General features: G+C 39.1%; 27 protein-coding genes, 4 long non-coding RNA genes and 1 pseudogene across 57 annotated transcripts; 14 read left to right on the top strand and 18 right to left on the bottom strand.

Annotated features, from left to right (window-relative positions):
- Nucleotides 1–1,100: 1,100 nt before the first annotated feature.
- On the bottom strand, nucleotides 1,101–77,390 carry hcn4 (hyperpolarization activated cyclic nucleotide-gated potassium channel 4). The gene is made up of 8 exons (XM_082535975.1): nucleotides 76,056–77,390; nucleotides 59,602–60,025; nucleotides 44,653–44,814; nucleotides 40,983–41,201; nucleotides 28,494–28,640; nucleotides 27,886–28,126; nucleotides 12,181–12,345; nucleotides 1,101–9,973 (listed from the first exon to the last, which is right to left on the bottom strand). Exons 1-8 carry the CDS (start codon nucleotides 76,745–76,747, stop codon nucleotides 7,707–7,709), a joined length of 4,317 nt encoding a protein of 1,438 aa, XP_082392101.1. The 5' UTR covers nucleotides 76,748–77,390; the 3' UTR covers nucleotides 1,101–7,706.
- Nucleotides 77,391–79,736: 2,346 nt separating this feature from the next.
- On the top strand, nucleotides 79,737–90,279 carry rec114 (REC114 meiotic recombination protein). Its single transcript, XM_082542756.1, has 6 exons — nucleotides 79,737–79,899; nucleotides 84,198–84,287; nucleotides 87,354–87,437; nucleotides 87,761–87,934; nucleotides 88,977–89,051; nucleotides 89,267–90,279. Exons 1-6 carry the CDS (start codon nucleotides 79,816–79,818, stop codon nucleotides 89,429–89,431), a joined length of 672 nt encoding a protein of 223 aa, XP_082398882.1. The 5' UTR covers nucleotides 79,737–79,815; the 3' UTR covers nucleotides 89,432–90,279.
- Nucleotides 89,687–115,752, bottom strand: nptnb (neuroplastin b). Its single transcript, XM_082542742.1, has 9 exons — nucleotides 115,276–115,752; nucleotides 104,582–104,929; nucleotides 100,000–100,174; nucleotides 98,845–98,939; nucleotides 95,810–95,943; nucleotides 95,163–95,436; nucleotides 91,118–91,139; nucleotides 90,936–91,009; nucleotides 89,687–90,843 (listed from the first exon to the last, which is right to left on the bottom strand). Exons 1-8 carry the CDS (start codon nucleotides 115,349–115,351, stop codon nucleotides 90,949–90,951), a joined length of 1,185 nt encoding a protein of 394 aa, XP_082398868.1. The 5' UTR covers nucleotides 115,352–115,752; the 3' UTR covers nucleotides 89,687–90,843; nucleotides 90,936–90,948.
- Nucleotides 115,753–120,531: 4,779 nt separating this feature from the next.
- LOC309702253 (UDP-glucuronosyltransferase 2A1-like) lies at nucleotides 120,532–122,580 on the bottom strand (the record flags this gene model as incomplete). Its single annotated transcript, XM_082526815.1, has 2 exons — nucleotides 122,511–122,580; nucleotides 120,532–122,110 (listed from the first exon to the last, which is right to left on the bottom strand). Exon 2 carries the CDS (start codon nucleotides 122,101–122,103, stop codon nucleotides 120,532–120,534), a length of 1,572 nt encoding a protein of 523 aa, XP_082382941.1. The 5' UTR covers nucleotides 122,104–122,110; nucleotides 122,511–122,580.
- A 203-nt stretch (nucleotides 122,581–122,783) lies between these two features.
- Nucleotides 122,784–126,492, bottom strand: LOC309702259 (UDP-glucuronosyltransferase 2A2-like). The gene is made up of 2 exons (XM_082526828.1): nucleotides 126,209–126,492; nucleotides 122,784–125,013 (listed from the first exon to the last, which is right to left on the bottom strand). The coding sequence occupies exon 2, from the start codon at nucleotides 124,985–124,987 to the stop codon at nucleotides 123,443–123,445; it is 1,545 nt and encodes a 514-aa protein (XP_082382954.1). The 5' UTR covers nucleotides 124,988–125,013; nucleotides 126,209–126,492; the 3' UTR covers nucleotides 122,784–123,442.
- A 2,140-nt stretch (nucleotides 126,493–128,632) lies between these two features.
- Nucleotides 128,633–130,433, bottom strand: LOC309702234 (UDP-glucuronosyltransferase 2C1-like; the record flags this gene model as incomplete). The annotated part of the gene is made up of 1 exon (XM_082526768.1): nucleotides 128,633–130,433. The coding sequence occupies exon 1, from the start codon at nucleotides 130,214–130,216 to the stop codon at nucleotides 128,633–128,635; it is 1,584 nt and encodes a 527-aa protein (XP_082382894.1). The 5' UTR covers nucleotides 130,217–130,433.
- A 3,883-nt stretch (nucleotides 130,434–134,316) lies between these two features.
- LOC309702240 (UDP-glucuronosyltransferase 2C1-like) lies at nucleotides 134,317–145,615 on the bottom strand. 5 transcript variants are annotated; one of them, XM_082526779.1, is made up of 3 exons: nucleotides 140,040–140,116; nucleotides 138,261–138,273; nucleotides 134,318–136,703 (listed from the first exon to the last, which is right to left on the bottom strand). In XM_082526779.1, exon 3 carries the CDS (start codon nucleotides 136,701–136,703, stop codon nucleotides 135,123–135,125), a length of 1,581 nt encoding a protein of 526 aa, XP_082382905.1. In that variant the 5' UTR covers nucleotides 138,261–138,273; nucleotides 140,040–140,116; the 3' UTR covers nucleotides 134,318–135,122. The 5 variants fall into 5 exon arrangements, with proteins under 5 accessions (XP_082382907.1, XP_082382908.1, XP_082382909.1 ...); XM_082526781.1 differs by lacking the exons at nucleotides 138,261–138,273; nucleotides 140,040–140,116 and adding an exon at nucleotides 137,781–137,876 and having other exon boundaries at nucleotides 134,317–136,703; XM_082526782.1 differs by lacking the exons at nucleotides 138,261–138,273; nucleotides 140,040–140,116 and adding an exon at nucleotides 137,817–137,873 and having other exon boundaries at nucleotides 134,317–136,703.
- On the top strand, nucleotides 137,824–143,227 carry LOC309702274 (GTPase IMAP family member 2-like). 4 transcript variants are annotated; one of them, XR_014275414.1, is made up of 4 exons: nucleotides 140,130–140,233; nucleotides 141,481–141,584; nucleotides 141,763–142,390; nucleotides 142,506–143,227. XR_014275414.1 is itself a non-coding variant. In XM_082526864.1 (3 exons), the coding sequence occupies exons 1-3, from the start codon at nucleotides 140,151–140,153 to the stop codon at nucleotides 141,975–141,977; spliced, it is 402 nt and encodes a 133-aa protein (XP_082382990.1). In that variant the 5' UTR covers nucleotides 140,130–140,150; the 3' UTR covers nucleotides 141,978–143,227. The 4 variants fall into 4 exon arrangements, 2 of the variants coding, with proteins under 2 accessions (XP_082382990.1, XP_082382991.1); XR_014275413.1 differs by lacking the exon at nucleotides 140,130–140,233 and adding an exon at nucleotides 137,824–137,927 and having other exon boundaries at nucleotides 141,763–143,227; XM_082526864.1 differs by having other exon boundaries at nucleotides 141,763–143,227.
- Nucleotides 145,616–146,098: 483 nt separating the features above from the next.
- On the top strand, nucleotides 146,099–173,277 carry chrna5 (cholinergic receptor, nicotinic, alpha 5). 2 transcript variants are annotated; one of them, XM_082526849.1, is made up of 7 exons: nucleotides 146,099–146,157; nucleotides 165,662–165,796; nucleotides 168,264–168,415; nucleotides 170,645–170,754; nucleotides 170,980–171,157; nucleotides 171,244–171,939; nucleotides 172,103–173,277. In XM_082526849.1, exons 2-7 carry the CDS (start codon nucleotides 165,712–165,714, stop codon nucleotides 172,259–172,261), a joined length of 1,380 nt encoding a protein of 459 aa, XP_082382975.1. In that variant the 5' UTR covers nucleotides 146,099–146,157; nucleotides 165,662–165,711; the 3' UTR covers nucleotides 172,262–173,277. The 2 variants fall into 2 exon arrangements, with proteins under 2 accessions (XP_082382975.1, XP_082382974.1); XM_082526848.1 differs by lacking the exon at nucleotides 146,099–146,157 and adding an exon at nucleotides 164,630–165,326.
- On the bottom strand, nucleotides 147,663–150,730 carry LOC309702289. The gene is made up of 3 exons (XR_014275415.1): nucleotides 150,673–150,730; nucleotides 150,508–150,588; nucleotides 147,663–150,181 (listed from the first exon to the last, which is right to left on the bottom strand). It is a non-coding gene; the product is annotated as an uncharacterized lncRNA (long non-coding RNA).
- LOC309702226 (UDP-glucuronosyltransferase 2C1-like) lies at nucleotides 158,962–163,901 on the bottom strand. The gene is made up of 2 exons (XM_082526755.1): nucleotides 163,788–163,901; nucleotides 158,962–162,842 (listed from the first exon to the last, which is right to left on the bottom strand). Exon 2 carries the CDS (start codon nucleotides 162,840–162,842, stop codon nucleotides 161,259–161,261), a length of 1,584 nt encoding a protein of 527 aa, XP_082382881.1. The 5' UTR covers nucleotides 163,788–163,901; the 3' UTR covers nucleotides 158,962–161,258.
- Nucleotides 173,278–175,151: 1,874 nt separating the features above from the next.
- LOC309691056 (UDP-glucuronosyltransferase 2A2-like) lies at nucleotides 175,152–176,243 on the top strand (annotated as a pseudogene). The gene is made up of 2 exons: nucleotides 175,152–176,162; nucleotides 176,229–176,243. The product of its transcript is annotated as a UDP-glucuronosyltransferase 2A2-like (transcript).
- Nucleotides 176,244–176,628: 385 nt separating this feature from the next.
- Nucleotides 176,629–179,897, bottom strand: LOC309708976 (uncharacterized protein). Its single transcript, XM_082537381.1, has 10 exons — nucleotides 179,815–179,897; nucleotides 179,682–179,717; nucleotides 179,278–179,577; nucleotides 178,883–179,203; nucleotides 178,672–178,764; nucleotides 178,490–178,514; nucleotides 178,248–178,315; nucleotides 177,880–177,916; nucleotides 177,701–177,771; nucleotides 176,629–177,098 (listed from the first exon to the last, which is right to left on the bottom strand). Exons 1-10 carry the CDS (start codon nucleotides 179,837–179,839, stop codon nucleotides 176,980–176,982), a joined length of 1,095 nt encoding a protein of 364 aa, XP_082393507.1. The 5' UTR covers nucleotides 179,840–179,897; the 3' UTR covers nucleotides 176,629–176,979.
- An 8,081-nt stretch (nucleotides 179,898–187,978) lies between these two features.
- On the bottom strand, nucleotides 187,979–189,434 carry LOC309710132 (uncharacterized protein). The gene is made up of 5 exons (XM_082539373.1): nucleotides 189,345–189,434; nucleotides 189,212–189,247; nucleotides 188,808–189,107; nucleotides 188,413–188,733; nucleotides 187,979–188,341 (listed from the first exon to the last, which is right to left on the bottom strand). Exons 1-5 carry the CDS (start codon nucleotides 189,367–189,369, stop codon nucleotides 188,223–188,225), a joined length of 801 nt encoding a protein of 266 aa, XP_082395499.1. The 5' UTR covers nucleotides 189,370–189,434; the 3' UTR covers nucleotides 187,979–188,222.
- A 3,102-nt stretch (nucleotides 189,435–192,536) lies between these two features.
- On the bottom strand, nucleotides 192,537–193,987 carry LOC309712766 (uncharacterized protein). The gene is made up of 4 exons (XM_082543832.1): nucleotides 193,931–193,987; nucleotides 193,527–193,826; nucleotides 193,132–193,452; nucleotides 192,537–193,040 (listed from the first exon to the last, which is right to left on the bottom strand). Exons 2-4 carry the CDS (start codon nucleotides 193,726–193,728, stop codon nucleotides 192,913–192,915), a joined length of 651 nt encoding a protein of 216 aa, XP_082399958.1. The 5' UTR covers nucleotides 193,729–193,826; nucleotides 193,931–193,987; the 3' UTR covers nucleotides 192,537–192,912.
- A 2,197-nt stretch (nucleotides 193,988–196,184) lies between these two features.
- On the bottom strand, nucleotides 196,185–202,748 carry chrna3 (cholinergic receptor, nicotinic, alpha 3). 2 transcript variants are annotated; one of them, XM_082541222.1, is made up of 6 exons: nucleotides 202,606–202,748; nucleotides 202,032–202,171; nucleotides 200,101–200,145; nucleotides 198,607–198,716; nucleotides 197,086–198,286; nucleotides 196,185–196,973 (listed from the first exon to the last, which is right to left on the bottom strand). In XM_082541222.1, exons 1-6 carry the CDS (start codon nucleotides 202,664–202,666, stop codon nucleotides 196,845–196,847), a joined length of 1,686 nt encoding a protein of 561 aa, XP_082397348.1. In that variant the 5' UTR covers nucleotides 202,667–202,748; the 3' UTR covers nucleotides 196,185–196,844. The 2 variants fall into 2 exon arrangements, with proteins under 2 accessions (XP_082397348.1, XP_082397349.1); XM_082541223.1 differs by lacking the exon at nucleotides 202,606–202,748 and having other exon boundaries at nucleotides 197,086–198,281; nucleotides 202,032–202,076.
- A 648-nt stretch (nucleotides 202,749–203,396) lies between these two features.
- On the bottom strand, nucleotides 203,397–214,054 carry chrnb4 (cholinergic receptor, nicotinic, beta 4 (neuronal)). 2 transcript variants are annotated; one of them, XM_082540047.1, is made up of 6 exons: nucleotides 213,712–214,054; nucleotides 209,689–209,834; nucleotides 208,754–208,798; nucleotides 208,418–208,527; nucleotides 206,891–207,944; nucleotides 203,397–204,742 (listed from the first exon to the last, which is right to left on the bottom strand). In XM_082540047.1, exons 1-6 carry the CDS (start codon nucleotides 213,758–213,760, stop codon nucleotides 204,578–204,580), a joined length of 1,569 nt encoding a protein of 522 aa, XP_082396173.1. In that variant the 5' UTR covers nucleotides 213,761–214,054; the 3' UTR covers nucleotides 203,397–204,577. The 2 variants fall into 2 exon arrangements, with proteins under 2 accessions (XP_082396173.1, XP_082396174.1); XM_082540048.1 differs by lacking the exon at nucleotides 208,754–208,798.
- A 24,713-nt stretch (nucleotides 214,055–238,767) lies between these two features.
- Nucleotides 238,768–251,056, top strand: LOC309704944 (ubiquitin-conjugating enzyme E2 Q2-like). Its single transcript, XM_082530463.1, has 13 exons — nucleotides 238,768–239,496; nucleotides 239,871–239,975; nucleotides 241,879–242,001; nucleotides 242,318–242,371; nucleotides 243,541–243,681; nucleotides 243,950–244,034; nucleotides 244,565–244,625; nucleotides 244,722–244,812; nucleotides 245,208–245,266; nucleotides 245,395–245,443; nucleotides 245,595–245,690; nucleotides 247,248–247,314; nucleotides 247,835–251,056. Exons 1-13 carry the CDS (start codon nucleotides 239,338–239,340, stop codon nucleotides 247,864–247,866), a joined length of 1,122 nt encoding a protein of 373 aa, XP_082386589.1. The 5' UTR covers nucleotides 238,768–239,337; the 3' UTR covers nucleotides 247,867–251,056.
- Nucleotides 251,057–300,780: 49,724 nt separating this feature from the next.
- shf (Src homology 2 domain containing F) lies at nucleotides 300,781–395,643 on the top strand. Of its 3 annotated transcripts, XM_082536109.1 has the most exons (8): nucleotides 300,781–301,581; nucleotides 316,925–317,057; nucleotides 369,883–370,101; nucleotides 370,927–371,019; nucleotides 379,044–379,190; nucleotides 385,007–385,181; nucleotides 385,286–385,405; nucleotides 391,319–395,643. In XM_082536109.1, exons 1-8 carry the CDS (start codon nucleotides 301,150–301,152, stop codon nucleotides 391,503–391,505), a joined length of 1,506 nt encoding a protein of 501 aa, XP_082392235.1. In that variant the 5' UTR covers nucleotides 300,781–301,149; the 3' UTR covers nucleotides 391,506–395,643. The 3 variants fall into 3 exon arrangements, with proteins under 3 accessions (XP_082392235.1, XP_082392233.1, XP_082392234.1); XM_082536107.1 differs by lacking the exon at nucleotides 379,044–379,190; XM_082536108.1 differs by lacking the exons at nucleotides 370,927–371,019; nucleotides 379,044–379,190.
- A 5,457-nt stretch (nucleotides 395,644–401,100) lies between these two features.
- Nucleotides 401,101–411,651, bottom strand: LOC309708280 (ubiquitin-like protein 7). 6 transcript variants are annotated; one of them, XM_082536161.1, is made up of 11 exons: nucleotides 411,573–411,651; nucleotides 406,624–406,825; nucleotides 406,348–406,467; nucleotides 406,169–406,254; nucleotides 403,138–403,222; nucleotides 402,992–403,049; nucleotides 402,771–402,904; nucleotides 402,551–402,600; nucleotides 402,263–402,439; nucleotides 401,974–402,087; nucleotides 401,101–401,800 (listed from the first exon to the last, which is right to left on the bottom strand). In XM_082536161.1, exons 1-11 carry the CDS (start codon nucleotides 411,600–411,602, stop codon nucleotides 401,660–401,662), a joined length of 1,197 nt encoding a protein of 398 aa, XP_082392287.1. In that variant the 5' UTR covers nucleotides 411,603–411,651; the 3' UTR covers nucleotides 401,101–401,659. The 6 variants fall into 6 exon arrangements, with proteins under 6 accessions (XP_082392287.1, XP_082392291.1, XP_082392290.1 ...); XM_082536165.1 differs by lacking the exon at nucleotides 411,573–411,651 and adding an exon at nucleotides 411,403–411,478; XM_082536164.1 differs by lacking the exon at nucleotides 411,573–411,651 and adding an exon at nucleotides 410,763–410,834.
- On the top strand, nucleotides 410,930–482,919 carry cd276 (CD276 molecule). The gene is made up of 8 exons (XM_082536236.1): nucleotides 410,930–411,163; nucleotides 416,051–416,146; nucleotides 427,860–428,210; nucleotides 429,682–429,978; nucleotides 460,319–460,456; nucleotides 463,946–463,990; nucleotides 471,746–471,784; nucleotides 482,048–482,919. The coding sequence occupies exons 2-7, from the start codon at nucleotides 416,101–416,103 to the stop codon at nucleotides 471,766–471,768; spliced, it is 900 nt and encodes a 299-aa protein (XP_082392362.1). The 5' UTR covers nucleotides 410,930–411,163; nucleotides 416,051–416,100; the 3' UTR covers nucleotides 471,769–471,784; nucleotides 482,048–482,919.
- A 5,006-nt stretch (nucleotides 482,920–487,925) lies between these two features.
- loxl1 (lysyl oxidase-like 1) lies at nucleotides 487,926–789,452 on the top strand. 7 transcript variants are annotated; one of them, XM_082536005.1, is made up of 13 exons: nucleotides 500,489–501,061; nucleotides 501,462–501,528; nucleotides 539,945–540,035; nucleotides 641,812–642,055; nucleotides 642,448–642,535; nucleotides 650,068–650,195; nucleotides 653,731–653,815; nucleotides 778,049–778,157; nucleotides 779,411–779,548; nucleotides 783,843–783,999; nucleotides 784,364–784,459; nucleotides 784,867–784,982; nucleotides 786,948–789,452. In XM_082536005.1, the coding sequence occupies exons 5-13, from the start codon at nucleotides 642,493–642,495 to the stop codon at nucleotides 786,952–786,954; spliced, it is 879 nt and encodes a 292-aa protein (XP_082392131.1). In that variant the 5' UTR covers nucleotides 500,489–501,061; nucleotides 501,462–501,528; nucleotides 539,945–540,035; nucleotides 641,812–642,055; nucleotides 642,448–642,492; the 3' UTR covers nucleotides 786,955–789,452. The 7 variants fall into 7 exon arrangements, with proteins under 7 accessions (XP_082392129.1, XP_082392128.1, XP_082392131.1 ...); XM_082536003.1 differs by lacking the exons at nucleotides 500,489–501,061; nucleotides 501,462–501,528; nucleotides 641,812–642,055; nucleotides 642,448–642,535 and adding exons at nucleotides 487,926–488,179; nucleotides 490,366–490,491; nucleotides 623,745–623,920; XM_082536002.1 differs by lacking the exons at nucleotides 641,812–642,055; nucleotides 642,448–642,535 and adding an exon at nucleotides 623,745–623,920 and having other exon boundaries at nucleotides 500,482–501,061.
- Nucleotides 554,176–559,273, top strand: LOC309691791 (uncharacterized protein; the record flags this gene model as incomplete). Its single annotated transcript, XM_082509731.1, has 3 exons — nucleotides 554,176–555,465; nucleotides 555,891–558,373; nucleotides 559,270–559,273. The coding sequence occupies exons 2-3, from the start codon at nucleotides 556,695–556,697 to the stop codon at nucleotides 559,271–559,273; spliced, it is 1,683 nt and encodes a 560-aa protein (XP_082365857.1). The 5' UTR covers nucleotides 554,176–555,465; nucleotides 555,891–556,694.
- LOC309712619 lies at nucleotides 565,128–567,131 on the top strand. Its single transcript, XR_014278341.1, has 3 exons — nucleotides 565,128–565,640; nucleotides 565,757–565,860; nucleotides 565,965–567,131. It is a non-coding gene; the product is annotated as an uncharacterized lncRNA (long non-coding RNA).
- Nucleotides 576,980–582,077, top strand: LOC309692439 (uncharacterized protein; the record flags this gene model as incomplete). The annotated part of the gene is made up of 3 exons (XM_082510918.1): nucleotides 576,980–578,269; nucleotides 578,695–581,177; nucleotides 582,074–582,077. Exons 2-3 carry the CDS (start codon nucleotides 579,499–579,501, stop codon nucleotides 582,075–582,077), a joined length of 1,683 nt encoding a protein of 560 aa, XP_082367044.1. The 5' UTR covers nucleotides 576,980–578,269; nucleotides 578,695–579,498.
- LOC309706239 lies at nucleotides 586,543–589,396 on the top strand. 2 transcript variants are annotated; one of them, XR_014276701.1, is made up of 4 exons: nucleotides 586,543–586,785; nucleotides 588,447–588,563; nucleotides 588,680–588,783; nucleotides 588,886–589,396. It is a non-coding gene; the product is annotated as an uncharacterized lncRNA (long non-coding RNA). The 2 variants fall into 2 exon arrangements; XR_014276702.1 differs by lacking the exon at nucleotides 586,543–586,785 and having other exon boundaries at nucleotides 588,079–588,563.
- Nucleotides 605,547–650,115, bottom strand: insyn1 (inhibitory synaptic factor 1). Its single transcript, XM_082536223.1, has 3 exons — nucleotides 649,535–650,115; nucleotides 648,614–648,989; nucleotides 605,547–608,059 (listed from the first exon to the last, which is right to left on the bottom strand). Exons 2-3 carry the CDS (start codon nucleotides 648,755–648,757, stop codon nucleotides 607,241–607,243), a joined length of 963 nt encoding a protein of 320 aa, XP_082392349.1. The 5' UTR covers nucleotides 648,758–648,989; nucleotides 649,535–650,115; the 3' UTR covers nucleotides 605,547–607,240.
- Nucleotides 687,441–688,416, top strand: LOC309708864. Its single transcript, XR_014277353.1, has 3 exons — nucleotides 687,441–687,587; nucleotides 687,665–687,878; nucleotides 687,960–688,416. It is a non-coding gene; the product is annotated as an uncharacterized lncRNA (long non-coding RNA).
- A 14,497-nt stretch (nucleotides 789,453–803,949) lies between the features above and the next one.
- LOC309708260 (secretory carrier-associated membrane protein 5-like) lies at nucleotides 803,950–811,473 on the bottom strand. The gene is made up of 7 exons (XM_082536106.1): nucleotides 811,278–811,473; nucleotides 810,797–810,859; nucleotides 810,580–810,699; nucleotides 808,425–808,581; nucleotides 807,380–807,481; nucleotides 805,472–805,589; nucleotides 803,950–805,109 (listed from the first exon to the last, which is right to left on the bottom strand). The coding sequence occupies exons 2-7, from the start codon at nucleotides 810,801–810,803 to the stop codon at nucleotides 804,930–804,932; spliced, it is 684 nt and encodes a 227-aa protein (XP_082392232.1). The 5' UTR covers nucleotides 810,804–810,859; nucleotides 811,278–811,473; the 3' UTR covers nucleotides 803,950–804,929.
- An 8,151-nt stretch (nucleotides 811,474–819,624) lies between these two features.
- igdcc4 (immunoglobulin superfamily, DCC subclass, member 4) lies at nucleotides 819,625–876,631 on the top strand. The gene is made up of 20 exons (XM_082532249.1): nucleotides 819,625–819,911; nucleotides 842,133–842,447; nucleotides 849,083–849,224; nucleotides 850,514–850,647; nucleotides 857,018–857,152; nucleotides 857,970–858,122; nucleotides 859,481–859,891; nucleotides 859,976–860,140; nucleotides 860,837–860,974; nucleotides 861,540–861,716; nucleotides 862,833–863,045; nucleotides 863,312–863,410; nucleotides 863,568–863,754; nucleotides 864,866–864,993; nucleotides 867,438–867,608; nucleotides 867,742–867,870; nucleotides 869,004–869,106; nucleotides 869,222–869,402; nucleotides 869,630–869,758; nucleotides 870,493–876,631. Exons 1-20 carry the CDS (start codon nucleotides 819,845–819,847, stop codon nucleotides 871,009–871,011), a joined length of 3,696 nt encoding a protein of 1,231 aa, XP_082388375.1. The 5' UTR covers nucleotides 819,625–819,844; the 3' UTR covers nucleotides 871,012–876,631.
- Nucleotides 876,632–888,423: 11,792 nt separating this feature from the next.
- On the bottom strand, nucleotides 888,424–891,692 carry LOC309693099 (uncharacterized protein; the record flags this gene model as incomplete). The annotated part of the gene is made up of 2 exons (XM_082512072.1): nucleotides 888,424–888,765; nucleotides 889,102–891,692. The coding sequence occupies one exon, from the start codon at nucleotides 891,690–891,692 to the stop codon at nucleotides 889,416–889,418; it is 2,277 nt and encodes a 758-aa protein (XP_082368198.1). The 3' UTR covers nucleotides 888,424–888,765; nucleotides 889,102–889,415.
- A 24,335-nt stretch (nucleotides 891,693–916,027) lies between these two features.
- unc13c (unc-13 homolog C (C. elegans)) lies at nucleotides 916,028–1,029,131 on the bottom strand. Of its 2 annotated transcripts, none has more exons than XM_082529978.1 (32): nucleotides 1,028,344–1,029,131; nucleotides 1,018,773–1,023,048; nucleotides 1,006,771–1,006,793; nucleotides 1,006,187–1,006,233; nucleotides 1,004,716–1,004,794; nucleotides 1,001,956–1,002,009; nucleotides 997,912–998,131; nucleotides 996,150–996,377; nucleotides 992,551–992,692; nucleotides 989,959–990,128; nucleotides 981,447–981,562; nucleotides 981,077–981,240; nucleotides 976,004–976,160; nucleotides 975,524–975,592; nucleotides 966,494–966,583; nucleotides 965,578–965,706; nucleotides 959,093–959,226; nucleotides 957,064–957,149; nucleotides 941,973–942,099; nucleotides 939,616–939,712; nucleotides 938,341–938,484; nucleotides 938,046–938,123; nucleotides 936,411–936,488; nucleotides 932,602–932,690; nucleotides 932,104–932,241; nucleotides 931,096–931,219; nucleotides 930,532–930,591; nucleotides 928,565–928,645; nucleotides 924,285–924,432; nucleotides 921,454–921,546; nucleotides 919,640–919,799; nucleotides 916,028–917,708 (listed from the first exon to the last, which is right to left on the bottom strand). In XM_082529978.1, exons 2-32 carry the CDS (start codon nucleotides 1,022,851–1,022,853, stop codon nucleotides 917,423–917,425), a joined length of 7,692 nt encoding a protein of 2,563 aa, XP_082386104.1. In that variant the 5' UTR covers nucleotides 1,022,854–1,023,048; nucleotides 1,028,344–1,029,131; the 3' UTR covers nucleotides 916,028–917,422. The 2 variants fall into 2 exon arrangements, with proteins under 2 accessions (XP_082386104.1, XP_082386103.1); XM_082529977.1 differs by having other exon boundaries at nucleotides 1,001,956–1,002,027.
- Between the last annotated feature and the right edge of the window lie 124,302 nt (nucleotides 1,029,132–1,153,433).

A 1,153,433-nucleotide genomic window follows, 5' to 3' on the forward strand; every position in this document is an offset into this window, starting at 1 on the left:
CAAAACAAAAGGAGAACAATGCCGGTCCGTACAAAGACAGACTCGACGAAAAGACAAAGAAAAGATACGAGGAAAAAATCAAAGGAGTGAAAGGGTCAGACCCTTACGAGCACACAGAGTGGACAAAAGACGTTAGCGTGTTGCCCAACTTTCACCACGCTCAGATTTATAATTATACGGTTCTTGGAGTGAGTGCATACACTCATGAAGTTTAGTAACTTCAGGTCACTGCAACAAGCCCAGGTACAGTTTACCGACGGATGGGTACAGGACCTTGAAATGCACCGAGTAGAACGAAAGACCATCGTACGAACAAAGTTTACCAGTCTCACAAATCGTCGTCATAAATACACATTCGTTAACCGTTTATTAATAGGACCTTTGAGCTCAACGGTAATTAATTAGTAGTGGAAATAATTTCTGGTTCATTACAGAAATGTAGCAGTGACAATAATATTGTATGCTGTAATCGCACTGGACAATTAGTGATACAAAACAACTGTTTTATCCTGTGAATAAAAGTATATGTTTTTGTCAATGTACCATGGTAATAACAGAAGCGAAGCGCAATATTGTGTCAGGACAATTCACTATTTATGTACAATAAACAAAGGAGCATAGCGCGACAATTTCTGTTCAGCGCCAGACTTGCTTGTAACCTATATCACCAATTATGTTAAGAAAAATGACGTATTAACTACTACAAAACTCTGACCTTTGTGGGAATGCTTGGAGCAGACTAACATGTGAGCTGGAGTGTTCTGAGACGTTATATTTGGTATATCCAGACCATCCGTGGCTCTTACTTCGGAAACATGGCTTAAAAAATTTCTCTTCAACGACATAATCCGATAAAAAAAAACGATCTCTTTACCCGTCGGCTTCCCGTGGCTGTCATGCGACCGGCTATTGCAGTTAATAATACAACAGCTTCTTGCCATTTTTTGGGTTTCTTTTTATCCCTGTGTAACTGAGTTCAATTGAAAGCCTGCGTGCGCTAGTACCTCTTGCCACAAGTTCCCAGAACCCTTTGCGGTTTTACCCCTGAATGACGTCACATTTTCAATCTTTATCCTGGTGGGCCGGTCTCCAGTCGATTTTTTGTCCCAGTCCAGCCTTGGTTTCCTCTATACAGATTTCTGAAAAACTAGCTCCAAGAGTTTGTACAGAAAGATGGCAGATGTTGTGACGCTTCATCTGCCCCTTCATTGCTGTTTTCTCTATTGCTCTCAAACAGCCATTTTCTTCCCATGTTTGGATGGGTGACACAGGGAGACATAATGAAAATAGGTCTCTGCATGAGCGAGTGAGTCACCGTTGTTTTTCTTTATTCGCCTCAAACGACACAAAGTTTCAAAGCCTTCTAATCTAATTCCCAGACGATTCCTCTAAGAAAAAAAAAACACTGCCTCTATACTACACTATGCTACAGATGCAGCAAAAAGTCTAGCAGGATGGAAACAGAAAATCCCCTTGAAGAATAAACATCGCTGTCAGGTGAAAATCTTGTTACTCTAGTTTTGGCTATTTTCATACCTTTAGTCTGAATGAAGGATTAGATGAATGAAGCTAAACATATTTTGTGACCATAAGGATAATGAACCTCCTCGTCATTTACATTACATAATTCAAGCCAGAAGATGATTAATCAATAGCTAATTTTCTTTTACTTCACAGTAATCAGCAGTTTTCAAACCAACTTTAATAGACTCAGTTAAAAACAAACCCAGACTCTTCTTTAACCAGTTATCTGTGATAATGGAACAGACTGAGTTAGCCAATTTGTCAGTCCCTCCACAGTGTTTACCTCTCCATACAATCTAGGACCCATGTCCCACTCATGTCTGACAGCACCTCTGGCTATCAACTCTGCCTTGTAACTGAGGGGCACACTGTCTTGCATGTGCACTCACTCACACCGCTCAAAACTTTCTCTCATTTTCTCCTAATCAATGTTGAAAAACATCCACTAGCGCTCTACAATCACAAAGTGGGGGCAAGTAACCCATCAACATGAGTACCACATGGGGTGCCTGTCGGACTACTTGTCTTCCCTGTGGCTAAGTGTCCAACTATGTCATTCCTGCAGTGCATCAATGCCGCCTCACATCTACACCTTTGTCTTGCAGGCAGGCTTCAAACTATCCTCCAACTCTATACCTTAATAAGGTCATATTGTGAGAAAAAATGGGGAACTTTTTCCTGATGTTGGAGGCACAGTAGCCTGTCTGACTTTATGATGGAAACAGGTACAGAACAATTGTGGTTTTAAATGCCTACACAATCAGATAATCAATATCCCCGATGTGAAACATTTCTGTGTCTTTATTATTGTGATTTTGTTCCAGAGCTCTGTTTCCTTCTCCTTGAGCCATGAAGCCAATATAAATGTTTTAGAGCCATTCAGATAGCTGTTTACTGCTAATGAAAAAAGGTGTTAGATGTGGGAGAGGTGAACAAAGCACTGCTATAACCATTAGTAACCCAGTCTGTCTGTCTAGAGCAAGAAGACTCTTATTTTTAAACATTAAAAAAATTCATTATATTGGTTTAAATACATTGCTGTAATGATTAACGCTACGTTCTCTGTGATGCCCCTCCCCAGTCTGTCTCTATCTAACACAATATCACTCGATTATATTCCACATTTACTAGCCCCAAAGTCCCTTTGGGCTGATGATGGAAAAATATTCATTAGTCATAGTGTTTCCCATAATTCTTAAGAGGTTATAGATAAGTGAAACACATACATACTCAGTGAATGCATACTTGCAAAATAATAAAATAATAATAACAATAACTTGTTCTAATATTGTGAGTCAAACACAAAAAGAAATGTGCTTAATTCCTAATTATAAAAGTGGTTAAAACTGCTGTGGCTGGGCAGGTTGGTCGTAAAATTTGCTCAACATTTTCAACAACATGAAATGTAATTTTTTTTTAAATTGGAAATCCAAAATAGTTAATTTTTTTGGAAAATGAGAATACGATCTAATGGACATGAGCATGTCAGTAAATGTGCATTTGTGCAACTGCGTGTCATGCCATGTGTACTGCTATACATTATGAGTATAACTTTACATGACTGTAATGAGGGGAGGGCATGGTAGCTTTGTATGTGCGTGACTCCTGGATAGTATTTGAGGGTCAAGGGATTACAGACATGTCTTGTTAAATTAGACTGCAGTGGCTGACTGCTGTGACTTAGTTAAGGACTCAGCTGTCTCGGTGGAACCTGGGTCTGCCTTTGTGATGAGCTACAGACAAACATGTAGAAACATATCACTGATCCTCCCCTTTGAGAGTTTCATGATACCTTACTCTGCTGTGTATATCGTTTTTTAACCACTTGAAGGCTCCCTTTAGTGCCAACAGATTTTGAAAGCATACTTTTATTCAAACAGACTCTGATACGTGCTTTTTGACTGAACACTAGTAAAAAAAAAATCTAAATTATCTAAACGTTACTTATCATAGATGATCATGTGAAAAGTAACAATATCCCATTATACTTTTTAAAAAAGTTTTCAACAAGCAAAAAACTGTTGCTTTTTGAGACGCTGCTTAATAATAATTCTAGTAAATAAAATAAAATTGAGGCATTTAATTGCCATTTTCTCAGCCATTTCATTTAAATAAAATAAACAAAGAAAAATAAGAATACCAAAATCAAAATTTTGAAAAAAGTAAGTACATCACTTATGTACCCTTCAAATCCATGAAATGGGAATCAGGTGTTCAGGATACTCTGATAATTACAAACTCTTTAGGAAGTGACAGGTTGAAATTGTCTCACTTAAACCTGTGACATAAGATCCGGTCTTCATTTACTTTCCATGTGTGTAGTGTTGTTGTATCAATATCTGAAAAGCTCTCTAAGAGCTCTAAGAAATATTGTAAAAATATTTCCAAAACAATCTGAAATAAATAATTCCACTGTAAGCTAAATTACTTATAAGTAATAATATACTTTAAATGACTACTAATTTGTCTATTAATTGTTCCCCAGAGAATTCAGCCAATCAGCAGATCATTTGATGAGATCTCATCAAAGGATCTGCAGTTAGCTTTGTTATCTGCTGGTGTCTGCTCAACCGGAAGCCACTAAGTAAGATACGAAACCCAAGTTGCTCTCTGATACATCGATCATCTTGCTTGTAAAGTGCTTGTGTGAATGGGGGAATGAGACATGTTGTATAAAGCTCAGCTGGAGTAGAAACACTGAATACAAAAAAATTATTTATTTCCCATTTACCATAATTTGTCCTTTGTCAAACTCAGTCAAATCCTCATGCTTGCTGATTTTTTCCTGCTTCTGAACTTTGAGGACAACATTTTCATTTGCTCCCTAATATAGCCCACCCACTAATTCACTTCACCTGTCAGTATGTCACAATGTTATTGTCTGTATATGCAAAGACCAGGCCTTTTGGAACAATGTGCTCAGGAAAAGAGAAATCAAATATTATTCTTTTTGTAATAATATTAATATGCATGTTTGACACAGATCAGAATCAAGTTTTCAGGAGCAAAAAAACCTTATTGTCAGTGAATGAATCACCAAATTGTGTGTTTAGAGGGAATTTGCTGCCTGACTGCAGATTTTACAGTCATTCATCCCACTATGAATTCTGCATTATATTGAAGAGTGCCTAAAGACAATGAAAGGCTGTCTGAAGTTTCACACTAGTAGTATACACATTAGGAGATGCAACAAGGAATGGCTCAAATAAAGAAAAAGGGGTAGTTATGGAATGGCTTAGTCGTAGCTCAGATTTGAATCCTGTTGAAAGATTGGGAGTGAAATAGGAAGCACATAGAAGAAAAACATCAAACATCTTGAAATTAATATAATTTTATGTTATTTATGCTTAAAATTACTTTAAAAAAGTGCAAAATGGCTTTAGAATTGTAGTTACTTTTTCCACAAGACTATTACATCAACTGACACATTTGTTGAATAAATAATTGCAAACGTACATAAGCATACTTTTGATCCTATTTGATGCACTAAGAGCCAGGTCCTGTTAATCAAATGTATTTGATTAATGCATCATATAAGTATGACCACCTTTACAACAGCACAAGTTTTAGCAGTTTCCTGGTCTTCATTCAGGTGTGTGTTAACACAATGCTACAGTCTTCACAGGAATGGATGTCCTATTAAATTCACCCCAAGGACAGGCCTTGGAATGTTCAGAGAAGCTGACAAAAAATACAAAAATAAAACAAGAGCTGCAGCTCAGACTCTACAGGCCTCAGTTAGCATGTCAAATGTCAAAGTTTATGACAGTACAATTGGAAGGGTTGCCAGGAGAAAGCCTCTTCTCTCTACAAAGAACATGGCAACACAAAACGTAAGACTTCTGGAACAATGTCCTTGAAGAACAAAAAACACCACAGTGGAGATGTTTACCTATAATGCACAGCACCACGTTTGGTGAAAACCAAACACAGCATATCAGCTCAAACATGTCATACCAACTGTCAAGCATAGTAGTGGAGGGGTGACTTGCATTTGTTTTGCTACCTACAGCAGACCTGGGCACCTTGCAGTTATTGAATTGACTATGAACTCCTCTGTGGACCAAAGTATTTTAGAGTCAAATGTGAAACCATCTGTCCAACAGCTAAAACTTGGCTAAAACTGGGTCATGTAACAGGACAATAATCTCAAACACAGCAGCGAATCTACAACAGAATGACCGAAAAACAAAAGAATCAAGGTGTTGCAATGGTGTGGTCAAAATCCATACTTCAACCTGGTTGAAATGCTGTGTCTTAAGATCTTAGGATGAATGCTCACAAACCTTAATGAACTGTAGCAACATTGCAAAGAGGAGTGGGCCAAATTTCCTCTATAACGAAGTGAGAGACCAATAAATTCATGTGGAAAATGATTACTTGAAGTTGCTGATAAAAGCTGCTGATTCCACAAGCTATTAAATCAATGAGTGTACTCGTTTTCACTTATATATATATATGTGTGTGTGTGTGTGTGTGTGTGTATGTGTGTGTGTGTGTGTGTGTGCGTGTGTGTGTGCGTGCGTGTGTGTGTCAAAATCTCTCTTATCTTTACTTGTTAAGTAATCTATGTATTGGAGATTATATTGCAATTGTACAATTTTTCTCAGGTTTACTTTGGCAATGTAGTTATGCATCAATATTTTAAGGAACACATGCAGAGGAGTAATCTGTTTTAGAGAACCTAACTGAGTAACACATCCAATAACCTCACAAACAATTTATCAAGTACTTATTCTGTGTCTTGGTAAAGGACACTTTGGCAGTAGAAATGGCTGCTGCTGCTGCTGCTGGAAACATCTGTCAAAGATATTGAATCCATGACCTTTTCAGTGGTGGAACAGTCTCTTAACCCCCTGGAGCATTGTGCCTTCAGTTAATCTACAATAGCAAAAGTACTTACTTACATTCAACTTCATCTCCAACTCAGCAGTAGCTTTCAAAAATGTCTTTGTTGACAGCATATAACAACTAAAATAGAAGTAATTAAATATCAAGGTGTATTCTAGTTTCCAGCATTTTTCAAATACTTCAGATTGTGTACTGAATATACTGTTTTTCCTACATGAAAGTCTAGTTTGTGGGATATTAAACATCTGGCTATTTTTTACTTTAAATTGTTTGCGTGCTACACAGTGGATCATACACGCTAATGGAAGTCCTAGTTTTTGTGTAAAAAGGCTCTGATGATCATTCTAGGAAAAAGTTTTGCTTTGCATCTGACTGTTCCACTGATTCACACATATTAGCACTAACACTCACACATTAACAGTTGCTCACAGTCAGGGGAAAAAATATGCTTTCACATGCTTTCTACACACATTAGCAACATGAGCTTGGAAGACAAAGTGAGCTTGTTAGGACATGATTGAGGACTCTGCAGAAAGCCAGTCACTCACATACTGTTACGTCTCAATATTTAGACGGAGGGGAGCTCGCTGAACCCCTGTACCCCTGCTTCAAAAACAGTAGTAATTTGAGAAAGTGGTAGAAAGCAAGGATAATGGGTCAAGAAGTGGTGAAGTATTATCCCACAGGAAAAGTCTTTTTGGTTTCCTAAAATCTCTTCTCCATCCCTCAAGGTTTTGAAAAGATTATACAGAGAATAAATAAGTACAATCTAATAGATACATTTAAGGATCAACAATATGTGATCCTAAATGAGATAATACAAGAGTCAGACTGTCTCAAAGCATGTTTTTTCGCTAAAAATGTAGATAATTTTTAAACACACACACGCAAAAAAAAGAAAGAAAGACAAAAACATTGATACATGCAGGTGTTAGTGCATAGGTTCCTGCAGAAAACGAGTATTATTGGGTAGTCCATTGAATCACCTAAACATCACAACATGAATTTGGCATAGTTATAGAAATAAATAAAATGACTGTCTTTTAAATGGAGATCATTTTCACACCCTCCTAGTCCCTTGATTAACTTATCATTTAAATATAACTCTATCTATATACACAGTATCAATGAATAATAAAAGGAAAAAGCATAAATCAAACAAAGTGTACTATAGAGCTCTGAGTTGCCCTATGAAGTGTCTTTTAAATCACAGTAAATGTAAAATCTTGGTAAAAATAAAGTGAAAAATAGTCTGAAGACAGAAAAGAATGCCACAAATGGAGATCATTTGTGTTTTAGTTCAAAGGAGCACAGGAGGGTGTGATCAATCCTCACAAATTTGAAGGGAGTTTAGAGCGGACAGACTGAGGTTCTAGATCAGATGAAAAGGCAGCAGAGTCCCTCCGTAAAGACAAGGCTGGTGAGGCCCCGGAGGAATAAGTCTGGTGAGGGTGCCCCGGAGACATCTGGATTGGAGGAGTCATGTGCCCTGGCACTGAGCTACAGGGTTTGGGTACAAGAGTAGGAGAGGAAAATGGAGAAGGGTAATACCCAGTTTCTATTGAAGAGCAAGGAGTTTGGTGGCTTAAGACCTGGGCCACCTCCTGGGGCAGGGATGAATGGGAGCTAGATAAAAGCTTTAGGTCCTCAGAAAAACGTCCCAGGGGGGAATCTCTTCCTGTACTTTGTGGCTGGCTTGGAAGCTGTGAAGGAAAACAAGTTTGAGGCATGAGCAAAGAACTGTGGGATCCTGTGACACTAGAAGGGTCACTGTAGTGGAAAGTCCTGCCTGCCACAGGGCTTTGAACAGTGGGACTGGGTGCGACTGGAGTAAGGCAGGGTGAGGCGTTTGCTGAACCATACTGGGCCAGAGAAGCCAATGCAGACCTTTCCAGTGACATCTGGTGAGGTAAGCAGCCAGACTGGAGGCCTGCCAGGCTAGAATGGCTGAGGGAAGATGGGGAGCCCTCAGCAGGCTGCTGACTGTGCTGTCCTCTACCAGAGGATGGGGAACCTTGTGGAGGGGACTGGAAAAGGTTTAATCCACTGGTAGTCCTGCCTCCTCCAGCAAACTGCTGCAGAGGAGCCACCTGAGGAGGCTTGGCAGGTGGTTGGTTTTGGGGAAGCTGACCAGATAGAGAATTATTAGATATAGGGCTCTGACAGCGAGAGGAACTAATAAGCCCAGAAGTAATTCCTCCAAGAGAACAAGCTGTAGATCCTGCTATATGGCTTCCAATTGTGCCACTTACTGCTCTGCCTATATGTCCTCCAGTCACTCCTCCAACTGTCCCACTTGAACCTCCACCTAAATGGCTAGTTGTTGATCCACCAGAAGTCCTCCCCATTGATCCGCCAGAATTTCCTTGTGTTGAATCACAAGAAAATCCTCCAAATGTTCCCCCTGAGGCTCCACCATAAACCAGTCCCACTGATCCATCAGAAGCCCGTCCCAGGGATCCTCCAGTGGTAGTCACTGCCAGTGATTCTCCAGAAGTTCCACTGACTGACCCCCCGGAAGCTATTACCAGTGATCCTCTGGAAGTCCCCCCAATTGATCTCTTTGCCGTATCAGTTATGGGCCCACATGTATTGGGTACCACCAATCCACCTGATAACCTGCTACAAACAGTTTCCACTGCTCCCTCAGATACTCCTACCTTGGTTTCCCCTGAGATCCCTCCTACTGATCCACCATTAGCTCCTCCCAACCCAGAGTGCCCACCAGAAGTCACTTCTAACAACCCAGTTGTATAGTCCTCTCCCGCCCAGGAAGTGTCCCCACCAGTGGCCCCTTCCACAAAACCTCCAACTGCTCCACCTAAAGTCCATCCCGTAGCACCACCACAAGCTCCAGCTAAACTTCCACTTAGTCCTGACCCTGTGCTTCCACCTATAGATCCTTGGTGAAAGAGGTTTGAGAGAGGTGGTGTACCAGAGCGGAAGGATTTTTGATTTTGTGGTTGAGGGTGCAGCTGGGCCGTACTAGATGAAGGTGAACCAGAAGATGAAAACTGACCAAACGGGAACACGGAGGTTGCTCCTCCACTGGACACAGGCCCAGACCTGCAAGGTCCGCGTTGTATTCCGCTACCTGAAGCATGCTGGTTTGAACTAGTTGCCCCTGAACCTGATGTAATTTGCTGGGCCCGGAAAGACGCCAGCAATGGCATGTCTATCCCAGTTTGCAGCTTAGAAGGTGTGCTAGAAGGAGAGTCCCCAGCAGAGCCAGGTGATGTGGATGAAGGAACAAATGTGTGAAACTTTTTAAGTCGGCTAGGAGGGTCCTTCAGGGAACCGAGGACAGAAACTGGAGGTCTGAAGAGCGTTGATGGGAGGTGGGGATGGTGTGTCAGGGCTATGGCTACAGAGGTGGTGGCAGCTGCTGCCTGGAGAGGTGCTTGGATGAGTGGGGCCCAGATGACAGGGGTAGGTGAGGGCGGTGTCTGTGGTGGAGCGTTCTGCATGAGGTGGGCACAGTGGGCCATGTCCCTGTCATGCTGCACAATCTGCTGGATGATCTCATTCTCCTGGTAGTTGAGTACACCAGAGCTGAGGTCGTGTTGCACCTTGTGCTGCAGGATGGAGTTTTTCTTGCCTTTAAGAGCGCATGTCCATGCACACACAAAGACAGACACACAGAAAACAAGAGTGAAAAGTAAGAGAAGAAAGAATATTCCAAAAACCCTTTCTAAAAGAAGAAGCTAGCATAATAACAGGTATGAACGAAAAGGATAAACATTAGATTAGCTTTTAGTGTGATTCCATAAGTAAAAAGGGGAAATCGTAAAACAACCATTGTGTCATAATATTTTGGTGAACAATATTTTGGTGACATGCTTGATACAAAATAAACACTGTAAAAAAGAAAAAAGAAAAAAAGACAATAAACCTGGAGGTATCCCTCTCAGAGGGAGTGTGTAATTGATTCGTTTTTGTTTTTCAGTTTGTTAGCATTCTTGTCCATAGTTTTCAAGATATCATTTTCAAATTTTGTGTGACGGTAGATACCAATAGCAGCTCGAACTGAGTTAACTGTGATGAAAATCAGGTCAAAGTCAAGGTCACACCAAATGTGAAAATTAATAAAAACTTAAAAAAAATTTTTTAATGGATTCCCTTAAAACTTCACAATAACATACTAGGCCTTGGGGGACATGAGTGCCTAGGTTGGCTAAGCATTTGACCTTGACCTTCATTGTTAGAGCCGAGGTCAAAGTTGACCTTGAAACTTTTTCTCCAGAAACCATACCAGGTTATATATCATACAATCCTGATCAAAATTTTAAGACCACTTGAAAAATGGCAAAACATCATATTTTGCATGTTTCAGCCTGTTTCAGTTTAAGCGCTGTTTTCAATAAATTGCATGTTTAAAAAAACGTTTTGTCTCACATTTCTTCTTGTTGCATGTTGAAGCTCTACTTGGAACCTTGTTAAGATCCAAACACGCAAAATATGATTTTTTTTGCCATTTTTCAAGTGGTCTTTTGATCGGAACTGTATGAAAGAGCATGAGGAGAACACATATTTTATTTTTTTTAAATATTATGTCCTAAGGCATCACAATGATGCCATAACAGGCTAACTATATAGCCTTTATTAAAGTCCTTGTCCTTCGGAGGGAGTTGTGCTCTCTGAGTGCTCTTGTTCTAAAATGCAACATCTATGCAACAAAAAAATTTATGTGGAAAAAATATTAATACTAAATCTGAAATTCCATTTTAGAATAACAATTATCCTGTGTTCATTTGTTCATTTAACTATTGCTTACTAAAGCTTTTTGTGCTCCGTCACGTTTTCACTCTGGTAATGTATGTACTTTGAAGTACCTGTGAGGTGTGCACAAGGTCAAAGAAATAAGGTGAGCGTCATTATGGCAGGCATATCAACTGCTAAACTACCCTCTTAACAAAATGTGCACAGTCTGGATGCTAGAGTCCATTAGTCATTGTTCAGTGGCTGCGCTAGCAGTGATGGGGTTAATTCACATGACTGCCATTTTCAATTTGGTGTTAACAAAAGGCTGTGAAATCTGATGATACTGCAAACGCTATAAGCCCCAGATCAATCTGTCCAATTTTCTGTTATGACTGGTGTCAGATTACTTGAGCTTTTTCTGTGACGTATTGGAACTATTTTAGCCAGCCTGACCTTGCACCTCTTGACCTTTTATCACCTGCAAATCAGATTGTGCCAAGTCCATCAAGAGAGTAATTAATTTGCAGATTTCACCTGTTTCAGTTACTTTATTAGGAAACATGGTGTACATAGGCATCAAGCCCAGGAGAAGGGATGGACACAAGAGACCATTTCACAGAAACATTCCTATCAGCCCACCACATCTTTTTCAAAGCAGCCATTTTCTACAAAGAGACCCCCTAAAGCATTTTCGCTATCTACCATTCTAAACATAGCTGAGGATAAAACAGCATGCAGCGAAGGCTGAGTGATGATACAGGCATGCGTTTCATTGTGAATTTTTCATCTGCCTAGGCTGAGCCTGGGAACAGTGATGGATATGGAGAGAATATCAATTGTATGAGTAAGAGAAGTCACACAGGGATTTTAAAACCGGAGCTCTATCTGCATGTTTATATGCAGATGACTTTGAAAGTAATTTCAGTCACTGAGTATCACTGAGAACAGTTTTAAACCCCCTAAGTTTTGTCTAAGAGCTCCAGTTCTGGTTTGAAAGTGTTTGCTCTCTTGATGGAAAATGCTATCAAAACTCACTAAATGAAAATATGTAGTACTGGTTTGCACTTTGGCTTAAATGGATGAGACTGGATGTGATTTTCTCACCAATACGGTCCAGCCGGTCCAGAGCAACAGTCTCAAAGGCCCTTCTCATCATAGGATATTCCTCCAGTACCTCATTGAAGTTGTCAACAGACAATGAGTACAAGCGGCAGTACGTGTCAGCTCGGACGCTGGCTGTCCTTCTGCCCCGTGTTAGCAAACAAATCTCTGTAAGAAAACACAACAGATAAGACATGAGTGTTTTCTGGTGTTTAAAGCTGGAGGTCACCTGCAATATAGCCAGAATTTTTAAAAAATGTATACCCGTGGAAGTAGTACTTTTTACTAAAGGCTAAACTAGGAACGGTGCCAGATGTTTAATTATTATCAAATTACAAACACAATTTCAACTAAATAAAACCTTTCTGAAGAGATTCTGATCCAGCGTATTTCACAGCTCTCTCCACCACCATCATCAAAATGAGTCAATGTATGTTCAAGTTTAAATATATTTATAGATTTTATCTTTTTTTTTACAAGCCATCCTCTCTACATAAAATACACGTATTTAAAAAAGTAAACAAAAAGGTATTCTTAGTTTAAAAAAAAAAATAAAAAACAGATATTTATTATTTTCTGAAGTATATAATTTCATGACTTTCATGTTTTTTACCTGATAATACAGCATGTAAACTGTAACATATAATTTAACAGAAAATATTTTCCTGTTTTAGCAAAAATCATTTTGTGCAGCAGTGCAATACTTATTTTTTTCACATGTCTGCCAGCCCTTATCTGCCAGAAGTACTCAGGAAAACGAATGCTTCATTTACTACTGTACAGTTCTAATTCACAGTCCCGTGTGTGGGTACAACTATGTCTCTGCTGCATGCAGATCTTGTTTATTTAAGTGGAATATTGCTGTGGAAGAGTTTGAATTTGCAAATAATCATATATGTGCATCTGGGCTGCACAAACGCATGTTAATATAGCGTGCTATATGTGTGTTTGATCATGACAGTAAGGCAATATATGAAGACAAGATACACTATGTGCATATAAATATGCTTATATAAAAATGATGTATACATAAGTAAAATATAGTATATTCTATAACTTTATATTACATTAACTTTGACTTGTGTACATATATATTAATAATAGTCATTTATACCATGGGATTAATAGTTTATTAATATCCTTTCTGTTTAACATTTATATCATCACATCAAGCTGTCATCTCCCTTCCTGTGGTCTGTATCGCACTGCCTGTTTCTTATAAACCCAGGATCCAGCTCATTCTGACACTTATCCTCTCAATAATGCCACACTATACACTTTCTTTATATGAGATCAAATTGTTTAAAAAATCCCACTAGAATAGTTTGACTCTCAAATGTAAAATCTACTTTTCATGTGCTTTTATTTTATCTATTAATGTGTTAGATTTTCTTTTTGCACATATCAAAAGCCTCTTTCATCAACATGGAGACATGACAGAGAAAAGAAAACAAACAAAAAAACATGTAAATTTCTCTGTTGTGCAAGTTTTCATATGTGGCTCCATTGAAAGTGAGCTGTGTGTGGGCGCATGATGTAAAATGGATGCTGTCAATGATCCAGGGCTTGTTAGAGGCTAGACACAATCAAAGCTAATCACATCAGTTTCTTTCATCCTGTTAAAATTAGTGCTCATATCAAAATATCAACAAAGCTATAATATGTATATTATATATATATATAATATCTAATATTTCTACCAATCACATGAGGACAGACCAAGATAAACCAAATTAGAAAATAAACAAATGTAATGTCGTTATTCATTTAAACTTATCTGCGCTAGGCTCTTTAGGCTACTGTCTGCTGCTGTCTTATAGTTGCATTAGTTTCATCTTCCTGCATCTGCTCACCTTCATGCATTGCTTATGGAGCAGTAAAGACACAGGTAAAGTCAGATAGTGTTAACCATGTTACATTATTGTTATTACATTATCATAAGTGCAATATATATATATATATATATATATATATATATATATATATATATATATATATATATATTTATTTATTTATTTGTTTATTTTAAAGTTACTTGAGGAAGGTTGGGGTGCAGTAGCATGGAGCAAGGGTAGCATGTTGGCTGTTTACCATGATTACACAAACATTATGCAGGAGTAGTAGTAATGGATAGTATATATTAATTTTAAATAACATGAATAACTGAAACTTAAACAGAATGTTAAACTACAGCTTGTTAGGGAGCTCATTCTCTGGACAATACTTTCTTTAAACCTATTTTCTTTAACATATTTTAATAATAATAATCGATTGGATTTATACAGTGCTTTTCAAGGCACCCAAAGCGCTTTACAATGCCACTATTCAACTTAAAAGAAATGCAGCTGTGAAGTGTAAAAGTGAGATCATTGGTCATGGTATTTGAATGCAATCTATAATGTGATATCTAGAATCCCCTATATCAGTATACTTTCCTAAATGTTGCCTGTTCAAACAAGGGCAGTAGAATTTTATCACAATTTTAAAAAGAAAAGATATTTTATGAAAGTATGACCTCGTGTAGCCTTGAAGAACAGGTCAGAAGATCAACATAATTTAGCTTAGAATGCCTATATATTATTCCCTTTATGCTTATATATTGTCAATACAAAAATGGCAGTAAGAAACAGGGTGTTAGATCACCATAGCATTAACACTTTGAACTTCAGTTCATTTTATTGACCATGACCTTGGTGTACATAAGAGCCTAATGTTCTTTGGGGGAGATTTTATTTTCCTTTACCCTGCCCAACCCTCTTATACTGCATACTGCAGATACAAAAACATTATTCTTATCACGATCTGCAAAAGGAACTCATTAACCTAAAATGAAAGTCTTCATGGTGTAGCAGTTGTCAGTGACAGATATTGGTAAGCACATATAGACTATATATAAGACATATAGCACTATAGAGAGAAAAATGTAGCCACTGTGACATTATCCATTTGTTAGCGAAATAAAGAAATAAAAAATATATGAGTGAACAGAGCAATTTTGGCTTTTATATGACAAAAACAAACAAAAAAAACAACGTAAGATGACAATGAGTTTCACAAACTACTGCGCAGAGACTGCCCTGGCTTCCATTAGGCTAAACAAGCCCTTGTATTCTTCTGGTCACTGAGTGTGAAGTGGCTATGATTGTGTGCAGTGGTTTGAAAATTGAGACAAGGGAACTGATGAAGAGAGAATGCATGATTTGGCAGCGAAGCAAGTAAGAAATACACTGTGTACTAGGGCTGCTCGATTATGGCAAAAATGATAATCACGATTATTTTCACTGAAATTGAGATCTCGATTATTTGACGATATTTATTTAACCCTTTAAGACCTACTATAGAACCAAGTCCGCCAGAGCTTATATTATATTTTTACATGTTGTAGAGCCATTTGTGGGAGCATTTCAATTTGCTATGCAACTGTTATAGCCCATATTTTAATAATATGTATGCATTAAGTCCATAGTAACTACATTAATTGCAAAAAAGTGCAATAAACTACAAAAAAAAAATTGAAAATCTTTTTTTTTTTTTTTTTTAACATATATTACTACTTGGAGAAATTTAAGAGGTTTATCCTTCAAAACTTTAAATACAAAAAAAGTTGCAAAAAATAGTTTACAACAACAGGAAATTTATTTTGAGTGTCTTCATAGTTTTATTTTGGAGATACACCAATTTTTATATACTGCAGGAAAAGCGAAAAAAAACAATCCTATGATGCAAATTTGCAAAGAAAACAGCAGGTGCATCAAAATAAACTATTTCCAGCAGTGCAATTCGAGTTCTAAGCATCCCAGCAACTATTCAGAAAAGTCAAACATGACCAGTATAGGTTTTTAAGGCCTACAAGTAAAAAAAACTACAATTTCCGCGAAATGACGTCACTTCCGGTTTCGGCCAGCAAATGGCGGACATGTGACAGTTCGTCTGACGTCTGTTTCGCTGTGGGAAGTGTTACGAACAGCTGATCGGATCGGCAAAGCGTGTTTCTGGAATATTATGTTTTTGTTGCTGCAAGCTCTTTTTATGCAGTTTTTGCAAAGCTTTATGTGGAAGGAAACCGTGACCGAGGACAAGCTGATGGCATAAGATGTAAGTACAACTCCTCCGGTTTAATATGCAAAACAAATTATTGCGCTAGCTTACACGGTTCCGGTTCTACAGGGATTTAAAAATAGTTACACAAAACGGAGCGTGCTGCTCTGATCGGCTTTAAAGGGTTAACAATGACTTTAAAAAAAATAATATAAAATAGTGTGCAACACCACTGAAGTTTTTTTTACCTCTCTTTTCAACCAACAGCAGTCACTCTCCTCTCCAAATAACTTCTGCTTAACTTTCCGAGCTTCCCTCGGGTCCTCTTAATCAGCGGTCTCCAACCTTTTTTGCGCCACGGACGGTTTATGCCCGACAATATTTTCATGGACCGGCCTTTAAGGTGTCGCGGATAAATGAGGGAGGGGCTAATAATCGGCTCAGTCATTTTTAATGATCGTTGAAAGCCCAGATCGTAATCGTGATTAAAATTCGATTAATTGAGCAGCCCTACTGTGTACTATATATGAAACGTAAAAATAACCTCATATGCAGTGTTTTACTGTTTGTGTGTGAGAGCCTGAATGGACAATACCTAAGTTAGCAAGAGAGGTGAGTGGATGTGAACGACTGAGTAAAACAACAGTCTATATACAAATTTGCAATGCTTGTTTGCAGATGTGTTGCGAGTGTGTGCTGGCAGGGTAGCCCTGGCTATAGCTGTGCTGGGGAAGGGGGGTCCATTTCTCACAGCACTGCTCCAGTAATCCCCTTTGGAGAGGAGTGTCACAGCTCTGTATTAAATCCTCTTGTTCTGTGGGTTTCTGCAGGAAGTCAGGTATTGAGGCACAGTTAGCTATCAGGCCTGTAACTGAGTTTGCCGAAAGAAAGGGAAGCCAAACACAGGTTCATCTGAACTCCAAGTGTTATAAAAATAACTCAATAAATATATACATGTAATAGCCACAAAATTAGTATGCTAAAAGCATATACGGTACCTTGATGGTCAGTATTAAATATTTATATGTTAGAAGCGTCTTGGGCCACTGAGGAGCTGTTTTTTGAGACAGAAATTTCACATTAAATACAAACTTGAATAATTCTGCATTATAGTATTGCTGTATTTATGTTTTGTTCTCTATGCATATATTTTGTATTCATTTTATATAATTTGAATGCTTTGGGTCTCTATTGGAGCCTACTCTAAAATGTAAAACACAAACTATGCTACACTGATGAGCACTTCTGCACTCCATTTCAAATTGAGGCTGCTTTTGTTGATGGTTCATAAGTTACATTCAATTTATTTATGAATGTTCTATTCCCATTGCTTACTCACATCTCTGACTCATCGCAGTGCTCCCCAAATCCTGCATGAAAGCATAGAACAAGCTTAGATGGTGTCGCTCTGCCTGTGTTCTCTGAGGGGTGTGTGTTTTCTCCTCAAACTGACTTCTGCTTCTACAATTACCCTTTACTGTTTGGTCTTTACTAACACTGAGACAGTTCTTTATCGGTTCAATTTCTGGGCTTTGTTATTCATAATGAACAAAGCTATAATATTATCAACATACAAAACAGCTGACTGGTTGTGATCAATATATGACATGGTGATAGTATTCTTTTGTCATTCTTGTTTCCAGTACTGTATTTGGGCATGCCAGTGCTGAAGACACAACATTTTACCATTACCATGATACACTCCTTTTTCACACTTAACTGACAATGCATTCATTAAAAAAGAATGAGCCTAATTAAAATTGGATGTTTCTCTGCTAAAAGAGGATGAAGACATCACCCAGTGGAAGCCCATGTGTGTTCACCAAGGTCAGGATACATATAGCCTTCTGTTGGATGATGCAGCCCATGTGTCCCAGGCTCTTAGTACAGGAACGATGGCTCCCCTGAGCCCCTCCACCAGCTCTCAAAGAGGCAAAGAGGAGAGTAAATTGTGTGTGTGGGAAAAATAATAAGAAAGGAAGAATCTAGAAAAAAATGCACCTGGAAAGCATTTTTTTTTTTTATATTTGCTAAAATCTTCTTTACGACAACGTTTGCAATTCTCATATGTTGGATTTTATGTGTGCGAATGAAAACTGGCTGAATGTTGTGCAGTAAAGCTTACCTAAATTGACCTTCCTTTAGTCTACTTGCCAAAATATTCTGGATACTGTAATATTATTTAAAAGCATGTATCAAAACCTGAATCATCACTGAATGGCACACATCAAATGAGAATACAGCAGAGCTGAATGCCAGTAGAAGAAATGACAAGTTCCAGCTGTCTTTTGACATTTTACAGGACAGCTGTTGTATAAAAATGTTGGCAAAACTAGAAAGGGAATATATTTTTTCTCTAAAGACAAGTCTTGTTTTTGGAATCATTAATGATGTTTTTAATATACCCGGCATGCTTGTCATAATGATTGCTACACAACTAGAGAAAAAAAACACCAACCTGGACAACATATGTCCCTGTGATTTCCAACAAATATCCAACCCCTTTTATCTTGACTCCTGCAGCTCCCTGTCTGTCTATGTGCATGTTTTTTTTTCTTTCTTGGGCGTAGCTGCTCCTTTCAGCTGCTGACACGCATGCTCATTGTTATTTTATAAACTTCTGTATTATATCAAACCAAACTTTCCTGCTGGTCTTTGCCAGAATGTTCTGTAACCCACAGGTGTACGGTCAGGTTGGTACATTAGACTGTGCCTTGTGTACCAGCCAGCCTTCTTTGCTCCCAGTCACCTATTTGCCAGGCTTCACCACCTCCAGCCACATTTCTCATTAAGTTCCACTCCATTCTGCTCACTGCTCACTTCATCACCAAAATGCCAAGCTGCCTGGTCACTCCCTGCTGCCAATGCAAGCTCCCTTCTCCTCCTGCTCACCTATTGGCTCATTAACTTCCTGCAGCTTCTCCTCCCACTCTGCATGCCTCTGATTTTAGAGCTCTCTGATCTTTAGAGCTCTTCAATCTTCCCTACTTTTGCTGGCTGCGTATTAAAATTCTTAAAATGTTGTCTAAGTTAGCCCTCTAATGCTGACACTTTTAAAAGTATTTAATTTTTTATTTATTAACTAAAGGAATTCTATGATTATGCTTTTTGTTCTCACAAATGCTTTCAAAACACTGGACCACAGTGTCCTTATCCTTTGTCTGAAGCATGGTGTTGGCAATAAAGGCATTCCTGTGGAGCGGTTCAGGTTTTACTCATGTGGCAGTTTGTGAGGTTTTTGTCAGCGTATCGTCCTTTTTTCTTTTTTTTTTTATCTCAAATTTATTTGAAATCAGGCTTCTCATCATCTCCAGCTTAATTAAAAAAAATTGTTATAAGAAAAATATTCCATGGTCCATAACATGTATACACATTGTAGAGGTCCACTAATTATGTTCTCTGTGAGATTTTATAATTTTCCCATCCTTACAGGGATGCAGGAAGCTGGATAAAATGCAGTCAATTAGGGGGAAAAAACCTTTTAGATAAGACTGATACAAGTCAAGACAATAACATGTTCAGATGAGATTAAAAAAAATAGTCAATGCATGTAAGTGAATAGGTTTCATATTTAAACTAACAAAGGTTTATTTTAACATGAAATTTGTTCTGTGTTTATTTGTTAAGCTGCTTAACCTCAAATCACTTAAGCATAAAAATCATTTAAGGGATGAACCAGTGTAATACATGAGGTACAGGAAAGCTACTTAATGAATGTAGGTGAATACAAATGCTGCCCTTTGAATGTGTTTGTCTTAGTATGCATCTATCTGCATGATGTTTACATGTGTGTGGTTGTACCCGTCTTTCTCTGTGGTTACAAGTGTGTGTGTGTGAGTACGTGTGTATGAGTGTGAATTAATAAATATGAGCAGGCCGCCTTGGTCTGCGATAAAGAATTTGTGTCCTGCAGCCTGGTGTGGCAAAGCTCACCTGGACTCTGAGTCCTGCTGTCAGGTCCCATCTCCCTTCCCGACAGAGCCCCCAGCCTACAGAGCGGACACTCTCTAACCTTTGGAACATCCACAACGGGCTCACTGATTCCCAGTGACATTCGCTCCCTCACAGCATTAGCATAGCCACACGAACACCTTCTGTTTGCTAGCAACCACAGACAGGTAAAACATTTCTGGAATTTTTTCTTTTCAGTATCGTGGCTGATGCCGAGGTCCTGTCACATCTCATCATCTCTTTTTCACCATCTTGAACTTCAGCTGCATGATTTTTACAACACTGTGCAAAAGTCTTGAGCCACCCCTCTTTCCTTTTGATTATAGTTCTAAGGAACCAGACTTGTTGTAATGATAGTCCTCCAGGCTTTCTAAAGGTCTTTTTCTGTGGACACTGGCTGACTGTTAACTTATTTTCAGTCCAGTTATTGTGCCTGTTGTTGGCCATTTTTAGAAGAATGTTGTTGTTTCTTTTGTTTGCTTGCTTGTTTGTATTATTTTGTTTGTTTTAGACTAAACACTAAACCATTTAAGCATAAAAAAGACCACCTAATTAGGGGATGAACAGTTAGTGTGTTTACACATAACATACAACTTAAGAAATTGTATCTTTAGGCACTTTGTTAGTAGGAACCTTATGCAAGTCGTATAATTTGTTCCCATTTCGTTAGAAGAATCTACAAGATATGCTGAAGATAATGCACTTTGGCAGGCAAAGAAGAATGTTTTGCACCTATTTGCAATAAGTCAACTTGACATATTTCTATATGCAGGCAATGTCCTTAAGAAATCAGAAGAAACTGGACAAATGGAGGACAAAAGAAGTGGCAGACCTACAAAAGATCTACAGCAGATGAATAATATCTGAAAGTCATGTTCTTTAGAAACAGGGAAAAACCTGAGAGAGTTTAAACTGTGTTGAAAAACAAAAGTGGTCCTACAAAGTACTGACTTTCAAGCTCCTTAGAATTGTGCAAAATCCTTTTTTGCCTTATATACAATGTATTCCCATGCATGTCTGCACGCATCAGTAAATGAATTTACATATTTTCCATTTTACAAGTAAAATATAAAGAAATGAGGACTGTCTCAAGGCTTTTTGTACAGTACTGTAGAAAATATTCAAATCTACAGCTGTTTTGGCTCAAAAAAGCCTGGTAAATAAAGTACTAAATACAAATCCTTTAAAGAAATCTAGTGCAGGAACTGCTGAAAGCAATGACATATCGTTTGCTACTGACCAGGAAATAATACAATTGGATTAATAATGCATATATTTTACTCTGCAAGCACTACTTAGTGTATACAGTGTATACTCCTTAACCACAATATAACAAAATCATTAAAAAAAACACTTTGATCCATAATGTGCGAGTGCAAGAACTGATAAGCAGGATTGATAGGCAGGCAAACTAACATTTCCATTCTACTGAGAATTTCTACAAGAATCGGTTCTCAATTCCCGTCCCCAAACAGAGGACCTCTTTGGTTGTTCTGCAGTGCCAGACACAACAGGGCAACCTAGTGATGTTGGCAGTAGATCTTTTGGATCCTGTGGGTTGGCATATCTGGCATCTCTTTTGAATGCTCTATTAGATTGGGATCGGGGGACTTAGAACGCTGGGTCAGTGCCTTGGATTCTTTGTTGCAGTCCTCAAGCCTTTCCAGGGTAATCTTTGTAATGTGGTGGGGCATATTGTCCCACTAGGTGAGGCCAATGCTGTTGGGGGTGGTGTTGCTATGGCTTTTTTTCTGCTTGGTCTGGTATCACAGTAATGTGAATGCGAATTTTGGGATCCATGGTTTCCCAGCGAAACACTGCATTATAATGAGTTAATCAGTGTTACACACCTCACCTGTCAGTGGTGTAAATGTTGTGACTGATCAGTTGTACACATAACATTGCAGCATTACATCATATTCACAGCTGACAGCATGGCACCTTTAGTGTTTGGACGATGCAGCCCAACCATGTGTCACAACATATTATGTTGTATCAAATCTTCCACTGTGTGAAAACACAGAAATATATCATCCTATCCAACCTGTTATTCTATATATAATATCAACCATTCTGTCATTCAGTCAAATAACTTCTCCAGCAGAAGAGCTGCAGAGGTGTTAGCTGGGTTATGGACTGAAGGATTACCTGGGCCTTTGCTCCTGCAAGCCCCTTGCACTGACTCACTCGGTCGAGGTGGCCATTTGGCAGCTATATAGCACAGCCACTCTGAACACTGATAGTGGGATTGGGGGTGAGGGAAAGAATTGAGAGTGAGAATAAATGGGAGAAGTATTAGTTCCTTAACCTAGGATTTCACAAGACTAGGGATTTAGAGAGCACAATTTACAGAGAACCACTCAGAGTGAGTACAGCCAAAAGATGACACAGGAGATTGAAAAGTGTGCAGTCAACTCATCTCTCTTCTTCAGTCCCCTCCCTCCCTCTGACTCTGTCTTTTTTTCTTTCTTTTTTTCAACCAACTTAGAGATACTACAAGCCACTCACTGAGAGTCAAAGTGAGCCATCTTAGAGGCACAATCAAAGGCAGTTTTTGATAAGCACCTCTGACTGGCATGCACAGCCACCACAAGGTTACTGATCTTTACTCTAACCAAGTGAGACCACAGTCTGCACTGCCAACACTGCAGGCAACAAAGGATGAACTATAACAACACAATAACCTCCTCAGTCTGGTCGCTAAGTGGGTAGCAGAGATGCTATTTGGATACTAAGCGATTCAATATTGTACTATAAGGAGAGAAATAGGCAAGTGGAGGATTGTGGTGCTGGGCGCATGTTTTCTTTTTGAGCCCAGCGCAGCGTCCAGAGAGCAGCCTTGGCACCGATCCATGTGTCCCTTGGCGTTAGTACTGCAGTCACATTACATTTCCCCTCTCATCTGGATCGCTGTGTGCCCAGCAGACGCTCCCATCCAGGGCATGTCGTGTCCACTTTAGACTTTAGGCTCTCTGGCTTGAGCTAATCCAACAGCTAACAAATTGGAGTAGACTGCTGAGTAAATAATTGTGTAAATAATTCAGATTGTCCATAAGTGAATGAGTTAGGGTATGTAATTTTGTTGAGATGCAGAAGAGCAAATACATACACAATTAACTGAATTGCAAACTGGGATCCACTGATAATGACACAGTTTGACAATAAGAAGACAGACAGAAGACTGGACGGTTTCTGTTTCTCATTCATTTGCTCACACAGTCACAAAACATTACAATCTATGCAGGGTGGATCTCCATATTTTTGTTCAGAAAAAAAACACTCACTGCTTTCAGACTTCTGCTTGCTGATACTGACAGCCACACTGAAATCCACATGTGCCGCACACTCTCTGTGCTGATCCTGCACCAATTAATTTCATGAATGACTAACTCATGTTTGGTAACAAACTCCCAGTAGCTCTAGGCTTACCTCACTAGCCCCCACCCTTACACCCCAGGAGAAGTGGCACTGCCAGCAATACTCACAGGATAATGGAGTCAAAAGCCTTGTGCCTATATTACACGAAAGGGAAAATAATTACGGATCCAAGGCTTAAGATTAAAGCAAGCAAGCCAATTTTGGTTTCAGAATCAGTGCTTTCACACTTTTGTGTGTTGTGATACTTATGTCTGTGAAGGTTCTCAATCATCCAGGTCATCGTAGTCTAAGAAGCTTGGAAAGAAAAGCGTCTGGACTTCTTTGAGTTGCTTGAAGATGTTTCACCTCTCAGCCGAGAAGCTTCTTCAGTTCTAAGCTCAAAAGGTGGAGAGTCTCAGATTTAAACCCAGTGGGAGTTTCCCCCCAAAGAGGGACAAAAGGACCCCCTGATAGTCCTCTACCTAATCACATGAGCCAAGGTGTGAATGCGGGTGTGGGTCCCAATCAGCCAGGGTTTCGGGTGAGCTCATTGTGAAACCTGGCCCCACCCTATCATGTGATTTCCTGAGGTCAGATGGCCCAGGATGTGAGTGGGCGTTAAGGTGTCTGGGAAGGGAACTGAAAACTGGATTATAGATGGCAGACAGTTGGTGTCGTAAACCACCGCCTCTGTTCAAAGATGGTCGCTCACAGTGGACATAGATGGCTTCTTTCACTCCTCTTTCAAAACATCTGTGCTCTCTGTCCAAAATGTGAACATTGGCATCCTCGAAAGAGTGAACTTTGTTCTTTAGATGCAGATGAACTGTTGAGTCTTGTCCCGTGGAGGTGGCTCTTCTATGTTGTGCCATGCGCTTGTGAAGTGGCTGTTTGGTCTCTCCGATGTAGAAGTCTGGGCATTCCATGCTGTACTGTACAGCATACACCACATTGTTAAGTTTGTGTTTAGGAGTTTTGTCTTTCGGGTGAACCAGTTTTTGTCTGAGTGTGTTGCTGGGTCTGAAGTAAACTGGGATGTTGTGCTTGGAAAAAATTCTCCTAAGTTTCTCTGATACACCGGTTACATAGGGGATGACAATGTTGTTGCGTCTGTCCTTCTTATCCTCCCTCGCTGGTGTCTGATCTTCTTTTCTGTGCATCTTTGCTGACTTTAAGAACGCCCATTTAGGATAACCGCATGTTTTAAGTGCTTCCTTTACATGTGTGTGTGTTCCTTCTTTTTCCCTTCAGGCTTAGAGGGAACATGTTCTGCCCGGTGGTGTAGGGTCCTGATTACCCCAAGTTTGTGTTCCAGAGGGTGATGGGAGTCAAAGAGGAGATACTGGTCCGTGTGTGTGGGCTTCCGGTAAACTTCAATGTTGAGGTTGCCATTCTCTTCAATGTGCACAGCGCAGTCCAGGAAAGGCAAACAGTTATCCTTTGTGTCTTCCCTGGTGAACTTGATGTTTTTATCCACGGCGTTAATGTGTGCAGTGAAAGATTCCACTTCTTGTCTTTTGATTTTGACCCAGGTGTCGTCTACATATCTGTACCAGTGGCTGGGTACTCTCCCTTTAAAAGAGCCAAGAGCCTTGCTTTCCACTTCCTCCATGTAAAGGTTGGCTACAATAGGCACAGCCATGTTTTTGTCTGTAGAAACCCTCGTTGTATTTGAAATATGTAGTGGTGAGGCAGAGGTCTAACAGTGTGCAAATCTGATCGGGTGTGAAGTTGGTCCTGTCTTCCAAGGAGCCGTCTTCTTGTAGTTGTTTTCTGACAGTCTCCACTGCCTCCGTGGTGGGTATGCAAGTGAAGAGGGAGACTACATCAAAGGACACCATGGTTTCATCTGGGTCCAGGGTAAGTTTCTGGACCTTGTCGGTGAAGTCGGTGGAGTTCTTGATGTGATGTGGGGTGTTCCCCACAAGAGGTGCTAGGATGGTAGCAAGGTGTTTCAAGATGTCGTAAGTGGCTGAGTTTATGCTACTGACAATGGGTCTGAGTGGGACACCTTCCTTGTGGATCTTAGGAAGTCAGTAAATGCAGGGTATGGCATCCACTGGGTAAAGGCGGTCAATGATTTTGTCCCTTTCAAGGTCTTGAAGAGAGAGAGAGTAGAGAGTAGTGATCTTTGTGTGGTAATCCGTTGTGTTTAGGACCATGGTGCACCTTCCCTTATCAGCTGGTAATATAGTGATGTTGTGGTCTTTGCTCAGGGAAGCAACGGCCTTCTTTTCTTGTAATGTGAGGTTAGACGGGGGGACTTTGGCACTGGAGAGGGTGGCTGAGACTTTCATCCTGATTTGTTCTGCTTCTGTCTGTGATAATTTGTTAATCCGTATGGCAGTTTCTGTGGCTGTGATGAGGTCCACTATGGGCAACTGTTGCGGAACAATGGCAAAATCGAGTCCTTTGGCTAATACTTTCTTTTCAGGTTCAGTAAGATTCCGGTCTGAAAAGTTCTTCACCCATTTTTCTTGACTGTCCTCAGGTGTGTGTTCTTCTCTGAGTTGTGTAGATTCAGACTGAGGAGTGAGTGTTTTTGAAAGCAAGGTGTGGAATTTCCTGCATTGTCTTTCTTTTCCTTTAGAGTGTTGGGCCCGCTGAGCCTTGTCCACAAACTTGTTCTAAAATTGGAGAGGGTAGAAGGGTTTCCAGTTCCTGCAGAGTCTGGCTAATCTTGCTCTGGAGGGCATCTATACTGAAATGGACCTGTCTTATCCTTTCACTTAGAAGCTGATTTTGTGCTCTCCGTAGAATCAAGTCTGCTCTGTATCCCCTGACAGTGGATCCAAGTTGCAGGCTCTTAGGAACAACTCTGCTTTGTCTGCATCTCAGGTTGAAACGGAGATGGTTCCTATAATCTGCTATTTTTCTTGATTCCCTTTCATACTCCCGCATCAGTTGAAGGGTGTTCCTCCCAAAATGTACGGCAATATGTCTGTGAAGGTTCTCAGTCATCCACGTCATTGTAGTCTAAGGAGCTTGGAAAGAAAAGCGTCTGGACTTCTTTGAGTTGCTTGAAGACGTTTCCCCTCTCATCCGAGAAGCTGATACCTCTACCTAATCACATGAGGCTCATGTGATTAGGTAGAGGATCATCAGGGGGTCCTTTGTCCCTCTTTGGGGGGAAACTCCCACTGGGTTTAAATCTGGGACTCTCCACCTTTTGAGCTTAGAACTGAAGAAGCTTCTCGGCTGAGAGGTGAAACATCTTCAAGCAACTTAAAGAAGTCCAGACGCTTTTCTTTCCAAGCTCCTTAGACTTGTGATACTTATGTTTACTTAAGGACGAAAGAACCTAAATGTAGATGCATTTACTCTAATGCATTTCAGTGAAATTGTCCTCTTGAGTAGCTTTGACTCAGCATCTTCAAGTGGCCAAGCTTTCGCCCAAACTGTGCCATTACTGGGATACATGTGCTAGGAAAAAAGCCTTTAAGCAGACTGAACATTTCTCTGAATCTGAGTCTCGCTGAAGAGGGCCCAAAGGCTGGAACATTTTGGACAACATTTGAGACAAAATGGCCCTGGAGAGAGCTGGGGCCATGTTGTTGAAAATGTTGATTAGTTTTGGCATGTGCAGAGACAGATTGCCTGCCATCTTTTCATTATTTCTGTAGAACCCCCTGGAGAGAGGGCATGGAGATGGACTTGAGCAGGCAAGGCATAATTAAACTTCCACAGGCAGGTCATGTGCTGTTAATGCTTTGCCACCACTTCTAATTACTTAACAGTATAGTCTAAATGATATGCTGTCACTGGGCAAATTAATTGGTATTTGGTGAGGGCAGTATGGCAGCATTGTCTCCTACATGTGTCATAGGCTCTTTGGGACCAAGAGAAGGCTAAGCATTATCTGACCCTGATTAAGAACATAACACTGAGTTAAGTGCATAACAACTATGGGTTATAGCAGCCCTAAGCATTCGGCGTTGATAGTGTGTAATTTCACAGATTCCTGACCTCTTTGACGTTAGGGTGCATATTTTTTAAGTTGCACTACAGCAAGCACGGTTTTTATAATTTGGATATGCCCTAAATTTAAGAGGCAGCTCATGATGTGAATTAAGGGAAAGGTCCTGCATAAACCATGAAGCTGAATATTCAAGTTAGGTGTCAAGTGGTGCATAATATACTACTTCAAGCTCACAATGTGCTAGCATTAGACCCAGAATAGCTCTATTCAAATGCTACTGCATCACAAATAAAAATTAAATCCCAGGCCAACCTCTTAAAGTGCTTAAGGATATCATTATTATTATCATCAAAACAAAGTAGACTTAAGCTCCACAGAAAGGTGTGCATTAAGGCAGGTGACCTTTGATTTTGGTTGGCTGTACCAGAAGCAGCTTATCTTACCCCCGAAGTAGGAGCCATCTGAAAGCTTGGTTTCTTTGTTGCCTTTTGTTAGAACACTGACAACGCCATGTTGTATGAAGTACATTTTCTTTCCGATGGTGCCTTCTCTTATGATGTAATCCCCAGGTTGGAACACCTCAAACCTCAATTTGGTGAGCATAGAGGTGACAAAGTTTGGGTCAGCATTGGCAAATAGCGGCATAGATGCCACCAGCTTTCGACAGTTAAAGTTGATAATTTCCTGTTTGAAAAGAAAGACATTAAAAACAGTGGTTAGTGACAGCAGCACAGCAGAGCCGTGGCTTTACAAAATGCAGTGACTTTTTAAAGTATTGGACATGAGGGATATTAGAGTAACAACAGGAAAAATGCCAACTGTGTAGACATCATTTACTGTTTTCTTCTTTCTCTAAGCCCCCCCCCCCCACCAGTTTTCTTTTTCTAAGAAAAAAAAGAGATTATTTAGTCACACTGTGCTCTTGTGTAAGGCTAAAATGTCAGTGAATGTGAATTGAAATGAAGGGAATGTCGAAAAGTGCATAAGCTGTCGAATGCATCAGAGCTGCATGTGCAGCTGTTTTAAAGCAAGACAGAAACACTTGTCCCACCTCTCGGAGCGGCTCATTCAGCTCTCCCAGGATGCTCTCCTCGTCAAACATCTTGCCCTGGTAGCGGTGCTCATAGTAGTCGTGGATTCTCTGCCTCATATCTGCAGGCAGCTTGTGGAAGGACATGTACTGTTCCACCTGTTTGTACTGCAGGGACATAGAGACACACAACAATCAGGTTATTTAAAGGCCATAGGGCTGTAGCACAAAAACACTGCTACAGGGAGTAGCTGGTACTAGGGCTGCTCGATTATGGCAAAAATGATAATCACGATTATTTTCACTGAAATTGAGATCACGATTATTTGACGATATTTATTTAACCCTTTAAGACCTACTATAGAACCAAGTCCACCAGAGCTTATATTATTTTTTTTACATGCTGTAGTGCCATTTGTGGGAGCATTTCAAGTTGCTATACATCAATACAACTGTTATAGCCCATATTTTAATAATATGTATGCATTAAGTCCATAGTAATTACATAAATTGCAAAAAAGTGCAATAAACTACAAAAAAAATTTAAAATCGCTTTTGTTTTGTTTACATATATTTCTACTTGGAGAAATTTAAGAGGTTTATCCCTCAAAACTTTAAATACAATAAAGTTGCAAAAAATAGTTTCCCACCACAGGAAATTTATTTTGAGTGTCTTCATAGTTTTATTTTGGAGATACAGCAATTTTTATATACTGCAGGAAAAACAAAAAACAATCCTATGATGCAAATTTGCAAAGAAAACAGCATGTGCATCATTTCACTGTGGGAAGTGTTACGAACAGCTGATAGGAACGGCAAAGCGTGTTTCTGGAATATTATGTTTTTGTTCCTGCAAGCGCTTTTTATGCAGTTTTTGCAAAGCTATATGTGGAACGAAACCGTGACCGAGGACAAGCTGATGGCATAAGATGTAAGTACAACTCCTCCGGTTTCATATGCAAAACAAATTATTGCGCTAGCTTACGCGGTTCAGGTTCTACAGGGATTTAAAAATAGTTACGCAAAACGGAGCGTGCTGCTCTGACCGGCTTTAAAGGGTTAACAATGACTTTAAAAAATAATATAAAATGGTGTGCAACACCACTGAAGTTTTTTTTTTTTAAACTCTCTTTTCAACCAACGGCAGTCACTCTCCAAATAACTTCTGCTTAGCTTTCCGAGCTTCCCTCGGGTCCTCTTAATCAGCGGTCTCCAACCTTTTTTGCGCCACGGACCGGTTTATGCCCGACAATATTTTCACGGACCGGCCTTTAAGGTGTCGCGGATAAATGAGGGAGGGGCTAATAATCGGCTCAGTCATTTTTAATGATCGTTGAAAGCCCAGATCGTAATCGTGATTAAAATTCGATTAATTGAGCAGCCCTAGCTGGTACTGAGGTCAGACACACAAGGAAATGGAGACAGATTCAGGATGGCTATCCGTGCCCTTTCAAATTTCACCCAAAAAGAGAGCACTTTTCCAGTCTTTGATCAGGTCTCTTAAAGTCTCTCTTTCTCTCTCGGAAGTCACACTGTCCTGAATATTTGTTCACTGAATGTACTAACTTCTAAAAGATAAGGGTGAGAGAAAGGAACGCTACAGTCATGAAGTACAAAGTCAAACTGACCTTTAAAAGTGCGCTACAGCAGCTAATGTGAATATGAAGTAAATGTAGATCTTAAATTATTAAATACATATTCATTTTGTTCATGCAGAGAAGAATAGATTAGAGTGTATGTTGTTCAGTTGAAACAATCAAAGTGTTTCTGTTTTTACAGTACAGACTTGTGGATTAATATCCTCTGTTGTTGAAAGAAATAACTATTTAAGTGTGTGTGTCAAAAAGCCTTTGACTGATTCTGTAGCAGTAGCAGCAGAGATGTAGATCAAAGCACACTGGGAGCACCTTGGAGATAATAATGGGATGAATCCTTAACCCGCTGTGAAGGAAAATAAGGAAAAAGAAAAAAAGAAGAAATTAACCATTCAGAGGGTGACGCTGGTGGTGCTCTTTGATCACAATGACTAAGCTGCCAGAAGACTTACCGCTGACTAACACAGCTGACCTCAGAAGCCTTCTTCTTTGTTTTCTCACAATACTACTACTCTTGTTGGCGCTAATCTTAAAGGAATTCATCAAAGCTCCTGCTTTGTTAAAATAAATAAGAACTGTTTTCTACAATTTACAAGAAACACATACAGGTGAAACAAATCGAGTTTCGCAGTATAGAATATCGAGCAAGACAAAATATGGTGCACGAGGCTTGACCATGGGACAAAATGTGCCTACTAGTAACATCCAGGGCTCCTGCACTATTTTAAAAATAAACTAAATTTTTAAGAGCTCTTTTAAACCTTCATTGAGTCCTTTACAAATAAAACCTAAGAAAAAAAATCACAGTTAAATTATATTCAGGTTTTCATAAACAAGCAGGTATACAAGTATTGAACTGTTTAGTAATCCATACAATAAAGAACTTGATGCTTTTCTTTACCACACACAGTAGTAAAATGATTATATTTGTACAGGAAAACAAGTGCAACAATTTTAAAAGAGTGCTATAAAAATCCAAAACTTAATTAAACTAAAATTTATGTTATTCAATAATATTTCTGCCCACATAAAATGTGCAGGATATTTTAAGACCTTAGTTTGCTTGATTTTAATTTCTGACTGTGACATCTTTTATCTCTGCACTGGCTTTTGACACCTACATTCCTCACTTTCTACCACTTTCTTTCCTCCTATTGCCATATTTAGAAGAGTTATTTGACCAGGCCCTTGAATCCCTCACAGACGGAGAAGCAATCTAGAATGACCCTGTGAATATTGATGATAAGGCTCCTTTGACTGTGAACAGCTAGTTATGAACTATTACATGGCTCCACTCTCAATCCTGGACAAAAAACTGATTACAGATTAGGTAAACTGCTTGAAATATGTTTTACACCAGTTCCATCATATTAAATAGTTTATAGTTTATTCTATTTAACAACTTTTGTAGGAATGTCAAACAAAGTAAATTATTATTTTTTTTGTGTAGCAACACTGTGTAATTTGATGTGGAAGGTCAAATACTTGAAAAAGCATAAACAAGATTTGGAGCTTATATTAATCCAGTCTCTCTGTCAATGTCAGGGTATGAATATGAATAAGAAATGTTGTGGGTGACAGTAAGAGTTTGAATCTTTATCCACACTATCCCTTTAGCATAAAATTAAGAAATGTACTGATCCAATGATAATACTTATTTCACAGAAATGCTGTAGGTGATGATCAAGATGTTTCCAACGTAGACATCTTTAGGTGCAGTAGCAGTCGCTGCTGAGTATTGCACCAAAGGTGGCATTTCTATATGTGATGCAGGGTGAAGATGAGAGGTATCTCAAATTATGAATTAGTCTAACACTGTTGTCTTCTGCTTTAGACATGTTTCAGTACAGTGTATTTCTTTAATTAGTTTTTTTGTGCATGAAGTATTAACACTTTGAGAAACTTATTTGAACTTTCAACATCTAATTTATGTACAGCTTTGTAGCATATTGCAGTCTGGTTCTCCCAGCACAAAAGAGTATTAGTCAAGTGAACAAATGCAAGATAATGTCTTATTGCTTCTGCAGTTTTGATGAATAACTGTATTACACGGAGTAACTCGGCATCACACTTGAAAGCATTTCAAATTTACTAATCACTGTGCTGGATGCAAAGACACTGATCATCAGGGGCGCAGGGGGGCATTGAGGGATAGGGCAGGGAAGGCATTCTTTTCCCGATGATATGATGGGCTGGTAAAATCCCCTCTGGGAGGGAAATTATTCTATTGCTCAAAGATCCCTGCTCTCCTGATCTACTTGAACAAATCAAATCAGTCTGCATTTAGGTGGTAATTATTTCACCATCAGATTTCCTTGCTTCTATCTGAACGCTAGAAAGATTCTGGCTGTAATATGGATCTCTTATAATGTCTATAATGATTATTTCATGTTTCTTAGCTTTCCTCCCACCTTCCTTTACTCTGGTAAGTCCAGGATGATGACAAAAGTCTAAGGTGATGTGGCCCAAATAAAATATGTTTTAACTGTGGTACAGGTATAGTGGATTAATTAGTGATTATTTGTGGTGTTGTTTCTATGTTGACCTTTAATAAAGATTGCTACCTTTTTTGTTCTGGCAAGCTCCTTATGTTTTTGGTTGTTTATAGTAACTCTTTATTGAGAATTAAAGAAAAGAGTATCCATGTCCTGATCTAACTTGTTTCTTTTGACAATTTTACTCAGCTTTAGTTGTTTTAAAGATGCAGTGACTGTAGCGTTTGTCTCTTCTTGTTTTACAGGAAAAGAAATTCCAGACGTTTGGCACCTAATTAGTCCTACACTGTTTGTTGAAGAAACACTGAGACGAGCAGCTCATTTGCTGCGTGTTATTACTCTTCTTGGATGTACACGTTACAGTTTCTGAAATATATGAAGATTTATTGCAAAAAAACAAACAAACAAACCAAAACGTTTCATTTTGGGGTTGAATGTTCAGAGTTAACTGTCAGAGTGGAAGAAGCAGAAAATTCTTTGGAAATATTTATCTCTAACCTGCAGCTGAGCTTACTTTATTTACTCTATAGTCTTCAATTTATCACCAAAAAAGTAGAAATTATGTCATTTTCAGAGTCAGCAAATTTACGTGCTTGATCTATAGGTAGCTGAGTGAGAGGAGTAGCGTCTAAAAGACCTACTGAGATCTAATATAAATTAACAAGTGTTTGTAAAAACAGAAATTTGCTTTTATGACATTTTATCACTAGAAACCAACACATAGACACACACAAAAAACACAGATCTGTAAATCAACTGTTTAGGGCGCTTGCAGTTTTCAAACCACGTTGTGGTTTAAAAACTGTGGTTTTGACTTCCTCCTCAGATTCCTCTGTTTTTCACATTGCAACACATCATCATAGCAGCTTTAACAGCTGCTTTACTGACACAGGAGTGAACAACTGACAGTTGATGTGCTAGCTTTCATTGATGGATTTAAAACACTTTTTTATCTTTTCCTGGTTGGTGCATACTTTTGATGTATTTTCTATTTCACCCAAATAAATGAATACATCGACTGAATAAAAGATGAATGATCTGAGTATTTTTTCCTTACCACTGTAAAAAAGTGAAGCCACAATTCTAACATAGGGAAGTTGAGCTTCCATTTTTGGAGCCACAGTCAGTGTTTTAGTGATTTGGGATGTATCCACACACACTGTATCCACACACCACCTCAGCTTGACCGCAAGTGCAACTGCCTGCACTTATGTAGCCTGATTGCTATAATTGTAACAATCTCTGCTTTTAATAGGCTTGTTCAAATAAGTTTAACTACTAACCACATACAGTAGCACACAGCTGTATCTAAAAAGGCACACACAGTATGAACATACTACATTTCAATGTATAAATGCCATTCTGTAGCTTCTATTCTCACTGTATTAGCTATTAGAAGCTAATTAGAAGCTAGCATAAACCATCTAACATGTCAACATCTTGTAGTAAACAATTCTACAGACATGTTTTTTATAGAGTCATTAAGCTTATGCTTAATAGTTGTGTGTTTTCTTCCATCACTGGTTGAATCTAATTGAAAGAGACTTACACTGATTTTCAGTTCTGTTTTAATTGAGCTATTTGTATACAGCTTTTATCTGTCTGTCTCCCTGATTGTCTGTGTTTTTGATTGTGGACATGTAGTATGGGAGACATATTTTTGAGGTTTTCTAATTCCTGCAGTTTAAAACCAAAAGTTTAAAGCTGCCTATATTGTTAAATATCTCGATGCAGACAAAATAATGTGGTTGTTATTTCTTCTAGGTCCCATTCAAAATATTCTTTTTCTGTCTGTGCCTTTTCTCTGATATAAACATTCAAATTATTTTCCAGAGTCCTTTCTCTCTCATGTAGCTAAGCAGATGCAAATTCTTACCAAAGAAATCATGAATAATTTATTCCCCCAAAGAGATATTGGTTACTTAATTATACTTTTTAAAAATGTATTTATTTCCACTGTGCTCTCCTGCCTTCTTCCTAACCTAGAGTTGTGTAGTCAAAAGATATCTGCCACACATTTAGGCAAAAATGTTCACTGACTAATATAATGATGAAAAACGGGTAACAGAGAAATTAGAGATTAATGCTACAGGAATGCTCTAAAATCACTATTTTATTTAAGAGATAACTAACATAGAAATTCAAAATCTGGAGGATTGGGTAATTATATTTTATGATCAATATACCTTTGAATTCCATGATAATGATTAAGAAATTTCAATTTTTCTTTTCTGTGAATAAGAGCAGTCCATTTGTAAACACCATGTCAAAATGATTCAAATCACCAAGATTAAATGCATGACTGTGCTGGAATCAACACACTCTCTATCACACAAAAGGAACCAAGAGGCCAGTAACACCTCTGATAGGGACATAGTCAGGAGAGTATGATTTCTTAATAGTTATTTATATTAGGAATACATAGTGATTAAGAGTGGTGCATCAAGATAAATAACAGCCTTGACAACACAATCCGAAAGCAGAAAGCATACATTTCATGTGACATAAAATATATAGTAAATTGACACTGGTTGGAGTTTTGATTTTGGTTATGCAATAAAAAAATAAATAAAAAATAAAAATTAGAGCGCCTCTGAGGCATGTCAACACTCCTTGACTCAGCAGTAAAGGCTGTGTGGCAGACAGAGGAAAAGGAATGTAACAGAGTTCAGATTAATGCCATCAGTCAGGTCCCAACTAATGGGAACAGCTCTTACTGTAAGGCAGAATTAGACTTAAGCCCCCCATCCTTTTGGCAGTTTTGTCCTTGATTGAGCTGTATGGGAAAGTCATGACTTAACCTATACAGGACAAGACCACGTTAATGCTAGGATGATAGCTTAAATATAAAAAAATCTGTAAAACTGTCATTTTTTTAACTACTTCTCTAATGCTATTGCTCTCGTTCCTCCTTCCTCCCAAGGAATTGGACAACTCTATCAAGTACAGACACAGTCTACCACTGATGACTGTTTTCTGTATTTCCAATGGTCTTGACTGGGGGGGATCTCTAGAGCCTCTATACACACAAATAATCAGCTTTGGGTCTCTTATTAACTATTCCCCAAAGAGCTATGTTTATTTGCCAAGTGTTAATTAGAGATTTAAAAAAGGAGGGGCTGAAATACCCCATTGCCATTTGCTTCTAAAGCCATTTGGGACTGGCATGCCACAACATGCTATCTCCTGGGCATCCCTAATTTCATCACCAACTGCCAACAGCAAACAGAGCATCAGTCAGTCAGTTAATATTTTAAAAAAACAAACAAACAAACAAAAACTTTTCGTATAAAGACTCACAAGGATGAGAACATCAGAAAGTTTACGTATGGTAAGTGAGACAACAAAGATCACAAGCCACCTACAAATGAACACGATTATCTCTTTTGTTTGCTGTCTCCATCTCCGTCTCTGTGTACTATATAATTTACCACAGTAGAGAGCCAAAGTGACAGATAAGCAGCAGCTTACAGAGAGCTGGAGTGGCAGGCATACCCTGTATGCACAGTCACATGTGCAGCCATCTTGTGCCCCAAATCTGGAGAGATGTAATTCTCTTTGTGTGATAATGATTCTCAACATGCCTGAGACACGAGAGGAGAGTTCTTGTGGGATTCTGGTTGATGCTTAACCCCTCCGATTCCAACATCCTCTTAACACTGATGTTTAATGCAGTTTGTTTTATTTGATTAAAAATATAAACTTGCAGTTTATTTTTTGCCATGAATTTTCTTTAAGTGTAAAATGTAATGTGATTACACTGCATGGTGATACTGCACTTTAAAAAAAAAATGAACTGGCTGGTTGATTCCAGCGCATGTTGTTTTACAGTGTGGTATAACATAGCTGGTCAATGTATAAAATAACAAGTACAGTTAGATATACAGTTGTGGAGCACTCTCCTTCTTTATAACCCACTGAGTAAACAACAGTTAGGTTAATGACAAAATTGCTGGTAAAAAAAATATTAAAAAGCTGTCCCATTTATTATTATTATTATTATTATTATTAATAATAATAATAATAATAATTTTGTAAAACTTAACATAAAGCAAATTATTCATGTTTTGATCTGAAAAACAAGCAATATTGAAACTCACTGTTGTACCAGGGAGGGTAGAGTTCAAATAAAGACACCACAGAATGCATATCCAGAAGAAACCACTCAGTGACCATCCTTCAGGTGCTGACTTGAAATGATAAAGATTGTCCCAATTTCAGCTCCAGTTGGCTGCAATCTATCTCTTTTCCACTGACATGTGATATATGGTGTGTCTGCTGAGTAGCAAACACATAATGAATGTAAACTACTTAATCTGTTTATACACAGTTAACAGCTGGCGACAAGAATATATTTTATTTTATTTATTTATTTATTTATTTATTTATTCATTTTTGTCTCAGTTGAAACTACAATTCAGCTCCCCCAACTCCCAGAATATGTAGTGTAATTGCTGTGCTCTCTACTTGGTGTAACAGTTAACATGCTGCCTGCTTCATAAGAGCTCATTTGAGTCTGCTTGCTAGCATCTGACAGCCCAGCCATTTATCACATGGTGCCACATTTAATAGAATTCTATTCAGAAAAGATTATACCCCAGCTTTCTGATGGTAATTTTCACCATCTTTGCAAGCAGAGCTCCCCTCATCATCCTTTCCTCTTTCCCATGTGTACACTTCTGAGAATCCTGCATAAAGTATTTTTTTTAATCATTGTCCATCTGACCAGTTACTTGGATATCATGCCTGCATGCCAACTGGACAGGTGGCCTCTCATCTTGGACATATAGCTATATGAACAAGAGTCTGATTTTTATTTTATTTATTTTTTTGGTTTTGGTTGTTTTTTTGTTGTTTTTTTGTTGTTGTTGTTTTTTTACAACTGATTAGCAGCTGATAAATAGAGCACATGTGGTAAATGTGGTATCAGTGCTGCTCAGCTCGACACTGATCCATTATTGCATTTCTTTCAATCATTAAACAGTGGTCAGTATCTATCTACTTCGGCCCCACTGTGAGAGCAATATTTGTGCTGTTGCCATGTGGTTGTTTGCTGGATGGCTCAGGTCCAGTGTCATCTGCAGCACAATCACAATAGCTATATAGTACAATATATCTGCTTACTAGAGCATGTATCCAGCTTTTCGTGATAGTACAACTGCATAATAGGAAGCATAAAGCACATTATGATTAATGGGACTGCATAGTGTCTGCATTAGAGATAAGTCATAATTCAAAGTACTTTGCACTGTTGGTGCATGTAAATTATGCAGTTTTGCAGTGTAGTTTACAACATCGCTGGTATATTGGTGTCAGGCTTCCAAGCAATAAAAAGAAAAGAAAAATACTAGAGGGCCTTTTCAGCTTTCAAACAATCAACACAAGTTACTGGCAACATTTTCTACTGAATCCAAATGTATTATCTTTTAGTTTTTAGGTCCAAAATCAGCTATCCAACGCTTAAATCAGCACACCAAACTAGGTATAGAACAGTGTGATTTTTACAAGAGACCAACAATACATACCTACATATCTGTAACAGAGTTTGTTTTTCAGCCCTCTTAAATGTGTTATACTCAAAGGCTTTAGAAATCCCATTCCATAAATAGATATGTAGATAGAGATTTCATAAAACAACAGAAATGGCTTCTGTAAAAATTGGCAAAGCCTGTGAATCAGACTGAAGGAAAGATTTTTGTAAACTATCATAAATCATAACAGAAGACTGTAAAGTGTCACTTTACTTTACACCAATTCAAGGTCACAGTTGGGCTGGAGTCTATCCCAGCTCTGGGCGAGAGGCAGGATACACCCTGCACAGGTCGCCAATCTCTCACAGAGATAACATTGAGAGATAGACTCAATGTTATGGCCACTTTAGGATCATCATTTAATATAATCTCATCTCAGGCCACAGCTAGCACACCACCACGCTGCCAGTTTTTGAATAAACTGAGTGATAAAAAAATGTGTTTCAATTACGTTTTCGAAACACTTGAGTAAAAGAGGTCCTTTTTTTGATTTCTGATGAGTTAACAAAGATGTGCATGCATGGCAATATATTTTATGCCTATGATGTCCAATTTTTTTATTCAGGTTATAATTACAGAATATGTGATTAAAACAAATTCAAATTAGAACATGAATGTTATGATTATTGTGTTGACGTTTTTGTAGATCTTGCCTCATATATATTACAGCTGCATATTTCCAAGCTTCCATTATATTTTCTAATTTATGTTGCCTATTTCTTTCTTTCCCTTAATTCCTCTTATTTATCATGTCATACCTAACACCTGAACAACCACTTTTTATTTTATATTGCCATGTCATATGCAAATATGTAGGGCTAACACTATTTGTAATTATTAAGTTGAACCTCATCTTTGTCATATTCAAAGCCTCACACTGTGAACAGTTTTTAAAGGTCAACTAATTTTACTGAAAATGCAAATACCTTTCATCACACCCTGACCTGATTATTTAAAGGGATGCAACCAAGCTTATGGGACAGCACTGACTCACCCAGTCAAACCAAAATGTTTAGAATAACTTCCTGTATGATGGCAGGCTGGCAGTTGGCTTTGGTGATGGCAGCTCTGCTAGGAGATTTATATGAAGTCTGAGTCCCCACAGACAAGAACAGCTGTCCCTGTCATGGCAGCCCAACAGCCATCAGACTTCTCAAACCTCTATGGATTGCCAATGGATTTCCAGCTTCTTGAGCGTGTGGATTATGGTATTAAAGGGAAAAGGAAAATCTGCAGCAAGCAGATCCCATTGTCACACAATTGATGCAACAGGATATGAGAAAAAGGTTTATGTCTTTGAATGAACTAACTCTGATAAGAAGAAATGAGAAATGGGTCCAGTGCTGTGTAGTAGAAATCACTACTATCTTGCTCCCAGAGCCAAATGAGCACACAGTGACAGTGTACTCTGAGCATGCGTTATCACTGAGCCTTGTGGAAAGATAAAATGAGAGAATCTGGACTCTTAAAAATTAATTGCAGTTGGTAGTAATAACGCTTCTGCACACAGGCACTGTGGGAACCGGTGGGAACACAGGGGAAACTTTTCAAGTGGCTGGGGGATTCTTAAGGTGCCTTAGGGGGCGATCCTAGAAATGGCAGCCAAGGGCTTCTGTAGCACATGCTGACTGGTGCTGAGGCAGACCAGCTGTTCAGTCTACTTGGCAGCATGGCATCTCAAAAACAGAGGAGCAGACATGTCGTGGTGGGAGCTGGTTTGCCCCCGTTTCATTAAACAGCTTCTCAGATCAGTATTAGTCATGAACTTACAAGCTGAACTTTTTTGGATTTTTCAACTTTTTAACTGGGAAATTAATCTATTCGTTACTCATTCCCTAGAATCACAAAGTGTTAATTTATCCAGTGCAGTTTCTCTCCTTTTGAAGAAGTCCTGCTCACACATTACATTAGCTAAGCTGTTCCTCTGCCTGTGTGCCTGGTCCTGTTTTCTCTGAAATCTTTCACTTTCATTTTCCCTCTTCCATTTAGGTGCGATCTCTCGAACCTGTGCCTCCATTCCCTGGAGGTCGTTCTCTCCTGTCTCTTACTCGCTACAGACGGTGGGTAATGTGGCAGGCGAGCAGTTCAGCTCATTATCGCCCACGCTGGGCCCACAGAGGGCATGGCAGTGTGGAACATGTCTCGGGCTTCATAGGCAGCCATCAGGGCTTTCCTTTCCCTAAACCAGGGAAATCTGGGTTTCTGTGTCTATACATTATGTAGAAAATGAGGACAAATTTTTAACCAATTTGCTTTTTGCACTTTTGCTGGCAAAGAAAAAAAACACAATATATATCTAGTGCCTTTCTAAAATATACTTATTTAGGGTGATAAATGATTTAAAACCCCATTAAAGCTCACCTGAATAAAAGGCTGTTTCTGTAATGAAAAGATGATGAGACGACGCTCATTATCACTGATCTATGACATATTAGTATTGAGAGTAAAGCCTTGTCATATGTTCCAATAAAATTTGAATTATGTTTCATCAGAGTTGTTAAAAATAGGTTTTTGACTAGGGTGCACACTTCCACACAGTGAGAGAAAGAGCAGACAAGAAAGCAGAAAGACAAACATATATACTTTAGATCTGATGTAAATTCATACTTTTCAGTATCTATATTTTTTTATATTAACTATGAAGGGTTGTGGCCCACAGTGTTAGACTGTTAAACCCCCAGTTCAGCAGAACCATACTGTCATACTGTATTTGTCTGTGAGTCAGTTTAGGGCCATATGTAAATATCAATCAAATTAAACTTGCTACATTAAAAGCTAAAAACGAGTATTAAACTGAGCACAAGCCAGCATCCTGCATCCACACCACTGTCCTCTCTTTGAAGTAAATCAAGACAACACAACCATCAATAGCATGTCATCTTGACTCACCTTCTCCTGGTACTGCCGTCGAGATGAGTCCAGAGATTGGATTAGCGCAGTGGCGTGGCCCACAAACATGGCGTAGCAAGTAGCACCCACAATCATGCTGAGGATGGTCAGCCACACGTCTGTCATGCCCACTGGGGGGTACATGCCATACCCAATACACAACATGTGGCTCATAGCTTTGAAAAGTGCGTAGGAGTACTGCTGTCCCCATGTGTCATTCTAGATGAAACAGAGGAGACAGGGTGAGTTAGGGTGAGAACATCTGAACACTTCCTCGCTTGCTCTCTTGCAATCTCAACACGGCTGCTGATGGCACATTTCAGGTCAAAGAACACCCTGGCAGCCCATGAACATTCACAGACACATGCAATTACTTAAGACAAAACTAATGGCAGATGTCCATTTCAAACTCTCTCTGTCCAGTACAGAGCAGCTGGCAGGGTAAAATATACTTTTCAGTATGCAAACATTTGGAGCAAGCAGACATTTGGGTAGCTGCCTAAAACAGAGCCCTGGGAATCAGCAGAAAGAGCATGAGACACTGGAGGCTTGCATGACATAAAGTAGGTCAGCTATTTAGAAAAATGTGATTTCTCTGTGAGTTTTCTAATTTGTAGATAAATTGCCCCTTTTCCTTTAGTTCCCGGTGGTGGTTCATGGCAAATCAATATCAACTCTCTCCTGGGGGTGACATGTCCAAATTGCTTTCAAACTCATTTCCACAGTGGAAAAGCCGGGACTGATAGCAATTTTATTAGTGCCCTCGGGGAAAGGTAAGGAGTGATAACCTAGCAAGATAATAGGACAGCTACTGTAAAAAACAAAAAAAGGAAAAAAAAAAATCTGTAATCATTCGAATGAGAGTCAAACCAACCACGACTGAATCACAGTTATCAATACTAACAACCTCTTCTTCTACCAGGTAATGTGAGCAAAAACACGAGGTGCTTTCCAACAGAGAAATGCCTGCCCTGAGGCTTAAATTAATTCAGAAAAAAATATATTTGTTATTCTGTCACATTGAAAACCGTTGTACGTAATGCAATTAATTAGACAGTGTTTACTGTGTGAAACAAAACAAACTCCATTTTGATGTTAATAAGAGGCTACATCCCTCACACAGGGATTTAAAGTAAGTACATTATGAATCTTTTTCCTTCACATCTCCGGGCCTCTTTACACTGGATGCATTTGGGAGCATCCAGTGTAATGCTCTTGATGCTCCCAGAGCAACTGGCTGCTTCTTAGGAAGCAGCCAGTTGAAGTTATGGATACAGAACTCTGAGCTGTAACAACATGACAAAGAGTAAATGCCCAAAAATAATCTAGTCAGAACTGCATCAAATCAACTAGCGACAAGGAATTTGGCAGGTCATATGCTAGAGTCACTGAGATGGAGAGATAATGGTACTACTACATTTGAAAATCATTTGACTTACATCTAAATTAGATTTGGGTAAAAGTAAGCTTTGGTATTAAGTATAATAAATAACATTTATCTAAAAATACTCACACATAGCAGGAAAATTTGATTGGTTTGTTTTACATGACTTTTAAATCTGCTTTGCTTTGTTGCGTTTTTATGTAGCCTGTGATGTTATATCGGATTTTTCTATGTATACACAGTTCAAATATGTTTTTCAGAACAAAACAAAGAGATTAGCACAGCAATCATATCCTAGTTTTCTGTGCCGCAAAGCAAGACATTAAATTGTATCTTAATGCATGCATTCTTTTTGAACCTTAATCACGAGCCACAGTTTACATTATGTATCCTGACAGCTCAGCCTTATGTAACTTAAAATAATCCGCTTGCACATTTGCTTAATGTATCAAATATCAAAGTGGGGGTGAAATGTATTTATAATTGTAGCAAAGAGGGGCTAAAAAAACTATAGAACTGGAAGAGAACAATGCAACAGAAATCTCAATCTTTTCTCGAAAAGATAATTAAACACAGAGTTTGATTAGATTGGGAGCTTGATTAAAGGTTTTTTTTCACACTGTCCACGAAATGGAGCCACTGTTTTGAGTGTGCATCTCTGCAATGAGACACATGTAGAAAACGAGCTAAAATTATCTTAAGCGTGAAACATCTCAAGGGACAGTAGTTTTCAACATCTGCTGTTTCTTATGCTTAAATATAAGTGAGGCAGATTCAGTGAAACAAGTGAGCATGTCAGGGAGGCAGCGAGGCATGCTTAACCAAATAGATCATACCTTGAGCAATGCAACTATGTGACATTTGTTCCGGCATAGAGAGCTGAACTTACAGTTGAACTGAAGCAGCTTTATATATATATTTCAAACTGAGATTTTGTGTATGATTTTTTTTGTTAGTCCTTAAATGTATGATTATTCAATATTTCCTTTTTTGTTTACTTTATTAGTAACTATTGAAGTAAATAAATAAGTAGTAAATATTTATCAAATTCTGCTGAAAATAATATATATGTCAAACCAATTTAACTTATTCTGTCTAGAAAACATATATTTCCTTACACATTAAACTTTAGCCTGCTGAAACTTGAAATCAGTTTAAACTCTCACTATTGATTCATTACTGGGGCTGTTTGGTAAGAGTGTAAGCCAATGATAGGTAGATGCTGCAATTTATTATAATTGTAATACTAAAAAAATTGTAAATGCTGAAAAGACAGACAATTGGTTTAAAAAGACACCCAGGATTAGCTCACTGACTGAACATACAGTATATCTGTCAGTACTAAAAACCACAAAACACTTCAATGAGCCAGGGGAACAGAGCTAATGCTAACTGCTAAATAATCAAATGGTATGTCACGCAGTATTACTCACTTGCTTTGTTCAGCAAGTGAGTCGTAAGTGCTGCAGTAAAAACCTTTGTGTCTAAATTTCACTGCAGTCTCACAGTCTGAGAATTTAGTGAGTACATAATCTACTAGAATTCACTAGTGTACCTATATGGGGTAGGTGGTATTGCTAATTGTGAAATCAGATTCCTTAGTAAGGTGCTGTAGAAGACTTGAGCGCACTAATTGTGAATTTTTGGAGTCAGTATTGATGTTGCCGTAGGCTAATACCAAGCAATTATATCAGCTGATTGAGATATTGGTCAAGCTCCAGTGTGGTAATGAATATTCACTGAAATCAGACCACTTCTCACCCCCAAAATCTGACAATATCTGAATGACTTTATAACGTCACAAGTTGACATGAGACCATCAGTTTTGGGTGAACAGAATATCCACGGTGATGCAGCCCCCTCCCTTGAGCTAATAAAAAAGAGATCTCCGGTGACCCACTATTCTGGCAGCTGTTTCAGCAAAACAACAAAATTAAAGCTCAGCATGTGTGCTCACTGGAAACTGTCAATATCCAGCCAATATTGGATAAGGGATAGCTGTCTCCCTCAGAAAGTCAATGTTCCATGCACATCCTCCTTTCACAATAATGACAAATGTCAAGAGCTCCAAATAAATAAAAATGATCAGTAAATTGAATAAATGTGGACAAATGTAGCAGATAAACATATTTGACTTAGGGTTTAAAATGACAGATATGGAAGGCAGTCTTACCCAGGAAGCTGAAGAGTTTTAGAACAGTAATTACTGAGGCTGACAGACAAGATAAGACAGAGCATAATCTGATTTGAACAGGCAGGAGGACTGTGTGCAGGAGAAGCACTTACCACCATCTTATTTTTGGACACCCAGCAGTCAGCAGGGAAGTCCTGGAGCATGGGCACCAGGAACTGCAGGCAGCCATCCCAGTGACAGAGCAGCAGCATCATGCCGATTAGATTGACTATTCGTACCATGGCGCTGGCTAGGTCATAGGTCATGTGGAAGATCTGAGGAGTTGAAGAGGAAGGAAGCAGGAAATGAGTTAGTGAATGATGACTCAATATGCTGATGGTCAAATCCCTGAAATCTCTCTAGAACGCAAAGCACACACACATGCACAAAGAAGATTTTCTTCCTCCACAAGCATTTCAAAGATTTCTGGCTCTATTCTTCGCTCATGCCATGCAATGTGTTTGCAGTATTAGATTTAAAGGCCATTGTACTCAGCCTATAGAAACCATAGCTTTTTATTTTACACAGATGAGTTGGTGGATGCAGATCTTGCTGTTGTCACATTTCACTGGGGATGGCCAGTGAAATGAAAGCTTAAACAGATAAACTGGGACCAGAGCTTTATCGTGTGCTGCTGAATCACTCTTATCAGGCACTCAGCCAAACACAATAATGGTGCAAGGGTAGAGGTGGCTATGCTCCTGGGGTGAGAGCTTTCACAGGCTGGGTTTGTTAATCCTAATGATACTCATAAGGCGCTCCAGGACTTCTGGGCTGGTGTAGATTTTAATGGCCTCAACCATTCAAAGCCTCTTAATCCCACTGAAGACTATGTGCATTGCTAACCACTTGGCTCCTTATTAAAATACACTTGGTGCCTTTAAAGGGGTTGTGTTTAAGAGGGGATATTTCATTTTTACTTTCTTGTTTAGCAATAGGTAAAAATGTGAAATGAAGCTAAGACATGTCATGTCAGCGAAAGTTTAATCTGAGTCATTCGATCCTAAAGCACTTTGTTTGTTTATTTTTCTGTTTTCATTCGAAGGCATACGAAATGTAAGTGTATCTGGGTATTTTATCTCTGCTTTGTTAAGGAAGAAACTGGCAGGGAGTGGTGTTATGTTTGTCAGTGTGGGTGCTGCTGCACCATCAAATCACATCAATTTAGTTCTGTCAACAAGATAGCATGAAGCCAGAGGTATGCCCAGAAAATTGTACCTCTCAAAGTGGATGGAGACATCCTCACTCACGCACTCTGTCTGTCCACATGCAGATACACAGTGAAACTCCTCTCCTCTCAAACCCTGTCTCATCTTTGTTTTTGTTCTGCTTTGGATTTCTTAAGCTCATGCACTTATACATGAGTAAAGCCAAATCATTTACCTAGCTCCGGAGCCGCATGCGGCTCTTTAGTCCTTATAGTGCGGTCCTCGTGGTTTGGGAAAATAAATTAGAAGTATTTAGCTGAAGTGTGTTTTATTTATGTTAGTTCTTCTTTCTTTTTAAACTTGCACTTCTAAATTGGAAGATTATTGTGATATTGAAATATAAAAATAAAATTATATTTTATTATTTTTTCATCGCTCAAAATAAGCGTCACACTCGTGGAAGCCGGTATACCTGCCGAAACGTGCATTTATCGAGACTTTCAACCCCAGGTAGGCCAATTATGGATCTTCGGATCCACATTATGTCAGCGGCTATTCTCCACTGTGTCACAAACAAACACCGCTCACGCCTCACAGATGACAGCTTATAGTCCTGCGTAAAGATGAAAGTGACTTCATACAGCCCCGATTTGCAGACGCTGTGCTCATATGGGATATGCGCAGAGGTTCAGGAGCAGAAGTCCCATTGTAAACATCACGGCAGACCCGACGATGTTTGCATGAACATGCTTTTCAGATTCTCTTTATTGACCACGTTTCACACACGGTTGTTGTACGCACACAGCCGGCTGTAGCTTTTCAGCTCACAGCCCGACACACACCAACACAACAGCACAGATAGCACAGGCGGCAAGGCGGCGAGGCGTGATTGCGGGTGCCGCTCAGGTGCGTTCGCCTCCCCTGCAGCAGCGCTGCAGACCACGCCCCGCCACTCACCTTAACCTGGTAAAATACATATTTAGACAGAATTTTGCAAATATCTATTTTTCCCTTTTTTAGCAGCATAGTGCTTTTTTTCCAATTATTTTTTAAAAGTCAGGTCAAGGCTCCAAAAGCCCAAAGGCGATATAAGGGTGGCGGCTCACAACTGTTTTTGTTTGCTACATGGATCATTTTAGTTCAGCTGGGTGTCTTTCCTTTTGTTATATTTCTTTAAGAGTTCAAAATGTGTTAATTACATAAATAAAATGTAACTTTCTCTGTAGCACTTCATGGATTTCATAAGCAACACACCTTAGTTGTTCACAAAAAGCATAAAGGTAAAAAACAATATATACAGTGTTATCTTCATTTTAGATGTCAAAAAGTATTTGCGGCTCCCAGTGTTTTCTTTTGCATGGAAACCGGGTCCAAATGGCTCTTTCGGTGTTAAAGGTTGCTGACAGCCATAAATAAGTTACGTTAGTTAATATGCTGTGTTGTGTGATGTCAAATTTCCTGCTGGAGCTGTAATGGCTTTCCGTAACATTAAAAGTGTTAAATTCACTCTGTGTGAATGAATAAATCATGAGGAGCCCTTTCCATCTTCTGCATTGAGTCTGATATATTTTTCATTTGTGAAATGGTATTCCAGACAGGAAAAGGATGATTCATAAAACACAGGATGCTTTTAAATCTATAAAAACTCGCAAAGTCATATGCAAATTCAAACACGGAGCATGCTATTCCTAGGACATGAAGGACTGACAGAGATATGAAGCTTACAAGCATATGAACTGCTTAGACTTAGACTAGAATTGTCATGTCTGATATGATCAGGCTTCTTTACCTTCAGAGTAATTGTGAAAGAAAAGCACATTTTGGTCAAATGACACATTTTGGAAAAAAAGATACACTATAGTAGCAGATATTTAGAATGAAGGGAAACTAGATTGTCATATGAAAGATTTTCCACCATATTTGAACTGTACTGAAGTTGAACTGAAATACTATAGAGACATAACATTTACAATGTAATCATTTTCATAATTTTACATTGAAAATATACAGTACAGCCAGTTCTCTATGTATAGTTTGTGTTGCCCTCAGGTTATCCAAGCCTCAACACATTTCTACCTCTTCTAAGTCCCCAATTCTGATGACCAATAATGCCACATTTTTATGGTGTTCCCTTTAAAAACTACATGTAAATGCATCATTATAACCTTGATAAGCAGCTGTTACTGCAAGCATCTAAATTGGTGCACAATACTACTTCCTCTTGGGACAAATCTCTTATTATTATACAGGCTGTCCTTGAACCTGTCAATATACTGAATACTATCAAACTCAGCAATGTCAGCATGTTTCTAAAGCATGACAGATTCCCTTCAGTATCTTGTGCCACAGCCTGAATGACTTATTACTGTTCAACAATAACTCCTGCTACTTTCCTACTGTAGATATGTCCTCAAAAGACCCCTGGCACTTTAACAGAATAAAGCCTATGGAAACTGTGACGGATAATGCAATGCAAATCTCCGGTTTGTAACCCAAACTGTACTGTCAGTGGAGGAAGGTGATTCCCCTATCTCCCTCCACAGCTGTAATCAATTCAAATATACCCCTGCCAAGCACGGAATAGACTTTCCAGTTATGACAAAAATTATTCCCAAGATTGGTTCTGTTAGAAGGTGGTTAAAAAATCATTATTCTCAGGCGCGAGAGGGAGGTCTGTGTATATATCCTCTCTTTACTTCTAATGGTTTTTCTAGATTAAAACAGCACATAGTTAAGCAAGTCTACTCTGTGTTTTGCGTAATTGTACAAAATAAATCATGTACATTTTCAGGATTTAAAGCAAACACAAATCTGCACGCACACACTCTGCATACAGAGCATTACACAACATGGCATGTTACATGGAGGATGATGAATTGCTGACCACTTCCTTTTAATTGATAGGAACACAGAGTGAGCCTGGCACCATTAGCATCAGCATCATCTGCATAAGCAAGAGTGCTTTGATTGATTAGGGCAAAAAAATACAACCCAACAGTTTCATCCCATTCTTTTTTCAGTTTTCACAATCCTCATTAGAATACTCTAAATTCATATTTTTTTGTATTTTTTTTAGCTAATGCAATACATAACCTATAGAAGGTCAACCTGAACACCTTCAAAAATACAGGAAAATGAACTGACAACACACCCCCCCCCCCCCCCCCCCCCAAAATAAATAAATAAATAAATAAAAATGTAGGTTTCCTGACAGTGAGATAAGATTTGCAAATTAGAAAGATAGTACTGCATGGCCCAACAGCTGGTGCTACAGGCACTCATCAATATGGCAGGTACAGTGGGTGAAACAATTATTTGAGCCCCTGCTGATTTAGTAAGTTTGCTCACTTATAAAGATATAAACACTCTCTAATTTTAGTGGTAGTTTCATTTTGGAGACACAGGATATCAACCAAAAATCCACAACATGTCATTGGGTGAAAAAAGTATGTGATACTCAAGCAAAATATGACTTGGTGGATAAACCCTTGTTGCAAAGGACAGCTGTAAGATGTTTCTTGTAGTTAGTTAAGAGAAGAAGTTTGTCATCCAAGATTTTACAGTACACAGTTCGGTCCACTGGCCTCTCAATGTGATGAAGTTGTCCTGTACCAGAAAAGCATCACCTAAGAATAATCTTTCCACTTCCATACCGACTATGAGGATGGTGATCTTTGGGTCATCCTCACAATTTCCCTTCCTCCAAACATAACTACTATTACTGAATTCCAAAAAGTCTAAATAGTATCAACAAAAATAAAAAACTGAATCATTTTTCATCCAACAAAACAAATACACACAGCAACTGAAATATAGCTACAAGTCCAGCATAGCCTAGGACTGCATAGTACTCCCTGGGTTGAGGTAAAGTGCTCTAAGGTTTAATGAACATTTTGAATTATAATTCCTAAAACTTGCAACTAGACATTGAGGGTCCTTGGGCCTTGCCATTGTAAGAAGCCTTAATTTTTCAGTGTGTGAGTCATTTGGGTCCTCACGATTAGTAGTCGGTGGATTACGCATCAGGCTGACATCCTCTGGAGCATAAAAAAAATGCTATGGTGAGCTACCAGTTCCCCTGCATGCAAAGCTGTCAAACAGAGTTGAATGTGGAACAGTATTTTCTTACTAGATTAAGTGGCATATCATGAAACACTGAGTTCAAGGTCCAATCAGAGTTATGAGAATAGTCGAGGCTGGTAGTCATGAATTCAGTTAAATGACAGTTAACAATGGCCGCCAGACTGTTTAAGCTTTCGTTGTTTATACTCCTGCTGCTTTGGTGGATTGAACAACAGCTTAAGGCCCCTGCGGGGAGCATTCAAAGCATTAGTGGTGTAGTTTCAAACTTTAAGAACATTAGTTTTTAGAATCTCTCAGTGTACAGTGTCATTTATTCAATTTCTTTTTCTTCAGCTGCATCCATCCCATTCATCAAATTTGTCATATTCCCCAAAAAGGTTAATAGAAATGACGAAGCCACTCATTTTTCGTATTTAATTAGTAGTTAGCTTAATGTGTTGCAATAAATTGTAAACAGAGGCTTTCAGTACTCCGTGGTTTCTTTGGTTAACTACTTTCGATACAGGCTATGTAAGTAAATTGATTTAGAATGATAAAAACATCGTTTCACTGGAACTACTTAGAAGGTATCCTTTATCAGGAATTAATGTCCACCCTGCAGCCAGATATAATTGACTATTCATCTAGATCTTGGTATAAAAGGTTGTAAGTACTCTGAAATGGAGGCTGTAATTGTCTGGGAAAAGCCACTTTAACCAAAGCCAGTGTTTCAAGGCACAAAATGAACAAGTTAAATACTCACAATAGAAACAATACTAACACCGTTAGTCAATTATAACCAATTATTTTTTTTGATTGCTGAAATCCATAATCCTGCTGAAGACCACCACTGTCAAGTACAAACTATCAGCACATTTTATCGCTACAGAAAATGGCACTTATTTACTGAGCACATATGCTTGTATACGTACAAATATAACAAGTAATAAACACAAGGATCAAATATGGCACTACAGTCACAAACAGCATCAGGCCCAGACAGGCAGGGAGAAAATGAAGGCAGCTGCAGAGTCATCTCAAACAGATGGAGTGAGAGGAGTGTGATCCAGGTGAGAGAATAGATGCATTTGTCCCATGGTGCTGATGGTAGCTGTCCAGACACAGTCATTGTAGCACTATACTGAAGCATCTGTTGTTCGCTGCTCATACTGCTAATGATGATGAATGTTTGGCATGATTGTATCTTGACACACGAGAAAAAACACAATCCTTCACTCATATTGTTTTTCGGAAGCCATGTTGCAGACATGGCATCAGAAAAACATGCCTTGTATGCCATAGACCAGGGGTGCCCAATCCCGGTCCTCGAGAGCTACCGTCCTGCAGCTTTTAGATGCATCCTTGTTCCCACACACCCGAATCAAATGAATGGCTTGTTATCAGGCCTTTGCCAAACACGATGGCATGCTGAAGAGGTAATCAAACCATTTGATTCAGCTGTGTTGGAGTAGGGATGCATCTAAAAGCTGCAGGATAGTAGCTCTCGAGGACTGGGATTGGGCAGCCCTGCCATAGACCAATTGAAAGGCACACAGTTTTAGCTACACATAAAAAAAATGCTCTATAGATAGCAGATATTTGGTGAAAACACACTGTTTTAGTGCAATCTGTCTTGTCCCTGCAAATTGTTCTAATTGTGTCCAAGTAGCCTACTGGATGTTAACAGTAGCACAGTTTATGAACTAGATCAACCCCTGCACTCCTGTATTATTTTTAATCATCCAGCATGATGGCAGATTCGGGGGAACAGGCTGTGGGCAGGGGTTAGATTTCTCACTGTAAATGCCTCGACCAAAATGTCATGCTCATGCATACTGTCATGGTGGACAAAGAGCATGAGGAGAATGCAAAGTAGGCCTGGTAGTGGACCACAGGGAACACCCTTCCATCATCTGTCTAAACAGGCCTGGAGGGCTCAGATCACAAAAAACACCCTGACTATGCTCTGTACCAAGGTGCGCCTTTGGGTTTGCGCTGAATTACACATTTCACTGTAATAGTTTTTTAAGCAAACCCACTGTGGGTATTCATATCGCAAAAGACTCATTCAGAGTGTTGAGGACCTGTCACTGTTGCTGGCAAGCCTCATTGTGCACTCAATAATAGCCCATTAAATCTATTCTTCCTGCTTTTCTTATCTCTGAAAGACCAGTCCTTGGCTAAGGTAATGGGTCAGTGAGCAGGGAGCTGATTAGTTGATTTCACTTATTTAAATATTTTTGTATAGATCTACTGAGTGGAAATGAAAGGTGCTTCGTTCCATCACCAGACCCATGGGAAAGCCACACAACTGACTTCCATCACAATGCCTGACGTATTGCTTTGTTTCTTGGAAACTGCAGCACAAAGCCACCACAGGGCTGTAAATCTTAATAATCCAAGCAGTAAATAGTAAAAGAAACTCAATTTCTGACACTTTTTGACCTTTTTTAAAAAGTCGGTCCCTCTTTCTCTCTCTCTCTAAATAGACACACACACACACACACACATTTCACACAAACCTACACATTTAGCAAAGCTCTACCATATACCAACAATTTATCTTGCATTTGATGCAACTGATAAACTTCACTTCCCACACTCTATTACTTTAAATTATTTTTTGCTTTCCACTCGGATGACTAAATAAATAAATAAATGATCAATTAAAAAAACCCTCTTTGACAAACAATTGTATCTTGATCCACACTGAAAGCAACATTTGCTGGGTTGCCCTATTGAAACGGTTTTGCTGTAGGCATCAGGCATCGTGAGAGGAAGCCCGTGGAGCTTTATCATTAGTGCGCTGCCTTGAATCTGATTTAACAGGATGACTAATCTCATCCAAGTCAGTGGTTCGTCAACAGGAGACAACTCCAATGAAGAGAATATCCGGTCACAGTCTTATTTTTATCCCAATGAAAAGTGACGAGAGGAAGCTGACCAGATGAGGACAGGAGAGACGAATAATGACACTCTGCTCTGTCTGTGTCTGTGTAAGTCTGATGAATATCTGCATACTGTATTGAATATTGAACACCGGCATGTAGCCACCTTTTTGTTTGTAAAATGTATTCTGTCAACATGGTAATTGTAATATCACCTTTACAGTATGATGAAAGTGTAATAATACAGAATCAGACAGCATCCTGTGAGCAAGCGTTTGTTGGCACTGAGAAGGAAAAAGACCCGTTGGGGATGAGGAGAGAGAGTTTAATAACTGATAATAACAACTATTGCTTAAATGCAAAGTGGTGCATGAACACCACTGAAAAGACTCAGGGTCACCTGATCCAGCCCTAACTACCGTACTTTCTGGACCATAAGCCGCTACTTTTTCCCTAGGTTTTGAGCCATGAGGCTTATACAAAGGTGCGGCTATTCTGTGGATTTTTCTTCCACCACTAGGGGGACTCTAACCAGAATTAGAATAAAAAACAAGATAGATGAAAAATCAATGCAAAGAAGAATACACTACTTTTTCTTTAGCAGGTAGAACACGCACAACAAATTACCAACTAGTAATTATTTTCAAATCCTCGCCCCTTCATCATGGAAACCACACGAAGAAGTTCGTATGATGCAAGTTTTAAGTTGAAGGCCATCGATCTTGCTATCCAGGAGGGAAACCGCGCTGCTGCACGCAAGCTTAGCGTCAATGAGTCTATGGTGAGACGTTGGAGGCGGCAGCGGGAAGAGCTCATGCAATGCCAAAAGTCGAGAAAAGCTTTCAGAGGACATAAAAGCAGGTGGCCTGAACTTGAAAATGTCCTGGAGGAATGGGTGAACACACTGAGAGCAGGTGGCCGAGGTGTATCCACTGTACAGATCCGACTGAAAGCCAAAACAATCGCCCGCGAAATGAATATTAAAGATTTCAAAGGTGGGCCGTCATGGTGTTTCAGATTTATGAAACGTAAAAACCTGTCCGTCAGGGCACGGACCACTCTCTGTCAGCAACTCCCCCCTGACTATCAGGAAAAAGTTGAAAACTTCCACAAATTCGTTGAAAAAAAGATACAAGAAAACTCCATCGGACCAGACGACATAATCAATATGGATGAAGTACCTTTAACATTTGATCTGCCTCTGACCAGGACCGTTAACAAGACAGGTGCATCATCCGTGTTGTTGAAAACAACAGGCCATGAGAGGACGCACTTCACCTGCGTTCTGGCATGCACGGCATCCGGACAAAAACTTCCACCAATGGTGATTTTTAAGCGCATAACTATGCCGAAAGAACAACTCCCGAAAGGCATAGTGGTCAAAGTTAACACCAAAGGGTGGATGATAGAAGGTCTAATGAAGGAATGGTTAACGGAGTGCTATGGGAAGCGCCCGGGAGGATTTTTTCACCGGAAAAAAGCACTGCTTGTTTTGGATAGCATGAGGGCCCACATCACAGATTCTGTGAAAGCAGCGATCAAGAAAACAAACTCCATTCCAGCTGTGATTCCTGGAGGTACAACAAAGTTTTTGCAGCCACTTGACATCAGTGTAAATCGGGCATTTAAAGCTGCACTACGGGTTGAGTGGGAGACTTGGATGACAAGCGGTGAAAAGTCATTCACAAAAACTGGCCGCATGCGAAAAGCATCCTTTTCTGATGTCTGTCAGTGGATCCTAACAGCGTGGAGTGCTGTGAAAGAATCCACCATCACCAATGGGTTCCGAAAGGCTGGACTGCTGCGCGAAGAGAGCGGCGCACCTTCAGAGCCAACTTCACCGGAGGATGACAGTGACACGGAGAGCGAGACTGATGGAGACAGATGTGATGAAGCGCTTCTGAGCCTGTTCAACTCCGACACTGAAGAAGACGACTTCATGGGTTTCAGCGAAGATGATTAAAGTGACATGTGGTTTCAAATACAGGAAAAATGGAGGTAAATAAATAGCGGTTATTTTCTCTTGGTTCTGTTACGTTTTAATCAGCAAAGTTGCTGCCGTGTTAAAAGGCATTGTTCGGAAAGAATCTGTTCAGGTACATACTTGTACATTTGCACTACAAGATTGTTCTGTACATGCAGTAAATATCTATTTTTTCATCATAGATATCTGCGGCTTATAGCTGGGTGCGGCTTGTATATCTTTTTTTTTTTTTTTTTTTTTAAATAGAGCGGATGCGGCTTATATACAGTTGCGCTCTATTGTCCAGAAAGTACGGTACAAGCATTTCCAAAGAGAAAAAAAATACAAACTGGGAACTGGTTACAGAGAAGAGGGGGCTGAAAACTGAAGGCTCTGCCTCCCATTCTACTTTTTAATACCCTTTAAACCACAAGTAAGCCTGTAGTCCGAGAGCGAAGCGCTCTACTGGGGTACTGTGAGATCTTTAACATCAGATCGGGCCTCATTATTCAAGATCTTTTATGTGAAAAGAATAATTTTAAATTGGATTCTGGATTTAACAGGGAAGCAATGAAGCGCAGCTAATTTACAAGAAATATGCTCTTTCTATCTAGTCCCTGTTAGTAATCATGCTGCAGAATTCTGAAGAAGATGATGGGCAGCCAATCAGATGAAAGTGGGCTTACGGTGATGGACAAATAGTTTAAATGGCTTTTTCAGGACAGTGGATGAAGTTTTGCACAACCATGCAACATAAATGTTCCAGGAATACGACCACAATAATGGAGGAAATTAGTATAGCAGGTTCCTTCACAGTTTAATGATTCCATTGATGAGTGCAAAGCATGTATTTCACATTATTTCAAAGAACAACAGGAAAATCTACATACAAACCAGCAACTGTGTGAAATACATCATTTCACACAGTCATGGTTTATTGTCAATATTATATCGATCCATGGTTTATTACTTATATATATAATGTGACTTATTGACAAATAATTTAAATCCCTTTAAAAATAAAATCAACTAAAACAAACAAAGAAGCCTAAAGCAAAGCCTTTTTTCTCTCTATGTGGGGTAGTTTAGGAGTTCACAATAGACAGATTATGTATACTGACTGCACCATACTAAACCAAATATGTATTTGCACATGCATGCATGAATGTGCAAGTTAGAACTATTTCCCTGAATTGTCAAGAATTTAATTAAACCAAAGCTAAGATGACTTTACAAATTACATTTTTTCCCACATAAGAACCGTCAGTTAGATTTGGTCTCTTTAAATCTCTGAGTTGAAACCATGTCACCTATAAAATGATGATTCTGTGACAAATGATATTGAGCCATATATAGTTAACTGTCCCCAAAGGATTATGAAACAAACTTATGACGTTTATTCTATTGCTGAGAATGTGTAGGTCACAATAAAGCAAATCGGTTTTTCTAAAGGGGTGATGTGAAGCAATAAATGACTTAGTTAAGTTAGTCCCTTTATGCAATTTGTCTGGAAGTAATCTGATAGCTCTGGGAATAAGATTTTATCCATTTATTTTTTTATGTCTTAAAAACACCTTACTTTTAATACACTTAAAAAAATTTTTTTTGCTGCACCCTGAACCATACCTCTGTTTATGTCCTTTGGTATGATTATATTCCTTTGTCTTCTTCTGATTCCTAAAAAAGCATCATCCACTGCAATTCAGTACATGGAAAAAAGATTCTAATTTTAAAAACTTGTTCCCCACAGTATCACTCTTCAAGGCATTAAACCATGCAGTAGAGTTCACTGAGCTGTATCCAGCACTTCCCAGAAGAAATGTCCTCTGCGTGACTTCTTACAGAAGAGGAAATGAAACTCAAACAATAACAAACCAAATGAATTTGTGCGGAACTATTTCTAGCTTGCAGACACTTGTGAAATATGAGTGAAATAAATCAGCTTTGCCTTTCGGAGGACATTGGGGCATCACAGGTCTGCAGCTTCTGCTATGTTACTACACATCTCATTGTGCCACATTTAGAGTGCCGAGCAATGCTGAATTGCATTTATTGCACTTATTGGCAAAAATTGCACATTTTCATGGATCAAAAGGATTCTGCCTCGATTCTGTAAACAAGGACAAATATTACCTTTTTTGTGGTTGTTTTGTTAGTGTTTGAGTGTGCCTCTTTCCACTTTTATAGTCTTTCAAAGTTCAATATGTAGGTAAATAGACAAAGGGGGAATAAGGTCAGTGCGATGTTTACCAAAATATTCAAATGGTGATAAAATACATACACCTTGTTTGGAATGTAGCTGCCAATAGGAAAAGTCAAAAAGTCAGTTGGGTGGTGAGATCTCGGCGACAAGTTATTCTGCAGTGACAGATGACATTTCAGTGAGATTTCATCTGGAGTACTCTGGCGCTGAGGCAAAGCTGGCCTTTCACTCTGTCTGCCTAACTAGCATTCATCAGCAAACGCTCACACACAATATCCGCACACATACACCACCTACACAGGAACAGAAAATCTAAATGGCAACTGGCTCTGTGAGTGTAATGCCCCCTTTTGTTGTTGTATTGTTTCAATGGTTTTAGATTCTGCAGTCATCAGTAACTTGCAGTGTCCTTGTAAGTTTTTCCCATTCACATCATTATGGATATTTTTTCTCCCATTAGTCTGTTTTCCAATACTTCCAGTAATGCAAAATTCCTAGATTGAGATTGTGGTGCATTACATCAGTGGCCCATGGCTAAAAGCAAGTTCTGCAGGTAGAAGGATGTTTTATTCAATCCTCCTTTATTCCTTATTCTTTTCCCTCTTCCCTCCCTTTCTTACCCCATGTTTTCTCTGTTATCTCATTGCATAGGCTGAACATGTAACAGCCCACTGTCCGAGCTATTCAAATCAAGGTTAGTTTGTAATACATGTATTCCTGCCTTCATTTTAAGTTCAGAAGCACAGCAGTAGGCATGCATAGAGACACAGGGTGACAAAGGAATCCTCCCCCAGTGATTTATTTGAACTTTTCCTCCCTTTGAAATGGCATCACAGAGGCTCTGCATGATTAATGTCATCACACTTATATACACTGTTCTATCCAGCTGCTCTATCCAGCTAAATATTTGAAAACCAGGAACTTCCCAATTCATGGTGAAAGGTCTGGATATAGATTGATGTGAGCATTTTCAGCGTTTCCAATTGCTACACAGTCAGCTGAACATACCCAACAAGTAACACTCCAGTGGTGAATTTTACAATCTATGCAAATAAGCTAATAGTGTTTATTTGTAATATTGTATTGGATAAAGTTGAATATGAAAAAAAGATGCACAATAAAACAAAAAGCGATAAACAAAAATAAAAATTATGATCTCAAGATTTTATCTTGGATAAGAAGGTGATTTCTGAAACATTCTTTGATTTACTAGTTAGTTCACTAGTTAGTTGATTATGATTATTATTCTCGTTGTTGTTGTTTATTGATTTATATTGAAGCCCAAATGCAGATATTTCTGAATGAATTCGAGCTAAACAGAGTACTAGTGGAGTTGGTCCCATACATAGAGCACAAGCGGTTGCTGAATGTTTTGATGAATATGAAAATTATAGTAATCACAAGCTACAGTATTTCCTCCAGCTCTAGAAACTTGGAGAAGTGACGCCACAACTTGCCAAGCTGCTCCGATGGCACGCTGTAGCCCTAACTAAAACACTATGCTGGGATTTCCCTTTTATTCAAACTCTTAAAGATAAGATGTTCTTTTATTAACTTTTCTCGAGCAGATTTATTTTAATTATTTTAAAGTTTTGGCATTAATTTTTATGTATATGTAAAAAGAATGTTCCCAGTAACTTGCGTATATATATTCATCACGGGCATGGTTGTCGTGGTAACAGCAAAAATATTTAAAAGATCCAAAATAAATTCAAACTTGTGATTCTTGTTATTAAAGATACATGCTGTACACTCATTCCATCCTGGATAAAGAATAGTTCAAAGAAACCATTAAACGACTTAATTTAATTAACAACTTAATTAAATTACCATGACAATGATGCAGATGATGAGTAGATGTAAACTTCTCACAGCAATTGTACTTTTAAAACCTAAACATAACAAGCTAAATTTAGAGTTTAAATCAGTGAAAATGCCTTATCAACTTTTCTTTACTTTAAATTAAAAAAATAAATAAATAATAATAATTCTTTGATCAAGTGGAAAGTACCTGGACACAAAAGTAATTTCCCCAAACTAAACAAAGAGACACACTTCAGTACTGTGGAGATAATTTCATTTAGACGACACATCTGTTAAGTGTTGTTGTTCCTAGAATTTCTGACTTGTAGCTGAAATATTCCTTTGCATGGCTAATTCCTCAATGATGCAGAGCAGCAGCATAGAGTGTCTTCCTGTTGACTCCATGCTGAGATTCTGATGCTTCACTTTGCACCTTTTACCTATGAGACTAAACAAGAAGATTCATCCAGTGAGAGTAATTGGAACTTTTCTAATTATTGCCACAATCATAATCATGCTTGTACTGCAGCACTGCCTCTTTGGACTCTGGGGTTCCACTGCTAGGACGGGCACACAGTGGGAAAATGCTAATCAACATCCTGCCTTCATCAACTTATTGGTGACTGGTACACAGCAAAGAGTCTCTTTTCTCTTTTCAAGGGTGGATGCAATCAGACGCAGCACCCATCCATATTTCTTTCCTGAAAGAAAAGGGGAAGCAAACATCTTTGCAGTGGCTCCCCAGGACAGAAATAGAATCTGAATTGCAATCGGACTTAGGGAAATGAATCCCTGTCTGTTTAACTATCTTCATGAACTAATATGCTTGTATGATGATCACTGCAAATGATGTAGTATGCTAAAAATTTTTTACTCCATGAAGAATACTGTTTTCTCAGTAACAATATAAAGCAGTTCACAAGATACACATTATAAACTAAACTTTCTTCAGACCTGTTCACATACAGTTTAACAGCCTGAAAATGATTTCTTACCTCCTCCCACTGGTGGATGTAGCGAATGAGTCTAGAGAGGCGCAGGAGGCGCAGCAAGCTTAGTATCTTGGTAAAACGGACAATGCGTAAGGCGCGTGCCGTCTTGTAGAAATCCGAGTCAATGCGCGTCTCCACAATGAGGAAGATGTAGTCTACGGGGATGGAGGATATGAAGTCGACCACAAACCAGCTCCGCAAGTACTTGATCTTGATCTGTTGCGGATCTAAGATGATTTCTGTGTTATCTTCCTTGACGATACCCGTCCTGAAATTAAGAACCAGGTCCATGAGGAAGAAGGTGTCGGAGACAACGTTGAACACAATCCACGGGGGGGTGTGCTCATCCTTGAAAAAGGTGATGCCCACAGGGATGATGATGAGGTTTCCAACCATCAGCAGCAGCATGGTCAAATCCCAGTAAAACCTTGTTGGTGAGAGACATGGAGAAATGCAGAAATATAATGAATAACAAAGTCAGAATATAAAAATATGAGGTAACTTTGTTGTGTTTGTCTTTCACAGAGTGAATGTTCTATAAACTGCACAATTTAACTGCCTGCAAACAAAATAAAAGACGACAACATTTTGTACATATCGATAGTGTCATTTTCTTTTAACTTATAGTGTGAGTATTAAAGTGGGCTGACATATACATATACAGCATAAGGCATAGTCAAATAAAATATGCATGTTTGATGAACTGAGGAGACCAACATTTGTTCTGTGTTAGATAAAACTTTAAGAAAAGGAATGTGTGGCCTCTTTTTCTTCCATCTGGCAGCTCCATATTTCATTCCATATTTATTGTTCAGTGTATCCACTATCAATATATCTCTACGTCTTGGATCTCCTCTATTGTACCAATTTCCCTCTTATTTACAAAATCTCTTGCTTCTACTGACTTTCATTCCTTTCCTCTCCAGAGCATACCTCCACCTCTCCGGGCTCTCTGTTCCACCTGCTTCCTACTCTGACTAAAGATCACAATGTCATCTGCAAACATCATTGTCCATGCAAACTCCTGCCTGACCTCATCAGTCAACCGGTCCATCACCAGTTCAAACAAGAAGGCGATCAGAGTTGATCGCTGACATAATACCACCACGTCTTGAACCCATCTGTTACACCTAGCACATCTCACCATTGTCTTGCTGCCCTGATACCTGTCCTATAACAACCATACATACTTCTCCGTCACTCCCCTTAAACCTCTGCACTTTCTGATTCACTAACTGTTCACAAACAGCCAGCATCTCCTCACCTCTGTTTCCTTAACCTACATGTGAAAGGAAACTGAATGGTCCAATCACCATTCTCTCTCCCTTTGGAACACTCAACTGCTTCATCCAACTTACTTATTAGAATTCCTCTTTCTGATATTAAACCTGTGGGACATACACACTGACAGCATTTAACATCACCCAGTTCCCTTTACCTGTCAGAGTCCCTGCCTTTCCTTCTCTCTCATCACTGACCTATTTTAAGCTTTTATTACTATGTATGTAGTGTTTAGCAAGCTTACATGAACATGGTGTAATAATGGTTTAATAAACTCTGCACTTATGAACGTAGCCAATATGTATCCATGACAAAAAGGGGGCCTGATATGAAAACATGTGTGTAGGCATGCCTCTAAATCACACCTCAAAGGTCAGCGGAGGTTAACTGTTAATTAAAAACTGTACTGTGACCTCGTCAATCTTCCAAACCAGAGAGTTTGGATATAAATTGCGCACTCTGCTGGCTCAGTAATTGAATCATTGTGCATTGATGCAGTGATTGGTGATTTACCCACCCACTTCTAACTGGGCCATAAAAATTTGTCTTTGGACAAAACTTACACCAAGAGCAAGGCTATAAAAATGAAGAAGAATGGATGCTACATATATAAACAAGATAGGATAGAGATTTTTACTGAAAGCTCGCTAAATTACAACAATAAATTACTGCTGTTTGACTTCTTTGTTGGAGCTAAAATCGGTAGATTTCATGATTTATTCTCAGTATGTTTCAGTAAATATATCCAGTGTTTACAGTGAATTGCTGCTCCACAGAATCACACAGTCACATCCAAAAAACATCCCTTGTCCAAATCATGTTAAGTTAGATATACCAATATCAAAAATGTAAGATTTGTCCTGTTATTTGTTTCTGTATTTCTTTTGATAAACAGTTACAACTAAAACAACAATTTCTCTAAGAAATATGAGACATATGTGTGATTAAGCACATATTGTCATTACACACCTGTAATATATTCACTGATCTTTCACATTGCAGCAGTTTGAGTCCTTTTAACTGTACACAAGTCAAAAAACTTTTATTGATGCAGCAGAAAAGCAAACATTGGAAATCACTGCTGTTTGCAATATAGTATCCCTATTTCTTATTCTCATTGTTATGTCTGAGCCCACAATCTCTGATGCACACATCTATGGATAGAATTTACATCAGTCTGGGTGAAAATGTTAAAATGTTTCTTCAAAAATAGCACAAGCAGTTATGAGGTTTGTAATGTGTTTAGACAGTTCTACGCCATGCAGATATGTACACTACATCTCAGTTTTATGTGCATTGCGCACACAGACACATTCACTGAGGAAACAGTGACAGTAATTGGAATTCTTCAAAGTAAAAGGGTATCTACTTTTCCAGATTGTTGTCAAGTGGAGTTATATTTAGACCGACCCTGCCACCACTGTGTGCTCACATTAAGACTGAAACCCAGAAGGACAAGTAAAACTTTGAAGGAAGAAATGCAAACATTGGTAAAGGCATTTGTGCTTCATACTGCCATGTTTCCCCAATATCAAACAATTTAAATATTATTTACATGAAATAAAGTTTTCCTTTTGTCTTACAGTATTTGTAACTTTCATTTTACTACTTATATTTGTCATGAAGGTGCAGCAAGACACACAAATTTTTCTTAAAATTCAAGATTGAGTTCATTTCCTCGACAAAGGCAAGACTGTTTTTATTATAACTGATCAAACATTATAATTTTGAGGAAAAAATAAAAATCAATGAATGAAAGCTTAAAGGAAATGTTAAGTTTGTTTGTAAAACATGCATGAAAACTGGTTTTCATGCCATAATAACAACATTTACGACAACTTTCTGAATTAGTACCATCTAACAAATAAATTCAGTGAACACCTCTGTTTAAAATGTTTAAGGCCTTGGACTAAGATTAGTCCATGTCTGGGAAACTGAGCCTAAAGGTCTATAGCCATACTAATAAGTCTGTGAAGCTGGATTCAGCCAGAGTGGTGCTTTGCCTGTACAATGTCAATAATAACATGCTTAAGCAGATTTAAGAGCAAATATTGCTGCACAATAAATAAATCTAAATATGAGGCAAATGGACAATGGACTTTGAACAGACAAAGCAGGCGCTTTGTAAATGCACTCAGAATTTTAACTGGGTATCTTTTAGCTACAGAGAAAAGGAGAAAGCAAGCTATAGAGATATAGACTTGATAATTGTCCAAGTACTGCTGACACCTGTCTGATCAAACCTCACTTATCACTATTGATACAATCATTGATTAAAGAAAATACAAATAAAAAGCAAATCTTGACTCTGATAATTATTGATTTTGCCCCAATACAATATTTTGGGATAAGCAGTTACTTTTAAAGAGCAGTGTAAAAATCTCCATGATCTCAGTGTGTCTCTATCAATAGACTATGTTTATGTGCATGTTTGTTCATGCATGCATGAATGAATGCTCATGATTTCTCTTTTTCAGTCTTGTAGCTGCCTTCTAATGGAGGTCAGGCCACCTAAACATAGCAAGGATCCATTTACTGTGTTTTATTATGCACTAGGACCCTGACATAGGAGACATTGTTCTATAAATATAGTTGGGTGAGCCTGGGATGTTAGACGGACATTTCAAAGGCATTAAACAATCTCATATCTGTATGTGCACAGAAAATCAGAATTTTCACCTGTGTGATGGGATACCACCTGTTTTAAAATAAAAGCAAAAGGAAGTCAGCTAGTATTGCTAGGTTAGCAGTGCTTTTATTTTGTTACATGATTGTTAAGGTGCTCCCGATTGATGCTGCGGCTATTATGGACACGTAAGCACAAACAAAAATGTAAAACTAGCAAGGTGTGAAATCCATTCTAAATGTCAAAAAATTAAAAGTTTTATTCAGTAAAGAAATACTACTTCTATGTCTGGATCTGAGTCCATTACATCAGTTCTACATGAATTAGTCTTTTGTAAAACACAAAGAATAAAACAGTGACAAAGTGCCTTATAAGTTTATAGCAAATTATGGAAATATGTGGCCAGCGATCACATTTTATGAGCAATTACATGACCACTGAGGAGTATCAGAGATTGCATGACAAAAAATGTAAATAACAGGAAGGCAGGTCTGATGGGTGTGTGTAAAACATATATGTATATTTTTTATTAATTAGTCTAGAAAAGCATTTTTTTAAAAACTAAAAAATATAGCCGTGGGATAGCTCACACCTAGCTTGTTATGATGCTCAGAGTTCACTGTACCGATGAAGGGAGCCCTGACATTTTGCTGTCTGCAGGGACAGAGTCACAGACCACTATGCTCTCCGGTGGGGTGACCAGGGACAGCAGGAACATGTTGTCACCCTTAGAGTGCATCTGACTACACGATAAGCCTTTCTCATTCTCCTCACCCTGCCAGCCAGGCTACCTGAAAGGGACTATGAGAGCCACCACAAACAGCCTTACAGTACACACGCTTACCTTTCAGAGTAGCTTATATCTAAATTGAGGAGGCACAAGGCTAGGATACGAAAATGGAGTATATACAGTATGGGATTGAATATACAGGGAGCAAATGTTCATAATTTTGTATGTGTGCACGTCTGCGCACCTGTTTACATTTTGATTGTAGAAATATCTATCTGCTGGCTACCATGCTGAGAAAATGATGGATCCCATACAATCGGATTGACTGTCGTGTCAGAATCGGAAGGCTTTTGATCCCCAGCTACTCCAGTGAGAGTGAGTGTGATAGATAAATGGCTCTACAGTTTGTGAATGTGAATGTGGCTTGTGCTGTAAAGCACTTTGAGTGGTCAGTAAAGACAAGACAAGTGCTGGAAAAGGAACTAGCTTTAAATGTCAGTCCCTATATCAGTCCAATCTGATTACTGCAGAGCTATACACTCTTTCAATACAAACTTCAGGTGTGTAAGACAACATGAAGATTTTTCTTCCATGTGGAAATGTCAGTTTGTATGTTTTCATATACAGTATGAGTTATTTCACTGAAGCTGTTAATCTGTCATTAGCTAAGCAGTTTAAACCCACTAATCCCACAGTATATATATTAAAACTGGTTTGTTGACCCATATAACCATTAAGATTACTTGGCTAAGGTGAGAGATTATCACTGTGTTGGTGAGAAGCGTTGAATGTATGTAAGAAGGAGAGTTTAATCACGGTGTTCATCATCTAATCCTCACCACTTAACCACCAAACCACCCACTCTAACCTATTTTTCTGACTGTAAAAATTGTCCTTCTGGAGGTCATGAAAAACATTATTATTTAAATGACCATGAGTCTGAACATTCATTACTGCCATGATTTTGTTGAGGGAAAGCTTATTTCTGTATAGTTAGTCTGAAACAAGACTTGCTATCTAAAAACCTTTTCTCAATTTCTACAGACTAGACATTGGAGCACTTTTTTTTCTATCCACTTACTTAATGTTTAATTTATAATTTTGTAGGGCACATACCAAAATAAATTGTGTTTGTGCTACAGTGTCGTCTGATAAAGGAAGCATTTGAGGTGTAGTGTGAAGGATTTAATTACAGATTGTAACACACTGAAAGTCTTTCATTCACTTCTCCCTTTTCCAGAAATACAGAAAAATGACTGTCGCTTAAACATGAAAAAAGCCTTTGTGGACCAATATTTGATATGGCAGTTCTGAGTAACTGTAGAAACCTGGGACCTTAGTTATAGAAAACTCTTCAAATAAATTTCTGGAAATAGATCACCCTAAATCCTATGGTCCTTAATGTGTTTTAATCTTGGTAAATGTAAACGTAATGCAGTGTACTATGACAGATTTTTTTTTTCTGGTTTTGAAAATAATGAAAAACAATATATATATTTCTCTCCTGAAGAAATGCAGGTGTTTCATAGCAGGGGAGCTGTATTTTAGGTGTGATTAAATGTCATAGGACCAACTTAACAGAACAGTTATATATTAAACTTAAACTCACATGATAACTGACAGAGCAACAGCTTCTCTTAGTCCACTGCCAGTTGTGAATTAGTGAACACGGAGTGTGAATGCTCTTGTGAAACAGAAAAAAATCATAAGCTATGCTTAGCCAAAGGGAAATGCAATCTATGGTAAAGCCTTTCACAAATAACAGGAGAACAACATCAGCAACAAAAAAGGCCTGTTTACTGCCCATAAAGGCATAGTCCACTGGTCTTAAACAAGCCAGTTGGCAAACACAGCAAGATTTAAGTGTTTAGGAGAAAAAAAATCAGGTTAAAAGGGTTAAACCTATTTTTTGTTGTCACCCGCTCCAATGAACTGTCATAACGGTGCTGTCTTTGCTAAGCACAGCCAGTAGGCATACTGCAAGCACATCATTGACACTGGGGCTGTGCAGTTAAAAGAGGCTATATTTAGGTGAGGTACGCAGTTTTATCAGACCTATGCTAAGAAGATTCCATCAGAGGTAGAAGCAAATCTCCCCAAACTTAGGCTAAGAGAAAACAGGGATTTACTAAATGCCTACAAAGGGTAGAGGAGAAGTAAAATCAACTAAAAGGGGTCAGCGTTACGCCACTAAAAGAGATCCATAAATAAGATTGCTAGTAGTGTTTCTGGTGGGACATCAAGCTAAGGGTACAGGGGGTGATTTTTTCATTCAGCTCTAAAACTATCTGGGACTGTTACTGAACACACATAAGAAAGATTATGCTTTAGACAATGTCATAACTGCTGCAGTAAACAACTCTTAAAAGAGAAGAACTATAGCCCTTTACGAGTAGACACAGGCAAATGTAACCTCGACTTCCCAAATTCTAATCAATGGAATATAGCCTGCTCTCAGAAATTGATAAACACTTTCAATAGCACTTCACAACACTTGGATATCATTTATTAGCTTTATATGAGGAAACGCACCCTGTATTGATCAACATTACCAGCAATCATCAGCTCCCAAACTCGGTGCGGACTTTTTCATTTATAGGTCAAACTCTGTTTAGGTATGTTAAGATATTTCATTTGCTCAGTTTATTATCTTAAAGTATGCAATGCATTATTTGGGAGATAATTAAGAGGCACTATAATAATGTAGGTTACCTCAGTCAAAAACAGCATATATATCGATCATTCTCTGTAAATAGCTCAAAAGGAATTTAAACACTTCAGTAATGCAATAATTCCTGTTTCGTTTCACTTCTTCTCCATTCAAATTCCAAAGCCCCTAACCTGGCTAAGCATCTTAGGGAAACTTTATAAATGCTGCAGTGTCAGTTCCAGACATTTAAGAATATGCCCCAGAGCCACTCACTGAGATATGTCCAGCCTAAATTTGCTGTGATGTTTCAATAGCTCTAAAGTATACTCTTGAAAGCTCTGACTAAATCACAGAATCACCAGATCCACTTTGCAAACTGACCAGATGTAATCAGATAGCTCACTGAGAAAAATGCTCAGTCAAGATATTTCATACATCTGCTCTGATTTAGCCAAGTCTGTCTTTTATACTATCTTTCGGTGTCACTGGGATCAGAGTCTTCCCAAGCTCAAAAAGTGCAACCTGTTCTCTGAAAGAAGAAGAACTATACATGGGTGGTCTAAAGTCAACAAAAAAGTAGACCTTCAATGGGAGAAAATGGAGAGAGTGACAGGGATGTAAATGGCAAAGAGAGGACAGAGAGCACTCTATGAGTATGAGCTGTGTCATGAGCATGCATTTATCCTACTAGCATGTCCCACTATCTCCTTTGTAGACTGTCATCCTGCCACTAATTGCGTCTGTGTTTTATCATGATGCCTTGTTATCTCCCATAGGGTCCTTAATGTCATGTCAAAGGAGTCTCCTGACAGCCAGACACAGAGTAAACATTGGCCAGTGTCCCCTTAAATGAATTCAAAACCTCTTTTCACTACAAGCAAGAACCTAACATCAATAAAGAAGTGGGACTTGGAGAGAGATGGAGCAATGGGTTTTCTCTCACCACAGATGAGATGCTACGATAATCGAGTGACTATAATACCTGTAACTGGTCACTGTGTACACCATTACTTCATGACCTTACTGCAGGATTGCACCAGTGCTGGGCCAAAGTTTTCATCACTTTGCAAGCTGCTACTCAAACATGGCGTAAGAAAAACTCGCACAAAAAATCAAAACAAAAAAACATTAGTATCTAACTCCATTCGGAGGTCAAAGGGTGAGAGGATAGGAGCATGAAACCCCCCCCCAAAAAAACACAGTAGAGATAAGATGTAAAAACAGTGACAGAAAATAAGCAGTTGGACAACCAACAAGATAGATTAACCAGGGAATGGAGCAGTTTTAGGAAACATCCAAGTCTTCAGGACATAATATAGATGCAAATTGATCACCTTATCTTTATTTTTTAAAGCTCTTGTTTCTGGAAACATAAAAAGTAGAGGTAAATAAGACCAAAGTCAATAAAGCTTTAAAGCTGTTGGAAACTCCTCAGCATGAAATGAAACTAAATCTCAGAGGCTATATTGTATCTGATTTTCACTGGTTTGCGTGAGTAAGCAAAGGCTTATGTGCAGGATTTATCCTTTTTTTGTTGTTGTTTTTTTGTTTTTTTCTTAGCTCTGTAATTTCTAGATGCCAGACATGGTCAGGACTTAGCTTTATACCTGCTAACTTTGCTGGAGCCTCTGTGCGATTGAAAACTGAGTAACTTGTTATGGCCAAAACTGGTGTGGAGAAAAAGGGGATGTGATATCTTCTGTGAGATGGTGCAGATAAATCACCCTATAGCAGAGCGGAGTGAGCAATCTGTCTCTCACCAGTGCCTGTCTCATAATCCAGCCATTTGTCAAAGTCTTTGAGACACCCAGCATGTGGCAGGGCCAGGCCAAGCACATTGATCCAGGTAAGTATTTCCTCTCTGCTGTTTCATAAGCACTTTAGCCTTCTATACATTTGTGAAGCTTCAACTATATAGTGGTAACTTGAAGTGAATGAGTTATGTTAGCAATGGGATAATGCCAATCGCAGGTGATCTCGATATTTGATCTTGTAAGACACAAACCCTCATCTTCTGTGACATAAAACGTATTGAATGTCCCTATAATATGTTGTATTATGGTATAACTGTCACCTTTACATGGTCATTCTCCTGATCCACCTAAACCTACTGTTTTATTTTGCATATTCTACTAATTAAGTCTGAAGTTAACAGAATTTATCTGTGTAGTTGATTCTCTAATGACTAGCATCTCTGATTAAATTATTAATCATTATTTTTATTGCGTCCATCCCCCAGAGTACTGCATTGATGACTGTTTCAATTCAATTTCAGAAGGATGGCGAGGGGTGGATCCACCTGGGACGCAGGCAGGGCTTAAAAGGTCAATCTGTATGTACTACAAATAACAGAATCTCTGTGAGGAGAAATGAGAGGGTTGGTGCTTCAACATGAATACACTGTTCATGTTTTAGTTGCCATTATATGTAAAATGATAAATAAAGTCTTTGGGTAATTTCAGGGATAAAATAAAACACCAGGAAGTCATTGAGCTTGGGGTACAAAAGGATGGCTTTCTTTTCCCCTTGAAACCTCATTGCATTGTAAAATTAATGAATCCGAAACACATGGCACTTAAATAGAAAAGCACAGACTAAGAAATGCAGTTGCAAACAGTATTTTACTCAGGTCTGTATAAAAAGTGTCCCTGAATGCTCAATAGGAGACATCAGAGAGAAGTGATAGCCTACAGGAAGTGTTTGAATCCAAGAAGTCTTAATTAGCAATTCCAAACATGCTGACATTTCCCATAAAATACACTGTGCTGTGTCTGCTTGATTGCTAGAAACCAAGTGATTTCTTGTTTTTAGAGTTTTCATTTTTCAAGGCTGTGTCACTGCATTACCTATAATCAAAGTAAAGAATGCCCTGTTGGGTTTCCTTTGAAGATTACACCTACAGTACCTAATGTGGTTTTTTTTTGGTGACTGCTTTTTTGAACAGCACTGATTGCATCATGAGCACAACTGTTTGAATAATAACTGTCAATCTGCCACGTTCAAAACAAAGAATGATAAAAATAATGAAGACTATAGTAAACTGTCACTGTAAATCATCAGAGTTACTATCACTTCCTAAATATTGACTTTCACCCCTTGAACATAATTCATACGTTACATAGAAGGTAGGCATTTGGAAAGCTTGTGTAAAACACCCATTTAAGAACATATTCTCTCTATGGTGAAAAGCAAAAATGTTTTACATTCACCTGACACTTTATTAGGTTTTTATTTGTTACCCCTTGCTAGCACCAGGTTGAACTCTTCTTTGCCTTTAGAACTTCCTCAATTCGTCAAATATTCCTCCGAGATTTTGGTCCATCTTGATATGATAGCATCATCCAGTTGCTCCAGATTTGTTGGCATCCATGATGCCAATCTCCTGTTTGACTACATCCCAAAGGTGCTCTATTGTATTGAGAATTGGTGACTGTGAAGGCATTCTGAGTTAAGTGAACTCACTGTCATATTCAAGATGCTAGGTGGAGACTATTTGAACTTTGTGATCTGATGAATTATCCTGCTGGAAGCCGTGTTCAGATGGATACACCGTGTTCACAAAAGGATGGACATGGTCAACAACAACAACACTCAGATAGGCTGTGTGGTCAAGTGTTAAAGGGACCCAAAGTGTTCCAAGAAAATATCCCCCACAGTATTACACCACCACCACTTGCTAATACATAGCAAGATGTAGCCTCGCTTTCATGTTATTTATGCCAATTTTTGATTTTACCATCTAAATGTTGCAGCAGAAATCAAGACTCATCAGACCAGGTGCAAATTGGAGCCTTGGCTTCCTGTTTTTAGCAGAGAGGCGTGTCACCCAGTGTGGTCTTCTGCTGGTATAGCCGACTTGCTTCAAGATTCAACGTGTTGTGCATTCAGAGAAGCTCTTATATAGAAGTTCTTATGAATATAGCATATGATTATTTGAGTCACTTTTGCTGTCTTATCAGCTGAAAGCAGTGTGGCCATTTTCCTCTGACATGCCACACACTGGATATTTTCTCTTTTTCAGACCATTCTCTGTAAACCCTAGAGATGGTTATGTAGGAAAATCCCAGTAGATCTGCAGTTTCTGAAGTACTCAGACCAGCCCATCTGGCACAAAGAACCATGCTTTGTTCACAGTCACTTAAATCACCTTCCTTTCCCATTCTGATGCTTAATTTGAACTTTAGCAAAATGCACTTATAGGTCAGTGACACTACATATGTTTATTATTTTCCAAACATTTCTATTAACAACCAGTAGAATAGGTGCGCTTAATATGGCGGTCGGGGACTGTATTTACCTCTGGTCAGTAGGACAACAATCACAATTGTCAAGTCAAGAAAAACAACACTGAAATGTTAAAAGAGAAAAGTGTGCCTTGGCTGGCTAGATTTGTGCATCCACCTGGAGAGATTATAAACTGATGCTGCATTGAAGGATGGTGAACCAGGAAGGGCCCACGTCAAGCATACCAGCTGGGTCACATGTGGTACTAAGCAAATACTATTTCCAACAGGCTTTCCCATTTTCAAAATGCACGTGATGTCCAGACAATCGATATAATCTCACCTCAACAACAATACCATCACTTTGCCAAGATTAAACTCTGACTAATACATAAAGCTGAATTAAATGCCATATCAGGTGCAGAAAAAATGCAATGCGAAAAAAAAGGGCCATTCTTCCACAGTTGTGGTCATGTGTCCTGATTAAACACTCCCACACAAGTGTGCCTGGCGAGGTCATGCAGCACCGTTCAATCATTCTGCCACTATGACAGGCAACCTTCCACCCACCGGCCACGCACATCCTCCCTGGGCTCCCTCCATTAAATAAATTGTGCTGTAATAATCTCTTGGCTCCCAATATTGGTGGCTGAGCACAGAAGCCTATTTTGATTACCCCACTTTCAGGCCAAGCCAGAACCATCTGTAATCCCCATGTTTTACCATCACTACATTAAAGAAGGAATTATTTAATGGAGACTGAAAGAGAAATGGTGTCATTATCCTATGCTTTCTGAAGCAGACATTTCCCCCCACCTTTCTATGTAGATTACCACTATAAGAAAATAAGAAATGGTTGGTGACATATTATGCTTACACTTTGCTCTCTGAATGTCAAAAACATATTAAACTGGGCTACAAAAATGCAGGCCTTAGGCAACTGGCACCAAGAGTGTGACTCCCGCTCACCACAAGGAGGAGAGTCATCGTTGTTCCAATCATGTACTGTATGTTGCTCCATCTCATTTTTCAATACATCCAATGATGGAAAGCTGAAGGTCCCATGAGACCCAAACAAATCAATGGCAAAATGTAGTCTCAAATTAACTGTAGTGAACCTGACTGAAATAGAGAATGCTGTTATTCAATCAGATCCCTTACGCTCAACACACAAACATAGTACACACAGAAATGCATGTGAGCACTCAGACTGGTACAGTAAGCATGCTGTATCCTCAACAGAAAGCCAGCAGCTGTTAGTGGCTGCTAGTGCTTGATAAGGCTGCTAATTCTTGATAAGACCTGTAAAGCTAAACTGCACAACGTTTAAAAATATCTCTGAATTCATGAAGTGAACAGTGATGAAAATACTTATTCCATTGATATCTTGCAAAGTGTAAAGACAGTTTCTGTAGAGGCAGCACAGCTACCAGCTTTACTCATATCAAGTACACTGAGTTCTTAGTTGCCAGTTTAACTGTAGCTATGATGATAATATGCGAAATTTTCTACTGTCATCAGTTTGAGGTATTGGGTGGCAATAAATTCTCACTCAAGCATTGAATCCAAAACCAGTTAACAAATAGCAAATGGTAAGATACAGCAAATGCCTTCAGCAACAACGAGTATAATTTTATCTAGGCTGTAAATTGCCTAAAAGTTGACTCCCTTTACCTTTATTTCTGCATTAATATGCACGGTGGTTACTCTCTCTTATATGTTCTTTGCAAAAGAATATCAGAAGCAAAGTTGTAAAACATGTCAGTTCAGATTTATTATTCCTGCTGTCTACAACACAACTGAATGCACATGAGGAATAAAAGGCTGTTGCAAAAGTGGACCTTGCAGAAGAGATTTGCCTTACTGTTCCAAAGGGATTTAACTGATTGACAGAAACTGCAGGACAGCCGACCTGATTCTGAGGATGCGATGGCGGTAAAGTTCCAAAGCTTAATAATAATAATAGAAATAAAGTTTGAATGCATGACATCTTCTTTTCGATTTCTCCAGGGAATTGTAGAAGAGTTTCCAACAGATGTGTCCTGTGGGCCCTGAATTGCTAGATAATTAAAAGGCTCTTCTTGATCAGAAGGTTGCATACTAATATTGCACCTCATCAGTTGTGTAGAAGTCTCCACAATGCTGTTCCATTGACAGACTCTTTTCAAAAGGCTCTATGCAAACAGGTAAGAAAATAATAATCATCTGGTTTCCATCATAAGAAGAAGACAGAAGAGCCATTCTGTGAGAGGGATGTCGTTCTGTCAGTCAAGCACCAAAATATCCTGTCTATAATATTCTATGACTTTTATTGCTCTTTATTTCAAGGACATGCTGTATTGATAGGTGTCAGCTCTATCGCTTTTTCATGATTGAGACAAGAAAAAAACTTGCAGAAGGGATATCTAAAAAAAATCCAGTCTGAACTGGAACATAAAAGGCAATAATCTCAGCACCAATCATGTGTATTGTTCAAATAACCTATAAAACTCCCACATATATTTTACAGCCATCACAACATTAATATTTTTCCTTATATAAAAGGTACATTGATAAACCGGTCTTATTTTTTTCGGTCACCCTCTGGGAAACTGACTGCATCTGCTCACTGTGAGTTGCTTGCTCAGAATCGAAGGAGGCTGTTCAGCTTTGGATCTGGAAATTAGGCTGTAGATTGGATTATGATGCCATTTTTAATCTGCCTTTTTCCCTTGCAGGATATTGCTCCTCCCCTGCTTCTTAGTGTTATACAAAACTTGACAAGAGGAGATTTTGCTGAATTCCGCTACAGTGATGACTGTGATTCCTTGTGACACTCTAATTTGAGCTTATACAGCCAAAGCTTTGATGCAGACATGGGAATAAAACTTTTAGTCACAGAGACCCTTCTCCTCTCCAGGTCCATTAAAAGGTCCCAGATATCTCCTTGTGTACTTTAATTACAGTCATCTTGCACTGTCCTTTTTCCTGATTTTGAGGTTGTAGGCATTCATGTGTCTTCTTTCAGCTTCACTTTGTCAAAAATTAAATACTAGCTCTGACTCAGTGGCAACAGACTTTCTGGCCTAATGTGCTATGTTTTCCCATATTGCTTCCAAATTGGTCTGAAATGCTTTTTGAGAAATGTGACTACTGGTTTTAAAAAAACAAACAAAAGGTTCTCTTGATATTGACTCCATTAAACAATTTAGCAAAATGAAATGAAAGAAATGAAATGTGTCCTTTGTCTTTTTCATGTTAGTCACAGCAAAATATGCAACACTCCATGCAGAGTTAAATAAAGCATAGCCTTAGCTTTTCCCTGTCCTGATTGCGTGCCACATCTGTGGTTTTAATTGTACAGTTGAGTGATTGCAAAATCATAGTGCTGAGTGCTCGTGGCACAAGCAAATGGTTCTCAGATCACCAAAATGTTTAATTATGATAATATACAGTATCCATCATCACAGCCCAAACAAGTGGGTGGCGACCTCTTTTTTTTTTTTTAATTACTTCTCTCTCAGTGCATCTGTTTATTTTGACAGATCTCAATGACAGAGTCAAACAAGTACTTGTTTTATAAGTACTTGTAATCTTGTTTTAGGATCTTGCTCAAAGACACTTCAGAACCAGTGGCTGGTGCCAAATCTCTGACCTTTCAGTATCAGGACAGTCTCCCCAAGCACTAAATCACCCTTCACCTGACATTTAACATGGTGAGTAAGAGAGCAGAGGGGTCAGAGAAAACACAACCAGCTGGGAGGAGCATAACAAAAATGGCAAACTGTCTAATACATATCTCACATCATCCTGATGGCATGTCCTAAGTGTGTTTGGATTTACACAAAGTCATCAACAGTGTAGAGTATACCTGCAAATAAATATATATATATATATATATATATATATATATATATATATATATATATATATATATATATATATATATATATATATATATATATATGTGTGTGTGTGTGTGTGTGTGTGTGTGTGTGTGTGTGTGTGTGTGTGTGTGCGTGCACACATGTGTGCGCACGTGTGTGACTGAACACATTACCAAGCCCACCCAATACTCACATACACACCTGTACGCTACAGTATCATTTAGTATACATGAATGTAGTTTGGTTTAAAAGGCTATTGAAGCCAGTCTTACTTGTTAGTTAACAGCCTCTGTGTAGCCATAAATCAGGGATACTTGGCTAATAAAAAAAAATGAAAATAAAAATGGCAATAAAACCACAGAGTAAACTGCAGGCCTGAAAGAGAGTGCTGTCTCCCTCCATTCATGTTTGCTGTCACTGAAGGAGGAATCAAACATGATCATTTCTAAACTACTCTTGAAATATGATTTACATTAACTGTAAATAAAATAAAATAACCCTATTTTTAAATTAAAGTACAAAGAAAAGTGCATTACAATAATTTAGAAATTATTTAAATGAAGACCTAATCATGAATTTTAAGCAAAAATGTCCTCCATGCTGAGATTTTCTCTAACTGCTGAAGAAACCTCCAAAAAGAATGAATATTTCATACTATATAGAATTTATTATATAAGAAGGGTTTAATCCTAATTGGGACTGGGTTGTGTCATGTGATGGGTTTTTCTGTAAGAACTAAATGTGTCGGCAGGCCTCTGTAGCAATATCGATACACTAAAACTAATGAATGCGGAAAAAAAAATCTGATTTACTCTGTGAAATTGGTTCATTCTAAGAATTCTATTTTTTAAAAGTGAATGTTTTGGACTGGAGATACAGTCTTTAAATGTGAAAGAGTAAGGTGGAAAGGTGGTTAGTAGAAAATTTAGCAAAAAGGAAAAAAAAATGGGCTTCTGAGCTGAGGAATGCCCCAGTAAATGAGACATACCATGAAAAACATCTGGGCCTAGTCACAGTAACATCATGTTTTTGTGAACCGTTTCCCTTTTGAAATAAGCAAGTGTGATGTGACTAAATTTACCTGAAATCACTGTAGGGGTGAATTATCCAAAATCCGGCGGATTTAACCCGCTCTTGTTCTCGTTCAACCGCCTTCTCACTTCCAAACATCCTCAGGGAGAACTTGTTGACCCCTGGTTGAAGCATTGCTCCTAACTGTCTGTGTATGAACCCAGCCTGATATAATCTCTCGTCGTCCGGCAGAATTTGATCAATGCCATCCAACTTTATAAACCCTGACTGCTGGTCTGGAGAATCATTTTGGGCACCACCGCCAGCGCCACTGCTGGCCTCCTGCGCACCTTGATCCGGCTGCCCGTCACCGATTGCTCCAGGGGGGCTCTCTTCGCTCGGGGTAACATCCCCTTCAGTGATGAGGCGTCTCTCCTCCGCAGAGTCTGAGTCGTGCACATGTCGACTTGTGATGGACGAAAGGCTGCCTCGAAATCTCCGACAATCTCCATTTGAGCTGGTCTTCATAGGTCTCCCTATGTCCGTCTCCATGATCACAGATTCCCCACTTTTGGTCTCGCCGATGCCTTTGCAGCTTCCTCCAGAGGTCGGCGACGGTGACGGTAAAGGCTTCATCCTAATGCTCTTCCTCCGGGTGTCCTTGTCTGCGTCTTCTCCTTCACCCATTATAGATGCTTTCTGTCCAATGTGCTGTGGCAAACTGTAGAGCCTTTTACGCATGGAGGAGTGCAACCTGTCCATTATGACATTGAAACACGCAGGAAATATTAAATAAATCCAGATTGTTAGCCTGTATTGTACTGGTTATTGCCACAAGCCCCGCGCTCCCTATCTGTTTGTGAGAGCGATCAGTCTGGAGCTAATCTGAATCCCCGAAAGCCTGCTACACATGACACGGACCGCCGTGGCTCTGCTGAAACAGATGAGGGATATTCTTTTTCATAATCAGACTACCTGACAGTTTGCATATGTCCTCACACACAGCCTGGGCTGTCCGCTTGGCCACTGCGTCCTCGATGTACATCTTTGTGCCGTTCCGACATTGTGCGCAAAAGTGGAAAAACTGCCTGAAAGTCACCTTAGCGTGGCATGTGAGAGACGTGCCGACGGACGGTGATACAGAGACCAGAGAAAGGTCATGCACGACGAAGGATGCTCTTTTCACAAGACGTCTTGTCAGCTTTCATAAAACAACGCAACACAATCGTGCAAAAATACAGTAAAGCATTCCAGGGACCGCTGACATCACTGTTCCATAGTCAGGGTGCGTTTTGGTGAATTGTGAATATTCATGATGCTGATCTATTGGGTTGCCATAGGAGCGAGAACTGCAAATAAGCTCAGCCCACCTTGTTTAAAGGGGAAAGCTCTCTCCATTCTTAAAATGTTCTCCCGTTCTTTTAAGTTAAGGCTACAGGTAGCCAACATGCCCATTGTTAAAAAATGATGTTGTCTTCTGTTGGAAGAGACCAAGGACCCTGCTTGCCATCGCTGTAATCAGTCTGATCTACTGCGTAATTTGCGCACACTAATACAAACGAAGCTAGAATAGACTCGTCTATAATTTGGTAAGAAGCTCTTGTATAAAATTATTGGTATACGGGTGGATTCTCAGATGGAAATAAACAAATCTGTGATCTCCTAATTCAAGATTATTTTTCCAATTCCGTGTATTTATAACACGTAGGATGTCACACCCTTTTGTGCTTATTGTTCTTTTTATTTTCAGCCTAGGATGATAAAGAAAGAAAAATAGTCTAAGGGATTTTGTCTTGTGAACGAAGCCTTATGATTCTTTAATTTCATCAGTGCCTTCATTATGAATGTCCTTTTGTTTTTGTGTTCCGTTTTGTGTGTGTTTTCCTTTTTTCTGTCTCATTTCATTCATTTTCAGTGCCTGCAGCACAAGTATGACAGTTTCACTGCAAGGACATCTTTCGCTCATCTTTCGGTACAGCTTTACAAAAGCTACATTGTTACTGTAATAGCTTAAACAAACCCAGGATAGCTGTGTGCAGCATCCTTACAAAAGCCTTTTAAAGCTAAAGCAAATTTTATCAGCAATATTTTGTAGATGATTAAAACATTAATTAAACAAGCCTTTTTTCACTATTAACAAATTATCTTATCTTGTGTCACTTCCCCAATGTCTAAACTGAGAAACATCAATGCCAGCAGTTTCTGAAGAAAGGTTATATATTCAAATTTAGACAAAAAACTTTTATCAACTATTCTAGTGGATATTGCAGAACTGCAGACACTGAAAAATAGAAGGCAATTTGCTAATGCAAAACAGCCACATTATAATTTAGGGAATCTCTTTTACTATGCTGGATTTACATAATGTAACTTCCAATACCCAAAATAAATAAATAAATAAAATGAAATGAAATGAATCCTAGCCACAAATACCTACAGCATTTGGTGAAAGCCCCCTAATTGACACACTAATACAAAGCAGTGCCTTTCTGCAATTCTATTAACAAGACCATTTACTAGGTCACTATTTTTAAGAACTTTAACTTTCAAAAATCATCCATATTGGAACAATTATGTCCTTTGAATAATAATGGCTGTGAGTTATATGGGTTGCAAATTAATTACCCAACTTAACTAAAAATGCAAGAAAATGCAAAGATGAATAATACAATTTGTAGCAAACAAAAGAATAAATTATCAATTTGTAAAGTGTGTAAGAAACGCTTCCCTCTACACCTGTGATGTCAAACTTCCCGCCGACCCAATGGGTGGGTTTGCAAACTGTGAAAATTACAGAGCAGGTACAATTCTGGACTTTTCACTGCTTTTTGTCCTTAAGAATAAATCACATCATGAAAGACTGAACTGATGATTTCATCTGAGTCATTTCATCTGAAATAGTTTTACAGCTTCCTGACTGATAAAGACAAAGACGACAAACACAAACCATTAAATAAAAGAAAAGGATTTCCATTAAATGACAGAAAAGTTCTTTTTATTATTATTGATGAACAACGACTTCCTTTTTGATTTTCTGTGAAGTAACATTAGAACAAAGTCCAAGTTTGTTGTCACTTTCTTTACAAATTTTACAGTTTTATTTCTTAAAAGCTGGGCAGTGCAGTGGTTACCACTGTTGTTTCACAGCAAGAAGGTTGTGAGTTTAACTGCACAAGAGCCTTTCTGTGTGGAGTTTGCATGTTCTCCATGTGTTTGTGCTGGTTCTCTTGGGTATCCTGCTTCCTCCAATAGTCCAACTGTATGTAATTTGTTGGGTTAGGTTAATTACTTATTCTAAATTGCCTATAGGTGTAAGTGTGAATGGTTGTCTCTCTCTCTCTCTCTGTGTCAGATTGGCAACTGTCCCCAACACTCCTCTATGATAGCTGGGACAGGCTCCAGCCTGAAGAGAATGGATGGATAGATTTCTTAAGAGTGCAAGTCCATTAACTCATGCTGATGGATTCATTGATGTAGTACAGCACAATTTTTTGTAATTAGATTTGACTCGCTGAAAGAGGTAAAACACATCAGGTGGTTTGTAGGTAGGTGTTTATTTTATAGATATTAGGTAAAGTTCAAGCCGGCCCACTTAAGCTCAAATGGGGCTGTGGCCCAAAACTAAGAGTTTGGCACCCCTTCTTTACACACCGACTCTAGGGCAGAACTTAAATCTACCACAACCTGTCTGCATTACTTAGAACTCTAAATATCCATCCATCCATCCATCCATTCGCTTCCGCTGCAGGCTCTTCTGCTGGCACTGGATTCTGCTATAGCTGGTTGGGTTTGACAGAAAATATCAAAACAAAACTACTCCGCTGCTGGAAATGATCTCCACTCGTATTTGGAAGTTAAAACGCTATGGGCGTTTCATCCCTGGCTCCAAGGAAACAGGTGTAACACCGTGGAAGGTAACTGACCTTCATTTACGTATTACTAAAAAACCTTGCCCTAGCTAGCCAAACTTTCCTAAGCTAGCCTAGCTGTATTAGCTTTCTGCCTGACAATAACTTTAGTCAGTGCAGCGTATTGGCCAAATACACACACGAATAAAAAAACGTACTTAATATATTGTTCATTAGGATTTTTATTTAGAACCCACCTCCTAGTTAAGGAAACGTGTCTAATTTTGTGACTCATAAAGAGTAGCTTTCCCTTAGCACCATAACTGTTGATGAAACCCCAGAGTGGTGTTAATTATCTCTAATAACAACCATTTACTACGAACATTTTAAGTTATCTGCCAGCCTTAGTTAAGCTATAGTATAATACCTACAAAATTGTGAAAAAGCCCCCCCCCCCTTTCTTTATTTTTTTTTTTTGGGTATTGTTAATTTTTAATATTTGCGGGACATGTTTCAGATAGTCTGACAAACTTTAGTATTAGACAAAGGTAACCAGAGTAAATAGGAAATGCAGTTTTTAAATAATGATTTAATTTTTATGCTGAATTCAATTTCACTAGCCAGGTCTGATTACTGTCTGATTACTGTCAGACTTGCTGAATAAAAAAAAAAAGACTTAAATAGAACCTGTCTGAAAAAGTGAAGCAGGCTGAAAGATCTTAAAAAGCCACACATCATGCCACAATCTAAAGATACTCCAGAGTAAATGAGAAACAAAATCATTGACATCCATAAGTCTGAAAAGTATTAAAAAGCTTTTTCTTTTTTTTTCTTTTTTGCCTGTCCCGTTTGGCTCTTTTGCCATCAGAATTATTGTCTAAAGGCAAAGAAAGATGCCCAACGGATTTACTTTACCAAATTGACCATCCCAGCCTTGCCATAATGGTCCATTTGATTCACCTTTTATTGTTTATTTTATTTTCACTTACTGAATACGGGACAGACTTGACTGGGGGAAAGAAGGGGAGAAAGAAAGAGGGAAAGAGAAACAGCTGAGAAGAGGGACGGGGGAGAAGGGCAAAAGACAAAAACCAACAGAACGGGCAGAAAAAAAAAGAGAAAAAAAATGCATATATCAATCACCTGCTGAGAAAGAAAAAAGAAAACAAGCAGAAGAGAACAAGAGTAATAGAATAAACAACATCACAATGATATATGGGAATATGACAGTAAATACTAAATATTAAACATTATTGTGCAGCACATAAGATCAACAGAAAAGTGTGCTTTGAGGTAGGAGCCAAAAAGGGTGTAGTTTGTGGGTGTGATCACCCGTGTGTACACCTGTGAGCATGGACGCGCTTGTTTTTTTAAAAGGGTCCTTCATGTAATGATCTGCTAGAGGGTGTGGGGGGCCACAGCCCCGTCCTCCAGGGCATGAAGCAGGTATGGAGGAGCTCAAAACTCCAGACATCCAGAGGCCCTCAGAACACAAGAGACCAAGGAAGACCAACAGAGGGGCAGCCGCGCCACTGTCCCAGAAAGAGCTGAGGAGAGTCCCAGATGAGGGCTCACTCAGCAGCCGCGGAGCAGAAGCCAGGGGGAGTTGCAGTGACGCGCCCATGAGCTCCACCGGCAGCCAGCTGTGCCTGAGTGACCGAGCCCCAGGCCGAGAGGCCGGGGGCACCCCACCTCCGAAGTGGCCCAAGCGAGCCCCAGGCTCCAGGCCCCGATAAGCGGCCGCCAAGGAGTGAGCCGGTGTGTACCTGGACGCCCATCCCCAGACACAAAGAACCACCAACGCACCGATGTCTGAGGGAGTCCGCCACTGGCAGGGGAAGTGGTGGTGGGGGGAGATAGGCCTCCAAACCTTGGAGGGCCTGAGATGTCCCCAGAGAGGTGGCGCCTGATACCCAACCTGACATATAGACACAGACATACAGGCACACACAGATACAAACATCTATTCCCACCCTCATGCTCTCATATGCACTTACTCCACACTCAACCAACGTGGAGACAGACATAAAGAGACACTGTACACACAATCACACTCCCCAAGCGTACTCTACGAACCGGGTCTAGGTACCCTTGCCCCTGGAGGGGGAACTGCACCCAGACCCAGGTGGTGTTTTCTAAGGTTGTGGTACTCTAGCAAACCACAGTGAGAGTCATTATCCACAATTGTTGGGCTACCAAAATGACTCCAAGAGTGCACTGAAGACTCATCCAGGTCAGAAAAGAACCCATAAGAACATCTAAAGAACTGCAGGCTTCACTTACCGTAGATAAGCTTCCAAGGTGGAAAAAAAAATCACTGCGGACCATAAAGACCATAAAGGCTCGTCTAGTTGATGGAACCATGAATTCTGTTTTCTACCAGAAACCCCTCGGTCCATCAGTTTGTGCCCTGAAGCTCAAGGGCACTTGGGTTATGCAGCAGGACAATGGTCCGAAACACACCAGCAAGTTTACCACTGAATGGCTTTGGAGTGGGCTTGTCAGAATCCAGATTTAGATTTGATTCAGATGCATAAATGCGTAAAAAATGACATTGGAGGGTTTTTCCTGATTTATAAAATTACTATTTAAAAAGTATGTCTTGCATTTTCTCTGGTTATGTTTTTCTAATATTAAAATGTCTTTGAATACCTGAAACATGTCAGTGTGACAAACACTAAGTAAATAAATATCTGGAGGTGGGAAAAAATACTTTTTAACAGCATTGTATATACTAACATGAATTTATGGATAAATATATTTTTATTGTTTTGTATGAATATAAATGAGATTACATATTTGAAAAAGCAACTTTGAAAAGTTTTTATATACTGCTTTGATTTAGGGCTCTGTACATATTTTACATAGTCGACCATCAAAGATCTTTTTTGAACTAGGGAAAAAAATGATTTACAGTATTTGGCTTTCCACTTTATAGCAGATGGAATATGTGCTGACTGGGAGCACCTTTGTTTGATGGTTTACTTAGTTCTTCCCTAATTTAAATTCAGTTTTGATATTCATATAATTGTGTGGTATAAAAACTTAGTCACATGTCCTTCAAGACATAAAATCAGATCTATGGGAACAGATTAAAAATAGAACAATAACTTAACTCAAAGTTCCTTTCCTTAATTTATATGAGTTGCAGCATAAAACAACATTAAAACTACCTTCATTATGCTATCTAGTAGCAGGAGGTACTTTGGGTTACGTCTTGCAGTGCTGAGGCACAGAGACACTACAACTGCACCATATCTTACATTAATTTTCTTTTTGCTCTAATGTTGTCTCTGTAGGAATATAGACATATTAGCCGCAACATTAAAATCAGTGTTTCTGCAAGGAAACAAGGGGTGCTGCAATTCATGGATGTTACTTGACAGGAACCACCTACCGAAAGACCAAGCAACCCCTCTTGGCAATAGACCCTCCTGTTTGCAGCCTGGCAGTGCCTATTGCCACACTCCAAAAACTGCTGAAGAAGAACTCAAGGAGCATAACTAATAGCCCAAGGCATTGACCCAGACTCCAGACTCTCCAGATTCCCAATCAAATAGAGCATGTACTTGGGCTGTTTATGCTTTCGGTATTAAACATGAAAATGAAGTAACAAACAGCTGATGGTAGAAAAAGCCTATTTATTTAGATAATTACTGCATTTTTAAAAATAATTCTATTCAAAGTATAAAAGTATTTAACTGGTTGTACCTACTGGTTGTATAATTATCTTTTTGTTTCTGTTTCTGTTTCTGCATTTGTTTTTGTTTTTTCATGTTTGAAAAACTCCATTCCTTGTGCTGTTTTCTTTCATTAACTGCACCAGACTCTAGATGGCAAGCTAGAGCTGTGTATTTCTTAATGACACCAATGAATGAAACCAAAGTACATCTATATCATAGGGCAGCTCAGAGACATTGAGTCAAAGCATGTTATTTAAACTGAGCTAAGTCGCATTTACATTGATCACACAAGATTGCAATTGCAAATTGTAAAATTCAGTGAAAAGGCAAGTTGTGAACATTGAATTACAAGAGTTTATCTGACTAACTTTATAATAATAATAATAAGCTATTCCAGATACTCATGAGCCATATTGGGTAGTGCATCTCTTTTAAGAACATTTTTAATTTTCATGAAATTGTATCAGGTACACATACCTTTGGGCTGTTGAACCAAGACTTAAAATGTAGCAGAAACAAAAAAACATTACTGTCATTGTTATATTAATAAGCTACATTATTTATCTTAATCAGTAAAAAATAACAATGTTATTGATTTAAAAAAAGCATCCTTTAGAAATGCATATATCTAGTTACTTCTAGGAAAAGCAATGACTAATTCAATATTTTTCTCTTCATCAGGTACTTGAGGCAAAGGACAACAAACCTGAAATTGTCCTCACAATTGTGGAATCTGGACACTTGCTGGTCTTGCAGGGACAAGAAAGCTTGGTAAGTAGAGTAGGTTACTGTTTTTTTCTCATAGATTTCTCTGTGTGAACACAACATACAACAAAGATTACACATTAGTTTTTAGATCCCGGTACACCATATATTTTGTGGTTGTGATTCATAATTGGTTGAAATAAAATAATTAAAAAATCAGATATGTCTAATAAAAAAAAAGGTTTGAATTTTGACTTCCTTTAAATTTTTTCCCCTAAAGAATTAAGACTTTGGTTGTGTTCAAATAGTGTTTTATCTGGAAGATTTCTTATCACAGATTAAAATATACTAAATGAGAGAAAATGTAATCTGCTTGTGTTGTTTATTGTGTTGTTTGCATGTTTAAATATGCTAGTTCTCGTTTAGCAACTAATGTTTATTGTGGTGTACCTTTTTATCAAATTATGTTAATCAAAAAATGATTACACTTACAGTTGTTGAAATTATAGTTGTTTGTATTAGATCACAGCTTATTTATTTGTTGTTTGTCCTACCCCCAAATTATTGCAAGGATGCAAGCATGTTCAACTTGTTAACACAAATGTCTAATCAGCTAATTGCATGGTAGCAACTCATCACATTTAGGCCTGTGATGGTCAATCAATAGTTAATGGTCTATTAACCTGCTGAAGTTCAAGCCATACATCAGAATGGGGAAGAAAGCAGATTTAAGTTACTTTGGTGTTAGATGGGTTGGACTTAGTATTTAAGAAACTGCTGCTAGGATTTTCTAATATGACCATCTCTAAGGCTTGCAGAAAATGGTGTGAAAAGAGGAAGTATCCAGTTAGTGGCAGTTCTCTGGGCATAAATGCCAACCAAAGTGTGCTCCAAAGTGTCTCTGAATACACAACACATAAACCTTGAAGTAGATAGCAGCAGCAGAAGACCACACTAGTTGCCACTCCCATCAGCTTAGAACAGGAAACTGAGGCTACAGTCCACACAAACTCACCAAAATTGGACATTAGAAGATCGAAAAAATGTTTCCTAGTCTGATGACTCTTGAATTCTTCCACAATATTTAGATGGGAGGGTCATAATTTGGCATAAAACAACATGAAAACATGGATCTATCTTCTGGGTCAATAAACATTTAACATATTTTCAGGCGAGAATGTAGCTGTGTAAACTTCAAATATTTGCTCAATTTATCAAGACACCACATATTTTCAAAAGCGCTCCGACATTTTCGGAGACGTCTGTTACCCACCAGCTCGATAGCTAGCCGGGGTTCAAGGCTCACTAGAGCCGGTAAGAACACTGGATTCCCGGCAAATCGTTTTCAAACCCACCGCCGTCTTTTGCTACTCAGGTTAATAATCGTCAAGCAGACAACTGATTATCAGAAGTGTGAGATGCTCGAGAATATACTCCGGTGTCCTGTTATATTTTAGATAGCAAGGAGCAGACGGCTGAGTTTATTAAACTCCACCGAAACAGTCTGCAGATTTCATTAAAATTTAATAAACTATCATCTTGTCTTCATTTTTAGTTAGCACATACCTTAAACACTTAAAGCTGTAAGCTAATGGTAGTTATATAAGAGCAGATGCATGCTGGTGCAATAAGCGTTACGTTTTACTTCCAATGGATGATGATCTGATTAGTCGACTAATTGCAAAAATAATCGGTGACTAGTCGACTATCAAAATAATGGTTTGTGGCAGCCCTACAGTGTACCTACATATATTCTCTGGTGGCTGCTTCCAGCATGACGATGTTTGCAACGGTTAGATAGTCTCAAACTGGTTTCTTGAAGATGACATTGAGTTTACTGTACTCAAATGGAGTCCATAATCACAAGATCTAAATCTAATAGAGGAATTTTGGGATGTGGTTGAACAGTAGATTAACATCATGGATGTCCAGCTGACAAATATGCAGACTCTGTGTGATGCTATTGTGCCAGTATGGAACAAAATCCATGATTTTTCAACCAAATATGGACCAATATGCATTTTTTACACCTTAATGAATATAATAGGCCATGAAAAAAGGGTCCAATTCCAGTACTGGCAAGCTGTAATGAAGTGGTTGGTTAGCATATGTACATATTTCTACATACATTTCCATATATGTATAATACTTTGTTTTGATAATTTTTTTTAGTTAAAATGGACAAGGATGAAAATGTTTACATAACATAGTCGATGTAGTATAAATGTCATTCTAAATAAACTTTAAGCATAATAATAAGAGAAAATGTGTGGAATTTCCTCTGCAGATTTTTTTGAGATCTGAGAAAGTATTCTGTTTTCCAGACAAAAGGGTTCAATGAAGGCCATATGAAATATTCTGTTGAAGAGCTTGACATTTCTGCCCAAATGTGAGGGGATTTGACTGACTTGTTTTGGATGCATGAAGCCAAATATCACTCTGAGCTTCTAAATGCAAGTTCAAAATTACCTTAATAATGTTTCTATACTATTACTACTATTCTAAAAAGAACTAAAGGCTTTTTATCATTTTAAGAAAAAGTATTTTCTTCAGTTTCTTCAAGTTTTCCTTTAATATAACAGAGCGCAGTTTTTTAAAACTTGATGCTTTTTCATGGACATTTGAGGATGATAGTTCTCCTATTGCTTGCCATGTGTGATTTTACATAATGCAGAATGATGACATTATAGGACTACAGAGCGCTTGCTCCATAATATAGTGCAGTTGTTCTAAGTCAACCTTAATTGACTAACCTACATTGTTTTGTTTTTTTTTTAAGTCAAAGCAAATGTATGTTTACAGGGTTTTTAAGTAATACCAGGCTAATGTTTCCTTATAGCGTGTTTATCTGCTTTTGTGAAAAATCTTAACAAGAGCCTCAGAGCGGAAGCTTTAGGGTTATTGAGCAAATAGAGACCCCTGCAGACAGTTTTTGGTAGCAATTTTTTTTAACAGGTTTATTAAACTGTAATGCTCTTTTTGTGTACTTTGGGTTTTCTAAATAATTCAAGCATTTGGCTACAAAATAAGAGTATTTCAAATTGTATTCGTGTATATTTTTCTTTATATATTAACATGTCAGAATGATCGAACTGTTTTATGCCTCTGCTTTGTTCTCTTATCTTTTCTCAGGATACAATTCCTTTGCTGTGTGGCTCAGATTCTATTAAAGTACACCAGAAATCTGATAATCTGATGATTCGATTTATTGTGAAGGTGAGTGGTGAGATGCATTTCAATCCCACAGAATTTATCTCAACGTCCATGGCAATATCTTAAACCCCTAACAAGCTCAAGACCATTACATTCACAACATCATAACAAATTGAAGGGGAATACTTACAAAGCAACAGATTTTAATGATTAGGTGTTTTTTTTGTTTCTTGTTTTTTTTTTTGCCTGTGACGGCTGCCTTGTTCTTTTGTTGCTTGAAGATTACATTTAAGTGTCTAAATACCCGAGCTCGTTTTCCACAGATTGTGTTTTTCTTGGCGCAGTTTTGACTGACAGATACAGACTGAGTTTGTGGATTTCTGCAGGGTGAGAGCCGCATGATAAGGATGCAGTTTGATGGATGCAGCATGGCAGAGGCTATAAATGAGTGCTCAAGTGCTGTGGAAAAACTGATGGAGTACATACCTGTCACCACTCAGGATTACGCCCCACCACAGCCTAATCAGCCCCCTGCTGCGGTACCTGCACCAGCAGTACAGGTCGCCCAGCTTCTATTTCATTTAATACAATTTCAACATCAAAAACAGAACTAGTTTATGTCCATGCATTTAAAATATTTTACCAGGATGTCCACAACATAGAGATAATATGTGACTTTACTTTTTTCTGGGATAGTCTTTTATGGAACTGGAAAAGGAGCATCCTTTATTGTGTAAATTTAAAAAGTATATCAACATAATGTAAATTGCCATAATTAAAGTTGTCACCTAGACATTACTCTGTGCATTTAAATAGTGGTGTCACAAGGGTGTAGTCAGCTCCATCTATATAAAAACCCCAGATTGCACTCACTAGATGGTGCTATTGACAATACTGTCTTATTCTTAGAGGTCACACTGCAACTACAGTATGTGAGAAAGACTATGAAATATATATCAATCATTAGCCAATAACAGTAAAAGATAAGGTTTAGAATACAGCAACAGATTCATATATTATAATACAGGAAAGGATTTTAAATAGTTTATGAATTTAACAGTTTGAAATGCACGACCCTTAAGCCCTGATAAAAGTACTTCTTGATAATGCCTTTAATATTGAAATTGCTGATTAAGAAAAGAAACCAGCATTTATAAAACACAAAAACAAAAAACATGCTCTGAAAACCTTTCAGCAGTTGTAAGTTAAACTCTATAAACATACTGAACTATTGTAAGGGTGAGACTATTTCTTTAACAATCATACTCATTGTCCTTCATAGCAGTAAGCCAGTCATCTTTTCTTTCTTTATTTTTAAACTTGAAATCGTTCATAACATATGATTAACTGCAAACCAAATTCTTCTGCTTCTGGTCTTCAGAGCATTTAACATGAAGGACTGGGAAAGGAACGGACTCCACTATGGGGTTGAATTTGACCTTTAGAAAACAGACAGAATGAAGGAGCTGAGATGAAAGGATTTGAGGGGTGGAAAACTTTCAATTAGTAATAAGGCCATTGATTGGTCTCTTAACCCTCTGGTGTCAAGCTGTGCATATCAAATCTTCTTTTCTTCTTTTGTGTTTCATCATGTGCCAGCAGACTTGTCAGGAAAAAGCTGTGGGAGTTAAACCTGAGGTTGTCCGAGGAACTGTGTCCATCAAACGTCTTACCCAGGTATTGATTGTGACATAAGAGGCAGTAAAGCTAACTGCTATTAAAATGAAGCTTCAACTATGCAACATGTTAGTTGTAATTTTGCAGTAGGCTTAATTTGGAAATGCAAAATGATTGTTGAGTGGCTTTTCTTTTAAATTATAAAGGCTGGCACAGGGTTCGCAATCAGTTCTTTTTTTCCAATTTTACTTAAATATTTTCTGGACCTCCCACAGCACTGCTTGGGAGACACTGCTGTGACTCTACCTCGAGTATATCAACACAGTTCTTTTGGACAAGGTGACTTAGAGCATTTCCTGCGTGTTTGTCTGCTGGATCCCACCTTTTATGGATTTGTAGAGAAGGTGGAAGGGGAGCTGAGGAAACTGGTTGAAGAGTAAAGAATCTTAACAAGAGCTCAAGGCAGAAAGGTCAAGTTTGCGTGTGTGTGTGTGTGTGTGTGCATGTTTGTGGTTTTTTTTCTTTTTCTTTTACTTGTTCGTGTAGGCAGTGCCTGTTGGTGGAGGAGTGTTTTGTTGCTTTGGTGCCAGTGTTCTTTGAAATTATATTACACATTAGTTGTTATGTTACATGGGCCAAAGAGGATGCTTTGAATATCATTACATTTGTTGATTAAAGAATTTGCAAAACAAACATTCATTTTTACATTTTTTATTTAAAAAAAAGAAGAAAAAAAAACTATTGGTCTCACTTATATGTTTGATCGTGGCTATGTACTCTGGTCCCTCGTTCCCACCTTAATGCAGGTCCATTTCCACTGCACCACACATGGATACATTGTATTGAAAGAGGAGTCATGCAGCTACAGCAGTGAATTTTGCTATGCCAGCTTCCAAGTGATCCCACAATATTAAAGCTTCACTGAGTAAAACAAACTGCCCTCCATATATCTATTTAAGAATACATATTGCATAGGATTATAGCCATGCTATACAGTTAAAGAGAGGAACAAAATAAAAATCAGTTAATGAAATTGGGAATTATAAAAAAAATATTTTTTTTTACACCTTTCCTATCATTTGAACACTCATACTTCAACATATACAAGACACCTAAGTTACTCTGGAAAGGAAATAAAAATAATACGTATATTATTTTTGTTAAGATAGTTAGACACACAGTAGTCATTTTCTGTAAGCACTCTCATTTAAATTTAAATACTGCCAGTCATTGAAGTCATTGCTTCAGACATTGAAGCCCTTGCTTCACAATAAAAGTTCTGTTAAAAGTAGACATCTTGTCACAAATCAAATATAGTTAAATGACCATGATATGCTGTACAAATTTTCAAGAATAAAATATATATATATATATATATATATATATATATATATATATATATATATGTGTGTATATGTATATGCAAGGATGACTCCATAAAAAAGGTAATTTTGGATGCAAAAAAGCCACACGAGGGATAACAACAGAAAATGTCTATTCTGAGTATCCTATTGCGTTGTAATTATCTTGCATGCATTGTACATGATATGTAATACAAAAGGGATCACCTCATTTGAGGACATGATAAAATCAAGAAAGGAGACATCAACAGCACATTAAAAATGTGTACACCTCTGTGGTGGTTTTAGTCATTATTCTTCATCCTGAAATCTCCACTTAAGACTGAATAAGGCATGCTTAAGACAGCCATTATGTTCTTTTTGTTGCCAGTGTTATGCTGATATTGTTTCTCATAAAATGAGACAAGATATGCTTTTTTCAAAACTGCCCAGAGCTCCATCCACCTCTGACACCTTCACGTAGTCAAAAAAATGCAGTTTAGCCATCTCATCTGCGGAGAGAAATTCAAGAGAAGGCGTGACTATGGATAATCCTCACAGTGGGTTCTATATTTAGCCCCAATCCTCTACAACAGTGTCTTACTTGAGTAAATTGCTTATTTCGTATTCCTCTGGCGAATGTTTTTGTCCTTGTGGTTGTTTGTTGAATTTGTTTTCCTAGGAAAGAAGCACTTACAATTTAGTGGCATAAAGGTAATGGGCATGCAGATCACAGTATCCCCATATGAATTATATTTGTGGCAATAAAGATACTTGTTTACTTACATTTGCCCAACTGGTTCATCATCTTTGAGGGGTAGAGGAGAGAAGAAGACAAAAATGGCACAGAGAAGTTAAATGCGAGATCAAAACAAAAACAAAAAAACTGGCATGTTTCTTCATATCGCTATAGTAAAGAAAAAATGTTAAAAGTTCAGAAAATGCAGGAAGACAGCTAAAAGCCTTTATGACAGAATCATGCACTGATAAGACACTGAAAGTTAGATATGGGCATCACCTGCTTAACTGCTTGAATTTCATATGCATGTATATGCTTTGTGCAATAAGTAGCTTCTTACATTAAAAGTGTTTCTGGACATTAATGTGTGCTTGGTCAGCAATGACATAATTGAAGTAGCAAAACTGAAATGTGAATTAAAACCAAGGAATTGCCCCTTAAAGAGCATCTTTAACACCCAACACTGTAAACTTAACCTCACACGCCATCTGAATCTCATGGGGTTCCTGTTCATCTCAGGCTGAGCATATGTGTAGGAGGATTGCAGATGGCTCACTTAAAGCCATCTTTTAATTACACTCAGCGATTTCATAGTGATTTTGAAGGGGCCTGGTACATGAGCGTGATAGTGTAGCTGATTTGGCAAAAAGAAAAATCATGCGCCTTCTTTAACCCGTCTGTCAGCATATAGAGAGTCTATCCAATCCAAGAAGTAGAACATAGATTTTATGGCAGTATATATTTTTGTAAAATAATTGTGTCAGTCATACAAAATTGCCAAAATTCATTTTAAGGCAGTGCAGTAAAACATAGTAAAGTAGACCACATTGTAACAATAAAAAATACCAAAAGAAGAGGAACTTGTGAAAAATAATTTGGGTTGAGTGAAAAGTTAGTTCCACAGCCTTGGGGTTGGTGCTTTGCATTCAGATGAAATGTGTTAACAGGTAAGTAGCCAGTCACAGTGAGAGATTTTCCATGCAGTTATAAGTCTGAGATTAGCAGCATTAGCAACATTCCATGGCATTAAAATGGAGCAAATTATGGCAGATCTAATGTTAGACAACAACATGGTTCTGGGAGTACTTAAAGGAGGAACAACTGCCAGCATATAACACTGTTTTAACACCTCATATGTATACACCACAAAAGCTATGTTTACTATTACAGCTTTGCAAGCACAAATGCAATAACAAATGACAGATTTTTACTGTGTGAGATTAATAATCATGGTAACACATCAAGTCTGTTGAAGTGTCATTTTTAAACCTAAGAAAATAGATATGGGTTCATATCACAACATTTGTTTCGTGACATAAAGTGGGCTGTTATTTAGCAAATAATCACACAGCATAATCTGTAATTTTAGCAGCTGGTTTCGAAACATAGGATAGAAATGTCAGCCTGCATCAGAGCCTTTGGCTGTGTAGTGAAAAAAGTGTTCAAACAGCTCAGCCATCAAGAGACCAGAATTCATAATGCACACAGACAGGGGCCAAAACCTGTCTGTGTGCAACCTCTGGGAATATGGGATGCTAAAAGGAGATTTTAGAAAAGGCTGTGTATCGTGAGCTGGAAGTCCTCATTCCTGATTTGAATGGCATAAACATGGCAAATATAATCTACCTTAATCGCTTCATTTTCCAGTAGATGAAACCAAACTAGAGGCTGTGCACAGAGCTTACTTAGACTTGTGGTTTAGTTGCATATCTCTTATGTGCTATGAGTTTGTACTTTAGGAAAATGAAATATTTTCGTGCTTTTTCTACTTCTCTAATTACTAAGCACAATATAACAGATTCTAGTTTGTTAAAGAAATAAACTCCTAATAGTATGTCATTTTAAAACATTTGGTTATTTTTATATATGCAACTGAGACATAAAAAAATATTCTTAAATGCATCAACAAATACTGTTTTGGACCCCATCTAAGGATTAATACATAAGCCTGTCACACAACACTTTCTATGTGACTTTGTCTTCACAGAATCAAGACTTTGAAAAACACTTTAATATATGTAAATTTAATCAAGTTGGCTTATTTTCTAACTATTGCTTGCACATTTTATTTGGTAAATCTAATTTTGTTCATACTATGTCAATAAAAAGTGGGATGTACCCAGAAGCAATATTTGTTTAGTCTGTGTGTAACATAGAACTGGGGTACCCAGCTGGTTTGATTCACATAAACAGGGAAACTGTTGAGGCATTGAACTTTTTTTGTGTTCTTGCCTTATTTAAAAATGAAAAGAAGACAAATCTACATGAGTAGAGGTCAGACAGAACCCGTGGTGACTGAAGATCCCTTTGAGCTTTGCAGACTTTGTCATCTTGACAAATTACTATCAAGCAGTTCTGCCTGTCAGCTGAAACAGGAGAAGCTTTTTTTTTATTTCAAATTATCTTATTTATGGGGTACTATATATATATATATATATATATATATATATATATATATATATATATATATATATATATATATATATATATATATATGGTGTGGAATTAAATTTTCCACACCACACCAGACATACGCATAATAGTCTTTTGTTTGATAATACAACATTCAAACTTGGCTATATATAAATTGTTTAGATATGCTTGTAATGTACATTGTATGATTCCAATCATTCTGATTGGGCTTTTACTTTGATTACAAATAATTGCTCTTTAGAGACATACAAAACAGATTCCATATCCATTAAAAAAGAATTGTTGCCTGTCGAACTAATAAGCCTAATGGAAATGGATAAGACTTATTTATCTGTTTATTTTGTTTTACCATGACTTTGTATAAGTTCAACTTCACTGACTGTGGTAAAATTTCAAAACTGCATCAAGCATCATGATATTTTGGGATGGACAGTAGGCTTGTAAAAACATTCAAAATGACAGAAAAAAAATGTCATGCAGGATCTCTCACTTACCACCCATTTAGATTATGTTGCCATTTGGAAAGAAGGGGAAGGGGACAAGAATTAACCAGTTAAGATATACTGTGGGACTGATAATGGATTGATTACCTTACATGTTTATGAACTCCTGTATTCTGCCTTCACAAGCAAATGTTTGCCATGAGAACAGTACACTAATAGCCAACTATCTGAAGTGAGTTGTGCCCTCCCTCTGCCCCCCCTCTGTTGTTTACATGTGGATTTATGCCATATTTCCATGTGCCAACTTAATATAATCCTTATATGTTCTTCCATTCTCCGTTTGTTACACCACTCAAGAGCAAGGAGGCAAATCAGCTGGCCACTCTAGATCCCATCTGACAGCAAATGCAACATCATGTTTGAAAGTCTCCTTGTTCCAGTAACTTAAAATTGGGTGCAATCCATTGTCGATGACTTTTGACCCTATTGCAACTCATTCAATCATTCACGCATCATTCAATCAGAGATCCCTGACCTGCTGTCCATTTGCACCAAGCGGTGCAAGTCCAAAGCTAGGAAGATTATGATGGACCTCTCCCATCCCAACAATGGACTCTTCTCACTGTTGAGGTCTGGGAAGCACTTCCGCTCCCTTAAGGCCAAAACAGAGAGAATGAGGAGGAGCTTCTTCCCCCAGGCTATTCGGGCCCTGAACCAGGTGTAGGACTGGACTCTCCCACACACGTCACTATAAGACTGGACTCTCACACACATCACCACACGCGCCACCACACATTTCCTATAATCCTATAATTCATAATCTCTTCTACTATTTGCACATTCTTTACTGTAAATTCCTAAGTTAATTTGTAAATTTTGTAGTAAATTGTAAATATTGTAAAACTTTTCTTCTGTCATTTAATGGTCGGGCATTGTACAGCTACAAGCATTTCACCCCCATGTCATACTGTGTGTGGTTGTGTGTGTGTGACAAATAAAATTTGAATTTGAAAAAATGTGAACTATTTTACATTTCTTAAAATATATGGGGAAATTTTACTGATCTTCTGATTTACTGGTATTTTTAAAGCAACAACACAAATGTCTCACAGGTTTTAAATTGCAGAGTTGCACTGTGAATGTAAATAATGCGGTATCTATATTACTAGTTACTTATGGATTCTTACTGCCATTAGAAAAGCAAATGTTGTCTTACCATCGATGATGTCGTCTGGCCTCTTGCGTTTCTCATACACAACGATGATGACTACTAGGATTATAATTTCTGCCAGAACACCCAGAAAAGGCCAAAGTGGTGCAAGATGGCTGCGGACTCGAAGAATTGTAGTCTGAGCATTATTTCCAATTGCATTAGAGGCATTGCATTCATATATTCCAGGATCCGTGTTAATATCCAGGTTTAGTATGTTGAGCTCTGTGTAATTGTCTCTATTGGTGATGAAGATTCGCCCAGTCGAGTTGTCAAGCTCCTGCATTGAAACATAATGACCATTTAATTTAGTTGAACTGCAAGCATGTCCAAAAACCTACCTATCGTGCATACCTGTTGTACCTTTATATATTTGCATTTATATTATATTTATAATAACTTTCTCATCGTTCTTAAACCTGTCGGTCTGTTTCTCAGTCAATTTTTATCATTTTAAAAATTATGCAATATATAGCGATGCCAGTTTAGCTCAGTGGGTCCGCAGGCAACCACACGCTCCATGGCTGGAGAGCGGCGGCCTGGGTTGAAATCCGACCTGGGACCCTTTGCTACATGTCCCTTCCCTCTCTCTGTCCAAAAAATATATCATTTTTATAAAGATGCAATATATATGTATACATATATTTATATACCATTGGGGATTTTCCATCCATCTTACGCCATGTCCAGGTGGGATGTGGGTAACCGACAGACTTGCAGTAAAGCGTTGCATTCTCCCCCTCATTTTTGTTTTCACTTCGCTTGTGGCCAGTGATATCCGGTTTTGCTGAAAAGGTCATATAAATTAAAAAACAATATTGATGTAAGACATTCAATGCAACATTTAAACCTCTACCAGATGGCATAAATGAGGATTACATAGATTCCTATTTGGGTATTTAGAGGCTAGTGTACTCTAAGATTGGATTAATTCCTTCAGTTTCTTCTGAAATTTTCTGAAAGATTACAGGAAGACATTTGGGGAAAAAAAGTCTTACATCACTTTGTATTTTACATTTCAAGCTTGCATTTTTCTCCTTAAGTAGCGGTTGATCTGGTATGCTAAGGTAAATGGTTATCTGCAATATATTTGCCAGTTAACTCTTTTGATTACTCTTTTTTTTTTTCATACACAACATTGCCATGCAATCAAAACGTTGTGGATTTAGATTTTTTTATGATTAAAAATGTTGTTAAGACACTGGAAAATGTATCTCACACCCTTTCAGCCTAAATATGGAAACAAACTAACCACCTGTGACTCTTCAGCTGGGCAAACATTGCAATAAAATAAACCCTATGTGCAAAATAGCATTTCACTCAGTAGAATAGAGGTTTGCAAAGAAATACAGCTTTTATCAAGAAGTGCCATTTTTGATGTTTAGTTATTTTGTAAGCATGTACTCTACTCCCAAACACGCATTAGAGAATATCACATTGGAGCAGATAAAAAGCAGTAGGATATAATTCATAAAGGAACAGGGTTATCAGTATGATATGAGTGCCTCCAGATGTTTCCATTCAAAAAACTCTTCAGTGAATTCCACAAAAAAATGTGCAAATTGGCTCTGACTAATGAATTAACTGATAATGAAAATTAAACAGGGGTTATGAGCTTAATAAATTCAGGCATATGCCATAAAGCACTGCAACACGTGCCAAGTCATACTGATATATGAAAAGAAGTCTTTCTAAAAGGTGAAACATGAACTCTTCTTTTAACTCTCCACAGCATCAAGAAAATAGCTGTTCCTTTTTTTTCTTTCACTAATCCTCAAAAATTACAATGATTCCTTCCATGCAATTAAGCAGGATAAGAGAGGCCTGGAGTGAGCATTTTTCAGCTGCGCATGGATGGAGCAGGAGGGGTCTGAGCTCTTCTGTGACATCATCCCACTCTAATTATGGAGCACACGTGCTCCCTCAGCAGGGGAGTGGTTATGCTCATTTGTGCCTTATCCTGACTGTATTATGTCAGTGACTGACAGCACAGAGACAGCCCTCGGAGTGGTGCAAAAACAGACAGAAACCTCCATTTCACACTCCTGACTGTGATTATTAATCTCTGTGTGCTAGACACAGGTAACACATGAACGCGAGAGGTCTGTGTTAGAAAGAGCAAGGTCATAGAAAAATGTTAAAAGTTGGTCAGGATAGTAGATGTTAAATAGTTTTAAATCTTTCTTTAGTTCGCTTTCTAATTATAATTTTACCTACAGCACAGATTGTGACTCTCGATTTCTGCATTGTCAATTTCTCTTGAGGAAAGGGATCAGGATTCAAATTAAGACATTTCATAGGAGAAATGTGCTTAGAATTTAAGGAAATTTGTGAAATACGAGGTACCAAATATGTATCTGTGGTAAGCTTAGTGTCACAGACAATAAACTCTACTCCTGCCACAGAGATGGCTGGGACCGGATTCAGAGCCTTAATCCTACAACATCACAGAACCCTCCATCTGTTGCCTCTGAGCTGAGTCCTGCAAGGATGAGTGTGCCAAGGACACTGTAGGCGAGGGATCTCAGTGAACTGCTGCCAGTAGTGCAGTGCAAAGCTGGCTTGCTTAACAGTGGGCTTGCTACCTGGGTCACAAGAGATCTCAAACACCTCTAGAAAATCACAAAAACAGTTAAGAACTGAAGAAAATTCTTTATCCAGCAATGGTACTCACACTGGACACCAAAATGTTTGGCTGTTTAAGATATATCTGAAAATTGAATGGAAAAAATAATAATAATGAGCATATGATGAAGTCTTTTCATCAGCCCACTGATTTTTCTTCCAGGACAGATAGCAAGCTTCAAAAGTCAGAGGCCTGCAGTCCAGTGATGGCTAGGACACTTCAGTTTGAATAGTGATGTGTCCCATCATCTCACGATCCAGTGCAAGCAGAACACACACGGTCATCATCCATGTTATGCAATCAGGCAGCGCTTTAAGACAGCCACAGAGTAAGAGGCAGGGCATGCTCAGTATGCACCATAGCCATGCCACAGCAAATTGGCTTAAGCACTACACACAGGCAAGCTTCTCTTGAAGAGGGTTTCACTTGCCCTTACTCAATCCTTTATTCAAGTTGATGGCTTCACTGTCAGCTTGAATGAAAGCAACACAGTTGTTCTCTGGTTAGCTTTCCTGCTGTTACGTCTAATGCCCTAGTTCATTTTCATAATTTTCTCTACTGTTGATTCCATCCAAAAAAACCCCTCAAAACAAACAAACAAAAAAAACAATAATATTAACCAGTTTTTTAGTGAACTGTATATAAGGATGCCTCCAAGTGGGCTTTGTGATTTGCATGTTTTGGAGAGCATGTGCAGTGCCTGTCCATTTTTCTAGAGTGTTGTCTCAGTGAAAGCCAAGACTGACAGCAGCCTCAGGAATACTCCCTGTCATCACGACTGCACTGGATGAATGCAAACACCTTCGTAAACTTGGGCTCTCTTTACAGAGCTTTAGGTGGTTAATGTTTTTAGGTTACATTCACTCCCCCATCTCTCAATGGGAAACCACAAATGGCATTACCATGTCATCATGCAGTGAGCTAAAATGTCAGTGCTTTCTCAAAATCTGAATACACCAGGGAGGAAGTCAGCTAACATTATTCAATCATATCATGTTTGCTAACATCAAGCAATCTTATTCTTGTCTTACTGACTTGTTTTATGACATGTAGAAATCATACCTTTTACTTCAATCGTAGCGTTGGCATTTGGTGCCGTGTCAAATGTGTAAACACACATGTATTCCCCAGAATCGTCAGCACGCGGCTTGTTGATTCTGCAACAAAAATATAACAAAACCAATTATTCCATACCACCAGTCACTTACCAGTAACTTACACTTTAAGCAGTCAAGTAATGTAAAATAATTCCAGGTTAACTTTAATAATTAGTTTACTGAACTCCAGCAGTAAAAGCCCAGAAGGCCATTGGAGACAAATGTTGGCATTATGCTGTTATATTACGGAACAGCAGCTCTGCATACTGCAGAGAAGGGCACCATAGGCATTTTAGCTGTACTCTTCAGTGTATTACTGATGTAATGTGACAAGGAAGTGACCAATTGGTCTTATCTTGTGGCTAGAGAGAGTCTGTGGTATGTCTTTGGGGGCGACAGTAGCTTTGTGCTCCAATGATTATACTGTGTGACAACAGGAAGCAACAACTAGTTGGTACTTTAGGCTATAATAAAGGTTTCACTTTTTCATTTCTAAATAAACGCAGAGATATGATTTAAGATTGATTTAACGCAGTGATAAGCTTTAAATGGGAAGTCAGAAATGAATTTCAACCCAGGTTTCAATAAGTAATTGTAAAATATTTGAAAACAAGCACATACAGAAGTCTGAATTACCTGGATTCTCAAGTTAAATTGAGAATAATTAATACTGTCTCTTTGTATTTTTGAGTAAGACTGTATGTACATTTTAATTTTAATGTAGTTCCTGTCTCTTCTTTTTCCACAGAAACTCATCACAAACAGTCACACTGACTGTTTTTTGTAGGACAGGAAATGTCACTACACTGTGGTTTACAACTGAAACTCTGTACAACAGTCACCTTTCAGGCTTAGACCCTAATTAGCGTAAGACTTTGGCTTTGCAAGGTGCTGCTCTTCAAGCACTGCTCAAGTCCCCTACAGAGACAAATATGACAAGGCGAGATTAACTTGGCACGGTTTTTACTGGAATAATAACCTTCAGGTTACATGAATCATTTAGATAATTTGTAGGTGAATTCTCATTTACTTTACATTAACGAAATCACTTAATCTCATTACCTATTCTCTCCTACGCTGCACGTCCAACTTGGAACTAGGAGGAAAATCTTTGTGTCACCTGTATATTGTGTCCTTCTGTTCCGTCCGTGTGTTGGGGATATCCTGTCCATTTTTCATCCAGAAGCTTTCCTTGTGGCGTGTATGGGCAGTGGTGAGGTTACACTGCAGGATAACTTGTTTACTAGAGGTGTCTGCTGTTAAGATGGTCTGATCAGAGGCATTGATCTTTGGTTCTGGAAGACAGAGAGTCAAACCTTATCCCAGAACATAAGGCTCAAATCTGTTTCTATCCTTCCTCCCATGCTGTACTTGCTGTAGGCTGTATTCTGTTTTTATATGATCTGTGTAGGAGGGTGTCTATGAAGTGAAGTTCACATAACAAATAAACAAAAAGCATAATAGGACATGAAACCACCAGGATGCTCTGCGTATAATATTAATCTTGTGTATAGCAATTATCCACAGTACTACCTGAATGTTTCATTTGTTTTAAGCAGTAAAATGAAGGCTTAACTGATCTACCAAGGTAAAATTTGAATTGTGGCTCTCACACTGTGTTCTACTAACACGGACACGTTTTAACTGACATCTGCAGTAAGGTTAATTATAAAGCTGGATGGTGTACCACCCAAATTCCTGATTAAACTACTGCCAACTTGTCTGAAAACATCATCACATTATATGTACCTGATGATCAGGGGCCTCAATCATAACCAGCATGTAATCACAAAACATAACTTGTGCATTGCACAAAAGTTTAGACACTTCATCACTGAAAAAAAAAAATCAGATTAATGATCGACAGTGAGTGTTCTCGGGCCAGTAGTGTTATAAACTGTTTGTGCTTCATGATTAACCTATTCTTAAACTTGACTTTTTCTATAGGTAACCCTTAGTATGACTGTTTTTTTAAGAGCTGTTGCAGCTATTAGCCTCTTAAACTTTGCTGAGCTTGTAACCTAACCCACATCCACAGGAAAAAATATATACATAATTAGATGGTTTGCATTAACCATATATGCTTAATTATGGAAGTGTAACATATGACATGAGGCCACATTTTTCAGTTAATTGTGATCTACAGTCTTACAAATGAGACATCGGAGATAATAATTTACATAAGTGAACAGACCTTTTGACATTATGGAGCTGAATGTATATGTAGACGTTTAAATAGCTAACCACACTGGTTACCAAACAATACCAGGGTCAATTCTTCAAGGACAATCAGGGAAGGTGTCATCTGAGAGCGAGGTGCCCTTTGCTCTGCCTTGAGTAGTGAGCGAGAAGCTTCCTCTCCACTGCCCCTCCTCCTCCTCCCGGGCTGGCCAACCATGGCAACAATGGAGCCCCCGAGGGGAGGAGCAGAGAGGAGAAGCATCATAATCCTACTACTGGCTGCTTCTGCAAGGCCACTAGCAAGGCAAAAGGAGAGAGAGGGGAAAGAAGGGCTACTGAGACTAGCAATTGACTTCTGTTAGCATTTGTGGTACCCTCTTGCTGTAATCCTGTACACTCAATAGCTAAGGGGAAGTCTCTCCCCTCCCCCCTTATCTCTCTCTCTCCCCCACCAAGCAGAGCCACATGAACTATTAATAGTATGTTCGAGTCATGCGTACAAACGCACAACATGAGGTACATAAATTAACATTTAGCAAACACAGCACAATGGTCCACAGGCAATTTAACCAGAGGTTGTTTGTAGGACACCTTGTCACTACTTAAAATCTGGTAACTACTGGATAATATATTGTCATACCAGAATGTAACCAAATCACAAAACCTAGTCTTTTCCTCTGGCAGCTACTCTAATACAGTGCTACTTTGAGGTTGGATGGTTAGATCAAACTGATTGGCAGATACTTGACAGATCTGTTTTAATTTTTAAGTAGCTTTGGAGTTTGCCAAGATTTATTAAATCAAATAATCTTAACAGCTTAGACATACTAATCAACTTAGCAGTGGCTGTGTCACAGTTGTGTTGTGTCATTTTAAAGAGCAGGGCAGGCCTAATAACTTCTTTGTAGCATATTAAAACAGGAAAGGTGCACCGTCAAGGAAAACCACATTCTGAGCATGTGGTGGAGCTAAATGCTCTTAAGAACTCAATAACAATAATAATAATAATAATAATAACAATAATAATATCTCTTTGCAATTCGTACCATTATGACAGTTAGGATGCTACCTTGCTTTCTGGGTGTACAGTATGTCTGCGCTCAAAATCCAGTGAGATTTGTTGTGTGTAGTTAGCTTTAGTGATACTCCACACAAGATCTATGTGAAGCTATCTGAGTATGAAACACTCAACCGTTGAAATGCTATGGAAAAGATTTATGTTTTGTATTTTGTTTTGTTTTTTTAGAGGAAAAAAAAAACTTTAATTTGAATTGGTAGTGGTCAAAATTATAAAAACAAAAAAGTATTTTTATGCAGCTTTTATGCTCAAGCCACTCCAGCAGAGTAAGTCCTTTATAATGCAAAACTGATGTATTTAGCCATATTTTGGTGTGTGTGTGTGTGTGTGTGCGGGGGGGGGGTTCCAGATATTCTGATATTTTTCCCAATGTGACAAACTTTACTATTGGGTTTGTAAGTTACATGAATTGCAATGTAAGTCACAGTTAAAGAACAGCATTTTGGGATATATACTCATTCGCTTTCTCATTGAGAATCAAATGAGAACATACAAACCACTTTCATGTTGGTGTAAAATATATGAAGCTACAGACAGCTGCCAAGCATAAAGATTATCTACCAATAACTAGTTTTGTAAACACACTCAGTTAATTGATGAGGTTGCAGTTACTGCCTTTTTATGTGAACTTGGAAGCAGGTGTCAGCTTTAGCCTTTCTGCTTTTGTTTCCATTTGAAGCTAAGCTAACTGGCTGTAGCATTCATCATAGTCACATGGGTGGCATCAATATTTCCCAAATGGCTATTCATTTGTTATGAACCCAAAAAATATTTGAGTGTTTCATAGCTTTGGGTACAGTATCACTTTAAACACATGTTAATTAGGCACATACACAATAACAAATGTATCTGCAGTAGATTTCGTTTTTTTCAGTAATTAAAAAAAGCCTTGTAGCTGAAATCAAATACTGCATATATATTTACATATTTAGATCTTTTTGGCATATTCTCTGGAGTGATGCACATTAACAAAGTAAATTAAGGGAAAAAGGGACCAAAATAAACAAGACAACCAGACTGTTGCACATTTCCTGAGTGACAAACTATTGCTAGGCTATAATGTATAGCCTGTAATATACATGTAATATTTGCATACTACATGTATATGGATAAAACATTTACTCCTCAGTAATGACAGAATATATTTAGGACCTGAAGGATTTGGAGAGAAAATAACATGCAAATAACCCAAGTGAACTGCTAACCACAACCCTAGTGCCCTTTTCACCATTTTGAATGAGGGCGTAAATTAAATCAGCCCCAATCTTAACAAATAGCACTCACACGTGAATCAAAATATGTCAGTCCAATCAGAAGAGCCAGCAAAAATCAGACTCATCTAAACTTTTCCGATAGCTTCACTGTGACTAACAACATTCCACATGTCCCTGTGCTCTAGTGGGCAGAGCACTGAAGCATGCACAGGATAGAAGGGTCCAGTTAAAACTCAGTTTGTATGACTGTTTGAGTGAATTGAGTAGAGGGTTAAAGGATATAATGTCATTACTGATTCACAGTCACACTCTTCATGGCTGAGAAGGCACAAGGTAACACATTGCACAGGGAGGTCCAGAGGGGCTGTTGTGTACAAGTTAAGTCTGTCTCATCTGGAGAGAGACATGCACAGCTCCCTTACATTTCCATCCTTTATTGGATTACCACACACAAATTTGAAAGCAGAAAATGTTTGCTTTTATCAGGAAGGAGTTGACAGCAGGAATCACTGTTTTACACCTTAGCAGAGCCCTCCTTGTGTCTTCTTTCAGTCCCATTTGCACCGTGCCCAGAGTGAGAAAGCCAAAAGAAAAGCACCATTACTTCAAAGCACCGCTAGATTTCCACTGCATTTAGCAGGCAGGTCTTTGAAGTAAACAAAAAAAGCCACACAATGTAAGAGACACAGCTTAATGTTAAAGCAATAAGTATCACAAATAAATTTAGGAATAGGAAATGGGTCGGAATTAGGATACAGAGAAATAGATAATGATCAAAATATTGTAAAAGGACAAATGAGACAGTAAGAACAAAGGTTTGCTGCGGGTAGAAAGAAGAAAATGCAGATTGAGACTGGGTAAAGTTCCTGGGTTTGTGGTTATTTACAACAAGATGCTCAATGGATTTTGGAAAGACAGGGAATCTAGTGAACAGAAAGAGAACAGAAATATTTACCAAATCTAATTTAATATTAATGAAAACAAAACACAAAAAGAAAGCCATTTATACAATTTGAAATTTTTTTTTCTGTTAAGAGTTAGAAAGTTATAAATCAAGTTAAGAAAGGAATTTGAATAATGTTGGGGTTTTTTTTCATTTTTTTCAAGCCTGGCCAGTGACTGTTGCAGTGAGGGTGAGCTCTTGAGAGGTTTTAACAGCCTTGAGTGGTTGGGAGTGGGGATTTGTAGTTTGTTGACCATCTAGATACTATGGGACATAGACCACTCACTCTGTAGCACCGAAATGGTGGCCTGGGCGCGGATCCAAGTGATGGCTGGGTTTTGTCGGAGGTCATTGCGCCTGGGGTCGTTGCTTGCCCGACATTCATAGGTCCCAGAGTCCTCCAGTGTGAGGCGTGTGATACCGAGCACACTGACTCCATTGGTGCCGTAGGCTGTGTTGATAGATACCCGACGTTTGCGGGCTCCGTCCCACAGCTGCTTGAAGGAGTCAGCTCGGTTGACCTCAGCATACCACCACTGGATCTCTGGAGTGGGGTAACCGACCACCTCGCAGTACAGCTCAAAGGTGTCTCCTGTAAGCTTAGTCTCTGAGAGTGGAGACTTGACAAACCCAGCTAGAGAGGAAAAGCGTATCAGGATGGCAGGGAAGGAAAGGGTAGAAGAGGGTTAGAGCAGAAGGAAGGCATGGAAAGGCCAAGGAAAAGAGAAGGAAATTAATAGGATCAGAGAACATATAAACAAAAGAGAGGATGATTAAAGGCAAATCAAAAAGCAGCAAGCCTGAAATTATTGATAGGTTAAAAAAAAGGTTAATGATTCTGTAAATCCAGTCCATTCAACGTCAAGGTTCCCTGGCCCACTTAAGGCCAACTGTCACACAAAGTCATAGTCAACCAGTCGCAAAACAGTGCCAGCTGCAAATAGTGCTTGATATCTTGTTTGCCTTTTCTTTTTGTCTCTTTCACACGTAACCATACGAAGATATGGGATGTACCTTTCATGTGTATATTCTTGAACAAAAAGACAACATCAGTACATTAAATGCAGTCCATAGACACAAGAATATAGAGAAGGGGAACTGTTCACCTAGTGCCATGTACCTTAATCGTTTTTTTAATGGCTTGTTTGCCAATTGAACAATGACCTAACTCTATTTTCAGCTATTGTGTCCTAGTAGTCAGGGCATCACACCTATTTGACAACATTAAGGTGAAAATATCATGTTATATGTATTTGGTACTACTGAATGCAAACACTGTAACAAATCCAAAACAGATTTTTCAAACGCAATGATCAAGAAAGGTTTACCTTGAACTCACTTTTCATGCCACCCTGTCAGAGGAAGAAATGATATTTAACTGTTGAACTCTCAAACGAAATAACAAAATATTGGAGATTTAACCGTTGCATGCAGTTATTACCTCCAACAAAGATTTTAGCTTGTTAGTTAGACAAGTATCATGAATAAATAAAAATATCAGTTTCCTATAACCATCGATTTGTTTTCCAAAATCACTGATCTTTTTTTTAGGATCATAGGTTGCTGGAGTCTATCCCAGCACATGTTGGCTGAGAGGTGAGGTGCAGCCAGTCTGTCACAGGGCTAACACATAGAGACAGACAAACATATTCACACCCCCTTTCACACTCAGAGGGTATTTACACCAGTTCACAAAACATGTATGCCACTGAACTGTAGGAGGAAATTGAATATACGTCAGATTGTGTGTGCTCCACTCTTAGCAATGCAACAAGCACTAATGCTTGTAAATGAAATGATTTTTTTTTTGTATTTTGTAAACATTTAGCATGGAAAGTAATAAATAAAAGATCTGCCTTTGTCAATTTTCATATTGCCTATGTAAAGTACTTCACCAAAATTGTCCTAAATAAATGTAACTGTATGTATGCATTATAATCTCTTTTCATCCATATCAGCTCTTCCTGCTAATGCTAGAAATTAGGTCAGGCTGCTTACATTTTGGATAAGCTAGACTTTAAGAGCAGGTTTTCAAAATTCACATATGGTCACAGTGGTATAACACAGTCTGAGTTCAACTAGCTTTTCCATCGTAATGTGAAACTTGAATATGCCCTCATCTCTCCAATACTGGTATGCGATCTCCCAAGTCTGCCGCTCAGACAGACTGCCTGACTGTCTTTGTGTGTTATATACGAAACATGAAATATGGTGAATTTCACAAAAAATTCCATAATCCACCCATGGCATCCATAGGCATGGATCTGTGCCTGATTCACAACCCTGTTCCATGTCAGTAGTTAGCCCAGCAAAACACTGGCAGACTTAATGAACCCGATTTAATGACAAATCACCTGGGCCACAGACACTGTTCTCTGCTGGCCCTATAGCTTTGTCAGCTGTAAACCACACGTGCTTAAATCATTAGAAAAATACGCTGCCTTAACACTGCCCTCAATTCTGGTACAGGAAATGGGAATGAAAAGCCTTAGGTCTCCCGAGTGCTAGACTGTTTGTTGTGTCTAAATACAATGGCTTACAGGCCCTCCTAGATCTGTCTGTCCTCCTCAAAGTTATGTATCTTAGGCGCACGAACAGATAAGCTTGTAGAAGCCCAAGGAAGGAGTGTAACTGCAGTATTCACCCCCACAATAAATCCACTAATATTTCATTTAAAATATTTGATTTAAGGTTTAACTAACAGGTGAATGAGTAAAAAGTCCATTTGTATAATGCCAAAACACAAAGCATTTTTCAGGGCTGTTAGTTTAAAGGAAAAATTATCAATGTTTTAAGAAATTATTAATTTAATTTAATGAAATGATTTCAAGGGTGCTACCCAACAACTCCCTGGTTACATAAAGCCAAGCGAAAATAACATTTCTAATAGAAAATACAATTTTTGAAGAGAATTTAGCAAAAATCTTTAAAAAAATGCAGTCTTCCTGCTAGAGATGTGTCTGGGGATATTAGGTGCAACAACTATGTGCAATGCCTAGAGATATGCAGAGTAATTAGCATTTGTTTCTTTTCTCTGGAAACATCTGGGCCCATCAAGCTCACCACATTATCCCACAGGGTGAATCCTAGCCTTTCCACCTACACATTTAAAGCAATATTTCAGTATAACTGAACACTTACTATCTCACTCTCAGTAACCGGCTGTGTCACATGACACATACAACTAGAGTCATCCATGCATGAGATCACAAAATTACAGTATAACTACTCAAAAAAACCAAAAAAACATAATGAATGTCCTCCAAGGTGTAAAGAAACTGACGACTCAATTTAAATTCAAGCCCAGGGAGACTCTGGAGAAATACTCATAGAAACAAACTACACAAACACCAGGCCAATGAGCAGACCAATTTTCAAGTTGTTTAAACAAGGAGCTTACACTGGCAGTGAAAACAAAACGCAAAGCAGCCAGCTGGTACTTATTCATTTCAAATCATGTTGGGAGACGAGAAGTGACAGAGAATGGTGGTATGACTGGTGGAATGATCTCAGCAGCTTGGTGATAGCTTGGTGATAAACACATTTTGCAAAGCTGATTCCATTTTTGTTGTAGTCATGTAATAATAACCAGTATTTATATTACTAAGTAGGTGCTGAGAGCCTGGGGGGATACGATTTCAAATTTATACTTCTGCCTGTCCACAACTAAAAATAAAATGCACATACATTAAAGTTCCAACAATATAAAACTGAGAGTGTGAACTGCAGTTATGTGGAAATGACTTAACTTTTTAACCGTTATTTATTAATGTTAAGTCAAACAACATTAGAATTGCAAAACTTATGAATAAAATAAGTCTAAATTAATTTTATGCATTATACACAAATACTGCCTGAGGTTGGGTGTGGTCTAATTCCTCAAAATACACAATATTGAAAACAAACTTTGGTGCAAGGGACTTGGTGAACTTGCATCACATTAGAAAGTCAGATTTGCTGTTTGTGCACAGTGTATGCAAATAAAAAACAGAATATAACATGGTGTAGATAACAGCCTGACATCTGGAATGATCTATCAAAAAAGTCTAACAAGAAGTAGACTCGTCTGTGAGGAGAGATCCTGTATGCTGCTCATCAGCTACTGAAGGCATGCAAATAAAGGCTCTGCTTATATTTCAGGCACTTGAAAGGTCTGCAGAGACTGCAGAAATGTTTACTCCAAAAATCTTTAGAGTATCATTTACATTCTGTCTGTAGGTTTTAAAGATAGCTCCGAAAACTGAGATGGTATCTGTGTCACAGTTATACTTTCATGTACCACAGTACATTTTCACGTGCTCTGTTGCTAAATGTGACTAATTTCAGTCAATCTCCCCTTACCCACACCAATGTCTTATCAGGTTGTTGTGCATTATAACAGTACCTGCAATTTCTTTTCTTTTTTGCAAATTATAAAGCCAACAAAATGGCTGAACTGACATAACTGGCTACAACCTAAGCTGTCTGCTTTTCAGCAGCAAAGTCAGCTGTGGATGTTTTTATATGTTATACCCTCAAAGGAAAACTACATTAAATGAAACAAATATGAGCAGTGGGACTCAAACTGTGGAATGGGCTCACTGATGGGGAGTGGAACCACTGCAGGTGGGCATGGATGACCAGGGCAATAATATGAATTGATACTATGTCGAAATATTCTTTTTTTTCCTTCAGGGAAAATAAAGTTTGTTATTGTGACAACCTTTATTACCTCAAATTCTACTCATTTAATCAGGAAAGTCAAAATCTTATATGATTGAATGGTTTAAATGATCCCAAACTAAAAAAATAATGAAACCCGTCATGTCATAGAACTACAGTGTCAAATGTTTTAGCTTACTTAACCTCCATTTGACATTTGTACAGTACTATCGCAAAATAACCTACAGTCGTCTGTAACACGCTCTGTCTAAAGCTGAATGGAAGTCACAGTTATTAAAGCCTACATGCTCTTTTCATGCAGGTAGAGAAGAAAGCTCCCCTGAGAACTGACAACAAGCCCCACACCACCGCCATGCAGCCTGAGAGTGAGTCAGCTGCCTGCCTACAACCTGGATCCCCGTCCACAGTCCCACAACACAGACAGAGAAAGCACAGGGTAGGAAACCCCCTAGGGCCAATGAACTAGTTATGTATAATGTGTGTGCGTGTGTGTATTTGCAAGCGTTTAAGTTTGTGAATGTGAGAGCACTTTGTTTTACATGATTGATGCTGTGACAAATATATATATATATATATATATGTGTATATATATATATATATATATATATATATATATACAGGTCATTTGAAATGTGTCATAGTTTTGCCCAGTGTTTGTATTTGGTTGTCTTTGTTATTGTTAAAAGAAAATTGTATATAGTGTGATCAGCTTCATGAAATGTGTTCTTTTATTGATGACTAGGCAAATGTCTATGTGACTTTTGACATGAACTCTTGTGTGATAAGCAACTAACACCGTCCTCTTTTATAAGAACATGCAGACTTAGAAAAGGGGAACCTCAGCTCTGAGTTCTTAGAATAACTTTGTGATCTTTGTACACACACACAAGCTTGTATAAATAAAAAACGCAGACAGTAATACAGCGCGAGTCTGGAGTACGAGCGCTCTATGACCGTCCTCGCGAGTAAAGACAACTGCAGTGTTTGTGTTTTCTAACTCAGGTGTCTCAGCTGAAGAACTGCGGGGTGATTTTTAGAAATCCCCTGTCAGTTATACTTGAAAACTTTCACAATAGTGGCCTAAAAGGGGATTTTTAAAGTTCAGGAAACTTCTTGGGTTTGTCACATTATAACTTATTTTGATTTTCACTTTTTCATTTTAAAAAACTGTGTGAATATATCATCTAAACACCAGTTTTTAAAGAAAATCTAGATATGATTTCAGGGTGATTTGAGGATTAGCCGTCCTCAGAGTGAGCTAAGGTCACCAATCTCCAAATATCAAAAATAATCATAAAACTGTAACATGTTCTGCCCTCACAGGTGCCACAAAACAAGTGAGGAAGATCAGGAATCTATTTGTCAAGCAAATTCTGTAGGCAATCATCAGAGATCATCAGATTAGGCTTAAGTAAGAGCTTCTATGTGCTTTGGGTATCTAGTAGGATGAATGAAAAAAACTGTTTTACAAAACGCAGAGCTAAAATAAAGTGCAGGACACAACATGGAGCATAAGCAATGGAGAAATATATTTAAAAAAAACATCAAATACAGGTCTGTGAGTTTGTGCATATTTAGATAAAGTCACTATTTAGAATAAATCATTTAACAAGACAAACGGGAAGTATCCCATTCAGGCCCCAACTGAAATTAAGTCACCAGTTCACGTTGGTGCATATTTCAACACTTCACCTAAGTTCAGTGGAGCAAAGAAATGCCTTGTAGTCAGTTTTATTGTAAAAGCTGATAATGATAGTATCCCCTGGTACTAAAATTTGCAGCACAGAGGCTATTCTTGACTGCTGTAGATATAACATTAATAACAGCTTAGCAGATGGACTCATGATATTGCGTAAGTTCCATATGCCTAGATCAGCAACAGTGTCTTTACATTTGAGGACTCCACATACATATGGGATCGGTTTTATGAATGTATTTTTTCACTGAGATCATTAAAACTTTAATTAACCCTAATTCCATGTTTCTGAACACTAACGCCTACCAAATGACCAGCATATTACATCACTAGTAACCACTTCTAAAAGTTGTCCTGCTTTAAATACCTACCAAACACGAAGTGGTGTATGTATGAAACTCATCTTTAAAACGCTAGAAGCATGTTTGAGAAAAGAGCAGTACTGAAACTTAACTGTTTTTATCATTGTTGCAAATATATGGCATTAAAAAGCTTGGTTGTTAGACAATCAAAGCTAAAACCCAAATATTAATTCTGTACATCGAGTCTGGTAAAATAACTACTACATATGAAATCTATTGCTAATTGGTTGTGGATGCTTCAGTAGAGTAAACAGAATTACTCTTAAAACCACTTCACTAAAGCTTCAGAGTCTCTAAAATATTAATATATGCCAAAATGAATATATGCATGAAATGTATATAGCTACTAGAGGGTCAGGACTAACATCTGGAATAAAAAGATGTATAAATGCTAATAAAATTCTTTCAGTGTTCACATATTTCTGAGTAAAAAGTATACAAGTTATAGAATACATGTTTTCTGACTCACATATAATTGTAATTAAAACTTGCAAGCTAGGTTTTCAGAAAAGGTAGGCCTCAGGCTCACCATTTCAGTTCTACTGGTAACACTTGAATCTGATATTGGGATCACAGACGAGAGGCAACAGTTTAATGAGATTTAAATCCCAATAAACCTTGTGCGGGGGGTAAAAATTCTTTAATCCCATAAAACCACTAAACACTTCCTACTTCTGCTCAAAAGTGAAAGCAAGGGAGTTTAAATTATTTGATGTAACAATACAATAATTCCAGAAATAAGAACTACACTAGTGTGCTCAAAGTACTGTCTACCACACAAGGTGACAAATGCTATTCCCAAGTCTCCTACTGTACTTTTAGTTAGAACTATTGTCACGATAAATGTGAGCTGAAAATCAGCTAATAGGTTTTCTGTTGTGCTATATCACTTGAAAAACACTCATGCCCATTAGAAAGTTTGGCTCCACATAAATCAAAGTAACATCCTAATTGAATATTCTCTCTGACCCTGAGTCCTTGTGCAGCACACATAGCTGGGGTTGTTCCCAGCTACGAGACCAGTAAGTATCAGAGGCCAGAAGCTAAACTGCGGAAATGCCAGGAGTGAATCTGAATGCACAGCAGGGTGGTATATATATATATATATATATATATATATATATATATATATATATATATATATATATATACATATATATATATGTTGGGGTTTTTTTTTGTTTTGTTCTTTTTTAATCACAGTGTGTGTTACAGATGTGCATCATTATTTTGTATGCCTGCAATGTGTTTAATAAAGTGCAATGGTGCTCCTAATCACTACAGGCCATATCACATTTCACAGTGGGCAGGCATGACTCAGTGTACGAGTTTGGCTTCCGTCCCACAGCATATTTTCCAGACTCACAAATGAACCATCTTAAAATGCTTTGTTTGCTTCAGATGAAGATAATGCCTAAGTGACATAAAGCAGAAAAAGAAGGTCACTTATTGACAAAGAAAACTATTATTACATTTTTTGAGAGGGTTGTTGCTTACATGTTGGAATGCATTTAGGTGTGGCTTGTCAGCATTCCTATCTTTGTACGTAGATAGTAAACCCCAAAGAAGAAGCCATCTTCGATGCCATATATGCTCAGTCTTAACTGAGCCCCTCAATGACAGAAAACAGTGTTTACATTTGAACATGTAAGTGATAATATCAGTTCATTATTTAAAATATCTTAGTATGCCTTCTCCACGTTTTGATTCATGCAAACACAGATGATGCAAAAACAAAACAAAAAAAGAGTAGACTACGTGATTCGTAGGGGGAAATTATGTAAGAGGCAAAGGCATTTCCTTAGGTCAGCTCTAGTTACCTTCTCAACAGCCAGTACCTTCTTTGCATCAAGATCACATCATCTCTCAGCTTAAATAGTCCACAGCCACCTAGTGATTCTTTAGAGGGCCGGGCAGCTGTGCACAAGGAGGCCATCCATTAAGAGTTAATGGATTCACTTTCACAAAAGGACCTTAAAGCCACAGTTCTCAGTGCTGTGTCTCGGTGGTAAAAATAGAAACGAGGCAGAATGGACGGATGCTATTTACAGTCCCTCCAAATTTCTGTCACAGAAACTGTGCACCTATGTGGGCCTACTTTTCCCAGGGAATGAGGAAATTGAATTCCCTCTGCTTCCTAGATACAGTGATTACATCTCATGCACTTATAATTATTATTGTCCCCACATCACTGTCTGAACTCTGTAATATCACAGGAAAATTTCGGATTGCATAAGAAGCCATGCACCGATTACCCTAAATCTGAACTGTGTGAGAGAAATTAAATGGCCTTTGCATGCAATGTGAGCAAATATTACCTTTGGTATTAACAGTAGTTTATCACTGCACTTACCAAACCTGTGATTTCTACATAATACAGATGAAACAGACAGCCTGAGTGGCATAGCTCTGCCTCTCACTGACCACTGGATGTTATTGTGTGTGTGAGTGTTTCTGTAGTGTGAACTGGACCTCAGTGAGTGGGTAATAAAACTGGACAGAGACCAGAGGAAGTGTCTGGAAAGACATTACTTGAGCTTTGTCAAACAATAGAGGAATTATTGTGTATTTGATTTTCCAGATAGCGAGATGAGAGAATGCCTCACAGTATGCACACTCACTTCAGGCACTTCAAAGAAATTAACAATAAAGAAAGACAAGAATTTGAGTAATAATTTTGTTATATAACTATGTTGGTATTTGAGTCTCCTGTCCACCCCAAGCTAAATAAACATAGGTTGTTTTTGCACTTTTTTAAACTATCATGATTTTTGTTGCAGCACTTTATTTATTTTAGCATTTTTGTTGTTTGTATTATATAAAAATAGTGCAAGCTGTTATTCCCATGTTGATTAGACTAAGCTAATGTTGAAAATGTTCGATCTGAAATACTTGCAAAATTAGCAACCACAGAGCTGGAATTTTCACAGTGTTCTCAAACAACCATCTAAACACATGTTATATTAATTCTTGCATAGTGGGTGTTCGATTATCCCCCGCAGCAAAGCCGAGGTGGACGTTAAGCATTAAAATTATGAGTATGCATCATAATTCTCTGCCACAGTTTTCTGTGATAGCAGATTAAGTGTCACTCGTTTGTGAGCACGTGGGTTCTGACATGTGGCTACATCAGATTCGTAAAAGAGTCAGTTATGAGATTAAACACTTTGTTTCCAGAAGTATATCATCTTAATGCTGTCTTCATAATCACGCTTACTAAAGAAATACTTAAACATTAAAAACATTAAAAATATAAAGACTCCACCTTGATTTCATGAATGGCTGCTGATATGTGAGACCCTCTGGGTGATGTGATTCAACAGAATTTGGAGTCAGGACATGCGCATCAGAGGACGACAGCCTGGAACACCCAACAGCATGTTGCTGACATTTGTTTAAACCAAGTCATGCTAGTTTTATTATGATTAACAGACACTGATTTTTTCAAAAACTGCCAAATAAGTATCCTTTCATCTCTTCGTAAATGATACTTATCAGCCAAATACTTTTATTTATTTATTTTACTGTGGCTATCTGGTAGGAGATCTGATGTTAAAAAATGGGACTGTTATTTGTTTTACTATAGAATTTCCCACAGACAGAATTATTTGCACAAGAAATGATCATTTATGCTGGCATGGCAAAAAAAATGTGGAATAACACAGAACAGTTTCAGTCAATCAGAAGCTCAGTCACATCTTTGACACTGAAGGGCCTGGTATTTGTAGTGTTTACAAGACACATCAGGTGAATCTTTTGCCTGTGTTTGCTGCTGACAATGTCACTTGATCAGCATCCAGAGCATGTTAGTCTTGCCTGACATACTCTTACTACCAATTCCCCCTTTGACTAAACAAACTTAAAACTGACAGCCATAGGTTACTACCTCATGTGGGCAGTGAAGGTAAACTGCAAATCTTAGACCTTAGTAAAAAAAAAAAAAACTAAAAAAAAACTTACTAGTATTCCACAGCATAATCTGCGACAGTAAATTATTCCTACAAACACGCCAACAAAACTCAATACAGCAATAAATAACATTGTAAAAACGTCAACACAGTCGTATTTGTGTTTGTTAACGTGGCATTAAGTAAATTATATATGTTGCTGTCTAATTGCAGTCTTGGTGTGAAACTATGGCTTTAACGCGGTCTCAAAATCCTCTTTAGAAACAATTCCCTCCGCGTCCTCACACAAGCCAAGTCACTTTCCCTCAATGCGATGGTAACAGTAATGTCATGGTCACAGCTGTTTGCTTACCGTTTTGAGCAGAGATGAAAGGTAGCATCAAGTTCCCCAAAAGGACCACAGCCAGCATCACTGCGTTACGATGCATCGTTGGGGCTCGATCAGAGTACCGGGGTCTTGATCGGACGAATGTGGGAGGAGAGATCGTGCAGGCTAGTGATCACAAGATCTAGAGAGACGGGCCCAGCATCGCACCGGGTTCTTTAAAAATAGCCAGCCGAGGACGGTTTCAATTTGGTGTAGAAATGTCTCCCTGATTCTGAGAGCTTTTGAGAGCAGCGATGAGTGAAAGGTCCGGAACGAGGCCGGCGGCTCAGGGATGCCGATGTGCGGCCATAAACGGCGAAGAAGCCTCGTAGGATTGCGGGGGAGAGGTCTTTGGATGTCAGGGAGATTGTCCACAGTGTGGTTCTGAAGATTCAAAGATGCGCAGACCGATGCGCATTTGCGCTCTCGCGGTCACGGCTCGGTGATTAAAATGAAAGTAGCGCACAAAAGATTCCCGACGGCAAATGATGCAGTCGAAACATAAGTCTGTTATCAGCACCGGTCTATTTTTAATACCAAAAGAGGAACAGATGCTGGTAGGACACCGACGACAGCAACGACAGGCTGCGCGTGCCCAGTGCGCTTATGACCGTGAACGAATACACAAAATCACATCCTATGTAGCTAATTGATGGTGTTGGCAACTCAGACAGTAATTATGTGCCTCTTTAGCCATTACAGTTTATTATTATTATTATTTCTATGAGATGACAGGTGCTCGTGTTCATAGTGTCTCATTAGAAATGGATGTTTGTCCCTCTCAGAGTTATTTCTATAACTGTTTTACAGTCTGAATCTAAATGATTCCCTAACTCTGTTCCACAACTCTTGCAAAATTAACGTCTCCTATAAAGTGACAGGTCAGTAGTCAAGTGCTTGCCATAACACGAGTATGAATAATTGATTTTTTATAAATAAGTTGAGGTGTATATGAAGATCAGCTGAAAGCAATTTAGTTTTTATCAGTGGTGTTTTTCCTGACCTTTATTCATTGCGCCTAAATACTGCCAGGTTTTAACGTGAGGAGATTATGGTGATGCTCTTGAGCTCACTGAGGTCATTTATAAATTATGTCATCACATCCCTAGCCTGGGTGCTCTGGAGCTGTATGTACCACATCCCCTTGAAAGTTCAACATGGCCTCCTGTAATCCTCTTCTATCCTTAATCTGCGCTGTCCCGCTGCATGGGCGACCTCCCGTGGTCAGTAGAGGTAAAGAGAAAAGTGTCAACTTGCATCCATTTTTGTAATTCCAAACACTTGTAGCAAATGGGGGAAACGCTTGAGGACTTCAAGCACTAACAACTGTAGCTATGTGTGGTAAATTATGTGTCCTTTATTTAGCTGAATATGATTTTCATTTTGAAATCCCTTCCTTTTTGTTTTGTTGCAGTGTGAATTGGGGATTGCAAATTGATTCTTCAATGTAAAAGCCTGCCCTTGGATATATGGCTACCCCTTCATGGGTGTTTTGTTGGAAAATGCCAATCTTTGCTCAATTGCAGAACAAACTTCCCTCCACTTTACAGCCCTCCCTCCAGTTTGTCCATGGAAGACCACATTTAAAAAGTAACCCCACCTGAAACTTCACAAAGCCCAATCAGCTATAGAAATGTCAGAGCAGACGGCACACCCTCTTTTGTTCAAAACCAATCAGAGTGGAAGTGTGGCATTTTGCCTGAGGGGAAAACTTACCCCTGGATGCGTTAATTACGCATCACTTAGCTGTTGCCAATGTGTTCACAACGGAGGATCCTCTTTTGGGTTTTTTACAACGACTGTCTTCATTCTTTGGTCAATCTAGTATGGAAAGTAGACAACAATGGCTTACCAGGCTGAAAAATGAACTTAGTAACAGTCCTCTGGTATCAAATGTGGCTTTTGGCTTTATCCTCATGGGACTAGAGAAGCTGGTGGAGCTGGAGTTTGAGTGTCCTTGCAGTCCTAAATGGAACGGATTGTTTTCATCAGCATTCTTCATCATTCCTGCCGTCATGGCCTTCACTTTGATGCTGATCATTCAAGGATGCAGATGTGATATGTGGTGCAGGAAAACTGTGTCCCTCTCCAGTTTTGTTCCCGCTATCGTGTGGCTGATTTTATTGTTCCTCGATGGCCAATACTTTGCTTGTGCTATGACAGACTGGGAGGGTAGATTTGTACTAGTTGACAAGGCAGCTCCACAGAAATGGTGTGAGCCAATTAGAGAGGGAGATGTCACCACACAAGAACTAATGCTCCGCTCACAACAGCTGTTTGTGTTTTCTCAGGTGAGTAGATTACTTTTTTGTTAATAAACCACTGCATATGATGAACACAATGAGAGCACTTATCTCTGAGTATGCACTCTATAGAACATATTAATTGCTGTTACATCTGTGAACATTCTTATAGCTTTGTTAATAGAGATTATTGACCAACATGATGCCTTTTATGTTGATATTTACTAAACAAAGTGGTGCTCCTCTGTACCCTAGGTTATAGGCATAGTCCTCCTCATTTTCATCTGTATGGGTCTCATAGTGTATGTAATCAGAGAAAGCTGCCAACAAGATGTGGAGATGCAGGATGCAAATGTAGCTGAGCTCACTGTGCTCAGGATGAGCTCTCTAAGGACCCGGACATCTTGAGGGGACACACACCGCCCACCACACCTGCCCTGCTGGCACGGATACTTGTAAATACTTGGAACAGACATTTACTATAAGTTTTTGTAACTGCTGTACCATTTGAGTATTTTCCTCATGGAAGCGGGATATACAGTGCCTTTGAATAGCCACTGATGCTGCCAAATGAAGCCTCATAAATATGCATATAATATCAATATTAGTGAAAACTCTTATTGTCCTGTAATGTATTGTGTGTGTGTGTGTGTGTGTGGGGGGGGGGGGGGGGGGGGGGGGGTGTTTGTTTTACCTAAACTTTGTGGTGTGTTTTGAGAAATATGGTTCTCTTTTCGTGTCTTGTCTGCAAAAGCTACATAAAGTAATGGATTAGTACATCGATCGCCAATTCAGCTGATTCATCTGTTTTATTAGACTACTTGATGACAAGGCAGGAGCCAGGAGGAAGAGAAACTGTTAAGCGTCGTTACTTTCAATAAAACGTCTCTTTGTTTTTTGAATTTTTGTCCTTAGTTAGCTAGTTCTTAACCCCAGTCTTATTTTACTGCACACGTATGTGCATTTAATTTTTAGCATGTTTGTTTTTGCCCTTAAAACTGATATTTCACTTTGTCATGTAATCAAGTTTTTAAATTTTTTTTTGTTTGTGTTTTTATCTTAACACAAGTGAAATCCACCAGGCAGCTAATATTGATCCGACTAACATTAGTTGACTTGTACTATTGTTTTTTTAATGTGTGATTGCTAAAAGAAGAATGTGAAAATTTCACTTCTCTAAACTGAAACTTCACTTCTTGTTTTCCCTCCTGTAGCAAAAGATGTTAGACCCCCGTTATGTTTACTTTTTGGTAACAGTAAAAATTCAGACTTAAGTGAAATTCTTAATGTTTCACCTGTTTCCCATTTACATACTTTCTATAACAATACTTCCTGTATGTTTTTTAATCTTTTTGTAATAAAAAATTTATTTATTGAAGTAAAATACTCTGTATGGTCATTTGTCATAGCCCTTATAAACCTGCGGTCTTGAGAATTTGAGTTGTCTTTCAGTTTGATTGGCTCTTGAAGATAAAACGTAGCATCTCTCGAGCTTGCATTACAAAAATTATGTAGTGCTAGATAAAATATATTATTTGAATTAAAAAATGCTGTTGTAAAATTACTCTTTAGGACTTTAGTCAAATTTAATGAATAATTAAGCAATTGGAAAATTGTTATCCTAAAGACTGGTGCACCTCTGCAGCGTGAAGATCTAGCCAGGTCTCACAAAGCTGATGGTAATAGCAGTAGTTTAGCTGCGAATTGTATTTTCTTTCGCTTTGAAATGTTCCCCAAGTGGCAGTTAAACCTATTAAGTGTTGAAAATGTAGCATGTTCATCCTGAGGGATGGCTTATTCAAAACTTCCTGTTTGGCCCTGAGGACGTTGTTGCCTTTATCTAATCCACTCCCCTCATTCTTAGACACAGCAGGATGTCATATTCATTGGCCAACTAATGTAGTCACACAACTAAGAATCTCAAACTACTTCATTTCTTTCCGTCTTATTTTTGTTGAAACGAGTGGTAAATTTGCCTTACACAGGATGAATGGTTTGTAACGTCTAGTAATTTCAGTGATAAAATGGCAAATGGTGTAGCTGTTTGTTATGAAACCTCACCTACAAGAGCAGTGCCGTGATGCACTGGTTAGTACTGCAAGAACTTTTCTGGTTCACTGGGGCCTTTCTGTGCATAGTTTGCATGTTCTCCTCTGAGCCTGTGTGGGCTCCCTCCAGGTGCAGCTTCCTCCCATGATCCAAAGTCATGCTTGTTAGGTTAATTGGTGATTAAATTGGCTATAGATGTGATTGTAAGGTTGTTTGTCTCTAAGCGCTTACCCTGGGTACACCCTGGTGACTTGTCAAGGGTGTACCCTGCCTTCGCAATATGTAAGCTAGGATAGGCTCCAACATCCCTTCAACTTGAAGTGATGATTTCCTTAACATGCATCCATGTTCAGAAAATGGATGCATGCGTGTTTTTCCAGATATTCCCATTAGTAATAGTTGTAGTGTGCATAGGATTCCAGACCACAGCAGGGGAAAACACTGCAATTAAGAAAACCTTTCAAAGATAGCTGAACAGAGTGAAGTCACATGGAGTCACTAAACTCGTAAAGTCAGATGATTAGAAGAAAATGAGAGCAGATTCTCCACAGCACAGAAATTAATGAACAGTACAAATATGCTTTGGTCACACTTTTATTTAATTCTATAGTGACAACAACTATTTGTTTGTTTCACTTAAGGGTTAAAGTAAAACCCATATAGACTGTGATTTGACTTTACATACAACACAGTATATCAAAGCCCTATAAAACCTGAAAGACACTGAAATATACTGACAGGATATAATTTAAAGTAGTATGGTCAGCCTTAACTAAGTTATTTCTTTACTAATAAAATGCACAATTTTAAAAGAATTAATTATTTGTATCTTCTTTTTCTTAATTTTTAGACATCTATCATCCCCATCAAATCACAGTACCACAAGACAATACAATATTTCATGATTTACGTGTTTAAAGTTTTACATTAATTGCCATTTTATTTCTTTTTAATCACGTTTATGCTTTGTCCTCAGGAACATAGAGCATAGGCATTTTATTAAGAGAGCAAAGGTGCTCAGAATAACCAGCACAACTGCAGCTAAGAAAAGTATCACATCTATAGAGTGGTAGGAATACCAGGGCAGTTTGTAGGATTCAGTTCTTAAGTGAGCTGCACCTTTGTGTCTCATGACGAACTCTATCCAGAAGAGGGCATTGTCCAGTGGCTTTATTGGCTGATCTCTGTGCAGCCTGGAAAGTCTCTGCATGTTCACGCCGTAGGAGGGATCAGTCAGGACTTCCATAATACCTTGAAAGAAAATGTCTTCATTCATAGTAAAAACATCTATGACTTTCCCTGCTCCTCTTTCTTTGATTCTAAGTAAATTATCATGTTGATCAAAAACCAGAGGAAGTCCTAAAATAGGGACTCCATGATAAATAGCTTCTTGAACACCATTTGTTCCCCCATGAGCCACAAAAAGTTTTATTTTAGGATGCCCTAATAGGTCACTCTGTGGCATCCAGTCCACCAGCAAAGTGTTGTTACCCAGAGTGCCTGGCCTGTCACCTTTATACCGCCAAATGACTTTCTGGGGTAATTTTGCAAAAGCTGCAGAGATCGCTTCAGCTAGGTCAGGGGGTAGTTCTCCAATCAAAGTTCCTAGAGACATGAGGATCACACCATGTTCTCCAGAACTCTGCACAAAGTCCTCCAAATGTTGTGGAAGCGGTTTTGCTGGTTTGCACTGGAACCCTCCCATATAGATAACATTAGGCATGGTGGGGCGTGGAAACTCAAACACAAAATCCACTCTCATTAGCCACAGGTCAGCTTGAAACATGGATAAGTAGTCTGTGTCTGGACCAAAATATTTTTCAATGAGGTTCTCATAATGTGGTAGCAAATACTGGGCAATCTGATGTTCTGCGAAACCAAAAATTAGGACATTTAGCAGCCTCTCAAAAAAGCTCATTTTATCAGATAGCTCACTCCCTACTATGGGAACATAAGAGAGAGGAGATGGTGCAATTGAAAAATGGCCTTCACCCTGACTAGTCCATCTAACATTAAAAACAAGAGGCAACTTGAGGTATTGGGCAAGTATGGCACCTGTTGGTATGGCAGGATCTGTCAGGACAAGATCATATTCTGCATCCTTTAGTGACTGTATAAGCTCTTTGTTTTCAAAAAGCCCTTCAATCAATTTGCTTTGTTTCTTTTGCACTTCAGAGTTTTTTTTTGCTAGTTCCAATTCCAGTTTAAAGCGTTTCCAGACAGACATCCCTCCCTTCTGGATGTCCAACAGTTCCGCAATAAATGCTGTGAAAAAGTCTTCATCAAACCCTGACTCCATATCGAGCGTAATTGAAGTATAGAATGGGGAGGATTCCTTGATGTACCAGCTGTCTGTTGAACGCACAACGGAAACCTGGTGGCCCCTTAGATGTAGCTCCTGAATAATGACATTCATATTTACCCAGTGGCTCCCATCCACTGGAAAAACAAGCACTTTCCCAGCATGAACCAACGTTGGGCAGAGCCAGCAGAAACTAATCAGAATGCAGGTCCAGTGCATTTTAATTCTAAAGGTTGGAAAAAAGCTCATTATAGTCTTCTGTTTTATTAAACAATTACACAATTAAACAATTGTTATTTTCATTTTATGTTAATAAGTTTTATGACTGTGCGTTTGCTGTAGTATGTGCAGCCTTCTCCAATCAGCTTAATAACAAAAATGTAAAGATCAATAAGCTTTAAAATAAAACTTTGAATGTTTTCAAGTAGCCTGTGAAGTCTATAAAGTAACTTAGGTTTTTGCATATATAAGCTATTAAGTTAAGTAACCTGTGTCCCTGAAGAGAATCCAAACCACAGGAAGAACATTGTGGTACAATTAACAATTAACTTGAAAATACATATAACTACCAGTCCCAAAAGCTATTACGTTTTTGTAGGTAAAAGTAGGTAAAAATATATTGTTACCTTTTTTAGCAGACTGTGTAATTTCAAATTCAGTTTTGCCAGAGAGACCAACATGCACCAACCATTAGAGTTTTAAACCTAAGCAGGACTTTGGTACTGCAGTATCATGTTCTTTTAAGCACAGGTGATAAGAAAGTGCAAAGGGGAGGTAACGCAGTATTTGATGTTTGTCGTATGCCCATCAGTTACCAAATTAAGACTGAATAAGGAAAACCTTGTTTTCAAAACTGAAGGGTTACAGATGTTTAATGCTACAGAGGAACATATACCATAACACATACATGGTGCAATAAGCTTTTGTTTTATTGCAATTCTGTAATTTAAATTCATACAAAAACGAAGGTAACTAGTTTTGTGGTCCACAGTCCTCAAATATGTTTTTTTCTGATTTGGAAAATCCATACATGTTATAAATAATCCTATCAGAAAAACATACAGATAAGTAGATTTTTTTCTTAGTTATTCCCAAAGTGTAGCCAGCACCACCTGATGGCCCACGAAGGTACTTCAGAAGACTACAGGAGGTCATGTAAAATAAACATACAGGATATGTATATTTGCATACATATTTGCACATATTTGATTTGGCAGATTTTTATGCCGGATGTATCTCCTACCGCTCTTGAACCAGGGATCGTGTTTTAGACAAATGTGCAAACCACTACTGATCTTTATAATAAAGAAATATGAAAAACAGTTAACTTATATGATGACTTATATGATGATCAACTCAAATAAAGATGGGCTAGAGAAGATTTTGGGTGAAGCAGTATGAACACTGGGACTGGCTGAGACAGTACTTCTGGCAAACTGGGAATGACTGAGAAAGAAATCAGTTTTACTAACCACAGCCAATCTGACTGTGCTGTAACAATGTATCAACATATGAAAATGACTTTTAGTCAGATTTTGCTTTTCTTTTCAAGCACAATCTAAAGCAAAACCATAGTAACATGACAAAAAAAAAACAATGTAAGTAGTGCACTTGTTAGTAAAAATAATATGACATCTAGAGAGTAGTAGAAATACCAGGGCAGTTTGTAGGACTCAGTCCTTAGATGAGCTGCACCTTTATGTCTCATGACAAACTCAATCCAAAAGATAGCACGATCCAGTGGCTTCATTGGCTGATCTCTGTGTAGCCTGGAGAGCCTCTGCATGTTTATTGTGTAGGATGGTTCATTAAGCACTTCCTGTATTGCATTTTTAAATGTTTTCCTGTCGAAATCTGAAACATCCAAAACCTTCGCAACACCTTTTGCTCTCATTCGGGATAAGTTGTCAGCTTGATCAAAAATAATGGGAATGCCAACTATTGGAATCCCATGATATATAGCCTCATAAATCCCATTAGTTCCCCCATGACTTACAAATAGTTTAATACTTGGATGTCCTAGCAGGTCATTTTGTGGCATCCAGTCGACTAATAATGTATTGTTGCCTAGAAGGGCTGGTTTGTTACCTTTATACCTCCAGATCACTTTCTGAGGTAACTCGCCAAAAGCTGCAGCAATCTCTTCAGCTAAGTCAGAGGGAAGTTCTCCAATCAAAGACCCTAGTGACATAATGATAACTCCATGATCTCCAGAACTCTGCACAAACTCCTCTAAGTGTTGTGGAAGAGGTTTTGCAGGTTTACACTGGAAACCTCCCATATAAACAACATTAGGCATGGTGGGTCGTGGAAACTCAAAAACAAAGTCCACTCTCATTAGCCACAAATCTGCAGCTTGAAAAAGGGAGAAATAATGCACACCTGGTCCAATGTAGCGATTTGACAATACAGAATAATGTGGTTCAACTATTTGCTTGTACAGATGCATTCTCGTGATGTAAAATAACATGTTCTGGACCCTCCCAAAGAAGGTCATGTGATCCGTTAACTCTGAAGGTGATAGTGGAACATAGGAAAGTGGAGAGGGCGCAATAGCAAAGTGGGCCTCACCATGAACAGTCCATCGAGCATTGAACACCAATGGCACGCCAAGGTAATGTGCCGGCAACACTCCTCCGCCATTAGCAGGATCTGTCAAAACCACATCATACTTGGCATCTTTTAAGGACTTCATTAAATCTTCATTTTCAAAGATGAACACAATCACTTCACAGACTTTTTTGTGCAGTTCATAGAATTTGTCTTTTAACTCCATTTGTAAAGCAAAGTGAGACCATGCAGACCCCATGCTTCGCTTAATTTTAATAACCTCAGAGACAAATGCACGAAAAAAATCTTCATTTCCACCACCATCAACATCCACTGTGATTACATTGTAATGTGGAGACGTTTTACTGATGTACCAGCTGTCTGCATTCCGAATCACTGTCACATTGTGTCCCTGCAAATGGAGCTCTTCAACAAGTACTCTCATGTTCACCCAGTGGCTTCCATCATGTGGAAATACCAGAATTTTTCCAGAATGTGCGACAGGAATAAAAACAGTCAAAAAAGAGAGGATGGAAGCCAGTGACAAAAACATCTTCAAATCTTCATAAGCGCTGTGTTCTGAAATAGAAACAGAGGTGAAAAACAGGACACACATATCAGAGAGTTGTTACAATGATATCACAGCAAATGTGTGCACAGTGGCCAATGATATATCAGGATAACAGAGAGCTGCAGTGATTTTATATTCAATTGTCTCTTTATTTGCATGAGAAAATTCCTTCTGACAGCCCTCACGTGTATGTAGCACATGGAGCCCTCTCAGGAAATTAGAGTGCTGTGTGGTGCCAAGAGCTCTGCGTGCATTCTGTGTCAGATCCCAGTGTCCCTGAACAGAAATTATTTTGTAAGCGTGACTATGTTTGGCATCTTCCTCTTAAGAAATTAAGTAATCTCTGCATGTTTAACAGATCAAATGCATCTGTTTTCTTATATATTTTAAAATGTTTGGATTTAGTTTAGGAGATTTATAATCTCGCCACTACCTGTCATGGCACTATCTGGCAGTGGAGCACAAAAAAAAGAAAAAAAAGAAAACACACACACAAAACAAAACAAAAAAAACTGGTAAGGGTAGTTTTCCACACTTTATTTTGTGTCAACCCAAAAACAAAAGCTATAAATGTTATGGTTACATCACAAACTTAGTTGGCATGTCAACAAAGAAGTCTCTTTAAAGTGCTGTGACCCAGATAAAAGCACTGAATGCAAGTCATTGAAGATGACTGATGATTTTTTGGTTTCAGATGTTCCTGTTTAACCAGATAAGTATGCAATGAGCCAGAGATACAGTGTTCTGAACTGAAAAAAAGACTTACAGTAGCTATGTAGATATGGTTAGGTATTTTTGTCTCTCTCACAGCAAGTGAACAGTGTCTCATAAAACCCAATGGGCCCATGTGCACTAGAACCCCCAGTACATGCATGTAAAGGAATCACTTAAAAAGTGATTCCTTTACATGCACGTCTCTAAAAATGACACTGAAATATTGACAAAGATTGAAGAATTTAGATAGCAGATTAACCAACAAAGCATATAAAAAAGGGTAACTGTTGACACTTGTCAAGCATATCTTAGCAATGACAGTTGTGTGAACACACACATACAGACACTCACTAAAATGTTCTCGGCAGTTAGTGCTGTGTGTTTGATATATAATGCGAGTCATGCTGCATGTGTTATATAAACCTACTCAATCAGTACAACAAAAAACAAACACAGCCAAATAATAGCATGAATAACAACTTAACTTACAGTTAAATGCTCTTAGTTTTGTTGTACGTCTCCTTCAAACTGACAAGGCACAGTTGGAGTGGGTTAAGTTGAAACAAGTGAAGGTGGAAGAAAAAAACAAGACTTTCTGTTTTTTTTTGTTTTGTGTTTTTTGTCTTTTTTTGGCCGCACCCCTGCAGTTGTGCAAAGCCTGTGACGGTTAAGTTCTTGTCTGTTTAAAAGGAAGTTGCATTTTGGACATTTCAACCCAAAATATATTATATTAATAACTATGCTGATCTGAAACGATGAGATTTTAACCAGTCTGCAAAATATTAACACATTAACACTAAAAAATAAACAATTATCTCTAAAATGACTATCTTGAATTTGGCTCTAGAATAAAAGGCAGGCACTGATCCAAGAATTATGTGTTCATATAGACCTGTGCACGGTTGTAAATAGAGACTCTTCCACTTGTGAAGCATGTTTATTGTATTCAATAAGTCACGCTTATAAAGTCAAAAAGGTCATTATCACTATGTCTAACCACTTAGCCTGAGCGCAATCTATCAAATCACCAACCCATCTATCCAATTAACTTTAATCAGCTTTAACTTTAATAAGAATGGGTATAAGCGCTTCAGTTTCAATTTAACAAGCCTTACTGCGTGACAACAGCCTTGCAGTTACTACAAGCGTTCCACTAAGCTTTGCACAAGTTTCATACAGCACTTCTTCTTTTTAAACTTACTTGAAATTCGTCTTGGTTAGAAAACTATGAATTGGTGCATTACCGCCACCAGCTGTGGGAAAACAAACCCGACTCAAAAACATTTGAGTCGGGTACTGATACTGAATACTCGGTAAGACTCAGTAATGTAATTTCTTTAGTTCTTTTGCAAAATATATAAGGTCATATAATTATTTAAGAAATAATTAATTTTTTTATTCTTCTGATCAGTGTTCTCGCCTTGGCCGTAGTGATTACATTTTCCTATGTTGCGCTTTCTTTGTGTCACTAATACATTGTGTAATCCAAACCCGAGTCTCGCTTTATTGTTTAGCTTTATTGTTACTATTCTTCCGCGATTCGATGTTTTCATACTGAAGCTGATAGGCTTCATGTGTGTGCACACTCCTGACCAGTGCTGGGATCGTTACTCATAAAAAGTAAAGCGTTACACATTGCTCCTTATTTGTACACACACACAAACGCGCACAGAGAGAGGGAGAGAGACACGCTTTCTTTACTGATTGCATGACCACAAAACCGACAACACAAAGCTGAATACCAGCCTAAAGAAACCTCAAAGCTACTATTAAAAAGACGTAGAAATGGAGGCTACAGAGTGCTCCTTACTACCTTTGTTGCCTGTTGAAGATCTTCGCTAGTTCTGAGCCAGCATGCTGTCACTGCAGATGCTTGGAACGAGCCGATGTTGTGTTGACAATCTAATACAAGTGTTTTATGTCGTCCTGTTGCTCTTAATAATCACGTGCTTGTCCTTTAACTAAAAATGAAACATATTGTCCAAACCTCCACTCCTCAAAAGTTGTAGACTACTCCACCCATGGACATACATTTATGTATGTCTATGGCTCCACCATTTCCTCCTCCCTACACAGGAACCAAAATCATAGTGTCAACGGGCAGGAAGAAGACACGTTTTGTGCTTTTTGTTGCACTTTTTATTCGCTCGGCGTACTGAATAATCATTGTAACCAAAGTAAGGCCTAAATGTTACCCGATGTGATTACCGAATTTAGTACTGTAACGCGTCACGTTAATGAGTTATGACAAAAATGCAATGTGACGAGAGGAATGCGTTACTCTGCAATGTGACATGACCGGTCTTGATTCAATTTTAAGTTACATTTACACCGACATTTTTTGTATTTCAACTGAATGCTGCATTCGATTAAAGTAAAACTGACAACCATTCAGTTGTTCATTCATTGATTCATTTTCTCTTAAGACTAAAAACACGCGTGTCCAGAGCATTATGCCAGTGCCATTCTGTCATTCTTGGCATTAATAAGCGACTGATCTGACAGCGTTTACAAATTAAATAGAACATTTTCTGTAATTCAAATGGGATCATTACTCAGATTTGCCTGGCATGAGATTATCATTTAAAGTCCCATCAACGGAGAATTCCTCTCAAATCTCTTCATTAAGAAGATATGTATTGTTTGTCAAACATAGAGGCAGTTGTTTTCCCTTTTAAACAAAGGCAAAATATAACAAAACTACATATATTCAAGTAAAGATACAAAATGGATTTTTTTTCATTGATTATGTTTATCTTGTTAGAGTTAATCCACTCAGAATTATTTTGAAACACAGACTTTTAATAATGATGAAGTTTTTTTTATAACAACCTCATATGAATGAGGTACTCAAACAAGAATGAGAAGTTAAAACGACACAATGCATTATCAAATCCATCTGTGCACTGATCATTAGTCATGTTTCACTTTACGTTTACACATCCCAGTGTATATACACCTAATAAGGTAGAAAGTGGTTAAAAGCACAAGCAGCATAGCTCCAGCCAGGAACAAAACTACATCTACAGAGTGGTAGGAGTACCAGGGCATTCTGTAGGACTGTGCTTTCAGGTGAGCTGCTCCTTTGTGCCTCATGACAAACTCTATCCAGAAGAGGGCGTTATCCAGTGGCTTTACTGGCTTATCTCTGTGTAGCCTAGAAAGTCTCTGCATGTTCGCCCTGTACGAGGGATCACTCAGGACTTCCTCTATGGCCTTCAGGAAGTTGTAGTCTTTGTCCACTGTAGCTAATGTAAGTATTTTGCCTCCTCCTCTCTCTTTCAGACGTAGCAGGTTGTCATGTTGGTCAAAAAACACAGGTATACCCACAAATGGGACTCCATGATAAATAGCTTCTTGGACTCCATTTGTTCCTCCATGTGCCACAAACAGTTTTATTTTTGGATGTCCTAAAAGGTCATTCTGTGGCATCCAGTCCACCAGTAAAGTGTTATTACCCAGATTGGCTGGTCTGTCACCTTTATACTTCCAGATGACTTTCTGTGGTAGTTTAGCAAAAGCTGCAGCGATCTCATTTGCTATGTCAGAAGGAAGTTCAGTCACAAATGTTCCCAGAGACATGAGGATGAAGCCATGGTCTCCAGAACTCTGCACAAAGTCCTCCAAGTGCTGAGGCAGAGGTTTAGCAGGTTTGCACTGGAACCCTCCGATATAAACAACATTAGGCATTGTGGGCCGTGGGTACTCAAACACAAAGTCCACTCTCATCAGCCAAATGTCTGCAGCAATCATTAACTCATTAAAATCATGACCAGGCCCAAGATATTTGTCAGTTAATTTCTGGTATACTAGTCTAACTAAGAGGTCATTTTGTATTTGGGTTATAATGTGCAAAAGCATGTTTGTAACTCTCTGCAAAAAGGTCATCTTGTCAGTATTCCCTGCTCCTGTTATAGGAATATAAGACAATGGTGAAGGAGCTATGGAAAAATGTGACTCTGCAGCTATAAGCCAGCGAACATTATAAACCAAAGGAAGGTTCAAATATTTGGCCAGAATGATGGCACCACCCCAGCAGGGGTCAGCAAGCAACAGGTCAAACTTGCTGTCTTTCATTTTTCTCATCAACTCACTGTCATCCATCATTGCTGTTACTACTGCACCTACGCCTTTGTGGGCATCAATAAATGTGCCAAACATTCCCACACTCATGTGGAGAAAACTAATCAAGGGGAGGGCTCCTCGTTCAAATTCTATGATCTCAGCTACAATCCTTGTGATGAATGTCTGATCCAAGGTGTTTTCCACTGGAACTGTAAAGGCACTGTAATAAGATGAGTTATCTTTTATGTACCAGCTTTTACTAGAACGCAGAATGGTGATATTGTGTCCTCTAGAGTGCAAAGCCTTTAGTAGAATTTCCATGTTTATCCAGTGGCTGCCTTCAGAAGGATAGACCAAGATGTTGCCTCCTTCACAGGCTTTGGGAATTAGGATGAGCAGCAGGAAAGCAGTGCAGCAGCAGACGACCCTCATCTGAAATTCAAAATCAACTTACTGGCATAAAGAAGGTCATTTGTAAAATCAGAGTGTAAATGTAGTGATATGTTACCCTACCTACCTAAAAATAAAGATAGCTAGACAGGGATGTTCTCACACAATTTGCAAACACTATCTGCAAGTTCGAATTAAGTTTTCAAACAGAAAAACAGATTATAATGTCCTAATCTTTTTAAAAAAATGTTTGAAAAATTCTAACTGTGCCTCTATAGGTTCTCTGGGTACAACAAAGGGCTTATTTTGAAATTCTAGATTGGCTGTAGGTGAGAATGTGAGTGTGAATGTTTATCTGTCTCTCTGTGTTATCTCTGTGGGTAGACTATATGCCCAGTGTGTATTCCTGGTCTCATTCAAATTCAAGTGTAGTAGAAGCCCCAACCCAAAAAAGGCCAAAAAAATGTCAAAAAATAAAGAAAAATTTAACTTTAAATCCGTGTCCAAACAATGTTATTGCTAGGCATTGTAAAACGGTTGTTAATAATTGTTTAAGATGTTTTAGAGAGCATTTTCCTACCTTTAAAATGAACATTCCAATAAAAAATAAAATCTATATTTTTTAAATTGCTGCTAAAAACATGGTATGCTTTCACTTTATTATAGCAAATGTTACTTTTTTTTTTTTACTTTTTAACAACAGAATACTATTTGTATTGAAAGTCAGTCCCCCACATAAAAGGGTTAATATGTTTAAATGTATGCATAGTGCTGCATTTAAACAGTTTATTGAGTCTGAAAGCTTTTCTACTTACTGTAATATGAATAGTTTCTTTATCCAGCAAAGGTCACGGTGATAAGAGAACTGTTGTTCAAAGCACCAGTATGTTGAACGTGACATGTGTGTATTTGTACTCTCCAGAGGGGAGGAGCTGAGCCACCATGCAAAAGGCACTATTGCCCATTGCCTCAGTAGACCCTTGTAAGGCAAAGTGCATAACGGTATCAATCTGTGTGCAAAGAGCAGTGATACGATAATGAGGTTATACATTGACTGAATCATTACAATGAAATTTAGATGTGACTGTGTGTGTTTTGTTCTCTAACTCTAGATCACACCCATACGGAAAAGAAATAGTAAAAACTTATATGTGATTACTCATGAAAGTGGCCACTTTCATGAGTAAATCATATAAGGCTTACATGATTCTTACTAAAGACCAGGAGGTGGTGACTCATCTGGTTACATAAGACCTAAAGATGTACATGAAAAAAATGACCTCTCTGCTCTATTGAACCATGACCTCAGTAAACAGTATGCTGCAGTTTAATCACTAAATTTATGCATCAATTAAGATAACATGATGTTCTTATGGTTCCAATTAGTGTCGAAATAGAACAAAATCTTTTAGGGTGAGCTTACCTAGTGATTGTCAAATCAGTGGTGTCCCTCAGCCTGATCCCACCTCTCATTAGTCAAATCTGATTTCAAAGGACCAAGATGGTGATGGACAACTAGACATAAAAAATATACAGAGGCAGTGAATTGGAAAAACAACATAACTCCACGTCTACTGTCTTAAAATGGATACTTTGTACAGTCCCTGCTCTTCTAAACCTTCATGTCTCAAGTTTAACATTGTGACCACCTATATCGCTGAAGTCCTGGTGCAACTCTCCTGGTGTATTTTTATTTACCTTCATCCACAACTACTAATGCAGTTTTTAGCATACATAAAAAAAACAGCTACCATTAATATTTACTGCACAGCTGTGGCTTCTGTGTCATTTAGACTTGTGGGAAATGGGTTGTGTAAACAGGAGCTAAAAACAGAAACATTGAATAAGCAATGCTTTTTTAAAACCACCATTACTCATGTACATAAATATATGAATAGAACAGCAGGACAAAATGCCCAGTAAGGCCCCATTCCAATGCGGTTGTGTTATTTGAATTATTACCAGTTGGTGAAATTTTAAAATGCGGTTCTCTTACTGAAACAGGACCCAAAAGTTCTGATTTAACTTCAGGGCTTTGGAAACAGGCAGCTGTCGAGAGCCCTCCAATATGGCAGACAATGGGTTCATTAAATCCAACAAAAGCATTATATATAGCACATGTGTGCAGTTTACATGCTGTTGGGTTTGGGGGGGGGGGGGGGGGGGGGTTATATTCTCAGTGCAACACAGCAGTCCCAACATGTGCTCTAACGCAAACATATTTATATGTTGCAACACATGTAAGGAGCACCAACTGTCGACATGCACTAGTTGTTCATAAACAGGAGTTTGTGGCGATTCGTCTTTTTATCATGGAAAAAAGGTGAAAATGGGATATGCCCCCTCTGGTGGTTGAGAATGGCAAAGCTAAGAACCTGTGAGACTTCCAGATCCAGATGGACAAGCTGGTGTTGACTAACCAACCGGACATAGTAGTGGTGGACAAAGAAGAAGAAACACAGAGAAGCTCTAGGAATACCAGGGGCTGAGAGAGTAGCTAGAGAAGATATGAAACTGGGCAAGTGGGTCCAGCAGATCCCAGGAACTCCAGAACTCTGTCCCAGGAGCAGCAAAGATACTGTAGAAAAAAAAAAAGAAAAAAAAAAAAAAGGCTTACATGATTTACTCATGAAAGTGGCCACTTTCGCATTACTTTCATACATTGTTTTAGTAAGTATCCAAAACATACAAGTTTCATTATATAATTTTTCAAGGGATCTTATATCTGTTTCACACAAGACAGATACAAACTTTATAAGATTTATATATATCTTTTCCATATGGGCAGTTACCCCATTTTTAAAAAAAAAGAAAAAAATTTTTCTTCTCTAATTCAGTTGCAATTTCATTCCATCGTTAAAGAGACAATATTACTTCCTCATTTTTCACCATTGTAAACTTCGAAAGTCAGTGTGCTTGCCCATTGCCTCAGTAGACCCTTGTAAGGCAAAGTGCATAACGGTATCAATCTGTGTGCAAAGAGCAGTGATACGATAATGAGGTTATACATTGACTGAATCATTACAATGAAATTTAGATGTGACTATGTGTGTTTTGTTCTCTAACTCTTGATCACAGTTACCCCATTTTTAAAAAATATTACCCAAAACTCCTTATAAGAAGACAATAAATTCATCTCCTTATTTATTAGCAATGAATAATGGAATACAGAACAAGCAACACATGAGATGCCATTTCAGTTCTGATTAAAATTAATGTGGCTTTATTTCACTGAACACAAAAAGAACTTGTCGGTGTGCTGGTGGCATTTTATGGACTAATCCTTCTTTTCTTCATTCAAATGCAACTGGTGACTGCGATGCTGTACAGCTATAGTTAGAATGTGTTGGAGAAGTAGCAAATTGGAAAGACGCAACTGCATTTTATGCCACTATTATGTTTTATGATGGTAATCAAATGGAGCCTCTCAGAAAACCAAGTAGTGTTTTGGTGCCGCCAGCTCCGCACACATTTCGTCTCTCTGAGCCGAAATTATTTTAGAACAACAAATTTATCATACCACTACTTCAGCCCACGAAGACAGGCTTAACCCACAATCCCATTAGGCTAGATGATAACAGCTGACATCAATTCCTCCCCATTGCCATACCAAGTATCTTTCTAATGATCTTACTGATAATTACACATAGGTTGTTCTATTCAAGCTGATTTATCTTGCCTACAGTTTCTGGCACATGTGCTGACCACTTTACAGCCCACCACCTTCCCAGCTGTTTCTTTTCATGCCTTCTAACTTGATCAGGGTCACATCTGTTGTTGATACCTGTTCCATCTCCCTGCCTCAGGCTTTCCATGTTTCTACATGGAGGGGCAGGTAGGTCAGAGCACAACAGAACCACAACACTTCACATTAATTACTGCAGTGTGAAATGTTCTTTTGACTACAGTGAATCTGACTTAAATGTATTTATTACACAAAAAATAAACCTTTGGGTCCTTCCTATAACGAAACACATTTCTATCTGTACAATGGATTAGATTCGGTAAGCCAAACAGCAGTAACAGACGATGGCAGGTGAGTGCACTGGTGAGTTTGCATTAAAAAAAAGCTCAATTTTGTGGTTTAGCCATGAATAATTTTAAGTGTTTTATTTATTATTAAATTTGCTGAAATATCATAAGAAAATGAAATGATGATATAAAATTGAAAAAGTTAAGAAAATCCTTACTTTCTGATTACTCATATTTCTTTTTATTTGTACATAATGCAGTGTTTCATCACATTACAAGATAAACAACAGTTAAAAGCACAAGCAGCATGATTCCAACTAGAAACAAAACTATATCTACAACGTGGTAAGAACACCAGGGTATGTTAGGACTCTGCTTTCAGGTAAAACTATATCCAGAAGACTGAGCTATCCAGTGGCTTTCTTGTATTCTTATCTTGTAGCTTTGTAAATCTCTCCATGTTATCCTTTAAGAGGGTTTAAAGTAGTTTTGCTCAAGCATCAAAGAAAGCAGTAGGTAACCAAACTCAGGAGATATTTTAAATTCCCAGAGGTGAGCAGTTTATTTACAGTGATCCCTATGATATGTGGAACTTTGTTTGGGGGATTTTTTTGGTTTAACTCATGAATGCATATGAAATGGAATTTAAATTGCACTAATATCAGTTTTTGTTCTGCCTTTATTCAGCTTAAGACAAAATGGTGCCTTACAGTATGGATTAATCCTTCTTGTCTTTACTCATTGAGTGATGAGAGAAAATGAGCCTTTCCGAAACTGACAAATACAACTTGTTATTGCAATACTGTTGAGCTGAGGTTAGAATAAATTGCAGAAGACGCAAAAAAGAAAGATGCAGCTGCATTTTATATCATAATTATGGCTAATGATCATTTACAAAAAAGCTGAACATGGCATTAGTTCAGGCAAACCAGGAAGTCAAGATCAGCCCACGACCCCACTAAAATACCTCACGTTATCACTCACGTTTCACTTTATATTTACACACTGCAGCGTATAAACATTTAATAAAGAAAAAAACTGCTAAAAGCACAAGCAGCATAGTTCCAGCCAGGAACAAAACTACATCTACAGAGTGGTAGGAATACCAGGGCATTCTGTAGGACTGTGCTTTCAGGTGAGCTGCTCCTTTGTGCCTCATGACAAACTCTATCCAGAAGAGGGCGTTATCCAGTGGCTTTACTGGCTTATCTCTGTGTAGCCTGGAAAGTCTCTGCATGTTCGCCCTGTACGAGGGATCACTTAGGACTTCCTCTATGGCCTTCAGGAAGTTGTTGTCTTTGTCCACTGTAGTTAATGTAAGTATCTTAGCGCCCCCCCTCTCTTTCAGACGTAGCAGGTTGTCATATTGATCAAAAAAAAAGGATATGCCCACAACTGGGACTCCATGATAAATAGCTTCTTGGACTCCATTTGTTCCTCCATGTGCCACAAACAGTTTTATTTTTGGATGTCCTAAAAGGTCATTCTGTGGCATCCAGTCCACCAGTAAAGTGTTATTACCCAGATTGGCTGGTCTGTCACCTTTATACTTCCAGATGACTTTCTGTGGTAGTTTAGCAAAAGCTGCAGCGATCTCATTTGCCATGTCAGAAGGAAGTTCAGTCACAAATGTTCCCAGAGACATGAGGATGAAGCCATAGTCTCCAGAACTCTGCACAAAGTCCTCCAAGTGCTGAGGCAGAGGTTTAGCAGGTTTGCACTGGAACCCTCCGATATAAACAACATTAGGCATTGTGGGCCGTGGGTACTCAAACACAAAGTCCACTCTCATCAGCCAAATGTCTGCATCAGTCATTAACTCATTAAAATCATGACCAGGCCCAAGATATTTGTCAGCTGTTTTCTGGTATACTAGTTTAAACGCCAGGCTGTTCTGTGTTTGAGTTATGATGTGTAAAAGCATGTTTTTAACTCTCTGAAAAAAGGTCATCTCGACAGTATTGCCAGTTCCAGTCACAGGAATGTAAGATAATGGTGATGGAGCTATGGAAAAATGAGCCTCTGTACCTAATACCCAGCGAACATTATAAACCAAAGGAAGGTTCAAATATTTGGCCACAATGACTCCACCACCCCAGCAGGGGTCAGCAAGCAACAGGTCAAACTTGCTATCTTTTAGTTTTCTTATCAAGTCATTGTCATCTAGTATTGCAGATACAAAATTAGCTACAGCTTTATGAACATCAAGAATTAAGCTGATCATCCCTCCACTCATTTGAAGAAAACTCGTCAAGGGGAGGGCCCCTCGTTCAAATTGTATGGAGTCAGACACAAGTCTTGTGATGAACTTCTGATCCAAGAGATTCTCCACTAGAACTGTAATGGTATTATAGGATGAGTCATCTTTTATGTACCAGCTGTTGCTGGGACGTAAAACAGTGATGTTGTGTCCTCTGGAGTGTAAAGCTTTTAGTAGAATGTTCATGTTTACCCAGTGGCTGCCTTCAGAGGGAAAGACTAAAATGTTGCCTCCTTCACAGGCTGTGGGAATAAGGATGAGCAGCAGGAAAGCAGTACAGCAGCAGAACACCCTCATCTGAAAAAACACAAACAAACAAAAAAGTTACCGGCATGACTTCTGTCACGAAATTAATATATTGTAATATGTTTCTTTCATTTTTTTAGCAGTGGAAATGCACTGTTTTGATTTCAAATAGCGTCTTCGGGTTTTTTCTTCTCTAATTCAGTTGCAATTTCATTCCATCGTTAAAGAGACAATATTACTTCCTCATTTTTCACCATTGTAAACTTCGAAAGTCAGTGTGCTTGACAAAAATGCATCGCATTAAAAATATTTATTGAGGATGACCAGTCGTTAAAACAGACTAACATTTACGGTGTTTCGTAATTATCATTATTTTAATTAATGCGGTCTGTTAGTTATTAAGTTTAAATGTGATTCCCAGACTATCCGCGTTCTGAGCACCATTTTCCGCAAAGTTAACTTGTACATTTCAGCAACATTCCTCAACCGACATAAAGCCAGCCACATTCACCCAGGTTTTCTACTCACTGTGATCACTATCGTTTCTTTCACCTGGAAAGGTCACAGTGTTAAGAGGGCTGATTTGTATAGCGCAAAACCGACTTGTGTCAAGCCAGCCTCCAATTCGAGACTTGCAGCCAAGCCAGCCTCCAGTTTGTTTTCTTTTCCCTGTGTATTCAAAGCAAGGGCGTAGATTTGGCATGGACGGAAGGGACATGTCCCCACCAATATCCAGCGATGATTGAATTGTCCCCACCAATAATTTGATCTCTTCGAGTAAATAAAAAGAAAACCGGTAGAAAGAAAAAACGATCTGTCAACGTCTCATTCACCCAGCGGTGCAGAAAAAGTTAAATTACGCTCGCTACTGGAGTCCTACGTCACGTGACAAATATGGCCAATGTGATTGGCTGTGCCTTTCAGGGAGCTCTGTTTAATTTTAGCAGCAGCAAGCCTGCGCAGTGTTAACAACTTAGCGACTTTGTCTCTATATTTTGGGAGTTTTTAAGACCCCCTTAGCGACTTTTTTCTAAAAAGCGACTAGCGACAAATCTGGCGACTTTTCCTGGTATTATTGGAGACTTATTTATGACGACTTTTTGACGTGAAAACGCGTATCGCTCTTACTCTCAATAAGCAGCGGTACTGCCGTGGGCACCTCACCCGTGCCAAGGCGCTCACAGGCGGAGGATAGTCCTTCCCCAGCTGCTATCAGGGCAGAAGACGTTAACACCTATGCGTCCAAACTGCAAATCCGCTGCTCCTGCACTGACTGTAAGGCAGTCAGTTCTCCTTTTACTGTTATGCTGTTTTGTGGATCACAAGGTTTAAAACTACTTATAACCACACACTCACACACACGGAAGTAAATAAAAGGGGGAAAAACAGCGGCCGACAGCGCTGTAAACAACTCTGCAGCTAAACAGGAAGCCCCAACGACCCGGGGACTAGAGCAGAGAGCCTCGGTGTTCTCCACAAAAACTCACAAAGCTTAAGAGTAGGCCACTAACTCAAATCGCAATTTGAGCAGAGCTTTTACGTGGAGTAGCAAGGTTAAGTTAATTTCCCGTATATACAGTCACATTAACACAGAGCGTTTCTACTTACTGCTGGACGTTTGGTTTCTCCTAGGGTTGCCAACTCCCTGAAAGATAAATAAGGGACACCTCGTGGCCAGGGCCGGGCGACCCAGTTGTCTTCACCCTTCCCAGTGTGGTGAATTTTCTAGCTCTTTTTTTGTGTGTGAAATTATTTTTTTTAACCCTTTGACTTGAATTTGATTTAAGTAGATGTGTATTCTTTGTGATATGAACACATGTGAAACAAATGATCATTTAGCCATTTATTTTTAGCTCAAAATGACAACATTAACACAGTAAAACAGGTCTCTTTCTTAAACAGAAGCCTGTCATGCTTAACTTTTGAGAATATAAGTAAATCTTTCTTTAAAAGAACTCTGTCCTGCTTAACTTAAAATAATAGAAAACAATAGAAAGAAAAATATTCTTGTAACAGTGCACATTTAGTGCATTTAGTACAATTGGCTTCAGCTGAGGTATTATTTCAGCTTTTCTAATGCTAATCAGCTGCTCCCGTTTGAAAACCCGCTTGTTCCCATGATTACGCATCTTAACTCATCATCATTATTCATCTATGTATTACTTTTATGTATTAGTCATCTATTTGTTGTAATCATCTATCCTTGCAGTCGTTTATTACACAAAATAAATTATATTATCACACTTCTGGCCACATAGCGCTGATATTCACTGCACATGCCCATATTAACGTTTTCCAGCCAGGTGTTTTCCTTTTCCCATTCTTCCCTTTCTCTGAGGGGAACAAACATTGCTGCTCTAACGCTGGGCTCACACTGTGCGGTTTTAGGCCCATTTTGAGCCGATTTTTGAGTGATCGGACCGATTTTGGCCTTCATCGTGCGTCGTGTAGTATACGTGGGGTAACGAGAAGTGATTAACACCTCACGACCAGCTCCCGATCATCAATCGCTCGTGAGCCGCTCACACTGCTCGCGCGCAAACACGTAAACGCCGTGAAAAAGACGGAGCAGCACGGCTGTGCAGCGTGTGATCTGGACACAAGCGATGGAGGCACAACTTGTAGAACTTTGAAAAGCTCATCCGAGCCTTTTCGATGTGGCCTCACAAAATTATCACGACCACAACAACCGTGAAAATAGTTGGATCTACATCGCTGCTAAATCACAGCTGCCTGATCATGTTTTTCATTAGCAATTTAGCAAAGTTGATGGTGGTGGTGTGTCTGTGTGAGTGAGAGACAGAGAGAGCGAGCGACAGATTTTCTGTTATAACCTTAATTTTATGGACGCACAGTGTGAGCACTCAGGTCGCATCAGAGCATCGGGCGGTATAGTGTGAGACCTGCATCGTGACCTACCAACTTCTAACCCCTGCGAGTGAATCGTGCAGTTTGAGCAGGAGCTGAATAACGCGACTGAAAAAATCGCAGTGTCTCCCCAGCTTTAGGTGTACTGTCGTCCGAGACTTGCACCGCAGTGACGGCGTTTGTTCCCCTGTTGGCCATGCTTCTTGTTGTGGTCATCTGTTGTCTTCCGGTATTTTCTCCGTAAACGACCTTTCCTCGACCAATGAGATAAGCGATAATCTGACTTGTCATACTCGAATTGTCATAAGTGTGCTGTCAGCGCATTGGTCACAAAGCAGGAGAGGGGCTGGGAATTATGTTTTCAAACAAAGCGTTAATTCCATTAACATTTATAGACTACTTTTGATTCTCACTGTATTACGGGACAAAGTGCGTCCCTTATTAGCTCAATACGGGACGTGTACTTTTGTTTCTAAATACGGGACGATTCCGTATTTTAAGGGACGGTTGGCAACCCTAGTTTCTCCACACAAGAAATGTAAAGAGCCTGTTTTCCAGAGCGCCAATGAACGAAATCTGTTCAATTAATGTTGCTATGCAGGATAGAGAAGAACTGAATCACAATCCAGGATGCACGTTGAAGCCTGGAAGGCAGGAAGTAATAACCCTATCTATCTGTGTTCAAAGGTGACGGGGATACTTGGAAAGCAAAGGTGTGTTTATGTATTCTGGATCAAAGTTAGTGCGTCATTTATGAATTAACTGAAATTGTACACTTTCATTTTCACTGAATAAGGAATTAAATTCCAGTGTTTTGTCAGCACAGTCTGTAGGCGTTAATCCTTGTTGTCTTCAGATGTAGTGTTGGTGTGTTTTATGAAAAATAATCTGCATAATCTGGAAAGATGTTTTTATACTTTACATGCTATTAAGCATTAGTTATGCAGATTCTTTTTGTTATACATTTAAAAGGTTTATATTGAAGCTGCATTTCTTAATGGATAAGTCATTCTGTATTCATTTTGTAATTTTGTTTGAATGATTCTTAATTCTTAGCTTTATATTTGTTTCTGTGTAATGTCATGTAAATGTTATGCGACCTTAATGAGGTTTGATCGTTTCTAAATTTGCAACCATTCTAAATTTATTGGTTTATAATATATAAGACTTTCATATGTCGATATATAGCCTATGTAGTAGTGATGGGATTTTCGGCTCTTTTTAGAGAACCGGCTCTTTCGGCTCGGCTCACTAAAAAGACCCAGCTCTTTCGGCTCCGAACCGGCTCTTCAGGTTGTTTTGTTGCTTTAATTAATTTATTATTAACAATAATATAAAATTATGCACAAAAGGAATTACTAATGTAAAAAAAAAGTACAAAATTGACGTACAAATTGTACATCTTTGTGCAGAATCTGTGTACCTGCTCTCATTTACTGTTTTAGCTGTTTGGTGGTTCTTGAAATTTTGTGAGGTTTAACCTGAGATTCTGGCGTTTCGGGCATATTATATTATATGCCCGAAACATATTATATTATATTATATTAAAAAATCGATTCAGGATTTTAATGAATCGATATCACGTTATCCAAGCCAGAATCGATTTTAATCGATAAATCGATTATCAAAACCCACCCCTAGTGGGTTTCGCGAACACCACCGTCTGTGAGGAGCCCAGTACCTCCTACACACACACACACACACACACACACACACACACACATACAGGAGGCAGTGAGGAGTAGAAGGAGGTTGTTGCTACGCCTGTGTCGCGAAACCAGGGCTCATTGTGTGTGCGTCTGGAGCAGCTACGGGGGAAACACATGGGACAACCGACCAGTTTGGGGCCATGGTTTATTCAACGTGTATTTTCAGTGTGGTTTAACTTGCTAATCTGATCTGAAATACTTTCCTTGAATGTGCCTTAATTTCACCTCTTTTTTCTTTCTTCTTTTCTTAGCTTACTGAAAATGTTGGCGACCAAAGGCCAGATCCAGGGATGTGTGCTGCTTGTGCTACTGGCGTTATGTGGGCAAACTGCTCGCTGTCAACATCGATACAAAGGTAAAGTGCAATCCCAGGGTTGTGTGCTGCTTGTGGTACTCGCTTTATGTGGACAAACTGCTTGCTGTCAACATCAATACAAAGATAACAAAAGAATAGCCTAGTGTAACGTAGTGTTTTATGTTTTTTTTTTTTCTAGAATAATTCAAATGTTACTATCATTTCCCCAACCCCGCAGGCTCTGCGACCCGTGAAGAACTGAGACTCCTTCTGGTCGGTAAAACAGGATCGGGAAAGAGTGCATCCGGAAACACCATCCTGGGGGATGCGAACGCTTTCAAAGAAGACGTTTCGCCTGAGTCTGTCACCGACGGCTGTCTCAGAAAAGAGGCAGAGGGCGAAGGCGGTAGAAATATCGCTGTGATCGACACTCTGGGGCTGTCTTTTGGATGAAATGGTGGATTTCAATGGAGGAAACCACTACACCAACGAGATGTATAAGGCGGCCCAGAAGAAGCTCGAAGGAGAAAGGCTGAAGAGGAGAAAGGAGGAAGAACAAAGAAAAAGGGAAGAAGAGGAGAGGATCGAATTGAAGGAGCGGTGTGAATTCTTCCGCCTCGCTTCCCTGGGATTATTTGGCACAGGAGCGTACTTTACATCTTATGTTCTCATGGGGCTTGGTGGAGCCCTTGGATATTCTCAGTTAAAGACGCCGAGCTTGACGGTTGGGCGTCTTCTTTACTCGTCGATACCGTGAAAACTGCGTAGGTGTATCACCTACTCAACCTAGTGATCAACGAGTACCGCACCGAAGCATGCAACGGGTGCAAGACCAATCACCCCAGCCAGAGACAACACGAGTGTCTGTGAGTCTTGGTGTCAGGGTCCCTGTGCCTACCCGGCCGGCTCAGTATGGCTACATATGTTTTTCATTTTGTTCCTGCTCTCTCCCTTCCTCTCTTTCCCTCCTCCCTCTGCCAGGGCGGAGCTCACCTGTGGGCTTCTGCCCTTGGTCCACACACCCGGTCGCCATCACGCACCTGTGGCTCATTACGAGAGTGTTCCAGCTCCTTTATAAGACGGCAGCTCTGTGTTTCTCGTCGCTGGACCGTTGCCGACCCGCCTTCCCTGGACCAACCCCTGTGTTTCCTGAGTGATTGAGTGTGCGAGGAGTGGAGTACGTCATCGTGTTTTCTGTGGAGTGTGGAGAGGAGCGTGAGGAGTGGACGGAGTGCGTGTGGACTTTCAGCGTCTTTTCCCTTTGTGTGTGGACCCCCGGAGCCCGGCTTCCCCCTCACCTCTGTAAATAGATCACCTGGTGTGCTGTAATAAAGATTCTTGTGTTTCCCAACTCAGAGCCTGTGCGTGTGTCCGTTCCATCCCGCTGTGACACTTGGAGGATGACTTTTACGCTGAACATTATTACAGCATCAGGAAAAGACTCCTCACGCCGCGTTTCATTCCTTCCATTCAACGTCTCCTGATCATGTATTCACAACCACCGAAGGCGCTGTACAGCACCGAGCACCTGAAACACGGACAGTTTGTTGATATTGTAATCAAAAATACAGCCCCAGGGGGGGAGGGGGGCATTTTAAAAACGCACCCTCCCTATTGCGCATGTCCCTAAAAGGTATGGCCTTCCAGATTGCCTCAGTTGTATCATATGTGTAATTTCAAATAAAATAAAATAAAACTCAGAAGCGTCTGTGTGTTGTATTCTTCTTTTTCTTGTTCTTCATCTTCTTCTTCATCTTCTTATTATTATTAGCATTATTGTGATTATGCTTCATTTTCATGTACTGGGGTATCAATGACCCCCACACTGCCGCAGCAGCTTCTGTGCGTGGCCCCCAAGTGCTGCGTTTTCTTTCCCGATCCCCTGACGAACCCATTAGAATCGCTCTGGGGCACTCTTCGACCCCAAATGATCGTTCTGTTTTTTTTTTTTCATTTTCATTCATCTGTCTCTACTGAGGGTGGGGTACTTTGGGACCCCCGGGGTCTGGGGCTGCCCCGAAGGGGAGCACAAGGGTTTAAGTCAAAACTCGATCCCATATCCCAGTTTTCATTACAAATGTAGTACTCTACTGTCAAACATTTAAAACTGCAAAATGGCCAGAGGAAGTTGAGATGGATAGCCTTGGACAAGAGTTTTAAACCAGGACAATATGACAAGGCTTTCAAAGAGTGGACCAACAGGGGCCGAACTGCTCTCTGTTTAATTACCAAAAAGGACAAAGTTAGGAGCTTTCAAGAGCTTAGGGACATGTTTGAATTGGAAAACCAGGATTTTTTTTCGATATCTACAACTTCGAGATTATTACAATAAAGAGATAGCTGAAGCTGAGATGATTAACCCTCTAATTGAAACAATGTGCGACGCCTACCAGCAGAAAACTACTAAACTAGCATCCAAATTATACTCTAATTTGATGAAGAATCAAAGATTTACCTCTTTATATGTAAAGACAAAATGGGAACAGGAACTAAAACTATCAATTACAGATGAAACATGGTACCAGTTATGTGGTTCACTTCAAACGTCTACAAATTCCCTACAGTGGCGGGAATTTAATTGGAAATGTCTTATTAGGTTTTTTATCACTCCTCACATTAGGAGTAAGCAGTAGTGATGGGATTTCCTGCTCTGTTTAGAGATCCGGCTCTTTCGGCTCGGCTCACTAAAAAGAGCTGGCTCTTTCGGCTCCGAACCGGCTCTTCAGGTTGTTTTGTTGCTTTAATTAATTTATCATTAACAATAATATAAAATTATGCAGAAAAGGAATTACTAATGTAAAAAAAGTGGTTTTATTTATGTATGTTTATATATGGCCCCTAGAGACAAAGCACATACTGTCATGAACTGGCTGTGTGGAGGCAGATGAGGACCCAAACGCAAAACTCACGGAGACAGGAACTGAACTCAAAATCACTGCTTTATTGCAGGCCTTAAAAACGAAACAGAACTAAACTGGGAATACTAACAGAAGACCGAGGGAACACAGAAAGACACACAGGTTCGGGGAGGAGACATTGACGACGCGACACTGAACTGAGGGAGACATGCACATAAATACACAGAGGGTTAACAAGGGAAGTGGGAGCACACGGGGAACACAGCTGACACAGATAATCGTAACGGGACAGGGCAGGAGTGAACACAACATGACGCATACTGACGAGAGACTGTCAAAGTAAAACAGGAAGTACACAGAGGTGCAGACAGGAGGAGAGAGAGAGCACGGGCATAGTGGGCTGGGGAAACATGGAATGAAACATGAGGGGAGACGAGGGCTCACAGATACATAGAGGGGCACACAGGGGTTAAATTACACAATTGAAAGCATGTGTGTATTGTTTGTGTATTTATAGACAAGCACTCATATTTATTCAAATAATTTAAAAAAACAAGTTCATTTACCTGTTACTACCACACACCAAATCTGGTTGTTGATACTTCCTGGCTTGTGTAGCCACTAGGTAACAAAAGCTCAACACTGCGCCCTAGCATCCTGGAGCACTTCTGTTGTCTTTTGTACGTGATTCTGAGTTTGTACGTGCTTCTGAGTTTTTACGTGTTTTGGAGTTTGTACATGCTTCGGGGTTTGTAAGTGCGTCTGAGTTTTTACGCGTTTTGGAGTTTGTACATGCTTAGGAGTTTGTACGTGTTTTGGAGTTTGTACATGCTTTGTCTCTAAGGGCCACTATAAATATACTTTATTTATTCACTCCACATAAAATGTAATAAATAAATCATATAATACAAAAAACAACTATTTACATTTTAAACTTTTAACTATTTACATTTTAAACTTTTAACTATTTAAACAAATTTAACGTGAAACAACACAAAACACTGCAAACCACAACACAATTAAATACAAATTAAAATATTAAAACAAAAAGAAGATGCACATTCTCTGTCATATGGGCCTGCATGATATCTGAATCCTTTATAATCTGCAACTGAAAATAGAGGATGATTACTATACCTTTCTAATGTGACGTCGTTGTCCCTCGCTCTTTTTCTCTCCGGCTCTGTTCCTGTGCTACTGCGAGTGTAACTAACGCCCCTCCCCCCTCTGCCCAGCGAAAAGTACAGGCCGCGCGTGCGGAGTTTAGTGGAAAAAAGGGCGAGAGAGAGGGTGAGGCTCACGTCGTTCACTTCAAAGACCCGGCTCTAAGAGCCATTTCGTTCGCGAACGACCCATCACTAGTGTTTTGAGATACTTCCCATTGCATTGAACAAGCAGAAACTAGCATTGATTTGAGTAACATGAAATATTTTTTACACAGTATTTAGTAGGGGTGCAACGATACTCATATCGATATTGAACCGTTCGATACAGTGCTTTCGGTTCGGTACGGATATGTATCGAACAATACAAAATTTTAAATTTATTTTATCAACTTTTCTTCTGACGATGCTGTCTGTGTTGAGAGCTCAGTGGATCTGCGTTCGACTACTCCGCCTAGGCTGCACTGTTGAGCGCAGATCCACTGAGCGCAGCGCAAGCTAGCAAGACAGAAGCTAAACTCGTTGCAACATGGCAAATTGAACCTCCCCCACCCTCATTCAGATCTGGCCTTTGGAACTATTTTAGTCTTCATGTGAAGTATGACCCTGAAGGTAAGCGCGTCATGGACAAAAGTAAAACAGTATGTCGGATGTGCCACGCAATGCTCAATTACATGGGTGGGAACTAGTGCGTTAGTGCAGTTAGCTCGTTAACGTGTTGACACCGTCCAGCCCCACGCATGGGGCGATCCGCCGGTAGCTCGTTAACGGAGATTTGCCGTGTTGCGGCATTAACCTCATTTCAGATTAACGCTGACAGCACTAGTGGGAACACAACGAATATGACTGCACATTCACGCTGACATCATCCTAGTGCAAAGACAAGTGGAAGCAGACAAAAACAACAAGCACGCATGCTACAAACTTTACCCGAGTCATTTAGACAGCCGTTAGCACATGATTCTCCTTATGGGGACCTGATATGTTTAATATGCTGCTGAGAATATAGCCCAGAAGAAGCGTGTAGTATAGCTTTTATTTTGGAAAGAGCCATTTCTCTGTAATAAACTCTCTTTTCCAAAGATGAGTGATTCCTCGATCAGATAGATTTATTTTTGTATTATTTTGATGTTTCAGCAACATTAAATTTAAAAACTGTACTTTTGAGTTAAAATATCTATTTATAATTTTAATAAATGACATTAAAAAAGCATGAACATTTTTTTGTATCAAAAAAATATCGAACCGTGACACCAAAGTATTGAACCGAACCGTGAATTTTGTGCATCGTTGCACCCCTAGTATTTAGGTGTAAGTATCTTTTCTACTGACACTGATAATGAATGAGCTCCAGGTTTTTCTCATATACTAAACACCAACTTTTTACTACATCATTTATGACTGAGCACATTCCCAGGTTACCAATAAATCATCAGTGATGAATGTAGAATCCAGAAGATTCTCCTGCTTGTTTTTCACCTGAGCAGGATGCTGGTGACAGTGCAGAAGAAGCTCTGAGAGATGATGAATTTGCTGATCACACAGTCATTGATTGAGGCTGTTTGAAGCCTTGTCTTTATTGATCCACGCAGCCTGAGAGTGACACCACATATTTGTGGTCAGTCTTGTGGTAGCTTTGGAGCCACATTCACTATCCATAAATTGAGTTTATTACCATGGAGGTGAAGAATCAGTAGCTTCTTGTTTTTACTGGTATTCTGATACAGCAAAGCGATGCAGCAATTGTAAAACAGTTGAACCCTTAATGTGGTGGAATTGGTTTAATGCCATGACCACAATCTATGCCACCTACTCTATAAGTGCTTTGATTATAAAGAAATTTAGTTTATATAGTGAACAAACTAGGATTAGATGAATTAAAATGGTTGTTAAACACTCAGTGTATTTTAGCACCCTGTAGTTGTTTATGTTTTAACAAGTCAGCTGAAGAAAAACTTCATGCCTAAAGATATTCTTGCCTAAAACCATTTTTCCTAAAATTTGGCATCAACAGCAATTCCACAATTCACCGTGAACAGTCCAAGTTCAAGTCATGTTTAAAAGTTCACATCTTATGTTTACTTTTGTTACATATGTAGTAAAGATGGCGGGATACATTAGAAAGCAGTGACTTTTATTGAATAGGATTATCCTTCAAATGAGAATGTCCGCATTATTTACAATCGTTGCTGCATATGACCCACAGTGCAGTGATGTGATGAGAAAGGTGTATAGACATATCAGGTACTCACACTAGTGAAGGAATGGTACAAAGTAAATAGGAACTGAGCCAAATCGCTGCAGTGCTTCCTCTGATTACATTTTAAATTGCAGACATACATTTCATCTATTTTGGCTCTCAGAGGAGGCGGACGCATCTTTCCCCCTCTCCCTTCCTTGGCTTCCCTGCTGCTTCTGTGTGTTTGTCTAGTCTCGTCTAACTCTAACCCTCAAAGAGTTTCTCAGTCTTGTCCTCTAAAGCCTAAAGAAATATGGATTTCATCCAATTGTCCTGTAGAGACGTTTGCTGCCGGATACTCGATGGTCGGTTGCATTGTGTGTCTGACGACACTCGATGGAGGACATTGAACGACATCTACCTATGTATTAGGAACCACGATAACAGAGTTCGGGCTGATTGGAGCTGGCTTGAACCTGGCTTGTCGAAGAACAAGAAGCTGCTACAGCTGTTCAAAATCCCATAAGGCTGGCCGACTTGATAGACGATTGGCAGGGCTGTGAGTACTCAGACTGTGTTTTGAACACAGTATGGATAAGATCTTGGAGAAGCTCATGGCTCTGCAATATGGATAACATCTTGGAGAAGAACAATGGGAACTGAGATAATTGGTGACCAGTGATGGACATTATACCAACTGCAAAAATTGGATGCAGTTGTTCGCACTAAACCCAAACATTCACCATCTTCACTCATGCGGCTATCCCGCTGGCGCCAGCTGAATCAAACCTGTATAAAACATTTCAAATTACTTGTGACTTGTGATTATTATGCTATTCCAAAGTATTTAAAAAGAAGTATAAGAGACAAAAGTGTAGCCTTTAGCTTTAATAAAAATTGACTTCAGTTTACCTTTAGGTCCTCATCAGCTTTTGAGTTTCTAGCATTACCATCAACATCAACATTGGCTTTCTGCATCCATAACTGCAGGTTGTGAAAATGTTTTTCGACATTCTCACCACTACAAGGACTCCCAAAAGCAACTGCAGCACTTTGAACCATGTCACTGAGGTCTTTTAAGGAAGTTGCAGTAGTGAAGACTCCAACAGTGTGCATTGCAAGATGGTAGTTCTTTGGTGCACTGCAGTTTAAGAAGAAATTATCTTTAAGTGTTTCCAAAACAGTAATAAACAGTTTTCCCAAATTGAAAAATGAAATGCCATGTGAAAAATGAAATGCCATGTCACATGTCACAATAAAAAACAAACAAACAAACAAGTGAATACTGTATTAAAACGACTACACTTACTACTTTTTACAGATCTCCTTGGCATTCTTCATAACATAACTAAGGCATCTGTGAAGAATTGGAACCTCGAAGTCTTCCTTGTTTCCTTTCCCCGAAGTGATGTTATAATTATGATTTATTGTGTCCGACAGATTTTTTTTTGCTAAAGCTAAACAGACAGCTTGCATTAGGACCATAGATCCATCACACGTAAGCATTACAGCTGAATGCATGGCTTTGCGCCCAAAGGCCCTTGCAACATCAGTCAGAAATGCTTCCAGAAAATATGTGACCGAGGCAGTGGTATGGTCACATGTTAAATATGTAGCCACTGGTAGGGGAGAGCATGTTTTCCATGGATTCCTTACTACAAGTTCGTAAATACAGAAAGGAGGCAAACACTTTCTTTTTTTCATGATACTTCCTGTAGCATCCAAATAAACTAAGTCCTCCCGACAGCGGCTCTGGAAAATTTCAATGCTCTTGGAAGACCATAAAAAAGCACCTTTTGGATGTAACATCACTTTCTGCAATACATCCTCTGGGTTGTTCTTCTTGTTTGCCACCATTAACTGGAGACTCATAATCTCATTATGATGAAGACGACTTTTCTTTCGGATTTCCAATGCTATGTTTCTCAACACTTGAGGAGTTGGAACTTCATCTCTACACCCCGATTGCACAACATCATCATCCATTTTGCTCATTTTTTCCAGATACATGGCTCTGGGTAATTGTTTTTCCAATTCATGGCAATTTTATCTCTCTTATGAGCTCTTACTGGTCTTCTTTTCAGTTCATAGTGGTTGTGCACACACTCGAGATCTTGAAAATTTACTTTCGCCTTTAGATCGTCTTCTTTATCTACAGTGACATTGACAGTCACTGGACAATCCTCGAAACTGCAGTAACCCAGACACCTGAAGAAAGGGTCCTTTCTTACTGAGTCCAAAGCCTGGACTCTGTGCCCTTTGAAAGCAAAGGAACAATATGGAAACACTGTCCGTAGTCTGTCTGAAATCAGATTTGTCCACTGTAGTCCCTTGTATCTTCTTTGGGATCTCTTATTTTTTAGATTAGCCCATTCTTTTCTTTTCAAGAAAAAAAAAAGTTGGTTCAAGTGGAACCCTGATTCTTATGAATCCATCATCAGATGAGTTGCTGTTAGGCTACAAAAGAGAAAAAATTCATTTAGTGAGAAAAAGTTTTGTTCCATGTTACATAACTACTGTAATATCTGTAAATATACTTGAAATACTTGTGTATTTTAAGTATATTAACAGCCAGTGTTTTTAATTTTGGAATATATAGCAAAAATTCATGTCGAGAATTGTCATTAAATAGAAATTGCATTCTATGTTACAACATTTGATAAAATTCTTTATTTAATTGTATATTGTGTTTTTACAAATATTTTTATGTAATATAACGTGGTCATTTAAACAATGATACTAGCACCAATCATAACTTATTTGAAAGCATTTTAATGACTGACCTGCTCAGGAGACAGCTGTCCGTCCTCCTGCAAGGAGATGTCCGGTGTCAGGAAAGCGGCAGCTGATAGTTTTTCTGGTTGCTATTACATGAGTTGAGGGGTGTAACTTTAGTGTAATTACATGTAAATGTTAAAGAGAAATTATGATAGTACAGACAGACTGACCTGCTCAGGAGACGGAGATGTCCGGTGTCAGAGAAGTGGCAGCTGATAGTTCTTCCTGTTGAAAATGACATTACCCGTAACAATATTCAGTTTAGGGATAATTTCAACAGTAATAGATTGACTAAAATGTGGTATATCAACATATTTAATAGCAAACACATAGAATTTTATTTATGGACCCTGCTCTGGTGGCTTTTGTCCGTTATCTGAATCCCCTTTGACTGGTATAGACAAGTTCTGTAGAGAACAGCATACATTTTTAATAAATTTCATTTTAACGACATAATTTAATACAATATATTTTAAAAAAAAATTTAAGTGAAAAGAACTAACCTGACGAAATGCAAATTTAAATTTGCAGTTATTATCAAAGGAACACACATAATTGGTTGATAAGAAAGATTAAGACTTAGACAAGAGACGTTCAAAAGAGAGGAAAATACAGAGGGGATGAGGGACGGTGAGACAAGACAGTAAATTCCATTGGATTACCTACTGGAAAAAAAAACAGAAAAGAAAACAAGAAAAAATATAACACAGTAGGGAGACCACAGCCACAACCTAGATAAGTATAAGTAACAGTAAATAATAAATATTGGTGTCAGCACGGCCCCTGCCGAGAAACCTTATCCACTACATGTATTTAAAATTGAGATGTGGGCACCGGCAACTTAGGAGAGGTTGAATACACAGACCATCCCTTGGACGCCATTCAGCATGCCCAGCACAAGTGATGTTGATGTATAGGTTGTGGAATAAAATTGAGGTACAGGTGGTCAGAAGGGGACACAGGAGGAATGCCTCACCCCCACCTCAGTGAAACAACTGTACCCCAAAGCCCTGCATCTGTGGCGATGTGATGGAGTGGGGATGAGGAGGAGAGGGAAGTGAAGGCAAAGTACTCCCTCGTGGGGTCAGGTCCCCCGCAGACCCCAGTAGGCACCACAGGAAGCCACAAAGGCCCATCTGGATAGGGGCCTACATTAGCACCACCACCAAGCCCCACAGAGCCCGGGGTAGCGGGCGCAAATCCTAACCTACCACAGAGGAAAATACATCCACCCAAACATTCAATAATCTCTCTGACTACATAAGACAAAAGACACCACGGTTGAGTTTATTCTCCACCTCTGTACTAATTTTAAAGTTAACTATTGTCTTTTTTTGTGTGTTTTAAATGTGGTGAATACTTGACAAACAAAGTAAAAAGAAAAAAAACAAAAAAGAAAATTATAAATTAAAGGGCCTTGGAGATGTCATTCAAACTAATACCATTGCACATCAAAACATATATGTGGATAACAGAAAGAAAAAAAAAACAGTTCAGAATAATTCTAAAGTGAAATTATCTTGTGGAAATAGGAATTTTCCATTTTAGACCATTTTGAAATCGTTAAACGAGTAGGTCGTATATGGGCAATTTAAAAAGGCCTTTATTTTGGAAAGCAAAATCAGAATGACTTGAAATTGACATGGTAACAACGCATGGTTGGATTCTGTTGATCTAAAGTGAAATTATCCTGTGGAAACAGCAATTTTCATTTTTGTGGGGTTGTATACTGTCAATACAGAGTGAAATTATCCTGTGGAAACAAGAATTTTTCTTTTTAGAGCATTTTGAAATCATTACAAAAGTGAGTCAGATATTGGCAATTTGATAAGGCTTTTATTTTGGAAGGCAAAATCAGAATGATATTATATAGATATGGTATCACTGCGGGGTTGGACAATTTTGATCGAAAGTGTAATTGCCCTGTGAAAACAGGAATCTTCCATTTTAGAGCATTTCGAAATCGTAAGAGTAAGTCAAATGTGGTCAATTTGAAAGTGCTATTACTTTGAAAGGCAAAATCAGCCTGACTCAAAATTTATATGGTATAACCGTGGAGTTGTATACTGTTGATCTAAAGTGGAATTATCCTGTGGAAACAGAAATCTTTCTTTTTAGAGCATTTTCAAATCGTTAAAAGAGTAGGTCGTATATGGGCAATTTAAAAAGGCCTTTATTTTGGAAGGCAAAATCAGACTGACTTGATTTTGATATGGTATCACTGTGGGGTTGTATACTGTTGATCTAAAGTTGAATTATCTTGTGGAAACAGGAATTTTCCTTTTCAGAACATTCTGAAATCACTGAAAGGTAGGTCTTAAATGGGCAATTTCAACGAGCCATTAATTTGAAACACAAAACCAGACTGACTTGATATTGACATGGTATCATTGTGGGGTTGCATACTCTTGATCTAGAGTGAAATTATGATATGGAAACAAGAATTTATCTTTTTAGAGAAATCAGAATTCATTGAAAGATTATTTCCCGTATGGACAATTTGAAAGGGCTATTATTTTGAAAGGCAAAATCAGAATGACTTGAGATCAACATGGTATCACTGTGGGATGGAATACTGTCAATATAGACAGTAATTATTCTGTGGAAACAGCAATTTTCCATTTTAGAGCTTTCTGAATTCATGGAAAATGCACACTGATATATGGTCAATTTGAAAGGGCCATTATTTTGAAAGGCAAAACAAGAATGATTAATATTGACATGATATCATTATGGGGTTGTATACTGTCAATATAGACTGCAACTAGTCTGTGGAAACGTGAGTTTTCCATTCTGAATTAATTAAAACAGTAGTTCAAAAATAAACATTCAGAGGGCTTTTACTTTGAAATCCAAAAGGAGATGGCTTTAATTGAGCTTTTATTTTGAAATCAGGTTTTCACATCTTTTGCCATCAGAATACACAGGGAATGTAAAACAAAGTGGAGGCTAGCTTGACTGCAATGCTGGAATTGGAGGCTGGCTTGACACCAGTAAAACCGAGGTGTATGTAGTCTGTACGGGAGGACCTAAACCTCAACGCAAGACGTAGTAAAAAACAATATTTCTGAGGTACTCGAACGCAACGGGTAATTTGTTCGTGATACTGATGTTTCTTATTGACTGAGTTCGAGGTGCATGCTAAGCATTTACGTCTGCTTATGTGAAAACTTTCTCTACGAGTCTTTATCTCTTTAGCCTTTATTTAATACATTCCCAAACTTATTCAAGTTAACAACAGTACAGGACAGCATCAAAACAGGTTTTCTGTCCTGTTGCGATGCCATGATGTTGCTGCTTCAGCAGCGTGGTTTGTCATCAGTAGACTAATTAGTTGTACCTGTCTATTTCCTGCAGCAGCTTATATTTGGTTTGAACATAGCTATAGACTGATATGGATCAGTTTATAACTTATATTCATTGTAATATTTAAATCTTGAGAGAGGAGGATAGAGGGGGAGAGAAAGGGAGAAAGCAGGATGAAGACAGCAAAGAGAGAGAAGAAAAAGAAACAAGAGTGGACATGTAGTCAAATTCATCAAAAAATTATAAAACTGTAGCTTCTGTTTTACCTACTTTCATTGATGGTAATTTCACATAACTTGTGCTATACTGTTATCAGTTATAAAACCCCAGCTCTTATAATAATTATTATAAGATTATATTTTTGATATTTTCCAGCAACTGCAATTTAAGTTGACTGAGGAGGATGGAGACAGAGAAAGAGGACTGAGGGTTGTACAAGAACAGGAATAACAAGTGAGCAAATAGTGAAGTTGGCTAAAAAAAACCCCTGTATTTTTCACAAAATAATTTTCAATAATTTTTCAAATAGGGTTTTTTTTCCTCTAACTTGGCTGCAATTTCATTATATCATTAAATAGATAAAATTACTTCTTCATTTTTCCCCGTTGTAAATTTTCCGATTTCGAAAGGGGATGTCCTTGCCAAAAGGAGTATCCGAGCTTTAAAATTATGCAAATAGTAGCGCATTAAAAACACTTATTAAAAGGACTAGTCCCTAAAACACACTAACAGTTCGTGTCCTTGATAATTATTATTACTTTGATTAATGCAGCCTGTTAGTTATTAAGTTTAAATGTGATTCCCAGACTATCCACGTTCTGAGCACCATTTTCTGCAAAGTTAACTTGTAAATTCCAGCAACATTCCTCAGCCAACATAAAGCCAGTAACACATTAACCCAGGTTTACTTACTGTGATCATATCATTCTTTCTCTTGGAAAGGTCAGTGTTAAGAGGGCTGCTTTGTGTAGCGACAAACCGAGCTGTATGTAATTATGTAGTCCGTAGCGGAGGAGCTAAACCTCGATGCATCCGATGCAAGATGCACTAAAGCCCAGTATCTGTGAGTTTCCGGAAGCAACAGGTAATTTGTTCGTGATAATGAAGTTACTTATTGACTTTTATACCTAGATCGAAGTGCATGTTGACAATTACATCTGCTTATGTGAGTACTTTGTCTACTAGGCTTTATGGCTCAATGCATTGTCATTAAGCATTTTTTTAAACACAATCCCAAACTCATTCAAGTTAACAACATTACAGGGCAGCATGAAAACAGGTTTTCTGTCCTATGTCATGATGTTGCTGTTTCAGCAGCGTGGTCTGTCATCAGTAGACTAATTATACTTTCGTTGTGCTGGCAGACAGAAGATTAAGAGGTAATCTCATGAGACAAATCAGTGATGCAGTTTTGAAACAGGCTTTTACTGAACTATAGCAAAAGTGCAAACTATTCTAATAATGCAGGGACATTGCTGTATCTTATAAAGTATATGCCTATTTTTATTTATCTCTAGATAACATCAAAAGTGTTAGTTGTTGTAACTTAAATCACTAGGGATTATTAGTTAATTATTAGCTGATGTGCGCTGTTATTTTAGTTTTTTAAAATTTTCTATTCCTATTCTGGTTAGGAATTAGGTTTCAGTGTTTGTTTATAGTACAGCTCCAAATCCAGGTGACAGTAAGTCAAAATGATGGTTCCTGTCTATGTCCAGCAGCAGGCTGTAATCAGTTTGAATATTGCTAAAGACTGATATCAAGTCAAGTCAAGTCAACTTTATTTGTCAATTCTGCCACATGTACAGGACATACAGAGAATAGAAATTTCGTTACTCTCAAACCCTAGTGATTAAAAAATGCAAATAAAATAATTAAAAAGTAAAAATTTAAATAAATACAATACAATTTTACGTATAACAAAAAAAAAAAAAGCTATGCAATATACAATATTCAAGTAAGGAGGCATAGTAGTGCAAATAGGCAAATAGTGCAAATGGAGATTTAGTAGTATGCGGTAAGAGATAGTGTAACAACAAAGTCTTATGAGGTAATGGCAGTCCAATGCTCCACAAAGTGACTGGTAACTGGTGCAGGCCAGTGAGTGAGTCAGAGAGAGAGAGAGAGAGAGCGAGAGAGAGAGAGAGAGAGAGAGAGAGAGAGAGAGAGAGAGAGTGTGTGTGTGTGACAGAGTTCAGTGAGACTGTGGAGGGGAGAGGGGGCAGAATCGGGAGGGAGTTAAGCTTCCTGACAGCCTGATGGATGAAGTTTATGGATCAGTTTGGGTGATGCCACAAAGATTGAAAGAGGAGGAGAGAAAGGGAGAAAGCAGGATCAAGAATGCAAAAAGAGAGAACAAACAGAAGCAAAGAGTGGACATGTAGTCAATCCCAAAAGGTTGATTCTGTTCATCTGGACGTAGCGTTTTCAGTGGGAGAAACGTTTCGTCACTCATCCAAGTGACATCTTCAGTCTCAGCTGACTGCAGGTTTCCTCATTTTTATAAACAGTACATTGCACAATGACTGAAACTAGCAGCACTGAATGAAGAATGGGCTGGGAGGTCAGTTCCTTTATCATTAATATGTGACATGTAGTCAAATTCACCAAAAAATTATAAAGCTGTAGCTTCTGTTTTACCCACATTCACTGATGATGATTTTGCATAATTTAGCAGTGTGCTGAACAGTTTTAAAACCCCAGACCTGCTCGTATAATAATTATTATATGATTATATTTTTGATATTTTCCAGTGTGGGATTATAATATTATTTTATGCCATGTTAGACCCCTAATTAAAGACTGTGAATTATTATGTAGTTCTAGTTTGCATTATGCTCCTGAATTAGAAGAAGGTGATAACTATTGCTTTTGTTAAACTGATTTGCATTACATTAGACTGCTGATTTATTGTGAATGAATGATATTGTTTTATGATGCATTATACTGCTGAGTTGTAAGAAATACTGTTCGCAGAAAGTCATCGCCTTATTTGTCTGATTAGAAGAGAACAGAACATGCTGGAGTTTTCTGCCCCATCTCAGCAGGAGCAGATAAACAGAGAGCCAAGGTCGTAGCTTAGGCGCCGTGTGAGAGAAAGAATGTGAATGTTTAGGCTTTTATGATTAGGTGGGGGCCACTAGAGGCTATAAGAGTTTGATCAATGCTCGACCATTTTGAGATCTGATGATGTCTGCGTACGGTGTCCATCTCCCACGCGTGTGATTATTAAAATCCTCGTTTGACTCAACCCGGCCGGACCAGTGTTGTTATTGTGGTTTTTCCTCTTGTATCCATCCCCAATATTTGAATCCGTAACACCAGCAATTATAATTCAAGTCGACTGAGGAAGATGGAGACAGAGAGAGAGGCCCGAGAGGTTGTACACGAACCAAAAGAACAAGTGAACAAATAATGAAGCTAGCTGAAAAAAAGCCCTGCATTTTTAACAAAGTAATTTTTCATGTATTTCATCTGTGCTTTGCATGCTTTTCCACTAGCAAACTTAAAAAATATTGATAATAATTGTAGCATTTTACAGGATTCATACCACTCTACAGGGAGTGCAGAATTATTAGGCAAATGAGTATTTTGTCCACATCATCCTCTTCATGCATGTTGTCTTACTCCAAGCTGTATAGGCTCGAAAGCCTACTACCAATTAAGCATATTAGGTGATGTGCATCTCTGTAATGAGAAGGGGTGTGGTCTAATGACATCAACACCCTATATCAGGTGTGCATAATTATTAGGCAACGTCCTTTCCTTTGGCAAAATGGGTCAAAAGAAGGACTTGACAGGCTCAGAAAAGTCAAAAATAGTGAGATATCTTGCAGAGGGATGCAGCAGTCTCAAAAAGCTTCTGAAGCGTGATCATCGAACAATCAAGTGTTTCATTCAAAATAGTCAACAGGGTCGCAAGAAGCGTGTGGAAAAACCAAGGCGCAAAATAACTGCCCATGAACTGAGAAAAGTCAAGCATGCAGCTGCCAAGATGCCACTTGCCACCAGTTTGGCCATATTTCAGAGCTGCAACATCACTGGAGTGCCCAAAAGCACAAGGTGTGCAATACTCAGAGACATGGCCAAGGTAAGAAAGGCTGAAAGACGACCACCACTGAACAAGACACACAAGCTGAAACGTCAAGACTGGGCCAAGAAATATCTCAAGACTGATTGATGAAAGATTTTTGAGTTTTGTGATTATGGTTAGTTGTAGCTTCATTTAAAGGAAGAAGAGCTTGTGAATTGGAACCACTATAGAGAGGGGGAGTGGAGACGTATGTGCAGAGGAATGCTGTGACATACGACACTATTTCCTGTGCAGACAAACTAGCGCGCTCTCTCTCTCGCTCCCCTTATATGGGAATCTATACATACAAAGTTATCTCCTGTTTCAGTTGACAAGCGAACAGTCTCTCCTTTTATGGAAATGTTTTTGCCACTCCTACTTCCCTGGAAACTTGTTTAAGTCTCTCTCAAATCTGTCCTGCACACGTTGCTGCAGGATGCATCGGGGGATGAGGGGGGGGATCGTCCATGTGTGCACATGTATGAGATATCTTGAGTCTGAGTTCCTTTGCCTTCTACAATTTTCTCTTCACACTGATTTTTCTTTATTACTGAGCAAATATGAATGATGATGATGACATATACAGACAACGATGTAAGCTCTATGTGCAGGCAAATACTATTGCACGCAAATTCAGCTTTTGTTCACTTCCAGTTAAAGTGGCTTTGTTTAAAGCGTATTGCACACCGCTATATACTGCCCCCTTGTGGTCATCCTACAAACAATGTAGCATGCAGAAGCTGCATGTTGCATATAATGATGCGATGAGAATCCTTTGCAGGATACCTAGAAGTGGTAGTGCCAGCCAGATGTTTGTAGCTGTGGGTGTTTGGACTTTTAAAGCACTTTTAAGAAAGTTAATGTTCAGTTTTAGAGAACGACTGGATGGTTCGAGTAACAGTATAATTGTAGCACTTACAGATCCGACACTGAGTGGTTCCCGTTATTCATCCAGTCTCAGAAAGCACTGGTTAAAGTGTTTGTGTATTTATTGATTTATTTTAAGTAATTGTGTTTTATGTATATTATGGTTTTATATTTTTACAAATGTTTTAGATACTTATTTATATACATATATATGTTTAATGGTTTATACCTTGTGTTGGGGGGGGGGGGTGTTGTGTGTGTGTTTTTTGTCTTGTTTTTTATGGACATGAAGTCTGCCAATAAAGATTGAATTGAATTGAATTTTCTAAGGTTTTATGGACTGATGAAATGAGAGTGAGTCTTGATGGGCCAGATGGATGGGCCTGTGGCTGGATTGGTAAAGGGCAGAGAGCTCCAGTCCGACTCAGACGCCAGCAAGGTGGAGGTGGAGTACTGGTTTGGGCTGGTATCATCAAAGATGAGCTTGTGGGGCCTTTTCGGGTTGAGGATGGAGTCAAGCTCAACTCCCAGTCCTACTGCCAGTTCCTGGAAGACACCTTCTTCAAGCAGTGGTACAGGAAGAAGTCTGCATCCTTCAAGAAAAACATGATTTTCATGCAGGACAATGCTCCATCACACGCGTCCAAGTACTCCACAGCGTGGCTGGCAAGAAAGGGTATAAAAGAAGAAAAACTAATGACATGGCCTCCTTGTTCACCTGATCTGAACCCCATTGAGAACCTGTGGTCCATCATCAAATGTGAGATTTACAAGGAGGGAAAACAGTACACCTCTCTGAACAGTGTCTGGGAGGCTGTGGTTGCTGCTGCACGCAATGTTGATGGTGAACAGATCAAAACACTGACAGAATCCATGGATGGCAGGCTTTTGAGTGTCCTTGCAAAGAAAGGTGGCTATATTGGTCGCTGATTTGTTTTTGTTTTGTTTTTGAATGTCAGAAATGTATATTTGTGAATGTGGAGATGTTATATTGGTTTCACTGGTAAAAATAAATAATTGAAATGGGTATATATTTGTTTTTTGTTGAGTTGCCTAATAATTATGCACAGTAATAGTCACCTGCACACACAGATATCCCCCTAAAATAGCTAAAACTAAAAACAAACTAAAAACTACTTCCAAAAACATTCAGCTTTGATATTAATGAGTTTTTTGGGTTCATTGAGAACATGGTTGTTGTTCAATAATAAAATTATTCCTCAAAAATACAACTTGCCTAATAATTCTGCACTCCCTGTAAACATGGCTTGAACACGATGGCTGCCACTATATTGATGTGACAGAATCTTTTCTCCACTCTCGACATTGGTGTACATGATGCTCTGTGATGCCTCTGCATAATAAAGAGAGGGTGTTTTATGAATTCAAAAATTTTAATATGAAACAACTCTATTACCAGTTTGCTCTGTGTATATGTCTATGGAATGGCAGGGTGATTTTCCAGTGTTTGTGCTGAATAATGCTACTTGAAGTGCTTGATGAGTTGGTGAACTGTGTGATCAAGAGACTGAAATAGTGTTGTGCATGTTTTTATTCTTGTCTGCTTTGCCACAAATTTTGATTTAACTTCTTTCACAACTGAGCCTTTGCCTTGGGTTTGATGACTAAAGGCTCCACACTAAAACTGATGGAATAGATTGGAATCTCTGATTATTCACTCAGAATTATTCTTAGAAACTACAATAGGCCATCCAACTAATTAGGTTGCTTTGGAAGGTAACATTGTAATGTGTATCCAATTTTAAATGTGAATTTTCAATTTTCAATCAGCATATTCCCTTAATATCAATTACAAGGCATGTATGACATTATGATTGTGAGCTGAGCCCCCTAAAAGCTTGAACCTAGAATCACACCTGTCACTGGGTAAAATGAAAATAGCTGATATCAAGTCCATTATAGTAGCTGATGACCCAGGAAATATCTCATTGTGAAATCTCATGCAGAGTACACACTTTACACTATTGAAACTGCTTTACTCTGCCTAGAGTTGCTGGCATATGTGGAATTCACTTTACACTCCACCTCCTTCTCAGCTCCACCTTTTGTGTTATATATTATATTAAAAAAAATACCAGGCTGCTTACATATTATATTTACATGAGCTTCTCAGCCATGAAACCCATTCCAGCTTACAGTTTTGTGCTCATACTAATGTCAGAGGAGGTTTGGAAGCCTGCAGTTACTTAGTCAGCAGAGTGTTGTTGACTTTTATGCACCATCTGCATCAGCAGTCAGTGATCCCACTCCCATGCAGGCACATGCAAAGCTGAGGGCACTGGCTTCCATTTAGTAAGTATTTATTACCAAAAAAGTAAATCTTGTGGTTGGAAAATCATTTCAAGTGTTTTATTTGTGCTCATTATTATGAAATCACAATATGCATTCAGAAATATTTTACGAAAATATAATTCTGAATAAAATCTCAATAAAATACAATAGAAATACAATGGGGTTTTTGTCAAAGTGCTGCATTACTGAAATCCTCCATCACTCACGTTTCACTTTACGTTTACACATCCCAGTGTATATACACCTAATAAAGTAGAAAGTGGTTAAAAGCACAAGCAGCATAGCTCCAGCCAGGAACAAAACTACATCTACAGAGTGGTAGGAATACCAGGGCATTCTGTAGGACTGTGCTTTCAGGTGAGCTGCTCCTTTGTGCCTCATGACAAACTCTATCCAGAAGAGGGCGTTATCCAGTGGCTTTACTGGCTTATCTCTGTGTAGCCTGGAAAGTCTCTGCATGTTCGTCCTGTACGAGGGATCATTCAGGACTTCCTCTATGGCCTTCAGGAAGTTGTTGTCTTTGTCCACTGTAGCTAATGTAAGTATCTTAGCTCCTCCTCTGTCTTTCAGACGTAGCAGGTTGTCATACTGATCAAAAAACACAGGTATACCCACAACTGGGACTCCATGATAAATAGCTTCTTGGACTCCATTTGTTCCTCCATGTGCCACAAATAGTTTTAATTTTGGATGTCCTAAAAGGTCATTCTGTGGCATCCAGTCCACCAGTAAAGTGTTATTGCCCAGATTGGCTGGTCTGTCACCTTTATACTTCCAGATCACTTTCTGTGGTAGTTTAGCAAAAGCTGCAGCGATCTCATTTGCCATGTCAGCAGGAAGTTCAGTCACAAAAGTCCCCAGAGACATGAGGATGAAGCCATAGTCTCCAGAACTCTGCACAAAGTCCCCCAAGTGCTGAGGCAGAGGTTTAGCAGGTTTGCACTGGAACCCTCCGATATAAACGACATTAGGCATTGTGGGCCGTGGGTACTCAAACACAAAGTCCACTCTCATCAGCCAAATGTCTGCATCAGTCATTAACTCATTAAAATCATAACCAGGCCCAAGATATTTGTCAGTTATTTTCTGGTATACTAGTTTAGCCATCAGGTTGTTTTGTGTTTGTGTTATGATGTGTAAAACCACGTTTGTAACTCGCTGAGAAAAGGTCATCTTGTCAGTATACCCAGTTCCAGTCACAGGAATGTAAGATAATGGTGATGGAGCTATGGAAAAATGAGCATCTGCAGTTATTACCCAGCGAACATTATAAACCAAAGGAAGGTTGAGATATTTGGCCACAATGACTCCACCACCCCAGCAGGGGTCAGCGAGTATCACGTCAAACTTGCTTTCATTTAAGTTTCTCATCAACAGTTTGTCATCTACTATTGCTGTTACAAGTTCACCTATAGTTCTGTGAATGTCAACAAATTTGCTGAACAGCCCTACACCCATGTGGATAAAACCTGACAAGGAAAGAGCACCTTGTTCAGATTCTATGAGCTTAGCCACCATTTTTGACATAATCTCCTGAGTCACAGGGTTTTCCACCGGAACTGTTAAAATATTATAACTAGAGGAAATATCCTTGATGTACCAGCTTTTACTGGAACACAGAATTGTTATGCTGTGTCCTCTAGAGTGCAAAGCCTTTAGTAGAATATCCATATTTACCCAGTGGCTGCCTTCTGAAGGAAACACTAAGATGTTACCTCCTTCACAGGCTCTGGGAATAGAAATGAGCAGCAGCAAAGCAGTGCAGCAATAGATCACCCTCATCTGAAATGAAGAAAAAAAAATGAATTTACTGACATGAAAAAGATGTTCACAGTGGAAACGGACTATGAAAATTTAAAACTACATTTTTTTACTTTGTCAATGAAAAGTTTGAGAGTGATGCAATCACAAGCCATCCATATATGCTCTTGCACTTTCATGATTTATTAAGCAACTTTCTGTTTCATCACTGAAATTTTTGAATTTGTAATAATATTTATAATAACATATTTGAAGTTGGTACACGTTTTGTCATTGGTGCAGATAATTTATTAGCTTGAGGTAGGTTGCACGTTTTAAAAAAGAAGGCGTGTAACTGCATAATTGGGAGGTTTTTTATTTTATTTTTTATTTAATTAATAAAAAGATACTGACAGCGAGCTGCTGAAAGCGGATGACGTAAGAGTCTACCGGATGTTGATTGTTTGACAAAATAGAGAAGCAGAGCCACTGAATGTAGAGAACGGAGCTACGACAGAGTTCACCGGGAACGGAAGAAGCACGAAACAAACAATAAAGATTAAAAACTGCAGTATTGAAAGTGCAGACGGTGGCTGCAATCGATACTTTTCATTGTTTTCAACGTTCTGCTTCGGCTCTTTGTATGCTATAACTCTGCTCTTCTCCGTGTCTGACTGATGGATCAACAATAGCATAAGCATGCGTAGCCCACACACCAGTTGTACCACATATTTTTGACACTGCTTCCAAGGACAATAAACCCTCTCTGCAGCTAAACAGGAAGCCCCAACTACCCGGGGACTGGAGCAGAGACCCTCGGTGGTTTTCAACACCGTTTTTTGGGCGGGGGGTCCACAAAAACCCACAAAGCTTAAGAGTAGGCCACTAACTCCAGTCGCAATTTGAGCAGAGCTTTTACGTGGAGTAGCAAGGTTAAGTTAATTTCCCGTATATACAGTCACATTAACACAGAGCGTTTCTACTTACTGCTGGACGTTTGGTTTCTCCACACAAGAAATGTAAAGAGCCTGTTTTCCAGAGCGCCAATGAACGAAATCTGTTCAATTAATGTTGCTATGCAGGATAGAGAAGAACTGAATCACAATCCAGGATGCACGTTGAAGCCTGGAAGGCAGGAAGTAATAACCCTATCTATCTGTGTTCAAAGGTGACGGGGATACTTGGAAAGCAAAGGTGTTTTTATGTACTCTGGATCAAAGTTAGTGCGTCATTTATGAATTAACTGAAATTGTACACTTTCATTTTCACTGAATAAGGAATTAAATTCCAGTGTTTTGTCAGCACAGTCTGTAGGCGTTAACCATTATAAAGATTCTTTTTGTTATGCATTGAAAGGTTTATATTGAAGCTGCATTTCTTAATGGATAAGTCATTCTGTATTCATTTTGTAATTTTGTTTGAATGATTCTTAATTCTTAGCTTTATATTTGTTTCTGTGTAATGTCATGTAAATGTTATGCGACCCTAATGAGGTTTGATCGTTTCTAAATTTGCAACCATTCTAAATTTATTGGTTTATAATATATAAGAGTTTCATATGTCGATATATAGCCTATGTAGATGCATGTCGGTGCATCTATGGTGGTTTATTGCACATACTAAAACTTTGGCTGTGAAATAACTGCAAGAGATGAATGTCTTCTGCTCATCTGCAAATCCTGAAATGTTTTTTCCAGGATTTGATTTTTTTTTGTAAAGATTTGCATGTAACAGATAATTCTGATATTTTTCAGAAAGGTCTCCCATTACCGTTTCACAGATGCTATGAAAAGTATAATAGGTTATATTTAACAGGTTTTAATACTAAATAACAAGACTGCTTTTACACACATAAGCCCTGCATACTCACACAAAATTGTGTTTTGTTATGTATTTAGTATTTTATAAAACAAAAGATAAGACAGTAAAATGTAAATATGCTGCACTGACTTTGGAAAATGGTTTTCCAACAGAATTTGGTTAATATTTATCTTCCCCTTGCATGTTAACATTTCTGCATCCCACAATATGCTGTCACCATGGAAGCAAACATATTGACACAGAATTGTGGGGGGGGACAAGTATCACAAAATACATCATCATGTGTGGCAGTGGGCACCAGGTAATGATCTGGAAACTGTTGGTTAGATGCAAAGCAGAGTGGCAGTGGCAGAGCTTACCATTAGCTGCTGTGGAGAGGCAATGAGGTGGCTGCATGGAGGGTGCAATTATTCTTGCCTGTTATTAGTGACCACGAGAATGTTAGAGAAACGGGAAGGATGGAAAACGGTGATGGTGCTGGGGGCTGGGGGCGGACTCTCCTAAGGAACAGGAGGAGGAGGGGATGAGCATGCGTTGCCTGTTCACAATTGGAGGCAGCAGGGAGTGAAGCAGCATCTGTGTAAGGCGAGAGAAAGAACCTGCATGTAATGGAGGAGCAGTACAGCAGCACTGCCGCTGTTGTTTGGACACTAACTACCTTCACATCCACTGTTAATCACTCTTAATGGGACAACCTCAGAGCAGGTATGGATACAGCAGCTGCATGCTCACATATTAAAATGTAATTTTTATCTTGGAGAGGGTCATCTTAGCAAGGTGAAGGTAGAACATATTCTTGACTTATGCAGATGTTGTTCTGGATGTTATAAGTGTGGTTGCAGTTTATTATTTAGTGTAGATGATGCTTATTTGTTTTTCACAGCCTTTCCCCTGAAATCCCTAAATAAGATTTTATTCGGCTTTAATAAAGACGAATAACTTGGGATTTGAGCGTTTACCCAAGGCAAGATTTATTTACCCAGATGTATAAAGAAGCCACGGTTTTTAATAACTATTGTTTTGAATATTTTATTTTCCAGCTCTGGGATGCCCAAGGTACCAGCTGTGTGGATCGAGTGCCACCTCTGATATGATGTGGAGAGCAGGAGGGGCAGCCACCTCTCTCACACTGCTGCTGCCATTGGTGTGCTGGTGCTACCTGTGCCACTCACTACGTGAGTGTTTTATGACCTGGGGATGACAGAGTAGCAGATGACTGATGACAGAGTAGCAGAGTTTTCTACAGAATATTGAAAAAAAATTGCAAGAGTTCAGCTACAAGGAGTGACTTGTGTCAGCATGTTAATATAACATTTTATAATTTGTGCATTTGCTGTGAGTTTAGAAAAACAAGTTAGCTATCCTCTTACTGATCAAATATGTAAAAAATTCTAAAGCTAGTAACTAAAAGACTGTGTTCAATTTTAAATAGACTTCCTCTGAAAAAACAGAGTGCTTACTTTTTACTATGACACACGATTTTCGCCTAATACATCAATAATTAACACTCTGTTTTCATTCGTTATCATTGACTGAAAACAGAGGGTCTGTGTGGATAAGTGGATGGAAAAGATAACCTTTGGTTATGACAAAAGAATAACTGAAGTCACTCTTGGAGAATTAACTTAGTAGAGGTTATTGGTGGGCAGGTGAGGAACAGTAGAAAGTGAGAAAGGACAGGAATAATAATATAAACTATACCAACGGGAGGGAAGAAAGATCTGCTGCCATCATTAACGTATATACAAATATACTTTATTTGTCCATTATTTTGTGATCTCTTGTTATTAATGTTTTACATATTTGCCTGACTGTGGCAGCATGTGATCTTTAGAGAATTTATCACTGGAATCCTCAGCAACTCACATTATATATTCCATGTTTATTGCATTACATGCTTAGTGTTTTGAGATGCTTCCTATTGCACTGAACAAGCAGAAGCTAGCATTCATTTGAGTAAATGATTTAACATGAAATATTTTTTACGCAGTATTTATGTGTAAATATCATTTGCTGATAGAATTCAACATTTGCTGACACTGATAATGAATGAGCTCCAGGTTTTTCTCATATACTAAACACCAACTTTTTACTACATCATTTATGACTGAGCACATTCCCAGGTTACCAATAAGTCATCAGTGATGAATGTAGAATCCAGAAGATTCTCCTGCTTGTTTTTCACCCAAGCAGGATGCTGGTGACAGTGCAGAAGAAGCTCTGAGAGATGATGAATTTGCTGATCACACAGTCATTGATTGAGGCTGTTTGAAGCCTTGTCTTTATTGATCCACACAGCCTGAGAGTGACACCACATATTTGTGGTCAGTCTTGAGGTAGATTTGGAGCCACATTCACTATCCATAAATTGAGTTTATTACCATGGAAGTGAAGAATCAGTTGCTTCTTGTTTGTACTGGTATTCTGATACAGCAAAGCGATGCAGCAGTTGTAAAACAGTTGAACCCTTAATGTGGTGGAATTGGTTTAATGCCATGACCACAATCTATGCCACCTACTCTATAAGTGCTTTGATTATAAAGAAATTTAGTTTATATAGTGAACAAACTAGGATTAGATGAATTAAAATGGTTGTTAAACACTCAGTGTATTTTAGCACCCTGTAGTTGTTTGTGTTTTAACAAGTCAGCTGAAGAAAAACTTCATGCCTAAAGATATTCTTGCCTAAAACTATTTTCCTAAAATTTGGCATCAACAGCAATTCCACAATTCACCGTGAACAGTCCAAGTTCAAGTCATGTTTAAAAGTTCACATCTTATGTTTACTTTTGTTACATATGTAGTAAAGATGGCAGGATACATTAGAAAGCAGTGACTTTTATTGAATAGGATTATCCTTCAAATGAGAATGTCCGCATTATTTACAATCGTTGCTGCATATAACTCACAGTGCAGTGATGTGATGAGAAAGGTGTATAGACATATCAGGTACTCACACTAGTGAAGGAATGGTACAAAGTAAATAGGAACTGAGCCAAATCGCTGCAGTGCTTCCTCTGATTACATTTTAAATTGCAGACATACATTTCATCAGTACACGTGCATGAAGCACAGTCTAACTGCAGTGTTTTATTTGGATATCGTTCTGAGGCTATACTCTGCAAATATTAACTGATGGCATCTTACAGACTGGGAACCTAAAAGAAAAAAAACTATTGCTTAAATTTGTCTCTAGCTAACCCATCATCACCCAGAACATCCCAGCTAAACACTAAAAATGTATTTTGAATGCTATATTCAAAAATACATTTCTTTTTGATCACTCCATTAGCAAAGGCTAAGTAGAAAATATTCGCTACCATGCTTGGCACTCATTGTAAAGGCTTCATACATTCTCTTTTGATGTAGTAATCTTAATTATATATTCAGTATGAGTTTGGTTCCTAACTTTGGTTTGCAGAGGTCATAGCCAGAAGCGCTACACATAAAACTAATATAAGTTCAGAAAGGTAAATGCAGTGCTGTTTGAAAACATACAGGGAATGGTTTAACTTTTTTTAACATGACTACCCTGTTAATAAGTAATGCTATATTTTCTGAATTACCTTAAAATAAACCAGTATAGCTAGATAGACAGATAGATATAGATATTTTAAAAATCATGTCTTTTCCATCTCTTAGGTATTCCAAAACTCTCCTCCTACGCAAAAGCAGAAGACAAACTATTCAAATATCTCTTTAAAAACTACCAGAAATGGGTTCGTCCAGTGGAATACCTAAACCAGACAATCCGTGTGAGGTTTGGACTAGCTATTTCACAGCTTGTTGACGTGGTGAGTATAAATCAGCACTGATTATTACTGTGATAATGTTTATCTATTTGTTACCAAGAAATCATATAAAGGACATAAAATAGTTTGTTCAAAGATTAAATGCCATTTAAATCACTGCTCTGTTCTCTGCTCTCTAAAAATATAATGTATCACTTAATATAAAATGTGAATGTTTTTTGTACAAAATGTGTTGTTTTACAATTCTAGGATGAGAAAAATCAGTTAATGACAACTAATGTTTGGATGAAACAGGCAAGTACCTCTATATCTGTACTTACAAAATGATGTAACATCATGTTGCGCCATTAATATTTTTATAGCACCTTTCTAATCTAAACTTACAAGAAATATTAAAAAATACATAAAGCCCTTGAATAAAAAGACGGCATATAATAATAGGAGGATGCTTATTCCACAGTCTTTGGGCCAAAACAGTAAAGGTACTCACCGGCTTTGTGTTAAGGCTTGAATGTGGAAGCTGTGACAGCAATTGATTCTCTTATCTGAGAGATCTGCTTGCTTAATGAAGAGTTAAGTATTTTGAGATATAAAGTGGAGCTCTATCATGTAGTGATTTAAAAGTAATCAATACAGTCTTAAATTGGATTCTGCAGGAATTGTGAAGCCAGTGTAGCTCTGCAAGAGCTGAAGTAAAATGTTTCTTGCATTGAGTGTTTGTGAATAGCGTTGCCGCCGTGTTTCGTACTAAATGTAGATGGAAAACTGCTGCATTGTTAAATGAGTAGCAGCATTCAATTATATTATTATATTCTGTCTGACCTTGGCAATATTTATAATCTGTAGAGATTAAGATTGAAGGGTTAATAGTCTCAGGATTTTGTTGTCCAACAGCAGGAAATTACACTATTAGGAATATAGTCAGGAGGAATGGGTGGTGGTTAGTGGTTAAGTTGTGATATTACTCTGGCCTAAGTTTTAGTGGTCTTGTATTGAAGTTTGTTTGCCAGTGACAGGTGGGTCACACATGGGCCTTAACACTTTGTATTAACTGGATAGAAGTAGCAGTCTTCACTCTGGGAATGGCTGCTTTGGCTTTTTAGGATGTATTATAACAGAAGAGCATAGACTGGACAGGAAAGCTGGGATAGAGAGCCAGGAAAGTTAAGTGGGAAATGCCCCAAAGGAGATTTGAATCTAGACTACTGCAATAGCCTTGAGGCATATGAGTCACACTCTCAATCCAGCAAGCTATACTAACACCCTATAAACCTGATTTCGTAAGGGGAGGCTGAATACACGCCTGCTTCTGTGTAAATAATCATTCTGTACAATACGATAATTTTTAATTCAACACTGTTTATAACTTGCATAGTTCACATTTCTGTATAGCTGTATATCTCATATTTCTCTATAGTTTTTTTATTTCATAGTTTTTCATATTTATATCCTGTTCATACATAGTTCGTACTCACTACAGCCTGTACATACTTATAGTTATAGCATATTCATAACACACCTTCATACCGTGTACATTATAACATACCATAATAGACCCATTTCTGTAATATATTTACATATCTATATTGACAGTCATGGCTAAAGCACTTCTAGATGGATGCAAACTGCATTTCATTGCCTTGTACCTGTGACATGTGCAATGAAAATAAAGTTGAATTCTATTCTATTCTATTTTTATCATAGTCTGGTACATTGCCAGATAAAACTGACATAGCTGTTCATTGTATGGAGCCATGTTCCCAGTGTATTCATGGTTCCTTGTTTTATCTCTTAACTGGTTAAATAATAACTGGCAATGACTTATGGCTTGGATCGTATTTCTACCACCAAACTATCTTCTCAGAACCTCTTACCAGCCAAATACCAATTACCTAAAGACAGGATTTGTTGTGCTGTCATCTCCCTCCATTATGATAGCTTGAGGGAAACCAGATGTTCGTAACCGTCCTTTTTTCTTCTATCCAGTCATCTTGTTACAGTCCTTATCACTTTCCATTTTCTTTGCCACCACTACCAAATTTCTCTAGTCTAAAGAATAAGTTGTTGTCACTTCTAACTAGCGGTTCCTCCTTGTTCCCAGTCTCTGCGCTAAGTCAACCAGCTACTAGCTCAGGTGCCATGAAATTATTACAAAAACTGACTTTCAAGAAAGGATATGAATTTTCAAATAAGTTTAATATGTATTTTAGCAACCCATTGATAGATTAGTTGTGGTTTTAATTGTTAAATGGACTCTTTTCCCTCACGTAGGAATGGACTGACATGAAACTCAGATGGAATCCTGATGAATACCTGGGCATCACATCGATCCGTGTCCCCTCAGACAGGCTATGGCTGCCGGATGTTGTACTGTATGATAAGTATGTCACTGTACTGTATATAAATAGGTTATTAAAAGATATAATGAAAAGCTTTTTCTTTTTTTCTTACATTTTCCTAATTTTCCAAATGATTTTCATAGTATATAAAGCAAAGAAAAAAAGTGGGGAGATTAAAATGAAGTAAAGGAAGTTGTTGTTCTGGATGTTGTAGGAGTACTCTTAAAGAAGCTGTTAGCTAAAATGTGGGCATATTTTTCTTAATAGTTCTGATGGACGCTTTGAGGGAACTATCACCAAGGCCGTTGTGAAGTACAATGGTACAATATTGTGGACACCACCAGCCAACTACAAGTCAGCCTGCACCATTGATGTCACCTTCTTTCCTTTTGACCTCCAGAACTGCTCAATGAAGTTTGGCTCCTGGACCTATGATGGCTCCCAGGTGAATTTCTATTATATAACAGCATCTGCAGTACATTAATATTGTAATAAACACTGATTAATTAGATTCCCTTTTTGATTTAACAGGTGGACATAATTCTGGAGGACTTCCACGTAGACAAGCAGGACTATTTTGACAATGGTGAATGGGAGATAGTAAAAGCCACAGGCAGCCGTGGTCTGAGGACTGATGGCAGTTCTTCCTATCCCACCATTACCTACTTCTTCATTATCCGCAGGTTGCCTCTTTTCTACACCCTCTTTCTCATCATTCCCTGCATTGGCTTGTCCTTTCTTACCATTCTTGTTTTCTATCTGCCTTCAAATGGTGGTGAGAAGATCTCTCTCTGCACCTCAGTGTTGGTGTCGCTTACCGTCTTCCTCCTGGTCATTGAGGAGATCATCCCCTCCTCTTCAAAAGCAATCCCACTCATTGGGGAGTACCTGGTCTTTACCATGATCTTTGTCACACTTTCCATCATTATTACTGTCTTTGCCATCAACATCCACCACCGCTCTTCTTCTACACATCACAGTATGGCACCCTGGGTGAGGAAAATTTTCCTGCATCGACTTCCTAAATTGTTATGCATGCGCAGCCATGTGGATCGTTATGCCACAGCTGGAGTAGCCAGGGCTAGAGAAGCGGTGGGACTGGAAGGGATAAAGAGCTCGACACCTGAGCTCACTCAGCTCCTCTACACTCGACACAACCTAGAAGCTGCTTTGGAGTCTATTCGCTACATTACCATGCATGTGGTTAAAGAAAATCAGGTCAGAGAGGTGAGTTTTGAGGGTTTTTTCATTTGTAAAACAAAATCGCAAATTACAACAAAGACAGTAAACTTGGAAAAATTACGGATTCATTACCCTGAGTTAGCTTATATATGTGTCTCCCCATAACCATTAAGAATATAGAGACTGCCATGTGCTTCTTCTGTTACAGGTTGTTCAAGACTGGAAGTTTGTAGCCCAGGTTCTGGATCGAATGTTTTTGTGGGCCTTCCTCTTGGTGTCAGTCCTTGGTTCTGCTCTCCTCTTCATCCCAGTTATTTACAAATGGGCCAGTATCATTGTCCCTAGCCATGCTGGAAGTATCCTCTAATAACCACAGTTAGACTAACCAAAAATTGAAGCAAAGCACATAAACAGCTACTTCTAGTCATATTTGAGATATGATTATAGTCCTGCTCGGGGTTATTCTGTTTGCTATAGGTGTGCCAGAGCTGCACAGCTACAGCTTTGGGTGCCTTGTTTGCAGAGTGGAGAGAAACAGGCTTTGTCTCAAATCCATAACATGTACTGTTCTTATGTAGGCTTTCAGCATATAGTTGATTGATACTGGAATAATGAACAAACATGTACTCAGAGTAGACATATGTACTGAATACTACCAATTTGTAAATGTGTCTATGATAAACAATATTTTTCAACAAAGCACAACTGAAACATAAAAACCCTTAAAAATCTTTAGGGAAAGGGTATAATATGAGACTTAGTGTGTAGCAGAGTACATAATCACTATAGGATGAACTTGATTTTAATCTAAATTCTGCATTTGAGATTAAATATTACTTAGAAAAGATCATCTGCATTTCTGTCCACATTTCACATATAAATAAATAACAGTACAATATGATACATGTATTTGGCCTTGTCTGTTTACTGGCATCATTGAGTGGATTTATTGTTGGTTCTGGAAAAAGCACAATACAATATGGCAAGAACAAATCCCAGAGATTCCCATAAATCCCTTCATGAGGACATGAGGAAAAGCATACCCCATGAAGGCACTAGGACACGTTTTAAGCTTTATGTACTAGTTTTTGATGATCTTTTGAACTGTAGAACATAATCATGATTCTCACTTTTACACAGTATGCCCTATCAGCAATGTCAGATTCATTAGTAGTTTAAAAATAGACTATTCTTGCAGGTAAACACAAAATCTGACAAGGTGCACAATTGTGAAAGAGAACAGCTGGTCTTGGTAAATAAAAGATCAGCATTTCTCCACAATTTCCTTGAATTCCTTTGCCTTTTAGAAGGCTACAGTTATATGACCACAATAGATACAATTATTATTATGCTGACTGCATGTGTGTCAGTTATGTTCTTATATGGAAACATTGTCATTTAAATATAGGGCTGCTCGATTATGGCAAAAATGATAATCACGATTATTTTCACTGAAATTGAGATCACGATTATTTGACGATATTTATTTAACCCTTTAAGACCTACTATAGAAACAACTCCACCAGAGCTTATATTATTTTTATTTATTTTTTTTACATGCTGTAGTGCCATTTGTGGGAGCATTTCAAGTTGCTATACATCAATACAACTGTTATAGCCCATATTTTAATAATATGTATGCATTAAGTGCATAGTAATTACATAAATTGCAAAAAAGTGCAATAAACTACAAAAAAAAATTGAAAATCGCTTTTGTTTTGTTTACATATATTTCTACTTGGAGAAGTTTAAGAGGTTTATCCCTCAAAACTTTAAATACAATAAAGTTGCAAAAAATAGTTTACAACAACAGGAAATTTATTTTGAGTGTCTTCATAGTTTTATTTTGGAGATACAGCAATTTTTATATACTGCAGGAAAAACAAAAAACAATCCTATGATGCAAATTTGCAAAGAAAACAGCATGTGCATAATTTCACTGTGGGAAGTGTTACGAACAGCTGATAGGAACGGCGAAGCGTGTTTCTGGAATATCATGTTTTTGTTCCTGCAAGCGCTTTTTATGCAATTTTTGCAAAGCTATATGTGGAACGAAACCGTGACCGAGGACAAGCTGATGGCATAAGATGTAAGTACAACTCCTCCGGTTTCATATGCAAAACAAATTATTGCGCTAGCTTACACGGTTCAGGTTCTACAGGGATTTAAAAATAGTTACGCAAAACGGAGCGTGCTGCTCTGACCGGCTTTAAAGGGTTAACAATGACTTTTAAAAAATAATATAAAATAGTGTGCAACACCACTGAAGTTTTTTTTTTTAAACTCTTTTCAACCAACGGCAGTCACTCTCCAAATAACTTCTGCTTAGCTTTCCGAGCTTCCCTCGGGTCCCCTTAATCAGCGGTCTCCAACCTTTTTTGCGCCACGGACGGTTTATGCCCGACAATATTTTCACGGACCGGCCTTTAAGGTGTCGCGGATAAATGAGGGAGGGGCTAATAATCGGCTCAGTCATTTTTAATGATCGTTGAAAGCCCAGATCGTAATCGTGATTAAAATTCGATTAATTGAGCAGCCCTATTTAAACAGTTTCTTTATTCATTCTCCCTCGCCCTCTTTGAGAAAGAGCAGACTCTCTTGCCAGGACTTGAATTTCACAGCACTTCCTTTCACCTTGAGGACATTTACTGCATACTTTGTGGAGACTGTAAGACAATCCATGGTCGCAGCACAAAAGACGCTTCAGGGACGGGATGTTTTTATTTCACTGAAATTTATTACAGAATTAAAAGCTATTTGAGGATGTCTCGCCAGATTGTTTTGTTGTATGACTGATTTTTCATACCTCAGATAATTCTTTCTAAGTGGAAAAAATGGTGGGGAGGTTTACTTCACTTCTGGAAACGTTTGAAAAACCAGGAAGACTGCTTTTGTCTCCGGCCTTTAGTTGAGCCTGCACTGCCCCCGCATGGCCTTATTTTCACATTACAGCTATGTGAGCGTATTGATGAGTGACATTTGATTTTCCACTACACCACTAAAATACAGAGACTATAAGTTGAAATAATAAACATAGTTGGAGGGGGGTAAAGGATGTTAGGAATAAGGACAGCTAAAAATGCAGGTGAAAAAGGATTAATTAGCACAAAGCTAGGTTTTTAGCTTTTTGAGTTTGCAGGTTGAAATGTTTAATGATATGATGGAATCATATGCAAAATGGCTATCATGCTTGAAGATGAGAATTTGATGAGTAATTTAAAGGTGCACAAATATGACCTAGTCCTCACTGACCCAGCATGGGGTGCAGGCATATTAATCGCCTGAAATTACCTCTGATCTATAATGTACAATTCGCAACTAGTGGGGAGGGACACTTGGCCATTGCACCTTCACCATTATCGTATATCCCAATAACTGGTTCTGGGCTGACAGACAGCATGACTTTCATACAGACAGTCAAAAATCTAATTTGCTATGTCATCTGGTAAGCACAGGACATATTTTTAATCCATCCTCAGTATCAAGCTGTTTTCAATAAATTCTTTGGCTCAGATGTTACATATTGTGGCTTATTACAAGGAGCAGACCTGTGGCTCATGAGAGTGGACTTTGTGTTTGAGTTCCCTCGACCGACCATGCCTAATGTTATCTATATAGGAGGATTTCAGTGTAAACCTTCAGAACCACTTCCTGAACACTTGGAGGACTTTGTGCAGAGTTCTGGAGAGCATGGCTTCATCCTCATGTCTTTGGGGACTTTTGTGACTGAACTTCCTGCTGATATAACAAATGAGATCGCTGCAGCTTTTGCTAAACTACCACAGAAAGTCATCTGGAAGTATAAAGGTGACAGGCCAATTGGTCTGGGTAATAACACTTTATTTGTTGATTGGATGCCACAGAATGACCTTTTGGGACACCCTAAAATAAAATTATTTGTGTCACATGGAGGAACAAACAGAGTCCAGGAAGCTATTTATCATGGAGTTCCCATTGTGGGCCTACCTGTGTTTTTTGACCAGTATGATAACCTGCTTCGCTTGAAAGAAAAAGGAGCAGCTAAAATTCTTACATTAGCCATTGTGGATAAAGATGATAATTTTCTGAAGGCCTTACATGAAGTCATGAATGATCCCTCCTACAGGGCGAACATGCAGAGACTTTCCAGGCTACACAGAGATAAACCAGTAATGTCACTGGATAACGCTCTCTTCTTGATAGAGTTTGTCATGAGGCACAAAGGAGCAGCTCACCTGAAAGCAGAGTCCTACAGAATGTCCCGGTATTCCTACCACTCTGTAGATGTAGTACTATCTTTTTTAGCTGCTGGTGCATTAATTACTTTTTTTTTTAAAATCTCTTGTGTTCTTTAGGCTGGTATGTCTTGAAAAATGCCTAAAAATTAAAACTAATAGGTTGAATAAGAAATGATAAGACATGGTTTGTGTTATTTTGCAGATTTCAGTGTAGTTTTCCCCAGTTATGTTACAAATCAAAGCTACTGTCAAATGTGAAAGTTCATTCAACTGAATAAAAATTACAACCATAAAACCCTGATCCCTGTGTCCACAGTCTGTATGTCCCCATGGTGAACAGTAGAATGTGCTTTTTCTATTTTAATTATTTAATTATGCAGGATAATGTGATAGCCTTCCCAAACCCCAACCTCAAATTTATTAAACATGTTCTGTATGGATTAGAAACAATTTATTGAATACAAATACATCTAATTACCACAATAAAAACATAATAATTGTAAATTTGAAAGCTATACACAGTGAGTATTTTTTATTGTATTATATACATATTATATACATTTTTATGATGGATTGATGGAAATAAGGGGTCACAAAAATGTGAACACATCTCTAGGAAAAATATAAAACACTAATGTCTGCATGCTCTAGAGTGAAAGCAAAATGCAGACTATTTTATAAAGCATGGTAAGTACATCTATGCCTTTGATCAAAATGTTTTATGAAGAAACAAGAAACAGCAAGTTGGAGCAAGTCTTTCAATTCCGCTGTGTTGCTGATAAACATCTGTGAATGCCGATGCTTCGCAGCCACTACACTTTCAGAAAACATTGCCACTCATTCTGAACATGATCATTGCCTGCAGTCATTAATTAGCTGAAACATAGAATGAAGAGGAACTGGGGGTGGGGACGCTGTTGTCTTTCTTTTTACGTTTCATTGATGAACTATATAGGCATTCTGGCCTTGAATCTGCAGGCACATCATCTGTGGTTGGAAAGTTTCAGTTAAATAGTGGTCGCAAGTGTTATTTAGACATGTGTTTAATGAGTTTCAACACTCATGGTCTTGCCTTTCGCCTCTTTTCCGGTAACCATCTTTACTGACAGAATTAACTATTCTAATTCAGGCAGCATGAAACACTCTTTCACACATTTCCTGTGGTCTTCCTGTAAGACTGAGTAAAGCAACAAAGACAAACCTTCTGGTTTCAAGTATTAAAACACCATTTGTAATAAGTTCCCAACAATATGTTTTCTTATTCTAATAACTTCATGCTCAATCCAGCTCAAGACTAGAAGACATAATAACTACTCTTAGGTAATACATGTTGTATTTGATAATGCAACATGTCATCATGTTGCATTCATCTTACATTGCCAATTGTGATTCACTGAATATATTAATTTTAAAGTACTTTTAGTACCGTACTTTAGTAAAATGTATTACTTGGCATGCTGCTGATTAATGTTATGGGACTTATCATCTCTTTTATGTTCATGTTAGGCAATAAAGTCACCTGAATGACTGTTAAAAGGCATCAAAACTATGTCTATTATAGCACAATGAAACACAATGTGATCGCTTACCTACAACAGTGTACGCGTCTTCAAAATTTTCAGAAGGCAATGAAACCTCAGCTGCCAGATTGTTTGGACACCTGATGATAAAATGTTGTTAATGATCAGATTTCATTACTGCTCATGCTTTTGTTGTTATTACACATTTTTTAAGTGTACAGATGTTGAAAATAAAAATATATTCTTACGCGTCATCATACTCTATGCTGAAAGAGTCTTCTTTTTCTGATAAAAACACACACACAAAAACACAGTGAAATACAGAGAAAAATTAAAGTTCATAGCAATTTCTATTTATAACAGCTGTATATAGCTCACTTTTGAAAGCTTTGAAAAATTTAGTCGTTAATGAAACAGATGTGATTTGAATAGTTTTAAATAGTTTTTTTGTTTGAAAGAATATGAATGTATAACTGTTTGTGAAATTACACAGAAATCCTTTCTTGGATTAGAAAAGAGCAGAACACAGATAAGATTTTCATTCTAAGTCATCATATGTAACTTTATCAAAAATTCCCTACAGTATGTCTTGACTGTAACTCCATTTTGACCATACCGTCTTCCCACTCTTCCTGCTCCTGCTGTTCCTCCAACATGTCTGAATTTGCCTGCTGAGTCGTTGCACTGTAAAACAAAACAAACGAAACATATTTCAGTGGTACATTCACTTTTTCAGTGATATAGTGCATTCAGTATATAGAACTTTACACACAAAGACAAAACATAAAAAAATAATTTTCCTAATAATAAAAATCACAGAAGTGTCCAAAAAATTATGCATATTGAATTAAAGCTCACCGTGGTCTGCAAGAAGTTGAGCGAACTGTTGAAACGCAAAACAAATATAATTTTAAAGCAAAATATTGCATGCAGGTATATTCGGCTATATTATGTGGTTGGTTTGATTAATCCATACAATAAACAATGACTTGTGAAAAAAATGTGAAGCCTAAAATTATTTTTAATTATACTTATTTGACCTATTTTGTTGCAAATCCACCAAAGACATGCCCCGAGTGATAGCATCAAGGTTATTACTCCAACATGGAGTAATACTGTAGACACCAAATCAACTGGAAAGTAAAATAAGATGATTAATTTATTTAAAAATATATTTCAGTATAAAAATAATACATTATTATAAAAAATACATCTATTTAAAGCATTTTTGAAACATTCAGAGAGCCTTACCTTTGACCTGAAGAAATACTTTGTTTGTTCCATGAACTGTGTGCTCATGCTCATAGAAGCATTTTGATGGCAGCACTATGCAGCTGTAATGACCTGAATCCCTCAAAACCGCACCATCGATGATGAAAGTTGTCAGCATCTGAGAGACATTAAAGACTTGCACTTGGAGAATCGTGACATTCTTCCTCAGGTAAGCGTAGATGAATTTACATCCACCAAGAGTTTGAATATGTTGAGACACTGTGCACTGGAATTCAATATGGTGTCCCTCATGAACAGTGGATGACCCAACTATTGAAATGTCTGCTGGGAGAAAATTGGCTGCATGGAAACAGGAGAAAATGAGTGGAAAGAAATAACAATGACATCATGTGTTCAGGAGTCAAAACACTTACCTATGACCAGAATCTCAATGATGTCGTCTCCTTTCTTGGCTACTTCAGAAAGTGTATAATGTTTCGGGGAATAAACACAGCTGTAATTTCCACTGTGATGAAGACTAGCTCTGGATATGGTGAACAGGGTGTCACTTTGATCTTGTTTCTGGGTGAGATTCTGGATTCCGCACCCATTTATTAACAAATAAACATGGACACTTGAGTCTTTCTTTTTTCCAAATGTGCTGCATGTTACATAAAGGTCACTGTTTTCACTTATAATTGTCTGCTGGGCCAGGATCTTTGCAGGAAAAATATCTGTGAGACATCATAGTGATTAACATATGTAAAGATAAGTGCAGCTCAGTAACATATGGGAATACAGAAGAGACATATCTTGTATTGAGGGAAACTGAACTTACCTTCGGTTTGGCTTATGACCTGATTTGTCAGAACACCTTGAAGAAAAGAAGTGAAAAATCTAATGAATCCTGTCAGCTTAAATAGAAAACAGTTTGACTGAAAGACATAGATGTTATCTGTTAGTGCACTCACACAGAAGAGCAATTATTATGTTCATCGTTATAGACAATGAGCCGCCCTTACAGACTCTCTGCAGCGTATCTTCTGAAAGCTTCTCAAAAGTCTTGCTCAAACCACAGAGAGTAAAAATGGAGAAACTATATTGAACCACTTCCTGTTATTTGTAAGGTGACACGTGATATTTCAACATTTTTGACTGGATAAAAAATAATATCTACAAAAAATAAAATTCAGAGGAGTGTGTTCTTAAACCATTTTACTTTCAAATACCTCATATCACAAATTGATTTCCACTGATGTTTCTTTAGTTGTATAATAAGTCATTCTGACATACAGACAATTATACCCAATACAGGATGCTTATCTTCTTTCACTCGCGCTCACTGAGGAAATATACATAATAGATTTTCACACATATTTAAACACACATATATACACTCACAAAAGTGAGGCTTTCACCATAACACAAAGCTGAACACTGATTTAAAAGTGCACTTTGACTGATTCTGATTCAGCTGACTTTAACAGATTAGACTGACTGGTTCTTTTTCTGGATATCCAGAAAAAGTACAATATTATTTGCTTTGCATTTTTGTAAAGGATCCAGTGTCCAGTGTGTCTGTATGCTTGACAATTACAGCTTTTACCCCAGGCATGCTGGGGTGTTCATAAAAGATTTATGAAAAGTTTCAGAAAAATGAAACTTGCGGTGTGTGTGTGTGTGTTTCATAAATATAATATTATTTACAGATTCACTCAAACCTATCTTCTTACAATTCTAGATCAACGTGTATTCAGGAGTGGGTCACATGCTTACGTTTGCATGCCTCAAACATTAATGATAACAACTTCAGTATTTATCAGTTCCATTCTTTAATTCTCAGGCTTGCAGCGGCAACATAATCTGCAGCACTAACTTGTTGCTCTAATGTTTTCCTTCCTTTTTCCTAACCCCCTTTCCGGCTTACATTCGACCTTTTCGAAATAAAATATCTGTAAACGTCACAATGGTTACACTACTTTTTCCAAAGGTCCTTTTTGTCTTTGTACACAATGTTTAAATATCCTCAAAATTCACAAATTACATTTTCTTAAATTATTACATGTTCCAGAAAGTAACTGCTTCAGAGTTAGGCAGGACCTCTTATAATGCATTTGTAACTTTTAATGTCCAATCAAATAAGGGCGCATGTATTGCAGCAATCTGAACAAATTAAGTTACATATCTCTTTAAAATGACTAGGAAGTAACTTGTAGTAACAAAGATTTACCATGGGATGTCAGCCTTTGAGCAAAGTGCCAAAGAGTCTCACATGAAACTCTAAATTTAAAAAAAAGTGGAATCGTTTGATGTGGTTTCTGGAAACTAAAAATAAATTAACTTACACCATCTTTCTAGGTTGATTTTATATATTTAATTTAAGCAAGGAGAAAGAGTCACAGTCTTTCTTTGTTAGTGCAGTAGATCTGATTTAGCATCTTTTTTCCAAGTGTGTCTTAGGTCAAGACAGGGAACTTTAACTCATCTCGTCATCTCATTTACAGGATAATTTAAAGATCCCAGATAAAACTCATGAATCAGAATCAGAATACTTTATTGATCCCTGGGGGAAATTATTTTTTGTTACAGTGCTCCATTTTAAACCAACATTAAGACAAGTCAGACAATACGCTAACTAAGAATAGTACAATATATACATATATATACATACATACATACATAAGTCACTTATAAATAAATATTTGGAAAAGAAACATGTGTAGTTGTAGCAGCAAACAGTGTGTTAAGTGGATGCGTTGTACAGGGAGATGGCCACAGGCAGGAATGATTTCCTGTGTCGTTCAGTGGTGCTTTTCGGTAATCTCAGTCTCTCACTGAACGAGCTCCTGTGACTGACCAACATGTCATGGAGTGGGTGGGAGGTGTTATCCAACATTGTCTTTATCTTGGACAGCATCCGCCTCTCCGACACCACCTTGAGGGAGTCCAGCTCCATCCCCACAACATTGCTGGCCTTACGGATCAGTTTATTAAGTCTGTTGGCATCTGCGACCCTGTAAGCTCAGCCTGCCTGGGTTTAAGCCCAGGACTGTCTCAATGTGAAGAATAGTGCTAACCACTTTGCATGTGGTACTGGGCAAATGTTTTAGCCACTATTGAGGCCAGTGATTCCACACAAAAAGCCACAGGGGGCAATTTAGTGACAAGAATATCATAAAAGAGAGCTTATGGCAAAGGCCTGATTTCAGAATCCTAACTTCAATATGAAATTGCATTTTCTTTTTTCAAATGGGGGGTGTTGCTGTTTTTGCAGAGTATCTAACGAATGAAAGCAACAGGTTATCAAATGCATCGTCTGAACACTGCCAGCAGTCACCTTCTCAGGATCACTCTCTGCTAGGTTATTAATATCAGCCTGGCAACAGTTGGAGGTTAAGACGCATGCTTTAATCAGCGATGCATGGTAGCGGATGTTCAACAGAAAGCAGTAGATGACGAGGTATATCTGATGGCAAAGGGTAGGAGAGTCATACACATCGTGATAGACAGATACACAGTGTAACTTTTTCACCACAGTCAGAGGGCAGGCAGAAGACAAGCACTGTGAGAAAGGAGATTAGGATTCATGGGATGATCATGTTAATTGCAAAGAAAGGAGGGAGATGACGGATGCACAAAAAGTGTGTTATATCTTTGTAGATCTCCTTTCACTAGTTCTACTTAATGTTGTGTTTATAACCAGGTTCATCAACAATAACCCATTTGTCTGTCTCACAGAAGTCCTTGAGGCTTGTAGTTGAACTAATCAGCCCCAAGTTGGCCTTGGCTTTGTTGTTTGTCCAAGAATCAAACTTTTCTTCATTGTGCAGTTTAGTTGATCAAATTGGTGAATGGACTAACATTAACTGGAACATGGATTAAAGAAAATATGGGGCTGACAAAGCTGTTGCCTTTATTTTAATGTTTGAAGGAGGCGGCACACAGGCATGCTGGCAGCTTACAGGCAGATTGTCTGTGGTTGGAAACGGTCATCTCTATTTAGACACTTGTGAGGTTGCCTCTCCCCTCATTTCTGGTTACCGTTTTTCATGACAGAATTAACTATTCTAATTCAAGAAGCACACCTGTTCTGTGGTCTTCCTGTAAGACTCAGTGAAGTAACACAGACAAACTTGCTGGTTTGAAGGGACAAAAAAGGTTTATAATAAGCTGCTCGTGTTTGTTTTTGTTATTCTTATCAAACTTGTCCTCAATCTAACCTTATTGAGCTGTAAAACTCAAAATGACAAAACAGCTACTGACAGGTAATAAATGTTGGATTTGACAACTGCATTCCTCATACTGCCAATTTATGCATGTTAGCAGTGAAGTCACCTATGTAATTTTTAAAAGATATCATAACTATGAGTTTTACAGTATAAGGAAGTCAAACGCCATGCAATCATAGTATACACAGATTCACGACTGCCAAAATATGTTGAGCACTCACCTTTCTATATTGTTTTGATACTTTTTTATTTGAGTTTTGTAAAGTGTACATAAAAGTATTACCAGTATTTTTATACTGGTAATACTTTTAATACCTGTTACTGGTAATACCTGTTATAAATCACTCTATACTTCTGGTATAGAAGTATGGAGTGATATAAATGATATAAATCACTCTATACTTCTGGTCCATTTGTCACCCAGCTGTAAAGAAACACTCTGAAATCACAAACACTTGTATTTATTTGCATTTATTTAAACCGAACCTCTGCACAGAGGGAACTAATGCAATTGTAACCAGCAGATCTGAGGGTCAATCCCTCAGTCCTACACATATATACATTTAGCCTCACACTTTGGGGGAGGGTCCCCATGAGCTTTAAAATATGCTATAAAACCCTGGGGATTCCCTTATATGGCAACAACAGCAACTCATGGCCAGAGTGGTGTGTGTGGGTGTGTGTGTGTGTGTCTGTGTGGTACCAGCCTGTGCTGATACTTGAGTATGTGTGTATATATATGTGCTACGTAAGCATGTGCAGAGTGGATGTTGGACGCACGGTTAGTCATGAGAAAAACCATTCATGTAACCAACATCTTACTGAAAGATTGTATACTCATGACATCTGTCTGCTTTTACCCTATTCTGTGCATACTATTCTTCATATTTCCTTTTATGACAGGCAGACCCCCACTGTCAATAAATTCCTCTCTCTCTACAATTACACACACCCAAATCCTTTCCCATTCCTCTGATCTGATGACAGCTGCACCCTACCATCTAAACAAACTTGAGCACATTTTATTCTAATCATAATTTTCTTGTACTCACAAACTTTAAACCAGCCTAACAGCTGTATATACAGTAGCTACCTTAAATGAAATTTCATTAAAGCTTTGGGAAACAGATATTATCAGGAGTAATAGTTTTAAATGTTTTCTTAAGCACTGAGCGTATGAATGTTAGTGGAATAAGACTGTTGTCTTTCTTTGGATTTGAAAAAGAACAGATCTCGGATAGATAGGTTTTCTATTTCAGTCATCGTGTGTAATTCTATTAAGAATTCCCCAGACTATGTCTTTACTGTAATTCTATTTTCACTATACCTTCCTGTGCTTCCCTCTATCTGCTCTTGCTGTTCCTCCAATATGTCTGCATTGCCTGCTGACTCATTGCACTGTAAGAAAACACATTTCAGTGGTACATTCACTTTTGCATTGGGTGTTTATAGGCACACTAACACATTAACACACACTTCAACAGTCATAACAAATAATTTTTCTACTAAAATGTCCATGTACACACGATACATAAGTATTTAAAAACATCAGACTAAATTAAAGCTCACCGTGGTGTGCACAAAACTGAATGAACTGTTTTAAAACATAAGATTTTAAAAGAAAACAAAACATGCAGGTTTACTGAAGTACAATATGTGATCTGTCTTATTACCCTGGAACGCCATATAGAAAGATATAGAAAGTAAAAAAACATGGAACCAAAATTTTTTTGATTATTAGGTATTTGATTACACTTGACCTTGTAACCCTAACCCTGGACCCAGAGTTGACTCAGCCTCTTCAAGTGCTCTGATTCTATTGCTGTACAGTAACTCAGTCTGACATACCGACAGTAGTACCCAATATAGGATCCTATCTTCATTCACTCTCACTGCTCTGGGAAATTATATAGGAAATCAAAATTGACAACAGCTATAGCTATTCAAATGTAAAATAATCTCTACAGAAATTTTACATGTTTTTTCAAATGTCTTTACGAGACATTTTATTTCATCAATCTGAAGAAACTGCGTTACATATCCCTTTATAAAAACAACCTGGGAGTGGCTTAAAGTAACAGAGATTTACCGTTGGATGGTACTTTCATACTTTGAACACAGTTTGTGCCGCTTGATTTCCAAACACGAACATCTAAATCAAGTTTTTTCTAAATGAAGAGTGTAATGTGGTATCTGGAAACACAGAAGAAACCAACCAACAGAGACTTGATATCATTCTGTTGTTCGGGGCCTGATGTTTTGTCCTGGTTTTGCATGGGACTTAATGAATGGTACAGACTTTTTATCTAATAGTCTGAACACTGTTAACAGTCACCTTCTCTCTCTGGCCTGGTCATGAAAATCACTCTGGGCAGCATTTCAAGAAACCCACTTGCATGGTTATACATCTTTGGTGTCATGGTCTCTCATATATACATGGTGTTACTTTTTCACCCCAGTCAGAGGGCAAGTAGAAGACAAGCACAGGGAGAAAGGAGATGAGGAGGCAAGGACTAATCGTGCTGACTGCATAGAAAAGAGGGAAACTGCAAATCCATAAAAAGTATGTGATAGATCTGTTCAGATCTCTTCACAGCACTTTTACTTGTTATCACGTTTATAAGCAGGTGTGTCAATAATTGTAGGGTAATTTCCAATAAACCAAGTTCAAGAAGAGAGTCTATGGCTGACGCGTGTTCCTGGTTTCCAAAAGAAATGCTTCCAGTTGCATTATGATGTGAAGACTGTTTATTTATTGCAAACTGAAGATATAACAATGAACTCCTTCCTAAGTAAGCATGAAAGTTCCAAAAAATAAGCAGTTATCCAGAACTACCTGTGCACACGGTCAGAAAAACCATGTGACTCCTAACCTCTCTGTCCATGCTCCTCCCCTTCCCCCTCACACAGGGTTTCATGCTACTATTGCACTTACATACTTAAAGTGAGAGGTACCCCTTTTTAGGTTCCAATCCCAAACAGTGACATAACATTACTTTATGTAAACACATAATTAATCCTGTAAAGATGACTTATGTAATGAATCTATGAATTATGAAACGAACACGAACTCAATTGTAAACAAAAATATAAAGCAGATGTCTGGCGCCTACAATAATAATCCGTTCGCCTTTCTCCCAGAAGTATTTGAGGTTGATAGGATCCCCTGTAAGCACCAAATCAATTTGGGCTTTGTCGTAGATCCATGAAAACACATCAGAAAAAAAAAAAATCCCAAAATCATGCTGAAAATCTACATATTTTATATATACTTTTTCAAATATTTGATGTAAATGAAAATGATAAACCTACAGAGGGTGGAAATCTGTCATAGTGAGTAATCCAAACCACACAGCAGCATAGTGTGCATACTGTTTAATGACTAAACACATGTTTTGGATGGATCATCTTAGGTGACATCTTGACTGAAGTTTGGTCTGTTTTCAGTGTCTTTGCCCTGTCATATGATTGCATTTTTTCTCCCCATCGGGGAAAAATGTTTACATTCACCTGCCATCTTCATTGTGCTGATTTATTTATGTATTATTATTTCATTATTCTAACAATAGTATTGTAGGTAGCCATCAGGTAGCACAGCATTATATGCCAGATAGCACAACTTCATTAACCCTACAAACATTGACACAACCTTGTTTCTGTCTTTCTGTATTCATTGAAGAAAGGTAGCAGTCATCAGCAGCTATCTCTGTTTATACACGTATGAGCTTGACTCTTTTCTGTTTTTCAAGACAGAATTAACTATTCTAATTCAGGCAGCATGAAAGACACGCCACATCTATCCTGTGGTCTTTCTGTAACACTCAGTGAGCTAACAGACACAACCCTGCTGGCGTGAAACAGCAAAAACAGCATTATAATGAGCAACATTTTGCATTTGATAAGCAAGGGGACTTCTCATATTCTCATGTATTTGTATATTGTATTATAATGATAACCATATTTTACAGTGTTTAGTGTTAAAAATATGTTATTTGGTATGCAAACTCATGACCTCTTATTAGGTTATTGTTAGAAAACTCAATGACTGTCAAAAGGCATTAATGAGATAGAACTTTATTAATCCCTCGGGTGGGTTCCTCTGGGAAATTCGACTTCCAAAAAAAGCACAGCAACGACCAAAGTTACAGTTACAGAACTGTTATATATATATACACACACACACACACACACACACACACACACATATATAAATACAGAGACAGCAGGGGTGGGGGAACTCCAGACTTGAAGGGTCGGTATCCTGCAGGTTGTAGATGTGTCCTTGATCCAACACAGCTGCTTTAAATGGCTAAATTACCTTCTCAACATGTCTTGAAGTTCTCCAGAGGCCTGGTAATGAACTAAACATTTGATTCAGATGTATTGACCCAGAATGATATCTAAAACCTGCAGGACACCGGGCCTTGAGGCCTGGAGGTCCCCACACCTCCTGTAAAGCCTTCAACCATGAAATAATTGCCAGAAAAATCTTCTGAAATTAAAAAAAAAGAGAAATTTAATATTAAATATACAAAGTAATAAGGCAAAAAAAAAAGAAGACAGATTTCTTTTATAAATCTTCTACTATTGAAATTTCTATTTTTGAGGATTACAGTTTAAAACAACAACAACAAAAATCCAGAACTTGACAATCTGGGCAATGAGCTACCAGAACTTTTTCTGTAATTTTACATATTTATATTTTACAATTTAAAGAGTTGTGCTGATATATTTATTTTCCTTTATCACGTAGAGAAACAGTTAAATACGTAACTTCTTTACAATGAAAGGAAGGGGAGTTTCATCACTTCAGGGGTGTAATTTCCAGAGGGTTTATGACCCCCCCCCCCTCCAATAATCAGACTCAACCAATATACCCCCCCACCCCATCTCACCTCCCCATAAAATTATGAATTATTTTGCATAAATAGGCTGTTGATTTTCTTTACTCACTTCGGGTATTACCAGCAAAATAGTTGCATGTTTAATCATCTGGGAATATACCCAGATTTATTTAGTCAGAGATATTGACGACCCCCCCCCAGCACAAACTTACGCCAGTGCACCACTTAACTAGTGGGCTGTGTGTGGCCTGCAACATAAAATCAGTTTGACACTCCTGATCTAGATCGTCCCCCTCTCTCATCCCGTCATTTCCTCAGCATGTGTGCATTTGCCTGTTTGTTGTTTGATCCACAAAGGGACGCCACCAGTAATACCATCAAGGTTATCACTCCATAACGCAGTAACCCCAGAGAGATGAAATCCACTGGAAAGCACAAAAAGACAGCATAAACAAGAATTTAAAAAAGCATTTTTGAAACATTCAGAGACCCTTACCTTTGACCTGAAGAAATACTTTGTTTGTTCCATGAACTGTGTACTCATGCTCATAGAAGCATTTTGATGGCAGCACTATGCAGCTGTAATGACCTGAATCCCTCAAAACTGCACCATCGATGATGAATGTTGTCAGCATCTGAGAGACATTAAAGACTTGCACTTGGAGAATCGTGACATTCTTCCTCAGGTAAGAGTAGATGAATTTACATCCACCAAGTGTATGTAGGTGTTGAGACACTGTGCACTGGAATTCAAGATAGTTTCCCTCATGAACAGTGGATGACCCAACTATTGAAATATCTGCTGGGAGAAAATTGGCTGCATGGAAACAGGAGAAAATGAGTGGAAAGAAATAACAATGACATCATGTGTTCAGGAGTCAAAACACTTACCTATGACCAGAATCTCAATGATGTCGTCTCCTTTCTTGGCTACTTCAGAAAGTGTATAATGATTCGGGGAATAAACACAGCTGTAATTTCCACTGTGATGAAGACTAGCGCTGGATATGGTGAACAGGGTGTCACTTTGATCTTGTTTCTGGGTGAGATTCTGGATTCCGCACCCATTTACTAACAAATAAACATGGACACTTGAGTCTTTCTTTCTCCCAAGTGTGGTGCATGTTACATAAAGGTCACTGTTTTCACTTATAATTGTCTGCTGGGCCAGGATCTTTGCAGGAAAAATATCTGTGAGACATCATAGTGAGCAATATATGTAATGATGAATGCAGCTCAGTAACATTTAGGAATACAGAAGAGACATATCTTGTAATGAAGGAAACTGAACTTACCTTCGGTTTGGCTTATGACCTGATTTGTCAGAACACCTTGAAGAAAAGAAGTGAAAAATCTAATGAATCCTGTCAGATTAAATAGAAAACAGTTTGACTGAAAGACATAGATGTTATCTGTTAGTGCACTCACACAGAAGAGCAATTATTATGTTCATCGTTATAGACAATGAGCCGCCCTTACAGACTCTCTGCAGCGTATCTTCTGAAAGCTTCTCAAAAGTCTTGCTCAAACCACAGAGAGTAAATATGGAGAAACTATATTGAACCACTTCCTGTTATTTGTAAGGTGACACGTTCAACATTTTTGACTGGATAAAAAATAATATCTACAAAAAATAAACCATTTTACTGTCAAATACCTCATATCACAAATTGATTTCCACTGATGTTTCTTTAGTTGTATAATAAGTCATTCTGACATACAGACAATTATACCCAATACAGGATGCTTATCTTCTTTCACTCGCGCTCACTGAGGAAATATATAATACTTCTGAAGTTGCAGTCTGTTTGGCCTCTCAGGGCCACCGTAAATATATGTAAAAGATTTCCATAGATTTTCAAACACACACATATACACTCATAAAAGTGAGGCTTTGACCATAACACAAAGCTGAACACCGATTTAAAAGTGCACTTTGACTGATTCTGATCCGGCTGACTTCAACAGATTATACTGACTTGGGCCAAACCTTTTCCTCTGGATATCCAGAAAAAGAACAATATTATTTGCTTTGCATTTTTGTAAAGGATCCAGTGTTGTTTTATTCAAATGCTTGACAATTTCAGTTTTTCCTCTGGGAGTGGTGGGGTGTTCATAAAAAGTTTCAGAAAAATGCAACTTGCAATTTACTGAACTTGCGCAAGGTGTGTGTGTGTGTGTGCGTGTTCTATGAATATACTCTAATTTACAGATGTGCACTCAAATCTATCTTCTTACAATTCTAGATTAACGTGTATCCAGGAGTGGGTCACATGGTTACACTACTTTTTCCAAAGGTCCTTTTTGTCTTTGTACACAGTGTTTAAATATCCTCAAAATTCACAAATTACATTTTCTTAATTATTACATGTTCCAGAAAGTAACTGCTTCAGAGTTAGGCAGGACCTCTTATAATGCAATTGTAACTTTTAATGTCCAATCAAATAAGGGCGCATGTATTGCAGCAAGCTGAACAAATTAAGTTACATATCTCTTTAAAACAACTAGGAAGTAACTTGTAGTAACAAAGATTTACCACAGGATGTCAGCCTTTGAGCAAAGTGTCAAAGAGTCTCACATGAAACTAAAAAATTTTTTTAAAAAGTGGAACAGTTTGATGTGGTTTCTGGAAACTAAAAATAAATTAACTTCCAACTTCTCTTTAGGTTGATTTTATAGCAACAGGTTATCAAATGCATCGTCTGAACACTGCCAGCAGTCACCTTCTCAGGATCACTCTCTGCCCTGGTAATTAACAAATAATTTGTATTTTAAATACTTAACGCTGGTACATGTATTCCATTACTCCCCAACACTGGAAGATAAGCACAGTGAGAAAGGAGATGAGGAGGCAAGGACTAATCATGGTGACTGCATAGAAAAGAGGAAAACTGCAAATGTATAAAAAGTATGTGATATCTGTTTAGATCTCTTCACAGCACTTGTATTTATTATCACGTTTAGGTGCATCATTAATAATTCATTCACCTTTCCTCCAGAAGTTTTTCAGGTTAATAGGAGCCCCTATCAGCACCAAATCAATTTGAGCTTGGTCATAGATCAAAAGACAATCACAGACAAAATCATGCTGAAAATCTACATTGCATATCCTTTTTTATTATTTTAAAAGAAATAAAAATGATAAACCTACCAAGAGTGGCCATAATCTGTCATATTAGTGACTGAACACATGTTTTGGATGGATCATCTCAGGTGATATTTTGACTGAGGTTTGGTCTGTTTTCAGTATCTTTGCCCTGCCATACGATTGCATTTTTTTCTGCCCATTGGGTAAAAAAAAAAAATTACCTTCATCCCCCATCTTCACTGTGCTGATTTATTTATGTTCTATTATTTCATTATTCTAACCATAGCATTGTAGCTAGCCATCAGGTAGCATATCATTACATGCCAGCCCAACTTCAATACAAACACTGACACTACTTAATTTCTTTCTGTCTTTATTAATGTCTGACAAGCCATACGTTTTAGTTTTTTAGAAATCTCTGGGTCAGTACATGGCAAATCATCTTTAGATAGAAATGATAGCGAGCTAACTTCCTGCTTCTTCAACTTCTAACTCTGTTGAACATTGAAAATCTTTTTTTCTATGGATGCATGTATGTTAAACCTTATTGTAACACATGGGAGAGAAGCCACTACAATCATTTTATTGGAGATCTAAATTTCTGGGCTCTTTTAAACTCTCAGTGGTGCCACAGAGTCTGTTTGAATTTGGGAACAGAAGTTTGTACCGGGGAATAGCTACTGACATCAGACTTTTTAGGCAGTTTTTGCAAAAAAGCAAAAGCAAAAAACCTCTTTCACAGCTTTGTATGTGGTAACCCTACTGCTGTAGAATAAAATGGCTAGGTAAGTGGCCTGCACCTGTGAAACCTTTTGTGCTTTGGGGGTTACCTTATTGTTGCCCATCCAGCGTAGCTAAAGCCGACAACACCGGTCTGCTAATCAATTAACCAAATCAACATCCCAGAAATGTATTTGACTTGATGCTATAAGTCAGAATGAAAAGTATCCCTTTCATTTTTAATTGCATTAGCATTCGCTTCGGTCATGAATTAGCTGGAATGTGGACTGAAGGGCAAATAGGGGAAGAAAACTGTGGGCTTGATCTTGCAGGCAGATCATCTGTGGTTTGACAGTTTGAAGTTAAGTAGCAGCCATGGCCATCTCTGTTTAGACACTCATAAGCTTGCCTCTTTTCTGTTCACCATTTTTCATGACAGAATTAACTATTCTAATTCAGACAGCATGAAACACACACCATATATACCCTGTGGTCTTCCGGTGACACTCAGTGAACTAACAGATACAACCCTGCTGGTGCAAAAGAACAAAAACATCGTGATAACAAGCTGAAAATGTTAGTTTTATTATTCTTGTGAATGATGTGATCAATCCAGCCTTTTTATTCTACAGATCAAGATAAGAAAACCAATTAGTTACCCATATTTTACAGTGCCTTTAGTGTTTAAAAAAAACATGTTATTTGGCACACTGCTGATCATGATCTTCATAAGATCTCTTATTTGTGTGTTAGAAATCAAAGTCACCTCAATGACTGTCAAAATGTATTATTGCTGTAAAACCTTGAAAAAATTGCTAGAAAATTCTTCTCAAATTAAAAAAATGAAATTTAATATTAAATATACAAAAATGAGCTATTTATATCTTACAATATAAATATAAATATTTGCCCTCTAACTGTGGTGAGAAAGTAACACTGTGTATCTCTGTCCTGCTGTCTTTGACTGTTTTTCTTCTCGTCATCACAGAGACCATAAGTCCAAAGAGTTGTCCTGGGGGATTTATTTCTTCATTACAGCAGCTTTTTCTTTATCATTTAGAAAAACAGTTAAATATATAACTTCTTTCCACTGACAGAAAGGGGAGTTTCACCACTTAACTAGTGGGCTGTGTGTGGCCTGCAACATAAAATCAGTTTGACACTCCTGATCTAGATCGTCCCCCTCTCTCATCCTGCCGTTCCTCCAGCATGTGCGCATTTGCCTGTTTGTTGTATGATCCACCAAAGGCACACCACCAGTAATACCATCAAGGTTATCACTCCATAACGTAGTAACCTTGAAGAGATTAAATTCACTGGAAAGCACAAAAAGACAGAATAAACTAAAATTTAAAAATTTAAAAATTATCTATTTGAAAGATTTTTGAAGCATACAGACATTCTTACCTTTGACCTGAAGAAATACTTTGTTTGTTCCATGAACTGTGTACTCATGCTCATAGATGCATTTTGATGGCAGCACTATGCAGCTGTAATGACCTGAATCCCTCAAAACTGCACCATCGATGATGAAAGTTGTCAGCATCTGAGAGACATTAAAGACTTGCACTAGCAGAATCGTGTCATTCTTCCTCAGGTAAGCGTAGATGAATTTACATCCACCAAGAGTTTGAATATGTTGAGACACTGTGCACTGGAATTCAAGATAGTTTCCCTCATGAAGAGTGGATGGCCCAACTATTGAAATATCTGCTGGGAGAAAATTGGCTGCATGGAAACAGGAGAAAATGAGTGGAAAGAAATAACAATGACATCATGTGTTCAGGAGTCAAAACACTTACCTATGACCAGAATCTGAATGATGTTGTCTCCTTTCTTGGCTACTTCAGAAAGTGTATAATGATTCGGGGAATAAACACAGCTGTAATTTCCACTGTGATTAAGACTAGCTCTGGATATGGTGAACAGGGTGTCACTTCGATCTTTCTTCTGGGCGAGATACTGGATTCCGCACTCGTTTATTAACAAATAAATAAAAACCATGGAGTCTTTCTTTTTCCCAAATGTGCTGCATGTTACATAAAGGTCACTGTTTTCACTTATAATCGTCTGCTGCGCCAGGATCTTTGCAGGAAAAATATCTGCGTGACATCATAGTGAGCAATATAGGTAATGATGAGCGCAACCTAGTAACATTTAGGAATACAGAAGAGACATATCTTGTAATGAAGGAAACTGAACTTACCTTCGGTTTGGCTTATGACTTGGTTTGCCAGAACACCTTGAAGAAAAGAAGTGAAAAATTAAATGAATCCTTTCAGATTAAATAGATAGAAAACAGTTTCACTTAAAGATGTAGATGTTATCTGTTAGTGTACTCACACAGAAGAGCGATTATTATGTTCATCATTATAGAAAATGAGCCACCCTTACAGACCCTCTGCAGCATATCTTCTGAAAGCTTCTCAAAGTCCAAAACCACAGAGTGGTTAAAGAGTAAATAACCATATGCAAACATGCAATTATAACATACCCCTACCTGCTCCTTGTATGGTAGCAAGAGATATTTACTTGTTAGGATTAAAAATAATATCTACAAACAAATAATACTTACCACACTGTACTGTTATACTATTTTACTCTCATATACATTATATACCCATTTAGCTTTTGCTAACACTATTTCTCTCTTTTTGTCAGATAATTTGCTTCTTCAGTTATCTTACCTTACTCTGATTCTGTATAATAAGTCAGTCTGACGTACTGACAACTATACCTAATACAGGATACTTATCTTCTTTCACTTTTCACTTTGCACTGAGGGAATGCACCCGTCCATTTTCCTCTGCTTATGCAATTTGGTTTGGGTGGGAGTGTAGTGGGGGGTGGAGGCAATGGCAGGGTACACCCTGGACAGGTCAACAGTCTGTCACGGGGCTAACACAGACAAACAGGTGGCAATTTACACTCACACCTCTGGGCAATTTAGGATCACCAGCTAACCTCCACTAACTGTATGTCTTTGACTATGGCACAATGGAGGACATATATATACAATGAAAAGTGAAAATAACTATAGCGATTCAAATGCAATACAATCTCCATAAAAATTTAATCCACAAATTAAGCAAACTAAAAAGCAACCACACACAGAGACACACACGTTAGCTTTTCTGAAGAGTGCACTGGTTGACACTGACTAAAGAAAGATTCTGATCCAGCTGACCAAACTAACTTTGACCAAATCTTTACCTCTGGATTTACAGACAATAATTCAGAGGTAGATAAATAGAGAATAAACTCAAAGAATATTTCTCTTTGCTTTTAATTGCATGTAAATGTTTGTCAATGCCACTTATTTCCTACAAATGCAACCTAAAGTTGTGTGTTTGTATGTGTGTGTGTATGGTGTGGTCATGGTTCCAGTATCCTCACAATTCATAAATGACATTTTCATAGGTTTTACACTTTCTGAATAGCAACCATTTTAAAGGTAAGCAGCAGCTGTTTGTAGTGACTTCAGATGTGTGATCAAATAAAGATATTTTATAGCAACAATCAGAACAAATATATATCCCTTTATAAAACGAACAGGAAGTAATTTGTAGTAACAAAGATTTACCACAGGGTGGCAGTCTTTAAACACAGACTGCACTGCTTGATTTTCAAACCTGAACATCTCCATTAAATTTTATAATGTTTGACAGTTCGATGTGATATCTGGAAGCATAAAGAACCCAACTTAGAATTGTCTGTGGCCTGATTCGATATACTTACTTTAAGAAAGAAGTAAGAATTAGCCTACAATCTTTCTTTAAATGGTGGAGAGTCCCAGGCATTTAAATCCCAGTGGCACCTGCCCCTTATCTTAAAACATGTAGTTATCCTGACTGGGCTTTCATTAAATCAGCAAAGATACACAGGAAAGAATGTCGGACACCAACTAGGGAGAAACAGAATGACAAACAGAACAATATTGTCATCCCTTATATAGCAGCTTTGTCGGAGAAACTGAGGAGGTGTTTTGTTTTGTTTTGTTTTTCCCGAGCACGTCATCCCGGTGCACTTCAAACCCAGCCAATGTTCAAATTTTTGTACAGAGAAGACAGATGGTCTGAAAGAGCAGTGAAAGAGGCCCACAACACAGGGGGTGGCTTACAACACCAACTGTCGGCTACCTACAGGGAAGTTTTGAGATCTCTTCTCAGGTGGCTCAACTCCCACTATCGTCTTGTGCCAGGTGACCCTGGACCATCACGCTAAGAAGACCATCTTATATGTGATACCCTGCAAATGGTTTTACCCAATATTGATGACAATTATTCCAAGTATACTGCCGCAGTGGTGAATTTGATTTTTTCCCCTCCCACTCTACTGTACTAACCTTTGTATGAAGTAAAAAAAAAAAGGTTTGTTTAAAGTTGATTTTTATTGTTAAAAAGCTCAAAGCAAGTACCTGAAATATGTCTATCTATATAGACATATTTCAGGTATAATTACTCACTATTTATCAATCCAAACAAAAATCACAGGTCGATTGCAAAACAGTTCTGTAGACAGTACCTTATGAAGTGCTGCATCCCATTCAAGTCTCATTCTGAGACTGAAGCATTCCACAAGTCATAAAGCCATTTGGCTTGTCTTGACTTCTTGTAGCTGGTTTTATAATAGTCACAAACATTAGCAGAGCTTAACTACATACAGAAGATAAATACAGAAGGATACACAACCACAGAAGTCTGTCACACATGATATTATACATCACTTTAGTGAGACTATTAAGTAAAACAGCCAATCAAAACAAAATATCACAGCTATAGAAAGGTTATGTCATTTTCATGTAATAATGTGCCCCAGTCTTCACTTCTAGTGAAGCTTACCTGTTGAATGATCAGAGTATCTGAGTCTGTGTTGGCTTTGGCTTTGGGAAACATTTAGCATTTTTAAAGACACTTAAACATTTTCAGTTAAAATCACCCTAAATGCAGCCATGTCCTTAGGATTTATGAATCTATGAAGAAAACGAAACACTTCTATTGAAATACCATCAACATTTGTCATGATTTCGACTTGGCTTTGAAACTTTTTCTAAGCATCTGTGAAACATATTCTCGGAATTCAGCAGTCTGCAGTATTAGTATTAGTTTTGTCAAACTGAATCAAATATCTTCCCCAAGTAATAGAGGCTGGAGGAAAAGGCCAGCTGTTCCTAGGATGCACACGAGCACAAAAACCCATAGGAAGATCCTGTCGATAACCATGGCAACATATTTCCAGTCATCTTGAACCTATGAGAGGATCAAGACAAAAACATGTTCAATGTTACAGCAATATTGTAATTCTTTATTTGAAAGCTGTATGACATTAAATGGTTTTAGCCTTGCTTTTTTGAGTACTCACCTCCTTTGCTTCATTCTGTAGTCTCATATTTTCTGCTATGTATTTGACACTCTCAATAGCTTCCCTGACCTCAGGAGAAAGACACAGAAGAGGCATTATTCCTCCGTCCAAAGACTCTGAGCTGGAGCATTGACTCCCCACTCCAACACCCACAGCACTGCCTCCACTCAATGGTCCTAGGCTGCTCAGTCCTCCACTCCCTCCTCCAGAATCTGCAGGCAACTTGCCGGTTCTCTTCTGCCAGCAGCAGTTGCAGCGGCCCTCACAGCACAAGAACCCAGAGCTAGGACATTTGATCGAGTCTCCACCCAAGTTATTGAGATTGGAAAGCTCTGTGTTATTAAAAAGTCTTTGCCGGTTTGTTAAACTTGACACCAAGCTGTTGGCAAGGGCCTGAGGTTTGTGCTGCTTTTGTAGAGTACCTAATGAATGAATGGCGCAGGATTTCGAATGCATCGTCTGAACACTGCCAGCCACAGTCACCTTCTCAGGATCTCTCTCTGGCCTGGTCATGAACATCACCCTGGGCAGCAGTTCAAGAAACACACGCTTTACCCAGCAGGGCATTGTATGTGTCTTCGGGGTGCGGTAGTGGACGTTCAACACAAAAACAGTAATGACAATAGAGAGAGTGACAAAAATCATGGTGAAGAGGAGGTACTCGCCAATCAAGGGTATCACTAGTGAGGTGGAAGGGATGGTCTCTGTGATGACGAGGAGGAAGACGGTCAAAGACAGCAGGACAGAGATGCACAGTGTTACTTTCTCACCACAGTCAGAGGGCAAGTAGAAGACGAGCACTGTGAGGAAGGAGATGAGGAGGCATGGGATGATCATATTGATTGTATAGAAAAGAGGGAGACGACGGATGTACAAAGAGTATGTGATATCAGTGTAGATCTCCTCGCAGCAGTTGTACTTAATATCATGTTTGTAACCAGGTGCATCAATGATCATCCACTCGCCTGTCTCCCAGAAGTCCTTGAGGTTAATAGTTGAGCCAATCAGCACCAAGTCGATCTTGGCTTTGTCATAGGTCCATGAACCAAATTTCATTGTGCAGTTTTGGTAATCAAATGGGAAATATGTGACATCAATCTTGCAGGAGCTCTTAAAGATAGCTGGAGGGATCCAGGTGACATCGCCATTGTAGCGAAGCAGGGCCTTTGTTTTGTCATCAACCTGGAAATCTCCAACTGCGCTGTAGAAAAAGACAAAAGAAGAGTGAGAATGGAACATTGAAAGGAAGGACAGTAAAAGACAACTGAGCCACTGAATACTAACCAGATAGATATAAGCAACTATTGAGTTATGAAAATATCAATTAAAAAGATGCCCTGGGGTTTCAGTAAATGCACCATGTGATGTTATGTATAGCTTCCCTAAGAATCTTCAAAAGAAGAAATGACCCATGCTGAATGAACAATGTAGATCGATAACATTTTGTTACTGTACAGACATCCTTTGCAGCAATAAACAATCAATGAAGACTCTGTGCCAGGTTTTTGTTATTATGCTCACTTGTTGTACAGCACAATGTCTGGCTTCCAAATCCTGTTGGACGGCACTCGGATAAACTCGACGCCTCCGAAATCTTTTGGGTTCCATTTAAGTTTATAGTCATTCCAGATCTGAGAAACAAAGCAGAAAAATTTCTTTTACATAAAAAAAAGTCTGAGAATTAACAGGTATGAGTTTCAGAGTCAATTTGATGCATGTGTAAAGGGGTTTTAAATCAGTTTTCTGGAGATCTGTTTGGTTAGATTAAAGCTTGAAACAGAATGTGACAGTTCAATAATTACCTTCCACCCTGTTCATTCAAAAATGTTTTTAAACATATTTAATCGCTAGAACATATTAGTTACAAAAACATCGGTATGTTAAAGAAACAACTAATACAAAGCAACAGTTGGCGGTATATCAAAAGAACTAGTCTATAGTTGTGTCACAGTAGGATTTTGGCATGAATGGAAATGTCAGTAAGCCAGCATGTATCATAATAAGTATTATAGCCTATCTTTGTGATAAACTATAGTGAAAAACCACAGTGTTAGCCATGGAGGTGCGTGCTGAAAAGTTAAAAAAAGTTAATATAATGAGTCCGAAAATGCTTCCTCCTGGTAATTATCTCTTGTCCGTTTTTATATGCATTTGCTTGTAAAATGCTCCACATAAAATAAAGAAATAATGTCACTATCTCCAAAGGTAGCACATAAACACAAGGATATATAGTACACGTGTGACTTGAATCACACTTTATAGCGTGTTTTATGGATCTTTTGAACACTGCTCATCAGGACGACCAGTGATCCTCATGAGGCTCATGAAGCCAGTACATCAAAGCAACCCCAGAGAGCTGTAAAAAATTTGACTTAATTACAAAAACAGCATGTATCCAGAGTGTATTGCAAGATGGGATGGAGAGCAGGAGAAATGTGTCTCGCCCCTGATGAGTATTTCCCAGAGATATGCTAAAAACAACAGATGAGATTAACATAAGAGAAGCAATGCTCCAGCCCTGAACTCCTAAGAACAATTAAAGCTCAACATTTAGTAGAAGACTGGCTCTGTCACAGATGTGTGCTTGCTCAGTACATGTAAAATTGGAACAGGAGACCCGCCCTACCTCATCTGACTCATTACTAGTTCATTGCACTATGCAGCATTGCAAAAAAAGAAAAATAGCGGATAATCACTGAACTTTCTCTTCCAGATTCACTTTAACTGTACGAACCCATAATGGATGAATATTCCATATTCGGATATTCTAGATTTCTTAACTACTGTCATTGCATTAAAATGCAAATTGGTTATGAAATGTAAGTGCATTCAGTTTATTTGATTTTCTTTGAAAGAAAATATGATCACACGGATCAATGTGTTTAAAAAGCTTCTTCCTATGAATAATTCAACCTGTCAGTCTAGCTCCAAAGAATCACGCATGACAGAAGGTTGGATCTAGACTTGGTGTCCTTGCTCAAGGTCTGTTTGCACAGTCTTGAACAATAAACTTACATGTCTCAGCCACAAATTGGTCTCCATGATCTGATTGACTTCATCCTGAGAAGAGGGTAGAAGATAATAGATAATGAGGACACTGAAGCAAAGAAAACTAAGTACATGTTATTAATAAAGTTAAAACAGTAATAATAACTGTCACAGGCAATCATCCAATTCACTGCTGAGATTTTTGTCTGTGCTTCTGTAGCATCAGCGCAAAAGGTTTCAGAGATCTGCACCTGAGTCCTGCATGCCTGGAGCATAATACACATGACAGCTGGGGCTTGTAGGTCGCAGCCTTTAACTTTTTTTTTTTTTACTAGCAATTCAGTGATACAGCTGGAGCAGAGGGACTAAAGATGGGAGACAAAACAACTGAGGGTCAGATTTCTGTGTGACTTAGACCGTGAATGAACCAATCTCATGACTGAGCGCAAACATTAACCATTCATGTGACCATCTTGTATCCAGAATAGCTCTTAGATTCAATGGTTGACAGAAGGCTTTAGCTTAACCTCTTCTGAATATCTTTGGGAGAACAGTTATTTCATGTCACTTGGATAGATAAGACACACACTCTGTGGTTCATAATTAAATCACTCAAAATCCTAAAAGACGCAAAATAATTTTTTGTAGTCAAAATCAGATGATTAAATTAATATTTGCAGATTTTGTTTTAACAAGGATGCAGAACTGAATGTTGGCTGTAGATCATATACTACATCTACTATCTTTAGCAGAACAGCCTCTGAGACCAAAATGCACATTGCCATTACCAAGTGATCATGTGGTTTGATCCCTGATTGTGAGATAATGTTAGTTTGCCCAGCCCATAAGGTATTGATGCTCTAAATTAGCTCATATAGCCATGTTGGAGTTGTTGAAGGTGAACCAAATGCTTCTGAGTTTGGAGCACCAGGTGTGCAGAGGGAATAACAGTCATCCATCAGCACTCTAGCTTGGCTTGCTACTTTAAATGAGTTAAGGATCATGTAACAAAATATCTCTCTCTCCATATCATCATTGTCTGATCAGACAGATCTTTAATATTTATTTAGATCCTTTGAAAAAATAAAAACACCTTGTTTGCACAGAGGCAAAAGAAGATGCATAAGGTGTCACCTGATGGTTACTAGTTTATACACAGTGAAATACTGTTACCTGTTTTTGACCGGCATTTTCTTTCTGTTAGACCATTATAGCACCAAAGTATTGTTTGACATAAAGGGTTAAAAGAGAGCAATGGTGCAATAAGGGTAACAATAAAAGAAAAAAGAGGCAAACACTAAAAAAACATATTCCTTAAAAAAGCAAATAAATAGTACATTCTGTATTTCCAAACAATTTATTGTGTGAATGAAGCTGTATTGCTTGCCAAACAGTCCTTTGCTATGCTTATTAACACCACCTGCGCTCAACCTGTCTGCGTCAAGTGACACAGTCGTCTGTCTGGAACGGCAGTCTGCAGTCAACAAACTCTAGCAGAGAAATCTAGGAGTGCCCATCTGAAGTGGCAGTGACTGAGTGATAGGGGGTGCCTGAGAGGTACTCAGACAGCTGACATTTCCCACCTTGTCTTGGCCAGAAAAACAGCCCAATTGTCCGCCCTTTCATCTAGGTCCCAGGAGCTACTGTGTAACGTGAGAGGGTATCTCAAGCTTATGATACGGTGTCTAAATTACCACCTTCCCCTAAATTTTGTTTCAGTAAAAGTCTGCAAAGCAGCACACAAACTATATCTTTGAGATGTAAAAACACAAGTTTTAAGCCTTGTATACACACAGATCTTCTACAATTTCTACTCTTTATAGGCAAGAGTAATCTAAGGTCATGTTTATTAAGCAGAGTGATATTTGTTTTATAGAGGTGAAATAGCTGCCCCATAAATCACAAACACTCCGGGCATCAGCTCCGACACTGAGGAAAAACATTTTCTTGCTACTTACCACTTTGACCAGCTGTGACATGGACACCTCAAACTGCACAATGACTGGATCAGATACATTTTCCACCGGCCGTATATACTGGTTGTAGTTGGAAAATATCCCAGAGAAGAGCTTATGCTCTGCATCTGAACATGTGCCTCCTGGACAGGAGCACAATGTCAGCCATGGGAATCTCACTGCATATTTAAATGATTATACAGTTTAACTGTGATCTATTTTTTTTCTGCTTTACCATTTACCACCCAAAGTAGAACTCTAAATTTGACAGTTTCACAACCTTTTTTGTCATTTTTTAATTTCAAGTTCTTTTCTTTCTAACTTGAGTGATTTGGCATCATTCTTAACACAGTATGTCTCTTACAGAGAACAGCAACTACATCAACATATTACTGTTATCCTGATTGTATAAGATTAAGGATTTGAACACATGCATGATTCCTTGATGCGCTGCATTAAATTTTACATAACCCAATAGACGTAGCCTTCAAAAATAATTAGATCTATTGCTTTTTTTTTTTTTTTTACATTTCCCTAAAGCAACAAGTAGATTTCATGCTACCAGCTTCTTACTCACCTGACAGAAGACACAGAAAGAAAGCACAGGGACCAGATAAGAAGTGAAACCTGGTTTTCATCCTGTTCAAATTGACAAATGCCAGATAATTCCAGGGTCAGCTGCAGCAACGATCCACGGAGCACACAGGAGGAAAGTGGAGGAATAAGAGCTCGTCCGCATCACCCGACAGAACGAGCGAGCAGAGGGAGCGAGCGAGTGAGGGAGGCAGAGCCACACTGAGGCATACAACCAGTCACAGTCAGGAGCCATGCACTGCAAAAATAATAATACAAAATATGCAGAATATGGGGACTTAATCGGGTAAACGGGGGTAAAATGTTGAGTGGTGCAAATCTTTCACCTCCAGTCACACCATTGGATGGTCAGCTTCCCAAGACTTAACAGCCATTGTCCTTCATATCTGACACACAGTCACATCACCCCAAACAGCTATATAACAGATAAAACTGAAATGATCTCTCTGGAAATATGTGTATTTATTTATTCCATGAGTGGACTGCAGTGTATTAAATCCTCTTGGGAGACACAAGCATTAAAATAAATACTCTGCTAAATATATTTGCATATGTATCCTGGGAATGATTGTTGAAAACAAAACTCCTTTTGGTCTGAACCAGAAGAAATATTTTTTATGGATATGTGCCGTGGAATTGCAACATCCTGCTTCAATAATAAATGGAAGTTAACAGGCGCATGAAAAAAACAGTTAACCATTTGGAAAAACTGTAAACTAAGATTAAAATAAAGCCAGTCGATCCATAAACACAGATGTTTATTGCTATCTCTTGATTTACATGCATGGCTCACAAAATACCCAAAGTCTGCAGAACCTTTAATGAGCACACTCAGCACTGTTTAGTGAGCTGTAAGCATTGTGTCGTTTCATTTGTGTGTTAGTGTAGGTTGCGTTTGTCTGCTTTGTTTTATTCCATTTATGTGTGTGCTTACAATTGCCCATCTGTAAAAAATGAGCACTTATCAAAGATTTGGTGCTTTTAGTGTCAATGCACAAATGAGCCTTCATATTACTGCAGCATGAAACAAACAAATTCTAGAGTATCTGTTTTTTTCTTTTCTTTTTTTTGTTTTGTTTTGTTTATTTAGACCCTTGATATATATATAAATTTAGGAGAAATAGTTACTAACAGTTACATGTCAGTGATATGGAATGGCTATGGAAAGTACTCAACCTTAAAACACCGCAATAAAGACCAGCTCTAAAAGTTTTGTTGTGTCAGTATTTTTTGCGTTGTCTTGCTTTTTTTTTTTTGCACTGAGAGTGAACAACTGTTTTATCTATATGATAAACCATCCTAACTGGCTCACCCTAAATGAACACATTGGCTCTGATCTTTATCACCAGCAGTACAGATTAAATAAGCACATTGGCAAAACCCTGACATCTTTAAGACTTTATAGGCAATTTCATGCATTTAATCAAACTAAAAGAGCACACAGCTCTTCATTGTATTTCAGTGACACAGTAACACAGATGACAGGTCACACTACATCTGAGAGCAGTCATACAGTATATTTATCACATTATGTATATTACTGCAACAGTTCAGCATACTTCAGTGCAGTGAAAGCTACACCCATCCTTTGAAGAAACAGCAGCCTCAGTGAATGATGCTGCATTTTAACATATGCAAATGTAACTATTCCTTAACATATTGGGTGATTTACTGTTTTAGGGCATATTGTTTTAAATACTATATGATAATAAGTGGCTTTTATTTATTTTGTACCATACCTTACATGTTTACAAGTACTTTATCAAACCCTCTGGGTACGATTTGGCACAGACGACATTGTATCAGTGATTCTGTTACCTGCCAGCACAGTGCTAAGCAAAAACTAAAAAGACATCAAAACTTTTACAAGCCTCTATACCCTCATACATAATATTGTCCTAATAGCACAGTTTCTTATGAAAACCCTGAAGTAGCTCAGTCTTTCTGTATGAGGATCAAATGCGAGGAATGTCCGAACTGGGCACATGGTTGGCAACAATCTGACTCTGGAAAAGAGGCTGGAGAAACAGGCCCAGGGTTCCCACCACACACACTATCACAAAGATCCACAGAAACAGACGATCCACTACCATGGCCACATACTTCCAGTCCTCTATAACCTGCAAAAACACAGAAATCAATAAAATAATTTCAGTTAGTCAATGTACATGGTTCTTCATGCTGATATTTTTTTCAAAGTATAATATTGCAGAGCAGTAAGATTAATTAATACTGTTAGAACGTGTTGAAATATAGAAACCAAATGAAGACAATAAATAAAAAAGCAAATGCTTGTTAGTTTTAATGGGAACACATAATATTCTATAAAACGTTTCTTCATGCATTTCATGGAACAAGGCAAAACCCTTAAAGGATCGGTCTCCATAGTGCTGCATTCTGTACATTGGAATATCTATTGACCCTTTCACCTCATCATCAGTGCTGTCTGTAGTGGTTCTTGAAACGAGCTATTTCTCATTCCTGGTTTCCTCCCTATTGATCTGTTATTGATTTGCTGGTATCTATTGATTTGAAGGGAGAAAGTGAATGATAAAATCAAAATCTGCCTTCAGTTTGGTGAGTTACAGCCACTACTTAGGGTTAGTAGTTTTCCCTCCTACACCTCAAGCGCCCTGGAGTGTGAGGAAAATGTTATAATTTGAGTACAAATGGCTGTGACCCAGTTTATTGTGACCAGGCTACGTGCTGGCATCTGACACCTGATATATTATATATAACAACAACAACTAAAATAGTTCCATATTCTGTTTACCTCACCTAATGAATGAAGTGGAGGTAGACTGCAATTAACTTCATAATAAATGTGGTTGAACTAACGTTATTTCCCTAGGCAAAACTGGTGATAGCAATAATGGCACTGTAGACAGATTGATGGTGATGCTATTCCCACAACAGAGGCCCATCAGGACCATCATATTATTCCAATAAAGAGAATAACAAATGCATGAGTCTTTCTATCACATGAAATCTAAGCATCCACTTCACATACACAGATTAGTATAAACTAAACTTATAAAGTTATATTTATCTGCATGTAAATTCTGTGTCATTTGTTTCAAAAGTAACACGCATATGTGGACTGTCAGAAATGTCACCTTTATATCACTCTTTTTGTTAGCATTATAAACCCATTCTGTGAACAGATCAATATCTAGATAGGTTAGCTTAGTTAGTCAGCAATTGGATTTGTGAGTTCTACGCCTGCATTATGATTTATGGTGCATGTTTTTTCACCTTTTTACTCTCTTGATTAAGAATGTTTTGAAAAAAGGACAATATAAAGCTCTTCTAGATGCCGACAACAAAGACGCTCAGCTGGTTATTAAATGCTGAAATATTAGCAGACTCGAAACAAAAACTCAACTCAGTTAAAAACATCACATTCCGTTGAGCACCCACATCTGTCAAGTTTCTCCACAGGTTGCCTTGTCACTGTGTTGCACTGTTGTTGCTCGTGACATCTTTACAGCACACAGCTTATAACCGATTGTCTCTTTTATGATATTAACATATGCAACCAGAGTAAACTTAAAAACTGCACCTTATTAGTAAATTTCTTTGCAGGTAGATATTTAAACTTTAGGGCCCAAGTTGTTTACTTCTGCTGCCACACATGGTAAGCTAAGCTAATTGCCTTCTGGGTCCAGCCCAAATGTTAAACTCTGGGGATTTTAAAGAAAAATCTAATAAGATCCCAAATGCACAAGTTTAGAGCAAAAACTATGCTTACAGTCTGGACCCAAAATAATTGGTCTCTGTCGCTGGCTAAGTTATGAGTCCATGACAAAGTATTTTCTGTATTTTTTTTAATAATTCATCAGGTTAAGTTTATAAAGTTTGCATTCTAATGGGGGAGGCCTTTGAGTAACAGTTGGATTGCCAATACATACAGTAACTGACAGCAGACGTCTGCTAGGCTTCACCTGAGTTAAGCTGAGACATTGAACTTGATCTTTTGTGTTAGAGCCTTGTTGATCCTTTTTAATTACACTATCATGACTCTTAATTGTACAAGGAAAATATCTTTTTATATAAATGGTAAGACAGCTGTAGAACTGGCAAGTACTAAGCATGCTTATGCTTAATATTTTAAGGCTCACAGGGGACTGCACAATACACACTCAAAACCCAAACGAGTTATACTGTATACGTACTGCTATAGTAACAAATATTAAAATAGCTACAGTCACTATATAGAATATGAAATAATAGCCAGGTGAAATATGTGCTACAAAAAGTATACATACACTCTGATCATCATCATCTCCCATCATGTGTTCAGCCACAAAGCACACCCCATTCACTGCCTCCTGGATATCAGCAGCCCAGTCTGAGTTGTCCCTGTGTTGGAAGTCCTGGGTGGATGTGAAACTAGTGGGAAGGAAATCAGTAGAGCGCTGGTCTCCCTTCCTATAGGAGTGACTGTATCCTGCTGGAGGAGTTATATTTTTGTGTCCTGGTGTAGAGAAGGCAGAGTCTGAAGACAGCAGCGCAGAAGCTGACATGGTGATATCTGCCTTGGATGCAACTGGATATCCCAAGCCCAAAATGGTTCTTTTAGCTCTTAAGCATCGATGCTGACGCAATCTTTGGCGTGCAGATTTGTTATGAGGGCGCCTCATGAAGAGTAAAGCAGGCAATTTCTCAAGAAATATCAGCTTGACCCAAGAAGGCATGGTATGGGTGCTAGGAGAGCGGTGGTGCACGTTGAGCACGCACACACTGGTGATGATGGAGAAGGTCACCAGGACCATGGTGAACATCAGGTACTTGCCAATCAGGGGAACATCTAATGATGTTGGAGGAACAATCTTTGAGATTAAAAGCAGGAACACGGTGAGGGCCAGAAGTACAGAAATGCACAGGGTCATCTTCTCGCCACAGTCTGAAGGCAAGTAGAAGACTAGAATGGCCAAAGAGGTGATCAAAACACATGGAATGATGAGGTTTATGGTGTAAAAAAGAGGCTTCCTCTTAATGATAAAGTCATATGTCAGATCCACATAAGTGGGATCCAGAGGGTTGACAGTCCGTCTCCCTGGCAGAGCTAAGATATCCCACTCTCCACTGGGAGTAAAATCATCCATACTAGCCATCTCAGACTTTAAGATCAGGTCAATCTCTGTATGGTCATATGTCCAAGATCTGAACTTGAGAGTGCAGTTCTGCTGGTCAAAGGGAAAATGTTTGACTTCGATTTTACAGGCGCTTTTATAGATAGCCGGAGGAAGCCATTCGATGCTGCCGTTGAAAAGGACGATGACATTAGTGAACACCGTTACCTCATAGGTTCCGTCAGCACTATGAGAAAGAGAGGAAATAGAAATAAAACAGCATATAAATTGGCCTTTAAAGCTATCATTATCAAAATTATAGAAATTTACGGTAAAGCTATTTTTAATAATGTGTAATAGTGGCATTAATTATTTTTAATAAGAAGATAATTGTTAAAGATTCAGTTAATCACTAAAGCAAATGCATAGACATTCATTAATGCAGACAGCTGGTAAATATATTGATAGAGGACAGAAACCAGGAGGGTGAAAACATGAAATATAACTTACTCTATGATATGACTGACTTTTCACTTTTTTTCATTTTATTTATTCATTTTACAATAACGCTGTTACAGTTCCATCCAAAATGTTTGATAAGGGCATCAGAGGATATTTACAAATATTTTACAAATTAATAATATCTTTTTTATTTAACACCAGCAATGTGCAGACAGAAACTCTCTTCAAAATACAAACTGAGAAGTCAGCCGAGCTTACTTGTTGTACAGGACAATATCCGGAAGCCACACATGTCTGGAGGGAATGCGCAGTTTGACAATACCTTCATACTGTGCAGGATCCCATGACAACCTGTAGTCCACCCAGTGCTGGAGAGACAGAGGGACCCAACCATTCAGTGCACTTTCCCAATAGCAGTTCATTTATAATTACATGCTACATTATCTGTAAATTATGTTTGGGGCACAATTACAGAAGCGGTTTGTTCCACATAGAGAGAGGAAGAATGGATACGGATACGATTCAAGTTCAAGATGAAGGACATTTAACACACATTCTCACTCAGTACAAAACAAAATGCTTCATCACACCTACCTGAGTGAGCCAAACATTTGTGGTCATGATCTGTTCCCTTTCATTCTGAAAATGAAATATTAGGGGGAAATTACCTATATTGGTAATACAAGTTTAAGACCCAGACACTGGCCCTAGAGAAGTAGGAACTCGTGTCTGACATTTACTCTTTTTATATTTTTGTTCTAGTTAATTAAAACATGAAGAGCTGAAGACCTATTGGGGTATATTAATGTTTAAACAAAAACTGGAAATTATATGCTTCTGCAATTTTATTTAAAAAATAAAAATAAGTCCTATACTGATTTGAGTCATGGTTGGACCTTCCTGTTTACTGTCATGTTTACTCTGGTTAAAAGTAACCTTTAAAAAAAGAACTGCACTGCACAAGAACACTCCTTTCATCTCAGATTGCTTGTTAACATGTTTTTGATTGCACTGTCATCAAACTGCCGTGACATACACTTCCAATAAAGTGACACCAAATGGTAATTACCCCAAGGGGTACAATGCAAACTCATAAACAGAAGCTGTGAACGAGCCTTGCTACTTTAGTCTGCAGCTGGGAGGACCCTCCACTGTAATTCAGAGAAGAGCCTCTATCACTGTGGCCAAAACAGTTTTATGGCCCCTTTTAATCCAATGTGCTGAAGTTTCAATCTGGACATGACAGAGGCAGAGATCACGGCTGACCAGATCTATCCTCAGCTTCATCCATCCATTTAGAGCTATGGCTCTTCAGCAGAGCTTGCTCTTTAATTAACTACTTCCTCGAAGCTCTTTTTTTTTGTCTCTTGCTGTGTGCTTTCTATTACCCGCCATCTTTCACACTTAATTTCTCTTTATATCCTGTTGTGTCACCATCACAAAGTCTCTAACAAAAAAACATAGAAATATACATAGAAATGTAAATAAGTATACATACTTCTTAACAATGGGCAAGAGTACACACTTACCACACTGATGAGCTGAGCCAGAGACACTTGCAGCTTTACTGTGACTCTCTCGGTTCTGTTGACAGCTGGGCGAATGAGGGGATTGTAGCGATCTTTTCCCAGCAGCCAGTTCATGAGCCGCTCTTCGGAGTCAGCGCTGCGGCTACCTGGTGACATCACACTTTTCTTCAACATTTATGTACACACATCCACCTCACCTCTGTCCAGACAACTTAATCCCAATAAAATGGAGAGACTATAATCTCAAACAGAGATTGGAAAACAATCTTTAACAGCTTTAGATCAATAATAAAGAGGAATGAATGAGATCACATTTTTTAAATACATATATTTTATATAGATATATTACATTATAAATAATCTCCAATATACAGTGTAATACACAAATCAGTTAAAGACAAAATACCTTATTTAAATACAACAGAAAAAAATCAAGACCACATTAAACAAGGTAGTAGGAAATGGGCATTTTAGGTGAAAAGAGAGATTCATTTTTCTCTATTATTGTTGTACTTTCAGTGTACAGTATTTAGAAACAAAACTTTTATTTTAAAAAAAAGTGTAAATCGAAAGATTTCTTTTAAAACTGTGTTAAAAGCTTGTATTATTAAGTTTGTTAGGTTTCTATAAAACCTCATACATGAAAGCTACACTATTTAATGGGAAGTTGAAGATTAGGGATGTGATTGGTTTTGTGTTTTTAGTAAAAATGCTTGAACTGATGGTGCCACAATACACAATCTACCACCCTGGCATGAACACACTTACTATATATACTGTTAGATACCTTCCAGCTTTAACACTAAATTTTGGTAAAAGAGAATACTCATCTAACCATACTCCTGTTTTGTTTTGTTGTTTTGTTTTTTTGTTTTTTTGTTTTTTTTTTTGGGGGGGGGGGGGGGGGGTTGGATTAACATGATTTAAGTACTTGCTTAATCTCTGAAATTCTAAGCGAGATAAATGAGGATTGCTTCAGTCACACTGCTTGTTTAGTTTTTAAGGAAGGTAGAATTACACATCTGTGGGTTTGCTTTAAGCAAACATGAAGCAAAAGCACAATTATTAACACCCAAATATGTAAACTAGGAAGGTTGTGGGTTACTGGAAATTACATAAAAATGTCACAAAGTCCCAAAAAGTCATTTCCCAAAAAGGTAATTACATTTTGTAGAAGGGCAGATATTTTCACAACATGTTAATAACTGTGCTTTTGTAACAGCTTTGCTTAAAGCAAACCACAAATCTGTATTTTAAGTAAAAATAAACTATGAATTCCAACACATGAACTCAGCCTTCTCTCCTATTCCTGATAAATAATGTCTAAGTAAAGTGTGAAGGCAAGGCTGATTAAAACAGATGGTCAGTTCTCTTCTGAAGCAGAGCAGATACGTGTAATACTACCTCGTCTATTTCCTTTACTTGCAGCTGGTTATTGATGTCCCCACAAGGTTTGGAGTTGCTGACTTGACTTATGTGTGGCGAATGCTCTAGTAAAGCAAGACTTGTACTAATGTGCTCATTGAAGAAAACTTGTTACTTTTATCACTAACTACAAGGGCAAAATTCAAGGTTCAAATAGTAAATCTTTGCATTGATTTTTCATAAAATGTAGTCAGATATTCATAAAAGCCACAAAAATATATCTGCCTAAACTGATAGCTTTCAATGGCTGGTAATTCATCGAACACACTGACTAATCATTAACATTCAGGGCTAGAAAAAGTATTTGCACTTCTGTGCTGATTACTTCTTCTAAGGCTTATTGGGAGTTCGGTTTTTCACAGCACTTTAGAAGACGCATTATAGGGATACACAAAGCTGGAAAGGCTACAAAAGCTGTTCTAAAGACCTGAGCATTCAGTTATTGACAGTTAGATAAATGCTCTACAAATGGTATTCTCCTTAGGAGATCCTAAGGAGCAAAGATCACACCAAATGTGAAAAAACAGTAGCAGCAAAAAAATCAATAAAATCTCGAATGAAAGACTGCCACACTAGTCTTAAAATAATAAAAAAACAGTTTTAAAACTTTACACCTCTTAACAAGATGGCAGACACTTATCTGGAAATTTAACTGACACAACGTCGCCAATGAGAGCAATGAGACAAAGTTTAAATTTTCTTTGGAGGAAAAAATGTGCACCACATCATGGTGGAACACTTCATGATTTGGGATTTCTTTGTTATCCTGTTCCAGTTCAACATTTTTAGGTGAATGTCAGGGCAGCAGTTCATGACCTGAAACTCAGTGTGGGTAATGCAACAAGACAATGAGCCTAAAACAGAATGATGGGGAAAAAAATCCATATTTTGGAATTGTAAAATCAAAGCCCTGACCCGACCTTAATCCAACTGAGATGCTGAGGGCTGACCTAACAAGGGCTGTTAAAACATCCTAGAAACACAGCTGCACTAAACAGCACTGTAGTGACATATTGTCCAAAATTCCTCTCAAAAGTCTCATAAACAGGTATAGGAACATCTAATTAGGGTCATTTTTGTTAACCTAAATTGCAAATAAACAGATAGACCTGTAGAAAAGATTTAGGTATATGTCTCGTAAAAAATTACTAATAAATAAGCCCACTTTTACACTTTTCTTATGCAATATTATTCTAAGAATTAAGTATAAATTAATTGACTTTTGTCCTGAAAATTCAGAAAGTCTCTTGCTGTTGTTACATGATGTGTTTAATAAAGATACTGAGAGCACAAGGGTACATGGTTTATTAGTTTAGGCACTTTATGTGTAGCCAGTTCAGCAATCCTGATAATTTCAGACTTTTTCTTGCAGCTACATGTGATGATGGTGTGCGGTTTTAGAAACAGTATCCAGCTGTGTGTGTCATCATCAACTCACAGACTCCTGCAGCTTTGCGAGGTGTGGCGTAATATCAGTCTATCCCCCACAGGTCAGTAAATAATGCCATGACTGTGCCTTTATCAGACACTCACCAAGATCCTATTCACCACAGCAGGACTTCCATACCACCACTGAGCAGATGGTATGTCGTTCAAAGTTCTTGGAAGCCAGACTCAAACAAGTTCCCTCTTCCTCAGACCTAAAGACTGCTTGAGCCAGACCAACTGTAGGCAGCTGCTGTGAATAGCATCTAAAGTGTATATGTGCATGCAGGTTTAATATGGGAAATTAATAGTGTTGACGCTACACTGATTGAAAATGAGGTCAGGCATGTTAAACAAATTTGTAAGCTGTTTTGGAGTTGATAAAGGTCATTTGGTGCAGCACACCTTTAAAACCCATTATTTTACATTGTAATGGAGTTGGAACCTTGATCTAATCAGTTTAAAAACTACAGCAACAACAAAACGGAGAGCCAAAGATAGCTGCGGTTTATATACTATTAGATATGACATAATATACTAATATGATATAAATGGCAAAAAAAAAAAAAGGGGGGGGGGGGGGCATTTTATTTCTTGGACACACTTGAAGAATTATCTCATAAATGCAATAATATGGCGCCAAATCCTGTAACATAAAGTGTGAACCAAAAATGTTCGCTAACTAATTGTTTCCTAAATTGTCTGATGTTATAAATGTTGTTTTGTTTTATTTTGTTTTGGGGTTTTTTTGTTTGTTTTTTTTTAAAACATGGATGGTACTGGTTGTGACCCGAAACCAGATATTTTAAAACAGATAGATAGATAGATAGATAGATAGATAGATAGATAGATAGATAGATAGATAGATAGATAGATAGATAGATAGATAGATAGATAGATAGATAGATTCATATCATATTTCAGCTACATTTAAAAAGCTTAGCTATCTATGTCTTCTACAGAAATATTGGTTTTTAAAAAAATAATTAAAAGGTGAGTTGAAAATAGCCTAAACGAGCTTATGCATTGAAAATTCTACTTTTGGACAATAAAAGCATACATTCTTTTGTAGTTTCCTCAACATGGAGATACATTTGGCGGTGACGCATACACAGTACCAAATGTTAGAAATATTTTAAATTGCTACTTAAATGAAAGGGGAAACACACTTACAGTGAATCAAAGGCAGAAGATAAGCGAGGATCGAGAGTGCGCGACTCATGTTTACGGTACCATCTGGTCCGTCGTCAGTGATGAAGACTCAAAGCTGCGCTGTTCCGTAGCAAAGCTTTCGGACATGCCGGATTCTACAAGCGTGAGATTTAGTCACTTTATCATCACAGCGCGGTGTCTCCTGTCACATAGTGAAGTTCTTTCGTAACAATCCAGCTTTGAAATCCACTGAAGCCCCCATTTGGGACCACATCGGCAACCAGGACTTTGCCCTCCGCCAAAAAGGAGCAACCTGCTCTAGTGCGCTGCTGCTCTCACTTGCAACTCATCCAGATCTGTCCTGTGCCGCTGCCTGTAACCGATCTGTGATCAGTTAGTTCAAGTTTACACCAGCTCTGGAGCGATTTCAGATAATAGGTAATTAGAGGGCAGTTATATTGAACCAGTAATGTCAGCATAACGACCCAAATGTATTTATTTAATCTCTGTTTCACCTGTGCCCTAATTAGGCTCCATGATAGTCAGTATCTCCGCGAACTACAGGAAAAACATTCTCAAAGAAACCTTTTTTTCATCTTTTAAAGATTAAAGCTTTTCCACAGACAGCAGCATGAGGGGGAAATAGGCTGATTTCAGCATTCACACCTATGTGACTAACAGCACTAATCAAGCACCAGTCTCAGTAATATTTTCTCAAGCATCCAACTACAGATGTTGATATTTTGGACTTAATACTCTTCCAGACCCGCGACATAATTTGACAGTGTCGGTGTCTTGGGATCATTTGCTGACTTCGCGCTGCACTGGCGACTGTGCGGAAGAGCAGTAAATTATTCTCCGGTTCTGTATGTGAGATTTACCGAGGTGAGGTCCAGTCAGATCTGAAGCAATGCAATCTTAGCGTAGCAGATTTACAGTCACCGAGCTGCTTAAAGCCTCATTATAATGACCAGCAAAGGAACTGTATCAGGCATGAAGAACAGCCCCAAGGACCCTCCGAGGATTATAAATTTAAAGTCCAAAGACTTCTGGACTGGATCAGTGCAAGCAGATCAATAGGGCCTGATTAGGTTTTGACCCTCTCTTGTTTTTATCAGGCTGACGGGGAGAGGGCCATGGACTGAACAGTTTGTTCACTTGTTTTTAATAAATCATATGTTAGACCAGGTACACCAACTGTACATGCAGAAAATAAATGTTTTCTTAAATATCACACTTTTTACTCTGCACTGATACATTTCTGAAGTTTCACAATAGTGCTTTAGATTGCTATTTTTTCTGTGTTCATTTACCTCTGTATCATTACTGTTTCAATAGCCAGAGACTTGAAACAATGCACTCTTGATCTTTTGACTAAGTGTGAACTTAGAGATGAATTACTAAACTAGAGAGCATGTTAAACTTATAAATGACGGTCACTGTGATATAATAGCTACCATAGCAAGTTTCAAGTGTACAAGTGCAAGTTTGTCTTCATAGTTAACGAAATTAACAAATAACAACGGCTGCGAGATAGAAATTAAATATTTTATTTTTATATGATGAGGTTACGTTCATATTTAAATTAGCAGATATGTCTTTGTGGAAATACTTATAAAAATTTTCTGATGTAAAATGTACATATGTATATATGTATGTATATAACAGTTTAATATGCATTGATTTGCAAGCATAAAATATAAGTTTGTACTTTTTACCTCAGTGAATCTTTGTCCTTTTGTTAAACATGTTGATAAGGTCAGACTCTTCAGGAGATCTTTTCACATTTTTGCTGTTTTTTCTTTGCTCTTGCTTTCACTGTGGACTATGCTGCCCTGAAACACAGTGAGGAAAAGAACGCTGGAATAAATAAAGGAGTTGAAATGAACTGGCAAAATTTACAAGCCATACCCTTGACCAACACATTCTCTTTTCATTACTACAGCTCACACTGTGGCATCAAAGACTGAACTAAACAGTCAATAGATTTAACACCTTGACTACAACTTAAATTTGAACTCTGACTCTAGACACAACTGTAGACTTTGATAGTGTACTTTGAATATGCAAGGGACTGCAGTACGTTCACGTCACAAAAATGAACCACGAGCCATTTCATTTTGCAAATGGCCAACAACTTCATTATATTAAAAAGTGATGACAATTTACTGGGACACATTCTGAAATGCTCAATATTGATAATATAATTCCTTATTGGAGAGTAGGAAGGCTGTTTGGACACTGGATTTAAGCCAAGCATCCCATCAATAATAGAATATCATTCATTATACTTGAATGGAAAAGAAGATAAATAAGTAATTCATTCCAAAATATTGTTTGCAGAAAGTAACACGGTTTTAGCACCATTCCAGGGTTTTCTTTACTTTTTAATTCAAGAAAAGAAAAAAAGAAAAAAAGTCACACGTCAGAATAAATAAAAGAAATTGTAACAACTTTTTAATTTGTTTGATGTCAATTTCAGTCCTGGTCCAGTTTCTCAGAAGGTCTACTAAACAACAATATGTTTGCACATGTCACACCTTGTGTGATGCAGGCATATAGACTATGTGGAAACCAAGTGAGATGTTGGCAGCTCCTTTTTACTAACTCCAATGATGAGGCCCTGGGGGGAAATCCTCTCTGGTTGGTTGTGAGTCATTAAGTGCAAGGATTTCTTTTACTTCAGAAAGCTAAAACATTTCAGTGGTTTAAATGCCACTAAGTAAAAGCCCAACCACAAAGAAAATAGCTTTGCCATTATACAATTCACTGCTTTAGCATTTGAACAAAAGTATACTTCTGAGCTTTTTGTTCACATATTCTTTTTTAGGCACGCTAGTGACATGATTGTTTCAATGAAATATTTTCATAACTAACAAAATGATTGTTTTGGCACAAATATCCATATCTGGCTCTGGATGAATTTTTACAACTTGGAATGTTTTGACTTTTTAGCTTGAAGAAACATCAAAACTTTAACTTTTCCAAAATTCTAATTTATGACCAACATTCCTAGAGGTACTTCTGTGTTTTCTACTAAAATATATGGTAAACAAATGCAGCAGCATAAGGATGTTAACATTGTTGCTGTTAGCAGGGGTAAAAATATTTGGCAAGAAGAGCCGGTTACAATCTGGCCCAGAATGACCCCAAAGAGTTCCTAACGATGCTGCAGACTCCCATGCTAGTTTAACTTCTTAAAGATTTTTGCTTTTCGCAGTATTTTTGCATGTGTGTACAAAATGAAGATTTAAAAAGCAAAAGTTAATTTAAGTTACATAAATTGGAAATACATACAAATTAATACTTTTATTTTTATTGCACAAAAGAGTGCAAGACAACAACATCTCTTTGCAAACATCCCTATCGACCGCATGCCAACCCAAAGCTAACAAAGAACACAGAGTGTTACTAAAACTCTGTGAATGCAGATCACAGCACAGCTGCTAGAGCCTGATCTTAAACAGGTAATAAAGGCAGTAATTAGACACAGGCTTGCAGGATTATGTAGCCTCCATTTTTACCTGGACAGCGCATTCGCTTTGAAATGCATTTGTTCTTAACTTTGCTTTGGATTTATGATAAATCTCAAAGAAGTATTGCATGTATGTCTTCATTAGAATATGAATTAACGACAGTGTGTGGGACTGTAGCCTAGGGTCTACATAAGTGTTAAATGTTAAATATGTGACAATTCAGGCCATGCTGACAAATTGTTGTAATGTGGAAGTACTTTAATGTGTAACAAATTACTTTCTCTGTGGAGTAATTAAACAGATTAGAAAATCTGAGGGGTTTACATTAGTGTGGAGTTTAAAAGAAATTAGTAGAATAAGTAAATAAGTTTTGCAGGTAATCAGCACTTTTAACACTTCACTGGTTATTCATGGCTGGTTCAACCATTGTAGGAAAATCATTAAACAGATAAAGATGAAGTAGCTTTTGACTCATTTTACATGGGCTTTGGGCGCAAATTCTCCATTTGCATCAAAAGAAAAAGAGCTCAGGAATCCCTAAGCTTTGAACCTGGTTTTATAACTACAGCCTCATGTTTTCCCAACGTTATACAGAAGGTAAGCATTTAAAATTTCAGATTAAAGATGCAAAATAAAAACAAGTAAATTAAAATAAAGCTTCCCTCTGACACAGTTGACTCTGCGATATTAAAATGTAATATGAGCTCTGTGAGCCCCACGACAGGTTGACAGTGAATATGTTGACACATCAGCAAACAGTAAGTGTATGTGAGTGAGAGACTTTCTGTGTGCCAGGGAAGCGTGATGGAAGAGAAATGCCTAATCAAAGAATTGCTGCTGTTGCAGTACCATGTTGCTCCACTGCAATCCCACTCCATAAGGGATATATATCATGCAGGCAGTTCATTACCTGGAGTGCTTGGCTCCTCTACCAGAGTCTCAGCTTCATGTGAGGATATCGATTGACCACTTTCTTTGCCCTCAAAGGGATCAGCTCATCTGCATCTGCAAGGTGTTTTGGTGTTATGCTAATCTATGAATAAAGTTGAGTTTTTGGCCTGTCTGTTTGTGGCGGTCAGCATTTGTGCATGCAGATATCTACATCGCGTTTATGTAGATACACAAGCATCTTTATAAATGTATCAGAGGATGACATCACGCTATCATGCATCCTTCATTACACTTGCCATATCTTTGGTGTATATTCCACAATATTGCTGGATTAAACGTGTTGAATACTTCCAGTCTAAACTGAAAGCCTAAATCCCCCTTCAAAAAGTACTTAAGCCTCTTTTCCACTGGTAGCTACTCGGCTCGAGTCAACTCTTCTCTACTTAGTTTCAGTTGTTTTCCATTACAGCTGAGTACCGCGTACTGCTGCTCAGTCTATGGCTTTTTGTCAGACTTGGGAACCATGGTGTTGGTTTGTGTGTAGCCATTTCCCTTGTTGCTTGGTTTCAAAAATAGCGGTATTGATTTTTCTGAAGGAGTCGCTCTCTGACTCATCGAGTGATGCCATCGATGGTGGCATGCAGTCTGCTGACATCGCATCTTCAGATCGACTCAGCTCACTTGGACCAAACAGGTACTAAAAAAGAGGCTTGTAACAGGTACTAATGGGGTACTAATGGAAAACCCCAAAAACCAAGTCAAGTTCAGTGAATCCAGGTAGGTACTAGTGGAGAAGGGCTATTAGTGAACAAAGTTGTAAAAAGTGAAGTATATTAAGTAAAATTTTGTGGAATTAAACCTAATAATAGTAAATAATACTCACATTTGAAGTCTGGGTATTATATTCTCCAAATATTTATTAATATGCAAAACATATGATCATGCAGATCAAAGTAGTGCAAACAAAACATTTGAAGGAGGTCACAAATCCTCTAAGGATGAGTGAGGAAAGGCATCTAGTGAAAAAATCTGTCAACTCAAACATGCAGAGCTACCCGATGTAGGTAGGACACAACTGAAAGTAGATTTTGACTAATTTTGCATTTAATAAATAAATAGCACTTTGACAGGAACCTACTAAAATCTTTGGTCAATCGGTTGAACTTTCGTTTTGCTTAACTGTAGATTTACTTCCTATATTTGTGTAAATAGTACTGCAAGTTTCCTTATGTTTTTTTACATGCCAGTCTTTAAAATTCGAGAGTGGCCACTGGCATGCCTTTAGTGTTTAGAATTTTTTCTTGGTCTGAACCACTGAAAAACCGCAAAATAATTCTGTGTGGAAGAAAATACCTACCACTCACTGACCACGAAATTAATTACTTATTGATACATCCTGCTATCATATCATTAGTGCAGGTATTTCAAAAATTACAGTCAGTTCATCAGAGGGTGATGGTACATTAGGTAAAACATGCTATATTTAGTACTGATTCTGGTATTTTGCATGTGCATATTTTGCACATGCCCTATGTCTAGTTTTCTTTTTTCCAAGAAAGCAAATAAAAAATATAGATTGAAAGAAAGAGGAAATTGATGCAAAACATGGCAAGTATGGGGGCTTATCTCAGCAGTCCATATCTATTTTGTCAGACAGAGCAGTTATTAATGAACAGCCTCTGGAGAAGACAGATTAGCCTGTTCATTAACTTATTCTGCTTCTCAGTGACAGGCTAGAAGATGAGGCCACTGTGATGGCCACTGACTCATACAGCGGGAGAGAAGAAGATAAATGGTTTTAGGTGACACGAACAGATAGAACAGGACTTAATATGTACTCTACATTGCTGTCTTTTTTTTCCCACAGAGCCCCACAAATCCTGACTGGATCGATTGGTCTGGGCCATCTCTGATCTCTACTTGTGCCCCTGATTTAGAGGTGGCCTTCCCCTGATGTCCACAGTCAAGGAGCTTGTGTGGTCGTTTTAGCCTTCACCAAAGTGGAATGAAAGTTGAAAGGCTTCCTTAACAAATTGTATGTCACAAATTATTACTGAGCCTGACAGATGTGGATGTGTGGTTGTTAAGCTGAAATAAATTACAGCCTTTTTTTGGTGATCTTTAGACAGAAAATATAAAAACCAAAAGCAAAAACAAAGAGAAAAAAAGGCACAGAATCGTAATAGAATCACATGTTCACCCAACATACAGAATTATATATTTATCTGACTATACAAATATGTCAATATTTGTGTGTCTCCCTGTTTGTAATTTAAATGACAAAACACCTAGATGGGTCTCCACTCTTAAGAAAACTGTAAAATTGATCTCATTTGTCAGTGTGAGATCACATAGGATGGCACTATTCACTGACATGCATCCCTACAATCACAGCTGACTGGAATCAATTCTTTCTGCCCTGGATGAGATCTTAATGCGTTTAGAAAGGTGTGTCTGAAAGCTCCCAGACAAGAGCCCAGTCGAACCAAAGTCATGCAAATCTGCAAGACTGCTGGTAAAGCTTTTCTTCTGTTTCCTCACAAACAAAAGTCGCATGTTAGGAATAAAAAATGCATAGGAAACTGATCAGAAATACTGTAAACTGATAAAGATTGACTTACTGAAATACCAAGGTCATCACTGCATAACATTAGCTGACAGAGGAATCGTGATTACCACATAAACTACATGTTATCGGGCATTTAATGAGTGGTTAGAAAGTCATGGAGAGAGAAAATATCTGAAACTACATAATTATAAAATAAGGTCAAATATTGGACATAATTTACATAAAACCTAGTGCTAACATTCTGTCTTTTTAAATCTTAGACCCAAATTATGCAGCAAAGAGAAGAACAGCAATATCAGCCGCTCAATCAACAATGTGTCCTTGAGTAAAACCTAGTCCTGGTTTTCTTTAAATCTCTTAGCTCGTTTTGCAAATAAAATTTCTGCCTGTCATAGCATACAAAAATCCTGATGCAAAATTCAATCACCTGAACTAATTTATGTTGAACAGGAAGAACAGGAGACATTGGCCCTGACTAGATATAATTATGATGGAGTGGGGCATCACTAGTGTTATGGACCATGGAAGCTAAAGCCATCTCCTGGGGCTCATAGTAGGGTCAGAGTTGCAGAGATTTAATCAGTGCCTATCAATGGTGGATGTGGAAATGACCCGCCTTGTGAGATGGGTAATATACCACTATGAGAGTGGTCCCTATGGGAGGATACATTTTAGGAGGACAAGATTAAGTCCAGTGTCAGATGAGGTAAAAACCAAACATAGAAACAAAAAAACTCCTTATCAGTTAGTTAAACACAATGGGAAAAATACAATTCTCAAAAGAGAGAGATGACTTTTGCGCATATTAAAAATTATACTTTTAATCATGACTTTCAGGACACTTAACTCTCAAAATTTGGATCTATGTAAATCCATCACTATAGCCACCATAAAACACCACAGTCACTAAAACAGACAGCTCAAGTAATACGAACTACCTGGAAACGTAATTATATAATGAACAGTTGACTAATTTTACAGATGTGTATATGACTGGTGCTTTCGTGACACAGTTTTATCCTTTTAGCCGTTACTCGGTGGATATGTCGGGTTAATGACGTCTGTACATTTGGTCAGGATTATGTCTCTGTGATTCAATTAAGTGTCTGGGTTTCCATCAAATCAACTCTTCAGGGAGACGGGCTGAGAGGATGACGCCTCTCAGCTTCAGGTCATCCATGGTACCCAGGAGACCACAGAGGCCCTCATCACTGCAGAGATCTCATCCTAAGGGGCAGGATTCAGATGATGAAGTGACTGATGGCTGCTAATGAGGCAGGGCAGAGATAATCAACTAACCACAGGCAGCATGGCTGGTAGTAACTCCAAAATAAGTGAAACAGATTGAATGTGAAGGTGCATTTCCCACATGGAAATCCAACCATCCATCAATTACCTGAAAGCAAATACCCTCAGGTTGGAGAGGATAATTGTTATTGGTGGACTGGCTCTCGAGTGTAGATGCTTTACTCCTGTGTGCGTCTTGTATATTACACCACTATAATTTTGTAACTTTTGGACTAAAACATCTTTTGTCGAAAATGGGATATGGAGAGATATTTGTCACTGCAAATAAGGCAAACACTGATTGTGTAATTTTTACACAATCGTATTTATAAAAATAAAAGATCAAAGACACTTTTTCGGAATATCAATAATGATATTTCATTTTTTGCATTTATAAACTTCTACTGCATTAGATAACCATTGTATAATTCAATTCAATTCAATATCTTTTTTACAGCAGAGTGCACCAAATACACCACCAAATCACAACAACAGTGGCCTCAAGGAGCTTTATATTGTAAGGTAGACCTTACTATAATACAAACAGAGAAAAACCCAACAATCATATGAGCAAACACTTTGGCGACAGTGGGAAGGAAAAACTCCCTTTTAACAGGAAGAAACCTCCAGCAGAACCAGGCTCAGGGAGGGGCGGCCATCTGCCAAGAAAAGTTGGGATGAGAGAAGGAAGACAGGATAAAAGACATACTGTGGACGTCATAAGGCTACAGACACAAGCCAGCAAGCTTAGCACAAAGATACATTATCCTTAGTTTGATCATTTTAAGCCTATCATTGCATCTTAATATTAAAATTACATTTAAATTATTTGTAATAATTTAAATAATTTATTTCTCCTCATGTACAATATGGTAGTTGATTTGTGGAAGCAGATTAAATGAACATTTTTGATAGGTTAACTGTCCTGTGGTTTTCCATACACATTAGATACAGTCAGCTACAGCGGTTTCTTTATTTACTATAAAATCTTCTGTGCACCTAAACACAACCTGACAATGCTGAAAAGTTGGTCTTGTCCGTTTTGACTCCATCTAATCTCTCAGGCTATTGTCTCTGCACTGGTGAGCACTACAGAGAGGTTACTGACTGGGCCACAGGTAGAGGTAAATTGGATGTCACAGCTCACAAGAATCCAGATGGTATGTTGCTCCCCTTGAGACCCTCTACTTCTTCAGGATTCCACTGTGATCAGAATCATTGGTGGAAAATGTTATCTGCCACATACAGCTTCTCAGCACAGCCACCATATGTCTCCGCCTTTTCTCATTGTATGATATGACTCCTGCCATACTCACAGGATAGGCAAGCAGATGGAATACATAGAAACTTTTTAGATTGAACTGTTCTTTAGTTATACTACTTTAGTCTGCAAAACTAAACTCCATATCTTTATTCATACAGAGTTAAGCTGGCAGAAATACTGTACATGCCGAGTAAGATTTAAAAAAAATATGGTTGCAACAGGGTTTATGCCATCAGTCACTGTGTGTTTGTGTTTTCCACAAATCATTAGTTATAAGTTTTGTGTCTCATTGCACTCGCTCCCAGTGGGTAAATAGTACTGGCAGCTGTGCCAGTAAACTGTTTAGTTTAGGATTCCAAATAAATGTAACTGCAGTGTTTTGCCTAAATAGCTCATTGCAGTGTTATGTGCCACTGTTCAGTTACAGCAGCCAAGCATGGAATGAACGGGTGACTGAGGCCAATCGACTCTAAGGTGAGATGTTATTTGTCTCAGTGAGATATAAATCAATTTAAATTTAGTTAGATAAATTTAATGATTCATAACCATAATCATCTCAACATTTTAACATCTGATTATAATTGGAAACCCAGGAATTCTCCATTTGGTGATGGTGAGAAGAGCAAAAGTCAATTTTAGCAGTAAGAAAACTGGATCAGAAGCCAGGTCCTAGAAGATGGTCATCTGCCTCAACTGGTGGGGATGATGGAAAAGGAAAGACAAAAAATGAGAGCATAAAGAAACAACAAATAATATAAAGTGACCAAAACCACATCCACACAATGTGACAAAAGGAAAAGTAATGTCATCATAAAATAAGGCACTCAAAGTGCTGCATCTAGCTGAAGAAAAGAAAATTAGTAGAAATGGTGAGGTGACAAATCAAATGTGATGCTGAAAGAGACCCATAAATACATTTCCTCATTGCTGGTAAATCTATGAGTAAAGTGGTCGTGGCTGCTAGATTATCTGGTTCAGAAGGTTCTGCAATTCTGCAATTCAGAGAGGAAGGTTTAGACAATGACATGTTATCCAGATAAAAGTGAAAACTCCTGGTTTAGTTCCACAAAGATCAGAAAGGCTTGGTGGATTAACATCACACTCTTGGTAATACAGAATAAATAAGGTATCCTGACTGACATAACCAGATATTTAACTTTTGACCTCTTTTCAGTAACAGTTCAGCTGAAGGATAGTTGAAACAGCAAGTGTGGCTTAACTGAACCTGAGGGACAACTCTGGTAAGTAAGTGCTGCTCTCTGGCTGCATGTGCCTTCCATTTTAGGCCTGTTGCCCAGGGCCAGACGAGATATGATTTACATGATATTTGTACTCTTAGCTAATTGATTTAAGCTGGGCTTCTTTCCCCCATTGTCAATCTATAGGGCCTTTCACTGGCCTTGTAAACTATATTAGCATTAGGATTGATAAATTAGCAATGGTGCACTCATTCATGAGACCCCTGTCACCTAACCCCTTTGCTTCTTGCCAAAGCAGCAGTACCCAAGAAAGTAAACAGACTTTGGCCTGAATGTGATTATGCTGCTGTTTACTTAGTTAGACCATGTGAGGAACAACAGACCCCACTGAGCAGCAATGCTCCACAGATCGTTTTTATCAAATTAGACTGGTACAACCCACTCCATTTATCCATTACATTGTAAAACTGACTTTACAAAATGTTAGGAAAGCCAACAGTTTTCTTTGCATTAGCTGGACTGACAACAATGTTTACCTCAAAAAAGCTCTTTAATTCTTAACCATATGGCACGTCATACACATTATGCTTTACCCTGCAATAATTTATGCAAAACAGAAAGCTTTTCTCCTGATTTCAAAATGAACACAAACTATTATAGCTGCTATGTGCCATATTATTGAAACAGTGATAATGCTGTTACCATATTTGTTAATTTCCTTGAAAGTGACCTTTTTTGTAAATGTGATCATAATCAATGAATTACCACATTTGATTTTATTACATTTACCGTGTCAAACCTGTCCATGCGATGTAAACTACAGGTGAAACTTTTTCACTGATGAATTGTTCAGAGGCGTTTGTTGATACCGCTGCAGTTCAAGGTGACATTTGCTCTTTATTCATTACTATTTGGGAGTAATGGCCCTCTCTAGACTCATTGGAGAGACACTTAAACTGACTAAGACCTATGGAAGTAATTATGTTTTGGAGGATACTGGTGTAAAACTTAAATCGATAGAGTTAGTATAATACATTTCACAGTTAATCTACAAAATACACAAAATTCCTCTTCTAACATATCTTTATTTCTTTATTTCCTCATATCAATAAAAGAAAAATCACATGGGAGAAATGCTCTTTAAGGTGTGGTTCATCTTTCTCCCCATGGCTAAAACTGTTGAGTAGATGTTCAGTGCAACATGGAATAAAGGAGTTTAGCTTTTTCACCAAAATGATTTCTAGTGTTCTCCTTTGTGCATTACAGTATATATTATATCACATTTATTGCTGTCTCCTTGAATCAGTATTTCAATTTTTTTTACAGGAAGTCTTTGCAGTGCTCTTGCAGGGTCTTACAAAAACCTCTGCGAAAATTTATCATGATCCTCTTAGAGCACAATTTCTCAAGATACTTGCCACGATTCAGAGAAAAACTTCCTTTAAATACTGGAAATAAAGTTAGAGGGCGTTGCACAAGTTCCTGCCTTTAGTACAAATCACTTCTGTTATTAAAGAGAATTAGCTGATGTTCTTATCCTCTTTTTTTTTAATTTGATGTTTTGGTTAGCAGCTGTTTGATCGAGCTATTTCAGTATGCCCTGTATTCTACGTACATAAAATGCAGGGTCTACTGTTGAATTCTTAAGAATGTACTTTCTATACATCCTCAGTAAACTAAATCTAAATTCCTACTTCCATCTAGTTCCTTGTTATAACCTAATGATTAAGTGCTCCAAATACATTTCTCTACTTAAACAAACATTGAAAAGCAATGAAGTGAAGTGTAAACAGGTATTAAGAAGATAGCAATGTCTGCTATCAGGTTGATCTCAGAAAATATAGACTGTAAAATGAAAAAGTTGTTATTAGGAGTCCACTGTACAGGACTACCATCAACATGCTGACCTTAATTAAACTTAGACTATACAAACTTCTACAAGAAATTAAATTCTTCAAAGGGAGCAATACCTGAGACATAGAAAACAATACTCTTTAGCCAATCACAAGCAGCACCCTTCCCTTTTTCATAAAATCTCTGAAACATCTATAAGCCAGCAAAAGAGATCAGACATGTGCGTTCTGAGTGAATCCAGTGGTGGCTGCTGTCCAGCACTGAATGGAAAAAATAATCATTCTCTGCAATTAAATTGGAATGTCTCTAAGTTGCGAGGATAATGCAAGGACATACAAACACTTATGAGGACTCTGCGTCCTGGATGTGAACTTCCATCTCAGTCCCTGCTCATATAGTCTCTGCTCCCCAGAGAAAAATTATATATTGCTCCTCCTCAGTGAGAATGGTGCTGTCTCCTCTGACAAACAGCCCTGCCGTATGTGGTGAATCAGCAGCAGAAGTGGTTGAGGAATTGCATCAGTGATCCAAAGCTGAACATCCAAACGCCACCAATTTCCCACAATACACTTTTTAACAGCATGGTGGCTTAGACGCAGATGTCTGCTTTCAGCAACGATGTAGATTACAAATGACATTAAATTATATGTCACAATATACAATTTAATATACAATTTAAATCTGTGTGAAGTTCTATTGACAAGCCAGGCATTTAAATTTGAATGAAAAAGATGTTACAAACTGACAACACAAAACAATTTGTAAGAGGACAAATGGAAACAAATGGTAACAGTCATTAATTGACATCTTGTAATGAAGTCTGAGGCCAAGCTAAAAAAAAGTAGATTTTTTGACACTTCATGCTGCCCTTTTTGACACCAGTTCTTGTTTTGCTCATACAGAAATAATAAAAAATGTGAATGGTGGGAGATGATTTGTTTTTGCTGTCCGGGGTGGAATGAGGTGACAAGGCATGCTTTTAATTAACTTTCGTCTTGTGCAGATGGAGGACAGAAGAGTGGGATAAATCACAGAGGACAACAGCAATCTGCCCCTTTATTAGAGCGTACACAGACGAGCTCAGACTAACCACACATCAGCTGCTCAGTCATAAAACAAGGCTGAAAAGACAATCAGGATTAAGCTAAACATTTTTTTTTCTCGTTTGTTTACCCCTGACAATCTTAGTGTTTGGTTTGTGACTTTTTTTTGACTGCATGCTCCGCCAAAATTGTTTTTATGTGCACTCGGCCCAATTTCTAAACAACACTGTGGTCAACATTTCATGTCTTATTTGACCATCACCTTTTCCTTCAGTTGTTTGTCCTCTTTACCAGTGAAATGGATGTAATACCCTGCACCCATGAAAAACAGACAGAAACATGATGTTTTTCGATTGAAATAATTGACAGCATTGTATCTTTTACTATAAATTTTAATTTAGTATTCATAAAAATTTAACAGAAGAAAAAAATTACTGTAATTTATCTAAAAGCTTGGATTCAATATTTGGATCTGCCATATTTATAATTTTTCTCTGGTTTACTTTTCATGTTTCTAGTTGGAGCTTTGTGTGTATATGTCCTGTGCTTCTCTCCCTGTGTCTCCCCCATTTAACTTTTCTTTATAGTTAAATCTTGTTTCATTTTGTTAATGACTTGCTTTTTGTTTTGTTATGTGTTCAGGTTCTGTTTTTTATCACCTGTGCCTAATTAACCCTGTATATAAATCTATCTCTCTATTAAATCTTGTCTCTCACTCTGTTTACCAGTCAGTGTGCTCCACATCATGGTCACCTGTGTCCATTCTGGCTGCTGTGTTTGGAATTATTTGTCTTAAGTGTTTTTGCTCCTATATTAAGGGTAAGTTATTAGTATTCAATAAACTTTGCAACTTTGTTGGCTATATTCATATACTCCTTTTGAACAATGCGTGATGTTCAATCTCTCCAATGCTGATGTTATGAGTTTAGTTAGCATAGGTTAGATAATTTCAAAATTAACTTAGAAATAAATTAAGTCATTTGACTAGGTCTAAGTTTAAGACATGTTGAGAAGTAACCTTTAAAACAACACTTTCATCGCATACTTAATGGAAATAAATTACACCTTTTAAGACATATAAATGGGTATAGATATTATAAAATGTGTTTTAAAAATGTATTTGCAGGTAAAACTGAGCTTACTACCCTTTTTGCCTGAAGCTTTTTATATAATGTGGTTTACAACAGTACCCTACCATCAGAATCATATCATTTCTCAAAAAACAAAGCAGCACAAACAGAACAAAAGGGAGGTGGCCATTTCCCCTGACTTATTCACACAATTACTCTTTAATGCCTGTGCTTTAATAACAAAACAAAACAAGAAAGAGTGGCGTCAGAATGTTCCTAACACCTGCCCATAAAGTAGTACCTCCAGTCTAGCTGCCACAAAACCTGCAAAATAAATTATGTTTGCTAGAGTGGAACCTTGACCTTTCCTGAGGAACCATTGCATTAACATTGCCCTGACCTCACTGCACACTCAGTGAGTTCAGGTAAATTGTGAGAGTATATTACATCCACTTGCAATAATCTACAAAATGAAATTAAGAATTGCCACCCACACAAAGATGTTGACATTTAGACAAGTGAGGGTAGAACAGAAAAAAATAAAGGTACAGTCAGTCATTTTTTTATTGTTTTATTGAATATTGTACTCATAAATATACACTGATTATTGAGTAATAATGTACTCCACCAAACTGATGCATTCTAATAAACTTCGATTTAATTCATTGAAAATACATGAGTGGATACCAGTTTGAATACCGTTGCTGAGATCAACATTACCTTTATGTCTAATAGCATTTTATGTCTGCAGTTAGAAACCAGCCACATACCTAATATTCCAAAGGTGTAGGAGAAAATAACTTATAAGTGTTTCCATACAAGTTTTAATTCATGTTTGCACCTTCAGGCCCAGCAGTATTATCTGAGAAGGGGTCCCCTTCACAAGAAGCAAAAATGAGAAAGAAAGAGAAAACGTGACCAGGATCTGAAAAAAACTTCATCCTCTTCACCTCAAGCCTCATTGCCTGGACTGAAGTCAGGGCTCTAACACACAAAAACATGCATAAACATGCTTATTTACTTCCAATGTTGTCATAGTTATTTATTGTTAGCAGGCCAGACTTTGGACAGTTGACAATGACTGGCCAACAGCTGGTTATAAGCTAAAATTATGCCCACTAATGTCAGCTAATAAACAGTTTGATTACATTTCCATATTATATGGTAGTTTATTCATTGTGTCAGAGTCCAATAATGTTACATCCATTTCACTAATGCCAACTAACAGTAGCTAACAAAGCAACCAAAAACCTTGCCAAAAGAAAAGTTCGGTTAACAGCAGTTAAAGTTGTTTGTCCTACAGTGGGCACCACAGCCAGGTTTATCCACTTAAATTGAAAGGGAGAAAGAAAATAGAGTTCAGATAACTGAAATATGCAATCTATTGACATCTAGTAGTGAGATTTTGTACACTGTAACTTTAAAGAACCTTCTGTAGGCCCACCACCCACAGGACACATTGTAGAGGTCGGATGCAATGAGCGGCAGGTGGCAGCCAAGGGCGAAGACCCTGGCAGACAATCCACATTTAGCGAGGCTGGCTATTGGGATATGGATCATCACCTTTCTGGTGGGGAAGGAGCCTGAGCTAATGTGTGAGGTTGAGAGGCACTGACTAGATATACTCGGGCTTACCTCAGTGTGTGGTTTGAGTTCTGGAACCAGGTACCTGGCGAGGGGCTGGACTCTGCCCCGGTGAGAGGTGTCGGGCTGGGGTGGGTATTTTGGTTACCCTTCAACTTGCAGCCTGTACATCAGAGTTTTTCAAGAGTGGACAAGAGACAAGAGGGTGTTTTCCCTGCACCTTCGGATTGGGGAACTGTCGAATTACTGTTCAGAGTACTTGTGCTTCTTGGAGTCCCTCATAGGATTCTTGAGGGTGCTTCACCTGGGGACTCCGTCGTTCTAGTGAGAGACCTCAATGCTTATGTGGGCAACAAAGGTGAGACCTGGAGGGGAGTGGTTGGGAGGAATGGCCTGCCTGATCTTAACCCGAGCAGTGTTCTGTTACTGGACTCTGTGCAAACCACAGTTTTCACAGTTGTCCATAACAAACACCACCTTCGATCATAAGGGGGTCCATAAGTGCCCGTGGCACCAGGACACCCTGGGCCGTAGGCTGATGCTTCGCTTCATCTGAGGCTATTGTCAGGCAGTGGAAGGGAAGCTTCAAGGACCTCTTTAATTCCACTGAAATGGAATCAGAGTCTGGGGACGAGGTTGAGGTTGGTCCTGAGTTCGACTGCATCCCTCGGAGTATTCTGTGGAATGTATTCATAGGAAACTGCAGCTGTCTCCATTTTAGGGACGTGTCCAACACCCATTATCAAGACATGTTTGCACATGCACATCATGAATAAACTTCTACCCTTTAAAATGTCTGTGAAGGTTCTCAGTCATCCAGGTCATCGTAGTCAAAGGAGCTTGCAAAGAAAAGCGTGTGGACTTCTTTAAGTTACTTAAAGAAGACTCTGATCCACCATTTGACCTTAGAACTGAAGAAGCTTCTCGGATGAGAGGTGAAACATCTTCAAGTAACTTAAAGAAGTCCAGACGCTTTTCTTTGCAAACTCCTTTGACTTCTACCCTTTAACAACAAACAGATGGAAAATCAGCATGCCAGGCAAATTGCCACTAGTTCTATCTTTAGCTGCTCTGAGATCAGTTACAGTCTATGCTGTGTGTGCAATCACAATTAGCATTGCTGTAAAATGAGTGTAAAATAAGTTTCCTCTTGCTGAACACCTTAGCCAACATGTGTGGCATAGAGAAGATAACATGCGAGAGAGAAAAAAAACTCTTAATAACTTCTTCAGTACATTAGCAATGACGGAGAGGTCATGGCAGATCTGACCATGTCTCGGCTAATAAAACTGCCTTATTGACCAGGTATAGGCCCAGTCAGACCTTTCAGATCTGAAAGGACTATAGCTGCTAAGAAATAACTGGTTGACTAAATGTAATACATTCAATCAGCTGCATCTGATTAATTTATTTATCTTATGCTGGATAATCCATTTAACACTGATGGGGGTAGAGTAATTATTTTTACTTTTGATATTTTCTGCACAATTTTCCAATATTAGAGTTCTATCTGTATTAAGGATTTCATAGTCTTTATTGCAACTTTTTCTGCTCGCATTTCTGTAAATGTCCCCACATGCCACTGCTGTAAAATTCAGGATCTGGCTGGTGGACTGGGCTCAACATACACTTGGCTTTAATATCATTCTGGGTTCTTAACAAACCTTTTGTTAGCATGCTGACTGTGTAGACGTTTGCAAAGAGTTGAAGTTGTGTTAGCAGTATAATATTATTGTCTTTGTCCTGGGTGCATTTTGCACTATACCATCACGCTCATGTCCTTTTATGCAAAAAAAGTAATTTTCATATCTTCACTCCTGAAAAGGTGTAGAGAGCTCTGCTCAGCTGACTGCAGCAGGAAGAATATATTTATGTAATTAGTAAATTTAGTACAGTAACGCGTTATTAAAAAAGTTAATGTCAGGATAACTTATGATACAGAAGCTTATCCTGCTGTAGGTCCATACACATCGCCAGTGGCTTACGCAGGTTTGGACAAGCTGTCTGCGATATGTTGTTCATATGTTGTTCTAGACTAATAAAACCTCAAAATGCAACACAGCTCACAGTAATTTCTTGGCTTAAGTGTTGGGGTGACTGAGATATGCACATATGGCTACAATTAATACTAGCCACTGAGTTTCTGTCAGTAATGTTTGTGTGAGCTGTCTGTGTCCTCTACTGTCTATATCATGGAATACTAATTTTAAGAAGGCTAAACAAAATTAAGGTCATCCCTGTTGAAAGAAAGACCTTATGATAGCATAATTAAAGGTGACAGCACAGCACTATTGTTTGCCAGTCTGCTGCTTCCAAATCTCTCCTGATAAGAAACTTACAAAGAGAATAGGTTTTATAGCTTGCTTTTAAGGTTAAGCATGCTCCCCAAAACCAACTCTATCTAGTCTAATTAAATTCAAGATCTACAGGGACTGCTTCCTAAAATCGAAAAGATAAAAATATTTTTAGCCTCTACATTTTCCTTGAGAATGTGATCAAAGGCATTGCAGGTGCGTGTACAGTCTAAACACAGCACACCGACAGATTTAAACACAGAACTTCCATTAGTTAAACCGTAAATCTGTAACAGAGCAACAAACATTTAGTAGAAAGTATATCCAAAAGTGCAGGTATGTTTTTAAGCTTAGCCCCTTCCAAACGTAAACCCTTGTTTTTCAAATGTTGAGTCAACACTGCACCCTAGTGGGTATCATATAGTGCTTGAAACTGTAAGTAACTGTAAGTAACAATTAAAATACATATGTGCAATCAAAGTTTTCAGTATGGCATTATCATATTGTATGTAGATTAAACAGTAACGTTTCCAAATAAATAAATGAAACAAGCCATCCATTTTCTGCCACTAACCTCATTTTATATAAATAGATAAAAATGTAGGTTAAACTTTGTTGCATTCTGATTATTTTGATGATAGACTGTATGTGTAGTCAGTGCATTTTCCCTATTCATAGGTTATTGTTACTAAAAATAGAATGGTAAAGACATGTGTATATATCTATCTACTTAGCACTTTTAATTCTTATTCTTATTTTTATTTTCATGTCTATTTAAGCGTAATTTATGACAGTATGTTTGCACTGAAGCACCGCAGCAATTTCCTAATGTTGTAAACCTGCTCAACATTTGGCAATAAAACCCTTTCTGATTCTGATGTGTATTGTGACCAGTCATATAAAATTAATAACCCCCCTTGCCCTGTGGGTGGTCTTTATCCTTCAAGGTCAGGACCTCTGCCAGATGACTGGGAGCTTGAGGGACCTACGCAGTATCTTTGCTGTTCCTAGGGCTGCGCTCTTCTGGACAGAGATCTCAGATGTCATTCTGTCTTGGGATCTGCTGGAGCCACTCACCCAGTTTGGGGGTCACTGCCCAGGGTTCTACAATTACCACAGTAACCATTGTTGCCTTCCCACTCCACATCTTCTCAGGCCCCTCTCCTTCCTCTGCTTGTCTATCATACTATGTCCACTTGATTAGCCATCACTAGTTTGTCCACCTGTAACAGAAAGTCCCACAGGACCTTATTTTGGTCATTCTCCACCACCCTGGGGAGCAATGTTCCCTCTAAGCTGCGCGCGTAATTGCGCCCTGCTGGCACGGTCTCAGCGCACAGAAAATCTGCGTTGCGCACAAAAAAACATCGTCTGAATTAAAATTAAAATTAATACTTTAACAATTCTGTCTTGCAGTGTTAGTCAGTAAGTGACAGGCTGCTCCCGTATGGGATTAGAACGATGTCACCTTATCCCATAGTCCAGCCAATAATGCGATTCACATTCGTATATACGCAGCTAATCAACGTTGTTGACAGGCTATGACAGCGGTCGTGTCCAAATTCATGGGCTGCATCCTCCTGAGGCCGCATTTGTAGACCGATTACGTCACAGCAACACGCCGAAGGCTGTTCAAATTCATAGACTGCTCCGAATGCAGCCGACAAATGCGTCCTCCTTTTCCCCGAATTTGAAGGATGGGTCGGGTGTGTCCTTCGTGGCCCACCATATCCCAGAATTCATAGCGCGGCCCAGCCAAACTCCAGTTTCCAGCAATGGCGGCCGCTACTAAGTTTTAAAATTACTCTTACTAATCTTTCTGGGTCACAAAATAAACGTTTAACATATTTTCAGGCGAGAAAGTAGCTGTGTAAACATCAAATATCTGCTCGGTTTATCAAGACATCGCATATTTGCCAAAGTGCTTCGACGTTTTCGGAGACGTCTGCTACCCACCAGCTCGACAGCTAGCCGGGAGCTCGAGGGTTACTGATGCGGCCAAGAACGGCACAACTCCCGGCACATCATTTTCAGATCATCGCGGACTTTCGCTACTCGGGTTAAACGTAATATATAAGTCACTTAGACAACCTAAAAATGTTATTGTTGGGCTTTTTTCAGTGTTTTGTTTGTTCGTGAGTAAATCGGTTTGGCTGAGATTAAAGTTATTAGATTAGATTAGATAAAATAAAACTTTATTAATCCCCCTCCTCCTTGGTTTTTACACAGCTGACTAAACGTCAAACAGAAATCTGATTAAACATAAGTATGAGACAGTCGAGAATTTACGCCAGTGTCCTGTTATATTTTAGATAGCAAGGAGCAGACGGCTGAGTTTATTAAACTCCACCGAGACAGCGGCGACGCTAATCTGAAGGCTAGACCGTCCAATTTCACGGCCGTTTACTTCCGGCCTACCCGACCTTCTGAGGACCCGGCCCACGTAGACCGCGAAGGCCGGGTCCTCAGGAGGATGCAGCCCATGAATTTGGACACGACCAGTGTCCTTATGTGCCGACACCGGTGTTTTAGCTAGCAAAGCGGCGTGGCTGATGTGGAGTGAAGCCACTTAATGACAAGGTGTACAACCATTGGAGATGTGAGCAGGACAGACAGAACAATTGATGTAAAAAGTGTGGACTTTATACCAGTTTTTAAATTGTGTTGATAGGCCACGTAAAACCAGAGTTATGATAAAAAATATATGCAATGTTTGGTTTTCTTCCTGAATACTACCGTTGTTTATATTTACAGCAGGAAGAAACAGTAAAAATGGCGTTTTATAAGGAAAACGCTTGAAAGCACTCTCCACTTGTGAGCAAAAACAAAACCAAAAAAAACCCCACCCTTTCCTATTGGTGGAAAAATGTACCATGTCGACCAATCAAAAAATGATATGGTAACATGGCATTTAGTTGTTTAGGAAAGGGGGAAGTTTTAGGAGTGATGGCGGTGTTTTGAGATATGAGAGATTTGCCACGTTTAGCGCAAATCTTGTGTAGTTAGTGTGTAGTGTAGTCTATAGTTTTGTTGTGTGTCAGAACAATGAGGCGACTACTGAATGTTAGAGGTGTTACAGGAGTGATACATCTCGTTGTTAGGCCTGCAGGTATCAGGCTTGTGATGTTCTCCTTTATCTCATAGTGGACAGAAATAATTTTTTGGAGTGGCAGAAATAATTTGTATGGCATCAAATTTAATGCAAAACAGCTGATTGTTCTGTCAATAGTTTGAAATGTTTTTTTGTTGTTTTTTTTTTAAAACGCCTTGGCTGCATTTTTAGGTAAACAGCTGCAAAAAAACTTCATTGTTTGCAAAACTCAGTTACTTTTTTGAGGAAGTAACTATATAATTAATTGCCCAACAATGGTCATTACATACTATATTTTGCAGACAGAGAGTTACAGGACTCTCTCCCAGACCACTGACTCATACTCATAATACAAGTCAGAGAAAGAAAGAAAGTTGTGTTTTCAAAATTGGAGTTCAAGTTATTTTTACTTCCAATAGTGTTAACATACTACACAGGTCATGAACAAGATTTTTTATTTTATTTTAATTGTAAGTGGGCTAAAGCAGTTAATTAAAGGTAGTCTAAATGCTGTAATTTGATTATTTTAATAAACCATGTAACTTGGATGGATTCGATGCTGGCGTGACCAAAGTGCACACGTCTGCTGTTGCTCACAAGGGTCCAAGAGACCACTCAGGGAGTTTGTGTGTTTGTTCAGACACATGAAAAATTAGAGGGAACGTTGCTGGGGAGCATATCCCATTTTGACCTCGGGATTTCAAAGTGATACTTGGCACAGATGTTCCTGTAGAGTTCCTGCCAGCCACTTGATTATGTCGTTCCATATATGCCCTGCCTGCTAACATCTGCACCCTGCTGTTATGTACTGGATTGTCTCATGGGGCATCTTTGCACAGCTTGCACCTGGAGTCTTGCCTGGTGTGGTAGACCCCAGTCAGTCTCTATGGAACTTAAACTTAGAATTTGTTCCTGTGCTGCCATAGTGCCTCTGTGCTGTCTTTCAGTCCAGCTTAGGGTCCAATTAATCTTGTGCAGTTCTAGGCATTCAAAAATCCACGTGTTGAGTTTTTCTTTTTTTGGGAATTTTCTTGTAGTGAGTGCAGGAAGTGCGGTCAGTCTGGGCTTACAGTTCAGCTGATGTTTTGCCTGTCACGGTCTGCGGCAGGCGGGTCGTGTGTGGGAGTGTGAGGTTCCAGGTGCAGACATAGACGAGGAGACAGTACTGAACTTGAAACGAAAAGCGAGCCTTTATTTGGGCTGATTAACGTGGCAAACAACAGAAAGCACAGAGGCAAAACTAAACTAGAAGCTGAACTGGGAAAACTAAGAACTGACACTTAACTCAGACAGCAGGGAAAGCGAAGACAGGGTGACAATGATACATATGACGGGGACAACTACAAACAGGACTCTGTACTTGAACAACAAAGAACTATGAAACGTATACACGTAAGCAACATGGACATGACCAGTAGTGATGTCGAGGCTTCGAAGCTTGTGTCGAGTAATTGAGGGAGCGTTTCCGCGATGCGCGTATCGAGGCTTGCTTCGTTTATGGGAGGAGCTGAAAATGATGACGTCCGAAGCCTCGCTGCCCGGCTGTACCACGTGACTGGTTCATGAAGTGGTTCGAACTTTGCCGCGAGATATGACAGCGATATAAAGCCCTCAGACTTCATTCAAAATGTGGGTGTTTGATGGAGAGTTGCGGTTAGTGAGAGTTTGGAGACAGTTTGGAGGTTTATGAGAGTGAGGAGAGAAAGTCAGGAGAGAATGGAGCCAGCTAAGAAGAGGAGGATGTCCTCCCCTGTGTGGGAACATTTTGATCTTATTCCTCCCAACAAGGTATGTAAATTTCTACAGAAGATGTATTTTCATAATACTGATGGTGCAATACAATTTATGTTAAGCTGTCTTTACTTTTGTACAATGTGAAGTGTTTGCTATGTGCCAGGGAGCTGGGATATAACAACAACACCTCATCCATGCTTAGGCACTACAGCTTTGCATGAGAATAAGAGGAACACCGATTGTAGAGCAAGACCAGGTGAGCCATCAAATGCCATGATAATATAGCATGCAGTAATGTTACTAAATGATATAACAATATTATATAACTGTTATAAGTTATGTGTGTGATATTTATATTTGTGCTTTGTCTTTATTGTCTTTCCTCAGGAGAACAATCTCAAATAGATGAAGACCTGGTTAGCATGATGATTGAGGACTCCCAGCCATTTAGCATTGTGGAGGACAAAGGATTCAAAAGATTTGTTAAATCATTAAATCCTAGCTATGTTCTCCCCACTAAAAAGGTCATAAAAGCAGTGAAAATTTAGTTTTTACAAAATAAAATGTGAACAGGCAGGACTGAGGCTCAAAGCCTCAGTGTGTAGCTGTCCATACCTCAACGTTACAAAAGCACAACTACTGTCCACACCCCAACCACACCTCACCTCACAGTAAATGATCATTTCCATTTTAAGCATTTCCAAATAATCATTTTCCATACTGCCAGTATAAATATACACAGTATACTGCATCACTACGTGTTTTACACCCTCCTTTTGTTGTTGACATTTACAGGCTGTGTGCAAAAGGCCACACTCTTCAAATTCATGCCAACTAATATTTTTACGTCCAGTAGGTGTCCTACTAGAGCAAATGAAGCTTCAAGAAGCTTTGCGCTGGGATGAACCAATTGGATGAAAAGCTTCAGTGCTTCAGTGCTTCATGAAGCTTCATCTGCACATTTTTTTAATTAAACATTGATTTATATACATAGACACACACAGATATTTTGCTTAGGCTAAATGTGGCCAATTGCTTTACTTTAAATAAAGCAGCAAGTCAATATTATCAAAACATGGTATTACACTCTAATGACCATTTTAGTTCAGATTGACATGCTTGCTACTGAAAATTCAAATAAATAATTAGCTTTTGGAAGATATATTTAAAAAATGTTTTCGTTAAATTGTTTGGTTGCTCATATTCAAGGCTAGCCAGAACTCATCATATAATATTGACAAATGGATTCACCTCATAAATGATAACTTACTGCTTTATCAGACATCAATTACTAGCTGTTTAAAATAAATAAATAGATAAGCCTCATTTTATCTGTGCTGATATCATCCCCTGGCCAGGGGCATGTCTAAAGGGTGGCACAGGGTGGCACTGCTCCCCTATGAAACATAACAAGAACAACATGTGACCCCCTGTAAGACAACATTAATCATTATTGCACACCCACACTTGTACAACACTGTGTTTTTTGAGCAATTATGCTCAAAGCACTAGAAATAACTAAATTCTAAGTTCTGTGCATGGAATTTTACTCTGTATAAAATATGTAAAATTAGGAAATTAATTAGCTTTACTTGCAAAGAAATGAACATCAGAGTGAACGTTTTGTCCTCAAATAAATGCCTGACTAAATGACATTATTATCATGAACTTACCTTTATTTTCTCACACCGAAAATAAATTAAAGACGCACTGAATGCTGGGATTCTGCAGGAGCGGGGAGGTTGCGGAACGCCATCTTTAAACCCCACAAGAGGCCAGCTACAGTTGTGCACCGGGATGAAAAACACTACCCCTGTAGCGGGATATTAGGTCAGATCGTACAGAGTGTATAGTTGATTTCCGATTAAGTAAATAATAAAGAACACCACGATGGGACTGTAAGGAGACGGTCTCAGAACACCGCGAGAGCCTTAAAATGTTGTTATCATAGGCAGACAACAACAATAGACGGAAAGACAACAACGGACTAGCTCGCTAACTCGTTCGCTAGCAGCTTGCCAAGCACTGCGCTGTTTTCAGGCGTTGACTAAAGCTAGGAGCTAACTAGCTGCTTCATTAGCAAATACCTCCGTTTGTGGTGAAATTTGACCGGGGGGGACTTATAGCTGGCACTGCGTATCCAGCTAAATCCGCTGGGGCAGACCGCCATCTCTTTGCCACTTTTTATAGTCATTTTCTTTTACTACAGTTTACGCTGTTTCTTTAGCTAGCTGAACGCTAAGTCCCGACTTCTCCCCCTCCCCAGCGGCCCAGCCGGAGATGCGTGGAAGATGTCGGTGTCGGGGCTGAAGGCCGAACTGAAGTTTTTGGAGTCCATTTTTGATCCAAACCACGAACGATTCAGGATAATTGACTGGAAACCTGACGAACTGAGTTGCCAGTTTAATGTAACTGGGGAAAAGCTATTAATTATTCACTGTAATATAACGGTAAGTGGACGAGAATTCAGATGCCGGGGTTTTGCCTTGTTGGTAGCTAGCGAGCTAAAGTTAACTTGATAGTCAGGTAATAAGCTACCTTCACAACCGTACAGTCTGACGCTAAGCGGGACAGGTTTTACATAGTTGAAATAATCAGTGTCATTTCGCTATTTGTTGTGTGATATTTGTTGAGGCAGTTCACATTACGCAATGTTTTTAGGCAATCCCAGCATTTAGCTCACGATGCATCCAGAATGCTAATGTCGTCAACTCAAATTTTCGTATATAATTGTAAAATTCAATGCGTTAAAAATCCTGCAACGCGTGTAAATAAGTGTTAAACGCATTGGTATCATTGTGTTGTGTTTTTTTGTTGTTTCTAGGAATCTTATCCATCTACACCGCCAATTTGGTTTGTGGACTCTGATGACCCGAGCTTGGCTCAAGTTTTGGAGAGATTGGAAGATGTGAGAAAAGGCAGCACTCTGGTAGATATCCTTATATTCTTAGTGCACTTTGTGACATGGGACACTTTAGGAATAAAGCTGCTCATCACTTTAACAGCTTCAAAACCTTAACCAAATAATGATGTAAGCTGGCCTCACTTTAAAGGGCGAAACATATTTCCATATTTTTAAGCAGTTATCAACAATACAGATGGCTCCAACATGCATTTTAGATTAATCCAAGACACTATTAGCATAAGCAAACTCCAACTTCAGTGTCACTCCTTATTTTTCCCCTAGTCATTCAAACTGCACCTGCAGGCGTATAGAGGAGCATATTTTTAGGCTAGACCTACATGTCTAAAACCACTAGATAATGTTACAACAGCTGGATTCAGATTAGTACAATAAACAAAGAACGGATGGAGTGCATTTCTTTTAAAATATGAGATAAAATGTAATATCTTAAATATGAGCTTGTATGTAGTTTTTTGTTCATACTTCTAGGCTAGATATTGTAGTTTCATATTATTTGTTAACCTGGATGCTTCCCAAAAAGATTCAAAATGCTACAGCGAGAAGACTAACATGGGGCTCATATTTATTCCATATTAGTGTCTTTTAATTGCCTACCTGTTAAATTCATAATTTAATTCAAAATTCTTCAAAGTGGAGACTTTCTTGTTGTTCCTAATAGAATGGGAAGTATGGCTTCCAGCTATCGGGTTCCTCTCTTGTGGAAGCAGTTCTCTGTTTAGATTTAGGAAGCAGGCATACATTTTTAGGAGTAGGCTTAAAATTCTCTAGTCCTGATGAAGCTTATAGTGCGAACTGGATCAGGTAACCCTTAACCATCCCCTAGGTATGCTGCTATAAGCTCAAGCTGCTGGGGGTGTCCCATGATGCACTTGTTCATCACTTGCCTCTCTTCATTTCTTTTTTTAATTTCATTCGTTTACCTGTAGTATCACACTGTTGTGCGCCATGGATGTTTTTCTGTTTTTCTACTGGCTCCTTTAGTTTCTGCTTTGGTGTTTGTCTCCCTCCCTCCCTCCCTCCCTTTTTTTTTTAATTTTTTTTTTTTTAATTTAACCTTTTTTTTCTTCTTTTTTTTTAACTAGTGTTGTGTTTACAAAATGCACACCTTTTTGCATAGGCTTTCAAATCTGAAAGTCTTTCGTGCATCAGTGTGTGCGTGTACATAAGGAATTTGATAAGCATGTCAACGAGCAGGTTTGTTGTTTGTTCCAGTCATATTAGACCACCAGGACAACTTTAGAGGTCAAAATATCTGACAAGTAGTCAGATATTCAAGTAGGTTCTTATCCCTGGTATGAGGTGTACATTATGTACTTTTTTGGGGGGAGGGGGGTTAAAGCTCTTTTTTTCTACATGTGTTTGTAGCACAAAAATATGTTGTATTTAAGTGTTAGTGTTTAGACAGGAGGGCTTTTTTTTGGTTGGATTTATTTTTGTTTGATACTTAATTTGGTCTATATAAGGATTACAACATTGTGAAGCTGTGTGACACATGAGTGAGACAAACCTTTGTCTTTGTTGATAGATAAGATCTCTGTTACCTTTTTTTTTTTTTTTTTTTTTTTAAGCGCAGATGTTTTTGGTGGTACAGTTTCTCAGCTGCACTAAATTTACAACAGCATAATACACCTGTTTAAAGATTGTCATCCATCCTTTTGCCTAAATACAATGCTAGTCTTCCCACATTTGTTTGCAGCACTGCTAATGTTCTATGTTTAATTCTTAGCTTTAAAAGTTATATGTGGGTCATTTGTCCAAAACTGATTCCTATACTCATAGTGTGTGCAACTTTTTTTTTTCCAGAAACATGTGAAAGTCAATGTTTCTGCTATATGACCTTGCTCTGTATTCTTATTTGCAAACTTGTATAGTTGCTCCAATTCTTTATTTTGTTTTTCCTTTCAAGCTTTTACAGCAGTTGAAGAAACTAATTTGTGACCTATGTCGACTGTATAATCTTCCCCAACATCCTGATGTGGAGATGCTGGACCAGCCCTTGCCTGCAGGCCCAGTGGGACAAGACAGAAAGGCAAGTCTACCCACTTGATGTTGTCAAATCCAGCCTAATGGACAATAGCTTCTCAGATTACTTCTAATGAATATGCCTTGCTAAAATACCTTAATGTAGATTGGGATGTTTTATATTGCACTCAAAAACCACTTATAGTTAGTTATGAAATGACCCTCTACATTATAAACACCCTTGGTGATTCATGTGAGGCTCTTCTTCAAGTCAGTGAATTGGCACTTCCCATGTTTAGTAAAATGTGTTCTCCTGTTTTTTAAAATATTATTTTGCAAACTAATTAACTCCTTATGGTCTGTGTTGTTTTTTGTGTGTGTAGCATGGAACAGAGGAGGTCACATCTGAAGAAGAAGATGAGGAGGAAATGGGAGAAGTAAGTCATCCTCTTCAGTCTAAAAAACCTGACGCATTACTCTGGAGCCTGTACTTTGAAACAAATTCAACATACCCCGAATCTCTGTTCCTTATCTGCCTTTACATTCCTCATAGTTATCGACATGAAAGGGTCTGCTGATTTTTTTCTTTTTCTTTCCCAAAGTAAGAAAAAACTATAAGATTAAAAATATCTGAACAGGTTAAACGCATGGGTGCTAAAGGCAACACAACTTCTGCAGCCAAATCAGGGCTGTGCGTGAGTCTGAGTGATATATGCTGTATAAAGTGTAATATATGCTGTATGAATGTTTGAATTTTAAGCTCCTTTGGTCAGTAAGAGTAGAAAAGAGCTAACATATTAGTAAATATAAAAAAAGGAAAGTCAGCAAAAATACAGTTAGTTAGTTAGTTAACAGATTTATCAGTAGTACAGCTCTATCATTAAGTAATGAGAGAAACCAATAGATCAGATTTTTTTAAGGTCTTATTTGTTTAAAAAAATTAGCTGGAACCTCAGTGGTGTTTAATGGTCTGAAAGCAACTTTCTGGGATAAATGTGAAAACAGAATTCAAAAGTCTTCTTGCAAACATTAAGTTGCAAATATATGACCTGTTTTCAGACCGTATGTTTAAGTTTATAGAACAAGATTTTAAAATTGCTTCAAGGAGAAGGGGTGGGGTATGATACAGTTAGTTGCTTCTAATAAGTCATATTTCATACTAATGTTGATCAACAAAAAGACAGAATTTAGATGTTATAAAATACTTTTAATCGTCTTGGTATCTGTGCACGGAGGTCTCTTCCAAGAATGCGGTAATGCTGTTGCTACCCAGGGTCAAATTTAAAGTGAAACCCAGTAAGCCCAAGTCATGCTTTGTGAATTGACTTTTTTTGTCTTTGTTTATATTTTTTCCCCTCGACTCCTTAATTTGTATGGATTTTATGTGGAGTACTTTTGGCCTTTGTTTATGTATTATAATTTGAAAAATGTTTGATGAAAATATCCACAAGTTATGCATGTATGACTATCATCATAAAATCAAACACTAATAACTTTTCTCATCTTATCACACTGCAAATGTCTTAACCGTGGGCTTTTTGTTTTGTTGTATATGTGTATGCTGTTGTTATTTAAAATGTTTGAAATATTAAGTATGATCCAACAGGACATCGAGGATTTGGACCACTATGAAATGAAAGAGGAGGAGCCCGTAGATGGGAAGAAATCTGAGGATGATGGGATTGAGAAGGAGAATTTGGCAATCTTGGAGAAGATCCGAAAGAACCAGCGCCAGGACCATTTGAATGTAAGTTTCAGGAAAAAAGGCCGGTTAATATTTATCACACCTTGCTTCTAATTCATTAATCTATGCAGCATTTCGGTATACCCCGTTTGTCATTAGTGATTGCATTAGTGAATAACAAAAGATGCCCTCAATGTGGGGTACTGATATAAATATTGATGTCTGATATGATAAAGCTTTGTCTCTGACACTGGCAGAGCTTAAGTAAAAATGGCAGCTTTACCCCTAGGACTGCATTCTTTGTCTTTTATAGTTGTTTTATATTTTCCAGGGAGCTGTGTCTGGCTCAGTGCAAGCCTCTGACCGTTTGATGAAGGAACTAAGAGAGATCTACAGGTCTCAGAGTTATAAGACAGGTATAAACAGTACACAATGATTTGTTTAACCTTTGAGCAACAAAATAATCACACATAAATGTATCATGGGTCCTGTCTTTGTTTGTAATGGAGGAATATTTTTGAACGTTAGGCATTGCAATAGAGAGCCGTGGCATTTACATGGTCAGAGGAAAGTATTTGGGAAGATGTTTAGTGTGCTCAATTCCTTACTCTCACCATTGTGAGGTACCTTACTCTTTCTGTCTTGTCCTAATGAGGTCAGGACATGAACACTCATGTGGGTGTGGTGATTGTACTGTAGGCATCTACACCCTTTACTGTTTACTGACAATCTTTCTATAGCAACACACCATAGAATAAGAATATTGGCTGACAGCATGTGACGGTGGGTCATATTAAACAAAATGCATTTTATACTTTGCCTCTGTGTCTTACGCACCACTCTCAAGAGAGCTGATCAAAAGGACAGGGGTTTATTAGGGAGTCTGCTACTAGGCCTTGCAATTGCAGATATCTGAAGGTTCAATTTTAAACAATTTCTTTTGCAGGCATCTATTCAGTTGAACTTGTTAATGACAGCCTATACGAATGGCACGTCAAACTGAGGACGTAAGTAACTTTAGGATATTGAGTCATGAATTAAAATAATAAAAATAAATTATATACATGTGCAAAAAGGCAAACTGTGATTTTTATGACCTACAGGGTGGATCCAGATAGCCCTTTACACAGTGACTTACAAGTGCTAAAGGAAAAGGAGGGAATGGACTACATTTTACTAAACTTCTCATATAAAGTAAGTAAACCTGATGTTTTGCTAACAAATAATGAATTGGATTTATACAGCGCTTTTCAAGGCACCCAAAGCGCTTTACAATACCACTATTCATTCACTCTCACATTCATACACTGGTGGAGGCAGCTACAGTTGTAGCCACAGCTGCCCTGGGGCAGACTGACAGAAGCGAGGCTGCCATATCGCGCCATCGGCTCCTCTGGCCAACACCAGTAGGCAGTAGGGTAAAGTGTCTTGCCCAGGGACACAACGACCAGGACAGAGATCGAACCGGCGACCTTCCGGTTACAGATGCGATTCCCAACCCCCTGAGCCACGGTCGCCCCTGATCAAAGTAAAATGCAATGTAGGAATCTTTTGAAGTAAATGAACCTTTTTTCTGGTTACTTCTGCAGGATAATTTCCCTTTTGATCCACCGTTTGTCCGGGTAGTTTCTCCTGTGCTTTCTGGAGGGTAAGTTAATTTTCTTGGTACACTTCTATAATTTCTTCCCTTTTAAGTTGCCATTATCAAGCAGAGACTGCATTAGTGTAAGATTTAAAAAGTGATTCTGCCTTATTGTTTCCTTTCCCGTGCTTTAGTTATGTTCTTGGCGGAGGTGCCCTGTGCATGGAACTTCTTACTAAACAGGTATTTTTATAATGGTTTCATAAAACGCAGACGGCAAATTTAGGTATTGCCTTGGTTTGTTTTTCAATGTTTTTTTTTTTTTTCCTTCTACTCTTTGAATATATATATTTTTTAAACCTGCTGTTATTGACATTTGGTTTTCTGATTGCAGGGTTGGAGCAGTGCCTATTCCATTGAGTCTGTTATCATGCAGATCAATGCCACTTTAGTTAAAGGAAAAGCCAGAGTGCAGTTTGGAGCCAATAAAGTAAGTGAGGAAGCTTCATTTCAGCTCTGATATAATGGTGGATTCACATAGTGAATTATGTGAACCAAAGTGACAGGGGCTTTCACACAGTTACATGGTTCTAAGTGATGGCCAGTCATACTGTGCAACAGCCTCTTGTTTTGGTAGTGAATGTTGGATTTGTTTATTAATTCCTATCAAATTGGACTGAGTAGGGATGCACAGTACAGGCTGTCTCAGATAGGAAGCAAAACAGCTTTTCATCTTTCTCGGCATGACATTGCAATAGTTTTCAGTTATTGCAATTTATTCTTTCCTAATGACAACAGATCTGATAATGAGTGTAGTTCATCTGTGTTTTTCCAGTACACCACTTTTAAGGCTATTTGTGTAAAACATGTTGCAGGTTTGCTTGTATAGTCTACATATAGAGTCTTAAAATGAAGCCAGTCTTCATGTTTGATGTTAGATTAGTCTATTATAAGTTGGATAGTTAAAAAAAAGATACCAAAAAGAAAGTAAAATTGAGTCAGACAGGGGACCACACCAGCCCATTTGTGAAAATATATACAATTGATGACTTAAGCCCCTTTTTCCATTAGTACCTACTCGGATCAACTCCCCACGGATTGCCACGACTCAACTCGGATCGTCGGGTTTTCCACTATAATCCAGTACTACCTAACTTGTGTGGTTGTCGTCATAGCAGCTTGTCCGAGCGTCCTGTGATCTAATTAATATGTGACACAAACGCTACAAAAAAGGTGGATGTTGAGGCAAGTTGTTTTTTGTAGCCATATCCCTCGTTGCTGGGTTTCGAAAATGGCGGTTTTCATTTTTACGTGAATGAGACGCTCTTATGACTCATCGAATGCGCTACTGACCAGCCAGTCGGTGGCACGCAGTCTGAAGACGCCACATTTTGGTACCTGCTTGTATCACTTGAAACCCGAGCGATCTGAGCAGGTACTAAAAATGTATCTGGTACCAGGTACTGTGACCTAATTGAAAACTGTGGCAAACCATGCTGAGTCAATCAGAGTAGGTATTAATGTAAATAGGACTTCAGTGAGTCTGAGAATAAAGGGACACATCATCTTACTGTTGCTACAGGTTTTGCACTGTATAAAGGTTTTATTGCACATTTTATTCCCTGTAAATTTTCAATTTGTCCAAAAATGGACAAATTAATGGAAGTGGAACAGTTTGGATTTTGTATTTGTAGTTTAAAATATCTCTGTTATCATAATCAGAATACTTTATTAATCCCTAAGGAAATTATGTATTAACCCAGAATTCTTAACACTTTAGTACTGAAGGTAAAGTGTGGTGCACTACAGGTGCAGTCTAGCTTGAATGGTGATGGTGTTTGTGAATGCAGTCTGGTATGAAGGACAAAAAAGTGTCTTCATTATCATCTACCTTGCACACTGTTTTGGTCTTGATGTTAGAGCTTGCTAGATAATAATCTCCTTTTCGTGTAGGAAACAGCTGTCGTTGCTATTTGCTTATTCTCCAATGTTATCCTAAACTCAGTGCTTATGGTAAAGTTGGCTTCATTTTCATCTTTTAATGCAGAATCAGTACAATCTTGCCAGAGCACAGCAGTCCTACAAATCCCTGGTTCAGATCCATGAAAAGAACGGTGAGTGTTTTCTGTCTCCAGTTTCATACAGAATACATTGCAGACCTTGTTTACTGAAACCAAAACCCTCTCAGCCATTAAAGCCGAGGGATATTGGATCATTAACTGTGGTGTATATATACCTAACATGGACTACATTTGAATGTAGTCTGCTTCTGATTCATGTCACTCTGCTACAATAAAACCTGTCTGATTAAATAAAATAAAGAATTTAGGAACTGAACATCTTTAGTGTATATATGATTAATGGCAATGAATGCAATTGAAAAGGACTGCTGGGGGAAAAAAACAAACATACAAAGCCAGATCCTAATGTGCACTATATGTCCTTAGTCTAACAACTGAAAAAAAATTTGCATGGTGGTTTTGGTTCTTGCACTAGTCACCACACATGTTGCTAAATTCAGATGCAAGCCAGTGACGTAGAAAGTAATGTGGTCAATCATTTTGACATTCGCTATTATTGACTTTGTTTTTCTTTACCCTGTAGTCATCGTCTTCCTTTATCTTCCTTTCCTAGGCTGGTACACACCCCCTAAGGAGGACGGCTAATACAGACTGTTGCCTTTCCTGAACTGGGACCATATGTCTTAGATTTTTCTTTTCCTTTTCCTTGCGACCAATATTGTTTTTATCCTGCAAACTATTTTTGTTATCTACATGACACTTGGAACTCTATACCAAATTTCCCATTAATTGACAACCCAAAAACTAGCACACAAACACAAAGACATCCCACCTCTACATGAAATTTACATCCAATTTCATTAGCTATTGAAAAAAGTGTCCTCTCCTCAGATATTACTTCCCTTTATACTTCTGTTGTCTGATGCAATCAGATTATTTTTTTCCATTCAACATTTGTCCCATACTCCATTAAATCGGTAGACTCAATATTATGTGCTTTCTCACCCTTTGGTTTTGGCATTGAGCATGCCAACGTTACTTGCTGGCTGTGGATTGAAAGGTGCGGCATGGCTTTATCCTCCAGCAGTGGCAGTCTGATGTTCCAGTTGCCAGACAAGGCCTTTCTGGTCACAAACTGGATCTGAGAATGGCTTGTGACATTCCCTAATATGATGCACTGGTAGCTGGGAAGGACATTTAAATGCTAGTGTTTGGAAGGACCCCCACCTTTTCTCTCCTTGGATGGCCTCTGTAATATTGTGCTCATATATTATCTTTCATGCCAAGACCCCTCCTCTGGAATAACATGATTCTGGGGATAGTTTGCTTTCAAACCTCTGTCTTTTAAAGCTTGAAACCTTGAGTTGAGGAAGAAGATGATGAGACTTTTCCAGTCTGAGTGGCACAGCCCATAATGACGAACAGCATCCTCCTGGGCTTGGAGATCACTGTTATCATCCCAAGCAGCCACTGGACCACCTCCTGCAGGAGAGATGTGGTGCCTGAGTGGTAACATAGAAAATCTCATCAGGCAACGCAGGGGCATGTTCGGATTGGATTACACTGTAATGTAGTTGATTTTAACTCCACATGTAAACATGTACATTTGTATTTCTGCAAAAGGATTTAATTGTTTATAATGTAACCTTGTCGGGGTCTTTGGCTGGGCAGAGACTGTATTACAATATACTCTTGACTATTAACTGCAGGGGCACTGCAACTTCTCAAGACCCATTTAGAGTAAGAAAGTTGCTTCATTGACACTCTTGCAGAAGGAAACAAAAGTTCACCATGTTCTTATGTAAGCTTATGACTACTGCAGTTTTTGTTGTTTTTATAAATATATATATATATATCCTTATTTTATTGACAGCAGTGACAGTAATCATTCCCCTTATTTGATGGCACCTCTAACTACAATGACCCTAACAATATTGGCATAGATGCAGCTGTTCCTGGCATGCCAAAGGTTTGGCTATTCATATCTAATCACTTAAACCAGACGAACCTCAGTAAGGCTATGCAGTGAAGACAGTCTTGTGGAGTTTTGTTGAGCTGAAAATTAGTCTTAAGACCTTAACAGTATAGTTACCTGCTTAGTTATTGTAACTGGTCTGCATCCTGACAACTTTTCCAATTTTGCAGTCTAGGAAAAAAGTGACCTTTTACCTGCTGACTTTTCCTTGACCTCATGGCTGTTTTAAAGTTCAGTCAGAGCTACAAATTCACAGCAATAGTCTTGACCATATACCTTTCCATTTACCTTTCCTTACCATTCTAGCTTCACACTTGGCAAGATCAACTCGAGGCTGTTCCATTTCCAGAATATTTGGTCAGGTTTGATAAATATTTGTTCAGATTTGCCACAGGAAAGACCTATCTCTTCCCATTACCACCTCTCTGGTTACTATTCATGACCACTCTCAGCGCTGCTGTACCCCTCAGCATGCTGAGGCTTTGATGTAATGTGAATAATATGCAGAAACTGTGGAGCATTCCAATTAATGCAGTTACACGTTTGTTGTGGGTGTTCTGTTGTGTGGTTACTTGCATTGTTTTCAGTATGTTGTCCTGATGACCAGCGTAGAAAGCTTAGTTATGCTATTTCATACAGGCATTCCTCATATTTGAGTTTATTTAGAATTTCCTCAGTGATACTGACCTCAGTCTCAACAGTGTGAGATGGGTACAAAGCATAGAGCTTGTTCGTGTTCAGCACGTCTGGCATGTATTGAGGCTTGCAGGATATGGTGAGAATCACCCTCTTGTGGTGTTCTCACCACAACAATCTCAACATGACTATGGATTATTGGCATGGTTGTTAACTGTTATGATGTGCATTGGTATTCACTTCACTCCGGTAATATTTTTGAGCCCACCCCTGCATTATCTGGAGAAGCAAACTCAGGAATACATACTGCACACTCGATTTTCCAAGCTCTTGCTTCAGAATATCGTCATGAAAAAGGAAAAAAAATTGAATTTGGCAACCTTTTTTTGGGCTGTTTTAAAACTACGCCTCCTTTTTACCTGTAGGTTTTATTGTCAAATTGCAGATAGGATTCTGAGGTTCATATTTACTTGGCAAGTGTTTGGAATGATTTAACAAAATGGAGAAGAGATGTTTTTTGATTATAAAGCACTTGATCAGGAGTTAAGGAAACATCTACCCTGTGTCTTTGATATTGCTGTATTTTGCATGTCCATTTATCAGTGGATCGTTTCCCCTAAGCAACCAAAGACAAGTGGTTGGCTGTTTGTTTTTTGTTTTTTTTAATAGATGTATCCAGTTTTTCAACACATGCATACTTGTGCTTTCCTACTACATCAGTGCACAGAATTGTTTCTCCCTGTGTGCTGTTTAATTAACCAGGTCAGCTACAGTATGAGACTCATGGACTTACAAGACATCCTACCTGGTTGGATTACTTTTTCAAAGATGCCAGGGTTCCCAACAAAAGCCGCAGTTCAGATTCGTGTGCCATCAGATCAATTATAATCCTGCATCTTTAACTTGACCTTTTGGGGTAATGGTGTACTCAAGTCTGTTGTGCTCCAAATAAGAGCTTTTATTACACCAACATATGTCTGACTAACAAAACCTTGGCTTGACGAGTAACGTATCGGAGGACTGAACTAGCCTGAAACTGGGTTCTTCACCTTGCTTCATTAACTGCGGTGGCCGGGTTATAAAGTTATGCACTGTCGGCATGCTTTGTTTTCGTTTAATTTCTTTTCTTTTTCTTTTTTCTTTTTTTCCATTGCAAGGGTGATTTTGACCATGTAAAGTAATTTGTAAACTTGCATCAAGTTTATGAATAAAGAATTTTATGAATTTTTTATTTCTTTATTTATACAAGTTGATTAGAAGTATGGAAGTAAGATGATCTCTACTTATTCATCTTGGGGTTGAATTGGAGATGTAGGCTATTTCAGCTGCCAGGGCAAAAGGTAGAATATACACTGGAAAACCTGGTGTTGGAGTACAATATGTTACTCTAGCCTAAACGGTAATTAACAGATTTTGAAACTAAAGTGTAAAACTTTTTTGGCTGCACACATGCATAATTACTGTACTGTACTTTTGCAGGTGCTGATGTCCATGCAGTTTAATTTTATTAGCGTTTGAGTGCATGTCTTACATTTTCCAGTAGATGGTGGTGTTTGCTTAATTATTCAGGTGTCAGCTTTTGCTTAGCCTTCCTCACCTAGTATCTTGACAAGACCAAAAGAAATGTGGCAGTGACTTCAGTAACTGTCCATCTGCTTCTCTTTAAACATGATTTTAAGGTTTTGGTTTTTTAACTTATATCTAAGAATCTATGCCTTTTTTAGTATAATAAATAATAGGACCTGCTCAGATGGGTATCTGAACTAGCACGGTGCACCAACAATTATGATGAAATGTTCAGATTACATTGCTGTATGTCTGAAGTAATTTAAACTTGACCAGTGTAGTCAGATGACAGTATGGTTGCATCAGTGTCACATACCCATAGATGCATCTAGTGTGAAGGCAACAGTAACAGCTTAAGGGAAGTGGATGCATGGGATCAAATTGGAGACTTTCTCTTCTTCGATAGTCTTGCAGGGAGTAGAGGAAGTTCCAATTTTTGATTTAGTTTCTTTGGATGGCAATAATTTATTGCAACTTCCCAAAGGGAAACTACTTGAACAGGTGGTGTTCTGGGTAAATGAGATAAACAGATTTGATCCTCTTTAGTGTTTCAACTAATGGTTTAATAGTAGAATTAGTTAAATGGTTAGTTGGCCTTCCAGGTTCTGTTTGTGCTAGAAAACACCACTAGGTGGTAATGGAGCACCCTTATAACTTGAGGCTATTTTTTTTTTCTTTCAAAGTTGTGATATTCAACATTGGCTTGTAACATTGGTCCGCAGTTAGTGCTCCATTATAAAACTCATTCCTGTTCTTACCGTCTCTGTAGCTCATTTCCTCCAAGGTTGAATGAATGAATAATGAGGTCATTTCTTTCAGTGAAAGGTTTGCTATTGATGGAATTCAGTCTCATATGGACATGGACAGTTCATAATCTACCATCAGTTTTTTTTCTCTCCCCCATCTAATGGATGTCACATTTGTGATAAATAGCAGAATTAATCCCAAACAGGTCTCATAACGAGCAGGAGACCCATCACTGATAACAGATGACCTATTGATTGTCATCCTGTTGCAACCTGGATAGTTATGGGTTTTATAAACCACTTAAGCCAAGAACCACAAAATTAGGAACTGGTACCACATCGCTAATTTAAACTTGGATGCCAGCATAATGAGAAGTGGAAACAAGCAGTTTGTCAACAAAAGGCTAATGGCCGGTTGTTACAGCAGTTTTTATTTTTGTTTACTGGTAGGTCTGGATGGCTGCCCTGTGAGCTGGAGAAGAGAAGGGCTCATTATCCGTGTCCAACCTGCTGCTTACCTTGGATCCAGCTCTGCAAGAGATCAGCAAGGGTGGAACACAAAGGAAATACCCTGTGCATCTGTGTGATTAAGTGTCCAAACTGAGGGCGTGAAATAGCTGACTTTTCCTCCTCCACTCTGGGCCAGAGCACTGCGTGGTGGGACGCATTCAAAACCAGCTGGAGCTGATTGATAGCCTCCAGCTTGATAGCCACGTCCATCAGAGCCTGACTGTATTACCTTTTACTGGCAACATGCTCAAGTGTAAACCCAGATTCAGATTGTGTGCATCAACTGGGAGCTCTGAGCCTTTTAGTCCTGTACCTGACCAATCCTCCTCCTCTCACCAACTGGGCAGATATGACATTACGGTTAATGCAGATAGCAAAGATTTAATTTATGTTTACTGTAAATACTAGCTGTCCACAGACAGCTAGTATTTAGCTTAGCCTTGAAACATTTTTTAAAATAGCCTTGCTGTTTTGCCGGTGAAGGGAACAGAATCGTTTTCATTATCAAGTGACATGATTGTGTAGCATACATCTTTAATCACTTAAGATAAAGAATTTAGTGCAAAGGTCCAAATTCATTTTGAGTTTTCGCTAATGTTGTGCCAAATATATTTAGATTTTTTTTCAAGGTGAGCTCTATAAATTCTCTTGTTTGTGTGTTTCTTTCATCTGTTTATCAATTTCTGTTATTTCAGTTATTGCAACATATGTGTAATATGAGAATGTCTAAGCTGACAGACAGGAAAGAAAATTTAGGAAGGCGGGAGAAAATATAATAGGGCCAAGGTCTTCTGTTTGGTGATCGTGATCAACTACAACTGGTAGTTTCTCTTTGCCAGCATGAAAAGGACTTGTTTGAAAGTACTCATTGTATTAACCAATACTGAGAACAATGGGAAAGTCTAAGGAACCCAGTGAAGTTAAGAAGGAGAATTTTAGACAGCAGTTGTAAAGGTCTCTTGGAGCTACTGCAGATTTGGAAATCATCAAACAACTGTACATAAGAATTTTTCACAGGTAGGTTTCAATCGCTTTTTCCCCTTTAAATGAAATGATCATTTAAAAACTACATTTTTTTTTTGTTTTTGTCTAATATTAAAATATATTTGATGATGTGAAATGTATAAGTAAATATGCAGGAAAACAAAATAAATGAGGAAGAAGACAAATACTTAAAAGTAACGGTGAGGCTTTCTAACCTAAGAACACTATATGTACTCCCAAGCATGGCGGTGGCAGCATCGTGATCTGTGGATGTCGTGTTGCCAGCAGTACAAAACTACCATTCATGCCCATGATTAGTGTATGTACAATTCCAAGAAAGACAACACACTTAGAACAAGTTTAAATGTTTAAATTTCCTGTTTAATACTGAACATTTTAATAAACATCATAAAAAGAAAATGGAAATATTAACACCCCCCCCCCCCCCCCCCCAATTAAAAAAAAGTATATATTTTATACCTCGTTATTCTCTTTAGCTTACAGTAGCTATGTAAACAAAATATGCAGAGTGCCTTCATCATGCAGTTTTCTTACCTCCATAGGCATATTTAAAGGGCAGCACTGTGTCTCATTTAGGATGTGACAGCCTGTAATCGTCTTTTATTCCTGGATGCATTTAATTAAAGTAATCTGTTCCTGCCAACTCCTGCGGTCAGTATCCCAAAGATGCTTTAAACAGTGCAACAGGAACAAAACCAGATGTTTTAACAGACAGCAGGTGCTTCCTGGTATTAATAGACAAGCAGCACTTTTATAGTGCTCTGTGTGAGCCTTGTTAAGCTAAATGGAGAGCACAGGCACAGGGCTAGAGTAATCGTGTCTCTCTCTGAAAAAAGAGCAAATCTCAGTGTGACCTGATGTTACAGCAGATCATCTCGATCGCTATGTCAGGTGTCATCCCCACAGACAGATAGTGAAAAGCTATAAAACACTCTACTGCTCACACTGTGCTGCTGTTTAGATCAAAAGAATTAGTCATTTATTTGAAATTGAGGCCTCGAGCTTTAGGCGATGAAGATGGAGAAGACAACATAACCTAGTAATTAGGATGGATAAGTATATTATCACATATTAGAAATCTCCTTGTGATGAATGTACAGACTGTTATAGTTGTCACAGGGAGAACATTATGAATGGCTACTGAATAATACATTATTGTATGTGTGGAACTCTGTGAATCCATCCATCCATCTTCTTCTGCTTATCTAATTCAGGGCTGTGGTAGGTGGATCTGGACCCTATCTCGCTTGTCACAGGGCGAGAGGTGGGGTACACCCTTGTGTTAGCCCTGCGCCAGTCTGCCGCAGGGCTAACACAGAGAGACAGACAACTATAGATTGAACGCTCGATACTGATGTCTCAAAGCTGTATCGAGCTAACCGTAAGCATGTTTCGAAACAATTCTCCAAAGCGTGGTTCAAAACTCCCACATCATGTGACCTCAACTAAATGAGATCTTGGTGTGTTTCACCCTAGTTTCGACAGGTGGTTTCCCTGTTGCTATAAGGTTTGATTGACAGAGTGTAGAACAAACCTCATGATACCACAAACAGCTTAACAGTCATCATCATCTGAGGCAGGAGTGGCTGCAACCGCAGCGAAAGACAGTTTGTTGGATCTTTTTGACAGCCTGGTTTGCATAACCCACAGTACCCACAGTGCAATTGCTGATGTCCCTGTGAAGGTCAGAAGATACCTCATTTGTTCCAAAGACATATGATCCACTAGTTTATTGGCAGCAACAATGCGCTGCATAGTCATACCTTAAGTGTGCTGTGGGAACTTTTTTTTTTTTGTCATAAAGCGGCTTTTTTAAAGAAAATCTTTACATATGACAAATGTATGCATTGTTTGAACTTGCATGTTCTCCCCCTGTGTGGGTTTTCTCTGGGTAATCTAGCTTTCTCCCAAAGACTAAACTGATAGACGTCAATGTGAGCATGTATGGTTGTCTAACTCCAAATGTTAGGCCTCTGAGAGATTAGTGACCCCACCTCTCACCCCATGATAAGCTCCAACTCTGAATTGGACAAGAGAATTAAAATCAGCAGATTTTATTTTGTGCTTTATGCTGGATTACTTAACCCTTTAAAGCCGGTCAGAGCAGGCACGCTCCGTTTTGCGCAACTACTTTTAAATCCTTGTAGAACTGCAACCACGTAAGCTAACGCAATAATTTTTTTTGCATATGAAACCGGAGGAGTTGTACTTGCATCTTATGCCATCAGCTTGTCCTAGGTCACAGTTTCCTTCCACATATAGCTTTGCAAAAATTGCATAAAAAGCACTTGCAGCAACAAAAACATAATATTCCAGAAACACGCTTTGCCGATCCGATCAGCTGTTCGTAACACTTCCTACATTAGAATAGACGTCAGCGTGAACTATCGCATGTCCGCGATTACATTCCCGAAACCAGAAGTGACGTCATTTTCGAGGAAATGTAGTTTTTTTTTACCATCAGGGCCTCATGAGTTATGTTTGACTTTATGACTTTCTGTGTCGTTTCTGGGATGCTTAGGACTCATATTGCACTGCTGGAAATAGTTTATTTTGATGCATATGCTGCTTTTTTGCAAATTTGCATTATAATATTTATTTTCGTTTTTCCTACAGTGTATAAAAATTGGTGTATTTCAAAAATAAAACTATGAAGACACTCAAAATAAATTTCCTGTGTTGGGAAACTATTTTGTGCAACTTTTTTGTATTTACAGTTTTGAGGGATAAGCCTCTTAAATTTCTCTAACTAGAAATGTATGTTAAAAAAAAAAAAATTTTCAATTTTTTTGTAGTTTATTGCACTTTCTTGCAATTTATGTAATTTCTATGCACTTAATGCTTACATATTATTAAAATTTGGGCTATAATGGTTGTATTGATGTATAGCAACTTGAAATGCTCCCAAAAATGGCTCTACAGCATGTAAAAATATAAGCTCTGGCGGACTTGGTTCTATGGTAGGTCTTAAAGGGTTAAGCAACTGAAACAAGACCTGGGTTGCAGGTCTTGCAGGTTTCGGTTTTTTAACAAAAGATTTCTTAAATCCTGTTCATATCATCACGGAAGATAATTCTGCACACAAGGCAGAATCAACAACAAATAAATGACAAAGAAAAGTAGTTTAGACCTAAATATAACCTTCCTGCATTTCTTTATGCCTTTCTGTTTCATGTCTCTTATTGCTACCAGGTCTGTCCTTGGCAGGGGATATCTAAATTCACATCACCAGTCGACTGACAACAGATTTACCTTCAAGGCCTTCAAAATAAATTGGTGGCTGACAAAGTGCACAGAATAGAAAATGAATCATGAAATTTTTTGAACCAACCCACAGACGCACAGAACCAAATTATAAAAGTTAGTGTAGAAAGTCACCACAAAGAAAAAGGTGATGGAGCCTATTACTCTTTCAGTATTGATATGATACTCTAAAGTGACACTAACACAATCTGTGGAAGAGAAACAGGAACATGAAGCAGACCTTGTGGGAATATTTTATATTTTCATTTTTCAGTCCCAGCCCTTACACACATGTGAAGCTGAAGAAAATCTTTCCCTTATAATCCTCCGCTGAGCATCTTGAGTGGCCACAATGCAGATCAAGCACAATTACAGGACGGATTATTTAAATAATTTGAAAATTCTCATCATGCGTTGAAACAAGCAAGTGAGTGCGTGACGTATATAGGCTATCTGGCAGGTTGGGAAAATTTCCTTAAGGGTTCCAGGTGATGCAAACAAGTTTCCACCCAAACCACCATGAGGTCTTTCCCCAAAGAACCAAAGTAAAAGCACAAGTGTTCACTGTAGTTATTCACCTCAAACAATACAAAAATGGAGAATTGGGGCCAATTTTTTTTTTTAAATGTAAGTGTTCATTAAAGAAAACATCAACGTTACACAAACGTGCTTCCATAAAAGTTTGTTGAATATAATTCTTGTCTGCTAATATTCAACAAAGCAATTAGAGATTGATTGCTTATATCCACCAGCAGCAAGGCTTTATATAAATGGTTGCCTGCTACTGAGAAAACATTAGGCTTCATAATTCCAGTGATAAAAGAGAAGAATATACATTTTAGTCTTAAATTACAGCACTTACACTTTAAAAAGGAAACCTTTCTTATTCAATTTTTTAGTGACACAAACAGGTTAAAGGAGCTCAGTTGCTCTCAGCACTACTGAGTAGCTGACCTTCACAGGCCTCCTTTCATGTCTCCATTAAAAGATTCACTTCAAATGTATTCATAGTTTGCCTCATGGGCTGCAGCAACGTTACAATCAAGAGGCAGAATGCATAAAAGGCCCGCCTCAAAATCCAATTCTCCCTCTGCTTGAAGTATATGTAAATATTAATGAGCCACGAATCTGCATTTTTCTCCATATTCTGCAGCCTTCCTGGTTCTTTTCATTTAAATCTGATAATTCTTTGAGAGAGGACACTCACTGAGTGTCGTCCATCATAAAGACTCTGGACTGGACTGCATAGCAGTATGATCCCTGGATTGTTCAAAAGTTTTCTATTGTATTTAAAAAAAATAGATTGACCTTAAAATTAGTTTCATAAAAAAAATTGTCATTAACTGCAAACACGTCTATTGTCACACAACAGTCATATCTTTGCTGTTGATTGTCTAGGCTGGTCTTTTCACCTTGAGTGTTGCCTACTTGTCCTCCCTTGTGAACGATAGCCAGAGGTTCAGTTCAGCGTGACGCTATGCTTCCCTGCGCAGACTTATACTTCAGACCAGGCTAAATGGATTTCCATTAGAGGGGCTATGACTCATTCCAGATGCTTACTCAATACTGTGTGGGCACTGTAGCAGAAAGTTTCCTTCAGACAGAACAAAAAGGACAACAAAACCAAACACTCTTGGATGAGATAGTGTCCAGCGAGCGCTGTGCTTTGTTCCTTCTGTAAAATGCATGCTCCAGTTATTACAGCAGAGAAGACATGCCACTGTTAAATCATTCTTATATTAGAAACTTTGAAAAAAAAAGCCACACAGAGCAGGAGGAAACATGACAAACTGCTAACTAGCTTTCATGTTACTGCAAAGTAAATAACAAAGAACAGCTAGACAGTCTTAATGGGAATTAGTTGCCGACAGTGTGTGTTTGATCAATCAGCTTGCTCAGATGAGGCTACCAATCATCATCTCTTTGTGTGTGTGTGTGTGGTAGACCTCCAGGCAGAGATTGCATGTTTTTTTCCTCCAATGCGATGTATATGTTTCTTCAGCACTATATCTGGACTCGGGCTAGACCTGCATGAGATGATCAATAGGAAAAGCAATGATTTCAGTGAAATGGACCGTTCATCTTACAGTGATTCGCTCACGCAGCCCCCTGCCTGCAGTGAAGAAATGTAACTGAATTATCATCTTAGCATTGATTTAAAACCACAAAAAGAGCAGAAAGAGTAGCACTCTGTTCTCTCTTTAGAATTTTTCTTGGATTATATTAACCAGATATTGTGCCGAGGAGGGGTAGTTGTCTTTTGTCATGTGCTTTGTATTAGAGCTGATATACTTCTTTTAAAGCCTGCAATGTTCTCTTAAGGCCAAAATGTATCGTGTGAGATTTTTTAATACAAAAAAATTAAGGTATATGATATTTAGTGTTATAATATAATGCTGACTTTGGTTTGACTGTTTGTTTGTAAAAGATTTTTAAAAAGCTGCTCTGGCTCTAGTTAACTGTCTGAAGTCAACAACAGCCAAACACTGTGCTATATTACACATGTGATGATCTAATATAGCTTAGAAAGAAAGACAATAATGCCTTCCAAAATTGTCTTTCAAATAAAGAAAACAAAAATAATACCTTCAACACAAGAAAGAAGAGATCAAATAAATCTCAACTGAGACAAAAGAAAATTAGTCTGGGCCTGTTAGAGACAACATCACTTTTCCGTGTGTTGTGCAGGGTTGTGCAGGCTGATTAATGCAAAGCCTAGTTGACTCATTACTGTTTCATTATATTAAGTTAAGCAGGATAATCTTTTGTGTTATTTTCTTTGCTGCTGTAGCTACTTACATACCAGCTTTCATTAGGCACAGCTTTGCAGCTACAATATGAACAGTGTGAATACATCTATAGAGCCGAAAAACACCCCTCAATTCTTAAGACAAAGTGAGAAAGTTTATATATATAAATAGCATTTGGTAAATGCTGCTTGAATAATGAACAACGCTTCTTGCTCTTAATGACTGATTACACGATTAAACTGGCCCCCATAATTGTCGTATTTGGGCTTTGAAATGATATTTTTCCACTCTAAAAATTGTTGTTATTTATTATTACCAATTAATAAATACATTCCAAATAAATCTTTTTGTAGTTGTAGTACAATCCACCGTCTACCCTCAAGAACAGGAAGGCCAGATTACGCTGAGAAGATTCTGCGCAGTTCTGAAAAGAAAAAGAAAGACATCTTTGGAGAGATGAAACCAAGATTAACATGTACTAACATGATGGGAAGAGAAAAGTACACGCAAGGAAGCAAACAGCTCCCGATCTGAAGCATAAAACTTTATCTGTTAAACATGGGGGAGCCGATGGTATGGCATGGGCATGTCTGGCTGCTAGTGGAACTGGGTCACTATTGTGTACTGATGGTGTGACTGCTGACAGAAGTCACAGACTGAATGCTGAAGTGTACAGGCCTATACTCTCTACACATATTCAGCCAGATGTTAAACAACTGATTAGATGGTGCTTCATATTGCAAAATGATAATGACTCACGGTCTACTGCAAAAGCAAACCAAGAATTTTTCAAAGCATGTTTTTTTTTTTAGTTTTGGAAGATAAAACTGAAATCAGTGAGTCCCACAAACAAACAGCAACAGAAGGTGGCTATAATAAAGGCCTAGCAGAGCACATCAAGGTAGATGACACAGCATTTGGTGATGTCAGTGACTTCTAGACTTTAAATTATCAAGCATTTAAAAAAGTAATCATTATATTTAAAACTATATTAGCTTTTCCAATGAATTTTAAACCTTTGAATTTATAAAATGGCTCTAATTCTTAAACAATTAATTGACTGATTTCAACTCCACACAGGTGGTACACAAGGTAAAGCCATAAAAAATTGTCATTGACCTTACTTATGGACCTATTTGTACTTTACATTTTGATTGTGGCTCAAGAGTTGGGAGTTCGCCTTGTAATCGTTTGCCGGTTTGAGCCCCGGCTTGGACAGTCTCGGTCGTTGTGTCCTTGGGCAAGACACTTCACCCATTGCCTATTGATGGTGGTCAGAGGGGCCGATGGCGCCAGTGTCCGGCAGCCTCGCCTCTGTCAGTACGCCCCAGGGTGGCTGTGGCTACAATGTAGCTTGCCATCACCAGTGTGTGAATGTGTGTGTGAATGGGTGGATGACTGGACGTTTGGGGTCCTTAGGGACTAGTAAAGCGCTATACAAATACAGGCCATTTACCATCATGGTAGCCTTCGAAGGCCACCGACAGAGTGGTAGCCTTCACTCTGTACCTCTGAAGTGATTACTAAGTTCACTTTACATGGTTTAATAAATTTCTTTGACAAGCATTTGTAAGAATCACCCATTAAACTTTACACAAATTCAAATTGAGAGGAATTGTTGTGTCTACAGTCTGTGTTAGTTTATAATCATTCAATAATAACAATCAACATTAGTATTTAACAGTTGATCATTTAGTTCGTTCATCAGTGGAGTAATTTAACACTCAGGCCATCTGTTTCACCATTCAACAACAACAACAACAACAAATATTAACTAGCATTAACACTTCAATAAAATACTGTTGGAAAAACGCTCATTTAACAGATTCCACAGAATTAATCCCATGGCAGTGCCGGCAGTATGTTTCATTATTTCTAATGATGACAGAAGATTCATCCAATGTGCAGCTTTATGTTCATGGCTGTTGGTGGTTACACAAATACAGTGCTGTGCCCACTTTGTATTTCTTCTATTTTTGTGTTTGAGTCATAAAAAATTATGTAATCTCAAGTGGGCCTGTGTGAAAAAGTTTTCACCTTCTCAGTTGCTGAAGCCAAAAAGCCCTCAGAACTGCATCGATAAAGGATCTCAGCTAGATTCAACACATGCAAGCCTATTTACTATTTAAACAATCATTTAATAAATATTCCATTTTAATGAGCATGAAGTTGCCCGAAAGGGCTCACCAGTAGCACATGAAATGATATTCATGGGAGAGACAAGGTATAAACATCCGCTAACCTAATAAAACATTAACAGTTTTATGACCCCTGCAGCTTTGGAGGGAATGTTCTGTGGACTTGTGAAAGTTGAACTTGTTTCAAAGACAGGGGCTTGTGAAATATCTGGAGTAAACCAAAAAGCTCTGAATTGTTCAAATGCAATTACATCTAAGTTTTGCCATGGCCGAGTCAAGATTAGGGGCTGAAACTTATTCAGAAGCTGTGGCGGTATCTGAAAAGAGCATTTCACACACACAAAGTTTGCTGCGTGGCAGCACTAAAGCAGTCCAGGAAAAATCAGTGGGGTGAAATTATCAGGTATCAGAGTTATCAGAGGTGAGTGGGTGCAGTTGTTGCTGCTAAAGAATAGAATAGAATTTAACTGTATTGTCATTGCACATGTCACAAGTACAGGCAACGAAATGCAGTTTGCATCCATCCAGAAGTACTTTTGCCATGATATAGATATATTACAAAATATATATTAGCAATAATATAGATATGTAAATATGTTACAGAAATGGGTCTGTTATAGGTATGAGGGTACAAAATATGGGTCTATTATGGGTATGTTATAATGTACACGGTATGAAGGTATGTTATGAATATGCTATAACTATAAGTATGTACAGGCTGTAGTGGTGTACAGGCTATGAACAGGATACAAATATGAAAGCTATACAGAAATATGAACTATGCAAGTTATAAACTGTTGTAGAATTAAAATTATCGTATTGTACAGAATGTTTGTTTATACAGAATTATACAGTAGTGCAGTTAAGAAAGGTGGAACCATGAGTTATGCAATTCTGGGAAGCGGCAATCATATTTTTTATATTTTTCACATTGGTGAATTAAACTCAGATTTGGTACAGTTTACTATGACTTACATGCTAATAAGTCATATTCATTGTCTGTACTGCTTCATTTTTTTTATTCTCACATTCATTTAGAACAGCAAAGATACTTGTATCATAAGTCTCCGGTTAATGAACACCCTCCTACTAATTAGAATGGCAATGCCCTGAAGACAACCTTTTAAGATCTTAACAAGGATGACAGCTTCTTGGTTTGATCTGATATATATCACATTACTCACAGTTACATTGTAGAAAGGGTGAGGCAATAACTGCATTGTAACTGGATTATTACATGAACAAATAATGGGGGTTTACATCAGGAAGAGCATCTGGCGTAAAACTCTGCCAAATCAAACATGTCAATCTACCCGCTGTGGTGACCCTTTGTGAGTAACAGAGCAGCTGAAAGTAGCTTTATTTTCACCATGCGAGCAGACTCCTATTGTGCACTTGCTTTTGATAAACTACTTAATGAGATGCTAAGTGTGGAATGACTGACAAACGTTTGACCTCAGAGTGTTGTTTTTGTCACCTTGGGCCATTACAACAGACATTTGTCATCTGTTGCTAGGTAAAAATCAGAGCTATAATTAGATACATTTATTGCACCCCCGTCATTGTGCATGTAGTCTCCCAACACAACTTAATTTATCATTTGCTTTTCTGATAATAATTACTATTATCTTGTAGGCCTTGTGATAGACTGGTAACTTTCCAGCGAGTACCTTGTCTCTCAACCTGTGACACATGGATTAGGATCTAACAAACCACGGATACACAGATGAATCTCTAAATTTTAATAGACAATGAAAAACTGATTGCACCCACAGTTTGTCTCTAATAAATGACAAAAAATAAAGAAGATAGAAAGAGAGACACGTATAGAGTGTTAAATCTGTTTATTTGTATTTTTATGTCAATTATAATTACTTATAATAACTTGTACAATTAAAACCTACTGTTCACAGGGAGACACAATAGTGCAATCTTAATCAATGTTGTTTCACAGCAAGCAGTGCTTAGGTTCAAATCTGCTGTTCATCTGAGGAGGTTGCAATGGTGTAATCTTTTAGTTGTATGTAAAGTCATATAATCTCCTATTTCTTATTGTTTTGTTTTTATCTTATGTTCATAATGATCCACAAGTAAACTGTGCAAGATTTTTGGTTGTTCCAAAACTTTTGATTGTCTCTTTCTGCTTTCAGTCAATATTTATCTTCTGTGCCCGACTATGTGTCTGTTGCTGGACTAGTGTGTCATTTTGTGACTGATGATGCCCTCCCCCATACCGCATAGCACATACTCGACAGTGATTTCCCATGATGGCTCCATCAGGTGAAGATGGTAGGGAAAATTGGGAGGAGAAGGAAAGAAAGAGAATGAGGAGGGGAAGGAAAGTGGACAGGGTGGCTATTGAAAGGATGGATGTTGGAAGGAAAAGGTGGAGACTTGGGTGATTGGAAGGTTGGATGGAGGGAATTAATGACCTCCTGGGACCAGGCTAAAATGCTCTCATCTTCCTAATCTCCTGCTCTATTTTGAGAAGCAGCAGGAGGGATGTCACAGACATAAGGAAGCCACTGACGGATGATCAGACATGAGGGCACTCACAGACCTGATGAATGGACCTCTACATTGGCCAAATGGCTTCACGACTATGGGAGAGACAGGGCTCACAGAAAAGACAAAGGACTTTCCATTACTGGGGGACAACTGCATCTTGGGAATGGCTTTTTGCCATCAAGCAATATTTTAAATTGCTTTTCACAAAAATATAGCGCTAATGCTGTTGATAACCATGAACACAGCCACATAAGCAGCTTTACGTTCTAATTTTACAATGAAAAGACTTTTATACCAATTTTCTTCTGTAGATATTAGAGATATAGATGTAAAATACATATCCTGTATAGATGTTAATGTAGTTTTCTGTGCACACAATTCAAATACTTTCAAGGTTTTATAAGACTGACAGTGAAATCAAGCAAACAAATAGTTTCCTCCACACAGAGCTGAAAGTCCTATTGAGAATGGATCATTGTCTGGCTGTGTCAGAGCCAAAAGGTAAGAGCCTCTATAAGAGCGATAAGGCGGTAGAGCCTCAGTGGAGATAAGTATCTTATCAGACTGTCGTCTGCCTCCTGAACTCTCAGAGGATATCTGTTGTATTACAGAATGTTAGACAGCTACTGCTACTAGATAAAGTACTCTTCTGTTTTTGTACTTTTCACATTTTGGGGGGAAAAAATCGTCCTTTGACATTGGTTGACTTTATTAGTTTAATCAAAAATTTCTCTCTCAGGCAGAAATGAGAAAAGTGTACACAGTGTCATTTATTGTTGTACTGATAGCTATCTATTATCCATTTTTTTCCAATATATGCTATATTTTTGGAACTCATATTATAACACAGACAGTGAAATATATTACGCTGTGTTTCCTCTCGCCAGTTGCATGGAGGCTGTTCAAGCTGCTTCACTGGAGGCTGACATGTATTGGCATTGCACAGCTTTTGCAGTCCAGTACAAACATTTCATTTTTACATAGATATGAATTATACCCTCCTAAATAGATTGTTGAAGGGTTCGGGCTGGATAGGAGACAATGCTGGGCTGATTTGACACAGCAAAGCCTCATCAATCTCCCGGTTCATCCAGTTCACAAACGGGGTCCTCTTTCACTGGTAAGAGCAGTCGATAGACCACTGCTACCCAGATGAGAGCAATTCCATTAAGAGGGCCCTCCTCCTTGGGTCTCTGAAAGAGGGCTTATCAGAGGCCGGCAGTGAAGGACGCATTGAAGCCATCCATCGTCAACTGAGAGAGGGAATGAATGCTGCTGACAATCTTTCCACATTCTCTCCTTCCTCCTGTCTTGTCTTCAACAAAGAGAAACGTCATTGCCATCAGCAGCAGCTGGAAAGTAATTTCCCTCTCAAACACAGCTGTCAGGGTGAAGCAGTAAGGTTTCAGAGACTGAAGTTAAATATACAACTATTGTCAAAAGTTTGCATGCATTCATTATGGGCATGAATGTCATGGTAATTTTGGGCTTTTGTTGATTTCTTTGAACTGTTCTTTTTCCAGGGTGGAATGATTATACAGCATATCTCTTGAATGACTTTACATAAAATTCTGTGCAAAAGACTGAAGCTGTGTTAGATTTTCTCCAATCCACACAAGACCAAACGTGCAGGCTGCCTATACACCTCCACTAATATTTGGTTAAATGTCTCTTAGCAAGCTGCATCTCAATCAGATACTTTTGGTAACCATCAAAACGCTTCTGGAATAATTCTGACTGGATATTTGACCATTTTTCTTGGTAGAATTTGTGGAGTTCATTTAAACTTTCTGGTTTCCTGGAACAGACCCAGCTTTTAAGTATATTCCACAAATTGTCAATAGTGGTAAAAACAAGGCTTAGGGAAAGTCATTTCAGAAGCTTAATGAGTCAAGATCATCTGTTCAAACAATTGTACATAAGTACAAGTTATTTAGATGTGTCACCACTTTGCCAAAGTCTGAAAGCAGACCAAAATGGTCACCCACAGACGAGACGAGATTTGTTACAAATTTCAGGAACAACCAAAGAACCATCAAGGCTACATCCTGCCATGAATTGGAAACTGCTGGAAGGCCAACATCACTGTCCACAGTGAAGCAAGTTTTACATTGCCATGGACTGAGAGAGTGCTGACCAAGAAAGAAGGCCATTTTGCAAAATCAGTCTCTTTGTTGCTAACCTTATCTGTCTGCTTTTTCATGCTGGGCAGGTAGTATGCAGTGAATTTGTAGTGATTTTCCCCCTGCTGAAAACAGCAAGAGGGGAGCTGCAGATTTGAGTGATAATTCCAGGCGGATCATTACTACAAAGCAATTGCTTTCACTTTGTCAGTGTTTTTTTAAACATTGCTATTTGACATGTTGTTCTTTTTATAGAAATAGTCATTTATGGGAAATGGCAGATGACCTAGAAAAATATTGCCTTGAATTTTGTCTCACATGGTGCAAAGTAATCATGTGATAAATTTGATATTTGTAAACAGCATCATTGTCCTGCTTTTCTATACATATTCAGTCACGGCGTGCAGTATGTATGAAACATACTGCTAAATAGATTCCAGCACTGTACAGTGTTACTGGCACAACAAATCTTATAATAAATGTATTTTAATTATGTACAATTAAACACAGACAGGCTACATTAAAACCATGCAAACGCAATGCAACAAAAGTGAGTGCACATGTAATTTCCAATTAGGGATAATTGCTTGAACATGGCTAGACCTGTAAACACTATACAGCTTCATTTTTTTCTTTTTTCTTTTTAGCCTGGGCTGTATCTAATGCCTAATGAGTCGACATTTTAAAGAATTACCTGGAGTATTTCTGTGACTGCTCAAATACTGCAAAGGAAATCAGATGAAACTGAAAAGAAGCCTGATATATACAGATAGATCCAAGTCCAAAATATATTTTAATGTGTTTATTTATTGATTTCATGGGTCATTAACATGACTCACCCAAAGCGTTTGCATAATGTAGTCTGCAATGTGCAAGTTAGATTATGTACATAAGTATGTGCAGAAAGTATAGGTATGTGATTTTCATACATGGCTTTTTCAGTCTCAAGAAATTTGTATTTCTTTGCAACAAATGCAAAAGTCTTTTAGAAGAAGATGACCCGATTGACTCTGTCCTTGACTAGAAGCCAGTCATTTGGAGTATTTTTAAAGTGGAACGTTGAAGGCAACAAAACCCCTCCAGCACAGAGCAGCTAAAAAGAATCAGCTTTAAAGAATGGCAGAACATCACTCTGCAGGTGCTTGTGGGACTGGTTTCATCCACGAGTAAGGATCCAATTTAAATATAAATAAATAAAGGCTAACCTCTATTTATTTATATTTTTAATATATTAAGTGAAATCTCACTAAAATTGTGTGCATTCACCTTTCCTGCAGTTGATTTAGAATTTTTTTTTTAACTTTGCTAAGAAATTAGCTGGATTACACTTGATCTTTATCAAAGAAGGACATATTTACATTAAATGTATAGGAATCATAATGATCTAACATTTTAGCAATATCAACCAGGTCTTCATTCAGTTTTGCTGCATACTGTTTATGTATGTGCTAGCTAACATTGTCACATCATGTCTCAGAGTAAGTATGGAAGTATGGAAACTGACTATTTTTATCTACAAATCTCTTTGTCTTCACTGACATTTCACTCTTAGACTGGCATGCATGACCGGTGGTCTCGAGCAAACCTTTAGAAAGCAGCAGTCATGCACATGAGTAATAGCATGTGGGCTCTGTCATGTCCTTGAATCAATTTTCAGGTCTCAACATGACACTTTTCAAATCAGAAGGCTGTACCACTAACACGCCTCTCTTTCTATGGCCACTCATTTTTACACATCAGTTCTAGTCTTGACTCAAATATATGAACGCTAACTGCAGAGCAGCACATTTCACACAGAGTCCCATTCTTTTTTTATTTTGTGAATAATGTGATAGCAACCTAAATGCTGCTGGGAAAACACAGACACTGCATTTTGTTCTTCAGCTAATATCCCAAAGAACACCTGCAGGCTTTTTTTGGTTGCGGAAATCTTAGGGAAGGGTGTTATTTTGTAACTGCCATCCAAAATTGTAAAATGGTGTGATATAATTGCTGTGGGATCTCCAGCTGTTTAAACATCACCTGACCCTGCAGGTGGTGCCCTCAAGAAAGTTTTTGTGCATCATAATTGTCGTGTCTCAGCATTTTTTTGGCATGTACAGCATTCCTTAATTTGCAGTGTCATCCAAACCTGAGCTACATGAGTTGTTAATCATTTCATTGTTGTTTGGTTTCTTTTTCTGTTTTTAATATTACATGAAACAGCAAGAAAATTAGAGTTGTGTGTTACCAAGACCAAGTATTAAAACGGCAGATAAAGAGCATTAACATCCTTAATAAGCCACAGTTTCCATAACAACTGCAACAGCTAAAGCCAGTGAAAAGCTATTGACGGCAGCAAACAACAGATTGGAAAGGTTATGAGGAAAACAGGTGCACGCATATTTAAAAATCCCTGTCACTCTGCCAACATTAATTACACAATGGGCAATGTTTCTAATTCTACAATAAAACTCTGGAAATCGGTCCAATTTTCCACAGCAGCCCTACTGCTACCCCACCAAATCTTGTGCAACCAAAGTAAAGGAAGAATGTTTGATAGCTGGAATTGAAAACCTTATAATATTTAATGTATTCTGTGTTTAATGACCTGTTTTAAGAGATTTGTATAATTAAGTAAGCATTGGAAGACAACCCAGAGGGAATTAGGGAGTCATCTGTCAGTTTACAATCAGCTGATTCACACAAAAGTACAAGAGCCAATGAGTGGACACTAAAATGTTAATACAGCTGCACAGCTCTAGCACAATTAGTCTGTCATAACATTTTTACATGCAGGGTTTAGGATTAGGATAAATGTTTGGCCTAAAAAGCAAAAACATGGGGGGAACTTGGTTTATGAGCCTGAAAAGTCTTTTAACACCCACTGAGGTGAGACAAGTTGCATATTCCTCAGGATATCATAAAATCATCTGGCTGTAATAAGCAGGACGACTTCCAGCATCTAAAGCTGCAAATTCTATGACTGAGCAGGCGCTCGTGTCCACTAGAAATTACACTGTTAGAGCTAGAGCCATTTAAAAATTTCTCTCTGATTACTGTATTTCCTGTGCACATCTGCAGATTATAAGGGTTCTCCCAACTTTGTCAAAAGTTTAGTGTCTTTTTGATGAACCGTAGTCTTGTGACAACAGTATCCTCCCTCTGTCACCATCGTCTCTCTATTAGTCACAGAAAAGGAAGGGAAAGAAGGCGAGCCACTCTAATTATCCTCCAGTCTCCAGCAAGTTATGTTAATAGTCGCTTCCGGCTTAAGTAGGCTATCTATATGCAAAGTCTCTTCTGATGAATTTCTTCATTATTTATTGTTAATGTATCACTGTATCACCATGATGAGGAGAGAAGGATGTTGGTTCTGCACAATATTACCCTGTGAGAGTGTGAAGGTGGCTTGACCATTTGAGCAAGGCAAAAGTGAACTGTAACTCTTAGGTTTTGCATTAGGAGCTATGTCACTTTTTCAAGAATATACATGGAATTATTTACTTTTTAATATAAAAAAAACCCCATAAAATGTAGCTTCTATTTGTCTGGATGTAGCGTTTTCAGTAGGAGAAACATTTTGTCACTTATCCAAGTGGCTTTTTCAGTCTCAGCTAAATGCAGCTTTCCCCAACCTTATAAACATGATGATGTTACATCTCTCTTCACTTGTGTTCCAGTCAATGACGGAGTGGAGGTAGGTCGTAAGAGATTACAGGGTGACCCGAACCTCTTAGCACCCACTAATTGTGTTTGCTCTCAGAACCGAGTCTTCATTTCACATATTTCACATACAAGGGTCAGTACTACAGGCAGAAACATGCATGTACCTTGGGTTTCCCCAGTTTCACCCATTGTGTCCAACTTGTACACAGAAGAAATAGAAAAGAGGGCTCCAAGTCATTGGCTCAAACATACCAGAATTCACTATTGATTCATTGATCACTGTGAGATTTCCATCAATAATAGGGGACATTTAAAAGTTGATGTGCACTGTAAACCAATCCATACGGATCAGTATTTATTAGGTTTGACTCTCATCATCCACTGGAGCACAAACTGGGTGTCATTAGGATCTGACAACACAGAGCGAACTCCATCCCCACAGATACAGCGGCCCTGAGTAATATGCCGGACAGGGAGGAACGCTGGTTTGAGCCGGGAGTCAAAGAGGTCATTTATGCAAAAAGGGAAAGACCATCTCTGAATTGAGGAGGAGGTCTAAGGGTACATCGTTCACCATCATACATCTTGCTATGATTGCAGCCATTTCCCAACTCTCTGCAAATGATACTCATGGGCATTGATCAAATTATCATTGATCAGTGGTCATGACAATGTGCATATTAATGATCAAGAAACTGACCTCATAGCCCATTGTTTGTCAGTGGTGCTAGTTTCAGTCATTGTGTCTTTATAAAGTTGGGGGAACCTGCATCAAGCTGAGACTGAAGAAGTCACTGAGATGAGTGACGGAACGTTTTTTAAAGCAAGTTTAAGTGTGATTAGACATTGCCTAAATGTTTCAAAAGCCTATAGCAGATTTGCAGTGGTTTAATCAAGGGAAGAGTCAGTGTCATGTGAAATAATCATCTGCATAAAAATGCTTGTTACAACATTTACAGTTAAACATGAGATTAAGCCTGACTCATTTGGCAGGGTTCATTCTCAAAATCAACAAAGTGTCTGGATGTAAAAACAAACAAACAAACAAACAAACATAGAAAACAAGAATAAAAATACCTTTTGGTACTTTTTAATTTTTATTTTCACTTAAATATTACTGTGAAACCGCAGATAGATGATGAGTTCAACAGACTTGTCATGAAGGATGTCTTTGTTAAAAAATTAAAAAGCATTCAAAAGAAACCTTCCCTGTAGAAAATGTAAAGAAACAACTATTTTGAACTACTTCAATACAAATGCTGCTTCTCGGGCTAACTTTACCTTCAATGTCTGTCAGCATCTCTCAGAAACCTGAGTTCTCTGACTCAAAAGAAAAAAGATCCAGGATACAGTGTCTCTGAATACTCCCTAACACTTATCATGTGTTTCACCTTGAGGTTGCCCTCAGAGGTCTGCCCATTTCCCCTGAAACAGAAGCTGGATTGTGGTGAGCCGAGCACTAGTATAACTCTGCGTTCAAGAAGACTGACCTCAATCTAAGGGAGAACTTGATCCACTGGCCACGCACTCTGTTGCCCACCAGGAGCTCTTAAGGCCATCGGTGGATGGACATGTGTGGATCTCTGAGTAACCATCTGTGAATGTGTTCTCCTCAAACAGTGAAACACTTCTTTTTTGTAGTTTAAGCTTTCCTGCTGTGCAAAAGTGAAATTTTATTATGGCTTTATATGGGCTTCATGTGCCTCAAGGTCGTGGAATACACTGAACACATAAATCTCCTTGTCATCCAACCATTCAAATGAAATCACGAGGACCGCTGACACTGTAGTTACGGTAAAAGGTTTTTCTACCGCTGAGACGATATGCAGTAAGGTGGTGATTGGTGACACACTTATCTCGTTCCAGGTTCGATTACAGTCGTAATGTTTCCTCTCTCCATTAAGTGTATTTGATTTCCCGCTGTGGGGGTAGTTGGCAGGGCAGAGATATGACAGCAGCGTCAGGGCCAAGAGGGCAGCTCTTGCAAGCATTACTTCCACTGATGTGCCTGGAAGCGGGCGAAAAGTGGCAATGCTTATACAATTAGAGTGGAGACTTTGTCAGACCTCATTTTTGAAAGAGGTTTGAGCCGTAGCCCTCAGAGGGTATTATTAATTCACTGCCCTTGCCGTTTTGTGGAGATAGAGGGATTAGACAATGGTGGATGACAAAATGACATGCGAAGAGGAGCTCAGAAGTACCTTCACTTTGATTACAAGAATAAAATTTCCCATTGGCCACAAGGGAATTATCTTGAAAGCTTGAGTCAAAAGGTATAAACCTATATGTGAGCGATAGTTTAAATGTTTATAAGAATTGTTCACTGGTAGTGATACAAATTCTCATGTTAGTTAAAGATCAAAGGCTACAGCTCACGAAACACATTTTAAATGTAAATCATACATCTAGGTATTAAAAAAAAAAGAATCTCTGAATTATCTGAAACTTTTGTCATCGTCTTTTTTAATAGAACACTGATAGTTTATTTGTGTGCATATTACTAAATAACACATATTAGAATCCTCAAATGTAAATCTCAGTTGAACTCATTTTAAACTGACATTTCCAATCATTCATTTTCTTGCTTACAGTCTTGTCACCATTTGGGTAGAAGCAGGGCAATCACAGTAATCACTTCAGCCAGCTGCTCTCACACTGAGGAGCAGCCTTGCTGTTGCTCTTGTTGATTGTTGAAGTCCTCTGTCTGTTGTGGAGAGTCACGCCTGCAAGGATTTGTCTTTCTATATCATTTTCTTTTTGTTTTGCCATTTTCAAAACTCACACCCAAATAAATACTGAAACTCTAATGGACACTGGATAAAAGTTAGTTTTAGTCAGTTAGTTTTTATCTGTTCTTTCTTTCTCTATATGGTATTTGAAAAATGCCCATGCAACAAAAACATCAGCCACATACATTTAGTAAATACTCAAAAATGATTTGACAACCTTTGTAATATTTCAAAGAAAATGTGGGATAAATTATGGAGCACTGAGAACAGTATAAGTGGGTCAACAAAACATCAGGCTTTACCATGGAAACTTGCTTTTTCTCACCAACAGTCAATGCTAGTTTCCTTTGAAGTGACCATGATTATTCCCTTCCCTTAGCTAAGGGGTTATTGAACAATAACAAACATCCCCAAACTTTGACAAAATAATAATTTGAGTCTAAAATACAATGTTTAAACACAATCCAGCCTTTATTAATGCAAACAATGATGTCTCAACAATTGTCATTTGATTTTATTGTCTTTTGATGCTCTTTTGGGAATCACCAAAAAATCTTAAATTATACCTTTACTGGTTTTTGCCTCCCTTTGACTCCTTTAATAGTTAGCACTGATATTTTTTAAATCCTAATTCATAACATTATCACACAGACAATGTCAGACAGTTTACATGAGCTTGGTTTCTATCATGGTTGTTATTATCATATCAAAAACATCCTCACATAAATGTTGATTAGATTTCAGTAATTCTTATTTAGAAGAATGTGGAAAAAGCCATCCATTGGAGCTGAATGTGCAACACAAAGTACATTCTGTTAATGTTTTGTATTATTTCACAGATCTACATGAGGTTGCAGCTGGCCTGTTTTTACTATATACTGAAATACTGACATTTTTCAAAGCCACTGGCATCTCACAAGTAGATGTGTGCAATCACGGTAATGTGGCAGCAAACGAAAGGACAGAAAATATGAACGTAAACAATGCAGGTTTTTAATATAATAGAGTATTTTTAGAATTTGTACTTGGAAGAGAGTCAGTACAACAAAACCCACAGCTGTGAAATTGTACACTTGGCCATCAGTCAGAGATCTCAAGATCAATTTGCCCTGAGTCTTAAAAATATTGCAGGAAATTTATTGTTATACCTCTTTGAAATACAAAGCTAATGACTCTTTTACAGTTGATCGTTACAAACCTCAAGAAACAAGTTTGTTTTTGAGTTGATAAATGATGCACAGAAAGAAGGAGAGCGAATAAATTGATTTTTTGTCAGGCCGAATGAAATAGCACCAAACCCTTCGATTAGCCATATTTAACATGTCAGTTTGCATCGCTGAGGCTTTAGCACCGTGTGACGACGATGAGGGAATTAAGAGACAAAGAGAAAAACAGAAGGCAGGAGAATAAAGGGGAAGTTGGAGAGACAGAAGTGAGCTGAAAGAGATGCGAGATAACTACAGGGAGAGGAAGACAGGAAGCAAAGGAACACATGATAAACAGGGACATACAAAGGCTAGCAGAGATTGAGAGAGATGAGAGAGTGACAGTGGGAACTGATGGGAAGATGTATAAATGAAGAAGTCATTGATTGCAACTTTTTTCTGATCTCCCAGTGAAAACTCTAGTTGCTTGTCAGTATGACATGATAGATGGCTTCTTACTTACTGGAAAATGATAAAGAAACTACATTTGTTTAATTTTTTAAGTCCTCAATAAGGATGGGTTTAGATTATGTAAAAGCTGGCCACTACAATCTTTCCTTTCATTCTCTTGATAGTGAATTTATTGCTTTGTCTCAACACCAGACCTTTATGTAACCATGCCTCCTTTCATCCCAAAATAAGTCAAATATTGACTGCAGAAAGCACTGCTTAAATTAGTTTCTGTCAAATTCAGTACAACTAGTGCCTCACGAGCTGTGTAGGAGCAAGGAACAACCAAAGTCTATCAGATCATTTCTCAAGCACATACAATTTGATCACTTTCAGCAAGTGGAATATATACAGAAAATATCTAAAATCAAGCAGCTAAGCAAAAGTTTGTACATACGCCATGTGTTCATTTGATATGATTCGGGAATTAGATGACAGAAAGAGGCGCTTTGAACAGGTGTGCGTGGGCTTGAGCGGTGCCCAGAGCATGGAGGCTGCCGAATGAAAGAAGTGTCCAGCTTTCTCTCTGGGTGCTTTGAAGAGGCGGATTTGGCTAGACCAGTCAATTTCAACAGGTGTGCTTTGGCTTACTGGGATGGATTTGCATGTTTTACAACAGCTCTGAAAAGGTTGAGTAGCAGTAGTCTTAAAAACTGAGACAGGCACGCACAAAAAAATCTCGTGCACAAGTAAATAAGCTAATTTAATTTAGATAAAGGTAATAAATCAAAGTTATTTATTCTGCTCTAAGCCTTAGCAACAGAAGACATGGGGAGATGGTGGCAGATTAAAGCAACGCTATTAGGAATACATTGTCTTTGTCAGTAACAAATTAGTGATTCAATCATAAAGGTACCCTGTTGTATTTTTGTACAAATTTTAAATAAAATACTATGTCCTGGGATACTTACATGAAAATCTGACACAGAATTTATATAAAACTGAAGGTGAAGGGAAGGGGGACAAGACAAAAGACATGCTGTGGAATAGAGCCAGAGATTAACAATGACTCATAATTAAATGGGTTTATGTTATTAATCGTTTCAAATCTTATCTAGTACAACATAAAGTTCATCTTGTAAATTATTTACCATACTAGAGACGAAAGAACAACAAAGTAGAATAAGCTTAAGGATGCACCAACTTTTCACCTGAAAGTAGATTTTTTTTTAGCGTCTCAGTCAGATCCACCTCCTGTCATCTCTTCAATGCAGGATTTCACTTGTCAATAGGTGATGTCACTGTGACTACATCCATGTTTTATATAAAGTGTGTGTTGTAGGCATAAATATAAAAAGTAGTAAAAAAATTTTTCATTTGTTTGTGGAATCCCTTTCAAAATCTCAAGTATATCTTTATTATTTTAAATAACTACTGCTTCTTTTCAGCAACAGCTCTGTGGACACTGGATTATGTTTGGTGTGAAGAGTCAGATGTTTGCTCAGCCACTACAAGTGGTTATCAGAAGAACATTAAATAACCACTGCACAAAGGCTACATCCATACTTTACACACAGTTTTTCTCACTGACAGCTGATGGGAATCACATAGCAACAAAAACCCTCGCCATCTGGAAAAGGAAAAAGAAAAGGAAAAGAATAACACTAAATTTAGTTTTTTGTTCATTTGCAGGAAACTCCACAGGGAAATGATAGGTTTGATATAAAACCCCATGTGGTATGTGGGTCTAGTTTGTGGACCTGGTCTTTTATAACACCCAATTTATGCAGTTTAATGTAGTGTACTAAAGGTAATGCCAACACGAGAGATTGTTAGTAGACCCAATATATGTCCCTTGCTGTTAATATATGATTTCAAGACTAGAAGTGTGATCTGTATGTGTCTTTTTTCTGTGTCAGCCTACTTTAGTCAATAACTGATTCCAGTGATCAACATGCATGGACAGCCAAGAGGACACGTAGACAGATTGGTGGCTAATTTGACTTTCTGGTTGCACTGTAGCTCATGTTAGGCCCACTGAAGGTTTCACAAGACTGTTGAATCCCATAAATCTCTACTGCAATACCTAAACTAATATCCAGTAGACAATGTAAGACTAGCATTTCACAGCACAAAGGCAATATTTGTCCTCATCTCTGTCTGTGAGGTACAGCTCACCATGATTCCCAGCAAATTCTGCTCTCATTAATCTATGTAAAACATGTGAGAAGTGATTACACAGTCCTTAAAAGGGGAAAGGAAGCAGTGTCCTCTACAGTTTCTTATCGCGCCAGCTGATTCATGAGTTTTAATGGGCTTTTAAGCCAGATTAAAAACCTGATGCCCCTACTGTTCAAGGAGCCAAGAGTTTTAGAGAATCGCGTTTATGAGATTGGCAATAAAACCAAGAGACCTCGATAGAATATAAATGACTTTGATGAATCTACATCAAATGAGCATACCCTTTTTAAAGTACATAACTTTAATGGAAAGGGTGGATCTGAAAATCATCAGTGTATAGGACATTATTTGGCCCTCAATGTTCATGAATATAACTGTAGTTTTGTAACATTTTCTTAGAAAGTTTCTTCTCTGGGTAAAATTATCATTTATAAATACATATAATTTATTCAATCATTGTTTAAGCCCACTGTTGCTGTTGTTTATGCAGTGTAACCATGGACAAATATTTTTTTATTATTTCACTTTCAAATCCAGCATTACACAACTGCAATTCAAATTTCATACCACCGTTATTATTACTACATTACTACAGTAGTACAGGACAGCATTACTGCAGTATTACTACATTACTACAGTAGTACAGGACAGCATTACTGCAGTATTACTACATTACTACAGTAGTACAGGACAGCATTACTGCAGTATTACTACATTACTACAGTAGTACAGGACAGCATTACTGCAGTATTACTACATTACTACAGTAGTACAGGACAGCATTACTGCAGTATAAATGAGAGCTAGCTTTGCAATGTGTCCTGAGGCAAAAAGGGATGTGAGGTCAAAATGGAGATCTGCATGTGTACGTACAGTACTGAGCACATCCCACTCAAAACGAGGACTGGGAAAGTGTCACTCCCTGTCCCAGCTCTAGCTCAGCTCATATCTTTCACAACACCCATCTCTCCATTGGTCAGACTGGTGAAATTGATTGCACTGCTTGCATTATATGAGCAACAGTCACTTTGGGATTTGCTTTGCTGTACGGAACATCAACCCACTCCACCCTCGAGTCCAAATTGATTATAAAACTGCATTTTGCTGACACTGACACATCTGTGTGTGTGTGTGTGTGTGTGTGTGTGTGTGTGTGTGTGTGTGTGTGTGTGTGTGTGTTTCGAAATGGTGCAAGTAGATTATTTGGAAACTATATTTGAAATTGCATCAGCAGGAGCATCATGCCCTGCCTTGCTCACTTTTATTTTCTTAATATTATAAAGTGTTAATATATACTTCCACATACATCCTTCACTTGAACTGGAATTACAATGGAAGCACTTCTCTTTAATACGTTTCCATTTTCACTCATACTGTTGCTTAATCACAAATACTGTAAGGTTTCAGTTCAAGTTGAATGTCTCTTAGCAACAGTTAAGTGGAGGTGCCTTTTCAGATCATCAGAGATCAACTAAAGCACAGTGCAGCCAAACTTGCATGGTTTGAATAAAAAGCACAAGTTAAACATGATTCATGGGTTTCCATTAACTAAAGAAGTTTGTTAAAAGGTTGTTAATGTGTGACTTCACCTCCAGCAGTGAAACTCGTGAAAATCCATTATATAATAAAAATAAAATACTTAAAAAATGTTTGCAAGATACTGAGAGGGGTCTGGTAATTGTGTGATGTAAGAGTTGCTCAGTAACATCCCCAGGCCAGGTTAAAATTGAGAATGAGAGGAACTATGTCCTTTTCAGAGGGAGGACCATTCTCCTGCAGAATCCCCTGAAGCTGACATTGGTGCAGTGAAGGACCTTAATAATCTACTTCACCTATGCTCAAAGCTACTGACCCACTGCATAAGCTAGGGGCTTATAGGTTGGGTCAGTAGAAGAATTGTCTTTTTCAAATTAAGTTTGTGACATAGATAAGAAGCAAATACCAGCAAATACCAGAGTCTAACTCAGTATTGACCCTGTAAGATTCAGGACTATTTAAAACAGCACATGGTGTGCACAGCCATTCTCAGTCAGATTTTCTTGTTGTCTTTCTTCCCAGTTCTTCACTGAGTGAAGGATAATTGGAAGCAAGTGAAAACCATCAAAGCGGAACAGAAAATTACACAAATGGGAAAAACACAAGGGCAGGAAGTAAAAGGAACAATGACACATATTTAGAAATATGTTTGTCAAAGCCAAACAGAAAATATACAAATGAACCCCATCGAGCATAAAAATATGGACCATAAAAGTATTTCTGCTAATCTGATGGTATGTGCTAACCATACCTTTTTAAAGTTCATTGAAATTACATTAGCTGCTTAAATGAGCTTACTATATCTATATACTACATCTTGTCTAATATTGCAACAAAGCACTTTATTTTTATTTTATTTATTTTTAGGCTAACATGCTAAAAAAATGTCAAAATAAACTCAATAACTGAAAGAAACCATCGACTGACCAATTCTTACAAAATATTTATTACCAAAGGAATGTCAAAGATTGTCCACATTCAGAGAAGTAGCAAGGAATTAAGAGACAAGAGCTTATCTGACCGTGTTGCTGGCGGTCGAGATTATGCATTATACATTTAATGGTAGAGAAATCAGAGAACCCAAGGGGGAAAACTTTTAAAATGTTGCAATGCTGGCATGAACTTAAAAAAAAAAGAAAGAAAGAAAGAAAGAAAGAAAGAAAGAAAGAAAGAAAGAAAGAAAGAAAGAAAGAAGAAAAAGACAAAAAGCTCTTTCTTTTGGTTCAGAGCATATTTTTTCATCCAGTCATTGGGTTTTCGTAGCAATCTGGTTTGTTAAGAAACAAAAAACAGGGATTTTAATGTTTTAGTGAGTGTAATACCAGCTTTGAGAAACGTAAAAAGTTCCTTTTTGTGTGATGCTTATATTTATATTAAAGTGCCAAATACCAGAGCACAGGTCATAGCAGTAAACACTGTTCTTTTTCTTCCAAATATAATCATGAAAAAATGTAACTAAAAACTTCTTCCTGTTATTAGCTAAAAAAGAGGAGGTTTTCCCTATTTTCAGTTGGAGACTAGGGATGACTGGTGTGGAGCTGCTTTTTGTGTGGGTGTGTGCGTTTACTGTCAGCAGGTCTGGCTACAGTCAACATGCTGTTTTCAGACTAAAATCACACAAAGATTTTTTCTGATGAAGAGACTTTATTGCGAGTCAGTATATCATGTTTCCTGCCTGCTGTCACCAAATATAAGAAAACATTATAACAGCAGCAGGTGGATGCAAAAACAAGGAATATTACGTCTTTATTTAGGCATTATTTGATCTGAGGACAGACTGTCAGAACAGTCATTTATATCACAGACTAAACATATATATATATACTTACAGTGTTATAGCATCTTTTGCCCGCCATCTGCACATCTAAGATAAACACAGCTGATATTTAACTGCATATTTCTAATCTTTGTCTTTATAGTCAGTTAAATAGAATAGTGTCTTTTGTTGTTCCAAAGCACACCAGCAGCTCTTTCCCTGGTGCATTTTTCAGGCTGAATTTTGTTGTTCCCTGTTTTCTGTGCTTCCCTGTTTGAACCACCTGCCAGCTCTATCACCTTGCCCAAGGGTGAATCTTGGTCTGTGACCCACCTGATAATGACTTTGGGTAGCTTTATTCTAGCTTGCATTGTTTTATAATTCCATTTTCAAAAGGCATTAAAGGAAAAAAATCCCAAGAAATAAACTGTTTCATAATTTATATAGTGTTATTTTCATCTAATAGGTTTTTCACCCAGTATGTCTTTTCGTAAATCATATACATTGCTTTTTAGTGTCGTCTGTTGTGTGTATTAAGTTATTTTATGTGAAATAATTCTTAATTCTTAATCTTGTAAAGGCAGGTGTTGCTCAGATAGATCTCATATGATCAAATACTCAAAGAGAAAGGAGAGAGAGGGAATGCTGGGGTATAGAGATAAAGACAGGAAGAGGAGGAGGCAAGGAGAGAGGTGTCTGTGTAGAAGGTCGTGTTATAAATTGCATTTAGACCTCATTCTGGCAGTTTAACCACAAATGCTGTTGAAGGGCAGTTTACTGACAGGAAGCCATACATCCACGCCTCCTTGAGGGTGCAGTACCATAAAAAAGTATGAGCAGGTCTTCTCCTATGAGTATACACGTTTCAGCTAAATGGTAAAGTAACGGCACTTTTGTTAATTTCTTTCCGTGTTTACACATACAGAGACATTTATTTTGCATGATATTACATTATGTTATAGATAGACACTAGGTGATTCATAGGCAAGGTGCTTATTATTAGGTATGAAAGTAAAGCAGTACTATATGTGAAACATAATATGCTAATCTATGCATCACAGCTTACTGTTACTTACTGCACTTTTTATAGATTCACTTCATGAACCAGTCAGACCTGCCCCAGCCATGCAGCATGCCTTGTACTGTTTATCCTGCAACATTTGATCCTATTCAGAGGAGAGCTTTTTTATTGATGCTTGTAAAAGCGCTGTCTCTCTGCCTTCCAAATTTCAAACCTGTAGCTCATTTGATAAAATTGTGTACCAAGCACGCTTTCTTCACACGCACTAGAAATATATCACAGACAGTACAGGTGGAGATACGGAAAGCCAAAAGTTATGGCTATATATTCTATACCTTTTGAGGTACCTTTGGAGCAGTGAATGGGTTGGAAGGAGATTTTGTGCTGCAGCCACAACAACATGCTGCAGCCAAGAAAGCCATCAGCAAGAGATCAGTCAAAGATGAATTTGGCTAGCTTTCTATCGCTGTACACATGGCACTGACATTCAATAATCTGTAAAGAATGTGTAGGGTATACACTTTGCAACCAGGATTGGAGCATGTGATACCTTATCTTGGAAATGCTTCAGTGAAAGAATGAGCAGCCAAATTTGGAGGAGAGTGGGAGAACTGGGCAACTTCCAGTCGCTGTAATGCCCAAAAACTGTCTCAGAGAACAGAGTCTTTACTGGGTTAGAAGGCAAGCTTACAGTAAGGAGTCATTCAGATCGCCAAAAAAATCCATAGTGTAAAATAGGAAAATAAAAATCGATCAGTAGAACGAAGGCCAGTGCATTAAAATAGGATAGTTTTGGGTGGGATTTTGGTTTTGCTGAGAAACATGGAAGTAGATGGAGGTAGAGTACGAGCACTAAAAAAAAGGTGAAAAATTCTTTATTAATTAATCTATGTTGAAGGTGTAAATTTGAAACTTTAACCAGAGATAACAAGTAAAGAGGTAAAGAAATAAAACCTCTGAGCGACAGGCATAGACACAATGGGAATTTGAAGAGCAGGCATATATGCCCAGTCAAAGGCTTACTTTTCATTTAACATATATATACTCTCTCTGATCCTGCTGAATTCAAAAAGTAGGATTAGACGGTACAGGTGAAGGAAGTGACTTAACTCTTCCCCTTTAGGCCAAGGTGGCATATATTGCGCATTTAATAGCTGTAAATCTTATCCTTCTAATCTTATACAGAAGGAGGGGAGGAGGCTGTAGCTGAGAAAAAGAGGAATCAAGAGGGATCTGTCGAGTTCACTTAACTCTCAGGTAATTACACCTTAAATTGGGAACGCTGAGAACACCTACGCTCACACACTCTGCAGTTTCTCTACAGGCCGTTCACATAGACACACAAATGCACTTATACCCTCTGTCAGACACATGTCCATTCACAAACACACTCACACACGTAATAACTGACCTTTTGTTTTTTGTTTTTTCTTTCCTTTTGCTGTCCATTCCTCCTCCTTCCCACTTTCCCTATTTTTCTCAATCTAGCTTTGTATCTATTAGGTGTGACATTCCATTCTGCTTTTAATCACCTCTTCCTGCTTTGTCCTTTTGGAGCCAAATAACTTTACAGATGACGGTCATAAAAGCTATACATTTCCTGTCAAAGGCTGGACGTGAGTGCAAATCCAAATTCATGATATTGCCATTCACATGTGCCCTGCTGCTTTTCCTCCACATTTCTCCATCTCAGTGCAAATATTTTAAAAGCGTCCTCATTTCTCACATAAAATCAGTATTAACTGATTTAAGTAGAGAAATTATTTAGTTCTTTAGCAAGTTGAATGTTGAAGCACTGAGTGATTTTTTTGAATAATTTAATTATATTGACAGGCAGGCAGAAGATACTTATTTTTAAGTATTAATGTCTTCAGCACAATGTGGGCCACAAACAAAATATATGGATGTAGCGTGGGCATCGTGCGATCAATCGTGTGAAAGTGTAAACGTTGATGTGTTATAGGGTAAAAGGAAAAATGGAGATGACTCATATATATAACGTAAGTCATATGGTATCTACCTTTCATTCATCATTCATGCTGCGGGACTTGGTTTCTTAACCTGGGTCACACATAGTATATCTGTAACATGACAAGTGCTTCACGCCTTGAAATGCAGCATGGTTGGTGGTTGATTTTCCAGTGCGACACATGACTGGCGACGCGACAGCAAGTCAAACATATGTATTCAAAGTCTCAATCTCAATGTGGCTCCAGCGGTACCGACCCCGGGCGGCCGTGAAAGCACTGCCATATTGGGTTGGCTGAAATCACTCTTATCTCGCCCTGGAGAATGTCTTTGGCTGTCCTTGGAGGGGAGTAGTCAGGGATGGAGGGAGGCAGGCAGAGGGTGGTGGGGATGTGGGAGTGGGGATACAGCCATGGGAGCAGGAGGGGGTGGGGGCTGAGCTTTAGGGACTGCAGACATTTGTATTCCTCTCTCATCTGTGACGGCGCTGGAAAGGTGGGGAGGAGGCACAGGAGCAAAGCGCAGCAGGGGCTTTGGCAGGACTGTGGCAGAGGTTCAGGAATCAAAGATGGAATGTTACAAGATCTTTACATCACTTGTCGCTGCTTGGCCTCTACGGACTGGCACGGAGATATTGAAAATAAAGAATGCGATGTCAGATTCAAAGTGAAGGACCACTGAAAAAAAGAGGAAAAGAAGGAGGAGTAAACACACTCTGGGGAGCTTAATGCACTTTGGATTTCTTTGCAAAATCTGGGGGGTTTTCTTTGTTTGTTTGTTTTCGATTGATACTGCAGAAAACACTGAAATTTTATTTCTGTCTCAGTCTGGAAAAATTTTGTCACACTAAATTCTGGTGTTTTCAACAGTGTATGTGCTTGTTGTTGTTGGGGTTTTTTGGTTTTTTTTGGTTTTTAAGAAGTGTGCTCAGTGTAAATAATCAATTTACCCTTTATGCTCTAACAGAACAATGAGTATTCACCTTTCAGTCTCTCTCGTGGTCAATAAATTCCCTGCAGTTTCAAGTCTATGTTCAGTTCTATGTGTCACCCCACTTAGTAGATGATCTCAAGCAGGATGACTGAAAAATCAATACCACAATAGACACCCACTATACCTAATCAGGATCATCAAAATGGTTGTTTGACCCAAAACAACTGATCTATTCGGGAGTCTGCTACAGAAACACATATCTATCAGCGAGTGATGATCAAGATGTAACCCTAAAAATGAGATGTGGACAGTGTAAATAATCCCAGAGCTACACTATTGATCCGCTGACAGAGCTAAGTGGCTCAAAAAGCCTCTCTGACATCACTTTACCATTACTGAACATAATGGCTTTTTCTGAGTGTGTGCTATTCATCATACAAACATATATGTTCATGCACACACACACATATAGGCAGAGTACACAGGGACACATCTGATCATGTATCACTGTAAAAGTTATTAGCCGAAAAAGAAGTGATGTTGGTGAGATAATGTGTGTAACTGAATAAGACATAAGATATATTGGTTAGGAAATCAACTAGCCAGTCACAGGGAAAATCCATTGATATTAATTTTTGCTTGATAAATCTTCTAGTTTGTTTATTTTGTGAGATTATTTGTTGCCCATCCTGCTTGTTTGTTAGTGAGAACACTTGTTTATGTTTCTGCTTATTTATTTATTTTTGAATTTAAATGAGATAAAACACATTCATTAATATAAAGCCATAATTCCATCATCTAAATATGTCACATTTAGCCATACAGGCAAAAATCCATATTTTGAAAATGATGTCGTATTCCTTAGTTCTGTCTCGAGTACTCTGTGTTGTTCAAGGAAAGAAAATAGTGACTTTTTACATTCCTCTCACTGTTAAACTCCTTTTACTCACTAGTTCCTTTTATGAACTCTTTGAGCAAAGGAGAATGAGAGCGTATCAAATTTAATACAGAAGTAAGACATCTGTTTTCCAAATGTAAGAAACAGTTTGATTGCGGTGATGGTGGGTGTAATGTCATTCTGCCTGTTTGCGTTCAGACAGTAAGAAATGTAATAAAATCACACGCTATGCAAGATTTTACCATCTTTTTGATCTTAGCTTAATTCACACTGGTCTGTATTATTTGTCGTGAATATTCCATGTTGCAACAATGGCTTTTTTGTGCAGTGCATCAAAGGGATAGCAACTGGAGCCCACGATGTTATTTACATGGTTGTTCAGCTTTAGTATTTATCATTGTCAGAATAAAACAAAGACCGATGCCAAAGAGATCCTAGCATCACAGCTTTGTAATTAAATCAACACAACACATGAGCCAACCAGTTCCTCTAACACTCAGTAATTAGCAAGTAAAACAGTACTGAGGCTAATGCACTAATGAGACTAATGGGCAAACTGTGCAATGCACTCCCTGGAATAATGCTGCATTCGTAAGTAGTAAGTAATGTAATCTAATTAACTAAGGTCGTCCATCTACCTGAACAGTCTACAGGAACAACCTTGATATAACCACTAAATTAAGTTAATCAGTTTATTTAAAAAAAAATCATATTCATTTTAAGCTGTTTTGTTCTCTTTTTGAATTGATCTGAAACGGGCCGTATTGACAATCTGGAACATGTTTTATTAAAAACAAAGAATCATAGTGATCTAAAGCTAAGGAAAGATTCTGCAACATGTGTTCTCACACTGCTTTGTTTTGTTGCTTTAATTGTTCACAAACTCTTATTTGCCTAGAATTAAAATGCAGTGTCTGGCAGCGTGTTTTGCCTGGAGAAGAAAAACAGTATGTTAGAAGAAGAAGAAGGAAATCATCTGTAAAGCTTGTTTTTATTGCGAATCGTTTTGGTGGAAGTAACCATGCACAAAGACAAGGATTTCAGTGTAGAGATGTGCATGTGTGTTCATTTGTGTTCTGAATGTGAGTTGGTATATATGCCAATCAAGTATCTTCTCATGGTTGTGACTCTGCACAACTGGGTGAATGCAGAGAAAACTGTCCGCTTGAATTTTCATGCGATGCAGTGCATTTGTGCAATGCAAATGAAGTCAGTAGATCAGAAGCCCAGCAACCTGTCTGCAGAGGCCCTGACCTCTGTGAGGCATTGTCAGAGGTCTGATCAGACGAGCACACAAAAGTGAGGGTAGACATCAAAGTGGTTTATTAGCATGACCAACACACACGCCGGCATATGCATGCATATCCACACACTTAAAACACCCATTATTTTTTTAGAGAAGAGGGAACAGGATGGGGTGACTAAGCCCCACTGTCCAAGTTCTTGCCTGGTTTTCATTGCCTGGAACCATTTTATTTAATGAATGCTCCACAGTTAATGACTTCGCCTGTATAATAGTTTATGGTCGAACTATTGGGTCATGGCCCTGTAATATAACTCACAATTTATCCTTTTATATCATTTGCTTCAATTAAATATATTGTGTGTGGACAGCTCCTGTGGGGTTTTGTTTTATCACCGAATGCTAATTATATTCACTCAGATGGGACATGAGTTGTATTCTTCTGAGAGAATGATAAAACGGTGCCCTTTGTAGAAGGAAACGTATGCGGTGGTCACTGGATCACGCCTGTCCTGCATTTTTCCTGGTCACGTGTCCACCTGTGGTGTAATTGCATGGCAGCACTTTTTTCTTTTTTTGCTCTTTCAATTTTCAACAGAAAGTGCAAAAGAAGAAATATATACTTGAAAATATGTCCAGCATTAAGAACTAATGTGTACTTTTCTCTATGATATGAAAATTCTGCTGTAGTGCTGAAAAAAACACGAGGGTCATGAGATGTAGCCATGGACTGCTATGGTGCACAAGAGTATTTTTAGTACACTGAACCCAGTATCCTCTATATATCTCTCTTATACTCTCTGCATGTCTCTCTGTTCTTCCCAGAGCTTCCTCACTATGAAGACACAGACTGTTCTCTCAGGGGAGGAGCTGTCACAGGAAACAGAGAAGGTGTGCATCGCTCCATTTAGAACTCAATTTCTGTCATGCTGAAGGCAGTCAGGGTACATGCAAAATAACTCCAAGTATTTTAGGCACACTGCACAGCTGGGTTAAATAATTTCCCAATACAGCTTGAAGAGGTGTTTGTATAATGCAGCATCTTACAGATCATGTTATGCCAAGGCAACTGCCAAATGGCAGACATGTCTGGACACCTTTCATTTTTGTCCCAAAGGAGCCAGTTGGATTTTCAGCTGTCAACTGGGAGACTTACTTTGACCTTCTACTCTGGTAAGCATTACTTATTCAAATTCCCAGCAGTCTTGTCCACCCATCTAGTTATTAGAACTTTAATGCAAAAAAAAAAAAAAAAAAAACACCCATTCAGAGACTTGTGTGCACCCTCACTATATACCCCTTTATTTTTCATTCAAAAAAGTGACTCGTTTTTTTCAGTTTTTCTCAGTTAAATAAGGAAAAATAAAACACAATTAAAAAAAAAAAAAAAAGCTATTTTAACAGACTCTGTATAATGTATAACCAGACTCTGTAGTGCTTAACATTTCTAGTCCATTATATAAAGTTACATTATTTGAAATTCTGGTCACAGTTCCCAGGTTTCCATAGACAGCAGATATGTCATCCTGATCCTCAAGATATGATCTGGGGGGAAAACAGTCTGAAAGAAATCCATTAAATGGATCAAAAAATCGTCTTTAATTAAGAGCTGTAACAAATTTGACATGTTTGTGCCAGTGCTGAGGAAGATAAACAAATAATTATGGAAATTAATTAGACAACTTCTTAATTTAAGGGATTAAAAGACCATGGCGATTTACTGGAAACGTAAACATCAGAGCTATGAGCCCTGTTCCTGATGTGCAAGGGTATCATCACGGGCAAAATTCTGCACGTGATCATCACACACGTCTGAAATATACGGGAAGAATTGTAGCTCCCTTTGACATTGCACATACTTATGTGGAGAAAGTGTGGATTTCAAATGGCTGCTATCAGCCTAACAGGCTGAGAATTACAGCTGCACCGAGACAACAGTCAGAGAGGAAAGGAAGGGTAAGACAACCGCCCGGAGCTCTCCCGGCTTTCACAGCACATAAAGATACATCTAATAAACTACTGCTAGTTATTGCCAAGGTGGCTTCCCAGAGAAAACAAGCCTGGGTCTCTCAGTGGGAAATATATGTTTGCCTGGTGTGTGCTTTAACATAAGCTTAACGCACAGACTGATTCAATTAGTGGAGAAGTTGTTACTGGAATGGTGTGCTATGTACACAACAGCTGTCATACATTTTCTCCCACAAGGGAGAAATGAACCCAAAGCTAGTTGCAATACAATGCTCTACTCACTACCTCAACAGTGTTAAGCAATGGTGAAGTTCACTCTACTAGATGACAGAGGTCTAAAACACCCTCACCAAGCTGCTAGGTAAAGCCTATAGACGTGTTTGTTTGATCCTATTACAAAAATGCTATCATATAAACCTATTGGTGTTATACAGGATTTATTTTTTTTATGTTAATTAAAAAAAACATGACAACGTCTTCAAAAGTGAGTTTTTCACATTGTCAGACTGTTTTTTTTTCCCTTTCAGCAGGCTTAGAACTCAGGCTGGCTTTTTCATCCTGTCACTGAACCATACTATCAGATGAAATGTGCCCTGAATTGTTTGGGTCAACAGTTTGAAACAGGTCAGTGCGTCTCTATAACAGGCTTTGATGCTGCCATCCATTCCAAAAACCATATGCTAATAGAACCTTTGTAAGCTCACACCAGGGATGAGCTAAAGGAAAATCTCCTCCAGAGCGAAATGAGCCTTACATTTGCATATGTTGTATATCATTAAGTCATTTTGACATTTCACAAGTGAGAAATTAATCAGTTTTGCCACTTTGCCTCAGAGGGTGGGAACAGAAAGAGATTTTTTCATTATATAATGCTCCCATTTATTCTTTAAAAGTCTTTAACAGACTCCCACCTGAAACGGGGGTGTGAATAGCTCTGCTTAATTGAGCAAGACTACTGAGATCACCTGTCTAATCTCCATGCCACAGGATAAAGAGCTTATCTCAGGCTATGTGTGTAATGAGGCTGCGGTTATGGCTGCCAGTGGCGAGTCATCAGCCACCTAGCATCTTGGACATCCTCCTGTCTCCCAGATTATCTAGCGCACATCCATCATTTTCAGGATGCAATCATCGCTTCTAAAACACTACACCTACAGAGTCTGAGGCATCCGCTGCTGTGCGATGACAAACTGACGATGAAATTGCTTATTATTCACAGCTCTTTGATTGTCGAATATACAGCCAGTCTCTGTATTTCTTTTTAGGGGAATTCTCAAAAGTGTTTTCTCCCCCCTCACTCGTTCTTTCCATTTTCCCCCTCAGAACATAAAAAGAAGATGAGAAGCCCATTGTCTTGTGATAATTTCCCATGGGTGAAGCCCATTGAGTGTTACTGAGCTGTGTCTAATTTGTCCAAGAAGGTGTTAGAGAGGTACTCAAGAATGCTGGATGCTCGTGTTTAGTGGAATGTGAAAGCTCACAGCAGATACCTTCACCATCTGCAGTTCACCACAACGCGGGCATTTCTGCATGTAAACAGAAAACTGTGTCTCTCGGTGCTTGACAAACAGTTATTATGCCCACAGAGGCCACAAAAATATGTTTTGTACACCCCACAAAAGAAAATGAAAAGGGCTGCGGAGATCTGTCTCAAAATTCACCCAAAAAATTCAACCATCACGTTTGTTGAATCAATATGCAATTAGAAGGCAAACAGGTTATTGATAAACTAAAGATTAGGGCAGCAAACCAAGCGCAACATTAAAACACAAGGCAGGGATCAATAATACAATCACAGTTTTATATATTTTATAGCTCATGAAGTACAAATATAAAGAATCATGTTATCTCAACTTTCCAGATTTCCTTAATAGTAAATGTGTTACCCTTCATCCATCAGTCTAAGTATCACTTTGGCAATTAACTCATCAGCAGTCTTTATCCTTACTTGACCTATTGCAGTGGATATTGATGTACAGTTAGAAAAAAGGGAGGAACCTTTTTTCTGCCTTCTGCGTTGAATACTCTGCTTAGACCGATGCATTTGAACTACTTTATTGTTTATATAAAAACATGTCAGTTAGGGCAACATTTAGGGAGCAGCCATCATCAGTTCTGCCTTTGACACGGCATGAAAAACCCAATAAAGCAGTTATTAGTTTTCAATACATGCACAGCCAGTCAATGCTGAAGCATTTGCATGACAATAGCAGTAATGCCTGAAGCCGCTGGGTAACATTTTTCTTGTTTTACATCCCCTCAAAATTGCTGTACAGAGTATTTCAGTGAGAAACACCCCAGAGAGTTTCTACGATTCTCTACAGCTCTCTGCAGCTCCACTATTAAGCAAAATCCATCTTCTATGTAAGCCCTTGATCCTTGGAGGCTGTTTCACCATATACCACAAGACTGGCACTAATAGGCTACTATGAGGCCTGCTGTTAAGATTGCCAAATTCACCTTATTGCACACCAGCGACCGTTTACCTGCTCAGTTGGAGACTTTCTTTGTTGAAGAAATACATTCAGATTTATAATGAAAAAGAAAATGAGGGTAGTTGCAATGGGGGGCTATCGAATCACTCGAACCTCCAGCAAGGCAATCAATATGAGTTGAACTGTTGGGACTTATACTTTCATAATTGTGCTTTGGAATAATTAAATCACATTCAAGCTGAAGTATCACTGACACACAGTAATAATCATTTTACTGATACTGTAACTAGGGGGAGAATTAGGAAAAATATGTAGAGGCTTGTTATTATCGGGAGGTGGAATGCTTGCATTTTTGAAATAATATCAAACAGCACTAATCTTGGTGCAAAAAGAGCTTTAAAATTATACAACCAATTTAAGGTTAAGTCCATTTGATTCAGGGAGTCGTGGTAACCTAATCTTATTTTGATTAGGTCACTACTCAGTGACCCTTATCAAAATGTGAATTCACAATAAAAAATAGTGTCCTCATCACCTCACAGCAGCGTTACTGTATTCGCTGACAATGCTCTGTTTTCTGTTCTCTGTTTTTGAAGTTTTGGCCTCTCTTGTCATGTCCAAACATGGCACTGCAGACTGGCAGTGCATAATAAAGGGACAGTGAAGAGAGAAGAGCAGTACATTTTCATTCGTCAGAGGCCATTGACTGTGTCACGCTGACTGAAGAGGCAGACTTGTGAACCATGCTGCTCTGATTCATCACAATCACACACAATACACTCCCTTGAGTAACAGTGATACTAAACGACCGTCTTTCTCATACCCGGAAAAAACATGCAACCCTCAAGAGTGCAATCTGAATAAACATAAAAGAATGAGATGAAGAACAGATTTTTCTTTCCAATCTTACCTGCAGAATATTTTTTAAATATGCCGTGCAAATGGGAAATCCTTACTTCCAAACATACACATCGTGGTTGATCCATGTCTGTTACTGTTGGCAACGACATCAATCACTCAGAATATTCTTTCTCGTTAGCAAAGCTCAGCAAGGCTTTGCACCATCTTCTTAACCAACCCGTGCACACACTTGGATCCCAGTTAATAGGCAGTAAATCCTTATTTTGCATGGTATGACAGCGTGTATTTTATCAAACTGGGTGACACACTTAGCTGGGTTCAAAAGGTAACATGTCAGCTGGAGTGCTTCTCTTGCTGACAAATTGAGGGCTTCAGTGGGAGAGTGATAGGAGAATCGCTAAACCAACACAAGTAGAAAATTTTCCAAGGGGATTCAGTGTTGCAGCTCCTTAATAATTGACAATGCTACAACTTTCATTGTTAAATGTTATTAAATCTACAAAGACGATACACGGGGAAGTGTCCAGTTAGACATGACTGGATCAGAGGACCCCTCAAAGTTGGGAGTGCCAAAAGGGAACAGGGCTACTGCTGAGGAAGGGTCACACTCTGCCAACATCAAACATTTGAGATTAGATCTATTCCTTATCTGAGCCAGTCTGGATATACTCTGTTTACCCTGCAATAACAGCAATACGTGATTTGTGCGAGTGTGAGGAATGAGTTTTTAGGGATACCAGAGAAATGCCTTGAATAATTCCATATAAAAAAATAGAAGTAGGCATCTCCGCCTGGTTCTAGGTCTTCAAGAAGCAAGTAAACCAGTGGTTTTAGTTTGCAGCTTGAGTCATACTACCTATGCAAACCAGCCTTTGACAAAATCTCACACAGTTGTTGATTTTATGTACAAGGAACATTATCAGACTCTACACACGAAAGCTCTGACAAGCTCAAGAATATGACAAATCACCACAACCTTAGGGGACTTGAATATAGTGTTTGGGAGTTAGAAAGAATAATGCTTTTCAGAAAAAGAGGTACAATGTAAAATTTGAACACTGAGCAGAAATTGTTTATGTTTCAAAATACTAATGGATTTAGTGTTTCCGTGTGCAAAAAAGGTGGACTTTTTCTTTTTAATGGTTTACTTTATCAAAATGTTAGACTTATGGCTGAAACAAATGTAAATAGGTGGACAGGAAGGACAATGATATCACAGACATATAGTGAAGCACAATGGTATGAATGTTCAACTCTAGAAAGGGAAATTAATTAAATGAGCCCAAATGGACCTCAAAGCTTTGTGAGGTCTACTTCACAACCAAAGAAGATCAAGAAGTAGTGATTGCCATAGCCATTCCTCCGCAGTCATTTACCTACAACCTTAACCCATTTAACATAAATGGAAGAACATAGAAAGGGTGACTGAGAAAGCCATGGAAGTTTTTTCAGATTTTATCTCAGCTTATAAGGGTTGAAATGTTGTGGGTGAACTAAATACTTGGATGTATTCAAATCCTGTCTGAGGAGCTGTTAATTGTAGAGGAGAGTGCTGGAGTGGTTATCACTTGTCCTAGGCTTGAATCCTCTAGGAAGCAGCTTTATATGGGATGATGATGAGTTGGGATGTTCTCCCTGTACCTGTCTGTGTTCTCTTTGAGTTCTGCTCCACTTTCCTTAAAACTCTAAAGACTGTGGGAGGAATGAGCTGTTGGTTTTTGGCCATAGGTGTGAATGGTTGTCTGTCTCTCTGTAGAGTGGTGAAACTCTGATAGACTGGGTCTACATCGTTAGCCATGACAGCTGGAATAGACTCCAGCTCCTGTGACCCTGAAGCAGATGAGCTGGTAAGAAAAGATTTGTGACAAACGTATCTTCACCAGGAGGCTCAGAGTTTTGGAAACAGTGAATTTTAAACTACCCCACATTTTATAAGGCAATTCAAATGAACCAGCTAAAACCTGGAGATGTGGCCAGTAATTTAATGCATCAGTAGCTGTATTCAAATTATGTAATGATACTGAATAAAAACTTCTGTTAATTTATTTTACTTTTAAAAATGCTATACATTCTTATTCTAGTAAAGTTTATATTATGCTATTTGTGATTCTAATAAATGATCTATATAGTACTTCTATCCTCCTTCTCTCAGACCACAAATTTTTTTGCTTTAAATACTCAAGAAGAAAGACACACACATAGCTAACAAGGTCAGGCTTCACTTCACTGCAACACACTGCACCTGCACCTTCACCATCAAAGCATGTTATATAAACTAAGTCAGCATGTCAATGTCTCCATACACCATATTCAATTCAATTCAGTTCAATTCAATTTTATTTATATAGCGCCAAATCACAACAACAGTCGCCTCAAGGCGCTTTATATTGTACAATAGATTGTACAATAATAGATACAGAGAAAAACCCAACAATCATATGACCCCCTATGAGCAAGCACTTTGGCAACAGTGGGAAGGAAAAACTCCCTTTTAACAGGAAGAAACCTCCAGAAGAACCAGGCTCAGGGAGGGGCGGGGCCATCTGCTGCAACTGGCTGGGGTGAGAGAAGGAAGACAGGATAAAAGACATGCTGTGGAAGAGAGACAGAGGTTAATAACAGATATGATTCAATGCAGAGAGGTCTATTAACACATACGGAGTGAGAAAGGTGACTGGAAAGGAAAAACTCAATGCATCATGGGAATCCCCAGCCTGCGTCTATTGCAGCATAACTAAGGGAGGATTCAGGGTCACCTGGTCCAGCCCTAACTATATGCTTTAGCAAAAAGGAAAGTTTTAAGTCTAATTTTAAAAGTAGAGATAGTGTCTGTCTCCCGAATCCAAACTGGAAGCTGGTTCCACAGAAGAGGGGCCTGAAAACTGAAGGCTCTCCCTCCCATTCTACTTTTAAATACTCTAGGAACAACAAGTAAGCCTGCAGTGCGAGAGCGAAGTGCTCTAATAGGGTGATATGGCACTACAAGGTCATTAAGATAAGATGAGGCCTGATTATTTAAGACCTTGTATGTGAGGAGCAGGAGTTTGAATTCAGTTCTGGATTTAACAGGGAGCCAATGAAGGGAAGCCAAAACAGGAGAAATCTGCTCTCTCTTTCTAGTCCATGTCCCTTGCTGCAGCATTTTGGATTAGCTGAAGGCTTTTCAGTGAGTTTTTAGGACATCCTGATAATAATGAATTGCAGTAGTCCAGCCTGGAAGTAATAAATGCATGAACTAGTTTTTCAGCGTCACTCTGAGACTGGATATTTCTAATTTTAGAGATGCTGCGCCAATGGAAGAAACCAGTCTTACATATCTGTTTAATATGTGCGTTGAAGGACATATCCTGGTCAAAAATGACTCCAAGGTGTTATCTGGCTTCATGGACAGATAGAGCTGGGTGTCATCTGCATAGCAGTGAAAATTTATGCTATGTCTTCTAATGATACTGCCTAAGGGAAGCATGTATAATGTAAACAGAATTGGTCCTAGTGCTGAACCCTGTAGAACACCATAACTGACCTTAGTGTGTGAAGAGGACTCTCCATTTACATACACACATTGGAGTCTATTGATGATGATGATACAAACCACTGCAGTGCAGTACCTGAAATACCTACAGCGTGCTCTAATCGCTCTAATAGGATATTATGGTCGACAGTATCGAATGCTGCACTAAGGTCTAGCAGGACAAGCACAGAGATGAGTCCACTGTCAGAGGCCATAAGAAGATCATTTGTAACCTTCACTAAAGCTGTTTCTGTGCTGTGATGAGCTCTGAAACCTGACTGACACTCTTCAAATAAGCCATTCCTCTGCAGATGATATGTTAGCTGTTTGACAACTACTCTTTCAAGGATTTTTGATATGAAAGGAAGGTTGGAGATTGGCCTATAATTAGCTAAGACTGCTGGGTCTAGAGATGCTTTTTAAGTAAAGGTTTAACTACGTCCTGTGGTACATAGCTGATTATTAGAGATAGGTTGATCATATTTAAGATTGAAGCATTAATTAATGGCAGGACTTCTTTGAGCAGTTTTGTAGGAATGGGGTCTAAAAGACACGTTGATAGTTTGGAGGAAGTAATTATTGAAGTTATCAATGGTACTAAGAGTAGCTGTAGATAATATTACATCTGTGGGATGATTACTGGTAATTTTTTCTCTAATGATAAAAATTTTATTTGTGAAGAAATTCATGAAGTCATTACTAGTTAAGGTTAAAGGGATGGTTGGCTCAAAAGAGCTCTGACTTTTTGTCAGCCTGGCTACAGTGCTGAAGAGAAACCTGGGGTTGTTCTTATTTTCTTCAATCAGTGATGAATAGTAAGACGTTCTGGCTTTGCGGAGGGCTTTCTTATAAAGCAGCAAACTATTTCTAAATGATGATCTTCTAAATTTGTGACACGCCATTTCCTCTCCAGCTTACGAGTCATCTGCTTTAGGCTACGTGTTTGAGAATTATACCACAGAGTCAGGTACTTCTGATTTGAGGCCTTAGTTTTCACAGGAGCTGCAGTATCCAGAGTCGTACGCAGTGAGGAGGTAAAATTATTAACAAGATAATTGACCTCTGTTGGAGTAGCGTTCAGGTAGCTGCTCTGCTCTATGTTGGTACAGGGCATTGAAAATGATAACAGTGGGTGGATTATATTCTTAAACTTAGTTACAGCGCTTTCAGAAAGACATCTACTGTGATGAAGTCTACTCTCCACCGCTGTGTAATCAATTATTGTAAATGTAAATGTTATCAGGAAATGATCAGACACGAGAGGGTTTTCAGGAAACACTGTTAAATGTTCAGTTTCTATACCATATGTTAAAACAAGATCTAGAGTGTGATTAAAGTGGTGGGTGGGTTCTTTTACACTTTGAGAGAAGCCAATTGAGTCTAATAACAGATTAAATGCCATGTTGAGCCTGTAATTTTTAGCATCTACATGAATGTGGACGATAGATGATAACAAGTAAGACTGGTTTCTGAGATTCACAGCTGGGGTGGACAGGTTAAGCATCAGGCTTTCAAATGAATTAAAAGTCTGTCTTGGTCTTTCGTGTGAAAAATTGCTGCCACACCGTCCCCTCGCCCTGTGCTTCGAGATTTCTGGTAGTTAGAATGACTCGGGGGTGTTGATTCATTTAAACGAACATAATCATCCTGCTGCAACCAGGTTTCTGTAAGGCAGAGTAAATCGATTTGTTGATCAATTATTAAGTCATGTACTAACAGAGACTTGGAGGAGAGAGACCTAATATTTAATAATCCACATTTCACTGTTTTACTCTTTGGTTCAGATGTGGATACTGTATTGTTCTTTCTTTGTGATTTTTTTATGTTTAAGTTGTTTATTGCTGGTTTTTAGTTTGTTTTTGTCTGTTTGGGAGCTGACACAGTCTCAATGGAGATGGGTTTTTTGGGGGGTAACAGGAGGAGAGAAGCTGCAGAGCGGTGTGTAAGACTGCAACTCTGCTTCCTGGTCCCAGCTCTGGATAGTCATATTTTGGGGGGTTTAATAAATTTGTCCATATTTCTGGAAATGAGAGCTGCTCCATCCAAAGTGGGATGGATACCGTCCATCCTAACAAGACCAGTTTTCCTCCAGAAGGTTTGCCAATTATCTATGAAGCCCACATCGTTTTTTGGACACCACTCAGACAGCCAGCAATTTAAGGAGAACATGCAGCTAAACATGTCACTCCTGGTCTGGTCTGATTGGGGAGGGGACCAGAGAAAACTACAGAGTCCAACATTGTTTATATAATGTACATCCCCACCTACGTCTGAACAGATGGAAAGATCCACATTTAAGTCAAATTAGTAATTATAGTAATTATAATTATGATGCATTCAGAGCACCAGTCTGCAGCAGCCATCGTTTCTTTAACATTCAAAGATGACATACATGCTGTTGCTAAAGGAGGTAGCTTTTAAGCTCCCAGTGTTTGTTCTGATTGACAGCCATGGGAAAGCAAGCACAGTCAGACTAAAAAAAAAAAGCATAACACTGACGCACACAGAGACACAAGGGATGAAACCCCACAGAATAGCATGCATGTATTGGTGCTCTAACCTCTTCTGTATATATTACATCACTTTTGTTCCGAACTCCATTTTTGGTTTGGGCACTGAACTTTTAGAGGTTGTATCTTAAATTTCATTTTGACATTTCGTAATGTAGAGTCTCTAGACATGTTATATACTGGATTAAAGCCTATATTTGACTGGTGTCATGTGTTTAATACCACTAAATCTGTACCAGTGCATATCTTTGTAAAGATAATGGATTAGCTACTGTATGTTTCTCTACTGATTCCCTACTGATTATGGTTGAAAGCAATGGTTTAACTTCAGTGTTTAACTGGTCCTCAGTAGGGCAACAAGTTATGTTAAGCATACTTTCTGTTTATCAGCAGTTGCTTCCCTTCATTTCAAACTGTTCCTGCAGTACATTCACAATGGGAGCTTCACAGTCCGACCACTGTCTTCCGCTGTCTACATGAGCAATAAGATATTGATTTTTTTTGCTTGAGGATCTTGTTGTTGATGGACAGTAGACTTTAGTGTTTATTTAGCAAAAGAGACCTGGTGGACTCAGATTTTTTAAAAACAAACAAAAAAAGCAGTGGTGGTAAGAACACGGTGTATATGTGCCAGTGTGGGTGCATGAAAAAGCAGTGAGAACCATTTAGAAAATGCAAAGCAGAGAAAAATAAACATTACATTGATTTTGTGTGTGTGTGTATGTGTGTGTGTGTGTGTGTGTGTGTGTGTGTGTGTGTGTGTGTGTGTGTGTGTGTGTGTGTGTGTGTGTGTGTGTGTGTTTGCTACATTTATTTTAGGTGTCAGGAAGCCAACAATGGTCTTGTGTGCTACAGCACAATTTAGCATGACAACAGTGTGTTTTGCATGCAAATATGATTAGGATTCTTTTAAGCTGTTTTCATGTCATCTTGGATTTTGCTCATTACCACTGAGAAATGTATTAGTCAAACTGAACATAAACATACATATTTATATAGAGTGCTTCAGTTATTTCCTCAGCAATTTTTCACATACTGTAATTTCTTTTCAGCTGGTTTATTTCACAGATTCACAGCATAAGTGAGAAGGATTACCAGCTTCTTTTCATATGCAAAGCTTAAATGCTACCAAAAACATTTTTAAAGGATTTGCGAGTAGTTATTGCTGAGCTGTTGTGATAATAAAACATGCAATTACAATATTGAAAACAGTGAGCTTAGAAGATGCTGAACTGTCTATAAAAACTGTTGTATCTTAACACAAAACATTAAGTTAAATGAAACTCTAAAAATATAAAAATGGAGACTACATAGCCTAGTTTCATATTTAGTTGATATGACTTTTTAAAGTTTTTCTTATTTTTTTCAGCCGTCACTGGGGCATTTTCTCTTCCCACATTTTCAGAGCCAGCAGATGTAAAGAGGAAAATAAACTTGTCATATGTCTTGCACTGCATATCAAACATTTGAGTTGCCAGCAGTAACTCCTGAATGCATTAATATTCACCTGGAGCAAACCTAAGCTGTCATCTTGTCTGAACTCTGTAGATGAAAATCCTGCCATGCTAACACCCCTATTACTGTCACCTCGATGAAAGGAAAGTTTGCACCAGATCCTCTAAGTAACTTGTTTTTAATTAGTAGCACTTTGTTGATGATACTCGCAGTTCATTTAGACAGCAAATAACTTGTGCAGTATCAAATGATCACTAGAATAACAGATTCCCTTTTAGATTAAATGCAAATGTGGGAATGTAAGCAGTTTAGCATATTAATCAAACACTGCCGAAATTCTGACTCAGTCCATTTCTTTTAAAGAAGGGGTTGTCACTTCTGTAAGTATGAAAGGTTTTTCTGTCTGTTCTTGTGAGAAGTACTCATATTTTTGCCAATAAACTACCAACATTTCTGACACGGTTTTAATACTATGGTTTAAGCAGGATCCTATATATCCATCCATACGTACATCACCTTTCTTCAGCTTATTTACCAGGGCTGTGGGGAGGCTGGAGCCTCAATACTATATCTTCAGAAATTAATTTTTATCAAACCCTGCTTTTGAAGGCTCCATAAGACTCTATTTGAATCCTATGAGGTGCTGGATTACAGGGTTTGCATTTTAAATAGTGTTGTTGAAGGCAGCCGGAGAAAACTGGTGAATGCATTTGCAGCAGTGGGACAAAGGATCTGTAATATCAAGCCTGGCAACCTAAATGACACACCTGCTCTTGCCTAACACTGATCCTCTTAGACCTATAGGAGGAGACAGGTTATTAGCTAGCATCACTCTCTGTACTTATTACATTGTGAGTCCGAATAAATGCAGCAGAGCAGTTAAACATGCAGTGTGTACTGTAAAGGCAAACTTGAAATATACCAGAGGCCTAAATTATTGTCTTCTTCTGTTTGAAAGGCTATTTTTCCCAGAAATAAAAGAACAGTGCTGCAATAACTAAGCCTATCCCAACCCATTCCTTGTCTTTTAAAGATTTTTTAAATGCATAATACACTAGCTGATCAGATCAATGCCCTGGCGGCAAGGTAAAATTGTCCTCGTAAAGTGCACGGGAATTACAATGGTCAGATTTTTTTTAATTTTTTTTTTTTGCAAGTCGATTGTGCAGAAATGGCAGAATTTCAGGACAGAAATAATAGATTTAGTTTTGATCTCTAGAGCATGGAGTTGTCTCTCCCAGGGGCCTGCCAGGGTTAAACTCTGATCTGCACACCATGACTTGCTCAAGGCTATGTGTGTGGTGTTATTAAAAAGAAATATTGCTTCATAAAAACCTGCTGCGCTGCAGCCAGGACTCCCATTAATGCAGACTGTTGCTGTCTCTGGGAGGTGGAATGGGACTTTTTTTTTTCATCTGTCCTCCTATTGCAAAGGCAATTAGTGTTGTGGCCCCAAAACCCTATCAGTCAAATAGATTGAAAGACACATTGGAGAGAGATGTTTACTTGTATTGTTCCTTTAAACAAATCACATCCTCTACCCGTGGATTTGTATAATGGACTTAGCAGGAAGGTACGCAATTTTAGTTCAGGCTCTGGCTGGTCATTTGTAATGCAGTTTGCAATTAAAACGCACTGCAGTGGCCATCTGGACAAAAGAGCAACAAGAATAAGCAAATGACAGTTTACCCTTGAGCTCCACTGGTGAAAAAAGGTCTCTTTTTAATACTGCTTTATATGTCTGGACAACTGCACAAGAATGGGACAGGTCCTATTTATTTTAATGACTCAATTTCACTGGTAAGCTACCTCAAAGTCAACATAAACCGTTCCAACTATATGGCAGCAAGCGATTCATCAAGTATTGTCAAGGACCAGCAGTAAGTTTAAGAAACCTCCCTGTGTTATTCAACGGCTGCCTCACACCCAGAAGCTCAGACATGCTCTGCATTTACCAGAACATGTCCTCATGGATGCCAATAGAGAGACAAGCTAGAGATTAGACTCTACTTGGTTAGTACACAGAGGTGCGATTGTGCTTTCGACGGTTACGATAAGCTTCCCGAAGTCCGGTAGGTGGCAGTGCAGTGTTCTCAGGTAGGGAGGGCAGGTTGTGGAGGAGTGGGGGGGCGTGTGTTCCTCTTGCACAAGCGCTCGTATGTTGCTTAAACCTGACGTGGGTCGCAGCCGAGCGCTTAGAGCGACAGCGGCGTGTGTGCGCGCGAGAGTGTGTGCGTGTGTGTGACGGGGACAGAGTTGCGGCAGGGCAGATCAGAAAGTGCCAGTAGCTATTCTTTGGCCGGCTCGCGCAGTCCTCTTTGGACCGCCAGAGTCGCACGAGACTGGCGACACGCTCCGAAGCCAGTCGGCTGGCCGCGTGTGACCCGAGAATCCCTCACTGATGACCAGACTCGGGCTGCTCTGGCACGAAAGGTGGAACTAAACTACATGAATTGATTTGAGAGCGATGAACTGGCAGCATGGCCAAGTGGTTCAAGGAGCACCTAGGATTCAAAACTACCAAAACACCACCACCGGCTCCTCCGAAACCGGACTACAGACACTGTCACACCGGTGTGCCCGGTGCGCCTGGCTTCCAACAAACAAGCTCCGGGACCACCTTTCCGAGTCCCGCTCAGCCGGACATCCTCGCTGCCTACAAACTACAAAAGGACCTGGATTTCGAGGATCCGTACACTCCAGGTGGAAATATCTCATTCCCCCCGAGCTTGAACACTGTGGGGTCACCGGATATCAAGTATGTGTCACCAAAGCACCGACTTATCAAGGTGGAAACAATCGAAAAGAGCAGCCCAGCTCCCGGCGGGGGTGTCACGGTCACCCAGGCTGTCCCCGTAGGGAGCGTTAAATCTCCTACTTCACCTCCCTCGGACCTCGACAACAAGGAGAAGGTGGGTAAAGTTTGGTCCTTTCAGCCTGCCCCCGAGTCGTATACAGAGCAACAACTTTCTGCCTCCCACTAATATTTGTATGTGAACAAATCGTTTCCCTCAAAACCAAATTAGAGCTATTTCGTTTAAAACTTTACTCAAGGGAAAACGTGTGTGGTGAACATGGCACTTTACTGCTGTGAGGAATTAATCGTCACAACCGGCAGAACTTGTTATCACAATCGCACAACGGCTTTCCACCAGAATTGCGCCATCAGCCCCTGTAAAAAGCTACACCACAGAGACTGTATGTCGTATGATAAATAGCTCAGTTTGTCAGCTGATATGCCCGGTTTTCATTTTAATGCAAAAAATGATCTTTCGCTCACCTTTTGAGCCTTCACGTGCAGACGCACTGCTGTCAGCCCATCTGTAGCTTCTTCTCGAGCAACTGTGATCTCGACAGTGGCTTTAATTGAACTTTAATCTAATCTTGTTTATCTAGACAGACCAATTTAGCGAATGTTCATTGCAGTAAAGCCTGCTGTCTTAGAGGGAAATTACTTGTGATGAGTTTATGGATATATTATGCTCTAATTTGATCCTCTCCTGGCTCTGCCAGCACATACTTCGCACCTTTTGCTTTTTTAACTTTCTCAGAGTGAATGTGGAGACTGACAGCCAGACAACACGCTGTGCCTTGGAGCATGCTGTCATGCCAGGCTTCTCAGGAATCCATGCACTGGGCTTATTTGGAGAAAGCTGAGATGTTTGGTATTAGTGGGCGTAAGGACATGTGGTTTTATAAGATTGATCCAGCTTAAGAATATTTTCAGTCTCTGCATACCTTGTTAACTGAAACCTGTGCTCATAACTCAGAGCACGCCTCAGTCACCTCTCTTATAAAATTTTTGCGTGCCTCTTGGCTTCACCTGCATGTTACTTCCTCCAGCACCTTTCACACTTGTCTTGTGACATTTGGAGTGTTCAACACTTTCATTTATACTCCAGTGTGTCTGCAGCCTGCCACAAGAGTGTTGCGCGAAGGAAGTCCAGGTTTAATGACGCGCAAGAAGATTGTTACCATCCCCTGAATTTCCCATATACCCTCAACACAAAAAACAGGAACCAAGTTAAACTCATAAAATGATATTCTGTTTCAGTGTTTGTTTTCCCACACTGTCAGCTCGTTTTCTTTTTTTTCCTATTTTTTTTATCAGACCTCATTAACTTGGTATGCCGGTTTGAGAATCAGGCAGCTATGTGTTATCAGAAGAAAAAGCAGGAAATGAAAATACACAGTTTTAACCAGGCACTGCAGCTGTTCTAGCTGATTAAAGAAATTACAGTTGTCTCTTGTTAATTGAAGCTTATTTAGATCTCACTAATTTAGAATTACACTTGCATCTGTGCTTCACCTCTCTCCCCATATGTGCACACATGGCTTTAATGTACAGACAATTGATGGCATAGTATGGGCTAAATACCTCACGCCGAGAAGCATGTTTGGTGTTATAGATGAGCTAAATCAATACTGACAGCTGGGGAGCTTAAGCAGTATGTCAAGAGAAGGTTTTTAAGGCTTTCTTGTCAGGTGATGAAGTTTCAATAAAAACGTGCAGTAACGGAGAGAGGAGTGAGATGAAGTAGCAAAAATAGCTGCCAAAAAATATTACACTGTTTCACAAATCTTTCCCCCACAAAAAAACACGGGTATGTCCCATATATTTACTTCTCTAAATGATGGATGAGAAATTTGGAGAAAAGCCCTTGAAATGCCGTAAGCTACGCTCCTTAACTTCCTGAAAGAGCATTGTGAGGCTTTTGTGAGGATTACATTTTGTGTGGAAGCTGAGGATTTCTTTTCCGACTGTTGCCGGCCACGGTAATTGTTTGTAAATCCTTGTTAAAGGGATTCTCCTGGTGTGGATTTTAAAAATGCTGTTAATGAAGTTGTGTGTTCCATCAATCTCTGCAGTAAGCCTAATGTTAAGAGGTTAAAGGTAGGTGGTCGTCTTTGTGAGTTCTTCGTGTTTAACAGTTTCATAGCTATTTTTCTTTAGGCATTGTGTTACCACAAATGTAGGGGTATCTGCATAATGATAAAAAGAAGTGTGTTTCCACCTTGTAGCACATATCTAAGCGTAGATTCCCAGTCATAGTGATAGTTATTTGTCTTGCTGCAGACTAAATGCTGACTGCTAGGAGACTCTGTAAAAAGCGCACAAGTGCCTTAACAGCACTGCTCAGTTACATTGATGTTTTAATTACTTGACTCATGAATTCTAATTATATCACTGCTTGCCTAATGCCTGAAATGCCAATAGCAGAGTGGAGTGAATTTTCTGAAGTGAGAACACTGTATCTATTCTTACAATTTCAAAGTGTTCCATTTCATCTCATAAAATTTCAAATAATCTTTTTGCGCTTACTTTGATTTGCACTTTTAACATGGAGTTTTATGCAGACTATGGCGTTTAACTCATAGATTAATATTTTCAAAGTATTGTGATGCATTTTGTTTTTAATGATGCCAAGCCCTTCATGGTACAGTGAGCTGAGAGAGATGATCAATTATCATCCTGCCTTGGAGATAATTAAAGGCCTCATCTCCCAGCTCATCGCTCTACTCAGCACTAACTTAACTTCTCTCAAGGACACCCAAAAGTGGTGATGAGCTCCATTTGAAAATGTGTAAACAAAAGCAATAACGGAGAGCTGACAGGGTGCTCCATCTGGGCGGAGTGGTGCCTGTCATCATCGGTATCTGTCAATGCACCTGGGAAACGGCTGTTCCTAGAGCTGGGCGATATATCGAGTTTTTAAAACATATCGATATATTTTTATACGAGATATAAGATGTGACAATATCCTTTATATCGATATAGTCTATGTTACGTTATAATTATAGTTGTGGAGCCGCAAGTTTGCCTCTCTTTCGTCCACTTTTGTCTCTACGCAACGTTACTCCGCCTCGCCTTCACTGAAGACAACTCCCCCTCCTCCCCCATCGCTTCACATGCAGGCAGCGACAAGACGGACACGGCAAATCTCCGTTAACGAGTTACTGCGCATCGCCCCATGCGTGGGGCTGGACGGCGTCAACGTGCTAACGAGCTAAACATGCTAACGAGCTAACAGCGCTAACCCTAAAATCCTTTCATTCTCTCAAAAGTTGATAGCGCGCCTTATGTATGAATTCTGGTTGTGCTTGATGGCCGCGAACTGATTTTATGTGGTACACGGCGCTCAGCAATCTGTCAAAAATGTTTGAGTACGACTTTGGTAAGCTACGGAGCTGCACCGCTTGATAGATTGTCGGCGCATTACGGCTACCGAGGAGCTTCGCGGAGTGATATGTACTGTGCATCAACGTAATATTACCGTATTGTGTGTGTATAAGGACCATAAATGGCACCTGTAAGAGACGTGGTTATGAAGCGGATTTCAAACTCCAGGCTATCAGTCACACAGTAAAACTTGGGAACAGAGCAGCTGTGAAATCTGTCTGTCTTTGTTATTACGCTCAGCGTCTTTTAGTTTACATTTTGACTGCACAATTGTGAGCTCTTTGTTTAGCACAAAAACAACCTTGTTTTCTTTTATTTATGGAGCATTATTATTTAATGAATGCTCATAATTTAATTTTGAGTAATTTTTCATGTACATCTGTGCTGTATGTTAATAAAAGTGCCTGTGTGACATCTGGGACACAGCTTTGACTAAGAACTCTCTTTTTGTTCTTACTTTATGGCTTAAAAAAAAATCGAGATATATCTTATATCGCCATCCAGCTAAAAAATATCGAGATATGAATTTTGGGTCATATCGCCCAGCCCTAGCTGTTCCATCTAACTTTGGCTCTTTTTACTGCCCGTAGTACCTTTGATTCAGTGATCCCACAAGCCAGCTTGTATTTCTGTCTATAGAAATGAGTAGTTGGATCAGGCTTGCAGACAGTTGTTGTGCAGCCTGCAGAGGCATCTGGATAGACAGATATCCTCTATGCTTATTTTCCTTCTGTGCACCTTTTTACAAGACCTCACTCTGAATTTCAATAGATTTTGCTGGAGGAGAAAAAACTGGTATACCCTCCCAAGATCGGTAGTGTTTTTCGCATTCTTGGAGGATATAAGAACGTACTATGTGCTGCTAGTGTCTTCCATTACCAACAGATAGTACAGCCCCCCCCCCCCCCCCCCCCTCAAAAAAAATCACTTGTCACTGCTTTTACTCAAGTTCCCATTAATATGTTCCCTTGTATCTGAACTGGATTGGTGAACAGTTGTCGATAAATGCAATGAGAGACTGATACACAGAGATTCCTACATTTGCTAGGGTTAAAATCCAATCTTATCAGCCATATGCATTAAAAGTGATCAGCTTGGGAAAAGTTAATGTGCTATTTCTTATTTTTTTTAACTTTACCATAGCATTCACGTATAGCTGTTGTCTTGGGGTAAAGTTTAGGGATTGTATTACTATAAAAAGGTCGGGAATGCAAAAACATCAAACTTGGTACGAGTTCATATACTTCTACCGACACATTTCCTTGTCTTTTGCATTGGTCAGACTGTCTGGACTGCATGCACATTACACTGCCGGTAGTGCATGTTTAATCTCCGCTCAGCTTCATTTCCCCACACCCTGAATATTTCCGCTTGGCCTTTCACCCTGGCACTCCAGACATCAGTGGAGTTGTATAAATGCATCCCACTGGCCTTTCACGGTCTCATCTCTGCCAGTGATAGGAAAAATGTCAAGCACAAACATCAATATCACCTGGGTCTGCGAGAGTGCTTTTCTTCAGGGAGCCAGAAAATGGATGAAAACATGAGAGCCCATCATGTTTTGTTATAGCTCACCTTTTACTTGCAGTTCTCTGGCTTTTTGTATCAGACGGAGGCTGGCGAGGTTGATAGCAGGCCTGACTGGTTGTTGGAGCAGTGCGGTTTGGCAGCTGTTTCTCTAGTCTTTCACGAACCTATTTGTGTTCGCTCAGTTGGAAGAATATATCTTAAAGTCATGTCTTTCGTATGTTGAATTGTTGAATAAATATAGTATAATGGAATTATTGTATAGCAGTACTAAAAAGGGATGTGTGGTGTTTTTTGTTGTTTTTTTTCCACTGCTGTGACAATTTTATGCCCAAGTTGAAATAATCAACAGATTGGTGTGAAAGCTGTGTCGTGCTGTCTTGTGTTTTGCAGCTGCTGTTTCTCATAATCATGCTCGGTAGTTGCGGGCACATTGTGACTCACTATTTTGATAAATTGTGTTAAACTGTGTCACATAATTAAGTTTGCGTGTTGTTATGGCTTTTCTGAATCATAGCAATGAGGACTAGACAGTGATGTTACTGGTGAGATATGCCAAGCTTGATTGTAAGAGTGTTTTCTTCATTTCCACTTTGACCCATGTATCCACTAAAGGGCTCAGGAATGCCTTGAATTTCCTGAGTTATGCTAAGCATCTACAGCATTTTTTTTTTAATCATACTGTCCAATAATAAGTTTTATTTGCCCTCTGCCACAGATGTAGTCTTTCATTCCAAACATTTTTTATACTCACCGTTTCTATGCTCTATTGTTGTTGATAACAGAGCTTTACAATGCATTCCTGACCTGAACAAGAATCTTAGAAGGGCTCTTTGAACGGAAGGAAGGATCACTGAGTTTAACAACTCAAATGTTTGAGCTCCACCTCGTCTAAAACAGTATGAGGTCATCTTGTTGTGGAAGATGTGAGCCATCATGTAACAGTTACTCTTTTAAAGTATGGAAAGGTTTTGCCTTTTGTCAAGATATCATTTTGGTGGAAACACAAATCCATTTAATTTACATCATGACATTGTAAGCTAACATCATTGAGTGTAATAACTAGCCATGGCTAAAGTGGATTTTTTGTTTTTTGTTTTTTTTCCCCAGCCATCCCACCACGTGCGCATAAAAGTTGTAGGCCTCGGGAATAATGGCCCTTAGCCATTGTTTGCTCATTTTCTTTTCTCTCCAACAGGGAACCTTCCTCCCACTTTAAAGAGTCCCGATGGAATCTGTTGTGTTTGTTGCTCGATTTGCTTTTTCCAGCTTTGCGCCGAAACATCAGTCGTATAGTTCCACCAGGTCACAATTAGCCTGCAGACTAGTGCTGCAGCTCTGGCGGCTAGGGAGTTGTAGACACATGGCTCTGTTTTGTTTAATGACAGTGTGTGTAGCTGAGTGTACAAGCAGGCAGCCCTGGTCTGCAGGCAGGTCGTCACACACAGATTAAAAGAGAAACAAATGAGTTTGCATGCCATCTGAGACACAAAGAGAGAATTTGCATAAAGCAGTGGCTTTTTGCCGTATTTTTGCAAGCTCACTCTAACTCTGATTTAAAAGCCATGCAAACTTCATCTGTAACCAAATAGTTATTTTTTTTTGCCTTGCTGTAGAGGTCCTAGAGATAGACTGATTTGCTTTTTTTCTTTTCTTTTCTAATTTGGTGCATGCAAGTGGCTGCTGTTGTTTTTGTGTCACACTGCAGGAGGCAGCCAGACTTCCGTCTTGCAAACAGAGCTGCCCTGTGATCTAAGTGCCCACCAGGAAGCTGAACACTTCCATTTCTTCTGAGCGGGATTCCAGACTTTTCATTTCATGCATTCTTTGAATGAGAGAAGATTTGAGTAAAAGAAATAGAACTGCTGTAATGCTACTGCATCATTTATGCAGACAAGATAGTGTTTTACTCCTTTTGTTTCTTAAAATTAGTCTGTTTGTTTTTTTAATCAGTTGTTTTGGTGATAAGATTAAAGGAATAGAATTAAACCACTGTCTGAAGTTGTATGGTAGCAAATGCAGAGTGGCTTGGTTGCTCCAGGATTAAGGAAGTGCTCCCTTCCTGACAGGAAGTGTTTACAACTTGGTGACATTCCCTTTTTAACTTGACAAGTTTGTGCTTGCCCTTCTTTTCTGGCTGCCTATTCTGCTTTTCCCTCTTTTAATAAAATGCTCCTGGTGGCTGTTTTTACTTGAGAATTCTGAAAGTTTCAAGTGGCAAAAGGCACATAACTTTGTTGAAACAGAGTAGTGACTGTTCCTCAACCATCTGAACGTAGCCTTTCTTGCCGTTCGCTATGCTCCTTAGAGAGGTGGGAAGCCGCGTAGCAATAGCAGCGGTATGGAACTCCACCCTGCGCTAGCTCTATTGTCACAGTGGGCAGTGTATAGCAACCTTAGTACATCCTCACCAAGCAGAGGCAATCTGAGGCCACAGAGCTCCCAGTCTCAGTCAGCTCATCCTCACATAGCGTGAAAACATTTCTAGCTTTGTTTAACGCCGCCAGTGCGTTTTGTTTTCCTCCCTGCTCAGTGAATCACACTTTCATAATCAAAGCTTCTTTCCCTGTGGATCCCATCGTGTTATTACATGAAGCCCTATTCTCCTGTTTGTCACTTTGTCTTATAGAAGCTATCACTAAAATATGGCGTTTTTTTTTACATGTACATTATGATAAAACCATCAAATGGGAGCATATTGCATTTTCACTGCAAATGCCAGCATAAACATTCAGTGGGCAGACAACTTTTTCTTTCCAGCTTAAATTATTCTTATATCTTAAAACCGAGGCATTATATCGTAATGCCTGTAGTGTTGAGGACAAATTGTTTGTTCACACTAGCACAGGATTATCATATTTAATGAAAATTCCTACATTCCATCACAGTACCTGAATTATTCTTGACTCTTGTGTGGCACCACTTAGTGTATGTAGCAGAAACACTGCCAATAAATCTATCACACAAGGATGGGGACAGAGAAAGGAAATTGGATTTTGTCAAGCGTGTCGTCAAGTACTTAATCTTGAATATCTGTCACATATTAAAAGCAGCGTCCCCTCTACAGGGTGCAACCCGCTGGCTTCTCTCTCCCCCCCCCCCCCCCCCCCCCTCCCTTCCCCTCGCTGGAGTTTTTAAGTGGCTGTGTGGAGTGCGTTTCAATGAAGGGGATCCTTGGGGACAGGTTGGGGTGTTTTCTGCTAACAAACTATGCATATGCATTTATCAGGAGATCGGGAAAGAGTAGGTAATTGCAGAAAAGTGGGGGTGCAGATTTAGCTCTTTATATATGTGAAATAATCCACACTGGATACTATTCGTGGAGTAGATCCGCAGGTAGATCCGCAGGAAATGTTGTTTGAGCAATTAATATAAGAGACCATGTCATAAAACATGCTTATATCTACTTACTTTTTGACCTGTAAAATTGATTGTTTAGTGGCTTAAATGTCACATTGTAGCTTGTTTGGATGATTTCTGAATCTTAATTTAAACCCTTACTTCTTGCCTTTTTCCAATGCCACCAAATGATTTTCTTACACTGTCTTTCTTCTGACTTTTTGAGCTTCCCCCAACAAGTCGATACAAAAAGCCATACATTTTTTTCAATAGCTAACGATGACTGGCTTAATAATTATTATAATCACTGAGAACAAGCTTTTGTTTCAAGTTAATTTTGTGAGCACTCTACATAAAATTAGGAAAAGGCACAAGACAGCTTTAATTGGAGCGATTGTTTAAATTGCCCTATTATTGTGGTCGAGGTTGCAGTGTTCTGTGTTAAGTACAACCAAAATGCAGTTTAGAGTGTAGAGGTTCTATAGCCTACTCTCATTTGCTTTTAAAGATGCTTTTGGGGAAGGTAATAATGTCTAAAAAGAACTCTGCACTACAAAGGCAGTACTTCAAAAATTACACTATGTGATTCTGTCAATCTCCCTTATTGAATTAGGATCTGTGAGAATCCTAATCCACTTGTAAATGGGATAAGGAAGGCAAATGATTTGATACTCATGATTGGCAGTTGTCTTAGTAAAGAAGTCTACTCACAGGTGGTGATGTTAAAGTGTGAAATGTGTGCTTTTCTGGGTCACTAGCAGCTGATTAGACTTGCTGAACATAGTTAAACCTTTAGTATAAAGGCACATGCTATACAGATATAAAACATACCATATTTAAAACCTACAAACACTGCACAAGTGTGTCTGCTCAAGTTGCACAAATGCACACATTGAGATGGGTTTCAGCAAGGCCTTGATCACTCCCAAAAGTGTTCGTTATCAGTCCACATTACTCATGAGTATCAACTATCCAAGTTGATTCTCATGAGCTCACAAAGAACTTCCAGAACGTCTACTCTGAGCTGAAAAAAGATCACGAAAAGGTAAAAATAACATAGTCTTCTGTCATTTTTACTTGCTGTCATTGTGGTTGACAGTTGTATTTCTTCCTCTGTCTTTATTTCACTGCACAGTTAATGGTGCTCTCACAGTGCCGGTGTGGGGACGATCCAGGTGTACTTGATATCTTTTACATCCCCTTCCTTTCTGACTCAACTGTTTTCTACATTGCCGGATTGTCTCTCCACTGAATTGTGACGCATGGTATCAGTTTTGCTGTTGCTGCATCTGGAAGCATTCCCATGCAAACCATGATTAACAACAGCCTAAATCACTTGTGCCAAAAGAACCAGCTTCACCCTAGCTGGCGTGCGAAAGCCGCTCCACATGGGCAAGAGTGCAGAGATCAGAACAACATTTTAATGTGGTCTAAATCTTAACAGGGGTGGGGTGTAATAAATAAGTCAGCACCCACAATGCAGATGTCTGAGGACGACACGTGCACAACTGATGGCTGTGCATGGGCTGCAGTATTTTTGAGTATGCTAATAGTAGCTGCTGGTACACTAAATGGTGCTATGAAAAGAAAATGAAAGGGGCTTCTGTTTATTTTACAGTGCGACTCCTGATCAGGCTATAAATGCTCTGAAGAAGTGTGGGGGGTGCTTTTATCTTGTTTCCTTCGAAGTCTCCATTTTTTTTTCTTGCCTTGCTGATGCATGTTTACTGACACTGAATTGCTGCTCTCGACTGATTCTCCAATTAGATTAAAAGCAAATCAAATGAACACACCTTGAAATAAACAGGGTTTTTGTTTATTTCCACTGAAGTGCTCTTCATTGCTGCATGGACTGCAGTAGCTTGTGACTGATTGCAAGGCAGCGCCTTTAGAGCAAATATATTAATTTGATTAGGTACCCCTGCAGACTCCTAAGCAGGCCTTTAAAGGATGCACATCGCTCTTCAAAGCTTCCAAAGAGGCAAAATGCTCTAACAGCAACCATGTTTCTTAGGAAACATTTCAATAAAGTTTCATTAATGTCAGGCCTGTATGGTAGGAACTGCACTCCTGCACCGTCTCTCCTTTAGAGGCAAAGCCAGTTTTCCATCTACCTAATCTATTTGGGAGATGCAGAACCCAGCAAAGCTCAGGACTGCACAAGGGGCTTTCAATGAAATGTAACCAGATTTGTGCTTGCTTCTTAGAAACATAAAAGTATCTTATTGATGGTAACTGTGTTATGTCAACAGAGAGCCTGTGATCGCTTTTGCTTAAATAAATTGCCTTGAGGGAGTGTTTCTCACTGGTATGTTCTTTGGGGGGGGGGAAATGTAGCCACGTTATCTTAGGATGACTGCCCACACAGCATTCATCCTGTGTTTATAGACAACGATAAGGTGGGAGAGCTATCAGCAGAGGCATTTCAATGAGGTACAGCTTGCTGAGTTTGGATTTACATGAACATTTTTTTCCACCCCACAGGAGAAAGCATTCTTTATACAAGTCAGTCTCCAATAGTGTCTCCTCAGCTTTTGTCTTTTCTCCCCTCCCCTCCTATATTCTTTAACTTGACTGTTCTTTAAATAGTGGCATGTTTTCCTTTTTTTGTTACACCGAAGAACAAAAGAGCAACAAGAACAAAGAAGCCTTTTGAAATGCCTTAATGCAATTGACCCACTAAGCACAGACTTGTATTAGGTTATCGGTGGCTGAAATCCCTTGTGGCGCGAGACATAAATCACACACGTCAGTCCTCTTTCGTTTTTCTTTTCTTTCTCCCTTCTCCCTCTTTCTGCAGCCTGCTGACTTTTGTGGTAGTTATAGGGCTTGAACCCTGACTAGCCTCTGATGCATTCTATTCCTCATGTGTATATGACATTAATATCATCACTCTGCTTGCGTTTATTTAACAGGAGTGGTGTTAATCCCAATTTTCCTCTTTTTTTTTTTTATGGTTAAAGTCTTTTTTTTTTCTGTTTCCTGAAAAAACCATCCATTTGCTGATGGATTAGGGTTGTAAAATGCCAACAATGGACATGTAGCTTGCTCAGTATTCAGCGATCTATTGTGTTGCCCTTAAACCATTTGTGCTCAAATTTCATCTAATGCAGTTTGTGGATTTCAATTTTTTTCGTTTGGATTCTTTTGTTCTTGATTATCTGATGAGCCGACTAAACACATTATGCTTTAAGACTGCTGGAGGATCGCAGCCTGTGCTTTCTCACTTCTAATGGAAGACCAGGGTAAAATCAAAGTGTAATCCTAGAAGCTCTAGCATCACGGACATTGAGCCAAAGTGGCAGGTGCCTATTATAGCCTCCCTCCATTGCTAATGTTCTCCCTCTGTTCCCACTGATTTGAAGTCGGCTTCATCGCCTGAGAGCCGCAGTGCAGTTCAAGAAGTCTGTTGCTATCTCCTTGGCCACGTCTTATACCTGCCAGAGCTCTGGCAGGTATAAGACGTGGCCAGCCGAAATCTGAACTGTGGAATGAAAGTAATTGAGTGAGTTCTCTCTCTATGCTGCAGACCAGTAAAGGACCTAGATACCACAGGGACATGGCCTAAGCCCGTCAGGTGGCTTTGTGAGATTTATATAGACTTACATCACAGCTTAGCAAAGACCTGATATATGGAGGCACTGCAGTCTTGTGCTGAGGGGGGAATTTTACTTTCATGACAAGTGTGGCTTGGCTGCAGTCTTGACACACCCTGGCATGCCGTAAGGCAGATGGTGTGTCCCCAGGCGACGCCACTGCTCTCTAGCACCCCTCTCCTCAAAGCCCCTTGTTCGTCCTACTGACAAGTAGTCATTAGTGCAGTGGGACAAGAAGAACACATTGGAACAATTTGGATATATTAACCACCTCCTCTGTCCTATCTTGAATTGGACTGCAGGGCTTGTATGATGGCACCAAATAGACTTTATCTGACTGTGAGTAGTTTAGAGATCTCCAAGTGCAAAACAATGACCTGCGTGGGATGAAATTCATAATGTTCTTACCAGCTTATGGATGACAATAAAATACCATACGTGTACACATTACTGGTCTAAAGACCAAAATAATAATAATGATCATATAGTCTACAATTTTCCGTGAGGTATTTATCAAACAGCTCAGTGTCACTCTTTTTAATGAGATTTTGCCTCATAACTCAAAATGAAACTTAACTGATGACCTTGATATATCAGTACTACATAGTTTCATTTGATATTGGTGGGGAGACTGAAAACTAGTTGGTCTGATACTTAAGTTTGGTTTTGAATTAAAAAAAGATGAGTTCACATTCGGTTCTAACTGAAATGCAAACACAAGCAACATGCCGAAAAACCTTTTACTTCCCAGCTTTGAGCCTCATATATACATGCACTTTACCATGCAAATCATTATGACAAGCACTTATGAGCAGGAATGAGAGATCATGATTAATAGTACTGTTAATCACAAGTGTGGATGCATCCCTTTAATCCGTCCAACAGATTTCTTGATTGTAGCTCCAAAACAGAATGTTTTAAATTATTTAAAGGGTTTTTGAAATACTGAAAGCTCCTGCAGAGAAGAAGAATTCAAGGCCCACTTATCACTGATTGCACATAGCTGTTTTATGTTTGTAGTTTAGGAAGGTAAAATGATGCTTACGTTTGAGTGAAGTGTTTTGCTTTCTCTGCCCACCCGTGCTATGCTACTATCTTTGTTAAACAGCTAACATTTTGAAGCCTTGAACATTAAGCACTGGTAGACTGCAAGACTGATTAATTTAAATTCAAGCTTCTGGCAAAACAAAGGATGGCGTTTGAATCTCAAATGATGGCTTTGGTTTCTATCCACGATCGCATCCATCCCCTCTCTTTCAGAAGTTTTGTGCCCAGCCTTTATTTGTCCTACATTATGTCAACAGGAAAGGCAAAGTATGATGTCATGCATTTGGTGTGGTTCCACGCATTACTCGAGTGATTGCCATTATTTCCTGAAATTTGCTCAAACATCCTTTGGCCCATGATGAAGGTGCATTAAGTGGTAAGGTGATTGAGTTCAAGCAGGGAGCTCTGCTAACACACTGCTAGGAGTAAACATACAGTATAGTATAGTTTTTGCTATGTGAACATGGGAGCTCTAGCTTGTACTCGTACATTGCTGTGCAGTTGTATTGTGTTAAAGTGAATTCATCTGGAGGAAAGCAGTTATGTAAATGAATGATACACCTTTTAAAGTCACTTTAAGAGTCACTCTGCTGCAATAAGTAAACCACAGTAAGATATCTACTGGACTTGTTTGCCATTAAGGAGAATCCAGTTTTTATTAATGAGGGTTACTTATTCTTAGATTTTGGCTGTGTTTGTAGTTTCTGTGTCTGAAGTGGATTTGCCACATAATATGATTACCGATGGCTGTTTTCAAGCAAGAAGGTGCAAGATGGTAATGATACTGGATCTGATGCATAATTTTAGGGTCTCTTGGGCTGCAAAGATGTCACTTATCAGACTGCCTGAATTTTAATCTCGCTTTTCTGTAAATATGTATATCTTTTGCAGCGCAAAAACAAACCAGGATGATGTTTGTATTGGATTTTTCCCGCTGTTTGAATTCACAGCAGCAAAACATTCAAGGAACCCATAATTATGTTGTGGCAGAAGAAAAGTCCTAGTTATTTTCCCCAAACAGATGGAGAGTGAATACTGAAGAAAGCAGATTTAACTCAGAGTAGCTGCTATGAACACATCCGCGGTGCTTTACTTTCTATGCTATTATAGCCTAATCCACATATAGTGAGGATGATCTGAGCAGGAATATACCTGCCAGCGTTTCCCTGTCACTAAGCAGCTTACAAACTATCCCTAGACAGTGAACTTGCATTTAATACTTGGAAACTTTTCAAGATGTCTTTTTCTTCTTTTTTTTAAATGTGTGACTGCATTAAATGATACTTAACCTTGATCGATGATGTTAAAATTCCTGCGTTTCTGGCACGAATTTTGAGGGTGTATCTGTGCATTTTCTTCCCTGAGGGTTGGCAGGTGTGTGTGTGTGTGTGTGTGTGTGTGTGTGTGTGTGTGTCTGTGTGTTTGTGGCACTCTCATGGGTGGCCTGGATATGGAGTTGGCTTTCGGGGAGTATGCTTTCTCTGCGGCAAAAATGGACAGAGGTTTCTCTCAAAAGAACGCTGGCTCGGTGGAGGCACAGCATGGCGAGCATGAGCCTCAGTCCACCTCCACTCTGCCCCTCCCGCTCCCATCCACCAGATGAGTGATGAGCTTGTTTATAATGAGACCAAATCCCTTCCTGTTACACATGACTCATTGGGTGTAGTGCCAGTCGTACATATTCACACAGTCATTTAGGTGTTTTCTTGTTTGTGCACTGACCTTTAAAAAAAAAAAAAAAAAAAAAGGCCCTTTTACTAACATGTTTTCAGATTACGTAACACGCACTGCCCTGCCCTTCTCTTCTCTTGTAACCACTGATTGGTAGGAGCAGACAGAGGCTCCAGAGAAAAAGTGCGTTTTCTAGCCACTGGTCCAAATGACCTCAGTCACACACCCTTATTAGAGCCAGTGCTCAAGAGGACAGATGGTTCAAATGGGAGTTTATATCCTTTCAAATTCAAGGTCCATAGTTTTGAAGTGGTGTGCTCATAAATGAAGCAAACATTTCAAGGAAAGCAATATCCCCCCAAGGCACTGTACAAGTGGGCTAGCTTTGCTCCCTAAAGGTTTGAGCTGTATTTCTGGGTCTCAGGACATCCACCTAATTGCCATCCACTGCACAAAATGCTCAGCAAAAAAGCAAGACTGCAATTAGCCGTGGCTCACTGCCAGCTCGGGATAAATCTGCCAAATTGTTTCTCTTAAGAAAGTTGAGCAGTTGTGGTCTTCTTTCCTCTACTTTTGAAATGTAGGCCTGTCACAAGGCTATCATATAATTAGGCAAACCAGCAGTAGCAGAGTGTGCTGTAAGGCTAAAAGCTGAGGCATTGTGGCGGTGTGCTGGGGCATGCAGAGGTGGGGCATTATTTATGTATTTCACCCTTTATTCTCTGGCTTGCCTCAGTGGATATTGCTTGGTACTGTCCGGGGCCAAAGTGGTGTCTGTCACAAAGCACCATACTCATGTTGAGTGTTCAGCAGTGTTCCCCGGTTGCTCTTTCAAACTTTTTCTCTCCTTCAACCTGACCTTATTTCTTTTCTTTTTTTAAAAATCTCCTACAGCTCATTATTCTTGAAGACTACGCGGACCCTTTTGATGCCGAGCAGGCTGGCGGCACTCAGACCACCACAGAAAAAGTGACAACTGAGAACGATGGTTACATGGAGCCATACGAAGCCCAGAAGATGATGGCAGGTAGGTCAACATGTTAAATCTTCTCTCTAGTCACCCTTTTGTGTGTCCGCATGTGTCACATGACTGTTTCTAACCCTCTCCACACCTGCAGTAATCACAAGTTAAGGACTTATTGTAGTGGAGTGGTCATTAATATGCAGTGTGATGAGGTTATATGAATTAATGAAGAGGCTCAGATGCCCTGATGCCATTTTACAAGACAGGTGCAGCAGAGCATAAATGACTAGTGTGTCACAAAAGATGTCAAACCATTTTCAAAAGCTGTGATTTTGCCCATAAGAAAAAAATCATGCAAGGATTTAAATGATGCAATGCTTCTAGGAGAAGGAGATTTTATATGTATATATTTTTCATTGAACTGTGCAGACACGGAGACAACCGCTTGCTGTGATTTCCAGGAAGGCTTTTTTTAAAATTCTCGACAACAATAGCTGTGTGCTAACACAAGAATTTAGTCTAACCACATTCCCCATATGGCTTCGTCACTGCACGTTCATCCTGTGGCTGAGCAAAGCGGTGACAAAGAGCAAGGAATATGCACAAGGAAAAAGAGAACTGAGGAAATATCTTTAAGCAAACAAAACAAGTGGCAGCTGTTTTCCTCTCTTTTACTGACTTTAGTATCCAAAATGAGAATGATGGAAAATATGAATAGCAGATTTGGAACTGTGAATTGACTAAAAGGTATTGTATATGATAGTCCCGATCCACAGACATATGATCCGTATACTGTTTCCTCTAACCAGCCCTTACATTGCTCCATTTGCTACCACGGAGGCAGGACGTGAATGTCTCTGTCCCTCTACAACAATTTTCTTTTAATGGGCCTCCAGACAATCTCTTGTTTTTATCTGTCTTACTGGTTTGACCTCTGGCCGAGTCTTTGCCTCTGCAGAGTACAAAAACTCAGGATAAATCTCCTCTCTCGGAATGAGAAAGCCGTAAAAGGAAAAAAGAAATTTCAACAAGACTTGTGGTATCGCTAGAATCTTGAGCTTATTCCAAGTTCTTGGCTGCTTTATAAATTTTACTTGACACAGCTCTGCATTTGGCTATATTGACAAACAGTTCTATTCTGGCAGTAGCTGTCTGTTTGATTCAATTAAGTTTTCACTTTATTTTTCTGGTCGTTGCTATCTTTGTAACCTGAGGTGGTGTTATTTTCAGGCTTCCTGCTTTCATTTTTTATATGTATTGATTGCCATTTTTTGGTGGGGTGTTGTATAATGAGAGCTTTGAAGAGATCTATATATACTTACTGTCTATATTTTAATATTCAAAGTCCTTGGATTGCTATTTCCTCAATGGATGCCATCAGGGACATGAAAGAAGTTATTACATTTAACATACTGGCCACATACAGCGCTGTGCAAAAGTCTTGAACATCCCCTTCGATCGTTTATATTTTGATGCCCAGAAGCGAGATGTTCTTGTGATGCAGTAAAAGCATACCTGGATAGATAAAAAACCCTTGGATTGGCCTCCCCAGAGTCAGGACCTCAACAGTATAGGATCATCTTGACACAGAATGGAACAAAAGCCAAGCAACATCCAAAGAGAAAATACATTTTGACTGTCTTTTAAGAGATGTATTCATGAAGTCCACTTAAAGAAACCACAAGAAAGCTTCAGGTTCAGGCTGTGTTGAACAGCAGAGGCGATCGTAGCAAATATCAGAAATGTACAAACTCTGTTTTTGCCTTATACCCTGTATTTCCATGTATGTTTGCGGATGTTGCAGTAAATCGCTGCACCTATTCCCCTGGCAAAATATATAAAGAAATTATGGGTGGCTCAAGACCTTTGCACAGAACCAAGTATAGAAGAAACACTGGGGATGAATAATCTTTTTAGTAAATGCTTTCCTCCATATTCACACAGCTACCAAATTCCAGATTCAAACTTGGAAGCTGCACACTACAGCCCCACTGGTACAGTTGGGGGTCAAATGCCTCACCCAAGGGCGTCTCAGAGATATGAGGGTCAGGCTCTTTCACTTTCTCCCACTGTGCAAGGCCGGATGCACGCACCAATGCATCAACATACTGGCTATGCTATAGAGTAATTGCTGCATCTTTCGTTCTGACAGCATCTTAGTCAGGCAGAGCTGCACACTCAGAATTTCATCAGCTAACAGGAGAAGGAGGAACTATTGCACAGACTGCTGCACTCTAGCAAAAGAGGTCCTTTTGACCCTAATTCTGTCTAATTATGTCACTACTGGTTCCACAGATGGGTGCAGATGGACACCAAACCCTAAACATGCCAGCACAACACAAACTTTTCTATTTATGACTGTCAAAGCAAGTTTTAATTATTTAATTACTGCTGGCCAAGTTTATACCGTCTATAAAATGGTCTGTCTACCTTCTCATAAAATGGACCGTAACCGTCTCAACTTGCAAACTCAAAGTTGTGTGTAAAATAGTCTCTTATGAAAACATCTTTCCAATTAATTTTAATTCCGTTGTTTTCATTCTAATTCTGTTTGTTTTAAACTTCCATTGTTTTCATTCAAATTCTATTCATTTCATTGAAATTCCGTTGTTTTCATTCAGATGCTGTTGTTTTCATTCAGATGCTGTTGTTTTCATTCAGATGCTGTTGTTTTCATTCAGATGCTGTCGTTTTCATGTCGTTTTCATGTCGTTTTCATTCAAATTCTGTCGTTTTCATTCAAATTCCGTTGTTTTCATGTCGTTTTCATTCAAATTCTGTCGTTTTCATTCAAATTCCGTTGTTTTCATGTCGTTTTCATTCAAATTCTGTCGTTTTCATTCAAATTCCGTTGTTTTCATGTCGTTTTCATTCAAATTCTGTCGTTTTCATGTCGTTTTCATTCAAATTCTGTCGTTTTCATTCAAATTCCGTTGTTTTCATGTCGTTTTCATTCAAATTCCGTTGTTTTCATGTCGTTTTCATTCAAATTCCGTCGTTTTCATTCAAATTCCGTCGTTTTCATTCAAATTCCGTCGTTTTCATGTCGTTTTCATTCAAATTCCGTCGTTTTCATTCAAATTCCGTCGTTTTCATGTCGTTTTCATTCAAATTCTGTCGTTTTCATTCAAATTCTGTCGTTTTCATTCAAATTCTGTCGTTTTCATTCAAATTCCGTCGTTTTCATGTCGTTTTCATTCAAATTCCGTCGTTTTCATTTAAATTCCGTCGTTTTCATTTAAATTCTGTCGTTTTCATGTCGTTTTCATTCAAATTCTGTCGTTTTCATTCAAATTCCGTCGTTTTCATGTCGTTTTCATTCAAATTCTGTCGTTTTCATTCAAATTCCGTCGTTTTCATGTCGTTTTCATTCAAATTCTGTCGTTTTCATTCAAATTCTGTCGTTTTCATTCAAATTCTGTCGTTTTCATTCAAATTCCGTCGTTTTCATTCAAATTCCGTTGTTTTCATTCAAATTCCGTCGTTTTCATGTCGTTTTCATTCAAATTCTGTCGTTTTCATTCAAATTCCGTTCTTTTCATTCAAATTCCATTGTTTTCATTCAAATTCCGTTGTTTTCATTTTAAGAAGTGGACTGAAAATGACTCATCCGCTGACTTTTTAACTGTTTCTTTATAGAAACTGTTTCATCTTAACTGTTTCATCTTCTTCTTCTAGCTTTTTATGTGTCTACACGTCTGCGCTCACCTCATTCAGCAGACACACACGTTGGTTCAGTCGAAGTGTGAGCGTTTAATACATTTTCTGATCAGTGACAGTAATTATACTGTAGTGTCTTCAGATAACCTCATTTGAACTGCATAGTTCCTTGTTTTGTGACACAAAAGCCATGTCATAAACACCGGGAACCACAGACTCAGGTATACAATTCCAAGAGTTTGATGACATCTTTAGAGTTTAATCGTTACTTGTGGTTTTGCACAGCTTTGAGTAGAAATTTGGTTGTGATCAGCCAAAAGGCAGCTGTATGAACAACAGCATGACTAAGCGGAAGTTACTTCAAAGACTGGGACATGCCAGCAATTTGAAATATAAGGAAAAGAAGAAGAACATTTGAGCATTGCTGTTATTTTCAGATTGCTCCCTAGAGGTGTATTCTGGTCACCTACATGTGTATGTCTGTGATCACTGTGAGCTCAAATTTGAACACAATTTCTGTGTTAAACTGACCCAGATTTCACTGGTGACAAGTGCTTGGTTTCCAGTTAGGATTTAAAAATGAAAGGGAAGAATTCAGTGGAAAAGTCTGTAGCATCCAAACTCAGAAGAAGCACACTGATCTTCAGTGTCAACAAGACTTTGTGCACCATGAGTTCATTTCGAGGGTCAAGTTTAGAATCAGTTCAACTTTAACATCCTAAGGCAACTGAGGATGAACATAACTTGAACTGTGGTGCGTGTCTTGTTGCTGTGCGCCTACACACAGTGCACTGAAAAGCCTTCACTGTGTCAAAATGGCAACTCTCAAACTTGAGTTGGAGGAAATCCAGCGTACATTACAGATGCACATGTGCAGGTGGTCACAAGTGACAGTGGTAATGGAAGCAGTGCCTGCCTCGAAGATGAGTCCAGTCTATTTTACATCTGCACCATGATGATCATACCTTGTAATAATGAAAGAAAGTCTCCCCTTATACTATATACTATATAAGGATGCTTATCTTTTACAACTTTGTATCAAAGGCATATTCCACTGACGTGCACATGCATTGATTGTTTTCTTGATCCCTTGCCATTGCTATAAATGAAATTTGAAAGCTTGCACACCTGAAAAAGATTGCTGTATAGATTCTATTATTAAAAAAAGAATTATGTTTTTAACTGGTTTCAAGTGAACTGTTTTGAGACCGGAAGGTGTTATTTTGAAGATACAATTATAATTCCTTAACAACATTCACACCTTAAACACACAAAGACACACATTCAACCTCATAGTGGGAGGTGTGTCATGTAAGGCCTGAGGTGAAGTGCCACAGCCGTTTACATAACAAAGTGTGCATTCCTGCTATTTGTGTGTGTTGGCACGCGCACTGTCGGGTACTGTTGTACGCGTGTGTATGTGTTTGAGACCGAGACCTGTGTGCCTGTGTATGTGCTGTGTGCTCCGTGTCTCTTTTCCCAAGAGCCATCCTTAGTGAGGTTGAGCTGGCTGATTTATGGGCCTACTGGAGGGGCATGTCACAACTTCCTTAACCTGAAAAGCCAGCCCCACCCCCCATAAGCTTCTCCGCACTGGCTGCTGGCAGGGAATCATTGCACCTCCTGTAGTTATGTGAAGATGTGCACAGACACACTGTCTTTATGTTTCCTGCGTGTGTTTCTAGAATGCCTTGAATGTTTGTCATGTCTACACGCGTCAGCCTTTGCATGTGCTATTTCTGTTTGAGAGTAGGAGTCTGTGGTACATGTGTGTATAACCCCAATAGAAGACTATCCCCCCTTATTACTTGTGATATTAATGCTTATTGTGGCATGCAACTAATTTGAACGTTTATGACAAAAAGACGTTTTCCTTTCTAGTATTTCACACCTTCCCCTACAAGTATACACACACATCTCCTCAGCTATTACAGGAAATAGCCTATGACCTAATCATAGGAGGAGTTATTTGGGAAAAGAAAAGCCTGAATAAACCCTTGCAATTTTTTTATTTTATTTTTTTTTTAATATTATCTCCTCCACTTGACTCCGTCATACATTATTGTAGCTGTTGAGACTTGTTCCACTGACAAGTACAAGGGGCTGGACTAGTACTGCAGGGCAGCCTGCGTCAAGCTATTTCTCAATGAACACGCGCGCACACACACACACACACACACACTCATCCTCATGCTTCCCAGTCAGCTAGCCAGGCAGACAACCATGTGAGAGATTTCCCACAGTACAGAAGAGGCCTGTTGTGCAAACATCTTGCACGATTGAGCTCTCCTGAGCAAACAAACTCCAGCGCGGCCCACTTGCCAGTCCTCAAACCGTAGCTACACCACACCAAAAATGTGTTTGTATTTGGAGGTATCGTACAAAAATAACCCAGTGTGAAATATTTTATGCTAGTGGTGAATTTATTACACACAGTGTCAAAGTTGTAACCTCAATTTGTCCTCATCCCATCTTTTAGGTCATGCTCTGTCATTTCACGGCATGGGAGTTGTGCAAGAGGGCCAAAATGCCCAAAGCAAAAAAAGAAAAAAACCTTGATGTTTTTCCATGATGGTTGACTCAGAGTAGATGGGTATTCATTCCTTCTCTTACTCTCTCTCTTTTGTGACTGAAACACATGCCGGGAAAAAGCTCCTAGATTTGGCACCTCATGCACCGCACTCAAAATGCTGTGGAGACCATCCATTGCCAAGGATGATTCATTAGCCGTGGAGTTAGTTATTTCAGTTACTCATGATAGTGTGGTGTTAAGCCTCTGTTGCCTCTACAATATAGGTGCCAGGAATATTACCAGTTTAGAACTAGTTTAAGTGGATGAGAGAACATGTTTAGATGTGTCATTGTTGGAGATGGAGAAAGTGAAAGCAAAGAGTTGAAATAAAAGCAAAAGGCAGGAGAAACTAAATCAAAAGAGAGCAACTGTCCATGACAGAAAGTAAAGGGAGTGACAAGAGAAGGAGACCTAGAGGCAAAGACGGTGGGAACAAATTCGTGTTACAGCACCTGTGGGTTACTTTGTGGAGTCTTTTTTTTTTTTTTAAGGGCAAAGAATGGAAGCATAGTGTGCCAAAAGGTTTCCACCTCCCCCACACTCGGTCATGGCAGTGTAAACTCACCCCAGGCAATGGCAGGTACATGTGGCTGCACATTTCTTGGCCTGTAACACGGCTTTTATTGCCTCAAGCTGTAACTCGAGGGATATCCGGAGCCTGTACTGACAGTGGCACTTTTGTAAAGTGATATGTTTTTTAACATTTCTGGAAGTCCGTGCAATCATTATATGAATTTAGATTCCCAGGAGTGTTTTGTTAGTTTAGCATAAAATGATTCAGCAATTATCCTCTCCGGTTTGGTTTTCTGTTCCTTCACATCAGTCTCGGAGTATTTGAAGAATTACTTAAGAATTACCTCAGCAAAACATTTATGCATTACCCCAGCTGATTATAGGCAGCTATAAATAAGTGCTGACTGCAAGGCCAGTAGCTGTGAACTGGATAGGAAAGTGAATAATTAACACCCTCCTCCTTCTCTTGCACCTTACAAACTACTATTTAAGTTCATTTGGGCCATGTAATTAACTCAAAGCTGCTCTTTTTTTCCTCTCTCTCTATTTTTGTACCAGTTTATATATAAAAAAAAGTTAAAACATGAAGATTTCCTAACAAATGAGAGAAATGTCTACAACCAGTTTTTGTACTGTGTACTGACTGGAACATTATGATGTGCTGCTAATTTGGGGTAAGAAGTGTAGGTGGATTTCACAACAATGACTAGCAGAAGAACATTCATAGTGAAAAGAAAAATCAAAAGTGAAAGTGCATTACTTTACATTCTCAGGGGTAAACTGTTATAATGAAGCTGTGGAGCCAACAGCACGAGATGTGGGAAACGTTTCCATGCCAGCCTCTGCTTTAAGCAGGAGAAGTTATGTGAGGTCACCAGAGTTCACTGCTTGCACCTCACTAACAAACTTTATCCAGGAGTCTGTATTAATAAAAATAACATCAGTGGCGTCACTCTTTTTAAGTTGTAGTGCAGAAAGATACAGCATGTGTATATGTTTATACTAATATAATCTAATATAATATAATGAGTTTCTATTAAGTTACTTGACCTTCCCCTTCTTCAGTCTGGGACTTGGACACTTTTTAGACATGATTTATTGCAGTGTGTCAAATTAATGTTAGATCGGCAGGACAGGTAATGTTTCCTATTTAGCTCCCACGTTAGCCAATAGCCACTACCATACTGATAACTTAACAGATGGCTTACGTTAGTTGTGTGCGCTGCCCATGTTAGCATTGAAAATGATACAGTTCTTAGACGTTGCTGAAACAGCAGCTTGGCTGACCTCTCCCTCTCGACTGACCTCTCATAACATGCTGTTCGGTGTTGTGCGTATCAACTACTTTTCATGTGTTCGACTGTTAGTGAGGGGAGGGGCTGCGTGCCTGCCTGTTTCCAACCGGGTTCCATAGTTACAGTAACCTTATTTTCAAGGTTTTCTACTGACCACAGAGTCTGTACTTATCCCACTGAGGCTGACTATAATTTATGAGTGTTTATTTAATAGATAACAGCGAAACGGTCCTCTTTTACACTCTGCTCTCTGACTGGTCATTAAGTCTGCACCCCATTCACTGCTGCTTGCCAGATGTTGTCAGAAGCGAGCTACCCATTTATGTCACGTCTTCATGATCCCATGAGAAGTGACTGACAGTTATTACACATTGATCTGACAGGGTGGTACCAAGTGATGCAAAACCAGTCCTTCACAGTCCCAGAGCTGGTGTCAGGTGGTCCTTTTTTGGCTTGGTGCTATTGTTGGGCCCATATTATTTTAACTTTTAAAAATGGTCTTGTCAACAAAATGCGCTGTGTAATAAGAGCAGAGCTGGGTCTTATTTCTAGAAATACTGAACTGTAAAGTGATCCTGCTCAAGAAAGAAACAACATTTAGAGAAGAACTGCAGTTTCATCTAGCTGTTATGTTCAGCGTGGAATGGTTCGGTTTGATGGGTTTCAATATGGTATGCTGGTGTTTTGGGACATAAATTTCCTTTTTCATTATTTCATGAGAACATGAACTACAAATGAATAAAATGTGGAGATTTTCTTTGGTTACTTCTAAGATTTCATTGGTTCTTTGATTCATTTATGAAGCCTTATCCTCACATAAGGAAGATAAATGTCAAGCTCTGCTCAATAATTAGCTTAAACAAAGACACCCACTTTATAAATAGTCTGACTTCCTCCTCTTCCTTGATTCCCTGTGGCTATAATCTCTGGTTTGTTAGAGGAAGTAAAGGCTAAGTTATTTCAAAGAAACACGTGGAAATTTTGCTGTTATTTGAACTGTTGTTCAAATAAAAGGGACGTAACTTTTATCTGATGCTCAGCCGCCAGAATGTGAAAAATGAGCCTCTATTGAACTGTGCGCGGTGCTGAACAACAACACATGCTCAGCAAAATATTTCCTCCCTATACTGGTGTTTTTAAAACAGTTTTTGTGTGCTTCCTTGACTTTGACAGTGACATACAGTCCAGCAGGTTATGGCTATGTGGTTTTGTGTATGTGTAAGTGTGTCTCTGGCCTGCTGGATAATGGCCAGCAGCCTCCGTGGTGTGGACGGTCATTTGGCAGAGCTGAGGAACGGAAGGTGTAGGAGGTGGGAGGAGAAGGGAAGAACAGGAAGACTGACGACTTATTGATGAAATGAGAAATCTCTAGCTCAGCCTGATAACCTCCCTCCCTCTCACTTAGTGATGAATGGCATCCAGCACTGGAGCTCAAGCAGCTCACACATGGCTTTGTGCACGTCGGTGCTGCATTTGTCGATATATATTCTGCATTTCCATTAGATATTCACACACGCGGTGATGAGAGAACAGCATTTCAATTAGCCGTTGGTGTTTCGCTCGGTAAATACAAAAGCAAAAATATCTGACGACATGAACTTTCTTTCTTATTCTTTTAAATTTGATAGATTCAATGATTCAGCGGTTCACTGAAAAAGCAGCAGTAGGTTAGTCAATATTGAAAATAACTGAGTTACTCCAACGTCACTCATCCATAAATCACATGATGTTGTTTGGCTTTTGATGAAAACATGATGAAATCGTTACTTATGTAAGAGCCGATTCCTAGAGCCAAGCAGGTTTTTGAAATGGAAAGTGAGGAGGTAACGTGACTTTCACATTACAGTTCTGGTATGAAAACCACTATATAGACGCCCTTATCATGCTTTCTGTGATGATGTCACTTGAGCGTAATTTGGTCCGTCGAGGAAATATTTATATATAACTGCAGTTATTGTTATTATTGTGTTTTATGGTCACACACTACAACTGGTATGACAATGAATGATTTTTAACAAGCTTGCAGATGGACATAGACACAAAGGCACCAAAATTAGCAGCACGTCTGCAAGGAAGCAATGGGTACTGGCAAGAGAGTTCTCTCAGGCCTCTGATATCCCACTGAGTCGGTCTGTGCCAAGCCAAGGATGGCAGACCCACTATCCAGACCCACTATCCATCCGTCACAGCTGAGTGGATTGGGAGGGGGGTAAGGAGTAGAGATGAGGGACTGGGCAACCGCTATGGCGCAGGTTGGAGGTGCTGAAGTCATTCATTTTAAAGGTAAGATTAATGACACCATTAATCCATGTCTGGGCCACTGCAGAGGAGGACAGGGCAGAATTCATACCCGCTGCTGGCTACCTGGGGCCTGCGGCACACATGCATGAGCTCTGCTAATGCACACGTGCATGCACAGAGGCTGCTCTCGTGCGCTCCTTAACACTTTTCACTGAGTCATTTTATATGTCAAGTAGCCATTTGCCCTGAAGTGGTGAAGGAACTTCAGGCTGTAGTTTGTGTCCTTGTTGGAGGCAGTTACTTTATGGGAGTTATTGGTCTGATTTTTATTGGCTGGCTGCTGAGAGAACAAGCGAGAGCATGACAGACTCACTGAATTACTAATAGACAAACTGATAGCACCAACCTCACCTCAGACCTGTGTGTGTGTGTGTGTGTGTGTGTGTGTGTGTGTGTGTGTGTGTGTGTGGTTTTTTGGTTTTTTTTCTCTGCGGAATCGACGGTTGAGCTAGAGTGGAAATCGGCCTGTTGACACTCTGGTGTGACAGGGAGCATTTAGGTGTGAGTATGTGCGAGTGGGCGGCTAGCACTCTGCAGCTGTTGAAGGACACGAAAAGAACAGATGGGGAACCAACAAAAAAAAAACTGGAAAGACTGGAACACTCGGCACTCACAGGGATGCAAATGTACAATATACTTAAGCCAGTACAAAACATTTAAAGGCATAGAAGGCTCTGCTTCTTTTTTCTTTTTTGTATGACAGAAAGATTCAAAATGTGCCTCATTAGTTTATTAGTTTCAGTGGCATGAATTTTGAGGTGATAGTGTGTGAATGTTCATAAATCTCATAAAGTAGAAAGCCAGTCTCAGAGTGTTACAGTTTGTGTTTGTCACTTTTGTAACTGTACAGTTCAAGCCGTGCTCGCGTGCAGTTTAAGCTCACCTCCACATTCACCTGACTTTAGGTGAATGTGTTTTAAGGACAGCGAAAGAATGAAACAGAGGAAGGAGATGCTCTGCAGTGCATACAAAAGAACAGCTTTATAGTGTCTGAAATTTCATTCAAGCTCCAGTTCTGATGTCTCACATCAGATATTTCACCAAACCACCCAGAATGTCTCAGGCTCATTTCATTAGAGACTTAGAAAAATGAGAAATATTGCGATTACATTTTTTCTGGCACTTTAAATTTCTTATATACAGTGTTACTACTCACTGTTGTTTCTGGGTGCTTCTGGGTGAAACGGGTTATTTTTATATCTGATTGCTCGCGCTTGTCTGTGTGAGCAGTGCAGTCTGAAGACACTTGGCCGGTAACTGCTGTTTCATTGTGATTAATGCAGGTGGAGAGGCCCGTTGACAAAAAGGTTTGGATTCAGAGGGTTTGAAGTGCCAGCATACTTCTTCTCTCCTTTTCTTTCTGCCTTCTTTGTCTTGTTTTTTGCTCTAGTATTCACCTCATGGTTTTTCAGGTTCTTGCTATCATCTAGCCAGGAGGCAGAAGTCTGGGACATTCCTGTTGTCCCTGTGATAGACAATGGATTAAGCTCCTTTATAATAAGCCTTGTTGTCTTGTAAAATAACCCAGCTTTTTTTTTTTTCCTTCCCTGGAAGCCAATTTACTGGTGACATTTATTCAGGAATGACCTTCTCCGGATTTGTCTTCCACAGACACACGCCGTTATCTCCCCTAGCAGAGTAATCCAGCTATTATTGTAGCTTGATTTAAACATTTACCCTTTCCTTTTTTTTAGTTTTTATGTCTTCACGTCTTTGTGCTGAACAATGAATACGTGTGTACTATTTCTATTAATGCTGTATCACCTAACAGTCATTTTGGCTCCAGCGCATCTGTTCTGCTTTGCTCCGTTCGGCTCACGAGCACGTGATGTCAGAGTCCCTCTTCTTTATAGAAGATGCCATCCTAAACTTGAGGTGACTAATTAAAATAGGGAACCAGCACTATAAAGACACAAGGGAGATTATAACCTTATCAGAGCATGTCAAGTGTGTGTTCTAAGATTCGAGATCCAATTAGCCAGATGGATGGTTACAGCATAACACGCTCTCCTGTGCATACATTCCCATCTGCATGTTTTAAGCCTGGTGCTGGGGAAAAAAAATCTTTTTAGGTCTTTAAAACTGCAAGTTTTTGTAGCAAACATTTAAATCAGAATGAGAATACTTTAATAAACCCTAAGGAAATTATGTGGGTTACTGTTGCTCCAAGACAGTAACAGTAACAGACTAAACTAATTAAATAATACAATATATTACAAAGTTTACAAATTTAAGAAATGGCACTAATATATACAAATCACTCAATTCTAAATATCAAGAATATTTCAGTAGTGAAATATATAACATTGACATTTAACTCTAACCTGTGAACTTTGCACACACTCTACAGTAAAATAATAAATGACAGAGTGTAACTATTGCAGTGTTTACAGTGTGTTAGGTGGAGGAGTTGTACAGGGAGATGGCCACGAGCAGGAACGATTTCCTGTGTCGTTCAGTGGTGCTTTTTGGTAATCTCAGTCTGTCACTGAACATGCTCCTTTGACTAGCCAGCACGTCATGGAGTGGGTGGGAGCTATTTTCCAGCATTGTCCTTATCTTGGACAACATCCGCCTCTCAGACACCACCCTAAGGGAGTCCAGCTCCATCCCCACAACATTACTGGCCTTGCGGATCAGTTTATTGAGTCTGTTGGCATCTGCGACCCTCAACCTGCTGCCCCAGCATGCAACAGCATAGAGGATGGCACTGGCCACAACAGACTCGTAAAAAATCCTCAATATTGTCTGACAGATGCTGAAAGACCTCAGAAAATAGAGACGACTCTGGCCCTTCCTGTAGAGTCCAGTGGTGTTTTTAACCCAGTCAAGTTTAGTGTCTATGTACACTCAAAGATATTTATAGTCTTCCACAATGTCCACATTGACCCCCTGGATTGAAACAGGGGTCAAGGTTTTCCAGAAAAAGAAAAGATACACATTTGCAGCTATAAGACCAACACTAGCATTTAAACGTGGCCTTGGGAGACTATGGCAGCTGTTGTTGTGTCTTAAATCTTTTTTTTTTTTTTAAAGATGAAATATTTCACACAGGCAATCTGTGACCTTTTCCCCTCATTACTGATTCCCAGTGTTGGGAAGGTTACTTTTAAAATGTATTCCGTTACAGAATACAGAATACATGCCCCAAAATGTATTCTGTAACGTATTCCGTTACGTTACTCAATGAGAGTAACGTATTCTGAATACTTTGGATTACTTAATATATTATCGTGCTTTTTACAACAACGTGAATGTACTATTGCTGTGTGATTTATTACTATTACTGCAGGTCCGCGACTCCGAACTGTAGTAAAGGGACCTCTGACTAATACGGCGGGGTCCCTGTCGGCTCATAGCCGAAAAATAGCTTTACTTTGTTGTGTGGGTCAATTTTTCTTGCGAGAGACAGAGAGAGGCGTTGAAAGACTGCTCCAACGGAACTTATTGTTTTCGGAGGAAAACACGAACACGGTGTACAGTCGAGTCTTAATAGCTTACTTACAACTGGGCTCGTCAGGCACTCTTCTTGGCTGCAGTGGTTATTATTATATTTACATGCTTCCAGCTCCCGTTTTTCCTCGACGACAACTCGTACCTTTCCACTCGCCTTTTTCTCCCTCCTCGCGCTCACAGACACATAACGTGTATGGCAGTCCATTCTCCCTGCAACACGGACTATACTGCCCATGATGCTACATTCTTTAGAGCTATGCTTGTAGCATTCTGCCTGTTAGCTTAGCACAACAACAACAACGAAAAGGCGCTCTCTCACCCAGGAAACACACAGTCGCAGAAAGAGAGAGAGAGCGTCGCCCTGTAACCATGGCAACCGTAACGCTGCCGCCTGGAACGAAAGAGCGTAGCTGTCAAACAAAACCCAAACAGTCCTGACCCGCGACAAAATGAAACAGGAAAGTACCGCAGTGTAATCCATTTATTTCAACAAAGTAACTGTATTCTGAATACCACCTTTTTAAACGGTAACTGTAACGGAATACAGTTACTCATATTTTGTATTCTAAATACGTAACGGCGGTACATGTATTCCGTTACTCCCCAACACTGCTGATTCCATCAGGAGGATAATTGCTCTTTGGAAAGCCTAATATTTGTCATTACGGGACAAAATTCAGAGTTTGGTGTTCTTTCTCTCTAGGTCTGTAGCACACCCTACTCTCTTTGTTCACATCCCATCTTATCAATCACACAGTGCGATCGTGGGTGCAATGAGGTAAGGCGCTGGGTCTGCCCGGGGCCCGGCTGGTGGGTATGGGTTGTAATAGTTTGGTGCAGCCTGTTAATTTGATACGGTGTGTGGCTGAGGAGCCTCATTAAGGGCAGCAGCTCACCGAAGGAAATGCGGCTCTCCATCACCAGCAGGACACCACTGGCAAGAGCAAAATGGGATGGAGGTAAATAGATGGAGGAAAGGAAGAGACATCATTTGGAAAGAGGATGAAAGTGAAGGAGAAAAGACTCTAGGTCTGACAGTATTAAAACAGCAAACATAAGTGGAGAAGCAATGGGGACACTGAAGGGGCACTGATATACTCTCATCCATAGACCATAAATACTCCATTCAGAAAGGAGTTGTTGTTTTTTTTTTTGTTTTTTTAATAAACCTTACACACAGTTTTCCCCAGAATAGTTTACCTGTCATTTAGACTAAAATAAATCTTTGAGATGAAAGTCAGAAAGTATACTCGAGGCTGTCATCCGCTTTTTATTCTCAACGGCATTGTTGGTTTAGAGAGTGAGTGTGGGAGGCTGAGTGTTTGTGACAGTAGAGAAGCAGAAGAAATGGCACAGGATTGCTATCACCAGCCAACCAGAATGAGTATGAAGATGGAGGCTGAGAGAGGGGAAAAAAAATATTGGAGAAACAAATAAGAGGAGAGAAGAGGCAAGGAAGCAGAGAATGAGGTAGTACAGCGAGAGAGGTTCATTTCCATTCAAGCATTGCATTTTGTCGCCTGCTCTGTGCACCAGTGTGGTCTCACTTTTTTTTGTAGCACAGAGGAGATGAGATGCAGCCACGGACAGAGTGAATTATTAATGTAAAAATCTCCTTCTCCACCGAATCCAATAAGTTGCCTATGATTTGGCTGTCAGAAAGATTGGTGGTCTGGATAAGGGAAACTCGTGGATGTCGAGCCTTGAGTTCTCCTCCCCAGGTAATTGACTCGTGCGCTGTATTGACTTTCTGGTGGTGGTGATTAAGGGAGCTGGGGCCAGACTTGAGCACAGACTCGGGAGGGTGGGACCTCACAGCAAGCCTATCCCTTGTGGCCCTTGCCCAGAGCAACAGGGTCATGGTTAACCCACATCTCAGTGATCTGAAAATACTGATGGCTGTATTGATGCAGATGAGTGGATACTTGGAACTGAAGTAGTGTCTTTACTTTTGCTTCTTCTGCTGTGTTCTTCTCTCACGCATCCTTACTTCTTATGTTAGGTTATTCAGTCTTCAAAACTAAATGGGAAAGAGGACACATTCCTTCAGTCTGGGTAGTTTCATATTTAGCTTCCTACAAACTATTTTGCAGTGAAATTGATTTCCTTCTAACAGCTGCTTCTTTTCACAGTTTTATTCCCATTTTATTAGGTGTATATATTTGACTGTGGAGCGATAATTTGATTTGTTTTCTATTTTTATGTTTCTAAAACACAGGTTTGCTATTCTTCAAAGCACACAATTTTCCTGTCTTTGTAGCACAGTTTGAATTTATGAGTTGTACTTAGCTTGTGCAACATTTTGATTCAAAACATGTCTTCTCCATTGCATATGTCTTTCTCCTTTTTTCCATAGCTGTCTATCTTTTGTCAGGGAGTATATCAGAAAAAGAAAGCGAGTCAGAGTGGGTTGTGGGTTGTGAAGTTACCTCAGAGAAATCCAGCAGGAGCTAGAAGCTGACCGCTGTTCATGTGGGATCACTACAGGGGATAAAGCACTGGCTGGTTGACCTGGAGTCGTCCCTGGCGGACAGTTAGGCTACCTGATTGTACTGGTTCATGCCTTCACAATACAGAATGACAATAGATTTTTTTGGGACTGAAAAACAGGAACTGAAGCTACACATTGTAAGTTCTTTTTTTCTTTTTTAGTTTTAGGAAAAACTAAAGGTATAGTTGTCCATATTCATCCCTTTCTTTTCTGAGTTACAGCAGCCTGTGGTGCTTTTTACAGAAGAGCATTTGCATTTCAAATGACCATTGTCCAAATCTCTAAACAATCAAAGTTCAGTATAATCATGACATCATTAATACCAAGCTGACAGTTATCCTCTCAGATTACGGCATCTTTTAACCTGTGTTTATTTTCTCTCTGTATGATTAATGCCACTTCAGATTTCAGAGTCAGTGCCCTGTTAGGGATAACGCAACCTCACAGTCTCTGGTTTGGTCTTAAAACAACATCAGTCTAACTTCCAGCATATATGTGTCCTTGTTTAACCAGCCAGATGTGTCATCTGTGATCTGACTCATCCTCTGAAGAATCGTGGCCAGTCTTCACTTTACTGTTGGTTAGCCAGTGAGCAAGCATGGCTGAACACACACACACACACACGGACCTTCCTTTTAACCTTCATGGCGTCACTTGCTCTTGAGTTACTGCCACTCGCTGTTAGTAAATTGGATCTGCACTGGCAAACACGGCACATGCCTTAGTCTATTATAAATCACTGCTTTTGTTTACATCCTAAGAATCAGAACATGTTATAGTCCGTCATGTTGGAAGCCTACTCAGAGGTGTGGCAGTTGTGATGTTTTACATTGACCTGATAGGATGTGAATTTAAGTCTTGTCTAAATACTACTGCATTGTATTGTCAGGAGACAGATTTTGATGATGTACCTTTGAGCACTGGTATATCTTCAGTCTACATAACCTTCCCTGTATTGTAACCTAAAATGGACATTATTAAAAATTATATATAGTTGATATAATAGAGGTAGTTGACTCCCCCAGATTCTTTACCTATGAATAAAACAGGAGCATATTGGAACTTTTTACAACAGAGCCACAGACACACCAAATATTATACACAGAATCCTATATCCTGTCTTGAAATATTGTCAAAGCATATTTGTATTAAGCAGTATCAGCCTGCGTTATATTTGGGCTTGTGCGTGGCTCGGACACTGTTCATGATGACGAGCACCTAAAGCGTTGGGCTTGAAGGAGTAAAAGTGAAGAGAGTGGCAATAAATATCCCAAAAACCACAACTAGTGACATTTCCGATTTTCAGGCCTCGCTGACAGCAGGAAATCCTCCATCCTGTTAAGAGTGGCTTTATGGTGCGCCTTTCACTGCTCGAGCAGTCACCAATCACCCAGAGCCAAAGAGACACATCCAGTGCAGCAACGTGTGTGTTAAAATGGTCCTCAGGTGCACAAGAATCAATTTGCACTGTGCCCACGTCAGTTGGTTTTTTGATGTGGTGTTTTTATTTGGGGTATTTATTTTTCCAGTGATACTTACAGACATGATGCTTGATAATGCAACCATTTCACCCTTTTCATATGTGCAAGCACATCAGTATTGTGTGCTGAGTGCTCCTGAATGTGAGTGAAGAAAACCTCTTCACAGTGCTGTTTTCTGCAGGCAGTAATTTCATTATCAGACCTCAGAGCTCATTAAACCCAAGCAGATGTGGCAGACAGAGATGTGTTGCTTACACAAGGCAGCAGGTGAATTAGAGACCAGTCTAAGTAGCATGTGCTGTATGTCTGTGTCTCAATACAGTCTAGATAAGATTAAATGTTAATTAGAATATGTTTAATAGTTGAAATACATTTTTAAACGTTTAATAAGTCAAGCCTATGTTAGGAAAAATGATAGTAAACATTGAATTATTCTTTCTTTATTTAATTAATTGTAACAGCTTTACATTTATTATTTACATTGTCTTATTTTTATGAAAACACCATCATTAATCATATTTAAATCACAAGTCTTGCAAAAAAATGTTTATTAACACATCACATTTGCATCTTATGATATCACATAAGCAGCGTGAAATTTCTTTCTGATGAAAAATGGATTCTGCCATGAAGTTCATTTGAAAGTGAGATTAAAGAGTAATTACAACTTCACATCCAGTGATTATTGCCTCGTGAATATAATCAATATCTTTGTTTACTCAGGACAATTCCAGTGCCTGTTTTGCTTCTTGCTCTGATTGAGTGGGGTGATTGGGACCATGTTATTATTCATGATGATGCCAGAGTATCTCAGTAGGCTGAGCATATGTGCTTTCTTTTGAACTTTTATCATTAAGATAAATGACTGAGATTAGTTAGAAAGGCGTTAGGCTTTCCTTTAGAGTTTCCAAAGGTGGGAAGTTTTTTGCATTCCACCAGAGTGGATCCATTGCCAGTAAAGTGAAACATTTAAGACCTGCCACTCTCAGAAATTCAGAAGTAAATGATTAACCGATTCCACTCAGTTGTTCCATTATTTCCTCGTCTGTTCATATGCGCTCGTGTTGCACTCACTGAAAAACAAAGCAAAGGTATTCATTACTTTCAACCCCTCCATCTCAGGGTTAACCCTCCACTGCCCTGCATAAGTCCACAGATGTCTGGCCTCACCGTGCTCCTCTCTGCTCCCGCTCAGTGCTCCGTCAGCAGGCCCACGTGTCACTGTCAGTGGGTCACTAGCAGGGCATCCAGGCTTGGACTCCAAGCCCATCAACACCTCCCTGGGGTCCCCGAGGCCACCTGCAGACTATCTGTGCCAGGTCAAGCCAGGCCAGTCGTGGGGTCGAATGGAGGTGGACTATGTCCTGAGGAAAAAGCCGAAGAAGGAGCAGAAGCTCTGCCCTGCTTAGAGCATATGGTCTTCCCAGCTATCCTGGAGCCTGTTGGTCACCTCTGAATGGAACCCCTCACAAAAGCAGGCTTTGTCAGTGTGTGCGCCGTAGTGAAGCTGTGCCTGTCCTTCTTTTTGGCAGAGACCTGCTGCTCGGTGGGCACTGGGACACGAGAATGAGCAAAGAACAGCTGGCCCATTCAGAGCAGACTGCTGCCCCACAGGAAACCCTCTCCATATCCTCTCTGCCTAGCTCATCAGCACCCACAAACACACAGAGGAGACTTGGCTCTATTTCTTTCCCTTCTCACTCCATTCTTTTTGCTGCCTTTGTGTCCCCTGGCTGCCTTCTCAGTTTGGATTTAGCAAATAGAATAAACAGGACAGATAAAGCAGACTGAAGTGAACAACTTCAGTCAAAACGATTCTCCACACCAAAGGCTGGTGGTGCATAGTAATTTTAAGTTAACTGCAAGTATCAAAGAACATTATGCGTGCGATTTCTGCCTATGGACATGGTGTTGGTGCTAGTCAGAGAACGGTGAGACTCACTCGACAAGAGAATGAAGTTGTGTACAATGCTTTTTGTATGTGATGTCGTTAATTAGACAGTGTGTTAGCTTAGATTCTTTTTCCAAAGTGCGAAGGAATGAAGCAGTCTAATTTGATTACATTGATTTAACTAGAAAAGAGAGTGACAATGAACTCATTCTCATGTTGTTCCTGGAAACACATTTAGCTAAGTCAGTCTGACTTCGAGCCAACACATCCCCTGTGGTTGTTTTGTGACCATGCTCATGAAATTGTTTAAGATATTCATATGTACATATGGTCATTGCTCTTATTTATTTATTTTTTTTCCATCTTTGACCCACTATGAGGGTATGCAAATACCCTGAGCACCCTGAAAGCTCTCCCCGCTTTGCTGGTACATTGATGTACTTGACATTACCAATGAATTCTGTGGAAAGGACAGCTCCTCAGGGATCAGATGGAGAGACCCTTACCCTCTTCAGTCTCTGCTCAGTAACCAGTACTCCCTCTGTGTTAAGAGGTAGGATTCAGTACAACAAAACACTTGAGCAATAAATCCTCTATACTTGGATTGCACCAGGTGGGTAATTTCCTGACCATACAAAAGCAGTGTTGAGTCTCCAGGACCATCAGAATAACAACAGGCTTTTCTTATCCTGTATAACATTTTTACCCAGTAACCCCAGATGATTGTAACACCAAAGCCACTTAAGGGAACATTACCTAACTTTTTTTTTTTTTTTGTAAAAGCCAGTTAAGATTTGATTTTTGAGATACTCGCTATTTTTAAGAAAACGACTTAAATGAAATATTTTCAGTTTAATGTGTGTGACAGTAGTAAAAAAACTGAAATGATGGCATTACAAAAGTATTTTTTAGTAACCTGTGGCCTTCAGCATGCTGGTGAACAATTTGAAGCCTCACATGCAGCAGACAGGATTATCAGTGCTAGGTAGTCCTGGGCCATGGTTGGCAAATAGAAAATTGGACTTTTAGGAAGCAGGAACAAATTTCCAGAGGTGGGACCAAGTCATTGTTTTGCAAGTCTCAAGTAAGTCTCAAGTCTTTATCCTCAAGTCTCAAGTCAAGTCTCAAGTAATGTCAGGCAAGTCAGAGTCGAGTCTCAAGTCACTGGTGTAAAAGTCCGAGTCAAGTCACAAGTCTGAAACTTTGAATTTCAAGTCCTTTCGAGTCTTTAAAAAAAAAAATGAAAAAAGCATGTTGCAGTTATGCTAAATGTAAATATTAGACCATGTAATTTTAAAATCTGTGTTTTTCTCAACACATGACAAAATAGTGAACTTAGAAAATATACACAAATTGTGAAATTGCACCTCTATAAAATGCAGCTCAATTAAACCTAGCTCCAAGAATAATTTTCACCGACAGTTCTGAGATAAGCTGCATGTTATTCTTGGATGCGGTTGTAGGACTGGCTTTAAAATCGCATGACAAAAATATCATACATATTAAAAAAAAACTGTATCACCAACGTAGCCTGTACAACATTTGCTAGTTAGATGAAGTCAGCTATCTCATCGTAGCATATTTATATGCATATTTATAATTATACGGTTCTTGGAGTGAGTGCACACACTCATGAAGTTTAGCGCAATATTGTGTCAGGACAATTCACTATTTATGCACAATAAACAAAGGAGCATAGCGCGACAATTTCTGTTCAGCGCCAGACTTGCTTGTAACCTATATCACCAATTATGTTATGAAAATGACGTATTAACTACTAAAAAACACTGACCTTCGTGTAAATGCTTGGAGCAGACTAACCTGTGAGCTGGAGTGTTCTGGGACGTTATATTTGATCTTTGAATGGCTGAAATCCAGGCCATCCGTCGCGTCTTTGTTACTTCGGAAACATGGCTCGAACAATTTCTCTTCAACGTCGTAATCCGATAACAACCGATCTCTTTACCCGTCGGCTTCCCGTGACTGTCATGCAACACCGGCTATTGCAGTTAATAATACAACAGCTTCTTGACATTTTTGTGTTTCTTTTTATCGCTGTGTGACTGATTTCAATTGAAAGCCTGCGTGCGCTAGTACCGCTTGCCACGAGTTCCCAGAATCCTTTGCGGTTTTACCCCTGAATGACATCACATTTTCAATCTCTATATAATATGCATGTTAAGTTTTATATTTGGGGTGAAATATCAAGTCTTTTCAAGTAAACCGGTTCAAGTCCAATTCAAGTCCCAGGTCATTGGTGTAAAAGTCCAAGTCAAGTCACAAGTCTTAGAACATTTTTTCAAGTCAAGTCTAAAGTCATAAAATTAATGACTCGAGTCTGACTCGAGTCCAAGTCATGTGACTCGAGTCCACACCTCTGCAAATTTCTACCTTCAAGAAGAAATTGAGAGATTTTTGTCTCTTGATTAGAAATCTTCCAGGGTGAGATTGACACTTTAGTAACAGGAAGTCATGTGAAAATGGAATTGGAGGTGGAAGTTATCAGTTTTCCAGTGGCTCAAATTCTCATTTGTAGTCATGATTTGTGTGAAGTGACCAAAAGAGTGAGAGAGCCACTTTTTTTAGTTGTACAAGTGGCGTCATCCTCAGCATAGGGCAAGGAACCCAAGCTGCTATTATATGTGAACTTAAGACAGTGTTTAGCAAATCTGTTCGCCAAACATTTCTCAGTGGGATAATGTTTGTAACAGTGTGTATGCATAAACAGCTTTAGGCATAAGTTGATTTGATTGAGAAATGGATTTTAAAAAAATTTATTACTTTACAGTACTCCAAGGGCCAGATTTACTAATGGTCTGCATTAGCAAAAAACAAACAAACAACCTCTTTAAACCCTTTTTAAAAAGCTACTCCCGGTGTTTACTAAAGGGGCACAGGGTCACTTTGGTGACTGAAAATGTTGGATGCAGGTATTTTTCAAAGAGCCTTGCAATATGTGCTTGTAGAAGTTTTTCTTAGGGACAGACTTTGTGAGGGCCTATTCAACTGAATCACGGAAGCATGATTTGCTAAGGTTTGCAGCAGGCAATTTACTGCAACTTTTTTTTTTTTTTTTTAATTGTATACAATATAATAAAAAGTATGCCTTATTTTATGCCTGGTGTTTTTGTGGGAGTTGACACTAGGAGGGTTATGTGGACTGGGGGGGGGGGGGAGTGATTTTATCGGAGGAAGTGGGTAGATGTCAAAGGTGGATCGCTCAATGCTGTGAGCCTAGTCCTTAAGCTTTTGCCGTGTCCTTTTACTCTACATTGAGTCCTCACTCTGCATGTTTAAACCTGATTCCAACATATTTCATCATCAGGAGTAGTGGGATTTTGATGAAATGGAGCATAACTTAACTGAACCAAAGTGAGAATCCGAGGGAGCTGGAGAATCCCACTACGAGACTCATACATGGGTGCATGTTGTTGTACAGGCAGTGTTTCAGATTTTGGCACATAACGAAAATATCTTGTGTCTCATGCGTGCCTGTGCTCAATGCACTCACGCACACAGAGAAACCTTTTTAAAAATGTATCCTTCCTGGTATCTGTTAGAAACCAAATTGATGTTTGCCAGTAATAAATAATAAACATAAATGCTTCATGTTCTTCTTCTGCATAGCCTACAGGTCAAGTTAGTTTCTATAATTGAATATTTTGTAATAAGCAGTCAACCTATTGGTACACATTTCTCCAGAAAACCACAGTCTCAACCAGCAAGATGATAAGCACTCCTCAGCAATTTCTAACCGAAGCATTTGTCTCAATATCAAAACGATATGGATTCTTCTTCAGCTGCTTCTCATTGATTTGAATTGGCATACTGTTTCTGAAGAGAAATGGATTCGTATACCTGTGTTTACGCTGTATTATTTTGGTTAGATTGCTCAGTCCCTCGTCCTCTTTGCTAATTTTGATGCACTAATTTGTGGCGCTCTTTGGAGAATATTGGTCATTAATGAAATGAACTTGCTGTGTCTATGCAGTTCTGACCTCACATTCTGGCCCTGAGTGTTTTATGTTAATGTTTTGTATGTTGAAATGCAATAGAGCATGTATTTGGTTTCTCATTTACTTGCCCCATGCGCACAAATATGCCCAGATTAAAATATCGAAGGCTTTATCCCCATTACTTGCAGATGCATTGAATTTTCTGAGGCCTCTTCCTTGGATGCTCTTCTCATATTTAACTGGAAGTCCTGAGGGATTGTTTGCTATGAATACTGGATTTATGTATGCAGGTAGTGATTATTCAAACTACTGCAAGCAAACAGTGAAGTGAGTCTGTGTATGAGTTTCCATATATGTGTAAACATAGGGATTAGAGTGCCAGATGGCTTTATGAAGAGTGACATATTTAAGTCTGTAAAAGACTTGTGTCATTTCTACTTACATTAGGTAAAAGCTATGCCATCGCAGCTGGATTATAGATAAACCGTCACTAAACTCATTTGGATTTTGTACATCTATGAAGCCCATTCTTCATAGTGGACGTTTTTCTCTGTAGGACTTGTTCGCATGCTGTGGTTTCATCTTGAGTAATTAGACTCTTTGGGCTTTCTTAGAGCTGTGAAGTGCCATGCAGAAAATCCCAGCATGAGCAGCCCACAGTCTTTCTTAGACAAGTGTGACCCAGTATTTCCTGCAGCGACTGTGCACACTGAGGATGCAGAGAGGGGCTGCTAGGGTTTTGGAAGGAGAGGAGGGGGTTTATGTACAGCAACCGCAGCATTTTTTGCGAAACCTTGTGGCTTCTCCATTTCTCATTCCAGCTTGCCTCCTGCTCCCTGGGGAGTTTTGTTATCACCCGCTACATATATCAAAGTTCCTTTGCAGTTCCAGCCGGGCCCCCTTTATTTTCCAAGTCTTCCAGCTTGGTAGCCCGTTCAATGGAAACTTCAGAATTTCTAATGGAACAGTTGGGGACCTGGTGAGAGACAGGGGCCCCTGATTTCAGGTGGGCAGACACAGTGTTTACCTGCTGCCTGGTCCGATTATGACAGCTGCGCGGAGGCGTGTGGCAACAGAGTCGCTTCATCTGCGAAGAAAGTGTGCGAATGAAGACGGAAGCACCACCCACCCACGCTCTCCATATCCTGACAAAGGAAAGCCATTCACCGGGTCAGACGGTGCCAGACACTTGCAAGGATCACTCGTCCCGCACTCTTTTCGTACCTCTTTGTCTCTTTTCACTCTGTGTTTCTTTCTCTCCCCCTCTGCCACTTAGCCTCAGTGTTTGGAGGAAGATTGCATAAGCGCTGGACTGCTTTAACTCCGGGCAAAGCGAAGGAGTTTAATTGAAAAGGAGATCCGGAATGAAAACTCCCATTCCTTTTCAGGCCTCTGTTCTGTGAAAGCACGGAAATGTACCAGGGGAAAGAAGACGAAATGTACAGGAGAGACATTGAAAGAAATAGGTCATGTTCTTAAAACAAAATGAAAGGGAGGCAGTCTGACATCCCGCCGTCTCTGCACTACCTATAATGATCTTGGGTTCCTTATTTTTATTTTTATTTTTTAAACTTAGCCGAGTCTAACAAACTGTATCACATGCAACATACTTTTCTGTCCTAAGAAAAGGTATGCAGTTCCTGCAATAAAGCAAAACAAAACAGTCTCTAGTGTGTAGCATAATACAAAAGAGCTACTGAACTATCATTTTCTGTAATATAATAATATTACAGTAAACCTTTTGGGATGTAGGCTAAGAATTCTTTGTTTACGTATTGTGTTTATGAACCCTTTTTTTTTAAAAGTGATGGATGGGTATGTGCTGGTGAATATGAGTTTTATATGCAAGCCTGTCTGTCTTTGCACAAGACGAATGGAACATAGTGTGGTGCTGTTGTGTAATGTTTGAATTTGCTCTAAAGCTTTCTTTTCTTTTAGCTTTGGCTTTTTCCCTTTTTACTCATTTTGATTGACTTTAATCCCTGAATAAGGTTGCAGCTTTTGTTCAGTGACCATGTTTGTCCTGCAGTTCAACGCTGTCAGTACAAGGCAAGGCGTACTCTATGTATATTTAAATGTGTAACAAGGTCATGCTGACAGAGAGCATGTTTGCTTTTTTCCCAAAATAAATAAAGCATCTGGTTCCCCGCCATCTCTCATCTGAGAATGCCACTCCTGTTTGTCGGAGGATTCTCGTGCTCACACTCCCGATTGTTGAGCCTCACTGCTTTGACACCTTTTCTTCATACTGATGATGTTTACTAATGGGACTAGGTGTCCACTGCCAAAGTTAGGACTGAGTCAGCTGATGTTTATCAGTGTTTCCTACAAAGAGAAGTATTGCCAAGGCTGCAGATATACCAAGTCTTGTAGAAATACCCAAGAGGCCTGAGTAAGTCTAAAAAGATAAGTGTGCACTCCTGCCCACACAGGCCTTTCAATCTTGAAACGACACTATGCAAACACAAGATCCCGTTGGCTGATAATTTATTCAACAGAACTGAAGGCCTTACAAGGTTAAGAGCCACAGAGTCAAAAAGGCTCTTCTGCCTATTAATTGGCTTTGATCATTAGATGATGCATTATTAAAATGTCCTAAATAGCTGAGGCGGATCCAGGAAAGTGTTGAATCAGAGAGATGAGGTTGCAAAGAGCAGGATCTGAATGCTTGCCATGCTGAAATTTTGCCACTGCCTTAGGTTAATGGTGAGAATGTCTAAGATATAAAACGATGAGATATCTGGATATATGTCTTTTATTCCGTATGTCTAAAATGATTGTTTTCCTAAGATCGGTGCTTCCCAGTTAATGCACAGCCATGCCCTGCTGTCGTAAAGCCACAATATATGAGTTAAGATAATGCAGACCTTAGTGCCGGTGCTGCCATTATGTATTCACTTCACTACATTTGTGGGCCTCGAGGTTGATTTGTCCTCACTTCATAAGTGGCCTCAGGCATGTTCTGAAGTTCAAGCTGGCCCTTCAGATGCAGGGCAGAAAATCCGTTCGGCAATGTCACTTTTCAAGTAGAGTTGTGTAAACTCTACTTCTGCTGCGATAAGTCGGATAAGATGAGTTTTTATCGGGTTGGGAGTCGAGGAGTTCTTTTGTTGTTTCCTTGATGCTCCCATTTGGCCTCTACTGCCACAGAGCTGGTGATTTATAAAATCTTAAACTATAGTACCTTAATTTTTCTTTTGTGAGGATTCATGGATATATTACTTCAAATGTGTGATGTTTGTTTTGGCACTGCTATTTGTTTTCTTTGCCAGACTGTAATACTGTAAATAGCATGTTTATGCATTAAGCTAATTTAACACCCTTATGTTTGCACATAGCATGGAACTTTTACTCTAAAAATAGCTTTCTTAGTCTCGACGGTTGGTGTGTTGAAACTTCACCTGTGCCTGAGTCAGCACTGTAAATACTGAGACTGAAAGTTATTGGATAGCTGAAAATAACCCATCAGATGCTCTCATATGGAAAAGGTATGTCATCTTGCTCCAGTTAAGTATGACTGTTGATTCATTGTACCTTCTCCTTATGACAGGCAAGCAATTGTGTGGCTTGTAAAGGGCTATTATTACTGCTCCTATGGTAGGTCTACTGTTGGAATTCTAATTCTATGTGAATTACAGTGGCAATCTGAGAGCTGCCCAAAGAAAAAGCTTGAATTGAGACAATGGAGAGTAACAGCTAAAGGTTTTCTAAATAAAGCCAACATCAGCTCGGTGATGCAGACGTATATGCTTTGTAGCCTAATACTGTAAATAGTCAGCAGTTGTAAGTTTGTCGACACAGCTGCAGTGATGCAACTGCAGCAGCACTCCAGCTATTTTTGAACCACTCAGTCTGTTTTTCATTGAGGCATTCCTACCACAAAATGAATGGATACACACAGAAATGTGTCCATTCAGCTACTTAAGGACTCTGTCATGTCAACATTACTTATCTCACCCTTCTGAGATACAGGTCTTTTATGTTACCTTTTGTAAGAAAGCAAAACAAATGCAATCAATGAGGAGCAAAAAAAAAAAGAGCTTATCTCACTACTTTACATTAAAAGCTATAGATTTTTCTCAGTTATTAGTGCTTAGTATCTTTTTTACTGTCTCCAAAATCAGCCTGTAATCCATTTATTTTGGCTAAAATAAAATAACATGTTCAGTGCCATCTAACAGCAAATGTAATTTTTACCTGAGTTAATGTATAAACTGACATTACCTAGGCTGAGGCAATATAGCTTCCCCCCTTAAGCGAACGAAAATACAAAATGCCTGCGATTTACAACCTTGTGAAAGCATGCTTTTGGTGTCACAGGAAGGTTTTGATCTTCCTATCTGGATTAATAAATGTCACTCACAAATTAGTTTACATAGCTGCTGCTGCTGTTGTTGCTGAGTAATACTGTAAACATAGGGACACAGACAGGAAAATGATAAACATATGGCTTATAACAGTAAGCCTGATTCAGTTTCAGAGAGCACAGTGATGTTCAAGTCAAAAGCTGTCAGTTGTTCCTGTGTTTATTCCTGTTAGCGTTTGATGAATTTAATGCAGAGGTTCGTAGCAATGCAGGGGGAAATGCTGTTAAGCTGATATTTGACTTTTCTGACACATTTGGATGGTGCCTCCAACTCTGTTCTGTGTGCAGCTGCCAAATATCTGCTTCTGGATTGGCAGCTCTCCTTCATAGCTGATTTATATTCATAGAGTTTGTCCTGTGCACCCCTGACCTGACCCTACATTTTCATAGTTGAAAGACCTTATTGTTCGTGTTGTAGGGAACTATTTCAGTGGATTGCGATAACATTGCCTCTCATGAAACTGAAGGTTGAATCTCTGATCATGGAATTTCATTCTTAGGAAAATTAGGAATGAAGCCGTGCCACGCTAGCTTTCAAGTGTTTGTAAAATACACAGATTTAACACTTTCAGTACTGCATCACTAAGTAATATGATATGAATGCAGTGGTTTAATTAAGTGGGGCGATTATTAGACAGGAGAACCACTCTGATTTTTAAGGATGTACATGAGCCAACTAGCCAGCATTTATGGCACATAAACACACATTTTAGTGGTTTCCTTTGATTTCTGAATGTGTGTGTATAGTTTTGGAAAAGTGGTTTAAAAAAAACAAAACACTGCCACCCAGTATCACTCTAACTACATCCCAATAAATATAGTTTAGCATCTGGAGAAAACTGAGCCTGACAGGCCTTGACAGGCCTAGTTGTGGTTGCTAAATTATGTCTTGAGGATTGCTGTTGAGGGGAAAAGTTAAGTGAAAGGTCAGTGGTCCAGTCATGCACCGTATCTCTCCTAACTACACTCATTACATGCATTTATTCAGACCCAACAGCAGTGCAGAGTTCCAGATGCAGTGTGAGGTTTAGTTTAGACCAAAGGGTTACACGTCCTCCTGTTGCCATGAATCCATCCAGCCACATTTCAGCTCCCTCCAGTGCTCCTTAGTCCGGTTTCTGTTGCAGTAGCACTGCAGTTAGCCAGCTAACAGAGTCTGACGTCTGACTGCCACTCTGTATTCTAACAGCACACACCTTTTCATTCAAGACATATTTAATTAAAATGTCCTCAATTTTCAGACCATGCAAAGATATTTTAATCTGCTCCCATTACGGACAGTAGAGCGCTAAATAAATGGAAGAAGTGGAAATTAGATTGAACTTGAGTTTATATGTGATGATAGGATGGTTGGCTGTGACTTCTAATGGCATTAAAAAGAATTAAAGGTATTAACATCACCAGGGTGAGAGCAGGTATAATTGAGACATGGCACACAGCCAGCAAAGTGACAGAAGGCTCTGTTTTAAGTGACAAGAAAATGAGAAATTGGGAATGCTCAGCAGCTACTGCTGATTGTGATAAGCTGATAACTGTGCAAATGTGAGATAAATGTGATGTGGATAAAGCCCATCTGTGTTCCTTCCATTAAAAGATCGATTAAGAAAATAGGCAATTGTTAAATTTTGCATTCACCACAGGTGTTCCTGTTTAAGAAACCAGGTAACTTTTAAGAGTCATTCTTAAAGTAAAATTATTACAGTTTTTTTTTGTACAGCAATACAATATTTTGCATTTTTTTTTTTGTTAAACTTCTCATTCCTGAGTAAAACAGGATTGCCAGTTTGCCTCTGTAACGTGAAGCTCATTGAGCAGTTCTGTTCGTTAGCAGCACAATGTTAGAATAAGATGCAGGGCTGAGTGCTGCTGTTTGCCCGGCCATCTAGCCTCCATCATTGTCACAGGAATGACAGAAAAACTGAGACCAGCTGCCCCAACCCATTACTGCTGCGAATGTGCAGAGTGGTGCCCACACACACACACACACACGCACTCTCCACTCTCCGACACATTTAGCTGTCTGGCTTTTGTTCTAATGGAAGAACTGGCTTGGCTTTTAAAAGCGGTCAATTAAGCCCAATTGAGAGAAGGAGGGAAATCAGCATGTTACTTAATGAATGTCAGGAGACAAGTAATTATGACATGTCTGGAGAATGTGACTCTGGCATGAAAATGAGCTGATCCGGACATTTGTGAGGCTGGCGATTGATGCGTTGGATGTATTCGTCTTTATCGTGTAATCATCCGTGGAGTGTGTCATGACTGAAAATTAACTCATTTATGCAGTCTTTGTTACAGTACCATCATGAGCTACCTTTCGACAAATTACAACTCCTCCTTAAACAACTGCTTTTCAGACAAAGTATTGTACATACACATACAAGCTTGTTTTCATATCTTAGTGAGGACCTCTTATTGATATAATGCTTTGCCTAGCCGCTTACCCTAACCATCAAAAATGAATGCCTAGTCCTAACCCTCAGCCTAAACCTAACCTTAACCTAATTGTAACCCTGACACTAAAACCACATTTTGAGCCTCAAAAATTCCTTCAAACTCATGGGGACGGGCATTTTGCCCTTATTAGTGACCGTTGGACCCCACAAGTATAGTAGCATGGGTATTTTCTGTCCCCACAAAGATGTCTAAATATGTACACACCCACTTTTCAAATCAATTCATTTCCATGTTATTAATATTGCGCCAAATCACAACAGTTGCCTTAAGGTAGGGCTGTTCGATATAACGATATATATCGGATGACGATATAAAAACGTCTATCGTTTCATTTTACGCTATTGTTTGTTTCGTGGTGTCACTTTACGGCAATATTTTTTTCATCGTTTTGATGGTCACTGTAGTGGCTATGTTAATTTCTTAAAGTTCTCTCTTTCTCTTATATTTAATATAACCACACTAAGGACAGACAAGCACCTGTTTTTATGCGTTGTGGTTAGCAACAACGACGGTAACACCATCGCGTGTCCACTTGTTTATTTTCCACATAAACCTTTCACAATAAACCTCAACATCCTGTTGAGATTTTTCAAAATAAACTGAATCACGTGAAAGAGCAGATTATTTACGGATGAGAAGTAAAAAAGAGCCGCCAGGTGCTAAAAAAGAAACCTTAGACTCAAACATTAGAACAGGCTGTTCCCCGCAGCACGCCGTGTAATAAATACTCTCAAAGAAAACGGCGGCCGTTACAACTTATGTCTAAAAATTTATAGTTTCATACATCGGTTAAAACACTCGACTCCAGGTACACGACGCGCAGCTGAAAACACTTCCCGCAAGTCGAGCTGCCCGAGATTCACAGAATCTGCAAAAATGTTACATTTTTGTGATTTATATCGTTATCGGACGATAGAATTCTTATATCGGGATATGAGATTTTGGTCATATCGCACAGCCCTACCTTAAGGCACTCTATATTGTAAGGTAAAAACTCCACAATAAACATTCTGTGTTTGTTTGACTGCTACACTGTTGAAAATACTCCCCACCCCACCACCACTCACAGCCTAAAACACTGATGCCTTATCTGAATGAACTTATTAGAAATTTGTGTTAAATAGCAGTTGGACAGGTGTATCTAACAAAGTGGCCAGTGAGTGTGTATAAAAAGTGGATTTTTTTCTTTTCTTGGAGCATCAACTCTAGATTCAGTTTTATCAGATGTCAGAGAGCGCCTTAAGTCTCCAGCATGGCATCATGCTGCACCAGCAGCAGCAACTACAAAGGCATTTGTTTGACACAGTGGTGTCTCTCTCCCATTTTTCGATTCTTTTATTAACTCAATTTCTCATCCGTTTCTGTAAGGGGGTGGCGGAAAAATGCTGAAATTGACCCTGGCTCCTTTTCTCCTTCCTGAGTACTCCCTGAAGTCAGCACAGTGTTGCTTTCACTGTGTTTTTTAGCTTTACGTTGTGTCTTGTCATTTTAAAGTCCTCAGCATAAAAAAAGTATTATTTTTAAGTGAGAACAAAGGAAATCAGGTAGAAAGCCGATTCTACCTTATATATCTGATTTACCTGTTGTTTTTAGTTTGGGTATATTTCTTATTACTGTTTGACTGTCCTGTCAGTCTGCATCATCTGCTTCTTCTGTGTTGTGTTTAGTTTACTACAGTACAAGCATTCTCTTATAAAGGGGCTGTCTTAATTTGTCTCATAATGAGGTTGGTAGATTAGATAGCTGTAAGGCTAAAATTAATTTCCTGCTGTTATAAATATGCCTTAAAATCAGATGACCTTGCAATAAAGATGACACTGACAATACTTAAGATTAATTTTCAACTATGAGCTTTCTTATCTATCCATTCTTTTCTGGTGTCACCACCCCACTGCTTTGAAGTGGTTATATTTGTAGATCAGTGGACATGACTTTTGTTCAACTTACTGTAGCAAGAAGTCATCTGTGTCCTACTGCCAGCCATCAGTGTTGTAAACACAGCAATACTCTTTGCCAAAGTACTTCCACAGATGGCTCAATGAAGCACTCTGCCTTGTTGTTCCTGTTTATTCAGCACTGCTCATCCCCATAATGAAATAGCTTCATTACAGCAATTTGCACTCATTCAGCAGTCTGGGAGAGCATGCAGATGCTCAAGTTGCACCGGTAAGCATTGAGAAAATGAACCCGTCCCGCTCTTCAAAAAACAACAGTAATTCTGATAACATTGAGAACTCCATGTAATGTGTTTGTCAAATTACAGATTTGGGCAACCAGAACACATCCATTCACTTGTCTACATATGGCCTAGCTGGAACGAGCAATAGGAGATGCAAATTATGGCACAAGAGAATTCAGACGGGATTTCTCCCAGACCTTGTAACTTATTGGATTTTTGTTGCAGTTTGGCAGGTGGTCTGCGGTTGAGATTTTTCATTGCTCCAAAAACGTTGGACCCCATCTGAAGCAGACCTGTGGAATCTGATCTGCATACATTAGGATTCCAATAAAAAAGGGATAGCTGAACCCAACAAACAGCCTACCTGAAACGAAGGATAGCTGAGCCCAGTCCATAATGAGGCTGTAATGGAGAGAAAACAGAAACCTCATCGGCAGCACAAGGAATAACACGAGCAGCGAGTAAGAACTAAAAGGAACTAAAATAGTTTGCTTATGTGCTTCATAATTTTATATAAAAATTAATCCAGACATTTTACATATTGACCCACAAATCCTGTAAAGGATCTTCCCTGACCCAATTCGACTAAGTGGCGTTTGTACCTTTTCCAACTCAACTGAGTTCAAAAAGACAGGTCTGACCGGACCTATGAAGACTTCTAATTTCCACTACATCTCCTCAGAGGCATAGCTGTTTTCAGTATTTTTAAATAAATGGTTTTAATGATAAAGCCATAATGCTCTGCTTCAGTGTTAAACCAAAATGCAGACTTCTTAAGTATCTCTCATAGGCAGTTTCTGTATGGATGAGCACAGTCTGTGTCCATCCATACAGACACTGCCTATATGGATGAGCACAGTCTTTGGGGATCCAGCTGCTCTCAGCACATGCTAGCCTTACAGAAACTTTAATTCCCTGCACTAGTACCCATAACTGGAAGAAGTTGTTCATTGCATGCGGTTAAGATGGCAGCAAAACGTGTGTGCGATACAAACAGTAACCTGCTGACTCAGTTCATTTTGTGGCAATGGTTTCCTGCTAATAATAGAATAGAATAGAATGTTGACCTGCTTTGATTGTGGAAAATCAAAAATTCTGACAGGAAATATGCAGTGTTTGTGTGACTTAAAGCTAGTGATAGAAAATCATCAGTTATTAATAGATACACGGTGATGTTTCCTTAAGGGCACAATGTTTATGTAAGACCAGCAGATGTTGGTGACTTGAGGGGAAATCCAGGCTTTGATCACCAGGATAATCGTTTACTTCATTTGACTATAAATCAAAGTCATCTTCTTAGTGGGGAACCTGTTAACTATGCAGCCATGCAGCCAAGCTAAGGACCAAAAAGCAGAACACTCTTCACCAAAGTTATTCTCCTCACAGCCTCCTCGCAGTAATCATCTCCAGACCTGGTCACGCCACTGCCCGGTGACTCAGTTCATCCTTTTACGAAAGTACTGTTTGTGTCATTTCACAGCACTTCAAAGCACTGTGAGTAGCTGCCGCAACACTCTGTTGTCAAAAGAAATACAGCAGAGAAATAGTGTGGCGAGCAATCTTAGGCATATGACCAAGAGTGTTGTTGTTTGGATTTCTTTCTGCCAAGTCTCACTCTGTGTTTCATTCCACTCTTGTCGGCTTACCTGTTCATTTTTTTCTTCATTGTTTTGAGGTGCAGTAAGCTAACCTGTATTGCGCTGAAGCTGGTTTAAGAACTTAATTTCCAAAGGATGATGTTCACCGCACCAAAATATTGTCATGTTTATTCACTTGATAATGATAGACTTGGATATTGCTGTTTTCAGTATTCACTTCTTACAACTGTGTTCTCCTTTCACTCCAGAATCTGGAAAGTAATTTTCTATTTTTCAAAGGTCATTTGAGGGCCCAGTCATGTAAATGATGAAGCCTCGCATGTTCCTCCATTTCCTATCCTTATAAACAACCAGGAAATTGAAAGCAATAATTCTTGATAGAATGGTAAACCTTCCTGAAATGGGTTTTCCATGACATTTCAGTACGCTTTGCTATCCTCCTTTTGGTGGTACAAATATAGTTTCCCTTGTGCCAGTGTGGGTGCTGCAGACCTGCAATCTCTATTTAAATATTATGAATTTATTCTACAGCTTTCTCTAATTCACATCAGAGAATGTTAAGTGCTGGGCTGTGTTGCAACTTCAGAAGACCAGGATGGTCTTTGATCCAAGAGAGTGCAGTTAAGAGGTTGTCTGTCTCTTAATTGTTCACTGCTGGAGAAACTGCAGCACCAACAGCTGATTGAACCTACAGTAATAATGAAGGATAGTCACTGCGCATCACTGAGCGTGTGTGTTTTTATCTATGTTTACAGATTCTGCTTTAGTAAAGTTGCAGTTTGGAGTTCCCGTAATAGCATGTTTTACATCCTGCAAGTGCACATTTACAAATGTGCTGTGCTGTTGCATTTGTTGGTTTATATCGTGTTTTTCTGACTAATTCGATGTTGTTCATGAATATTAGAATGGTACCAGGTTATTTGGAGACAAACGAAAAAATGTGTTAACTGAGGCCTGATTTAGACTCCTGCTGTGAATCACTGTGGAGTCTAATACATAACCTACATAAGTGGCTGACAGCGTTGCTTGCATTTATGCTTGTGCTGGTAGATTATGTGTCAGTTAACTTGTGCTCATGTCCCAGAGTTTTATATGCAGTGCAAACAAGTAAAGTGCTGGGACTTTTTTACTTCCAGCGTCGTCGTCTTTGTTTTCAGGGTGCAAACATGTTTTTCTTCTTTTGTCCTTTTACGTTCCCTCACTTCCATTCTAATATTTTTCAATCGCTCTTCAGGAATTTGCTAACATTTGTGAGTCTTTATATTAATTGTATGATTTGTATTCCATATACTGTGACATGGTTGTTATTCTGTTACTGAAAAACTCAAAAATTGCAACAAAAAGTAGCCCGAAATGCAGATGGCAGGTTACGTCATAGGTTATATTGTAGAAGTTTGCAGTTACTGTGTAGCAATGACATAGAATTCTTGCCAAATAAGGCTGAAGTTTGCATTGATACTGATCAAAGATCATTTTTGACCGTGGTTGGGATTTGGGACTTTATAAGGAAACAGACTTGAACTGAATAAAAATAAATTAGCTTTATCCATTGCTAGCAAACAAAACAGCTAGCACCAAATTGGAGTTGACCTGTGATGTTCGATAGAGATGAAAGCAATAACTGAGCTGAGCTGCAGTCCATGTCTTATTGCCCTGTGCAAAATATTCACACTTATAAACACTTAAAAGAAGTAAAGAAAATCTGCTGCTTTCGATTATCCCAAATTCTAAAAATAAACCTGGAAAATAAACGTTAATTATCTAAAATGCTACTAAATGGACTAAAATGTTGCGTCATAAATCATGCTTGATTTGTCCAGAAAGAATGCTTTTTCGATTTTTGTTTTGGAGCTCCCTGATTATGTCTTGTTTTGAAATTGTGGTGCCCTGAGAAAAAATTGGACTTCATTTTTGCTTGCCCCCATATGTTTAGCATTTGAGTCCAACACTGAGCCTTAAGGTTGGGCCTGAGGCCTTTCGCAGTGTGGCAGATGGTGGATTATCCAAACAAGTGGACAAATTACCTCGGATTCCCCTCTGCGTCTGGGTGCTGTTGAGAGTAGCAAGAGCCCAGCAGCCAGACCTGCCAACAGTGGGTCAGCTGGCACAGAGGGCTGTTCACACACTACCCTGCCTTACTTCCTGGCATCTTCATTTCCCCTCTTCTGTTTTTTTTTTTTTCATCCCATTTTTCAACTCTTGCTCATTCTCCTTCCACTTGGCAAGGTTTCATTCACCGCAAATGGACCTTGGAGTGGTTTTGTTTCAATACAACTCCCCTTTTTGGTTTCGGTGGATATTGTTCATGGCCTTGATTTGTGGATGATTTAAAGAGACATCTGCAGATGGGCTTCTTGTGATTGATTGTTTCTGCCTCTGCTGCTCTCTCCTGGAAACTGTGTAATTATGATGAGAAGGACAACAAATGGCTTGTGTTCAGTCATGATCTATTGTAGGTAAAAACAATAAAAAACAAGTGAGACTGTATCATTAGTTCTTCGGGGCTCCATTTTTTTTTAAAGAGAGGAGGAGACTAGGCTAATCTCATTTACCCCTAACAGTTCTAAGAAGCTATGTGTCACCTTCCAGAAAATGCTCAGGACGTCTAATCTAGCACTGTCATACAATAGACCTTGATGGTGATAAATTATGCTTTTAAGATGTGAGTCTTAAGTCTTAATGGTGATCAAATGCCTCTTTCCTAATTGAATTGTCCTGCAGGCATTACATGGTCCATGTAAGTGTATCAGGACGGGAGCCAGGGGAGGCTGAAGATTCTTGATGCTCTGTTCAAATAGACCCTGAATGGCTAATGAATGTTATTAATGAAGCCTGCTAATGCAAGCAGACAGCCATTCAAAATTAACCATTTCAAGGGAACAAAAGCGTAAGGATGGGATAATCCTCCTCATCTGCAACAACCGTGTCATCTTTTTCATCCATTCACGCGTGTATTCATGAGTTCTTGGAGCCGTAAATATTTTTCAGCCTCATCTGCCGCTCCGCCCCTTGTGTCCTATCAAGACTCACTTGTGAGCTGGGCTCCCTGTTTTGCAGACTGCCAGTGGAAAGGTCAGGTATCATTTAGCCAGCAGAGAATGCTTTCGCTGGTGCCACATCCTCCACACTGTGTCCACAAGAATTTACACAACAGCAGTGGAAAATGTCAGTACACACAGAGCATGATGATAAGACGCTTCCGACAATATTCTCGTCTTTCCCACTGTTATTTAGACTGTAAGTGTTGAATCGTTCTGTTTCTCTTGTGACATGATCGCATATAGAGTACACACAAGAAAGGTGATAATGTCATTCAGCAATCTTGGGTTTTTTTGTTTTTTTTTTGTCTTTCTCTGTAGTGTGTGAAGCAGAGGCTGACAAGTTATAGAAAATTTGAGCCAGAAGAAATTGGCCCCTCCTGTTCCTGACAGGATTTTGGTAGCTTCCTATGTCTCAGCAGGAAGTGCAAAAAGTCAGACTTCTCAGTCTTTCATCTCCACGCCCACAGAACTAGAACACAGAACCCCTGTCTCCTCCGTATGTTTTGTAGGGCAGGGCCTGCCTACATGTTTGTTTCTTTCCCTGTCACACATTTCACACACGCACACGTATATAGACAAGTAGACCTACAATCAAAAGTCTTACTCCTCGCATAAGATGGCAGAGATTGCTTCCTTCCTCCCCGCTAACATTTCTTCATTTGCCTAATGTCCTGTCAGTCCCGTAGAGGCTCCTTTTCAGCAAAACTATGTTTTATTCATTGAAGAAAACAGAGCGCTCAAGTTAGAAATACACTTGTCAGAAGTTAACAGCACAACTGTGCATAGCAGAAAGATTATGACCGTTCAACAGTCAGCCGCGACACGTGTGGAATCCGGCGTGTGTGCTCCCTAAAGAGAGCGCATGAGGAGCAGTCGGGAGTGAGGCAGCAGGTGCAAGAATGTGTTAGCAGCTCTGAGCGGGATGGGTCTTGTCAGCCCACCCCTGTTACTCTGTAGGGAGGTGGGGTAGGGAGTATTTTTCGTGGCAGTGCGGCACATCCATGCGTGTGATTGTCAGCCACTGGTATGCATCTTGTGTGCTCTCCACACATTTGTGCCAATCGTCTGTGGCGTCAAATGTGTTCATGTAGCTACTTGTCTCATATTTGTGCGTACCAGGTGACCTTTCATTAACATGGCCTTTTTTGAATACAGTCGCCCACACAGCTGCAGAAGGAGACAAATCCAGAAGCCTCCCACTCGCTAGTGCTATAACCAGCTAAATACCAGACTAACAGCAGGTATGCAGCCTTGTGAAGCCATGATATTGTAGTTTAGACCACAGTAATAGATGGTTTTGACCTAAAAGGTGGAGTTCTCTGTATGTGTGTTCTCGTGCATGCTTGAGTATGTGAATAACTATTGTTAAAAAAAGGCCAGCATGTCATTCCTTCCAACTAGCGTGATATACAGAGGGAGCTGGCTTAAATCAATAGTAGCATTCCTACAAAACATACTCGGCAGCTGCTTATAACACTTTGATATCACGCTCCCTGCCCTAGTGACAGAATGAGCTTCATCCTGCTCCACGGCCTGGCTCTTTGTGTTTTGCTTGCATCCACATTTTGTGAAAGGGATTTTGGCAATGGAGAAGGCATTCCTGCTGGGGTTGAAGGAGGCGGCCAAACCACATGGAGGATGATTACACTCCTGAGGGAAACAGTGGAAGAAGTGGGAGAGTAAAACCTAGTTTGGCTCATCTTTACTACATGTTGACTGCCTGCAATGGCTTCCGTATATACTATAAATGTAAAAGTGCATTTTTTATTTATTTTTTTTGCCACAAAGAGTTAGTTGCAGTGCAAACAAGCTGTTCTTTTGACTTGTACTGTCACACCAACTTCTGCTGCTTCATCAGTGGGATGAGCCTTATAGCTTGGCAGTTCTTTCAGCCTTCTGCTGGGTTTTTTTGTTTTTTGTTTTCTCTGCAATGGCATGGACCATTATTGGATCCGGGAAAGGGATGAGGCAAAAATTACTCACTCAGCATTATCCAGTTTTTATTGGCATGAGTGTTTTTACAGGATTCCCGCTGACTTTTAAAGGCGGGGTATGAATATATTTTAAGGGACATTTAACGCAAGTCCTGAGCCTGATTCCGGTCAAATGTTAATAACTGTTCTGCAATAGTGACACACTCTTTCCCAAAATACAGCGCTGGCAAACTGTAGTTTCATTGGTGGTGTTTTTTTGGAACTTGAACTATAAAAATCAGGAGAGCGCTGACGGATGTTTGGCAGAGGAACGACCAGCGCTGCTGCTGTTGCTGCTGGCAAATTTGTGGAGAAGCCCACATGGCATACTGCAGGCACATGTCTGGGGTCCAGCCAACAGAGAGGTGTCATAAAAGTGTAAAAAAGGTGTGGGACCTGGCATAGCAGACACTGACATCGTATTATTACGTTGCGAGCTGTTTTTTACTGCGAATCAAGGCAGCTATGTTTGTCTTTCCTCAATCCTATCTGATTAAATCATGTTCGTAGCTATTATACAGTTTTGCACATTTTTTAAATTATATTTGATTGAATTTTTTTTAAAGACTAGATTGGGATGCACTTATGATTTCAGATTGTCTGCAAGGCCAATTTATACTTTGTTAAATTAAAGTCAGCAGCTCATAAATAAAATTTAAACTAAGAGTAAGAAGAATAACGTTACAAGTGTAAATAAATGAGCAAAAAGTTGTGCTAAAAAAACAATTTAAAAAAAAAGGTTAAGAGTGAAGTTAAACTTCTGCTGAATTTCTTTTTTTTTTTTTTTAATATTTCCACAAGAAAATGCAAAGCAGAGATCCTGTCGTCAAAATTGTATACTAATTCTAGGGTCGGTCATTACGAGCCTTTATTGACGAGCCCTTTTGTTATGGTAGTACTTTAACCTGACACATAGAAAAAAGTCGAAAATCTTTAGCACTAATTCCCACACACCATCAATCAGCTGTCCATAAATTACTCCTGCTCCTGTAGTTTATGAAGTGCCACATGTCATACCCCACTTAAGGACGCGAGCGCTGTGGAAGTCGTTTAGGTGTTTAAGAAATGTATTCATGAGGAGCGATAGAACTAGTTTATTCCAGGTTTACTTTGCAACTTTTTTTTTCCACTGGTAATCAGTTTTGTTTACAAGAGCTCATTTTCTACAGTGCACTCTTGGGGTCGATTAGCATTCATTGTTCAGTCATCTGGAGTTTTTGTTTTGTGTTTGACTCATTAAGGAAAATGAGCTCGCTTTTATGTGATAGCTCCTTGTAGAGTGTGAATAAAGCAAATTTGAAGAAGAGTAAAATTAAGAGCTTCATTTGGAGTGAGACTGAACTGACGTTTGAGTTTCATTACATACCGTCACCATGAGCACACATTGGCTCATGTGCCTTTAATCTTCACCATAACTACACGTCAACTTTTATAACAATTTTTTTTTTTAATAAAATCGACTTTGGTTGGAAACAAGATTTGAATTGACAACCGTGTTGAAATGTATTCTTGTCCTTTCTTTTGAAATGACATTTCTTTTCTTCTTCTTTTTGCCAGCTATTGCATTGTCTTGTTTACTCCTCAAGGGCAGGTGCTCAGCAGTATTGATGTGTAAGCTCGTGCCATGAATTTTAAAACGCTTTGATTAACAGTGAGCCATGTGAAAGCTAATGAAATTTTAATATGTATTGTTTGTATGGAAACAAAAAATATGCATCATCCCATTCGCTGTTGTCAAATATTGACCTAAATACCAACAAGGGATAAAGAATTTTAATTTTGATACAGTGTGACAAATCAATCAAAAGGCTTTTGAGTGTCATGAAAGATGATGTAATAAAACAAGAGAGAAAAGCTTTAATAAAAAAGAAATCAATACATCATGTGAGTTAATAAAAGGCACGGGTACAAATTCATGAGATAAAAATATGCTATAAATTTCTTGTTTGGATCTGAATATCACAGCAACACAGCAACTGTACTGTGACACAAATGCATTCCAGCTTGTGGATGCATTCATTAGCATGACCAACATTCATGTTTACTTTCGCTCTCTGTACATCTTATAAGAATGGTGAAATATTGCGTAAAAACCCCTGCTGTTATACTCCATTTCTGCCTTTTCCTCAGTGCCACAATGGCGCATGAGAAAATGATGCAAATGACCATCTGCTACGACGGTGTTTGTTCTTCCAGTCTGCGCTGTAGTCAGGCAGGTCTTGGTCTCAGCTACACCTGTTGGGAGCTTGGTTAGCATATTTGTGCCAACTGGTAGGCATGCGGGTAAAACGTCCATGAAAATGAAGAGAGATTTCGTGGGAGCATATAAGGACTTTACTGCACTTCCCTTTCTAAAACCCAGATTTAATGTGGTTTGGTTGCACAGAGAAAGAACGATGCACATTTGGATGTTTTATTGCAGATTGCTCGGTCCTTTTTACCTTAGTTTTATAAGAAATGCCGTGGCCCTTACTGCTAGCTCATATTTCATGTGCCTTCCCAGCTCTGGTCTATCAGCCCTGTCAGACTGAATCAGGTTGGACAGAGCTGAGAGGTCTGACTGGACTTTATCAGAGGTTTCTCTCCAGGCTGTCTAATGTCTGATCTAATGGAAGCTGAAGAGGACAGACAACAAACACACTAACATACACACACACAGGGTAGACTTTCACTCTTGTGCAGCTCACTGGATATATTGCAGATCCAAAGACCAAAGTACATAAAGGCGCTAGAGGAGTGAAGTGTATGACGTTAATCATTTTGCTTATATAAAGCTTTTACGATATGTTATTGGTTTTCTTTTTCTTTTGTTTGCTTTTTGAAACCAGTGCATATGTGTAAAGTTTAGCTGGAGTAACTGACAGCGCAGTCTCTAGCTGTAGTCAGACACTTTTACAGTAGGTTTTAATTAGGCTTTGGCTATTTGCAATGATTCATGTCTGATCGTTGGACTGGATGCTTTCAATATTAGAGCGTGGGCTTTATAAAAAATGCATTCCACCAGAAACATAAAACATGAAAAACATTATCCACTCTCCCATTATATCGTTAGAGCCACATCTCTGCCACATCTTTTCTTTTTATAGAGGATGAAGTTGAATGGCTAAAATAAAACCAGCGCAGCACAAATGCCTGAGTGATCAAGTTATCAATTACGTCTGACCTCAAGGGAGTCTGTTTTCTGAATGCTGTTGGCAAAATACACTTCAGTAAAAATTCGATCATTTCCTGAACAAAGGTCCAATTTTGAAAGTTTATTTTGTGTATTTGCCAAAAGACTTGTATTGCTCATTCTGCATTTTAGCTCAATATGTTGCAGTTTGCTGTGGAAATCTGATAAGTGGACTGCAACTATCCTTTTGTAAAATATTTCGAACCCACTTTCTCTAAGACTGTTGGTGTTCCCCATTGTTTAATCTGCTGGCAGTCATGTTGTTTCATTTGCTCAGAAGCAGGGTGACAGGGATCAGATCACAGGCAGTCATGTAAACACTGTTAGCAGCTTACAGTGGTAATCCGCCTTTACTGTATTTACTTCTCCTCATGTGTAATCAAGTGGGGAACACCTACCAAGAGGCAGCACTCATCTGAAGGTCAAAACAGCACAAGTGTCAAGAGAGACCACGGTCAATGCTGTGTAACTATTTGCATTGCCCGAGCCTCGCTAATGCACGTTTTCCCCAAGGACACGTACGTCCTCTGGAATAGCAGGATTGGTACACAGGTCACAATGCTGCACCAGCAGAAGTAGCTATCTCGGATAAAGAGAACAAATCAATACCAAGCACTCTGGCGTCTCCCTATGTACCCCCCCTTTAGCCTGAAAATCTAACTTTTTTTGGACATAATAAATATTTATGCCTTTCTGTTGAGCTAATTACACTATTTCTCCTACTTCGTTGCAATAGCGTCCTCATTTATGCGCAATATGACTCATAAATGAGCCATGACTTTGAAGTGATGGAATAGTAAGAGTGGCATTATGCTTTATTATTTAAATGCTCATTGGGTGTATTTGTAGTTTAGACTTTACTGTGAATTACGAGTAGCAAAACTGAGGTCACGCACAGTTCAGGTTGTATAATTTTGCCACAAGAAATGATTTGCTTCTGTCCTCTGTTTGCAACCCAGTTTGAGAGTAAAATATGTCAGCGTTTGAGCATGAATCTATCTCCACTAATGAGAGACAGCCTAAGGAGAGCGCGGTGTCTGTCAGCACCGTTAAGTGCGGAGGTGATAGAACTTAATTTTCCTCATATTTCTAGGCTGCGGCTTCTGTCTGCATTGTTGTGCTGCAGGGGGAGATTATCGGATTATCACACAATGAGGCAAAATGTAGAAAAAAAAAATAGACTTAAAAGCATGAGATTCTCGCGCCTTCACCGCTTAAGTGTTTAGTGCGTGTGTTGTTTTTTCTGTTTTTATTTGTTGAAGCTAGACTCTTGGGGAAGTATAACTGGAAATCCAACGTGATTATCTTTGTATATTATACAAACTTATCTTTAAAAAGTTGTGAACCAAAAACACAAGAAGATGATTTGCAGATCGTATAAACTATATATTTAATTGGGAATTGTATGATTTTTGAATGGTGATATTTGGGAAATTTGTAATCTTTGGGGTTTTTTGGATGTTTTTTTTTTTTATCAATCTTTTTTATGTAAAATTTTACAATTTAAATCTTTCTTTGTTTGTTTATATTGGCAAATAATTTGGGGAGGATAAGACAGCCCTTGTAGGCCCTATATAGCACTTTCCTTTCCAATGTCCAGTCCATTTTCCAACGCATTTTCTTTCTAAAAGAGAAGTAGAATGAGCTGTCTTGACATTCCCGGGAGGAATGTGAGCTAGTTGAAGGTTGTGGCAGCAAGGTGGTGGGGGCGCGAGTGGGTCTTTGCTGACTGTTGCTGGAGGCCTTTCAACATTAATGGGCTATTGACCCCCAATGGGGTAGAGGCATGAAGTGGCAATACATCATAGCCACATCCACGTGTCATTTGACTCCCCTGTCCCCCTCTTCTGTGACCACCCAGGAATCAGGACAAAAGGTGCTTACCACTCTCTTCTTCCCATTTCCATTCCCAAAACCAATCCCATTCCCATGCTGTCTTCTCCTTTCACCAGCTATACACAACCTGAACTCTGGATGCACTCCCCTCTAATCCACCGTATGTCTTATCTCAGCTCAGGAACAATAGCTACAGAGTGTAGCATGGCTCAGAGCTACAGTCGTCAGAAAAAATGTTCTGCTCCCATAAGGCTGTGGGACACTGCATCCAGCAGCATCAGCCAAGCAGCCTGTCTCTGCTTCACATGAAGTCTTCCTCACTGTTTGTCGAGAAATTATTTCGGCTTCTGTGTGTTTGACTGTCGGTTGAAATGGAATTTCTATTACTGCAGTGCAGTTGACAGCCAGAGCAAATGACTTCTCGTATCTGTGCTTGCTGTCATTGTGTCAGTATGCTGATCTGTCGCTTGTCTTTTGTTTGTTCACCATGAAGCGGTATAAATTAGCTGTTCGGACTATGCTGTGATTCATGTTGTTAGGTAGGCACCTGTCCAAGCCACTGTTCCCATTAATCTTCTATTAATGAGCTTTTACCTCAGTCCTAATGAGCTGTGATTGCAGCTACGCAAAGAATCAATGCCACCTTATATGCGCTGGTCCTACAGTGGGCAGGCGTTTATGTAGGTGAGGCAGTGCCAATCAGACAGTGATGCGAGAATCAAATCACAGGGAGTCGATTTTACAGTGTTAAATGATCCCATGGTAATCAGAAAATCCAGTTAATTACTCATTACTGCCAGACTGTGTCAGCTATTAAGCTGATCCTTTAAATAAAACAGGAAGCTCTTAGGCTTAACTCAAGACTTATTCAAGTGTTAAGTTTGTGTGTGTTGAGTGCTTGACCTCATCAAGTAGTTTGTTGACAGTGATGACGATGTCAGTGAGTTGGGAGTAGTCCAACACTTTGGCCAAAATTTAAATATGACCTGAATCCTGCTGACTGATAATCTCTCAATGTGTCTTAGCACCACAGTCAGATTGATATTTGTAAAATATTTGCATAACAATTTGCCAACTGTATTATGAATTCTGGATGACTTTGTTGATCTCTTAGGTTTTTACCTGCTGTAGACAACATTCATGGTTCTCAGACAATGTTTGAAACCAGTGTTGTGAAAATTCCCATCATGCATCCTGATCTGTCACAGTCCAGATACTGGATCTCCGAGGGTACGCTGTGGAGTCTAGCAAGGGGCACAACCTACAGAACTTGCAAAGTAGTGCATCTAGAAATCACATTCATTCTGGACATACAAAAGAAGTGATCAGATTGGAATTTGGGGAGTTTAGAGGCTGGGTCATTTTCGGACTGATTTTATCTTCTATTTATTTTGGCGCAAGCATTCCAGCAAAAGTACATCTCTAGGCTGATGATGCGATTATATACATGTATGCCACCTCTGTAGAGCAGGCAGAACAAGAGTTCCAGACTGCATTTCACTCTTGAAAAACTGCATTTAGAACTGGTTGTAAATGTTCAAAAGACAAAATTTATGGTATAGTCAAAAGCTCACCCACCCACGCTTGATGGTTTTAGCATTGTTACTTCTGAGACTAAATCTGTTCCACCACACCTACAAGTATTTGGGTTCATGGTGTTTCTCTTGAATGTAAACATTGCTAAAGAGGTAGAGCTGATCGTCTACCAGTTAGAGGTTCAGTGGTTTGATTCCCGCTTCCTCTAGTCTGCATGCCAAAGTAATTAAGTCATAAATCTTGCAACTGATGACTTGCAGAAGGCAGCACTGATATATATTTTTTCTCTATAAAGCAATACTAGGTACACTTGTTTTCTTTGTAGCCTTTCCTGATACGAATAGTTAAGTGTGCTCCTCTAAATGGTTGTTTTTGATTTGCTTAGACCTCGGATACATCTGGGGAAAAAACTGTTTTCATATTACGCACTTTAGACATGGATCACTCTACAGAAAGAAATCATCTTAAACATGAGTTTAAAAGCATCATAAGAAATGCAGTAAAGGAAATCTGAAGATGTTTTTTCTTTAGAGGCTGGTAAAATTTAGAGTATTGTGTATTAGTTATAGGTGGTAATGGTGTGACTGATTAGTAAGGATTTCCCCTCCTATGAGAATTAAAGCAAGAAGACTATGTTGAAGAGGATTTTTACATCTCCTTCATATTTAAAACCAGTTCACAGCAAAAGCCTCCTCTTGGCTCCTGACCCTTCAGAAGCAGTGGTCTCTTAATATTGAGCTTCAAATATCAAGTGATATGTGTTCATTAGAGCTGTCCGCTGTTATGTATTTTTATTATGTATATTTATTCTTGCCACACTCTCCCACCATCTGTGCTTCCTGCTTTCATTCTCCTCAACTTCCTGATGTTCTCTCTTTATATTTCTCTCTGTGGCAAACTTGCATCACCTGACTGTCTCTAATTTTCTTTTTTTTCCTCCCCTTCTCTATTCACTCGCTGTCACTGTTGTCTTTTTTTTTTTTTTTTTTTTTTTTAAATACATCCCTACTGTCTCCTTCCGATGCTTTCCTCTCTTCCCCTCGTCGCTCTCTGTCTCCGCTACTTTGTCTGGCTTACTTCCGTCACCGCCCGCCTCTGTCTTGTTTTCTGCTTTGTGTATGTTGTCTCTTTAGGCTTACTCTCTTTTCCACTAAGGGAATGAATCCATATACATGTCAGAGTGCTGTGGAAGACACTGTTCATCTTCTACTCCCTCAGGCCACCTAGAGAAACAAACAATTTACGCATAAAGTGCACACACTAACACAGGCATGCCTTCGCTGGGATATGATATGTGACTGGCTGGTTCCAATGCCTTCTTTTATGTTTTGCTATTTTGATAGAAGGTTCTTTTTGTACCATCGCTGAACAAATTAGTACATATTTATGTCTTGTATTAAATAATTTTAATAGATTTTCTTTCACCAGTTCACAAAGGTGACCCAATTATGTGGGTTTGCTGACAAGCGCCTGTCACTGTGTGTCATTTGTTTCTCAGTAAGTACAGCCTTCAACAGAAACAGAAATTATAGGAAGGAACGAACCAAAAATAGTGTGGCAAGACCCAAAATATTCTCCTCTCTGGACCAAGCATGAATAGACTAGATCTGACACTTAGTTTCCAGGCTTCCCATAAATATATATATATATATACATAGGTGTGTGTGTGTGTGTGTGTGTGTGTGTGTGTGTGTGTGTGTGTGTGTGTGTGTGTGTGTGTGTGTGTGTGTGTGTGTGTGTGTGTGTGTGTGTGTGTGAGAGAGACTGTCACAGGCCTCAATGTGTATCCACCTCAAGTGCAGTGTTAAGCCAGGAGAAAGGAGGAGCGAGAGAACAAATGACATGGCTGTTTTTGTTCCATCTGCAGGAGGCTGATGGAGACACAGCAGCACACAGATGCACGTCCTCCACACACGTGGACAAACGTGTCACAGCATGAGCATGGATAGGAAAAACATTTACGCTGAGTGGTTCACAAAAACTCTTTATAATATATATTTATTATGAATTTTTTTTTTTTAAGTTGATATTTTCAGACTGTTAAAAAGGCATACATAAATGTATTCATGTTTGTCTTTTCTCCTTTTTGTTCTATAAAACATAGAGATGAAATCATAATTTAGCCAAGATACAGACACAAAGATGACAGGACTGTGGTGTCTTTGTTTACTGAAACTTTTCTCCCAGAGATCTGTGGGGAACCGTCAGCAGCAAGAGCCTCCTCTTGGCTCTAGTCACTAAGCAGATTTATACTCAACACAGAGGCGCCATGGGTCAATGAACAAACACCTTTACTTGTCTGTGAGCTTTCTGACTGACACACAGTACCTGTGGGTGGCCCCCGATATTGCTCAAATCTCTGGCTTTGAACACCAGATCAACCCCGTTTTCTCGTCACAGACTAGGCCAATCAAACGGAACGAAATCAAAGCTTTGTTCATCAGCTCCTTTTCTACCTCTGTTAAATATGTGTCTTTGGGAGGACCATGTCTTTTATTATTTTAGCGAATCAGAAAGCAAATGCAATTAAATGTATCTGTTTAATACATGAACAAAAAAGCCATTTTTAGTCTCATTTTCTACATCCAGTTTCACTTGTGATATTTTGTAATTCACTTTAAGGAGTTGCTGTCAGCAGAAATTCACCTTGTTAAAAAGCAAGCCAACTCAAATGATAAAGGATTTCTTTTAAGAGTGATTTAGCTGGTAGAGCAGGCAGAGCAAATCCTTAAGCCTGGATATTTTCTGCACATTGTTTTCTAGGGGTGTAAAGTCAGTCACATTTAATCCTTCAATAGTGCTCAAGAGATGCCCTCAATCAAATCCAGATATTCCCTGTGCCCCTGAAAGCGCCTCACAGCAGCAAATTCTCTCTGGCTCAGTGTGAGTGGGTGGGTGGTAGTCAACCAGAGAGGCAGATAAATGTGTTTTTCTTTTACATATTACACTCTTTAGCCTCGCAATAAAAGCACGGTTATGTAGTTGTTTGCTACTTTCTTGCAAATGCAGTGAATTTACTGACAGTCAATAATGGAAATGGAGGAAAATAACACAGAATCGGTCTGGATGATGGTGATGGCAGGATGGTTTGATCAGTTCTTTATGTGCAGCAGGATGCGGCTGCCAGGTTTGTTGCAGTTAATGTTTTTTGATTTAATCCAGAGCTTTCTGACTGCCCTTGCGCTGCCATGATAATATGCCCAGAGGGCTACTCATGCAGTAAGTAGAACAGGAGCCTCCCTGGATTTATAGCAAGGAACATGTTCCTCTCTCTCAGAATTAATCTCCTTAGTTTGGAACCACAGGAAGAAAAATGAAAACAAAGATTGGATCTGCCTCTTATTTTGGAGATTAAATTTTCTTTTTCCTATTTTATTTTATTTTACTTTGGTTTTTTTGCCTTCAGTTGTGGACACCTATTATTTTGGCATGCAGTATTTGTCATTTTTCATTAGGGAAAATTGCTTCTCGGTGCAAAGGCAGATGTTCGGTTCTCAGCAGTGTGCTGCCATCGCAAACATCTTTTTTAGTAGCACTAAACAGATGGTTGTGGGTGTTAGATTGCTGCCACTACATGACTTTTGAAAACCCTGTTGAGGGTGGTGGACTGTATTAGGGCTTTTCCAACATACAAAAACAATGTTGCTGCCCCCTAGAGAGGTTTATAAATCACATTTTGCAAGCTTTTTTGGGGGGGTGGCTGTAAAAAGCAAAAAGTGGAAGTGCAGCATCTGGACAGGAACTCTGACATCCGGGGAGGGGAAGGTATGAGGTAGATCAAGAGAGGGTGTGGTGCTTGACTTCTGACCCTGATCAGAGGGTAGGGGTCAAATGCAAAATATAGGCTGCAGCAGTGTTGCTACATGCAACCCCACGGTCAGGCCAGTCTCTGCAATTTGTCTTGACAGATGTGCCCCCTCCCTGTTTACTAAACGTGTATCAACAGGAACTGACGAGATGAATAAGACGAGCAGTAGGAAAGAAGGAAGAACGAAAGGTTGGGAGGAAGAATTTTTTTTTTTTTTTTTTTTTTTTAAATGCAAATAAAGGTAAGGAGGCCAACAAGGCTCCTGTCTCCATACACAAGCCTGGTTTAGCAGGGAGTCTCAGTCCACCGCAACAGTTTATTGAAGGCAGCATGCCTTCAATTAAAGGGTTCTTTCCACATGGTGTACTCACCCCACCAATGTAACACCTCCCCCATTAATTTTCCCCCTTCCTTGCAACTTGCTTTCTTTCCCTTCTTCCAGAGTTATTTGTTCTTCTGCAACAAAGGTAGGGCCTAATCGTGGTAGGATCTCATAACACCAAGGCTTTTAACTGCCAAGATCAAAGAGTGCAAGTTTGTCTAATGCGGGATTACGTTCAGATACGGGACCTGGCAGCCTCACCTCACTCCACCCCTACACCACCACCAGTGGCGGGTAGCTCCATTAGGCTCAACGCATTGCTCATTTTTCCGCAAGAGCTCCCTTGGGCCAAGAGGCAATTATGCAGTAGTGTGGCATAATATTTCATTCTCTTCACATCGCATTGCTCTATGGTGGTTCTGGCCGCTAACAGCTTCATGTGGCCCAGGAGGAAAGGTGCAGGCTGCTAACAACTTCATGTGAGAAGAGGAAGGTTGGAGAGGGGAGGAGGCGGTGGAAGAGGGAGAGGAGAGTTCTCAAGGGCATGATGCTTCATTAGCATCGTCAGGTCTTTTTCACCTTCTTACATGGAGAGTGAAAGGGTGGGCATGCGTTTTAGTTGTGGTCAGGTGATGTTAACTAGATTTGCGACGTGACTCATGAGTATAAAAATGTACACTGGATTGACAGTTTTGCTCCTTGCATGCAACAGTTACAGGGGGAAAGTCATATTTGGTTAACACGCTTAAGATGTTTTACTTTGTATTTCCACCGCCTTTGAACAACAAAGCAACGTTCAATGCCTTCTGTTTCACTGATGATTATACATGTAAACAAAAGAAAACGTAGACGTTTTATAACTGATGTCTATAGACAAACTGGCAATGTTCCAGAAACCAGTTAATGGTGTATGTTCCAGGAGAGTACCAAAGTTTAAAAACGGAGCCCTGAACTCTACAAAGATTGCACAAAGTATAATGTCATTATGCCCACATTTGTTTTTGTCCAACCACCATGATAGATAAAATCACCTCCTCCTCCTTCTTTTTTTTTTTTTTTTTTTTTTGATCCTGCTATTTCTTTTCTGGCACTGTAAATCCTCTCCTGCATTTCATCTTTTCCTGAGTGGTGGCACATAAACTTAATACAATAAGTATTTGCTGCTAAATGATGTCACATTCATAAGGGAAAATCCCTTTCTGGGTTGAACAGCAGGGTTGAGGATGTGGGTTGTGCCCACATCTTTTCTGCCAGTTGCAAACATCCGTGTTTCTTGAAGAGAGGTCATTCTGAAAAAAAAAAAAAATTTCTAATGCATTAGGTCACCAGGTGGTCATCATTTCTGTTTGTGCGTCTAGCCAAGAATTTAAGTCTGATGGAGAAATGCTGACAAGTAGTACAAAGGTTGCTATGAAATCATACATTAGGTAGGTTGTGGGGAAAATATCTAGTATGTCATATTTCTTCTTCAAGTGATACTTGATGAATACACTGTAGCACTGTTTCTGTGTTTTTGTATTATTAAAACGAGCATGTCGTGTGTCAGTACTTAACCACTTTGTGTGGTGATGCCATAATGCAGTGAATCACTACATAATAGGTGTTTGTCTGCTTTTTCAAGCTATTTTTTATTACTCAGTTATACAGATATTATGGAAAATTGTTCTACAGTGTATTGGGAATTGCTTTTTTTGTGACACTGTTATTATTGTGGCTAACCTGTCGTTCCTGTATTATATCAATAGTTATTCTGGGATCCACCTCCAAAACCAATGATTAAAGTATTTCTACACTAGAGGGAATAGGCTCAAAGGATTTAAGGCTTTATGTGGCTTGAGAACTAAATTGAGGCTACAAAACATTTTATTTAAAAGAAACCACAGCTTGCTTCGCTTTTGTGACATCAAGATCAGGGGCGTTATTTGGCCCTTTGACATTTTCACATAATTTACGACAAAATTATTCTAACGCTTGTGACGGTTTCTGTTGGTTTCAAAGAGTTGTTAAATGTTACAGAGAGAAAGAAAATTGGTACTTTATATTCAACTCAGTTCTGACAGTGATGGGCATGTTCATCGAGGACCGCTGTGTGATTTCTACGCTTTATGCAGAGAGCTGCTTTTGCATGAACTCAACCTTTTTTTTATTTTTTATTTCAGTGCAGACTCGCTTCCCACTTTCTGCAAATAGCAACAGCAAACTGTCACTGCCATTCACTGAATAATAGTTGTAGGAGGCCCTGCCTTTCAATTTATTCATGCCCAATTTTGCTTTCTGACTATTGTTGATGGCAGATTTCAGTGAGAATAGCCTGCTTTTGACAGTGCTCTGTACCTGATATCGCAGGACTTGTGCTATCTGCACCCATCTTATGCCGGTATTAACTATTGCATTGCCTTGCTATTTTACATATGGCCTCTGACTGAGATGCTTCTAGCTGTTGTACAAGAAATGCATTTGGTATTTTAGACAAAGCACATTCTTTTAATATTGTACAACAGTGTTTTGATAACTTGGCTCACCACAAGTTACTACATTGTTAGTCTGTTTTTTTGCTGTTTATTTTCTAAATTTATTATTATATTTTATTTATTATTTCTATATTACTGTAAATTTGCCAAACCCACTAAGTGAGGGACTTGCTCAGCCTATGGATACTTTCTCATTTGAACACATAGAAAACAAGATTCTAGTCTTCAGCTTGATAGGTGATGCTAGTTGTGCCCTTTGGCCATCAAACTGATGTCACTGGTCACAGTTTTATTCCTGTATTAACACAGATGCTAAAAGTGTAAATGTGAGGCTACTTCTTCCATATTTCTTCCATATTCCGTGCTTTACAAGAAATATCCACTTCAGGCCTGATAAAATATGTTGCCTTTGTGTTTGCCAGTGAACCTACAGTCATAACTTTATAGCTTTCATCTATAAAGTTTTATGTCAGAGACCTAGCATTAACAATGAGTCTTTCTCATGTTTTTTAGAGATCAGGTCTGGCGGGAGAGGTCCTAAGGACGGACCCGTGAGGCAGCTGCCCTTGTACGACACACCATACGAGCCAGCTGAGAACGGTGGCGACTCAGACCCTGACCGATTGCGCTGCCCCAGAGAAAGCAGACTGCCCCAGGATGATGAGCGACCCCCTGAGGAGTACGACCAGCCCTGGGAGTGGAAGAAGGAGAGGATTTCCAAAGCCTTTGCAGGTAGGACTGACTGACCGAATTGTTATGACCACTGAAGGAGAATATAAACCTCACTGTAACTTACAGCACAGAGAGAAGTAAGTGAAATAAATCTTGAAAGTACTGCAAAGAAGACTTTTGAACAAGAGATGCATAATGCACTTTTACTCTGAAAACATTATTTCTACCTTTTTAGTAAGTATCTTTAAAAAGGGGGGAAAAAACAAACAGAATTTCATTTCGATCTGTTTCGCAGTCTTTGTTCTAATGTCAAATGCTCAGAGACTGAATCTAACGGCTCAACTGTCAAGCTTTTAACACAACGTAATCTGAACCTGTTTCTCTTTACTAACCCAGACGTCTGTTTTTCCAGCACTAACAAATTTGATTATGGCTTCTGTCAGGTTATGAGGCTCCCGTTGCTGCTGCTGCTGCTGCCTTTACCTTTCTGTTTAAGCTTTTTTCCCCCCTCTCCTCTGCACCTGCTACTTTCATTTTGCAGGTGTCCAGAACACTGTTTACTGTTTTCATCCAGCTCCTGCCTGTTTAAACTAAGTTGATACCTACGCTGCTCAGGGAGGCATGATTGGTTGCGCAGGTGCATGTAGGTCCAGGTAGTCACTGTGGTTTTAAGAGCTTCAGCATGGCTAAAACAGCCATAACATCAAACAGGGCTGTTCCTGGAAAGATATGCCGCCAGAATATAAATATGCACCCCAAATTTAAAAAAAAAAAAGAAGTATTTTATCCTTTTTTTCAAGAAAATCAGCAGTCCTTGACTATTTTCAATCGCCCCATTTTTCTCTTCATATATATATTTTTTTGTTCTTTTTCATCCTTGAACAGCTCTGCTTTGTTATGACTGCATTAGCTACGAGGGCTCTGTAAATGGCACTGGATCAGATCCCTACGGCAGAAAGGACTCCAAATCCCTCACAGGTACCAATGGAGGCGGGACTGGGGATTGTCTCCTTTTTTTTTCTTTTTCTTTTTTTCTGCTTTTTTTTTTTTGTATGATGTTTTTAGAGCTTTTTGAAACTGATGCCTGAACCTCTGGGTTGCACTCTACTTTCTGGAAATGCTGTTTAAAATTACAAGCTTGTTTTACAGTTTATTAGCGATGTCACGATTTGATTAACATTTGAATCCTAAGTGCTGTTTTCTCCAAATGAACCCAGCGGTCACCTACTGAAAAACGCCTTGGAAAATGTTGCTAATTAGAATGACATTATCAGTATGCTACTTGCACAATCCCCCAGAGCTTGAAGTGGACTAAAAAAAAAAAGGCAAAGGCATGGTAGAAGTACTTCAGATTAGTCTTTCAGCAGGCGCACAATTTTAGCAAGTGCAGTAGCACTGCTTAAAAGAAGAGGCAATGGGGTTGAAGGGTGCAGGGGTGGAAGTGAAGCAAACTGTGTTTACTCGTCCACCCTTTGCAGTGTTAATTATTCTTTTTCCATGACAAGAATAGTGCGGTTTGGCTTTCTGTGGAAATGATCATTATACAAACTGAAAATATGGCAAAGTGGTCTCTGATGCACAGCAAAATAAAAACAACACGCATGCATTATTAAAACCACGCATGGCCTCAAGGCTCATTTTGGTGTATAGTTGAGGGGGGGGAACAAGTGGCAAAGCTTGTAATTTGGTTTTTCGACATGCAAAAGTAATTGCGCGGTATAGCACCGTAAATCAAAACTCACTGTGATGCAAAGTACAAAAATAATTCACATTTTTGTAATTAAATTTCTTTATAGTTAAATTTTTTCTACAAATGTCTCTATTTTATGTGTCCTTTATTTTTCCCTTTGTGCTCTGAAATCACAGATGAAGTGCACTGCAATAAAGTAAAACGGTTACAATACAGAAGATGAAAGAGGCATTAATCCCTTGTGGTGTTGTGCTGTTAATGGGTTGTTTCAACGGACTTCACACAGTCACGCAGTTGAAGGGAATTATTCCATAAATATCATTTACATGCACAGCTACGTTTTAATATCCAACAATAAAGCATGTAATTAATGCCACATCTCCAACCCACTTTCATCACAATTGTTGAATCTAATTTGGATGTAATGCCTCGAAGAGCCGGTCAGAGCTAGTGACTATTTCAAAACGGATCCATCCCAAATCGCTGGAATAGCGCACTTTTCTATTTGTGTAGATTATTTGTAATGTTATTAATGATGGAGAAGGTCTGCTCCCTCATTTTTAAGTACGTGTAAAGTCTTATGTGGCATTGCAAAGGAAACAAACTCATGAATCTCATTTGCTGGAGAATAGTCTCATAAGAGTATTTGGTGCATACCTGCAGGTAATGAGAGTACTGGTATGTACCAATCAATGGTGCTTACAGATAGCATAAGTTCTTGAAATAAATGAGAAAATTATCTTTGTCCACTGAGAGGTTTTGGGCTAGTTTTGAAGATTTCCACAGATAGATAGCATTCAGCTAGATGTATCTGACTGTGGCAGGAGTTGTGATTTAAGGGATTCATTGGCTCATGTTAGGCAGAGTGTAGTGAGACTCTGTAGGCAAATGTATAAAATAAATTTGTCAGTGTGTTCATTTGTCATCCTTCCATGTTTCCACTTAATTTCTGTTTCCTGTTTACTTCTGTGTACCCTCGGCCCCGAGGTTTTCATAGGAGTCGCGTTCTTTTGCCTGTGCTAGTGATTAGTTAAATAAGGGATGCTGCATTCTTAATCACTTTCCTTCTCTCCCTCATAATTTTTCTGTCAAGCAGCACTCAGGAGAGTTTGTTTAAGACACTATTTACCAACACATCCCTCTTTCAACTCCCCCCTCTTACAGAGAGTGTCCCTCTTTTGATGATGATTAATTCAATTTCCAGTGCATGTCAAAGTATATTGGTTTGGAATTGAAGAGATAAGTCTTTAAGTTGTCTTTCAAGGAAAGCTGCAGTGTAAAAAGTACTTTGATTTATTACTGGATTGTGTTCTGTTTTATGCTTAAGTCAAGCCGAAATAATTCCCCAACATTTGAACAACAGAAAAGGGAAGAAAGGAAAAAAGAAGAAAGACATCTCTAGGACAAGCCTTGTCAGCATGGGCTTGTTGCTTTCGCAGGTGTCAGTGCAGACCAGCCTTGGATCCTGACATCAAGGGGCTTAGAGAAAGTTTCATACCTTTCAAGCTTGAAGTTTGTGTGCTTGCACCCATGTCTCTGATCTTTGCAACAAGCTTACCTGCGACTTCAGGACATTATACATTGCTTCAATGTTTAAGTCATGTGAGCCAAATGCTTAGCAGTTATCCCCATTTAATCTCTTCTGGCACGGATTTAAGAGTTAGGTTAGGGCCCAGCTACTCTTGTCTTTTCCCAGAGATGCTTTATTGCACCGCTGTCGATTATATTTTGGATCCATTCGTTTTCTCATTGCCAGGAAATCTGTGGCATAAATGAGTCACAGATCCAATACGGAATTGTCCTACACCCTTAGTCGAGACAGGGTTACTCGGGCGGTCCTGTAATTTTAGATCATGAACTTTCTGTGCGTTAGAGCTTGAGAAGCCTAAACGCCTTTTTTTGTAATTTACCAAACCTAGTTGTAGTTGAAGTGATTGTTCGATTTTCAGAACCACTAACCATTTTGCAGAAAAGTCGATGTTTTGACAGAAAAAAACAAAGGTCCAAATTAAAAACTAAACATACATGAACATGTAAAACAAAAACCTTGGCTTAATTTTTATCATAAGCTTTAAAAATATTACCCAAACCACCAATTTAAAGAAGTAACTATATTTTCCAAGCTTTCCATTGTAAATTTCTATCAGATTTTGTAGGACTAAATCTGATTTAAGTTTGTTTTATGCAGAATATGACAACATTTTTATTTGTTTTATATATAGATTTGTAATTGTTTGACTGTTCATGTTCAGATCTCCCTGATTTCCATTGTGGTGATGCTGCCATGCCTCCAGATGTCAGCAGTTAAGTAAATACGTTATCAGGCTGCGGTAAGTTGTGATTCCAGCCTTTCTGTGCTCAGATAGCCTGTTTTTTAAAATAGGACTAATTATAGCTCAGTGGGCTTTTTAGGTTTCCAGAGGGCACTTCTCCTCAGCAACATTTCTATAGTTGCTGAAGCACTTTACGCCTGTGTAATATAAATGATTAATGATATTGTTCACCATTTAGATTTAGAAGCGGTTTTCTGAACCCATCAAAACCTTCACAGTTCATATTCCCACAATTATGTGGGAAATGAAAATGTCGCCAAACAAAGTATTAGCACATAATGAAAAAAGATGAACAACCTTGCTAAATTGTGCAGTAGGTGTTTCAAAAATAAAGGAAAAAAAACAATTAAATAAGTACCAAGTGCCGCCTACGCCCTCCCACAGTGGTATAACACGGTAATGCAATCTGTATAAAAGACTATTTGTCTTCATTAATGCTGGGGAGGCAAAGTAGAGTAATGCTCCTTGCTGCAGCCCCCTTTTCCTCAGCTGTCCCTATCACAGCCTGCCTGCACGCCTGTTCACAACACTTGGTCTGGTGTTATTATTCACTGTTGAACTATCTCCTGACAGATATGCAATGGAATGTAAATCCTCTGCCTTGTTAGGGGGTTGGGAGGCTGTGTACTTGCGGTTTAGTTAATCACTCATCCTCACTGTCCCTCTCCACCCCAGCGCCACACCATACTCGGCTGCCGAACACAGGTACTCGACACAACCTCTATCCTTACTCCCTGGATGCTGAGTAAGTGATGGATGATTCTGGAGGTGAAGTGTGACCAAGATGCATTAGAATTTGACCATATATGAAGCGTTAGTATATGAGGCCCGTGTAGGGTTTGTCCATATGTCTATCACCCTGTACATTTTGGCTCTGCATATAGTATCCTCCCTCTCACAGCCAGACGTGGACACGTCGCCATTGGAAATCCGAGTGCTGTCTCAGCAGGAGTGGGACTAAGAGCCACTGTTACCTAATCTCCTTGCCCTGTTACCTGCTACTAACTCCTTTCACTTGACTCCTGGCCTGCAGGGTACCGTGCATTTAACACTGAAGATCAGAGGCAGTGTAGTCGCTTAGCCCCTCAGGTCTTGGGAAACTTTATGGGTTTTTTTAATGAATCTTCATGGACTTAACGACCTAGAAATCTGAGATCTGATTCTAATGTTCTAAAATAAATAATTGATTCAGTTACAGTCCTACCGTGGTGTCTTGCAACAGGGTTAAAGCCAGCTGTTTTGTGGGTGTCGGGGTTCAGTTTCTCTGTGCTTGGCTGATCCGATATCCCCCACCGCTGCCTGTCACTCTGCAGCGCTGTCTCGTCCTACTGGCCTCTGCTGCAACACCCTGCTGATAACCTTCCTGTCAGCCCTCTTTCATGAGCCTCAAATGTGTCCCACCGTTCTCTACGGAGCGCTGCTGCCATGGGTCTTATCTTCACTCACACACATTGGCCACACACAACAGCACTGTAAACCTCCCGCTATAAGTGTAGAAGCAGCGTTTTGCCAGAAAGCCCCCATGGAAGCTCCTGCTGGCCAGCTGTCAGTAACCCATCTTTCCCTTCTCTCTATATGGAAGAGCATGGAAAAAGGCCTTGCTGTCATCTCTTAACCATCACCCATTTTCTGTGTCACTTTCATTTTTAATACAAACGCAGGTCCTTTCAAAAGAAAGCCGGACTATGTAATGTGATGGATACAGTATACCGGAAAAATTATGAAGTGGCATTTCAGTTCCCCTGGAGCATTACACAGTTGTTATCTGTAATGATTTGAGTGCAGATGGAACAAACACGTCTTCGGAAGAGGCTGTTTTTGTATTTCGAGCTCTTCCGCTCATAATGTGCGGCATAAACATCACAATACTCCAGCTTGTTTTGAATATGCATGCAATTAGCCAGCCAAATTAAGCAGAACTAAATTAAACGGCATTGGTGGAAAACAAGCATAGCTGGTGATTTATGGTGCTGCACTGTTTACAGTGATGAAGTGCCATGGGCTAATGAAAAGCCCGGGTAAACAAATACCTGGCTTTGAGAGGAAAAAAAAAAAAAGAACGGCTCCTGGAAGAACAAAGGAAAGGAAAGCGCATACCCCTATCCATTATTTTTTATTCTTTTTATTTACTACACTGTCAACACAAAACAAAGTACATATCCAAAGGGAGGAGTACAATGGGAGGGACATGAGTGATGGGTTTTCTTTTCAAATTTTTAACATGGCCACTTTTGAGCGACAGCTGCTTCGCAAGTTCCAGACAGGCAATAACCTGCTTTTTGTGTCAACAGGAGGAGGTGTGTACTAATATTGAATGAGGATTATCCAGGTGAGGAAGGTTAGACGACAAAAAAGATCGGATGTATTCACATGAACGTTCAGAATTATTAATTGGGCTCTGCATTATTTCTCTTTTCATTTAGAAAGGTGCTGTGCAAATATGACTCAGATTATTAACACATATAACTAACCTAACCTACAAAATGCACAGTATTTATGTCATACTGAGCATGATTTACATTTTCTACTTGATATGCGTGTGCGGTCTCTGATGCAGTTAACCTGTACACAGAGTACAATTTACCACCCACAGACCTGATAATGGGTCTAAATCTACATTAGCTGTAAACAGGTATGTATTGATAGAGGGCAGTGTGATAGAGCCAGTGTGGGCAGTGTGATCTGTGAAAATGTGGGCTGCAGTGTGCTAAGCCTTCAGGTCCATGTGTAAATCACCTGAACTGCTGTTGTCACCTCGGTGCTGAATATGAATTTGTCCCTGCAGTGTAAAGATGCACTCATCTGTGCAGCAGCGTGGCATCTAAAGTCAGTGACAACCTTAGGAGTAACAATACCTTAAAATGCTTCACAAGGTGAGGCACCCAGGTTTAAAAAAACGCACACAAACACACCCAAAACCCTGACTATTGAATCAGTTTTCCTTAATTTTCACAGTGCTAAATGCTATTATTCAGCTGTGCAACCAAGCGAGTCTGAACCACGCTCTCTGAAATCATCTCCTCGTCCCCACACTGAGGCTGCAGAGTGGAGGCAGCCTTCTGCTCCCCCAAACAATTACACGCTAATCTGCAATGTGAAATGAGTATTAGGCTTTTAATCTCATAGGAAGAGAGTCCCCTACTTCACCCCAAAGTAGAGGAAGTTATATTATCTAGCAGAGTTTTTGACCTTCTGTATCCACTCCTCTAGCCTACACCTCTCCCATCAGGACAGACAGCAAGCAGCTCCTCCTTCCAGCCACCTTTCTCTAGATTAGCCCCCTGACACCTCAGGCCCGGCTATTTAATTGCTTGTCGGATTGAATATTCTCCAGTCTCCCCTTCATCTAGCTTGCTGATATTGCTTCTCATTAACATGTCCTGTACCACCACCATGGTTCAATTCCTTTCAGGGAGGAAGACAGGTTCATAACATTATGTTCATCCTCCTACTAAAAACTAGTCTGTGCACCAGCGTTAATAGTATATCTGATTTGCATCAACCCATCTATTTGCCTGTTGTTTGTCCATGTTTGAACAATTCTGCCACTCCCTTTATTGGACAGATGACCGAATATTTGCTGTATATCAGTCACAATGAGGGTTTCGGATGTTTGGGGTTTGTTCTGAGAGCCTTTCTTGCCATTGTTGTTCCGTACTTTAAACTTAACGTGCTCATCGAATGCATTTGGTTTTGATAAAGGAGATAAGAGAATGAAGGATGACATGTATTTAATAGGATGACGTGTTTTGTTTTTTGGTTTTGTTTTTAACTTATAAGACCTTAAAAGAAACCGTTAATAGTTATGTGCCAAAAGTAGCTGCACATTAAAATTCTTTTCTTTTACAGTACTTTCGTAACTGGAATAAAATCTCCAGCACCATGGACAGTGACCTTAGAATTTGCTCAATCGCTGTGGCTTTGATGGCACAAAGATGTCTTTTGAGACCTCTGCAAAATCTAAGCAAAAATAACACAACCACCCGAGGAACATGCAGTCGTTCACCAAAGCTATTACCCATGGATTGCATTTATTTATTAGCCTTGGCTCGATCACTGGCTTTCTCTTGTATGAAGAAAAACATTCCCCTTTCTGTCTCATTCATTAATTATCCTTGGCTGGTTAAAAAGTGGCCCTGTGCTGGAAACAGATGTGCTGCTGCATGAGTGCTCAATTATCCTGGTAAAGCCCCAACTGCATGAGGCATACATTATTTAAGGGGCAAAGCCAGGGTAGCGTCCATTGCCTTCATGGATTACTCTTAGGTACTTTTTAGCTACAGATATTGTCTACACTCTGACTTGGCTTAATATAGAGGCCTGGGGTCTTTGTCATCAAACACAGCACCAACTGTTACAGTAGAGTGTATGCAGCTGTGCTGTTTTCACTGATCATCTAGTTTGGCTTAAGGCAGGTTTATATTTTATAGTTTGCTCATTAAAAGTACAGTATTATTACTTGGGCCTGAATGTTATTTAAGGATATTATGCACTGTATCATGCATTAGAGCTTGAACAATTCGGCCTTAAGAACTTCTTGTTGCATCTATCTAGTGTATCTCTCCCAAGGTGAGACTGTAGTTATTGGCTGAATCTGAGTGCATTATTGAATTTGATAATTGAAAACTTTCACATTCCTTTTGTTACCTTCAGGGCCTCTCAGCAATCTGAGTATCCAGCTCTGCATCAGAGTGGAAGCGGATATAAAATCCAGCCCTACTTTTAGAACTAACGTTCCTTCCTTTCCAGTCCTCTTGTATTCCTTCCTTTTCTAGCCCACAGCTGCTGCTGAATTTTGGATCACAGTATAAACCAACTCTCCTGCTCTTATCCACAGTATTTTTCACTTACCCCTTTTACCTTTTGTCTTTTTCTTCTGTTTTCTGTCATTACTTCCCTTTCCTAACTCACTTCCTTTCTTTATTATTCTTGTTGCTATCGTTTCCTTGCCTCCATCTCTCCTCTGGTGACACTTGCAGTAGAGATTAAAGTGATCAAGGACCTACCATGGCCCCCTCCTGTCGGCCAGCTCAACACCAGCCCTCCCCCAGTGGAGGAGCTTGAGTCTCCTTCCCAGACAGCTCAGCCCTCGCCAGGACAGACGAGCTGTGACCAGCACCACCATGGTGGGTGTTGGTGTTCATTGTCCAGCATCCTTTCCATCAGTTACCCTGGCACTCCAGTCCATCTTCCTATTCCCTGTTGGCATGTTTGTCCGTCCATTTTTTCATCCGTCCATCCGTCTATCCGTCCATCCGTCCGTCCATCCATCCATCCATCCGTCTTTAATTAATGAAGGCATGGTGTTTTACATAGCATACAGCTCAGTATTTTAGTTCTACTGAACATTTAAAAAACATTACTAGCCAAGCATATGCAGCTACCAAAACATAGGTAGGGTTAGTCTGCTACTGCAATGTATGATTATGTTTGTCCCAAATTTTCTGGTCACTGAAGACGTACTGAAAGAGTTACCATATGTGAGAAGTACTGAAAAATCTGACTATAGGTATTAGCTCTGTAATGACTGCTCTTTTCCATCTGGAATGCATGTGGCAGAAAATCACCAACTCTTTTGCAGGTTTTAGGCTGAAGCCTCATTAGTTTTAATTGTGCCGAACTGCCTTCTGCATGCGTAATTGCCATTCGCTGTGACCCCCATTTCCTCTTGTCAACATACTCGTAACCATCCCAGATGTCCCTCTGGTCTGCTGTTCTCTACAAGTGGCTCACACGAATTAGGAAATCAAACTCATTGGAGACGAATTCAGTTCTTGACTTATTGCCATATTTACCTTTTTCATTGCATGCAGTGGATAAGTAATTGACCTATTTTTAACTGAGAGAGCCATTAGTTTATTTTTGTAGCTCTCTCACACACTTGCCCTCTGTCTGCTGTCATTATCCAGAGAAAAGAAGGACATGTAGCAGAACTAATTTCAGGAATGGGATTTCCCCTGACAGAGTGGAAAGACTTAGTGAGGCCATGTAAGAGGACACCAATGTGTGTTGTAGGCGAGGACAGGGCGAGGAGTTGATTTATGCCCGTAAATCCATGAGAAAGGTTCTGGTTCCTTCGGTGAAGTGAGTGGGTTTAAGATCGGCATCCAGCTGTAAAGTGATCCCCTCTCTGTCTCAGCCGGTATGGCCCTAGTCTACATCTTTAGGGGTCAAAGGTCCAAGTGGTAGACTTGGGGAGGGGGCTTGATGGCCTCCACAACCCTTGTGAATACAGTTGCAATGTACTCTCTTGACCTCAGCATATAGGCAGACATTCAGTCACACATCAAGACATTAGTCATCTGTTACATGAGTCAGCCAGACTAGAAAGCTGGATAGGGTCATTTGTTTAGTCCTTAGATATATAACATCATTACCAAAATTCAAATGCAGATCAGCAGAACAAATAATACATCTACACCTTACGCCCAGACACTTTTTTCTGGATGTGATACAGAGATTCCTATCTTTTTAATTTTTTTAACATGAATTAATTATATGTACTTTGAAGCATTTATCTTACCTCGTTTTTCTTTTAATCTAAGAAACCAAAGTAATTAAAAAGTATCCAGTTTTAATTTTAAATGAATTCCCCAGCTGACACTTGGTAGGGTCACTCCTTTGTCTTGGAAAACCTAATTTGGAATTTCCTTTTGAAATTTATTTAAAAGAAGAGAGCGTATTCCTAGATGGTTGACTCATCAGAGATAAAGCTTATAGCTTCAAACGGCCACAGTGGGGCTCTAAAATATAGTATTATAAAAGCCATGCAGCAATTATTTTAGTTCCTGGTGCATATAATTAATATCGGCGTAAAAGTTTAACCCTATTTTTAGCGTGCACTGCATTCTAATAAGCTGGAAACCTGTTAATCATTTCACAAGTCCTAGCTGGAAAACTTAATTTTCACCTCACAATGCAGCAGCCGATGAAACACTTTGCCCCTCAGACTAGTCATCCTTTGTAATAGGAGTATCATTAGTAAATGAGAATTAATTAGCCTGCTTAATTAGAGAAATCTGTGCACAGGGGGAAGAGGAGACAGTAGTAGTAGTTAAATTGTGCTGAGTCGTCAGTGACAGATGTCACTACACTTTTGTGGTTTTTATTTTTTGATTCCCTTCGTTTTTATTTTGATTACTGTGACTTCTACTTTGGAGTGTTTTTTATGTTGTTAGACAGTGACATTATTATGTACTGTGCTGACCTGTGCCTTGCTCTGCAGCACTATATTACATAGCAGTGCTTTATCTCGTGGTTTGTAATCGTGGAATGTCCTTTTGCCATTTCTTTTTAATCTGTGCCTTAGCCAATCAGCTCTTTCCCCATCCTCTTATGTGTGTGGGGTGTGTGTGTGCATGTTATTTACTTTTCTTTTTTTTTATATAGTTGTCTCTAAAGGAAGCTGTGTGTCTGAAGGGGACAGGTCTTTCAGCCATCTGTCACCATCTGACTGACAGTTCAATCTGATACACAAATTCCATTTGCAGTGCTTTACAAGCAACAATTCTGATAACATACACAGTTGCCCATGTGCCTTTTATGTGTTTATTTCAAGAGAAGTGTGTTACCGTGTGTGTGTGTGTGTGTGCGTGCGTGTGGAGGTTTTCACCCTCTCGTCCCTCTTAAGCTTCCTCATACGGCTTTTGTTCCCCCGTGGGCCAATCCTCTAGTCAATCTCCTGTCGTCCATGTTTCGAACTGTGTGCTCTGGAGAATGAGAGAGGGGAATTGGTTTGCCTCACTCCCACTGATTTTCTGCCTTAAAACATAACTCTACATCAGTTTCGGAATGGTGATGGTGAGGCGCCCAGCTAACAAAGCAGACATGAGTCCATTCACTCTTGAGCAAATAAAAATGATGGCTTTTGTTTAGTTTGGGGGGCTCTTTCTTCAGGGTAATACTCTCCTTGTAGAGCACTGCACTCTGCCTGCAGTGAAGCCTCCACTTTGACAAGAAAGGTTGACGGGGTGAGCTACACTAAGAATAGCCACTCAACCCACCCTTTCTTGGTAGCGGAGAGGGGGGAGAAAACAGTTTAATCACGATCAAATAAATCACTGATTGTTGTGTCTGGGTAAGAGGAGGGAAATGTGAAGAGCTGAGGTCAGGCACATGGGTGAGTGGATTGTAGATACAATATGGACTATGTAGGGAAAAGCCAAGATTGCATCCTGTATCCTTAACGATGTCTGATACCTTTTCCAGCCTCTTATGGTTGCGTCACTAATCAGTGAAGAGATGATAATATTATGTTCACAGTCAATTCTCAATATGGAAGTGCAAGTAGACTGTTTAAGGGTTTTGTTGTAGTAGTAGGTGTAATTGGCGACAGTCTGCCCTGCAGTGGGACCATCAGAGATAACAGATCAAAACACCCCTTTTTTCCTGTGGAGACATTCCTCCACAGTCCATTTTCCCCTATCTGTTTCTACCACTGAGTGGCAAGAGAGCTCGGGGAAAAAGTCAGAGTTAGAATGATGAGGCAAGAGTGATAGAAGAGAAGGCAAAGGGCAGAAGAAGGTTGGACACATGCAAACAGAGAGAAATCGAAAGCAAAGGACAGGGAGCAATTGGCTCCATCTTCATGTTGTGATCTGTCAGCATTGACAGGAGCTGAATGGAACAAACATGCATCTTCCGTGTCCCCTTGGTCAGTTTCCATGGAAACGCCATTTCTCACCTTTACACATATACAATATATTCATCTGACTTGGATCAAATTCCCAGTATTCAGCATGTAATTTAAATGGACTCTATGATATAAAATAATGCAGACACAACACGGGATCATAATGTGAATTACTATATTAGGAGCGACAGACCTCAAGGACATGGATCAGCAACTTGTATTCTTCCAAGGGTGAGACCTAGAATTTACCCAGCTGTCATGCAACAGTACAATTTTGCTGTCATTTTACCAGCCCGCTGTCGGCCTTTAATGAACAAATGTGCAGAGGCAAAGATAACAGCCGGAATGATTTGAAATAATCATTTCCACGAGTTTATGTTTGGGGAATCGCATCATTGAGCCAAAGGCCAACGAGTTCAACCGCAAGTAGAGTGTGGAGGTTAAGGGGAGCCCCTAGTGGTCAGACCTGAAACAGCTGTAATCTGTCAAAAAAAAAGCACTGCTTGCGATGACATCATGGTATGTCATAGAAAGTATTCGAAAAAGAAAAGATATTCCTAAAGGACTACAACTGCACTACTGTAAAAATACTTCATTACAAGCTTTTCTTCCGATATCCTGAGTTAATAAGCAGTAGTTCACTGTTAATGGAAGTGGCACTTCTTTTAATTACTATAATTAAAATACTTGTTTTAATTGCTGGTAATTAAACATTGAATAACTTTACACATGACAGCAACCACTAACCAGCTTTTTTTGAATGGTAACACTCTTTATCATTTAATTGCATTTTATAAGCTGATCATGTGGGGGGGTTTTTGGTTTTTTTTAAATGAAATACCTTGAAAAAGAGCAGGCTCTATAGAAACACATGTATCAGTTGTAGCTGAAATGTCATAGAGGTGAGCAATAAAGTGGCACAACATCTAAATACTCAAGTAAACTACTTGTAGTAAGTAGTGTTGAATTGATTTAAACTGTCAGCCCTTCCACTCAGTGTGATACAGAGGCACTTGGCAAGCTCACAATCTGTAAAGTGTAATGCTATCCTCTGACTGGAATGCAGAGTCTAGACAGATGTAGACGTGTTGTTAAGATCACACTGCCTGTCTCTGTGTATAGTGTCTGCCATGTTCTGCCTGGTAATTAAACACTAGATGCAAGGATGGCCATTAGTGACAGAGAGCAGCAAAGATTGATGTTGCCTAGTAGATGAGAGTTTCATACGACATTAACCACTTCCATCAAAAAAACAAAAACGGCTATCTGTTGGTCTTGAGCCATATAGAAGCAGGCGACAATAACCAGGAAAAGCTTGTCATACGGTTGATGTAGGAAGCCGCCCCTCTGTTATTGCTTGAGAAGCGTGTCAGTAGCTTTAAATAGTTTTTTTTTTTTTGTTTGTTTTGTTTTGGGGTTTTTTTTGGGGGGGGGGGGATTTCAGAAGCTTTAGATGTTATGGCATGAAGCACAGTGATGGATTACTGAGGAAAAATGTCTCAGCTGCCTGTGACGCATGATAATTACTCTTACATCCACTGTCCAGCCTTTTATTCCTTTAGCTTGTGCAACTCTTTCCCACAAGTGTAAATTCACATTTAATTTGTCCTTGAGAGCATTATCTTCTGTTTGCTGATTGGCTGTGAAGTTGCCCCGTGACCCCTGGCATTTCATGTGTGCGCATAGGTCACTTTAAGCCCCCAAACACCATCAAACACTTCCCTGTGAGGCTGCCAAGAGAGCTTGTCATGTCCACAGTTGACCGTGAGAGTTTGAAAAGCTAGTTCAATGTTTAACTTGCAGAACCTGGGTGTTGGAGTTGGGCGTGCACTTAAGTGTGTGCACATTTGCGTGTACTTAAAGAGTGAAAATGCTCAGCCATACAGTAGTATATATGGGATTATTTACAGGCGCATGAGCTTGTTTTGGAGGAAGGTTGCGTGTGTGTGTATTTTGCCTAACTGGAATGTGTACACGGGCAAGCTAGATTGATTTATGTCTCTTTCATCATGTGTACATGTCCTTCAGTAGGATGAGTTAAACAGAGCGGCTCTGTGTGTGCGCGTGTGTGAAAGTTGGTAAAAGCACATCGTGGATTTCGGTTCTCACACTTTGCAGTAGTCGAGTTTAATTGATACATGTGACACCGTGGATGTTGTAACTTGTAAACACAATTTGTTTTTCCAAGTGACCTTAATCTGAAGTGTAGCTCAATGGTGTTTACAGGTGTTTGTCTTTATTAAGAGCCATTTTGAACCATCAAATCTGTCCAGAATGAAATCTTTTCAGCTGTATTTTCTCTTATTACAGTCCAGTTTGATGGTGTGGAGAAGTCTCGAATGTCGCCCACCAAGGAGGGGAAAACTCGGCCGCTGCAGCGACATTCCAGTGGCTGTCTGGTCAACACCAAAATGACTTCACTGGACCACTGCAGCTCCTCTCTCGGGGAACGTATCGATCCCACAATGCCGCTGGAAAGCCAGTTGTGAGTCAAATCTTGGTTTTTCTTTAGCAGCTTTGACTCTTTCTTACTTAACATTCCTTTGTTCCTCCTCCTTTCTCATCCTCGTTTCCTGTCGTTTGCTGTAGCTGGTACCATGGAGCCATCAGCCGAACAGATGCAGAGTCTCTGCTTAGGCTCTGTAAGGAGGCCAGCTATCTTGTGAGAAACAGCGAGACCAGCAAGAACGACTACTCCCTCTCTCTCAAGTAAGAACTCTGCTCTCGTCTCCTAAATGACCATCCACAAACAGTATAATCAGATGCACAGTTTCGGTTGGCAGCCTTGGTGAAAATGTGATTCCAAATACTCGGGGCCGTTTTGCCTGTTGTGACAACTTGTGTCAGTGATTTGTACACGGAACACACACTCACGAAACAGTGTGACCTATCATAGTAGCTACACTTACTTAGTGGCAGAGTACACACAGTGGACTAGTGTAACATCATTCCCTGTCGAGGTGCGGACATACCTGCTGACTCTTCCGTTTCTGTATGGTAATAGCTTTCACCCTTCAGACCTCTATCCCCCACCTGCTGTACACCTTGCCCGTGGCTCGTCCTCCACCTCCGCTCAGTAACCCCTCTGACAGAATCTGCTCCTCGAATTGCTGATGTACCCACAACTTGGCTAATGGTGCACTTTCATCGTTGACCTCCTGATCCCCGCCGCGTCCAGCAGAGGGTTCGAAAAAAAGCTACTCTGAAATGTTACGTGTAGCCTGACAGTTGGAAGAGGTTACTTTAGCCTGAAGTCCTACAGTGCAGTCCCATCGCTTTGATAGGAATGTGGAGTTTTGCTGGATTTGTTTTGACGATCGTTGCTACCAGGTGTCACGGCTACGGCGTCGGAAACCTAATCAGAAATATGAAACGGCCTGAAAGTCTTCCAAAACCAACAGTGTTTAACCGGCTTCGATATCTGTTACCAAATAGTCTTGTCAAACTGACTTTATATATGCTCCATTAACCATTGCAGGCAAGGTTCAGTCCCATGACATTTAGAAAAATCTCTGCAACTATGTGGGAGCCATCAGATGAAATAAAACTGTAGTATGTAGAGACACATTGATTAGCCTTTGTTTTTTGAGTGGAGTCAGCCTGCTGGAGGCTTATATAACTTGGAAGACAAAGATAATAATTCTGCTTGCTGCTGCTCCAATTCTCTTGACAAGTACCGTAGTCGACTGCCTGTGTAACTCCCTGTCTCATTGGCTGATCATCTGTATGACTGCTTCTTGTTCTGCCTTGCTGACTGAAAAGAAGACGCACTGTTAGGATGCTGACTTAGTACACTGGCTTTTGGATGACTGCAAACAGCAGGAGAAAAATATTTGTCTGAATATGTAACAATTGTCCCAAATGTTGTCATTTTGAATTAAATGCATTGTGTCGTAAATGCATGCTTAAAGCTAAGCACTATAAGCCCCAAACGCAATTTCATTGTTCTTGACAATGACAATAAATAAATAAATACTAAATATAAAAAGACAAACAGACATGTTAACAGTTAATGCACAGATGTTTTATTGCATAGTCATTGTAGAAGACTGGCACACAAAACAGTCTAATATGAAGTTACTGGGAAAGTAAAACCAAAATAATTTTCCTTGGAGTTAGGAATATGTAATAATGTCAGTTTAAGCAACAAAAATAACTTGTTTAGCACTCAAAAAACACATATTGATGTGTGTAAAGTGCAAACCTGAATATGTGATCTAGAAAAGTAAAAAGTCTGCTTTTTTTTTTTTTTTTAACAAAATGGTAAAGATAACAAGTGAATATTTTTGCTGCGGGATGATGATATGCAGAGTAATGATGAAGACAGCGAGTTTGACGAAAGCCTCTCTAATAAGCAAAAGCCCCATTTTGAAATATGAAAATGTAGTGTATAATTTGTGCCAGGCTTGAGAGTATTAATCCATCCATCTCTCTCGTATGTTTAAAAAGAGACTGGCCGTCTAATGCCATTGGGGTTACCTCCAGTAATGAAATAGCTGATTGTTAGATTATCTGAGTGAGGGAGAAGGGAGGCGGGGGAGTGAGGAAGGCCTGGAGCCATGAAACTTATTTAGCTTTTTTTTTTCTATACTGAACACAGCCAGGCCACGATAAGAGCAATGGTCAGTAAAGTTGTATTTAGTGATGAGAGGTTAAAACATGTTTTAACCTTCTAGTTCAGTAATGGTCTCATTCCACTAATCCACATTTAAAGGATGTTCAGATGGACCTTTATAATAATGGCCTGTACTATCAGAGAACAGTTTGGAAAGTGTTTTCGTGAGGTCGGATCCTTCTGCTCCCCTGTTACTGCGCTTTTCTGATGGTTACTCTTTTAAGAGATAAAACGTTGACTGGCTTCTGTGACACATTTAATAGCTGTTTGTCAGTCTGAAAACAAGGAGAGGACAAAGGCCATGCCGATGAGGTCATTAGTGTTGATGCAGAATTATTTACTCGTCTCGACTTAGTGAGAACTATAGAATAAAGTGTCTCGAGCACTTTAGGAATACCTTTTCACTGTCTGTTAGAGCGTTTCGCTCCAGGGCCTACTTTCAAGGTTTTTTGGAATCTTAAGTAGAATGAGGTTTAATGTTGCCTGGGAATAGCTGTGGTCTGCCAATAGCACTGGAAATCAGTGGTTTCCCCCTGTTATTCCACACCCTGTTGCGGGAGCTCACTTTAACCATATGAGATCTTAAAGTTGTAAGCAACCAAACATCTTAGGAGTTTAACCTTCTTATTTTTGTATTGATAGACTTAAATAACAGCAGATTGTTCATAATTTCTGTGTAACTGTGTGTCAGCACATTTGGGTTATAGAATCTTGTGCTCTTGATGTAAACCAGCTGAAACCTAGAAAACGATCGTCATGCTCATTTGTGGAAATGGCATGTCCCTACAAATATGAGTTCAGCCTCCTCACTCAAGCCCGTCTCCCCTGCTGCCACAGAAAATGAGTGGAAACCCAAGGTGAAGATCCGACATGTCTGAGGTTACTGAAAAATGTATGAGGCCGCGAGGTGCCACATATGTGTATTGCATTATTGATAAAGACAGACGTCACTGAGACCTCCTGCCTCAAGAGTCCTCTGGCCTTACGGAAAGCTTTTCCCTCCTAAACCCCTTTTTATGTTCACCTGTCCCCACCTGCTCCTCTTCTTTACTCTCAGTGGAGAGAACCTTTTTTTTTGGTATTTGAGTTGTATTAAAGCCTTCACAGGGCTTTCAAAGCACAGTGTCATTTCATTTTTCACGTCACGAGAGAGCTCTGCAGAGCCTGTTTCCACTGGTTGAGGAGGGGAAATGTATCCCAAAGACTGTTTGATGCCAGTGGGGTAAATGGGGTAAGTTAGCAACTTACTGGTGTGTTCTATCGCTGGAACACCTCCAAAGACACTATTTTTGAACATTTTTAGATGCAAAATGTCAGCTTCATATTATGACACATAATAGACGAATGACTGCATGGAGCACAAAAATTAGCCTGACCTTTCTCAGCCGAAGAACAAAACTATGCCAAGAGTTGTTTGTATGTTTATTTGTCTGCCACTTCACCCACTTACCTTAGCGTCGATAACGTACAGAATGGTATCATCCCAGGGAGGTTTAGTGTATGCTAATATAAAATCACGAGTACATACGACATCCGATGCCCAGAAAGGCTTAAAGAGGTCAGCCCTTTTGCTATGGTTCACTATCTTGTTGGCATATGACTTTGCTTTTTCTGCTGCCTTAGATTCATAACACAGAGAGTATCAATCATGAAGCCATCCAATATATGGAAGGAGAAGATAAGCTGTGATTGCTGTCAGGCTGTTCCTGCTCTGAGTGGTACTCGGTTTAAATCAAAGTCATAAACCTCAATAAACAAGACAGCACACCTCCCCAGTCAGATTAATCCTGATTAGACAAATATAAGTTCACGAACGCAGTGTTATGATAACACCACAAAGGCCTGTCTTTTCAAAAATAGCCCCGTATTCATTTTATTTTATCAGCAACACTACCGTGTTGCTCTGTTGTCCTGGTTTCTGTCTCTGCAGGACTGTAACATAATAAGCAGCTTTGAGCACCAAATGGAAAATCAGCTGGGAATCTAAAAATGATGCTATTGATGTGTTTGCCTTTTTAAGTGTGCCTCTGTGTAACCTAACACCGTTCTCCCAGCGCTCCATGTGAAGATTCATCAAATGCACTTTGCAGGAAAGATTTTTTTTTTTTTTTTTTTTTTGTAAATGAGCTCTGAAAGCACCATTTGCAGAATCATAGCATTTTAGAGACCCGTGGCAACGGAGATTTGGAAATCTGCACAATAATGGAGAGGTGGCACTCGTGTGTATTTCAGTTTAATGGCTTAGAAATCCTGCAGCTTTTTGTTTCAGTTCTTACACATAAAAAGCTCCGAACTAGCTTTGAAATATTTTGGATATTTATAGTAATAATCTCAATCATGCTAACCCCAAAACACGCACTTCTTTATCTGTTAAAATAAAGAAAAATCTGTGCTTTATTCCTGATCAGTGTCCCTAAATTGAACCTGTGTGTGTATATGTATATATGTGTATGTATTTATATGTATATATGTATGTATATGTGTATATGTATTTTGTTGTTGGTTTTTTTGTTTTTCCTTTCATCTTATTGCTATCTTTGTTCTGGGTTTTCTCTGTGCATCAGAGAGAGAACATATCCACCGGCATCATACATGCAATTAGGAGATAAGTAAAGAACGGCCTGATGCTTCAGGTGCCTAAAGCCAAGTTGTCACTCCTGTTCATCAAAGATAATGGGCATAACTACAAAAATATGCATATATTTACTGTGGAAAAACATACATTTATTTGCTGTAGTTGCTTCATGTGGCAGCCTCATCAACAGCCTTGACAGCCCACTGCTCCTGTCTGTTGTGGTTAGTGCATTTTCACAGTTTTCACAAGAGCCCTGCTCGGTATAAACTTTGAAGCACAGAATGGAATAGTGTAGATTATACTGACTGGCCTCATAAGTAAATACCTTTACAGCTGTTATCCTTAGGTTAGTGAAAAATAGGAGTTTTATTACTACATGTGGTTAACATATTATCCCCTCTTACCTTTTGCACGAGAGTTTATTTTCCAAAAAATAAATGTTAGGCAGGTGCTGGTGCACTTTATTTTTGAGGACAGGTTATAATGTCAATGAACTGTGCCTAAAGCAATCATAACCTGCTGGAGGTATTAGCTGCTGATTGAAAAAGCTGTTATGCTAATTTAGTCTGTAAAGTCAAATTACTAAAAGAGAATATTTACAAAACATGCTACAGTGAACATTAGTTTTGTGTCACTTACTCGCTAAAGCTTACTGTTGCATCTCTTCCAAGTGGGAAAAAAAAGTAATTTTCTATTTTAAAGCAGAAGATTACTGGCAAGCTGTAAAAATGTATTGATCGAAGGCTCCTTGGAACACGCGGGGAGCTTTTAATTTGCTGTGCATTTATTGCTGCAGCTTGAGTGATTTATCCTGGGGGTTCATTAGCCTCATCCTTATGCACTGCATGTGAAACCCAGCACCTTAAGCAACCTGCCTTTTAGTCCCCTCCCCTGACACCTCCAAAGTTATCAGAGGTAATCCAGCTTTCAGAGCGCTGTCACATACTGTGGGGAACAACTACTGGAGAAGTAAATGAGGGGAAGCTGACAAAAGAGGATATCTGTTGGGACTCCCATAGATTGATGCTTTTGACATACTTGTTGTCTCTTGTGAGCGTTTTTTAAGGCATGCTTGTGGTGTGGCAATATCAGTCTGCTCGCTAATCGGTCAATACGTTGCTTTGATCCATACTGATATCTCCCAACTACAGTATTTAGAACCTCTACAAATTGGCTCGACTGTTTTCGACGGTTTTGAGTGAAATGTCTTTACGTCAGCTGAATGAACTGTCATCAAATTCCTTTTTGGGTGAAAGGACAGAGCCTGAAGCAAGGAAAGGCCTCTTTGCTCCTGAAATATAGGAAGTGGGGACAAAACAAATTATTTTTTTCAAAGATTTTTTTGTGTCAGAGCATGATAAAAATAATCTGGTTTTGTCTTGTAAAGATCAGAATTTTGTTTTGAGCTTTTTCTGTCTTCCTCTGTCTCCAGGAGTAGCCAGGGCTTCATGCACATGAAGCTGTCACGGACCAAGGAGAACAAGTACATCCTGGGCCAGAACAGCTGCCCTTTCGACAGCGTGCCTGAGATCATCCATTTCTACTCCAGCCGCAAGCTGCCCATCAAAGGTGCTGAACATATGTCCCTGCTCTACCCTGTAGCCATCAGGACACTATAGTACTCCAGGTCTCTTGCAGGCATCTGCTTTGCAGTACTTTGGGCCAACCTGTGGCTCGCTGTTTCCTGTCCCTCTGGAAAGAGCCCACTAGGCTCACGGGAAGATGAACAGTGGCATCCTAAACTGCTGATCTTGACTCACCTCACTGGCCAACAGATTCCAGACCTGTTTGAAGGCCCTCTGCTTACTATCTCATACATACAGACTCAGATTTGCAGAAGTTTTTTATTATTTTATTTTATGTTATGTTATGTTATTTTATTTATGATAGACATCTGCTTAGTAGATCAGACTGACTATCTACAGAACATCATTTCACTGACTGTTGAGCTGATTACCCATAGCACTTAAGACGTAAAGAAAAAGAAAGGTACAACTTAACGTTTGTCACTGGGATTTGCCTTTTAGCATAAACTGTTGTACCCTGTGAGTACACAAAATGACGATTATATTTGAAATGTTTGTTTGAGTGTCTCATTCGGTTAGGCTCTGTTGCTACTGTAATCATATTGCAAAGGGGATTTGAAGATTATAAGACCTCTGTAAGGGAAGCAACATTTATGATGCATGTCGAACGATATTGTCCACGTGTGCCTCATACAGTGGCCGGGATATTAAATAAACTGGCTGTGTATGAATGGAGCGTCCCCAGCTGCGTGGAAACAACAAGCCTGTGAGCTGTGCAGACTGATCTCTCTATCTTGTCATAGTGCATGTTGTCTGCTATCCATCATTGAGTGGGTGTATCACACCAGTGACAATGTAAGTACCGTGGTGTTGAGACAGGCAGGAGAGCATGATGGATGGGTCAACCCATCTGACACAGTACATTTGGCTGAGGCTAAAGACCAGAGCCTGTCCAAATGGACCAAATTATCCCCACTACCCCTGCTTAGAATGGCTTTGCATCGGGAGAATGAAATATGCTTGTATTGTCTACCTCAGAAAATCAATTTCATTCGCCCATGTGCAGATCAATAGGTACAATGGGATTGCAGACATTGATCTGCTCTCTCTTCGACATTCCCAATTCCCTTAAAGAATGCATCATTAGTTTTAGGAATATGCTTTTTTTTTTTTTTTTAATACAATTAATCTGAGATTTGTTTAATGAAAACACAAGCAGTTTTTTGTTTTTTCAGATCAGCAACTGTATGTATAGTGACTATTATAATACTGTGCAACGTAAGAAATGTTTGGTTAATGCCTTATAAAATGCATGGGTCAAATCAGTCCGCTTAGATCAGTCGATTTCTAATTCTGCTTTTAACAATTGTTCTGTGACTGTAATTTATTCTGGGGTGATTATTACTGATGTGTTACTCCTTTGTGATTGGCCCGTTCCCCCCCACCCCTACCCTCATCGTTCTGTGCCAACGTGATCGTGTTTTATGGGACTACTCCAGCCTCTTTTGCTGTGGTGCTTCAGCATTTTTGTTGTTTCCAGTTCTGCTAAGTGCAAGTTTGCCTCGGTGGCCTCACTCTGGGACACAAGTCACCGCGTCTCCTGTCCGACAGGATTGTCAAACCTCGTGTGAGAGACGATTGCGTACCCGTCCGCACACACATCGATTACAGTCCAGCGTGTCCAAACCGGATAATCACCTACCTTCCACTTTTCATTAAAATCTCCAGATGTCTATACTAGGTGTAAGCGTGAGTATGCATGTGTCCAACAGGTCTGTGTGTGCAGTATTTGTATGCACATGAGAATGTGTGCACACACTCAGAATTGCAGTCGTTTTCTTCTTATTATTATTTTTTTAACCCCGCTGGCCCCTGGTGACAGGTACAGCTCAAACCTCTTAGATTGTCACCTCTACCCCCCCACCTATGGCTGACTTTTTTCTTTTTTTTTTATTTGTTTGTTGTTGTTTTTACCCCCTTTCTTCCTGTATTCTTTCATTAAGCTGATTGGATTTTAACAACTCAAAGTAATGACATGCTTGCTTCTAATGTTACTGGCAAATTATAAGCCGAAGAAGCCGGTTTTCCAACAGTAGTCGCACCGCGAAGTGATTTTAATAAGGCTACCTGATGCATGTGTGACCAAACTTCTTCTTCATTGGTGAACTTTAACACTTTTTATGAGCTGAAAAACCCATTGGTTTAATGAGCAATTAGAAAAAAAAGTTGGGGGGGGAGAGGCTTTAGTCCTACCTAAAAGTTACAGACACTAAGAGTTAGAAACTGACTTATGTGAGAATGACCACTCTGTATAAAGCCAAATTAACTTTTGGCTTTAATACTATCTCTGCTGTGTGCTATGCAACTATAAACTACAGTCATTGAAGGGAAAATGTCAGGTGTGTGCCTCCTACAAATGTTAATGACAAATGTGATGGTACAAGATGTCTGCCAGGAAGAAATTTAATCACTAGAGTGGCATTAGTAAAAAATAAACTGCAGAATGTGGTATGTATTTAGAGGTATATTTTGCTGGTGCATTAAGTGAAGAGACAGGTGCTGTTATCGCATGAGGGTGTCTCATCATGGCACTGCAGCTTTATCGAGGAATAGTGCATTGTTGAAGTGGACCTATGTGCTTCTCGAGAGAAGATATCCAAATAGGAAATGCAAATTTAAAATTAACCGTGTGTGTGTTGAATTCTTTATGTTGCGAATGTTCACTACTTAAGAGATCAAATGTTGAAAGTAGCTCTTTATTAAGTTACTGCTGCTGATGAGTGTTACCCTACTATAGGAAAGATCCTGCGTATGATGGCAGCACTGTCTAGAGAGAGGCCTTAGCTTTGGAGAGTAAGAAGATGGAAAGATGTAGAAGAAGAATAAAGGAGACAGAGGAGAGGGTGTTCTTGAAAAAAGGGTGATGCAGTCAGCAGACGCTCTCTTTACGTTTGTGTATCTATTTATGAGAACCTGAAAGAACCCTTCTCCTCCCTCGGAAGTGTCTTAAAGCTTGTGTGTGTTGGTGTACGTACACACACAATGTGCATGCTTGAAGCAGTGTTTGTTGAATGAGTGAGTGTGTGTGCGCGCGCATGTGTGTGCACTGGTGTAAGCAGCCATCAGCCACAGACTTGCCCTGAGACTTGACTGTGGTAAAGTGGAAACTTTGAGTTTTCTTTGTGTACATTTTCGTGCCATGTATGTATGCACTACTTCAACATATCTCTGTACAGTCCCTCATGGCCAAATGTATATATTGAATGTATTGTATGGGGACATAGAGGCATCAAGGTTCAAAATAAATACAAAATAAATACATTTCAAAAATAAAGTTGGGTTTGATTTGACAGTCCCTGTTTTACACTGACTCAGATCAATAAAGCAAACTCGTAATTATTTGGTAAAAGAAGCGGGGGAAAAAGACCCTTTTCAGAATCTCAGCCATGACCAGTTACCATGGTGAGGCCCTTCAATAAACAGTGAAGAGCGACCATTGTTTGAGTCAAGGACAGAATGCTGAAGCTATTATCAAGCCAGTACTGCAAACCCTTGTTGTTCTTTATTGATCCACTTTGTTGCAGTCTCGTAATATATTTTTCACTCTGTTCTTCATTCCAGTACAATTATCTTGACTTGCCTTTGAAGTTTAATTGGCAGCGTTTCCTACATTTAGTTTCCCGGTTCCCTTTAATCACATCTTTCGGCCTTTATTGTACATCAGAATTATATGTAAGGTGTACTCATCCATCCTAGATTTTACAGAGTGTGAATAATACATGATTTTTTTTTTTTAGCATTTGGAAAAAACCTCAAGTGACAGATTGAGCAGCCATTTCTTGGCCAACTGTTAATTTTCCCTGGTGATGGTTTTATTCATAGGTCTGTAAAGGTTTCTGAAACAACTGCTAGAAAGAAGAAAAAAAATCAGTGCCGTTAATTTGTTTAATGTGACAAGTTTTTTGTTTGTTTGTTTTTTAACTTTTCTAAAAAATTTACTTCCTGTAAATGGATAAAAGCTGCACTGTTTTCTGTTAGTTCTTTACTTTTCAACCAGACAGTTCACCATGGCACTATCATATACTGAGTCCAGCTGTTGAAGGTAATTGGAACGGTGAACTATGCAAAAGCCACAACTTTAGGTTAGTTTAAATCAAATTGTTCTGTGTATTTTCTTTTTTTTCAGCAATTTCTTAGCAGAACTATAAAATAAAAAATGACAGTGAACATTGTCGGTTTACATTTTCCTTCATTTTCTCATACCCAACACAAATTAATCTGACTTACAACCTCGGTCAAAAAGAGACAATTAAAACAGAACTTTGCATTTTCAGTTTTTTTAACCACTTACGCAGCTTAGGTTCATGAAGGGAACTGGAGCTTATCCCAGCTGCCACAGAGAGAGATGGGGAAAACCCTCAACAGGTTGCCAGTCCATCACAGAGCTAACACAGAGAGACAGACAATCTCACACTCTCACATCCACGCCTAAAGCCAATTTAGAATCACCAGTTAAACTGAAATGCGTGTCTTTGGATTGTTGGAGAAAGCTTTGTACCCTCAGAAACTCCCCTCAGTAGTTTTTCTAGAATATTTACCCTTCTCTTTGCTTCAATTCTGTTCTCCTTAAGAGAAGCTCCGTGAAGGGTTAAAGCACCCTGGATGAAATGCATCAAAGAACCTTTTGTGGGCAAAAAGTGTGCCGCAAAAGAAGGCTAACGAATAAAAGCATGGCTTGAAAGCAATGAATGGGCCACAAGGGGATAAAATGGCCTCGTGTCTATCAGAAGCTCATTTCATATTCTGCTCAGTCACGATGGGCAGAAAGCAATCTCAGGTAACAGACCTTATGTTAATAACATGTGAGTTGCCTCCTTTCAGAAAAACAAAAGTGCATGGAAGCCATTATACCAGCCCTATCCCATCCTCCTGCAACAGCACGTCAGAGGATTTCATCTAGAGAATAGTGTTGGTAATGTTCTGCTTGTCTGTGAAGCTGCTTGATTAGACAAGCTTTTACACCATTTCAAAAGGCCTGATATTGATGATTTCTATTGGCCTAATATATTGCCCTTAATGACACGCTCCAGAACCTTGCTCATTACCTGAATCCCAGGTCACTGTGGGAATAATTGGGCAGATTTGTGCCAGCTTCAAAGCTCAGGGCCTGATTCATTAAAAAGGACCCTTTTCCAACTGTTTAAGCCATTTCTGGTCCATGTCTTAAAAATATCTGTATATGTATATGTATATATGTATATGTATATATGTGTATATATGTATGTGTATGTATATATGTGTATATATGTATGTATATGTATATATGTGTATGTATATGTGTATATGTATATATGTATATATGTATATGTATATGTATGTATATATATATGTATATGTATATGTATGTATATGTATATGTATGTATATGTATGTATATGTATATGTATGTATATGTATATGTATGTATATGTATATGTATGTATGTATATGTATGTATATGTATGTATATGTATGTATATGTATGTATATGTATGTATATGTATGTATATGTATGTATATGTATGTATGTATATGTATGTATATGTATATGTATGTATATGTATGTATGTATATGTATGTATGTATATGTATGTATGTATATGTATGTATGTATATGTATGTATGTATATATATGTATGTATGTATATATATGTATGTATGTATATATATGTATGTATGTATATGTATGTATATATATGTATGTATGTATATGTATGTATATATATGTATGTATGTATATGTATGTATATATATGTATGTATGTATATGTATGTATATATATGTATGTATGTATATGTATGTATATATATGTATGTATGTATATGTATGTATATATATGTATGTATGTATATGTATGTATATATATGTATGTATATATATGTGTATGTATGTATATGTATGTATATATATGTGTATGTATGTATATATGTATATGTATGTATATGTATGTATATATATGTGTATATGTATGTGTATATGTATATATGTATATATGTATATGTATGTATGTATGTGTATGTATGTGTGTGTATGTATGTGTATGTATATATGTATGTATGTGTATGTATATATGTATGTATATAATTTATTTTATCAACTTTCCTCCTGACGATGCTGTCTGTGTTGAGCGCTCAGTGGATCTGCGCTCGACAGTGCAGCCTAAGCGGAGTAGTCGAACGCAGATTCACTGAGCGCAGGGCAAGCTAGCGAGACAGAAGTTAAGCTCTCCTTCCAACATGGCAAATTGAACCTCCCCCACCCTCATTCAGATCTGGCGTTTGGAACTATTTTGGTTTTCATGTGACATATGACCCTGAAGGTAAGCGCGTCATGGACTAAAGTAAAACAGTATGTTGGATGTGCCACGCAATGCTCAATTACATGGGTGGGAGCTAGTGTGTTAGCGCAGTTAGCTCATTAAGGTGTTGGCTGTCCAGCCCCATGCACGGGCGATGTGTTGTGGCGTTAACGTCATGTCAACGAGATTTACGCAGACAGCACAAGTGGGAACACAACAAATATGACTGCACATTTACACCGACATCATCCTAGTGCAAAGACAAGTGGAAGCAGAAAAAAAACAACAAGCACGCATGCTACAAACTTTACCCCAGTCATTTAGACAGCCGTTAGCACATGATTCTTCTTATGGGGACCTGATATGTTTAATATGCTGCTGAGAATATAGCCCAGAAGAAGCGGATAGTATAGCTTTTATTTTGGAAAGAGACATTTCTCTGTAATAAACTCTCTTTTCCAAAGATGAGTGATTCCTCAATCAGATACAGGGCTCGCAAAGTCGCTAGCCCCACGTCCTGGGGCTAGCGATTTTTCCAGTCGGGCTACCAAAATCTATCTCTGCCCTGCCCGTCGGGCTATCATAGGAAGGAAAAATATATGTCAATGCTTTCGCATTCTTTCAGAAATGTAGCTGGGTAATTATGTCATTGGCATCGGTGAGCCACTGCCAATATGTGACATATTGAAATCGCGTTTGAATTTGCTCTTGTTTTTTGCTTTCACTTTGCAATCGTGCGAACTGTGTATAGAGAGCGACAGCACTGATTGGTGAGTGATGATCATTTGCGCACCAATTCCTCTGACGTTGTCTTATCAATCGTTAGCTTACTATGCAAACATGACAAGTGAAATCTCCCGCAGCAAGCTTAAACATGTGAGAGGTTGATCGCGCAGAGAATCGCTGAGCGTTATGTGAGTGCGTGTGTAAAAGCAGCAGGATATATATTGTAGCGGGTCAGGGCTGTTCGGGGTTCTGTTTGTACAGTTATGTTTTGTTTGTGTTGCTATAGTGACGGGTGACACCCTCTCGCTGCGACGGTGTGCCCTTCCGGGGTCAGAGGGCGCCCTCTGTGTTGTTGTTGTTGTTGCTATGCTGTTGCCTCGCTGAGCAGTTAGCTAGCAGTAGTGTTCTCCCTGGCTAGCTCACGGGAAGCAAGACCAAACGACACCTCCGTCTCCTCCTTGTCTGAACTCGCCACATTGGTGTCAGAAGTGGGATGATGGTGGCACCCCATGTTGTTCTGACCCGAGTGTTTTTTCCCCCGCCGGTCGTGACCAGCCGGTGCGCCAAAAGAAGGCACCTGGACATTTGCAGGACTTTGTGTGGGGTAATGGGGTCGTCGGGGACGACTGACCCCCTAGGTGGGGGCTATGTAGCGGGTCAGGGCTGTTCGGGGTTCTGTTTGTACAGTTATGTTTTGTTTATGTTGCTATAGTGACGGGTGACGCCCTCTCGCTGCGACGGTGTGTCCTTCCGGGGTCAGAGGGAGCCCTGTGTGTTGTTGTTGTTGTTGTTGCTGTGCTGTAGCCGCGCTGAGCAGTTAGCTAGCGGCAGTGTTCTTCTGCAGATGTCAATAAACGGCTGTGCTCCCTGGCTAGCTCACGGGAAGCAAGACCAAACGACACCTCCGTCTCCTCCTTGTCTGAGCTCGCCACAATATTTTAATTCTGCTGAGCCAAATAAGACAGGTCAGGGTGAAGAAGTGACAGCCAAAGAAAAGCTTACCACAAAACGGAAAAGTTATGACAAATCAGACTATAAGGCAAAAAGAAAGTGCAGCTTTATGGTTTCATGGACAAAAGAATTTCTGTGGCTGCAATATGACAAGCGAAATAACCAGGGCTGCACATAAGTGGTCCGCAGGTGCGCATTCGCTGTCAAAATAAAAAACGGGCACAAGATAAGAAGTTGCAACGCGTGTTTGCGTACATAAGATTTTCAGGAAGAGGACAGACATTTGTTTAGAACTCTTAAAGATGTCGAAGAAGCAAGCTGCTTTAAGCAATTACCTCCACCTCCAAAGAAATGTCAGAAGGAGTCCGAACCACAAAAGAAGCACGTATTCTCGGAAAAGTAGTTGCAGGAGGTGAGCTGGCTTCAAACAAATGATGAACGCACAGAGATGTGGTGCGGAATGTGCCGTGAAAATTTAATAAATGACAAATTAAAAAGGCATGAACATTTTTTTTTTGTATCAAAAAAATATCGAACCGAACCGTGAATTTTGTGTATATATATATATATATATATATATATATATATATATATATGTATGGAAAGGTGAAATCAGAGTCGACAGGTACCAACATACAACTTCTCATAGTGCCATTTGCCACAGTAAACTGTTCAGAATAGTATGGAAGCTGTGCTTTAGATACAGTAGTATGCACTCAAAACACCAGTATATATAATATGAACTGAATTTATTCTGCAGCTAAAGCAAGCACCAATAAGCCACATCTACTCTGTTGGCTTCAAATTAAACAATTCTTTCTGAAAGACTGAAACGGTCTCCTTTTTAATATGCAAGAAAGGCAATGGCACTTTTATTCACCATTGTTCTTTTGAACCTGTGACACAGTTTCCTTCAGCACAATAGAAATGCTTTATTTTTAAAATACCCTTGGAGGCAGTTGGAGGTGGAAATTGCCCGCAGGTGTGCGTGCATATAAAATGGTAATGGGGACAGACAGACACAAAGCGCTGTTTGGGTGCTGTGCTCATGAAAGGCCAATCCACTGATTGAGCTGTCACATTCACAGATGCCGTAATAAAACTAAGCAGGGCAATTACTGTAGATGGAGAACGGTAGGTAGCAGAAGAAGAGGGGGTGGAAGGGTGTATGTGTGTGCGTGTTTAGGGGGGGGGGGGGGTTAACAATATGTCCTCCCCTTGAATACCCCAACGGGAGACAACAAAACAAAGCAAATGTATCCGTCTGTAATAATGCTGGGGGGGAAAGGGGGCTTAACTAATGTAACAATTCTCCAACAAGCACAGGAATATCAGAGAATGCTAATAAAGCTTTCACCTTATCTGTGCAACTTTTTCTTTTATGCTGATGTCTGTCTAGGCGCATTGTGCTCCTTTGAAGGAAATGAAGGCACACAACTTCAAACACAAACCATTTACCAAGAAATGTTCAGCAAAAAACTGATCAAACCCAAGACTTTAAATTAATAGGGGGGGTAAAGGGCAGCAAGTGTGCTAAGATGATAATCAGGCAACTCTCCACAGTACTAAACTACTGCATTGCCATCTAGTGTACACAAAGGGGAATTGCATATGCAGGCAGGATAATGTAAATACAGAATAAGTGTTACGTGCATTAAATGGAACTTCTGGAGCTGAAATAAAAGAAGATTTTATTTAACACATTTATATGAAACAACAACTTGAAAACTGATCTTTTATAGAGGTGTGGGAAATGTTAAAAATCTACAATGGGCCATATGCCTGTGCATACCTTCAAGTCATTAGGCAGAAAAGAAACCAAATAAAAAATTGTTAATTTTAGTCATTACAAAATTAAATCAACATTTAAACCTGACGAGTCAATTAATTCTATTAATGATGGTATATATGGTAGTAAAGAAAATATAGCCAATACCTTTTTAAATGAACTTTGAGTTGTATTCTTTAAGGTTTTAATACTGCAAACAAACTATAAATCTGGCATGGACAATGCTTGAATGGTAATTATGAACAAGTTTATTAGAAGATTTGTCTCATCAATAAGAAACAAAACGGCCTGTGGAGATGAGCTGAATTGCTTCTGTTCTTTATTGGGAAACGTTAAGAAATCCTTACACTGTCACTCATAATTTGCTCTATTGTTTCTGGGCAGCAGGGTGACCAGCTTTTTTAAGCTCTCTTATCTATAAAAGGCTGTCCGTGGGGTACGGGCTCAGAGTCCTTGGCCTCCGGCAAATATGAGCTCGAGGGCAGCCTGGATGTCACCATCTGTGGCCTGTAGCGCCCTCAGCATCAGCTCCTCATCCTGAATCCCCATATCTCTGAGCTGCTGCATCTGGGACTGCCAGCGGCCCTAGCAAAACAAAAACATGTTCAAGGCCTAATCTTTTATCCACACATAGCCCTGTCTAAACAAGCTTGCAGCTGCACTACATACCTAAGCCAATACCCATTGAGGAAAATGGCAGTTATATTATTATTTTCTCCATAAACTGAACACATGTGGGATTTATTCAGTTAGTTCACCTGCAGAGCAGACATGTTGGTGGCTTGCAGAGCTTGCTGTAGTGCTTGGCTGAAAAGATCGTTACTGACTGGTGTCCCTGCTGGCATGGGGGCTATGCCACTGGAGGGGTCCGACTTAATCAAAGACAGGATGAGAAATAAAAGCAAGCAATGAGTGTTAGGAATAATGCTTTTGTAATTTTTTTTAATGTGTAACATTATAATCTTAAGTAAATTTTGCATAAATGTACTATTTTAAAGATTTAAGCATGTTTTTGAATATCTATCGCAAAATGGAAATAACCCTCACTTGGCTTGCCGTTGTCGGAGTGACAGCGCTGCTATCAGGAGTGCTAGCAAGGGCCAGTGCAGTTGCCAGCTCACTCTGTGTAATAGGTCTCGGTCCTGTTGCTCCACTATGGCTCAGGGACACTGGACGCATTCCTGCAGAGACTCCGCCTCTGTTAGAGGGGCCTGCTGGGCTACTCTGTCACACATATTTAGGCACACCAAGTGACGTTATGGCTATTAACAACATTAAACATCACACGGCATCAGTGTTTCTATACATGATCTTTGCAGTTTTGTATTGACTTACAGACTGGAATTCATCCTCATCATCTGACATGCCCTCAAACATGAAGCCTCCTGCCAAAAAACACAAAAAGCTTTGTCTGATTAATAACCTGGACATTCACTTAAAAGAAACACGCACAATATTATTAAAAGGAAGAAACAGCACAATGAATTTTAGATGATTTTGCAGTTGGAACTACTTTATCGATATGCTCCTCCTTCAGTTCAGTTATATTGCTTACCCGGCATATCGCTGTATGAACTGGCTGATACATTGCGAGAAGAGCTGGCACTGGACTGAGCGGGCATACTGCCTGCCACAGAATGCAGGACCAGGATGATGGCATTGACAAGGGCCGGATGTGAACTGATTAACCTATGAGAGACAGACAACCATCCACCGCACTGTACATGAATATTATGCGTCATAACAGAGCTGAAATCAGAGGAAAGCCATACTCACCCATCCAACATGTTGGGGTCTGTAAACTGTACAAAGAGATCTTTATCCTGGAGAACTCCTGAGTGTGGATTTAAGGAAATTGTTACTATTTGCATGGTACAACAAAACCCGCTTAAAGATGTTCATAAAACTCAGAATGACCTTACCTAGAGCAACTGGGTCTGACCTGAGTCCAGGTGTGGCTACAATAATCTGATCCAGAGACTCTTTGTTTGTCAGCATTTTATAGACCTATGAGAGGGGAAAAGACAATAAATATAGTAGCAGAAGAAGAAGTGGTGATGTAGCAGCAGTTACAGTAACAGCTGTGGTATTTACTAGTGTTTTCTTACGATAACATATGAAACTTCTGCCTCTCTGTTAGGGTTAGCTTTGTTTCTTTGATCGCAAACTCCTCAGAGACCATCAAGAGTTTAAGTAACCAAACTTGGCACAAGGGTGCATCTTAGGACCCTCGAGTTTATAATCGATATCAGAGATGATAAGATCATCCTGTTGCCTAACAACCAACTAGCAAACTAAAATGACTAAATTGTAGTATTATTCATGATATATTATGTCATCAAGTGTCTTGGCAGCCACCAAGCAATGAGCTAAAAAAAACCTGTTTTTAGCCACATGAAAGCATCTTATTGTTTTATTTTCATGCCAGTAACATCTCATTTATAGCCTCAAAAGTTGAATTATACATGTCTAGCAACCAGTTAGCAATTGCTAAAATTACCCATTTTTAGCATATAATACTACTACTACTACTACTACAATAATAATAATAATAATAATAATAATAATAATAATAATAACAATAATAATAATGGATTGCATTTATATGGCGCTTTTCAAGGCACCCAAAGCGCTTTACAATTCCACTATTCATTCACTCTCAAATTCACACACTGGTGGAGGCAGACTGACAGAAGCGAGGCTGCCATATCGCACCATCGGCCCCTCTGGCCAACACCAGTAGGGTAGGGTAAAGTGTCTTGCCCAAGGACACAACAACCAGGACAGAGAGCCCGGGGATCGAACCGGCAACCTTCCAGTTATAGATGAGCTTGTTGGGAACAACATCTATTAAATCTACTGTAGATGTTATAGGTTAACATCTATTAACCTGATTTTTTTTTGTTTCACTTTTCTCGTGGCAATGCAGTCTATCAGTATGCCAAAAAGTACAAACAGGCCAAGCAATACTGTAGCATGGGCAAGTACTAGTTGTTCAAATACAGTACATTATATAGAATGTAAATGACAAGTTGAGGATGATAGCAATGATGTTTGAGGGCCATAACACAGCACCCAAAGCATGTGAACTAACAAGTACGTCTGATTATATACATCTACAGGACCTACTGTATCATCTGACCTGACTTTTATGAGCTACACTATATGGACCAAAGAACTGGGGCAAACACTTCATAACTCTTTACTCCCTGAAAGGATTGAAAGGATATCACTAAAGCACTTCTGGATGGATGCAAACTGCATTTCGTTGCCCTGTACCTGTGCATGTGCAATGACAATAAAGTTGAATGCTATTCTATTCTATTCTATTCTATTCTATTCTATAGGTCACTATAAGTAACGGTTGAACTTGTTTTTCTGAAGTGAATGGCTTCTGCCATATGTCAGGCCTGCTTAAAGAACAAGATTACTGGGTTTGGTCTCTGCCTGTGCAGCTTGGAAAAACCCAGAAACAATTCCAATGGATGTTAAACAACATCTCTTAAAAAAAAAAAAAAAATGATTTATTCTGGGGTGTCAGAAAACTCATCATTAAGGGTACGGGGAGTTCATCAAATGCTGTCTTTATGGGGGAAAGATTTAATAATTGAATAAGGTGCCCCTGGAGCTCCAGTGGACCAAGGCCAAGCAGCTCTTGTAATGCATATGTGGCACACTTGTTTTGTTCATATAGTGCACTATCAATAACAGTGACTTATTTATACCAGTTTATGTAGAATCCACCTAGTCCAATCTTTTTTTAAGCCAACATGCTGTAATGTTGCTGAGATTGAATGCTGCAAAGGCTGCAACAGTTAAACTCATTTATGTTTAAAGCAGCTCCTAGTGGCCTGGGGTCTGTTTATCCATAGCTCCGACATGCAACTAGGGTGATGCAATCAGAGGTAAACACCACTGAACAAAGATGTGACATCATCCAAAGGACAGTGGAGAAGATTCCAGCATGGTCAAGGACAAACGCTTATTTGTTTACTTATTTATGTATTTATTTTAGTTTAAGGCATGACAAAAATAAAATTTAGTGCCTGTGTCAAATAACTTTATGCAAGCTGTGAAGCCACATGGCCTAAAAAAAAAAGAAAGAAAAATAAAGAGCTAAGCCAATGAATTATGAATGATTTTTGTTTTTCCATTCTTACAGCTGATTCATGTTTTCACTTGATAACTATTCCCTTAACTCAACACAAAACAAAATTTCTTTTCTGGAACTACACTTCTGTCTGTTCAAGGCATGTAATCACTGTAAAAATAATAATAATAATAAAAAAAAAGCACAAGAAGCAGCTGTGAAACCACCACAAAATATTTCCAGCTGAGTGGTTCATATTTAGGGCCAACTGTTTTAAGCATACTTGTCATTAATGGAAGAGTACAATGTCTTTCAAAAACACAAAATGTCAACACTTGTGTACTTTTCTCTGAAAGATGAACTACCTTGTCTAATGGCAGGGCTCTGGAAAGTAAAGAAGCTAATGATAGAAAGTAAAGAAGCTAATGATAGCTTCAGGACAAGACATGAGACTCAAAGTGACCTTCAGTGGTCCCATTCTACTGCATGCGTCAGTTGCAGGTGCTGAAATGAGTTTCTTATTCCGGTACTTTACTTCAAATAGAGTTAACACATCATGGACTAACACTGGAAAACCAATGTTAATTTTAAAAGTCATTAACTAATCTAATATACTGTGCATAACAGCATTCACGCCTTGCTGAAACAGCAGCTTGTTTACACATTTGCCTAACAAGCAAAAGATCTCTGATTCTTCTTTTCCTCAAACAAAATTTAGATATTAGCCAAAATGGTTGTTGTGGAGAGAGAGAAATCTCATAAGAAGTGAATGAAGGATCAAGTTCTTTTTAACACTCACTAAAAATTAGCTGAAATCCTAAGCAGCTCAGTTACCGTCAGTGTGTTTCCTCTCCTCTACTCACCGAGTCCCTGTAGGCCGAGCTGAGAGAATGAAGAGCAGCATGAAACACCCTGAACTCCCTTGCTGCAGTTACCCTGTTTACTGGCTCTGGAAAATACAAACACACATTCAGATTCACACGTTCAATGTCATTTACAGCTTAAACACAGTTTTAAGCTTAAATGATGCATACACACAGACCTGGACTACTCTCTGGCTCTGGCCACGTCTTTTTGAGGATGTGTAAGGTGGATCCTGGTTGAATCCCACAGGCATCCAGTGTAAGGTCATCTTTAAGTTTGCGTCCACAGTGGACCAACTCTGGTAAACACACAGAAGAGTGGTGAGATTTTCACATAGAGACATGCACAGATTTCACTGACAGCTAAAGGATGATGAACAATAAGCATGCACTTCATGCTGTATGTCAAGGTCTCATATCAACCCAAGTTTAACAGTGGAGGTTTTTGGGTGTACCTATTAGTTCAGGGTCTGGGATGGAGTCTGGGAACTGAGCTGCAACAAGCTGTTTCAGGGTGGCGACCCTGTATCCTCCAGGTGGAACATCACCTGGCATCATCTCCGGGAAGTGGAAGGTAGATTTGGGCTGATCAACCAGTTTCAAAGACAGATTCCATTCTGACGAGGCCATCTCTTCCTGTTTAATAACCCTACACACCTGCAATTAGTCCACAGAACACAAGCTTAACACAGTGGGGTAGACCACAACATATACACTGTTAGCTAACAGTATAATATTACACTTCACTCTGCTTCAGTGTGAAGATAAGGCAGGTCTTTTTGACACAAAATAAACCTCAGACCCATGATCCACAGGAGGAACTCACGACAAAATGCGCTATTACCTGACGATTACCTTTTCTACGAGGTTGTAATGAATCACGTTACCACTCGACCCGGTTAGCTGCCTAGCGTTTGCTCACGAAGCATGCCGAATTTTCTAAATTAAACTTTTCATGCCGTTTAGTTTGGGTGATTTAAAACATTTTTTTTAAATAACTGAGCCTTACAGAACTAAGAATAAAACTAAAACTCTATACGAATAACTGCACACTCACCCTTTTGTTGACACTGAATTCACTTCCTGGTTTTAGTCACGTGTCTAGGTTGCGTTTACGTCCACTGTCCAAACGAAGGAGTTTTCACTTTTCTATGATATTCATAGATAGATATATTTTCGAATATTTGTGATGACTCTTTAATACACACACACACACACACGCACACACACACACACACACACACAAATGAAAAATAAATGCTAATCCAACTTAGCTCTCGGTCAGACTGTTACATCAGTATCTCTATCCCACGTCATCTGTGGGAACACCACATAGAATGACTTTCATATCCTACCTGTCCAAGATGGAATCAGTCCAAAATTCCCCAGCCCTCAACTGATAAACCTTTTGTAAACCACTTTTTTAAAACTACCTTGATCGCTGTAGTAGGGATTCACTTAATACCAAAATGGGCTTTCATGCTCTGAAATCAGTATTCAGAGAATGGGCATCAGTTTACTGATATGGAGATTACTAATGACAGAGATTATTAATGACTTTGTGTTAACAGCTGTGGATAGATTATATTTTATATTATATTTTCTTTGTTTTCTGATGATGCTGACTTAACTATATTGGACTGACTGTCCAATAAAGTGCATGCAGTATATACTGCACTGAATGGTTAATTAGTCCACTTTTACATGCAGTATTGAAAGAAGGTTTTACACAGAAACATGTAAAACTCTGAATATTGTTTCCAGGTGTGAGGAAAGTGTTTTGAGAGCCTTGCTGAGGGAACTGGTAGTGTTACCAATTGGAATAAACAAACATGCAAATATTCTAATATAAGGAATCATTAATATGTAAATTCATCGGTCACTATCTATGTCTGTTGCATAAAGCAGATTAATAATGACATTCTTCCATATCACAAAATCAACATCAACAAAGCAAATAAAACAACATCTCACAAAACAGGGATGGGCTATGGGCTATTATCACAAAGGTAAACAATACTATGAATAATAGATTATATTAAATGAGCCAATTATTTTCTAGAAATCTTGATTTGATTGGTTAACATGTGCTACAACATTTAAAAGACTAGTCTGAATTACCAATAAACCGCTAGACAAGTGTAAGTGGCCACTTTGAATGAGCAATAAGTGCCCTTGGGTAGCTAATCAATTACTTTAGATGAGCAATTAACGAGTAAACATTTGTGAAAAACATAATTGACAGGAAATATGTCAGCCTGTTTCTCTGTAGCTGTACCTATCCATTACTAATCTGTCACTGAAGGAAAAGGAAGGGGGAAAGAAAATTTTTAACATGCTTTTTAAAGTTCATAAAATCAGGATTGTATTATAATGCAAATCAAATTTCGGGGAATAACTGGAAAAAAAAAAGTCCTACTGCTGCTAATACCATTAAATTATACACTTCTGTAATCACCTTGTTATCACCAGTTCTGCAATCATTGATAGACTTTATCAAAAAATTATACCCTTTATACAAAAAAACAACCTTTATGTATTATCCCTTGCATTGCTTGTATTTGCCGCTAATATCCTACCAAATGACAATGTGCACAACTATCGACACATTCTCAGCTTTCTTTCACTCCAGTTTCCCTCATTGTTTAGCAGCTCTTAGGTGTCTGTGTGGGTCTGGCCTCTGTAGAAATTTCTTTCTGTCTTATTTTGCTTGTTGTTTCTAAAGTTTTGTGTTTAGGTTTGCTTACACTCCTGTCTCATTGTCTTTATTTTTTATCATCTGTGTGCTTACTCTGCTTTGTCCACTTCTCTTGGTTACCCTTATGTATATTAAAGTCTACTGTCTTCTCCTCAGCCTTTATCACCATGCATGTTTATCCTTCTAGTGTGTTTCCCACTCTTATTCTTGCATGTTTGTGGACTTTTTTCATTTCTGAATTGGATCGAAGCAACAAACAAAACATTACCTTTAGTAGCGAATGAGATCCATTCGCTACTAAAGGTGCATTTTGTGTGTGTTTACTTTGCCTGCCTTCTCAGTCTGCATCTAGGCCCCAATTTCAAGCTTTTTGACAAATAATTTTGTTTTCTCCTGAAGGGTATACTATAAATGTATTTCAACACAACCAAGCTTTCTTTGCCGTAGCTGGCTCGACAAAATTCAAAACCCAGCTGGATATGATGGGTATCATGACAGCGGTTATCAACTTTCTCAGTTAAGCTAGGCTTTTTGCTTCAGGCTCTGTGCTTGCTCACAAGAAAAAGTGCATTTCATGGGTTGCATAACTCTTCTTTCACACAAAATGATCCTTATGAGCGCTGACTGCTCCAATAAGAGACATTAGCAGATGATGATGATAAAATTGTGATGAAAAATCAATAAAGAACATCTAAAATATAACAGTAAAATGCAATCATGTTGCAAATGAGACAAAAGATTAATACTGTATAAAATAGTTTATCTTGGGCTTTAACAATTTAACAATTTACATGAAGAGTGGTAAACATTTAATTCCAGTTTAAAATATATATATATATATATATATATATATATATATATATATATATTTATCACTGAGCGCACTCTAAATACCACTATATTTTTTTCTTTTTTTTTACATCTGCACATTAGAGCTCTGAAATGTCAAACTTTAATCAATTTAAAGATACATTTTTACCATCCCATAGCCCATAACTTTAGTTTGTCAGCAGATCAAAGTGAAATTAATTTGCCAAGCCATTAATATCACTTTGTAGCACACCCCTCTGTTATTGTGTTGTTTTGTTCTGAATGTTGTGTTTTATGAAATACAGCAATGCTGTATGTGGAAAGAAAAGTCGATGACTGCATGTGGGGAAAAAAAGTGTGCCAAATAATGCTTAATTTATGGCACCATGATTGTGTCCATTTCCATATGTATTTGGCTATGGAGAAGGGTTTTCAATCAACCTAAAAGTGCTCCAGTGCAGTCCTCCACAATCTCAACTGCAGATTGCTGGATGTGGGTAGTGCTGTGTATAGGTCGAATGCTGACCAGAACAGGGAAAAGAAAAAGAAGAAAACAGCAGAATCCACCAAGAATGGAAGAAGCACAAAAAGCCCATCAAAGATATTACAAATAATTGAACATTGTATGAATATTGCAGACAGTGGCTGCAGTGGACAGTTTCCATTATTTTTATTTCGTTTTTGTCTCTGTGGCTGGCTGATGGACCAAGAACAGCACAAGCAAGAGTATCATACTTTTGACACAACCCCTATCTGACAACAGACACTGTTTGTAGCTCTTCACAGACTGCCACAGATGTCCAGTGCACTAGCACTGCTGAACCATAATTTCCTGTTTAGGCGGCACATGGATGGTGCCAGTGTGTGGGGGGGCTTTTTTCAGTGGCGTTGTTTTGAAATTGCAACCAAATTGCAAGCATCCAAAAATGATTTACAATAATTTGTGTTATCCCCGGGTGAAAACAAAAATTTGCCAAGCACAATACAATTCATTCTTTTGTTATTTGTGTGTGTGTTTTTATTTTATTTATTTATTAACCTATTAATTAAAAAAATGTACATTTTACCACATTAGGGCCACCATACCTTTTAGGACCATACGATCTGCACACACTTGGACTTGGAAGTACTCAGTCAAACCATGTATTTATCCTGAAATACTGTAACGTGGCAAGAAAAGTCGATGAGTTCACGGAAAAAAGGTACGACACTAAATGGTTAACTGGGGGATGGGGGTCAGCATGACATCACTGCTGGACGAAGCAGCAAGGAGTGGTTTCTGTGAAGAGCTCCCCGTCCCAAATCAATGGAAACACTCAGGAAAAACGCCCTCTAGTTTTATCCAGCGTCAAAACAAAGTGTTATAGACGTGCTTTGCTCTAAGAGGAATGAACTGCTCTGGAAAATCACACCGCCAGCGCTGAACAGAGAAAAGAGTCGCCTCCGCTGGAGGGTTGGTGGTTTTCAAGTTTCTCCCTCTTGTCATGGTAAGCATTTATACATAGTGTTTGGGGGCAAAAGCACCAGCTAACCGGCATGTTTTGTTTGTATCATAGTGAAAAAGCTAACGGGAAACTTAGGTTATTTTAAAAGACGAGCAACAGCTGGGGAGAAGGGAAACTCCACGAAGTCGGACCAGGGAGGCGCTATGGCTGACTTAAACAGGCTTAGTCTGCTCTGTTCACCGGGTCTAGAGACACGTCTGGTACAGATGTTTGTAGCTTACCTTTTAAACAAGTCGTGGGCCTACTAAGCTAGACCGTGTACTCTATCAAAAATGGAGCTAAAAAGCTCATATTTATGAATTAAACGGACTGCGCCCTCGTTTGATCGAAAGTGAGCATTGCATTTAACGGTAGTTCCAAATAAAGTAACATTCATAAAGAAGCTGCTTACTACTGCAATATCTTCCTCCAATTTCCTCATATTTTCTTTCTTTGTGTTTTTGATTGAGCTGTGGCGATGGAGGCCCGTGTTATATTACCGTTACTAGATTCAAACAAACTACATGTGGGGTAAATAGTACCCTGGTAGTACTAAAAAGTCCTACCAGACTGATAATTTGATATATCTAACCTAAAATCACACAAACAAGCTATGCAGGCTAAAGGTTTGAATATTAAGAACACATATACTTTATTTACTTTGAATACAGTTTAACACCCCTGTTATAAATTTAAATAAAGGCTAAAGTTTTTTTGTGCGAGGTCTCTTTACACTCAAATATTTCCTCCATTAACTGTTATAACTGTTAACTGCTGTTTCAGCTGCTGTTCTGCTTCAGTACAGATCTCTTATGTGATTTTTATGAGACTTGTATGTGTTTACTTTTGTAAACTAGAACCAAATCAGACAAATCAAATCTCAATATGCGGGGGATAAAAATGCTTGCACGCATAAAGTGGCAAACCAGGTTATCCTAGATTACATTGGTCACCAATCTGTACTCTAAGACAGATTGGGGCTTCATATTTCTACCATAGAAAGACAAGGCTTTCTCCTAATCTTTGCTTCTTAATGCAAAACTTGAAGGATAAGTTTTTCTCTAGAGTGAACTTCTTGGATGTCACAGCAGGATGACAGTCAGGAAAGTGAGGTTGCAATAAAATAATTTCCCCCAGGGATCAATAAAGTATTCTGATTCTGATTCTGATTCTGAAGTCGGCATATTTGCTCTTTAAAGAAAACAAGCTTAGAAGGTTGGAAGCCACAGGAATGGTACAAAGAGGATGTTGCCTGCCGTCATCCTGCAATTGTCACTTGATTGTGCAGCTGCGCTTAGCAGGCAGGTAGATCTACCCGTGGGAAGCAGGAGGATGTAGAATTTATCATTCAGGATATTTCTCTCTGAAAACTGATCACTGAAAAAAAAGCAAAGAGCTGGCTAGGGGATGAGCTTATTTAGTCTTTTTTACAGGTGCGCTACCTTTTTTTAGTTCTTGTTTTGCTTCCCCATGCCAATCCACATGCAGCATATATCAAGAATGCCATAAGATAAAAGTTTCTCTAAACTTTGCAGATTACCAAGAGCCAAATATCGATTCATACAGATGTATACCCCTGCCTCATAGCCGTCACTAAATTACATGTTGAACACTAGTATGAGACTCAAGGTGGCGCTGTAGTGAAAACTAAATTCGGCATTCAGTAGTAAAAGTCAAACTTTTATACAGCTCCTTAGCCATAAGCCCTTTTTTAAAGTTTAAGATATGCTTTTCAGTTTGATGAGCGAATTATATGTTATATTATACTTTTATTAGGTAATGCTGTAAATGATTTGACTAAAGGAATCCAGTCATTCCTAAGAGGACTCAGGTAAAATCTAGTTATGCCTCTATATAAATTTCAGGGGCTCTGTTTTTGTCTTTAAGGTTAAAAAAATGTCAGTATTGTGAGTAAGGTGAATGATGGTCCAGATGATTTGAGGAGCTTGGTAACGATGCTTTATGCCAATCAGACATTTCAGTCAGAAAGGTGAGTCAAGATTTAATATCTTGGATTCAAGAGTGTAGTAGTAAAGAAAGAGGACCACTATAACTGAGATTACTTGAAAGAATAGAGTGATGGTACAATGAGCAGGGCAAAATTGTTCATCTTAATGTTCTGTGACATCTCAAGAATCATTTCCCTTTCCCCTGACCTCAATAAGAACTTTAATAGTCCTTAACATATAGTGTCAAAATGATATAAAAGGGCAATTATGACTCAAAAGCTTACAACTAATCACTAAGAGAAATTTGAGCTTTTTTTTTTGCTGTCAAGCAAGCTTTTGAACCCCTTTCTTTTTTTCATTTATATGGTCTTATGACAGTGCTGTCAATTAACTATTATAATACCATGAAAATAATTTAAATGTCAAAACCTGAATAAAAAGCTGGCAGTACTTTTTATATATTGATGTAAGATGGTAATGGATAATATTCAACTGCAATTTCCTACAGTTAAGCTTTATTGTATTCTTATATAAAGTTTGTGACATGCAAGTTTAGTTAACGAAATCTTAAATTGAAAAAGGAAAGAAACAAAAGCTGGTAAGGGGTCAGCAATGTGACTCATTCAGTAAAATCTGTTTGATGGCTTCCTGATGTCTGGGCTGCACAGACTGAGTCAGACTGTGGTTTGGTGTGTTGGCAGACTACAGTTCATGCTACCATTAGGAATATATTTAGGTAAAGCTGGAAAAATGCTGGCTACAATACACATCTGCTCTTTTATTCAATGAATATTTATTCTCATTGTTGAGTCTCGCTGCTGTGAAGAATTCAGTGTCTCTAAGGTTAGAAAAATTCACATTGTGATACAGAAAGTCTGGAGTGGAGAGCAGAGCTGTTGTGGAAAATGCGATGAAACGGCACTCCGGCCCACATCCTCTCTGCTGAAGCCATAAATGGAAACTCATGGAAAAAGCTTTGGCTAAGCCATGAGGTGGAGCTACATGATGAAATGATTCATAGCACTAAAACAAAACATTTGATCCATCAGCTGTTTTCCCATTTTGAAATGTGTTTGCACATGCAAAACATAACGCAAAATTTCCAGAACTTGTAGATTTGTATGATCCACCAGAAACTTTTATCACTTGTGGTGAGTGGTAGGGCGTTGCCCAGCTTACAGTCATACCTGGATTTTCAGGGTTTTCATCAAAGCAGTGAATCACACTCAGTGATTGCTATAAATCCTGGATAATCCTCATTCATGTGGTATAAAAGAAAAAAACAAAGCCCTGAGCTAATTTTCTGTGTTTTCAAAGAAGTTGCATCGAGGTAGGACTACCCGGATGTGGCAAAAGCAGTGATTATATTGGTCAGTAATTATCTAGATTATTTAAATACACCAACGTTAACTTTAAAGGGTGTCTTTTTACAAGTGATTTATTCGATCTTTAAAAACTTTGGAGTGAACTTTTAATGAAAAAAGCGAGGGATACTGCGGGAAACAGAGTCATTTGGCCCCTGCCAGCCCACAGTCTCTACTGGGATGTCAGCGGGTGCAGAAAGGGGCAACAAAAGGCAGATTCGCATTGCTCAGGAGAGCTACACGATAGCCAGAGAGAAAGAGATGGAAAGCTGAGGTCAACAACTGATGCTGTGGTCGTACGCCTCCAAAACCAGACCAAATGAGAGACCATGGGAGACGAAAGCAGCTGCAGGCAACCGTTAAGGATCCTTCCACAGTTTCACCTACAGAAGCCTTTTATGACTTTTGCTCCTTCTACCTAGATGTTTTTAACTCGAAGCAATGGGAGTTATCTACAGAATGTACAGTTGTGGTTAGAAGTTTACGTATACTTATCATGGGCATACATTTTTTTAAGTAATTAAAGATGCATGCTGTGCAATCATTTCACTCTGGAAAAAGAATTGGTTCAACAAAATCATTAAAAGCCCCAAATAACCCTTATATTCATGCCCATGATAAGCACATGTCAACTTCTGACCACAAACATATATGAAAAGTTCAGTTTTCCTTGTCCAATTAAGTTATATTTTTTAAATAATTGACCGTTTTTTGTTATTAACATTGTTAACAATGTGAGAATTACTCACGCATGTAGTATTATAATCCACAAAATACCAGTTTCCTTTCTGCTTTAATAGCCAAAATATTGTTCATCAATATTGTTTATCTCAAGAAAGCATTACCTAGAGATTGTGTGTACAATAGTTGCAAAATGTAACAAAAAATGTAACAAAGTGGTGCTTTCTAACTTGTGTGTTTTTTACACTGTTTTACACCACTAGTTCATATTCTGTGGTTGTATCACAGTGACTTTCTTTCTTTGGGGAAAAAACAATAGTCTTCAGTTTTATCCAAGATGCAAAATCAGGGCTTTGTCTCAGCAAATACAGATACAAATAATGACCTTTACCAATCTAGCTGAGATAAGTATCTTATAAATATTTCATGCATAGGAGAGTGGAGGTAGACAAGGAGGAGATAGTTTTGTCTGGCTGTACTTAGTCCTCACAAAGTGTTTCCCTCTGGGGAGTGGAGAAAATGATTTGGCTGCTTCCTGTCAACTTTGAAAGTCCCCATTTGTCATCACAGCTTTACTCGCTCTGAAAAGAAAGAAGCTTTCAGCAGGCCAGAGAAAGGACTGTCTTAGTCACCTTCACGTGTAACTTGGTTTGTCAGTAAAGTTTGTAAATGACAAAATTAATTTGAGATTTTCATATAGCACATATTGTCTTCTCATCTCAAATTCTCTCCACTTGGGAGAACAAGTTAAAGAACGCCAAGACACATTAGTATAAGGCAACCCGTCTGGTTTCAGTAATCCTCCAATCAGCTCATCACCTTATGTTGCTATACTATTGTGTCCTTGTTATAAAAATCTCGGGGCTCCTCATATGTCTGTGTTTTTTCCTCCGCAGCGCTGTGTCTGAAGAAGTTGACCTGCACTTTGAATCCATCCTGAAAGACCATGCTGTCCCTCCTGCTGTCCGCAGTGCTGGCTGTCCAAGCGATGGGTGGGTGTTGCTGCTCCCTCTGCCCTGCTATTAGATTTGAGTGGCTGCGGTGGGAAATGTCATCGCTTGTTAAACAATACACCCTGCAGGGCCTATTAGTCTTTTGCCTTCAAAAGCTTCACTGGGAAAAAACAACCGTTCAAATGAGGCTACTCCCAAAAAATAATGTGCCAATAGTTTAAAAGTTATAAACTGTCCCTGTTTAAACCCACATCAACTGAAATGAGTTGTCAGAGAGCAAATTCCTATTTAAACAGATGTCTGGCTAAAGGAGAAAAGGGATATTTTTCAAAGTAATTCTTTTGAGTTTAGTTTTAAAGGGTTACAACTTCATCATATGAGGGTGTTTTGTATTTTCTTTATAATTCAGCTTGTAAAAGAGAACAGCTTTGACCTTTTCCAAGCATGTGAGGAGTGGCGAGAGCTCTGGGCATAGGTAAGGTGCGCTGTGAAAAATGCTAGAAGTTGAGTTTTCCTGCCTTGACTCAAGAAGGGTGATGAGGAAGTCATCGTATTATATTTATAACACCGGGAAGCAGGGTGCTGGTGGTTGATGTTGCAACTGAGGATGCATGACTCGCATACTCAAAAGTTTCACTTCAGTAGAAATGACGCTCAAAGAAAACTTGTCATCATAAAAAAGAAACAAATAGCCTGGGCTGACGTGATGGCATCTCATGACAGTAAATAAAAGAAGGGAATGGCATATGCCGAAAGAAGTATCAACAGTGCATATATTTCAACATCAGCCCTTTCTCAGTTGGTGTGTGGCTGATGCCATGTAAATTTAAATCTCATATTGAGTACCATTCTTCTATATTAATATATAGCCTGAAGAAGAAGGACAAAATCAGTTCGCAAATCCTCAAAGTTCACAAAGAACTTTTATCGTCCAAAATGCCATCATTTAAAGAGCTTTTTTTGCCTTTTCTGCTCTCCGGTTGAGCTGACACAACCTCCTATCGGCCATCAGTGGCACATTACAATTTTGACTCGGTGGACCTAAGTGTCTTCAGTGGTTCATTAGGGACCCATTCTCTCCCAGCACAAATGGGCCTGCGGCCTGCTCATTACTGGCTGTATAGCATCCACTGCCTAACTCGTTTCCCTCAGTGGGAGGGAAGAGGAGGAGGTGTCAGGGACTGATGGAGCTCTTTAACTCACGGGTAATGGGCTATATTGTAGCTCACACAATGATTCACTTTCTGCTAACTGGAGCACTAAGTGAATTAGTTGGAGTCTAGTTTGATACTACAGTCTGCCTATGTAACACCGTATCATATTACAAAAGTCTCATATTTTGTGGACATTATTTAAACTATTATTATCACCACTTCCTGTAGCTTTAGAGAGCTTCTGCTGGCACACACAGAAACCTACAGACTTGTGCATTTAACTGAGCATCTATTTATATGTGTGGACGGCTGTGCTGATATGATCCAGGGTCTCCGAGGTCTCTAACTCCCTCGCTGGGATTACTTGCTGTAATCTTTGTTGTACTCAACCATGTCATTTCTTGATAATTCCTGCAAGTTCCCATATCAGCAGACGTGATTTTACTTTGTGGGCTTTGCCAAAACACTTTGTGAGAATGGTATGTTTTGGGGTAAAAAAAAAAGAAAAAGAAATAAGGCATATGACAGCACTGTCATCCCAGCATAGTAACTTTGTCTCTGTAGCTCCCAGCTGTATCCTGACTCAGGAGTCAGATGATGGATTATTCTCAGTAAAATCTCTCCCTGATGTTACTCATACAGCACTGCACAGCTGTTGCCTCCAGAGCTAGGATGAGCCTTGTCTGTAGGTGGATGTTGTTTTTCTCTATTTAGGAAGCAGGAGAGAGAAAAGATTGCCACCCTGCTCAGAATTGGCTTTGACCCCTGACCTTAAGTGTTACTTAATTTTTTTTAACACACTCATTATAACGTATTGTGGTTACAGGTGTCTGCAAAATGCAAAATAAATTGCAGATCTGTGTACAGTAATGCCTGAGCCACAACAGTTAGCTGAGTACAGTAACAGTCTTGGCTTGCAGCACACAGCAGTGTCAGCCTGTTGCAGAGCTAACAGGGGGCTGTCTAGCTAATTGCTTGTTGTTGTCATACTCTGTGTTCAGTTAGCACAGTCACTAGGCTGCCAGAGCTCGCTGTGGGCAGCTCTTAGAAACCAAACAATGAAAGAGAATCGCATCCATGCAAATGTAGAATTGAAAACCAGACACGATTTTTACTCTCAGTGATGGCAACTGTAAGGTAATTCAAATTAACTAGCATAATTGGATAGATTGCATCTAGTAAAGTAGTCGCCAGGCACAGATTATGGCAGGGCCCCAGAGCGTGAAAATAGCCCGCTCATGCCTTCATCTCTAGTGTACTTTTTAAAGGTCTGCTAACTATGAATACCCTCTTCCTTCCCTCCTTTTCTCTTCACAGCAATTGATTCTGCAGAGAGGGGACACTTTAGCCTGTGCACAAATTCAATTTAGGGTTATTACCCTGTATCAGTGATGTTTTTGCTAATTTGATTGTGTCCAGTAAAGTATCCTTTTAAAAACAATCGAGGACAGGCTCAACAAAGATTGGTTTCGCTGCAGTGCATACATAATGACGAGTCTCTGTTGGCTTGCCTCTGTCTCACTGTTTCCCAGCTCTTCTTTTCTTACAGTGCACTTATTGAAATAGAGTGCATTACCCAACAAGCACCTCATGATTATTTCAACAAGTCTTAAAAATGCTGGCTTGTGGATCGTTAAAAAATTGATACAGGTAATATGCCGAGATTGCAGTTCTGGAGGGGAAGAGAGGCCTGAAGCCATATGTGGGCCTGCTGTGTGTCTAGTAGGCTTTGATGAATGTGTTGAACGGGTGCTGATCTGTGCTTGGGAAGTGTCACAGCTACTACTGGCTTGCTGCGAAAGCATCCCAGCAGCTGACAGAGGGAGACCCCTGCTTGCCTGGTGTTGCGTCTGACACACGGCGGTGGTGACGTCAGGTGCTGTGGGGATAAAACTCTGCCTCTGTCTTTTGTCGTGATGTGTCGGGTTGTTTCATGTTCAACTCCAACAACAAACACCTATCAAACTGAATTTGCATGCGTGATCTGCATTGTTTAGTTACATTTTTTGGTCTGAAAAAACCCAACCACAATTGTGAGATATGTACAAGAAACTTCTTCAGTACCCCTTCTTTGGTAGATGTTGCACATTACTACAGCAAAATCTACTTCATAGTACATTTTGAGGTCTCATTGCAATTATTTTGTCGTAGGAGCCAATTTTGAGTTTCAGTTTCTTGCCTAACTGCGTGACATTTGAATCCCTTTCAGATACCTCGTAGTGACAAATATTTGAAATTATAGCCTTCCCCTACTTTGGATTAATTTTCAGCTTCTTCAGCCACTGTTGGCGTTACTAAAACATTTGAAGAGTATGAGAAATTATCAGCTCTAGATTCATCATCAAATAACAGTTCTTACTAACAATTTGTGACCTAGTGGAGCATTAACAAGTAAATGAATTCGTTTTTCACCTTTTGTAATTGGAAACAAACTGCAGCACTTATTTTTGTTAGGCTTTAAATATTAGAAATCATGTTCACTTTACTAATATCTGACCCCATGACCCTACTGCTACCTTCAGGCGCTCTCATGTACACCATCTCTTCACTAGTTTTTCTGTCTCCTGTTCATCAAAGGCTCTCTGTCCCTCCAGCTTGTAAGCCAGAGGCTTGCCTTTATCTGCCCACTGTTCTTTAGCCAACACCATCTGACTGCCGAAATCCGTTAACGAGTTATTGACGGGATATGAGATGACATACTTCTATGAAGAAACAAAGGCAGAAAAAACACAGGTAGAGAACAAGTAAGAGATGAATGAGAAAAAGGAAAATAGAGCAATGATAATTCCTGTTGTGATTTATGATATTTTTTGAGAATAAGCTCTCGGTCCTCAGTGATTCCTATCCATATCATACTTACTATGCACATGCTCCCATCACTCAGTTAATGTTTTCCAAATGCATTTTTTTTTTCAAATAGGAGTGTTATGGACATGCACATCTGCTCTGACACCATGAAATCAAAAGCTAGTGTTCCCCTCAGACTTATACAGGGATTGGTAATATCATAAGAGTAATCGGTATGAAAGGGCTTGCAGATCCTTTGAGCAAAATCCTTTGATGTTCAGGTAGAGCGTAATGTGTAGAATAGAAATGTGCTGAGCTACAGTTACATTCATCAACAGAGGGGGGCACTATTGTAAAAGCATTTTTCTCCTGCGTCTCTCCCTGCCCAACCAAAACCCACTGTCGGTGCAGTCTGTTAGTATTGCACCTTACGTACCGGTTTGCTTTGCTGTGTCAATATTGCCCCAGCAATTTCCCCTCCAGTGCTTGTGCTTGATGTTCCTTATGTATTAAATCATATTAGCACTTGTTGTATCATGTTTCAGCAGGGCTGTACCTTTTAAACATGCACTTACTGTGTTAAACACTCATTGTGCAAATAGCTCCATTCCCTGTTAGTGAATTGATGCCATTATTAGCTTTATGAAGTGGGACAGAATGGAATGAAATTAACTCTAATTGGAGCAAAGACACTTTTTTGTAGTGCTAAAAAATGATTATTGAACTGAGTGTTAAAAATATATTTTTTTGTAGTGGACATTGATGATAAAGACTGGAGGTATCTTTGTAGATTACTGCAGAAACTCCTGATTTGAATAATGACGTGTGTGTGTGTGTGTGTGTGTGTGTGTGTGTGTGTGTGTGTGTGTGTGTGTGTGTGTGTGTGTGTGTGTGTGTGTGTCAAGGACATTGGAAGGGGCCCGGGTAGTGATGTAGCACTGTGTATACATGTGTGTGTTTGTGTCTGTGGCTGATGGAACCTCTCTGCTCCAGAGCAACTTTGTAACAGTGTCTCCATTGTAGTGTCAGGGTACCTCATGTCCAAATCCTCTGACAGTGTGATGCTGTGGAGCTGTCAGCAGTCATACAGGTGTGGAATATCAATGTGCTGTCTGGCCTTTGGGTGTCTGTTTCTGCATGAAGTTGTGTCTCTGTCTCTATATGTGTATATGTCAGTAGGATTGTGTTTATGGACCTGGATTTTGTTTAAAATTGCATTCATAGAGATAACACTGATACATTTCATCAATACTAACACTTTATGTAGCCTTTCCCTTTTCCAACAAAGCATAGTAGTGATCTACTGCAATATACACATTTGTACAGCACTTGTTACTCCTACTGCACAATACTGTTTGTGCAAAACCTTTCAGCTCTTTGAAAGACAGCAGGAATGGCATAACCATCTTTTTATTTTTTAAATCTTGTAGTAACATCCATGCAGAACTGACCCTTTTTGGCATCAGCACAGTTTGTTTTTCCAAGCATTTTTTTTCCAGAAGGGATCAGATTTTGCAACGATCAACAGTTTGATTAAACTCATGACTAGGGATGGGTACCGGTATCGTTCTGACATAAACGGTAGTAACCAGACCGAAAAGCAGCGCACATTTCGGTGCTTTATTTCGGTGCTTTATTTTCCTGAGATGTCATACACTTTGAATTCTAGCCAATCATTTTACGTTTCCGAGGATAGTAGGCGGGCCCAGGTACGTACGTTCTTTTAGAGCAGAGCTACAGATTAAAAATGCCCAAGGCGAAGCAGTCAAAAGTCAGGCTGTACTTCATAGCAAAATATGCAAACTCAGCAGCCTGCAACAAGTGCTTTAAGCTGATACTGTGATACTGTCAAAGGAAGTAACACCTCAAATCCGATGAAACACCTGGCGACGCATAGCGTTTTTTTTAAAAGCCGAAAAATGCGCCGTATTTGATAGCTTGCTGCGAGACCTCACACCGAGCACATCTACTGCAGGTGGGTTGCCTGTTATCGGACCCGGAGTTAGCAACATCCCCCAAAAACCCGAAGAGGAGAGTCCTGGCCCCTAGCCCTGCCAGTGTAGCAGAAATGATGACGGATGATGAAGGCAGCAGCAGCCGTTCTTCTCTGCGTGAGTAGCTTAATGTTGTTCGTGTGTAATTTACGTTGAGTAGGTTAACCACGTTATTACATTATGCATGCAAGGTGAACTAGCAAACACTGTCGTAGTTACATGCGGCTGTCTTCTTGTTTGATGGCAGATACTCCCTTCACCCTGGCCAAAAAGGCTAAAATGACCAAAGAAAAAGTGGAAAACAGCTAAACATGAGAGGTTTTTAGACAAAGTTGGTGTTTTTTCCATTGTTTAAGCACTGCTTCCAGACAAGAGTGATACCATATATGCCCTCTAGCTGCAGAAAAGGCTAACATTGTTATCTTTTTACAAAAAAAACAGCTGAACATGAGAGGTTTTTGGACCAATTTTGTGTTCTCCATTCTTTAAGCACCGGTTTGAGCACCGTTTAAGCACCGGTACCGGTTTGGCACCGGTATCGGATAAAACCTAAACGATACCCATCCCTACTTAGGACCACTGGAACATGATGACTCTGAGAAGGCTAGAGATTAAAGCTAGGTGGCGTGGAGGCTGAGCAGGTGGCTCATATGCCGTAAGGCTGTTGCAGATGCCTGGGTTTGAATCTGCCAAGAGCCATTTTCTGTGTCTTTCCTCTGTTTTCTTTCTAAGCTTTCTGCTCATAATAAAAGCTAAAACACCCCAAAGAATACTTAAAGCTGATCAAAAGAGTGAATGCAGCCTTTGAGACATAGTGTATTGTTGCTATTGGAAACTTTTCTCAAGTTTTCACTAATATATTAGTTTATTTAATTATCAAAAATTCTTCCATTTGTAGATTTGAAATCTAGTTGTAAAGAGATTTCATGTCAGTTAGATTACAGTTGTGAAGTGATTCACAGCAGGTAATAACAATCAACAACAATGCAAGATAAGAGTGTTATTGTCCAGGTCTTCATCTGTACTTCAGTATGTTCCAGAAAGAACATATGGTAGTAGCTTGTCCCTTGCACTCTTGCTCTACTTAAATTTTTGTTTACCTCTGTTTGTTGGAAAAGGCTTGGTTTTTATCTTAATTCTGCAGTACTATGATCTAGCAGCAGAAAACTAATGGATGCTTCGCTTTAGACCAGTAACCACTACCTAACTTGCCTCTTCTTCCTTCTCCCTGGTTGTATTCTGTATTGGTGCATGCTTGTCTGCAACAGGATATTCTTCTCATTTTTGCACCTTTTTAAACTGTCCTTGTCCCACACACATGTCCAAGCTCATTTGGAAGTCTGTCTTATCCTTTTCTCTCTTGCTGTAATAGTGTATGTGCATGGTCTTGTTTGCAGCTGAATGTGCTTGTACATTTTATCCCTTTGTTGACTCACTTTTGGAGCTGTGGGATAAAAAAAAGTTGATGTTGAAATGAGTAAATTGCATGACGCATGTGAAGCATGTGAGTGAGTGACAGGAGGAAAGTGATGACAGGACATCTTTCCAGTTTTGTTTTGTTTTTTGTTTTTTTAATATATTTGGTTTTGAGCGTTTTACTTTAAATATTGCAAATTGTCTCTAATACAACTTTTTTGTCTGCTGTTTGGGCTGGACAGCTTGCCAGAGTACAAAGCTGCCACAAGTATAAAGCTAACTCAAGCTCAATGGCACTATACTTTCCCTTCTTTCATGATATTTAAAGCTGGTAGTATAAATTGTACATAGTCAGTTTTTTTTATTCACTCTATACAAGGAGTAAGGAGTATTTTCTGGTTTCACTAATGTCACAGCAGACTCTATTACTATATCAGTGCCCTGGAAACATGGCTTTCCAATACTAGTTACTCATTCCACCGTTTAAGTATACTTGGTTAAGAGGCTCTTTCTTGTTTCTTCTTATTTAATCTTCATATATCTGGTTATTTCTAACGTTAATCATTTAATCCAGATGTTGTTTGTACAGTTACATATACAGAAGTACGTAAGTACATCAAGGTTAAAAATAATTTGTTGAAAATTACACAAACTCAGCGACTGATTTTGTTTAACTGTAAATCCAGCACATAACACAGTAATTGAGGTGTGCACATCAGACTTGTCGAAATGAAAGCCTATCGTAATAACTAGATTGACTGTTGAAGGCCTACAGTCACAGCTCGGTAATCCAACGCGAACACATACTGCATCTGTAAATGCATGTGGGTGAACACATGCACACTCACCTGTCGGTATCTGTCAGTTTGATGCGAGGCATCTGTGGGTTTTATTTACCAACAGACTTGTGCTTTACCCTGTGAGCAGCCCCAGTATAACAGTTCAGATTCACCTTTGCTGTCTTCTTGCATATCACACTGTCTCTCAGTCTCACAGTCAGCCTCCAAGCTCATCTCATGTGCCTAGTGAGCATGCTGTTCACTATATGAAAAACTCTGGGTAGAAGAAACCCCAGTAGCACCCATAACTTTCATGTCTCAGGAAAGCAGGATGGAAGGAGGTGTTGATAGTGACAAGGTAGTGGGTAGTCTTGAAAGTAGAGTGGAGAGCAGTGTTAAGATCACTTGCAGCCTTTTCTAGCCAGCCCTGTGCCTTGCTGCTAAGCGGGGCCCGTTGCCAGTGCTCGCAAAGGCTGTAATGAGTTTATTTCATGTCGGCTGTGAAAGTGCCCGTCTCTGTCTCGCAGGCACTCAAACAGAGCTGAGACCCATAAACACAAAGTGCAGTGTGTAAATCCCCACAGCCTGACATCTCCCAGCCTGCCCTCTATGGCTTCTGAGCATCTCTTTATCGAGAGAGAGAAGGGAGAGGTGAGATCCTCACTTACCCTCTGAGAAGACATGAATAGCCTGGAGACAATGTGCAGGGCAGCTTCCTCATGGAAGACCACAAGCACTGCACTCTTTATCTTCTCCTGCTTATGCTTGTCTCTGCTCAGTAAGCGTGGTTTTTTTTTTTTCCGTGTCGGTAGCAGACCTCTGTGGAAATATATCAAAAAGTCAACTGTTGTACAGAAGATGATGTTTGTTGTGCAGCAGTGTTCCAAAAAGGTACAGCATGCTAGTGTAAAGTTGCATTCTCTTGGGGATGTTGTCTTTATGCTATATGAGTTGATTTCATTTAGTGCATACAGCTTTATAAACCAAAGATTATGTAGGCACAGGTGAATAAAACCCCCCATAACAAAACAACAATTTTGTGCTTTTGTATATGTTTTACATGCATTGCTACCATTATATTTCAAATGATTTTTTTAGAGGGCAATCCGATATCTCTTTTTTCCGTATTTAAATATATGTAGATTTCTGCTGTTTGCACTTAAACGTATAAATGATTTCGGTTGTAAGCAGCAGCAGATCAAAAACCGCGTGTGCTCATTCGCTTTGGCTTGTGGTGCTTCACCTCTGACGAATAGGACATCAGATGTGCGTTTTCCATGACGTCAGCCGGCCTAGCTTGCCCTCCTCTCCTGTCCAATCCCCTCCCCTTGATGCAATGCAAAATTCCCCACTTGTGTTCTCTTTCCAAACCCAAGTCGGTGTCTCTACACAAGGTCCCTGTGTAGAGCTGTGTCCTCACAGGGCCTTGGAGTGAGTGGTAGGTCACTGCTTAAAGAAGCAGTGAATGAAAGAGGTGGGAAGAGGTGGAGATGTAGAATGAGAGAGGGGAGTTTCTATCTCTCTCTCTTCTCTGACATGGCTCTGGTCCGGGTTGAGGGATTAGTGTGTGAGGCTCCACCACAGCCTCTTCCTTGGCTTGTTTCCAGATATTATCTTTAAGTGTGAGCTCAACACCAGCCTCTCTTTCTTATTCCCCTCTTCCCTTCCCCCTTCGTGTACGAACTCAGTGGTGTGAGTCATCCCAGGCTGCTCGGGGAGTGATTTAATTGCTCTCTCTCCTCCTCCCTCAACATGCATGTCTCGTAGAGGCCGTCACTGACCCTCTACTTATACAAAAAATACCATCAACCTGTTCGTTGCCACAAAGGTTGGACTGTCTTCTAAGACAGTGCCAATACAAACTCTAGAAATTTGCTCAGTTATCCCCATTGGTGGTGACAGAATGCCACCTGCTTCTGCCACGCTTTGGTGTGATAACCCTTCTGTATTGTGTAGCCATGCTGAGTGAATGTGTGCACAGTATAGGGAGATAGAAAACACCCACAACAACAGTAGAGCTTTTGTAATCACAGAAAAAAAGCCTCCTGCCATTTTCACCTTGAGGATAAGAGAATTGTTGTGACTGGCACTTTGTTGGTGCAGACACTCTGAGGTAATACCAACTCATTAACCTATGACACAGATATGATGGTCTTCTGTAAGAGAAACAGTTTTGTGCTTTTGCTTTTATGTTACTGTTTTTGCTTTATGCAGCGTGTCCTTCACTGTAACTTTTTTACTTGGGTAAAAACACAGAAACCTCATTGTGTTTTCAGTTTTAGCCATTTATATGCAGTTGTATTCTGCATACAAGAGATTCTACTAGCATAAATCGACGCTTTTTTCCTGTCCTCATCTGCAGTTGAGAGGTAATCCAGTAGGTGGCACTGTTCCTGCAGAGGAGCAGGGTATTGGGGGGTGTAATGTGGAGGCCACCTTGCTGGGATTGGCTGAATGTGATTGAAAATAGGTCTGCCTTGACTTGGCAATATCCATCCATATATGAACCCTCTCAGATGAAAGACTTGTTTGTTGTTAATAGGCAAAGTAATTACTGCACCTCTGCAGCAGTCAAATATCCTTCATAGCAAAGTGATTCAACATTGACATTGGCTGTGAGATAGACAGAGCTCAAAAAGGGGTGCTGAGGCTAAAATGACGCTGTGATTATAACAATTAGAGAGCCTGAGCATAGAGTGTATTGCTCCAGGGGCCGACTGGCTTTTTTTCTCTCCTGTGATGCTGATGAGTGTCTCAGAGTTGTATAACAGCAGACAGGGATCAATGGAGAATGCTGACTCTTGAGAATACCATGGATGTACTTTAGACTGCCTGCAATGGCTACTAATCCACAATGATTATGCTGTGTCTTTGTGCTTGGCCTAGTCTAGACAGACAAAATGCATACATACAGATGCACAGCCTCTGAGTACGAAGCACAGTCACTTTTTACTCTCCAAAAACACACGTTTCTGCATTTATGTTCCACCGCTATCACCACCAAAGTCTCTTTAGATTTAACTAACATTTAACCTAAAGCTATACTGATGTTGTTGCTTCCGTTGCTGAGTTTCAGCACACTGAGCCATCGCCAGGAGGCAAGGCCTATAGGAACACAAACAAAGTCCTAATGCTTACCTCCAGATCTCCACTCTTCATCCCCCTCTCGCCTTCATCTCGTCTCGCCTTTTCTATGCTACTGTGCTGCCCAAAGTGGATGTTTCAGTCACAGCATCCATTTCAAAATGCAGCATTGATTTCATTTTCAAAGACATTCACATTTGAGTAGGTGTCAGTCTTTCACATTTGAACACTGAATTAATACTGTGATTCAGTGAATACTTTATGTTTATACTACACATGAGCCAAATAGTCTTTAATAATACTATTTATTGTTTATTTTAGGCTAGCCAAGGGGCAAAGAGATAATGCTTGGCATGCATGATTGGCATAGTAAAGGCTTCTGACTACAGATGTCTGCTGGAAAAATGTCCAAAAGTATATTTAATAAATTAATTTTTTTTCTGTTGCTGACAGAATACAACATTTCTTTACAGTACTGGTATTTTTCCCAGTGTTTTCTTTTTATTTATACTCATGTAATGCTTGTTCTTTCTTATAGCTGTATTGGAACTGAATGTCCCAGAGCAGCCAGTTGTGGCGTTGCACTCCAGTGATGTGGTACTCAGCTGCTCCTTTAACCACACCAACCCCTTCAACCTGTCCGATCTGAGTGTCTTCTGGCAGTTGACAGACACACAACGCAGTGTGCATAGGTACTTGGAGGGACACGACCAGCTGGCAGACCAGGCAGAGAGATTCGCCAACCGTACCAGACTGTTTCCCAACCAGCTGGGCCTGGGCAATGCTTCACTCCTACTAAGCAGGGTGGTGGTGGCTGATGAAGGCAGCTATACCTGCTTTGTGAGGGTGCAGGACTTTGGCAGCGCTGCTTTGCTGCTGCAGGTGGCTGGTAAGTCAAGCTGTGATGTCTGTGACACATTAAAATGCACAAAGTGTGAAAAGTGTTTTTCAAGATCGATAAATGCTATATTCTACGTTCGTGGTGTAATGGAATCATAATTTCCGTAGGGATTAATGAAGTATTCTCATTCTGATTCTTGAATTAGGCTAAAGAAATAGAGTTGCACATTTTTATGAATTCACCTTGATCTAGTATCGCTAACAACAACTACATAATGAGCATATATGCACCAGTTAAATATAATCAATTTAACTTTCGTACAATTAACTTCTTTGGGATAAATTCCTTTCTCAAGATGTAAATAGTTTCCTCTGGGCTATTAAGCATTGATTTTGGTCAAACATTGATTCTGTCATCATTATCTGATGACATTGATTATTAGCCGTTGTTATGGTCAATCAGCCATCGCTAACATCTTCTCTTCTGGGTAACCACACATCCCACTTTGACAGCAGGGATTCTTCTTTTTATTTGTAGTGGTACTTTGTGCCTTTCATCCCTTCTCACATTTCTGTATCTGTTATGAGTTTGTTTCTGTTTTATGCATCAGGCAGTGCTAATGAATATGTTTCATATGTATTCTTTTTTTCCCCTCTGCCGGGGAAAGGGACAGCACTGCCTCCAACGGTGACAAATTGGTTTCATTTTATGCATTAGAATGATAGGTATTCTATTTTTAGCCAGCATTTAAAGTAACACTGCAGATTTCCTTCAGCTGCGCTGAAAGAAAATGAATGGAACTCTCAACGGAAATCTGTCAGTCAAATGGACAGCTGAGGAAGTTAGTGTGTGCCACACTATAGCCGTCTTCGTATTGAGAGTCCACTTTTCAAAAAGCAGCACAAACTTATTTCATCTCGCCCTCAGCTCCACCCCATTGTTTGTTGTGCAATGATTGGTTCTGGGAATACAGCAGCCTCTTTCTTCGCCACCTCTGTACTCATGCTTCAGCTCAAGGGATTGGAAAAGCGTGATTCTAGCCGAGGCTGACGACTCACCCCTCACCTCCACCCCTCTGCACTCTTTTCTGTGCCATAGGCTGAGTCGTCCCAAATCTCTCAGCATGGCAGTTTTCTCCCAGGCCTCCTCCTCACTCGCTTGCACTATATTTTTCTTTCTGGGAGTGGCTCAGTGCTTTGGGTCTCCAGAGAGAGTGGCGTTAGAGTGTAGAGATGCAGCATCAGGATGTGCCGCAGATGCTGTCTGTGGGATCTTAAGCACTGTGTTATGCTAAGCTCCCTAAATATAATTAAGAATTTAATGGGAATCATGTCAAACAGTTCCCAGGGTGACACTCACTGCAGAGAATCTAAAACCAGTGAATTCAGTATGGCTCTGCTGCTCTCTTATCCCTATTCTCACCTGTCTTTACTCATCCTAGTCCTCTTTTTTTCTTCACTCCCTCCTTCAGTCCTAACCCATATCTTATCTTTCTTTGTGTGCACATTTTTTTCCCCAGCACCCTATTCCAAGCCCGTGGTGACTTTAGAGCCTCAATCCAACCTGCGGCCAGGTGATGAGGTTGCCCTGACTTGTGTTTCCTATGGTGGTTATCCTGAGGGTGATGTCATATGGCAGGACGCGGGCGGGCGCAACCTGACAGAGAATATCACCACTTCAGTTGTGGCCAATGGAGAAGGGCTGTTTACCGTGACCAGTGTATTAACAGTGGTGCTGGAGCCCAACAGTACCTACAGCTGCCGACTGATCAACCCAATACTTGGAGAGGAGGGCTACATCTCCGTTACAGTCACAGGTGGGATTTATAAAAGTTTTCTCATTCATGTGGGGAGCGAACAAGCAAATTCTCATTGGTTTCCAACGTTATTTAACGTAACCAGCTTACACTGCATTTTTTTTTGTTCATTCATAAATATGTAGCATTTCTTATTAAAGTCTTGTACGCTTTTGTTAATCAATCAATGAGTTGAATTTTCTGCTGTGGATGCTTAACTTTTTTCTCCCTTTCTAAGTCACAGTAATGATATAAAGAAATGAATGAGAAATAATGAAATGTCCAATTATGGTCCAATAAGCATAACCTATCAGTTCTTGTGCATTGTTAAATTAGATCAGTGAGTTATTATTTCCCTAAGCATAGTCAAATAGCTATTCAGCAGATAATGAAAGAATGTGCAGTAAGAAGCAATTGGCCTCCCAGCAGCTGTCTGCAGGAAGCATTTGCTAACCAGGGATCAGGATGATGTGCTGTCCTCTCTTTCATTGTTTTATGTAATCTTTAGCAATATGTGTGACAGTACCTGTATGACAGGTCTAATAGTCTCCTACACCCACCCTCCACCACCTACCATCCATGTCCCCCCTGCGCTGCTGGTGTATTCTATGTGTTAAGTGCAAGGAGAGTACCGTGTAAGGTGGGCCAAGGCTGGGTCTCTAATGGGAGCAGCACTGTGTGAAATGGCTCATAAATAAGTAGAGGTGGCCCGAGCCTGCTCTCTGGGCTGAAGCTGGTGCTGGAGCTTGGGTTGTTGAGGCGGAGGTCGAGGCAGAGGTCAGGGAGTGCTGCTCCACTGGGCTGGGAAATGACTGTGCTGTCTGGAAACAGGATGGCCGATTGGCAGGACTGGATGGCTGAGGGAAGGTGGCCTTTCTAACAATTTGGTTGGCCTCTTTTAAAACAGCACAGATAACCAGTCAGAAGTACCATTGGGGGAGTAGAAAGGTATTAAAAACACGGTGTGAATGAAATACGACTGAAGGGAAGTAAAGTAATTGTTAAAATAGTCTGTGGTGGCTATTACCCTTCTCCATTTGCTGGATTGATGGACTATTTCTGGTTTTGCTGAGATAGATATAATAGTGTTATTTTCTTTCACTCCTCTGTTTCCTCTCTACAAACAAAAGTCTTCCATTTTGAAAAATGTTGATGAAGCCTTCTGGGCTAGTGATTTAAAAGGTCATGCAGTTGGTCTTTTTGTTTTTTCTAGGAGAGGCAAGTCAATACCACAACAATATTTTTCTTATTTATTTGCATAGCTTTTATTAATAATACAGCCTGTACATGGGAATCCAGACATTTAAACGTTACAGATTTGTTCCCTGATGGTAAAGCTATTCTTATATATCATTCTACGGTTTTGGTTTTTTCCCCCAAACTAAACATCAAAGAAAACCTGTGTCAAGAAACCCAATCAAAGAAGACAACAAAAACCAAAATAGTCCAAAAATGTGTCTGGCTAAAGACTGCGTTGAAACTTGTTGTAACAAACGGAGACAACAAAAGAAGCAAATCCACAAATAAACTAGGGGAACCCTTAATTAAAGCAGTGGTGATTGCAATTTTCAGCAACTGGGTGCACATGAATAAGAGTAATTTCTCAGTAGGAGCGGCAGCACAGCTTGATGATGGCCCAAGTTGTAAGTAAACACACAGAAGATTTATAGTATTTTGTGTGTCACGATACAAGAGGGCTTGTTTGAAATGAAAATGTATTTGCATTTGTTTACAACAGCTGGTGTGTACTTAACAGTTTGTGTAATTAATTCTGACCTAGCAGAACTCTTCTGCTGGAGTAGCAGAGTGTGCCGAGCTTGAGTTGATATTGCGAATGCGCTTGCTGTATACACTTAGGAACAGCACACCACACTCAGGCAGGGATGAATCCTATTATAAGAATGGGTGAAATCTGCTTAAAATTCTAAATGGACTATGAATGTGGGGGGAAAAAAAGAGTAAGAAATAAGAGAGTAAAGAGAGAGCGTGAGAGAGAGAGATGAGAAGAGGTAAAGTGTGAACAAGCATGTTCAAATTTCACACTCTCCCCAGTCTTTGATTGAAAAATTACAATAGTAATACAAATCTCCCCCAGGCAGAACACAAGTTTGACAAGGTTAATTTTGAGAAAATGAACCCTTTACCCAAACTGAGCCAAGCACTATGTAGTCTGGCATGAGCAACATGTTGAGAGTCTGTGTAAAGTGTTCCTTAACACATACTCATACCTCTTTTCCTGTTAGTACAATTTAAACTTCTGCACCATAAACATCTTAACTTCCAACAAAGCATTCACACAGCATATGCAGATATCATCAGACATCTCTGAGACTGTTTTAGCAATGCCCTGCAGAGTGCTGGTCAGCTTTTAAGCTGAGGTCCTGGAGTAGAGAACGTTTTTTGTGTTGCTGGGATATTGATAAATTTGCAGAGTGAAGCACAGATTAGGTGTGGGGAGACCCACAGGAATAGTTGGTATTAATGAACAGTTGAATGATGGAAAGGCGCAGCCTCTGTCCTCAAATGAACCATTGCCTATTTGTTTGCCTGGACAGTGTGCCTGTGAACCTCCCTCCCTTCCCCCTTCTCTTTTCTTGAGGCCGTTCACTGTCTCACACTCGCAACCTATTCTGACCACTTTGTTCTTGTCAAAAACAATTATGTTTTGGGGATCAGCAGTTTGTCTCCTATCATTGTTTTTTTCTGATTTCCAGATCCTTTTCTGAATGTAGAGCTTTAGCAGTGTATCCCATCTTCTGGAGCTGTGTGATTGCTGCAGTGTGTTGTCTGATGGCTGGGTTTCAGGACTGTCACTGAACACCCCCTCCAGCACCACCCCCACTCCGTCTGCTTGCTCTCTCAATGTGAAAGGCACCATTTCCCCGGCATTGCTCTGCTGGCACAGCATTTACAGTGAAAAGTGTGCCGATGGAGATCGAGTGAGGAAAGGAAGGAGATAGAGAGATGATGTAGGGAGATAGAGGGAGCAAGGGAGGCAGAGTTAGGAGGGGTATGAAGTAGATGACAGAAAGTAAGATGGAAACAACAATGTTTGCTGAGCCCAGAGCTGTGGCATTTATGACCTGACACACTGGAGATAGACTTGCAGATGGAATGTGAGGCCATCCCACCCAGCACGGAAAATTTCCTGCTGGATTTTACTATCTTTACACATTTTTCAAGGTTTCGTTGGGTAGCAGAGTTAGTTAAAGGTTAGCACTGTTGTTTTGTACACTGCCTGAACAATCATTGGGAAAATGACTATTTTTAACCTCATCATTTTTTTTTTCTTTTCTTTTTTTTACATTTTCCAACTCTTAATATTTTAGCCATGATTGGGTCTTTTTCAGATTTAATTCAGTAAGTACCCTTATTTGTGTAAAGAGGAATGGAGCAGCCTCTGAGGTGATTACCACCTTATGTTAAGACTTCCATGATCATTAGGCAGCTTCACCGGCTCAACTAAAATTGCCTCAAAACCAGCACCCTACTATATTATTGTGAAAATGTTGGTGTGACCCTAAAAAAGGTTTTGCTGTGGAGCAAAAGTATTAAAGAAAAACTTTTTCTAGAATGTCCTCTGTCAAGTGCTCAAAGGCATTGTGTAGTTCTTTGTAGACCCTAGCTAAGGAAGCTAGGTAAAAGGGCAGTTTACAGTTTCTTAAGTTATTTTATACTGATCCGTGTAGGGTAATTCTTTATTGGTATTTAAATAATCCTTAATATTAGGAGCAGCTTGGTGGTACTTGATCACTTTGATGAAAGACCTAGTGTGTCTTTGATGGTAGGAGAAACTCGATTCCTCTGTGGTTCCTTCGGAGCTCAAGAGAAAACCCACACAAGCACAGCGAACATTTTAACTTCTCTGCCCTGACAGGGGTGGAAACCCAGAATCTTCTTGGTGTGAGACAATGTGCTGATGGCACAAATGGTTGGGATTGGCTTTGTTTGTGTGTGTTTTGCTTGCTTTGCAACAATCACCAATCTTCTTGCTCGTAAGCAGTACATGACATTTTTTACCATGCATGAACCCTAACTCTAACTAATACTAACCGCCCTTAAATCCCTTTCAGCTCATAATATCTAAAGGATTGCTCAACTCATTTGGCTTTATGAAAGACTCTTATGCAAATACATGCCTGATGGTGAACATTAATGTTTATACCTTAACAGTTTCTTTCTGAGAGTCTTTTCTGGGCAACCCACAAACTTTTGCCTGCAGTGTATCCCCAAGGAGATTGTTTGTTACTGTATAATTGTGAAACAAATGCATACATATTCAACCTTCGCTGGATAAATCAAGGTTAAAAAGTATTTTTAATTGCTATACAAACATTGACCTTTGTCAGGCAGACGGATTCTAACACAGGTGCTAATGGTAAGTGGGGTTTGTGAAAATATTCTGTATTCATTCCACTTAGAAGTATTATTTTACATCATTAGATGTGTGCCAGCTTGCTTCTTACAACTTTTTTCAGTCTGTGTCATTACGTTTTCAAAGCTTAATCCTGGCATCATATTGCCATCTAAATAGCCACCTGCCAGACTCATTCAACCCATAAAACACCCAGCTCTCTGCTGTTTCTAAGACTTTCAATGACTGTTTTCTCAGAATGTTGTCATATACGTTATTTATTTTCTCCTAGAATCCCTGAAGAAAAAATTGTGCAGCAGTTTGAAACATTAATGTATCTCAAATTGAAGTAAAAGCATTGCTGTACTCCAGTTGCTAAAGGGCTAAACAGAAAGATGCAGTATCTGCTGCTTTAAAGTTTCTCTCATTAGAGTAGCTGTTGTGGTGAAATGTAGTAATTGCAATTATTCATGACATATTTTACAAGCATGTTTGCATCTTACTTCAGTAGGATCTCTTATCAAAAGCTCTGTCCGTCAATGTTGGGGGAATATTTTGCCCCAAATCAAGGTTTTGCTTCTAGATTCCACAACAAACCACTGTGTTGGCCCTGGTTCTCTGTTGAACAAAGTCTAATTTAAATGCAATTAACAGAGCTGTCAGAGAAACAGAAAAAAAAAACAGTATAAATGAATCTGTTGTCAGCAGAGCAGCAAGCAAGCAAGTTTCTCGACTGTATTAATTAGTGTCCAGTGCACAAACAGGCCTTCTTCCTCTTGCTGAATGTATGCTCTGTGTTATCTGCAGCCCAGCTAGGGAAAACAACCCAATAGACAGATGAAGTAATGTAGGCAATCTAAAATAAATTCAGGTAGGCAGCAATGCACCATTGTAAGCACATTAATTCCTATCAGGATTATTAACTCCAGGCCACTTGCTGCTGTCAGTGCTCTAAGACGTCCTCTTCTGGGCCTTCAGTATAGGAAATTTTATCCCTGTATTATGGCCCAGGCAATGTTATTTGTCATGGTCCCAGTACTGTTAGCAGCTCTGAGGGATTGTTGGGTTATATTCCGTTGTGGGCAGTTGCTGATCTGTGTGGTTTTGCAAAGCTTTTGGCATTGTCAGGTTGTCAGAATGTTTTTCTTTGCTACAATTAAAAGCAACACTGACCTACAGTCAGGTTTCTGAGCTTTTGGGCAATAACACATTTGTTGTAATTGTGACTCTGGTCATCACCACAACTGATTTGAAATGAAGCAGTCGAGGTGATATAACAGTTACCCATTTTTACATTTTTCATAGGCTGAATAATAATTGGAAACTTGACTGATATGCAGTACCGTGGCCATGTGTGACCTGGCTTTTTCTTATTTAATGACAAATTAAGGAAATAAACTGGTGTGAAATTATTTCCAATTGTTCAATTTACCTTTGATAGGGCTTTCTATAAACTCTCAGTATGTTGACCAGAGAGGTGCTACAAAAGAAGCTGTCATTGTGGCGAAAAGAAAACAGACCAATTTAGAGCAATGGCAAAAACTTTAGGAGAGGCCAAATCAACAATTTGGCACAGTCTTAAAAAAAGAAGAAATACTCTTTTCTATTTGATCAAGAAATACCCCTTTACAGACAAGTAAGGACACTTGTTTAGGCATGTCATTGTCAAGTCCACAAACAGTGCATTCATGAATGTAATGAGGGTTTACCTGTCAGTGGTAGCACTCAAGAACAGGAAGTAGACTTTGCTAGTAAACATCCAAAAGGATTCTTTAGACAAATGAAGCCAAGATGAACTTGTACCACCGTGATCACATGAGAATATTATGGGGATGGGAAGGAAGCATTCATAATTCAGAACATATGAAATCACCTATCAAACATGGTAAAGGTAGACTTGGCTTTGTATGTCTGCAAATGGCTCAGCAGTGTTAACTGTTGATAGAAGCTGAAGCATTTTTGCTTCTTTGGTTAAATGCTACTAAGCTAGTAGACCAGCAATTCATTATGTATATTACTTCACTTTTTTATAGTGGTGATATAGAAAGGCAAAATTCTGAAAATTGTAAACTGTCCAAAAAGCTTAGGACCCTGGCTAGAGCATTTCTTACTACATAGGGAATTTTTCCTCTCTTTTATGTTCAGTATTTTATCTTCTAAGAACAGTTTCTGTCTATGTGCATTTACACACAGACTACATTAGTGAATGAATGTGTCTAGTTTCTACAAGACTACACCTCTCAGTTTTTATTTTGGTCTTCTGTATTTAATCAAAACGGGGTCCAGCTTTGGCATTGTACCAACACAGTATGACGTTAGCCTCTGCTGCCTTCCCACAAAGTAGAGGTTGACATCTTTATGTCTGTTCCCAGCCTGGTGGAAACCTGTCTCTCTATGTCTACCTTCGCTTTTCTTTTCAGGACACTGTATTTATGATGGTAGTAAACACACAAAAGTCCTCTTTTGTTATTGATCGATTTCATTTTGATTCGGACTCATAGCATGGACTATCATTGGGACCAGTCGGGCCCTGCAGTGTACATTTCACACAGCTCCCTGTAAATCCTGTAAGAGGGATTGGTTTCGGGAGGTCTGGCATCTGTCTTGGCTTCACGATATGAAATCATATTAGTTTCAGCTTTTTAGAGTTGCTGGGAGAATAACCACCAACGAATGACTGGGCACACCTTCAAAGTTTGGTTATTTAATTATTCAGCCCATTTATTTGATGTTTAAACTCTGCACCTGATAACACTATGAAGTATTGTCCTGCAAAGGATGTTTGCAACCTCAGTAAATTGCTTTGTTCTGTGCATGCAAGCAGTCCAAATTAGTGCCTGGCAACACACAAAAACCATTGTCTAGCGCTATAATGTGTTTTCAATTAGGAGTCGTTGAGAGATTTAGCTTATTCTCGGGATAGGTGACTCTTTTCTTCAATAGCTCTAGAGAGCAGTAATTGATTGCCAAGTGTGAAATGGAAGTTAAGAATGGACTGAGTGTGGCTGTGTCCCAAAGGAGAGTGGTTTTGAGCAAGCATATGCTGGACTCGCTCACCTCTCTTTGTACTGACAGCTCAACTTGAAACTACGTAAGCACCCGCTGACTCACTGCATGAAAAGAAACGCACCTATTACAGAGCCCTTTATTTCAACCCCTAGTGTCAAATATCACAGTAATAACTGTGATTAAGCCATGCTGTGGCCGTGCTCCTTATGATACCAGTTTGAATGGACAGTAGTTCAGCATGACTTACATCCCCTTCACGTTGCATTAATATCTTCCTGCTGGCTTGGAGTTTGTAGCCATGCCTGTCTCCCTATTGCCTGACAACTTGCAGCTCATTACAGACAAACTGTCCACAAGGAAGCAAACTCGCTCCACTTACCTTATTAATATTGTCAACTGTGTTTAATTTCATCACTTGGCCTTCTCATGTGTGATGCCGCAGTAAGTGCAACTCTTTGTCAGTGGCACAGACAGCTCAGTGACCCACACCACAAGAGTCTGTCATATCTATAATGTATCTGTCTCCACACTTTCAGTCAGTGACTCTGCCGGAATAAGAGTGATGCTATTTGTTGGGTTATTTTCCAAATGTGGCTGTTAGAGGGGTCAAGTGAAACCAAACAGGGTTTGGATCGTTCACTGTACTATGAGTGTGTTGTGGAACCAGGAACTTCCAAGCTATGTCCAAAGGTAGCAAAATCCACGTACAACTGAAAATATTGTTTGATAGGTATTTAACTTTAAAAGTGATTTTCTGATTGGACATAAGGCTTTGTACAAAGACAAGCAGAATGGCCAAAACTGCAGCCATATCTGATTTTTATTTTACAGTTCAGATATGAGAGTGGTGTCTAGGCAAGATTAATTTAATACATGTAAGCTATCTGTATCATAACAATACTAATATACATTACTGTAAACATTTGGAATGCCAAATTTTCAAGTTTTTCATTTTATTTAATTTGGCTTGTGAAATGAAAAAAACAAACAAACAAAATAAATAAGCACTGCATACATTTTCAGTGTACTATCTTTATATAAAAAAAATTAAACAGAACTCTAGCATGCTGTTTTGCTTACTACTGGTACAGTTAATTAATCATGTTCCAGTCCATCCAACCTCTGTGGGCAACTTCTCATTTTCTCATATACATTTAGAGGCTTAAGCTTTTGGACAGTTACATTTTCCTTTTCTCTGTCCTCCACCACATGTCAAAAACATAGTTTTTGATGGTAGCCCTTAGAGGTAAAATACATTGTAACTTGAGGAAAAAACAGCAAATGCAAAAAGTGGCGCAAAAAACTCAGTGGAAGTTGAATAAAACACAACTGAAATAGACAAATGCACAGCACAAGCTAATTTAATAAATATGTAAATATATACACCAGCAGTAACTGAGACAATTGTTTTTATGAAGTTTTCTTTCATCAACTCACCTATATCACATTCAGGTGTGTAGAGATTTTGTATCAGTGATATTACATTTCGTATTATAGGATGTTGTTTATATACCTGCTAAAATACATTACAAGCACACTGATGACTGATGTCCTTGGAATTCTTTATTCCGCCAATTCTGGGTAAAGTTATTTGACATAAAGTGATGACACCGTTGACCAGATAATGTAAGTGTTTATAGGTATGAAATATGTGCTGCTTCACCAACTATGACTTACTTCCAGAGATGAAAGTAAGTGTGTCCTGTTTTGTATTGTGAACCATGAGAAGAATTAGTGCCGGTACTCCAAAGCAGGAAAAGAAGCTGTCAAGGTTACAGAGTAAAATAGGATTCAAGTTGTAATCCTGAACATTGTAAACCTGCCATTGATTCTTCAACAGTGTCTTAAAATGTTTTCCCTGTATTTCCTTGTTATTTATCATGTACTTCAAAGCGAGGGACAGACAACCTCAAAGACGACAGCGGTGTGCTTTGTAATGGATTCAAATATGATTTAAAAAAAGAGGAAAACAAAGGACAAACTCATTTTAACATTTGCTTCAAGGTCTTTCTGTCGTTTAGGTGCAGTGATGGTAGGAGCCTTGTTCACTGAGTTCAGATTACATCCATTTGGTTTGCTGATATAATCTGTCAAGTAGCGAGACTAATAGATAAGAAACTAATTTGTTCCTGTTGCGATCGTGCTTCTGAATAACATGATGCAATTTTTTTAAATTCATTTTTTATTTTGTTTTGGGGGTTTTTTTGTATAAATTGTTTGTGTGTAGACGGTTGACGATGATTGTATTTGCTGCTGGCTGTTCAACAAATTGCTTAAAGAGGGTTAAAAAGATTATCTTGACCTTGACCTATAAAGATGTATTCTGTAACTGAAAAAAGAAGAATACAATCAAAAACTAAGTCCTGGTAGAAGTAATCATCATCCATTCTGTAGTACATGTGCCATCAAACCAGGTATACAGAATACATTGGATGCATTGACACATTACCGGCCTCATATAGTAGTTGTGACTCAATCCTTTCTCAGTGTTTTTGCACATCCCTGAGCAAATTATATTCACCTGTAATTATAATTAAGCCCTAGTGTAAGTGCATCTTGTCAGACTGTTTGAAAACTTGCACCTATGGTTCTCAAGACATTCATTGTTCTACAGAAAGAATATTGTCTCAAAGTCATGCCCCAACTGAGTTTGTTTTTATTTATTAAGAAAATGCTTGCTTAGCATAGCTGCTGTTTATAGCAGTGACCTGGTTCACATAGTCACACCTGGGAATGACCAGTGTTCTCATATGCCAGTAACTGAGCTGGGGTGAGCTTTAGGAGATATTACAGTGCTCAAGGACAGTTAAACATACTTTTCTGTTTTCTAACTTTTAAAAAAATGAGCAAAACTTGGTGTTTATTCATTTTCATTTTTTCTTTCATCATTGTCGCGCTTTTCCTTGTCTTCTTTTCTATCTGTTGATAGAAAAAAGGGATTTATTGACATGTTAATTATGATCAGTCAGTTTCAGATTTAATCTGGTTTGACTCTGACTTTTTCAGAACTTACTTCAGTTGTTTTGTGCCCCCAGTGTAGATATTCTAAGGTGAATGAGAGAATAATTGTCCTCATTTGTGCATAAGAAGGCATTGTTTAGTTATAATATATTCGTTTTGTGGAAAGGCTACCCTTGTGGGACATTAGTATGAACATATTGTCCCTGACTCGTTTCTCAGCCAGAGGCTGAGCATTTTCTCAGGCTAAATAACTTAGCTACACACAAGTTGTGAGACTGTGATTAGCTAAATTCCACTGAGAGAGACAGATTTACAGAGCCATTTTTTCAGTCTGTCCAAGATACCGTATTTTAAAAGTGCTGGAAGGAGACAAAGTATATTTAAGCAATAAGCCATGAGAAGCTGAACTTGACAGTGATTTTGGAACAGCTTAAAGGCATTGTTAGAGACTCTTCTAAAAGAACTGTCAAAGCAAAGCCTGGAGTAGCTTTTTGCTTTTGTCAAATGACTGCAGTAAAGAAAGAATGTAAGTGTGCCAAAATGTTATATTTTAATGTGATTTTAGTCATCAATAATGACACTCTTACCAATGTCAGTGCCGACTTTTGGCTACAAAGTATTTTACAAGAACTTCAAACACAGTCAATGAAAAGTGAATGAAGGGACTGTTTTATGTTTTAGACTCAATAAATGGCTAGATTTTCTAAGACGAACTATATTGATTTAGAAGAGCTCTTAATGGACATGGTGAAGCTGTTTTACTGTTTAACAGCCTAAAATATTTGAATTGTTTTCTTTTAATCATTTCCTGCCAGCTTCCACACTGCTTTATTATTTATTATTTAAGCTATTTATTGCTGAGTTAGTGTTGAGTTGGCGAGGTATTATCATCACCCTGTTGGTATGGCGGGCGAGCGTCATGAACACCCAAGACTGTGAATGCGATAACTCACTACAACGGACACAGGATTTTGAAAGCTCTTGGACAATCTCAGTGACCTTGAACCTCTGACCTTGACCAAGGTCGGGTTTTCTGAAAATCCCATGAACGTGATAACTCATGAAACAAGTTGCCATAGGTCATAGGTGCATGTGTAATAATCTCAAGTCTAAATCCCAGTGACGTCAACGTCAAGGTCAAGGTCAGAGGTCAAGTTTGACAAAAATCACAGAGGAAATTTTAAATTTATAGGTGCATCTATTATGAGGCTGAATGAACAGCTGAGCAACGGGAAGATGCGCAGCAAAGGACCTGGGCTGCATTCAAACCCTCTGTAATAGTATTACATAGAGGCCACGTGCTCCCTCCAAGGCTATGTGTCCTCTTTGCTGTCTGCTTTAACTAGTGGATGTTGAATAAATAAATATGTTGTTGTTCCTTTGAGGACACATGGGTTTAAAAAAAATATGTTAATGTTTAAAATGTGCTATCCCTTATAGCACCAGTGCTGTCATGTGTATATAGTACTCAGTAGCTAAATCTGATCTTTGACTTGCCTAAAAGCAACAAGATTTGTTATATTTTTTCTAGACTAGGTAAAATGTAGTTTAATCACTGAAGGAATTTTGGTTGTTTTCATGAGATAAATGAATAACACAAATAAGCTGACCTGCATCAGCATCCGAGTCCAGCCTAGCTCGAGTGCTTTGAGAATATTCATCTGTCTCTTCAGTAATCACCAAAGACTGCAGCACAGGAAAATGAGAAATGCTGTTTTATAATGAGAGCCCTAGGCAGAGACATACAGAGACATGTCTTTAAAAAAATCTATCATTATATATTCTCCTAGTAATACTGCAGTGGGAGAAGCATACTAAGAAGTTGTGCTCTTTGAAGCGGTCCAGGCAGTGCTTTAATGTTTTGGATAGAGCTTACGTTGCTTTGTGATACAGGGTTAAGCTTACATCCTGTCATTTTTTATTCAGAGATGTTGTCATGTAAGCAGAAACCATTCCTGATGGTTTGAACTATGGCTTTGTTTCATCATAAACAAACATTGATACTTTAAAATCTCTGCCTCACTTTTTCAAAGTCTAACCAGAGGATGCTAGACAGAATCAATGATGACTGAGTGAAAGTTTTCCAAGTGATATGGCTTTTTTTTCTTTCGTTTTTAGAACTTAAGCACACTAGATACAGGATGTAGTGTTCTACAGCTTCTTAACAGTCTAAAGAGATGAAAATCAAATGTGAAAAACCATTACAAAACTAGTGCAGCTACTGGGTATGTTTCTGGCATGAACACTTCGAATGGATGGTTCAATAAGTGTCATGTTGAGGTTCATATACTGAATTATATTTCTCTCCCACTTTGCACTATACTGATGCAACACAGGAGTTGTTTCAGCAATAGGTGTGCACTTTACAGAGTGTCTGCAGAGGGTTTCAGGCTGCAGCTTGTTCTCGGAGCAGTGAGCCGCAGGAATGAGCATCAGGAATCTGGAAATATGGCTCATCCACCATGGAACTTTGACATTTCAGTATTTTGAAATGGAATATTTAATTTTTGTCTATGTGTCACGTATTATGCATGCAGACGTTCTTGTTATGGTTCCATCTGTTCACTTAATCATCACTTTAAGTGTTTGTTTGTTTGTTTTTCCAGTGTATATACAGAGAAAATGCAGAGAAAAACATTTCAGTAAGTTATGTATGTCTAAAGCTGCAGTAAAACATGTTTTCATAGTGATAGTGGATTACATTTAATTATGGGAAAAGGTACCATGTGATAACAAGGCATGTTTGATTTGGTTTTATGGTCTGTTTTAGCTTAATGTCATAACTGCCATTAAAATTTTAGCTGGCGATTTAAAAAAAAATAATTAAAAAAAATCACTCATTTTGATGTGTCCTAAAACACCATTTCCAAAACATAAAATATGCATAAAATATCCCTAGAAATGTAATGTAATAATTTTACATTTACATTTATTTCCTTATTCATATAATTGAAAATCATACAAAGAAAACATGATGATTTTTATCACTTTTCAAAATACTTATAATCATTTGGATTTCTTTTTAAACAAACAAAGTTTATTATAAAAAAAAAAAAAAGGGAGGGTCTATGTTGGTCCCAAAGACAGCCTCTATAAAGGTATCTGGTTTCATCAGTAGACACAGAATGGGAAAAGTGTCTTATGCTTGAGTGGGAACATTAAGACTGAACGTTATGCACAGGTAGCAACAACTAGAGAAGGCCGTGCTCATTTCAGTAAGAAAACGCTAAAATCATATTCTGCAAGCAATACATCAACATGGCTCCATTGTACAGGGTGGGCCATTTATATGGATGCACCGTAATAAAATGGGAATGGTTGGTGATATTAAAGTCCTATTTGTGGCACATTAGTATATGTGAGGGGGCAAACTCCTCAAGATGGGTGGTGACCATGGTGGCCATTTAGAAGTCGGCCATCTTGGATACAACTTTTGTTTTTTCAATAGGAAGACGGCCATGTGACACATCAAACGTATTGGTAATGTCACAAGAAAAACAATGGTGTGCTTGGTTTCAACGTAACTTTATTCTTTCATGTGCCGGTCTCTCTGGCTTCATCTTCAGTAACTAAAGCGTACCCTCTGTTGGGTTGAGATCAGGTGACTTGGCTGATGAAGAATGTGGCATTTCTTTGCTTTGAGAAACTCTTGAGTTGTTTTTGCAGTATGCTTTGGGTTGTTATCTATTTGTGCTGTGAAACACTGTGCAGAGAGAAAATGTTCATCCTCTTACTTCTATCAGCATTCACATCATCATCAAACGCTACCGATTTGGTTTCATTGGTGGACATGTGCCCATGCCATAGAGTTGCTTCCACTATGTATGATAGTTCTATTAAACATGGCGGTAGATGTTCCTTTTCTCCTTCTCCTACTTTCTGCTTCCTGTTGTTTTGGTATAACCCTACTTTGTTATAGACTCTCTGCATTTCAATTCAAAAATACATACCTCCAACAAAGTGCTCTTGCCTTGGCTAGATGGTTTGAATGGATTTTTCTAAACAAAAGAAAGAATCTGCAGTCATACTCTATCGTTGTCTTTTGTGGCCTTTTTGTATCAGTGAGCTGACCGGTGCATTCATTGTTTTTAAGAATGTACCAAAGTGATGATTCGTCCAGTCAGTTTTTGTTCTCGCTCAGATTTGTTTTCACTTTTAGGCTAATGATGACATCCTTCACTTGCATTAACATCTCTTTGTGCTTCATATTAAGAAAGCCAGTGAAAAGCTGCCAAATGCAAGTTCAGCACTTGGACTCAACCTCAAAACCTTTATTTGCTTGATTTCTCATGAAATAAGGAGGGAATTGGTCTCACATGCCAGTGAACTGCCCAAATAATTTTCGTTAAATCCCTTGAAGTAAAGCTCAATGCCTGCACCTCAAACACATCTTGATTGTTTGATTTAAATGTACTGTTGTGGGTGTACAGAGGCAAAATTTAATAAACCTTGTCACTGACCAATGATTTATGGACCTAACTGTATAATATAAGTGGCTACAGCTTGTTGACCTGCCACCATATAGCTAAAAAAATAATATTGCTACCAAAGAAACAAGATTCAGCTCTTGTTTGTCTTAGTGTTTTAAACCTATTTGCTCTTGGTTTTTTGTATTTTTGTAACATAGCTTTTCTACTATTCCATTATCAACCAGCCAGATACGCTGCTTTGGTACAGATAGTTGTCACTAGTGATTATCTCCTACACATTCTCACCATCTTCAGAGACAGTGATTGTTTTATAGCTAATTAAAAATTTAGACAAGGCAACATTGTAACCTGATTATTGCACTGACACTCAGGGACTGAATCGTGAAGATGGCCTTGTGAAGAAATGAAGCCCCCCACCCCCACCACCCGAAGGGGGGGGAAAAAAAAAGAAAAAAGAAATCAATAGTCCACTCTGCCTCCAACATCTTAATGCCACTCTCAGAGGAGAGGAATGTGCGGAAGTGATGGACTCTCTGTCAGTTACTAGACATCAGAGGAGTTTTTAATTGAGGCCCCAGCGGGGCAGACAGGGAGACAGGAAATGCTGAGAAGAGCGTTAGCCTGGCCCGTATTAGATGACATGGGAAGGCCGTTTGTGAGACAGTGTTCACACGCTTTTGTTCCTCTGCTATGCTAAGGCTGCACACTATATTACAATTTTTATTATAGTACAGCAATGTGCAAAAGTCTTGAGCCCCCTCTCATTTCTTGCTCTCAAGGGCATTGGCTGCTTTTTCACTGATTTTTAGTCGAGTCCTTGAACTTGACCATTTTCAAAGGAATTTGTTTTTGTTTGTTTGTTTGTTAAAGGACTTAATGATCCATAGGGTAATTGTTCATGCATACAAAATGCACCTAACTTAACACTGTTATGTTTACACGTAACGGATAACAAACTTATTTTAAATTACATTTCTAGGAACTTTGTTACTGGGAGCATGTCAAAAAAACACATTTGTTCCCATTTTCATAGTCAACTCTACCAAAATGCCAAAGATAACTCAGTTTGATAGACATAAAATAGTATTAATGAGGTAATCCCTTAAGAACTGTTAGCTGGACACTAGGTAAATATAGCCATGGACCTGAAAGATGCAGTTAACTTTTCACTTGATCCATCTACTTTTTGCTGAAGCCTCATCCGAAATGGTCTCGGTGGAAAGATTGCTGTCAAGATTTGGTCAGGAGAGAGGCAAAACAGTGAGTGCCTACAGCCATTTGTATAACATGGTGCAGGGGCTGTGACAGTTCAGGGCTGATTTTTGTGTTTGGGATTTTATTAAAATTGATAAAAAAGTGCCCTTAGATTTTTATTCGACTTTGCAATACCATGTGGAAAACATCTAATCAGCGACAACGTCATTTTTCAGAGTGACAGTGATCTCAACACTCAAACTGCAGTAAAAGCATATCTGGACAGAAAAACACACAATGGAGCACTGTCATAGATTTTCCTCCCCAGAACCTGAACCTCAACATTATTGAAGCAGCTGTGGTCTCTGTGCAAACATCAGAACTGTGTACCTTTTTTAATAGTTCATGTTTTTTTAATTGAATAGGTTTCAAATGCAGGGTAGACAATGTGCACAGAATTGTTTGTATACATTTTTTAGCTAAAGTTTAACTTATCATCACATTAAACGTTGTTCTAGTTTACAGTAGTTGTGGAGGTTAGCTCCATGCTGGTTAAAATTAAGAGCTCATCGCATCCTGTAGCCAGTAGAGTGTGTGCGTGTGTTTATATCCATGCAGTGTGCTTCACAAAACCTCTGGTTTGGGATTTCATTTTGGGTAAAAGGCTTGCAAGTGTGTTTCATGTACTATGAATCCTGTTTTTTCACCATGTCCTTCCATGGCTGACTTGTCTTATCATTAGGACAGGGACTCGGTCAGCAGTGTCTTGTGCCTTGTGGTTTTTCTTTTTACACCAGTGCAAGGGTTGTTCATGTCACAGCTGGGTCACATTCTCAAACATCCCACACACTTACTGACATGCTACCTCATGGTTTGCGTCTCTCTGTTAAGCCGCCTGAGTCTGTTTCTTCACCCACCATTTTCTTTGCATGCAAATGTTCATTTTTTTTATTGTAAAATGCAAGTGTATGCTTACTGGTTAACATCCAGTAAGCCATTTAAGATGCTCACTGTGCTCTTTGATGTGACATTTAAATTCCATTCTGCACCAGAACAAATAAGTGTATCCAAATCCACATCAGATAGTGTCTTTACCATTCTGAAGTTTATTCTGGTTATACTGCGCACCTCTACCCCAGGCCATTGTTTATATATGCCAGCACAGAGCTATTACGCATCCTCGCACCTCTCTGTCTGTAACGTACCCTCTGCATTACTAACACGACAGCCGTGCAGTTGGCTCTGAGCTGTATATTCAGTTAATTAGCCCCTCTACTGGGTATGGGATTACCTTCAGCTGTAAAGATGAGAAAATTCACGCTAACCTTGCCCCTGGCATATATGAGCAAGACTTGAAATAATTTCTCTGTAAATACTTGTGACTTAGTTTCCCTATGCTTTTCCCATCAGACAGTTCAGTAACATTCATTGTACTTTTGGCTATGTGTACTGTGGTAAAACTCAAAAATTCTAACAGTTATGAATCTACCTTCTTCCCCTTTTGTTTATATGGTATTGTCATTTTTTTTAAATGCATGTCATTTTGCTCTTTGGCTAACCTTGTTTCACACACAACCCACAGACCAACAGTATAAAACATGGATATCACTTCTGGGCAGAGATGGGCAGTAACGCGTTACTGTAATCTGATTACTTTTTTCAGGTAACGAGTAAAGTAAGGGATTACTATTGCAAAAACGGTAATTAGATTACCGTTACTTTCCCGTAGGAACGCTGCGTTACTAAAACCGTGATTTTTTTTTTTTTTTTTTTCTTTTGCGAGAATGTCTCACGACAGGTGAGGTAAGCGAGTGCGACGTTCGTGACAACAGCTGTGTGCAGATCAACAGTGCATCATATATCGAGTGCGGGAGAGAGTATGAGCGTGCAGCGTTTAAAGCGTGGAAGTACTGACCTTATTTTGAGTTTGATTCCATAAAAAGTGACAAAAACATTAGTGTCCGTTGTGCGTGGGAAGAAAACTTCTTTTTACAGCGAAAAAACCCCCTAAACTTCCAAGCAAGCACCGAGTGCGCTACGACGTAATGGGAAATTCACAGAGAAACTCGCGGATTCTTCCACTGACCGCTGCGGCACACCTGCACCAGGGTAAACCTCCGCCTACGCCACTCCTGCTTTACAGGTGAAAATAGAGCAAGAGGACCGCTGAGTCTTTGATGTTATTTATTTTCTGCTGTGTTTTACTTGCATCTATTTGAAAGACTGAGTGTAAACACACACAAAAAAAAAATTTTATGTGCTGGAATGTGCAGAAAATAAGTTTAAATGTTAAACAAATTTCTTCCAGTCAGAGAATGTTGCATATAATTAAATTTTTGCTTGATGCATAAAGTTAAAAGTTTAAAACTAATTAAACAAGTTTTAAAAAGAGACTTTTCCATTTGATTACATTTTGTATGATGGATTATGCAGAAAAAGTAGAATTGGGCTGAAAGATCTATCACTTTATCACCTACTCAGGTTGTAAATCGTGTTTTTTAAAAAGTAACTAAGTAATTAATTACTTTTGGAAATAAGTAATCAGTAAAGTAACGGGATTACTTTTTTAGGGAAGTAATCGGTAATTAGTTACTGATTACTTTTTTCAAGTAACTTGACCAACACTGCTTCTGGGTCACAAAAATGAAGCCAGTTCAGCCTAACAATTTTCATTCTGTCTGAAGGCCACCAGATGGCGATAGCTATGGTTGCAAAAAGACTTCTGGCATTATGGAAGTCTTTCAGAAAACAGCTTTCTGCAAACACTTTAGTCCTGAGTTTATGGGTTAGTCAATCTTTCGTGGTCACATTGAATAAAAACGCTAAGCATTTTTAATAAATCTGTCTCACACTGTGCTTCAAATTGAATGGTTTTATGCGCATTGGCTAATAAGTTGTCTGCCAAAACCTATTAGCCAATCAGCATGCAGATTTACAGTCAGAGCCCCCTCTTCGTTATCAGCTCCACCCTTTTGAAACAGATGTTGATACAGAATTGTTTGAGGCTTCAAAACATGACTTCAGAAACCAATGGGTCATGTTACAGTTGCTATATCCATCTTTTATCAGTGCGCCCCAGGGTGGCTGTGGCTACAATGTAGCTTGCCATCACCAGTGTGTGAATGTGTGTGTGAATGGGTGGATGACTGGATATATAAAGCGCTTTGAGGTCCTTAGGGACTAGTAAAGCGCTATATAAATACAGGCCATTTACCATTTTATACTCTGTATTCAGTTCAGTTTTATTTATATAGCACCAAATCACAACAAGTTGCTGCAAGGTAAAGACCCTACCTATATTAATACAGAGAAAACCCCAACAATCAGACAACCCCCCATGAGCAAGCACTTGGTGACAGTAGGAAGGAAAAATTCCCTTTTAACAGGAAGAAATCTCTGGCAGAACCAGGCTGAAGGAGGGGCAGCCATCTGCTGTGGCAAGTAGGGGGCCAGGGGAGGGAGATGAGACAAAAGACACACTGTGGAAATGCAGAGTGGCGTATAAACACAAAGAGAGGGAAAAAAGGTGAATTCATACTATTAATTTAGTTTTTCATTCATACTGCTACACTGTTTTGTTTCATATGCAAAAGCTGCGATCATCGAAATCCATCTCTGGCTTTGACCTGCCAAATGAAACTCAAGTACACTCCATCTCCATGTCTCATTGTAACCTCTCTGTGCTGTGCGACTGTTGAGTGGCAGGGAATATTCACCTGTGGATCAATCAGATTAAAGTCTGACTCATTTTATGAGGGTGGTAACCTTAGCACACCATCTCATCATTCTAAATCCATAGCACTGCATTATAGGCAGACTACCTCCACACTTTGAGCCAACCTTCCACTGGAGAAAGGTCAGAAGCAGCCTGACATGTCTGAGAGATAGCTTACGAGTTGAGAGTAGACTAATACCACAGAGTTCATTGTGATTCAAGCCCAGTCCAGCATTCACGCAGTCACAGCCTCAGTCTCTGCTTGCTTATGAAGCAAAAACTAATTCATCCAATTGTTTTTTCACCTCCTCAGGTCACTTGGTCACTCCCCCGCTTACCCCCCATCGCTTCAACCTTCACTGACTCACTAACTCATCCACCTTGCTCTCCTGCATACTTTCCACTACTTTCTGCACCACCACCAGATGGCTTTTATAGTTCTCCCGCTGAGAAAAAAAGAGGGCTGTTAGAATCTTTATTCCTATAAATGCAGAGCCATTATTTTGTTTTAATGTGCACGTCTGCACATCATACACTCCTGCTTGCCTCAAACCCATAGCGTCAGGGGAAGGGCAATAATGTCAGACAAATTGTGTAAGTAAATGGGCGCTAGGTCGTCCTAGAGATGAGCACATTGCCTCTCTGCATGCCAATATGACAGTGAGGTAGCATCTTACTGAAAAGCTATTTATTGAAATGCAAAAAAGAGCAAAGGCTCCAAGCGAAGATGCTGACAGGACAAAAACCTGTCGCCATCCATCTCAGTTTGCCAAGTTTTCCCTCTACAAGTCAGCTCCTTGTCCTCTCTTGGTGAGGAGAGGTGTTCCTAGAAATATTGCAAGAACAGCTGGTGTGCCTGTGCAGTCACAAGCTTTTCAAGCTGGGGCTGAATGGGGAGGGTTCTGGGGTTTTGATGGACACCTTCGAGGTTGATAATAAAGGCTCATAATTGAAACTGAAGCTGAAACAAATTCAAAGTCATTCGTTCATTGTAATCCTAATATTCATGCTCATGTTTTTCATTCTGATTAATCCGTGTCCTCTGACACTGAGGCCATCTTTCCATTAGCACAGTTGTTATTGTTTCTGCCAATCTTTTCTTCCGTGGTCAGGTTGTGTTACGCAGAAAGTGCATGAAAAAAGTTGAAATCATCGATGCCTGTGCATCTATTTGCACTTTCTGAGGTAGTTTGTGTATATATATCAATCACTTCACTAGTTTACGGTGAGTATGATTTAATTCTGAGCTCCTGTTTTGTCTCATTGAGTTTTATATCTCATTCACTTTACTTTGTCTTCCCGCTCTTACTGTATTGTCAGAATAAATGTCTTTATCTCTACCTTATGACTCATTGTTAGAAAGCTATAAAAGCCTGTTTCTAGCTGTGCCTCTGTGGTCTCCAGGGCTGTATAGGCCCTCTAGCAGGGCTGGGCTCTGCTGCTGCTCAACCCTTGGGCTAGCCCCTAGTCCAGCTTGCTCTTCTGTGATCAATTCTCCTCTGTAACAGGTGCCCTTTCTCTCTACCTCCATCTTCACAACCAGCCAGGAAAAAGCCAAGTTGTTCATCCTGACAATGAAAGAAAAACCTAATTGACTCTTCCTCTCCTCTTCCTCATCCATCCAGCTTGTCTACAATGAGCCTTGAGGCTCTTTTTAGCCTGAAGCCATCCTTCCGTCAAGAGACATTATTCTCCTTTGGTCCCAGCTTAAGAGGCAAGGTGTCTTCTAGGAAGGTAAAACTGGGGTGACAGTTGGAGAGAAAGCAGCTTTGATCTCGACCGCCTTCACGTTGCAGAACCAAGATGACAGGCAAGGGAGTCTTAGGAGCACTTTATTCCTCCAGAGGTGCTGGAGAGAAAACACTCAGGCTTGTAAAAATGCCTGCAAATCTTTTACTGAAGCCCAAACAATACCTAAGCTGGGCCCTTGCAAGTCCTCTATAGTGTCTTCTAGAGACTAAGGGAGCCTCTTTTCTCCCTGGCGTTGCGCCCTATGTTAGAGGCTCCATATGGAGGTGGTATTTTATCATTCTCTTACCTGCCCCCATTAAATATCTATTTTTATCTTAGTAGGCTCCTGTGGTCTTCTACAGTCCACAAAACACCTACGGTGATGCACCCCTTGTATAATAAGTATTACTTCAGGATAAGCCCTGGGTTAGGTGTGGTTGTTATCACATATAAAAATGCTACAAAAATTGATTGATGGTATAATTGTAGCAACTTTCCATATGGCACTTGTTTTTGAGAAATTTGATTATGCTCATAAAAAATCTGCAAGGAAACGACATAGTGTGTTATATCCATGTGCAGCGTAATAGAAAATGACCGCTTTATAGCTTCTGCACCTGCCTTATATTAGAGATGGACCGTATCGGTATCGGTCCGATACTGACGTAAATTACTGGATCGGATATCGGGGAAAAATACAAGATGTAATCCGATCCATTAAATATCAAAAAAGCACCTCACAAAACTTGCGACACGGCGTGACTCTCCTCATAACCGTAGCACGTCAAAGCAGTGTGCTCACATAGAGCGGCTGTGTGTATTTGTAGCATGCAAACCAGCATTTCATCTCCGAGGAAGTGATCCCAGAGAGAAGTAAAGCAAGTGTGTAAGTTCATCTCTGAATGTTTGTAAAGCATTCCCACGTTAAGCTTAACAACCGATATATGAAGCGACTGCCTCTTCTCTCCCCCTCCTGCTGCTACTTCAATCATGAAACTGATCAGTGATCAGCTGATCGGCTTTTCTGTCGCGAGTCCGTCTCTCTTGTTTGTTTATCTCCCACTTTGCACCAGAAAGAGGAAACCAGCGGCTGAATAACAGCAGCACGTTTAAGCTTGATCAGCTGTTGTTAAAATTTATTTAATATATGGATATTTAATAATATCAGAATCAATAAACACAATTCTGATTCTGATTCTGATATTGCTTTCTAGACCAGGATCCTTTTCTACGTAGCTGACGGCTGGTAACTGTGCAGGGGCGGATCTAGCAAAGTTTGGCCAGGGGGGCCAATAGGGCATGAACAGGGAGAAGGGGGCACAAAGACATACTTTTCTTTCTTATTCTCATTTAAAATGTCTAGCTTTTATTAAATAATTATCTGAATCTTACACCCAAAGTTTTAATCTGATGTAAAATAAATAGAAGTCCATTACTGTATATAGTGACTATTAAGTCTAATATATATACCCTAGTAAGCTATAGTACTTTTTCCTTTGGGAAGGTACCATCTGTGCAGTCTGCAGTTCTGTTGAAGAAAGATGTTGAATCTATTTAATTATTCTTGGAAAAATAATTTATTTCTGTGCATTTTTTTTCACACTGCATCAAATTAAATTTGATTACGTCGATTAAGCATCATGAGGTGGAGGGTGGTTCCCTATTTTTTTTATTTTTTTTATTTTTTTTTTGCTGGGAGTTTTAGAGCCCTATTAGTTAGGTTGCTTACTCTTTAAAATACCAGAATAGGGAGGGTGGAGTAGGTTTAAGTTTATTAGATTGATCAGTATTCCTGAACTATGAAATATTTTGGGTGCAGTGCATTTTTTGCATACAGGTATAAAAGAATAGCTTTAGTGTTTGTTTGTTTTTTTGTTTTTTTTAACCTGAGTATGAACTTATACAAAAAGCAGCAAGATATTAAAAAAACAGTTTTATTGATTAAAAAACACACTATATCGGATTCATATCGGTATCGGCCGAAATCCAAATTTATGATATCGGTATCGGACATAAAAAAGTGGTATCGTGCCATCTGTAATCTCTAATGACATCTCACAAGCGTTCGCTTTTTGATACAAAGACTGTTTACACAGTTTGTAATTGCAGAGAAATACATTTATTTTGGTCATTTCATTTTCGAGCAGGAAGCTCACCCTTCTCGTTATACCCTGTAGATGAACAGAGAGTTTGTTTAATTAACTACATATTCTTTAAATAATGTTCCCTTTTATAAAAAGTAGGATAATTATAAAAAAAATATTATAGCTCTATTACATAGGAAAAAAACTCTTTTTTTCTGTTGTCTCTTATTTAACATTAGGGACGTTTGTGGCAATAAATTTCTTAATCAACTAAACAGGTCACTTAAGAAATATTAAGTTACATTTGAAAACTGTTTAAAAAAAAAAAAAATCCCCATTCCAAAATGTCATGTGACAATCTGATTGGCTTAGGAGTGATGATGTCATATGGATCTTTGATCCTTTGAAGTTTTTCCTTAAGTAGGGGTGAGAAACAGCAATTTTTAGTTCGTTTCTTCGCAGCCTTTGTGTTTGCAGCCTTCAAACGTTCACTACAGAAACATTCGGAAACCTGTCAGAGTCATCGGATACAAACGCCAACATGTATCCAAGATTACGGCAACCAAGACAAAAAGATTACGCCGCCTCTCCTTCCACGCGTGGCCGGCCAATTTCTCCAAATGGCCTCTTATCCACTCAAAGGGCATTACGGGAGAGTAGAAATGTAAACAACCATCTCCAGAACAAAATTCAACAAATTGAAAAAGAAAAACTTCACCTGGAGAAGAAGTGCTTACAAATGGAAGCACAAAATAAACACCTGGAAGAAACACTACAGCGCCAGCCCGACATCAACATTATTAATGAGGGCTGGGGGATCAAGTTTGCTCAAGCCAGAGAGCAGATTGTATTCCTCATCAAAGAAAACAAGAAAAAGAGCGCTGAAGTTAAAGAAATGTCCGAGCATAAGATAGAGTGGGATCTCCAATACATGGACCAAAAGAATCACCTGCTCCAGAGAAAGCTTGATGAAGCTGAAGAAAAAAATAAAGAAGTCCTCCAACAGAAGGAAGAACAGGACAAAAAGCAAAAAGACCTGCAGCGCGAACTCCAAGGCATGCAGGAAAAGTACACAATGGTGAAGGTAAGGTTGGATCAAACACTGTGCCAAAATAAAGACCTCCTTCAAGAGAAAGAGCAACAGCAAGAAAGACTGACAGAAGAAAAGTGCATTATCAAGGACTTAGAGAGTAAAAATCAAAAAATGCAAGGATTCTGTAATGAACTGAAGGTCAAAACAAGTGAGCTGGAGGGAGAAAAGAAAACACTGGAAAAACGATGCTCACAGATGCAGAAAAGGATCGATCAAATGGCAAAAAACAACTCAGAGCTCATTAAGGGGATATTGTTGGAATTCAACAACTTGAAGCGGGAAAACACCGAAATGCAGGCCCAAAAGCAAAAACAAGACAAAACGCATGTAGACCTGCAGTGTACGCTCCACGACATCCAGAGAAGAAATGAGCAGCTAGAAGGCCTGCACAAAGAAGATCAACTGAGAAATGCAGACCTGCAGAAGACAAAGCTAACACAGGAGGCAACATCCAAAGACCTCAAAGAAAAGCTTGAAGAAACACAAGCAACATTAGAACAGGTGGAAGAAACATGCAAGAAACTTAAGAAGCAAAACATAGAAACCATCGATGAGTTGAGAACCCTCATCCTGGAGAAAAAGGCGCTCGTAGAAAAGTCCATGAAAAAGAAGAAAAAATTCTTCAGCTTTTTTCGGAAGAGGGACAATACTGCTTCTTCAACTGATGTAGCCTCGTCTTGCTCCACCTCTGTTCACCCCCCCAACCAGTCCCGGCAGTTGACTGCCCCCTCCTGCCGGCGGTTTCTGCCCGTTTAAAGGCAGTTTTTCCTCCCCACTGTCGCCTAGTGCTTGCTCAGAGGGGATTGTTGGGGTTTTCTCTCCTCTACCTTGTTTCGTTATTTACTTGCTAACTTTTTTGCTCTTACTTCGTTTTACCTTGTTTCTTTATTTACTTGCTTGTTTAACTTTTTGTTCAACTTATCTAACAAAATAAACCAATTAAATTTATCCTTTGAGTACTGTTCATCTAATCTTTACAGAATTTCTCCAAAACACTTTCAAACATTCAGATCTGTCTTTCATTTTCTTCTTGAAACCTCATGAACGATGAACTAAAAACTCTGGAACATGGTTTGAAACACTGAAATTGTTTCAGCTGAAACTGGCAAAGTCATACGTGCGTGTGTGAGTGTCACAGGTGATATGGTGTCATTAGTCAGGTCATCATGTTTAGGCTCATTCACGCCAAAATTATTTAGGCTAAATCTTTAAAACGGTGTCATTGCACACATTTTCAATTCATTTCAATCACACAAATGCAGAAATAATTATTTGCAGTATGTTCTCTGATTTATTATGAGAATGTCATGCCTGATCATTTGCACCCACAACATCAAAAATGGGGGCAAAAGGGAGGAGATCGCGTTTAATCAATTATAACACAAGGTCAGAAATATAAGTGCTGACATGAGTAGTGTCCACAGAAACCTCTGAATCTCAGCTAAAAACTCATGTAAACCATGTCTACAAACACCAAACAAAGCAAAGACACCAGACAGTTAAAAGAGCAGTTACGTCACCATGAATCTGTGGACAGGTAATATCCATATTTTGATTTATGATTTTCTGGACTTAAATGTGAACTGAAGCCTATTTTCAAAGGTTTTCTATGCTATAAAATACTTTAAAATAAACTAGGTGAGGGAAATAAAAAAAATCAAATGTTTCTATGTTTGAGTCACAGCAACTTTGACAGTAACATCTGCAGTAATATTCACATCTCTAATAGAGATGGACCGATCTGATATTACATATTGGTATCGGTCCGATACTGACATAAATTACTGGATCGGATATCGGAGAAAAATACAAAATGTAATCCTATCCATTAAATATCAAAAAAGCACCTCACAAAACTCATACTTTTCTTTCTTATTCTCATTTAAAATGTCTAGCTTTAAATAATTATTATAATTATCTGAATCTTAGACCCAAAGTTTTAATCTGACGTAAAATGAATAGAAGTCCATTACTGTATATAGTAGCTATTAAGTCTAATATACCCTAGTAAGCTATAGTACTTTTTCCTTTGGGAAGGTACCATCTGTGCAGTCTGCAATTATGTTAAAGAAAGATGTTGAATCTATTTATTTATTCTTGAAAAATAATTTATTTCTGTGCATTTTTTTTTCACACTGCTTCAAATTAAAGTTGATTACGTCGATTAAGCATCATGAGGTGGAGCGTGGGGGGTGGTTCCTTATTTTTTTCTTTTTTCTTTTTTTTTTTTTTTTTTGCTGGGAGTTTTAGAGCCCTATTAGTTAGGTTGCTTACTCTTTAAAATACCAGAATAGGGGGGATGGAGTAGGTTTAAGATTATTAGATTGATCAGTATTGCTGAACTATGAAATATTTTGGGTGCAGTGCATTTTTTGCATACAGGTATAACAGAATAGCTTTAGTGTGGTTTTTTTTGGTTTTTTTTTACTTGAGTATGAACTTATACAAAAAGCAGCAAGATATTAAAAAAACAGTTTTATTGATTAAAAAACACACTATATCGGATTCATATCGGTATCGGCCGATAGCCAAATTTATGATATCGGTATCGGACATAAAAAAGTGGTATCGTGCCATCTCTACCTTATATTTTACATATATATAGCGTCACACCAACACTTTGAGTAAAGTCACAACATAATCAGTAAGCTATGATATTGCACTGGTGTTACTACTGCCATGTCCTCACAATCTGTTTATCAGTAATGTACACAAAATATGTGATCTCTACATGAGCTGTGGATTATGTCCCTTCTTAGTGGCCACATCACAAGACAGAAATATCTAATAAACGAGTAACCAGAGGCTGCTTGTTTGGAATCACATGCCACAAGCAAGAAAATTCCTCAGAATTCAAATTGAGATTTCTGTTGATCTTCTTTCATATATGAAGTATACTAAATGTAATTTTTAGAAGACCAAATATTATTTCAGGATAAAATGTATTACTGTTACGCAAGACTAAATTCATAAATGCTGTAAAGTTTAAATACGCTAAAAGTATCTAGATCGTTACTGTGCTTCCAGTTCTTTATGTGCCAATATGACAACAAAAAAAGATCTACTCTGTAGATAGCATGATTTCATTTGTGCCCACAGTGCACATAATATTCATTTCATGTTTACTGGTAACACAACACTTTGTGTTGGCATCAGCAAACATGGAAGGATAATAAATACAGACAAGGAACCCTGATGAGAGTTTGGCATTTAGGTCTGTTATTATCATTGTCTGTCTCTATCAAATCAAATCAGCTTAATGTTAGGCACACATTACACTTCCAACAGTGTTGAGTACAAAGTTGGCTTGAAATTTATAATTGATTTTTCTAACAGACAACATTTTAAGTGTGTATTCTGATTAGTGCTACACATTAACAGCATTGAGAAAATGCCAAGTGTATCAGTTAAGTTTGTCCTCTGTCTGCAGGCTCCAGGTAATGTGACAGTGCAGCCCAGAGCACTCCATCCTTACCCTTGCACAGAGGGAGTAGGGAAAAAGGGGAAAGAGAGGATAGGTAAACAGAGCCATTAGAGACAAATCTATTTCTGAAGAAAACAAAATCACATCATCAAACAAGAGAAAAAGAAAAATATGATCCTGCAGCCCTTTGGGCCCCAGCGTTGCAATGATAGCCGACTATGGCATTTGTCTTTATCAGCCTGCCTAGAGGGAGGAAAAGCATGGTGGGGAAGGTATGAGAATAAAAAGAGAATGAGAGACCATGGAAACAAAGAGCACTGCACCTTCTTTACTCGCCACAAAAAGCTAGACATATTTGTTACCTTTTTTTGCAATCACAACACGTGAACAGCTCTTGTACGATTAGTTCTTTCATACATGTGTTCGTTCCTGGTACGAAGTGGCTTTCAGATGGTCATTCTTTAAATATAGCAGAGCGAAGGGCTCAGTGGACAGCAGTCCACAGCATCATCACTCATGGCTAGCCTGGGGAGGCTTACACAGCTTCATCATAATGACAAGATTGACTTTCCAGATTTTATCCTTTCTCTGACATTTCGTTCTTTATTCTGCTCTGCAGTTGCAGCACCAAGGAGTCTTTATAATGCCTTTTGTATTGAGAGACACTCTTGAAATGGATATAAACAGCTAAACAGGCCATGGCAACCTTAAAATTACAGTATAATCTTAACATACGTTTTTGTATGCAATTCTGCTCTCTTAATTTAGAGTGATATCAAAGCATGAATCTTCGTCGAGCAGAAATAACAAAGCAGGGTGTAAGTCAAACGGTGCATCGTGTTAGATGCTAACATCAGCATGCTAATATGTTCACAGTGAAGGTGAATAGTCATTTTGCAGGGGGTTTTTTTGTCAATAAACCAAAATGTTGTACAAACTGAGAATTTGATGTGATCGTGGCATTCACAAAAGAGTTAAAGGATCAATATGTGTACAGACTTAAAGAGATCTCTCCAGTTAGTGTTGTAAAACATTAACTGGCATCTTTCCTGAAGTCATTAGGAGTCATGTTTGTACAATAAATGCCACACCACTCCATCTAATAATATGGTAAGCCAACAAACTGACCAAATAATGTTGCCATATCAAATAAATCTATTTTTAATATCAAGTACACTTGTTTTACAGGATAATGTTTTTTTGTTTTGTTTTGTTGTGGTGTTTACTTTTTTAATGGATTTCCTTCGGAGATTAAATGCCGGTATTAGCCTTCCATCTTGGCTGGTTTATATTTTAGCTTGCCTGTCTTCATTTCTGATGCCAAGTCTTTAAACATGCTTCACCATTGCGTTTGTCCAATGCCAGTCATTTTTTCAGCATTTGTTTTCTTTCTTTTTTTTTTCTTTTTTTTTTTTTTGCCCCGAGTGGGCATTCTCTGAAGGAGGCTTGTTTGTGCTACAGCCAGGCTCGCAGCTATTTAGTGGCTCTGCTGTTTCCTTCTCCCTCTGTTCAGTTTGAATACCCCAGGGAAATTTGGCTGTGTCTGATATCTTTTTGTTGTCCCGTTAACCAGTTTTTTATTTTTCCTCATCAGTATCCAGTTAGCCAGGATACTGTCACCAATTTTGATGGATAATTTCTGAAAAGTGATGTGAAGTGAAAGCATTTTATGGTTAGAAACCTGTATTTAACATATGGGCATATGTATAGCAATAAAAACAACAAAACAAACATTAACTAAATTTTGGCAACCACAATTGAGAATCTTCTGGCTTGTTGTACATCTCAAAACTCAGAACTAGTCATTGACTGGATACATCAGGAAGTTATAGAGTATTAAAATCATCAAAACTTGTCACATCTGACCAATGTGTAGCAGAAGGTAGGGAGTGGGATAGTTAGTGCCAGCAACCTCTGAAAGCGGTGCCAGTGCTGTTTGAAACGACAACACAGTCTTGTGTGACTGGTAAACTATCTGCCATCTGGGCTCAATTGAAAGGCTCAAGTGTCTTAATTGGACAGTAGTAAAGAAGCTCTTACTGTTCACATCAAGCAAATTTTCCCAGTAATATCTATTTTCTCTGACAGTCCCAGTGTTTCTGAAAGTCAAACCTAATATGGAGTCAATGTGACAGTGTTGATGATGATGATGATGATGGCAATAATCATCATCTGTGTCATCATGTTTTGCTTTAGTACTTCTGCAGGCTTGGTAATTCAGATTCTTTATGGCAAGGAATTCTAACAGCAAAATTGTCAAATAGCACGATAATGGTGATGGATACAGCAGTGACAGTTGCACTCTTATTTTAGCACTGCGAGAGTGAATAATGAGGCTCTTTCTCCCTCTGCCCTTTCTGCTTCAGGTCAGAACATTGCGTTCCCTCCGGTGGCTCTGTGGGTAACTGTTGGCCTGGCTATATGTCTGCTGGTGCTGCTCATTGCCCTGGCTGCTGTCTGCCGCAGGAAGATCAAGGAGAGCTGCGAGGAGGCCAAGAGAGAAGGTGGGGGAAATGGAGAGGTGGCTGTGCACATGCAACACCAGTGTATATTCTCACATTTCATGGGTGATGACCTCTTCAAATTCTGTGTTGAGTCCTCAAGGTTGGATAAAAGAATGTTTTAAGGCTGCCTTGCTTTCATTAGGAAATATGAAATATTAATCTTAGAGCAGTGGCAGCTTTTATCCCCCACAAAAAATAAAATAAAGTCATGATATTATGTCGTCTATTTTGATATTTTAGTTTTTGGACTATGTTTGCCTACTACATACATAATCCAAGGGCTTACTGAATAATGGATGTTAACCAGTGGTGCTCTCAAGCATTTTCAAGCCTTCTCAGGGCCTTCATTAAAATGTTGGATGATTTATTAAACTCTTCACATATTGGCCCGGTGGATGATGCAGTACTCCAATGTGTCGCCTAGATCACGTGGGAGGCACAATGATAGTGAGAGAGATAGAGGAGAAAGCAGAGATGAGATGTTAACTGCTCAAGGAACTGTGAGAATCCAGAGGGAGTTCTGGTTAATGCATATAGGCAGGATCTTGGATGGTGGGACACATATCTTCAGCTGAGAGGAACATCATTACTAGGTTCTGGTAATTAGCGTTGCGGAATAGCCAAGGATCGCCGCAAGTGCACAGAGAAAAAGTTTTGAAATGAGATAGATAGTGCAAAGCCACCAGCTCTGCTGTAATGAGATCTGCTCAGAGTGGAGGAGACATTTAAATAAAGGTCAGCCAGTGTCTGCACCAAGGCCCAGAGGTTTAAAAATAAATATGGAAGTGACACAGACTCAGAGTAAATAGCTCCATGGAACATATGAAATCAAATGAAATGGAAAGAGAAAAATATAATGCAGTTCCTCCCACGGGCAAAGGCCTCCTAGGGGTTGTGGGACCCCTTTCTTCAGTGGGCTGGAAGATGATCTGCTTGTCTCGCCTGCAGCCCTACCACTGAAGGCAGGATTGATTATGTGGTCATCCACTGCCCACCTTATTAAAATGTATTTTTCCGAGCACCGATCCAAAAAGTGGGAATGCTGACTTATTCACATATCATGCAAAGTTTTATACTCCTGATAAAGTGATACTCTGTGAATACAGATGTTGAGTGGCTTAAAATAGGATTGGTACGCATATATCCAGAGCTGTGGGGAGAATAGGAAGCAGGGATATGCAACTTAATTGTGGTTGTCTTATCTTTTAATGGTATTCCCGGATATGGTCAGATTGAAGTTGACACTCCTTTTCACTGTGTCTGGGTATCGAGGGTGGAAGGGTCAGTAAAAGTGGAGAAGTGAGCAAGTCATTTTTCTTCCCTGTCATAATGTATGTGGGGCACTAGAATATGTATCATAACAGAGCTGAGCTGCTTGTGGTATTGCAGCTGGAAGTGAAAGCTCCCTTCCAGAGGCAGAGTTGCCTCAACGCCAGCACGGCTCGGCCCTCTCCCATTTTGTATTTTTCATTCATACTTCTCTTTGGCCTCTTTACATAATTACTATGACTATGTGTCTGAGATATGCTAGCAGGGGCCACTGATCCATTTCTCTAAAGCATAATTTACATTCACATAAGCGTGTGATTTAATCAAGCCTACACTTGGGATCATCTGTAAGGGACACAGGACAGAGCTCCCCCGTGTGAGAGATGAAAGTCAGAAGGGAGTCAGTGTTTTCCCTGTGGGGCTGTAGCACAGTGGTGCACATGTTTTACTGGGGTTAACGGTTAGGCACAAAAAACAGGAATACCCCATGCCAAAAAGCTTTCAAGCTTTTGAAATAACAAAATTATTTTGTTCCAGGTGTATGTAAAAAGCACATTAAAACAGGCGTTCGTTAAATCTCTTACCAAAATACTAGCAAAATGGTTATTTTTTTTAAATGGGCAAAATAGCTTGATTTTTGTCATCCAGCACTCATTTTCAAAGGGAGATTTAAAACCCTACCAGCACAAAACGCAGCTGCCATTAAGTCTTGTGTGTTTTAATATGCACAAAGGGTTTATAAGAATAAGCCTCTGCTGCTTCTAGGGTCCAAGAATGAATTAAGCCACTAATGAGTGTATTTCTAGTACTATTGGTTTCTAACTGTGGCCTTTCTTTTGCTTACATGTGAATCATTCATGATGGCACAGCAGTATTTAAAGAAATTCAGAAGCACAGGGACAGATGGCAGGTTGAAGAGGAACATTAACATTCTACTAGCTTCAATGAACAGCAATCTCTGTCCCCTGACTCTTTCTACTTTTATGTGTTTTCGGACAGCTTTTGCACTTAAGCCATAGCCGCCCTCTTTGTTACCCCCACGCATTTGGAATACTGCCAGTAGGGGTATAAAATTATAACATTCAGTGTCCAAGGGAGACAGTTTTCACCCCTTCTCTGTGGTTGGCCTCGTCTTCACCCTGACGTTAAGGTGGCTTTTAAACGGACCTTACTCTCCTATCAAAGTCTTGTCCCTCAAGGTATTTCGACTGCTTCCATTTTTTAGGACTGGTCAAACTTGGAGGTGCTGAATAAAGACATGAATTCAAACAGGCTCATGTGGTAACATTATGGATTATATTGCTTTTTTAGTTTAAAGTTGCTAAAAATATGTCTGCTGAGGGCACTAAACCCTTCCCAAAATCTTCAACTCAGCTTTAAGCCCAAACCTGGTCCGATTAATGAAAATGTGTGATAATATATGACACATGTGTCAATGAGTGTAATACGTTTCCAAATACATCATAACACAGTGGAGGATAAACTAAGGAATATGGTGTGGGAAGACTTAGATACAGGCTGTTTGAATCTGGAAACTCAACACGTTCTGCTGCTGTAATAATACGGATTTTGCTTAATTTCCCTAGAGGATTATAGTCCCTGCTGTCAGAGTCCAGGAAAGTCAGGCAAATGTGCTGGAATATAAACATCTGAATTGTGTTTCCTTGACATTTAGTTTTGTTCAACCAGCAGTTTAATCTCATGTATCACACGCTAAAGAGTGGATCTTGAGTCTGATTGCAGTGAAAATGGTGTCACAGAATGCATATCTGGTGCTCGGATGCTCTGTCCCAGGCTATTTTTAGCCTGTGTGTGTGTGTGTGTGTGTGTGTGTGTGTGTGTGTGTGTGTGTGTGTGTGTACACGTATGCCACATGTGTATAAAGTGTGACAGTCATCACTGGGCTCCCTAACTCCGTTGACAGTGGTTTTCAGAGAGCCCACAGCTAAAGCCTAATGTGATTACTGTCTTTGTGAGAGAGCTGGATAGGAGGTTAAGGGGTAGATATGACTCTTTGTGTGTGTCTGTGTGCGCGCTTGCGTGTGATGTAGTGGGGGTACTATTGTTTGGAGCGTCATCGTCATATAGCTCTGTCATCACAGCGTGTCCTTTGAGCTGCGAAGGATCAGCTCACCACAGGCTTATGATGAAGTGACTACATTGTGTGCCTGCCTTTGTACTGTTGCTTCCACTGATAATGGCTCCTCTGTCTTCCCACAGCTGAAGAAGCCAAGGTGCTGGAAGAAGAAGAGGAGTCAAAGACAGGTCAGCCAAATACACACCTGGTCAAGTTTCAGCTTTTCAAATGGTCAGAGAAGAGATGTGGTTTAAAATAGCTTTTTTTTTTTTAAAAGCTTGACATCTTTTAGCTTGTATCAAAAATGTTTAAATATGTTTAAATACTTCAAATGTAATCATGCATGCATGCCTGGTACTGTCAGTACCAGGCAAGGTAACAAAAAAAGAAAGAATTAGTTCCGTATTAATTGGATTAGTCAACCCAGCCAAGCTGGTAAACAAGGCAATCAATTCTTTACAAATGCAACACTTTGGATATGTGGTTTGATCTAGAAGTGTATGTTTTCCTGACATATGGGTTTCTTTACTTACAGTGCAGGGCTTTCAAGTTGCAAAAATATTAAATAATGCAAAAATCCCCCACAGTTTAGTCTAGCTTCTTTAACACGAAGTGCAGGTGTCAGGTTTGTAGGGACTCAACAGCACAAGTAACTGAATGTTAAGTTTGTTTACTGAAGTGTGAGTGAGCGTTGATGAAGCATGAGTGCGTGTGAGAAACAAGACCAGCTCCAAGCATCAAATCCATTCAACACAGCAACCCGGTGGCATAACTCTTCCACTGTGTGTGTGTGTGTGTGTGTGTGTGTAAGTGTTTGAGGCAGGGAGAGGGAGACGGGCACACTAATTTAGTGATGCCAACAAGCTGTTTTACATTATACATACCCCCCAAAGCTACAGCTATAAAAGTAAAATTTATCTTGTCTGTAAATTTAATGGTAACAAGTTCCACAAGTTTCAAGTTTCTCAAAATGCCAACAATAGTGCTGCCGTGTCCTGCATTTAAATTATCCTTTTTATCAAGGCAAATTGATTTTGCAATTGAATCCTGGCTGAAATGTGTTGGGCATATTGTTGTCACTTGAAATAAGTTGCCTTGAATTTTATGATGTCTAGCAAAATAAATACACACTTCTAGCAGTCTCCACGCCACTATTTCTTTAAATGTATCCAATGGGCCAATAGCCTAAAGTCGTTTACTTATTATTTAGAATTTTTCATGGAATAGGAGCTGGTCAGAGCTGTACCATCTACACACACACTAGCAGTTCTTTTGGGTAGTACTAAGGAAGAGAAAGATGCATGCTAATATGATAATAGCATGCTTGCAATTGAAATGCTAATCAGCTTGCAAGCGGATGTGTCAAAAGAACAAAAAACATAAACTTCTTGCACTTGTTTAAATAAGGTGCTCTGAGGTCTTCTTTTCCAGTAGAACATCATCTTACACTACCATTTACCAAATAAAAACAGTTACTGTTTACCACTATAGAATCACACACACTTTACTTTCACAAGTCTAGAGAAAACATGCATTTGTGTGTTTTACGACTTTACCGCATTGCGTCATAAAGTAAAAGATTACAAATGTAAAACAGCTGTATAGAAACTTGTTTGGCTGTTGGCTCATTTTCATTGGTAATTATTTCCTGTTGTCATCAGTCACCCAATACAGGCTCGTCAGTGTTGTTTCAAAGTGATTGCCAGTTTAGCTGATGATCTGACTGAAATGTGAGAGTTTTCAGTCAGAGTTTTTTGCCCTCAAATCTTCATATAGATTGGCCTCAGCACTACTGCTGGTAGCTATGTTGTTGGAACTGAAGCCAGCAGTAGTCATTTCTCTATTATTGTTTACAGTCCATCACAGGCGGCGCAGGCACTTCAGAGCACCCGTGTATTCTGAAACACATTCTTTAACTGCGAACACCTTTTACTGAAAATGTGAATAGTGTGTTCTTGCACAGCACTGATGCCAATTTACTAAAAATGTCACAATGTAGCTGTGTGGATTGTAGTGTGGAGGTGGAGGACTCAAATGCAGAACAAGGCAGAATAGGAAGGACAAGCTTTATCAAGGTTTATCAAAATTAGAAACATGACACAGAAAATCAAAACAAAACCAAAAACTGAAGAGCTGGGAGGTACCAGAAAACACGAGGGATAAACGGCAGGACAACGCACACTAATGCAGGAATTATTCTACAAGTTGGGTCGACACATACCATGTAGGCTGTGGTGTACCGATAAAAGGAGTTTCCAGATACATAAATTAGCACATAGATATCCAGCAGAAGCCTAAATTAAGCTTACGGGTTACACAGAAGGATTAAACAAATATGACATAGGATACGGGGAGGACTGAGTCCCTGTACTATAAAGCAAGTTCAACAAATTCAGGGTATCTTTACAATATCCAAATGTACTTATGCTAACATTTGCAGTCGGGGTAAGCGGTCACACGAAGCTAGCTATCAACTCAGTTGACTCGATAATTCAACTTAATTATTTTATTGCTGAGTGCTCTCTCTATGTTACTGTTTATTTCTAGCATGACATCTGCACATTAGAGCTTTGAAACTTTAAACGGGATACATTTAAACATTAAACATTACTAGCCCTAAGTAAGGAAATGTGGAAATCACTTTAATTTAAATACAGATCAAAATAAAATGAATTTCAAACGGGGATTCTTGGCATGTGTCCTGTTTTCTAGTAGGTACAACTCCAGCAGTTTAAAAGAGATTTAGCAGCAGATTAATATCAAGTAGAACAGAATTTATACATTTTCTAAATCTTCAAATTTTATAAACAATTCCTGATATTCACGAATGATACTCATGAGGGAAATGCAAAAACCTTCTCACCCCGCAGAGGTCCAAGGGATCTTCCAGGAATGGTGACGCTATTTTCTTGAGAACTGATAGATCAGTAGGCGGTTACCATGGCAATATACCATGGTAACTAAAGGTCAGCATACTAGAATACCAATGAAAAAAGGATTCGAAACACTTATAAAACTTATAAAAAGATCAAATCAGAAATTCAAAACTTTAGACAATAGAAATTCTTATGAAAACTCAAATAGATTAACTAACAATGCAGGACAGTAAGCACCAATCAAAACCAGAAACAGTGACAAAAATTAGACAATTAAAAAAAAGACTTGTGCATATTTGCAATGTAACACTGTCTGTGTCCACAGAATCTTTTCTTTCTTCTTTTTTTGCACTCACTACATGATTTGTATAGAAAGCAAAGTTCAGCACTGACAGCAGTGAAAATCCAGAGCGGTACAAGAGTCATTTTCTACTATTTCTAGAGACCACTGTGACATGGTTGTTGCTGCACTTTCTTTCTTTCCTCCTTGTATTGAGGATCTTCACTGTCTTAGTTTAGCATATTCGCATGTTATGTTAATATTTGCTCATTAGCAGTAAATGTAAAGTACCGTTGAAGTTAGAGTCTGAGAAGCGGGAAGAAGTAGTGGCACAAACACTGTAAAACTTCAGACTTGTTTACATGTCGTGTTAATTAGTAAACTTTCGAGATGTACCATCACATTGAACCAGAGCTGCAGGTTTCTTCAGTATTTATCCTTGCCTTTTCTAGTGTGCTAGTGAACGAAAATAAAATACTGTCATGTTTGCCTTTTTTTTCCCTTGAATAGAGTATTAGTATTTAGTATTTATTTATTTATTGTCATTGTCAAGAACAATGAAATTGCGTTTGGGGCTTCCATACAACCCAAAAAAAAGAAGAAAATAATAAATACCCCTTAAAACCCAAGTGTACATATTTAACCCAGTGTGACTCCAATGCAATAAGACAATCCTTAGCAATAATGTTCGTAGAAATTCAGACAAAGACCTGAGAAACATGACAAAATACAACAATGCAACCCATTCAATATTATTGTACTGTGAGATATGATATCAGATATGATAGTTATCTATTTAAGAAAGAGGGGGGGGGGCAGGAGGGGGAAGAGAATAAAGATATGATGCACCAATGCAGACCAGTTCATTGCTATTAAGAAGTTGGATATGGTTATTGTCCGTGAGAGGGGGGCAGAGAGTTCAGGAGCCTCACAGTGCTGTGATATTTTGCTTAGTATTAATATGACCTTCTGAGTTCAGAATTAATTTTGCCATTAGCAAGCAGAGCAAGTTTCTTCTGGCTGCCTAGCCTCAGTAACTACCCCTCACAGCCCTGAGCAGTTCTCCCTCAAGCGTTAATGTCATTAGAGTTATTCATTTGACACCTTCTTTATTCTGATTGAATTATTTAGCCTTTCTGTGAACACCCAAGTCTAATACCATGTGATTTTAATAAGCTGAGAGGTGAAGGAGAGTCTTTGAGTGAAGAGGGACAGTGGCTTTTATTCTCTACTGCCTCTCTCATGAATGTTTCAGAGATCTGTGCAGCCAGGAGCAGGGTCAGCCATCCCGCAACTAGCGAGACTTAATAGCTCAGCTTTAGCCAAAAGGCCTGAGTAAAGGATAGCAGAGTTGAGAGACTGTAGTATGCATGCATGTATTGCAGTGACAAGAGCACAACTTGAGGCCACCCTTGGTCTTACTGCTTCTCGTCATCGTCTGCACACCTGGTTGATCCAGGTGGACATAGTAGGCGGTGAGCTTGTGAAGTCAAGCTAATGGCTCTGTCTTCAGAGATAGCTCTCTAAGCAATCCAGACAGCCAGCTTTGTTTTGCCATCTGGCTCCAATTGCGCTGACAAAGGCAGAGGTTCTTGCATGAGACAAAGGAGCTGAAATGAGGCCCACTTTAATAAACCCAGGATGATGGGGAGCCACGTTTGTGTGTTATCTTAATGAGCTGTCCAAAGGAAAGCGCGCCTCCCCTTTCAAAGCCAGCCTGATTGGAACAATAACCAGCGATAACTAGAGACCTGGACTCATTCATTTGCAGTGGGATAGAATCCCTTTGTTGCCTTTACAGCAGAGGCAAATAATGTTTAACAAACAGTGAAGCTCAAATTCTGGATGTATTTCTAGGGGCTAAAGCCAGCAGCAACCTTTTCACACACAAACACACAGTCGGAAGCAAAGGAACACACCCGCAGCACACAGACAGAAGCAGTGGTTTACACCAGTGCCCATTCACATGCAGATACGTGCAGTGCATACAGTTCTAGCTGCCTTCATCCCTTACCTCCGCTCAGAAATGTGTTCAGTAATCTGAGCATGATGTGCTATTTAGAGAAGGCCGCAGTCATGCAAGTGCAACTCCTGTCAGAACCTGACTTCAGTTTGTGTGCACTACCCTGTCTCCATAAGCCTGGACTCCAAGGAGTCAGGCCTTAGCAACAAGGCCCTGAAAGAGAGTGCCAGTCAGTGACCCAGTTCTTTCACGGACAAAGAATCATTGGAAAATAACAATTTGACATACTCCTTTAAAAGGAAGCAGAATTTGAAAAAGGGTTTTATTGACCCCTTTTAACTGAGGCAAGGTTCTGTGAAAGTGTAAGGTTAGGGAATAGCAAGCCCTGTAAAGGTGATGACAGAGGGAAGTCCCACCATCTTTTCTCACTCACTCTTCTCTTAGCAACTTTGTGCCAAGACCACCACTGAAAGAAGAATGACAGTTACTGAACTCATGTTAAAGATTCAATCCCAGCACTTTGTCACCTTAGATATTGTGATAATTTGAAACAGCTGACTGACTAAAGGCTTCAAGATGGTGACTCCAAACAGAAACAAGGACAGCCACGCTTTATGGATTACCTTAACATCTTGTCTATTGAGTAAGCAAGTAGTTTTTAATCAATCTTAATTTGCAATGTAAAAAATTAGATAACCCCAAGCAGTAATATTTTTTTGATTGGTTGTTTTTTGGGGCAGATAAAAATAAATAAATAATCAGGTGTTCTTATTTGTTTGATGGTAAATGGCCTGTATTTGTATAGCGCTTTTACTTGCCCCCCCTAGGGACCCCAAAGCGCTTTACACACCCAGTCATCCACCCATTCACACACTGGTGGAGGCAAGCTACAGTTGTAGCCACAGCTGCCCTGGGGCAGACTGACAGAAGCGAGGCTGCCATATCGCGCCATCGGCCCTTCTGGCCAACACCAGCAGGCGATAGGTGAAGTGTCTTGCCCAAGGACACAACGACCGAGACTGTTCGAGCCAAGGCTCGAACCGGCAACCTTCCAATTACAAGGCGAACTCCCAACTCTTGAGCCACGATCGCCCCATGCTATTCTGTTGAGCTGCTCTCTGTGATATTAACCGACCAGCAACACCAACAAGAGGTTTAGTGGAAGGCTAGTTGCAAGAAAAATTGATGTAAACACAAATAAATATTTTAGGTGTTTTCTGAGATATGGGCTTTTCAATGTTTTATGAAGAAGTAAAAGATCTGATGGGCCTCAGTAGTTTTGCCAGTGTGTGTATTGTGATACAATAATTGTAATGGTCTAAATCAAGAAGCCCTAACCAGAACTGCATATTGCGGTGGAGGGGGGGGGGGGAGCTTTCGGAATTGACTTCTTGGACTACATGGTATTACAAGTCGAAGCCTTATTTAAAAGTTGCACACAGTTTCCTTATAACATAACCCACTTTGACAGACCTGCAGGCCGCTAGCATACCATTTCACATTGCTGCAGTTCAGATTGAGAAGGCCTTGGAAGGTAGCCTCAGGCAGCTCTGCTTGACATGCCCTCCCTTTTCATTGGCACCAGAATCTCCACCACTGAGCTCTCCCAACGGTCACACATTACTGAGTAAAGATATGTAAATAGAACATTCATGTTGCCTTCATTATTAGATGTGGGTCACTGAATGTCTTCAAGAGCGCTAATTAAAAGAGCTCCCTGCACACCACTGCTTAGTAGTTGCGCACAATTATACAAGTACTGCATTCATGTTCTTTGCTGTTTCAGCAACATACAGTAACCTACATGTTTACAGTTGTGTTTTCAGCAAGGGTAAACCCTGAGGCAGCTCTTCAGGGTTAAAGGCCAAGTAACACTGATTCGATGATAATGGAATTATAAACCTCACACCACATGAATCATGTAGTCCTCACATCACATATAATCTTCTAATTATATACAAATGGTTGCATTATTTCCTGTATGCTTACTCATTATTTTATACATTCAGTACACGTAAGTTGAAAAATCAGCATTTACAAAAGTGAATTGCAAGTTGTTTGAGTTTAGAAATTCATCAAGAATGTGTTTCACAACAAACAACTTCTGCAGTGTCTTAGAGGTTATCTGTTGGTCTGTAAGGAAAAGGCCACCTGAACATTGTCAGAAGAGTAAGAAAGAACAGGTCCTAAATCATTTGGAATAATGAGCGTTGTCACAGTTAATAAAAGCAGCCAAACTGCTCACTGTTGCGCATCACAAAAACAGATCCCTAGTTCCACGGCTTAGATAAATGTAATAGTACATGTAAGTAAGAGTTTATGTTTTGGGTTTTTTGTGAAAGAATAAGACTACTTTAGGAGTGACAGCAATCTTCTTCTTTTTTTCTGGGATGAATCCCCCTGTACAAGTGCCATTTACATCCTCCTGCCATACCCACCCACCTTATAGCAATCCCTCTTCTGTCATGTAATCTGCGTTCTTCTGACAGCACAGCCAAGACCCAGTGGGAGAGTGCCTATCCATCTCACTACCCCAATCTGCCTCCCCTGTTTGGTTCCACATGAGCACTCAGCTGCTGTGACTAATTAAATAAAGCGCTGTGCCCTCTGCTTCCTGTTAGCCATGGCAAGGTTGGTGCACAAAGATGGAGCAGAGGGGTGCTACTGAAGAAGGGAACAGGATAACAACTACTAAGCCTATGATAATGCTTTGGTCTATAAGACAATGGACAAGAAAGTAACTAAAGTGACCACTGTACAGTTGTCATACAGTTGTTTCATATTTTGAGCAGAATTGTTAACTGTTTTCTTCTCTTACCTTCAGGAATGATATCGCTGAAAAGCTAAGGTCGAACGAATAAAGGTGAGTATATGTGTCTTTAAGTAGATCTGTTTTTTTTTAATGTGTTGCTCAGTTGTCGCACTTGTTTTTTTCTCTTTATCACAATTGTCTGGTAGTCTTACTCAGTAGTAATGCTCTGGAGGATACGGGTAAGTGCAGCTGTAATGAGGCTAGGATGTATTAATTCAGCAGAAAGTCTGGAATATGACAAGTCTTGACATTTTGATTTTTGGAATCACAGGGTCATTGATTGATGTGATGAATCTATTTAATTTCATCTGCCATGCAGACAGATTTCCTGGACTCCTTAAAACCACAGTGAAAGTCTTAATAATGGTAAACAATTAAGCTGTGAGCTATGCAGGGTCTCTTCCTTTTTGATGGCATCTGAAACATGTGCTCAGTGTCATCCTTATAAAGCATTTAAACTGCTAGCTACACCCTGAACATAGCTATAACAGACTGCACTGATTTTTTTTAAATCAGAGCCTTAAGGTTAATAAGACCATTTTAAAATGTTGATGCTTTCTTTATAGATATTTGGATAATCTAGAATGTAATGTGTTTAGAAGAGTGCACCCAGTGTTGCAGGATAAAAGAAGCTTCTTTTTTTACAAACCCAAACTAACCACATCTACTTTAATCAGCATACAGTGGACACTTTGGTACCATCATGCTGGCTTTCTGGACATCCTTGTCACCATTAAAGATACACATGATTACTAGTCACTTTCTCTGTTTTTCAGGTGTTGGCACTTTGGCCGACACTTGTTGTCTTTTAAATGTGCTATACAAATAAAGCTGACTTGACTTGACTTGACTTGGGATTGGTAGATCTGACAACATTAGTGTATTTACAGAAAATGAAGAATGAGTAAAAAGGCACAGGATTCATGATATACTAAGTACAGCAGGGCTCGTGAGAATTTAGTCTTCACATTAGAAAATAGATTTCATCCATAATATGAAAATTAAAAGTCTAAAAATAAAGTGCAACAATTTATCCCAAGTAGCAATATAAAAGAAAACATTTATAGCATAGAATAATAGATAGTTGTCTTTAAATTGCGTAAAGCTTATATAAAAGAAATAAACTAGAAGTTTATTAAGTGATGCATAACCAAAGGCCACTATTTATGCAAGGAAGAGGAGAAAAGGCTTTCAGCACCATGGACAGCAACACTTTTACCCCCAAATGATTCAGATGGCTGAAGATCTGCATATCTTGGTATTGCTTTCTGAATGGGATTGCCTCCTTAACTCATTCACTGCCATTGACGTCTATAGCCGTCAACTGCAGTGAATGAGTCAATGGGTTTAACTCATTCACTGCCAATGGCTGGCAGTGAATGAGTTAATAGTGGTGATGTCAGAATCAGAATCAGAATCGGAATACTTTATTGATCCCTGGGGGAAATTATTTTGTACCTGGCCAGTCTGAACTGTGGTCTCTTGTGAATTAGTGAATGACTCAGATATACCCCTCTGGAAAAGTCAAGAGTTGGTGAACATAAAAGCAGAGTAGTGAACTAGATTATTGAGGGGATTCTCCCTGGAGAGCGTGTGGAGAATTGTTACATAACTGTCAAGGGAATTTTGTGACCATACTGAGAGGAACCTCATCAGTACAGACGCATTATACAGAGTCACAAAGAAGTGGCCCAACAAGTAAACAGATAACTCACGGAGTTCTCTGTCTGTATGATATCCATATTGTCTGGAATGCAGGAAACTGCCTTTTTTTCTTTCTTTCTTTCTTTTTCTTTTTTTCTGCTGCATTGTAGATACGTTCCCCTATGAGCACCTTCTACCTGGGCTGTCCTCCCTGTTTTAGCTGCCATTCTCCAACCCAAAAGATGCTCTCTGGGTATTTATACTTTTGGACTGAATCCATTCATGTTCTCTATCTAGCCTGAGGGACTTTGGCAGTTGTTTGTCATCTGGGTATTATCACAATGGCATTGTTCTTGTATATCTTTTTCCTTAGTACTTGAATTGCAGTGTTTAAATTGCTGGGTAACTAGGCACTTCTCTATATGGCTATGTTAGCCTTCTCCCCCCGAACACAGCACATGGCCAGGAAAGCCCAGAACCTTAGAGCTATTTTGGGAAAGCTTCAGTACTGTATCCAACAAAGGACAGAAGTTGTTATGAGGAAAAAAGATATTTTTGTCTTCAAAGCTTTCTTTTGTAAGTGAAAAGATATATTTTCCCCTTTGGTTTGACATAGATCTTTTGATATTAGGTGCTGATATGTTGGGAGACATTTTAGAAGGTAGTCCATTCATTTTGATTTGACAAATACTGAAGTATTTTGTCACTGAGGTGCTGGAGAGATAAGAGTCTGTCTTTTGCCAGAAAATGAAACACAGCTTGTTTTATTTAAAATTTCTGATACTTTTGCTGTTGTTTTTTCAGAGTATTCCACAGTAAGTTTGCCGTTATCTACAATTCAAGTTCTAATGCATTTAATTGTTATCCAGGTCTGTATGTGTGTACAGATTTGCATACATACAGACCTGGAGGTCTCTGTACAGATACAGTATGCACATGGACCTCGAGCAGTTATATTAGCAATAAAGAGATCAGTATGAAAGGTTAACAACTCTGTCCTGAATTAAGTGTATATAATTGTTCAGTACAGACACACTGAAGTATGGGGTGAAAAACCAGCAGGCGTAGGGATAGGATGCAATGTAATTTAAATATGCGGATAATGGCTAATTTTCAAACCATCTCCACAAGATGACATTCACAGTGTTGTACTCTGTTGTACTCATAAAAGTGTGACAAACAGTTGGCGGGATGTTTTCTAAGCTATCCCACCATCTGACAAGCCGTTCCAGTGGAGTTTATTGGCTCGTTTACTTACTACCATCACACATTAGCAAAGTATAGATCACAATGTTCTTCGCTGGGCCTCTAGCTCGTACTTTAATAACCAGCAGTTTGGTGTCGATTGTGTGAATACTTTTTATTATAAAGCCGGACAGTTACAGCTTGTTTTTATTATACCCTGATTGGTCATTGCCATAAAGCAGCAGCACCATGCAGAGTGAGTAGAAGATGATGGAGGGTACAGAAAGTAATTTCCTGTAACTAGCCAAAATAAAGTCTGGCCAGAAGGAGTCAAAGAGAGGACATTTGTCATTACTGTAGCATCTACTGACTTTCATCAAGACTGTTATTGCAAGGTAATATCCTGCAAACCTCAAGACCTCCCCACTGCTGAATCATCCTGGATCAATTATTCTAATATTTGTGTGGCAGCTTTGCTATCGATTAATGCATTTATGCAGAGTGCAGCATATTCTATTTAATAAAGCGAGGCTCTGGATTTAATTAAGTCGTTTTCGAGTCAGGGGGCACTTTGTTTTCATAAACCTTTGCCTTACATGTGTTCATTTGTGACTTTTATTTATCAACTCAAACTTTTATTGTTTTATTTCTAGCAGCAATACACACAGACTGTAGAGATAATTACTATCTGTAGAACACTCAATATTTTGTAGATTGTAAACACTGTAAATATAAGGTGCTGATCATTATGGTAACTTATTGGTCCTTGAAAATTTCTGTTAATAAAAGTTCAATTCTATATGTGGGATATTTTCAGCATTGAAAGGTGTCAGATACAATTGATGGGGAACAACAGTTCTTTCTTTAAAGTGAGATTTAAAAGAGAGGTTTTTTCATTTATTCCCTCAACAAGGAGCTCCTTAAAGTTATTAAACATTTAACAAAATCTCCTTCTTGTCCACAGAACACCGTGAGTCCAGTTTTTCATAATTGTCATTTTAGTTTAAAATCTCCCTTTTGTATTTCTGCCTATGGAAGGATATTCACTGAATAATGATGCTCCCAGCAAAGCTTCGAGGAAAAAGTTGAACATCGATGCATTGTTCTTAGAGAGCTGGAGTTATTGTATCACATCGTACAATGGACTCGTCTGACATAAAACAGCGAATATCTTAGAAGTAACATTATCTAGAGAAACCTTAGAGCTTCCCAGGTGAAATTCTGCATTTCATTGCTTGCTCTCTCTGTTCGTAATTTGAAATGATATTTAAAGTCTTTTATTCTTTGTGCATGTTAAGGGGGGATGAGCACTGGTACTGCGCAGAACCTTGGCCTAGCCAGAGATAGCTGCAAATGAGATGAGAATAAATATTCAAAGGGAGACATGAAGGGAATAAAGAAAACTCAGTGAAATAAGGGGTAGCACGGACGATCCCGGTCATCTACCTGAGGACTTTCGATGAATTCCAATGAGAGTGCAGATTACATTTTTTAAAGATAGGCCCTATAGGTGCAATTAGTGCTACATAATGGCCCTTTTGCAGCTCCTTCAGCAGAGTTGTGAAATATTGATTTAATTCACCCCTATATATTCACTTAAACTCTGCACTGTCATGCGAATAATACATCTCATTGTTGTATTTCTATGCAGTAGTAGCTCCGGCTTGGCTCTATCATGGATTTTTAACTACATACTGTGCTGCAAATAGGGAGTTCTTTTTCAAAGATATGAAAAGATGAAAAGGGGGGAGATGTGGTGAAATTTGAAAACAGAAAACTAGCCTGAGTGTATTTTAAAAGCTAGCTGCAGCCAGGTGTACTCTAGAAGATGGGATGTGAGTTCTCTGATGTTGTGTTTTTTTTGGAGCAAGGAGTAGTAAAGGGCAAGGGGAGCCAGAGAGGAGGTTCTTGAATTCCGTGTTGTACGTGGCAGGTGAAGCCCGGCAGACACTGATCATGTCAGACAGGACACTTACATTGGACTCACTCCAGGGAGGTGTGGGGTATCTTGAAGTAGAGTTTGACTCACTATTCCAGTATCTCTGATCTCTGCATTATTTATGCTTTTGTCTCAGCCATTTATCAGCCTTTTTATACCTCGCAGCCTCATTCTACAGTACATCTCCTGTGATGGAGTAGGTTGCAGCGATGATAGCCTCTGAGGGAAGCCAATAACTGAATATAGTAGCTCATATTGATATCAGAAAACTGTGGAATGGACAAGTGTGCTGCGTAGCAATCTCTGCATGCTGTTGAAAACCTTGGCAAACATCCATCCACATCAAAATAGTGCTGTGAAAAATAAAATAAAAATAAAAGACAAGAAGGAAAATGCTGTGCTGGCTTCGCTCTCTTACCTTTATATTAATTTTTAGGAGATGAAACTGGTAATATGTGAGCTATGGTAGGAGTTGCACAGCAACTGAATCACTGATCAATGACAGCTAATGAACACAGCAGGAGTTCTGCTCTGTTTGCCACTCGACAGAGAGCTGCCTTCTCCAGAGAGTTACTTCTCTACTGTTTTTGCCAGGAAAGCACAGGAGCCTTCATTGAAACCAACTGCCTCTGGGCTCAATTAACTACCATAGATTACTCATAATGCAGATGAAAGACTGCATACGACAGCGTGTTGATGTTGGAAAAACGTGCGAACACAAAGTGGATGCATTCGTGGATACAGACCAAATGGACACTGATTGTGAGATATGGGATCAATGCATAGATTATAAAAAAGCCTCCACACAAATAGCAGCAACAATAACAACAAAGTTATTATGCTGATAATGATAATAGACACTGTTGTGTGCACATGTTTGTATCTTGTGAGATTATTTTATTAGGCTCTGTGCAACACGGTAAGGACAGAATGACTAAAACTCAATTATAATAAGCTATAGCATCGGTTAATATTCCTCAACTGTCTTTTCACATTGAAAATGTTCAGTTCATATCAAGCAACACTGGCTGGCACCTACTTTTTATACATAAATTACTCATCACTTGTAAAAACTGGTATTTTTAAATGGATCCCAGCGTATTGTTTATGATGCTGCTGGTTATCAAAGTGAATATGCTAAGCACTAGAGAATTTACAGATGGCATAAACCTAAAGACTGAACAAACCCCCCACTGTGAAGGGAATATGTTAACCATATTGCTCGGAGAGATGGCGTGATGACTTTCATGGATAGCTTTCAGAAGTGTGCACATTATTGTGAAACTACAGGAGAAATCGCATGATTAGACAGCGGAAGCTTAAACATGCACGTCTTGGCAGGCTAACTGCTTCAGTAATGCAGAAGAGTAGTTAATGAGATAAGAAGGACCATGATCAAATGCGAAGAGCAAGCTATTCAGAATCAAGTGCACAGAAGAGATGTTGTTGAAATGCACTTGTTAACACGGTTGTAAGAATGTTCTAGATTTTCTTTTCTTCTAATGGAACCATTAATTCTTTTACTATCGCATCCAGCATAGTAGTGCATGAGTAAATATTCAATCTGTCAGTCAGTTAGAAGTGATCATTTTGCTCTTATCCTCAGAAATGACCTGTGTGTTCAGACCATTGTTTATCATGTACAGGCTTTTTTATTGCTTGTTTTTTTAAGCAATTGCCCGATTACCCGTGTCATTTCCATCCTTCCACTTAACAGTTTGTGACACAGCCAGCAAAACAGTGCAGGAACGCACTGGCGTATAAGTAATTGTGCATCAGGCAGCAATGGATTGTTGCTATAAAATGAGTACCAAACTATTTTTACACATCACAAAACACTTTTATTCTACGTTAATAAAAGTCATTTAAAGAGCCAAAAAGATACCCGGAAACCTACTGAAATGGGAAATATGAATCTTCCATAAAAACATTTGGAATTGACCTTTATGCACAACTGTAATGGACTAAAGTGTGCAATGAAATGGAGCTGAATCTAAAATCTTTGACGTAAACATGTCACAGCCCTTTAGCTGTCTCTCAGCTCGCCTCAGTTCAGCTTGTAAGGTGACAGTCACCTTCATGCTGCATCAGGGAACAAATGAATCACAACACAGGTAAGAGACTCTTGGCATGTCATCCTGTATGACACTGAATACTCCTCAAAGTTAACATACTGAGAATACAAGTGGTTAGGGTAAATGATCGACTTGCCTGTTGAGGTAGCCAGCGTCCCAGTGTGCGCCCAGAATAAACTAGGGCAGTTTCTTTACCCCTTTTTGTACCTTTCTCCTGGTACTGAGTCACCTCACCTTTGGGGCTTACCACAGGAGTCTCTTCAAATGATCCTTTAGACTGAAGTGAAGAATCAAGATTAATGCACTTCCACGTCTTGCCCAGGCTCTGGGGGGAAAAGTCTTATAATTAACACCAGGGGGGCTGCAGACTGCTTTTGGAAAGAGGTTAAGGGTGGGGTACCGCGACCATAGGAAAAAGAGCTGATAAAGGTGTAAGATTTTTAGAGTGTGATATATGCTGCTGCTTTGGAACAACAGTGTGGTAACAGAATGACCTGTCAGACACCTCACTCTGGCTTATTGTTATTGGGATAAAGTGGAAAAGCCCATAGCAAGAGCTGCTGCATTACTCCATCATTCATAGTGATCATTGTTATATGTTCTGATCTATTGAATTATCTCTGCACGGGACCAGGGCCCCCCTCCCCCTTAGATCCCAGCACAGGCCTGTGCCCACAACTCTTCTTAACAGTTTCCAGTTAAGTAACTGTCTGCGCCGATTTCCAGAGAATATGACACGTATGTAATCCTTTATCACTTATTGTTTTCTTTGACAAGAACCAGAGGAGAAGATTGATAGCATTCTTCCATCTGTAAGTATGAAGCTATGGCCAGCTTGCTTCCCAGTTCTTCTAGAGCTCACTTTAGAGCACTTATATTTAAAGTATGGGTTTTGTGCAGGTCTACCAAAGACAACATAAGGTGTTAATAGATGCTAGTAGGCAGATTTTGTTACTGCCACTCTTTCTTTCTGACCCTTTTTCTTATTTTCTTGTCCTATAAGGTGCTCTAATGCGGGACTTACAGTATTTAGTAATTATTTTTAACTTAAGAATAGAAATTTTTAATGTTAATGGTACTTCTTTTTAGTTCAGACAGGGCCACACTCATAAGCCCAACCATGTAGCTTGCTTCATACGTCCTTTATTCCTGCTGCTCTGTGCTCACCTCATCACACTACATTGCCCAGATACACTGAAATTCATCTCCTTCCTCCTCATTGTACATGTTGTATTTCTTTCATTCAAATGGTTTAAATCTCAGTCTCTGGGATGTGATCTCATGGACAGTCAATGACAACGTATGTCATTCTAAAATAAATGGTGAAATCTGACTTAAGAGTTCTGCCTCAAGTAATGCGTATGTCACGAACTCTACAGCTTATTTTTAAAAGAAGGTGCTGCAAAAAAAAAGAGAGAGGTAATAAAACACTTAACTTTTTTAGTACCTTATTTAGAGTCACATTCCTCATACTTTACTCGAAGGCAGTGCATTTACATGCATGGTTAGGCCTAATAATAACAGCCTTTTGTGGGTCTTCCCACACTGATGATAGTAACTGCTATTTAAATATATTTCACAGCATACAGTTTTTGTCCTGCCGTAACCCTGGCATCATCTTTACATTATAAGCTTCTAGGGTATCTACTTAAAAATAAATATAAATGTACTTTTAAAGGCAGAGATGTCTAACCTATCATAATTATTCATTCTTGTGCAAAGAAAGCGTCATGATGTGTTTATCATCCGGTAACATCTTTTAAGTATCACCAAGGTTTAGCTGCTTCCTCATTATTCTAAATTCGTCTCCAAGGTTATTCTCAGTGGTTTTCTTCCACAGCGCTATGCCTGATCTTTGTCTTTGATTGATATTCCGATTGTTCTTGTGTTGCTTGTTATTAACTTGAAGTTTCATGTTATTCTTTTAGGGAGAAGTTACCAATGACAAAAATGAAATGGAGCTTATTTTACTGTAAATGAGGAATGAAATGGGCACAGTGTGGATTTAATCAATCATTAGATTGAACCCCCTCTGCAGCTGTATCATTCAAGTGAATATCCTCCTGTAGCCCCAGTAAATCTGTGGTTCCTTGTGTCTCAGGGTTTGGGTTGCAGGAGTGGTTTTGCCTTGCCAGGGCCCCTCTGGATTCTCAGACAGAAGCTGTTAATTAAACATTTAAAGTGGATCTTACTTTTTGATTACCGGTGGACAGCTTGTTATTTTGCAAGATTCTACATTACTGTGGTGTAGCTGTATATTCACTGAACAAAGGGTGCTTTTATTTCACCTCTGGGCTCAAAAGCTTTGATGACTTTGAAAAACACATCTTCAGAGAATGTGTATGTCTGACTCTAAGGGCAGATTTGAATCAGTTGAAAAATCTGTTGTTCATTTTGTTGATGGATATGTTAGGAAGTCAGATTACACTCTGACAGGGAGCAAATGAAATGGATCTTCTTGTGGCAAGCTTTACAATTTGCAAAGATTCCTATCATTCATAATGACAGTCTCTACAACTGTATCAGTTGTTGCTCTGACATTTTGGAGCTGTTAGCAATACCCTTAGGGCTTTCATTTAGGATTTATCCACATCACACCAGCTGTCATGTGTAAAATATAATAAAAGGATGATAATAACCATTAATTAGGAGGTAGGAGCAGCTTGCTAACAGGACTATTTTTGTACTTCCTGTGATGAAATTTATAGTGAGGGCTTCAAACACCACAATACATCTGCTTATTGAGTGCACAGAGTCAAAGCTTTTCAAGTTATATTCTATCTGAAACAAAAGTAGATTCATGACGGGTTTAGACAGCCAAAGTCTTAGTGGTACAGAGAGCACACAAGTCAGATTATTAGACCCTCTCAGAGTACATTAATCTTAGCAGGAAACATAAATGAAAATATCTGTCTTCAATATGTTTATTTAGGAGTCCAGCAGATGTGGCTAAATTGACTATCGCATCTAAAAACTGAACCTCTAAGTGTGTAGGCAACTATACTGCCTTTAAAAGCTTCAAGTAGAAGAGCGTCATGTGTGACATAATTAAATTCCTCCCAAGTTAATTCATACTGTTTAATGATGCAGGGAGAACAGTTTCTTTCGCTGCGCTAGCAGTGGGATGGTCCACGGGGGCCACCAGTAAGGGGAAGTTCAGGAAGACACAGAGAGGAGGATAGAGAGAGACTTGTAGGTTGTAACAGTGTTGAAAAGACTAATTCTTACTGGTGTAACTGTTTATTTAATAATGTGAAATCCACTTGGGTTCTTTTGACTCTTTCTTTGCAATTTTTAAATTATTACTGCCACTAATAATGACAATAGTGCTTTGAAAATTGTTATTTACTTGGTGTGAAGCTGACTCATCACTATTTGCATTAGTTATTTCGTTTCTGTGTTCTGCTGTGATCGTCACCTTTTCCACACTGAGCAGGCTGATGCCGATTTTCTTTTTGTGCCTTTTTTCAGGAGTCAGGACCAGATGGGGGGGAGAAGATGAGTCTGGCGGGTGATCCCACTCCACCTATCCATCAACCTGGAGACTATTTCCAGCATCCCCTACAGAATGTCAAAGCCTCGCTGAGCAGAAGACGAGTCCATCATCTTCTTTCGAAGACTTTCCCTCGAGTTTCCATCAAAACACATAAACACATCATGTGCCATTATTTTCTATTGCCCGTCCTCCCTTTCTGTCGACGGAGGGCCACGCGAGTGAGTGAATGCAGTTGAGTGGGTTGTGTTCTATGCAAAAGAGAAGCTCTATTTGAGAACTACAGGATGTGACAGGATCCTTTCTCTGTCGCTGAGATCACTCTGTATGGGTAGTGATGGGGCATGTGCCAGAGATCTCCTGTCTAATAGGAAGTGAGACACTTAAAGAGATGACCCTGCCTCAGTTGCTATCACTGTCTCTTGGCCAGGGAGAGAACTTGGCTCTCCCATTACTCCTGCACTTGCTAATTAGCGTCTGTCACTGGAGTAACTTGTACCTGTCAGTGTGTGCCGCTCTCCTATGTTCAGTAAGTTGAGGGAATTGAAATTGAATGCCAGCTAAGCTCCAACAAACTGCAAATGGTGCATGGGATACACCCTGATTTCCTCACTGACCTGACTGCCTTGTATGTAAGAATTTTTTTTTTTTAATGAAGTCAGACTATCACAGCTAGCTTCTACAGCTGGTGTTGAAAGATTTATCTCGCCCAGGCCAGGGGTTGTGCAGGTTGTTTTATTGCAGTACTTAAGTAGATTCCTATGCAGTACAGGTATGTCCATGTATGAATGTCAAAGCCATTTGTGTTTGATAACCGAATGCCTATTTACATTAAAGAGACAAGGTGAAACTGGCTGGTCATTGGTAATTATTGGTCCAGTTCCCAGGGCCACTGTGTGTTCGTTCAGGCAGAGCAAGGTCGAGAAGAGAAGACATTTCTTCTCTTCACTCACAGGATTAGCCACGCAGTTCAAATTTGTCCTTCCACTTTTCTATTAGTTGATATGTCTGCCGACTACCCTATTCTACATAATGAGTAAAACATGAATTATGGTCAAAGTAACACAAATATTTCATTTACATGCAGATCAACACTGACATGTTGAATTGTTCCCAGTTAGACGCAGTCCTATTTTGGGCCTAATCCCTCTCTGTTTGCAGATGCTCAGTCATCCCAAACATTTTACTTGTTTTGAATAATGGATTTTCTCTGTGATTGTTTGTTCCTGTCATATATAAAATAGCTACCTTGTATCAAGTCTGACTTGTAGAAGTGTTGCAGAAATACCTTCCCAGCACACCTAACCATACTGATACCCATACGGCATTCACAGGAACATGCGCGCACACACTGTGTCCTTTGCTTAAGCTGGCTGAGACTGTTGACCAAACCCCAGGTTGTGCCCAAATGCGCAGATCTCTCTGTACAGTAGCCCTTGACCTTGCTGTGTGTCCTTATAGCCCAGACACCCGCCTGAAATTAAATTACAGATTAGTGGCTCCAGGCCCAAAGAGGGGTTTATTTGGTTGGCCCTTCAGTGAAGCGCTCATTTTCTCATTCACAAACTGGAAAAGATGTTGTGAGATTTAAGGGAGAAAATTCCAGTCTTGAAGATATTTTCTTTCTTGTGACAGCGAGTGCTGCAGCCAGTGGTCACATAAAATTGAATTGTCTGCAAAGATTTCTAAATCTTACATTATAGGAGGAAGTGACAGAGGCTCAGCTGAACTCTGATGAAGCGTCGTCTCAGTAGGTCATAGTTACTTTTTGACCGTCCTGAATAGGATTTTAAAAAAAAAAAATTATTATTTTAGGGAAAACAAGAAAGGCAAATGTTACGCTAATTAAAAATTATATTCACTTCCAACTGCATTCACATACAGTTTGTTTGAAGGCAGAAAAAGAAAGTGTGTTAATTATTTTAATTAATTAATGTATTTATTTTATTAGAAAACTGCCTCATCTGGCTAAATTAGATGACCGATGCTCTATATTAGCTTTACTTACACAAAACTGATTTTTGTCCCCATCTTCTAGTACTTCTAGTACTGTTGCAGTAGTGCTAATACTTATTACAAAAAGATGATAAACCAATGATGCATCACATCAAAATTTAGACTTGTTTGGCTTTAGATTGAAAAAGAGTTCAAACTGTGAGACCTAAATCTCTTCTGGTGCATAGACTCATGAATATGACCAATAATAATAATATGGAACCTTTGTATAGTAAGTAGCATCTGTGATTTCAAGCAAAGCATCCCTGCTCGTGCCAGCTTCTCATTTGGCAGTGCAGTCCAGTTGGCATACTCAGTCATTTTAAAATTCTTTGTACTTGTTTTTTTCCTTTGAAATATAATCTTTTTTTTAAGAGTTGAACGCTCCCTTTCATCTGTGGTGATGACTACATGTTACAGTTACCATGCTTGGAATACTTCAGAGGTGACACGAGTGTTTATGAAGTCACTCAAACACGAAATGAGGCACACTGATTTAGACGAATTCTGAATTGGGACAAATTCAGCATACTTTTAGATGACCTAACAGTTGCAGGTATTCTACGTTTCTACTTTGTCAATCTGCAAAGGCGTAGGAGAAACAGCTGAAGTTCTAGTACATAAGGTTTAAATAGTTGTGACACAGGCACACTTCACACCTTGTATATACTTATATGTTGGCTGTTTGTCAAGTCAAAAAGGAAAAGAAAACTTCACAATGAAAATCCAGTGAAAAATGTATAAATGTTGCTGTCAGTGCAGACAAGATGAAACCGTAACTTATTTAAAATAGTATCTATTTTTCAAAAAGCTCTCCCTCTTTTACTTTCCAGAGCACAGCGTGCCTCAGATTGTGGTCCAACCCCACAATATATTTATGTAAGCACTTCTGCTACTCAGCATTTAACTTAATTTGAACATGAGGTTCTAGGAAAGTAGTAATTTAAATGGGGACAGCTGTGCTCTTTAAATTTTAGTACATGGTAAATGCTCTTTTGGAAATGTACTTTCTATCCCTTTTGTTTAACAGATTCTTCTGCGTAAGCATCCTTTCATTACAACATGAATAATTTCTGTCACATCTATTAAAAGTAATGAGTCTAATAGGAAGAGGCAAATGGCAAATTCACCCTTTCATAGTTACTGGTGATTTGTATTCTGTTTGTGATGAAACACCTGAGGCCAGTGACTCCCAGTCCAAGTACTCTGGATCTAGAGTTCGGCTGATTTCAGTCTAATCATGAACTGATTCACACCAGGGACTGCAAGTGACTGCAATTAAGTTGGCTGTAGTAAAGAAAACCAGCTCTGCAACCAGGATTGAAGACTGCTGTTTAATTGGTTTATTCATGGAACCATGGGACAGGCCACTTCATCACAAGTTATCAAGATGCATGTAAATAATTTGTGCTCTAGCCATCGGTCAGCTACCCAGAATTTAAGCATAGCGTGTAAACGCCTACTAAGAATTCAGCTCACTGCGAGCGTCCTTGCATCATTTTTACGATCTGCTTGGTTTGTTCACCACTTAAGAAGAAAACACTGCCAGCATTTTACACTGTGTTTTATTTCTCCTGAGGAGGTTCAGCAGTGCATTTTGTATGCAGAGGTTGGAGCAAAACATTAAACAGGCAACTGCTGTGGTGTTTTACCAATATGCACTCTTGTAAGCTAAGACCAGCACTTCAGGAACAAAGCTGCTAATGGCTGTGATGTTTGATGAATTTTTGAGATGCCATTCAAACCATCGGCCTCCATCAAAATCCACAAAAGCAGGCTTAGTATTGTGTCAACTTCTATTAAAAGTGGCTTTGTGTTTATGTTAAATAGTAATCGAAATCCAATACATTGCACAACCAGACCAGACCTAGAAAGTACTTGAAGTTAACCTGAGCATAATGCATAATATATAATGTGTAGTGTAAGTGTAATGTTCTGTCAAAAGGCTCAACATGTTACTGCAGCTTTAAAAACTGCTACAACAGATAGGTTATTTAATTAATAACAACAATGGATTTTAGAGAATTTGAATGTAAAATACTGACATTTTTATTATATAAGTCAGGATGCTGTGTACACAAACCCAGCTGAACCATCTTGTTAGATATTTGTTAAAAAACAAACTCTTCAGGTCATAGTTTGTGTTGTGGATTTTCAAGGATGCATACCCAGCTGCGTCCTCAAGGACAAAAGAGTTTTGAGTTGAGGTTTTGAGGTTAGATCAAAATTCCTTGAATGGATCATTATGTGAAAGTGGAAGAGGAAACACGCAAACAAAATAAATTACTTGAAAGTAGCTGAATAACACTTCTCTGTGAATGACAAGCAACCTTACTGGGCATGAAATGCCAGTGCAAGGATTTAATGGAGTCAGAAAATCAAGGTTTTCTATTGGGGGGCAGAAAAGCCAAGCTACAATGAAGGAGAACAAAAAGAAGCTTGGGTTGTCAGAAGTAAAGCCGTATTCCGAATTTTTCAAGAATACGAGCTGTGAATATGTACTGTAAAGTCTTTGAAGGGATTTTTACACAGCTTTTCATAGTTTTCATAGCTTTACTGTTCAAAATATGACTAATATTTACAGAAAGGAATCGAATCAGGGATTTATACAGCACTTATTGTGTTCTTTGTACCAGGGATCTGTGGTAAGATTGAAATGAGCCTGAAGGCAAAGCTCTTGATTTAACTTGGATAGAAAATAAATTTGAAGATTCAAGACCAAAAGAAAGAAAAGGTATAAGGGGGGATAGGCTGAGGATATCGGATTTGAGTTGCACCACTGGGCTTTTGTTTTAAAATGAGCCAATTGAGGCCTCCAGTCAGTGGCCTCTACTGAATTCTTCCCTGTGGAGTCATCCTGAGGATATCCAGCTGGGAGGAAACCCACCTGGGCAGACAAAGAGCATGTTAACCTGGGATGGTCTTTGGATCTCCCTAGGTTCTGGGGTACGTAGCTGAGGATAAACACCACGTAACTACTAGAAGTAGATAATCAGTAAAAATGGATGAATCACTGGAGCCACACACTCAAGTCTTTGTGTTATCCTCTGTTGTCAGAATCGTGTTATTGGCTGCATATGTACACTGCTCAAAAATAAATAAGGGAATACTTTTGGCATTAATAAAATTAACAACATGTGCACTAGAGGGGCAACAATTAGAAAACCCCCAAAATAGAAAAGGTTTTGCAGGTGAAGGCCACTGGCAGTTTTTCCCTACATATTTTCTCTGACTGACCTCCAGGATGGCACATTAATATGTGCTGGTGCCAGAAGGTTTGCTGTGTCTCCCTGCACAGGCTAAAGATCATGGAGAAGATTCCAAAAGACTGGCAGTTACTCTTGGAGAGCTGGATAGCTGGCCATAAAAGGTCCCAAACCGTCAGTAGGACTGGTATCTGCTTCTTTGTGCGAGGAGGAACAGGACGAGCACGGCAAGGATCCTACAAATGGTCTGGTATGAATATTTCTGACCAAATAATCAGAAACCGCATTAGGGTGGCCTCATTAGGGCCAGTTGCCCAGCACTGTGGAGCCCAACTGGCTTTTGACATAGAATAGCAGAATAGGCAGGTCCACCACTGGAGACCTGTGCTTTTCAAAGATGAGAGCAGGTTCACCCTGAGCCTTTGTGACAAACGTGAAAGGGTCTGCTGCTACTACTGCACATTCACCCAATGTATATAATATTATATTTATATATATATATATATATATATATATATATATATATATATATATATTATGGGTGCAACGATATTCATATCGATATTGAACCGTTCGATACAGTGCTTTCGGTTCGGTATGCATATGTATGAACAATACAACATTTGTAATTTATTTTATCAACTTTCCTTCTGACGATGCTGTCTGTGTTGAGCGCTCAGTGAATCTGCGTTCGACTACTCCGCCTAGGGTCGACAGTGCAGCCTAGGCGGAGTAGTCGAACGCAGATTCACTGAGCGCTCAACACAGACAGCATAGTCAGAAGGAAGAGCGCAGGGCAAGCTAGCGAGACAGAAGTTAAGCGCTCCTTACAACATGGACCTCCCCCACCCTCATTCAGATCTGGCGTTTGGAATTATTTTGGTTTTCATGTGACATATGACCCTGAAGGTAAGGAGTCATGGACTAAAGTAAAACAGTATGTTGGATGTGCCATGCAATGCTCAATTACATGGGTGGGAACTAGTGTGTTAGCGCACTTAGCTCGTTAATGTGTTGGCCGTCTAGCCCCATGCACAGGGGATCGGCGGTAGCTCGTTAACGGAGATTTGCCGTGTTGTGGCGTTAAGGTCATTTCAACGAGATTAACCTGAAAGCACTAGTGGGAACACAACGAATATGACTGCACATTTACACCGACATCATCCTAGTGCAAAGACAAGTGGAAGCAGAAAAAAAACAAGCAAGCATGCTACTAACTTTAGCCGAGTCATTTAGACAGCTGTTTAATATGCTGCTGAGAATATAGCCCAGAAGAAGCGGATAGTATAGCTTTTATTTTGGAAAGAGACATTTCTCTGTAATAAACTCTCTTTTCCAAAGATGAGTGATTCCTCAATCAGATACAGGGCTTGCAATATCGCTAGCCCGACATCCTGGGGCTAGCGATTTTTTCAGTCGGGGTACCAAAATCTATCTCTGCCCTGCCCGTCGGGCTATTGTAGGAAGGAAAAATATATGTCAATGCTTTTGCATTCTTTCGGAAATGTAGCTGGGTAATTATGTCATTGGCATCGGTGAGCCACTGTCAATATGTGACATATTGAAATCGCGTTTGAATTTGCGCTTGTTTTTTTGCTTTCACTTTGCAATCGCCGAACTGTGTATAGAGAGCGACAGCACTGATCTGTGAGTGATGATAATTTGTGCACCAATTCCTCTGACATCGTCTTATTAATTGTTAGCTTACTATGCAAACATGACAAGTGAAATCTCCCGCAGCTTAAACATGTGAGAGGTTGATCGCGCAGAGAATCGCTGAGCTTATGTGAGTGCGTGTGTAAAAGCAGCAGGATTTATATTTGACTACGATGACCTGGATGACTGAGAACCTTCACAGACAGATATATATTTTAGTTCTGCTGAGCCAAATAAGACAGGTCAGGGTGAAGAAGTGACAGCCAAAGAAAAGCTTACCACAAAACGGAGAAGTTATGACAAATCAGACTATAAGGCAAAAAGAAAGTGCAGCTTTATGGTTTCATGGACAAAAGAATTTCTGTGGCTGCGATATGACGAGCTAAATAACCAGGGCTGCACATAAGTGGTCCGCAGGTGCGCATTCGCTGTCAAAATAAAAAACACGCACAAGGGTTAGGGTTAAATTTAAAAACTGTACTTTTGAGTTAAAATATATATTTATAATTTTAATAAATGACAAATTAAAAAGGCATGAACATTTTTTTGTATCGAAAAAAATATCGAACCGTGACACCAAAGTATCGAACCGAACCGTGAATTTTGTGTATCGTTGCACCCCTAATATATATGTGTGTATGTGTATATATATATATATATATATATATATATATATATATATATGTGTGTGTATGTGTATATATATATATATATATGTGTGTATGTGTGTGTGTGTGTGTGTATGTATATATATATATATATATATATATATATATATATATGTGTGTGTGTATGTATGTTCTTCCTCTACACCCCCCCCAATTTTTTTGCACATGTCGAGGAGCGTGTCAGGCTACATTTCACTGTGTGTTATACTTGTATAACTATGCATGTGACAAATAAAGAACCTTGAACCTTGAACCTTGGAGAAGCTGTGGAAAATGCATGACCAGGTTAGTGGTGGATCAGCGATGACGTGGGAGCTAGCCAATTCAATCCTGACTTTCATTAGGTATCAGGATGAAATCACTGGACCCACTGTCAGACCCTATACTGGAGCAGTGGGTCCTGGGTCCCCCTGATGCACAATATGCAGGCAGTTCCTAGAGCAGGGGTCCCCAACTCCAGGCCTTGAGGGCCGGTGTCCTGCAATTTTTAGATCTCACCCTGGGTCCACACACCTGAATCAAATGATTAGTTCATTACCAGGCCTCTGGAGAACTGCAAGACATGTTAAGGAGGTAATTTAGCCATTTGAACCAGCTGTGTTGGATCAAGGACACATCTAAAAACTGCAGGACACCGGCCCTCAAGGCCTGGAGTTGGGGACCCCTGTCCTAGAGGATGAAGGAAGTGATATTGTTGACTGGTCCCCAGACTTGCCTGACCTGAATCCAGTACAACACCTCTAAGACATTATGTTCATCTGACACCATCAGGTTGCACCTGAGACTGTGCGGGAGCTCAGTCATGCCCTGTTCCAGATGTGGGAGGAGATCCCCAAGACACTATCCATCGTCTCATTAGGAGCATGCTCCAGTGCTGTCAAGCACGCACGCAAGCAAGTGGGTGTTATAGAAACTGAGCACTATTTTGCCTATCCTGACATATCTTTTTTTTTCACTTGGATTTTACAGTTGCTTTTGAATTCCGCCCTGTGTAGGTTGGTCATTTTCATTTCCATGGTTCCTAAAACAAACCAAAGTGTTTTTTGAATTTGAATTTTGAATTGAACATTACCCAGTCCATATCAATATATATCAAGTATGGTCCCCCACCCGCACTGACATCTCAAAGTGTTTAAAGCATTTCATTTATTTATTTATTTATTTATTTATTTTGTGTCCCGTTTGGATCTTTAGCCATCAGAATTATTGTCTTAAGGCCAAGAAAGATGCCAAGCGGATTTATTTTACCATTTATTTATTTTGAGCAGTGTATTTTTCCCTGCTGTGATGTAGTGTATGTTAATCTTTTGCTCAGTTATTTCCATAACATGGCTCTTGACAAGTTCATTGTCTTTATCAATGACATGACAGATATTTTTGTAAGGAGTTTTGCAGTATCAAACATGAGATTGCTTTGAACAAGCAAACATACAAAGCTGCAAAAGTGACATCAAAGAACATTTTTGTGATTTTTTTATTTTTATTTTCCACGTAATCAGCAACAGTGAAAAGTCTAATACCTGACATGATGGTGAGTTCTGATGTTTTTGCTCTTCCAAGAAGCACTGTGTGCCCCATTTTCTGCATGCAATTAATAGTATTTGACTGAACCTCTACTTCCCTGAAACACACTTTCACATCCAAGTTATTTTTTGTTGAGGTAAATACTTAGACAGGTGCAAACTGCACCTGACCATATTTCATGTTTGGTACTTGTTTGTTTGAAATCTTGGCCACTGAATCTGGAAGCGAGCCAACCTTTGGATCCTCCAAAACAGAATGAAATGGCTAAATCCCCGCTGCTAACTGAACTCGACATGCCAGTTCATCAAAATGCTGTCATTTGCCAAACGAATGTGTGAGTCAGGGAAACATGCCGTCTACACCAACATGAATGTGCCTTTTTTCCCCACTCACAAGCTGCTGATCAGTGAAAATGTACTGTGGTTTAAGCAATGCAGCCTGGGTCTCTGAAGCAACCAATAAAAAGAAAAGGTGAGTTTTGTTATTGTTTGTTTGTTTTATTTTGGTTTTCAGTCCTTTATACATTACATAATATACTACACATTAAAAATATGCTAATAATCTGTTAGTAAAGACAGATTATTAGCATTATTATTATTATTATTATTATTATACAGTGACCACAGAGAGATAGAACATACATTTTATACATAATCACAAAACAACAGACATTTTACCCATGACTGACTGTGACACCTTTCTATACCTTTCTAGTACTCGGGTGGATTCCCTTTTTGTTCAAAACTACCTCAATTCTTTGTGGCATAGATTCAACAAGCTCCTAAAAACATTCCTCAGAGATATTGGTCCATAATCAATAGCATGAACAGAATGGATAGTATCACACAGTTACTGCAGATTTATCAGCTTTGTCACGATGCTAATTTCACTTTCCACCACATCCCGAACCAAAGATGCTCTACTGGATTCAGATCTGGGGATCATTTGAGTACACTGAACTTGTATTAAAAACTATAAATCGAGATGTTTGTGACATGGTGCATTATCCTGCTAGACACAGCTTTCAGAATATGGGTATAGTGTGGTAATCAAGGGAGGTCAGTGTTTGGAGATATATAGAGAGAGATATTGGAGCTATAAAAGAAAAATCTTTCCTTAGGTTTACTTCAGGGTTTCATGAGTTTACTGTAAGGTCCTGTTTATAATTTGGTTTAGCAGTGTACCAAAGCACATGTAAATATAAATGAATTGTTGATTAAAATAATGACATCACTTTTAAGGGTATCTGTAAGATAGGCTGAGGTAGCTTCAGCTGTTGCCTAAACTTTTTCAGGTTCAAATGTCGCAAATCAGAGTCTGTTTTACATATGGTATTTGTGTCATTGCAAAAGCCTCTTCACATTTGTCTAACATCTCTCTTGTGAATACTGGCATTCCGATTTTTTTTTTTCATGAGGGTCTTCAAATGTGGCTCTAAAGAGTGTCCCCACTAACTTCTATAACTTACTAATTAACATAAATGGAGATGCTTTACCGAATAACCTTTGTCAGTATTGTACAATAAATGCACTCAGTCAGTGTTTCCTTTTCTCTACTGTGTGCAGAATTGAATATAAACAATTTAGATTTTAGTTGTATTTCAGTTGTACTCTACAGTGTCTCCTCTGGGTAAAAGTATTTAATAAATAATGATCAATCATCAAGTGTGCTGAACAGCAAATAAGTAATGACACCCTTGTGGTCGGCCTATTGAAACTGCAGCTTTGACTGACTCCATATTGCATATTTGATTTCCCTCCTAAATTCTATTTAGAATTTCATTACCTTTAATAAGAATGAAGTGATATCATGCTAGATTTTATTCCCTTTCTAAAACAACTTCTTCAAATGTGCTGAAGTAAATCACTTGCCCAAACTTGGGAAAACAAAAGACACTGCATAGGCAGAGGCTTATTTTAGTAACTGGAACGTGTGCTTTGTCAGACTCATTCTGTTGTGCTGGGCTAGGCCGTCCCTAATTAAAGTGTTCTGCTCTGTAGAGCCCCATACTGGTCCTGAGCATGCAGAAGCTGTCTTATTCTTTCCATCCATCACATCTACTGTAATTACTTTTGTTTACAGTGGAGGAAACGGCAGCTGTCTGATTAGAAGTTATTGGGGAGATAACTCATAGGTAATTTAGAAAGAGCGCTTAGCTTCTCTTCTGGATGCAGATGAATCATCATATGAAGGGCGGGGACGATGTTGAGACGATCTTGGAGAATGACCCTGACAAACTACCACAGTGCTGTCAAATTTCCAAACCATTTTCCTCTGGAGTTGTACCTTGTTGTGTTCTTCCAGTAGTAGTCATGATGGCTTCTCTTTTCCTGAGGCAGGAATAAAATCTTTGCAAAGTGCAATTAGTTGTGCTCACTCATGGGGTTTTTTTCCCCTCACAGAGTGAAAGGATGTTTTTTTATATTGTTTTGAGGGGCAATCTTAGCTCTAAGAATTTTATGATTTTACTGAGATAGAAATGATGGAGGATAACAATAATCAGTTTAAACTGTGAATTAAATGCATATCAACAAACAAAACACCCAGCACGGTGCAGCATTTGTTTTTAGTATGGAATGCCACTTGCTCTTTTTGAAATATGCACTGCATGGGTATATATTACAACAGATTTATCAGAAAAACATACCTTTGGGTCAACAGACACTGAGATTTCCATTACTGATATCGAAAATCAATGTGCAGTATCAAAATGGAAAATTGATACTGTAATATCTACTTCCAATACGGGAAAAACGATACTGCAACTTATCTTATTGGATTTTTTTTTTTTTTTTAGATCCTGCTGCAATTTTAGAAAATGCCAAATACCTCCAATAGATATTTTTGCAGCTTTCACTCGTGCATTACATATATCAGATAGATGATGATGATTAAAAAAAACCAAACAAAAAACATGAAGTGCGGATGATCTGGCATGAATTATCAGTGATGTAACCTGGAGTCAGCAAATGTTTTTTCAGCATCATACATTCTCTCCCAGGTAACCCAGACGAGAATCATCCTACCCCAACTTACATTCCAGTAACAGTTGTTCACAGATGTGCCCCCTTGATCCATAGCCATCTAGTAGCTTTCTCTGCAGCTTCAGTACATGATTTAATGACCCTCCTTTTATCTTGACCAGTGATGCCTATAGAATCACCTTACAGAGCAAATGTGCAAATGCTTGACAGCCCATTGCCACATTCTTGCAGGGGTTCACCACCGTTTCCTTAACAATGCATCAACAAGTTCCTGACACATTTTCTGGGGTAGTGTTAATTCCATTCTTTGGTGGATTCAGATACAATGATCATAACTGGATTAACTTCAGCTGCTTCCCTAGGGTCACTGCACTGAGGACCTAATCTTGAAACAAATGATAACAACTGTCTCTAAGGCCTTCTGGGCAGCTGCTCAGAAGGGGTTCTGAGGAGCTCTTTCCAAAGCCGATGGGAGGAAGGTGTCTCACTCCTGCCCCAGACTGATTGGTCTGGAGGATTTGGTAGTGCATCATATACATGCTGGATCAGGAAACTTATACAGCAGTAGTTGGATGTTAGAACATGAGATTTTCTGCTGCACCTTTCCATCTTGTCCAAGCTCATTGTTGTCCCACCCCGATCATCTTGTTTGTTTGACCTTTATCTATGCTGAGTCACTCTTTGCCCTGAAAAAGTTGTCACTGGTTTTTGCCCATAGGTACTTCTGGTTTTAGTGAAGTAGCACATTACAATGGACCCCACCTAAACCTTCTGTCTCAGCCATGACTCTGCCACCTCCAGAGATTTGCTTGTGTTCCACTTCCTGCCTGTTTAAATGTGGATACCCGTGGTTGCCATTTTTAGGTTTCTGGGTTCCCTGCATTATAAGGCTTCCTACATCTGTGACACCATGAACTCTGTGGTAAAGCCACTAAAACCTTCAAGATGTAGATGCTGATCTTGCTCTCCACAAAGACTGTGGTAATGAGCACCTCAAACACTTACAGAGGCCACAAGATCTAGGGTAGTATGAAGTGCTGGTAAATTCAGGTCTTGAATCTCCTGGGAAGGTCTGATTTGTCCGTCTTGGTGAACCAGGCCTCAAGTTATTCTTCAACTTAACTTAAACTTACCCTAGCCCAGGTTATGAGCTTCACTAGTCCTTGAAGGATCCATCTGCTGCTTGGGATTGATCTGATGAACATAAGGTAGGCCATGACAGCCTTCATGGCCTACCTTGAGAGAAAGAGAGTTGCAGTCTGCATTGATGCCCTTTTCAAGCTGATGGTAGTCTGATGTCCCTGACCCAGCAGTGACTGTTTGTCTGAAGTTGTTATAATAATCAAGGATGAGGTTTTTGATTTCACTGGGAATATGGTGTCAGTGTGGAGCTAGCTCAAGACGTTTGCAGGGTATGGATCTATACGGGTTTGCCAGATACACCCACAATACAGTTAAGTCCCCTTTTCCTTTGCATGCCACCCGACAACTCCCGTACTATTTTTAACAGAGAAGAGACTGAGCCTGACTCTGTTGTTATAGGATACTTTTGAATGCACAGTTCTTGATGTACCATGGGTGCTGTATGACCAACAATATCAGGTACAACCAAAAACATTTTTCCTCAGTGGCAAATATACTGCAATTATTAATTTTCAGCCTCTAATAACTAATGATTAACAAATATGGATCTTTAGTCATACTGCATCTTGGGATTGACTGTTGTCCTTGAGAACTGGCTAGGTTCGCCCAGTTAATAGCTATAACTGGACTATCGGCACAGCTAACATTGCTTTCACAGTGATTTAATCCGATATGCTAATCAGGCATCAATATAGCTAGGACAAACACTTATATGTTAACAAGGGATATAACATTCATACTAAAAGCAGGCAAATGTGTATATTACACAAGGGGTTATGTATGATCATAACATACTTGCACTTTGTTTATTGCTCTTTTTATCTGTTGTGCCAGGAGTGCTCTGTTGACCAATGGGACCAGAAAATAAAAAGAACTGTCTGAAGAAGGCTTCTGATAAACTATTGTGTTCTATACATCACATGAGTATTTTCACTTCTTTGTACTGCCTCAGTTTAGTCCTTGTTTGGACCATTAATTTGTTGTTCACTGCCTCTTCATGTATAAATATTATAGCTCAAAACCAGTTTCAATGAACTTGCTGTTGTACAGCAGATCCCCTCCCTTGCCAAATTGTTAGATTAATTACTTTGCTTTAATGGGCCCCACTACTGGGTACTAGTAATTAAAAGATAATGATTGGTCCCTTTGAATGTTACAAATAAAGATGCACGAACTCATTTGTGTTATTCAGGTTGTTCAATAAAAGATTAAGCTCAGTGTGGGGGAGTGGAAGCTGTGGTGGGGGTGTTGGAGCTACTTGCTATTTCAGCCAAATTATCCAAGCCTTCCTCTGTTGTCTTTGCTCTCAGGAATCCACATCTGATAAACTTTGGATTGTCACACTTGATAAGAATAATGAATGAACACTGCTGTTCATTGGCATTCATTTTCATGACCCGCTATGCTTTAAATAGCTGGAGGAAAATAAAAGTGAGGTCATTTGACTTTTATATTGGGCACTGTATCTCTTTCCTCTACTTTTTTTTATTGGAAGTTGACAGCTGTGTTTGGTCATGAAAATTAGTTCAGTTTCCCTCAGGAGGATTGTTAAAACTCCTCATGACCCTGCTTTAAATATGAAAGTGTGGCATATCACAGTGAAGCCACTACATGTTTTTTTCATTCATGTTTTATTTGCTTATAAATGAAAGCTGGCAGTTTGAGCTACACAACAACAATTGGCAGACTAAACATAAGGATCATATGGAGCATGTTTCTATACACAAAAAAGGTGTGGCATACTCTACTCCTTAAAGAAGTAACCAGAATGAATTTAAGGTGTTTGGATAGATGTTTTAATGCCATCACTTTATTCTTCTGTTATAATCTCTTATATACCTGGATGTTTTTTCTTTGAATTGAAAAGAAGACTTTTGTGTGAGGTCACATTTAGGGTTGTTTTTACATCAATACTGCAAAGTTGAAAATCCACCAATCCCGTGACAGCTCTTTGCAAGGTTGACATTTTCTATGCATGGTCTAAACTGATATACTGTAGTTTTGATGTGTAATGTTTTTTATAGACTTATAGACCCTGCTTTGAAGGCATCATTTAGCTCAGTTCTCAGATTCTGCTCAGCTGCTCAGGGGAACCCTAGATGTTGAGGATCCATCCATCCATCCATCCTCTTCTGCTAATCAGGTTGCAGGAGGGCTGGAGCCTATCCCAGCTACCATAGGGTGAGAGGCAGGATACACTCTGGACAATGTACCATTCTAATGGAGGGCTAAGACAGAGAGATGGACAACCATTCACACTCACTTTCACACTCATGGGCAATCTAGAATCACCAGTTAACCTAACCCCACTTATTGTATGCCTCTGGATATTGGGAGAAAGCAGGAGTACTCAGTGTGGAGTTGGCATAAAGCAACAAAATACATAAAAATATATACATTTCCCACTGAGGCCCAAACTTCAAGACAGCCTCTTTGTGAAAGTTATGAAATCCCCCAAAGTCAAAGGCAACTGGGAAATCTTCAGTAAGCATACACTTAATTTGTGATCAGTCAACATGGCTCTCAACGTGTCTCAGGGGCTCATTTTATTTTGAATCAAACATCCCTGTCATTGTCTTGATTAACTAGAGGAGAAACTGTTTGTCAAGTAGCTGCTTTATGAAAAAAAGAAGAAGAAAAAATCGTGCTTAAGAATGGAACTTTCTATCTCAGTTTCACGGCCTTTGTTGCATTTACAAACCAGTTAGTATGATGAACTGTGCTTTGGTTGATACAGTGCATTTTCTTCCACTGCTCAGTCATTTATTGTCCAGCACAAAATATGGTGGCTAAATGAGACAGATTTAAGAGTATAGATGTAAAGGAAACATCTAAATGTGTTTTTACTCTATGTGGTCATATATTACTGTAGTATAAGAAATACTTTCTGCAATCCTTATGGGAAGCTTTAGGGTATGTATTTACTGGAAACAGACATGCCTGAGACTGGTACTGATTTAACTTTTGCACAAAAAAACAAAACAAAACAACTTTTTAATAACTGTGTGTGTGCTGGAGGGTGGGGGGGGGGGCTCATTTTTCCTCTGAGCAAGTCTAGCACATTAGCTCGACACTTTTTCCTTCAATTATATCTATATTAAGCCTGACTAAATCCAGATTTAATGCCAGAAGTCTTCTTTTGTCATCTAGAATGATAACTGAAGTTATATATCATGCATCAGCAGAACTATGTGGATTTCATTTGCGAGTTTTCCTCAAGTCCTAAAAGCAGCATATTTTTATTTTATTTTATTTTTACCATAAATGATAAATAGGTTAAAGGCATCAAATTTGACGTCAAGAAGTGCATCTGTTAAAGGAAATGACATTTGATTTTCATAATTCTTAATACAACACATATAATGCTCAGTACTTTAAACAGGAAATGTAATTTCTTGCCCACAGAGTTCATGTATTACTCCCACTAGCCAACTGCAACAAGCCACAGACAGATGGCTAGATTTGCCATTTGTGAGTAGTGTGCATTATGTGACTTTGAATTTTTGGTAATTGAACATCAGATTTTAAAAAAGAGACCAAAGGACTGCTCACGACTGATTGGGCAACGATCCACTATCAGGTGCCACAAAAATTGAGACGCAATGGAAGGACTCACAAACAAAACAAGTAATTAATGCCTGCACCTGAAAGGCACCGTGTTATACGTAGACTAGCACACTTGTACTTGCATCTCAGCAGGAGAAGAGACATGAGGCAATGGAAAAGCACTGCTGCGTTCAGTCCTTCTTCCTACTGTTTGTCATCACCGGACACACTGGGAGCGTGAAAGAAATGCTTCCCAGCCATATGACAGCATGTACCTCTGTGATGTCGAAATATGCTCATTAATTTTTTCGCGCTGTCATATCTGACCAAATAATTTTTTTCCTTTTATCTAAACTTGCATGTTTACAGCCAAAGTTAGGATCCTATTTTTACATGTTATTTATATTATTAATTTGTGAGTTCCATATTTTTGTGATGAATACAAATGTGCAGTAACACTGATTGGTTTCTTGAGTGAGTACCACTCAAAGCCAACAAGTGTTCCTTGTTTGCCTTTAAATATTCATTAATGCTCTTAAATTTACAACACCATGTGAAAGAACACACAGATAACTAAAAACTTCAGCAACTTTTAAGGGTTTCAGCTCTTTTTAAAACAACAAAAACAACATTCCAGCCAGTAGCTGAAGTGGTGAAAAAATACATGTGTATGAAACTAAATACTGAAGCAACCTGTTTATTTTTAAGTTCTTTATGAAATGTGTTTTTGCTGCTTCTACCTGGGTGTTTTTTTTTTTAAATGAATCAATGAAGAAGCATTAGTAAATGAACATATCATTTGAGACACTTGGAATAACCAAAGTTTACAAAAGAGAGTTCATATTCTACTTAACATTTAAAAGGAATGACTGAGCCCATCAACTGACCAGGAAAGTGTTTTAATAAGGTCAGCATTGATGCATTTTCCCATAGAGTTCTATAGGATAGGAAGCCTGTTTGCACACACTGGGGTTGCCTCCTGGTGGCCACTAAAAAGCATGCAGATATGAGGTTGATTTGGCTTCTCCTTTCAGACTAGTCTGAAAGGTGAAAGGTTAGCACGGGTTAGCACAAAAAGACAGATTTGTGCTTGGTCTATTTGTTTCTTTCTTGTAACAATGCTTCTTGGCAAAAAATCTTATACCCTTGCAAAGCCTTTTTATGTCCTCTTACTTTTCTCTAGATTTTTCGTGTTTTCTCCTCTCGGCATGAAGCCCCGAAAAAGAAATGAAGTTCCTCTGATGACCACTTGAGGCTGTCTCTAAAAGCGAGTCAGTCTCAGCAGATTCATGTGTTAAAATTCTCAGTTTTTGAAAGCGTACTTTTACAGACTAGTAAAAAAAAAAAATGGGCGTCTTAATTATTATTTTATTTTTTCAAATAAAAATACATCGTGACGTGGCAACTTTCCTTACATCTGCTGTTGAAGCCAGTCTTGTCTGATACGGCTCACCTCGCTAGTTTGACTTTTGTGGCGTTTTTGGAGGATTTTAATGAAATCGTCTGACATTAAGCCTACGTTCACACTGCAGGCGAAAGCGCATCAAATCCGACTTTTTTGACCCTATGCGACCCATATCCGATCATGGTATGACAGTGCGAACGGCACAAACGATATTTTCAAATCCGATTAATTCACTTTCGTATGTGGTACTGAATCCGATACATATCCGATGTTTCAGAAAGCGACTGCTGTTTGAACGGTCATGTCGCATTAAATCCGTCTTTTACGTCACTGAGACAAGACAGACGCCAATTATCAGCGCCGGAGAAGACATCGTGAACGCCTCCTGGCCATCCAGTGTAGATGTCAGTGAAACTGTTGGGAAGACAACGTGAACATTTTATTTGTACTGTATAATCTGCAGATTCTGACAGAAATCTGCAACTATCCTTTGAAGCACCGCTCCTCTAAAACAGCAATAAGGATAATTATTAGGTTATTTACATTATTATGTAAATAACAAAATAACTTAAAACAAAAACTGGGAAACGTAAAGTCCGAAGTCTTTATATTAAGGGCCATCAGTCAAACAATACTGTTTGCTCTGGGTCTAAACAGAGCGCGTTGTGTGTGACGTCTTCTTTTGCGCATGCGGGCCGCTTTAAGCGTTTAGACTAGAGCACGTTTGCTGTCGCATTTTATTTGTAGTGTGAACAAGCAGACAAAAAAATCGGATTTGATCAAAAAATCGGAATTGAGCATTAAGACCTGCAGTGTGAACGTAGCCTGGCTTTCTGTATGTTACAGCCTGACGAAGAAGCGAGAGGTGAGCTTTCAGCTGTCTAATTATGTATCTCGGTGCACCTGTGCATTTATCGCTGCAGCTTGCTAACCAAATTAGCTAGCACGCACGAGCAGCACCCTGTAAAATATAATTAATCCTAGCTAAAAAGAGAACTAGATTATTAAATTAATAAAGTAAACACTAAAATTATACTTAGCTAGCATTAGTGTATTGAAGAGCTTTTTTGTATATCACTTGCCAGTAGATGATGGTCCAGAATGACGCCAGAGGTCAAAAACAGTAAACTAACCCATAAAAGGGACACTTGTCAATTTTTTTTCTTTTTGTTTGTATTTGAAACCATTTAAGACAGTGTTCTTGCAACTTTTTGGTTAAGTAAAATCCATATTCTTCTACATTATTTTTGAATTTTTGTAAACAGGAAATGCGCACAGGATGTGGGATCTCATTCTGTAAGACTTTTCTGAGGTTTGGTTCAGTCTGGTCAGGTAGGCACTTATTTCTTGCATCTTTCTGTGAATATTGTGTCTGAGAAATTGATTGATTTTCTGACACTATTGTGTATATTTTGTACCACGATAACCATATCTGTTGTAATGTGTGCATCAATCAGACTCGTGATGGATGGTAGACAAACACATTTTTGAAAGATCCTGTTTTTAGTGTGACAGATACAAGATTGCCAACCATTAGCCAAGATGGGATATTGCCATTGTACTTTTAATTCAAAGTCTTCTGAGATTTAAAAAAAAAAGTGTTAGAAAAGTGGTTTTGAAAACACTGAACAGGTAATTGCAGATAGCACTCTCAAGTGCCTCCATAAATGGCTTTTGATTTCAACTCCAGGCAAACAGGAGCTTTCCATTAACAGCATTTGGCAAATCAACATCTTGAGGTATAATTAAAAACATGTTTCCAAGAGAAAATGCTGTAATGGTGGCTAGACAGCATGTGTTGATAATTACATTGTGGATAATGGACAGAGGATAGTAGCACATTGCAGGCGGTGCTGGACCCAATGGGCCATGATAATTAACCAAAATCTTAATGACATCGGGAAAAATGATTCCTCCCCAGCTCGTATATGATAAATGTTTAATGTTTCATTACAATAATGATGGGAATGCAAAATGCCAAACCACTGAATGTCAAACTTTTGTCACTGTTGTCTTGTAATTAGAGAAAGCTCCAACTGTCTTAACAATTTCCCAGAGCAGCCTCAGCCAGCATTTAGCGCACTCATGAATACGTGGTGACAGGGAAGGGAATTGTATGGAGAGCATAGCCAGTTGCAGAGTCTAACAGTAATTTAGCGTTTGTGTCCACTGTGTGAATCTTAATCCTTTTGACAATTAAACAGTTAAAAATAATAGATCTTTTTACAGCATGCTCTCCTTTGTGTATATATGTTTCTTGTCATCTGCAACTTAGTCTGCTGGAAAGATAGAACTTTGTCTATTGTAGTATATTGTAGAAGTGACAAAGTGAACCACAGTTGTTTTGTAGAAATGCATTAGTCAGGTTATTTTGACCATCCCGCCTCTCTGTAAGATTGCTCTACACAGTCGAGAAATCCCTGTTCAATTTCCGAGCTGGCTGTTTTAACCCACATAGACTCCAGTGGGAGATGTGATCAATACACTGTACTTGACTATCATTATCAAGACTTATATCTCCTTCAGTTCAGGGCTCATTAAATCAGAGGACCACATTTTTCTGCCCGGTGTCTCACCAAGGCTCTTGAGTCACATTAAGGTCTGATTTACGCGTCTTTAATGATGGGCCACTCTTAATTAGCTGGTGGCACAAAAACGCAGCCGCTTCTGAAAAGGATGACCATCTAAGGCTCTGGAAGATGTTTGCTTCAGGCCACACTCAATCTGTCATCCGTATCAAATCGTGCTCACTTTGCAAAAACAGCTTCCACTGGTGACTGTGGCCATACCTCATATGTTGAGAGATGCCAGAGGCAATAATGAATCCTTGCTGAGATTCCTCCTTCCCTTGCATCAATTCAGAGTGCCAGTTATGCAAGGCTTTTGGTCTGCAGCAAGGTCTCTAACTTCTCTTTCCTGAAGTATCTGCTGTCAAACAGAGGACACTGATGAGTTCTTCGCTCCTTGTTTTGGTCACAATCCATTGGCTCCAGCCTGAGAGGCTTTCTATATCATTAGCAAAAAAATAATTTAGTTAGTTTAATGGAGTGACTTAGACTAACAAGTTGTTGCAACAAGAGTACCCTGAAGTGACTTGAGATATATTACCACAGTAGTAGTGGTTGCTCATTAGCTCCTTGCAGTGTTATTGCAGTTTGGCTCATGAGAAACCTGCATAATATTCATGCACGGCTGTAAAAGAGAGACGGCTGATAAATTGCATAATAACCAGATTAGCAATATGTCACACTAAGCCTCTGGCAAACAGCAAGGGAATTGGGAAGATTCTACCCTTCCTGTGAGATGAGAAAGATATAAATAGAAACCTTGAAGCACAATTTGTCAAGTTACATGAGCAGAAATGCATTCCCCTTTCTGCACCACCCAAAATATGTACGCACCCTTTGAAGCAGATTTCATCAAGTCGTAATGAAAATGTTGATGTATCTGTGAAAGCATTGACAAATATCTTGTTAAAGGTCACATTCATTTCATAACCTTTATTTTGTGGTCCTTGGCACATTGGGTGACTTGAAACAATCTTTTATAAGATGAAATAAACTCTGGTCATTGTAGTGTGATAATGTGTTCCATTAGGCCAAATTATCTGTGGCTGTTCAAAATGATAATTCTGCCTGTTTGGAAGCCTAGAAGTGGAATTGTATTGTGCAATTTAGTCAAGGTTGATGGCCAGGCACTTTGTTCCCAATGAAGTTCCAATTGTCACAGAATCTGATGTAAGGCTTCCAAAATGACTTTTTCTTTTTTTTTAATCTAAGAAGGGAGTACACGAATAAAAGAACATTTCACTCTTTGAAACGCTTCATTCTCCAAAACACAATGAAAACAGTACATTGCAAAGCGACTAGAGCAATTCTGAAGCACTGTGGAAAAAGGGCAGATGGCAGTCTGTAACTGTAGATCTAGTCTCTGTTTGCTTTGTAGTCTCTTTATGAAGCTCATTTATTAAATGAGCTTCATTCATTCTTTTAAAGACCAAGTTAGACCTTCCCTTCCTTTACATTTCACCCTCACAAACTTGGCCACAACACTTTTCTCCCACTTTTTAATTATATGTAGCTGTTTTCTGGTGCACCATCAGACTCTGCAATTCACCTGTTTACTTTCTGTCATAGTACTATTAAATATTTGCGGGTCCTCTCCCTAGTGGAAGTGGTTTTTAGAAGGCAACAAATGAAAAACGTGTGTGTTCCAGTGACGTTGTGAACAAGTCAAGCCATGAATTTAGAACAGGATATGGGCTCGAGGGTAGCTGTTTGGAAAGTAATTACATCAAAGGCTGTTGAGGGAATATTTGCGACACAAAAATTGCTGCTGATGATAAGCAGGGCCCCACAAGGCAGTAGTTATGGACTCCTTGTGGCCAGTGCACTGTTGTGCTTTCTCTTACAAAATAATAATTTATCTTACAATGATGAGCCCACCTGTCTATAGTTACTATACTGAGGAGTGAAACTGTTGGGCTGCTTCTTGTGCCTCTGAATGACTACATGCTACTATCCAAGGTACCCAGATGCATAAATTTGTCTGTGTGGGTTGTGAGGGTTTTTATTTATTTATTTTTTTAAGAATGGCAGCACTGATATATTATACAGTGTATGTGTTACATATGTTTCTTCATATCATCTGGCAGAACAAAAGGCAGAAAAGATTGTTGGGCTAAATGAAAAATGTTGTCAATGTTTTAAGAGTAGTGTTGTTCTGATTCTGGTGTTATACCCTTAGCACTATCTGCTTTATGTTCCAGTTTGCATCATTGTAGCTGGTGGTGGAGAGCCATGCGGTGTCTAAATTGTATGTAAGTTGGACACTGAAATGATAAAAAAACAACCAATTAATGAATAAATATATATCAGATTTTTTTTCAAACTCCTTAAAAATGGCTTTTGGCCATGAAAATCCAGTATCACTGATTATTTTAATCAGGATTTTGTTCTTATCTTTGAATAAAACTCTAATGTTCTGCTTGATTACTATCTCAGGAGATTTCTGGATTCTTATTCCTCACTTAATGTTATTGTTGTCAGTTGAGATGATGTAAGCTGTATGATGTTGTTGCGTCCTCCTCGTCGATGTTGCTGTATTACTGGATTAGTTGTTAGACGTTCATGACCTCTTTCTGTACATTTACTGACTGGGTTTCGCCTTTAATAGTTGAGGTGTGTGTGTGTGTCTGCTTCTGTAATGTGCAGTAACACCCCCCAAGCATTAGAGCTTGTCAGACGGTGCTGACCTACATAGTCACTGTTGAGTCATGGATGCAGAGGTTGGTTTTGACAACCTTGCATAGTTTTGGTTGGCAAGAAATTGTTGCCCATTCTGGGTGGCCGTCAGTGTGCTGTGTAAGGGAGTAATGAAATCTGTTAAACTTGTTACAGAGGCAGTCAGAAATTACATCATCATCATTTCCATCATCCTTTGTTTGCCCACACATATTATATAAGCCATTATGAGTTCAGACAGAACAGAGTTAGCAGTGAGTGATGACAATCAAAAGATTTTAGCTAAGACAAACAACTGTTCATTTAGTATGCAAGTTATATTTATTATATTGCAATCGTTTGCAATTCCACTGCACCCCTTCAAGTTTCAATGATAGGAAATATAATATTCTCTGTTGTTTGGTGGGATATAGGAAGTCCTAAAGCACAAACACTGCAAAACTATAATATAAATGACCATCACTGCAAATATTTCCTTTTACTTATAAACTCTATAGGCAACGTTGAGTAGTAGCATATCTGCAATATTGTTATCTGTGAGTACAAGACATTGTTCTCTTGATCGTACTTGGGTAATTATAACTGAGTGAAATAATGCGAGTGTTGCAAATTCTTTAAAATTGAAATAGAGTCAGGCAAAGAATTTACAGTACATGGTTCCAGAAACTGAAAAACATCTGGCATAAACTCATTTGCAAAATTTAAAATGTGATTTTCATTAACCAGAGAATATGTCTGGAATTTTGTTTCAGGGAAATTGGTGTGAGAGCTTAAAGGGGGCTCAGTGTGCATTGATCCTTTACGTTATCTGAGAGACTGTGATTTTGGAGTACAAACTACCTAGAATAGCCCAACAGTTTGATGTACAGCACAGTACAGGAGGTCATCTTGTTATTCTACCAGAACTTGTTGCAGAGTTGAAAGTTTTAATTGAGGCTACTTTCTTTGTGAGTTGAGATTGGAAAACTTGAAGCACAAACCTCAAATTAGACCGTGCAGATGGATCACATATATTATTCCTGCTTTAACCAACTTAAATGAACGACCCCTAATACATCTCCTGGGAAATGGCGAAGAACAGATTATCAGTATCCCTGCCTGGGACACCTGAGGCCCAATGTGAAATCATATCTACGAAAACACACAGGTGTGGTTCATCTTGTGTAAGGAGACAGTTCTTGATTGGTATAGATTACATATTGCTTAATGCGTATCAGGATAGTGAAAGTGTATGTTTTTGAGGCATTTAAGTATAAGACAGTCAGTCAGTGCTATTTAGGTGGCCATTAAAGCATGGTAATATTCTTTAAATGCTACGTGTGTATGTGTTCCTGTGTAGCTATCTTTGTGAGGACCGAAATTGCATTCTACTATACTTGTGAGAATCAACAGTCACTCACCGGTCCTCACAAGTTTGAAGGCATTTTTGAGGTTCAAAATGTGGTTTTAGAGTCAGGCTTACAATTAGGTTATGGCTAGGTTTAGAGTAAGGGTTAGGGTTAGGCATTCATTTTTGATGGTTAGGGTAAGGGGCTAGGGAAAGCATTATGTCAATGAAGGTCCTCACTAAGATAGCTGAATGAGTGTGTGTGCGTGTGTGCGCGCCAGTACCTCCAGTAGCTGTACAAAAATTGAGCCTGTTATGCTTCCATAAATAATTTCTTATTTACAGTAACATCTGATTTTAGTATTAGTAGTATTTTGATTAAAAAACTGAGGTTTGGCCACATCATCCTTTATGGTGAACTGACTCTCATAAACACGCACACACACATAGCTAAATATATGTGTATATATATATATGTGTGCATCTTCTTTAATCTAGTTACTACAGTATATCTATGCTGTGTTTTATTGATGTATTTGATTTACTGCTTAAACTCTTGATTGAACTTAATGTTAACAAGACATCTGACAGTCTCTAGATTTCACTGAAAAGAGCAGCTGGCATTTTTTTTTCCAGCTTCTATCTACAGATTTTAATTTCTGAGGAGAGTGATGCATGTTGGTCACATGTGAGTCTAATCTTAAATCATGGACAGAAAAGTTGTGAAAATTTTTAGAAAATGGTTTGTTCATTTTTAAGAAAAGAAAAATGATGAGAAAGATTAAAGAATTATTATTTTAGTACTTTTGAAACAAATTTTAATTTCACAGTCAGTGAGCATTTGGATAATGGCAAAACAGATATGAATTACAATTATATTTTATTCTGACGGAAAGAAATTAAATGTGCTTTCTTATTTTAAAAAAGTTCATTTATTGTTATTTGGAATTTATTTATTGTTTTGTGTGCGTGCGTGTGCACCAGAGTACATGTGTATGTGGGAGTAGAAATGGGATCGGTGTACAGAAGCAGATGTTTTCTCAGGGGGTGTGTGGCACTCTCAGCAGTGTTTGGAATGGGATACACGCTGTGCTCACTGTAATTGGTGCATGTGTTAAAGCCAAACCTTCCTAAGGTCCCTTGTGAAGTTTGTTATCCTGCTTCCCCACCTTCTTCCCAGTGGATTGGAATCCAGGTCGTTGCACTGCAGACACTGAAACTTGCACATACTGGCTGAAGGAAAAACAAGAAGGCAGATTATACTGAAAGGCACTGACATTCCCAAAGCAGTTGTTTGTTTTGAATTCACCATATATCTTCTCTATGTGCTGATCGCATCACTGTTGGATTATTTTTTTTAAACCATTATTTAAATGATCTAGTAACAGTTTCATGAACAATTTATATACTGAAGTGTTTCTGTTGTCCTCTCCTTCATCTTTCTTTTGATTAGCTGCAACTATCTCTTCCTGACCCAATCTTGCCCCTCTCTGCTGACACAGCAGCACTGGTTGATGCCTGACAATGTCTGAAACAGTTTAATTGGATAGATAATCATTCTGACCAGACTATTCAGCTTTCCCATGCGGGTTTTCTTAAGTTTTTAGGTACCGTGTAAGTGAAAAAGATTAAGCTTTTTACATGATAAGCTGTGTTTTTGAAATGATCCCACACTTTTTGAGTTTGTTCTCGTTATAATTACTTGCCTATTATCAAATGATACCAGGACCTGCTGTGTCTGTGAGTTTTGACTTTTTCTTCTTTGGTCAATTGCTTTCAGAGTGGAACAATCCAGAGGTGTGGACTCGAGTCACATGACTTGGACTCGAGTCAGACTCGAGTCATTAATTTTATGACTTTAGACTTGACTTGAAAAAATGTTCTAAGACTTGTGACTTGACTTGGACTTTTACACCAATGACTTGGGACTTGAATTGGACTTGAACCGGTTTACTTGAAAAGACTTGATATTTTACCCCAAATATAAAATTTAACATGCATATTATATAGAGATTGAAAATGTGACGTCATTCACAGGTAGAACCGCAAAGGATTCTGGGAACTCGTGGCAAGCGGTACTAGCGCACGCAGGCTTTCAATTAAAATCAGTCACACAGCGATAAAAAGAAACACAAAAATGTCAAGAAGCCGTTGTATTATTAACTGCAATAGCCGGTCACATGACAGCCACAGGAAGCCGACGGGTAAAGAGATCGGTTGTTATCGGATTGCGTCGTTGAAGAGAAATTGTTCGAGCCATGTTTCCGAAGTAACAAAGACGCGACGGATGGCCTGGATTGCAGCCATTCAAAGATCAAATATAACGTCCCAGAACACTCCAGCTCACAGGTTAGTCTGCTCCAAGCATTTACACGAAGGTCAGTGTTTTTTAGTAGTTAATACGTCATTTTTATAACATAATTAGTGATATAGGTTACAAGCAAGTCTGGCGCTGAACAGAAATTGTCGCGCTATGCTCCTTTGTTTATTGTGCATAAATAGTGAATTGTCCTGACACAATATTGCGTTTCGCTTCTGTTATTATGGTACATTGACAAAAACATATACTTTTATTCACAGGATAAAACAGGTTTTTTGTATCACTAATTGCCCAGTACGATTACAGCATACAATATTATTGTCACTGCTACATTTCTGTGATGGGTACCAGAAATTATTTCCACTACTAATTAATTACCATTGAGCTCAAAGGTCCTATTAATAAACGGTTAAGGAATGTGTATTTATGAAGACGATTTGTGAGACTGGTAAACTTATGATACGTACGATGGTCTTTCGTTCTACACGGTGCATTTCAAGGTCCTGTACCCATCCGTCGGTAAACTGTACCTGGGCTTGTTGCAGTGACCTGAAGTTACTAAACTTCATGAGTGTATGCACTCACTCCAAGAACCGTATGATTATAAATATGCATATAAATATGCTAAGATGAGATAGCTGACTTCATCTAACTAGCAAATGTTGTCCAGGCTACGTTGGTGATGCAGTTTTTTTTTAATGTGTATGATATTTTTGTCATGCGATTTTAAAGCCAGTCCTACAACCGCATCCAAGAATAACATGCAGCTTATCTCAGAACTGTCGGTGAAAATTATTCTTGGAGCTAGGTTTAATTGAGCTGCATTTTAAAGAGGTGCAATTTCACAATTTGTGTATATTTTCTAAGTTCACTATTTTGTCATGTGTTGAGAAAAACACAGATTAAAAAATTACATGGTCTATTATTTACATTTAGCATAACTGCAACATTATTTTTTCGTTTTTTTTTTTTTTTTAAAAGACTCGAAAGGACTTGAAATTCAAAGTTTCAGACTTGTGACTTGACTCGGACTTTTACACCAGTGACTTGAGACTCGACTCTGACTTGCCTGACATTACTTGAGACTTGACTTGAGACTTGAGGATAAAGACTTGAGACTTACTTGAGACTTGCAAAACAATGACTTGGTCCCACCTCTGGAACAATCAACCAAGGAGTCAGATTGACTTATGTTTGCATGGCTGTGACTACAACCCTACTTTCTACATCTGAAATATTTTCTCTTAGCAATTGCAGTTTGGACTCTGAGACCTTCACAATAGATTTTTACACCAGACTGCTGGCTTTCTAAACAATAATTATATGCACGATTATTTGAAAAATAAACTGCTTGTGCAACAGAAAAGTGAGTTTTTAGCAGTCATCACCTTTCCCTTAGCCATCCATAAATTTTGTGGATAAGCTGAGGCTGCAGTATATTTATTACTAAGTAGAGACTGTTGATAATATTGTCATAGTCTTATTTTTAACAAGCTTTGAATTTTTCTAATTATTGTGGTTCTCATCAGTATGCGTGTATGTCCCTTTCAGATGCCTTTAGATATTATATGATTTCACAAATGTGATGACTTTCTTTAGAATGAGAAATCATTTTGTTATTTTTAAAACAGATATTACAGTAGAGCAGTGGTTGGCACCGTCACTGCAAGAATGCCCTGTGTTCAAATCCACCTGCCGACTGATGTCTTTCTATGTTGAATACTCTGTGGAAGTTCTTCCACAGTCCAAGGACATGGTTATTAGGATAACTGGTGATTCTAAATATGCCATAAGTGTTAACATTGATCAGTCTTTATGCTTTAGCCCTGCAATAGCCCTGGTGACCTGTCCAGGGTGTACCCTGCTTCTCACCCAATGACAGCTGGAATAGGCTGTCACCAGACAAGAGGCTATTTTCAGAGTATTGCCACTACTGATTAGGGATTCAGTCGATAAGATCCCTCTTACTTGTAAAAACTGAGGTTTTTGTCAGAGCCAAGATAAAATCCCCAATATCATAATAAAGTGTATGTGTAACTATTTTTGTTAGTTTCCTGCACTCAAATAATACACATTTTTGTTTATCGTGGCTAGAAATAAGTATCAAATGCTTTACTGTCAAATAACATAACAAAGACTCATTTAAAGGCTGCCTTTATTCTATGCACCCTTTCTGAGCCAGAGAAAAACACTGACTGCCAACGCTCCACTAATTTAGCTCCAAGCCATTGTTTTGCAGAGTACAACTGTCAGAAAATGTGTCAGCAATGATTTGATGTTAACTGATGAATTGATAATTTTAAAGTTTTAATATTCAAAGTTATTAATTCTCATAATGACTGTTTATAATACATGTGAACTGCTGTTCTTAACATAACAGTAACAACATTTCTGTAAGAATAATGAGTGGATAAAGGCTGGGTTTTATAAAGGGCACCAATGAACATTGATACAAAGAGTGCAATAACAAAAGACAAATGTTGGGTTTTTTTTTGTTGTTTTTTTTTTTTTAAAGAGAGACCACAAAGTGAATATAAATGAAAAAAGGAAGCTATATCTGGAGGCCAACTGTAAATGTACAGCAATGTGATCTCATAAGTTTCTGAGAAATGGAAAATGATTTCAAGCATTTGTCTTGAAAAAACAGTTAGGAAAGCAGTACCGTGATTATATAAAGTGTGACATGAGACAAGCTGTGGAGGTCTTCTCATTTTGTTCTGGCAGTGTTAATGATCACCAAGAAATTTTTCCTAACAACTTCTGATATTCCATAGAAGAGTTATAATTTAATGCCCTTATTCCTAATGATTTTCAGTGAAGCTCTGGCAGGTGGCTGGTCGTGACACTTGCTCTGTGCTTGCCAGATTACAGACAGGATACACCCTGTAAATGGGAGAATATTTTCAGAAAGATGAAAAGAATTAATTTAAAACGGTGCCTTCAACTGAAACAATATGTCAAGTGAAAATTACCTTCAGGAAAGAAGATTACTGAGAAACATGGGCAAAATGTTATCCATCCATCGATCAATTCTGCGGAGGGGGGGCTGGCTATCCCAGCTGTCTTATGCTACGTTCACACTGCAGGACTCAATGCTCAATTCCGATTTTTTTGTCTGCTCGTTCACACTACAAATAAAATGCGACAGCAAACGTGCTCTAGTGTGAACCCTCAAAGCGGCCCGCATGTGCAAAAGAAGACGTCACACACAACGCGCTCTGTTTAGACCCAGAGCAAACAGTATTGTTTGACTGATGGCCCTTAATATAAAGACTTCGGACTTTACGTTTCCCAGTTTTTGTTTTAAGTTATTTTGTTATTTACATAATAATGTAAATAACCTAATAATTATCCTTATTGCTGTTTTAGAGGAGCGGTGCTTCAAAGGATAGTTGCAGATTTCTGTCAGAATCTGCAGATTATACAGTATAAATAAAATGTACACGTTTCTCCAATGTTGTCTTCCCAACAGTTTCACTGACATCTACACTGGATGGCCAGGAAGCGTTCACGATGTCTTCTCGGGTGCTTCTCCGGCGCTGATAATTGGCGTCTGTCTTGTCTCAGTGACGTAAAAGACGGATTTAATGCGACATGACCGTTCAAACAGCAGTCGCTTTCTAAAATATCGGATATGTATCGGATTCAGTACCACATACGAAAGTGACCCAGATCGGATTTGAAAATATCGGATTTGTGCCGTTCACACTGTCATACCATGATCGGATATGGGTCGCATAGGGTCAAAAAAGTCGGATTTGATGCGCTTTCGCCTGCAGTGTGAACGTAGCCTTAGTGCGAGAGGTGGGGTACACCCTGGACAGGTTGCCAGTCTGTCGCAGTAGCACATAGAGACAGACAACCATTCGCAAGAACATGTAAACTCCAAAAATTTCTAATTTGTGTTGTACAGTTGTTTCATTTTTAACCTTAATTTATATTTTATTCCTTCCTAGTTAAATTTACCCTTTTTAATTTTTCATATTTATTTCCTATCTTATTCATAGCCTTTTCCTTTTTGTTTTCTTTAGGTCACAAGCAGTTGTCTAAGCATTTCACTACATATCGTACTGTGTGTAACTGTGTACATGACAAATAAAGTTTGAATTTGAATTTGAAACGAAAAATCCTGGCCTGATAATGGAATTGAACTCAGGACTGCTGTGAGGCAGCAGTGCTCAGCAAAATTATAAATTATTATAATTTTTTTTTTTACTATATAAAAATTGAGAGTTTAAAAAGGATCATCTATTACTTGTAGCCCATGTGAAACATTGTCTTGCTGTGGTTTTCAGTCATATCACACTGAACTACAGCAACTGTAAGTGTCTATTGTATCAAATAAATATTTCAAGCTTCAACATGATAAGGCCCTCTTCCTCTGTGTCGCCTCTCCAAGGCAGCTCTTTGATAACAGATTCCTCTCTGCTCAGAGACGTCATGATCTGTCTTTGACCCAAAGGCATCATCCAGATGCACTGCAGTTTCACACGCTGCGGACGGCTGTCATATGAAGTTCAAAAAAACACATCTGAAGCATGCAATATTTATTGCAATATCCACAGAGGGGCTTCCAAAGACACAACTGCTGCAAATAGCACTTACGCTTTCACAATAACCCTAAGCCATTTCTAACAGACGTTGTTATACCCAACTGAGTGCCCTTGTCTTACTGGTTTAAAGGGATAGAGCTACAATAGAAATATGACACATGTACTACCAAGCATCAACAAGAAAAGGAAAGTTTAAATCACAATTTGATAATGGATGGCTCTTTACTTATGAATCTGTGCCAATTTACTAGTGGTGTGACAAGTAACTGTTTCCTTCATAAGCCCTTGGCTAAAATTACTTGAAGATCAGCTTTTTAGTTTACACTAACCATTTCTGATTTAAAAAAAAAAAAAAAAAAACACAGCTGATTTTTGTGGAAGGGGAGAGAAGACAAAAAGGAGGGTCGTAAACAGGCAGGTAAAAATGTGTAAAGTAATGGTTAGAATGCAATAGCATGAATCCAAGGCTATTTTAGATAAATTTAGACAGGTAGCACATGTAATGAGGGGATAATGATTAGTGTGACTGGTGTGAAGAGACATCACTGGGATGTGATGTTGGAAAGATAAATAAAACAAGTAAAACTGTGTCTACACTGCTGTTTGAATGTGATTTAAATATTAATTAGGCACTTTTAGTCGACATTTGTTGTTGTAACTTGCTTTGATATAATGCTGATAAGGATTGAAGTGTCAGCAGTTGTTAAGTTCAAAGTATACCCTTGTTATCATGTCAGTTTAATTGTCATTTGCAGCCTGAACAGTGAATACAAGAGTTATAGCAATGGGCAACTAAAATTATAGAGTAAATTTAATTAACTGAGCAAGAGAGATATGATAAAGTAGATAAATAATTAAGGATCTGAATTTAAAAAAAAAATATGAGAGTGATCTTAAATACATTTTTAGATGTTTTTACAACCTCATTGGGTATACAGAGATAAATCTCACCAAATCTTGCAAAGTCAAAGAAGCAAAAAAAGGGGGAAGGAGGATCAGAGCTTTTCAGTAGTGTCAGCTTGCAGTTAAACTACTGCAAACATCCTAGTAAAATGTTTTTGGGATAGCTAGAGTGACAAAGAGACTCAGAAAACCCCAGTGAATTGGAGATTTCGGAGCTTGTTAATTTCCCCTAGAAGTGAGAAACTTACAAATGAGCTTCTGGTGGCCAAGCCTGTGTCCATGGGGCTTAGTTGGGCCCAGCGCCCAAAAATAACATGGATCCTCAGTTTGTGGGCCCACCACCAGTGGGGGCAAGTGGGTCAGGTGTAGTACTAGCTGGGCGGTAGGCAGGGGCTTGGACAAGTGGAACCTCAGCATCGTAGACTGGGTTTTGGGACATTGAATGTCACCTTGCTGGTGGGGAGGAAACTAGAGCTAGTGTAGGAGATGGACTGTTATTGACTAGATATAGTAAGGCTCACCTCCAAATGTTGCAAGGGTTCTGGAGTGGAGCATGGTGAGAGCAGTATGGCAGTTTTTTTTTTTTTTTTTTTTTTCTCAAACAAGTGAGAGGGTCGTCACTGTGAAACTTCAAGTTGTGGAGGGTAGGGCTCAGATTGCTGTCTGTGCATGTGTGCTAAGTGGCAGTTTAAAATACTCAGTGTTCCTGGATTCGATGGGTGGACTCTTGGAAGGGGTTTTGCCTTGGGACTCCATAGTTTTCCCGGAAAACTTGAATGCTCATTTGGGCAATGCTGTAGACGCCTGGTAACTGAGAGAAAAAACAGTGGTGTTTTGTTGGTTGACTTCTGTGCTAGACATAGGCTGACTTGAATCAAACCATGTTCAAGTACAAGGTGGCTCACGTGTACTTGTTACCAGACCACAAGTCAATAATTGATTTTATGGTATTATCTGAGTCGATTCTGTAATTCCTTGGACCCTCGATGGAAAATAGGAGCAGAGCTGTAGAGCTGCAACGATAGATATATCTTGATGGAAAATAAACTCTACAAGTCTTTGTTTTTCCCTTATAAGGAATATCTAGTATGGTGACGTTAAGTGCTAAGGTAGTTGATGTGTCTCAAATAAGCTCTAGATGCATAAAACAAAAAGACTGATGCTACAATAATTGGCACATCTCAGAACAATAGCTCCAGTGCTTTTTGTTTACTAATTATATGAATCGTAGAAGGACTATTACACAGCTGTCCTGAATTATTTTCATCTAGCTTTGTACTTTTTGTAGGGGGTGGGGGTGGGGGACATGGCACTGTGCCATAACTTCACCTTCAAGTGCTTAAACATCAGTTGGATGGCTTGCTTAAAACCAGCCTTCAGGAAATGTAGCTGTGGTTAAAAAAAAAAAAGAAGAAGAAAAAAAGAACAGTTGCCATGGTGACGCAGTGGCAGATGGGTCAGGAGAGCTGGATTTTGGTTTCTATGGGCCACAAGACTTCAGATGGGGTGTGGAGTGGCTAGAGCTGTAATGAGTGTTGTTAGGTATGTTGACAAACCTGCTGATAGGCCTCAGTAAGGTAGGCGTGGGAACTGACTCTACAGCACCCTTTATCTCATTAATCTTTTGGAAAGAATATTTCAGAACAGGGACAAGGTTTGCATGGAGTCAGCGCTGATTCAACATACTTTTCATCATATGCAGATGGGTGTCTTTAATTGTTGCACCTAATTTCTAATGCAAAGAGGAATTGCATACGAAGATGTGCATTCAAATGAAATATTCAAGACTTGTAATGAAATATTCTGTCAGTTTGGAGTTTCTATCGGTGACTCTGCCAATAGAAATGCTTTCAAGAAGAGAGGCCGGCTGCTTTAATGAGCCTCTGGGCAACAACAGCCAGCCCTCTAAACTCTGCCTGTTTGTTTAGTGGCCTTTATTTTTTGTCTGCTGTGGACTTTCATAGCAGGATGATAGACCAGATATTGAATTAATAGGTTGTTGAAATTCTGTGTGTCCCTTTTCTGTCCTGACGGCATGCAGGAAGATCATCATCTTTTTTTTTTCTTTTTTTTTTTAAATACCAGATTCTCTGTCTTGATCTGTACTTCTGATATGCACAGTAGCAAAGATAATCATGTCTTGGGGGCATATAATGTATTGCATTTTATCTCTAAAACACATTTTCAATTAATAGGGAGATGGGAAATTGATACTCCATCAAATTTGATAAAAAAAAAAAAAACAAGCAACAATGTTCTTCTGTTTTTTTTTTAATCCACATTGCTTAATTAGAGACACACTGGATATATTAATTATGCCAAGAGGAAAGGAACTGGGATGTTAAATTAAATCACAATGCAATGGCTCATCTACAAAAAACAAGCACCCTTTTCAAGGTTTGAAATGTAATCACAAGAGTTCAAAGAGAAGTTGAATTCCAGTGGCCTTGATTGTATCTGGAGGTGAAACTGCAGAGAGGAAGAGCAGCTTTTTCTACTCTTGGGATATCCTTATCAATGTTAGCTATAAAACATTACCCGTTAAGAAACTACTTAAGTCCGCCTACTAAAAAAACACATAATAAAGAATTTATTCTACAAAGCAGATAAACTTTTGATATATTACGTAATCAAAACTCTTTGTTAAAAATCTATTGGTAGTATTTTACATTCCCTTTAGAACAATTACATTTAGTAAATTACCTTCTAATCACCAATTTTCTTGCATTGACCTTGATGAAAGTTGTTTTACTTTGCAAGTTCTTTGTTAAAATATGGACATTTTTTCAGTGCCACACAAGACAAATGATGTTGCCTCTAGCTTTGTCTTTTAAAAACTAAAATGAATAAAGAAATAAATAGAAAAAAATACGTAAATAATTACAGATTTAACTTGATATACAGTCTAGAATTTTTATTCAAGGACAGGAGACAATCTTCACTTGGTAAGGACAGGAATTACATAGCTGATAAGTGAACAGTTGCATATAAGATACAGGCTGGTATGTGGTAGTAGGTAAGGCATGAGACAGGTGAGACAACTTTCACAATGGTGTCTGTCTCTGTGTGGAGCTACAGTTGCTTCTGACAGTCTGCGTTGAAGATTTGTTGTTGCACACTGGCACACTGAACCAGAAGTGTTTATTCTGAACAATTCAAGCCTAGGATTTTTTATTTTTATTTTTGGCAAACATGGGTCAAAAAGTCAGCGAAAGAGACAAGGAAAAAGCCAATGCCCTGGATAATAAAGTAGATATAAATCTGCTGTGCAATATAAAGCGCCTTGAGGTGACTGTTGTTGTGATTTGGCGCTATATAAATAAAATTGAATTGAATTGACAAGACGTACCTTTTGTGAACTATAATGAATTAATAAACCCTGAATGATTATTTAAAGCCACATGTTACGTAGTTCCTCTTTATTTGTTCTGCATTACATTAATTTTGAATTTCAACTGTGTTGAAATAAAAATTGATTAAAAAATGTGTATTAGACAATTACAGTGATGTTGTCTGCATTTGAGTCCAACCTAACCCTCTTTAAGGTCTGCTAAAAATTCTTGTATGAAGGAAAACCCCTGTGTCGAGTTGTGGAAAGCATAAAACCTGGCTTACAAGTTTGAGGCGATGGGTGATTAGGTCGGGCCACCTAAACATCAGTGAAAAGTTTTTCAAGTGTTTTGCTTAAAGTTCTCTGGTCTAATTTATCTAAGGACAAAGATGCAAACACGTACATGTTTGAATCTGTAATACAATAATATTATTTAAGCAACATAGGCCCTAATAAATCATTGCAGAAAAGAACCCGATCGTATATATAGTGTAATGTAATTGGCTTGTCTGCATGCACAGAATGAAATTAAGGTTACTTACATTGGCTGTTTAGTGATTACAGATGATTTATTGGGACTGTTTAATAAGTAAACTAAAACAATAACTAATGTACAGAACATCCTACTTTTTCATCCCAAGAACATTGAAAGTTATTACAGAGACTGTTTTTAAAAGCTGATGAAAGAAAAATGTTCAGCTGTAACACTCTTTCCTACTTCAGTATTAATTATAATTGTAATATTTTTTTCACTATTGGTCCATCTACAAAAGGTTTCTATGACATAGGAATAGCTCAGAGTATAAAAATCACTCATCAGTGTCACTGTGTCAGTGTATAGCATCGCTGGGATTTCATATGTTGCAATAGCTGTTTCACAGCGAGTGTATGTTTGCTATATTTATTTGTGGACTTAGAGCCTCCGTTGTGATTTCTCCTGTCTTTTAGCTTTAACTGCTCCTCTCCAATATTCAAGCCCTCCATCTTGGCCTTAATAGGATCAGTGATGTAACACATGTACCTTAGAATCCTGCGTTTCTGGAAAATTGATAGTTCTGAGGTGCAGTGTGTGTTCCATGATGCTTTTACCAGTTAACAAATATTTAATATGCCATTGTGAGGAGAGAAAATATATGAATAATGCATGGATCCAGACTACTGTGTTTTGCTAGCTAGATATTTAAAGTAGGACTTTAGTCAGTGCTTGAAATGATCAAACCTTTTCACTCAGCTGTGAGGGATACATCTCTTTGGAATGTGTGAAAATAGGTGTTTTATAACCGGCTTGTCAGCATTAATGTAAGGGCCTGTATGCACTAAAAATCCACTGAGTGGGGCCCAAATCTTGTCAATCAAATCTTGACTAAGAATTTTAGCTTTATGTCACCACTATTACTACTAGTATGCTTTGGGCCAATAGCATTACTGGTGGTCCTTTGGTCATGGTGTGTTCCTGCATAATTTCTGCATTGCAAAGGCAAATTTGAACACTGATAATGGAAACAAGATAATTGTTTAATTTTGTTCAGATAAAACATTGTAATTGTGTGTTGTTGTTTTTTTAGTTTTTTAGTTTTTTACTATTATATTTTTTTCTCAGTTTACTTGAGAGTTGATGTATTGTCAGTTTGAAATGTTTCAAAATTTTCATTTTCCTGCTTTTCAGCATAGTTTGCATTTACTGTACTAGCAACATTTCATTAGGGCTGGAGTCTATCACACCTGTCACAGGGTAAGAGGCAGGGTGCACCTGGGACAAGTTTCCAGCTCACAACAGGTAAAAAAAAAGAAGAAAAAAAAGCATGCTTTATAATTTTTTTTTAATGTAACTATTACTATTTGCTATGCATTCCCTTTTTATTGTGATTGAATTTGAAAAAATACTTTTACATTTTAAAATTCCTTACTGTTTTTTTTTTTTATTTTTTAGCTTTAATATATATCTGTTTAATCTGGACATTGGCAAAAGCACTACAAAAGAAACCTTCATCTGTAAGGATGAAGGTTTCTTTGCCTTTCTTTGCCTTTTAATCTCTAACTGCAAAACAACTTCTCTCGTGATTTCAGTATCTGTTCTCTACCTGCCCCTCATTTTACCTGCTTCTTTGTGTTTCTCAGGTGCAGCTACCTCTCTCAGCATCCCAGCAGAGGAGACATAGTTGCTGCATTGGAATGAAGACTTCTATTTGACATTGATGCACCTTTGTGGTATTATATGCAAATTGACTGGGATAAAGGCGGAGGCTGTTTGATGTGCAAATGATGAATTTGGGGCACTGAAAATGTGCATACCACTGCTTTTCTGTTAATTGCCTTCCCTGTGGAGTCCTGAAAGTTTATTAGAAAAAGAATGAATGTTAGCATACAGAGAACAGTTTTTGGATATCACACTTTAAACCAGTGAAGGATGTAGCTTATTCAATATCACAACTCTGAATAAAATCATACGTTGTAATTTCTTTTTTTTTGGTCAACCAGAGTCCATGTCTTACAGTCATATAGGGGAAAGGCTTTTAGCCCTTTTTGTACTGTTGCAGTAAATGTAGCCAGTGTAGGAACAAGTTTGTTTCTTGTACTGGTTCAAACTGCAGTGAGAGCCACAAAATCAGATACATTATCTCACTTTAATTGATTCTCACCATACATAAAAGTGTAATAACTTGATGTACTTGCACTTTCTATCCATCTCAGTTATCACCACAGCCTAATACCCTACACTCCGAAAGAAACAAACAAAAAACCAATAGTTCAGTCTACATACTGTCAGTACCAGTCGAAATGCACATACCTAACCAAGCTTTGATCAGTTATAGATGGTGTGTGATCAAAGACATAAAGTGCATATGACTTGCATAATACATTATCCATTGTTCTGTTTAAGTCAACTAAAGCACATCAAACGGGTTGCATAGAGGTCTGCTTACAGGCCTCTATGCAAATCCTTTTTGATATTACTTTGAAGGCAAAAGAACATGGCTTCCAATGCATAGAAATGGATTGATTCATCCATTGCTTTATTTATTTTCTGCTGCTTCTTATCTGAGCCTGGGTGATAGTCATGGGGGCAGCAGTCTAAACAGAAGCCCAGACCTCCCTGTCTCCAGTCACCTCCCCCAAATCATTTGGGGACACGTAGGTATTCCCAATCCAGCAGAAAAATGTATATCGTTCCTGCCTCTCCTAGGTTTGCCCAGGACCTCTTGATTGGTAGCTAAACTCTATAAACAGATATCTACAAATCGATATATTCAACCTGTGCACAAGAGACAAGTTCATTTGAAACTTCGCAGTGTTAAAATGTTTGATCCATTAGCATTAAACAGTAAGTGGTGGATGTCACACAAAGTCAGGCCCAAATAGAATTGCAACTAGATAACCAGAAAATTATAGCACCATCTTTTATTCATTGAGTAAAGTAAGTCTTTCAGTGCGTGCGTGCGTGCGTGTGTGTGTGTGTGTGTTTTTTTTTTTTTTTGTTTTTTTTTCCCCCTCCTCCAAAAAAAAAAGAAAAAAATCATAGCATTCACTGATGATTGAGATCCTTAGAGCTATCAGCAATTGTTCTGAGCTGAAAGCATAAAATTTTCTTTGACATCAGGGTTTGCTTTAATCCAATATGACATGTATAGTGAAACGAAAATGTATATGGACTATTGTGTGCCTTTTTTATAGTCATGTCTAATAAAAAGATGGTTTGATTAGTCAAACACAACTGTAACTAACAGCATTAATAGTAGCTATATTCCATTTTCTATTCCTGGTGCCAGGGCCCTGAATGCTGTCTCACTGGAGCACTTGCGTGGAGCTGAGACAGCATTCATGCTATTTTCTTTCTTTCACTTTTCTTTTCTCGCTACATGCAACATTAGCAGTAGTGAATTTTGCTGAAGCATGAATTTTTTTACATTTAATTTTATTGGACTTTTGTATAGGTGGGTTTTAACCACATTTTAAAGGATGAATGATCAAGAAAGTTAATCTTGTTACAATATACTTAGAACAAAGAATTGATCTGTATAATTTCTAAAATTCAGGGTATACAAGAGATTACGCACTTTTTAAAGGATTCATTTAGGATTATATTTTATTTTTGGTATTTAACAAAAAATAAATAAATTAAAAAAGAAAATCCAGTGAAAAGGTCATAACCAAAAAAGGTATTCAGTCAATCACTCAGCACGCTTGACTGTTTGTTATGCTGAGTTGCTTGCAGAGGGGTTTCTATTTTGTTACTTTTTGGTTCCTTTTTTGCAGGTAGTGTATAGGTTGACAGACATCCACTTGAACAAGTTTAGTTTTCCCAAAAAAGTCAATTATCCTGCCACAGTTTGGCTTGTAGCAAGCATTTACAGTAGTCTGTTTGTATTTAGTTTTTTCTAGAACCAAACAGTTCTGAGAACATGCTGAGGGTAACTACCCAGCTGTGGGCTGCTCAGAGAAATCATGCTTCAGGGGCTTTTTTTTTTGGTTCACATTTGCACCACCAATGGAGTGTCAAAATGATTTAACATGCAGCCAGGAGTTGGTACAGGAGTATATAGGCTTGATAAAGCTGGCTTTCACAGTCAGTCCAGTAGTCTTTATCCTGTTCCATTTTAAGACCGATGTCAAGAGCTGTTGCTTGGCTAAGGTTTTACTTATGTTTATAGAGGGTTTTTTTTTTTCTCCAAAAGGGAATCATTATGCAGCATTATGTATGGTATCAATCAACATATACTTGGTTCACCCAACGTTTCCTCTCTGACTTGGTGAGAAATAAAACCTAAAACTGATAATTGCGTTCTTGGCCTACAGTGAGGAATCAAAAAGGGCGTCTTTGGAAGAGATATAAAAAGTATTAAAAGCTCCTCATCTAAAAGGGTACTGTCTGGTCAAGTATACCAACTGATATAAAATGGTGCTATTTTTAAAGTCAAAAGGTGGACACAGAAAATATTAGATTGATGTTGTTTATGTCTGTTTATTTACCAAAAGTGCAATAAAGAATCTGGCAATTAATTAATGTTTCAATTTCTATTAAGGCTCAAATAAGAGGCAGAAAATGGATGAATGGATATTTGGACGAATGGGTAAATTTTATTTATTTATTTATTTTAAGTTCAATAATGCATTTCTAGGAGCAATTGTGTTAAATATTCATGATTTCAGTTATGATCAAAATAATTGTGATTATGAATTTTGCTCAAGCCCAAGAGCAGCTCTAGATGTAGTATATTCTGAAGTTCTTGTTTAATTATTACTTTAAATCAATATTTTTAGGAATTTACTGTGTAAGTAACACCCAAGAGTACTGCATATGAACTCGCATGCAGTCTTGAATCATACAGTACATAACCACTGTGATATTGTTCTAATTGTTCAATTTTTTATGTCTGGAAAAACTGATTTATTTTGAGTGAGAGTGCCCCAACAGCAGATTGTCAGAGAGGAAAACAGGCAACTTGTGAATTCTCAATGATGTTCTTGCACTGTGCTGTTGGTCCATTGCTCCAGCCCCACTGTGATTTACTTTCTTGCTGCATTGAGACTGTTTACTGGCAATATGTTGAAGACACCAACTCTGTTCTTGTAACATTGCATGCTTAGTTGCTTGGTTGTCAGATTTGATGATATATTAAGGTATTGTTTATTAGCCTACAAGCCTATAAAGAAAAAAATTAATGTTTTGATAGTTTTGGTATGTTGAAATCTGTATTCATTTTAAAGTTGCACATGTCTCTTATCAAGATTTATCTAGTATTTCCATTCAAAGCAGGAGAATGCACTGTCTCCTCAGTGCTGAGAAATTCAATGCATCACAGGCCAAGTTGCAGTGTACTGAGGAACTAAATCATTTGCTCTCTTAACACGCTCACAGCTGCTTGTAGATAAGGGGTTGTCTTGTGTTTTTAAGCAGATATTTGACGAAAGATGGTTGTTTTCTGTGCCCACTGAGGAGTGAGCAGTAAAAGGAATGCAGTAAAAATTGCCAAGGTTGACTAAGGACAGATAAGAGTCACAAATTTATTATAATTAAGTAGGCTGCCCCTGCCTCTCAAGCTGTTGTACTCTCTACTTCCATTAACAAAATAGCAGACATGAAGAGCAGAGAAGAGTAAGGAGAGATAAATATATATTGATCAGTTATTCACTGCTGAATCTAAATAAGAGGAATGTGCCATGGTGAATCCTAGCAGTTTGAGTTTCAATTTTACTTGAAATACAATGGAAAGATTACTTGTTTGACAGCTATACTATACTATCTTTTTAGTATGTATAGGGACAAGGTTGCTCACTGATTCTTACGAGCACATATATTGAAAGCAAACCCATACCCTAACACCTAAGGATAATGGCAGTGATGCTTTTTTGTAGCCTAACCTCTGTAGCTAGCCAAGGAATTGCAGCTCATATAAACAAATCCAGCTTCACTAACCCCTCAGAACATTGCTTGTATTTCTGTTTCCATCGTAACAGCAGTGTACTTTTCAGCCAGAACATTCCATATCATCGTTATTGAAAAAAAAAAAAAAAAAAATCTGTGTACAACTGTGTTTTGTTTTTGTTTTTTTTGTCCTGAGTAGACTGGTTCATGTATCTGCACTTGCCTCCAGCATTTTACATGTTGTTACTGTTCAGTTTCTGTGGTAGCTACATCATCTTTGATACTATAGAAACGGTACGTGTCTTGTTTTTAGAAATTTGACATCAACTTAATTTTCTTATGACATAATCTCTGTACATGAGCCAAACCTTTTTGCCTGAATGAAATAAATCACAAAAATGGCATTAAATGTGATTGTGTGCATACCTGCTTGCAGGTGTGTGTATCAGTGCAGTGGGGGTGTAGTTATGTATACAGAACAGGTGACAACACAACCCCTCCCAGAAAGAGAGGACTGACCCTGCAGTATGGTGGGCTTTGTGATTAATGGGGGGGAGTGCAGGAGGGCTGAAGCATGATTAATTGAGCTCAAGACCTCATCTGCAATATTTTGATGAAAATGAAGAGAGGAAGTAGGGTTGTTTTGTGTGCAAGTGACAGTTGTGTGTGTTCATGTTTTTGGGGGATGGAGGGTTGTATGGTAAGGACAAAGTGTCCTTTTGATTGCATGTGTTCATATACAGGAGTATACCTAAGTAAGTGGTCTTGTGTGCGTGCTTATGCATGATGATTCTTTTTTTTTTATCTTCTCCCTTTTCCATATTTTGTAAAACTCAACAGTAACAGGCATTCATTCTTCTCCTTACAAGTGTACAAATCATTTAACCTTGCCAAGAACAAAACTACAGTTTACAGTTGAGCTTTTGATAAAGTTTAAGTTACCCTTGCCTGAGGGGAATGACATTGTGCTCCAGTAACTTTTATCTTATTCTGTTTCACGACTTCCTCAAGCCGTGCAGAGTTACGAAACCGATCCAAAATGGTGAGGATACACCTTGAGAGAGAGCATTAAAACAGCCTTTACAGATGAGCTGCAATTATCACTCAGCATGTTAAGGGCTGAATTGTGCTCAAGAGGAAAGTCACTCTACTGCATTTGCCTGATTGAAAATCAGTTCTCATAAACACTGCAATCACCTTTATAGTCTGCCCCAGACAGTTTGATCCTCAGGGGCTGTAATAAACACCCATGGGAATATGAGGTGACAACACAGTTGCCGTTATGTGATAAGTGAGAAGTGATAGCTTACATTGCCATGAATGTATTTCCTTCAATTGATAGACCGAAGGATCTAATTAGTATGTAAGCTGCAATGGGTACTGGTTAAGTTTTCGTACAGTATATATAAACATACAAATTTTTCTGCTCTTTCAACCACTAAATTGCCCTTTTGAAAGCTGATGAGTACATGCCACCTCCTTGTTTTTATATAAATAAACTGTAGTAAAATGAAATTTCATGTACACTGATTTTCATAGTGTAGTTACTATTTCTGCCTCATCTGTCATTTACTCAAGAATACAAGAAGCCTAATGGCAGTGCAGTGCTCAGCTTGGCTCAGTCCAGTATGATTCAATACGACGATGATGTATCTGACTGCATCCTTTCCTCTTGTTTTCAGTGATAGTATTATTAGAATATCACAAACATAAGATTTATGAGACTGAAAATATAGTTTTTATGCTATACTACCCCTGTCTTGAAATTGGTGCCGATCAGGCCTGGCACAAGAACAACTTGCTGTTGTAATCCAACCTCCGTCTATCCATTCTTTTTTTTTTTTGAGAAGCAATTAATACTCAAAAATAAAACTCACAACATATGCAGTGTTTTGCATCATCTTGTGCCATCAGTCAAAATTCTCCAGATGGGGCTAATAATATGAGTTACCTTTCGTTTCCTGTAAAAGAAAAACAAACAAAAACAAAGTATAAATAGAAGCTGAAAGAATTATTGAGATTTAGAATGACATGTTGCATCTGTGCTCTACAACTCAATGTGACAGGACTAACTGCAATGCTGTTTTGTTTTTCTTCCAGGCCAGTCTAAATGCAAAAGGGATGCAGACTGAGAAAGGATGATGAATTCTCTTCTTAGGGTTGCTCTGACTGTATATCTCAAAGAAGCGGGCTTTAAACCCCCTAAAATGGATCCAATTACGAAGAGGGCTTTTTGGTGATGCTTGTGGAACTGTATGTAATTGTGTAACCCTAATTTTCCTGGCACGGAGGCTCTGACAGAGGCCTGTCATCTCCTCTAAGGCTCTTCTTTCAGGCACGATGCTGAAATGAGATCTCGTCTTAGCTGCAGAAATGCTGAAAGTAATATAACGGACACCAAGAGAACAAAATCACCTTCTTACAGAGAAATCCCTTAGAAGAAGGGCTTTAGCTTCCATATCTACACTGGTCTCTCAGCTGACATGATGCAGTGAAGAGGGCTGTGTGATATCTACTTATAGTGCAGTCTTACAGATGAGAAGAAATTTTTCATCTCTCAAAGCACTGAGAAATTTAATGTTGTCGCTTTAAAAAAAACTGTATTCAGTGAATAGTTGTGTAAATATATGCTCTTGAAAAAAGCAAAATTTATAAAAGCCTAATGATGGAAAAGGACCAGACGGGCTTTGGTGGCTGTCTAAATTCACCTTTGTGCACCCATTCCACCTGCCTGTGTCTCTCAGACCTCATAATCGGCAGCAGCATCCTCTGGCACGGCAATCTAATGGCTCATAAATGTTTTATAGCAGTGCATGATCTAGCTGTTCTGTATCTACCTCTGCTATTATGTGTTCTTTGAGAGAAAGAGATGAAAAACAGTCAGTTCCCTATGAATGAATGGATTTTAGTAATATTTTTTTAAATTCATATATAATAATGAAACTCTTTCATTTTTTTTTTCTGTCACTGAGGAACAAGAGCCATGTTAACCATACTGATATTCTTCTGATGATAATGAATTGTTTTGAATAGTTGGTTTGCGTGTGTGTGTGCGTGTGTGTGTGTGTGTGTGTGTGTGTGTGTGTATAAATTACTGCAGATAGTAGTAGCAAATCTTCTGCCTTTGATCTTTGTAACCATCAAAGAGATCCGACCTCCCAAAGTCAGACAGCCAGCAACATGCAGTGCTGAATTTCATATGCTTTGAGAGAACGTCAAACAGCATCTCTTCATTTCTCCCTTGCTGGTCAGTAATCTCTGTAAAAGAAATACTATGAGACTGCATAGATAATAAACTGCCAGCTGCTAGCACATACTTAGCACAATAACAAATGTAAAGGCGAACTACTACATGTAGCAGTGAGTGTAAAAAACCAAAAAAAAAAAACCAATTCAGTTATTGTATGGCCCAGTTTGATCTTTTCTTACACTCTTATGACAATAATCCTTTGTAGTAAAAATACCCATTTGCTTTAATTGAATGGAGTAGAATGGAATGCTTGATCAAACTACCGTAGCTTTTTGCTTCACATTAATAATTACTGCTTTTAAATCTCTGTGATTGAGATGGTTAGATTTGTGTTTTTTCTTTGGTGTTGTCTGCCAAGGTGTGCTAAGAATTAGGCACTTAAAAATCAAAAACTATATACAATCTTCCTTTTAGGGCAGCGGTCCCCAACCCCCGGTACCGGTCCTGTGAGTCACTTGGTACCGGGCCGCGAGAGTTGAGGCTCAGGTGTGAAATGTATGGTTTTCAGGATTTTTATCAGTTTTAGTGTTATTTTGTTATCGTTTTTATCGTTAACTCGGTTTTCCTGGGTCTTTTTACTTGTGTTATGAATTGGTACTGGTACTAGTTTTATTTTGTTGTATTTATCCGGGACACCATGAACCGGCCCGTGGCGCAAAAAAGGTTGGGGGCCGCTGTTTTAGGGTACTCTTCTTGTGTATATCTGGGTGGCTTCCAGTGCAAGTTCAGTTTTTAGAATGATAAATTGTAAAGTATTGTGATCATGTCTATATTTTCATCAAACTAAACATAGATAGTAGTCATCAACTGTCTCAGAAACTCAATCCATTTTCATTTGGTAAATCACCACTGGTGGTAAAAGTGAGGTCTCTGGCTGTGGTTCAGCAGTTTTCAGCTTCAGTTCTCAAAAACCTTCACAAGGATGTGCAACTTTATTTCATCCTCCAAGGTAAAACTGTCAACTTAAACACGTAACATCCTAACGTATCTGAGGAAAGACCTTATCTGTGACACATGCTATTGTGTGCCAACACACTGTGCATTGGAAGAATGTTTTTTTTGGTCATACCAACACAATCTTTGCTAACCACCAGCCCACTTGGCTGTTAGCAAGTTTTTTCACTTCTCCAGAATAAAAGTCAAGCTGATGGTTCACTGTTTTGACACACTGGAGGAAATCTAGTGCACACAACAGAGGCACAAGTGCAAGGGGACAGAACAAGACCTACTCTGAGTGATCTAAATATAGCCACCGTGCTGGAAACCCTCTCTGAACCTGCTCATGAAGATGAACTTCAAAGGTAGATGGACCAAATTTAAATCCAAGTATTCATTTCATTTTTATTGGCTAATTCTTTGGTCACACATTATTTTTACAAGTTACTGCTGGAACACCGTATTTTCCCAGTGGAGACCATGAAGATTATACTTCATCATATTGTGTAAATATCCTGCCAAACTAAGCCAATGTGTTGTGTCCTGGTGTATGATTTTCTAGTGTATGTCTAACTTGTTAGATTTATGCAATATCCACACTTGTTCTGCTTTTCTGTGGTGCAGGTCTCGACCAAAACAGACAAAGTAACCTCCTAAAACAATCACTCAAATATGATTTCTGTACATATGCTGCACCAATCACAAATATTTGTGCACACAATTTTCAAGTAGGAATACAATTAAATGTATGATAAAGATAAGTCTCTTCACTGTAGGTAAAGATAAGTCTTCCTTATCCATTTAAACTTCATTTGCATTAATGTGGTGTGCTGTTTGCCTTTGCCAAGCAAATTGAAAAGCTGTTCCTTCAAACAAACACGTTCTGTAAATAGTCGGGGAAAAAAAGGTCTCAATCCTAAATTAACCAATTTTTCATTATGCTCTAATAGCAATGGCTTTTAATTAAACATGCCTTTCCCAAAATAAAAATGCATTAAACAGGCATGTGCACTATTAAATTGTTATTTTCCCCACTACTAATTTGCTGGACTGGAGGCTGGTGGTTGTAAGTTATTTTTGTCTTGTCAAAGTTACAAAAGTATTTAAACTTTTCTTTACCTTCACCCGAGCATATTTTTCCACACATAAGCTTTTTAGGGTCAGAACAATATTTACACTTTTGCCACCAGGGAGCTGTTAATCTGTGGCTTGCACTCCTTGCTGCTGAAATGACTCCTTTCCTGCGATTGCTCCAGGAAATTAAGCTTATTTGACTGTTTCCCATACAGTGATTCACTCAGAGGAGCAGTATCTCTAAACATAAACTTAAAAGTTATTATGCCTTTAGATACTGTGTGTGGGATTTATGCAACTTCTTCTTAATTTGTCTCTGCAGCTTATTTAATGTGGGGCGTTTGAAGAGCAAGTTTAAAATTAGTATTTTTTCATCCCCTGCGTTGCTCTTCATTTAGCTGAATTGCAGGCAGTCATTGAAATTCTGAAGACAATGGGTAACCCTTTAGCTCAACCAAGATTTGTAATTTAACACAGTGAAGTTCAACATCCACAATACAATCTCTGCGCACCCACAACAACCACCGACCTGTCTTCTGTTTGTGAGATTTATTCAAATGTTGTTTTGAAGCTTTCTCGAGATATTTGCTACAGGCGGCTGGTAATTGTACACAGTATGAATTGTAGACACTGATTACTTGTTTGTTTCATAACCGGGAAGAGACAACGAAGTGAAGAGACATTTACAATTGATCTGTTTGCAGAGCCACTGCAGGATTCAATTTGTTAACTTTGTTAATGTGTTGATAGTTAAGCTAAGCTTTTACCATTCACCTATATGTCATTTTGACTTATTTAAATACTTATTGATTGCTTTTTACGTAATGTAATTTTCAGGTTATTGTTTTGATCAGTCAGAATTCCTGATGGTAAAGCTACAAAATGTAGTGGCTGTCATACTTCTCCTTTTGAAGAATGGGCTAAAATGTGAATGGGCAGATTCACATTTACAGACTTCTGAAGACCCACCAGAGACCACAGTAGCATCTTTACATTCACTCGCATTTTAGGGTTACCAGTTAACCAAACCCCATGTCTCTGGACTGGGGGCAGAAGCCAGAGTACCCAGAGAGAACTCACGCAAACAGGGAGAACATGCAAACTCCACGCAGAAAGGCCCCGGCCAGATGGTGGAGGCAAACTCAGGGTGTTCTTGCTGTGAGGCAACAGTGCTAACCACTGTACATCTGTGCTGCCCCTCAACACATTTATAAAGACCTCAATTTCTTAAAACAGTTGTGAATTATTTAAATCCTTTTTTGTTATGTTGCAGCAGTTCTTATGTTGACATCACCAGTTATTCAGCAGCAACATCAGCGGCATACTTTTTTAAGTATGGCAATTTCCTGTGTGAGAAACAGAGCAAAAATTACTTTATATGTATAAAAAACTACCCTAATGTAAAAGACTATCTCTGCAATCAAGTCTTGCCCTGCTGACGTAATGTTAACCCATCTTGCACAGCTGTCAGCCACATCTAGATTCCTGTGAGGGGAAATGACAAATATTTTCCATTAACAACTAAATCACATGATAAAGGAGAAAAAATAAATGTAAATTTAATTACCCTCTATGCTTTTGTCGGCATTCATGCGACATTGGGAGTCTACTTGTGGGAATTTTTCGTTCAGGAGACATTGATTAATTATGCCACACACAATTAGCCTATCAAATCGAGTGTGTCCTCCTCTCCTGTGGAAAGGTGATGTCAGAATTTTATGGGGCATTAGGCAGTAGTGCTCCTTGTGTTTTCTCAGAGCGCCCTGGAGAGAAAGCATTGGGGGAGGAGTGCATTTGCAGGCTGTTTTTGTATGAATAGGGAATCATGAGGCCTGCAGGGTAAAGAGAAGACTAACTGATCCTTTTAGACCAATGTCAATACTGATACCCATCACTGTTTGCACTCCCAGCAGGGTCCATGGCCTGCCTGTAATGTTTGTAGCATCTCTGTGATTGAGAGGAGAAATGACAGTGAGACAAATTAAGAGATCAGGCAGAGATTGCTGCCCTATAGCTCCTCATTCCAGAATGCAAATTGTCTACTAATACGTCTACGTTTTTTATGCATTGCATAGATGGAATCGCTGGGAAAATGTAGAATAATCACTCCTAACCCCATCTCTGTGTAGAGCACAATATAATTTATAATCTAGCACATTTATCCGTAAGCAACATTTTTTTCAATATATGTGAGGTCTATTTAACAATTCTCAGCTCTCACCACGTGTTTCTTTATGGAGGGCCTATGGTCAGTTTGTCAGACTTACCAACATGTTGCCTCATCAGTTTAAAAAGAAAATCTTGTGAAAGTTGTAATCTGCAATTTTTTTTGGTGATGAACAACGGTTGTTGCACTCTGCTGAGGAGAGTTTTCAAACAGTGGAATGAGGATATCCACTGTGTAATGGCAAGTGCTTTATACTAAATGATCAGTTCTTGTATTAAAGTCATTATTCTTGTACATGAAATACAAAAGCCATTCTTTCAGATGCGTTATCAGTTAACACCTCAATCCTCAAAACCAAAGGCCGAACGTATAAACAATGTGTATACAAAAAAATGACCTGCTTCTTGTGTGAATGGGTGAGTGAGGCAAATTCTGTAAAGCACTTTGAGTGCTCAGAGTAGAAAAGCACCATATGAGAACCAGTCCATTTACCATTTACAAAAACTGTTACTTATAGAGATGTCTGGTGAGAATGTTGCTGTCTCTCTATCACACACATGGGTGCATCACACCATGCATACACCTGATATGATGAAGTGGAAGAAATTAAACAACATGGTATTTAATCAGTGCGTAAAATTCAGTGTAGGATTGTGTAAAACTCAACTGATTCCCACAAATTAAGTACCTAAATTCCCACTAATTTCCACACACAGTTATACCAATCTAATTAAGCCTAGTGGTAGCACCGGTGTGGAACACCTGGTTCTTAATATTGGTTTGGTGAGGTTTTTGCTCATGTTTTTCTTTTTTTTGTTTGTTTTGTGTTTTTTCCCTCTCCCCTTCTTCATCTAGGTCATTTACAAAGTGAATCATCTAAAGGCCTTTACACACCACGCAGGCAATTTGCGGGGATGCTGCGATATGAACAGGGACTCAAACCAGCGACCTACAGGGTTGCTAATGTGCAACTGAAACTTAGCTCCCCACCATTGCATCACAGGCTAGAAAAAACCCAGCATTGCAGTGGCTAATGATATGTCCCATGTGTGGATGTAGTTTTACTGGCTCTCATTCGCTGCTTTTTTAAAAAAAATGTTTGTGATCAAAAATGTAGACCTGAAACCATCATTTATTTTTTACCACCTCTTCAAACAGTGTCACGGTTTAATATTCACTGAAAATATGCTGATTCTTTGCTGCTGTATTAATTGCTGCTTGAAATGATTTGTGGCATAAAGAGCAATTTTTAAATGCAAATGAAGAATAAAGTGAGGAAAATCGGCATCCATGGGTAAAGATGGGATTGAAAATCAAGCTCTTGCACATGTGTAACATTTCACAATGATTGGGTTTTATAAAGGGTGCTTATTTGTACTCAGGGCTTTTTAAATCTAAAGGAAAAATGCATGTGCACATTCCTGTCCAGGATTTTATGTGTTGGAGCCTGAATGTGTTAAATAGTGAAGTGATGCAGTTATGATTTTACTGTACAGTGAGCACATTAATGGCCATTTTCTTATGTTGAAGGGTTGCGTTTTTGCAGTATGTATGTATTATTCTCCTTCTGAAGTCCCTGTGCTCTTTCAGTAGTTAAATTTTAACGAGCAGAGTAATGATTCACGTGTGGAATTAGTTTTGCATTTCTAATTTATGTATTTTACTGTAAATGACCACTGTAAGCAAGTGTGCCTTATTCGTGTCTTATCTTCTAATGAGGACATCATAAAAGTATCAAATACATTTCTTAGGGATCTCATAACAAAATTCCTTCAGGCAAGTTTTGAGCTTTGTCTTTGATTTTGCAAGACTACACATTATGGTTCTTTGTCCAAAAAATGTGCTACAACTTCACAGCAGTGCGAGAAGCCTCAGTTAACCTTGTCGTCCTTCATCTCTTTCATATTTCACATCCATTTTTAAGATGACAAACCTGAATGTGAGGGTCTTTTCCCTTTCTGGGGCCTTGTTTTTTTAAATAAATATCTAAAAATGTTTTGGCATGTCGTTCATTATCCATTTTTCCGTTCAGTCTCTGTTTTGAAGGTCAATTTACAGTTAATTGGTACAAGTCATGGTCATGGAAAAGTATTTCCATGACAACCATTTGATATATGACTGACTACAAATGCACAAGACAACTCAGCAATCTCCACACATCAGTTCTGCATGAAAGACAGTTGCTGATAAAGGAAAAAATTAAGAAAAAAAAACACTCCTAGTAACATCTGTGTTGATCAGCCAAGCAGTTTAGCTCTCTGAATAAGCTTCAGCTTTTAACCTACTTTACTGGGATCAGTTTGTGTGCATGTATATGTATCCTGTGTAGTATCTTTGCTGTTCATAGGACTGCAGATTCCTGGGATCTGCTAGAGCCACTCACCCAGTTTGAGGGTCACCCCTCTCGTGTGCTCCGATTACCAAGAGGACCCCAGAGCGCTTCTCTCAGCCCTGAGTATTCTCGTGTTCCTTCCTCCTGACGTTGCTATCACTTGGTAGAGATACATGTATCACTACGGCCATCTTCCTCTGCTTCTCCACCAATACTATGTTTGGATGGTTGGCTATCACCAGCTTTTCTGTCTGTATCTGGAAGTCCCACATGATCTTACCATGGTTATTCTCAACCACCCTAGGGGGCATATTCCATTTTGACTTTCGGACTGCCATACCATATTCGGCACAGATGTTCCTGTATATTTGCCATCCACTTAGTTATGGTATTCCATGTATGCCCTGCCTGCTGGCATCATGTAACAGCACCCTGCTGTTATGTGCTGGATTGTCTCAGGTGCATCTTGCCTGGTGTTGACCCCGGGCTTTATGAATCTTGTGCTTAAAGTTTGTTCCTGTGTTGCCATGATTAGTGCCTCTGTAGTGTCTTTCAGTGGTTGGACAAAGCTGAACTCTCAGTATCAACTACTTCTATCTGCTGGTGGTATATGCTGTACAGGAGCGTGTCATTCCATGATGGTTCCTCTCCTTGCTCCTCTTGTGCTTTTAGCTTTCCTCGATATCTGCAAGGGTAGCGCATTTCCCTCAGTTCTGACTAATTTCCTTCTCTTTCTTATCATCCGACTACACTTCTGCAATTCTGAATGACATTCTGATGTCATTGGTATAGATCCTAGTAGTATCAATCAGTGAACTGATGTCTCGTTTACTCTTGGCATACAGCTTAATGTAGGGGAAGTGGCTAACGATTGCTCCATTTTGTAGTTGGTACCTGTTGCCAGTCTTGTTGATGATCTGACGGAGTAGGTACAGGCCTATGCAGAAACAGGTGTGTAGTGTGGACAGGGCATCTCCTTGGTAGATCCTGCACTTGATGACTTGTGCAACTGGCTTGAAGCTGGCCTCAAGTGTTTGGCACATCCCCATCCAATTCATGATGAAGGCTGTTAGGGTCCTGTTGATCTTGTACAGTTCTAGGGATTCCAGGGGGCATTAGGCCATAGGCTTTCTCGTAATCAATCCAGGCAATGCACAGATTGGTTAGTCTGTTCAGTCTACCACTCTGTCTACCAGTAGCTTCTTTTTTGGCTCAAGAAGCATTTAGTTTCTGTGTGAATCATGTCACGGTCTGGTGCTGTCCAGCCCTTCATGTTTGAGACCCTTCCTTGGATGTCTGCCACTGTGATGGTTACTGGACTGTGACTGATCTTGGCTCCACTAGCCACTGAGCATTGTTGCTATGGGTTGCATCCTTTTCCAGTATTGCTCCATCTCCAGCCTTGGTGGGGTTGTTCTTATATTGTTCACCTGCCACTCCACTGAGAGTACACCTTGGAATGGTTTGATGGACTCAGCTGACTCTCTGGTATACGTCCTCAAGCGGCTACTGCTCCTTGTGGCTCTCCATTTAATATGAAACATGGTAGTACACCTTTCTTTGTGGTGAAGGGTAGTGGCTTGATGAAGTGTTAACACCCCCCCCCCCCCCCCCAAAAAAAAAAAAAAAAAAAACCCCAAACAAAAACAAACAAACGAACAAACTTGCCAAGCTTCTTTTCAGAGAGCTGTGATAAAAGTCCATAGGCATGGACTGTTTGTGCCAGCATGAGCTGGCTAACATAAGTAATCATTAGAGCGATATTATATGATGAATAAACGAACACTTAGATGAATGTTGGATTTTATGGTGATGCTGTTCACCGTGCTCTGTCTTGTGCAGGTAGCCTCGGGGAATAAGGTCTTCTGTATTGTTGGGAGTAATAATTGTTTCATGCAATAAACATCACTCTAGTGCTGTTATGATAACTCCTTTAAGCTAAGACAAGTGTGCACACTTCCCTGCTCAATGTTGTTTATCCACACATTTAGTTCATAGAACATACCATGAACAACAAATACCGTGAAGAGACTAAAGTGACTACTATCTAAAAACTGCTTAAGTAGTCACTCTTGGTTGTAAGGCTTTATTTTTTAATAACAGAATAAATTTTATGACTCAAGAGAACTGTTGAATATATAGTGTTTTTTTTAATGTACCCTATGTGTGAAGAACAGGAGACATGATTATGGTTAATGAGATTTTAAGCATGAGAACCACCTTTTGTTTTATTAATGAGATTCTGTGTTTATCCTGACTTTGTTGTGGGAGCCCAGTGTCAACAGAGGTCTAATGTCCTTATTACCATGTCCAGGAGGACTGTAATAGCTGTGCCTAAAAATGTAACGATATGGCCAAAAAAAGCAAAACTCGGCCTAATCCTCATTTTTTACCTTAAGCCAAGTTTTCTCCTCTTCCAGATAACACAACTGCTAGTTCTCCTCTGTTAGTTCCTGCACCTACAACCTGCTGTTGTTTAATATCAACTGCATAGCTTCTGGAGTTGGGTGGTGTTTAACTGATTACATTTATTTTACTCTTGTAGAAATTGCAGAAATATGAATTACTATCATAACTGTCTTTGGTGTGGCTGCAAGTAGATGAAGCTTTTGTGCAGATATATAAAGTATATGTTGCCAGATTTACTATAGCTTTTCTAAAATTGCTGTGTGTGTGTGTGTCCAAAATCTTACCTCCTCTGGCCTCCTTTCTGAGATAGCAGCCAATAAATATGTCACTCTGAGACCAAGGCATGGCTCTGAGGGAAATCTCAGATCTCTCTCAAATCAGCCGTTAGAAAGAGAGAGACAGAGGTCAGCGAATTCGCAGTTGTTTTCTGTGCATCCCCCACTTACCTACAACCATCTGCCCCACAGCCCAGCCCACTTAACCAAACTAAAAGCCTTTAGGAGAAGGAGTGGGTCTACAGTAGTAGGGGTCAAGCTGTGGCCTCTCCTCCTGTACTGTCAAGAGTGCTTTACTTTAAATCCACCTGAGGGATGTCTACACATTTGTATCTATGACATTATCTTCATACAAAATGGGCACTTTAAAATTGTATGATGAGCAGAATTTCCATAATAGAAATATTCAATTCAATTCAGTTTTATTTATAAAGCGCCAAATCACAACAACAGTTGCCTCAAGGCGCTTTATATTGCACAGTAGATCATACAGTAATAGTTACAAAGATAAACCCAACAATCATATGACCCCCTATGAGCAAGCCCTTCTGGCGCGTTAAAAAAGAAATATATGTTTATTGTTCCTTTAAAGGTTCTGTAGTATATTTAGTAACATTTCAGTAAAGGCAGTCCATTCTTTCCAGATTTGCCTGAAAATACAAATACTTACAGAAAAATGCTGTTTTTAAGGGCAAAAATAAATTATTGAGAAATTTAAGTGTGCCAGCATAGAAGTGCCAAATATATATATATATATATATATATATATATATATATATATATATATATATAAATCAAGTCTTTAATTACATTAAGGTTTAAAAGGGGTGTTGCTAAAACTTCCTCTTTTTCTTTTACACTATTATTTATGGAATTCTAACTTGTATTAACACCTGCTCCAACTTTGGTGTGTTAAACTCCAGTGTTACTTAGTACTAATTAGCAGCTATGTGCTTTCCAGAGTTAGCTGGTGACTTGGTACTTTAACTGCAAATATATCCAAATATTGTAATTTCTGGCTCCACAAAGTCATCACCATTCACAATAAATTGGTGATGCCCCAAATTTATTTATTAATATATTGCCTTGTGCTTGGTTAGTGAAGTTCTGTTATGTTCCTTGAGCTGAGCATTTTAGCTCTTTATTGCTGTTTGGATAACTGGATGGGATAAGTGAGTGGTTGATCTTATTAAGAGGCACAATGCATGCTCGTATGATCAACGACAAGATAGACAGCACCCCACCCCCTCAAACGCATTCCCTGCTTTATTCTTTTCTACTATAATAGGAGCCATATAAACATCATTTTAGAATGATTACATTTTGAAACAAGCAATTGAGACCAAAAACTCATCAGGGAAGGGTCTAAGGTCAAAGGAACTGAGAGTGTTTTTCTGTAAATCTTTATCTATAAATCATTATCAAACAAAGCAGGTTAATGCCACTTCTATTTATTTAAGTTTTCCTACCCAGAAGTGGTCTATTTTAGTTTATTAGTGGTCTATGACCTAATATTTTTCTATTAACTTAAAATATTAGAGTGCATCTTTAAGTGAACAAAAGCAAAAAGTGAAGGACATTTTTGTTTTTGACTCTATAATAAAGTCTGGAAGGATTTTGAGTCCATGCATGTGTTTACTGATAGAGTTTTCTGTCTATTCTGGTCTTTAGGTGCTTGGCATGAACAAACTGGTACTTATATAAAACATTGCATTCCATTGATTATAGCTGTTTACCGGTTGGAATTAGTGAAAGATTAAAAAAAAGCATAACTGATATGTTGGTTCTCTCTTGGTAAACACCAATTACTGGCTCTAGCTTTTGTTTGATTACAGTCAACTAAGGTTTGATTGCAGACATAGCTTTGTTTACCACCTAATATTTGCATGACGAGGTAATCAAATTTAATAACAGAGGAGTATAGAAATGCCTCAGACAGGCCTTATTATTTTTTCATTTCATGTGATTTTTCTAAGCTTTGATTACAGAGAATTGATGGTACTTTGGTTGCTCTTAAGTCTCCTGTCAAATGCCACAAGGTTTCTAAAATTCCAATCTGCGAGTGGGATATTGGGCCATGTGGGTCATGACAAATGCACCCTTCTGGAACACTGAAATAGCAGCACATATGTCTCACACAGCTTCCACTGTATTGTAGCTTGTATGGCTCACATCCAGTTCTGTCAGCCCATGCGACTCAAATGCATTGCCTTTATTTTCCACTGTTTTGATTTGGTTCCATCTGTTACCACTCAGTGAGGGGCTTAAGATATTATTTGACACCCAAGCTTGAGGAAACATGCAGGCTGCAGACCTTCGTAAAATGCTGTAAGTTTGTCTTCGAAACACGAGTAGCTGAAATGCAGGAAATCTAACAATATGTGTCATCATTACATGTTAGTACTGGCATGCAGACCTGCTGTATAATGGCTTAGGATGATCAAGGGGCTCTTTCAAGATAACAAACTGTAATACTTCACAAACAAGATAATTACAAGTGTTTGACTGAAACCATTGATGAGTTGGACATGAAGTTCAGAATGCCAAAAGAGGACATAGGTTCACTTTGTAAACTTATCTGTGAGTGGGTATGGGGACAATACCTGCAATCTGTTCATCTCTTCTTACCATGCTGGTGGGAACGTAATTACTGTTGATGATACAAATAAAATGTGCCACTTATGGACTTCTGTGTCACAATAGCGTCCAATCAGACAGGATAATGTGCAGTGTTATTTTAGAGGGATTTTCACCACACTCTGCTGAAGTTTGTTTGAAGTAAACATCTGGCCTTTTTCATTGATCAGGTTTTTTGTGAAACCTGCGTCATTTCTCAAAGTCCCATTTCAGTGCAAGAAGTCTGTCAAAATCCATTTTATACATGCAAAAATTTTGCACTAAAGAGTAATATTATGGTTTTTTTTTTTTTTTTTTACAAAAGTGAGTTGTGGATGACTGTATCAAATACCCCCAAAGGCCCAGAACTAAAGTGAGAGCTGTTGTAAATGTGTTAAACCGAGAGAACCTCGTAAAGTAAAACTAAGCTGGGAGTGGGATGACTTTTACTAGTGTGTTTAGAATCTAAGGGCTTTAAGTCCTCAAGAATTAGGAGGGAAATTTTCGTTTGACAGCCGAGGAATGCTCTTGGCCTCTCGTGTGTTCCATGTGTTACCTCTACTGTGAAATGATACAGCAAAATCAAAACAGTGTCCTTACTGTGAAAGCACAATTTGGGTTTCTGTAATCAGGTTTTTCTCTCAACAGCTCTCAAAATATGTGCCGACAAACAGAAGAGGGGCCACTAAATGGGGACACTGGCAGGGAGTGTAATGCACGATGAAGATTTTAAAAAGGAGTAAGTATCAACTTAAGTGTTTCCTCCTTTCATGTCATATTCTTATTGGTCGTGTAGCTAAGGTACTGTTTTGCCAAATGATGAAGGGTGAAGTGTATGGACCGCTGTGAAAGGATGATATTCTTTTTTTCCCCCTCCGTGAGTTTACGCTGGATCTCTACCACATATAATCTTCTCTCTGATTTCATTACCAGTCTTTAGCGCATCTGTTTAGTGATATCAGTGCTGGAGTTTACTCGCCATACACGTTTGAGAAGTTGACTCTGATTTTGAATAAGATGTGTACTGTTCTAATTAGCATCACGCAGAAACCGACTAATGCAAACTTGAATTGACAAATTTGAATTGACATTGCTTTTATAATTTGAGATTACGGGTTTTAATAAAACACCCTATTCATGCCTCATTTCCACTCATCACCAGCTGCTGGGTCAATTGAATAATTAAGAATTTAATTAAACTTCAGTTTGGATCCCTATTTTCTAACACAGTCAAGTCTTGTAGTCTAAGCATAAGTAGCAGAGATCAAATAGGGAAGGGATGATGTGCCAAGCAAGAATTTAGTGATGTGAGCTCTATCATGCACTAAAATGGAAAGGTCTGAAGTGGCTTATCTATTTGATCTCTGAATCCTCTGGTTCCACTCCACAGAGTGGGGCTGTTATTTTTCTGCTTGCCCATATTATACTTCAGATTTCAGTGCAACCCTCTATGTATGCAGCATTTCAGTCTGTATTATCCCTCTGGACTGCTCCTGTCATCATTGCCAGCATGTAATACAATACTTTCTATTGACTTCTTGGGAAGCAGCTCTCGCAGTGAATTGACTGTGTTGCTGTGACCTAAAGTAGGCTAATTTTACTCAATGGTGCATGAGTAAATGTTAAGTGAAGCTACTTTCGATATGATAATATTGCATCAGTATGTATCACCATATACCAAGGCGCTTTTTTATCATTTGCTGTTTTTCCAGTATTGACTGTCTTTGGGTAGGCATAGTATTGCTTTACAAAGACCCACAGAGTCCTTGTAAAGCGCTGAGTATTTAGTCGTAATAGTACAGCATGTTCTCCCAAAGTTCTGTGGTATATATATTTATGCATTATCATCAGTAAAGTGCATAGTAATTTTTTGTTTTCAAATAACTCGGAAGAGTCTAATTTAGCAAAATACTGAAAATGTAAAGTATTGGACTTCAGGTTTATGGAGGACTGATATTTAAGATAAACCTAGCAAACTGATAGATCAGCATTTCAGCACCTGAACTGCTGAGGGCAGCACTGCTATAAATCACTATTTTCCATCAACACAGGACTGCTTCAAAAGAGCTAATCATCATTATTTTTAATTCAGTAAAAGGCTATTATGAAGTTAAACATATATAGAGCCAAGCATTACCTTATGCTTGGCTCTATATATGCTTAACTTCATACAGCTTTAGGCTTTAAAAATCTCAAGTATTTGTTTAAAATGTAATTAAAAGGTTTCGCAAACATAAAATGTGTGAAAATGGTGTTAATGATTTTAGCGTAACGTAAGAAATAGTTCTATTTTTTATTTTTTGTAACAATGTCACTGCAACAAAAAAATAAACAAAAAATGTACTATCAAAATAGTGGACACAAAAAAATCTAGTTCTTATGGGCCTGCATTAAAAAAAACTTTTAAGTGCACGTTATTTCCAACCAAATCCAATTAACATGCAGCAGAGAATGAAGTAAGGGAACTTTTAATCAACTGTAATTGCACTGTCGCTTTCAACTTAATGTCAGTAGTGGGTCCTATTGGTGCAAAGTAACAACATACTCTTCAGACACACACACACATACACACACACACAAACAAGTACGTATGCGTAAAGCCTTTCTGATTTACTGCTTTGTACACATTGTGCTGATACTGAAAATCACACTATGCATCACAGCACCTGATGAATAGACCCAGTGTAAAGTTATAGTTGGGTTGTAACCCTATGATATATGCAGGTTGCAAAGCTGCATGAAGACTGCTTACGAATAAAGTAGTATTTCTGGGGCCGATGTAAAACTGTATAAAAGTGCTTATAACCACACTCTGTCAGTAACTCCACGGGCTCAGTGACTGTAACCTGTGGAATATCCTCTGTATTCAAAAGTTTTTCAAAACCTTTTGAGTGTTTTATACAAGACTTACTGAAGAAATTATTATGAGCAAATTATCCTGTAACTGTATCTGTAAGAAAAGAAAAATAACAAGGGCATGCATCAGTAGATTTTGGTGTTATTTATAAGGCACTTAGACAGGATGGCTGCCTTCATCCTCTGTATGCATTCTCTAGGTTCTGCAAAAACAATTAAAAATAAAAACAGGGACTACACTAGTTTCTTATTCATTTTTTAACATTTTTTAGTCTTTTCAAATGATACATAAAGACCAAAGTCTTAGGACCAAATTTTAAAGCTGTTCCCCCAGGCTTTAACTATAAGATTTAGAAATAGCGGTGCAGTGCACACTATAGGTTATCATTAAATTTTCTTATCAGTAGCGGGTATACCGCCCTGTATGTAACTTTCTCTCATCAGGCTTACATATCTGAGTCATGGATGCACACACACACTTGCATGCTTTTTAAACTGCAAGTCCTCACCTCATCCTTATCTTTACATGAAAATCATTTTAAAGCAACTACAATATTGGCTTTATTTTCGCAAGTTTCTCCTCCACTGTATTACTGCCCTGCAGATCCCTAGATACCCCCATTTCCTTTTTAAACATTATTTTATTGATCTTTATTGCTAGTACCCTGAGTGATATAAACAGAAGGTTTGAATGTTTGTGTATCAGTTGGATATGAATAAGAATGATCCTAAAACCCATAAAGCAAAGCTAGAATATAATGAAATAACAAAATCAAAGAACCAAAAACACAAAACACTGGGTCAACGACCCAGGGACCCTAACAACTTTTAAGCTCCATAGATGTTCGGGCAACTCACTAGCTGGTTGTATTGTTTCATTTTCACTCATATGTATTCAACCTTGCAGTTATAGTTAGCTGTGATTTGGGCCTTGTTGGAAAAACTTCAGTTCAGCTGTCTTGAAAAAGAAACACATGTCAAAAAGAACATTTAAAAAGTGTAGCTAGATGTGCATTTCAATGTAATTTGTTATGTTTTTCATGGAACAATAGTTGTACCTCTTGTATTGTTGTAGATGGCATCATACTGTAGCAATACAGTGCAATAAATGTTTTCCTCATATTTTTCAGAGTGCACCCAGCAACTGACAAGTTGACCTTGAATGTATAATGCAGTAGATGAAGCAGTTATTCTAGACAAAGCTGGTTACAACAAAATTCACAACCTTAAACCTAAGAATATGCCGAGATTGTTATCTTTAAGCGTTCTGTCCTAAATCCTGGAAAAGATTGAAGTTATTAGGGGAAAAGTATCTAAAATCCTTTTATTCAGATGTCTAAAGGTAAGGGCAAATATGTGACCACAGTGGGGTTTTTTGCCAGTTAGGAATAATTCCCTACTCTAAGACGGTAGATAAATACGGGTTTATTTTATTCATCTGCAGCTGGAAGTCAGAAAACAAGCTGAAATAACACATATCACAACCCATTTCTTTGCGATTAGCCATGCTTCTCAGCCACTAAAGGGATTTAAGACACGATAATAAAGATAAAAAGGAAACATTAATGATTTTGTTATGTTAATTAAAGGCAAGAGGATTAGCAACAACACAGGAGCCTTGTAAAGAAATAAACAGACAGGGACTCTGACATTTTTCCAAAAACATTTATAATAATAAATGAATTTGGTCCATGCTGTGATCAAACAAATTGTATGGGAATTGGGGGGGGGGGGGGTAAAACATGAAAAAATTAAATAAATAAATAACACTTCTCACTTGTCTTGAGGGGCAGTTAGAGTTTGAATTCTGTGGTGTGTAAAAGTGTAGCATTAGTAGTGTGCACTGCTGGTCAAAAGTCAGCAGCTACTGAGATAAGTTGTTAATTTGTAAAGAAAAACATTGATTTTAATAAAAATTAAGAAATTGATGAGAAATGTTATAAATTACAGTTAACGATTAATAATAAATAATATTGCCCTGTCTATACAGAAAACATTCAGATACTCGCTTTCTGTAACCACTTTTTTTTAATGTTTAAAGATATTGTTAAAGACTTTCTTATACATCTGAAAACTGTTGTAATGCAATATTTTAATGCAATAGATTTGGCTGTTTAGGTATCTGGAGCATCAGACTATGTGGATTCTGAAAATGATCCAAAAAGATCTAAATCTAAATATTGTTGGATTCATAATTACACCAGTCTCTGCATTCCCAATATACACATCTTAAACCTTGGGAGAACTTAAGACAGAACAAATGAAGATACAGAGTTCTTAATGCCATCTGTCAAGCATGGCAGATACTTTTTATTGGTTGTAAAAATGAAGATTTCTACAGGATAAAATTAATTTTGATCAAGGAAGGCCATCATTCCAATTTGCTGTGTCAAAGCCTTTGGATGTCACTTTACTGGAGGCAATTTCCTTCTACAATGACCCACATCTCACATCTCCATACTCTGCTGTAAACTGTTAAGACAAACTGCTAACAGCTTGTATTTTGTCTATAATGGTGTGGCCAAAGCAGTCACCAAATCACAGTCCTAATGTTGTCCCTCTTGTGGGAAGAGCTTGATCGTATGATATGCAAAAAAAATGGCAATGAAACTAACTTTCATTGCCAGGAAGCTTTTGAAGGAAACATGGGGGAAATGTCTTCATTTACTTTAAACAACTGACAGAAAATAGTCTTCAAGGCTGGCATATGTGCCGGTACAATAGCTATGTGCAGCTTGCTGTTCTTGCACAGTGCCAGGTGGCTATAGAGGGAATCTTTGGGGATGTGACTGTTGTCCATGTGGTGGACATGACTAAGCCAGCATCTGTGTTGCCTGAGCAGCCTGTACAGGCTGGTGTGGGACAGAGCCCGAGATGCAATGGAGGCAGTAGAAATGGAAGGTGTTGAGCCTGGTGCCACCATTCAATAGTGTGCTGATGTTGCAAGTGCAGTAGACTTTCATCAGAGAACCATCATAAGAGTACCCATATGGAAAAGATATATATAAATCTTATAAAGTTTGTATCTGTCTTGTGTGAAACTTGTATGAAAAGCATGTAAGAGTGAAAACAGATATAAGATCCCTTGAAAAATTATATAATGAAACGTGTATGTTTTGGATACTTACTAAAACAATGTATGAAAGTAATGAGAAAGTGGCCACTTTCATGAGTAAATCATGTAAGCCTTATATGATTTATATGGCCACTTTCATGAGTAATCACATATAAGTTTTTACTATTTCTTTTCCATATGGGTATGCACAGGGAGAACATGCAAAGTTGACTAAGAAGCTCTAGCTGGAGCTTTCCTGTTGTGAGGTGATCCATGCATCCATATGCCACGCTCACCCCTGTATATGAAGAACGATATTAATACTACTCAACTGATTATTTTTGTTTTTAGCATCATTGCAGTATGAAAATATACAATAAAATTTAGTGAAATGCACTGAACAGCAAAATTAAATGTAACGTGTGCTAACATTTATCTTTAAGTAGGTGTAGAGCAGACATTTTGACTTGTGATATTAATTAATGTACTTGTTTTTTATCTATATACACTGTCAAGTGTCTTCTTTGAAAAATGTAGTCTGTTGAAGCTTTCTTTATTCGCTTACCCAATTCCATTTTGCAATCAATGGTGCCCTTGTTTATTCATAATTTCAGCGCACCCTTTCCTTTACTGCAGTGCACTTTTTCTCTTCCATAAAAGCTCAGAGCCATCGCTCTCCATCTAGCTGTTTGCTGTGTAGTTTAACTCAATGTTAGCAAGAGAGGTAAACCATTTAAGGTGTTAAGAAACATGTTGTTTTAAAGGATTTTAACTAGGAAGGACAAATGGTTTGGATTACCAGATGTCTTAAAATGTTATTTTTACATTCGGTGCATGCCTGATTTTCCAAATTCAGCAAGTAACAGGATTACATATTTGTAATCTCAAGTTTGGACAAAATAATCAGTTATAAGTATATATTTCCATAAGAAAGCATACATAACTGCAGATCCTGTGATGACAATTGTAGGTGCCTTGAACCTTTTTGCTGCATCGGTTGTTCTTTTCTGAATTTACTGACTGCTTGAAATGTACACCACCCCCTGATGATATCTCTTATACTAATATGACTGATCTCAAATTGTCTGAAGATCTTTTTAACTCCTTTGGAAGACTCATAGTACCCAAAGTATTTGTTATGCAAGGCCTCAGAGAACTTGGAGAACACTATACAGTGGAAAACAGAACCACAGACACTTTTAGAGGTTTAAATAAAAAAAAGTTCTACTTGACTCTCCTGAGATTCTTAACAGTCTCAACTAATCTCAAACACCTCATTCAACTTTTATGTTTTCTTTTTCATTTAATTACTCATTGTTTGTTATTTAAAAGATGGAAATAAATACAATTATAAATTGCTGTCATTAGATTAAGAATATTAAGTTCATAGATATTTTTTGTTTCCAAGATGATTATCTGGAAAAAAAAAACATGAAATGCATTTTTGTGAAACAATAACTGTATGTATCTGTGCATTGCTAATATATATATTTTTGTAATATATCAATTCCTAAAGCACTTTCTGGATGGATGCAAACTGCATTTCATTGCCTCGTAGAGCAGGGCGATATGGCCAAAAATATTTATCACGATATATATTTGAAAATTTGCGATAACGATATAACTGACGATATAATTGATGCGAGACAAAATACAACTCCACAACATTACTAGCGCAAAAAGACAACCTTCCATTTATTTTCACTTAAACAAGAAGCTGGTTTTTATGTACATTAAAGCTTTATAAAAATGTAACAGTGCAAATGCAAATTCCTTGCTGAAAGTTTAACCAAAAGGCATTTCCAGTAGAAATGGGCTGACATATCCTGAGCATAACCATGTATAATATCCACTGAAGTTAAAAAGAGGTGCTTTGCAACATTAAAATGCAGTGTGCAGTATGTATTTTTTGGACCATAAGGTGCACGGGATTATAAGGCACATTAAGCGAAACAAAGCAGTCAGATAAATCAAACTTTATTAAACTCATTCTTCTTGCTTCCTCCACTTCTGTACCATTGATTTATTAATGTTGAATTCTCTGGCAGCTGCTCTATTCCCATGTTGTTGCAGTATATTAATGACTAACCTTGTATTGTGGATGGATTATCTCAGTTGTTCCCCTGACTGAAGTTTGGTGTTTACAGCATCCTGCCATGCGATTGCATTTGTCTCTAACCATGAAGAACCTTCACATTAACTTTTATAAGTGGAAAAGTGTTAGTGTTCGTCCTCCAGCTTCACTGTTTATGTTATGCTAACATAGCTGTGTCGCTAGCGATCACGTAGCACATCATACCAGCTAGCCCAACTTCAGTAACCCTACAAACGTCACTGCTGTTTAGTTTCCTGTCTTCATTTATGTTGGAAGTGATAGCAGAGCTGTACATTTGAATTTTTTCAGAAATCTCTCAGTCAGAACATGCAATATCATGCTTAGGTAACTAGCGAAACTAGCGAGCTAACTTCCGCTAGCTTGCTGCTAACTTCTAACTCCGTTAAATGTAATAAATTTTGTTTTCATGGATGCCTGGAAGTTAAACTTCATAGTTACACCTGGTAAAGCAGCAATGCTGATCGTTTTATTAAAGATGAAAGAATTTAGACAGTTTTTAACTCTCAGTGATGCTGCAGTGTTGTTTGACCTGAAATATATGGAGTTTTAGACCCAGATTACTCCCAGATTTAAGAGCATCTTAGTCCGACAATAACGACGGCCGCTTGCATGTTCTGCAAAAAAATGTGCTTTGTCGTGTATCTGACGGACAAACACCAAACCAGTTCCACATCACTGAAGTTGCACAATTTTTACAAACCAATTCTGGTTCATCTGTTTCACTCAACAATCGGCCATGTGCGTATGAAAACAAAGGCACTGCGCATGCGCGTTTTACTCATACTCTATCGCGATATTTCATTTTCCTATCGTTGCCTAACATTATACCGGTATTACCGTGAACGGTATAATATGGCCCAGCCCTATTGCCTCGTACTTGTGACATATGCAATTACAATAAATAAAGTTGAATTCTTAATGTTGCATTAAGGAAAACCAATAGTTTGCTTAATTTATTCAATAGAAGTAGTGTAATTTGTTTGTTTTCAAGTGTCAAAGAGGAAACTGCAGTCCCCGATCACATATAGTTTGGGACTCTGAAACAAATTATGTTCATTAAGTAAGAAAATGATTACAACCCATTAGTGAGGCTGCTAATCAGCCCACTACTGTAACCTGCAGCTGTGCCTGCCTGTCTGAGCTGCTCTTTGCTCTTTGCCATTCAAACCGTTTCCCCATTCAGGTTTATACATACACCATTTCTACTGTGGAAAAATATAGCACTGTCAACACTATATATGTTTCATTATTTATGTTTGTGTCCTGGACGTCGTAATGAGAAGATTATTGGTATTAATATATTTATCCCATATTTATCCCTGTGACCTGCTATGTATACAGTGTAATCTCCTATAAAATTTAAATATGACTGTCCACAGACATTTAAACATTTTAATGCAATAAAACTTCAGCAATACTCTGCTGTTTAAAAAAAAAAAGGCATACCAACATTCTTCTTCTTCTTACCCCTCTACTTTTGGAAATGAACACCTTTAACACCTAGAGCACGTAAACTAAACATAATTATCATAACTACCTGAGATTGCTCTCACAGTGCTCTCCTTTTTAAAATTCAGATTTGCAGCTGTGGCAAATGTGTTATTTTTTCCTTGTAATTTGTGACATCATTTTTTAAATATAATTTCACTTTTTTAAGTGTTATTAAAGGTAAATAATAGTTTAAAAACTTTGTTGATTTGACCTTTAACAGCTTTGTATTTATATAGAAGGTCAGTATTTGTTTGAACCAGTCTGTTGAGGGTAGGGCTGGGCCATATCATACCGTTCAGGGTAATACTGGTATAATGTTGGGCAACGATAAGAAAATGAAATATCGTGATAGAATATGGGTAAAACGTGCATGCGCAGTGCCTTTGTTTTCATACACACATGGCGGAAAAAGCATGGCGGCAACGGAGAATGAAAAGGGCGAAAACGGATCGTTGAATTAAACGGATGAACCAGAATTGGTTTGTAAAAATGCTGCAACTTCAGCGGTTCACTGGTTTAGCTTTTGTCCATCAGATACACAACAAAGCACTATTTCTGGTATCGCATGCTAGCGGACCGTCGTTATTACCGTGTTTTTGGGAAAATACGGCACATTTAAAATCAATCCTTTGATTTTTCTGAAAATCGACAGTAGCCCTTATAATCCCGTGTGCCTTATGTATGAATTCTGGTTGTGTTTACTGACCTCGAAACAACTTTATGTGGTACACGGCGCTCGAAAATCTGTCACATTTTAGTACGACTTTGCTACGCTACGAACCCACACCGCTTGATGGATTGTCGGAGCATTACGGCTATCGTAGGCAGGAGCCTCGCGGAGTGATACGTACTGTACAGTACGTACGTAATATTATGGCTCCGGTAATATTATGTTGAAGCACGTGCTTCAACATAATATTACTATGTTGTATGTGTATAACCTCTTTTTTTTTTAAGTTTTGTGGATATTATACATGGTTATGCTGAGGATGTGTCGGCCAATTTCCACTGGAAATGCCTTTTGGTTAAACTGTCATCAAGGAATTTGCATTTGCACTGTTAATTTTTTATATAACTTTAATGCACATAAAAAACAGCTGCTTGTTTAAGTGAAAATACATTGATGGTTTTTTTTCTTTTTTGCACTAATAAAGTTTTGGAGTTCTAAAGTATTTTGTCTAGTGTCAATTATATCGTCAGTTATATCGTTATCGCAAATTTTCAAATGTATATGGTGATAAATATTTTTGGCCATATCGCCCTGCTCTATTTGAGGGTAATTTAACCCTGCTGTTGTTAAGAGCAGAGATGGGCAGTAATGCGTTACTGTAATCCGATTACTTTTTTCAAGTAACGAGTAAAGTAAGGGATTACTATTGCTAAAAAGGTAATGCGATTACTGTTACTTTCCCGTAAGCATGCCGCATTACTGCGTTACTAAAACCGTGATTTTTTTTTTTTTTTTTTTGCGAGAGCGTCTCATGACAATGACGTGTGTTTTATGTGCATCTATTTAAAAGAGTGAGTAAACACAAAAAACTATTTTATTTTATATGCTGGAATATGCAGAAAATAGGTTTAAATGTTAAACAAATTTCTTCCGGTCAGAGAATGTTGCATATAATTTAATGTTTGCTTGATGCATAAAGTTACAAGATTGTTTTAAAACTTTTTCATTTGATTACATTTTGTATGATGGATTATGCAGAAAAAAATAGAATTGGGCTAAAAGATCTATTGCTTTATTACCTATTCAGGTTGTAAATCATTTTTTAAAAAGTAACTAAGTAACTAATAACTTTTTGAAAATAAGTAATCGATAAAGTAACGGGATTACTTTTTTTTGGGGGGGGGGGGGGAAGTAATCAGTAATTAGTTACTGATTACTTTTTTCAAGTAACTTGACCAGCACTGGTTAAGAGACATGTCAAAAAGGGTTTGATAGATTCAGTGAAGTATGGGAATCCTGGTTCATGGTTATGTTTACTCACACACCGGAAATGCACGGTCAGCATTAATGTTGTTCATTGTGCTTTTCCTGTCTGCCATGAGAAAGAGGTCTATTAGGTGTTTAAAGGTTAACGATGAGTATAGCGCCATAGATGCTTTTGTGGACACACCACCTGCTGTACACTGTTCGTCATGGTCACTGATTTGTAGACAAATGTCATGGAGAGCTGTGGACAAATGGAAAACCTAGTTGCTGAAAAATTACAGGTAGTGTGAAATGTATGAATCATACATGAATGTATGATTGGCTCACAGATTATCTCAATGTCTGATGGGCTAATAATTTATGGTCTAAGTTAAAAGTTATATATACACTGATTATTTTTATGTATTTATTTATTTTTCATTTCCTAACATAATGAAACTGCCTGGCTTGCATGGTCTTTACCGAGGTTACCAAGTTTTGCTTCTGGGTGGATAAGGTAAAAATCACATATGAACGGTTCTGCTCTATGGAATATTTTATAACCTTTATCAGTATTCTAAATGTGTGCACATAATTTGTAAATCTCCTATTTTTAGAGATGGCTGTGAAGATGTGGGCTTTTAATTATTTAGCTGCTAAAGCTTATTATCAGGGCTGTTTAATGGGGTATTAAAGTATTAGTCTGTTCTTTAAGAAAAATAATATTTTGTCCTGCTCCTGAAAACATTTTTTTGTAAATCTTAACAGAACCATTATTGAAGTTATATTTCCACCTGGGCAGTGGGTGGCTCTCGCCATTTAAATTATTTTAATTTCCCAACCATTCGAATGTCACGAATATGGTCTTCAGCTTTGGGATTGGCTGCCTGCAACAGCTAGCACAAGCTGGTAGTCTGTGTGCCATAGCTGATTGTGCCCAGGCTCCCACTCCTTTTTTTTATTCTCCTTTTCATATTGAGGAAAACTGTTTCTACATTATACCACTTCCCTCTAGCAGCCTTCTATTGAGGAAATGCAAGCTGATCTCCAGTGCTATCAGAAGCAGGTGTTTGGATCTGCAGGAAAGGACTACCTTGGTGTGTTCATCTCATCAGAGAGCAGGACTTGCTTAATGACAGACTGGCTGAGAAGAAACAAAATGACTTTATCTAGTGAGGTAGGGAGCTGTGAAGAGGGCGTGGGATAGGGAAGGTGGCTAGTGGTATGACACTTCAGGGAGCACACCCCATCCCGGACATGCCCATAAAATGTATGAAAAATGATTAGGCTGTGACTAATTACCCGTTTAGTGTCGTCGAAAGTTGTTAAACAGACCATTGCCTTTTAATACCTAAAGTAAGGAATGGGATTAATTAAGCAGAAATGTATTCTTCTACTCTGCCAAGTCTCTTTCTCACAGTCTGTAAAAACACTATGTGATGGGGTTTGCACCTCAGGGAAATAGCTGGTAATGGTCTGAGAAAGGGATCTCCTTTTCTCAATTCAGTACTTTTTTTTGGGTGACTGAATGAATGAATAAGTGCATGAGCAGCTGCCTCTATAAAATGGAGGGCATAGGGAAAAAAATTAAGTTTCTAAGGCATAGGATTTATGACTGCACAACTGTTCCCCTCAAATCTATGACTACTGAATAAAAAATCCATAATGGCTTATAATGTATTATATCATAATATACAGTGTACTAGACATATAAATGATTAGGGCACTGAAATAATACAAATTGTTTAAAAAAACAACAACAAAATAAAACAAAACAGTGTGCTGTTATAATATAATAATACACATGGGGTCCTTCTGCATTATTTTAAGGTCCTTACCTCACAATATAAAGTGCTTCGAGGCCACTGTTGTTTTGATTTACATACATAAATAAAATTGAGTTGAACTGAACCTGTCTAGTCACATGACGGCCACGTACTGTCACATGAGTGAGTGGTATTCACGCTTCATACCAACAGCAAGCATTTCATAATCACAGCACTAGATGCACCATCACCCCTATTTTAGGGTGAATTATGAAACACTACAGATGCTTGTTAGTGTGAATGCTTGAAAAGCATTCACAGTATTGTTCTTCTAATCTTTATTATTATATTTTATTAGTGTGAATGCTTGAAAAGCATTCACAGTATTGTTGTTGTAATCTTTATTATTAGTGTGAATGCTTGAAAAGCATTCACAGTATTGTTGTTGTAATCTTTATTATTATATTTTATTAGTGTGAATGCTTGAAAAGCATTCACAGTATTGTTCTTCTAATCTTTATTATTATTCTATTTTTTTATTATTATTATCTATTCCGTACGTTTTTTGAAAGCCTACTCCTTCAAAACCGTTCAACTTAGAAAAACCATTCAAACATCGTTAGATTCCTATTCTTTTGGACATGACTGCTTCTATTTTTCATATTTTTAACATTTATATTTTTAATTTTATTCAACTTTATTCAACAAAAATTTCCCATGTATTTCAATGGGGAGACCCTTCAAATTCTCATTCAACTTACTCATTTTTAAACTCTTACTACTTCCACATACATTGACATAGAGCCACCATTCAAACTTTAAAACGAAGACAAGACATTCAACTATTCAACTTGTATTTATCTTTTCAATATCTATTATACTTTTTCTTCAGTTCCAGTTTAAGTTTCATGATGTTTTTTCACCCGTTTCAGAGTTTATAATGGGTGTGTATGGGACGGAATGTTGGGGCTAGAGTGAGACAGCTCAACTGCTAGAGTGAGAGGAGCAAAAAAATTAATCTTAAAATCTTTTTTAAAACTGCTGCTGTGTCCGCAGCGTTTGCTCTACAGGTATGATTTTACCCTCAAAACGTAGCCATCGCTGTCCTCTTTCATCCAATGTGTTTACTATTGTACTAGGTGTTATGGTTCTTTCATAAATGTCACCAATGCACAGCCTCCTCCCTCCAACTCTTCCATAGACTCTAATGTTAAAATGTCTCAGAAGGTTCGTTTGAAAATCAGAAGAGCATGGTGTCTTTCCACTGTCACCACGCCCATATAATAAACTCCACAGGCATGAAAACTGAGAATTTGGTAGACTAGACATTGCTGTCGCTCACGGTGAAAGAATTTTGTCAACACGACATGTACTTTTCATTTGGGAAGAATTTGTTTCGGCCTGACTTTTCTGTTCATTTTAAGCAGCAAAAGTGAGGCGCATGTCTGTGTCGTGTGTATGGAGCCATTGGGTGCAGTTACTATAGCAACCAGGCTCACACCTGCCTGCTTAACGAGCTCTCTCTCACTCTGCCAAGGTTAAACCTAAAAATGTTAGATTGTAGTAAGATTAACTTTTTCAATAGTACAATAAGACAGATTTGACAGGGTTTTGCCACAGATTAATAGTTTGTCACTAGTTAGTATATGTGAGACAAAAGTAAGTAGAGCATTGTGATTGGCACAAAGGTTTTTCAGATCTGGGCAGTTGGAGTCAGTTGATGACTTCAAAATCATCCTTTCTGACTGGATAATTAAAGCTCTCAGCATCTATTGGTCTGTAGTTAATTTCCCCACCTTTTAACTAACGTTTAACTAATCTAATCTCATTTAATGTTTCTGTTTATAGTCTGTATAGTTTATCTCCCCACGAATACACTCAAAGTAGTCTTAAAATAAAACCCACAAAACAGTTCAAGATTTAATACTTTTTATTTGCTCATTTAATGCCAGTTGCCCTGTTTTTCTGTATGTCACTCATTCGCTTATACTTGGGCAAAAAGTACCAATTTGTACACTAGTATAGTGTATTTTTTCCCTCTATCTCTCTATGTCTGTCACACACAGAGACCAACACACAGACATGTATATGCTCATTATTGCTGTTCAAACTGATGGTCAAATTTCCAAGCACCACCTGAACGCCTCATCTGTTTTTAACCTATCACTGGACCAACTGTCGTCATTCCGCTTCGCTCTCTGCTGTGGTAAGTACAGTACACTCAGTACTGCAGTGTTTTATTTTTATGATGGAAAAAATACATGTTTGACATTTAAACTCACATATCAAGTCCAACAGAGTTAAAAAGAATTCAAAGAAGAAAGAAAAAAGAATAACCTTCGCTATCATTTATATACGTTTATGATGTTTTGCTGTTAGCAGCAGTGCTAACGCTAGCTTCGATGCTAATGCTAGCAACAATGCTAATGCTAGCAACAATGCTAACGCTAGCTATAGTGCTAACACTAGCCTTAGCACTTGTTAACTGACAAAAATAATATTCCTGTGATATTTCTTGCCGGTCAGTGAGACAAAAGTAAGAAATGAGCTTTATTATTGCCATTGTGGCTCAGTTTTAACAGTAAGAGTGCTAGCGCTAGTAGCATTGCTAACGCTAGCTGCAATGCTAACGCTAGCTGCAATGCTAACGCTAGCTGCATTGCTAACACTAACTGAAGTGCTAATGCTAGCCGGAATGCTAGCGCTAGCAGCAATGCTAAGGCTAGTAACAGTCTAACAGTAGCCTTACATAAGTGGCAATACTTCAGTTAATTAGTTTGAATTGTAAAATGGCTGCTGTATCAGTTGGTGTGCTATATTACTCTATAATTACCCTGCTGACTATAAGTTCAGTGTATCATGTCGTGTGGGCTTTGTATTTCTGTTAGTCTGATAACACTGTACAGACAACTAACGTATTATTTCTCGTGTTACACTTTCAGGAACCTGACTGACACTGTGCTTTGCCTGGTAGGTGTGCACATACTGTAAGAGAAGTAGACCAAAATAATAAAATAATCTGACTAATATAAGATGTAAAGTGATGGGTTCAAACTTTGTGCTAGACCTTTTAAACACAATTTTATAATAAATACACATAAGTGCAGCTTAACAATTGGGCTAAAATATTTTTTTCGTACATTTTTGTAGTCACACATGTGATTAATTAATGATTCACTCAATCATATTTGTATTTAAAAATATTATTGCTGAATTTAATTAAATATTTATTCTTTTAAAAAGTGCCCAATTATGCAACTTTTTGCACATGGCAGCCGACAACAGTTTAGCTTGAATATTTGTTTTGTCCTTTTTCAGTAGTCACAATTAGTTCATACAATTACCATGTGATATAATTTTAATAAAATAATTTTTTTCTTGTTTTTTGTTCACAGTGTGCAGAAGAAGAACAAGGACCAGATCTCCAGTCTTCTCTCTCACATCCCAACCCCCCAACCCCTCTATCCTCTGTCCTGCTCCACCTGTTGTCTCTGCCTTCTTTCCATCTGTATTTCACTCTGTGGTTTGTGAGAAATTTTGCCAAACCAACAATCCTTTTGCGGTTTGATTTAAAGCCGTGTCTCTCCTGCTCTGTCTGTTCTCTCTGCTAAATTTTCTCTCTACCTGTTTTTCACTCTTGGCTTGCTGCTGAAAAACGCCAAGCCAACAAAGCAATAAAGAGTGCATATTTTGCCTCAACCTATGAACAAACTGAACAAACAAAGAAAAATCTGCGGTTTGATTTAAAGCCGTGTCTCTCCTGCTCTGTCTGTTCTCACTGCTAAATTTTCTCTCTACCTGTTTTTCACTCTTGGCTTGCTGCTGAAAAACGCCAAGCCATTAAAGCAATAAAGAGTGCATATATTGCCTCTACCTGAGAACAAACTGAACAAACAAAGAAAACTAATTCACGGTTTGATTGTGATTTCCCAGCCGTGTCTCTCCTGCTCTGCCTGTTCTCTCTTCTAAATTTTCTCTCTACCTGTTTTTCACTCTTGGCTTGCTGCTAAGTTGTGCCAAGCCAATAAAGAGAGTGCATAATATTCTCTCAACTGAAGAACAAACTGTCAAACGAAAGACAACTGTTTAAGACAAATAAAAACTGAAATATAAAAACAAAGACAACATCTCCTGGTGTGTGCCACTCTTATCTTGTGAACAATTTTTCTAAAGACTAAGAAACTTGCAGGTGTGTGAAAATGCCAAGGAAGCAGAAAAAGTCACAAGCTGCAAAACAACGCTGGAAAAAGTTTCATGAGTTTCACAGTGTACCAACATGTGAACAAGCTGAGTTTGATTTTCCTCAGAGCTCTGCAGAAGACAGTGTGTCTACAAAGACCAATTCTGACAGTGTCAAACAGGCAGGTCAACATGTTCCTGCACATGTACAACAGGTATCTTATGCTGATGCTGTAAAGAGTGGACTGCAGCATGAATTTAATGAACAACATGAGGTGTCATGTGACCCACAGGTGGGTTATGCTGATTTTTTGAAAAGAGGCTGTCACAGTGATGTGGCAGGACCATCTCATGCAGAAAGACTGAACCTTGAAAACCAGCCCTCTGTTATACATGTCTGTGCATCTCGCAGCCAGGCTCATCCTAAATATGGAGACTCCAGAAACAAGCAGTGCACATGTAACTCACTCACATTTCTTGCTTTCCTTCATGAGAATGAAAACATGACTACAGCTGACCTAAATCTGGTCTTGGATAAAGGTGATGTGATGTACAAAGAGGCCAAGAAAAGATTTCCTAAAAATATTCATTTGGCAACCGATGAGCTGCCAGACAAAGTTGATGCTCGCAGGTCTATGTATGATGTCGACATGACACAGCCTTCCCGGTATGGGACATTTGAAGAACCTCCAGAGGAGGCAGTAGATACCTTTCTGAGCTTAGAAGCAGGACTGAGCTGCCTGTTGTCAGATGTGCAGTATGCCTTACTGATTATGAGTGGATTGTGTATCGCAGTGTTCAGATCCACATCAGGCATATATGGTTTCTTTGACCCACACCCCAGAACACCCATTGGTCTTCCTCTACTACTACAGTCACGTAATCGTGGTACAGCTGTGATGCTGAAATTCACACTCCTCAGTGACATGATTAAGAGGCTCCAAGATTCTTATGAAATGATGGAGATATCACCCTCTTGTAACTATGAACTGAAGCCTGTGCAGTTCTACAGTATGAGCACAGTCAACCTGAGTGATACTATCACAGACACAGTCTGCAGACCAACAGCTGCCACTGCTGTGGCACCTACTCACTCTGATACAACTGTTGATGAAGCAAACCCCTCTACTCCAAGGAGAAACACAACCACTGATCCGACTGAAAATATCTTTTGTCAAATGTCCATTTGTACGCCACTGGTGAAACAAAAAGAAGTCCACATGACTCAGTTCACATCATATGAAGATCAGAATGAACCTCCTAATATACCAACTGAAGAACTATGCAGTGAATTAAGTTTCCTTCCATCAAGTGATGCTTTTTCATGTCAATCAAATGCTGCCATAACAAATGTTGCTGCCTGTGACCTTTCTGATATAGTTTTACAAAAACTGAAAAAAGTTAATAAACAACAAAGGCAAAAAATGAAAAGAAGATTAATGGCATCAGAGAAACCCAGAAATCAGAGAAAAGAAAACCAAAAAAGGAAAGAACAACAAAAGTATGCTTCAAATAAAGATTACAAAGAAAAGAAAAAATCTTGCACAAGCGAGACATATAAAAACAATCCTGAAGTTAGACAAAAACAACAACAGTATATGAAAAGACGTTACTGTGAAAATGATGAATTCAGACAGAAACAACAGCAATATATTAGAAGACGTTACTGTGAAAATGATGAATTCAGACAGAAACAACAGCAATATATTAGAAGACGTTACTGTGAAAATGATGAATTCAGACAGAAACAACAGCAATATATTAGAAGACGTTACTGTGAAAATGATGAATTCAGACAGAAACAACAGCAATATATTAGAAGACGTTACTGTGAAAATGATGAATTCAGAAAGAAACAAAAACAATATGTTAAAAAACGTTTTTCTGAGAATGCTACAGTTAGAAAGAAACAACAACAATATATTAAAAGACGCTACTGTGAGAACGATGAATTCAGAAAGAAAAAACAACAATATATTAAAAGACGCTACTGTGACAATGCTGAATTTAGACAAAAACAAAAAAACTATATAACTGAAAGGTATCAAGAAAACCCTGAATTCAGAGAGAGACAGAGATCTCGAGTGACTCAGCGTTATGCACGTGACAATGCATTCAGAGTAAGACACAGACAACTAATGAAACAACTAATGCGAGACAGGTATCAAAGTAATCTTGCATTCAGGATTATGCACAACATGAGATGTGCAATGAAAATAAAAAGGAAATACAGATGGGTGAACAGACAAACCCAAGAGAGTGACAACAGTGTGATCAACGAGGCCATATCTGTGTTCAAATCACAAATCAAAGCTGGACCATCATACCCATGTACTGTATGCTTCAAGGCTTCATTTCCAAACCAAGTGCGACCCTGCACAAGGTCAAAGTATGTCAAAAACCCACATGTAGTTGCAACATGTTTGACAGGAAAGTTTGTTCATGTTTGTGATGAAAACTGCAGAAATGAGCAGTGCAAAGTGCCTGATGAGAGAAAGAGAGAGTGGATATGTCACACCTGCCACGATCATCTTAAAAATGGATCCATGCCAGCACTTGCTGTTGCCAATAAGTTGGATCTTGCTGATATTCCAGCTGAACTTTCTGATCTCAACATACTGGAGAGACATCTCATAGCCAAGTGCATACCATTTGCCAAGATCATTCCTCTTCCCAAAGGCAGACAAAGAGCAATTAGAGGAAATGTGGTCTGTGTCCCATCAGAGGTACAGGAAACTGTTGAAACACTACCTCGATTGAGAATTAATTCTCAGGTGATCAGAGTAAAATTGAAGAGACGCTTGTCTTACAAAGGTCATCAGCTGTTTCAGACTGTAAGCTGGTCTAAACTTGTGCAAGCACTGCATAAACTCAAGCAGATTCATCCACAGTATAAGGATGTGAGCATCAGAGATGATGCTGAGCTGTGTGATCCAACTCTTCCTGATGAAGATGATGAGGATGATGATGATGAAAACATGAATGAGGACGATTATGATGAGGCTGATTTAATGGAAATTGACAGCTGTGAGAAAAATGCACTGAGTGAAGCACAAAATATAAATGAACAGGACATTGACATGTTACCCTGTGATGGTGAACAATCGCATGAACAGATGAGAGATGATTCAGAGCAAGCAGATGGACTGACTAATGGTGGTTTTGCACTCGAGTCCTGTTTGCAGCCCCCTGATGTGGCTGAGGAGATATTATGTTTCAGTGAAGGAATCTACTCTGTTGCTCCTGCAGAGAGAAACAATCCAATAAGTTTTTTCAAAACACCTAAACTGGAGGCCATGGCCTTCCCTGTGCAGTTTCCTACAGGCCAAAACACACTTGATGAAAGAAGGCTGATCAAAGTATCCCCCAGTGGGTATTTCAAATCAAGACTTTTCTGCATTGATGATCGTTTTGCCAAAGACACAAACTATTTATTCTTTGCACAGTTTGTGACTGAAATACACTTGGCTACATCCAGCATGACAGTACAGTTAAGGAAGGCAAAGCCTCTGACCAGAGATGGTAGAAAAATAACCTCAGGCATGTTACAAGATAAACATGAGGTGGAGAAACTGGTGCGAAATAAAGATGCAGTGAGATTCATGCAGCCTCTGAGAGGAACCCCAGCCTATTGGGAGAAAACAACAAGAGATCTTTTTGCCATGATCAGACAGTTGGGAACTCCCACGTTCTTTTGCACATTTTCAGCTGCTGAAATGCGCTGGCCTGAAGTGATCGAGGCAATAACAAGGCAGCAAGGTGAACAAGTGAATTTTGAAGGACTCGACTGGTCAGCAAAGTGTGACATCCTGAGAAGCAATCCTGTCACAACAATGCGCATGTTTGACAAGAGAGTTGAAGCATTATTCAGAGATTTACTCTTATCTCCCGCAGAGCCACTTGGGAAAGTCATTGACTACTTTTACAGAGTTGAGTTTCAGCACAGAGGAAGCCCACACATACACTGCCTCCTGTGGGTAGAAGGTGCTCCTGTGTTTGAGGAGGATGATGAGCAAACTGTTCTTGATTTTATAAACAAATACATCACAGCTCAGCTGCCTGATCCACATAAACAACCTGAACTGTACAAAAAAGTAACAGAAGTGCAAAAACACAGTAAGAACCACACAAAGACGTGCTTTAGGAGTTTAAGCTCCGGGTGCCGTTTTGGTTTTCCCAAACCACCCTGCAATGAGACAATGATCACAAGACCCAGTGAGGATGATGCACTGGAAGTAGAAACGGCAAAGAACAAGCTCAGACCACTGAACCAGCTGCTGAATGAACCTGAAACTGCTTCCATGAGTTTAGAGCAGCTCTTGGAAAGATGCAAGTTGACACATGCAGAATATGAGAGATACCTGAATAAAATGAACATGAGGAGTACGATCATACTAAAGCGTGATCCAAAAGACTCTTGGATAAACGGCTATAATCCACATCTGCTTGAAGCCTGGAACAGTAATATCGACATAAGCTTTGTTTTAGATGCTTTTGGTGCTGCAAATTATTTAATGAAATATATATCAAAAAAAGAGGGCGGGCTATCTGAGTACCTGAAAACTGTCATTGAGAACTCCCATAAGGACAGTGTAAATGAGTGCGATGAAATGAGAGCCGTCATGCAGGCATATTCAAAGAAGCGAGAGATCAGTGCACAGGAGTGTGTTGCTCGTGCATGTGGTCTTCACATGAAGCAATGCTCACGTGCTGTAATATTCATTCCAACTGATGATAATCCTGTGAAAATGAGTCGTCCCCTGTCAGTTCTGGACAACACAACACCTGAGTCTTCCAATGTTTGGATGACATCTTTGAATGACAAATACAAAGCCAGACCTGAAACACCAGAGTATGAGGAGATGTGCATGGCAGACTTTGCTGCTACTTGCAGGATTGTCTATGGCCAACAGAAAAAAGGTAAAGATGTTTTGCCCCTTCTCAATGAGATGGGGTTTGTGCAAAGGCGCAAAAACAATAAGCCTGCTATCATCAGATTTCACCGCTGCTCACAAGAAAAACATCCAGAGCAATATTACGGAAGACTGCTTAAACTGTACCTTCCTCATCGTTCAGACCACGAACTGAAAACACCATCGTTGCCAACCTATCAGGCTTTCTATGGTGCTGGCTGTGTACAGCTACCAGGTACTGACCATCTTGAGTACGTGCAACACATTGTCAAAAGAAACAGAGAAAAATATGAGAAAAACAGTGAGGAGATCGAGAGCGCTGTTGAGGAATATGAGCAGAACAGAGGTGTGACTGACGAATGGTGTAATCTGGCACCTGAATCAGATCTCGTAAGGTTGCCACTTGTTGAACAAGAAAGAGAGCGAGACAATGAAAATGAACAGGAAGATGTGCCCGACTACAGCCGTCAGGCTGATGCTTCAACAGAAGTCAGAGCCATCAGGGAACCCCCTGCTATTGATCCCACATTGTTACGTCAGATGTTTCAGAATCTGAACAAGAAGCAAGCCTGCATATTTTATGCAGTTAGAGACTGGTGCATTAAAAGAGTCTGTGCTCTAAATCCAGAGCAGTTTTTCTTTTATATTAATGGTGGTGCTGGAACAGGAAAATCACATCTTATCAAATGCATCTACTCAGAAGCATCTAAGATACTGAGCAAAGTGCCCAGATATGCAGACGACGTTGACATATCAAAACCCACTGTCCTGTTAACTGCTTTCACTGGGACTGCAGCTTTTAACATTTCTGGAACAACACTGCATTCTCTTCTCAAGCTGCCTAGAAGCTTAAAACCTCCCATTCAGGGACTTGGCAATCAGCTGGATGAAGTCAGATCAGAACTTTTGAATGCTGAAATAATCGTCATTGACGAAGTGTCTATGGTGTCAAGACATCTGTTTGCATATGTAGATGCAAGACTCAAACAGATCAAAGGGACTCGGAGACCCTTTGGAGGCATGTCAGTCATTGCTGTCGGAGACTTCTATCAGCTACCCCCAGTGCGACAGTCTAAACCTCTCTGTGTGCACGACCCGTCTGAGATCGACCTGTGGCGGGAGCATTTTCAGATGATCACTCTGACTGAGATTATGCGTCAGAAAGATGATGTTGTCTTTGCAGAGATGCTGAACAGAATTCGTGTGAAAGGAAAGTTGGATGAGCTTTGCGAAGCAGATAGAAATTTGTTGTCACAGGCCATAACTGAACCAGCCCTTTGTCCAACTGATGCGTTGCACATTTTTGCAACTAATAAAGAAGTGGATGCACACAACTCTGCAACACTGGCTCTGCTCCACACTCATATCATTGACATCCATGCAGATGATTATAGAAAAGATCCTAGAACTGGCAGAATGGCACTTCAAGACAGACCATTGAAAGGAGGTAAAAACGAGTTACCAGACACACTGAAAGTTGCAGAAGGAGCTCGTGTCATGCTCACCAGAAACATTGACATACAAAATGGTTTGGTTAATGGAGCTTTTGGAATACTACTTAGAGTAGTTCACTCTGAAAACGACCAACACATCATCAAGCTTGGACTTAAAATGGATAATGAGACATCTGGAAAGAATAACCGCACACCAGCAGACGACATGGTGTACATTGAGAGAGCAGAGGAGAATCTGAAGCAGAAAGGAGTGGTACGAAGACAGTTCCCAGTGAAGCTGGCCTTTGCATGTACAATACATAAGGTACAGGGTATGACAACTACATCAGCTGTTGTCTCTCTTAAGAGCATTTTTGAGCCCGGCATGGCCTACGTAGCTGTCAGTAGAGTGACGTCTCTCAGTGGACTGTATCTTCTTGATATGGAAGAGAAAAAAATATTCACCAACCCAGAAATCACTGCAGCGCTTGAGAACATGAGACAAGCCAACCTTGATGACATGATGCCTCTTCTACACGTGAGGCAAACACTGAGCAGGTCAGAGGTTTTCACCATTGTTCATCATAATACAGAGGGACTGCCAGCTCACATTAATGACATCAAAAGTCACCATGAATTGTGTCTAGCAGATGTTTTGTGCCTAACAGAAACACACCTGCGGGGCTCTTTTGTCGCAGAGAGTCTCCACTTGGAAAATTACAATTTGTTCAAACGCAACAGACACCTGTCCTACACAAACTTTCCCCAGATGGCAAACAGAAGTGGTGGTGGAGTTGCTGTTTATGTGAAAAGTGACATTCAAGTGCATGAAAAACAGTACATCCATAATGTAACTGACCTTGAATTTCTGGCTTTAAAGGTTGAAGCACCAGTCAGTGCTCTGATTGCAGTTGTATACAGACCTCCAGACTACACTCTGAGGCCATTCCTGAAAAACCTGGTAAGCCTATTAGACTCATTGGAGATCATGGACTGTCATCCCATCATAGTTTGTGGTGATTTTAATGAGAATGTTTTATCCAGTGCAAACAAACCAATCCTGGAGCTGTTTGAGTCTAGGGGATACGCACAGGTCATCACTGCCCCTACCACAGAGAAGAACACACTGCTTGACCTAATTTTCATTTCTCAGTCAGATCGATGTCTCCATTCTGGAGTCATGAAGACATACCATAGTTACCATGACCCAGTATACTGTGTATTGTCCTGTGATGATTCATGATCTAGATCTTTGAATACAGTAAGTAATTTCTATATTTTTGAATGACTTAAGAAAGTAGAGCGATATTTAAAAGTTGACGCCCTGCATTGCAGTATAATGGTTGAATTGTTTACATAAAATACAATTACATGAATTAAGTAATGATATCAGTAAAAGATGACAATTTTATTTATTACAGAAAATCTAAAATTCACTAACAGTAACCTATAAATGTCAGAAAAATCAAATATAGCAGTTTGAAACGAACAGTGTAGGCATATCCTCTCTGCAGCCAGGCTTCAACATCCTGCCAGGCTGCCCCAGTCTCACTGTGGCTGGGAGGGAGGGAGGGTGGACCAGAGGATTGCCTACACAACACATAAATGTTCAACAGCTTCTTCATTGTTTCTGAGAGAACAATAATGACTAAAGGTTGCTTTTTAAAAAAACAAACAAACAAACAAACAAACAAACCTAATTACAGCAATAATGACAGTTAAGCCACTTTATGTGTGCCTCTATTTTGAAATACTATTTACAAAAATGTTATTATTTTGGTTTGTTATAAACTTTAAACTTTTTCAAAAGTATACGATTATATTTTTGGACAAATCTTTCGATGAAACATAAATTTTTATGAGCTTTTATCATGTTTCGGCCAGTGCATTTATTAGGGTGGGTCTGGGTTGATAACTGCACATTTCTGGCCAGAAATGTTTCAGCAGTGTTACATAAGTAGTACATATGTAACACTTGCTTTCTGTTACCAGCTGATACCCTACATTTGTATAGACATTGGATGGTGTGAGGTTGGGGAGTTGAGTGGGGGGGGGGGGGGGTTACGGTGGGAGCTGAGGGGGGGGGGGGGTGTTAGGTTTCCTTTTTTCTTTTTCTTTTTTAAGAGAGACACAGTCCTCCTGTGTCTTCTCCAAGCTTCACATGTAAGATCCAACAGTGTGAAGCACATAGCAGCTAGAAACTGTAATGCCACAGATCAGAGAGGCTTCATCATCACCATCTTCATCGCCGTACGATCAGAGCGTGAGACTTCACATCTGGAGCACAGGAGACATTCTGTGATAAGTCCTCCTTCTAGCTTGTCCCACAAGCAGTCGGTGAGATTTACTCACAACAAAAAGGGTTAATGACATAATTTCCATGAAAACATGTATTCATTCTTTGTAAAGTGTTTAAATTGTGTTTTCACTTGACCTTAGGAGTGTTAGAGTGTATTGTAATGTCTGTACTCAGGTGTTTCCCTCTGTGATCCATCCCCATCAGAGCTGAGACACTCAGGACTGAACAGACTGCACAGTTTCTGTGACCGAGCCTCCAAAACACCTTCTTTGAAACCACTCATGATAGAAGGGCTTCATATTTGCAGCAGCACTACTACAGGTATTCAGTTTATTACAGGATGTGTTTGTTTCTTAGGACCAGCTCTGAGTGCACACTACCTAACATATACACCTTTCTGTTCATTACAAACCAACTACTCTGGATCATACGGCCAGTTGGCAGGAATGTTGCTGCAGGAAAACATCCCTGGAGATCACCATCATTGTCAGACTGACTGTGCCTCCTCTGTGCAGTGTCAAGATCCTCTCTAAATGAGTGTGTAAGTTAACATTTTCATTATTTTATTCCCTTTGACAAGACAAGTATCACTGATATTTACATTTACAACTACATATGTTCCCGTTTTCTGCTCTTCTTTTAAAGTCCTCAGCTATCCTGCTTCTGTGCTGCTTGCCACACATCAAACACTGGCCGGATGACAGGGAGGATCCACTCTGAAGTCACTGGACATGATGAGGATCATATGGGACTTCATAGTTTCACAGAAACATTGTGCTCTGTGATTACAGGTTTTAAATGGACATAATGACTGCCTCTCTCTGATCAACAGGCTAAAGGATTGTTTTCATTGTTAGTGCTCTGTACAATGTATGCTTATTTAATATTTCATCACAGAGCAAACCTTTATTTATTTAACATTTTTTTATTTTGTTTTAATGTTGAATTAACTGTGGGGATTTTTTTAAGTGGGCACTTGGGATGTCATATGACCAGAAATGTGGTAACTGGAATTCAACAGTATGGAAGAAAAAATCTGCTGAGAACGAAACACATACAAAAACCCCCAAGAAAATTCAAATTCATTCCATGTAATCCAATCTAAAACATTTTAAACTGCTGAACAGCAACACAAACAGTGTTAAAAAACAGTGTTAACAGAATGATTATGATGATTTTGTACCAAAGTTTCAGGTCACATGGCACACCTAGTGTGTAGTGTGGGGTATCAGCTGGTAAGTATAGGTTTTTTCATATTTGTGTCCTTAGAGTTTAGATAGATAAAGCCTTGTGTATAATAATTAGTCATAACCACAACTCAAAGTCAGGGACTAACTAAATTTGGGACTTTGTGTCTGAGCCCAGGTTAAAACAATGTGTAAAAAAGCATTTAGTGGCATGGCTGAACAATGCTGTATTGATACTTATTTATCCATGTTCACAAAAAGGACTAATGTGTTTATTTGATTATTTGCATGTGTTAAACTGTGTCACCACCTTAGGCTTTCATTTGAGTTTACTCACAAATCTCTATACAGTTCTCTTTTACCACTGTGTGGATTCTGTTTACATTAAAACATAAAAAAGAATGAGTAATAAAAAGATGTGTAGACAGATCAGAAGATTAAGTAGACCGATAGAAACAGCTGTTCAGCCATGTTCTAAGAAACCAACACAATTTAAAGGTTCAGGATTGTGGTTTTAAAAGTTGAATTTTCATGTATTTCATATGTTGCTCATTATTTTTTATTTAGTTATTTAATTTAGTTATTTTTCTTTATTCTACCAGTCCTTTTCAGAAAGAAGCTGTAAAATATGACTTAAGATTTTTATGTTATTTTCTATGACATACAAAACAAATTGATGTATGTAATACTATGATGAAAAACATCATGCTGTATATTAAAGTTTGTATTTTCTGCAGAATGTTTGTTCATCTTTTAAGTTCATTTCAATTAGAAGAATATGAACTTTTAATATTCATTCAGAGGTTTTCTGACTCTAAATTTTCTTTTGTCATTACTCATCTTTTTATTATTTACATTTTAAACATGCTTAGCTTTTTCCAACTTCTTCTATGTGAACATCAGCTTTCAAAGGTTCTGCACTTTTATTTGCAGGTTAAAAATTCTGTATTTTCCAGCTCATTCAGATTTTTAACTTAACATTCAGCAATTAATTCATTTCAGTGCATACATTCAGATTCAAGCATTCACACTGCAGTTTCTTCAGAAAATGCACTTTCTAGTTATTATTATTATCTATTCCGTACGTTTTTTGAAAGCCTACTCCTTCAAAACCGTTCAACTTAGAAAAACCATTCAAACACCATTAGATTCCTATTCTTTTGGACAACATTGCTTCTATTTTTTCTCATTTTTAACATTTATATTTTTAATTTTATTCAACTTTTTTCAACAAAAATTTATAATGTATTTCAATGGGGAGACCCTTCAAATTCTCATTCAACTTCCTCCTCTTTAAACTGTATCTACTTCCACATACATTGACATAGAGCCACCATTCAAACTTTAAAACGAAGACAAGACATTCAACTATTCAACTTGTATTTATCTTTTCAATATCTATTATACTTTTTCTTCAGTTCCAGTTTAAGTTTCATGATGTTTTTTCACCCGTTTCAGAGTTTATAATGGGTGTGTATGGGACGGAATGTTGGGGCTAGAGTGAGGCAGCTCAACTGCTAGAGTGAGAGGAGCAAAAAAATTAATCTTAAAATCTTTTTTAAAACTGCTGCTGTGTCCACAGCGTTTGCTTTACAGGTATGATTTTACCCTCAAAACGTAGCCATGGCTGTCCTCTTTCATCCAATGTGTTTACTATTGTCCTAGGTGTTACGGTTCTTTCATAAATGTCACCAATGCACAGCCTCCTCCCTCCAACTCTTCCATAGACTCTAATGTTAAAACGGCTCAGAAGGTTGGTTTGAAAATCAGAAGAGCATGGTGTTTTTACACTGTCACCACGTCCATATAATAAACTCCACAGGCATGAAAACTGAGAATTAGGTAGAGTGGACATTGCTGCCGCTCACGGTGAAAGAATTTCGTCAATACGACCTATACTTTTCATTTGGGAGCGATTTGTTTCGGCCTGACTTTTCTGTTCATTTTAAGCAGCAAAAGTGAGGCGCATGTCTGTGTACGTGTGTATGGAGCCATTGGGTGCAGTCACTATAGCAACCAGGCTCACACCTGCCTGCTTAACGAGCTCTGCCTGCCACTGTGCCAAGATTCATCTTAAGCACTTCTCTTTCAACTGCTGCTGTGTCCACAGTGTTACAGCCATCATTTTACCCTCAAATTGTCGCCATTATTGTTCTCTTTCCAACATCTTGTCTTTCAAAGCTCAGGCATTTAAACTTTTTAAACTGTGTGGATCAAAGTGGAGGGATCACATTTGAGTCATTCAGTGATTCAAAGAATATGACCTTTTAATATTCTTTCAGATGTTTTCTGACTCTAAATGTTCTTTTCTCATTTCTTAGGTTTTTCTAATTTACAATTAAAACATTTTCAGCTTTTTTCCAACTTCTTCTTCTGTGTAACCTTCAGCTTTTAGCAGTTCAGCACTTTTGTTTTCAGGTTAAATTCGGGTTTTTTTTTTTTTATCTCATTCAAAATTTTTAACTTAAATTCAGTAATTATTTCATTTCAATGCATACATTCAGATTCAAGCATTCACACTGCAGTTTCTTCAGAAAATGCACTTTCTAGTTAGTGTGAATGCTTGAAAAGCATTCACAGTATTGTTCTTCTAATCTTTATTATTGTGTGGATGCTTTAAGCATCCACACTATAGAGTTCCTGTTTCTCTTTATTCTTTATTATTATTATTATTCCGGGTGTTTCCGTACACTTTTCGCCGTTTAACTACTTCCACAATTTTCAGCCGATTTTCACCGTTCAAATTTTAAACTATTCAGCTATTTTTGCTAATTCCTGCTACGATTTTTGCTATTTTTAACTATTATACTTTTTAAAATATTAAGCTTTTTTCCTTTAATTTGTCCCATTGAAATGAATGGGAAACTTCAGCAATTCTGCTAAAATTTGCTTGTTTTTGAAACTTAACTACTTCCTCATATTTTCACCTAGAACAACCATTCAAACTTTAAAATGTTCACAAATTATTGGGCTATTCAGGTATGATTCAGCTTTTTCAAATGTTTTACTGTTTTACTTTTATGCCTCTTAAAGTTTTGAGTTGCAAAATTGTGATTTTTCACAAAATACATGTGTTGTTATGGTTGCTATGCTCTTGGCTTCCAGTGTGCCACTGAAGGTTTTGCAATTTTCACTTCATGTCCGAACAACTTCCTGCTACTTGCTCAATTTTCACTCAACTTCCACAAATTATACATCAAAACGTAGGTATTTTTGCTGGCTTTCAGAAAATGTCACCATCATTGTTGTGGGATTTATAGAATTTTTGCAAATCTCCTCAGACTAACACAAGGTCAGAAAACTCTCCATATAAAGTCAATGGAGAGCTTGTTCAAAATCACCGCTGGATTTCTGTAATGAGAGGCATATTCGAATCGTCATATCTCCTTAACGAAGCAAAGTTAAGACATGAGGCTTGTCCCCGAATATCTTCAGACACCCCTGACGCTCACAATTCAAGAATTTCTTTCTCACCTATTACCGTTCTGAAATGAGTTGGACTTGTTTGAGGGTAGGAAATTCGTCCTTCGCTCAGATTTCTTCAGATTTCAAACTGTGGAAATGAACCACTTTTTTCTCTCGTCATAACTTTTTGTTGGATTTCCACAGAGACCTGAAAATTTCCATGATTGTTCACCAAAGCCTGCTGTCTCTTACGGTGAAAGAATGATATCGATACTCCAAATAGATTTCGAGTTAGAAAGCGTTGTTTGAGGGCAAGTCAAGGCAGTTTTTGCTTCGCTCTACTCAGTTATGGTGCATTACAAGTCAAATATCTTTAATAATTCATATTTTAATGATAAATTGTAAACACTGGAAGATTCCCCCATCTCTTCTGAACAAAACGGTGTAAGAATGACCGCTCTAGCCCCTACGGTTTGGAAATTATGGTCATTTGTTTGAGGGGAGTCCTCACTATGAGAAATAGGCTGCAATAATCCTGTGCCTCTCTGTGCTGCGTGTGTAAAAAGAGGCACATGTTTTGGCGGGAAAAAGTACACAGGCTCTCTGATTGGTGGATTCAAATTCAGCAGCTCCCAGGCTGACCTAGAAACTTACTTCTCTCTCCCTGTGCATTTTTTTGCTGATTTTTTTCATTTAACAAGTATATTTGAGGGACCCTCAGCATGTTCAGCATTTTTTCAGCTGTCCATTTTGCTTTTCCAATTTTTCTGTTTAACTTATTACTATTGTGCTAAATAATACTATTTCTGCTATTTTATAAGATTTGTGCCTAATATAGTATTTCTGCTAAATTACAATATTTCTGCTTTTTATACTATTTGTGCTAAAACATAGTATTTCTACTAAATGTAGTATTTATGCTTAATCATACTATTTCTGCTTTTTATGGGATTTGTGCCTAATATAGTATTTCTGCTTTTTATAGGATTTTTGCTCAAACATAGTATTTCTACTAAATGTAGTGTTTATGCTTAATCATCCTATTTCTGCTTTTTATAGGATTTGTGCTTAATATAGTATTTCTGCTAAATTATAGTATTTCTGCTTTTTATAGTATTTGTGCTAAAACATAGTATTTCTACTAAATGTAGTATTTATGCTTAATCATACTATTTCTGCTTTTTATGGGATTTGTGCCTAATATAGTATTTCTGCTTTTTATAGGATTTTTGCTCAAACATAGTATTTCTACTAAATGTAGTGTTTATGCTTAATCATCCTATTTCTGCTTTTTATAGGATTTGTGCTTAATATAGTATTTCTGCTAAATTATAGTATTTCTGCTTTTTATAGTATTTGTGCTAAAACATAGTATTTCTACTAAATGTAGTATTTATGCTTAATCATAGTATTTCTATATATATCTGCCAGGTCCCCAGGCAGCCAATCCTCTGTGAGGACTGAGAAATTCAAATTTTCAAATCAGGGCCTGCACGGCTTCCCAGCCAATCATATATGTGTCCTGAGGCATTCAAATTTGCATATTGGGGCCTTCATGGCTTCTAAGCCAGCCAATCATATCTGAGGGCTGAGGAATTCAAATCCACAAATCAGGGCCTGCACAGCTTCCCAGCCAGCCAATCATGTATGTGGGCTCCAGGTATTTAAATTTGCATATTGGGGAATTCGTGGCTTCTAAGTCAACAAGTCATCCATGTCATATATCTCTAAAAATTCATATTTTAATGATAAATTGTCAACACTTGAAGATTCCCCCATCTCTTCTGAACAAAACGGTGTAAGAATGACCGCTCTAGCCCCTATGGTTAGGAAATTATGGTCATTTGTTTGAGGGGAATCCTCACTATGTGAAATAAACTGAAAGAAGCAGGTCTATGTCTCTGTGCTGCGTGTGTAAAAAGATGCACCTTTTTTGGCGGGAAAACGTAAACAGCCTCTCTGATTGGTGGATTCAAATTCAGCAGCTCCCAGGCTGACCTAGAAACTTAGTCCTCTCTCCCTGTGTGTGTGTGTGTGTGTGTGTGTGTGTGTGTGTGTGTGTGTGTGTGTGTGTTTGTGTGTGTGTTTAGTGGGAGAGAGAGGACCCTGCCCTTATTTGACAGCATGTCATTGTAGGATTTAAATTGAACATAGTTAGACTGGTTGACTGGATTAGAGCCTGTGTTTGTGTGTCCCTCTGTGCATTTGTGTTTCAATAAGTTATTACTATTCTGCTAAATCATAGTATTTCTGGTACTTTTCGGTACTTGTGCTAAATACAGTATTTCTGCTAAATCATACTATTTCTGCTTTTCATAGGATTTATGCCTAATATAGTATTTCTGCTAAATTATAGTATTTCTGCTTTTTATAGGATTTGTGCCTAACATAGTATTTCTGCTAAATTATAGTATTTCTGCTTTTTATAGGATTTGTGCTTAACATAGTATTTCTGCTAAATTATAGTATTTCTGCTTTTTATACTATTTGTTCTAAATTATAGTATTTCTGCTTTTTATAGGATTTGTGCTTAATATAGTATTTCTGCTAAATTATAGTTTTTCTTCTTTTTATAATATTTGTGCTAAAACATAGTATTTCTACTAAATGTAGTATTTATGCTTAATAATAGTATTTCTATATATTTCTGCCAGGTCCCCAGGCAGCCAATCCTCTGTGAGGACTGAGACATTCAAATTTTCAAATCAGGGCCTGCACAGTTTCCCAGCCAATCAAATAAGTGTCCTGAGGCATTCAAATTTGCATATTGGGGCCTTCGTGGCTTCTAAGCCAGCCAATCATATCTGAGGGCTGAGGAATTCAAACCCACAAATCAGGGCCTGCACGGCTTCCCAGCCAGCCAATCACATATGTGGTCTCAGGCATTCAAATTTGCATATTGGGGAATTCGTGGCTTCTAAGTCAACAAGTCATCCATGTCATATATCTCTAAAAATTCATATTTTAATATTAAATTGTCAACACTTGAAGATTCCCCCATCTCTTCTGAACAAAACGGTGTAAGAATGACCGTTCTAGCCCCTACGGTTTGGAAATTATGGTCATTTGTTTGAGGGGAGTCCTCACTATGAGAAATAGGCTGCAATAATCCTGTGCCTCTCTCTGCTGCGTGTGTAAAAAGATGCACCTGTTTTGGCGGGAAAAAGTACACAGGCTCTCTGATTGGTGGATTCAAATTCAGCAGCTCCCAGGCTGACCTAGAAACTTACTTCTCTCTCCCTGTGTGTGTGTGTGTGTGTGTGTGTGTGTGTGTGTGTGTGACAGAGAGAGAGAGAGAGAGAGAGAGAGAGAGAGAGAAAGGCTTTTAATGGGATGATCTCATTCTAAGATTTAAATTCAATATATTTAGACTGGTTGACTGAATTGGATCTTGTGTGTGGGTCTCTCTGTGCATGTGTGTTTCCTCATGTGTACATATTTGTGATTGTGTGGCTGTAATAAATTTTTTTGCAGATTTTTGTCATTTAACAAGTATATTTGAGGGACCCTCAGCATGTTCAGCATTTTTTCAGCTGTCCATTTTGCTTTTCCAATTTTTCTGTTTAACTTATTACTATTGTGCTAAATCATACTATTTCTGCTATTTTATAAGATTTGTGCTTAATATGCTATTTCTGCTTTTATAGGATTTGTGCTTAATATAGTATTTCTGCTAAATTTAGTATTTCTGATTAATTATAGTTTTTCTACTAAATCATAGTACAGTATTTCTGCTTTTTATAGGATTTGTGCTTAATATAGTATTTCTGCTAAATTATAGTATTTCTGCCAAATTATAATATTTGTGCTAAAACATAGTCTCAATTTAAAATTACAATATTCATAGTTCATCACAGTGTCTCTGGTAAATCACAATATTTCTGCTCTGTTGTACTATTTTTCTAAATCATAGTGTTTCTGTAATGTTTAAGTATTTTTGGCTAAATATATTCTTTCTGTTATCTTATACTATTTCTCCTAAATTCTTGTATTTTTGAGAAGTTATCATGTTTCTGGTAAGTTACAATATTTCTGCTAAATTCTGCTATGCTATTGTATTTCTGCCAAGTATTATGTTTCCTCTAAGATATTGCAGTTCTGCTAAGTTATTCCATTTTAGCAAACTTCTTTTGCTTCTGCAAAGTTTTTACAATTTCTGCAACTTTTCAGCTTTTTCAGCTACTTTTTGCATACAGCTTCAGCTTTAAGCATCCACACTGCATTTTCGCAGGAAATGCAAATTTTTCTAGTTATTAGTGTGAATGCTTGAAAAGCATTCACAGTATTGTTATTCTAATCTTTATTATTATTAGTGTGAATGCTTGAAAAGCATTCACAGTATTGTTCTTCTAATCTTTATTATTATTAGTGTGAATGCTTGAAAAGCATTCACAGTATTGTTATTCTAATCTTTATTATTATTATTATTATTATTATATTTTATTTTTCCGTACGTTTTTTCAAAGCCTACTCCTTCAAAACCGTTCAACTTAGAAAAACCATTCAAACATCGTTAGATTCCTATTATTTTGGACATGACTGCTTCTAATTTTCTCATTTTTAACATTTATATTTTTAATTTTATTCAACTTTATTCAACAAAAATTTCCCATGTATTTCAATGGGGAGACCCTTCAAATTCTCATTCAACTTACTCATTTTTAAACTCTTACTACTTCAACATACGTTCACATAGAGCCACCATTCAAACTTTAAAACGAAGACAAGACATTCAACTATTCAACTTGTATTTATCTTTTCAATATCTATTATACTTTTTCTTCAGTTCCAGTTTAAGTTTCATGATGTTTTTTCACCCGTTTCAGAGTTTATAATGGGTGTGTATGGGACGGAATGTTGGGGCTAGAGTGAGGCAGCTCAACTGCTAGAGTGAGAGGAGCAAAAAAATTAATCTTAAAATCTTTTTTAAAACTGCTGCTGTGTCCACAGCGTTTGCTCTACAGGTATGATTTTACCCTCAAAACGTAGCCATGGCTGTCCTCTTTCATCCAATGTGTTTACTATTGTACTAGGTGTTACGGTTCTTTCATAAATGTCACCAATGCACAGCCTCCTCCTTCCAACTCTTCCATAGACTCTAATGTTAAAATGGCTCAGAAGGTTCGTTTGAAAATCAGAAGAGCATGGTGTCTTTCCACTGTCACCACGTCCATATAATAAACTCCACAGGCATGAAAACTGAGAATTCGGTAGACTAGAAGCTGCTGTCGCTCACGGTGAAAGAATTTTGTCAATACGACTTGTACTTTTAATTTGGGAACGATTTGTTTCGGCCTGACTTTTCTGTTCATTTTAAGCAGCAAAAGTGAGGTGCATGTCTGTGTCGTGTGTATGGAGCCATTGGGTGCAGTCACTATAGCAACCAGGCTCACACCTGCCTGCTTAACGAGCTCTGCCTGCCACTGTGCCAAGATTCATATTAAACACTTCTCTTTCAACTGCTGCTGTGTCCACAGTGTCACAGCCATCATTTTACCCTCAAAACGCCGCCATCGTTGTTCTTTTTCCAACATCTTGTCTTTCAAAGCTCAGAGATGTAAACTTTTTAAACTGTGTGGGTCCAAGTGGAGGGATCACATTTTAGTCATTCAGTGATTCAAAGAATATGACCTTTTAATATTCTTTCACATGTTTTCTGACTCTAAATGTTCTTTTCTCATTTCTTAGGTTTTTCTAATTTAAAATTAAAACATTTTCAGCTTTTTTCCAACTTCTTCTTCTGTGTAACCTTCAGCTTTTAGCAGTTCAGCACTTTTGTTTTCAGGTTAAATTCGGGTTTTTTTTTTATCTCATTCAAGATTTTTAACTTAAATTCAGTAATTAATTCATTTCAGTGCATACATTCAGATTCAAGCATTCACACTGCAGTTTCTTCAGAAAATGCACTTTCTAGTTCTATTTTTTTATTATTATTATCTATTCCGTACGTTTTTTGAAAGCCTACTCCTTCAAAACCGTTCAACTTAGAAAAACCATTCAAACATCGTTAGATTCCTATTCTTTTGGACATGACTGCTTCTATTTTTCATATTTTTAACATTTATATTTTTAATTTTATTCAACTTTATTCAACAAAAATTTCCCATGTATTTCAATGGGGAGACCCTTCAAATTCTCATTCAACTTACTCATTTTTAAACTCTTACTACTTCCACATACATTGACATAGAGCCACCATTCAAACTTTAAAACGAAGACAAGACATTCAACTATTCAACTTGTATTTATCTTTTCAATATCTATTATACTTTTTCTTCAGTTCCAGTTTAAGTTTCATGATGTTTTTTCACCCGTTTCAGAGTTTATAATGGGTGTGTATGGGACGGAATGTTGGGGCTAGAGTGAGACAGCTCAACTGCTAGAGTGAGAGGAGCAAAAAAATTAATCTTAAAATCTTTTTTAAAACTGCTGCTGTGTCCGCAGCGTTTGCTCTACAGGTATGATTTTACCCTCAAAACGTAGCCATCGCTGTCCTCTTTCATCCAATGTGTTTACTATTGTACTAGGTGTTATGGTTCTTTCATAAATGTCACCAATGCACAGCCTCCTCCCTCCAACTCTTCCATAGACTCTAATGTTAAAATGTCTCAGAAGGTTCGTTTGAAAATCAGAAGAGCATGGTGTCTTTCCACTGTCACCACGCCCATATAATAAACTCCACAGGCATGAAAACTGAGAATTTGGTAGACTAGACATTGCTGTCGCTCACGGTGAAAGAATTTTGTCAACACGACATGTACTTTTCATTTGGGAAGAATTTGTTTCGGCCTGACTTTTCTGTTCATTTTAAGCAGCAAAAGTGAGGCGCATGTCTGTGTCGTGTGTATGGAGCCATTGGGTGCAGTTACTATAGCAACCAGGCTCACACCTGCCTGCTTAACGAGCTCTCTCTCACTCTGCCAAGGTTAAACCTAAAAATGTTAGATTGTAGTAAGATTAACTTTTTCAATAGTACAATAAGACAGATTTGACAGGGTTTTGCCACAGATTAATAGTTTGTCACTAGTTAGTATATGTGAGACAAAAGTAAGTAGAGCATTGTGATTGGCACAAAGGTTTTTCAGATCTGGGCAGTTGGAGTCAGTTGATGACTTCAAAATCATCCTTTCTGACTGGATAATTAAAGCTCTCAGCATCTATTGGTCTGTAGTTAATTTCCCCACCTTTTAACTAACGTTTAACTAATCTAATCTCATTTAATGTTTCTGTTTATAGTCTGTATAGTTTATCTCCCCACGAATACACTCAAAGTAGTCTTAAAATAAAACCCACAAAACAGTTCAAGATTTAATACTTTTTATTTGCTCATTTAATGCCAGTTGCCCTGTTTTTCTGTATGTCACTCATTCGCTTATACTTGGGCAAAAAGTACCAATTTGTACACTAGTATAGTGTATTTTTTCCCTCTATCTCTCTATGTCTGTCACACACAGAGACCAACACACAGACATGTATATGCTCATTATTGCTGTTCAAACTGATGGTCAAATTTCCAAGCACCACCTGAACGCCTCATCTGTTTTTAACCTATCACTGGACCAACTGTCGTCATTCCGCTTCGCTCTCTGCTGTGGTAAGTACAGTACACTCAGTACTGCAGTGTTTTATTTTTATGATGGAAAAAATACATGTTTGACATTTAAACTCACATATCAAGTCCAACAGAGTTAAAAAGAATTCAAAGAAGAAAGAAAAAAGAATAACCTTCGCTATCATTTATATACGTTTATGATGTTTTGCTGTTAGCAGCAGTGCTAACGCTAGCTTCGATGCTAATGCTAGCAACAATGCTAATGCTAGCAACAATGCTAACGCTAGCTATAGTGCTAACACTAGCCTTAGCACTTGTTAACTGACAAAAATAATATTCCTGTGATATTTCTTGCCGGTCAGTGAGACAAAAGTAAGAAATGAGCTTTATTATTGCCATTGTGGCTCAGTTTTAACAGTAAGAGTGCTAGCGCTAGTAGCATTGCTAACGCTAGCTGCAATGCTAACGCTAGCTGCAATGCTAACGCTAGCTGCATTGCTAACACTAACTGAAGTGCTAATGCTAGCCGGAATGCTAGCGCTAGCAGCAATGCTAAGGCTAGTAACAGTCTAACAGTAGCCTTACATAAGTGGCAATACTTCAGTTAATTAGTTTGAATTGTAAAATGGCTGCTGTATCAGTTGGTGTGCTATATTACTCTATAATTACCCTGCTGACTATAAGTTCAGTGTATCATGTCGTGTGGGCTTTGTATTTCTGTTAGTCTGATAACACTGTACAGACAACTAACGTATTATTTCTCGTGTTACACTTTCAGGAACCTGACTGACACTGTGCTTTGCCTGGTAGGTGTGCACATACTGTAAGAGAAGTAGACCAAAATAATAAAATAATCTGACTAATATAAGATGTAAAGTGATGGGTTCAAACTTTGTGCTAGACCTTTTAAACACAATTTTATAATAAATACACATAAGTGCAGCTTAACAATTGGGCTAAAATATTTTTTTCGTACATTTTTGTAGTCACACATGTGATTAATTAATGATTCACTCAATCATATTTGTATTTAAAAATATTATTGCTGAATTTAATTAAATATTTATTCTTTTAAAAAGTGCCCAATTATGCAACTTTTTGCACATGGCAGCTGACAACAGTTTAGCTTGAATATTTGTTTTGTCCTTTTTCAGTAGTCACAATTAGTTCATACAATTACCATGTGATATAATTTTAATAAAATAATTTTTTTCTTGTTTTTTGTTCACAGTGTGCAGAAGAAGAACAAGGACCAGATCTCCAGTCTTCTCTCTCACATCCCAACCCCCCAACCCCTCTATCCTCTGTCCTGCTCCACCTGTTGTCTCTGCCTTCTTTCCATCTGTATTTCACTCTGTGGTTTGTGAGAAATTTTGCCAAACCAACAATCCTTTTGCGGTTTGATTTAAAGCCGTGTCTCTCCTGCTCTGTCTGTTCTCTCTGCTAAATTTTCTCTCTACCTGTTTTTCACTCTTGGCTTGCTGCTGAAAAACGCCAAGCCAACAAAGCAATAAAGAGTGCATATTTTGCCTCAACCTATGAACAAACTGAACAAACAAAGAAAAATCTGCGGTTTGATTTAAAGCCGTGTCTCTCCTGCTCTGTCTGTTCTCACTGCTAAATTTTCTCTCTACCTGTTTTTCACTCTTGGCTTGCTGCTGAAAAACGCCAAGCCATTAAAGCAATAAAGAGTGCATATATTGCCTCTACCTGAGAACAAACTGAACAAACAAAGAAAACTAATTCACGGTTTGATTGTGATTTCCCAGCCGTGTCTCTCCTGCTCTGCCTGTTCTCTCTTCTAAATTTTCTCTCTACCTGTTTTTCACTCTTGGCTTGCTGCTAAGTTGTGCCAAGCCAATAAAGAGAGTGCATAATATTCTCTCAACTGAAGAACAAACTGTCAAACGAAAGACAACTGTTTAAGACAAATAAAAACTGAAATATAAAAACAAAGACAACATCTCCTGGTGTGTGCCACTCTTATCTTGTGAACAATTTTTCTAAAGACTAAGAAACTTGCAGGTGTGTGAAAATGCCAAGGAAGCAGAAAAAGTCACAAGCTGCAAAACAACGCTGGAAAAAGTTTCATGAGTTTCACAGTGTACCAACATGTGAACAAGCTGAGTTTGATTTTCCTCAGAGCTCTGCAGAAGACAGTGTGTCTACAAAGACCAATTCTGACAGTGTCAAACAGGCAGGTCAACATGTTCCTGCACATGTACAACAGGTATCTTATGCTGATGCTGTAAAGAGTGGACTGCAGCATGAATTTAATGAACAACATGAGGTGTCATGTGACCCACAGGTGGGTTATGCTGATTTTTTGAAAAGAGGCTGTCACAGTGATGTGGCAGGACCATCTCATGCAGAAAGACTGAACCTTGAAAACCAGCCCTCTGTTATACATGTCTGTGCATCTCGCAGCCAGGCTCATCCTAAATATGGAGACTCCAGAAACAAGCAGTGCACATGTAACTCACTCACATTTCTTGCTTTCCTTCATGAGAATGAAAACATGACTACAGCTGACCTAAATCTGGTCTTGGATAAAGGTGATGTGATGTACAAAGAGGCCAAGAAAAGATTTCCTAAAAATATTCATTTGGCAACCGATGAGCTGCCAGACAAAGTTGATGCTCGCAGGTCTATGTATGATGTCGACATGACACAGCCTTCCCGGTATGGGACATTTGAAGAACCTCCAGAGGAGGCAGTAGATACCTTTCTGAGCTTAGAAGCAGGACTGAGCTGCCTGTTGTCAGATGTGCAGTATGCCTTACTGATTATGAGTGGATTGTGTATCGCAGTGTTCAGATCCACATCAGGCATATATGGTTTCTTTGACCCACACCCCAGAACACCCATTGGTCTTCCTCTACTACTACAGTCACGTAATCGTGGTACAGCTGTGATGCTGAAATTCACACTCCTCAGTGACATGATTAAGAGGCTCCAAGATTCTTATGAAATGATGGAGATATCACCCTCTTGTAACTATGAACTGAAGCCTGTGCAGTTCTACAGTATGAGCACAGTCAACCTGAGTGATACTATCACAGACACAGTCTGCAGACCAACAGCTGCCACTGCTGTGGCACCTACTCACTCTGATACAACTGTTGATGAAGCAAACCCCTCTACTCCAAGGAGAAACACAACCACTGATCCGACTGAAAATATCTTTTGTCAAATGTCCATTTGTACGCCACTGGTGAAACAAAAAGAAGTCCACATGACTCAGTTCACATCATATGAAGATCAGAATGAACCTCCTAATATACCAACTGAAGAACTATGCAGTGAATTAAGTTTCCTTCCATCAAGTGATGCTTTTTCATGTCAATCAAATGCTGCCATAACAAATGTTGCTGCCTGTGACCTTTCTGATATAGTTTTACAAAAACTGAAAAAAGTTAATAAACAACAAAGGCAAAAAATGAAAAGAAGATTAATGGCATCAGAGAAACCCAGAAATCAGAGAAAAGAAAACCAAAAAAGGAAAGAACAACAAAAGTATGCTTCAAATAAAGATTACAAAGAAAAGAAAAAATCTTGCACAAGCGAGACATATAAAAACAATCCTGAAGTTAGACAAAAACAACAACAGTATATGAAAAGACGTTACTGTGAAAATGATGAATTCAGACAGAAACAACAGCAATATATTAGAAGACGTTACTGTGAAAATGATGAATTCAGACAGAAACAACAGCAATATATTAGAAGACGTTACTGTGAAAATGATGAATTCAGACAGAAACAACAGCAATATATTAGAAGACGTTACTGTGAAAATGATGAATTCAGACAGAAACAACAGCAATATATTAGAAGACGTTACTGTGAAAATGATGAATTCAGAAAGAAACAAAAACAATATGTTAAAAAACGTTTTTCTGAGAATGCTACAGTTAGAAAGAAACAACAACAATATATTAAAAGACGCTACTGTGAGAACGATGAATTCAGAAAGAAAAAACAACAATATATTAAAAGACGCTACTGTGACAATGCTGAATTTAGACAAAAACAAAAAAACTATATAACTGAAAGGTATCAAGAAAACCCTGAATTCAGAGAGAGACAGAGATCTCGAGTGACTCAGCGTTATGCACGTGACAATGCATTCAGAGTAAGACACAGACAACTAATGAAACAACTAATGCGAGACAGGTATCAAAGTAATCTTGCATTCAGGATTATGCACAACATGAGATGTGCAATGAAAATAAAAAGGAAATACAGATGGGTGAACAGACAAACCCAAGAGAGTGACAACAGTGTGATCAACGAGGCCATATCTGTGTTCAAATCACAAATCAAAGCTGGACCATCATACCCATGTACTGTATGCTTCAAGGCTTCATTTCCAAACCAAGTGCGACCCTGCACAAGGTCAAAGTATGTCAAAAACCCACATGTAGTTGCAACATGTTTGACAGGAAAGTTTGTTCATGTTTGTGATGAAAACTGCAGAAATGAGCAGTGCAAAGTGCCTGATGAGAGAAAGAGAGAGTGGATATGTCACACCTGCCACGATCATCTTAAAAATGGATCCATGCCAGCACTTGCTGTTGCCAATAAGTTGGATCTTGCTGATATTCCAGCTGAACTTTCTGATCTCAACATACTGGAGAGACATCTCATAGCCAAGTGCATACCATTTGCCAAGATCATTCCTCTTCCCAAAGGCAGACAAAGAGCAATTAGAGGAAATGTGGTCTGTGTCCCATCAGAGGTACAGGAAACTGTTGAAACACTACCTCGATTGAGAATTAATTCTCAGGTCATGAGAGTAAAACTGAAGAGACGCTTGTCTTACAAAGGTCATCAGCTGTTTCAGACTGTAAGCTGGTCTAAACTTGTGCAAGCACTGCATAAACTCAAGCAGATTCATCCACAGTATAAGGATGTGAGCATCAGAGATGATGCTGAGCTGTGTGATCCAACTCTTCCTGATGAAGATGATGAGGATGATGATGATGAAAACATGAATGAGGACGATTATGATGAGGCTGATTTAATGGAAATTGACAGCTGTGAGAAAAATGCACTGAGTGAAGCACAAAATATAAATGAACAGGACATTGACATGTTACCCTGTGATGGTGAACAATCGCATGAACAGATGAGAGATGATTCAGAGCAAGCAGATGGACTGACTAATGGTGGTTTTGCACTCGAGTCCTGTTTGCAGCCCCCTGATGTGGCTGAGGAGATATTATGTTTCAGTGAAGGAATCTACTCTGTTGCTCCTGCAGAGAGAAACAATCCAATAAGTTTTTTCAAAACACCTAAACTGGAGGCCATGGCCTTCCCTGTGCAGTTTCCTACAGGCCAAAACACACTTGATGAAAGAAGGCTGATCAAAGTATCCCCCAGTGGGTATTTCAAATCAAGACTTTTCTGCATTGATGATCGTTTTGCCAAAGACACAAACTATTTATTCTTTGCACAGTTTGTGACTGAAATACACTTGGCTACATCCAGCATGACAGTACAGTTAAGGAAGGCAAAGCCTCTGACCAGAGATGGTAGAAAAATAACCTCAGGCATGTTACAAGATAAACATGAGGTGGAGAAACTGGTGCGAAATAAAGATGCAGTGAGATTCATGCAGCCTCTGAGAGGAACCCCAGCCTATTGGGAGAAAACAACAAGAGATCTTTTTGCCATGATCAGACAGTTGGGAACTCCCACGTTCTTTTGCACATTTTCAGCTGCTGAAATGCGCTGGCCTGAAGTGATCGAGGCAATAACAAGGCAGCAAGGTGAACAAGTGAATTTTGAAGGACTCGACTGGTCAGCAAAGTGTGACATCCTGAGAAGCAATCCTGTCACAACAATGCGCATGTTTGACAAGAGAGTTGAAGCATTATTCAGAGATTTACTCTTATCTCCCGCAGAGCCACTTGGGAAAGTCATTGACTACTTTTACAGAGTTGAGTTTCAGCACAGAGGAAGCCCACACATACACTGCCTCCTGTGGGTAGAAGGTGCTCCTGTGTTTGAGGAGGATGATGAGCAAACTGTTCTTGATTTTATAAACAAATACATCACAGCTCAGCTGCCTGATCCACATAAACAACCTGAACTGTACAAAAAAGTAACAGAAGTGCAAAAACACAGTAAGAACCACACAAAGACGTGCTTTAGGAGTTTAAGCTCCGGGTGCCGTTTTGGTTTTCCCAAACCACCCTGCAATGAGACAATGATCACAAGACCCAGTGAGGATGATGCACTGGAAGTAGAAACGGCAAAGAACAAGCTCAGACCACTGAACCAGCTGCTGAATGAACCTGAAACTGCTTCCATGAGTTTAGAGCAGCTCTTGGAAAGATGCAAGTTGACACATGCAGAATATGAGAGATACCTGAATAAAATGAACATGAGGAGTACGATCATACTAAAGCGTGATCCAAAAGACTCTTGGATAAACGGCTATAATCCACATCTGCTTGAAGCCTGGAACAGTAATATCGACATAAGCTTTGTTTTAGATGCTTTTGGTGCTGCAAATTATTTAATGAAATATATATCAAAAAAAGAGGGCGGGCTATCTGAGTACCTGAAAACTGTCATTGAGAACTCCCATAAGGACAGTGTAAATGAGTGCGATGAAATGAGAGCCGTCATGCAGGCATATTCAAAGAAGCGAGAGATCAGTGCACAGGAGTGTGTTGCTCGTGCATGTGGTCTTCACATGAAGCAATGCTCACGTGCTGTAATATTCATTCCAACTGATGATAATCCTGTGAAAATGAGTCGTCCCCTGTCAGTTCTGGACAACACAACACCTGAGTCTTCCAATGTTTGGATGACATCTTTGAATGACAAATACAAAGCCAGACCTGAAACACCAGAGTATGAGGAGATGTGCATGGCAGACTTTGCTGCTACTTGCAGGATTGTCTATGGCCAACAGAAAAAAGGTAAAGATGTTTTGCCCCTTCTCAATGAGATGGGGTTTGTGCAAAGGCGCAAAAACAATAAGCCTGCTATCATCAGATTTCACCGCTGCTCACAAGAAAAACATCCAGAGCAATATTACGGAAGACTGCTTAAACTGTACCTTCCTCATCGTTCAGACCACGAACTGAAAACACCATCGTTGCCAACCTATCAGGCTTTCTATGGTGCTGGCTGTGTACAGCTACCAGGTACTGACCATCTTGAGTACGTGCAACACATTGTCAAAAGAAACAGAGAAAAATATGAGAAAAACAGTGAGGAGATCGAGAGCGCTGTTGAGGAATATGAGCAGAACAGAGGTGTGACTGACGAATGGTGTAATCTGGCACCTGAATCAGATCTCGTAAGGTTGCCACTTGTTGAACAAGAAAGAGAGCGAGACAATGAAAATGAACAGGAAGATGTGCCCGACTACAGCCGTCAGGCTGATGCTTCAACAGAAGTCAGAGCCATCAGGGAACCCCCTGCTATTGATCCCACATTGTTACGTCAGATGTTTCAGAATCTGAACAAGAAGCAAGCCTGCATATTTTATGCAGTTAGAGACTGGTGCATTAAAAGAGTCTGTGCTCTAAATCCAGAGCAGTTTTTCTTTTATATTAATGGTGGTGCTGGAACAGGAAAATCACATCTTATCAAATGCATCTACTCAGAAGCATCTAAGATACTGAGCAAAGTGCCCAGATATGCAGACGACGTTGACATATCAAAACCCACTGTCCTGTTAACTGCTTTCACTGGGACTGCAGCTTTTAACATTTCTGGAACAACACTGCATTCTCTTCTCAAGCTGCCTAGAAGCTTAAAACCTCCCATTCAGGGACTTGGCAATCAGCTGGATGAAGTCAGATCAGAACTTTTGAATGCTGAAATAATCGTCATTGACGAAGTGTCTATGGTGTCAAGACATCTGTTTGCATATGTAGATGCAAGACTCAAACAGATCAAAGGGACTCGGAGACCCTTTGGAGGCATGTCAGTCATTGCTGTCGGAGACTTCTATCAGCTACCCCCAGTGCGACAGTCTAAACCTCTCTGTGTGCACGACCCGTCTGAGATCGACCTGTGGCGGGAGCATTTTCAGATGATCACTCTGACTGAGATTATGCGTCAGAAAGATGATGTTGTCTTTGCAGAGATGCTGAACAGAATTCGTGTGAAAGGAAAGTTGGATGAGCTTTGCGAAGCAGATAGAAATTTGTTGTCACAGGCCATAACTGAACCAGCCCTTTGTCCAACTGATGCGTTGCACATTTTTGCAACTAATAAAGAAGTGGATGCACACAACTCTGCAACACTGGCTCTGCTCCACACTCATATCATTGACATCCATGCAGATGATTATAGAAAAGATCCTAGAACTGGCAGAATGGCACTTCAAGACAGACCATTGAAAGGAGGTAAAAACGAGTTACCAGACACACTGAAAGTTGCAGAAGGAGCTCGTGTCATGCTCACCAGAAACATTGACATACAAAATGGTTTGGTTAATGGAGCTTTTGGAATACTACTTAGAGTAGTTCACTCTGAAAACGACCAACACATCATCAAGCTTGGACTTAAAATGGATAATGAGACATCTGGAAAGAATAACCGCACACCAGCAGACGACATGGTGTACATTGAGAGAGCAGAGGAGAATCTGAAGCAGAAAGGAGTGGTACGAAGACAGTTCCCAGTGAAGCTGGCCTTTGCATGTACAATACATAAGGTACAGGGTATGACAACTACATCAGCTGTTGTCTCTCTTAAGAGCATTTTTGAGCCCGGCATGGCCTACGTAGCTGTCAGTAGAGTGACGTCTCTCAGTGGACTGTATCTTCTTGATATGGAGGAGAAAAAAATATTCACCAACCCAGAAATCACTGCAGCGCTTGAGAACATGAGACAAGCCAACCTTGATGACATGATGCCTCTTCTACACGTGAGGCAAACACTGAGCAGGTCAGAGGTTTTCACCATTGTTCATCATAATACAGAGGGACTGCCAGCTCACATTAATGACATCAAAAGTCACCATGAATTGTGTCTAGCAGATGTTTTGTGCCTAACAGAAACACACCTGCGGGGCTCTTTTGTCGCAGAGAGTCTCCACTTGGAAAATTACAATTTGTTCAAACGCAACAGACACCTGTCCTACACAAACTTTCCCCAGATGGCAAACAGAAGTGGTGGTGGAGTTGCTGTTTATGTGAAAAGTGACATTCAAGTGCATGAAAAACAGTACATCCATAATGTAACTGACCTTGAATTTCTGGCTTTAAAGGTTGAAGCACCAGTCAGTGCTCTGATTGCAGTTGTATACAGACCTCCAGACTACACTCTGAGGCCATTCCTGAAAAACCTGGTAAGCCTATTAGACTCATTGGAGATCATGGACTGTCATCCCATCATAGTTTGTGGTGATTTTAATGAGAATGTTTTATCCAGTGCAAACAAACCAATCCTGGAGCTGTTTGAGTCTAGGGGATACGCACAGGTCATCACTGCCCCTACCACAGAGAAGAACACACTGCTTGACCTAATTTTCATTTCTCAGTCAGTTCGATGTCTCCATTCTGGAGTCATGAAGACATACCATAGTTACCATGACCCAGTATACTGTGTATTGTCCTGTGATGATTCATGATCTAGATCTTTGAATACAGTAAGTAATATCTATATTTTTGAATGACTTAAGAAAGTAGAGCGATGCTTGAACTCCAGAAAGAAGTCCAGACGCTTTTCTTTGCAAGCTCCTTTGACTACGATGACCTGGATGACTGAGAACCTTCACAGACATAAAGTAGAGCGATATTTAAAAGTTGACGCCCTGCATTGCAGTATAATGTTTGAATTGTTTACATAAAATACAATTACATGAATTAAGTAATGATATCAGTAAAAGATGACAATTTTATTTATTACAGAAAATCTAAAATTCACTAACAGTAACCTATAAATGTCAGAAAAATCAAATATAGCAGTTTAAAATGAATAGTGTAGGCATATCCTCTCTGCAGCCAGGCTTCAACATCCTGCCAGGCTGCCCCAGTCTCACTGTGGCTGGGAGGGAGGGAGGGTGGACCAGAGGATTGCCTACACAACACATAAATGTTCAACAGCTTCTTCATTGTTTCTGAGAGAACAATAATGACTAAAGGTTGCTTTTTAAAAAAACAAACAAACAAACAAACAAACCTAATTACAGCAATAATGACAGTTAAGCCACTTTATGTGTGCCTCTATTTTGAAATACTATTTACAAAAATATTATTATTTTGGTTTGTTATAAACTTTAAACTTTTTCAAAAGTATACGATTATATTTTTGGACCAATTTTACTATGAAACATAAATTTTTATGAGCTTTTATCATGTTTCTGGCCAGTGCAATCATCAGGGTGGGTCTGGGTTGATAACTGCACATTTCTGGCCAGAAATGTTTCAGCAGTGTTACATATGTAGTGCATATGTTACACTTGCTTTCTGTTACCAGCTGATACCCTACATTTGTATAGACATTGGATGGTGTGAGGTTGGGGAGTTGAGTGGGAGGGGGGGGTGGGGAGGGTACGGTGGGAGTTGAGGGGGGGGGGGGGTTTCCTTTCCTGTTAGGTTTCCTTTTTTTTTCTTTTTTTTTTTTTTAAGCAAGACACAGTCCTCCTGTGTCTTCTCCAAGCTTCACATGTAAAATCCAACAATGTGAAGCACATAGCAGCCAGAAACTGTAATGCCACAGATCAGAGAAACTTCATCATCACCATCTTCATCGCCATACGATCAGAGCGTGAGACTTCACATCTGGAGCACAGGAGAGATTCTGTGATAAGTCCTCCTTCTAGCTTGTCCCACAAGCAGCCGGTGAGATTTACTCACAACAAAAAGGGTTAATGACATAATTTTCATGAAAACATGTGTTCATTCTTTGTGAAGTGTTTAAATTGTGTTTTCACTTGACCTTAGGAGTGTTAGAGTGTATTGTAATGTCTGTACTCAGGTGTTTCCCTCTGTGATCCATCCCCTTCAGAGCCGAGACACTCAGGACTGAACAGACGGCACAGTTTCTGTGACTGAGCCTCCAAAACACCTTCTTTGAAACCACTCATGATAGAAGGGCTTCATATTTGCAGCAGCACTACTACAGGTATTCAGTTTATTACAGGATGTGTTTGTTTCTTAGGACCAGCTCTGAGTGCACACTACCTAACATATACACCTTTCTGTTCATTACAAACCCACTACTCTGGATCATATGGCCAGTTGGCAGGAATGTTGCTGCAGGAAAACATCCCTGGAGATCACCATCATTGTCAGACTGACTGTGCCTCCTCTGTGCAGTGTCAAGATCCTCCCTAAATGAGTGTGTAAGTTAACATTTTCATTATTTTATTCCCTTTGACAAGACAAGTATCACTGATATTTACATTTACAACTACATATTCCTGTTTTCTGCTCTTCTTTTAAAGTCCTCAGCTATCCTGCTTCTGTGCTGCTTGCCACACATCAAACACTGGCCGGATGACAGGGAGGATCCACTCTGAAGTCACTGGACATGATGAGGATCATATGGGACTTTATAGTTTCACAGAAACGATGTGCTCTGTGATTACAGGTTTTAAATGGACATAATGACTGCCTCTCTCTGATCAACAGGCTAAAGGATTGTTGTCATTGTTAGTGCTCTGTACAATGTATGCTTATTTAGTATTTCATCACAGAGCAAACCTTTTTTTCTTTAACATATTTTTATTTTTTTATTTGTGGGGATAGGTTAATTGATTAATCCAAATTGTCACTAGGTGTGAATGTGCGAGTGAATGTGAGTGTGAATGGTTGTCTGTCCCTGTGTGTTGGCCCTGTGACAGACTGGCGACCTGTCCAGGGTGTACCCCGCCTTTCGCCCTATGACAGCTGGGATAGGCTCCAGCGCCCCCCGCGACCCTGGAAAGGATAAGCGGAAGCGAATGGATGGATGGATGGATGGATATTTTTATTTTGTTCTAATGTTGAATTAACTGTGGGGATTTTTTTTAAGTGGGCACTCGGGATGTCATATGACCAGAAATGTGGTAACTGGAATTCAACAGTATGGAAGAAAAAATCTGCTAAGAACAAAACACACACAAAACCCCCCAAGAAAATTCAAATTCATTCCATGTAATCCAATCTAAAACATTTTAAACTGCTGAACAGCAACACAAACAGCGTTAAAAAACAGTGTTAACAGAATGATTATGATGATTTTGTACCAAAGTTTCAGGTCACATGGCACACCTAGTGTGTAGTGTGGGGTATCAGCTGGTAAGTATAGGTTTTTTTTTTCATATTTGTGTCCTTAGAGTTCAGATAGATAAAGCCTTGTGTATAATAATTAGTCATAACCACAACTCAAAGTCAGGGACTAACTAATTTTGGGACTTTGTGTCTGAGCCCAGGTTAAAACAATGTGTAAAAAAGCATTTAGTGGCATGGCTGAACAATGCTGTATTGATACTTATTTATCCATGTTCACAAAAAGGACTAATGTGTTTATTTGATTATTTGCATGTGTTAAACTGTGTCACCACCTTACGCTTTCATTTGACTTTACTCAAAAATCTCTATACAGTTCTCTTTTACCACTGTGTGGACTCTGTTTACATTAAAACATAAAGAAGAATGAGTAATAAAAAGATGTGTAGACAGATTAAGTAGACCGATAGAAACAGCTGTTCAGCCATGTTCTAAGAAACCAACACAATTTAAAGGTTCAGGATTGTGGTTTTAAAAGTTGAATTTTCATGTATTTCATATCTTGCTTATTATTTTTATTTACTTATTTAATTTAGTTATTTTTATTTATTCTACTAGTCCTTTTCAGAAAGAAGCTGTAAAATATGACTTAAGATTTTTATGTTATTTTCTATGACATACAAAACAAATTGATGTATGTAATACTATTAAACATGATATACACATGTGTATATGTCTGAAAAACATTATGCTGTATATTAAAGTTTGTATTTTCTCCAGAATTTTTGTTCATCTTTTAAGTTCATTTCAATTAGAAGAATTTGAACTTTTAATATTCATTCAGAGGTTTTCTGACTCTAAATTTTCTTTTGTCATTACTCATCTTTTTATTATTTACATTTTAAACATGTTTAGCTTTTTTCCAACTTCTTCTGTGTGAACATCAGCTTTCAAAAGTTCTGCACTTTTGTTTTCAGGTGAAAATTTCTGTATTTTCCAGCTCATTCAGAATTTTTAACTTAACATTCAGCAATTAATTCATTTCAGTGCATACATTCAGATTCAAGCATTCACACTGCAGTTTCTTCAGAAAATGCACTTTCTAGTTATATTTTATTATTATTATTATCTATTCCGTACGTTTTTTGAAAGCCTACTCCTTCAAAACCGTTCAACTTAGAAAAACCATTCAAACACCATTAGATTCCTATTCTTTTGGACAACATTGCTTCTATTTTTTCTCATTTTTAACATTTATATTTTTAATTTTATTCAACTTTTTTCAACAAAAATTTATAATGTATTTCAATGGGGAGACCCTTCAAATTCTCATTCAACTTCCTCCTCTTTAAACTGTATCTACTTCCACATACATTGACATAGAGCCACCATTCAAACTTTAAAACGAAGACAAGACATTCAACTATTCAACTTGTATTTATCTTTTCAATATCTATTATACTTTTTCTTCAGTTCCAGTTTAAGTTTCATGATGTTTTTTCACCCGTTTCAGAGTTTATAATGGGTGTGTATGGGACGGAATGTTGGGGCTAGAGTGAGGCAGCTCAACTGCTAGAGTGAGAGGAGCAAAAAAATTAATCTTAAAATCTTTTTTAAAACTGCTGCTGTGTCCACAGCGTTTGCTCTACAGGTATGATTTTACCCTCAAAACGTAGCCATGGCTGTCCTCTTTCATCCAATGTGTTTACTATTGTCCTAGGTGTTACGGTTCTTTCATAAATGTCACCAATGCACAGCCTCCTCCCTCCAACTCTTCCATAGACTCTAATGTTAAAACGGCTCAGAAGGTTGGTTTGAAAATCAGAAGAGCATGGTGTTTTTACACTGTCACCACGTCCATATAATAAACTCCACAGGCATGAAAACTGAGAATTAGGTAGAGTGGACATTGCTGCCGCTCACGGTGAAAGAATTTCGTCAATACGACCTATACTTTTCATTTGGGAGCGATTTGTTTCGGCCTGACTTTTCTGTTCATTTTAAGCAGCAAAAGTGAGGCGCATGTCTGTGTACGTGTGTATGGAGCCATTGGGTGCAGTCACTATAGCAACCAGGCTCACACCTGCCTGCTTAACGAGCTCTGCCTGCCACTGTGCCAAGATTCATCTTAAGCACTTCTCTTTCAACTGCTGCTGTGTCCACAGTGTTACAGCCATCATTTTACCCTCAAATTGTCGCCATTATTGTTCTCTTTCCAACATCTTGTCTTTCAAAGCTCAGGCATTTAAACTTTTTAAACTGTGTGGATCAAAGTGGAGGGATCACATTTGAGTCATTCAGTGATTCAAAGAATATGACCTTTTAATATTCTTTCAGATGTTTTCTGACTCTAAATGTTCTTTTCTCATTTCTTAGGTTTTTCTAATTTACAATTAAAACATTTTCAGCTTTTTTCCAACTTCTTCTTCTGTGTAACCTTCAGCTTTTAGCAGTTCAGCACCTTTGTTTTCAGGTTAAATTCGGGTTTTTTTTTTTATCTCATTCAAAATTTTTAACTTAAATTCAGTAATTATTTCATTTCAATGCATACATTCAGATTCAAGCATTCACACTGCAGTTTCTTCAGAAAATGCACTTTCTAGTTCTGTATTCCGTACGTTTTTTGAAAGCCTACTCCTTCAAAACCGTTCAACTTAGAAAAACCATTCAAACATCGTTAGATTCCTATTATTTTGGACAACATTGCTTCTATTTTTCTCATTTTTAACATTTATATTTTTAATTTTATTCAACTTTATTCAACAAAAATTTCCCATGTATTTCAATGGGGAGACCCTTCAAATTCTCATTCAACTTACTCATTTTTAAACTCTTACTACTTCAACATACGTTGACATAGAGCCACCATTCAAACTTTAAAACGAAGACAAGACATTCAACTATTCAACTTGTATTTATCTTTTCAATATCTATTATACTTTTTCTTCAGTTCCAGTTTAAGTTTCATGATGTTTTTTCACCCGTTTCAGAGTTTATAATGGGTGTGTATGGGACGGAATGTTGGGGCTAGAGTGAGGCAGCTCAACTGCTAGAGTGAGAGGAGCAAAAAAATTAATCTTAAAATCTTTTTTAAAACTGCTGCTGTGTCCGCAGCGTTTGCTCTACAGGTATGATTTTACCCTCAAAACGTAGCCATCGTTGTCCTCTTTCATCCAATGTGTTTACTATTGTCCTAGGTGTTATGGTTCTTTCATAAATGTCACCAATGCACAGCCTCCTCCCTCCAACTCTTCCATAGACTCTAATGTTAAAATGGCTCAGAAGGTTCGTTTGAAAATCAGAAGAGCATGGTGTCTTTCCACTGTCACCACGTCCATATAATGAACTCCACAGGCATGAAAACTGAGAATTCAGTAGACTAGAAGCTGCTGTCGCTCACGGTGAAAGAATTTTGTCAATACGACTTTTACTTTTCATTTGGGAACGATTTGTTTCGGCCTGACTTTTCTGTTCATTTTAAGCAGCAAAAGTGAGGCGCATGTCTGTGTACGTGTGTATGGAGCCATTGGGTGCGGTCACTATAGCAACCAGGCTCACACCTGCCTGCTTAACGAGCTCTGCCTGCCACTGTGCCAAGATTCATCTTAAGCTCTTCTCTTTCAACTGCTGCTGTGTCCACAGTGTTACAGCCATCATTTTACCCTCAAATTGTCGCCATTATTGTTCTCTTTCCAACACCGTATCTTTCAAAGCTCAGGCATTTAAACTTTTTAAACTGTGTGGATCAAAGTGGAGGGATCACATTTGAGTCATTCAGTGATTCAAAGAATATGACCTTTTAATATTCATTCAGATGTTTTCTGACTCTAAATGTTCTTTTCTCATTTCTTAGGGTTTTCTAATTTACATTTAAAACATTTTCAGTTTTTTTCCAACTCCTTCTTCTGTGTAACCTTCAGCTTTTAGCAGTTCAGCACCTTTGTTTTCAGGTTAAATTCGGGGTTTTTTTTGTTTGTTTTTTAATCTCATTCAATATTTTTAACTCAAAATTCAGCAATTAATTCATTTCAGTGCATACATTCAGATTCAAGCATTCACACTGCAGTTTCTTCAGAAAATGCACTTTCTAGTTTAAAATGCTTTAAGACCTAAATAGTGTTTGAACTTGAGGCTACTAGGGTTCTCAGTTATTTATACTGTTTGAATGATATAGCCTAAAAAGGTTATTTAACCTCCTAAGACCCAAACTCTTCCACGGCATGCATTTTTAATTTCTCTTTGATTATTGGGCACATTAGGGCCCGATGAATGTAAAAACAAAGAATTACCAGATTTTTTTTTTTTGCCTGATTTTTTTGTTTCTAAGAGAAATGAGAGCAACATATAAGGATATTCATTTGAAATTGCGATAGAACAGTAGCATTATAATGTCCTTGTAAGTGGATATCAGGCCCTTGTAGAGCAAAATTGAGTATTGTGGTCTAAATAACCCAGAATGTGATGTCCACATATGTGGACGCCAGGTCCTAGGAGGTTAAACACACACATATGTACACAAGACCATATTGTATGGTGTAACCTCTGTGTACTTTATCAATTTATAAATTCAACTAAAAGAATTGTAAAGAAATAAGCTACATATGTTTCCTTAAGATGCTCTGATCACCAAGAGCCCAGTTAGTGAGTTACCTGTCAGTCTGGATGAGTTCATGTTATTTACACCTTATTTGTGGCTTAAAGGTTAGTGTGACAGTTAAGTGTTGCACTAAATTAATGTAATTCTACCCACTATAATGCTAATTGTAACAAAACTGTGGGAAATGTTCTTACCGTATGGTAAAGAATTATCCAGCCTACCATAATCTATAATGGAATCTGTAGTGGAAATAAGAAGATCAATATCAGCTGAACAGGTGAAAAAAGTATGAAGGTACAATACTTGACACCTTTTTAAAACTACTTTAAAAACTTCTTTGGAGTTTTTCAAGCAGTTTGTTTTATTTTTTGTTTATTTGTTTGTTTTGAAATGTCTAAAACAGCTGCTAGCAAAGAAAAAAAAAAGAGTTCAGCTTTCACTGCTCTTTTTCAAAACTTTTACTACAAGTCAGAGCAGTGGGAATATATTTTCCCCTAAAGATTTCTATCAAATAAATTGATAACGAGTAGAGTATCTAGATGTTCAAGGTCTGTATTGGCTAACCGCGTTAACACTGAAGTATGCCAGTATGTGTGTAAGAAACAAAATCAAGATGAGTGTTGTGTGTGTATCATACTGTGAATAATTTGTCTGCCCCTCATTAAAAGTTAGCAGCTACCACATTCATTATTTGACAGTTTCTCATACAGTGCCTGGAGCATTGTGTTTTTAATTGCAATACTAATAGGCCAATGGCTGTGACAAACATGATGTGGTGCAACATTATCAACACAATCGGCTGTCATATAAATCCTGTAATTAATGAAAGTTGTTGCTTTTAAAAGTCATGTAACATAAAAAGTACAAATTTTGGTCAGTGTTGTTTCCCAGAATAGCTACATATTTAGCATGTAAAGTTTAGTGGCTGTAATCTGCTTTGTATGAGGAAAGATATTATGCACTCGGTGGCATAGCTGAGTTCGATTTTGATCTAGTTCTCCATTGTTATTGGTTCAGTTTTTGTTTGTATGAAAATGAGCTGTAGCTGGATGCGCCTTAAATTTCTTGTTCAGGAGTATGTCTTCCTGTGCCTATTATGATGACACCATAAGTTATAGCTATATATAGTATACAGTTTAATGTTTGCTTGACGATAATTCAGTGTGGAGTGAATTACCAGTTAAACAGCGCTTCTATTCCATCCTGTGCATATTAAGACAACATAACATTGATCTGGTACAGGTGTTGATTAAACTCTCCACACAAGAGCAAAACTCATTTGATAGCTGTTTGCTATTTGGAAGTTTTCAGCTATCAATGAAACAGTATAATAAGGTCCATAAGTATTTGGACATCTACAGACTGTACGCCACCACATTGACTTTTAAATGCTGTTTCATCACATATTGACTGTTTAAAATCCAGTGTAGTCATGTACAGAGGCAACATTACCATTCAGACTAGAACTTTTGTCTTCATGGAAGACTTTTCTTATGCACACTTGCTGAGCTGTAGTATTGGGGGTAGAAATCTTTGACAGTTATTACTGCATAACTGACTATTTAGTTAATTAAGCTTATAGTTGAAACTGATTAGCTAAGGAGCTGTATTGAAGTGATTTATTATAGTGCAATGCACGTATTCAACTGTGAATGGTATGGACAAGATAACAGGACTCATGGAACAGAAAAAAAGACCTCTGAACCGGTTTTGGAGTAAATTAGGGTCAATGTAAAACTATTTGTTAGCACCAGCATTTGCATATCATATCTGGCCAGGCCACTTATGCCCTATGTATTGCAGTAGGAAGTGTAGTAGTTCCTTCAGTAGTCTCAGGATGCTTATTATGTCAGGATTTGTGCTACAAAAGTTGCGATACTCAGCAGGAATTGCATAATAACAACACATTTCAGATCAGGAGACTCTGTAAATCAGATTCTTCAATTAATGTTAAACCACCTTGGATGAAGCTGGAACACAAATTAGGCTATACTAGCCAAGGGATCATCAAATAAGGCTTTATCTTGTTCATCTATAGCAACGAGTGAACATACGTGAACTAATATCAGCTGAGCAGTGCATAAAACCAATCAGTATCTTAGCTTTTACTTTTTCTCTTTACTCTTATTTATTTATTTATTTATTGCCACTATATACCCTGGTGAAATGTCATTTAGATATGAATGTATGAAAAATATAGATAGTGCTCAAACTTACAGAGCACCCACTACTAGCGTATGCAAAAAGGTATTCATAATTCGTACATTTCCCTTGGGAATAAGATGTTGATACAGCTAGCTTTTTATAGCTCTGTGCAAGGTGGTAAATTCAGTCTGGAGACAGCAGAGATAAGTCTGTCAGCTGCAAGATTTACATTTTACATGCTCTTAATGTCCTGGTTTGACTGCAAGGATGCCAGAAACTCTTGCCAGATTGCCAAACACCAGGCCAGAAAAGGGCCCACACAGCTACTTTACAGCTGGCCTTCTAGGCTTTATAGTCCATGGTGATGCACTGAGGACACAAGCAAAAGAGAACATTGATTGGCCAGCTGGACAAGGCCAAGATGCCATAACTTCAAACTTCCGACTGATTGATTTTTATCCAAGTTGCATTACAAGCCTATTGCTTCCTTAGGATCAATTTTAATAGAAAAGCAGTAGATCTTTGTTTATAATGCAGCTTGGCAGGTCACCAGTTGTGCTACATCACTTATTCCGCTTTATTTAACATTTTTTTTTAAATGTATAAAATTTAAATTATTTAATAATTTCAAATTAGTATCTATAAAGAGGGCCAGATGTATTTTCAACATAACAAATTTTTGTATTGATTTTGACTCTGTACATTAGCAATCATACAATCAGGTTTGATTGAAATGCAGACTTTGCTCTTTAATTCAGCAGGTTTAACTAAAGATTTGCATTAACTGCTTTGGAATTGGAGCCATTTTACAAGGCTCAAAAATAATAGGACATTTGACTGACAAGCAATTTTATGGCCAGGTGAATCATATTCTATTATAATTCAGAGTTCATTCTAAGTTTTGAACTTGCACATGGTAGCTGTTGACTGGAATTCTGAAAATGACATCCAAAAAAGATGCTAATGCAAGTGATCGCAAGTGGTTGTCACTGGTCTAAAATTAAAATGAAACCTATCAGAGCTATAGCAAAAACATTAGGATTGGTTAAATCAGTTAAGAGAGGGAATGCACTCGTCAGCTTATTAACAACAACATACCCGAAAGAGCGCAGGAGACAGCTAAAATGGATTGCAGAATTCTGTCCTTGGTCAAGAAAAATCCTTCTCGAAATCTAGTCAAGACAAAAAAAATTATCAAGAAGATACGCGTTTCATTGTCACAGTCTGCAATCAAGAGAAGCCTTCATTTATGTAAGTGCAAAGGGTTTACAAGTTGCAAACCACTGATTAGACTCGAGAACAGGAAGGGCAGATTAGACTTTGCTAAGAGGGGATCTTTGTACAGATGAAACCAAGATCAACTTGTACCCAAATGATATGGATAGAAAAGTATGAAGAAACTGAAAGGGTTAGAGTTTGGAACAGTTTGTGATCTGAAGTACAACCTCATAACATAAAACCTCGTCATTAAACATGGGGGAGGCAATGTTATGGCATGTATTGCTGCCACTGGAACCGGCTCAGTGGTGTTTATTGATAATGTAACTTACTGATAGAAGTAGCAGGATGAACTGGAATTCTGAATATGACATCCAAAAAACATGCTAATGCAAATGATTGCAAGTGGTTATCAATTAAAATGAAACTTATCAGAGCTATAGCAAAAACATTAGGACTGGCTAAATCAGCAATCTGATGATGTGACTTGCTGATAGAAGTAGCCCGATGAATGCTAAGACCCATCCAATTTTACAGCTCAAGAAACGTTGGTAAAAACATTTTTACTGTTTTGTGTGTTTTATTCACCTTTGTAATCTAACAGTAACTAATTTTTTTGTCCAGTAAATATAACAATAATTGCATGGTATTATAAGAGTAGTAATGAGCTTTAATGAGTTATGACTGTAAAGTATGGCAGGCCAACAAAATAATTGGCTAAGCCTAAAAAAAAATCAAAAAAAAAAAATCTGTGTGCTTAATTATGGACTAAACTTACACGAAAGCACTGAAGTTGTAATTAATTTTGTTTATTCCTTCAGTTTCCTTCTAGCACCTTATTTAATAAAATCCCTCAGCTATTAATCTTTTGACATACCTCTGAGCTACTTTGTGCACTCATGGTGGCTCACTGACAAACCAAGCCTGACATTTGACTAATTGCAGTCATTTCAGAGTGATCACTGCTATAATGTATTGGAAATGCACAGCAGCGTAACACAACATGCAGGCACTTCTCTCTGTCTGGTGACCCACTTTATAGTTTGAGTAAAGGGGAAGCTGTTAAAATGCTAAAAGATTCTTCTCATTAAGTACAGTTGTAATTATTGCAATCAGAGCCTTTTTACAAGGTCCACTCTCATTTTTGCAAACAGAATGCAGGAATCAGTCTATGGTACATGGTCGTGTAGCACAGCTGAACTGTAGCTTTCTCCCCCTCCCTTCTGCTCCACAATGGAACAGCAAAAGAATGACTCTTACCTGTCCTTGCCACCTTTAAAATATCTGCGTTTTTGATGAAGACCTCAGTTAGAGCCTCCTGGGCTAGAGCGGAGAGCTCATTACAGCCAGAGGAGTGGAGGATAGCGGAGAGAATGAACAGAGGGACGTAATTGCGTGTGTTAGTGTGAGAGAGAAGGAGAGAGAGTATAGGGTGTGGACTGTGGAGAAAGTACTAAATATGAGAGACTGGGAAAGCCCTTTGTAAGGTGAAATAAGGGGCACTTGGGGACTTGCCGTATACATTGCACCTGTCTTATCATCATTTGACTCTTATTTGTTGGTCTTGCAGTGCTAAACTGTCAGCAATTCCCTGCCTTCTTGGCCTTTACCTGTAAGATCTCATGGAAATGCTGACAGACTGCCAAACCAGAGCTGTCTAGAAAAGGCTGCTGCTGCTTTTACTTGACTTCCATGCGCTGTCAGAATTAGATCTATATGCACAGACCTGCACTTAGGTAGTATTTCAGACTGACACTCAATTAACAATGGATTTCTCTAAATTATTCTTTCCTTCCCGTAGTTTAGTAAGAACTTGGTAATATCTGTTTTGTGTTCATGGGGGTTCCCTGTAACATGCATCTCCCATTCCCGCAGTGTGTCAGTAATGTTTCCTGTAATTATATATTTTTCTGGACCAATTCAATTGTCTCTTGATGTATTCCTCGCTCAGCTGAGCATGTCATTACACACATCATTTGTGTGCAATTTAATGCAGTATGCAACAAGGTTATATTTCTATGGTGGTTCAATTTGAGGGCTCTTAGTTTTTCAGCCACAATCATTTCTCTCTGTCTTTTTTTTTTCTTCTTTCAACTGGCTTTCAAAAAATTGCCTCCGCAATGATTCTGCACTCCTGCCTTGCTCAGTCATGCCACATTTTAAATTCACATTGGAAGATATTCCAATTATCAGTCAGGTAATGTGATGAAAATGGTAACTTTCTGTCTTTAGCCTGGGTGTGCTGATCAATTATTATCAAGTGCATTACATAATGAAATTATATCCATCTGTTTGGTATTTCTCTTTCCCCAGGTGGAGCAGTTGTAGGAATGATCATTTTTCGTTGGCTTTTGACTCTGTGCAGTAACAGGAAAACTAAATACACCCTTTAAGCTTCAATCCGGTTGTTCAGTGATGACGCGACGAATCCTACTTCCGGGTCTAAAGTAGTCTGCGTTTAATATGGCTTTTGTGTTGTTAACATGTTTAATGTTATGTATTTTCTTCTATTTGATCTCAAAAAGCTCCTAAAACAGTCAGTGATCACTGTTGACCTCCCTCGGCTTTTATTACCGCTAATCATTTATTTAAGCTCAGTTTTTAAAACCTTAGGATGTAACTACAGCCCAGCCCATGCAGCAGTATATGAATGACTAACCTCGTATTATGGATGGATTATCTCAGTTGTTCTCCTGGCTGAAGTTTGGTCCTTTTACAGCATCCTGCCATGCGATTACATTTGTTCCTGACCACCGAGAACACTCATGTTAACTTTTATCGAGTGGAAAAAAAGTTAGCTTGTTTATATTATGCTAACATAGCTGTGTCGCTAGCGGTCACGTAGCACATCATTATACACCAGCTAGCCCAACTTCAGTAACCCTACAAACGTCACTGCTGTTTAGTTTTCTGTCTTCATTTATGTTGGAAGTGATAGCAGAGCTGTACGTTTTAATTTGTTTCCAAAACCCTGCAGTCAGGACATGCTATATTGTATTTAGATAGAAGCTAGCGAGCTAACTTCCTGCTACTTCTAACTCTGTTAAATGTCATAAATTCCATTTTCATGGATGCCTGGATGTTAAACTCAATTGTTACACCTGGTAGAGCAGAACGCTGATCATTTTATTAAAGATGAAAGACTTTAGACAGTTTTTCAACTCTCAGTAATGCCATAGTGATCGTTTGATATATGGACCTGCAGCGGAGTTTAGACCCAGACACGGCTAGTGACGTCAGACTGAACAACCGGATAGGAATTAGGAGGTTAAGTAGCTGCCAGATACTGTTAATTAAATGCACTTGATTTAGTCTTTAATAACTGACTAAACACATTTAAAATATGTGTGTCTGTTATAAAAGCAGTTTAATTGTCTGGACTATTCAGGTGGGGAAAAAGCCTTTTCTCTGGAAAACTGAACGATAACTTCAGTTTTCAAAGTTGCATTTGAACAAACCACAAAACTTTAGGAATTACTAACGGTGGGTATGGACAACTCTATGCGTAAATTGTCTGCACGAGTGTTTCACAGAAAAATGTGTTTTTAAATATTTTTGCATAATTATGCTTAATTTTGCTTTTTGGTCATCATTTACAGTTTTGCAAGGAATCATAACACGCGAAATGCTCAGAATTACAATAAAAAATGCACGTAGGGAAAACAAAATACTAAACGGAAAGGAGTAGGCTTTAACCTCCCTCTGTCCATTTTTATCCGCTTATCCGGGACCAGGTTGTGAGGGCAGCAGCATAAGCCCAGAAGCCCAAATGACCCTCTCCCCAGCAACTTCCTGAAGCTTATCTGGTGGAACATCAAACACTTCTCTTTAACGATAAGCTCTCTCTTTACCATCTCTTTATCTTGCTTGACTAGTGTGCAGCATTTACATTGCAGCCTCAGTCAGTTTAAACATATTCTGTTATTCCATATCTCATTTCATTGTATCTTACATGTAAAAATGACTGTCATTGCTAGATGTTGTTATCTATGGTATAATTTTTTGGCTTCATCGCATTGATGCTTGAGAATCTGGATTTTTTTTTTTCATTTTTCTTTTCTTTTTTTTAATTGCATGTAGTTTCTCATGTGGAGCTAACAGAGATAACAGACTACATGACCCTTGTCCTTTACCTATATTCTTCTTTTTCTTTTAGTCTGTTAGTGTTTTTCATATCATCTTTGATTCAATTTTTTAAAACTTGAGATTGAGTGTCTAAGGGGAAATGATATTCAGAACTCCTGTTATTTTTAGTCTGAAAGTTTCTATTTATTCATTTTGTTTTGTTTCCATTCCTGTGGAGATACTTTGGAAACTTGTGCCTCTTCTGACTTCCTCCTTGGACCTCAGACAATATTATTGAATTTTCTACCGCCAGACTGTCTCCTTATTACTTGCCTTAGATGTGCAGTCTTCTTTCTTACAACATCATCACCAGTTTCTCAGCTTTACCAGGAGGTATGCATGTATGCATTTCCTTATATAGAGAAATTGGGTAAGGCCAGCATGCGGATAGTTAGCAAATTGTATGGAAATTCCACAGGTTATTGGTTCCAACAATTCAGATTTGCTAACATACCCATGGTGGTGAGAACAAAATGTCCTCAATGTCCTGTGGACGTGCAAGAGATGTTTGGCTGCACCTCTCTTTCAAAAACCAAACCACAACAGATTAGCAAACATACCTCATTTCAACTGTCAGTAGGTGGAGGGGAGATGATCATTTGGGCTTGTTTTTCAGCCACAGGGCCTTGGGTGCCTTGCAATCAGTGGGTTGACCATGAACTCCTCTGTATAGCAAAGTATTCTAGAATGAAACATGAGGCCATCTGTCCCACAACTACAACTTAGTCAAATTGGATTGTGCAACAGGAAGATGAGCACAGCACAAAATCTACAACAGAATGGTTAAAAAAAAAAAAAAGAGAATCAAGGTGTTGCAGTGGCCCATTAAAAGTCCAGACCTCAACCAAATTGAAATGCCGTGGTGGGATCTAAAGGGACCGGTACATACTGTAAACAAATGCCCACAAACCTCAGTTAACTGACGCAATGTTGTAACTCCATCCTGTAAAAATAACTGTTGCATTAGACAAGTAATTTTACTTTTTTCCATATCGCAGATGATAAAAGGACAATTTGCCACCCAAAATTAAGAGTGATAGCGGCAATATGTAATTTGATTTCCTGTCAAGTTTGTTTCTAGGGTGCACATTAATATAGTGTTTCCTACCCATAGTCTAGTACAAACTCTAGAATTTATTGGGTATCTTTACTTGATCAAGGCCATATAGTTATCGTCTCTTTGACCTAGAATAATAATTGGGCTCCTTTGACCTTCCATTGTTTTTTATTACATATATATCATCCTGATAAATCATAATGGCATGGTGTATGCAAAAGTGACTCTCATTAACTTTAATTACAGTGTGCCAAGTCATCTGAAGGCACTGTTTCGTCCCAAGAATCACCCAGATCCTCCCTCATGGCCACAGGCCCTGTCCTTCATCACCTGTGAAGGTGTATCTTATCTATTACTCCTGAATGGCTATTCATTAATCATTCCCTGATTCCAATCAGATGGTACTTGATGGTTAACATGGCTTTGTTTGGCCATCCTTCAGATGGTGGTATTGGTTTTTGGTTGACCATGGCACTATAGATCCTGCAGCCTATTGCTACTGGTACTTCTGTGTGCATAAGAGCAGCATTCCCCTATATATGTAGAAAACTGAGCCATGTAACTATGTGCAAACTGTTCGTCAGGAGTGTTGTGTTCTTAGCCTGACTTTGATATCCAAGTGTTTTAAATATTGGTTGGAGACCATAATCCTCTACTCATTGACAAAAAAACTTTCTACTAGTTTGACCAGAAACTGAGATGCAAAATTACCATCCCATCTCTTTGTCAATCACTAGAAGATGCTTGATGTGACTAATTGCCACAAATAGAAAATGGTGTGTGCAATGGAAGGAGATTGCAGGTAAAGAAAAAAAAAGAGGGAGATACAATAGAAATAGTTTGCTCTTGTGGCAGGATATCAATGGCACAAAGATGAAACAAATCAACCTTAGGTAGCCCCGGCTGTTAGCCAATCCATAGTAATCAGTGAGACTGCATTGAGCTCTCCGCTTCACGGACCCTTACCAATCAGCAGAGAAAACACAGATCTGTCATCTGTTTTCCTGTGCTCACTGATGGAGACAAAGGCCAGTGAGAGTAAAGTGTGGTAATTATTAGGGGTGCAACGATACACAAAATCCACGGTTCGGTTCGGTTCGATACTTTGGTGTCACGGTTTGATGTTTTTTCGATACAAAAAAATGTTCATGCCTTTTTAATTTGTCATTTATTAAAATTATAAATATAGATTTTTAACTTGAAAGTACAGTTTTAAATTTAATGTTGCTGAAACAACAAAATAATAATAATTTTAAAAAATCCATCTGATCGAGAAATCACTCATCTTTGGAAAAGAGAATTTATTACAGAGAAATGGCTCTTTCCAAAATAAAAGCTATACTATCCGCTTCTTCTGGGCTATATTCTCAGCAGCATATTAAACATATCAGGTCCCCATAAGGACAATCATGTGCTAACGGCTGTCTAAATGACTCGGGTAAAGTTTGTAGCATGCGTGCTTTTTGTTTTTGTCTGCTTTCACTTGTCTTTGCACTAAGATGATGTCAGCGTAAATGTGCAGTCATATTCGTTGTGTTCCCACTAGTGCTGTCAGCGTTAATCTCGTTAAAATGACATTAACGCCATAACGCGGCAAATCTCCGTTAACGAGTTACCGCGGATCGCCCCGTGCGTGGGGCTGGACGGCGTCAACACGTTAACAAGCTAACTGTGCTAATGCACTAGTTCCCACCAATTGAGCATTGCGTGGCACATCCGAAATACTGTTTTACTTTTGTCCATGACACACTTACCATCAGGGTCATGCTTCACATGAAAACCAAGATAGTTCCAAAGGCCAGATCTGAATGAGGGTGGGGGAGGTTCAATGTCGGGTAGCGTTGAGGCAGTTGCCATGTTGCAACGAGCTTAGCTTCTGTCTTGCTAGCTTGTGCTGTGCTCAGTGGATCTGCACTCGACAGTGCAGCCTCGGCGGAGTAGTCGAACGCAGATAACACAGGCAGCATCGTCAGAAGAAAAGCTGATAAAGTAAATAAAATTATCTTGTATTGTTCGATACATATGCGTACCGAACCGAAAGCACTGTATCGAACGGTTCAATAGGGGTGCAACGATACCGTTGCACCCCTAGTAATTATATATGAAGGGTGGGTAAGGAAACTGTGGCCCATGTATATTTCTGCCATAATGACCTTTTAAAGTCTTTTGTTCCCCACATTATTTGTCAGTCATTCAACAGTGTCCCGCTGGCTATCATTAGAAAATTGATTAGGGATTTGAACTAATGCATGCCCACTGCTAATGTCATAATACAGATGGCATGACTCACTTCAGCCTTGTTAAGGAGATTTTGTCTAATCTTGTCTTATGGACTAGTCTGGCCAAATGACTTCCAGAGGGATGTGCTGTGTCTATTTGTATTGATCCCCATTAATTGCTATGACAGGGAAATATAAAATTGTATGTTAGGTGTAATTCAGAAAATACCATGCATCTCCTCAGAGAGAGTGTAGACATAAAGGCAATGAAGATACAGACAGAGACGCACATGCACACACACATTCACAAACACACATCTGTTTTTGTGTCTGGTGGCATCATGAAATGAACTTCCTGGTAGGCAGATGATTTGGCATCAGTGTGCTCAGGTTTTCATAACCTTTGGATGCCTCCCACCCTTGTCCTACAGAGAACCGAGGACAAAGCTCTGTCCTATTAGAGATGAATAATGAGCCTGTTGGCAAAAGAGACGTTGCTAATGTTTTGCCCAAAACTCTAAAATCTGTCCCCAATGATAATGTATTCTATGCCTGTGCCAAACAGGTCTATATTTGAAAAAGTGATTTCATTGCAGATATGACTTATAAAACCTGTAGAGTGGAAACGCATTGTAATATCTGGCAGGTGTGTAGGCATCAAAATAAGGGCTTAGTTTGTTTTCCTGTAATTGATGTCTTTCCTGTGTGGTGGCATAGCTTTGTTTGTTTATGCTAATAAACAACACCAACTTGGGAATGTGGAATAATTCTTTATAAAGTCTTTAGGGTAATCCTTTGAATACAAAGCTTATTTACTTCATATTTTTTGCAATATTTCATGTTTGTTTTTTTTTATTAAGTGGAATAAGAGAGTGTATGGTAGAATAGTATACTGCAAGCAGAGTCTTCCTACCGTGAAAGGTTATGGTCATCAGAGGCAAAAAGGTCAGCTTCATGGGAGACAAAGAGGGTTTTCCTATAAAGACTGCAACATTTAACTTTTTCTTTTGAAACTCCAAGTCAGGGACCATACTCACAAAGCTGTTCCCCAGGGTAGATTATTGCTTTGTAGAAGAAAATCTTTGAACGTTAACGGTCTCTGTTTTTTCACCATCAACTCTCACTCTTGGACACACAGTTTTTGAAATGTCAGTTCTTTAGGGCAACAGTTCTAATTTTTGTTTCGCTTAGTGTAAGTAAATAGATCTGACTGTGAGTTTTTGTTCAGAGATCCCAGGAGAGTGGCATGCATGCTCAGCAGAGAGACTTCTCACTGCAACCTCCCTCGAACATATTGATCAGGAATGCTTATTGGCGTCAGCCCTGTGAATAAAATGCTGCTCTATTGAGTTCAGTTCCCCACTGGGCAACTGAATGAAGAGACAAAAACCTTTAGCACTTTTTTGTGGACTGCTATTCAGCTCAAATCCTAAGCCTAATGACGTCACCGGTAGGAAGAGAAAAATTGAAAATGGCACCTTTGTAAACTGCACCTTTTGAAATGACAATGTATATATCTGTTTTTCTTTTCTTTTCCCCCCTTTCTGTCAGTTTTATGTTATGTGTTGCAGCTTCTCCAGCAGATCGAGAAGAGCGCCGGATTTGGTGTTTATAAAATCAAGGGCAGATAAATAGTGTTGTTCTCCGGCTCTTCACTCAGAATCATTTGTTGACATCAGTGAGAAGAAGAGGCTTGACATGTGCATCCAGATACATATCCCTGCTGGAATCAACCATCCCATTAACATTTAAAACCCTGGAACATGAAAAATGACAGTGTTTATACAGATTCAGAGTACAGAATGAGCAACCTTCTGTATCCACATTATAGCAATTTTTAAGTTATAGTGTGGTGTGAGGAGTGGGAAATAAACTTTTCATATTTTTATTCTTGTGATTTTAAGCACTTAAATGTTGTGGGAAAAATGATTGTTTTTTTAATCTCTGAAATCATTTGAAATAATCCAACATGTTGAGTCCACTCAGTATGTGTTTTAAAATTAGAACCTTTTGATCTGCCTCTAACTTTTCACCCTTTTGATCTGTTTGACTTCAATTCATCGTGTTTTCCCTGAGCCTCAGAATGACTTTATGTAGTCAAGTGATTTCCCATATATCATTTATTTATTTAGTAATTAATTTATTTGTGTATTAATCTATGAGCTATGTATTTAATATTAAATAATGCACAGTCCTTCATGAGATTTTACGATAAACTTCGGGCTTTCTCAGTGGTCCTTTGTTTTCTGTTTGGTTGGAATATAGGGCAGTACAGTTTGGGTGCTCTTGTCAGAGACAGTTTGTGTGCTGCTATTTCGTAACAGTTTTTTGCGGCAGCCGGGGTTTAAGAGACCTTTCCTGGGTAGTGTGTGAGCTCCTGTCGTCCCCTTCACAGGTGAGGAGACATAAGAAGGGTCCAGACAGTTATGGAGGAGTGAGTGCTCAGAGGAAGAACGTTTGGGGGCAACTGAGCTGGCCAGGAGGCTGGGCTCAGTATCGCTATCTGGTGTAGCATAGCCACTCTTATCCTCTTGTAACTCCTCTTGCTCCTCCTCTTCATCATCGTCACAGCACAATGCATGGTACAGAATTTTGTCACTGAAGCGGACTCTTTCTCTTGTGCCAGAGGTACGGGAAGTCTTGTGGCTGTGCGTGGAGCTGCTGGCCTCCTCGCTCGATGAATCTGGAGTAATAATGCGTGGCCCATTGGGGATGGGCAGCCCGCCATTCATCTGAGAGTAGACAGACGCAGTGGTGGGGGGTGGGGTGGGGGTTTGTGTTTGGGTGAGGTTGGTCCCACGACCCATCTCCTGCTGTGGATCTCCTGGTTGCCCGCAAGATCTGCGAGCGGCTGCACCAGCAGCCTCCAGATAACTGCAGAACTCCCAGCTGTCAGAAAGGACATCTGCATTGAGGAAGTCCAATCGGAAGGCCTCTCCCAAGCCCCGCTCACTGCTGGACGTGCTGCTGGCTGTGGCCACGGTCCAGTCATCTGGCTCCAGGTCAAAGTCAAAGTCAGACGTTAGTTTATCGATTTGACCCACCACCTGTGAAAGAGAATAAACAGTTTTAGGTAAAAGATTTTTTAACCTTAACAGCCACAAAGATCCAATCATAAATCTCTGAACAATGGTTCATATATTTAAGAATTGCTACTAAATTTTTTATGTTGTGCCAAGATTTCCAGAGAATGAATCAATAGCCAACTGTAGTGACTTTTACCTCATGACCTCAAGTTAATGATAAACTTCTCTAAAGCTAATGGATTAGTTTAAGCAATATCTGGTGCAATTATGTCTCTCTTAGATTGAATTGCATTTACTTTCCTAACTCCTGTTTTGGAATCAAGATCTAATTCTACTTCTTGTTAGTTTACGACCAAGCGCTTACAAAAATTCAACTTGACCTTTACTTTATGTTTAGTCCTATAGTAAGTAGCATAAAGTGCATTTTACCTCCAATATGTCCTTGTTATCATTTACCTCCAAAGGCCTCTGTGTCCAAAGGTAAGCTTACGAAGGCAAAATAATTAGGATAAAAGCTAAAAGTTACATTTCTGAAAAAATGATACGTAATAATGTATATTAAGCTTTATATACATAGCAAAAAGTGCACGTATCACCTGTTCTGTTTTGGCTGGACTTTTATATGCTAACATAATTAGAACACATAGCATGTGCACTTTTGCCATTTTTGCATATTTATGTCATGAATGCATATTGAAAAAGAAATATTTTTGCACTTGTAGGAAAAAATGCAACGAGGGGATAATGGTCTTACTTTTTGCAGACACAGTACATGAATAGACCGACTCCAATTATATGAAATCTCTAGATGTTTCGCATGCCCCTGAATTGCCCCCCACTGGGAAGTTTAACAAAAGCCAACATTTACTCAGTTTGCCTTTACAGCTTGCCATTACTCTCTTTTGATCCATAAATCTATAATTGTTTGTTCATAGTTTGGAAATTGTCTTTATTTCCACCAAGCTTTTCCTCAGACAGGTGTTAAAAAATTTGCTTCATGTTATATTAAGACAAAATTAAACAATCCTTTGGAATGAGCCTGTAGCACCAAAGAATCCTCTCAGACCAAGCTGTGTATCCTAAATCCAGTAGCTGATTCATTTTAAAATGAGATAAACCTTCTTAGACCTATAGCTTTACAGTATGAACCCCTAATCCAGTGCTTTTGATGCCTGCACTTTGATGTTAATTGTAGTGCTATTGTAATGCCCATGTCAAACAAAATAAACTCAAATGTTCACCTGCTGCACAGAAATGTACCACAAAAGCATTTCATTTATTGTTACCTCAAAATTAACCTCAATGCCTTTGTCATCAGCAGCAGTGTTGAGTGTTTGATGAATAGAAAGCACTTCAGTGGAAATCATGCTGGTTTGCTGACAGCACCTAAAATCCGAGCCCTCTATACTTGACATTTTAGCACCTTTAATCAGCATGTTCTGCTCTCAACAACAATCTATTGTGAAATGAAAACACTCAGCATTCATGTAGCTTGTAAATGATACATTTCCCCAAACTATTCAGCAATTAAGCACAGTGTTTTGAACTCAGAAAACTTTTTTTTAGAATGTGTACACCTCGATTTGCCCTGTAATTGCTGCCGAACAGCAGAGAAAGTGTAGTTTCACCCTGAGATTTGTTGAATATGATCTGTTTTCGCCCCCCCATAATTATTTGCAGTGCTTGCTTCTTTCTGACTCTTATGACTACAAAATGAGTATGCTTGTATCAAAAACTCCAAGTCTTATCTCTGTATGTGGAATTGCTATTGTAATTCATTCTTTGTCCAACTTTAAAAGCTGTAAATTCAAACTTGCTGCTCGTGTGCTCAATAAAAAGCTTAAGAATAAAACTGAATCAATCTTCCATCCTAAATTTGGCTCAAGCATGGTTAGATTCTCCTTGCTGCTGTTTTATCTCAATCCTGAATTTTTCTTGGTGCTGATAAGTCAAAGCACCTGCATTTTGAATCTGGCTGCATACCTCTGCACGCACAGCATTGGCTCATCTGTCAATGAGCTTCTCTGCAGATCTGCCAGTTATGGCATCGTGCACCTCATGAGTACCTGGACTGTGCTTTTCCACTGGCATGCTGCCCGGAGGGAACTAGGCTGTATGAATCCTCTAATCCTTGAATTACTCCACCTGTTTGCTGTGTGATTTGCAGACTTTTACTCATGGAGCTGTTAATGTAAGATGTTTTCAGGGCCAGAGGAGTCTGAATAGCTTTGTTTACTTGATTGCAAAACCTAATTTAATCAGTGTGTTAAAAGAATAGCTATCAGATGTATTTCTCAACCCTGCTATTAAACCCGAATTTATTATTGTTTGGTTAGTAGTTATTGCCATGAGCAACAAGTCATTTTTATATATCTTCTAATTTGCGTTTAAACAGATGGAGCACTTACAGCATACCGTGGTAAGTTCAGAGAAAGGTAACAGGTAATGCACAAATCGAGATTCTAGTTGCCAAATACATAGTGTTTGCTGTACCTCTGCAGTGACCCTGAACCTGCTTATTTTCTATTTTAAAAGGCATTCCTGCATGCTTCAACTGTTTAGCGTGACCTCTCCCTGCAGTATGTAGTGGGCTAATTTAGCTTGATAACAGTTTCAGCCTGAAGGATCTGCTGATTCTTTTTGTTACAATGCTGCACATGCTCAATGCAACAACAAAGAAGTCTAGTCTCTGCTTTTTTTCCTCCAGAGTGTGTGATGAAGGATCTATGGATGGAATTGGATGAGAAGATTATTTTAGCACAAAGGATGAATGAACACATAAGGAACAAGTTATTAACACTGTGCACAATGTGTTGGAAATAGCAGATGCATTATGAGAATGCATTACGAAGTAATTATGAAACGTGTAACACGGAACTTTATCTCATGTGGACATCACTGCACGTGGGTTATTAATCATATACTGGAAAAATAAATAAATAAATGAAAGCATTCCAGAGATCATGTACACAAACAAGCTATAACCCCCCCCCCCCCCCCCCCCCCCCCGTGCGTATGGTTTTTATTGTCTGAAACATAGGCCTACAAGGTAAATAGTTGTTAGCTCATAAGGTGCTTATATTGAGTTCTCTTTTGTTTTTATTTCCTCCAAAAATGTAAAAATTCTGGAAGCTTAAAGTTGTGATAAACCTCTGGAGTCAGGCTGTGTATCCCCAACAGACTTCACGGCACATTCATACTACAAAGTTTATGATGCGGTGATGGCATATCCTTGTGACTGAAAAGACTCCATTTGCAACACAGTTAAGCAGTAATGTGTAGTATAAGCATGGATATAAAGTGCTGGGGATTAGACTTTAACTTCAGTCTATAATTTTCTCTCCATGCCTCTGCTGACAACTTCACTTACTTGCTTTACTGTAAATGCTGTCTTATAGAAGCTATTAAAAAGTATGATGACTATAACAATAACTATGATTTTCTGTGTGGGAATGGTAAGCAGAACATGATTTGTTTATTTTAGATTAACGGTTGCCCAGGAAGAATCGCACACACAAACTGAGTAATAAATGGCATTGTAATTTTTTTTTCTGTTTCATTGCACACTATCAGCCAGCAGTCACAAGTCAATTGAGAGCATATCACCTGATCAACAGAGAGTTGAGTCATTTCAAAGCTCTTTGAGGTGCTTTAAAAGAGAGGCTGCCTCAGTAGCATCAGGTGAGGTTTTATTACTGTACCTCAACACCTGTCTGAAATGATGGTCTGGGTAATTGAGGGTCAGACTGAAAGAGGGCACCCTCCAGCCTTGTCTGTAACAGAAAGGCAGAGTGACGGAAAAGACAGGCAAGGATTATCTAGCACAGATTTGTGTAAAAACTATTAATGAAGCCCCCCCTCAGGAGTGGTGATTTTTCTGTAGTATTCAGCACCACCTGGTCTCTTGATTTATTTATTGTAGCTGGGCACCTGATTTCTTTCTCCCAAAGTGAGTGTCTTTTCTCTCTTACGGCTAATTAAAATTGTACCAGAACATTAGTACTGTAACATTTTTTCCCAGATCTGATGTTTAATATGTTGTTGAAAATTTCAGACAGAGGTCAAAATCAGCAAATGTGAAAATTTAGGTGTGAAATTGCCTCTGATGAGGAGGGTATATTTACCACATGTTCTAATCACTCAGTTGGTCTTTAAGCAGATGTTTAACTGGAATTGCTTGTTTTGATGCGCATTGATGGTTTTCTGTGTGGAAAGATTTTTGTTAGCTGTCTAGTAAACAGATGGGAATTACAATTCTTTGCAAGTCTTACATAAAAGTGCATCTTTAACATGTTTCTAATGATGCCAGTAGAAAGGGTATCTGGTTTTCCATATGCATTACATATTTTAGTGTTTACCAGAAAGTAGAAAACAGCTCTGAAATATGCTATCAGTAGCAATGCAGTTTGTACATATGTAAAAAATAAATCAGGTGTGAGTTACCAAAATAAATGAGACATAACACCCTCACTGGGTTCATTTGAAATGCACGCAGTATGAGTGAATTTTCTGTGGATCACTTCATTACGCTGTGTTCAAGTGGCCTCTCTCCATCTGTTCCTGTGCCACCCGTTCTTCCAGGAGTCATTTTCAGAGCAGACTGAGAGAAGTTTGCAGTGCTTGTTCGTTAATTATGCAGCATCCAGCGTCTAGCATAGCTTTGCTTTTTTTTCATGGGAAAATCTCAAATGTTCAGAGGTGCTATTCAAACAAATCTAAGTGTTATTTCTTTCTCAACATGTCACAATAGATTTCCAGCCCTCCACTGTGCAGCACTTTCAGCACTGAAAGCGGTTAATGCCAGTTAGGAAGTCTCAGCAATTATCAAAATGGCCTTGCATGCTGGCTTTGTAAGTAAAGGCTTCACAAATATTGTTTTAATGCAGTTAACTCCAGCAGTTTTGCAGCTCCTTCTTACTCTGTATCCTCTCCTTATTTCCCCTCAATTGAATTCTCCTCAAGCCGAGAAGAGGGAGGCATCCAAGCCACTCATATTTTTGTGATATGGTTTATCTTATCCCCCAGAACCTAATTTATCATCCCCGACTTACTCTGAAAGGACATATTTACCAGATTCACTAGCAAAATTGTCCAGTGACTTGTAAACTTGTGCAGTCTCTTCCAGACATCTTTATTCACTACTGGATAAAATGGAATTCTGGGAGCATTTTAAAATTTGTAATGTACTGAACATTACCCTGCTGTATGTGAAGAACATGCAAGTATTTCATATCTGCTCAGAATGTTGCTTGGCTTGAGAGTTTAGACTTCATTGAGTAAAAGCTTCGGGAAGAAATTTACACATGACATTGTTTGCTTGGAGTGTGATTAGGGTTGCGCATCGGGGCAGAGTAATGCAGTACCATTGATAACAACTTAACCACAGTGTCTCTGTTTCAAAACGGAGCAAACTACAAACTAATTTATGAATCACTTTAATAAAGCTTAACATTTTTTCAGCTGCCCTTCAGAATATATTTTTCCAGACTGTGTGAACTTAGGTTAATGCAGAGGAATAGATGCTGCATCATTCCCCCCTAATCATATGCATGAAAGGAGACGGGGCTGCTTAACAGAGGGTTTGCAAACGTGATTCAGATGACAAATGAATATCCGTTACTCTTCATGTCAGATAATATGCACACGCAAGCAAGGTCTTGAAAAATCTTGTGTAACATAAAAAGTGGATGAGAGACAAGATCCAAAGCATTGTCTAGTCTCAGTTTTGTTTTTTTGTCTTGTCAGATCCCCCAGTTTTTATTTTATTTACAGTTGAATAAAAATGTTTTCAAACATACAAAGAAAATCTGTTGATATAACAGGTGTGAAATACTTCCGTTGTGCTGCTTTGCCGTTAGCGTCCCCCATGTTTCCTCAGCTCTCCTGCTAGGTGTGCTAAAGAACAACAGTGATTTGAACAGTTTATCACATTGTTACAGTATCTTATTTATGGTTTTGAATCTGGAGCAGATAGTTATCTGATCCAAATCAGTGCAGTTTGGTGCATCCCTCTAATCACAGCAGAGTCAATGGTGTCGCTGATTTACGGTATGATATATAATACATTAAGTATCTTGACAGACCTAATTTCAGCTTATTTATCACATCAGAATTTTCCCCCTAAAATCTGTATTGACATCTTACCCCAGAAAACCTATTATCACCCAGTGTGTAACTGAATCATTGTGCCACTGATCTTGGACCGTTCTGTGGGACATGTTACAAAAATTAAAGAAGACCTACTTGAGATCGGTTAGCTTCTCATGCATTTCCGTTGTACAAAATTCCATAGTACTTTGTACTAGCCAAGTATATTGAGCATGGTCGGGATTTGAATACAGTTCACTCTGCAGACCAATGAGTCACTGGGCAGAAGACATTGCAGACAAGCTAGGGGGACCTGATTAGGGTCAGGCCATCTTGATTGCTCAGATGTATTGCTTAGTGTTGGCACAGGGATAAATGTCCTTTGAAGTGTTCGCTGGAAGCATTTGGTGTAATTATCCTGTCATGAGAGGGGCTATAAGCTTGAGACTTCATTAGGCACATGCCTGCTGCTTTTTCATCTTTTCTCAAAAAACACTCATCTTTATGGAGGCCTTAAAGTGCTAAACAACGCTGTGATGAGCGTACGGCCAGTACCTCCTGACAACTCACTAATCAAAAGCATCATTACAAACTTCAGCACATAATGGGCCTCATTTATCCCTGTGGGGCTTTAGAAGAGGTGGGCTTCTGAAGTCCCTGTAGGCCTGGGCAATCAACCACTTTCTTGGCCAAATTTAGGTCATTAGACTGTTAGACTGGACTGTCTTGTATTCGAACTCTATGGCAAATTTGGAAGGTTTATCATATCATACTTCGAGCGGCTATGGGTTGTACAATCAGTGAGGGAGGAAAATGGGAAGATTGTCTTCCAGCAATAGGGAGGTAGCAGATGCAGCATGTGTTGGTGCTGGCAGAGCACACTGATCATTTATTGAGGTTCTCCTTCATTGCTTCTATCCGTGTTGAGAGGCCTAGTGCCGGTAATGACCAGAAAAAGATGGTAGGGCCACGCTACGGGGCTCCTCAGTCTGTCTGCTTCCTTGAGATAGCAGGTGGATTAGGCCTGTGTACCGTCAGGTCATGCTGGTCACATGCAAGGAAAAATGGATCATGTGAGTGCAGTCAGGCCACACTGACCCATTTTAATGACTCAGAGTTTTTATTAGCAACATGGTGTCTTTCTGTCAAAGGCCAGTGAAGGTGTAAAGCGATAGTAGTTTATATGTGTTTTTGTGGGTTGGGTTGAAGGGTAAATGTATTTGACCTGCACTGGAAAATGGGGGGAATCTCTTGGGCAGAGGGTAGAATACCACAAACTGCAAGTCTGTCTCCATGCCAGCCAATAAGCAGATAATAAGTGTATCCCGACGAGGGGGAGATGGGGAAATACACAGTCCATTCTATAGCTGCATGCTTATCCCATTTTATGCCAATGACTAATCATAATTTCAATGTTTTAAATAAATTTAGATTTAGCGTACTTACAGTTGATCTGATTTGTTACAGTAACAATTTCTCATGTAATTCCTACTATGGCAGTAAATTGGTGTAAACATGTTACTACATTAACATATCACAGCAGAATATAAACACATTTTCTGGGCTGTCAAAGCTCATTTGCATCAGGCGATGTGCATAGTCGAGCAAACAGTTAATGTTGATGGAATATTAAATATATACCCATCTCATTACTGACTGAATTAATATGTTGAAATAATTGAAGTTGGGTGCATCTTGGGGTTTGAGTTATTTATTTGTGCTGTATTTTAGTGGAGAGCACCGACATATATAAGCAGCAACAGTGGTAGTCCAAGCTTTACATCGTTTGAAATGGTTTTGATCAGCATTGGCCAAAATAGTCAGGCAAACAAAGATGTATATCTGCATGTTAGTCTCCATCTTCTAAATTTGTAAATTCTAATAATCACTTGTAAAACACCTCAGAATCAAAATGATTTTATGAAAAGAAACAGGAAACAGATGCATGAAGGGGCGGACAGATTGAAAAGCCAAACAGAAGGTGAAAGACTGACAGGGAAAAAAATCATAATCTTCATGCAGTTTTATTTTTACTTTTAACTTATTTTTTTATTCTTCTGTCTGCTTTACTCCTGCTTTTCTATCCATCTGTGAGGACATATTCATACCTTTAAAAATATGTTCTACAATAAAACACCATTTGCACCTCTCACATTACCACTGACATGCAGATTCACACATTGCCATTGATCACCTGCTCTCTTTCTGTAATTAAAAGTCCTTACAATGCAGTCGTCTTTCCTGGGTTGTGGCTGAAAATATTGCCTAACAACACATCAGTAATGAAGCAGGAGTTACTTTTTTCCCCCCAACTCTAGGAGTGTAAATGGAATTGCAAACCCAGCACACCAAGTTGTTAAAAAACTAACTTGAAGACAAAGGGTTTTTTTAAACAGGAGACAACATGTTTTTTTTCTCTTTCCTTAAAAGAATCTGTGGTCAAATCTATCAGCTCAGTTAGTGGAGAAGTAGAACAGGCAGCTGTATGTGTGGTCAGCTTTTGAAAGATCTGATATGTGGATGTGTAAATCTCAATGACTCCACCCACACAGCTTGCTGTTAATCACCCGTGTATCATGTATGCCAGCAACTGAACTTTATTGCAAAATGTCTCATCTTCTGCCAAGACAATGGGTGGTCTATAAAGCCTTTATCATATCACAATATTTCAAGTACAGGTGATTACAACTTGCAGGCAGCAGCATTTATAAATGTATGCAAATTGAGGACATTTCCATCCTTCTTTTCCAATAAGCTACGGCCATTAACATACTACCTAATTTTAAGTGTCAATCTCTTGAAATAAGGTGCTGGGAGCAGCAGCATTATAGCGCAATAGTAGCAATACAGCACCTGTCTAAAACAGTAAATAAAATCAAGCAGCAACATCAAAACAACATAAAAAGGACGCCTTACCAAGTAGAAAGGTCTACTAACATGCACTGAGCGCAGGAGATTATGTTCCTCCACCTCTTTGTTGCTACGTTATTGGTGCAAAATTAGTTGCCTCATACTAGATAAATAAGTGATTTGTTAGGGTCAGTGTTTGTTAATAATCTTTGTTTGTGATTTAAGTGATTTTTAACAGCTTGTCATTGTATGGCCACAGAACATTTTCTATTGTATGTTTGCATGGAAGTTTAAAACAAGCCCATTGCTGATAATCAGTGTCAATAAAGTAAAAATGGTAATGTTTTTCTGTCCGATTGATTATAAATGTCAAACATTCATAAATAAATAACCAGTAACACTATCTATCAGGGGTGCAACAATATTCGTATCGATATCGAACCGTTCGATACAGTGCTTTCGGTTCGGTACGCATATGTATCGAACAATACAACATTTGTAATTTATTTTATCAACTTTCCTTCTGACGATGCTGTCTGTGTTGAGCGCTCAGTGAATCTGCGTTCGACTACTCCGCCTAGGCTGCACTGTCGAGCGCAGATCCACTGAGCGCTCAACACAGACAGCATCGTCAGAAGGAAGAGCGCAGGGCAAGCTAGCGAGAGAGAAGTTAAGCTCTCCTTGCAACATGGACCTCCCCCACCCTCATTCAGATCTGGCGTTTGGAATTATTTTGGTTTTCATGTGACGTATGACCCTGAAGGTAAGCGAGTCATGGACTAAAGTAAAACAGTATGTTGGATGTGCCATGCAATGCTCAATTACATGGGTGGGAACTAGTGTGTTAGCGCAGTTAGCTCGTTAACGTGTTGGCCGTCTAGCCCCATGCACGGGGCGATCGGTGGTAGCTCGTTAACGGAGATTTGCCGTGTTGTGGCGTTAAGGTCATTTCAACAAGATTAACGCTGACAGCACTAGTGGGAACACAACGAATATGACTGCACATTTACGCCGACATCATCCTAGTGCAAAGACAAGTGGAAGCATACAAAAACAAGCATGCTACTAACTTTAGCCGAGTCATTTAGACAGCTGTTAGCACATGATTCTCCTTATGCTGCTGAGAATATAGCCCAGAAGAAGCGGATAGTATAGCTTTTATTTTGGAAAGAGACATTTCTCTGTAATAAACTCTCTTTTCCAAAGATGAGTGATTCCTCAATCAGATACAGGGCTCGCAATTTTTTTCAGTCGGGCTACCAAAATCTATCTCTTCCCTGCCCGTAGGACGGAAAAATATATGTCAATGCTTTTGCATTCTTTCAGAAATGTAGCTGGGTAATTATGTCATTGGCATCGGTGAGCCACTGTCAATATGTGACATATTGAAATCGCGTTTGAATTTGCGCTTGTTTTTTTTGCTTTCAATTTGCAATCGTGCGAACTGTGTATAGAGAGCGACAGCACCGATCTGTGAGTGATGATAATTTGTGCACCAATTCCTCTGACATCGTCTTATTAATTGTTAGCTTACTATGCAAACATGACAAGTGAAATCTCCCGCAGCAAGCTTAAACATGTGAGAGGTTGATCGCGCAGAGACTCGCTGAGCTTATGTGAGTGCATGTGTAAAAGCAGCAGGAGAAGTTATGACAAATCAGACTATAAGGCAAAAAGAAAGTGCAGCTTTATGGTTTCATTGACAAACGAATATCTTTGGCTGCGATATGACGAGCTAAATAACCAGGGCTGCACATAAGTGGTCCGCAGGTGTGCATTCGCTGTCAAAATAAAAAACACGCACAAGGGTTAGGGTTAAATTTAAAAACTGTACTTTTGAGTTAAAATATATATTTATAATTTTAATAAATGACAAATTAAAAAGGCATGAACATTTTTTTTGTATCGAAAAAATATCGAACCGTGACACCAAAGTATCGAACCGAACCGAACCGTGAATTTTGTGTATCGTTGCACCCCTACTATCTATATATTTTTACATAATGCATCTGCCATGATGAAGTCTTGAACAAACATTGGGCTAAAGTACGATAAATCAACAGACTACTTGCTGCATGTTTCAGTTCACTGTGACTTTCAGTTCACTTGTTCTACATTTCATTTTGTTTTAACATAAGCTTAGTTTCCATTGCAGCTAAATGTTGTCTGACAATGGCTGAACTGTTCGGGGCTGAGAGAGCAGCAGCTAACCCTACTATTAATACAGGGCATGCAATCAATATGCCAGTGGCATTTCTAGGTTTCCTTGGCCTGCAGCGCTTATCTTAATGGAGGTGTGCTCCCATTTTCTTTTATAGTGTGAACACATATATCATTACCCAACAAATATAGCTAGATCTACAGGCCTTTGTGAAAACACTGAGGCACAGAGGAGAAAAAACCCCCAAAAACTAATGCAATTTATTTTTATTTTAACCTTCTCTCTGAGCCTTTATGGAAGCAATGATGGACCTCAGGAATATTCAATTGCTGTTTCACTTCTGCTCCATCTTCTTTGGCCTTTAGTGAAGATTGGCTATCCAGTGTTTGTGGCAGCATTATTACTCAGAACCATACCACAGAGGATGATGCGGTGTGCATTAGTGGGCAGAAACACATTTCTGTGGAGAAGCATTTTCATTCATCCTCCTTCAAGCTTACCTGGAGTTTCCTTGAAATGATACATGCTTAGTCAGATAGTACATTGTCCTACTAAAAGAGTGTGACCATGTTCAGGTGCAACTGCTATGCCAGCCAAGGATGAATAATTTGTAGCTCCTGAAAACTTTGCAGCTGTTTGAAAGCAAACTCATACAATATGGACAATGACAATCTTTGCCAGAATGACAAACGCTAACCTGCTAATCTCTATCATAATAAATCAAATCATCTTATGACCACATTTTTAACTCCTGTTGTAGATCAACTCTTTTTTGGGGGCTACACTGTTTACCTGGGGAAAGAAAGTCTCTTCTGACCTCTTATCAACAAAGCATTTTCATCCGCAGCCCTTTAACTGTGACTCACTGTCTGGAGGAGTGAGGTGTTTAAAATAAGCGTGGTATCTTACCTTCCCACAATAACCGCTATGCTATCCTATTTACAGTGATATATATTATCTAAAGGTGTTATTGACATAATCCTCAACTTTAAAATAGTTCCAAAAACACACATCTAAAAAAGACACATCTCATTTAGTACAAATACATTTCCACAGTAAATACGTGATCTTTCAAAAGAAATGTCTCTTTAATAATTGTGCTAGTTTCCCCTGAATCACAGATTGAAGCAGAGAACCCTCTGCACTGAAGGCTTCAAGATATAACAACATGTGCCTGCTCTATTAAGAAAGACACTGCAGATTAAATTTGTGTACTCGTAAAATGTTTGTTTGAGCTCTTACACCCAAATGAGTTTTACTTGTTGAGGTGCTACCACTTATGAACCAGAAAATGTGCCCATATCTCTGTGAAATCACCCTGGCTTCTGTTACTGTGTTCGCAATGTCCAGTGGAACAAATCAATGATTGCTCTCTTGATGACCTAGAGAGAGTTTTGACTATAATTTTTTTTTATAATAGAATTGTTCTTGTGAACATCCATTTAATACTTTTACCATCAAAGGTAGAGCCCAGTGTTTCTCTTGCAGGTGTGTAACAGCAGCATCATTATGCTGGAAATCAAACAAGCTAAGACCATGCACTTACACATGCTTTGACTGAACGATGATAGCGCCCCTCCTTCCCCACCGTGGTTATGAAGTAGGCCACAGATATTGGCGTGGCTTGCTCTCCTACCTCTTTCTCTCAAAACAATTTGTCATTGCTTCCAGGGTTCTGCCATTTCTATCTGTGACAATCTGTAGGGCGGTCGCCTCAGAGAGTGACAAAACCTGTCACAGTGCGTCACTTTCACTCTCTCTTTGGCAAGCGGCAGGACATCTTTGAGTTGGCAGCACCTTTATCAGATATGGCAGTTCCTAAAGCTCTGCCTATAACAGCAGGCAAGTTGGAGGAAAAGAGCTGGTGACTTTACAGAGACCTATTTGCAAACAAAATCACTGGGAGACATTTCCCACAAGGCACCATCTGGCTGCCACATATACCTGCCTCCATCACTCCCTTGCCACCACCGGGTTTCCTATTTATAGGAACTCTCCTGTCCACCCACCCAAAGAATGCATCTTGTAAAACAGCAACTAAAATCTAGCAAACTGTAGATATTCCTTCAGGCAATCAATCATCAGGGTGACAGATGTCAACACATCTCCCCCTTAATGTGTGGATAACATCTTCTTAACAGTCTGCTGTCGCTAACAATGGAAATGAACAAGCAGCCGGCTTCTTGCCAGACTTCGCAGAGATAGCAAGTCCAGCAGTGACCTTCTTTGTCATTATCTGAACTCTTCTCCTATATTTAGCTTGGCTCTAAGTCGCGAGACAAACTGTGAAAACGACAGAAACGCCTAAACTGAAGGTACCGTGTATGATATAATGTTTGTGTATTCTGGATTTTCTTTAGCAGAATTTGCGATGATTTTGGAAGTCAGCTGTCAACCATCATTGAAGTATCAGAATTATCAATAAAGCAATTAGTGTTTCTGTAAGCGTTGTAGGTTGCATTCTGATTATTGGTATTATGTTATTGAACGTGCATCCCCAAACGAGCACAGAATACTGAGAGCGAAACAGACGTGCACTTGCAAGCTTGTTAGACATTTGCAGTATTTTGATATGGTCCACAGTGACTACGTTTTGAATGCTTTAAGGACACTCACAGCAATGTACTACTTTGATTGGAATGCTGAAATGTTAAATATAATTAAACTTAAGCAAATAAAAACTGCAAAATTCATCCTGACTAATAGATGTTCTCTCTGCCTCCATGCACTCTTTATCATGTTTTTATCTGCACATTTCACATATCCTCCCCTTTATTTTTTTCCTAATCCAAGGTTTTATCATCTGAGAGCAATACTGAACTTTAAACAACTTCCAATGTAAAATACAGCCTATGAATTAGTCATCAAAATCCAGATGTTTTGTCATTGTTCCCCATTAAGTAAAAGCCTCTTTCTTTCTTTCTCTCTCTCTCAGTTTTGGATAGATTTCATCAAGCATCTCGTCAAGAGAACAATTAGTCAATGTGCATGGATCAGTTCCTTTAATTACATATTGAAATACTACCCATAAGCCCAAAAACATATTGATTACGTGCCTGAAATGAGGCAAGAATACATATATGTCCCCCTTGGAGAAATATCACAGCCTATTTTCTGCTTAACAATTCTCTTGATTTGTGATTTAATGTGTCTATCTCTTTCTGTGTGTGTGTCTCTTGATAATTATATGTTGCCGAGTTGGCAGGGAAACACGATGGTGTTTGGAGAAGCGTTACCTCGGTCACACAACCCCTTTGGGCAAAAGGAGCCTGGTAAACACATCTCACAAAAGTGAGAGGAAAGAAAATATTTAACTAGGACAGTATTTTATTGCATATTTAAATAAATAAATAATTTAAAGAATACATTTAAAATTAATATATGCATGACTCATTTGTTTTATACTAAGCCAGAAGTCTGCCCTCGTGCCCTTTTTGGCCTGTCAAGCTCAAATACGGCATAGTAGACAGTTTAGGGGCAAGAAATCCACGGCTACCCAACCCAAATATCTTCTGAAGTCTGAGGGGGAAAATGCTGTCTGTATTGACCTCTGTAAACTCTCCTGCTGAGTTCTTGGTCTTAGTCACTCATTTTGAGCCTCATTGAATAAAAAAATAAATATGTTTTTGTAAATCTTTAATAATGTTTGAAAATGGAGACTTAACAGTGGTATTGTTCAACTTGTCCATTGGCTACCAACTGGCCAACCACAATTGTTTCACAGTCAAACCCACCTCACCTTATCACATGCAGTTTTTTGCAACCAAGATGGTGACCTCATCTTAAAGCTTAAAGCTTAAAGCAACTTGTGATGTCACAGTAGCTATATCAGTCGTTCATACTGCCCCTGGTTTTGCTGTGGTATTAATAAAACCAACACAAACACACAGTGCAGCGGGGTTCCCTTTACCTGCATTCTCCAGGGACATTAAAAGGGGCAATTACAGCAGACAAATAACCAATGTACAGTGAAGGTGAACGACAGGAGAGGCAATTTCCCATTCTTTTCTCCTCTCACTTCATCTCCGTTTCATGCGTTGAATTTCTAGTCCATAAACACTGGGCCCATTGTACTGTGTTGACACAAATTGGAAAGAGTGAAGAATGGAGATGTATTGTTCTACGTAAAGCATATTCATCTTTTCAATAAACTTGGCTTTGGCAAGGGAAGAGAGAGTGCGAAGTCAGGCGCAGCATGTAATTAGTTGGTAGAGGTATGGTATGAGGGCCTTGTTGAGCCATCTGTGGAAAACATTTTTGAGGATCGTTCTGACTGAGATTTTGTCGCTTCGTTGTCTTCACCTGCATTTGTCCATGACCCCCTCTCCTATATGCTTTGCTTGCCAGCAAATCCCATCCTCCAAATCTACTGTTTGCAACTCTGCATGATACAACAATCGGTGTTCGCCAAAGCACCTTCTGATACATTCTCCTCGCTTTTCACACACACCGTTCTACAAGGTTCCTGGAAACATTTGAAAAGGGGCTTCATTAATAATCCATGGATTTTGTGTTCATGCATAAATGCGGCGCCAACCTACAAGTGCAAGTCCGTAGTTGGCCACTGTTTTGACACCTTTCATGGGTTTCTCGCTCTCTTTCTTGCAGCCGAGCTTTGATTGATGACAACAAAAGGAGTGGTGAAATCTGAGGGCTGGATGGAGAGATAACTGGCTGGCTGAGAATGACTCAGTCTGTAGCACAGAGTCAGTCTGCTGCAGCCTGGAGGAAGAGACAGCAGTGCAAGAATGAGAGGGAGCAGGAAAGGGAGAAGGTATCACAGGGTAAATGAGGCCTTGCAGTTTGGTAGTGCACATAGCTTCATCATCCTTGGCTCATGTTTGGGAGGCAAACATGACTGGGCTAATGTTGCTTTATTTGAGGAGAGAAACATCACAGAGTCAGAGTGATGTGACCAAACACACAGCAGGGCCTCGCCAGCAGCATTCTATCTAATCAATCTACTGTGGGAGGACAGAAAACACACAAACAGCATGCACTCACAGAACACACACACACACACACAACACCCCCCCCCCCCCCCAAAACAAACAAACAAACAAACAAAAACAAGACTACAGTATATACACACGCATTCTCATACTCATAGCTAAACTCATATCTTCTGGCAGATACTCATACACCCACACAAACACATGCATCAATCACTAGCTCTTTTTTCCCCTATAAAATAAAAAAACACTGTCATAAAGGCACAACGGATATATATGTACAGTGCACGCCAAGTCAGACTGACTGCCAGACTGGCTCATGTTACTTTGATCCTGATGGGAAATGGTGATTATTTGAATGGCAGCATGTCAATCTGACCTCAGGGTTATTGAGATGTTGTTTTTTAATAGACCAGATATAACCCAAAAAAATGCATATGGCAGCCCTGACTGCATCTATGACATCATCATGCAAATTCCCCTCTTACGTGACCTTGGATTTATCTGCACGGACTCAGAGAACACGTGATGTGATCAGGTCAGTCACGACAGGAAAAAAATGTCCCCATCCCTTGGCCCTTTGTAGTCATCGCTTATGAATCGTATTTTTTCTCAAAAGGTGATGGCTGCCAGTAATGTTATACTGGTGGGAGGTGCAGTGTGGACATTGGTGTTGGGGGCTCTGGCGTGCTCTCCCTCTTTAAATAGCCCCAGATCTAATCTGCAGACAGCAGCAGAGTTCTGACAGATCTTGCCTTGGTGCCTCCTCCCACTAGGTGACACATTCTTTATTTATTTTTGCTCTCCTCCGCTCTGGTATTCACTCCATGGAGCACTAGCCCCTCAAGCTATTGTCAGTTCTGTTCTCCATCCATGTCTGAAAAACCAAATGGATTTACAGGGTTTACTGTCAACCCCTCCCTTTTTCTGGGCTTATGAATGTGGCACAATCTTCTCTTTCCAATCTTTTATTTCCACACTATCTATCCCTTCATTATGACTTGTTCCTTCTTCACTTTGGGCCACTCCACTGACACTGCCTTTTCTTTGTTTGAGCATTTCTTTTCCGAAATGAATGTAATAATATGTCCTAATCTGAGCATGATATAGTAGATTATCTTAATAAATAAAGTTTATAATGCATTAACGGTTCTCATGAGCGTTTTAAACCTTAATACAAGAGAGTGCCTCTTTTTTTCCCTTTAAAATCAGTAAAAACCACAATTCTCTCATTACTCTGTAATAAAAATGATAACGTAGGTCTAACCTTAATGAAGTATTCATTTTAAATCAAACTAAACCTAGCCAAAATGTAACTATCATCCTGGTAGATCGTAATATGTATTTGTTTTCCAAATGGAGATTGACAACAGCGATGACAAATAATGTCATCTTGTTAATACAGGTGTCAGATCAGGAAATAGTTGTTGTTCTGAAGGGCAGTAATTTCGTTAGTCAGTTTGGAGGACTTGAGTGGTTGACACCAATGTAAAGCTTCTGCTCCCTTAGGCTGCAAATCCTAAAATCTGCAGTGAACATCACTTGTCGGATATAATCAATGCAAATTAATAAGTGGTGGTAAAATTGACATTTTCAGTTGCACATTTTTCATATACTAGATAGAAGAAGCACCTTAAGTGGAACCGCACACTTTATTATATGGCTGAGAAATGACCAGATCTGCAGATTATGATGGCACATAGAAAACTGTTCGCGCCATGCAATTCTAGTCAAAAAGCTGCTATCATTTTATAGTAGTGAGATATTTTCCTTATAATCTGTGTGAAGTCACTGTTCAGTATCAGGTTCACTATTGCACAGCCACAGTTCTCAAAAAGTTTGGGAGCAGAAATTTAAATAAAAACTGAATGCAATGATTTGCAAATCTTATAAACCCATATTTTATTTACGGTAGAATATAGAAAACAAATCAAATGTTGACAATAAGAAAATGTGCAATTTTAAGAAAAAAATAAGGCCATTTTAAATTTGATGACAGCAAAACATCTCAGAAAACTTGGGACATTGGCATGCTTACCACTGTGTAGCATCCCTCCTTGTTTTAACAACAGTCTGTAATTGTCTAGGAACTAAAGAGAACAGTTGTTGGACTTTTTAAGAAGGAAAGTTGTCCCATTCTGATGTAGGATTCTAACTGCTCAACAGTCTTCTTTGTATTTTCTTTTATTTTCTTTTTGTTGCTCCAAATTGATTAAATTGGTAAAAGGTCTGGACTGCAGGGAGGTCAATTCAGCTCCTGGACTCTTCTAATGCAAAAGCCATGGGTTGTGTGATTTAGCATTATTTCACTGAAACCTTCCATGAAAAAGATGCCACCTGGATGGGAGCATATATTGCTCTAATAGCTGTATACATCTTTCAGCATTGATGGTGCTTTTTCTCATATGAAGGCTGCCAATTTTATAGACACTAATGCACCCCTGTACCATGAGAGATTCTGTCTGAGTGAGAGGGTCCTTCACCACCTTATCCATGTTTTCCAAAAAGAATTTCTGAGTTTAACTCATCTGACCAAAGAGCAGTTTTCCACTTTGCTTCAGTTCAATTTAATTGAGCTTTCCCACAGAGAGGATGGCAGTGTTTCTGGATGATGCTGGCGTATGGGTTCTTTTCATGATAGAGCTTTCACCTGCATTTGTGGATGCAGGTGAACTGTGTTCACAAACAGGGATATCTGGTGTTTCAAGTGTTCCCGAACTTATGCAATGATTCCCATGACAGAATCATGCCTGTTTTATTGTTTTTTGGCCTTTATGTGCAGAGATTTCTCTGGATTTTGATTTTTTTTAGATGATGACTCCAAAATGCTTTTCTTATATCAAATTCAAAATAAGATTTTTTTCATGCAAAGAGTTCTTGTTGAACCTTTCACGTTTTCTTTTTGTATTGTAAATAAATATGGGTTTATGACATTTAAAAATCATTCTGTTTTTATTTTCATTTTAACAGCATCCCAACTTCTTTTGGAATTTGGATTTTAAAAGCCCTGCAGAGACTGGCTTTAACTAAGGTGCAGACATGAAGTTGGCCATAAATAAGTGCAGTCACTGTAGAAATGCCTTATGAGGAGTAATACCTACTGTCTATGCTCCAAAATAAATTAGCAAACTGGCAGGAAAAGCAATATTTCTTAAACTATATTTTTTCAGACTTTGATTTCTTCATCCCAGAAAAACAAACAATTGGCAATTGCGAATAAAGATTCTGAATCATACAAATTTGTTTGTAACATCAAACCAACATGCACATTTTTCAGTCTGTTTCTGTCATTTAAGGCAAGTAGCCCTCCATTAATAATTCCTGCTAAGTTTCATCTAGGGGTTTAAGTGTTCAGGCAAAAGTAACCACTGCATCAGCAGAAGACTTCAAAGCCACTAGATAATCCTAAGGCAGTGGTCTCGTCATGTGTTTCCTTTTTATCTGTTTCAATGTAAATACTGTACATACCACCCCTATTTATTCTGTGGTGACAAGCCTGGAAACGAGCTCATATACAATGCCGCATCATATCTTTGCTTTGCTTTTCCGTGTTTTAGTAAAGGCAGCGACCATGTGCACTCTGCTGTGATCAAAGACAAGAAAACAAAGACTATAGTTCTACTTTATACATTTGTGTGATGACGTGGTGAAATCCATTTCTATGAGATATTCTCTCGACCCTCCTCACTCCATGCACAATTAATTTGATACAAGCTAGAAGCGTAAATCCTAGATGATTATGCTGTGTTCAGGACAACAGCAATGAATATTTTCATCTTCCCAGGACTCAAGAACAGCAGGAGATGAGGAAATTAGTTTTGTTGTATTATGTAGATGCCTGCTCATTTTGCAGCATCGGCAGGATTCAGCAGTTGAGACGGCGGTATTAGGGATGGGGTGGGAGGTTAGGCAGTTAAGGTTGTTAACAGTAAAGCACACATCAAATTTCACAGTACACACTTTCGTCTCATATTTTCTTTGTTTTTTTGGAATGAGAGGTATTCCACGTGTGGTCTGTGGATGATTGTCAGATTGAGTCTCTTGGGCAGTATATTATTGGAATAAGAATATAATCGTTGCAGACCACCCAGTCTTCTCTCCTTAGACCACAAGCACAATTAAAGGCACAGTCTTGCAAGCTGGGAAGTGGCCAGCTGTTCTGGGTTAATAGATGGGTTTGGCCAGACGTCTGCGAGGTGACCGCTAGCTGGCAGCCTGCTGCTGGATAAGGTTGCAGATTGTAAGTGGACATGTACTTTGCTTCCCTCTGTGTGCAGTTGTCGCTGAAGATGATGAAGCACCCTGAATTTTCCCTCCTTCACTGTCTGCAGCTCTCTTGTCTCGCCCTTATTCTACCCTTCCTTACCCTTCTTTCACTAGCCAAGGCCGAAGCAAGCATGCTGACACGTAGGCACTATCCTACTGTACCAGCTCCCTGACTTCAGACCCCAGATGGAGTGTCTCTGTTGACTCAAGGGAGTTCAAGGACTGAAAGAGCATGATAATAAGAAAAGCAGAGCATGAGAGAGACTGCAGAAGGCAGAAACCATGCCCTTTCATAACCCACGTCCCATCTTTGAAAAGAATAACACATAGTGTCAACAGTGCTTACTTGGCACTGTCCTACTGTACTTATACTTGCACTTGCCCTCAAACCTGGAGTTAAATCAGTGAAGGCACAGTCATGATCCACTTTAACCTGGAATCACATGAAAGGGCATGCTAAAATATGTACATTGCTCTAAATATTCACCCAGTGTGTCCTGGTTACAGCTATTTCTTATTTCAGCACTGCTCTGCTTAGCTTAGTGGTTTCATTTGGCATCTGCTCTCATTACCAGAGCAAAAAAAAAAAAAAAAAGGAAGGAAGAGAGAACAAGATGGGGGGTTGGTGTGTTCGGTCAGGCACTAATGTTACTCTAGCTTTTCCTGTAGTTGTTGGAGTAGTCTTGTTATTGGTGTTGAACTGAGGCCTTGGTCAGAAATGAACAGTCCTGTGGGCTTCAGGCTGCACGAATAACTAGCGAGGGTTCCCATCCAAGCACTTAGAGTAGAATGAATTATCCATGTGTTACTTTTATGTTATTAAAAATCAAAGATTAAAACATGCTATGTTTGATTGACAAGTCTTTTAATATGCACAAAGGGTTACCATTAATCACAACACAACAGTTTTATTATGTCAAAAGTTTGTCTACATCAGCAGTGTCTGTAAATGTTAGATTACAAAAAATTCTGAATCCAGAAATATGATTGATCGGGAAAAACAAAATGCTGATTTTTTTCCATCTGCAACTCTTCAATGATGTATGTGACTATACTGTATCTGCTCAATTATTTACATAGTCAAACAAATGGCTGGGCTTCAGAAGTGTTCACTGCATCTAATGCAAAATGAAAGGAAATCAGAGTATGCTAGTGGAGCAATGAATAATAGGTAATGTTTGCAGAGTGTCTGATAGATCCCATCAAAATGCATATGAAATATTCATTTAATGGGCTACACTTTATTTGGATAGTCCAGTGGTGAAAATCGGCATCCCATTAAGTGACTTTAATGTGTCGCTAAAATGCCTAAGGTGTTTCAAAAGCTGCTCATAATTGTGTGAGAAGGAGTCAATATATCTCAGGGCTACAGTTAAACTTATGGTTCGGGTTACTTTAGTTGTACGATGTTCTGAAAGCCTGAAAGCTTTAATGCAGTAAAAAAGAGGGAGGAATACAGGAGCGGAGTCTCTTGCAGCTCTCTTTGGCTTTGCACTGGCCTTATTAGTATTCTGTCTGCAGCAGAGGACAATGGTCTAAATTTAACCAGAAAAATTTAAGGAACTGGCCTCACCATCTTTAAGAGAACAGAGCTGACCAGACCTGCATTGTTCCCACACCTGCTGGAGGACCAGTGTTTGTGTTTTTTGCCTGTGGTCATAATTCCAGTACTTGAGCAACAGTCCTGTATCTAGACTGGATTGGGTGCTTCTAATGACATGCCTCAGTGCTGTTGGCAGGGTGCTTCAGGCCCACACTTACACCAGCATATCCTACTGTTGTATTGCTGGGATTTTGCTCAGAGATGGCTCATTAATAAATACGTACTCTCTCAAGCTGCATGTCATTATTGAGATACACTGATTAGTAAGTAACTTGAAAATGTATCTCAAGACCTCCAGTATGCAGACGATTGTGATTGGTAAACTTGTGTTTACAACTGCAACCATTAATAAGTCAGCACTTAGTGATAGGTATTGTATATAACCAATTTTAAATTGGTTCCAGTACCAGACTTGTCTGCACTAAATTGCTGATAAACACCTAGACAACAGTAACGGGTATCTGTTAGGGTTAGAATGTTACATATTCAAGAAGACATTTGTTTTCCAGCGGAAAGGTTCTAATTGATGACATTTTCTGCAGGTATCATTTTCCTCTCTCTGACACATCACAGGCATCGAAGAGATGATGAATCATGGGGACAATTCAGAAAAAGTCAACAATAATATTCTTCACGTCTTAACAACTACTCCTTTTACAAAAATCTTTGAGAGTAAAAGGCCAGTAAAAATCATTTTTTCACAACACCTGCCCAATAGCGCTTAAATAGTTACCAAAATGCTACTCTGTTTTACACAAACGCAATGGCTTGTTAGGCTTATTGAATCAAGAGCAGGCTGACATGAAAAACCCCACCCCAAATAGTTTAAGCTTAGTGTGAGATGTCTAGACTAGTACCAATAAGAATGTCAGTGAGGAGTATCTATTGATAAAGTCCTAACAGTACGCAAATAGGACAAATGGAATAAATGCGAGAAAAAAGAAATCAGAGTATTCTATGTAATGTCAGAGCAGCCATAGCTTTTAGTCACTCATCTTTCTATTGTCACCCTGAACATGTCACTACTGCCAGATAGCAAAGGCATATCCTCATGCAATCACTGCAGTCCACCCAACTCATTAGCCTCCAGATATCCAGCACTGATCTCAGAAACTTACCGTTCTGCTCCGAGTAATGAAAGTGGCGATAAATGGAGAGCTATGTGGGGAGTGGGAGAAAGTGAAAAAAGAAAGAGCTTCCATCTATCAATTAAATGACAGGGGCCAGAGTGTATGTGGTGAATTAAGAGAATTCGATGGCCTATTTTTCCTCTCACAATGGAAATCATCAACACTAAATACAGCAATAGCAGATGAAGGCAGGAAATCCAATAAAGTATAAAATAGATGGAAAATACAGCCACTGGCTGCCGCAAAAGTTTATAGCAGGTTTGTCATGAGAAAAATTCTCTTCTGCTTTAAAACAAAGTGTCACTATAAGAAGTTGCTTAGATGCGGTGTGGTGCACCTTTCATCAAAGTAATGATGTTGCTAAATTGAACTGCTATGTCAGATTATTTCTTTCTTTATTGCCCTCAATATTGTGAGCACACACCACCACTCGCAAAGGCCAACATTTTCTCCAGCAGTTCTGAGCAATGAAACACTTCTGACAGTTATTTTGACAATCTGGTGTGAAAGGAGGGTAAGAAGTGGGTGGGTGGGCTGTGTGACAATGTTGTTAGCAGTGCCAGCGCTCCTTTTTCCGTCCTTTCCTTGAAGCTTGTTTTCGCTTTTAGTGGTTCGATGCCCCTCAATGAGATGATACCCGAGGCAGCCTCCATTTGTTTGTTTTTGTCTTTCCTCTTTTTCTTTTTTAAGATTATCAAACTGAAATTATCTGCTGCTTTTCCCTTTGTCTATCAAAGTGAGTTACATGCATATTGAGAGTGCAAAATAAAATCCAGTACATTGATCTTTTTGGATCAGAGGTTAGTAAAAAAAAAAATCTAATAATTTTCAACCTTTGTATATCTTATTTAAATAAACTGTTCACAATGCCTGCATATATTATTTATTTAATTGTAATTTTGTTCAGGGATGTGGTAGAATGCATTTTGAAGCCCCACATACAGATGATGTGTTTTGATAGGCTATGTAGCTTAGTTTAGCTGTGAAACAAAGTTTATTCCTCAAGGATATCCACTCGTGTCCGAGAGTTAGAGATCAATAGTGTATCCTCCGCCTCTACTAGGCTCACTGATTTTTAAAAAAAGAAAAAGATGTATATTTGTGAAGTGAAAGTAGCATTTATTGATCTTTATCCCTTTTTTTGTGTCCAAGTGCATAAAATCTGATGCAATCAATTTTAAGTAATTACTCAGATTGCAATTTTTGCAGCAAACAGCATGACAGGTCAGATGATATGTATGAAAGAAATGTACGATGAATAGTATTAAGCCAAAAAACATGTATTAAAAACTGTTAACCCGTGTCAGTAATAGTAACCACCTCTACATTATCTATCATCCATCCACCATGATTATCTTATCTATTAAGACAGCCTCAGAAATGAGAAAAGCCATAGTTTATGGCTGGTTTGGTACTCCTTTCCACTTTGTGAGCACAAACTCATACATATGTATAGGCTTAGGCAGGCAGGCAGGAGTGGGCTGAGAACAGCATGAGGCTGTGTTTTGCACTGTGTATATCTAATTGCCTGACCACCAACAGTTATAGCCAGATTCAAATCCAACACTAAATGTTTCCTGAGCTGTTCCCTGCTTCCCAATCCCAAAGCCAATCTCCCTGGAGCCCCATGGTGGCGGGGCAAAGGCCCATCTACCTGTGGCGCATTGAGGCCGCAGTCAACCTTTAGCAATCTGTCAATCAGGCAGTGACTGTCAGAATGAATTTCAGCCCATCAAGCCCCTGCTACTTCTCCTGCAGAAGTTGGCTTCAGAATCCTTGCCCAACTGCCAATGCTATGTCCCTGCAATTAGGCTGAGGAGAGGTAATGGTGTCGCCTCCCTCCAGGTGTCTGGATGGGCTGCATCTGGTCAAAGGAGGATAGGGATGTTGACAGAGTGCACATTTCTCAGAGGTGTACTTGTACAGGAGTGCCACAAAGCCTTCATGTGGTTACGTCAAAGTAGCAATTAAAAAAAAACAAATCTTTTTGCTCCAGGCATCAATTAGTGGAGTTAAAGAGCTTTGTGTGAGATTTACATTCACAGCTATGTTATGTTCAAAGGTCATCCTGTCTCCAGCTTGTTTCAAAGCAGAGCATTAAGAAAAGGTTTTAAAATTACAATCTTTAACATGTCTCTTACTCTTTTATTTACATATGAGGCCTGATGGTTAGATGCCTTTCCCTGAACTTCACTGACAATAAAGTAAAAAACACTTTGTAACAAGTTATTAAAGAGTTAAGAATTAGCACCAAGTTATCTTTCTTTAATACATTTTAGAGCATCATAGTGACAGCTCAGCAAAGTTGGGGCTTTATCTTAAACAGAATGAGAGGGCACATACATCAGAACAAATTTGTATGTTAAGTGCTGTATGTACTATGTGCACTAATATTTTATAAATATCACATATTAAAAGGAAAAAATAATCTCCAGTAAAAGTCATTGTGACTTTAAACGCTTTTTTTAGTGTTTGCATTGTCCTTCGTAATTTAAACGTACAGAAAACACAGATCCCTTTAAAGTGTGTGTGCGCTATCATAAATTTAGCCACTGGCAGCCCATTTAATATTTCCTCCATTTAGGTCATAGCAGATGTCATTGACTAAATGTAGACCACTGCTATTTATGGTTGTTACAAATGACTGTGCAAAGCATTAGTGACGCAAGACAGATGGATCCGATGCTTCTTGGGGGCAAAGGACTTGTGAATTCCAGTATCAGTTAAAATATAAGTAACGTCTACAAACAAACAAGCGCACAGATGGGTAAAGAGATTTTTTTCTTTCTCCTTTGTGAACCCTGGCAAATATGCTTTGATTAACAACCTCTAGTTGTCAGAAGCTGGAATGACGTGTTAAATGGATAGCTGTTTATTTTTATTCTTATTATTTTTTGAGCATCTGCAACTGACTTGCAATCATAGAATTATGGGATGAACTGCTGACCCTCTGGCTCATGCACCCCAAAGAGACACCCCCACCCTTTTTCAGAGCTGCGGCTCTGAAAAAGAACTGTTGTCTGCAGGCCAAGAGATAAGCCTTCACTGTGTCTGTCTCTCTTTTCTTTTCCCCCCGTCTGTCTGTGGCTCCACCTCTCTCCTCTTCGATTTCACACTGCCGCCTTCTCTACTTCATCTCTTGATTTTTAGTCTGTAAATATTTTCTCTCCACAGACAGACCCCTATACAGTCTGTTTTGGACGTCGGATGCTGTGCTGTTCTGTATCCTCGTCTTCTTTGTTTTGTGCTGACAGATGCCTCCCCAATCAAAACCACCAACGGGTGACCTGTGTCTTCACCCTCACCTGACTCTGAAAGTCCTGACTTTGGGCAAACCACTCCATCAAGCTGCCCTCTTTGCAAAAATGAACAGCTGATTCTAGAAGTTATAATTTCAGCTATGACCTTAGCAGCCGCTCCTGAGGTCATCAGTGCAGCTCAACTCTGCTTGATCATTCCTCACCACCTCCTTACAATCCATATCAATGGCTCTAAAGCCAAACAAGGACGGCCTCTAAACATTAGGACAATTAGTCACGTAGTTTGCCTTTTGGGAATTCACAGATGCACACAGAATTGGTAATAAACCTCAAGCAGCAGAATGAGCTTTACGATTTATGTGGTAGTACAAAAAAATGTATGACAGTCATTCCAGTCATGATTGACCCTTACGGTGTGTTCACACCGAACGCGATGGACGCGAATAGAGCGTCAGGTTTAGTCCTTGATCACATGGATTGTAAGGATTTTTTTACACTGGTCCACACATTGATAATCATACTGTTTTAATGACTAAACTATAAATCTACCATTTTTATTTTCAAGAAAGACCGCAGAATGGATTAAATATAGGATATAACATTTCTTCATTGTCATCATATGTCACCATAGCAGCAAGTGTGGTTTAGTAACTTAACACTTAACAAAACCCGTCCATATCTTCTTCCAGCCAAAAGGTCATTCTTAGTATCTCTACCAACCATCTGATTTCCATCTGTATTTGTATGTCTGACTAGAAGCCTCAAAACTGTGACTCATAGTTGAACTGAGGGTAGCAGAGAGGGTCTACTTGTCAGGCTCTTCTTTTTTTTACATTCCTTACCACACACAGCATGCAAATATAGATTTTACTGTGTCAAAGTGAATGTATTGTATGTGTTATGTATGGCTTTACACCTGAGTTGGTGTTTATGAATATGAATTTGTCATGCATAATGAATTCTCTAATGAAATGACCACAGTTAACCATGGACTACCGTAGCAGGGTGGAGGGTTTGATTATATTGTGTGATGTATTTTCAGTGTAAGCTGAAAGAATAAATGAAAGTACTAATTACACGAGGTCAGTACAATCCTGCTAATCAGTCAGTCAGCCAGTCAAGCTTTAATGACAGGTATCAAGATGAACATCACATCAATAAAATCTTAAAGTGGCTTTTCTGTTTTTTTTTTTTTATCTTAAAATCAGTACACTTAGTCATCCAGAAGACCTTAAAATGCAGCTGTTGTTATTAAGGGTTCACTGTTTTTCTATTGGAGCATGCATAAGTGCATGGGTTACATCAGCCCATGCACTCAGCAACAATTTTTTCAGTTTAATATATAATATCTGGGAAAATATTTTTAAATTACCTGACTACCCGAGAGCACAAGATCTTATTGAATTCATTTTGTCATGTAAAACATTTAGTAACATTTAGTTTGGGGACATTATATGTATTCTATGTACTACTAATCAGCATCTTCTCATTAACGTTAGCATTTATTCCTTTCTTTGTTAAGTTATTTAAATTAAGATACCTCATTGAGTGATTATATGCCTAATATTCTCCAAATCCTTATTTCAGAGATGTTAAAATGCATTAATGGTTTAAGTAATAATTTAGATAGCTGGATGGTCATGCAATTACAAATCTAGCTAATGAGGCTGAAAGTTTTTGTATATAATAGAGTCATTTTACAACAGAAAGGGCTTCCCAGAGATTTGAATAAAAAAAAGTGATCACTGGAGACACAAGTGGCCATAAACAGTTTCTTTATGTGACACTACAACACAGCTGTTACTTATTTCACACTGAAATGAAGCGCCGGATCATTTGAATCCTGCTCAGGGCAAGAGACAGAAGATATTTTCTATAAAAATGCATTAATGAGCATTATTGTATCAAAAAAGAGTCCATGACATAAAAGAATAAAAATGCTTACAACAAATGATTACTGTGCCCACCTTTCTCAAAAAGGGGTTTTGTTGTCCTTTAGTGTATACGTTTTTATTTATAGTCAAACATTTGACATAATGCAGACATTGGGTCTGTGGATAATTACAAATGTGAGTTTGCTTGATGCCATGTAAAAAGGCTGAGGTTCAGTATTTGCACGATTTTATTAAAATTGGGTTCTGGATATAAAGCACGGAAAAATTATATTTCTTTTAATCTTCCTGTTACTTTAACCTCTTTCTAGGAATTAATATATATGGGGTTTTTTCACATGAAAAATGTATGAAAATATATCATTGGCATAGCACAATTATGAAAATAGAGCAGACACATAATTGTTATTTTTAATCTATTTTTGCATAATCATAATGAGTATTTTTCCAGTGTTTATCTCTCTAATCAGAACCTTGTAACTTATGGTCCTCACAGCCCACACAAACCTGCAGTCCCCTCGCCAGACAATATCCTTAAAAATAACAGCAGACTTAAGACTCATTATATTTTTACCCTCTTACACCTTGCTGCATTGCATAAAAGTCCGTATTCTTCGTCATCTTATCACCGTAAACCGCCAACTACACAGGTGACTGCGCAGATGACAAAAAAAAAATTAATCACCCAAACAGTTTGTTGACAAGTTATGTCCCCTTCTGCTCTTAGCTGTGTGTCTGAATAATTAGCCTGTCCTCTCTGCTGTGCGTGTTTCATTTTTGCCTGCCCTGCATTAGATAGTGTGTTGTCATGCTATTGACAATGACAGTGGTGGCAGCCATCCATGCCGTGCTTCTGTCAGTGTGAGCTGCCAGTGCAAAGCAATGAGAGAAACAGAGTCAGAGGACGGCTCCAAAAACACAGAGCTGCTTTTGAAGGCATTGAATTTAAAGAGATTTGAAGGTGCTGTTCTTTAGAATGACTGTAGTATGTGTTAACATTACCAACATTATGAGACAGCCGAGATGTAATGACCTGCCATTACATCTTGCTTTTCAGAGAACAAAGTGTTTCTTCTATCACAGAAGAGCTGAATTTATTCTGGAAGTCTAACTCATTCTCATGGCCAACTTATTCACCTGCAGCCTCAGCACCTGCTCCACCAACACTTACTGGCACAAGCCTCAATCTATGTTGGATAGATGGCTTCCCTTTGGATACCATCCGCAACAAAACCTAATACCAGCTACCCGGTATGCAAGCCAACAACTAGCCACCTCGCCAAAACCGTTAAAGATGTAATACACAAAGAAGTAGAGAGGGAAAAAAAACGCATTAATGTAGGAATGTAGAGTCATACACACGGACTCTCTTAAGTACTTGTTAATTCATTCAGCTCTCAGCATGCAAAAAGGCTCCCTGAGTGGACAGGTGCTACGCCTTGATGAAGATCTGTGTGTCATTCTGTTTTGCTTGGCTTGTTTTCTATATGAATGCTTAGATTTTGTGATTCATAGATTTAGTAAAGATGTCTATGAGGCAACTTTGCAGGATTCACTGTTTTTGTGATGATTAATATGGTTGGCTCTGTAGTACTTGGAGCACTGTGTAGCTGGAAGGTAATGATATCATCCCAAAAACTGCACATCACTTAAGGTCAGTAGACATCTGCATTCTTTCTCATTGTGAAATATAAAACTTGACTTGCATACTAAATGAAAACAAAAAAATTGAGATTTATTTGATAAGAAGGTTCTGCATAGGTCCACAATGGAGATTAGCATAGCATCAGACATTGTAGGCCACCTGCTTAAATATTCAGACAGATCAACTCTTTACAACGTGAAGTAATTAATGACATTTAGATGTTAAATGGATCCTGGGCTAGTTGGCATTAATTAGGGGATTCAAAATAATCCCAGTAAGAGAATTTAATGTTATGGTATTTGTAGAGTTCCGATGCACACATTGCAAGGTGTGTTACCTTTGTATTTCCTATTATTCCCAGAGCCTGTGATCTTGCAATCACAGAACCGAGTGCAAATTCAGCTAATCCTATTTGCCACCACACACAGTTGTGTCAGTTTTATGCTGAATTTCCAAAACAGTGGAAACAATATAAAAAAAAATCTACTTGAAGTAAATGTTACGAGTCTTAAATTAAATTTCAACCTTACCAGACAAACTTAACTGGCCACTAAAATCCTGATCTAAAGAAAAACCTACTCTCAGACTGTGAAAAGCCCCTAACAAGCTCTTCTACTTCAAATTTAAACAAAGCATTTCCAAAGTGAGACAAACATCGACTAAAACCAACCATTTTAGGTAGGAACTTCATGAAAGAACCAAACAGGATGACACTAGGCATAAGCTTATCCCTCAAGAACATTTGCATTTCTAGTTAGCCGTTGGGGGAAATAAAGTAGCTGAGGTGTTTAAACATTAAAAAGGATAAGGGTGTTTCTCTGAGAACATTTTTCAAGATGTAATTTAATTTCCCTGTTGAGCAGACACTGAATTAAGAATTTAAACTAGTTTTTTAATAGTATTTGTAATCTGTTTTACTGTATATAGTACACCACATCTGCTGTGATTTGTATCAGTAAAAGAAACAGATCTTTGTGTATGTTCAAAAGAACATAAGGCCTGCATTGCACAGTAACATAGCATTTTTTAATTGTATAGTTTAGTGAGGAATTGTTTCTATTCTAAATACTCAGTTGCTAGAAATGGGTCTGGTAGTTTTGTTGAGGAAAAGCACATGGTGTCCTCAGTGACTTTTTACTCCCATAGTGTTCTCATGTTGCCTTGGCAAAATGCTTTTCAAGAGCCAAATTGAGCCTTCGATAGGAGACATGCCTCTTTTATACACTCTGTTATCATAGTACTGAAGCAGTAATTTTTCTGCCGTCATTTATCCCCAGAAAATTCTCTACAGGTTCTGTACCTATATTCATCACATATCCAAAGTTATTTTGTGTAATAGTAATGAAATTAAAAATATGCAATATAAAAAACAAAAAGATAGTGGAAAAAAATACACTTGAGTACATATTGTCAGAAACTTATGTTTGAATGGTAATAAAACGGCCAGATTCAAAATTAATGTATAACTCAATAACTTTCTTACAGAATAATTGACCATTTGTGTTTTGTGATACTAAAAACTGTACAAGTTATCACATAAAGGTGTTTATGGGATAATGGAGAATAAAACCTGGCTTTACCTTACCAGAGGACTTTCATCCTTCTTAAACTCACAAAGTGTAAATTCATCAACTATATAAAAGAGCGAAAGAAGTAAAGACAACACTGGCTTGTCCCTGAATATGATAAATGTTCCTTTATATAATTATTTTTTGTGCAAGACCTTATTTGTTTAATTGTGACAGATTACTGCCAAATTTTAGAATCCTTTTTATTATGATTCATTCTGAGTGATACAGTTAAGTGGGCTGTTGCTCGAGCACTTTACAATTAAAAACTTTGCTCAGTAAACTTTCCACTGTACAAAATGCTACTTTTGGACTAATTAGTAAGTCAAGTAGGGATCTTCTTCTTGACTTACCTTGTTGCCACAGCAGCCATGTAACCCTAGCATCCTCCTCTATCATACCAACCATTGCAGGTACCTCTCTCTCTAAATCCATGACTCTTTTCTGTGGTCTTCCTCTTTTCCTTCTCCCTGGCGTCTCTCCCTCTTCTGTACATGACCAAACCACCTCAGTCTTGTCTCCAGAACTTGGTTTCCAAATTGCTCAACCTGAGCTGTCCCTCTGATATTTGTACACATGAAAAAATCAAGTTAGATAGCTTTACAAACTAATAGCTGATACTGATTAAAAATAAAACACCCAATTGCATTGTCACAGCTGCATTCTGGCTCTATATTGTAAACAACACATTTTTAATTATACTAAGACAGTGTGCAACATTACACATGCCAAGCCAGAATTAGAAGTGAGTCATACTGTTGTAACTTGTCACACAGTTTCTGGCAGGATTTTCTAACATGCATAACAAAATACCAGATGCACAATAATTTTCCTATGGTGGAAATATCAGAAATGCTGAATATCAACAGCACTAAAACACCTGTTGTGTGTTATCTGAGAGAACCTGTTTGGTGTTATGTGTCAGGACGGATGTGTAAAGACTTGAGCCCTTGAAAGGCTTTAGAAATGGTCCAGTTGCTTAGTAGTGTGCCATCTAACTTGAGCTATTTCTGCTAGTGAAAACTGAACAATCTCATTCGAAACTGGGTTGATTTACGATGCATCACAGACTATGGCTAAAAATAAAAGGAATGACAAAAAAAGCCTCCTGATGATCCCTCAGTATAACACAGTTCCAAAGATTGTAGCTGGATTAAGCTGCACCGCTGGTGAGTGGGTTGGTCCATGCTGCCCTGAGCGTTTTTACAGGCAATGGAAATAGAGAAAAATATAGCGCCTCTTCAAAATCTGATCATAATAGTAATCGGTTTATTTTATATTATGTGTATCTCAACAGTTATAAAATCACATATCCACACCTTAGTAAAACGCAATCTGATGGCCTAATGGAGAGAAAGCTGTCCCTCTGCATACAGTATGCTTTGACACAATGAAATGATGTAGCTATTCTTGGAGGCTGCTTGTGCACTTCGATGGATGCCATTTTTCACACCATTAACTACAGTCTACTGGTTTTATTCACAGCACAGAGATAGGCCAAAACAATCCTAAACACGCCCACGAACGAGCACAATTGCAACAATTGATCTAAGCTGTTCCACCCAGTCTATCGCAATTCTGTGCAGCAGGAGAAACCGTTATCTCCATCCGCCCTTCATCTCTCCCTTTCTCTCTCTTTTTTCCCCTCAGTATTTCTTTGCTTTGCCTGTAACACCCTTTTTTCATCCTGTTCGGCTCTATCCTTGCCTTGGGACAAGCAAAAGGGTTTGTGGCTGAATCACAAAGTACAAACATGCATGGTAAAAATTTTCACTGTAACTAGCCCACAGTAGGTGTGTTAGCTGATAAAAATCACTGAACACAACAAGCACAATTTTTGGAGTGTTTATCTCAGCAGAGGTCAAACCTAAAGCCCTCATTACAGTCTGTGCTGAGTGCAGGGTTCATGGAGGGAGGCAGAGCTCAAAGGGCCAACTAATCCAGTGGGTCTCATAGGCACGGTGGGCTAGTCAATATGCTGGGCCTGCATCCGAAAGAATGCTGGAGCTCCACAGCAGAGCTAGGTAAAAGAGTCTCTGGGGAATGCTTTGCGTGGTGCAGTTTTTATTCTTTCCACAGCTCTCAAGGTTAGATGCCGTTTAAGTCTTAACACATTGTTTACCACTAGTCCTTTCCTTCTTTGATCCCGTTGCAGTTCTCAAAACCGCTTACTTTTAAATATTGTGATCGTGCAATTAAACTAAAAACAAAAGGTAATGTCCTTTTATTAAAGCAGTGATCTTTTTGTCACTTGCTAACAACTGTGGACATATCCGAATTCATTTAAAATCAGCCAATTGTTACGTGCGCGTGTTGTTGGTTTGTTTCTTAATGTGTGTATGCAAATTCACCTGTGCAGGGGCTCGGCTGTGATTGGTGGACCTAAGGAATGGCCTGATGTAACTGGTTCCTGCCGTGGACGTAACTATAAAAGGACGACTGAAGAGCTGCGGTGTGGGGGGTGTGGAAAACTTCCCGTGCACTTGCCTCAGGTCCAGACGGAGCAGCCGCAGCCGCAGCCGTAGCCGTAGCCGCAGCCGCAGCCGTAGCCGCAGCCACTTAGTTAAAGTCGGGCATGTGTGTGAAGTGCGGATCAAGTAGGGGTGAGCTGCCGATTATTTTGGGAAACCTTCTTTTCTCCTGTGTACTTTGACCAGGGAGGTCAGACTGTGTCACTTCTTTGTTTTCTTTTCCTTGAACAGGTCAAAGGGGAACCGAAGCCTAGGTTGGGTTTTGTTTGTTGTGTTGGCCTTAGCTCACCCTGAAATCATACACTTCCACTACCGTGTACTGAGTGCCACTGCTGTGAATAAATTATTGTTAAAAGTCCGATGCTGTGTCTGTTTGGGCGTGGGAAGTCGCGGGACACCCCGCTCTTGTTACGGTCATTTCGAGCCGGGTTGTAACACAGTCAGCAGATGATCTGGTTTTTCACTGAATCCAAAAGAGCAATTTCTTCAGTCCTGAGAATAATTGAACCCTTGCTTCCTTCCAGGAATGGACAAACTCATGGGGAGCTCAGCTCAAGGCAGCAACACAGATGTGGAGATGGCAGGGTGTTCTGAATTCAGCCCGAAAAAAAGGTACCTGCTTTTTCTTGTTTTCCTGAGCAAGGAGAACTCTGCTGGAGGCACGTCACCAAGTTTAATTTAGGAATTTAATTTGCACACACAAAAGAGGTCAGTCAAGGAAGAACAAATTGACAGACACAGCAGGCGGGTACTTGTCATTTCTTCCAAATGGCTTTTAATAAGATGAAACACTTTGGCCCAGGTATGTCAGGTTGAAGGGCACTTTTCTCTCTGTGTGTTTTTAAGCTTTTACTGTTGGCAACTGAGTATCGTTGACCTGCAAGGAGCAGCTGGTCGGCATGTTCACATGTCAGAGACTTGGCCCAACCCTGCCTCAATCTAAAGTAAATGGATTCTGTAGTGGAGAACAGGCTGGGCCATCCTCAGTGGAGATCACTGGGCTGTGGTTAACTGGGTAGTAAAATCCACAATGCAGTAAGCCAAGTCAAAATGGTTGTTTTGTGGAAAATGATACATCAGAACACAGCTTTGTGACTTATTACATTGTAATTTCTTATTGTAGGCGTCTGTTTGGACAAACAAAATGAATCCCATCCACGTGCCAAGTTGATTAGCTATCATGAGTATTAATAGAAATAGACTGTTTTTTTTGGTTTTTGCTCTGTAGTAAGTTCAGCACGATGGCATGGATGTCTTAGAAAAACATTTTAGTTATTATCCTGAATTTTCCCAAGATTTCATTTATCATTACGGCTATATTTTTTAATTTGTTGTAAAGATATTTCATTAGACACGTGTCAATTGGGGTCAGATCTAAAATTTGGAAATAAATGGAACTCATCTATTTTATCACATCACTCTGCAGTGGCCCATTTTCCACACAGGGATTTCCTAATGCCATTGCTATGCCCTTAAATTTTGCAAATATTCTCTAGTAATAGGCTCAACAATGTTATGGTATGAGAGTGTGTTTACCACTGTCCTCTATATTGTTCTACTCACTGAGTTAAAGTGCTAGTGATTGCAAGAGCCACTCTTATGGTTAAATGTTGAAGTGTTCTTGCTAAGCAGTTTTCTGCTCCCTGCTCTGCTCAGCAGCAGCAGCAGCAGGGGAGGGAACAGAGTGAGAAGAGGATATGGCTTCTTCTTCTTCTAAAAAAAGAGAAAAAAAGGCCCTTTGATTTTGGTTTGAGTCTCCCTTGGGCTGCCTCTGGGTTTGGAACAGATTTCATTCAGCGCTGAGCATGGTAGCTTCAGCAGAGGGGCACTGTGCCCCCACCCCCACTTCGACATGTGTCATAACTGGTTTCAGACTTGATCAGGAGACACAACTGGCTTGTTGGCTTGGCAGATGGCTCTGAGGCTGAGGCCAGGTGCTTGGTTACCTCACTATCCACACCAGGCTTTAATAACATGGCATTTACGTATGCCTCGCACATGAAAACAATATAGTAGCCTTCCCGATCAGATAATTTACATGGCAGTTTTCTTTGACAGACTCCATTTTAGCACAGATGTCTTGATTTGACAGCCAGGCCAGAGGGATCATGCAGATGGTATTGGGTGATGAATAGAAATTAAATAGACCACCCATTTGTGCCGCATGCATCTGCCATTTAGAGGCGAACTTAGCTTGTTGAGCACAAGTTCTCTTGTTAAAAAACCAGCAAAAATTAAAAAGTAAAAGATGCTGGTGCTAATCACAAGGAAAAACGGTGATGACTGCTTTTTGTTGTTGTTTTTGTTTGTTTTTGGTCACTTGGAGCCTTTAATGACACACTGAAATCCTTATTATAAGATTCTGAAACGGCTTATTGACCAGTCCCATTAATGGAACTGTTACTTAATACATCATCACTGGGGGGGAAAAAAAGCTGACATTTGGAGTACACAGATTTCACCTGACGCTTGCCTTTTGTTGCTGCCTCTGTCCTCCTCCTTCAGGGTAGTTAGTCGCTCTTAAGCATTACATGAACATATGCATAAAGCTACCAAAAGCTACCATCACTCTTATTGCCTGTTCTTATAGTCCTTATCTTCAACGCTATGCTGCTCTGTTGTTTGTTAATTGTCCCTTGGGGATAAATAAAGTCTTCTGATTCTGATTCTGAAAAGGCTGACTGATCGAGGCCAGTTCTCTGGATGTGTTATCCTTCTGATAATTGCCTGTTTTTCTAGCTTATATTCTCTGCTCTCTTCCTGATTAGCTTCCTGTGTTTAAATATCTTGAGCTTCAATATAATTTGCCAAAACCTTTTACGTTAGTTGATGCCACTGGTGCTTTTTTATTAGTCCTTTATTTATCCAAAAATCGAATTCCCAAGAGTGACTCATGGCAGACGTCATGGCAACAAAAGTCAAAATACATGTACCAACATAAGTGCATTTAAAACAAATACAATACACTTTTCCTCTGCCTCATTTTTATTTCTGTAGCACTTCATTAAATTCTTTTAATTTTAATCTCCAATTTCCCAATTTTTCCAATAACCCTCACGGGTGCACTCTAACATTTGCATTTCTATATTTGCCTTTTTTTTTCTTTTAAAATTTTTATTTGAGCAAAAGTTAGAACTCAATAACTTTCAGAGGTTACTTTGCATTCTGTTTGCTGCCATTTTCGCAAAAAGTCCAAGGTTGACATGATATCCAAATGAATTATTTCCTCTAGTCTCGCCACTCCTGCCAGTATTATTACTACAAATGGAGTAGTTTATCAGTATATTACCTTCCAATGTCCTTCCTTTAGGTCCTTTTCATTTTACCTGTCATGGAGCCTTAATGGGATTCACAAGTAAGACAGGCTGCAGTTGACAGTAATAGGCTTTTGAAGGGAGCAATCTTGAAAAACTACTCGTGCTCCGTGTTACATTTTTCTTCAACATGTGAGGAAGATTTGCTGCCTGAGACATTGCTGCAGCATGGAAAGGAAAACCTTGATGTTTTACACACTTCCAATTTCAAGATTTGTACCATAATCACATTTTTATGTACACTAGGATTATTCAGAATTTATACTGGATAAGTTCACGGTTATATTGGAATGTGCTTATGGGTAGTTTTAGTAGTATTATCATAATCGGTTATATTTATGTGAGTATATAACCATATGGCATGGTTTGCTAAAATGTTTAACACAAGATCTGAGGAACTATATGTATTGTTCTGTGTGCAGCTGGTGCTTTTTCACTGGCTGCCATGTTATTTAATTTGTATGACTTAAAGGTGATTGTAGTGTTAATGTTTGAGCCAAATGACTAGCGTGGAGAAGAATTCTGTATATTGTGTGAAGATTTTGCAGAAGCATGCCTTTATATGAAAATTTGCTTGAGATTGCTTTTTAATTTAGCAATCATTGAGTCTTTCCTGAAAGTTTCCTGAAATAGCTCCATCTTTTTGAAATTTGTTTCCAGAAATATTTTGTTTTCATAACAAATAAAAAAAAACTGAATGGCATGCACTTACTATACTGTAAATTTGCATAATACGGATTTACATTAAACTTGGTGAGTTTGTTTAGGCTGTATGGGTGCTCAAACTGTATCAACAATTGCGAACCTATATTTGCTGTCATTTAAGATGTTGAGCACATCCTCTGTTGAAAGAATCCTTATTGATGGGGATGGTGAGGTCTGAAAGTCAAAACCAGTAAGACCCAAAAGTGACCCCATGTTAAGTCTTTTTCTCGCTTTATGAGAAATGGTAGTCACTCGTGGGAAGACTGAGTGAAGGTGGAGAAAAGCACTGAGTCATTTTTAAACTGTGCCTTATTTTCCTCGTGTATAACAGCACATTGACTGGGTTTAGTGTTTAAACAGCAATTTAATGGATGTTTATTCGTGCCAATTATCTAGTGTTATATTGAGTTGAGAACCTAGATGGTGATGACGTCTCTTGGTGGAAGGCTACAATTCTGCAGTGATACTTATTTTTAAAAGAAAACCTATATTGTTCTCGAAGAGATTCCCCTTAGAATTTTTCTTGGATTTTCCTCTGTGCTTTTTTGACATCTTTTGACATCTTATTTTATATAGAGTATTGAAAGTGTTCTCCTTTTTTACTTTACCGTAATCGACTAAAAACGCAGAGGATACATTATTTAACTGTAGGTACATAATACTCTAAAATCCAGACAGTATAATTAGAAAACCTCCCAAAAGTAAGTGTTTTAATTCATGTGACATTTAACGTCATTGACTAAATGATCTAAATGAACACTGCAGGCAATATGGAGGAAAAGAAAATTAAATGTAGGTAGATTTCTTTTTTTTTTTTTTTCTTTTTTTTTTTTTTTTGGCAACGTGACTAATAATGTGTTAAAATTAGATGTTTTAATCGCTTCTTGGTTTCAGCTTTTGACCAGCTGGCACAGTGACATGGTACATATGTGATCTTGAGCTTTGAAAGCGGTACCGTGAAGTAAGTTTAGTAACACACTCGTAGGTTCCCAATATCTGGGCAGCTTTTTCCTTTAGAATGTCAGCTTTAACTCCTCAGAGCTCTTTCTTCAGCTCCCCAAAGACCTTGTGGGTGATAATCAGTCATTACCGCTCCTCCACTGAGTTATTTATTTCACTACATTCACACTGCAATTCATCATTTATTTATATGACAGTTGTTGTCTATTATAGTGTTCCTTTCATGTGGCCAAGAATGAGAGATTTTGTGGAACATTAGGCTTCCATGCATCTGATAGCACAACACTGATTCTATTTCTCCATTTCCCTTTGATACAGACTCCCACCCCAAAGGTCAGTTAATTGTAGGATATTTATACCAGTATCACAGTTGCTACTTCAGTTAATATGATTCCTTAACCATTTTAATATGTGGGAATGTGCTCTTCCAATAAAAAATGACATTTGAGCCACTTTGCAGAGCCTTCTCTAATGGGGTCTGGGATAAGAATGGTAATATGCACTGGAGCTGGCAGAGGCACAGCCTGTGTTTTTGTTTATAAATAGCTCCAGCCAGCATTATTCCACTTGCAGTTGTCCCATAACCATCAATCACTTCTGCTCATGGGCCGACTTCTGTTGTTCACCAGAGAGAAGGTGCACTGCAAGCGGTGCCCTTGCACCTCCAACTGTGCAAGTACATAAAGTAGAGCGTAGTGAGTAGGACAGAGCTGGGAGTCAGGGAGAATGTGGGGGGGAAAGGTTCCTGTGGGGTGATGAACTCAGTTATGATAGCCACCCACACCCCCTCCTTCTTCGGGTGATTATATGCACCAACATCCACCATTTTGCCTTTTTAACACATTTAGACACACGTGTCGATCCCAGAAGCAGGTGGGAGGCTAATCATGTCATGAGCTTGGAGGATATGGAATGGGTCGGACAAAACTGTTTACTGAGGTTTCATTTGTCTCTGTCTATATCTGCCTTCATCTCTTTCTGCAGAAGAGCTTTCCAAGAAGAGCTCACATCTTTGAGGACACTGCAGGATCCTACAGAGATTTCCCACATAAACAGATGTACTACTGATTATCAAACATCACGCAGATTTTTTTTAAGTCTACGTGGTTGTACGTGCATATAACAACACTCACAGTGTCTCTTTGAAGATCCTTGTTCAGACCTTGTGGCGTATACACACGCACACACACTAAAATGCACATATTACAGTGTTACCATGGCAGTTTCAAAAATACAGTAAGAATCCAGCTGATTCTTAACAAAATGGTTATGTAACTATTGCAGCGCTAAGTCATGTATCTTATCTAAGCCTGTGTCTGTATTTCCTTTCAGCCTGGCTTTGCTGCTTTTCAGCAGCTTTTCACATCTACTGTACCTCCCACAAGACGCCAGTGAACACATGAAGGACATTTGTAATTGCCCATAAGCAACTGTGTTCTTGTGGGCTTATTGTAAGAGCAGAAAAGCCTTGGTGTGGTTGTAATAAACAACATTCTTTTGTTACAAACACACAGAAAAGTTAGATCTCATCACTGTCAAATCTTAATCAATATCTCTATGCTAGAAAAAGAATTTTACACTTAATTTAATGCAGCTTACAAGAGAAGCACGCCCACCTGGCACCCATTATCTCCCTGCCTGCTTGTCTTCCTTACTATAGTCCTCTCTAAATGAAAAAGCGTGATATTTATAAACTTATTTTGATGCTCACCTCCCGGAGTTCCTTGGCCACATCCTTGAGCTCTTTGAGAATTCCTTCCAGCTGATCAATCACCATCTTCATGTGGCTGCGGATGCGTTCTCTCGGGCTGGGGGTCTCAGAGGTGTCCCGGGCCGGAGCTCTGCTGAGGGACATCCTTTACAGGGTGACGTGGAGCCAGTGGCCAACAGGCTGAGGGCGTGGGGGAGCCGAGTCGGGGTCCATGTCTTTGGCTACAAGGAGCCTCAGTGCTACTGATCCGAACAGGGGCCCCGGCCACGCAGGGAGACCTCAACATCTTAAAAGCACCTCGGCAGCCAAAACACCTTGCCTCGCCAGCACTCTCGGCACAGGGTCACACTCTGGCATCCATGCCTTCTTGAAGACACTTCCAAAAATGAAGAGAAAAGGAGCATGGGAAAAGTCAAATGCTGTAAATCCATCGAAAAAGAAGAGGGAAAATTCATGGGCTAAAGCTGGTATGAAACTCTTACATAATCATGTTGAGCCAACTCATCTCATGTGTCAGTGTATATATTTGAAATTGTTCTCAAGGAGATGCTATTTAAAATGCCTGTCTATACAGGGAAAAGACTTTTTCTTTCTTCCATTTGTCCTGAACACTCTTTTTTACATGTAAAACACAGTGGCATAATGGCAGGCTAACATACAAAAGTGAAAACAGGAAAAGGGTTCACGATAACCTTTTTGAAATAGAAAAAGAAAACTCCCAGCAGTGGCTCGATTCTCAAAATGATCGTGTTCTATTTTATTGGTAGCGGGCCAAGATTTGCCTTCTAAAAATAGTCCATTAGTGAGGGCTACTGTTTAAAAGACAGAAAGGACAGCTCCTGTTTAAAAAAGAGATTATTCCTCTGTCAAGTGTGGTGTAACCTCCTCTGAGGAAAAAAAAGACTCTCAGTAGAAACTCACATCAAAATAAACTCTGCTTCTCATCCATTTTCTTTGCAGTTGATGACCTAATCATGTTGTCCTTCATTTCTTGTCCATGACAGGGAGAAATGTAAAAGTGGGTCTTTTCACACAGTGTCAAATCTCCCCCAAAATGCAGGGCTCATTCCAGGTGGCGTGGGATCAAAATGAAGTGATTTCTAAGCCAGTGCAGTGTGACTTGCGATGCGAATTTGTGGAGGCATAACAAAAAACTCATTGTGCCAATGAGACACAGTAACAAGCTGACTTGAAGGCAAATGAGCACCTTCCTCTGGAATTTCGGTGATAGCTTGTCTTATGTAAAAATGTTTTTGAAGTCCTTTCTCAAAAGACTGACCCACAGCTGTCCACAGGGGTGTGCCCAAAAACCAAAGGAGCAGAAAGAGAAAAGGATTCTCTCGTCTCCTTCAGTTGTTGCTAAGGGAACCCGGTCTGCCTGCTTGTGCTGTGATTGGATAATTATTTTACTTCTTATCCGTGTAATGTATGTTTTCTCTGTGGACTCTTTTCAGAGAGGCAGAGAGCGCCGTGCCATCCAGCAGGACAAGATAAATCCCATGAAAGCTTCCCAAAGGAGCCCCAGAGAACAAGCAGGGGGGAGAGCTTCTCGCCAAATCCAGGGCGATGCCACTGCCACAGGGTATGCTGGCCAATCACACATGGCACCTGGTCATACAGGAAGGAAAGCAATCACTTATTCGTTCATGTCTCGTCTTCTTTTCTTTTTTAAAGCTTGCTCTAAATCATAGCAGCATGAAAAGCAGCATCAGTCGGGTGAATAAGACTCAGATATGGTCAGGGATTAACTGCGTTGATTATTTCTTGCTTCTGTTAGAATGCATCTCGTACTTCAGCAGCACTTGCCTCACCTCCACATGCTCACACACGCTCACACACGCTCACACACATCCGCTGGGACGCACACCTACTCACCTTTTCTGTGCATCACTTTGCTGTTGCTATGCCCAGAGCTTACTGTCCAGGCACAGCAGAATCACTGAAGCTACACACAACCTGCTGGTTCTTTAGAAGTCCCTGTGTCGCACACACCAACATCTTCTCTCCTTCTTGCCGTTCTCACTCCCTCTTTTTCCTCTCTGTCTTACACACGCAGACACACTCCCTCTCTCCCTTACACACACACACACAGAGTTCTCCCCCCTCCTCCCGTACTTACTGTCTTGACAGAGGGAGAAGCTTCTATTAGCAGGGTTATTTCACTCTGAGGCTGTGGCTCATCAGAGGAGGAGTAGAAGTGGAGGATGAAGCTGTGGAGGAGGAGGAGGCAGGAGGCATGAGATGGGAACGATGAATGGCCCTGATAGCACTCTGAGAAGGGAGAGCGGACGCCGAAGATGACTAAGAGCCAGAGTGGCAAGAAGAGCCCCTGCTTCGGATTGTGATGCTGCTGCGGCCGCTACCATCACTCAGATAGCTATGCTGCCGTAACACACCACCCGTCATCCCCTTCAGCATTCGCCTGCATCGGGAGGCAGCAGACAGATCAACTGAGCTGCTACTGTGAAAAAGGAGCTGTGTGATTCTTATGACAGCCTCTCCCTCTTTGTCTATCGGCCTGGTTTGTCTCTCTCTGCCTCTCTCTCACACTTCCCTCTCTTTCTGTCACTCTTTCTCCATCCCTGTCCCTCTGCCCCTACGCCCTCACTGTGTCCTCGCTCACTGCCGGATGAAGGGAAGCTGATGCCAGAGTTTATCGTTGGGCTCAGGCTCCTGCCAGCACCACTCGGCTCTTCTGCTTGGCTCTGTGGAGGAGGGGCTTGGTGCTTTAAAGGCACAGTGTATCACACAGTCCCTCCTCTGCCTCCCTCCTGTCCTGTCTTCTCCTCTCTACTGGTGTCGACACTCCCTCACTATCTCCTCTCACACTGCCTATCTAGCCTTTGTCACAGTTCTGTCGAGGGTGTTATCTCTCTTAAATCAAGATGAAGTCTTCCTCTGCTGCCAGACAAGCAGTCTCCAGGGACAGGGTGTCCAAAGAACCCTGGCTGTTGCATCATTAATATACAAAGCAGGTTGGTGTTTGATGACCTCATCTCGCTGAGAGACAAAAATAGGAAGGGAGGACCAAGCTGACTTTTTCCCCCTCCCTTGTCCTCTTTATCAAAATTTATATTTCTACACAATGCATAGCCACACATAACACAACCAGAATCAACCTAAAATGAAACTAATATTTTAAAAGCCAATTGAAAATGTCAGCTTCCTGAAAATGCAGTTTTTGGCAGATAGCTGTGGCGAACAGACAGAGGCTCTGTGCAGATGCTGATATATAGCTCTGTGGTCACAGAGGTCTGGTAATTGTTTTTAGAGTTCAGACATAAGGTCTGAATGGAAATACAACCAGAGCAACTATATTTAAAAAAATAATTAAAATCATCAGCTGTGACTGTGTGACGCTGATTTAAAAAAGTGATAATAGCTGCAGTGTCTACAGAGCATTTTTAAGCCACATTAGCTGTATGCAATGATGTTGTCCTCAATCTTTTTATTTTGTTTTTATAGCTAGCTAATGTAACCTCTAACATATAACGTTAGTTTAGTCATCATAATCATAGTGTCGATACTGTTTTCACACACCTGCCTTACAGTAAACAAGCAACTCAACCCTATCACTTCCACCTACAGTAGTATGCCCCAAAAGTTGATTCTGTTCATCTGGACGCAGCGTTTTCAGTGGGAGAAACATTTTGTCGCTCATCCAAGTGACTTCTTCAGTCTATACTGGTATATATAGGCTGCTATGTTCAGTATACTCGTATGGCTTCACATTCTTTGGTATAACTGTCATGGGAAAAGCCAAGTTGATTCAGGGTACTTGGGTCTTTCATGCAGAGGAATTTGTTTTGAAGTCTTCTGTGGTTTCTAGTACCAGCATCACAGACATTATGCTGATGCTGTAATCCTAATTACAGTATTAATTATCTTTTGTTGTTTTCTTTGATCAATAAGTGATGTAGTTTGGCTTAAAAATAATGTCATAAAGAAATGCTTCAAAGTCTGCATTATACTTTCCTAAGTACACAGTCACGCTGTGTCATCCTAGGACTTCATCAAATTTTTAATATGTCATCACGTTCAAAAGTACATTGTGGTTCCATGAGGCGATAAGGGAGTGGATCCTGTTCCTTTTCTTTTTTCATTCACACATGACTGGTGCAGTGTTGCACAGACAAGATGCTTCTCACAAACTGCTCCCTGCAACGAACAGGTGTCCTTGAGCATGTTTCCTTTGTAGCTTCACTGCTTCGTTTCTCTGCACATATGGGAGGCTTCCTTCTTAGAACACAGCAACAGTTTGCAGCACTTTTTCCCCCCAGTCATTTTCTTTCTTCGTGACATTGCAAAAATCCTTTTTTGCTTGGGTATGCATGGTGTATTTAATAGAGCTGTGCCTAAAAGAGAGAATGTAAACTAATGACCTCTCAGTAGAAAGGCACAGGTGCACAACGCAGATAGCTCCATGACAATGATGCCTTGGCTGGAATGGAGTTGGATTATTCCCCCCTGTAAAATATATATTTTTAATGCTAAGATCATCACAAGTTGTGAGTTTTACTAGAAATCTGGAGTGAGTCCAGCAAAATATTGGTTCCACTTAATATTTCTGCCTTGGATTTATTGTGCCATGCCGTTTATAGAGACGTTTTATGGAACGTAATTTTTTTCTAGTTGGGCACAGGCTGACAAACACAAAGATGCATATACACAGAGATACACACGAATACGTGCAGGCAAAGACCCACAAACGTACACACCAAATACATATATAAACAGCAGAGTGGGTAGTATCTGTGAGAAACTATAGTAATAGTTTCCAACCATAAGAATGAAGCCAGGAGAAATTTTATTTGCATTGCATTGTGTATTTCCAAACAAGTTCCAAACCAGTAAAGTCAAAATATTTCTCATTTAAAAGACTCAAGATGCTTTTTTCAGGCTGTGGAGGGGATTTGATATCTTCATTACAGTTGGATGTCTAGGTAGGAGGAATACTATAGTATCTTGGAGTAAAATATATAACCGGAGGAAACAGAGAGGTTGGCTATATTCTAAAATAATGAATTCAACCTACCAGTGCCACAGAAATTATATGTTGTCTTTCCTTTCTTTGATTTCCACAAAAAACAAATGCATTGTTTCTTTTTGTTGGCCAGGTTCAGTCTTGGCAGTCTTGTCATCACCTTGAGGTTGCCAGGAAATTGGCAGAGACTTCAAGAACTTACTGTCATTTGGATAGAGGTAGGCTAGCTGTTTCCTCAGTTTTCCATATTTGTTTGAAACTTTGTCCTGGCTTGTAATTGGTCTCATATTTACAGTTCTACACAATAATACTGCAAGTACATATAGGCTACCCCATCTTGGATAAAACACTAGCACTCTCTGGGAAAAAAAGATTTGCATTGCATAATGAAAAACATCTGCAGAGAAAACTGCCCCAAAAGGTAACAGATGTGCAAACAGTTGTGGCCAAAAAAACTATCAAGCCATCAAAAACTTGGATGGCAAAGTGTTTTGACTAGAAAATATACTTACATATTATTAAGTTTAATAAAGATACATATACTGAAAAAATCTTAAAAGTAACTTTGTTTATCACCTTGTTGATCTGTATGGTATTTGTTCTCCCTCTATGCTTCTGATTGCACACCCTCCATTCCCTAGCAATAATTTTCTTTTCCTTAATTATCAGCTATTTACTGCTGATACGGAGCCATGCCTTCTGCAAAGACATAAGTCTTATGTGCGTAAACAAAACTTGCTTTTTAGTGGACCACAACTCTTAATGCTTTCATTTTTTTACAGTAGCAGTGGCTGACATTGTCCCTCTCCTATTCCATTGAATTTCAGAATACAGTATGTAATTATGCAGCTGCCCATTCATAATAAAGTGGTCCTTCTGGTTTGATGCTTAAATAAACTAGCAGAATTCGATTCTCTTTTTAGCAACTATGTTTGTTACTTTGTGTGTTGGACCTCCGCAGTAACAATCAATTTCTTTTGGTAGAGATCCCCCATTCTGATCATTCATCAAATAAATCCCGAGCTGGTGTTTTACTCTACTCTGATAGATTTGTTGTAATATTTTTGAGATTTTTAATCACTTGGAGACATATGAGAAAACACTGCCTCCTCCCTCATCTGCCAAGTGATAAGCTACAATCTAAGGTATTGTTCTTTTAATTAATCCTTATCCATTATGCTTTTCCCTCTCCTGACCATTGTGTGGCGCTGTTGTGCAGTTGTGGCATGTTGCATTTTATTTGCCTTGATTAAAGACTAAAATGGTCGACAGACATTAAAAAAGTTGAACGTTTCTTGTTTTTTGACTGATGACCTGAAGTGATTATTGTTACAGGGTACATCCACTGTGTTAATAAATCAGATGAAACCACGATGCACGAACTCTGGGGATTAATGGACGTTTCAGTGCACATTCACCATATACTCATGGATTAAGCGCCACCTGGCACTTAGTTTGTGTCATAATTTTGTTAAATGTATGTATAGTTATAGCATTTCAACTGATAATTTGCACACTCTCTAAGAGGTTTAAGTATTTTTCTATGTAATCTCTGCAAATCATAGTTCCGTATTTGGATTTTTAGCTTTATGGTGACTGAGACGGATTTGAGAATCTAAGGAATTGGAAGGCGCATCTGGCATTTAAAATATGCATGGATAAACATAGACATTAAGGCTTGTTTACAATTTCCAGTGTTGTCCTTGATTTCAAACAGACAAACACTCGGGGACAGAGAGCTAGGACCCAGCCTGTCTTACAGTGGCACCACCATATCCTCTTGCCTGTCTACTGACCTTTTGATATTTCATCTGGCATCCTGTGTGTGTTCTATCTCTGGGTGTATGTGTTGTGTGTCTGTGTGTGTGTGTCTTTTTTTGTTGTTTTTCTTCCCCCATCTACAGAACTGTGCATGTAGACAAAAGAACCCTGTGATGGAGCAATGCTCTCAAACAGTGAAATGAAGCTTAAGTGTTTGATTGATTTTTCTTATTTAAAGTGTGGATGTTGCATGCAGCTACACTAGGGGCCCTGGCAAGAGAAAACCTGTTGTCTCATTATAAACCATAGCCCTGTTTCATATTCAAGCCACGTTTGGAGTTGAAATTTTCAATTGTGCTATGTCTGTTAATTGTATTTAATTATAGCCATGCACTATTTACAGTGTGGCTTGGCTGGGGTGGGGCCATTAACAGCAATGATAAATTTCATGCTAAAAGCAAATGAAAATTTTTTTTTTGCATGCTATGGTTGTGTTGTGTTGGAAATAAAAACAGAATACAATGGCTTGCAAATTACAGACCCATATTTTATTCACAATAAAACAGAAAACAAATCAAAAGTTTAAAGTGAAATATTTTACTATTTAGTGAAAAAAAATTGGATCATTTTGATTTTGATGGCAACAACATGTCTCAAATTGGGATTGGAGCTACAAAAAGATTAAAATGTAAGTAGTACTAAAAACAAACACCTGGAGGAACATTTTCAACTAAGCACGTTAATTGGCAACAGGTCAGTAACATTACTGGGGGTTTTTTTTGTTTTTTTTTTAAATGGTGGAATATCTAAAAAGTAAAGATAAGTAAGATACTACATGCATTACTGACTATATAAACTTCTGTGTGGATAACACTGTACCTACCAGGACTGTACGGTGTTTCTCCAACAACAAACCTTGGATTACCCCAGAAATTAAAACCGTCCTCAAGCAGAAGAGGAGGGCCTTCAAATCCAGAGACAAAGAGGAGTTGAAAAGGGTGCAGAGAGAGCTGAGGGGACTGATAAGGAATGGGAAGGAGAGCTACAGGCAGAAGATGGAGAACCAGCTTCAACAAAACAACGTTGGTGAAGTCTGGAGAGGCCTCAGAACCATCTCGGGCCACAAACAGCAGAACTCTCTGCCTGGGAGGGATGTGAGATGGGCAAATGAACTGAATCATTTCTTCAACAGATTTGACTCAGCCATGAGGCAGTCTGCAACATCGGCTGCAGACTCACCCACCCCCACTGCTGCTGTTCCACCTCAGACACTTCACACCTCCTCTATTCACCCTGCTCACTCCCCCCCACCCCCAACAACAGCATCCAATACACACTCAACACAAGGCTCCAGCCTGTCTCTCTCAACCACCCAGGTTAGGAGGGAACTGAGGAGGATTAATGGCAAGAAGGCAGCGGGTCCAGATGGCATCAGCTCGAGGGTCGTCAGGTCCTGCGCGGACCAACTGTGTGGGGTGATGGAGCACCTCTTCAACCTGAGCCTGAGGTTGGGAAGAGTCCCACAGCTCTGGAAAACCTCCTGTGTTGTACCAGTGCCAAAGACTTCACGCCCCAAGGACCTCAACAGCTACAGGCCGGTGGCTCTGACATCCCACCTGATGAAGACCCTGGAGCGGTTGGTCCTGGCTCAGCTTCGGCGCCTAATAAGCTCATCACTGGACCCACTTCAGTTTGCCTACCAGCCTGGCATTGGAGCGGATGATGCCGTCATTCACCTCCTACATCGTTCCCTCGCTCACCTGGAGACCGCTGGAAGCACTGTGAGAATCATGTTCTTTGATTTCTCCAGTGCCTTCAACACCATTCTTCCCTCGGTTCTAAAGGACAAGCTGGTGAACTCTGGAGTGGACCATCACCTCACTACCTGGATCCTGGACTACCTCACCGACCGACCACAGTATGTGAGGACTCAGGGCTGTGTGTCGGACAGGGTCGTCTGCAGTACGGGGGCCCCACAGGGAACGGTTCTGGCTCCGTTCCTCTTCACCATCTACACTGCAGACTTCTCCCACAATTCCACCCAGTGCTTCCTGCAGAAGTTCTCTGATGACTCTGCAATAGTCGGCCTCATCACTGATGGGGACGACAAGGAGTACAGAGGTCTGACCCAAGACTTTGTGGACTGGTGCCAGCTGAACTACCTCCAGATCAACGCCAGTAAAACCAAGGAACTGGTGGTAGACTTCCGCAGGCACAAGCATTCTCCACTGCAACCACTGAACATCCAAGGTATGGACATTGAGGCTGTGGACAGCTACAGGTACCTTGGTGTTCATCTGAACAATAGACTGGACTGGACTGGACTCATAACTCAGACGCCCTCTACAGGAAAGGGCAGAGCAGGCTGTACCTGCTGCGGAGACTCAGGTCGTTTGGAGTGGAGGGCCCACTCCTGAAGACCTTCTATGACTCTGTTGTGGCTTCTGCTATCTTTTATGGCGTGGTCTGCTGGGGCGGCAGCATCTCTGCTGGGGACAGGAAGAGACTGAACAGGGTGATCCGAAGGGCCAGCTCTGTTCTAGGATGCCCTCTGGACCCAGTGGAGGTGGTGAGTGACAGGAGAATGGCGGCTAAGCTGTCATCCCTGTTGGACAACGTCTTCCACCCCATGCAGCAGACTGTGACAGCACTGAGCAGCTCCTTCAGTGGGAGACTGCGGCACCCACGGTGTGGGACGGAGAGATTTCGCAGGTCTTTCCTCCCCACTGCTGTCAGACTCCATAATAAAGACTTTAACTGATCAAGCACACACATCCATACATATGCAATAATACTAAGTGCAATAATCCTTTCTGTCATCGTTGTATTTTTACTCAGTTGTATATAGTATTTGTATTTGTATTCTATTTTTATCTTATTGTATATTTATTTTATTTTATTCTACTGTATATAGTATTTTATTTTATTCTATTCTGTACAGTTGTGTACTGTATTTATTCTTATTGTATTCTAATTTTTGCCTCATAACTTTTGCACTGTCCACTTCCTGCTGTGACAAAACAAATTTCCCACGTGTGGGACTAATAAAGGTTATCTTATCTTATCTTATAACAGAGGTTCACCACACTGCAAAAAAGCCTTCTTCTGATGTTGTTTTGATTTGCCACTGTATAAATTGAATTGAATTGAACTGAATTGTGATCCAGCAACATTTGCCAGAGAAGGCCTTCCTTATTTCAGCAACACAGTACTAAACCGCATACTGCATCTAGTAAAACGCCATGGCTTCGGAGTAGAAGCCTCCAGGTGCTGAAATGGCCTGCCTGCAGTCCAGAACTTTCACCAACTGAAAGAATTTGGCACATCATGAAACAAAACTAGGAGAAAGAAGAGCCCTGGGGGCTGTAAAGCAGCTATAATTGTACATCAGGCTAGAATGGGACAGGATTTCCCTCCCAAACAACAACAACTGGTCTTGGCTTTCAGACATTTACTGACTGTTGCTAAAAGAAGAAAGGGTGTTACAAAGTGGTAAACATTGCCATGGGGCGGGCGGGGGCGTGGTGTGGCGGGATGGGGTTTCTTGAAATTAATGTGTGTTCCTTATTTCTTGAAATATATGACAATGTTGCTACTGTTAATTTCAGAAAATAAAGTGGAAAATTAAGTATTGATATATATTATAGATAAACTATTATGACAACTCAGCTACATATTGCTTTTTTTTTGTGATGTGGGCTTTAGTAGTGTATTAGATTTCATAAGCTTATCTTAAGTTTTTATGTGACATTTTGAACAGAAATGTATGTGGTAAATGACTGCAACTGTAGCTGAGTGAAATGTACCACATCTGCCTGTGAGCTTTAAATCAAATGAATTCCAAAAGTACCTCAAACTGTACTTGAAGCTTTTAATGTGAAATGGCAACAAAAAGTGCTCAGCTCCCATTAACTCCACCACAAGAGCATGAGCACACATGACGAGCCCATCAGTTAACTGTGACTTGAACACAGCACGATTGAGGATGGGGACTGTCATGGTTCTTCCCTGCTTATTATGGGTCACTGTGGTTATCTCCTCCTGTGAGGATGCAGTGGAAATAGAAATGAGCCCAGCACGTTGAGACATAATGTGGCTTCCATTATATATGCTTTCACTGCCTTAGGGATAGAAAGCCATATGCGCTGAAAAACATGATTGCAGTATTCTTCCTTCAGTAACTGTCATTGGTTGAGGCAGGGCTGGACTGGGACAAAAAATCGGCCCAGGCATTTTGACTAGAGACCGGCCCACCAGGTATTATAGGAAAAACCATAAAGCCTTTGAATGAAAACAAACGCTGTTGTCACAGTGATGTACGCTGTCTTGTTGGTATATATGTATCAATCTAATAAACTTAAACCTACAACATCCTCCCTATTCTGGTATTCTAAACAGTACCGAAAAGTAGACTGCTTGGTCGAGTTAACCTCCTGAACTATCTACAACACATGGTGAAAACCTGAAATTAAGACAGAGAAGGCTAGAGGTGAGACATGATCATTACTGATGACAGATTTAGATATATTTTCATAAACCATTCATTTGCCACATCAATAAACAGCATGGTAGGGCAAAATATTTTTTCTAACATGGCAACCTTTAAAAAGTGAAAGGAGATAGAAAGACAGGTGAGAAAGAATAAAACTTAATTGACTTTTTGATGGCATTTTACACACAGTACTGGTACATTATCTAGAAAATGTGGGAATATACTGGCATCATATACGGTACTTAGTTACTTCTGAAGAAAATTTGATGGGACCCTAAAAAAATTAGTATGTGCAGTAATGGATTTCTATACATTTTACATCAGATGAAAATGTTTGTTGTAAGATTCAGATAATTATTTGTTAAAAGTAAGACATTTTAAATGAGAATAAGAAAGAAAAGTATTTCTTTGTGCCCCCCTTTTCCCTGTTAATGCCCTACCTGGGCCCCTGGCAAAACTTTGCTAGATCCGCACCTGCACAGTTACCAGCTGTTGGCTACTTAGAAAAGGATCCTGGTGTTATTTGTCTCTCAGAAACAGTTCATAACTTCCCTTCAACTCATTCATGTCACCTAAAAGGTAAACCTGTTTCTCCATCACAGCTCTGATGATTCAGTAAGGACATCTCCTGGTTTCATCTTCATGTTTCCCTCTCACCACATATCCAAACCGACATCATGACCAGCAGCTTTACAGCTGTGGCTCCAGCAAACATCAGCTGATACTAGAAATTAATATTAAATAAATTCTAACAACAGCTGATCAAGCTTAAACGTGCTGCTGTTGTTTAGCGCGACATCCACTGGTTTCTTCTTTCTGGCGCAAAGTGAGCGATAAACAAACGAGAGAAAAGCCGATCAGCTGATCATTGATCAGTTTCATGATTGAAGTAGAAACAGGAGAGGGAGAGAATGAGAGAAGAAGAGGCAGCTGTGCAGCTCCAGCTTTGTGTCTTTTTCATTGTAGCTGAAGTCCGGGACAAACTGCGTTCCTTTTCACCTCAACACGAAACGCGCAATATTTTCTCTGAATACGAGACGATTCCGTTTTTTAAAACGGAAACTCTAATAACTAACCTTACGAATAAAATAAGATAAAACAAGTTCAACATCAATAACATCATAGCACCCGCCCAGCAGTATAGAAACTCCGTCATGCTAGCTAGTACGCAGTACGAGTTATTGTAACTGACTGTAATAAGTCAGCATAACGAAAATAAACTACACCTAAACTTGGTTTATATCTGACCCAGATAGACTGCAGGTCATAACTTCTTACCTGAAGTTCAGTTCACCGCCTCGGGTCTCTGCTCCTCCTGCCTTTCCATCATCCACCTGCCAGCGTGTTGCATCTGCTGGCCTCCACCACTTGCTAATGTTACTGAATCTGTGGAAGCTCTGCAATAGCCACCACCAAACAATTGAGTTATTTTTACACACCTCCCAGCATCTGGCCAATCCACCACCTTTCAGTGTTTATATCGTTACGGGGAAGAAAAAAAACAAAAAACAAAACAAAACATCGGCCCATAAAAACGAAAAATCACCATCGGCCCACCGGGCAAATGCCCGGTATGCCCGATGGCCAGTCCAGCTATGGGTTGAGGTATCTCTTGTGAATGTATTTACTGCTGTACTGAAAATCCATGTTGCATCTATCTATATGTGAGATGTGCAGACTGGTCCTGTTTGTTTAGGTGTTTTGATGTTTTTTAATCATGGAAAAGTTACAGTTTAGTCAACTAAATTCTTCCCATACACAGTTGAAACCATTAGTAATAGTGTATTAAAGGGTTAAGGCAGATAACCGGTAGGTTTCTTGGTTCATCTTTTCTTGTGTTGGCAGATTGTCTTTGATTTATTTTACTTACTTTTACTAATTGTAAAGTGAGTTTTGAATGAGCTTCTAAGAAATGTACAATTGAGCAATTTAGCAAAACAGTAGCAAATTTCTTCATCTTGCACTTCTGATGGTGTTAAAACTTTACATTGTCACATGTGTTTATGTCTTGTTCAAACCATTGTCTGTCTTTTGTCTGTGATCCAAAAGATGAATGGGATATCTAAAGGAGAGGAATGCAAAACTACAGGTCATACAAAATACCTTGAATATAAAGTTATGCAATTTACATTCATTCATTGAAATTGCTGTTTAATCTAGCAAAGTATGTTTTGTCATTTTCTTTCATTTGCAATGTAAAGAAACCTCCACAGTTTAACTAATAGGGAAAAACTGTTGACAAAAACAGACAAAAACCACTTTTTTGTGTGTGTTCATATGTGTATGAAAAGAGTTGCTAATTTGCAGGTGCTACTCTCATCCCCAGTTTGCTGCCCAGAAACATTTACATTAGTTGTGACAGCTGGTATCTCTCATACGTCCACAGAAACTGGATGACCATTTGTCATTCAAAAACATTGTGTTCATGGAAACCAATGACATGTTTACCAAAACATTCACAGCATACGTAATAAAGGCCCAAATTTAGAGAAAGCTTAGAAGAAAACATAAGCCAAAGTAATATTTAATCCCATAATTTTTGTTTCACTGTTTTGTCCTATTATCATGCATCAGTATAAAAGTCAGCCCAGTTCTATCTGTATCTTCCTTTCTAGTCTTTCTTCACTTCCCCCGCGTGTTCACTTTGCTCAGGATGCCCTCTGTGTCTCCTTGTGAAATGCTAAGTAGTCATCCCCCTTTAACCCTGCCCTTCTCTGAGAAGCTAAAGTATCTTTTGTGTTCGGTTTGCCAAGAGCTATAAACAAGTGTAATAGAATTGCAGAGGGGTTAGCCGAGGTAGCCGACTGTGCATCTCCCATCACCCCTGGCTCCCCAGCCGTGTGCTAACAAGCCCAGCAGCATCATTGTGAATTCATAACAACTCGCACCAATGTGGGTCATCTCTGCTGTCTCCACATTTTCCTTGTTGCCCCTCCTTCTCTCCCTTTTCCTCGTCTTACTTTTCTTTTTGCACACCTGTTTGCGTATTTGACAAGTATGTTTTGTCTCACTGCTGCAAAAGACTTGAGAAGACAAATATTATTCTTGTGTAAATCTACCTCACTCAAAGAGAAAATAATCCTCACTATCCTCACTAGGTGTTTGTCACCTGTTCACGCAAGCTTAATTAAACAGAGTGCTCTGAAGTAGGATATTATGGGGGAAAAGCTTCAACAGAAGGAGAGAGAACTGCTGTCATTTTTCTTGTGTCGTATCTGTTTGATCTGTTTGATTTGTTGTCCAACATACTGAATCATCTCTGCCCTCCAGGTATTCAGACATTACCTGTGTAATAGAATTGCACTGCTGCTGTGGCAAACGTGGTTTATCTTTGTTGATAAAAAGTAGGAAAAAGGTGTTGAACAGTGTTGATCTTTTATCCTTTGCATTAAGGGACAGAATGAAATGAGGTCTGATTAAGATTCCAAAACCTTACTTTTACTCCTCCAAACCTACCTCTTGTCATTGTGAACTATTTGGAAATAGTTCAGTCTTTGTCTTATCTAAGAGTTACAGACTGGATGTGCAAATATTATGTGCGTCAAAAATATTTTTCAGACTCACCTGTTCTTAATGCTGCCATTCTGACTGTCTAATCTTACAAGATGATATTTTTTTTTCTCGATCAAGCTCGAGTTTTCAGATTTTTTTATGCCAATAAACAGATTTGACTAGTTGGACCACTGCATCTGTAGTTAGTAGAAGTATAGATATGTGTGTTTTGTGCAAAGCTAACTGAACCCTTTGCTAAATTAATATATTAATAAAATAATATTAGGGCACTGAGGTGCTCTGAGGTTTACCGCTCTTTCTGGATTTTCTCAACTGAATTCAACACGACGTAAGCAGATGTTTCATGAGTTGTCCTGGCTAATTTCCACTACACTGACAGTATACTGTTTATGCTGTCTTTATACTAGATGCTATTAAGATAGATACAATGAATGAATCTAAGCATCGGCAGTTTAAATTCAAATCATTTCTAACCTATCATGAACACCACAGCAGCTGTGCACCAGTCCAACACAGTGCTTTGCTGTAAATTCCTCCAAGTACAGAAAGCTAACCTATAATATTTATCTTGCACTAAACTGAAGAGCATTGACATTCAACATTTGAATAACACAAAGTTTGTATGCCTCAGTTTGTTCCCAATATTAAAAAAACATAACTTCTCATCATATATAAATCCAATATCCGATTTAACAAATCGTGTACGTGTGTACGCTTTACATTTCCATTTGATCAAATACCACTGAGCAGGGCAGTCCTTTCATTTAACTATAACCTCTCTTCTTCCTCTCCTGTCTTACTTACATCTTACTCCATCTCTTAGTGAAGTCATATCTCATTCTTTTCTCTTCCTAGTAAACACGGCAGCTGTACATTTAGCTAGTAGACACAGTGTGCAACAAACTGCACACAAACAGTTTGTGTGTTTGCTGATGTTTATGAAGCTGATGGAAACGCTGCATTTGAAATTACTTGCCACTTAAAAACATTAGTCCCTTTATGCTCCTCTTCTGTAGCAGGACCTTAAATGCTGAAGTACCATAACCACAACTTATGGACATCTGCACTCCTTCTGGTGTTGTGCCAAAAAAAATAAAAAAGCCACCAGCTCACTCTGACTGTAGCTCTATAAATTATGCATAAATTATATGGTTTTGCTTCCTTCATCTTTTTCCACGTGATTGATTTCATGTGTTACTGTTTAGGCTTAAATCGGTTTGATGTTTGAAGGGGTGAGGTGTTGGGAAATAATACCTCCCCTTAAATGTTGTAAACCTAAAGTAACAAACCTGATTGAAAATGTGAGGAGTTGAAAGTACAAATATTTATTTTAAAATTTAGGGATTCAAAGTAAAAAGTTAAATAAAATTTAAAAGTACTTACCAATATAAGAGAAAGTATTTGCACTTCATTACTTCTCACCACTGCAAGTATGAATATCTGAAGCTTACACAATTAGCATCAAACTTTAAAAGGTCTTTTTGTTAGTAATTGTACAGAGACAGAAAATATTAATTGATAATTAAACTATATTTTCGTCCAGTGTTATTGTGTTTATTGGCTTTTTGAGGGTTTTCTTTTTCAGTAGAATTGTGTTATCTGCCTCACTGATCTCTTGAAATACCATAATTACCATTTAACTGCTACAGAATTTCTAACTTTGTGTTGTTCTTTGTCTTATATCAGCAATAATAATTTGCTGGCACTATTCAGCAAAGCACAAGTGCACAGGGAAATGCTGTAAATTAAATGTGCACCTGGTGTCATTACTAATGGCTTTGCTCTAACAGATCAACCCCTGAGACAGTTTTCGTAATCAGCATCAACAAAGTCCTCACAGTACATCACACCAAACCTTTAGGTGGTGCCTTCTCTATTCCTCAAGAGGAGTCAGTTAATTCAGCTATTTTGGGTCTGAAAGGAAAGATGCAGTCAGGCAGTAGAGGAGGTAGCTTCTCAAGTGAACGTGCCAGTGAAAATGAATGTGAATATGAAAATGTATTGTGAGGCTAAATTATTCAGCTCAACCCTGATGTCTACTGCCAGTTTTGTTTCATGGCCTAAGGCACCCCAAGTTTTTCTCTCATTGCCATGGTCTGGAATCTAGCAGGAAACACCAGACACCACCAAAAGTGTGATCCTCTAATAAACATTTGCACTGTTAGGTTGCAGGCAGCCATGAATTACATTAATCAGTAGAACAGTGGATCAGTGGATTCATTATCATCTCAAATTCACTTTTTACTCACGCACTCCGCCTCATTATGGTTTCATGGAAAATCTTTTGTTTGAAAGTTTTTTCTTAATGATGTTCACAAGCAAAGTAATGCCTATATGCTCCTTTACATCAGTATTATCTTTGCCTTGGCTTGACTTACATGGTTGCAGTTTTCTTGTAAAAGCTTTACAAAGCTGTAAACATAGCTTAAAAAAGCTAAAATATTTCTGAATAATGTTGATCTGACTCACCTGTGGGGCATATGAAATATCTCCAATTGTTTCAACAACAAGATTACAGATTGTTACAGAATTGTCATGTTGCTGTGACATTTCTCATTTCTTTATCTGGCTTTTCTTGTCTTGCAATCAAGGGGCTCACACCTGCGGTTTGCTAGAATTTGAACTTTAAGCTTATAATAACAATTAAGCTTATAATAACAATATATAATGGTCCATGTTCACTGAATGGAGTGGAAGTAGTTGTTAATGAAAATTAGTGATCATGCTTGATGTAAACGGCCTCTCTGATCTTTCTGGTGTTGTCTGTGGTGTCCTTGTCAGTGTCATTAACTAATTTCCAGCTGAAATTACAACATGTTTACGTCAGTCTTATAGCCACTGGTAACAGGAGATTAATGTTTAAGACTCTTGTAACAGCATCTCCATGAACAACAACATCATCACAGCTGGGTTCAACAATTCGGTGCCTACTGAATGTGTCAGAAGAGTCGGCACCTACTGCAGTTCTTTATTACATACAGTTGACAAGAAGCACGGAAAGTAGAAGTAATCCACCATCAAGTAACATGCTTGTATAGGTAGTCATAGAGCTGGGCGATAGAACGATAACGATATGTATCGCGATATAACTTTTACTCGATAGAGAAATTAAGCTATCGCGATAGACCTCGCCGCTCTCGTCCTCTTAAAAAAAAAAAAAAAAAAAAAAGGTCAGCCAATCTAAATTAAGTAGCGCAGAGCCGAACCAATCACAGCCGCAGCGTCACCTCGCGTGACTTGTTACGTACAGCACAAGTGCCAAGCCGCACGTGGGTTTGTTTGGGAAGCAGCCAGCGGAGGAAATGAGTGCGCCGACTAGAAAAATCAACCGAGCGTGACCGAAGAGAAAACAGATGATGGTTCCAATGCCGGAGAGATTGTCGAACGGAAGAGCCATAGAAGTTCCGTAGTGTGAAGGTATTTCGGCTATTTCAAGTCTGACAAAAAACAGAGTAGCATGCACTGTAAATTGTGCCGAAAGCAAGTCTGGAAATACAATAAACTGGTGCATGCGTCACACTGTGCGCCACGTTATTGTTTCGGTGAAATGAATTTCTACAATACTGTTACTGTTAATTCTACTCTCTGCAGTGTTTAAATGCTTACATATACACACACAGTTACTGTCAGTCCACACATACGACTCGGTTCTGCTTCTATGCCCCAGCTTTGTTTACTTTTTCCCACCGAGGCTTCTAGACTTCTGATTGGCCAACATTTCTGCACGGTTAGGAATCTAGCGCCACCTGCTGCTTTGGCATGTTCATAACAGCGTTTTCCTTCATTTCTGCCTTTATGTGTGGACGGGATTATTTTTTAAAACGAAAACGGAAAATCTCCGTTTTCAAAAATACCCGTGTACGTGTGGACGTAGCCTCAGTCTCTGACTGGAAGCGCTAATTCGTCATTCGGCTTTTGTCAGACTAAAGTAACTGTTAAAACTGTTTGAAAAGCTCAGCTATACAACAAGGAGAGATTGAGAATTTCCTTTTAGTTCTCAGTTTATTTGATATTGACAAAAGTTAGTCAGTTTTGTCTGTTCTTCTGTAAAACAAACTAAGATTTATTTTTAGAATTAATATTTTGTTTCTAAGTGGAATTGACAATTTAGTCTGTTTCGTTTGTTCTGTTTTGAAACTTAAACGCTTTAGCGGCTGCCTTTTGTGTAGTTTGCAATATTTGCCTTTATTTATCTGAAAAAGTCTCATGTTCCTTAAGTACATCTACCCTGTTGAACTTATTATGGGAAATAAATATTTAAATAAAAACAAGCTGCTGATTATTTCACATTTTACTTGTGAGCAACAGCACATTTAAATCTTACAAATATAGTTATTTGGCTTATATCGTGATAGATATCGTTATCGCCTGAAATGAAAAAAACATATCGTGATATGAAAAAATCTCATATCGCCCAGCTCTAGGTAGTCATTAGATCAAATTAAGTTGAATTTGCCAAAGACATCACTAAAAAAGAAACAGTGTTTTATAAATATTTTCATTATATATTCATTATAATAATATCAGTTAAAATCCTGAGAGTTGGGTAATCTCCCCAGTAGTGATAAAAACTGCAGTTAGTCTGATCCAAATAACGTTCACTATACAGGTTGGTGAAGCTTCAGTCTGTCGGCAGCTGATTTCAGGCCAAGTGAGGCCTCCACCCTCCAATTCTCCCTGCTCTCATCAACACATCACATAGACAGAGTGCTGTGCCCCTCTATCCTGCCGCCCCTCTTCACCGACTCATCACAGCCGCTCAACATGTGTCAGGCTAGCCAGCAGCCTCCATCTGTCTCCCCTAGAGCCAGCCAGCCATGTCCATCCAGGGGAGCCACACAGGCAGAGAAAAAGTAATTCCCAAGACAAAGTGCGTTATGCCATGCAGCCGTTCCCCTTGAAAATGAGAACTCCATTTGGGGAGCTGGGGTAGTTTAGCAGACAGGCCACTTGCTTGTATGTCAGAGACTAGGAAACATAGCCCCGGCCATGCATTGGAGGGCTGCATGGCTTTAGATAGTGAGAGGAGATTAGTCATCCTGAGCCGCATGCTTTTATGGTGTGTGGCTTCTTTTAAATATAGAATAGTATAGAATAACAAACACATGAGCCCATACACACACAGACAAAACTGTGTGTATGTCTGTGTGTGTGGACAATACCAGCTGCTATAAGACTGTTTATTGCATAATAATAATAACAATAACAACAATAATAATAATAATGATGATGATGACAATGATTATGTTTGCATATTTGCGAGTGTTAATTACTGATGTTTTTCCCATTTATATGATTTTAACTTGATTAGGTATTAATATTGTTTTGCTTTTTGGGCTCTGTGGTGTTATGTGTGTGTTGATGCTCCGGTGGGAATGTAATTTCCTGCAAAATAATTTATAGAGGATTAATCTATCTTTCTAATAGATATTTTGCATGCATTCTGTACAGTGCCACAAATGTATAGCACCGATTTTGTGTATATCACCTTCGTCATTAACATCAATAACATCATTAAAACTACATTAGTGACACCTTTAAATATTTTACTAACTTGGCAACAAGTTTAATCTCTTCAAATGTATTTTTATTTAAAACATGCAGTTAACAAACTCTCAGTTGGCAGTTTTGTAAAACAAATACCTCTCATGCTCTTCTCTACCTAGTTTCTCTAATGCAACTGCTCGCTCTCTGTCACACACATGCAAAGCTCACACACAACATCTCAGTGGGTAACCAAAGGAAAAAAACAAAAAGATTAATACCCACTGTGTGTTGTCTTTTGGGATTTGAAATTTTAAATATCTAAATGCATGGAGCAGACATTAATGCCTGCATGCACTGTGCTAATAAGAGCATGAATAATATAGACAATAAGAAGGAGAAAACAGGGGCTGAATGTTACTGTTAAAGCTGAAAGATGTAGCAGCCAGGAAAGGAAAGTAGAATCTTCAAGCAAAATGGATGGACTTTTTCTTGTTCTTATCTATAATACTCATCCAAAAATTTACAGTAGCTTTTTTGATAACAAGCTGACATGGAACCACTGGCAGTCTCTTGGTTGTTATCGTGTCACTTGCAACAACCACATAGAAGGAATCCTCTGATTTCGAGTAGATTTTTGGAGCAAAGTGATAAAAGCAAGATTGTAATCAAGTAATTTTTAAGGCCTTTTCCTTTTTTGCTGTGACCTGAGCAAAGTCAATAAGTTAAGTAGAGTACTTTCACTTTCACAATTTGATTTATCTCTGCTTACAGTACAGATTGTCAAGAGAGATATACAGATAGGGGTTGGAGAAATGAAGAAAGGGGTGAAATCTTTCAGCCACAAAAAATATCAGTGCCACTTGCACAATGACAGCCATATAAAACACTTAGGGACACCTTATCAGTGTTCTGCTTAAAATTAATCTTGCAGTTTTGATTTATTTTTAAAGTCAGATTTTCTTGAAATCTCTCGAGGCAACTGAGATGCCATTTAAAAAGGTGACATTACCCCCATTCCACTGGCAGTCTGCTTATTTACTTATAAATCATATTTCAAGGCAGACTGAATAATTAAGTGACTTATCAAGTTGTTTATGCAGAGCTCATCCGACACTGTCAAAAACTTCCCTTTGGGTGTGTGAAAGCTAAAGAATTATGAAAAACAATTACATTTTTTAATGGAAGGAGAGTAGAGTATGACATTTAGCTAAAAAAAACACATACAAAGAAGTCTCTGCACACTGACATTAAGTTATTTATAGTATTATTGTAGTCACATGTTTAAGGTGTTTTATTGTCACCTACCGTATTTTTCGGACTATAAGGCACACTTAAAATCCTTTAATTTTCTCAAAAATCGACAGTGCGCCGTATAATCCAGTGCGCCTTATGTATGAATTCTAGTTGTGCTTACTGACCTCGAACTGATTTTATGTGGTACACGGCGCTCAGAAATCTGTCAAAAACTGTTTTAGTACGGCTTTGGTAAGCTACAAAGCCGCACCGCTTGATGAATTGTCAGAGCATTACGGCTACCATAGTCAGGAGCCTTCAGGCCCCAAAGTCAAACGAACACTGTGGCATCACTGAGAGTTAAACAATTCTTTCAACTTTAATAAAATGATCAGTTTTGCTACCAGGTGTAACAATTAAGTTTAACATCCAGATATCCATGAAAACAGAATTTATTAAATTTAATGGAGTTAGAAGTTAGCAGGAAGTTAGCTCGCTAGTTTCTACTTAAACATGGTATACCATGTTCTGACTGAGAGATTTCTGAAAAAAATAAAATGTACAGCTCTGCTATCACTTCCAACATAAATGAAGACAGGAAACTAACCAGCAGTGACTTTTGTAGGGTTACTGAAGTTGGGCTAGCTGGTATATAATGATGTGCTACGTGATGGCTAGCGACACAGCTATGCTAGCATGACATAAACATCGTGAAGCTGGAGGCTGAACGCTAACTTTTTTCCACTCGACGTGAGGGTTCCCGATGGTTAGGGACAAATGCAATCGCATGGCAGGATGCTGTAAACGACTCAAACTTCAGTCAGGAGAACAATTGAGATAATCCATCCAAAACACGAGGTTAGTTATTAATATACTGCAAAAACATGAAATAGAGCAGCTGTGAGAGAATTCAACATTAATGAATCAATGGTACTGAAGTGGAGGAAGCAAGAAGAATGAGTTGAGTAAAGTTTGACTCATCTGAGTGTTTTGTTTCGCTTAATGCACCTTATAATCTGGTGCGCCTTATGTATGAAAACAGACCCGTTCATCGACAGTGCACCTTATGGTCTGAAGAATACGGTATGTAAAAAGCATTCAAGGTTATGCTGAAATTCTCAGTTTTCTTCCACTAATGGCCAAAAGGAGAAGAACATTATCCAATTTTGTTTTACGTATCTAAAATATCCGCTACCTAATTCTCCTGCACGAATCAGGGATCATAAAATTTTAATAGCAGCACTACACCCTTTATCTGAAACTGGAACATGCAGTAAATTCTGGAATGTTCTCGCTGTTGTTTTGTCAGCCTTCTAACAGCTGAATCTCCAACAGGCACGTATGCCTTTCCTTTGCACAGATCTCCGTCTATTACAGCATGCTCAGCGATGACGCTGATGGTTTTTCTGTGGAGAGATTGGGCTGGAAGAGAATCTTGCTGACACGCAGGGTAGTTTTTCTCATGTCTTATAATCCCAAAAAAGGGCCATTCATTATATTGCCCTCTGAATTATATGCTTAGTATTAATCACAGAACTCTTTAGCTGAAGCTCCTCTCAGTTTAAAGATGGTTTATTGTATTGCTGAAGTGCTAAATACATGAGTTTCTGGGTGTGTACTTCAAGCTTTGCTAATGTGAGTTGGTTTTCATTTTTAGATTTACCACTGTGCTCATATATGCATTCTTATTCCTTCATAAGAGGGAAAAGAAAAAGAGAGAAATGAAGTGCTTCTGAGTTCCATTATATGTGGTGGCTGAAAGCAGCCTCTGATAACTTGTAAGTGCATGGAGGCCGCAGCTGTGAGGAATATCAATAGCAGGGAGACAACGGAGTGATTGTTTGTCAGTGTGTGGTGATGGTATGTGTCTGTGCTCATGGGGATTTTGTGAAGTGAATACATCCATTTCTTTCTTTTTCTGCACGTGTGTGGCTGTGTAAATCTCTGCATGGATTCGAATCAATTTACATGTATGCAGTCAAATACCTCTACGTTGGCTGGTGGAAGCGGGGGGATGTGTAGCATAGATGTGCGGCTTTATTCTTCATCTTTTATAAACCACTTGAGTGTCAGGTTTCCCTTGAAGACAACAGGGGTTCTAACAGGGTGCAGTCATTCAATCCCAGAGCCTGTCACTCATCTCCTCACTGTTCATACAATGCCCTCTGCTCAGCTGTCTTACTGACCAGCAAATAATGAGAAGTGACAGCCAAGGACAACCCTTTGCTCAGCCACAGCCTTGGAATTGAGTCACCATGCAAAATAGAAGCGTACCCACAAACGCACACATGCACATACACTGAGGCAGCCAGATGCAAATTTCCTCAGACTGGCATGTGTGCATACAAGCCTGCACAAAACTTGCACAATCCCCCATGTTAAGAAATTAATGTTAATATTCAACATCAGCATTTCCCCTAGATGCTGGTCTGCTAAATATTTAATAATGCATTTTATTGCATATGAAAAAAATGCATTTTGTGTGTTTAGTATTAACAGTAGTAGTAACAGTCTGGTTAACTCTAGTAAATGAACATAGGTTTGTTGACTAGGGATGGGTACTGGTATGTTCTGACATAAACGGTAGTAACCAGACCGAAAAGCAGCACACATTTCGGTGCTTTATTTTGGTGCTTTATTTCGGTGCTTTTTTTTCCCTGAGATGCAGTGTTGCCAACTCCTCAGTAAGGAAAATCGCTATTGGTTGTCCTAAAAGTCGCTAGAAGTCGCTAAATGACGTCATCGCCTAATTTGCATAATTGGTCATGCTAATCTAATTGTAACCTATGTTGTTGGAGAGAGAAATAACATTGTGGAAGAGACATAAAGTGAGTAAAAAACGTCCTAAATGCATTTAGAGTTTATTTAGAACTACAAATTAAATTTCTTTTAGCAATTATTGTTTTTTTTTTATGTCACAATTCCAACCCTGCTCCTTTACCCGGGCTTGGACCGGCAAAAGTGACCCGAAATAGGCACTCTGGTGGAGTTACTTTGTGTCTGTGTTTATAAGTAGTTTTAAACCTTGTGATCCACAAAACAGCATAAGAGTAAAAGAACTGACTGCGTTACAGCACCCGCTGCTTGTTGAGAGTAAAAGCGATACGCGCTTTCACGTCTTTTTTTAAAGACGAAAACTCGCTAAATATAGCGACAAAGTCGCTAAGTTGGCAACACTGCTGAGATGTCATACACTTTGGATTCTAGCCAATCATTTTACCTTTCCAAGGATAGGCAGGCCGATGTACATACGTTCTTTTAGAGCAGAGCTACAGATTAAAAATGCCCAAGGCAAAGTGGTCAAAAGTCTGGCTGTACTTCACAGCAAAAGATGCAAACTCAGCAACCTGCAACAAGTGCTTTAAGGTGATACTGTGCAAAGGAGGTAACACCTCGAAACTGATGAAACACCTGGCGATGCATAACATTTTTTTAAAAGCAGAGAAATGCACCGTATTTGATAGCTTGCTGCAAGACCGAGCACCGAGCACATCTACTCCCGGTGTGGTGCCTGTTATCGGACCCGGAGTTAGCAACATCCCCCAAGTGCTGCTCAAAGCAAAGTACCAGTATGCTAAGCTTATCTCTTTAACATTGCTAATTATTGATTAAAGGCAAACACATTAAAATGCACTCACACATTCACAAAGACTAGGATTGCGGCACAACCTAAATTATTGTCACGGTGTGACGATGGAGTTGCAATCTTGTTGCCTTTGAAATTGTTGCTTCAAAGACAGGGCAAGGTCTGCAACCACTCGCTGTCACTGCCCGTTAGATGTGGGAAGTAACTAAGTACAAATGCTTTGTTACTGTATTTAAGCAGGGTTTTCAGGTATCTGTACTTGAGTATTCATTTCTGTACTTTTTACTGCTCACATTTTCAAAACAGGCACGTCACTTTGAGACAGTTGATGGAAGCTTTTATTTCCCAGCACTGCGCGCCTTTGAACATCAAACCGATTTGAGCCTAAACGATAATGCATTAAAGGCAATCCTAATGGTGTATCAATCACCAGGGGTTATTGCAAATCAAGAGATGAAAGAGGTAAAAATCATATAATTTATGCATCATTTATAGCGCCATAGTCAGGGGGGTTTTTTGCACTCATTTTTTTGAATGAGTGCAAAGTGGTTGCGGTACTTCAGCATCAAGATTGCCCTATAGAAGAAGAGCGAGCATAAAGGGAGCACTGAAAATACTGTGCAGTTTAGTGCAGGATAAACAGGTTAGCTTCCAGTAATGTGATGGATTTAAAGTGTGTTGGACTTGTGCACAGTGGTTGTGGTTTTCATGGTCAGAGTTAGGTTACATTAAGAGTAGCAGAGATTAATATGAATTTTAGCTGATGATACTTGGATTCAGTCACTTAATTCCAACTTCATACAAACGTTATAGTGTCTAGTGTAAAGACAGTTAACTGATCACTACACACTAAGAAAATCTACTGTAGCTTACAATAGAAATTATTGAGAGCCATGGCTGAGCCACTACAGATGATTTTAAGGTCCCCCCACCTGTTGATTCCCACTTTAACCCCTGACTGTACTCTTTTTCCTGTTTAGGTGTGGAGGTAGAGCTGGGCGATATAAGATTTTTTCATATCACGATATGTTTTTTTCATTTCAGGCGATAACGATATATATCACGATATAAGCCAAACAACTATATTTGTAGGATTTAAACGTGCCGTTGCTCACAAGTAAAATGTGAAATAATCAGCAGCTTATTTTTATTTAAATATTTATTTCCCATAATAAGTTCAACAGGGTAGATGTACTTAAGGAACATGAGACTTTTTCAGATAAATAAAGGCAAATATTGCAAACTACACAAAAGGCAGCCGCTAAAGCGTTTAAGATTCAAAATAGAACAAACGAAACAGACTACTAAATTGTCAATTCCACTTAGAAACAAAATATTAATTCTAAAAATAAATCTTAGTTTGTTTTAAATAGAAGAACAAACAAAATTGACTAACTTTTGTCAATATCAAATAAACTGAGAACTAAAAGGAAATTCTCAATCTCTTCTTGTTGTATAGCTTAGCTTTTCAAACAGTTTTAACAGTTACTTTAGTCTGACAAAAGCCGAATGACGGGCGGTACGGTGGCTGGCTGCTTCCCAAACAACAAGTCACGTGACGTGACGCTGCGGCTGTGATTGGTTCGGCTCTGCGCTACTTAATTTGGATTGGCTGTTCTTTTTTTTTTCTTTTTCTTTTTTTTAAGAGGACAAGAGCGGTGAGGTCTATCGCAATAGTTTAATTTTTCTATCGAGAAAAAGTTATATCGCAATACATATCGTTATCGTTCTATCGCCCAGCTCTATGTGGAGGCAAAGTCACTTTCTACAATGTAGGCAACAGAAAATAGAGCTATTTTTAAAATGTCTCCTTCTTTTTCACTGCTCATGTTCTATATAGCTGATTCAAGCAGAGTGTATTTGAAATAATACATGGGAATGCAAATGTTAATATATTTTACAGTATTAATGTAGCACACGGTTCTGTTTGCTTTGTACAGAAGTAGCTGGTAGAAACTGAAAATGGGCTACTTCTTACTTACTTACTTTGAGTACATTTCAGAGGCTGTACTTTTTGTCTTTTACTTGAGTAAAGGAATTGACTCAGTACTTCAACTTTTACCAGAGTATAATATAAGTATGTTCTCTTCCACTAAAGTATAGAATGTCTGTACTTTTACCTTTTCTGTTTGTCATCTTCAAAGTGACTTTAGTGGTCAAAATGGAGACAAAGCTGCAGTAAGATAAAGTTAGTCTGCTGTCAGTTTGCATTTGAATGGGGTCAAGTTGTCTCATTTTTGTCTATTTGTGATAATATGTTGATGAACTTTCATAATTCAGTTAAAATAACAGCAGACATTTGCATTCAAAAGAAAATCACATTAAGTACTTACATTTAAGCTCCTTTTCGATTCGTACATACTTGGATCAACACGTTTTTCTGTATTTTCCATTAGGTACCATGTGCTTTTTTTAGTACCTGCTTACCCGGGGTTCCAAGTGATCCGAACAGGTACTAAAATGTGAGTTGTCAGACTGCATGCCAACGATTGGCTGGTCAGTAGCATCACTCGATGAGTCATGAGAGTGCTTCATTCACGAAAATTAAAACTGCCATATTTGAAACAGTGCAACGAGGGAAATGGCTACAAAAAACTACGCCTTGGTCTCAGAGTCTGATGAAAAGCCACAGACCGAGCAGCAGGTATATTCTTGCCTCGATGTCCACTTTTTAAAGCGTTTGTTTTGCATATTAATTACATCGCAGGACACTCGGACGTGTTACTATGATGACAACCACACAGGTCAGGTAGTACCGGATTGTAATGGACAACCAGTCGATCCGAGTCGAGCTGTGGTGATCCGTGGCGAGTTGATTACGAGTAGGTAGTAATGAAAAAGGGGCTTTAGAGTCTAGCCATAGCCTCACAGATTTGAAACTGAAATTCATTCTTAAATCGTGATGCAGTTGCTGCAGGATGGTGATTTAACTGCTAAATGATATTGGTGCTTGGCAACCTTGGTTTTATTTAGGAATATAATAAACCTTTACCAATCAGTCTGTGAGTGATTTGCGTCAGAGTTGGGCTTCAGTTGTTTTTAGAGACATGTTGCCTCACACTAGGTGGCCTGTGTAGTCACTTTAAGATCAATTGCAGACCTCTTGCCCATCTCATGAAAAACTGCCTGTCTAGGATGATCTGTTTAACCTAATTATGGGCAAAATATTCCTCCAGCTGCTGATTGTTGTTAGTACCACTTATTTTTCCAGCCTTTTCTTACTCCAACTTTGAGACATGTTATTTTCTGTCTTTTATATCTTTTTATATTTTATTTCTGTCTTGCATATCATTGCATTCTGTTTCTATTTGTATCTTCATTACAACCTCCCAACTTTTGGGAAAAATGTACATTCTCAACTGCTGGGAGATCAGTTGGTCCCCACAACTAGCATGTGAAAAAATTTAGTGCAATCACTCGCTCAACCTGCTCCTCTAGTAGCAGGTTGAGCTTTGGATCCCATTTTACTTTAGTGTGCCATAAGTACTAGGTACTAGGCAAAGTGCTGCTGCCTAGGAATGACTACATGAAAGCCTACACTTTATATGCTTCAACATGCTAAAAAAATACTTTTTCACTATCCACAAGACCATGTAAAATAATAATAAAAGCCAAAAACTCGCCTTACTTGATCATAACCACTAACACACACACACACACACACACACTTCTGAATGGGTTAACCAGCCAGAAGTGGAAGACACTCGCTGTCATAAATGACAATGGGGACTTGATAATTACAGCTTACTGCAGAATGTGCTGCACACAGTTCTAACCCTGACATGCTGAATTCAACATCAAACATCTGCATATTTAACTTTAACCCACAGGCTTATGTTTGCTTCAGACACCCCTATTTGAACGATAACATGTCCATGTCTATCTACAAAAATATTTTTTTAATAAGGGTAAAAATCTTGCCTGCAAAATGTACTTTTAATTATTTCATGTAACGATGCAGAATGGTTTTTACTAAACATAATATGGTTATTAAAGTGCTCTTGAAATAAACAGCAGGAGTGTTCTGTGTTTATCTTGTTGATGCATTATTGATCATCCCGCCTATTATTCCTGGCCAAAACAAGAGTTAAGGTGAATCTCGCAAGTCTCCCAGGTGCTAAAATTGATACTAATGGAACTGCATCTTATGTATAATGAGACAGTGCTATGGGCCCTTCAAAAGCAAGGTTGGCTATATTAAAAATTTATCAGTGAAAAGTACCTCTCCTACATTTAAGTATGGTGTGTTGCTGAACTGGTAAAACATGCATTATTCAAGAAACAACTCAGATCATGTTTAGGCAATCTGATGAAAGTGCAAAGCCCACATCGGGCTGATTTAGTGGTAGCATTGCTAAATACAGAGTGACATAACACGGCAATATGAGGAGCAAAATGCAATAAAATCACAAATTAATAATGAATGCAGACTTTTGTTTCTGGTGGTGAAATGGGACTTGACTTTGTAATTTTCCTCCCTAATTATGGCAGAATTGTGTACTTCTAAAAGCCAGTGCAAATTTTAAAAGCCATGGGAATTGTTGATACAGGTTTTAATGGCAGAATTTGCAATATCTTTGCATATGCTTTTGGGCACAATTTAAATGGAAGCCTTTCAAGGCACTTAATTTGTGGTGTGGGCAGTCCAGAAGATTCAGTAAAAAGGAGCAGACCTTTTACTGTTATGGAATTTTGTGCTAATAAAATGGCTTCATTTTTCAGACATGAAATGAAAAGAAAAATAAACCTAACCTTTATAGTAAACAATGACTGGCTACATTGAGATCTTGCAGAGACACTGACATATCCAGACATGAAAGTAGCGAGTCCGGGATGACTTCACAAACTTTAGTGAGCTCCAGCAGTGGCAAGCTCCCTGGGGCACGAAACAGATCGTGCCTCACACAAGCTGGATTGCGTGAGGCCAGAGAGATGCTTGGCCTTGGTACACAGAAGCTGAGGCCTCGAGGGCTAAAACACCAAGCAATAGACAATGATGTCCTCTATCCGTCTCTCTTCTCAAAGCCGATTAGAGTACTGGAGGGCCTAGGAGAAGTGACTATATCATCCCTGTCCGTCTGGAGACAGCTTTTTCTCAGCCAAACCTCCAGACATGGACTGAGAAACCTCTGCGGGATTCACTTAAAATCACACAAAGAGTAGTTCAGTTTAAGACACTTTGCATCAATGCTGATGGTGGTTAACCTTGAGGGAAAGTATTTATTGCCTCAATCAATTAGTCAATATATTGACAAAAACAAAAATACATTATTGCATTTAAGTGTCTCTGAAACATACATATATATATATATATATATATATATATATGTGTGTGTGTGTGTGTGTGTGTGTGTGTATATATATATATATATATATATATATATATATATGTGTGTGTGTATATGTGTATATATGTATATATATATATGTATGTGTTTGTTACTTAAAGCCTGTCCATAGGAATGACAGATGCTCGTAATCAGGGTGGTTTGTTGTAGTAATTGCCAACTTTTAGATTTGAGTGGGTAGAATAAATTTTTCATTGACGTCTCTGCTTCCTTGTCATGTGTGGACGCAGCCAGTCTTCTCAAATAGAACCAAATAATAGAAAGCCTATAATTCCTGTCAATCTCTCTGCAGTGTTGGGATGGAGGGAGTCACATGTGTCCAACAGGACTCTTTAGTGCTTCATCCAGTAAATGCCATAAATACTACAGTGAAAATTATACCCCAGTCACAAATAACTGTTGACATTATATTGTACACAATGCTGCAGACGGGGGGTGGGGGGTGGGGGGTGGGGGTTAAGGAAAATTATGAAATAGCACTTACAGAACATGGTAACATGTACATGCCTTAGTCTTAATTTAATTATGTCCGTTTTTGCCTCAAATTAACTTAACAATTGACCTTGTCCAAAGAAAGTTCTGGCACAAGTTTGGTTTTCCACAGCACACATACAGTATTAGTTCAGTTAGCAGTAGTCAGTTCATTCATAATATTCAGTTCAAAATTCTATTGGAATTCTATTTAGTTGTGATTGTTATGTTTAGTATATATATATAGTAATAGTTATAAATATTTTGTTAGCAATTCCTGAGTTTGGCAGTTTATCTAAAAGACTTAATAGACTGTACTGTACAGCGAGTCTCGCATTTGGCTTTATCAAAATTATATAGTTTCTTTTATTTGGTTTTATTGCTATTATTACTTTTTACATTAATTACTTTAAGTTTTAAAATGACTTTAATGCAAGTTTACACTTTTGGCCCATTAAGTGTGTGCAGGTCTATATAAATGTGCAAATTCTTCTCCATCACTTCCCTTAGCCACTTGCCTGCAACTAACTCTGCTCTCTCCTCATGGTTCTTTCGTTAGATAGAAACAGTAGACAGGCCCACAGTGCAAACTGTTCTTAACTGTACTATACTGTTCTCACAGCACAGGGGAATGTAAAGGATGTTAAAAAAAACCCAAAAGAAAACACCAAGTGCATCAAAAGAGCCACTGTACTACAGAGGAACAACTATGTGCTTTCTCATCGCAAAGCATCTAAAACTGTTACCGGTTGTTGAGAAGCTCAAACTTTGACGTAATATGTTGTCTCTCTTCCACTCCAAAGATGCCTGCTGTGTCATGCATTTGTCTGTTTCATCGGGCGAAATGGAGAAAATACTGAGTCACACTGAACTAAAATGAATTTGTGTACATAGATAACAGGAGACTTACTTTGATTACACACCTTGAGGCGACTGGTGTTTTGATTTGGTGCTAGACAAATGAAATTGAACTGATATCAGGCAACTAATGGTTTGCCAAAGTTACATAAACCTTGTTTTTGATTGAATGCAAAACATTAGCCGAGCTAGTTGACAGGATTTGTTCCTAAGTTCCAATGAAGCTTATCCATGGTGTTTTCAGCTCTTTTTTCTTCATGCTTTCTAGTGTATAGAGAAAACACATATAGAGAAATACCAGTTTCAAAAACGTGGTTTTCATTAGAGGGTACCTTAAATAGCATTTTCTTTAAGATAAAGCCCAGGAGGTTACACATTAGTCAGTCCTAATATTGTACAGGTCAGTATGTTTGCATAATAAAGGAAACAAACAACTGCAAATTGCTTCATAGCATTTGTAAGGTTTTTTTGACAGCCAAGAGTTATTGCTGTCATGGATGATGGGCTCAGAAAGACTATCTGAAAAATCCTAACTGTCAGCGAAAATAATTTTGACCACTTGTAACAGCGTAACAGATGAGAGTTTGACTCTGTAGCTAAAAGACAAGCTATGGGTTTTTCATATTGCCATCATCCATGTTTCACTTATGGGGTTGTGCCATGGCTAGGGCCCCCTCTGTGGAGTTTGCTCCAGCTTCCCTCCACAGTGCAAAGGCATACACGTTAGTTTAAATCTAAACTGGTCCAGACTTGGATCATCAGAAGAGAATTGATGGCTGGATTTTCTCTGGCGTTTAGGACTTCCTTGACCTTGGATTAACAGTAGCTCATCTTACTTTCACAACAGTACTAGTTTAAGAGCGTTTACTTTCTCCAATGCAGTGGAATTTGTATTAGAATGAGTTGATTTCATCACACTTTTAAATCCCTGACTTCTTCAAGCATCCAGACTGTTTTTTAGAATAGTCAGTAAATTCAAATTCAAATTCAAATTTTATTTGTACTTGACTACTATCTAACTGTAGCTACCTGGGTATGTTTGTTTGTTTGTTTGTTTTGTTTTTTGCATGCACTATTGACTACCACAAGGTTGTTACTCGACTTACAACATCTTGAATGCAAAAAGAAAGAAAGTTCTGTTAACTTTTTAAAAATCAATGCAATACAGAGCAATATTTTTCTTTGGAACAAACCATCTTTGTCTGACTCTTACTCTGTCTCTTTGCTCATCTGCTTGTCTAGCTGATGTGTCTATCTAGAAATAGCTTGCATAATAGAAAGGACCAAAGCAGTGCTCCGCTCTTTTGTTCCTTCTCATGTTGTTCTTACAGCTAAGAGGGAATAGCAAAATCATTCTGCTTTGTTAACACTCAAGTCAGGCTTGCAATACTCTGTTCTCAAGAAAATATTCACCCCGCACTCACTCTCTTTGTCTGGCTTGTTCTAGGTAACCTTTATCCTTTTTTGAGGGGGGGGTCTTTATCTCACACATACGCACACACATACACAGCGAGACACTGCTGTCCGGCAAGGGTCCATTATCAGACTTGGCACACATGCATATAACTTGTTAGTCGAGCTAATATTATATAAAGTACACTGTAAAATGAACAACAAACAAGAGTTGTTTAAGGTTTTCTCTCTTTCAAAAATATGTCCCATACCTGAAATGCAATGTATAGTGCAGATTGCCATCTAGCTATATTTCTTAACCAGCAACACTACAATAATTGAAACCACAGACAGGAAAGGTAAAAAAAAGTTCATCGGAGGAAGCCCTACTGCCAGTTGTTTCAGGAAATGACCATGCAGTACGGATAGAAGTGTCAACCTAATTAGACCCGAAAAAGCATAGCTCACCTAACAGATGGACAAGCTTCTGTCTTAGACGGTGCTTCTGTTCTGCTTTACTGACACATCTAAACCGTGCATGATATGCAGACTTGCATCTGTTTGCACACATAAATTTGCATACTACTTAGGTATGATGTTCCAAATAAATTCAAATTTGTTTCTGTTGTATTCTATCTTTTGTTACACATTGTGTTTCTCCTTATTTTCTGTTACATTGATGAATGTTCATATTAAACTTGGACATACTTTGAGATAATGAGGTCAGTGTATGTCAAAGTATTCTCTGTGAATCAAAGATTAAGGCTTCAGACTGGTCTAAATGCTCATTTTTCTATTCGTGGCTCAATATGATGTCAAGGAAATTGCATATTTTTATAAGGTCTCAGCTGTTCCCACATACTCTTTAAAACCCACAATGTTAGAATAATATTTAACATTTGAATTATGTTAAAATAACCGTGGTCTTACAGGTAGCGGAAAAGGTGAACCTAAGCTGCCAAACAAGAAGACCAAAGACAGGCCCAGAAGAAACAAAGATTTATGTGTCTTCATTTGCTAACCTACCCTAGCGGAGGAAAGGGAAACATTACTGTGCTGAAGTTTTTTCCAATTCAGCATGTCATATTGAAAGGTATACCACTCCATGATAGGTGTGAAGTTAAAGGTGTGCAGCTTCAGCAGTCTGTTCAACAGGTTTATGCTGCATGTTGGATTTAGACTATGCAATATCAGCCCAGCAACATTATGAGATGCCTCATAATGTCAAAACAATATGTTTCACAATGTGTTCTGGTATTAATGGAATTCACTGTTGCTGTTTTTATTTGTTTCTTTTTTTTTATGTATGCTTTTCTAGTCCTTTCTTACACTTTTCCTGCAAGGTTGATACATTTTTGCTTTAGGTGGCATTCTTTATCTTTTTCTGGAGGCGTGTTCTTCACGCCCCCTTCCTGATAACAAATTGGAGATTTGTAAAGGGTTGCAGTATTATTAGTCAGTGACCGAAGTTTAATCTGTCACGTCTCTTGTGCAAGTCTTGATCATTTTTTACATTCATGACTCTGTAAGCCTAATCTAATGGCAGTTGAAGGGTAAACCTATCATTTACTTTGTGTTTTATCAGTTTTACGTTTTCTTCACTTTTTGTGACATTAACTGATAAATCAAAACTCAGCATAATAAGTTAAGTAGTACAACGTTTATGAAATTGTCCACAGAATATTTAGTCTTTTTTTAATCTACTTTCTGGTGCTACTTGTTTTCTTATGCTACCACCTTGCCAACCTTCAGCTTCACTTACTGTTAATCAACTTTCCTTCAATGTTGAGGGACTTTTAGAGCAGCACAAAACAATAAGCAGAACAAGCAGAGCGCATGGCCCACCCGTTAATGGTACTATTTCATTCCATTTAAAGGGGCTATATTCAACCCAGCTGTTTAAATAAGCATTGCTAATGTACCTCTGGGGCTTGGTGATGGGCATTATCTACCAAGCGGGCTCCATCTGGCAGGCATACTGATTTTTATTTGTATTCCCCTACTGTTTTCACTCAAGTTTGCTTTATAGAGAATAGGGCAACAATACCGTAGCTCTGCTGTAGTTTGAGGATCACAGGGGTTCTCCACCGAACAAAACAGTGCCTCAGCTAGGTCTAACGTGTTCTGCTCCCAACTCGTCGAATAAAAACAGATCAAGAATATCTTTCCAGACAGTCAAGGATATTTATGTTGACTGGAAGCATGCAAATCAGTGACTAGAAACAAGAGGCAGTTCCTCTAAAGACTGGCATTTGTTTTCCACAAGAGATCTTGTTGTTAGTTGAGGAAACGTGGACAAGATTACAGCCCTCTGAGCAGGAATGCCACATTTGTGTTTGCACAGCTACAGGGGTTAGATCTCGCTACAAACCAGGGAGTCCTAGACCGGGATGACGAGCTTGTGAGGTCTGTGTTCAGCTTGGTCGGTTTGTCTCTGACTTCAGTCTTTAGAGAAATGTAATTTGCATCACATACCTCACCAGTCGACTCTCCTGTTTTATCAAAGCATTTTTGGAGGCATCACCCCTTCTGACTACTCTTGGTCTGGTTGTAAATGTGCAATGGCATTTATGCTTTAAGATGGAATGCACTGGTGAAGGCAATGCCTCAGCTATTTTGTCTCAAAAGCAAAGTATCAGTTTCAATTTTTTATGATTCTATGCACTGTATATTGTGGCGCAGCTCAGTTATAGAGGAAGGCAGACATAGTGTCAAAATTACTTAACCCACTGGAGAGCTGATTCTGACCCAGTCTGTCAACACAGTCAGAGGTATGCTTCTTCCCTCTCCATCAGTTTGCCTTTCACAGAGAAGAGCCTGCATAAGGCAGATGAACCAGCATTAGCTAGCCTAATTGGACATGAAATGGTATTGGCCTCTAGCTATTGCGGTCCAAGTTGATCGTGGCTTGCCATTACACATTATCATCTCTTGATTGAGGATAGGTGAACATGGATTATCATTGAGGCTTGACATTATGATAAATGTCCTCTTTCTGATACTTAAAATCTGTACATGCTGGAACCATCCTGTGTTCTGTTATGGTGATATATGAGGAGGGGCATTGTTCTTCAGAGTGCATTCCACCTTATGCATACAGCATGTTTCCAGTTTCCATCATGCTTTCACAAAGTGCCCATCAAGCATGGTACCAAGAAGAAAATGACTCTGGGTGTTCAGTTTCTGCTGTCATTCGTTTGAAAGAAACACTGCAGAGGGCTTAGAGCAGGGGTGGGCAAACTTTTTGATTCGTGGGCCACATTGAGTTCTAACATTTGACAAAGGGGCCGGAACAGGAGTAGATAGATGGCATGCTTTGAAAACATCACCTCATTGGGGGAAAAATACACATCTTGGGATATGGAGAAAACATGTGCTTTAATTTCCAATGAAAATGAAGAAAAGCATTACAATAAAATCTCTGACTTCGAAATGAGCCTTTAAACACTGAAAATCAAATAAATGAATATTTTATTTTAAAGCACTGAAAGTTCTGTTATCCTTCAGGATATCACATCACTCTCCTCCTAACTCTTTTTTTTTTTTCCAAAAACGGTAGGAGATGCAGATGTACTTGTCCTGTTCCTTTTATTCAATTTGTTTCCCCGGTGCCAAAAGTCAACAACGACCAGTGCAAGGACGAAACAGTTGCAGCAAGTCAGTCTGTGAAGCGTTATATTTGATCTGCGCGCACTGTTCATTTTAACAACGTGCGTATCACGGAGAGACACACATTTTAATGGGAGCAGTGTTGTTGGTCTCCTTTTTTAGCCAGCGCATCAAAGTCTGGAGTTAGTTTTGTTGTGGCGATTCTCAGGATTGATCTGAGGTGTAGGTCTGTTAACTTGGATCTGTGGCTGGCTTTGTTGATGTTCATGACGCTGAATGTCTGTTCACACACGAAGGTAGAGCCGAACAAAGCCAACATCATCTGCGCTTTTCGCCTTAGATTTGGAAACGCGGCATCATTGAGTGAAGCATAGAAGTCATTTAGTTTCAGAGAGCTGAACTTCTCTTTTAAGGCAGGGTCAGACTGAAGGTCGATGAGTTCGAGCTGAAGCTCCTCTGGAGCTGTTTCGGGGTCTTGTGACAGAGGAAAGGCCACCAATTGAAGTGACTTGTCAATTTTATCGAAATCCAAAAACCGACGGCAGAATTCTCCGTGCAGTGCATCCAGTGACTCACTGTATTTCTTTACTTTTGCTCCGGCCTCTTTCAGCGTGGCTAGTGTAGGAAAATGAGTGAATGACTTGTTCAAAATCTGCCTGGAGAATAAAGCCAGCTTGGATTTGAAGGCTTTCACGTTTGTGTGCATGTCATGCACAAACTGCTCCTTCCCCTGCAGTTTCACATTGAGCTCATTCAAGTGTGAAAATACGTCTGTAGCAAACGCGAAGTCACACATCCAGCTCTTGTTGCTCAGCTCAGGAAATTCATCAGTCTTCCCCTGCCGCTCCAAAAACACGCCAATCTCCTCTTTGAGCTCCCACACTCGTTGAAACACTTTGCCCAAACTCAACCAGCGGACACGGGAGTGATAAAGCAGGTCCTGGTGATCCGCATCAGTTTCCTCCAGGAACGCAATGAACTGACGGTGCTGAAGTCCCCGTGCGCGTATGAAGTTGACAAGTTTCACCACAGGATTCACAACATGATTCAGCTGTAACACCGATTTACATAGAGATTCCTGGTGGATGATGCAGTGGAGGAAAATCACATCCTGGTCAGAGTTTTCATCTTTCACTTTGGATTCTCCTCAGCAGGCCAACGTTTTTTCCCGTTAAATTTGGAGATCCATCTGTGGTGATGTTAACAAGTTTACTCCAGGGAAGCTTCATGTTTTCGATGGCAGCAGACACTCGTTCAAACAAGTCCTCTCCCCGTGTTTGTCCTTTCAGAGACTCCATTGTCAAAAACTCCTCCGTTATTTCAAAGGTTTCGTTGATTCCTCGGATAAAAATGAGGAGCTGAGCAGTGTCTTTGACATCGTTGCTTTCATCCAGTGCTAAAGAATAAAAAGTGAATGACTTTGCCTTTTTGTTTAATATGCTGGTGATATCTTCATCTATTAGTTCTACACGGCGAGTCACTGTCCGCCGTGATAAACTGATTTTCTCAAATTTGTCTTTGGTCTCCGGGCACAAAATACCTGCTGTCTCTACCATACATTCTTTTAAAAACTCGCCCTCTGACAGTGGTTTGCTGGCCTTTGCTATTTTGAATGAAAGCATAAAACTGGCCTTGGTACTTGACTCTTGAATGGCAGTTTGACGGTGAAAAAAACTTTGCTGAGCCTTCAAATTAGCTGCCAACTTCTCAGCAGCAGATTCCCGTTCTTTTGTTGAGAGCTTGCTAGCATAATTTGCGTGCTTTGTGGCAAAGTGACGGCTAATATTATACTCTTTAAAAACCGCCACAGTTTCTTGGCATATCAGGCAAACAGCAGATGATCGGTGTTCAGTGAAAAAATATTTAGTTGTCCACTCCTTTTTGAACACTCGACATTCTCTGTCCACTTTCCTTTTCTTGGGTCCGCTCATCTTCATACAGGGGCGGTAGGTCACAGGGTAAAGTGCAAACGTGGAGTAATAGGCCTACGCCGCTTCACCTCAACAAAGCCAATATATCTAGAGTGCGCCATCTAGTGAGGAAACATCAGAATTGCAGGGGAAATAAAACATTAACAAGGTTAATGTCATGGTCCGGGTGAGCACGGGGTTTTTCCACTCCGCTGGGTTCTACCTTCAGGCAGAGACTCCAATCAGCTTCCACACCTGGTTCCAATCAAGTCACCTGCATATAAGACCAGCATTCACAACAGACCTCTGCCAGATCTTCTGCTAACCCATGTCAGTGCTAGGCTGCGAACCCCTTGTGAGAACCCTCAACTACTGCTTTTCCCTCACCGTGTTTTTCTTTGTCATAGGACCCACCTGGCAGTCACGTTTCCCGAACTACTCTCATCTCCGCCTGGACGCTGGTTCTGTCATCTGGTTTCTTCCTCTCCACCATCGGACTACACCTGCCTGCCTCCCTGCCAAGTCCCTCACTCCACGCATATTCTGGATCCTCTCTGGACACTCCTCACCCGGAACCCCCTGGACACCCCTTCCTCGCATGACACTTTAAACCTGCAACGCGTAAGCCCTAACCTCCATAGCCTAATCCTGCAGCTGTGATTCACTGGACTGCCACTGACTACTTGTCTCTTCTCATTATAGTGACTGCGTACCTCCATCCAAGCCGCTGCCCCTTTTTTCCATCCGTGAAATCCAGCACCTAGCCATAGCACTCAGTTTCATGTTCACAGTTTGGCCTCACAGTTCACAGTTCATAGCATTTCATAATTCATAGCATTCATAGTCTCCTGTTGTGTAATTTCACTAGACACTTGTAAATAAAGCACTGTGTTCACGCCCGTTTGCCTCCCTCTGTGTCTGCATTTGAGTCCACACCCACAGCCGGGCCCTCTCGGCCGTAACAGTAAGATCTGGCCACAATATGGACTCAGCAGACGCAGAGCGGACAGCCATTCAGAAACAAGGTGCAATCCTAGGTCACCACGAGCAATCCATTCAATATCTCCTGGCTTCACAGAAAGACCTTGGTGAGGGACAGGCTAAGATCTTTGCTGCCCTAGAGACTCTACAAGCTAACCTCGCTTCCGTGCCGCGTCCTGCCCCCGAACCCTCGCCCCCCGCACAAGACACACAGCCATCCACTTCGTCCCCTGCCTCGGCTTACGCGCTCCAAAGTGGGCCGATTTTTCGCGACGCATCATCCCCGGAGCCCGAACCTTTTTCTGGGGATCCGGGGAGCTGCACGGGGTTCCTACTTCAGTGCGATCTGGTATTTGGCCGCTCACCGCGCACCTTCATTGACAACGCCGCTCGGATTTCCTATTTCATAGGGAAATTACGGGACCGTGCTCTAAAATGGGCAGAAGCATACCTGTCAAGCCATCCCCTGCGAACTTGCTCTTATGATGACTTCCTGGGTGAGTTTAAAAAGACATTCACTCATCCTGTCTCTGAGGGCAGTTCGGCCCGTAAGTTGTTAAAGCTGCGCCAGGGTCGCCGTAGTGTTGCTGATTACCTCATAGATTTTCGAACGGCCGCCGCGGAGACGGGGTGGCCAGATCACGCGTTGCAGGGAATCTTTCTACAGTCCCTGAATGATAACATGAAAGATCAGCTTGCTTCACGGGATGAGCCCGCTACGTTTGAGGAGTTAGTCTCCCTTTCTCTCCGTATTGACATCAGGCTGAGAGAGAGGGAGAATGAAAGGAACTACAAACCCCAACGTCCCCTCCTCCGCCCACTTCCGTGTTCGTTTACGCCAGCCCCACCCATAATGCAGTCGCCTGTGTCGGCCGCCTCTCCCTCCGTCGTGGACGCGGCGCCGGAACCGATGCAGATCGGCCGCGCTCAGCTGCCGCCGGAGGAGAGAGAGCGTCGCTTTCGTGCACGCGCGTGTTTTTATTGCGGGTCGACAGAACATTTAATCGCAGCATGTCCCAAGAGGGGAAAAGGGTCAACCCGCCAGTAGATTCGGGGATACGGGTGGGCGGTTCTCATAGTGATGATAAACCCCGTTTGCTTCTCACAGTCAGTTTAGTTATCAACCGTGCCACGCACACCTTTCAGGCCCTGGTCGACTCCGGTTCAGAGCAAAACCTAATCAGTTTTGACCACGCCACACGGTTAGGATTGCACCTTGTGCCTTTAGATCCGCCCATTTCTGCGAAAGCACTTAATAACCAGGTCTTTGCACAAATAACTCACCACACTGAGCCAGTGACTGTAATCACTTCAGGAAATCATAGGGAGGAGCTCACTTTCTTCGCCCTCTCATCGCCTGACACTCCCCTCACATTCGGCTACCCTTGGTTAAAGCTACACAATCCACACTTGGATTGGTCTGGACGGAAGATAATAAGCTGGAGTGTATTCTGCCATGCTAATTGTTTGAGGTCGGCGTGTCCCCCAGGCCCCGAGGAGCCCTATGCGTTGGAAGAAACAACCCCCGATCTCACTGGTGTGCCCATGGAATATCACGATTTCAAAGAGATTTTTAGTAAGAGTAAGGCGCAAGCTTTGCCGCCTCACAGACAATATGACTGTGCCATAGACCTTCTCCCCGGTGCTCCTTTGCCCTCCAGTCGATTATACAACATATCTAAACCAGAACGTGTTGCTATGGAGGAGTACATCAGAGAGTCACTTGCTGCTGGAATAATTCGACCGTCGTCTTCACCTGTTGCTGCCGGATTCTTCTTTGTGGGTAAGAAGGACGGGTCGCTACGACCATGTATTGATTTCCGTGGTCTCAACGACATAACTATAAAGAATAAATACCCATTGCCACTCATCAGTTCTGTGTCAGAGTCCCTGCAAGGCGCCACTATCTTCACTAAGCTGGATCTTCGTAATGCTTATCATTTGGTTCGCATTAGGCAGGGAGATGAGTGGAAGACGGCCTTTAACACGCCACTGGGCCACTTCGAGTACCTGGTCATGCCCTCTGGACTAACGAACGCCCCAGCCGTATTTCAAGCTTTGGTGAATGATGTTCTCAGGGACTTTCTGAACAGATTTGTGTTTGTATATCTGGATGACATACTCGTATTTTCCAGATCGCTCCAGGAACATCACGCTCATGTCCGTGCTGTCATCCAGCGCTTATTGGAGAACAAACTGTACATAAAGGCAGAAAAGTGTGAGTTTCATGCATCGTCAGTCTCTTTTCTTGGTTATATCCTGGCAGGGGGGCAACTGAAGACTGATCCAGCAAAGGTCAAGGCAGTCACAGAGTGGCCGGTGCCCACATCCCGTAAGCTTCTCCAGAGATTCCTGGGCTTTGCCAACTTCTACAGGCGATTCGTCAGGAACTACAGTCAGGTAGTTGCACCTCTAACACGCCTCACGTCTACAAAGCACCCATTCACGTGGCCTACCGAAGCCGACAGAGCTTTCAACAAGCTGAAACAACTGTTTACAACAGCTCCCGTGCTAATTCAGCCCGACACCAGCAAGCCCTTCATCGTTGAGGTGGACGCATCAGATGTTGGAGTGGGGGCAGTGTTGTCTCAACATACTGGTCCATCAGCAAAGTTACAACCCTGCGCTTTCTTCTCGCGTCGCTTGTCTCCGGCAGAGAGAAACTACGATATTGGGGACCGTGAGCTGCTTGCTGTGAAACTAGCATTGGAGGAGTGGCGGCACCTGCTGGAGGGGGCTGAGCACCCATTCATAGTCTGGACAGACCATAAAAATTTAACATACCTACGGAATGCAAAGAGACTAAATACACGCCAAGCCCGTTGGTCACTGTTTTTTGCCCGTTTCAACTTTTCTATCTCATATCGCCCAGGTACCCGGAATGTTAAGCCAGATGCTCTCTCCCGCCAGTTCGAAGCTGCCTCAGAGTGGTCAGGGGTGCCCTCCATACTCCCTGCCAGCTGTCGTGTAGGGGCTGTCACATGGGAAGTAGACTCCGTCATTCAGCGGGCTCTGCAAGCAGAACCTGATCCGGGCACCGGTCCAGCTAACAAGCGCTATGTACCCACAGCAGCCCGCACCAAGGTTTTGGAATGGGTTCACACGGCCAAGTTCGCAGGTCACCCGGGCCGAGGTAGGACAGCTATGCTACTGAAGAGACACTTTTGGTGGGAGACGTTGGATAGGGATGTACGTGAATACGTAGCTGCTTGCACGGTTTGTGCTCGTAATAAGTCCAGGAATCACCGTCCTTACGGACTGCTTCACCCACTAACCACCCCACACCGGCCATGGTCACATATTGCGTTGGATTTTGTAACAGGGCTTCCAAACTCTGCAGGAAAGACTACCATACTTACCATAGTTGACAGATTTTCCAAGGCAGCACATTTCATAGCTCTAGATAAATTGCCCACTGCTTCAGAAACAGCTAAACTGTTGGTTGAACATGTTTTCAGACTCCATGGGATCCCTATGGAAATAGTGTCTGACAGGGGTCCCCAGTTTGCTTCTCAGGCCTGGGGAGCCTTTTGTACGGCCCTGGGGGCCAAGCCCTGTTTGAGCTCAGGCTACCATCCACAGACCAATGGCCAAACTGAGCGCCTGAACCAAGAACTCGAGACCACTCTTCGCTGCGTCACTGCCCATAATCCAGCCTCTTGGTCCACATTCTTGCCGTGGGTTGAATATGCGCATAACACACTCACCGCCTCGGCCACAGGTCTTTCACCTTTTGAGGCGTCCTTAGGTTACCAGCCACCTCTGTTCCCCGAGCAAGAAGCTGAGCTTGCGGTGCCTTCTGTCCAGCATCATCTGCAGCGTTGCCGCCGGGCCTGGACGCGGACTCGTGAGGCGCTGTTGCGCGCTGTGTCTCGCCAATGCCACTACGCCAACCAGCGGCGCACGGCGGCTCCTACTTACTCTCCGGGGCAAAAAGTGTGGCTGGCGGCTAAGGATATCCCGCTTCAGGGAACCTCCCGCAAGCTGTCTCCGCGCTATATTGGGCCTTTCGTGATTGACAGGCTGATTGGCCCTGCGGCAGTCCGGCTCACATTGCCTGCATCGTTGCGGATCCATCCGGTGTTCCATGTTTCGCAGGTCAAGCCAGTGTTGTCTAGTCCTCTGTGCCCTCCTTCCGACCCCCCTCCTCCCGCCCGGCTCGTCGATGGTCATCCTGCCTTCTCGGTGCGGCGTATCCTGGACGTGCGTCGGTGGGGCAGGGGCCGGCAGTTTCTGGTGGACTGGGTGGGGTACGGGCCTGAGGAGCGTTCGTGGGTGTCTCGGTCTCTGATCTTGGACCCGGCGCTTGTTTCTGATTTTTTCAGGTCTCGTCGCGTGTCCGGGTCTGCTCGGTCGCCGGGGGGCGATCGTTGAGGAGGGGGTACTGTCATGGTCCGGGTGAGCACGGGGTTTTTCCACTCCGCTGGGTTCTACCTTCAGGCAGAGACTCCAATCAGCTTCCACACCTGGTTCCAATCAAGTCACCTGCATATAAGACCAGCATTCACAACAGACCTCTGCCAGATCTTCTGCTAACCCATGTCAGTGCTAGGCTGCGAACCCCTTGTGAGAACCCTCAACTACTGCTTTTCCCTCACCGTGTTTTTCTTTGTCATAGGACCCACCTGGCAGTCACGTTTCCCGAACTACTCTCATCTCCGCCTGGACGCTGGTTCTGTCATCTGGTTTCTTCCTCTCCACCATCGGACTACACCTGCCTGCCTCCCTGCCAAGTCCCTCACTCCACGCATATTCTGGATCCTCTCTGGACACTCCTCACCCGGAACCCCCTGGACACCCCTTCCTCGCATGACACTTTAAACCTGCAACGCGTAAGCCCTAACCTCCATAGCCTAATCCTGCAGCTGTGATTCACTGGACTGCCACTGACTACTTGTCTCTTCTCATTATAGTGACTGCGTACCTCCATCCAAGCCGCTGCCCCTTTTTTCCATCCGTGAAATCCAGCACCTAGCCATAGCACTCAGTTTCATGTTCACAGTTTGGCCTCACAGTTCACAGTTCATAGCATTTCATAATTCATAGCATTCATAGTCTCCTGTTGTGTAATTTCACTAGACACTTGTAAATAAAGCACTGTGTTCACGCCCGTTTGCCTCCCTCTGTGTCTGCATTTGAGTCCACACCCACAGCCGGGCCCTCTCGGCCGTAACAGTTAATTTATTAAATTTTTTTCAAGTTTGGCGGGCCGGATCAAAACGTTTAACGGGCCGCACGTGGCCCCCGGGCCGTAGTTCGCCCATGCCTGGCTTAGAGGCTGTGGGGTTATTTTACACTGCAACCGATGAGCACTACTTACATGGTGATTGCAAACTGCACCAGCATCCAATTTTCTAAAATGAATTTGCGAATGCCCTCTCTCTCGTGCTCATGCATGTGTTATAAGTGTGCTGTTGCTTAAAGATGACTAGATTATCTTATGTTGCAAATCACAGCTTGTATGTTGCAAGTTTCATGAAATTGGCCAAGGTTCAAGTCAGCTGTAGAAAACATGTAACATAGCTTTATCTCAGCCCTACTCATTGTTCCAGCACTGCACAAAACCGACAGCACATAGTGGCAATTTTGTTGGACAAGGCCATTGTGCATCTGTCTCAATATCCTATCTCCAAGCAAATCCACTTGCCCTCCCTTTTGCATTCTGATATATTTTCTTCATTTAGTACACGCTTACAGTAAGTGCCTACCAGAATATAATTTTTTAATCTGGTTAACGCAGATTCTGAGTTAGATTAATGGGGGATTCGTTATTAGTAATACAATTCACAAATACTCGTTGCAAATCATGTACCAGAGTTGCTATATCCATTTCTTTCATTCATCATCTGCTGTGATTTCTTGGATGAATCCTCTACAATTATGCAAGTGCTGAACAGAATACGGATCTGACATAATTAAGATAAAGCTTCTGACACAGCAGCGGAATATAACAATGGTTCACCATCCTACTATGGTTTTAGAATAAAAAATTAAAAACATTTTACACTGATTAAAAGTTTGGAACCTGATTTGACTGTTTTACGTGTCCTGGTCTCACTTTTTTCTTTGAGCAAGAGAAGATATTTCTCTTGGTTTACAAGTTACTGTAACATAAGAAATATAGTTTTTGCAGTAATTTTAGGGAATGAAAACAGTTAAATAGAAACTTGTTTTTCAAATAACTTGTGATAGATGGCAAGTTTCACTTACTAAAATTATATTATCGAAGCTCCGCCTTATTTCTTTATTTTTTGGGGGGTGGGAGTTTAATGGACATCTAGTTAGGGGATTAAAAAGCAATGGCATGTGTTTTTCCAACTGACCATCCAATTCAGCAGTCAGACATGTCCACAAGTGAAACTACTCAAGAGCAGTAACCGCTAAACATAAATGCATAAACTTGTAAATAAAATGCACATTAAAGTGAAGCATTACAGCTTTTTTTTTCGAAAAAGAGGTTCTAAACTAAGTGTAGTCAGTCAAATCATTTATAGTGGTATATTGTGTATTTGATAATTACATTGTGTGTAGTCTTATGGAACTCTGTCATTTTGTCCTGTGTTTTATGGTTATTTTAAATGTACAGCTGTTGTTTTTAAATGTGCTGTAGAAATACACTTGACTTGAATTGAACTTTAAATATAGCACACTGACAGTAGTGACCATGAGAGACAGAGATATACAGTATATGACTGACAAGCTTTATTTAGACAAATAGAAAAGCAAACTTCATAAATGCTTGTAGTAAGTTATAGTTTGGATAGAACACCATAACTCTGGGATTTGACGCTGTAGAGTCCTGTCATTCCTTCATTCATTTAACCCCTTCTCCTTCTCTTTTCACCTTTGCCTGGTATTGATCTCGGTTCATGGGAGCGGTGATGCATGGTGACTAGACGGAATAATTATCCAATTTCAACTCCATCGCACAGGAGAGCACATTACTTTGCTGTAACCTAGACCACCACAATACAGACCAATCAGCTGACAGATTACACTAGGGACAGTGTGATCTGCAGTAATTTATTTTAATTTTACCTGGGGAGCCCTGTGTGTCAACTGAAAGATTTTACCATCAGTCTGATTGACAGATGACATAATCTCTTGATGGATAGTTCAGAAGCAGGATGTTGATGTTGTTGCCAATGATTACGGCTTAGTTTTGTGTGCATGGGTGTTTTTGTGTGAGTGTAGGTTTGTGTGTTCAGCACACGCTCCACTTGGGCATCAGAGAGTGATGAGCCATAGAAAGCATTAGACATGTAATCAGTAAGGCTGTTCATCTCTCCATTTGGGTGAGTGAAATCCTGAGGGGCAAGTGTAGAGTGTGCATACCCCCCTGAGAGCCCAGAGTACTGCAGCTTCTCATGCTTGCCTTTTTAGGGCTATTTAATGTTCACACAAGAGAGGAACTGATGCAAAAAAAAACAAAAAATCCAAAGCCCAGAGTAGATTTTGCTTCATATCACTCTCTTTCTTTCTGCATCTGCTCTACATTGCGCACAATCTTGCACAGTCTCTTCTACTTTGTTCTAGACCACTCCCTGTTCGTCTTTCCTCACTTGCTTATACAACCCCTCCTCTTCCTGTTGAGCATTTCATTATGCAGTTGTTGAATATACTGCAACCAATTGTGCCAAAGGAGTTGGTTTGCTATAATATGAAAATCTGACCTCATCTTGCCGAGGTCATGGGCAATAAACACCTGACAAGAGGGTGGGCCGACAGCGCTTCAAATTCTAATTTTCTCTTAGCATCTTGTTGGTTCGCAGTGTTACCAGGGTCAGCTTGCTTTCCCCTCCCTGTGGTCAGTTCGAGCCAGAAGAGTGTGGAGCATTTTATTTCCAGGCCTGTGCCTCCCTCCCTTAGCATCCGGATTTATTGATATTGACCTTTTGCTGAAATTAAGCGTGTAGATCCCTGAGCAGCAAGAGCAAAGTTTAAACCAATTAAAGAGCACTTCACCAATCAGCAAGTCAAGGCTAGATCTGTCTCACAGGCGGGCCTGGTAAAATTAATATTAATTTGCACTGTATCAAAACCTGTTCACAGGGGCAACACTGCCTAAGTAATCTGATTAGGCGAGTCATCTAAAAAAGACCAAAGGATAACCTTGAAACACTGTGACAGCAACGATAATAAAGAATCTGATCACATAGACCCCCACAAGGGACCTATATAAATATATCAAAAAATGGTTCCTGTCTGAATGCAAAACAAATGTAATTATATTAATTAAGACAGGTATATGCATAATTGTTTGCATTCCAAGTGACTTTTTATTCTCTCTTTTAATGAACAGAGGAAAGGAAATAGTGATGTTTGAATGTGACAGGACAACAATTCTTAGATATGTGTATTTCTAATTTTCATGCACAATCTGAATTTGCACATAAAAGAACTGAATGGTAATGCTGGGGAGCCCTATTGTAAAGGGATTGGCAAATTTGTACATTGAGGGAGGGTTGAGTAAATGCCAATGTATAGTTTTTCTGAGTACATTTACATGCCAAATAAAGCACATTTAAATGTCTAACTGTGCGACTAATTGTGCTTTTGTGTGTTTTCACATGCATGACCAAAACCTAATATGGTGAAAGATTTTCTGTCAAATGTGCCATCTGTACATGTAGCTGTTGCTCTCAAATGATTAAGTCAGAATCTGTCCAAAATTGCATTTACCTTTAAAAAATAACAGAAAATAAATGGGTTTTCTAAATGAGTTTGCACCCACATCACTCTTGAACTGTGAAGAGATCCCTTTAAGTGTGGCGTGAGTTCCTGCTTGGAGTGAAGAGTTCAAGTATGTTGTTGTCTTTTTCACTGTGATCACAAGTGATTGGAGGAGTAGTGTGAAATTGACAGAATTGGTGTTTAAACCCTCACCCGCAGTTCAGTGATTGTAAGTATTTTGTCATCGTTTTAAGTTCTTTTGCTGTGTGTCCTCTGCTGGGTGTCTGGGTTCAAGGGTTGAGGAGCTTAGAAATCTGGAAGGAGCTCAATAATAAATTGCTATTACATTACCTTGAAAGGAGGTGGCCATTTTGTTAAAAGTGCAGGTAGTAGTAACAATAGAACAGCGCTGTGAACAGCAGATGCTACCCTTCGACCTTCTCAATCTGTGGTTAGAGTGCTGGCTAAGAGCCTAGCAGCCACTTTCCAAAATAATTCTGTTAGTTCCAATTCTCGCTGTTCTGATGGTACTTGTTGTCTTTGAAAATGGGTCCGAACTCCTGTGTCCTTCATGCGTGTACCTATCAATCTTGTCTCTTTAATATCATTAGCCAAAAGCAGATTTTTTAAAGGTATACCTTGCTTTCCTCATACAGATCCTCTTTTTAGTAGTAGCTCTTGAACATCTGGAGTAGATAGCACTGGATGTGCATGGTCATATATATTGGTGTCTTACTTTTTTTGCCTATTCCTATGTAGCCCTGTTTGCTTAGTTAGGTGTTGGAGAGTCAGTTTGAAGTTCTCTATTCTGCTCTAAGGCCCAGCTTCTCCCCAGGTGATGGCTGTGTGTGTTCTGCATACAAACAAACCTGTCACTCTGAAAGACATGGTGTACAGTTAAGCACAGCGCCATGCTACTGTCAGATTACAGAGACACCTTTAACAGTGCTATGCAAGCAGGGAAAAGAACATGGAATTGTGCCTTAAGTGCATTTTGATTGCAAACGGGGACCTGGAGTTGTATTGGAGTCTCTTTGAGGGCCAGCAGGAGGCCCTGCTCCACAGCACATCAGCAGTGGTGCAAAGCTCTGCCTCTTGTTCTCATCAAACTAGTGTGGCTTGCCTTATGTATGTGCATATTTATATCCGTTTGCATTTATTCATGAGTTTATTTGTTCCCTTTAATGTCACGAGAAGCTGACTTTTGGTGGTGGACTTGGCTGTGAAAAATCCACTGGAATTGGATCTTTTTGACTCGCATCGAATTCATTTTCATATTATTAATAAAACATAGCACTGTTTTTTGTTTAACTTTAGTTGCAAACATTCTGAAAAACTGTTATTATTTTCTCTGTATTTATTAGGACAGCAAGATAAATATATCAAGACTAATACAACAAAAAATGTAATTTCTGTATATTTATATCATAAATGATAGTACTACCCCAATGTGCTAATGCTTCACATATCTAGACACATACAGATGAAGAGCAAATGCATTAGAAACACAAATAAAACAAATAAAAATATAGCTATGATTCAATTAAAGCCAGTCTGTACAACATATCTTTTTATGCAGCCTGTACTAGATGAAAAAGACACTAATAAGGCAGGAGAAAGACTAGCATCAGCTACAGGTCTCCTTTTGAGAGATAGCCTGCACTATTTGAACATATTAATGTTTTGTGAATTGTCCATTGGCAAAGCAGAGATACCACAATGGTCACATTTGATCCATTTCATATTATTTATCCTAAAAAATGGTCTCTTGTCTTGCGCTCTAAGTAGACTATTGATCATCTATTCTAATTTTTGCCTCATAACTTTTGCACTGTCCACTTCCTGCTGTGACAAAACAAATTTCCCAAGTGTGGGACTAATAAAGGTTATCTTATCTTATCTTATCTGTTGTGGTCTGTCCAATACATCTGCTTTACATAAGCAGATGTATTGTGGGGTACAAAAGTACTTTACTAACCCCAAGAATTTGAAATTAGTAAAGTACAGTGAAGTTTAATTCAGGGGAACCTAATCTGTTCTCGAGCGAGTCACGTTTGAGATAAGATATCAGTACATATGAAATTACTGTATGCTGATCAGTCAACTCTTTAGGAAAATAGCATCATCGTTCCAGAGCTGCATGGATATTAAGAGGGTATCTAGGGCAACAGTTTTTAGAGGACCTCTTAACCCTTTGGCTTTTCTTGATGAGCATCAATAAGAAACACATTGATTAACAGATACTGACAAAAACCCTGTACTTGCTGACACTGTAAGTCTTAAAAGTGGCCCCACTTGTTTAAATTATGTTTTCCATATTCATTCTGTCTTTGCTCATAAGACCATTTAGCATCGGCAGGGTTGCAGAATAAGAAAGAATAAGGCTTAATGATGGGGCAGTGATATTGATCAACCTATTAACCTTTTGTTTAGATTCTAATTTGTTTTTCATGTCCATATTTGTGATTGGTCATGGGGTGCTTGGTGCTTTGTCATTCTTTAAGTATAAACTAGATTTAGGAAACTAGTGTCATCTTACTTAGTTAATAACCATCATTGTATGTCAGCTTGATTTGTATTGCAAAAAAATCACATTGGCAACAATCTTGCAGAGGGATGCAGCAGTCTCAAAATTGCAAAGCTTCTGAAGCGTGATCATCGAACAATCAAGCGTTTCATTCAAAATAGTCAACAGGGTCGCAAGAAGCGTGTGGAAAAACCAAGGCGCAAAATAACTGCCCATAAACTGAGAAAAGTCAAGCGTGCAGCTGCCAAGATGCCACTTGCCACCAGTTTGGCCATATTTCAGAGCTGCAACATCACTGGAATGTCCAAAAGCACAAGGTGTGCAATACTCAGAGACATGGCCAAGGTAAGAAAGGCTGAAAGACGACCACCACTGAACAAGACACACAAGCTGAAACGTCAAGACTGGGCCAAGAAATATCTCAAGACTGGTTTTTCTAAGGTTTTATGGACTGATGAAATGAGAGTGAGTCTTGATGGGCCAGATGGATGGGCCCGTGGCTGGATTGGTAATGGGCAGAGAGCTCCAGTCCGACTCAGACGCCAGCAAGGTGGAGGTGGAGTACTGGTTTGGGCTTGTATCATCAAAGATGAGCTTGTGGGGCCTTTTCGGGTTGAGGATGGAGTCAAGCTCAACTCCCAGTCCTACTGCCAGTTTCTGGAAGACACCTTCTTCAAGCAGTGGTACAGGAAGAAGTCTGCATCCTTCAAGAAAAACATGATTTTCATGCAGGACAATGCTCCATCACACGCGTCCAAGTACTCCACAGCGTGGCTGGCAAGAAAGGGTATAAAAGAAGAAAAACTAATGACATGGCCTCCTTGTTCACCTGATCTGAACCCCATTGAGAACCTGTGGTCCATCATCAAATGTGAGATTTACAAGGAGGGAAAACAGTACACCTCTCTGAACAGTGTCTGGGAGGCTGTGGTTGCTGCTGCACGCAATGTTGATGGTGAACAGATCAAAACACTGACAGAATCCATGGATGGCAGGCTTTTGAGTGTCCTTGCAAAGAAAGGTGGCTATATTGGTCGCTGATTTGTTTTTGTTTTGTTTTTGAATGTCAGAAATGTATATTTGTGAATGTGGAGATATTATATTGGTTTCACTGGTAAAAATAAATAATTGAAATGGGTATATATTTGTTTTTTGTTAAGTTGCCTAATAATTATGCACAGTAATAGTCACCTGCACACACAGATATCCCCCTAAAATAGCTAAAACTAAAAACAAACTAAAAACTACTTCCAAAAACATTCAGCTTTGATATTAATGAGTTTTTTGGGTTCATTGAGAACATGGTTGTTGTTCAATAATAAAATTATTCCTCAAAAATACAACTTGCCTAATAATTCTGCACTCCCTGTATTTGCTGTGTAATGTTTACATTCAGACTTTGTCTTATGATAAAGATGTTTATGCTATGAATTGCTGAGTAACCTCTACATTTTTTAAAGGGTTCGGTCCTCTCAGTTGGCCTTGAGATTTGTTCAGACATTGTAATGTGTGCGAAAGAATCATATCGGTATGTCGTCACTGGATATTTATGCTTCCGAGAACTGTAAGCATGCAGTAATGACAGTAGTACCAGTAGTATTATTATAAAGACATACTACAAGATCAAAACATGCTGGGTATTGAAGAGAATAAAATAATAAAGTGTTGACTTAAATGCATTCACCTTAAAGGTTTTTTTTTCTGATTTAGACTTCAGGATACTTTCGCAACCTTTCAATCTCATGTTCAAGAAGACACTATTTAATTTGATGTCAAAACAGGAAGCAGGTCAAAGAGGAAAAATAAGGTGGAACTCATTCCTTCAGCTGTGCACATCGAATAAAGCAGATCAAAGTCAAACATTAAGAACAGAAATTCATCTCTGAACTTTATCCTCACTGTAAGTGTGTGTGTACTCCTGTATGTCTGTCTGTTTCTGTGTGTGTGTTTCTTTTGTTATTTCTCTGACACTGACAGAGAAACATCAAACAGAAATACAGTTTTTTTTTTCAAGATGTTTGGTCTGTCACATGAAAGTGATCACATCTATTGGTCTGCAGTGAGATATGACTGTATCCCACTGTACTTTTTTTGTATAAGTTACCAACCTACCTGTACTAGCAAATGTTGTTTTGTAAGGTTGTCAACATTTTTGAATTCACTCTTGGAGCCACTTTCTGTTCATCCCAAACACACATGGCTCAGTATCTATGGCAATTCAATGCAAAGCTGCAGTGTAATTCGCTTCAATGTTTACAACCTTCTCATATAACATTGATCGACGCTGCATGGCTGCACAGGAGGCTTAGTACACACTCTGTATGCTTGGCGGTGGAGTGCTCCTGACCTCCTATTGACAGTTCTTATACTGGGTGTCACCTTGTGGATCAATTCCCTTTGCACAATAGAAAAGCGAATGCCACCCCACCTCTCGGGAGCCACCATACACAGTATGTCAAAATTTCATATGGAGGATTTTTTTTGGGGGGGGGGGGCGGTAATCGTTTCCCCCAATGCTGGGAATAAATCTGCCTGCAAAGCATTATTCCAATCAAAAACATAATCTCCTAAATGTTTGTATTCATCAACCCTGTCACCTCTGCTAATCCGCGCCTTTGCTTACTTCTCATTGGCATCCTGGACTTAAATGCTGCTTTCCACATAAAGTCATGAATATTTAACATCGTTGCTGACTCATAGAGAGTGATTTTAATGCCAGCACCGAACAAAAGATTTTCATTTTTTAACATGTAAATGTGGAAGAGACAATTACAAAGCAACAACAAGAGGCTTTTATTCCATCAGTGATTCACAACCCTAATCCCTCCTCTCAGGCGATTTGTCCTCCCACTGGTGGAGATTGAAAATGTGACGTGTCTCAAGCTTATGGCCCAAACTGCCATACCCTATTCATACAGTATTTGTTTATTATTCTGTCCGACCTTTATTTTCCCTTGGCCCCGTGACAAATCGTGTTTAATATGAAATGTCTTGACTGATATACAGCCGAGTGTGTTTTGAATACAGAGCAGACTCGCCTGCTTGTGTATTCCTGTGTTATATTTACTTTGATGGCAAATAAACAGAACCAGTCATTCTTGAGAAGTGGGATACATTTCAACTGTGAGACCAAAAGGAGGGATGTACCACAAATATTGTATACTGGTGGTCAGTGAGTAAACCCGTAGGAAGTGACCTTTCCAGTTTAAGGTGAAAGGTGAAAGAGAGAGAGAGAGGTCAGCCTGACTATGCCCTCTGTTCATTAGTCCCAGATTAAAGCTAGGCTTACTATAATTCCCTTGTAAAATAGTCTTTGGAGGTTGGAGCCATGATTGATGAAAAAAGCAAGAAATGCTTATGTCAGATCTGCGTTTGCCCTCAGTGGCCCCTTTAAAGTGATAAAATGGACATGTGGTGGCATGAAGGATTATTTGAGAGTGGAGCCTACGATGACAGGCTTTTAATACTAGAGCTGTTATTACAGCTCTAGTATTAAATTAGAGCTTTTGTGAGGCTTTTGTGAAGTCAACAGTTTAAAAGAGTGACTATATAGGGGTGTTTATACCAGTAAAAAGAGCAAAAATCCAAGACATGGTGTGGTTCTGATGATATACCTGAATCTCTGTTGCAGTAATTTGATTTCTTCTCCTTTTTTAATTAAAACGTTACTCCAGCTGAACCAAATGCAAACTCATAATAGTACAATTAATTGTAGGCTATCACATTTCATTTGTCTGTAAAAAAATCTCCCTTGTTGTAGCCTTAATGAGGCAATTGATTTCATTTGACACATATTGACGTCGGTTGTTGTTTCTTTATTTTGCTAAGGGAAATTATGCAGATTGCAAGGCGTGAGCAAGGAAAGGGGACAATGCCTTAAGATGTGTCTCACCAGCTGTGTAGCATATGGTATTCTCATGCTTTAGTATACATTATGCAGTGCTCCATCCCACAGTGACTGAATAATAAAGGTACCACACTGTTACTGCTACAGTGACGTTACTAGTTCAGGTGCTTGAAAAATACTCACAATAAAATATCTTGCTTTATGTCATTTCTTAAAGCTAAGAAGTGCTAACCTATAAACTTTATTGTATCATGGCAGCACATTTTCATTTAAACACTATATGATTCACTGACTGAAATCTATATTGTATACTGATAATCATTTCTAGGGTAAAACCAGTCTACTTACATCATGGTTATGTTATGGGAAAGTGTGATACTCTTTCTTAGTTTGGGGCTTCTTTTTTTGCACTCTACTAAACCATTTATTATTAACACCAACCCAAAGCAATTTGCATGGCTTAGCCTTCTCCCTGAAGCTGTTTCACAACACAGCATAATTATAAATCTACAACAGTCACTCAGAATGTCTACACATTTAAGGGCTAAAATCCTCTTTAAACTTGCTCAGCATTGTTAGTGTCATGAAACTATTCCAATATTCCTGTCCCACAAGGCACTTCAGTTATCTGGATTTGTACGTAGCGAGCCAAGGTGTATTGTCTTCCTCTTTTATTATTGATGGCACTGTGCTCTAGCCCCTGACAGAGCAGGATGAACTGGTCTGCAATGAACCTTGCAAAAGAGTCAACGGCTTTGCATCAATCCACTTGAAGTGAACATTAACCACTTAAGTTATATCAATCCAAGGAGAGGAGAAAAGGAGATTAAACAGGAATCAGTGAGTATTATAGCAGGAATATTTTTTTTAACAAGTTATTGTAATGATTGCATGTAAGAAGTATATGCAGTAGGTGCTACATTAAGGTATAACTTATTGTGAAATTTGACAAAAGGTTGTAAATGCATTATGGTATGCAAAGCTACAGTGCTATGAACTATTGCCCCTATTCCTGATTTCTTAGCATTTTGCTTATTTGCCACACTTAAATGTTTTAGATCATAGGTGTCAAACTCTGGCCCGCGGGCCAAATTTGGCCCGCAGCCTAATTACATTTGGCCCGCGAAGCCATACCAAATTACTATTAGAGCTGGCCTACTGGTATTATACAGCTAATATATGTATTGTTTAGTATTAAGCTTTGCTTGTTCCATATTCAGTTATTTGACTTTGTTCCAGTTTTGAATTTTGGCCCACTGTGTATTTGAGTTTGACACCCCTGTTTTAGATCATCAAACTAATTTTATTATTAGTCAAAGTTAACTCAAGTAAATACAAAATGCAATTTTTAAATGATGATTTCATTTCTTAAGGGGGAAAAAAAGCTAGCCAAACCTACTTGGCCCAGCCTTGTGTGAAGAAGTACTTATCCCCCTTGTTAAATTATGAATTAACTGTGATTACTAGGGGTGCAACGATATTCGTATCGATATTGAACCGTTCGATACAGTGCTTTCGGTTCGGTATGCATATGTATCGAACAATACAACATTTGTAATTTATTTTATCAATTTTCCTTCTGACGATGCTGTCTGTGTTGAGCGCTCAGTGAATCTGTGTTCGACTACTCCGCCTAGGCTGCACTGTCGAGCGCAGATCCACTGAGCGCTCAACACAGACAGCATAGTCAGAAGGAAGAGCGCAGGGCAAGCTAGCGAGACAGAAGTTAAGCTCTACTTGCAACAGGCAAATTGAACCTCATTCAGATCTGGCGTTTGGAATTATTTTGGTTTTCATGTGACGTATGACCCTGAAGGTAAGCGAGTCATGGACTAAAGTAAAACAGTATGTTGGATGTGCCATGCAATGCTCAATTACATTGGTGTGAACTAGTGTGTTAGCGCAGTTAGCTCGGTAACGTGTTGGCCGTCTAGCCCCATGCACGGAGTGATCGGCGGTAGCTCGTTAACGGAGATTTGCCGTGTTGTGGCGTTAAGGTCATTTCAACAAGATTAACCTGAAAGCACTAGTGGGAACACAACGAATATGACTGCACATTTACGCCGACATCATCCTAGTGCAAAGACAAGTGGAAGCAGACAAAAAAAAGCAAGCATGCTACTAACTTTAGCCGAGTCATTTAGACAGCTGTTAGCACATGATTCTCCTTATGCTGCTGAGAATATAGCCCAGAAGAAGCGGATAGTATAGCTTTTATTTTGGAAAGAGCCATTTCTCTGTAATAAACTCTCTTTTCCAAAGATGAGTGATTCCTCAATCAGATACAGGGCTCGCAATATCGCTAGCCCGACGTCCTGGAGCTAGCGATTTTTTTCAGTCGGGCTACCAAAATCTTTCTCTTCCCTGCCCGTCGGGCTATTGTAGGAAAAATATATGTCAATGCTTTTGCATTCTTTCAGAAATGTAGCTGGGTAATTATGTCATTGGCATCGGTGAGCCACTGTCAATATGTGACATATTGAAGTCGCGTTTGAATTTGCGCTTGTTTTTTTGCTTTCACTTTGCAATCGTGCGAACTGTGTATAGAGAGCGACAGCACTGATCTGTGAGTGATGATAATTTGTGCACCAATTCCTCTGACATCGTCTTATTAATCGTTAGCTTACTATGCAAACATGACAAGTGAAATCTCCCGCAGCAAGCTTAAACATGTGAGAGGTTGATCGCGCAGAGAATCGCTGAGCTTATGTGAGTGAGCGTGTAAAAGCATTTCAGTTCTGCTGAGCCAAATAAGACAGGTCAGGGTGAAGAAGTGACAGCCAAAGAAAAGCTTACCACAAAACGGAGAAGTTATGACAAATCAGACTATAAGGCAAAAAGAAAGTGCAGCTTTATGGTTTCATGGACAAAAGAATTTCTGTGGCTGCGATATGACGAGCTAAATAACCAGGGCTGCACATAAGTGGTCCGCAGGTGCGCATTCGCTGTCAAAATAAAAAACACGCACAAGGGTTAGGGTTAAATTTAAAAACTGTACTTTTGAGTTAAAATATATATTTATAATTTTAATAAATGACAAATTAAAAATGCATGAACATTTTTTTGTATCGAAAAAATATCGAACCGTGACACCAAAGTATCGAACCGAACCGAACCGTGAATTTTGTGTATCGTTGCACCCCTAGTGATTACCCACATTTTATTGGAAAATTGAGTTCAATTTCACTAGCCACACCCAGGCCTGATTACTACCAGACTTGTTGAATCAAGACATGACTTAAGTAGAAGACATCATGCCACAATGTAAAGTCTTGAAAGGGTTACACAGCCATTTCTAAGGCTTTGGGACTTCAGCAAATGCTGAAATAAATGGTGAGAGCCATTTTCCACAAATGGAAAAAACTTGGAATGGTGGTGAATCATCCTATGAGGGGCCAGGCTACCACAATGACTCAATGAGCACATCAACGACTCATCCAGGAGACTACAAAAGAACCCAGAACAACATCTAAAGAACTGCAGACATATCTTCTCACAGATAAAGTCATTTTTCAGTATTCAACAATAAAAAAAAGAGACTGACATTGACACTGACTCACATTTGCCAAAAAAACCCGCCACCAAAACAAACTGATGATCGCCAAGAATTTTGGGAAAGTAATCTGTGGAGTGACGAGACAAACACTGAACTTTTTGGAAGGTTTGCAATTTGTTACACTTGCCATAAAATTAACACAACATTTGACAGAAAATAACCTTGTCACAAGATTCAAAGATGGTGGTAATTTAATGACCTGGATGACTTGCTATAATTAATGGATCATTAATTCTACTGTCTACTAGAAAATCCTAAAGAAGAATGTCTGGCCATTAGTCCCTGCCCTGAAGCTCAAGTCCACTTGGGTTATGTGGAATTGAGCGCACAGCAATGTGAAACACTCATGGCCAGTTATCACAAATGCTTGATTGCAGTTCTACTTGCCAGTTTAGGGGGCAATTCCTTTTTAACACAGAGTGAAGGTAGGTTTGGACAGCTTTTTTCCCGTAACAAACAGAATCACCCTTTAAAAATACTGGTAGCCACCAATCCTATCCCTCATCCTCCTAGTAGATAAACCAATGGTAAAAATTTTAAAATCCTTGGTCACCTTATTCTCAAGTTGTAGCATTTATTAGTATTTTCAGAACAGCTGACTTCTGACCTTGAAGTCAAAGTCACCGGAATTTGAACTCATCCAAAAGTTTTAGTAGCTGCATCTATGGTATCAAATTGAAGCTATGACGCCACCCAGTGGGGTGTAGACAATACCCACGAGGGGTAAAAGCTGCACTTTGTATTTATTTATTTTTTTAAATAACCAGGTCCTATCTTATCTTAATAACCTTATCATACCATATCACCCCACTACAGAACACAATTTTAGGGATAGCCTGTAGTTTTCAGACCCCTCTTCTGTGGAACCAGTTTCTAATTTGGATTCGGCAGACAGACACCGTGTCACGGACCCGGTTCCGGGGACTCGGGGTTCGTGAACAGTGTGGACCTTTATTGTTATTAGTGTATTGGATGTATGTTTGCTGCACTGTGTTCTTGTGTTCAATGCTGGTGTGTGTATGTGTGTGAGGCTGGAGGATGAAGGACAGCCACCTGCAGGCCTGATGGGTGTGGCCCTGCCAGCTGCTGGTCACGCCTAGCTTACCACACACCTGCTTCTGATCAGGATCGTCGGGGGAGCTACTTAACAGAGCGATGGAGCTTCCTCCGGCGCAGGATCGTTGAGTTAGACTCCATGTCAGTGTTTGTAGTGCTGGTCAGTGTATGCCTGCTGGAGTTGGTGCCATAACGGCTGTGTCTGTGTTTTTTCCTCAGGAGAGTGGAACACAGGACTGCAAGACACACGGGGTGTGTGAAGGCACAGGGGCAGAGAGCACGGGATACCAGCACTTGGGAGAAGACACGTCACGGGAGTCGAGGGAGCACTTTTGGAGATTCAATGTGTGGTGTACATTTACCTCACTGTAAATAAACCCACTGTTCATTTCATTAAGTCCAGCGTTTGGGTCCTTTCTCCAACATCCCCCACGGTCTGCCCCCCAGACCGTGACACACCGGCTCTACTTTCAAGATTAGGCTTAAAACTGACCTATTTGCTAAAGCATATAGTTAGGGCTGGATCAGGTGCCCCTGAATCCTCCCTTAGTTATGCTACAGTAGTTGTAGGCTGCTGGGGGATTCCCATGATGCATTGAGTATTTCTTCTGCGGTCACCTGCCTCACTCACTATGTGTTAATAGACCCCTCTGCATTGAATCATACTTGTTATTAATCTCTGGCTCTCTTCTACAGCATGTCTTTCATCCTGTCTTCCTTCTCTCACCCCAACCAGTCGCGGCAGATGGCCGCCCCTCCCTGAACCTGGTTCTGCCGGAAGTTTCTTCCTGTTAAAAGGGAGTTCTTCCTTCCCACTGTCACCAAAGCACTTGCTCATAAGGGATCATATTATTGTTGGGATTTTCTCTCCTGTATCATTGTAGGGTCAACCTTACAATATAAAGCAGCTTAAGGCGACTGGTGTGATTTGTTGCTGTATAAATAAAATTGAATTAAATTAAATTATTTGGGTTATCTTTGTCTAATGTTCAGATTTGGATGATGACCTAAAACATGAGAGAAATCTGCAAAGAAAAACTAATAAAGCAGGAAGGGGGTAAATACTTTTTTACTACACATATCTGGACACATGGAGATAAATTGTAGGAAAATGTCATTCTTGCCTTCTTTGTTGTTTAATGCCTGTTTAAGCACGAGTAAAACTGGATTATCTGCAAAATGTTCACATCTGTGGCTTCCCTTTCTTGTCGCACTAAAAGCTCAGCACTTGCTGTGTTAAAAGAAAGATGGATTCTCTATGTCCTTCACCTCCATTTTTCACCTTGTCTCTGTACCACTCTTTCATTCAACTAAACAAGGCACAAGTATAGTTCACATGCTTGTCCTCTCTAAGGGGACATTGGTTCATTCATTAAGACGTGAAGCTCACTGTTTTCTCCAGCTTACTTGATTGACAGAACAGCTCTTCTATGCCTCTCTCTTCTCTCTCTCACCTGTCACAGCTCTGTTCATCCCACTGACATCTCACCAGCTCTCTCACCGGATCAAAGGATTAAGCCTGCGAGGACAGCAATTGCTCTGCTTTACCTGGAGGTTAAGACAGCAAATAACTAAAATGTAAATCGCAAAGCAGATATTCTCAGTGTGAATGAGTGTAATAAGGAAGATAGTATTTAGCAATTATGCCGCAATTATGGTGAAGTTTGAAAGTCTGTAATGCATTCACCTATGCACTTGGTCTGACAGTGCTCTCTACAGTTTGACGCTTGACCCGCTTATGCTCTAACAAATGATTTAGATACTATTGAATTGATGCTAAGAAGACTTAGCTCTTTTGTTAGCAGTGCAGCACTGTAAATATATATTTTGTTGCATTGTATATGTTTAAACTTCAACACCCCATTCAAATTGTATTATGTTCACAGATAAACATGGTATAGCCAAATGTGTAAAACCTGGGTCCATGGTGACTCCCATCTCTCACCCTGTGACACCTGGGATAGGTTGCAGTCCCACTGTGACTCTGAACTGGATAAGTGAAAGAAAGTGGGTCTATAGAGCCATAAAGAAAAATATGAATTTTAAAAGATTTATCTATAATCACCAATTTTACTTTGTACATCACCTGACTGATTTACAAATTACAGTATAGAGTGAGACTATTTAACTTGCACAAAGCAGTGGTGACATCAGCCTTGAGTACCAATAGTGGTATTTATAGAATATGGAAAAAAATGACTTGAAGCATCTCCCTTGCGTAAAAGAGGTGATTTAATTTGAATTGAGAAATATGGAGAATATACAGTATGCTTTGCTATACTGTAGCAATAATATGACAAAAATAAACCTGTCTAAAAAGCATTTGGAAAAAAAAGAAGACTAAATGGATCACAAACCTGGTATTAAGTTATTTCTCATAACTTATCCAATCGAAAAGAAGATGTGTAATTGTACAGAAATCTATGATTCTACTTTCTAATGATCTTGTGGTTCCAGTCAGGACTTTAGGGAATCCACAAACCTGCATGTGATGTTACAAAGTCTAGGTCCCTTTTTTTCATGAACAGCATATGCTGTGTGCTAACTTAGCAGGATGACCAAACCTTTGTTCATTCCCCAAATGGCAATGGGCAAGAGATACGGTACAACCTCGACAGCTCTCTGACTTATTTCAGAGCTGAAATAAAATGTAACAGTGCATTCTAATTTTAAGAAAGGCTCATTCTGATGTCTGTTTGCTGCAAGCGTTGCATCAACACAATATGTAATTTTCACATGACCTCTGCATAAATCAATATATTGAAAGGTGTACATGCAATATTATTCCTACAGTATGGCAGCCTATTGGTTTTTCAAGATAATAGTGCTCTGAATGCAACAATAGCAGGATTCTTCCAATTAAATTTGGTCAGTTCCACTCCTAAAAATATTTTCCTCTTTTGTAGTATCGTGCACATATTTTACTATTCATTTCATCTTCATGAGCTTGCTAAAAGAAAGTCTTTGCCAAGCAGCCAAGCAAAGAAAGATATTTGCATATCACTGAATAGTGTCGTCAAACAATGTAAACCAATGGCTCTTGAGCTTTAGTGTCTTTGTTAGTAGCCAAGGATCTGAGGCTCAACATATTCTCGACCACATAAAAACAGAGCATTGTGAACTGAGATGAATGTCGAATTATCTAGAGACCTCATATGAGGGTGAACAACCACCCCTTAAATATCAGTGCTGCTTATAAAATATGCTGAATGTTTAGCCTTCTGGCTTTATTTTGGGGGGTAGATAGTTTGTGACTACAGACAAAAGTACATATGTTGGTATTCTCTGTTAAAGGAACAGTCTGACTCTGCGCAGGTTAGCTTGTAGAATAGCAAAGTGCAAATATGTTTTGCAATTAGTATAGTCCAGATAAACAATGGTTGTTATTTTTTGCATTTTATTTTTAGTCTTAGTCAATCTTTTAGTTTAATGATTGTACTTTTTCTGCACATGAACAAAGGCTGTAGTTGCAACCCCCTCAAGTCAAATATGTTTTTGTCTTACTTTATGTCTGTGGAGGCACACCCAAGCAATTCCCCGGTTGTTTTTTCCTTGACTGTGCTCCAGTGACCCACAGTATGTCTCTTTATCTTTCATGCACACATTTGCAATAATGAGGAAAAGATGGATAAAAGTTTTTTGGGTTGTGGCATGATTCTCCATGCAACTGATTTACCACAATGGCTACACAGTTAGGGTTATCAGTGGTTACTGGTTTTGCAAGCTACTTTTTTATTTTCATGTGAACACATTTTCGTAACAAATGAGTGTGTGTGGATAGAAAAATATCTATTTGTGTGGTTGTAGGTCTTCCTCTCTGTATACCTGCTACCCAGCAACTGTACTTTCTGGAAACTATACCATATACCAGACTGACATTTTTGACATTTTTCAGTGACTTTTCACATTTGCATTTGTGCATGTATTTGTTTGTGCTGTTCCATACAGACTGCATTATTGCTCTATCAGCAGTTGAATGTATAATTCTTATAGTAACCCAAGGACAGTAAAGCAAATAAAAAAGCAAAATGTCAGCTTTTTTTTTTTTCACTCACAAACATCTCTTCTTTTGAGGTGATGACATTGTATGAATAGTGTGTGCTCAGCAAAGGTTTTGATGGACATGGAAAATGAAAATTTCCAGAGTCCAGTAGATTAAAGACTGTGGGATGGAGAGGGTAGCCTTCTTGTTGGTTTGCAAAATCTTTAAATAGGGTCTGATATTTTAAACATACTCTTTTGTTCAAGTGGGAGCAAGAACTACTAAGGCGCTACAAAGAGAGGAGGTTTGACAGCACTGCTCACTAGTCTCATATTATGCAAGTGCTGCATTTTAAAACTTCCCTTGATTGTTGCTGTAGTCACATAAAAATCAAAACTGTTGCACTTTTTCAGTTCTAAACCGTGCATCTAAACCACATGTATGCAGAGTTATTTTCCTTTAATTGTTCTATTTCACTGACAAATAATTGGGCATAAGGGAAGCCTAAATCAGGTCTCAGAGGTGCAAATTGTAATCATGGTCACAAACTGCATCACATCTGCCAATGGGGGTCATCAATTGATGGAACAAGCGGGACCCACATCATTCACAAAAATCAGAGCCAAAATACTGAGGCCACCAAATCAAACACCCTCCATTACTTAGTTACACCTTGAAATTCTGTCCATAGATATTAGAGCTGGTGATGAAGGGCAGCCTGGTTGAGTCTAGTATCTGACGTATTGTGGGAACTGAAAACCAAACTCTTGTCATGACCAAATGGTCTGTAACAATAGGCCTAGTACCCTATATTAACACCAGAGGACCCCCCAAGGTATGCAGTGGAAGGCCTACTCCAAGTCAACAAAACAAAAAAATCTTGTAGTGAAAATAGGTTTATAAAACAGTTTGCAATGCAACTCCCCTTTCACAGCATATTATAAAAACTATTTTGGTGCATCATCAGCATACTTTAGCCTTCACAGGGCTCTAGACTAACTTTTTGACATGGGCGCACCGGTACGCCTAACTTTAAAAATTTAGGCGTACCGGCACAAAAGTTAGGCGCACTCAAATTTTTCAACCGCATCGCTTAACACCGCAGTTTTACATGTGCACTTTCTTTGGGGGGGGGAAGTCCATACAGACAATATTAATTTCTAAATTATTAACTAACAAACTTGTGCTTAAAGTGCTTTGTCAATATTGTAGAAAATGTTAAAAACTTAATCATCATCTTGGCCTCCTCTGACGACCTGTTTGCTGCTGTCTGCTGCTGAAAGGCCGTGGGGAGAGGGGACACTTGGGCAGTGCATTTACTGCAGCATATAATGTGTTTTCTGGATACACTGTGCTTTTTCAGCATTCAAATATTGATGGCACCGTGTCAGAGCACTGGCTATGAATTTCAGACAGATCAGGCCTTAACTTAACAAAAAAGTTATCAATAGTTCTTTTCATCTTTTCTTATTACCCACAGCTACAGTACATCCACTTCTCTCAGGCCTAGGCTGCTCACTAGGGCTGAGTATCATCACTGATTTCTATAATCCATTCAATTCCGGTTCTCAAAGTCCTGATTTGATTCAATTTAGCCTCAGACAGTCAGAAATATTATAATTCTGATCATTTATCAGTACTGATACACATGAGACTTCATCAGAATTGTGAAAATCACAGCAGATGCCTTTGTGTGAAAGTAACTGAGAATAAAACACAGGAAAACATGAAGGAGATTTTCCTGGTCTGGCTTTTTATAGCAGATAACCTTAAAAATATTCTGCAATTTTGCATAATTTTAAGAAATTTAAATTTCTTCAGTATTGAACAGCAGAAATTAGGCTTTCTTGTCCGAGGTCATTTAAGTGAAAAAAGAAAAAGCGCTGTAAACAACGCTAGACTGGTGGGTAATAAGCGAATGAATAATGCAGAAAACAGATTTGAGACGGGAAACTGTTCCTGAAGTACAGAGAGAGAGAGAGCTGTGCAGGAAGTGTGATTTTTATCGTGGTGGAAGCAAAACAGCAAAAGTCAGAGGGAATTCATGACGACATTGATCAAATGTGAAGCGCAGTTTGCTGCTTCTTTTGCTGCAGGCTCGGTGAATTTTGGTTGGAGAGAGGCAAAACCTGCAGCTCAGAATCAGCGCAAAAAGACGTAAACACAGCGCGGACCCGAAGAATCGCTAAGCTCCGACAGCGTGTCCGTGTTCAGGCCGTCGGGTGAGAAAGCCGAGAAAGACGAAGCTGATTCTGATGTGTTGGGTCCGCTCCGTGTTTAGGTCTTTGTGTGGAATCCGTTAATGAATTGATATCGCTTTATTCAAGCTACTCACCACTCTCTTCCACCTGCACTTTCAACTGGACCACGGCCAATCAGAGAGGTCCCGCCCCTGACTATCTCTGATTGGTTTAGTCCACGATAGGGGCATAATGTGTGTCTGTTGTTGACCACACGGAGAGTTACAGAGATTTTTTTTTTGTTACCGGAACAGTTGGTCGCACCTGTGCGACCAAATATTTATTTTTAGTCGCACCACTGAAAAATTTGGTCGCATTTGCGACCAAATTGGTCGCACTCTAGAGCCCTGCTTCATGTCCTAATATTTTTCCTTCTTTAGTGTGAGATTTGATAGTTTGAACTTAGTTAATGCTTTTAATGCTGGTAATCATCACCAGGGATGTGACTTCTCATTAAAAAACATGAATAATTTCTAACCACTGGCTATAACAATACTCTGCGCTGTGTTTAAGGGCAATCAAGGATATGTAGTTAAATATTAACCAATTCCAATTTCAAACACACAAGGGGAAAACGATTTAGAACTACATAAATTACATTTTGACTCAGATAGAATGTCCATTTGCACTTACCTGAAAAACATGCTATTAATTAAGAAATTTGCAACACCTTTGTAATATGATTTCCTAATTTTACATTGTTAAAAGCATTGCCAACCAACACCTTCTTTTGTTTTCAATTTGTGATTCAGATCCATAAAAGATATCTAGTGTAACTGATCCACCAATTATACACAGCAATTGGGGTACTGCTATACTATAATGAACAAATTAGATATCTGCACTCAGTCTCTTTTTCTAAAGTCTGCCTTTCTTTCTCTGCTCTCAACACTCAGGAAAATATATGATGAAGCAAGTTTTAATTAATACATGAATTAGACAGAATAGCTTAAACCCCTTATACACTAGTCTTTTTAGCCCATACCATTCACATTTATTTAAAAAAAAAGATTGGGAAAAGTTCAGTTTTACAATAAATGATTCCCTCCATTTTAAAATAATGGTTTTTTTGAGGCAAATATTGATGTTTTATTTATGACACTGGGGAAAATGAGCCAGCTGAAGATTATTTCTTAACCAGATAAAAGTGATGGTAAACTAATTCTGTGGTTACTTCTGGGAAATATTGTTATCATATTTTGGTTTACCATTGTTTTCAATTATATATCCCTGTGGCTACAGTCTGCTGCAGTCATATACGTGGGAGTGCTAGCTTTCATGCCTTATTAGTTGTGCCAAATGAGAGAGGCTACATTGCCTCAGGTAAGGAAGCATGGTGGTGATTTCCTTTTTCTTAACAGCCTTATTGGCATAACTGTGCACAGATCTGTGAAGGCTTAGAATGAATATTTGACTAACTTCTCTCAGTTCAAAAACTTTAGTTAATGCATAATATTTGTCTGGAGAAGATTTTGAAAGTGCAGCAGTTAAATTTTTCACCAAATACAATGAGTTTTTCTATTGTATTGACCTATTTTTCTTATCGACACCCTGTACTAATCAACTTTGACATGATAGACAATGGTCTGAAAAGCCCCTTGGATGATGTTAATACGAGATAATACTGTATTTGTCACAGATTTTGGAAATTGATTTGTCACAGCAAAGGGTGATTTTTTGCTAGTAGTAGTAATGATAACAACAATAATAGTAATTTCAAAATCAATGAAGGAAAATGTAATTAAATTATTCAATTTAAAATGAAAGAGCAGATGACACTGTTAGACCGATACATGGCATTATAAAGAGTAAGATGGTAAGTAGGATTGCTTTGACAGTCTCAAGCACTTTGAAAGTCCTGTGGTTTGCTCATTTAATAAAAACTGATTTATGAATCGATTATGACTCTTGTTTTCTTGTTTTGTACAGTGGGTTTTAATACATCAACAATTAAGAGTAGTATAATTATTATTTACTGCTTATGAAGAGCATGATCTCAATAGCCTACACAGTAACATATTTCAATTAAATAGTTTTTCATCACATGAAACTTCTGTTCCTCAATCGTCCCTTTCCTTCAGCAGTCTTTAAAGTGATCTTCAAGTTGTGTCACTTAATGTCAAGTCTTGTAAGGCTGATAATTTGTAAGGCACTTTAGATTCAAAGCACTGCCAACACCTTTCAGGGGTAAAATGAGAAAGGAGATTGCAATGGACTCTGTCCCTTTTCCCAGGGACAGTAAATCTATGCTGAGGGTACTGGAACTGTCTTTGATCACAACTAGTGTTCAGAATATAACACGTCTTCGTTCCTCACAGAATCTGTTATAGTTAACGTAATTTTGGAAAAAATTTGGAATGCAAGATGCACAAGAAAACCACACGGTTTTATGTTTCAAGGGCTGAACATAATTAAGTACATTTCAAACATTCCTTCTTGCTCAATTCTGATGTTTAGATTATGGTTCAATAGTTTCTTCTTTCACACACTACACACATTTTGTCAATATGTGATAACTGTGGTGTTATCATTTGTAAATGTGTTATTTGTAACATTTTTTTGTTTGTAGTGCATTTTTCTATTGCTTATGACACATTAAACGTAGGCCATAGTGGTGTTTTGGGCAAAATGCTCGTAGAACAGGCAGAGCAGGATGGTCAAAATGAAAATACTTATTTGCTGATATGTAGGAATATTTACCATGTTCTCCGTCTTAGCATATAAGCATATGTCAGTTGTTGCAGTTGGTTTGGTAGGTATTTAGTAATGTGATTAGATTGAATTGGATAAAAATATGAATCAAACTAAAGTTAGTTCCATACATCCTGAGGGAAACATTAATGTTCTTGTCATATTTCATGGCAATCCATTTAACAGATTTCAAGAAATGTCACTCAGAATCCCAAATATCAGCTTTGTGATGACGTTGCATTAGAAATCAGTGGACTGGAAACCATGAATGTCTGTAAATCTCCATATAGAAGATGTTTGAATATCTCTTAATTACATAAAAATTTGTATCTTCTGGTCACTATACCATGAAGTTTAAAAACAGATCATTTAACTTCTGTGGATTGCGAGGTGGGTTTTCCATGGATCCTACAGGTGGTTGATTAGACTGAGATCTGGGGAATTTCGAAGACAAGTCAAAACCTCAAACTTATTTTTCTCCTCAAATAATTTCTGAGCCATTTTTGCTTTGTGGTACATTATCCTATTGAAAGAGGCCACGGCATTTTTGGCAGTAGACCGAGGTCAATATGGTCACACGGATTGGTCTGCAGCTATGCAGCCCCATTCACAAAAAACTGTGATGCTCTGATATCTTTCTATCAGAACCAACATTAACTTCTTTTTTTTTTTTTTAAAGCCATCTTGTCAAACTATACTGAGTACTCTTCCTTTGTGGAAATTGGCTGGAAAATGGATCATGATCACCTCATCAAAAGAAAAACAGAACTATATACCACAGACAAAATATCTCATTTTTCGTGTACAATAAATTGCAATGAATACCTCAGCGTGTTAGTGCATAATACTGCATCTTTTCATGTGCTAAACATATATGTATCCTCTTTTCCTTTTTTTGGGACGTCCTAGTAGTGTGAAAATGGCAAGTTTTTGTTGTGTGACATAACATGTCTGATACTTGGAATTCTGATGTGCTTGCACATTTTGTGAAAAAAAAAACTATTTTATTTTATGGTTTCTCTGCATCAGAGATACCCTGACTGCGATTATAAAAGCAATTTCACCTCCCGTGTCTAAAAACCCTCAAAGAGTAATTAGCCAGAGACTCCCACCAGCACCCAATTATCTCATCAATTAAGTTTCTAAAAGCAAGTGAGAACTTAATTAGGGAAGTATCTATATTGGCAAGATGATCAAACCCAAAGCTGTCAGTCCCATAAGAGGTGACCAAAGGTCTGGACCACCATTGTGTCGTTCTCACCCTAATGAAATCCCTTTCTAAATTCAGCAGTGTTCCCACTGCAACTCAAATAAGCCTCAGTATCTTACTAGCAATGTCAATGAAACCCTCAACCAAATTTCATCGATATATATACATAAATATATGCTTAGCTATACTTTTAATTTGCACTTTGAACTCTATATCAACCCTTACCTGATATGCTATGAATGTTCTGGTTTGGAAATTAGCCTGTGCAAACTGAATATAAGGGCCGAGGCTAGATCAATGAGCCTTGAATAAATTGGCAGTTTTTTTCCAGTGGAAATAATCAGTTTCATATCTCCTCACCTCAGCGGTGCTATAAATGAGAGGTTTGGTGATAAGACACAATTTTCATTGCCTTTTGACCTTTTAATTATAAGTGTATAACTTTGTAGGAATGAAGGATATAGACATTTAACACTGAATTATGTTTAAAAGTTTACCTTTCTTCTTGGAAAGGGAATTGAGCATGGTGCATCCTGTATATATAAATTAAGTTTGTGTAAAAAATATTCTTTGATGTCTGTCTTATGTGTCTCATTAGTTTTAAAGTGAATCGTATTAAAAGCTAAAACTGAATGCAATTCTTTGACTGCAGTTGCCAAAGCAGGTAGCAGTTTTGTTTTGCTATTGCAGACTTAACCCCCTTTTTTAACCTACAGTATATGTATCTCCTAATTTGGACTCATAATTTGGAATATATGAACTTTTTAGCTTCATGAATATCTTTAAAGGTTTAATGAAATACCACATATCTAGTGTTTTTGGGAAACATAATAGGGCCAATATTTCTTTCACATGATACAGAAGTAATCAAACAAGAATGTCAACAGTCCTGTGCAGCCCCATCAAAGTCCTACATATTTTTCATTTATAATAGACAGGGAATCAAAGAACCCACCCTTCGAACTCTGAGCCAGTTACACAATGTCTTCTGCTGCCCCCACTTCACTATCTGTGTGCCTTTCATCCCATCCTCTTGGAGAGGGACAGCGGATTCTCTTTCTTCTGCTCCTCGGCCTCTCTGTTTGATCTCTGTAATTCAGCTAATGAGGCTGGGCCTCTGGCAGGCAGCTGGCATGCACACTAAAGGCAGCAGCACTGAAATATGCCCCTAGATCTCAGTTAGCTGCACAGCGCCACCCCATCTGACTCAGCAGCCAACTCTGAAACATCCAGATACTCGTTGAACATGGTGGAAGAATCACATTTAATTACCTACCATTGGAAAGTCAGCAGAATTTTGAAATAATCAAATGTAGGTCAGCTTGAGCTCAGCAGTAAAACAACAGGAAGCTATGAACAGAACCTGTCAAGGTGATCTTGACAATTCTTTCTCTCTTGATTTTTTTTTGCACATTTATTCTTATGTCGCCTAGAGCAGAATATTTGTTTAAAATCATAAAATATTTTACCTTGAAAATTATATGATACTGAAATTTTTATTCCCATTCAAGTTTGAAACATGACAGCACCGACTGCATTATTTGAAAAAAAAAAAAAAAAACCCAAAAAAACCCCCAAGTTATTCTAGTGCAGAATATGAAATGTGCTACACAAATTTCTCTCTGGTGTTACAGATTCCCAGATATCTGAGTCAGCAATCACTGAGGCGAGTGCAAGCCTTTCAAAAATGCTAATCTATGATTCCTTCCAGATTAGGACTCATGCAGAGCAGTAAATGCAAAAATATAAGCAGCTGGTGGACATCCTACTTCTGTGGCCTAAGCATCTAAGTAAATGGAAACCTGATGCTGCATCCTTTTATTGTTGGCCTTGAGAAAAGTACAGTCTGTGGGGATATTACAAAAACTGTGTATTACAATTATCATAGAGGACGTTTATGACTATTCCTTGAACAATTTTAATAAATCTTAACTATATGTCTCCTGGCAGTGCCCCACCTTAAAAACAGGTTCAGTGTTAGTGCTCACAAAACTGGGCAAAAAGATAACATACAGTACCTGTGGATATGAGGAAGATTCTCCCATGGTCGGTGTCATTGATGACTGATCTCACTGCTGTTTTAGCATTAGACCTGAGGTTTGTTCACTCAAACTGGAAGCTTCTTTCCTCTTGGAGTGAAAGTATACTGCTCCATTCCATGTTTGAAAGCCATGTCCTAGAGCCAGGCACAGATGGTGTGAAACAAGCCCTGAACTGTAGCGAAAAACCCAAGGCATCTACCTGAGGGCTCACAGGGTGGCATCATAGTTACACAAACTCAGTTTTTACACCACAATGTAGATCTGCTGTAACATGTAGCTTTTTACCCATCAACTGTAAAAGCCTGACAGGCTATTGTTGCGGGTGGATGGTCCGTGCGAACACCTAAGCTTGTGGAAGCAATAAGTTCCAAATTGATGCCATGGGTGTATCTACTATATCTACTTGTTTTTTAAAAAAAAAAAACTTTTCCATGACCACAGTCTCAGTGGTAAGACCAACACATCTGGCATAGGGCAGGGTCTACATGAGACAAGGATTTGAATTTTGGATTCTAGTGATGGTGCTTTTGGGTCCATGGGTTAAAAAATTATTGTTTTCAGAGATACGATTGTGGACACAGTCTGTTTTAAGGTGTTTAACCAGCTGGAGGACCTCCTGTGCAACTTTCAAATCATCATTCGACAAAATAATACACAGTTTTCTTAATGAAGTGGATCTGTGAGGGCATTTTGTACCATATACTGTATATAAAGCTCCTTTTTTCCACCACAGAGTATGGCTTTATGCATGCTGCCACAAACAGTCCAATAGCTATGTTTCTAGCATCAACCTGGTCCACTTAATGCTGTGATAAGACATTTTTGTAGTTGCCACTGCAACTGCCACACATGTGATATTAATGATGCAAGCTCAACTGTGATCAGCTGTGATCCATTACACCACTAATAATTATTCAAATATGTTGTTTAACATATCTGTACTGCAAGTATATAGACATGAAATAATGAATATGATGGGCCTGAGTTAATATTAATCATCATAATTCATATTGCTCGTCACAGTATATATATATATTTACATTGCATTCATATTTGAAGAAAAGAAGGAAACAGAAATTGATTGCAATGTTTTCACATACATTCCAAAGTTGGACAAAGATTTAATTAATGAAGTCATTCATTTGTTTAATCAGTCGTGACACAGAGGTTTATATTTACATATTTATTCAAGGGAGAAAACATTATGTCTGAGCCCTTAGCACAAATGTCATCAAAATAATTTGAAATTCCGATTCTCTGCATGAGAGACATCACCAAAGGGAGTAAAACAGGAGAAGGGAACACAGAATAGATAATCTGAGAAAGCATTTAACCAGCAACTTGCTGCAAGTCTCAGGTGGTGTATCCACTTTGTTAGGGGGAGACATATCGTAGGTATGTGATTGTGTAAATATTCCCTGAAGAACAGATCAGCAAGACAGAATGGAGTACATAATGAGAAAGTGTGCAAATACTCATTTGTGCACTCCCTGTATGTTGCTCAAATGGTATAAATTGCATGCAGTGAAATCTGAAGTTATGTTAAGTATGTTTGCCAGAAGGACGTTCTAGCTCAGTATAAAGATATCAGCTACTCCCAGCCAAAAAGTCATTCTGAGTTGCCATTTTGATATACTGCAGTGTCCTTGTCACTTTCTTGACTGTAATTCCATCATTTGCATAATTTCACATAAGTTTCTAAGAATATCATGTTTAATTTGTATTTGGACCTATGGGAAAAATTATAAGTCCTATATAAAGGAAAGTGTGGAAGGGTTTCTGCAGACCTACTTACTCATAAAGTTTGCTTCATAAAATAATAAATGTGTTATAGTTGCAACCTGCCTTTGTTGCAAAACTTTTTGCCACATTATATAACCTTTTATTATAACCTTCATTTGGTGACTTTTTGCTCCTATGTTGTCGTTTCTATTTGCTTATTTAAGAGAGATGATATACATAAATGTTGTATTTCTTAAAAATACAACTTTTTTAAGATGCAAATGATTCAATATATGGACTTCTATATGAACTCCAAATTTGCATGCCATGTCCCTGCTTAGACTTAGATATTTGGCTTTTGTGATCATGTGACTTTTCTTTCCATGCAAAAATGGGGGTTAGGTCACAGGCATAACAACTCTGTTATAGGCCCGGGGGCCACCGCCACCACATTGAAGAAGAGTAGACACAGCTTCTCACATTTGCTCTTGCTCTCTTTTGCTCACACTCCCTCATACACACATAGTAAGTACAAAGATAGCATAGCATATAGCAATAATCATAGCGTCATTCCTGCTTTTGATCAGCACCACAGACAACCACGAGAGTCCGATCTCTGGGGAATCAGGCTTCAGCTATAAACGGAAACCATCCTCACCAGTCATGTTCAGTGAATGATTGGTGAATTTTTTTTTTGCTTGCTACATATAATTAGAAATGTTGCAACATAAACTAACTCCAGATTGTCCGACTGAGTTGGGTAAAACGCACATCAATCATGTTTGATTGCTCTTGAAATTTGAAACGTGAAACAGCAAAACTAATAGTATCTGAATCTGAGTCTTATTTTCCTTTCAGCTCTTCGTGTAGGAAAATATATATATTCCATTTCTTTCTCTTACTTTATTTAGCAAACACTCTTAACATTGTTCCCTTTGTCTGTTGGTGACAACTTCACCCTACAACATAACATTTTCGTTAAAAAAAGAAAGTTTTCTTTTCTTTAAAAAAAACAAAAAAAGATCGCTAGCTGTTTTGCTAAACTGAGATGTATCCCGTAGAGCTGCTTGCATGACTATATGCTGATTCTTGATGAAGTTATTATCTAATAGGCCATGTTGTGCACTCTCTACTTGAACTGTACAGGAGAACTTGTCCTTGTAACTGTGCATATGGGTCTCTGCAAGCATGTTACTGATAGGCTTAGTATTTCTTTACATTTATCATGCTCAGTGGTGACAGTCTCTTTAATGCAAGTTCTGAAATTTAATTAATCTGAACTGATTGAGTTTGGGGTGACAGCACATTGCACAATCGTGGGTATGTGGGCGTGAAGACCCAACCATACATAGCTCCACAATAATGAGTTGCAGCAGGCTATCAGTGGGTGTGGTGTTAAAGTGCTGAGCAGGGAAAGTGAAGGTGAGCCCCACTGGACTCATTTGAGAGGAATGTGGTGCTGAGAGCAGCTCAGAAGCCACACAAAAAATCACAATTACACGTAATTACAGCTTGAAAACTCTGGGCAAAGGGGCTCTTTATCTGCCTGTATTGGCTCAGCACTCCACTGTGCCTCTAATTGCTACTCTACTACTTGCATATCTTTTTCCGCGCCACTTGCGATATATTGTTCAGGCATGCACAAGGCACACCTTCCCCATACCTTACAGCTTTGAAAAGCAGTGAAGCAGCTTTGAAAATGTATATCTTTGTAAATTGTTTTCTTTCTCATAACTGAAAACAGAATTTTTAATATCTGCCATATTTGTACATGGTGTATGCACCATGTACAAATATGTAAACTCATGAACAACCCTAGACAGAGCACTGTCTTGTATTTAAATATATACACCAACTTTACTGTGTATGTGCCTATCCGGTTGTTCAGTCTGACGTCACTAGCCGTGTCTGGGTCTAAACTCCGCTGCAGGTCCATATATCAAACGATCACTGTGGCATTACTGAGAGTTGAAAAACTGTCTAAAGTCTTTCATCTTTAATAAAATGATCAGCGTTCTGCTCTACCAGGTGTAACAATTGAGTTTAACATCCAGGCATCCATGAAAATGGAATTTATGACATTTAACGGAGTTAGAAGTTAGCAGGGAGTTAGCTCGCTAGCTTCTATCTAAATACAAATTCAAATTCAAATTTTATTTGTCACGTACACAGTCATACACAGTACGATATGTAGTGAAATGCTTGGACAACTGCTCGTGACCTAAAGAAAACAAAAAAAGGAAAAGGCTATGAATAAGATAGGAAAATAAATATGAAAAATTAAAAAGGGTAAATTTAACTAGGAAGGAATAGAATATAGAATAGAATCCTGCATGGTGCTGTTCCCGAACCAGGTTAAGATGTTTCCCGCCAGGATGCTCTCTATGGTGCACGAGTAAAAGTTCCTGAGCACCTTGGAGGGCAGTTGGAAGTCTCTCAAGCGTCTGAGGTGGTAGAGACGGTGTCGGGCCTTTTTCACCACGGTGTTGATGTGACAGGACCATGACAGGTCCTGCGTGATGTGAACTCCGAGGTATTTGAAGCTGTCCACTCTCTCCACTGGGCACTCGTTGATGACGGGGGTCTGGTAGTTCCTCTCCTGCTTAGTGCTGAAGTCCACTATCAGCTCCTTTGTCTTACTGACGTTTAGAAGGAGGTTGTTCCAAGCTGCAGCATGCAAAAAAGTCATTCAACAGTAGCCCATATAACTTGGTTCTGGATTGTTCAGGTTTACTTTAATCCCTACCCACGGTGCTGTTCCGATATCAATCTCAGTTCAGATATCTCAGCAATCTCTTTACTTCTTTGACCTGTAACTATTACTTTATGGCTCAAAAGTAACTTTCAAAATAATGATTCAGGATGTGTGATTTTTAGGTCTTTATCTGAATTATATTTGTGTGGAATGTGTTACCAAATTAAACTGAGCAGCAACGCTGTAGGCCTGCAAAATGGTGATCAGCTCTCAGCTCATCTATATGTTATACAGCGACTCTTTGAATGGCTGTCACAATTAATCCCCATAAAAGATATTATGGCTTATCATTTAAAATAAATTACAAATAGAATGATGGTGAAACAGGGGGAGACAGCTTATTAAATAATATGTCCTGTACGCTGTCATTATCTCAGTTGGTAGCTAAACGTTAAGTTGCTGGTCTAATACGCACCAGTAATGTGCTGCTTTTTGTTAAAACTGTAATAGAAGTTGAAGTAAATGGAAGTGTTTAAGACATATAGGTTTACCCAAACTAGCTATTACAATGCAGTTCAGTAAATTATGCTATCATAACCAGTACAATAAGGCAAAATTTGATTTAGATTTTGCCCTTCCATTTTTCCATCTATCCAACAGTCTTCTACTGCTTATCCTGCTCCTATTCCCAAGCCACCTCTTGTAGCTTTTCTGGTGTCCCATAGCTGGCTAGGTGTTCTTTGCCATTGGGAACACCAAGCCATCTGACACCTGTAATGTCTCCGGTGTGTCCTGGATTTACTCCAGTGAGTCCTCCCAGCTGGGCATTATTGAAACACCTCACCTCAGAAAGGTAAAGCATGCAGCCAGGCTTTGGGTGTCCAGAGAAAAAACTGGAAGCATGGTGCTTGTAGAGCCTATGCTGTAGTGGGCAACATGCTTGTTTGCATATTGTGCAGTTATTTGTATTGGTTTGCCATCACTGAAACGGAACTATTATGTTGGACTTGGAGCAAATAAATATTCAAAAACAGTTACTATTAATGAAATGTATAACAGAACGAAGACTTTCAGAACAGATGGGGTTTATACTCGGATTCTCAGAGCAACTGAAATAAGAAATCTGCATATGCCTACCCTGGCATAATGCTAGGTATTGCAGTTGCATTGTGAGCAAACTAGATAATATCACAGAGTATTGGTTTATGTTTGATGGATTAATATTATTATAATATTATTTAAACAGTATTAGTACTTTTATTTGTTATTTTATATTTTGATTTTTCCTATATATTTATATTTTTATTATTACTAATTGCAGTGTAAATACATTAAGCAGACCTAGTTTTTGCAGTCTGAATTTCTTCATGGCACAATTACTTTCCAGGGAAGGTGCATGCTTTGGTTATAGTGCAATATAGTAATGTAATCCAAATTGTAGGCACAACTTGGCATTAGAGGATCATACTTTGGACAACTTGATTGATACATTTATGTCTATGTAAGCTAGCCTACAGTAATAATCTTACTTTAAAAAAGCTAAAAACTTGTATGTACTGTATGTTTATTATGTTTCTTTTTAATTTTAATTAATTTTATTGACAGGGATGCTGCAATGCTGTCTGGAAACTATTCGGTTCAAATCGGTTTTGTTTATACACCGTGTTCCAAATTATTATGCAAATGATATTTTTATCTGATTTTCCTAAATAGTTGATTCAAAACACAGTCAGCATAATTTTCGAGTCATCAACCATTTGAGTATAATTCAGATGTTACTGTACAAAACTCCCAATGAAAACAGTATGTTTTTCAAAAATAAAAAACTTAAAATGCACTGTTCCAAATTATTACGCACACAGAGTTTCAAAACATTTTATAGGTTGTAGAGAATTGAAAATGGTCATTTGTTGAATTTGCAGCATTAGTAGATCAATTTTACTGAAATCAAACGCTATTTCAATCAAAAACATCTTAACAGGTCAAGTTACATATTAACATAGGACCTCTTATTTGATAGCAGTTTTACAATTCTTGCATCCATGGAACTTGTGAGTTTTTGGAAAATTTCTACTTGAATGTCTTTGCAGGATGTCAGAATAGCCTCCCAGAGCTGCTGTGTGGATGTGAACTGCCTCCCACCCTCATAGTTTTTTGTTTCAGGATGCTCCAAAGGTTCTCAATAGGATTGACGTCAGGGAAGAATGGGAGCCAACCATGAGCTTCTCTCCTTTTATGCCAATAGCAGCCAGTGATGCAGAGGTATTCCTTGCAGCATGAGATGGTGCATTGTCTTGCATGAAGATGGTTTTGTTGCAGAAGGCACAGTTCTTCTCTTTCTACCATGGATGAAAGTGGTCAGTCAGAAACTCCACATACTTTGCAGAGGTCATTTTCACACCTTCAGGGACCCTAAAGGGGCTGACCAGCTCTCTCCCCGTGATTCTGGCTCAAAACATGATTCCACCACCTCCTTGCTGACGTTGCAGCCTTGTTGGGACATGGTGGCCTTCCACCAACCATCCACCACTGCATCCATCTAGACCATCCAGGGTTGCATTGCACTCATCAGAGAACAGGACTGTTTGAAAATTAGTCTTCATGTAGTTCTGGGCCCACTGCAGCTGTTTCTGCTTGTGAGCATTGGTTAGGGGTGGCCAAATATAAGGTTTATGCACGACTGCAAGTCTCTGGAGGATCCTACACCTTGATGTTCGCAGGGCTCCAGAATCACCAACAGCTTCAAATATCTGTTTGCAGCTTTGTAATGGCCTTTTAGCAGCTGCTCTCTTAATCTGATGTATTTGTCTGGCAGAAACCTTCCTCATTGTGCCTTTATCTGCACAAACCCATGTGTGTTCTGACTCAGCCACAAATCTCTTAACATTATGGGAATCACGTTTAAGTTTTCATGAAATATCTAAGGTTTTCATTACGTGTCCAAGGCATTCACCTATTTCACGCTTTTCAGCAGCAGAGAGATCCTTTTTCCTTCCTATATTGCTTGTAAATGGTAGTCTGCTTAATAATGTGGAACATCCTTCTTTAGTAGTTTTTCCTTTAATTGGGCTCACCTGGCAAACTAATGATCATAGGTGTCCGAAATTTATTTCAGTCGTCCAAAGAGCCCTGAAACACAATTCCATCCGTGGGTTTAATTGAAAAACAACTTATTTAATCTTTATGACACTTAAACACAATTTGCATAATCATTTTGGAACGCGGTGTATATCGCCAAATTACAACAACAGTCACCCAAAGCACTTTATATTGTGAGGTAAAGGCTCTAGAATAATATAGAGAAAGCCCCAACAATCACACAGTCCCCTATGAGCAAGCATAGGGATGGGCAGCCATGTGTGGGCGACCAGTTAGATTTGAGGGGACATCTAACAGTGTCACAGCACTATAGTAATACAGTAATTACTGTTAAGTCACATTTAACTACATTTAACTACATACCATAGTTTATGATAATCCAGTCCAAAGTTTAAAAGACACAGAAATAAAATAGTATATGTGGTTCTGTGTATATCCAACATACTAGATACAAGAAATGTATGTTCTTTTTCAAATCATTTATATCTGACTTATTGCTTTTCTCATTTATTTGATGTTTTTCTTTCTCTTAGTCTTGGTTGTCATTGTTTTCCCTGTGCCTAATGTTACCCCGACTCATTTGCTCCCTTCACAGCAAAATCCAATATTTGAAGATATGCTCCCTGGCTTAGCTTCTGTAAATATGTTTTCAAAATCCCATTTATGTGATTTTTTTTTTTACTTGTGCACATGGAAAGCTTGTAATTAGATTGATTATTTTAATATAGCTACACAAAATTAAAAGGAGCTCAGTTTTCTCAGAAATCATGAACTGTGGTAAAGACTTTCCTATTTCTATGCTATAGATGTGAGCATCAGAAACAATATTTCAATTGAATACAGACTTAACATGCATGCGGTAGTGTTGAATGAATATTGTGCTTGCCTTTGGTCTCTGTTTCTCTTCTGATCTAAGGCGTTAGTGACATAAATCCATCTGTTGCTTGATGGAAGAAAATGTAACTCTTGGAACCCTTTGCATATCATGTTTAATTGGCTTCAGTCTTCAAACAGCTTTACTTTAGATTACGTTTTATCAGATGGATAGTTTTTCTCTCATTTAATAACTCTGTTTCACATCACAAATGAGCAGAATCGCAAACTTGAACATTTTCATCTAAACAATAAAATAAAATTACATGATGTCCATCTATCATAATAAAATATACATTTTCAATGTTATAACCAGCTGAATCAAAGATAAAACATTATTACATTTAGATATTGACAAGAACACTACAATACAGGACACAGTACACTATATTTAATAAAAAAGAATAATCAAAAATGCCTAAAATATATCATTTTAACCCTGTTTTAGTTTTAACAAACAAGGGAAAGTCGAACTTTCAGAAAACTTTGAAACACCACCAGTTACTCATGCAATTGTCACGGTGGGGGGGGGACGGACACCAGGGTCCCGGGGATCAATAGGCCGGGGAAACACACTTCTTCATACTTGCTCCGCTCCTTTTCCAAACACTCACACGAGCAACCCACTCACACTCACGGGGTCCAGGAGTCAAAACGGACGGGTCCAGATAAACCTATAAACATAGACGAGGGTAAGTCGGAGGCAAGCACGGGAACAACTGATTCACAATGAAACCAGGCAATACTGACGAGGGTTACTCAATATTCCAGCGACGAATAGCTTAGAGCCCCAGCCTTAAGAAGAGCCAGAGATCAACTGCAAATCACTCGAGATCAGCTGCAGGTGCGTAGGCCAAGGGCGGGAGCCCAATCAGAGCTCCGCCCAGGCAGACAGGTAGGAGAGAGAGAGAGAGAGAGAGAGAGAGAGAGAGAGAAAACAACAAACACTTGTGGCCACACTAGGTTGGCCGGGGAGGCACAGGGACCATGACAGTAATAGAGAAACCATTTTGACATCGGTGCAAACTCTTTAAATAACATGTTTTCCTAAAGAGGACTGGTTTGAAATGTAATCCTCGTCCAATAACAGAACTAGAAATGAGATGTCCTATCATAATGTGCTGGTCAGGAAAGATAGTTGAGTGCAAAGTACACTTCGTGTTAGAAACGCTTATATAAGCAGTGTCCTCTTAATTTGTTGGGACCTTTATGAAAGTAAAAACATGATCACCCATTATAATCCAAACCAGACCTAATGTGAGAATCATGTACAAATAAAATTCCAGCCTATTTCAGGTGTCATTGAGCAAGAGCTGACAAATTTAGCAATATTTTAATATTATACAGTAAAAATGCCTTCCACAGCCTTTCTCCAAGTTTAAAATTTGTATTTATTTCTATATTTCTATATTTTAGGATTTTTAATTTTTAAATTGTCAATAATCAAAAACTGTGTACTATCAGTTTAATTCATAATCTTGATACTCACACCACATACTGTGCTTGGTTCCAGGTCTCCTACGGGGAGTTTCCCATCTCCTTATCACTTTCACAGAGCTCAAGCAGGGGAGCTGGAAAATCTAATATTCCGCTTCATGGTTATGGAACAGACTTAGCCACTACTCATGGTTTAGCAGTTTTTAATTGCATCAGGGAAAACCATGCAATGTACATTTTGCTCCCTAACTCCAACCCATTGAGCGTAATGTATATATTAGTGTAGGCAGGTGGGGGAGTCTGTGCAGCCACAGCTGTCAGCATTACTGCAAGGTATGAGACACTGGTGGATCCCCACAGGCATAGAGATCCCATGCAAAGAGTTGCTTGCTTTACTGCATACCATCTCCTCTTTTCAGACTTGAGTTGCTATGATTTTAAGCTGAAACAATGAACAGATTTTAAATACAAATATGAGAACTCATTAACTGTTACATAATGATATATATATTTTTGTTGGAAATGTTTACATACTGTAATGACATACAAAATTAGGTACTGTGTAAAAGCACCTAAAAGTTTTATTCCACTATCTGAACATTCATGCCTTTAAAAGGGTACATGTAAAAAATAAAGAAATAAAAAATTCAGCATATTCCAATTCAGTAACAGCTGTGCTCTCTTCACCACTTTACAGTAAAAGGTGAGCTAATGTGCACCCACACTTCTTGAAACAGCATTATGGCCCTCAAGAGGTTAGTGATCTTTTTTTTAAGATGGTTATCCATTTATATGCCTGGGTCAAGTGCTACTTTGAATTTATTTCTAACCTTTGCTTAGAACAATTTACCCAGGTTGAGGGCACATTTAGATAGGGAAATGGGTCATATTAAAGCAACAAATAGGAGTTTTAGCATCAGTTGAATAGGGTTTTGTAAGTCATGTTCTGGAGTGGGCACACTTTGGGCTTCTCTTTCCCTAATTACATCATGAAGTCTCCACAAATGGGATTAAGAATTGCCACTAATGGGCAATACCTAGTATGTACTGCTACATAAATGAATCACCAACAGCTACATTAAGATACTAGGGATAAGGCATCCTGTATAGGGACTGCCTTTACAAGAATGACACCAAGCATAAAACAGCTGTTGGTCTGACATTTATAAATTGGCAATCAACATGTGTGTAAATTATAGGAATGACCAGAAACAATTGTTAAAAGCTTACAGAACGTGTGTATTTAAGTCTTTCTTTTTTCACAGGGTTTTCACAGGTCCCAAATATTGAATAGCAAGGTGATAAACCATAGATGGCAAAAGCATTAAATAGTCAAGTATTAGTTTTTGTTTTTTTTTATGGGCGATTGCTCAGGGAACACAGACCTCATGATATCATATCATAAATGAGATCTTTCTGTATTACATATCTCCTAATCTGAAAGAGGGTCTTCCAACATAAAATTATTTAATACTTTTTGAAAAAAAAGTTATAATTAATTTGCATTTATATTTTTAATGCCTATGAATATTGAAAGCAACGCTGTAAAGAAGAGTGGCCTATCCAACTAAACAAGTATTGCACGATATCTGGGAGTTCTTTGACAGTCAAAATGCCATGCAAGTTGCAGGTTTTTAATCCATGTAGCATTTGTCAATTAACACACGGCTAATACTTTGATAATATACATCCCAGCAGTGCCACAACATTATGTTATTATTATTATTATTTTTTTGCTCATATTATATTATGAGCATGTTAATGCTGTTTTTTTTTTAGTAAATTGTCAATTTATTAATTAGGGATGTTGGTTTTACTGATACACATTTTGTGTAGTTTCCACTTAAACTACACAAAATGTTCTCCCATATATACAACGTGTAAGCTACAGAATAGAGCGTTATTATTCACTCAGAGCTCAAAAATCTACATAGCAAAAATTAGTAAAGTCGCACCATTTCACACACAAATAATGCAGAGCCGAGTAAAACACTTTTTACAGTGTCAGCAAAATGTTACTGATCACTGGTGCTGCTAGGACTAACCTATGAATCATGGTTGAGTCATAGGTTTATTTTTTTCTATTCGTTTTTGTTCATGTAATGTTCTGAAAAACCTAAGCTTACCAATACAAAACCACCTTAACTGATTAAGTTGATTACCCTTGGTGACGCTATAGCTTACCTGGTTGAGCAGGTGACCCATTAACTGAAGGTGTTGTAGGGGTTACAGGCAATTTCCTGTGTCTCATTTCCACTGACTTGCTCCCTACCTTCCTGACTCCTCCTTGAACTGTCAAATCAAATATCAAATAAATGCCCAAGTGACAAAAACAAAAGTCTTTAAAAAAAAAGATTAATCTGCCAGTAAAACCTCTCAATATAATAACATCCCTATTGAAAATGGAGCTCTTTCCCTCTTTTAGCAGCACCACCACTGTCATAACAACACAGGCAGAAAAATGACATCAACTATATGTACCAACAAGACCAAACCTGTTACAATAAAGAAACAAAGAGCTACATAAGAGAGAATTAAGATGAAAAGTCTTCCTATAAATCTGAAGTCCAGTTTGTACCATCCCATAGTTAAAATCTTTCAAGATGGCCTCTGCCAATCAATCAACCAATTTCAAAATCATGCTAGATGCTCATTAAACCAATCCTCTCCATGGTTGAAAATCCGCATCAAAATTCTAGCAGCAGTAACTTTTGCTGACATTCAGAAGACCCTTCTTTTGATATAGTTCACTTTCTGTTTTTAGAAGGTTGCTTTTTCGTTTTGCAAATTTCTAATCTAACATTGCCAAAGTGGGCAAATAAGCCCAGAAATAATGGCCATGAAAAGACCTAAACCCAGTGACTTTAACACCAGTTACTGGCCCATAAGAAACAATTCAAACATAGATCTGCTGTTGTTAAAACTGTGTTTTCTGGAAGTGTAAAACGTACAATCCATTCAGGATTACATCTGCCAGGACCACTGCTAATGATTCTAGTCAACCTTTAAAGGCTTTAAAGCAAAACTATTGTATCTTAACCAGACATGTAACTTCAGAATGTCATAATACAAAATGTTAACTATGGTGTTCTGCAAGAGAAATGGCAGTGTCATGTAGTTAATACAGTTTTATTTCTACCTCCATGTCAGTGTGCATTTTGTGGTCCAACATTTTAAACCCCTCAACAAAAAAATCTGAGAGTTCACATGTGTCATATAAGGTTTTATATTTCAGTTTACTGAACTAATGTGAGGTAGCGTCAAGACTTGATCACAGTTTACTGGATGGATGTGTCTGCCCAGACAGAAAAAAATATTCTATTTTTATGGATCCTGCTCAAGGGAGCTGAAGTTTTTATTGAATCATATGGCCTACACTCATGTAGGGAAGGACAAGGAAAATGAGTAGGCTAATAAGTGCCTTTTACACTATGTTACTTCCCCCCTGATAACTAAAGCATTAGACTCTACTTGGGTCTTCTCTTCAGAGTAATCAGCAGTTTGGAAAAGCAATGTGTTAAGATGAACCCTATACTAGCACTGTGACAATCCTATTAAGAAAACACTGTGTGCTGTTAGTGTCACACAAATTGGCTGCAAGTAGTCTGGCTGCTCTCCAGGCATGACTCAAGGTGACGGCAGCAACACAAAAGCGCAAACCTGCTGTCCAGATCAATACAGGCATATTGATGACATAGGGCACATACATTTGTGGTACGATGTAATGAAACCAAAGAGAGCGTAGTTACAAGAAAGAAAGTAAAGTAAGTCGTGTAGTATATTTGTATGCTACTTAGTCAAGAGCAAGATAGTAGATTACAATCCTATCTGTTCCCATACTTTAGCCAGATATGAGTTCCCTAACAATTATCACTCCTCAGAAATGTTAGAAGAGAACGCACACAGTCACACACAGCCCCCTTCTCTTTCTGAAGGTCTGCAAAATAGAGAAGGACACAGATATACTCATGTGCAGTGTGTTAAAAGACTAGGACAAGTGAATAGACATGCTATATTTTAAAAACAGGGAGTTTTTGGCAGCTTTGATGTATTCCCTGTGCAGTATGGCAGTCTGGGAGCCTGCAGAGAAAAAACCCCAGATGCCACAACAGAGAGAGAAAGAGTGCGGGGTGCAGAATGGTATTGCAGGTCAGTGCTTGCGTCATGAAAAGAATTATAGTTCATATCTCTGGAGCTACGCTCATGTTCCCCTTTGTATTCAGCTCTTGTTCACTTTCTTTTATCTTTTAATGCAACCATTCGTCTCATTGTCTAACGCTGTGGCAGAAAAAAAATAAGGCAGCATCCAATTTCCTAACCAGGGTGAATAAATCATAGATTCTACTCAGAATCCTTTACCATGGCTTCATCTAATCCACTCTAAACCCACGTGTGTTAAGTCAATGATCAGACACGATGTAATTTTTTTCTCTTTTAGTAAAACAAAATTTAACAATTAAGCTATAACATGTTATGATGCATTTTCATTGAAAATAAATTTTCAAATAGTGAATCCTGCAAATATAATAGCATATGATTAAGAGCACAGTTTCTAAAAAAGTAAGTCATTTATGGAAATATTGTAGAGCTCAAGGAAAAAAGGACCGTTTCTACTCATTGTTTGCATCCTGAATTGTGTTTGTTTGAAACCATTGAGGATGGATAAACTGTTCTTGAATATGTTGCTGAGGGTGACCTTATCGTGCGTTTCAGTTAGCGATAGTAGAGAAGACAGAATGATGATGAATCTGTTGCATTTGGTCATTTTTGATCTGGGCTGGTGTCCTAGTATCACGTATCCCTCAATAATCTGAAGACAGTTTAGAATATTGGAGACTATTGTTCAGCATTACATTTTGACAAAACAAAGGCCTTTTCTTATCAGCATCTGACTGATATGTTGGAGGCAGTGAACTTGACTGCAAGCGTGGGAGGAGAAGCACAGTAGAGGGCATGTCAGTTGCAATCAAGCACTACAACTGAGTTTTGTGTCAAGGATATCCCGGCTTTGCACTTAAATGACCTGCCTGTTAGGGCCAGATGATAAATGTAAACAAAATGCAAAGGGCTAAATATATATGTATATACGTGTATGTTATCTTTGATGGAAATGAAAAGAATGAAAAGCATTATTATAATCTTATTTTAAATGGTTAGTATGTAATTTAATGATGGAGAAATTAAATTTCCTTCCAAAGCATTGCTCACTTTAGTTTTACTTTTCTCCTGTTCCATTTTCGACATTACTTTGCTTCTCCTATGTGCAGAGAAAGAGGACTCTGTTATCTCTCCCACACTAATTAATTATCATTTGCCCTCTGCAGCTTATGCAGGGTCCATATATTATGCCTGCTTTAGCTGCTTTACATAGACAATCCATCACAGTGACCATCATTCCTAAATCAAAGTTCCTTTATTATTTCACTTTTTTTGGTTAGCATTACAATGAACGTGAAGCACTGCTTTCTCGTTCATTGCTTACAACTCACACTGCATTGCCAAAAATATTCACTCATCTATTCAAATCATTTCCATGGCCACATGTATGATGATAGGATGCTAACAACGCTGTGTAACAAATCTAGAGAAATTTCCTTGCTGCTAAGTATTCTAACAAAGTATTCTAACATAGTGGAAGTAATATGAAACGACAGCAAATCACCCACAGTGGTAGGCCACGTAAAATCACAGAGCAGGGCCAGCAGATGCAGAGGCTCATACGTTCAGCAGAGTCAATTTCTACAGCCTTCTAAACTTCATGAGGCCTTCAGATTAGCTCAAGAACAGTGTGTAGAGAGCTTCATGGATAATGTTTCCATGTTAGAGCAGTTGCATCTAAGTGTTACATGACCGAGAGCAATGCAAAGCATCAGATGCAGTGGTGTAAAGCACACCACCACTGGACTCTAGAGCAGTGTAGACGTGTTCTCTGGAGTGACGAATCCTGCTTTTCCATCTGGCAATCCAATGGCCAGTCTGGGTTTGGCAGTTGCCGGAAGAACGGTACTTATCTGACTGCACTGTGCCAAGTGATGGAAGAGGCATCCTGGTGTGAGGTTGTTTTTCTCTAACAGGCTCAGCCCCTTAGATCAAGTGAAACCGACAATTAATGCTTCAGCATACCAAGACAGTTTGGACAATTTCATGCTCTGAACTTTGTGGGAACAGTGTGGACATGGCCCGTTCCTATTCTAACATGACTGTGCACCAGTGCACAGAGCAAGGCCCATAAAGACATGGATGAACGAGTTTAGTGTGAAAGAACTTGACTGGCCTGTACAGTGTCATGACCTCAAACCGACAGAAGACCTTTGGGATGAATTAGAATGGAGACTGCGAGCCAGGCCTTCTCGTCTAACTGATGTTGGACGAGGCCTGGCTTAGCCTGTACACTTTTGGAAAAGTGATCAAATATTCCCATAAACACAGATATATATGTATATATATATATATATATATATCATGTCATATCAAACCCCATGGATTAAGAATGGGATGTCACTGAAGTTCGTATGCATGTGATGGCACACGGGTAAATACTTTTGGCAATATAGTGTCATTTTAGGATTCACCAGAAGATCACTTTTGGACATCAGTATCAGTGTTGTTGAAGAAATATTTTGTTTATGATTGCAGTATTCTTTACATTTCCAGCCAGTATGAGCTAACAGCTATACATCTCAAAATGTAAAAGCAAGTGAGCATATACTGAGAGTATATATTATTTTGAGTAATAAGCCTTTTCTAAACATAAATAGATTACATTTTTCTTCTGTGCCATTTCAGTCACTGGAAACACTAATGGAATTAAGGCCAAACGTTTTTTTTTTAATGTAAAATGTAATTTTGGCATCATGGCTGTATTGTTTCTAAGCACTGTTTCTTTTCTTTGTTGAACTCTTATATTTATTTAAAAAAAATCTCTCTTTGTGGCTTTTTGTGGTCTGCATAGGTGTTCTATGTGTGTGCTTGTGAAATAAGATTTTGAAAGGCTCATCTGTGTAAAACTTTAAACAAATGCATAATTACAACAGCGTCATAGAACACTCGGCCTACTCTAAATTACTCTAAAATAGGACTCATCAATCATGCTCATTCAGGACACTGTCTTTAAAACCTGGTTGAGCTTGTCTTAGCATCATAGTGGAAAAATGTTATTAGATCTGTTCAATCGACTTTTGCCTCCACTACTCTTGCATAAGAAATTGTACATTTTGTTTATATAAGTTTTTGTGACAACACATTTTGCCTTGTGTACTTTGTCTGCATATAGTTTGAACACTGCATTTTTTTTACTTATTACATTTAAGCACTCTGAGCTAATTCAACAATTTTGCGACAATTTTGGCAACAGCTCAGAATATGTATCCATGAAAACTACAGAAAATCAAAATCCTTACAGTATTTTACAAGTCTTGTGTAAATTGTGTATTTGTATTGCTAGAGCAATAATAGTGGTTGTCAGAGTTTTACATAATAGCATTCATTTATTTGCATGTAATTGGTAAAGGCTGAAATATAATTTCTTTATGCAACACACATGTGAATGTTAAAATATGAATTTGTATAAATGCAAATGCCACAATGGTGTTACTTATCCCATAAATGTTCCTGAGCTGGTTTAACCACTGAAATATTTAAATGGCATTGAGGCAAATGCAGACATATTATACCGTTAAGATATCAGGACAGTTTTATCCACAGGGAAATTAGTGTTTATTATCTAACTGGGGTCATAGAAATATATAAAACTGTGCCCTCTTATGGCTAGGATTAAAGTAAAAAAACGAATAAACAAACAAACAAACAAAATAACATGTTAAGGGTGTTTAAGAAATAAAACAACAATGTAAGCTAATTTTTAAAGTTTTCAAGTTAAGGTACTAGTAATAGAAACTGAGTTTATTTCAGACTTTTATAGCTTCATCTAGCATCTATCGTAGGAAATCGCTAATGAGAAATGGAAAAGAAATGTTTGATAAGCTAAAAATAAGGGGAAAGGCTTAAGCTGAATTTTGAAATTTTGCGTAAATCTATTTGAGATTCACTGTTAACATTACAGTGACTCAAAGGGTTACTTCACCGATAGTAAAGAATTCATATTGTTTTATCCCTGGACTGTCCAATTTCAAACAGTGCTTTCAACATTCTTGCATAAATGCGATGTAAATTTCCGGCACTTTGTTCTACTGTTTTACTTGAGTCTCACTGCCCTCATAGTATGCAGATGTTTTTAATGAAAAGCTCTAAATTACACTAGCGTATAAAATACAATGCCAGACACAGAAACTGTAAGCGCCTTGTGTTATACAACATTTAGTTATTTACCTGACAGAGCTGATGGAGAGAAAACAAAGTCAAACTGCATATATACATATATATACACATATAAATTATGGTTGCCAGAGAAATGAAAAACAAAGTGCTTAAGTTCCTCTGTATCTTCTGAATGTGTACAAGGTAACCTAAAATGCCAATGCTGAGTTTGTAGCATGTTTCTCCTATTCCAAAGTGGATTTACATTAAAATATGTGTTCTAGGACTTGGTGAAATCATTATCGAGTCCATTTACAAATACAAATTCACAGCAGATGTCGGTAAACCAATCAGTAAAAGAATATACTATGAATATACTAAAAATTATTGGAGTCCATCATTCTTGTTCACACACACAATGAAGCTTTTGGTAGTTCGGTTTTGTTCATCTTCTTTTGGAATTAAGCTGTATCCTTTTAGGCCTGTTTGGTTGAGTGGGTTGTCATTGTATGAGTAATCACTTTTGTTAATGTTCTGCTATTGACCTGGTGAATGCAAAGAGGGACGCTGTTCTTTGTGTAATTTGAAATGAATAGGCTGGCTGCAATAGCATTACTCATCGTCATCTGTAATATTAAAAAAAATGTCTGGAAATTTGGCTTGAGATAGTAAAAATGTATATATCATATTAAAGTTTAGAGCCTCATTACATATTTTCTAAAGAGCGCAACCAATCTGTGCGAGTGTGTGTGTGTGCTGCGTGGGGGTGGTGCGGGGTGAGGTTGATAAGCTGGTAGCTGTCTTTTTTGATAGATAGGTAGAACATGCAAATATAATTGAAATAACAAGAGAAAAAAAACCTTAATAATCATCACGTTTTCATGTATACATCTATATCTACAGAATGTGTGTGCTCGAAAAGGAGTAGGATGAAGTTTACACTTTTCCTGTTCCTACCCCCTTATTTCAAATTTCATTGCTTACAAATCCATATCCAGAATTCAACATTATTTGATCCATATATGTTTAACTATGTACAAGTCTAACACATTGAACATACTCAAATAAAACAATTTTCGGCACGTAAACCCAAACAACAACAAACTACATTTTTACATAAACTAATCATCCTGTGTTTAACACCCGCTTAATCTCTGAGCTTATTTTATATCTATGTGACAAACACCTTAATGAACACTTAAGCTTAGGTTACTCTGGCCTCGATCTATAAAAAATGAGGACACTATGAGACAACTCAGTCACTGAGAGGAAAACTTCCTATATTCATGCAATTTATTATTTTTGAACAATCGTGTGAATTTTTGTATTGATGTACTTTTCTTGATTTCATCTGTACAGGTGTTCCACACACTAACTGTAATGCTGTGATAGTTTACATTTAATTTGATATTATATTTAATTTGATGAAATTAATTTTAAATTAAATTTTCTTCTTTATTTAAGTAATAAACAGCATGCTTCTCCATCATGCCAAGTCAGACATTTATACATTTAAACCAAACCAAGACACAAATGCAAGACTGCAGCGCTCAATGTGATCATTCATTTTTAAGCTTGACTTTTGTTTATGTTTCAAAGGAAGTGGGACTAGTTTGTCCATATTTTGTAAATTTGATTGGTTTTTGGCCAACCTTTTCTAACAGAATTTGGTGGGGTGGGGAAAACATGCTTTACGGTTTCATAAACTGACAGAGCTGAAGACTGAAAGATTACAGCAAGTGAAAGAAAAACAGTGGTGAATTAAGCGGATTTCTCTCAGCTTCATGACGTGATTTACTTTGTTGAAGATAATCTGTGTTTTTTTTTTCCTTAGGCCGCTGTTTTTTAAAACATTTAATAGTTGAACAAAAGAGAATTCACACACCATTGCCTGAGTTGATGATTTAACACTTTGGATGCCTTCCTATTTAACACAAATACAATAAATACAAATACAAGGGTAATAAAATAAATGTTTGCTACTGTTAGATACTGTATCTGACATACAGAAAATTTAGCAAATAAATAGTTTGGTCTTTTTTGGTCATAACCAAATAAGATGAATAACAAATAAAGAGCTCTTTTATTTTTATTGCTGTTTTTTTGGGGGGTTTCACATATTTTTTATTACTTATTTCAAAGTTAAATATAAATCAGTATCTTTTCAAGTGGTCATAGGACCGTGTTTAAATCTGTCATTTGCTTGAGGAAAAAGGATTCTAAAATCTATCATATTTGAAACCAGCTTAATGAAGGGGACTAATTGATCAAAACAATATCATAATTATAATCACGGCGTTGATCTGGGCTCATTACCCATTCTAGATGCAGAAATTTTGTTCAATTTAGTGGATGCTGACAGAGCCACGCTTTCCCTTTCCAGACTGCTAATTTCTTGGTGCCACGTGTACATCATTTGTCTTGGACCAAAATCTATTCTGAATAGAAGGCTTTCATTAAGTCATCCAATAATGAGCCTGTTTGTCAAGTACAAATGCCACGAGTGCTGAGGGCAGTCATTCAAGGGCACATTTTCCATGCATTGTCAATTGTGTTGCTGTGTTCACCCAATATTAAAGGAAGAAAATCCAATAACCGTTTCCCTGTAGAATATTGCATCAAATTTTAAAAAATAGCATGATATTAAAATTGTTGTGTATGTGTAGCTAAAATTGTATGAAGTGAATGCAGTTTACAGTGTATCCAGTATGTATTTGTGGCTTTTTTGTGTTTATTCTTACTTATTTCTACATTTTCTTTTCGTGTTGCTAATGCATCTCTTTTCTTGCCTTTGTTAAAGCCACAATATACATATTTAATTGACCCCTCAGGTCTGCTCACATGTAAACAGTCAATTCACACTGTGATGGGGTTTTACCCTGTCTGATCAATTCGCCAATCCCAGCAGGGCTTGTCTGTCAGCAGGTTATCTTGTAACAGTGATAACACAGCTCTGATTTTCTTTTTCTGTAATGGAAAGGTGAAGAACTAATTAGCTCATTGGGCTGTTAAATTTCTGCAAGAAAAGGTGTTAAAGACAGATCCTGCTGATGGAAGCCATGTAAGTGTTCAAACCACATGCTGCACAAGGACAAAAAGACCATGGAGTCAGTAATTAAGAAATAGCTTGAAGTAATTTCTCAAAAAATTTTAACTGTTAGAATATTCCTCTTTCACTTAATCTCCTCTTTTTGTCCTGAATATTAAGTATGTAATTCCTTTTACAACTGATTTGGAACTACATCAGTGTCTTTGTCCTCTTTTGCTTTTGCTGTAAAATGATCAGCCACAACATTAAAATCGCTTTCAGGTGAAGTGAATATCACTGATTATCTCATTACAATGTCATCTGTCAAGGTGTAGAATATATTAGAAAGCAATCTGATATATTTAAAGCATGGAAATAAGAAAGTATCAGGATCTAAGTGACAATGTCGGACTTGTGATGGTTAGACAAGTCATAGCAACTCTAAAACAGCCGCAATTTTACAGCGGTAGAGCCCGAAAAGGTACTCTATATGTGCCCAAGGCTAACTCATTTGCAGGAGGAGCCAAGAGTCGGTCTGATGAATAACCCACAATGTGCCCTAGGTGTGTTTTTCATTTATCAGGAGAAGAGGACAAAATGCACTATGACTTCTATCTGGTATATGACCTTTCTAAATATTATTCCAGACCATCTATACCCCTTCGTGAAAAGACTAATCTCTGATCACACTGGCCTTTTCAAGACCAGTTTAAGAAACATGTCAGATAATTTAAGGTGTTGACATGGCCTCTAAATTCAGTTCTCAGGTTTTCGAAAAGAAGGTCAGAACTACGGACACCCCACCTCATGATTTAAAGTACTTAAAGGAGCTGCTGCTAACATCTGGTACCTGATAAAATACAAAAGCTCTATAAGTATTCTGGAACGCAAACAGGTTTGTTTGCATGAATGAGGCGACTTACAGAATATTAGGCAGATGCTTTTAGCATTGTAGCTGATCCATGTATACAACCACTGGTGTAGAAACTGATGAAGAACCTTGTTTCCCAACCATCACACTAACCACACCCCTGGGCAGGTGAATGCATATCTGACATATTACATTGAGTCTGTGCAACAGTCTCTACTGCATCATGAGCCAATGTAATATATTATGCCTCTTAAACACAGGGGAGACAGCAAGTAGAGACGTGATGTGCATGCAGCTGAAGTTTGCAACAGAGAATGTCCTGAATTATTTAATACCAAACAAGGTTTGGGTGAGCACAGAGGATAACAGTTCATTTAGGTAATGCATGGTGAAAGCACTGTCAAATTTTCCCCAGATACATTCTTAACACTTCCAAAGGAAGAGAAATATACTGTAAAACCACATTGTGTACTCTTACGAAATATTGCCCGAAGCATTAATTGTAATGAGTTAGAAGTCCTGAAACGGCCTAGTTTTAGAATAACAAGGTGTTATTTTTCTTCTATATTTAAATGTAATAATACAGAATCTTGAACTCTTCCATGACAAAAAGTTGAACTTATTAGTGAAGTTTTAATATATTTGCAATAATTCTACTTTTATTTTGGAAATGGACTACAGAGCAATAGTAGTGGTGAATCTCTCATATGTGCTTAAGCCTTAAAAATCAATTTAGTACCATCCCTACACCATATATGTCCAGCTGGACATCACTAACTAAAATAAATGATATTTTGTGTCTCAGGCTTAGCTGGCTCAGCTAGCCATGCTTTGCACCGTAAATAAACCGCAAGGTGCAATACATCTCAGACCAAGATGTATTTCCTGCATGTACAGCACAATCCTAATCTATCTTCATACTCAATCATAATATGAGCACTGTGGAGTTCTTTTATAGTACCGTATAAAAGAGAGTGAAATAAGTGAGAGTGCTTAGTGTATGTGTCTGTATTAGTGGTGTGCCTGTTGGTTTTTGAGTGACAGCGGGCGCCATTGCCCGCTGGAGATGTTGCTTTATGTGTTTTTTGCATCTCTGCCTTTCATATGGAAGTGCAGTTCTACCCAGTGTGTGTGCAGTGTTGTCTCAGCTTAATGTGTGCTCCCAGTGTTACCACATCTTCAGCCCATTCTGTAAAACACCGGGGGCTGCACAAAGTCATTTTCTGATGCTTATGGTACAAATTTGCAAGCGTGAGCATATTGTATTGCTTCATGAGATAGAAGTCAACCCGCATTTTCCAAGTGTCAGTAAAATAATTCAACTCATTAGGCTACCAACTCTTATCAGTTGTTTATGGGATCACAAGAACTAGAACTTTATTGGCGGGTGATTCCCTCAGGCACTCCCTGCCTTTTTATCAGGGTCTGTATCTCTGTATCTTGTGTTAAGATTACTGTCATCAAGGAGCCCTTTCTCATCTCCATCCACACTAGTTATCACTGTCCCTATTAACACAGAGCACCAGTGAAAGAAGCCAGCAGCCTCTAAGTGATCTTATCAAGGTCATCCCCTGGATAGCGCTGAGGAAAATAAAACAGATAAGAGATCTTCCATAACTTAATTAGCTTTTTATCACACAATGCAATTACAAAATTGTCAAGCAGCTGGTATAAGAGGCTGGGAACACTTTGAAGGAACTAACAATAACAAAGTGGTCAATGCCACTGGGAGAGCAATGGCCCTTTTCGTCTCCTCAGCTAAAGGCTGTAACTCAGTACAGAGGGTAAATCAGATGGAGCAATGTGGTTTATTTAGCATCCATTGAGTAATGGTAGCCCAATGCAGAACATACCATTCTGAGGCCAGAGCACCCACTGAGATGCTGATAAGAGAGATTAATGGTGTTGTCTGAGTGGCTGGCACACGATCAGTGCTTGAGCAACCCAAATCTGACTGCTATCTAAAGCATCTGTATCCCTGCGAAGCATTGAGCTGGATGAGGCAAAAGGACAAGATGTCACATGAATAAATAAAGCGACAAGACTAGGGGGAAAAACAGCCCATTGCCTGTACATTCTGGTCAATGCACAAAAACTGCATTAAGGCAACACATGAGCAAGTGACAGCGAGATGGAGAGAAGGGAAAAGGAATAGGTATAAATGTATAAATAAATCAAAAGGTTAAGCAGAGAAAACAGAGAGTTTGAATTGCAGTCACACTGAATATGGAAATCTTTTTGTAAGTGTGCTCAAAATTTGCATGGAAATTGCATTTTGGTCCCTTGCTCTTTTGTGTGTGTTTCTGTGTGTATATGGCAGGCAGGGTGGAGGTCTATTATCCCTTTTGTAATCTCACCACTGCAAAGAATCACACACTATGTTCTGGATGTGATCAGCTTTTTCTCACACAGAAGTTATAGTTGGAAGTTATACCAAGTGCATTCATTTCATTCGCAAAAGTATGATCAAATTCTTTTGTTTGCAGAGAAAAAAGTGTCTTGGTGGTCTTATATGTCATGTCCGGTTACACTGCAAGAGCTAAAATTGACTTTTAAAGAAATATGGAATAAAATATACATCGCTTTTTTGGTAGTTACGTTTGCACAAATGCTATAAAGTATCTTTTTAAGTTTAAGTGGCTGAGTTGGGGGTGGGACTCTCAGCACTGCTGGTCCTTGTTTCATCCCACTGTCTTTCTTTGGTGGTGGCAAATGTCTATGAAATACTGTTATTTTTCACACTGCATAAAACTTGCAATTTCCTTGTGGCTAAAAGCAAACACTGAGCACTGGGAAGAGATGACATGAAAGCCATTTTCTTTCCCAGCAACAATCAGTTTGAAAATGTCAACTAAACTTATAAGATTTCATTACTGGACTGCAATTACGATACTCTGCATAAACAGCGTCCTAAAATAATCCTACACAGAATGTTTCAGTGTATTACGGTAACATTAGTTTTTATTTGTTTATTTATTTACTGTTTCTTCATCCATCCATCTATTCTCTTCTATGCTTTTCAGGGTCACAGGTTGCTGGAGCTTATCCCTGCTCTCATAGGGCAAGAGGCGGGATACACCCTGGACATGTCGCCAGTCTGTCATAGGGATAACACATAGAGACAGACAACCATTTGCAATCTCATTCACACCTGTGGGCAATTTAGAATTATCAATTAACCTAACCCCAATAACTGTTTCTCCTAGTCTTTAATTATGCATATACTATTATTTAGATTTAACTGTATAAAACCATTAACATTATCTGAAAATCTATTCCTAACAAATGCTTAGCCTGCCATGTAGGGCTGTTCAATATAACGATATATATTGGATGACGATATAAAAACGTCTATCGTTTCATTTTACGCTATCGTTTGTTTCGTGGTGTCGCAAAATAAACTGTTTACGGCAATATTTTTTCATTGTTTTGATGGTGACTGTAGTGGTTATATTAATTTCTTAAAGTTCTCTCTTTCTCTTATATTTAATATAACCACACTAAGGACAGACAAGCGCCTGTTTTTATGTGTTGTCGTTAGCAACAACGATGGTAAAACCAACGCGTGTCCGCTTGTTTATTTTCCACATAAACCTTTCACAATAAAGCTCAGGATCCTGTTGAGACTTTTCAAAATAAACTGAATCACATGAAAGAGTATGCAGAGTATTGACGGATGAGAAGCAAAAAAAGAGTTGTCAGGTGCTAAAAAATAAACCTTAGACTCAAATGTTAGAACAGGCTGTTCCCTGCAGCACGCAGTGTAATAAATACTCACAAAGAAAACGGCGGCCGTTACAACTTATGTCTATAAATGTATAGTTTCATGTATCGGTTAAAACACTGGACTCCAGCTACATTACGCCCAGCTGGAAACACTTCATGCAAGTCGAGCTGCCCGAGATTCACAGAATTTACAGAAAATGTTACATTTTTGTGATTTATATCGTTATCGGGACGATAGATGTTTTATATCGGGATATGAGATTTTGGTCATATCGCGAAGCCCTACTGCCATGTATACCTTTTATACTCTGGCAAGTGAACAGACCAACAGGTTGACTGGTACCCAGTGGACTATGCATGTTAAAACATTACATCATTGTGAAACAGTTTCAGGGAACACATACTCACCATAAATAGTTTTTAGCATGTTGTGACCATGTTAAGAGAAATAATATAAAGTAACATATTACTAACACTTCAAATTGTATTTTAATTGTAAATTAAATTTAGACAATAAGCTAGACCAGCGGTCCCCAACCTTTTTGGCGCCACGGACCGGTTTATTTTCACGGACCGGCCTTTAAGGTGTCGCGGATAAATACAACAAAATAAAACTAGTACCGGTATCGAAAAAAAGAAGATTTATTCATAACACACGTGAAAAGACCCAGGAAAACAGAGTTAACGATAAAAACGATAACAAAATAACGCTGAAAACCGATAAAAACCCTGAAAACCATACCCCACAAAAGACCTGAGCCTCAACTCTCGCGGCCCAGTACCAAACGACTCACGGACCGGTACACAGCAAAATCTCCAGTGTTAAATTAACACTAGAGAGTGTCTATATGGGTCCACTCCCTCTGAGTGTTAAATACAACACTGTTGAGTGTTAAATTAACACTTTTGACAGTGTTATATGTTTAAAAGTAACCTAGTCAGTTTTGAAGATTAACAAAGACTAACACTGAGCAGTGCTGATTTTCTAACACTGGAAAATAACTCAAAATGTTAGAAATATTCCAGTATTTAAAAAAATACTTAATTTAAAAAAATAGTTGTGGATGATTACTATACCTTTCTAATGTTGTTGTCCCTGCCTCTCTTTCTCTCTCTCTGGCTCTGTTCCTGTGCTACTGAGTGTAACTACCGCCCCTCCCCCCTCTGCCCAGCGTAAAGCACAAGGCTCGCGTGCAGAGTGAAGCGGAAAAAAGTGCGAGAGAGAGGCTGAGAGAAAGGAAAAAAAAAACAACAACCACGTGACGGCTCGCGATAAGGAGCCGGCTCGCGTCGTTCACGTCAAAGATCCGGCTCCAAGAGCCATTTCGTTCGCGAACGACCCATCACTACTTTCATGGGATTTTATTAGATGTTGTATAGCAACACTTTTAATTTGAAAGAATAAAAATCTACAAATGTCTCACACAAAAATGCACATACCAAAGACTGTAAAGCCTTTTTTTCCACCTACTCGGCTTGACTACACTCAACTCAACTATTTGGTTTTGGTCGTTTTCTATTACAGTTGAGTACCATCTCAGTGCGCTTTAGGTCGTTATAGTAACATGGCTGAAGGTCCGAGGACATCATTTGTATGTGACACCAAAAACACAACAATGGAGGAATTCGAAGGAGACAGTACTGTATACCTGCTGCTTCTTCGCTGGGCCATAGTGTTGGTTTTTGTGCAGCCATTTCCATTGTTAAGGAGTTGCTGTCATGACTCATTAAGTGATGCTGTTGGTGTCACATTTTCGAGTCGATTCAGATCACTTGGAACCTTGAAAAAACTAAAAACCGAGTAAAGTCAAGGCAAGCCGAGCCCAGTAGGTATTAGTGGAAAATGACTATAAAAAGTTTGGGCTTTCAGAGAACACATAAAAAACAAGAGTAGCCCAACTTCAGAGCTTGGAGAATGGAAGGGCTTCATGATAGAAAGAGAAAGAGGGGGAAAATATTTTAGCACCAATTTAAGCGCATCCTACACAATGATTTTGGACATGATGAAAGTTGTTTCTGATGTATTGTTACATTTCTATGCAGCTTTGGTGATTTATTACAAATTTATTACAGATTTCTTGTTGCATATTTTCTAACTTGGACATCCGGCTTTTGTTTCTTTTCATGCGTCCTATCATGTAGCTGTCTATTCTCTTTGAAGTTAGATGTTTAAACCTTTACACTTTTTAAAAAATGTGTTACCATATCAGTTCCCTAATACTCTGCATGGGGTGCATGGTGGAAATAATCTTTTTTCCTGTCCTAAAACAACATTAGAGCCATGCTAAATTTGTCATTAAACAGTAGCATACACAAAAATATGACATTTTTAATTTTCAGATGCATATGATGCTAACTGTCTGAGTCAAAATGAAAACGGAACACACAGAAACCAAATGGAAGACTGTGAAATGGCCTGTAGTTTTTGTTTTGTCTTTAAAAAGAGACAGGATAAGAAAAAGGTAGCTTTGAAAATCTCTAAAACATGATCTCATCAAGTCATCAAAAATTGTGTTACACACAGTGTTGCATGTCATAGTTTAAAAAGCAAACTGGTCATTGTGCAGCTGGACACAATTACATTGAACCCCTACTTAAAGTTATTTCAGCTTATGTGGCCAACACCAGCTAAGGTTGCAGGTAAACCTTTTTTCCAATGGATAAGATCTGTGCTGGATCAAGGATGGCCCTGTTTTGTTTAAATAAAAATTGCTTGCTTAATACACTTGACCCAGTGAATGACTTCATTGTTTCCAACGGTGTTTAAATTATTTCTGCCATGTTTTAAGCATACAATGAATGGTAGCCAAATCTGTACCATATTTATCCATCTCTTCCATGCTCTGTGCATCCATTGAGAGGCACTGATTACCCTGATGCATTATTCATAGTCAGTGGGTCTTGGTTGACTGTGTAAAGAAATAGGGTATAATTTAAAGGGCGGGGAACAGAGGCTTGGCCTGTCTTGGAGTGCAGCCTAAGGAGCACGTTGAGATGAAACCACCCTTTTTGTAATCTGCCTGGCATTTATCAACAGGATTGCTCTAATGGGGATGTCATTGGAGGAGGAGAGGAACCGTCTCACTGGGCTTCAGAAGAGGACCCATGATGGAGATGGAGAGCCGTGTAAAGATTAGCCATATCTCCAAATGAGACCGCCAGTCATATTAGAAAAGGGAAATTGTGTTTCTTAATCTGTGTCCTATTTATCATATTACAATAATGGCTACATCCAGGCCACAGAGTATAGTGGGGTGTTGGCCCCACTTACTAACTGATATAGGATCAGTCATCACGTTTCCAATCGCTCACAGTTGGCACACCACTGGTAAGTGCAGGGTAATGATGTCAACAAATTGATTTGTGCTTGTAGTGTGAGCACAATAAACACTAATTGGTTATAAAAGGTTTTGTGAGCATTTCTACGTGCTGATAATGGGGTACTGCAGTGACCTCTAAACCAGGATGTTTTTACTGGTTTTCATTCAAACAGAATTTAAAGGCTCAATTCTGCAGGCTTTTTGGATTATGGTGACAGCTATTAATATATTGTCCCTATTTCTACTCCTCACCATGTATATTTAAGTGTTAGAATTTGTCACTTGTCCATTTACTGTTGTCTTTGTACTACCTAGGCCTTTACTCATGAAAAGTACTGTATGTATTAGGCTACAGTTCTACATACCAACACACATTCACATCCTAATGAAGACACTTACACAGTCTCTCTTTTCATTTGTACATATGAACACAAAGCAAAGATGAAAACCAGCCAAAGCGATTGCTACAGTGGTTGTACTAAATCTATTGAATCTATTGAATAATAGAATTCAATTTTTTCTGCCTATGCTGTTTTTTTTTTTAAAAACTTTAAAAAAAACAAAAGACATAATAATAACACAAATGATTATTGTTATTAATACTAATAACACAATGAGTATTCAGTTTAATGATGTGTTTTCAGTTTTGTAGCACATTCAGGCCTTCACTGCTTATATGCACAATCTTAGCCAGTTTTACATCTGTTTGTAGAAAATAATTAGATAAGAAAATATTAGTGAAACACAGATTTGTTCATTTAATGTTTATTTGCACATGTGGACTTCCAAAAATCTTCTGTGTAAGAAGTTATCATTTACATTATATAGTTATAACATATTATTATTAGATTTGCATCAAAACCTCCAAACAAGTTTCCTTCCCCATCATATCATGTAGTACAGTACAGTATAAGGGAACTGCTGCCAGACAGCAGCTTGTCAGTGATTAGTCTGGGAACCGGTCTAGCCAGTGATGTCTAGGCCAAGAAATCTGTGTTGTTTATGAATAAAACCATCATTGGACAATAGCTGATGATTTCCAATGCATTTCAGCGAATGCAGTCCCTGTCTTTTTTTTTCTCCACATAGGCTATTTAACTCTATGCAACCAAATCCTATAAAACGTTATATGTCAGTAGCACCACAAAGCTCCTCATATGCACACATGACATGGGCATATCTTGCCTCTCAGTCAAGGCTTAGTTACAACTCTGGACTAATAGAAAATGCAACATCGTGAAATAACAGTGGCTATAGTTCACTATTGATTTTAAAGTGCTTATTACTTTGATGCTAGGCAATATTAATATGCATCTCTGATTTACTAACAATCAAGGGTTAAGCCATAATGTCTGAATAAAGAAGTCAGTGTTAATTTAATGTTATCATATACTTTTTGTATCTAACAATTTTATGTAGAAAACATTTTATCATTTATATGTTGTATGTGTTTTGCATTTATATTATTTTACTATTTAACAAATCCAAAACAGTAAAATCAGGTTAAATGTACCGGTAGCCCAACTTTGCAACTTTGATTTTTGCAGAATAAAGCTTTTTATGTTTTATTCCATGCATCCCACAGAGCTTACTTCCTCCATGTGGTGTTCTGTGAATTGCTATATAATATTTGTGACACTCGGTGAAGCACCCTGCTGTTGTCCTGCGTATGACCCCCGGTACCCATCTGTCACAGCATCTCACCTATCCATTCACTCCTCTGTTCCCCCTGGCTTCTTTGGATCACAGCCAACAGACTCAGATTGCTGTCTTTTACTCCAGTCATAAGGAAATCGAGACTTCAACAAAGGATGTTGCTCCAGTTCTTGTACCCCGGGGTCTAATTTAGGATAAAAGAGTGGTAAATGCCATTTACATATGTTTAATAAAGTATGAAAATATCTGGGGATTACATTACGTGTTTAGAATCACTGTGTGTTCGCCGAAGAACATCTGTAATTCAAGTTTACATGGTTCATTAATCAATTAGTATGTCAACATTGCTGGTTTTGTTTATTTTTTTGTTTTTTGCTAACAAATCCATATATTTATATATATCTTTTTTTTTGCATTCTCTCTAGTATATTAGTATATGGTGGAGGTTTTTTTTATTTATTTTCTTATTAAAAAACTTGGCAAACGGTAAAACAGATTTGTAGTGCTCAGCAGTATGAAACAGAGAAAGATTATGAAGTTATGTTGCGGTACAAAGCCTGACAATTGTTTCTCAGGTCAGCCAACCTGACCTAAGAATCAATTCCTTAACTACGCTTTTCTGCCACCTGAAGCATAGAAAATGGTATCTTAAGAAAGAAACACAGGCGTGTGATATAAACGCTTGCTCACAAAAAACCCAGCTGTTTGCTAAATCATCTGTTGAAGAAACTATAGTGCCAAAACTCATTTTAAATACCTTGTGTTAATGCCTCTCATATTTAATCGCTCACTGAACAGATGTTGGGTTCTTTAATTAGGTAACCTCTGAGTTTTGTTACCTCCCAGTAAGTGCTAATGCAATCTGCTTCACAAACCTGTAACTAGAATTGCTGAACATCCTATTTTCCACGTTGCTGAGCTGATTCTAATGATCACCTGATAATGGCCTATAACAGTAATAAGTTCTGAGGTGGTAAAGCCAGCAGTCAACAGGTTTAATCCAACCTGAAATGCTGAACTTTATTGTCTAACTTAAAACATATTAATCATATAGTCAGGAAACTTTACATTATTCAGCTGATGCTGTGAGATAAAGGTTTGATTTCTATTCCAATGAATTTTCTAAAGTTTAGGATACTAAATTAATTCAAAGTACCTAATTAGTGGACCAATAGTGACTATTGTCTCCTGAAGGGCCATAGCCAGAGGCAAATGTTTCAAAAGTTTTTGTTTTTTTTTCTTTTTACAAAACAACTTGAGGTAATAGCATTTCTCTAGCATTTTAAGTTTGGGCAAAGTAGCAGTGACAGCCCCTGTGGTCCGTGACATTGTTTGCAGGGTTTAATTAAGTCACAGCCACTCTTGATGGAGTTAGTTAAAGTCATGAGCTCCTGTTGACTTTGGAATGGTTGAGTAAAGCACATTCATGTTGTTGCTTTGATTGTTTGTAATCATTAAAGGATCCGGAGAAGTTAAAGGAAGGGTACAGTGGATCCAGTGTTATACCAAAAAGACAATAGCTATCTGTAGAAGGTCTGAATAAATCTGCTGGATTACTTAAGCTGTATCCCATCCTGAGTTATGGAAGTTCAACCTGCATAGTATTAAACCCAAACAGTGCATCAAAAGAGAAAATCACACTTAAGATAAGATTTGTGTAAAGAAAGCCATTAAAAAGTTGTAACATTTTAAAAGGTGTTTTTTTTTTCAATCCATCTCCTCAGTGAGCACACATTTCCTCAGGGCTTCTGTATTTCTGGCATTGGGACTGATCAAACAAGACATTACATTTAGTAATTTTGATGCATGGAAACTAATGAGATGATTACTGTGTATTAGATACAACTTTAATTCTTATTCCTTTTTTTAAAAAATTGGCAAATATGATACATTGAAAAGTCATGGGTGGTCATTACGAACTTATTTCTTCTACTGCTAATCTGTTTAAATACACACACACACACACACACACACACACACACACACACACACACACACACACACACACACACACACACACACACACACAAAGACGAAAGTAAATTCTGCACAGCAAATGGGAAATTGTCATAAAGCTTGTTAATTGTATGCAATTTTCAGTTTTTACTAATTTACATCTGTTTAACATTTTAAAAAATGCCGTGAACTGCCAAGCTAAAATGATCTATCATAGCAAGAAATTAACATGAAGCACACTGGTCCAAAATATTTACCTATCATTAAAAAAACTAAAACAAAAAACACATTAACCTCCTAGGACCTGGCGTCCACATATGTGGACGTCACATTTTGGGATGTCTAGACCAAAATACTTAATTTTTCTCTACAAGGGCCTGATATCCACTATGAGGGCATTATGCTGTCACTGTTCTATCAAAATTTAAAACCAGTGTCCTCATATGTGGATCTCATTTGTCTCAGAAACAAACATTCGATTAAAAAAAATCAGGTAATTCTTTGTTTTTATATTCATCAGGTCCCAATCAACCTAAATAGCAAAGAAAAATTTTAAATGCATGCCATGAAAGAGTTCAGGTCTTAGGAGGTTAAATTTAACAACCCCCAAAAATGTCATTTTATTATTATAAATTCATTTAATCGGATTAAAAAAAAAAAAAAGTAACTAAATAAGTCTTTAACATCCGTGTAATTATTGTATTTCATCCAATTCATTTTTGCTGAGAGCCAAAAGGAAATCAGAAGGCTCTGTGGGAGGAAGTCTTTGACACACATTCTCTCAGTAGGCTCCATTAAAGAATGTTCATGATTCATAGGCCCTAAATCAGTTTTAAAGTTTTAGGAAGCCCAGTGGCAGTCTCTTGATATTTCATATAATCAGATGACAGCAGTCTCTTCAGGACCACAGAATTGGGCAAACACGAAGTCTAAACCTGTGAGCCCTGTCTTAGAAGGCTGGTAAGCCACATGGAATCCTCTTACACAGCACCACAAACATACAAGAAGACTGCCACTTACCCATGCAGATTTGTCCCGATAATTTTAACGATGGCTACATCTACAGACACAAGAGTTTGGGCACTAACTTATTAATACTAAAAACACTTTTCTTAGGATTGACAACAAAAAAGATCTTTACCAAAAACATGATATAGAGAGGTTGGAATAAGTGTGTAATACCTAAAAAGAAAAATTCTGACTCAAGCTAAAAACAACTGAAACAACTTTATATCCTGAAATGTGACAGTGTATAGGGGTAAGATAAAACGTCAGAGTACAGTGGTGAGAATGAACACCATTCTGCTTTTCTCATCCTCTCCCAGTATCTCTCCATGCCGCGGTAAAGCTGAGGTCAGTTTGGCTTCATTTGCAGCACAAGCTCTTAATCCCTGGACTCTCCAGTGTAGAAAGGGACATGAGGAGCATATGGAGGGCCTCTGATCCTTATTAGTACACGGCACAGACTGCCAGAAAAATTCAGGTAATTTTAGAAACGAGGACTTCTTATAAGCCTTGGTAGTTTTATCATTATTTATCCTCCCATTATGACCAATCTGCAGAGGTGCAAATCCTCTACTTTCTTTTGTAAAAACCTCTTTTTGTGAACATTTTGTCAGATTTAAGGTTTAAATGGGAGATAAGAAATAAATATATGTTACATTTTTTTTCCTAATAATACAAAGTTAGCAATAAGCTGTGCAAATTTAACCAAATTGTTTTGATAATTCTTGTGTGTATGTCTTCTGCAGAAATGCCCTATTTTACACTCACTGCTCATTCATGTCTTAGAGCTGCCCACCAAGACCACAGTCTTTGACTGCAGGTCTCTAAATAGCTCCACTTAAGCCGTTGGGGTAAGAAAGAAAGGATTATTCATTCACTTTCAAAGCCACGATTTTAATGCTGGTGCAGATTTTTGACCCAGCAACCTCCCAATAACACATTTACTTCCATCCATTTCAGTTTGGTCCATGATTTGACTTTTTCGGGCATATAATGACATAGCTGTAAAAATCTGAAACAAGAGACTATCCAGCTTAGTGAGGCATTCTCCCAAATCACAAATTACTCCATCATCTGGAATAAATCCTTCCACTCTGTCTGAGTGAATAGTACGCAGTAGTCCAAACACCACTACTCTCTGTGCATACTGGCAGCATTGGATGTTTAGCTATTAACATTTGTCTCAAGCTGTCAGTGTTTGAAACGTAACTTCATTGCACTACTGCAAACAATGAAGATATGATTTACCATGCTGGATAAATACGCCGTGCCCCGTAACACAAAATCGCATCTTCATACAATAAGATCAAATCACATCAAATAAATTATGAACGTAATTAAAAAGTGTTCCCAACTAAAACTACTCCTAACTGATTAAACTTATAAATTATCAGCATCTCAGAATTGTATTTTAAAAACAAAACACTAAATATTAATTATCCAATATAGCATGTTTTAAGGCCCCAGATTTGTTTCTATACATAATTAAGTGGATTCATTCAGTGAGTCACACATCTTCTGGGTAGACATAAATCAAATGGCAGACCGTCCATTTATCAAACTGCCTATCAAAAAACACACTAAATGATAGCAACTACTCTAAAAGCACACTGAAAATGTAACAAATTTTTTGTAAATATATTCAATACACCTTCTGTTAAAAATGAATGGAGGTTAACCGTTCAGACAGAGTTTTATATCTTAGTATCTTAGTGTCATTTATGAATGACTTTCCATCTAGAGTCAGTATCAAGTTGAGATTAATTTGTTAAAGAATTTAACTGTTGCTAAGGTAGTGGCATTCCCATTAAACTAAGATGTATTCAATTCAATTCAGTTTTATTTATAAAGCGCCAAATCACAACAACAGTCAGCTCAAGGCGCTTTATATTGTAAGGTAAACCCTACAGTAATACATACAGAGAAATACCCAACAATCATATGACTCCCTATGAGCAAGCACTTTGGCGACAGTGGGAAGGAAAAACTCCTTCCCACTGCTAGTAATAAAATTCGTAATAATTTGAATATTTTTGTGTTCTGTTACCACCTAGGAGAAATATATGCCTCCTAAATGTTCCAATAATTAAAAATGTAGTTTTTGTGTAATGGTGAAAATGATGCTGTGAGACCAGTGACAGTGGTCAAAAAAAGCAAAGCTTCTAACCTAACAAATAAACACTGAGCTTAGTATCAACCTCTCTAAGGCAAAGGGCATCTGTTGATAAAGCTCTAGATGAATAACCTTTTTATAATATACTTATAGATATGCTTTACTTGATACATGTCTACACCATTATCACCTAAGGGTATTATTCCTGCTGTTGTCTTTTCTGTCTCATACACAGCAGTCAGCCACAGTATCCTCGTTGTGCTGCCAAAACAGCTCCAACTCATTAGTGCACGGACAAGGGTTTCTTGGGGTGTCATATGGTGAGTGGCCATAGAGTTTTGGCAGTGAATCATTTAGATGTTGTGGGTTGCAGGTTGAGGTCTCCATGGATCTGACTTGCTTATATGGGAATCTGTATTACCTATCATTAAATGGAGGGATGTTGCTGTCAAAAGGTGCTGATAGAATTGGGGTCTTGGTCTATAGGTCTACAGTAAGGTTAGGGTGTTATGCTGTGTAACATAATTAAGATAAATGCCAGGACCTGAGGTAACCCGGTGATCAGTGTCATATACATTATCTGTCAGTAGTTTTAGTATTGTGGCTGATCACAGAGTTGTTTGGGCGGTCGGTCATATAATTAATTAAATGTCAGTCAAATGTGTATAAATATAGTAATTAGTGTGCAGCGATCTTCACTCATAGTTAGACTGATGTCAGCAATACCAAATAGATCCTACCTGTCATAAGTGCCAATCTAAACTATAAACCTGCCCAATACAGGGCTGAAAATGCCTGAGATTGTCCTAATAAAGTTGATTTATGCTTAGAATAGGAAGAGTGCACCCAGGCTCTCATCATGCATCATCACTTAAATTGCTGCGACCCTAAAACCTTTTTGCCACAATCTCAGCTTTATTTTTGTTTATCAGTATTTTTTAACTTTACCATGAACAAGATGTTGCCTCATGCATTCATAATTTCTGCACCCTCAGAACTTTCTAATGGGGGCAATGTATTTTCCTGCTTTTTTTCTGTACTGTGATCATTTGCATAACTAATCTGGTATTTACATTCATCAATTGCTTCATTAATTAGGTCAGTGATCAAAGCAGAATTTCTCTATCACTCTGCAAGGGAGGGAAAAATGCATTTTGGTGGCTCTCTGCTCAGAGCTCTGCCCAGGAACAAAAAGAAATAAAAGCAGGGAGTTTGGGTTGAGATCTAACGCATAATTTCTTATGGAGAGCCTGCTGAGAGATACTGCACTCTTATGTAACTCAGCAACACCATTATGAAGACAGAGAAGGCAGAGAACCTCCATCTTTAGCCACTACCTCTGGTAAAACAGTCAGATCGCCCACGCCATCTACTGGTGGATAGGTGGAGAGATTTTTAACCACCACTAATGACCACCCAGGGGAAAGGACCAGGGGCAAAAGGAAAACTAACAGTCCTTTCAGGGACTGAATAGAAGGCATTTGAACACTGATGACATGTATGATCCCTTATCGACCAGTATCATTAGTCACAGCAGACAAATCCAGGTTCAGGGAACCACATTGCTGTTCTCCTTCTCTCCTGCCCCTTTGTCAGCAGTGATGTGTAATTTGTCTACCTTCTGCATTCATTGGCCCTTGCTCTTGACAAAGTATCATCTAAAAGACAGGTTTGTGTGTGCTGGGCATTTGTGGTGTCTTGCTTACACACAGTGTAACCACTGAGCAGCGCTGAGGTCCCTGCTCCACTTCTCCAATCGCTCATCTGCTGGCAACACTACATCATAATCTAAAAACACCAAGCACAAGACAGGAAAGGTACACAAATAGAAACTGCTGAACCATCTGTTTTATATGTGTGGAAAAAGGCAAGAATTATGAAATATGTGCAAAATTGAAAAAGGCGTGATCAATTTGATAGGCATGACTGCATTGAAAAATGAGTGTTGCCTTGCTTTAATTGCACATATTGAAGCTTTTGCGCTTCACTGAGTTAAATATCCTATTATTTCACGAGTTCACTCAGTCTTTAAAACCTGCTTAAAACAAACCTTCTGCAAGCAGAGAGACTGTAAATTGTTGTTAAAGAACTCAGTGAGTGACCTAAATGGCAACTGTAACCATATAGTAACCATGTGGTCTTCAAAGGTTAAAGGCCATTTATTATTTTAATTTCCCATCAGGTCATTTTGATTTAAGTAAAAGGTTCAGGTTTTCAGCAGGGTCGTACAGGTGCTGGGTGCATTTTGGACTGTGAACACTCTCACTGTCTCTACATGGGTTTCCTCCAGGTGCTCCAGTTTCCTCTTGCAGTTTAAAAAAAGTGCTTGTTAGGTAACTGGTGATTCAAACTGTAGGTATGGATGCAAGTGTGATGTGTTCTTCCTATGATTTGTTGATGGACTGCTAATCTGTTCTTGACCAATGGGATAGATTACAGCCCCCTACCTCTGTCTATCTTCATTTAAAAGTGAATCACCAAATTACCAACTTTCTCCTGTTTCGCTATCCTTCCTCTCTTTCTCCATTGTGACATCAATAACTGTTTTGCAGATGTACCTGTTACAGACAAATAAGGCATTAAAAGCTTTTATAGCCCCTCCTTTTTTTTTTACAACCCAATGAAAATGAGAATGACCTTCTCCATGGATATAAGCTTTATTTGCAAAAAAAACCTGGTTTCTTTGCAAACATCTTACTATATGAAAACTTTGAACCGGCAAGAGGGAATATGTATGTGTATCTATCTATCTATCTATCTATCTATCTATCTATCTATCTATCTATCTATCTATCTATCTATCTATCTGTCTGTCTGTCTGTCTGTCTGTCTGTGTGTGTGTGTGTGTGTGTGTGTGTGTGTGTGTATACACATATACACACACACATACATATATATGTATATATATATATATATATATATATGTGTGTGTGTGTGTGCGTGTATGCATGTATGTATGTGTGTGTGTGTGTGTGTGTGTGTGTGTGTGTGTGTGTGTGTGTGTCACATTCACCCATTATTGCAATATCTTTTAGCAACAACAGCCATAACTAATCTAAGATGAAATGAGATGGAGCCATGTGCAAGAAGCTTATTAAAATGGAGAGGGACAATGGTGTATATTCAACCACATTTTAGAAAAAGTACAAAAACTAAAAATACTGATACAACTAATGGTTTCTTACCAAATCTAAAGGAGGTCCCTGGTGTTTTGAGGTACTGCAGAAAAATTCAGACTTAAAAGTGAGTAATAGCAAATCACAGATCAGGCAGCTTTGCCCGTCACCATGGATTTAGCGATGGCTCTGTCCTAACAGTAGGTTACAGCCTCCAATTCTCTGTTGAGCTGCTGAACTGTAATTGCTTACAGTTGCTCTTATCAAACTCCTGCCAGTTTCATGACGTGCTTCTTTTCGTTGCCCTACTGCAACCCCTGGAAACCTCCTTGGAGTAAACAGAAGTCGCGCAAACAGTGCAATCTTTTGTATTTTCTCACCATGGAAAAAAATTTGCAACGAAGTGAATTGTCACATCTTGCATTCATCAAAGGAATATTGACCACTGAGCACCTGCAGTGATTCAACAGAAGGCTAGATGCCTTGTTTAAAGACAGCTCAGCAGGAGAAAGCATTAGCTGTTATGTTACGTGATGCTTTGTGGGACAACCGTTGCACTAAGGCTAATGAGGGACTGAGAAAACTCTGTTTGCCATTTATGGTGTTATGTAACTTCGAAGATTATTCTGTGAAACAAAGAGGAGTTTTAAAAGATTTTGCTTTCATGGAAATGTAACTTCTTGCTTATTACTACCCATTTTGTTTTGTGTTCCAGTGACAGGAGCTTTTATCGTTGGATGAAGCGAGTCTGCTTAATTCTCTCTCTCTACTGTGAATTGGTTATGACGTCTGGTGCAAGTATGTTAAAACACTTAAACAGAGACAGCACTATCATTCTTAATGACAGTGAATTCTCATTGGAACGTTGTAGGCAAAGAATTAGTGATTTTGGCGTCTTGTATTTGAAAGCATTTTAATCTTATAATACAGTTTTTAGACAGAATTGCAGGATGTGTGTGTAATGTAAATAAATATTGTGGATCATATGTATGAAGGGATTAATACACAAGGAATACAGGAAGACAGAAAAGGTGACGCATAAGAGCGAGAGAGCAATAAGCAGAAATGGAAGTGTGTTTTGGGGGGCGTGCAAGACTGTGGATGACAACGATGCACCTCACTCTAATAAGTAAACACATCACAACCCCATGTGATTTATTGCAGGGCCAGGGTGACATTTTCAGCTGCAGGACAAGAAGCCAGAGTCCTGTTTATTTTTTTATTTATTTTTTCACATTTTTTTGTGTAATACAGAGGACAAATCCTGCATTTTTATGCCCCCATTCCCCTAGTGAAGAAAGGGCCATCTGCTTATCTCTCAAGAAGAGGAGAATCCAGCCGCTTGGGCAGGAAAAAGGTAAATGGTAAAGCATTGGAAAACAAGGGTGGGAGGTTGCACCTTGATAAAGACGGAAGAAGTGCACCATGACAAGAATAATAAGCCATTCCTGTCATTTGTTTCTTGGTAAATATAAGTATTCTTGCTGCCTACAAAGTATCTTGATTTTGCCCAACTATAGCATATAAGTGGACTCATCAAAGCTATGGGCACATTTTGAATTGAAGTCCTGTCCCTGCTCATAGCCTATAAAAACATTTATCATTGTGACTATCTTTGGCTTTAAAATTCACATTTCAAAACATCAAAGATCTAAAATCACAGGAGCGGTTCATGTTAACAAAGAATACATTTAAAACTGAAACTGCTTTGTATTTGAGATCTGGACTCAAAATGGTTAACACGAGAGGAAAGGTCTGGCAAAGCAAATCCCAAGTCAGCATTCCAGGGCTATTATGCCTGCCAAGGGAAGCTCATACACAATAAAACTTTAGCCATAAAGGTGTTGAGAGGTGCTAAAGTAGCACACCATCTCCATGCTGAGGTGTTTACATACAGTAGTAAACTGTAAACTACATTTAGTAGCTAACACATAAAATCAGAAGGTTCAACGCCACTAAAAATCCTCACTGTGTACTGTCACTCTCACCTCCAGCGGAACCACATTAAAGCAGCATACTATAACCCTATTTCAGCTATGTGCTTATCTTTCATCGACAAAAGAAACGTGAGCTTATTGTCCATAAATATGCGCTGCAATTTATAATATATATATCGACTGGCAAGGTTTTAAAGTGAGAAGAATGTTGTTGTTCTATCAGTTACTTCTGATTATTTTCATGATAACAAAGCGGATTTTCCTATCGTTGACTACAGATGACATAAATAGGATAAACAAATTCTCAACAGGATTATAAGACGATTAAGGTAACTGTAATTCTTTTTTTAAAATTTAATCATTTAAGCATTTAAAAATGCTTGAATTCGATGTTATAAAGAATATTACTCTGTCTGAGGAAATTGTAAAAGGGTTAATGGGGTCCTGGCATGAATTTGCCCATAAGGAGACCCACAAGGGGGCAGTCATTTGTTGATGTCCTTTTTAGTTTAGATGAGGTTGCAAGGAAAAGTTGATGCTGAGGTATGTTTGACCCTACCACTAATCGGTAGAAACAGGAAACGATCATTGGACATTGATCATGAGAGCAGCCAGGTTATTGACATCCCGTTTATCCATCAATACGCTTTTATCTAAAGCGCCGTGTTTCATACTGGAGGTTTTGACAAGACCTATTTTACTGTCATGCAAAACCAGAGAGCATTAAGAAAGTCAATTATATACTTCTTTATAATTCACATTGTACTGTGTCTGACACTGCTTAGACTGTACCATCTAAGTCTGCAAGTATTTCGAACAGCCATGGCCAGTGTCAGTTACAGAAAATGAATTCATGGGCGTTTTTCTTGGGATCCAATACAATGTGAGACAGAGGAGAGAGCATGACCTCACGTCTTTGCCTCTATCAGGTCGTGTGATTGGGTCTGTCTGGCAGCCAACATTTATCTGCCTACAATGTAATCATCGGGAAATGCCTGGGAAGTGTTTTAACCTGCCCATCTTAATCCAAAATGCCAGAACACTAAATCAGGCATCCCAGAGCAAATATTCCAGTCATTTTATTGGCTTGGCCTCTGCAGTGGGTTTGCACAGCACTCTCGCTCTCTTCCTTCGTCTGAAGCACTTTGGCGCTGACCCCACACAGCAGCATGCATTACAGAAATACGCTGCCATTCCACTGGACCAAGGCAGTGTGAAATGCTTTGTGAAATACTTATTACATGAGAAACACACCCCTGCTGCAACTTCTGTGTTCTCAAGCAAGAAACCTAACCCCCGAAGCCGAAGAGGACTGTGGAGAACTGAGTGGTGTTTAGATATGACTACATGTGACTGTGAGGCAGGATGCTATTGCATAACCCTCCCAGGATAAATAGAAGTTTAAAAAATACTTAAACATTGAACTCGTATGTAACAGAGATATTGTGTTATTCTTCTGGGACTATTCTGCATCTATTAGTTTAAGATTGATTCCACATGTTATTATTTTCTGTTTTAAATCAATCTGAAATTCGTTTTATATTGTGTGGTAATTTTACTGTATACAGTAGTTTACTCTCAGTTTTCCTTGTGGAAAAACTGAACTCCCTGCTGTTATGAATTCAGAATAATAGGCACAAGATGTCTTGAGCCATTCTGGGGAGTGGCAGGAGAAGAATTCATGTGCTTCCCAAAGTATGAGAGGTGCATTGAAGCTCAAATTCCCACACCCAGTGTCCTAGGCAGTTATTTAAGCAAGACAAGGTCTTAAAGGTGGAATGTGAGGAAGAAGCTCCACATTCAGCACCTGACCGCAATGATTAGGATGCTTCACATTTTTTGAGCAATCGCATAAACTGAGTTGTAGTGATGTTTTGGATTATATTCTTCAGGGTGAGCAAAGAGAGCAATGGCCTTAGTGCTGACCACTCATGTGAAATTTGTGTGCCTATAAAATGTAATCAATGTACTGAAAGCCTTGGATCAAAATGAATAATGATATCTGGCCAGGGAGGCTAGTTCTCCTTTTAGAAACACAGCCTCTTGGAGGAGATAAGGGGAAAGAAAATAGTTGTTTCGCTATTCTCTTATCAGTGAGAACTGCATAATGTAATCTGACTCAATGGCGTATCAGATCAATCACTCTGTCTGGGTGAGGTAGGAGTGGAAGAGAGAAAGGGGGAAAGAGAGAAGGTAGCGGAGACACTGTACTGATGCAAAAATAAAACTTTATTCAGATAAAAATACACTTCGGGCAGGAAGAAGTAATAAGCTGAATTTTTATCTTGAATTACTTTTTTCTGTTCAACAAAGTCGTTTGATAGAACACAATACGGCAATTTTCCATACCCATTTATATTTCATGTTAAACATTCACACAACACATTGTTGTGTACGGGATAGTATCAGTTGACCAGAAAAGCTAACATTTTTACCATTTTTACTCTTAATCTATAATATTACAGGTAAAAGTCTATCTCTTCTGTTTTATGTGTTCTATCATAAAAAATGTAAAATAAAGTAGGTCGATGTAGGAAACATGGCAAGATTTAAATATTATTTAACTCTAATCTATTAAACAGTGATGTGAAAATGCATTTATCCATGCATTTACTAAATCAATATATATATATATATATATATATATATATATATATATATATATATATATATATTACTTACCAAGGGGTGATCTCATAGTGGCAAGATCCATCTCCTATATATAGTCTCTGAGTTGACCCTAGATATTTCCAGACCTGATTACTAATGAAATAAGTGTTTCAATATAGCATGTTCAAAGGAGTTCAGTAAAAGGTCCACTAGCACACTGTCCAAAAATCAAATGAATGGCATCAGTCTTAGTGGGATCCGGCCTAGGCTTTGAAATAATATGGGCCTGACATTACATCTGTGAGGGGGGAATACATGGAATAACAGTGAACCTTCTTAGAAGTGGACACACTTCCAAAATTCTTCCAAGCGCATGTCAACAGCTCATCCAGGAAGTCACAAAAGGTCCATAGAAAATAGGGCACAGGGGGAAATGGCATCTATGTGAGAGTGCTGAAGTCAAAATCACTCTCGGCCACTTACATTTTGGTAGAATATTCTGTGGACTGTGTGCAAAGTAGAGCTTCTTGGAAAGTAGGAGCTACTGTAACATCTGCTGAAAACCAGTAAAATAGCATACTTTCAGTCAAGTATGGATGCAGCAGTGTAAAGTGGGAATGCTTTGCTGCTTCTGGGCTAGGGTGATAGTTGAGGGAAGGATAAATTCTGCTTTCTGACAGAAAATCCTGAAGGAGAAGGTTAGGTCATCACTCTGTCAGTTTTAGCTCAAGTGCAACTGGGTTGTGCAGGAAGAAAACAATCCAAGGCATCAAAACAAATACATTACTGAATGGCTCAAAAGTAATAAAATAAAAGTTCTCAAATGGTCTTGTCAAAGTCTGAACCTGAACTTCACTGAGATGCTGTGTTTGATGCAAAATGAGCAGTCCGTGCTCACAGATTCTCCAGAGTGCTAGCACTGAAGCCCTGAATTTGTTCTGCAAAGAAGAGATGCCCAAAATTTCCCCACCACAATGTCCGAGACTCTGCCCCACTTAACAGAAGCTTTTTGTTAAAGTCAACTGAAGACAGCACGACGTGCCAGAGGTGGGACCAAGTCATTGTTTTGCAAGTCTCAAGTAAGTCTCAAGTCTTTATCCTCAAGTCTCAAGTCAAGTCTCAAGTAATGTCAGGCAAGTCAGAGTCGAGTCTCAAGTCACTGGTGTAAAAGTCCGAGTCAAGTCACAAGTCTGAAACTTTGAATTTCAAGTCCTTTCGAGTCTTTAAAAAAAAAAACAATGAAAAAATAATGTTGCAGTTATGCTAAATGTAAATGTTAGACCATGTAATTTTAAAATCTGTGTTTTTCTCAACACATGACAAAATAGTGAACTTAGAAAATATACACAAATTGTGAAATTGCACCTCTTTAAAATGCAGCTCAATTAAACCTAGCTCCAAGAATAGTTTTCACCGACAGTTCTGAGATAAGCTGCATGTTATTCTTGGATGCGGTTGTAGGACCGGCTTTAAAATCGCATGACAAAAATATCATACACATTAAAAAAACTGTATCACCAACGTAGCCTGGAAAACATTTGCTAGTTAGATGAAGTCAGCTATCTCATCTTAGCATATTTATATGCATATTTATAATCATACGGTTCTTGGAGTGAGTGCATACACTCATGAAGTTTAGTAACTTCAGGTCACTGCAACAAGCCCAGGTACAGTTTACCGACGGATGGGTACAGGACCTTGAAATGCACCGTGTAGAACGAAAGACCATCGTACGTATCATAAGTTTACCAGTCTCACAAATCGTCGTCATAAATACACATTCGTTAACCGTTTATTAATAGGACCTTTGAGCTCAACGGTAATTAATTAGTAGTGGAAATAATTTCTGGTAGCATCACAGAAATGTAGCAGTGACAATAATACTGTATGCTGTAATCGTACTGGGCAATTAGTGATACAAAAAACCTGTTTTATCCTGTGAATAAAAGTATATGTTTTTGTCAATGTACCATAATAACAGAAGCGAAACGCAATATTGTGTCAGGACAATTCACTATTTATGCACAATAAATAAAGGAGCATAGCGCGACAATTTCTGTTCAGCGCCAGACTTGCTTGTAACCTATATCACCAGTTATGTTATGAAAATGACGTATTAACTACTAAAAAACACTGACCTTTGTGTAAATGCTTGGAGCAGACTAACCTGTGAGCTGGAGGGTTCTGAGACGTTATATTTGACCTTTGAATGGCTGCAATCCAGGCCACCCGTCGCCTCTTTGTTACTTCGGAAACATGGCTCGAACAATTTCTCTTCAACGAGGTAATCCGATAACAACCGATCTCTTTACCCGTCGGCTTCCCGTGGCTGTCATGCGACCGGCTATTGCAGTTAATAATACAACGGCTTCTTGTGTTTCTTTTTATCGCTGTATAACTGATTTTAATTGAAAGCCTGCGTGCGCTAGTACCGCTTGCCACGAGTTCCCAGAATCCTTTGCGGTTCTACCCGTGAATGACGTCACATTTTCAATCTCTATATAATATGCATGTTAAATTTTGTATTTGGGGTAAAATATCAAGTCTTTTCAAGTAAACCGGGTTCAAGTCCAATTCAAGTCCCAGGTCATTGGTGTAAAAGTCCAAGTCAAGTCACAAGTCTTAGAACATTTTTTCAAGTCAAGTCTAAAGTCATAAAATTAATGACTCGAGTCTGACTCGAGTCCAAGTCATGTGACTCGAGTCCACACCTCTGCGACGTGCTGATGATTGCTTTTACTATTGGATCACTTTACAGTTGTAACTTAAAACTTGAATTCTCTGATTGCCTAAATGTCCTTTGATCCTATGCTAAATTTTGTTGAAAGGTCTGACACAGGTCACAGAAGGAACAAATCATCAATGGGATTGAATATTTTTTGATTTGACTATAACACTATTAACTATAATAGTTCTGTCAGATACAGTAATAATACTGTATCTGACAGAAACTGGTATAAGCCAAAGTAAAATGGTTGCAGACTACAAATGAGAAGTTTGCCTTCTTTTTTTTACTTATGGTCGAAGCTTATTGTGTCAAAGGTTAGTCTGCTCGTATCAGACTAATGAAATAGTAACATTATGCTGCCCTACAAGCACTCCACGTCTTCATGAATCCAGTAAACGCTGGGTTTTCCATTATTTTTGTACATTACTCTGAATATGGGTGTGTTTGAGTATGCCTGCTTTTGTGTCTAGAGAGAGGAGGGCCTGGGATGACTCTTTGTCCTTGAACAATATCAACCGGCGGTGTGAGATGATTTCAGATTCAGCCTGTTGTCTGTGCTCTGTGCTCTGTATATACCAACTCAGCCAGCATCTGATTACCAGTACCTTGTTGTTGTCAGGAGTATGTAACAAAGAGGGGAGGAAAGAGTTGAGAGAAGGAGAGGGAGAAAGGGAGAGAGCTGAAGAAGGGTGCTTCTCTGGGGTGTGGAGACAACACCACACAACACATCTGTGGAGATGATTCCCTGGGGACCAGCTGTGGATGTCTGGAGCTAATTGAATAGGCTGCTCGAACAAATTTACAAGCTCCTCTTTCTTTGGAAAACGCATGACAATGGAATTCGCCCTCTTGCATCACTTTCCCCCAACCACACCACCTTACAATTCTCGACTTTGTTTTCCCTCTTTTCCTTTTTGCTCAATATCTCCTGGCAGTCGTTGTGGTGCAGAGCGTGTGCTAGTGGTGCCCACAGACAAGCGCTAGGCGCTTACTATGCCAGTCACTTCCTTCCATCTCCACGTCCCTGAGAGACCTAATTGATATTCTAAACCAGAGTTGGAGCTGCATCTCAGGCTCACCTTAGTCATTAGTGAGCCCCACAGGGCTGTTTGCATTATAATCTCTGATTTAGATTGTGTGTTGCCTCTGTGTCCTTCCCTCGAGGTTGAGCGGTGTGTGCAAAAGGCCACTGTCACAGGGGATCCGAGCTCAAATTAGACTCTGCATCTGAAACGAGGGTTACAGGTCATGAACTCACACCTAAACAGACAGAGCAGATGAGCAGATTAATACCCCAGTGAGCTCACATACAATGTGTGAAGAGTGAAAACATCTATCTCCTTCCAGACATTTGTACGGTAGCAAAGGAAGTCAGAGTGCTCATGACTCAGGCTTATTTATGAGAGGATCACTAAAGAGTTTGAATCTTCATGTGGAGACTCTCCATCTATTTATTGTATTATCTGGGTAAGGCTGTATGCGCCAGCGACTGTATATATGTGCTTTGCTTAATTGCTTATTTTTGAGGATTTCTTTCTTTAGTAATTTGTTGACACTAAACAAGTACAAATGACCTCATACAGCTCTTTGTTCCCTTAACCTCAGCCACAGTTTGATTCTTACCCTACACAAAAGTATGGAACAACTGGCATATTTTGTTCTTACCACCATGCGTGTTTTAAGAATACAAAATCATTCTGAATCAACAAGCTCTTATCTAAATAGTGTCTACATACTATCAGCATTCTACCATGGCCCCATTTCTTTATATAAGAAAACACATTTACCTCCAGGTGAAGTGTAAAAGTAGTCACAATGTTGCAAGAGAGATGCTTGCAAGTACAAACAAATTCATATTGATAAATCACTCATTTGTACATGTTCGTACACACAATTTACACACTGATTTGTGCGTATGCACTGTTGCTATATGAATTCCAATGTGTATTCCCTAACCAGTTAGTGAGTGGACTACTGGACGATGACATTTGATTTGATTGTTTTGATCACTAGCAGATTGCTGCTGTCGACTGTAGCTTCCATGGAAAAAGTGGATCTGTCTGAGAAAACTCACCATCTACTTTCCGAGCTGTGATGGAGCTTGAAAAAGTGTCAAACAAACCAAAAACTAAAGACACTATTTTTCAAAGTAAACGTGTGTGTTAGCACTGAAAATAATATGTTTGCCTTCAAAGTAATAGGTGCTCCTTTTATATACTAAAATTATATATGATATATGTAGTATATGATACACTGACCGGTGTCTAGGTCTACATGAACTGATCTTTAGCATTGCAGCAACTGCCAGAAACCTCTAGTTACCATTAGTTACCACTGATAACCAGTCAGGGAATGTAAATTTTTTAAAATTGTGACTGGGGATTGGGAGATGGTCACTAACAGATCTTTAGGTCTATGTGAAGTAATTAGAAAAGAGGTTTTTCAACATGTGCTCATAAATCCAACTAGGATTTATCTCAGCATTTTAAATCTTCATAGGGGCGGTGAGTCACAATTTTATATAAAATTAAGATTACTATATGAAGTCTTCACTAGTTCCAGATTGACAGAGAAAATAAAAAAAGATCTGTTTTGCTTTAATATTTTTTAAAGATACAGGGATTGTTTAAAAAGACTCTGAGCTTCTAGCTGCTCGCTTATTAGCTTTAACTGTACCTTATGGTGTTGCACTTTGGAGTACAAAAACTCACAACATGCATTTAGGACCTCATAACTGAGCGCTGCTGTTGTGTGAACACATTTAGAAAACTACCCCAGTTCTAATGGCACTATAAAACAGAAGTGTTTTCCACAAAAAATAGCACCTTGTTACAGCACATTTAAGATTGAAACAGTCAATCAATATGAGTCTTTTTAACAGCAGGATCACAAGTTCATTTTAATGTTGAGCAAGGAAAGAAAAACAAATTTAAGTGATCCTGTGATTGAAGGTATTTTCATTGTTTCTGTCTCCTAGTATCTGATATTGAGCCAAGAACAGAGTGCAGGTGCCTGATAACTCTCCTTGAATGAAAATGAAATTAATGGAAAGCAGGTGGGTACTTCAAAGGCTGACTGCTCCAAAGGTATTACCAAATGTGCGTGCAATCGCCTACCTCAGCTGTTGAATCCCTGCCGTAGTGAAGAGGAAGTTGTGAATGGAAATAATTACTTAATATTGGAGATGCTGTGAATAAAGATAAAAGCGAAGGGGATCTGATGTGTTCCTCAAGAGTCAACAGTTATTACAGTGTCAAACAGTTGCAATTTGTGGTTGTGGATTGCTGCGAGTCTCAAGTACAAACTAGATTTTTTTTAATGTAAAGCTATAAATGAACTTATTGTTTGGTGTACTGTACTTGCAGGCCTGTTTTAACTGAAATAATAAACCCTTTTGTTATTGCAGGAATGTTGAAACAATTTCACTGACCTATTTTAACACCTACGTTACAGATCAAATCAATGCTCCTCAACAACAAAGGCTCTGTATTCTTTAATGTTCGGATTAAATTTAAAAAAACAAAACAAAAAAACTCCCCAACATGACCCAAAAATCATTTGCCAAAGAGCTGGAAATGTTCCACAAAAAATGCCGCCACAGCAATCTTTTATGTTTCTCAAGCAGATTACAGATGGGGAAGGAAAGCTGTAGGACAACAAAATGCTGAATGTGTCAAATTCTTAGCCGACTTCAGGAAGTGGGGTTTTCATGTTTGACATTGAATACACAAATTTAGCCGTAACACAAGTCTCACTTCATAAAACCATGTTTGCTGAACTATTGCTGCGTTGTTCCATTTTACATCACACAAATACAGGGCATTGTGGGTATGTGCAAGAAGGTAGATGTTCTACACTGACAGCCAATATAACTTTTGTCTTTTTTCTGCATGGTTTTCATCTATCTTTTAGTTGTGTAACAGACAGTGTCTTTCATTTTGGAAATAAGGGAAGGATCAATATATATATATATATATATATATATATATATATATATATGCATATTGTGAAACCCAGGTCTTATGCCAACTGTCAGCAGCAAACTTTTTTCTTCTAAGAAAGAGAGGGTTTTTTCATTATATTGTGATTTGCTTATGTGATCTTGTGTCAGTTGTCAAAATTAACTTGAAATCTACACTGCAGAAAAAGCATCCCTATGGAAAAGAGACAGCTCTTTTAAAAAAAGAAAAGAAAAGAAATCTCGCCTGATTTAAAAGTGTTTGTAAAGAGTTAAACTAAACATTCCATTCAATATAATTCTAGACTAATAACACTCAGTAACGTCGGTATGTACTGTCTACATACTGTACACTGTTTCATAGGATAAAGTTCTAAGTATATAAAAGGATGCCTAGCTCTGATTCAGTGCAACTAAAGGTTGCTCTCAGCAGGATACCTACTCCCTGGGTTTTCCTCCTGTGCTGTATAGCCACTGAGATCAATGTGTTCTTTCACCGTACTTCACAGGGTACATGGTGTTTCCAGCAGACAGCAGATGCACACAGTAGTCACAAAAACAGCCAACCTTGCCTCACAACTTAGCTTAATCCCTAAGGAATGTCTCAGTGACAAGATTTCAAGGCACCGGGGCTCTCTATTGGTCTTCCTCTTTTAAGCAGCAATTTCTGACTCCCAGGAAAATCCTCTGGGATCAATCTGTAATTAGGAAAAGAAAAACCCTCAAGCTTAACTAGTCAAAAAAGAAGTCTAGGAGCATGCAAGTCATAAAAACAAGGTTGCTCTAAAAAAAGAAAAAGAAAAAAAGAATCTCAGCTTTAATAAGTACTCAACAAAGTGGGGCAATGTGGGTATGAAGTATTGGACATTGTCCTTCCTAAAGGAATTTTTTTATGCCACTTTAAATCACCTCATAAAGTGTCACAGCAAAAATTCACACAAACTCACACATTTAATGATGCTTTTCCTTGTACTACATTTACATGACACACTGAAATCAGCTTCAGGTTGTTTTCTCTATCCTTTTTAAGAGAGCCATGGTAAATGTTTACCACTACAGCTCTTGAAGAATGTTGTCCTTTCTTTGGTCTGTGGCACGTTGTGGCCATTTGCCCCGGTGAGACATGCCAAGGAAAATACAAACTGCTGACTTTGATAACGGAGAAATCTGATTCTTTCTGCGTGCACTCTATCAAGGCAAGCAGCAACCAAACAGTTTCAAATCCCAAGTGAATGTGTTTACTAATGACTTTTCTCACTGAACATTGTATAAATGAGGGCCTCAGAGTGCACGACTGATTTAGAAGTATTCACGCAGTTCTGTCTTGCTCGGGAACATGGAATATACTCTCAGCATGTCTTTTGTGCATTCAACTACAAGTAAAAAAGGGAATGAGGGGTGGAGAAGGGAGGACTGTTTGTTTTTGATGGGAGGAGGGTTTTGAACACTGTTGTAATTGACCGTAGTTTGATATTTCTTTGGGTGGGGCATACAAAACACATTTTCTAAAATTCACCATATAAAGAGAGAACTGTGTTGAAGGATGATATTATTTCATTCATATTTGAGAATAGCTTATATTACATTGAGCATATCCCATTTATATTCACTCTGTGTTCACTCTGCAAAGTCCACTCAAAATGCCTTTCAAAGTTAAGAAGTGCTTTATGCTACCAGAGGATATTTATTGTGTGGCTTGCATCAGTGGTTTTGTGACAACTCCTGTAACCAATTAGGTAATTAACCATCTGCACAAGGGTGCTGTAATTTCAAAAGTTTTAAAAAAAGAGTGTCAATTTAACAAGCCTCTGGAGTAGTCAAGGTCACACTGTCTATATCGGCTTATAAGAATTCACGCAAGGATAAAAGAAAGATGTTTTACTATGTCTGAATTCCTTTGAAGATAATAATATTGACTCTGGGGGAGCTCATGTAAGGAATATCACTAGCACTAGGGCCATGCAGGACCTCCCCTTAAAAAAAAGAAAAAAAAAGTTTGAGGTTTTTTTTCACAACCCGTTGTAAGCAATCAGGCAAATAGAAGCTTGCAGTCGTGCAGTGCACAGGCTTTTCTTTTTTGAAGGTAGAGAGCAATGCTCAGTCTACTGACAGGCGAACTAGAAGACACACGAGAAGTCAGGGCATATTCTCATAGCACTAGCAGAGGGTAACACCAATAGTGGGTCTGCTGAACCCCATTTTCACTCTCCTGGGTGTCATTGCTCCTGAATGCACATTCAACCTCCTCTGCTGCTGGCAGTGAAGAACCACAGATGCACTCAACCACAGGCTTTTCAACTCTGCATCTTTCTCAACACTTGCACCAAAGCGCTACCTACGGGAAGAGGAAACACATGTTTTATTGACAGAACTGCAGGTGGTTTAAGTTTGATTTTCTGGTGGACTTGGAAGGTATTTTTTTGTTAGTTTGTTTTTGTTGCTTTTAGGTTGTTGTTTTTTTGTCTGGTTTTCTGGGAGGTGTGCTGTCGTTGGAGCCAGTATGTTTTCTATTTTTGTGGCATGTTTGGCATTCATCCCGTTGAGTTCAGGGCAGGCTCAGGTTGCCACACAGACTCAGGGACAGAGCCAGGGTGAAGGGCAGGACAGCTCTTCCACCCCGTGGAGGCAGGTGATTCAGTGGGAGAACAATGGCCAGGTTTTTAGCCTACTGAACAGTGGAGCTGAATACATTCCTGCTGGAGAAGGGACCCAGGACAGAGGTCCGAGGGTGGTTGTGGCAGATTCTCGTCCACGCTCTTCACGCAGACCTCAAGGAGGCAATGTCCGCAGACAGGCTCCTTCAAGAGGATCCTCTGAAACTGTCCGTGGACAGGCAAGGCATCCTTTTGGCTTTGGACAAGTGCCTGATAATTGGAGACAAACCACAGGTAGCACTGGAAGTAGCCAATTCCAGGGATCCTCTAGCAGTCGCTTCCGGCCATCTACAGGCTCTTCCTCAGTATCATCATCCTCTTCCTTTTCTTCATCTTCATATAACATACCAGCCTACCCACAGTACCCGTTGCCTCAACAGCCTCCTTTCCAACCAGTGCCTTATGACCCCAGTTTCGGGGATGTACCAGTCAGGAGCTACGAGCCCCCCTTTCAGCCTGTTATTGGTGGAGCGTATGGTGGAACAGGATATGGCACTGGACGAGGGTATACTGGAGGTATATATGGAGGTGGTTTGGCCCCTGTGCTCCCAGGCTCTCCGTCTGACTTTACTGATGATGGCTATCATTACTACCAGTCATATGGCTACGCATCCAATCCTGTGGTGCCTGCACGTGCTCCCCAGCTGCCATTTGCTGATGGTCTGGACCACAGATACACTCACAGTCTCTTCAATGAGGAATCTGCTCCTGCCATTCCTGCCCCTGATGCCAACCAGGCCCCTCCTGTGATAGTAGACAGATCAGGACCTGCTAATCAACCGCCAGTCAGGAGCCCCCAATATGAGCAGTTTCCTCCATTTGGAAGACCCCAGCCTCCCTTCGTACAATCCGTTCCCTCAGGCAGAAATTCTCTAAATTCTGCCGTTGAAAACCCTAATTCGAATGGTGTTAGTGTGTACCGACCAAATCAGAGAGGTAAAGTGTGGTTTATTTTGGCATTGATAAACTAACACAGTGTATCTTTCATTGACCACTTTGGTTAGCGCATTTAGCTACATCTTAATAATATTAAACTAGGCTGTGACACAAGTGAAATGGCTTTAGATCCAAGATTGTGTTTGGTTTTCACGGAAATCTTGAAGCACTTATTATATTTGACATTTTCAGTTCATACAGGGCACATGTTCAGTTCTAGGCATTCACCCAAGGTATTTCAGTCTGTGAGGCAAAAAATGAAAAGCTGGCCATCTGATCTCTCTTGTTGCTCTAGATATGAATGCAAAATATGCAAGACCGAGAATAATAGAAAGGCCACCACCCTTTCAAGTACACCGTAAAGTTTTTCCAGTCATCTTCTTCCATGTTTATCAGAAATCTGAAGTAATCGGAATGAAACAGCTGTTTAAAATTCAACATCTTTCAGTTTACAAACAAAGAAAAGTCGACACAAGGTTCATCTTTTCCCACTTGTATGGTTATTGAAACCAGGTGCCGAGCAAAGCCTGCCAATGTACAGAGAGCAGACACAAGAAACCCTGTGTTTTGTGTGGGGGTGTGCTGTGCGTCTACAAAGTGCACTGGTTCATGTTCGTGTGGAGTTTAGTAATGATGGTGGTGACCTCATAGGAGGGGGCTGGTGACGGGGTGTTGGTGGCTACCTCCTGGGTTTGATGGCAGTTGAGGGGAAACAAGGGAGGGTGATACAGTACTTCACCACTCCCTTAGGGGAAGGGAGAGTGTGGAAAGTCCCTGTAACACATGGGGTCCATTGCTTCAGCTACAGGAAATCAAATAAATATTTAGTAAGAGTCCTCGGGGGAAGTATGAGGAGGGTCAAAGCATGCAGTGAACTGTCTTTGAAATGTTTATTTGCCATAGGTTATGATTTCTTTTAAACTATTAGCAATTAATAACACTCATTTTCATAAATTATTACAGTATTGTTCTCAGTAGGTAAAAGTTTATTTTCAGCACTATGTAGATTTTGAAATGACTTAGTTCAATGCAAACAACATGTGTGTCTATATTCTGCATGCCAGAAGCTGTGTCTGGTTTGAATAGGGAGGAGATGAGGGCCTCCAATGAGATTCTCAGGCTGTTAATGCAGGTTTATCGTTTTGTTTTACTCAATAATCTGCCATACTGCACAGCAGTCTCTCTAGTGTGCTGTACGCCTTACAAGACTCATTCATTAAATACTCTAGAGCTGGGAGCCATTTCCAAGGCACAAAAAGCCAACATGTGTGCAGATGCCTTAGTGCCCTCAGTAATCATTGTGATAAAGATTCAGTCACTGGGAGCTGTTGAAAAGCTGACATTTTTATTGCACTGCGTCACGGCAAGGCATTAAACTGGTACAGTATCATAATAACTACTCTGATCTATAGTAAAGTTGTGTTAAAGGTGATGTAAGAAGAGAAGTGTATTTACACTGTCATTTTTAAATTCAATTGTGTATTGTATCAGACACTGTGAAGCACAGAATACACACCAAGTATAATCTGTATCAGTTGCAATAACAAAAATTCTCATTACAAATAATTTCTACTAAAATCAGTTCAAAGGTAAAATACCAAGCACATAGAGGTCTTAGGTTAAGCGGAGGTGGGCAACATGGTAAATGTCATCACTGGCAACAAAAACATGAATGTACAAATAGCTGCAGTTGTTTCTCAGGTGTTAACAGTGATTGTAGTGCACAACCACCAGCTTGAATGCCAGATAATATGCAGCCAATAGGATGTGACATACTACAATATGTTGCCCTAGAACCATATGTGCAAAATTAGAACAGTTTAACAAGTTTGTTATATTTCTTGACCCACACTGGCTATGAGGCACTTTACATGAGCCACAACCCAGGCCTAGAAAGAGGAAAGGCTTAACTCATGTCTCTGCCATCCTCAGCATATAATAAGTTTATCAAATTATGATTAAAACGGAGACGTATTTGCAAAATAAAGGTGATCAACCAAGGCCATTTACTTTATATTGCCACAAATGTGATTTTGTCTGTGTAGGCTTTGTGTGCCTCTAGTTTTGGAAGCTACTCCTTTACAGTGTTTTTGTGAATACTATGTAATCTTCAGTGAAGTTTTCTGGCAAAGAAATCTAACCCAGCTTTACCCTTATAGCTCAATATTCATATTCTCATATTCACCAGCAAAGCCTCCTACAGTCAGGAGTGAGAATAATTATACAGTAACTTGTACAGTGCTGCAGTTATTGCATTCATTACATTCACCACTATTTTCTCGCATACAAAGAAAAGATTTCAACATCTCACTAAAGTTAATCTGTAACATGCTCACTGACCACCAAAACTAAAATGTTTAATAAACATCAAAGATGCATCATAGATGCCATATTGCAAGAAGAAGTGGAAAATATAAATAAACTAATAAAGGAATATTTGAGTTTAGAGTTAACCATGTGGGTCAGATGTTGTGATTATGATTCTACATATTCAAATGAGAACACTGAATTTTAAGTATTCCAATCTTTTTGCAGTAACAGCTCTAGCTCAACATGGGAGTATCTAGAAAGGGAGACCTCATGTCTTTTATTATCCTATATTCGATGGTATAAAAAGCTTGGCAAGATTCAGTTTCTTTTCTCTGTGCCCCACTTAGAGTGTAATGTGCGGCTTTGTCACATGCTGTTGAGAGCCGATCAGCTTTGGCGTCTCAATACACTTTATCCTTCTGAAAGAGACCCACTTTCACATCTCAAAAGATTAGGGGGCAGAGAACAAAGCCTTCCTAGGGTGAGGAGAAAATATTTGGAGTTGAGAGTTCTGTTGGAAAACCTCTGTGTTTCACACTGGTTTACAGTGTTTACATGGTCTGGCGCAGGAAGTCTTCCCCTGTCTTGTATGTGTTCTTCAGAGAGAGATGTCAGATGGGATATTTACACAGCCTCCTCAAAGGGAAAGTCCTTATTTAAACTTGCAAGTTGGGGGGGAAGACTCACCTGGATGTTAGATGCCAGGACATTTCTGTGTATTTTCCACAACATGCTACAACTAAACACATCATTGTGGGTCCTAAATCAAAAGATATGCTTGTTTGTTTGTTTGTTTGTTTTTTACCCCCATTGCACTCGCACTACAACATGAATTAAAGATTGCACTTGATTTGGTGATTTCCAGGTTTAGAGGTCAGAAGGTTAGACTTTCAGTTGTTTGAACAAGCTCACATTTAAATGTGCCTGGCCTTTGCGAACCAAACAGAGAGAGAAGTGATAAGCCATGTCACAGACCATTGCTGGCAAGTCAGGCCTGCTTTTTTTTTCTTTCAACTTATTCCTCAGTTTTTCTAACAGATGTGGTCAGTGACCCACTTTAAAAACAGAAGTTGGTGTGAGATCATTGTTGTTTTGCCCTGGCACATACATTACATTCTCTCGCTCTGTCTGGCTTTCTCTATGTATCACTGTTTACTTTGCTACATCTCTTAATCTTTGTCACTTGTTTTGAGAAACAAAAATAGTGAAAAACCTGGGCTGAATTGCAATCAGCCCTTCTGTAATACTCTCAGACATTTCCAAATTTATCCTTGTCCCCAGCAGGTATGACTTGTCTGTTTGTTACATTTAAGGTTAAGCTGAAGTGACATGTTCATGTCAAAATTTGTATTTTGGAAGATCACATTATATTAGCCAAGCAAGTAGGCGAGCAAGGTATATATTTTTTTCCACCTTTTAAATAAATGATACTTTATATTTAATAAGACTGACACTATAAGTACATATAATCGGGGTGAGGCTGTATACTTCTTTTTTGTTTGGGGGATTTTGTAGATAATGGATTTAGATGTAACTCTTGTGCTCTTTGACCCCTAATTCACCTCTGTCAAAGAGGCCCCTCACAGCGAAAGTATCTCATTAGAAAGCCATGATAATAATCTGGAATGCACAGTAATTAGTGGTCACTGGGTCTATAGTGTAACCCACTCTTGATCTGTGGGCCATGTTGCTGAAATTTTGCCCATTATCTCTTCCATCAACACCACTCCATTTACCTTTCTCTTAAAAAAACAAAAAAAACAAAAAACTTTGAAAACTAGGTGAACTTGGAATTTGGATTTTTTTTAAATGCATTTGTCTGCTTGAACTACAGCGAATTCATTACTACAGCATTCAAATTATATGTGTAAAAATATTTTTTGTTTCCAAATGTTAGAACTTCTTTTGTAGCACCATTGTGTGATACTGGATAACTTGGTGAATGACAACAGAGGCTGAAAACTCTATATGTTATTTCAGGTTTGCCTGACCTGGTCCCTGATCCCAACTATGTCCAGGCTTCGACGTATATTCAGAGAGCCCACATGTACTCTCTTCGCTGTGCTGCTGAGGAGAAATGTCTGTCCAGGTAAAGACATCCTATGTTTGTTTATTCGTATATTTCTTTAGTTTTTGTGCTTGTGACAAATTCTTATTTTAAAAAGCTTAACCTTTTAATGTTCAAACCATGAAATAATTACCAAATATTGTAATTTCTTTGAAAATCGAGTTTATTGATTTTTTTTTTTTAAATGAATCACATTTTAATTTCCATATATGGTTTGTAATTTGTATTGCATTTTCTACTAAATAAATTCCACAATACCCTTTTATTGTGGAATTTATTTAGTTTCTTCAGGGGGGTTGGGGGGGGGGGGGTGTCACTCTTATGTAGAAGTGTATAAAAAACAAAAACAAATCTGTATGTATCGAATATGATACACTGGGCATTAAGGGGTTAAGGGCAGCATTGAGCCTGTTTGCAAAAACAGTAAATGGGAACACTAAATTGTGTAGCACTTTTCATAGGCTAGAGTCCTGTCCAGGTTACACACTTTGGTTTATGCATTAACAACAAAATGTAAAGTTTTATGAAAGACTAGCATGTTTTTATGAGCTGCTTCACCTTTGGGCAGCATTAACCGGCGAGTGAACCATCCATTATTTGAACTCAGCCTTCAGGATTATATCCATTCCGTGCAATAATTTCTGAAATAAATAATGAAAAAAGTTGACTAACAGCACAACTTACATGAGCTAAATCCTGGTCCCTTTAAAAGACTGGATAGAGGCTGTCCTTACTTTCATTTCTCAGTGTTGGTGAAAAGCATCCCCTGAGCCTCAGGCCTGGGCCCTTTGACTGCCTCTGCACTAAGGACACCATTGAAATGATGGAAGTGTGTTGTCCCTGTGGCTCCTCTATTTGCTCTCTTCCCATCACAAGCACAGCCATCCCTCAAAGCCCTTTCATATCCTGCTTGAGTCTGCAGCAATCACCCACAGATGGGCTGTTGTAATTTGCCATACACTCCAATGTCAACAACAGTCACAAGATGAATGGCTTAGATTTTCAGTGGTATTGTGAACTCGAGGTTGTGTCTCCTTTTTCGCACAAAAAGTTAATTGTGTATAGGTTGCGTTTTTTCCCCCCACTGCCCATGTTGAAACAGTGTGTTTGGAGAGATGGTTTTAATCTGTAGAATGAATTATTTAGTAACTATGCTCCTGCCTCGAAGATTTTCAGTTGGGCTCTTTTTTCCTTGTCTTAGTTATGAGAAACAGACGTGCCTGCATCCAACACTTCCCCTCATTTTTGTCTTCATGTATATGTGCACAATTTAGCTCTGCCTATACCTCTGAGACCACTGACTATGATGTGAGGGTCCTGCTACGATTTCCACAGCGAGTGAAGAACAAGGGAACTGCTGACTTCATGCCGAACAGGCCACGTCATACCTGGGAGTGGCACAGCTGTCATCAGTAAGTGCTTAATAATGTACAATAGTGCAAAGCAGATTTCCAGATTCAGTTGAATGAATGCATTTATTTTAAACAATATATTTAAAATATGTCCTCATTGTTTTCTTAAAATTGTCAGTTTTAATTATTTCAACTTCAATTAAGAGAACATTTTTTGTTCTTTGTGCATGAGAGACAGGTACATACCATTAAGAATAATAAGAAATCCTTACAAGGATTAGTTGCTAAAAATGTAGAGTCGGAGAAGTATCAAATACGAATGGTTAATTACACTGAATCCACCAAAGCAAGAATATTCATCACACCCAAGCAAGCTGTGTTTTTGCACTAAGGAATAAAACATAAGCAACAGTATTTAACTACTGTGTGAATGGCAGTATAAAAAGCTTTATTGCCATATGGCCACATGAATGGGTATAGGACTGCATATCCAACTGGGACACCTAAAAGATTCTTTTTCAGTTTTTCAGTGCGATGTGAGGTCAGCTGTCTTGGGTGTCACACTATCATGAAAACTCTGTGTTGTAGCCTATATGATCACTTCACAAATAAGGACAGACCTTGAGCTGGTTGACTAAAAAAGTCCTGTTTCACTTTCAGTAATCTGAGGTTGGTAACCTGTGGAGTCCAGAGCCAAGCCACATTACACAAAAAATAATGGAATACAGCTGTGTTGGTTTGACCAATTTGACAAACAGAACTTTCACTGTCTTTCTCAGTACATAGAACTTATATAGAAATATGTCTTTAAGAGATATTAGGGAACTCGCTAATCTGATCGCCTCATGAAGACTGCTCTAGAGACTAGGTCCCCTAACAACATAAGGCTGATAGCCTCCTTAGGTTCTCAGATGAGATTCTGGACATACTAACAGGGCCTTGGCTGAGGACCCCAGGCTGCCACCTGGCAAAAAAGGTGTTAGATGATCTTTACTATACTTTAGTGCAAGTCTAGTCTAGAATGTCTAGAATGTGCCTCAAAGTCTGCCAATTAAATCTTCAAATCAAGTCTAAAGTTAACCAGTAACTAAGAAGCTAAAATAGAAGTCATGTCCAGCTGGCTGCTGCATTCTGGACAAGCTGGAGTTTATTTAGTGTATATATATAAATTAAGCTGACTAAGATCAAATATTTATGAGAAGTAATGAAGGGGTGATTTGAGACATATTATTCTTTTCTTATATTATATTAAATGAAGGCTTCTTTTTTTTTTAAATCTCCATTTCAACAAGTCTGCTTGCTGACACAGGATCAAGGCTCTCCTTACTTTTCTCATCTTAGAGGAATGTTGACTGGCCGTTAGGAGATTGGCAGTGTTGTTGCTGCTTGACATCAGTCTACATTTACACAGTGGTTCCCAAGAGGCAGAAAGCCAAGGCAATCATTCCGCTGACTGTGTGATCAGAATGACAAATCAATCAAATTTTCCTGTCGATCTATGACACCAGATCAAATTTCTGCTAAAGTATGATAGCACAGATATGGGTTACTGGGACAGAGTGTTTGGTTACAAAGAAGCCTCTTTAGGGGAAGAAAATCTCTAGCCCAGATTCTTACAATAAACTTTCCTGCCCTACATTTTTGTCAAATCAAGTGACAGTTGACAGTTTTGCCTTTCATTTCATCCACTCCTATTTTTTGCACACAGGTATGAAAAAAGGAGCTCTCTCTGAGCATCAATTGTTGTAAAAAGTTGAAATTCTGTATCTTTTTTTTTACACGAATGAGAACAAAGAAATCCAGATAGATCATGTTTTTATTCCAGTGGTGAAAGAATCAGAAGTTCATTAAAACTGTTTGACTCATTTTTCACTAGTTACTAATAGAATTCTTCAGCCTGTGCTCTATTTATCTCACTCTCATATGTTACAACTGTATTAAGCTATGTGACCTTTTTGGTCAAAGATTACAGCCACTATTTATGCAGGTGCTTTGATGTATGTCTTCATATCCTGGTCCTCCACATTTTGGAAGGCAAATGGCAGGCCACTGCTAAATAGTTCTCAAAGAACCTACTGTAATTCCTGTGTTTTATAACCCTCGCTCTGATCTGAGGAACCCTCAAAGTCTTGTTTGTTGCTAGACGAGTGGAAAATGACTCACAACTAAGAAGGATTGGAATGTTTTGTACATTACCAATACAAGCTATTCTTGTTAAATCCCCTATATGTCCTTCCAACACTACATTCCCTATAGTTGACATAGTCAATAAGGGGATCCAAAAATCAAAAGAGGAGAGGGACCCTTCCAGGCATCTCGTCATCCAGCTTTGCTTCCTGCACCCTTTCTTTCTATTTCACAAACACATACACACACTTGCTGAAGATAATCATCTCAAGACTGCCACTGAAATGAATGCCAGTTCCAGGAACACAAACAAATGCTGTGTTTCAGCATTCCAGGCCTTCAAGTTCCCTCCTTGTTTTATACACAAATGTGAATGTATGCACTCACACAAATTGCGTGCGTACCCATTTACCCCCCAATAAAAAAACAGGATATAAACAGCCACAGTCATCGATATTTGTACGCCAAAAGAGACAAAATAGTAATTTATGGCCTGAGTTAGAATGAAGACAGTGTTTAGCCTTAGATAACAACAGACAGGTTTCTACCTGAAATCATTCCCTAATTGGTTGGCTCTTCTATGGAACAAATGAGTCGTTGAATGGTCACTTGCTCCATCAGTGGAAAGTACCCACTTTTCCTTCCAAGCCATCCTTCAATCTTTAATGACTGTTCCAGTAAAAGCTGTTGCTGTGTTGAAACACAGGCTATGAAGTAAGGCAAAAGGGCAATATTTATATAGTCTGAGTGTCTGAGAGTAACGGATCCAGTGCTTACCTCACCCGCTATAGCTACAGTCTCCACCACGACGAAGCAATGGAGGAACTTAGCAATGATATAAAAAAAAAATATTACAACTACTAATTTAAGTGTTTCCTGTAATGCATAATGTATTGATTGTTTTTTTTTTTTTAAATTGGCATAGGCTTTTTTATTATTTGAATTTAGTTTTCCCCTACATTCTCCATATTAGACTACATCTATACATTAATTAATAGTTTTATAACTGTAGCTGCTTAGAATATAAATCTTGCTGCTATAACACTGTATCTGTATAACGAATAACATCATGTAAAGAAACCCATCAACTACTCCTTAAACTTATCACTGTGTTCCAGTGCTGGTGCAGGTATTTTCTTTGTAATTTATTGTCCTTGAAAACAGAACCATGTAAACTCAAGTTAAAGAAAATGCTTTAAACTTGTATATGTAGGAACATAAAGAAAGGCAACCCCCCCCCCCCCCCCCCCCAAAAAAAAGTGAAACGAATTTTGCAAAGAATGCGTATTTCTATTTTTTATGTTTTAATAACTCAGTTCTTGCAAGTGTTTTGCAAAAATCCATCAAAATAGTGACCCAGAAGTAGGGTTTCCTCATCAACATCAAATTATGTTGTCACCTTTCAATGCAAATATGCACATGCCTGCTTGCACCACAATTATGTGCACAGCATGCTTGTAAAAAGCGAATAGCATCCTGGGTCACTTTGACATTTGGAAGATGATCAAGCCACATAGCAGTTAATATTGCAGATGATTTCAAATGGACCGGCTCATTGACAGAGTCATACACTAAGAGCCACTCGGTTGATGTTCCAGTTCAGTTGAGATGATCAGTGGTCATGTGCATCCAGGCTTTCCTAAGCTGCTAAAGCTGTGCAAACACACGAACACAGAGGCATAGCAATGTGTTCATACTGTGACACACAAATGACACACATTGATATGTGCATGCACGCTTAAAAATAACCATGCTCAAACAAAAAAAAAAGCGTAAACACCAACTCACACCCACACACACATGCAAACACCTCTGATCTTGCCGATTTGTACAAGCTAATTAGTAACATTCATACATCATTAGGGTGCTAATACCTTGCTTCAGCAATGCTTTATTGTTGTCATTAATTAGTATCATTACCCTTTGATGATTTATGATGTGTTCAGTCAAGGTGCAACGTCAGTTACAAAATGTTAACAGCTGAGGTCACCGGGCTGAATAGACAGTACATCAATTCAGTTTTTGTCTTAGAAGTTTAAATTTGAATTACCTAAAATTAAGCAAAGAAGGCAAAGCAAGTACAATAGCAGCATAACGGCATTAATAGACTAATTGTAATTTCTCCTATGACACTTTACCATGGAGATACACTGTATAACTGCTAATATTAGCATTGGTTTGAACTTTCTGATGCCCACTTTGATTGTGTGTTTGCTCATTCTGACAGACATTACCATAGTATGGATGAGTTCAGCCATTATGATTTACTTGAGGTCAGTACTGGTCGTAAAGTGGCGGAGGGACACAAGGCTAGCTTCTGCCTGGAGGACACCACGTGTGACTTTGGTCACCTGAAGCGATATGCCTGCACTGCTCACACTCAGGTAATCCAAGAAACAAAATCAGAAGTGGATATAATGGCAATTATTCTTTGGTGGTTCACATCATAGTTATCAGGAACCATGCCAATATCCATCCCCTGTAGGTATGCATTTTGTGACTAGTCCGCTTGTAAAAATGAAATAAACATATCAGTGTTTCACCAATACATAAATCTGACAATTGATGTATTAGTAAAAAATGGTCCCTGATGAAATTTAGCTTGTTGATGTTACATTAGCAATAAACTTCTATGCTCTGTTCATGTTTATTAGATAATCCGATCGTATTCACTTTTTGACCATTACAGCTGTTTTTGGCATAGATCAGTATTCCTTACAACCTCTCTTTTTGCCTCTGTTTCTTCAGGGTCTGAGCCCAGGCTGCTACGATACTTACAATGCTGATATTGACTGCCAGTGGATAGATATCACTGACATCCAACCAGGAAACTATATACTAAAGGTAAGAGTCAAGTGAGACTCAGACGTCCATGGGCATGGCAAGTTAGCAAGCAGCACAGGAGTACATTTCATAGAGTGAGAAAGGGTCAAGGCCACCAAAACAAATTGATCCAGGTCATGAAGTTTTTAGGTTTCTTGTTATCTGGAGTTTTTCAGGTTGCAGCACCTTATGGTTCAGTGCCACTGGTTTCCCATCTATCATATTGTCTGTTGTTCATGCATATTTTATTTAATCAATATTGCTCCAATGTCCACACAAAAAGATCTATACATTCAGTTGAGAGTTATTCATAATGCATTTAAGAATATTTTATTCTCATCTATACCAGCGCCATTGTTTGCAGCCAGTGTTTGCAATGATTTGTGTTTATGGTAAATTGTAATCTTCCCTCTTTGTTTAATCTCCAGCTCCAGGTTAATCCCAAGTTCTTGGTGCTGGAGTCAGACTTTACCAACAATGTGGTTAGGTGTAACATTCACTACACAGGACGGTTTGTTACAACGAAAAACTGCAAGATAGCACAGTAAGTAAGACAAAATGTACGACATTAATTCACTGCGAGGTTAGTTATTGCATTTGTAATGCTCTCCCAATTTAAAGACATTTCCCTGGAAAGAAAATGCTTTTGTTAAATGGAAACTGAAGTGAAAACTTTAAATCAGGGTTTGTGTCACTTTCCCACCACTGAGTTGCATTAAATCATATGATAAGGTGGCGGCTGAATGCAACTATCTGAAGAGCTGCACAGTGTTTTGAAGTACTTAGTGGACTTAATGGGTTCGTGGTTGAAATATTTGATGATTTAATGAATTATGCTCTCATTCTCCCATTAAGATTAAGAGCCTCTGAAACTTTGATATTCTCCCTCAAAGGGAGATGTAGGGGTGTTGAACTTGTTAATAGTGCTATTAGGAAGTGTATCATTGCACTCTGAATTACTATCATATCCTCTTGAAAAGACTTTATATAAAGAGGTTTGAGTGCTCCAACGAATCTCCCTTTGTTACATTGGTGCAGTGAAACAAAACCTTAAAATATGTTTGCCAAAGCATATTCACACTAATAAAAACTGGATATAATAGCAAACTATAGTATAATAGTTTTTTTAACTGCTGATACCAATAAAAGATTTGTATGCTGCAGTCAGGTGCTAAAACTCCTGCTGTCATAGATATTAACATATCAAGTGTCCTTATCTGCACTTTTTCTATCTTTTTCTTTATCATCACTTTATCTGTGATCACATAAAAGAGATGTCTATAGTTACATTTTAATCCAAATGACATGATTTATGTAAGTATATTTTGTAGCACTACACTAAGAAAGGGTTATTGTAATAAAACTAAAGTGCTCATTTTAATCATGTTTTATTAGCAGAATGGTACTAAGCTTCAATAAGTGCTAGTGTAGTTTGTGCAGCATTGAAGCAGCATAATGAAACTTAGTAAAGCTAAAGTTGCCTGTCAAACTTTAAATTTAACCACTGAATTACAGTTTTTGTGATGATGACAAAAAATGTAAATCTTGCTGAAAATGACAGTTTTTGAGGGCTCTCCTCATGCTAGGGCTCTGGCACTTATTTCTCTTCTTCAGCTTACTTAAAAGCAGTACACCTTGTTCTACAGCCAAGGACTACATACAACTATATTGGGCACATGAAGTTACAAGCTACATTTAAAAGACCAAGTCAGTGTAGTATTTGGCTGAGTACATGGAAGCTTATCCTCGAAGCTAATCAGCTTTTAGAATAACATTAGAAGTAGGTGAAATAAAGCCTCATTGTACCTCAGCTACTCTATCACAAACCAAAGTAGATGATGGACCACCAGTCTCTGTCTCAAAAGACAGTCATAAGTCATGCAGTTTTTTTTATTCAGTTTATATAAACGGAGCAGTAAAAGGTTTAAATTAGATTGTTTAAAGTAAACTGAAAATCAGCATTTTGTGAGTTTTGCATCTGACCACGACTCACACTGTCTGCCAATTTTACTTCAGGCTGCAGATGCAAACAACCCCCAGACGGCAGAAAGAAAACAGAAAACAGTCATTTAGATAATATTATTGTGATAGCAGGTTTGAACCTCACAATCTTAATTTGTTGCACAGAGTTTATACCTTAAAAATCTTTTCAAATAGCATTTACTTTATTAAGCTAGCTGGATAGCTGACACATATCCCCTTTCATAAAGCTATTATTCTAATTCAGAACAATTCACTTCAGTTCACAACAACAGTCATTTCAAACCTCCCATCACCTCAAAGAACTACAGACAAAACTTAAAGGTAGAGTACATTTACAACTGTCTCAACACTGTGAAATCCTCATGTCAACACAACTAATCATTCATGAAGGTCCTAAATATGTATGCATTAATGAGTGTGAGAAAGATACAGCAAAAAGGAAAGTAATGGTGGTGACAGAGCATCTCCAAATTTCCCGTCCCAAGAATGTAACACAGATGTTGTTTCTTATATGTTTGTCTTACAGGTCTTGATCAGACACTGGAAGGCTGCCACATTAGAGTGACCCTGATCGCTATTCCATTGAAATGTGAATGGAATCCATTTCTTGTTTGTTCATTGTTGCCGTTTGTCTCTGCTTTTTGCACTGCTTTGGGATCCCAGGCAGACAAAAAAAGCATAGGTTCCACCAGCAATCAGATTGCGCTGAGGTAGTAGTACAAGTATGCACTGCTGCATAATGCATATCGCATGTCAGTATCCCAATAATGAACCAACAGTTCGCATCCCTGTAATCTGTTCTATAATATTGCCCACCCACTTACATATCTCATATTGCCACGGTACCAGTCTGGCTTGGTTACATGCTAGGACACATCACTGACTTTCAAAGAGGTGTTTATGTTTGTGTATATCCACACAAACATCTATGCTGTGCCACCCCCGCAGAGTGGCTTTGTTTGAATTATAAAAAGCATGAAATGGTGCCCATGCTGAAATGAGTGTTCCAGACAAGTCAGGGTTCAGCTGGAATCCAACAAATAAAATTAGGGGACAAAGTCTTCCCAGGTGCATTCATCCATGCAGTGTGGGGGCAGACAGAGATGCCCAGTGACTCAGAAGAACTATAATGTGTTAGTTTTTTCTCTTTCTCTCTCTTCACTGCCTCTGTGGATCAGGCTGGAATCCTGTGACTCTCTGGGCACATCCTGTTTAATGTTGTGTTAACAGCAAGAGGAAGACAGCAGGTCATATTTTCATTTGGCAACATCAAATTTGAAGTCAGCAAAAAAGACAGACTGTCAGTAGCAGACATAGTTTTCCTCCAAAACCTCAGATATTTCAGTTATGTCCTCTTTTCTCCTTTCTTATTTCAGTTTAACAGTAACAGGAAGCTCAGCTGGCAGAAATAACAAATAAGATTCACAAGCACTATGCTTACACTATCTTGTGATCTCTTCTTCAATCAACAGCACTGGTCAGATGATACATAGGTCATCATTACCATGTGAAGAATGTGTATACAAATATTCCAGAGATGCATGTTTTTAATAATAGATATTATTTTGTTATATCCATTTTGATCTGTTACTGTAATTGTGAATTCAGTGAATACCTATATTTTTTCCTTTCTTGATAATCTGAATTATTCAACTAGTATATGTTGTTGGAAAAAAGACAAACTACTGCTATGCCTTAATATGATAATGCAGAGTGCCAGAAAGCTGTCACTACCTACCTCTCCAACTCATGAGCTGTTGTTTTGAAATGATATCCCTGCAGTGGTTTACAATGGCTGCCTACCAATCTGTTACAACACACAGGTAAAAACCATAAATCAACTGGCAATGTCATTGAGCACGCACTCCAAATTATGACTTTAGAAAAATAGCTTTAGTCCTTCTGGATCTCGGTCCTGGTTGATTTGACAATAAATGCTGTGTGTATACTATCTATACTATCTAAGGATTAGATTTGTTTACAATAAAGACAAACAAACTCATATTTTTTTCACTGAAGTCAGTAATAGCTAGCATTTTTCCATAATACCATTAGCAAACCATGGTTAGATTTTCTACATTCAGCCATGTGCTACGATGAGGCAAACCAATATTTACAACTGATCTACTATCAAAAAAGCCAAAAAGAACATAATTTATTTTTTCTCTTGCTGATGCAATTTCGATGATTGATTGTACTTGATTGTACCTAAGAGAAAACTTGCTTATTTTTGCATATTTGTGCGCGTGCACACTACAATAGAAGTTGCCCCATGTTTCGCCAGAGGTGCATTTTTTATTGTGAAGCAGCAACAGTAGCAAATGTTCTGTAAGCAGTAAGTTAATAAAGCATAGATATAGTGTAGAGAGAGTGAAATGTGAGGATATGCAGTGAGATAAAATTACAAACAATAATGCTGGATTACATGCATGCATGGTTGCCCGTGCATGCATGTAATGATATAATTGGATTTAAGCACAGACTTACAGACCATGCCACTAACAATAGCAGTACTTATATAGAGAGATAAATACATAATGTAAAAAGATTAAATGGGTTTTGCACACAGTATTTCAGTCATAAGTAGTGGCTGAACTTGGGTTTCATAACTAGAACATCTTACATGTTACTTTAATATTTAAGTTTATATTTTTTTTGGGGGGGGGGGGGAGAATCTGGTTTCTATTATGTAAGTGTTGGCCAAATGACAAAGCACCAAAATGTGATTTTTACTGTTATTTTTGTGTGTGTGTGTTTTCAAGCTTTTCATATCCAAATTTTTCCCCTTTCTGTGCAGGTCTTTCATATTGTTCTATAAAAGCTTAGTTCTTTAATCCAGTCTGTAGATCATTATCGTACTGTACACTTACCAAGAAAAATCCAACAACTTGTGACTCTGACATTCGGTGGAGCAGTAGCTTATCTGTAGGTTAACATGCAGCATTTTTAACCTGTTTTGAGGCTGTGCCGTATTTTTCTAACAGTGAACACCTGTCAAAAATGTCTTGTATAATAAAAACATTTACATGTTTGCTGTGTGCACATAAGGTTGATTATATGCACTGCTCTTACAGCAATAGTTGACTGTGCTTCATGCAGCAGGTTTGCATGTGAGCTCACATGTAGCATGTGTCACCTGATCTAAGGGAAATGCTCTATGACAAGTGTAACAAGCTACTGAATTCACCTCCTTCGTAAGAGATTAGCTGTGATATGTTTAATGCACAAAGGCATTTTCCCAAGTACTGCATGTTATTTTGTCAGGCATAATTCTGGCTTGGATGCAAATCTGACCTTTACAAGTAAAGAAAAATACACCCTCCATATAAGATACTGACAAAAAACAAATAATGAATGCAGCTGCATGGTGACACCAAATGAATCAGTCACGTAATCAAAAAACAAACTGTCGGCTCGTAGTGTTTTGAGCGGAAGAAATGTTTCATCACTTATCCAAATGACTTCTTCAGTCTCAGCTGAATCCAGTTTCCCCAAACTTATAAACAGTATATTTGCATAATGACTAAAACTAGTACACTGACGAACAACGGACTGTGAAGTCAGTTTCTTGATCAATAATATGCAAATTGATCAACAAACACTGATCAATGACAATTGATCAATGGTCATGAGTAACATTCACAGAGAGTTGGGGAATGGCTGCAATCACAGCGAGATGTAAGATGGTGTGATTGTCCAAGATGTGTGCATCCTCATCATTAAAAGTGTGGCCATTGGCCTGTAAGTGTAAATAGACTGCGGAGTCCTGGTCTGACGAGTAAGCTCTTCTGTGTTGTGCCATCGACTTAGCCAGAGTCTATAAATCATGGGAATTCTCTTTGCACTTAACACTATATTCCTCTGTTTGTGTCGGGGGACCGGATTCTTGGGGTGGACCAATTTTTGGGACAGCGTGTTTTGGGGTTTGCGAGCCAGGGAGTTGCAGAGTTCAGAGAAAAAGTGTCTCAGCTCTTCCAATACTCCTGACACATACGGGATCACAAAGAGTTTTCACAAGTGTGTTTGCTTTTGGAACTGTGTCTTCATTCCACCTACTTCACATACAAGGCTCAGTTCTACAGGCAGAAACATGGGTGTGCCATGGGCTCCCCAATTTCACCCATCTTGGCCAATTTGTACATGGAAGAACTGGAAAAGAGAGCTTTGCTATCCTACCCTGGAACACCACCAAGCCATTGATTCAGATATGTGGATGACACCTGGGTGAAAATCAAATCTCAGGATGTACCACATTTCACGGATCACATTAACTCGGTGGACCAACACATCAAATTCACCAGGGAGGATATGAAAAGTGGCAGGTTAGCCTTCTTAGACTGTGAGATTTCCATCAGTAATGGGGGACATCTAAAAGCTGACGTGTACCGTAAACCTACGCATACGGATCAGTATTTAAGGTCTGACTCTCATCATCCACTGGAGCATAAACTGGGAGTCATCAGGATGCTACAACTCAGAGCGAACATTATCCCCACTGACACAGCGGCCAGGGAAGCAGAAGAACAGCACATCAAGAAGGCCCTGAGTAAATGTGGTTATCCCATCTGGACATTTGTCAAAGCTGGAAAGGCACCTAAAGAAAGCTCCAGCCGATCCAGGAGAGAAGGACAACTGCTGCCCAAGCGAAAACCTGTAGTGATCCCGTATGTGTCAGGAGTATCGGAGCAGTTGAGACGCATTTTTTCTAAACACCAGGTCTCTGTGGCTTTTAAACCCCAAAACACGCTGTGCCAAAAATTGGTCCACCCCAAGGATCGGGTCCCCCGACACAAACAGAGTAACATAGTGTACACTGTCAAGTGCCAGGAGGACTGCCAGGATTTATACATCGGGGAAACCAAACAACCTTTGGCGAAGCGGATGGCACAACGCAGAAGAGCTACCTCGTCAGGCCAGGACTCTGCAGTCTATTTACACCTACAGGCCAGTGGACACTCTTTCAATGATGAGGATGTACACATCCTGTACAGGGAGGAACGCTGGTTTGAGCGCGGAGTCAAGGAGGCCATTTACGTGAAAAGGGAAAGACCATCTCTGAATCGAGGAGGGGGCCTAAGGGTTCATCTTTTGCCATCTTACAATGCTGTGATTGCAGCCATTCCCCAACTCTCTGTGAATGGTACTCATGGCCATTGATCAGTGGGCTTTGATCAGTGGGTTTTGGACAGTGGTTGTTGATCAATGGTCATGAGAATTTGCATAATTAAGATTAAGGAACTGACCTCCCAGCCAATTGTTCCTTCAGTGGGCTGGTTTCAGTCATTATCCAAATGTACTGTTTATAAGGTTGGGGAAAGCTGCAGTCAGCTGAGACTGAAGAAGTCCCGAAGGTGTCCTTTCATGTCTAAATATGGTTAAACGTGATACATCATTTCTTCCTCCTCAGACAACCAACATCTTTTAACACACCCAATTTATAGTGTGAGATGGCATTATTTAACACTGAACCACCATCCTTTTACTGTTCTCACTTATCTTGGTCATGGTATTCTTAAGTGCCTGAAATGAAGGCAACTGGACTTCAGTTTCGTTTTTCTTTTTTTCACCTCTCATCAGAGAGTAGCAGGTATTTAACCCCTTTGAGAGTTGTTGGCCTACCTTGTTGCAGTCTAGTCATTAAGGGTCACATGAGCCAAGGTGGGAAGTAAGGAAAGAGTCACTACAGTCAGGAGCCAATGTGTGAATCCTTTGTGAGACATTGCTCCACCCTCCCATCCTGTGAGTTATTAAGACCACATGGGAAGGGATCTGAAGATTGTCTTATAGGTGGCTGAGTTATTGTTGTAGGCCAGCACCTTTGTTCGATGAGGGTTATTTACATTGGACATAGATGGCTTCCTTTACTCTTCTCTCAAATCATCTGACAAATACATAATTTAGATCTCTACTAAACTTTCAATTTTAACAGTTTTTAACCTATTTTTTTTGTCTCTAATTCTTCAACTCAGATTAACATGTGATGTAGCAAATATAGTAACAATGACTTGGACAGAACGGACGGTAATATAGACTAATGATGATTACTAGGTGTATCACACTGCTGTGACAGAAAAAAAAATCAAGACAGTTTTAAAAAATAGTTTTTAAAAAATAGGCTAGATCAAAAAATAAATAAATGAGGATACGCATTGTAAGGACAGGAGAGGACTCTAAAGCATCTGCAAAATCACAAAAGAGAACAAAGTCTTTTTCCTGAAAAGAATAAATACTGTAGGTGGAACATAACAATAATGCTGTGATATAACCTAATTTCTAAGCCAGCATGAATTTAAAATCGCTTTTGTGCTTAAAAAAAAGTATATTTGAAAATCGACCTTGATGAGAAATGGATAGACTTTATTCACTGAGAAAGGGCATGTGTTGCTATTCAATGCTACAAACATTAATGGACAGTGGGATAAAATCTTTTTCCCCTTACCAAAGGTTTAAAATAAAACTGAATTAGTTCTTTTGTGACAAGAAACAGAATAACAGTTATGACAATCTTTGCAAAGGTAATATTATAGTGTTACAGTCTCAGATTACATGTCAGTGTGCAGTTAAAGTAATAAGCTGATAACTCCGTGTGGTGAGTTTCACTTGTGAAATACGGTATTTGGAAAACACAGATGTCCCTTGTAGACGGATTTCCTGTCTCACAGAGGAATTAGAATCCATTATCCTGTTGTTTTGACACGCACTTCTCACACTCTTATTGGGTTTGTCCTAACAAAACCCTGACCTCTGTGATGGGACTTCCTCCTTGTACGGCTGTTTATTCAGGCTGTTCACACAAAGGCACCTCATGTTAGCTCTACGCTTTTTTGTGAAAATATTGCAGTATGTGGTGGCATGACCTCAACTTTAACTGTGTTTATGTTAGTGTTTTGTGTATTTTTGTTGGAGAAAAACTTATGAATAACTTCTAATGAGCAAGAGAAGCCAAATGATGCATTATATTGTTAGAGGTCTTTCCAGAAAGACTGGAATTTGTTTTTTCTGTTGAGAACTCTTTCTGTTGCATATCTGTTTTTCCATAAGTATTCCTCTGTGTTTGCATTTACATATTTTAATGCAGCTGCAATTCTAGAAGCTTAGATGAAGTCATATATTCCTCAGTGGGGTATAGGCAGTAATACAAAATATCCACCATGAGGCTCTTTTACAGTGCTGGTTTCATGTTTTTCGTGTGTTATTGTTAATGAGAGGAATATATTGCAGCACATTTCCTATAGCAGGATTTGTAGTGGCTGTCAAAGTTGTTAAGTTGCATTCACATGAATGATTTAGGACCTTTTCTTGCAAGAAACAAATATGCAATTACGATTATCAGAACTATGCTACAGGATGTTACCCAAGTGAACAGTGTGAGATTTTGAGTGGAGCACATAAAAATACCCCAAGGAGTGTATCAGAGAAAACCCAGCTGACACACATGGTATCGCTGAGATATAGAAGGTACACAGTGCACAAAGTGCCAAGGCACACAGGGCTATAAGGAACTAGAACAGGAGACGAGTGGAGGGACAAATTGGCCCAATTAGCACCATGTAGCAGGAGGAGGTGTTGGTAAAATGGTCAGATAGGCCTGTTAGATTATACAGTGATTGTGAAATCAGATCATACTTATCACCAGACGGGATGAGAAGTATTTTGCTCTTCTTGATCCAAGGTGCCTATGGTAAGATAGCGTGTGTGGCATTAAATATTCTGCTCTAGAGTCTCCTTCCAATGGAAATTCAAACAGCATAAAAGATTTTAAAAGCGCTTCATTAATAACACATTATCTAATGTAACAGGCATCTTTTACCTTCTGCTGGATGCTGTTTATATATTCTTGTTCACTGCATGAATTCTGCAAGCATGCTAGCACCTGATTAAAAGATCAGGTGGCAAGATGGTATCCTGAAAAATGGGAGCAATTCTGTAGAACTCACACAGATCAAGCTGCAACACGATGAGAGCAAATTCATTATATATGTAAATACTCTGCTTTGAGCAGCAAAATGTTATGTCTGATAGTCACTAAGCAGAAGATCTAGAGAGAGCGCGCTAACACCCTCCCCCCCAAACAAATATTTCCCCTTACAACAAGCCACATTTACTTTACCAGAAAACCTATGTAAAGCAGCTGCAAGCTTGCAACCTAATTGAGGAAACAGATCGAGTGAAGTGAAGCAGAACTGATTAGATCTTCCAGCATAGTAGCAGACGTCATTGAATACACAAACCCCCTGCAGAACTAGAATTCATGGACGTAAGATTAAAAGCACTCGGAAACACCTTTTCCAGGATTTTGAAGCTGTCGATCGTTACAAAATGAGGGCTTACCTGCTGCTCTCTGGCAGGTAGCTCCATGCCCTCCTGGGTTTTAAATGCACCTTAGAACACACATGCATCAACACTACAATGAGCGGGTGGAGGGAGGTTTGGAGTCTTCTCTCACCCCCATTCTCTGCGACCTGCTGGAGCAGGGGGGCTAGGAGGAGGAGTTGGCCGTCCGACTGCGGTCTGGAGTGTGGGGCCTCCCTGCTGCTGCGGAGTCGGGGCGGTCTGCCTCCCCCCACCGCAGGGAAAAGGGTAACACCACCTGGGTCTGGGTGCAGTTCCCCCCTCCAGGGGCAAGGGTACCTAGACCCGGTTCGTAGAGTACGCTTGGGGAGTGTGATCGTGTGTACAGCGTCTCTTTAAGTCTGTCTCCACGTTGGTTGAGTGTGGAGTAAGTGCATATGAGAGCATGAGGGTGGGAATGGATGTTTGTATATGTGTGTGCCTGTATGTCTGTGTCTATATGTCAGGTTGGGTGTCAGGCGCCACCTCTCTGGGGACATCTCAGGCCCTCCAAGGTTTGGAGGCCTATCTCCCCCTACCACCACTTCCCCTGCCAGTGGCGGACTCCCTCAGACATCGGTGCGTTGGTGGTTCTTTGTGTCTGGGGATGGGCGTCCAGGTACACACCGGCTCACTCCTTGGCGGCCGCTTATCGGGGCCTGGAGCCTGGGGCTCGCTCGGGCCACTTCGGAGGTGGGGTGCCCCCGGCCTCTCGGCCTGGGGCTCGGTCACTCAGGCACGGCTGGCTGCCAGCGGAGCTCACGGGCGCGTCACTGCAACTCCCCCTGGCTTCTGCTCCGCGGCTGCTGAGTGAGCCCTCATCTGGGACTCTCCTCAGCTCTTTCTGGGACAGTGGCGCGGCTGCCCCTCTGTTGGTCTTCCTTGGTCTCTTGTGTTCTGAGGGCCTCTGGATGTCTGGAGTTTTGATCTCCTCCATACCTGCTTCATGCCCTGGAGGACGGGCTGTGGCCCCCCCACACCCTCTAGCAGATCATTACATGAAGGAACCTTTTAAAAAAAAAACAAAAAAAAAAACAAGCGCGTCCATGCTCACAGGTGTACACACGGGTGATCACACCCACAAACTACACCCTTTTTGGCTCCTACCTCAAAGCACACTGTGTTCTGTTGATCTTATGTGCTGCACAATAATGTTTAATATTTAGTATTTACTGTCATATTCCCATATATCATTGTGATGTTGTTTATTCTATTACTCTTGTTCTCTTCTGCTTGTTTTCTTTTTTCTTTCTCAGCAGGTGATTGATATATGCATTTTTTTTCTCTTTTTTTTTCTGCCCGTTCTGTTGGTTTATGTTTTTTGCCCTTCTCCCCCGTCCCTCTTCTCAGCTGTTTCTCTTTCCCTCTTTCTTTCTCCCCTTCTTTCCCCCAGTCAAGTCTGTCCCGTATTCAGTAAGTGAAAATAAAATAAACAATAAAAGGTGAATCAAATGGACCATTACGGCAAGGCTGGGATGGTCAATTTGGTAAAGTAAATCCGTTGGGCATCTTTCTTTGCCTTTAGACAACAATTCTGAGGGCAAAAGAGCCAAACGGGACAGGCAAAAACCCCCCCAAAAAAACCCAAAATGAGGGCTTTATATCGTTAGTGTACATTGGTTCAATTTGCGGTATAAACAGTAAAGCAAGAGTATAAGTGGGACATTACATTTGTACTGACTGCATCAAGAGGAGTCAATCTGTGATGAATACTGCCAGATTGTAGAGGTTGTGATGAAATATTTCTGACCATCTCCTACGGAGACTATTTTATCTTTTTCCAACAGCCATTGGCATCTTTGTTAAGTGGTGATCGCAATATAATCAAACAGGAAGTGGTAGAGGTGAAAAGCTGAAAACTGCTGTTACATTTTTCCTCATTTACCCCACATTGCTTGTTTAGTCTTCCATCCTCTTTTTCCACTTTTCCTTCCCTCTTAACCAGATAGTGTAGTTGAGCTGACATTTATCTTGCTCATGCAGTGCATAATTATAGGTTTACAGTGACACTGTACAGTGACACTGAGTGTTGACAAGATGACAACATAGCTTCACTAATTTGCCTAACCTACCTATCCCATTTTGGCCACAGCCATTGTGCACATCAGTTCATATCAAAGTCATATCACCACAGACTGCTTTGTGCTTAGATTACATTTGCTATTTGTGCTCAATCAGACTTTTAGTTTTAGTGTGGTTGGCCATCACAATCTGGATGCTGAATGTTCGGGGGTTTAAGTTTCGATGGAATGCAACGCATAACATAAATATACAGTTTGTAGACGATTATTAAATCACTTTCTTGGCCCTACACATTACATTCCAATCTTGAACAAGTCAGATTACTCCACCCTAATTTGACCAGCTGCCTTAAAATGATACATAGGTAAAATGCATGACTTTAGACCTCCATTCTTCAATACAGCTGGCTTATGCAGGGTTAATTGAATTTAGTGAAAACAGAGAATAGAGGCTAGTCTGTGAGTCGACATTGCCAAAAAGCCCACCTCCAGACTTGAGGTCTAATTTCTGCAGAGCCTACTGTGTAGAGATTCTGTGGCAAAATATCAAGGCCACAGGTAATTCATCTTCTGGCTCTAGTCCTGCTTTGCAACCTAATTAAATGAATAAAGATGTGAAGAAATCTTCATTTCCGTAGGGATAAACACATTGCTGGATGGGAAAGGTACGAGGAAAGGCTGGCTTTGTAAAGCAGGAAAAGAGGCAGGTGAGAAACCACTGGCTGGGAGATAGTGAATGGCTCAACACTTTTGAATAGTAAGGGAAAAACTGCTCTGATTTACATGCAGCTGCAGTTGCTGGCTCATTTGTTTTGATAATAGCTCATCCTGCACACAGAGCTGACTCCACCATATATATCTGAGTTAACAAACATTTCACTTCTTGTGTTAATACACCACATTGAAAGTGTTGGGCATTATATGAGACAATGAAGAAGCTTGTGTCATAGGCACAAGACACACTCGAGTGTACTGGCTGACAGTTTAAATACTGCCTGCATCATCAATGAAACATCTGGCTTGTCTTTGGTGTCTGCTGCAAACATAAGCAGTCTTTCTTACAACTTAGTTCCCTCAATTTCCTCACTCATCAATTTTAAGGGGTATGCAAATGGACAGTTTCTCCAGCATCCCTGGGAGACTTCATGGTTACAACAACAGGGCAATAAATTTTCATTATGTTTTTTTTTCCTTGAAAGGCAGAAATTGAAGTTTTGATATTTGGGTTTAAGGTCCTAAGCATTTGGAACAAATAGGGAGATGTTGCATAGGGATGATAGGCTTCCAGCCTCAATCAGGTCCCCCCAATCTCCCAGCAAAAAAACCCACCCATCTACTGGCTCCACAGGGAGTGTCAATGATGAAGTCAGCCACGGAGAGCGACGGCCCTGCACCGCTCTGCTCAGCCTTTCTGCTTTATGACAGGCCCATATTTCACCAGACTCATTCTCCAATGTCCACCGTCACTGTTCCCTGCATTGTCAAGGGGGCGACTCCCATCATCAGATCGGTGATTTCACAGCCTGGTGGCAGCAGCACTTCCTCGCTGTAGATGACTGAAATGGCCCCACTCCAGACAGCTGGGTGACCCCTCCTTAGTAACTGGCTCTGGTTTTTCTCATCATGCACATGTAAAGATGATCTAGTTTGGGATTTATTCTAAATGATGCCAATATTTTTGGGAGGTAAAAATGTGTTTATTTTATTTTTTATCAGAAGAAAATCCAGCTGCGACTACACCCCTGTTGTATTTCAAAAGATGAACAACCTGTCACTTTGCTTTAGGGAATAGTATGACGTTTACAAAATATCTATAGCCTTTAGTATGGCTAAGGGGGGGAACTAAATGTTAAAAAAAAAAACCTAGCCTTGACCAGACTTTAGTGTGAGTTATGTTTACATTAGACACAAAGGATGCTACTTTAGTCTATGCTATTTTTATGATTAAAGCTAGAAAATCATAAACAACCTTTCTGTATCCCAATCATCATTTCCACGTTCAACTTTTCAATTTCAGCTTTTGTTTTAAATTAAAGATAAAAGGCTGATTCCTACTTCAAGTCAGAGCAATCTTTGATGATTTCAGTGAACTCGTTTGATTTTAGTTGCTGTTAGTGTGATAATGGCATCTTGCAAAGAGATCATTCAACGCACAAAGCCAGTGGTTTCTTTTGGGTCACCAGATCTAAGGGCTATCATTAACAGCAACCACTTAACAGAGAGGCAAATGGAAATTTTTCAAATAATTACGAGCATAATTATTATTTACTTCGTTTTATTTCTGATTCTATTTTAAGCCAGCATGATCATTAGCTGCCCAATTTGCAGGCTACAGATGCACACTCACAGGGGCAGAGTTAAACGACTCACTCCCACACGCTGACTGACTCTTTCTTTAGGTCATTTGTTAAACTCAATTTGAACATTTTCTGTGTAATTCTTGCCATGAGCTGTATTTGCAGGTCACAGATAGACGAGAACGCCTTTTTCATTGCATGAACATTCACATTTTACCCAAATTTCTGCTTAAGTCTATGAACATCAGGGAACAGTTATAAAAAAAATGTTGGGTGTTTGGATTCCACGTGCACATCTGTGTCTGAAACACAAGCATAAATGCATGCCTATGTGTTTGCATAGACCCATGCCAGTACAACTTTGTCCAGTCAGTAGTGTGTGTGAATGAGAGTGTGTGTGTGTATTAGTGTATTTAAGAGCATGAAAGGGCACTCTATCTCTGAGAAATTAAACACAAAGACCCACTGTGCACTGTCATACTATGCCATTTATATGCACCTTACTTTGTTCTTTCACACAACCCTTCTGTTCTCCACTGTTGGCATGACTAATGACAAGGAAGAGGTGCTTAACAGTAAACTTTGTGTGTAAATGTGGTATTAGTTTTGCAATTAACTCAGTTGTGGTTTTCTTTACTTTTTCCAATTACGAAACTAGGTTTTAAACTTTTATGATGTTTGAACTACAACACATCTTTCCTTGTGAAACCCAAATACATTTGCAATCTAATGCATTGCCTTTCATAGATGACTTAAAGCAGTTTCAGTTGAAAGAAAGCATTATCAGTTTGAGTCACATTTCAGATTCAGCAGATACTTATTACTCAAAGATATGAATATTTAAATAAATCATAATCGTCCTCTTATCAGCTGTTCATTGAATTAAAGGATGGATCTATTATCAGTGTGTTTACAGGTTGTTCCTGCTGAGGTAATGCACTCAGTGGCCACTTTATTAGGACAGTAAGTCACATGATAGCAAATCATTGCATTTAGGCATTTAGACATGGTCACGACAAACTGCTGAAGTTCAAACTGAACATCAGATGACAAAGAAAGATAATTAAAGGGAATTTCAATGTTGCATTTTGATTGGTGCTAGACTGACTAGTCTGAGTATTTCAGAAACTGGTGATCTAAAGAAATGTTCGCACAAACTATCTTTAGGGTTTACAGCAAATGTTCTGAAAAAAGCAAAAACATTCAAAGAGCAGCAGTTGTCAGGATACAAGACGTAAAAGGAGACTGGCTAGAATGCTTCAAGCTGATGGGAAGGCAACAGTAACTGAAATTACACTCATTACAACCACAGTATGCAGAAGCAGATGGGCGACAGCAGCTGAAGACCACACCACTCCTGTCAACTAAGAACACGAAACTGTGCACAGGCTCACCAAAATTGGACAATAGAAGATTGGAAAAAACATTACCTGTTCTCAATTTCAGCTGTGACCCTATCACCCCATTGGATGATAGGGTCTGAATTTGGTGTAAACAACATGAAAGCATGGATCCCTTCCTGCCTTGTATCAGTGATTTAGCCTGCTGGTGGTGTAATGGTGTAGGGGATATTTTCTTGGCAGACTTTTTTTGGGCTTAGTACCAGTCCAACAGAACACCATTGGGATGTGGTGGAACAAATCTGCAGCAACTGTGTGATGCTATCAAGTCAATATGTACCATAATCTCTGAGGAATGTTTCCAGCACCTTGTTGAATCTATGCCACGATGAATCAAAGCACTTCTGAAGCCTGAGAGGATCCAACCTAGTACTAGCAAGTTGTATCTAATGGAGTGGCCAGTGAGCGTATTTCAGCAAATATAAAGGAAGATGCCACATGTTTGTTAAAATGGTGAGGTTTATGTACACTAATCCAGGATCCAAGAAATGTTTAAAACAGTGAAACATAGTTGAAGACAAAAAAGTGCAGCAGTGTATTATTTATTTGTTTGTTTTGTTTTAGCTACACAATGTCACAAACAAGCCAGTGCAGCGGCCTGTATAGGATCTTGGAGTAAATTTGTTACAATAAGAATTACAAGTCAGGATAACTTTGACCCCCGTGGTTCTTACTCAGCATCATTAACTGAATGTCCAGTATAAACTTATGTTATTTATTCAGTTGGCAATTAGGTCAGATCTCCTTTTTTGTAAGCAAAATGAAATTCTGAGATGCACGCAGTATGATTTGCAAAGCAGAATATACAAAAGCGCTACATATCGTCAGCCTTGATTTGTTATGAATCACTGACTATATTCTGTAGTTGACAAGCGGTCCTGTTTACCTGAAGACACAAGTCTTTGCTGTCAGTGCTTGTCACAAGAGATTTCCATGCGTATGGCAATTACAGTGTTTGCTGGTTGCTGTCAGTGGGTCCTTTGGGCTTCTGTATCACTGTATAATTTCTTTCCACATAGTAATTCTATCACTCTTAAAATGGAAAAAGAGGGAAACCATAAAGGACAACAACATCCACAGATAAATCCGTTTAAAATGCATTTTGAATCTGGGATGGTCACCAGTTTGTCTAGGGAGAAATTGCATTTGCTGCATGTAAGTTCAGAAATAAATACAAAGTTCAATGTAGGCAAGTAATATCAATTCTGCATTTTCATGTTTTTGGATCAGACTTTATAAATACTTAATTGTAAAGAAAAACAAAGGTCATGTAGTGCCCCTGGTGGACAGTCAGTGTGACTGGTGGTCCACCACAGAGGGCCAATGCTGCCATCTACAGGCAAAGTAAGTTCCTTTTTAATTTGCCATTTTAACAGTGTTTAAATGTGGCCGCCAGTGGCGGTCCTAGCCTGTTTGGCGTTGGCGCCCTGGGCGAACACGCCCTCTGGCGCCCCCAGACACACAAAACATATTAAAGACTGTACATTAACATAAAACGGTTGTACACAGACACACATATGAAGAGAGAGAGAGTATGCATAGTATGCAAACGGATACCAAACAGCCATCATAATTCGTCATGCAATGAGAACAGGACAAATCAACAATTGACAATGACTAATTAATACTAAAATCTGTAACATATTGTATTGTTTGGAGTTTAGTCTGTTACTGTTACTATTTTTACCATTTCTTCTTGGAGCAACTGTAACCCACATAATTTCCTTAGGGATTAATAAAGTATTCTGATTCTGATTGTTTCAGGATGACCTGCCATTATCCAATCACACATCTGCTTACCTGCATCTTTTGCTCATTTCTCCTCCTCTTCTTTTCTCTTTTTTCTAAACTGAGGACCTGATGGCTTTGAACTTTTCTTGTCCATCTTCCATTGGTTTTAATTTTGCACTCCAGTATGAACACCCATCTCTCAACCCGAGGATCACCACAACATAACCTAACAGACCTACACCTTAGTTCACAGATTCACTTCGTCTCTAGGGTTTATTTCTGAGATTTCACACAACCCAGGATTCAAGTCATAAATACATAATGGGCTTGGATTTACAGCATTATAAATGAAATGTGCTCTATTTGGAAGCAGCCCCCCTTTCGACGGGTTGTGTGTGAGACTTTAAATCATCAAACTGTAAATATTAAATTGTTATTGATCCCTTTACCCCTAGTCCTAAAGTGTATATTTATTTTCTTACTCTTCTTATATATATTGTTTGTTTACTTGCACTGCTGTAACTGGAGCCTCGTCGTCTCGTCTCTCTATATACTGGACTGTATGTAGCGGAGATGATAATAAAGTTTACTTTGACTTCGGCAGCAAGCAGGTGCACCGAGTGCTCACTATAGAATTTCGAAAAAACATCGGTGCCAATTATAAGTCTGTATCATAATGTCTGGTGTTTTCGTGTTTGTTGTTTTGTTTTTATTTTGTTTTATTTTGCGAGATGGTTAGGTGCTGCTCCAGCCGGTCAGAGAATCCCCCGCCGCCCCGCCCTCTCCTCCCTGCGCCGCAAGCAGCAGGCGCACCTCGCAAACGAAGGGCGCCGTTACTCCCCGCAAATGGGCGATAGAAAACCGATCGGTGCGTACGCCATTCCCAATATGCGCTGGCTGACGTCGGGGGAGCTTTTTTTTTTTTTTGGCCGATGCCCGTGATGCCGCTCCCCACCACGATGCCGCCCCGGGCAACCGCCCGTGTCGCCCGTATCTAAAACCGCTACTGGTGGCCGCAGTACCATTTGCTGTGTGTAATGTATTGGAAACGATTTAAAATCACATTTTAATGATTGAGTACAACGTCTTGATTAAATGGGGCAAATATGAGAAAACAGTCAAACAGGAAACAAATAGAGTTTTTGCAAAGCAACCTCCTTCAGTAAAGCACAAAATAATAATATGAAAAACTATTTGCAATCAGTGGAAGGAAAATCTTAGAACAAAGTTAACAGCCTGCATTTATATAGTAAAGTTTGGTGCACTTTGGTCTTTCACTTCAGCCAAAGAAAATCCTTTTTGTATTGTAAAGTATCACCATGCCAGTATATATAGTATATATTTCCAGTGGAAACATAATTTGTTACAAGCCATAAAATGGATATGTGTTTGCTTGCTCATCATGATACCTGACAGTGAAGCTTCCTAAGGGCTCTTGTTTCCTTCTTTAAAAAAAATAAATAATAAATAAATACATTGAATTTGGAGTGACAATCCATGCCATTCACCAGCAACTGTACCTGGAATGATTTCAAGCAATAATATTTTAATCCCATATTCCACTTCTTGGGCTTGTGGGGGTATCCTACTCCTGCTTATGTGGCCTGATCAGCAGGCCATACAAGTTTGTGTGTGATTCATGTAACAACAACAAAAAAGAATCTTACAGCTAAAACATGCACATGACAAAATAACCCAATACAATAAGTGCAGACTGTAATCTGTGAAGGATAAATGAAGGTAATTGGTAAGTGTTGGAGCTTTTTATTTCATGCTAAAACCATCAGCGCCTCTCTGTGGTCAACCTGCCAAACAGCAAGAGGCTGATTCTCTGGCAAATGGTACATTTGCATCTTACAAATGGGCACACCCTAAATTGACATTCAATACAAAACAGTGACTTTTCTAGACAAACTGAAGATCAGAACACATGTCAGATATCTAATGCTTTTTGTTTTTCTAAAAGTAAAATAACCATTACAACTCATTTAAACCTGTGATGTAAATCTGATGCTTTTTGGTGGAAAATAAGCATGTCAACAAGAAGCACCAAGGACATCAAAGAGGGCCCTCCAAATATATTTCCACCTGAAGGCTTGTAATAATACTCTTTCTTACTGTAACAGTTATACACCATTCAGTACTGCAGCTTCCTTTGATTTTACAGTGCAATCCCCGATGAACTGCATAGAAGCATTAATGAGGTTTTAGTTAGATTTTACAGAGTAGCATCATCTAATATAAAGTTGCAAAGTGACACTGGATCTTTGGTTTAAGTCAAAAAAGAAAAGATGAAGCAACTTCCTAAATAGTTCATCATTCTAACAGTACATTAGTATAATAATACGTTCATTTAAATACTTCAAAGGTGGTTATAACCTTTTTGACCTCGTTTGTAAAACTTGCTACAAAAACATGCAGATTGACATATTAATATCCAACTCATAGAATGGAGCTACTACGTCTTGAAAACTACTTTCATTTGAAGAGTAAAAACACATACGAAACACGTGTAAAAGACTACAAATGATTAGCATGTCCTTTAATAGAGGAAGGCAAAATTCCAGCTTCCTATATATGTTAAGAGCTATTTGTTTGCATAGTGTAAGAAAGAGTTGCTTTTTAAGAATCAACCCTGTCAATAGAGATCGTTAAGATCTTCACAGCCTGGTTGTTCAGCCTTTGGCATTGCTGTGACTTCATGTCCTTGACCTTCTGTCTTGAAATTCTACATCTGGTTTTCATTGTATTGCGGGCTGGAGTACTGCTCCTGCATTGCTCCAGCTGCAGCACCCATGGCAGCCTGCTGGGCTGCTGCTTGGACATGAGGGTTCTTCCAGGCTCCAGTGGACCATTCCTCCTGAGCTTTAGTCATGCTAGCCCCACTGCCCCGGTAGAAATTATGGATCTGCATTCAAAGTGGAATAACAAGTCATTATCAAGAAGCAATTATAGACTAAAAGTAAAGTAGGTTTAATTACTTAAGTTGATGCTGACATAGATTAGATACTTTATTTCCTAATCCTTAATTCTGTAGACCTAAACCATTTGTATAGGGCTGTAGATACTTAAAAGGATTCTCATTTTAGTGGTAAACCCAACAGTGCTGCTCTGCAGGAATGAATAAAATTAATCAAATTTCTGGAATGAACATGGCCTTGAAGCTACAGATAAATAATTTTTGAAAAATTCAATTTAATAGAATTAGCCTTTATAAGAAATACCTATCTACTTTCCTCCCTTGAAGTAATGCACCAGTAAAAGTCTTACCCTGGTGAGTGCAATGAAGGACAGACAGGCCACAGCAGTGAACATGATTGTAGGGACCAGCATGATCAGTGCGATCAAAATATTATAGCTGAAAAAGGAGATAGTAGCCAACCAACCACTGAAAAAGATAGAAAGGACCATTACGGCAATGAAAAAAAGAGGATTTAATTTTAGAATCTTAACACTACAGGAATCTGCTATTGGACTGACTCATATTACCACTGAACATCAGGCTGTCAAATGGCAATGATTTTGTAGACTTTAAATACTTTAGTATAAAGTTTAAAAGTTTTATAGCTTATGCATGAGGGTATGGAATTGCACATGGTGACATTTATAAACTTTATGGAGACTGTCATAATATTAATTTGTGATCATCAGCTTGAGTAAGGTGACATTTTGAGGATTGCTTTAACAGCCTCTCAAAATCTAATAACAGGACTATCATAAAAGTTATACGAGGGCCATATCTGATGGTCCATCACTGTCATGTTAATGAAAGCAACAAAGTCTTCAAAAATACATCTCAACTAACCTGAACTTAAACTATTTATGCACCTAAAACACACTTGTTGGGATTAATTGTTTGTTTAATTTTTGTGCTTGTTTTTTGACATATTAAACAATGTCCAATTTTAATGTTCAGATTTATTTGCACAGCAATTGATCAAACATGCACGTATGCTGGTAAAAATGTCTGCCAAACTGTCTGTGGCATTTGTGTAATACCATTTATTGTTTTAGAATTAAGTTTAAATTGTTTTAGTGTCAGAACAGTTAACTATACAAAATATAATTGTAATTTTCATAACAAATATCTGAATAGATTAATAAACACAAAAATATGCCTTTCCAAATTTGAACATTGTAAGTCAAATGTAAACAAATTAGATATACAGTATATGACATATATAAGTAGTAGTATATAAGTTTATAGTTTACTGTGACTCTGAAGAGGATAACGCTCCAGAAACAATATATTGTTTGACCGACATTGTCATAGTGCTTCAGTCCTCCTGGTACTTCTGTCAGTCTTTCTCACTCTCCACCTTGGTGCGCTCTCTCTCTCTGTTTGTTTGTGTGTGTGTGTGTGTGTGGTAACAACACCTTACCTTTCAGAGGTGTGATCCTCTTAGGCCCCGCCCTCCAGCCTGGCACACCTGTAGTAATCAACTCACCTACTACTCATCTGGTGATCAGTCAGCTCCCTTCAAATACTGAGAAAATTCCTTCAGTAGAGGTAGATACTCACTCCTGTTCTGTAAGTTTATCAGCTGGGTCCTTGTGTGTTTCTCTTCTTTCAAGGAGTCTTCTCTGTTTTCCTCAAAGAGGATTTTTCCGTGTGAGTGTGAACTGTTTTGCTATCGAGTCTAAAGACAGTGAAATCTATCTGACCATCGGCTTGTATACTGTGCATAGGATCTGTGGAGGTTCCACAGAAAGACACTGTAACACATCACTGTAAATCATGGGTGTCCAACTCCAGGCCTCAAAGGACTGGTGTCCTGCAGGTTTTAGATGTGTCCTTGATCCAACACAGCTGATTTAAATGGCTAAATTACCTCCTCAGCATGTCTTGAAAGTCTCCAGAAGCCTGGTAATGAACTAATCATTTGATTCAGGTGTCTTGACCCAGGTTGGTCACCCCTGCTGAAAATAAATTCACGAACTGCATTCTAAGTCTGCGTTTGGGTCCCGTCTGCTCTTTGAGTATGACAGGCATGTTTGGGTTTGTAACCTTCGTTAGGGTTACCATTAAGCCAACAACCCAAAACATGTTAAACAAAAAATAAAGTTATTAATTTATATTAGAAGTGTTGCTGGAGCTTTATTCTCTTCAGACGTTATACTCTTCTCTGCACCTTGAAAGTAAGTGAAGTTGTGCCTGACACTTCTGCCCAGTCTTACCATACTCCCCATCCTGGGATGCCTATGCTTTGGATGACACTAATCCCAACTTGAGCCATGAACACAAAGAAGAAGATCATGAAGTTGAAAGAGCTGTCACTCCTGTGAAGAATACAAAAAAAAAAGACTATTAAGCAGTTACATCTGTGAAGCTAAATTTAGTGCTATATACTGTATGTCTACATGTTGCATCATCTACTGTTTTAAACAAAGACAGTTTCCCCTACTCGACATCAACATCTCTCTTGGCAGCCCAGCAGCCCATGCTGCTGCCATGTAGTGTGTCAGCGCATGAGACAATATATTCATGTCAGCAGAGCATATGAAAATTGCACTACCCTTCAGCGAAAGGTTAGAGAATGTTCTGAGTGTCCTTCTGTCCCTGAAGGGACATTTATCCCTGTTGCTACTCAGCACTTTACAAAAATGGAGGACAAATTAGCTTAAAGACAAAACAAGAGCAGACCACTATTTTAGATGTGTATTCAGCTTCGTTAGCATTTAATCTATGTAAGACTCAGAGTGAGTTTGTTTTATGTTTGTTTTCTGTCATATTTAACAATGTCCAATTTTCATGTTCATAAATGAAAGAGTATATATACATTTTTTCATCTTATAAACAATTTATGAAAGGTTCATGTACTGCAAATGCTAACTGTTTCTATGGAATAGTGTGTTGAAGTGACCCAGGGAGCTATCCACAACTGGAAAATTCTTTCTTTCCCTGTGAATCGTGACATAGATGGATCTTGAGCTGCCTTGTCAGAGTTGGGTCCTTACCCAGAGGGGTTAAATTTCATGTCCTTTTCCTGTTTATATGAAAAGACATCTGTACCTCTCATTTAAAGCTGCATCTCAAAGACTTCTCTTAATTTTGGGCTAAAAACAACAACAACCATGAACTATTTTTGTGTGAAACTATAACACATAATATTTAAAAGGTCTTAATACTATGACATCTAAAACATAACACAACAACTTCATTCCAACTAACATAGTTAAAAACAGTGCTTGGTATTATTGTATTACTTCATGTTTGACTTACTTGAAGGCCTTGTAGATGGGCCTGAACCAGCAGACATATGAGCAAGGAGTGAACATGAGGACCCAGATGATGGCCATGCCAAAGTTTGTCACACCACCTCCACCAAACATCCAAGCAAAGCAGCCAAAAAGATTCACAACAAGTGTGGCACTGTTAACTGTAAGAACACAACAACAACAACAACAACAATAACAACAAATCAAGCATTGATGCAAAAGAAAAAGCCCTAAAAAACACCTGTCTGATACATAAACATGCATAACTATGGACCAGTTTGGAAAAGTAAAGAGGAGACAGCCACAAATAACTTTTTAGCTGAAGTCATTTTCTATTACCAACACTTGGCTCCATTTCAGCCTCTGCATTCACATTCCAGTTTTGGTTTTTAAACTAAACAAGAACTCTATGTCAGTTTCAAATGTTGGTCTTTGGGGAAATTTTGAAAAACTTTACAAGAAAAAGAGAAAAAAGTGAAGCACTGCACAGGTGGCACATGACAGCTATTTGGAAAACACTTTCCCCAATGCACAGCACAGCAAAATTCCTGTTAGCTTAGAATGATTTTCACAAATTAAATGAAGAAAAAGTACTCGAGCACAAAAATAACAAGCCGTGTGTGCATCATGGCAGAAGGCAAAAATCTGAGCAGATTGGGACTTTCAATACCTGCTTATGTTTATCTTTTTTTTTTTTTAAGTCGCACGCAAAAAGAAATTTAGAGCAATTATAAATTCTTCAGTGTGACAGATGCATATTTCCTGCTATAACATTTTCTTTAAAAAATAGCACCTAAAAGGTAAATATTTAAAGAATATAATGTTTGTAAATCATTTAAAACATGTATTTCTTTCTGCAATACACAAAAAATCATCTCAAATGCTGAAACTAATTGATTGGTTTTGTTTTTGTAATACTGATTTTAGAACTTGTTTTAAATTTATTGTATCACATTTCAAGACAGAGTCATGTTTACAACTGTGTTGCATCACCTCTTCTTTTAGCAGCAATCTCTTTAATGAGTTAGAGAGGCAGCGGAGACCAACCCTTGTAGCTTTCATAGCTACATGTTTTCACTATCTTGCCTGATGTCAGATTTCAGCTCCTCAAAAATGTGTGGTCTCCTTTATTGTATTTTTTGTTTCACAATGCACCAATTTTTTTCAGTGGGTGACAGATCTGAACTGCAGGCCTTCCCATACTGATTCTCAGCCTCGTCCCTTGTGGTCAAAAACTTCTCTGGATTCTCTTAATCTGTTTTCTTATATAATGCAATGATGATAAAGAAAATTATAAATTCTTTACAGTTTTCCCTTGAAAATGTCACAGTTAAACTATGTTTTTTAACCGTTTATATTCACAGTCTTTACTGGTGAATCCCTCCCTATCTTTACTTAAAACACTTACTGATTCTCATCTTACCCCTATCACAATATGGCCCTTTTGCCAAATCCCCAACTAACAAAATTCACTTCTGAACTTGTCTCATTTGACCAAAACTGTTTGCAAGTATTAACAATCTTGTTTCACCTTTAATACTTTTTACTGCGTATTGGTGTATTGCCCTGCTCCTTATAGCAGTTCTGACACTGACTCCTGTGTCAGTGATACATCATTTTTGAGCTCTTTCGCACCCTTCCTCCTGCCCTCAGTTCTCTTACATGAATTCATGAACAGGCAGGAAGTTTCAGAGTACAGCAATGTCGCAAACACCACTGTACTTCATGTTTATAGTGCAGTAAACTTTGATGAAACTGCTCCTGGCAAAGATTGTTCAACACAATTTTACTGTTACTGCTCTGCTCAAACCAAGGCCATCTGGTCAGTGCTGTGACTCATTAACAAATAAACCAGTCAGGACATTACAGCCACAGCCCATAAAAAATCTTCTTGGACCTAAAGGACCCTTGTAAACCACTGCCCTTCTGTTTCATAGTTGTTATCATCAGCTGATCACAGAGGATAAGACACTTTATGGGGCCTTCAGGAAAATTATTTTTTTCTGTTTTTCTGTTATAGCCAAGGTAGAAAAAAAAGAGTTTCTCTCTTGAAACATAAGCTCGGAAGTTTGTATAGGAGTTGCATTTTCATGACAGCTTTGCATCATGACAATCAAAAAAATAACATATAACATATAACTTCAGTTTTATTCACTTACGCATCCACAGATGGTACATTTTCTTGCACATGCTGCGATGCTGTTCAGGGATCTCCTCAAAGTCTTGGTAGAAACACGGCTTGAGAGGAATGAATCCAGGCAGTGGGGGGAAATTTGGCTCTGCAATAAACAGTTCAATACCAGTTATAACACTAAATACATCCGGGTGAGTAATGTTTTAATTTTGACTTCAGTTCGTCACAGTTTATTTACTGACCGGCCATTGGGAAATACTGTAAAGCTTGCTGTTTCGAGTAATCCCTCTTTCAGACTTTTCAGCCTGTGAAGTTAGAAAACATTTCAGATTAATATAGTGTGTATAGCACTTTGCATGCGTTTCAACTGCATGTCACTGGCAACGGAGGAAGTCCGGTGAAGGAATGGATTCTACATCGCTGCCACATAAACACAGTGTACTTTAGAGGAAGGAGAATGTTACAAATTCACGTCTCCGTCGACATTCTGCCGGGGGATTTAATGTGTGTGCTCTCCCAGTCATGTCCCAGTGGTGCTGATAACACTTTAGTCCTTCCGGTTTAACAGAAACATAAATCAGGCAATCTGCCCCCAAACCCAGTGACGATCAACAAGCAAGCCGCATTTCATCGAATGAAATGTTCCAACACACATTCCCTGCACATGTATTTGAACTGCAGAGCCAGGAATTACGGATTCGGCAGGAAACATAATCTGCTTACCTCCTCCAGAGAGCAGCCGCTCCTCTCTTTAACGTGCTCTACAACCGAAGCTTCACCTTCGCTTTAAACAGATGAAATCCAATCGGACGGAATCTACAGGTAAACTGTTAAACTATTTCAAGACTTTGTTTTGCTCTGTATGACTACAGGAATCGATCCTAACTATGCTGTCTGTCGGCCAATCACCGTGCTTCAATCTGCTGTCACTTTGATTCAGACCAATGGCCTGATTACTCTAATCCTTGACGTTGTATTGTTGACCCAATCATTGTTTGGCTCTCTGTCCATGGTGCTGAACACGCTGCTAAAACAAAAGTGGCGTTAACCACCCTCCTCAGTATTTACAGTTGTCCTAAAGCAACTTGCAGACATTAATTGTGAACTGGAAACGTCTAATAAGGTCACACCTCTAATCACATCAGCAGTGGCGATGTTTAAAAATATATATATAATTGTACGCTGTTTAAGAAAAGAAAAAAAAGACAAGAGGGAATTCCTTCATAATGTAGAAATCCAGCTTTACCAAACTCTGCGTGGTGTAACACCACCATTCGGGACACTTTCCTTTCTAAACCTAAGCGTGAAGCTTGAGATAGTTGTTCGCCTAAACACTAAAATGATTTCTATTTCTATATTTTGTTAGAAAAATGAGAAATAGGTACAGTGGTCTAACTCGGGTCTAAAGAAAAAGTGCAAACATACATACATACATTATATGAAAGCAGAGTGTGTATAATTGTAACGAGCTTGATCGCCAATATTTGGTATGGTCACCTTTCTTCTTTAACACAGTTACAGTCAGATTTTCAGTTCATTACTTGAGTAATTTGGTAAGTCCCATTCCTTTCTCCTTATTCTTCTAGAATGGCTTGTTGACAGCCACCTTCCACTGAAACCATTTTTGATGAGGCTTCGGTGGATCAACTGAAAGACCAGATAATCCATCTGTTCTCTCAGATCCTGTGTCAGGTCACATTTTAAAAATGATGAGAAAATATAAATAAATGAGGGGTGGCTCATGACCTTTGCATAGTAATGCATGTTAAAGTAAAAGCACTTAATCGACACTAAATGTTACCTGTGATTAATATACTAGGACTGCATTACTAGGTTGTTCATAGTGGGGCATTATCTTGTTGAACCATGGTTTTACTGTGGGGCGTAGTTTTAAAGGAAGCCTGGAGACCTTACAAAGCATAAAGAATCTGAATTTCTTTCCTCGTCATGAATCTTTAATTTTGTTCTGAATATTAAAGGTTAATGAAGCAACTATGCAAACTTGTTTTGCATAGTTGCTTCATTAACCTTTAATATTCCAAACAAAAATTAAAGATTAAAGATCATAGTTTTGCATAGTTGCTGTCATTTAAAGAGCTGACGATTTCAGAGGGGAATTCGTTTGTTTTTTTTAATGATGAATATTATGCAAAGATCCACCAACAAGGCTGCATCTATTTGTTTATTTTACTTAATAGTGAAGTATTTATGATGCAAACCACGGGATCAATCTTGACTTTAATGAGCAAATTCCCCAGGATAATGTTTCAGTCTGTTCACTTCATTTTCAACTCGACATTTTCAGAAGTCATCACATCTTTAGTATAGGCTGCCCCCGACACTGTTTGATACAGACGACTCAGTTTGATACGCTGAACTCAACAGCAAGACTCAGGCAGGTGAAAAGGTGTCCTCCAACAGTATTCAGTAACAGGAAACCAGTCAGCGGAGGCAGACAAAGAAGGAGGCGGACGAAAAAAATGTGTCCTTCAAGTATCTGACATGATGCATCTCGGGTCAGAGTCAACCTTGGTGAGTTGATCACACAATGTACAGTAAATTCAATTTGATTTTTCTCTGTCTGCTTTTTCTTAGGCAAGTGTGGGCCAGAAAATATTTTTTCACAATAAAAAATATGTCAAGGTAGCATACTGTAATGGTAGTTATTTCCAAAAACAGGGCTCATGTAATAGTAATAAATTCTAACCGTAGTGTGTTGTAGATTTAGTCTTTATTTAATTCTTGAGAAGTATAAAACAGAACAAAAGACTGTCTTTGTGTACCTCTATAAAAGGCTTTATTTATTTCCTAATTAAGCAACAAAACCACTAAAGTGATTCAAACAATAATACCAAAGTCATAAAATCAACTGAAGTTAGCTGATACTGAAAAAAATGGCATGATTGCAGTCATGAAATGAGTAAGATTCATAGATGCACTGAAGAGGGACAGGGGGTTGGTGTTACAGAGGAGGATGCTAGGAATAGGGTGAGATGAAGGCAGATGATCCGCTGTAGCGATCTCTAAATGGGAGCAGCTGAGGAGAAAAATAAGACTGCATTTGTAAGAAAGAGACACAGAAACTGCTATAATCTGTCAATCACATGCTGGTGTGCTCCTGATGTCATTTTATAACAAGAAATTTTTACAAAATTGGAAGGAAAATAATTGGTGTGTAGTTTATGACAACTTTTATTCTGAAAATGACAATATAATAATACATTAATGTTTTCCTACAGCACAGTAACTTGTCTTTTGTAAAAGCTGTGGATAATACCACAGATAACTTGTTCATGGGTGTAATAAGTTGTAAAAATGAACACTAAATAAAAAGTGCAGACATCAAATAGAAAACATTCAAAAATCAAGATTTTCTTTTAGATATACAGGATCCAATTTTAAGCTTGTTGTTGTGATGTTATTATTACAAGTGTGTTGTACTGTTGTTATTGGATAATTTACTTCAGAAAATGATACCTATATACTGTTTTCAGCCATGTTGCAGCTAACCCTTTAAAGGAAGCAGTTATATGACACAGAAAGTGCAACGCTGGATTTCCAAATTTAATTTAGGGTATGTCTTGAACTGTAGTAGCTGTGTAAATGAAAACAAATTAGTGTTAGCTGTCAGAGCCAGCAGACAGATCTGCCTTATGCCATAAGAGTCTAAATTAGTGTTCTCTTTGCAACAAAAAAGAACTGCAATATATCACCATATCATTAAAACTAAATTGTAATCAACTGCCATCACTTGTCAAATCAAGCCCGCTAAAGATGTAAAGCTAATAAGCTGTCCCTTCTCACGTCTCTCATCTGACACTGTCACTCTCCACACCTCTGTAATTTTTTGTCCTCTCACTTCATTAATATTAATCTGAAGCAGTTTCAGTCTAGACAAGCTTAGCGAGGGGGTTCTAAGGCCATCATGCTATTGGGCTTTCAAAGAAATGTACAGTATAGTCGACTGTGAGTGGTCTCGTTTTCCTTTTTCTTTATCTGTTTTTGTCTCTCCATCCCTCACTCTGCCTCAATCATCTTTATTCTAACCCAGGCTCATCCTATTAGTCCTGTCATTAAGATGACATTAATATCATGTCATTAGGATGAGCTTTTTAAGAAACAACCCCCCCCCCCCCCCCCCACCATAATCTTCAGCTGAGATTTTGATTCCGTCTACCTTTTGAGCTAATTAAGAGAGGGGCTGCTTCCTCTATGGAGTGGTGGTCAGATTTCCCTACATGAGATTAGCCAGCGGGATACTGTTGCAACACAGTGGGCAATTTTTGGGGAAGTCATGTTTTGTCATCAACTTGATTAGGGTGTAGATAAAAGGCAGGATATTAACTAGATAATAACAGAGATAGGAGAGAAAAACGTGGATAAGAAGCATAAAAGAGGAAATGAAGGATCCAATGACATGTTATCATAAATGCTTATGTTGAGTGAAAATTTCTTCTCTGCTTCCTATATTTGTAATTAAACCAAAAGAAAACCATAAATATGACAAACATTTGTATGGGTAAATAATAGGTTATATGTTATTCATTTAAAAGTGTGTTTTATTTTCTGAAAAAAAAAGTAACCTGTCAGACTTTGTTTCAATTTTGTGCTAATATTTCATTTAAAAATGTAACTAAAAGGTGGAAGTATAAGCCTTCACCACCACCACACACACACACACACACACACACACACACACACACACACACACAGCATAGTGCACAAACACTCACTAGTCATCTTGTATCGTACTGAATGCATGAATACATTTATTTATCTTCATTACTGGGTGTGAAAATGCACTTTAAATTGGGCAAAAATGAGTGTCTGTTGTTTGACACTCAATATCTCTGCTTGATGTTCTCAATTGCAACTCAGCGCCAGTGCACCCTGGTGTCATTGTCCTCCAAAAGAAAAACCATTTGCCCAGTCAGCCTCTAAGCCCATGTGCCACCGTTGTCTTAGTTTCTATGGAGACACTTTCCTCCAGACCAAGCATGTGGAGGGCACCCCTCCAGTGGAAGGAGGTGGAATAGCATTGTGGTAAGGCAGTCATACAGCAACCTCATTTACAAACATGAACCATGGACTGTAACATACAGTGTTTGTTCTCTAAACATTTCACTGTAGTTGATTAAACCCAACTTGAAGTGGAAGACATACTTGCATGTACAATTTCGTTAGTTGTACAAATAATATAAAGGTTTAGTTGAATCTAAAAATTATATGAAGGCAAAGTTAATCGGAGAAAAAGGCAGGAGAAGTCACAGACAACTGTAGTTTTTGAAATGTAAAAAACACTACATATATATGTACTATTGACATGGACCATGCAGTAAAAGTCTGGGACTGACGTGATCATTTGCCAGGAAACTCCAGATGGGGGCACTGTCTGTCAGTCTTTCTCTGGTATTTCCTTACCTATTCAGGAGACTCTCTGCTGTCAGATGGAACTGAGTGTTTCTGACCTTGAAGACGATGACAGACAGTCACTGTGGGGGCAACTGTACTCAGCATTTAAATACACAAACCACACAGCCTCAAGACTCCAGCCATAGTGGTCTAGAGACAAGGACATGAACAATGTGGGAAAGAAGCAAAGTAATGTTTTTGTCATAATTGTTCTAACTTAATTAAAACTGCTTTCATTTCCTTACTACTTTCTTTAATACTGGCATGGTTAAATAAAACTAAACAGAGCCTTGCTGTAGAAAACAGGATCATTTTCTGGCCTTTTTAAATACTTCTTTGATCAAATGACTCCTAATTAATACTACTACTACTACTACTACTACTACTACTACTAATGATAATAATAATAATAATAATAATAATAATAATAATAGAAGCAAAAAAAGCAATTGTGGTGGTAACTGACTGCTACACAGTCTTATTGATTGCTGTATATAATGAACCACAAAACAGCATAGCTCACCCTGGTAAAAAAAAAAATGACAGTAATAAAATAAGCATTTGAAATAACTGAAATAGTAGTTTCCAAATCTTTTACTTGGTCATATAAATGCATTTTCATAAAGACCAAAATACATATTTATCACACAATAATTACTTGTAATGGTGCATACATCATCTTGGCATATGAATAGTTTACAACCACATTAGCTACTCCAGAGTAGCTAATGAACCTTGTGATGATATCAGTATACATTTCTTTGAAAAACACTGAAGGAAGTGTATTTTTTCCCTAAAGTAAAAAATACACTTATCTTATGTTCACACAGACTGGATATGGGTACCTATAATGGACATGCAACAGCGGTAAATTGAGCAGTATTTTTTTCTTAATAAATAATAAACAGGTTGTCATCATGAGGCAGGCTGCATAAATAAGCCTGTAGCTCATAGACAGAAAAGAGAAAGCCCCCATTGTTTTATTTTGACTTTTGCTCTAATACACATTTAGGATGATATATTTAGTATATTTGTCAGGCAACATTAATATACTGGTTGAAAGCAAATTAAAAAGAAATCCTAAATATACCATACATAAAGTATAAGCATATATATAGAACCTTATTTTAATGGTGACTACAATACTAATGTTAATATTACAAAAAAAAACCACCAAACAAACAGCATTGAGGTAGTTTGATTAAAAAAAATGCCAACCTGGAGGCAGTGTGCGTGGACTACCTATTAAAAACAAAAAAGGTTTTCCAATAATGTAAAAAGAGCAGTTAACAAGATGAACATATTGTGGAGTTCAGCGCAGTTGCTCAGCTCCTCACCAACCAATTACAACACTGTCTGTAGTAGAAAAACCTAATTTGCTTTCGAAGAAACACAGCAAAGGCAGCCTACCTCTACTGCCAAGATAAACTACTCAAACCTCTTGTTGTTGACTTAAGCTAGACAAATTTACTGTCCTAATTGGTCTCAGTGGGCAACGCATCAAAAGTGTAAATAATTTCATCAGCAGCTGGCCTGCTCTGTCTTTTGGTATCCTGGCTTTTATTTCATAGTGAAAACTGACTTGTGCCTGCTGGAACGACATTCTGTAATAATTCCCAGAGCACACAATTTTCGCATCAGATAAAACTACTTAATGAGAGGATGACGTTCAATCACAGAGTAACTAGTCTCAGTCTGAGTGCGTGACCAGCTGTGTCTGTTGGGGGTAACAAGTTGCAGATGATGTTTCAGTTGTTGCTGCTGCATGTTCTTTTGGTTTTGTGGTTTAAGGGAATCAGGTTAAACTTAAGGAAAAAGAAAAAGCAAAAACATAGGTTAAAGCAAAGGGGATCATCCCTTCCACCAGGTAAGACTTATGAATGTTTAATTATGCAAAAAACAGGTGTATTGTATAATCATGTTTTGCTAAGCACACACACACTGCTTTCATTTGATAAGAGGTCCACATTCAGCACACATACACAGTGTCACTGATGGAGGCACATATCCAAAACTCTTAATTAGCAAGAAGCTGGTAGTTTGTGTTCATCATTTCAGAGCAGCTGGGAAGGAAAAGGGAAAAGCAGGGAAATTGCAGCTTGACCACAATCACAGAGGACACAGCGGTGCTATTAGTTTTCCAGTGCAATCACATAATCCGATGGCCCAGACATTTGCTTTAATCAGACACCTGGGAAATACATCCATCCCATTTCATTTCATCAGCTCAAATCAATCTCCCATCAGTATTAAATGAATACACTGAGAGCAGAAATCTGGCTGGGCAAGATATTATTACCAAAGGGAAGTCCTTCATTACAGCCTTTTATGATTGCTTGTCTTTCCTCTATAGAAAGAATCCTTTGTATATATATTGTAGATCCTGTTTGAGAGTCAACTATATCTTTGAAAGCACACATTATGGAATAAGCTGAGCCCACAGTGAATCACGGTGGTATTTCTTTTTCATTCAAGCAAGCAATTTAGCAGTTTATGTCACATCAAATGTTACATGTGGCGCTATGGATTTTTACAGTGTAATTAGCAGCTATAGCGTGAACTCGGACTGCTGTATAGCCACATGTAACAGGTAAAGCATGTGCTTTTTATTTATGTTTTTCCTTCAGCGCTTCTCTGTATGGTAGTGTATGTGCGGATGCTGCTGGTGTCAGTGATGCTGAGCGCGCTGCACGAGGCGAGTCTTTGTCTGCTCCGGGAAGGCTGGGCTCCAGCTGGCTCCTGCTATGTGTTTGCATGCAGAAGTCAGTGGTTCCCCCAGTACCCGGAGCAGGAGGCGAGCTGTTTGATTGATTGGGATGCACACCACCAACGCCCCCTCCTCCTCCTCACCTCCTCCTCTTGGCTGCACTTGCTTTGGGTGCACATTTGTCTCTCCAGCTCTCCATTTTTTCTTTACACTGACCAGCTTTATCACACACGGGCGTTCATTCAGTAGGTAACAAAGGTGCACACACACACACACACACACACACACACACACACACACACACACACACACACACACACACACACACACACACACACACACACACACACAAGAAATGGAGAAAAATAATTAAAAACGAAGAAATACTGCGTGCATGAATGACTGAGTGTAGATGTTGCATGATTAAGGTTAACGTTTGATGTGTATTTTGATGTATGAGCGCACATAAACATCCCAAGTGGCTCCGACATCGGGTTCATTCAGGGCAACGCATTAGCAGTCATTACAGATAACCACTTAGCCAGACCATTCTCCACACTTGGTGTTTCTCTTGCAGAGACTGTGGCATAACTCTAACGAATTCATCATTTTAGACAGAAAGAGAGAGAGAGAGAGAGAGAGAGAGAGAGAGAGAGAGAGAGAGAGGACGCCTGGAATAAACATGTATTTCGAAAGATTTGATGTTTCAGGTGCTTTTCACAACGGATTCGCTCCGGACCAATAAAGTCTTAGTGGAAAGCATGGGGCTGAAAAAAGGACGAAGTAAGGGTGTGTTAAAATCACCGACAGCTTTTCAGGACTCCAGCGACGACCAGCCAGCCAGTGTCTGGTGAACGTGTGTGTGCGTGAAAGTGCGCGCACGTGTGTGTGTGTGTGCTGTGTTAGGACCCGCAGCCAACACACACTTAACATTCGTTCGCAACATGGCGTTGAAGCGCCGAGAGACACGACGGCTCTCCCCCGACTAATGCAACCTTATTGTTAGGAAAACCAGGGAGACTGTTAACCAAAGAACCCTAAACATTCTCAGAGACTCCTTTACGCACCGGCGGAGACAATAGCGGATTCCAGCATATGAATGTCGCTATAACGGTATAGCTGTTGTATAGACTCAAGCTGCTACCCCACTGGTGGAAATCAAAGGCTGTACATGGCGGTGGAGAGTACAATTTGGCTGTTCTGTCTTCTTTCGCTGTTTTGTGGTCCATCCAAGCAAGGTAAAGCGCTCACTTAAATCTTCTTCTTCTTTTTTTCTTTTTTTCTTGTATGGTGCATGTGTGAGCCAGCGGACCTCTCGTATTACTCTGAAGTGCAGTTACTCAGAACATAAGTAGACTGCGATAACAGATATGATCTACTGGGTGAATCTGCACCTTGCACAGTTTGTGCAATATCCCCTCCGTATTCAGTGTTCACCTCATTTTGGCCTCTCTAATCCCCACGATGTAGGGGTGTTTTGTTAGGGTACTTCATTGGTATCTCTCTCAGGACGCGCTGGAAAGCTTTGGCGATGGGAAGTTGCAGCACATTGCCCAAGGAGTAGCCACAGTGTTGTTGAATGTTGCCACAGGGCGGCCAGGGGCTTTGAAGCGACCGTGGGAAGTTTGGGATCCAAACCAGGGAATCGGACTCACAATAACAACATGTGTGATGGGCTTGTGCGTTCAGAAATAGAATTATGTCCTGCAGCACACCACTATTTCATGTTCTGCTGCTGGGGGGGGGGGGGGGGGGGACTTTTTCTGTTACGGTGCACTGATGTGCGCAAGGGACGTTATGGTTTCCCCCTCTGCATGGCTCAGAAAAGTTGAGGGAGAGGTTTTTGAAGACAGTGTAACATCATCAAAAGTATTCTACATATTTATAGATTGCTGTATGATCTATAGAAATCTAAAGATGGATGCATCATAATGAATATGATAGCTGTACAGCAAAAAGTTTATTTCCTAATAACTGCTGTGGCTGGTTGAAGAGGAAAATGCTAACAGTGGTGGCGATGAGCCGGTGAGAGACTGTCTGGTCACCGGATTTACATGACAAAAGACCAGCGCAGAACACGAGTGGCTCTTATAAAGTAAAATGCTTACCAGTGGTCAGGAAACAAAAAAGATAGAACATTTGATTTCCTTAAAACCTTTTATTCCAAAGCCCAACTTTCTGATTTTTGTCTAATGACTGTCTAACATGTCAGAACATTTCTGTATGAAATCACTGAGGCAACATTCAGCTCAAGAAGAGCATCATATCAGAATTTCATAATCTGTTTCCATCTTGTTCATCAGAGAGTTTGGATTATAAGATAAACACATGGACTGAAACTGAAATTCTTGCAGAGGATTGGAAATCAGTGGGTACTGTAACTCCTAGTCAGACATGAGAAAGTATGTAACTCCTGCCATGTATGTATGTGTGTGGCAGTGTGGACAGATTAAACATTTTGGGAGCAGGTTAGAGTGGCATGTGAAAGTTTTTTTTTTTACAATTAGTCAAATCTATAAAAATGCCAAAGACAACACAGATTGATAGGCAGAAAATTGTATTTTTGCAACAGCAAAGTGATTCTGAAAGTGTTATTTGCCACAAAATAGGCATGTCTCAGCATATTGTGGATGCTGTGAAAGAGAAAAAAAGGAGAAGAGGCTGAAGCATCCCAAATTACAGAAGAACTCATATGAAAATTGTTGGTAACAGGTGTTAGGGAGGAAAAACTTTGGTTCGAGTCATCATCATGAATATGTACAGAAGAGGTCAGGAGAGAGGTGTAGCAGTAAGTGTCTACAATCATCACTGTGCAAAACACAGTGGAGGCTCTGTTATGCTTTGATGCTGCATTCAGTCTCCATGTTGGGGTATTTTGATCCACCATAAAGTTCCATCTGGAAAGTGGCACTAATACACAAGCTATTAATATCACCATAAACTTACATGAAAACTATGCCTCTTTCTTTACTTTAGTCTCAGCTTGTGTAGTTTATCCTTTGGTGGGAGTTGCAGAAAGGTTTCCTGTTGCTGCTGTGGTATGTTATGGCCTGCAGTGATTGCTACCAACAGTGATGAGAAATAAGGCAGTTTGGTGCTTGGTGGATTGGTGTGGCAGTGAAAAGTCAAGTGTAATGGAATGCATGTATATGAGAACCATGCTTGTATCCAGGCAGACATCACTTACCTCTGAGATACTGTAGTTTCAACACACAAGCTCCATTACTCATTCTTCAATTATGTACACGATGGCCTTAAGAAGCAGGCCACTTAGAGGTGTGCCTCCTTGACTTCCATCTGATATAGCAGTAAGAGGTCAGAGGGTACAAATGCTATAGAGCTAGATTACCAAGCCTCGAAGATTCCAGAATATACAGAATAAGGAATAACTTCTGTTGAGATCTTCTTGACAAGAGAGTGAGTGCCACACTTGTGGGCAGTCACAGTGAGATGATGAAATCTTTTGCAAGTAAATACTGATTGGTGTGGAGGTTATGTATGATAAGAGTTGGGAAAAGGTTGATTTATTTGTACAGTGATATCAGCAAAGTTATGAGTTTGGACATTTTGGGATTAGGCAGTTCAAACATTTCAATAAAATCATACATTTGTAAGTTTTTTGCATCAATTGCATCAACAAAAACCTCACATTTAAAGATCCATTGTGATATTTAACATTTGTCATCAAATCCTACAATTGTAATTATTAGCACTGCTGATAGCAACATGCTTTAAAACAGCGGTCCCCAACCCCCGGGCCTCGGACCGGTACTGGTCCGTGACTCGTTTGGTACCGGGCCGCGAGAGTTGAGGTTCAGGTGCGAAATGTATGGTTTTCAGGGTTTTTATTGGTTTTCAGCGTTATTTTGTTATCGTTTTTATTGTTTACTCGGTTTTCCTCGGTCTTTTCACATGTGTTATGAATAAATTTTCTTTTTTTCGGTACAGGTATTAGTTTTATTTTGTTGTATTTATCCGCGACACCTTAAAGGCCGGTCCATGAAAATATTGTCGGGCATAAACCGGTCCGTAGCGCAAAAAAGGTTGGGGACCGCTGCTTTAAAAGGTTTCTTATTATGTGTTATTACCAAATAATTATACTTTTTGTCATCAAGATAAGTAAACAACTCCGTCATTTTCCCCTCTGTGTGAATTTTGCTATGTTTAGGAAGTACATTACTGTATACATTACTGTTGTGGATGATGGTGTTTATGGGACCTGAGGTTGTTCCTGAATAGAGGTTAGTGTTAATTCTGGGCCATGGATAGAATGACAGAAGCTAAAGGGGTATGCTTGAGGGCAAGGGCCATGTCTGCATGTACAAATTAATTGTTTTGTACTTTCTAAAGATCAAAGGCAAATCTGTCAGCTTCACTTAACACATCAGAAGCAAATGAATGAAGCCAGATTGCCCATGTGTCTGTGTGTTCACAGTCATAGAATACTGCACAGTTATTAATAGACACAATTAAACAACATCCACAGTCCTGAAAGACTTTATGAGCAAATGAATCTGACTATTGTAATGCATTTACCCTTTTTTATAAGCACTTGATGAATATAAACACAGTGAAAAGGGCATAATGAAGCCTAGGCACTGACTAAGAATGACACTTGAGTTAATTTACCATTTTACAGGTCCTATTAAATGGAAATCTTTGCACTAGGAAGTTTTGTAATGCTTCTCCACTTTGTCATATGTAGTTAGACATCCTACATCAGTCCCCTGCACTTGTTACAGAGTAGCATAAGCCTTGATTAGGCAGGAAAGTTGTTTTTTTTTTTTTACATGTTCTCTTCTTATATCAATCACCATTATTCTTTAAACTGCTTGTCCTGATTTTTATGGGTGAAAGCCAGTGTGCCTGCAGGACAGAAGTCAGCACATACCAAGCAAATGTGTAAACACAGAGGTAGACACAGTACATTCACAGTACAAACTGTATCACTGATTTGGATACATTGACCAGAAATGTTCTAAAATTTTGCTGAAGTATGCTAGAGAATTGTTTCCTAACTGCTGGACCCAAAGTAGATTGTGAGTGGCTCATGAGTTTTGGTTCAAATGAGTTCCAAGATTTAAAAAAGTTGTAGGGCTTTTATTTTGAAGCACTGTTTTGTGTATATCTAGAAGACTTAAGGCTAATCAAAACAAGGTGTATTTACATCATGTACTGTATCATACCCATTAAACTACCCAGTCAGATTAATTTAATGATTTAATTCATTTGACACAATTTATGGAGCAACTTTATCATTTGAAGTTGCATCATCTGGTGAATGTAAGCCCAACTTTTAGTCTCTTTTAGTTTAGTTTTTAGTTTCCACTCACTCAAGAAGAAAATGTTCCTCTTTGTTCACCAAACCACGTGTCTGCTGTTTGGTGCTGACAAGGTTTTTAGTGCTTTCTTGTCAAATCCAAGGATGTGCTTCAGCTGAAAACAATTCTGTGAGAGCAGTAGAAACAAAGTTAAGCAATAGAAATGTTGACTCGACAGCTAAACAATAAAGTTAAACTTGCTGTAAAGCCTGTAAATTGAAGCCTAGGGGAGCTGTAGTTTTAGCTGTTAATTCCTACTGACTGCATAGCTCCTATGACAGCTCGGCACCCTATAATGTCAATTAATACATTTAAAAAATGATTGGTTAGAGTAATTTTTTTCAACAAACAAGTTGGCCAAGCTATAGTTGTTGGGCAAACGGTCCCACATTTAACTCTATATTACTTTGGTATACAGAGAAGTTTGTGGTTAACTCAATGAATGTTAGGTGCCCCCAGGTCCTGTGGCTGCAGAACAAGCTCAAATGATCACCGGCACCATGCTTGACAGATGGTATGAGGTGTTTGTGTTGATAAACTGTGCTTGGTTTTTATCACACATAGCATTTTGATTATGGTGAAACTTTGGTCTCCACTTTGGTTTCACCTGTCTAAAGAACACATTTCCAGAAGTCTTGTGGTTTGTTCAGATGCAGCTTTTCAGACCTAAGCTGTGCTTTTCTTATTTTTAGAGGCAAATATTGAAAGCAAGTCATACTTGTTCAGTGTTTTTCTAATTATACCATCATGAAAGTTAACATTTAACCTGATGAGGCTTGTATAGACTCTTTGTTTTATTTTAAAACAACCTGATTTTTTATTACAAATAAGTTCAATCAAAGAAGATAAAAGAGCCTAGGTTATTTATGACTGACTAAGAAATATGAACCCTGAGGTTACGGAACCACTGACCTAAAGTTTACAGTGAAAAGCTGCAGGCTTCTCCACTTATTAGACTTTGCCAAAACTGGCAGTAATTAATGTGTGTGGTTATTTTATAGTTACCACAGCTTTCTCATCCCTGTATTAACCTAATGTTACCTTATATAGAAAGCTACAGTAGTAATGTTGACCTTACTAGTGCTCATAAAGGAGCCCCCAAAACAACCGTGTAAGGAGTCGTGTAAGAAAAACTGTACAAATAAGCAAACATCTCTGATATGCTCTTGGCATACCTTTGAAGGCTCCAAGCCAGCCCACCAGCACTTCCTCATTGTAGATGTCTTATTTTTGGCTTAGTTCAAAAATCTCTGTAGACTACCTGAATGAGCAATCTTTAGAAGAACCTCGTATGCTGAAACAGAGGATGGATTTATTTCTCTAGGAATCATTTGAATTGTCAGTTTCACAGTTTCAACCCCCCCCAAAACAAATAACAGATTTTTTCCACCAATATGCCCAGGTCAGACAGAGTCATCTCAGCAGCTTGTTACAAAGTTAATATTTTCACGATAGAAATTTTACTGCAAAACTCTTATTGCTTAAATGAGTTTGCGGTGCTAAGAATAGTGGTGGGAGGGATTTTTTTTTTAAGTCAACAGTTTATTTCACACACTGCAACAGGGTACTGTGGTGCAAAGTCCATTGTCTAGCTTAAATGTCATGGTGATGTAAAGTTACACAAAGGGGAGAGATTTTCAGCTTCACAGTAAGAAGTCTGTTATGAAGTTTGCAGAGTACAGATTGGGTTTTTTTTTTAGATATAAAATTCACATTATAACTCCAATCACAAAGTTCCATTTCCTGCACAGGGAAGTCATCACCGTCACAGATGTTGCATCACTGACTGTGATGAAGTTGAATGACATTTTTCATGACAGTCCGGGTATCATGAAACAACACACAAAATTCTTGCCAACTCAGATTAAAAAAAGGAGACAGTTTCATTATTTCTTTAAAAGATTATCCTGAGTTTGCTGTTAGGTTGAGCAGCTCACAAAGATTTGGCTGTCAGACACACACAAACACAGGATCTCTAGGTCTTTCTTCAGTTCTAGGTCATTTTTTATTTATCACTGCACTATTTGTCGCACTTTTGAGTTGAATCTGGAGTTTTTTTGTATCCAACTTCTATCACAACTTTAGCTGAAGTGGATGATTTAACGTACGTACTTCAAAAAAACATAAAACTTTAAGAAACCCATGATTTATTTCCTGCAAGGTTGTTTTATGATGGAGTCGATGCTGACCTGCACTTTTAGGTCTCCTAGGGATGTTCACCTATGCCTCTCCTAAACTCTAGCATCATCTTTAATGTATAGAGTGCATTCACCTCTGTTTTGTTGTAAGGACACCTTAGAGACAGTTGTTAAACCTGCAGTATAATGGCACCTACAAAATATTAAGCACTGGTTTTGGAGATGGATGCAAGCCATCTGGAGAAGGACTTTAGCAATTTGCTGCACTGTTACTGCTATGGGTGGAACAGCTTTAACATTATTATAAATGTCTGTGCATACACAATCTTGTATATACAATCTTTCTTAAAACATCACTGTTGTGCCTTCATGTAATTGCATGAAGTTGCAATTTCTGATTTAATTGTAAATTATGTAAAATAGTACTTTTAAGGACAAATGTTCTGGTTTTCTCTTTCAATATTTCTGTGAATATATGTATGCAGTTCTCTTGAGAGGTACAAATCTAAGCATGTTGGACAGCAGTGCTTGCTGAGACTACCTAATTATACATTAGCGTTAAATTAAGTATCTGCGCGTGTGTGTGTTTGCTAAAGGTACATAAAGTGCACCCGGTGTGCCTGCTTCGCTCACTTGTGTGTAAGCGTGGGTGTGTCAGCTGCGATTTGTGTGTGCATCCTGATCCCGTCCCCAGAGAGCACATGCTAAATTAGGATGCATATTATTTAAAGATGCCCTGGGCTGGGTTTCAGCTGGGTATATTTGTGTAGTGAATATGTTGATTTTTTTTATTTGTGCTGCCCTGTGTGTGCCTATTCATGCTGCTAGAAAAGCAATCTTAAGCACAGAAATCTTTGCATGAAAGGAGAGGAAGCCTTGAGCTTGATTTTGGCTGCTATGCATTCAAATGATTTGCTCTTTTGGGTTGGGTTGTTATTGTGAGAATGTATTTTGTTTTTGCTTTTGCTCAGTTATGAATACCGTGACCTCTTAAAACATCTAATAACAAGACCTTGTAAACTAATGAGGTGTTAATTTCACCAAGAATACATATGTGTATTATAAAAGAACAGTTTATAGATCAAATAATATTTGCTTTCTCTATCTTGAGCCTGCAACAGACATCAACGTGTGAGATGAAATTATATGATTTTACTTTAAGTGTCCATAGTTTCTCTGTCTTTTTCCATTTCTGGCTTACGTTACAATATGGTTAAACCTAATTTTAGATAGTAACCATTTAGGTTATAGAATATTTTCTTTCATCATCTGAAGTAGAACATACAGTATTTGTTTTATTATATTTAGTCATGTAAAAAAATTCACAACTTACAGTAAAACATATATTGTGAAGAGCTCAAAGTAATTTTCTCTTATATAAGCTTTTCCAGTGAGTTTTACCTCCGTTACATATGGAAATCAAATCTAAGTAAATCAGGCTCTTTCTGATTTGTTGTCCAGCAACACTACTACCTGTTATTATAGAGACTTTACTGCAATGCTATATAGAACTGGTAATTTTATCCTGTTAGCTTACTAGGTCACTGAGGTTTACCTCATAGTGTAATTGATATACATAATGGAATACGAGCTACTCAGGTCAAAGTTAGTGACTTAAGGTGTTGTGCAAACTTGAACCTTTAGCCACACTAAATGATGACCACTAGATCGTAGTTCTACTTATCACACTGGCAAGCTTCTTTTTATTCCTGTGCTCATTTTTATGACAGTGTCAGTGGTCGCGTTGTGCTCACTTGATTAACCAACCTGCATTCACATTCCTTCCATTCCTCCCGGCTGTATGCTTGGTCACATGAGAGTGGAGGAGTTACACTAAAGGTGGCCATGTAGGTGGGAAGATGCTGGTTTATCTGTAGAGTTATAGTGATACTGAGTGCCTACCACGGTGGGAAAAGCTCCACTAGAAATTCAAAGCAGGGCTGAACTTTAGCTCCTAGATTACTCAATAATATATTCTGCCATCACACAATAGAGAGCATACATTTAGGAATCTCTTGAACAGTCATTTGTGAATTCATACTGAGTATTCACACCCTTTAGTTCTCATTCAAATGCACTATATTATTTAAAGATCACAGCACATCTCTTCTGTGACGGAGATGTCATTGCTGAGAATCCTGGTGCGAGCGTAATCCGTGACGCTTGCTCAGTGCAGTCTGTCCTTCTTCAGTGCGTGTACCAGGTAGCGCCACATAACAGTCTCATTCATCATCATGACATAGTGTGAGATGCTCAACCCTGATCCTTGTGCATGAGCATTTTAATGTAACATGTGCTTCACTTGAAAAAGAAGCATCAAAGAAAGAGTTAGTTTTTTCGTGGTTGTGTTTTTTTTTAACTACCTTGCAGGTGTATCATCTCCTGTCTGCATTTAGTCTGTTTTCATACCATCACCACGGATGTTACCATGAAGTCCTCTCCTGTAAGTTTACTGTCTGCTGTGTGAATAAATAGATCCCGACTTGGATCTCCCGTGTTACTCCCATGTTGGTTTTATTGCTTGCTTTGTTGACTCATGCAAGAGGGTCTGGCACTTGACATAGCCATGTGGAGGCCCCACGCTGCTGGGAGGCCCCACATGCAAGAAAGCTGCTTTGTGATTGGAGGAAGCCAGAATGGGATGAATGAGCACTGTACATAGAGCAGGAGGCATGAGGGACTGCACCGATACGCCCCCTCTCTCATTCTTTATCCTTTATTCTCTGTTCTGCTCCCATGTTCGTCTCTTTTCCCTTTCAATTGTCGTTACACTGGTTGTGAGAATATGTGCACAGCAAACTATTTTTAAAAAGTATACATGTTAAGCTTCATAGCTCATCACTTTATAAAAATTTCAGTGCTCCTCAGTTACCGCATGAGGTGCAAAGAAGTTGACAAATAGAGAAAGAGGTGTTAACTTAGAAGTTTTGAAACCATTTAGAGTTGAAATGATTAGGTGATTAATTACTTAGCCAAATGATGGTTTTGTGATTTTTTTTTAAACAAAAATCACAAAATCTCATCAGCTTTTAAGTTTCTGATTATATTTAATGTGGTTTTTTTTTAAATAAAATTGGAGAAAAGCACTAAGAAAGTCTCTATTTTGATTAGGACGTTCTGAAGGACATTGCTTGGTGTTTGTTTTTTAGCACAAACAACTAATCTTATTAACTGAATAGAAACTCATTAGTCATTACATAACATACCAACTTCCAGGTGCTGGTTTAGCTCACTTGGTTTAACAGGTGGCACATATGCAATTAAAGTAATGAAGAAACCTGGGTTTGAATTGGCCCCGAGGCCATTTAACGTGTCTTCCACTTAGATAGTTGGCTCTGAGTTAAATAATTATACAATTCAAACTGAGCAGAAATCCAGAGTTCCCTATGGAGCATCAGAATATACTTTACTGAGTTAGATTTGTGTGTCTGCTTGTCTTAATTCTTTAATTCACTGTATCTGCTTTTCAACAGTGAAGTGACCATGTATCTGTGCCCATGATTGGGTGTGAGAAGAACTTTAGTGTATCGTCTTGGGAGGAAACACAGCTGGAACAGTTAACACTTGACACGGCAGCTGTTCACATTGCTGAATGACTCGTGACCTCACTATGGGTTCAGTGAAATACTGAGCCCTCTATACGTACAATTGCTTACCTAATAAATAGTTTCAATTCGAGAAACAAGCAGATCAGCGGTCTCAACGACAATGGATTGTATACCATGATCCAGATGCAGTCTGTTCTCACAGTACAAACCTAATATAGCCAAAGCAGTTTTTTCGAATTACACTATACCAAAATAAAAGCCTAAATATTTAGACAGCACTAAAGTGCATCTGTCAGTGAGATTTTCTGTTTTTGCTATTACACAAGCATTTCTACTTGCACACTGAAACCTGAGAATGTCTGTCTCCCTGCAGGGTTTATCACTGGCTGCTTCTCCGCTCAGATGATCTCTCAAGCTGCGGCTTCAAAATATTGATTTCTTCATATGCTGGATATTTTTTCGCCAGAAACAAAGCAAGTGGTGGGGGTATTGTTTGTACCTCGTATCTATTGATGGAAGTTAATTGAATTGGCAAAATAAGGTACCACTGAAACTAAACACTATATAAAGGAAAACCAGCTTGGTTTGAGGTTTGGGTTCAGCCATCCAGGCTTACCACACAAACACACATACTTAGTTCTACTCACTGAAGCCTGCTCAGTGTTATTGTTATTACACCAGGTTCCCAGTGCACTCAGCCTGTATTTATTATTCAGTGCACAGTAATGTCCTACAAATCATTACCATGTATTGGGTTTCCAACACAAGTACTACCCAGTTGCACATTATATATAAACATCACTAACCAATCGTATCAATTATCTACTGGTTTGGTACAAAGAAAAGTGGCTATCGTTGTTTTTTGTGCTGTGGTTGTCTGTCTTCACAAACGTGTCTTAAATCCTATTTAGCTGTTCTGTGTCACTTTACTCTCAAAGCTAAAATAACGTCTGGTGAAGAAAAGTGGGTAAAACTTCTCTCAACTTCGAGGCAGGCAACTGAAGCAACTACCAATGAGAGCCAAAGACGCCGCTGACTGACATATAAGAGTGTGGCAAGTACTTTAGAGAGTTACCTAGGCAACAGGACTCTGAGATGACAGTGACTGATCTTCAGTGAGAAAGCAGTGAGTGACTTCCTAACATGCGCCTTTATGGGCACTAATTTAGTCCTTCATTTCATTTTGAAATTGTGGGTTTCATATACTCTCATTCTTTGTATCTTATGGTGGACTAATTAATAAACAGAATGGCAGAAGCAGAAAAATTCTAATGGAAAAATTCTCTTTAACCTGTCGGTGAGGTGAAAATTTATACTCTATGACAATAATTTTACCCACAAATCATTGGAAAAAATTGTTTTCTTTCAGACGTGGTTTCTCTGGAAGCCAATAGATGTAAATTTTGGGATATAGAAGATTTGAGTAGGAGGAGGGCAATTTAAGTTTTCCATATACTTACGTAATAATTTGAGCAATAACTTTTGGAGAAAAGAAGAAACAATCTATTTTTTTCATAGCACACCTGAGCACATTTTTTTTAAAATCACAGCTAAATAGAGCAGCTTTAAAGCAGGTGGATACAATAGACAGTTTGGATTTTATAAGGCATTTTGTGAGTGCCAAGCCCATTTTCGAGACAGTCGGTTACAGTGCACACACTGAATGCCATCACCATGGAAACTTTAACTGCTGCTCCCCTGACACAGGTGCAAACCAGTGACAGTTGATGATCTGATTCATTTGAATATTATCATTTGATTTGCTTGAATCTGCTCTCTCTGTCTCTTTCAGTTAGAAACCGTAGTCCAGCTCCCTCCCTGCACAATTTGTCCTGTGATATTGCTTAGCAGAGCATCATAACAACTTGGTAACACTGTCCTAAGTGTACTACTGTGAATGACCAGCAGTAAAATATATTTTGGCTAACAAAATCATGTTTAACTGTAGGGTGTATTTCAATTGTTTTCAGGTCTGCTGTTGAACAGATTTTGTGAAGAGAAACTGAAGCAATTCTTTTGATCAAAGCCACCAGACTCCACTGAAAACAACAACAACATGTTGCTGCCTCAGTGCATTGTTTTGTTTGTGTGACTGGTGTTTTAAAACAATAATTCTAAGTCAGACTAATGTGTGAAAGAAAGTCACAGAGCCGCACATCTTCTGATGTAAAGTTTGCCCTTGTTTTCAGTTCAGTCGTGTCTGGTGCGTTTAACTGAAACACAACGGCTCTATAAAAATACCAACAAGGGTTTTCTGAGAGCAACTAACGCAATGAAAGTATTCTTAATAAATGCCACAAATTTCAGTTTCTCTCCGTCTGAGACAAATGGTTAGGCAGTGCCTGAAATGGACTTCTACACAGTTTCAGAATTAAAGTAAGCTAAGTAATTCTAGCTAAGATCAAACTACAGTTTACAGGAAAATTAAGATGAATCAACATAATTTCAAGTATTTAAGCTAAATCCTAGCTGCTCCTGTCTGCCTCTTTCTCATGCACATCCATGGATGGACGTCAGCTAATATTACATTACATAACATTACAAAGACACAAAGCATGTTTTTAAGAAAGGCAAATTTTAAACCCCAAACTGCACTATACAATACAGCAGATAATGGCAGTACCAATAATCTTACCACAATAAACTGTATTTCCCAAGAAACTGCAGAGCTTAGTTGCATTTTAATCTTCTAAAACTTTTTTTTAGCAGAGCCCTTGATGCTAGTGACGATAACAGCTGGAACAGTAGGGCCTTAGTTCTGAGGATTTAACGCGCAAATGTCTATATCTTATGCTATGGACGGGATTATTTATTTATTAACCTTTATTTAACCAGGAAAATCCCATTGAGATTAAAAACCTCTTTTCCAAGGGAGACCTGGCCAAGATAGGCAGCAGCAGGTGTCTCACAGTTACAGAAATTACTCAAACACAGGCAACAACAACACACATGCAACAATAACTGAAAGAATACAAATAAAATAAAATAAAATTCAATAAAATTCAAATAAAAAATAAATAAATAAATCAGTTAAAATGACAATCAATCTAATTGAAACAGTTGCATGTTATGGACTTGGCCTCAAGGATTCATAGTTTAGATTTAAAAGCACTTAATGAAATAAATTCAGTCATTTTCCATTCCTTCTGCAGTTTGTTCCAAGCCGAGGGTGCTAAATGGACAAAAGCTCTTTTACCAAGTTCAGTTCAGGCAAATGGAACAGAAAGCAACAAGTAACCATGCGGACGAAGAGAATACCGACCAGCATGTTTCATTACAAGCAGGGAACATATATAAGAAGGCAGCAACCCAAGTATCGCCTTATATATAAAACTGTATAAATGAGAGTTCCTCCGACTTACCAAAGTAGGCCATCCTACCTGAGAGTATAACTCACAGTGGTGAGTCTGAAATTTACGGTTAGTGATGAACCTCAGAGAAGCATGATACACAGAATCAACCATTCAAAGACATTGAGCAGAAGCATTCATATATAGAATATCACCATAATCCAGCACAGGCAAGAATGTTGCAGCAACAAGCCGCTTCTTTGTATTAAAAGAGAAACACAACTTATTTTGAAAATAAAATCTCCGTTTTAACTTCAGGTTTTTCACAAGATTCTCTACATGTGGTTTGAAGGTAAGCGAGTCATCAATTAGGATTCCCAGATATTTATAGGTGTGAACCAACTCTATTTTATTACCTTCAAGAGTGGTTACTGATGGGATTGTTTGGGCTCGTCTCCTTGATTTAGAAAACAACATGAGCTTTGTTTTGTCTGCGTTGAGAACAAGTTTATGCTGAAGTAATGAGTGCTGGACAGCAAAAAAGGATTTCTGCAAGGAGTCGATGGCTTGGACAAGAGTTGAACCACAGCTATAAATAACTGCATCATCAGCATAGAAGTGCAAGTTTGCATCTGGCACATGTAGACTAAGATTGTTTACGTAAATGATAAATAGAAGGGGACCTAATACAGAACCCTGTGGCACTCCGTTGTGCACTGTAACAAAGTCAGAACATAGACCGTCAGATTTAATGCACTGAGTCCTGTTACTGAAGATGTGAAAAATGTTGGTATAGGTTTTCAGCAGGTATATCTGGTGCTCCAGAAACTGACCTGCTCAAGGCTGTACCCTGAGCAGTTTGTTGTTGTATTGGTTTAACTTTTACTCTGTCTTTCTATAGAACCTTTTTATGTCTGCTTTTTTTCAGTGTTAACAGGTAATACTCCCCTTTCTGCCTTTCTCCAGTTTCTTTTTTTTTTTTTTTCTTTTTTTTTTTTCTTTTTTTTTTTTTTTGGCCTGTCCCGTTTGGCTCTTTTGCCATCAGAATTGTTGTCTAAAGGCAAAGAAAGATGCCCAACGGATTTACTTTACCAAACTGACCATCCCAGCCTTGCCGTAATGGTCCATTTGATTCACCTTTTATTGTTTATTTTATTTTCACTTACTGAATACGGGACAGACTTGACTGGGGGAAAGAAGGGGAGAAAGAAAGAGGGAAAGAGAAACAGCTGAGAAGAGGGACGGGGGAGAAGGGCAAAAGACAAAAACCGACAGAACGGGCAGAGAAAAAAAAATGCATATATCTCCAGTTTCTTTGTTTGGTGGTGGTATCGGCTGACGGATTTCTGGTATTTTCTTGACTTCATTAGTTGTCACATTACTGCATTGCTGAGCCCTCACTGCAGACACCCTGTGTGTTTGGATGGCCTTCCCAGTCTTGCATCACTGGGAGGTGGTGTTGGATGCATGGGAGGATATCCTTCCGCTGATGTTTCTTTTATTGACACATTTCACATCAAGAACTCCACCGACTTCACCGACAAGGTACAGAAACTTACCGTGGACCCAGATGAAACCATGGTGTCCTTTGATGTAGTCTCTCTCTTCACTTGCATACCCACCACGGACGCAGTGGAGACTGTCAGAAAACAACTACAAGAAGACAGCTCCTTAGAAGACAGGACCAACTTCACACCCGAACAGATCTGCACACTGTTAGACCTCTGCCTCACCACTACATATTTCAAATACAACGAAGGCTTCTACAGACAAAAACATGGCTGTGCCATGGGCTCCCCCGTGTCACCTATTGTAGCCAACCTTTACATGGAGGAAGTGGAAAGGAGGGCTCTTGGCTCTTTTAAAGGGAGAGTACCCAGCCACTGGTAGAGATATGTAGACGACACCTGGGTCAAAATCAAGACACAAGAAGTGGAATCCTTCACTGCACACATTAACGCTGTGGATAAAAACATCAAGTTCACCAGGGAAGACACAAAGGACAACTGTTTGCCTTTCCTGGACTGCGCTGTGCACATTGAAGAGAATGGCAAACTCAACATTGAAGTTTACCGTAAGCCCACACACACGGACCAGTACCACCTCTTTGACTCCCATCACCCTCTGGAACACAAACTTGGGGTAATCAGGACCCTACACCACCGGGCAGAACATGTTCCCTCTAAGCCTGAAGGGAAAAAGAAGGAACACACACATGTAAAGGAAGCACTTAAAACATGCGGTTATCCTAATTGGGCGTTCATAAAGTCAGCAAAGATGCACAGAAAAGAAGATCAGACACCAGCGAGGGAGGATAAGAAAGACAGACGCAACAACATTGTCATCCCCTATGTAGCCGGTGTATTAGAGAAACTCCGGAGAGTTTTCTCCAAGCACGACATCCCAGTTTACTTCAGACCCAGCAACACACTCAGACAAAAACTGGTTCACCGGAAAGACAAAACTCCAAAATACAGACTTAACAATGTGGTGTATGCTGTACAGTGCAGCATGGAATGCCCAGACCTCTACATCGGAGAGACCAAACAGCCACTTTTCAAGCGCATGGCACAACATAGAAGAGCCACCTCCACGGGACAAGACTCAGCAGTTCATCTGCAAGTTCACTCTTTCGAGGATGCCAATGTTCACATTTTGGACAGAGAGGACAGATGGTTTGAAAGAGGAGTGAAAGAAACCATCTATGTCCACTGTGAGCGACCATCGTTGAACAGAGGCGGGGGTTTACGACACCAACTCTCTGCCATCTATAATCCGGTTTTGAGTTCCCTCCCCAGACGCCTTAACGCCCACTCACATCCTGGGCCATCTGACCTCGGGAAATCGCATGATAAGGTGGGGCCAGGTTTCACAATAAGCTCACCCGAAACCCTGGCTGATTGGGACCCACACCCGTTTTCACACCTTGGCTCATGTGATTAGGTAGAGGATCATCAGGGGGTCCTTTTGTCCCTCTTTGGGGGAATACTCCCACTGGGTTTAAATCTGGGACTCTCCGCCATTTGACCTTAGAACTGAAGAAGCTTCTCGGATGAGAGGTGAAACGTCTTCAAGCAACTTAAAGAAGTCCAGACGCTTTTCTTTGCAAGCTCCTTTGACTACGATGACCTGGATGACTGAGAACCTTCACAGACACATTTCTTTTGACTTTTTCTGACCACTTTTTCTTCAGTGGAAGGCGCCAAATGGGAAAGCATCTTCTTTAAAGCTCCCTGCCTCGGATGGAACCTGTGCTGGAAGCACATCATTTGTCTCTGTCATCCACGTCTTGCCTCTGAAGAAATTGGTCTCTGTAAGAAGACCATTTGAGAAAATATAACGTTAGTACACCAGACAATTTACCCAAATAAAAATCAATAGTAAAGTTTTATTATTTTAAGTGATGCCCTAATATTGTCTTTATTCCTGATAACTTCACGTTAGACTTATTTTTAAAACCAACATTGAAATAACATTTTTTGTTGTGTTTGATTGATGATGAAGAAGAAGCTTTACTTTTTCATTTTCCATTATATTGAAATAAGGTATTATTGGGCTGAGAATGTGTCTGAAAACAGTAAATGCAGATATTTAAAATATTCAGATGTTCACTGAAAGATGCAATCTTAAGAAGATTTTTATACCAGATTCTAAAATGTCAGGCACATAAGTATGGGAAAATACTGATCGATCTGATTAAAAATTAAAAAAGGCTTTGGAAGTTGCACGTTGGAAGTGGAACAAAAAATTTTCGGGGTTAGTTTCAGGGAAAGACTTTGCAAAACTAAGTAGCTCCAACCAATACTGTTTTATAATTTCAGTAATTTCGGCAGATTGTGAAAGGAGTGCTACTCTGGAAATGCACTCCAGCAAGTGTCTCAGTCCATATGGACACATGATCAATGACTTCATTCTAAAGCTGGTTACGGTTACTATCTATGGTTACTAAAGACTTTTAGTCCGTGTGACTTTAAGGTTTAAGTTTATGAGTTCTTAGATCCCCAAATGTGTTGAAGTCCCTTCAAAGATTTTATGTCAGGAATCTCACTTGGAATTTTTTCATGATGTCACTGAATTCTTTTGATTTTATCATTTTCTTTGCACCCTAGGTTAAAAAACAAAACAAAACAAAAAAACCCCAGAAAGAATGAGGAGGGGAAAATGTCAGTGGCCTCCATATATAAAACCATTCCTGTTTTTGAGGTACGCCTCTAGTTCATCTGTTGTTTATTTCATTCATTCATCTACATCCCTAGATGTCACCACTTGCAGATACAAGTGGTGGAAATGGGCTTTCTCCAAAGGCTGTCTGGCCTTTAGACATAGGGTGAGGAGTTCAGCCAAGTGAGAAGGGCTCAGCATAGAGCCACTACTCCCCCACATGGAAATGAGCCAGTTTGGGCATCTGGCAAAGATGCCTCCTATGTGAGGTGTTTTTGGAGATGTCCCTCCAGATGAAAACCGAGGACACGCTGGAGAGATTATATCTCTCACTGGCCTGGGATTGCCTCTGTGTTCCGCTGTAGAAGCTGGAGGAGGCGGTTGGGGAGAGAGAAGCCTGGGAATCCTTGCATAGGCTCCTGCCCCTGATACGCAGCCCCAGATAAGCAAAAGAAAATGAATGGATGACTGGACAAAATCAGAAAATCTGTTTACATTAAGCCTGATCACATCTTACAAGTAAAAGAATGAATAAATTAATGTTACAATGCATATTTATTTATTTATTTAATAATCATGTAATTATAATTTTCCTGACAGTTATTGTTTATTGGCTTAACACCAAAGCAAAGACCTGTACATAGAGCTTAGGGTTTGTTACTATTCCATAAAGACAAGTGTAATATAACAGGTGTTTGGATATGGACAGCATTATACACGCAGCATTATTTTGTTCATTTTCATTCCAGTCTCTTTGTTGGTATCTCTGAGTTCCTGAACAGCCTTGGGTATTGTGTAGCTTGAATGTAGAAGCTGTGGAAACCTGAGCTGCGGCCTCAGGGTCATTGGGTGTCCAGTCTCTGTTGACAGTGAGCTGGGCTGAGTGAAATATTCGGAGTGTTGGGTCACTCTCCTCCCCCTGTTGCTTTCATGCTTTCTCCTTCTGTTCTTCCAAACATTTTGTGAATAGGTGATCCATTAACAGAAATGGGCCAATGGGATAAATACTGTGGACTGCCCTTCTAACGTCTCCATTTCCTCTGCCTTTTATTTCTTTTCTCTCACTGAATGATAGTCTTTGTCAGTGTGTCTCTCGTTTCTCTTCTTTCTTCTTTGTGCATCTGATTCTTAACAGGATTACAAATCAGCCTTTAGCCTAGCAATTTCTCTGTTTATCGTAGTGACACTTTATGTCACATTATCCAAATTACAGTATCTTGCTGTTGCAATTAAAAAGGCATACAAAATTCAGGCGTGGTGTCAAAAGGGCAGTGTATCATTTATGGCCAATAGTTTGCATCACTATTTCTTTTCACCGTGTTTGTCTCATTTATCTGTCTCAGTTTCATTCCCTCTCAAACTGTTGTCCTCTCTCCATTTAGCTATGAACATCTTGGCTTGTTGCCATCACAATCCATTCACTACAGCTCAGCGAGACTGCACAGCCGCTACTATATCCCAGAGTGCACCCTGTTCTTTCCAACAGCTCCCACTTGTACAGTAAAATGGCAGAATGGCCACTTCACAGACCCCCCCCCCCCCTCCTCACTACATTGTGTCCTCATGAGACACACACAGTTACTGAGTTACTGAGCAGAAGCGCATACATGTGTGAGTGTGTTGTGGGGCAAATACATGTTAGTTTGTCTGTGTTTATGACACATGGGCACATATCTAGGACATGATGAGGTTTCTAGTGCAACTGTGTTGTTTTATTCCCATATGAAATATCATTTTTTTGAAATATAGAATAACTGTTTACTGTGCCTACTTCTTTAAAGGATAGTAGGTCATGCTAATTCTTTGTTATGCAATTGCTACAGCTACCTTTTGAGATTAGGCAGCTATTGAAATAATTTTATGATACAAAATGTTTTAAAATGTTAAAGATAGCTAAACATTTTTAAAATGAATTTCCTTTCTTTCTTGCATATTCCTCATCATACCTCAAATCCATTTTTTAGGGACCAGTGGGATAATATCTGAACATCTATATCTGAAACATCCTCACCTTGCACCAAGTGAAACCATTGGCGGTGAGCTGGGAAATGGTTGCTAACATTTTAATGACTTAATGAGACCTAATTAGTTGAAATGGGATAGGGAAAGCAAGGGGCCACGGAGGTGATCTGTGACTGTGCATGCTGACTTGCACACATGTGAGTGCACGACACACAACAATATGTTGATCTTTTTGAGTTGTTTGCATGTGGTTCCTGCATGTGTTTTGGGTGCATGGTTGTGCATGCATGTTAATGTCGTCTCAATGGCAGATGTGTGTGTATCAGAGTGCTGTGCAACAACCTTTCTCAGCATTACCCAGCCTCTTCATCAGGAAGTGTCTGTGGGGGTTCAGGCCTCATTTAATCAAAGAAAAATTCCATCTCCCATTAACTTAATTAATCCAACAGCAGAGAAAGACAAGCTGAAAGAAACCTGACTGTGTGTGAGTGAGGGACAGAGAGTCTTTTAAGATGAATTCACAAAGCGTGGTAATAAGATCTGCAGAGAAGATGTTTAAATTATATGAAATTACATCAAGACATACATTAAGTCATGTGTCTGGATAAAAATGTAAACATAAATATTTATTTATAGCATTCATTTATATATTCATTTGCTAGTTTGAAACCACTTACATAGACAGAGCTTAGAAAAAATGCTTGTGTGAATAGGTGTGAATCAGTGAACGCGGCAAGTTGAGCAAAATGCTTTGAGTGCTGAGATAGAGTAGGAAAGCACTATATAAGAACCAGTTCATTTACCATTTGCCATTCAAAAGAGAATGACTCAAATAAAAGTAGCCATCGTACTGTAATGATCACAGTATATGTATTTATGTTTGTATGGTCCCCACCTTCTGATAGAGAAGTGGATCAGTCTTGATCAAACTTTGCATTAACATTGCCTAAGGCACTGTGTTCACAGTGCACACATTTGTTGATGTTTAGAGTGCGCATGCTACTTTTGTTTTATTTATGCATTTTTGGGAATGTTGTGTACTTTAACAGTCAGGCAATTTTTTTTTTACTCTTCCCAAGTGACTGAGTGTCTGCTGATTATCGATCAAGTTACTGAAATAACCATAAAAACCACTATAAAAATGCTTACAGTCTAGAAAGTTTAGAAAATAGACATGCAGACAACACTCTTCCAATGATAAAAAGACTAAGTGAGCACGGGTGAGCACCATCATGTCATGGAGACACTTCATCAAGCAACCCATTGGATATTAAATTATTTATAGCCATGATTCAAAATTGATGTTTCGATATTTATTTATTTATTCTTCATTTTATATATTGATATTGTTCAAAATATGACATCTCGCAAATTTGTCATATTTGTCAGTTACTGACTCTTAAGTCTTTATTTTTTTTAAATGGAAAAATGTTTAATTTGCCAACATTTTACCTAACACCCAGACAAAGACCTGTATGCACTTGTGGCGTTTGGTCCCTTTGTCTCTGAGCTGTATATACATCTTCCTTCATGGGGTTATGTGATATTGACTGTAGGGATGGAACAATGGCTTGACATGAAAAATGTAATTACATGCAGCAATAAAATCGTTAAACTTAAAATGTCTGTCACATTTTTAATGATCAACAACTACTGCTGCCCTAGTAAACTAGTATGCAACAGTCAACTTAGTGACCTAGCCATCACAATCTAGTCCTTATCGAAATCTCTCAGATCCTTCTGCTTGTCCATTTTTCCTGCTTCCAACTCATTGACTTCCAATACAGCCTGACAGGTGCTCCTGTAGTAAGATGATGAATGCTGTTTAATTTTATTAGGCTTTTTTGTGGTTGGTTTGTGAATATGTATGTTCTCTTTTCTTTTCAATTATTAAAAACAAGCAATTAAAAAAAAAGAACAAAACATGTTTAAATGTGACCATTTTGGATACTTATACTACTATGGAAGTTTCACTTGCTCCACTAAATGCTGTGCAGTATTGCTCTACTGAAGACATAAATGTCATCTTGCTACTTCTTCACGGAAGCAATGTGTTTCAGCATTATTGACCCTTGCATTTTTTGGTTTTCTCTGTATGTTTCTAATGCACTCCGTCTACCTCATAAATGATAATTATGTGCTATAATTTCTTGCAAAAGCTGATATTCCTTGAATCTTCCATCTCCAGATCTCTTGACCTTCGTCTCTTTAATTCTTTTTCTCCTTAGATAGCTTTTCTGTTTTTTGTTTTTTTTTGTCTTGATCTTGTTATTTATACAAGTATTTCAAAGGACAGGTTTTTGTGCCTACCCTCTCCCCTCCTTTCTCTATAATGAGGGGGTGTGTTGGGTGAGTGGATGGTGCTGGAGGTGGTGGGGTGAGGCAATAAAGAAAGGCCATAAAGTAAACCATGCTGATGCACAATGGAGGGGGAAAAATGTTCTATGAGAATATTTATTTACTTTCACCGTTATCTGAAGCTTTTCTCTGATAAGTATGTAGTGTTTCACATTAAATCATTGTTTCATGACAATTTGTTTTGCATGGAAAATTTATCATCATTTAACATTCCTTTGACTACAGTTTATACAGCATTCAGCTGCTCACTCTGACCTCTCACTCCAGGACTTCCCCTCTCTCACTGACTTTAATGTCCTGCTGCTGACATACAAATCCCTTCATGCCCTATGCGCCCATTTCATTTGCAGAGTTTCTCCCCCTCCTCCTCTGGGCTTCTCTCTGTCCCCAAAACACCCTACTTCTGGTATGCACTACCCTACTCCATCTGTGCTGCCAGTGCTATCAACTCTTTTGAAGTTATGGTGAGGGACTACGCTATAAAACGACTTTGCCTTTTTAGAAAGTAAAACTAATCAGATCAGTGAGTATAGTTAATGTTGTTCATAGCATAGCTGTGATGATGTTCACAGAGCAATAAAAATACAAGAATGCCATTTATTTATTAGAATAAAAACACATTGAGGTTTACTAAAAGTACAGAGCAAAGTTAACAACCTTGTCTTCCTTTGTTCTGCATAGAAAAGCTGGTTTCCGTGGAGCTGAGCTGCGGCGCTGGACCCAGCCATGTAGTGTTGGAACCAGGTTTGCCCCTCTTGCTGGACTGCAATCTGGGGGCCAGTGATACACCCTTCAATGTCTCCTGGCTAAAGGATGGACAGCCACTACTTCCAGAGGGGAATGACTACCTTCAGTATTTGGTCAATGGATCCGTTCTCCTGATGCCAACGTCTAGGGATGGCCAGTCTCCCCATGGTGTGGCGGGGGCTTACAGCTGTGTGACTGGCAGCAGTCTTGGAGCGCTGATGAGCCGGACTGTGAATGTGCTCCTAGCAAGTAGGTATCCCTGGTTACTTTTAAGGGCTATGGTCAAGTTAGTTAAGATAGTTAAGTTTGCTGAAGACTCAGAATTTTCATTTGGTACATTGTGAGAGAATTGTGATCTCTGTGTCTGTACATTTTGTAGAAAGTTTGTTAATAGTTTACTTTTTCTTACCAGTAAGACTATTTTGATTAAAAATATATATTAGCCATAGTGTCTGTCACATCCTAGATATTCTAAAGACTGAAATCAGAGACAAGCAAAGATGCAGAAGTCGAGTTTCTTCTCAGACTGATTTAATGACACACTGCAGCGTGCTAAAAAAAGACTCTTGTGAAATTTTGCTCATTTATGCCAAGATTTACTTCCTACTAGAGATGGCACGATACCACTTTTTTATGTCCGATACCGATACCGATATCATAAATTTGGATATCTGCCGATACCGATATGAATCCGATATAGTGTTTTTTAATCAACAAAACTGTTTTTTAAAATATCTTGCTGCATTTTGCAAGTCTGCAAGTTCATACTCAAGTTTAAAACAACAACTACACTAAAGCTATTCTGTTATACCTGTATACAAAAAAAATATTTCATAGTTCAGCAATACTGATCAATCTAATAAACTTAGACCTACACCATCCTCCCTATTCTGGTATTTTAAAGAGTACTTAGCGTAAATATTAAGAAACCTAACTAATAGGGTTCCAACTCCCAGCAACAACAAAAATAAATAAATAAAAAATAGGGAACCACCCCTCACGCTCCACCTCATGATGCTTAATCGACGTAATCAACCTTAATTTGATGCAGTGTGGAAAAAAAATGCACAGAAATCAATTCTTTTTCAAGAAATATTAAATAGATTCAACATCTTTCTTCAACAAAATTGCAGACTGCACAGATGGTACCTTCCCAAAGTAAAAAGTACTATAGCTTACTAGGGTATATATATTAGACTTAATAGTCACTATATACAGTAATTGACTTCTATTCATTTTACATCAAATTAAAACTTTGGGTGTCAGATAATTATTTATTAAAAGCTCGACATTTTAAATGAGAATAAGAAAGAAAAGTATGTCTTTGTGCCCCCTTTTCCCAGTTAATGCCCTATCGGCCCCCCTGGCTAAACTTTGCTAGATCCGCCCCTGCACAGTTACCAGCCGTCAGCTACGTAGAAAAAGATCCTGGAGTAGAAAGTAAGATTAAATAAATTGTAACAACAGCTTATCAAGCTTAAACGTGCTGCTGTTGTTCAGCCGCTGGTTTCCTCTTTCTGGTGCAAAGTGGACCAAAAACAAACAAGAGACACGGACTCGCGACAGAAAAGCCGATCAGCTGATCATTTAAGCAGTTTCACGATTGAAGTAGCAGCCGGAGAGCGAGAGGCAGTCGCTCGTTAAGCTTAACGTGGGAATGCTTTACAAACATAAAGAGATGGACTTACACACTTGCTTTACTTCTCTCGGGGATAACTTTGTCGGAGATGAAATGCCAGGTTGCTAGCGAAGCTCCAAATGCTATCCAGACCACCGACAGGTCCCGCATGCCACAGCCGCTCTATCACGTGACGCATACTGCTCCGACTGCTAACGTTCTGAGGTGAGTTACGGTGTGTTGCAAGTTTTGTGAGGTGCTTTCGTGATATTTAATGGATCGGATTACATTTTTTATTTTTCTCCGATATCCGATCCAGTAATTTAGGTCAGTATCGGACCGATACCGATACGTAATATCGGATCGGTCCATCTCTACTTCCTACCTGAGTATTAATTAGTGAATTGTAGTGACATCTGTTTCCAGTCTTTATTCTAAACCAACATGACCTATTGTAGCTTCAAAATCATCCTAATTATGTGACAGCACAGTCTCACAAAGGCATGCACATGTCTGACCACTTCTGACTATACCTGAGAAATGGTGAAATGATTACACAAGTGTTGTTGTTTGTCTGCGAGTGTTTGAATGGTCAACATGTTTAATGCTGCAGTATATTCAATAAAACAAAATAAGAATATTGGTATCCTTTATGCATCTGCTTGCTGTAGAATACATGGATACACATGTATATTGAAGAATAGCAACTGAATTTTTCTGTTTTATCAAGGGAATTTCTTTTGCATGGATGGGCATTGACTTGCTTCTCTTCGGCCTCAGATAGGAAGTAACAAGTGTCTTGGGATGAGGTATACTCTGCAACAGAGTAAATGAGGGGGAAAGGATGGAAATAAAAAAAGGAAGAAGAGAAATATGGGGGTATGAAAAATGAGAGTACAGGCTGTAGTTTTTAATCGCCCCTCCAAAGAGGCCTCTTTCTCTCACTCTCCTAAGTGGTAGTCTTTATTTAGCCATTAGCTTTGTATAAAATGAGACAGTATCCTCTGTGGATGCCCCTTCTTTTGTCAGCTGTCACATGCCTATTTATAAGGATCTCTTGTTTGACAGACAATGAGGACTAAAGGGAAGGGAGGGGGTATGTTGGATGAATGGTGGGAAGGCAGACAAGGCTGAAGAGAGTTTGTGATGATGGTGAAAGGAAAGGCTTCTGAGACCATTAAGAATGACCTTCAGTTTGCACGCATGTGTGTATAGGTGTGTGGTGTCTTTATTAAATTACTTGCGAGAGGCTATGAGATAGATGTGACCACTGGGAAGGAGGATGAAGCCGAAATGCCTCAGCACTAACATTGAGTGGATATTCTTAGATCTTACAGTACGGGCCTACATTGGTAGGAATGACACTGAAAAACTGACTGTAGCTGAGACTGCATCTGTGAAAAAACATTAAGAAAACCAGCTGCTTCGGCGTTCCTGCCGAAATATATGATGTGTGTTGTTAAGGCAGACACAGTAAAAGAGATTTCCTTCTCTGTACATACAAATCAATGTCACATACAAATCAGCCTCTAATTCCGTCTTCTTTAAATGACAGAGGCAGCATACTGAGTGCAAATCACATTTTTCAAATCCATTCACAGGTAAATTATGATGATGGTTAAAAAAGCTGCTTTTTGTCTTAATTTGAGCAATTAACCTTTCTTATTATGAGACTTCTGCGGGGAATGTCAATATTTTCTAACTCTAGCTTCTGCAACCCATTTCAAAAAACAGTTGATGTCTTAACAAGGAAAAAAAACACACACAATTTTATGTCTTGTTGCAGGCTTCAGTTGTGGATAATGTCTATGAATGTTTTTCGTATTTAGTATTTTTCCTGCCTGTAATTGCATGATTTTAAAAGGTGTCTTATCATAAGTCGACTCGGTATTAATGCAGACACCCCATGCCAATATGAGCAGTGAAAGAGAATGTGGAGAATAGCTTTTCAAAGCTCGATAAGAAATACTAGTTCAAAGACATCTAGCATTACAACAAGAACTCTACATTGAAAGGCTTCTACTTAATGAAAGTCATTGCAGAAATACTGTAAAGGGCTTCCTTTTGTCACTACTAGTGCAGTACCTGCTTTCAAAGGCATGTTAGAATCAGCAAAAGTAGATAACACCGTCATTTGAGTTTTCTTTGGAGCAAATAATGCTATCTAAACTTCAAAAGCGTCAAAGAGAAGTCTGACATCATCTCATCTCTGAGATCACATGTCAGGTGACCTATCTATGGCCATTTCATAGATGATGTTGCAGAACAGGAAAGCCCCAAACGACTTCAAACACAACACAGCACTTACTATTGTCCCTCAATGCACCCACCAAGTCTGAAGTGGATCAGATGGACAGCTGTTGCAACGGACAAAGAATACTCACACGTACAAATACACAGACTTCTTCATTTATCAGAGAGGTTGAAGGACATTTCTGCCTATTTGTTAAAACAGACAGAAATGCACATGTTTTACAGCAGCTATTGCAAATATCTGTTGAAGCAGGAAGGGTGGCATGCTTGTTGAGTTGTGGTAATCAGATTTAAAGTTGGGAAGCACACAGGTCACAGGTTGAATTATCTGGTTTCACAAGGGGAGGAGGAAAATACTGCAATCTGATAGCTCTGGGGCCAAAGGGTAGGGCAGGGATAGAGGGATGGACAAAGACAGAGTTGGGGTAAAATCACCAGCAGCAGTGACAAAAAAAAAAAGCCAAGTACTGAGATGAGATAAATGAGAGTGAGAGAGCAAAGAAATGTGAGATTTTTTTTCTCTATTTTTACCACGCACATTGAGGGGTTAAAGTTTACATAGAGCAATGCCCAAGGATTTGCCTGAAAATGTTACTTATATAGAAAGACTTTGTTGCTAGGAAACAATTGGTCATATTTCGACCCTATGATTTGGTATACCACCTTTAGCTGGGAACGTTACAATGAAAAATTTCCCAGTGTGTCAGGACAAGTCCTTTCAGTGTTAACTCCGCAGCATCTGACTCTGTGATCTGTATGTAACTGGATGGATCTGCCTTGGAATTTCATCACAGGTGTCAGGACACTCATGGAGCTCTGGGGAAAAAAGGCTAATATGAATATACTCTGACACAATGGACGTAGAAGCCCAGCAAGTCGCCATTGTTCGATCCCAGCATGAGTAAAGTGTCGTCTCTAAACACTCGTCTCCCCCCCCCTTGCATTAATGTTGAATGGCTAATGCACATTCGCTTATCAGCTGTTGTTCACCGCTCTGCAGAAACCCTCCTGTGCACACATACACTTGTGAACATGGCTGCATACAGTGCTTCAGAAATGTAATCATAAGCTGTCCGTGTGCAGGCATTAGAGAACAAGTAGCAGGGCACACCGGCACTTAAATTTACAAATGTACACACACCCACGCACGCTCATTGAGCGTGTCATCCTATCAGGCTGTCTGGCAGTGTTACAGGTTGTGTGTGTTTACATGAGAGAATCATGCTGTAATGGCTGGAAGTGGCAGAGGTTAATCATCAACGGCTCTTCCATGACTTGCTACGCAACAGTCAGTGTGAGATTTTCTGAAATGAATCAAATCCATTTTGCTACTATGACCAAGCATCTCTGTCAGCCTGTGTGTACTCATTGAGAAACTTTGTTCCCTCAGCACAGTGGGAAAACACAGATGGACAGTTTGTTGACATGACTAACAGTTGGAGTGATAGGGCCTAGGGTGATTTTGGATAGCCTGTCCAGTGTCTCCTCCTCAGCTTACAGTGGTTTGGAGAAAATCTTGTACAAAAAATCAGGATGGTGTGAGTTTACAAATCTTGAGCCTACCATGTGATTGGCTGCAGCTATGGCTATGGTTTAAGCTTAGTGATTTTGGTCATTTCTCTACATTTAGTTAGCAGACTTATGTTAACTTATGTTTCTCAACTGATACTGGAAAGGTTACAATGCTAAAATCCATCTAGTCTACTAAATAGTTTAATTTGGGTTTGTACGAAGACCTTTGTTATTCCTAGATAATTTAATGAATCTACTGAACACAACAATAGACCTGTCATGTCGAATATTTGGGGTTTGAATTTAATTTCTTAATATTTATTAGATGGCCTGGCATTTGCCTTTCATGTGATAAGTAGCAGAAATTCTATTTTTAAATACACAGTGGAGGGGATAAATGTAGGACGTCTATCTTCAGAATATTTCAGAAAACTTTATTAATAGCTGCTGTTTCACACATTCACAAATTTATGTTTGTGACACTTTTGGGTGATGTTTACATGTTTTGAGGCTGTGCAAATCCAGTTTGGCAATTAGTTCCACAAGGAGAAAGTGTTTTATGTAAACCAGAAAGACTGGCTGATTAGATGCCTCTGCTTATTTAACATTCAAAGAAACACATATGATATTATTATGATATTACAGTAAATTTTTACAGCCTATTATGTGGTTAATGTAATTACACACTGGATTTTCTAGCCATTTTATGTTTTGGGCATTTTTATTGTCCCTTGTGCTTATTTCTTTGTTTCTTACTTTTCTCCTCTTAGAGTTGCCTTCCCCGACTTCTTTCTCTGCACTTTCCTTTGATCCACCCCCACTCCCCTACTTCTCAGTCAGGGCTACAAACTAAGAGGCTGGGACAGCCAGTCTGTTTTGTTCTCTCTTCCAACAGCCTGTTGGGGTCAGAGGTTAGAGGCCCTCAGACGGTACTCACTGCTGCCCCCTGGTGCTCAGCTTTACATTCAGAGGGAAGCATTCCCGTGTCTGTGATTGTATAAAGACTGAAAACTGGAGTCCTGCCAAGAGTCGACCTGGACAGACAAATAGAGCCAAGCCTGATTAAGTCCCTAAATTTCTCCTAATCAGGACATTCAAGGGCATTTAAACGGCCTCAACAAGTCTTTAATCAAATTACAAAAATTAAAACAGCACCACTGAAAGCCCTACAATGGGTGTAATACAAACACTGGAAGTCTTAAATACAGACTGCAGAAGTGACATTCACGTACAATTCACATTCACTGGGTTGTCTGAACAAAGCTGTAAATAGAATAAATGATGAGGTTAGTACTGTTTGTATTAAGTTACGACTTGAGCTATCAAGTGTGAGCTATCGAGTGTGTAGATCCCTTGCACTGGTTTTGCAGCCATGGATAAGTGCACTAGGTATGCTGAAGATATGCTGGAGAAATTGTGGACCATGGCCAGATGTAATACCAGGTGTGGGCAGACGCTTTGATCAATAACCCTCTGAACTATATCATTACTGTACCTGCAGGTCTGTCGAAGTTCCGTCTGGAGCCATCTCCACAAAAAGTGCCCACAGGAGGGGCTGCCCGCTTTGAATGCCAAATTGAAGGAATACCAACCCCTGTTATTACCTGGGAAAAAGATGAAGTAGCGATTCCTGAGGGAACAAGGTAACTATGGAGTTCTGCTTTGGCTTTTTATTGTATGTTAAATATTCCCAATGATCTGCATTTTGTATATGATTTCATATTGATTTACTCACTATAACTGTGTACAAGAGTGTTTGGATGTTGCCCTCCATTTGAATTCTTTGAGTTTGGATGTTGCTGCTAGTTACTAAAGACATGTCAGTCTTTTGTTCAAAACAAGAATGCGAATTTTGTTTGTCCCTGAATGTAGCTGCTTCAGTTTTTAATGGAAATGCAGAATGGTATGGTAATCATAAAGGAACAGCCACATCATGATAGCCACATCCTTGAACAGTCTCTCTCCCAGTTTTCTCACACATATATTCCCATTTAATGGATCACTTAACAATATCGACATTTCTCCTGACCCTGGAATTTGTTTCCAGCCTTATTACGTCAGGCAAAGTGTTAATGGCTGCTGTAGCCTTGCTTGACCCACAACCAGCTTGCTCCTCATAAGGTCTTATTGGTGGGACATGGCTCTTCCACCTCAGGCTCTAATAATGTCGTTAAACTAAAATCAACCAAAAAATGGTTCAAGCATCACTAGCTTTTCTCTTTCATAATATTTGTGTTTAATGTTATTTATCTATCCAAATTTTCTCATTATAAATGATGCTTTCTCTTATTACCGCTTTCTTTTTGGATCCTTTGTTTTCTGGTACCTCTTATTATTCTCCTTGTCTCCTCTTCTTATCTCCTTTACACTCGCCTGCTCTTTTATCCTTCATGAACAGACTACCACTGGTCACATTATGGTCAGATTAATAGCCTATGATAACAGCTATAAGAGGTGGTGTGATGGCTTTATATTGCCTGGGTTCCACTGGTCTGGTTTGCCTGTCTGAAGTAATGACCTCTGTAGGGGAGGGAGAGGCAATGATATAAAATATGGGAAGTATTAACAGTGCAGAGAGATTCTGTATGCAAAACACATGTTACACATATTACAGTGTAGCCATTAAAACAGCCTTCATTTGGGGTATTTTGTGATACTATGAAAAGCTTACATCCCAAAGTTCTAGAATTGCAGTTATTTTGTGTTGTCTGACTCATCTCTAAAGTGGTTGTACACAAAGGTACTTTCTCCTGAACAAAGATGGTGTCTTATGGGGACTCAGGAGCAGCAACCTACAAAGCTGATCACCTGAATGCTTCATCCTATGGGGCACTAAGCCATTTATATAACCTTATCTTTCATTCTCTCTGCTATTCCTTCTAAATCCTTCTTTCTCTGTCATCTCTGTCTCTATTTTTATTGTGTGCAACAGATTCATTTCCCTTCCTAATGGGGTGCTCCAGATTCTGGAGGTGACCAAGGATGATGAGGGTGTCTACCGCTGTGTTGCATCCAATTCTGCCGGGAAGGACATCAGTCATGAAGCCAGACTCTCTGTCACCACAGGTAAGGCCTGTTGCAGTCCTTTATAGTGTTTGGATTGACAGGCAGGTACCACTGAGAACTCCTATCTTTCCATTCTTATGAGTTTTGGCTTAAAATTCATTGGATATATTTACAGCTAACAAAATGACACTTGAGGAGTTTTCATGTCATGTGAGTTTATAGCTGTAGTGAGTTTTAAAGCACATTTTGAATTATTATATTAATTATAATTATTTTTTTACATTTCTTTTTTCTGCCCAAAAGTCAATTTGATGTATTTAAAGTCTTCAGCTTACGCTTGTGTGAAATGGATATGCATATTGGGACATGATTGGCTTCTGACATGACAGGTTCAGAAATCATAATGGTACATCATGCTGATGTCTCAAGGTGATCACAGAGAAACTTGTCACCTTCAGCAGATGAATTAGCAAACAGCCTTCTAGTTTCAAACTGCACCAACATCAATCTGTAGAGTGAAGGTCACACATCCGAGTGATGCACTTTCTATGGCAGCAGCTTTACACTGTAATGGAATGCATTACAAGAAAGTACAGTGCATCTGTTGGTGTTGAAAATACATTTCTAAATGATATTTTTACTCTGATTATTTCAGGACTGTGGTCACTTTAAATCTAGGAACAGCTGATACTATACATATACAGTAAACCAACTAATGTCAGTGAATAGAGACTGCACATCATATAGCTCTGTGCATTAATTTTTTACACGATGTTTCCAACCTATTTTCGAACCATGATCTACTTTTAAAATTACCAATCTGCCAAGATATGTCAATCCAATCAGAGAGCCCTAACCAATACTGATTGCCTACCAACATGTTTAACATGCACACAGTAAATTTGAAAGCAGCACAGATACAGTTAAGTCTATAATATGTTTGACAAGAACAGCTTCACTTGAGTCATAATCATTATTTGATTGCAGAGAGTCCTCCATTTTCAGAGGCTCAAAATTAATGCCGACAAGCAATTTCATGGCCAGGTGTAGCCTGTTACTTTGTTATTTCATGAGAAATGAAGCAGTAATTCTAATATGAGGTCCAGAGAGATGTGCAAGTGAGGAACGCTATTGTAAAAACAAACAAAATCAACCTATCAGAAAGATTCTAAAAACTTTAGAGAGGCCGAATCAATGATCTGGAGGAATGCAAAGCCCAGTTCTGGTCTTTCAGACAAGAACTCAGTTTCACAATGAGTTGATATGAAACTGGATTCACAACAAGGTGCAAACTACTGATTACACTCAAGCACATAATGGCCAGATTAGACTTTGCCATAAAAAAACATCTTAAAGAGTCAAAACTATGGTTGGACAGAAAAAAAATAACCTGTGCCAGAATGATGGGAAAGGAAAAGTATGCAGAAGGAAAGGAGCAGCCAATGATCCGAAGCATACCGCAGGATCTGCCAAATATGTGGTAGGTAATGCTATAGCATGGGGATGCATGGCTGCCAGTGGAATTGGGTCATTAGTGTTTATTAATGATGTGACTGCTGAAGGAAGAAGTAGGATGAATTCTGAGGTGCACAGGGCTATACTCTCTGCTCAGATTAAGCCAAACTGATAGAACAGTGCTTCACAATGGATAATGACCCAAAGCATAATGCCAAAGCAACTCAGGGGTTTCTCCGTCATTAAATATGAGACTTAATGCAGAAAGACCCACAAATAAGCAGTAACTGAAGGTGGCTCCAGTAAAGGCCAAGCAGACCATCTCAAGTGAAGAAACACAGTATTTGGTGATGTTCATGTGTCGTAATCTTCAGGTGGTCGTTGACTGGAAAAGCTTTTAAAAAAAATCTTTTCGGTTTACAACGAAGCTATTTTGAGCCTCTGAAAATGGATAATTGCATAAAATTGTATAAAATGGCTGTAGTTCTGAAATAATCGAGGTCATTTTTTGAGTGGAGTGGTCAGTGCGCCCCAGGGTGGCTGTGGCTACAATGTAGCTTGCCATCACCAGTGTGTGAATGGGTGGATGACTGGTTGTGCTTTGGGGTCCTTAGGGACAAGTAAAGCGCTATTCAAATACAGGCCATTTACCATTAATGTTTTCTTAAATGCTTGTTCTCTAAGTTCTCTAAATGGAATGTAAATATATTTCTCTGTCTTACTTGAATCCCCGGTACTGAGAGGAGGCAACTACTCACTTGTAGTCTGGATAGGTTCCATCATTGTGAAACTGCATGAGTTGATGATCTTCTTGGAAGATACAGCATATTTACACAAATGTGTTGATCAAAACCGATTTCAAATTCAAGGCACATCTTCTAAGGTTGGAATACTTTTTCTCTTGAAGTAGATTCTAGAACTTTCCATTAATACCAGCTGACCCGAGTGTTATTTTGCAGTGTGAGAATCTCATTCTCAGCAGAATTACCCAGTTAGAAGGGTGATACTGCTTTGCAGGTAATGCAACATCAGAACCTGCACCACTCTGAAAAGGCAAATAACTGTTTTCAAACCAACTAGGCTGGGTGCATAGTCAGTAAATTACTTCTTAGATTCAGGTAAAATGTTCTGAACTTGACTCTTCATATTATGTATTTTGTCCTGATATTAAAGCTACACAGGCAACAGCACTGCAGCCCACTTGAAATCAATTGTAGCTTGCTTTCAGATTTGTTTACTGAGCTGATCATGCTGATTACATATTTATCCTCACCCTGCCACTCTAACTTGAACTCACTGAGTAGGGCAATAAGATCTTGCAGGAACGCTATATTCGAAAGCAACTAGTATCTGCCTAGAAGTGCATATTACGCATGTGTTGAAAGATTAAGAATTCTTGGATTTAAGGCAAGAGCTCAGTTCTTGGCTAAATCATTGCCAAAAACTGACCTCTGCTCATTCATCTGACATGTACAGTAGTAGCTCCGTATGCCTCTTTCAACTTAACTCCAAGTGACGTTCAAAACAACCCTGTCGCTCCAACACAGCATCTGGTATAATTCTGTTGAATTATACAACTCTAATCAAGGAAGTCTGGGGAAAAAAAACACTGTGATGTTTGTTGAAAAGAACATTACTGCACTGGCACAGTCTAATCAAAAAGCATGTTTAAATGTGAAGATAAATGCTGTTTTATTATTCTTGGGACTGTTTTATAATTCTTGTTTTTTGTTTTTTTGTTTTTTTGACTTTATCTTCATTATTTTCAGTAACTAATCTTCAGTGGGTCAAAGCAAAATGGTTGTTCTGAACTGATGTCTAAGACTAAGCTTTTGTGTATAATGTCAAGCACTTTAAGCTTATGTTGTGTATGAAATTGCATGCATTTGCCTTGCCTGACCTTCACAATACATTTTTTCCAGTATATACAGTAAAAAGAAGCTTTCATGCTGTGATCGTTTGCAGACTATAATATACTTCTATATGGCTCCTGGCATTGGTCTTGGTCTCCCAAGTGTCTGGCACTATGTTTTGTTCATAATGTCAGTCGCTGATCAAGGCTCATTCTCCCTATCTGATAAAACATATTGGAAGTTATTGAATAATTACAACAAAGTTTAAACTTAAATCACTGCTAATCTGTTGGGAAGTTTGTATGCTCCACAGCAAAAACTGTCAGAAGGCTACCCCATAATGTTGATTCTGTTCATCTGGAGGTAACGTTTTTAGTCCTTGAAAGATTTTTTCATTCATCCAAGTGACTTCTTCTGTCTCATCTGACTGCAGGCTTCCCCAACCTTTAAATTATTACATTTGCATAATGACTGAAACTAGCACCACTGAAGGTCAGGCACGGCACCATTGACTAAAACGTAGTCAGTGGTGCTAGTTTTGGTCAAATGTACTGTTAATAAGGTAACAGAAACTTGCAGACAGCTTAAAAGTGAGTCAAGAAGTCACTGTGATGAGTGATGAAACATTTCACCAACTGAAGATGATATGTCCAGATGAACAGAATCAATTTTCTCTCCTTACTGAGTAGGTAGGGATCATTTTGAAAATTTGCTGTAGAAATGAATGAATGCTCACATTTAAAATGACATAGATGCATAGATACTTTACTCCTGTGGCCTTCTGTCGCAGGAGGGGACTACTTAAGTCCTTATTGCAATTCATTACATGAAACAGATGTCAGGTCTAATGCCATCACTTAATTTGTTTTCACATCTATGAATAGAACAGTTCAACACCCATAATGGAGTTTTTACAGCTTGATATTGAGGTCATCACTTCATATACTTAATTCACATAGAGGATAGAGGACATTTAGCTGCTTTAAACCAACAATTTCTAGTTTCCTCTATTTTCTTTACAGTCTTTATTTTATTATTTTTTTTACCGCACCCACACAGGCCCTATATGAAGGTACACCATCCAGTGCAGTCCTTACAAAAGCAATATGACCCACTTAAGCTTTAAGCATAACCAAGGCATAACCTTGTAGTCCTGATTATTAATTTATAATGTGTTTGCAGAATGGCAGGCATCTGTTCTGAACATTACCATTATGAGCAGCTGATGAGTGAGTGAGTGAGTGAGTGGAAAGGCCAACTCACATCAGATGTACCTTAGCAAAAACATTGAAGCAATTTGTGTCTCTTCAACCCATAGACAATACACTTTGAATAATAACGTAAAGGTCTGTTAAGGTGAAGATGGGTATATCTTAGGTCTGTGAGTTTAACCATCCTATTGCCTGACCCATTTACTGTGTGTTCTCCTTTTTCTTTGGATAGTAAGTCTCTTTATCGTTTACAAACCCAATTCCTAACAAGTTTGGGTGTTGTATAAAATGTAAATAAAAGAACAGAATGCAATGATTTACAAATTTTATAAAGCCATATTTTATTCACATAATAATGTAGAAAACACATTAAATGCTTAAACTGAGAGTATGTACCATTTAAGAAAAAATATATATATATATAATTTTTTTTTCTTTTTTTTTTTCAATCTCATTTTGAATTTAAAGAGAGCAACACATGTCAAAAAAGTTGGGAGAGGGTCATCTTTATCATTGTGTAGCATCTCCTCTTCTTTTAACCACAGCCCATAAACATCTGGTAACTGAGGAGACCAGTTACTGGACTTCTGGGAGAGGAATGTGGTTTATTATTGTCTGATTATGTTGCTATAAAAACCACACCTTTCAGCACAGATGGTGCCTTTCTACATGTGCAAACTTCCAGTTCCTTTGGCAGTGATGCACCATCATGCCAGCAGACATGCAGGCTTCTGAACAGAGCATTGATAAGATGCTGGATTGTCACTCTCCTCTAGTTTAGAAAATGTGGGTGTGAGGCCATAACAGAACCATGTCTGTTTTTAATGGAATGCCCCCTCAGGGCCTGAAGATCATGGGCAACCAGTATTCCTTTTTTGCCTCGTCCTAGATATTTCATCAGATTCTTTTTATGATGATATTATATGCTGTAAATAATAAGGCATGAGTCTTAAGAATTTTACCCTGAGAACCATAATTCTGAAATTGTTCCATAATTCATAGAAAGATTTTCGCAGATTGCTGAATGTCTGCCATCTTTAGTTCTGGGAGAATTTTCCTCTCCCAAGATGTTCTTTTTATACCCAATTGCATTACCGATCTGTTGCAAAGCAAATGAGCTATTCAAATATATTTCATAAAGTAAGAAACTGCCTCTGTTTTATCATTCAATATGTTTTTATGTGCTTTTGGGAATTAAATGCAGGTTTATGAGATTTGCGCCCAACCTTTTCAGAAATTGGTTTGTAGAAGCATCACTTATGTTCTCCCCTCAGTCAAGCATTCTGTGTAGGCTTGATTTCTGGTGTATGTCCAAAATCTGTTAGTGAAGGTTCACATTGCTCCATGTAAATAATAACATTCCAGTGTCCATCCTACCAAATGCTTAATGTCAAACACTTTCTGGTCATATCTACATCCACCATTTTAATGAGTCTGGAGGACTCAAATGTTTCAATGCAAGCCTCTAAAGGTTGATTCTGTTCATCTGGACGTAGCATTTTCAGTGGGAGAAACATCCAGATGAACAGAATCAACCTTTGGAGATTTACTTACCTGGATGATTGAGAATGCATCAGGACGTTTCAATGCAAGCTGTATGAATTTCTCTGAATACAGCTTCAAACCTCTCTGCAGTTTAGCCTGAAGGCAGGGTAGGATTTAAATGAAATACAGAACACAATTTTTCTAAATACTTGATAATGATTTTATTTGTATATATGCAAATCTGACTGATGCAAAACTGCTGTGACAGCTACTTGGTTTAAAAAGTGTGTATTTGAATTGCTAACAGAGCTGTAAATCTTGGCAGCAACCCTGAAGAGTGAGATCAGGATCAATGGGTTCACCACTGTCTAATGTGATATTTACTGGTCCAGACTGCCAAAGCTTACATTTCTTTCGCTGACATAGGCTCGACCGAAGCCCTGAACAGAGTTGTGATTGTGGCACCACCTCAGAATGCTTCAGTTGTGCTTGGACATCCTGCCGTGATGGAGTGTATGGCTCAAGGCCAGCCGAAACCACTGGTGTCCTGGAGCAGACAAGGTAATACTGGCAAATTATCTTACACTTTTCTCTCTGTGCCTCTTAGCCTATTGTTTTTGTACTCTACTGCATCTGTCTGTCATTATCAGTGCCTCACTCGCCGTTTATCTGCCAAACACACGCAAAGAACAAACATCAGCAAGTGAGGATCAGATTTGCAGTAGCTGCAGGTGTAAAGTTGATATTAGCTGTCTCTTGTCAACTGCTTTATCCTGCATTGAGTCATGCTTTACATAAGGTGATTTGTCACATCAATTCATTCGCACCTCCACCATTTGTCCACACCCACCCATACACACACATGAAATGTTAATGGGGAAAAAATCCTTTCACATCCTGTGACTCAGCAACATTTGAATTTGCAAAGAATCATTGTTAGAATCAATTCTTAGAAGACTATATATGCATTGGTCATTCTGGTTATCATTTGCAACGTGGCCGTTGGAGCTTAAATACTGACCATTTCTTTTTCACCTCGTATTTTTTAGTTGGTGGCCATAAATTCTCCTCAAAATGGCGGACAAAGTAAATAAGGGTCTATATAGTGAATAGGGAATGATTTCACACAGAGCCTAGGAGTGTGCCAATGCAGAGAGCTCAGTGATCCCAGACTGAAAAGTCACAGAGCCACCTGTTGGTCAGTTTTTGTGATTACAGGTCAAATCCCTCCATGCTCAAAGCAACATCTCTGTCTTTTGTGCTGTTTCTCAGGCAACTGAAAGCCTGCGAAATGAGCTAAATTTTTCTCAAGGCCAGTGTCCTTTTTCTCCCATCAGCATGATCTCCTTTGTTCTCTCTTGCTTTCTTCTTTGATCAGACGGAAAGCCCATGTCTACTGATGTGGTCGTCCTTGCAACAAACCTGGTGATTAGAGACACAAGGCGTCACCATGCTGGTGTTTATGTCTGCCGAGCCAACAAGCCCAGGACCAGAGAGTTTGTCATTGCTGCTGCTGAGCTGCAAGTACCCGGTAGGAGTTGTGTTATGTTCTCTATATTAAGATTAAAGCTTTTTCATGGAGACACCAATGTCAAAAGGTTGGTTCTCAATTTAAGGCATTTCTGAAGGAGCACTGGCTTTCACATAGACCTCTGTTCATTAATCAGGAGGAGGAGAAAGAAAATAAGGAATCATACATAAACCACAGTCTCTTAAATCTTCAATAAATATAACACTCTCTGTTATGGAATTGTTCGTCTAACTGCTAATGTTAATGTCAAAGAGCTCTTTTAAAAAGATGGGCATGCCTAGCTGGTGTCTGTTAAATTAGATGAATTAATATATTATATTAAAGATGGACTATTAAAAACCAAAACTAGCAAAGCTCATTTTGATTTTAAATTGAAAATGTGTTTTACTTAGCAATTTTAACTTTGGCTTGAAACATTTAACATAAATGTGTCTGGCCTTCTCACTTGCTGGTGAATATCTATAAACTGACATTCGGTTTGATTTTTGGTACAGGAAGTTCTTCACTCTCTGGTTCATGCTTCTTCTCATTTTTTGACAATAATTAAGTAGTTATTATTAATATTATTATTATTATTACTAATAGTAGTTGTAGTAGTAGTAGGATTAGCAGTATATTGTTTTGTAAGACATGTCATTCACAATGCAAGTAAAGGAGGCAAAAAGACTTCTGCATTGCATATTGGGAGGTGTAGCCTAAAACTTAGAGTTGTGATAGCTTCATGTTAATTTAAAAAACATGTCTATAATAAAACTGAAAGATGCACTTCTTGCAAATTCCATGCACCTACTGTTATTAGTTTTCTCAAAAATGTTTTATTAGATGTTTTCTCTTCTTTTTCTAAGGGTCCACATTAAAATCTCATTATCATGAAAAAAGTACAAGCGCTAGGTCCCTCCAGTTTTTTCATGGTGAAGATCTGGTACTCTGGCTCTATGAATTTTCATTAAAGTATGCTTTTCCTCAAGTATGACAACATGTACCAAATCCAAATGAGCATTTTTAGAGAAAGCCTCTTAAGGAAACAAGGCTATAAAAATGCCTACAAGCCTACCTACATCTGTTGAAATACTTGACAGTAGGGACCTGAAATGTTCCATAGTTCCTATTAACCCACTTAATCCCAAATTTTTCCTTGCAAAATAAGTGCATGCATTTTACATGCACTTTACATGCACTACACACAATATGTGCAATTGTAATAGGGGGGTTAAAACGGCAACAATTGTCGCCGGTGGGATTAAAAGGGTTACGAAGTGTATCTTTCAATTTTTTCAGGCAAAGCTGAGGTGTTCAGATGGTAGCCACTTCATGAACTGACATGGAATGACCTCAGACTTTTTCTTCTAATTCTCCAGCCCCCCCAGTGATTCTTCAGGGCCCAGAGACAGTGTCCCTCTCCCGGGGAAACACAGCCAGGTTTTTGTGTAACAGCTCTGGAGAACCTCCTCCAGTGTTGCACTGGTTGAAGAATGGCCAGCCTATAAAGTCATTCAGACGAGTAAAGACCCAAAGCCCCGGAGTCCTGCTAATTAACCAGCTGGCTCTGGAAGATGCAGGCTACTACCAGTGCATAGCAGAGAACTGGCTTGGCACAGCCTGTGCGACTGCCAGGCTGACGGTCATTGTGAGGGAAGGTCTGCCCAGCCCTCCTCGCCACCTTTCTGCTACACCATACTCCAGCACAACTGCCCTGCTCAGCTGGGAGAAACCTGAGTACAACTCAGATCAAATCATTGGCTACTCGGTGCACTGCCACAGCACTGCAGGTCTGTCTTTGTGTCACAAATCTGTGTATGTGAGGCCACATGGCAAGCATGCTTACATTTGATTTGAACGTTTTCAACTTTCAGGCTCTGATAACGGGGAATATGAATTTGCAATGAACAATGACACCACTGAATATCTCTTCAGAGAGCTTCTGCCCCATACTACCTACACATTATTTGTGGTGGCTTACTCTCCCATGGGTGCTAGCAGCCCGTCTCTGCCTATCACTGTAGAGATGCTGGAGGATGGTGAGTAATCACACTGATATACAGATAAAATAGAGCTGCAAAGGTATAGTAAGAACAGCCTGAGTTGCTTCAGTCACTCAAAGAAGATATATTATAAGCTTGTCAACCTTGCAACTACTCAGGACATTTAAGCGCTCATGAGTCATTACTATTGTTGCACGCGTCAGATTCCATTCAGTCTTTTAAATCACGTTTAAAAACGTATTTGTTTGATCTGGCATTTAAGGCGAATTAGGGTAATTTACATCTGGCTCTGTATTTAGATTATGTAATTATCTTATATTTTATATATTTGTAATTTATATTTTATTGTGATTTTATTTGTACTGCGATTTTACTGGAAAGCACTTTGGTGTACTTTGGTCTTAAAAATGTGCTATATAAATAAATTTTGATTGATTGATTGATTGATTGACTATTAGTGGTATCACTGAAAAAGACGTAGTATGTAAACTCAATTGAGCATTTTCCTTTCAACTGTTATTCAAAGTGCAATTCAAATTTCCATACCATTGCCACATAAATGCAGTACACATTTAATTAAACATTAAAAAAAATCTTGTGATGCTTAAAGTTTGACAAAATATGAATTGGACAACTTGTGTTTTTCTTCTGTCCAGTAACCATGCACATCTATAGCATAGGTTTCTTATATGTGTCAGAAATCTCACTTGATTCTTTTTTTCCTTCTTGAAGTGCCAAGTGCCCCTCCTCAGCTGTATATAGCTAGCACTTCCCGCACAGACGTCAAGGTGAAGTGGCATCCGTTGTCCTCAGAGCAGAGTCGTGGAGTTGTTACCCACTACCGCATTGAGTACAGCATTTTAGATCAGCGTAAGTGTCCTAACATAAGCTGCACAGAGAAAACAAGAAATACTAGCAGCTGACTCGTCGCACCTGTTGCTCAATAGCACTTTGGTTAATGTTCTTACATCTCTGTTGCTTTCTTGTTTGCCACTTTAATGACTTTTAATATAATACCTTTTTGTTTCTCAATACTTTTCATTTTCCATTGATTTATACATTAAAGTTTCTTTAGGTTGCATTTACTCAGTTCTTGAATGACAGTGCAAGTTGCCAAAACAAAATGCGAAAACCTTTGACGCATCTCTTATTCTTTGTATGTTATTAATGTAAATTATTTTTAGTGTGTAAGTTATTAAATGCAGAATAGTTCAAATAATTATTAAAACAACTTAATAGGAGTAATGTTAATCATATTTATGAAAAATAGAGCCCACATTCCATAGAACATAAAGAGAACATTTACATTTTATATGTCTAACAGTCTGCTCATAGAAGAATATTTTTTAATCATCAAATATCTTTATCAGTCTTAAAAATCCTATAATAGTCGTGCTCTATTCATGGCTCACATCATTGGTATGTGTTCCCACAGCGGACTCTGTGTTTTCCATGGAGGTGGGGGGGAATGAGACACATTTTACACTGAGAGGGCTGCAACCCAGCCAGACTTACCTACTGAGAATAGCTGCTGGAACTGCCATTGGCTTTGGGGTTCCTTCCGAGTGGGTTCAGCACAAGACACCTCCCATTGATAGCGATGACAGCATGGGTAAGAAAGACATTAGATAATAGTTTGCTTAACAAACATAGTTTAAAGTGAAATGTTAAATATTTTCTACATGATTAAAATAAACTGAAATAAACTTCCCTAAAGTAAGGCAATAAACTGCATCTTTCTTCTTGAAGGCACAGTTCATCTTGAATTTCTTCTCTTACCAGTAGAACTCTTTATCCAGATTGTTCTGGTGCAATTTGAACTGGCTCACTATCAGTACAAAATGATGGGTTGATTTTCAGGGCAAACTGCCAGGATATCTTCATATTAACTACTTTTAACACCATCTTCAAATACAATATAAGTTATATCTAGTGTGCTAGCTCACCTACCAATGTGTTAGCTAACACTGAAGCTTTGCAAAGGACGATGCCATTAAATATTTATATCCTGTCATACTGTCACAAGCCTCTCATCACAGATAGATGCAAGCTTAATTCTGCACATTCTGACATCATTGGCAGGTTTAGTTCACCACAAAACCATTCTTGCACAAAATTGCTCACAACAAGGATGTTTTTTGGGTTTTTTTAGTTTTTTTTTTAGTTTGGTCATCATTTCATGAAAGAACCGAGGCTGCTGAATTTTTCAAGCTGAGCCATTTAATTCCATCATAATAGAGAGAGGACAGACATCTCAATACAGACAATAGCTCCAAAATCAAGTAAATCACACCTAAATAATCTAGATCAATGATGGGAAATTAATTTTCCAATGGAGCTAAATAAGAAACTGGGCCTGTGTTGGAGAGCCGCACCAATAAGCCATCAACAACAGTCCCAGATAGATAATATTAGATGCCTGAAAAATAATATTGGACTGAAAAATCCCTCTGTAACATGTCTCACAACATTAACAACTCTAAGTAATTAGATCCATGCATGGGCACACCCTTCACTCTCCTTTCTCCTGGTTTTGGAACTCACATAACTTCACACTATACTATAAAACACAGAATAGATGAACTGCCTACTGTACTCATGGGATATCAGGTAGCAGCACTATAAGCATCTTATGAAATTATAGCTGTCATGAAAGTCTGATGGTTCATTTAAATAATACATGTATCTGGAATTAATTCCTTTTTTTTTCATTTTTCATTTTTTCAAGTGATCTTTGCTCCTAATGAGCTGAAAGTTAGAGCCAGTGTGAACACACTTAATGTCACATGGCAGCCCTCACCCAATCACACGTTGGTCTCTGGTTACAAGCTGTCCTGTCGAGAAGTCGAGGCTGAAGAGACGGCCAATGGGGAAAGGACAACACAGACACACACCATCAGGCTCCGTAAGAAGGCTAGATATCATCTCCTCACTGGGCTGGGTACGTTTTTGGAATGTTTGATTCAAGGCAGATGACTGCTGGGTTTTTTATTTACCCCTGTCCTTGGCAGAAAAGTAAAATGAAAAGTAAAAAACAAAAAACAAATTCAACATTTCTTTGAAAAATATCATTCACGTTAGAGCATTTGGCTACAGGTACCACCACAAATGCCCATTGTTGTTAGCATGCACCATCCTTAGAGATCTCTAGTTGTGCATAATAGGAATATCATTGTGTCTCCTTCTGTTCCTGTATATTGGTATCAGGCCCTGACCGACAGTTTGAGGTGAGGCTATGGGCATTCAATAAACAGACAGATGGAGCAGCTGCAGTGTGGAAGGGAAAGACAGAAAAGCCTCATGCACGTAAGCCTTCTTTTTGAATCTGTACATGCACAAATAAATGAATGAATGCAACACATTTATGTCTTGACCTTCATCACCTCTATGGTGTGATGAAAAAGAAAACAAAAATTACACTTTCCAAGAATCAAAGAAAGTAAAGCTCACTTCCATGTTAAAGCACCAACAACGCCTGGGCCACCACCTCCATTGCCCCCGAGCAATATCCAAGCCACAGCCAACAGCTCTACTTCCATCTGGCTGCGATGGGAGAAACCGCGGTTCAACAATGTACACATCATCGACTACACAGTGCGCTGCAGCCCAGCAGGAACCACCAACGCATCCATGGTTTCCTATTACACCAGGTCAGAATACCAGGCTACACATGTGAAATTCAATGATGTTTGCAATATGTAAGCCATATTGCACCTGAATGGCGCAAATCCTGATAAAGTCACTTTGACTAAGCCTATTTAAAAGTGGTCTTAGTAACTATAAAAAGGACTTTAATAAGAACTCTAATACTCAGATAAACATCTTTAGAAATAACGTATAACCTCAAGAGATGTAATATTGTTAGAATGAAATTGGCCCTAAGAATTACAGATTCCTGTGTTTTTTTGTACACTCTTGGTATTTGAACTGATTAACCCTCTCCCCTTGAAAACCGCTTTAAAAACACCTGTTTGCTTGCTTTCTTTTCTAAGAGCAGCTTGGATTCATTTCTTAAAAGAAACTGTTTTCTATTCACTAGCAGACAGTGTATTTTCATTATCAGTCTTCAGAGTATATAATTAAATGTCATATTAAAAATAATATGACATTTAATTCTAAAAGTTCTTAGATGTATTTCTACAAGTTTTCGTCTATATTGACATGATAGCAGCACATCGTTGCTGCAGATTTGTCAGGTGCACATGTGAGATGAGACTCTCTCATTCTATCACATATCAAAGGTTGTCTGTTGGTAACTATGAAGGCCATTTGAGTACAGCGAGCTTATGTTCAGGACCAGAATGATTTGAGCTTTGTGGCATGGCACGTTATCCTGCTGGAAGTAGCCATCGAAAGATGAGCACACTGAGGTCAATAATTGACAAACAGTATCTGCAACAATACTCGGGTAGACTATGAGATTGAAGCCATTATGCCTCCGCCAGGCTGAACTATCGACATTGTCAAACTATCTTTTTGTTTACTTCAGATTTTGACCCTACCATCTTCTGTTGCAGCAGAAATAAAAACTCATCACACCAGACAATAGATGTCCAATCTTCTATTGTCCAATTTTGGTGAGACTGTGCAAATTATATCCTCAGTTTCCTCTTCTTAGGCAGGAGTGACACCTGGTGTGGTCTTCTGCTGTTGTAGCAGAAGACCACTGTCATTTAAGACAGCACATGTGTGTTTTTCCATGTGATTTCGACATAACCTATACTACTACCCATTCAGGACTCTCATCTTTGTATATTCCAGCTCTGCACAAGAGATTTTGCTTGGGGCACTGAAACCCTTCACTCGCTATGAGCTGGCAGTGCAGTCTAATGGAGCAAATGTGGTAGGACCCTTTAGCGGCACTGTGGAAGAGTCCACTCTCACTGACCGTAAGTTTTCAGCTTCAACCTGGATATTTCAGAGTTGGTTTTCTGTATGCTGTTGATGAAAAAAAAACAAGCACTAAATCTACTGTAGATGGTTCTTGACACATATTTGGTTCAAGAACTCATATTAAATATGCACTTCAAGTGAATCCTCCAGCCATCAGGTCTTCTTTCATGTATGTGAAGCAGAGAAATGAAAAATCCTTTCTTTCATATTGTTTGCGGTCCACTTGAGTAAGTCACTTAACCTTAACATCTCATGAAGAACTACTCTGAGCCAAAAGAGAAAATGTGCTTTTAAATGCATATCGATGTGTGGGACCCTGTTTCCTGCAGAAATAGAGAGTACATGACAAGGAAACTACAATATTTATTTCTTTCTTTTAAGTGGGCAAATAAAAAAAAGGAATTGTGTATATTTTAAGCCCTCCGTAATAAATTCATCTCAAAATAGAGTTATAAAATCTCCTTCCTACCCTTTAACAGGTGGCAGACGAAGTTCACTCTCATTCATTTCTAAGGTTTTACACATGAGAGCAGAATTTAAAACAAAAATCTAGCCCTTTAAAATGATTTAAACACAACCTCAGATGAACAACACATGACATACTACATGATGTCAGCCAAAATGCAGAAGCAGTGTATGATAAACTAAGTACACTCCATGGTTCAGTAACGTTTAAAACCACCTTTAGCAACAATAAATTCAAGTAACTTGAAGTAATTATTTACTGTTTAAACTAATCAGTCTCTCACATTGTTGCGGAGGAATTTTGGCCCACTCTTCTTTACACTGTTGCTTCAGTTCTTTAAGGTTTGTGAGAATATATTTATGCACGGCTTAAGGTCTTGCCACAGCATTTCAATCTGATTGAGGTCATGACTTTAACAGAAACTTGCTGCACCTTATGTTTTTGCAATCCTGTTGTAGATTTGCAGATTGACCTGTGATGTCCCTTTTCAGCCAGGTTTTAGCTGGCAGACGGCCTAACATTTGACAAAGGTTTTGTAAAGATATGCTCGGTTTGGTGTTCTATAGATATAATGGTGTGCATTATTTGCTGTGCATAAACAGAAATCTGTTCATATTTTTCTTTTACCCTTTTTGGACATTATTTACTGTTTGCTACAGCAGCAAAAGTCAAGAAATATTCAGAATTACCTCTAAATAATAATAATTAAAAAATTGCATCTAAAGAAAATAACATAATGAAAATGTGCAAGATTTAACCTTTTGATTTAAACATATTCCAAAAGGCACTATCTTAGTAGGAAACTACTAAAACCCCTGCTTTTATACTTACACTTGCTGACTGATCATCAGTAGCAACCAGGTGCTGCTAATCAAGTGTGTTTGATTAGCAGCAAGGGTGCACCTCACACACTGCTTCTGCTAGCAAACCTATACAAACAAACATACATACCCTACGATCATTATTGTTTGATGCCGATATGTTATATTGTGCCATACTATTATATATTATGACATTTCATTTAGTGTTTAATTGAGCCTTCAAATGTACAAATACGTACGATTGCAGGATTTGTTTAAAATATTTGTATATAACATGTCCTAGGGAAGGCTTATGCAAAGTTTCATCAAGACTGATCCACCTATCTTGGAGGAGATGGGGAACATACAAACATGCATGCATATATGCTCCGATCATTATAGCATAATGATGATATTGCCTTGGTGTATTATGTTACGTGTTGTCGTTCATCTTTCAGGTCATGTTTAAATAATTTTAGAACCTGCTAAGGACCAGATGGTTTTTTTTCTGTGTCCTGATAAACAAAAACACAGAACTGAAAAATAGTGCACTTTTTTCATATGACTGTACCAACACACCCCTTTATAAAAGTTGAGCTTTTTGTTGGATTAACTTATGATTATTATGCCAGTTTTATTAAATTGTGTCAATGTTCTTCTCCAGCTAGCAAGGTAATTGTATGCAGTTCATCCTCAGATGGTGCAGCTTATGGGTATGAAGGTGTGCGCTTGTGGATGCAAGTGAGTGTGTGCTCATTCATGTAAAAATCAGCATGTTGGCTGGCTAGTGGTTTGCAAACATAGAAATAAGCAGGCGGTGATAATGACTGACAGCTCTAATAAAACACCCAAGTGTAGTAGTAGCTCTCACTCTGGCCAACAACTTCTCTCCCAGATGTGAGTGATAAGTGCTGAGTGGGCCACTTTTAATAATAACATTGACACCAGTAACCCCATCATGCTCTCCACTACTGTGTGTGATCACCTGGGCCCCTTGTCCTTTCTCCTATTGCCCTGCACGTCCCTCTCTCCTGTACCCAGGTGGTAGGGACATGAGGACACAGATGGTTGTCACACAAATATCAAATCCCCCACAATGACAATATACATTCTCCAGCTGTGAGGCCTCATTTCTGGGCTCTAATTACTGACCTGACCCTCCCTTCCCCTCCAGGGCCTTCCACACCTCCCGAGGAGCTGCAGCTGACTACGCTGGACTCCTCGTCGGTGCTGGTGAGCTGGCACCCTCCACTGGAGCCTAATGGTATCATCATCAGCTACTGGATTTTGTACAGTGGCAACCTCAGTGAGCCAGAGCATTTATGGAAGAACGTCTCCCAGGATGGTGGGTGTTTCTTTTCACGACACATAAACAGCATTAAATGTATATTTTATTTTTATATTTACAGTAATATTTGCTCTCTCTATGAGAGAACACATTATTTTGCCTTTTTTAAGATTTGTTTTCTCTCTCACAGGGAGTATTACCAGTGTAGAGGTCCAGGGATTGGCCAGTGGCACTAGATATTTTTTTAAGGTGGGGGCATCTACTGAGGTGGGGCCAGGGCCTTACTCACCTATAAAGGAAGTTCACACAAGCCATCAAGGTATGTGTCAAGCAGAGGTTATATGGGTTATATAAAACTGCAGTTTTGCAAACCATGAAAATGCATTATTTTCATGGTACTGTAAAAGATTTAATGTCGTTTTATATAGTCCTGTGGGAAAGCAGAAGTTACCGGTTTCCTCTGTTTTGTTTTCTAATCTTTCTCACTGTGTTACAAGCACACATACACTCTTAATGATAGTCTCACACTTCCTGTATATGCACATAGTCCTTCTAATTAAAATAAGTAATTTGTCTCAGCTGGCAGAGAAAGACTAGCTTTCCATAAGCTTGTTATTTCTCTTCTCCTAGTCTGCATCTTAAATATATTAAAATGTCAGATATCAAAGGGTGGCTTCATCAGTGACCCCAGGGTTAATTTTCAATTACTGCTTTGTGTACATAACAGAATTTGCTATGAATGTACTTTCTTTACTCTCATGTCAATTTGTGATTAGGCTTGCAGTCTCACTACATACTTTTTAATTCCATCAGTCAGCGTTTTAGCTTTCATAATTATTAAATGCCCTGCTTTTCTTTAAACACAGAGCCATTAACTTCCCCAAGAACTATTAAGGATTAAAGCACGAGTTAGGAGTTATGCTGAGGACATGGTATCTGGAATATTTTTATCAGTGCTAGAAGCAGCAAAATGCTTTTTTGTTTTGTTTTTTCTTTTCAGGCAATTGTCCTAATAAAGAAAGGTAGAGTAACAGTTTTTTTTTGTTCATATGGGCTTTAATAGTGTTTGCAAATAGCAGTGGAAGTGGGACTCAGGTAGCTAGTCGGCTGGGAAAGAGAACTCCTGCCATCTGTTTCCTCTCCTCTTCTAATCTAAACTGCCAAAAACACGCAGCATAAATTCATTTTAATGAAGGTCTGCTCTTAAATGTTGCCCATCGCTTTGCTGCTATAAGCTTGACTTACCTGAAGAAATCAGTGCATTTTAGCAGGCCTTATATAACAGACCTGCACAAGTTTTACAAATAATAGTATTTTTGTACAATTCATGAATCTCAGGTAGCAGATCAAATATCAAAAGTTATAGTCAGTATATCTGGAAGAGCAAAAAAGCCCTGTTGTTTATACTAATAGATTTTTTTTCTATTTCCATGTTATCTCAATTTTTAACAGAGCTGGACATCCATGCAGTGACAGGCATTATAGTGGGTGTGTGCCTAGGACTGATATGCATCCTCCTTTGCATGTGTTTCAGCTTTCGTAACAGCAAATCCAGGTATGATTACTCTAGAGTTTTAGCACTCATACAGTGGCTTACTTGTTTTACTGCTTATGAACAAAAGGACACGTAAAATAGAATGTATCTGTGTGTTAATGTTTGCTCTAAATAGGGAGCTATCTGGGGTTCTGGACTCTACAGCTGTGATACCTCAGTATAAGAGAGGAGGCTGCCCCATTCCCTCCAACATACCAGAGTGCAGCAACAGCTATGAGTTGGAGACATTGATGCCAGCAGGTAGCCAAGAGTCTGGTCAACCGCCAGCAGAGGCCCCAGAGGAGCAGAGTCTGATGGCAAGTGATAATCCATTGAATGGGGAAGGTGATGCCCTTGCACCTGAACCCAAGGTCTACATCTTCAAGGGGAAAGTTTATTTTTAGATGGGCATTGGATATTTTCTCTCTATGTGTTGTATATATAGAAACTTTCCCCTTTTTTCATTTTTTTTCTTTATAACTCTCACATTTTGTTGAGGGAAAATACTGATTCTGGTGTTTCAACTATGTTGTTCATTTTATAGGCTGCCTGGAACGGCTCTGTAAGCCATAACTGGGCCAACAGAATCACAAGATACAAAGACACCCTAATAGAAGATTCTCCAACACTCGTGAATGGAGCTCTCAACATGCTAATCACTGATAATGGCATGGTAATTTATTGAACAAAATATGACTTACATTGTATATAAGGCAACAACTGTTCTCTCAAAGACTTTCTCCAACTGTATTTCTAATTTACAGTTTAGTAAACCCAGCCGCACATCACATGTTGCTAAATCTTTCATGCTTACACCCTATTAAACTTTTAAATCAATGAATAATACATTTCAGAATGAGGTTAACAAAATTTGTAACTGGTGATTGATTTTACCACCTGAAATCATTATTTTCACTGCCAGATGCTATCATAAACATCAGGCTAATTAAGCTAAATTTAGCTGCGACAATTGACTTTTTAATGCATCCAGTCTCTAAATGAGGACTTTAATGTGCATTGGATGGCTTTAAACAGTAGATAATATTGTTTTTATAAAGTAAAATATTGTTTTCAAAGACTATATCCCAAGTTGCACATCACCAGGGCAGCATATTCACCTCTTTGAGCTATAAAAAAAGAGGGGAAAAAAGCATATTTTTTGCATTTAATCTCAGCGCTAGTTAATTCCAACATTAATAATTTGTTTATTAAATGTAGTTAGTTAAGTACTTTGTTTTTAGCTGATGAAGCTAGTTAGCTGGGTATGCTAAGAAAAGTAACATCCTACATTAGCACAGGCATTGTGGGTAAATGAACAAATGAAGAACTGTCAGAGAATTCATTTGTTCGGGGTGATAAACTAATAAAAAGAAAATCTCATGTAACAGTGACACTGTTTCATTGCAGGAAGAAGATAATTTGAGTACATCCATGTGCAGTAACCAGGTTGAGGCAGAAGTCATTGTTCATTCTGAGCTTTTGGACACAGGGAGGGAGAAAGAAGAGGAGGGCTATCAAAACACAGATTCTAACACCACCTTGGGACCCTCATTGTCAGAGGAAAAGTATTCCTCTTTGAGCCAGCCGAGTTCGCAAGAAGAAGAGGAACATCTAGAAAAACTGTCACTATCCCAAAGCTCCTCAAATCTTCCCTCAGTAAAGCTGGTGGCTACTTACAATGGGGAAATTGAAGATACAGGACACCAGCTGACTGCAGACACAGCACCACATCAGGAAATGGGTCTAACCAATGGTTTCCATTCTCCTAAGATTGTGCTGAGGTCAGAGCGTCTGGAAAATGGGGACTCTAGACACTGTCCATCTGCAGCAGGGAAAGCCATCTCTCCTGGCCTGTCCCCTTCCCCCTTTGTCAGCACCGGACTTGTCCACTCTACCTCAGCAGCACACAGTTATCTGTGCCCATAGCCTCTGCATGCAGGGCATCAACCCCATATGGATTTTCTTTTATGTACCCAGGAAAAAAAAACCCAAGGATTATTTTTATGCACCTCATTATTAGCTTTCTTTCTCTTCCTTGCAAAGTTTTATAGGTACTTTGAATCCATTGTTTCATACTTGTGTATATAGAGTAAACATATACGGTATATTTTTAGTGGTAGAGTACTGTATATGGGTATGCATTCTCTATCATTGCAACCACAGTTTCCTCTGGGTCTTTCCTATCCATAGGAAGGAAAAAGATTTAACCAAGCAGACGGACATGAATTGGAGAAGGTATTTCTCACTGTGTCGTAAATGGCTCTGTTCCACTCAGGAATGAGAAAAGGCCAGGAATTTTCCGTGAGTGAGTGCTTGGACAGGTTATCATCACTGATGAATGGATTGGAAGCACAGGGTCTCCCTGGGTTTGGTAGTGTGGATGCTACTTTAGTGTGGCACTTAGGAATAAGCCTTAAAGAGTATCTTCACACTCTGCAAGTGCAGAACACCTGTGCCTCTCTCCAGCCACCTGCTGTCTCAGGGTCCACAGCCACACACACACACACACATACACACACATACAAACACACAGAAAGCTAAAAACCTCGCTAATTCCTCGATATTGCATGTAAAATTCAAACAGTCATGTGTAAACACACATTTAGATACATTTCATGACTGGAATGTGGGGGTCTTAGGTGCCTAATTATTCTAGGTGCATTTATAACCTCTGTATATTTCTAAATATTACATTGAGTCCAAGTACAAAAAATGTCAATTGGAAACATATGAAGTATACAGATGTGGAACGTGAAGTATTCTTTTCCAAAATGCCATATATCCCTGTGGTGTGATTTTGTAATCCAGGGACAATTGAAAAGTAAAACATGTTTTCTTTTGGTTTTTATATGTCATTTATGGAATTATAGTATTTAGATGTTTATTTTGGTATTGGTTTGTGTTGATGGGAGTACTAGAGGAGGTGTTACAACTGTACATCTGTAGTCCATTCTCCTTTCTTTAGCTCCTAAATGGGGATGCACCATTGTCCCTACTATTGTCAAGATACTGTGCCATTGTGTCAAGATACTTTTTTCCCCTCTGTAAATGTATTTTTAATATGAAATACTTGCCACAATTCAAAGTATATAGTGTATTTGACTTGATTCTGCCTGACTCGAAATGTCCACAACTCTTTGCATTGATTTTGACAGACATCAACAAGATCAGCTAGAAAGGAAGGAAAAAATATACAGTGCTTAACAAATTTATTAGTCAGCCAAAAATGTGGTTTATGCCATTGCTGAACCTGACTAACAGTACTGATACCTACCCAAATCTTTTTTTTCTGTAACGGACAGTATGTACAATCTCTAATTGAAATCATATTTCTTATGTTAAATTATAAATATTGTTGTTAGCAATGAATTTTCAAATTTACTATTATACAAAAAAACAAGCTGAAGAATAGTAAAGCCAAATTACAGTTATCTAGCCTTCATGAACACAAAAAAATAGTTTTAGTGGTTGGATGTTATAATATGCTTTATAAATTTCTGATTTCTCAGAGATGTTCAGTGAGCTGGTCGACATTTGGGTATAAAAATACAAAAATTATATATTTAGTTTTCAATGTGTATTTAACAGACTTCTAAAATATTTCTGTTTTCTTGTTTTTATGACAGGTCATCTAATAAATTTGTTCAGCACTATATGGGATCCATTTTTTAATGGGTTTTTTTAATCTTTGAAATTGTTCCTTTTATATTCAATCAGTCATTTTCAAAATTAAAACGTTCATATTACAAGCAGTGATTCAGCATCGGTTCAAGGAGGGTAGAGACTGGTGCATCCCTACTTCTTATCAACAGCACTACCTCATTTATTTTCAGGACGGTTTCCAGTGTGATTTAAGTAGTTTTATGTAACTAGCACCTTTTGAGATCTTATTCTTAACTTGTCTGATTTTACAGCATTTAATATTTGAAGGAATAATCGTCCTGCAGTGACTGTATGTGTTATTTCAAACTGGAAATTATGTCTCTTTAGTGCGTTGCAGCTTCCTCTCAGATTTCAAATAGATTGTGTCTGTCAGTGTAAAGTTACCCTTTCCTGCAACATTGCTCTACTGAAAAAAAAAATACATAACCCTATGGCTTTGATGTGATGCATCTGAAACTCATCCACCCAGTGGCATGTGGTTTCAGAACTATACTTCCAGTCAAAGTAGAACCAAATACAGGAACGTTCTACCAGTTTCTGTAATCCGGTCATTCAATCCAATGTTAGGGTTTTTATTGGGTTCTAATGATAAACAAAATGTTGGATTATGACTTTTTTGAATTTAAGTTGCCCTAAATATAAGGTAAAATTGTGAAAATACTTGAAGCAGGCTATCAAATTGGGTTTTTTTCTTGCCTGCTTCAGGTCACTAATGTATAATAAGAGTTCTGGCCTGGATACTTAGTGCATGATGACAAGGACGTGCGACACTCATTACTCATCAGACAAAGTAATTCATAGCTACAGATGGCTCAAGTCTTTGCATACCTTTTACAACTTACATTTTCAAAAGGCTTTATCAGGTGCTTCACTTCAAAAAGAGAGTTTTTAAAATGATAATACTGTTCTGGGGGGACTTTTCTTTTTTTTTTTTCTTTTTTTTTCTGTAGATTCAACTCTAAAACAATAGCAGGTCCGCAGAGCTTGTGAGCAGTAATAATAATGTCATCTATCTCAAAATATAATCTTAGCATTGAGTCAAGCCCTGTTTATGATGTCTCATCTTCTCTCAGGTTGTTTTTCTAGCAGTGATAAAGGAGCTCAAATACTTCAGCAGCAGAAATGTAAATTGTTGTTTGTTGACATTAATGAAAAAAGCTCAGTGTGTTCAGTGTTCCTGCTAAAAATGCTTTCCTTGCCAAAATTTCTCAAAAAATTTTTTTGCCTTGACCTTTATCTACCCAACATCAAAGTATGACTGCCATTTATTTATTTATTTTTCACATACAATAGCAGTCATTTACAGACAGAAATGAATGTGTGGAAACCCTGTGTGAAACTTTGATTGGAAATTAATTAAGAAAGAAAGTGATATTTGTTGCATCTGGATGATTCACTGCCAGTTACAGAAATTATTATTACACATCTTCAAAATGCCACATTAAAAAGGTCTGGCACTCAGTTTAAGGTTTGTCTAACCCACTTAAGTGGTCCATAGAAGGCAAATCAACCAAATGCTCACATGGTAAAAAATTGCTGCTGCACTATTGTGCACACAAGTCTAAACTGGTAAGCATGTTTTACATGTGACCATTTTCCAAACAGTGATTTCCAAGCAGGTTTCCTTTTGCTAGTAAAGTAGCATACCTGCTATGATATACAATTTAAAGGTTTAGTGAACAATGCAGCCACAGCTTTCTGACTCGTGCTTTAAGATTTGCCTTTTATAAAAGTTAAAGCAAAGCACCAACTTTTTTTAAATTTTATTTTACACGCGAAATTCACTGTTACTGATCTCTACTTAGCGCCTACTCTAAGTAGGTATCCTTAAAAGGCATGTATGTCCTGAATACTGGCAGAAACATTCTCAAAAGCATTCCAGTTTGATATCTTCAGCATACCTCTCTCAGTCCAAGTCAGCCATGATGAGCCATGCTCAGAAAAGAAGTACTAATTCACTCATAATGTGCAACTTCTGTTTGGATAAGCTTTGTGTTTGGATGGAAATCACTGAATCAAGGCAATGTTAGAAAATCACAGTGAAAACGTACAATGACAAAAAAAAATCTTATGAGCAAAGATTTAATGAAGCTCACAACTATCATTTTCATTTTCAAAACACTGCACTGAATGTAGGTGCTGTTCTTTCAGACTCTGTTGTCACTGCACATAAAGTGTAGCCATAGAGATGGTATATTCTCTATACCAATGCACCATTTTTTGTCATGGACAATTTAAAACAATTGAAAATTAGTTAGTTTGTGCTTGGGAGTTAATCAAGTAAAGACACCATCAGATCCACCATGAAGGAATTTAATTTCATGACGTTGCAGTTGCCAAAATCTTAGGTAGACATAGTTTAATGCCCCCCCCCCCAACTGATATTTCACTTCTATCTGGTTGTTTCACTTATGTATTAAGTCTTGATGCAGTAGTGAATTATTATGGTGTGTGGAGGTGACAGAGGATATGAAATGGCGATTAGCATAACCCTGCCTGCAGCATAAATGATGTATACTCTCCTAATAGGAGCTCTGTTAACACTATTAGCCACTCTTTTGAGTATATGTATAAAACCTTGGTTTCTTTGTACACCTTTTTGTTGGCTAGAACAATCACATTTCTAAAGAAAAAATGACTCATTCTCTCATTTTGTAGAGAAGATAATTACTTTGATAATTATGTTGATTTCGTCTTCTTTTTGTAAGGGTTAATTAAAACACTATACCTCATGTTGGTAACTTCATTTGATTCTGATCAGTCTCTTGATACTGCACATTTTGTAAACAAGTAGAACATTAAAGGTAAGAATACTGTTGTTTTGTTAGCCAAGTGTTTTCACAGAGGATGGGACTTGTGATTCATTTTACCTCAGTGTGAGTTTTTACTCATTATAGTGACTTGGATTGTCTAGTCCTGCACTGAGGAGTTCAACACATGAGAGGAGGGATTAAAGGAAACCATTCAAATGTTGTTTATTATTTGGCAATATGAGTAATTACCAAGATTTTCTAAAAGTTTAAAGGCAAAAATCATAAAAAAGGAAAAAAAATGACTAAATCTGCTAAACTGTAAACTAAAGTATTTTTTTTCCTAGGGAGAAGGGCTAAAGAGAACCCCTCCTGAGGCAGGTTATACCTCTCAGTGCAGACAGATTTCTATAGAAATAAAAGTCTCTTCTCAACTCAGGTCTCCCATCTTTGCATAAAAGGATCATGCCTGCATATTCAATTCAGATACGTGTCATGTGTTGTCAAACAAAGCCTCATTTTGTCTTTTTGGGAATTAAATCAAGGAAAATCTTATGCACAGATGATACGTTGTTTTGTACAAATCACTCAGTGCATTTCTATCTCTAGCTTTTCTTTGTACGTTCTGGTGCTTTGTGGTGAGCTGCTTTGTCCAGTGATGTCACAATGTTGTACTTTTTTTGTGGTACATTATCTCTAGTTTTGTGTTTACCCACCCAGTTCTGCCTCTTTTATTATGTATGCACAGACTATAGTCATGTGCCACCAGCGATGCTCTGCAGCTACTCAGACACCTTTGTAATCATTGCGTGTCGAGCAAAATGTCATTAATCGCATATGCTAATGTAGAAGCAAATTGTAGGAGCACTTAATAGATTAGCATTTCATCTTTGGCCACGAGCAAATCTGGTCTGTCATCTTTACATTTCTAGAAGTGCAATTTTCTTAGTGTGTAAAACAAGAGATGGATTACTCAGTGTTAGTCATGGTGATGCTGGCCATGTGATAGATGCATTGCTATTTCAAAGGAATCAGTCACAGAATAGGTATTACTTGTGGTTTGTAGAAATATTTCCGCTGTGTTACCATATGTGAAAATGTCGAAACTCACAGCAACTGTGAGGACTTCTCTTCTGTAAATAAACATTTAAAAAAATACATATATAAACAACACTCAGTGTGATTCTGTGTCTATGCCAAATTGCATAAGGATTTTTTTTCCTATAACTTTTGTCAGTCAATTTTACTCTGTCTGATTTCTATTTCTGGCATTTGCATTCTGTAAAATGACTTTTAAGAAATTAGGGGAGCTCGCAGCATGTGAGCATGTGTTACACTCAGAGGTTAAAATTTATCCTATCTCCTAATGTTTGAGAGATGTAAAAAATAAGCTCAGCAGATGACTATGTGAATAAGGATGTAGCTAATTAACAATACTAAAATGTCTGTTCAGAACAAATGCATTAAAAAAACATCTACTTTTTTTATACTAGGTACAGTAGTACACTTATAACAGCAAAAGAAATCTGAAAGCAACACTTTCAAAGCTACTGCTACTGCCAATTTGTTTAGCTGACAGGACATATCCTTTTTTTTCCTTTTTTTTAAAAAGTCCCCTAAAGAGTTTTAACATTCAATAATTATGAGGTGCCGTAATAGAGTGGATTTTTAAAAAAATCTTGACATGAAGCAGGTGGCCCACCTGTAATTCTTTATGCTAATCTATCAAGAAACCTTTTGGATTTAGCTTAGTATTTAAATGCACAGTATGCAGTTTTAAGGATCTTCAATTAAACTAAGACATGTAAGACAATGCGATTCCAAATTTTAATGAAAAATGTAAAATTAACATAATGTAACACATTAAAATGGAGTTAAACTTATAGACATGTGTCTGTCATGTTGTGTGCTGTGGCAGGCAGAATGTAGGACTCAAACACAGGACTCAGAGACTGAAGGATTAACTTTTAAAGCAACAGCCTTTATTGCTGGGAGAACTTTCCACAAAATAAACTCACAAAAACAAACCAAAACCTTGAACATGGAAACTAGAATTAAACTAGACTCAAGAAACTAAGAAACATGAACTAGAATGAATCTAGAACACTAAGGGGACAAAACACAACACGGAGAGGGTACGAAACGACAGGGGAAAGACTGAGGACTAAGATATACAGGTAGGATCACGAGGGGATGGGGACCAGGAGGAAACACAGCTGGGACTAATCAGAAATAATGAGACGAGGGAAAGCAAAACTAGATACACTGATGTAGGACGAGGACCATCAAAATAAAACAGGAAACACACAGACCGAAACTCAGACTCAGGACACCCAAGCTTAGCACAGTAACTGGGGAGACATAGGGAACATAGCGACAAGGGTGACTAGACATGAAACATGGGATACAGTAAAAGCATAGAGTAGACAGAGACTAAACACAGGCTAAGATAACTACTAAGGGAGGAAAGACTACAATCACTAAGAACTAAAGAAAACCAAAACTATGAACAACAATAATCAAAAAATATAATTACAGAGTCAGAAAAACAAATACTGTTTGTTTCCCACAGATGCTCGATTGGATTGACTGAGATCTAGTCAATTTGGAGGCCAAGTCAGCCATCAGAGAATACCGATTCCATGAACCGGTATATGTCCAAAGAAGATCCACATGGATGTTTTCCCAGGAGAACATGGCCTGTAGCATCACACTGCCTCTGTCGGCTTGCCTTCTTGGCTAATTGAAGGCTGGGTAGTCCTGATCCACAACGATCCCCAGAAGGGACAAGTCCCATCCAACCAATCATCTCCCTTGGAACCACATGGAAGGTCCTGTTAGGCATCATAGCGGCTAAGATGAACAGGTACAAAGCTCAGTCCATCCCACAAATGAACAGTCAAAAATGCCACTGGGGAAACACACCAGCTACTAGTAGACTAAGGTAGTCCCACCACCTGGATTGACAACAAGACAGCCTATAGCTCAATACCTCACACATGGATCCTGGAATGCTTAAAACTATACAAGTGTGGACTGAATTTAGGAAGTCACCATCAAGTGTGGGATGTTTTCTTTCCACCCAGAGTGATTTTTATACTGAGAGTGAATTTTAAGGTATTCACTCTCAGTACATAGAGAAGTGTCATCAACCAAAACCAGCTTATGACCTATTGTATTAAATGCTCCACTTAGATCAAGTAAAACAACAAATGGCATTATCTATTGTAATATTTACAATATAAAATGTAACTATTGTCACCCATTTGTTTTTAGACTTCATATCACTGAGTTTGTCGTACAGGCTGCCACCTCCTTTTTTCATCTATTTTTTAGGCAGACATTTGGGCAAAAGGGTATATCTGGAGAGACATTGGCTCATACAAGCATCACTTAACTTACTTTAATAGTAGGATGCATTTATTATTCACTGTAATATTAAGGTGGGTGATAACTATTTCTAGTGAAAATTAGGCTCTGAACAAAATTGAATTACCGGAGAAACAGAGCTGACTATGGTAGAACAAATTAATGCGATAAAATGGCACGCACCTGTCAGTCATTTGGAAACTTATTTGATGGCATAGTGCAGCACTGTTATCCATCTGTACATGAGTAACAGTGCTGAAAAATACAAGGATCTCGCTATTGCCTGAGCCTAATTAAAGAAAAACCCAGTATATATATATATATATATATATATATATATAAAACATTTCCCTGAATCTATAGTTTACAAAGTGACAATTGGTCTCATAAAATAATATTGTTAATAAATTTAAGCCAGATTAGAACCAGATCAATTGCCCCACCCCATCACAGACTCAGGAATTCGTATTGTTCTGATTTAAAGTTGCAATTTTTAGATTAGCCACTGGAGGGCAGTGTGGTCATTCCTGATAGTTCTTGAAAAGCAGTAAAGTGTGTGCCACTCCCATCACCATGGACTGCTTCCTGAGCACATATGCTGCTGTGACTTCATACCTGGTTTGGCTATTTATATATGCTATATATAATGCAAACATTATTGTGCGTTCCTACTGTTTGATTTTATCTTTATACATGGAGAAGAAGAAAAGGAAAAGAAGAAAAACTGGTTTTGGATACTGTACAAAAAGGTAGATATTTAAATAACCAAAGGTGGAGGAACTCTGTGTCTCTACATTTGCACATCTATCTGTGTGGATGGATAATGAGAGTGTGTTTGTGTGTGTGTGCACAGCAGAGAAAGAGTTAAACAATAAAAAGGCAAAGATGGAGGTGATAGAGATAATAGGGTGAGATGAGGGCACGAGAGTTAAGACAGGAGCACTGAGGCAACATCACGTGGCAGAATCCCCTGAAGGGTTAGATAAAAGCCTTCACTTAGTGACAGAGGGGTCTGGTCTCACTATCTCTCCAGCCACTCATCACTGCTAATCAGAGGGCTGGGTTCCTTTGCAGAGGTCTGAAAGGTGGGAAGGTTCAATTAAACATAGAGACACATATGAACACAATAGATCACACTGCCCTGTGAATAGGCAAACATACGTGGATGCATTTTCATTCTATGTTGTACTTATCAATGCAGCATATTGTGTTTCTGTCCTCCAGCAGTGGCATAGTCTCCAGGCTACTTCAGCATACCTCATATCATCAGCGAGTCAGGCAAGTGGAGCGCAGAGAGTCAGGTGAGGGCTTTACTAACGAGGTAAAGCTCAGTGCCTGTGGGGAAATACCTGTGCGAAGTTCTTGAATCAGCCCATTCATTCTGCCTCTTCTTGCCCCTGCTACTGTTCTACTACAAGACTACTACACTGTATTTCAGCACCACTCCAGCTCAGTTCACCTCTAAATTGTGTGGGCTCTGCCAGTTCAAAGTATACAACAGAAGGCATCCTGGGTTGGCAAGCATTTGCAAAGTAATCTTTTTGTTTGCAGACACTGGGAATACAAGAAAAACAGCTTCAGACACTAAGACCATAACACAAACTACAAAATACCTTTTTATAAGAAACAAATACCAAATGTTTATTTATTTATTACATGTCATTTCAGCTATGATAACAAATCAGCTGTTTTTATTGTGATTTTAATAGCTCTGTCAATTGAATAACTACCAGTAGCATCTAGTCAGTACAGGCACTCACTGGACTCTTTGTAGGTACACTTCTTCACCTGCTTGTTAACACAACTATTTAATCACACAGTAGCAACTCAGTACATTTAAGCATGTAGACATGTTCAAGATGACCTATTGAAGTTCAAACAAAGCATCATAGTGAGGGGAAAAAAAGGTGCTTTAAGTGAATTTGAATGTGGCATAGTTGGGCATGGTTAGTGTCAGATGAGGTGGTCTGGGTATTTTAGAAACTGCGGACCAACTGGGATTTTCTTGCACAACCATCAAGCGGAGAATGGTCTGAAAAAGCAAAAAGATGCAGTTAGTGGCATTTCTTTGGAAAAAATGTCTTGACGATGCCATAGATCAGAAGAGAGGAGAATGACCAGACTGCTTCAAGCTGGTAGGAAGACAACTCTGAATGCTCAACTTTTTGTCAAAAATATTTCTGATCTGATGAGTCTCGAGTTCATCTGGAACATTTAGGGTCAGAATTTTCTGTAAACAACATGAATCAATTCATCCTCCAAAGATATGGCCCCATGACTTCAGCTGAATGTCACTCTATGTCTGCTGTCTTTCTTGGCATTCACCAATAAATAGACTGGAGGCAACAGGAGTCTTGAAATAAATCCCACATTGTGCATAGGATTACATATGTTGCGGTGTATACTAAATAGTTATTTCTTCCTGTGGATGAGGATACATGTAAGATCTTTCTTCTAGTATTTAAGTAAAAACATAAAGCTGACCACAAAGCTGCAAACCAGCCCAAGGAGTATTTCACATCAATTTCACTGCAGAAAATGATACAGAGAGGTTACAGATCTACGAGTCTCACTGCTCATCACTGCATACTGCTGAAGATCAACCTTTGGTTGCTTTGTTTTTGATTTGCACTTACTCAGTTTTAAAGAGATTTCCATAAGTTTTGTGTTAGCATGATCTCTGCAAATTCTTGCAAAGAGCCAACACTGCATTTGCAGCAGAGAATAGTTGATTCTGTCCTCGATGCACTTTGCACTTTTTCATCATAATTTCTCTCAATTTTGTGCAATAAAAATACCACTAACACACTTTTATTCCAATAATAAATAATAATAACATAAAAATAAGAAAAACCTTTGTCACACAAGTAAATATAAATATAATGGAATTAGGGAATTAGGGAGTGGCATACTGTGTTACACAAAAAGGTAATGTGATTTCAGTAACATATTATTGTAATCATCCAGCACTGAAGCTGTACATAAGAATTAACACTACTTGCAGACAGGACATTTTCTCAATGTGAGCCATCCTGAGAGGATATCACCTGCCAATCAAATATTCCCCTAACTAAACAGAGGATGAGGAGAAAGAGAATGAAGAACGATGAAGTGGAAGATTTTGGAATGAAGTCAGGGAGGGGTGAATATAAGAGGACGAGAGCAACATAGATTATTTGGACTACATATATCTGAAATGATAGTCAGTCCTGTACACTTTGCAGTAAGCTTTAAAAGACACTATAAAGTAGCTGTCAAAGGTAACTCCACAGGGCATGTTATAACCAAAGAAGACGTGGTGAGCTATCAGTAATAGGTATGGACTGTTTTGCCCCAGGTTCTTCTGTTTTTGCGTTCTATGTGCCACTATCCATTCACTGTTGGCTGCCCCCAGCTGGACCCCAAGGAGGAGCCGTTATAAAAAGCAGTGTATGCCAATTTTCTACACTACAAGCAGAGGCAAGATTGTATACTCTCCTTTCAAGTTTAGAAAAGAGAGCACATCCTTGGCTTTCTTCTAAGACAAGTGATAAGACTGGGTGGAAAGGTTTTAACACTCTGTGAAAATGTATCAGTAAAAAGTGACAGTGCTGGGTTATGGTTCAGTTATTTTTGTTATTTGCTTCTCTTTCGCTTTTACCAGCCTTATGCTTATTTTCCCATCCTGCAGTCCAAACCATGCACTTCCACAGCCTTGTAGGAAAGTTCCTTACATAAGCCTGTCACACTGGATTTACAATAGCCAAGCTATAGGTGAGAGCCAAACACAGTGAGGAGAACCTCCAGCTTTGCGAGGTGCATGCCGATTAAAACCTGCATTCTGCCTGCCAGTGAGAGCTTGCTGAGAGCAGTGCTGGCTCCTGGCCATCAGTAATCTGACAAGGGTTTTACTCGCCCTTACATTATATCCAACTCTGACCCGATGTCAAAGCTGCAGGAATTAAAATCTCTGCATAGATTACAGCAGATCTGATGGGGTTATATAAAGACACACAGTCCTTAAATGTGACTTCTTCTCACAGTGTTTATGACTGATAACAATAAAATGTTAGGTATTTCAACTATCTTCTTATCAGTAAAAGAGAAAGCCAATTTCATGTGGCTAACTCTATATAAAAAATTTTTTGACTTGAATGCAAACCTAAATATTTTCTTTTATATCTATGACTAAGGCACTGGAACACAGGGAGGATATAATGAAAACACTCACATTTTCAAAAAAAAAAAACAACAACAAAAAAAACCCCAAAGAAAAAAGTCACAAAGCTGTTCCTCAGATAAAAAATACAATTTATGTGCAAGCAGTGCATGTTGTGATAAAAACTTCATTGCTAATTAATCACAATGAAAACAGTCACATTCTGATTCAAATTCTGAGTCTTAAAACCAAAATTACAGATTTTGGTTACTTCTTAACATTTATACCTTTGATCATGATTAAATCAATCATTAATTACCGACATGGCATTTTTAGCTCAACGCAGTTTGGAGTAGCATGCACAGCCCTGCCATAAAAACAAAGACATGAAAATGACTGATTGTTTGTGCAGAAGCCTTTAAAGCTGGGTGCTGATTGTGGCAGCGTTTGGTAGTGCAGCCTTGCTGGGCCCATTGCAGAAGACTTATTTCCACATCAGTGAATGGTACAGGCTAACTCTCAGTGGGCTGGGTGACCCACTTTTACAGCTCTCCAAGTACGTGTAAGCGTTGTGTACTGCAAATCACATAGCACTCGGCCGTTATCTAGAATCACTCACTCTTGTAGCAAAAGGCGAGTTCGACAGCAGGCAGGCCCACCATTAACGTCACAACCCAGAGAGCATCAGAAACACCATTAAAAATAATTTCCTCTACATCTTACATGGACTGTCACGCAGTCCAACCATCACAGCCCTAGTGAAGAAACTTTCTTAGGAACAGATGTGGCTGAAGCAAGAAATCTTTAAACTTGTCTTGCTTAGTACCTTGTGTCTTTCTGCAGCAACTGAATTGATAAATGAAAACACACTACTACTTTGCTATATTTAAATCACAATTATAACATAACATAACATAACATAACATAAGAAATGCATTAATCTATGCAAACCTGTCTGGTCCACTTCCATCTCAACAATTCTTCCTCTGATTCACTTCAAAACTTGCAGCTAAATTTCCTCTCCTTGCTTCTAGGCAATTATAAATGTGAGACTATGTCACAGAATAAGACCTAATTATTACTACTGTTGCTATGCAACACCAACTAAGAATAAGTAAGACCAGGGGTGATGCCTTAATATGCAATGTTGAACTTTTGAACCTTTGTGATGGAATATGATAATAGTATGGACTCTAAGCACTCTAAGTACGGTACTAAAAGGAAGAGTACTTTGTGTGTTCTTGTTGATTATTGATAACAAATTATTTCTTCCTTTGTTGGTTCTGGCAACTATGCCAGAAGCCTCATCAGAACTGATAGTTACACAACAGTTTGATACAACAAATGTAAAAGTGGTAGTGGTATGAAACTAACTGAGAATTGTATAATGCTGCTGGCACTGGTACCAACTACTAAATGTCTAGTATAACAACATCCACAAGCCATGTCAAATTTCTTTGCAAGGCAAGGATGTACAGTATAATCAGGATCCCCGGACCCAGTGAGACTTTTAGCATTGCATCTTGAAACAGTCTGCAGCTAAAACAAACACAAAGTCAGAAACTGACTTTCAATCCTTGTGACAGAGATGACACTATAGGGATCACTGATATCTTGTTTAACTTTATTTAAAAAAAATAAATTAAAAATTCAGATTTTGCAATGAAATCCTAGAAATATTGAAATCCTAGAGTCCCAAATGCTTACCTTTTCATCTAGATGACCAGAGCTGCTGTCTCTGACATGCCGTAGTCAGAAAGTCTTTTTATGGAAGGTGTCTCAGGAAAACTGTTACACACAAAGTTTGTAGGTTTTGGAACTAATGCAGTAGGTACACTCCTATGTGAAAAGATCAGCCCCAAGCTGACTATCACACTCAACATCATTCACAATATGGAACCTCTGGGCCATGATGCTGTAGAACACGTTGCAGAGCCAAATATTTTCTCACATATCTATTGACTCTCAAAGTGAAAGTTTACTGCTAATCTCAGTAAATGAACCGGGCCAGCTCCTTTCTTGTCCAAAGATTTACAGATGTGGGTAAAAGGAGAGATGCACTGCAGATGATGATCTGAATGTAGGAAGATAAAATCCATTATCAGACAGCTTTTTAAATCTAATATATAGGTTTCTGCTAAACAACAAAAAAAAAGACTAAATATAATATATTGGATTTACATGCAACAGTATTATCTAACATGCTATCTGTTGGCAGACTGATGTACTTTATCACACTGTTAGACCAAAATGGATTTACATTTAGATGCCAAGTCAACCATCTATAAAAAAGTGTAATACTACATTGAGACACCATCCATCCCTTTAAGTATATAATGAACAATTTGTATGTAAGATTCTATTTAATCAAATATTACACTCATATGGTATAACTTTTATTGCGATCGCATATTTTACATGTATTTTGGTTTACCTATATATTTCAATAACGTGCACCTGACCAAACACATTAAATTAGAGAATAGAAGAAACATCATTCTGTAAGTTGTTCTAAATAAAATGGCTTAAAATCCCATTGCCTTGAGTACATTTGAGTAACTTATGTGACATTCAACTGTTGATATAGACCCTAAATACAGTAAACCTGACTTTATACATTAATGTGTCACTACATATTTTAATATACTACAAACCTGCAAAACTTACAATCAATTTTGAGCTATCAAAAATACTAAACTAAAAATGTGAAAATTTGTCATTTTCAAATTGAAATTACGTTTTTACAAGGTGCATAAGCAAATTTCTAATGACAAAACTTTAATTGATTGACTCAAACTGTGGTCTTTGCTGTAAGTGGTCTAAATACATGCCATGTTAAGGAACATACATACACACATAAAAAAAAAAATTGAATGAAGTTCATGTCCAGAAAGTGTATCCTCAGTCACTGCCAAATTGGTTGTGGCAAAAAATATACACTTTGACAGTTTCATGACAAATCTGAGCTATTGGGGTAGAAGGACCTTAGTCAAGGAGGTGACCCAGAACCCAAAAGTCACTCTCACAAAGCTCCAGTTTTGCTCTGTGGGAGAAAGGGGAGCCTTCTAGATGGACAAACATTAATAAACAAGTCTGTATCATAGAGTGGCCAGATGGAAGCAATTCCTCAGTAAAAGGCACATGACATCCCACCTAGAATTTGCCAAAACACACCACCTTAGACCATAAGAAACAAAACAAAAACCTGAACTCTTTGGCCTAAATGCCAAATTTTATGTATGGTGGAATCCAGGCACCATTTAACACCTTGCCAATACCATCCCTACGGTAAAGCATGGTGGTGGCAGCATCATGCTGTGAGGATGTATTTTGGCAGCAGGAATTGGGAGACTAGTCAGGGTAGAGGGGAAAATGAATGCAGCAATGTAAAGAGACATCTTTGATAATAACCTGCTCCTGCTCTGGATCTTGGACTGGGGCAAAGGTTCATCTTTCACCAGGATAATGACCCTAACCAGACAGCCATGATAACAAGCAGAGACCCTGGGACCACTCTGTGAATGTCCTTGAGTGGCTCCGCTAGAGACCATACTTAAACTCGACAGAACATCTCAAGAGATCTGAAAATGGCCATGCACCTATGAAGAAAGAAGAATGAGAGACACTGCCAAAAAAAATAAGTGGGCCATGCTTGTAACACCAAACTCAAAAAGACTTGAGGCTATGGTTACTGCCAAAGATGCTGCAACAAAGTACTGAGTCATAATTTACACGATATATGATATGATATTTGCTTTTTTAATTTTAGAATAAAAAAAGCAAAATTTGAAGCAATTTCAATCTAATTCTTTTCACTTTTATTTTAGGGTATTATGTGCAGAATCTTAAGACTAAAAATGAATTAGATCAATTTAGGAATAAAGCCGAAACATGACAAAATGTGGAACAAGTGAAACTTTGTGAATACTGCTATACACAATAAGGTGTGTGAGTGTTGTGTTTTCTCAAATAGTTTTTTAAAGAGTTCATTTTTTTCTGAAGCAAGAAGTGGATGACAAAAAATGATGCGCCTCCAATACCAGTTCCTTCTGCAGCAGAGATAGAGAAAGCTTTAAAAAAGATGGACTTCTGTTTGGCAGCTTCTGCTGAAGAAAAAGCACCGCGTGTCAATACAAGAAACATTGGTGGAAAAAATAAGGCCTCCCATGTATCCAACATGACCTCCCTGTGACAGAAAACAAAACTGGCAAAGGGGACTGTTACTTTGTGGCAATTTACAAAAGCAGACACAAGAGTTCAGTGGAAAGAGAAAAAAAGTTAACAAGTTGAACACTTATAAGCACAATAGTCTTCAGCATTTACACTATGGAAGACAGTGGAAACTGAAACCTAAAAGAGAAGTTTTTGAAGCCTTAATCTGACCAACTAGCCTTTATTGCCTAAATTAAACTTTCATCTCAAACTGTGGTCTCTGGTATAAGCGGTAAAAATGATTTAGTTGGCATAAATCATTTCACCTTATTACCACTAACCCATTGAGGCTTTTAAAGCTTAAAATGGAAGTAGACACTTTGAAAAACATGAAAAAAATCCATGTTCAGGGACATGAAAATAAAGTTTGTCCAAACCCCCAAATGGTTGTGGTGGATGACAGCCCCTCACTGAGCCTGGCTCTACCAACGGTTTCTTCCTTTTGAAAGGGAGTTTTTCCTTTCCCACCATCGACTATTGGTGGGAAGTGGCTTAGGTAATTGTCTGAATGCGGGAGTTCATCTATTTAACACTGTAGCTCCAGCTTGACCCCGAAACATTACTGGCCTTGCAGATTAGTTTATTGAGTCTGTTGGCATCCACGACCCTCAATATGATGAGTCTTTTCAGGGTCTTCGTGATGCGGTCAGTGTCATTCAGTCAGTAAATCAGTGCCACAGCTCTGTAATCCTGGGGCCCACTGAGACGTGGCATCTTTGGTGCAGGAACAAAACATGATGTCTTCCACAGCACTGGGACCTTTACAGGCTCAGGCTCATCATGAAGAGTGTATGGAAGACTCCACAAAGCTGGGGGGCACAGGCCTTGAAGACTTACCCCATCTGGTCCTGCAGATTTACTGTGGAGTGGGTCTTCTTACAATACTTACAATACAAAACTTACAATACACTGTAAAGTTCCTAGAGGTGATAGTCATTGTGATTTGGTGCAATACTGCAAACTTGTATTTGAGGAACATGACAATGTATAATAATAATAATAATAATAATAATAATAATAATAATAAAACAGCATGTCCAAGAATTGGTCCATCTGTTTGCCTGTGTAGGTCCTGTCCTAGCTGCCCACATGGATGTGTCTAGTTTTTTCTCCTTTTTCTAATGCCATTCAAAGAATCTGGATTCCTTTGTTTGGCCTGTTTTGTTGTCAGGACAGAAATTACAGCTCAGCAACTGTTAAAGACACTCTTTTGGTTTTCAGCATAACAGACTGCTTCCAGTGTCCTGGATTTGTGTCTGATTTTGATAAAATATACTTGTAATGGAGGAGGTCACTGTAAGTGGGATGGACTTGACCTCCTGACTATGACTGATGTAGATGATAAGGTGCTGACTCTAAGAATCCACAATCTCAACAGGGTTGTCCGATAAGAACAGATGGCATATCCACAAAATCCACTGCCACTCAGGTATCTGTCGTTCACTCATTTATTTAGCAAGAATCCGAAGCACACATCCATAATGTGAGTGAGGGGATTTAACAGACTGTAAAATGCTATATGCCGTGTGGTGAGTGATGGTGTGGTTTCTGTTGGAAAGAACATAAAAGTCTTCCATAATTAGGTGAACAGAGTGAATTAAATGTGTAATACAACAATACAAACAATACTGGATAGTGGAACATTCAACCAAAATAAGGGAGTGTCAACAAATGCTAATTTTACTATTTACATAAATCCTAACTAGGCACTTTACATTAGAGCTAACATGAGAAATTAGTGACGGTCCCTTAATGACCGCACGGCAGAGGCTGCTTCGCAGTAAACGGCAGTAACAATCGGTAAACAAAGTGTGCGCCAAGGATTAAACAAGGGAGGATAATGGCCGCAGCAAAGAACAAACACGATAAAACACAGAAACTTACAGTCTCATGGACGCACACCGCTAACAGCATTAGAGGAATGAAAATCCACACGGTGAGTAAAACTCTGCTGACTCTTCCCACCTGCAGCTCCGACCGAACTCTCTGCGTCGACATGTGCGTAATGATGAGGTAGAATTGTGTCTTCTGATTGGTGAAGAGAATGGGTTGCCTCACCGCTCATTGGCTAAACGGCAGCCGTATGCTGATATCTTACTCCGCAGATGCGGCTCCGTTCGTGAGTTCTGCGAACTGGCTGGCCTTTTGTACAGCCGCCCCCAACTTTGCGGAGCAAAGGTGCACTTCACTTAGGAAGGTCAGGCAGTAGACTCCGGTGGAAGAGCTGGAAGTCTGATAAGTCGTCCCACTGATCGTGTATATGTCTTGTCTCCAACCTGTATCTGAACGGTTCGAACCCTGCCATCTGCTCCAGGGATTACTTGGCTGACCTTACCAACTGGCCATAGGGCACGAGGGAGCTGCTGGTCTACAATGAGAACGATAGTGCCAACAGTCAACTCATCTCTTTCCTGCTGCCATTTGTGCCGCATCTGGAGTGAAGGTAGATAATTCCGGATGTAGTGGATCCAGAATTGATCCGCCAAGGCTTGACATTGTCTCCACCTACGACGGCTCAGGAGTTCGGCTTCTGGGTAGACGACCTGTGGCATACCGGAATCAGGCCGCCCCATCAACAACATGTTGGGAGTGATCGGATCAACGTCTGCTACGTCTGAGGAGACATAACCTAGCGGCTTAGAGTTGATGATGCTCTCTACCTCGCTGAGTATCGTCCTAAAGACTTCCTCGGTGACATGCTGCGAGCCGAGAATGGTATGCAGCGCAGACTTGATGGAACGAATCTCCCGTTCCCAGGAACCACCAAAATGTGGAGCCTGTGGAGGGTTGAAACGAAAATGAATCTGCTGGCTGGCCAACTGTGACTTCAGAGCTGGGCCGAGTGCGTTGAAAGCCTCCTGGAGTTCAGAGCTACCACCTCTGAAGTTGGTACCTTGATCCGACAGCAGTTCGAAGGGCTTCCCACGTCTCGAGATGAAACGACGCAGTCCCATCAGGAATGAGTCAGTGTCCATGCTGGCAAGCAGATCAAGGTAGACTGCGTGGGTTGTTAGGCATTTGAAGATGATCCCCCACCGTTTCTCTGTACGCCGCCCCATCTTGACAAGGTATGGGCCAAAGCAATCCACCCCAGTTGAATAGAAGGCTGGGCGATGAAATCTTAAACTGGATAATGGAAGGTCAGCCATCTTGGGAATGACCGGCTGGCTGCGCCACCTCCTGCATTCAGGACAGTTGTACTGGTGCTTCCGGACGGCCTCTCGTCCTCGAAGTATCCAGAATCTGCGCCGGAGCTCAGCAAAGACCCTCTCGGAGCCCGGGTGAGCAAGCTGGCGATCGCAATCCTGGACGATGAGCTTTGTGATAGGATGCTGAGGGTCAAGAACGACAGGATGCAAGATGTCTTGACTGAGGGTTTCACATCTGCGAAGCCGCCCCCCTACCCGAATCAGTTGAGCCTCTGGGTCATACTCAGGAGCTAAGGCAAGTAGGCGACTGCTGGCAGCTACCGGTTTGTGAGATGACAGCCGAACAAAATCTTCAGGGAAACTGTCTTCCTGTACCTTCCGGAGGAGTGCTAACTCCGCTTGCCTGTAATCCTCTGCCGTGGGTGTCGAGTCAGCAGCTGTCCCATGGACAGCTCGAACGTAAGCTTCCAGCAAGGTCTGGTAGCCACTGAAAGAACCAACATCAGGTAGATGTGGATCAGGTATTCTGGTGATGTTCCCACAGAAGCTCTCCTTCCGCAGCTCTGATGAATCATCAAGGGAAACGTGGTTCAGGAGCTCCGGGCAGTATGATGCCGCCTGCCAGAGAAAAGGTGGGCCCCGGCGCCACCGATGATGAGAGGTGAGCTGTGAGAGCCGTAATCCTCGAGTGATGTCGTCGGCAGGATTGTCGCCTGATCTGACATATCTCCACAGGCTCCCTTCAGTTAGCTCTTGAATATCTGCAACTCTAGAGCCCACAAAGATCTTGTAGCGGCAGGATTGGGACTGGAGCCAGTTCAGGACTGTAGTGGAGTCGGTCCAATAGACAATGCTTGAGATATGAAGGGTGAGTTCCCTCTTGAGGACGGCAGCAAGCTGGGCTCCCACATGAGCAGCACAGAGCTCCAACCTCGGAATGGACTGTTGACGGACGGGAGCAACTCGAGATCGGGCAGCTAGGAAGGCTACCTGGATTCCCCCCATATGATCTTCTGTCCGAAGGTAGGCTACAGCTCCATATGCCTTCTCAGATGCATCGGAGAAGATGTGGATGCTCTGCTTGCAAAGGGATGGGTCTGTCTCTGGCTGCACGTAACAACGTGGCAGGGAGACATCAGGGAGCTGAATCAATTCACTTTCCCATGCATGCCACAGCTGCAGCAGGTCGATTGGCAGATTTGGATCATCCCAGTCTCTCCTTTTCCTCCAGAGATGCTGCACCAGGATTTTGGCCCGAGTGGTGTAAGGAATGAGAAGGCCAAGCGGATCATACTGCTTGGCCAGAACCCGATAGATGTTGCGCATTGTGGGCTCCACCAACTGCTCAGTGTGCCGAATCTGATATCTGAGCTCGTCAGACTGACAGTGTCATTGCAGGCCCAGAGTCCGCTCTGGTACATCAGTCCCATCGGGGGAAAACCACAGTTCACTGCTCTGTGAGACTGATCCAGGTGGCATATGACTGATGAGTTCTGGGTAGTTGGAAGCCCACTGTCGTAATTCGAAGCCACCGGTGAGCAGCAACTGCTGGATTTTGTTAACCAGTTGCTGGGCTTCGGGAAATGATGCGAAGCTCTGGAGGAGATTGTCAACATAGAAACATTTCTCCACTGTGTGACGGGTATCCTCGCTGGGGCTGCTGTGATCCAGAACGTGCCGCTGCAGAGCATAGGTGGCACAGCAGGGACTGCATGTCGTCCCGAAAGGCAACACTTGCCATTCGTAAACCTCTGGTTGCCTCGTGCGATCCATATCTCTCCAGAGGAACCGGAGGAAGGGCTTGTCCTGAGTCAAGAGGCGGACCTGATGAAACATCCCCTTGATGTCACTGCTCACTGCAATGGGATACTCCCGGAAGCGAAGTAACACACCCAGGAGCGTCGAGCCCAGGGTAGGACCAGGTAGGAGATGCTGATTCAGGCTGTTACCATTGTGCACGAAAGAACAGTTGAAGACAACGCGATCCTTGCCATTATGCTGAACCATGTGGTGTGGTATGTACCAGGTGCTACCATCCATCTCCATGTCTGCGATGGTCAGTTTACTCACATAGCTTGCATCCACCAGCTTCTGAATTTCCTGGTTATAGGTGGCTGCTTGTACAGGCGTCTTCAGGAGGCGCTTCTCCGTAGCTCGCAGGTGACCCAAGACAGAGTCCTTAGTGGAATGAAGCGGGACTGGTTCCTCTTTCCACAGCAACGGGGTGGCATACCGGTTGATACCATCCACCTCCACTCTAATGGTCTTCTCCTCTAGCATCTTGACAGCCATGGTATCCTGTTTTGAACGTGTGGCCACCTTCTCATTCTGGTATGGGAGAACATCCATCTGCCAGAGCTTGGCTACATTACTGAGAAGTTCAGCACTGGGAGTCAGGGTGCTTGTGAGTAGACACTGAGGAGTGGAGGCTTGATGTAGAAGAACCTTGGCTGGACCCTGCAGAGTCCAACCCAGCCGTGTCTTGAGTGCAGCTGGTCCTCCCCGTGGACCCAGATGGACAGGCTCTATTGGAGTCAGGAGATGTGGGTAGTCAGAGCCAATCAGCAATAATGGTTGAGCTTGGTGGAACGAATGAAGTGGAAGACTTCGCAGGTGGCGGTAGGACCTTTGCAGTGCATCAGCTGGATGTGAGTGTTTGGCAAGCCCAAGCTCAGTGGCAGTGAATGCTCTTTGGATCCGGAACCGTCTCCGAGGGTCAGTGGCGGCGGCTATAGAGAAGGAAACGGAATGTCCTTCCACCGTTCTAATATCTTGTCGGATGGTTCGGAGCGCCAACTCCTCCCTCTTTCCCTGAAGGCCCAGCTCTTGGGCAGCACTGTGAAGAAGGATTGTGTGCTCTGACCCATCATCTAGGATGGCATATGTCTCTAGCTTCATTTTGCCATTATAGAGGCACACCCTGACCATTTTCAGTAGCACACAGCTGGTCCCCCATGTTGGATCAACGTAGTACGTGACGGGTTGGACAGCTTCCTCCGCCGGTCTGTCAGAACTAGTGGATCGCGATGCATTAATCTCATGGAGTGTCTCCAAATGCACCTGATTGCATTGCTGGCATCTAGCTTTCAGGTAGCATTGCGCCTCTGGATGGTCCCTTCCACATCTCCAGCACCGCTTGCCTGTCTGAATCCAAGACAACTTCTGCTCTATATTGAGCTTCTTGAAATCTGTGCACTGATTGAAATAGTGCTGAAGATTATTACAGAAGGGGCAGAATTTCTTTGGCTTCCCCAATTTGGAAACTGGACGTGATGCCTGTTTTGGAGGCTCTGGGCCTTTAGCAGGAGGGTCGTAGCCCAATAAGACGGTTGTGGTTGCCGCTGCAGATCTCTGCTTGGGTCTGGCACCCTTCCCACGATCCACACGTGGCTCTCGAGGTTGCTGATGATGATGGAAATACACATCATCATCTTGGATGCGGACTTCATATTCAAGCCACTCTGCCAAATCTGCTAAGGTTGGGATGGGTGTCTGAAGAGGATTGATGAACCGCTTAAACTGCGCTCGAAGACTGTGTGGCAGTTTGGACAGCAGTCTGGTGACGTGTGACCCACACTCTAGTTCTGCTCTCCCCTCTTTCCCAAGCTGTTCTAACATTCCCACGAGAGCCCTCACTTTCAGGGCGAAAAGACGGAACGCTCGGCTGTCACCACTTCGCACCGGAGACTCTGACAACACGTCAGTGATCCGCTGCAGGGCAAGTTTGTGAGGTTGACCATACAGCTCTATCAGGGATGACATGGTCTGGCTGTATGGATAGCGACTATTGCTGTAGGAATCGGCAATAAGGAGGGCGTCTTCCAACTTGAGGTGATCGACTAGGATCTGGTACTTGAAACGTTCAGTTGCATCGTGAGGCAGGATATTGTCAAGGGCCATTCGCAAACGAGCGAACTGGCTGGGGTCATCAGACGTGAAGTATAGAATGTGTGGTGTTGGTCCCCGGTACACGGTCTCTGTACTTGGTAGAGGTTCGTGCTGACCATATTTCCTCCAGGCTTTGGAATCAGTTGGCGGCCAGCGAGGCGGGTCCCCAGTCATCTCCCGGAAGCTTTCTGGTTGTTGGCGCTGAAAGGTGTATGGCTCTGCATATTCAGGGGTGACCTGTCTCTTCACACATGCTCCAGGCCCATACTCGTCCTTCACGTTAATTTTCCCGACCTGTTCAGTCACAGGAAGTTGACTGTACTGATAAGGTGACGTACATCTGAAAGGACCTGAGGCTGCTGCACTAGCAGGAATTTCTGATACCGGAGGTGGTGGAACAGGGAATGGCTCAGCACTCTGAGGATCAAGTGGAAGTGATGCCTCTGGCCAAGGTAAATCCTGTATGTCATCCTCTGGTATGTGAAAGGAACGTACCGTGTGTGGGTAGTGTCTGGAGGCATGGTCAGGATGAGGAGACTGAGGCATGGAATCAGTCCACAAGGACTGCCTCTGGTCCTGGGTACTGGGGCTTAATGCAGAAGGTTGGGGAGCTGGTGACGTCTGGAGGGCTGAGGACCGGAGAGAGAGGGCACCAAGCAGAGTCTGAACCTCTCGTCTAAGCTGATTATTATCTTCCTGCATTTCTCTCAGTGCTGATAATACCACGTCTGAGGTGCCATGCTGAGAAGTCTGGTCAGCTGGAGTGGCTGAGGTGTTGGGATGTGCCCCATGGTCATCAGGGGACTGGTTGTGCGACACATGCACCTGTGGTAGTGATCTCCTTGGCAACTGCACCAAGAAGTCATCGAGGTAACGAGGCCGATGACCATCGCGACGAGGACGAGGAGTGGATGAGAAAGCCATCTTGCCTGTGAAACTGTAACTCCGGCTCGAAGGACCATGTAATGGAGGAGGTCACTGTAAGTGGGATGGACTTGACCTCCTGACTATGACTGATGTAGATGATAAGGTGCTGACTCTAAGAATCCACAATCTCAACAGGGTTGTCCGATAAGAACAGATGGCATATCCACAAAATCCACTGCCACTCAGGTATCTGTCGTTCACTCATTTATTTAGCAAGAATCCGAAGCACACATCCATAATGTGAGTGAGGGGATTTAACAGACTGTAAAATGCTATATGCCGTGTGGTGAGTGATGGTGTGGTTTCTGTTGGAAAGAACATAAAAGTCTTCCATAATTAGGTGAACAGAGTGAATTAAATGTGTAATACAACAATACAAACAATACTGGATAGTGGAACATTCAACCAAAATAAGGGAGTGTCAACAAATGCTAATTTTACTATTTACATAAATCCTAACTAGGCACTTTACATTAGAGCTAACATGAGAAATTAGTGACGGTCCCTTAATGACCGCACGGCAGAGGCTGCTTCGCAGTAAACGGCAGTAACAATCGGTAAACAAAGTGTGCGCCAAGGATTAAACAAGGGAGGATAATGGCCGCAGCAAAGAACAAACACGATAAAACACAGAAACTTACAGTCTCATGGACGCACACTGCTAACAGCATTAGAGGAATGAAAATCCACACGGTGAGTAAAACTCTGCTGACTCTTCCCACCTGCAGCTCCGACCGAACTCTCTGCGTCGACATGTGCGTAATGATGAGGTAGAATTGTGTCTTCTGATTGGTGAAGAGAATGGGTTGCCTCACCGCTCATTGGCTAAACGGCAGCCGTATGCTGATATCTTACTCCGCAGATGCGGCTCCGTTCGTGAGTTCTGCGAACTGGCTGGCCTTTTGTACAATACTAGTTCTCAAAGAATACAGAATTAGAATTTAGAATCAGGACAGTGAGCAAGAAGATTAGAGCCACCGATGTCACTGAGCAAGCTGTTTGGTTACTGCTGTTATGCAACACGTAACAGCCCCCTGGGCGCCTCCTGGGTGAGGTGTTCCAGGCATGTCCCACCGGGAGGAGGCCCCGGGGCAGACCCAGGACACGCTGGAGAGATTATATCTCTCGGCTTGCCTGGGAACGCCTTGGTATTCCCCCGGATAAGCTGGAGGAGGTGGCTGGGGAGAGGGAGGTCTGAGCCTCTTTGCTTAGGCTGCTGCCCCCGCGACCCGGCCCCGGATAAAGCGGATGAAGATGGATGGATGGATGGATGGTGTTATTTCTCCATATACGTATATTTTCATACATGCATGCGCAAGACACAAAAACAGTACAGCTATATATTATATCTGCTCTGTAGAAGAATACGCTGTATCACTTCAACTTAAAGCAATCATAGATCTCACTTGTCAGAATCAGCAGTCTGAAGATATTTAAGAAATGGCACCATACAAATATTCACATTACATCCTGCATGACACAGGATGTGCAGTATACTGTTGTGTATGGGCAGTGCAGTGACAGTGCCAATACTGCTTTTAAGCTTCCTTAAACACAGGGAGTTTTTTGCTCTGTAACACTTAACTCACGGTCCCTGCAAATGTGCACCAAAACAAAACCTTTTATATTGTCTTGATGCATTCTCAATCATCCAGGAAAGTAAATCTCCAAAAGTTGATTCTGTTCATCTGGACGTAGCGTTTTGTGGGAGAAACGTTTCGTCACTCATCCAAGTGACTTCTTCAGTCTCAGCTGACTGCAGGTTTCCTCAATCTTATAAACAGTATATTTGCATAACGACTGAAACCAGCCCACTTATGCAAATGTACTGTTTATAAGACTGAGGAAACCTGCAGTCAGCTGAGAATGAAGAAATCAGTTGGAAGAATTCACGCTAGGTACCGTTTCTCAGGCTATAGTGGACAATACGAAAACACAATAAATCTTGGATTTACATGAGTTTTTTCAAGCTACGCTGAACTAGCAGGGGAAAAATGGCCCAAGGGCTAAGCAGTTTATGCATGGCTTGTTTATTGCTGGGTGTATTTGCTGTAGATGCTCATGAGATGCTTCTAGGGCCACGTGTTCGTAACATGTGTTATGGAATTGCAGCAGTATCTACCCTTTTATTATTATTATTATAGACATATCATTCACACATAGGTGATAAAGTGTGGAGATTGGAGTGATAGGAATAATGGTGGTGTTATTTGGCAACCTTTATGTGTCATTGTAGTCATTAGGGATAATGGCAAATATGAATGCCATGACTTAAAAAAAAAAAGCTTAGTTCCCTATTTAATGTATGAGATATAAAGCGGTGCTGTGGAGAAATATCCTTAGTACAATAAACAGTGTGTCTATGTAATCTGGTATTTAAATGCTACTGCAAAAGGACTGTCAACGTAGAAGGTTATTTATTCTAAAGGCTATCCAAGCTTAGCCCCTGCCTTAGGTAGTTTACACAACTATCTCAAAATGACAGCGATTAGATGCTTTACATTGTTTTACCCTCTGAGCACCAGAGATGGGCAGTAACGCGTTACTGCCCATCTGTAATCTGATTACTTTTTTCTTTTCTTTTTTTTTTAATTCATATTTTTATTAAGGTTTCAAAAGCAGGCATTCACAGTATGTACATCATGTAAGCATTCTTCATACTTAGGTTATCTGCCTTAAATACTGAAATAGTATTTTAATTTACATCCAAGTCATAAGGGAAGAATACTTACAGCGATAGAAGTAATTGAAACCATCACATAATCCGAAAATCAAAAAACAAAAAACAAAACTAACAAACCTAAGAAAAGAGAAAAAAAAAAAAAAAAAAAAAAAGAAACAAAAAACAAAAAAACAAAAAACAAAAACAAAAAAAAACAAAAAAAAAACACGGATGTGTTGGTATGGGGTGATCCTATAAATATATATACATACATCATAATTATTGGTTTGTAATAGTAAAATCTGGCCTATGAGGCGTGATATATTTAACCCAGTTTTCCCAATATGATGTAAATTTCTCCAGCTTGTGGTTAACAGAAGCTGTTATCTTTTCCATGTTATAAATTTCCATTGTGATTTCCATCCATGTACTTATGTTTGGGCTCTCTGGGGATAACCATTTTCTGGTGATATTCTTTTTACAGGCCACCAATAAAATATTTATTAAATGTTTATCATATTTAGGCCATTCCTGAGGTATATATCCAAAGAACATAGTCTTACTCTCGAGAGGTATTTCACGTTTAAAGATATCCTGTAAGGCATTATGTATTTCTCTCCAATAATCCCTCAAGATTGAGCAGTCCCAGAAAATATGGTAATGATTTGCACTTTGATTTCCACAGTTCCTCCAACAAGCAGGGGGGTTATCATCATAATGAGACTTCTGAGAAGGTGTTATAAAGTATCTAATTAGGCACTTCCAGCCAAATTCCCTCCACTTTTGTGAGCTGGTACACATCCACTGATATCTCCATATTGCCGTCCATTCTTCCTCTAATATTTTTATCCCTCCTTCCTTCTCCCATTTTGTTCTAATATATGAAGTCGAATGTGGTTTCAAATCCATTAGACCCTTATAGAGACATGATACAATTCTATCAATAGTTTCTGAGTTATAGCTTTTTATAAACAGTTCCATCAAGCGTGTGTTTATCATTGTTACGTTTCTCATCTTCGTGTCGGCATAGTGCCTTAACTGCAGATATCGATAGAAGTCTTCTTTTTCTAATGAAAATGTTTTTCTAAGCATGTCAAAGCTGAACAATTTTCCATCCTTCATTATACTGCACAGGGCTGTTATGCCCTTACCTGTCCAGTCCTTGAATCTAGAATCCAGTTCATTAGGTTTGAACTCTGAGTCGTAAGCACACCATTTAAGAACTGTAATATTGGTCTCGAGTTTATATTCCTTTATAATAGTTCTCCATGTTTTAAGGGTCCTTTTCACCCACATGTTATCAGTATTTTTTATATAGGTTTGTAAGTTATTGTCAGCTAGAGTTGCCTGAATAGGTATAGACAGCATTTGTTCCTCAATGGTTTTCCATTGGGCAGTGTATGATTGGTTACACCAGCATATTATTGCTCTCATCTGCGCTGCAAAATAATAATATCTGAGGTCAGGGAGGCCCCATCCTCCCTTTTGCTTAGCCAGCTGTAGTGTTTTAAGGCGAACCCTTGGTCTTTTACCTTGCCATATATATCTAGATAACATTTTATCCCACTCATTAAATTGACTTTGGTTAATCTCTATTGGTAGGGTTTGAAATAGATACAAAAATCTTGGCAATACTGATTACTTTTTTCAAGTAACGAGTAAAGTAAGGGATTACTATTGCAAAAACGGTAATTAGATTACGTTACTTTCCCGTAGGAACGCTGCGTTACTGCGTTACTAAAACCGTGGTTTTTTTGCGAGAACGTCTCATGACAGTGACTTAAGCGAGTGTGCCGTTGGTGACAACAGCTGTGTGCAGATCAACAATGGATCATATATCGATTGTGGGAGAGAGTATGAGCGTGCAGCGTTTAAAGCTTGGAAGTACTGACCTTATTTTGAGTTTGATTCCATAAAAAGTGACAAAAACATTAGCGTCCGTTGTGCGTGGGAAGAAAACTTTTTACAGCGAAAAAACCCCCTAAACTTCCAAGCAAGCACCGAGTGCGCAATGACGTAATGGGAAACTCAGAGAAACTCGCGGATTCTTCAACTGACCGCGGCACACCTGCACCAGGGTAAACCTCCGCCTACCCCCAGTCCTGCTTTACAGGTGAAAATAGAGCAACAGGACCGCTGAGTCTTTGACTTTATTTATTTTCTGCTGTGTTTTTTTTCTTGCATCTATTTGAAAGAGTGAGTGTAAACACACAAAATATTTTATTTTATGTGCTGGAATGTGCAGAAAATAGGTTTAAATGTTAAACAAATTTATTCAAGTCAGAGAATGTTGCATATAATTAAATTTTTTGCTTGATGCATAAAGTTAAAAGATTAAAACTGATAAAACAAGTTAAAAAAAGAGACTTTTCCATTTGATTACATTTTGTATGATGGATTATGTAGAAAAAGTAGAATTGGGCTGAAAGATCTATCGCTTTATCACCTCTTCAGGTTGTAAATCGTGTTTTTAAAAAGTAACTAAGTAACTAAGTAATTAATTACTTTTGAAAATAAGTAATCAGTAAAGTAATGGGATTACTTTTTTGGGGAAGTAATCAGTAATTAGTTACTGATTACTTTTTCAAGTAACTTGACCAACACTGCTGAGCACCATAGGTGCTACATTTCAACAGCAGAGCTTAGATTTTGACACCATTGCAGTATGCTCAATAGATAAGGAGACCTATAGAATAGGTACATGTCTCAGCATTGAGATACCAAAAATAAATAACAGATATTCATAAAAAGCTTTAAATACTGAAAATGAGACGATTCTTTTCACATGCTTGAAAAATAAAAAATAGAACTGTTGACATCTAATGATATATTTTAGATGTACTGCCTGTTCTGCATTATTCATTCAACACATTTTGGTTTTGAATTAAGTGATCTCAAAGAATTTTCAGGAGAGTCAGCAAATGAGGGCATTCTGAATTATGTCAGTTCCTTTGCTTCATTCTAATTCAGAGGGAGGACTGCTACTGGGCATCTGCAATGCAAGACAATTAAAACAAAAGAGCTGAAAAGCTGGGTGATCTGAATCATGAATGTTGGCAGTGGTTTTCTATTAATCAGTTTTCATCTGCTGGCAATCTCACTGAGACTTGAGGCAGAATTGGCAAAGGCCCGGCCCTCATTTTCTGTAGCTATCCTAAAGCTAAGATCTGGCTCCCCCCCAACACCCTGGAGAAATATACTACTCCTTGTTTTCAACAAATTTTCCAGGGAGGCAGTGTGAAAAATTCAGTCCATCCTAGGTTAGAGTGGATGAACAATGAAGGTATTTAGTTTGTACTCAAACACAATCATATAATCTTGGTTTTTTTTAATGTGTTTGTTTGTTTGGGGTTTTTTTTGAAAAGGCAAACAATGCAGATTTTTTTATCATACAAACTGGTGTCACTAACGATTGCATATCCAGTGTGAATGTCGAATCAGGATCCCCAGAAGTAGATGTTACTTAATTATTTCTGTATTTCAACAATCTTGCATAAATTCATCTTTGTGTAAGTGCTCATGTCTCAGTCCTTCCTTTTTCCTTCGGAAGGGCTAATCAAATCCACTCCAGACAGGATTTGTGTATTGGTGGTTGCCCAAACTGATGCAATTTGAAGTTGATTGGTGATCTTGTTGTGAGTCGTTGTGAGCTCATTAATGATGATGATAATGATGATCTTGCCTATAGAATATGAATAACATAGTTTATAAATAAACCTCTCGAGTGACTTTAGCATAATTTAAGGTCAGTTGACACAATAAGGACACAGTACATATTGAAAGGCTCTAATCGTTTTGCATCACATGTCAGACTGATTTTTCAAGAGGGGACATTAAGAGTACCACAGTCCTGCAGATGACTCTGAGATCCTTCATGACAAGCAGATACCTTGTGCCACGAGGCCATGATGACACTAGCCCATTCTGTGCATGCTCGGCTGATTTATGGTTTCAGCACTGCCTGGAATGTTGCTGAACTGCAGAGCTCCTTCAGTGAGACACTGCTGCATCCTAGATGCATGAGGGAGCGTTTCTGCAGGTCCTTCCTCCCTGCAGCTGTCAGACTGTACAATCAGAACTGCTCCCAACAAACATAGATGTTTACATCTGCACTGTAACTGCAATAAGTTAATCAACCGATTCAAACTGCAACCTGGTTTGCCTCTTATCTGTAGTTATATTTATTTAATTTAATAACTGTACAGTACTCTGTTTATAGTAACCATGGTCCTTGTGTAAATATGTAAGAAAAATTGTGTATGTTTCTGTTCTGTGTCCTATGTACTGTTTGTTTGTATATGTGTTTTTCTGGCTGCTTTTACAACCAAATTTCCCCTTGTGGGACAATTAAAGGATTATTCTATTCTTTTCTATTCTATTATGCAACCAGCTCTCTGGGTCCTGAGAAACATCATAAAGGTTATAGAGGTGCTCCCCTACTCTACATCTATGGAGCCATATGGAGAGACCATGGACAGGATGAACCTTTAACTGCTGCATTGTGGATCTAATCCCTCAAAGCAATTTGAGATCACTTCTATACAGCTGGTCAGCAGAATTCAACACAGAACAAACAATTTCTCTTTCTTTTAGACAAGTTTTAAATCTAAAGTTGAGCTTGTGCTTTTCACTGCACAGTGCAGCCAAGTGGTTCCCACCATGAACCTAGAACCAACGCTTTCTAAAGGACTGTTTCCATCACCCCTGGAGTGAAGAAAAATCAATATGGTGCTGGCAATATTTGTTTGTGCTTAATGCAGTATGTATGCAGTCAGTTTCTTCACCATGTACGTTTTTTGGGAACCGAGGATATTTACTAGGAAGGTGGATCAGCATAAATGAGATTGCTAAAGGTATACCCAATGGCTTGTTTTTGTCTGAGCATTTTACTGAAAAATTTAGTGAAGCTAACATTTGTCAATATTTTCTACAATACGTAAAATGATCAGACAATCAAAAGAAAATCCTGTATCATGTTATTAATCCTGTATGATTACTGTATGTGCTCCATTTATCTACTTAAAGGGAACACACAAGATAGAGGGTTCAAGATTTTTTCTCAGTTCTTCACTGTAAGAATCTGATACTTTTTCCCTTTTACCTTTTATCCCATTATTAAAATTGACTTAAAAGAGAAATATATGACTATGGAAAAAAAGAATAAATCACTGCAGACAAATCCTTTTCAGTCTAGAATATCCCGTATTGCTAGATCAATACATTACCGATAACTGTGGTGGATAATCAATAGCTAGGCGGCCATCAGCGAGATTTATTTTCACAGCTGCTCTTCCAAAAATACAACAATAGTGTGAGATATTACAGCTGTCCTGCCTCTGGCTACCCTTTTTCAACACATTATGGCTTCATTCCAAAGCATTTTATTAGTCTGCAGCAGCAGCAGCCTAGGCTGAATACAACCAATATCTCTAACGACCTTCTAATGTGCCATCATTTCACCAGCTGAAACAAACAAACCAGCCTTGTCGTCATTAACCATTCACCAGAACATTTCCTGTTGGGTAAGCTGTATATGGAAATGAGGCCTGCTCTACTTCATTTTCACTGTGAATTAAAGATCATTTCTTTATGCCTTAAAATAGATATTTGTGTGTGTAGTTCATCTGATATGTAATTCAGCTAGATACTATAAACACAAATGGTGAAGGTTTACTCCCTTTATTGCCCAAGCTGTTTATATATTTACAGAATTGATAAGCACTAGGTATAGTAGCGAGTTTAACAACTGGACCAGAGCTAACTTCCCTGGTTGCCCGTTACTGCACCAGAAACAGTTAAGGTTGTTGGCTATTAGCACCCTCATTTTGGTCACAATGTTTCAGAGGCCCTTTAACAAGGAAAGATAATTACTACCATCTGTTAAGACTGAGTGAGCTGCAGTGTGTCAAGTCTTAGCTGCCATGAGATAGTTTTTTCCCTTAATATCAAAGCAGCCTTCCTAGAGTATACTGCTGTTTATCTGTTTTATCTATAAGACTTCACTGACTCTTTTTTTTTATGTAGGTCTTTGCATTGGTTTTAAATGTCACAACCTTCAGGGACACCCATTAGGAGGGCTAAGCTGTCTTTCACTGTCTACAAGTTATTTCACCAGGTTTGTTTTCCCAGATTTTTATTCAGGGTGTGCTTGTATGCAGTTCTAATACATCGGCCAAATTGCACGCAACCTTTCTTGTCCACAGAAAGGTTTTCAGTGGTGGGCGTTTTAACTTTAGCAGTCATTTTCCTGACATTGAAAATATGCTTAGATTACATTCATGTCATAACATGCTGTGTTGAATAAAATATTACTGTCCTACTTTGCTGAACAACTGCCACACAAAAGCAGTCAACACTAGTATTTAGTTGACATTTAGCTTGTACTGCAATTTTGTAAAGTGTCCTGAATTTTGCCCTCCAGCAAAACTATCTATTCATCCATCCATCCATCCATCCCACTAAAGATGAAAACCACAAACTGAACACCTGAGGCAAAAAACACAAAATCAAGTATAGCTTGATGATGGGATGAATACTTTGATGGAAAGGATGGGAGATACTGGCAGCTGCATCAAATGGCTCAACCGAGCTAGTGAGAGCACTTGCTGACTTAAGTAGCCTGTTTCATACTTAGCTGTTAGCACTCTAGTGTCTCTATACTAAATATGAAGCTACTACCAGAAGCTGACCAAAAACAGCTCATGAGACGAGAGATGAGTTTTCTGTCTTGTTATGTTTTATATCATGTCAGTCTTTGAGTCATCTGTCCAGCATGACAGACTTTGTCTTTGTCGCTAACGTTTCTGTAGAGAAACTTTGATTATAACATCTGTGATAACAAGAGTTGATTATCCAGCCATAGAGTGATAGTGATTATAATGGTCTCTGGCTTTCTGTCAGAGGTAGAAACAAAATGAGTGAGTAAAGAAGTGGAAAGTTGTGGATAGTGATGCATCATCCCAGGAGAAAAGCTTCTTATCATGGCCTGTGTTCCCTTGCACTCTCTTCTTCTTATAAAGATTAATGATCCAGATCCTTAATTTCTCCCTGCTAATCTGCAAATTTGCAGGCTGAAATGAATGCATTAGTTCTGTAGAAATTCAGATTAAAAAAGGTAATTGAAGATTTTTTCTAAAAATATTCAATTGCATTTTTATCAGTTTATTTTCTTAACTAAGAATTTCATTTTCAGTTTTTTTTTCTAATTTGAAAGGTCCACTTAAATCGACATAAGAATATTAATTTCCAGGCTTGTGTTTTGAGATTGAAGGGCACTGGGTTAACTGTAACTATCTTATTGTCTTAAGTACAATTCATAAATGTTAGAACACACTTATTGTTTTCATTATTGGTTTTATCATTTTATAAACTATTTTAGTTTGTAGTATTGATATGGTATATCTATTTAATCATAACTGCACTGTTTTAGAGAAACTGTGTTGCATGCTCCCGGTAGGAATTCAGACACTTTATCCCCTTATTTTAAAGTATTGATACTAACATCAACATGTGCGGTATCAATAGTAATGCTGTCAATGCAGGCCAGTGGCATTACAGTTTAAGCATCCATCTGTCTGCAGCACATGCTCTCCACAGCTCAGACAATTTCCACATATTAGAAAACTGCCCAATTTCTCTCTCAACCATGTTGCACCATAATATCTAGCACCACTTCATGTTAAACAATGCCAGGTATAGCTAATACCAGCTGATCCATCTGGGTTACTTCTTTAATGATAAAATGTCAATACTCCTGCTCATTAAATGGCTTACACTAACTTTGTCCATGTATAATTTTAAGATTCAAGATTCATGCACAGTGCTGCACACGGTTGCGATCTGAAAACCACATTGAGCATTTTTGGGCAAACTTTAAAACAAATCAGTCTGCATAGTTAACTAATGTCAGTAGCTAATGACAGAAAATTAGATACAGATTTAGCATAATCTGTCAAATAATTATCTTCATATTTAAACATTAAGCACACAAATCATGAAACTTCACGCAGATATTCAATTAAATTGCAAGCTGCAATAAAAGGAGCCTAAAGCTGAGTCCACACTAGAAGCAACATAATAACAACATAATGAAATTAAATGATATTCAAGCACAGACAAAACAACTGCAGATAAGGGGAATAGGGTGGGACCAGAGAAAAACTTTTCTCAACTAAAGTGCCTATCAATGAGAGCGTACTGTTGATTAACACATGATCTGGTAGTAAATATAATAGAAGGTTACCTAGGCAATCGGAGGGAATTGGAATACCCATGCTTTGCCTAACATTATGTGTATGGCAGATAGATTTCTGTGTGTTGCCTAGAGTGACAATAAAGGAAAAAAGAGTCAGATTGCATGTGCTTATCTGCGTGTGACTTCAGGCTATGCACCTGTGTATCACTGACAGTGCAGCAAGAGCAGAAAGTCAATAAGTGAGTATCATTGTCGCACCTAATGGATGGATAGTTCCATTAACTCATACCTTCTTTTTATTATAGTGCCTCTCAGTTCACCTAGAAATGCCTCACATACTGTTACATGTATTTATGTTTGCATTTTTGTCTCTTCAGGGTAAAAGCTGCTGGTAGATTCCATATATTTATTCTTGGTAAACTTTACCCAGCTTGACCTCTTGCTGTTTCCGACTTTATGAAATTTATGTGCTTTTCAACACAAGTGTAAAAGTTTGTTATATGAATAAAATTGTATTGAATGCGTTTTGACTTTATGTTTCCCATAGACGTACACATAGAGAGCAGTTGCATAGTGGTATTCAGAAACCATGAATTTCTAGAGATGAAAAGCAAATAAGAGTTACCAATGCAAAGGTGACTGGTCCTGATTTGCTTCCATCCATCAATGCAGTCATTGATTTTTGCCACTAATCCCGGTTTGGGTCACGGGGACAGCAGTCTGCAAAGAAGCCCAGACTTCCTTCTCCCCAGCAACTTCCTCCAGCTCATCCGGGAGGGACACCAAACATATCCAAGCCAGCCAAGAGATATAATCACTCCAGAAAGTCCTGGGACTGTCCTGGGGCCTCCTCCTGGAAGGAAATGCCCAGAATACCTCATCTAGCATCCAGGAAGCATCATAGTCAGATGCCCAAACCATCGTCTCCTTTCAATATGGATTAACAACGGCTCTGCTCCAAGTCCTTCTGAAGGAAACTCATGTCTACCACCTGTATATGCAATCCCATTCTTTCGGTCACTACCCAGAGCTCTTGACTTAGTGAGGGTAGGGACATAGGATAACCGGTAAACTGACAGCTTCGGTTTTATGCTTAACTCTCTCTTCACTACAACAGATCGGTACAGCTTCTGCGTCATTGCAGACACCACCCCAATCTGTCTGTCAATCTTGCGTTCCACTCTCCCCTCACCTGCTTAGGAAACTAAAAGATACTTCAACTCTTCCACTTGGGGTAATAACTTGTCCCATAGCTGGAGTGGGCACTCCATTCCTTTCTGGCTGCAAATCATGGTCTCAGACTTGGAGGTTATTTTCATACCTGCTGCTTGACAACAGCAGAACCACATCATCTGCAAAAAAGATAGATGAAATCCTGAGGCTTCCAAAGTGGAGACCCTCTATATTTGCCTACACCTAGATATTATATCTATAAAAACTATTAATAGAATCAGTGACAAAGGGCAGCCCTTCAAGTGAAACACCCACCAGAAATGAGCCAGACCTATTGCTAACAATACGAACCAACTTGCTATGGTTGTACCGGGATGTACTGGCACCTTCCACAGGAAGGGACCTGGTCAAATACCTTCTTCATGACATTAAAACACGTGCAATTGGTAGATGAGGTTGGCCCTGAGTCTTCAGGGACTCAGGGTCAATCTCATCCACCTCAGGGGCCCTGCCACTGTGCTGTTGTTTAAGCACATCTGTGACATCACCCCCAGTGATGGGCAAGTCATCACCGCCTCCCCAGTCTCTACTTCCATAATAGCAGGCGTGACTATGGGACTGTGTGTTTAACTCAGATCCCGAGTTAAGCTTGTAAATTGAGCAATTACCATTGGGAGTGAATCATTCATAAGGGTGTTAAATGCCATTTATACCGATTAGAATCAGAGCAACCAGTCATCAGCTACAAATACAAAACAAGCTAAATATTTTTATATGTGGTTTAATTCTATTCATGTAAAACACTTAAAAACACTTTCTTATGGGACACTTGCAGAAAAACACCATACAAAATTTTGTACAGAATCAAACTTGTCAGTTGCTTCTACTTTGCTTCAGGGTGCTAGTTTTTGTCATGTGGAAATAAACACGTTGTAGAGTATAATGAATGGCCTGGGATGCAGTAATGCCACATGTCCATTTAGAGAAGCACAGACACTTAAGCAGTTTGGTGGAAAGGGATGAAACCCCTCTCTCTGACCATCTGCCAGAGGGCTTTCCTCCACCCTCTGCAGTCTGGACAAAAACAGGGCCAGACTGTGGTGACCTAATGTTGAAATTGAAACATAGCTGCCTTCCAACTGTGAAGTGCAACACTCCCTGGTTATTGATCTTCAGAGCTGAAGCAATAGGAAGGCTGTCCATCTTAAATTCTGTCACTGCTGATATTAGCAAGTCTGACAACTTGCCCAAATCCCAAATGTCACACACACACACACACACACACACACACACACACACACACACACACACACACACACACACACACACACACACACACACATGCAAAAAGATACAATTATGAATACACATTTAACCCTGTACATAAATATACATAGACATTTCACATGTGTCACTTGGCAAATTGGCAAATACAACAGAGTGTGTAGTGTCAAAGGTGGTGCTGTTCAAGTGATTATGATTAATACCAAAACTGTCACTGTATAGCAGCTAAGGCTGCTTGCATATAAGATTATGCTCAACTCTACGAAGCTATGTCACACTGATGGTGGATTTGTTAGGCAGGACATGCATACAAGTAGCATGCTATATCCATTTCACATGCCAGGCCCTAATGCTACACAAATGTTTGTGGGATTATACATTATAAAAAATCATGGGTGGAGAACAAGCATAAATAACTAATTTGTCATGGGAAAAAGGCACATAAATCAACTTGTTGTGACACTTGGCTTGTCTTAAATTATAAACCTCATGCTCATATCAGGTGAGGTAGAGAGCTGCCTCCTGACCTGCAGCCATGTAAGCTGTAGTTAAGTGGACAAAGCCAGCATTACCTCTCAGCCAGGCTACAGGTTGGCCAGGCTGCCTAGCATTCAGACTGAGGAGAGTGGGATCCAACTGAGGCCCAAAGCTGTAATTACACACAGACAGATGGCCTTGCTCAATCCCTCCTTCATTCAGACCTACTACCTGCAGCGTACTGAGCTCTCAGCACCCTTAAAGCATTGTTTCACATAGATTAAAGTAAATGGTAAGGGGCTGTCACACAAGCCTCATCCTGTGCACAAAGGTATCCAAATTCACTAACAGAAGAAAGCCCTAAACCATAAGGTTTGAACATTTCATTAAATCTCTTGTTGGTGGGTACAGACTCCTATTGGCCTATAAGATGAAAACCATCCCTTTAAGGTTACTGCATCCACTCAAGTAAAGGAAAGCAGCAGTATGGTGGAAAAAAAACTATTGAGTGTGTAGGGTAGCAGGCCAAGAGGCTTTCTGTGGTCTCCCATGAGGTAAAGATGGAGTGGGACAGATATTTGCTGTGCAAGCCATGTCCTTTGTTCTCTCTTTGAAATCATGCAGGTGATTTATGAGGAGGGAATGTTTTGCTGTTTTTTTTTCAGTGGCCCAGTGTAGACAGAGACAGAAATATTCCTCAGTTTAGGATGTGCCAGGCAAAAAAAAAAAAAAAAAAAAGCAAAAAAAAAAATAAAGACACAAAAAGGGAGAGAATTTATATAACTTTTAAATAAAGCCTGCAAAGTATTTAAGGCCACCACATAAATGATTCAGGGGCCCTGCGGTTTTGGAACAAACAGCAGACAGTAGATATTTACTGTTCTGAGACCCCATTAAGCTAGTTTCAATTTGTGGTATTTGTGAAACTGTTTTATAGAGATAGGACAGCTCCCAGCTTTAAAATGTAATGATTTGTCAAATCACAGTTATATATTTGCCATTGAGTGATCTGGTGACCAGATTCTAGATCCAGACACTTCTTTTTAATCAAAAGCTGCAAAATGAAATTGTGCGCAGTGAACTGTAAACTACATCCAGATGAATGTATCACAGAAGGAAATAAATTATGTTCCCCCCTCCTTTCCTGTCATATGTGTTTGCTATAAAGCTGTCAACCAGCAGAAGCAATTACTGAATTGTTTGAGCTGACTACATGCTAACGGTTGACTGCCCAGAGTCATAGTTCATGTCAACATCTGATCTATCAAAGCTGTTATCCTGCATAATGTTACCGAGGTCACTGCAGCAATGCCTTGCTGTGTCTAGTGTCCATTAGACCCTACATTGTGCCTCTATGGTGGTCACTTAATGTTCAACAAGTATAGTGTTCTCCTCAGTGCCTCAGTGGCAGACTCTCATTCCCCATTGTGGCTGTAGACTTGTTTTCCTCTGTTTAATGGCATAAGGAGGAGCAGGCTCCCTGTGCCCACTGAGACATGGAGTTGTAATTACACTCTGCCAGATTGGTTAGGGAGAAAGGGCATGGCCAGAGTGTACCCATAGGACACATACAAAAACACATATTTAGGTGCATTTCATATATATATATAGTTCATGGGGACACAACACAGCAACAGTGCATCCACATGCAGGTCACACAATGTTACCTTCCTTACAACAGATACAAGCACCTCCCTGGACAAATGTTGCTGATGATTTATTAAAGAGATGAGAGGAGTAAAGGAGAATCACCAGGCACCAGTCATGGAGAGAGGGAAACCATAGGGAGAAGTGGGGCAGAGATCTGGACATCTTGTCACACCGATACTTGATGAGCTAAGCGTGGATCCCACCGCTAAATGCTGCTTTCAAAAAATAGACTACAAAATGAGTCTCTACGTTTTAAATGTAATTAATGCAAATATAACTTGCACCGTATTCACCTTTTTGTCAGATAAAGAACAGAGGCTAGATGTACACATGAACTGTGATTTATAAAGAAGAATGTGTGGGAAGAATATGCAGAATTCATTCTTTTCACACACGTTTTAACCTCCTAGGACCTGGCGTCCACATATGTGCACATTTTGGGTTATTTAGACCAAAATACTTAATTTTGCTCTACAAGGGCCTGATATCCACTTACAAGGATATTATACTATTATATTGCTACCGTTCTATTGAAATTTAAATGAATATCCTCATATGTGGCTCTCATTTAGTAACCTCAAACATTTAGTAAAAAATTAAGCAAATACAAGTAATCTGCAATAAGTTACAGGTAGTAAGAAAATAAACTACTAACTCTTTTATGCTACGTCCACACATACACGGGTATTTTTGAAAACGCAGCTGTTTCGTCCACACCTAAACGGCGTTTACTGTCCCTCCATTTAGAAAGGCAGAGGCGTCACGGTGTGATTATTTTACGTGTAGTTGTTTTTTTCCTGTGTTCAACATTTCTATCAATACATTTTTCCAAAAATGCCTCTCTGTGCAAAATGGGTTTAAAAACATAAACCGCTGTGGGATACTGTTTGTCCGTGATTTAGATGGGGAACAAATTAGGGCAGGATCAACCTGATATTATGTATAAAGAGCTAACATTTCCAAAATGTCAGGAGTAGTTAGTCATTACAAGATGTGTTTGTGAACTAAAAATCAAGAATGTGGGATACTGTTTGTCCCTGATTTGGAGAGCCCAGCTCGTGCTACCATGCAGGGAAAACCAATTATGCAGGGGAGACCTACCTTGGCACTTATGCAGGTGAAACCAAAGGGAAGATATGCTTCACCATATTTTCTAGTCTTTGGCTTGGAAGGAAGTTGGTTTCAGCTATGCTTCACCTCCTGCTTTGCCTTTGTGTGGGAGCCCCGTGCTAGCAGTGTCCAAGCGTTTTTTTTTTTCTCTTTTCATACACCCCCCCCCCCCCCCCCCCCCCCCCCCCCCTGCAAAGGCCCCACACTTTGGGAAGCTCTGCATTAATGGTTTAGAAAGAGACTCCAAATAAATATCAGTGGTACTGAAAGTGGTTGTACATAATGTTATGTCTGTGAGATGATTTTGAGTATTTTTTTCTCTAATGGCTAAAATTCTATTTGTGGATAAATTCACATGGCTTGCAATGCTGTGAGCGGCTGGGTGTTTTACAAGTTGTTGAAATGATGAACACTCATGTCATTGGTTCAGTCAGTGGAAACGCTGGCGAGGCGACGATGCAGGTGGAGCTAGCCGCTAAGCATTGGGAGCAGGCTCCAGTACTTCAACAATATTTACCAAGTTCTGGACAAAAGCACTAAAATGTGGCTAAAATGTGTCTTTCAGTCTTGAGAATTTCATGTAGCTATTTCTGGTCATTAAGGGGGGCAGATCTTGACCCATGTGCCTGAAGGCCTGCAATCGTTCATGGTATGAAGATAAAATATAGATTACTTTATTAGATAAATATTTATTATTAAATATACTAATAGCTACTATTGTTTTCCCTGTACATACAAATTCCAAGCTCTTACAGGTTTCCCTGATTAAAGATCTAATATCTGAATATGATGGGCATCAAGTATTTCTCAGAATTCCTCATAGGTTTGCAACAAACAGTGAGCTCAGAACTAATGACAAAATACATCCAAATATTATTTATCCTGGGGGCTACATAATGTTTGGACCATTAAGATCAAAATAGCTAAATTTATTCACAGACATGCCTTCAGTAACATATTGAGCTTAGTTTGCATTCATACAAACTAGATTGATAAATATTTAAATAAGCATTTCCCCTGGGAGGACTCATTTGCTCCCCTTTTCTGTTTAACTATACTTTATATATACTCATATTTTTATTTTGTGCTGTAGAGCAGTATTGCCTTTAATTTATGTTTTATAGATCATGGTGAAGTTGTATTTCTAGCAATATAAAGTCATTTTAGAAAGTTTGTGTCATGAATTAACTCTTGTAGTATACAGTTTGCCAAAAGGTTAGAATCACTTCATTTTGTATCTTCTGTGTGATTTAAAATCAAAATCCATGCTGTGAGTGAACAATCCTTCCCTAATGGGGAGTTGTATCAATCTCCCCTTGAAGAACAAACTGGGGAAGATTGCTTTGAAGGACACACACAAGTCCAGGTTGGATTCTTCATGCCTGCCAGGCTGTCACTCATATATAACAGCTGGCAGCATTACATTATCCCACAGATGGACCTGTTTCTGTGAACTGGAAAATGTATCCTCCTCTTGCTGATCTTTACTGCTGTTTTACCCACCTGTCACCTGCTCAATTAGTCGTGCCTGGAATACATTTAGCCTGTATTTTCACTGATTTAATCCAACAAGAAAGTCATGATCTTGCCATAAATTATATCTACCACTTTCTCACGGAGCATCAGTTCGTGTTTTGCAGCAAGCTGCAGATCATCCAAAATTCCCTGGAGGGGCTGGCAGTATGTAAAGGAGTGGTCAAAGTTGTGCATGTGTATTTTACATCTTGATAGCTCCACTGTAGGATGAGTGAGGTTAGTGTTTCATATAAGTGAAAGCAGCAGTGTTTTCCTTCCCTGACACATTTTACCCCTCTAGTTTTTCCTCTTTCCTCTTCTTCTTGTTTCTTTGGTTACATGTACATGGAAAGAAAATAATCTGGCATGACTGGAATAGTTTCAATGATGGAAGTCTTCTGTAAAAAATGCAGACATAGTTTCAGGTGAGGTGGAGAATGGTATGATTTGCACTTTATTTTAGAAGATAATGATGAAATTTCCTGCAACATTTCAGACACACTTTTAAAACAAAACCTTTGTGACATCAAACTATTAGCTCCAGTATATTAAAAGGCATCTTATAGTTGTTTTTAGGGAATATGATCAATTTTAGTTTGTAAAAACTACATTCTCAGCTTCTCACAGTGTTTAATTTACTAGCAATATTTAGCTTGCTAAAAATAGTATCCATAAAGAATGCTACAAGACATAAAAATCATAAATGTGTCATTATTAATGAGTAATGAACTCCCAGTGGGGAAGTATATGTTATTTTTCAAACACAAAGTGTCACCACACCCATGTGAAAGAATTTTATTGATCCTCTAAATGTATAATAGAAACGCTCTAGCTCTAAAAATGACCTCTGCATATTCCCATTTCCTGACATTCTTCACTCTTTATCTTTATTTCTCTATCCTTTGTATATCCCTTGATACCTCTTACATATTTCTTTCTTTGGCCATTCCCGTATAACTGAACTACAGATTTCAAGAAAAGTGTGACACTGACAAATGGACTTACTTTGTGTAGCCCTCTTATGTTCTGGTTCCAGGCGATTAGATGCACTGTGTGGGCTTTAGACCAAAGGACTGGTTTAGTCAAGAATAATCAGAGGTAGTTTTTCAAAAGCATAATTGAATGACATTTTGAATGACAGTTATACAGTATGTAGCTTCTTTTACGTCTTGCCCATGTTATAAGACAGAAATACAGATAGCCCACAGATAAATGCATAAATATGGCATTATGGGTTTGCCAAGTGACATGCTTTAGTGAGATGATTTCCTCTAGATGTGCGATTCTTCTTGTGGGTGTCAAGTAAGTAGAGCATAACAGATCTGAAAACACTCATGTCACGCACCATGAAATACAAAGTAAAGTCTTCATGCTGTGTGGGAAGATTTGAAGGTGTTTTTAAAGAAAAATGATGAGAAGGGTGTATATCTTTAATCATGTGTCAGCTTTGTAACTCTGCCGTGTGCAAACGTCAATCTGAAGTCTGTATAGTAGGTAGGGAGAATGTGAAGAAGGCCTTGAAACGTTCAATTGGCAACAAAGTGTAGCTCTCACCTTGAAACCCCTCACCATGAAAATCATACTTTTAGGTCTCCCATTTGTTTAAACTAGAACCCATGCCTCATGGCTGTATGCCTTTGCATGGTTCCAATTACATCCATTCCTGTCCAGATCCATTTTTATGTATTAAACAGTTAAAGGGAATTTAGTAAAAGGTATTAATGTAAAATGGAACTTCAGTATTACAAGTCTGATTGATATCAGTGCTGCCATAAATGTGCTTCATGACTCCTTGAAATGGGGACAGTACATGCTGATGTTATCGTCACTGGATGCTGACCTCTGATATTTTGGTATCGGCGTCATAACTTCATGACTTCAATATTATTATAAAAAATTGTGTGAAATTGACCTTAATTGGTATATGAATTGTTAAATGAATTTGGGAGTTGATTTTTAACCACCAAGTTCTAATCAGCTAATATCAGAACATTTGCCATTTGTGCCAAATTTGAAGAAGTTCCTTCAGTAAATATCACATTCATTAGAGCTGGATTTTTAAAACATAATGCTTCCAGCTGTGCCTACACCTATGAGGAGGAGTTAAAAATATACTTCTCCTATAAGGCGCTATACCAAATCTTCAGAAAAGATCTGCTTCCACTGTAGCAGTTTAGTAGCAGTTGTTTCTCCCTCATTGGTGACTGTGCCTTTAAACAGCATGTTAAATTTATGAATATACCTAGTTCTCTGCCAAAACACACATGAAAGCTAGACAAGGAAAAGACTGAATGTAGCAACTGCGTCAGTATTTAGAATAAAATGACCAAGACGGTTAGTTTATGGCCTCACTTACACAAAAATGGTTATTTTTAAATGGTCTATTTGTGTTTATCACTTACTTTTTCTTTTATCCGTGACAGATATGGTGACATATTCTGATGTAACGAATTATGATTTCTAAACTTTTTTTATGCAAAAAGAATCTTTGGCATCTCTGTTCCACCAGACCTTTATGCCACACACTTGGCTGTTTTAGAAAGGATGTATTTAGTTGGCAGTTGAGTTGCATTGTGGATACTGTAGGCATCATGTTATGAGTTTTATAAAAACGTGTGTTATGGATATAAAAATATCTCAGAGCCAGCTCCATTAAGTTTGTTCCTTTTTTGACTGCGAAATAAAATGCATGCAGAAGCCCTTTAAGGGGTAATGTAATTTCCATGGCGGTTATGATGGATAAAAGGGAAGCTTACTGGACAATTTCCAAAAGGACCCGGATGTTTTAACACATTTGCACATACTTTATGCACATAGAAGAAAAGTAGACTTTTGTACAATATCTCACTAAATATATTTACATGACATACAATTCGCCATCAGTGCAATACATAGGAATGTTGCATATTTACCAAATGTTAGACTCTTTCCTTTATGAAGAAAAATAATTCCAATGACAGAAGCTGATAAAACTAATGTATAAAGTAACATGTGCAACTTTTGTATCGGTTAACAGCTTCACATGAAATAAAAAAAATAAAATCTTAGTACCACCCTATCAACAATCAAATATTAAGCATTGAAAAAGTAAAGATCACATGTACATATATATCTTCATACATGTAATGGATTGCTTTTGTACAAATACTTTATATAACTTTGGCAGTTTATCAGGAACAAAGTTATCGGAAAAATATGAAACAATAATATCAAACTGTCAGCAATGTCATGTAAGCTTGCCTTCCAAAGCTCATGTTCACAGTGGTCATTCAGAAAGGTTGGAAGCCGATGGCAGAAAAACCAAGAACAAAAAGCCAAAGAAAAAGAAAACATTTCCATCCTTTCTGCTAGGACTGTTAGCACTGGAGGCTGTCGTCATTGTTGTCATGGTTATAAAATTACAAACACCTATGAAGGTTTAGATAGCAGTCATCGCCATTTAAAAAAACATGGTCTATTTTCAGGTCGACTTAAAATACAAACAGTTTGAAGGCAAGGGGACAGGACCCTGCTCAGCGGTCACTGTGGAATCATGGGAGAGACATGACCGAGAAGAGGACATGCACATCAGTGCTGTGTGGACGCACGTGAGGCCAAAAAACGAGGGTGCAAAATAAACGAATTTGCAACAATCGAAACGCCACATGGTCAGAAAATGACTTACACCGGACAAAATAATCGAGCAAATTTCAAACATACTAAGTTCACCATAATTCATATACGTTGATTTTGTTCTTTTTTTTCCACTGGTTTGGCACTTTATTGGAACAAATCTCTGTTCAAAAAGACTAATGTTGTACAAAAGGTATCATGTCTCATTAACATAACTCGTAGAATATAGTACTTAATAGTAAGCATACGGTAAGTAAACACTTGTACATACTGTAGTTTTAAAATGAACATTCCAACAGATGTTTTACACACATGCACAAAAACAAACAAACAAACACAACTTTCTCTCTCTCGCTCTCTCTCTCTCTCTTTGCTGCCTCGCCACATTTGGGCCTCCTCCATTTCTCTTTGGACAATCTTATTCTCCTTCTGAGTGATCCTCTATCCCGAAAGAACAACTGTTGCTACTGCTCTTTCTCATCTTCCATCTTTCCCTCGCTATCGTTTACCTAAGACAACACAACTCATTTAATACTGTGGGGTTGTTTTTTTTTTTGCTCCACGTTATGACACTTCCTCCGCCGAGCGCGTGTCTGTCTTGAGACGCACAAACTCTTTGGCCACCTCGTCGTTGGTCCTTTGAGAGAGTATCCTCATGATGGTGATGCCCGTTTCGTCCATGGAGATGCTCTTCACCAGCGGGTAGCAGGCGGCGCAGCTGCCCTTGTCTGCCAGCTCTTTGAGAGGGATGACGGTCATGCCGATGATGCGGTCCTCACGGGCAAAGCAGTAGTCCTTCACTGAGACATGAAGCTCATAGGCCTCTGGACCGTGTTCGTTACTCAGAACACTGAGAAAAATGACAAGGATGAGGTTGGGGTGTGACTTAGAAAGAAATTAGACATGAACAGATTTAAAAAGTAGTCCTAAATCCTACTTTTAAAACAACCATCATGGGTAATGAAAATTTACATCACAGGCAGTGAGAGGGTGTCTGAGTGTCACTTAAAAGTACATGAAACTAACCTAAATGCACTTTTTTCCTATTATCATATAAGCTTAATAAGTGTTCCTGTCAGGAACTGTACAAGAATGTGAACGAACTGCTGACATTTGGCTTTGTTTACAGCTGAATATAGCCTGTCAGTAAACAAGTCTGGCATGGTGACATTTCCACAGTGAAAAGCCTCCTTACTGTATGCGTGGCAATCATGAGAAACTCAATCATGTTTTGTGAGGGAAATTAATGTATCTATTCAAAAGAGCAATTATTCTGAGCTTTTTTTTAGGCTTTTTTCTAATTATCCACAGAAACCTGTGGCTTCTTGAAATTCAAATGACAATGCCCAAGCATTGTCATTTGAATTTCAAGAAGCCATATAAATATATATGCAGACATCACAATGTGCGCTGCTAACGCTAAGATCACTCCAGATGTATGACTTGGCTGAGTGGGCCTGACTCTGAGAAATACAATACTTAAAATTGTCACGTTAAAACAGTTGCTTGATTTGCTTTTATTACAAAAATAATGCTGCTGAATAATGTACATTCTAAGGTTAGAAAAGTAAGGTGTTACAGGTACTATTAAGCATATAGATTTCTGCTGCTTTCTTTGTAGTGTGCAGCAATCTCAGTTGTTAAAAATGAAGGTGATGTGCCAAAAACTGCAGTTTGTTGAATAGCCACCTGAGACCTGAAGTGCCCAACTTTAAAACAGAAACAAACACATAGAACCTGGAACTTGTTTTTTTTTTTTTGGTGTCTCTTCAGCTTATTTCCCCTACATGGGACATTTTTATTATTATAGATGACTGATGGTGTGGACTGAACTGGGACAGGACTGTCATTCTGGCGTTCAGTTTAAAAAGGAAAAACCTGATAAATAATATGGCTCACTGTGTAGTTCATTTTACTGATAGACTGTGCAACAAAAGTAACATTTTTCATTATGTAAATTTTGGACAAATTATTAGCATTCGTCACTGTGTGATGCAGAAATATAGTATATAAAAGATATAGCCACTGTGATGGACATGACTAACACAGTGTATCTGACAGAGAAACTGAGGGACACTGGCTGCTTATTGCTGCTCAAGTTGTAAATTGTAAGTTATTAGTCATCCATTATCTTTTCTGAATCTTAGATTGACCATGATTTATCAAAAGGGGTTCATGTTCTTTTCAGTATGATTGGAAACTAGCAATCAAGGACATGAAGTCTTCCCAAAAGTGTTGACTGAGGTCCCTGAGCAAGGGAACCAAGGGCTAAGTTCCCTTACACCTCTGTATAACAAGAATCTTTGTGCAAACAGAGGAGTTATCCCCTGCTGGCCATAATGCATAATGCAGGTTTCAGGGGCTTCAGCACTGGCTTCTCTTTACAGACCTCAAAGCTCCAGCTATCTTTTATATTGTATATAGATGCACCCTAGTTGTCTAGGCTAGTTAACATTTGCTATTTGATAACTTGATACTGAGACCTGTTGTCCAAACACAACTCTGCCAAAAATATCTTTTGAAAGAGTAGACCACAAAACAATAGGTGACATTACAGTTCCAGGATGCATCCATATTTTATTTACACTTTGTGTTTGTAGTTTGCAGATAGCACACTGATTTCTGATTCAAAAGCAAATATATGAAGTATATTATTATTAATGACAGTAATAGAAAAAAATGACACTAAATTAAAGAATATTACAATATTACAAGAAGTGAATAAAATTGCTCACAATTTTATTCACTTCTTTAACTGACGAGGAGGACACAGATACTTACTACTGGAATGTTTCATTGTACTTTGGTGACCAATTGTTATTCTTGGTCTTGGTGCTGAATTTGCGTTTCTTGTCAGCCAGATGTGGACCCACGGCATTGACTTCTACAAATGGCCGGAACATGGCGTTGGTTTGCCAGATGAGGTTGTTCACTCCGACCACTGAGAAACGCAGAGGAAATAATAATCTCATTCATTACGACATGGACACAGGTACAAGAAAGGAAAGTCCACTAATTCTGCCAAAAAAGATTGTGTATTCCAAGCTCAGTTTCTATTTTTGGACCTGTATTTATCTTGTTCCCACAGATAAACGGCTAAATGTAGAAAATGTCACGTTAAACTGAGATACCGTCGGAGCAAGCATAACAGAGCCTGATAACAGAAACATTTCCAGCTATCTGCAGCATTAATGGTAAACATCTCTGCGTGTTAGTGCCTATGAATCAGCCTGCAAAGATTTCTTTTCATACTCACTCTTCTGCACTGATATTCAAATAACGAGTAAATCCACAGTGAAGAAGACCAGAGACATTGACTTACATGCAGCGTCAGTAAACCATAATGATGTGGCAGCATGCTGGATTTTCTGTGTGAGCTGCCAAATTTAGATTCAGGAAATGCAGAAAAAATTTAATCAAAAGCTAAACTGTGACTCATGTAATGATGGCTTTTCCTGTTTGTGAAAACATTGTTGCTTTGCTCTCATGTTTTTAGTTTCTCTAATGCCTATGGTGCTTTTGGGGGGAGGCAGGTTTAGAGACACTGTAAGGAAATAAGGAGGCTCACAGTGAATTAAAAGAAATACATCTCTGGAGAAATTCTGTAATGATAAAGCAAAGAACTAATAAACAGCCAACCTTTGAGCCAGCTGTACATGCATAGCTGAACTTGACTTGTCTTATCTGTGTAGTAGCAGACCTATGTATTTTCCAGTTTATAGCTATTACAGTATACAAGTATCAATCTTTTTTTTTCAGCTATCCCCTAATTACAGTGACTTTGTACTGTGCTCTAGCAGGATGTAATTTTGAAGTACAATAGAAGTATAACTTGCAGGGATAATAATGCAGTTTTAGGACTCCGTTTTGGTAAAAGTCTTTTCAGGTGCATTGTTTTAAAAAAAAAAATCATACTGGCAAATGCAGACGATTTGAAAGAATGAAACTATTAAAGAGTAAGGTAATTAAATTTGGACGATCAAATAACAACTGAATTAGTTTTAAAAAAGTTATTTTTTGCAATTGTCTTTTGCTTAAGTTTGATTACGTAATAAAATTTCCTTTGTTTTTATCAATGTCTTGTAGTATGTAATGCTCTACTACTACCAGAAGGTGGTGATAATGTATCTATAAGCTGTTTGCCAACAACCATGAAACAACACAACATAGAAGAAGAATGTTACTAACACTTAAACAGGAGACACACATAAAGGCCAAAACTATTGCCCATCGTGAAATTGCATGGAAATCCAAATATGCACGGTCATTTGAAAGCTTAGAAGAATGATTGACTAATACCTATAGTACCTAGTGGAATTGACAACAACAGCTATTACAAATATGACAATACTGCATCAATCCCGACACTGTCATGCATAAAACACCTGATTTTCTATTTAATTACAATAAGAAACAACATATCAAAAGGTAATTAACTTATTCTCTGATTTTGAAGGCGCTCCAAGAAGCTGTGCTGCTGATGGCCCCTGCAGCCCAGTTGCACAGATGAGATAGATTTTTGTGAATATTTGCAGGTGTGAACAGATTTGACTGGAAATAACAAAAAGCAGGTTTGAGTATAGGAAAAAGCTCACCCTTCACGCTGACTTTGTGCTCTCCAGTGCCAGGGTGAGAGATGAGATTCACTTGCATCGACACCTCCCCCACTGATCCGTTGGATGACTGACCTGGACACACACCAAAACAGCAACAGGAGAATTGGAAAGAGGCGTAATGAAAATCAGAAAGAATGGAGGAGCAGCAGTGAGGAAGCAGGGAGAGAAATACAGAGATCAGGAACCCGAAATAAAAGAGAGAGAGAGAGAGGGAGGATGCGAGGACAGATGCAAAACTGTGAAGACAACTATCTGTGTACCTGGTGAATCCAAAGATTGATCCAAAAAGCTGTGTATAAACACATGAGTGTGTCAGAACTAAAAGAGAAAAAACAGACCTAAGGAAAACAGTAAGAGAGTAGACTTGTTTTCACTCTCATGGCAGCCCAGTAGCAAGCAAAGCCAGAGTTTCCTTTAGCTCCAGGCTAAACAAGAATAACAACAAGTAAAAAAAATAGAAACATGAAATAATCTGTCTGGTTTGAGGGCTGTGAAAAAGGCACATGTTGTGAAGGAATCTACTAAATAAATAATGTTCTACATGCTGAAATCAACAACGTCTTAGCTCAAGTGAAAACACTGGATTTAACTCCATGGAAACACACTATGAATGCCATGCAACAGAAAGGAAATAGATGAGGCAAAGGGAATGCATGAATATAAAGGAGGACTCTGCTCAGTTGCTGTGCAGCATCATTAACGTGTCACTCAGTCAGAGATGAACAATTAGAATGGATTGCTGACCATGTTACATACTGTCTGATGTAGGGAGCCTTGCTCATTTCAGCTGCTTCATGTTTAAGCCAGCCAGGAGCAAGTAGACGTTGAACACTACTTAATGTAGAGGCATGTTGATCCAATAGCTAATCAATATATGCCAAACATGCAGCACCCGTTGTGGCTGGTAATGGGGAAACAAGCCTTGAGATTTATTGTAATGAAGCCCCAGGAAGCCGATAGAGAACTAAGAAACTGCAGCACAATGAAGTCCTGAACTTGTGAGAACACACAGCAATGCCACTGCATGGTCACTTTAGCTATCAGGGTAAAAACAGACATTATGGTATGTTGTGCATTTATGAAAAAAAATATACCGGTGTACTCAACAGATACTAGAAAAGGAATTCTGAGAGACGTAGAAGCTCAAAGTGTGAAGAAGACAAATGGTACATGTTGAAGATAAAAGAAAGCAGGGATAGATAAAAACCAAGGTGGCAGCGAGTAGGCCTTAGGATCAGATTAAGTGAGGAAAATGCAGATAAGAAAGGCGAGTTGTCTGCATTAATTGACGAAGACTTGCTCTTAAATTCCCAGATTTTTTCCACTGTCAAATAAGACGTTACGCTTAGCCTACACCGTGTGACATTTCAACACACGAATACTACATAACCAAAAAACTGCAAAATATTCATGCGAGATTACTGTAAGCTAGACAACAGCCCCCACTCAACAAAGAGACACATGTATGCTTCCGAGAGCAGGCTTGGCAGGATTAAACTGGTACATGCCGTGGTCTAAATATGTCGTTCTCAGAGCACAGGGGTTGGTGATTAATGAAACTGTGTCCACTGTGCTACATCAAGCATCATTTCCACATTCTTTAATTTTTGACCTCAACCAGCTCACTACTTCCACTTAAAGACAGAACATTAGGCCACCTCAGATAAAAAGCATGGTGTGAAATTGCGGGTGGAGCTGGAATGGGATGAGAGATGTAGCGCGGGTGGAAGAAGAGAAACACATCGAGCAATCTGAAAATAGCACACAGCGAAACACTGTGTATCTATGCCCATCTGCCACTCAGGGAAAACGGCAATGCTGGTTGGCCTGCTGGCTGCCGAGCTTTTTCCTACAGGCTTTCAGTTTCCTGCTGCCTGCTATGCAGTGTTCTACAAGGCTGAGCACACTGAGGGAACCGGGAGCTTAAAGCTTCAACGCCCTGCCGGGTTGAATTCCCTCTTGAGCATCTCTGGATACCTGAAGGTATTTCCGCCTTATTACAGAGAAGAAAATCCAAATAAAGATGGATGAGTCAACAACATATACAAGTGTGCCAGAGATGCCGGAAAGAAAGAGTGAGGCGACTGCACAAAAGAGAATATATGGATTTACATAGCAAATACTGTATATCGTATTTATCCCGACAGTGTTTTTTTATGCATTGTTAATGAGAGAGTGAAGGGAAAAGAGCATGAGAGCAATTAAGCCCTTAAGCACACAGGATGAAAAGGCCAAAGATACTGTTGCTGTTTGTTTGTTTTTAAAGTTATTTACAGTGAAAGAGGCACAGTGCTCCTACAGTGATGAGATAAATGCAATTACAGCAAGGTTCACTGTGTATTTAAGCTGATAAAAAAGAGGCATCTTCAGAACACATTTACAGCAATATATATGGGGTAAATACTGATGGGAAACTCCATAATGTTAAGGTTAAATAAAGCATTACAACTCCGAAATGTTGCAGACAAATCAGATATTAACTGTGAATTACAGCAACAAATATGTTGTGAATAAACTGTTTTGCTACAAGTGTAATCAGTCGTCATAAAAATATGTTTATTCACTTCTGCCTAGGTGCTAAAATATAGCTTCACAATAGAATGACCAATCTGTCTTTTTTCACGCCTTTGCTGGCACTCTCACTGTGTTTTTATAGATGCTTTCTGTAAAAGTGAAGCTGCCCAAGCAAGGCAGAGAGAATACAGAGTATAGCTCTTAAGACAAAAGTTTTCCAGCATTTGAATGCTGAAATAACTCCATTCCCTCCCAAACTGAAACCCAACTGAGCCTGACCATAGCTAGGTGCTTACCTTGAGAGGTTTGGGTGCATATATATTTCTTGATCAAGGCATCTGTAGGTTGAGTGTAAAGGCTGAGAGCATATTTGAGGGACTTCATATCAGGGCTCTTTTCAAGGAAAGTTTTCTTCAGGCCATTTCCTCCAGCATGGAAGTATTGCTATAAGAAAAGAAAGAGGAGTTAACTTCCAGATGACTCCAAGAATGTTTTCCAGGAAGGGATCCTCTGTTGAGTTCATACACATCAGCAAGTTTCAGTTGGCAGAGAAATAACCTGAGATTATGTGGACAGTATGCATTTTCCAAGCAGGAGACCAGGCAAGAGACAGCAGTAATAGCCACTTTTCTGTCTAATTACCGTGCATTTAAATCTGAAACCCCTGCTTGGGTGGTTAATGCACATTTGTGCTGATAAGCATGATAGCTGAGTACACACAAAGCTTTGCATTCTTTTGAAATGTTGTCACCACTCCTACATATGGAAGATTGTGGCCATGGAGAGATCTTATTAAGAAAAGATGGACTGCTTTTTTGTGCTTATCTGTTCAGCTAGCTTTCTTCTACAACACATGATCATTACACAGACAAAAGAGCTATTGTTAATGGCGCTTGTGTTGTTTGTGGAGTTTCTGTTGTCATGATCCAAGTTAAAAAGTTGGTGCACCCTTATCTCATGTCAATAAATACACTGGACAGAAAATGCAGTAGACAGAGATAAGGTATACACAGCTGCAAAGTGACATCCGAACCACATTGTCTTCATCAGACAAAGCTTGACACCACAATGGAGAAAGTGCCGGTAAATATTTTCAGACTGGTGTCAGGTCAGTGACTCGACACATGGGGAGGCGCTGTGGTCTGCCTCACCAATGATTTATTAGTCATAAAGTTTGACCGACATGTGCTTCTTGTGAATTATACATAATCTGGCGTGCAGAGGTTGAGTCATCAGTGGAGTTTTAAGAGAAAAAAAGAGAAACGGCACATATTCTATCCATAAAATGCCCAGGAAACACTAAATATACATAAAATTCCCAGAGATTAACATCTATAGTTATTTAAAATAAACACACCCAACTACAATTGAATTGGCTTAAACAAACAGTGGTACAATAAGAGTTGTATCTATTCACAATTTCCCACCATATAACACAGGAAGATGTTCAGAATGTCTGTATTTTGTGCCTTGGAGATTTGTCTCATTTTAGGTCAGAACATTTGAAACAATTTATTCAAAAAATATCACCTCCTCATTCCAATCACCGTCACAGCACTAAGACTCACAGAATATAAGCTGTACTGATCTATAAGAGTGTCGCCTCATCCTGAAAAATGCCTGCAGTGTTACTGCTGGGCTGCAGTGCTGCATTCCCTCTGGCAAAAAGACCCAAACCAACCTGCATGCTCAAGATATCACCCTGCCTCCAGTAAAATCACCGGCCACCTTTACAACATCCGTACTTTCTTTTTGTTACCGTATTACTTTCCTCCAGTTCCTTATATTTTGCCTCATATATTTGATTTCGTTTTTCTTCTTCATTTATTTTCTCTATCTTCGAGGCTTAGCAGGGGTTTGCATTTGGTAGTTAATGATGTGAGGCTGTAGTCTTCTGCTGATAAGTCTTTAGCACATTTACCTGAGCAAGTAAGTGATTACTAACAGTTTATTTTCTGGTAATACTAACATCTGATAACAAGAAAGACAAATAAAATGGCCTGCATAAAGAATCTTATTATCAGTTTTTTTCCTAATATCTATGTTTGTTGTTCAAAAACTGGGATCTATTCTGAAATGCACTTCAATAAATGCCTACATATTATCTTATTAACTATATCAAATACACATTTTATCGAGGAACTCTCAGACATCTTTCTCATACAATCAGACAAGGCCAGAGTTCAAAGAAAGGATAAATAATACATTACTGGGGCTCTGTTAAGTGTGCTATTTTGTCAGGTAAGGTCTGCTTAGGCCACTGCATTATCCTGCCCATTCATTTTTACAGGTTTGAAGTTCAGCTTGGATGAAATATTATATTTAAATGTTTAAATAAAAAAGCATTTAAATAAATAAATATGTTGCACAGGATTTAACTTTTTAGTCCAAGAAGAAATTCTTGGTTCTATATATTTATAGTTACTGATGAATGGCACATTTCTTTTAAATTTTAGTGTATCTATTTTTGATGGGTTTTGAGGTTGTTCTGTTTTTTAGACTGTATATTCAGGTAGCCATTTAAACAGAATTTCTAAATTTCTACCAACTCTGTGTTAATCGACTGCTCTCATTGGAATACTGATGAAAGAATTTCGGTGACATGATTGATTTAAACCTCCAGGTAGTTTCCTTGGTGACAGCAAAATCAATTAGTTTTTTTTCTACACCTTATGGAGTCGTGTTTCCATAGTGGCACCTTGCCATAACTCTCCTCTTGTGCCTGAAGAACTCGGACTTGGTATCATTTTGTATCCTTTTGCAAAAACTGTCAAATGGCAGAAAAGTAAAATGCTGCTGTTTTTTCTTCTTTTTCTATGGGCTTGGGAAGTGTCAGAGGTATTTTTAAGATGCAATTTATTTTTAGTTTTAAGTTGTGCACCATACTCTTGTAGTTTCACTTCATCAATATTAACATTAACAAGCAAACAAGAAATACTAACAAGCTCCTGGTTGAACCAAAGAGCATCGCTTTGGAGCAAATACTACAACTCGTGACCAGTATTTCAGTGTTTTTTAAAACTGCTAAATAATTTTTTAATGTTTTTTTTTTTTTTATTAAGTCCCACCCTATTACACTACCACCACCATATTTTACTGTTGGCATTATGGTCCTTTTTTGAAATGCTGTGTTAATTATATGCCAGATATAACAGGAATCAAACCTTCATATAAGTTCAGATTTTGTCTCGTCAACCCACAGAATGTGACTTTAGATCAGGGGTAGGCAACTCCAGGTCTTGAGTGCCGGTGCCCTGCAGGTTTTGGATCTCACCCTGGGTCAACACACCTGAATCAACTGATTAGTTCATTACCAGGCCTCTGGAGAACTTCAGGACATGCTGAAGAGGTCATTTAGCAATTTGAATCAGCTGTGTTGGATCAAGGACACATCTAAAACCTGCAGGACATCGGCACTCGAGGCCTGGAGTTGCCTACCCCTGCTTTAGATTGTAGGATGATGTGTTGCTTTTTGAGACCTCTTAGTCTGCTTCACTTTGTCACTCAGGTTCTAAGTAATTTCATAATTCAACAGGTCTGCCAGTAATCAGGCCTGACTGTGGCTAGTAAAACTGAACCAAACTTTCCAAAAAAAAAAGTGGTTAATCACAGTTAATTCATGATTTAACAAGACAGCCAATTAATTTTTCACACAGAACCAGATAGGTTTGGATATCCTTTTTCCCTTAATCAATGAAATCATCATTTAAAAACTGCAATCTGTATTTACGTGGGTTATCTTTGTCTAATATAAACAAATTGTTTGATGATCTGAAACATATGCAAAACACTAGGAAACCAGGAAGGGGGCAAACACTTTTTCACACCACACCACTCAGCCATAGAAAACCCTGCCATGAATCACCTGGTGCACAACTTTTGTACTGATGCTAATGCTAGAAGAGGTTTGGAACGCTGCAGTTATTGAGTCAGCAGAGTGCTGGAAACTTTTACGTACTAGCCTCAGCACTTAGCAACCCGCTCTCTTTATGTGGTCTTTTACTTTGTGGGTGAGTTACTCTGATTCCTAAATGCTTCCACTTTACAATAACACGACTTTCAGTTGATGGTGAAATATCGAGGAGAGAATAAATTTCACGAACCTACTTGTTGTTGCAGTGGTATCCTGTTACAGTACTGCACTTGAGTTCAGTGAGCTCTGTAGAATGACCCATTCTTTTCTGCCCTTTATGTTTGTAAAGACTGCATGGCTAGGTGTCCGAGTTCATACACCTACAGCAATTCAAATTACTATTTCATTCATGTACTTTATTATTTTTACATTTTGACAATATTTAATGTCATTATATATGATGTGGAAAAAATAAAACATAATCGGTAACCTTTAGTAAATCCATTTACAGTGTAAACATAGGTGCAAGTAGAGACTATAGCTCTTAAGACTAAAATGTCCAAAGCATGTCACGAGTAACAGAATTCCACACTCCTAGAATATGCATGTTTAAATCATTTGCATATCTCTGCTATGCTATGCACACCTGCTTTTCCTTTTAAAGGTCAAGTTTAGCCAGTACTGCCAACTATATAATAAACAAACAAAAAAAAAAAAACTCACCTTGATGGTGGGAAGCACAAGGTCCATGGCTGCGCACTGGCGTGGTGTCAGACTTCTGGCTTCTTCTCGGATGACATGCTCCTAGAGAGAGAGAGTAAAACACTGCAGTAAGCAAATACCATCACAAGTCACATTTGTTAACTTTGAATTTTAAGATGTATCTCCAGCAAAATGGTTATGACCTTAAGTGAGCCATAGTGCTCGTGATATAGAGCATTTACTGCTTACAAACCAGAACCAGTGCAAGTCATTTAAACTGTTTGTGATAAATTTAAACCTCGCTGTCTCACACCAACACACAAAAAAATCTATTTTAATCATGAAAAATGTTTTTGTCAATTCTAATTGGAGCTTTCATGACCCGTAAATTGATTGCTGTAAATAACTTCTGGCACTGCCTTATTTCTCAGGTGTGTACAGCTCGTGTGTACAGAAGCAAAAGTTTCATATTGGATGTGATTTAACTATTTAATCCACATAATCACACTGTCAGGTGCATGCCGATGGTGGTTTACTTTGAAAATGCACATCGCAATCTTGAGATGAAAGATGTGTGTATTCAGCTGCAATCATCATATGGTACAGATTTAATCAACCAAAAGTCTTTAAACAGAGCTACTGTGAGAGGAAATAGTTTAATCTGCATCAGTGCTAAGATGTTCTTTGGTTTTGATGCCAAAATTGCACTGGGTCACCCTCATTGTGTCTGTTCCAGCACTTTCTCCATCCAGAGAAAACAAAGCCATAGTGTGCCCCAAAAACACTGGAGGTTGCATGGAGGAAGATATCATGTTCTGATGGAGAAACTGTGCATGTTTAGATAGACTTTTTTTGCCATTTATTATTATATTATATTACTGTAATAATGTATTTATTTACTCTCGTAATTGAGTATTTCAAATAGAAATCTTCCTGCAAAATCCATGTAGTAAGCTGAGAACACACTACAAGCTGTTTGTTGTCAAATATTTGCTGAAAAAGATAAGTGCTGTGTAGAGCTGAGCACGGGATTTACAGAGGTCATAGGACATAGACATCAAAGTGGTCCTGCACACTGCATTACATTTTTCAAGCAAACTGTCAATCAGCCAAAGTGTTCTTCAACTGTTCCAGTGAATCTGAAAACATTACATAGTTCAAAAGTCACATCACTGCAATAGCAATTAGTCAGGGATTTACTTCGGATGTTAGATTGTGCAGGAAGAGTTAGACACATGCCTTAATATATTAACAGGAGAGAACAGAGCTAAGAATAAAAAAATGACATCAGAAAATGAAGCCTACATTTTATGACAAAAGTAAAAGAGCTGGAGATTATCAGTCATAATCACGAATAACAAGAGGATGATGAAGCACTTTAATACTTTTGGAGAACGACAGAAAAACGCCCATCTGTGTACAGATGATCAGTACCCAGATGTTGCCTCAAAGGACATCTGACGGAATCCCACACACAACACAAACATGAATTCGCTTAAAATTCAGCAGGGAAACACACATTACATTTGCAACTTCTGTGTGACTCAGAGCTAAAATACCTCTCAGAGGTATTGTCACACCCTAGTTGTTAGTGAAACCACAGCACAGCCACTGATCTATCCAAATGCCTCACTAAATGGAGCTCGTGGGATTAGACATCCTCCAGTCACATCAGCAATTAGACACCTGCCCAGTTATGTAGCTCCAAGCTGTATTTCATGATGCCAAAGAAGAATTATCTTACAAGGTTTTTGTTCTTTTTATATTTCTGGACACTTGCATGTGTAAAATGTTGATCATGTTCAGCTGCGTGGTGAGATTATTTCTTTTGATTTGTGTAATTTATATTACATAAGCCATGACCACAAACATTTTTTCCAAATATAAGAACAATCCATCTTTAATTTAAGTCCCTTTTTAGACAATATAGGATTCAGACCAAACAGAGTTTATGTATTGTGATATTTATAAGCTCATTCATAAATTACCTTCAGTTTGGATAGCTGTCCCAAGTCCTTGGCAGCACTGAAGATCATCTGAGCTCCTTGCTGTTGGAGAAGCAGATACGGTTTCATCATGAACCATCGTATGAAAATATATTTTTGAAAAATGCAGCAGAAATTGTTAAAAGATTATCAGGTGATCAAGCTAAACAGAGTGAAGGGATAACTTATTGTTGCTGAAATTGGATTTCTAAAGTGGCATTGGGCGACATCTCAAACACTGTTTGACATGATGACTTTAAGATTTGCCTGGTTTGGGTGACAATAAAAAATGGGCTTAATGAGATACTCCTAAGATGAAAAATATTAACCAAGCTCTCACAAAAGGATTAGGAGTATGAAAAAACTTGTTCCACGTGCATAAAGATTTAGAGATGTCATGTTGCCGTGCTTCATCTTCTGTACAGTGATTTGTGTGCTATGAGGGGGCAGGAGAGAGCGGAACAGATGGAGGAAGAGAGAGAGACAGGTGCACAAGAGGAGGGAGGTGGAGGCCAAGTGAAGAGCTGAAAGAGGTAAGAGAGAAGGGGAATCTCACACAATACTCACACTCTGGTCACTCAACGGAGGCAGAACAATTGTTCTCTCGATTGTGTTCAGCACAATCTTCCAAAGCTCTTTGAGGACTCGTTTCAGCACTGTCTTCTCACAAATCTTGGCAAATAACATTAAACTGCAAAACAGGAAAGGAGGTCATGTGTCAGGTTAACACTTACAGCCCTGCCTCAAAACTAAACAAACATGGCTAAAGACTCCTACTAATGTCTTCATAAATATAATGATTAAATAAAGAAAAGAGGAAAAAAAACAGCTGGGATTCAAAGAATAAATGCAGCAGCTTTATGATTTAATCTCACCCTATTGTGGAAGCAGGGTCTAAGAGACATGAGAAAGGATTTTGTATTTCCATATCATTAAGAGGATTCCCTGTAATACCCCACTGGCCTCAATGTTGATTTGACAAAAGATTGAGAACGATTCCCAGGGCTCAGCTAACCATATCAGAACACAGTGTAAAAACCCTCCAAGTAATAAATGCAGTCCTTAGGTTACTTTAGTAGGCAGTGATCGATAATGTGTCTCCTGTGTATTATACCCATTTTTCCTAGTATCAAAGTGGTCCCAACCAGAAATGAAATGATCAAACAATTGATCAGCATTGAGGAGAGGAGGAGAACGGATTTCTTTACAATCAAGGGTCTATTTTTCCCTTAATCTTAGTCTTAGGACACAACACTGTCTGAAAAAGGCAGCCCAAGGACTTAAATGATACTAAAGAAAAATGCAATGTCCTCTAACAATGTGCTGAACTGGCCAAATGAATAACACCAAACAATAACTTTCGGTATGTTAATGTGCGTGCTATATTTTTCTGCTTAACTTGCAAATGCTGTGTTTAAGGAAGTGTGATCTAGAGCTCCCTGGTTGGATTGCTTTTGTAGTTCTGTACTTGGATTAATGACATTTGCTGGAGAGGCTGGCACGTGCAAGTATTGTAAACAAAAGGACAAAATTGTGTTACACAATTCTTCTACCTTGTATTCAGTAGATACCCACTTTTTGTCCAGAAGGTCCATAAGAGGCCGGAGGACAGTCTCTGCGTCCATGGCAGCATTACTTCCTTTGGCTGGACCTTTCATCTGAACCAGCTCCTGGTTCATCTGCTTCACACAGTCCTCAATCACAGGCTTAAAACTGTGTGATGGAAACCAGAAATCCTTTGAATCTTTTTCTTCTATTTTTTTTTAATGCTGCAGCAGTAAAAATTAACCATTTTGAATTGGTGCTAGCTCACTCCCGCTGTTCCTATTATATGACTGAAAAGGTGTTAAGAGCTGGGGTGACATTTGTTCATTTGGAAATGTTAAGGAACTTGCTGTGCTCACAAAGCATGGTGCACAGCAAGAGCGTGAGCCACTTACATTGTGAGCAAATGTCTGTCAATAACTAAGCAGCCATATAGTTCAATTTCTTTGACAGAACAAGACATGAATGAAGTCATTAACCATTTGAAAAACACCCCATGCGCGCATTTTGAGTAACACCAGTGCTCACCTGGAGCCAAACACTCCGCTGAGCTCATCCAGCACTGTGTTGAGTTTATTTTGCAGCTCCTTTAGCAGATCACTGGCCTCTGCATCCAGCTGTGAGTAAAAAACAAAAAAAACAAAAACCCAGTTATGGCATAATTACACACCATACACTAAACACACACTGACTAGAACTCGGTATCTCTGGAGGATGCCTCTAGTAGGGTGGGGGTGCTGGGGGGATGGGGGCAGGCACAGAGGAGTGGTAACCTGCCTTGCTGGTGGCCTCCTACTCATTCTGCCTGCCATCTGTGGCAAACAGCGCTCTGAATACCAATGGACAGCTCACCTCCAAGCACTGTAACAATAACTGCCGAGTCATGAGACACGGTGTCAGCAAAGAAGCAGCGAGCGAGAGGTCTCTCAATGGAGAACATTTTTGTGCACTATTACACATGTTACAGAAGAGAGAAGATGCTGGGAGCCTGCTACATCTCTGGGATTTAAGCATTTGGGCATTTATACATACAGATGTTCTGATTCTCAAGACGTCTGACTGACGTTTTTCAGTTTTAGGGAGAAAAAACCTTTTTATGTTTGTTGCAATAAACAGGTGCAAGATTTATTTGAGAGTGAAAAGTTTATTTATTGAAATGTGGGTGTGTTTTGATTGATATCTATATCCCACATATCTATATGGTGACAGATGACAACCTTACAAATGAATAGCTTCCAAAGCCAGCCGATGCAAAATACATCAACACTTTTTTTCCCCACAACATTTACTGTACGCATGCATTTGTTGGCCATATTTATGCATGCGCATGTGATGAATGTATGCGCATGTTCATGTTCGCATTTATGTAATGTTTTGGACATGTTTTCATAAAATACATAGACAGACACTCGTGCTATGCTGCGTGCCAGTAACTAAATGTATGACTGCATCTGCTTGTCTCAGTGTTTGTGAGGCTCTGTACAAATGTTAGTGTTTTTGATGTTGTTCAGGCTTAGTGCTGAGATGGATGTTTGAGGTAAGGCACGGCACCACATGCACGACAGATCGTCACGTTATACCCGATAAGCTTAGCCATGGAGCCGCTCATCTCTCACATTCTAGTGGCAGATAGCTCAGCTGGGAAGCAGATGAGTAAACTAAGCCTTTTATGGCTGTGGAGGAGACACGCCTCTATTTGTGGATTGATCGAAATAGATTTTACATCTGTGTGTTCACATGCACAAACATTAAGGCTGTTGTCACCTCAATGGAATTGATGGATCACGCTGACAAAAAGTAGTCTGCGCCCACAAAGATTTGACGTGTAATTTTTTTCACCATGTGTAACGTGATTAACGTCTTTTCATGTGATAGCAAAATAAATAAGTTTTAAAAAAAACTAGGTATTTTTTATTTTGCTTTCTCCTGGAAAAAGTTTCAGATCGGGGCTCTAATTTCTAGCCTGGCAGTCCCTGAAATTGAACAATATGTCTGGATAGGGGTGCTGGCAAAAAAAAAAAAAAAACATCCCAACACTGTTAGAGAAACCAAGGCAACGGTCACCTCCCAAGTGGAAAGAAAAGTCTACTCTGACTAATGTGTTATTCCTGATCCTGCAATCGAATGTCTACCTGCAGTCCTGACAGCAAGGCCTTCATTTAAAACCTGTGACATGCCAATTTAAAGATGTGGTGCATTTTCCTGGATACGATGTCTAGAAATGAATATGGGTACAATTGATAGATACTACTGCATTCTCATTTGAAGAAACTGCTAATGAAGTTTAGGGCAAATGTACACCAATTCCACCACAAGATTTCTTACACACGTAGTCTAAGTAGCCAGTGCATTTTTAATCTTGTCAATTAATCTTTACAGGAGGGAAACAAAATGTCTGGAAATCATGGAGCACCTGGTTTCTCCATGGCAACTGGTTTCACTTGACACTGAGTGGCATCCAGAGTCTTCCTGAGTGTACTACTCTCCCCTGGCTGACAGCCTATCAACTGCAGTCCAGCTCTGATTCCCCTTGCCTGTTTCAACAATGCAATATCTACTCACTGGCAGGTTGTTAGTCCAGAGCACCGTTTGTCCATAATGACTAACAATGCCAAGTAAATAAAGGCTTAATAAAATGCCATTTCTAAGTTGAGTGAAATACCCCAAATAAGTACTAATACTAATCTGGGGAGATCAGTCCATGATGAGTCCATAAATGGGACTGTAAGAGATTATTGTTAATCTCTGTTATGATAACAGCTCTTGGTAATTACACTGGTTCTCTGGGAGTTAATTTCTGATACGGAACTCCTCTGTTATAAATAGAGGAGAGAGGAAACTAATAGGACACTTTCACCTGAAATAGACTTTGGCTTTATAATTAGCCAGATAAATTACTTGAGACATGCTTAAAAGATATGCCTGATCATCTATTACCAGTAGTTATTCACAGTTTTTGAAAGGAAGTTACGACTTCTCCTGTCACTATAATAATGGAGAGATCCGAGTGTAGATCTGCAAATATTTAGGCCATAGCAGCACCTCTGCTAAGGGCACAGCTGGAGAGATGTAAGTGTTTGAGAAGCTCATTAAACACAGTCTGAAAAATCCTGTCTAAAGCATTTTGAGGCTGCATCTTGGGGGATGGAAAGAGAAGATCAAAACCACAGCCAACAACTTAGTGAGCCCCTGACTCTGCTCTTTTCATCGGAGTAAAAAGGGGAGCAGTGAACTAAAATAGATATCACACTTCTAAATTTGACACGGATAGAAAAGTGGCAGACAGACCCCCAAAAAACCCCACGCTAAAAATAAAGATGGGATCAGGTGGTTTGAGCCACTTTCCCCAGAGAGCAGGGGATGGTGAGCTTGAGCAGCCTGTCCAGAGGGGTGATGGGTAATTCAGATTCCGTATGCTCTGTGGCACATGCTGCTGGAGGGGCTGAGGGGGTGGGGTGGGGTGAGAAGCGTACAAGCGTGAGGGGTGGAACGGGGGAAGAGGGTGTGCTTTTTTTTTGGTATTATTTGGTAAATGGTGAAAAGGGGTGCTGACAAATCCTACTACACACACCTTACAGAAGGACACAACCCCCTCCTCCTGGAGACAGAGAGAGAGAGCACAAAAAAGAAATGGGAGGAAAACAGAAGACACAACGACAGAAGACAAAACGCAAGGCAAGACAGGTGTTAGAAACTACAAAGAAACATGCAGGTAAGTCATAGGAATAAGTGCCAGCTGCTCCTCATGTTTGAATGACAGGTTGACAGGGAAAATATTCACCTGTGTTTCAGGCACAACACGGAGATTTTGGGGGTTTAAGTCAATACGAAAAATGTTAAGTCAACACATATTATACACAGGGGAGATTAGAGGTGGGGAACTATAGATGGAATACAAAGAAGGTACGAACAGTAGCAGACGTGGTAGTCGGAGGGGTGATCTACATGTCAGATAAATCTGTTAGCTGTCTGAACCTAGGTTAAGATTATTATTCACTTCCACTTCATATGGATATCATCTGAAATGATCATTTACATAATCACACCATACATATTTTACATTCGAGAACGGAGGTTTAAACTTTCAAATTAGCTGGCACCACCTGTGCTGAAGACACTTTAACAAGATACTAAATCCTGGCGATGCCGTTTTTTAGCTAACCTTGTGATTTCCTCTTCCTGGAAGATAACAGATTAAGGGAGTATTTAATTGTAATGATTGATATATATGAATAGATTGAGGGTTACAAGTCTTATTGAAATTGAAAGTGAATTGCCTCAAAACAGACACAGACATCACACAGAAATAGCATATAGATAGTTATGTAAGTGCACACCTGCTTGCCACCCATGGACTCAAACATCTTCTCCAGCTGGACACGAAGCTGCTGAATGTTGTTGAGAATGATGCAGGGCTGTAAAAGAATGAGAATGAATGTGACTACACTGTTTTGTAAAACACAATGTAACATCTAATGTGTCTAAAAAATATCTTTGAAGTTTAAATCCTGCAAAAAAACTAGCACATCAAATTTAATGGTTCCCAGATACTGACATAGTAATGTAGCAGTTTGCTGGATTAACATTTAACTGAAAACACAATGCATAATGTCAGAAAAATCACAGGGGCACTCACTGTAAAATCTACTTTTGATTTCCTGACACATCTACACAAACTGGCAACGTTTCTGAATGACATCAGCAGTCAACGGGGGGAAATGCAATCCGTACGCAACACAACAAAGAGAGAAATATCTACACCGAATGTGTCAGGTGGCAGCGTTATCGATTCTCCGCTCCACAAGAAGTTTAACAGATGACAGACATTAATCACAGTGCTCTTTATGGAGACCAAGAGTAACTCAGACAGTCACAGATTATATACGCTCAAAACAAAGCAAACAAACATAAAAACAAGACAGACATGAACTCAACAAACTACAATTATGATACTTGGAATAGAAAGTACTAAAATGATCATAATGTGGCCCACAGAAGAGGGGTGATTACTGTCTTTCAATCCCTAATGCAGCCAAAATTGTGTCTGTGGCAAAACATAATTTTTAGGGTTTATTTTTATAAGATTTATGAGCATATGAGATATTCTAAAACCACATATGATTATTTTCCACAGCTGCATAATTTTAGTCTGTGAAAAATGTAACATAAAATCTTTGGTTTACTGACATATGCACCGGATCTATGATGCAATTTAAATGTAAGAAAGGGCAAATAAATAGAATAACACAAATAAAAATCACACAAAACTAAAACTAATATGTTATTGTGAATGCACAATGTTCATATGTAAAACTAGAAAGTCTGACAAAAGCTAAGACAATTATAGGGTACATCCTTGGTAAAAAAATAAATAAAATTGTGTACTGTATAATATATGAGTTCTAATAAATTAGAGATTAGATTAGGTTAAATTTCTGGAACTATGTAACTTCATTCTTTTCATCAATTGTCATTTTAATTCTGTCTAGGGAAGGGACATTTCATGTTTTCGCTGGGACAGTTGTAATGAGCCTGTCAGCACTGTAAAGAAACATCTGCCTCCTCTGCGCGGAAACTGTGTTTTATCGCTCACTTCAACTTCAAAGACCACTGTGGATAATTAGGCCACTCACAAGGCTCTGTGTTTAGTCATCCGTCACATTAAACAATGGACAGAGAGCTCAGAAAATACCAATGACTTTTCCCCATCAGCTCTGGGCTGTGACATGAATAATTGCATCCCGGTTAATAAAGACACTTTGTTACGTGCATTAAGGAAGACAGGGCAGGGCTCTACATAGAAGAGTCTGCGCTGTTATTGCAAACATTTTTTACATAGTCTCCATGCCAACTGCTGCTAGAGACAGTAATCATAGAAACACTTTATTCTGACTTGCCATATTTGCACTTGCACAAAGAAACTCAACATAACCTTTCCAATTAGCATTTGCAGGCTTTGAGTGGGCACTTACCACATTCTCCTTATTCAAATACAAAGGAAAGTCCTTGGATATGATTGCAGCATATTGCAGAAGAACTTTGTTTATAGTCTGCGGGGATTGAGAGAGAGAGACAGTTTTCTAATTAATGACTGCTGCTCTACTTGCATTTCTGTCACTGAAAAACCCTAAACAGTTAAAGCCTCATAACTAGATCATATTAAACACAATAAATATACCAAAGAGTCTGCTTGTATCTAACAGTGAGTTATTATTCCCAGCAATAGTATTCAGGGTTCACTAGGGGGGCCTTTCCAAAGAGCCTGACCTTCGCAAAGCGGCACATGAAGTGAGCCAGAGCCTGTGGGTTTGGGCACTCCAGCTTCTTGATAATCTCAAAACTCTGGTTTAGCTGAGTGAACACATCCACCACAGAACAGGAAAAGAGGGCATGCTCTGAGGTTTGCTGGAACTGTTGAGACATGTTCAGACAAGGAAACATGGAAGGGAAAGAGAAAGAAAAAATGTCAGACCTTAAGACCTTTAGGCACCTTCATAATTGCCTGACAGTTGTATCTTAAAATGACAGATAATTAAAATGCTGAGTAAAGGTACTGATGATGTTTACTAATGACTGGGGATGCACTAATAACATGCCACATAACTATCTGAAATGCTTTCAAAAGACCATATCAATTTCTGTGGTTATTCAGTATACACATGAACTACAATCAATACATTTTAGGTGATTATGATATTTCATGAATTTAAAATTTAACTGCAACAAATAATGAGTAAACTGCCAAAATAAAGTACACGTTACACTTGATTGAGGAGTATGGACGCTGATGGGGAGTAGGAGGCATAGAGCTTAAATGGGCCTGCATCCAAAAATACTGCAGTTTCTACATATTCTCTAACATAGTGTTTCTGTTAAAAATATCTCAGTCATAGACACCATGAGTAGATAACAGAGGAATATGCTTCTGACTTCAAAAAGCTTGTAAAAAATCACAGAGGACACTGAAATACTGTTTTCAAAGGCTGTGCATAAACTGGGCTTGACATTTAAAACCTGGGAATCTACCCCTTTTTTAAGTTTTCCACTTTAAATAAAAAACACTTTCACTATGCAGTTTGAAATATCAGAAAATGTTAACTTTAGCAAACAATATTCTGTGATGTTGATAGTAGCATTTGTAGGTGTTTATCTGGTTAATTGCACGAGATGAAATATATATCTTTTTACTCTGATAAACATTAACAAACAAGCGTACAGACCTCAGTACACTGCAGTTGTTTTCTGAAGCTTTTTTCCATTTCCTTTCATTATTCTCTAAGATCATTCAGTGCTTTTCTTTGCCCTGAAAATCATGTTTTGTTTCCCGTTCATATCAATTTTTAATTGAAATTTTATTAATATTCCAATCAACTCTTAGAGCGAGGGCTGTTTGGACTGTGTGAAATTCCTTTTATCCTCCCATAACCTACTCAAGCGGTAAATTCAGGCTAAACAGGCCGTCCTTGTGAATAAACATGCAAGTGGCTTTGGTGAGTTAATATAAAAGTTATATATTAAGAACTAATTCAATGCTGTACTCACTCCATCTTTCTTGTCCCTTTCCAGCGCTCCATTGAGGAAATCCATAGCAACATCTTCATTTTCATCAAGCCACTGAATGACAAATGGCTCAAACCACCTAAAACAAAAAAGCCTTTTTTCATTAAAGGATCAAACTGTAGTTTGGGGTTTCTTTGCATTATACAGAAGTTATTCAGACGCAGAGGGCAAGAGATTTTCATATATAAATATGGGGGAATCAATTGAAAATGATTGTAGTGCACTTAAAAGTTGGCAGATTTTGTTCGTGGTATTGACCAAGGTTGTCATTCACGAAGGTTTTTAAAATCAAATTTCAGTTTGTGGACAGATTAGACTGCGAAGTTCAGACAGAGGACAGAGGAAGACAGGCCGGAACAAATGAGTCTGGTAAAGAAGTACATTTGTTAGTGGAATAATAATGCTGTTCTATCTGTTTCACTTTGACATTTCCGTGTTTAATATTGTGCCTGAGTCTGTCCTCAGAGCAGCGGATGTTCCCCCAAAATTGCAGTGTACTCTGGCTAAGGGCATCTGCCACATGAAGTAAAGCCAATAAATAAGGTGGGCGGGGTGACAGAGAAAGGGAAGACAGACAGGGAGACTTGTGTGTGTGTGCGTCCGTGTGTTTGTATGTATGATGTGTATGCCTCTAGAAGAATCAATCTTGCTGTTGATGGTGTTTGAGTGACAGTTGGGCCGACAGGAAGGGTGAGTCATTATTCTGATAAACCGGCTGCATGAGAGAGGGCAGGGCATTACTTGCATCTAGCACATGTTTCTATATCGCAGCTATTTACACAAAAAGCAGAACAAAACATTTTTTTGCTTCTAAGTGCTTTAAATTCTTTCTCCTCATCAAAACAGTATTCTTCCTTAACCAGAAACGGCTGCATGTATAACAATGGTTTTAAATTATATTTAAAAATTCAAAGTTTTAAAGATAGATCGTTCAAGTGAAATATATTCTGTAACAATACAGCTGAAAGTGAGTGATATTTACCCATTTAATTTTAACACTGAAAACTTACCATCTAATAAAGCTTTATAATGCCTAATGGCAGATATGACTACCACATGATAGAATTTGGACAAAACAAATAAATGGCCTGTATTTATATAGCGCTTTACTAGTCCCTAAGGACCCCAAAGCACTTTACATATCCAGTCATCCACCCATTCACACACACTGGTGATGGCAAGCTACATTGTAGCCACAGCCACTCTGGGGCGCACTGACAGAGGCGAGGCTGCCGGACACTGGCGCCACCGGGCCCTCTGACCACCACCAGTAGGCAACGGGTGAAGTGTCTTGCCGAAGGACACAACGACCGAGACTGTCCAAGCCGGGGCTCGAACCGGCAACCTTCCGATTACAAGGCGAACTCCCAACTCTTGAGCCACGATAAATTAAGCTCTATTGCCAAAAGTATGGGTCTGCACCTCTTATCTTTGAATTCAGCCATGTTTAGTCCCACTGCCTCAGGTATATAAATTCAAGCACTTAGCCATGCAAATATTTTCAAAATAATGGTTTGTTCTAAAGAGCTCAGTGAATATGAGCACTAGTCTGTAATGCAGATTAAAACATGCAATAGCATGCCATTGCTGCAACAAGTAATTTTGTAAAAGAGATAGTGCTAGAGATTACATATTCAACTTAAAGTGGTATTATTACAAACTGGTAGCATTCAGGAACCACGGCAACTTAAAGTGGCAGACCACATGAAGTAACAAAGGGGGGTTACTGAATACTGGGGTGCAGAGTGCAATCTCCAGCCCTCATCCAAACCTCCTCTGGCATTAGCAACAGTACAAAAACTGTGCTCTGGGAGCTTCATGGCGTGGGTTCCATGTCCGCACAGCTCGTGTAGGTGTGATGTCATTCCCACTCATGCTCCTTTAACTTCACTCTAATTTAAATGTTTTAACTTGGCTTTTTAGTTTTAATCCTTCACTAGCACTACCATTGAAGGCCGGTGCTCTGATACAAAATCACCTTCCACCTAACTTGAAGCAGATTTTCTGCAGTGAATCTGTGTTGACGCACAGAAGCTGTTCTGTTATTTATTTGATCCTCATTTATATCATTGGGAATTATTACAGCTGAATCAACAGCTCTCTAAACCATTTTGACAAAAGCTGATTATGACTTTCATTTACTGCTAAATTAGCCTGTATTAGTTTTATCTTTGCCATAATTTTAACTAACAGTTCATGCACAAACCTTTGCTCATACAGTAACACGTGTGTGTGTGTGTGTGTGTGTGTGTGTGTGTGTGTGTGTGTGTGTGTGTGTGTGTGTGCGTGCGTGTGGGCACGCCCGTGTTTGTGCATGTAGATGTGTGGAAAACACTCACAGAGAATATTCTGGTGGAACATCCTTGAAGGCCGGCAGGTCACGGACATACTCATTATGGAACCATTTGACTTTGAAGTGAAGATTCATGTATTCAGTGCTTTTGCATAGGCGGTGCTTATCATGCTCTGTAATGCAGATTAAAACATGAGGCACACATGTTAGCAAGTGCAGTATTCACTGGAAGTAATTAATAATGTCACACTGAAATCTAAGTTGTAAAATGAATGAGTCTTATAGGTAGAAGGACCTGGACTGACTGGAGAGGATGCTTTAAATTAGTGGTAAGTGTATTGAATGCATTCTGTTGTTCTTTCAACATCTTCACAAGAACCACAAGAGCCGACAGACACTCACATACTCTTATATTTGCTTATATAAATAAGCAAATATCCCCATGAACATGAAAAACACCTGCGCAACAGTGCTTGCTTTTAGTCTGACATCTTAACAGCCTCGATTATGTATAGCCTTGAGCTCTCAAAGAACAAGGAAATAAAATGCGTCTGCGAATGTGTCCAGCTCTCACCAGAGACAGAAAGCTTTTGAATGACTGCAAACAAACTAGAGCTAAAATGAATTAGACTTTCATGTCAGCTGACAAGTCTGCTGAGTCATTTAGTCCAGCTCACCGTGGGCATTTCAGAACAATTAAACACTTTCATGGGATCCCCTTTAGAAGAGACGGATGGTAATGGTGCAAACGAAGGGGTTAGGACAGAATAGATGAGAGAAAAGAAAGGAAATGAGTAAAAAGAAACTGTAAGAGAAATGTCAGACAAAAGAGAAGGGACCACTGAAGAAAGACCAATAAGAAGTAAAGCATTTTGCGACTGCAGTGATGGGCACGGATGAGATTATGGCTCTCAGAAGAAGAAGAAAACTGCAAAAATGAGAGGTCCATATGGTGGAGGGAAAATCTAACACAACACAAAAGACCACTAGAGTGTGTTGTAACAAAGAAATTGGATACAGGAAACTGTTTCATCACAGTTTCAACACAGATAAGATAGCATATAGGTCAAGCAGACCATCCTTCACTGACAAGACAAACACATTTTCTGTACAGGTCTACTGTACATGTCTACAGCCACACAAGCAGCTCACATCAACTGTGAGAGGTGGCAGCAATGGAAAAGTTTCCATTGGGTGTGACACAAGCTGCCAGTCTGCTGCTTGTCACTCATTAGTGGGCTTCCAGCTGTCCTAATCAATAACCACCCAAATAAAATATAATACTAATGGAATTACATTTCATTATATAATGTCATGCTACCGTGTGAGAAAATTGTTTACTAAAAGCTTTTCTGCACAGTTGGATGAGTGATGTTTTAATAGTAATGGGTAATATTGATAGTGAAAGTTAATACTTTGCTTCCTTCACAATTCTATAACTGTGTGAAACATTGAACATCTGTAATGCAGTAATGTAATTTCTCTTATCCCATTATAATTACAATTATGCCATTATTGTTTTATAAAGGTTCTTTAGATAGCCTGCAGAAGGGCAAGGGAGCATGGCTGAGCTTTTGAGGTGGTAAAATGAGGACATCACTTGTATTTTTATTGCCCAGATTATAGTAGAGTTGATTATGGTAAAGCGGAAACTGCATCCAGGACAGAGATAACTATCTACTGCTGCTGACACAGCATTGTCCCTTTGCAGAAATATGCAGAAATTTGTCCAATTTGTGTTTGTACTTAAACACTGTAAGTGTGTGTGTCCCCTTATTAGAACAGGGATTGGTGCCAGTGTGTTGCCTGAGGTTTCCATATATGTGTATATATCAATGCACTCCTACGTATTTTAGCATCAAGCTGGATGTTTAACAGCTTTAAAAAAAAAAAGTGACTTTTTTGGTCAATTACAACAATTATACTGACAGGAATGCTGTTTTCTGTGAAACTGGTAATTATGAGAGTGACCCAGTAATGACGTGATCCAGCAGTACAAGTTGTGATTTTAGTTAAATACTAACATTACAATATTGGCTAAACAGTGCAAACATTGACAAGCCTTAAATTTAGACTGTAATGTTGAGCATCCGGTAGCAGTGGTGGCAGGGAGCTAACCCTTGCTAATTAGCACAAAACACAGAGCCCTTCTAATTACCGTCGTGTGCCACCTTTTCTACTGTCCTCTGTCCTCTTGCCTGTGACCTAGAGACTGATCTCACCACACCACAACAGAACGTCTTAGTTCCTATCTCTAAGGAGAAGTGAGGACAGAACAAGTTTGCTGAAGGAGCTGAGAGTGAAGATGCACAGGTGTGTGCTCTGCAGAAGCATTTTTACCAATCAAGATGTGACACACGCTTTTCCACATTAAGAACACCGTTATGCTCATTTGACAGAGATCTTGACACAGAGCTGTATGCCATAGCAAAACAATGGACATTTGGTGCAGCTTTGACACACATCAAATTTAATTAGCATTGATTAAAACAGGGGGAGGCGAGTTCTGTTCAAAAATCCACAAATAGAAATGAAAAGAGGGCGCCGTACACAAGTAAAAAAAACATTATTTTTCTTTTATCTGTAAACAACAACATTATGACAATCCATGAAAAAGTTGTTGCAATGTTTCAGCTCAAAGCGTTGGACTAAGAGACTGATGTTTCCTGGAGCTGTTGTTGCTATCTACTAGTGCACATTTGTTAGCATTATAGTCTTGCACTAAAGCATCCTGCACTCCCCTTGGAAATCCAACGCTTCTATTGAATCACGTGTTGGTCTTTTTATTGGTCTCTGTTAGCCAACCACTCCCTGTTATTTTGTATGGTGCTTTTTCATTTTTTGCACGACCCTTTCCTTCTCATTTTTCATGCACTTTTATCCAGTATGCAAATAGCCATACAATTCCTTTCTCGATGGCAGACACGATTTAGTGTAGCAGCTGCTTCAGTGTTTCACAGATGGAATGTGTTGCGTGGGCACTCTACATCTGATCATATGGTCATTTGATACACATTTGAGTCGTACTGTAATGCCAAATGTATACCGTAATCCATTTTAACTAAACCATAAAAACATTTGTCTATTTCTGGACACACGATAAGAGGTCTCAATAAGACTGAAAAAGCGGGGAACATAAGTGAGCACAATAGTTTAGCAGAAAGAAAGAAACCACCTAATCACACACATATTCAAATGCAGGAAAAGATATAAACAAGCACACAACATCAAAGACATGTTTAAATCCAATGCATTGCACCGTGCCTGTCGTGGCTTAATCCTGATAAGAACCTCAGTGCTTACTTTGATGAATAGTGCCATGCTTGCCATGCTCGCTATACTTCCTTATAAGCTCAGAAAAAAGATATTTACATATGTGCAATTAACACGTGTCTGCCTCAAGATGCATTCAAACACAATACAGTGAGTGCTGTACTTGAGTCAGTCAGTTTTCAGCTGTTACCGCAGCTCGTTTTATACCTGATTTAATGACTGTGACTCCACTTTAACAAAGACATAGGCAGACTGTCATGTACATTAAATATCTATGTGAATGCATGTGTTATAGTAGTTCTACTGAAGCATTAACATAATAATTGGATGGCACACTATTGTTTCAACGCATCTTACTGAAAGGTTACATAATGTTGATATCCCCAGAGAAAATGTCTTCAAAGCAAAGACCTGGGTTACATTTTTATGAAATGTGAAGACAAATGCAACAACAGATAGAGAAGTGCCATAGAGAAAGACATAGAGAAATGTCACAATCAACTGATTTTCTCCACTCCACAAAGTAGTCTGTGCTTGAAAATGCATACATTAGACTTATTTTTGAATATTTTCATAAGCAGCCATGAAACCGGTTGGTTTAAAGTGATTTTCTGTAGATTACTGGTATGAAAAACCACAATGATGTCAGGAAATGAATTCTTTTCCTGACATGTCACTAATTTCATCAGAACCTAACCTGCAAGGCTAAAGTGGTTTTCAATGTTGAAACTGCCGTGTTAGTTCTTACCTGAATTCAGTGATTCAGTCGTTGTCAGAGAAGGAGCAGCTGGTTTAAACACCGAATACTGCGTCTGCATTTTTTTATTAGGGAGGACCTACGGTTGTAATATCTGAATAGCTATGGCAGTGCCACTTTAATAATCGAGCTGGCACTGCAAGGCTGCTTACACACAGCAGAACAGACACATATACATGCACCATCACAGTGTGTCAACCTTTCTGCCCTCAGCTCTGCTTGCATACACCTTTGCTGTCACATACTCACAGTCACCTACAATCATCACCTAAAGGAAGCAGATGGAGGTCAATTGGAAGACAGAAAAGTAGAGGTCAGCAGGTGTTTTGTTCAGTGCTGCCAGTGAGCTTCTTCATTACTGTATGTACAGGAGCATCAATGACTTAGAGAAAGTGGTAACAATTTTAATTTTTTGACAGCAGATTGTTCTAGCTATAAACTTGCTGAGGGAAATTAATCAACTCTAAGAAGAGTTCATGCTTGAAACAAAATGAAAGGAATCCAGTAGTCTTCAATCATGTTATGTACGCTCCGTTTCGTTTTGTCTGTTACATTTCTGTGTTGATAATTTATCTGATTTTAGGACTTTTCTACCTGAAGGTTATTCCAGCTTTAGAGGAGAGCTCGTGAATTTGATCCTGATGTTTTCTGGCTTAATCGTAGCACTTGAGTAAAGATCAGGGATACCAAAAGAAGCATCATAAGGACAGATCCTTTAAGTATAGTGAAACAGCATGAAGGGTATGTACTATTGTGTTACACTGGCACTACTGGCTATTAAAGCAGATTTAATCCTTAAGCTCATTCTGGATACAAATTACTGTAACTAACAGTGGTTAAAAGAGGGCTATACTCTTGACTTTAAAAGCGCCTCAGTCATAAAGACACATCATCTTATATCATCTTTCTAGAAAATGCAACACAAAGGGGGAGAATAATTCTTTTCAAACTTGGACTAAAAGTCATTTTTCTTACCAGTGTGATTTTTTTTTTTGGAACAGAGGAAAAAAACTGAGGTAAATAAGACTGCAGGGAACATTAAAAAAAATACTGCAATAAAACATACAGAAGCTGCCTGACTTCACAATGAGTCATCTGAAAATGGTTTTAAATTTTTTATAGCTGAGAATTCCATTTTAAAATCTTGAAGGCAACAGACATAGCTTGCCTTTAAAACAGGCAGAGCCTTCTTAAAAAATGTAATTACAGGAAGTTGAAATTCAACACAATTAATTTATAATTCACTTACGAATTTCACCTCGAAGACAGTAATTATACTGTAGCTCTTTGTCAGATCTGTCATTTTGCAAGGTAAGTTGATTCAAATTTATTGTTATGCTGATATGATTACTTATGCAAATCCAGCCTCACAAGGCCTCGTGGTGTCACTGCACTGACATATTAAAAACTATATAAGTATTTAATTGTACCATGGCTGTTCATGCTTCGATGTGAGCTATATGCTTAAGTACACTTGATCATAAATACTGTGGCAATAATGTGGTGCTAATGTGTTTTGTTTCTGTTCCAGCTCTTCATGAATGATGCAAAACTTTGCAGAGGGCCACAGCAATAAAGTAGCTGTATGCAAATGAGGTAACACAAGGTAAAGTGACAGCCCAATGAGATCAGAAAGCCTTATGATTGCATATGATCGATTGGACACTTCACCTAAGACATTTTTCACTAAATTAATGAAGTTAATGGTAAAAAAAAATGCCAGTGAATGAAACTCAGTAAGGCACTGAGGTGCTCAATAAATGAGACCTAAAGTTCTTTTTAGTACTGGTGGATGTTGTCCATTACAGCTTGTATGAAGACCTTCACTCTTCAGCTGATTGGCCTGGCAGGCGTCTATGTGTTTTCACAGTCCAAAACACAGATGCAGGTGCTAGTCCCAAATAGGATGCATTAGGAAAAAACAGTCCACACACTTCCATTAGAAGCAACTTTTGTCTCTGCATGACTAAGCTCCCTCACCAACCTTACCAAGTGTCCTCTTTCCACAATCTCATTCACAAAGAAGATTTACACCAATGCTTTCTCACATTTATTAACAAAAGTATTAAGTGAGCTTGAGCGTGGTCTCATTGTCTCATCTAGCTTTTTAAATAAATGCTGTAAATATGCATGTAAATGTGTGTAGTATATCATTTTGTGCACTCATACACTGTTGTATGTGTATTCGGATCTGTGTCATTTTCCCCTGCTGGTGGTAAACAGTGTGGGCTGTCCTGAGGGAGGAGTAGGCTCAAGGTCCCTGGCGAGGATGTCATCTTGTGTGACGCAGCCCACAGGGACAGACAAACTCACAAGAGACTGCCTCACTCTCTGCCTCATTGATCTAATACAGTGGATATTATGAAGTGTAGCAGTTTACCGCAGCTTTTGCATTGTACAATTACCATTCAGCGACTATATCTGTAAGAGTGCAAGGTTAGACGGATGTGCTCAAGACAAAAGCCCAGAGGAGCAAAATGGCAGCCAAAGGCAGCGTACTTTTCTCTGTGGCACAATTCCTTCATCTTGGCTTCTGACCCAGTTCAGTCAAAGGGCCTCCGTAGCTTTATCACAGGGGCCTACTGACACAGCTCGGCTAAAACACAAGAGTCCACAGAGACACCAACCCATGTTGATGAGACTCAAACAGAAATATAATGAACTGAGACACAGCCAAACCTGAGGTGAACTAATGTTAAGGCTCCACTCTGGTTCAGGATAATGAATCACCACTGCAACACGTAGTGCGGCATTTGTGGTCTTATGTTAAATCTATGTCTTTGTGGATATTAAGTACGGATTTATGTTATCCATTTTATTAAAACAAATACAATAACATTGCATATTATACAGCAGCTCCTTAAGAGAGGAAATATAAAACATTATTATTGAACTGGACTGACAGAAGGCATTACATTTAATGGAGGCTTTATTAAGCATTTATGAGACCTCCATGTATGAAAAAGCTGCTCTTCAGTGCTTTATAAAGTCAATGAATATAAAAAGACATAAGCTGTCAGATGATGTACTAAGAGATCTGAACTGAGGTTCCAGTCTTATGCCAAAAAAAATGAAATGAATAGTTTAAAAAACATCGGGCACGCCTCAGCCCTGTAAACACCACCTTGTTATAGAAACCAAAACCGTACTGTACATTAACTGAAGTTCAATTTAACTCTTTTATGGAGCGAAGCTGCTCCAACAGGCTGAAGGTGAGTTAATGGGCTGCAGAGGCACTAGATCTTCAACGGCATGCCCTGGGAACCACCGTCATTAAACAGCTATACAACGCATATAAAATGTGTGCCTTAAACTTCATCACAGTCTGAAAGTCTAGAAATAAATCCGTTGTTGCTGTAATGAAGCACTATTTTTATTCTCTTCCTTATTTGCTTCTGTTTAGCTTCAGTGACCAGTCTGCATGCTCCCTGTTGGATGTTTTTTTAAGGTTTTTTAAGAAATTAACAAACTACACAACAACATGGCAAATTATAATAATGATTGATATGCTTCTAAAAGCTCAGTTTCTAACTACACAGCACAATTTTACAAGTTTATTAGTAAGTTATCAGGGATTGCGGGAATACATTCAGCTATAGTCACAGTCATTCACACTCGATATGCTCCCACATCTTTTCTCTGTCTCTTATTTTATCCACTCTGTTTTTGTTATCCCTCCTACCTCTCTGAAGCGCCCTTTCCCTCTCCTCTCACACATTCAGAGATTCTCACAGTGATGCTAAAATTAGCAGCATCCATTTCTGCACCAGCACTGGCACCAAGGGCCTCCAAGCAGGAAGCAGAGGATGCATCAAAGACTTCATTAAGTAATGTGCATGCACATCTGTGCACAGAGTCACAAAGACACAAATATTCTCTTTATATTCTCATTCATTCCTTCTTACTTACTTGCACAACTGAGCGCGTGAACAAATGTGCGAAAGTGCCTGCACATTTGTCTGCACACATGCATGCACATACGCACGCATACGCACACAAGGACACACACACGCATACAGACACAGATAGATAGACCAATGAAGCAGGATATTCCGGCCCACCTCCTTCAGGGTGTCTCTGTCATCCACCCTGCCAGTTTTATGGGCCTTCTTATATAAACAGGTTACTCTGATATACTTCCATTTGTCTGAATGAGACAGCTGAGCAGAAACCTGAATTGGCTCAAAGAAATCACCTCTTCTCTACCACCTCATCAAAACACGGTACATGCAGGAACAGTGCATGTGTTCATACACATATGTATGCAGCTTAAAATAGACCTACAGGACCAATTTGGTCACTTGTCTACAGTTTCTGCTATTACACATGCAACTTTCAAATAGCACTGTAGGTGGTATTGGACATAGCAAAATGTAAAAAACTTCCTGAATAGTATTCTTACACAATGAATGTGAAACTTTAAGAGGACTTTTCTTACCATGCCATACCATGAATTGTGACCAATATTGTGATATTTAACATATTTAGTCATGACTGTGAAATGGAGTGATGAAGCAGAAAGGTGATTTAAGGGACTTTAAACTTGGCATGGCTGTTGGCGCCAGGTGGGCTGGTTTGAGTATTTCAGAAATTGCTGTTTTATTGCAGTTTTGCATAATCATCTTTAGGGTTTGCAGAGAATTGTTTAAAAAAGAGAAAATATCCACTGAGTGCCAGTTTACTACTCGGAAAATGCCTTGTTGATACCAAAGATAAAAGAAAAATGGCTAGACTGCTTTGAGCTGATAGGAACACTGCAATAACTCAGATAACCACTCGTACAACCAAGATTTGTGGAAGAACATCTCTGAACATGATGCATGAAACCTTAAAAAGGATGGATACCAGACTACATTGGGTGCTATAAAAAAAAAGAAAGAAATTGAGCCTGCAATTCACACAGGCTGATCAAAATAGGAAACTGGAACTGAAACTAGAAAAATGCTGACAGGTCTGCCGAGCATCGATTGCTGCTGCAACATTGCGATGGTAGGGTAACAATTTGGTGTAAAGAATGTGAAAGCATGGATCCATCCTGCCAGATATCAACAGTTCAGACTGCTGCTGGTTGGTGTAATGGTGTCGAGAATATTTTTTTGGTACACTTTGGACCCCAGATTGCCCGTTGCACACAATGTATAAACATTGTAGCTTGAGTATTGTTGCTGACCATTTCTATCCATTTATGACCACAGTCACTAAACTGTAGCTATTGTTACTGATCATTATCATTGCTATTAAAGGTCCCTAAAAAGCCTCCAGTTGATCCAAAATGTTACTATCAAGGACTAGAAAGATAGACCATATTTCTCCCATATTAGCTTCTCCTCATTAGCTCCCTGGTAAATCCAGAACTGAATTTTAAATTCTTCTACTCACACACAAAGTTTTGAAAATAAGTCAAAATATGCATGGGAATAATCACGCCCCATTATCCCTTAAACACCTCATAATATCATACTATGGCAAAAGAGCACTTCACTCTCAGACTGCAGGCTTACTTGTGGTTTCTAGAGTTTCTAATATCACAATGGCCGGCAGTTCTTCCAGACACCAGGGCCCTCTCCTGTGGAATCAGCACTCAGTTTGGATTCAGGAGACAGACACCTTGTCTATCTTTAATATGAGGCGTAAGGCTTTCTTTTTTGATAAAGCTTATAGCAGGCTGGATCAGGTGACCATAAAACATTCCCTAGGTATACTGCTATAGGCTCAAACTGTTGCAAGAACTCACGTGATGCACTGAGAACTTTGTGAGTTTTCACTCACCACATGTTTATATATCACTGCAGCATGTCATGAAATCATTGTCTAGTCTGTGTGTGAATGAAGACCAAAAGGGGGTCCAAGCTGACACCAGCAAGATGTTCCTAATATAGTGACCAGTGAATATATTTCATTTTATTATTCCCAAGAAAATGTTTCGCAAGTTTACATGCAAACCCTTTAAGATGTAGCTTAAAAGTGTATGCAAACTTTCCAAGTTTTGTACTGTTTTACAATCAGTAAAGTAGTAAAGCATCTCGCATGATTTTGGGTGTGTGTGCTTCTGCTACACCATTATGTGGTTTATGAGCTGTAAAATGCTCCCTCATTTAACTACTAACCTCTCTCCACCAATCCAAACCCAGAGCTCCAACTACTAGCCGATCCAACAAAAAAGTGAGCAATAATTCATACAAAGTGCTCCTTTGAGGAACATGACAGTCATTTCCTCCTCCTGGCATGTGTCGCTGTGGGCATGCAGTGATGTAATGACAAGAAGAGACACGAGGAGGCAAAGTAGGGGAAAAGGGTTCAGGCTCAAGGAGCGAGAAAGAGGGTATGTGTGACTGAGTGCATCCGTGATGCTCGTCTCTTTTTGTAACACTGACTCCACTGGGCAAATCGAGCACGCACACACAAACACACATGCTGCCCAAACCTGCTGTGACAGCAGTCAGTAACACCCCAGGTGGTCACATGCCCAGCTGCCCTGACTCAGATATCCTCACATACAAACACAAAGCCCCAACTGCTCTCACTGTCTCTGTTGCATTATTGATTTGCTTAAGTACATATATTATCAAGGAAGTGTAAACACACGAGATGTTTTTATATATTATAGAATTTTATTGACTCTCTTTAAGTTATTGGTTTAATATCTAAGAAGAACAAATATAATAATTATACATTATTTTGACCTTTAATGTACACTAATGAAAATGATATTTTCTTATCTTTGTCATGTTTGAAGTACATTTGCTGTTTATTGTTACAGTTTTCAATTTCCTTAAGTTAGGTATTGCAGAACTAAATCCTGCACAGGTAACAGTACAACATGTCACCAAGCTGGATTGTGTGAAAAATATTCAAATTGAATGTACTTCAAGTACAAACAGATAAACAGGTTCAAGAAGTTCTGCATTGCCAAATGATGAAATAAAGAATAACTTTCAAATTGTTTTCTTACTTCAGGGCACAGGAAGTAGCAACATCCTATATAAGACAGAGGGTGGAGGAAGTCTGAGGCTATACAAGTATGTGATGCTTTCATAAGTATGACGTACTTATGAAAGCATACGTATGTGATAGAGGCTACTCAGCATTTACTGACACCTAATATGTTATGAGTATGACCACTACTAAAGTTACTGTGGAAATTTGAATTAAAAAAATATAATTAAAGTATAAATTTGTGTGTTTATGAAAGTCTCAGTTCACATAACCCTGAAATCTTTGTACTCTGTGCTCTTTAACCTCACCATAGAACCCCCCCCCCCACACACACACACACACATACACACTCTGCACCTGTCACAGTATATTAAATATAAAATGGACAATGACATGAATTCTGTAGCCTTACCTGACAAAAAAAAATATCAAAACTACAACCCTCTCAATATAACACATGTAGAATATACAGTATATGCTTCGTGTGTGTGTGTGTGTGTGTGTGTGTGTGTGTAAGAAATACTGCAGTTTGCAGTGTCTTCACCATGACACCTGGTTGCTATAGCAACTTAAGAAGGCTTAGTACAGAGGAAGCAGCAGGTATATGCTGAGTAGATGAGAATAAATTGTCAATAAGCTCTTTGGTGCTCCTGAGCTTTGCGTCTTCAGCACAGTCTGAAGAGCATTTCTAGTGTTTAAACCTCAATCACATCACCCAGCCTGCTTGCCTTCATCAAAGTAACAAATATGTCTTCTGTCATATTTAATTCAGCACAGATGTGGCTCAGATGTTCAGCTTGGACCAGGCAAAATATGCATGTTTAAAAAAAAAAACCCACTGCAACATCAATGTAAATGATAAATCAGGGTCGCAGTCGATAAAGAGAATCTCATAATATTTGTATATTAATATGAGGTGCAAACCATTTGATATCATTTTCTAAATGCTGCTGGACATTTTATCTTCTCTGCCTAAATCAAGTATGCATAAATCAAATAAATCAAATCAGATAAGCTGTGTCCTACATAGTCACAAACAATCATTTTGTTCATAGAAATAATGAGTTGAATGACATGAAGTGATTAGATAAGTAAGATGAATTTGGTAAACGTAAGAGTAGCATCTGTTGGGGGAGCGTGATTTCTGTGTGAAAAAAAAAAGCTCAAAAACATTCATTGCTTTTCAGAGACGTGACTTTGGCAAACTTTATCTAAGTTAGACTTCAGAGCAGAAATCCACAAAAACTCAGAACCAAGGGTGACACCCTGCTGAGTCCTTATGTGCAAACACACTGACACGAAACTATCTTAACACTTGTTCACAACCCCACTCTTCATTAACGCCTTTCTGTATTCCGCCTCCCACCATATATCCTGTGGGGATTGATCCAGAAGCCACCAACCTCAAAAACCAGCCTCCAGGTGGCATTTACTGCCTTTTGGAAGGAGAGCTAGAAAACACGTGGGCAGGAATTAAAGACAAAACCCACATAAAACAGGGAACATCTGTTTTCGTACTGGTAGAATATATCAGAGATTTATGACCTGATCACTGCAACTCTCTGGGAAAAAAAAGACTTAACTTGTATTGCAAAATCTATATTAAACCACCAAAGCATACAGAAAAACAAATACTAGTTTCATTTTGCAGTACTACACAGCTGCAACAGTTTACACTCTTTTTGGTTCGTCCACAATTACAGTTAATAAATAATCTCATGAAACTGCAAAATGTCATTTTTCATACCTTTACAGTGCATGTCAGTCTGGTGGCCCTTTTTCCAACACCTTCCAGTTTATTGTGTAATATAATAAGTTAAATACAGTGTTTATTTGGCCAAAACAAGGACATGCTGTAAAAAATAGAGATGCAGAATTACTTGAAATTTAATATTGATCATGATTTTGGATTCCCAGAAATGAACATGATTGTGCAATATTGAACATGCATGCTAGAGAGCAAAGCGAAAGCAAATAAACCTCTCTCTTAATCTCTACCTGACTGAATGATGGTGCTGCAAGCTGTTCCTTGTAGCACACAGCTTGAGGTTTCCTGGACTAGTCATTGCGAGCAAGCAACACTACATTATATAGACAACAAGAATCAAATATTTGGCACAGCAGATGGTAAAGTTCATCCATCCGTGTTTGGAAATAGTTTGGATATACTTAGGGCAATTGTTTTTAAACCAAGAAGTCATGCGGAAAGTGCTGAAAGGATAACTAAGTTGCTCTATTGCCCGAAAGAACATCACAAACTGCAGTACAATGAATGCATGTAGACCAAGAAAAACAACGCAGTGGTTGTTAATGTCAATCATCCAACATCATGACATCATGACACCCAAGAAAGACAGAATCTACAGCACGTCAGAATCCAGTTCACCAAGATGTACTAAAATTATCAACACAGTCTTATTAGCTAAAGATACATGTCCAGTAAACAAAATGACTATGCAAATGTCACAGAGGAAACACAGTCAAATCTCACAGGTGTCCAGCACTTTTCTCTGAGTGCTATTCACATCAATCATGCAAGTGATTGTAGTGAAAGACTTTATTTTGCCTCTTGAGCATATGGGTCAAGTGAATAAACGTTAGTAACAATGTAAAAGTGAAAAAAAGACCTGTTGATTTACCATTGTGTTTTTAATTTTTCTTCTAAGTTAGGTGCACTCAAGTTAGGTGAATAAAGAGGACAAAAAAGCATACTTTTTTATTTCTTAAAATCGGCAACTGTGGCAGCGTCTCGTGATCTGCATTTTGGTTAAAATAATCATAATAATAATCATGTAGCCCTAGTAGAAAGAATACGTTAGAAAAAACTCCAGCACACACTTGCATGTTCTGTATCTTTAAATATTTTAAACTGTTTGACTTACAATCAGTAAGATATAAGACATCCTTTTATCCCAAGGGAAACTTAATTTCTGAATTTAACCCATCTTAGAAGTAATGCGTTGCCACTCTGCAGTGCCTAGGGACTAAAGCCAGTGCCTTGGTCAAGGGCACAGTGAAAATACCAACCTCTTTAGGGCCAGTTTTTGGCAAATGCCAGCTAGATACCCTCACCAATGGTGTGCCAAAGAGGATGAAGAAATATTCTGTCATTGCTCCTATTCCTCATGAAAAGGTCTGGCACTATAGATCAATGTGCCTCACACATTGTTAAAAAAATGTTTGCCTCACACTGCAGTAACAGCTGATGCTAACACCATAGACTCGAAACATACACTGATTCCTGCATAACCTGACTTTTTCAAAATCATTTTTAAACTACAGATTCGGTTGCTGATACTGGTGAGCAGGTATGACTAACCAGGGTACTGACTTTCCCTCCAAACAGGTCAATATTGTCCCTACGGCATTCACTTATATTACAGTTAATATTGTATGTGCACAGTTGTGTCAAGAGTTTCTGTGACGTAGAATTCAGTATTGAGAAACAATGATCCTAAATCTGACATTAAGATGTCACTGATGCTGCGTGTAAGCAAATATAAACATTTTCATATTGATTTAAATGTTGGCCAGTTACTCCAATTTTACATGCTTGGGTTTTACATACTGCGATAGTTCTACCTCGAGCAGAAAGCTGCTCATATTTACTCATGTGGCATTACACCAAATCATAATCTTGCCTAGGGCGCTAAAAGTGGGCCTCGAACTTACTACTGCTTACTGAAATTTGCCATTAGCCAGGGACTCTTACTCCAAATGTTGCAAACTGCAGTAACACTGGGGCATCATAAATACTTTTCTTTGTTTTTTTAAGGCGGCGACTGAACGACGGAGGTAATTAAATAAAGAGACACAAAACCTGAGCATCTCACTTGTCTTTGATTGTGCAATTGATCAAATGCTTATCTTGCTTAAAAGAAGTTCCAGTTTCACTACAGTGATCAATAGAATGAAAGAAAGCAAGCATAATCTAGATAGGCAGTAGCGCTGACCACAGCCAGGCACAGGTGATAAACAGTGAGACACCAACCGATAAACAGCACTTACATAGACAGGCATAAAACACAGTAACTCTGAACTTTTGACTGCAGAAAGCAACACAAAGGTCAGTTATTGTTCTTCACCAAGACTCAGTCAGTTCATATCATTTGTCTTAATCTTCCACTCGGTCACTTATGCCCTCATGCAAAATTATCTGATGAGCACTGACCTTCCATTGCATACTTCATATCTAGAGCAAAGAGACTCCACATGATTTCAGCGCTGATCTTGCCCGCATTCAGCTCCTGCGGAAACCTGTTGGAATTCAAACGGATTTCAATCAGACTCATTTCCGTACAATGACACGCTCGAGTGGCTGGTCTGATGGCCATCCCAGGTCTCTAACGGATGACTTAACAGATGTGGTAGAAGACATCTCATAATCTAATAACCCCCCGCTATTTCCAAACCTAGTTGAATTGGGGCGGAAATGAGTTGTATGTGCGTGCCTTAAAGATGAGAAAAAGTGCAGAAGGAAATGACAAAGTGAAAGAGAGAGAATGAAGGTGGCAACGCATTTGGGAAGTAATCTTCTATTTTGAATGCCTATAGATTTTCAGTCAAAGCTTGAACGTGAGATGTCAATGGTTTAATTATCTGTATCTTCAGACAGTGAAGGGAGGACATTTATAGATGACGGAGCCTTGGTTTGAGAAAGGTCAATTTATCTGGAAATGTTTTACTTTTGCTCCAGGCCGCCTTGTTTCTAACAACAAACTCATTTGTCCGACAATTTCTATTGGAGCAGTAATCATCTGCTCAGCTTGGACACTCCTGCAGAGAAGCAATGCTGAAGTGCACTTACTCACATACACAAAAACTCTGCTGTTCTCCTTTTCCCAACCTCAGGTCTTTTTATTGAGGTAAGGAGCCAAGTCCAAAAGGCTGATTCATTGCACCCAGCGAAGAAGAAAAGTGAACAGAATCCCTGAAACAATTGCACTTTCATCTCTATCACTCTAAGAATCTTTGTTTCTATCTCAGTTATTCCTCAGCCTTGTCATGCAACCAGATGGTGTACTGTAGGTAGGCCAGATAATGAAACCCTCTGTGGTGAAGATGAGCATAATATGTTCTGCCACAGTCTTACTTCTATTTGGTGAAATAAATGGTTTATGCATGAGGTGTTTCTGGGGATATTGCTATGCTTATGCTTTTAAAAACAACTGCAGCATCCACGTTTTCCCCCAATCATAAAATGTATTCTTTTAAATTAGTTTAAATCCGTGAAATTTTCAAGGCTAGTTTCATCATGTAAATATTCTCAACACAGTGCGACAGACTAACATTTTTCTCCCTATGGCTGCAGCGGCTCCTATTTAAAGGCAACAAGTCCCCTCCTGGATTTATCATGAAAAAGCATCTGAGTTGCTGTCACTCTGGAAGTTGACCAGGGGAATGTGGAGGCATTAGGCATGAATATTGCAAATCTATCATTAGACAGTGTAGGAGAGAAAGCTCAGGGCATAAACAGAGTCTTAATAAGCATCGTAAATCAGCAAGAAGAAGGAGAAAACAAAAAGTGGGAGGCATTTGAGCAGATATGTATGAGCGAGGCAGAAAGAGGGAAATATATTTAATCTTATTTTCTTTAAAGGCAAATGACACTCTCTTTCCTTTAGGTCATGAAATTTGTTTATTTTATAAACTACAGTACTGTAGTATTGTGTAGTTTTGAGTCACCCTGCATTTCTTCAGCGTGCCAAGAAAAAACTAATTTGCCCCTTTCTGATTTCTTCTTCTTCTATATGTTATTATATAAATAATAATAAAATACATGTAAAATATTATATTAAATTGCTTATTTTTACACAAAGAAAACCTGAGCAATTAGAAAATGCAGTGTTCAAAATATTGTTTAATTTATTAATAAATTAACTGACATTAACCTTTTTGTTTGGAGAGCTAAGTATAATTTTCCTAGCCACACCCAGGGATAACTGCATCCAGACCTAATGAATCGAGAAAACATTTCGAAAAAATGTGGGGAAGAGATCTCAAAAAGTAGCACATCATGCCACAACATAAAGAATAGAAAAACTGTAAACCTCACTATGTGAAAGTTTATTTGTCACAACATGCATTTTTCAGGATGGCCCTTTATCGCATGTTATGGTTAGAATCATAAAATATAAGGCTCATCGGTGTATATGCAAGGAAATGAAAATGCATATATTGTCAAGTAAAGAGATACATACTGGTTAATGACAGGGGTGTAAGCTGTCCGGTCTTCATCAATCACAGAGACCATCAGAGTGATGAGTTTTGGCCAGAAGTCCAGGTTTTTTATCGATGGACCCTGTTCCTCCCTGGGAAGGTCTTGCTTCCGGCTCTAAAGGAAAAATTGAAAGTTAAGGTAGAGGCTGAAGCATTTTTATAATGAAATTTCAACAAGACAAAACACAAAAAAAAACTCTTTTTACTTTCTAATGACCTAATGTTCTATTTATATGTTCTCTTTTCAGCATCAGCAGTGAACAGCTTTGATAATGAATGGGAACCTAACACGACTAGTATATGCTCTTTTTCTCAAAAAAAAAAAAAAAGTAACTAAATCTGTTTCATTGCTGTTCTCCTAATGTAAAGTGAAGTTTTGCTGCTAGGCAACAAAGAAGATGGCTGTGAGACATGCAGTGTATTTGTCTTAGATCCAAACAAAGACACGGTAAATTAAGGTGTTTTTCTGATTGTAAATGAGTTTTACATTTTACAGTGGGTAATAGCATGAGAGTTGTTAAATGAAGAGTGGCAGGCATCCCAAAGTGCTCAGCAGGGTAACCAAATCGTTTTACTCTGTGCTCATGTTATGCAAAAAATAATGATGATAATAATAATAATATTAAATAAATAAGTGTGCTCTGTGTTCAGCATGAAATAAGACTGCATTGGCTTATCCCACGAGAGGTAGATTATTAACTGAACTAATTATAATAAACACACATTTCTGAGCTTTTTCTGGCTTCACTGCACACAGTGACATTATTGCACTGTGTTTCAGACAGCATGTCTCCACACTGAGTTTCTTCCACCCACAGGTTTCTGGGAGCTGGAGGATAAAATTACAATGGCTATAACCATAAGTAACAAGGTGTGTTGGTAAATCAAGGACAACAACCTTTCAGTTTCAATATCTAATGTGTGTCCATGCAAATGTGAGTCAAAGTCCACTGCATAAATCTCTTGCTATACTGGGGAGAAAGGTGTTGAATCCAAACCTCTCACTGACTCTGCCATCTGTTCACACCACACTGCGTGCGTCCACACTGATCTCTAGTCACCAAGTAATTGTCCCTGTCGTGCCCTTTATCATAAACAGGTTTTATAGAAAATCAGCAAGAAAACAGCAAAACACTCCTGAGTTTCCAAATTGACAAAAACATACACACACTGAGAGAACTGCATCGTACGCACAAACGATTAAACACCCACGCACAACAATGACAATGAAAAATCTAACCCAGTACTGTGGACATGCACTCCTGATAGGAAGCCATGCACATTCCAACAACTTGCATGCATGACTAAAGCAAAAATGTCTTTCTGATGAAAAGAAAATTTTGTTAAAAAATGAAAATGTTCAGATTAGTCGCTGAATAATTTAGGTTGAATTATTTAACAATCTTCTACATATTGACTTTGGGGTGCAGCACAAAAAGGAGTGCTCTGGAAACATGTGATGAGTCCATAAATCCTCAATACAGTCTTCCCTACAATAATCAACTTGTTTCTAATAATGAATTTTCTCCTTTTAAAGAAATATAAGTCACATGGTGTCGGTATGTCCCACTGACACTGCATTTGGGAAGAATCGTACTAAGATTAGACTATTACTTCTTCAATGAAAGCTTCTATCGTACTGATTATATCCATCCACGTAGTGACACATCTGTCATGGCAACAGTGCGATTGGTCTCAGTCCTATTTCTTCACATATGTATGGTTGCACAGGACCCCTTGGTATCACATTTTTAGTACGCCGAGTACCCTTATTTTTCAGTATACAGGGTTATTGTTGTGAATATGTTTATTTTAACCCAACCACTATATTTTCCAAATCTAAAGAATATATTTTGTTTACTAAGCCTAGCGGATGAAACGAGTGAAATCAAAAGCAACTAATTTAAAATGAAACAAATTGCAGCTTTGTGGTCTGATGATTGGTGTTGTTATTTATGCCACTCCATCTGTCTACTTTTACACTTTTGAAAACGATTATTATAAACAACAGGTTCAACTTCATAATGGCCATCCAAATAATGTCTACAGGTGCACATAATACGTAATATTTTTTTAAACAACTGCAATTTTTCAATAAACAATTATGAAAATAATAATTGGTTATATTTATGATAAACATGAATATAATCAAAGATTTACTAATGATTAACCAATCAGTAAGAAAAAAAGCATAAAAATTAATCAGAATCACGCTGTTTTGGTTGATCTATTAATGATGTTACTGAACTGAGCACATGCTGTTCTGTGTTCATTTGTACAAAGACTCCATTTACACCATGATCTATATAAGATGGCTATGAATGAGAAGTGAAACTAGGCCGGTCAGTGTGATGAGAAATTAAGACAAACAATGACAATGGCAGATGCACTTGTTAAATGAATCATTAAGTCAAATTTATTTGGATAAAGAAGCAATTTCTGAGTTCAAACAAAGCTACCTTAAACAGACCAACAATCCTTATTGGCCTCTATCTGTACTTTGGTAGAATACTGATGCTCACTTCAATGAGAAAGGCAATGGTTTAATGTGAGAGGCCTGAACCATTGGGGAGACATGCCACTATGTATTGGAAGGTAAATTTTTGTTAAATTGGAAACATGAATAATAAAACACATGTCTCTGCAGGTAGTGAGTTAGCTATGCAAAGCCTATCTGTGTGTGTATTTGTGTGTGCAAAAGTATATGCATATACGAAGGACACTGAAGGTTGTGTCATCCCTGCTAAATCTGATGTGGTATGCAGCAAGCTAAAATGTTGTGTGTATTCCCTTTGTTTATTGGTATTCACTTCAAGTAGGTACAAAAATCCACTGTAACAAATCCATTGTCAAACGTGATTAAGAAACTTCTGTCATTTTTATCTTATTTTTATTTTTTTTACTACGCACCCATGGGTTTGACTCCCAGTTTCAGTAGGAAGTCAATATGACAGTGAGCTAAGAGTCCAGTGCAGTTTCTCTACTTCTGCTGCACGGGGTAGTGGGAGCATAGCATAAATATTGATAGCCGTGTATAATTCCTCTAGGGGGTAGCCAGTGGTTTATGTTTATTGTTTAGCTCCTGCAATTCCCATGCAGAAGAAATAAGCATTAGCATACCACTGGCTCCTCATCAATTCTCGCAATGTGACACAAATTACAGAGCCTCTGATTGAAGGATGTTCCCAGAGAATGTGATCAAATTCCCAAGAGAACGAGCTGCGGGTGGAACTGAAACTGCTTCCACGCATTTTAAGGCACAGTGAGAAATGGTTGTGTGTTTAATGCGTTGGTGAAAAATACATTTAAGGACACCGATTCTGAAAACGAAAAGCATCTTTTTCTTAAATACCCCTTTGTGTTTTGTTGGCAAATATGTGATAATGAAGGTAATGTAGCTACCTATCAAATCACTTTGAGAGGCTTGCTAGATAAGTGGCGGAGTGCTGTAGCTTCTCCTTTGTTCCTGTTGCACACAATCATTGAATCCTTTCCTCCCCATACAACACCAAACCGCTTCTGTTCATTTGTCTTCTTGTGCATTAGCATTTGCATTGGCATGTGCATGCGTGCGTACATATGTGCATTATTTAAGATGCATGCGCATGTTACCAGATATTTCTAGTGTGTGCACCATCACTGCTGCTCCACATTCCTCCATAGTGGATAAACCTTTTCTGTGATTTCTTTGCCCTCCCTCCAATTCCCCTTCATCTTGCTTTTCAAAATCCTCCCTTTACTGCCAGGATTTAAGAAACAGTTAAGCTAGATTCCCTCAGCCCCTCCTCCCCCGAGTCATTTTACACCCAGGCAGAAGCAGAAAGCTTTGTTGTCGTGTTATGCAAGATTCCTCGTTGTGGCTGGGATATTTCTCTGCTTGCCTGGCCACTGTGTCAGCTCTTGTGTCACCACACTCAGTCACTGTTAGCAACTGGAGAATTGGGGTCTGAGATGTGTTCTATCTGCTGGGCCAAAGGCTACCTGGTGTATGTGAACATAATTTATAATCACAGTGAGGTTTACTTTGGGGTGAAGTGCATGCCTTTTTTTCTCTGCCACCGAAGAAACATTGATAGAGAGGCTGTCTACTGCGAAACTGGTGGACGAAGACGTAATTAGCACCAAGTGTCTATCTCACCGGTTTGGTAATTGCTTACAACCCCTAAGGCTGTTTAAACAAAGGAAACTTATTATTCAACTTTTGAGCAGATTGCACCCTATTACGACCTAAAAAGACATTATCTTCTGTGATGTAAAGGCCATTCTCCCTGGGAAGTAAACCGTAAAATAATCAGCGGAGCTGCCTGTTGACTGATTATTTACTCAGGCGAGGCCAAAGCACAAGTAAACTATCACGCGGAAGTGAGTCTGGAAGAGCCAAACATAATGCAGGACTTGGTGAAGCTACTTTTTGAATACGTAAACAGGTGAATCTGTCAGTTCTCAATATAAAAATGCTGCTCATAGTACTAATAATACTGCATAGTATTTTATATGAATAGTAGTATGATATCATAGTTTCACACAAAAAAACCATCATTCAGAATGAACCTTGTTTTTGTGGTACTATATTATCTGCGGCGACACCTGAGAAAAAAAATCTTCAAAACAGTTGACAAACTTTGTTTTTGTTTTGTTTTTTTACATAAGGAAAGATCTTCCAGACGGTTGGGTGCTTTATACGGCTGTTTTCCACCTACAGCTTCCTTTTCAAGGCTGAAGTCTTTTATACAAAGTCTGCAATAGACACTGTGTACATTTTATTGTCTGATAAATGTCTGTGGGGGATATATAGACTATTGATTTCCAGCCATGCGGGATTGAATATACTTTCCACCATTGTCACACATCAGTACAAAGCAAAATAAAGCTGAAAAGGAGACCATAGTGTCACCTTTATTATAGGCTGGAGGTTTTACCTGATAAAGCTGTGCTGTCAGATAGATGCCAACACTTGACAGACCACGTTTTTAAAAGAAAGTTTTTAACTTGAAATTAAATGATTCCGAATTAATAACCACGTTAAATGTTATTGTTACTATTGCTTCTACAGTACTTTTCACACTGATGTCAGTAAAACTCAATTAAGTACCAGTTATCTAGTTATTGGTGTGTGCCTTGCTAGTTAATTAGCAGATGTTGAGTTGCTAGTTTGTAAATTACGAATGACTGCATGAACTGTGAGTTGTTCTCATTAACATTTAGGAGCTGTTGCTCAGACTGTGTTTACTCGTCAAATCAAGAAATTGGGAAAATATTACATTAAAAAGTCATTATGATAACAATAGGCACATTAAATTTTTATTACAGTACTTGTCATTACCCTGTGTGTACCATCTATAAAAACACATCATCTTTGCAGAAATTGTCTTTTTTCTCCTGTATATGGGCCACCATCAGAGAGGTTATAGTTTTCAAGCCCAGGGAGGCCAAAGTAACCACAACCATAATAAAATAAATAAAACATTACAGAGCTGAACAGGTGGCAAGCAAATCCCATTCCAGAATTCTAGTGAACAAATGTGTTTTAAAACTGCTGTTTAGGAAGGAGGAAAATTGGAAAGTGTTCACTGACCCTAGTGTTTCTCCTGCAGCAGGTCTACACACAAACTGCTGTTATATAACTGCACAGGTCTGCAGATGCCCTGCACATGAACCGTGCTGTGATTAAGCCACCTGACCCTCTTTTTTTTCTTCTTTTCTGAATTAAACAATCCATGCATAACTACATTACTGTACCCAACCTTTACTTTAGCTGTTTACATATAACTTAATATCAAATCACAACAGCAGTCGCCTCTGTGCGGCTTTATATTGTAAGGTAGAGACCCTACAATAATACAGACAAAGCTACAGTGAAGCTGGAGGATGGACGCTAACTTTTTTCCACTCGATAAAAGTTACATGAAGGTTCCCGATGGTTGTGGACAAATGCAATAGCATGGCAGGATGCTGTAAACGGACCAAACTTCAGTCAGGAGAACAACTGAGATAATCCATCCACAATACGAGGTTAGTCATTAATATACTGCAACAACATGGGAATAGAGGAGCTGCGAGAGAATTCAACATTAATGAATCAAGAGTACGGAAGTGGAGGAAGCAAGAAGAATGAGATGAGTAAAGTTTGACTTCTCTGACTGTTTTGTTTCGCTTCATGCACCTTATAATCCGTGCGCCTTATGGTTCGAATAATACGGTACCTATCTTTCTTTCACTGTATCACAAGCTAACTTTAGCCAATAACATGTCTGAGGAGCTTCAAAAGTAAGCAGTCAGTGTAGTATAAACAAGTGTATAGTTAGCAAGCCATTGAAGATTACTAGTACACAGCTTGAGACCTAGCATGAAGCGTTCTCATGTGCGTTCTCTCACTTTGCGCAAAGCATCTGATTTTGTTGTTTAGGAATGTTTAAGTTTAAAAGTGCAGGCCTTAGTGTCATTAAAAGAGATACAAGCCAGTTACCTGATCAAGGAGCTGGTTGTATAGCTCATGACAATTATCAAAGATGTATTTATAGGTGGAGTCTAGACAGGCTTTGACACAGTCCTTCACCACCATACTGGCTCTTGGTGGACTCTGGAGTTCTTGCACCTGCAAACACACAGAAATACATACAGTGTTTAAAAAGTATGCCTTCACATTCAAACATCCTAGGTTTGTTAGCAGTCCATTCAACATGAAAATCATCCAGATCATAGACATAATGCTAGCAACCCTAATCAACACCTTATCACTTGTGCAAAAAAGGGCAACCTACTCTATGTACTATATATAGTAACTGACATGTAAGTGAACTAGCATTTAGGTACATGTGCAGTGTATCACATACTAACACAGGGGCTCCACTGTTTGAGCAGCGGTGCATACTGTATACACAGTGAGGCTCAGCATGGCTATGGCACAGAATGAAAGCTTTGGTAACCTAAAGTGACAGTTTTCATTCCTTTGCTCGCAGCTGCCATCTTAGCTATGCCTCAGTGCGCTAGCGCTACAACCCGACTCCCACAAAGAACGTCGGATGGAGCCGTGCTTTTCATATACCAGGAGACAAGTCAGCATACTCTTGGGGTTGAAGGAGGTAGAGGAAACAACCATAGCTGTTTATTGATGAATGAAGTTTAACACAACTCCACTGCTTTAGCCTCAACTCATGTGGTTGTGTAACAATAAATGGTTTGGTTTTTAAGTAGTAGAAGGTTTAAGGAGTAGAAAGTGAAAATTCTAATGTATATCAGAGGTATGCAAAGTGCTCCGTTATCATTTAGTGCAAGTTTATGTCTCTTTTAGTTTTTTCTTCAATTACATCCTTGTGTTCCCCTTTCACCCCTCAGCTTGTCCACTGCCCATCCACCCTTCACTGTCACACATAAAAACACACCTTCATCCTGAAGAACGTGATGCTGGTCAGCAGATCAACAGTAGATTTCAGATCTTGGAGACGCTCTGGGTTTCCCGCAGGGAAATTATCCTGATTTAAAACAGAGAGAAAAATTACATAAGGAGAGAGGACATCTTGTTGGAAGCAGCCTTGTAACGTCACACACCTCCGACTACCATGTCATATCGCTTAGGCCAAATATTAAAATTGATTACAGAGCAATACCCAGCAATCATAACAAAATGACTGTCTGTCTAATCGTTTAGTGGACAAGGGAGGTCTCTGCTGATGAAAACCTCTATTTCAGGGCCATGAAGTCATCAGGCAGTGCAAAGCACCGTGACGGAGAGCATATAAAGCCCTGACAGCTCAGAAGAAAGGCATCGCTGGCCCATACATTATCCTACTTCTCCTACTCTCTCAGTGCTCTAATAAAATTTTGCTTGTTTTCAATCCGTCCTCTTCCTTGTCGATGAATGCACATGGGAGACTCAGGAAGTAGAGCCAAATCTTAACGCCGCCTTTAGGCTCGACAGCACAAGCGCAGGAGGGGTTTTTTATGCTACACGACCAACAGAGGCAAAACTCGTCTGACATCTTAACGATGTCAACAGCATACAGAATTTGATTGGGTTTCCAAGAATACACACAATAGACAATTGAGGTTTTTAAAAAGAAATGTTAAACACAACCCAGAGGCAGGTCTCGAATCTATCCAACAGAAAATGCAGATGACCTGTTAATGTTTCACAGTCAGTCTGCAGTCTACCGAGACATTGCAGTATATTTCTCTAGACCCGTGATTAACAGGAAAAGTCCATTTTAGTGGTGAAAGTGTAGACCCCAATAAACAAAGCTTGACACACATTTTGCATAAGCAAATGTAGATCACGTATTCTATATTTGGCTGCTGAAGTGGGAAAAATAGAGAAAAGAGAATCAGTAGAGGCTGTTTCTTCTTCAGATAAAACGCTGTTTGTGTTGCTGCCTTTTATATGAACAATACAGTTCTTTGAGGGTTTCATCATTTCTCTCTAGATAAAAGATTCCATTCAGTTTACATTTCAAAATGAAATTTATCCAGTTGCCAAGGGACTTCTTTTTTTAGAGTTATTGGGAAAATACATGGTCATCAGTCACTTTCTTTGCCTTCTTTTTTCTACTTATGTAGCCTTGAAACACAACATTTGTACCTATGAAACAACTGCTCTATACTGTAGTGTCACCATAGCCTTGAAACTTGGTGTGTCCGTATGTACTCAGACCACACAACAACAGCTCAGTATGTGCTTTAGTTGTTATGTGTTGGTACTGAGTAAAACTAAAAGACTGCAATAGGATTTGTTGTTAAAACAAAGGTAATCCACTGAGGCTGATGAATTTCTCAATTAACATTTAACCTAATCTGTGGTTTCTTATTTTAACAAAAGAGGCAATAACAACTCTTGGTATGAGAAGAAAATCATCTCAGAAAGAACTTAAACTGCACTCCAGAAATGTTCAATTTTCACTATTGCCAGTCTGCCTTTCAGTGATAATGGAGGTCTGATCCATTGCTGAGTTATACAATTAAATTTCATATTGCATTTAGGGAATATTTTAAATGTATTAATTCCAGCAGTTTCCTCAACTTAAAATTGTAATATAGGTGTGTAATTATGGTGACTAATGTCAAGTAAAATCAAGTGCTTGTTGACATTCACTTTAGCAGCTGTACAGAACATAGCATCTACATTCAAATATTATGACCTCACCTACCAATCTAATTTGATATCTGACAGCCAGTTTTGAATGCAGCTGGCATGTTTTTACAAAAAAAGGACTTTATTACTGATTACACCTGTGTAAAGCGGGGGATTTCTAAAAAGCGGGCTACTTTAAACAGCTCAAAATGGCCCATACTTGTCAATTAGTGTTACAAAGTACAAGATGTTAAATTCTAATCTGCAAAATCACTCATTTATTACTGTTCAAGTGCTGCTGCTCTTAACTTCAGGTCTTTCTAACAGGAGCAACAGTGGTGGTGTAAGAATTTTGTCTAGCTCAACCTCTGACTATGCTTGAAAACACAATGCTGCAACTAAGAGCTCATCAACAGAAAAACAAAGTGAAAAGAAAGGAGAAAAAAAATTTATTGTCCACAAATAGACAAGCATACTAAAAGTCTAAGCATTCATCTCTGCTCCAGGAAGAAAGACATAAGCATTGCCTTACAAAGATGACAGAAAGTCCATTATGAGATGAAATGAGGAGTGAATGATGCTGATTAGCTTTTAGTTCTTTGTCTTTGCTCTAGTGTATACTGAAAATTATGTTGGGCCAGTGCTTGCAATTAGTGCAAAATTCCAAAACACTACCTGCTTAACACATAAAAAGAAAAGTTAGAGCAAGCCTACCATTTACAGCATGAACTGTTTACAATTTCAGCTCAGACGCTGTAAACAATACCCTGTACACTGTACGACTGATGTTAGGAAAGGCTCGAATATTCCACAGACAGTGAACAGTTACACTGATTTTACATGTGTCTGTTCTTTGGATACCCCCCAAAAAACATTTTTCCTGCTCTCCCTGTCACAGCAGCATGTTAAGTTTCCATTAAATTCAAGTTATTAAATTCCTCCAGTCTATTTTTCTAAACTGGTGACCTGCCAAGCACCACTACTTTAGGTAATACCCAGACTATAGACAAGTACCTCACACAATCCTACTTAAAAAAAAAAGAAAATTCAAATGTTTATTTTTGCCAGGTATGGAATGGAGCAAGTCCAGCTAATCAAAAGCAGTCATGTACTGTTGAGTGCTGGAACACATCATGGGAGCTTTGAACTGGAAACAATACACTCTGACCATGAAGACATGTGGTATGCACCTCTACTTTTGCATGCCTATTGCTATAAGGTATAAATACTGCATTTAGGGGTTGCATATTAGATTTTATACACCTTTTAGATTTTCAAAGGCCTAACTTAACCTCCAATAAAAGTAGTTTTTAGTTGTTTTGCTGTTTCAAGTAGACTGAGGTTTATGCTGTAATATACTGAACTTGTTTTTTTTCCTGAGTATGTCAAATTTATAAGAGACCCCAAAAAGAACCAGAGAACACTGGTTAGATTATATTTCTCATCTGACCTGAAAATGCCTTGAGCGACCCAAGGACAAGCTGAAGGGGATGTCACTGTGACCCACCTCTGGATGAGCAGCAGAAAATAGAAGAAAGTACTTCTAAGCCCTTTCTACACAATAAATCCAGCCAAGGTTATGAATATTGAACGCCAGTATCTTATTCATTCCACTTTAGTTCGTTCTGTGCCCTTTCAATAAATAAATATAGTTGTCACAGAAGTTTCTTATTCTCTGCATTCTGTGAAAGGTGACACTAGCTCTTTTCTTCAGCTTGGATTTTTTACACTTTCTGCCATAAATTTCAAAGGGCTGGCTCTGGATTAAGCAGGTTCTGCTCTGGAAAGAACAAGATTACTCTAAATGCGCGCAACAATGCAGGCGTAGCTTTTGTTTTCTGAATGTTTGCTTCACAAGCTTTGAAATTATGTTCGGGTGCTATGTGGGAATCATATAAGGGTAATGTTTGAATAAATGCAAATGCTTTAACAAAATCTTGTTGGTATTAACTGTTAAGCATTTATTTTTTGTTTTGTTCATTTGATGCTTTATCCAATCCATAAAAAAGGTGTTAGTAAAGAAAGCTGACGTAGTAGTGCTGTGGAAAGCTACAGGTGCATTATTAGATTTTTTTCCCACAGGTTTTGGAAGCAGAAAGAAAAAACTGCTGTTTGCATGAAGTTCTACTATACAGAGTTTCATTTTGAGACTATATGACAAGACTTAGTGTTGCTCACTGAACAAACATCACTTTATATCAAACTGCCCAAACTCAGCCCACATCGTGCTCTAAATGCTGAATTTTTATGCACGACCCAGTGAACCCCAGTGAAATCCCAGCTGGGACAGACTGGCCATATGAGGTGTCACCGTGTATCAGGAGTATCAGACTAAACTTGAAGGGGAAGAAATGCATATGTAGCAAAATGTAGAGTGGCACTTGCAACCTGGCTCCCTCACTGCTGATTCAAGTCCTCTGTTTTACAAAAGCAAACTCGATCTCCCTCAGAATGTCATTATAGGGAAATCCATACTGTGAGCAGGCGGAGAAGCCAGATCTGAATCTTATTACTGTCCAATAGTGGCAGGCGGGCTCTGTGGGATGGCTTCAGAAAGTGAGAGAATGAAAGAGAAGGTATAAACTGTGTGTGGATGTGTGTGCATGAACCACTGGTCTGTGGCAGGTTTGACAAGAGAGCAGCAGGGCAGTGCTGGCAGGTGAAGCCAGTGCGATATACTGTGACTTCTCTCAGTGAACGTGTCATTGCCAGATGACCAGGCCATCTGAAAATAAGAGAGGCCATCTCTCCTACACTTAACTCTCTCTCCTTCTCTGTCTACCACCCATACTTTTCATTCGTCATCTGTTACTCCCTCCCGCTGTTTCCAAATTCATCTCATTCCTTCCAAATGTCTCCCTCTTTGTCCAAATCCTTTCTCCTCCAACTCCTTCTCTGCTTCTTTCATCCACTTCTCTTTCCAAATCCTCGCGATCCCTCCCTCACTGTTTGCAACTTCATTCTCCATTTACCGTTTAGGCGCACACTGCTGCTTTTTGGGTGTGTCTTTAATCACATGTGGCTTCACACTGATGGCTATGGCAAAGAACAGGGGGACTGAAGCAATCACCCACTTAACGACACATTGCCTTTTGTGTTACATTAAAGGTGAGTGGGTCATCTTTCAGCTACAGTTCACTGTTTCCTGCCTCCAGCTAGAGAGAAGCGTGGAACTGCATGCTCTCAGGTGCATACCTGTGTGTGCATGGCAGTATAGCGGGCTTGTATGCAAATATATTAAATAGACAGAGAAAAAGCGGGAGAAAAATATGTGTTTATATTGTATATCTGGAGGTGAGCAAATCTACATGCACAGGGTATGGAGGGTAAGGAAAATGGTGAAAAAAATGAGTGCGTGACTAAGTATGTGGTATGTAGCAGGACGAGCTCTTCTAGGATTGCTCTGAAAGATTATATGCTGGAATTTAGAATTTTAATTTAAAATATGAAATAATTTGCATCCAGATAATAGTCTCAGGACAACTGAAGAATTACTCTCTTTTTGTATCAACATTTCTTAAAATGCACATCTCATGACGATACATAAAAAAAATTAGGATGTCTTGGATACACAATGATGCAAAACCACTAGCTGAAGACATTTTTATTTAGAAAAGCATTTGATTAATTTCTTCTTATGCTGTTTTTATAGTTTTATTGTTTTACATTGTTTTTATTTACTGTTATATTGTTTTTATATTCCCATTCCCTGTGTTGTAAAGCACTTTGTGATTTTTATCTGTGAAAAGCGCTTTATAAATAAATTTTACTTACTTACTAGACTGTCAAACTAACTATATTCATATTTATATTGATTAAAACCATTATATTAAAAATTAAACATTAATATTGTTTAAACGCCCATACAATGATACTAAAAACAACTGTGTAACTGTTGTCTTTGCACACTTTCATACAGTTATTGTTCAAACCACTCTCTATCGGCATGACCTGGTAGTAACAGTTTTGTTAATTTGACAATAAAAACAGCACATAATCAACAAGTTATAGAATAATTTAAGTTACATTACTATTGCAAATAATTCATTGTAATTTTCTATGATATATACCAGGATAAATATAACTTGATAAGGTGAAAAATAGGTGAACTATATGGTCATCATGGTGATACTGAACAGCTAAAATACATAGATGGAGAATTATCATAAAACAATCATAACATGATCTATTACAGTGGGACTGAGAGAATTAACTATTGAAGGAAGAAGTCATGATAGTCCCAGAGTTTCAGAAATTATGTGTACAACAGCATTTCTGATATTCACTGTCTTTGAGCTCCTAATTCACTAAGTAATTAAAAGTAACATATTATAAAACTAATGCAGACATTGTGTTGCAGATCTTGGGACACATTCATTGAGATTTGTTAAATTGCAACGTATTATACATTTGGAATATGGTTAACAATATATCTGTTTTTCTTTATTTACCTATATAAATATTGGTTTTTGCATGCACGTAATTTTATACACAATATATTTTTCTACTTCAGTAGTCAGTGATACATCTATCACTGGGGAGAAAACAGCATAAAGCAGAAGCAAGACAACATGCCAGTGAGGTCATAGAGACGTGTAATAATGTATAACGGTGAGAGCAGTTTACATCAAACGCGTTCATGCTATGGCTTTAACAAGTCAACCAGGAAATTTTTACATAAAGCAGGACAATCAGGCTCACAGAAAGAAGCTGCCTGATGTGCATTGTTCAGGAACAAGGTCCAGGCAAATGACCCTGATGTATGAACCCATATCACAAAATAAATAGGCGCACAAGTGTTACCTCCACTGGGCTCATATAGTGAAATGATATTTCCCACCATGTGCAACAGACAAAATATTAGAAGCACGTTTCCCGAGACCAGAACAGTTCAACACTAGGGTCACTATACTATAGATCTGAATCGATATCTCTATACCATAGTATTAATAAAACTGATAACATCTACAAAGATTTATTACAGGACACTTTAAAGGACTGAACTAGCTTGCACGCGTAACAGACATTTACAGTATTGCCTCATGGTACAACATTTTGATAAATCGTAACTTTGATTGCCAGTAAGGCAATCTGATTGTTCCTTTAGAAAACATAATTAGTAGGTTGTTCTTTTCTGCAGTCTGTCCCTTGCTGCTAAACTGTATAGTTAATTTAATGAGGAAGTTTCTGACGCTGGACACTGCAGATGAACCATCAAAGGAAAAAGGAAGAAGACATGATTGCCTCATTAATTAAGAGCCCAGTTTAGGATTTAGCACTTATGAAATACCTTTGTTCTTTATAACAGTAACAATAAATTCATATTTGTCTGCAGATTATAGTCTCTGGGTAGAAAAAAAAATGGAGCTAACAGCCTACTTTATAGATATTTTCAGGATGTCCATTACCAGAGGCAGAGTGCTGGGCACTCTTTACTGGATCTCTTTATTGCACTAAGTGGACCACTATTTTTGAGATGATGGCCTCTTGACATTGTGGGCTGATTACTGATGTTTATGTGCCTGGATCTACCAGGGGCTGAGAAAACTGCAAAAACTGAGAGGCCATGTTTTTGTACATTTGATGCAACAATTTTGTTAATTATGGCATCAACAATGAATGCCATAATGCCTATGTCTAAATATAGACAATGTATATCTATAATTATTCTTTTCCGGATCATGCTTTTTAGGTTTTCCCTTCTTTTAGCACAGCTTCATACTATTAATATTGTACATAGTCCACTTGGTAAATGTCATCCTTGGCATGACATCACAACATTTACCAATGACATTTACCGCACCTTAAGCCCCAATATTTTGCGCATTTAACACTTTTGCACTTGGGATTAAGATCCATCTAAGAAGGAACCGTATCCAAGAAAAAGAAGAATCCACATGCATTTGGCATTAGCAACAAAGTGTCACTGTGCCACACTAGATAGTCAAAGGAGAATGTAATCCAAACAAAGGTGACTCCATCTGGAATTTGTGATGTAATGGGTACTTAGACCATCTTTACAGCAATAAGGAACATAGAAAAGAAAATGCCAAGTGATGAATAATATTGAGATAGACTCACTATTCTCAGAATATTTGCCTTACTCCCCGTCCTTGTATCCAGAAGGCAGTTGTCTGCTCCCTAGAGTGTTTTGTCCTTCAACCGTATCACTCCTTTGTTTTACCTGTATATGTCTTTTTTTTTTTTTTTTTTTTTTGGCCTGTCCCGTTTGGCTCTTTTGCCATCAGAATTGTTGTCTAAAGGCAAAGAAAGATGCCCAACGGATTTACTTTACCAAACTGACCATCCCAGCCTTGCCGTAATGGTCCATTTGATTCACCTTTTATTGTTTATTTTATTTTCACTTACCTGTATATGTCTAAGTCTTTGATCTTGCCACCCCCAGGGCTGTCTTCCAGACCCTTGATGTTTTTACCTTTTGTATCTATTTAACACCTATAGGTATCCCACTGCCCCTGTCATCTTCTTGTGCTTCTGTATAAACAGTATGATTTCTCAGAGGTTTTGGGTCAGCTTACCTTCCAAGACTGACATTCTGTGCTGGTAAGCCTAGCGTATGCTTAAATACTTTAATAAACATTCCAACACAGCAAACTCTTAAGAAACAGAATTGATTTTTACATTTTTAACACATGTAGCTTTCTTTGTAAAAAAAAAGAAAAAAAGAAAAAGAAACAAAGAAAGAAAAAAAAATTTAATGCAATGGCAGTGTATTAGATGAGAGACATATATTACCATCCAACAAATACACTCCCTGGTTGCTCCATTAGATATATCTGTTCAATAATTAGTTAATACAAATACCTAATCAGCCAATTAGATAGCAGCAACTGCATTAAGGGATGTAGACATAGACAAGATAACCTGCTGAAGCTGAATTGAGCAACAGAAGGGGGAAGAATGGTGATTCATGTAACTTTTTACGTGACGTGTTGAAAGTGTCAGATAGGCTGGTCTGAGTATTTCAGAAACTCCTGATTTTCCCACACAATCCTATCATGCCAATTTCTGCTGTGACATTCAGATGGTAGAGCCAGAATTTGGCATAAACAACGCGAAAGCATGGATCTTTCCTGTCTTTTATCAACAGTTAACTTTGGACGCCTTAATACCAACCAAGCACCACAAACATCACAGCAAAAGCGGGTTAACCCCAGTAGTAGACAGGTATACTTAATAAAATGCCTGATGTGCATATGTACATATGTAAAACAAGCAGATATCAAACTGTCAAACATTACCAACGTCATATTTTTGTACTGACAGATGCCACATAAACATGACTACACACAAACACACACACCACATGTAAAAATCTAATACATACCCGATATTTGGAGAGGTCGATCCTCAACGAGTTGTGCAGCTGGTCCAGTAATTTGACAAATTTCTCCCTCTGCAAGGACAGAATTGTATAATTCAGTTTGGAGCATCACCTCAAAAGTATTGTGCCTAAACATTTCTTACACTGCATGGTGTGGAGCATATCTTCGCCCTAGTAATTCAGTTTTATTTGCTGGAACAAGATTTTGTCATTTTGCAATATTGCCAGCGTCAGCTTGCTGGCTAAAAATATTATATGATGCCTTACAACATTAACTTCTGAGATGTTGCTGATTTTATACAAAACTTATCTTCCACTAGAACTATTAAAAACAAATAGTGAAGTCAACAGTTCAATATCAGCTTGTAGAAAAGTAAAACATGTCACTTAAGTCTGACTGTTGCCAATAGAAATTAAATTTTTTTATGAACACTATATTACACTACGGTTGGCAGACAGCAAGAAAGTATTATGTGTACTTACCCCAAAGTTAGAGGCAGCAAATCGGTCTGAAGCAGAGGCAGTGGTTGTGGTGGTGGTAGTGGGATGGGCGAAGTAGGAATTGATATTAGCAAGCAGGTTGCTCATTACTGCTGGCACCCCAGGACACATGTATTTGGCGGACAGACAAGAGAAATGCCTGCAGAGGAGAATAAACAGCTATTATCCTACAACAAGTGGTTGAGAGAGTAAGAAAAAAAGGCATGATTTCTTCACAAGGGAACATAAAACAATTACATGAAAAAGTACAACTTAAGATCCCACATCAACTGGGCAATTTCAGAAAGAAGCATCAAGAGCTCAACACGCACTTACATAGTGGTGAGAAAAAAGGCTGAAAAATATTCTGTGTTACTGCAGTAACCACAATAAAAAAAGAAAGTGAGAAGACATAGAGCAGTAGAGTATTTCCTCATCATATTTCAGCTTCCTGTGGCTGAAGGGAGAACATATTTTAATGTTCCAAACAATTACTTCTGTTAGAAGAGTTAGTTAGTGCAAGTAGACCACTGCCCGTGTTCATGCAGTAAAATGTGTCTTCAATGAGTATCTATAGAAAATTGTGTCATAAATCAGACTGAGCTGTATAACCTATACTGTTAACGACATAAGGCTGCAAAGTAACAGATGGAGCATATAGGTTTAATAGTAAATCAAGGGAGGTTCAAAGGAGGAGAAATTAAACGTGTAAATTTAACTGAGAACCATTAATCCTGTATTTTTAAATATCACAGAGATAGACTCCAGCACAGTATTTGAACTGCTTAGCTGAAATCAGCCCAACAAAAATTAGATCTCAGTACTGGATGGTGCTTTAAAAATAAAGCAAGGGAGGGGGTGAGGATGGAAGTGAATGAGAGCTCTTTTACTGCTGCAAACTTGACATCTTCCTGCTACCTTTTCTAATCTCCCTAGATCCTTTTTTGATTCTGTGACTTTTAGACTACACACAGTAACAGCGGCACATGCCACTTTGGATTTGGCATAAACTTGCCCTTTCTCTCTACACACATCTGAGCAGCGCTACCCAGCAGTAATTAAGTGGTGGAGCCTGAGAGGCCTAGTTTGAGCAGGGATCTATGCCTGAGTGAGGAGCATATGCTCCTTTTAACACTCCATCCTGCTGCTCCACAAGCCATTTGGAATGCATCTTAAATCATAATGCAGCAGGATGTTGTTATTGTAGATAGTATACCGCATATAAAATTAATAGGTGCAATAATCTGTATGTTTACTTTAATGCATCTCAAAACCATGCACACTTGAGCTGCCTTTTCAGCCTCAGGCATGACCCATAGCAAACAAACATTTGGATGCATGAGAGCTTAAAGCAAGATAAAATAAGCTGAACTTTATACATTTAGTATGTTTTAGCACCACTACCTTTGAGGCAAATATTGTACTTCAGTCTTACAGTTTTAGATACTACCTTAAAGATTACAACTTTGCATGACCTTACATATCACCAAATTACATTTATGATAATTTAAAGTATTACATGTTAGTATTACATGAGTTGGAAAAATATTTAGGAACCAATTGATTTGTCACTGAGTCGAAATCTGGGCTGTAAAAGAACTGGACAGGTTGTCTCATCTACTTCTACTTGCCGTAAAGCACTTAGTTGCTGCCATGTGGTTGGCTGATTAGGTATTTGTATTAACTAACAGTTGAACAGGTATATCTAGTGACGTGGCCAGTGAGCTTCAAGGCACAGCGATGGGAATATACAAATACATACAGGACTCGATATGCTGCTGTAGCCAACAATGCGACGCAGTTAAAATTAGCTGAAGCTTAAATGCCTACAGTGAGCACATTAATGCACATTACAATATTACTATTGACAGAATAGTAAAGATGACATACAAACATATATGCTCTCATTTAAGGTTTTGAATTCAAGATTTTTATTTTTAGTGGCGTTTTTTTCACATGGTGGTATTATGAATTTAATAGGATTCAAATCCACAGATTTGAGCATGTCTAAGAGTCGGGCATTTAGACTGAAAACAGACATTTTGAAACTAAGAACATCTTGCTGAGTGAGTCATCACTTCCACAGAGTTATGTGGAGTAACGGTAGCAGATTTACTCCCCCTTCTTCTTTGTGGAGCGGACACACAGACACACATACACACACAAAAACACAAACACGTTCTCATTGGGAGGCCGATTTAATTACTCTGCTTTCAGCCTCCAAATTACCCAGGAGCACTTGGGGTTAGGAGAGCAAAGTGAATGATGCAAAGAGAGTGATGATGGCATCCGCTGAATTCCCATGGTGCTTTTAGAGCTGGATCTCCTGAGCCTATTTCCAAGAGGGAAGACATTGCCTCCCCTAAAGTTATCCTGCTTTGGTTTTTTACTAGCGGGTGAGATGTACTACACACTCACATATCATTTAATGGGTTCAGATAGCTAGGAAAAATGAAAAAAAAAAAAAGATGATGAGAGATGCGGACAGGGAGACAGGGGAGTGGTGATAGTGTGCGATGAAGAAAAACGAAAATGAGGGAGGGGTATGCCAGGAGTTGTTGTAAAGGGCACCGGAGGGAAAGTGAGCCTTCACAGCTGCTGTGATTTACGCAGTCATGATGTCAGGAGTTACTCTGAGTCAAGGTTCAGCGATGAAGAAAACAGAAAGGTAGGACCTTTCATAAATTCCTGATGAAACATAATGAGAAACACCATGGTTAAACAAGGTTCAAGCCTGAAGCATTAACTCCACGTGATAAAGCGGGTAATCAGGCCACTTACTGCCCTTAAATAATGTGGCTATCCCTCATATGATACAATGAACTGTCACAGTGAATCAACAACATGTCAGCTAGCAACTCTCCATCAGTTTGCTGCACCAATATGATCCAACATGTCAACAATGCTTGTGCTATAGTTGGGCTGTTGTTGTAGCAGCTGCACCCCTTTCTTGTGTGGATATTGTGTGATAACAACTGATGGATTTTGGAAACAATTAAAACTGACTTTGCAAGGTTAAAAAGAAAGTCAGCTGCATGTTTGCCCTACAGGGCCAGCAGGAGAAAAGATAAAGTCCACAGGGTTAAATCATAATCGGTAAGAGAGTAGGTGGTGCGAGAATCAAACATACTCAGAGGTCAGTGGTTAATAAATGAAATTAACAAATTTTAAGCAAATAATTTGAAAATAATTCTCAGTCCTGTTTGATCACTTGATTTTCAAACTTGAAAGCAAAAATATGAGTTGAGCCTTCCATTCAATTTGCCAACAATCTGTGTGTAATTAGGGTCTGATTTAGTTAGGCAGCAGTTAATTACATAGTCAGCTAGTGGGACTGCCCAACAAGTGCAGTGGGAACAGAGCTTAAAAGGTGTACTTCGATGGTGCTTTTCAAACAACAGCTCATACAGAAACCAGATTGCAGAGATACTCAATGACTCATTATTAATGAATTACTGCAGTAAAAGTCATTAGCAAACAATAGATAATAGCTGATATAATGCAAGAGACTATCTTTGCCTGTTTAATTCTAAAACCCATTTTTTATTTCAACTGGTAAAGGATGATTTATTCTCTGTGTTTACCCACCTATGTGATATACTGAAAAGTATCTTACTATAATACAGTATTTTAGATATATATATAAATTATTAAGGCAAAATTTTAATTAAATCCCCATATAGGCATCTCCCCTAAAACATAGAAAATGTCAATCTGCCCATCCACGAACAGCTCCTTGACAATACTTCACATACGTGGCACACAGGCACATCTTGAGGATTTATCTACATCAAATATTATGACACCATCGTGCTCCCTAGCAGCCACCTACCAATGGGCTGAAATGTCTCATTTATAGCATTTATCCAGCTAGAACATCAAAAACACTTGATCCTTTTTGAGTCATGACAATAACATCTGATATGCATCTACAGAAGTCGAACACTTGAAATCTCTCTTTGACTGCAGAAGGAAGAGCTGAGCAAGCCACCTTGGCACACAAGTACACAGTAAGCACCTAAAGGACCTCATCTATATCAAATATGATGATGTTGCCTAGCAAACATCTGGCTCAAATTACAAATTTTTTTGCAATCATGCATCTATAACATCTATATTTTATTTTGAAGTTATGAAACGGTCTCAAACTTTGGCACATAGTCAAGCAAGAGATAGCTTAAACATACTAAGTTTTACATGAGATAATATAGCTTCAAGATAGCCAGGCTCGTGTATAGACAATTAAAACGGAGAAGTAAACCTTAATTAAAGATCAGTTATTTTTCGTACTAATGTCACTGCGGTAGTTCCTGACTAGCTCAGTCAATGTCACACAGAGCAACAAGTGGTTTGCATTCACTTTGTCTCTGTGGTGGAACCAAGCTATAAATGTAGAGTTTAAATAACAGTGTAAAAAAGAGTTTTTTATAAGAGTATAGTAAACACAAATATTTTAGAACAGGAGAAATCCATTCAGCCACATACAATACAAAAATAAACTTGGGAATGTAAAGCAGTGCATCTGGGTTGAAGCTTAGAGGATTAAGTAAATACGCTGTGCAAAGACAACAAAATAAATCTGCTGCTAGTGAACTGGATGATGGATACATGTATTGTGCAGACTTCTAAAGTGTTAACAATTGCTTTAACACAGCACAATGTCAAATGTCACATCAATGACCTTGATCAATATTGAAAGGTTTTAATGTTTCCAGTGGTGTCACTGCAGGGGAATGTGTTTGGGGGTCACGATGGAGACAAAGAGATAAACATTTATAGACAGAAAGGGTCACAGAGGATCACCGACACAAGCAAGGAGGAAAACAACACTGTTTGTGTGCCCATGATCAATGTGACAAAGGCAGGTTAGGAGGTTTTTCCATGAGACCAACAATTAATCAATCAAACTTGGGAGCTCGATAGTTTTCCAAGCTCTGATTCTGCTGAGGAGACATCTTTACTACTCCAGTTCTCCTTCGCTCGTCCTTCTCACATCTCCTTTTCTCCTTCCACTCTGGTAAATGAGACACTGACAGATTGGTGAGGTAAAAGGCCATAGATCAGGGTAGTACTAACGTCATAGCCTGATAGATGGATTCCACTCCGTATCTCATGGCAAACTCATCCACTATCTCCTGCGACACATCGTCAAAGTAGACCTTCCACGCCTCTTCCCCTTTCACCTGCGGGATCTTCACTACCCCGCTGTTCTTCACCTCAGTCAGATAGTGGAAAAGGTTCTGTGAGTGGCACGAGAGATAAGAGAGGAACAGGTTAGGGTGATGGAGCACGGTGTCATGACAGTTTTTTTGGGTGGTGCATGCCAGCTGATGAAAAACCTTATCATAGCTGTAACTGTCTTTATAAACATGATGCTTAGAACTGTGGCAATGATCAGTGGATTAGAGCAGCAACCTTTCCTAGTACCAAATCAAATGCTGATTACCTCGTGTAAACAGGTGTACTGGCCATGAGGAGGAACCACGTTCTCCTCCCCTTTCATTTCCACGCTGATCTTGAGTCTGATGGCACCAGATACTGCAGATTTGTCAGTTCTTTTATCTGTAAAACATTACCGAGCTGGATTAGACATTTAGAATAACTTAAAATTATCAGGAGAGTAGATGGCAATATTTGTTCAATTTTAATTCTATCCAAAACACAGGGTGCAATTTTCATTTCCTATATTTTGAGCTATGCAGTGTGGTTATCGTGCACCAGATTGACTAGTATGGACTGGTAATTTGTTCTTTTTACTCTGAACAGCTTTCTAAATTGCGGGCCATTGATTTTGACAATTTTTTTCTTCACAATAGCAGATGGCGAAACAAGTTAAAGACATAAAGCACATTAATCTCTACAAGTTTTGTTGCACACAGTAAAAAAAAAAAACGGATGAGAGAGACTGAAAGGGAGAGAAAAAGAGTGAGAGCGTGAGATATAAGCTCAAGCCTGTAAGAAGTGACCTTACTCTGAAAAAGAACATCAAATTTAATAATGTCCATCACTTATAAATCTGTCCTTGACCACACTACAAAGAAGAGACATACAGTGCTGTGAAAAAGTGCTTCCTCCCTTTGGAATTCCTTTTTTTTTTTTTTTTTGCATATTAGTCACACTTAAATTGTTCAGATCATCAAACAAGTTGTACTATTAGGGAAAGATAACCCAAGTAAATACAAAATTGAGTTTTTAAATGATTATTTCATTTATTATTAAAAAAGTTGTTCAAACCTAGCTGGCCTTATGTGAAAAAGTAATTGCCCCCTAAACCTCATAACTGGTTGTGCCACCTTTGGTAGCAAGAAAAAAACTGCATTTAAGCATTTGTGATAACTGACAATGAGTCTTCCACATCTCTGGATGTGTTGCTTTTTTAGATCTTTTAGTCTACTTCACTTTGTCAGACAGGTTCTATTTGAATCATTTCTTGATTCAACAGGTCTAGCAATATTAACCAAATAATTAAACCTAAGTGTGGCTAGTGAAACTGAATTGAAATCTTTCCAAAAAATGTGGTTAATCACAGTTAATTCATGGTTTAACAATTACTTTTTCACGCAGGGCCAGGTAGTTTTGGATAGCTTTTCCCCTTAATTAATAAATAATATATATATTTTAAAACACAATGTGAAACCTGAAAGTGTGACAAATGTTAAAAAAAAATCAGGAACACTGTGTAAAACAAAAAAACTAACATTAAAATACATCTATGACATAATCTGACACAGAAATCTTGGCGAGAGGCATTAATAACATTTATAATGACATACAATAACCTTTTGGGTTTAATTCTCCACTAGCAAATATCAACACTCAAAGACCACATGTGACAAATAAAAAAAAACGACCCGTACAGTAAGGAGATTGGGTAACTCTGTGGAGAGTAATTTGCTGTTACAGGTTGGGTTTATTTTTCACCTTAGAAAGAAGGGTCAGCGCAAATCAATACAAAGTTGTTTTCAGGTGATCTCTTTTATCCCAAGATGAAATATTTCTTTCCTCATGGGAGTGGTCTCTTCCAGAGAGACACTGGTCCCATCTGTAGGGCATGAAGGGTCACTCAGTGGTTTGGTGAGCATGAAAATAATGAATCACGCTATGGCCTTTGACAGATATCAAAACAGTTAACAGTTATTGGACATCACTCTCTTCCACCATCATCACCTCAGCACATGAGGGAAGCATGCATCATTCCCGCAAAGTTAAAGAATTTACTTGGCACATCGAGTCCCACTGCATGCTGGGATAGTTCATGTTGGGGGATCCACCTGACTCTACACATCCACATTCAGTGAAATACAGAACCAGAAGAATGATGGATTAGACCAGTGGTTCCCAAACTTTTTTTGCTAGGCCCCCTTTGTTTTACAAGAAAAATGTTCGCGCCCCCACCCCCCCGCGCGTGCTAACACATCCTCCGACCACACACACCCATATTTTGCTCCATTGCGGTTTATTTCGCACCTCAAACATTTAGTAAACAATTAAGCAAATACAAGTAATCTGCAATAAATTACCGGTAAACTACTAACTCTTTTACGCTACGTCCGCACTTAAACGGGTATTTTTGAAAACACAGCTGTTTCGTCCACACGTAAACGGCGTTTCCAATCACCGAAAACTGAGATTTTTTAAAACTCCTATTTTGCGTTTACGTGTGGACAAGGAATACAGAGTTCGTCACGCAACGTCAAAGGTATGTGCCTTTTTTCACGTCACGCTGTGCGCCATGTTATTGTTTACATGAGATGAATTGCAGAATGGCAGATAGAGACAAAATACTGTTAATCTGACTATCTGCAGGTTTTACACGCTTACATACACACACAGTTATTGTCCCTCCATTTACAAAGACAGAGGCGTCACGATGTGATTATTTTACGTGTAGTTGTTTTTTTCCCTGTGTAATAATATTCAACATTGCTATCAATACATTTTTCAAAAAATGCCTCTCTGTGCAAAATAGGTTTAAAAACATAAACAGCTGTAGGATACTGTTTGTCCGTGATTTGAACCGGGGGACAAATCGTGACAGGATCAGCCTGATATTATTTGTATCTCACTGTAACTTTACTGTATAAAGTATAGTATAGTATGTATATCTCCAAAATGTCAGGAGTAGTTAGTCATTACAAAAAGTGTTTGTGAACTAAAAATCAAGAATGTGGGATACTGTTTGTCCGTGATTTAAACAGCCCAGCGCTGCTCCCGACAAAGGGAGGGGAGACCAACCTTGGCACTTGTGCAGGTGAAACCAAAGGGAAGATATGCTTCATCATATTTTCTAGTCTTTGGCTTAGGATGAAGTTGGTTTGGAAACATATTCAGTGATGCTTCATCTCCTGCTTTGCGTTTCTGTAGGCGCCCGTGCTAGCAGTGTCCAAGCGTTTTGTTTTTTTCCCCCTTTTCATCTTTCATCTTTTCCTTTTCATCCCGCGCCTACGGTGGCCCCTAGAGACAAAGCACGTACAAACTCCAAAACACTTACAAAATCCAAAACACGTGCAAAATCCAAAACACATGCAAGCTCCAAAACACTTACAAAATAAAAAACACATGCAAAAGACAAAACACGTACAAAATACAAAACACATGCAAACTCCAAAGCACTTACAAAATCCAAAACATGTGCAAACTCCAAAACACGTACAAAATCCAAAACACATGCAAACTCCAAAACACGTACAAAATACAAAACACATGCAAAATACAAAACACATACAAAATACAAAACACGTACAATATACAAAACACGTGCAAAATACAAAACACGTACAAAATACAAAACACGTACAAAATACAAAACGCGTGCAAAATACAAAACACGTACAAAATCCAAAACACGTGCAAAATACAAAACACATGCAAAATACAAAACACGTACAAAATACAAAACACGTGCAAACTCCAAAACACATGCAAAATCCAAAACACAACGGAAGTGCTCCAGGACGCTAGGGGCAGTGTTGAGCTTTTGTTACCTAGTAACTACACAAGCCAGGAAGTACCAATGACCGGATTTGGGGTCTGCAGCCTTAAAGGCCGCATTTTAAGACCGATTATGTCACAGCGACACGACAAAGACTGTCCCAATTCAAAGGCTGCTCGAAATGCGGCCCTCAAATGCGTCCTTAATTTCCCTGAATTTTAAGGATGGGTCTGTGTAGCCTTCATGGCCCAACATATCCCAGACTTCATAGCGCGGCGGTGGTTTGGATAATTTTGCCGAAAAAAAACGGCGGAAGCGGAGCGGACGAAGAGTAAACTTCCAGAAGTAAGTACTGAATATTATGTCACTTATTTATGCGCAAATGTTTTTATAATGAAGAACATTAAAACATTACTGTTGGCAACATGTCGGGAAAGTTATGTGACATTAGCGTCGTTTGTACTAACTTGGTTTTAAAGCCTTCACTTCAAAATATTCGCCGTTCAATAGCTGACTTTAATCTTACAGAGAATGTGATGATTTTATGCGTAATTAAAGTCAGTCATGTCAGTCAGCTGACGGTTCACTCCTTAAGCTGAAAGAAAGATGCTTTAATCACAGGAGTCACACATGTGTCCACTGTACCATCTGGGAACTCTTCTTGTTTAGCACTCGTAATGACACAAACACTAAATCCTCCTTCTCTGGTGCTGTTTTGTAGCAGTGTGTACACCTGAGACTGTCACCTGTCTGTCTGTCCTGCACTCTCTCTCTGTTTCTTTCTCTCTGGTTGTGGAATAAAAGTATGAACATGTATTTATAAGTCACACTTGTGTTTGAATCCTGCAGCTTATCACACATTTGATTTCTATGTGTGACACCTGCAAGTGTCCAGAGTGAGGACAGACTGAGGGACCCACTGCATTACATCATCTGTGAGGCTTTGCACCCCTGATGATCCACCAGGACAATCTCAGCAGTATGTGAGGAAGAGGAGGAGGAAGAGCCAGCAGCAGCTGACAGATGGAGAGAATAGACAGACTGTTCCCTGTTTGTGAAGGACTGCTAGAAAAGTTTAAAATAACTAATTGTCTGTCCTGAATCAGTCTTATTAGGTAATGTTCAAATAATTTTATCATTCCAGTGTTTCCAGTGTGGGAGAAAGTACTCAGGGCCTTCAAGTTACGCACTATGAAAGGCAGCAACAAGTTTAATGTTCAGAAACCTAAAGTCTGTATCAGCAGCAGAATGGAACTAAAAATAAATGTTTGTTTCAGTTCTATGAAGCTTTGAGTATTTTGGATCAGTAGCACTGCTGTGTTTGTTGCATCATATTGCTGTAATTGTTTATATGCTTTATATATTCTGAGGTAAGTTGATCTATAGTGTTACATCATATTCTATAAGGATGTTATGTGTTTGTAGACTTTCTGCCCAGTTTGACCCATTTAGCAGACGTCAGCCTGTTTAAAGCTCTGATATCTATTCTGTGTGACTTAAAGCAGTTATGACATGGTCTGATTTTCTCACCCAATAAAGGAATATTTAATACATCAGTCTACTCTTCATTTTATCAGAAACATATATATACTATTATATATTGTACATATATTTATTAGTTTCAGATGTAGCCATTCTTGTATTTTGCTTGTTTACATTATTGTATTTTGCACAACTCTGTTGCTTGTGAAGCTCGCACACAAGAATTTTACTCACATGTGCTGTACCAATGTACCTGCACATGTGATGTGACAATAAAAGTGATTTGATTTGAAACAGCTCACAGCTTGTACATTTTCTTTTTACACATGTATGTAAGCATTTGAGCCAAATTTAGTAATGCCAACATACTGAAGGAACAACATTTGTCTCTTATATATGATACACCTATATATGCACTGTCAATATACATTTTGAACCAGCTGCAGATGTCAGAGTAACAACTGACTGACCCCCACATAAAGTGCGTTACAGTAGTCCACAGGGGAAGAAATAAAAGCATGGATCACGGTTTCAAAGTGCTGCCTAGAAAGAAACGATTTCACTCTTGCCAGTCGCCTTAAATGATAAAAATGGACTGGTCCAACTTAAAACCAAGGGCAGTAACAACAGGTTTAAAATAAACCTCCAGGGGTTCCAAATGAAAAGAAGAGGACTCACAGGGGCCACTGGGTCCAAACACCAACAAATCTGTTTTCTTTTCATTCAAATTTAAAAAGTTTAGAGCCAACCAAGCTTTAATGTCATCTAGGCATGTCAAGAGAGGTTTTATTCAGATGCCATCCTTCGGCGTCAGTGGCAAATAAATTTGGCAGTCATTCCTATATACTTGTCTTTGAGTGAAGATTTAAGGTGGTAAGACATGTAAATAACTGCAACTTGAATCTGTACTGAAGCTCAGTATTTGACAAAGAGTTCATGTTCACTGCTGTAATACCTAATAATGACTAATATAATAACCATAATATTGGCCATATTATATTTACATTACCAAAGTGATATGACTTTAGTCTCATGAACAACATTAGCTAATTGTTATTTACTAGCTAATCTTAAATGACTGTTCAGTACAGAAATGAAGCCCAAAAATCATGTTTTACTGTCCTGTGGTCTCAGCCTCAGATACTTATCAAATCACACAAAGCTCTTGTAGAAACAAACAAACAAATGAAAAAAAATATGTTCTCCTTCATTTCTGTCAAAAAAAGTTGTATGACACGTTTCCAGCTGTTAGTATCATAGTTGCTAGGCAACCTGGGAAGAGCAACGGAGACTAGAGCCCATGTGTTTGCAACAAACTTGCCGTTTATTTTACAAATCGAGCTCAACACTGCCCCTAGCGTCCTGGAGCACTTCCGTTGTGATTTGGAGTTTGCATGTGTTTTGAATTTTGTACGTGTTTTGGATTTTGCACGTGTTTTGGAGTTTGCACGTGTTTTGAATTTTGTACGTGTTTTGGATTTTGCACGTGTTTTGGATTTTGCTTGTGTTTTGGATTTTGTACGTGTTTTGGATTTTGCTTGTGTTTTGGATTTTGTATGTGTTTTGGAGTTTGCACGTGTTTTGAATTTTGTACGTGTTTTGGATTTTGCACGTGTTTTGGATTTTGTATGTGTTTTGGAGTTTGCACGTGTTTTGAATTTTGTACGTGTTTTGGATTTTGCACGTGTTTTGGATTTTGTATGTGTTTTGGAGTTTGCACGTGTTTTGAATTTTGTACGTGTTTTGGATTTTGCACGTGTTTTGGATTTTGTATGTGTTTTGGAGTTTGTACGTGTTTTGAATTTTGTACGTGTTTTGGATTTTGCATGTGTTTTGGAGTTTGCACGTGTTTTGGATTTTGTACGTGTTTTGGATTTTGCATGTGTTTTGGATTTTGTACGTGTTTTGGATTTTGTATGTGTTTTGAATTTTGTACGTGTTTTGGAGTTTGCACGTGTTTTGGAGTTTGCACGTGTTTTGGATTTTGCACGTGTTTTGGATTTTGCACGTGTTTTGTATTTTGTACGTGTTTTGGAGCTTGTACGTGTCTTGGATTTTGTACGTGTTTTGGATTTTGCATGTGTTTTGGAGTTTGCATGTGTTTTGGATTTTGTATGTGTTGAGGAGTTTGTGCATGCTATTTGGAATTTGTAAGTGTTTTGGAGTTTATACATGCTTTGTCTCTAGGGGCCACCGTACGCGCCCCCCTGCCATGGCTCTGGGAAGGTCTGGATTAGACATTGACTTGTCTGGTAGCTAATGACGCTGTGGGGGTTCTTTACAGACATTTAACTGGCGCCCCTCTATGCTCTCATATACAGTTCAACTGTTCTGTATCAAAGCAGTGAAATTTTCCTCTGCAGTCAGTTGCTCAAGAGAGAGACATGTAAAAAATAATAACATCACAAAGGGACAGACACAAACGCAAAGGACCAGATTGAAGAGGATCTGAAGAGGCTTAGAGAGGAGAGCAGCTGGAGGGGTGGACACCCACTCCAGCAAAGGCCTGTTTAAACATTCATTGTGGACATTTAAAAAGGCATAGAGCAGCAGCAGTGGGAAGGGGTCACTATTACCACAAATTGCTTCCGTTTAGCTCGAGAGGCAAACAAAGACAACACCCGCCAGTCGTAATACCTCAGCAAAAGTGCGATCTTCCATTATGCTGCCATTCAACCTCATGCAACATTGTGAAACCAGTGATATATGAGAGCAGATACAGTGAAAGATAGCACATGGACAGTAATGGTGGCCACAGCTAAACCACATTATATCTCAAAAGCAGTTATCAGCATCAGCTCCTAAAGCAGCTGCAATGTAACAGGAAAGCGAAGGGGAAAGACATCAAGCGGTTAAATGAGGCTGCATTGCTGTCATACTGTGTGAACTTTGCAAAATGTGCAATAATCATAATAATGATTGCCTGGGAAGCAATATATATATATATATATATATTTACATATATTTTGGTAACGACTCTACATCCATACCCCTCAAACCTACCCCGCCACCCATCTTAATCCAAAACCCAATTTCAGTCAGGATCACATTAGTCAAAGAAAATTATTATTCCATCTGTAGTAGTTTATATTCTGCACATGGCTCTGTTCTGAGACCTCGCTGCCCTTCAACATGCACACATCGAAAGCCTGAGGCAGAAAGGGCATACCTCCTTGCTCGTCTACGTGTATACAAAAAAAGCCTGAGGCTGGGACAGCAGCAAGAAACCGCTTTCCCTACTAACATACAGAACGGAGCAAGCGTCAAACAAACAAGCCCAACACTGCATTATAAGGAGAAGCTGGGCCAGAGGTTGCAAAGTGACTTGGAAGCAGCAACGGTATGTATGTGCATCCTTTATTTTAATTTTTTAGTTATTTAGTTGGGTTTTTTTTGGTATGGGCTATTGTGTTGGGGCAATATTACCATTTGAAAGTCTAACACTTTGATAAATGAATAAAAGTCAAAACCTGGGCATTGTATTCATGTTGTACATCAGAAAAAGTAATTGATGTCATCACATTTTCACACAATGGTAACGTACCTAGATTGTACCATACATCCATCTCCCCACTGAGAGTGCGAACCTCGATGATGGTCTGGCCCAGGAAATCATCTGACTCGCGCTTGAAATGTTGCTTCACCCGTGATTTGATGTCATCGTCCTCATCCCACACACGCACCTTGATGCGGTCGGTAGCGTTATGACATTCACTGGAAGTTAGAGGTTGATTACGTCAAGTCAAGCAAAAAAAAAAAATATCACAGTAACATAAACACCAATAGTAGCAAAGGCATATTCAGTGACAGCTCATCAGGTTGGGGTATTCAGCAGAGCGGAATGGCAGTCAAATGTACAATTGAAGCATAAATATAAGCTCTAATACACACATACTTGCGAGCCTTTCCTACATGGCATATGGAGAACAATTCTTGCCTAAGAATATTAGGGGTTTTTTTAAAATAATTTTTTTGCTGTGTTTCAATGAGTGTAAATGCCTATCATGTCCATACTTTTGGAGAACGTCTCTCTGCCAGGCAGGAAGATTTACCTCAAGTCACTGCATGACCTTTATTCTGTATCTCTAGTTTTACTTTTCCCCTACTACCTACTAAATTTATCAGAATAAAGCTGAACATTTCACCAGGATCACTGTTAAGCATCATAGCACTGATTATTTCTTTGTGAGTTATAAGTTCCACTGTAAAATATCCATTGCATCCTTGCATATGTGCAGCTGACAGATGCTTCACAATAATGACGCTGCTAAACAGAACATCGTTGACCAAAGCACTTCTGGGGTCAATCTGTTCTCTGGAATTCAAACTGAGAGATTCCATTTTGTTCTAATGACATCTTGGATGTGACGGCCAGAGAGAAAACAGTTCTGCAGTTTTTGGGGATTTTTTTTTTTAGCTAATCCCTTTCTGGGGAAAGCACTGGCTGCTGCCGCCGCACTAGTCTGGGACTTTGCTCTCTGCCAAGTACACAGTAATGTATCGCTCTATTAATCTACATCCCTGTAGTAATGGGAAAGACCTTTATTACAGCCACAACTGGAGTCTCATCACAGGTGTGGAATTTTGTTTGTGACTAGCTTAAAACACACAAACATTCAGAAAATCTCCAAAGGACACAAGTACAACCATATGCTAAGAAGTTATTATGATTATTATAAGTATATTTAATATCATGACCACTAAGCAGTCCAAAACAGAATCATTAGAAAAAAAAACACTTAATTTTACATGAAAAGAGGAACACATGAGTATTACAGGCAAAGACTGCAAAAAAAAAAAAAACACCGGAAAATTTAGTGTTAGTAGAAATGAAAAATGCCATGCTCTAAGTCAACATGAAAAACCCTCTGTGATCCTTTAACAGTACCCTATCTACAAACAGAGGATTATTAAAGCTAAACTGAAAAGAAAAAAGGAAAAGAAATAAATATGCACTGCTTTGCTGAAGCTTTGTGGACTGGGGCCAAACTTAGGTCAAATTATATGTGCATGTAGTTTTTCTATTAGTTTTAACAGAGACATCTAGAAAGGCTAAATATCTAATTATCTGATTATTAACTGCATAATGAGTATTTACAAATCAGTTTGGGGTGCACTTACTATTATTACTTTTCACTGCAATAATCGTGGGAAGCCTTGTATCTGCACAGCACTAGTGAAAAACTAATGTCATATCCTATGTTTAAGATTTGCAGCTACTAAGTGGAAGAAATCCACTTTCCTTTTTATACTTTAGTTTTTTTCAAGTCTGGTACTCATCTAAATGAAAGATAGTTAATTAAGGTAAAGACGGCAAGCATCCCACAGGGTTTATAAAAGAGCCAGGTGTTTGTAATTTCTAAACTATCAATTTGGGAATAAAGTTTAGGTTCAAAATATTTTCCTGAAAGCTGGTTTAACTTTTCATTACAATTTACTTGGTTTTAGATTAGTGATATATTTTAACAGCTATATGTTTTTGCGTGAACATAATTCGGAATATAAAGTAAACTGAAAGGAAGAGAGGTGACCAAAGCGATGCAATAAGACTACACTTATAACAACAAAATGCATTTTACTTTGACATCCACATCCTCCATCTATCATTATGGAATAATGTCAGACCTACTGGGAAAGCACTTCTTGATTATTGTATTTAAATGATTCAAGTTTAAAAGGTAAAGATCTAATTTCCATCAATTTTCTTAACTTCTCATCCGTTTCAGGATCTAATGGACATGATATGCTATCAGTTGATTTTGGACAGAATAAGAGTTTACTTCAAGTGATGGTTCGAATGCCATCTTTCATGGGCTATGATGGAAACCTGCCTTAACAAAAAGGTTAAACCACCACTCATTTTTTCTGCTTGGGCTTTGTATTTTGTCAAGCCAGCTAGCTAGCAGACCTAAGAGAATAGACTATATTCTAGACTATAAGCGAAATGGAGAAAAATGATAATCGCATGCAACTAAAGCAGTAAAGCTTTAATTCATTTCATTGTTGAATCAGCAGGGTTATGACCTGTGTTATTTGCCTTGTTAAGATGTCTTAAGACTTCCCTTGAACAGATCATTCTTAATCTCACCGAGGATTATCTGGTCAGGCAGAGGTCAAATTTATCGAGAGAACTCACAAGTTAAACTTCTCATCCCAGACTGGATTGAGGTTTCCAAAGATGGTCTTCGTCCTGCGTTTGGTCTTGCCCACCTGGACGGTTACATAAGGGTCGCTGGAGCCCGTTTTATCCTTGGCCTGTAAACCCTGCGCACTCATAACTGGAGACAGGAGATAACTGGAAATCAGTGCTGGGTCATTTAAGTACTACAAGCTGTAAATATGACATCGTTTTGAATGTTTGACTTCTCTGGCATAAATAGTACTGCTTCAATATGCCCTCTAAAGCAGCATTGTATTTAGCATGGTGTGTTTCTAAAACAATTTTTTAAGTTATCACTCAAATTAAGCATATTTAATATGTCATTCTTTTAGGCGCTGAGAACCTGCTTCAGAGTGTGCCCGAGAAGCTGCACGTTTCTCACATCCCAACTAAAGAAATTGCTTGTTTTGCCACACTCAGCTTGCAATAGCCAATGCAACAAAGCAGCTCTCTGGCTCCTTGACAACAACCATTATTCATTGTTTTTTGTATGTGTTGTCTATGGATTATCCCTTCCTACATCTAGGCTATATGAGGTTTCCACCTCTGTGTTTATGCCCACTGCTGGGTTTCAGAGAAAACTCATTGATTCTGAATCTTACTTCCACACACAGAGGAAGGTGCAGAGGAGAGACAGTAGTATTTCACCGTGCCATGAAAGGGAAAAAGGACACTGCAGCATTAAATATGCATAAGTGACAGTCTAAATAATTCAGGGTACATATATATCCTTCAGCTCAATGCTGACATGAGCTGGTAGGCAGGATAGAAGAGGTTTGGGGAGTCACAGCCTGCATGCTTGCTTTGGGGGTACTCAGAATTCAGGGCATCTTGTAGTAAAGAAGAGGTCTGAGAAACTGACATATGCTTAAAGGGTCACATGTATGCTTAAGATAAAGCATTTGTTAAAATTACCCAATGGCAAGTAAACCCACTGCCCTCACACCTTTTTATATAAGAATTCAATCCCAGACATGACATGCTGCTGCTATAAAACATTTTTTACATCATAAGCAGCGTTTTAAATTCGCCACTTGCCGTGTTACTTCAGTATATTTCACAAACAATAACAAATGGACCGCAAATCCCTCTGATGAAAGATTGCCATAAAAGAGTGTCACTACCCTCATCTGAACACTTCTAATATCTTAGCTCTGTCTGTGAAAGCCAGCTTTTTATTTCTTGCTACTTCCCTCTGTTAAACAGAATAAACCAGAGGCAAATTAGGTGTTTCGCAGAATTTTATCCCACAACAAAATCTGTTTATAAAACTTAAATTCTATTGAATCCTGTCTGTAAATCCCATGCGGCTGTCTGGGTTTAAATTTTCTCAAGTATACACAAAAACTAATTTAAACCTAGTCTGCATTTCTGTTTTTTATGCACACTCCTGTTTAACAGTAAACATGAGAAATTACTCTGAGAATTGTTACATTTCATGAGAATTTGATGATCTCAGAAACCAATTAATTGTTGTGAAGCTCTTCAACGGAGAAATAAGATTCCCATGCTGCATGCTTGACTAACACTGTAGCATAAAATGCTGTGTTTTTAGTATGAGGAACCGATACTGAACAGAGGAGTCTGGTTGCATATCTGCTTCATAAGAAACATCATCTCAAAACAACATTGCTATGAAATAATATAAAAAATATAGATAAAGAAGGATAACTTGTTTGAAAGAGGGTGCTTCAGACTTTCAAATGTAAAATTAGTTTATGGGTGACAAAGGTTCAAATTTACTGTGCACATTCAACAAACACAGAACACCCCATGCTCACTGTCTGTGCTGCACAGTTAATCCCAGTCTGTTTTTATCTAATGACTGATAGAGTAAATAAATAAAAACATATTGCTTACATTCTAAAATGGAGTATTCAATAATTCCCCCAGAAAATCAACTGAGGTAACCATGGGTCTTTGTCACGTCTCTTTCACTCTTATTTTTTCTCCTTTTCTGCTCTCCCAGTCCTCTGCCTGTTTTTCCCTACATCTCCATTTGTCACCTCACCTTCTCTGTTGCTATTTCTCTCTGCTGTATTGACACTGTGAGAAATGCAAGATGGGCAATAAATGAGCTGGACCTGGCACAGTGGCCTCAGAGATGGATCGCTGTCCGCGGCCACATTACAAATATAACTTTCTGACCTTCTTTCAGAAGCCAGTTAACATACATGGGAGAAATGTTTAATCCCAGAAATTAGATGCATGTCCCAGATTCACTCTGCAAAACGATATAAACCATAACATGGTCATCTAGAACTACCTTCAGAGAAGATAAATATTTTAACAGCAGATCTTTATATTTCATGCCTATGGCTTTATTGATTTTATTTTTTTATGTGTGTGCGTGTTGCAGGACAGACCATATAAACAACAGAACACAGCTGAGGTTTTACAATCAGAGGCAAAGACACCCATAATTAAATATGAACAAAAAAAATGTTTAGTTCAGCTGGTTAGTTTTGTTTAACAAAAGAAACAAAAAACAGGAAGTTAGGTAAGAAAAAATATAACTAGATCATATTATGTTTGCATTTAGGGCACCAAAAGGGAGAAACTGTTCCGTCTGACACACCTAACTACTATGTAACCTGTGGAACTGATAATCCACCCGCGAGCCCAGATCCTCCATCCCCTACACCTTACCCCATCACCTCAGCAGAATAAATGTTTTTCATCTGAATATGTAGTAAAATGCTGTCAAATGGCACTCCGAGGCAAGACGTTTTTGACTGGCATATCTGAGAAAGCTTGAGGTGCTGCTTTTGGGGGTCTCATTTTCAAAGTATATTCTGCAAAGTTGTGTCAGTATAGCTGTAAAAGCGATTACCATGGTCGTGAAAAAGACATAAAGCTCTCTTTCAGTTGCCGAAATTACTGTTCAACTGTAATAATAAGTCATTATAGCCTCTTTATTACAACATCTCTGATGCTTTGTACTTAATGCGCCATCATTTAACATTTGGGAAGCATCATGGCAAACCTGATAACTTTTTCTTGTTTTTATTTCCACTAGATACAAAAATCAAGCATTATCAAAAATACATAGCTTCCTTCCGTGTTACACAAATCAATTAGACAGTGGATGATTGCAAGAATTCTTTCACAGTCATCTAGAAGATGACCGGAAAAATTATTTATTATATTATCTCCAGTAATAACTCTCATGGTATTAAAAGCAAATTATCTCTCCTCAAACTACTAGATCAATTTCTTTCTCTTTCTCACACATTTATTCATCTACAATTTCTCTGCAGATGAATAAATATGTGTTTCTGCTTGTGGTCTGGTGTCAGAGAGATTATTAATGAGATGAAACTCGTTAATATAACATTGCTTGTCATTTGACAAGGCCTCTGACAGTTTTTTTGAATTGCTTTTTGAGTCAAGGGTCACTCATAGCAGATATTACTGACTGAGAAGCAATTATCAGTCATCTGCTAACTGATGACTAATGTGTAAATGAGAGAGAAATAAAAAAAAAAATCCATATCATTGCTGGTATGCTATGACCCATTTTTGACATTTTCGTGGACGATGAACTTTCTGGTATAATGAGAAATTGGGCTAACCTGTTATGCTGATTTTGGCTGACCACTTAGAGGTCCCTTCCAACACAGCCTGCTTGGCTGTTTTCAGATGGCTGCTGAAGTCCTCTTTGGAGATATGGAACATCTCCTGGATCACTTCAAATACTTCAGGGCAGTTCTTCTCCCTTATCTTCATGCGTTCCTTCATAGCCATGATGATATTCTGGGTTTTATCTTCTGCCCCATGCTTGGAGCTCTTCTCCACTGCCCCTAAAAAAAAAAACTAAGTAGTTTGCATACTCTATGTATAAATATTGAGCACTAGGCTTGCTACAGTCACACTACGGAAAACAATGGTTGGAGTCTGTGGCATGGGCAGTCGGTCGCCATCTGCAAAGCCGTTTTGGTACGTCAAAATGTTAGAATGGTAATACGATACAGTCGGTCTGCCCTCAGTTTGCAATTGAATTGGGTCAAGTTAGCAATTATATGCTATCTGCTTATGATAAGATGGCAATTAACTGCAGTAAATGAGCAAAAATTGCAATTTTTTTTGCCATCTACAGCCACAAAGTTGAGCCAAATCCCTTACTGCAAAGACCCATGTCACGGACGAGTTTCATTCATTGGCTCAGATTGATTGCAATGTGTTGGCAATATATCAGTGTTTAGAAATTAGACTGCAATTATTTACATTCAGTCTGAGCCCACTTGTTGGGAGACAGGCTACCTCCCACAAGACAACTTGCGCAATCACACTGCAAAAGTGATTGATAGCTGGTCGCACAGCAACTTGCAATCAATTGCTGAATATGAAAAAACTCAATGCAATTGCTGGGCAACCATCAGTTTTTCTCTAGTTGCAAAGACGCTGCTGTCCTATTTTTACTCTAGTGTGACCGAGCCATTAGCATCTTCTCTAAAATCAGCACCTCTAAGTGTGCATGAAGAGTAAAGTTTGCACATTTGATTCTGAGCATTTATGGCAAAGCCAAATCAGTAATTTATGTAATAATGATGGAGTGTGTGTGCGTGCGTGTGCACGTGTGTGTGTATTATTTTTATGTGTCTGCAGGACAAAAGAGGAAGTTGTACCGGTTAATTTTCTATATCTGATCCCAGTATCACACTGCATATCAGCAGCGCATTCATGTGCAGATGAATGTGATAAAGATGAATCACGGTTTGAACTATAAAACACTGTTATGCTAGTATGAACGTGTTATAAAACATTGAGTTTTGTAACAGGCAGGGTGTCGCTAATCCACTTAGAGTGAGTGAGGATTGCCGTGCGGATCATCCTGGAGCTTCCATGTCGCATTGTTCAAATTAGTCTACACGGTCACAACAGGGCTGTTGCTGATTGAAAAACCTGACTGGAGATCGTAATGAGTGCCAGTGACTGACAGAGCACTGTAAATGTGCCATGTAGCTATGAGTACAAGGACATATGTAACATGCATTTAACAAACCATTTTAACACCATTCACTAATACTTTAGGCTCTCAGCTTACTGGTGATATTTAGAAAACTGGGGAGAGAAAATAATTACACCAAAAATAATGTGTGCACTGACCAGATTTTCAGAAGAAATATGTTTCCGGCTGCTGCACACTGTAGTAATTAATCTACTCCTTGTTTATTAGCCAAAAAACATTTGAATCATGTTAATTATGAATGATAAATCAACAAACACCCATGAGCAAGCATACTAAAAACGCCAAGATATGTTGCATTAATGAATTATTGAATGTAAAATATAAAGCAGCTTAGTGTCAGTATATAAATGAAGGTACTTCCTTACTTTGTAAACAATCTGCATTGAGCAGGTCCTGGCACTTCTCATGGCATTTAACCCCACACTCAGAGCAGCGCATCCCCTGCCGGGCGATGCCCCACAGCAGACCCTCACACTCATGGCAGTAGGTGGGTGCAGTTGCTGTCCACACCTCGAAATTATGGGGTGTTGTGGATGAAATTGGGTAGATCAGTGCCTGCAAGGTTTTCTTGAAGACATGTAGTTTCTGAAAGAAAGAACAAAAGAAAGAAAGAAGGGGAATTTTTAAAAATATGAGAAATAGTAAAGGTATAAAGACAATGACGGAAAAGATGCGGGGGCTGAGTGGATCGAAAGAGATGCTGCTGCTGTTGTTAAACTCTCGTGGCACTATAGGCCTGAGAAAATGAGATTTCATAACAACTTCAAAAGTTAATAAAAACAAGTTTGTACTCAAATTGCTTTTCAGGTGTTCCCTACAACTTTAGATCAGTACTAAAGGAAGAGTAATACTTTTGCAACTGCTGTGGGAACGCAACTGTCTGAAATTAGAAAAACGTCTGAGTAAACTAAGGTGCATTCAAGGCTGGGTGAAATTTACAACACGTGTCTGCGTTAATCTTGGCAATTACATAACTTGACTAAAAAGCACTCTCATTTGGTACTGCAGCAATTTTTTTGTTTCTTTTTTCTTGGACAAAGTTCCTTCCCTTTGTCAGCTATAATAAATCAGTCTTAGATCTCATTAAGCTTAAATTAACAGCATCCTTAGCCCACAGGCCTTGTTTCCATTGAGTTTTCTCCTGGCTAAAGTGTTTCTAAACCAAATACTAAATTCTACAAGACACCTGCCTGGACTGATTGGTGTGTAACAGAAGCCTCTTCAAATCGAATGCTTTACTGCAGCAGCCTTGCTATGCACAAGGACTAGAAAACTAGCAAGGCCTTGCCAATTTTTGAAGGCAGAATCAATGAATGCTGTAAATAAGGTTCTTAAAAGTGAGCATTATCCAGATTGAGAGGGAGAGAGAGAGAGAGACAGAGAAAGAGAGGGAACGAGAGAGAGAGAAAGAGTATGAGATGTATTGCAGTTAAATAAATCTTCAAGAGGTACTTGTTCACCACCTCTACTGCGCTCCACTCCTCACCCCTTCTTCTCCACCCCTCCCACTGCTGTCAGCCTCCAGTGTGTTGACAATGTGCTTTAACACCTGAATGGTAGCTCTGCACTTTACCGAGACTGCTGCACTGCCTGCTGACACACATTCAGCCGGAAACACACACACACACTTGCTGAGATGATTAAATGACACCAGATGACAGGACAACACGGCTATCTAACATTGTGAAACTTTGCTGATACAACACAGAGGCTGCTGAACCCTGGAGGACCTCTAATGAAACATAGTTGGAGACAGAGAGATTTCCCTTTTAATCTGAGGATGATGAGATGAAGCAGATGTCTGAGATTTATCCACGACCTACGCACAGCCTCCACTATGGCCACACCCAGAAGGCTGCTCTTCGCTAAATTTAATACTGAACTGCCTAATACTGGCAGAGCCCGCAGGATATGAGTGAATCAAAATTTCTTTCAGAGACATCTCACTAACGGTTTTTCTCAGTGAACCCACTTAGCTGGTAAATAATTGATTTATTTTTCTAATTTAACCACAGAGCAAATGCTTTGAGTCGTCTGTTTCTTTGGCCATTACACAAGTAATATTTTATTACTGGTTCCACTATCACTCTCTGTTCCTTCCTCTGCCACACATCACACAGTGCAGCAGATGTGAGCAGAGTGTTGCATGTGTGAGTCCCAAGTGTTAAACTGTGAGGTAACCCTGGTGATTTTGTGCAAGACACTACTGGATTGATTGGCAGCCTGTGTCTGTGCCTGAGAGCAACATGACAGAGAGGAATCTAATCTCAGCTCCTCCTTTCACCCCTCCTTTTCAATTTCACCACCTATTGTCCTTGTCAACCACTTCATTGACACAGCCATCCTGCTCATGCTGTTTCAGCCTTCTACATCGCTAATCTCTTGCACTAACCAGTCTATTGTCTCCCCTCTGACAAGGCTTTTTATTTTTTTTAAGCGCAAATACATTTTAGACAATTGCAAGCATTTTGAAGTTTATCTCGGGCTAGATTTGAAAAACTGCATAAAATCATTTGGATCAAAATCACAAGCAAGCATTTTAAAATCAATAGAGCATATTTTGCTGCTAACGACCTCCCGGAATATATCTGAACTGACTTAAGCAACACATCACATCTCATTTCCAGGTACTCTTTGAAACGTGTCAGATCGTAGCTTCCTTCCTCCTTTGTAAAAGTCCCTGCCTTGTCTCAGCAGGTAAGCATGGCCTCACTTTATGTTGACAGTCACCGTTAAAAGGCTTGAGTGCTGCGATCACATGCAGCTCAGAACATTGAGCGGACACGCAGGCAGTTAGCCGGCCCACACATAATGTTTCTTTCTGCTCTAAAAAGCAGATGCATGGGAAACACGACACAGAAAGAGACAGCATAGGGAGATAGGGAAGTCTATATGTTCTTAAAATAAAATGAGTCACAAAAAATTGCATTGTATTAAAAACAAAACAAAACTGGAAGGCGTAGTCCAGAGAAACAATGAGAGGATGGAAGAAGTAAGCACTATGAGTAGAGTGAAACATTTCTCCAGGGAAGGCAGTTTGTTCACCACGGCTGCCTGCGCAGTGACATCACAGCCCCAGGGTCAAAATGACAAATCCCTTTTTGCCCTGATCTTCTCTCATTCTCTCTTAATTCCTGTCAATTTCTCACCCTTCCTTTACTAGTCCATTCTCCTCACTTAAATAGCATATGGTTGTTTACTGAGTGCTCTCAGAGTTTTCACAGGGAAGCACTCTCCTGGACTTAATGCAGCAGATGAAACTCTGACATCTGCTCGTCCTACTTTCTAAGACCACACAATCTACAGCTCTGCTCAGAAGTCAGCTCCCCCTGACCAATATTAAGACCAGTTTGCTCCTAATCAGCATACAGCTCTTCGAACCCCTAAAGTCTTCACACCACAGCACAAAGTTATTCAAGAATCAGCTCTCTGTACACCAATTAGGATGCTGCATCATTCACATCATTTCTCCTTCATCTAGGTCATGAGTTGTTCATCCCTAAAGCTCCTTTAAAACGATCCATGGTTATTAGTAAGCAATCAAGACCCCTGTCACCATAGGGAAACTGGCCATGTGGACCAAGAGGAACAAGTCAAGCGTGTGAAACTTATGAGCGACACAAGCATGTGCACAATCAGTGTGCACGAACTGAGAGCTGCATTTAGGACCTTTTGAAAAGATTAAATCTTTGAGCAATATGTATACAGAGCGCATTTGAATCCAGTAATCTTGTAGGCTTAGGCATCCCCTTGTTGCACATCAACGGATGTGAAATTGTCTGCTTGTTTGTCTTGCTGAGAAGCTGCTTTCTCCTGCTGTTTGCCTCCTGTTACGCTGTCTTCCCTCTGGGAGGGAAGAATTGCAATCCATTAATGCAGAGAGAGCTTTAGAGGTCACAAAAGTGTCTCACACCATCAACTGAGACATTTTGCCCTTTCTTTAGATCTCAGTCATCCTCAATATGCAGTGCTCATTATTAATAGTCAAAATAAAATAGTAGGACCACTGCTTAATTTCTGAACTTGGCCACATAGTAGCTGGTCACAAAGACCAATTCTTTAAACTAAAGCTGTCTATTTGTAGACAGACAGACCAGCACGCAGACAGATCACAGTATGCTATATCTACATGTAAGAAGTAAAGTGGCCTAGTAATGTAATCCTCACATTTTGGAACTCCGTGTTCCTGCCAACATGACCCAGCACCCTGAAGTACAATGGCTGCAGCACACAGCACAGCTCTAAAAGTTTCTAAGCATTTCAGTACCAGACTTTCGAAATACAGCCCCCCCAAAATAGTCATGAGGTGGATCTAGCACCCTTTGTCCCTGTAAAGCCTTCCATGTTCCATTAATAGTACATAATAGCCACACATCGCAATAACCACATAATGACTTCCATGTACTCACCAGTTCCTCGTTATTCAGGGTGGACCTGCTCACCAGAGCGAACGAGATGCCTGCCTTTCGAGCAGTTAGGGTCTGATGGAAGAAGAGGACAATAAAAAAGAGATGAATTCACCAACCCATTTTACCTATCCGGACTTTTATGCTGTATTTTGGGGGGATTTAGACACAGCTTTAAACTATGTGTTAAGGAGTAGAAATATTTAATTAAATGTAGAACAGATTGACTACCACACGCAGATTTACTTTAGTAGTTTAATTGAACATTTGAAAGAATTTTTTTAAACAGAGAATATTACTTTAGCACAGGGGGAAAAGAAAGCAAGCTTACCAAAGCCTGTAATATCCAAGAGATCATGAATAAAGAATGAAAGAAAAAATGAGAGAAACTGAATTAGACAAAGAGTAGGAGGGGGAACACTGAAAGCATAAACAGCAGAGGAATTGAATTTCTAATCCACAGTGAGAGCATAGGTGCTTCAACTGCCATGCAGGACTGCTGCTTAGGGCACAGAGCTCTAGAAAGATTCAACTATTTATCAAGAGAGATTAAACAGCGGTTGCATGATTCTTTATCCATTCATGCACTAGAAGTAACTAAACTGCAGTCATGCTTGACATTTATATTCAGTTTTCTGTTGGATGAAGCTTTGATCATATTTTCTGCTGTCTGCTCTGCACATTAGTTTGACACAAACAGAGAAACACATGGCACACACATACACACACACACACACACACACTCACGTATGAGCTGTACTGCACAACACCGACTCACACTCAGGCACACGCACGCACACATCTGCCCAGACAGTCACAAACTTATGTGAACAAAAACCAATACACACCCACACAAGGCACTCTCACAAACACTGACATGTAACACACATACATTCACACTAATACACACATTTACTTAAATTAGCTGTCATAGTAATATCCACTGAGTTTGGGTGAGCAGAGACTGATAAACATTTATCCCATACTGAGGAAAATTACATAACAGAGGAATGCAGACATGGACAGCTGACAATATTGGATCAGTCTTTACCACGACCCTCTTGTCTGCACAGCCCAGCTATGGTAAAGATCCATGGAAGCCATGGAGAATGTAGGAAGGAACGTGACCTCTACATGAACCGTGAGTGTTGATGTAAGTTTATCAACATGCACCAGCACTGGTGAGGTTGCTGCGGGCAATACAAGAGGACCCTGTGACCAGATGTTGTCTATTCAGCTACAATATAGCATTCAGTGCTTTGTGAATCAATCTTCAACTTTTGATATTGTTGTTGGGTTTTTTGTTTTTTTTTTGCATCCCGCCATAATGTGGGGGAACTTTGCTGTCCGTTCCAATCAAACGCTGTTGCTGCCCTGAAGCAATCGCACAGCAAATGGGGGACATCGACAAAGGAGAGGCAATGAAAGGGGACCAATTAGTTTGCTGACTACTGACTTCATCCCATGTGTAAAAGGCTTGCTCAGTGTCACTTTTACATGATTTAAAAGCCTCACACAGTTAAATCAGAAGTCAATGAAGTCTCTCGGATATATTTTTGGGCTGAGTTGTCAACATTTCAAGTTAAATACAATTTTTCAACACCTGCCGAGCAACAGAAAAAGCAAGAAAAATGGCGAACATCGGCGAGGCTGAAATCTGACAACTCACTGAAAAATATTACCCATAGCTGTTATGGGTCTTTGTAGGAATGGCAAATATACACCAAAATTCAGAAGAAAATTTAAAAAACGACAACCCATACTTACCAAGACATTGTTGGTTATTAATTTCATGAGAGATATGGACAAATACAGCATCAACTCATGTTGTTCACCGTGATATAAACATTCATCAGCATCTATGTGCATGACATCAAATTGCATTATCATTTACACAAAACTCATTTTGTAATATTTCAAAATAAAACCAATCAAGGAAGGGCATTCGACTTAACGAGTATACCAAGCAGTTTGTTTAAAGATCTGATTTGTGTTAATATTTGTTTGGCTTTGGCTAAAAAACATGAAGAGGACACAAAAACACATACAAGACAGACATAGTGTGCAGTACATAGTGGACAAACAATTATAGACACACATGAATACTACTGGCATCACAACAGACTGTTGTCTTTCAGACAGACTAACCATGTGGCACAGTGCTAAAGTGGACTTGTTTGCAACATGCCGCTCTGCGGGATATCTTATGACACATTATGTTGCAATAAAAGCAAATGGCGGAGCATCATAGTGATGCAATGTCTTAAACACTCTCTCAAGGCTAATTAATTAAGCGACAGCGTTATGGCTAAGGTTAGATTTTAAATACCCACAAGGCACTGCTCTAACAGAATAGCCAGAGATTTAGGTGTTTGCTTTTATTACCCATCACCTTTTTATTGGCTTAATTTTGCCACAGTGAATGTCTAAGTGACACCTAAATTTATTTCGAATAAAATGTCTGTATAGTCGGCTCATTTTTAATTACAACAATCATAAGCTATAAGAACTTAAAATGCAAACCTGACACAGTCAGATTTTAATGACAAATTCTTGGAGGTTGTTATATACAGGATAGTACAGGACAATGATGAGAAACAAACAGTGCCACTTTGAAACACTGTAACAGTATTTTTGTCTACTACAGGGGACCCCCTGCTCATACTTACACTGAGAATGATTCCACTACCGTGTTAAAACATGGGGTCACTTAGATAGATTTGACATAAATCACACATAACCTTGTTGAGGCAGATGACTCACCAGGTCTCGGACAAGAGGCACTGTCCTCTTGCGACGTAAATCTGGCATGCTGTCAATACCATAAAGAATACTGCCAGCCCTGGAGAAGCAGACAGATTTAAGGTGTATTAATATCATAATAATGCCATGCTGTGGGAGACATTACTACAGGGAAAGGGGGGCCTTGATTTACACAACTGTCAAACCCCATGGATCATGCCTCCTTCTGAACCTGTCTTACCCCCTTCCACTTTGCTTGTTGTGAACAAACACTAGTAATAGAAATAATCCCTCTAACCCCCTGCTGTACCCATAACCTCCACTTCTTCCATGTTATCTATTTTTTTCTAAGACATACCAGGGGTGATGGCTATTACTGACACATATTATACTTGTTATTATTTATATTATATACAATTAATACATGTTGAGTCTGAAACTCAACTTGTACTCAATAAAACTCAAATTTTGAGGGCCCAGTGCAGAAAAAAAATTGTGCAAATTTTCTCTGCACCTCAAAAAACATGAACTTTAATATCAATTTGTGTCATGTTTAAACACTTCAGCTCCAGTTATCTGGCTCTCTCTATTTTTCAATTCCCTTGTGCTCACTACTTCCCCACATGTCTTACTCCAATCCCACGAGGCTCTCAGTGGCATCACCTCAACTGTCACTCAAAGACTCCACAATGACCTCAACCTAACATCGAGGCCCCAATGCCTCCATACAGATAAAGCTCCTCAAGCTTCTCTGTCAGCCCTCTCGACGACATCAGTGATTTGACCCTGAAGATACACAGCATGACAAACTGCACAGTCCTTTTCCTCATCCAGGAGACCTGAGCTTCCCCTCTCTTAATGCTTGGTGTATCCTGCTGTTACACTGCATTGTCTACACTGTCATGATATGCAGTGGGGTAAACTGAGGCTACGTTTGACAGTTTATCACATATATCTAAACAGTTGGGTTCATACGCTTGCATGGACACTCGCATTACTTAACAGGAAGTTAATCAAATACGTGACATATATAAATAGTGTGAAGTCATCCTCCTTCTAGCAATCCTGACAGGCCTGTAGGTTTATCTAAATGAAAATTCATTTTCATGGTCACAATGAAAAAAAAATGCATGTATGGACTGAGGAGTCAAATCTAATTTAAAAAACATGTTTAAAAAGGCTTTGATACTACATAATGTTGTTTCCACTGGAAGTTGCGCTTGTATCACCGTCTTTGGTGTTGTTGAATATTCCTATAGATTTCATTCAGGATTCATTGAGTGGCATGTTTGCCTTTTAATGGCTGCATTATCCCCCTATGGTATTTGACCAAATAGCAAGCGTGGTAGTTTAATTGGGGCTGTATGCCAGCAAAGCAGCATGCCTGTAGCCTTTCAGCTACAGGTGAGTGAGCATGAGGGTACAAACAGCACAGCAGCTCCAATTTGAGTAATTGTGAACCAATCAGATCAGTACGTGAGCTACCACTCACCCCCCGGTCTGCAAGCCGAGCACTTTGGGATCCAAAAGACTGCGAGGCTTCAGAGAGAAGAAACACATAGTGTAAAACAAGAACTACAAAGAAGAAAGCACTCAAACACGCACAAGGAAAATGGGAGACAATTTAGATAGAAGAAATAAACACTATAATAACAAGAACGTGGGAAAATAGGTACAATAGGAGGGCAATTCAGGACAAGATAAATGATAGGAGCAGAATAATACCGCACAGGGAGAAGAGAGGAAAGCACCACAGGCAAAAGACAAAATAATTCCACATCAGTGTAGTTTGTGAGTTTTGCCGCTCTCTGCGCTTTAGGCCACATTTGCCTATTGTGTAATGCTCCCTTCTCACTGACCAAATGTGAAATTTGAAACATGTATAATTTTCTAAAAAAAAAAAAGGAATAAAGGGAAAACCAACATAAGGGCACATGCTGCAATTATCTATCACACCTACAAATATCACTTTGATCACACACACACATTATAAACTCCACATTCACAAAAACACACATGCACATGCACAGTAATCACAAGTGTCCAATTATCTGATGATAAACAGTGGCTTAAAACCTGAGTATCCAAAGCACTGGTGTCTGAAAGAAGAACATGACAAGAACATGAAGTTTTAGAAAGGATCAACTCACTAGAATAGTAAACACTTATTTAGGACATTGATCTATTATTACTGCCAGATTACACAATTCTGTTTTGCCAAACAATTTATGTCAAAATGAAGAGAGAGTTAACACTTTAAAGAGAATTGCTAAGAACAGAAAAAGACAGTAGAACCAGCATAAAAAAGAGGGTTCCTAGCTAAGGGCTAATAGATGAAGATTATTTCTTGGACACAGAGTAAATAAACGCAGTTTGAAAGAAAAATGGCTGTGATCTATAACATTACCTGAGTTAGGAAGACATGGGACATTATGTAAGCAGTTGATATCGTGTTGCTATTTTAGAGACAAACTGCAAGAGGGCAAGCCCTTTAAATAAGTCAGACCGGAGAGGTGTAATTACTGTGCTATTGATCCATAGGTGATAAATGGCAGCGTAAACATGATCTTATGTGAACAAATAGAAAGCAGCTGTTCACAAGAGAAAGATCAAATTGCCAGCCTGTTTAAAACAATAAACCTACTGTTGGTTTTCTTGTTGGTGCATCACTAATAGAGAGAGAATTAAAGGTAAAAAATAAGATAACGACTTGATTTTGTTTCTATGATTTTGATTTTGATTATGATTTTAATCCTACACATTTATTGAAAATGAAGTGGTTGACTTTATCACAATTATTTTATAGTTATAGTTAATGTTTTAAGATAAGTGACTGCCATGGAAGCGTTTCAAAGCATTAAAAATGTTACGCAACATTGTATCAATTCTTGAAAAGGTTGATTTTGTATTGTTACTCTACACACAAAGAGGAGCTCAGCAGTCAGTGGGTACCATGGACAGCGACCAACTAAACTACTTTGTGCACAGCTATACGAGATAGAGCCATCTCCTCCACCTTCAAGTCTGTAGCTGCTCTAGATAAAGCCACAGCACAAAGATAGGCTATAGGCTGCAGATATAAACCTCAATTCATAGGTGCCTTAAATCTGTGGAACAAAAACGTAACTGATTGGTAGGAAAGCTCAGCGCGCGCGCGTGTGTGTGTGTGTGTGTGTGTGTGTACATGCCTAACTGTGTGTGTGATGTGGGCAAACAGCAGCAATAAATCCAGCATTATGGTCCTGACACACATGGTCACACCGTACATAGATCAGGGTTCTGAAGCAGAAAAGCTTCACATAGCTTTCAGTAGAGCTGGGCGATATGAGATTTTTTCATATCACGATATGTTTTTTTCATTTCAGGCGATAACGATATCTATCACGATATAAGCCAAATAACTATATTTGTAAGATTTAAATGTGCCGTTGCTCACAAGTAAAATGTGAAATAATCAGCAGCTTGTTTTTAAATATTTATTTCCCATAATAAGTTCAACAGGGTAGATGTACTTAAGGAACATGAGACTTTTTCAGATAAATAAAGGCAAATATTGCAAACTACACAAAAGGCAGCCGCTAAAGCGTTTAAGTTTCAAAATAGAACAAACGAAACAGACTAAATTGTCAATTCCACTTAGAAACAAAATATTAATTCTAAAAATAAATCTTAGTTTGTTTTACAGAAGAACAGACAAAACTGACTAACTTTTGTCAATATCAAATAAACTGAGAACTAAAAGGAAATTCTCAATCTCTCCTTGTTGTATAGCTGAGCTTTTCAAACAGTTTTAACAGTTACTTTAGTCTGACAAAAGCCGAATGACGAATTAGCGCTTCCAGTCAGAGACTGAGGCTACGTCCACACGTACACGGGTATTTTTGAAAACGGAGATTTTCCGTTTTCATTTTAAAAAATAATCCCGTCCACACATAAAGCCAGAAATGAAGGAAAACGCTGCTATGAACATGCCAAAGCAGCAGGTGGCGCTAGATTCCTAACCGTGCAGAAATGTTGGCCAATCAGAAGTCTAGAAGCCTCGGTGGGAAAAAGTAAACAAAGCTGGGGCACAGAAGCAGAACCGAGTCGTATGTGTGGAGGGACAGTAACTGTGTGTATATGTAAGCATTTAAACACTGCAGAGAGTAGAATTAACAGTAACAGTATTGTAGAAATTCATTTCACCGAAACAATAACGTGGCGCACAGTGTGACGCATGCACCAGTTTATTGTATTTCCAGACTTGCTTTCGGCACAATTTACAGTGCACGCTACTCTGTTTTTTGTCAGACTTGAAATAGCCGAAATACCTTCACACTACGGAACTTCTATGGCTCTTCCGTTCGACAATCTCTCCGGCGTTGGAACCATCATCTGTTTTCTCTTCGGTCACGCTCGGTTGATTTTTCTAGTCGGCACACTCATTTCCTCCATTACACGCTGGCTCCATTACCCGCTGGCTGCTTCCCAAACAAACACACGTGCGGCTTGGCACTTGTGCTGTACGTAACAAGTCACGCGACGTGACGCTGCGGCTGTGATTGGTTCGGCTCTGCGCTACTGAATTTGGATCGGCTGACCTTTTTTTTTTTTTTTTTTTTTAAGAGAACAAGAGCGGCGAGGTCTATCGCGATAGCTTAATTTCTCTATCGAGTAAAAGTTATATCGCGATACATATCGTTATCGTTCTATCGCCCAGCTCTAGCTTTCAGTATTACCAGGACTGATCAAAGCCTCTACACATCCAAGAACGCTTGTTCTACTGTGGACACCAAGTATAGGTTTAAACATAAAGAAACTAGTGTGTTTGCGCATTTTTACTGATTTTTTTTTCACCTTACATCACAATGAGTTTACCATCATCTGAGTGTATGAGAGCAAAAGGACATTTTCAAGCAGCTCATGACCGATACAGGAAATTAAGCTAGGAATGTAGAGCTGATCCCGTGACAGTTTCTCATAACCCTTCTCCTTACACTGAAGATTCACATATGAGTGTTAGGAAGACAGAAAAAATTGGAAATGAACAAATCCCCAATGTATATGGTCGTTTAATGTGTTCCGAAAAGCTGAAGTCTGAAAGCTTTAACTAGTTTTGCAGCAAGGTATATTGAATAAGTCTGACATTAACATTACTTAGATAACATCTGTGGCCATATCATATTGCATTTCCAATATACAGTACCATGCTTTACTCCCAGAGTATGTATGTTTGGCTATATTTCCTTCATCGACAGCTTATCAGTGTTCTTAAACGGTTGTATATTGATGTCAGGGAACATTTTTGGTTTCAATAGATCCATATAGCCTATATCATTTACAATCATCTTATTGCTGACTTCAACCCTGATTTTGGGTTCAATAATAACATCTAATGCTTTAGAGATTCACATTTTACTTGTGTACGAACTGAGGTTTTGTTTTTAATAGCCTGCAACAGACCAGAACACAATTTACTGCAAGTGAGCGACCATCTTTGAACAGAGGCGGTGGTTTACGACACCAACTGTCTGCCACCTACAATCCAGTTTTGAGATATCTTCCCAGACGCCTTAACGTCCACTCACACCCTGGGCCATCTGACCTCAGGAAATCACATGGTAGGGTGGGGCCAGGTTTCACAATGAGCTCACCTGAAACCCTGGCTGATTGTGAGCCACACCCGTTTTCACATCTTGGCTCATGTGATTAGGTAGAGGATCATCAGGGGGTCCTTTGTCCCACAGGGTTTACATCTGGGACTCTTCACCATTTGACCCTTAGAACTGAAGAAGCTTCTCGGATGAGAGGTGAAACATCTTCAAGTGACTTAAAGAAGTCCAGACTCTTTTCTTTCCAAGCTCCTTAGACTACAATGACCTGGATGACTGAGAACCTTCACAGACAACTTTCAATACTATTGATCTTCCTCAGTTACCTTCAGTAATCACGTCCTCCAAATAATTGATGTGTCTCCTAGGTCTCATTTTTACTAGACTAGGGATTCAAAATTAAATGTTAAATATTATCAGGCTATGTACCACAGGCTTTTAAGATGGTTGTAATTAATACATTTCTTTAAAAGCCTTTACTTCACCCAGCTGTCTTAGCTAATTACAGACCAATCACCAACTTTCTTTTTATTTAAAAATAATTTGAAAGAGTAGCTGTGAAACAGCTAACTCATCATATGCAAAGGAAGGGTTTGTTTAAAGAAATTCAGTCAGGATTCAGAATTAATCACAGTATAGAAACAGGGCTCATTACTAATGACCTTCCTATGGGCTCTGACAGTGGACTCATCCCTGCACTATTCCTGTTGGACCTCAGTGCAGCATTCAATACTGCTGACCACAATATCTTACTATATTTTACTCCTCCCTTCACTGCCAACCAGTTGTAGCAGTTCTACGTATTTATATAAACAAGCCTGCCAATCCTATGTTCCTACTTTTCTCAATTTCATATACCTATGAACTATAAACATTTAAATAAAAATCATTTATGTATGCTAAAGAACTCCTAATTTATAATGACTATGACAAGTCTTAATGCTCTACTGCAGTACAAACTTTTATAGTGACAAATGCTTTTTGTTCTAACTTTTGTTCTAACTATGACTCTGTCTTTGAGGCTGTGGCAGGCTAATGTCAGTGAATTCATTCACTTATTCACAATATCATAGAAAAGAAATTTCTGAAGAAGTGAACCAAGATCAGCAAAGATGGGTTATCAGCCCCTATATATATAAGCAAAGTTTTGTTTGTGACATTGCAGCAACTATTGTCGCAACTTATACTAATAGAGAACAACGCTGGGGCAAGTAGAGGGTAAAAACTACAAGTATAAAAAGTATGAAAGGATATAGGGTATGATTTTTAACCAGAAAAGAAAGCCATTCAAAACAAACAAACAAATAAAACATGTAAAGGAAACCATTATTGATTTTCCAGTAGCTTTTAGTAAATTCAAACTCAATAGCAAACGTTGGCAATAATTATGAAACTGAAAAATATAAATGAAAAATATGAGGTGTATTGTCTGAGGATGCAAAGAAAAAGAAAGTAAAGAAGAAAAGTAAAGCTGAACCTTGTATGGATAGTGCACAGCAACTAAAAAGGGTTCAAAGGAGATAAACACTTGGCATTGTTTTTACTAGGTCAGTAAGCTTGATACAAGAGAGCATTTTAAAACAAAGCGTCTTTTCAATGGCTGCATGGGGTGGATGCGTGTGTGGGGAGTTACCTATTGACACTTTAAGTGTTTAATCTGAAAACTGCAGCATCTCAAAGTTGGGAGTGTACATTACCTGTGAAGAACAAGTTTTCACTTTAGATCCATTTTTTCCCCCAGCAACAACACAAAGTCAATCAATATTTTGAATTGGAAGATAACACTTTAAACAACAGCAGGAGAGGCCCTCCATTCCCTTTATCTGCATTTTTCATATCCACACTTTCTTGAGAAATGGTGAACTAAGCATAAAGAGGGTCTACCTCCTTTGCTCCCCCAGGAACAAGCAGCAAACTTCAGTAGCGGTAGACCTCTATAAATATTCCAAGCAAGGCTGACCTGGTTACAGAATGCCCTTGGGAATGTGAATTAGCATCTGAATACAGACGCTGCTGTAGCCAGTTGAAGACAGGCCCGGCAGGAGTGGCAGTACTGCTGAGACTCCTTTCACAGCTCCCACACAGACCAGCCAGCACGCTCCAGAGCACGAGAATGATGAGCACATATCAGCTACAAGAGATGAAGGCGTAAAGCTAATGAGGGTGGGAGTAGGAGCGTGTGAGTGGGAGGAAATGTGGGGGGCATATAGATTGTGCATGCATCTATGCGTCCTTCTCCATAAGCACCACAAAATAATACAATTTTTTTAATTACAATTTGTGTGTATTTTTCAAAAAACTGTGAGGTAACATTTCAGGTGCCAAACACATCTGATAGTGTTTTAGATGACACCGGAAAGAGCAGGCGATTATATTTTTGTCTTGTTCTATTATGTGTTATAATATTTTATTAACACTTTTTACACAACTATATGATTGAAGTGCAAATTTTCCGCTTCCATTGAAAGGGTTTCACCAAGGCGCAGCAATAACTAGATGTTCAACAAAAATTGGACAAATGAACATAATGTTAAACACAAGGATTGTTTTAAAGACTTGACGACTGCCAAAAGTCTAGCACCCATGGACTGCACCAAATGCTGAGTTTCCTCCCTTTAGATGCATGCCTAGTTGGGTTAAAATCAGGTGAATGACTTGACCATAAAGCAATATCCCATTTCTTTGCCTTGAGAAACTCTTAGGTTACTTTTGCAGTATGCACTGGATCATTATCCATTTGCACTGTGAAGCTTTCTTCAATCGGCCTTGCAGTATGTGGCTAAATCTGAGCAAAGCCTTGTCCTCTTTACAATTGGTCCTGCTGCTTCTGTCAGCAGTCACATCTTCAATAAACACTAGTAACCTAATTCCACTGACAGTAATACATGCCAATGCTATAACATCACCACCACTATGTTTGAAAATGATGTGGAATGCTTCAGAATATTAGCTGTTTCTCTCCTTTACCATACTTCTCTCTTCCCATCATTCTAGTACAAGTTCATCTTGGATTCTTCTGTCCAAATAAGTCTCTTTTATCTATTGTATCTTAACTTTTTAGATGTTTTTCTTAACCAAGGACAAAATTATGCAATTAACCACTTTAACCACTATCATCAATAGTATTGCAGGCCTTTTGATGATGGATTCCTACATTTTACCAGATTATTGATCTGACCACTCAACTGAATATTTTACTATCTGTCTGATAGGTTTATTATTGTTTGGGGTTTTGGGGGGTTTTGGGGGGGGGGGGGGGGGGGGGTTTAGCCTAATGATGGCCTTTTTAAAATTTCTGTACTTTTAGGTGACAGAAGGAGACATGTGGCCTGGTCAAAACACAGAGAGCTGCACCCTAAAAGATCTTTAAATATAGTAAACATACCTTGTGTGCCACAGACTGCTCCCAAACACGAGGGGGACAAATAATACCTCTAAAACACTTAAGTTGGCTTTATTAAACGTTAGATCTTTAGCCGGGAAAACATTTTTAATTAATGATTTAATCACTGAGCACAGCCTTGATTTTATGTTTTTAACTGAAACTTGGTTGGACCAAAGTAACAGTGGAGCTGTTCTCATCGAGACGACCCCTCCTAACTACAGTTTTATCAGTGAGGCCAGGGTGAGCAGGAGAGGAGGGGGGGGGGGGTTGCTGTCTTATTTAATGAATCATTTCAATGTAAGCAGCTATCTCCTGGAAGTTTTCAGTCTTTTGAATATGTGGCTTTACAGCTGAGTTGTGTTTCTTAATGTTTACAGGCCTCCCAAATACTGCACAGACTTTTTTAATGATCTCAGTGAACTGCTGTCTGTGATCTGTGTTGATTTCGACTGTGTAATTATTGTTGGGGATTTTAACATCCATGTGGACAACTCTCAGGACAAAGGGACTAAAGACCTGAGTAACACTCTGGGCAACTTTGGGCTGACTCAGCATGTAACAGAGGCCACACATAATAGAGGACACACTCTTGACCTACTGATCTCCAAGGGCCTGAGCATTTCAAAGGTTACTGTGTCTGATGTGGGCCTGTCTGATCATTACTGTGTTTTCTTTGAAAGTAAAATTTCAGCCCACACAAATATATCAACAGCAGTGATCACAAAACGGTGTATAACCGAATAGAGTAGTGAGATCTTTAACCATGTCTTCCCATTAACACCTGACTTATCCAGAGGTTCAGTCAATGAGCTTGTCAATAGCTTCAATGCTAAAATATTAAATGTAATGGACACTATTGCTCCCATTAGGTGAAGGTTATCTCTGGAAGGAAAAAGTCTCCATGGAGAAACTCCACACTGGTGAAAAATGAAAAAAGAGAGTGTAGGAAAGCTGAGCGCAGATGGAGAAAAACAAACCTAGATGTTCATTATGACAGCGGTCCCCAACCCCCGGGCCTCGGACCGGTACCGGTCCATGAGTCGTTTGGTACCGGGCCGCGAGAGTTGAGGCTCAGTTGTGAAATGTATAGTTTTCAGGGTTTTTATCGGTTTTCAGCGTTATTTTGTTATCGTTTTTATCGTTTACTCAGTTTTCCTGGGTCTTTTCACGTGTGTTATGAATACATTTTCTTTTTTTCGGTACTGGTACTAGTTTTATTTTGTTGTATTTATCCGCAACACCTTAAAGGCCGGTCCGTGAAAATATTGTCGGGCATAAACCGGTCCGTGGCGCAAAAAAGGTTGGGGACCGCTGTATTATGACATCTATAAAGAGAAATTTCACAATTACAATTTACAACTGAGGAGTGCAAGGAGGTCCTACTTCTCTGACATCATCACTAAAAACAGTCATAATGCTCGGATCTTATTTTCTACAGTTGACAGGCTAACAAACCCTCCTGTGTCAGTGGCAGCTGAACTTCATTCGACCATGGCCTGCAATGACTTTGCCAAATTCTTCACAGGAAAAATCCAAAAGATTAGACAAGCAATTGGTACATCAACAGCAGATTCAGGATATGTACTGTGTCCACCGAAAAACAGTTTAAACACCATCAAACAGTTTCACCCTATTAACAGCAAAGACCTGGAGGACATCTTAGGTCAGCTGAACAACTCCTCCTGCTGTTTAGATGTCCTGCCAACAAGTTTTTTCAAAAAGGTCTCAAAGACTTTGGAGTCAGACCTGTTACAGATCGTCAACTTTTCTTTAATGTCAGGTGTGTATCCAGAACCACTAAAACTACTGTAATTAAATCTATACTGAAAAAGGACAATCTTGACAAGACACAAATGAACAACTACAGGCCGATCTCACATCTCCCATTTTTAAGTAAGATCATTGAAAAAGCAGTTTCTCAACAGCTCAATTACTTCTTAAAACAGAATAACTGCTATGATGCCTTCCAGTCAGGGTTTAGACAGAACCACAGCACTGAAACCGCTCTGACCAAAGTGTTTAATGACATATGTCTGAATACAGACAGTGGAAAAATGTCAGTCTTAGTTTTACTGGATCTCAGTGCAGCATTTGATACAGTTGACCACAACATATTACTCAAACGACTGGAGAACTGGGCAGGTCTTTCAGGAACTGTACTAAACTGGTTCAAAACATACTTAGAAAACACTTTGTATCAATAGGTAACTTCACATTTGAGCAGACAAGTATCACATGTGGAGTTCCCCAAGGTTCCATCTTGGGACCCATTCTGTTTAACATTTACATGCTCCCACTGGCACAGATTATAAAGAACAACAAAATAAACTATCATAGCTATGCAGATGACACACAAATAAATATCACAATGTCACCAGGAGACCGAGGCCCTGTACAGGCTCTTGGTAAATGCATTGAGGAAATTAATGACTTGTTGTGCCACAATTTTCTCCAGCTAAACAAAAACAAAACTGAAGTAATAGTCTTTGGTGCCAAAGAAAAACGATTACAGGTCACTAGAGAACTTCAATCTATACACCTAAAAACCACAAACCAGGCGAGAAATTTGGGTGTAGTGATGGATGCAGACCTAAACTTAGAAAAACACATTAAGACAATAACAAAGTCAGCTTACTATCACCTCAAGAATATTTCAAGGATAAAAGATCTGATGTCTCAACAGGACCTGGAAAAACTAGTCCATGCATTCATCTTTAGTAGGCTTGATTACTGTAACAGCATCTTTACAGGTCTACCTAAAAAAATCAGTCAGACAACTACAGCTCATTCAGAACTCTGCTGCTCGAGTCCTCACTAAGACCAAAAAAGTGGACCACATCAGTCCAGCTCTGAGGTCATTACACTGGCTGCCTGTCCGTCAGAGGATAGACTTTAAAGTTCTGATGCTGGTCTATAAAGTTCTGGATGGTTTAGGACCAAAATACATCAGTGACCTCCTGACCTAGTATGAACCTTCCAGATCCCTCAGGTCATCTGGATCCGGTTTTTTATCAGTTCCCAGAGTCAGAACCAGACACGGAAAAGCTGCATTCAGCTTTTATGCTCCATATATCTGGAACAAACTCCCAGAAAGCCTCAGATCAGCTGAAACACTCAGTTTATTTAAATCCAGGTTGAAGACTCACCTATTCTCAGCTGCATTTGAATAAAACACCAAATCCACACTTTTAAGCTTAAATTTCAAAACTTAAATGTTAACTACTGATTTTATCTACTGTTTTTTGTTTTTGTTTTTGTTTTTTTTATCAATTTGAAATCATGCTTTTTATTTGTTTTTGTTTTTAATGTCTCTGTAAAGCACTTTGAATCACCTTGTTGTTGAATTGTGCTATATAAATAAACTTGCCTTGCCTAGAACCAGGCCTCTAACTGATTTATCAAAGATGGAAAAAGAATCAAAAAGCCAGTGGAAAGTGAGGATAGTCTGTCACACTTGCCTAGAGCTCGCTATGCCTCACCTCACACCTATGAGATTCAGCAATAAGGAGTGACTCAGTAAGTCAGTCACTCAGTTCAAGTCTTAATTCTTTTTGCCTGGTAGCCATAAAAAGGCAATGTGTAAAACTAAAGCTGCAGAGTCATAGCCAGTAAATGTTTCATTAAGTTTGCATTGGCCTGTTATAAGATTACCTGTTTATGTTAGAAGTGATGTATAAAGCATAGACCCATATACTGTGCCAGGAGGGGAATCTCCGGTTAATCTATTTTAATTTGAACTGAATTTACATTTATGAACACATCTGTCACACAGCCAGCATTAAGGAGTAGCCTGTATTACTGAACTAAAATTGCCCGCCATCACTACAACCGTTACATATGTGGGTCAAAAGCTTTTTGATTTTAAGTAAGCATGGAAATTCCCTTACGTCTTATTTCACTACAACTGGAAGACTGTTCCATCAATGAATCTATCCAAATTTTAAGTGGGATGCCATAGACCTACAGAATTCTGAATAAATACTACTGTGGTGAATCAAAGGTATACAACAACAATACAATTACTGGTATAATGTATAATGGTTTTATTTATGATTTAAAATATTGTAGTGCATTTAATAGCTTCTCATTGGTTAAAAAAAAAAGAAAAGAAAAGAAAAAGAAGCAAATAAAAGCTTTATATTTACACTTGTTTGAACTCTCTGCCACCACAATGTCATTAAATAGCAGTGCAGTCATGCTTTTTTTCAAATGATGGTATGTTTAGGAGGTCACCAACAGAATTCTATGTTCCTAAAAAGTCTGGTAATAAATAACAACCCACCAGAAATAAAATACTATCCCTTAAGCCACAGCTGTCTGCATGAGAATCCAGTGCTGTGCCATGGGAATTCAAAGTCATTGCCACCCATAACACTGCCATCCACCACCTAACAGATTCACTGCCTTCAGTTTTTCACCACAACATAAATAACCAATTCAAACACATTTGCCAAATGTATCAAAGTCTGAGGCTCATGCAAGAGTCGCATTATTACAATACCTAATTTCAAGTCAGGGGCTTGGTTGCACTGTGTAAATCATATACATGCATTTATTTACATTCACTGCAATTCAGGCTTCCACCAAAGACTTTCTTGATGTTTAAAAATAAGAATTCATGCTATTTTTGCTGTTCATTAACTGAAAACAAACGGGTATATTACTTCTTCCCATACTCCTTGTTGTTTTCCTCATTGTTTCCTGGGATTTGTTTTTTATCCATCCATTCACTTGCACTTATCCTTATCAGGATTCCGTGGGGACTGGAGCCCATCTCAGCTTTTATATTTTATAATTTATTTATTTTTTATATTTACCTTTTTTTTGTTGGTTATAACATTTGGTACTATAGCTGTAACCACATTTACAGTAACTTTGTTGCTGTATTCATTAATGCACAATCACCTGACACTTGACTGCTGTACTTGATGTTCACTTACTGTTTGCTTCTTTACTGACAAATTTTGGGGAGCACATAAATGTAGATTTTGTCTATTTTGTTAGTAATTCATACAACACATGTAAGACCTGCCATGTAAAAAAAAAAGTGGAACAAAATTCAGATAACACTGTGACAAATGATAGGAAGAAAAGTATCATACCCCCTGCAAGGATCTGCTGCTCCAGTTCGGCCATCTGTTTCCTGTAGGCCCTCAGCGCTGCCTCCTTAAATGTGGGCCGAATACGTTTTTTAGGTGGAGCCTCTATTGGTTTTTCTTCTGGAAGATTTTTGTTTTCATCCTCTTGCTTTTGTTCAACTTTTTCTGCCACCTCTGCAACCTCTTCAGTTATTTCTGCCACCTCTTCCAGCTCCTCATCACCTTCTTCCATCTCCTCTGTCAGATCATTTCCCTCTGTCTCATCTGGTTCTTCTACATCTACATATTCTACCATGGCATCATATTCAGCAGTGTCCTCAGTCAGTTGGTTTTCATAATCCTCGCTGTACTCTTCATCATACTGCTCATCCAAACTACAATCATACTCCAGAACACATGTTTCTTTACTTGCTTCATTGTCACCTGGGGCTTCCAACTCTTGCGAAGCTTCCAAATCCTGAGAGGCATCAATGTCTGGAGTGGTTTCAATGTCTTCAGACACATCATAGTCCTGAGAAGTCTCACACTTCTGAACAGGTTCATCAGGCTCCTCTGTCTCAGAAGTATTAGTTCTGTTCTCCAGGTTAGCTAGCACTTGCTCCATTACTTCAACATAGTGGGTCTCACTGTCCACGGGTTGTTCCTCGGCTTCTGTTTTATCCTCCTCTGCTTTAAGGAAGACGGGCTCTTTCTGGATATCTGAGTCAACTGTAGTACTAGAATTATTGGTGGTGGAACCAGACAGTGTGCGGAATCGCCCCATAAATGAAGACGAAGTGTTTGAGGTCTCCTCAGGTGGCGCAGCAGGGGTAGTTTGAGACCCAGATTTCCATACAACCTCAAGAGCTGACTTAGCTCTCTGTAAGGTAGAACCAAAGCCAAATCCAAAGGACTTTTCACTGAGATCTATGCTGAGCCTACTGCTCCAAGACTTGGGAACTTCCTCAACCTTCTCTGTTCGAATCTCACTCTGGCTACGGTACATAGATGAAGACTTACTCTGGGGCTGGTGAAAGCTATGATTAACATCCAGTTCGGGGAATTTTTCTTTAGGAATTGTTTTGGGGATATCTTTAGATATTTCTTTAGAGGCTACTATTGGTGCTACTTTAGGAGCTTCTCCTGGGGCTGGTTTAGGGGTTTCTTTGGGGGTCACTTTAGGGCTCTCTTTTGGGACTACTTTTGGGGACTCTTTAGCTGGAGTCCCCAAAATTTCTTTAGTTGGTATTTTAGCAGTTTCCTTAGGTGCTACTTTATGCACCTCTTTGGGGGCCTCTTTTGGGGAAGGTTTTGAAGCTTCTTTGGTAACTTCTTTAGGAGTAATTTTCAGACCTTCTTTAGGTACAACTTGTGGAAGTTCTTTAGCAATAACTTTAGGGGATTCCTTAGGAGATTCCTTAGGGGACTCTTTAGGAGTCGAGACAGGGGTCAAGACAGGGGTGTCGATTGGGGTTATTTTAGGGCTCTCTTTAGGGGACTCTTTAGGACTTTCTTTAGGAGTCAACATGGGGCTATCTTTCGTGGTCACTTTAGAAGTGACTTTAACAATCTCACTAGGACGTGCCTGAGATGCCACTTTAGATACCTCTTTGACTGTGGGCTTTGTTGTGTCTTTAGGAGTGAGTTTAGGACTGTCTTTAGAGATAGCTTGAGAGGATTCCTTAGCTGCTGTCTTTGAAATCTCTTTAGGCAACTCTTTAGGAGCTGCTTTAGAGGTCACTTTAGGTAAAACCTTAGCAGATACCTTAGGACTTTCCTTTAGCAATATTTTTGAGTTGTCCTCTTTTGTAGCCACTTTAGTTTGTTTATGTGTCACTTTAGCAGTGCCTTTAGGGGAATCTTTGGGGGAAGATGCTACTTTCGTGCTTTCTTTTGAAATAATCTTACATGGTTCCTTAGATTGACGAGCAGATGACTTGACATACTCACGTTCCGTGATAGGAGGAATAATGTGGGTCGTTATCGGTGGTAGGGAAGATTCCCTGTCAAGCATCATAAATTCCTCATCTCCTTCAAACTGTAAATCAACTTCCTGACATTTAGTGATGTTCTCTGGAAAACCAGGAATTGTTGATGGGTCAAATGGACTGCTAACCTCTATGGAGGCTTCTAAGCCAGAGTCAGCACCCTGCTCCAAATGATGCCAGTCTTTCCACGGTGATAGATCACCTTGCAGAGAAAGCTGAGAGCCACTGTAGTGACTTCTATCCCTTGACATACAGACAAGTCCATTGCTAACTCCGCTGTCAATAGTTTCCGTAGTCTCGACCTCATTATGTTCATAAGCTTGATTATCGTGGCTAAGAGCGTGACTGGGGCTAGCATACCAGGAAGAAGCCATGTCTTCCTGTTTCCTTTGCCACAGTTCCTGATCTGAGGAGGACAGCAGGGAGCAGCCATTTGCCCGTGTAAAGTACTGACTCTCTGAAAAGTCTTCTGAGTATGACTGGCAAAGTTTTGAGCAGTCAGACTCAGAGCGGCTGAGTTTTGGAGTGGAGTAGTCACTCTGGGAAAGCCAACCAGGGGTCAGATCAGAATAGTAAGCCTTTGCATGCTTTTCTGGATCATAGTAAGGGTCATCAGCATAGTGAACTGTGCCTGAGTAGCCAGCCTCATCTCCTGACCGGGTATGATCATGGGACCGCCTCTTCTCTGATTTGCTCTTGTGAACAGGCTTTGAAATCACCATTGCATATTTATTTCTGCTTAATTCATCCAGTTCTTTGTCACTGTCCATTGAGTCCCAGTCATCACTCTCCACGACTTTATCCTTTCCTGAGATCTTTATATCCATGCTTTCATAAGTTTGAGAGGATGACAGTTTATCTTTTCTCTCTTTTCCATCATGAGTTAAGCTATCAGTAGACACGGTAATGCCAGTTCCCTTAAGTTTATAGCACTTTTTTAAGACTACATCTCTATCTTGGGGTGTTGCAAAAATAACAATAATAGGGCGGGGTTTAGCATTAGAACATTCTCTTTGTTGCCCTAATCTATGAGCGAGTTCAATTTTAATTGTTTTATGAGGGTCAACAAAACCCATTTTGTCTTTTATTATTTTATAAATTAGACTCTCTGTTTTCTCTGACTTTTCTTCAGGAACATTGAGGAATCGCAAGGTGGAATTATTGGCCTGGTGACTAATTTGTTTTATGTAGTCATGGATATCGCGAGTTTCCCTTCTTGACTGGACAAATCCAGAGCGAAGCTGTTCAATCTCACTCTGAACTACTTCCACACTGCTGGAGATCTCATCAATTGAACTTTTAAGGGCATTGACATGGCCACGAAGCTCAGATAGTTCTGTCTCTATCTGGCTGATCCCCTGTAGCTCCTTAAAGATCATTTCCATTACATCCTGTGTTTGACTGATGCAACCTGTTGAGGATGAGCCAGGCTCAAGGGTTGAGCTCTTTTGTTGCCGTCCAGCACGGTCCAAGGATTTGCTCCGAATGCCTAGAGTTTTCCTCCAATTGCTCACCTCGGAGTCTGAGGAGACACATTCCTGGCTCTTTTTCCATTTTCTTAACTTGCGTAGAGCTCCCAACCTAAGTGTGTGTAGACTGGAGCGCTCCCCTCTTTCACCTTCAGAGCTACCATCCGAGGGAGCCAAACTGATGAGGCTCTTCCTGTTTCGTCTTACTGGCATAGTGTGCGATTTATGCTCATCCAGTCTCCGGATGGGTTTTGTGTCACTCAAGGAGTCAGAGTAACTACTGTCAATCGAAAGAACCTCGGGAAAGATGCTTTCATTATTATTCAAAAAAAGAGAACTTTTTGGGAGTCCATTTGCTATAGCTACACGATAACTGAAAGTGGGTGACAGAGATGAACAGTCGTTTTTTCCGTCGTCTTCCTCGAGCGAAATGTTACGTGCTGAAGAGCATTTGGAAATCTTTTTAACGGTAGTCTTCAGTGTGGTAGAGAGAGTTAGATTGTGTACTTGCAAATCAGTGGTCAATTTAGGCTCTTTATTTTCACTTCTCTCTTTCTTCTTTATTGGTTTTGCCAATTTCTTTGTAAACATTCCTTTGCAAATCTTTTCAATGTAGGCTGATATAGTTTTGATTAGGGCAGAAACCATGGATGGCAATCCTGTGGACTTTTTTTTATCATCTAATGAAAGGAGAAGTTGGCTGGGAATACAGCGTCAGTGAGCCAAGCACAACCTGTGCTTGACAGTAGGAGCCCAGCTCACAATCACTAAAACCACAGCCCATGCAGAGAGTCACTAATACTTTTGAATCCAGTGGCCTTCCTCCAGAAAAGGACCATCTCTCTGTAAGACAAAGAAAGAATATTTGTTTTACAATTGGGTCGCAAATTCCTAAGATATACATAAATACAGCAGAACCCTACTTTTTTTTTTTTTTTTATCTTTTGATCTTTAACATTTGTAAAGCCAAATTTTCTCCTCTGAACTGTCTTCATTCACCAATTAAATAACTGCTTAAGTAAACACTAAAACAAAGGACAATTTGCTCATTCAATTCCCATTAAAGAAAGCAACAGTACAAGTTCAAAGATCTGTTTCCAACATCCAGACACCACAGAACACCCCCAGGACTTGTGTTCACGTTGTGATGGATCAGAGATGTTTTGACCAAATGAGGGAGGCGTACTCAAGTGATATTAAAATGTACTGGCTTATAAACAGTCATTTTAGGCTCATGGAAAAAGAGGCCCCTTGAATCATGCTTGATAGCGTTAAACCTTCAATTGCTTGGAGTGGGTATGAGAGGTATGTATTTTCCATATAGCGAAGCTGGTCAACTGATTCAAAAGAGAGATGTTTGTTGTGCTGAGGACCTGACAGCTGCTACACATTAGTTCTGGGGTTTAGAGCTTGATGTGTCTACAGTCTCATGACCACAGAGACATGCTCACTTTAAATGAGCTGTGAAACACAGCATCTCAGTTAGCTTTTACTTCTTGCCTCAGAAGAAAGATCAGACATTAGCAAATAGAACTGAAATGTGATGCCAGCATGTACATTTTTCTGCTACTACTGTATAAAGTAAGGAGTCCAGCAGTTTGGCTCTTTGTCTATACATAATTCTGAAAATGTCTTGCAGTGGAACCAGTCTTAATAGGTCACCAGATGCTCAATTAACTAGTTAATTAAAAAAAAAAAGTATGATATCATTGAAATGATGATTTATCTTTCAAAAATTGTCCTGATGTATTCGCAAATCATTAAGCTTTTAAAAAAATCTTTACCAACTGTCAAAACTCTTACAGGTATGGAATGGCAAAATGTTAAGGTAAAAAAGAACTACAATATACTGGTATACTGGGAGGTTCATGACTCAGCTCTTTTAAAATGGCATACAGCCAAGAGCAGCCTTTTGAAACCAATGGTTCATGACCTAAAACTGTCCCCAACAAATGAATCACAGCAGATAATGATTGAATATGTTCCGAGATTGCCTGAAATACTTTCATGATCAGTGATCTTCTGAATTTTAAACTTATAACTGTATGATAAGAGGGGCAATTGAGTTGTGAACAAAGCAAAGTCTCACACAGTCTTAAAGAAAATTGTGAATGAAAGTGAATTTCCAACATGTCTCTAAATGAATGAAAGTGAATGAGTGCACCGCAGTGCAAGATCTTGCAACACTAGCAAGATCAAGTGCTGATGATGGTGCTAAGTTTCCAATCTGGTGCCATTAAACTACTGAATAAGACCAACATAACAAGAGCTTGTTATTCAAAAAGTGCATTTCTATATTTCAAAGTGCACAGAAAAATAGGTGGCTCATTTACACATTCTTGAAGAAGGGTCTGAGTTACAGACACCCCTTCTCTCCTATTTAATTGCCTCCTAAATGTAGAGAATATTGGATAGCCCAAACAAAGGTTCAGTAAACCTGAGAAACCACTGTACTTTACTAATGCATATGTTTCAGCCAGACAAAAATTAACACTTAAAACTAACTAGGACAGGGAAAATAATATTATACTGTCACATGCGGTGGTAGAATATTACTGGAAAGCATGTTTTTTTCTTATTGAGTGAATTATTTCAAATCAGGACGCAGAGATACATCCCCAAATGATTACAAATTACTTTTTATAAATAAATATGTTTATTTTTTACACACTTGAATAGCACAATATAATGAGCAAAATTAAATGTTTGCATGAAAGAAGAGTAAGATGGAAATGATGAGTGGAATGTGAGGAAATAAAAGGAAGGGAATGTGCTGAATGATTGAATTAGACATTTGCATGCCAGAAGCTACAATATAAGAATTATATTTTTGATTATGAAAAAATTGGAGGATTATGATCTATAGTGATAAAAACTGCAAACGTGTCTTTCTCAGAGCAAATAATTCCTTAGAATTAACACTGGCATCAAACCTTTCAGTTTCCTTTGATGTTATGTATAGCTGACATACAGTTTTTTTGGCTTTTTTTTTCTTTTCTTTTTTTTGATTGGCACAAAGGTTTTTGAGGATCTGAAGCAGGATTAGATTTTTTTTATGGTTGTTGAGATAAAGCAGTTCTTGCACATCTCTTATGTTACCCCAATGAGTCACCAGCCCTGGGTCTTCTAAAGATTTCACTGTAATTCATTCTGATCAAACAAACTTTTGCTGAATTTGTCAAAGACGTGCAGGCGATACACACCTAGCAGGGAAGGCTGTCCCTGCACAGGCAGGACTGCAGATACGGGGTGCTAATAAGTGCAGATATTTTACTGTGCTGTTGTCAGTGTTAGACAGAGACAAATTTCAAGCTATCCAGACATAGTACAGCTATAGTCCATAGTCCATTTCCATAGTACAGCTAAAAAAATTCTACTTTTGAAGTACTTTTCATTGCTACTCAAACATAGATTATGCTTCAAGGAGGAAGGTTTTGCATAGCATATAAAAAGCGACCTTTTCAGTCGTTATACTGAAAACTGTCAAACAGACAGCCTAATTTCTAAATCACATCACAAAAATGTTTTTGTGTAAGCTTTCTGAATGATTCAACCATAATAATACATTATCACGCAACCATCTACACAAAACATACCTAAAAATGACTGCTGGTTAACTTAAACCAATTACCTCAATGCATTCGTGATGCATATTTTTGTAATGCACTTAATGAACCAAATTGAGCTGCAGCCACAATCCTGGATGAAATATGGCATCTAGGATATGTTACGGTTTACTGTAGCAAACACTGGACCATCACTTACATAAAGCACTGTACTGCAGTGTGGCTGCACTTGGTCTGGACACTTCACACTAAAAGAATACTAGTGTTTAATGAGTGTTGATCACCAATTAGGGAGCTGCCTTTGTGTAAACAGAGCCAACATCCTGACATGTGCATGTTAAGGTTTGACAAATGAAGCATTCGCCCTTTTCCAGAGCTAGACTTGATGTGCAAATAACTTGCTAATGCCCACAAGGTATCGCTTGTATCGTCCCATTAGAGCGTAATGATGCAAGAATAAAGAAAAAAAAAGGATGAGAGACAACTAAATTACCTCATCCTACTTACGCGTGTTCCACTAATTTCAATTCTTTAAGCAGACTCATATTGTGTCTGTTTAACCAGGTTTTTACATATTCAAATACTGTACTGTAATTTATTTGTCTCTACATTTTGGACCTCAAGCTTAACCTATTCTTCTGCATTAAATCTATGCACAGTCTACAATGTAACACTGAAACACTAGTTGGTCGCTGAGTTTCTCTATTCGAGTTGATCAAATCAATTTGAAAAACGGAAGTTAAAACATAAGGAGCCGTAAATTTGTACGAAGCTACAATGATCCCCAATGGGTCAATCACAGTCATTGCAGGCTGTGTTAATGTGACATATGGTCACATTTCTAGCGAAGTGCACGTCAGGTTGCACGATAGGGTTTCAATAAGTTATGATGTCATGACGTACCTTTGGTGTAGCGTTAAGACAGATGTATAAATCCCCCTTTAGTCTCATTTTTGAATAGGGATGGGAATCAAGAAGTTCAATTCCTTGGAATTGCTGGTCTGCTTGGAATTGTTGATCTGCTTGCCTATTTCAGTTTGTGTACTGGAATTGTTATATCATTACATAACGTAACATAGTCTTGTTTTATATAACTGAAACGTTTGACACAATTATTTTTGTTTTGTCTGTCTTTAAAAAGTGGGTCATATAATTATCAAATATAGTTCTCGACCCTTGAGCGAGGCACTGAGACTCAAACTACTCCAATGGAGTGTCTTTTTCATCAACTACTTCAGCATATTTTAAAAATAACTAATTTCTTAATGAACTTGCTTAGTCAGAGATCACTAGCTCCTGTAACAAACAAAATTGGGGTATTCCCATAGTCCAGACTTACAGCCCCTCCCATTTGTGAGTCAGACTAGAGAAACCTCCAGAGAAAGGGGAGTACCTCAGCCACACCCACTCCCTATGCTCTGAGGCATTCCTACCCCAAGCCCAGCATTACTATCCAGGGACCTATTTCCCCCATTTTTCCAAATGCATTTGATCAGCAGAGCACTCTAAAACACTCCATTTCTCACAGTCTGTACAATCTCTGCCACTCTCTTTTAATAAAAGTGAGTGCCAGTTAGAGGCATGCTAACCTATTTCTCACAATAGTACAACTGCTCCTCTTCTGATGTAAACTCGGCTATACCAATTTAAGGTTATTATGCTGCAACCAATTACTACTACACACTGGTGTGTTGTTTAGTCCCTTAAGCTTTTGGTTGACACTGAGGGATATTTTGTGCAAACCTTCAGAATGGGCTCCACATAAATGAGAGATGCTCATGTGTTACGTCATGTCTTCAGACTCATGATTATGGATTATGGTTGAGTGTGGATTAGTGCACATGTGGATGTGTACATCCCTGTGCGCATATGTGTGCAGCCATGTATGTACACACACACATGTGTGCCATGCATGCCTCTGTGCATGATTGCTTTCAAGCACACATTTGCTGCTATGTGAGTAGAGCGAAGTACACTAGTGGGGGGGCTGAGCGTGTGAGGGTGTGTGCATCCTCAAATCATTTTGCCCTCACGCCCATCCTCAGCTACATTCCGCCTCCTTTCTTCTAACCTGTGTAGTCTATTTCCCAACAGTGAAATATCTGCCCGCAGCCCTAGGAAACCAGCCAACATCACAACAGATTGTCTCCACTCATAAATCAAAATATTATCATTTCTTTGGCTGGCATGACGGGATCCAGTCTCATCGCGTTTGCTCAGTGTGAAACAACAGCATTGCTCACATGCGTTCCTGTTGTGCAGAACAACATGGGGAAAGGTGAGAATGAGAGCAATGGGACGTTTGTAGAATCGACATTGTTTGAATCAGAAACAACAATACGATTGACAGTATCATCAACACCTTGCATTTTATTTTTTTTCACCTATTTACATCAAGATGATGCCATCTATTCGCATAATTTTCAAATAACGTTTCATCAGTCCACTGACAGGGCCACTGAGGGAGGGGAGGCAAGCAACAAGAAGATCCAGGATGAAGTCAAACAGTCAAGATTCCCACGCCATGCAAACACGTCTCGAGCGCCTGACAGGGCTTCGCCGCTGTACATACCTGGTTGTGTCAAATCCCCGTGTAGGACGCCAGCGATAGTGTGCAAAACGAGCCGTGTGGAGCCGATTCCCCAGTTTCAGCGAATGGTCGGAGCGAGGAGAGAGCAGCGATGCTGGGGAGGGGAGGGGAGGGAGGGAGAAGAGAGAGTGGCTCGGTGCGCAGCTGCCTGCTAATACCAGAGCTCACAGCATCTCTCTGCGTCCGTCAGACACCACAGCCCAGAGTCGCGCCTCCGTGAAGAAACGTGCACACACCTCTGCTCCATGCCACCGACTGTACCCCCTCTTTCGCTCCTTCGTCGTGGGTTTTATTTGTTCCAGGAATGACACACAAGCGCGCACGCGCGCTCACACAACCACACACAAGATCGTGCCCGTAGCCTGTTTCACTGCACGGGGTGTCTAGTCCAAAATGGGATGCAGGCGGGTGGCGGTGACGCTGATGGGGAGACAGACAGCGCTGCTGCTGTTGCTCCTGGCTGCCGAGACTGAAGCTCTGCTCCCCGGCTGGAGAATACCCATCCCTCCCTTATACAAAACTCTCTCTCTCTCTTTTACTCACTCCCTCTCTCTCGTGCGTGTTTGTGCTCACTGAGCCCGGTTGAGAGAATTGAGCCGACATTCAGACACACGGACTCAAGATACCCCCAAACACACACTCAGGCTTACGAGAGATGCCTTGAGTGTGATGGAAGGAAGGAAGGAAGGAAGGAAGGAAGGAAGAAGAAGGGGGGGGGGGGGGGTAGAGCCCCGGTGTGTGTGATTCGTGGTTGCTATTTGCCTGATGATATGATCACTGGACATGCTGAACAAGAAACATCAGAATGATGTAATATCATAATGAACCAGGAGCAACACAGACACACAGTGGGACCCATGTTATTGTAGGCTACGGGAGTACTGCTTTAATTCTTCGTCAAGATCCGCGCGAATGTGTGGTGCGCGCGAGCTCTTCTGTGTTTGTGCACGGCTTTATGGGCATGCCTGAGGGGCACTAAGAGCGCACTTTCATCTCTTCCTTTCACACACACACGTTTATGGTCAGGGCCAACCTCAAGTTACAGAAGACCATATCCATCTCTCTCACACACACACACACACACACATTCAGAAATATGCTCACACATCATCTAATTGCATCTCTCAGTGGAATTGTCGTCATGCATGATTGCTCACAGGCGCTGTAGATTTATCATAGCCACTGTGGTATATTAAAACACCACCACTGTTGTGAATTGCACTTAGAATGATTTCACAACAGTGAAAAGGAATGGAAATGCACCTAAACCCGCGAACAAAATAGTAGGGCGATTATGCCACATGTTTTAATTTGTCCTTGTGTGACATTTTGCTAATTGTGGCTTTAATTTCATGTTGAAGAGGACAAATTAAGACGGACACTGTGCAAAGAAAACATTGCAGGTAGCGTGTCACATGATAGTCCACATCATTTCACTGACTCCCCCTGCCTTGGCAGTGATTAGGCATTCAAATAAAACCCATCTCTCTCCCTCTCATTTCGCTGCTCTCCTCCTCTCTGCGTGCCTCCCTCTGTCAGTCTTGCTCTCCTCTCTCAGCCGAGATGTGTGTCATGCGCTCCTCCAACAGCCACTAATTATCTGGCCTTCTAGCTAAATCGCATTCCATTCCACTATCTCTCTCTCTCACACACACTGTCACATGGGAGTGTGGCACAGGATGTATGGAGATGTGTGTGGCTGTGTGCGCAAGCGTGTGCGGTTAGAGGTGGTGGTTGGGGAGAGAAGGAGTGCAGTACCCCTCCTCCTGTGTATGGCTCCCGATCGCCTCCTGCCGGTAACGAAAACAACTGCAACTGAGAACCTCATCTGTTTCTGAGCCAGTCTGACCCAACTGATCACCGCTAATTACTGCAGCACATTTGTTTTCAGAGAAAGATAGCAGAGCAAATGCTGATTTATTTTAGCATTTGACATGGTTCACTTTAAGTCTAATGTGATCTAATGCTCGAGTAAATGGACAAATTAGTTCTTTCTCTTTGTGATTCATTCATCTTATACAGTTGCTTCCACAGTTAATGCCACAGACTGTATATTGGTAAATGGACTGGTTCTAATAAAGCACTTTTCTAGTCTACTTGAGCATTCAAAGTGCTTTATACAACATGCCTGTCAGGAAACCAGTCTTTGAACTCTAAGATGAAGCCAGAGTACCCACTGGAAACCCAAGCAGCACAGGGACAACATGCATATTCTACATAGAAAGGCTCCAGCCTAGATTTAAAACAAAACCTTCTTGCTGTGAGATGACAGTACTTAGCACTACACCACAATGTTGCCCTACAGAGTGATCAAGATGGCGCCGAGTATGGCAGCCTCGTCGCGAGCTCCCCCAAGCAACGGCTTTCTTCTGTGTTTAATTTTACTTTTCCTTTATTTTTTCACGAGCAGCACTTGTCTCCTTGTGTACGACCGACAAACCTTACTGGACATAAAAGACGGTCTTTCTTATAACTTTCCGGAGTTCAAGTTTTGCAACACGGACGCTCCGTTTGCAGACCCCCCATTCATCTCACCTGAGACGCCTTTGTTCTCTGGCCCTGGAGGCCGCAAACGCCGACGCAGAGGGAGAAGATCTGGCTTTCTGGTTCGACTGAGACGGCGCACTTACAGACCACCGTTACCCAGTTTATTACTGGCTAATATGCAGTCTCTGGAGAACAAGCTGTGCGAGCTTCGGGCACGGATCTCATTCCAGCGAGAGATGCGGGACTGCTGCGTGATCTGCCTCACAGAAACCTGGCTATCGGACAAAGTACCGGACTCCGCAATACAACTGCCGGGGTTCTCTGTGCACCGCGCGGACAGGTCACAGGATCTTACTGGGAAAAGCAGAGGCGGTGGTGTGTGTTTCATGATCAACAACAGCTGGTGTGATTATGCGAACGTGCACCCGGTCAAATCCTTCTGCTCACCGGACCTGGAGTACCTGATGATTAAGTGCCGGCCATTCTGGCTACCGAGGGAATTTACAGCAGTGATTATTACGGCCGTTTACATTCCCCCACAAGCCGACACTGACCGTGCACTCAGGGAACTGTACAGCGCGATCAGCAGCGAGGAAACCGCACACCCAGAGGCAGCGTTTATCACAGCCGGAGACTTTAATAAGGGAAACCTGAAGAAAGTCTCACCAAAACTCCATCAACACATCCTTTTCAACACACGTGGAAACCGGCAACTCGACCACTGTTACACCTCTTTCCGGGATGCGTACAAAGCCCTCCCCCGCGCCCCATTCGGCCAATCAGATCACTGCTCCATCCTGCTCCTGCCCGCCTACAGGCAGAAGCTGAAACAGGAAGCTCCAACCCGGAGGGCGGTGCACTGTTGGACGGACCAATCGGAGTCTGCGCTGCGGGACTGTTTTGATCACGCGGACTGGGAAATGTTTCACGTGGCCGCCAGAGACATTGATGAATACACAGACTCAGTCTGTGGATTTATCAGGAAATGCGTGGAAGATGTCGTCCCATCCAGAACAGTCAAATCCTTCCCAAATCAAAAACCCTGGATTAACGGAGATGTTCGCACGGCACTGGCGGCACGGAACACCGCCTTTGCCTCCGCGAACACATCGGACTACAAACACGCACATTACCAACTCCGGAAGACGATCAAAGCAGCCAAACGTGAGTACAGGGAAAGGGTGGAACAACAGTTTGACAACCCTCGGAGTATGTGGCAGGGACTAAACACGATCACAGACTTTAGAGGGAAAACCAGCACACCGCAGACCACGGCCTCTCTGTGTGAGGATCTAAACATATTCTACGCTAGATTCGACACAGCGAACACCATGAGACCGGACAGTGTGCGCACCGCGGATGACGTCAGTGCGCACACTGTGTCTGAGGAGGATGTGCGGAAGTGCTTCAGGAAGGTGAACGCACGCAAAGCTACTGGTCCGGACGGGATTCCCGGCCGCGTCCTCAGGTCATGCGCGGCTCAGCTGGCTGGAGTGTTCACGCACATCTTCAACCTTTCCCTCTCTCTGTCTGTAGTCCCAGCCTGCTTCAAAATGGCCACCATCGTCCCTGTACCCAAATCCTCCACCATCTCCTCATTGAACGACTGGCGACCTGTAGCCCTGACCCCCATCGTAAGCAAATGCTTCGAGAAGCTGGTCAGGGACTTCATCTGCTCTGCACTACCCGACTCACTGGACCCTCTACAGTTTGCATACCGCCACAACAGGTCCACTGATGATGCCATAGCCCTGACACTACACACTGCCCTGTCACACCTGGAGAAGAGAGACACGTATGTGAGGATGCTGTTTGTAGATTACAGCTCAGCATTCAATACCATCGTTCCCTCGAAGCTGGACAGGAAACTGCAGGATCTAGGACTGAGCAGCTCCCTCTGCAGCTGGATCCTTAGCTTCCTGTCTGACAGACGCCAGGTGGTCAGACTGGGCAGCATCACCTCATCCCCCATCACACTGAACACTGGTGCTTCACAGGGGTGTGTACTGAGCCCTCTCCTGTACTCACTCTACACCTACGACTGCACAGCCACTAACAGCTCCAACATCATTGTGAAGTTTGCGGACGACACTACAGTGGTGGGTCTTATCACCAACGGTGATGAGACGGCTTACAGGGAGGAGGTCAGCGCCCTGACCCACTGGTGTCAAGACAACCATCTCACCCTCAACGTCGCAAAGACAAAGGAGTTGATAGTGGACTTCCGGAGGTGCAGAGAAGTACACACCCCCATCACCATCAACGGCGCTGCTGTGGAGAGAGTGAGCAGCTTCCGGTTCCTTGGTGTACACCTGGCTGAGGATCTTACGTGGTCAGTACACACAAACAAAACAGTGAAGAAGGCGCAGCAGCGCCTCTTCTTTCTCAGGAGACTGAAAAGATTCGGCATGAGCCCCCGCATCCTCAGGACCTTCTATCACTGTGCCATTGAGAGCATCCTCACTGGATGCATCACCACCTGGTATGGCAACAGCACCGCCTACAACTGCAAAGCTCTCCAGCGAGTAGTGCGGTGCTCTGAACGGATAATTGGAGGTGAGCTTCCCTCCCTCCAAGACATCTACAGGAAGCGGTGCCTGAGGAAAGCGGGGAGGATCATCAAGGACTCCAGTCACCCCAGCCATAAACTGTTCAGACTACTTCCATCAGGAAGGAGGTTCTGCAGCATCCGGTCCCGTACCAGCAGACTGAGAGACAGCTTCTTCCACCAGGCCATCAGACTGCTGAACACGTCATAGACACCTCAGCTTCACTACTGGAACTTCAACATTATGCACTCCACACTGTATATAAATGCCACTTGTTTTGCACATATTCAACTCTGTATATTTTATATATTTTATTATTATTATTATTATTATTTTATTTTATTTTTTACTATTTAATTTGTAAAAATGTGTACACACACACACACACACACACACACACACACACACACACACACACACACGTAGGAAAATATTTAGTATACACATCCAGAAATTCATACACTATTATATATTGTACATATATTTATTAGTTTCAGGTTGGCCATTCTTGTATTTTGCTCGTTTGTGTTGTTGTGTTTGCACATCTCTGTTGCTTGTGGGGCTCGCACACAAGAATTTCACTCGCATGTGCTGTGCCAGTGTGCCTGCACATGTGATGTGACAATAAAAAGTGATTTGATTTGATTTGACATAATGAGTTGACAGTGAAAGATCAACCTTCAAGTGTCACCAACCAGAATGATTCTCTATAAATACAGTCACAGTTGCTGATAATAAAACATGATGAAAAAAAGTCCAAAGGCCAAATTCGAAGCTTTAAAAACAGTAGCACAAACACAGAACATCATGCAGATTATACAGTGGCTTGCAAAAGTATTCGGCCCCCTTGAACTTTTCCACATTTTGTCACATTACAGCCACAAACATGAATCAATTTTATTGGAATTCCACGTGAAAGACCGATACAAAGTGGTGTACGCGTGAGAAGTGGAACGATCATACATGATTACAAACATTTTTTACAAATAAATAACTGCAAAGTGGGGTGTGCGTAATTATTCAGCCCCCTTTGGTCTGAGTGCAGTCAGTTGCCCATAGACATTGCCTGATGAGTGCTAATGACTAAATATAGTGCACCTGTGTGTAATCTAATGTCAGTACAAATACAGCTGCTCTATGATGGCCTCAGAGGTTGTCTAACAGAATATTGGGAGCAACAACACCATGAAGTCCAAAGAACACACCAGACAGGTCAGGGATAAAGTTATTGAGAAATTTAAAGCAGACTTAGGCTACAAAAAGATTTCCCAAGCCCTGAACATCCCGAGGAGCACTGTTCAAGCGATCATTCAGAAATGGAAGGAGTATGGCACAACTGTAAACCTCCCAAGACAAAGCCGTCCACCTAAACTCACAGGCTGAACAAGGAGAGCGCTGATCAGAAATGCAGCCAAGAGGCCCATGGTGACTCTGGACAGGCTGCAGAGATCTACAGCTCAGGTGGGGGAATCTGTCCATAGGACAACTATTAGTCGTGCACTGCACAAAGTTGGCCTTTATGGAAGAGTGGCAAGAAGAAAGCCATTGATAACAGAAAACCATAAGAAGTCCCGTTTGCAGTTTGCCACAAGCCATGTGGGGGACACAGCAAACATGTGGAAGAAGGTGTTCTGGTTAGATGAGACCAAAATGGAACTTTTTGGCCAAAATGCAAAACACTATGTGTGGCGGAAAACTAACACTGCACATCACTCTGAACACACCATCCCCACTGTCAAATATGGTGGTGGCAGCATCATGCTCTGGGGGTGCTTCTCTTCAGCAGGGACAGGGAAGCTGGTCAGAGTTGAGGGGAAGATGGATGGAGCCAAATACAGGGCAATCTTGGAAGAAAACCTCTAGGAGTCTGCAAAAGATTTGAGACTGGGGCGGAGGTTCACCTTCCAGCAGGACAATGACCCTAAACATAAAGCCAGGGCAACAATGGAATGGTTTAAAACAAAACATATCCATGTGTTAGAATGGCCCAGTCAAAGTCCAGATCTAAATCCAATTGAGAATCTGTGGCAAGATCTGAAAACTGCTGTTTACAAACGCTGTCCATCTAATCTGACTGAGCTGGAGATGTTTTGCAAACAAGAATGGGCAAGAATTTCAGTCTCTAGATGTGCAAAGCTGGTAGAGACATACCCTAAAAGACTGGCAGCTGTAATTGCAGCAAAAGGTGGTTCTACAAAGTATTGACACAGGGGGCTGAATAATTACGCACACCCCACTTTTCAGTTATTTATTTGTGAAAAATGTTTGTAATCATGTATGATTTTCGTTCCACTTCTCACGTGTACACCACTTTGTATTGGTCTTTCACGTGGAATTACAATAAAATTGATTCATGTTTGTGGCTGCAGTGTTGGGGAGTAACGGAATTCATGTACCGCCGTTACAAAATATGAGTAACTGTATTCCGTTACAGGTACCGTTTAAAAAGGTGGTATTTAGAATACAGTTACTTTGTTGGAATAAATGGATTACACGGCTGTACTTTCCTGTTTCATGTTGTGGCGGGTCAGGACTGTTTGGGTTTTATTTGACAGCTACGTTCTGTAGTTCCAGGCGGCAGCGTTGCGGTTGCCATGGTTACAGGGTGACGCTCTCGCTCTGCGTGTTTGTTGTTGTTGTTGTTGTTGTTCTAAGGCAGAATGCTACAGGTATAGCTCTAAAGAATGTAGCCTCATGGGCGGTGTAGTCCGTGCTGCAGGGAGAATGGACTGCCATACCCGTTATGTGTCTGTGAGCGCAAGGTGGGAGAAAAAGGAGAGTCGAAAAGTATGAGTTGTCATCAAGCAAAAACGGGAGCTGGAAGCATGTAAATATAATAATAACCACTGCAGCCAAGAAGAGTGCCTGACGAGCCCAGTTGTAAGTAAGCTATTAAAACTCGACTGTACGCTTTGTTCGTGTTTTCCTCCGAAACAATAAGTTCCGTTGGAGCAACCTTTCAACACCTCTCTCTGTCTCTGGCAAGAAGAGTAAAGCTATTTTTCGGCCCGACACAGAACGGTATTAGTCAGAGGTCCCTTTACTACGGTTCGGAGCCGCGGACCTTCAGTAATAGTAATAAATCACATTCATGTAGTTGTAAAAAGCATGATAATATTGTTGCGGGTCAGGGCTGTTCGGGGTTCTGTTTGTACAGTTATGTTTTGTTTATGTTACCATAGTGATGGGTGATGCCCTCTGGCTGCGACAGTGTGTCCTTCCGGGGTCAGAGGGCGCCCTGACCGCTGCAGGTCAAACATCACTATGGCATTACTGAGAGTTGAAAAACTGTCTAAAGTCTTTCATCTTTAATAAAATGATCAGGGTTCTGTTCTACCAGGTGTAACAATTGAGTTTAACATCCAGGCATCCATGAAAACGGAATTTATGACATTTAAATGGTAAATAAAAATGGCCTGTATTTATATAGCGCTTTACTAGTCCCTAAGGACCCCAAAGCGCTTTACATATCCAGTCATTCACCCAACGGAGTTAGAAGTTAGCAGGGAGTTAGCTCGCTAGCTTCTATCTAAATACAATATAGCATGTCCTGACTGCAGGGTTTTGGAAACAAATTCAAACGTACAGCTCTGTTATCACTTCCAGCATAAATGAAGACAGAAAACTAAACAGCAGTGACGTTTGTAGGGTTACTGAAGTTGGGCTAGCTGGTATATAATGATGTGCTACATGACCGCTAGTGACACAGCTATGTTAGCATAATATAAACAAGCTAACTTTTTTTCCACTCAATAAAAGTTAACATGAGTGTTCTCGGTGGTCAGGAACAAATGTAATCGCATGGCAGGATGCTGTAAAAGGACCAAACTTCAGCCAGGAGAACAACTGAGATAATCCATCCACAATACGAGGTTAGTCATTCATATACTGCTGCATGGGCTGGGCTGTAGTTACATCCTAAGGTTTTAAAAACTGAGCTTAAATAAATGATTAGTGGTAATAAAAGCCGAGGGAGGTCAACAGGGATCACTGACTGTTTTAGGAGCTTTTTGAGATCAAATAGAAGAAAATACAAAACATTAAACATGTTAACAACACAAAAGCCATATTAAACGCAGACTACTTTAGACCCGGAAGTAGGATTCGTCGCGTCATCACTGAACAACCGGATTGTTGTTGCTGTGCTGTTGCCGCGCTGAGCAGTGAGCTAGCGGCAGTGTTCTTCCGGCAGATGTAAATAAATGGCTGTGCTCCCGGGCTAAGAGGGCGGGGGAGCAAGACCAAACGGAATTCTGTCTCCTCCTTGTCTGAGCTCGCCACAATATGTTAAGTAATCCAAAGTATTCAGAATACGTTACTCTCATTGAGTAACGTAATGGAATACGTTACAGAATACATTTTAGGGCATGTATTCTGTAATGGAATACATTTTAAAAGTAACCTTCCCAACACTGTGTGGCTGTAATGGGGCCGAATACTTTTGCAAGCCACTGTATCTATGTCTTTAAGCCTCTTACCACTAAAATATCTAATAACTAATAAATGAAATTAAAAACAGAACAATTCCTAATGCCAGATTGGGAGGACAGTGGGTTCCGAACAAAACCTACTTGCTGTTGTAAAGGTCAAGGCTTAAAGGTTTTCTTTTACTGCTCGCCAACTTGGGCATTGATCAAAGTTTATATAGTCATATCTAGTTTGCAAACTTTTAAACACAGAACAAATAACTATACCTCAGACATGCCCCGTCCAGTGTGTGCATTTCTTGCACCTTTTGCTTTACTTTTATCATTTGCAGTACAGATGCTAAGGGGTACAATGCGTACCATCAATGAGACAATTTATATACTTGATAAAAAATTATAGCATAGAAGTTAAAGGTTTTGTCTTAACCCAGGAGAATAAAAAAATATCATACCACTACCTCCTATGGCAGACCTTTATCATCTGGAGTCAGAAACACAGGAAAGCTGGCACTAATGAGACAGGCAGATGGCCTTTATATAGCCCTTTGGTGGTAGAAATCTTCCTATTGAAGCATAAAGAGATAGCTGTGGACTGATGTAGTATTAAATCTGCCACATGACCATCAGCCTGAAAGAAAATATCTTTTCATTTATGTTCAGAAAATGGAGCACAATAAAGGAGAGTATTTGGATAACACAGCTGCCGACACACAGCTGGCATCAATTCATGCTGCCTTCAGCATTGTAGAAAAGGTTTAACATTTTCATTACATTTGCACCTGGTGAACAAGATTAGGTGGAACAATGTATACTACAGAAAAATAAAGAATTCAATACAGAAACTGACCTATTCATTTAACAATTCTAGTGATGTTAAAAGTCTGAGTGTAAACCCACAACTGATGTAACCCAAGGAAAATGTCAGTTTTGTTGATATTGACGATCAATGTTTCCCAGCTTGTTTAGGAACAAGGAAACTAGACCAAGATTCAGAAGCAGCTTAGTGAGTCTTTGCTTTAATACAGTGTCACACTGAGATAAATCCCTATCTTAGTTAACATGCTAACATGTTAGTCAGATTTTAATAGGTATTTAGCTTGGTTTATCATCTTAGATTAGCATAGTATAACATTAACACTAAATCACTGACACTACACTTGATGTTGATGTGATGAAGTAGTACTGGCAAACTGACATTTTGATTTGAGGCTTTTTTACATTTTACATTTTTATTTTTTTTTTATTAATATTTGATATTTGTAGAGTTTCCCAACCAGACCTTTTTGTATTGACATTGTGAGGCAAGTTATAGAAATATGTTCATGGCAGGATGCAAAATGGGTATTTTGGTTTAGTTTATAAAACAAACATTTATTTCTTGCAGTCTAATGTTATGTTTTTTATTTAAAAAATACAACACAAATACAGAATGGTTTTAAGAGTCATACAATGTTGAGAGATATGACATAGATCAGTGGGTGCTTGAGACCCTGGAAATCCTGAATTCAATTCAACCAAATGCTGCATTGCAGATACAAATCCATCTTCTGCCAGACATCTTTTACACACAACCAGGACCAGCTAACCTCCTAAAAGCCCTTAAGTACACACAGTGTTGGGACGGTTACTTTTAAAATGTATTCCACTACAGATTACAGAATACATGCCCCAAAATGTATTTTGTAACGTACTCTGTTACATTACTCAATGAGAGTAACGTATTCTAAATACTTTGGATTACTTAATATATTATCAAGCTTTTTAAAACTACATGAATATACTATTGCTGTGTGATTTATTAATATTACTGAAAGATACTCGCTATACCAATACCAACTTGATTTTTAAATCTTAGTATAAAATGAGTAACAGTAGGGTGGACATTAAGGCTGCACTTTTTGCAGCGATCTCATATAGAAAACTATTCCACGCATATAGAAAACAGGTCCGCGGCTCCGAACAGTAGTAAAAGGACCTCTGGCTAATACGTCGGGTTCGTGTCGGGCTCGTGTCGGGCTCGTAGCCGAAAACTAGCTTTACTTTGTTGTCTGGGTCAACTTTGCTAGCGAGAGACAGAGAGAGGCGTTGAAAGTCTGCTCCAATAGAACTTATTCGGAGGAAAACACGAACACAGTGTACAGTCGAGTCTTAATAGCTTACTTACAACCAGTGTTGGTCAAGTTACTTGAAAAAAGTAATCAGTAACTAATTACTGATTAGTTACTAATTACTGATTACTCCCCCCAAAAAGTAATCCCGTTACTTTACTGATTACTTATTTTCAAAAGTAATTAATTACTTAGTTACTTAGTTACTTTTTAAAAACACGATTTACAACCTGAAGAGGTGATAAAGCGATAGATCTTTCAGCCCAATTCTACTTTTTCTACATAATCCATCATACAAAATGTAATCAAATGGAAAAGTCTCTTTTTTTAACTTGTTTTATCAGTTTTAATCTTTTAACTTTATGCATCAAGCAAAACATTTAATTATATGCAACATTCTCTGACTTGAATAAATTAGTTTAACATTTAAACCTATTTTCTACACATTCCAGCACATAAAATAAAATATTTTTTGTGTTTTCACTCACTCTTTCAAACAGATGCAAGTAAAACACAGCAGAAAATAAATAAAGTCAAAGACTCAGCGGTCCTTTTGCTCTATTTTCACCTGTAAAGCAGGAGCAGGGTAGGCGGAGGGTTACCCTGGTGCAGGTGTGCTGCGGTCAGTTGAAGAATCCGCGCGAGTGTCTCTGTGAGTTTCCCATCACGTCGTAGCTACTCGGTGCGTGCTCGGAAGTTTAGGGGTTTTTTTCGCTGTAAAAAGAAGTTTTCTTCCCACGCACGATGGACGCTAATGTTTTTGTCACTTTTTATGGAATCAAACTCAAAGTAAGGTCAGTACTTCCACACTTTAAACGCTGCACGCTCATACTCTCTCCCGCACTCGATATATTATCCATTGTTGATCTGCACACAGCTGCTGTCACCAACGTCGCACTTGCTTACGTCACTGTCATGAGACATTCTCGCAAAAAAAATCACGGTTTTAGTAACGCAGTAACGCAGCGTTCCTACGGGAAAGTAACGGTAATCTAATTACCGATTTTGCAATAGTAATCCCTTACTTTACTCGTTACTTGAAAAAAGTAATCAGATTACAGTAACGCGTTACTGCCCATCTCTGCTTACAACTGGGCTGCACTGCCCATGAGGCTACATTCTTTAGGTCTATGCCTGTAACACTCTGCCTATTGCCATCATTTTTTGAACAATAATTTGAAAAAATATTCCTTCACGTCATTATGCAGCCGCAATTAGAGCTGACATGGGCCGCGAGATTGAAACACGGGCATTAGAGCCTCTTAATGCGTGTTTTGTTTGGATTTGCATCGGCGTGGAATTACCAAAAATAGAGAGGGCATAGCCTAACATATGAAACAGGAAAAGACCGTCTTGTAATCTATTTATTTCAACAAAGTAACTGTATTCTGAATACCACCTTTTTAAATGGTAACTATAACGGAATACAGTTACTCATATTTTGTATTTCAAATACGTAATGCCAGTACATGTATTCCGTTACTCCCCAACACTGAGTACACACTATTTGGTAGAAGTTTTATTTTCCAGAAGTCAGTCTTTTTCAAATTGTAAAACACAACAAGGCAACTTAGCACTTAGTATAACGTTTAGAAAACATGGTAGTCCTTGAAACTGCAATTTAGATTTCAGAAAAAAACCCCAAAAAAACCCAGAAGTGGTTCATATAGATCTTCTTAGTACTGACCCATATATGTAAAATAACCTTTGTATAAAGGATGCCTCAAATCAAAAAGGACATTATCAATTCAACCATACAGGTTGCTATTTAATTTTGTTGTTACATCCAGGTCATACACCAAGAAATTTGAAATTGTTCTTTGTGTGCTGTAGGCTACAAAATCCTTACATCCTAAAAAGTCTGCATTTCCAAATGTTTAGCCACAGCTAGTTAAATTTAAAAAAAAAAGTTTTCTATATTATTATGTTATTATGGTTTAATATCCACCATTTAGCGATATGATGATATAATAACACTGCTTAACTGCTTTTCAAGATCAGTAAAATCAGTAAAAAATGTAAAGTTGAAGTTCACATAATACTTTCTCTATAAAAAATACGATTACCTTGAAGAGTTGGTCATTCTTAAATTTATGAAAAATAAATGTTTGAGGAAGCTTAAGCTGGTCCAAATGAGAGCTTGGTGCACTTACACTCTAGATTATGCTAACAGAAGACCTAATATTATAATACCATAAATTTCAATGAAATTTAAGCCGTTAAACTGATTTGTTTCAGTTCATCAGTTAATTTATTTTTATGGTAAACCAGAATATTTACAGAGAATGAGCTTTTAAAAAACAGGTGTTGAAATCTAGATAATAAATGTGCTACTTGGGAACATGGGAACTTGGCACATTGGGAAATTTCACTACCAAAATTGCAATAATTGCTTTTGCTACTCAAACCTCATCTTCATGTGAAAATTACTACTGCCACTGTGGCTTTTCATCATCATTGGGGCCTACTGCATTCCTTTTTTGTAGCCATTTCTCTCATTGCTGCGTTTCAAATATGTTGGTTTTGATTTTTGTGTAGGAGTCGCTCTCATGACTCATCGCATGGTGCCATTGACTGACCAATCAGTGGCATACAGTCTGTTGATGTCACATTTTCGGATCCTCGGACCACTTGGACCCCTGGCAGAGTAAGTTCCTGAAAAAGTACCTGGTATCAGGTACTATCACCTAATGGAAAACCCTAAAAACCATGGTAAGTCTTGCCGCATGGGTACTAATTGAAAAGGGGCTTTTAACTCCAACTTACACATCACACTAGATAACGGTTAGAAGGATATTTTCTGGGCCAAAGGGAGTCCGATCAGAATGTCTCGAACTACATAAACAGAATCAGTAGTAGAATAATATTAAAGTGTTGACTTGAGCTTACTACTAAATGGACAGACGTATCCTTAGTCAACTCATTTTACTTTAACAAAAACTTTATATTCTTCTGACCTTCAAATCTTCTGCCTTTTCCTTATATTCTCTCTGTTTTGAAAATGTGACAGTGTTGTGAAGACATTATCTCCCAGATTTATTGTCCCTTTTGTGCTTACTGCTCTCCTGCCCCACATAAGTGCAAATAGCTTCTGTGGCTGACACACTTTTGTGGTAATTAGTACAGGAAACTTTCGTTTTTCTCCTATTTACAGAGCCTGAGCTGTATACCTAAGTCTTTGTTCAGAGCAAATACAGAGCAGACAGCAAGCAAGTGTGAGCAGATATTTGCTGAATCTGAGAAAGAGTGTATTGGATTAGAATAGCTTACTCTGCCTTTAAACTGAATTTGGTGGCACAGCTCGATGTGTGACTTGATTTGGCTTGATGTGCTCTAATAAATAACGATCTGTGAACTGGCCCTTTGGCTCAGGAGAAGAACTTATAATTTCAGAACTTGTGGCCAGCAAGGCCATGACTCACCTCTGGGTACTGGTGTTTGCAACAAGGACCTGACACACACAGTGTTTGACGTGTTTTGTTTTCTTTTGTTTTGCTTGGTTTAGCAGTTCACTTTTGGCTTCAGGCACTCTTGAGCCAGGAGTCAGCTCCTTCTGCAGCTCCTCCACTGCACACACTCCTCTTGCCAGTCTCCGCCGTCACTATATATATGAAGAGAGTCATTAGTCTCAGCACACACACCTTCCTCGAGAGCTCACTCCACCACCCCTCCACTGCAGCAGGCCAGAGACCACACCCCTGCCACACACCCCCCACCGCCGGACTGAGGCCGAGTCCAAATCCGGCACCTCTCGCACTGCAAACAACAGAAGGTCTAACCAACGATCCCAATTGCGTTCATCCTCATGAATGAACTTACGAATCATGGACTTTAAAGTCTCATTCAGCCACTCCACAAGCCTGTCACTCTGAGGGTGGTAGACGCTGGTCTGAATAGATTTAATGGCCAATAAGTGTGCAAGACAAGTGACAAGACATGAAAGACGTGCCCTGGTCATTAAATATTTCTTTCGGAATACCAACTTGGGAGACGAACTGAAACAGCGCCTGCGCTGCACTCTTCACAGAAATGGTGTGCAGCGGCACTGCTTCCAGGTATTGCGTTGCGTAATCCACCAGAACTAATACAAAGTGATAACCATGTGCACCTCGGTGAAATGGACTGATGAGGTCCATACTAATGCGCTCAAACAGGACCTCCATTAATGGTAAAGGGCGCAAAGGCCCTTTCAGGATGGCTGGCTGGTTAACCAGCTGACACTCCGGTTGAATGCGTACCGTGGGCGCACATCTGCTCGGATGCCCGGCCAATAAAATTGGGCCATTATCCTCTCCAGACTGTAAGGAGCTTAAGCTCCTCAAGCTCCTAACCCCATACGCCCTGTCATGGGGTTATAATGCCATCAGGTTATATGCCACAGGGTTATAATGAGCCGCCTAGAAAATAATTTCCCGGCAGCTTTGCAGGACAAACAATTGGGTATGTTCTTCCTCTGCTCTGATCCATAATACGAAGAGTGGGTAGGTCTGCACAGTTTCAGGGCACACCAAGTAACCATCAATATCTATCTAGTCTGAGCGTAGGGTGCCATCACGAGACTGTTCCCTTGGAAAATCTTTCGTGGGGCGAATCATTGGAGCAGGAGGGCCTCTGTAGAAAGCCCTGCCATCTACTGCCCCCCAGAATCAGTGTCAGAAAACCTCGAGTCACCGCTGAACACTACTCACGTCTAATTGTCGTGATCGCATCCCCACATACTGCCCCAACAGCTTGTGAAACCCGGGCCAATTTGTTCCCAAAATCAGGGGATGTGACATGTTCGAGCTAACTGCAGCCTTTATTTTATGTGTTTTGGCCTTTAACTTTAAAAGCAACTGCACTATTGGATACTTGTGAATGTCCCCATGCACACATTTTACCTTCACCCACTCTGCCTCCAATAACGCTCCGGGGTGAACCAAGTGTTGGTGGACCAGATTCTGCGTGCAGCCCGTGTCCACCAAAGCATGGCAAATAGCCCCTTGACATCTTACCAGAATGCAGTACGTCCCTCCTGGGCTGGGAGAAGGTGCAGGAGCCCCAGCGACCCCAAACACCTGGCCTACACCTCCATCACTAGACAATCCCATCTCAGGTGCCCCTGCCATCCGCACTTCCAACACTCCTGCCCCAGCGTCTGTGCTGTTCTCCGTGGCTTGGAGGCAGCACTTGGGGCTTCCGGGATCTGGGAGGGACACAGACCCACAAATGGGTTGGTGGGGCTCCATGCTAAAGTTTGTTTGGTCGCAGCTGGGACAGGGAACTTCTTCTGAGGCACCGGGATCGGCGGCCAGTGACAAGTAGGCTGTCTGCCCCACTCCGCTTCCTCTGCCCAAGCAGCCATGTGATCCTCGGCCAAGGTAACCACTGCCTCCAGGCTTGTCGGCCGGTGGCACCGGACCCACGCGCATTGTCCCCAGGCAACACAGCCCCTTCACAAACTGCTCCAACACGATGAGTGACAACATGCAAGTCTCCCCCTCCAAGGGTCCAAGCTGTAGCCATCTCGTGGCTGCATCCTGCAGCCTCCGTGCCCAGGCGAACGGCCGCTCCCTTCCGGTCAGCTGGCTGGCCCGAAAACATCAAAGGTGGCACCGTGTGGCAGACATTGTGAAAGTTGACAGGGTCGGCAGCAGCCACGGCACCCACTCCGCCTCCGGCAACTGACACGCCAGCACCGTGGCATGGAAAGTCTCTATGAAAACCTGTGGGTCATCACTGTCCCCCATCCGGAGCACAGTCAGCAGAAGGGGGTTAGCAATTTGCTTTTGGTTTAAGGCACTATTGAGTCAGGAGTCAGCTCCTTCCGCAACTCCTCCACTGCACACACTCCTCTCGTCAGTCTCCACTGTCACTATGGAGAGAGTCATTAGTCACAGCACACACACCTGTCCCCCCTGCTGCCCCGACACTGCCTCGAGAGCTCACTGCATCACTCCTCCACTGCAGCAGGCCAGACCACACCCCTGCCACAGTGTTACTCAATGATTCAGCCCCAGTCAGAAATAAGAGTTGCATCTCTCTTTCCCTCTCTCTTCCTTCCCCACCAACACACACACACACACACACGCACACGCACAAATATAGAAGTAGCCCAGAAGTGACAGCCTGTTGATTTCTATTAGTCTGCAACTCTTCTTACTTGCAGCTGAGTCACTAAAGATAAACGCACAATAGAGAGTTTCCCATATTTTACTTCACTATTTGGTAACTGAGTTTAGCATTCATTTTATTTTTTTATCCAACTATGAATACAATCAATAGATTACTAAACAATCATCAGGTTTATTATTTTGGAAGTTCAGTTACTGTGAACCAGGTAAGCCTTGACCCTCTTGCAATGTGTTTCCTTACCTGAGAGGGGATTAGGTCAGCATTTTACCAACCCTCATTATAGTTTTTCTGCTTTTCCACTGAGTCTCTTGTTGTGCACACAAGTATACTGACAGATGTCAGAATGACTGATACCAGAAAAGCCACCCGTCTGCTTTGGAGATTGTGGGTCACTCTAAATAGACCCTGCAGCAGGTGGAAAGCGGGGTTGTGTGCCACTACCCAGTGCAGAGCAAAATAATGATATGAAATATAATAAGGTGAAGTTGGAGGCCACCCGAGGGATGTGAAACTCACTGGAGAGGCAGCTAATGATACTGTTCAGTAATTTATTTGTCAGTAAGTGTTTGGCAATTGGAATATTTGCAGAGAGATTCCTTATACATAGCATTTTTTAATACTTGATATAAGAAAGTGTGAGTGTACAAACAATCTTATTATTTGAGGAACACTGCAATATCATCACATTTTGAACAAGAATAATTTTGAAGATCGGATAATTTACCGTAATTCCCGGACTACAGAGCGCACCTGATTAAAAGCCGCATGCTCTAATTTTAGAAAGAGAATCAATGTTGTACTTGTACAGGCCGCACCGGATTTTAAGCCGTATGCGTTTCACTTGCAATATGAGATATTTACACAGAAATATTACACGTGAGGATTTTTAACATTTAATTTAATGCGTAAGGTAACATAAACGTTATGGTAACATGCAAAAATACATACTGCAAATGCTTTTTTTCCTCGAACAGTGCCTGTAACACGGCTACCTTTAACCCTCTCAGGCTCAAATTAAGTTTTTGTTGCTAATGCACAAAAGAATACCTGCAGTGGTACTTCTGAGTAAAAAAAACCTCATAAAATATGTATGTGGGGTAATCAGGTTGTTAGCTTTTAACTGTTGCAAATCCACAACGCCTGCCTTGAGATGGTTAAGTATACGTACGTATTGGTAACACACAAATTACGTTGCTTATGGTTTTTTTACGGAACAGTGCACAAACAACATTACAACGTCACTTAACAACCGATAAAATATTTACCGTATATATACTACTTATCAATTGTATTGGTCTACTGTTACCAGGCAAAATGTTGGCCGCATGAAAAAAAATGCATTAGCCGCACGTCAGTATAAGCCGCAGTGTTCACAGTGTGGGAAAAAAGTAGCGGCTTATGACCCGAAAACTACGGTAATCAGAACAATTTAAGTCCTTTAGGTAAAGCATTAAAAGTGAATTATCACATAAATAAAACTCAACAGATGTGGTCTTATAACCCAAGGTTACAAGGAAACAACATCAATCCATTTTAATTCACAATGACTGAATTTCACTTCATAAAACACTGGTAATAGAAAGTGAAAGATGTGACCAAAAAGCTTACGTGATTCAAACTTTTGCTCCTTCGGACCATTTCAGCAAAGCTGATACTTTTTGGATGGCTAACTCTAAGTCCCATTAGGTCCCTTTGCACTTTTGCTCTGCGACAGATCCTGGAACTACTCCAGTGTGTCAAAATGATGTGTGATCCTTCAACTTCACTTTAATTTTCATGGAGTGGACAAAGTTGTAGGGAGCCAAATTTGGTGAATGGGCCAGGTGGTGAGCGACGATTGTGCTTGTGTAGCCAAAAAACTCCTATGTTTTCAATGTGCTCTGAGCTGGCATGAGATTGCACTCTGGCATGCGCAGATTGTTCCAATTGTTTCCTCTCAGGATGTTACAACAGAACTTACTGAATGCATTGACAGTGTCACTGTGTGGGGCAATTCATGTTGCACAACCCGATGAAGGAAGAGAAAAATTCCAAGCATTATCTCTCCTCAACTGTGGACTTTTCAACTGAAAACTGCTGAAAAGCATTCAGTCATAGCCAGAGACCCAGCTGACATAACCAGCAATGATTCTCCTCATGAAATTTGTCTTGGAAATGTAGGTTGGAAGTCCATGGTGAAATTTCACAACGCACCTGGTAAGAACAGGACTTCCAGGGAGCAACGGCATGACTGAAGCTGTCTGGACATATTCGACAAGGTGTTCTTGAACGTGAGATCAACTGAGTTTAAATCAGGCATGGCTTTTAATATTCATAGGCTTGTTCCTAGGACTTTTTAATCAAACCTTATATATACAACAGCAATAACACTCTCTTCTTTTCTTTTCCTTGCTTCTCTCTCTCTCACGCACACACACTCATACACATACGCACACACAGTGTCGCTCAGGTGTGGATGCATGATGCTTCAGCACCAAGAGAGTGCATAGCTGATTATCATTAAAATTAGCTCTGAGCACTACAAAGACTCTCTACAGTATAGTGTTAGCGGCACGGCTGTGTCAGCACAGCACTTCCTGTTTACCATTTAGTCCCACAGCAGGCTGCAGACGCCAGATAACAGCACAAAGCATGCTTGGAGATAAAAGCACCACAAAATGTGCTGTGCCCCCTGTAGTGACTGTCGTTCCCTGATGTGGCATCACTTAGTATTACTGCAGAGAATGGTACACCCTCAAACAGGTCAGTGTATGAGAAAAAGAGGCAATAACAGAAAATGTGACATATAGACCTAGATTTGTGATACGTTAAAAATTGCAAAACACTAAAACTATAGTTTTGGATTCTATCATTCACAAACCATTTAGGAAATAATAATCAAATTTATAATCTGCCTGATATCTCTATGGTTAGTAAAATCCCATGATTAGAATGGCACATGGACATTGCATCACATGGCAAAGCCAGTCCCCGATCCACAAGTTTGAAAGAAAGTGATCACATTCCACAGCAAATGTTCATGGCATCTTCCTTTGACTGTTTCCCACTTCTCTGCCAACTTTAATGACATTTGGCTACAGTTTTTGTGTAGGCTGACTCGCTGGCAGAAAGGAAATCTTGCCTAAAACCAAACGCTGTGAAGATTAACAGAAGGTCCAAGGGTAGAGAGGCGAACTCAAAAAAGAGCAAACCATCGTACATTTGCATCCCAAGTAGTAGCAAATATTCCATAATCAAATGCTTAAACTGACACTTAAAATCAGTCAAAGTGTTCCAGCCTTAACAGACACCTATTTATATTTCCAGTTACAGAGTTATAAGTGCCATCAAAATGTACTTGATATGGGTATGAGCTGACAGAAATGAAAGAGTTATGATTGTGGGTAAGTTAAAACATCGCTGCCAAGACATATTAGGACAATAAGACATTTATGTATTGTTTTGTCTTTGAGACTCCTGCACACTAGTGATGTGCGATACCACTGATTTCCTTTCCGATCCAATACCAAGTAAAATTCAGGGTGGTATCGACGATACTGATCCGATACCGATACTTTGTACAAAAACTCTAATCTTTTATTGTATCTCAAATAGGGATGGGTACCGGTGTCCAGTGCCATGATGGCACCGGTTCTGACATAAACGGTAGTACCCAGACCGAAAAGCAGTGCACATTTCGGTGCTTTATTTCGGTGCTTTTTTTTCCTGAGCTGTGATACACTTCTAGCCAATCATTTTACGTTTCCGAGGATAGTAGGCGGGGCCAGGTACGTACGTTCTTTTATGCAGAGCTACAGATTAAAAATGCCCAAGGCAAAGCGGTCAAAAGTCTGGCTGTACTTCACAGCAAAATATGCAAACTCAGCAGCCTGCAACAAGTGCTTTAAGCTGATACTGTGATACTGTCAAAGGAGGTAACACCTCGAATCCGATGAAACACCTGGCGACGCATAGCTTTTTTTTTAAAAGCCGAGAAATGCGCCGTATTTGATGGTAGCAGCAGCCGTTCTTCTCTGCGTGAGTAGCTTAATGTTGTTCGTGTGTAATTTACGTTGAGTAGGCTAACCACGTTATTACATTAATGCATGTAAGTTGAACTAGCAAACATCATCATAGCTACATGCGGCTGTCTTCTTGTTTGATGGCAGATACTCCCTTCACCCTGGCAAAAAAGGCTAAAATGACCAAAGAAAAAGAGGGAAACAGCTAAACATGAGAGGTTTTTGGACAAAGTTTGTGTTTTTTCCATTGTTTAAGCACTGCTTCCAGCCAAGAGTGATACCATATATGCCCCATAGCTGCAGAAAAGGCTAACATTGTTATCTTTTTACAAAAAACCAGCTGAATATGAGAGGTTTTTGGACCAATTTTGTGTTCTCTATTCTTTAAGCACCGGTTTGGGCACCGTTTGAGCACCGGCACCGTTTCAAAAGTACCGATTTGGCACCGGTATCAGATAAAACCTAAACGATACCCATCCCTAATCTCAAATTATAGCATCATAATGATTACGGGACATCAGATTACTTGTTCTTATCACTTAATAATGCAGAGTTCATCATATAGAAATAAAAAAAAACTGAAGTTGTGCGCTATTTGAGCATGTTGCCTGCCTGCAGCACTAAAGGACTCCGTGGAAGACGTCTGTCTCGCCCTAGCAGCACCTGTCCCTGTCCACTACTCCTCTTCAGTTCGCCTCTACATACGCTCGTTATATTCTGTGATATGATTTACTCTGAGGTGTTTGACAAGGTCAGTGGTGTTGCCACAACACCTCACTTTCTTGCCACATGTATCGCAAACCACGTCTCGGCTGTTTGTGGATGCAAAATACGTCAGCACATGACTCCAATTACGCTCAGCTATTGTTGTGAGTGCACACGCAAAGGGGCTGCGACACAGTTATACAGCTGTATTTCGCACATGACTATGGAAGGCGGAAGAGGAAGTAGTTCCTACCAATGTAGACAATCCGAATGTTATAGTTTCTTTCCACTGTGTTCCTGTTAATGATAAACTACAATTTTACCCAAAATTATTAAAATATCGATATTTTAATGTGAGAATCGATTCTAGAACATAAATGACTGGTATCGGAGGAATCGATATTTCAGGATCGATCCGCACATCACTACTGCACACTGGATACAAAGTGAAACGTGTTTAGGATTAAATTGCTTGCTGACAAATTGAGATTAAATATGTTCTTCACAACTTTACTTTCATAATTTAAATTTTTTGAATTCACTGACTGCTTTAGATCTATAAGTGCCTTTCCACGTTTACAGTGAGAACGAGAACACTGTAAGGAATTTTTTCATTAGAGAAACACTGCCCAAGCTAAGTAGTGGTGAGATAAAATCCCTCCTAAAGGGGTAATATTTTTTGAAGATGCAGAAAGTACACACGCGTTTTCTGCAGAAAACCTGCAATGGCAAACATGTTGTTTTTGATAGTGTTTTCTGGCTAATTTGACACTTTGTACCCCATCTGACTCTTAATCGCCAGGCTTTGCACTGCTAAAAGAGGAACTTCTACACCTACTCTCAGTCCTTGAGTATTAAGTTTCCTTGACATTAGAAAAGCACCAGATGCCACTTTTGATTGCCAACATTGTCAGCCAACATTTTCTTTGCTTGTTTGTTTAAGCTCTTTACCTTAACTTCCATCTTCTACAGGAAAAACTGAAACTAACTCATGTTACATAAATGTTAAAAATCCCTGCTTTCTGTTTTATTTTTGCACATTACTGTCCTAAACTTGGGGGGGTGTTACCATTCCTTCAGGGTTCCAACAAACAACAGTTCTTCAAGCATCATGAGGGTGGACTTAGACTGTGCAGTGCTAATGCAGTCATATCACCCTCTTTATTCATTCCTACAATGTATTTTCATTCCTTGCATCTAACTCATAATTGCCCTATGCAAGTCATTTGCTGAATTGTAATTATGTGTTAAACATTGCTTTATTTATTTCAAATGTGTTCTATTTGTAATGCATATGCTATTATGCAAACAACTCCCAGTGTCACAGTGGATCAGGTCAGGAGGCAACAGAGGAAGCTTTGCCCCAGGAAGGCAGCAGGCCCAGACAAGGTGTGTCCTAGGATGCTAAAGGCGTGTGCTGCTGAACTTGGGGAGCCGCTACAACGAGTCTTCAATCTCAGTCTGCGACTGGGGAGAGTGCCTGCCCTATGGAAGACATCCTGCATCGTCCCGGTCCCCAAAAGGAACTGGCCCAATGAGCTGAATGACTTCCGACCGGTGGCACTGACGTCACATCTTATGAAGACTCTAGAGTGGCTCTTCCTCAACCTCCTCCGACCACAGGTACAACATGCCCAGGACCCACTACAGTTCGCATACAAGGCGGATGTCGGAGTGGAGGATGCCATCCTGTACCTCCTACATAGAACCCACTCACACCTGGACAAGGGAAAAGGCATGGTAAGGATCCTGTTTCATGACTTTTCCAGTGCCTTTAAACCATCCGGCCCTACCTGCTCCAGGAAAAACTGAACAGGATGGAGGTGGACCCCTGCCTGGTCGCTTGGATCTCCGACTACCTCACTGACAGACCACAGTACGTCAGGCTGAAGGACATCATGTCTGACACTGTGGTCAGCAGCACAGGAGCACCACAGGGAACTGTGCTGTCCCCTCTTCTCTTCACCCTGTACACCTCTGACTTCTGCTACAACTCTGAATTATGCCATATTCAGAAGTTTGCAGATGACACGGCCATCATGGGGTGTATCTGGGATAATCAGGAAGAGGAATACAGAAGTCTGGTGAGGAACTTCGTCACATGGAGTCACACAAACCACCTGCAACTCAACACCTCAAAGACCAAGGAAATGGTGGTGGACTTCGGGAGGTCCAGAGCAGGTCCACTGCCGGTTCAGAAAGAGGGGGAGGAGATGGAGGTGGTCAACAAGTACAAGTACCTCGGGCTGTGGGTGGACAGAAACTGGACTGGTCATGCAACACAGAGCACCTGTATAAAAAAGCCCAAAGCCGACTGTACTTCCTCTGGAGGTTGAGGTCTTTTAACATCTGCAGGAAGCTCCTGAGGATGTTTTACCAGTCAGTGGTTGCTGGAGTACATTTCTATGCTGTGGTGTGCTGGGGGAGCAGCACAGCAAAGAAGGACTCATCCAGGCTGGAAAAACTGATCAGGAAGGCTAGCTCTGTGGTCGGCATGAAGCTGGACACTCTGGTGACAGTGGCAGAGAAAAGGACATTAAAGAAACTGATGGACATTATGGACAATGCTGGGCATCCTCTGCACACGGCCATAAACAACCAGAGGAGTCTGTTCAGTGACAGGTTGCTTCTCCCAAAGACAAGAACCAACAGACTTAAAAACTCCTTTGTCACACGCCATCAAACTGTTTAACTCCTCTCTGGAGGGGAGGGGGAGGGGAAACAGGAGGACAAAGGACAGGGAAACAACTAAGCTGTAGTGCCTCTTCACTTCACTGTGCAATACTTTTTGTGCAATACTTTTTGTTAATAGTCAACGGTGCAATAGACTTCAATACTTGAAATGTGCAATTCCCTTGTATTTTTATTCCTATTTATTCTATTTATCCCGTTCGTATATTTTATTTATATATGTCTCTGTATTTATATATGTGTATATATATAATATTCTGCTCACGTTCTGTAACTTCTGTCGGTGCTTTGCTATTGGAAACCGAATTTCCCAGAGGAACCCACCCGAAGGATTAATAAAGTTTTATCTTATCTTATCACTTATCTTAACTCTGAGTTGCAATGCACATATGAAATGCGCTATACAAAGAGTGTTTTAATTATTGTTATTATTAAAGCTATGCTATTAGCAAATCTTATTGTTATCATTGTTATTCTCTTTTAAAGGTTGTGGCGGAGGTGTGGTCCCGGGCGCGGCTGCAGGGGAGGAGTGGTGCAGTGAGCTCAACGGGGCGGTGATGGAGACGCAGGTGAGAACAGCTGATGGCGTTTGGACTGATGATGGTTTCCTTCCCCTTTTATAGTGAGACGGGAGAGGAGCGGAGGGAGAGCTGGAAATCAGCTGAGACCGGAGCTGTCAGACTGTGGACGGTCATAACAAATGAAAACTAGAAATAAACGTGGCATCTGGCGACAAACAACTGTGCGTGTGTGTACGTGTGTGAAGTGCATTTCACAAAGGTTTACATCAGTACTTCAAAAATGAGTTCACTGTCAGTTCCTCTATAGGAGTTCAAAGGCAAATTTCAATAAATAGAGCAGCAGCAGAGAGCCTAGTCTAACATGCGATATCCACAATGCGAAGACTCTCTATTGTTGCATAAATGCATCCATGGGCCTGGCTTATTTATAATTAAGACTTTTGTCACATTTTCAGAGTTAGTCCTTTTGTTGCATCTATTTAGAATGTATTTACACACACAGATTAAAGACTTAAAGATAAAAAATCAAAGGTTTAAGACAATATTCTCCATATGAAATGACATAGGCAAAACATGTGATGATAACATATTAAAAGCTGCTGCTTCAGTCATTATCAGATCCCCTGCACTGCCACCCAAGTCCAAGCTTAAACACCTGTGCTCCGCACTTAATACACCCAAAATAAGCTTTGAAGAAAGGATATAATTTCATTCAGTACAAAGCTCCGTGGTTGGCAAAAGGCACTGATACATATATCTCATACACCAAAGCTGTGGAAGTGCACCTAGTGTACTGTAGTTGAAGTCTACGTTGTTTTATTGTAACACCTCCTGGATGGTTCATGACTAGAATGAAGCTGTAAATGTCTGTGCATACAATATGTCTGTCACTGGAGAATATGCCTGCCCTCGCTACAGCAGGCTAATTGCGTTTCAGCCTCAGTGATAAATGTGGCTCTGCTTTGATTTACTTGCAGCTGCCCTCGCTGTATTCCTTTCCCATCTCTTACACACAAACACAAACATGCACACGAATATGAAGCTGAATTTCCCCTCAGAGCAATTATCACAGAGTTCCACAGTTTGTACTTGTGTTATTAATCTCCGTGCGGACTTTACAGTGACAATATGGCACTTTCTGTGTTCTTACAGTACAATTCATGGCTGGTGCATTTTACTGCAACCCATAATTACAGGCACAAATGAGCTGACGTGTAGAATTCGAGCAACTCAAAATGTGAGTTAGCTTATTATAGCAGGAGGTGGGGTAAAAAGTGGGAGATGATTCAGCTCAATGACATGAAAAGCCCATTGAGTTCCTATCTGTCACCGTCAATCAACGCATGTATGTATATTTGCATATTTACCATACCTTAACGTACTAGTAAAACATAAAAGATGAATCGGTGGTGATGGTGTAAACACTATAAAATACGAGAGCTGAGAGATGCAAATATTATGTGAGAGAAGTACTTTTTTAAATCTATGCTCAGATGTTTTTGGTTTTGGTTTGTTTTCATGTATCAGAGGTGTGAGAAAGAGCAAGGTTATAGTATTTTAGAAATACATAATGTCATACATTGTTATAAAAGGAAAAGTGTCTTTAAGACAAGTGTCATGCCGAAAGTAAAATAAATACATAATTATAATAAAGGTCAATCAAATGGACCAATATGGCAAGGCCATGATGATCCACTTGGTAAAATAAATCCGCTTGCCATCTTTCTTGGCCTTAAGACAACAATTCTGATGGCTAAAGATCCAAACGGGACAACAACAAAAAAATAAAATAAAATAAAAATTAAGACGAGTGTCATAAAGATTGGGCCATGAATTGAGCAATGCAGTTTGGTCCATAAATATTTAGACAATGACATAATTTTTGTAATTTTGCCCACAATGGATTTTAAATCATAAAATAAGATGGAATTGAAGATTTTCAGCTTTAGTGCATGGGCTTTCACGAGTATTGCCTTATTAATATTCCCTCATTTTCAGAGACTAAGAATTCACTGCACAAACTAACATAATTTGAGGACTGTTTTTAATGCTGGCAGAAAATCCTTTGTAGTCATCAAGCTGTTCTGCTATGTCTTTACTGCAGTCACCTTCAGTTGTCTTCTTCTTCTTTTCTTCTTGCTTTTAGTTTTGCATTCAGTATTTGAAAAGGATGCTCTGTGGAGTTGAGAGCTGACTTTTTGGTGTTCCTGAGCTAGCAAGAGTATTTCTTCCTTTTAACAGTGTATCAGACTGTCTATATGCTCTCTAATGAAGTTTTAACTGTCTCCCTGAAAGACAAGCAGTGACCTCCTGCACTTTACAACTACAAAATGTTAGTCCACCACTTGGAATTAACCACAAGTCTTTGCTTTGCTTTGCTTTGTCATAGAAGGAAGAAGTGAGCAAGCCTAGCCTTGTCATGAAACTGCTTGTCAATTAGTTATCCAATTACCTTTGAGCCTCTGAAAATGGAGGACTGTGTATAAAAATGGTTATAATGCCTAAATATTAATATGATGGTTTATTGAAACATCTTAACTTAAACTGAAATAATATACTTGAATAACATTTTCATTATTTGATCTAAAAGCTACTGTGGTCATATACAGAGGGGGAAATGGGTCATTCTCCAAATATTTTTTGATCTAGCTGTAAATGAAAATGTGAAACTTAGTTTCTCTCTTATCTTTCCACAGTTGAGAAAACCATGTGAAGAGGCTGTGAATGTTGGAGCATAAGCTTTGGAACGTAAAAAATATGGTTCAGACCAAATATTCATTTTTTTGACCTCAGAAAGATAGGGAAAGGCGAGATTTCTGACATTATCTGACATGCAAGTCTGTTTACTAAGAGGTAGAGAAGGCTGTGGGCGGGTAAACAACAGGGGTTTGGCTAGTGAGAGAGGTGAGGTGAGATCGCAACAGATGGCCTGTCTGTGGACTTCCTCCATCAGCTTAATAAACACACACATACAAATACATATTCATGGCCAGTATTCTAGAACAAAAAACACTGTTTGAGTATGAGCTTCCTGGTTGTTTGCAAGGAACTGTAAAGACCTACCAGTTCTGAATATTCTCTAAAGCTAAACCATCTAGCCAATTATCTTTATCTTTCCACTTCACTAAAGATGACTAGCTTCAGCAAGTCTGTTATCATTGCCTTTGAGCAGCTTTTTCATTTCCTGCAAAAAAAAAAAAAAATACAAGATCTTATGTATTCCTCATAAGAGTTAAAAGCAATTAACTTGGTCATTGAATGCCTAACCTCCTTGTTAACATATACACATTGTGAGCTTTGTCTTAAAGCTCTTGTGCATTGGGGCAGAAATAGAACAAAAAAGAACCGCGTGTGCTGCAGAAGTCAGACGATTACAATCATAATACAACTGTGTGCTAAAACTGTTACTCCAAAGCCTAAATGGGAAACTCTAAATTATGATTAATCATTTGGGAACTTCTTTGCATTTTAATTAAAACCACTGATGCATTAGGCCACAACCAAACTTGTTTTTACCCAAGGAAATTTATAATCATTATCTGAAACAGAAACAGATCTCCCCTGTAATTTATCCACCAAATAACTTTGAAACTCAAAAACTGATATGTACATTTTAAGTAAAAGGTTACATTTACAGTTATTTACATACTACACAGATAATCTTTTCTTTGCAGTTCACAAATGCCACGAACAAAGACAAAATCAGCTGATTTTGCAACACTGCGCATATTATGGTAACAATTTAGAAAAAGCACTCAACTTACTTAATTGACTCAAAGGCCTCTATTGATTTAACCTCCTAGGTTAAACCTGGCATCCACATATGTGGATGTCACATTTTGGGTTGTCTAGACCAAAATATTACATCTTGCTCTACAAGGGCCTGATATCCACTTATGAAGACATTTTACTGCCACTGTTCTATCGAAATTTAAAAGTGAATGTCCTCAAATGTGAATCTCATTTTTCTCAGAAACAAAAATCAGGTAAAAAAAATTGGTAATTTTTTGTTTTTACATTCATCAGGTGCCAATCAGCCCAAATATCAAAGAGAAATTTAAAATGCATGCCATGGAAGAGTTCGGATCTTAGGAGGTTGGGTTAAATCTTGACTTTCCTTAAAAAAAAGAGCCCATTGCATCTGTTACTAGCTATGGGGTTTAACTAATAAACCCAAATACATTCTGTTCACCGCCTACACTTAATGGTATAACTAAATAGGTTATTAAAGCACTGGATTGATGGCAAATCTTCCTAGGTGTCGCCCCTTATCAACAAAGCCTTTGATTCAACAAAAGTGATACTTTACTCCTTTTACCATCTAGTCTAACCTCATACAATAAACATAAGTTTCTTAATTTTGAATTTGTATTTGTTTTATGTACTGTATGTTCATACTTTTGTCCCTTATCAGCTCTAGATATCGTATTAGCAGCACAGCTGTCTTGAATTCCAGAAGGAAGAATGCTTACAGAGCTGCAATTAACAGGCACTATAAATAGATCATCCGACCCAAACTGTCTATGTTTTATATTTTGATTGATTTTCTCTGCAGGGTGTTTTAGTTGAAGGTCTCTTTTCATCTTTTCATTTTAATTGGCCTGACATGAGGGGACTTATACAAGTCAGTTACATTCAAAAAACACACTTCCCTTTAAAAGAATTTTCACTGCTAAGGACAGTATTTTGTTCCTCTGTTTCGATGCTGTTAACTTGAACTTTGGTCATTAATTAATGCAAGCCCCCTATATATCAGCACTGAAGAAGAAAAAAGATCATTTTGAACTTTCACTAATAAAGTGAACATAATTTAAACAAAATCATTTGTTTTAATTTTATTGTAAAGAAAAACACCCAATGACACCAGGATTTGCAGATCAACCAATTTCATCACATAGAAACACATTTAGTTACTGAAAACATGTTTTTTTGGCTCATTAGAAGCAATAACAACTTGTGATACAACTTGTCTGGTTTGCTTGCACAGTTCAATTAAGACTGCACTTATACCGCAAACTTTCCAGATAAAAGGGGACAATGCATTTATGTGCTCTTTAGCATTTATGTTGGCTTTGGGTTATGGCATTCCTCACATTCCAGTTAAAACCACCAAAAACCTTTTTTCTCAGTGCCTTCAACACCATTAAGACCTGTTGATATACAAAGTCAGCCCCATAGTTTGTCCAAAGCATAGTGGCACATAAGGATTTTCTTGATTCGTATATAAGAAATATATATTTTATTTTGACAGAGGGTCATTTTGACTTGTTGAGAACTGCAGTCATGGCATAGTCACCGGTCATCTGTTTTTGGACTTTGACCAGACAATACAAGAATTTCCAAGTTAACTCAGAGAACCTCTGTTGCACCAAGAGATTAAACACTCCTATTTGCTGGCTTAGCTTTGCAAACTGAAAGTCACAGTTGTAGTTACTCGTTCAGCAACAGTGAGCATCTCATCTTTAAAAACAGTGCTGACCACTGAACCCTGTGAACTGCATATAATACTACTCATGACACAGTTATTTTCTTTGTCACAACAACTCCACAGGCAAAACCTATACTTGTCTGTGCTGAAGTTATGCTATGCTTGGCTGCTCACAGCAAAACAACAAATTCAACCTCAGACTTGTTGATGCCTTGGCAAATGCACAATGCAAAATACAATTGTGTGTAATCTGTCTATTATATTTGTCCCCTCTGGCTGTGACTGTAGTCACATGCCATCTAGACAAGTGATGGATTGCATGATGAATCACATTCAGATATTTTGCAACCTGTCAACCAGAAATCAACTGCTGTAACACAACAGTAATGTGTGATTTCTTCATTTAAAATATTTACATTATGCATAGATTTTTACTTTGCTAAAGAAAAAAAGATTTTTCTTCTCACTGCCCCTTTTTTGCATTTGAACTCTGAGCACATCATAACTGCTCTCAGTTTGTGAGGGTAACAGCAGGGGATTTGCTTTGTTTCCAAGCATAAAAGATGCCTGCTAAAGCACACAATTTGCCAGCTTGGTTCTGATCTGAGTTGACGTTTGTGTATGCATGTGTATGTGTGTGTGTGTGTGTGTGTGTGTGTGTGTGTGTGTGTGTGTGTGTGTGTGTGTGGACTTGTAGAGGGGCAGGCGGTTAGGCATATATTGGCACAAATATTAAAAATACAGATATTCATTTAGCAAATTTCCATAATTATATTTTTTAAGATGACACACATTTACAGGGGGGAAGCTGTATTGCTCATGGGCTTGGTCGGCTCTCTAAATAAAAAGGATGCTGCGTAATCAAGGCCTGGAGAGAGGACATTCCTTTCTAACTGCAAATGACGAAAAAGGGCTGTCCCAGAGGAGTGCCTTCCCACCAGTAGCTGTGATGGCTGATGACATCACTTATTAGAGGTCACAGTAAAGAGCATATACTGCTGCAAGCTCCAAAATGGAATTAAACAAAGACGACAGTAGTTTAAGTGGCTCTGACTTCTTAGAAGAACAAGCACTTTGCTTAAGCTCTCCATAGCAATGAAAGCCAAATACTATTTCTAATTCTGTTAATAAATCGATTATTTTAGTACTATGTATTCAACCTTCACTTATGGAATACATAGATAAATGCAGACACACAAATATTTACTCTGTATATAGTGTATGTTAACTGATAGTACTAAACTCCAAACTAAAAATCCAAGGTAGCCCTGATATGGCCTGTCCAAGGCACCTGAGCTGAAGTTTTTGCAAAATTAAATTAGTAATGATTTATTGTGATGTTAGTAGTTAGAGTATTGCAATATATCCATAAAGCCAACCCTGCTGAAGAGCATGTTTATTCAGTGCAAACAGTATTAAATTGCATTGCCTGATCAGGACTACACCATTTTTGTGGGACAGCCTAGTATGCTAATAGGAACATATTGTCATTATAGTTTGTATTTGGAGCCTATAATGACATAATGAGGGGCAGTACGAGGAGATAAAGCAGGTTGTTTACTAATCAGCCAAGTGGTGGGTCGATTTCCCGTCTGCCAGTCATGTTAAAGTGTCTCTGGGTAAGATATATGATTATCTGAATGTGACAGATAAAAATAGCTTAATGTGTATAATACAAAGCACTCTATGGGTTAGAGTTATTGTGCCATCCATCCTTATTTTTAATGCAAATCACTGATTCCTCATAACACTCGAACAGAAATTTCTGCTTTTGTGTGAAAACTTCCTTTCTACAGCCTTCCAACTGTCATTCCTCCAGTTACATAGATGGTGATTATGCTTTTCATTGGATAGGAATATATTTTCCATAGTCAGTGACCACGAGAGCATGTAATCCTCTTGAATCTCTCATGGCCTTGAAAACAAATTTGTTCTAACCAGGACATGCTGATTCCAAATCCCTCTGTTGATTCAGACACTTTATTGTGATGAACAGAGAGCAAAAAGTTCACTCTGAAGGCTACATGAAAAAGGTTTTCATGTCATAATTTATCCTGCTGTGTTCTGACATTCTGAAACAAGCCATGGCTCGATCCTGACACAATTTACTATTTCAGGTAAGACACAAGAAGAGACAATGGCTTTGACATGGTTTAATAATGTTGAGCATTATTAAACCTTTTCCTTACTTCTATTTGAGAAAGAAGTGGAAGAGAAAGGTTGTGCACCATTGTATCATCAATTTAACTTCCATTACAGTGCAAAGGTAATTCACAACTAAAAACAGGATAGAATTGAACCTTTGGCATTACTTAATGAATCAAAGACTTGTTTTGATTTCCAGTTATTGTACTTCTCTTGACATCTTCATTTCAGCCCTAAAATAAGGAATACAATGAAAGTGACAGTTGGGGTACTTTGCAGTTTAGCTCGCATTGTACACAGGATGCTCTCAAGGACAGAACACATGTAAATATCACATAAACATGATATTAAATTCCTGCAGTGGACTTAATGTGCCCACAGCATTGAAGTGCGAAGATTAACATAAAAATTATGAAAATGATGGGGATAACTACAGCATTCATCCTAAGGCCTTATGACTATTTAGATTAGATCTGAATTTTCTGGTGTGTGGGTGCCAGGCTGATGAGACCATTTGGGCGTAATCTGGACTGACACTCGCCCACATGTATCTGCATGGCAAAGACACACGTTCAGCGGAAACATAGAGTGAACAAAACAAATCTCAATGCAAAGAGAATAAAACACAGCACAGAAAGTTTTACAAACAACAAGAAATAGCAGTTTTGCAAAGTTGTTTTGAAAGCAGCATGACTCAAATTGAGATAAAACAGCATGACTTTACAATGCAGCTCATAAAATGCAAAAAAGGGCTCTTTTCTAGATGTAAAAGAGAGTAAGTGCAGAAAAACACTGTTTAGAGAAGACAAAAAGATCATGGTAATAAGGTTTCTTTGAGCACACTCCTCTGAACCTCAGTCCCTTCCCCAGTCACCTTGAAAATGAGCTATTCTCTCGCCTCTTCTTTCCCCACACCTCTGACTTCATCACTGTCCTAAAAGCTTCTCCTAAATCCCTCTTGATTAAGCATGTTGCTTTTGTTTCAGTGAGGACACTGCAATTGGAAAGGATAAATTAATGTTCTGAAGATCACTGCACTGGTTTCCTGTTGCACTCTTTTTTTCTTTAATCCTTATACCAAGAGTACTCAAAATAGGAGGAAGGCATGGATATGGTGTCAGGTTGGGATGCATTTTACACTGAAGAGAAAAATAACTGGCCCAAAACCTCTGTAAGACTCCTTAGAGGTTGCAGTGTTTGTTACACACAAAGACTGTAAATAAAAATGGTGATAGCCATGGTTATGTCAGCCACTGTAAAACTATTATTATGCACAATTTTAAACCATAATATACTTTAAAAGTGCTGTCTAAAAAGGCCTCTCAAAACAAATACATGATAAATAAAAACCATGAACAAAATAGACTATTTTTTGAGTTTGCCGTTTGGCTCTTACCTCTAGAAATCAGACTTCATAACAAACAGTGAATAACGAAATTACAAAAAGCATTCTCCAAAAATAATGATGCTAATCATATAATCTATCATATAATCTATTATCAGCTCAAAGGATGAAGCTGGGGACATCAGAGCGTGTGACAAGGCCGAAAGTGCAGTGGTTGATTCAACTAGGGGAAAAAAGATTGCTTGAACGAGTGAAAAAATCATTTTTTTGTTGTTCAAATCATTTCAGTCCTTAACCTACACCATGTAGAACTGCTGTCTACAAAATCAAAGCTGCATTAACATGCTCTTTTTAGAGCTGAGGGGTACTGCAGTTTTAAGGAAAGGGTAACCATAAATAAAACTATTAAAAATGATGGTTACAGCAGCAGGAGTAAAAGTAGTGCAGTAGGTTTTACTGGCTAAATTTAATACAAGCCTAATTAAGAAGTCCTTGTAGGCTTATTGATGAAACCCCAAATGTAACGTTTTAGCATCAGTGTTTAGTTTAAAGTTTAAACAAAGCATTACGCCATGAGTGCAAAGATATATGTTAACACCTATATTTGAATCTCTGGTTTCATTACAAAAACATATGGGAAAGACAGAAGGGCATTAAGATTATCAGTGGGAACAAAGTCCACAACTTTCCACAATATTCAGGATTTCAATCACATTTAAACTGATAGATCTGCAGCAATGAAATAGAAAAAGGAGTTGAGCGGCAGCTGTGAGGTAGGATGGTGGAAATTAATTTTGTCCAGAACCTTTTACTGGCTTGACAGTCAACTTGGCCCAGGCTCGAGCCTGTCATGTCTTTCTGAGGTTAGATAAGCCCTGGGTCTCCAGCTCTCTAGCAGTCTCTGAATGACAGACATGATGCTGTGATAATCACATATTACCACTTCTGCAGCTGTTGGGCCGCTGTTTGATCAATGGATGTGAAACAAGCACAGATTCATACCCTGTGCAGCAATAGACAATTACGCGTTTTTCCACAAAAATATGTTCTCCTCTCTCTAAGGAAACCATGATAAATCTATCAGAAAAATCCATCACATTATGATCAGTGCTTGGAAATGAGCCACTCCAGAAAGTAGAATATGGAAGAGCAACTTCAGATCAAAGAAGAGGAGATCCTGCTGATCATACCAAGAAATATTGTAACATCTCTTGCTCTTTTGAATAGAACTGCCTTTATCTCCTACTGTGCCCTCCTCTATTTCTTAACAGTGAATGTGAGAAAAAGTGTGATTTTTATGTGTATTAACAGACGCTGTGTGTTTTTATGGTGAGACCAAATTTCAATAGCTGAAGTTAAAGGCACACATTTTGCATTCTGATTACAATCATTACAATTTAAGTTTACAGGCCAAATCTAAATGAAATGAGATTTTCATAGGATCACAGGGTCTCGTATTTTCATGCAGAATAGGATATAGATGGAACAGTTTAAGATGTGCAAATGTCACGTTATTTTATGGATTTGTCTTTCTCAAGATTCATTATCTAGCTTCTAAAAGCTAGATATTTATTATCAGCTTGGCCAAAGAGTTGCTGTTATCATGTTGCTCTCAGTTCCTTCAAGCTTTGTATTGAAAACAAATTCGCTGCTGGGGACCAATTTTCCTTGGATATCTTCAGTTTTCGATATGGAAAAGATTACACTGGCACACATTTTCGCCAACACAGAGGACATGCAGAGGAAAAATGCATAGTAGAGAGCAAGTTAAGGAAACAGGTAAATTGTTTACATGTTACATTTTTTTTCTTTTTTAAAAGTTTCTGAAAATCTTGTAAACCAGAAAAATGCAACTTTTCAGAATTACATTTTTAGGTTCCATGTAAACAAAGCACTGTGATTCAGCACTGCATTAGCTATGAAAAAAAAAACCTAGTTTATACTTTAATTGATGGTCAGCGGGCCCGGTGGCGCCAGTGCTCGGCAGCCTCGTCTCTGTCAGTGCGCCCCAGGGCAGCTGTGGCTACAATGTAGCTTGCCAGCACCAGTGTGTGAATGGGTGGATGACTGAACGTAGTGTAAAGCGCTTTGGGGTCCATAGGGACTAAGTAAAGCGCTATATAAATACAGGCCATTTACCATTTAATTACAAAAATATAAAAAATGGTAACGTTGTCCTATGACGCTGAATTGGATAGTTAAGAAGACGGATAAATGAAGTTGTAACTGCTGGTGCATGATGTCTGTAATCTTTAGTACTGTTTAATAACCATGTATTTTCACCTGGTGACAGTGATATAGTGAATTAAAACACCTTCAGCTTCTACTTGTCTCCTTTTATTCATTTGACTAAGGCTGGAAACGGTCCATTTCTAGAGATCCTGTCCATGAACAGGAATGGCAGGTCCTGAAAGTGCAGGCAGGCAATCCTGTTTCCAAGGAAACAATAAGACATTTGAAGCATCTCCATAGGAATGGCATCGAAAGCGTGACTGGATGCATCAAACTGTGAGTGCTGAAGGAGGACTCCCCATGCAACCCGATATTGCGCCAAAACATGTAATAGACATGCCGGTCCATCATGTGTCTATTTCAGACTTTGCCTTTCCAAAGTGTGAAATAGACATGCATGCACACGTTGCATTAACAGCAGGGAGAGATAAACTATAAGGCAAGAAGTCATTAGTGAACAAAAAACTTATGAAGTACATTTTCATGCCCTTAATCGTTAGAAACGAAGCAAGGCGGGTAATATGTATATAAACGTAAATGTGTTAGTAATGTCTGTTTAAACACTTTCTCGTGATTATTTTCATGTTGGCTTGAAATAAAAAAAATCTCCATCTACTGTTATTGCAGCTTACTACAACTTTTCATGCGTGTCTTTTTCACATTTTAGAGAGGCAAAGCATGAAATAGAGTGTGCTCAGACACGCCTGTCAATGACTGTCATTGCCTGGGTTCAGCTCAGAGTAATTTCATTATGGAAAATCCATTTCCTGTTGAGGGGTTAGATTAGGTCAGGCTAGATATCCAATCAATGTGGATCAACTCAAAAGTGGGATCGTAATAGTTTAAGGCAAGTCATCATCATGGCTGCCAACACCATTATCATCATCGTCACAAAGTCACCATGCAAGCCACGTCTGCAATTCATTAGCTCCAATTTAAAATATTTGTTAACAGAAAATTATTATCACACTTCAAATTATTATTTTTCCTCAACAAAATACCTTTGATTTCCATTCAAATTATGTTAATGTTCCTCAAATTTATTACTCCAGCATTCTCATTATTATTCACATTAACTCTTCTAAAAAATAAATACATGGATATTAACTGTATTTTGCACTGCACAAGTATTATCAATAATTTATTGTACCACTAGACACACAGTAGCTTCCGAATTTTCAATTCATTCAAATGAGGCTATTAAGCTGAGGACTTTGAAACAAAACATAACTTTCAAAGTTGGATTTTATTTCAGTGCCAAAAAACAACTGCCTTGTTCTGATTTACTCATGATACAAAGAGGTGCCAAGAGGCAAACTGGGAGGGGGCGCAAAACATGAGCTTTACTTATAAGAAGAAAACCAGACTGGAATTGCAGTCTAACAGATAATGTCAAATTGAGGCATAAGGAGAACCCAAGGAGCAACACAAAAAAAACAAAACAACACAAAAAAAGAAAAGAAAAGAAAAAATAACTGACAATACAGTAAAGCAATGATGCATTGAATACAGTCCAGCACAGTGGCCCACCACAACAATACTATAACCTTGACATAAAATGTGACTTAAGGGACTTAAAAGTGACAACTTTTACTGCACACAAAAGTTAATAATGTAGTTCTACTGAAAGCATTGGTAGCAAATCATACACTGTTTTTGTTTTTTGTTTTTTTAAATCAGGGATATTGAAGAGTTAAACAGCAGTTTCAGCTGCTTTGGTGTCAATGAAATTAACAAAAGGTGCACTTGAAGGACAACAATGATACAACCCCCAAAACAGGTGGTTTTATAGATGGAGGGTACTGACAGTTTTCCCTCCTCGTGTTTTCTGACTAATTTTTCACTACTTTTGCAACTGGGTAGGGTGGTGTCACTATTGGTAGCATGAGGCAACACCTGGACCCTACAGAGGTTAGTCTAGCTCATCTAGGATGCCACATTAACACATGCCATTACCAGGAGGTTTGCTGTGGGTCCAGCACAGTCTCAAGAGCATAGAGAAGATTCCAGAAGACAGGAAGTAGCCCTGGGAGAGCTGTACAGGGCCATCAAGATCACCCAGAACCCTACAAAATGACCTCCAGCAGGCAATAATCAGAAACAGACTTCACAAGGGTGCCCCGAGGGCCTGACATCCTCTACCGTGTCACTGTTTGACATTGTAAAGCCCGATTAGCATTCTAGAAGAATTCCAGAATAGGCAAGTCCACCTCTACAGCCAAGGGAACATTCCCCTGACTAACATTAGATATTGGTATGAAATCCTTGGACCCACTGTCAGGCCCTACACTTGAGCAGTGGGTCCTGCATTCCTTCTGGTGGACAATGCCTGGCCTTGTGTGGTGGTGACAGTATGCAGGCAGTTTCTGGAGAATAAAGGAACTGATACCAATTACTGGCCACCCATGCTCACCTGATTTAAATGCAAAAGAACACCTCTGGGACATTATGTTTTCAACATCCAATGCCACCAGGTTGCACCTTAGACAGTCCAGGAGCTCAGTCATGCCCTGGTCCAGATCTGGGAGGATAACCTCCAGGACACCACTCATTGTCTCATTAGAAACATGCCCGACATTGTCAGGCATGGATAGAAACATGTACCATGCAAATTACTGAGCACTATTTTAAGTTACTGCAATTAAAAATTGGACTAGCCCGGCGCATCGTTTCTTCACTTCACTTTGGTTAATGTGGTTACATTTCTTTAGCTGAACAAATGTTTTTTTGCTTTTAAGTTTAGTGACCATGTGCTCTTATTATTGCTATTATTATTATGTTTTAAATGTAGGTTGATTTTTTTTAAGGGATTACTAGCTTCTCTGATGTGGGCCTCCAGTCATGGATTATAGATGTAAATGACCTTTTAGCTCTATCCGGTGCAATATATGTTTGGTGCATTATCCCTAGAACTAAATGGGGAAAAAATAATCATTTAAAATCCCAGTAATTGTAAGAGGCATTAAAGGCATTTACATACCTGGGGAACTGTGTCAAAACTTATTACCCTGACAAAACAATGAATGATGTATTATTGGTCTAAAGGTGTGTGAAAGCAGGATGATGGATAGGCCCGAGGATTTTCCACACTGTGTTGTAAATGTTATACGACTAAATTAAAACAAATATTGATTGCCATGTCATATTTATTCATGTGAGTAAAAACTCTCATGAGTGACATTGTTTACTTACCGAGACAAAAAATATTAACCGTCTTAACTTACTCCCTCACTCATTTGTTAATTGATTCAGCTCAGAAGCACATTTTGGTTTCTGTTGCATTTTATAATGAATGACAGTAAACACTGCATCCACACATACTCTATATTCTAACTAGCAATTAGAGACATGAGTAAAATTAGCATGAGTAAGATTAGCCGATATAGTATGGGAATACCATAATATAAATGAAATCAACTCATCAACTGTGAAATGTCATTACGAGGTAATGATGTTGCACGTTATCGGCAAACGTCTTGTGGAGTCACAGGTGTACTGAGATACTTCCCACTCTCCAAGTAATAAATACGAACTGTTGGTGTTTTTATTATGCTAAATCAGATTGTATGTGCATCACAGGAAAAACAACAGTTCTTTTTTAACTGAAATTTTCTTTTAAATTTTGAGTTTTACTTTCATTATAACAACAAAGTTTAAAAAGCAGAGTTTAACACAGAAAAGTTGTTAGCTGCAGTGACCAGCCCAAGAGGAAGGAGTGAAACAACTGAAATTGTTTTCTTTCACAGCATGTCTTTGTCCTATCTTCCTCCCCTTAAACCCAACCGGTTGCGGCGGATGCCAGCCCTCCATGGTTCTGCCAGAGGTTTCTTCCTGTTCAAAAGGAGTTTTTACTTCCCACCTTTGTCAAAGCACTTGTTCAACGTTTGTCATCTGATTGTTGGGGGGTTTTTTTCTATTATTGTAGGGTCTTTACCTTATAATGTAAAGCACCTGGAAGCAACTGTTATGACTGGAAACTACAAAAATAAAAATGATCTGAATTAATAGTTATCTTGCTTTGTGTGTGGACCCCAGCTGATGGGGTCTTTTACTTATTCTTATTGGCTTTGTCCAAAAATCTGCCAGTCAAATATTTGTCAAAACAGTACCTAAAGACTTATTTAGATTTGAAACGTGTAATATTGACTTCTTCTGGCTCTCACAGCTTCATTCAGATATATCCAGATCAGTAACAGTGCTCACATAATTTCGGCCTTACTTGCAAAATGTAAAAGAGATAAGCCTCTTAATGTAACTGAAAACTACAGAGTTGGTGAGATTATGTTTATCCTGTAAGAGCTGAACAAATCACTAGGATAGATTCGCAGTTGTAATTTTGTGTGCCCTACCTCTCAAGATTGCCTTGGTGACTTTTATGCAAGTCAGCACGGTGCTAATTAGGAAAGCCTGACACATTCAGATACTATCAAATAAATCAAGTTCCTGACTGGGGTGTTATTAACACATTTTATTCAGAGCTTGCCAATAATGAGTTTTATCTACTTTGTTAAACTCACCTAAAATGTCAGTGTAGCACAAAATTACCATTCTCTATCACACTGCTGGCCTGCCCTTTTTGGTCTTTGTGTCATTTAAATGTAAAAAAAGAAAGAAAAAAACAGACACTGAAAGGTGCTCTGCTAATCCTAGATCTGCTCATTATACTGTTTATAGAAGATAAACAGATTAACTCAGAGGAGGAGATTTAGATGAGGGAAAACATGTTTGGCTTTTTCTGGTATCAGTGTTGGCTATAAACAGTGCTAGCAGCAAGCAGACCAGGGGCTACAATGCACCAGAGAACACTGCTGCCACTAAACCGACAAAGAGCAGTGCCTGCTATGTTGTCGGTTTGATAACAGATATCAACAACCTCCAGTTTGGTAATGCATTTACACTGCATTTATAAAAATTGCATTTACTGGCTGTGAAAGTTCTGAAGTTGACCAAAGTCACCACTAAAAACTAAATAACTCTGTAACTGTAAGTGTGTAGGAGGTGAGAAGCCTTCTCTTTCGGGGTCAACTCTCCATCGTGAGACATATCACTGTGCCTCAGGCATGTTCCTGGTTAGAGGTGGCATTTCCTTTCTTCATTATTGCCGCCTACACTTCCTCAGCTGGATGGAGAAAGATTTAGGGAGATCAGAATTGATCTAATGTTTTGTGACATCCCATTCTCAACAGAATCACCAAGGGTGTAGGCCAGAGACACGAGCACCACTGCAATCACACTTACACACACATGCATGTCTGGAAATCAGTGTTACAATGTAGGGACAGCCAGCATGTGAACAAATATGAATACTGGTATGCATAATTAGTAAGCACCAATATGCACAGATATACATCACCAAACCAAAACAGATTTACACTGTTTCCTTGGTATTTATGAAAAAGAATCATCAACGAAATATATCCAATCCATAACTCACTGTGTCATTTATACCCAATATTTCCAAATACATTATTGATTTACCGAATTTTTTATTTAGCCAAACAAACTTACAGTCGCAGGCTTTTTAATATTATTTTACATAACATATTTGAAAGCATGTTGCCTAAAGTGCCTTTACTTGATGCTGGCTCAATTTAATCACTCAAGGCCTTAGCTAATATTAAAAGATGGAATTTATGATTGCACAGTCGTCAGAAATGCCCTTTTATATTGTAAAATTCAAAATGCTTGTGCATTTATTTTCTCATAAGATTTTACGTTTAACCCCTAATAAACAAAGGGATAAGAAAGGGAGCATGAAGAAAGAATGAGAGAGTACAGATAGTGAATCAGGAACTGCAGAGGATTAGTAAGGAGCAGCTATCAAGAGGATGAAAAATCAAAAGGCAGCTGGACCAGATGACATCCTGTGGAGATATGCAGATGTCTAGGTTCAAGGTGGGTTCATTGTGGGAGCAGGAAAAAAATTAAATAAAAATGTGGGAGCGAGATTACATCAGGGATCAGCTCTGAGCCCCATTTTGTTTGCAGTGGTAATAGAAAGGTTGAAAGATGAGGTCATGCAGGAGTTTCTGTTGACCTTTATTTTTGCAGACAATATTGTGATCTGTAGCGAGACGAAGGAATGGGTGGAGGTATGCTCTGGAGAGAAGAGAATGAAAGTCAGTAGAATCACAGAATATGTGTGTGTGAACAAGAAGCAGACAACAGTGATTCTAACAGGAGCAAAGATAGTGAAGTTAGATACGCAAAAGTCCAAAGCAACAGTGCACAAGAGAGATGGTATAGTTAAAGATACTAAGATTTTCTAGAGAAGTACTAATTGACTAGGAAGGGAGCGGAATCGGTCAACTGGTGGCCGCTAGGTCAGCCTCCTGGCTATGAGCAACATCATACGAATGGTGCGAGAGGGAAAAAGTCACATGCTCTCTCCCTGTCTCTTTTATTTGTCTTCAAAATGAACTTTGACTGTTTGGTTAAGATTTTATTTTTCTTTTCTTTAGGGATTTTAATTGGAAACCCCAAATAATAGTGACATTTTCTGTCCACCTAGAAATCTATGTTAAACCATTAATCCATTATCTGACTTTCAGTACCACTTTTGAGGGGAATTCTGTTAATTCCATTGCATGAATTGTTACCATTATCCCACGGCAATGTATTTTTACACTCAGACATAAAGCTTTATTTAACATTAAGACTGTCCAACATACTTGCTCATCTTCTACAGGAATGTTAAAAATGACACATATCACAAATATCTCCACTTCTGACTCCAGGGATCGGTGAGGAACTAAATTTGTTATTTTCACTACCAGGATGCCTACAGCAGTGCTGTAATACTCTAATGCTGCATATGTGTCACAACAGATTTTTCTGATGTCAAATTCCAGTGAACTGCAGAGTGGAATTCGTGACAGTCTGTTAGAGGTAAATATAAGTGGGATATGTAAGAAATTTTCCGGGCAATGACATTTTCCATCTGTCATTGTTACACCACAAAATGTCAACACAAACAATAAACATGGCAGTAATTCACTGATGTTGGCAGTGTGAGGTATTTACATCTAACTGTATGTGAGCACTCAAAGGACCAGTTACTAAGGACAGCACAGCGAACTGCCTCAAATCTCAGTCTGAATTCTCATTATGTTTGATCTTCACAAACAGGAAAGTACAGGAAAGAAATACATAAGAGTAGTGCAAATAATGCAGGTTGCAGAGCTTGGAGAAACAGAAACACTTTTGGCAACATATTTACATAGCATCTGACTTACAAAATTGGAGTGATGTGGTAATGACGTGTATATAATCAAGCCCTGAATCACCACAAGATTCTGAAGATGTCTGCTCTATGAGAGATTTACAGCTATAAATTAAAATAAGGCAGCATAGGTGTGAATACAGGAGAGACTGTGAGTGCGAATGGTTGTCTATGTCTATGTGTTAGCCCTGCGACAGTCTGGCGACCTGTCCATGGCGTACTCTGCCTCTCGCCCTAAGACAGCTGGGATAGGCTCCAGCGACCCTGAAAAGGATAAGCGGAAGCGAATGGATGGATGGATAGAGAGTTTCTGAAAGTAATTTCTTTTTTTTTAATCTAGAGCTTCTTGGAACCACGAAAGTGATGAGATCAGTGGGTGAGGGGGCAATCTGGATGAAAATGGTTTAGAGAGAAATTATAGTATGCATGGCCTCTACTGACTTAATGTTACAAGAAACGAGAGGAGACAGTTTATTTGCCCACTGCACTATCCCTCTTGTCAAATCTACTTAAATCTTTGAATCATGAAATCAGTGAGCTCTGAATGGCAATGTGACATGTTGTTACAGCAAATTGTCCTCATACTGTGAGAAAGCTATCAGTAAGATGAAGAACAACAGGAAAAGGAACTTAAAGCCAGTATTTTGAAAATTTTAGTTCTCTGGTGCTTTTATGTTAAACGTTATTATATTCAGAAATTATTTAGTATGTAAAAAGGCCATCCATCCATCCATCCGCCCATCCGCCCATCCGTCCCTTCATCCACCACATAGATGTTTCATATATTTTAGGAATGTTGCATTTTTCTCATAATACAGTCTTCTGAGCGTGAGTGATTTTAAACATGACAAATAAAGTGTGTGTGTGTTTGTGTGCGTGTGTGTGTGTACCAAGAGTTCCCCGCTTACAGCTTTGAGCATAGTGGGAGACTAAGAGTACCTTCACCGTCAAGGCCTTACTCAAAGCAGACGAATGGGCTAATTGGCTCGGAATAAATCTGGCTGCAAGGACTCGTAGAAGACTTATCAGACTTGGAACCTCAAAAGGATGGGAAGTAGGGAGACAGCTGGAAAGTAGTGGATTTTCTGAATATCTGCCAGTGTAAGGAACTCACCAATTCGGCAACCTTGGTAGACCCTTCTCAATAAATTGAGAAGCCCTGGGAGCCCTAATGCGACTGCTGCTGGTCCGTCTCCAATTGTGTTTAGTCTATGCGTTACAGCTTACCTACATGGGGGTGCTTTTATCTATTTTATCTACGTTTTAAAGTTTATTGAAATTGTACTTCAATAAACAATTTCTGCAATCTGAAGCTAAATCTCCAGTGGACTTTTTGCCGATTTTTAATTAAAGTAGCAATGGTTTTGAAAAGTTTCGTTTAGTGAGTATAACTCAGTCTTCAGCTCAAGCTTATGATAGATTTGTGTGTTACATTTTATACACCGGTGACTGAAGATGTGACCGAAGTTTGTAAGTAACTAAACCACAGCTGAAATTGAAAAGTTACTGCTACATTACTGCTAGAGGTATAAATAAGCAACAGACTGATGAGAAGTTTATAATAATCAACTGAACATATAATGATATATTGATATGTATTTTATTGAAAAATATTGGCCAAAGGGTTACTTTCAAAAGATGCCATGTTTCACTTTGCACACTTTCCACTGTAGTTTTACAGCATACAGGAACAGAAGGAGGTTGCTGTTGTGGCAGCTGGCTGCTTAACAGCTTACATTTAACAGGAATGGTACATCAATTAAATATAAGTAATTATTTTAAGCAACTAATGCTTCTGGTACAAAGAAATGAGGGTATAAATGTTTATTTGCTCTAGTCAACTAATCAGAGGAATCACTGGTATTAATTTGTCATCAGAGATGGACAGATGAAAACAATACGTCACCAACAAGTCTTTGACATTTGGCCCTGCTATTAATTAAAAATACAAGGAATAATAATAATAATTTCAAATAAGCACTTACAAGGGCCCTCCGGTAAATTCCTGGAGAGAGACTGTCAAGACTATCAGAATGGAGGTGAGACGGAGAAATCATAACTGCAAACCCTTCTCGAAAAATATCAGTCTGAAATGCTTAAACAAGCCTTTCTCCATCTGTTGTGATGCCTGGAGTGTCTGAGCTGCCACACTTTCATCTCCCTTCCAATTCCTATTCTTGGCTACTGGGTAGGTCATTTTAGTCACCTGCTGAGCTTGCACACCTGGCTGTCATAAGTCTATAGTGACTATGAGGTAACTTTTATAGAAAACTTTAAGTAGTTTTGGGAGCATTGAGGGCTTTACTAGAGGGATGGTCTACACCCTAATAAACAATAACAAACAATATATCTTATTGTTTACACCACACACATGCTACACCTTTTTTCCAGCTGGTCACATGTACCACACTGCCTCCACAATCATCGGACAAGCTCCACTCCCTCTGATGACCAGTGTAAGATGTCCTCTGGGTCTGAGACATTCTCTGACTTGTTTCTGCAACTTAATTACTACTTAAAATAGCACAGACCCCATTTTAATAGAGACTTAATTAGAGCTGGGCGATAGAACGATAACGATATGTATCGCGATATAACTTTTACTCGATAGAGAAATTAAACTATCGCGACAGACCTCGCCGCTCTTGTCCTCTTTAAAAAAAAAAAAAAAAGGTCAGCCAATCCAAATTAAGTAGCGCAGAGCCGAACCAATCACAGCCGCAGCGTCACGTCGCGTGACTTGTTACGTACAGCACAAGTGCCAAACCGCACATGTGTATTTGTTTGGGAAGCAGCCAGCCACCGTACCGCCCGGGTAATGGAGGAAATGAGTGTGCTGACTAGAAAAATCAACCGAGCCTGACCGAAGGTTACCGAAGAGAAAACAGATGATGGTTCCAATGCCGGAGAGATTGTCGAACGGAAGAGCCATAGAAGTTCCGTAGTGTGAAGGTATTTCGGCTATTTCAAGTCTGACAAAAAACAGAGTAGCGTGCACTGTAAATTGTGCCGAAAGCAAGTCTGGAAATACAATAAACTGGTGCATGCGTCACACTATGTGCCACGTTATTGTTTCGGTGAAATGAATTTCTACAATACTGTTACTGTTAATTCTACTCTCAGCAGTGTTTAAATGCTTACATATACACACAGTTACTGTCCCTCCACACATACGACTCGGTTCTGCTTCTATGCCCCAGCTTTGTTTACTTTTTCCCACCGAGGCTTCTAGACTTCTGATTGGCCAACATTTCTGCACTGTTAGGAATCTAGCTCCACCTGCTGCTTTGGCATGTTCATAGCAGCGTTTTCCTTCATTTCTGCCTTTATGTGTGGACGGGATTATTTTTTAAAACGAAAACGGAAAATCTCAGTTTTCAAAAATACCCGTGTACGTGTGGACGTAGCCTCAGTCTCTGACTGGAAGCGCTAATTCGTCATTCGGCTTTTGTCAGACTAAAGTAACTGTTAAAACTGTTTGAAAAGCTAAGCTATACGACAAGGAGAGATTGAGAATTTCCTTTTAGTTCTCAGTTTATTTGATATTGACAAAAGTTAGTCAGTTTTGTCTGTTCTTCTGTAAAACAAACTAAGATTTATTTTTAGAATTAATATTTTTTTTCTAAGTGGAATTGACAATTTAGTAGTCTGTTTCGTTTGTTCTATTTTGAAACTTAAACGCTTTAGCGGCTGCCTTTTGTGTAGTTTGCAATATTTGCCTTTATTTATCTGAAAAAGTCTCATGTTCCTTAAGTACATTTACCCTGTTGAACTTCATCCATCCATTCGCGACCGCTTAATGGATGAACTTATTATGGGAAATAAATATTTAAATAAAAACAAGCTGCTGATTATTTCACATTTTACTTGTGAGCAACGGCACATTTAAATCTTACAAATATAGTTATTTGGCTTATATCGTGATAGATATCGTTATCGCCTGAAATGAAAAAAACATATCGTGATATGAAAAAATCTTATATCTCCCAGCTCTAGACTTAATTATCTATTCCAACAGAATGACCATGATAACTCTCAACACCCCAGTTCCATAGGGACTACGTGTGTTCCCAAACACCCTAAAAATAAAGGAAATACCAGCAAAAAAACTATTTGAATTATAAAAAATATATAATTGTTTATACTGTACCAGAAGTGAACTGAATATGACATTGATTCACCGATCCACACCACTAGAATCTACAGCAATGACACTGAAATGTCTTCCAGACTGAAGAAGTGTAGTCAGATGGTAACAAAGACAGGTACTCAGAACTGAGTGGATTGTACTACCAGAAGGCAATTTTGCAGACAGTGAGGATTGCTATGAGTACCTTGGAATTCCAAAGGCAAATGGGAACCTCGAGAGCCTGCTAAGAGAGCTGCAAACACCAAATAGCAAGCGCCGAGGAGTCAGATCCATAAGTACATTGGGAAGATGGTCACAGCTGATCGTAGTATACAGGTAGCCAGGAAGAAGGAGTCCATCGCAGTCAAATGCCAGCAGACAATGGGTGTATTTATTCCTAAAGAGTATAACTCTACCTCCATGAACCAGCTCAGAAGCATTGCCTTATCGAACATGGTTTGGAAAATTTCCCTCTCACCCATTACAAAAAGATTGACCTACTTCTTGAAGGACAACAGCTAAATCAAGGCCAGGCTTCCAGGATATCAAACACTGAGCCATGATCTGGGTGTGGATCCGGCAACCAAAAAAGGGAGAAGAGAGATCTCCATGTGGCGTGGCTGGAATTGGCTAATGCGTATGGGTCAGTCCCACACAGTCTAATTGACTTTGCACTTGTACACCCCAAGATCTGTCATTACCATCCATAGCCAAGCACTTCAACAACTTCCACATGTGCTTCGTGACAGGGCTGCAAGAACTGGAGGTCTCCAATGGAATAGGTTGTTTGATTTTCCTAATACTCTTCATGGCTGCATTTGAGATCATCCTCAGTGGAACGAGGCAAGTGGTTACAATCTGGGGATTGATTTCCTGCTCTAGAACTTAGATGGATGATCTGACAAGCATCCTGCAGCTTCATGTACAGCAAGACTCCTCAAGCACCTAGATGAGCTTATCAAGTGGGTAAGGATGAAGATCAAGCCTGCAAAGTCCTGGAGTCTTTCAATCAGGAAAGGTATGAGGAGAGATAGGATAGTGTTTATGATCCCACTCCTATTGGAGCAACCTATCAGAACCCTCGGAAGAGACTGCACCGCTGACCTCTCTGACAAACAGGTGGTGAGGTTGGTGGAGAAGCAACTGGCACACAGCCTGTCAAAGACTGATAGCAGCCAGCTCCCAGTGAAACTGAGCTGTGGTGCTACCGTTTCAAACTGTTTCAGCACGTGATGTGGCCATTAAAGGTGTTTGAAATCCCATCGACCATGGCCAGCAGGCTAGATGGCATTGCCAACACATTATCTCTCTTTGGTGCAGTTACTATATTGTTTTGTAGTTGTTGTTTTTAATGTTTTCTTATGTTTAAATTGCTTTTTGCTTTTTTTTGGGGGGGGGGTCCCTTCATGGTTGGGGATCAAGTCTCTAAGGGGAGGGTTTTGAGGAATAACAAGAGGAGAGAAGCTGCAGAGAGGCATGTAAGACTGCAACGCTGCTTCCTGGTCATGTTTTGGGGATTTAATAAATTTGGCTAGAATTCCAGAAATGAGAACTGCTCCATTCAAAGTGGGATAGATGCTGTCTCTCCTTTCTAGTTTTCCCAAAGGAGAACATATGGTTCAACATGTCACTCCTGGTGTGACTGGGGAGGGGACCAGAGAAAACTACATTTTCCAGCTTTGGTTTGGCAAAATTACACACCGATTTAATATTAATTAAAGTGACCTCCAAATTACATAACCGGGTGCCATTACTGTCGATGTGAATTGTAATTTTACAGAATTTACGTTTATTCTTAGCCAGCAGTGTTAGATTTGTGTTCTCATGAGTAAATATATTAATTTATATTATCTTGTGAAAGACGTTTTCTGATTGTCATTTTATTTTGAAAAGGATTTTATTTTGGTGATTATAGTTTACTCCACTTCCTGTTCCATGTGTTCTGTAGCTCGAACTGCAGAAGTAATGTATGGTTCTCCCTCCTGTGTTGCTAACAATAAAAGAAACGGGAAAAGTAATCAACCAACCAAGTGTGTGCATTATTAAGAGAACATGGCCGAAGAAGAAGAAAACTCTTCGAGTTCAACAAGCAGTTTCAGGTTTTCCTGAGTGTCACCTGTTCTGGGTCCTGGAAGACAATTTACTATGGCTCCTAGTGTCTCTAGCTTCCCATGTCTCAAAAAATAGTATCACCAGTAACAAGAATTTGTTCCTCAGTGGGTATGTCACAGAGTGGGGAAAAACGATTAGAGACAACTATGCGTCCTCCTCACCATCATCCAGCCATCCTGTTTTCCTGTCCCATCCTGTCCTAGTCAGCCAGGAGAGAGCTAACAGTGGCTACGCTGCACTACCTTTGGGCGCACAGACTACAGGGGCCTGGCTAGCTACGTGTTTTTCAAGGGTGTGGAGCCAAGTCTCCAATTCAGTGATTCTGGCCTCCAGAGCTGTAAACAGGCTACATTTATTACAAGTAACATTATTACTACTGAAGAAGTCTGAGGAGTAACTAAACATCCATTAGAGATGTACTTTCCCTGCTAAAGACCAAACACAATAAGTGTTAACTGTAAAGTTGACATATTGCAAAGTGTGACTGTTAATGCAATTATCTCTCACAAATCTTATAGTATGCAAGATGTGATGCCACCACTGTCCACATACCAAACAGTCACACAAGGATCTTGAGGGAAAATAATCCTTGGACTTTAATCTCACCATCCCACTATCAATAAGAGATGCTGACTAATTCCAACCTACAAACTGAGGATTTACACTCAAATCTAGAAGCACATGTAAAAAAACACAGAGTACACGTGCACATGTGAATGCTTAAAGCCTTATATACACACAAGGGGCTTACTGTAATCTGTGGCTAGCTGCCTCTAGCACTCATGAAGTCATGGCAAGTTGCCATGATGACAACACAGTAAGACATCACAAACGTACCTCTAACACAAACAGCATGTACAGCCTCATTTATCAAAGCCCTTTCCTGGTCTCTTTTGTTTCATGTGGATGTATATTCACATCCTCTACATGCCTTGTCTTGTCACATCCACATGTCTTTACATTCCTGTATAATTAAGTCTGAGTACCTATTTGCCCTAGCAACCTGTTCTTGTGTGAGTAAATGTTAAGCCTTTCACCACAAGCAGACAAAAAGAGCATAAAAAAATCTTTTTCTATCACTAAAATGGTAAATGGCCTGTATTTGTATAGTGCTTTACTGGTCCCTAAGGACCCCAAAGCGCTTTACACAACCAGTCATCCACCCATTCACACACACATTCACACACTGGTGATGGCAAGCTACATTGTAGCCACAGCCACCCTGGGGCGCACTGACAGAGGCGACACTACATTTACACATTATGATCAAGGTGGGTGTATAGTCAGGTAAGTGAGATGATTTCTGCCTTAATCCTGAGCTTTTATGTGTGTCTCTTTCAGTGTACTAATCAGTGTCATGATTAGTGTACTAAGGACATAGATGAAGTCATGATGTAACGCTATGTCAGTTACCTATGCATAACTAAAATATAAATGTGTTTTTGCACAGTTTGTGTTTCATTGTCTTTAATGTCTATGCATAGAAATGTGTCTCTGACTGTTTGTGTGGTCAGGCTTGTTAATATTCTGCACAGTGTGCAGACAGACTCCCGGTGCAGCGACACCTGGTCATGCCTCAGAGCGTCAGGCCTCTGTGGGACACCTCTGAGAGGCCTTTTCAACAGCCTGACACACACACACACACACACACACACACACACACACACACACACACACACACACACACACACACACACACACAGAGAGAGAGAGAGAGAGAGAGAGAGAGACTATAGTCACAAGGTCTTTGTACTTAGTCTTGCTCCTAGCTTTTCTTTTAGAATATTGGTTTAACTTTACTCTCACACAGAATAAAAAACACAGGCCTTGTACTATCAAAGACACATATATCACATGGATATAGTCAGTGAAGGAATGTTGAATAGAAATGGTTTCAAATCTGTAACCAACTAAAAAAAGAGAACATAGGGTAGGTATATAGGGATTGTAACTTGCTATTATTTTTGTTGTCATTATTAATTAATAACATCAGCAGACAAAAAACAACAACACAATAAACAAGACAAACAATTTAAAACAATCAATCATAAAGTATATACTTTTATGTGTGTGCTCAGGCGATGATGTTCTTCATTGGTAATTGATATTTTTGTGTTTGCTTGTAATTCATCACAATTAGAAAGGTGGTTGTATTTTCTTGACACCAGCTATATTTGTCAGTGTTAGGAAAGTTTGGTCTGTTATGATGGCTGAACAGCTGAACAGACTGAAACTGACCAGTGGCCAACACTAGCCAAGATGCAGCACTTAGAGGCCAATAGTAGAATAGAACAATAGAACAGTAGTTTATTTCAGCTATTCCCTTATTCACTAGGCATCACCACAGGAGGTAGCGCCGCATATTGAATTTGGCAAGTTTTTACCACGGATTTAGATATAGGTATAGTCAATTCAGTTTGCAATGTAAGTTACAAATTTAATTAAGAGAACCTCAAATCAGCAAATCACAAATGAGTAAAAGGGGAAGGTACACACGTTCTTCTCAGAAAAAGAATGGCAACAGTTGGCAGATGAAGGATCAATATGTCGTTGATAGAGCTGAACTCTTCACTTAGACAGCTTGATTGCAGCAGCTGTTTCTGGAAAAATGTATCCAAAGGATGGCTGCATAAATTAAAACTATTACATCACATATGATGTCCATAAAAAAACACATTAAGCATTATATGCCATCAGATCCTGGCACATACGCTTAATTAATTTACTGGTGCTGTAACATTTTCGATGCATAAATGCACACACTGTGTATTTCTTTCTACAAAGTAACACTGCAGATATAAGATTTGGACATAAACCTGGTATTATTTGCTACATTTTGAAAAATATTTCATTGTAGAAAAAGGAAACCAAAAAAAAAGCAAACTGCAATGAAAGTGGATTAGTGATGTTACAGAGCTCTGTATGTGTGCACAGCTGATAAAATACATGCAGACCATCTGACACACCAATGTAACTAAATTCCCCCAAAAATGCAAACTACTACACTCACTGTAAAAAGAATCTTTACTGCCTAAAATACCCAACATGGGGTCCATGCCACATCTTGTATTGGAACTCTTCTACTTACTCCAGTGGTAAAGGTTATGTTCAGATCAATTAGAGCACATTGTGTTCAGTTTCATCAAAACACCAGTGTCACTGGTGTTTCAGCATGAGGACTCAGTGACGACCTACAGAACAGAGCCAAAGCTTGGCCACTCCACACACAGCTTTGAGCAATCCTTTTGCAACAATTACGCATTTTTCTGATAAAGATTTCCATCTATCATTCCAAATAATTTAATGCTTCTAGCAGCAACTATCACAGGCATATAAGGCACAAAATAAGACTTTGCGTCATGTGTTGTGGGGTTTTTGTGATACTTTTGGTTTTGGTATATCTTGGAAGCTTTTTCGTTCTCCATTATTCCTAATATTCCAGTTATTCCTCCCTTTATCTGACCCATGTCACTTTTCCTCCCAGCTGTGCCTGATACTTTAATTAGCCCTCAGTGCATATGTGTATAAATAGCCGCAGTTTCCCTTTGTCCTTGGTACAGTGTCTGTTTACTCTCTCAGTGTGTTACTCTTGATGGGTGTACTACAAAGCAAGAAAGGTTAGTAGGTTAGTGAGTGATGTTAAGCTTATAGTCAGAGTTTTCTGTGTCATGAAAGTGGCTCTCTTTTCACCCGTCCAAACCACTGTGATAACTTAAGCTGAACACATGTTTCGATTTTGGTTTTAAAATTGTCTGAAAGTGCCAGATTTAAAATTATTCTTCTATTTACAGCATGTTTAAGGTGCAATAGATACTACTTTTAAGCCTAAGTTGGTAAGCTGTACCTTACTAAAACCACTGAATGAAGCACAAACTGTTTTCACTGTCACAGGAATGCACATGTATTAGTTTGTTGTTGCAGCAAATCCATACGTTATAATTGTTTCTAATCTAAAATGTTTTAGTTTAAAGTTTCAGAACTCAAATGTGCAACCATCACCTTAACCTTTCTGAGGTTCCTGCTTAAAAAAGACAATCCACAAATGAATTGATTATTTCTCTATAATTCAAAACTCTGTGTAAACCATCTTGATATCAAATTAATACTAATACTTGTGAAACTTGACTGTAGTTATAAGCATCACAGCAGATCCCACTGTGTCAAAGTGACTGAGGATGGAAAACAGAAAAATATGAAGGATTTTTTCCTGGCCAAAATTGTTTTTTGGTCTTTTATAGCATATAACCTCTTTGAAAGTATGCTGCAGTAGACCAAAACCTGAAGAAAATCATTAATCAACTTATGGACATTACCTGTTATAGATCGATGCTGTTGCAGTGAAACAGAGCAAAGTTGTTTAAGTTTTATTAGAGACATAGCTAAATGTTTTGCAGTTTAGTACCATCTGTGAAAGTTGAAATATCTTAGATATGAAATAGCAAAAGTTTGGCTTTCTTTAGCCAGGCTGTACATAAAAATAGACAGTGAGTAATGTGTCTGTGTTTAAAGGGAATAAGGCAGAAAACAGCAATTTATAGCAATTTATGATGTGCTCTTGAAGCACACTGGAAGACGGAGATGTGCAGGCAATGTGTTTCGATCATGGTGGATTTTTTGAAAGCAAGACAGCAAAGGTAAGACAGAATTCATGCTAATACTTTTCAAATGTGAAGCCTAATTTTGGTCTTCTTTTGCTGTGTGTTCAGTGAATTTTGTTTGGAGCATCTTGAAACTTGCAGTTTTGGAATCTGTGAGATCTGTGCTTTCAGCAGAGACATTGTTTATCCGTGTGCATGCCGTCAGGTGAACGTGGGAATCTTTGTATTTACATCTTTTCACCGAATCAGTTTACCTGCTTTTTGTTTGTTGTTTTAGCTGTGTTTGGTGATCACAGAAATGGTTTTTGAGCCTTTAGCTGAGATTCTGACATTTCTGTGGATACTATAAATGTCTATATTTAAATAACAGACCTGGCAGCACAACCTGGCAGATGTTGCCCCTCTGCCCCCAATACCTGGAGTACTGGGGTTCAACAGGTTAATAAACAACAGTACCAAGAGCGCACTCACGATAAACAAATTCACTTGAATTAAAATGTTTATTTTACTGTTCTGTGTGCTAAATCCCAAATTACTGATTTTCTGCAGCATTCATCTCATCTTACTTGCAACAGGGTTGCATTTTACTGTATTTTGTGTTCTTTAGAGAGCATAAAATATGTTATTAATATCATCATCAAATATCATCACGTCATCATTATCTCATTATGTCTTGTGGATCACTCTGTGTGGACAAAAAGTCATATGACTGCTAAAATGACCCTTTTTGAGTGAACACAGATCCTGAAACAGAATGCCCACTTAACAGATGGCAACACTTTACCTTTTTCAGTATTAAATTAAGCACAATTTGCAGTAAACTGTGTATGGGAAATCTTGGGAAATCATATTAACATGATTCATTTAAATGCTCCATAAAGTTTGCATTTTGAATGGGAAACCCCTACAAAGGCTTAGGTTAAACACACACACACACACACACACACACACACACACACACACACACACACACACACACACACACACACACACACACACCGCCCCCCATTTTCATTAATACCCTTACTCACAGAGTGACCTTAAATATTCATATTAGAACAGAGGTTATTTGTAAACCACTACAGAACCAATGAGAATTCTGATTTAAAGGTGATGTCTAAAAGTAAAAGTCAACTAATACAGTATAGGAACAACTACACTACAGATGAAGGCAACTATCACCAACACATATCCCTTAAAAGTGATCTTCGGCTGGAGGAGTTTCACATTCAAAATCAAAGGAAGGACATAATTAATATTCTCATCACTCAGAGGAAGTTTGCCAAGTTGCAGAGCATCAAAGAAGAATCAATCTGAGGCTCCACTGTACGCATGCTTGTTCCAGGGCTCAGCTCCAATGTAATAAAATGGAGGAGGTATTTATCACCCAGGTCCTAACTGTATATCCTCTACAGCCAATGATGCTCAACTGTGTATTTCTCCAACTTTTACTGCCTCTCACACATACAAATAACATTTTCATCTCACACAGAAGGGCACCAAATCCCTCCCTAACAATCAAAGTTGAATCATGTAGTATAGGCAGAGAGCATTTCTCTTTCTAATTAAATTTTAATTTTTGTTCTTATAAAACACTCTGAGGCCCACATGCAAATAACAGATACAGGTTCTGTGTTTTTCATTAGTTTTCCTCCTGCTCATGAATACTCAACACTAGGGATGGGTACCGGTATCGGTTCTGACATAAACGGTAGTAACCAGACCAAAAAGCAGCGCACATTTCGGTGCTTTTTTTTTCCTGAGATGTCATACACTTTGGATTCTAGCCAATCATTTTACCTTTGCAAGCGTAGTAGGCGGGTCCAGGTACGTGCGTTCTTTTAGAGCAGAGCTACAGATTAAAAATGCCCAAGGCGCAGTGGTCAAAAGTCTGGTTGTACTTCACAGCAAAATATGCAAACTCAGCAGCCTGCAACAAGTGCTTTAAGGTGATACTGTGTAAATAAGGTAACACCTCGAATCTGATGAAACACCTGGCGATGTATAGCATTTTGTTAAAAGCCGAGAAATGCACCGTATTTGATAGCTTGCTGCGAGACCTCACACCATGCACATCTACTGCGGGTGTGGTGCCTGTTATCGGACCCGGAGTTAGCAACATCCCCCAATAACCCGAAGAGGAGAATCCTGGCCCCTAGCCCTGCCAGTGTAGCAGAAATGATGACGGATGATGATGGCAGCAGCAGCCGTTCTTCTCTGCGTGAGTAGCTTAATGTTGTTCGTGTGTAATTTGCGTTGAGTAGGTTAACCACGTTATTAGGGGCAATCGTGGCTCAAGGGTTGCCGGTTCAAGCCCTGGCTCCGACAGTCTCGATCGTTGTGTCCTTGGGCAAGACACTTGACCCGTTGCCTACTGGTGGTGGTCAGCGGGCCCGGTGGCGCCAGTGTCCGGCAGCCTCGCCTCTGTCAGTGCGCCCCAGGGTGGCTGTGGCTACAATGTAACTTGCCATCACCAGTGTGCGAATGTGTGTGTGAATGGGTGCATGACTGGATGTGTAAAGCACTTTGGGGTCCTTAGGGACTAGTAAAGCGCTATACAAATACAGGCCATTTATTACATTAATGCATGTAAGGTGAACTAGCAAACACCATCGTAGTTACATGCGGCAGTCTTCTTGTTTGATGGCAGATACTCCCTTCACCCTGGCCAAAAAGGCTAAAATGACCAAAGAAAAAGTGGAAAACAGCTAAACATGAGAGGTTTTTGGACAAAGTTTGTGTTTTTTCCATTGTTTAAGCACTGCTTCCAGCCAAGAGTGATACCATATATCCCCATGTTCGAACATAAAAGTCCATAAGTGCACATAGCACAGGACACTCTAGGCTGCAGGTCGATGATTGATTTGGTAATTGTATCACCAGACCTGCAGCTATATGTTCTGGACACTCAGGTAAAGAGAGGGGCTGAGCTGTCAACTGATCACCATCTGATGGTGAGTTGGATCAGGTGGCAGGAGAGGATGCTGGACAGACCTGATGCGCCTAAACATATAGTGAGGGTGGGCTAGGAACACCTGGCGAGTTCTTCGATGTACACCTCTGGCAGAGCTTCAACAACATTCCAAGGGAGACTGGGGACATTGAGTCTGAATGGACCATGTTCGGCACCTCCATTCCCGAAACGGCTGCACTGAGCTGTGACCGCAAGGTGATTGGTGCCTGTCATGGTGCTAACCTCCAAACCAAATAGTGGACACCAGAGGTGAAGGAAGCCACCAGAGGTGAAGGAAGCCACCAGTGCTGAAGAAGTCCTATTGGACTTGGTTAGCCAGTGGGACTTTGGAGGTAGCTGATAGGTACTGACAGGCGAAGTGGAACACAGCTCGGGCAGTGGCTGAAACAAAAACTCGAGTGTGGGAGGAGTTCAGAGAGGCCATGGAAAAAGACTTTCGGACTGCCTCAAAGAGATTCTGGCAAACCGTCAGGCAACACAGAAGGGAAGTGAAAATAAAATAAACAATGAAAACAAAGGTCAATCAAATGGACCCACACAGCAAGGCCGGGATGGTCCATTTAGTAAAATAAACAAAAACAAAAAAATTTGGGGGACAAGGGGGACCACTCGCCTATCTCCGGGGGTGAGGTCACTAAGGCAATTAAACAACTCCTTGGATGAGGTCCGCCCTGAATTCCTGAAGTTCTCTGGATGTTGTAGGGCTGCCTTGGTTGACACGCCTTTACAATGTTGCATGGAGATCAGGGGCGGTACCTCTGGACTGGCAGAATTATAAGAAGGGGAACCAGAGGGTGTGTTCCAACTATAGGGGGATCACACTCCTCAGCTTCTTTGTGAAAGTCTATGTCAGGGTGCTGGAAAGGAGGGTCTGTCCGTCGAACCTCGGATACAGGAGGAACAATGCGGTTTTCGTCCTGGTCGTAGAATACTGGACGAGCTCGTTATCCTCTCAAGAATACTTGAGGGTGCATGGGAGTTTGCCCAACCAGTCTACGTGTGCTTTGAGGAATTGTGGATGTGATGGGTTGTTACCAATATCCGGTGAGAATTTCATGTCAGTAGCACCTTTATAAATATATTTATTTAGAAAATAGGTCATGTGTCCAATGCTCATTGTTATCTGGTGTTATCTGGAGGTTTATTTAAAATATCACTTATTAAATATGAACTAAATATTCCCTAAATTCCATTGACTCTAGTATTAAGCCATTGGGCCATTCTGTCTCAGGTCTGATTGTGGCTTTTGTGGCTAGTATAACTATGAATATGTGTGCCAGATTATATATTTTTTAAATTACATTGCCCTGGTTTTTCTACAAACTAAGGCTTGCACCATGGCACTAGAGTTTGGCAACCTCAGTATGTGGGATAAAGACAAGATGATGAGAAAATAGGACAAAATTTAGAATTTAACTTTACAAAACAAGAGAGTGAGATTAATAGTGTTTATATGAAAAATATTTGTATCTCCACATGGAATAATTGATTGTGCCTAAAATGTCAAATTATAGTTATAATACATCCAAAATAGTGCATCCTTGCTGTTTAATGCGACTTTTTAATTTTAGACTCAATCTTGCGTTATCCATTTTTATTCTTTAACAAGAATAACAGTTTCCGTGTCTGTAAAAGTTCTATCATTGACATCTTAATGCAATGCTAACATTCATGTAGAAACCACAGCATCTGGGTAACTATTTATATGTACAGTTTAAGATCAATGGTTCCAAAAGTAACAACTAATGGAAAGCAAAACATATTTTAAAAGCTTTTTAAGAGCCTTGTATGCTCTCATAATTGTGTGTCATGAACCTTGGCAGTCAGAGGACCATATTATTGCTTTCAAAGTATGACAAAATATTAACTGGGGAGAGAGAAGCAGCTGTACTCACGCAGAAAGAAAAGGCTGCTAACACATGGGCAAAGCACATTTCCCATAACTTGAGAAGTGAGAGTGAAAAAGACAAAGTGGGTGACAGTGGGAAGAGAGACTGATCAATACACTTTTAGGTAATCGATCATCATGCTCCCCATCAATCACTAGATGAGCAACTTAACCCAAAGCAAATGACAGCAAGCATTAACTCAAGAGAGCTGTAATCTGTGACCCCTGTGATGACTCCTTCTGGACCAGATACTCTAACCTCCATCCACTCAAACATTTGGCTGACGATTCAATGATACTTTCAGTGGGAAGAGTGTCAAAAACAAAATCAACCATCTGCCAAATGCTGGTAAATTTCAGCGACAAACACTTATGTCCTTGATGTTTTTAATTAAACTGCTATAGGCAGATAAGTTACCTTAAAAAACATAGGGAGAACACTTGGATTATGGATGGCCTTTTCAAAATTGTTATGAACCTTTGGGTTTGTGTTATCTTGGATATGGGTTTTGCAGTGTTGCATCAAGCCTTCCTCATCAAGTACTGATAATACTTGATTATATGCAGGCTGGCAGAGTGTGTCACACACAGAAGCAACCACTGTTTTGCAAAGGGAGAGGCGGAGGAAGCTGCAGCCGGTTCTTCAATTTTCTAAGGAGGATAACAAGCTTTGTGTGGAATGCCAACTGTTCTGTTTTCAATTTCAGTACAGCTGGGAAACTGCAAATTTAAAACATTTTTAAGACACATTTAATATTGCACTGTTTCAATGCCACATTTGACTGACCATTATGAATAGCACAATGAGTCATCAAGCCATTACTATAAGCCATGAAGTCTGCTTGGCCATGCTCTGGAGAATTCAAAACTGGTTATGATGCAAAATAAAGTTGGGAGAGGAGACAATGAAGAAGTCATCTGAAGTGCTGACATATCAAAAAACCCAAAGGAGCACCCATAATTAGCTTGAAGACATGCTCTAAAAGCATTGTAATTAAATCAAATCAGAATACACACAGGGTTCTACAATCTTCAAAGGAATAAAGGGAGAGGCTGTATAATCACACTCACACACAATATTTATATGCATACACATTTGTACCACCACCTCTTTGTCCCACTCTTAAAAGCCCTTAGACTGCATGGACCAGTGCCTGAAAATCCATAAAGCTGGTTGATGTCAAATGGTTGGATACTTTCCTTCCAGAGTCATTGGCTGAAACTAGTTTTGTGGCCTCTCTTGGAAAAATGACAAAGCAGTGGGTGCTTCCAATTACTCAGAATTTCAAGTCGGTAGTTCCCAAAAATAAAACGTAGTATTTCATTTCCAACCAGACCTCCAACTAAACAACGACAGGGGTTGTTTGTTTCTACCATACGAAACAACCCATGCAAGTATTGCTAAAACAATTTATGAGTGCTTCCACTCAAATTATGCTTAACAAGGTAGATGAAACTGCTATTAGAAAGTAGGACAAACTCTCTTCTTTAGCAGTGTTGGATATAATGCTTAAAAATCCATCATAAAATTTTATTTATGACCCTTCTTGAAAACTGACACAAAAATGGTGTGCCATATGGGTAGTGATGTTAAAAGGCAATAGGTTATATAGCAATCTGAAACTGTCTTGCTGGTGCTGTTTTGATAACATCATAATCAATGTTGCCGCAAGAACAACACGAACTAGCAAATAACACTTTTTTGATCAAATCAGTTACATTATTTTCTTCAGTAACTCATTACAATTACTCTTCCTTTTATATTTGATGAAATCATTTCATTGTGTGTAACTACTTACTTCCCCAGCACTGTATACTGTAGCCTCACACATAGTTGTTAGTTTAGAAAATGTAGCACAGATGTGGCAATCCAATCTTCTTTGAAGCAGGCAAATGCAACTTGTTTAAAAATCATGTGTTAAAATGTACTGGGGTTTTCTCTTTTCCTGTACAGTAAAGAGAAGCCTGGATTGCATTATTTCATAAATTACTTTCTAACAAAATACATATGAGTAAATCAATTGCATTATGTGACTCCAGCCCAAATTTCACCATCCACATGTATTACAGGCCCTTAGCAACAACCAGAGTACTGATGCACATAGTTACTGCTGCAGATACACTAAGAAAAGGGTTGAATTGGGAATTGTCAGAACCGATTTTTGCTCACTGGGCACATCTTCTTACATCAATCAGCGCCCCTCTTCCCCTCTTTGGCTCTCATCCTCTCGCCTTTTTTCTTCCTCTTTCCCCCTATTGGAATAGGCTTCCCTTTGCCCTCAAGAAGTCATACAAAACAACTCCACACAAACAAATATACAAATGTACACAAGCTCACAAAATAGAACCCTAAAGTGTGGCTTTCCCATTGCCCCTGCACACACGAAGTAGCATGTCAGCTCTGATTATCAGTACTGTGTATTGCTTGCTGCAGGAGCTTCTATTTTAAATCTGTTTTTCCTCTTTGCAAGCGGGCAAAAAAATGCAGGCCTTGCTTACACTTGTCTTTTCAATATTTTCCGCTGAAATCTGATCATAAAAGATGTGATGCTATTTGAAATGCACTGCTGTTCCCCACATGAGGCCTGAAAATGTCTACGGGGTGTGCACTGCTATTTGTATTGTGAATTCACCTTAAAGACTCACTATTTGTCACAGATGTGACGCAAAACATAACCTTTTTGCCTAAATGGATGATTCCAGTTCATTGGACGATTTTCACAAATCATATTGCTTTTAACACTAAACAACTCAAAGAAGTTCATTATTGTTGTTGAAGTCGTGAAGGGTCTAATATATCTATATATCTATATATATATATATACACTTAATTTCTCCCTAACACATCACATGTGCTAGGGATAGTGCTTTGAGCCAGGTATAGTACATGTCACAGTGCAGAAAAAGAGGAAGATTAAAAAAGAAAGTAAGATATACAGGGAGAGAGAAAGCTGTGTGATTCATGGGGACTTTTACTGCTTCAGAAAGGTGTCACCTTCCATCACAATTCAGCATCAGTTTGGTGTACCACATACAGTACCAGGTAATACTACCTGCTTCTTGCTTTATCTAACCTTCTTCCTCTTCCACTATCACATTTGTTATTTCTCTTCCTCTAAAAAATGTAAACACTAACATGCGAAAACAGAAAAGTCCTTAAGCAAGTCAGATTCAAATTCTGAGGCCTAAGAAGAGATCTCTCAGAACATCCATGTTTTTGCCTTTTTCAACGAAAAGACCAGGATGTATCTTAATGACAAAGGGGGGAAAGAAACGCACTGACTGATGATTACAAAATGAACAAAGGCAGCGTGTAGCAGGTGCTTCTAAAGTCAAGGGCAGAGATTTCAGCCTTCAGAAAAAGCATTGCCTCAGGGTGAATCCAAAAGAAGAATTTAAACTTTCACTCAGTGGCAAACAGTTGTACACAGCCAAAGGAACAACCTTCAGGTTTTAAAGCTATATACAGTAAATGTATTGAAATATATAATACCAAAATAAAACTCATTGTACATTTTTCAGGTGGCTTTTTAAGGCTTTCCACTACTACTACTGTTAGTTAATGACAGTAGTAGCAATGGAAAGCAATGGCCATCGTGTTTATGCTGCTGGTGCCTTTCAGATCATATGGTTTTTTTTCTGTTACCTGCACTTTAACATTCAATCCAAAAAGTTTATGGTAGTTTTTTTTTTCAGTGTGTCAAATTCCAGCATTATTTTTATTTATATTGGCACTTTTATTTAAGTATGTGTTTGTGGGATACACTAATATAGTTTACTGATGCTAACCAAGATAGCTAGTGTCTTGGTAGCACATCAATTAACACATTGGTCCAAATATGCTTACTTCCAAATCCAGTATCTGGAAAATAGCTGGATCCATCATTTATATACAGTCTGTGCCCTGCGTTTCTGAATTACTGAGGTCATCATCTACTATATGTGGTATTTTTTACTGAAAATTGACCTTTTGTCCAGGTTTTGTGTTGTGGAAAACTAGGTTAACTAGGTTATAGAAACATAGGAACTTTTGTCTGTGTAGGCCGGTCAAGATCTTCAACTGACGCTCACAATGTTGTGAAAAGCTATTTATTATCCATATTATCCATATCCATGTAATATATTTTCATTTCATATTCGTGAGGTAGGAGCTCATATAATTTTTAAATAAAAATAAAACTATGCAGCTGTTAATTTGTGATATTGATAGATAGTAAGTGCTCTACTGTCTGTTGTATTTATTTATTTATCTTTATTTATTTTATTGGGTGAAAAGCTTCCTATATTGTTTATCTTCCATCATTTTTTATCAATAATGAACAGCTCACCCTGGTCAGAAATAACAGAAAAATGCAAAGATTATTGTCAAATAAGGAACTATAGACTTTCTCTTGCTATAAACGAGCCAATCATGCATACTGTTGCGCGTCATCACCCCCCAAAGGCCCATTTTGAGCCAGGAAAAAGCCTACTATTATATAATAAAATCTGAGGGTTATTATGGAAGCCTCATGATTTCAACAGTAGGAACTGTCAAGGTGACCCTCAGCAGAGCAATACACTACAAACCGCAACCATTTCATCAGCCGCTCATCAATGAAGTGTGTCCTTCTTGTCCACATGGACTGCTATTAGATAGGTTCAGAGGATGTTTTCAGTCTTTGTGTTCACATTAATGAGGCTCAGGATGCTCCTGACAATCATGGCTTTTGCATCATTAGTTTTCAACAACTTCCACAAATTGAGGCAGTGCCATAAAACAAAATTTCAAATGGAAATTGCAAGTTGGGAAGCTGATTTACAGGCAAAGGAGTTTTGTTAAACTATGCTGTTTTAAGGAAATTAATCCTTAGAACAAAATGTGCATGCAAGCGAAGGATGGAGAGCTCGTCCAAGGCAGGAAATATCTTTGACTATTACCTAGGTACTCTAGAGATTAATTATTTTTTACATATGAGTACACTGTACATCAGAATCCTGAGGTATTTCATTATTGGTCTATAAAATTATATTCATGACATTATACTGTAGTATCGTATCACAGCACCAGCCAAAAACCTAAGTAATACAAAGCAAGACCTTACAATGTTAGAGAAACAAAAACATTTCCTTAGTTGTGGTGGTCTCTATTAACAGAGATGACTGACATCTGTCTTAACCAGCGGGGGTAAGAAGAGAGTAGAGAGAGAAAAGATGAGTTGTGAGACACAACAAACATTATAATATTAAACACCAAGTAGTTGGCCAGTAAAACCAGTAACAACGGATCAAAAACATGAATCTCATGGAGACAAATGTAACTTCATAAAGGTATATTTCTCACATGGACATTTTCAGTGATAAACAGCTGTTTTAACTATCCCAGTTCTTGACATACACTGTTATTAAAAGATAATTATTCACTTCATATATGAGTAGTCATACCGGAATACATACATATTAGAATATGTGTGTGTCTAAAAAAGGGTAGAGTATGACTTTTTCATACGGGAAATGTTTCCTCGCATTATTCTGTGTTTACACATCTGTACTCCACTAATGTCCTATCTAAATGCAATTTTTATTGCATTTGCAGACAAATTAGAATGCCAGGTCTATGCTACCGCTCTGCCCTATGTGTGTGATTATATTATGTTATATTACATTATGTTGGATTAGATCACATAAGATTAAATGAAATCTTGGTTATCTCCATGACCTTTAATGATCTGTCCTGGGAAGTCATATCATTGCGGAAAAAAATTAAGATGTGGGTCTGACGGTATTTATAGTAGAAAAAGGAAAGAATAAAGACTTTATGTGTACACCTGCTATGTTCTATGGTGTGATCATTGTCTGAAGCAGACGTAGCAAAAATACAGGCATTCTTTACTTAAGTAGAACAACATATACAGTACTGAAAAAGTATTGATTTAACTTCTTTGTTCCAGTAAAAGTGAAAAAGTACAGGCTCCAGCTATTTTTGTGCAAAACTAACTTAACCTCATGCTATATAATATTAGGACATATAAATACAATCTTTTCTTTACTGTGCTTCCACACCTAAACAGAAAGAATTAGTACATTCAGTGGTTAAAGTGGAATTCGGCAAGCGGGGAATCTTAGGATCAGTTGTAGTGGCTCAGCATGAGGAAAACAATCACAACTAACAATGATTGCTATTGAGAGTTCCAGTAGCTTTTGTTTGTGTGCAAGCTGTGATCAGCTGACCTGTGTTGCTGCTGTTGCTGCTCTAAGGTTTACTGCTCTTTGGAGATTTACACAACTGAATTGAACAAGATGAAAACAGATGTTTACATCTATAGAAAAGAAGCCTTTTCAACAAATTCAGTGAATGAATCTAAGCATTGCTTCAGGAAGATGGAGTGTCTTGTCTGTTGCTATAGTATGAGCCATTTGGTCCCTGTACAAGCATTGCAGGAACTACCAGCAATAGGTTGAACTCATTCCTGGTGGATCTTGGACTTCGCCAGGGCTCCCCTTTGTCGCTGATTCTGTTCATAATCTTTATGGACATAATTTCCATGCAAAGGCAGAATTTCAACTCTGCTTTTTTTACATGATGTGTCTGTTGGCTTCATCAGGTGTTGGCCTCCAGCTTGCACCAGCATGGTTTGCAGCAGATTGTGAAGCGGTGGAAATAAGAATCAGAACCTCCAAATCCTATACCATGATCCTCAGCCGGAAAAGGGTGGCTCTTTGTGTCATGGTTGGTAGCCAAGGAGAGAAGTTTAGATATCTTGTAGTCTTGTTTACAATTGAGGGGAGAGGAGAGTGAGACATTAACAGAGGGATTTGGATTGCTTTTGTAGTGATGATGATGCTATGCCACTCCATCTTGATAAAGAGCTGAGCGTAAAAGTGAAGCTGTCGATTTACTGGATGATCTACATCCCTACCCTCAAAAGTGAGCTTTCTCCAAAATGTGTCTAGCCTCTACTTTAGAGATATAGGTGATAGGTGAGGAGTTCAGTCATTTGAGAGGGGCCCGGAGGCTCAGTTACCACACTGAAAGGTAACTGAGCCTTTCAGTTACACCCCCCCCCCCCCCCCCCCCCCCACAGTAAACCACAACTTTGATTTAATTTGATCTAGTGACTCTTAGTTAAGTCAATTCCATATTTTTAAAAAAATTCCATATTTTGTTAAAGAAGAAATAGAAAGTAATTTCAATAAAAGGAGAACAAGTCTATAAATGCTAAACACATTTATTCCCAGTTCTAGTAATTAGACTGTTGTTGAACTAGCCCATACATCATTTAAACGTAAGTATCTGGTTATCTGGTCTATAAATAAAACAAGAATAATACTGTTCTCTTTTTAAAAAATGCATATGATTATCTTTGAACAGTTGCTTGCCCTGCGGCTCTTGATACTGAAAGGAAACCACCTTGGGGTCAGTTTAAGCATAAGAGTCTCTGAAGCTCATCAGCTCTGACAAATACTGGCGTTAAAGCTCAGGGATGTCAGCAGGTTGCGTGAGGAGTGTCACTCTCACATTCAGTCCATACTGAGATAAACTTGTTCCTACTGCTGACTTTTATAGTGTGTGATCTGCACTGAGTGGCACTTATTAAAACAACATATAAGTTTTTTTGTTGATCTGTATTGTACAGTACATGAAAAAGAACACTGCATCTGATACACTATAGAAAATATTGCTTTTTAGCAAGGCAGTAGTGAGTTTTGAGTCACGCATACACTGGCCGATTGAAGTCTTTATCGACACTGACTATTTCCAGCACTTCAGCCGTGATGTACTCGAATACTTCTCTCCTTCAGAGCCTGAACCTAGCTCTTGGATGTTAACCACATGGGGCAAACTTAAGCCATTAATAAGAAAAATGCACAAATCCAGTCTGGTGTGGGTGCAATCAACATACTAGTGCCAACTTTAGTCTTTTTTCTTCTCTGACAGACTTTTACACTATTTAGGAGTGTCCATTACACAGCACTACAGAGCCAAGTTTTGAGCCTCCAGAGACTGCTAAATCCATTTTCAGTTCCAGTTGATGACACAGGAATGACAACAAGCAATCTGGTATTCATTTCTACTTGATCAAAGAGGCTACAGACCTCTGGGCTTACTCCCCTATGAATACCAGCAACTTCAGTGTAGACTATAAACTGTATTTCATCCTCAGCATTGCTAGTTGTATCTCCAGGTAGTCTGATTATAGATCTCAGCACAGCATTATGTACATCTCCCATTAAGAGGATGTGTTCCAAGATGTCTGATCATTTGTATTCCCTCCTGCACATATTGTCTAAACTGCATATCCACAACATCACAACCATGTAAAATTCAATTATGTAGTAAAGAGAACTTTTCACAGCTTGCAAACTTTATAGATTTTTTTTTTTTTTTGACAAATTCAAATTTGACAATTTCAGCACAACATAAGTGCAACTGGTTGATTTTTGTTTTAGCAAAGCCCTTTCTGTTTAGTTTCCCTGACTGTCCAAAGAAAATGCCCAACTAATTGTTCTACTCAAGACACGTGTTTATAAATGTTCCGACAGTATAAGCTTGCTGTTTAATGATGTTCACACACTGAGCACTACAGCAGAAACTGGAGAGGGTTGTTTTCACCATTTCCGGTATGCCTGTAAATTTGCCACACCATCAAAGGCCCATCCTCATAACCCACTGATGGGCAAACTGAGCCACTGTAATGCAATACCACTCAAGCTAGAGTGGTGATGGATGCATTACAATGGCTTAATTTATTAACTCCTTAACTCATTAGGAGCAAAATGAAACCATTGTCGATGTATCTCATAATATCTCTTGCGTTTTACCTGACACATTATCATGATACATGTCCCGCCTGTCATCAGTGCTTTAGTGTGAAAATCCTTTCTTCCAGTGAAACACTGGAAGATAACGGTATTCCTGTGATTTCTATTTCAGTAACTGATGAAGATTTCCTTCCGAGTGATGTCCCCTTAAATCTGAGCCCTGGCTTGCCAATGTCTGCACAGTACAAATTATTTTAACCGAGATGTCCTTGCTCCCTCTTGCTGTCTAACGCTGACACTAAAGAGCTGATACTGAACTGATCTGTCATCCTACAGATGTGTTGTTATAGCTGTCCTGTTACTATATGACCTCTCTTGTGACATGAGTTGCTCAAGGGCTTTTCTATGATTTTAAAAACAGGAGAAATACATGCTGGTGTAGCATTGGTTGCCAAAGGTCATGTGTTTGAAAGCTTTTCAGCTGTAAAAACACAATATCCTTCCACATCAGACCTGTAATGGAGCCAATGAAGTCTGTTGTACCACTATGTTTGGAAAGTAACGTTTGGCAGTAACTACTTGACAGTGAATTTGGGATTTAGTAGGAAGGGTTCAGTTAGCAGTTCAGTTAACACAACAGAATCTTAACCATTTCTGTCTCCATTCTTTATCTGCCATATCTTTTTTTTTTCCGTCTATGTCCTCTTGAGTTCTGGGACTTTTAAGAATTTCCTCAGAGATGAATAAAGACCAGTATTACTTGACTGCTTAACTCTACAACATTACTAGCAATCTCCTCCCCTCTCACTAAGGCCTTTTGGTCGGTGTTTCCCTCCGAAGAATTCTGTCCCTCTATTTCCTTCCTTTACTCTGCCTTCCTCCAGAACACAGTAACCTATTGCACCTATCTAGTAAGCATAAGTTAACCACACTGTAACTTTTAAGATTTGACTTAAAACGGAGTCAGTTACCATACAGTCTTCCTTCCTAGCAGAACAAAAAGAACAATGGTAAGTTAATGGAACAATCTGTAAGAAAGTTTTGCGCTGCAAAATGCCTAATATGAAAGGATCAATTCACACTTTAACATAATATGCACTGCAGCTATGATGAGCTTCACAACTGGAATGAACAGATCTAGCTCGATTTCACTAACCACCCTGCCATTTCCAGCTGTCTATACAGCCTATATCCTGATTTCATTGACATCTTTTCACTGTGTGTAAACAGCTCGGGGTGTGGAGTGGGATTATGCGTCAGTAAAATGGGGCTTTTGCACCAATTCTTATTAGTGATAAGTTGGTAAGGACCATGAAGCTCATGCCCTGCTGTAAGACATGATAATTGGCTGTATTATACTTCAGCAAATATGCAAGAATCCAACTGGGAATAGGTGAAAAAAACATAATCTTCATCTTTTAAAAGGCAATGTTTTAAAACCAGCTGGCTAAAACAGAACAGTTCTCAGCTGTTTCTGATCAATCTTTGAATTGCTGGGCTGTGTATTACTGTGCTCAAGACATGTAAACCCACAGAGAATTCTCACCCAACTCTGCTGACTCTGCATGAGAGTTGGGTGGTAATTCTCTGTGGGTTTACTTGTTCTTGTACTTTTTTATGGCATCTGAGGGGTAAGGCAATGGGGGGTGGGGGGAGGGGAGTTTTCTGTAAAATAATGAATGTGATCATTTGTTTAGCAGGAAAAATACCATATATTACATGCCGTCACTAAGCCTGGACTGTATGTCTGTACATATTTATGTAGATAATGAAGATTAGTCTTTTTAAACTTATGTAAAAATAACATTTATGTATAAACATGATCCTAATGAGAAAAAAGTAGAAAAATCCAGCAAAGAAAGAATGAATGGACAGCAGGTGCTCTACGAGATTTATTTGTTGAGATGTCCCAAGAGAAGAGCATAAAACGCCTGAGAATAAGGACAAGTATTACAAATAGGCAGAGCCACTGGCCACTAGTGGGGATCCAGTCAACTGATGCAGAAAGTACCCAGCTGTTTTATCCTATACCATCCTTTCTGTCTTAGCTTCACATGTACTCTGCAGTGCGGAGAATACTAAAATTATTTATAGCTCTGAGCACATTATAAACTTGTACAGCATAAGAAATAAGTTCCTATTAAAATGATGGAATGACAATTCTGAAATACTCTGATTGCAGTCAAAGCTTGCAGTCACATAGGAAAGATTGTAGATTGCAGATTGTAGAGATGGTGTACTGGTTTGGGCATAAGAGGTAAAAAAGAAAAAAAAAGGCTATTTGTGTGTGGCTTTCTGTCTCTGGGGTTTATGTGAAGTCTCCCATGATGATGAGATTGAGTGGCACAGTAGTCCAGTGGTTTTTACTGTTGCCTCACAGCAACAGTTGCTGGTGACCTTAGTGTGTCGAGTTTACATCTTCTCCCTGGACCTGTGTGGGTTTCTTCCTTCTTAAGTTAACTGGTGATTCTAAATTGGATTATGTGTTTATGTAACACTGTATGGCGGTCTGCTTCTCTGTGTCTTAGCCCTGTGTTAGATTGCTAGCCTGTCCAGCGTGCACCTTGCGCTTTGTTGGGATAGCCTACAGCCATGCCATGACCCTAAGATGAAAAATCAGTTATGAAAATGGATGGGTGGATAAATTTAAAATTGTGGAATATTTTATGAATGCTTCAGTTCATATTTTGTTTACATCGACGAGAACAGTTTTTTCTTCCTAAAGTTATTGATTAAAATCACCTACTGGCTTTCATAATGCAAAATTCTTTGTAGGATGTGGTCAGGATTTTAAATCACATTGCATAATGACAGCCATTTCCAATCATCAATCCCAGCATCACAACAAAAACACATGTTGCACATATTGATCACCAACACCCTCCCTCCCCCTGCAGAAAGACATCAGCAAGAAGAAAGTAATGTTTGCAAAAGCGTTACCTTGAGCTGTAACATGCACCCGGCAACCGGCCTGTATGATAAGTGAGAAACGCCCTGAGCAACGGTGTGGAGGAAGTAGGAGACAGGACGATGGTTCCCTCTGGTGGACATAAATGAAGGTCTTTTAGTTTAGGACTCTAAAAGTGATTACTTGTGGATGTTGGTCACATTCAGCATAAAGGATATTTGGGACTGTTGTCATGGCCTCAGAAAATGACATTTCATGACACTCCTTCAACTGCAAAGCTCCCACAGGCTTGACATTTGCAAGAGCTAGTGTTGCAGACTGAGGATGACACACTCTGTAGTCCAGACTAAATCTGATTTTTTAATCCAACAATTGGAAGTTTATTTGGTTATAATTAAAATTTCCATGGAGTAAATGGCCATAATCTCTAACCATTAGCTTTATGCTAATCACAAACTAACTGCTAACAACAGTCATTCGAGTCCTCTAACCTGTGCCCGAAAATCTAGCGGATCTTACTAAATAGATAGTAATCCAGTTTAAATGACAGGCTTAACACTCACACAACTAAGCAATTATTTTGTGTTATAATGATTTTGTTCTTGACCATGAGAATAAAATCATTTGCAAAGGGTATGCATGAGCTAGGCACAGGTAGCAAAGCCTTCAGTGCCCTCTACTGGTTAAACTAGAAAGTTATTCAAGTTCAGTGTTGCAGGCACAAGAACAGAGCTAATTCCGTGAAAGATCATTGTGTGGCTACCACCTGACTACTAGCAATCAAGTGGCATCTAGCACTCATATTTAGTACAGGCTAATGGAAGTGTTTGTGCAGGATCTTTAGGCATCAGAATCAGAATCAGAATCAGAATACTTTATTGATCCCTGGGGGAAATTATTTAGGTCTAGATGGACATCTTAAATACCCTATTGTAACAGGGAGCTGCATAGTGGCTAGTGTTAACTTGCTGCTGGTATTGTTGCATTAAATCACTTATTCTGGTTTACTTTATGCTTAACCTTGAAGCTACTGCTGGTCAAGCTGATATTGAAACTAAGAAAATTATGTAGTTGTTTATAATGGAGCCCAGGGCTTTGGTTACCTTGTGTAATTTTTAGTTCATGAATGTTATATAGTCTAACATGTATTTATTGTTTGTGAATCCTTAATGAGTTAGTGTATTAAAGCTAAAGTGGTTGGTAAGTGCTGGTGTGTTTTTTTTTTGTTCAAAAGCTTTGTTGTTCTTCTGTTTTGATGCCTCCTGCATTTTTGCCTGAACTGGAAGTTGTATTATTGAAGCTTATTGTGTTTCAGCTATGTAGTCTCTGATAACGATTCTTATGATTATGATTAAGATTTACAGGAGTTATTCTGAACACTGTGAAATAGCCCACTGTTATTTTACTCACAATCTATGCACATTTCACTGCACAATTTGCACTATTATAATGAATACCTGAGGTTCATCTAGGTTGTACTATGTTCAGCATATTAACGCCCAGTTACAGCTGTGTGGACACACACACAGTAGAATGAGTCCAGTACCGGTGGTAGGAAAACAGGCCGGTGGTATGCCCTGATGAATGGAGTGTCACCACTTTTGCAGAAGACCAGCGTCCACATGAAGGTAAGTATTGTACGCAAATGTAATGTAATCCCCAGGCAGGTAACTAGAGCGAGGAGAAAACACTGAGCAAAAATACAAAAAACACCCTAATTCTAGAAAGAGCTTCGCGACTTAGCGCCAACGCAGGTTAGCTGTAGATATTAGCTGGCAGGTGTCAGTTGTAAGTGCTGGTCTTAAATGCTGGTAGCTTGATTGCAGACAGGTGTGCAGGCTGATTGAAAAGTCCGCCCAAAGGTGGAGCCCAGTTCTGTGGAAAAACAATGCACTCACCCAGATCATGACACTCATCATATTAAAACATTGTGTATATATAATCTTGTGTATATAAGCCTATTTATATTTTAAAAATTACATTTAAAAATGTTTATTCTAAGTAGAGCGCAAAATGAACATGAGTCAAATTGTTTCCGTGGACAAACTTGGCCAAATAAAGATTATGCTGATTCTGATATTTTAAACGATTTCAGTATAAAATACTGTTTCTTTTTCCTTTTTTTTCTTCTTTTTTTTGCTGATTGATTACATCATATTCATTTGAATTATGATAAAAGTATTATGCCACAACAAGCAAAGTCAAAAGAAAAGAACTACTGATGTTAAGAAATGCTTTATGGCGTTAATGTTCAGTCTACAAGTGTGGGACAATTACTTTCACAGCACAATTGTGCCACCACTGAGAAATGTGGTTTATTGCAGCTTCTTCTCATCTGTGTGAATTATTTTCCTCATCCTTCTTATTTCGTTTGTAATTTTTCCCCAGCCCAGCTTTCAGTGCTTGATTGCAATCTTTCTGCTGCACATTTTTAAAAAGACATTCCACTGTTTATGGTACTAAGCAGGTAATCTTTTCTGTGATAAAGCATGCATCTTTTCTATGTGCCATGCTATTAGGGGAATGCTCATACTTTCTTTTAATTGTTTACAGGAGAAATTGAAGATTTAATGTCAAACTGTTAAAAAAGGAAAGAACGTGAGCACTCGTGGAATACTTGCACTGTATGTTGTAAAAGACAAACACTCCTATATTATATCTCTCTTATTAGAATTTCATTTTATTCTGCAGATTAAGTGCACTGAACAAAGTGATTTATAGGATAATAAGTTATGCCCTGTTCCCATGTAGCATTTCTCTGTAGTCCTCAAGCAATTAAATGTTACTGAAACAAGACCACCACATCTCAAGCAACATAAAAGTAAAACATGGGCTATATTAAAACAATATATCCCTTTTATGTTTCTTGTTAGTACCATACAGACCAGATGGGAAAGAGTTCCGATTCTTAGGGAGCATACTTTGCCCTTCAATCTTCTTGGCAGGAAGTGAAAAATGACAAAACAAAAAAGGGAAATCCTTGAGGATATGACCAACATAACAACAACAATAATAATAATAATATCTGATCATAACAGCATTTTTTTACGCTAAATCCACCTGAAATACAACAAGCCGATACCTCCACATCAAATGCAGTTTCAGCCTCAATTTTAGTGTCTGTGTTTTACTGTGCCCACCTTAGGTGGCACTAATGCACTTTTTCTGATTTCTTTATCCTTTAACAGCTTTTGGATGAATTGCTGAGCATTCAGACGCACACTCACCAGTTGTGCAGTTCCACACTACTTGGCTTGACCACACTTGAAGCAGTTTGTTTGTTTTCAGTTTTGGCGCTAAACAGTCATTTGAAGAAAATCTAGAAATATCTGACTCATTACATTGTTTTTTACTTTGTTTTTTAATCTTTGTAATTTGTTTGACGTGCATCTTTGTTTGACAAGCTGCATAGATGTAGAAAAATCCATCCCACACAAGTGCAGAACAAAGTAAAATGCTAAACCCTAGCTATATGTTCTGCAGGGAAAAAAAAACAACTTGGATTTACATTCTAGTCCCATATGCAATGACATTTGCTCAACAAATTAATTATGCATACAGACATCCATGCATATTCACAGAAACATCAGGAATCCATTGCCTTGGAGTCTTTAATATACAGAGAAAAATGTGCACTCAAAGACATGGCTGTCTCAGGCACACACATGGACAACAATTACACACACACAATTATGCAAGCAATTATGTCAGTGACTTGAGATGACTTTAACTTGACTTACATTTATTTTCTGTAACAACCCTCCAGAACATATATGCATAAATATACCTACCTAAAAGCTGCTCTTATCCTCACTCTAAATTTAATAGACTCGCTTTTTGTCCCTTAAAAAAGAAGTATCCTATAATATGTGTCTGTCCCCATAACCTGGAGCACACACACACACACACACACACACAAACAGTTGAGTACTCACACTTTATGTGACTGCCTCTGAGGCAAAAATAAAATGTTTTACATAGCTGTAACTAAATGTCATTAAGATTTCCTTATGAAAAGTCTCTTAATACTCACTATAGTGGGAGGCAGTGCTGGAAATTAATAGACATGAATTTCTTCCATAGAATTTCCTTTAGTATATATTTTGCTACTTCTGTTGTTGTGTTTTTATAGCTGTCTCTCTCATTTTCCAAAACTCACAGAGACAGCCATAGCAACCATAGCAATGTTATGTGGAGCAAAATCAAATTTAGCCATAAGATAAACTAATTCAATTTATGACACATTTAGTTTTCTGAAAGAGAGGATTTGGTTGAAAGAAACAAAAAGTCAAAGCAAGGGTTTGAATATTTATTCATGTTTTTAAAGAAATATATAAATATATAAAATTGTGATATATTACATGTTTTTAGAACTCTACATTTTTTTAGAACCACCTTCTGTGTGGTAAAGCCAACACTGAAGCACTAAAATGTCTTTTATCTTTTATACTTCTTCTCATGGAGAGATTTGGAGACATGTTTGTCTTCTACATGTCCTCCATAAGCAAAACTTGAAGTCACAGTTAATGTGGTCAGGTCACTTTACCAGCATATTTTGATTTATTTTAATGTTTTTCGTCTAGCACCAACAATACATGAAAGCTTACAGTTTTTATAATCTCCCCACTAGGTGTCAGTAGATTTGTTCTGTTTTGCACTAAACTCATTACTTTTTTCTTACCCCTCCCAATTCAAGTGCATAATCCAGGTTATGGTGGCTGCTGTAGGACAAACAACTCTGGCTGCTGCAGTGAGTGTAGGATGTTAGTCTGTTGTATACTTCAGCTGTCGATATGTGTACAAACCTATTTACTTTAGAGGAGGTTGTAAATTTTGTTGAAAGGAACCTGATACGAGTCGATGAGTCACTGAAGCTCAGTTCTGTCTGATGACAGAGGAAGTGAGTTGGTGAGGAAATCCTGAACCTTTCTATCAGTAAGCCCTGCTGTTTTTGTGTTTTTAGATAGCGTTAATAAAGTGGATCTAACATTATTGGAATTAAACTCTCATATGATGTTAGAATGTAATCAAACTGTTTATCAAAAGTGTGATTTTTAGGACACTGGAACCTAACATTAGCTGGCATAATGTTAACTTAGCTTTTGGCAGGGTTTGGCTTATTCTCAGCTGTCTGATGAGAGTTGGTGTCACCAATCTGCTGATAATAAGTCATTGTGGGACAATATTGGGAACAAATAAGCAAGTTTATGCATGTTGTTATGTGTTCAGAGACCTGACTCCAGTTCAGGAGATGAGACTTAAGTTGAGGAGGAATGAAGATGCCAGTTGTGTTTTCTCCTTCCTTCACGTTTTCACTTCTTTTGTGAAGTAAATGTGAATCTGAGTTAACACAGATCTGTGTCTTCTCAAATGAGAAAACACAGATACGATTCTTCTTTTTTTTTGAGTCTGAAAGTGCAGACACAAATTAAAATTTACCTCCATGAAATCTCCATGAAACCTGATGAATCTAGACCACTGTATTCAAGATGGCATTTGACACCATAAACTGGTGCCTCCTCCTCTTTATTTTTTATGGATTAATTCTTCGGTAATGAGAATGCATCAATTTGTTGTCATTATACACTAATTAGTGTATATTTATAAGTACAATACTCTTTTTTGTATTTAAACTGAAAAACTAACTGACTATACATTTAAATAACCATCCCAATGTATATGAGGTTTGTAGACTACTTGACCCTATTCTCACTTTATCACTGATGCTTTTTAAGATTTAAGGGAAGTAAAATCTTTTTCAACAACACACAAAGATTATGACCAGTCCTTTTCTCTCTCTTGCCTGTATTCCTGCTGTTATGGTGTTTAGCCACTAAGTGTAGCTGTAAGTCCACAGTTAAGTGAAGCCTGAGCGAGACAAATGACATATTGGCCTTAAAGCCTGCGCAGTGGTTCAGAAATATCACTCAGTAGAATCATAAGCTGTTGCTACAATAATTTCCTAGTACTACACTTGCTTGATATCTGCATATTTACTCTGGGGGTCTCCGGGGTTAAGTGCCTTCTAGGATGGAGTGCACAAACATTTCCAAGGGGACAGAGTTTTATACCACCATGCTTTTAATGAATATCATCGCCAAAAATGTAGAACATGCAAAAGGTAAAGCTGAATTGGGGCTTTTGCTATTTGTGCTGTGGAAAAATAATACGTGCCTATTTAAGACCAGTGTATTGCTTAATTGGCAGCCTTTGTAAGAACAGAATTATTTAGACACACAAAAAAGACTGAGATAGAGGGTGATGGGGAGGGAAGGCAGAAACATTTTATTTACTTTGCTTGATCAGACTGTCATATAATCATTTAGCTGGTTCATAATTGCTGTGTAATTGTCTGATTGCTGCTTGCAATCTGTGTTAGAAAGCAAATACTTTAATCAGGTTTATATCAAACAGTAGCCTGTAAAAACATGACATTTACAACTGAGTGCTATAAAGCTGTGTAAGCCAATCAATACGCACATGCACACACACACACACACACACACACACACACACACACACACACACACACACACACACACACACACACACACCTATACATATACACACACGCAAACAAGTACAATGCATGATTTAATGTCAGCTTCTCTGCATGGAGCCAAGCCAACCATTAACCCACCCACCAACTCTGCATCTCCTTTCTTTGTCTCGCTGCCTCTTCTTCTGTCTTTTAATATCATTAAATGTGAGATGTGTATATATTTAAATAAAGTCCAAATTGCAGATTTATTTATGACAATCAATATGACTTGGCCACAAGTAGTAGCGGGTAACAAAGTCAAAAGTTTAATTCATTTTATATATTTTCTTTATATTCTGCTTTACTGCCTTGTAAATCACAGCAAGTACGTAGGAAGTTGGAGGCTGCCGGGCTTTTATGTTGGCCAATTAACACATCCATCCGAGCAGTTTCCGTTTTAAGTACTTGCTCTACAAAATCCCGAAGATACTTTAATGTAAGAGGGGGAGGATATTTTTGACATAGCTATCTTGCCATTTTGCATAGTTGAGGTTGTAAGCCCTGGTTTTTACACCCCTGTAGAACTCCAAACTTCTCTCACCCAGAATTAGGGGTAAAAGTGACAGTTTTAGAGAATTTTAGTGGGTGTATTCATGCATCACTTTAATATACTCCAGTTATATGATATTATATTATATACTGACCTGGCGTTGAGGCTCCCTAGATTATCACTCAATCATCTGTCTCAGACAGTTTAGCAAACAGCAGCTCCTTTCATGTCATTACCTTTCTCTGCTGGTTATTGGATCAGCAAACATACAATAGTGTGCATATTCTGCTTGAGAACCATCATAAAATCATATAGTTAGCCCTCTGCACTGATGACTCAATTCAGGTATAACAAGGCACAATAAAGTTCTGTGGTCCTAAATCAGTGTTTTATGGTGGTAAAACGCCGGGTGTATTGCGTTTCTGTCTTTTCTGCATCTTTACCTTTGGTCTGCTAACAGGGTCCTGTGGTGCACAATGGAGTAATTGTAAAAGGAAAAAAAACAAGCATAAATCCTTTTCTTCTCCTTATTTTTTTATTTATTTATTTTTTGATTGACTGCATAAAACCTTGTGCAAAACCTGCCATGAGAAATAAAATGACAAAGATGGGAACTTTGACAACCAACATGTTTTGGTTTTTACACTTGGTAGAGATGTAATATAGGTTACATGAGCTGTTGTATCACTCATCTTTAAAATCAGTAAATCTCGTGTTCAAAAACTCAATTATTTGCTATGACTGAAACTAATAACTGAATCCATGCTATGTGCTTTGAAAAACAATTTAAAAAAATCTGCACTGAGCAGTTTTTGTTGTATTCTATAATAAAAAATCAAAGATTATTTAAAAAAAATAAGTTACAATATATCCAAAGTTTTTTTCTATCATTTTAATTTGATAAATTTTCAAAGTTTGAATTATTTTTATTGCACTGTCATATTGAACAGTAACAATGCATTAGTAAACTGACTGTAAACCAAAAATAAATCTAAATAATCCATAGGTTTCAGTACCTTACATTTGCCTCTTGAGCATGTAGACGGAAGTGAGACAAAACTTTGCATGATGTGAATAACCTTTCGTTATAACACTTGAAGTAAATGTCATGCTTTACTGGATTCTTACGTTTTCTTACATTAGGTGGATTTTTAAAAGTTTCCCTATAAGCTGCTGAGCCCACACAGTCTCCGCAAATGAAACATTTGTTTATCAGAAATAGACCTTCTGCTTCCTGGAATTATTTTTTAGACATTAACACAAATGGAATGTAGCTGAAAACATACAGAAAAGCAATAGTGTCAAGATTTTATATTAATATGTGGTACTGTACTGATGTAAGCTATAATAAAATACATTTTTAGATATGTTAAGTGGTTTTAATAATGAAGTTCAATTTTGTGACGCTGGAACTTTTATGAATCCTTTGCTTGCTTACAAAGTGTGATCCTTTTATAAAACGAAAACACAACTTTCGTCCTGGTGTGAGTTTCCTTTTCGAGCCACCTATCTTTAATTTTGGCAGACTACAGAAGATCCTCTGACACGGGAGATTGCAAATACCTCTCCCATTGTAAAAATAAATAAATAAATAGATTTAAAAAAGAGAATGAAAACGCCTCCTGGTGTAAATGCTGCAATTTGCCTCTCAGCTGGTAGAGGCAGCTTTGACAACGGCTAAACAGCTCTGAGGCACAAAAACAATCAATACAGATTCTCTGCTCCATCCCGAGCCCACCTGCTCTCTGCTCCGAGTCCCACACAGGGAGGCAACCCCCACCTCCACTATCGCGATCACTGTACTTGTGCGCACACAAAGACACAGACATATGCAAAAAACACACTCTTCTCATGCCCCACACCCAAATGTTTTGCCATCTCATGCAGGTGACCTCCCCTCCCACCCTTCAAAAACTGCCAGCATATTTCACCTTGCATACTGATGAAACGCTGATTTCTTTACTTCCATATATGCAAGGCAAATCTATGAGTCTTTCAGTAGGACAAAATCTGCATCTCACATGGCTCCTGTTACTGCTGAGCGTTGCTCCCGTTTGGCACCCACGTCCAGGATTACAGCACAGCTCGCCAATCAGACAATCAAGCGAACCCCAGACACGCAGATTCCTCTCTCACACTTGGGCTATACTCTTTGACTCCTCTTTTTCATATTGCTGTGTTGTTGATGCACCCATGTTCATACTCAAGGTCCATTTGATGCATGTGTCAGGCGTGAGGTGGAGGTTTAACTGATTACATCAAACTCCAGTGTGGTAAAAGAGCACAAAGGTGTCAATCTGGGCTCTGTGATGGGAGATCAGTGGAACAGTAATGCAATGGTAGTGAGTTATTAAATGAATAAAGAGGCAGAGCTGCCGAAGAGTATTGATTTTTCACAGCTCCCTGAGGCTCCGAGGGCTTTCAAGGCAGTAGAAGGACACACACACACATAGGCATGGGCACACATGTATGCGCACATATATACAGACACATATACAGAGAGAGAGAGAAAGGTTTAAGAGTAAAAGGATAATGGCTCCAGCAGTTGCAGTCTCACTTAAAACACAGTTTGGGCTCTCAAGGTTTCCCACTGGACACCGATCGCCTGATGAAAGGACTCATTCGGAACCAGTAGGGTTTTGTTCTCTTTTGCTTGCCCCATCTATAATGCACTCAACGTTTTGTACAATGCTAGCCACTAACACACACACACACATGCTTTAGTACATGCAGGTTGTAGCAGCTTCCCTCACCACCTGGGGCTCCAAGGAGAGAAAAAATCTGTTAAAAACCTCTTAATCATAAAAAGATGAAGCATAACATAGCAGGTTTAACAAAAGCTCTGGTGTGATGAATGGCCTTATCTGATTAAGCCGAGTGATTTACCCTGAAGGTGAGTAAAAAGAAGGAGAACCTGTCTTCAGTCAGAGTATCGAAATACTATTTTCCTTTTGCTAATTCTCCAAATGTGCATTATTTGTGCATTATCTCAACTGAAACACAAATCAATGAGTTACCTAATCCTGCTCATAATAAGGCACGAGTACGCACGGCTAATTCTTAACTGCCTGAAGTTGAAGTCAGCTCTCTGAAGTCATTTGGCTCGACAACACTGGAAATGCACAACTTCTTTGTGTGTCATTTTGATTAATGCCTGGGGCATTTTCACCGAGTGCAAATGTGAAGATGCTGAGATCCATCTTGATTTCACAAGTCCACTGGAGTCCATAAGGGGAGGGCCAATGTCCATCTGTTACCTTGACGTGACACCGAGCCTTGACAAAAGGAAAGACAGACCACTGACCTCAGGCGTCTGCTACTGTATGTGTGTGCATTTTCATCTCAACAGAGCTCTGTGCAGAGAATGGCATCGCTGTCTACCCTTCACTCTGGGTTCTCTTCATACATTCACATATTCTTGTCGAAGAATATGCCTCATCGTCTACAGACATTCAAAGCGATTCAGCCTTTGCAGTGAGACCTAAAGGGCCTCTTGAGTGTAGGAACATGAAAAAGATGCTGCCTATTGCTGCCGTCTGGTCTCTATTAGACACTGGAGTTCTCTCTTATTGACAGAAACCTCTCCGCAGTAATGGCCCTCGTGTATTTTCTTGCTTCTTTGCCAGTCATTGCTGATGTACACAGGTCTCAAAACAGCTCCCATGTCTTTGTACTTTAATGGGTGACTCAAATATATGCATTTACTGACTAGTGTTATGACATTATAATGATCAAATCCAAGTGAAACCTTGTAAAAATTGAATTCTCGCACATCTATGCAAATTTGTTGAAAGAAGATGGTAGGTTCAGTAATTACTGTGGTGTTTGTAAGATGTATATTGCGTCCTTTAGCACTGAGAGATTGTTTGACTGTGAAGCACCGAGTGTCATTTAGGTGAAAGACAAAAGAGCCGACACACACGTTTTTCTGATATGTTGACTCTTAAGCTGGATCAGTGATCATTTATTTCAAATCCCAAGCCAAAAGACTAATCCAACTTCAAGGACTGCATGTCGCAAATATTGTCTTGGAAGGATTTGAGACTACTCGGTGCTGCAGTGTTACTGTGAGCAGTAAGACAGGTTTATATATCAACAAGCGGTGGTGAGAGTTCGTCAATTTACACAAAGCAACAAAAGAAAGAAAGAAAACAGCTTGAGTAAACTTATCTAAGATCTATAGCAAAAGGGCTTTGTCTTCATTTATGTGCAGTCCTCTACAGAAGTGGAAAGCATCCAGCTAGATAGATGCAAATCAGGATAGAAGGGATGAACAAACAAGAGACAAATAGACAGTCAACAGAACAGGCAAAAATCCCACTTGCACTAAGCTGCGCTGGCTGAGCACATTCCCACCATTCAGACTGCAGGGAAATCAATAGTTTTCTTCACCACATACAGATGAATTTTTCCAGGGCAAACTTTGTTCGTGTTGTTGAAAGATTCAACAATTTTACGTTTGGAAGAAGAATGGCCTGTTAAACCTTGAATCATGAATGATGAACAACAGCGGAGCATTGTTTCGGCCCTGAGCGCAGATGTAGCCTTACGTGTCCTTACACGTTTATCTGTCAAAAAAAACTGTCTCTATTTTGAAACTTGACAATTGTCCAGCAGGATTTTGAGCCAAATCAAAATATAGAGAACTGTGGCTTTTCTTACCTTGTCATTTATTTATATCATCAAAGATACAACAACCAGTGACGTAACCTAATCAGCTATATTTGTCTTTAACTCTCAGTTAATAATTGCAGTCTTTTTTCAAGCATGAAAGTTCCTAACATTTGCAGGTTACAGCCTCCTGTCAGATTGTCAGAGGAGATTGCTCAGTGTTGACCGAGCTGGCAGCTGCTTCCAGCATGTATTGCATTGTTGTTCAGACAGTAATTACAGACAACGGAGCAAGTTGTATCCACAGGTGCTGTATATCTAACAACACAGAGGAATTAATGCAGTTAGCGTGGGCCGCTGTAGCACTGTCTCCTGCTGAGATTGTAACCCAACAGGCCTTTAATGCAGAGTGGAGCTGCGAGGAGTGCCAGCCCACGGTGAGCTGATTCAATCCTCCCCTCCTGCCTGTTTTAACACAGGATCCTTTAATGCAGCCCTAACAACATTTGGGGAGTATTTTTAAACAAAATGAAATTGCAGAGGCGCCACCTCCGTCTGCCCCGGTGTGGCGTGGGATACAGTTCCCCCTAGTCGAGCGTGCTCAGAGAGGCTGCAGGAATTTAAACTCCTGCTAATGAAGATGGGGGAGTGCTGTTTCTCCACTATAGGATTACATTGTCATACAGTACCGTAATACAACAGAGTCCTATATGGCAAGGGGTTTCATGCATTGTGGCACAAAGGCACGAGCATGGGTGATTTAAAGATTTGCAGTAGCATTCAGTAGCATTTGAAATCTGATCAATTTTAATACTCAATCAATGCCATTTGCGAGTTGAATAGGTTGCATGTGGCATTTTCAACATAAAAAAATCTGTTTTATTGAGGGTTTTTCTCCTTTACCTTACATGGAATATAGAGTTTACACAATTGTTGGGAAATATCTGTGCACACTCCCTCAAGGACCCATTTGCCATTTCTTTCCATCTCTGCGTGCGTGCACATGTATATCCTTCAAGCGTGTGTGTGTGTGTGTGCATGCATCTGGATGTATGCCATTTCATGTTGTGGCAGCTGTAGTCTCTGAATGTTTGATGTAACCAGCAGGGGGAGGAGAGAATCCAGAGTCCCGAGGTCAAGAGGGTGTGCTTTGACATACTGAGGAGAGGGAGGCTCAGGCGAGGGAGACTCCTTGATGTTTGTCCTGTCGATACCTTAGCTCAGGGGAATATTTTGTCTGACTGTGTGTGGGACTTCCATCTTACTGGGCTCCAGTTTGTCTATGATTCCCAGCTATATGCAGTGTCTCAACCCCTAAACTACTTGTTTGGTGCCTTGAATAGTTTAGTAGCTGGAGTGAACTGGTGCCATTAGAAGGTCATTTCTCAAGGCCACCTACTTCAGAATCAGAGAATTCAAGTAAATCCCCACCATACATATCCTAGTGTAATACATAAATGTTTATCATATGGAGCAGTGTGTTGATAGAAGAGCATAACCTTCCAGGCTTCTGGGCAGGTAGCCCAGTGGAAGCTACATGCGCCAAGATTTTTTTCAACAGTGTATTAATACACAAGGGAGCTGTGGCTTTATAAATTCCTCACCTAGATTCACACATACTAAATTCTTGATATATGAAGACACACGCTTCACACGGCCACACATACGGTTATGTGAAAAAAAGTTCTGTGTAGTCCCGTGCAAAACTAAGTACAAGAAGTACTGCTTACAAATGCATTGAGAGGAAAGGCAGCAACACGCTTGATTAATGTGAACACCTCTATAAAGACTGAAGTCTTGCCAGCTTAGTGTGTGTTAAGAAAATGCCACAATCGGTCCCAGGAATGTCTATCCCATTAAATTAATCTCTAAGTCAGACCATGGGGGAGAGCCATTTTTCCAGCTGTTCTTCTGTGGAATCAGCTCCCAGTTTAGATTCAGGAGACAGACGCGCTCGCTATTTTTAAGATCAGGCTTATAGTTTTTATAGACTACTTTGGATTAAATTTTTTGTTATTAATTTTCCTCCACAGTGTGTCGTTTGTGGTGTCTCCCTCTCCTCACCCCCAACCTGTCACAACAGATGGCTCCTTTTCAAACAGAGTTTTTCTTCCACACTGTCACCAAGTGTTTGCTTTTAGGGGTTCATCTGACTGATAGGGTTTTCTGTCTGTCATTGTAGGGTTTTAACCTTATAATATAACACTCCTAGAAGCAACTGGTGTTGTGTTTTGGCGCTATATTAATAAAATTAAACTGAATTGAATTAATTTGATAATAAAATCAAAACAGGAATCAAAAGCCATAAATATCAATATGCAAATACTAACAAAAAGCACTAATCTTTTCAATTGTTTTAGTTTGTTCTATCGCCACATTTTCCAAAATATACATACAGGGTCATCAAATACTCACTGAATAGGAAGTTTTGTGTACAGGATTATACAATAAGCTCACTGGAAAAATGGAAGCCATCAGAAGAAATCTGCCCTGTATTTAAATTGTTGAGCTAAAGATTTGAATTTTACTTCAACTATTTACTATTTTACTTTATAGAAAGAAAGAAATGCTTTAAAGTGTTCAGTGGCTATCTCTCCCACACAAAGTTGGGCTGACTAATGTATTAACAGATTTGTTGAGAAATCTTAAGATCCATTTCTCTAAAGGAGTGAAAAGCCATTTCTTTCAACACAAAATAAAAAAGCATCACACAGTATTAGCAGAATACCAGCCACTTATCAACCACTCAGCACCGTTAGTAGTAATTGTTCCTTTAGTCTCGTTTCTAAGTAGATCTCCAGGTGTTGTGTGAGCATATGTGGGTTTTTATGTGTATGAGCATGTGCTTGGGTTTGGGTAGAGACAGTAAGAGAGAGGGGGGAAAAGAGGAGTAGTAATCCACTAAACAGTCCCTCCATCTACGGATTAGGTTAGGCCATCAGTAGATGGCTTCTTCACTTTGAGAGAGGGCCGAGGGTCAGGTCAAGCATTTGGTAATAAGCTCCACTGTCCTATACTGACATGTTACCAAGGTTACCGGGCTGATCCTGTCCTACCTACAGGCTGCAAACTCTCTGACATAGTGTACACAGGTGATATTTGTTCATGTCCACAAACACTCACAGGGATCGTTGCACTTTTCCTTACTGCTGTAACTCTATCGTTCTACATTTCCCCTTTTCATGCTCCCCTGAAAAATCTGGCTTGTCCCAGCAAGACCTCATCTGCTCCTCTCCCGGGATAGACGGTATCGTTTCATGTGGCCTTTTTGACACTCAGCAAAATAAAAGCCTTCGACTTAAGAGCATCGGCGGAGGTCAGTTTAGGTGTCTGATATCAACTGCAGTATAATTGCTGGGTCATCTCTCTTCTGGATGGTCAGAGGGACGATAGCCTCGAATGCTAGTCCTTCTGACCAGCGATTGCAGCACTGAGGCCCCACAGAATGCTGATGCACCATTTGTCTGGGCCACATTCTGGTCTACATGATGGATGACATGCGCTGATGCACAGGCTCTAAGTGATTGGGGAAGATTGAAGACACCCAATTCACTTACAGTAGCTTTGCTATCCATTTCATAACCAGGCAATCAGAGCAATGGACACATGTAAAATGTACAAGTATGTGCTGGAAATTCCAGACCCGCTGAGCTGTTATGCTGCATAAACTGTAGCACTGCTGCTGTTGTCATTGTAGAGCTTCAATCTGCAGGTATGCACTTATCAGGCTTGAGTGTTGAGTTTTCGATCATATACAGTAGTCTCATTGTCAGGTTGGAATGCTCTCCTGGCAATGCAAGAATGCAATGATTTGTTAGCAGCATTGTACAAATCTTTCTTAATGTTGGTGAAGATAATAATAAAAATATGTTTTAACAGATTTATTGTTTGCAAATGAGCACAAGTTTAGTAAGTTCAGTTTAGTTTAGTTAATTTTTTTGTGTAAATTCTGTATTTGGGTAAGAGGGGAAAATGGCTAGCAATGCATACACAGTAGAATGTAAAAATGTCTGATACTTTGAGTGCTTCAGTGAGTTAAAGACAAAGTGATCTCCAAAAGGCATAAATTTACAGATTAAACATTCTTTTCATCACTTGAAGCCAGTTAAATGTATAATTTTACTGGGAAAAATTGAAACGACAACCATGTAAAGGGTTGGGCATCCCCCAAAAAGTTGAGCTCTTAATTTCTATCAAATTCAAAGGCCTTCAAAAGGCTTCTGTGGGCTATCTCTTGCTCACAAGCATTGTTAGGAAGGACCAGGTGATTTTAAAGCTTTACAAATACCCTGACCCCTCAAACCTCGACCCAAGAATCTGCTGCCACGGGCTCAATACAGCTATCTAGTACGTTGAAAATTAATATAACTGATCGCCACAAAGCTGGAGAAAGCTGGTAAAAGATGGCAAACTCTATTCAGGTAGTATTTTTCTCAGTTTGTAATGTAATTAAAGTTAATTAGCAGAGGTTAAGAAATATCTTGCCAAAAAAGGCAAATAAAAAAAATTTTTTTTAGTGCGAATGCTTACAAGGACAAGACAAGTGACTTACTGTTCTTCAGTGAAGCAATGCATTCACAAAAATGAACTTCATGGTTGACTAATCAGAAGAAAGCCTTCTTTCTTGCATCCTTACCACAAAATTCAGCATCACAAATGTGCTACTAAACACTGAAATAGGCCTGATCAGCTTTGGAAACAACTCCTGGGGACTGGGGAAGCAGAAATTCATGACATGTTTGGTGAGAAAAAATTGTGCAGACCTCTGCAAAGTACTGGAGTGGATCAATTACTCTTTAGATTTTTGTTGCAATAGTTTGCTTTATGAGGCAGAAGAATTTTAAAAGATTCGAGATGACATGAGATTTCATTTAGTCTGGTTTCAAGCTATGCACTTAGACGCAAAGTACAGTCAGTTCAGACAAGCTAACATCCGAGCTTATCTTAAGTACTACATCCTAAGTACTACAACAATCTAGCAGGCATAGAGGTGCTTTAAATGTGAGAATAGGTGGTTCATCTGGAAAGTATTTTTAGGAAGTACCTGCCCTTTTCCAGAAGTTTTCCAGTTGTCCAGTAAACCATCTTGCATGTCTGCTTAGTGACCACTGACAAGAGAGCATTTCAGAGGTAAGAACATCTAAATTAACACACAGTGTACTACAGTACCCAGTAAGGTACAAACTGAACTGTTTAACCAGTGGCTCCTACACTGCCAAGACCTTTGCCTAATTCATTTTGTGAGTTAAATGGGATTTTTTGAATTCAAGACAAGCCAAACATTTTACAGAACTAGAATCATTTTGTAGCAAGACTGGAAGAAATCTCCCACACAAAAATTTGGGAGTGATCATGTATGGTTCACAGCTTTTAACCTCAGACACTTTTCTTATTTTTATTTTGAAACTGTAAAAGATGAAAACACCACGGTAGCCTTTCTTAAAATATTCAGGAAATGTACTCTATATGTCTGTGAAGGTTCTCAGTCATCCAGGTCATTGTAGTCAAAGGAGCTTGCAAAGAAAAGCGTCTGGACTTCTTTAAGTTGCTTGAAACGTTGAGGTGAAACGTCTTCAAGCAACTTAAAGAAGTCCAGACGCTTTTCTTTGCAAGCTCCTTTAAATGTACTCTATAATTTTAAGAACTCTGTCTACCAATGTGGTATTCACATATGGTGGAGTTATGTGGTTCCAGGCCACTTGAAATTCTTGGTATGTAATGACAACGGGGCAGAAACAGGCCTATTTTTTCCACACGCATTGTTAAGTGCCATTTAAAGAACAGCAAAACATTATCTGGCTCTCCCTATAATCATAAAATCAAAAATGGGGGAAATAAATTTAGAGAAAATGAAAAGAATGTGAACTATTTTACCAGAATCCAATTCAGTAAAGAGAAAGAAAAAGTTGAAGGGTGTTTACACTTGAGATGGAGCTTTTCAAATGCCATAAGCCTAAAAACTGAAAAACTGAACATTGAAAAATCCACCAAAGAGACATCTAAAAGAAAAGCAGGTTCCAGTCCTGTGTTTTTGTTTGATTAAGCTGATGTCGCATTTTAATAAGCAGCTCCTCTCCTGTCTACACTAGATTGCTTGCCTCTAACTCTTTAACAAGGAATCATATGCTGAGATGGGCATTTCCTGAATCAAATGCTACAAGATGTTATGAATCCTGCATTAGAGCAACAAGAAGATGAGAGAGTATTGATCATTATGTAGCAGGTTTTATACTTTGAAGAGTGCAGGATAATCACGTAGATTTGGTTGTTTTTCTCTTTAGGCTCCTTTCAGGATGTTGAATGTGATAGTCTGTGAATGTCCTTGATGATTTTGTCATTGATTTTCTCCACAGTGCCAGACTGATTTCCTTTTGATGAGCCAGTGAGTAATTCCAGTTTGTATGTGTTAGCTACAGATGATGACGCATGACTAACAGAAACAGGTTCGGTACATCAACACAGCCAAACAAACAGGTACGAGAGCCCTGTTATTTTAAGCAGGAGTAAAGTGTAAGGGTGTATATTACTGATAACATTTTTAACAGTGGGTTTTATAACCTCAATATTTTCTTGAAATTATTTTTCATAGTTGGGAAAGTTTTATATGAATGTCTTAAAAGTTTTAGGCCAAATAATCTGATCATAAGTCTTTTTAAAATCTTGTTCCCTGGCATGCATTTTCTCCCAAGACCCAAAAAGTGCCACTGCTGAATCTTTTAATTCTTCTTTTAGAGTGTTGAATGTGAATGTCATTGAATGTCCTTCATGAATTTGTCATTGATTTTTCTTTTGCATAAAGCAGTTTTCCTCAGGCTATGTGCCAACAACAAGCAGCTGGTTCAAAGAATGGGCAATAAAATTGAAACTGAATCTGAATTTTTACTTAATTCTCTACAATTATAGGTCACTATTTTGTATATATTGCATATATTCTATTTTTTATGGATCTACAATGTTGTCAGGTATGGCTGCTTTAATCAGAAAAAATATTGTTGTTGTTTTCAATTGCATGCTTAAATAAATAAATAAATAAATAAATAAATAAAGTTGTTTGGGAAAAATAAAAAAAAATCACTTTGGTAATTCAGCATTAATAAATACAATTCTGACACAAAGCCAACAGGGAAAGGCGGGACAAAGAAAGAAGGAGGGAGTGTATTTTTAGCTGCATATCTGTCACACGTCTTTCTGCCTTTGATGGCTGATGTCCATCAGATCTCTGGAGCGTGGTGCCCTAAGCCTTGAAGCTGCATTGGGGAGATGCATGCGCACATGCATATACAGACTTGCTTTCAGCAATTCTTGTATGTGATGGATATGGAGGGGGGGCAAGCCACAGAAAGGAAACAGGAAGAGGAGAAAACATATGTCTGGTGCAGACATTTGACAGTATTTGTACTGGAATAAGATTTGCAAAATAGATATCCCCCAAAACACATACATTCATGTTAGAAAAAAGAAAAAGAAAGTAAACATCATAGGCTTCATGTGAGAAACAGCATCCAGTATGTGTGGCATGTGCTGTGGCATGTCTTCCTGTCTTTGGTCTTTAGGGGTCCAGGGGGTTTTGTTAGGCAGCTCACCTCCTGGGAAGGAGACTGAGAGTTTCGACACTGGAGATGTATAGATCCCTGTCAGCCTGCTTCATTAGTGTCAGACACACATACACACACACACACACGCACACGCACACACACACGCACACACACACACACACACACACATGCACGCAGCAAATGTACATTCTGTGTAAACAACTGGTGTAAAGGTGTGAAGAAGTGTTGGACAAAATTAACTACAATAAAATGTTACATCTACTGGCCTGTGATAAGGAGAAATGAGGAAAAGAAGATATAAGTGATTGTAAATAATAAAAGAGGGAGAAAAGGAATTCCTTGCATATCATAGTGCACATGCATGCTCTTTGCATTCTCAGAGTACAAAAGCACTAAGTACCAGTCCATTTACTGTTTGCCATTTACAACAATGTTGTAGCCTGCTGGGGATAAAACAATTGCAATGAATGCTTTTGAGCATCTCAGAGCCACTCTTTTAATCTGTAATTAGACTTGAAGAGGCAAATAACTGACTGTCTTGGATAGCAGAGTGGCAGCCTCTGCTGTCCTCAGCAGCACATTTTGCATGTGGGTCTGAACGCAAATCTGCAGGACTGAGGACCGGCTGCATATAGCTCATCATAATAGACCTTCCCAAGTTGACTGTTATCACCTAAATTGATTATCATCTACAATAATAATACATTTCATCTTTTAGATTTTACGTCCTCATCTTTATTCTATACCACTGTTTACTTGACTTGACTTGGCAGTAGCGACACAATCGTGGGCTGAATGAATTTAAAAGGATGAAGTGTGAAAAGTTGTGGTTCTTAGAAATCCAGAGATCAGTAAACTAATGACAAGAACACCACGACAGCAGAAATACACTATTACAAAAACACAGAAATAAACGAATAAATAAAAATATGCAAAGTCATAATATGACAAGGGCGATGGGAGAAGTGGGGACGGAAACCAGACTGCATGGTTCACAGCTCGGCTCTCCATAGGACAGGAGGCCTGGTTGCCATGGTGATGCAGTATTTCTCCAGAATTGCACATATTGATTTGCAGAGGCGTAAATGGCCAAGCAGGAGTGAGAAGAAAATGTGTGTGCGTCCGTGTGTGTGTGTGAGAGAGAGAGAGAGAGAGTGAGGGCTGGGGGGATGGGCTGCAGATGAGCAGGAAGGAGAAGGAGACCATAGGAGCTCATCAGACAATGGCTCGTGGTGCTACACACAGACACACCTGTATGGGACGGCCCCTTCACAGGTGCGTTTTGAAACATACTTTGTTTCTGTCATGGCAAACTCCACTGTCACCTCAGACTGCACACCACAGTTTATATTTGGAGTGTGTGTGTTTTTGTGTGTTTTCTAATTTATGTATCTTTATTACTTTACAGCTAAATGGACAGTGAGCTTCTCTGAGCTGAGTGATATGCAGAAAACTGCTCATAGGCAAACACCAGCTGCCTAAAAACAGAATTCACACATGTTATTCCTTGTATCCTCGACAGTTTGATCAATATTTGTGTGCATGAAATACTGTCTCCTAAAGCCAGAAACCAGTAAACCACAGTTCCAGTCTGTGATGTAATCAAAAGACAAAGCCCAGAGCGATTTCACCAGTAATAATCCGACAGTGATTTTGTGAATACCTACTACAGAGCGTTTCACTCTAAATGTAGAAGACACTATTTCAAAACTGTAAGGCCTAAAAGCTAACAAAGCCTCAAAAAGCCCTCATGTTTCGTTACAGTGTTTCCAGTTAAATAGCTATAGAAAGTATTTTGACTCGAGATATTTACCATGACTTAGTCTTGTAAAGGTGTGATTCAGGGGATTTATTCAATAATACAGAAGAAGTGTCCAAGTTTAGATACACTGACCACATTCTGCCTTCTGCTACTTTTACATTTTAGCGTGTTTATCGTTTACGTTTAAAAATGACTGGACATCTTTAAAATAAACAAAAAAGCAGCACATATTATTTTTACTCTTTTCATTGTCATTTATTTATCTCAGTAAAAAGTTTAACTGAGCTTAAAATCTCTTTTCCAAGAGAGACCTGGTCATCATCCTACCAACACACACTCACTGGCCACTTAATGAGTTACCCCACACAAATACACCACAGCCAGCGGCCCGAAGTGTTGATCCGAGACAGAATGGATGTTTTGTTTAATAAATAAATTCTGGCCCTACTACCTGAATGATGCAGCAGCTTTATTTTTCTGACCATTCTCTGTAAACCCTACAGATGCTTCTGTGGGAAAATCCCAGTAGATCCACAGTCTGTAATAGACTAGGTTGTTTGGTTGCAGCAACCATTCAAAGTAACTGAAATCGCCATTCTGATGATTGGCTGATTAGACTTTTGGCACTGAACCGGTGTACTTGTGGGTGAGAGTGTATATACAGTAGTATACGGAAGACTGAGGCAGGTAATCTGTTTAGATTCAGTCATTTCAAATACACATTATTCACATGTTTAGCAACTCAGTCACATATGAGCGACCTTTGACCTTTATGGCCTATGTGCTTTCCCCACACTCACCCTGTGCCCTGATCATCCTCTTATTGCTTGTCAGTTATATGATAAAAACACTATTTTTAAAAATGACTAATTAAAATAAATTGAAATTTGAAAAAAGTTATTAGGTTTAACTTTGGAGTCGGCAGACACTTCCAACATTGTGATTAGGGTTACATATTTGGACATGTAGTAAGCTGGCTTAAGAATGGCAAGAACTACAAAACTGTTTGATACAGTAAACTGAAATATGTGTGCAAGGTTCTGTAATAGATAAATTACACCTGTAGCTGTATGATCTCACCTTGACTGTTCCTCATCTGCCCAGAGCACCAGAGCCAAAATAAAACTAAGGTGCTGCACACTGACTGTGGCATGTTTGTGGTATTTAACAAAAATGAGGGCCATTAAGTTGGCGAGCAGGCAGAGATGAAGGGAGCAGGGAGAGCGTTTGAAAAACTGTGTGGATGCGAAAGCTGAATTCCTTGAACGCTGTTTGAAAACTGTAATCCCAGCCGAAAGGTCAAAAGTCTCAGCAGGTTTTTTATTTGTGTCTTTGTGCTGCTGTTTTAAGCCCAGAACACGCTTTGTACTCCGTTCAAAGAGCAACATGAGGGGTCTGTGAGGGGATTAGTCTGAATGATGACGGCAGAGGCGGTGATGTGCGTGGGTGTGTGAACGCGCACGGACACACTCACGCACGAGAGTGTTGCTGCTGGCATAAAAAAACATCTTCTCTGTGAAAGTAAACTTTTCAGTGGCCAATAAAAACAGATATATAGTTTTGTGTTGAGATTTTAGATTAATTTTTTTTATAACAATGTGAAAATTTACTGTTACATGATTGTGTTATTTTTTAAAATTCTTTTAGAGGATTATAAAAAGCACACTTTTAGCTTTAGCCTTGGTGAGCTGCTGCCACTGGTGCCTACATCTTTATAATGCTCTACTTTAAGTGACTTCCTGAATGAGGGGTTTTTCCTATGTAAGTGGGTAAAGGGAGCATCCACAAGGAAATACATTAAATACTCAGAGTGAACCGTTTTCTTCTATGGTCTAAGGTGTTGGATGTAGACTTTAGGGATTTCTTGCTTTCTATGTAGTAACTTCTGTTTGATTCATCATGCGCTCGTCTGTGTTCTTGCCCATCCTGTTTCCCATCTCTAATCAGTTGTTTGTCATTACATCTTTTATGCTTCTCTGTGTTTGTTCCCCACATCCTGTTTCCCTCCAGTATGATCTGAACTATTGTTCAAGCACCTTTTGTACTTGATATTGTAATTACAGATTCACTCTTTTGTTATGATAGTGTGCATGGTACAACTTGCATTTGGGTCCTTTGGCAGCAGCTCTTGAGATTTCCTGTACAGATAACAAAGATACAGTTTGTATATTTCAGTGCTTCATACTTGTGTTTTTAATGCCAGAAAATATACACTAAAATTACATCTAAACAGTGTTTTTGCATTAGACTTTACTTTTATATCAGTCACGCCAATCCCTCATTTTTATTGAAATCATCTTGTGAGCTTCAATAGTAATTTAAAAAGTACATTTAGCAGCTGTTTTACATTTTTAATCACTTGAGGTTTCCATATAAAAACTTATCAGCCATGAGGACTCATAACAAATCAATCACATGTTCATAAACACATGGCAGGAATAACTTTTTGGCCTGCAGCAATCTGTCACACAAAAGAAGTATGAGATCCGTTTCGGTGCCACCCCGATGTAAGTAATGGTCTCAGCCTCGCCACCTCTATAAAAACTGTTTGGCTCTGCCACTGAGTGCAGCTTGTCTAGTAATAAACTTTACCCTCACACTTGTATTTATGGAAATCACACAATCACATACAGTTAATTTGGGATAATAAATTTTACGTTATTGTAGTTACTAGAACATTTTCAGATGCATATTTTCAAAACTGATGATGAGTAACATCATTATTAATAGGTTGCAACATTTGTTTTGGAGCAAATCTCTTCATTAAATTTTTAGGTGCTTTTGTTTCTTGCAGAGCCAAAGTGCTATGGCATTGTCATGATTGGCTTTTTCTGTATTTTAGTAATGGAGTTTCTTCTGTCTCCATTTGTTTCCTCAGTGGCTGTTCAGAAGGAAAAGGGCCTCATTACTCCTATAACGTGAGGTATCAAATACATACTGGTCAGCAGTTAAACCCACAGTAAATGCACAGTACCATTTTAATAGCACACATACGCACACATTTACAGAGAACAGAGACAAATGTTGCACAACACTGTTACCCCAGAGGTTCTCTGACTAGGGATGAGAGTTGAATTTACGAGCCTCGATCAGTTTCTCAAAAATACAACTAGTCCTCTGCGTCCCTGCAACCAACAAACACACAAACACACACACACACACAAAAAAAAAACCTTTGTTTCTTTCGCACACTCTTTTGCCCTTTTACCAACTCTACATTCAATGCAGCACACTCATAACTGCGAAAGGGAGAGGGCATGTATGTATGCATGTGTTTATGTGTGGCTTTGTGTTTTCATGTGTCAGTGTGTTTATTTGCCTTTGTCTGTGCTGTGCTGTGATTGTGATGGTGTGCTTGGAGACATTGTTAGCCCCAACAGAGAATTGCTGCCGTGTGTTTCAGCTCAAGGTCTCAGCCTCCGTCTCCGGCTGTGGTCTCAGCTCCTTCCAGCTGCTCCTGAAAGCTCCACTCTGCCTGAATGAGCTGCTAACCTTGGCACCAAATCAATATCAGCCAAACTCTTTGAAGAATCACAGATGGAACTGGCCTCACTGCTCTGTGCTTTCGGTAGTGTGTGATCAGTGTGTGTGTGTGTGTGTCTGTAATTGCTGCCAGCCTCCCTTTCCTGCTTGGCCTGCGTCCAGAGAGCAGCGTGATGGTGGAGTATCTGCTCTCATTCATGATGGAGGGTGAGTTTTAAAGTTGGCTAAAATCCACCCACAACCCCCCATCAGTGGCACCCACAATGGTTACAATTCATAAGTTTTCATAAGTTTATTTATTTTATTGAATTCTTCAGTTATGCGAATCCAAAATAAGGCGGTTCTTTCTTTAATCCTTCCAGCTGCCTTTGTCCTTGGCGTAAACGTACACTCGCACACGCATGCTTCCTGTAACCCGGACTGGTATCATCTGATCTGGGTGTTGCTGTAGCTGATCGATGGTTGTGTTGAAATATCTCAGGGTGTGATGGGAGGCTGCATTCACACAGGCACAGAAACATATCAATAACCTGAACTCTCTGATCCATCATCTGTGTCTCTAAATACAATTAAATAGCTTCTTTTACACAAATGCACTCTGTACACAAGCTAACACCTAAAAACAAATAGATACATGCTTGAATAGATTTTACAGCTGATCTACTGCAGCAATGCCGGCACTGGGATGGCAAAACACACAAAACAGACACCTGATATGACAATGTGCAGAAACTCCTTTATGGTTTCCCTCACTAAGGCATAAAGAAAAGCAACGTTTCCAATTAATGGGAGGAGAGTGTGTTAATTTTTAGATTAAGTGTGTTTTCTTTGCTGCCAGCGTGGTTTTTACACAATAGTTTTGAATATGACGATATCTGAATTACATGCAAGGATTCCTTATCACAAAGAAGGTCTGCATATGAGAAAATGTGCAGAATTTGTGAATATGAAGCATCGTCTTTATATTTCTTGATAAGAGTGTGATATTCATTAAGTCCAGCCTACTAGAAAAAATGTTTCTGAATTGCTCTTATGCTGCTCTGTGAATAACTTAAGTTAGCAGCTATTACAAGGCCAATATTTGCACAGAGCAGCAGCCTGGAAAATGAATCCTTTGTTGCGCATCTCATTTAATCAGTTGCATGAATCTTCAGTGTTTAAATGAGGAGTCACTTATTGTGGCTTTGAGTCCAGTGTTACCCTGGAACAAGGTAAATCAGAAAGTCCTTCAGAAACAGAAAAGAATAGAGGACACTTGGGCACTTTTCACTCATCAGAGGGCAAATTGGTCCGTCTTCTGACTGCAGTCTGTTGATGGGAAGGACAGCCACACAATAACAAATATATTGTGATTCTGATTGTATTCTGCCATCATTTTTCTTTGTCTCCTTCTTTCTGCTCTCCTCTCTCATTTTTTCCCCTTTTCTCCTGTCCTCATTATTTATCTTTATTACCCCCCCTCCCCCAGTTCGTATGCCTTCCTGCCTTCTCGTATTGATTTTCATTTATAGGTTTTCATCCTTTTCACTCCCATTTCTCAGCACTGATGGCACCTTGCAGCTTGCCTCTCACTCTGCCTCTTCCCTCACCTCTCCACGAGTAAATGCCTTTCACGTTCTCTTGCCGTTCTTTTGTTATAATATCAGATACTTCTGGGCTTTTCAATACAGGGAGGGCAGGCTGCCACAAAGAGCATGCACCACAGGTGAACAAGTCTTGGTAGTCTTATGCTATTCAAAAGCCACAAAGGTCACCCACTTTCCTTATACATTAATGAAAAGAAGTTGGTATGGATCCAGAAAGCTTTCAGAGAAAAAAAGGTGCCACTAGCTATCAAAAGATTTATTATAGAATATATTCACTGCAGTATAGTCTGCTTCATGGATGTTGATGTTACTCATATCAAATGTTGGCTGTGAGTTATGAGCCAGGAGATGGATTGGCTCAATAAATACATTGTTAGGAAGCACTGTGCCCGCGTTGTGTATTCTGTAATCACAGAAAGGTGCCACAAGGGAAAAAGTAAACAAAAGTGGGACTTGTCATACTGTTCCCCAGCTTCTGGGACTGGTTATTAAACAAACCAGATTTCCAGATAATAATTTGCAAAAATATATATATATATATATATAAAATGAATATATTCATAGCCTAAATCACTGATGTTTACTCATAAAAGACAAATCTCTTAAGTGTTTGTTTATTTCAACTTGCAATACGACATGTCTTCTAACATAATCAGGTTATGTTTCACAGTCAGGATTAACATAATCAATGCAGGAACAATTCTAAAATTAAGGGACAACAAGAATTAGGAACATTGCAAAGCTGACACCATTAAAGAGAGCTTGGGTTGACTTCACATGTTTTTACAGTGCCTGCAAGTTGTTTCCATGGTCCAAAGACATGTCTTTTAAGTTCATTATTGATTCCAAATTCGTCATAGGTGTGGGTGTGAGAGTGATTCTCTGTCTTTTGGTGAGTGTGAGCCATCCTGCTGGTGTTAGCTGGATATTCTGATATTCTCCATCTGTCACAGCCTTTCTAGATTAGCGATTAAGGGTACAAATGATGTTCACTGAGAATGTTCACCAGCATAGTGTCCAACATGAAGGTGCTAGAGTTGACAGCTAAAACAGACTGAAACTAGTTACATGTAGTTAGAGTCATATATACCGGGGCATTTTTGCTATTTCACCAGTTTACCAAAACATTCAAGTCACAGTTAATAGTATCTGTAGTATTTCCACTAAAAGGGACTCATTTTCCATAGAGTTCAGAATTCAGTCATTTTCATTGGATTCTTCTCCTGAAAACAGGCATACAAAGAAAAGAAAATACTTTCCAAACCTCAAACTTTCCCTTTTTTTTGTATTTATACATAGATATTTTTTAGGTTATAACATATTTAACACCAAAGACAAGAAACCCTGTTAAATCAGTTGCATCACACCTCAAACAACTTTAGATTCCTAGCATAGTGTGAATAACAGTCATTAAAAATACCAGATAGCATCCTCATCCGGACTTCAAGACTACAGAATACTGTTTGTCCCGTGTATTACATCCATGCTGAAAGTACATAAGAAGACAAAAATCTACAAAGCAAACATTGTTTACCCAATTAGATGGATGGCTCTGTGATTGTGTGTAAACTGGACTCCATGTTTGTTTTGACTCTCCAACCAACGAGGAGAAGCCTGAGTATCAATGGAGCGAAATGTCAACTAAGAAGAGCGATAACGAGATGGCGTCGGAAATGTATGCCCTTACTCTCTTGCGCCTTACACAAACATGCTTATATCGATGTTGGTTATTAATTGACCAGACAAAGAGTCATCCAAGGAAACGGGCTGTTTTTCTCTGATAACAGACACAACCTCTAATTTTGAAAGACTCTTTGTAGTTAAAGAAATCAAACTGAGGATGATTCTTCTTTAAAATAACAACTAAATTCTTTATTGATACAAATAAATGAAAAAAATGACTTTAAGGAGCGAGAATAATGCTTAATGTCTAACATTTTCCATTAAGAAAACAGTCTAATGCTAGCTAGTTATTATCTTTTTAAAATTATGAAGCCAATCAGAAATATTAAGATATTCCAAAACATTTCACTACAAAAAACAACAACACAACAACAACAAATGTTGCTATGTTTAATTTATCACATTCAAAATGAGCTCACATAAGACTGATAAATGCAAAGTTTTGCTGATCTTCTGCTAAGTCCAAACTTGTATTTGTCTTTGACTGTTGCAGCCCTGAAAACAAAAACAATAATTGCAAAGCTATTAGCAGTCACTTGTCAATCCCCAATAGTACCGGTCAGCACAACTGTAATGAAATCTGTCAGTGCCAGTTAAATCTGTCAGTGCGTCACAGTATACCACCATTATAAATCTGGTGTCTGTGATACATTTTATTTCGACCAGTAATGAACCAAGTGTATCGACTGAGAGTAACCAATTACATTTAATGTGGTGGAAAACCTTGGAAGTGTCTAAAAAAAGTTGTTGAGAGAGGAGTGAGGCGTGCAAGGCGTACAGTGATGTCTACATTCTGCAGGAGTACAGTGACAGTACAGTAACTTTTCCTTCTAACAGTGAACAGCAGCAATGTGACAAACTGATTGGTAGGTTTGTGCATTAGAGATCTGAAAACTAATGGAGAACTCTCTTTTTTTATTCTTTTTTACAAGAACAAAGGCGCGAGGACAACAACTATCATGAAATGACACTTTCACCAACCAATAAAAACCCAATGAAAATATTCTGGAGAGACAAGAAAGGTAGGACAAGTTTGGAAGTGATCCGATCAGATGCCTAAATTTAGATGGCTAAATTGTGATTAAAACAAAATAATGTTTAATTCAAAAGACTATCACTGAAACTAGATCAAAGTTTGCTGTCAAAATTAACATTGCTGTGGAGGAATACAATATCAAGCATGCTTCAATACTCTTTGTGTGTTCGCTCCCACTGCCACAAGGGGGAGAAAAATGTTTTGCACTGCAGGGTTAATAACAAAGGGAAAATGCAAATTTAAGAAAGGAAACATCCCCTTCCACTGCTCCAGCTCCTACATTTTAACTTATTGGATATTGGAAATGCTACTGCCTGCATTGATACTGAATGTCAATTGCAAGTCATTTAATGATCTGATGCTAATGGAATTGCCAAGAAAAACTCAGTTTGGGGGATTTAAATGCAAGATCATGTGCAACCTTGATACAAATACATTTTCTAAGGTGTCTTTTGAAGTTTGCAGAGTCACAGTTCTGATATAGAATGTGAAGAATTCCTGTCTTCTCTGCTGACATATGGTATGAATATGATTACTTCCAAACAGAGAGCTTCTCCTTTCCCTTTTGCCCCCCTGCAGGTCCTCACCTGTGGCACTACTTTGCTATTTTCCTCTTACTGATTGAAAAAATCTAAAAGTGTTCAGTAAAACAGGGGTCTTTGCCCCTGTAGCCTGGCATTACCAAGAGTCGTATTATCCTCAGTGGTAGCTCTGAAACACACACACACACACACACACACACACACACACACACGCACACACACACAAACAATGGCACATCGATCACACATCACTACATTCTGACATCCTGAGGCCGCCCGTACATACACACACACACACACAGACCTACACATACACCTACCCACACACACACATACACTTACACACACACAGTCACAACAAAAACATTGATTTGCCCCCCTCCCCTCCTTCTGCAGAAAAAGACTGCCAATCTTCACCAGGCTGTAATTTTATGGCACAACAAAATGAAAGGGTAATTTTAGCAGGATAGTGAGGGAGAGGCACAATCGGAGATAAAGGGACAAAGTTTGGTGTCTGAAAGGCCGGTGATGATGATAGCAGCCATGCAGCGAGAGAGAAAGGAGAGAGAGAAAGGCCGTTTGACAAGGCTGACAGCCTCACGCCTCGCTACCCAGCTCAGCACAGAAAGACAGGCGCTAAAACACTGCAATTTAGATAGTTTACTGGCCATTGTCAAAACACTAGCACAATCTGTGGAGGGTTTAACGGGTTTAAAGTCACTCAGTGGGACCCCCCCCGCCCCCCCCCCCCCCCCCCCAACTCTACTTGTTACTTTCCAATGCTGTCTTCTGTATACCTATGCTGAGCATACTGAATAGTCGACCTGCTGACTCTCTCGCTGCAATGTAAATTTCAGTTTCAATGAAAAACTTCAAATTAGTAATAACATATGTATAACTATATTAACTATATTAAGTTATGATTCGCTGTTACTAATCTGCTATGGATATTTTTCTTTGCTCTTTATTTAGAAATTATTTATCACAGTGCAAAGATGGACACAAACAATACACTATGAAGTTTAAAGTCACTTTTTCATCTGCCCTACCCTTGGCTAATAAATATAGTCTTTGAAAACCACAAGAGAACATTATGCCAGAATTGGTACCATAGTATATGAGTGTGTCCAGAGGATTTTATTGTGATTAGTCACCGCTGCCTCTTCTTCCTCACTTTGTCCTCCTTTTGGGCCAGATGGTATCAGTTTATTGTGTAGCACTGATGAAGACAAGCCATGCCTTTTATTCAGTTCGAAGGAAGGCCAGGATAGATTGATATTGATAACTTCAAACGGAGGCTTTGGTCTGTGGTTTGCAGAGTGGAAGATGTCCAGCAATTTCCACTTTTTCCCACCCTTACATACAGAAAGCAGTGCTGTATCTCTGTTAATAAATACTCTGACAAGTCAAGGAGTCTCTGACAATTAGTGTTAGTTAATGTTAAACAGTTATTTTGCTCCTCAGCACCATCACTTTGGATTTGAAAGCAGTTGGTGTAATTGAAATGCTGACTTTCAGGATTAATTCAAGCATTTAAACAAAAACAATATTGCAATTATTATTTGGGAAGAGATTTTCACATGCTACTTCATAGAGATGGGAATTGTAAAGAATTTGGCAATTCCAATTTGGTTGTTGATATCAGTTATTGATTCTCACTGGGCTTTCACTGGCAGTACATAACGTAATTTATCCCATGAGAAAGTAATTAATTATACTACTCATTACATTACTTTGGGGTTCCTCCCTGAAAAGACATGAAACACACTGTCTCACAATTACCAGTTAACAATATAAACCTGAAGCTACTGTACCCACACACCAACACAAATTCCCATGCTAATAAGAACACACATAATCTTCTTCTTAGTATTTAGGTATGAACACACAGCAAAGGTGAAAACTAAGACAAAGAGGCTTCAAAGTGATCACCACAGTGATTCCACTTTAGAAATTTCAAGAGGTAAAAACAGAGGCTGCAGCCCGACTGCTCATCAGTTTGTTACCTGTTGAAGTTCAAGCTCTGGCTGCTGGGTTTGGGTCGGCATTCACTCAACTTTATTATCACTCTGGGTTCTTGGCTAGCTTGGCATTAGCACGTTGTCTGTGCAGATGCTTGCAAAGACCTGAAGTTGTGTTGGCAACATACTGCGGTTGTTTCTGTTCTGGATGCAGTTTCCACTTTAGCATCATGCTTTCATCCTTTTGTGCAATGAAAAGAAAAGTAATGTCCATATCCAGGCTGTAGGCAGCACCACTATTTTCCTCCTCAGGCACAGCTGATTGTAGTGCAAATGGAGCAGATAAGCAGACTCGATAAGAAAACAGACTAACAATTCCAAGAAATCAAACTACTGGGAAGTTCTCGATTCCCGTCCGCTTGGTCCATTTTTTTGAGACTCAAAATTGTTTGTAATCAGTCTATGCCTGAAGTCTTCAGTACTATTCAGAACTAATTCTGCTACCTAGCAGATATGTCCTCAATACCACCCACTCCAGCTGTCTCCACATGATGACTTCCTTCCGCTGCAGTAACACCTGCTTTGACCTATATTGAGTTTTCATTTCAAAAAAAAAGTTACCAAATGCAGATTCAACACTTTAACACATATGAAGAAAACAGTTCTCCTCTGCCCATGAAACACTGATTTGTACAAATACTTTAAAGCAAACTTTGAAAATAGAGGTGCTTTGGGGGGGGGGGGGGGGCACGTGTAATTCCAAAATTCTTGATTTAATATTTTTGCTAAAGTCCTTGAATTAAAACTCTAAGTCTACATTTCAATCACACCGTGATTGATTTTTTTTTTTAATCCTCTCACCATTATACTGATTTGCAGATACAAAGCTATGAACCTTATTGTTGTAAATGGAGCATGTCTTTTTTAGGTTAAGTTCTTTACTTGTATCAATTAATTTTGATGTGAGATTACACAAAAAGTTGCAGTAGTGAAGACTGGCTTAGAACCAGAGCTTGTACACCAACAGCAAGCCTTAATAAGATTTAATCTGGCCCAAGAGCCAAACAGGAGAGAAATGCAAGACTAGGCCTGCACAATTAACTCAGTTTTAATCTCAATCATGAATTTGGCTTCGAACAATTAAATGAATATGTGTCAGTAATGTTTAAAATGTGTGCTTCACTAATAACAAAAGCAATCACAGCTGTGCAGCTTGACATTTCCTCGACTATTATGGACAAGAAACACTATGTTAAAAGACAAACACAACAAAGAATTTAAATGTGTGGCACAGCAGAAGGTGAAGAGCTTCTCCTCCAAGTGAATTATCAGCCATTGTTTGGAAATACTCCAGATTAAGCTCAAGTGACGTTCACAGTGAAAGAATCATATGCAAATAGGGCTGTAGAGCTGTGTGTGGACTGACTCTCGAATAAGGAAGACCAATTTTATTTTGATATAAGGTTAAGTTTGTTTGCAGAAATGTTACACAATGTGGATGTGAAAGCAAAGCAGTGTTATGTTTCCATGACAGGACAATAAAAATATTTTTTCACTAAAATCAATTCATAATTGTGATCTCAATACTGATCAAAATAATCATGATCATGGTCATAATAGCCCTTCAAAGATAGATAGATAGATAGATAGATAGATAGATAGATAGATAGATAGATAGATAGATAGATAGATAGATAGATAGATAGATAGATAGATAGATAGAACATTTGGGGGAGGAGGCACAGTTTAGAGGTCGTAACCTTGAGTATTGATCAGGTTTTGCCATTTCCATGGTGACTGGAGGCCCTCTCTCTGACCTGCTGGAGTACATCAGACCTGAGATCCATAACGCCTGTTTGTTCTCTCTTTTACTCTCTCTTCCTCCCTCTCTCTCCTTCTCTGTCTCATGCACATACTGAGACACACCTACACAGAGGTGCAAAAACACTCATCAGCTCACACATACACACGTATGCACACACACATGCACACAGCTGCTCATCCAAGCACAGGAAGAAACTGAATTAAACCTTAAAAAACAATCTGAGCCTGCAGAGAGGACAATTCATCATGATCTCTGTGTGTGTGTGTGTGTGTGTGTGTGTGTGTGTGTGTGTGTGTGTGTGTGTGTGTGTGTGTGTGTGTGTGTGTGTGTTGCTGTTGCATGGAAGGGGGGATTGTGGAGTTGGTGCAACGGGGTAACTGCAACACTCGAGCCCCTGACCAGTGGTCCACAAACTCACACACAAGCAGTGCTCACTTCACAACACTGATCTTTAAACACTCATCCACATTCCAGCCAAGGTCAGCTAGACTGTAAATGAAGCTACATATCTGGCCAGGATTTGAGTGAGTCAGAGAAAGAAGCTGAGCCAGTGAGAGAGAGAGTGAAATGAAAGACAGAAGTAGAAAATGAGAAATGAGAAGAACATATGACACATATAGTGGACGCATGTTAGAAACTGGTTTATTTAACACAACCCCAACTTTTTCTTCACTCTCACTTAATGGATATTTAATGCATTCTACCAATTTACAGTAGTGGTCTTGTTCCTTTGTTTAGCATTAAAAGATGAACTCATGCCTTGTTTTTTTGCTTTTTCTTCTTTAGCATTTGCTCCATTGGCTCTCTCTTGTAAGTTCCTCTGAATGGACTTGTCTTTTTCTGATTTGTTGCACTCACTGTGTGTGTGTCACTACAGGAGGCAACTAAAACAGAAGAAGGGCTTTGAGTTTGTCCCATAGGCTAGCAGGGGCCCGCAGAGCTGAGAGGCTGCCTCTTTGTGAGGAAATGATTTTCTCGGTGCTGAGGAGGACACTCCAAATCATCTCCAGCAATCTCAGTAATGGCCCTGAGACGCCGCTGCCTTTGTCCTGTAATGGTGACAGATGACTGGCTGGGCAGACGGGGGCCATCCAGATGCCTAGCAAAAACCTCCACGCGCGTACACACACAAACACTTGCATAAATTGCCACTCCACCAGCAGCCGGTGTGATTGCGGGTAATTGTCTCTTCTCGGGCTGTGGTGTTAGTGGTTATCCTTAACGATCACTCACAAAGAGGAGTTCCAACTATCTGTCCTTTCAAAGGAAAGATGATTCCACTTTACAGAGTCACGCCTGAGCACCCCAGCAGAGCTCCCTTCAAATATAAAACCTATGACAATACAGCTTTTAATGTTAGTGGATTAAAAGTGTTTGGACTTGTTCACAGAACAGATGACATGTTGGTTATGTCAGCCAACACAAATGTGCATAAATTATTGTCAAGTCTACTGCAGAACAATGCTATTACAACATCATTTATTTCTGAGGTGTCAAACATAAAGCTTGTGGACGAGAACCAACCTCCTGGATGGTTTTATAGAAAACAAAAATTGCACAGGAGGGGCTGATCAGAAGTTTAGGAACACATACCTTTAAAAGGCCAAATCTGTGCAAAAATGTGGATTCATTGTCATTTTCTGTCAGGTAGTCAGACGGTCATTTCGTTCTGATGGCAAAGGCAAAAAAAACTTTCCCTTTATGAACGTAGTCGGGTTGTTGAACTGCATAAGCAGTTATTTGTAATTTCTTAAATGATCCTGAAGGTTATGGAACAAAACGTTCAAGTCGAAGACCCAACAAATTTTCACCAGCACTAAGCCGGAGGATCCAATTGGCTGTTGGTCAAGACACTGGATGATCCTCAACGCAAATTAAGGCCGCTACTGGTGCCGACTGCAGCCGCATAACCATCAGACAGCATCTGAGACTGAAGGGCTTCAAAAACAAAAACCTTCTTCAAAGGCACTTCAAGAGAGCACCAAACATGGGACATTGAAAGGTGATAGAAAGCTTTATTCTCTGATGAGAAAAACAAATGTAACCTTGATTGTCCTGATGGTTTCCAAGTTTACAGGCATGACAAGCAGATCCCACCGGAGATGTTTTCTACGTGCCACATTGAAGGGTCTGGGGTACTTTTTCCTTCAGTGGAAAAATGGAGCTTCAGGAGGTGCAGGGGTGTCAACGGGCCACTGCCTATGTCCAGATGTTGCAGAGAGCATCTGTCATGACTGAGGGCCCTCGTCTGTGTGGTAGCAACTGGGTTTTTCACCATGCCCAAAGGACAAGGGACTTCTTCCAATAAGAACAGCAGAATAACATCACTCTTTTGGGCCATCCTGCATGTTCACCTGATCTAATCCAATTGAGAACCCTTGGGGATGGATGGCAAAGGGAGTTTACAAAAATAGACAACAGTTCCAGACAGTAGATGCACTTCGTGCAGCCGTCTTCACCACTTGGAGAAATGTTCCAACGAATCATGGAAACGCTTGTAATCAAGCATGCCTCAAGGAATTTTTGAAGCGATCAACAATAATGGTGGAGCTACTCATTACTGAGTTCATGTTAGGAACTGTTCTGGGAGGGGGGGGTTAAGGGTTTTTTTTTTGGAGGTGTGGTCCAAAACTTTTGATCAGCTGTTTCAGTTTAAGCATTGTTTTCAATAAATTGCATGCTCAAAAAAATGTTTTGTCTCCCTCCCATTTCTTCTTGTTGCAGGTTGAAGGTCTACTTGGAACCTGGTTAATCCAACCATGCAAAATATGATTATTTTTTTTTGTTGTCATTTTTCAAGTGGTCTTAAGCTTTTGATTGGGATTGTGTAAGACCCATTTTGTATTTTTTAGTTTTAATTCAGTGGAATCTCTTTTTTGTGTTTTAACAGCTGGAAAGACCCCAGTTTGCATGCTATTACATGCTTTTTTGAGTAAAATACGTTGGAGAGAAAAAGTTACAAGAGTCACTGGTAAAAACCTGCATGGGGAGGGTACAACAAGAAAATTCAAAGCTGAAACAGATTAAAAATACCTTTAAAACCTCTTTCATTTGTATGTTTTAAAAGTTTACCTGTTCAAGTTTGGTGTTAAAAGTGCATTGCATTAACTACACCTTATGCATCGCTGAATCAAAAAGGAGACCAAACCTTTTTGTTCTGGTATCACTGTTTGTGAATCCTCCGACTTTCAGCAGGACATGAAAGGACAATTTTCGATCACAGGGGTTGAGAACATGAATTAAATGGTTTGATGTGACCTAAAGTTCGACTTTTAGCCAAACAAGTCTCAAACACATGTTAGTGACAGAATCAATGGGTGTAAATGGAGAAAGCCTGTTGTCTTGTTCCATGCCTGGTAAAGAAGAGGTGTGAGATGTTCTGTTGCAGTCCCAGTGGTCTGGGGTGTTAGCTTCACTTTAACTTGTTTGAGAGCTACCATATCTCTGATATGTAAAGTGTAGGAATGATCCAGTTAAAGTATTCAGAAACTATCCATCAGGGTTTGAGGTGTTGATGTATTTCTCATTGACTGGGCAGTTTTTGTGCTTTCTTTGTCAAAGTGGGACGACTTTAATCTAAGGTCAGAGGAGCTAACAAGACTTTCTTCAGAATGTGGATGTAATAAGAGGCTTCACCGTTATCACCGTTATGTAAAACTATTCTAGCAGAGTGAAAGAATAAAAATATGGAGCTGGAAATGTGCAGAATGCACTGAGCACTATTGGGACAGAAAACATCATTTTAATGAGGGCCTCTATTAAGTTGTTTCAGACCCTCATTTAAATTGTTTTCCGTCTCAATATTGCAGCTATGAGGATAATGAAGAGTGGAAAGGCAATTAGTCCAGATGTAATACCAGTGGAGGTATGGAGATGTCTAGGAGAGAAGACAGTGGACTTTTTGATAGGACTGTTTAATGTAATTCTTGAGAGTGAGAGTATGGAGGACAGCCTGAGGAATGGAGCAGCGTACTGGTACTGATTTTCAAGAACAAGGATGATTTGCAGAACTGTAGTAACTATAGATGGATAAAAGTGATGAGCCATACCATGAAGATATGGGAAAGAGTTGTTGAAACTAGGTTAAGAATAGAGGTGAAAATCAATGAGTGGTATGGCTTTATGCTGAGAAAGAGCACTACAGATACAATATTTGCTTTGAGAGCGTTGATGTTATAGTATAGAAAAGTCAGGAGGAGTTGCACTGTGTATTGATGGATCTAGAGAAAGGTATGAAATGGTGTGAAGAGAGGAACTATGATACTGCATTAGGAAGTCATGAGCGGCAAAGGAGTTTGTGAGTACTTGTGGAGGACATGTATGTGCCTAAATGTACCTAAAAACCAACGAAGATTTCGACATGCAACCATAGACATCTGCTCAGAAAACCTCCCATCAGCTACAGCAATACTAGCATAGTACTGACCCATCAAGGCACGGTCATAGGACCCTGTAGTGTGTCCTGGGTGTCCTGTAGTGACAATGGCGATGAAACCTTTGGGTCCTGTGGGTTGCACTGTTGTGCTTCCAAAGATTCAGGTTGTTACCCTCAGTACAATGGATACTCTGTTAACTTGGGAACTTTTTCAAATATTGTCATGTTGCTAGAGTTAGGATGCTTTAGGACAATTTATTTTATTATAGCTGAATTATTTTGAGGTTTCTTTTACAAATTCATGCCACTTTTTTTGCACTTTCTGCTGTTCTCACTCAAAGTTTGGCAACATGAAGGGAGATACATCATCGGTCTGACAACAAATACTATCTTAAAGTTTAAAGGTATGTTTTTACTTAATTTTACCATTGAGTCTGTGGCAGTACATGAAATTCATTGATTTTTACAAACAACACACTAAGAAAAACATTCCTTTCTTAATAAAAAGTAAATTGCAATTTTATTTCACAGACGACGGACGTTATTGGCGTTCTGGTGTAGGTTAATTTGTGTATCTGCATGATGCTTTGCAAGGTTAGTTAGGGTCCGAACATGTAAAAACACTGAAGCGTTTTATGTATCATCATCAGCAGAATGTGCAGACTCTTATTTACAGAATCTAGCTCCATTTCAAAACAAACTATCCCTAACTGCTTACCCAGGTTATTTCTTTAAACATGAGAACAAAGTGTGGGAAACACTCTTACTCTGAGCAGTTCTTTGCATTGTGTCTTGCTGTTGGAGTCCTGCTGCCATGTGGGGGTGTGCTTGGTCTGGTTGCATGAATCGTTTCCCAGCATAATACTGAAATATAATGAAATGATCAATGTTATTCACCTATCAGTGGTTTTAATATTGTTGCTGATCGGTGTAAATTTAGTACTCATTAGCAGAATAGACCACCATCTTGCCATCTTAAAACTGCTCCAGGCTTTCTTCATTGATCTTTCATTCCAGAGCTGCAGAATCCTATTAGTGTATGTCACCAATAAAAATCAGTAGGCAGAGGATATATTCAATGGCCTTTCCTCATTAGGAGATGCCCACCAGCAGGCCTCAGGGCAGATCAAAAGGGCTGGTCTGAATATCGCCTTCAGGAATAAAGATGTTTTTTTTTCTTTAAAATCAACTCCAATCCTCATGTTTCACTGCGTGAGGCATGCAGAAGTAAAACTGTGTGAGGTTTAACAGACAGTGTCCTCTGGGTCTGAGTTTGGCTGTTTGTCTTCCTGCCTTTCAGAGGTGTAGTCTTTATGGTCTACAAAGCTATCTCCAACTGGTGAAATAATAATTTGCACTTTCTATTGTTCAGATGGGTACAAAATAAAGAAAAATACAAAAACTAACATGTGGGATTTAGATGCTTCTTTAATGGGGAAAAGGGGCTCAATGGAAGGCTGATTAGTTTGATGCGAGCCTTATTCTATGGCATTATGCTTCCTATCGATTTTCCTAAAAAGTCTATCTAATGGCTCATGACCAGTAGACACAAACACAAAAGTGACCAAGTGAGCAAACCAATCAGTAAACAGTGGAAAAAAGCCCCTGTTTGCGATAAGGATAAGGATATACACATAAAGATAGACACGAGGATAACCCAGGTCTGATAGTGCCGTTGTATCGCATAACCGTACTCAAGACCACACACTTTTAAATAAAATGTCTTTTTATTGGAAAACTTTAGTCCTGTGATATGCTGAGCTGTTAAAAAGTAGAATAATATGATACAATATTTTAGATGTATCATGCAGTCCTAAGTGTTGCTTTAACCTTCCTGGAAAACTGAGCTGAATAAGAGCCTTCTCAAGAGAACGCTTACTGTAGAAATGCCTGGATTAACTGCACTTACAGTATGTAGTAAGGCTGTGTGAATGTTTGTGTGTGTGTGTGTGTGTGTGTGTGTGTGTGTGTGTGTGTGTGTGTGTGTGTGTGTGTGTGTGTGTGTGGCAGGCCATGTGTAAGGCAGCCGAAAGTGGTCGGAGCCAAATTGCTTTATCGTTTGTGGATGAATTGAATAAAGTCATATCTGGCTTTTTGGAATGTTACCACAGGGTTCAGGAAAATTGGTTAGTGGAGCAATCTCGCTGAAATTTCCAAGATCCTGTTACACACTCACGAGGCACTCAGTGAGGACGGTTACGGAAAAATACCTGATGGGTTTGGACAAAGGCAACTTCACTCAAAATCTTCATCATCTTTTACCCAAAAACATAGCTCAAGAGTCCAAGTCAAGACAATTTGAAGAAAAAAAAAGCTGGTGTGTGAAACACCAGTGGTACATATCGGAAAAATAAAGTTTGTTTTGTTTTGTTCAGTAGATCACAGAGGGGTAAGATTCATTAAGATTCCAATATTGTTCTTTATTATCGATAATAAAAGGCACAAGTGTGTACAAAGAAGAAAAAATTGCTTTTGTGACATTCATTCATCACTAACTGTGGCTGGAGGATAAGATAATGGTGCTTACAAAAGGGGAAAACACACTCTATAACTTAAATCTCATCACTTTTCTGCAAGATGTTGTCTTTCAAGATGTTACCTTTGTAAATATATGATACATTTTCAGTCTTTAAATTCTGGGGATTTGTCTAGATTGTACCCTGCCTCTCACCCTATGGCAGCTGGGATAGGCTGCCTCGCATGATCCTAAATTGGATGTACTCAGATGAAATTCTGGGGCAGTTATTGGTGAATTCCACAATTTATATCAAAATATTTTGAATTTATCACTACTTTAATTTAGAGCTCTGACTGAGCTCTTCTTTTTGCATTCTAGTCAGGCTAAAATGAGAAAAGCTGAATATATCATCATTAAATTGAGCATTTTTAAAACTATTTTCACATAATTCTAAACATCAGACTCTCCTGTTGTGAAGCTGTATTAGCACACACAGTCACCAGCGACTTCATTAGAACTACCTGTTGAACTGTTTATTAATGCAAACATCTAATTAGCCAGTTGCATGCCAGAAATTCAATGCTGGTATGTAGAACTAGTGAAGACCACCTGCTTAAGTTCAAATTGAGCATTTGAGTGGCAAAGGAACTCATATAAATACTTTAGTGTAGTTTGTTGTGATAGAGAGGTATTATCTTGGCACACTTTGGGCCGCTTTGCACCAAATGAGCATCATTTAAACACCACAGTCTACCTGAGTTGCTGACCATGTCCTTGCCCTTATAGCCACATCAACCCTTAATCTGATGGCTGCTTCCACCATGTCACAAATTTCAGATCATGTCTTTTCACCTGTGTCTCATGTGCAGCGGTTGTGTGAGTGAATACAATACAGTGAATTTTGGAGCCATCAGTATAGAGTTTTTGATGTGTTTGAGAAATATGGGTAAGTTCAAATCTAGCCACAGATTAAGGTGATCAAATGTAGCATACTCCAATTCTAGGTTCTAGAAGACCCATCGGTATTATGAAACATAGTAAGAGGAACAGACGAGTAAGTGGGAGGGGTCATTCAGGTGCAGTAGGCTTATTCACAAGGTGGTGCTCAACCAGAGAGACTCATAGGCGACATAATTGGAAGTTCAATAAATCCTTAATGTTTTTTTGCACATGCCACAGTATGTTTCTGTGTTCTAAAGAAAAGCTGAAGCAAATACATTTCCAGACAGTGTGTGTGTGTGTGTGTGTGTGTGTGTGTGTGTGTGTGTGTGTGTGTAGGGTTGAAAAGCCGATTACCTTGATCTGGATTTTTTTTGTCCCCCACAGGGATGTGATAAGATTTTATTATAACTGAAGTGTAAATGAAGTGCTGCTTGATATATTGCTTTATATTTATTGTATGAACTGAAATTAGGAGGCACAAACCTGTAAGTGCCTGGATTGTGTTGACATTCTGGTATTTCTTATTTCTATATTTCTGTGTTTGAATCTAATTGTTCCCTTTGTCCCTGAAGCACTAATCCTAGTTAATTGTTTTAAATTAATGTTTCCTTTTTTTAGATAATGTGATCTGTATTCCTGGTCCTTCTGCCTTTCTTCAGGGCTTCCCAGTAGCAACCTGAGCTGACTAAGCGTAGAGTGGCGTGGGATGGCACTTGTCTTTTTAGTGGAATGATGTGCAGTGATATTTGGGTAGGATAACTTATGATGAGTGGAGAAGTCAATACTTTCCCAACCTCTGGCTCCTCCTGTTGTTTATCAGAACTGCTTGTATGCTGCATACCCTGACTACTACTTTTGCTTAAATGAAATCTATAACTATTTTCCTAAGTAGTAGTTTTTAGACTATACTAGCAAATTAAATGTACACGGGGTGACTAAGATCCCAAAATCAAACTGCTAAGAGGCCCAAAGGGTTCTCTCTTACCTTTGTCACTTTCAATTGTTTTTTTATTTTATTATTTTATGTTATTCATGAACATTTCTATCACAAAGTGGTGATCAACACATCAGTTTGTCATGTCCTTAATTATGGTGCAAAAGTTTAGACAGTAGTGAAGAGAGCATGTGCATGCTGCATCTGTTTGCCCTCAGTATGTAGTTGTGTATATTTGTGTGTGGATGTGTGTGTTCATCTTTGCAACGTGGGGCAATTTGATAAATGGCACCAAAGTAGAATAGACTGGTGTTCAGATGGCTTCAGCCTTGTAAAGATGTGACAAATGACGGAGCAGAAAGTATTGATTCCAATCTCTCTGGTGCAGTGTTTCACTGTGAAGGCTGCGCACTTGCAGACACACACATACTCACACTATACATACAAACATGGCTGGGAAGAAGCACAAGGACGGTGCACATGCAATGAAAGGATTATGTGTGCATCTGTGCGTGCATATGTGTGTATGAAAGTATGTCTGTGTGGGAATTAAAGGACACGGATTTCAAAAAAGACTGTACGTGTTTGTGTGCTGGTGACATAAATAATGTGCTGTACCTTGTTGGTTTGTGCTAGCTGTGGTCTTCGAGCATGTGTAAGTGTGTGTGTGTCTTTCTTTGACCATATGTGTGTTTCTATTGTTAGTTGTTAGTGTTTGGATGCCAGCAGGAGTCCCTGGTCACACACATTAAAGTCTCATCTCACTGTGTTTTTAAACCAGCTGTGTTTCTCCACGCTGTCAAGAACATTCAGTGGCCCGGTTGATATCTCTGAGTGTGTGTGCGTGTGTGTCAGCTGTGTGTCAGGGTCATGGACGTGTGCGTGACATTTTAGCATGATCACATAAGAGGGCAGAGGTCAAAAACAGCTAACCAGAAGTAGAGAGGAAGGGGAGGTAAGGAGCTCATCACAGGGAAGGGAAGACCAGGAAATAATTAAACAGAAGGGAAGAGGAGGATAGCTGGTCACATTTCCTCAACAGACAGATAGCATTCTTGGAAGGGCAGGAATGGAGACCCAGTGTCCCCTTTTTTGTCTGTTACATGAAGTCACACATTAATTATTCAATCAACAGTGTCCTGTGGTTGATTTAAAAACAACCTCCTAGCCTTTCACTTGCCACAAAGAGTCCCCAGAGTCACAGTCAGTGGATTGTTGCTTTGGCGCAGCAGTGGTATGGATATGTGGCTAGATAGCTGTGTTAAAGTTTAGTAGTTATTAAAAATGTATAGCCAACAAAATGCCAAAGAACATATGCAACATTACAGGAAACAGGCACCTCTCTGTTACTGCAACGCGCACTGCAACCCTGAATTTGAGATTTGCCATTTCAGCAAAAGCAGATGTGCTGTACAAGTAGAGTGATGTGATAGTGATCTTGAGGACTTTCTATTGGAAGCACTTCAAGTATTGTTGGATTAGAAGAAACCAAGTGAAAATACCTAGAGCTGGGAAATTAAGCTTCCACTTTATTATCCTAATATGGACACTTTTACTTCCAAACCAACATGGTGTAGGCCGAAATGCTGAACCTGAAGCTTTAAACACAGTCACAGGTTTTGCATTAATGTTTCATTTGCAATCAGTGGAAGACACAAGAAGTCATTTATTTAGGGGCGATCGTGCCTCAAGAGTTGGGAGTTCGCCTTGTAATCGGAAGGTTGCCGGTTTGAGCCCCGGCTTGCACAGTCTCGGTCGTTGTGTCCTTGGGCAAGACACTTCACCCGTTGCCTACTGGTGGTGGTTAGAGGTGGTGAGAGGGCCCGGTGGCGTCAGTGTCCGGCAGTCTGTCAGTGCGCCCCAGGGTGGCTGTGGCTACAATGTAGCTTGCTATCACCAGTGTGTGGATGACTGGTTGTGTAAAGCGCTTTGGGGTCCTTAGGGACTAGAAAAGCGCTATACAAATACAGGCCATTTAAATAATAGGAAATAATGACTGGATTTTACAGATTTTGCACTGCCTGCCAGTTAAACAGAGAGCAAATAACTTTTGATCTTATTTTTTTTTAAATAATCATTACATTTTATTGACTCTGGGTAAGGATGATTATATTGTATCACTGTCCATGACTGCGTAAATACATAAAATTGGAAAATTAGAAAATATTCACCAATCAGAGACTCAAGCAAAGAAAAACAAAAGAGCTTTTGCATTATGGTCGATTGTTTTAGGCTATCTTGTTCCGGCAGTTCACAGACTATTTTAAGGGTTGTACAATTTATGCATGCAGCATTGATTTAGCGAGACAGATAGAGATAGATAGATAGATCAAAACAGTCTTACAGCAGTTTGTGAAGCAGTCACGAAATGTCATCTATTGATTTGTGTTCAGGGACACAAAATCCTTTTTTTTTTCAGTGACTGCCACAAAGTCTCAGGGCAGTTTGTGAAATACTCTCAAAATTACATATTTTGTGTATATAACATTTTCATTTGATATTTATTTTTACATTTTCACTTGCCGCCTAGTTCGGTTTAAGCAAACATTTACCTTCTTAGGTTTACAATTACCGTTGCCTGTTCATTTAGAAGTTGGGCTGACTGTGCAGTGCACCTGAATACTCAAGTCTTTAGATGTTTTTGTTTGTTTGTTAAATGTGGAACTATATGCCATCTCAGCTAAGAAATGTGACACCCCTTACTTTCTCAGCAGTGATCTCCATGCTTAATTTCACCTCATTGTTGCCAAATTTGACTTGTAGTTGCACTTTAGCAACTTGGAAAGAAATGTTTGACATTTTGCTATGAAAATTAAAAATGCAGTGATATATTTTAAAACATGTACAAAAATGCACAGAAATATATGTAAAGCAAAAACTAAATCCTGGCAAACTTTCAAAAGTCAATATTTAGTTCGACCAACTAGTTTATTCTTCATCACAGCCTTAACTTTACCTTTTTTGTACTTTCTTGAAGTACTCTTCAGGAATACCTCTCTGCTTCATGAAGGACTTTCATAGCTCTTCTTTGGATGTTGGCTTTTTTGTTCCATTGTCTCTAAAGATGATCTCAGACTGCTTTAATAATGTTGAAATCTGGGCTCTGGGGAGGTTAGTCCCTGACTGATTGTGTTGCATTGTGTATTTTTCTATCCAGGTATGCTTTCACTGCACTGATCATGTGTTTGGGGTCCACTGAAATGCTAAAATGGAGATTTAAACCTTGACGGATGTAAACATTTACTGATGCACATCTCTCCTCCCACCATACTGACAGATGAAAATATCAAATTTGGTCTAATGTATCACTTTATAAGACCTGTTACCTGTTACCATTCATTTTCAGTCCACTTCTTGTGTTGGCAAACGTCAACCTTTTCTTCCTGTGCCCCTCCTTAAAAATGGCTTCCTGGCAGCCAACCTTCTTATAAAACCATTCTAACCAAGCTCCAGCAAACAGTAGATTAGATCAACTAAGGAGCTTGATGGATCTCGAAGAACTATTGCTCAAGACCACTTTAAAAAATTACAAGAAAATCTATTTCCATCTATTTATGCCTGAAACCATATGAAAACAGTATTTGTTGAGTGCTAACACTTGTACATACACAAACGCACACTAACACAATCATTACTGTCAGTCAGGGGGGAGAGCATTCAGCAGGGGGTCAGTGCAGAGGTCAAAGGCATTCAGAGGACCAAACACCACCCTCCTCCTCCTGCTCACCTCCTCCACCCCTGCAGCAACGCCTCCATCATCCTCCCTTACTCCCAATCAAGCCCTTCACTCTTACCTCTCCCCTTCCAGTCTAAGATGTGTGTGTGCGGCACCCAGACATCATCTCCCTGATACGCCTGCTCCTAAGGCTGCTGTAAGGGAGCATTACTTCCGACCTCTGACCTGGGGAGAATTGACTCTTCACCAGGCCTTGCAGGGTCGCTCACCCCTGACCCTTGAGGGCGTCTAGTCAAAGCCAGCCAATCACAATTCTCTTTGATTCACTTTCTGACCCTCCGCTCTGGGCGGAAAAGGTTGGGCTCGTAAGCATGGGGGGAGCTGGCCATAAAAAGCATACCACCCTGCTGTGATGGAGCATATGTTGTAGCGTCTGCCTATCATGGCAGATCTGTAGGGTTTCTGTCACAGCAAGCGTCAGCTCCAGTATGTGCATGTACGCCTGTGTGTACTAAACAGGATCATAATGTACTAAGTAGTACGAGCTGAAAAGTACATTTAGAGGACAGGCTGCTGGACTAACCACAGCTTTCTCTAGTATTAGAAATGCAGCAAAAGTCCAATATTTGTATATATTTCAGGCAGAACCATAGAGTACATTCGGGTAAGGATGAATATCCATGTCCTTTAGCCTCCTGCTGCTCTGGTGAGGTCTTGGACAATGAAGTTTACTGGAAAGTGATGGAGAATTCTTACGGTCATGACCATTGGTGTAATCTAATGACTGTTCTCTCACAGCAAGGAGGAGGAGGATGGGAGATAGTAAAGGCCATGGAAGTAGTGGACAGGAGGGAAGTAGATGACGGGGGGATGGTCAGGAGGGATGGAAGATGCTGTTTAAAAGCAAGGTGGGCGTCTGTCCTCAGGACTGGCCGTCTGGTGTTGACCTCTATTCAATCAAATCAGATAAGCAGCTCTCAGTCAGTCAAAAGCACTGTCTTTGTCATGTGCCACCAGAAGCATAATTCAGATTCAGATTCATTCCGGTGTGTTTGCGTGTTGATAATATTTAAATTATCCTCTACTTTTTAAGTGAGATACTTTTTGTCGTGTGTGTGATGAACTTTGATCTGCTTCTGCTGCTTAAGTAAAATTTCCAAGAATGCAATAAAATAAATATGAAATCATAGTCAAGATTCTCTGTGTCAATATTTTGTCATTATATATTTGTTTATTTTAATGATTTTTAGCGTATGGTGCATGTGTCTGTGTGGTTAGCCTACTGACCTCCAAGGATTTATGGGATGCAAGTGTGAAAGCTTTGTCACAGAGATATATCTTCAGGACCCATTGTGTTAATGCAGTGTGTGTTTGTGTTGGGTTGGCCTCGCTCCCTCTTCCTTATTCTGTGTGTGTGTGTGTGTGTGTGTGTGTGTGTGTGTGTGTGTGTGTGTGTGTGTGTGTGTGTGTGTGTGTGTGTGTGTGAGTGACAGGGACTAATTCCATTAGTGGTCTAGTGCTACGGGAGATGAGCAGGGATTGACAGAGCTGCAGTCGTAATGAATTGGCTCTGGCAGCATCACTCAGCCTATAAGTTCGCTCTCTTTCTCTCCTCCCATTCCTCCCTTCCTCCCCCACTTCTCTCTCTCCTAGTAACACTTTCATTCCGCTGCCTCTCAATAAACACACCCTTGTTAGGGCCTCGCTCCCTAATCACAGCTCTTCATTACAGCCACATTGGCTTAAATAGCTGGTTTCATTACAGCTGCTGTGTGTGCAAAACCCCATCCTGCATTTGCCAATTTCCTCTTTGTATGAGTCCCAGGCCACACTCAAAATCCACTAATTATTCCATAGTCATCATACCGTATTTATATAAGGGAATTGTAAAAGAGATTTTACCTTTAAAGATTTTTTTGCCATTTGACTAAAGTTTGTCACGTTGATCACATAATCATAGGTGCTGCCCAAAAGTTTGTTATTGGCCTCAATCACATAGGTCAAAACTGGCTAGGGAATATGAGTATTCTCTGGCCATTTGCAGGTGATTGCTTGAAATTACTGTGAAATCAAAAGCCCCAGTTGGTCATTTTATTGGTATTTTATTGAGCAAAAGGACGAGAAGCACAGTGATAATGTAAACTACATCCAGAACAGAAACAACTCCATTATTCTTCTAACACACCTTCAGCTCTTCACAAGCACCTGCACAGACAGCATGCTAACGCTAAGCTTGCCAAGAACCCAGAGTGATGTAAAGCCGCGTGAATGCCGACCCGAGCCCAGCAGCCAGACCCTAAACTTAAACAGGTAACAAACAGATGAGCAGTCAGGCTGCAGCCTCTTCTCTGTGGGACTGTAGCTTCAGGTTTATGTTGTTAACTGGTGACTATGAGACAATGCAGTTCACATCATTTTATGAAGAAACACTGTACGGTTTTTACTAAGTTAACTACCTTTAATTTAGCAAACTCCCACCGTAAGGGTGTGTTTTAACTGATGAAACTGTGTCGTACTCAGGCTCGGACATCTGATTGCTGCCTTTTATAAGTTTATTCCACAACCATAAACTAACACCAGTACAGTAACCGTGCCTTTACAGATGCCAGGTAATCAACTGAAAGACACAAAATAAAACAACCATACAACATTAACAAAGCAACACTATTAATGACAGTACAGTTTAGTAATAGTCATATTTATAGCTTTAACACGTTACTTGGTTAACACAGAAACTCACCAGCTCGGCTTCATCAGTCATAACAGCGATATCAATGAAAAGAAGATCCGGCAGGTAGGATCTATGAGCGGCCGTTAACACGTACCATCCCAGACTTAGATAAATCACTCCGTCTTAAATAAATTTGTCATTTAAAGCAAATATGAGTCTGGCTGATAATAAATCACAACAAACAAATTGGCATGTTAGTAATATGGGAAAAAACCACACAAACACAAAAAGAAATGTAATGAGTAGTATAACTAATTACTATCTCCTGGGGTTAATTAAGTACCCTACTGCACTACACTACAGGAAATTGGTGTAAAATGTGTAATACATTACTTTTTTGAGTAATGACCTCAGCACTTATGGTAAAAATGGTAGATGGACTGGTTCTTAAATAGCGTTTTTTACTTTGTCTGAGCACTCAAAGCACTTTATGCAACTTGCCTCATTCACACCAGCACTTTTCCCTGTGCTTTTTCTGTGTAAGTGCCTTCCATCTAACGTTCACACACATTCATACTCTGATTGATGCATCAAAGAGCAATTTGGGGTTAGTATCCTGCCCAATCCGCCAAACCACCAACCTTCCGATTAGAAGATGACCTGCTCTACCTTCTCCATCACAACAAAGAAAGGAAACACCTCCAACATCCACAAACATTTGACCACACAGTGTGCAATTAATTTGCAAGAATGTAACATCTTTGAAATGTTGCTTAGCGATAGTGGTGAGAAGCCAATGCTAATCTCAAGAGAATCGATGAAGGAATCTGAACCACTAACTTCCAGTATTACTAAATGCAATTTTCCTGATGCAACATAGTATTTTATTCTATTTTATATAATATGTTATTCTATTTTATCTTATTCTATTCTATTCTACTCTATTCTATTGTTTTGAATCATCCCTTAGTTCTAGGCTGTTTTTTCACCACTCTGCATTTAATCTTTTGTTAGTATTAATCTCTGGCTCTCTACCAAAGCGTTCTTAGTCCTTCCTCCTCTCACCCCCAACCACTCATGATAGCTCCAAGAGCCTGGTTCTGCTGGAGGTTTCTTCCTGTTAAAAAGGCGTTTTTCCTTCCTACTGTCGCCAAAGTGCTTGCTCATAGGGGGTCATATAATTGTTGGGGTTTTCTCTGTATTATTGTAAGGTCTTTACCTTACAATATAAAGTGCCTTGAGGCAACTGTTGTTGTTATAAGATAAGATAAGATAAGATAACCTTTATTAGTCCCACACGTGGGAAATTTGTTTTGTCACAGCAGGAAGTGGACAGTGCAAAAGTTATGACGCAAAAATTAGAATACAATAAGAATAAATACAGTACACAGCTGTACAGAATAGAATAAAATAATATACTATATACAGTAGAATAAAATAGAATAAAAATATACAATAAGATAAAAATAGAATACGAATGCTATATACAACTGAGTAAAAATACAATGATGCCAGAAAAGATTATTGCACTTAGTGTTATTGCACATGTGTGGATGTGTGTGTTTGTTCAGTTAAAGTCTTTGTTGTGGAGTCTGACAGCAGTGGGGAGGAAAGACCTGCGAAATCTCTCCGTCCCACACCGTGGGTGCCGCAGTCTCCCACTGAAGGAGCTGCTCAGTGCTGTCACAGTCTGCTGCATGGGGTGGGAGACGTTGTCCAACAGGGATGACAGCTTAGCCGCCGTTCTCCTGTCACTCACCACCTCCACTGGGTCCAGAGGGCATCCTAGAACAGAACTGGCCCTTCGGATCACCCTGTTCAGTCTCTTCCTGTCCCCAGCAGAGATGCTGCCGCCCCAGCAGACCACACCATAAAAGATAGCAGAAGCCACCACAGAGTCATAGAAGGTCTTCAGGAGTGGGCCCTCCACCCCAAACGACCTGAGTCTCCGCAGCAGGTACAGCCTGCTCTGCCCTTTCCTGTAGAGGGCGTCTGAGTTATGAGTCCAGTCCAGTCTGTTGTTCAGATGAACACCAAGGTACCTGTAGCTGTCCACAGCCTCAATGTCCATACCCTGGATGTTCAGTGGTTGCAGTGGAGAATGCTTGTGCCTGCGGAAGTCTACCACCAGCTCCTTGGTTTTACTGGCGTTGATCTGGAGGTAGTTCAGCTGGCACCAGTCCACAAAGTCTTGAGTCAGTCCTCTGTACTCCTTGTCGTCCCCATCAGTGATGAGGCCGACTATTGCAGAGTCATCAGAGAACTTCTGCAGGAAGCACTGGGTGGAATTGTGGGAGAAGTCTGCAGTGTAGATGGTGAAGAGGAACGGAGCCAGAACCGTTCCCTGTGGGGCCCCCGTACTGCAGACGACCCTGTCCGACACACAGCCCTGAGTCCTCACATACTGTGGTCGGTCGGTGAGGTAGTCCAAAATCCAGGTAGTGAGGTGATGGTCCACTCCAGAGTTCTCCAGCTTGTCCTTCAGAACCGAGGGAAGAATAGTGTTGAAGGCACTGGAGAAATCAAAGAACATGATTCTCACAGTGCTTCCAGCGGTCTCCAGGTGAGCGAGGGAACGATGTAGGAGGTGAATGACGGCATCATCCGCGCCAATGCCAGGCTGGTAGGCAAACTGAAGTGGGTCCAGTGATGAGCTTGTTAGGCGCCGAAGCTGAGCCAGGACCAACCGCTCCAGGGTCTTCATCAGGTGGGATGTCAGAGCCACCGGCCTGTAGCTGTTGAGGTCCTTGGGGCGTGAAGTCTTTGGCACTGGTACAACACAGGAGGTTTTCCAGAGCTGTGGGACTCTTCCCAACCTCAGGCTCAGGTTGAAGAGGTGCTCCATCACCCCACACAGTTGGTCCGCGCAGGACCTGACGACCCTCGAGCTGATGCCATCTGGGCCCGCTGCCTTCTTGCCATTAATCCTCCTCAGTTCCCTCCTAACCTGGGTGGTTGAGAGAGACAGGCTGGAGCCTTGTGTTGAGTGTGTATTGGATGCTGTTGTTGGGGGTGGGGGGGAGTGAGCAGGGTGAATAGAGGAGGTGTGAAGTGTCTGAGGTGTCAGAGGTGGAACAGCAGCAGTGGGGGTGGGTGAGTCTGCAGCCGATGTTGTAGACTGTCTCATGGTTGAATCAAATCTGTTGAAGAAATGATTCAGTTCATTTGCCCACCTCACATCCCTCCCAGGCAGAGAGTTCTGCTGTTTGTGGCCTGAGATGGTTCTGAGATGGTTATTTAGTGCTATATAAATGAATTTGAATTGAAAGTGTGACATTTGGGTGAAATTGGGTGTAAAAGGATAAACAGTGCTGTGTTGAAAACCTCAGATTGTTCTGTTCAGCTGTATTCTTCATGATTTTTTCTTCAAACACTTGCCGAGCATTCATTAAGCAATGCTCCCACTGTGAAAAGGACACCATAACAAGTAAGAGATGTGCCCTTTGAAACATGCTACCTTGAAGGCAGATGTTTTATGTTGCCTGTTTGGTTCACACATTTTTGAGTTTTTCTGCTGCTCAGTATTTAGTTACCAAGTTACCAAGCATGTAAACTATGGGAAACTGCAGCAATCTGCTAGCAACCAAGCTAATCCCCTGTAGGGTTTTGGTGCAGCATCCTCCTTGAGACTGATTCTAGCCAGCAACAGCCAAGAAGCTCCAGCAACCACTGTCCAACAAGTCAAGGAAAAGTGCATTTTTTTAGATCCTGTCCTCTCTGGCAGATTTTGCAATCAGAATTATGATCTGAAATCACTGTCGTGCCAAACACACTTTGCTTTTCCAAGGTCAGCTCCATAAATTCTCTACAGGCTCCTCTTCTTCAGGGTTTATCTGTTCATGTCTTCATTTGTATTCGTGTTATCTAAAGTTATTACATTGTATGTGGTCTAAAGTATGACAATGTATAAGACAAGACAGGCAGGAGAGGGGAAGAGGGGGTGGGTATATTAAAAGGACAGAGTAGAAATAGAAATGTATCTCCAACTAAAATCAACAATCTTCTTGTTGTGTGTGTGTGTGTGTGTGTGTGTGTGTGTGTGTGTGTGTGTGTGTGTGTGTGTGTGTGTGTGTGTGTGTGAGAGAGAGAGAGAGAGAGAGAGTGTTGTGAGTCAGTGTGTATGTGTCTTTGTCACAAAATGTATGTGAAAGTGATAGGTGGTTAGGAAACCTCAGGAGCCAGAGACAGGCAGAGAAGGATTCAGGTGAACCAGGCTATTCGCAGCCTCCCAAGAATACCTTTGATATCTGTGCACCCATCCCAGCAGGAGAAGGAGAGGGAGGGAGGCCCTAGATGGGGAGCCCACAGCCAAGGGGTGGAAGTCCCAGAGAACCAGAGGCGACGGGCAGCCGATTCTGTAGAGGCCAGGCGCTGTGGTGTCAGCCTCCCTGGGATCCAGGCGCCCCAAAGTACCCTCAGATGACAATTCAGTGCCTTTATCAAAACTTAAATATGTCTTAGAAGAATTGTTTGTTTCTCCCCCCCTGGCAGAATCAATGCCATGCTGCATTAAAAGTGGCCCAATACCTTTCTAAAAGATCATGATTTTTTTTTTCTTAGAGTTATCACCTGCCTGTATATCTGAGTTCTAGCTTACCTTCCTATCCCAACCAAAACAACACCAACATCACTAACCCCGAGCCTTCCAAATTCCTCACATGAATAATGCATTGTACAGTTGCTCTTGTTTGAAGTTATTCAGCAGAGAGATGGACAGAGTACTGAAAGCCTCCAGGTAACATCACTGACCTTTAAGTGGAGAAAGTAACTGCTCCTGTAGTGGGGGAACCCTACTGGTTGTTACAGAGCCAGCCAACCCAGTGACAAAGGAAACCAAGGTGACGGGGGGCTCTGAAAGGGCACACAATGTCGATACAGGAGGAGGAGTGGTCTTCTGGACCCCCACCAGCATAAAGAAGATGAACACACTTGGGTTCTGCAGGTCTTTATCTGAAAGTCTTGAATTGTTGCCCTTTGTGTGCATTGTGCTGTGATTGAATGTGATCCCATGTCCTGATCACCAGGTCTGAATGAACTTCACGCCTGATGACACTTGACACAGATGGTACTTTTCTTTTGGCAAAGTGTCTTGTGCCATCCAGGGAATTTTCAGAGTAATTGGTGAGATTGTTTAGCTGGCTAACCACACAGACACAAATGCAGATGAAAGGAACCAGTGAATCCCGCATCCCATTCAAGCCTCCTAAATCAACATCTATCGTGTCCAATAGGACAGATGTTGGTTAAAGTTGCTTTCTTACTCTTTCCTATTCAATTTACATTAGTAAATGGTGTTTCCTAATAGTAGAGGAAACATGGATGTTCAAACTTCCATATTTTAAGGTATTATATTAACTTTTTGTCCATATGTATATAGTATATGCTTTTGTCACTCAGTTTAGTGAGTGGCAGGTTTCAAATTTAATTATGTAACACTATGGACCCTAATATGACATGCACATATAACTGTAAAGCAAGAGAGAATAAACCAACTTTTCTTCTATGCTACAACTTAAACTAGCAGTAGAGTGTATTGGACTGTGCAGGGTTTAAATGCACAGGATATATGCACTTTTATCAGTGAAGTTAAATTGAATCAGTTCAGGTACTTTGT

This window comes from Aulonocara stuartgranti, assembly GCF_965226115.1.
Source record: "Aulonocara stuartgranti genome assembly, chromosome: 1".
NCBI lineage: Eukaryota > Metazoa > Chordata > Actinopteri > Cichliformes > Cichlidae > Aulonocara > Aulonocara stuartgranti.

Coding starts and splice junctions, on each gene's coding strand:
- LOC309710132 (XM_082539373.1), bottom strand. CDS start 189,369: ATGAACATAATAATTGCTCTTCTGT. Junction 189,248..189,344: donor CATAATAATTGCTCTTCTGT/GTGAGTGCACTA, acceptor CTTTTCTTCAAG/GTGTTCTGACAAATCAGGTC. Junction 189,108..189,211: donor GGTCATAAGCCAAACCGAAG/GTAAGTTCAGTT, acceptor GATGTCTCACAG/ATATTTTTCCTGCAAAGATC.
- rec114 (XM_082542756.1), top strand. CDS start 79,816: ATGATCTCCACTCGTATTTGGAAGTTAAAACGCTATGGGCGTTTCATC. Junction 79,900..84,197: donor CAGGTGTAACACCGTGGAAG/GTAACTGACCTT, acceptor TCTCTTCATCAG/GTACTTGAGGCAAAGGACAA. Junction 87,935..88,976: donor TACCTGCACCAGCAGTACAG/GTCGCCCAGCTT, acceptor ATGTGCCAGCAG/ACTTGTCAGGAAAAAGCTGT.
- chrna3 (XM_082541222.1), bottom strand. CDS start 202,666: ATGAAAACCAGGTTTCACTTCTTATCTGGTCCCTGTGCTTTCTTTCTG. Junction 198,717..200,100: donor CCAATTTGTGGCTGAGACAT/GTAAGTTTATTG, acceptor TTTGTTTCTCAG/ATCTGGAATGACTATAAACT. Junction 196,974..197,085: donor TACAGAATGAAGCAAAGGAG/GTGAGTACTCAA, acceptor ATCCTCTCATAG/GTTCAAGATGACTGGAAATA.
- LOC309704944 (XM_082530463.1), top strand. CDS start 239,338: ATGTCGGTGTCGGGGCTGAAGGCCGAACTGAAGTTTTTGGAGTCCATT. Junction 239,976..241,878: donor TGAGAAAAGGCAGCACTCTG/GTAGATATCCTT, acceptor TTTCCTTTCAAG/CTTTTACAGCAGTTGAAGAA. Junction 244,813..245,207: donor TACTAAACTTCTCATATAAA/GTAAGTAAACCT, acceptor TTACTTCTGCAG/GATAATTTCCCTTTTGATCC.
- nptnb (XM_082542742.1), bottom strand. CDS start 115,351: ATGCATCGTAACGCAGTGATGCTGGCTGTGGTCCTTTTGGGGAACTTG. Junction 104,930..115,275: donor TTTCATCTCTGCTCAAAACG/GTAAGCAAACAG, acceptor TTTCCTCTCTAG/CTGGGTTTGTCAAGTCTCCA. Junction 95,944..98,844: donor CGCTACGATTGAAGTAAAAG/GTATGATTTCTA, acceptor TGACCTTTTCAG/CAAAACCGGATATCACTGGC.
- LOC309712766 (XM_082543832.1), bottom strand. CDS start 193,728: ATGGTTTTTATTTATTTGTTAATAAACGAGTGCGGAATCCAGTATCTC. Junction 193,453..193,526: donor CATTCAGATTCTGGTCATAG/GTAAGTGTTTTG, acceptor GTTTCCATGCAG/CCAATTTTCTCCCAGCAGAT. Junction 193,041..193,131: donor AGTATTTCTTCAGGTCAAAG/GTAAGAATGTCT, acceptor TGTGCTTTCCAG/TGAATTTAATCTCTTCAAGG.
- chrna5 (XM_082526849.1), top strand. CDS start 165,712: ATGATGTGGAGAGCAGGAGGGGCAGCCACCTCTCTCACACTGCTGCTG. Junction 165,797..168,263: donor CTACCTGTGCCACTCACTAC/GTGAGTGTTTTA, acceptor TCCATCTCTTAG/GTATTCCAAAACTCTCCTCC. Junction 171,940..172,102: donor AAGAAAATCAGGTCAGAGAG/GTGAGTTTTGAG, acceptor CTTCTGTTACAG/GTTGTTCAAGACTGGAAGTT.
- igdcc4 (XM_082532249.1), top strand. CDS start 819,845: ATGGCGGTGGAGAGTACAATTTGGCTGTTCTGTCTTCTTTCGCTGTTT. Junction 858,123..859,480: donor TGCTGAGCTGCAAGTACCCG/GTAGGAGTTGTG, acceptor CTAATTCTCCAG/CCCCCCCAGTGATTCTTCAG. Junction 869,107..869,221: donor TTTCGTAACAGCAAATCCAG/GTATGATTACTC, acceptor TGCTCTAAATAG/GGAGCTATCTGGGGTTCTGG.
- LOC309702274 (XM_082526864.1), top strand. CDS start 140,151: ATGCACGTTGAAGCCTGGAAGGCAGGAAGTAATAACCCTATCTATCTG. Junction 140,234..141,480: donor GGGATACTTGGAAAGCAAAG/GTGTGTTTATGT, acceptor TTCTTTTCTTAG/CTTACTGAAAATGTTGGCGA. Junction 141,585..141,762: donor CTGTCAACATCGATACAAAG/GTAAAGTGCAAT, acceptor CCAACCCCGCAG/GCTCTGCGACCCGTGAAGAA.
- hcn4 (XM_082535975.1), bottom strand. CDS start 76,747: ATGGACAGGTTGCACTCCTCCATGCGTAAAAGGCTCTACAGTTTGCCA. Junction 44,815..59,601: donor ACATCCACCAGTGGGAGGAG/GTAAGAAATCAT, acceptor TCAACTCCTCAG/ATCTTCCACATGACCTATGA. Junction 28,127..28,493: donor TGAATGAGCCGCTCCGAGAG/GTGGGACAAGTG, acceptor CTTTTCAAACAG/GAAATTATCAACTTTAACTG.
- LOC309702259 (XM_082526828.1), bottom strand. CDS start 124,987: ATGTTTTTGTCACTGGCTTCCATCCTCTCTTTTTTGACTGTTTTTATT.
- insyn1 (XM_082536223.1), bottom strand. CDS start 648,757: ATGTCCCTCAGCAGAGCTCCGGCCCGGGACACCTCTGAGACCCCCAGC. Junction 608,060..648,613: donor TGGCCAAGGAACTCCGGGAG/GTGAGCATCAAA, acceptor TCTCTTTCACAG/GTGGTGGGTCAAATCGATAA.
- loxl1 (XM_082536001.1), top strand. CDS start 772,669: ATGTTTTCTATTTTTGTGGCATGTTTGGCATTCATCCCGTTGAGTTCA. Junction 779,549..783,842: donor GAGTGGCACAGCTGTCATCA/GTAAGTGCTTAA, acceptor TCATTCTGACAG/ACATTACCATAGTATGGATG. Junction 784,000..784,363: donor CCTGCACTGCTCACACTCAG/GTAATCCAAGAA, acceptor CTGTTTCTTCAG/GGTCTGAGCCCAGGCTGCTA.
- chrnb4 (XM_082540047.1), bottom strand. CDS start 213,760: ATGAGTCGCGCACTCTCGATCCTCGCTTATCTTCTGCCTTTGATTCAC. Junction 209,835..213,711: donor TCTTCTGCCTTTGATTCACT/GTAAGTGTGTTT, acceptor TGATGTCACCAG/GTAGCCGCAGCGCTGACTCC. Junction 208,528..208,753: donor CAAATGTTTGGCTCACTCAG/GTAGGTGTGATG, acceptor CTGTCTCTCCAG/CACTGGGTGGACTACAGGTT.
- shf (XM_082536109.1), top strand. CDS start 301,150: ATGGCCAAGTGGTTCAAGGAGCACCTAGGATTCAAAACTACCAAAACA. Junction 371,020..379,043: donor GGACTCCAAATCCCTCACAG/GTACCAATGGAG, acceptor TGACACTTGCAG/TAGAGATTAAAGTGATCAAG. Junction 379,191..385,006: donor CTGTGACCAGCACCACCATG/GTGGGTGTTGGT, acceptor CTCTTATTACAG/TCCAGTTTGATGGTGTGGAG.
- cd276 (XM_082536236.1), top strand. CDS start 416,101: ATGCTGTCCCTCCTGCTGTCCGCAGTGCTGGCTGTCCAAGCGATGG. Junction 429,979..460,318: donor CATCTCCGTTACAGTCACAG/GTGGGATTTATA, acceptor TTTCTGCTTCAG/GTCAGAACATTGCGTTCCCT. Junction 463,991..471,745: donor AGAAGAGGAGTCAAAGACAG/GTCAGCCAAATA, acceptor TCTTACCTTCAG/GAATGATATCGCTGAAAAGC.
- LOC309708976 (XM_082537381.1), bottom strand. CDS start 179,839: ATGAACATAATAATTGCTCTTCTGT. Junction 179,718..179,814: donor CATAATAATTGCTCTTCTGT/GTGAGTGCACTA, acceptor CTTTTCTTCAAG/GTGTTCTGACAAATCAGGTC. Junction 178,515..178,671: donor GTGGATTTGCAACAAAATAG/GTCAAATAAGTA, acceptor GCGTTTCAACAG/TTCGCTCAACTTCTTGCAGA.
- LOC309702226 (XM_082526755.1), bottom strand. CDS start 162,842: ATGAGGGTGATCTATTGCTGCACTGCTTTGCTGCTGCTCATTTCTATT.
- LOC309702240 (XM_082526781.1), bottom strand. CDS start 136,703: ATGAGGGTGTTCTGCTGCTGTACTGCTTTCCTGCTGCTCATCCTTATT.
- unc13c (XM_082529977.1), bottom strand. CDS start 1,022,853: ATGGTTTCTGCCCTAATCAAAACTATATCAGCCTACATTGAAAAGATT. Junction 966,584..975,523: donor TCGACCTCTCCAAATATCGG/GTATGTATTAGA, acceptor GTTTTAAATCAG/GATAATTTCCCTGCGGGAAA. Junction 932,691..936,410: donor AGTCCATGGGTGGCAAGCAG/GTGTGCACTTAC, acceptor TTTTACTCACAG/CTGGATGCAGAGGCCAGTGA.
- LOC309708260 (XM_082536106.1), bottom strand. Junction 808,582..810,579: donor AATGTACCATCTGTGGATGC/GTAAGTGAATAA, acceptor GTGTTCTTACAG/TTAACAGTGCCACACTTGTT. Junction 805,110..805,471: donor CCTTCATTGCACTCACCAGG/GTAAGACTTTTA, acceptor CTTTGAATGCAG/ATCCATAATTTCTACCGGGG.
- LOC309708280 (XM_082536161.1), bottom strand. CDS start 411,602: ATGAGGAAATTGGAGGAAGATATTGCAGTA. Junction 406,826..411,572: donor TGGAGGAAGATATTGCAGTA/GTAAGCAGCTTC, acceptor GACTAATTGCAG/GTGTGTAGGGTTATTAAACA. Junction 402,440..402,550: donor ATGAGGATGAATTCCAGTCT/GTAAGTCAATAC, acceptor TATGTGTGACAG/AGTAGCCCAGCAGGCCCCTC.